The sequence below is a fragment of the Manis javanica genome, chromosome 4 (assembly GCF_040802235.1).
Source record: "Manis javanica isolate MJ-LG chromosome 4, MJ_LKY, whole genome shotgun sequence".
NCBI lineage: Eukaryota > Metazoa > Chordata > Mammalia > Pholidota > Manidae > Manis > Manis javanica.
The window spans coordinates 135,955,697-137,109,129 of record NC_133159.1 but is presented as its reverse complement, the minus strand read 5'-3'; the positions used below and the strand labels follow the sequence as shown (position 1 = coordinate 137,109,129).

The 1,153,433-nt window shown below is 40.6% G+C and overlaps 15 protein-coding genes, 7 long non-coding RNA genes, 2 other non-coding genes and 2 pseudogenes across 65 annotated transcripts in view; 13 read left to right on the top strand and 13 right to left on the bottom strand.

The window, feature by feature from the left end:
* The first annotated feature begins 16,585 nt into the window (after positions 1–16,585).
* On the top strand, positions 16,586–199,765 carry TAOK1 (TAO kinase 1). Of its 4 annotated transcripts, none has more exons than XM_073235079.1 (22): positions 16,586–17,247; positions 100,810–100,871; positions 101,740–101,840; positions 102,276–102,497; positions 107,911–107,982; positions 110,612–110,713; positions 111,977–112,022; positions 112,569–112,665; positions 114,188–114,301; positions 116,747–116,838; positions 138,828–138,921; positions 141,255–141,336; positions 143,758–143,925; positions 145,974–146,177; positions 156,430–156,564; positions 161,012–161,248; positions 168,755–168,883; positions 176,853–177,056; positions 179,110–179,349; positions 183,236–183,448; positions 184,327–184,509; positions 190,540–199,765. In XM_073235079.1, the coding sequence occupies exons 4-22, from the start codon at positions 102,366–102,368 to the stop codon at positions 190,999–191,001; spliced, it is 3,006 nt and encodes a 1,001-aa protein (XP_073091180.1). In that variant the 5' UTR covers positions 16,586–17,247; positions 100,810–100,871; positions 101,740–101,840; positions 102,276–102,365; the 3' UTR covers positions 191,002–199,765. The 4 variants fall into 4 exon arrangements, with proteins under 4 accessions (XP_073091180.1, XP_073091179.1, XP_073091177.1 ...); XM_073235078.1 differs by lacking the exon at positions 101,740–101,840 and adding an exon at positions 17,738–17,820; XM_073235076.1 differs by lacking the exon at positions 101,740–101,840.
* A 46,511-nt stretch (positions 199,766–246,276) lies between these two features.
* LOC140848615 (uncharacterized) lies at positions 246,277–319,708 on the top strand. The gene is made up of 5 exons (XM_073232880.1): positions 246,277–246,687; positions 246,727–247,065; positions 298,389–298,529; positions 309,378–309,465; positions 314,791–319,708. Exons 1-5 carry the CDS (start codon positions 246,277–246,279, stop codon positions 314,886–314,888), a joined length of 1,077 nt encoding a protein of 358 aa, XP_073088981.1. The 3' UTR covers positions 314,889–319,708.
* Positions 268,769–286,092, bottom strand: LOC140849068 (uncharacterized). The gene is made up of 3 exons (XR_012130561.1): positions 276,917–286,092; positions 271,983–272,151; positions 268,769–271,446 (listed from the first exon to the last, which is right to left on the bottom strand). It is a non-coding gene; the product is annotated as an uncharacterized lncRNA (long non-coding RNA).
* Positions 319,709–323,824: 4,116 nt separating the features above from the next.
* Positions 323,825–331,598, bottom strand: LOC108387259 (ral guanine nucleotide dissociation stimulator-like). 2 transcript variants are annotated; one of them, XM_073235075.1, is made up of 13 exons: positions 331,404–331,598; positions 330,942–331,035; positions 329,842–330,700; positions 329,345–329,499; positions 328,686–329,206; positions 327,760–327,954; positions 327,346–327,449; positions 326,789–326,858; positions 326,458–326,523; positions 326,050–326,115; positions 325,109–325,230; positions 324,900–325,000; positions 323,825–324,539 (listed from the first exon to the last, which is right to left on the bottom strand). In XM_073235075.1, the coding sequence occupies exons 4-12, from the start codon at positions 329,490–329,492 to the stop codon at positions 324,919–324,921; spliced, it is 1,374 nt and encodes a 457-aa protein (XP_073091176.1). In that variant the 5' UTR covers positions 329,493–329,499; positions 329,842–330,700; positions 330,942–331,035; positions 331,404–331,598; the 3' UTR covers positions 323,825–324,539; positions 324,900–324,918. The 2 variants fall into 2 exon arrangements, with proteins under 2 accessions (XP_073091176.1, XP_036878620.2); XM_037022725.2 differs by lacking the exons at positions 329,842–330,700; positions 330,942–331,035; positions 331,404–331,598 and having other exon boundaries at positions 329,345–329,788.
* A 1,444-nt stretch (positions 331,599–333,042) lies between these two features.
* On the bottom strand, positions 333,043–342,967 carry LOC118973249 (uncharacterized). Of its 3 annotated transcripts, none has more exons than XR_005062493.2 (3): positions 342,793–342,965; positions 342,407–342,588; positions 333,043–334,969 (listed from the first exon to the last, which is right to left on the bottom strand). It is a non-coding gene; the product is annotated as an uncharacterized lncRNA (long non-coding RNA). The 3 variants fall into 3 exon arrangements; XR_005062492.2 differs by having other exon boundaries at positions 333,206–333,473; positions 342,793–342,964; XR_005062494.2 differs by lacking the exon at positions 333,043–334,969 and adding an exon at positions 336,723–336,870 and having other exon boundaries at positions 342,793–342,967.
* A 243-nt stretch (positions 342,968–343,210) lies between these two features.
* On the top strand, positions 343,211–349,414 carry LOC108384515 (large ribosomal subunit protein uL4m-like). The gene is given in 8 exon segments (XM_073235073.1): positions 343,211–343,491; positions 343,577–343,866; positions 345,461–345,512; positions 346,628–346,745; positions 347,620–347,723; positions 347,816–347,925; positions 348,002–348,078; positions 348,857–349,414. Coding segments are annotated over 7 exon segments (786 nt in total). The 5' UTR covers positions 343,211–343,491; positions 343,577–343,687; the 3' UTR covers positions 349,003–349,414.
* On the bottom strand, positions 343,824–352,993 carry LOC140849067 (uncharacterized). Of its 2 annotated transcripts, none has more exons than XR_012130560.1 (3): positions 352,806–352,993; positions 344,592–344,689; positions 343,824–343,963 (listed from the first exon to the last, which is right to left on the bottom strand). It is a non-coding gene; the product is annotated as an uncharacterized lncRNA (long non-coding RNA). The 2 variants fall into 2 exon arrangements; XR_012130559.1 differs by having other exon boundaries at positions 352,810–352,993.
* An 8,626-nt stretch (positions 352,994–361,619) lies between these two features.
* Positions 361,620–363,926, bottom strand: LOC140848614 (uncharacterized). Its single transcript, XM_073232879.1, has 2 exons — positions 362,585–363,926; positions 361,620–361,835 (listed from the first exon to the last, which is right to left on the bottom strand). The coding sequence occupies exons 1-2, from the start codon at positions 363,924–363,926 to the stop codon at positions 361,831–361,833; spliced, it is 1,347 nt and encodes a 448-aa protein (XP_073088980.1). The 3' UTR covers positions 361,620–361,830.
* A 93,730-nt stretch (positions 363,927–457,656) lies between these two features.
* Positions 457,657–517,574, bottom strand: LOC140849066 (uncharacterized). 4 transcript variants are annotated; one of them, XR_012130558.1, is made up of 3 exons: positions 462,149–517,574; positions 461,295–461,625; positions 457,657–459,976 (listed from the first exon to the last, which is right to left on the bottom strand). It is a non-coding gene; the product is annotated as an uncharacterized lncRNA (long non-coding RNA). The 4 variants fall into 4 exon arrangements; XR_012130556.1 differs by having other exon boundaries at positions 457,657–461,625; positions 462,149–465,248; positions 468,567–517,574; XR_012130557.1 differs by having other exon boundaries at positions 457,657–459,979; positions 462,149–517,573.
* A 7,783-nt stretch (positions 517,575–525,357) lies between these two features.
* On the top strand, positions 525,358–538,162 carry LOC118973253 (uncharacterized). Its single transcript, XR_005062505.2, has 3 exons — positions 525,358–525,657; positions 528,772–528,903; positions 536,055–538,162. It is a non-coding gene; the product is annotated as an uncharacterized lncRNA (long non-coding RNA).
* A 14,032-nt stretch (positions 538,163–552,194) lies between these two features.
* Positions 552,195–554,056, top strand: LOC108407884 (phosphopentomutase-like; annotated as a pseudogene).
* Positions 554,057–556,838: 2,782 nt separating this feature from the next.
* On the top strand, positions 556,839–558,814 carry LOC108407882 (potassium voltage-gated channel subfamily KQT member 1-like). Its single transcript, XM_037022781.2, is given in 5 exon segments — positions 556,839–557,361; positions 557,364–557,699; positions 557,702–558,134; positions 558,274–558,382; positions 558,443–558,814. Coding segments are annotated over 5 exon segments (1,692 nt in total). The 5' UTR covers positions 556,839–556,919.
* A 33,341-nt stretch (positions 558,815–592,155) lies between these two features.
* Positions 592,156–632,964, top strand: LOC140848613 (serine/threonine-protein kinase TAO1-like). Its single transcript, XM_073232878.1, is given in 14 exon segments — positions 592,156–592,265; positions 594,706–594,800; positions 598,091–598,184; positions 599,774–599,855; positions 602,382–602,498; positions 604,346–604,549; positions 608,288–608,512; positions 616,606–616,734; positions 619,043–619,246; positions 622,146–622,385; positions 626,228–626,439; positions 627,335–627,518; positions 630,583–630,843; positions 630,846–632,964. Coding segments are annotated over 14 exon segments (2,274 nt in total). The 5' UTR covers positions 592,156–592,224; the 3' UTR covers positions 631,032–632,964.
* A 139-nt stretch (positions 632,965–633,103) lies between these two features.
* ABHD15 (abhydrolase domain containing 15) lies at positions 633,104–637,829 on the bottom strand. The gene is made up of 2 exons (XM_017675450.3): positions 636,896–637,829; positions 633,104–634,875 (listed from the first exon to the last, which is right to left on the bottom strand). The coding sequence occupies exons 1-2, from the start codon at positions 637,774–637,776 to the stop codon at positions 634,350–634,352; spliced, it is 1,407 nt and encodes a 468-aa protein (XP_017530939.1). The 5' UTR covers positions 637,777–637,829; the 3' UTR covers positions 633,104–634,349.
* A 1,882-nt stretch (positions 637,830–639,711) lies between these two features.
* Positions 639,712–643,584, top strand: TP53I13 (tumor protein p53 inducible protein 13). 9 transcript variants are annotated; one of them, XM_037022798.2, is made up of 9 exons: positions 639,712–639,900; positions 640,092–640,160; positions 640,381–640,422; positions 641,257–641,381; positions 641,499–641,559; positions 642,041–642,169; positions 642,307–642,504; positions 642,596–643,151; positions 643,236–643,584. In XM_037022798.2, the coding sequence occupies exons 1-9, from the start codon at positions 639,829–639,831 to the stop codon at positions 643,346–643,348; spliced, it is 1,365 nt and encodes a 454-aa protein (XP_036878693.2). In that variant the 5' UTR covers positions 639,712–639,828; the 3' UTR covers positions 643,349–643,584. The 9 variants fall into 9 exon arrangements, with proteins under 9 accessions (XP_036878693.2, XP_036878694.2, XP_073091172.1 ...); XM_037022799.2 differs by lacking the exon at positions 640,092–640,160 and having other exon boundaries at positions 639,713–639,900; XM_017675451.3 differs by lacking the exons at positions 641,257–641,381; positions 641,499–641,559 and having other exon boundaries at positions 639,722–639,900.
* Positions 643,585–643,969: 385 nt separating this feature from the next.
* Positions 643,970–659,136, bottom strand: GIT1 (GIT ArfGAP 1). 4 transcript variants are annotated; one of them, XM_037022806.2, is made up of 21 exons: positions 658,823–659,136; positions 653,209–653,342; positions 652,622–652,734; positions 652,396–652,501; positions 651,642–651,859; positions 651,461–651,555; positions 651,085–651,127; positions 649,307–649,333; positions 649,069–649,117; positions 648,566–648,638; positions 647,878–647,975; positions 647,492–647,603; positions 647,227–647,360; positions 646,944–647,096; positions 646,609–646,845; positions 646,466–646,519; positions 646,198–646,284; positions 646,004–646,077; positions 645,724–645,906; positions 645,531–645,594; positions 643,970–645,384 (listed from the first exon to the last, which is right to left on the bottom strand). In XM_037022806.2, the coding sequence occupies exons 1-21, from the start codon at positions 658,872–658,874 to the stop codon at positions 645,172–645,174; spliced, it is 2,319 nt and encodes a 772-aa protein (XP_036878701.1). In that variant the 5' UTR covers positions 658,875–659,136; the 3' UTR covers positions 643,970–645,171. The 4 variants fall into 4 exon arrangements, with proteins under 4 accessions (XP_036878701.1, XP_073091169.1, XP_036878703.1 ...); XM_073235068.1 differs by lacking the exon at positions 658,823–659,136 and adding an exon at positions 656,701–656,779; XM_037022808.2 differs by lacking the exon at positions 646,466–646,519 and having other exon boundaries at positions 658,823–659,015.
* An 84-nt stretch (positions 659,137–659,220) lies between these two features.
* Positions 659,221–660,697, top strand: LOC108406635 (uncharacterized). Its single transcript, XR_001855494.3, has 3 exons — positions 659,221–659,467; positions 659,590–659,823; positions 660,411–660,697. It is a non-coding gene; the product is annotated as an uncharacterized lncRNA (long non-coding RNA).
* A 432-nt stretch (positions 660,698–661,129) lies between these two features.
* LOC108406639 (uncharacterized) lies at positions 661,130–663,632 on the bottom strand. Its single transcript, XR_001855497.3, has 3 exons — positions 663,252–663,632; positions 661,933–662,082; positions 661,130–661,413 (listed from the first exon to the last, which is right to left on the bottom strand). It is a non-coding gene; the product is annotated as an uncharacterized lncRNA (long non-coding RNA).
* On the top strand, positions 663,038–684,345 carry ANKRD13B (ankyrin repeat domain 13B). Of its 9 annotated transcripts, none has more exons than XR_001855495.3 (15): positions 663,038–663,305; positions 677,448–677,583; positions 677,704–677,828; positions 677,916–677,961; positions 678,584–678,727; positions 678,816–679,005; positions 679,083–679,149; positions 680,172–680,253; positions 681,036–681,100; positions 681,330–681,460; positions 681,633–681,735; positions 681,858–682,010; positions 682,118–682,281; positions 682,357–682,433; positions 682,924–683,078. XR_001855495.3 is itself a non-coding variant. In XM_017675441.3 (15 exons), the coding sequence occupies exons 1-15, from the start codon at positions 663,192–663,194 to the stop codon at positions 683,150–683,152; spliced, it is 1,881 nt and encodes a 626-aa protein (XP_017530930.3). In that variant the 5' UTR covers positions 663,038–663,191; the 3' UTR covers positions 683,153–684,345. The 9 variants fall into 9 exon arrangements, 7 of the variants coding, with proteins under 7 accessions (XP_017530930.3, XP_017530929.3, XP_036878731.2 ...); XR_001855496.3 differs by having other exon boundaries at positions 682,884–683,021; XM_017675441.3 differs by having other exon boundaries at positions 681,578–681,735; positions 682,924–684,345.
* A 194-nt stretch (positions 684,346–684,539) lies between these two features.
* CORO6 (coronin 6) lies at positions 684,540–692,332 on the bottom strand. Of its 5 annotated transcripts, none has more exons than XM_037022840.2 (12): positions 692,026–692,316; positions 690,688–690,946; positions 689,158–689,280; positions 688,578–688,707; positions 688,303–688,484; positions 687,586–687,705; positions 687,030–687,149; positions 686,485–686,589; positions 686,248–686,393; positions 685,816–685,873; positions 685,483–685,713; positions 684,540–685,393 (listed from the first exon to the last, which is right to left on the bottom strand). In XM_037022840.2, exons 2-12 carry the CDS (start codon positions 690,883–690,885, stop codon positions 685,271–685,273), a joined length of 1,536 nt encoding a protein of 511 aa, XP_036878735.1. In that variant the 5' UTR covers positions 690,886–690,946; positions 692,026–692,316; the 3' UTR covers positions 684,540–685,270. The 5 variants fall into 5 exon arrangements, with proteins under 5 accessions (XP_036878735.1, XP_036878734.1, XP_073091170.1 ...); XM_037022839.2 differs by having other exon boundaries at positions 692,091–692,314; XM_073235069.1 differs by lacking the exon at positions 689,158–689,280 and having other exon boundaries at positions 692,091–692,332.
* Positions 692,333–695,328: 2,996 nt separating this feature from the next.
* On the bottom strand, positions 695,329–1,001,377 carry SSH2 (slingshot protein phosphatase 2). Of its 6 annotated transcripts, none has more exons than XM_073235066.1 (16): positions 1,001,135–1,001,377; positions 915,303–915,383; positions 850,004–850,047; positions 766,326–766,429; positions 763,668–763,732; positions 755,070–755,191; positions 739,918–739,986; positions 739,061–739,126; positions 735,620–735,826; positions 732,129–732,222; positions 731,861–731,989; positions 723,291–723,337; positions 718,968–719,114; positions 715,547–715,747; positions 704,448–705,282; positions 695,329–702,304 (listed from the first exon to the last, which is right to left on the bottom strand). In XM_073235066.1, exons 1-16 carry the CDS (start codon positions 1,001,195–1,001,197, stop codon positions 700,229–700,231), a joined length of 4,350 nt encoding a protein of 1,449 aa, XP_073091167.1. In that variant the 5' UTR covers positions 1,001,198–1,001,377; the 3' UTR covers positions 695,329–700,228. The 6 variants fall into 6 exon arrangements, with proteins under 6 accessions (XP_073091167.1, XP_073091168.1, XP_036878629.2 ...); XM_073235067.1 differs by having other exon boundaries at positions 735,620–735,814; XM_037022734.2 differs by lacking the exon at positions 915,303–915,383.
* LOC118973259 (small nucleolar RNA U2-30) lies at positions 760,132–760,205 on the bottom strand. Its single transcript, XR_005062517.1, has one exon. It is a non-coding gene; the product is annotated as a small nucleolar RNA U2-30 (small nucleolar RNA).
* Positions 760,348–760,427, bottom strand: LOC118973260 (small nucleolar RNA U2-19). Its single transcript, XR_005062518.1, has one exon. It is a non-coding gene; the product is annotated as a small nucleolar RNA U2-19 (small nucleolar RNA).
* Positions 994,469–1,124,959, top strand: EFCAB5 (EF-hand calcium binding domain 5). Of its 2 annotated transcripts, none has more exons than XM_037022736.2 (24): positions 994,469–1,001,165; positions 1,013,673–1,013,753; positions 1,014,133–1,014,195; positions 1,015,199–1,015,283; positions 1,027,090–1,027,666; positions 1,042,609–1,042,765; positions 1,045,058–1,045,106; positions 1,046,783–1,046,853; positions 1,056,686–1,056,841; positions 1,076,202–1,076,301; positions 1,087,868–1,088,803; positions 1,090,138–1,090,215; positions 1,090,315–1,090,407; positions 1,091,907–1,092,121; positions 1,093,297–1,093,453; positions 1,096,941–1,097,230; positions 1,098,613–1,098,782; positions 1,099,269–1,099,497; positions 1,101,054–1,101,206; positions 1,108,887–1,108,990; positions 1,110,964–1,111,217; positions 1,112,179–1,112,462; positions 1,112,877–1,112,973; positions 1,124,131–1,124,959. In XM_037022736.2, the coding sequence occupies exons 1-24, from the start codon at positions 1,000,893–1,000,895 to the stop codon at positions 1,124,322–1,124,324; spliced, it is 4,866 nt and encodes a 1,621-aa protein (XP_036878631.2). In that variant the 5' UTR covers positions 994,469–1,000,892; the 3' UTR covers positions 1,124,325–1,124,959. The 2 variants fall into 2 exon arrangements, with proteins under 2 accessions (XP_036878631.2, XP_073091166.1); XM_073235065.1 differs by having other exon boundaries at positions 1,001,064–1,001,165; positions 1,013,670–1,013,753.
* Positions 1,124,960–1,132,436: 7,477 nt separating this feature from the next.
* NSRP1 (nuclear speckle splicing regulatory protein 1) overlaps positions 1,132,437–1,153,433 on the top strand; it is a 65,144-nt gene continuing 44,147 nt past the window's right edge. Inside the window, exons 1-3 of one of the 3 annotated variants that reach the window (XM_037022771.2) lie at positions 1,132,533–1,132,567; positions 1,133,003–1,133,032; positions 1,133,767–1,133,860. In XM_037022771.2, coding sequence (XP_036878666.2) covers positions 1,132,548–1,132,567; positions 1,133,003–1,133,032; positions 1,133,767–1,133,860 — 144 coding nt within the window. In that variant the 5' untranslated portion in view covers positions 1,132,533–1,132,547. Of the gene's footprint in view, positions 1,132,568–1,133,002; positions 1,133,033–1,133,092; positions 1,133,235–1,133,766; positions 1,133,861–1,153,433 lie in introns of those variants that run through there. The other 2 variants (XM_017674108.3, XM_073235064.1) reach the window with 2 other exon arrangements.
* The window catches only part of LOC140849064 (oxysterol-binding protein-related protein 3 pseudogene), a 41,580-nt pseudogene continuing 26,631 nt past the window's right edge, over positions 1,138,485–1,153,433 (top strand).

Sequence of the window (1,153,433 nt, the reverse complement as noted above, 5' to 3'; positions counted from 1 at the left end):
CATGTACAGGCAGTTCTATACAAACACTCTCGCCCCCATGGCAACGGCCACTCACCTTGCAGCAGCACTGGAATGCCACTCTACTCCAGCCAGCAGTACTATTTCCATCGCAAATTCCTGGGTGAATAGAGGGCTTGAATGGGGGAGGAGTCTGTTGGTCAGAAATCTTAAAGCCCCTGGCTGTCAAAGAACTTCTGGAATAAATTGTCTGTGGGTGATGTGCATGTGCTAAATCAGTATTTATGCAGCTTCGGTATTTAATTCACAAAATCACCCTTTTAGCAGGTAGAGGAGCTATCTTAGCTGAGACTTAAAGGGTCACTTTGCCACTAAGTGCTGAGTCAATGAGTGAAGGAGACTGTGGCCCAAGTTCATAAGCACATTGGCGAGGATGCCAGAGGAACATTGCCAGAACGTTTTTAAATCAATCCAGATTTTTGAGAAGCAATTCCATTATTTATTTCCAAGCTTCACAGACTAGTAAGACTCTCTTATGATAGACATTATCAGAGCTTCATCTTAGAATCAGAGGGCCCCTGAGGCAAAGGGTCGAGGATAAAGGTGTGAGAGAAAGAGACCCTCTCTTTTCAAGGAAAGCAGATGTCCTTGCTTTCTACCACTCTATTTTCAAGCCTCTGAGAAGTTGTTTTTGAGTCTGTTGCTGGTAGTGGTGATGACAATGCTGAATTCGTGGAAAGGAGGAGCATCTGCTTTTTCCTCCTCCACAATGCTTCCTTAGATTTGAGCTGGAGAGTATAAGGGGGAGTTTTAGAACTCGAATGTAAATGAAGTGGATGCTCAATGAGACGCCAAGTTCAAACAACTGACTTTTCTGAGAGGGAGTTGGTCCAGGAGAAGATGCAATGCGCACTTCATTAGGTCCCCACCTGAGGGCAGCAGTGCTGGTCTTTGCTGCCTCCCTGTGGTTGCCAGCAGAGAGATCTGTCTTACAAAGACACGGAAGAGAGTGTGGAGATCAGGTGGGAGGTTGGGAATCGGGCTACTGAGAGTTCTCCGAAGAGGGCTTTCTATAGTCAGATATACAGCTGTGCCTTTGGAGCTGGGGGACTCCTGGAATGAATGAATGGGTCTCTGCTGAAGACTAAGCAGCAGAACTTGATGAGAGACACAGCAGCTGTGACATTCAGGGGAAATAAAAAGCTGGCTGCTCCTGAACAAAACTGTGGAGTTGGAATGGACTGATTTTCCCTTTACCACTAGAGGGCACAATATGAAAAGAAGATCTGGGTTTTCTCACCCTCTCAAAGTGGCTAATGGCTCTGGAGGAATTCTAAGTTTCAGAAGGGATAAATCTTGATCTTACTAACATGGATATTTGCTCAAGCCATTTTCCTGCTTACAGAATTTCAGTGGTTCCCTCAAGTCTCCAGAATGAAGTCTGAGCTGATGAGAATGGCATACAAAGCTCTTCCTGAATTGTCCCTTGGTCTTCCTTCCTAACTTTACTGGTTTACCCCCTACTCCCCAACTGAACATACACAACCCTAGGGGAAGTAATGAGGTGGGAAGGGCAGGGGCATTGAAGTAAATTATCCCAGTCTCCTCCTTTTCCCACTCTCACATTCAACTCCACTAATTCCTGTCCATTCTATCTTTTAGATAAATTCTGAGGGCAGGAACCTCATCTAACGTCTATCTTTATATATATCCTCACTGCCAGGTACTCTTAGTAGGAGCCCATTAAATATTTATTGATCAAAGTCATAAATGAATGAATACATCCATGTCATTGTTAGCATCCTAATCCACCTTACCACAATCTCTCACCTGGTCTGTAAATAGGAGCCCAAGGGGTCTCTCTCTGTCCCCCTTTGCTCCCTGTAATCTGTTTTATGTTCTGCAACAAGAGTGATCATTCTGAAATGCAAATCTGCTGAAAATCCTTCAGTGGCTTCCCATTGCTCTTAAAATAATATCTTAATGTGTCCCACAAAGTAAGTAAAACTTAGCAGTTTTGGCACTTGCTAGTTAGGTGATCATAAGATTGTTACTAAATCTCACTGAGTCTTGGTTTCCTCATTTAAAAATGTGAACAATAATTATTCTTACTTGATAGGGTTGTTGAGAGGATTAAATAGGCTAATACACGTAAAATGCTTAGTGGAGGGTTGGGTTCTGTGCCCAATAAATGGGAACTACAATTATCAGGACCTGAGTGATGTTGTCCCTACCTGCCTCTTCCTGTTCCCTCATGTCCTGGCAGCCCCAGTAAGGTACTTTCAGATCCTGGAATGTGCTGCACTCTTTTTTATTCCTATTCCTCTTTCTGGTCCTAATGTACAGTTTACTTCCTCTAAGATTTTCTTGACATCCCATGTCTGGTTCAGGTAGCCCTGCAGTGGGTTCCCATAGCCTGCTGTATGACCTTAATGGCATTTGTTACTACTCCTGGTATTGTGACTGGTACTTAGCAATGCCTCAGTTAATGTGTTGAATCAACTCTAGGCCTACTGCATTTCTATTTTCCATGCTCTTTGTATATGTCGTTTCTTCTTTATGTTGTACACAGAATATCTTGACTGCTACATCCGTATTTCCTTTCCAAGGGAATCCCTCCTGCAACCTCTGTTGAGGAGGCAGCCCTCGATAGCCAAAGTTCATATACAGTTCACAGAGGTACATTTGCCTTAGCTGATTGGACCAGAATTGGCATCTGATGCAATCCAGAACCTAATCAATCTTACAACATACCTGGCACCAAAAAAAAAAAGAGTAGATCCATCAGACTCTCACTCTTTAAAACTTGAGTGAGAAAAGGGGGAGAATGAAGCTATTAATGGCATGAACAAGAGCTAAAATGATGTATAAGGAAAACCCATGAGACAAACTCAGAGTCATGAGGGGTCAGGGCAAGCTATTATCTATCAGGAAATAGAAGCTATGAGGTAGAGGACATCAATAAAAAGCAAAGAATAAGGAACCAGCCTGTAGTGGTAAAAGAGGCCCTGTCAGGAGGAGAATGGCTAAGTCATGCTAATGACTGAGCATCAGGATGAATATAGCTGAAATGCTGTCTCCTGCTCTTCTGGGCTGTTAGTTTACCTGGATTTCTATGATCTATATCTTTTAAATAAAATTGTTGAACTTCATGAGATGAGTTGTCCTTTGCAACCCACAGTGCCTAATGGATAAACCATTTCTCTCTTTTAGGAAAACCCAAGCATCCTTCAGGGCTGAATTTCTGGTGCTCTTCTCTGTTCTCTTTCTCTATTAGAGAAGCACCTGCCATATTACCTATAATCATTGGTTTGTCTATCTGTACCATGTGGATATCAGACTGTGCACTTCAAGGACAGTGTATCTTGTCTGTTTCTCAGAAACGTATTCTCTCTAGAAGCATATTTGATATATAAAACCAGATGCTGATCTAAGTACTTTACATATTTAATTTTTTTGATCCTCATGAAAGCCCTCTAAGTGGATAATATTATTTTCCTCATTTGACAGATGGGGAAAGTGAAGCACAGACAAAATCTTGCCAAAAGTGCAAAGTAAAGAGCTCCTGGATTCAAACCAGGAAGTTTGTTTTGGTACCAGAGTCCATGAGTTTAACGCGTATGCAATATGGCCTTGAACTAAAGGGGATTGCAGACAGGGAATAGTTGTTAGTATGACTGTTTGAAAATTCTTATACAGGGTACAAAGTACCTTCACACGTATTATATGAAGACATCAGGCGTCTCCTCACTCTCTGTGGTAAAGCAGCCAGCAGTTCTAGCCCTGAAATACCAAATACCCAGACTCCTCCTGCAGGCACAGAAAATGAAGTAGAAGGGCACATACAGACATATTTTGTAAACTTCATGGACCCTCAGAGGTGTTAATACCTAATAGGTTGATCGGATTTCTAGGCTAGTGTGTAAAGAAAGAATTGTATTAGAATATGAAAGCCTTTCCTCAAGAGCAAAAGAGCCACTTTCTCAGCTATTCCAAGAGAAAAGAGTCTTTCCAAAAATGGACGACTAAGGGAAGGGTATGAATGGATAGAGTGGTGGGGAGGGTGCATAAAGCGGTGTTTCCACTTTGTACTATTGTGTTTTTTTTTGGTATCATTAATCTACAATTACATGAGGAACATTATGTTTACTAGACTCCCCCCATCCCCAAGTTCCCCCCACATAACCCATTACAGTCACTGTCCATCAACGTAGTAAGATGTTGTAGAAACACTACTTGTCTTCTCTGTGTTGTACAGCCCTCCCTGTGCCCACCCCCAACATTATACATGCTAATCATAATGCCCCCTTTCTTCCCCCCACCATCTTATCCCTTCCTTCCCACCCATCTTCCCCAGTCCCTTTCCCTTTGGTAACTGTTAGTCCATTCTTGGGTTCTGTGAGTCTGCTGCTGTTTTGCTCCTTCAGTTTTTTCTTTGTTCTTATACTCCACATATGAGTGAAATCATTTGGTACTTGTCTTTCTCTGCCTGACTTATTTCACTGAGCATAATACCCTCTAGCTCCATCCATGTTGTTGCAAATGGTAGGATTTGTTTTCTTCTTATGGCTGAAAAATATGCCATTGTGTATATGTACTACATCTTCTTTATCCTTTCATCGACTGATGGACACTTAGGTTGCTTCCATTTCTTGGCTATTGTAAATAGTGCTGCAATAAACATAGGGGTACATCTCTCTTTTTCAAACTGGGCTGCTACATTCTTAGGATAAATTCCTAGAAGGGGAATTTCTGGGTCAAATGGTATTTCTATTTGTGTTTTTTGAGGAACCTCCATACTGCTTTCCACAATGGTTGAATGTACTATTGTTTTTAAAGGAATCTGAGTTTAGGGAGCTCTTGCAGATGCCTTCATTGGCAACTTCAACCGTTTCTTTGGGTTGCCATGACAACAGGGAGCCAAACTTGGGGATTGTTATTGGTGAGTGATAAGGAGCCAGTTGAAAGGAAAGCTTTTTGAGGAAACCTGGGACAGTTGGGTTGGGGTGTGGAGCAGGTGTTTATGTAGTGGTACAGGACAAATCCAGATGCCTCCTGGCACCCTATGTGAGTAGCTTACTCCTATTTGCCTTCATCTCAGAGATCTGAGTGAATGGTGCAGGGGCAAGGGCTGATGGTAGCAACTGTTTGGCACAAGAATATTCTCAAGTATAAAGGTGCTGTGTAAGGACGGGAAGAGTATTTGGGCTCCTCAGAACGTGAGGGAACAGCAGGAGATGCCTGTACCTAAGTAAAATTCACCCAGGAAGTGATTGAGATTCCTGGTGACACAGCCATATGGCTTTTGCTTACTCCCATTCTGTGGGCAGTATATTTATTTTGCAGAGCAGCTGAGGTGTATAAAGGATTGTGTTTTCCTCGCTGTCACATTTAATCCTTCCCCCATCCTCAGGCAGACTCTCAGATGAAGGCTCAAGGTGCCCCTACCTATCCTCCTGGCCTGAATTCCTGCCCAAGATCAAGGATATTGGCATTTTCCTATATCTCTGATGTTCCCCCTAGAGTAGGAGGCTCCAGGGGACCACAGCTGACTCTGCCAGGCACAGAGGGTTGAGTCATCCTGCAGGCGTCAGGGCTGTTAGCAACAGCTCTGCTGATCTGTATGCAGCTCCAACTCCCTCTCCAGTTCAGTTTTGGAGCTGTCTTGTTTCAGAAGTGAAGAACGGAACACAGATGGCTGGTAACAGGGGCCTCCTTTCCCACTGAGCCCAACCTGCTAATCCTTTTATAGGAGAAGAGAAAATAAATGGTGAATGGAGCAAAAAAGGAGAGCCCATTTCTGCACTGTTCTTTGAGTTTTGTTAGAAGGTTCCGACAACAACCTCCAGCTACCCATTATGTGTTCCAGGGCTAGTCCCTTCCTGGTCTTCTTTCTCCTCCTCCACTTCTTTTCTGTTCCCTCTTTCCATTTTTCCATCCCAGTTCCTTATTTTCTGTAGTAGTGTTTAATCTGATGGGGTATTTTGCTGAATGCCTTCTATTTAACCAGGCAGTTCTAATCCATGCATGTAAAAGAAAATAAAATGCACTAGAAGTTCAGAGTGGCTGATCTCTTAGGAGTCTCTTTACCTCTTTATCTCTTGGAAGGATTTTTAGTTTCTTCTCTTCTACTGAGGTAGTTTAATGCATTACAAGGAACATAGGCTTTGGAGTCAGAAATGGACCAAACCCATCCTAAAAAATGAACAAATACATAAAAATTTTTAAAAATCTGCTCTGCCATTTACTAGCTGTGTGATCTGGGGCAATCTACCAAACCTCTCTGAGCTCCAGGTATGGCGTCTGAAGATATATGTATCAACTTTGCTAGTTGGTTTATAGATTAAATTAGAGGTACAACATAGTATCTGGAACATAATAAATGTGCCCAGTAAATGTTAACTCTCTCTCTTTTCTTCCCATTTCCTGCTGCTGTAGTACCATGTCCCTGATTTTAAAGATTCTGAAAAAGAGCTCCCATTGAGAAAGTTAGCTTCCATGCTTAGGTGCTGCTGATGCAGTTGAAGAAAGAAAGGCAAGTGGGAGGTGTAAGCGTTTTGCAAGACTAGAGAACCAAGATGTTGTAAAAATTAGTATGTGAATTTGCTAGTGTTGCTTTTCCCCAATTTAGGGATTCCTGATGGAGATGTTGGTTTTCTTATGTTGCTGCAGCAGCATGGTTGATACTGATTTATTATTCACAGAAGATAATATGCTGGGCTGCTGATTGACCTTAGGTAAGTTATTCTCCCTCCCTAGGTTTCATCAGAACAAAGGACTGCTCCTCTTCACTGCAGGAAAGGAGGAGGATTGGTTGAAATTTGTGTAAATTCCAGGAGAAAAGTTAAATATGATTTGATATCACCCTTGGCATTGAGAATACTGGAAATGTTTGAACAATCAGGTCAAATGGCACTGTTCAATTTATGTGATTACCAAAGACTCAGCTGACACAGGGCTGTGGTTTGACATGGTTCCTTTGTTGCATATAATAAACATGTGTAATGTCAATTATACTAATGTGCTTTGCTCTAGTTGTAACAAGACGGAGGCTGATGACGAGGCCAGGACCCTGTACCTCATTCTCTGTGACCAGGCACTCTCTGACAACACGTTTTTCCTGTCCTCTTTGTAACTGGTAATTAGGTTCTCAGCTGAGCTGTCAAGAATCTTGATAGGTTTCATAGGCAGTCACCATCTGACAATTTACAACTGTGGGCTTTTCACAGCTGGCATGTTCCTTCCCAGGGAACCAAAATTTCTCAATCTTAAGCAAATCCTATCATTCAAAGAGTCTGACCTGACAGGAAAACCAGCTTTCTCAGTGAGTTATCCAATTTCAAAACAGAGTATTAGGTCCAGTGGTGGTGAAGGGGAAAACCTCTGTATTCATCAATGTCCTCAGCAATAAGGGCTGACCCTATGGTTTGGCAATAGTGTGAGAGTCATCAAAGCCATAAGAGGTATGGGAATATGGAGATTTCACATAGCCTTTCAAAAAGAAAAAAAAAAGATAGTAAAGTTGCTTTTTTTGTTTGTTTTTAAAAAGTTCACTCCTTGCACAGCCAATAATTTGAAAGCAGATTTCCAACAGGTGTTCGTATATGTACATCCATAGCAACATTATTCACAATAGACAAATGGTGATAACAATCCTAATGTCCACTGACAAATGGATAATCAAAAGTGGTATACATATACAATGGAATATTATTCAACCTTAAAAAAGGAATGAAATTCAGACACAAGTTATAACACAGATGAAATCTGAAGACATTACATACAGGAAATAAGCCAGTCGCAAGAAGTCAAACATTGTATGATTCCTCTTATATGAGGTAACTAGAGTGTCAAATTCATAGAGACTGAAAACAGAAAAGAGATGACCAGGTACTGGCACAGGGGCAGGAAGGGAGTGGGGTGGCATTGTTTAACAGGTGCAGAGTTTCAGTTTGGGAAGATGAAAAAATGTCTAGAGATGGACAGTGGTGATGGTTGTACAACAAATATGAATGTACTTCATGCCACCAATCTGTGCACTTAATATGATTAAAACAGCAAATTTGTTATGTATATGTTACCACAACTCCATTTGGATTAGGGTACCTAGGTAGTTGATTAAAGAAATCACCACCTGTATGAGTCAGAGGCTCCTCAGATGGGCTCTCATGCCTGCCTTGTCATAGCAGTGGCCAAACTGTACCATCAAATTGTGCTGCTGCACTGCTTGTGTGTTTTTGCTGCCTAGCACCCATTGCCTCTCTTTCTGATAGTTGTATCTCCATTGCTGGGAACTAGCCTATCGGAGTCTACGTGGTTCTTGTGAAGTTGACTCTCCTCTGCACTCCTGAAATGGAAGGTATTTATCAGGCCTCAGCCAGTGTATGGCATTCCCCAGGTCTGCTTCAGGTGAGACGGGCACATAATTCAGTTAGAGCCAGTGAGAGGCAATAAGATTTTCGCTGTCAATTCGGGGAAAGAAATTCTCTTATTTTTTCTTGAATTTGATGATCACAATAATGATAACAATAATAATGAAATAGTTAACACTCACTGAGAGCTTATTCTATGCCAAAGAAAGTTCTGAACACTGAGTTGATTTTCTTCACTCCTCGCAATACTATATTGAGTAGGTATGACTATTATTCCCTTTTTACAAATGGTGGAACCGACGCATAGAGTGTTTTGATTAACTTGTTAAAGGTGTCATAGCCAGTATGTGGTGAGGCCAGGTGTCAACAAGCTTTCACCCTAAACCACTGCACTTACTGCCTTGAGAAAATATAAGACCGGAAGTGCTGATGCCTCTTGCTGTGAAGCCTCAGACCAAAGGTAACATGATGGAAGTCCTAGAGATGAAACCAGAGCATTTAAGCCCTGGAACTAGTTCTGCCCAAACCCAGCCCTAACTCTGCACTTCTTAGCTTGTGTGAGCTAAAATATTCCCATTTTTCTTAAAGATTTTTGGTCTGGTGTCTGCCACTTGAATCTGAGAGTCCTGAATGACTTAAAACTGTTTATTTGTTGGTCTTTCCCATTAGGCTGTGATCTCAAGAATAGGAAGATGGTATTTTATCCATCTCTAAATCCACAGAGTCTAGCATAATCCATATAACTGACAGTCAATAACTGTTTTCTATTCCTTATCACATAAACATAAATGTATTAACTCCTGATTACATAAACATTTATTGTGGGTCATCTGTGTGTCAGAAATTGGGTTAGGTGAGGGAGATGGAAATACGAATGAGTGAACAAGAGCTGTTTTCCTGGAGTGCATGGAAGAATAGCAACTATACAAAGGTTAGTATGACAGAGAACCCTAGGAAAAGATACATACATACACTAGAGTTTCCAGGAAGTTGCTGTCAACTTGACACTATGTTCCTGGCTGATGGGCATTTTCTGGTTCCTGCACATGCCAGATAGTTTCAGGATTGTCTAAGGTTCCAAGAATGTCTGGAAGGAACCTGCCTCCCAAATCAATGTACATGGTATATTTATACCTGGCCCATAGAGTCATATGAACTCTATGTTTTTGGCTGTGCTTCTCTGTGTTGCTTGAGCTTGAGTCTCAAAAGTATATTCTGCAAAATGAGTATGTCCTACCTATATCTCAGAGTTATGGTGAAGATCAAAATGGGTCATAGAAATGAAAGATCTATTTTATCCAGGTGACAGTTGCTTTCTTTTACCTGATCACAGCAAGTACTAATATTCTACTCTAGCTAGCATCTCCATAAAAGCATATCACTTGTCAGTTCTATTCTACTCATAGTGAACATCTGTTGTTTTTGTCTGTCCAGAATATCTCCCTCTTCTTCTGGCAAAAAAGTGCTCTACATTCCTTAGCAGAATTTTTTCTCCATTAATCTATGTAGTTCTTGTGGAGCTGTTACTCTGAGCCACTTGCCACAGGGTAGACACAAAACCCCAGCTAGGGCAATCAAAATATTTACCCCCTGGTGAAGCTACTAGCCTGCAGAAGGGCATATTACACAGGGCCCAAGCTGGGTCACTCAGCTTTCCCTCTGGATTTTACATATTGTTATGTGAGAATGAGAAGGTTTCCTTTGCCTTTAGGGTCACTAAACTGGGATAATATAAATCTGGACTTCTGTGACCATTCCTCCCATTCCACTCTGCTCTGCACCCCAGACCATCACCTCTCTGCTGCATGAAATATACTATGAAGATGGAAACTCATCTGGGCATGAATGTGAAGCTTGCTTAAATTTCTCATGGAAATAGTTCCATAAATCCTACATTCTGATTTGGTCATCCTCACAAAATCCAAAATGCATTCAATTTCTCCATTTACAATATTTTACATTTCTGTGTTGAGAATGTTCATGAAGAGGAAAGATAAAGGATGAATCTCATGATCACGATTTATATGAGGCCATTTGATAACTAGACTAGACCTCTGTCCCCTGCTCAGGGGTTTGGGGCAGCAAGTAGAAGAGAGCAGGTTATGTAGGAAAGGTCACATAGCAGGCAAACTTAAGTGGTTGTATAAACCTGAACCTTGGAACAGGGGCTCCTGTCACTAGTGATCATAATACAACATATTAGTAAAAGAAGATTTGATTATAAAGCAATATTAGAAATCTCCTTGATTCATTGCCTATTTGTAGACAGTATTAAAGGCAGCATTCAGTGTTGGCAGCATCTGAATCCCCCAACTGTACTCTCCCCAGTACAAACACAGACAACCTTATAACATAACCCAATGTATAGAGAAAAATAGCTAAGCAGTTGGGGGGCTGGGTATGGTGTGTGGAGAGACAGAAAAAGGGGAGACAGAAAGAGAAAACACCTAACAAAACTCTTGGAATTCCTGGGGCATTGGCTTACAGGATTGAATACATTTTTTTTCCCCTTAAGCTAATTTGCAATGTCACTTTCAGCCAAAAGACTTCTTAATGGTATAGTATTACTACCTAATAAAGAGAAGGCTAAAGAGGAAGCCCAAAGACAATCCCAGGACAATAAAATATCAACATATTTTTTGTTTTGATTGCCAGTTGTTTGTTTCATATCCTATGTGGCACAACTCTGTTAGGAATCTGTGTCTTTTCTTTCTTAATCCTGGCAGATGTCAGCCAAAAGGAAGACATGACAAGATCACCAATCAGTCCTGAAAATACATTCCAAAAACCTCTCAGTACACAAACATGCTGCCCAACCCTTCCCACGTTCACAGATTATCCAGACAATTATGATGCACTGATCATGGGTTATCTGCCAGAGGGTAGCAGGAGAGCAGTGGAATGAATACCTACTTCCCTACCCGTACACAGTAAGAGCAAATACGTTAAGACATTTTCTATGGGCAGGGCTCTTTACATGTTATTTAATTCTCACACAGCCCTCTAAGGAGGGTAATGTTAACCCAATTTTACAGGTAAGTCTGGTTATGAAATTGACACAAAGTGGCATAGTCAATGATACTAATAAGTGATGGAGGTGGGACTCCATAGCCAACGTTTTTAACTACTGCTGTACTAATTTCACATCCATTGCTTGATATCTTCAGGGCTGGATTTCTTTTAGATTCTAGCGCAGCTGATTTCACTTATTCATGGCTTGCTGCAGATGCTTATCTGATAGAAACCTGAGAGTGACAGGTTTCTAGGTCAGGATTTTCTTGAACTCAGTTGTTTGTATTCCACCACCCTTAGGGTAGCTTGGGCCAGCATTTATCTATTCCTGTGGTTAAAATGAAAGAACCTGCTGCCTCCACATATGGGGTATTTGTAAAGGGTTGTCATTTTATAAGTGTTTACAGAATGAACCCAATTATATGAGAATACAGAGCTCAAGAAACAACTCTATACATGATGAGCTTTGTTTTCCAGCCTATGATACCATGCTTATATTAGGCAGCCTTTTGTAGATATGTCTGAGTGACGTATGACAACCAGACTCAAACCCACCTTGGTTGGTTCTGGGACCTAAAGATAAAACCTATGGATGCACTGAATGGGCTTCCAGTAATGTATTTATTTATTTATTTGATGATTATTGGTTCCATGAAGTGCTTTGTCCCTGTTTCTAAACTGAAAATTCTAAGACACATCCCTCTCACCAATGACCGTCTCACACACTTGACTTTACTGTTTTTTGCCTCCTACTATGAGGAAACAGATTCCTTAAGTAATCATAATGTTATGGAAACACTTATACACTAGCATGGAGAATATAGGCAATGATTCTGTAACATCTTACTATGTTGATAGATTGTAAGCACACTAGAGGGAGTGAGGAATTAATAATATGGGTATCTGTTGAACCATTATGTTGTATATTTGAAACCAACATGATTGTATATCAACGATACTTTAATAATAAAAAAAAATACCTCCAAGATTCCAAAAGAAACAGCCAATTCATTCTTTCTCACACATGCAAAGCCTTTCAGATTCTGTGAGAAAATAATGGCTTCTTTTAAAAATCAATTTTGAATTTTGAAAATAAAGATGGAAATGTGATGCCAGAAAAAAAATGTCTACACTACTTAATGCTGGATGGACATATCGCCACCAAGGAAGCTCCCCACCAGATTTTAGTAGGATTCTGGTAGAATGTAAAAGGGGAGTTTTCTCTTCCTGTTTCTCAATATGCACATATGTGCACATACACACATGTGCTTTCGAATTCAAGTTATCTATACATATTATTTGCATCATTCCTGTAACTATAAATTTTTTAACTAAAAGGACTCTAGAGATCATTTTAGCCTTTTGTAGTTAGATAGGAAACTGAGGCCCAGATAAGTAAAAATTAAAGCCTGGTTCAGTACATCATTATTTGCTCATAGGTTGTTTTGCATTGTTACTGAAATGTTTTGTGCGTACAGAGCTTATATCTCGAATAGGATTTAGAGTTCCTAGCATTAAGAAAAGGGGGGATTTAAAATTCAGATTGAACCTGTACTCTACTCTTAACTCTCCACTTACCAGCTGAGAGATGTTGCACAGTTAACGTTTTGGAGCTTTCATCCTCTGTAATGGGAATTGTCATCATCTTCTTTCAGGGTTGTTGGGAAGATCAAGGGGATAATGAATGTAAAGCATTTGCTTCATATGGTTCTAGGAACAGAGTAACTCTGTAAAACTTAGTTTCTTTTGTCCCTTCTGTATTTTACTTAAGTCTAATACAGTAGAAATCCAACAAGTAGTTGTTAAATCAAGTTGAATATGACTTGGTCTTACACTGAGTGACAAAACATGGTTTCACTGGGTAGACACTGTATCAGTCAGTGCACCTATTTACACATTAGTTTTTCACATACAGATACATGTATGGTAACAAATACACTAATATTACACAGTCAGGCATCTCTTACATACAATAGAAATAAGTACATGGCAGCAAGCTGTCCTCAGTTGGTGGTGCCAGGAGTACAATATGATGGAAAGAGTGTGTGTTTTTGATTTGTTACAATGAGGTTCAAATTCTAGCTCACTATTTATTAGTGTGATCTTGGGCAAGTGACGTAAGCACTTTCAACCCTGGTTTCCTTACCTATAAAATGGAGGTCATAATAATGGTATCTACCTCCCAAGTTTGTTGTGGGGATTAAATAGACAATGGAAGGAGTTTTTTCTTGGTTTTGTCACTGCTTAGATAACTTTTCTATGAAGATCAAAGACAGTTGGTACCCATTCTTCTTCCCAGAGTTTTCTGACTACTATTTATAAGCTCAAGGGATATATAACTGAGATAGAAGATGATATCTCAGAAGGTGACACTTGAGTTAAATCTTGAAGAAAATTAGCCAACTAGAGAAGGCATTTCAGGCAGAAGAATGTAGTGCTACATCCTGAAGACAGCATATTGTCAGTTAGCAGAAGAATAAATAGTTCAGGATGGTGGGAATGTCCTAGATAAGGCTAGAAAGGTCTGTAAAGGTTTTGTCTGGATTTTACTTGGAGGGCTTTGGGGAGCCAAAGAAGAGTTTTAAGCAAAGAAATGACACATTCAGCTTTTAGAAATTGCATTTAAGGAAGATTAAAACCATTCACCTCAGTATAAACAATGGAGCAAGCTGGGAGGCAGGGAAAGTAGTTTGAAGGCAATTACAGTACCCCAGGTGGGAAACTGAGGTATGAACCACCATAGCAGAGGCAGTGGGGATGAAGAATGGGACAAATTAGAGAAATGTTTGGGAGTTAAATCCCCAGACAGTGCAATGTCTGCACCTATTCTAAGCATTGACATACTATTTTCCTGCCATTGAGGAGTGCAATTTTCTTATTTTGGATAAAATTTAAAAAATAACTGATATGTCTTGCAGTATCTTTACTAATGATACTTTACTGCTGAACAAATTTCACATTTAATAAACCCATGTGTATGTATGTATGTATGCTGAGTGTGTGAGATTTTAAGAAGTTGAGGAGGGAGATCTATTAGCATCAGATCATAGGCAAAGACCTGGAAGAAGAATAAAAAAGACAGCCGGGGTCTCTTAAAATGCCCTATGTGCTGGGAAAACATAGTGGGGGTGGGTGCTACAATTTATAGTAGAAGTGGAATTAAGTGTGAGAACAAGGTAGTGGCAGATACAAAATATTATAAAATACCACCTACACAACATCAAACCTTTAGATTTAACTAAGTTTAAAAGAAATATGGGCATTGAAGGAAATGTGAAATGACATTGTGATGATGCAACTGGCTGAGTCCAGAATGTGGAAATTCTACAGAATATATAATCTGATTTATCCAGCCAATAAACTGCACACAAAAAAGAAAAAACAAAGGGGAAATGTTATACATGAAAAGATACTTAAGAGACGTATTTATCAATCAAATACAAAGCACACAACTTGTTCAGATCCTTATTCAGATAAATGGACTATAGAAAGACATTTTTGAAAGCTGTCGGGAAAAACTGAATATGAATTGGATATTAAATGATATTAAGGACTTATTGTAAAGGTGTAATGATGATATTGTGGATATTTTAAAAGTTTTTGTTAGAGATACATATTGAAATATGTACAGGTGAATGTTAAGATAGCTTACTAAAAATTTATGTAAAAATACATCAGGGGGTTGAGAAAGGTTTTGGGAGAATTGATGAAGTAAAATGATAAAGTACTGATAATAGCTGCAACTGGGTGATGGACACATGGAGGTTTATTAGTCTATCTATCCTATTTTGTATGTATTTGAAATTTTCCATAAAAAATTAATAACAAATACAATGAGAAAGCCTGAATTTCTTTCCATTCCAAAATGTTACTAAGGGAACATGGTGTTACATTTTCAGAAGAAGGGATCAGGATTGGACGGGCATCATTTGAGAGGTGGATGCTGGAAAAGGGGCTGCAGGGACAGGAAGATAAAAAACGGTTTTTGAGTGGTGTTGAAAAAGCCAAGGAGGAACACAGTTTCAAGATGGGAAGAGTATTGATTATGTCAAATATTGCAGGTGTCAAGAAGGAAAGGATTAAAATGACTCCTAGACATAGCCACTAGGAAGTCACTCTTGACCTTGGCATGATCAGTTTCAGTGGAGGTAGGTTGACAGACACCTTTTCAAAGAAGTTGTCTATAAAGGGGAACATTGTAATCTTTCTTTCACAAGGAGAAACCAGGGCATATTTTTATGCTGAGGGGAAGTTGCTATTTGAGAGTGGTTGACAGTATAGGTGAAAAGAGGCACAACTGACACACAGAATAAGGACCTTTACTATAGGAGGGAATATTTAAAACAAATTATAAGTATGTACCACTGAAGCAGATGGCTTGTTTTTCTGATCACAGTCTGTGTATTTTCTTAGTTTACCTAACTTCCAATAACTGTTCTGGAATACATTTTTACTCAGAAATCTCACACAACATGTTTATTGCAGTTGTTTTATTGGTTGAAGAACCAAGATTTTTTATTACTGCACATAAAGCACACCGTTTTGGTTTTTGTTCTTTGTAATCTGCTGAAGGGGTTTTCCTCTAAATAGAACTTTTCACCACACACAAAAAATCAAGAAGCTCTACCGCTTCCTGCATTAGGACCCTTAGGACTCTTTAGTTTATTGCTCGTTTCAAAAACTTCTTGTTACTCAACCTAAGAAAACCCTCAAAAACTTTTCAAGAATTTCTCTCTCCTACCATCACTAATAAATAGACCGGTTTAGATATGTATATCCAACTCTCATTACCGTCCCAAAATTGGTATAAACTTTTAGAACCTTAAAACTCCATTACATACTGATTACGCTGACCAGTTTATATCCGAATTCCAAGAAGTGGTTGAACTAGGTGTGTCAGCAAACTTCTCGTTCGCAGGGTTAATCGCGGGGGCGCAGGGGGTGGCGCGGATGTTTTAGGAGTGGGAAAAGGGAAGGGGAAGGAGTGCAGATTTCTCTTTCTCGGATTTCAAGGTGAAATGACTGCACCTGATGCCCGCGTGGCAGAAGAGCTTCGCCAGCTGCGTGAGGCCGAGCTGGACAGAGGATGGGACTCTCCGGGAGACTCCGCCCAGTGCAAGTACTAGCGCGCTCCCGTGAGGGCGCGCACGCGTACGCAGTCGTGCTCGCGCAGGGTCGGGCCTGTCAGGCGGGAAATCTCGCGATATCGGAGACTGGGATGACTGTCGGGAGGAGGGGAGTGGTGTCGGGCGGGGGGGGGAATCTGGGCAGCGGCTGGGTTCTGTGCTTCAGGGCTCGGAGAGAGAGAGAGAGAGGGAGGGTGGCAAAGAGAGTGAGTCGCTGCCGCCGCCTGTCTAAGGAGAGAGGAGGGGTCCCGCTTGCCTGCGCCCTTCGCGGGCCGAGGGCGCGAGGCATCAGCGAACCTCTGAGGCCTCCCGGCCCCTGGGGACCCCGCCCCGCCGCCGGAGGACTGGCCCCGCGGCCTCTCTTCCCTTTGTGAGCGCCCCCTTCCCAGGGGTGGTGGCGGCGGCGGAGGGTTGTCCGTGGGCCCGCCCGCCGAGGGGCCGCGGCGGGGGACCGATAGGGCCTCGGCTGTGTTAGGACGCGAGGCGGCCGAGGCCCGGGCCGGTTCCCCCGAGGCGGCGGCGGCGGCGGCGGCGGCTCCCAGCACTTACACGCGCCATCTTAGCTGAGCCCAAGTGCTGAGGGCGCCTCCTCGACCCCGGTCGTCCCTTCGCCGCCCCCCCCCCTTTTGCCCCTTGTCGCAGAGCTTGGGCTGGGCGGCTTGCTGGGGCTTGGGGGGGGGCGGTGTTGTGTCGCCTGGCCCCCTCCTCCTTGCTCTCCAGCGTAGCGGCTATCCAAGCGCTCCCCGGTAGCGCTCCTACCCGGACCTGTCGGCGAAAGGGTAAGGGCACCTCTGCTTTCGGAAAGGGAGACATGGAGGGGGCGGAGAAATTCGGCCCGCTCTGGCCTTTGCGCGGAAGGAGGAATGTGGGGGTGGGGTGGGGAGGGAGACAAGGAGGGTTTGTGATTCTGTGGGTGGGGTGAAGAAGCTGTTGAGTTGGGTGTCCTCCCATTTTGAGGGGCAAGAGCAATTATGTTCCTCTTTCCTGAGGGTCACCGGAAGGGGTGGTGGAAGGGGATGTCTGGAGGAAGGTGTGGCCCTCCTAGGAAGACTGAGTTGATGTGCACCCCGATTTAAAGGAGCGAGGTCCTTTTTCTTCTGGTCCCTCTCCTCCTCCCTCTGCTCCTTTGTAGTGTCTGTGCGTTGTCGGAAAGGGAAACTGCTCTGGGTAGCCTGCTGGGTGCATCCCTCCCCAGCTCAAGGAAACTACATCCCTCTTCGTAAGGATGATGGAAGCATTTCTCTCCCCCTACCCTTCCTCATCCTTTAGTCTGCTGCAATGCTGCAGAAGTCCAAGGCAGTTTCTTCATACACAGACCCGTGGATGCACTGAAGGGAGGGGGAGCAGGAGAGGCAAGTAATGGCGCTTTCCTTAGAAAGGTTACCCTTTTTCCTTGGTTTTAAGTCGATATCAGTACCGGTTTAATATTCTTCCCCTGAGATTTGTCCCTGGGAAGAATATCTGTTCCTGTTATTATTGTTGGGAGATACGGCCTCTCGAGAGGGACCCTGCCAATATCAGAACAGTTTTGATGTCTCGCTCTCTCTTTTGATGTCTTTAAGCACTGTGTTGACTTGTTTTTGTGAGCATATTGGGCGTTCGTTAGGATTCAAATAAAATTATTTTGTATTCCCTCATTTCCCTCTTCGTTTCCCTTCCTATGAATTTTGTAGCTCTTGAAGAAGTATTAAAGATAAATTCATACAGACAGGCGGTCTGATGGGTAGGTATTCCTTCTCCCAGAGCTGTGAATTTTTAGGCTTAATAGTTTGTATAACATTGAAATTGGAATTTTTTGAAAATGATCAGGTTACAGACCTTTCTGTAGGAAATAATTTGTCTCTTAAGGAAATGAAGAAAGAAAACATTAATTTGCCCAATCATGTTGTGATAGGATCTATATTCCGTAGTCATTTTACCAGTTCTTTTGCTTCATTTATGTTTGTTTGGAACAGATCATCTTATCTGGGTTACAGTAGTACTTGTTGGTTTTGTCCCTAGTAAAGTAGAATTAAATGATTTTAACATTTTGGAAGCATGTTTCTAAGTGCTTCTTTTGTGACCAGAGTAATCTTGAGGTCTATCAGCTATGTTTTTCAGTATTTAGAAGTGATTTAAAAATGTTCCATATATGAATATGCAATAGAATAATTTTTTTCACAAAGTGATGAAGATGACTAAAATATGTACAGATCTGAGTTGTCTTCAAACATATTTTACTAACAACTTGTATTTAGTGTTTAAGCTTTACTTAGTGAGTGAATTGTTTTTTAATATTTCCAAATGCCATCTACATTTCATGTCTTCTTTAGAGCTTTTTTGGTGTGTCTGATGCATTTTGAAACTTATTTTTTTAAGACAGGGATTTAAAGATAGTAGTAGTAGTGTTAGGCACTTATATACTTCTGTCATCTTATTTCATGATTTTGTTCTAGGGAGACAGATTCATGGTATGTTAAATCGGTTTTATTTTTCCTCAGAAATGGAACTCTGTTCCCATTGGATTATTATCTGAATTGATTTAAACTTAAACAGCACTTCTCATTGGAATCTTCATATCATAGCACGAAGCTGAATGTTGTGTGCAGTTTTCTCCTTAGTGGCAAATTATGCCATAAAGTGTAATTCTCTATGTTAAGTTTTTGTTGTTGTTGAGAATTAGTTAATATACTAGCATGTATAAACCAAACATACTGCTCAGTAAAAAGTGACTGTTATTGTTTTGGAAAGATCCAAGAGAGGATTTGTCAATAAAGGCTACAAAACTTAAGGATGTACACAAGATATAGGTAAACTTGCTGTATTTCAGCATGCTAGAACTAAGAACTCTTGAGGACAACTGAAAAGAAACCCTGCTTTCAATGGCTGGTAGGAATTCTGCTAAAAATGGTAAAAGTATATTCATGATCAATTAGATAAACTGATTATTAAGAAAAAACTTGCCTAAGGGTTATTTCAGCTGACCTCTGATGCCGCTTACAGAAAGGAATATTGAGAGCTGTTTGTCTGGGTTGGTTTGGTACTTATGTTTCTAAATAGTTCATCTACAAAATGGCAGTGTACATCACTTCCTGTTCTTTCACAACTGACTCTTTCTCTGGATTCTTTTTTAATGACTTAATTTTTGGCATTCTGGTATCTGATTTGTTAATTTGGTTATTTTCATGTTTTATAGATGGACAAATTTCTAAGAATTAACTGGGTTTAAAGGCATTGAATTGTCAATAAGTTTAGCTTGACAGTAACTAAACTTCCTTCCAAAACAAATTTAAACTGAGAGGTTTTAAGGAGGTTTAAACAGCAGTGTACAGCACCAAAAGTATGAGTGAACTGAACAGAAAATAATTATTGTATTTTTATAGTGTAGATTTTGTGAGAACTGTGGATATGGTAGTTAATTGAATATGGTTAATATAAAACAAGCTTTCTGTATTTCAAGGCATATATATATGATAATTGGTCCCATGTTATAATGCCATCCCACTAATTAGTTACAGAATACCAGAAAGACTGGATGCTTGTAACTAACCATACAGAACATAACTTATTTTGAGAATTTGCTGGTACTTAGTAGATATGAGTATTTAGTAAACCCAGACGTTATCTAAGGGCCAACTGTTGGCATTGAAATTGGAGTTGAGATTAATCTGTTATACAAATTACTTGGAAATAAATTCTGTTTTTCATTTGACTGATTTATGTATTAAAATCAGTCATTTTTTCTTTATATTTCTTTTGTTTATCAGTAGTTTCCAGTACAATAATTGCATTCATACTAGTTTAACCTTTTAGAAATTGGGAGCTTTTTTTGGATATGTTTTAGTTAAGGGCTACTGCTCAGTTAAGGATCATATGTGAATGAATTTTCTAAAAAGTGTTATTTTTATAGTTATGTCTTGCATAAAATTGCAATTTTTTCCCCATTAAATAGAGTGCCAATGACTGTTCATCTACCTTTAGGTTTCTGTACATGTTCAGGGCTGGATTTTTTTTTTTGTATTCTTCAAGTTTTCAAATTCTAAAAATGTAAGTGAAAAATATACCAACCTGTGTTATTTCATCCCATTATGTTTTCACTGTTAAAGTGTTTTAACTTTTAGTGATAAAAATTGGTGTGTTTAATTTCATTAAAGATGTTTCATGCCTTCTATAAAGTCCACATGAATTAAAAAGGAGTAGAAACAGTTATTTTCAATTGGGATGTATCTGTCAACATTTGGTAACAGTTCTCTCTGAGTCTCTTCCATTTGTGCTAGAAGCAGACTTTTCTGAAATACAGTCTAAGGCTGCATGCATCTTACCTAGTGACAAAATCAGGTGTCTATAAAAGGTGAAAAGATTTTTCAAAATATAAGTACCTGGCGTGTAAATAAAAGTGTTTCTAAGTACTTTGCATAAAGCATATAGCCTGTTAAAAATGTCAGTGTCAGTGATATTTTATTTAAAAATAACTATATTTAATTGGCCTCTAACTTATCTTTAAAGCTGGTAAGGGGCTAATTTTTCCTTCTGATAAAATTATTCAATTGTAATAGTGTTATGTAGGTTTAGAAGTAGATGAATTACTTTAGAAAGACATGCAAAGTTTAGTTTCTGAAAAAGGATTAACAAATAATGGAATGGAAAAAATAATCTGACTTGGAGCCACCAGTAATAATAAAAATGGCACTTACTATATCTTAATTCCACCATTTATTAGCTGTATAACTTCCTTATGTTGCTTTTTGAGCCTCACTTTCCCTATCTATAAAATGAAGATAGTACCTACTTTATAAGGTTTTAGGTGTTACTGGGATAACACTTGTTAGGTCCTTAACAGATGGCCTGATATATAGTAAGTACGCGCTAAGTTGTTGGCACTCATACCCCAGGTATTTATTAAATGTTTAGAGATGAATACAGGGAGTCTAATATTTAAGAATGAATTGCATTCCATAAATTTGACCTGAAGTTGTATTTATACATTGGAAGCTTGACATGTATTTTTGGAAGAAATGTTTAGAATTTCTAATCAAGAGTAGGTTGCAAATATATATATATATATTTTTTATATAAATATATATGTTTATATACAGCCCTCCCCGTCCTACCCCCACATTATACATGCTAATTGTAATACCCCCTTTCTTCTTCCCCGCCCTTATCCTTCCCCTCCCTTTCCCTTTGGTAACTGTTAGTCCATTCTTGGGTTCTGTGATTCTGCTGCTGTTTTGTTCCTTCAGTTTTTCTTTGTTCTTATACTCCACATGAGTGAAATCATTTGATACTTGTTGTTCTCCATCTGGGTTATTTCACTGAGCATAATACCCTCCAGCTCCATCCATGTTGTTGCAAATGGTAGGATTTGTTTCCTTCTTATGGCTGAATAATATTCCATTGTGTATATGTACCATATCTTCTTTATCCATTCATCTAATGATGGACAGTTAGATTGCTTCCATTTCTTGGCTGTTGTAAATAGTGCTGTGATAAACATAGGGGTGCATCTGTCTTTTTGAAACTGGGCTGCTGCATTCTTAGGGTAAATTCCTCGAAGTGAAATTCCTAGGTCAAATGGTATGTCTATTTTGAGCTTTTTGAGGAACCTCCGTACTGCTTTCCACAATGGTTGAACTAATTTACATTCCCACCAGCAGTGTAGGAGGGTTCCCTTTTCTCCACAACATCACCAAGATTTGTTGTTGTTTGTCTTTTGGATGGTAGCCATCCTTTCTGGTGTGAGGTGATAGCTCATTGTGGTTTTAATTTGCATTTCTCTGACAACTAGCGATGTGGAGCATCTTTTCATGTGTCTGTTAGCCATCTGAATTTCTTCTTTGGAGAACTGTCTGTTCAGCTCCTCTGCCCATTTTTTAATTGGATTATTTGTTTTTTGTTTGTTGAGGTGCATGAGCTCTTTATATATTTTGGATGTCAAGCCTTTATCAGATCTGTCATTTACCAATATATTCTCCCATATTGTAGGGTACCTTTTTGTTCTATTGATGGTGTCCTTTGCTGTACAGAAGCTTTTCAGCTTGATGTAGTCCCACTTGTTCATTTTTGCTATTGTCTTCTTTGCCCGGGGAGATATGTTCATGAAGAAGTTGCTCATGTTTATGCCCAGGAGATTTTTGCCTATGTTTTTTTCTAAGAGTTTTATGGTTTCATGACTTACATTCAGGTCTTTAATCCATTTTGAATTTACTCTTGTGTAGGGGGTTAGACAGTAATCCAGTTTCCTTCTCTTACATGTAGCTGTCTGGTTTTACCAACACTAGCTGTTGAAGAGGCTGTCATTTCCGCATTGTATAGCCATGGCTCCTTTATCGTATATTAATTGACCACATATGTTTGGGTGAATAACTGGACTCTCTATTCTGTGCCACTGGTCTACAGGTCTGTTCTTGTGCCAGTACCAAATTATCTTGATTACTGTGGCATTACAGTAGAGCTTGAAGTTGGGGCATGAGATCCCCCCCACTTTATTCTTCCTTCTCAGGATTGCTTTGGCTATTTGGGGTCTTCGGTGTTTCCATATGAATTTTTGAACTATTTGTTCCAGTTTGTTGAAGAATGTCGTTGGTAATTTGATAGGGATTGCATCAAATCTGTATATTGCTTTGGGCAGGATGGCCATTTTGATGATATTAATTCTTCCTAGCCAAGAGCATGGGATGAGTTTCCATTTGTTAGTGTCCTCTTAATTTCTCTTAAGAGTGTCTTACAGTTTTCAGGGTATAGGTCTTTCACTTCTTTGGTTAGGTTTATTCCTAGGTATTTTATTCTTTTTGATGCAATTGTGAATGGAATTGTCTTCCTGATTTCCCTTTCTGCTAGTTCATTGATAGTGTATAGGAAAGCCACAGATTTCTGTGTGTTTATTTTCTATCCTGCAACTTTGCCCTATTCCGATATTAGTTCTAGTAGTTTTGTAGTGGAGTCTTTAGGGTTTTTTATGTACAATATCATGTTATCTGGAAATAGTGACAGTTTAACTTCTTCTTTACCAATCTGGATTCCGTGTATTTCTTTGTTTTGTCTAATTGCCGTGGCTAAGACCTCCAGTACTATGTTGAATAACAGTGGGGAGAGTGGGCATCCCTGTCTTTTTCATGATCTTAGAGGAAAAGCTTTCAGCTTCTTGCTGTTCAGTATGATGTTGGCTGTGGGATTGTCATATATGACCTTTATTATGTTGAGGTACTTGCCCTCTATGCCCATTTTGCTGAGAGTTTTTATCATGAATGGATGTTGTATTTTGTTGAATGCTTTTTCAGTATCTACGGAGATGATCATGTGGTATTTGTCCTTCTTTTTATTTATGTGGTGGACAATGTTGATGGATTTTCGAGTGTTGTACCATCCTAGCATCAGTGGGATGAATCCCACTTGGTCATGGTGTATGATCATTCTGATATATTTTTGAATTCGGTTTGCTAATATTTTTTTGAGTATTTTTGCATCTGCGTTCATCAGGGATATTGGTCTGTAATTTTCTTTTTTGGTGGGGTCTTTGCCTGATTTTGGTATTAGGGTGATGTTGACTTCATAGAATGAGTTTGGGAGTATTCCCTCCTCTTCTATTTTTTGGAAAACATCAAGGAGAATGGGTGTTATGTCTTCTCTGTATGTCTGATAAAATTCCAAGGTAAATCCATCTGACCCTGGCGGGTTTGTTCTTGGGTAGATTTTTGACTGCTGCTTCAATTTCTTTGCTCATAATTGGTTTGTTTAAATTTTGTGTTTCTTCCTTGGTTAGTCTTGGAAGGTTGTATTTTTCTAGGAAGTTGTCCATTTCTTCTAGGTTTTCCAGCTTGTTAGCATTATAGGTTTTCATAGTAGTCTCTAATAATTCTTTATATTTCCGTGGAGTCTGTCGTGATTTTTACTTTCTTGTTTTTGATTCTGTTGATGTGTGTTGATTCTTTTTCTCTTAATAAGTTTGGCTAGAGGCTTATCTATTTTGTTTATTTTCTCAAAGAACCAGCTCTTGGTTTCATTGATTTTTTCTGTTGTTTTATTCTTTTCAATTTTGTTTATTTCTTCTCTGATCTTTATTATCTCCCTCCTTGTGCTGACTTTAGGCCTCATTTGTTCTTCTTTTCCCAATTTCGATAATTGTGACATTAGACTATTCATTTGGGATTCTTCTTCCTTAAGTATGCCTTGATTGCTATATACTTTCCTCTTAACACTGCTTTTGCTGTGTCCCACAGAAGTTGGGGCTTTGTGTTTTTGTTGTCATTTGTTTCCATATATTCCTTGATGTCTGTTTTAATTTGTTCATTGATCCATGGACTGTTTAGGAACATGTTGTTAAGTCTCCATGTGTTTGTGAGTCTTTGTTTTCTTTGTACAATTTTTTTCTAGTTCTATACCTTTGTGGTCTGAAAAGTTGGTTGGTAGAATTTCAGTCTTTTTGAATTTACTGAGGCTCTTTTTTTGGCCTAGTATGTGGTCTATTCTGGAGGATGTTCCATGTGCAGTTGAGAAGAATGTGTATCCTGTTGCTTTTGGATGTAGAGTTCTATAGATGTCTATTAGGTCCATCTGTTCTAGTTTGTTGTTCAATGCCTCCGTGTCCTTACTTATTTTGTGTCTGGTGGATCTGTCCTTTGGAGTAAGTGGAGTGTTGACGTCTCCTAAAATGAATGCATTGCAGTCTATTTCCCCCTTTAGTTCTGTTAGTATTTGTTTCACATATGCTGGTGCTCCTGTGTTGGGTGCATATATATTTATAATGGTTATATCCTCTTGTTGGACTGCCCCCTTTATCATTATGTAATGTCCTTCTTTATCTCTTGTTACTTTCTTTGTTTTGAAGTCTATTTTGTCTGATACCAGTACTGCAGCACCTGTGTTTTTCTCCCTATTGTTTGCGTGAAATATCTTTTTCCATCCCTTGACTTTTAGTCTGTGCATGTCTTTGGGGTTGAGGTGAGTTTCTTGTAAGCAGCATATAGATGGGTCTTGCTTTTTTATCCATTTTATTACTCCGTGTTTTGATTGGTTCATTCAGTCTATTTGCATTTAGGGTGATTATTGAAAGATATTTACTTATTGCCATTGCAGGCTTTAGATTCGTGGTTACCAAAGGTTCAAGGTTATTTTATTTAGTGTCTTACTGTCTAACTTAACTCGCTTATTGAGCTGTTATAAACACTGTCTGGTGATTCTTCATCTCTCTCCCTTCTTATTCCTCCTCCTCCATTCTTTATATGTTTGTTGTTTCATTCTGTGCTCTTTTGTGATTCCTTTAACTGCTTTTGTGGGTAGTTGATTTTATTTTTTGCCTTTAGTTAGTATTTGGTCTGCTTTCTTTGCTGTGATTTTATTTTCTCTGCTGACATCTATTTAGTCTTAGGAGTGCTCCCTTCTAGAGCAGTCCCTCTAAAATACCCTGTAGAGGTGGTTTGTGGGAGGCAAATTCCCTCAACTTTTGCTTGTCTGGGAATTGTTTAATTCCTCCTTCATATTCAAATGATAATCATGCTGGATACAGTATTCTTGGTGCAAGGCCCTTCTGTTTCATTCCATTAAATATATCATGCCATTCTCTTCTGGCCTGTAAGGTTTCTGTTGAGAAGTCTGATGATAGCCTGATGGGTTTTCCTTTGTAGGTGACCTTTTTCCTCTCTCTAGCTGCCTTTAAAACTCTGTCCTTTTCCTTGATCTTTAACATTTTAATTATTATGTGTCTTGGTGGTGTCCTCCTTGGGTCCCTTCTGTTGGGAGTTCTGTGTACTTCTGTGATCTTATCGATTATTTCCTCCCCCACTTTGGTGAAGTTTTCAGCCATTATTTCTTCAAAGACACTTTCTATCCCTTTTTCTCTCTCTTCTTGTGGTACCCCTATAATGCGGATATTGTTCCTTTTGGATTGGTCACACAGTTCTCTTAATATTGTTTCATTCCTTGAGATGCTTTTATCTCTCTCTGCATCAGCTTCTATGCATTCCTGTTCTCTGGTTTCTATTCCATCATTGGCCTCTTGCATCTTACCCATTCTGCTTATAAATCCTTCCAGAGATTGTTTCATTTCTGTAATCTCCCTCCGGATGTCATACCTTAGCTCTCGTATATTTCTCTGAATCTCCATCAGCGTGGTTATGACGTTTATTTTGAATTCTTTTTCAGGAAGATTGGTTAGGTCAATCGCCTTCTCAGCGGTTGACTCTGTGATTTTGGTCTGTATCAAATCTTTCTGCTTTTTCATGGCAATAGAGGTAGTTGTGCGGGACTGGTGCTATGTGTCATCTGGGAGAATGTCCCTTCTTGCTGTTTTGTGGCCTTCCTCTCCTGGGAGAACAGTGACCTCCAGCGGCTTGTGCTGGGCAGCTGCACACAGATGAGGCCTCTGATTCTTGCCTGACTGTTGTGGAGTTAAGCTCCGTGGTTCCTGTGGAGTTAAACTCCGCAGTTGCTGTGGGCATGGTTGGCCTTGGTCTGCTGCTCCAATATGGAGGAGCTGTGTCGGAGCGGAGACAGGTGGGAGGCTGTTTATCGCAGTGAGGGGCCTCCGAGCCTTGCTGCCGCCCAGGGGTTTAGGGCGCCCAGTGTTCCCTGGGATTCTCAGCTGCTGGGCTAAGTGTCCCGGGATGCTTCCGTCCAGCTGTGGGATCCCTGTCCCTTTAAGACTTTCAAAAAGCACTCGCTTTTCTTTGTCCCAGGGGTGCCAGCTGTGGGGACCTGCTCACAGGTCTTACTGTCCTGTTCCTCTAGTATCCTGCACACCACGCACTGTGTGTCTGTGCTCTGGTGTGGATGGCTAGGGCTGGCTATTTAGCAGTCCTGGGCTCCCTCTCCCTCCCCACTCTGACTCCTCTCCTCCCTCCAGGAGCTGAGATGAGGGACGCTTGGGTCCTGCCGGGCCGCAGCTTATATCTTACCCCCTTCACGAGGCACTGGGTTCTCGCAGGTGTGGATGTAGTCTGGCTGTTGTCCTTTGGCTTCTGTTCTGTCTTTTAGAAATAGTTGTATTTGTTGTATTTTCAAAAATATATATGGTTTTGGGAGGAGATTTCCACTGCTGTACTCAAGCCGCCATCTTGGCTCCTGCCCTCCGCTTTTTCACTTACAAATATTTTGTACCTATAATGGACTGCTATGTAATTCTACAAGAGATTTTCTTTGTTCCTTTGCTGGATGTAAAGCATGGAGTAAAGAACAAAATATCCTTTCCATTTGGTACTTCATTTGTTTGAGTCATTTTGTACACTCTGCTACCTCTTGGAGTTCTTTTCTGCATCCCTGGCTTTGAAGGCATCCTAAGTTCTCATGTTCTCCTAAGCTTTTTTAAAAAATACCCTTTCTAGGTGTGTCCTCACTTTGAAAGTGCTTTGTCTTCCACAATTTCTTCTCATTTTTCCACCTCCTGAATAGTTTTCTCAAACGAGTATTCATAAGAAAGAAAGGATATTCCAGTGGTTGTCAGTTCATGAGTTTGAAATTTTAGGTTGTGATGTATTAGTGTCTTCGGAATTCAATTTAGTAGGTCACAGTAACAGTTTTTTTAAGGGTACCTAGTTAAGTTTTTTTGAGATTTCTTTTTCAGCTCATTCTTTTTACTTCTAATCCATGTCTTTGAAGTATGAATATGCTTTTTTTGCCTGTGTTTTCTTTTTCTTTCAACAACTTGATTTTCAGTCTGTTGTGATTCTAGTCTGTAGGGTAGTTGTGTTGTATATGTTTACATTTCCTAGGTCTCAAAGCTTGTAGGGTACTGAAGACTGCCTGAAAGATCCTGGGTCAGGTACCAGCAGTTTTGGGTATGATGGTATCTTTTATGGTTTATGCATTGGAAACCGTGTTAAAACGTTATCTAGTGTGTGTGAGTGCAGTTTCTCATGAATTGTAAAATTTATTTTTTTTTTATTTTATTTTTATTTTATTTATTTATTTTTTTTTTTTGAGAGGGCATCTCTCATATTTATTGATCAAATGGTTGTTAACAACAATAAAATTCAGTATAGGGGGGTCAATGCTCAATGTACAATCATTAATCCATCTCAAGCCTAATTCTCGTCAGTCTCCAATCTTCTGAAGCATAACGAACAAGTTCTTACATGGTGAACGAATTCTTACAGAGTGAATAAATTCTTACATGGTGAACAGTACAAGGGCAGTCATCACAGAAACTTTCGGTTTTGATCATGCAATATGACCTATAAACCATCAGGTCAAATATGAATATTCATTTGATTTTTGTACTTGATTTATATGTTGATCCCACATTTCTCCTATTATTATTATTATTTTTATTTTTAATAAAATGCTGAAGTGGTAGGTAGATGCAAGATAAAGGTAGAAAACATAGTTTAGTGCTGTAAGAAGGCAAATGTAGATGATCAGATGATCAGGTGTGTGCCTATGGACTAAGTATTAATCCAGGCTAGACAAGGGCAGCAAGACATCCACGGATGCAGAAGATTTCTCTCAAAGCAGGGGGGGTGAGGTTCTGAGCCTCACCTCTGTTGATCCCCAAATTCTCACCTGATGGCCCCCCTGCGACTGTGCCTGTCTTAGGTTGTTCCTCCCTTGAGGAATCTTACCCGTCCCTGGCTAACCAGTCATCTTCCGGGGCCATACAGGGAAATGTAAAGTTGGTAAGTGAGAGAGAAGCCATATTGTTTGCAAAGGTTAGCTTTTTACTTCTTTGCAGATTTATGCCCTGTGGCTTCTATGCCCAGCACTTGTCTCGAGGTATCTTTACCACCTGGAGGAATTATGATACTCGGTAAATTCGATATGAGGCACGAATTCTATTTAAAGTTTGTAATTAGGAAGGAAGAAGAAAAGCTATAGATGTAGCATATGAAGGAAACATGGGAGGATTGATTATTTCTTTGACATATCTTCTTGTGTAGTACCTTAAGTATGTATAGGTTTTAAACTACTAACTAATTTGCACACACATATTGACATAATAGGAATACGGTGACATAAACAAAGCAAATCTATAATCACCAGCCATCTCCAGTGAAGCCAAGAAAACCATTTAGGCACCCTAGGCATTTGTGAAAATTTATCTATGATATGATGGATATTTTCCAACTGTACTTGAACCATCAGACAAATTAAAGCAGCCCATTTCTGGGATCTGTTCACATCCCATATGTTCTTTTAACCATAGATAGTCTATAGTCATGAGATTTTGGGGTGCTACAACTTGCACCCCTCCCAACTCCTGGTTGAGTTCCAACAGTACAGATCCAGTCAAATTCGTTGTCTCACTGTATGCACATGCCAGCCTAGACATCTCCCTCCTCCTTCTCATGGCAAGTCCAGGAGATGGTGGGCTGGATGCAGCCACAACCGCAGCATCGTCCGGATCCCTGTGGAGGCTTTTTGATGATCATCCCCCGGCACGAGTCCTCCAGAGAGTGCTGATGCCGGAAGCTCCTCCTCATATCGTATCTTAGTTCATTTTCTGGGTATCCAAGCTAGGCCTTGATCTTCTGCGTAGAAACAAACAGACCCTTTGCCCACACTTTGACATGCCCTCTATACCACTGTGCAGAACTCATTGGAGGTCAGCACACAGTAACTGCTTTTTTTTTTTTTTTTTAATTAAGAGAAAGGAATATTATCAGAAAAGAGTACCTCCATAGCTGATCATCTGACACCCTTTAAGTGATCAACATTAAGGATATTTAAAGCATGCGTTGATCTTTGATTTACCAATAGTTTTATCCTGTTAAGGAGTAATCCCCCTTTTCTTTCTTTCTTTCTTTTTTTTTTTTTTTTAAATTTTTAATCTACACTTACCTGAAGAATACTATGTTTACTATGCTCTCCCCTATATCAGGTCCCCCCTAACAACCACATTACGGTTACTGTCCATCAGCTTAGCAAAATGTTGTAGAGTCACTACTTGTCCTCTCTGTGTTGTGCAGCCCACCCTACCCTTTCTCCCTCCCCCCCATGCATGCTAATCTTAATACCTCCCTTCTTCTTCCCCCCCCTTATCCCTCCCTGCCCACCCATCCTCCCCAGTTCCTTTCCCTTTGGTACCTGTTAGTCCATTTTTGGGTTCTGTAATTCTGCTGCTGTTTTGTTCCTTCAGTTTTTCCTTTGTTCCTATACTCCTCAGATGAGTGAAATCATTTGGTATTTCTCTTTCTCCGCTTGGCTTATTTCACTGAGCATAATACTCTCCAGCTCCATCCATGTTGCTGCAAATGGTTGGATTTTTCCACTTCTTATGGCTGAGTAGTATTCCATTGTGTATATGTACCACATCTTCTTTATCCATTCATCTACAGATGGACATTTAGGTTGCTTCCAATTCTTGGCTATTGTAAATAGTGCTGCGATAAACATAGGAGTGCATCTGTCTTTCTCAAACTTGATTGCTGCGTTCTTAGGGTAAATTCCTAGGAGTGGAATTCCTGGGTCAAATGGTAGGTCTGTTTTGAGCATTTTGATGCACCTCCATACTGCTTTCCACAATGGTTGAACTAATTTACATTCCCACCAGCAGTGTAGGAGGGTTCCCCTTTCTCCACAGCCTCGCCAACATTTGTTGTTGTTTGTCTTTTGGATGGCAGCTATCCTTACTGGTGTGAGGTGATACCTCATTGTAGTTTTAATTTGCATTTCTCTGATAATTAGCGATGTGGAGCATCTTTTCATGTGTCTCTTGGCCATCTGTATTTCTTTTTTGGAGAACTGTCTGTTCAGTTCCTCTGCCCATTTTTTAATTGGGTTATTTGTTTTTTGTTTGTTGAGGCGTGTGAGCTCTTTATAAATTCTGGACGTCAAGCCTTTATCAGATCTGTCATTTTCAAATATATTCTCCCATACTGTAGGGTTCCTTTTTGTTCTATTGATGGTGTCTTTCGCTGTACAGAAGCTTTTCAGCTTAATGTAGTCCCACTTGCTCATTTTTGCTGTTGTTTTCCTTGCCCGGGGAGATATGTTCAAGAAGAGATCACTCATGTTTATGTCTAAGAGGTTTTTGCCTATGTTTTTTTCCAAGAGTTTAATGGTTTCGTGACTTACATTCAGGTCTTTGATCCATTTTGAGTTTACCTTTGTATATGGGGTTAGACAATGGTCCAGTTTCATTCTCCTACATGTAGCTGTCCAGTTTTGCCAGCACCATCTGTTGAAGAGACTGTCATTTTGCCATTGTATGTCCATGGCTCCTTTATCAAATATTAATTGACCATATATGTTTGGGTTAATTTCTGGGGTCTCTAATCTGTTCCACTGGTCTGTGGCTCTGTTCTTGTGCCAGTACCAAATTGTCTTGATTACTATGGCTTTGTAGTAGAGCTTGAAGTTGGGGAGTGAGATCCCCCCTACTTTATTCTTCTTTTTCAGGATTGCTTTGGCTATTCGGGGTCTTTGGTGTTTCCATATGAATTTTTGAATTATTTGTTCCAATTCATTGAAGAATGTTGCTGGTAATTTGAGAGGGATTGCATCAAATTTGTATATTGCTTTCGGCAGGATGGCCATTTTGACGATATTAATTCTTCCTAGCCATGAGCATGGGATGAGTTTCCATTTATTAGTGTCCCCTTTAATTTCTCTTAAGAGTGACTTGTAGTTTTCAGAGTATAAGTCTTTCACTTCCTTGGTTAGGTTTATTCCTAGGTATTTTATTCTTTTTGATGCAATGGTGAATGGAATTGTTTTCCTGATTTCTCTTTCTATTGATTCGTTGTTAGTGTATAGGAAAGCTACAGATTTCTGTGTGTTGATTTTGTATCCTGCAACTTTGCTGTATTCCGATATCAGTTCTAGTAGTTTTGGAGTGGAGTCTTTAGGGTTTTTTATGTACAGTATCATATCATCTGCAAATAGTGACAGTTTAACTTCTTCTTTACCAATCTGGATTCCTTGTATTTCTTTGTTTTGTCTGATTGCCGTGGCTAGGACCTCCAGTACTATGTTAAATAACAGTGGGGAGAGTGGGCATCCCTGTCTGGTTCCCGATCTCAGTGGAAATGCTTTCAGCTTCTCGCTGTTCAGTATAATGCTGGCTGTGGGTTTATCATATATGGCCTTTATTATGTTGAGGTACTTGCCCTCTATTCCCATTTTGCTGAGAGTTTTTATCATGAATGGATGTTGAATTTTGTCAAATGCTTTTTCAGCATCTATGGAGATGATCATGTGGTTTTTGTCTTTCTCTTTGTTGATGTGGTGGATGATGTTGATGGATTTTCGAATGTTGTACCATCCTTGCATCCCTGGGATGAACCCTACTTGGTCATGGTGTATGATCCTTTTGATATACTGTTGAATTCTGTTTGCTAATATTTTATTGAGTATTTTTGCATCTACGTTCATCAGGGATATTGGTCTGTAATTTTCTTTTTTGGTGGGGTCTTTGCCTGGTTTTGGTATTAGGGTGATGTTGGCTTCATAGAATGAGTTTGGGAGTATTCCCTCTTCTTCTATTTTGTGGAACACTTTAAGGAGAATGGGTATTATGTCTTCTCTGTGTGTCTGATAAAATTCCGAGGTAAATCCGTCCGGCCCCGGGGTTTTGTTCTTGGGTAGTTTTTTGATTACTGTTTCAATTTCTTTGCTTGTAATTGGTTTGTTTAACTTTTGTGTTTCTTCCTTGGTCAGTCTTGGGAGGTTGTACTTTTCTAGGAAGTTGTCCATTTCTTCTAGGTTTTCCAGCTTGTTGGCATATAGGTTTTCATAGTAGTCTTTAATAATTCTTTGTATTTCTGTGGAGTCTGTCGTGATTTTTCCATTCTCATTTCTGATTATGTTGATTTGTGTTGACTCTCTTTTTCTCTTAATAAGTTGGGCTAGAGGCTTATCTATTTTGTTTATTTTCTCAAAGAACCAGCTCTTGGTTTCGTTGATTTTTGCTATTGTTTTATTCTTCTCAATTTTGTTTATTTCTTCTCTGATCTTTATTATGTCCCTCCTTCTGCTGACTTTAGGCCTCATTTGTTCTTCTTTTTCCAGTTTTAATAATTGTGATGTTAGACTATTCATTTGGGATTGTTCTTCCTTCTTCAAGTGTGCCTGGATTGCTATATACTTTCCTCTTAAGACTGCTTTCGCTGCATCCCACAGAAGTTGGGGCTTAGTGTTGTTGTTGTCATTTGTTTCTATATATTCCTTGATCTCTATTTTGATTTGTTCATTGATCCATTGATTATTTAGTAGCATGTTGTTAAGCCTCCATGTGTTTGTGAGCCTTTTTGTTTTCTTTGTAGAATTTATTTCTACTTTCATACCTTTGTGGTCTGAAAAATTGGTTGGTAGAATTTCAATATTGTGGAATTTACTGAGGCTCTTTTTGTGAGCTAGTATGTGGTCTATTCTAGAGAATGTTCCATGTGCACTTGAGAAGAATGTATATCCTGTTGCTTTTGGATGTAAAGTTCTATAGATGTCTATTAGGTCCATCTGTTCTAGTGTGTTGTTCAGTGCCTGTGTGTCTTTACTTATTTTCTGCCCGGTGGATCTATCCTTTGGGGTGAGTGGTGTGTTGAAGTCTCCTACAATGAATGCATTGCAATCTATTTCCCTCTTTAGTTCTGTTAGTATTTGCTTCACATATGCTGGTGCTCCTGTATTGGGTGCATATATATTTAGAATGGTTATATCCTCTTGTTGGACTGAGCCCTTTATCATTATGTAGTGGCCTTCTTTATCTCTTGTTACTTTCTTTGTTTTGAAGTCTATTTTGTCTGATATTAGTACTGCAACCCCTGCTTTCTTCTCACTGTTGTTTGCCTGAAATATGTTTTTCCATCCCTTGACTTTTAGTCTATGCTTATCTTTGGGTTTAAGGTGAGTTTCTTGTAAGCAGCATATAGATGGGTCTTGCTTTTTTATCCATTCTATTACTCTATGTCTTTTGATTGGTGCATTAAGTCCATTTACATTTAGGGTGACTATTGAAAGATATGTACTTATTGCCATTGCAGGCTTTAGATTCGTGGTTACCAAAGGTTCAAGGTTAGCTTCTTTAGTATCTTACTGCCTAACTTAGCTCGCTTATTGAGCTGTTATATACACTGTCTGGAGAGTCTTTTCTTCTCTCCCTTCTTATTCCTCCTCCTCCCTTCTTCATATGTTGTGTGTTTTGTTCTGTGCTCTTTTTAGGGGTGCTCCCATCTAGAGCAGTCCCTGTAGGATGCCCTGTAGAGGTGGTTTGTGGGAAGCAAATTCCCTCAGCTTTTGCTTGTCTGGGAATTGTTTGATCCCACCATCATATTTAAATGATAGTCGTGCTGGATACAGTATCCTTGGTTCAAGGCCCTTCTGTTTCATTGCATTAAGTATATCATGCCATTCTCTTCTGGCCTGTAGGGTTTCTGTTGAGAAGTCTGATGTTAGCCTGATTGGTTTTCCTTTATAGGTGACCTTTTTCTCTCTAGCTGCCTTTAAAACTCTTTCCTTGTCCTTGATCCTTGCCATTTTAATTATTATGTGTCTTGGTGTTGTCCTCCTTGGATCCTTTCTGTTGGGGGTTCTGTATAATTCCATGGTCTGTTCGATTATTTCCTCCCCCAGTTTGGGGAAGTTTTCAGCAATTATTTCTTCAAAGACCCTTTCTATCCCTTTTCCTCTTTCTTCCTCTTCTGGTATCCCTATAATACGAATGTTTTTCCTTTTGTATTGGTCACATATTTCTCTTAGTGTTGTTTCATTCCTGGAGATCCTTTTATCTCTCTCTATGTCAGCTTCTATACGTTCCTGTTCTCTGGCTTCTATTCCTTCAATGGCCTCTTGCATCTTATCCATTCTGCTTATAAATCCTTCCAGGGATTGTTTCACTTCTGTGATCTCTTTCCTGACATCTGTGATCTCCTTCCGGACTTCATCCCACTGCTCTTGCATTTTTCTCTGCATCTCATCCCACTGCTCTTGCATTTTTCTCTGCATCTCATCCCATTGCTCTTGCATTTTTTTCTGCATCTCTGTCAGCATGTTCATGATTTTTATTTTGAATTCTTTTTCAGGAGGACTAGTTAGGTCTGTCTCCTTCTCAGGTGTTGTCTCTGTGATCTTTGTCTGCCTGTAGTTTTGCCTTTTCATGGTGATAGAGATAGTCTGCAGAGCTGGTACAAGTGACCGCTGGAAGAGCTTCCCTTCTTGTTGGTTTGTAGCCTTTTCCTGGGAGAATAGCGACCTCTAGTGGCTTGTGCTGGGCAGCTGTGCGCAGACAGGGCTTCTGCTTCCTGCCCAGTTGCTTTGGGGTTTATCTCCACTGTTGCTGTGGGCTTGGCCTGGCTGGGGCTGTTCCTCCAAAATGGTGGAGCCCCGTTAGAGGGGGAGCAGCCAGGAGACTATTTATCTCCGTAAGGGGCCTCTGTGCTCCCTGCTGCCCAGGGGGTTAGAGTGCCCAGAGATCCCCAGATTCCCTGCTTCTGGTCTAAGTGACCTGTCCTGCCCCTTTAAGATTTCCAAAAAGCACTCTCCAAACCAAAACAACAACAGCAACAATGAGAGAGGGAACAGAAAGGAAAAAAAAAAGAAAAAACACGCGATTTTTTTTTTTTTTCCTCAGGTGCCGGTCCCAGGCACCCGCGCACTGGTCCTGCTGCCCTGTCTCCCTAGCACCAGGGTCCCTGTCCTTTCAAGGCTTCCAAAAAGCACCCACCCACCGGTCCCGCAGGGAAGGAACGCTCAATATTCTTTGTCCTCAGGCACTGGTCCCACGCACCCGCTCACCAGTCCTGCCGCCCTGCCTCCCTAGCACCGGGGTCCCTGTCCCTTCAAGGCTTCCAAAAAGCACTTGGCAAAAAGAGAGAAAAAAAAGGGGAAAAACGCGCGATTTCTTCCGTCCTCAGGTGCTGGTCTCAGGCACCCACCCACCGGTCCCACAGGGAAAAATGCGGGATATTCTTTGTCCTCAGGTGCCGGTCCCAGGCACCCGCTCACCAGTCCCGCCGCCCTGCCTCCCTAGCACCGGGGTCCCTGTCCCTTTTAGGCTTCCAAAAAGCACTCGCAGAAAAGAGAAAAAAAAAAAGGGGAAAAACGCGCGATTTCCTCTGTCCTCAAGTGCCGGTCTCAGGCACCCGCCCACCGGTCCCGCAGGGAAAAACGGGGGATATTCTTTGTCCTCAGGCGCCGGTCCCAGCCACCCGCTCACCAGTCCCGCCACCGTGCCTCCCTAGCACTGGGGTCCCCGTCCCTTCAAGGCTTCCAAAAAGCGCTTGCCAAAAAGAGAAAAAAAAAAAAGGGGAAAAACGCGCGACCTCCTCCGTCCTCAGGCACCGGTCTCAGGCACCCGCCCCCAGGTCTCGCAGGGAGAAACGCGGGATATTCTTTGTCCTCCGGCGCTGTTCCCAGGCACCTCCTCACCGGTCCCGCCACCCTGCCTCCCCAGCAACGGGGGCCCGTCCCTCTAAGGCTTCCAAAAAGCGCTCGCCAAAAAAAAAAACTGCTCCGGTTTCTCTCCACCCGCCGGGAGCCGGGGGGAGGGGCGCTCGGGTCCCGCCGGGCTGGGGCTTGTATCTTACCCCCTTCACAAGGCGCTGGGTTCTTGCAGGTGTGGATGTGGTCTGGATGTTGTCCTGTGTCCTGTGGTCTCTATTTTAGGAAGATTTTTCTTTGTTATATTTTCATAGCTCTATGTGTTTTTGGGAGGAGATTTCCACTGCTCTACTCACGCCGCCATCTTGGCTCCCCGTAAAATTTATTTTTATTTTTATTTTTTTTTTTTTATTTTTTTTTATTTTTTTTTTTTTTTTTTTTTGAGAGGGCATCTCTCATATTTATTGATCAAATGGTTGTTAACAACAATAAAATTCAGTATAGGGGGGTCAATGCTCAATGTACAATCATTAATCCATCTCAAGCCTAATTCTCGTCAGTCTCCAATCTTCTGAAGCATAACGAACAAGTTCTTACATGGTGAACGAATTCTTACAGAGTGAATAAATTCTTACATGGTGAACAGTACAAGGGCAGTCATCACAGAAACTTTCGGTTTTGATCATGCAATATGACCTATAAACCATCAGGTCAAATATGAATATTCATTTGATTTTTGTACTTGATTTATATGTTGATCCCACATTTCTCCTATTATTATTATTATTTTTATTTTTAATAAAATGCTGAAGTGGTAGGTAGATGCAAGATAAAGGTAGAAAACATAGTTTAGTGCTGTAAGAAGGCAAATGTAGATGATCAGATGATCAGGTGTGTGCCTATGGACTAAGTATTAATCCAGGCTAGACAAGGGCAGCAAAACATCCACGGATGCAGAAGATTTCTCTCAAAGCAGGGGGGGTGAGGTTCTGAGCCTCACCTCTGTTGATCCCCAAATTCTCACCTGATGGCCCCCCTGCGACTGTGCCTGTCTTAGGTTGTTCCTCCCTTGAGGAATCTTACCCGTCTCTGGCTAACCAGTCATCTTCCGGGGCCATACAGGGAAATGTAAAGTTGGTAAGTGAGAGAGAAGCCATATTGTTTGCAAAGGTTAGCTTTTTACTTCTTTGCAGATTTATGCCCTGTGGCTTCTATGCCCAGCACTTGTCTCGAGGTATCTTTACCACCTGGAGGAATTATGATACTCGGTAAATTCGATATGAGGCACGAATTCTATTTAAAGTTTGTAATTAGGAAGGAAGAAGAAAAGCTATAGATGTAGCATATGAAGGAAACTTGGGAGGATTGATTATTTCTTTGACATATCTTCTTGTATAGTACCTTAAGTATGTATAGGTTTTAAACTACTAACTAATTTGCACACACATATTGACATAATAGGAATACGGTGACATAAACAAAGCAAATCTATAATTACCAGCCATCTCCAGTGAAGCCAAGAAAACCATTTAGGCACCCTAGGCATTTGTGAAAATTTATCTATGATATGATGGATATTTTCCAACTGTACTTGAACCATCAGACAAATTAAAGCAGCCCATTTCTGGGATCTGTTCACATCCCATATGTTCTTTTAACCATAGATAGTCTATAGTCATGAGATTTTGGGGTGCTACAACTTGCACCCCTCCCAACTCCTGGTTGAGTTCCAACAGTACAGATCCAGTCAAATTCGTTGTCTCACTGTATGCACATGCCAGCCTAGACATCTCCCTCCTCCTTCTCATGGCAAGTCCAGGAGATGGTGGGCTGGATGCAGCCACAACCGCAGCATCGTCCGGATCCCTGTGGAGGCTTTTTGATGATCATCCCCCGGCACGAGTCCTCCAGAGAGTGCTGATGCCGGAAGCTCCTCCTCATATCGTATCTTAGTTCATTTTCTGGGTATCCAAGCTAGGCCTTGATCTTCTGCGTAGAAACAAACAGACCCTTTGCCCACACTTTGACATGCCCTCTATACCACTGTGCAGAACTCATTGGAGGTCAGCACACAGTAACTGCTTTTTTTTTTTTTTTTTAATTAAGAGAAAGGAATATTATTAGAAAAGAGTACCTCCATAGCTGATCATCTGACACCCTTTAAGTGATCAACATTAAGGATATTTAAAGCATGCGTTGATCTTTGATTTACCAATAGTTTTATCCTGTTAAGGAGTAATCCCCCTTTTCTTTCTTTCTTTCTTTTTTTTTTTTTTTTTAAATTTTTAATCTACACTTACCTGAAGAATACTATGTTTACTATGCTCTCCCCTATATCAGGTCCCCCCTAACAACCACATTACGGTTACTGTCCATCAGCTTAGCAAAATGTTGTAGAGTCACTACTTGTCCTCTCTGTGTTGTGCAGCCCACCCTCCCCTTTCTCCCTCCCCCCCATGCATGCTAATCTTAATACCCCCCTTCTTCTTCCCCCCCCTTATCCCTCCCTGCCCACCCATCCTCCCCAGTTCCTTTCCCTTTGGTACCTGTTAGTCCATTTTTGGGTTCTGTAATTCTGCTGCTGTTTTGTTCCTTCAGTTTTTCCTTTGTTCCTATACTCCTCAGATGAGTGAAATCATTTGGTATTTCTCTTTCTCCGCTTGGCTTATTTCACTGAGCATAATACTCTCCAGCTCCATCCATGTTGCTGCAAATGGTTGGATTTTTCCACTTCTTATGACTGAGTAGTATTCCATTGTGTATATGTACCACATCTTCTTTATCCATTCATCTACAGATGGACATTTAGGTTGCTTCCAATTCTTGGCTATTGTAAATAGTGCTGCGATAAACATAGGAGTGCATCTGTCTTTCTCAAACTTGATTGCTGCGTTCTTAGGGTAAATTCCTAGGAGTGGAATTCCTGGGTCAAATGGTAGGTCTGTTTTGAGCATTTTGATGCACCTCCATACTGCTTTCCACAATGGTTGAACTAATTTACATTCCCACCAGCAGTGTAGGAGGGTTCCCCTTTCTCCACAGCCTCGCCAACATTTGTTGTTGTTTGTCTTTTGGATGGCAGCTATCCTTACTGGTGTGAGGTGATACCTCATTGTAGTTTTAATTTGCATTTCTCTGATAATTAGCGATGTGGAGCATCTTTTCATGTGTCTCTTGGCCATCTGTATTTCTTTTTTGGAGAACTGTCTGTTCAGTTCCTCTGCCCATTTTTTAATTGGGTTATTTGTTTTTTGTTTGTTGAGGCGTGTGAGCTCTTTATATATTCTGGACGTCAAGCCTTTATCAGATCTGTCATTTTCAAATATATTCTCCCATACTGTAGGGTTCCTTTTTGTTCTATTGATGGTGTCTTTCGCTGTACAGAAGCTTTTCAGCTTAATGTAGTCCCACTTGCTCATTTTTGCTGTTGTTTTCCTTGCCCGGGGAGATATGTTCAAGAAGAGATCACTCATGTTTATGTCTAAGAGGTTTTTGCCTATGTTTTTTTCCAAGAGTTTAATGGTTTCGTGACTTACATTCAGGTCTTTGATCCATTTTGAGTTTACCTTTGTATATGGGGTTAGACAATGGTCCAGTTTCATTCTCCTACATGTAGCTGTCCAGTTTTGCCAGCACCATCTGTTGAAGAGACTGTCATTTTGCCATTGTATGTCCATGGCTCCTTTATCAAATATTAATTGACCATATATGTTTGGGTTAATTTCTGGGGTCTCTAATCTGTTCCACTGGTCTGTGGCTCTGTTCTTGTGCCAGTACCAAATTGTCTTGATTACTATGGCTTTGTAGTAGAGCTTGAAGTTGGGGAGTGAGATCCCCCCTACTTTATTCTTCTTTTTCAGGATTGCTTTGGCTATTCGGGGTCTTTGGTGTTTCCATATGAATTTTTGAATTATTTGTTCCAATTCATTGAAGAATGTTGCTGGTAATTTGAGAGGGATTGCATCAAATTTGTATATTGCTTTTGGCAGGATGGCCATTTTGACGATATTAATTCTTCCTAGCCATGAGCATGGGATGAGTTTCCATTTATTAGTGTCCCCTTTAATTTCTCTTAAGAGTGACTTGTAGTTTTCAGAGTATAAGTCTTTCACTTCCTTGGTTAGGTTTATTCCTAGGTATTTTATTCTTTTTGATGCAATGGTGAATGGAATTGTTTTCCTGATTTCTCTTTCTATTGATTCGTTGTTAGTGTATAGGAAAGCTACAGATTTCTGTGTGTTGATTTTGTATCCTGCAACTTTGCTGTATTCCGATATCAGTTCTAGTAGTTTTGGAGTGGAGTCTTTAGGGTTTTTTATGTACAGTATCATATCATCTGCAAATAGTGACAGTTTAACTTCTTCTTTACCAATCTGGATTCCTTGTATTTCTTTGTTTTGTCTGATTGCCGTGGCTAGGACCTCCAGTACTATGTTAAATAACAGTGGGGAGAGTGGGCATCCCTGTCTGGTTCCCGATCTCAGTGGAAATGCTTTCAGCTTCTCGCTGTTCAGTATAATGCTGGCTGTGGGTTTATCATATATGGCCTTTATTATGTTGAGGTACTTGCCCTCTATTCCCATTTTGCTGAGAGTTTTTATCATGAATGGATGTTGAATTTTGTCAAATGCTTTTTCAGCATCTATGGAGATGATCATGTGGTTTTTGTCTTTCTTTTTGTTGATGTGGTGGATGATGTTGATGGATTTTCGAATGTTGTACCATCCTTGCATCCCTGGGATGAACCCCACTTGGTCATGGTGTATGATCCTTTTGATATACTGTTGAATTCTGTTTGCTAATATTTTATTGAGTATTTTTGCATCTACGTTCATCAGGGATATTGGTCTGTAATTTTCTTTTTTGGTGGGGTCTTTGCCTGGTTTTGGTATTAGGGTGATGTTGGCTTCATAGAATGAGTTTGGGAGTATTCCCTCTTCTTCTATTTTGTGGAACACTTTAAGGAGAATGGGTATTATGTCTTCTCTGTGTGTCTGATAAAATTCCGAGGTAAATCCGTCCGGCCCCGGGGTTTTGTTCTTGGGTAGTTTTTTGATTACTGTTTCAATTTCTTTGCTTGTAATTGGTTTGTTTAACTTTTGTGTTTCTTCCTTGGTCAGTCTTGGGAGGTTGTATTTTTCTAGGAAGTTGTCCATTTCTTCTAGGTTTTCCAGCTTGTTGGCATATAGGTTTTCATAGTAGTCTTTAATAATTCTTTGTATTTCTGTGGAGTCTGTCGTGATTTTTCCATTCTCATTTCTGATTATGTTGATTTGTGTTGACTCTCTTTTTCTCTTAATAAGTTGGGCTAGAGGCTTATCTATTTTGTTTATTTTCTCAAAGAACCAGCTCTTGGTTTCGTTGATTTTTGCTATTGTTTTATTCTTCTCAATTTTGTTTATTTCTTCTCTGATCTTTATTATGTCCCTCCTTCTGCTGACTTTAGGCCTCATTTGTTCTTCTTTTTCCAGTTTTAATAATTGTGATGTTAGACTATTCATTTGGGATTGTTCTTCCTTCTTCAAGTGTGCCTGGATTGCTATATACTTTCCTCTTAAGACTGCTTTCGCTGCATCCCACAGAAGTTGGGGCTTAGTGTTGTTGTTGTCATTTGTTTCTATATATTCCTTGATCTCTATTTTGATTTGTTCATTGATCCATTGATTATTTAGTAGCATGTTGTTAAGCCTCCATGTGTTTGTGAGCCTTTTTGTTTTCTTTGTAGAATTTATTTCTACTTTCATACCTTTGTGGTCTGAAAAATTGGTTGGTAGAATTTCAATATTGTGGAATTTACTGAGGCTCTTTTTGTGAGCTAGTATGTGGTCTATTCTAGAGAATGTTCCATGTGCACTTGAGAAGAATGTATATCCTGTTGCTTTTGGATGTAAAGTTCTATAGATGTCTATTAGGTCCATCTGTTCTAGTGTGTTGTTCAGTGCCTGTGTGTCTTTACTTATTTTCTGCCCGGTGGATCTATCCTTTGGGGTGAGTGGTGTGTTGAAGTCTCCTACAATGAATGCATTGCAGTCTATTTCCCTCTTTAGTTCTGTTAGTATTTGCTTCACATATGCTGGTGCTCCTGTATTGGGTGCATATATATTTAGAATGGTTATATCCTCTTGTTGGACTAAGCCCTTTATCATTATGTAGTGGCCTTCTTTATCTCTTGTTACTTTCTTTGTTTTGAAGTCTATTTTGTCTGATATTAGTACTGCAACCCCTGCTTTCTTCTCACTGTTGTTTGCCTGAAATATGTTTTTCCATCCCTTGACTTTTAGTCTATGCTTATCTTTGGGTTTAAGGTGAGTTTCTTGTAAGCAGCATATAGATGGGTCTTGCTTTTTTATCCATTCTATTACTCTATGTCTTTTGATTGGTGCATTAAGTCCATTTACATTTAGGGTGACTATTGAAAGATATGTACTTATTGCCATTGCAGGCTTTAGATTCGTGGTTACCAAAGGTTCAAGGTTAGCTTCTTTAGTATCTTACTGCCTAACTTAGCTCGCTTATTGAGCTGTTATATACACTGTCTGGAGAGTCTTTTCTTCTCTCCCTTCTTATTCCTCCTCCTCCCTTCTTCATATGTTGTGTGTTTTGTTCTGTGCTCTTTTTAGGGGTGCTCCCATCTAGAGCAGTCCCTGTAGGATGCCCTGTAGAGGTGGTTTGTGGGAAGCAAATTCCCTCAGCTTTTGCTTGTCTGGGAATTGTTTGATCCCACCATCATATTTAAATGATAGTCGTGCTGGATACAGTATCCTTGGTTCAAGGCCCTTCTGTTTCATTGCATTAAGTATATCATGCCATTCTCTTCTGGCCTGTAGGGTTTCTGTTGAGAAGTCTGATGTTAGCCTGATTGGTTTTCCTTTATAGGTGACCTTTTTCTCTCTAGCTGCCTTTAAAACTCTTTCCTTGTCCTTGATCCTTGCCATTTTAATTATTATGTGTCTTGGTGTTGTCCTCCTTGGATCCTTTCTGTTGGGGGTTCTGTATAATTCCATGGTCTGTTCGATTATTTCCTCCCCCAGTTTGGGGAAGTTTTCAGCAATTATTTCTTCAAAGACCCTTTCTATCCCTTTTCCTCTTTCTTCCTCTTCTGGTATCCCTATAATACGAATGTTTTTCCTTTTGTATTGGTCACATATTTCTCTTAGTGTTGTTTCATTCCTGGAGATCCTTTTATCTCTCTCTATGTCAGCTTCTATACGTTCCTGTTCTCTGGCTTCTATTCCTTCAATGGCCTCTTGCATCTTATCCATTCTGCTTATAAATCCTTCCAGGGATTGTTTCACTTCTGTGATCTCTTTCCTGACATCTGTGATCTCCTTCCGGACTTCATCCCACTGCTCTTGCATTTTTCTCTGCATCTCATCCCACTGCTCTTGCATTTTTCTCTGCATCTCATCCCATTGCTCTTGCATTTTTTTCTGCATCTCTGTCAGCATGTTCATGATTTTTATTTTGAATTCTTTTTCAGGAGGACTAGTTAGGTCTGTCTCCTTCTCAGGTGTTGTCTCTGTGATCTTTGTCTGCCTGTAGTTTTGCCTTTTCATGGTGATAGAGATAGTCTGCAGAGCTGGTACAAGTGACCGCTCGAAGAGCTTCCCTTCTTGTTGGTTTGTAGCCTTTTCCTGGGAGAATAGCGACCTCTAGTGGCTTGTGCTGGGCAGCTGTGCGCAGACAGGGCTTCTGCTTCCTGCCCAGTTGCTTTGGGGTTTATCTCCTCTGTTGCTGTGGGCTTGGCCTGGCTGGGGCTGTTCCTCCAAAATGGTGGAGCCCCGTTAGAGGGGGAGCAGCCAGGAGACTATTTATCTCCGTAAGGGGCCTCTGTGCTCCCTGCTGCCCAGGGGGTTAGAGTGCCCAGAGATCCCCAGATTCCCTGCTTCTGGTCTAAGTGACCTGTCCTGCCCCTTTAAGATTTCCAAAAAGCACTCTCCAAACCAAAACAACAACAGCAACAATGAGAGAGGGAACAGAAAGGAAAAAAAAAAGAAAAAACACGCGATTTTTTTTTTTTTTTTCCTCAGGTGCCGGTCCCAGGCACCCGCGCACTGGTCCTGCTGCCCTGTCTCCCTAGCACCAGGGTCCCTGTCCTTTCAAGGCTTCCAAAAAGCACCCACCCACCGGTCCCGCAGGGAAGGAACGCTCAATATTCTTTGTCGTCAGGCACTGGTCCCACGCACCCGCTCACCAGTCCTGCCGCCCTGCCTCCCTAGCACCGGGGTCCCTGTCCCTTCAAGGCTTCCAAAAAGCACTTGGCAAAAAGAGAGAAAAAAAAGGGGAAAAACGCGCGATTTCTTCCGTCCTCAAGTGCCGGTCTCAGGCACCCACCCACCGGTCCCACAGGGAAAAATGCGGGATATTCTTTGTCCTCAGGTGCCGGTCCCAGGCACCCGCTCACCAGTCCCGCCGCCCTGCCTCCCTAGCACCGGGGTCCCTGTCCCTTTTAGGCTTCCAAAAAGCACTCGCAGAAAAGAGAAAAAAAAAAAAGGGGAAAAACGCGCGATTTCCTCTGTCCTCAAGTGCCGGTCTCAGGCACCCGCCCACCGGTCCCGCAGGGAAAAACGGGGGATATTCTTTGTCCTCAGGCGCCGGTCCCAGCCACCCGCTCACCAGTCCCGCCACCGTGCCTCCCTAGCACTGGGGTCCCCGTCCCTTCAAGGCTTCCAAAAAGCGCTTGCCATAAAGAGAAAAAAAAAAAAAAGGGGAAAAACGCGCGACCTCCTCCGTCCTCAGGCACCGGTCTCAGGCACCCGCCCCCAGGTCTCGCAGGGAGAAACGCGGGATATTCTTTGTCCTCCGGCGCTGTTCCCAGGCACCTCCTCACCGGTCCCACCACCCTGCCTCCCCAGCAACGGGGGCCCGTCCCTCTAAGGCTTCCAAAAAGCGCTCGCCAAAAAAAAAAACTGCTCCGGTTTCTCTCCACCCGCCGGGAGCCGGGGGGAGGGGCGCTCGGGTCCCGCCGGGCTGGGGCTTGTATCTTACCCCCTTCACAAGGCGCTGGGTTCTTGCAGGTGTGGATGTGGTCTGGATGTTGTCCTGTGTCCTGTGGTCTCTATTTTAGGAAGATTTTTCTTTGTTATATTTTCATAGCTCTATGTGTTTTTGGGAGGAGATTTCCACTGCTCTACTCACGCCGCCATCTTGGCTCCCCGTAAAATTTATTTTTAAAAAAGAAAACTTTATTTGGAGCTTGAGAAATACTTTTTTTCTGAGAAATTTACCTTATTTGAAGCATACATAAATTTAGTTTTAAAAAATTAATCACAACATATTTTAATAAGACTTATAATGTGACTAATCAAATAAGAATATTAAGTATATTTTTAATATTTCAGTGTGCTTCAGTGATTTACATCTAACCACATCCTTTTTCTGCTTGATGTTTTTAGTCCACTTGTGGTGGTATTGTGTCTCTGGTTTGTACTTCAGACTAATCTCTTCCAATTTATCCCCTTTGATACTGAAAGAGGTTTCAGAAAAAATTGATGAACAGTATTACTAAACAGAATCAAGGTTTTTTCTTTCTTACACTTGGGAATTTAGTGTCACTTAATATTGGAAAATAAAGTTTTGTCTTATTTTCAAAAGCACACGTATCTTTGACTGTAAAGACTAAAATTGCTTTCTAACATATAATTGTACTTGATAAAGAAACTTCACTCTTCAATGTTGTACAGAAACACTGTATGGTATATGTTATAGAATTTAATATACATCCTTTTAAATAATCTCTTTCTGTATAAGCGGTAGGTGATGGTCGTGTTTTATAGGGACTATCACGTTATACTTAGTTTTGTTTCTTAGAATTCAAGAGTTCTGAGTGCCAGAGGAGCAACATAATGTGCTCACTTCAGATTCTTTACTTTGATGTATAGTTAGTTGTTAGTGATAATTTTTTGCATTATCTAGAAAAGCACAGATAATTTGAAAATAGAGTAATGAAAATATCCTCTTATCTTTAAAGCTACTGAAAAGATATTTTTGTGTATCATGTATGAATTTCAATTCTATGTAATAATGCCATAAAACTTTAATCAAGAGTAAAAGGTCTTTTAAGAAGGAAAAAGATGTGAACATTTTCTATTTAGGAAAGAAATGTCCTTGAGTAGAGAATCTTGATTACCAGCAACAGAAAGTACTGAAACTAGATATTCCTTTGTTTATGACACATTTTGATTGGCTTATTATATAGTACATATATGTACTCATTTACAGTAAGTTGGTTAGAGAAAGCCACAATTCAAGAACAGCATGGTTTTAGAGGAAAAAAATACTGATATGTGAATTTTGTTTTTGTGATATGTATTAGATAATCTGATACATTAGAAAAATATGTTTTAAAAGAGAGTGTGCTGTAGTAAAAGATGTGATACCAAAACTCTAAGTAATGGATTGTTACCAAATGAACTTTTTTCATTCTCTGGTTGAGTACATATAAAGTTGATCCTGTTTATTATTTAATAATCAAATAAATGATTAAGAGTGGCATTTCTTTATAATTTTTTCTTCTGTTTTTGCATTTAGTAGTTTTAATTTTGGAATTGAATTGGATTTTGTGCCTGTAAGGAGGGCCAAATGTGACTTCTGAATTTTTTTTTTTAATCAACAGGAACAAACTTACTTTGGAAGTTGTGTTTTGAGAACTTTTTAAGGAAGAATCAAATAAAGAATGTCTATTTTTACTTATCAGATTTGGAATGTGGCTATTTTAATATAATGTCAACTTTTAAAAAATTTACCTTAAGTTGGTGAATTAGCCTCCTATAATATTTTACTGTCTAACTACACTAGACAACTAAATTTAACAAGACATCTGGTTAATTTAAGAGCCTTATAAATACAGATTTTTGCTCAGCATTCCAGGTGATGGCATGAAATATATTAGGGTAAGAATGATAAAATACATACAGTAAGCAAACACCTAAAATGTTGTTTATAATGATCTTTGAGGTGGTAAATCCAGTCATCACAATTAAATGGTTCTATTGTTGAGATGTGAAATGTTTATTAAGTAATACAAAAACTTTAATTGCTTTGACAGTATGTTAAGGTACACCACCATTCTCTTTTTTAACATGAGTTGTATTGGATTAAATTTTGGTGAAATGCTATCTCAAATTTTATATTATTGTCTTACTTTATTTTACCTTACTTTATCTTACTCAGCATCATGACATGAGATTAAAAATTTTTTGTAAGTGTTCTTTATAAAGTCCTTTTGAAGAATAGTCATTAAGCTATTTACTTATGCTTAATATAGAGACCAATTTCAATTTAACAATTTTGAGATACAATTTTTAGATTATAATTTTTGATTTGTTGGTATGTACTATGAAAATACCAAATCAAAATAGTACTTGATGGAGTTTGAATTTAAAGACTACCAGTTTAGCCAGGAATTGATGTAACTTTAGTACCACAATAAGACTCAGTAATAATATCTGTATTATGTATCTTTTGAGTGCTACATTGTAGTTACTGTGCTTATCAAAATAGCTTCAGTATTGACACATCTGTTACACATTTTTGAGTGCTGTTTGCTAAGGTGCTGTACCAGGATACAGAAATGAGTAAGCTTGATCCCTCCCATTTTTCAATTTAGTAGGGATACAGACAAATACATACAATAATGCAGTGCAAGGTTTATCAACCATCATAGTTTCATAGCATTATAGGTAGGATACTTCATTGTTATGTGTGTATGTGCTGTGTATTATAGTGTGATTAGCAGCATCTGGCCTTTACCTCTGCAATGCCAGTGGCACTCCCTTGCCTCAGTTACGACAATCAAAAATGTCTCCAGATGTTGTCAAATGTCCCTTGGGGACCAAAACTACCTCTGACTGAGACCCACTGGTTAGTGAATGCTAAGGATACTATAAGTGGAATGTACAAAGACTTGTTAGAGCATAGGTAAAGTAGAGTTAAGGGATGTTAGGTAGAATGACTGCTGAGGGAGTGAGATTTTAACATGAATTTTGAGAGTGTGAGCAGTATGTGAGAGGGTATATTCTTTTTCTACATAAATATATCAATAACAATAACAATACTAATACACAGCAGTAATAGTAGTAGAACTTCATTTGGGTTCCTGGACCCGATTCCAATGTGTATAAGTATGTGAGACGGGGTCTTCCCACACACACCACCAAGCAATTCTCAAACACCAGAGTGTTGTAGAACTCAACTCAGTTCTGATGCTATCTGCTGGGAGACAGCACCAGATTCCTCAGGTTAAGGGCTCCATCCTACAAGACTGCCCTCCAGCCTCAACTCCAGATGCTGGTCGCTAGCCCCAGGCAGTTACCTGTGCTTCTAACCTACTGCCTACAGATTGGAGGTTCCAATGACCTTCCCCTTAGATTCGATTAATTTGCTAGAGTGGCTCACAGAACTCAGGAAAACACTAGGTTTAGCAGTTTAATAAAGGATACCGTAAAGGATACAAGTTAACACCCAGAGGAAGAGAGACATAGGGCAAGGTCCCAAATAAAGGAGCTTATGTCCCTATGGAGCTTGGGGCCTGGCTCAGTGGCATGTGGAAGCTTTCTGGTTCCTCAAGTATAGAAGCTCTCCCTGACTGAGGAGCAGGATCCAATAGAGCTGAGAATGATGAGCTCTTCTCAGGGTTTTTTGTGGGGTTTTTGTGAGGGCTTCATTGGCCATTGGGTGATCCAGTCTCCAGCCCCTGCCCTGGGGTGGGGTCCAAAAGTCTCATTAATAAGACAAAACACCCATTTCACCTTTAAGACTGCGGTGTTTTCAGCAACTGTGGATGAAGAACAAATATTCCTGGGAAATACATATTTGGTCATATAGATCATCAAATACGGTTTTCTTATGACTCATTATATCGCAGTAAGTGATCACTAATAGTTTGTGTCTATAGGTTATTTATGTGATTTGGGGTCGATAGTTGATAAAATAAAGCTGGAAAAGTATTTTGGGGCCATATCTTTTTTCTTACTTTTTAACTAATTTGACATAATTAGTGCAGCAAAGTACATAAAGTTTCAGTGTAATCTTGTTGAATTTTTGCGGATGTATGTAACCACCATGCAGAACAACATATGAAACATTTCCAGCACCTCTTAGAGTTTTTTCTTGCCGGTCTCTTTTTGTTATGCACTTAATTGATGTGAAAATCACATAAAAGCAGGAGCATGATATGATCAAAATTGTGTTTTAAAAAGATTACTGTGGAGGTATTGTGGAGAATAGATAGGCAGAAGTTGTATGTAGGAGATTGGTTAGGAGGTTATTAAAGATTTAAATTAGGAGTAGTGCTGACAAGAACGTATTTGAGAGATATTAAGAAAGAAAAATTGATGGAATTGGGGTCTTACTAGAGGTAGGAGAAAGGAATGTTGGGTATGACTGTTTTGAGAGGGGACAAGGAAAAGATAATGATTTGGGCTTTGATTGTATAAGGAGAGACCAGGTTATGTTGTGGTAATAAAGAATTCCAAGATTTAAGTGGCTTTTCAGAGGACAAACATTTTTTGCTTGACATATTATTTGTATAGTGTGTGTGGAGGACTCTTTTTCTCACTATGCAACAGACTGATGGTCAACTCCATCACAAAACAGTGTTCCGTGATCTCCATGACTGTGGGAAGGAGACTACTGCTAGTAACTCACTGGCTTTTATTTAAACTGTCTACCTAGAAGAGGGTCATTTCAGCTTACTGTTCCTTGACCAAAGCAAGTGCAAGTCGTATGCTCTTAAGAGATTTCACTGACAGGGTAAGAAAGTACAGTCCTGTGTGTCCTAAAGATGAGAACTGAAATATTTCAGTCATGGTAAGTATTTGTCATATGTTAAGTTATAGCTTATTTAGTCTTTCAAAAATTGGTTTATGTTGAAATTTATAGTAAGAAATTTAGTACTGATAAAAGCCACCACTTATTGACCATTTACTGTGTGTCAGATATTTTAAGATACATTTTTATTTTTTAAAACACCCCTGCAAGGTAGATGGCAGTCCCATTTTATAGTGGGGAAACTGATACTCATGAGGTTAAATAACTTGTGTGAGACAGATAGCCAGTAAGTGATGGAGCCACGAGTGTGTCTGTAAAGCCTGAGCTAGTTGTACTAGGTTGAGTAGAATCTACTTGGCAGTTGGGTGGAGGGAGGGAAAAAAGCCTTCTGATTGACTAACCAATCAAATATTTTCATTTAGACTTAAATGAATTAGCAGTGGTGTTCTTCCTGTAAATAACATTTTTCTCCAAGATTTTTCTAAAATTTTGCTAGTTTAGCCTATTTCACTACATTTTAAAGGTTCATAGATTAAAAGCTTCTGTTTCTTATCCACAATTCTGTTTTCTTTTTTACTATCTTCTATCTGATTTCTGCCTGTATGATTCCTACTGAACCTTTTCTTTAAGACTACCTGTTTGTTTATTTTTTACAGTATAATTTTTTTTACTGAAGTATCATTGATATACAATCTTATGGAGGTTTCACATGAGCAACATTGTGGTTACAGCATTCACCCATATTATCAAGATTCCCCCACCCCCAACTGCAGTCACTGTCAGTCAGTGTTAAGGCTGCCTATTTAGTGTTTGAGTGTGAAAATCTTCTACCAGGTCTTTGTACTCTACATGAAATGCTATTGTATGGGATTTCTCTATTACTCTTAGTGAGAGTTCCTTTCAGGTGTGTGACTTGCTAGTCATGGAAGTGCTGGTAATTAAAATAAGGGAGTCTGGCTGTTACGAATGGAAAAGTCAAGTAGAAGGTTAAGTCAGGAGTAAAGATTTTGTAAGAAAACCTTAGGAAAGATTAAAGGAGACTAATCTCTAAAACTGTCTTCTTAACCTCTGTTATAAGGACAGGACTTACCTTTGAGAGGTTGACAGTACTTTGATGTGAAAAGTTAATGGTCAGAGCTAAGGCTGTGCACAATGGGGAAGGCCTAAGAGAAGTGAAGTCAAAGCATTTCCGTCATCCCAGCTATCCTTGCATCTTGATACCATGGTTAGTCTTTGGAAAAGCAGTAGCTTTTGCCTTAAAATCAGAAAGGCCTTAAGTAATGAGAAAAAGTTCATTTATTTAGAATAAGTTATAACTATACGTGATATAAAATTCAAAAGATTCAAAAATAAATTATTCCGTGAAAAGTAAATACCCTTCTGTGCCTGTCCTCGACTCATCCTGTACCCTTTTCTACAAGGCAACCACAAGTTCTTTTATATCTTTTCAAAGACAGTTGGCATTAAACATTTGAATGATGGATTAGGCATGGGAGGAAAAAACCCTTTTAGTATGCATGTCTGCAGAAGAGCAGTACATATTTACAAGCACTTCATCAAAACTGAGGAGAGACATGACAAATTTATAGTTAGCAAATTAACTGTGTGGTGCACATAGCTAATTTAGGACATAAATGTTATTGTTATTCTGTTAGTAATTTAGTGTATGGAAAAAATGTAGACATTTTTTTCTAAGAGCATAAATCTGCTTGTGACCTCCATCCTTCTGATCCTGTGTTCTTTTTAAATATCTTTAAGTGCCTAAAACATCAGTTGTTTACTCTGGGAGCAGGACTTTGAGTTTAGAAAGACTCTCCCCTCGTTTTCAGAATAAACAAGTCCTGGGGGAAAAACAGGTGTTCGTGAAAGACAGGTTTAGAATTCACAAGAATAAATACATGTGTGGTCCTTTATGTCCTTTACTTCCTTGTAATGCTTGACATTATTTATTATCCCCTTCCTTCTTAAAAATTTTATTTTGCATGTTCTTTCTGACTGCTCCTGACTATAGATACTTTTCTTTGTTTCCCCCTCTGGTCCCTTCTCTCTCTCCTCTTTTCACTGCTTCTCCCAATACCATCCTTTATACCTAACTGCCTACCTGAGATGTCTTGTACTTCTTGGGTATCTGTAGACATGTCAGGTTCAAGACATCTAAAATGAGCTCATCTATTTCATCTTCTCTTGCCAAAAGTTCTCTTCATTTTCTTACCTGTTTCAGTGTTAATAATGTGTTTTTTTAAGTCACCTTTCCCAATGTATAATTTACTTGCAGTAAAATGCACACATTTTTAGTGTACAGATCAGTGGCTATGACCATTATAATAGTGAAGATACAAAACATTTTTATTTCCTCCCCAAATTGCACAGTCCCATTTGCAATCAGTCTCATCCCATTTTTACTCCTAGGCAACCAGTGATGTGTTTTCTAGTGCAGTTGACCCTTGAACAGCACAGATTTGACATGCACAGCTCCACTTAGGCACAGATATTTTTCAATAAATATATTGGGAATATTTTTTGAGATATGCAAGAATCTGGAAAAACATTTTCTCTAGCTTTATTGTAAGGATACAGTGTATAATACATCTAGTATACAAAATATGTGTTAATTGGTTATTTATGTTACTGTTAAGGCTTCCAGTCAGCAAGCAGTAAGCTATTATTATTTTAGTTTTTGGAGGGTCAGAGTTACACATGGATTATTTATTTATTTATTTATTTATTTTGGCATCATTAATCTACAATTACATGAAGAACATTATGTTTACTAGGTTCCCCACTTCACCAAGTCCCCCCCGCAACCCCCATTACAGTCACTGTCCATCAGCGTAGTAAGATGCTGTAGAATCACTACTTGTCTTCTCTATGTTGCACAGCCCTCCCCACGCCCCCCCACATTATACATGCTAATCATAATGCCCCCTTTCTTTTTCCTCTGCCTTATCCCTCCCTTCTCACCCATCCTCCTCAGTCCCTTTCCCTTTGGTAACTGTTAGTCCATTCTTGGGTTCTGTGATTCTGCTACTGTTTTGTTCCTTCAGTTTTTTCTTTGTTCTTGTATTCCACATATGAGTGAAATCATTTGGTACTTGTCTTTCTCTGCCTGGCTTATTTCACTGAGCATAATACCCTCTAGCTCCATCCTACATATGGATTTTTGACTGCACAGGGAGTTGGCCCCCTTAACCCATTTGTTGCTCAAGGATCAAATGTACTGTGAATTAGATTTATCTTTTCTAGAATTTCAAAGAAATGGACTCATACACTATATTTTTTTGTGTTTGGGTTCTTTCTCTGATATTTATCCATGTTGTTGCCTGCATTAGTAGATCATTTCTGTATTCCTCAGTAATATTCCAGTGTTTGGCTATACCTTAATTTATCCATTCACTTGTTGATTGGTAGTTGAATAATTTCCATTTTTTTGCTATTATGAGTAAAGCTGCTTTGAAAATTCTTGTTCAAGCTTTTCATGGACATTTATTTTTATTTTTATTTTTTTATTGATATATAGTCTTATTTTAGTTTCGAGTATACAGACAGTGGTTCAACAGTCTATTTTTACTTTTGTTAATAACCTTTCTAAAGTCTTTCAAACTAGAAACTTAGGGATTATTTTGATTCTTTTAACTGCTTTCCTTACCTATATTCATCCAGTAGGTTATAAAGTCATGGGCTTTCTTCCTTTGAAATATGTTTCATCCTTTGTTCTCTTTTCCAGGGATGTTTAACATTCTTGTGTGAAACTAACTTTTTATTTCATGAAACCTTATTTTAGGAGTAGGGAGTGTCAGGTTGATTATGTGATGGTGTCCTTGCTGAGTGAAGTTTAGTCAGATGGGAATCCTGAGTGAGAGGATAGTGCTGACATTGAAGGTAATGATGGGAAAAGGGATGTTGCTGTTGAATGCACTCCATCCTTCTAAGCATTGTTTTAGTTCTGTTTTTGTTGGTAGGTTGAGATTGCCACTTTTAGTCTGTTTTGTTTTTTGTTGTGTGTTTATGGGTATGTAAGTAGTGTAGAGGGATGTGTTAGCAAGTTTATTGTCATAGATGTTCTCACTGCTATGTGATCTTGAGAAAATTTTTTAACCTCTCTGGGCCTCAGTTTCATCTGTAAAATGGTGGGGATAATAATAATAACTGTCACATAGGATTTGTTAAAAGGATTAGATGCATTATTATATGCACAATTCTTAGAATGGCTAGCATATTGTGTTTTTTAAGTGTTAGATAGTATTGTTACCTGAATTCTCAGTTACTTAAAAAGCTATATTTTCCTTTACCATTTTAGTTCCTCTTACATATTGCTTTAAGATTTATTTAAGAACACACCTGTTCTTCAGCTACTTGTTCAAATCTACAAAGGTCCTGTATCATCTGGCAACTATTTGTGTGTCTTTTTTTTTCACTTGGTTAAATATACAAGCAAGCAAGGTGCACAGATGATGTTTTACAAATGCATCCACCACTAAGATTAAGTCATGAAAGTTTGTATGATTACAGAAGTTTCTCCCTTGTCTTTTCCCCCTCAGTAGGTGTCCTTCCCACATCTGTTTTAACTTCTTTACCATAGATTACTTTTTATATTTGTTGAATTTTGATGAATAAAGATGACATCTCATTGTAATTTTAATTTGTATTCTGCTCATGAAAAGTGAGGTTAATATATTTTCATATATGTAAGGGCAATGAAATTTTCTTTATCTGTGAACTTTATTCATATCATTTTTCCATTTTTAAACTGAGTTTTTCATTTTTTACATTGATTTGTAGTAGCTTTTTATAAAGAAAAAACAGACATTTATCTGCCATATACATTTGCAAAGATCTTTTTGCAATTTATCATTTGTTTTTTATCTTGTTTATATGTGCTTTTTCCAAAGCAGATGCATGTTATTATTTTTTATTTTAGTATCATTAATATACAATTACATGAGCAACACTGTGGTTACTAGATTCCCACCATTATCAAGTCTCCACCACATACCCCATTTCAGTCACTGTCCATCGGCGTAGTAAGATGCTATAGAGTCACTGCTTATCTTCTCTGTGCTATACTGCCTTCCCTGTGTCCCCCCTACATTATGTGTGCTAATCATAATGCCCCTTCTTCCCCACCCACCCTCCCCAGTCCCTTTCCCTTTGGTAACTGTTAGTCCATTGTTGGGTTCTGTGAGTCTGCTGCTGTTTTGTTCCTTTAGTTTTTTCTTTGTTCTTATACTCCACAGTTAAGTGAAATTATTTGGTACTTGTCTTTCTCTACCTGGCTTATTTTACTGAGCATTATACCCTCTAGCTCCATCCATGTTGTTGCAAATGGTAGGGTTTGTTTTCTTCTTATGGCTGAATAATATTCCACTGTGTATATGTACCACATCTTCTTTATCCATTCATCTACTGATGGATACTTGGGTTGCTTCCATTTCTTGGTTATTGTAAATAGTGCTGCGATAAACATAGGTGTGCATATGTCTTTTTCAAACTGGGCTGCTGCATTCTTAGGGTAAATTCCTAGGAGTGGAATTCCTGGGTCAAATGGTGTTTCTATTTTTAGTTATTTTGAGGAACCTCCATACTGCTTTCCACAGTGGTTGAACTAATTTACAGTCCCACCAAGAGTGTAGGAGGGATCCCTTTTCTCCCCATCCTCGCCAACATTTGTTGTTGTTTGTCTTTTGGATGATGACCATCCTAACTGGTGTGAAGTGATATCTCATTGTGGTTTTCATTTTCGTTTATCTGATGATTAGCGATGTGGAGCATCTTTTCATGTGCCTGTTGGCCATCTAAATTTCTTCTCTGGAGAAGTGTCTGTTCAGATCCTCTGCCTATTTTTTAATTGAATTATTTGCTTTTTGTTTGTTGAGGCATGTGAGTACTTTATATATTTTGGGTGTCAACCCTTATTGGATTTGTCATTTATGAATATATTCTCCCATACTGTAGGAAGCCTTTTTGTTTTACTGATGGTGTCCTTTGCTGTGCAGAAGCTTTTCAGTTTGATATAGTCCCACTTGTACACTTTTGCTTTTGTTTCCCTTGCCCGGGGAGATAAGTTCATGAAGAAGTTGCTCATGTTTATATTCAAGTGAGTTTTGCTTATGTTTTCTTTTAAGAGTTTTATGGTTTCATGACTTACATTAAGGTCTTTCATCCATTTTGAGTTTAGTTTTGTGTATTGGGTTAAACAGTAGTCCAATTTAATTCTCTTACATGTAGCTGTCCAGTTTTGCCAACACTGTCCAGTTTTGCCAACACCAGCTGTTATTTCCCCATTGTATATCTATGGCTCCTTTATTGTATGTTAATTGACCGTATATGCTTGGGTTAATATCTGGACTCTATTCTGTCCCACTGGTCTGTGGGTCTGTTCTTGTGCCTGTACCAAATTGTCTTAACTACTGTGGCTTTGTAGTAGAGTCCGAAGTTGGGAAGCGAGATCCCCCCTGCTTTATTCTTCCTTTTCAGCATTGCTTTTGCTATTTAGGGTCTTCTGTGATTTCATATGAATTTTAGAACTATTTGTTCCAGTTTGTTGAAGAATGCTGTTGGTATTTTGATAGGGATTGCATTGAATCTGTAGATTGCTTTAGGCAGGCTGGCCATTTTGGCAATATTTATTCTTCCTAGCCAAGAGCATGGGATGAGTTTCCATTTGTTAGTGTCCTCTTTAATTTCTCTTAAGAGTATCTTGTAGTTTTCAGGATATAGGTCTTTCACTTCCTTGGCTAGGTTTATCCCTAGGTGTTTTATTGTTTTTGATGCAATTGTGAATGGAATTGTTTTCCTGATTTCTCTTTCTGCTAGTTCATCATTAGTGTATATGAATGCAACAGATTTCTGTGTATTAATTTTGTATCCTACAACTCTACTGAATTCCTATATTAGTTCTAGTAGTTTTGCAGTGGATTCTTTAGGATTTTTTATGTACAATATCATATCATCTGCAAACAGAGACAGTTTAACTTCTTCTTTACCAATCTGGATGCCTTTTATTTCTTTGTGTTGTCTGATTGCCATGGCAAGGACTTCCAGAACTATGTTGAATAAAAGTGGAGAGAGTGGGCATCCTTGTCATGTTCCCGATCTTAAAGGAACGGCTTTCAGCTTCTCGCTGTTAAGTATGATGTTGCCTGTGGGTTTGTCATAAATGGCCTTTATTATGTTGAGGTACTTGCCCTCTATACCCATTTTGTTGAGTGAATGGATGATGAATTTTATCAAATGCTTTTTCAGCATCTATGGAGATAATGTTGTGATTTTTGTTCTTCTTTTTGTTGATGTGGTACATGATGCTGATGGATTTTTTAATATTGTACCGTCCTTGTATTCCTGGAAAAAGTCCTATTTGATCATGATGGATGATCTTTTTGATGTATTTTTGAATTTGATTTGATAATATTTTGTTAGGATTTCTGCATCTATTTTCATCAGGTATACTGGTCTATAATTTTTTTTGTGTGTGTTGTGTCTTTGCCTGCTTTTGGTATTAACATGATGCTGACCTAAAAGAGTAAATTTGGAAGTGTTCCCTCCTCTTCTACTTTTTAGAAAACTTTAAGGAGGATGTGTATTAGGTCTTCACTAAATGTTTGATAAAATTCCACAGTGAAACTGTGTGGTCCAGGTGTTTTGTTCTTAGATAGTTTTTGATTACCAATTCAATTTCATTGTTTGTAGTTGGTCTAGTCAGATTTTCTGTTTCCTCCTGTGTCAGCCTTGGCAGATTGTTTTTCTAGAAAGTTGTGCATTTATTCTAGGTTATCCAATCTGTTAGCATATAATTTTTCATAGTATTCTTTAATATTTTTTTGTATTTCTGTGGTGTCCATAGTGATTTTTCTCTTCTCATTTCTGATTATGTTTATGTATGTAGATTCTCCTTTTTTTCTAGAAAAGTCTGGCTAGGGGTTTATCTATTTTCTTTATATTTTCAAAGAACCAGCTAGTGCTTCCATTGATTCTTTCTGTTTTTTCTTCTCAATTTTATTTATTTATGGTCTAATTTTTATTATGTCCATCCTTCTACTGACTTTGGGGCTCATTTGTTCTTCTTTTTCTAGTTTGATTCATTGTGAGTTAGGACTGTTCATATGGGACTGTTCTTCTTTCCTGAAGTAAGGCTGTATTGCAATATACTTCCCTCTTAGTACGGCCTTTGCTACATCCCACAAATTTTGCAGTGTTGAGTTATTGTTTTCATTGGTCTCCACATATTGCTTGATCTCTGTTTTTATTTGGTCATTGATCCATTGATTATTTATGAACATGTTAAGCCTCCATGTGTTTGTTGCTTTTTTTGTTTTCTGTGCAGAATTTATTTCTAGTTTCATACCTTTGTGGTCTGAGAGGCTGGTTGGTACAATTTCAGTCCTTCTGAATTTACTGAGGCTATTTCTATGGCCTAGTGTATGATCTATTCTGGAAAATGTTCCATGTGCACTGGAGAAGACTGTGTATTCTGTTGCTCTTGGGTGGAGTGTTCTGTAGCTGTCTTTTAGGTCCATCTGTTCTAATGTGTTGTTCAATGCCTCTGTGTCCTTACTGATTTTCTGTCTGGTGGATCTGTCCTTTGGAGTGAGTGGTGTGTTGAAGTCTTCTAAAATGAATGCATTGCATTCTGTTTCCCTCTTTAATTCTGTTAGTATTTGTTTCATATATATAGGTGCTCCAGTGTTGGGTGCATAGATATTTACAATGGTTATATCTTCTTTTTGGACTGACCCCTTTATCATTATGTAATGTCCTTCTTTGTCTCTTATGACTTTGTTTTGAAGTCTTTTTGTCTGATACATGTAGTGCTTTTTTCTCCCTATTTGATGCATGAAATATCTTTTTCCATCCCTTCACTTTTAGTATGTGTATGTCTTTGGGTTTGCGGTGAGTCTCTTGTGGGCAGCATATAGATGGGTCTCTTGTTTTTATCCACTCAGTGAATATGTCTTTTGATTGGTACCTTCAAATCATTTACATTTAGGGTGATTATCAATAGATATGTACTTATTGCCACTGTAAGGTTTTGATTCATGGTCACCAAAGGTTCAAGGGTAGCATCTTTACTATCTAACAGTCTAACTTAACTCACTTTGTACAGTATTACAAACACAATCAAAAGGTTTTTTTTCCTTTTGATATATTAGGTATCATATTCTGTACTCTTTGTCGTCTATCCCTTGACTGACTTTGGGGATGGGTGATTTAATTTTGCATATGCTTAGTAATTAATCAGCCTACTTCCTGTATTGTGGTTTTATTTTCTCTGGTGACAGCTATTTAGCCTTAGGAACACGTCCATCTATAGTAATCTCTTCAAATATCTTTTTCCATCCCTGTAGAGATGGTTTGTGGGAAGTAAATTCTCTTGAATTTTGCTTATCTGGGAATTGTTTAATCCCTCCTGGAAATTTAGATGATAATCTTGCCAGGTAGAGTATTCTTGGTTCGTGGCCCTTCTGTTTCATTGCATTAAATATATCATGTCACTCTCTTCTTGTCTGTAATGTTTCTGTTGAGAAGTCTGATGATAGCCTGGTAGGCTTTCCTTTGTATGTGATATTTTTCTCTCTCTGGCTCCTTTAATACTCTGTCCTTACCCTTGAGCATTTTAATTATTATATGTCTTGGTGTTCTCTTCCTTTGGTCCCTTGTGTTGGGAGATCTTTGCACCTCCGTAGCCTGAGAGACTATTTCCTTCCCAAAATTGGGGGAGTTTTCAGCAATTACCTCCTCAAAGACACTTTCTATCCCTTTTTCTCTGTCTTCTTCTCCTGGTACCCCTATTGCTCACACAGTTCTCTTAATATTCTTTTATTCCTCCAGATCCGTTTTTCTCTCTGTGCCTCAGCTTTGTATTCCTGTTCTCTAATTTCTATTTCATTTGCCATCTAATCTCCTTTTAAATCCCTCCATTGCATGTTTCATTTTGGATACTGTATTTTTCAGTTTCTGTCTGTTTCTTGAATTCCTCTCTGAGGTCTTGAATAATTTTTTGAAGCTCCATGAGCATATTTATGAATTTTATTTTGAAATCTCTTTCAGGAAGATTGATGAGTTAAGTTTCACTTGGCCCTCTTCCTAGTGTTCGTGGGATTTTGGTTTGGACCAGGTTCTTTTGACATATTTGTAATAATAACTTGGTGTAGGCAGCATCCTCTAATACCCAGAAGCTGTGCTGTCTGGAGCTACTCACTGCTGGGTCGCAGGTGAGCAGCGCTGGTGTCTTCCAGGAGGAAATAGCTCTTTCCTGCTTCCCAGCTCAGTGTCTGTGTCCACTGCCAGGGCCAGTGGGCTGATTGTTCAGGGAGGAGCCTCTATGCTACGTCCTTATAGCTGCCATAGGTGAGGCCACCCTTTGGCTGGCCTGACACAATGGCAGGGGCAGCAGGTTTGTAAGCCGGTGCTAGCCAGGAGGAAGGAGTGCAAGCTGCATATCACAGTGGGGGCCTCGGAGCTGCAGTGCCAGCCAGGAGGATGGAGCACCTGAAGCTCCTGTAAGATCTCAACCTGCTGGGCTGAGTACGCCAGGACAATTTTGTTCACCTGTCATTTCTCCTGAGCAGCAAGCTCTGTGAAGTCCTTGGCCCTTCAGCAGCCCTCTCACTGTTGGGAAGTCTCTCAGACTGCCCGCCTTTCTTTTGTCCCAGAGCTGTTTTTGGGTACCTGTTCTCCAGAAGTGGCTGGAATTTCAGTCTCTCCAAGTATTCCAGCTGTCTTACCTTTCCAAACCCACTATTCTTCAGAGCACCATGTAACATAAGTTCATGCTCCCAGAGCAGATCTCCAGGGCTGGGTGTTCAGCAGTCCTTGGCCACGACCCCCTTCCTGCTCCATTTCTCTTCATCCTGGAGGTGAGCTGGTATGAGGGAAAGGCTTGGGTCCCGCTGGATCATGGCTTTGCTACTGTACCCTTTTTTCTGTGAGGTCTGCACTTTTCCCCAGATGAAGGCAATCTGTTGCAGCCTTTCTTCCTGTTGCTCTTTCAGGATTAGTTGTATTTGCTATATTTTCATATTATGTGTGGTTTTGGGAGGAGGTTTCTATCTCATCTCTCTCGCTGCCATCTTTAAGCCAATCATAACCAACACTTATTAAACCTTCACTGTGCTAGAGCTCTGCTTTTTACATATAGTTGTCCTAATTCACTGTCAGGTTCTCAGCTACAATTGCTAGTTGCTTTTCAACACATAAGAGAAGTTAAATCTAAAAATTCAATTGGATTCTATTCAGTAATTGTACTAGATGTCCTATGCTAGGCATTATAAGGAAGGAATAGAAAATAACTATAGTCCTACTAAAGTTAAGATAATTAAGATTATAAAAAAAGGAAAATATCTCATTAAGCACTAAACTAGTATACTGATCATAAACCAAAAAGAACTTAGACAAGAACAAGGCCAGTATAAGCTGGAGCAGGTGGGAGACAATTTCATGGAGGAAGACTTGAAGGGCCAGGGAGAACAGGACAGATGAGATCAGAAAGACATTAAAGGGAAATTATGGACATAGGCAGAGCAGTATGATAAGTGTTGTGTTCTGGGCAGTAATGGGAAATAAGGATGCATATACATGGAGGGACCAATCACAGATAACCTTAAAAATTAAACAAAAGAATTATTGGCACCATCAACAAAATGAAAAGGCAACCAGTGGAATGGGAGAAAATACTTGTAAATTATATATCTAATAAGGGGCTAATATTAAAAACAGATAAATAATTCAGAACTCACAAGCAAAAAACAATCTGATTTAAAAATGAGAAGAGAATCTAAGTAGACAGTTTTCCAAAGAAGATATACATATGGCCAACAGGTATGTCAAAAGGTGCTCAACATCACTAATCATCAAGAAATTTAAAATCAGAACCACAATGAGGTATCATCTCACACCTATTAGAATGGCTCTTACCGAAAAGAGAAGAAATAACAAGTGTTGGCAAGGATGTTGAAGAAAAGGAAACCCATGTAAACTGCTTGTAAGAATATAAATTGGTACAGCCATTATGAAAAATAGTATGGAGGTTCCTCAAAAAATTCAACATAAAACTACCATATGATCCAGCAATTCAACTTCTGGGTATTTAGCCAAAGAAAAACACTAACTTGAAAAGGCATATATATCCCCATGTTTACTGCAGCATTATTTACAGTAGCCAAGGTATGGAAGTAACCTAAGTGCCCATTGATGGATGAATGGATTAAGAAAGTGTGGCATGTATGTGCATGTACTTTTTAGCCATAAAAAAAGGAAATCTTGCCATTTGTGACAACATGGATAGACCTTAATGGCATTATGCTAAGTAAAATAAAATAGAGAAAAAGAAATACTGTGTGATCTCACTTATATGTGGATCTAAAAAAAAATTTTGAGCTCACAGATATAGAGAATAGATTGGTGGTTGCTAGAGGCAGGAGGTGGGGAATGGGTGAAATGGGTGAAGGGGATCAAAAGGTACAAACTCCCAGTTATAAAATAAATGTCATGGGTATGTGATGTACACCATGGTGACTATAGTTAATAATACTGTATTGCCTTTTTTAAAGTTGCTAAGAGAGATCTTCAAAGTTCTCATCACACACGCACAAAAATTTGTAACTATGTATAATGACAGATGTTAGCTAGACCTACTGTGGTGATCACTTTGCTATGCATACAAATATCAAATCATTATGCTATATACCTGAAACTAATGTAGCGTTATATGTCAATTATGCTGTAATTCTTATACCTCAATAAAAAATAAAAATACAGACTTACTTGCAAAAGTAATATATGGGGAAGAGAGAGGAAAAGATGGTGGTGTGAGTAGGGTGGTGGAATTCTCCTCCCAAAACCATACACGTTTTGAAAATACAGCAAATAGAACTACTCCTAAAAGAGTGACTGGAAGATACAGTACACCAGCCAGGCTACATCTGTGAGAACCCAACATCTCATGAAAAGGGTAAGATACAAAGCTGCGACCTGGTGGGACCTGAGCACTCCTCCCTCCCCAGCTCACTGGCGTGAGGAAAAGAATCAGAGTGGGGAGGGAGTGGAAGCACAGAACTGCTAACTAACCAGCCCTATTAATGTGCCCAGGAGCACAGACACACATTGCATGGTGCTATGGATATTAGAGGAGCAGAAAAGCAAAATCCTAGACTAAGACTGCAAACAGGTTCCCATAGCTGGCTGCCCTGGGACAAAAGAAATGCAGGTGCTTTAAAAGTCTTAAAGGGATAAGAGTTTAACAGATGGACAAAATCGTCCTGGCACACTCAGCCCAGCAGGCTGGGAATTTTAAGGAACTTCAGGTACCCTATCCCCTGGTTGGCAGTGCAGCTCTGAGGCCCCTCACGGATCTAAGCAACCTGCCATTCCTTCCTCCCCGCCAGCATTTGCAAGCAAACCGGCTGTCCCCGCCATTGCTGCAGACCAGTTGGAGAGTAGCCCTGCTTATAGCAACCACACATGCAGCAACCACACAGCTTAACACGGAGGCTTCTCCCTGTGCACATCTAACTGGCCCAGACCCAGAGGGCGCTCCCTGCATGCGGTCGACCAGAACAGAGTGGAGAGGACTTCGAAAATTCATCAGCATCATCCACCACGTCAACAAAAAGAAAAACAAAAATCACACGATCATCTCCATAGATGCTGAAAAAGCATTTAACAAAATTCATCATCCATTCAGTCAACAAAATCTGTATAGAGGGCAAGTACCTCAACATAATAAAGGCCATACATGACAAACCCACAGGCAATATCATACTTAACACGAAAAGCTGAAAGCTTTTCCTCTAAGATTGGGAGCTAGACTAGGATGCCCACTCTACCCACTTCTATTCAACATAGTACTGGAAGTCTTAGCCATGGTAATCAGACAGCACAAAGAAATAAAAGGCATCCAGATTGGTAAGGAACAAGTTAAACTGTCAGTTTGCATATGACATGATATTGTACATAAAAAACCCTAGAATCCACCCCAGAACTACTGGAACTAATAACTGAATTCAGCAAAGTTGCAGAACACAAAATGAGTACACAGAAATCTGTTGCATTCCTATATACTAATGATGAACTAGCAGAAAGATAAATCAGGAAAACAATTCCATTCACAATTGCATGAAAAAGAATAAAATACTTAGGAATAAACCTAACGAAGAAGGTGAAAGACCTGTATCCTGAAAACTACAAGACACTCATGAGAGAAATTAAAGAAGACACCAATAAATGGAAATACATCCCGTGCTCATGGATTGGAAGAATTAATGTCAAAATGGCCATCCTGCCTAAAGCAATCTACAGATTGAATGTAATTCCTGTCATAAAACCAATGGCATTCTTCAACAAACTAGAAGAAATAGTTCTAAATTTCCTTTGAAAACACAAAAGACCCCGAATAGCCAAAGCAATCCTGAGAAGAAAGAATAAATTTGGGGGATTATGTTCCCTGACTTCAAGCTCTACTACAAAGCCACAGTAATCAAGACAATTTGGTACTGGCACAAGAACAGACCCATAGGTCAGTGAAACAGAATATTGAGCCCATATAAACACAAGCATAGATGGTCAGTTAATGAACAATGAAGAAGCCGTGGATATGTAATGAGGGAAATGACAGCCTTTTCAACAGCTGGTGTTGGCAAAACTGGACAGCTACATGCAAGAGAATGAAACTGCTTTATTGTCTAAGTTCATGCACAAAAGTAAACTTGAAATGGATCGAATAGCTGAATGTAAGTCATGAAACCATTAAACTCTTAGAAGAAACGTAAGAAAAAAATCTCGAATATAAACATGAGCAACTTTTTTCTCAACGCATCTCCTTGGGCAAGGGAAACAAAAGCAAAAAAGAGCAAGTGACTAAATTAAACTAAAAAGTTTCTGTATAGCAAAGGACACCATGAGTAGAACAAAAGGCACCCTACAGTATGGGCAAATATATTTGTAAATGACATATCTGTCAAGGGGTTAACATCCAAAACATATAAAGCACTCACACACAACACCCAAAAAGCAAATAAATAACCTGATTAAAAAGTGGGTGGAGGATATGAACAGACAGTTCTCCAAAGAAGTAGTTCAGATGGCCAACAGGCACAAGGAAAGTTGGTCTACATCAGTACCAAATGATTTCACTCATTTGTGTAGTATAAAGACAAAGCAAAACTGAAGGAACAAAACAGCAGCAGACTCACAGACTCCATGAAGGGTATAGGGATTAATAGTTACCAAAAGAAAGAGGTGGGAGAGGGTTGGTGAGGAGAGAAGGAGAATGGGATTAAGGGGCATTATAGTTAGCAATCGCAATATAGGTAGACCATGAGAAAGGCAGTACAACACGGAGAAGACAAGTAATGACTAATGACTCTATAGCATCTTAGTACATTAATAGTGACAGCAATGGGGGGTGGTGAGGACTTGATAATATGGGTGTTTTTTGAAACCAAGATGTTGTTCGTGTGAAACCTTCGTAAGATTGTATATCAATGATACCTTAAAAAAAAACCTTCAAAAACCCCCAAAAAACATACCTCCATGAATCTCTACAGATCGTGAAGCTGTCCTAGCATTTTAGATTTCAGTACAATCTGAAATTTAGAACTGGAAAGGATCATAGAGATAATCAAATCAGGCATTTGTTCCCCCTTAATACTGCACCCATGGGAATGGATTGTGTACATGATCACAGGTCTGTCAATGTCCTGTGGTTGTAGGCAATTTGCCATGTATGTGCACGTGTGAATTTTTCTAGGGTAAGCGTCTGCAACTTAACTGGATTTTCAAAAGGATCTGTGGCTGAAAAAATGGTAAAAATCCTGTGATCTAGCCAAATCATGACATTTTACAGAGGAGACAACTGAGACTCAGAGAATACATAAGAGGTGATTTACTCATATATTCGTTGTTACAGTGATGATCCTGAGTCATCAGGAATGTATTAATTAGGCTCAGTGTGCTTTACTTTATAAAAAGGGAAACAAGATTGAATGGGAATATCTAATATAGTCAGGAAATACTTTTATCCCATATGGTCAAAAGAAACATTTAAAAAATTGAGGTGAAATTCATATTACTTTAAGTTAGTAATTTTAAAGTAAGCAATTCAATAGTATTTAGTACATTCACAGTTTTGTGCAACTACCATCTCTAAGTTCCAAAGCATTTTACTTACACCAGAAGCAAACCCTTTACCCATTAAGCAGTTGCTGTCTCTTTTGCCTGTCCCCCTGCCCCTGATAACCACCAGTCTGTTTTGTCTTTGTACATTTGCCTATTCTGGGCATTTCATATGTATATACAACCTAAAGGATCATATAATATACAACCTTTTGTGTCTGGCTTTTTTCACTTAGCATAATGTTTTGGAGATTTATCCACATGGTAATATGTATTAGTACTTCATTATTTTTATAGCTGAATAATATTGTGCATGTTTATCTGTTGGTTGATATTTGGGCTGTTCTTACCTTTTTGCTTTTGTGGATAGTATTGCTGTGAACATGCCTGTAGATGTACTTCTTTACAAGATGTAGATGTATAATTTCTTGTGGGTATATACCTAGGAGTGAAATTGCTTGGTCTTATGGTAATTCTGCGTTTAACTTTGAGGAACTGCCACCTATTTTCCACAGTGGCTGAACCATTCTACATCTCCATCAGCAGTGCACAAGTGTTCCAGTTTGTCCATATGCATTTCAGCAGTAATTTTCTATTAAAATTTTTTTTAATTATTATAAGCCATCCTAATGGGTGTGAAGTGTTATGTCTTTGTGGTTTTGCTTTGCATTTCCCTAGTGTCTAATGGTGTTGAGCATCTTTTCATTTGTGTATTGGACATTCATGTATCTTCTTTGGAAAAATATAAAATGAAAATTTGATTCTCTGGAAGGTGTGCTTAAGTTACCAAGGAAAATCTTTGAAGATATAAAATGTTTGGTGTTACTATATAGTTAAGTACCAAACTGTTTGGTACAAATTCAAAGTACTATGGGTAATTAAAAAAAGGAGATACAGTGAGACTAGTTTAAATTTTGAGGTTAAGACCACTTCTAATATTATACAATTATACAATGATACAATTACACATTTTAATATAGATACAGAAATTTGGGGACTTTTCTTGAAATATTTGAATATTGTCTTTCAATTTTGTGTATAAAACACAATTTTTAAAGTTTCTATGTATACTGAATTACTTGATTTTTAAATGACTAATATAAAAACATACTACATTATTTTTTTGATCTCTTGAAAAAATTTGTTATTGAGATATGTAAAATAAAATGCACAAGTCTTAGTGTACAGCTTGATAAATTTTGACATCTGTATACAGTCATGTAACCATCACCCAGATCAAGATATCAAACATTCTCACTAATTTTTTTTCTCTTCACCTAGTTCATCCATACCCCCACTCCTGTCCCCTAGGGCAACCACCAATCTGTTCTATGTTTATGATTCTATTCCTTTTTCTATGAGTCTCTTTATAGTTCTGTATTATGAGTCTTATTTCTGTTTTGTTTCTTTTTAGATTCCACATATAAGTCATATCAACATTAAATAGACAATAAAAATAACCAAGTGAAAATAGCAGTAGGAAAGCAAGATGAGTCTTTTAGTAAAATAGTCTGAAAGAATCCATGATAGTCACTATTGTTTAAAGCTTCATTGAAGTATAATTGATATACAAATGATTGCACATGTTTAGTGTATACAATTTAACTTAACATGAGAACTATCCTCTTAACATTTTCATTATAGTCATTATTGAAAGAAGTGGACTGAAAATCTTTCTGTTCTAACTTGCTATTTTTCAAAGAAGAGAAATAATCACTATAACAATCACAGTGCGTATTAGATTTAATGGGAAAAAAGCCAGTTATTCCATGAGAAGTCTTAGAGAAAATAAGTAAATCATCAGAAAAGGGTGGTTATATATTGGAAATTAATACAATAAATCAAATAGAACACAATTGAGTGGCTTCCTCCATTAATGCAAGCTGAAGGTATAGGTGTACCTTGGAGAAGAATGTTTTATTCTGCATTTGTTGAATGGAGTGCTGTATGTGAATTAGGATAAGTAGTTTGAGTGGTTTTTTTTCTTTTTTTCTTGCTATCATTAATCTACAATTACATGAGGATCATTATGTTTACTAGACTCCCCCATCAACAAGTCCCCCACACATACCTCATTACATTCACTGTCCATCAGTGTAAGATGCTATAGAATCACTACTTGTCTTCTCTGTGTTGTACATCCCTCTCTGTGCCCACTCCCTGCATTATGTGTGCTAATTGTAATGCCCCTTTCCCCCGCTTGTCACTCCCTTCCCACCCATACTCCCCAGTCCCTTTCCCTTTGGTAACTGTTAGTCCATTCTTGGGTTCTGTAAGTCTGTAAACTGCTGTTCCTTCAGTTTTTCCTTTGTTCTTATACTCCACAGATGAGTGAAATCATTTGGTACTTGTCTTTTTCCGCCTGGCTTATTTCACTGAGCCTAATACCCTCTAGCTCCATCCATGTTGTTGCAAATGGTAGGATTTGTTTTCTTCTTACGGCTGAATAATATGCCATTGTGTATATGTATTACATCTTCTTTATCCATTCATCTACTGATGGACACTTAGGTTGCTTCCATTTCTTGGCTATTGTAAATAGTGCTGTGATAAACAGAGGGGTGCATCTGACTTTTTCGAACTGGGCTGCTGTATTCTTAGGGTAAATTCCTAGAAGTGGAATTCCTGGGTTAAATGGTATTTCTATTTTGAGTTTTTTTGAGGAACCTCCATACTGCTTTCCACAATGGTTGAACTAGCTTACAGTCCCACCAGCAGTGTAGGAGGGTTCCCCTTTCTCCAAAACCTCCCAACATTTGTTATTGTTTGTCTTTTGGATGTTGGCCATCCTTCCTGGTGTGAAGTGATATGTCATTGTGGTTTTAATTTGCATTTCTCTGGTGTCAAGCGATGTGGAGCATCTTTTCATGTGTCTGTTGGCCATCTGAATTTCTTCTTTGGAGAAGTGTCTGTTCAGCTCTGCTGCCCATTTGTTAATTGGATTATTTGCTTTTTGTTTGTTGAGGTGCATGAGCTGTTTATATATTTTGGATGTCAACCCTTTATCGGATCTGTCATTATTCTCCCATATTGCCTTTTTGTTGAATTGATGGTGTCCTTTGCTGTACAGAAGGTTTTCAGCTTGATATAGTTCCACTTGTTCATTTTTGCTTTTGTTTCCCTTGCCTGGGGAGATATGTTCATGAAGAAGTTATTCATGTTTATATCCAAGAGATTTTTGCCTCTGATTTTTTCTAAGAGTTTTATGGTTTCATGAGCTACATTCAGGTCTTTGATCCATTTCAAATTTACTTTTGTGTATGGCATTAGATAATGATCCAGTTTCATTCTCTTACATGTAGCTGTCCAGTTTTGCCAACACCAGCGGTTGAAGAGACTGCCATTTCCCCATTATATGTCCATGGCTCCTTTATTGTATATTAATTGACTATATATGTTTGGGTTAATATCTGGACTCTATTCTGTTCCACTGGTCTGTGGCTCTGTTCTTGTGCCAGTACTAACTTGTCTTGATTACTGTGGCTTTGTAGTAGAGCTTGAAGTTGGGAAGTGAGATCCCCCCTGCTTTATTCTTCCTTCTCAGGATTGCTTTGGTTATTCAGGGTCTCTAGTGGCATATGAATTTTAGAACTATTTGTTCCAGTTCGTTGAAGTATGCTGTTAGTATTTTGATAGGGATTGCATTGAATCTGTAGATTGCTTTAGGCAGAATGGCCATTTTGACAGTATTAATTCTTCCTGGCCAAGAGCATGGGATAAGTTTCCATTTGTTAGTGTCCTCTTTAATTTCTCTTAAGAGTGTCTTGTAGTTTTCAGGGTACCGGTCTTTCACTTCCTTGGTTAGGTCTATTCCTAGGTATTTTATTGTTTTTGATGCAATTGTGAATGGAATTGTTTTCCTGATTTCTCTTTCTGCTAGTTCATTGTTAGTGTATAGGTAAGCAACAGATTTCTGTGTATTAATCTTGTATCCTGCAACTTTTCTGAAATCACATATTAGATCTAGTAGTTTTGGACTGGATTCTTTAGGGTTTTTTATGTATAATATCATGTCATCTGCAAATATTAACAGTTTGACTTCTTCTTTACCAATCTGGATGCCTTTTATTTCTTTGTGTTGTCTAATTGCTGTGGCCAGGACCTCCAGTACTATGTTGAATAACAGTAGGGAGTGTGGACATCCCTGTCTTGCTCCTGATCTTAGAGGGAAAACTTTCAGCTTCTCGCTGTTAAGTATAATGTTGGTTGTGGGTTTGTCATATATGGCCTTTATTATGTTGGGGTACTTGCCCTGTATACCCATGTTGTTGAGAGTTTTTATCATGAATGGATGTTGAGTTTTGTCAAATGCTTTTCCAGCATCTTTGGAAATGATCATGTGGTTTTTGTCCTTCTTTTTGTTGATGTGGTGGATGATGTTGATGGATTTTCAAATTTACCAGCCTTACATCCCTGAGATGAATCCCACTTGGTCATGGTGTATAATCCTCTTGATGTATTCTTGAATTCGGTTTGCTAGTATTTTGTTGGGTATTTTTGCATCTATGTTCATCAGGGATATTGGCCTGTAATTTTCTTATTTGGTTGGGTCTTTGCCTGTTTTTGGTATTAGAGTGATGCTGGCTTCATAGAATGAGTGTGGGAGTATTCCCTCCTCTTCTATTTTTTGGAAAACTTTAAGGAGAATGGGTATTATGTCTTCTCTGTATGTCTGATAAAATTCAGTGGTGACTCCATGTGTCCCCGTATTTTGTTCTTAGGTAGTTTCTTGATTACCTATTCAATTTAGTTGCTGGTAATTTGTCTGTTTAAATTTTCTGTATCTTCCTTGGTCATTCTTGGAAGGTTGTATTTTTCTTGGAAGTTGTCCATTTCTTCTAGGTTTTCCAGCTTGTTAGCATATAGGTTTTCATAGTATTTCTAATAATTCTTTGTATGTCTGTGGGGTCCATCGTGATTTTCCCTTTCTCGTTTTTGATTCTGTTGATGTGTGTAGATTCTCTTTTTCTCTTTATAAGTCTGGTTAGGGGATTATCTATTTTGTTTATTTTCTCAAAGAACCAGCTCTTGGTTTCATTGATTTTTTTTCTATTGTTTTATTCTTTTTAATTTCATTTATTTCTTCTCTGATCTTTATTATGTCCCTCTTTCTGCTCACTTTGGGCCTCATTTGTACTTCTTTTTCCAATTTCAATAATTGTGACTTTTCACTATTCCTTTGTGATTGTTCTGCCTTCTTTAAATAGGTCTGGATTGCTATATACTTTCCTCTTAGAACTGCCTTCAGTGCATCCCACAGAAGTTGGGGCTTTGTGCTGTTCTTGTCATTTGTCTCCATATATTGCTTGATCTCTATTTTAATTTGGTCATTGATCCATTGATTACTTAGGAGCATGTTATTAAGCCTTCATGTGTTTGTGAGCCTTTTTGTTTTCTTTGTACAATTTATTTCTATTTTTATACCTTTGTGATCTGAGAAGTTGGTTGGTAGAATTTCAATCTTTTTGAATTTACTGAGGCTCTTTTTGTGGCCTAGTATGTGGTCTATTCTGGAAAATGTTCCATGTGCACTTGAGAAGAATGTGTATCCTGCTGCTTTTGGGTGTAGAGTTCTGTAGATGTCTGTTAAGTCCATCTGTTTTAGTGTGTTGTTCAGTGCTTCTGTGTCCTTACTTATTTTGTGTCTTGTGGATCTGTCCTTTGGAGTGAGTGGTGTGTTAAAGTCTCCCAAAATGAATGCATTGCATTCTATTTCCTCCTTTAATTATGTTAGTTTTTGTTTCACATATGTTGGTACTCCTGTATTGGGTGCATATATATTTATAGTAGTTATGTCTTGTTGGACTGCCCCCTTTATCAGTATGTAATGTCCTTCTTTATCTCTTGTTACTTTCTTTGTTTTGAAGTCTATTTTGTCTGATATAAGTACTGCAATAACTGCTTTTTTCTCTCTATTGTTTGCTTATTATATCTTTTTCCATCCCTTGACTTTTAGTCTGTGTATGTCTTTAGGTTTGAGGTACGTCTCTTGTAAGCAGCATAAAGATGGGTCTTGCTTTTTTATCCATTCTCTTACTCTGTCTTTTGATTGGTACATTCAGTCCATTTACATTTAGGGTGATTATGGAAAGTTATGTATGTATTGCTATTGCAGGCTTTAGATTCGTGGTTACGAAAGGTTCAAGGGTAGCTTCTTTACTATCTAACCGTCTAATTTAACTAGCTTATTAAGCTATTATCAACACAGTCTGATGATTCTTTATTTCTCTTCCTTCTTATTCCTCCTCCTCCATTCTTTATATTCTGTACACTTTTGTGTTTCCTTTGCTTTTGTGAATAGTTGGTTTTATTTTTTGCTTTAGTTAGTATTTGGTTGGTCTGTTTTCTTTGTTGTGATTTTATTTTCTCTGGTGACATCTATTTAGCCTTAGGAGTGCTTCCATCTAGAACAGTCCCTTTAAAATATCCTGTAGAGGTGGTTTGTGGGAGGAGTTTGAGTGTTGTTTTAAGTTTCTGTATACCTATTGAGTGTCTGTACTTACTCTGTTAACTATAGAGAGAAATGTGGAAATATCAACTATAATTACTTATTTATCTATTTTTCTTTTCACTTTTGTTAGGTTTGCTTCATGTATTTTGAATCTTCATTATTAGGAGCATACATTTTTAGGATTGTTGTGTGTACTTCATGAACTGCCCTTTTCTTATTATGTAATATTCCTGTTTATTTTTGCTAATATTCCTTGTTCTGAAAGGTCCTTTGGTATTATACCAGTACAGCATTCTTTAAACAATTGTAAAATAAATAAAATATATCATAATATAAGATATACCATTTTTAAGTATATAATTCATGGCAGTAGGTACATTCACAGTGTTGTATGACCATTGCCACTATTCATCTCCAGAACTTTTTATCATCCCAAATAGAAATGAGGTACCCATTAAACAATTACCATTCCCTCTTCCCCCCAGTCTCTGGTAACCACCGTCCTCCTTTTTATCTCTATGAATGTGCCTATTCTAGGTACCGCATATAAGTGAAATAATACAGTATTTGTCCTTTTGTGTCTGGCTTATTTCACTTGGAATAACGTTTTCATGACTCACTTATGTTGTTGGCATGTCTCAGAATTTCATTCCTTTTTAAAAGGATAATACTCCATATTGCATATGTGCATGTACAAACACACACACACATGTGTTTATCCATTTGGCTGATGTGAATAATGCTGCTACAAACATTGGTGTACAGGTATATCTTTGAGTCCCTGCTTTCAATTCTTCCATGTACCTAGTGCTACTGTAGTATTCTTAAACTTAGTATCTGCATAGTATTATCTTTTTCTATCTTTTTACTTTTAACCTAGTTTTTTCTTTATATTTAATGTGAGTTTCTTGTTGACAACTTTTTTAGTTGATTATAAAAACGGTCTTGGTTTTTTATTCATTCTATCTCTGCCTTTTACTTGGTATATTCTTAGAACATTTATGTTTAATGAAAATTACATTTTGGTTGTTCCTTTTGTCCTTTTTCCCTGCCTTTGTTTGGATCAAATACATTCATCCAATTTTATCCCCACTTCTGGCTTAAGAAGTCCTAATTTTGTTAAGTGGTTATTCTAGGGTCATAGTAGCCTGTGGGATTAATGGGATTAATACATAAACCATGTAGAATAGAAGTCAAATGTACAAATACATATGACTTGATTATTTTTCCTACAACTCGATGCATGATCAAAAACAGAATGATTAGAGCCAAAACAGTTCCTGCAACTTGTGATCGCAGTCATGTTTCTGGTATCCTTGAGGAGCGTCAGGCCCTAGGGCTAGACTCAAGGTCAGATAATGATTGTGTGCTGATCATGTGTTGAACCCCCTACTCAGAATTCTTTAGATGTTTGAGTTCATTTGCTCAATAAATATGAGGAGTGCCTTTTTGGCATTACTCTTGTGCTGCAATACCTTGAGTCCCCTGGCTGGCCTTTTAGATCTTCAGCCTTCCCTCGTGTTCCCTCCAAATCTGCACATCAGAGGCCCGGGGAGCCGACAAGTGGCGTCCAAACAGGGACCTGAATCTCAGAGTGGGAAAGCTCCTGAAGATCGTTGATCTGGTAACACTCCTGGGAAAGCATATGTAGGGACCGGATTGAGACATCAGGAACACTATAATGGGCTAAAATGAAACTAAAGCAGATAAAGCGGAGGATTACTTAAAATTACTCCGTTTCCTTCTAAAAACATCAGGAGTGAAAATTTCTAAAAAAGATTTTGCTCAACTTCACAGATATATTAAAAAACACTGTTACTGGTTGCCCCCACAAGGAACCCTCAGACAAGGTGATTGGAGTAATGTATTAAGAGGTTTCAAAAAGGCTCACAGACAGGAAAACATCATCCCTGTACCTGTTTGGGTGGATCAATGGCTCCTCAATAAAGAAAAACTGGCAACTTTAAACACATTAGTTCAGGAACAGCTTCAGTTGAATAGATTAGAATTCTCCACGAGTCCATGGAATTCCCCTGTATTTGTTATAAAAAAGAAGTCCAGAAAATGGAGACTCTTACATGACTTAAGACAAATTAATGCAGTCCTCAAATTTATGGGACCTTTACAACAAGGCCTCCCTTCTCTGGCTTTGATTCCAAAAGACTGGGACTTGGCTATCATTGATCTTAAAAATGGTTTTTTTACAATTCCTTTAGCTTTGGCAGGGAAAAGTTTGCTTTTACTGTACCCTCCTCAAATTTGCAAGCTCCTTTAGAAAGATTCCAATGGAAAGTACTTCCTTGAGGAATGTTAAATAATCCTATAGTTTGTCAAAATTATGTGCACAGGGCTTTCTTGTCCCCTCCTGGTATAAGCCAGGAGCTCTGTCTGTCCTTTCACTTTATCTCTAAATAAAAGCCTCCCCTTAGCTTTCCTACCTTGACTGTTTGCTAAGTTCATTCTTCGACTCCGCAAACAAGAACCCAAGCATCATTTTTGGGGGCTCATGCGGGATAACTTCAGAGGTGAGTATCGGCATCTAAGCCTGCCTTTTTTTCACTCTCCTTATAGAAGGAAGCCATCTATGGCACACAACATTGGGCGCTCATCAGCCACTTAAATGGGACTAGCCCGGCTGCCGTTCTCAAAGTCTCAAGTGACAGGTTCCCCTGCGTCTCCCTCAGTGGATCCCCCATCTCCCTTGGGAGCCAGAAAAGTCACCTGAGTGGAGGCCAGGATTCCCTTTCAGAGGCATCTCCTTGGATGCGAGGGACTGAGGAAAGCCATGGGCAACTGCGAGATTCTAGGCTGAGGCTACACTTCAGCAGCTTCTCAAAGGTCCGCGTGTCTGGAATCAGACCCTGACAGCCCGACTGGGTATCCATGAGGAGTGACTCTCTGTCTCTGACTTCCAGCCTGCTTCTTCAGGCTGCCTGGTCTCTGAGTGAGGTAGGAGATGTTCCTAACTCTCTTCTAACTTCCTCAGTTTCACAGAATCTGATGCCCACCACTGCAAGGTAGGAGATCCACACTTTGCTCTTATTCCTGACTAAATGCTGTATTCTTTATCTCAGAAAATGTGTCTGGGCACCCGTTAGCCACTTAAAAGACGATTAGTGTCAGCTACCAGTCTTTAGTCTCTGATTAGAAAGTCTTGGCCCCTGAGAGAAGTATATAATATTATAAGGTTATGCAGCTACATTTATTTTAATGCAAGGAAAGAAAATAGTCAAAAGTTCCATGAACTACTACATATGGAACTAGTTTTCTAAAGTATTTTGGTGGAAATCTATGCTGTTTATTGGGTTCATCATTATCGTAATAAATTGGGACATTTTTAAACTAGACTCCCTGAAATGGAAGAAATTTATCTTCTGCAATACAGCCCTAGCAAACAGACAACAACCCAGCCCACCTTAGGGGCAGGGCAAGTGGTACAAGTCCGCACCCTAAGCCCTTTCTTCACATTATCAAGGTATATGTTGCGTGGGATGCATCCTTCCTGCTATCATAGATTATCCCAGAAAGTCATAACAGATTTCTTCGAGCTCTGCCGTCTGATTGTGACGACAACTTGAAACTTTTAGATCTCACCTCTGTTGCAGTTGCAGCTGCATTCATCCTGCTCGTTCCTGGACTTGTCAGTGGAATGCAAAAGGAAATACCAAAGCTGGCCTGTGTGTATAGCAAGACAACAAATTTGACTGCTTTTGTATTATCTGAACTCAGTCAAGAGCTAGGAGAAGTGCGAGTTGCAGTACTTCAGAATCGTGCTACTATAGACTGTCTGCTGTTAAAAGAACATATGGGATGTGAACAATTTCCAGGAATGTGTTGTTTTAATTTGTCTGACTTCTCTCAAACCATTTAAAATCAACTAGACAGTATTCATAATACTATTAATAAGTTTTCACAGATGCCTGGGTTACGTAACTGGTTTCATTGGATATGGCCCTTAATTGTAGGTCTGCTTTTGTTATGTATCTGTATTCCTGTTCTGTTAATGTGTGTACGTAATTTAGTTAATAGTCTGTTAAAACCTATGCAGGCTTATGCTACTCTACAAGAAGTTATGTCATAGAAATAATCAATCTTCTCACATTTTTCTTCTGTTTGCTACTTCTATAACTTTTCTTCTCCCTTCCTGAATACAACCCTTTTTCTAGAGTTTGTGTCTCATACATAGAATTGTAGTGTATCAAAGCCTTTCCAGCTAATGAGGATACTCAGGACAAGTACTGGACATAGTAACCATGAAGCATAAATTTTCAAAAAAGCAGAAAGCTAACCTCTTCAAAGAATACTACTTCTTTCTCACTTACCAACTTTACATGTCCCTGTACAGCCCCGTAAGATGGCTGGTTAGCCAGAGACGGGTAAGATTCCTCAAGGGAGGAACAACCTAAGACAGGCACAGTTGCAGAGGGGCCATCAGGTGAGAAATTGGGGGTCAACAGAGGTGAGGCTTAGAACCTCACCCCCCCCAGTTTTGAGAGAAAGCTTCTGTACTCATGGCTGTTTTGCTGTCCTTGCCCAACTCAGATCAAAACCCAGTCTATAGGCGTAGCCCTGATTACCTGCAATTACCTTCTAATTCCACTACATCTACTTTCTATCTTTATTTTATATCATGTAAATTCAAGAAGTAGACTTTTTATTTTATACTGCAGAATATGGAGAAGTAAACTATGTTAAAAGCCTGTTAGAAACTATCTACTACTTAAAAGAAAAAGGGGAAATGTGGAATCAATGGAAGCAATACACAAATCAAGTAGAATGGAAGTCAAATGTACAAATACATATATGACTTGATTATTTTTCCTACATCTCTTGATGTGTAATCAAAAACAGAATGATTAGAGCCAAAACAGTTCCTACGACTTGTGACCACCTGCACATGGTTCCAGTATCCTTGAGGAGCGTCAGGCCCTAGGGCTAGACTCAACGTCAGTTAATAATTGTGTGTTGATCATGTGTTGAACCCCCTACTCAGAATTCTTTAGATGTTTGAGTGCATTTGCTCAATAAATATGAAGAGTGTCTTTTTGGCATTACTCTTGTGCTGCAATGCCTTGAGTCCCCAGGCTAGCCTTTCAGATCTTCAGCCTTCTGTCATGTTCCCTCCAAATGTGCAGGTCAGAGTCAGGGGGGAGCGAACAGTAGCCCTCTTTACCTTACCAGTATTTCACCTTCAAATAATATCTTACCACTTCGGATATAATGCAAGACCCTTACAATGGCATTCTTCTATTTTCCCCTCTAATCTGCTGTGCTCTTGTTGTCCTACATTGTCTTGTATGTATGTTAAAAACTACACATTACATTGTTGTTATTTTTGCTTTAAAACATTATATTTTAAAATAATTAAGTTATTTTTTAAAGTCTTTTACATTTATACCATATATTTACCTTTTCTATTGCTCTTCATTCTTTGCTCTTCATACCAAGTTCAATTTGGTACTAGTTTTTGTGTGTTTGAAGAGCTTTTAACATTTCTTGAAGTGCAGATCTGCTGTTAATGAGTTCTGAGAGATTTTGTCAGAGAAAGTCTTTATTTCACGTTAATTAAGGGAAACTTTTTTGTTTGACATACTTGCAGATTCATGAGATGTAATGCAGAGAGATCTGTTACCCAGTGGTAACATCTTGCGTAACTATAGTACAGTATCACCAGTAGGAAATTGACTTTGATACAGTCCACTTGACCCTCATATTTCATCAGTTGTACCTACATTCCTTTGTGATTGTATGTATATTTAGTTGTTTGTAGTTTTGTCACATGTAGATGAGTATGACAACTACCACAGTCAAGATACAGAATAGTATCACAAGGTTCACTTGTGCTACCCTTTATTGTCACAGCCATCTCTTTCCCTTATCTACCCCAACCCCTGGAAACTACTCATCTGTTATTTATAATTTTGATGTTTATGGAATGTATGGAATTATATGGTGTGTAAGTTTTTGAAACTTCACATGATTCACTTGCGATTCATCAAAGTTGTATGTACCAATAGTTTGTTGCTTCTTATTGCTGGGTACCACGTTTTGTTTAATCATTCACCTGTTGAAGGGTATTTGGTATTTCCCAGTTTGCAATTACAAATAAAGTACAGATACACAAATGGTATATAGGTTTTTGTGTGAACATAATTTTGCTTGTGTGGGAGAAATATTAAAGAGTGCAATTGCTAGGTCATATGGTAAGTTTAGTTTTGTAAGAAACTGCCATACTTTTCTGGGGTGTTTATAACTGTTTACGTTCCTACCAACAGTAGATGAGTAATCCAGTTTCCTCACATCTTCACCAACATTTTTTTTTAATTGTGGAAAGTATATATTATATAAAACTTAACATTTTAGCTATTTTTAAGTGTACGGTTTTGTGGCATTAAGTACATTTACATTGTTTAACCCTCCCCACCATTTCCAGAACTTTTTATCTTCCCCCACCATAATTCAGTTCCAACTAAAAACTAACTTTTCATTCCCCATCTCCAGCTCCTGGCAACTACCATTCTACTTTCTCTCTGAATGAATTTCTCTACTCTAGGAACCTCCTGTGAAACAAATCATACAATTTTTGGCCTTTGATGACTAGCATATTTGATAGCATTTGGTTTTGTAATTGTTTTTTTTATTTTAGCCATTCTGGTAAGTGTGTAGTATCTCCTTCATTTCTAAAGTATATTTTACTACATATAATATTTTGATTGACATACATACAAGAAAAATGTAAATTTGCAGGTGAATTGTGGTAAGTTAAAGAGGCATACAATGACCCTACAATTACTACTGAAAAAATTATGGTTTGTTAAGCCAAAAGAGGGGGTAAGATTGGATGACTGTATTTGATCCAGACAGAAGCAGGGAAAAAGGACATAGGAACAACTAAAAAAAATTTTTTTTTAGGTACTTTAAAGGTCTCATGTCATTATGTTTTTTGATTTTCATAGTTTCAGCTGAGAAATCTGCAATTATTCTTACCTTTGTTCCTCTGTAAGAAATGTATTTTTTTCTGGCTACTCTTAATTAAGACTTTCTTTTTTTGCTGTTGATTTTTTAGCAAGTTGATTATGAGCTTTTGTCTTATTTGAAGTCATACTGGTGGGTTTTTTTTTTTTGAGATTCTTAAATCTGTTGGGCTTGTATTTTCCATCAAAATTAATGAATTTTTGGTCATTATGCTCATAATTCTTTTAGTCCACCTTCTCATGTGGTATGCAAAATGCACATATGTTAAATCATTTAATATTGTCCCATAGTTACTGTGATTCTGCACGTTTAAAAAATTCTTTTTTCTATCTGTGCTGTTATTTAGTTCTTATTTTCAATATCTCAATATTAATGGATCTTTAAAAATTTCTGTATCTTTTCTCTTGCAGTATCATAAATGCTATCAGTCCCATTTAGTCCATTTATTATTTTATTTATTTATTATTTTATTATTTTATTTATTATTTTATTATTTTATTTATTTATTTATTTATTTATTTATTTATTTATTTATTTATTTATTTATTTAGTATTCCTAAATATATAGTCTTTTATTTGAAACGATGTTGCACAAGGGATTAATTGACTTGGTAAACCTAAAGCTCTCAGGTTACCTGAGCTGGGGCCACTTAGTCCATTTATTTTTGAGTTGCATTTTTCATCTTTTGAAGTTCCATTAAAATTTTTTTTCTCTCCTTGTTATGTATGTTCTTATTTAAATTGAAGATACTAGAAGAAGTAACTTAATGCCCTTTTCTGTGAATTTATCTTTCATTGTAAGGTCTGTTTTTGTTGACCAATTCTGCTGGTTATGGCTAACATTTCCTCTTTTTTGGTATGTGTTAATTTTTGATGCAGTGTAATATGTTGTCAGTTTTACTCTTCTTGTGTTGCATTTTTTTCATCTGTCTTTAAAGAGTGTCACACTTCATTTCACGACAGTTACATCTTGTGGGTCAGCTTGATCCTTCTAGAGCTTTTTAAAGCTTTGTTAAGGTGAATTTAGAGTAGCCTTTATGCTAGGGCTAATTGAGCACTGTGATTAAGATATGGCCCTTTTGGAGTTTCTACTGAATGCTCCAGGTCTTCAGCAAAGACTCCACTGTGATTGAGTTGGAACTCAGATAGCTTTCAGCCTTGTATGACCTCTGGGGATTCTGCTTCCTAATAGTAGTTCCTTGACCAGCTTGGGGAGTTTCACCATATGTATGTGCAGCTTATTATTTAGGTAGATACTTGAAGATATCTTTGGAACAGTTATAGAATTCTTTCCCTAGAAAGCCTACTTTCTCTGTTTCATTTGGCTTGATCTTCCTGAACTCTGACCTCTGCCCTCTCAGCTCAGAGAGACTGCTGTATTTACTTAGAATCCCTTTCCCTGTATTGCGTTCTAGAAAGGGTTTCCAGGCAGAAAGCCAGGAACCATAGAACTTACCTTGTTTGTTTCACCGCTTTCAGAGATTGTAGTCAAGTACTGCCTCTTGTTCAGTGTCTAAAAAGGAATTTTACATTTTTCCAGTTTTTAAGGTATTTTATTACAGGAAGGTGAATCTTGTCCTAGTTATTCAAACATTACTCCGAAGCAGGCGTCAATCCCAAATTAGTGTACACCAAGTTCCAGAAACATTTTGATTGGTTTAAAATTTGTCATAGTATTATGGCCAATATTGTGGTATCATTATTGAGTCAATTGTGACCGCACATACTTAACACATTTCTACACCCTCTTTGGCCTTTTGGAAGAGTTAGTGAGGCCAGTGGAAGAAGGTACCCCATATAGAAAAAAGTATATGTAGAATATGCAATAAAGCAGATAAAAAGTGGCATGAGGATTTTTTCCTTCAATATTTTACTGGGTTAGTAGAATCTGTAAGAATTTACATCCAAGGGAAGAAACAGTTGAAGTCGATTTGGGTGGATAAAATTTACCGACAGAGATGGTGTTTGACGGACAGCATTCCAAGTGGAGAGAGTAGCACTAATAAATAAATGTAATGCCTTTGGTGAGAAAGAAGTTCAGAAATGTAGGTTAGACCTGAATGAGGAGAACCCTGAAAAGTCAACTTGGAGAAGATTGTAATAATGGCAACTTGTGGGCCATTTAAAGTTTTTGAGTGGGAGAACTGAGTCATGCTTTAGAGGTGCCTTAGAGATCTTATATGAATCAAGGGTGCTGTGTCTCTTAAGGTCTTTGTTTGCAACCAGAAAACTGACACTGTCATAAGGAGAAAGGACGTTTATTGTAAAGTTATTAAACTTCTCATAGACTCAAAAGGAAGGCTGGAGAGCCAATCCGGGGCAGTTCCTGGGATCTTGATATCAAGAAGGAATTGACAGTCTAGTCAGGACACCACTACAATGAATGCGTGCCACCCATTTTTTCCCCAAACGTGTGTGATTTTACTCAAGATTTAGAGTCCCTGAAACCAGAGTACAGTAGGCTTAGCTTGGTTCATATCCATTCATCTGTGAGGGGTGAACTAGGCATCTTGATAGATAGTCCTTCCTAGGCAGAGGAGAGGTAACTTCCCCAAAGGAAATCAACATTATTAAAAAGTGGGGATAGTTTTTGGGAGGCCATCAAACATCTGTAGCTGTACATCATAGTGGATTAAGAGAGAAAGACTAGAGATTGGAATGCTTGTTTGAAAGGCTGTTTTTTTTGCTAGAACAGACAAGAAAGTTATGGAGACCTGGACAAAAAAGTAGTGGCAATGTGATTGGCAGTGGGGTTTTGATGTGAAAAACCCTGTGGAAGATAGAATCTGTAAATTAGTAACAGATGCTTCTTACTCTTTCAAATACACAGGTGATTCTAAAGTGCCTAGGAACGGAAGGAAGTTGATAATGGAAATATGGCTCCGTTAAATTTACTAGCTGTATGGTAGGAAATAACTTCTCTGAATCTCAAGTATTGGGTTGATAATTATTTTAGGATAATTGTGAGAAATAATAAAATAAGCAAAGCACCTGGAATATAACATCAGCTCACTGAGTGTTAATTTCTAATGTTATTAAGCCAAAAAACAAGATTTCTTTTGATTGGTTCTGGTTGGGAGTTGCTGTAGAGGTACTGTATTTTGTTAACTGTGTAAGCTTGGTTTAGAACTTAATGCCTTTATGTTTGGGGATTTTTATGGAAACAGAAGGGAGAAGCATTCTGGATTAAAAAGTAGTTTTGATTTAGAATTTTTAAAATAAGGCTTTCATTTTTATTTTATAATTTTAGACTTACAGAAAAATTACAAAGATACCACAGAGAGTTCTCACATACCTTCCTTTCACCCAGCTTCTTCTAATGTTAACATTTTAAAATAACTATGGTATATTTGTCAAAACTAAGAATATAATAATATTAATACAATATTATTAACTAAATCACTAACTTCATTCAGATTTATCCAGATTTTCCACTGATGTCCTTTTTCCTGTTCCTGTACCCAATTCAGGATACTACCTTGTATTTAGTAAATTTAGATTTTTAGTCCTAGTTCTGTTATTGCTACCTTAGGCATGCAACTCAGTCCTTCAGGTTCTTATCCATAATGTAAATAATGACTTAAATTTTATCTAAGGTACCTTTGTAGTTCAGATGTTCTGAGTCTGTTTATATCTGTCACACAGTGTGCCCTATTTTTATTTTGAAAGCGATTCTAAGATCTCATCAGCACACCAGGTCTTGATGAGAGTAAAAAACTTCAGTTTTCATCTTGTAAATTTACTTTAGTATTAAAGGAAAAGTACATATTGAAATTTGGGAAAACTCAGAAGGGCTTTTCCTTGCATTTGAGCAAAAATGACAAAAAAGAAGACTTTGTCCTTTAACTCATTCTCTACCCAAGTATTAGTTAACAATTTCTTTATTCGGTTGTGTGATGATTGAAAAAGTTATAAAATGTGAATCCTTAAACTGGAGTATCTGCCTTTTCTTTTGGGAATAGTAGGAAGATCACAAAGCTTAGAAATGTCCCTTAAAAGTGGACCGTCCTGTAGTGCAATTTATAATGTAGATAATTGTTGGGAACAGATAAGTCTTTAAAAAAATAATCCAAAGTAGTTCATATTTTGCTGCTTAATATTTTCTTTTCAGGTTTGGGCATGGTATGGTAAGGCTGAATTGTCTATATTTTAATTTGTTGGCCCTTTTCACTTCAAGCTAGGTCTGTGTTATAGAGAATATCACATTGGAAATAATCTGAAGACAGTTTATTTTATTCCTAAATTCTTCTATTCAGAAATTACTCAACACAACCTACCAGTAGTGTTGGCTTATAAATAATCAACTGATTCAATAGTAGGTTCAGTTAAATAACTTAATTACTTTTAAGGCCCTTGAAGTGTAGTATTTGACTGACCATTCTATTCATTTTCTTATTTAAATTTATACTTAAATAATTATGTTAGCTTTCATTAATTATTCTAATCTAGCTACTCTTAACCTTTGATTTTCAAAAATAAAAAGAAAACTGCTTATAAAGAAATTTACAGATTCCTGTACCATGCCAGAAATTCATACTTAGTTTAGATGAGGGGCCCAGGAGTATGTATTTTTAAAACACACTAGACAGTTCTCATATAGTTGACTGTTGGACACACTTAAACAGAATACGAATGTGCACCAAAATTTTATATATACTATCAAAATCCTGCTTATTAAAATTGGATTTTTCTTTGTTCATCTGTGTAATTGCTGTATTCACTCTGACATTCTTGAATGCCTACTATCTATAAGAAACATTGTGATTAAGTATATCAGATACAAAGGTAAGTAAGATGGCCTCTTTCTTTAAGGAACTTACCTTGTATGGTGAGATAGATCTGTAGACAAATAATTCAGTACTTAAGATGATGTAAGCACTTACTAAGTGTAAGCAAACCTTATGGAAGCATCACATACACATACAACCAATTAATTATGCCTAGGAGAAGAGTTGGGGAAAGTTTCCCAGTGGAAATGATAACCAGAAATTGAAGAAAGGAGAGAGGAGTTTGGCATCAAGTGTATACTGGTTATGAGCACTAAACTCTTTACACATATTTTATGTAACTCTTACAAAATTCCCATGATACAGGTGTTAACTATTTTCCTTATTTTAGCGATGGGAAAGCTGAGGTCAGAAATACTAAGTTATTTGTTCTGAAAGTTTACTGGCAACGGTTAGTATTTTGGCAGGTCCAGTTTTGGGACTTAGACAATATGATTCCAGAACCTTTGTTTTTAGTTACTGTGTGCTCAGGGCTCTGTGATAAAAGGAGCATGGCGATAAACTGAGAGGCCTGTGTCATCAGAGCACTGAAGTTGGAAGGAGATGAGGCTTTAGGTAGGTAGGGTCAGACCATGTAATTCCTTGAAATTCATGTTAAGGATTTTTGTTTCAACCAAAGTACGGTGTAAAGGCATTGAACACTTAGGTAGAGGGAATGGCATTATCAGATTTGCATTTTTGAAAGGTCATTCTGGTTAGAGTAGACCAAATGAATTGGAGAGGGGCCAAGAGTGGATGCAATGGTACCATTTACGAGATTGTTACAGTAAGTAGCCTGAGTGAGATAAAGTAGTTGCCTGATTGGAATTAAGGAAGTGATTGTGGAGATCCAGGAAAGTGGGCAAATTTGAGAAAGATTTAGGACAAATCTATAAGACACGCTGATGGATTGGGTTATTAGTGAAAGAAAGGAGGATGTCAAGAAATAACTCTTAGGTTTCAGAGTTGTTGAATTGACTACGTTAGGTTGGTTCACTTTATTTCATGTAGGACACACAGAAAGAAGATTGAGTATATTATGTTGAGTTAGAAGTGCCTTTGAGATACTCAAGTGGAGATGTCAAATACAGTTTTATAGTGTCTTTGAACTTTCTCTGTTATCAGTAAATGGGCTGCCCATTCTTTTGTCTCTAATAACATAGCTGATTATACTTTTCCAGGGTTTTATCACAGTTGTTGTCTCTTGAGTTACTGGTAAATGAAAAGAATGTAAATAGAGTTTGACTGTCAGTTATTAGAGCTAATAAAATAATGTGGAAAGATTTTTGATCTAAAAGGCAACTCAGGTAAGTGTTAGGACAGTTCTCCTTTGGAGAATGGCAGAACCAAGAGTATACCCTGCGAAATGACTAGTGAGAAGAGGGCTAATCCAAATCTAATGGTTTAAAAACAATCCATTTTGGATATTGAAGTTAAATGTCTCCTTCCTTTTGTTAATAAATAAATCATTATTGTTTTACCTAAACTACAGCTATCCAGGTTACTATAGATTATGATAGGAATAGTTATACCAGAAGGAAGGTGTTTTTATTTCCCCATCGTATTTATTTGATACTGCACTGATAAGTCACCATAGTATTACTTTATACATTTGGGCATATTGAGTATTTTAACTATTCTCTTTAAGTTTTCTTGAAAAAAGATATGACTAATGTTTCTTAAATAAGTTAAAAATTATTCTGAGGTTATATGATTTTGATTATTGAGCTTAGATCCAGTAGTTTCCCTTTATAAGAAAATATGTTGTCACTCTGTATTGTGATACTGAGATAATAAGACTAAGCTTTTGATGCAAATTTTATAACTTACAGGTACTAAAGTTGGTGTATATGTTCCTAATGTTTTTAAGTTCTCTGGAAAAAAACAATCCATTTGGATGTATACATGATTCATGTATAGATGTAGAACATTGGTAAGATAAAAACCACCCCTGATTTTACCACCTCGAGATATCACTAGGTTTTGGCATATTTCCTTTACTATTGTTTCTCTGAATTTTTAATGTATAGGCGGTATACAGTATAGTAATTAAGAGTGGGGATTCTAGAATTAAACCCCCTGGGTTCAGATTTCTGTTCCATCACTTATTAGCTATGTGATATTTAGCATATTTCTGAATTTCTCTGATTCTTGAGTTTCACATCTGTGATATGGGAATAATAAAAGTAAATGTTACTGTGTGCTGTGTCGGGTACTTTGCTCCATATGTTATGTATAAAATCTTGATCCTCATAAATGCCTATTTAAGAGCTACTAAGTAGTGCCTTTAAGAGGATAAATTAAGCGATGTAATATATTTAGTATAGTGCTTAGGACATAATAAATGTTACATACTTTTAAGAATTGCATATGCATGCAATATATTTAATCTGTTATTAAAGCTTTTATTGGGGCCACATTCCCATGTCATAAATATTCTTTGAAAATGAAATTTAAATGACTATAGAAGTTCATCAAGTGGATTCATTTACTGCAGTGATAGACCTTTAGCTCATTTTGAATTGTTTTGCCCTTATAAATAATGCTGGTCTTGAATGTATTTGTTATGATTATTTCTTTAATTCATAGGGATAGAATTGAATCAAAGGACAGGAATATTTTTATTTTATTTTATTTTTATTTTATTTTGGTATCATTAATCTACAATTACATGAAGAACATTGTTTACTAGGCTCCCCCCTTCACCAAGTCCCCCCCACAAACCCCATTACAGTAACTAGTAAGATGCTGTAGAATCACTACTTGTCTTCTCTGTGTTGCAAAGTCCTCCCCTTGAACCCCCCTCCCCACAGTGTACATGCTAATCGTAATGCCCCCTTTCTTTTTCCCTGCCCTTATCCCTCCCTTCCCACCCATCCTCCCCAGTCCCTTTCCCTTCGGTAACTGTTAGTCCATTCTTGGATTCTGTGATTCTGCTGCTGTTTTGTTTCTTCAGTTTTTTCTTTGTTCTTATACTCCACATATGAGTGAAATCATTTGGTACTTGTTTTTCTCCACCTGGCTTATTTCACTGAGCTTAATATCCTCTAGCTCCATCCATATTGTTGCAAATGGTAGGATTTGTTTTCTTCTTATGGCTGAATAATATTCCATTGTATATATGCACATCTTCTTTATCCATTCATCTATTGATGGACACTTAGGCTGCTTCCATTTCTTGGCTATTGTACATAGTGCTGCGATAAACATAGGGGTGCATCTGTCTTTTTCAAACTGGGCTTCTGTATTCTTAGGGTAAATTTCTAGAAGTGGAATTCCTGGGTTAAATGGTATTTCTATTTTGAGCTTTTTGAGGAACCTCCATATTGTTTTCCAAAATGGTTGAACTAATTTATATTCCCACCAGCAGTGTAGCAGTGTAGGAGGGTTCCCCTTTCTCCACAACCTTGCCAACATTTGTTGTTGTTTGTCTTTTGGATGGTGGCAATCCTTACTGGTGTGAGGTGGTATGTCATTGTGGGTTTAATTTGCATTTCTCTGATGACGAGTGATGTGGAGCATCTTTTCATGTGTCTGTTGGTCATATGAATTTCTTCTTTGGAGAACTGTCTGTTCAGCTCCTTAGGGCAGGAATATTTTTATACTGATACCTAGTCCTCAATTGCTTTCCATAAATGAGAATCAGTATACATTCTGATTTCTCATAAATTCTTATGTATATATGAGAATGTATCTTTGCAAGCCCTGAGTGTTGCCATTAAAAAAACCCACAAAAACCTTTGAGATTTCAGTTTCCTAAAAGCCCATTTGTTTCATATGTGTTTTTATTGGTGTGGTTTTATTGACATAGAGTGAACTTACATGATGTAGTCCTTCTTTTACTGATTTTTTTCTTATTTATTTATTTGATTTTTTTATTGATGGCCTTTATTTATATTAATATAAACTAGCCTGAAAATATTTCTAGCAATTTGAAGTTTGTGAATTTTCAACACTTTTAGGAATACTTGTTTTAAAATTTATATAGCTGTATTCTTTTTTTATTGGGGTTTCTTTCTTTTTTTTTTTTTTTTACTTATTTTTATTAAGGTATGCTTGATATACACTCTTATGAAGGTTTCACATGAAAAATAATGTGGTTACTGCATTTACCCATATTATCAAGTCCCACCCATATATTGGGGTTTCTTACATATTTTTATCTTTAATCTGTTCCCATTATGAAAGAAAAATTTTCAAATAATGTTTTTCTAGTTTTTATTTCTTGAAATATGTTTTTCCATCCCTTGACTTTTAGTCTGTGCCTGTCTTTGGTCTTGAGGTGAGTTTCTTGTAAGCAGCATATAGATGGGTCTTGCTTTTTTATCCATTCTATTACTCTGTGTCTTTTGATTGGTGCATTAAGTCCATTTACATTTAGGGTGACTATTGAGAGATATGTACTTATTGCCATTGCAGGCTTTAGATTCGTGGTTACCAAAGGTTCAAGGTTAGCTTCTTTAGTATCTTACTGCCTAACTTAGCTCGCTTATTGAGCTATTATCAACACAGTCTGATGATTATTTCTCTCCCTTCTTATTCCTCCTCCTCCATTCTTCATATGTTGGGTGTTTTGTTCTGTGCTCCTTTTAGGAGTGCTCCCATCTAGAGCAGTCCCTCTAAGATACCCTGTAGAGGTTGTTTTATTGGAGGCAAATTCCCTCAACTTTTGCTTGTCTGGGAATTGTTTAATCTCCTTCATATTTAAATGATAATCGTGCTGCATACAGTATCCTTGGTTCAAGGCCCTTCTGTTTCATTGCATTAAATATATCATGCCATTCTCTTCTGGCCTGTAGGGTTTCTGTCGAGAAGTCTGATGTTAGCCTGATGGGTTTTCCTTTATAGGTGACCTTTTTCTCTCTAGCTGCCTTTAAAACTCTTTCCTTGTCCTTGATCCTTGCCATTTTAATTATTATGTGTCTTGGTGTTGTCCTCCTTGTATCCTTTCTGTTGGGGGTTCTGTGTATTTCCGTGGTCTGTTCGATTATTTCCTCCCCCAGTTTGGGGAAGTTTTCAGCAATTATTTCTTCAGAGACTTTCTATCCCTTTTCCTCTTTCTTCTTCTTCTGGTACCCCTATAATACAAATATTATTCCTTTTGGATTGGTCACATAATTCTCTTAGTGTTGTTTTGTTCCTGGAGATCCTTTTATCTCTCTCTGTGTCAGCTTCTATACGTTCCTGTTCTCTGGTTTCTGTTCCTTCAGTGGCCTCTTGCATCTTATCCATTCTGCTTATAAATCCTTCCAGGGTTTGTTTCACTTCTGTGATCTCCCTCTGGACTTCATCCCATTGCTCTTGCATTTTTCTCTGCATCTCTGTCAACATGTTCATGATTTTTATTTTGTATTCTTTTTCAGGAAGACTGGTTAGGTCTGTCTCCTCAGGTGTTGTCTCTGTGATCTTTGTCTGCCTGTAGTTTTGCCTTTTCATGGTGATAGAGATAGTTTGCAGAGCTGGTACGAGTGACAGCTGGGAGAGCTTTCCTTCTTGTTGGTTTGTGGCCTTCCTCTCCTGGGAGATTAGCGACCTCTAGTGGCTTATGCTTGGCAGCTGTGCGCAGACAGGGCTTCAGCTACCTGCCCGTTTGCTATGGAGTTTATCTTGGCTGTTGCTGTGGGCGTGGCCTGGCTGGGGCTGCTCCTCCAAAATGGTGGAGCCCCGTTGGAGGGGGAGCAGCCGGGAGGCTATTTATCTCTGTAAGGGGCCTCTGTGCTTCCTGTTGCCCATGGGGTTAGAGTGCCCAGAGATCCCCACATTCCCTGCCTCTGGGCTGAGTGTCCTGTCCTGCCCCTTTAAGACTTCCAAAAAGCACTCTCCAAGCCAAAACAACAACAGCAACAACGAAAGAGAAAAAAAAAAAGGGGTGGGGGGAAATGCGCCATTTTCTTTGTCCTCAGGCACCGGTCTCAGGCACCCGCTCACCGGTCTTGCTGCCCTGTTTCCCTAGTATTGGGGTCCCTGTCCCTTTAAGGCTTTCAAAAAGCACTCGCCAAAAAAAAAAAAAAAAAGGGAAAAACGTGCGATTTTCTTTGTCCTCAGGCGCCGGTCTCAGGCACCCGCTCACCAGTCTTACTGCCCTGTTTCCCTAGTATTGGGGTCCCTGTCCCTTTAAGGCTTCCAAAAAGCACTCACCAAAGAAAAAAAACCACTCCCATTTCTTTGTTCTCCGGCATCAGCCTCAGGCACCCGCTCACTGGTCCTGCCGCCCTGTTTCCCTAGTATCCAGGACCCCACGCATGCACTGTGTCTGCGCTCTGTTCCAGAATCCTGTGGCTGGGTGTTCAGCAGTCCTGGGCTCTCTCGCCCTCCCTGCTGACTCCTCTTCACCCACCAGGGGCCAGGGGGAGGGGTGCTCGGGTCCCGCCAGGCCGGGGCTTGTATCTTACCCCCTTTGCGAAGCGCTGGGTTCTCGCAGGTGTGGATGTGGTCTGGATGTTGTCCTGTGTCCTCTGGTCTCTATTTTAGGAAGAGTTGTCTTTGTTATATTTTCATAGATATATGTGGTTTTGGGAGGAGATTTCCGCTGCTCTACTCACGCTGCCATCCTGGCTCTGCCCCCTCTAGTTTTTATTTCTGAGTAAACTTGTCAGTCTATCTCCAATTAATTTTGGCATATGATATATAAGGAATAGGAATCTAATTTAGCTTTTTTAAAGCAGAAAATCTCGAAGTGGGAAATAAGTTTTGCATTCTACTTTGTTTCTAATGAAATGAAGGGAAGATGCTAATAAGGACTGTGGAACTGCATGTAGACCTCAAAGAATGCTGGTGAATTAAAGTCTTATGTAAATATGGGGGAGGGGTACTGAGAAGACAGTGACAGCATTCATATCTGTAATCCCAAATTTAAACATTGTTTGAATATTATTTATTGAATATTCTATCAAAAATAGCAGCTTTACATGAATTCAAAGTAAAATTGGTTGGTGGATTTTTCTTGTTTTGTTGTTGTTTTCCTATCCTTAGGGCTATGCAAGTATCAAAACAAATTTTAAAATTTTCCTACCTTTCTGCTTTGAAGTTGGAAAGTACTCACCAATACAACTATCAAGTTCTAAATCATAACTGAATGTAATACTTTGTCATTCTTTCTACCTCTTGAGCAAGTTTTAGTTATTTACATCAGTTAGGCTTTTAAGTTGTTTCCAGTTTTTCCTCTTCCTCAACTTTTTTTTTTCCTTAAAAATTTTTAATGGCCAGGAAAGGATACAGAATAACTGCCATGTCATACAAATGAACTTTTTTTGTTAATGCTTGTTATCCCTGAAAGAACACTCTATTGGTTGTTGCAAACTGCATTGGAATTGTCATCATTCATTGTCTAAGCATGGGACTGAATATGGGCCTTGGACCAGTCTTTATGTGGATGAGAAAAAAAGGTAGTTGGTATGTTTGGCAGGCTTCATATCTTCTTTCTCAGGATTGGGCTGTGGTCTTGGTCTTGAGTGAGAGAGATTCTGTTTCACTTTGGTGACCTTTGACAACTTTCCCAGGTCAGGTCTCAAGCAGCCCAATTTGTCCAGCACACACTTGTCAAACTTTGTCTGCTGTTTGTGACAGTGTTGAAATAACTGCAGGCTGGAATAATCAGTGCAAGTCCCAATATTCTGTAAAAAACTCCTCATAGTTTATCTGCCTATGTCTGTGGCACACTTGCTGACCAGCTTGCTGTTTTTAAATACTCTCACAGATCTTTCTCTTCCTAGCCGCACATCATGAACTCCTTGTTGGGCTAATCACACTGTGCTATAGAGATGGGCAGCAGCTTTAAGCGCAGAGTTCACTTCACCTCCTGCCCTTTCAGATCCTCAGTGGGCAGTTCCACTACCCTGGGCTAATGGTGGTAGCCTGGGCCCTGAGGAGGCACCCACAGCCTCATTGCAATCATCACCCTCTTCCAACTTCTACTGAAAAATGTAAAATTGATTGGAAAGTTGCAAGACCAAGAGAGTGCATACCCATTGTACTCCTTACGAAGATTCATCAGTTGTTAACATATATGTAACATACAATAACTATTGTTGTATTGCATATACACACACTTTTCCCCCCTGAACTAATTGAGTTAATTGTAGACATGACTATATACTTCAGCATGTATTGCCTGAGAGCAAGGACATTCTTCTACTAAAGCACAATAAAATTGTGACAGGAAATTTAACAATGTGTGATACTCTTAATGAAATATACAGTCTGTAGTCAGATTATTCCAATTTGTCACAACAATGTATTTAAAAGCTGAATTTCTTCTCCCCTAGGTCAGTTACCACACATTGCATTTATTTGCTATGTCTCTTAAGTCTCTAATCTCTAAAACATTTCCCAAGTCTTTTTTGTTTTTCATGACATTTTGAAGACTTCTTATGACTTGTTTTGAAGCTAATTTCTGTTCTAACAGAAAATATTTCCTTGAGAGATTTTAAAATTTAGCATGGAATTGTAGATAAATAGTTTTGACAGTCTTTTCTGCTCCCCAAATCTTTGAGTCAATACTTTTTCAGAATACTGTTTTTCAATGCATGCATGGAAATTTTGCAAACTTTAAACAAAAATATTTTCTCCTTTCTGAAGTTTTAATACTTGTTGATATATTGAAGTTTAAAAAGTCCTGCCTTTTCCTACATGCATACAAGTTTCTGACACTTTCAAGAATCACTGCAATTCTATTGTTTTTTAATTTACATTTAAAAAATTCACACAAACTACATCCAAAGAAAGCAAAATAAACTTAGAAAATACTGATAAGCAAAATGACAATAAGTCATCTATAAATCCTACCACCTACACATAACAATTGTCAACATTTTGGTATTTATAGCCTTCCAAATTTGAGGGAACGAGAAATTTTTAAAATTTTTCGTATCATTAATGTACAATTACATGGGCAACATTTTGGTTACTAGACTTCCTTATTATCAAGTACCCCCCCCCCACACACACCCCATTACATCACTGTCCATCAGTGTAGTAAGATGATACAGAGTCTTCCCCGTGTGGTAATTGTAATGCCCCTTTTTCAACTTTAGTTCTCCCTTCCCACCCATCTTCCCCAGTCCCTTTACCTTTGGTAACTGTTAGTCCATTCTTGGGTTCTGTGAATCTGCTGCTGTTTTGTTTGTTCAGTTTTTCCTTTGTTCTTATACTCCACAGATGAGTGAAATCATTTGATACCTGTCTTTCTCCACCTGGCTTATTTCACTGAGCATAATACCCTCTAGCTCCATCCATGTTGTTGCAAATGGTAGGATTTGTTTTCTTCTTATGGCCAAATAATATTCCATTGTGTATATGTACCACATCTTCTGTATCCATTCATCTATTGATGGACACTAGGCTGCTTCCATTTCTTGGCTATTGCAAATAGTTCTGCAATAAATATAGGTGTGCATATGTCTTTTTCAAACTGGGCTGCTGCATTCTTAGGGTAAATTCCTAGGAGTGGAATTCCTGGGTCAAATGCTGTTTCTATTTTTACTATTATGAGGAACCTCCATACTGCTTTCCACAATGGTTGAACTAGCTTACATTCCCACCAGCAGTGTAGGAGGGTACCCCTTTCTCCACGTCCTCACCAACATTTGTTGTTGTTTGTCTTTTGGATGTTGGCCATCCTAACTGGTGTGAGGTGATATCTCATTGTGGTTTTAATTTGCATTTCTCTGATGATTAGCAATTTGCAGCATCTTTTCATGTGCCTGTTGGCCATCTGAATTTCTCTGCCCATTTTTTAATTGGATTATTTGCTTTTTGTTTGTTGAGGTTCATGAACTCTTTATATAATTTGGATGTCAACCCCTTATCGGATATGTCATTTATGAATATATTCTTCCATAGTGTAGGATGTCTTTTTGTTCTACTGATGGTGTCATTTGCTGTACAGAAGCTTTTCAGTTTGATATAGTCCCACTTGTTCTTCCCTCAGGATTGTTTTGGCTATTTGAGTTCTTTTGTGGTTCCATATGAATTTTAGAACTATTTGCTCTAATTCGTTGAAGAATGCTGTTGGTATGTTTGCTTTTGTTTCCCTTGCCTGGGCAGATATGTTCATGAAGAAGTTGCTCATGTTTATGCCCAGGAGATTTTTGCCTATGTTTTTTTCCTAAGAGTTGTATAGTTTCATGACTTACATTCAGGTCTTTGATCCATTTCAAGTTTACTTTTGTGTCTGGGGTTAGACAATAATCCAGTTTCATTCTCTTACATGTAGCTGTCCAGTTTTGCCAGCACCACCTGTTGAAGAGGCTGTCATTTCCCCATTGTATGCCCATGGCACCTTTATCATATATTAATTGACCATATATGCTTGGGTTTATATCTGGGCTCTTTAGCCTGTTCCACTGGTCTATAGGTTTGTTCTTGTGCCAGTACCATGTTGTCTTGATTACTGTTGCTTGTAGTAGAGATTGAAGTCAGAGAGCATAATTCCCCCCACTTTATTCTTCCCTCTCAGGATTGCTTTGGCTATTCGAGGTCTTTTGTGGTTCCATATGAATTTTAGAACTATTTGCTCTAATTCGTTGAAGAATGCTGTTGGTATTTTGATAGGGATTGCATTGAATCCGTAGATTGCTATAGGCAGGATGGCCATTTTGACAATATTAATTCTTCCTATCCATGAGCACAGGATGTGTTTCCATTTATTGGTATCTTCTTTAATTTCTCTCATGAGTGTTTTGTAGTTTTCAGAGTATAGGTCTTTCACTTCCTTGGTTAGATTTATTCCTAGGTATTTTGTTCTTTTTGATGCAATTGTGAATGGAATTATTTTCCTGATTTCTCTTTCTGCTAGTTCATCATTAGTGTATAGGAATGCCACAGATTTCTGTGTATTAATTTTGTATCCTGCAACTTTGCGGTATTCAAATGCTACATCTAGTAATTTTGGAGTGGATTCTTTAGGGTTTTTTATGTATAATATCATGTCATCTGCAAACAAGGACACTTTGACTTCTTCCCTGCCAATCTGGATGCCTTTTATTTCTTTGTGTTGTCTGATTGCCGTAGCTAGGACTTCCAGAACTATGTTGAATAAAAGTGGGGACAGAGGGCATCCTTGTCTTGTTCCCACCCTTAAAGGAAGAGCTTTCAGCTTCTCACTGTTAAGTATAGTGTTGGCTGTGGGTTTGTCATATATGGCCTTTATTATGATGAGGTACTTGGCCACCCATTTTGTTGAGAGTCTTTATCATGAATGGATGTTGAATTTTGTTGAATACATTTTCAGCATCTATGGAGATGATCATGTGGTTTTTGTCCTTTTTGTTGATGTGGTGGATGATGTTGATGGATTTTTGAATGTTGTACCATCCTTGCATCCCTGAGATGAATCCCACTTGGTCATGGTGTGTGATCCTCTTCATGTATTTTTGAATTCGGTTTGCTAATATTTTGTTGAGTATTTCTGTATCTGTGTTCATCAGCGATATATGGACAGGTCTTGTTTTTTAATCCACTCAGTGACTCTGTTTTTTGTTTGGTGCATTCAGACCATTTACATTTAGGGTGATTATCGATAGGTATGTACTTATTGCCATTGCAGGCTTTAGATTCGGAATTTTCTTTTTTTGTGGTGTCTTTGCCCAATTTTGTGGTTAGCGTGATGCTTGCCTTGTGGAATGAGTTTGGAAGTATTCCTTCCTCTTCTACTTTTTGGAAAACTTTATGGAGGATGGGTATTAGGTCTTCACTAAATGTTTGATAAAATTCAGTGGTGAAGCCATCTGGTCCAGGGGTTTTGTTCTTAGGTAGGTTTTTGATTACCAGTTCAATTTCCTTGCTGGTAATTTGTCTATTCAGATTTTCTGTTTCTTCCTTGGTCAGCCTTGGAAGGTTGTACTTTTCTGGAAAGTTGTCCATTTTTTCTAGGTTATCCAGTTTGTTACCATATAATTTTTCATAGTAATCTCTAATAAGTTTTTATATTTCTGTGGTATCAGTAGTGATTTTCCTTTCTCATTTCTGATTCTGTTTATGTGTGTAGAGTCTCTTTTTTTCTTGATAAGTTTGGCTAGGGGTTTATCTATTTTGTTTATTTTCTCAAAGAACCAGCTCCTGCTTTCATTGATTCTCTCTATTGTTTTATTCTTCTCAATTTTATTTATTTCTGCTCTAATGTTTATTATGTCCCTCCTTTACTGACTTTGGGCCTCATTTCTTCTTCCTTTTCTAGTTTTGTTAATTGTGAGTTTAGACTGTTCCTTTGGGATTGTTCTTTCCTGAAGTAAGGCTGTATTGCAATATACTTTCCTCTTAGCATGGCCTTCGCTGGGTCACACAGATTTTGTGGTGTTGAATTATTGTTGTCATTTGTCTCCATATATTGCTTGATCTCTGTTTTTATTTGGTCATTGATCCATTTATCACTTAGGAGCATGTTATTAAGCCTCCATGTGTTTGTAGGCTTTTTCATTTTCTTTGAGCAATTTATTTTTAGTTTCATACCTTTGTGGTCTAAGAAACTGGTTGGTAGAATTTCAATCTTTTTGAATTTACCAAGGCTCTTTTTGTGGCCTAGTATATGATCTATTCTTGCAAATGTTCCATGTGCACTTGAGAAGAATGTGTATTCTGCTGCTTTTGGGTGTAGAATTCTGTAGATGTCTGTTAGGTCCATCTGCTCTAATGTTTTGTTCAGTGCCTCTGTCTCCTTACTTATTTTTTGTCTGGTTGATCTGTCCTTCAGAGTTAGTGGAGTGTTGAAGTGTTCTAGAATGAATGCATTGCATTCTATTTCCCCTTTTAATTCTGTTAGTATTTGTTTCACATATGTAGATTCTCCTTTGTTGGGCGCATAAATATTTATAATGGTTACATCTTCTTGTTGGATTGACTCTTTTATCACTATGTAATGTCCTTCTTTGTCTCTTGTGACTTTCTTTGTTTTGAAGTCTATTATGTCTGATACAAGTACTGCAACTCCTCTTTTTTCTCCCTGTTAGTTGCACGAAATACCGTTTTCCATCCCTGCACTTTGAGTCTGTGTATGTCTTTGGGTTTAAAGTGAGTCTCTTGTAGACAGCATATGGACAGGTCTTGTTTTTTAATCCACTCAGTGACCCTGTTTTTTGTTTGGTGCATTCAGACCATTTACATTTAGGGTGATTATCGATAGGTATGTACTTATTGCCATTGCAGGCTTTAGATTCGTGGTCACCAAACATTCAAAGTTAACATCCTTACTATCTAAGTGTCCAACTTAACTCACTCAATATGCTATTACAAAAATAATCTGAAGGGTCTTATTTTTTTCTTCTCCTTTTTCTTCGTTCTTCATTCTTTATAATTTAGGTGTCATATTCTGTACTCTTTGTCTATCCCTAAGTGACTTTGGGGATAGTTGATTTAATTTTGCATTTGCTTCATAATTAGCTCTTCTACTTTCTTTACTGTGGTTTTATTACCTCTGGTGACAGCTATTAAACCTTAGGAACACTTCCGTCTATAGCAGTCCCTCCAAAATACACTGTTGAGATGGTTTGTGGGAGGTAAATTGTCTCAGCTTTTTCTTATCTGGAAATTATTTAATCTCTCCTTCAAATTTAAATGATAATCTTGCTGGGTAATATATTCTTGGTTCCAGGGCCTTCTGGCTTCATTGCATTAAATACATCATGCCCACTCCCTTCTGTCCTGTAAGGTTTCTGCTGAGAAGTCTTATGATAGCCTGATGGTCTTTCCTTTGTATGTCATCTTTTTGCTGTCTCTGGCTGCTTTTAATAGTCTGTCCTTATCCTTGATCTTTGCCATTTTAGTAACTATGTGTCTTAGTGTTGTCTTCCTTGGGTCCCTTGTGTTGGGAGATCTGTGGACCTCCATGGCCTGAGAGACTATCTCCTTCCCCATATTGGGGAAGTTTTGAGCAATTACTTCCTCAAAGACCCTTTCTCTTCCTTTTTCTCTCTCTTCTTCTTCTGGTACCCCATAATGTGAATATTGTTCAGTTTGGATTGGTCACGCAGTTCTCTCAATATTCTTTCATTCTTAGAGATCCTTTTTTCTCTCTGTGCCTCAGCTTCTTTGTATTCATCTTCTGTAGTTTCTCTTTCATTTATTGTTTCCTCCACCTTATCTAATCTCCTTTTAATATCCTCAATTGTTCTCTTCAGTGTTTGGATCTCTGACCAGAAGTCATTCCTGAGTTCTTGAATATCTTTCTGTACCTGCATGGGCATATTAATAATTTTAATTTTGAACTCCCTTTCAAGAAGATTCATGAGGTTGATGTCATTTAAATCTTTCTCAGAAGTTGTATTAATAATTTTACTTTGAACCAGGTTCCTTTGGCGTTTAATATTTGTGTATGTCACCCTCTAGTGTTCAGAAGCTCTACTGTCTGGAGCTGCTCAGTTCCTGAAGCAATGTCGGGGGTCTCAGGGGAGTGGTATTGGTGCCTGGGGGGAGGAAAGAGCTGTTTCTTGCTTCCTGGCTGCTATGCCTGTCTCCACTGCCTGAACCAGTTGGCTGAGCACACAGGTATAAACTTCTGTGGTTTGTGTTTGTAGTTGCTGTAGACAGATATTCCCTCTGGCTGACCTAACGCCAGTGTAGGGTTTGCTGCTTTTTGAGCCAGGTGGGGCTTGCCAGGAGAAAGGCACAGTAGGCTGTGTATCATGGAGGGTGTCCTTGGAGCTATGTAGCCAGCCAGGGAGCTGGAGCACCTGAAGGTCATGAAAGCTCCCAACCTGCTGGGCAGAGTACACCTGGACAATTTTATCTACCTATCCTTTCTCCTGATGAGTAAACTCTGTGCAATCTTTGCCCCTTTGGCAGCCCTCTTGCTAAGGGCGTCCTTGTTAAGAAGTCTCTCAGACTGCCCACCTTTCTCTTGTCCCAGAGCAGCCGGATATGGATCCCTGCTTTCCACAGGTGACTGGAATCTCAGTCTCTCCAGGAATTCTGCCTGTCTTACCTTTCCAACGCCCTAATTATGAGAGTACCATGCAAGCATCATGAAATATAGGTTTGTGCTCCCAGAGCAGATCTCCGGAGTTAGATATTCAGCAGTCCCAGGCCTCCACTCCCTCCCCACTCTGTTTCTCTTCCTCCTGCCAGTGTGCTGGGGTGGGGAAAGGCTTGGGTCCTGCTGAGCCACAGCTTTGATATGTTACCCTGTTCTGTGAGGTTTATTCTTTTCTCTAGGTGTATGCAGTTTGGCTCAGTCCTCTCTCCTGTTGCTCTTTCAGGATTAGTTGTATTAATTATATTTTCGTATTATATGCGATTTTAGGAAAAAGCCTCTGTCTCACCTTTCACACTGCAATCTTTTTCTAGGATATAATCTTAAAATGTTTTTCAAGTTGGTTCTCCATTTTCTTGAAGTTTATTTCTCCCCTAATCATATGCTGAATCTCCAGATATACATACATGGGTTTGTTTCTGAAATCTTTCATATTGATTTACTTGCTCTATTTTATTCTAGTGATGACATTTTTGTATTCTCATTTGGTATTTGGTAGAGCATATATTCCAGTTCCCCCCTTATTTTTTGTTTCTTTGATTTTCTAGAGGGTGCTGTCATTATGAATTTACTCTCTTTCTCTGTCGTCAACATTAATATTTTGTGCATCATAATCTCATGTATACCCTTCAGTAAATATTTGTGGAAGCAAAAGCATTTTTAAAGGGGCTGTAGGGAGAAGAATTAAGTATTCTTTTATTTCAACATATATTTGTATATTAACTGTAAGAGTTAGTGTGTAGGATGTAGAAAGGTAATGTAAAGATGAATGAGTCACATTGTGCCTACTTTTCTAGGGAAGAGAGATGATTGTGGTATAGTAAATGCTGAAGAATGTTTTGAAGCATGAAGGGAGAGTGAGCAGGTCTCCTAGTAGAGTTAAAACTTCACAAACATTACCTTTGATCTAAACTTTGGAAGATTTTGAATGGTAATTTGTTACTCAGATAGAAAAGAAGATGCAAATCGTTGAAGTTGTTACAAAATTTTATAAAATAATGCTTGTAATAAAGGTACTGTAATTTGATAAATCAGTTATTAAATAAGGTCTTAAGTGATATAGAAGACTTTTTGTTTTTTACAGGTATATTAATTGAACAGTAACACTTTATATGGAATGTAGTTCAAGCTCCCCATTTTAGAGTGGTAAGTGACTTTCCTATGGTCACATATTCTTGGAAGAATTGTTACTGAAGCACTGTTCCAGGGAAATTCCAGAGTTGAGAGATTGGTAAAAGTGTACTCCATCTGGCAGCCTTGAAAATATGTTAGAAAAGGAATACAAACTAATAATTTGAGTTTTTACTGTAATGTAGTATTAATTTAGGGAGGTGCAAAAGATAAGTAAATGTGTTATGTAGTTAGAAGTTTAATAACAAGCATCACAATTGATTCAGTTGAGTTCACTAACAATGAGACAGGCTTAAAAAATTGTCTGTAGTTTAAAAATGTTTTGAAATTAAAAACATTTAAAAGTTAAAAAAATATGCTTTGGGCATGGAAAGAACTGGCTAGAGCTTTATTTTCCCTTATGAGTTTAATGAAATCAATTTTGGAGTATTTTATTTCAATTGGTAAATTTAAGGAAGTCATGATAACTAACATTTAATATAATGCTTACTCCACCTGTGTACTAGTCTGTACTTAACATTTATTAATTCATTTAACCCTCACAGCTACTCTAGGAGGTGGTTTATTTCTTTCATTTCGTAGATTTGGAAAATTAGGCTACCCAAGTTCATAGTTGGTTAATAATTGTTGCCAGGATTCCTATCTAGGCAGTGTTATTCTAGAACCAGGTTCTGAAGCCTCTCATTTATGGCAGTCATTTAAATAATTTGATAATCTGATATAAAGGAACCAATATCAGGACCACCAGGGAATTCTGTAGTGTATCTACTTATGTAATGAAGCAGATTTGATAAGGCCATTTTTTAATGTGAATCAGGTTATTTAGGAAGCAGTTATCTATCTATGTTAAATTCATTATTTTCTCCCATTGCATTTTTCTTAGGAATGTCTGTGTTAGTGTTGTTAAAACACTGCCATGTGATGTCTGAAAGGAAAAGAAATCTTCCTAAATTAAATCTATTGTCTATATTCTTACATTTGAAGGTGATTAACAGATGGGAATCTTCCTGTTGTTAAAAACTTATGGGTACATTTTGAGTTGTTTCATATGTTTTTAATGGTCTTCCTACTATATTATCTCTTTTGCTGATGAGCTTATTGCATCAGTTAGATAAATCTTTTAAGTAATGATACAGAAAGTCTTCCAGGACATAAAGATTTATCTAATTTTTAGAAGTGTATGTATAGTATGTACTTACATACTTTGTATAGTGGGAATCTTTTTTTTTAAAGCAGTGTAGGTGACTGTGATGGTGAGCCGGGTTTAAGACTCCTCCACTAGTAGGCAACACTTCTTTTCAGTGAAATTCCAGGTCTAAGATACTTTTATGTATGTTGTCAGAAAATAATGTTATGCTAATTATTCTTAGCAACTTTTGCTTTTCCTGACGTTTTTCTTTTCTTATTTCTCTACAATAGTTTATGCCAACGTGGCTTCATTCATACAGATGAACCAAGGATTGGGCTAGCACTATACAATTAGAATCAGACAGCTGATTGCCCAGCAGGATGCCATCAACTAACCGAGCGGGCAGCCTGAAGGACCCTGAAATTGCAGAACTCTTCTTCAAAGAAGATCCAGAGAAGCTTTTCACAGATCTCAGAGAAATTGGCCATGGAAGCTTTGGAGCAGTATACTTTGTAAGTGTTAAAGGCTTAATGTCAGTGGCCAGCATTTATTTAATATCCAGTCCTGGCAGAGTAAAAACCAGTAATACAAAAAGACATAGGCAGTAGTCTATTTTATAGTCACTTGCATTAGGTGTATATGAAAAGAGATCATTTTATTTATTGAGCTTCTTATATTATTGAAAATATGGGAAAGATACTCTATTTTCCATGTTGTTTACACTACTTCAGCAGTTTTATGACTTACCTTGCTATTGAATCAAATATTGTAAAACACTGACTTGTGTAAAGTCCACATCTCATTATTATTCATTCATTACTTCCTGTTAAGATTGCTTTTTTTTTTCTCAGCAACAAGTTTTGTGTAGATGTTTAATATTTTGGTAGTATTACAGATTTAGTTTTTTAATTTTAATGGGTACCTTAAGAATAAAACAGTGATTGAAATATTTTTTCCTTAGAAAAAATGTGTTCCAAATTCTTAACAATTTGAACTTTTTGTTTATTTCCCATTTGTAAATTAGAGGTAAAAATGAGGTAGTAGAAACTCCCTCTGTAATTTTCCTACCCAAGGACAGTTGCTGTTAACATTTAGATAAACATCTTGCAGGATCTTTTTGTGTACCCATGCTTTATGTGTGTGTGTGATGTAGGTTATGTTTGTTTGATTTCTGTATTGGACACAGAATAAGGGAAGAGGCACTCATAAAACAGGTATTTCATAAACAACCTTTTTTCTCTGTTACAGTTTTGTCTGAATGTACACTTCTCGCATTATTCTCCTTAATACTAATGTGGAGTAATATAGAATAATAAAGGAAAAAAATATACAGACTCTTAGAAATGGGCCCAATAAGAGAACCCTGTTGAAAAAATCCCTGTCATGTAGCCCTTCAATGTGTGTCAGTAGTGTTTTTTAATTGACTTATTTTATTAAGTATAATTTATATACAGTAAATACAGATATATTAAATGTATAGTTTGATGAAATTAGACAAGTTATATGCCATACAACAATTCAAGATACAGAATGGTGATAGTGTGGGTACTAGAAAGAAGTAGATAGAGGACAGAATGATAACTTGTTTTACCTGTTTTGATAATAAATATTTTATATATTTAAAAGTTAAAATTAAGTCATTATGTATGGGGGGAGTCATGAAAAGGTAAGCAGGAACAATGAATCCAACTGTATTTGGGCTATAACCACATTGGAGTAAAAACCAAAACTAATATGAGACTTTCATACACAGTATTTTAACTTTATACCCTCTGTCTCTTTGGGAAGAGGAAACTGCAAACAAATCTTGAATTCTTCTCAGTAAATTTGTTTCATATTGGTATGGGTGTGACAGTTCTGAAACTGTGTGTTTAAAGATTAAGCAGTGAATAATTTTGATGTCATTTGTCATCAGATCCTAACTGAAAGAATAATAGAAATAGGAAATTGGCAAAAGTAAGTAAGAACCATGTGGGACTAGATAGGTATTGAATAGGAATTTTTGGCATTAATATGAACTAATTATATGACATATATATTTCCTAGCTCTCTCTTCTGTAAGATTCTAGTTGCATTGATATCCCAGTAGCAACAAGCACACTTAGCACTCAGATCTTGAATTCCTCACTACATGGATCAAGAGCTATTGGAGTAATGGTTCATTCTATTGGGGGACAGGGATCATTAAAGATAAGCTTTAGAATATCTTGTGCCAGAAGGTTAAAAAGTGCTTTTAAAAAAAAGGGGGGGCCCTTTCAAGAGGATGCTAGAACCAGCTTGAAGGTGCTCCCACTGGCCAGATCTGGAACAATTTGAGCATCAATGTAAACATCTGTTGATTATAACTCATTGAATAAAATAAGAATTCCTAATTTCCATGATAGGTGAAGGATGGATAGATACTTGGAAAGGGAGGGCTTTTCTTTGTAATAGAATGCTGACTGATACATGTGAAGGGAATGGTAGAGTTGGGAAAAACCAGCATTTTGAAGATTGCAGCAATCATTGCAAAGATTGTTTTGGGTAGAATCTTCAGTGGTTGCCAAACCTAGGGGGAAAGTTTGATGAGCAGGATATTTATATAGTTTAAAAGTATCTCTCCACAGATTGCTTGTTAGATACAAAGTAGGAAACAGGGGTTATAACTATATACATTGGAAAGAAACAGTCAAATACCTTGAGTGGGTGATGAAAATTAGTAACCAGTGATGAACAGACATTGTATGCTTCCAGATATGATACCCTGAAAAGGGCACAATATAATTCATGTAGTATTTCAGCCAGAGATATGTAACCAGAATCTTGAAGAAGCTTCAAACACAAATTTAGTAAGGTAAGTGCTGCTGTGTAGTCTCAACAACTGCCAGTGTCATAAAAGACAAGGAAGGGTTGAGCAAATTGTTCCAGATTAGAGGAGGTGAATAAGACATGATGAGTAAGCACAATTTATAATCTTGAAGGGAGAGAGAAACATGACTGTGGACATTAAATATTTTTCTGTGAGGTTTTTATTTGTGTGTGTGTGAGATAGGCAAAAGTAATCTCATCTTAATCTGATATAATTTTAATATAATCGTCATTACTAATGAGTTTGGTTTTAATAAATCACTGTCACGTTAACTTACTGTTTTAAAAGTTATACTAGATTTGCAGATTTTGCAATAATAGTAAAGAGTTTTACCCTATAATCTTCACCCAAATTCTTTAAAGTTTACAAGTTTCATAACCACAGTACCTTTATCAAAACTAAGAAATCAACATTGATACACTGATACTATTAACTAAACTACATACTTTCCTCAGATTTTCCCAGTCTTTGTGCTTTTTCTGTTCTGAAATCTACTCCAGGATACTACTCTGTATTTAGTATACCCACTTTTGAACTTTATCTTGGGCTAGTTGAAAATGTAGCTCTTTAGCAAAACAATGAAATTGGACCCTTACCTCTTACCATATATGAACATTAAAATGTGTCAAAGATCTAAATATAACAGTTAAAACTATAAAACTCTTAGGGTAAAACTGCATGACCTTGGTTTTGTTAAAGGATTCTTTGAAATGACAATAAAAGCATGACCAAAAGACAAACATAGATAATTGGATTTGATCAAAATGTAAAACTTCTATGCTTCAAAACAGTGCAAAGACAACCAACAGAATAGGAGAAATTATTTGAAATCATATGTCTGCTAAGGGACTTGTGTCTAGAATATATAAAGAACTCTTACAACTCAATAATAAAAAGGCAACCCAATTTTTAAATGTGCAAAGGATCTAAATTGACATTTCTCCAAAGATGTACAAATGTCCAAAAAGCACATGAAAAGATGCTCAACATTCGCTTGTCACAAGTCTTGAAAAATTATACTAATTGAAAGAAGCCAGTCATAAAAGACCATATATTATATGGTTCCAAAGTGTACAGAATGGGCAAATCTCCAGAGACGCAGAAAGTAGATAAGTTGTTCCTTAGGGCTGAAGGGGTGAGGAAAAGGGATAGGAGAGTGATAGCTAAAGGGTATAGGGTTTCTTTTTTCTTTTTTTTTAATTGGGAAAAAATTTGAGGTAAGATACACATAATATAAAATTTACCATTTTAACCATTTTTAAATGAAATAATTTGGAGTTTCTTTTTGAGGTAATGAATGTTCTAAAGTTGTAGTTATTTGTAAATTGCATGTATCTGTCATATCAATCCGTATTGCCATGTATCTGTCAGTGTACTAAAAGCTATTGAATTACACACATTCAAATGGGTGAAATGTGTGGTATGTAAATTATATCTCATTAAAACTGTTAGAAAAGAATGTAGCTGGTTAGACCTATTGACTAAAATCAAGGGGCTCACAAATAGATGAGTAAAGAACATTTTGGAAAAATTAATTCATATTCAAGATCTTATGTGGATAGATCCACTTCATGCATTATGGTAAGTGGTGTACATTTTCATTAACCAGTCTGCCAGTAATTGAAATTGGAATGTCATTAGTTGTTCCCTGGACCCACTTTAAAGAATATATATATATATATTTATGTATTATATATATATATGTATATATTTAAGCAAGTCTATTTAGGTATCATTTACATATGTGCTTGTCTAACTTTTTAACAGCTTTTTTGAGATTTAAATTCCACACTCTAAGTTCACCAATTTTAGGTGTGCATTTCATAGATTTTTAGTAAGTTAGAATTTTGTTGCTATCACCATCATCTATTTTAAAACATTTTATCTTTGGGAATTCATTAAAGACTGAATTGAAGATGAGTTCTTCCACGGATGACTAGAGATGATTAACCCTTTTTACTGAACTCACTTGAAATATTTTGCAACTGTTCTCTTATGCCTTCTTCATATATCATCTTTTTTTTTTAAACACACAATGAGAATTTGGGTTTAGTTTCTAAAGAGTTAACTTTCATGTTTCTGTTATGATTTTATTTTTTATCAAAATTTCTACAACAGTGGTAAATAATAATTGTGATAACATTTTAGCTGTCTTGTCTTAATTCTAGTTAATGGTTGTTTACAATAGACATGATTTATCATGTTGAGAAATTACCTTTCCCATGTGGGTTTTCTAAAGAGTTTGGTCTTCCTTGCATTGAATACATTTAGAGTGGGGCCCTTTCTGCATTTTTAGCATTTATTGAGTATTTATATATATTTAAGTATATATTTTTCCCCTTTGATTTGTAAAATATGGCAAATTATGAAATGTTTTCCTGTATCAAAATTTTGCATTTCTGTGATAATGTTTTATCCAAATGAAATATTCTTTTAATGCCCTGTAATATTTGGTTTTAAAATTTTATTTAGTGTTCCTTTGTCTATATTTACATGTCAAATTGGTCCTTAACTTTTAATTTTGTGCTGCTTGTGAGGGTTTAGTTGCTGGCTTAGACTGCCTCCATAAAATTAGTGGGATAGCTTTCCTTTTTTCTCCCCTTTTATCCTGGGAAGTTCCCCTGGTGAAACTTTCCCACTCACAACTATTTTAAAGATGATTAGTATTCTTTTCAATCTGCCACCAGCGTTTTACTCAAATTTTCTTCTCTAGATCAATTTTAGTAATTCTTTCCTAGAGAATTGTCCATTTCATTGAAATTTTGAAGTTTACAGGCCTACCATAGACTTGTATGTACTAGTCATTTTTTTGATTGTTCATAGTTCTATTTTCAAATTTCTATATTTTTCCTCTCAACTAGCTCATTCAAAGATAAACATGCATTATTTTTGTTTCTAAAGTACCAGATCCTTGATAATTTGATACGTTTTTTGCTATTTACTTATTTTTTAATGTTCTTTAAAAGCAGTTTTGATATCTTTTTTGACATGGTAGTTTATAAATTCTTTTATTCTCAGAGAAATGGTTGCCTAGATTTAATCTGTTAATTTTTACAATGGTCTTTTGTCTTTTTTAGGCACGAGATGTGCGCACCAATGAAGTGGTGGCTATCAAGAAAATGTCTTATAGTGGAAAGCAGTCTACTGAGGTAGGTGAAATATATATGTTTGCATTGGCTTGTTAGAGCCATAGCATTTTTAATTGGGGATAGGTGGGAATTTAAAAAAAATATATTGAAAAGTATACAAATATTAAGTGTATATCTCAGTGAATTTTCTTCCACAGTCTCAGTGTGCCCATTTAACTTGTACTTAGAGCCATGAACAGTATTCTTGACATCCCAGAAGCCTCCCATCTGTGTCCCTTACTTTTTATATTTTTAAATATGTCCTGCTAACATGAGTTTAATTTTTTAAATTGTTGTTTAGCAGATTATTCTATAATGGGATTATCATGTCTAAGAAAGTAAACTAGAATAAGGTACATTTGACACTAAGTTTACTGGATATAAATTTTTAATGGTTGAGAAATTGTTTAATGGCTGTTTGAAATAATCATCAAGCAGCATATATCTAGTCTGAAAAATAAGGCAGTGGGTAATAATCTGAGAAATAAAATTATTGATACTGTATTGCATGTACTTTTGTTCTTTAGTATTCTGATTAGTTCTTAATTGCATAAGTTTATAAAATGTCTACTTTCTAAGTCTGTTATTTGTATCTTTAATTCTTTAAAAAATTTAATTATTTTTAATTGTAAAGTACACAAAACAAATTTACCATCTTAACCGCTTTAAGTGTAAGTTCAGTGGTCTTAAGGACATTTACATTGTTGTGCAACCATCACCACCATTCATCTCCAGAACTTTTTCATTTTGTAAAAGTGGAATTCTACACTCATCAAACAATAATTCCTCATTTCCTCCTCCCGCCAAGCCTCAGAAATCACCTTTCTACTTTCTGTCTCTCTGAATTTGACTCCTTTAAGTATCTCAGGTAATTGAAATTATGCACTATTTGTCCTTTTGTGACTGGTTTGTTTCACTTAATATAGTGTACTCAAAGTTCATCCATGTTGTAGTGTGTGTCAGAATTACCTTTCTTTTTAAAGCTGAATAATATTCCTGTGTCTGTGTGTTTGTGTCTGTGTGTGTGTGTGTCTGTGTAAAAACACCACATTTTGTCCATCCATCATCTGTAAATGGACACTTAGTTGCTTCTACCCTTTATTTATTGTGAATAATGCTGTTACGAACATAGGTATACAAATATTTCTTTGAATCCCTGCTATTAATACTTTAGGGTATATGCACAGAGGTAGAATGGCTGCATTAGTCTTTAATTTTTAAAGATTTTGGTTTTCTGCATTTCTGGAATCTCTATTTTATGACAAATCTTGTTTTTTGTGATAACCATATTTATGAGTATGATAACACCATTGTGATTGATCACTGTTCCATCATGTTGATACCTAAAAAAATCTCTTAATAATTTCTAAAATCACTAAAAAAAACCCCTCCATTTTTGACAATTTCACTCTAATTTTATTTGCCATTCTATAGTATAACTTTAAAACTAGCTTTCATAGCAGACTTGTGTTGGAGTCTGTTTAATTAGTCATGCCTAGAACAAAAAATTTCACGGGCATCATCTTCTCTCATCTAATATTTTATCCTTCATGGAAGTTTTCATTACATTGAAGAATACAGGTTTTAGCTTTCTTTTGTTTTGAGAGTTTGCCTCCCAGAGCATTCACATTTGAAATGTAAAGCCCATAAAATACTTTACGAACTTAGCATTTTATAGCTTACACATTTTACACTGTGAACATCTTTTGCTCTATATCGTTGAGGGCTTATGAAATAACATAGGGGATATAGGATCTTAAATTCTAGTGCAAAACATTTCTCAAAGTTCTGTATTCTAGTTCCACCACCTTTAAAAATATGATACAAGTGAGTGGTAAAGCTTGGAAAAACTGAAACAAGAACAAAAAAACAGATTCCAAGTTACCATCCCACATCTACTAAGCCTCTGGAGTCTCTGGGTATGGGCCCAAGTACCTGTATTTTCAGAGTTCCCTGATTGTTGCTTACAAGTAACTATACTAGGATATGGCTTAAGTTTCTGAAGTTGTCATAGAGTAGCTTTTATTGCTGAAGGTTTATCTGTTATTTACTAATAGGCATCAGTGGGAAGACTTGATAAAATCCTGTAGGAAAATGTTTTCATGCTGATTGGTTTTTCTGTGAACTTCCCTCTGTGATAACCTAAGTGTTCACTAGCATTTTAGAATGTGTGCGTTTAGGAATTTAGGTCATTACTTGATTTGAGTTTAAACAACAGAAAAAACTTAACATTTGGTAGACAATATAAGCCAAAAACAGAACAGCTGAACTTTAAGGTATGCAAATTATACAACAATAAAGCTGCAAAAAAGAAGGGAGAGGTTGAACCTTTGAAGAAAAATCACTAAATATAGTATATAGTTTTCAATAGGTTTGGTGTGTGGTTGTAAAATTTTAATAAGACATAATAAATTTTATGAAACTAAAAATATGTCCTACCTTGAATGAATTTTATGTAATTGAGTTGTAAACTATATTAATGTAATCTCTTTAAAATGTATTACTTTGACATTTACATATTACAAATAAAGCAGAGTTGTATGTTCTTGTTAACTTTTTAATCTAACAATTACTTTTTTCTTATATAGCTTTCTATGGAAAGGCAACGGTTCCTAATTCTTTCCTTTATTCTTTTTTTTTCTCCCCACAGAAATGGCAGGATATTATTAAGGAAGTCAGGTTTCTACAAAGAATAAAACATCCCAACAGTATAGAATACAAAGGCTGCTATTTACGTGAGCACACAGCATGGGTAGGTATCTGCTCTCCCCTTGCTGTAATTTTAGTAGGTTTAGTTTATAATTAGTTCTAAAATGTCTCAAAATAGTTGTGTAAAGCCATGTACAAACACCTTGAAATGTTAGTTCATACTGAGAAAGGAGGAGCAGCTTTTCCTGGAACTCTTAGGCAGTAAGAGATAATAGAACTTTTGCCAGTTTACTTCAGAGAGTCACCTGATCATTACGTGCATGGGAAAATGTTCTGATGTATGTTAGCGGTATCATTCTTCAAATGCTTTATCAAACATTTGCTGAGAACAGTCCTATCACTCAAGCATGAAAATCAGCATATATTTTTAACATAAATGTATTGCAAGCTATTTAACCATAAGGATCTTGGGTGGAATATTGGTGGTGAATCCTGGTGAAATCTGAACTGATTGATTCTTTGGTGAATAGTAGTACTAAAGGTAGACAATTGAGACATTTTATTGCAGAAAATGGAAATTAATTTTGCTCCATTGTTAGCACTAAGATGAGGTAGTGATCTTACAACAGTATAGGCATAGTAATTATGTCTTTTAAGAGAAAGGCTAAATTTTTAAACAGGAATACCTTTTATTTTTAATAAGCTATAACTGATTATCATTTTAATATACAGAACTTAGATTTAGATTTGTAATGTTTGGTTTAATATGGTGGTGATATTACTCCTAAATGTGAGGCTGTGGTTAAGGAAAAAACAGTGGCTGACAGGGTAGGCTGCCTCTCTGTCTTCAGGTTTCTCCATCTGTAGAGCAAGGATGATAATAGGGTCTACTTCCAAAGGTGGTTATGAGGATTAAATTAGTTAATATATATAAAATACCTGGCACATAAGAGGTGCTCTGTGTTTGCTTTATAGGAAAGATTTAAACTGTAACCTAAACTTTGTATATATAGTACCAGAGGAAAATTTTTTGCTTCCTAACAATACCAGTATTGCTACTATAGGTTAATATTAATAGAATATGTATATTCCTTTATAGCTTTAGTTAGTAATTATATGAAACACACATCTGCAAGCAGTTCTGTGTCGGCATTATAAAAGATTAGTGTAGCATTGGCTTAACTTCATGTATGCATTTAAGAAGTTCCTAAATGTATATGTATATTTAAAGGTAATTGATAACTAGAGTTTGTTTCACTTCAAACTATCTTCTTGATCTCCTTGGTGAATTTATTTTATCTCAGAAAGAATCTTTTTTATTTTAATAGTGTATTTTAATGTTTTTTATAATATTTTTCCCTTGTAGCTTGTAATGGAATATTGTTTAGGATCTGCTTCAGATTTGCTGGAAGGTAAGTTTCCTTTATTCAATAAGAAAAGTATTAGTATGATAAAATGAGAATTCATTCAGTAAGAGATTTTTAAAATAATGTTAAAACTTTCCAGGAAGTGTAAAAACTTTGCCTTTTCTAGAGTCTCAGCATGGGTGTGCACTGTCTTCATTAAATACTATGTTTTAACATAATAGATGAGTTTTCCTTCTTTCTGATTTAACAGGCATTTTTCTGCATTCTTTATCATTAAACTTGATTTATTCCTTCTGTTCAGAATGAAGATATGTAGAAATATAAAAAGGGAAAGCTTCTCTTTCAATGTTTTTATAATCACGAAATAATTGTTAAATGTTAGAGGAAAATTGGCTGTGAACTATAACAACTAGGCACAACTGCACGCTTGTTATAAAGTTCAGTTGCCTTATGTATCTTGGAAAGCAAAAAGTTCCTTCTTGCTAAATGTTAGTTTTTAAAAATTTCCCCATATATTAGATATGTGTATATATATTTTTAAATGGAAATGTTCTATAGAATAATTATTTTCAAATAAATTCTCATTTTAAGTTCACAAAAAGCCATTACAAGAAATGGAAATAGCAGCAATTACACATGGTGCTCTCCAGGGATTAGCCTACTTACATTCTCATACCATGATCCATAGGTAAGTACTTTAAAAATTATCATGTATCAATAAGCAAATGGCTTGTTGAATTTATCAGACCTTGAATTTATTAATTCTGAAAGCTTTGTTGGTTTTAGCTAAATAAAAGTATTCTGGAGTTTTACAAACTCATATTTTTTTAGGTTATCCATTTCTTTAAAAGAATATACTAATTTATTTAATCTCTTTGTTGAGGATAATTTTTATCTTTTTCTACACATGCTGCTGGGCTTTCTGAAGTATGTGCACTTTATAGATTTGTGATAGAAATTTAATTATAGAATAATTTGGGAGATGGAAGAGACAGTAGGGATGATGTATTCTTACTTTTTTCATTTTACAGATGAAGAAACTGATGCCCCAATTTGTGACTAACTTCCCAAAGCTTACAAGCAAGATAGATTAGACTAGAACTAACCTAGATCTTTTGTCCTCCTGGTGACTCATAATGCAGATTTGATTCCATGACAGAGACAAGTAAAAGCTACTTAAGACTCTATGCTTTTGAGATAATCCTTGATAATCCTTGATAGTGTATAGTACCTTAAAGATTAAACCATCATAAACTACATTTTTAGCATTGGTATTGGTTTTTCCCTGTTTTTAGAAGGAAGCTAGCATTTTTTAAATTATCTATGTGAACCAGACAATACATAGTAAACTTATGTAGTAGCGTCATTGCAAATTAATGGGTTATCAATTTTTTAGATGAAAATACTAAGGTCCAAGAGAAATCCACATGCATAGTAAATAAGAGAATGGAAGAGTTGGAAGTAAAACCTAAGGTCTTCTCAACTTCAAAGAACCTATCCATTTGTTAACAAAATCAAATGGAAGAAAATAGATTGCCTTACTATTATATCCATTATAATACTATGTAGTATGAATTGACAAGTGCTTAGAAATTTATTTCTTTTTGAATGTATGGTACCCATTGGGCATACAATCCCATTATAATTTTCTTAGTTCACTTGTACATTGTTGATTTAGAAAAGAGCTTAAAAGTAAATTTGGGATCATTGATATTACCTTATCCATGTGTTTCAGTTTTCATTTCATATTTAGGTAGGAGAACTATGCTAAAGTTAGGAATGATATGAGTAATTAAAAAAAATAAATTTGGGGCATGAGGTTCTTTTTTCTCCATTTTAATATTAAGGATATACTCGGAAATCTTACAGTTATGTAAGAATGTACCGCTAAATTTTTAAACCATTATTAGTACCAATAAACAAAAACTCAAATATAGACTATGTGCTATTAATTACCTAATTTTTTCTTCTTTTTCTACTGCTATTTTATCTTCTCTTTTAGAAAATTGTTACTATATACATACAGGAATTCTGTGGCTCTCATTTCTTATTTTGGATCTTAATTCTCATCCCACCTGAGAGATTAACCAAGGCCTTAATTATTCTGATTTCTTCTTCCCTATTTTATAAATTTTTATATGCTTTTTATCATTTTCAGTTATAATCTTATGAAGGAAAGAGAATTAATTTTCTGTGTTCATTAAACCCAGAGATATCAAAGCAGGAAATATCCTTCTGACAGAACCAGGCCAGGTGAAACTTGCTGACTTTGGATCTGCTTCCATGGCCTCTCCTGCCAATTCTTTTGTGGGAACGCCGTATTGGTAAGCATAGTCCTGTCTGGTATTGATCCTCATAATTGAAACAGGCAGTGTGGTTGTACTTTTTTCAGATGCTTTATCTTTATCTTGGAAATACAGTGCTGCTTTAGACATTACTCTAAATAAGCACTATGGTTAGTTTCAAATACAGATTTGGAGTGCTGCCCTTGTATCTCCTGTTGTTTCATTTGTTCCCCCAATGTTTCTTTCCTGTTATCATCTACATCACGTATTGGGTGTAGGAGTGAAAAAAACTTAAATATATAAGAAGGGAGAAGATAGATATCCTAAGTTGAAATTTTCTTTAGATTTATACTTACTGTGTGTCAATATCTTCTGAATAAGAGTACCTGAAGACTGGTAGCTGATTAGGAATTTTTTGTTTTAATTTTTTATTACAGAGAATTTCAAGTATACCAGGAAATAGACAAAAATATAAGGAAGGCTCACACAGCGGTCAGCTCAGCCTAACAGCACTACCCCGGGGCCCGGCTGCCCTGTGTACTTGTTCCTCTTGCCCTCCCTCCACCTCCAGTTATTTGAAGCGAGTTCTAGACATCATCTAATTTTATTCATAAATAATTCCATATTAATGTTAGCAAGTTTGAGGGGAATAATTTTCCACATCTTCACCTTCCATAGGTGTTTTCTTGCTGTATATGTTGAGAGGTGTCTTAGGTCTACTGCATCTTCTTTTCCACTTACCTTTCAAATCTCCCAACTCCCACTTTGTTAAAGAAAGGCTTCCCCCATCCTGAAAGTAGAATGATGCATTGTTCTGAGAATTAAAACCCTCAAACCATCACCAAAGGGACAATTTGAGAATACATAATGTCTAGAATAAATAGCATCAGAAATATTGAAGAGTTAGGACACAAAGTTTTGGCAAGGGCCTTCTGCCTTCACAGTCATCTCTCTTCACGTCCTTTTACTCCTTGCTCTTTCTTTTCCCCAGTTATCTTCCCTCCCATCTTCTTTTGTAGTGGATCATAAATTACCTCATTTATAACTGGGACAATTGTCATGAGGACACATTAACATGTTATTTACGTTGAAAAAGAAGTTTGGCATTTCCTGATAGAAAATAATTCTGATTTGAATGGTTGATATGACCGTGCAGACTGGGTTTGCTAATTAGGTTATTATACAGGAGTGTTTTTAATGAATTGAATGAGCTATGTCCTCAGCTCCAAGTTGTAAATATCTGTAAAGCACATATACAAAATAATGTACATACATATGTGTGCATTATATCCTTTGCAATTACCAAGTTTATAAAATTTTGATATCAACTCAAAAATGTACAAGTGGATACATTTTTAAAATAAATTCATTGAAAGTAAGAAAATAAAAAATTTTAAGGCTACTGCTCTGTATGACCAAAAATTTGTTATGTAGAACCCTAGTTAGATAGAATTCTCTGCCCCTCTATAAAAAAGGGGTTCTTTGGACAAATAATGCTTCTTAATGGTTCCCCTCTTTACAAATCAGTGATCAATATTAGATACTAGAAAGGAGCTAGAAAGTTGTACATTAGAAATAAAACTACTTTTTAAACTTTGTTGAAGTTAGTGACTCCCCAAGCTTACTTCAACATCTTAACACATTAGAACCCCTCTATTATTGGCAATTGAAAGTTACATATGTGTTAATTTGTATATAGTTTATTAGGGAAACAGCACTGTGTACGTATTTACATGTTTTTACACACAGGAACACACATACTCCTGGTGATAATCTTATTAAGCAGTCAGAAACTCTTCTAAATGTCTGTACTTAACAAGTACAAAGGAAGTATAAGGTGAAGCATACCAGTGAGAACATTAGAGTCTAGCTGAAGATGTGAATTAGTGTTTCATTTTATAACCGAGACGCCTCTAAAGTTAATAATTCTATGATTTATTTAGTTATGAGTGGCAGTCATAGTCAATTTGATCACAGAACACTACTACTATTTGAAAAAAGACTGACAAACTGCTTATTCATTTTTGCTTATTGTGGCAGATATTTTCTCAGCTAAATGTAGTGAGCTTGTTTACTTCAAGGAAACAGTGCCAGTGATAAAATGCCCTCTTTCAAGCAAAATCTAGACTTTTGTAATAAGATACTGAAACCAAAATGTTTGAGAACCACTGCCATAAAGGATATACAATATTAGAATCTGCAAACTTGAATTGATGCAGAATACAACCCTGCTCTGGGGAATCTTTCCTCCAGGATGCTGTTACATGATCATGACAAATGGTGAGAATAAGTCCCACCATTGTATATGCAATGGTAAATATTTACCTCACAACCTGTAATGCCTTTATTTCCAATTGTAAGAATTCTTTTGTCCACATATATCATCTGGAATTCACACAGGTATTCTCCATGTAGATGGTCATTACGGTTTTAAAGAATAGTGTACTTTTCTTTTTTAACTTTAAATGACATTTTATGTTTTAGGATGGCCCCAGAAGTAATTTTAGCCATGGATGAAGGGCAGTATGATGGCAAAGTAGATGTATGGTCTCTTGGAATAACATGTATTGAACTAGGTAAGTATTGCTCTTTATTACTGTGTATAGTAAGTTTTGATCAATGTTTTACCTCAATTTCTGTACCAAATTACAGATTTTTATTTTTATACCAGTGTTTAAGGGGAGCAATAAATCTATTAAAGTTGTCACTTCTGTTATTCGGCAATTTTTATATATATGTTAGTTTATGTAAATTACATTTGCTTAGCTCTAAATATACTATTAGGTCTAAAATAGTTTCTACTGTAGTATTAATTTTTTGAGGTATCTGTGTCTAACATTTAATGAGTATTTGTTAAACACTAGAATATGTCTATGGTTATAGATTTACCATGTATGAAGGGTCTCTAAAGCATTCATGAATTAGTTATCACTACTTCGGTTACTTAATACTTTGTATTAGGGATCAAGATTAGATTATCAGGCTACATACCTTATTGTACAGTTTGATTTTATGCACACATTTTATTCTGTTGCCTTAAGTGGAACTATGCTTAAGGCAGTGGACCATCAAAACTGCTAATACTCCCATTGTAAGTGAGCCAGGGTGGGTAATTGAACTGTCAGTATAATTGAAGCTGATGGCCATCTTCTTGCTCTTGAGTCCCTGCACCAGTTCATACCTTCCCTTTTTTTTTCTTTAAGCTTTATTTAATAGTAGGAAATACTGGGAATATTGAACAATTCTAGGAGTGACCAAAGATCGAAAATAACATGTTTAAAGTAAAAACTATGTGTCATTTGGATAAATCATTAACCTGGGTTTGTCAGTAGTAAAAAAAGCAGATAGGGAAATTGAGGCAAAATAAAAGTAAAAGCTTGCTTATCACTACACAATAAATACTATAATTTCCACTATAACCAGGATGTTTCTTTCTTGCAACCTAATATTTTTCTAAAATAATATAACCTTTAGATTTTTTCACTTTTGTTAGGATTCCTACATTAATCATTCCCTTCAAGCTCTATATCATCATATGTATTTTAAAGCTTGACATCAGCAAAGAGAGATTTGGAGATTACCATGTCATCCTCTTCTGATATTTTGGTCTCAATTTGAGGTTTTTCGATGTGTTTCTTCCATTTGAAAATATCTTTAGGTATCTTAAACTCTTGTTCTTTTACTCCTGATTCTTTTTCCTACCAGTACATCCTAATTAATTTCTTAAGAAACTTGGGTGTAAATGTGCAGAAGCTGGTTAATATGCTCTGGCTATAGGGTATTTTTATGGGGTATGTGGTTGATGCATGTATGTGCCCCTTTTGGATAGTGAAATTGCATTAATGATCCTTTTAGATATCATTGATATATTTTGATATTCATTTGATTAGAAAGTATTCCTTGGCTAATTATACTGCTGAGAAAGAAGTGTATAAACTCCAGAGTTTCTATAGGATGGATTCTTATTTTTCAATGTTTTCTAGTTTCTTATTATAGTTCATAAAATAGACTTCCTTCACAATGAGAGTTTTTACACTTAGAATACAGCAACTTCAAATGTGACCGCCTTTAGATAAGTTTTAAGGAGTGAGACATTTCGAAGAAATTCTTAGAGTTTTAGGCATGCATGTGGCATCTTCAACTTTTAGAAACTCTTACATGATCACTTTAAAAAATTTCACTTACAGATGTTTTAAATTCTGAAATGTCATGAACCAGAACCTGACACTGGTCCCAGGGGAAAGATCTAGAGGAGCATGGGCCAATGAAACGTTCTGTAGTGATGGAGATATTCTGTATTTGCATGTATGTTGAGCACTTGAAATGTGGCTAGTGCAACCGAGGAACTGAATTTTAAATTTTATTTCATTTAAATAAGTTTGCATTTATAGGGCATGGGGGGAACTCCATAATATGGATGTAGTAACCATATTGTTTTTCATGTGAAACTTTCATAAGAGTGTATATTAATAATACCTTAATTCAAAAAATTGTTTAAAAAATTATTTGCATTTAAATAGTAACATGTAGCTGCCCTTTTAGACAAAATAGGTATAGAGGCCTGGTTTTTTTTAAGTAAAAAATTTTTATTTTAAATTGAAGTGACAAATGATTTTATCTTAGATTTAGTTTTACAACATAGTGATTCAAGCAATGCATCAGTCTTTTTAATAGTAAACAACAAATGAGAAACAACCCAAATGTGCTACAATATAGATGCATATAAGTACATGTGGTATACACATGTACAACATACATGTACAATGCAGTTGTATTTCTTTTTCCTTTTTTTTCATTATGTACTTTCTTTTTTTTTTTGGTATCATTAACCTACAGTTACATGAGGAACATTATGTTTACTAGGCTTACCCCTTCACCAAGTGCCCCAACATACCCCATTTCAGTAATTGTCCATCAGTGTAGTAACATGTTGTAGAATCACTACTTGTCTTCTCTGTGTTGTAGAGCACTCCCAGTGCTCCCCACACACATTATACATGCTAATCATAATGCCCCTTTCTTTCCCCACCCCCCTTATCCCTCCGTTCCCACCCATCCTCCTCAGTCCCTTTCCCTTTGGTAACCATTAGTGCACTCTTGGGTTCTGTGAGTCTTCTGCTGTTTTGCTCCTTCAGTTTTTTCTTTGTTGTTATACTCCACAGATGAGTGAAATCATTTGATACTTGTCTTTCTCCACCTGGCTTATTTTACTGAGCATAATACCCTCTTGCTCCATCCATGTTGTTGCAAATGGTAGGATTTGTTTTCTTCTTGTGGCTGAATAATATTCCATTGTGTATATATACCACATCTTCCTATCCATTCATCTATTGATGGACACTTAGATTGCTTTCATTTCTTGGCTATTGTGAATAGTGCTGTAATAAACATACGAGTGCATATGTCATTTTCAAACTGGGCTGCTGCATTCTTAGGGTAAATTCCTAGAAGTGGAATCCTGGGTCAAATGGTATTTCTATTTTGAGTTTTTTGAGGAACCTCCATACTGCTTTCCACAATGGTTGAACTAATTTATATTCCCACCAGCAGTGTAGGAGGGTTTCCCTTTCGCCACAACATCACCAACATTTGTTGTTGTTTGTCTTTTGGATGGTGGCCATCCTTACTGGTGTGAGGTGATATCTCATTGTGGTTTTAATTTGCATTTCTCTGATGACTAGCGATGTGGAGCATCTTTTCTTGTGTCTGTTGGCCATCTGAATTTCTTCTTTGGAGAACTGTCTGTTCAGCTCCTCTCACAATTTGTTGATTTGATTATTTGCTTTTGTTTGTTGAGGTGTATGAGCTGTTTATATACTTTGGATGTCAACCCTTTATCGGATGTGTCATTTATGAATATATTCTCCTATGCTGTAGGATACCTTTTTGTTCTATTGGTGGTGTCCTTTGGTGTACAGAAGCTTTTCAGTTTGATATAATCCCACATGTTCATTTTTGCTTTTGTTTCCCTTGCACGGGGAGATATCTTCATGAAGAAGTTGCTCATGTTTATGTCCGAGAGATTTTTGAATATGTTCTTTTCTAAGAGTTTCATGGTTTCATGACTTACATTCAAGTCTTTGATCCATTTTGAATTTACTTTTGTGTATGGGGTTAGACAATGATACAGTTTCATTCTCTAACATGTCAGTTTTGCCAACACAAACTGTTGAAGAGGCTGTCATTTCCCCATTGTATGTCCATGACTCCTTTATCATATATTAATTGACCATATATGTTTGGGTTAATATCTGGATTCTCTATTCTGTTCCACTGATCTATGACTCTGTTCTTCTGCCAGTATCAAATTGTGTTGATTACTGTGGCTTTGTAGTAGAGAGCTTAAAGTTGGGAATCAAGATCCCCCCTGCTTCATTCTTCCTTCTCAGGATTGCTTTAGCTATTCTGGGTCTTTTGTGGTTCCATATGAATTTGAAAATTATTTGTTCCAGTTCGTTGAAGTATGCTTTTAGTATTTTTATAGGGATTGCATTGAATTTGTAGATTGCTTTAGGCAGGATGGCCATTTTGACAATATTAATTCTTCCTAGTCAAGAGCCTGGGATGAGTTTCCATTTGTTTTAGTGTCCTCTTAGTTCTGTTAAGAGTGTCTGGTAGTTTTCAGGGTATAGGTCTTTCATCCACTTGGTTAGGTTTATTCCTAGTTATTTCATTCTTTTTGATGAAATTGCGAATGGAATTGTTTTCCTGATTTCTCTTTCTGCTAATTCATTATTAGTGCATAGGAAAACAACAGATTTCTGTGTATTAATTTTGTATCCTGCAACTTTGCTGAATTCAGGTTTTAGTTCTAGTAGTTTGGACTGGAGTCTTTAGGGTTTTTTATCATGTCATCTGCAAATAGTGACAGTTTGACTTCTTCTTTACTGGTCTGGATATCTTCTATTTCTTTGTTTTGTCTGATTGCTGTGGCTAGGACCTCCAGTACTATGTTGAATAACAGTGGGGAGAGTGGGCATCCCTGTCTTGTTCCTGATCTTAGAGGAAAAGCTTTCAGCTTCTTGCTGTTAAGTATGATGTTGGCTGTGGGTTTGTTGTATATGGCCTTCATTATGTTAAGGTACTTGCCCTCTATGCCCATTTTGTTGAGAGTTTTTATCATGAATGGATGTTGAATTTGGTCGAATGCTTATTCAGCATCTATGGAGATGATCATGTGGTTTTTGTCCTTTTTGTTGATGTAGTGTATGATGCTGATGGATTTTCTAATGTTGTACCATCCTTGCATCCCTGAGGTGAATCCCACTTGGTCAGGGTGTATGATCCTCTTGATGTATTTTTTAGTTTGGTTTGCTAATATTTTACTGAGTATTTTTGCATCTATGTTCATCAGGGATATTGATCTGTAAATACCTTTTTTAGTTGGGTCTTTGCCTGGTTTTGGTATTAGAGTGATGCTGGCTTCATAGAATGAGTTTGGGAGTATTCCCTCCTCTTCTATTTTTTGGAAAACTTTAAGGAGAATGGGTATTATGTCTTCTCTATATGTCTGGTAAAATTCAGTGGTGAATCCACCCCTGACCAGGAGTTTTGTTCTTTGGTAGTTTTTTGATTACTGATTCAATTTCTTTGCTGGTAATTGGTCTGTCTAGGTTTTCTGTTTCTTCCTTGTCAGTCTTGGAAGGTTGTACTTTTCTAGGAAGTTGTCCATTTCGTCTAGGTTTTCCAGCTTGTTAGCATGTAGATTTTCATAGCATTCTCTAATAATTTTTTTATTTCTTTGGGGTCTGTCGTGATTTTTCTGTTCTCATTTCTGATTCTCTTTATGTGCGTAGATTCTCTTTTTCTCTTAATAAGGCTTGCTAGAGGCTTATCTATATTATATATTTCCTCAGAGAACCAGCTCTTAGTTTCATTGATTTTTTTCTATTGTTTTAATCTTCTCAATTTTATTTATTTCTTCTCTGAACTTTATTACGTCCCTCCTTCTGCTGACTTTGGGCCTCATTTGTTCTTCTTTTTGCAGTTTCAATAACTGTGACTTTTCACTATTCATTTGGGTTTGTTCTGCCATCTTTCAGTAGACCTGGATTGCTATATCCTTTCCTCTTAGAACTGCCTTCGGTGCATCCCACAGAAGTTGGGGCTTTGTGCTGTTGTCATTTGTCTCCATATATTGCTTGATCTCTGTTTTAATTTGGTCATTGATCCATTGATTATTTAGGAGCATGTTGTTAAGCCTCCATGTGTTTGTGAGCCTTTTTGTTTTCCTTGTACAATTTGTTTCTAGTTTTATACCTTTGTGATCTGAGAAGTTGGTTGGTAGAATTTCAATCTTTTTGAATTTACTGATGCTCTTTTTGTGGCCTAGTATGTGGTCTATACTGGAAAATGTTCCATGTGCACTTGAGAAGATTGTGTATCCTGCTGCTTTTGGGTATAGAGTTCTGTGATGTCTGTTAAGTCCATCTGTTTTAGTGTGTTGTTCAGTGCCTCTGTGTCCTTACTTATTTTCTGTCTGGTGGATCTGTGTTTTGGAGTGAGTGGTGTGTTGAAGTCTCGTAGAACGAATGCATTGCATTCTATTTCCTCCTTTAATTCTGTTAGTATTTGTTTCACATATTTTGGTGCTCCTGTATTGGGTGCATATATATTTATAATGGTCATATCCTCTTGTTGGACTGATCCCTTTATCATTATGTAATGTCCTTTATCTCTTGTTATTTTCTTTGTTTTAAAGTCCATTTTCTCCTATACAAGTACAGCAACATGTGCTTTTTTCTCGCTATTGTTTCCATGAAATATCTTTTTCCATCCCTTGACTTTTAGTCTGTGTATGTCTTTGGGTTTGAGGTGAGTCCCTTGTAAGCAGCATATAGATGGGCCTTGCTTTTTTATTCATTCTATTACTCTGTGTCTTTTGTTTGGTGGATTCATTCCATTTACATTTAGGTTGATTTTTGGAAATATGTACTTATTGCCATTGCAGGCTTTAGATTCATGGTTATGAAAGGTTCAAGGGTAGCTTCTTTACTATCTAATCGTCTAACTTAACTAGCTTATTAAGCTATTATAAACACAGTCTGATGATTCTTTATTTCTCTCCCTTCTTATTACTCCTCCATTCTTTATATGTTAGGTGTTTTATTCTGTACTATTTTTTGTTTCCTTTGACTGCTTTTGTGGGTAGTTGATTTTATTTTTTGCCTTTATTTAGTATTGGTTGGTCTGCCTTCTTTGCTGTGATTTTATTTTTTCTGTTGACATGTCTTTAGCGTTAGGAGTACTTCCATCTAGAGCAGTCCCTTTAAAATATCCTGTAGTGGTGGTTTGTGGGAGGCAAATTCCCTCAACTTTTGCTTGTCTGGGATGCGTTTAATCCCTCCTTCATATTAAATGATAATCATGCTGGATACAGTATTCTTGGTTCAAGGCCTTTCTGTTTCGTTGCATTAAGTATATCATGCCATTCTTTTCTGGCCTGTAAGGTTTCTATTGAGAAGTCTGATTATAGCCTGATTGGTTTTCCTTTGTAGGTGACCTTTTTTCTCTCTTTGGCTGCCTTTAGTGCTCTGTCCTTGTTCTTGATGTTTGTCATTTTAATTATTATGTGTCTTGGTGTTGTTCTCCTTGGGTCTCTTGTGTTGGGAGATCTGTGGGCTTCCATTGTCTGAGAGACTATTTACTCCCCCAATTGGGGGAAGTTTTCAGCCATTATTTCTTCAAAGACACTTTCTATCCCTTTGTCACTCTCTTCTTCTTCGGGTACCCCTATAATGCGAATATTGTTCCATTTGGCTTGATCACACAGTTCTCTTAATATTGTTTCATTCCTGCAGATCCTTTTATCTCTCTCTGCCTCAGCTTCTCTGTGTTCCTGTTCTCTGATTTGTATTCCATTAATGGCCTTCTGCACCCTATCCAGTCCTTCCAGAGATTGTTTTACTTCTGTATTCTCCCTTCTAACTTGATCCTTTAGCTCTTGCATGTTTCTCTGCAGCTCCATCAGCATGGTTATGACCTTTATTTTGAATTCTTTTTCAGGAAGATTGGTTTATTCTATCACCCCAGGCCCTCTCTCAGGGAGTTGTCTGGGTAATTCTTGACTGGACCAAATTCTTCTGCCTTTTCATGGCAATAGAGGTATCTTTAGGCAGGTTAGAGTGTGTGTTAGCTGGGAGAACAAAGTCCTTTCCTGCTTGCTAGTGCCTTGCTGTTCTCAGCTACCTGTGTGAGTTACCCACACACCTGTCACAGCCTCCGGATTAATCCCCTAAGCTGCCGAGGGTGGGGTTATCATCAGGGTAGCCCAGAGCCCTATGGGGAGTGGCAGGCGCACCGGGTGTGCATTCCTGCAAGAACGGCGTCCCTTCGTGCCTAACTCCGGTTTCCTCTTTCTTTGCCAGGCAGCTGCATGCTGGCGGCTGCCTCTGGGTCTGGCCCAGTTGGCTGCGCTGCTGGAGGAGATTCTGGGCAGTTGTTCTGAGTGCAGCCACTCTCCAGCTGCTCTGCCGCCGCAGGCATATGTGGCCACTCTCCTTTTGCTCCACCGCTGTGTTGGGGCCACACTGGTCGGCGAATGACTGGAAGCTGCGTATCACCATGAAGGGCTTCAGGGGTGTGTTCCCACCAGGGGACTGGGATGACTGAAGTTCCTCAGGAATCCCAGCCTGCTGGGCTGATTGTGCCGGGATGCTTCCATCCAGCTGTGAGGCCCCTGTCCCTTTAGGACTTTCAAAAAGCACTCACTTTTCTTTTGTCCAGGGGAGCTGGCTGTGGGGACCTGCTTACAGATTTTAATCTTGTGTTTCTCTAATATCCAGCACACCATTCAATGAGTGTCTGTGTTCCTGGTGCTGATTACTAGAGCTGGTTATTTAGCAGTTCTGGGCTTCCACTCCCTCCCTGCTACTACTCTTTTGCTCCCACCAGGGAGCTGGGGTGGGGGAGAGCGCCCGGGTCCTGCTGGGCCGTGGCTTGTATCTTACCCCCTTTGGAAGTGCTGAGTTCTCGCAAATGTAGATGCAGCATTGTTGTTGTACTTTATCCACTGGTCACTCTTTTAGGAATAGTTTTATTGTTGTATTTTCCAAAATATATATGGTTTTGGGAGGAGATTTCTGCTCCCCTATTTTTGCCGCCATCTTGGCTCCTCCTTCTCAAGGCCTGATTTTGCTATGCAAATTTGCTTAGCTGTCTTGGGAAATATATGTTACATGTTTTTCTACTTTAAAATAATTAAGGATAATGAATTAAAGCCAACTTTTCTTACAGGGTAGGTAAGAGAGCAAAAGTGAAATCAATTTTAGTGTCTTTGGTTTTGGTAAATACAGTTCTAAATAAATATGACTTAAGTATTAATGAATTATTTACTCATGTTTATTTATGAATTTAGAGGTTGAAATAACTTGAATTTTCTCTTAGAAGACTTTGTATGTTTGTTCACAATTTCATGAAAAAGACCCCAATTTTGTTGCTTTTCAGGCAGTGTGTATGATAGCACAGTTGTTTTTATAAAAACAAAATGTTCCATTTTTTCTGATTATAAAAGTACATGTTGAGAGTATAAAATTTGAGAAATGTCAATGGTATAAATGTAACTGCAGTTCCTTGTGAAAGGATACACAAAATAAATGGATGTAAATTATGATATCATAAATGTAAAACATGATGGGAAATAAAAATGTAGAACTTTTCAATGCTTTCCCAATTTTCAGTTTAAAATAGATAATTATAAATATTAGTTTTATGTAAGCCTCATGAAAACCACAAAGTTAAAAGCTATGGTAGATACACAAAAAGTAAAAAGGGATCTATGCATACCACTACCAAAAAAATCAATTCAGAAAGAAAGAAAGAGGAAAAAGAAAGGAACAAAGGAATTACAAAACAATCAGAAAGCAATAAAATGGCAATAAGTACATACTTATCTAAAGTTACTTTAATTATAAAAGGACTAAATTCTCTAGTCAAAAGACAGTGTGGCTGAATGGATTAAAAATAATAAGACTCATGTGTATGATGCCTGCAAGAGCCTCACTTCAGATGTAAGGATACATACAGAGTGAGAGTGAAAGGATAGAAAAAGATATTCCATGCAAATGGAAACCAAAAGAAAGCCTGGGTAGCTGTACCTACAAAAGAAAAAATTGACTTTAAAACAAACTAATAAGAGACAAGGACATTATCTAATGATAGAGAGATCAGTCCAACAAGAGAATATAATGTGTAAATGTTTATGCACCCAACGTGGTAGCAACTAAGTATATAAAGCAATATTAATAAACTTGAAGGGAAAAATAGACAGCAATACAATAAAAGTAGGGGACTTCAACATCCCATTTTCATCAATGCATGGATTATTCAGACAAAACAATTAGTATGGAAACACTGGCCTTTAACAGCACACTGGACTAGATGAACTTAACAGACATATACAGAACATGCCATCCCAAAACAACAAAATGCACATTCTTCTGAAGCACCCATGGAACATTCTTCAGGATAGATCATATGTTAGGACACAAAACAGGTCTCAATAAATTTAAGAAGATGGAAAGTATATCAGACATTTTCCTGAGACAATGTTATGAAACTTGTGATCAATTGCAAGAAGAAAAATGGGAAATTCACAACTATGTGAGAGTAAAGAACATGCTATTCTAACAACTAATGCATCAAAGGAGAAATAAAAAAATATAAGGAGACAAATAATGTAAATACAACATACCAAAACATATGGGATGCACCAAGAGCAGTTCTAAGAGGGAAGTTCATAGCAATAAATGCGTACATTAAGACACTAGGAAGTTTCTCAAATAAACGACCTTAGTTGAAACCTTAAGAAATGAGAAAAACAAGAATAAACCAGTCCCAGAGTTAGAGGAAGAAAGGAAATAACAAAGATGAGATCAGAAATAAATGAAATAAAAACTAAAAAGTTAACAGAAAAGATCAGTGAAACTTAGAGCTTGTTTTTTGAAAAGATAAAAAGAATAGACAAACCTTTAGTTAGAAATAACCATGATAAAAAGGCCTGAAAATCAGAAATGAAAGAAGAGGCATTACACCTGATATTTCAGAAATATAAAGGATCACAAGAGACTACTATGAACAATTAGTATGCCAACATATTGGACATCATAGAAGAAATGGATACATTGTTGGAAACATACAACCAATCAAGACGGAATCATGATAACATAGAAAATCTAAACAGTCTGAGTGCTAGCAAAGAGATTGAATTAGTAATCAAAACATCCCAGAAACCAAATCCAGGACCAGAAGTAAAATGGGAAATTCACTGGCAATCCCACTGCTAGTTAGGCTTCACTATTCCAGTCTAACACACATGTAAAGAAGTAATAGCAGTCCTTCTCAAACTCTTCTGAAAAACTTAAGAGGAGGGAGTACTTCCAAACTCATTTTATGAAGCCAACATTACCTTCATAATCAGAACCAGACAGGGACACTACAAGAGAAGAAAGTTACAGGCCAAATTCCCTGAGGAATATAGGTGCAAAAATCTTCAGTGAAGCACTAGCAAACGTAATTCAACAATACATTGGAAGTATAATACACCATGATTAACTGTGACATATCCCAGGGTGCAAATATGGATCAATATCTGCAGATCAGTGTGATCCTCCACATTAACAAAATGAAGGCTGAAAATCATGATTATCTCAATAGACACAGAGAAGCATTTGACTAAATTCAGCATCCATTTGTGATAAAAACTGTTAGCATAGGTATAAAGGGAAGATAGCTCAACATAATAAAATCCATATATGGCAATCTGGCAATCCCACTGCTAATATCCTACCTAGTAGCTAAAAAAAAGTTTTTCTTCTGATATTGGGAACATGACAAGGATATCCCCTCACCACTTTTATTCAACATAGTGTTGGAAATACCATCCAAAGCAATTAGACAAGAAAAAGAAACAAAAGGCATCCAAACCAGGAAGGAAGAAGTAAAACTATCACTGTCTACAGATCACATGATATTATTACATATAGAAAATCCTAAAGACTCCACCAGAAAATGGTTAGAACTAGTAACTGAATTCATGAAAGTTGCAGGGTACAAAATTAATATGCAGAAATCTGTTGCATTCCTATATACTAATAACAAACAGCAGAAAGAGAAATCAGGAAAACAATTCCATTTAAAATTGCATCAAAAAGAATAAAATACCTAGGAATAAACCTAGCAAACATGGTAAAAGACCTATACCTTCCTCACGAGGGAATTAACCAATAAATGGAAATAATCCCATGTTCATGGGTAGGAAGAATTAATATTCTCAAAATGGCCATCCTGCCCAAAGCAATTTACAGAGTCAGGGAATCCGTATCAACATACTAACAATATTTTTCAATGAGCCAGAACAAATAGTTCTAAATTCATATGGAACCACAAAAGACCTCATACACCAAAGCAATTCTGAGAAAGAACAAAGCTGGGGTGATTATGTTCCCTGACTTCAAGCTTTATTATCAATCTACAGTAATCAAAACAGTATGGTACTGGCACAAAAACAGATCCGTAGATGAATGAAACAAAATAGCCCAGATATAAACCCATGCATATATCATCAATTAATATAATAATATAAAGGAGCCATGAATATACAGTGGGGAAAGAATAGCCTCTTCAACAGCTGGTTTGGGAAAACTGGACAGCTCCACATAATATAATGAAACTGGAAGCAATCCACATTTAGATATACACATATTTGAGAAAGATGTATAGAATATAACAAGGAATAGGATCTCTAACTTTTTAAACATTAAATTTTATTTAAATCACACTAGTAGTAGTAGCTTAGAAGAATTTGAAATGGGGGATATTATGTTCCCTGATTTCAGGCTATACTACAAAATAACTCTAATCAAAACAGTATGGTACTGGCACAGGAACAGACCCATAGATCAGTGAAACAAAATAGCCCAGATATAAACCCATGCATATATGGTCACTTAATATGTAATAAAGGAGCCATGAGTATACAATGGTGAAAGGACAGACTCTTCAACAACTGGTGTTGACAAAACTGGACAGCTACATGCAAGAAAAAGAAGCTAGATTACTGTCTATAACTCTACACACAAAAGTAAACTTGAAATACATCAAAGATGTAGAAGTAAGACATGAAACCATAAAACTCTTAGAAGAAAACGTAGGTAAAAATCTCTCAAACATAAGTGTGATCATTTTTTTCCTGTACACAATTGCTCAGGATGAGAAAAAATAATTAAAAATGAACAAGTGGGACTATATACCAAACAAAATGCTTCTGTACAGCCAAGGACCACCGTCAGCAGAACAAAAATGTAACCTATATTATGGGAGAGTATATTTGTAAATGATTTGTCCTATAAATGTTTAACATCCAAAATATATAAAAGACTCATACTACTAAACACCAAAAAAAAAAAAAAAACCAATGAAAAAATGGACAGAAGATCAGAAGAGACATTTTTCCAAAGTAGAAATACAGATGGCCAGCAGGCACATGAAAAGATGCTGCACATAGCTAATCATCAAAGAAATGCAAATTAAAACCGCAATGAGATATCAACTCACACCAGTAAGGATGGCCACCATCTAAAAGACAACAACAAATGTTGGCGAGGATGTGGATGGAGAAAGGGGAATCCTCCTACACTGCTGGTGGGAATGTAAACTAGTCGACCACTATGGAAAGCAATATGGAGGCTCCTCAAAAAAGCTCAAAATAGAAATACCATTTGACCCAGGAATTCCACTTGTAGGAATTTACCCTAAGAATGCAGCAGCCCAGTTTCAAAAAGACATATGCATCCCTATGTTTATCGCAGCACAATTTACAATAGCCAAGAAATGGAAGCAACCAAGAAATGGAAGTCCATCAGTAGATGAATGGATAAAGAAGATGTGGTACATATACACAATGGAATATTATTCAGCCATAAGAAGAAAACAAATCCTACCATTTGCAACAACATGGATGGAGCTAAAGGGTATTATGCTCAGTGAAATAAGCCAGGTGGTAAAGACAAGTATCAAATGATTTCACTCATCCGTGGAGCATAAGAACAAAGAAAAAAACTGAAGGAACAAAACATGAACAGAATCACAGAACACAAGAGTGGACTAACAGTTACCAAAGGGAAAGGGACTGGAGAGGATGGGTGGGAATGGAGAGACAAGGGGAGAAAAGGGGCATTACAATTAACACACATAATGTAGGGGGAGGTCTGTACAACACAGAGAAGACAAGTAGTGATTCTATAGCATCTTAGTACACTGATGGACAGTGACTGTAATGGGGTATGTGGTGGGGACTTGATGATGGGGGGAGTGTAGTAACCATAATGTTGCTCATGTCATTGTACATTAATGATACCAAAAGAAAAAAAAGAATTTCTTTTGTAATTCTTAAACTAGTCATTCTTAAAGCTGGATCAAACTAGTCATTCTTAAAGCTGTTGTGGGACAGTATAAAGTAGGTGTCCATGTCACCTACTTAGCTATGGTAGCCCAATGTGGCATGTCATTGTCCTGTGAGTAGAGGAGGAAGTTCCCACAGACAATGCCTTGTATGTGGAAACAGAACCTACGCAGGTAGGGGGACAGTTAAGTTTGGAGATTCACAGTCCTGGTGGGGTAACCGAAGCATTCATACCTGGAAGTAGCCCAGCATGGGGTGTCAGAGGCCAAGGAGCAGGTCCATATTTGGGGGTGGGTAACCTGACACATGGCAGTGCCTGATTGAAATAAGTGGGCTTCCCTCCTGAGGACTGACGAGGAGGGCCTCACTGCAGAAACTGGTCCAGTTTGGATGGGGTGTCAGAAACTGAGTGGATGAAGTAGACAGACTTGGAATGGAGTTTGAAAACTTGATGGGGAAAAGGGGAAAGGGTGGTGGCCAAGATGACAGATCATCAGGGGTGATGCATCAAATATATTAAGAATAATGAGAGGTTTCTTACTGTCAGAGAAGGGTGTTACAATTAATGGAAAGAGAAGGCTAGAATAAATAGAGTATAGTATTGGATTTGACATACTGCAGTGGACTCAGTTTTCAATAAACATCTGAAGATCCTTAATGTGCAATAAAGGCAGGGGGAGGAGCCAAGATAGTGGCATGAGTAGGACAGCGGAAACCTCCTCCCAAAACCATATATATTTTTGAAAACAAAACAAATACAACTATCCCTAAAAGAGAGACCAGAAGGTTCAGGACAACAGCCAGTCTACATCTACACCTGCAAGAACCCAGCACCTCACGATGGGGGTAAGATACAAGCCGCAGCCTGGCGGGACCTGAGTGCCACTCACCCCAGCTCCCGGCGGGAGTAGGAGTCGGTGCTGGGAGGGAGAGGGAGCCCAGGACTGCTAAATACCCAGCCCTAGCCATCTGCACCGGAGCGCAGACACACAGTGCGTGGGGTGCTGGATACTAGGGAAACGGGAAAGTAAAACTTGTGAGCCGATCCCCACAGTCAGCGCCCCTGGGACAAAGAAAAGCAAGTGCTTTTTGAAAGTCTTAAAGGGACAAGGACCCCACAGCTGGATGGAAGCATCCCGGGACACTCAGCCCAGGAGCTGGGAATCCCAGGGAACTCTGGGTGCCCTAACCCCCTGGGCAACAGCACAGCTCTGAGCCCCCTCACGGTGATAAACAGCCTCCCGCCCGTTCCCCCTCCAATGCGGCCCCGCCATAGTGGAGGAGCGGCCTGAGAGCGGCCATGCCCACAGCAACAGTAGAGCTTACTCCACAGCGCCAGGCAAGAATCAGAGACCCCATCTGCGTGCAGCTGCCCAGCACAAGCCACAAGGGGTTGCCATTCTCCCAGGAGAGGAAGGCCACAAACTAGCAAGAAGGGGCGTTCTCCTAGCCAACACACACACCAGCTCCCCACAGCTACCTCTATCACCATGAAAAAGCAGAATAATTTAATCCAGACCAAAATCACAGAGACAATCCCTGAGAAGGAGCTTGGAAAGATAGACCTAACCAATCTCCCTGAAAAAGAATTCAAAATAAAGGTCATAACCATGCTGATGGAGCTGCAGAAAAATATGCAAGAGCTAATGGACAAAGTAGGGAGGGAGACTACAGAAATAAAAGCCTCTGGAAGGATTTAAAAGAATGGATGAGATGCAAGAGGCCATTGAGGGAATACAAACCAGAGAATAGGAACTCATAGAAGCTGATGCAGAGAGAGGTAAGAGGATTTCCAGGAATGAAACAATATTAAGAGAATTCTGTGACCAATCCAAAAGGTACAATATCCACATTGTAGGGGTACAAGAAAAGAAGAGAGAAAGGGATAGAAAGTGTATTTGAAGAAATAATTGCTGAAAACTTCCCCAAACTGGGGGAAGAAATAGTCGCTCAGACCACAGAAGTACACAGAACTCCCAACAGAAGGGAACCAGGGAGGACAACACCAAGACACATCGTAATTAAAATGGCAAAGATCAAGGACAAGGACAGAGTATTAAAGGCAGCTAGAGAGAGGAAAAAGGTCACCTAGAAAGGAAAACCAATCAGGCTATCATCACACTTTTCAACAGAAACATTACAGGCCAGAAGGGAATGGCATGATATATTTAATAAAATGAAACAAAAGGGCCTTGAACCAAGAATACTGTATCCAGCATGATTAACATTTAAATATGAAGGAGGGATTAAACAATTCCCAGACAAGCAAAAGTTGAGGGAATTTGCCTCCCACAAACCACCTCTACAGGGTATTTTAGAGGGACTGCTCTCGATGGGAGCACTCCTAAGGCTAAACAGATGTCACCAGAGAAAATAAAATCACAGCAAAGAAAGGAGACCAACCAAATACTAAATAAAGGCAAAAAATAAAATCACGTACCCATAAAAGCAGTCAAAGGAAACACAGAAGAGCACAGAATGAAACACCCATCATATAAAGAATGGAGAGGAGGAATAAGGGAGATAAATAAAGAATCACCAGATAGTGTTTGTAACAGCTCAATAAGCTGTTACATTAGACAGTAAGATACTAAAGAAGCTAACCTTGAACCTTTGGTAACCACGAATCTAAAGCCTGCAATGGCAGTAAGTACGTATCTTTCAATAATCACCCTAAATGTAAATGGACTGAATGCACCAATCAAAAGACAGAGTAATAGAATGGGTAAAAAAGCAAGATGTATCTATATGCTGCTTTTAAGAAACTCTCCTCAAACCCAAAGACATAGACAGACTAAAAGTCAAGGGATGGAAAAAGATATTTCATGCAAACAACAGGGAGAAAAAAGCAGGTGTTGCAGTACTAGTATCAGACAAAATAGACTTCAAAACAAAGAAAGTAACAAGAGATAAAGGACATTACATAATGATAAAGGGCTCAGTCCAACAAGAGGATATGACCATTGTAAATATCTATGCACCCAACATAGGAGCACCAACATAGGTGAAACAAATACTAACAGAACTAAGGGAGGAAATAGACTGCAACACACTCATTTTAGGATACTTCAACACACCACTCACTCCAAAGGATAGATCCACCAGATAGAAAATAAGTAAGGACACAGAGGCACTAGTCAAAACACTAGAACAGGTGAACCTAATAGACATCTATAGAACTCTACATCAAAAAGCAGCAGGATACACATTCTTCTCAAGTGCACATGGAACATTCTCCAGAATAGACCACATACTAGGCCACAAAAAGAGCCTCAGTAAATTCAAAAAGATTTAAATTCTACCAACCAACCTTTCAGACCACACAGATATAAACCTAGAAGTAAATTGTACAAAGAAAACAAAAAGACTCACAAACACATGGAGGCTTAGCAACATGCTCCTAAATAATCAATGGACCAACAACCAAATTAAAATTGAAATCAAGGAATATATGGAAACAAATGACAACAACAGCACAAAGCCCCAAGTTCTGTGGGACGCAGCAAAAGCAGTGTTTAGAGGAAAGTATATAGCAATCCAGTCATATTTAAAGAAGGAAGAACAATCCCAAATGAATAGTCTAACGTCACAATTATCAAAATTGGATAAAGAAGAACAAATGAGGCCTAAAGTTAGCAGAAGGAGGGACATAATAAAGATCAGAGAAGAAATAAATAAAATTGAGAAGCATAAAACAATAGAAAAAAATCAATGAAACCAAGAGCTGGTTCTTTGAGAAAGTAAACAAAATAGATAAGCCTCTAGCCAGACTTACTAAGAGAAAGAGTCAACACACATCAACAGAATCAGAAACGAGAAAGGAAAAATCACGACAGACCCCACAGAAATACAAAGGATTATTAGAAAATACTATGAAAACCTATATGCTGACAAGCTGGGAAACCTAGAAGAAATGGACAACTTCCTAGAAATATACAACCTTCCAGACTGACCAAGGAACAAACAGAAAATCTAAAGAAACCAATTACCAGCAAAGAAATTGAATCAGTAATCAAAAAGCTACCCAAGAACAAAACCCTGGGCCAGATGGATTTACCTCAGAATTTTATCAGACATACTGAGGAGATATAATACCCATTCTCCTTAAAGTTTTCCAAAAAATAGAAGAGGAAGCAATACTCCCAAACTCATTCTATGAAACTAATATCACCCTAATACCAAAACCAGGCAAAGACCCAGCCAAAAAAGAAAATTACAGACTAATATTCCTGATGAATGTAGATGCAAAAATACTAAACAAAATATTTGCAAACCGAATTCAAAAATACAGCAAAAGGATCATACACCATAACCAAGTGGGATTCATCGCAGGGATGCAAGGATGGTACAACACTCGAAAACTCATCAACATCATCCACCACATAAATAAAAAGAAGGACAAATACCACATGATCATCTCCGTAGATACTGAAAAAGCATTCAACAAAATACAGCATCCATTCATGATAAAAACTCTCAGCAAAATGGGCATAGAGGACAAGTACCTCAACATAATAAAGGCCATATATGACAAACCCACAGCCAACATCATACTGAACAGCGAGAAGCTGAAAGCTTTTCCTATAAGATCATGAAAAAGACGGATGCCCACTCTCCCCACTGTTATTCAACATAGTACTGGAGGTCTTAGCCACGGCAATTAGATAAAACAAAGAAATACACGGAATCCAGAATGGTAAAGAAGAAGTTAAACTGTCACTATTTGCAGATGACATGGTATTGTACATAAAAAACCCTAAAGATTCCACTCCAAAACTACTAGAACTAATACAGGAAGTCAGCAAAGTTGCAGGATACAAAATTAACACACAGAAATCTGTGGCTTTCCTATACACTAACAATGAACCAGTAGGAAGAGAAATCAGGAAAACAATTCCATTCGCAATTGCATCAAAAAGAATAAAATACCTAGGAATAAACCTAACCAAGGAAGTGAAAGACCTATACCCTGAAAACTACAAGACACCCTTAAGAGAAATTAAACAGGACACTAACAAATGGAAACTCACCCCATGCTCTTGGCTAGGAAGAATTAATATTGTCAAAATGGCCATCCTGCCTTAAACAATATACAGATTTGATGGAATCTCTATCAAATTACCAACAGCATACTTCAATGAACTGGAACAAATAGTTCAAAAATTCATATGGAACCACCAAAGACCCTGAAAAGCCAAAGCAATACTGAGAAGGAAGAATAAAGTGGGGAAGATTTCACTCCCCAACTTCTAACTCTACTACAAAGCCACAGTAATCAAGACAATTTGGTACTGGCACAAGAACAGAGCCACAGACCAGTGGAACAGAATAGAGACTCCAGACATTAACCCAAACATACATGGCCAATTAATATACGATAAAGGCGACCTGGACATCCAATGGGGAAATGACAGTCTCTTCAGCAGATGGTGCTGGCAAAACGGCAAAACTGGACAGCTACATGTAAGAGAATGAAACTAGATCACTGTCTAACCCCTCAAAAGTAAATTTGAAATAGATCAAAGACCTGAATGTAACTCATGAAACCATAAAACTCTTAGAAAAAAACATAGACAAAAATCTCTTGGACATATATATGAGCGACTTCCTCATGAACATATCTTCCCGTGCAAGGGAAACAAAAGCAGAAATGAACAAGTCGGACTATATCAAGCTGAAAAGCTTCTGTACAGCAATGGACAACATCAAGAACAAAATGGTACCCTATAGTATGGAAGAATATATTCATAAATAACAGATCCAATAAAGGGTTGACATCCAAAATATATAAACAGCTCATGCACTTCAACAAACAAAAAACAAATAATCCAATTAAAAAATGGGCAGAGGAGCTGAACAGACAGTTCTCCAAAGAAGAAATTCAGATGGTCAACAGACACATGAAAAGATGTTCCACATCACTAGTCATCAGAGAAATGCAAATTAAAACCACAATGAGATATCAGCTTAGACCAGTAAGGATCGCCACTGTCTGAAAGACAAGCAACAACAAATGTTGGTGAGGTTGTGGAGAAAGGGGAACCCTCCTACACTGCTCGTGGGAATGTAAATTAGTTCAACCATTGTGAAAAGCAGTATGGATGTTTCTCAAAAAGCTCAAAATAGAAATACCATTTGACCCAGGAATTCTACTTCTAGGAATTTATCCTAAGAATACAGCAGCCCAGTTTGAAAAAGACAGATGCACCCCTATGTTTATCGCAGCACTATTTACAATAGCCAAGAAATGGAAGCACCCTAAGTGTCCATCAGTAGATGAATGGATAAAGAAGATGTGGTACATATACACAATGGAGTATTATTCAGCCATAAGAAGAAAAAAGATCCTACCATTTGCAATAACATGAATGGAGCTAGAGGGTATTAGGCTCAGTGAAATAAGCCAGGCGGAGAAAGGCAAGTACCAAATGATTTCACTCATATGTGGAGTATAAGAAGAAAGGAAACCTGAAGGAACAAAACAGCAGCAGAATCACAGGACTAACAGTTTCGGAAGGGAAAGGGACTGGGGAGGATGTGTGGGAAGGTAGGGTTAAGGGTGGGGAAAAAGAAAGGGGGCTTTACAATTGGCATGTATAATTGGGGGGGCATGGGGACAGCTGTACAACACAGAAAACAAGTAGTGATTCTACAGCATCTTCGCTGATGGACAGTGACTGTAATCGGGTTTGTGGTGGGACTTGGTGAAGGGTGGAGCCTTGTAAACATAATGTTTTTCATGTAATTGTATATCAGTGATAACAAAATAAAAATAAAATAAAGGCAGTAAAAAATATCTAATGTGCAAGTATGAATACAAATATATGAGGGACGTGTGTGTTCCCTTCCTCTATCCACTGACAGGATCTAAGAGAAGTGACATAGGCTGTAGCAGTGAGCACATTGACTGCCACAGCTCCTTGGAGAAATGGTTGAGCCATGTCTGCTGTAGGGAAAGTATAATATGATCCTGAAACATCTTAGTGTGCCAGAAAGTAAGGAACTGAGCAGGGAATGACGGAGTCATGCCAGAAAGAAAGAAGTCAGGTTAAAAAGATTAACTGCTGAAAAATGAAACAATTTCAACATCAAAATGAATGATAGTAGCAGGTTATAAATTATTAAATGAAGAATCTAAATTCATACAATAAGAGAGTAAAATGAAATCTTTATGCAAAACAGAATATCTGTATAGACTCAAGTACCTTTTCACAAATTCTTAATAATTACAAAGGAAAAAACTGAAACTTTACCATGAAACCTTGTGGAATGGCCTTAAGTTATCAAAGTGAACATTACCAATAACAAGATGATCAGAAATCATGTACCACATTATAGAATACACTGAGAAAAGCGTGACATTTGCTTCTGTGATATTCCTCCCACAGATCTAAATTTAATAACAGCACAAAGGCAAACTGAAGGACATTCAAGAGTCAAAATTGTGTATTTCTGAATTGTCAAGGTCATGACTTCAACTGTCACCTTAAGACTAGAAAAAGAAGGGCAAATTCATTCCACAGTAAACAGAATAAAGAGAGCCAAAAATGTCATAGTAGAAATCAATTAAATAGAAAATGAGAATAATAGAGAAAATCAATGAGATCGCAAATTAGTTCTTTGAGAAAATTAATGAAATTAATAAACCTTTAGCTAGATTGAGCAGAAAGAAGACACAAACAACCAATATCAGGAATGACGGGACATGACTGCAGATTTTACACATATTGAAAGGAGTATAAGGGAAATTTTATGAACAATTTTATGGAAGCGTAAAACGTAGAAAAAATGGACAATTTCCTTGAAGGATGCAGATGATCAAAGCTCATTTTTCCTACAAAGGACATTGTTGGGACATTTGATTGAAACTGCAATGGAGTTTGAGGATTAGGTAATAGTCATGTATTCATATTAATGGTCTGATTTAATGAATGTATTAGGTTCTTTTAGAATGTTCTTGTTTTTTGGAAAAATACACTATTTAGAGATGATGTGCATCAGGGCTGTAATTTACTCTATTGACTTACTTGAATAAGTTCTCTGAACTCTACTGGAAACTTTTTTGCTAAGTTGGGGTTTATTAAAAAAGAAAAAAAAGCCAACAGTACTTCCACGCTCCTATATAATAGGCACATATTTTAACAGGAAGTTTTCTTTCTTTTATAGCGGAAAGGAAGCCTCCTTTATTTAATATGAATGCAATGAGTGCCTTATATCACATAGCCCAAAATGAATCCCCTACACTACAGTCTAATGAATGGTGAGTATGGCTGAGAGATATATTGTTCAACATGGTAAAATTTAAATACTTTTTTATGATGTTATCAAAATGATTTCATTTCAATTAGGTGAAGTGTATATAACCTGAAGAAATATTAAAATAGCATTATTTTATCCTTATATCATGTTTATCCTTTATTATCTCTACTTTTCATAGCATATATGTAACTCAGTTTAGAAATAAAAGATACATGATGCTACATGGGAGCAAAAAGTATGGCTTTTGTATAATAATTAATATATTTTTTGCACCTTAGCGACGCATACAACCCTGATTATGTAATAAATAGCATGATTTAACCATTCATATTTTATAACTGCAATATATAGATTTCCACAACCTATAGAGATATTTAATTGGGAAATGGTTTATAATTGATACGGTATGAAACATAGGTAAAAATGATTTGATAATTTATCAGAGTTACCAGGTAATTCATAATTTTTGGATCATTCTAATTGTTATTTATTATTCAGAATTTGCTTTGATGTTGCATCTCCTATTTCTTTGATAATGTGGTTACTCATGTAAAGTTTATTGAGAACAGATGGCCAATTTTAAGAAACAAGGATTTTTATCAGTAATAGAAAATTTTTATTGGAAATTCTTCAGGTGTATCTAGCATTTGAAAAGTTCTGGGGGACTACCTAGCATACTTTAAAATTCACAAGTAATATGCATAAAGTAGCAATAATTTATTTTTTAGCATTATATAATTAAGACAAGTTCATAGGTCTTTGCTGCTTCTGTAGAGATATTTTGAAGAAATCTTGGCACGGAGTTTATTATGGTACATATGAATAATAAATACACTAAACACAGGCTGTTTTTACAGTGGTTGATACTTTGGGGATTCAGAAAGAATTCTTGTATAAAAGAATTAAATCTTAGTTGTTTTTTTTTTTCTTTTTGTTTTTGAGAGGGCATCTCTCATATTTATTGATCAAATGGTTGTTAACAACAATATAATTCTGTATAGGGGGGTCAATGCTCAATGCACAATCATTAATCCATCTCAAGCCTAGTTCTCATCAGTCTCCAATCTTCTGAAGCATAACGAACAAGTTCTTACATAGTGAACGAATTCTTACATAGTGAATAAGTTCTGACATGGTGAACATACAAGGGCATTCATCACAGAAACTTTCAGTTCTGATCACGCATTATGAACTATAAACAATCAGGTCAAATATGAATATTCGTTTGATTTTTATATTTAATTTATATGTGGATCCCACATTTCTCCCTTTATTATTATTTTTATTTTTAATAAACTGGTGAAGTGGTAGGTAGATGCAAGATAAAGGTAGAAAACATAGTTTAGTGTTGTAAGAGAGCAATTGTAGATGATCAGGTGTGTGCCTGTAGACTGTGTGCTAATCCGAGCTAGACAAGGGCAATAAAACATCCATGGATGCAGAAGATTTCTCTCAACACAGGGGGAGGGGGGTGAGGTTCTAAGCTTCACCACTGTTGTTCCCCAATTTCTCACCTGATGGCCCCCCTGCGACTGTGCCTGTCTTAGGTTGTTCCTCCCTTGAGGAATCTTACCCGTCTCTGGCTAACCAGTCATCTTCCGGGGCCATACAGGGAAATGTAAAGTTGGTAAGTGAGAGAGAAGCCATATTGTTTGAAAGACTTAAATCTTATTTTAATATTGATGACAAACATTCCTGTTTAAAATAATTAAAATTTTTATTTTAATATTGGTGACAGGCATTGTCGGAATATTTTTTACTTACTGCCTTACTAACTCTCATCAGTAACGCTATATAATAGTGTATTCCAGAATTCAGATTTTTTAAAAAACATCTTACTGTTTTCTGGAACTTTTATCCATTTGCTCGAGGATGCTAAATACTTAGGTATAAAAATGTTCCTTCCAATATGAATACTGTGATGTTCTGAAACATGCTATATGGAAGATGATCGAGGGGTCAAGCAAGAAAGAGAGGTGGCTAGAGAAAAGGAAAAAAAAACTAAGAAGATCATTATCTTAGATTTGAATGCAAAAAGGAAAATGATTAACTTCTCTAATTTACCTCAATGTAGAATGAGTTGTGATACTTAAGTATGTGGGAGCAGGATTTTAAGATAATGTGTGCAAATTTATCTTTGGAAAATGGTAAAGATTCATTAGTTGCTTTGCATAGCTTTTTATAGACTTACATGATGAAATATATAGTGTATTGTGTCTACTTTTTTTTAATCATTTCTATTCTCCCTGCCACCTGTAGGCCCATGCCTTGATTTGTGAATGTGTTTTGAAAGGAAGTAGCAATATGTTCACTTGATACTTTCCTTTACAATAGGTCTGATTATTTTCGCAACTTTGTAGATTCTTGCCTCCAGAAAATCCCTCAAGATCGCCCTACATCAGAGGAACTTTTAAAGGTCAGTTATATTCTGTTTTGAAAACCTAAGAAATTATTTAAAGAATGTGTTTTATTCTTCTTTGATTCCGAATCAGTATTAAGTACGCTGTGCTTGTTTTTGCTGAAATACTAATTTCTTAATACGGTTCTTTCTTGGAAACTTTCTTAGTTGCTAAGTTTTTTCATTTGTTTTTCAAAATTAGCTGCTTTTACCATGTCTGAATAGAATATATTATATAGTTAAATATCCAATTTAGTAGTACTAAATGGCTTAATTTTTATATGTGCAAGCATATATTCATGAGTTACAACAATATATTTTAATTCATGTGGAACCATGGCATTTCAGAATTGGGAAAACATAGTTTAACTTTGGATTTAAGTTTTGTATCTACCACACTTTATATATCTATTCTATATAAAATAATATGGAAGTAAGAGAAATGATGTGTAATACATTTACGTAAATACTGTGGGAGAAAAGAGATTTCAAAAGAACTGCTAAAAATGGATATCACATTTTTGTTTCCTTTTGAGAAATATGTTTTTCTAACTTAGCAATGAAAATATTTTAAAAGTAATGTGAATTCTATTCATTTTTCAATAGGTTTGGTTACCTAATTTAAATAAATTATTAGTGTATGCTTTCTGTTCTCAAAAATGTTTTATTTCATTTATAGGTTGACATCTTATTAATAGCAATAATAGTATTGTTCAGTTTAATATAGTTCTTAAAACATCTAGATAAGGCATTAGTGAGTAGCAGTTGACTCTATCTCTTTGTGACCCTAAGGAATTTTGTGGATTTTTCACTAGAAAATTAGACTTTCTGCATGAGTATTTTAGAATTTCAAAGAGGTTCAGTTTATTTTCACCAACACACAGTTCAAGATGCAAGGATATTGAAAGGATCATGTATATATTCAGTAGTATTATTTGCGACTACAGTATGTAGAAGAGCAATATAGTTTCAGTAACACTTAACAAAATTTTAGGCCATAAGCACACTTACAGTCTCAAATGAAAGCCTAAAAAATTATTCACAATAGCAACAAAAGGTTTAGTATAGCTATGAATTATGTTAGTGAAAAATAAGCAGGATCCATTTATAGAAAACAAATAACTTAGAAAACTATTAAATATATTATTTTCAAATAAAAAAGACCAAATATCATAAATAATGGTACATACCAAGCTAAGGCTCAGGAAAAGGAAGAATGTGACTGGCTTCTTACATTTGCCTCATGAAGGCAAAAGACGCTCTTTTGGTAATAACCCAACCCTCCAGGAATGGATACTTGGCCTTGGGTAATTAGATCCTGCATGTATATTCATGTACCTGGTCCATTTTGTGTATTGACCTTATTGGAAGTGATAGGAAATATCTGTCAAGTGCATCCTTCCCTTTGGCCTAATCACATTTCTGTTGCAGTCTGTCATAAGGAAAAAAAATAAAATGGAAAAAAGTGATTTAATATATGAAGCTATTTATCTCAGAATGAAAAATTGAAAATAATTATCCAGAATTAGAATAATGGTTATGTAATTTTGGCATGAACATTTGATGAAATAGTCTGTAGGCATTATGTTTATGAGTTGAAATAGCATAATACTTACAGCAATGAAAAGAGAATAATGTATAGTTACAACTCTTCAGAGAAGAAATAAATTTGAGCTAATAAAGGAGGTAAAAGTGTTAAAAGAATTCAAAATCATCTCATGAACTCCAGTGCACAAGGCATCTTTCTGCAATCTGTGTGCTAACTACAAAACAAAATCTATACACAGAAAATTTCTGAGAAATAAATATCCATAAAAATACCAAAAGTAACAGTGATAATCTATAGTAGAATTGTTCTTTCTACTTTTCTGTATTTGATAATGTTAAGCTTTATTAAGTATTAATGGTAAATATCACTAATACATAATGTCTTTTAATCAACTGCTAGTGTTTTATGAAGTGTCATTTAAGCAAGGTAAAGTAACACGTAATACCCAAGTGGTATGTTACGTAATTCACCATCACTAAATACATTCCTGTTGAAATCTAATGTAATTCAGAACTGAACGTGTCTCCTCTATGAAATCAGTTCTAAGAATTTGTGAGCGTTTACTTAGGGCTCTAGTTGGACTTAATTCTTAATGTTTACTTAGACTATGATTATTTCAACTCTGCATTTTCAGTTGGCCAACAAAGGTGTCATGTTCAATGTTTTCAAAAAGTACGGGGGATGTTATGTAGGCATAGAGTATATACATGTAAATTAAATTTTATAAATATAAGAAGTAAAAAGCACAGCAGAATTAGATAGCTATTGATTACATGCATTATCTATCATTATTTAGGATAGTAACTCTAGGGTTTAAGAAGGGATTCATTCGTTCTGAATGAAAAAATATATAGGTTTCAACCTGACTTTTGCCTTCTACTCTTAACCAGCACATGTTTGTTCTTCGGGAGCGCCCTGAAACAGTGTTAATAGATCTCATTCAAAGGACAAAGGATGCAGTAAGAGAGCTGGACAATCTGCAGTACCGAAAGATGAAGAAGCTCCTTTTCCAGGAGGCACATAATGGACCAGCAGTAGAAGCACAGGAAGAAGAAGAGGTAATAACTGAGAAATGGCTCAGATATTGGGGTCTCTTTATTGGTTTCTTTCCTTATGCAGCTTTTCTTGCCAAGAATCTTTTATATCAGTGGTTTCCAGATTGTGTATTAACAGTGATTCTCTAAGGTCCCAGGTGGGGAAAAAGGTTTTGCATTCTTTAAACCAATCTCTTGGTAGTGCATATTAGCATAGTAAAGCTCTGTGAAGTCTTTTATTAAAGAAACCTGTTCAATTTTTATTTAATCTAGTCCCTCTCAAAATTCTGGGCCACTGAACACTTTTTTGCCTGATTGTCTGATGGCATGGACACAACTTTGCAAGTATTTGAAATTACAGGCTTTGGAAGTTGACGGTGCTCACACAGAAGTCATTAGAATTACCAACCATTCTCCTTATCTTGGTTATTGTATAAACCTTTCCCCCAGTGCCTTTTATATAATATTTGATAAATGTTTATTAAATTGGAAATTTCTTGCTTCTTTAAAAATAAATAAATAAATAAAATAAACATGTGAGTTAGCAAAATCTATCCTGGGGGGGAAAAAAATTACCAAGCATTCTTATTCTGTTACTAAGAACACTTGATTCTTCATGCAGAGAACAGTGTACCCCAGAGAAGGCACATAGTGGATCTGTGGCATCTTACTACACTGATGGACAGTGACTGCATTGGGGTATGGGTGGGGACTTGATAATATGGGTAAATGTAGTAACCACATTGATTTTCATGTGAAACCTTCATAAGAGTGCATATCAATCATACCTTAATAAAAATAAGTAAAAAAAAAAAAAAAACTCTATTCTTTTCAGTTGTGTATAGGGATTCAGTCCTCCACGTGGTTCTAAAATACTCATTTTACAGGTGAGTTAAGTAAGGCTCAGAGTGGTTAACTAACTTACTGTAGAAGCATGTGGGTTCGGATTCGTATATTACTCTTGAGACCATGTTCTTTCCATTTTGCCATGTTTCCAAATTTGCAGTAGAAATGTTACAGAAGTTCCTCACAAGGAAAATGTAAAGCTTATTATTTGTAGAGCTATCTTTTTTAGTCTAAGTATTTTCTGTTTTCTTCTTTGTTCATGCCGGAATGCCAAAGCTTTGATTCTTTTTTATTGCTTTCTAGTGAGAAAGATCCCTGCATTCTGAAAGCAGGAGTAGTGGTTACTTTTCTTTTTAATAGCACTACATAATTAATGAACTATAAAATAAAAGACTTTCTTACATACAGTTTTGGTGTTTTTGATTTTGTTTTTATCTTTTTTTTAGTTCTAACCGTAGTCACTAGAAAATTGGGCTATTTTAGGTATGTGAAGTACTTTATTAAAGCGAAATTAATAAAATTCTAATGTCATTAAACATTAGAATGACAGCAACTTTGTTAGGCTGTGGATGTAAGAAAAGATCCTCTATATACCATGGATCTGTATTTATTATTCCACATATCTTAAAGAATTTTGGTTTGGTAAGACTATAATATTGGTGCCCAGATACCAAAGGTTGTTGGTTTCTTCAGAAGAACGGTCTACTAATTATGATTAAATATATATACAATTTTTAATTTTACACACACAAAAAATAGAATTAATATGAAATTACTTAGTGGAAGAAGGTTAGGCGAAAGACTATATCCTAAGAAGAAAAAAATATAAAAGGCTTCAATAAAAAATAACTAAATGGGATGTTTATAGGATTAAAAATAAAAAATTCACCATTGGAATCATTGAGAAATGAGCAGCGTCTCTGTGTATACCGTATGAGATGTGTAGTAGAAATGGATTTCGAAGTAATCTCAAAAATTTTAGAGAAAAGACTACACTTTGGAAATAACTCAGAATTGATTAACTTTTTCACATGGTTGGGCTTTTTGGTATTTACTTGTTGGTCATTTTTTTAATCTGTCAACTAACAATTGATAAACTTCCTGGTCTTGGTAAATACAAGGAATTTCTCAAAATAGACTGCTTGTGTGCCAAGCAGTGTGCTAGGTGCTAATAAGCAAGAATTCAGGAGATAAAGATATTTGAATCTAATGCTCTTTTTCCTCAGGAACAAGATCACGGTGTTGGACGGACAGGAACAGTGAATAGTGTTGGAAGTAATCAGTCTATTCCCAGTATGTCCATCAGTGCCAGTAGTCAAAGCAGTAGTGTTAACAGTCTTCCAGATGCCTCAGATGACAAGAGTGAGCTAGACATGATGGAGGGAGACCACACAGTCATGTCTAATAGTTCTGTCATCCATTTAAAACCTGTGAGTATTTCAATTTCAGTGAAAAAAATTTCAACTTTGGTAACTAATTTTCTTACTCTGGTTAGTTTAAGAGGTTGGGTTTTTTTTCCCTTTGATGTTTCAGAAGTTTGGAACATAATTTTAGGCAACTTATTTTAAAATGGCAAAAGGCTTTTTAATTCTCAGTTTAATATCTGCATTTAGGAAACATGTTTTGAGAATGCAAAAAGAATATTTTTTAAATCTTAGGATAAATAAATAAATAAATAAATACCTGATAATGTATTATTTGAAGTTACTTAGATGAAAATGAAGGTATTTAAAAATAGTATACAACATGATATTAATGATAATGGTTGCCTTTGGGAAGTGTAAAAAGGGTTAAGGCGGGTGAATATCAAAAGTCATTTTTGCATTTTCCATAATGTTTACATTTTTTAAATAAAACTGAGTGTAATTGTAGAAAATTACAACTTCTCGGTATAGGAAATATGGATGTTTGCTACACTTTCACATGTAAGATTTTAAATTTTCTTGAAAACATTTGAAGGTCAGGTAACTTCTTTTCACAATTGATAGCAATGCTTCCTTTTTAACTTCACTGCTTTCAATATTACCAAAAAGTTACTAGGCACAATAGGTAAAAATGGAACCAAACAAAGTGTTCATCAACACATGAATGGCTAAACAAACCGTAGTATATTCATATAATGGAATATTATTCAACTGTGAAAAGGAATGGCATTCTAATATATTCTACAATGTGAGTGAATGTTGAAAACATGCTAAGTGATATAAGCCAGATACAAAAGGACAAATATTATTAGAATTCCACATATATGAAATATCTAAAATTGGCAAATTCATAGAAAGTAGATTAGAGGTTGCTAAGGGGAAGTGGAAGATGAAATAAATACTTTCTGTTAATATATACAGTTTCTGTTTGATGGAAACATTTTCAAAATAGTGATATAATGTTTCTGTAACACCGAAAATGTTACTACACCACTTAGTCATAAATTAAAAATGGTTAAAATGTCAAATTTTATATATGTTTTACCACACATACAGAGTTACTAGGAATGATTTTTAAGTAGTTGTATTATTCAGCTCAATATAATGTTTAATCTTTATACTCTTAGGCAGTAGAATTAGCCATAAAAAAGATTATTCCCACAATTATTTAGTTGCCAACATAATTGGCTTTCTCTTCAGTTAATTATCCAAGTTACATAATAGCAGAGATATCAGTTCTTTCTTTGTCTCTTTCTCTCTTTCTATCATTGATACACAATATTTTTCTTTTACGTATAATTTTTTTTGGTATCTTTAATATAAAATGACAGGGGCAACATTGTAGTTACTAGTTTCCCCCCAGTATCAAGTCCCCACCACATACCCATTCCAGTCACTGTCCATCAGAGTACTAAGATGCTATAGTGTTACTACTTGTCTTCCCTGTGGTACACTGCCTTCCCTGTGACCCCCCTATGTTATGTGTGCTAATCATAATGCCCCTTATTTCCATTATCCCTCCCTTCCCACCCACCCTCTCCAGTCCCTTTCCCTTTGGTAACTGTTAGTTCATTCTTGGGTTCTGTCAGTCTGCAGGTGTTTTGTTCCTTCAGTTTTTGCTTTGTTCTTATGCTCCACAAATGAATGAAATCATTTGATACTTCTCTTTCTCCTCCTGGCTTATTTCACTGAGCATAATACCCTTTAGCTCCATCCATGTTGCAAATGGTAGGATTTGTTTTCTTCTTACGGCTGAATAATATTCCATTGTGTATATGTACCACATCTTCTTTATCCATTCATCTACTGATGGACACTTAGGTTGCTTCCATTTCTTGGCTATTGTAAATAGTGCTGCAGTAAACATCGGTGTGCATATATCTTTTTGAAACTGGGACCCTACATTCTTAGGGTAAATTCCTAGAAGTGGGATTCCTGGGTCAAATGGTATTTCTATTTTGAGTTTTTTTGAGGAGCCTCCATACTGCTTTCCATAGTGGTCGACTAGTTTACATTCCCACCAGCAGTGTAGGAGGATTCCCCTTTCTCCATCCACATCCTCACCAACATTTGTTGTTGTTTGTCTTTTGGATGTTGGCTATCCTAACTGGTGTGAGGTGATATCTCATTGTGGTTTTAATTTGCATTTCCCTGACAATTAGCAATGTAGAGCATCTTTTTCATGTGCCTCTTGGTCATCTGAATTTCTTCTTTGGAGAAGTGCTGTTTGTATCCTCTGCCCATTTTTTAACAGGATTATTTGCTTTTTGGGTGTTGAGGCATTTGAGTTCTTTATATATTTTGGATGTTAACCCCTTGTTGCATATGTCATTTACAAATGTATTCTCCCATACTGCAGGATGCCTTTTTGTTCTGCTGATGGTGTCCTTTGCTGTACAGAAGCTTTTTAGCATGATGTAGTCTCATTTATTCATTTTTTATTTTGTTTCCCTTGCCCTGGGAGATGGTGTTCAGGAAAAATGTTTATATTCAAGAGATTTTTCCCCATGTTTTCTTCTAAGAGTTTTATGGTTTCAGACTTATATTCAGGTCTTTGTTCCATTTTGAATTTACTTTTGTGTACGGGGTTAAACAATACAGTTTCATTCTCTTGCATGTAGCTCTCCAGTTTTGCCAACACCAATTGTTGAAGAGGCTGTCATTTCCCCATTGCATATCCATGGCTCCTTTATCATATATTCATTGAGCAGGTATGCTTGGGTTTATACCTGGGCTCTCTAGTCTGTTCCATCGGTTTATGGGTCTGTTCTTGTACCAGTACCAAACTGTCTTGATTACTGTGGCTTTGTAGTAGAGCTTGAAGTTGGGGAGAGTAATCCCCCCCACTTTATTTTTCCTTCTCAGGATTGCTTTAACTATTCGGGGTCTTTTGTGGCTCCATATGAACCTCAGAACTATTTGCTCTAGGTATTTTGATATGGATTGCATTGAATCTGTGGACTGCTTTGGGCAGGATGGCCATTTTGACAATATTAATTAATCCTTTCCATGAGCATGGGGTGTGTTTGCATTCATTGGTCTCTTCTTTAGTTTCTCTCATGAGTGTTGTAATTTTCAGAGTATACATCTTCACTTCCTTGGTTAGGGTCATTTCTAGGTATTTTGTTCTTTATGATGCAATTGTGAATGGAATTGTTTTCCTGATTTCTCTATCTGCTAGTTCATCCTGCAATTTGCTGAATTCAGATATTAGTTCTAGTAGTTTTGGAGTGCATTCTTTACAGTTTTTTATCTACAATATCATGTCATTTGCAAACAGTGAAAGTGTAACTTCTTCCTTGCCAGTCTTGAGTGCTTTTATTTCTTTGTGTCATCTGATTGCCTTGGTGAGGACCTCCAGAACTATTTTAAATATAAATTGGGACAGTCGGCATCCTTGTCTTGTTCCCAATCTTAAAGGAAAAGCTTTCAGCTTCTTCTTGCTGTTACATATGATGTTGGCTGTGGGTTTGTCATAAATGGCATTTATTATGTTGATGTACTTGCCCTCTATATACCCATTTTGTTGAGAGTTTTTATCATGAATGTATGTTAAATTTTGTCTAATGCCTTTTTAGCATCTATGGAGCTGAACATGTGGTTTTTGTCCTTCTTTTTATTGATGTGGTGGATGATGTTGTTGCATTTTCGAATGTTGTACCATCCTTGCATCCCTGGAATAAATCCTACTTGATCATAATGGATGATCTTTTTTATGTATTTTTGAATTCAGTTTGCTAATATTTTGTTGAACATTTTTGCATGTATGTTCATCAGGGATATTGGTCTGTAATTTTCTTGTTTCATGGTGTCTTTGCCAGGTTTTGATATTAGAGTGATGCTGATCTTGTAGAATGAGTTTTGGAGTATTCCCTCCTCTTCTACTTTTTGGAAAACTTTAAGGAGGGTGGGTATTAAATCTTCACTAAATGATAAAATTCAGCAGTGAAGCTATCAGATCCATGTATTTTGTTCTTAGGTAGTTTTTTGATTACCAATTCAATTCATTGCTTTTAAGTGGTTCAGATTCTTTGTTTCTTATTGGGTCAGCCCTGGAAGGTTGTATTTTTCTAGAAAGTTGTGCATTTCTTCTAGGTTATCAACTTTGTTAGGATATAAGTTTTCATAGTATTCTCTTATAATTCTTTGTATTTCTGTGGTGTTGGTAGTTATTTTTCCTTTCTCATTTCTGATTCCATTTATGTGTAAAGATTCTTTTTTTTCCTGGTAAGTCTGGCTAGGGCCTTACCTATTTTGTTATTTTCTCAGCTAATCAGCTCCGACTTTCATTGATTCTTTCTATTGTTTTATTCTTCTCAATTTTATTTATTTATGCTCTAATCTTTATTATGTCCCCCCTTCTACTCACTCCTTCTATGGCCCCCTTCTACTGGGCCTCCTTTCTTCTTCTTTTCTAGTTTTGTTAATTGTGAGTTTAGACTGTTCATATGGGATTTTTCTTCTTTCCTGAGATATGCCTGTATTGCAATATACTTCCCTCTTCACATGGCCGTCTCTGTGTCCCACAGATTTTATGGTGTTGAATTATTGTTGTCATTTGTCTCTATATATTGCTTGATCTCTGTTTTTATTTGGTCATTGATCCATTGATTATTTAGGAGCATATTGTTAAGCCTCCAAGTGTTTGTGGGATTTTTCATTTTCTTTGAATAATTTATTTCTAGTTTCATACATTTGTGGTCTGAGAAGGTGGTTGGTACAATTTCAATGCTTTTTTATTTACTGATGCTCTCTTTTGTGGCCTAGTAAATAATCTATTCTTGATAATGTTCATGGGCACTTGAGAAGAGTGTGTATTCTGTTTATTTTGTATGGAGTGTTTGTAGATGTCCATTAGGTCCATCTGTTCTAATATGTTGTTCAGTGCCTCTGTTTCCTTACTTACTTTCTGTCTGGTTGATCTGTCCTTTGGAGTGAAAGTTGTGTTGAAGCCTAAAGTGATTGCATTGTATTCTTTTTCCCACTTTAATTCTGTTAGTATTTAATTCACATATCTAAGTGCTCCTGTATTTGATGCATAGATATTTATAACAGTTATATCCTCTTGTTGACTGACCCCTTTATCATTTTCTAATGTCCTTCTTTGTCATTTTCTCTGTTTTGAAGTCTGTTTTCTCTGGTACAAGTACTACAACTCCTGCTTTTTTCTCCCTATTAGTTGCATGAAATATCTTTTTCGATCCCTTCACTTTTAGTCTGTGTATGTCTTTGGGTTTAAAATGAGTGTCTTGTAGGCAGCATATAGATGGGTCTTGTTTTTTTATCCATTCAGTGACTCTATGTCTTTTGATTGGTGCATTCAGTTCATTTACATTTAGGGTGATTATTGATAGGTGTGTACTTATTGCCATTGCAGGCTTTAGATTCGTGGTTACCAAAGCTTCAAGGTTTACTTCCTTACTATCTAAGTGTCTAATTTAACTCACCTAATATGCTATTACAAACACAATCTCAATGTTCTTTTTTTCTCCTCCTTTTTCTTCCTCCTCCATTCTTTATGTATTAAGTATCATATTCTGTACTCTTTGTCTATCCCTTGATTGACTTTGGGAATAGTTTATTTAATTTTGCATTTGCTTAGTAATTAGCTGTTCTACTTTCTTTATTGTGGTTTTATTACCTCTGGTGACAGTTGTTTAGCCTTTTGAGTACTTCCATCTATAGGAGTCCCTCCAAAATGCACTGTGGAGGTGGTTTGTTGCAGGTAAATTCTCTCAGCTTTTGTGTATCTGAAATTGTTGAATCTGTTTTTCAAATGTAAATGGTAATCTTGCTGGGTACGGTATTTTTGGTTCAAGGTCTTTCTGCTTCATTACATTAAATATATCATGCCACTCCATTCTGGCCTGTAATGTTTCTGTTGAGAAGTCTGATGATAGCCTGATGGGTTTCCTTTTGTATGTGATCTTTTTTCTCTCTGGCTACTTTAGTACTCTGTCCTTATCCTTGATCTTTCCCATTTTAATTATTATATGTCTTAGTGTTGTCTTCCTTGGGTCCTCTGTGTTGGGAGATCTGTGCTCCTCCATGACCTGAGAAACTATCTCCTTTTCCAGGTTGGGGAAATTTTCAGCAATTACTTCCTCAAAGACTCTCTTTCCCTTTTCCTCTCTCTTCTTCTGGTACCCCTGTAATGCAAATGTTGTTGCATTTGGATTGGTCACACTGTTCTCTCAATATTCTTCATTCTTAGACATCCTTTTATCTCTCTGTGCCGCAGCTTCTTAGTGTTCCTCGTCTCTAATTTCTATTCCATGTACTGTCTCTTCTACCAAGTCTAATCTGCTTTTAATCCCTCCATTTTATGTTTCATTTCAGATATGGTACTTCTTAATGATTGAATCTCCATCCTAAATTCGCCCCTGAGTTCTTGAATATTTTTTCTGTTCCTCCATGAGCATGTTTATGATTTTAATTTTGAATTCTCTTTCAGGAAGATTGGTGAGTTCAGTTTCATTTGGCCCTTTTACTGGTGTTTCTGAGAATTTTGTTTAAACCAGGTTCTGTTGACATTTCATTTATATATGCCATCTTCTAGTGTCCAGTAACTCTAGTGTCTGGAGCTGCTCAGCCCCCGGAGCGATTTCATGGGTTGCAGCGGAGTGGCACTGGTGCCTGGAGGGAGGAAAGAGCTGATTCTTGCTTCCCGTCTTTAGTGCCTGTGTCCACTTTCAGAACCAGTGGGTGGAGCACACAGCTGTAAGCCTATGCACTGTGCGTCTGTAGCTGTAGTAGGCAGGGCCTCCCTCGGGCTGGCTTGACACCAGGGCTGGGACTGCAGGTTTGCGAGCCAGTGCCAGCAGGCCAGGAGGAAGGTGCAGCAGGCCTGGTGGTGGGCCTCGGAGCTGAGTAGGCAGCCAGGGAGTTGGAGGGCCTGAAGCCCCTGAAAGTTCTCAACCTCCTGGGCAGAGCATGCCCAGTCAACCATGTCTAACTATCCCTTTTCCCATGTAGCAAGCTCCATGCAAACACTGCCGCTTCAGCAGGCGTCTCGCTGCTAGGAAGCCTCTCATTCCACTGCCTTTCCTTTGTCCCAAAACAGTTGGATGTGGATCCCCGTCCTCCACAAATGGCTGGAATCTCAGTCTCTCCAAGTATTCCGCCTGTCTTAGCTTTCCAACCCCACTAATCTCCAGACCACCATGAAATGTAGGTTTCTACTCCCAGAGCAGATCTCCAGGGCTGGATGTTCAGCAGTCCTAGGCTTCTGCTGCCTCCCCACTCCGTTACTCTTCCTCCTGCCAGTGAGCTGGGTTGGGGAAAGGTCTTGGGTACACCAGATCAAGGCTTTGGTATGTTACCCTGTTTCGTGAGTTCTGCTCTGTTCTCCAGGTGTATGCAGTCTGGTGCAGCCTTCTTTCCTGTTGCTCTTTTAGGGTTAGTTGTAGTAACTATGTTTTCGTATTATATGTGGTTTTGGGAGGAGTTCTCTCTCTTACATCTCATGCCACTATCTTGAATCCTAATGATACACAATCATATGAAAGTTTCACGAGCAACTTTGTGATTTCAGAATTCACCCATATTATCAAGTACCCCCCATCCTATTGCAGTCATTGTCCAGCATAGTAGGATGCTATAGAGTCACTACTTGTCTTCTCCATGCTATACTGTGTTCCCCATGGCCTACCTATATTGTGATTACAAATTATAATGCCTCTTAATCCCCTTCTCCCTCCCAATTTCTCCCCTTAGGTAATGGCTAGTCCCATCTTTGAGTCTGAGTCTGCTGCTGTTTTGTCCCTTCAGTTTTGCTTTGTTGTTATACTCCACAAATGAGTGAAATCATTTAGTACTTGACTTTCTCCACCTTGCTTATTTCACTGAACATAATATTCTTTAGCTCCATCCATGATGACGCTGCAAATTGTAGGATTTGTTTCTTTCTTATGGCTGAATAGTGTTGCATTGTGTTTATGTACCACCTCTTTCTTATTCATTCATCTACTGATGGACACTTAGGCTGCTTCCATTTCTTAGCTGTTGTAAGTGTGCTGCGAAAAACATTGGTGCATATGTTTTTTTGAATCAGGAATCTTGTTTTCTTTGGGTAAATTCCCATGAGTGGAATTCCTGAGTCAAAAAGTATTTCTGTTTTTCGTTTTTTAAGGAAACTCCATATTCCTTTCCACAGTGGTTGAACTAATTTACATTCCCATAAACAGTATAGGAGGGTTCCTCTTTCTCCGCGTCCTCACCAGTACTTGTTGTTTCTTGTCTGTTGGATGTTGGCCAGCCTAACTGGTGTGAGGTGATACCTCACTGTGGTTTTAATTTGCATTTCCCTGATGATTAGTGTTGTGGAGCATCTTTTCATGTACCTGTTGGCCATTTGAATTTCTTCTTTTGAGAAGTATCTGTTCATATCCTCCACCCATTTTTTAATTGGGTTATTTATTTTTTGGGTGTTGAGGCATGTGATTCCTGTATACATTTTGGATATTAACAACCTGTCGGGTAAGTAATGTATGAATATATTCTCCCATACTATAGGATGCCTTTTTGTTCTGCTGATGGTGTCCTTTGCTGTAGCAATGCTTTTTAGTTTGATATAATCCCACTTGTTCATTTTTTATTTTGTTTCCCTTGCCCAAGGAGGTGTGTTCAGGAAAATGTTGCTCATGTTTATATTCAAGAGATTTTTGCCTATGTTTTCCTCCAGTTTTATGGTTTCATGACCTACTTTCATTTCTTTGATCCATTTTGAGTTTACTTTTGTGTGTGGAGTTAGACAATAATGCAGTTTCATTCTTTTCCATGTTGCTATCCTATTTTGCCAAAACCAGTTGTTGAAGAGGTTGTCATTTCGCCATTGTATATCTGTGGGTCCTTTATCATATATTAATTGGCTATATATGTGTGGGTTTATATCTGGGCTCCCTATTTTGTTCCATTGATCTATGAGTCAGGTCCATTCTTGTGCCAGTACCAAATTGTTTTGATTACTGTGGGTTTGTAGTAAAGCTTGAAGTTATGGAGTGTAATCTCCCCAGTTTTGTTCTCAGGATTGCTTTGGCTATTTGGGGTCTTTTGTGATTCCATATGAATTTTAGAACTATTTGTTCTAGTTCATTGAAGAATGCTGTTTGCATTTTGATAGGCATTGCATTGAATCTGTAGATTGCTTTAGGCAGGATGGCCAATTTTATATTAGTTCTTCCTTCCTATCCATGAGCATGGGATGTATTTCCATTCATTGGTGTCTTCTTTAATTTCTCTCTTGAAGAAAGTGTAGGTTTTTTACCTCCTTCAGTAGGTTTATTCCTAGGTATTTTATTCTTTTTGATGCAGTTGTAAATGGAATTTTTCTTTCTGCTAGTTCATCATTAGTGACAGGAATGCAATAGATTTCTGTGTATTAATTTTGTATCCTGCAACTTTACTGAATTCAGTTATTCTAGTAGTTTTTGGGTGGATTCTTTAGGCTTTTATTATGTACAGTATCATGTCATCTGCAAACAGTGACAGTTTGACTTCTTCCTTACCAATCTGGATGCCTTTTGTTTCTTTGTATCATCCAATTGCCATGGCTAGGACCTCCAGTAGTATGTTGAGTAAAAGTTGGGAGGGTTGGCATCCTTGTCTTGTTCCCAATCTTAGAGGAAAAGCTTTCAGCTTTTCGCTGTTCAGTATGATGTTGGCTGTGGGTTTGTCATATATGGCCTTTATTATGTTGAGATACATGTCTTCTATTATACCCAGTTTGTTGAGTTTTTTTAAATCATGAATGGATGTTGAATTTTGTCAAGTATTTTTCAGCATGGAAAGATACCCATTCAACTCTTTTAATTACTTGGACAAATTACAAAATTATGGTATTATAAATTATAAAGTATTGCAAAGATATTTTTAAGCTACATTATTGCTTCTAAAACCCAAGATACTTAGAGTAATTAATTTTATTATTGCTGTTTAAAATAACTGTCTGCATATTTCATCATCTTTTTAAATTACAGTAAAGCTTTTCAATTTTGTGTGTAATAAATAGGATATAAATCTAGCCATATACATTACTTATCTTGAATCTGTGTGCTATGTTCAAACACTGAGGACAAAAAGGTCTCTGTATACTAATTATATTGATAATAAAATGCCAACATTGCCAATTTTTGTTGTTCCTTTTTAAAATTGTGTGTTAGATTTATTGACCAAGTTGTCTTTAAACTTTTATTTTCTTAAAATTTCAAATGAACTATGTTTGTTTGCCTCATATAGTATTATCTCTATCTTCAACTAGGAGGAAGAAAATTACAGAGAAGAGGGAGATCCTAGAACAAGAGCATCGGATCCACAGTCTCCACCCCAAGTATCTCGTCATAAGTCACACTACCGTAATCGAGAACACTTTGCTACTATACGGACGGCATCACTGGTATGTACCTCCCCTGAATCAGAAATATATTTTTTTATGTTGGACTTAGACATTTCTAATCAAGTATAACTATATCTTATTTTTTTGTATTTCATATTTACTTTGCTAAATAGTGAACATTTAAGTGCTTATGAGAAATCCTACAAAATACTCTGAGAGACAGTAAACTAATTATGTCTTCAAAACAAATAACTCGTGTGGTAGAATATATTAAATGCCTAAGAGGGCTACAAGGTACTAAATATGAATTCAGATTACTTTTCATTTGGGCCATAAAGAAAGTATTTATAAAACAAATGGTTTTAGCCTTTAATAAGCAGTTGTTTTTGCGCACAAGAGAGTGAAAAAATACAAAAGAATTGACAATAAGGAAATTCTGAATCTAACCAAAATGAGGGTGAATATCTGGGATATGGCAGGTAATCCAATTTGATATATTTAAAATACAGTTCTAATTTCCCAAATAACAATAAAAAGGATGTCCATTATAAGGATGTTGTTATAGTGGGGTACTTTACAATCCTGATCAATCAGATAAGTAGGAGCAAAATATGATAAAGGATACTAGGAATAGAAGGAAATAATGTTATGATACCATATAAAAAGAAGGCTATTAGAAAATATGGCAGAGAAAAAATACAGGCATTATCTGATTTACCAAACTTATAAGCAGATTTTATAAATCCCCTTCTATGGCCCATGACTCTGTATGGCTTGGGGTCAAGAATGCCATTCCCCACTTAAGTCAGGTCATTCCTACTATTCTGCTACATGTTAAATAACTCTGAGTAGAGCAAGTGGCAAAAATTGCCTAATTATTTCATGACTATTTTAAGAAATACCTAGAAAGGGACCAGCTCATGGAAAAACACCAGTGTGACTTGGCATGTATTAAACAAGCAAGTCTTTGGTCCTAAATTTCAGCTCCATCAGATTAATTAAGGACACTCTTAAATTAGGAATTTAGAAAATTTAAGATCCATATTCTTAAGCCCAGTAATCACATTTATTTCAAATAAAACATTCAGAGAATATATAGATTAATGTACAAAGATAAGCATAGGTATATTATTTGATATAAATACTATATGCCATAACTCAGTCTAACTCAGTGATTATAAATGCAGTCACACAGACTGTATTGTTTTGTGCTGGACTTACTTTGCTCAGCTTAATGTTTTTGTTATTCATCCATGTGTTCTGCTTATCAAATTCATTCTTTTTTATTACTGTGAATAGTTTTCCATTATCTGTGAATAACCACAATTTTTTTATCCATTCTTCTATTGAACATTTTGTTTGATTCTTATTTTGAACTGTTATACATAAGGTTGCTATAAACATTGTACATGTGTTATGTGAATGTGATGTTTCAATTTCTGTGACAAATACATAGGGTAAAATTGCTGAGTCATAGGGCATATGTATGTTGGACTTCATAAGAAACTGTCAAACAGCTTTTCAAAATGGTTGTACTGTTTCACATCCCCATTAACAATGTATAAGAGTTGCAGTTGGTTGACATCTTCTCCAGCATTTGGTTTGTCAGTCTTTTTTATTTTAGCCGTTCTGGTGGGAATGAAATGGAACCTCACGATGGTTGTTTTTGCAATTCCCTATGACTGAACATGGCACCAGAATCACCTTTTCCTGTGTTTATTGTCCATTCATGTATCTCTTTAGTGAAGTGTCTTTTTAAGTCTTTTGTCTGTTTTCTTATTCAGGTGTTCATCTTTTTAATACTAATTAGTAGGAGTTTTTATATAGTGTAGATATAAGTATTATATCTCAGAAATGTCTTGAAAATATTTTTTCTCCAATTGTGATAAATTAAAACTTTATAGTTTTAAAATCCAATTTAAACAACCCATTAAATATGAGTAAAGGCCGTAAAAAAAAGCTTAAAGCTTTTCCTCTAAAATCAGGAATAAGACAAAGATGCCTACTCACAACACTTTTATTCAACAGAGTATTGGATGTCCTAGCTACATTAATCAGGCAAGAAAAAGAAATAAAAGGCAAGGAAGAAGTGAAACTGTCATTGTTTAGAGGTGACCTGATTCTATATACAGAAAGCCCTAAAGACTCCACCAAAAAACTATTAGAATTAATATATCAACTATACCTCAATTTTAAAAGATGTGTTGAAGACTTGAGTAGACATTTATCCAAAGAACATATACAAATGGCCAACAAGCACATGAAAAAATGCTCAATATAAAATAAAGTCTTTAGGGAAACACAAATCAAAACCACAGTGAGGTACCACCTTACAGCCACTAGGATGGCTAGCACCTTTTTTTTTGTTGTTAAGTTATCATTGATATACAATCTTATGAAGGTTTCACATGAGCAACATTGGTTACCACATTCACCCATATTATTGAGTCCCCCCCTAACACCCCATTGCAGTCACTGTCCATCAGCATAGTAAGATGCTATAGAGTCACTGCTTGTCTTCTCTGTGCTATTACTGCCTTCCCCATCTCCTCCCTTTACACTATGTGTGCCAATTGTAATACCCCTTAATCCTCTTCTCCCTCCCTCCCCACCCACCCTTCCTACCCCCTACCCTTCCTAACCGCTAGTCCCTTCTTGGACTCTGTGAGTCTGCTGCTGTTTCGTTAGGATGGCTAGCTATTAAAAGAGAAAAACAAAAACAAAGATGGAAAATGACAATTAGGGAGCATGTGGAGAAACTGGAACTCCTGCTGTATATTGCTGGTAGCAACGTAAAATGTCAGCTGCTGTGGAAAACAGTTGATGATTTATCAAAAAGTTAAACATAGCATTTCCCCATGACCCAGCAATTCTACTCTTGATATACACCCAAAACAATTGAAAGCAGGTACTTAAACAAATGCATATACACAAATGTTCATAACAGCAGTATTCACAATAGCCAAAAGGTGGAAACAACACAAAGGTCCAGCAACAAATAAATGGATAAACAAATTAGGGTATGTGCATATAGTGGAATATTAATCACCTATAAAAGGTAATGTATTCACTCATATGTGGAGTATAAGAACAAAGAAAAACTGAAGGAACAAAACAGCAGCAGAATCACAGAACCCAAGAATGGACTGACAGTTACCAAAGGGGAAGGGACTGGGGAGGATGGGTGGGAAGGGAGGGATAAGGGAGGGGGAAAGGGGGCATTATGATTAGCATATATCATGTGGGGGAGGCATGAGGAGGGTTGTGTAACAGAGAAAACAAGTAGTGATTCTACAGCATCTTACTACACTGATGGACAGTGACTGTGAAGGGGTATGTTGGGGGGACTTGGTGAAGGGGGAAGCCTAGTAAACATAATGTTCTTCATGTAATTGTAGATTAATGATACCAAAAAAAGGGGGGGTTATGTAGTACTGATACATGCTATACAATATGGATGAACCTTGGAAACATGCTAGGTGAAAGAAGCCAGATACAATAGGTCACATAGCATATGAAACATCTAAAATAGATAAATCCATAGACAGAAAATAGATTGGTCATGACCAGAAGGGGAGATTGGGGAGCAATTCCTTAAAACATACAGGGTTTTCTGTTTTCTTCTGAGGTATTAAATGTGTTTTGTAACTAGATACGGCAGTCATTGCAGAACATCATGAATATACTAAATGCTACTGAATTCCTCTCGTTAAATGATTAATCATACATTGTGTGAATTTTGTCTCTATTTTAAGAATCCAGTTTGTACATTTTTTCTTTATAGTAGGGGCAGTGGTTGCAGAACATCATGAATATACAAAATGCTACTCAATTGTTCACTTTACATGGTTAATCTTACATTATGAATTTTGCCTCTGTTTGAGAATGCAGTTCGTACATTTTTTTCATTATAGTCTGTTTTTTTGTGTCCTACCCAAGAAATATTCGCTGACCTCAAGGTCATGACAATATTCTGTGTTTTCTTCTGATGTATGATTCTGGATTTTAGGTTTAGATCAGGTGACTCTTTACAAATTAATTTCTGTATATAGCATGATTAAGCATTTATTTATCTTGAATACAGAGAACAAGTTGTTACAGCATGAGTTGTTAAAAATACCTTCCTTTCCTCTTTGAATTAACTTGACTTTTTCGTAGCAAAAGAGTCAATTGACTGAATATATGTGGGTGCGTATCTAGATTTTACTGTGTTCCTTTGCTCTATTCAGTTTGTCCTTATACCAATACCACACTGTTGTGATTACTGAAGTTTACATCTTCCAACTTTTTATCCCCTCTCAAAATGTTGGCTATTCTAGGTCCTTTACGTTCCCATTTAAATTTTAGAACCAGCTTGTCTGCTTCTTCAGATGAAATTTTATTAGAAGTTGTCGACTGGGATCTCCTACACTATTTACCTACTTAGTTAATAGTAGACAGGTCTAAGATGGTTTTGAAAAAAAAAAAGGTTTTGCTTTATTTCATTCTTTCCTCTCCATTGTTGTAGGTTACAAGGCAAATGCAAGAACATGAGCAGGACTCTGAGCTTAGAGAACAAATGTCTGGTTATAAGAGAATGAGGCGGCAACATCAAAAACAGCTGATGACTCTGGAAAATAAGCTAAAGGCTGAGATGGATGAGCATCGTCTCAGATTAGACAAAGATCTTGAAACTCAGCGTAACAACTTTGCGGCAGAAATGGAGAAACTTATCAAGAAACATCAGGCTGCTATGGAAAAAGAGGTAACTGATTATTATTACTAATGTATTTATTCTAACTTGTGACTATTTCAAAATTAACCAAGATGGCATTTTGATGTTAGGGTGTCTGTTCCCTAGAACCAAGCAAATCAATTGGGGAAAGGGAGAAATATTTATATAATAAATAAAATATCAAGTGCTGAGTCTGGGAACCAGTAGGTATGGGATTATGTCCTGATAAATTGATGGTTTTATAGTGTAACAGTGGTTAAGTCAGGTAGATCAGATTGAAGATGGTGACGTGAGAGGTGAAAGAGATACCAATACCACATATAATGCAAAAATATAGTCAATACAACTAACTCTAAAAGATCAACAGGAAAGAAGCGTGCAACAGACTGCTTACACCTGGAGAAAAGAACAGACATCAAAAAGGGTAACATACCAAAGCTGGGATCCAACGGGTCCCAAGCCCTTCCCCCATCCCAGCTCACTGGCAGGAGGAAGAGAAACAGAGCAGGGAGGGGGTGCAGGCTTACAGCTGCTGAACACCCAGCCCTGGAGATCTGCTCTGAGAGCAGGAACCTACATTGCATGATGCTGTGCAGATTAGTTGGGTTGGAAAGCTTAGACAAGAGGAATACTTTGAGAGACTGAGATTCCAGCTGCTGGTGGAAAACAGGGATCCACGTCCGGCTGCTCTGGGACAAAAGAAAGGCAGGCAGTCTGAGAGACTTCCTAACAGTGAGAGGGCTACTAAAGTGGCAAGGATTGCACAGGGCTTGCTGCTCAGGAAAAAGGACAGGTAGACAAAATTGTTCAGGTGCACTCTGCCCAGCAGGTTGGGAACTTTTCAGGAACTTCAGATGCTCCATCCCCCTGGCTGGCTACACAGCTCTGAGGCCTTCCACCATGATATGCAGCCTGCTGCACCTTCCAACCGGCTGGCAATGGTTTGCAAACCAGCTGCCCCTGCCCTGGAGTCAGTCCAGCCAGTGGGAAGCCCTGCTACAGTAGCTACAAATGCAAAGCATAGAGGGTTACACCTGTGTGTTTGGTCCACTGGTCTGGCTGTGGAGAGAGGCACAGTAGCCAGGGAGCAGGAAACAGCTCTTCCCAACCCCCAGTCACCACTCCCATGCGACCCCGACATTGCTCCACGGGCTAAGCAGCTCCAGAGAGTAGACCTTATGGGTACTAGAGGGTGCCACACACAAATATGAAACATCAAAGAAACTCGGTTCAAACCCAAATCCCAAAAACACCAGAAAAAGGATTAAGTGGAAATGAACTCATCAACCTTTCTGAAAGAGATTTCCAAAAAAAAAGTCATAAACATGCTCATGGAGGAACAGAAAAAATTCATGAACTCACGAGCAAATTCAGGACAGAGATCCATTCGTTATGGAATACAATATGGGGATTTAAAAGCAGATTAAATACGGTGGAGAAGATGATAAATGAAAAAGGAATTAGAGAAGAGGAATACAAAGAAGCTGAGGCACAGAGAAAAAAGTGATCGCTAGGAATGAAACAATACTGAGAGAACTGTGTGACCAATCCAAACGGAACAATATTTGTGTTATAGGGGTACCAGAAGAAGAAGAGAGAGAAAAAGGGAAAGTGTCTTTGAGGAGGTAATTGCTGAAAATTTCCCCAGTCTAAAGGAGATAGTCTCTCAGGCCATGGAGGTGCACAGATCTCCCAACAAAAGGGACCCAAGGAAGACAACACCAAAACATATAATAATTAAATTGGCAAAGATCAAGGATAAGGACAGACTATTAAAAGCAGCCAGAGAAAGTAAAAAGGTCATATACAAAGGAAAACCCATCAGGCTATCATCAGACTTCACAGCTGAAACCTTACAGGCCAGAAGGGAGTGGCATGATATATTTAATACAATGAAGCAAAAGGGCCTTGAACAAAGAATACTCTACCTGGCAAGATTATCATTTAAATTTGGACGACGTTTCAAACAGTTTCGAGATAAGCAAAAGCTGGGAGAATTTACCTCCCACAAACCATCTACAGTGTATTTTGGAGAGACTGCTCTGGATGGAAGTATTCCTAAGGCTAAACAGCTGTCACCAGAGGAAATAAAACCACAGTAAAGAAAATAGAACAATTAATTATGAAGCAGATACAAAATCAAATCAACTACCCCCAACGTCAAGCAAGGGATAGACAAAGAGTACAGAATATGATATCTAATATATAAAGAATGGAGGAGGAAGAAAAAGGAGAAAAGAGAAAAAAAAGAACCTTTATGTTGTGTTTATAATAGCATACTAAGTGAGTTAAATTAGACTGTTAGATAAGTAAGGGAATTACCCTTGAACCCTTGGTAACCACGAATCTAAAGCCTGCAGTGGCAATAAGTACATGCCTATCAATAGTCACCCTAAATGCAAATGGTCTGAATGCACCAATCAAAAGACATGGAGTCACTGAATGGATAAAAAAACAAGACCCATCTATATGATGCCTACAGGAGACTCACTTCAAACCCAGAAATAAATACACATACACAGACTGAAAGTAAAGGGATGGGAAATGATATTTCATACATCTAATGGGAAGAAAAAGCAGGAGTTGCAGTACTTGTATCAGAGAAAATAGACTTCAAAAGAAAGAAAGTCACAAGAGACAAAGAAGGACATTATAAGCAGGTCAGTCCAACAAGAGGTTATAACCATTATAAATATTTATGCACCCAACACAGGAGCACCAATGTATGTGAAACAAACAGTAACAGAATTAAAGGAGTTAATAGAATGCAATGCATTCATTTTAGGAGACTTCAACAAACACACCACTCACTCCAAAGGACAGATCAACCAGACAGAAAATAAGTAAGGAGACAGAGGCACTGAACAACACATTAGAACAGATGGACCTAACATATATCTACAGAACTCTCCACCCAAAAGCCGCAGGGTACACATTCTTCTCAAATGCACATGAACATTTTCAAGAATAGATCATATACTAGGCCACAAAAAAGAGCCTCAGTAAATTCAAAAATATTGAAATTGTACCAACCAGCTTCTCAGACCACAAAGCTATGAAACTAGAAATAAATTACTCAAAGAAAGTGAAAAAGCCCACAAACACATGGAGGCTTAACAACATGCCCCTAAATAATCAATGGATCAATGACAAATAAGAAGAGATCAACCAATACATGGAGACAAATGACAACAGTAATTCAACACTGCAAAATCTGTGGGTCACAGCGAAGGCCATGCAGAGGGAAGTATACTGCAATATGAGCCTACCTCAGGAAAGAAGAACAATCCCAAATGAACAGTCTAAACTCACAATTAACGAAACTAGAAAGAGAAAAACAAATGAGGCCCAAAGTCAGTAGAAGGAGGGACATAATAAAGATGAGAGCAGGAGTAAATAAAATCAAGAAGAATAAAACAATATAATCAATGAAGGTGGAGCTGGTATGTTTAGAAAATAAACAAAATAGATAAGCCCATAGCCAGACTTATTAAGAAAAAAATAGTCTACACACAAACAGAATCAGAAATGAAAATGAAAGAATCACTATGGACACCATAGAAATACAAAGAATTATCAGAGAATACTATGGAAAATTTTATGCTAACAAACTGGATAACCCAGAAGAAATGAACAACTTTATAGAAAAATAAAACTTTCCAAGGCTGACCCAGAATGAAACAGAAAATCTGAACAGACCAATTACCTGCAGCAAAGTTGAATTGGTAATCAAAAAACTACGTAAGAATAAAACCCCTGGACCAGATGGCTTCACTGCTGAATTTTATCAAACATTTAGTGAAGATCTAATACCCATCCTCCTTAAATTTTTCCAAAATGTAGGAGAGTAGGAATACTTCCACCCTCATTCTATGAGGCTAGCATCACTCTAATACAAAAACTAGGCAAATACACTACAAAAAAAGAAAATTACAGACCAATATCCCTGATGAACACAGATGCAAAAATACTCAACAAAATATTAGCAAACCAAATAAAAAAATACATTTAAAAAATGGTCCATCATAATCAAGTAAAGTTTATTCCAGGGCTGTAGGGGTGGTACGACATTTGGAAATGCATCAACATCATCCACCACATCAACAAAAAGAAGGACAAAAACCATAAGATCATCTCCATAGATGCTGAAAAAGCAATTCGACAAAATTCAACCTCCATTCATGGTAAAAACTCTCAACAAAATGAGTACAGAAGGCAAGTACCTCAACATAATAAAGGCTATATATGACAAACCCACAGCCAACATCACACTTAACAGCAAGAAGCTGAAAGCTTTTCCTTTAAAACCAGGAACAAGACAAGGATGCTCACTCTTTCCACTTTTATTTAACATAGATCTGGAGGTCCTAGCCATGGCAGTCATACAACACAAAGAAATAAAAAGCATCCAGATGGGTAAAGAAGAAGTTAAACTGCCACTGTTTGTAGATGACATGATATTATACATAAAAAATCCTAAAGAATTCACTCAGAACTACTAGATCTAATATCTGAATTCAGCGAAGTTGCAGGATAGAGAAGTAATACACAGAAATCTGCTGCATTCCTATATGCTAATGATGAACTAGCAGAAAGAGAAATCAGGAAAACAATTTCATTCACAATTACATGAAAAAGAATAAAATACCCAGGGTTAAACCTAACGAAGGAAGTGAAAGACTTATATCCTGAAAACTATAAGACAGCCAAGAGAAAGAAGATACCAATAAATGGAAATAACATTTCATGTTCATGGATAGGAAGAATTAATATTGTCCAAATGGCCATCCTGCCTAAAGCAATCTACAGATTCAATGCAATCCCTATCAAAATGCCAACAGTATTCTTCAACAAACTGGAACAAAGAGTTCTAAAATTCATATGGAACCACAAAAGACCCCAGAATAGCCAAAGTAATCATGAGGAAGAATAAAGTGGGGGGGATTATGCTCCCCGACTTCAAGCTCTACTACAAAGCCACAGTAATCAAGACAATTTGGTTCTGGCACAAGAACAGACCCATAGACAAATGTAACAGACTAGAGAGCCCAGATATAATCCCAAACATATGGTCAATTAATATACGATAAAGGAGCCATGGACATAGAATGGGGAAACACCATTGTCTTCAACAACTGGTGTTGGCAAAACTGGACAGGCACATGCAAGAGAATGTAACTGATCATTGTCTAACCCTACACACAAAAGTAAACTCAAAATGGATCAAAGACCTGAATGTAAGTCATGAAACCATAAAACTCTTAGAAGACAACATATGCAAAAATCTCTTGAATATAAACATGAGTAACTTTTTCCTGAACACATCTCCTTGGGCAAGGGAAACAAAAGCAAAAATGAACACATGGGACTACATCAAGCTTCTGTACAGCAAAGGACACCATCAGCAGAAGAAAAAGGCATCCTGCAGTATGGGAGAATATATTTGTAAGTGACATAACTGATGAGGGCTTAACATCCAAAATATATAAAGAGCTCACATGCCTCAACAACCAAAAAGGAAATAACCTGATTAAAAATGGGCATAGGATCTGAGCAGACACTTCTCCGAAGAAGAAATTCAGATGGCCAACAGGCACATGAAAAGATGCTCCACTTCACTAATTATCAGGGAAATGCAGATTAAAACCACAATGAGATATCACATCACACCAGATAGGATGGCCAACATCGAAAAGAGTAGGAACAACAAATGCTGGGGATGATGCATAGAAAGCAGAACTCTCCTACACTGCTGGTGAGAATGTAAATTAGTTTAATCATTGTGGATAGCAATATGGAGGTTCCTCAAAAACCTGAAAGTAGAAATACCATCTGATCCATGAATTCCACTCCTAGGAACTTACCTGAAGAAAACAGGTTCTCAGATTCAAAAAGTCATATGCACCCCTCCGTTTATTCCAGCACTATTTACAATAGCCAAGAAATGGAAGCAACCTAAGTGTCCATCAGTAGGTGAATGGATAAAGAAGATGTGGTACATATACACAATGGAATACTATTCAGCCATAAGGAAGAAACAAATCCTGCCATTTGCAACAACATGAATGGAGCTTGAGGGTATTATGCTCTGTGAAATAAGTCAGGGAGAGAAAGACAAATACCAAATGGTTTCCCTCATTTGTGGAGTATAACAACGAAGCAAAACTGAAGGAACAAAATACCAGCAGACTCACAAACTCCAAGAAGAGACTAGTACTTACTAAAGGAGAGGGCTCTGGGAGGGTGGTTGTGGAGGAAGGGAGAAGAGGATTGAGGGCTGTTATGATTAGTACACATGGTGTGGGGGATCACGGGGAAGACAGTGTAGCACAGAAAAGACATGTAGTGACCATGGCATCTTACTACACTGATGGACAGTAACTGCAATGGGCTATGGGGTGGGTACTTGATGATATGGATGAATGTAGTAACCACATTGTTTTTTATGTGAAACCATCATAAGAGTGTATATCAATGACGCCTTAATAAAAAAAAAAAGGTTGTTAAGTATTCTTCCATTCTAGGCCTTCCGTACTTTGGTTATCTGAGTTTAATAAATCAGTAGGTGATTTAGGTTTTAAAAAAATCATACATCATTCTGTGTGTACTTTTTGGAAACCTTAAATTTATAGTAGCATTTTTACATCAGAATAATTGAAGAGTACTGTAATATACAGAGAATGTTAAATTAAGAGGGATTTTTCTTGTTTGTGTTTTTCTGTATTTCCTAAATGTTCTGCAATGAATATGTACAGTTCACCCTTGAATAACATGGGTTTGAACTGCACAGGCCCATTTATACACATATTGTTTTTCAGTAAAGTCTTGGAAAATGTTTTGGGATACAGTTTGAAAATAATTTTCTTTTTCTAGCTTTCTTTATTGTAAGAATACAGTATATAATTTATACAACATACAGAATATGTGTGAATATCTGTTCCTGTTGCTAGTAAGGCTTCCAGTCAGCAGCATGCTATTAGTAGTTAAGTTTTTGGAGAGTGAAAAGTTATATGGGAATTATAGGGGTGTCAGCACCCCTAATCCCCACATTGTTTAAGGGTCAACTATTGCATATATCATTAGAAATAAAATAATATTATGCATGTATTTAATATTTTCATATTATTTAAGATAAAAATTTAAAGTCAAGGTTTAATTTGAAGATGAATGTGTCACACTGTTTAATATACAAGTCAAGCTAGATAAAAGGTCATAACTTAATTATATTTGTTTTGTTTTATTATGGGTTTTGGGCAGTGTGTTCCAGTTAAATGGGGGAAAAAAGGTGAAAACACTGACCATGTAAGAAATCAGCATTTTAAAGATGAGTTCCATTTTACTGGTTCTCTGAAATTCAAATAATAAGGATACTGAGTAATACTTATTATTAATTTATTGGATATTCTTGTTTTGGTAATGATTATACTGATTTTATATTCTTAGGTGGGAGGAAGTATCCTTGCTAATGTGTATTAAACTGCGGCTTTGAAGCTTATCTGCTTAGCTAATTTGATCCATTTAAAAAATTTCCTATAGGCCAAACTGATGTCCAATGAGGAGAAAAAATTTCAGCAACATATTCAGGCCCAACAGAAGAAAGAACTAAATAGCTTTTTGGAGTCCCAGAAGAGAGAATATAAACTTCGAAAGGAACAGCTTAAGGAGGTATTTACTTTATAAAAATTTTCAAGCCACTTACCTGCTTACTGATTATATCCAATATTGATCTACTCATAGAACCATTCAGATAAATTTTTCTTTTGCATGTGGCCACTAACTATATATCAGTATAAATGAGGACAGTGATTATAATGTATTAACTTTTCAATGGCTGAGATCCTCAGTTGAGTGGGATCTAAAAATAGTAATCTCTTGAAAATGTAAATTATTTTATAAAGCTATCATTTATAATAGCTTTCCTAAGCACTTATTAAGTAACTGAGTCACTAGAAATAAAAATATTTTAGCTGTGAAAAAGAGCCATACATTTCTTCCTTTAGAAGTAAATCATATCTTCTTAGTTTGGGCTCAGATTACAATAATTTGTTCTTATTCTGATTGTAACACAGTATAAGGGTGAGAGGTATTTCTGCTCATCACATTTTCTTTAATAGGAAAGCATGCTAATTATGTCTTTATGGCTACATGATTTCATGTGTTTGCCCTTTATGTGCTGCTTTCTTGAACTTTTTTTTAAAATTTATTATTTTATTTTATTTTTGTATCATTAATCTACAATTACATGAAAAACATTATATTTACTATATATAAATATATAGTGCCCCCTTCACCAAGTCCCCCCCACATACCCCTTTGCAGTCACTGTCCATCAGCGGAGCAAGACACTGTAAAATCACCACCTGTCCTCGCTGTGCTGCACAGCCCTCCCTGTGCTCCCCCCACACTATACATGCTAATCGTAATGCCCCCTTTCTTTTTTCCTGCCCTCTCCCACCCATCCTCCCCAGTCCCTTTCCCTTTGGTAACTGTTAGTCCATTCTTGGGTTCTGTGATTCTGCTGCTGTTTTGTTCCTTCAGGTTTCCTTTGTTCTTATACTCCACATATGAGTGAAATCATTTGGTACTTGTCTTTCTCACCTGGCTTATCTCACTGAGCATAATACCCTCTAGCTCCATCCATGTTGTTGCGAATTGTAGGATTTGTTTTTTTTCTTATGGCTGAGTAATATTCCATTGTGTATATGTACCACATCTTCTTTATCCATTCATCTACTGATGGACACTTAGGTTGCTTCCATGTCTTGGCTATTGTAAATAGTGCAGTGATAAACATAGGGGTGTATCTGTCTTTTTCAAACTGGAGTGCTGCATTCTTAGGGTAAATTCCTAGAAGTGGAATTCCTGGGTCAAATGGTATTTCTATTTTGAGCATTCTGAGGAACCTCCATACTGCTTTCCACAATGGTTGAACTAGTTTACATTCCCACTAGCAGTGTAGGAGGGTTCCCCTTTCTCCACAACCTCGCCAACATTTGTTGTTGCTTGTCTTTTCAATGATGGCTATCCTTATTGGTGTGAGGTGATATCTCATTGTGGTTTTAATTTGCATTTCTCTGATGACAATGTGAAGCATCTTTTCATGTGTCTGTTGGACATCTGAATTTCTTCTTTAGAGAACTGTCTATTTAGCTCCTCTGCCCATTTTTTAATTGGATTATTTGCTTTTTGTTTGTTGAGGTGTGTGAGCTCTTTATATATTTTGGATGTCAACCCTTTATTGGATCTGTCATTTATGAATATATTCTCCCATACTATAGGATGCCTTTTTGTTCTATTGGTGGTGTCCTTTGCTATACAGAAGCTTTTCAGTTTGATATTTTTGCTTTTGTTTCCCTTGCCGGGGAGATATGTTCATGAAGAAGTCACTCATGTTTATGTCCATGAGATTTTTGCCTGTGTTTTTCTCTAAGAGTTTTATGGTTTCATGACTTACATTCAGGTCTTTGATCCATTTTGAATTTACTTTTGTGTATGGGGTTAGACAATGATCCAGTTTCATTCTCTTACATGTAGCTGTCCAGTTTTGCCAGCACCATCTGTTGAAGAGACTGTCATTTCCCCATTGTATGTCCTTGGCTCCTTTATGGTATATTAATTGGCCATATATGTTTAGGTTAATGTTTGGAGTCTATTCTGTTCCACTGGTCTGTGGCTCTGTTCTTGTGCCAGTACCAAATTGTCTTGATTACTGTGGCTTTGTAGTAGAGCTTGAAGTTGGGGAGCGAGATTCCCCCCATTTTATTCTTCCTTCTCAGGATTGCTTTGGCTATTCAGGGTCTTTGGTGGTTACATAGGAATTTTTGAACTATTTGTTCCAGTTCATTGAAGAATGCTGTTGGTAATTTGATAGGGATTGCATCGAATCTGTATATTGATTTGGCAGGATGGCCATTTTGACAATATTAATTCTTCCTAGCGAGGAGCATGGGATGAGTTTCCATTTGTTAGTGTCCTGTTTAATTTCTCTTAAGGGTGTCTTGTAGTTTTCAGGATATAGGTCTTTCACTTCCTTGGTTAGGTTTATTCCTAGGTATTTTATTGTTTTTGATGCTATTGTGAATGGAATTGTTTTCCTGATTACTCTTTCTATTAGTTCATTGTTAGTGTATAGGAAAACCACAGATTTCTGTGTTAATTTTGTATCCTGCAACTTTACTGAATTCCGATATTAGTTCTAGTAGTTTTGGACTGAATTCTTTAGTATTTTTTATGTACAATACCATGTCATCTGCAAATAGTGACAGTTTGACTTCTTTATCAATCTGGATGCCTTGTATTTCTTTATTTTGTCTAATTGCTGTGGCAAGGACCTCCAGTACTACGTTGAATAACAGTGGGAAGAGTGGGCATCCCTGTCTTGTTCCCGATCTCAGAGGAAAAACTTTCAGTCTCTCGCTGTTCACTATGATGTTAGCTGTGGGTTTATCATATATGGCCTTTATTATGTTGAGGTACTTGCCCTCTATGCCCATTTTGTGGAGAGTTTTTATCGTGAATGGATGTTGAATTTTGTCTAATGCTTTTTCAGCATCTATGGAGATGATCATGTGGTTTTTGTCCTTCTTTTTGTTGATGTGGTGGATGATGTTGATGGATTTTCGAATGTTGTACCATCCTTGCATCCCTGGGATGAATCCCACTTGGTCACGGTGTATGATCCTTTTGATGTATTTTTCAATTTGGTGTGCTTATATTTTGTTGAGTATTTTTGCACCTACGTTCATCAGGGATATTGGTCTGTAGTTTTCTTTTTTGGTGGGGTCTTTGCCTGTTTTTGATATTAGGGTGATGTTGGCTTCATAGAATGAGTTTGAGAGTATTCCTACCTGTTCTATTTTTTGGAAAACTTTAAGGAGAATGGGTATTATGTCTTCTCTGTATGTCTGATAAAATTCCAAGGTAAATCCATCTGGCTCGGGGGTTTTGTTCTTGGGTAGTTTTTTGATTACTGATTCAATTTCGTTATTGGTAATTGCTCTGTTTAGATTTTCTGTTTCTTCCTTGGTCAGTCTTAGAAGGTTGTACTTTTCTAGGAAGTTGTCCATTTCTCCTAGGTTTTGCAGCTTGTTAGCATATAGGTTTTCATAGTATTCTTTAATAATTCTTTGTATTTCTGTGGGGTCCATCGTGATTTTTCCTTTATTGTTTCTGATTCTGTTGATGTGTGTTGACTCTCTTTTCCTCTTAATAAGTCTGGCTAGAGGCTTATTTATTTTGTTTATTTTCTAGAAGAACCAGCTCTTGGTTTCATGGATTTTTTTCTATTGTTTTATTCTTCTCAATTTTATTTATTTATTTCTCTGATCTTTATTATGTCCCTCTGTCTGCTGACCTTAGGCCTCATTTGTTATTCTTTTTCCATTTTAAATAATTGTGACATTAGACTATTCATTTGGGATTGTTCTTCCTTCTTTAAATATGCCTGGATTGCTATGTACTTTCCTCTTAAGACTGCTTTTGCTGCAGAAGCCCCACAGAAGTTGGGGCTTTGTGTTGTTGTCATTTATTTCTATATATTGCTGGATCTCCATTTTAATTTGGTCGTTGATGCATTGATTATTTAGGAGCATGTTGTTAAGCCTCCATGTGTTTATGAGCCTTTTTGCTTTCTTTGTACAATCTATTTCTAGTTTTATACCTTTGTGGTCTGAAAAGCTGGTTGGTAGGATTTCAATCTTTTGGAATTTACTGAGGCTCTTTTTATGGCTTAGTATGTGGTCTATTCTCGAGAATGTTCCATGTTCACTTGAGAAGAATGTGTATCCTGTTGCTTTTGGATGTAGAGTTCTATAGATGTCTGTTAGGTCCATCTGTTCTAGTGTGTTGTTCAGTGCCTCTGTGTCCTTACTTATTTTCTGTCTGGTGGATCTGTCCTTTGGAGTGACTGGTGTGTTAAAGTCTCCCAAAATGAATGCATTGCATTCTATTTCCTCCTTTAATTCTGTTAATATTTGTTTCACATATATTGGTGCTCCTGTATTGGGCGCATATATGTTTATAATGGTTATATCCTCTTGTTGGACTGAGCCCTTTACCATTATGTAATGTCCTTCTTTATTTCTTGTTACTTTCTTTATTTTGAAGTCTGTTTTGTCTGATACGAGTAATGCAACACCTGCTTTTCTCTCCCTGTTGTTTGCATGAAATATCTTTTTCCATCCCTTGACTTAATCTGTGCATGTCTTTGGGGTTGAGGTGAGTCTCTTTTAAGCAGCATATAGATGGGTCTTGCTTTTTTATCCATTTTATTACTCTGTGTCTTTTGATTGGTACATTCAGTCTATTTACATTTAGGGTGATTATTGAAAGATATATACTTATTGCCATTGCAGGCTTTAGATTCGTGGTTACCAAAGGTTCAAGGTTAGCTGCTTTACTACCTTACTGTCTAATTGAACTCACTTATTGAACTATTATCAACACAGTCTGATGATTATTTCTCTCCCTTCTTATTCCTCCTCCTCCATTCTTCATATGTTGGGTGTTTTGTTCTGTGATCTTTTTAGGAGTGCTCCCATCTAGAGCAGTCCCTCTAAGATACCCTGTAGAGGTTGTTTTATTGGAGGCAAATTCCCTCAACTTTTGCTTGTCTGGGAATTGTTTAATCTCCTTCATATTTAAATGATAATCGTGCTGGATACAGTATTCTTGGTTCAAGGCCCTTCTGTTTCATTGCATTAAATATATCATGCCATTCTCTTCTGGCCTGTAAGGTTTCTGTTGAGAAGTCTGATGATAGCCTGATGGGTTTTCCTTTGTAGGTGACCTTTTTTCTCTCTCTCGTTGCCTTTAATACTCTGTCCTTGTCCTTGATCTTTACCGTTTTAATTATTATGTGTCTTGGTGTTGTCCTCTTTGGGTCCCTTCTCTCGGGAATTCTGTGTGCTTCCATAGTCTGAGCAACTATTTTCTCCCTCAGTTTGGGGAAGTTATCAGCAATTATTTCTTCAAAGACACTTTCTATCCCTTTGTCTCTCTCTTCTTCTTCTGGTACCCCTATAATGCAGATATTATTCCTTTTGGATTGGTCACACAGTTCTCTTAATATTGTTTCATTCCTGGATATCCTTTTATCTCTCTCTGCGTCAGCTTCTATGCGTTCCTGTTCTTGGGTTTCTATTCCATCAATGGCCTCTTGCATCTTATCCATTCTGCTTATAAATCCTTCCAGAGATTGTTTCACTTCTGTAATCTTCCTCTGGATGTCATCCCTTAGCTTTTGTTTATTTCTCTGCAGCTCTGTCAGCATGTTTATGATTTCTATTTTGAATTCTTTTTCAGGGAGACTGGTTATGTCTGTTTCTGCAGATCCTCTCTCAGGTGTTGTCTGAACTATCTTGGACTGGACTAAATTTTTTTGCCTTATCATGGTGATAGCAGTGGCTGTAGGCAGGTTGCGGGTGTGCCAGCTGGGAAAAGAAAGTTCTTTCCTGCTTGCTGGATGCCTTGCCCTTCTCCGCTGCCTGTGTCGATTACCCACACTCCTGGAGTAGCCACTGGGTTAATCCCCTATGCCGCTGTGGCTGGGGTCTCTGTCAGAGCAGCGTGGAGCCCTGCCGGGAGTGGGAGACACGCCAGGTGCACTCCTCTGCAATAGCAATGCCCCTGCCCGGCAGCTGTGTACCAGCAGCGGCCTTTGGGTCTCGCCTGGGCAGCTGTGCGTCGAGCTGGGATTCTTTTCGGCTGCTGGGAGTGCAGCTGCTCCCTCTGGCACCACTGCAGGTGCACACGGGCCTCTCCCACGCAGATGTCTCCTGGGCTCCTCTGGCGCCACTTTCACCAGTGTACATGGCCCACACCTGGGCTCTTCGGTCGCTGCCGTGGGAGGCTCGTACGAGCCGCTCCCAGTCCCCTCTGGCACTGCTGGCGCATGCGATCTGCTCCCAGTCCCCTCCAGCGCTGCCGCCCCCAGCACGCGCTGCCACTCTCCCACTACTGGGCCGGTGTGTCAGGGTCTGCACCAGTTGGAAGAACGACTGGCAGGCTGCTTAGTGCCATGAGAGGCTTCAGAGCTGCACTGCCTCCCCAGGGTTTAGGGCACCTATGGTTCCTCGGGATTCCCAGCTGCTGGCTAAGTGTGCTGGGATCACTTCGTCCAGCTGTGGGGGTCCCTGTGTCTTTAAGACTTGCAGAAAACACTCACTTTTCTTTTGTCTCAGGGGCGCCAGTTGTGGGGACCTGCCCACTGGTTTTGCTTTTCCATTTCTCTAATATCCAGCACCCCGTGCACCTTGTGTCTGTGCTCTGGGTGCGGATTTCTAGAGCTGGTTGTTTAGAAGTCCTGGGCTTTCACTCCCTCCCTGTTCTGACTCCTTTCTTCCCACTGGGTTCTGGGGTGGGGGGGCGTTCAGGTCCCACCTGGCTGCAGCTTGTATCTTACCCCCTTCGAGTGATGTTGAGTTCTCGCAGATATAGATGTATCCTGGCTGTTGTACTGCATCCACTGGTGTCTCTTTTAGGAGTAGTTGTATTTATTGTATTTTCAAAAATATGTATGTTTTGTGGAGGAGATTTCCACTGAACTACTCACACCATCATCCTGTGATCCCTCCTTGAACTTTTTATCGCAGATGTAGTCCAACTTTGAGGAAAGCCATATTTGTTCTGAGGCAATTTCTGAAAGGGGATTATAATTCAGGATAGTGGTCAGGACAGAAAATGATATGTGTCAACTATTGCATATGTATTATATTGCAGAGAATGTAAATCAACCATCTTTCATAGGTATAAGATGATTTTTCCGAGACTATTGACCTTATGGTTCTTCACCTGTTATTCAGAAAGAAACCAATTCTTTATTACTTCCATTGATAAAATACTCAAACATAAATATAAAAAGCACATGAACTTGTAGTTCTCAACTTTAGGATGTCAGTGAAAAGGCAGAGATAATACAGGCGTATAAACAAAGATTCCCTTGGCCATGTTTTTCAAAATCTTTTGCCAAGGAAATTCCCCACCTACCAAATCTTACCCAGTTTACACCCCCTCTTACAAACTGATGGACTGAAATTTTTAGCCTATGTAATAAATTATTAGCACACAGATAAATTAATCTTGATAAAATAACCATAATCTCTTTGGTACAGTGCTTTTGTGTATGCAGGAATTTGACTTATAATTCGATATATAAGTCTTATTAAGGACATATTGGTGGCACAAAGCCTTGCTATATATACCCTGCTGAGTGAGGTTCATTGATGAGATTTTTCCAACTCTAAAGAGTATAACCTGCTATGTATTCCCATTACTGTAATCTAAATGCTAAACTCAATACTAGAACATCACATTTGGAAGGATTTAAAGAAAGATGTTTTACTTTATTAACCAATCATTGTGTGCTTTCAAAGCTATGAGTCATCATAATTATAGCTGTGCAAAGCTAAAAAGTATGCATGTTTTCTAGTGTATGTTTTCTCTTTTCTTGTTCTACTTCATGGATAACTCAAGAAACAGAAAATTACTACCTACCTCCTTAAGGTCTTTGCCCTGCCTGCCCATGAGACAAGACACAAATTAAAGTAATTTTACTGAAGATTACCAGCTACCAAATAATATATTCATGTAGTTGATTTTTATGTATTTTGAACTCAGTTGTTTTTTATCTTGCCAGGAGCTGAATGAAAACCAGAGCACCCCCAAAAAAGAAAAACAGGAATGGCTTTCAAAGCAGAAAGAGAATATACAGCATTTCCAAGCAGAGGAAGAGGCTAATCTTCTTCAACGTCAGAGACAGTACCTAGAGCTGGAATGCCGTCGCTTCAAAAGAAGGATGTTACTTGGGCGCCATAACTTGGAGCAGGACCTTGTCAGGGAGGTATGTTTAAATGGTGTGAAATCAGAATCTTCCTGAAAATATGTCAAATCACATCCCACCCTCAAGGCTTTAGAGTGCTGCTTCCCTTTGCCTAAGTCCTTCTTCCCTGGAAACCCAACCCACACGGTTCACTTTCTCCATCACTTCATGTCTCCTCACTTCTGATCACCAAATCCTTCTCCTTCTTTAAATATTCTTGCACTCTTCTCTCTCTCTCTCTCTCTCTCTCTCTCTCTCTCTCTCTCACACACACACACACACACACACACACACGCGCGCGCGCGCACGCGCGTGCATGCGTGAGTGCATGGACACACTTTTTATGGGGATCTCTCTCTCCCCAACTAGAAAGGAAATTATATGAAGTCCCAGGTTTTGTTCAGGGCTTTTATATCCAGTGGCTAGATATATCCTCGCCTTATATGTAGTGACTGGCCCATAATAGGTATTCAATAAATATATATTATGTAAATATTTAATAAATATTAAATCCATGAGTGAAAGAAGTATTAGTTTTTAAACTATGAAAAAACTAATTAGATAGTTTGTGTCTTTTCATCTGAAATGGGTACCATGAAGGTATATATTACCATTTAATATATTTTTGTAATCACGAAATTATTTATTGGGCATATATAAAAACTTGTATGCCAATGAAAACAATGGTTCTCATTTTCAGGTATACCTATGAGCATAGATGAATTTGTTTCCAAGAGTGGCTTAAAATAAGCTTCAAATATAATATAATTACTCAAATTTACTAATAATTAAATAAATCCAAAGTAAAGCAATTGCACCACTTAGATAAGAACAGTCTAAAAAATAGGTTAAGTCCTAGTAGTGGCCTGGGAAAGTGGGCAATGTTGGTAAGAATGTAAATTGATACTGCCATTTTGGAGCATAATTCAGTTTGTACAGTTTAATTTGCATGTATCTTCTACCCATCAAGTTCACTTCTAGAATTCTATCCTAAAGAAATAATAACATAGTTGTATGTTGTATCATGTTGATGTTTATTGAAAATTTGTCATGAAGCAAAAAATGGAAAAACTGTTTATTGAAAAATTGTCATAAAGCAAAAAATGGAAAAACTATGGCATCACAAAGCAGAAGCTTACTATAAAACTTTAAAAAAAAGATCTATATGTCCTGGTCTGATCTGGATATTTGTCCATTATATTTTTAGGTAAAGAAAGCATATTATATGCCTAAAATATATATTGTTATTCAATTTTGAAAGTGTATGTTTTTGTGTAATAGTTGTATCACAATAAGCATGGGGAAGGTTGGGAAACATGCACCAAATTGTTGGCCTCTGGAGAAGGGGCAGCAGAGGCAAAGGGGACAAGTTTGACTTACTTCTACAGAGAAAGAGTGTGTAAGTGTATGTGTGTGTGTTGTACATTTGATCTTTTTAAACTGAAAAAAATTGTAATAACATTTCTTGATCATGAGGTATATATTCTGAGAGCTTTCCACTTATGAACTCATTTCACCCTCACGTTAATTTTATGAAACAGCTATGTTATGGTTTCCATTTGAGAAGTAATGAAATGGAAGCACAGAGAGTTTAAGTAATTAACCCAAGGACTCACTGCTTGTCAGTAGCAGAGCCAGGATTTAGAAAGCAGGCAGCCTAGCCCTAGAGTCTTGTGTTCTTAACCACTGCACTATACTGGGTATACTGCATGTAACCGAATTGAATGTATACTCTGAAGAAATTCAAAGGATGACTTAGAAATCCTGTTCAAACACAAAATTAGGAAACTTAAATGACGGAGAGTAGAAAGGACATTAAGTCTCTTGGGACAGATTTGATATATCTTAAGCTTATTGCTAAAAATAGTATAAATGGTAAATGAACAGATAAATAAATTATGCTACTATTTGCCCATTTTCTACAGTTAAAATAATAAAACACTAATGTTTACTGTGCAGTCATTACTAAATCAGAGGATTACATCTATATCCTGGTTATTCTGTTTCTTAGGATTTTTTTTCCCCTGGCATTGTACATCAGTAAATTATGCCTTTGTCTTTTGTTATGAATTAGGAGTTAAATAAGAGGCAGACTCAAAAGGACTTGGAGCATGCAATGCTACTGCGACAGCATGAATCCATGCAAGAACTGGAGTTCCGCCACCTCAACACAATTCAGAAGATGCGCTGTGAGCTGATCAGATTGCAGCATCAAACCGAACTCACTAACCAGCTGGAGTATAATAAACGAAGAGAACGAGAACTAAGGCGAAAGCATGTCATGGAGGTTCGACAACAGCCTAAGAGTCTGAAGGTACCTTTAGCCTAAGCTTCTTGACAAAGGAGAACAGATAAAAGGCATCATGTAAACACTAAAAGTCTAAGCCAGATGTCTGCCATAAAGAAATTGAATAAGCTTTTTTTCTTTTCATTTTAAGCATGTTTGGTTAGTTTTGATGTAGAGGGTCTGTAGCTACAGACTTCTGCTTATGTATTCCTCAGCAGAGTACCAAAAAATGGCCAGAACTTCTTAACTGTGAAAAGTGCCATAAATAAGATACAAAATCCTTATTTTAAGTGTACCCAAATGTCCAATGTTGATACTACAACTATATATCAACATACTAACCTGTTGGCTTCTCTCTGTTGTTACAAGTTTTATAGTTTCGGGATCTTATTTCCTCTGAATGTGATTTGTATCCAAAAAAGGCAGTAAGTTGTTGATTAGTACAGAACAGTGAATGAAAAATGCCTTTTTACCCCCTCTCCCTTCATTGTCTATACTCATCCTAAGAGGAATAGTGGAATTACCACGTTACTCCCATTCTTTCTGTGCTTGGTAGCATAGGTAAGACCAGGGCATGTGTAAAGTTGGAGTATATTTTTTAAATTAGTACATCAGAGTGAAGCAAGTTATTATTATATGCCCTCTTGTAGACAAATAAGGAAAGACAAGTGTTGGTGATGTATAATAATATCTAAGGACTTTAAATTTTATATTTGCTATGCATAGAGGAATTTATTCATAGGATACAAAATTCAAAAGATACCAAAGCGTATTTATTATAAAGTTAAAGGTTTTCCTCTCCTTGTCCTTTAAGCCACCTGGTCCAGCCCCCTCTACCAAAATCAAACAGAGTTAACAATTCCACGGAATTTTCAAATAACTTGTAATAAATATGTGAAGTATAATGACATGAATCTTAATGAACAAAAAATCAAAATGACCCACTATATATGTTGTCATCCATAGTAGTACCTCAATTAATCTGTACATGTCTGCACATTTTAAACTTCTATTTACATCTAATAAGGCCCAGGTCCCACAATATCTTCTTTACCCCCCTTTTCCAACTCTGACAATTTAACTATAAAACTATCAGGTAACAACACTTACCTGAATAACTTTCCTGAAGTGAAGTGACATTCACTCATAGAAGTAATCTGTGTCAAAACCAGAAGCTAAGCCACACCTGGTGGTATCTTTGATTCCTGTTCAACTCCATTCATACAGGTTGTCCTGAACAAAATACAGAAGCAAAGCTAAGATTCACCCTTTCCTCGTGAATCTAAGAAAAATGTTACTTTGCTGTATCTTCAAAACAGCTAATGAACATCGTTTACAGAGTGGCTCATATGTTGACTACCCACATAACATCATTAGTTAATGCTTATAAAAATCAGATTTCATAATGATTTTCCAGATTTATTTTGTCTTTGTAGTGGCTACACAGTAGAGTTTCCCACCAAAAGGTATTTAAAGCATGTCTATAAAATTAATTACAATTTTGAAGTGACCAGCACCCAGAAGTAAACCAAACTGAAAGCTTGTTGGTTTTCTTTGGTCAAACCATAAATCTGATAGGACTTCATTTCTCTGGGGCTTGGAATAGGTTAGTTGTTTGCTGTTTAATCCCTTTCTTTTTTTTCCTCTGTTGCAGCCTTCTCAGTTTGAAAGGTTGAAAACACTAGTCTGAGTTTCACAGATGCTATTAAAAAATCAAGGGGAAAAATAATGTTTCACAATCATAGTCAGACTTCAGATAGAAAGGTTCCTTCTCATGATACATAAGCTCAAGATATTCCATAAAAGAAATTGTTCTTTTTACTTTTGTGGGAAAGAAAATCACCATGTTCCTCTTAGTTATATATATCTATCTACTTGCACAATTTGAACAAAACAGACTCTTTTTTTTAAATTAAGGTATCATTGATAAACAATTTTATGAAGGTTTCACATGAGCAACATTGTGGTTTCAACATTGACTCATATTATCAAGTCCGCCCCACCCTATGGTAGTCACTGTCCATCAGCGTAGTAAGACCCTATAGAGTCATTACTTGTCTTCTCCGTGCTGTACTGCCTTCCCCATGACCCCCCCTATATTATGAGCGCTAATTATTGTGCCGCTTAATCCCCTTCTCCCTCCCTCCCCACCCACGCTCCCCAAACACTTCCCTTTGTAACCCTATCCCTTTGTGGAGAAAACAGACTCTTTTAACACCAGGTCATTTCATTTACGCAAGTAACAGTTGCAACTTTTTTAGGTAAATTTTTATTTACTAAGTAATAGTTCAGCTTCCATAGTTGCAACTATTCCAGCTTTCTCCAAGACTTTAAGGGGGATAGGAGGACTTCAGTGTGCACACTTAGATAAGCTGACAGTATTTGTAGACATTGGGCACTATTTCTGTGGAATGACTTGGGTAAACACCTATTGTCTATCTTCATCTGCTATCAGGTGATGTTTTGTCAGTATTAAGTGATTAAGAAACAACTGGAACATGTTTATCCTGCTTTCACTTGAGTGAAACATTGAGGGATATAGTTTATTCTTGGTATAAGTATTAATCTTGTTGAAAAAAATTTTCAGGGCATTCCTTTTTGTCATTAGCTAGTGATACGGAGTGACTATAGTTTTCTTGGCAAAATATTTGAATATTTAAAAGTTTTTTAAAGAATGGAGTCTGTTACACAAAGTCAGAAGAGAATTCTAAATTTCATTGTTCCATTCCTAACTTGGAGGAATTTTATTAACCAAGGGCAGTATTCAAGAGCAGTGCTAAGCCAACTAAACCAAGAGTTTGTCTTTCTAGCTAGACATTTCTTGATCCTTCGCAGAATAAAGGTACATGACTATGAGTTAGTACCTCAATTGGTGCAAAATGCAGAAAAGGATATATATTTGATTTTGTAGTATTGGAGCAAAGAGTGTGAACTAGTTCATTGACAAGAGTGTTTGGTCATACATGCATTTGCACACCAAATCAACCATTCAATATCTGGCAGTATATATATTAAGGTAAATAATTTCAACTATAGGTTCTGCCTTTGTGTCGTAAATGAGTGTTGTTACTTGTAGGCTTGATGGGTATACCTTAGAAAATATCATCTTACTAAGTTTTATTAAAACTTGAGTTCATAGAATAATTAACCTATGATTTAAAGCCAGAGTTATTATGTTTCTGAACTCAAATTATTTTATCTCAAAACTGTTTATGTAGTTCATGACTGTTATCATTACCGCAAGAAGGGTTGTCGTCCCTTCCGTTGCCTCATAACTTTTCTTTGACCTTTGAAAGATTAGTTAACTGACTTTCAGGTTTTTGCTCATGGTGCTAAAGAGTAAACCCTTATGAAGTAGTTTCTACCTAGTTCAATATCTTAAGGAAAAGACAATTGTAATAACAATATCAGTCAGTTACTAGTACCCTACTTTTATGGGGTCCATCACAGACTATATTTACAGTTGAGATTGTCATTAAAAGAAATTGGAGCAAAATGTCTTAGATAAGGAACAGAGTAAATATGCTTATTTTCTGCTTCAGGGATCTGATAAAATATTGTCTGGCCAATAAAATTATTTTATGTCTACTACACTTAGTGCATGAAAAGAAATGTAATTTTCTGCCATCAGTATACACAGAAATCAAAGGTAATTTTAATACTTACTCAGGTCACTAAATTAAAAACTAAATAAGTATTGCCTGAAGTCCTATGATAAATGAAGTTCTTGGTATTCTTATGTTTTAGAGTTTGTTATAAAATTGCATGGAATCCAATGGTTTGACCCAAGTATAGGAAGTACCTGCAACCTTATGATCTGAGTTTTTGTTTCTTCTTTTCTATTCTAGCCTTTTCATGTATAAGCTATACCAAATGCCATGTGTTAAAAATTATCTATCTTTTTTCTTTCCAGTCTAAAGAACTCCAAATAAAAAAGCAGTTCCAGGACACCTGCAAAATCCAAACCAGACAGTACAAAGCATTAAGAAATCACTTACTGGAGACTACACCAAAGAGTGAGCACAAGGCTGTTCTGAAACGGCTTAAGGAGGAGCAGACCCGGAAGTTAGCCATCTTAGCTGAGCAGTATGACCACAGCATTAATGAAATGCTCTCCACACAAGCTGTAAGTTTATTTTATTTAGGCAAAACAAACTGAGTGCCCTTTTCCTTCCACCACCTGAATAAATCCCTACAATTAAAATATTGAGTTGGAAATGAAACTCTGCTTCACCTTGGGAAATAGTGCTGGTGGTCCATATTCTTTATGCATGATGTGTATATAATTCTCTTTGATACATTTGGACATGAGGTTCTACATAGGCTCTCTGCGGGTGCCTTGCAGGGGTTTAGTACACACACCAACAGCGTATCAAGATTGGAGAAGCAGCTTTGTTAAGCAGAGTTTAGAAAGTAGTACTTGATTGGGAATCCAGGTAGTTCCATTTGAGTGCAGATACAAAATATTTGCTATGTAAGTTTACAGACTTTTTCTTAATTGGCCAGATAGTAAATATTTTAGGCTTTGTGGGCCAGGAGGAAAAATTGAGGTTATTATGTGGGTATTTACATTGCCATTTAAAATGTGACCATTTCAGAATATAAAAAAACATTCCTAATTAGTGGGCTATTGAAAAACAAAAACAAAAAATCAGGTAGCTGTTCAGATTTGGCCCATAAGCTGTAGTATGCTTGTCCCTATTCGATAGTTATTTCCATTGGATAGAAGAGATTCAGAGTCTTATATCAATCAGATTCTATATTTTTCTTTAAAAAAAGAATGATTATTTAGGCATCATCCAAATAGCTTATGATAGCTTTATCCTTATAATGCCATCATTGGTGCTATGTTTTCCTTTTTCAGAGATGTTTACTGCAGGATGTAAGAGAGAACAGCTGTGCTCTATGGAAGAGTAGTCTGTCTTAACTTACACCTCCTCCTTCCCAGACGTCATGAAAAGATAGCTCACAGGAGGATGTATCTGTTTTCTTTCTCTCTTTCAGCTGCGTTTGGATGAAGCACAGGAGGCAGAGTGCCAGGTTTTGAAAATGCAGCTGCAGCAGGAACTGGAGCTGTTGAATGCATATCAGAGCAAAATCAAGATGCAGGCTGAGGCACAACATGATCGAGAGCTTCGGGAGCTTGAACAGAGGGTCTCCCTCCGCAGGGCACTCTTAGAACAAAAGGTATAAGTAATAGAAAAAAGTAATTATGCTAGTATTTGCTTTCATCAATATCATTTTGTAAATATATTTTCATGATGATAGAGGTGGCATTAGATTGTTTTCACAATACCATATTTGCTTAATTCAGTTTTCGTAGTGTTTTCTTTTTCTTTAAAATTAATAAGTTTGATATATTAAGGGAATATACTTAAGTAGTAATTGCTAGAGGAATGATGTGGAGTTATGTGAAGACAGTTGAATTGTGGAAGGATAGCTCTGGCTCTGTCTTGCTCAGTTTTTTTGTGTACGTAGTTGTATCTAAAGAAATTGGAGAAAAAGTTGGATAGTGAAGGAAAAAACTTTAGTAATTGCTTGGGAGAGATAAGGAAAAAGGATCAGGAATATACTTTATTCATTCATCCTTGGTCTGGAACTGTACAGATTGGTAGATTACTAGAAAACAGAATGTAAAACCAGTTTTACACAGAGGAAGAGTTAGGCTGAAAATATTATTTCTAGATATATCTTTATTTATTTTACTTATTCTTTGTCACATATATTAGAACTAGAATCCCTAAATTCACTTGTATCCTTTAAGGTACTGAGGCTTATGTGTGTGTGTATGTTGAAGAAAGAACGATAGATAGAAGATTTTGAGAAAGAAAGAGAGGAAAGGCATTAGTTTTGAGTAGTAGTAGAATGTCAGCTGCCTCTAGGATTGAATGCTATGTTCCAGAATTCCTGAGCCATAAGTTCCTAGCAGCTGGTATGGCCTTAGGTCCATTGGTCCATTGTAAGTTAACGCGTGCCTAATGGTTTTGTCTATTAAAAATTGTCATTGCATCTGGACCATTAATTGGCCCATAGATTTTCCTCTATTTTCTATAGTTCTTGTGATAGAAGTAGAATACTTCATTTATATTAAAAAAATATATTCTTTATAAATCCACCTAAATAAGGTGTTGCTGTTTCACTGGCTCAGCTGTCTTTATTACTGGCTTCTTTGACAGTTACTTGCCTCTAAAAATTATCTCAATTATGTTTCTCATTCAAGATGGGCAGATTGAAACACACATAAATTTTTAGAAAAATGTAATTGTTCCATGTAAAGAATTCATAAATCTGCCTGATTTCAACTTGAATATTTAAAATGTAATATAAAGTTCCATCTCTTATGCTTCAAATTTATCACTAAAAAAAAAAAACCTATGATATTTCACTAACAGTGTTATGAGAGAAATATTGGTACTGTTTTATTTGTATTTTTAGCTCCACCTAGTGGCTCAGAGTTAAAGAGTGCTAATAAGTATCTTAGGTGTAGTCTTATTTCAATATATGAACTAAGGCCTTTGTGTTCTACAAAACCCGGTAAAGTGTTGGCATAGGGTTGATACCATTGCCAAGAGTGCAGATGTTAATCAAATAATTTAGAGAATTTAGAGAAAAGAAATCCAGAATACAGGGCAAACAGTAAACAAAGAATTTTGAGAATTCAGAGAAAAGAAATCCTGAATACAGGGAAAGCAATATGCATAAATATGTTAATTATGGCATCATTTATAATGATTTAAAATACCATCTAAAATAATTAAGTACTCATGACCAAGCCACTTAATAAAATCTTACTCAATCCATTTAAATGATGCCTATAAAGATAGTATTAGATAGTATTAATGTGAAAAAATGCTTATGAGGTGCTGAATAAAATAAAGACAAATCACACTTAAGGTGAATTGAACTAATGCTTATAATGGCTATATTAATATGGTAGATTGGTTGTGTGGTTTATATTATTTAGATAATGGACATGCACAAGATTATTTAGTATTAAAAATAATAAAAGAAACAGTGGAATGTATCTACAGTGCTTTGAGTTGCTACTTGATTTTTAGGGCTCATGTTTACATTTCAAGTGAAGTGTGTGACTATAAAGCAGTTTGGGGTCAGTCAGTTGGCTACTGCCAAGGCCGTGATACATGGTATGAGTTGTTAACATCGTAACATCTATATTTTCTGTACTTTGTGCTTACTGGTTGTACAGATAAGAAACAGTCATCTGAAAAGAGAGGTGGAACCAGAGAGAATGTTAGTTGTTTCTAGATGAATAATAATTCTGTTTAAAGATTGCTTTCAGCCTCCAAATGAACCAAGAATTATCCTCCAGGTCACCAACAGAGTAAGCCTCAGTTGAGGCTCACATGAGGTCTTACTGCAACTTTCCTTGTGCTTCATTTACATTAAATTTCAGCAAAATGACAACATCACTATAAACGTTAAATTCTATGTGAATTTCATACATGCATAAGAAGTGGCAGTATTTCCAAAGTATAAATGGGCTTTTCTTTGTTGTATCATTTCCTTTAATTTTCCCTGAATATTTCACTTAGTATCAACATCATGGTTGGTAGTTTTTAAATAAGAATTGACAATTGGAATATCTTATAGGACCTTTCAGACTGGTAATATTCACACAAAAAATATCACATTTGATTTCAGAGAAGATAGATTAGGAGAGAAGTCTCAGAAGTCTTATACCCAGTGAAACCACCCTTCTTATTTACAGTAATAAGTTAAGATATTTTCAAAGAAATGGGGGTTAATGTAGCCTATCACAAATCTTAGTTTTTATTTTTATTGAAAAATATTCTGAGTTTCTTAAATGACAAAACTAATTCAGCAAACAAAATTGAAGCTGTGCTTACTGGATAAAAGTGGATAAGCATTAATGTGTTTAACATTTTTACCATGAGTTTCCTTCAAATAATATACAAGGCACTCAAGTTAAATACTCAGTACAAGGCTTTTATTAGGTCCTTTGAATTAAATGCTCTTAATAAATGGATTTTTGAAATTTTAAAATAGACTTAAAAGAAAATTTGAAGTTATTTGAATCCTTGCAGATATCTACATTAATTCTATATGAATTGGATATTTTATATGTAGATATTAAAGTGGAAAAATTATTTTACAAACATTTTTTTGAACTTGGCAATTATATAGAAACAAATAGAAATTAAAATGTCTTTAATCCCACCACTCAGAAGTCACCACAGTTAATTTGATATCTTTCCCTTAGAAGAAACCTTGTATCTAATCTTGTTCTCTTTCAACCTTCATTAGGAAGTGCCCTCTGTAAACCTTTGTAACACTTTAGTACTCAGAGTTTAATAATTTTCAAACTCACCCTACCAAAGTCCATTCTGGTCTATTTGTAATTCCCCACACACATACTATCATTTTGCATGCCTTTGCCCATGTTCCCTCTGCTGAAAATATCTTTCTCTTACCTTGTCTTCTGGTAAACTTGTGCTTTTCCTTCAGAATCCAGTCTCTGTCACCTTCTCTGAGAAGACTTCTTTGCCCTACTCTTCTTCCCCTATAGAGTGAATTACTCCATCCCTTTGTATTTCTGTTTCACCTTATAAATCTGTTATTACATCTGATCATATTATGTGGCAGTTTTTTATTTGCATGTGTTTCCATGCTAAATTGTGTTTTTTTAAAAGGCCACTTTAAAAAATGATACATTAGAGGGGACTTGATAATATGGATGAAGGTTGTAACCACAGTGTTGCTCATGTGACACCTTCATAAGATTGTATATCAATGATAACTTAGTAAAAAAAAGATACATAAAAACTAAACATTTGTTGAACTAGATTTCTGTAGAGAACAATGACTTGATTGGCTTAAGTCCTCAAATATCTTGAAACCTAATTGAATACTTCTTTACACATTCTCTTTATTTCCTATTTTTTAAAAACTTTGTATCATGGAAATTTTCAAATGCACACAAAAAGTATTAGTGAAATTATTAAAAATTAGTACAATGAAGTCCCCAAATACTCATTACCCAACTTCAACAGTTACCAGTATCTTGCTAATATTTCATCTGGTTCCCCACTCCACATGCAGCTTTTTAGGGGAGCAGAAGATGGGGCAGAGTATCTGGAGTATTTTAAAGCGAATCCCAGCATAGAATCATTTAACTCCAAACACAGATAAGGAAATAAGGACTCTTATACTTTAACATAGTCATAATTCCATTGTGCTAACTAACAAAATTATAATAAATATTTAAGATTACCCACTACTCAGTCCATACATGAATTTCCCTTTGTATCTAAAAAATGTCTTCTTTGTTTATTGAGACTGGGCTCAAACATGGTGTAGACATTGCATTTGATTGTCTTTTGGTCTCCCCTGCCCTTTCTTGTATTATTGTGGACTGGGTCATTTGCTTTGTAGGAATTCTCAAATTTGGATTTGGCTGATTCCAACCTCATGGTGTCATTTAATGCATTCCTCTTTACTTTGTATTTCCTGTAAACCGGTTGTTAGATCTAGGGGCATGATTATGTTTATTTAAAAATTTTTTTCCTTTTAAAAATTTTTGTGAGGATTTTTCATAAGGGTTACTGTGTTATACTTCCTTTTGCATCACATCAAAAGATATATAATGTCTAGTTGTCCCACTTTGAAGTGATATTTGGTGAGTGGGTTCAGGTATTCTCATTCATTAACAAGTTCTCCATCAACTTCTTCCCATTGTCATTGACTTTATTATGTACTTTTTCACATTAAAAAAAAATTAAAGCTATATATATTTGTAAACCTTTGAGTTGTCCAGAACTGATTATGATGGGTATCCACCCACTAATCTCTAAGTACATAGTTTTCTAACTTTCTAATGGAAACTTTACAGTTTTTGTTTGTTTTCACTTAATGCTCTGATCTATCTGGAATATGGTATCAGATGAGGTTTCATTTTTATTTTCTTCCAGATGATTGGCCACTTGTGCCTGTGTTGTTTTTCCCATTAAATTAATCATTACTCTTGTACATTAAAAACTTACAAACTTCATTCTGTTTATGTTTTACTAATTGCTGATTCCTACACCAATACCATATTTATTATATTAGAGTGACATTATGGCATGTCTAATAAGGCTAGATTCTCCTTACACATTTTCTTTTTCATTCCCTTTACCTAATAGATTTATTAGCCATTGATGATAATTGCCTTGATGTATTATTTCAATACATCAAGGCAATTTTTTTTCTTTCCTTTTAAGAACTTAATTTTACACATTTTAGGATTATAAGTTACATATGATTCTTACAGTACAGCTCTTTGATTTTTAAATGTACATCCTTTAAAATAGCCAGAGTGGACATTAGTGTTTTTTTTGGTATCATTAATGTACAATTACATGAGGAACATTATGTTTACTAGACTCCCCCCATCACCGTGTCCCCCCAACATACCCCTTTACAGTCACTTTCCATCAGCATAGTAATCACTATAGAATCACTACTTGTCTTCTCTGTGTTGTACAGCCCTCCCTGTGCCCCACACACATTATGTCTCCTAATAGTAATGTGACTTTTTTTTCCCACCTTATCCTTCCCTTCCCACTCATCCTCCCCAGTCCCTTTCCCTTTGGTGACTGTTAGTCCATTCTTGGGTTCTATAAGTCTGCTGCTGTTTTGTTCCTTCAGTTTTTTTCTTTGTTCTTATACTTCACAGATGAGTGAAATCATTTGATAACTTGTCTTTTCTGCCTGACTCATTTCACTGATAATACCCTCTAGCTCCATCCATGTTGCTGCAAATGGTAGGATTTGTTTTCTTCTTATGGCTGAATAATATTCCATTGTGTGTATATACCACATCTTCTTTATCCATTCATCTACTGATGGACACTTAGGTTGCTACCGTATCTTGGCTATTGTAAATAGTGCTGCGATAAAGAAAGGGGTGCATATGTCTGTTTGAAACTGGGCTGCTGCATTCTTAGGGTAAATTCCTAGGAGTGGAATTCCTGGGTCAAATGGTATTGCTATTTTGAGTTTTTTTGAGGAACCTCCATACTGCTTTCCACAATGGTTGAACTAATTTACATTCCCACCAGCAGTGTAGGAGGGTTCCCCAGAGAGTGGACATTTTTATGATTCACTTTAAGCCAGAATAATTATTGCTTCTGTAGTTTATAGATTTTTTAAAAATATATGAGCATTCTTTTTGCTTCTTCCCCCAACCCACAACAGATTGAAGAAGAGATGTTGACATTGCAGAATGAACGCACTGAACGAATACGAAGCCTGCTGGAGCGTCAAGCCAGAGAAATTGAAGCTTTCGACTCTGAAAGCATGAGACTAGGTTTTAGTAACATGGTCCTTTCTAACCTTGCCCCTGAGGCATTCAGCCACAGCTATCCGGGAGCTTCTGGTTGGCCTCACAATCCTACTGGGGGTCCAGGACCTCACTGGGGGCATCCCATAGGTGGCCCACCACAAGCCTGGGGCCATCCAATGCAAGGTGGCCCCCAGCCATGGGGTCACCCTTCCGGGCCAATGCAAGGGGTACCCCGAGGTAGCAGTATGGGAGTCCGCAATAGCCCTCAGGCTCTAAGGCGGACAGCTTCCGGGGGACGGACGGAACAAGGCATGAGCAGAAGCACGAGTGTCACTTCACAAATATCCAATGGGTCACACATGTCTTACACATAATAATTGAGAATGGCAATTCCGCTGGAGCTGTCCGCCAAAAGAAACTGCCTACAGACATCATCCCAGCAGCCTCCTCACTTGGGTACTACCGTGTGGAAGCTGAGTGCATATGGTATATTTTATTCATTTTTGTAAAGCGTTCTGTTTTGTGTTTACTAATTGGGATATAATAGTATTTGGCTGCTGGGTTTTGTGTTTTGTCTTGTTTTTAACTTTTGGAGAAATTTTCTGAAATGGGGAATTGGTGTGTATGTGTGTTTATCAAATACACACAGACACACACACATATAATGCATGTGGTAAAAAGAAACTGGCTAGATATGGGGTATTTTCTGAAAACTGCAAAAACAGAATCCAGCAAAGTGGCTTGAGTCATCACTTTTGGGCAACTCTATCCTAAGAAATTTGTGAAAAGATCTAAAGCCTTTCTCCATATACCCCACCCAGGTTCTTATGAGCCACTCACAGCAGGCAGCATATGCTTAAGCAAGTTATTATGGAAACACCTGTATCCCCTCACCAATGTATTTTGTTTATTAAATTGGTCTGACTTTTGTTTATTAAATTGGCCTCATTTGGAGTAAAAAAGGAAGTGGAAATCCATGAACACTAAAGAGTTGCACTGACTTTTTCAGAGAGTAGAAGACAACCTAATTCTTTTTCTGAATGCTGCAAGTTTGTCAGTGGTTTTTTTTTTTTTTTTTTGGTCCATTCAATTGTGCCTTCTTTGTGGCATGGTGAGATGGAGGTGCTTCAGGGGATCACAAGTTTTATGGGAATTGCTTCACCAAACCTGTGAGCCTCCAAAGGGGAAGACAAAAAGGGTGAGAGGGGCCCCTGAAAGCTCATGTGATGGGTATGTGCAACAGCAGAGTGAGGAGTTGAAGCCTATATATCCTGACGTTTTGTTGCTTATACTGTGGTATCTCAGCTAAGCTCTGTTAACTTCTAAGACCCCAGACAGTACTTTTACTTTGTTTATACAAAAACAAAGACATATAGCCAATACAAATCAAATGCCAGAGGTATTTGAATGATGCCGTATTTACGGAACACATTGGAATTCTCATTACACTTCTTAGACATAATTCAATTACCCCCTTTTGGCTTATGGGATTTCCTGTTTACAGGTAGAATAGTGAATTATTTAAGTGCTTAGTTGCCATAGTGAACCAGGAGTCACTGAGCCAGTGACTTTGCCAGCTGCTGACTAACCCTCAGCACCACTGTAGGTTTTGCTGCATGTGCAGGTCCTCTTCTTTTTTTTTTAATTGCTGTTTTTGTTGCTGCAATACTTTACAAATTTCTAGTTCCTTGAGACTTAGTGACTGTTTGGCATCATGTTATCATCACACCACAGAAAACACCACTTCCAGAAGTCTGAAGCCTCTGTGCTAAAGTACTACTGAAAAGGAACTAGCAAGTTTGGCAAATTAAAAAAAAACAAACAAAAAAAAACTAAAGTGAGCTACAGTGGTCAGGAAATCTCTTGACTAAAGCTAACTTTTTTTATTCCAGATAGGGGTGTGTTTTGTTTTGTTTGTTTTGTTTTGTTTTGCAATGAAGGATCACCCCAATGCTGACAGTCAGGTGTGACTTGGTGTCCCACCATCAGTGTGGAGACTGAGCTGCAGGCAGGTGGGGAGCCATGAATATGACTTGAAGGGAAAAAATGTCCTTTCCAGTGAGCTCTCAAAGTTCCTTTAGGTTACTGTCCTGCCCTCTCCCCAGCTGTCTTGAAGAACCAGAGGCCCTGCTGCTGACTGATTCCTGCTTTTCACAGAGGGTTCCAAGGTAGAATTCTCCAAGGCCCTCTCAGTGATACTCTCCACCTAGACCAGACTAATCACCATTGAAATCTTGGTTTTCTCAACCAATTTAAGTCTTCTCCCAGTATGTCAGTCCAGTCTGCCTGAATCCACCCCTTTAGGAGTTTTTATCATTCCTTTAAATGTAACTGGAAGAAAAATTCGTATTTTAATGTAAATATTTTTAAAGCCAAGATCACAGTAGAGTTCACACACAATTTTAGGCAGTGTTTCAGGTAGCACTCTGGTCCGTCATCCTCTTGGCCATGGTTGAGATCACCAGTTTTTAGGTGAACATAACATGTACTTGTATCTACTGAAAGGGACTTTTAATTTTTTCAGTATCTCTTCTGCATTCAAATATTGTACAGTATGTCAGACAAATTGAGATATCTACATGTTTAGAGGAAAATAATAGGACCAAGCTCTAGAATTAATACAATGTCCAAAAATATAATGGAATTTGATAGCTTTTAAAAAATTCTTACTAGATTTGGCTCTTTTACACTACTGAAGCAGATCAGTTTTGCATATAAAACTTTAAAATAAAAGAAATGACCAGTAATACATATTAAAGTCTATAAAGGAATTAAATTAGTCAAATTGAGTTACTGAGTTGATGCAAAGAATATGTACTTGTAAAATCGTGATTGAATACTGACTCCAAATGTCTGTCCAGTAGGGCTTTGTATCAGATTGAGTTGTGTGGCAACCAGTTTTACATCACTGTACCTGGATTATTCCATTAAGTTAATTTGAATTAAAATACATATAGTTTGCAAAAAGATTCAAATTAATTCAGATTTATCATTCAGATTGGTTTGTGTGTGTTTGTAAGATTAACTTCTGAGGAATCTCAATCGTGGTAGGAATCATCAAAGAGTAAAAGCAGGAAAATTTGAAGGATTTTGAAAGATCCTAAAGAAAGAAACAGGCACTTTCTCAATCAGTGCTCAAATGTCAACCTTTGATTAAATTAATACTACCTCCTCCCTGGTGTTGGTGTTCACTTAGTATATATGTGTTTAAGAAAATAAAAAATATGGGAAATTTGTCCAGCATATCAGAAATCTGTAAATGCTATATCTGGTATCCAGAACTTGGCAGTAAAATGTTTCTTGTGTTTACTCTCTCTCCCTTTTTTTAAGTTAGCATTTTGAAAATGTAAAACCTCATGCCTTGAGATATTCCTTAATTGGGTTCCCTTCTTTTGATACATATTTTTTCTCCCTTTATTAAAATCAACTGTATTCCCAAATTACAGTATCTACAGGCATTTTCATTGTTACATAAGGTTAGCTGGAAAATGTATTTATATTATTTGTATTCAGAGCTGCCATTCTTTTTAGTAATTTCTGTACCTAGAGATGAATAGCCCTGCATTTGAAGCCACATCCACAGGTATAATATGCTTGGTACTCTAGGCCAAGGATTTATCAGTAAATTGAACTTTTTAGCATAATCATTATGATGTTCAGCTTCCTGGACATCAGGTATACACCACTCAGTACACTAAGAAACTGTCCTTGACACTCCTTCCCACTCCCACCTTTTTCCTCACCCCCTTTTCAAAACTCAAAAACTCTATTATGAGTGTCTTTTTCAGACCATAAGGCAGACTTTAGTAACTTTCTGCTTTAAGTACTAAATGTCTGGCATTTTAAATTTTTATGGAGTACATTGTGTTGGACACTGGAATAATACTCTTTATTTTCACCTGTGAAAAATGACTTCATTGTACTTGAAACACCTCTTTTGCATTTCTCCATTTGTGCCATTCACTAGTGGAAATAAATTGTATTATACCATGATCTACTGGCTTTTTAAAAAACTGTTAAATATGCACATTTTTGGTATAGCTATTATCATTTGTATGTATATATTGTATATACATATGAGTGCCTATATGTGTGTATAGATAGGTGGATGTACCTCATACTGTACATTTCCATCAGGGCACTTAAGGTTCTGTTACTTTGTTATTTCAGTCCTCAGTTAAGGCAAGAATGCATGTGTTTGTTAAGAGTGAGTACTCTGGGTTGATATTTATGAAAAGATGGTCATTAGATGCTATCTTTTCTTTTTTAATACCCTCTTAACACTTGTGTGGGTGGAAAGAAAGTTTAGTAAAATGTGGATCCATAAGTTGCAATGCAGTAAAATAGTACTGGGGATGGAGCCAGTTAGTGTTTCCGTGGGTCTGTGTTGTGATACAGTAAAACATAAGTGATGCAGAGAGAAATGAACCGTGGAAATTGAAAAACACTGGTGGTGATTCCTCTGCAAAGATGATAACCAATCACATAATCTTCATGTATGCTATCTATACATTTTTCTTAGTGTTGCCATTGATCCTTGTACTTTCTGTACTCCATTAATACTAATAATTAAAAATTCTGCTAAGGACCAAAACAGCCAAGAAAGGAATTACTGCTAAGGCACCTAAGGTTCTCCTAAACTTAAGTCAACAGGCAGTGGCCACTGGGAGAGAGGGATATGATATTGGCCTGGGGTTTTCTCTCTCTAGCTGCCTCTTCTTGCTAATAGTTCTTCATGCACCTCCCACCCCTTCTGAGCCACTACTGTACAAGCACAGATTTGGCCCAACAGCAGCCCTTTCCTAGGAATTTTATATGGTCCTGCATATTTTTGTCCCATTCTCGCAATGTGAAGTGTCTAGTGTGTATACAAGTTTGGAAATAATATGTTTAAGTATATAAGTATGAATATTAGTGATGTAAGGAGGTTCTTGTTCTTTAGATAAACTTCTTCCTCTAAGGAAAAAAGTCACATCTTGGGCTGCCATCTTTGAGATGCTTACCAAAATACAGATCATTATTAAAGAAAAACAAATTCACTATTTTGTTTTTTTTCTCATCTAACATGGTAGTGCTCCCACCAGTCTGTAGCATTGCCTTTGAAAAGGCACTCCAAGTTGGTAATAACTGGAAGTTTCCCATGCTCAGATTCCTTAAAAGGATGAAGAGTGTGCTATACATTTAGCAGACTTGCCTCTAGTGTACAAGGACTACTGATTGAAGTCTGTTTTGCTGTGTGTCTGGTTATGTTGTCTGCACTTTTATGAAATCACTGCAATAGGTCTGCATTGGAAATGACTTTGTGAGGAAGTAATTTTATTGAACACCGGCTAGAAAAAGAAATCGAAGCTGGCAACTCTTCCTTTATTGTGCATTTATAATTTTTACTGAATCCTAGGAGCCCTCTTTAAAGTCACATTGACTAATTTTTCCCCCATTTATATTCAGATTTACAAAATCTCACTCATACAAGGGAAGAGAAACCATTTGGCCTAATGGTTGTCTTCAGATCACAAGAAATAGAAAATATGCACCTTATCTGCCTGTTGTGGTTTTCTAAAACTTGCACTTCCCTCCCACTCACCCCAAAATAGATGGTCCTTAAAGAAAATACAGGCAGAGAATTCAAACTGGGGAGCCATTTACTATGTCACCATCACTGTTACCTGTTTCCCAACAATCCTGAGGTTTCAGAGATTTTTGTGTGTGTGTATGTGTCTGATTGTTTTGGGTTTGGTTTATTTTTAAATATACAAGAGATTCTTCTTACATAGAGAAAAAGATTAATCCTCTCTGAAGGATGCCCACTGGATATACTAGTCTGGTCATCTGTAGGTAGTTTGCCAAGAAAAGTAGAGAGAAGGTGAGACTTCTGAATGAATGAAAAGGGTATCCTGATGCCCAAGGATTCCCCCCAAAGTACGGGTAATTCAACCTGCACAGTTTCCTTTACACTCATAGTTTTTAGCAATTGTGAGTGGAAAGTCATGTAATTATCTGTAAATATGTAGCTAATAAATTGACCTAGTTTCTGTATTTTTTTGTTTTTGTACTAAAATTTATAAGTCTGTGCCAGCTAGAGAGGAGTTGCTGTCATTGCCAGTTCTCATCGTAGCATTGAACCCTGAAACCATCCTAGGTGACATTTTTAGAATTAATGCTTAAATGTTAAACAGGGGGCAATGAAGCTTAATCATTGGTCAGGTTTTTAATATTTTGAAGTGCAGTCATTTTATTTAATATACCGATTACATGTCCTGAATCATGAATGAGGTAGGAAGCCTCCCTCCCCCAGTGGCCATGTTTACAGAAGTGTGTTTTATCTATAAAGTACAAGAGTTTTGGTGTTTGTATAAATGATGCAGGTGATAACATTATGGCTTGAAACTGTTCATTAGGCTCTCTAGCTGAATTTGTAAATGAAATTAATTATGCTTGTTGCTGGCACATTGATCCCATTTCTGGAGCATTTTTTTTTTCCTATTTTCAGAATTACATATGTTCCTTTGTCATTATCCCCATTTACTCCTTCTCTGATAGGTCCTATAGCCTAAGGTATTAAAGGCTGGTGAACATAGATGAGGGAAATGCATTTTTAAACATCCATAAACCCTCATTTGTATGCTTTCAGTACCCATGTTTCTCTGGCAACTCTGAAGTCAGTGGAATTTAGAAATGAGATACCAGTGTTATTGAAAAGTGTGTGCTCTTTGCTTTTGCATGGCGGGCTTAGCATCAAAGGTATATTAGGGCCACTTGAAAGCATAAAGACCAGTGGTATGGGAAAAGATTTCTCTCAGTGGCATATTTTGCTTTTCCTGAGCCCTCAAATACATTGCCTCAGCATGAACATTATTGTTACTATAAATCTCTCATGGTCATGGAGTCAATTATGTGATTAAAAAGGATATAACTGCTTAACATTTGCAGATTCTGGCTGGTCCATGTGACTGGCACATACAGACAAACCTGGGGTGGGCAGGTATTGGAACCCTTCTAACCCTTTTTTCTCTTAGCAAGTTTAAGATGTTGACTGCCCTCGTGTTTGCCAGATAGCTCTTTTTTGGTCCCCATTCCAGATGTGTTTCCTTGCATTTCATAATTCAAAGAAACCATCACCCATTCTCCCTAACAGCATTTTGTATGTTACACCTTTTATTGCACATTAAATGGGAGTTGTGCCTACTTAGAGTGCCCCTCCAATCAATTACATACACATGTCCAAAAATAATCCAAGCCAGAGACACAATGTGGAAAAAAAAAACCCCACTTAAGCCAGTAATTTATCTGAGAAGGTATTTTACACGTCTTGACACTTGACATATGAGCCTTATAGGAGGAGTGCAGGTGGTCTCATAGAGCAAGATCAAGGTGGAGAGGGACGTATGGGGTTTCCATTAGGAGGTCATTTTGTTCTTACTGTACCTTTCCTTGCTACAGTCCTTCTCTACTATGTTAGAATAGGTTTTCTCCAAATTTATTTAGTTTTTTTTATATTTTAGGAAAATTTTTACAAAAGTGATGGTCTGATGTAAATAGCATTTTAAAGTATAGTGCACATAACTTCTCCAGACTATTCCAACCTGATAATTTGTAAATGCTTTAGAGTTTTTTTAACTAACATTTTTGTTGCTAAATCCTATTTACGTAAGTCTGCTAAAGTTTTTAACCCACTTAAAACTTAAGACTTTTAGTAATGGATGGGTTACTCTGAGCAGTTTAGCTTTCAGAACCCCCTTGTTTTAGTATATGAAGAAGATAACTGTGCATTAATGAGGTTGGAGAGACTATGAGAAATATGTATAGTGTATATTTTAAAAAACAGCTTTGCTTGTATTGTGAAGATTTAAAAACAAACGAGATTTTTAATGTAACTATTAACACAGTTTTAACATAAGTTATTCCACTGGGTTTAAGAGCATCTTGAATGTATAATCCTTTTTGTAACCCAGGTTGGTTTCTGCTTTTACCAGTCATCTAAACATATTATTTATATCTTTAGTTTTATATACTCATTTCCTTTTGTTTTCCTCAACCAGCATGATTTTTTTGCACATGTATTGTAGAAATTAAAAAAAAAAAACTAATACATCATTTCCTCTGGATTTTCTTCACTCCTGTCTTCCTTTCTTTAAGCCCTTACCTTATAGGCCATATTGCTCCATTTGCATTATTTGTGCAAATGCCAGGGTTGGTTTTTATTTTTATTTTTGCTATTTACCTAAAAAAAGAAAAATGCTTCAGTCAATTGCTTTTTTATTTAAAAAAAAAGAAAAAAAGCTGTAACCTTATCATTTCTGAGTAGACCATTGAGAAATGAATGCACACCTGTAGTAGCACACACCAGCTTTGGTAGCTAAAGGGAATATTTTAACTAAGTTTCTTTTCTAAAAGTGGTATATATTACTCACAGTCTCTTTCAGTTATTCCCACAAGTCAGGGGTCCAGATAAAAATGAGGGTTATCAGCTAACTGATATGTAATCATTGAGGTTCATCGATGAATTTGTACATTTCTAGTTCCCTTTGGTGAAGGGGAAATGCTGATTTTGCAATACCTAGGTTTTGGCTTGGTTTCTTGCCTCCTTTTTTGGCAGCCTTCATCTCATCTTCCAAAGCCCTTGAGCCTGTAGGGTTTTCATGGTTGACGAAGGATGTACGTTCTTTTAAAACTAGAACTGATTTTTTAGTGAGAGAATATCATGTTGAAAGTGACATTATGCCACTTTACCAATGGCTAATTTTAAATATACACAGTCCTCAGTTTTCAGACCAAACAGTTGCCCACAGTGGAGGCTTATCAAGGGTTGCAATGAGGAAGAAGCCTCTCCCTCACTGTCAGCACCAGCTGGTAAAGGTGACTGTACAGATGTGCATTTTCCTTTTGGTAGAAATGGTCCGCAGCACTAATTGGTAAGGTTTATTGTACAGTATATTGTCAGTATTCTTCTGGTTCAACATACCTTATAGTTCATATATAACCTGTATTAATTGTATAGATTGTGCATTTAAGCTGTTACCAAGTTGTCAGAACATAAGAGCAAAAAGGTCATATGTAATATTTTGTTTGTAAGTATCCTTTGTATCATAGCAAAGGAAATGTTTAAAAAATCAACTGTAATAAAGTAATTTTAGTACACAGAGTGTCTGCTCAGTTTTTTAAAATTTATTACCATAAAGATAAAGTATATTTTAGCTCAGAGGCTGTTGGATAATTACTGAGTCTCAGAGTGCTGGATTTCAGGATTAAAAAGTGAGAAGATACAGGTAAGGGTGCTCCTGATAACAGACATAAGCTCTCAGGTCTAATTGCTGCAATTCTGTTTGCCCAAGAGAGTGAAGTGGCCTATTGTGTGTGGATGTGAGATAATTCTACTGTAGGCTCTAATAGCTTAATGAAATAGTTTTATATACACCTATGTTGTGGTCTGTATACCTCAAGCTCCTCCTCTCAATAAGAACACACAGAGGTATGTAGTTCGTGGACCTTGTACAAAGCTTCCAAGGTGATGTCATCTGGGCTTATCTTCGCAGATTGGATACTCAGCATATTTTAGCCCTATTATGGGCCAGAATATTGAACCCAATCCTGTTGTTTAAAATACTGTTTAAGTGACTTTGTCAGAAGGCTTTTTCAGAGGAGGGGGTTTCATAGGCTGGAATTTATGTTTTTTTTTAAATTAGAAAATAGTTTGAAGTGTCATTTAAAAAATGATTGAGATCACCTACTTTATTGGATAGAAGACTGTCAGAAAAATAGCAGTTTCACCTTTTTAACACAACTTTTAATCCCTAGAATGTTGATACTAAGCTATTTTGAGATTAACATTTATATAGTGTTTTATTTGCCTGGGTCAAGCAACTGTGTGGCAGAGCCAGGGTTAGCTCCCAGGTCTCCTGTCTCCAGCACTTCACTGCCCCATCTTGAATTTGGAGGAACTCAAAGAGGGTTTAAAAAACAGGATTTCTTCCTGCTTTATTCCTATAACTGGGCTCATCAAACTACAGCGGAAGGAGAGTATTAATAAAATGTGCTTCTAGCCTGTATCCCATGTCAACAAGCCAAAAACAATGTTGTCATTGTCTGAGTACATCAGAGATGCTGAGTTAAGCTCAGGTTTTAAAGCCTATCCTCCCTGACTGGAAATTTGAACATAAAGTTCACCACAGTGGTTGACCAGCTCCATGGCCTGGTGGTTACAAGCTGGTGCTAGCACCTACACCTCATTAACGGAGCTATGGGACCAGGGTTTTCCCGGGTGTGTTGTGGGCAATTAGTGACTAATTGCTACTAATTTTACAGATGCTTGTTCTTAATGGACAGAGGGGGGACAAGGTAGCAAAGGGGGTTTAAGGCTGTGCATAAACAAGGTTAGGAGTGCCATCTATACTGTGTGTGGGTCCCCCAGAGTTGTAGACTCCAGGCAGCTCTGAAGAGTTTAATTCACCTTTTTTTAACACCCTTTACATTATAGAGTCTAAAATGAGCATTTATTTCCTGTCATCTCAGCCAGTGATTGACTAGGAAAAGTGTGGCATAAAGAGCACTGATCTGGGTCATCTTCAGTCCCATCAATACTAGTTGTGAGATCTTAACCACAGCTTCTCTGACCATGATTCAAAAGAAATAGGAAAACAGGTGGTTTCTGGCTGGAAAAAATGAACCAGTGTGAGACTCATCAGCCATATTATGGTTCTCAGAGTGTGTGTGTCTGTGTGTGGGGAGTGTACAGTGGGCAGCCCAGGGCCCAGCCTGAGAACCTCAGATCCCCATCTTCCAGGCCCTTCCCAACTTTGCAGTGGAATTAATAACTGGGACTTCTGCCTTTGTAAGAAGTGGAGAATAGATTCGGATCAGAAAGTAGATGCCATTTCATCATAGAGGTCTTTAATAGACTCGGAGAACAGGATCTAGCTGCTTTGACTGTTTCATTATATTCTAACAGATCAAATTAAGGTCTATTCACAGTCCCAGTCTTTTCATAGGGCACCCAGATAGGTACAACTTCTCAATTTTATCTCTGCAAACTAGTGAGACATACACATGTAACAACTTTTCCAAGGTCATGAGTCAGATGAAGTAGAAACTAGAAGCCACATCTCCAAACTACCTCAGTGCTCTGTCCCCCACACAGGTTACTAATTGCCCTCTGGAAAATATCTCTACGTAGGTACCATTGATAATCAGGGAATTTTGAGCTTGCTGGCAAATTATTAGCCCGGAGCATGAGGCCAGGTTGTTGATTAAACAGAGCCTCTACTGGTTAATGTTGGGCACAGAGGCTAGATCTACAGAGGCAGCATCTAGAGGACGGAGGGCGGACAGGGGGGCTCTGCCAGCTCCACAGGCGGGCGAGCATGGCTCAGCACACAGAGAGCTTCACGGGACAGACAGCACATTTCTTTCTGGACATTCAAAAAATAATGACATGCCATCATTGCAAGGAAATTAATTTATATATTATTCAGAGGCAAACGAGTTGGAAAGAGATTTTTGTTCAGCCACCCTAGTGATAAACACTAGGGCAAGGTACTCTGATTACACAGGATGGCTGACAGGCTAGAGATGTTTATTTTTGATGCATTGGTGTCTTTTATTGTTTGTTTTCATGAAATTCCACTTTTCCTTCAAACTTTTAGCTCTTCCTGGACACTTTAGAGAATGATTATTGGCTATTTTAAAAACATCCTCTGGTCACTCTAGCAGTTATTTTAATTAAAATCTTTATGTCATCTCCCAACTCCCAGGATCTGGATCAGGTCTGTGATCTGATCTTCAAGCCCATAAACCAACCAGACAATTTTAAACCCACTGAGCTCAATAGCATTATTTCAGTTCACCGGCTCTCAGATGAGAAGAGACCTTACATCTAATCTAGGCCACCTTATTTCCCCATACATGTCCTTCCATGATGTGTGCCAAGTGGCAGTCCAGGTTGCATATCCCACCAATGATGTGGCACTTAAACTGCCTCCTGAGGCATTCATTCCATCTCCGGGCACCCAGATAGGTGCGCAACTTCTCAATCTTATCTCTGCAAACTAGTGAAGGCAATTTCTGATGCTGTCCTTTGTGGCTTGGCTGTAGAATCACTGGTACTCATTGGCATTGTTACCAAGTTCTACCAAAGTGGCCAAGTATATCTGCTTCTTTAAACAGGGAGAGGATTCATGCTGAAGTTCATTTCTAGGGAGAAAGATCTTGGCATTATTACTAAGAGTGATTGACAAAGGATCTTGTGGTCTGGGTGGAAGATGAGTACAGAGGAGCTTCTGACTTGGGTGGTTTTGAGGTTATATATATATAATCCAAGATGACACTTTGTGTGTCAGTCCCTCTTTTCTAACAGTACTCAAGTCTTAGAAAGGATATCCACTCAAAAGAGAGATGACAAATCTCAAAGCAAGAATCTGGTGATTTGTTTTTCTTACTGCCATCTTTGGCCAAGCCACCCTGGAAACCTATGTATAAGTACATAAAATACTAAATCTTTGAGAGAGTTAAGTTATCACTTAGCAGCCTTAGGTATCAGAGATTAGAACTTAGCAGAACTCAAAGAAGCCTGCAGAGGCAGCTGTGTGCTTCCTGCATTCTGATCCATTGGTGTAGACAGAGGACTCAGTCTCTACTTCAGAAGTAATGCCTTCTTTAATTACATCACTGCAGTGTTCCCCCTCACTGCCTGGAGGTGTTTATGAGTAATGAGGAGACCAAGAGTTGGCAAATGAGGCCTGCGAGGATTGCTAAAGACTCACTACCTGGAAAACTCCAAGTCAGTGGTACTTTGGGTTTGTTTGTTTCTTGCTTCCTCAAACTTGTAGCTTACTCTGTTCAAGGAGGGACTCACATTATCTCAGAAAAGTGTAGCTGGGGTTTCTCTAACTGGTGTCATGTGATTTGCTATTAACCAAAGCAGAGCCAATTCAGGTGATTCCTTCACTGCTAGACTAAAGGACATGGTCACCCAAACCTGCTTGAATAGGAACTCTACTTTCTTAGCCAAAGTGGACTGAAAAAGTAGTGATGCCATCAAGTAGCGATGAGGAGATGAGAAAGAAGCAGCTTCCTGAGATAGCCTGTGAGCCCGAAGGCCATGGAGGAGAAATAGTTGAGGGCTTAGGTGTTAGTGCTGTGGGTCCAAGGGAATTAGTGGAACCTGGATGAGGGCTGTTCTGCTGTTCTGAGACCTTCAAGACTATACCGGAAAAGGTATATGTATGTGTACCCACCCCCTGCAAGCTTGCTTTTCTATGAAAAAGGAAAGGAAACCAACCATAATTTCTCCAAAAACTATTATCTTAAAAAATCAGAGTCCCATGGTATCTGGCCTAGAGACATGATCCAGATTTAGTCCTTAGGGGCCCTTTCAGCAGGGTGGGGAGGGGAGAGGTGAGGGGTGTTAAAACACCACGGGGCTGCTTCCACTTTGCTGTCAGTTCTGAATAATCCTACAGTCCTGCATATGGAACTGGAGACCCTAATTAATGAAATCCCCACTGCACCAGGTGCTGGGGGAAGGGGGGTGGGGTGTCAGACATTCTTCCTCCTCAAGCATCATGCAGAGGCTGCTACCCAGCAGTAGAATGGCTTCTTTGGATTTCATTTTTTTTGTTATTTCTCCTGATCAGAAATGGTGAAAGAATGTTAGGTGAGGAATGTGGGGGAGGAGGAGCTAGGTAATTTTTCCAGGACAGAATAACATGCCTAAGACAAATGAGTGTTATTTGCATTTCAATTTAGATTCTTGGATAGTTCATTTTCTTTTCATTTGCTCTATAAGAACAAGGCTAGGCTAAGATTATCCAGACCTCAAATCGTAACCCCAGGAATTCCCCATACCAAGCTTCAGGATATGGCTTTTGGTAAACAAATCGCCTCTTTAAACTGCTTCGTTGTTTGCAAGGCCAGGATGGAGCTTCCTGTCAAAGCAGGTGCCCTCTTTCTCAATGACAAACTTAAACTTCATGGCAAAGCTCTTAGCTACACATGGCTCCAGATGTCCTATTGTAGTGTTTAACGGCCTGACCCAAACCGGGGATATTGGTCTATAATTTTCTTTTTTTGTGGTGTCTTTACCTGGTTTTGGTATTAGAGTGATGCTGGCCTTAGAGAATGAGTTTGGGAGTGTTCCCTCCTCTTCTACTTTTTGGAAAACTTTAAGGAGGTTGGGTATTAGGTATTCACTAAAAGTTTGATAAAATTCAGCAGTGAAGAGGAGATTCTCAAGATGGCAGTGTGGGTAGAGTGGTGGAAATCTCCTCCCCAAACCATATATATTTTGAAAATACAGCAAATACAGCTATTCCTAAGAGAGAGCTCAGAAGATACAGTACAACAGCCAGGCTACATCGACATCTGTGAGAACTCAGCATCTTGTTAAAAGGGTAAGATACAAAGCCATCCTCTGGCAGGACCCAAGCACGCCCCCCACCCCAGCTCACCCGTGGGAGGAAAAGAGTCAGAGTGGGCAGGGAGTGGAAGCACAGGACTGCTAAATGACCAACCCTAGTAATCTGTGCTGGAAGCACAGGCACATTGCATGGTGTAATGGATATTAGAGAAACAGAAAAGTAAAATCCGAGACTAAGACTGCAAATAGGTCCCCACAGCTGGCTGCCCTGGGACAAAAGAAAAGCGGGTGCTTTGAAAGTCTTAAAGGTGGGCCAGGCGGAGAGGGACAGGTATCAAATGATTTCACTCATTTGGGGAGCATAAGAACAAAGAAAAAAACTAAAGGAACAAAACAGCAGCAAACTCACAGAACCCAAGAATGGACTAACAGTTACCAAAGGGAAAGGGACTGGAGAGGGTGGGTGGGAAGGGAGTGGTAAGGGGACAAAGGGGCTTCATGATTAGCACACATAATGGGGGGGTCATGGGGAAGGCAATATAGCACAGAGAAGACAAGCAGTGATTCTATAGCATCTTAATATGCTGGTGGAGAGTGACTGTAATGAGGGGGGACTTGATAATGGGGGGAATCTAGTAACTACAATGTTGTTCATGTGATTATATATTAATGATACCAAAAAATTAATTAGTTAATTTTTTTTAAAGTCTTAAAGGGACAAAGGTTTAGCAGGTGGACAAAATTGTCCTGGCACACTCAGCCCAGCAGGCTGGGAACTTTAAGAAACTTAAGGTGCCCTAATCCCCTGGGTGGCAATGCAGCTCTGAAGCCCCTCATAGTGATAAGCAGCCTGCCATTCATTACTCCCTGCCAGCACTGCAAGCAAACTGGCTGACACGCCATTGCTGTGGGGTACCTGGGGAGCAGCCCTGCCCACAGCAACCACACAGTCTTCTCCCAGCAAGCAGCTAACCAGACCAGACCCAGAGGCTGTCCCCTGTGTGCAGCTTCCTAGCACAGACAGCAGAGAGACAGTGCAGAGCCTGGAAAGCACAAAGGGGCTTATTTTCACAGCAAACACGTGCTGCTCAACTGCAACCCCCACCAGTGCCCTAGGCCATCCCAAAGGCCCCCTGCCCAGTGCAGCTCAGAGGATTAATCCAGAAGCTTCCCCCTGCACCCAATTGACTGACACAGGCAGAGGAAGCCAGTGCAAAGTCCAGAAGGCATGTAGGGGCTCTGCTCTTGCAGCAAACACATGCTGATTGCCTGCAACTCCTGCCAGTGCCCTAGCCAATCCTGAGGACCACCCTGCCCATGACAGCTCAGGGGATTAAACCAGAGGATGCTACCTGTGTGCAGGTAATCAGCACAGGCAGCAGAGATGGGCAAGGTGATAAGCAAGCAGGAAGGGACTTTGTGCTCTTAGCTGACATACACATGCCACTTGCCAGCAATCAATTCCATCACCAAGAAAAGGCAGAAGTATCTGATTCAGTCCAAAATCACTCAAACACCAGATAGAGGGCGAGGTGAGACTGAACTAACCAATCTTGCTGAAAAAAGAATTCAAAACAAAAGTCACAACCATGCTGATGGAGCTGCAGAGAAATATGCAAGAGCTAAGGGATTAATTCCAGAGGGTGATAAGAGGAATGAAACAAACAATGGAAGGAATTAAGAGCAGACTGAATGAAGTGGAAGAAACTGTTAATGGAATAGAAATCAGAGAACAAGAATACAGAGAAGCTCAGGCAGAGAGAGATAAAAGGATCTCTAGGTATGAAAGGATATTAAGAGAACTGTATGACCAATCCAAATGGAACAATATTCTCATAGGGGTACCAGAAGAAGAGAGAGAAAAAGGGATAGAAAGTATCTTTGAAGTAATAATTGCTGAAAACTTCCCCAAGCTGCGGAAGGAAATGATCTGTCAGACCATGGAGAGACCCAAGGAGGGGACCCAAGGAGGACAACACCAAGACATATAATAATTAAAATGGCAAAGATTAAAGACAAGGACAGGGTATTAAAAGCAGCCAGAGAGAGAAAAATCACCTACAAAGGAAACCCCATCAGGCTATCATCAAACTTCTTAAAAGAAACCTCAAAGGCCAGAAGAGAATGGCATGATATATTTAATGAAACAGATGGGCCTTGAACCAAGAACACTCTATCCAAACTAAGAAATTGGTTATCATGTATGATCTGCCAGTTCAAAGATAGCTTCTATTAGTAACATATTTCCAATCTCTAATTTCTTTTTTTTTGGTATCATTAAGCTACAATTACATGAGGAACATTATCTTTACTAGACTACCCCCAACCAAGTCCCTCCATACCCCATTACATTCATTGTTCATCAGCATAGTAAGATGCTGTACAATCCCTACTTGTCTTCTCTGTGTTGTACAGTCCTCTCCGTGACCCCGCTACATTATGAATGCTCATAGTAATGCTCCCCCGAGCTTTTTCCCTCATCCCTCCCTTCCCACCCATCCTCCCCAGTCCCTTTCCCTTTGGTAACTGTTAGTCCATTCTTGGGTTCTGTGAGTCTGCTGCTGTTTGGTTCCTTCAGTGTTTTCTTTGTTCTTATACTCCACAGATGAGTGAAATCATTTGATACTTGTCTTTTTCCACCTGGCTTATTTCAATGAGCATAACACCCTCTAGCTCCATCCATATTGTAGCGAATGGTAGGATATGTTTTCTTCTTATGGTTCAATAATATCCCATTGTGTCTATGTACCACATCTTCTTCATCCATTCATCTACTGATGGACACTTAGGTTGCTTCCATTTCTTGGCTATTGTAAATAGTGCTGTGATAAACATAGAGGTGCATATGGCTTTTTCAAACTGGGCTCCTGCATTCTTAGGGTAAATTCCTAGGATTGGAATGCCTGGGTCAAATATTATTTCTATTTTGAGTTGTTTGAGGAATCTCAATACTGCTTTCCACAATGGTTGGACTAATTTACATACTCACAAGCAGTGTACGAGGGTTCCCCTTTCTCCACATCCTCGCCAACATTTGTTGTTTCTCTTTTGGATGGTGGCCATCCTTCTGGTGTGACGTGATAATCTCATTGTGGTTTTAATTTGCATTTCTGTCATGACTAGGGATGTGGAGCATCTTTTCATGTGTCTGTTGGCCATCTGAATTTCTTCTTTGGAGAACTGTCTGTTCAGATCCTGTGTCCATTTTTTCAATGGATTATTTGCTTTTTGTTTGTTGAGATGCATGAGCTCTTTATATATTTTAGATGTCAACCCTTAATCAGATCTGTCATTTACAAATGTATTTTCCCATACTGTAGGATGCCTTTTTGTTCTATTGATGGTGTCCTTTGCTGTACAGAAGCTTTTCACCTTGATATAGTCCCACTTGTTCATTTTTGCTTTTGTTTCCCTTCCCAAGGAGTTATTGTCATAAAGAAGTTGCTCATGTTTGCAACCAAGAGATTTTTGCCTATGTTCTTTTCTAAGAGTTTCATGACTTACATTCAGGTATTTGATCCATTTCGAATTTACATTTGTGTATGGGGTTAGACAATGGTCCAGTTTCATTGTCTTACATGTAGCTGTCCAGTTTTGCCAGCACCATCTGTTGAAGAGACTGTCATTTCCCCATTGTATGTCCATGGCTCCTTTATCAAATATTAATTGGCCATATATGTTTGGGTTAATGTCTGGAGTCTCTAATCTGTTCCACTGGTTTGTGGCTCTGTTCTTGTGCCAGTACCAAATCATCTTGATTACTATGGCTTTGTAGTAGAGCTTGAAGTTGGGGAGTGAGATCCCCCCCACTTTATTCTTCCTTCTCAGGATTGCTATGGCTATTTGGGTGTTTTGTGGTTCCATATGAATTTCAGAACCATTTGTTCCAGTTCATTGAAGAATGATATTGGTATTTTGATAGGGATTGCATCAAATCTGTAGATTGCTTTAGGCAGGGAGGCCATTTTGACAATAATTCTTCCTACTGAAGAGCATGGGATGAGTTTCCATTTGTTAGTGTCCTCTTTAATTTCTCTTAAAAGTGTCTTGTAGTTTTCAGGGTATACTCTTTCACTTCCTTGGTTAGGTTTATTCCTAGGTATTTTATTCTTTTTGATGCAATTGTGAATGGAATTGTTTTCCTGATTTCTCTTTCTGCTAGTTCATCATTAGTGTATAGGAATGCAACAGATTTCTGTGTATTAATTTTGTATCCTTCAACTTTGCTGAATTCAGATATTAGTTCTAGTAGTTTTGGAGTGGATTCCTTAGGGTTTTTTTATGTACAATGTCATGTCAACTGCAAATAGTGACAGTTTGACTTCTTTGTTACCAATATGGATGCCTTTTATTTCCCTGTGTTGTCTGACTGCTGTAGCTAGGACCTCCAGTACTATGTTAAATAACAGTGGGGAGAGTGGGTATCCCTGTCTTGTTCCCAATCTTAGATGAAAAGCTTTCAGCTTCTCGCTGTTAAGTATGATGTTGGCTGTGGGTTTGTAATATATGACCTTTTTTATGTTGAGGTACTTTCCCTCTATACCCATTTTGTTGAGAGTTTTTATCATGAATGGATGTTGAATTTTGTCAAATGCTTTTTCAGCATCTATGGAGATTATCATGTGGTTTTTGTCATTTTTGTTGATGTGGTTGATGATGTTGATGCATTTTCGAATGTTGTACCATTGTTGCATTCCTGAGATGAATCTCACTTGACTATAGTGTATGATCCTCTCTATGTATTTTTAAATTCAATTTGTTAATATTTTGTTGAGTATTTTTGCACCTATGTTCATCAGGGATATTGGTCTGTAATTTTCTTTTTTGGTGGGGTCTTTGCCTGGTTTTGGTAGTAGAGTGATGCTGGCTTCATAGAATGGGTTTGGAAGTATTCCCTCCTCTTCCATTTTTTGGAAAACTTTAGGGAGAATGGGTATTATATCTTCTCTATATGTCTGATAAAATTCTGTGGTGAATTCATCTGGCCCAGGAGTTTTGTCACAATGGACACCACAGAAATACAAAGAATTATTAGAGAATACTATGAAAATCTGTATGCTAACAAACTGGATAACCTAGAAGAAATGGACAACTTTCTAGAAAAATACAGCCTTCCAAGGCTTACCAAGAAAGAAACAGAAAATCTGAACAGACCAAATACCAGCAACGAAATTGAACTGGTAATCAAAAACTTCCCTAAAAACAAAACTCCTGGACCAGATGGCTTCACCGCTGAATTTTATCGAACATTTAGTGAAGACCTAAAGCCCATTCTCCTTAAAGTTTTCCAAAGAATAGAAGAGGAGGGAATACTTCCAAACTCATTGTTTGAAGCCAGGATCACTCTACTACCAAAACCAGGCAAAGACACCACAAAAAAGAAAATTACAGACCAATATCCCTGATAAACATAGATGCAAAAATACTCAACAAAATACTAGCAAAAATACATCAAGAGGGTCATACACCATGGTCAAGTGGGATTCATCTCAGGGATGCAACAATGGTACAACATTCAAAAATGCATCAACATCATCACCCACATCAACAAAAATGACAAAAACCATATGATCATCTCCATAGATGCTGAAAAAGCATTTGACAAAATTCAACATCCATTCATGACAAAAACTCTCAACAAAATGGGTATAGAGGGAAAGTACCTCAACATAAAAAAGGTCATATATTACAAACCCACAGCCAATATCATACTTAACAGCGAGAAGCTGAAAGCTTCTCATCTAAGATTGGGAACAAGACAGGGATACCCACTCTCCCCACTGTTATTTAACATAGTACTGGAGGTCCTAGCTACAGCAGTCAGACAACACAGGGAAATAAAAGGCATCCATATTGGTAACAAAGAAGTCAAACTGTCACTATTTGCAGTTGACAAGACATTGTACATAAAAAACCCTAAGGAATCCACTCCAAAACTACTAGAACTAATATCTGAATTCAGCAAAGTTGAAGGATACAAAATTAATACACAGAAATCTGTTGCATTCCTATACACTAATGATGAACTAGCAGAAAGAGAAATCAGGAAAACAATTCCATTCACAATTGCATCAAAAAGAATAAAATACCTAGGAATAAACCTAACCAAGGAAGTGAAAGAGTATACCCTGAAAACTACAAGACACTTTTAAGAGAAATTAAAGAGGACACTAACAAATGGAAACTCATCCCATGCTCTTCAGTAGGAAGAATTATTGTCAAAATGGCCTCCCTGCCTAAAGCAATCTACAGATTTGATGCAATCCCTATCAAAATACCAATATCATTCTTCAATGAACTGGAACAAATGGTTCTGAAATTAATATGGAACCACAAAACACCCGAATAACCATAGCAATCCTGAGAAGGAAGAATAAAGTGGGGGGGGATCTCACTCCCCAACTTCAAGCTCTACTACAAAGCCATAGTAATCAAGATGATTTGGTACTGGCACAAGAACTGGCCCACAGAGCAGTAGAACAAATGGAGAGTCCTGATATTAACCCAAACATATATGGTCAATTAATATATGATAAAGGAGCCATGGATATACAATGTGGAAATGACAGCCTCTTCAGTAGCTGGTGTTGGCAAAACTGGACAGCTACATGTAAGAGAATGAAACTGGATCACTGTCTAACTCCATACACAAATGTACACTCGAAATGGATCAAAGACCTGAATGTAAGTCATGAAACCATGAAACTCTTAGAAAAAAGCACAGGCAAAAATCTCTTGGACATAAACATGAGCAACTTATTCATAACATATCTCCCTGGGCAAGGGAAATAAAAGCAAAAATGAACAAGTGGGACTATATCAAGCTGAAAAGCTTCTGTACAGCAAAGGATATGAGCAATAGAACAAAAAGGCATCCTACAGTATGGGAGAATATATGCATAAATGGCAGATCCAATAAAGGGTTGACATCCAAAATATATAAAAAGCTCACACACCTCAACAAACTAAAAGCAAATAATCCAATTAGAAAAGGGCAGAGGAGCTGAACAGACAGTTCTCTAAAGAAGAAATTCAGATGGCCAACAGGCACATGAAAATATGCTCCACATCGCTAATCATCAGAGAAATGCAAATTAAAACCTTAATGAGATACCACTTCACATCAGTTAGGATGCCCATCTAAAGACAAACAACAGCAAATGTCAGTGAGAATGGGGAGAAAGGGGAACACTCCTACACTGCTGGTGGGAATGTAAATTAGTTCAACCATTGTGGATAGCAGTATAGAGATCCCTCATAAGATGCAAAATAGAAATACCATTTGACCCAGGAGTTCCACTACTTGGAATTTACCCTAAGAATGCAGGAGCCCAGTTTGAAAAATACATAAGCACCCCTATGTTTATCGCAGCACTATTTACAATAGCCAAGAAATGGAAGCAACCTAAGTGTCCATCAGTAGATGAATGGATGAAGAAGATGTGGTACGTATACACAATGCGATGAGAAGAAGACAAATCATACCATTTGCAACAACATGGATGCAGCTAGAGGGTGTTATGCTCATTGAAATATGCCAGGCGGAAAAAGACAAGTATCAAATGATTTCACTCATCTGTGGAGTATAAGAAGAAAGGAAAACTGAAGGAACAAAACAGCAGCAGACTCACAGAACTCAAAGGAAGAGGGACTGGGTAGGATGGGTGGGAAGGGAGGGATATGGGGGAAAAAGGGGCATTACAATTAGCACACATAATGCAGCGGGGTGGGCATGGGGAAGACAGTACAACACAGAGAAGACAAGTAGTGATTCTACAGCATCTTACTATACTGATGGACAGTGACTGTAACGAGGTATGTCGGGGGAACTTGGTGATGGGGGAGTGTAGTAAACTTAATGTTGCTCATGTAATTGTACATTAATGATACCAAAAAAAATATCAATCAGATGCATAAATAGAATGAGTGCCAGCTGTGGAAAACAAAACACACCTGGCTTCCATTTCCTCATGTGTGAACTCTAGATTAAAATGCCTCTTTTCGAAGATGACTGTGAGGAGTAAATGGAATGACATAACCTATGAAAACTACAGAGCACAGGGCCTGGTCTAGGGTGGTGTGCTGAGCACAGCAACCGTGCTAAGTTCATCACATGGCTGTGCCATCTGGAAAGCGTGGCCACCACCAGGTAAGAGGGACCAATGCTGGGTGCAGGTAAGACCATTTCAGAGTCCCAGGCCACTTTCTCTATCTCTGAAGAGTGTTGTGACCTCAGATGGGTCATGTCCCTTAGACCTTGGTTTCCATATCCCTGGAAAGAAGTGGTTGCATTTAGGGGATTGCTAGGTGCTCTGCTGGCTCTAGAGATCTAGGGAGAGTCCTTGTCCTGGGATGGACACACACACACAGAACACACACACTTGCACTCACATGTATACACACCCAGTCATACATATTCATACACATATACACACATGCTCACACATACACACTGCAGAGAGGGAGTGTTTGCATGTTTGCATGGGACACTTGAGTCACCTCCAGAGGCCACTCCAGAGTCACCTCTCCAGGCTCTGCTGGCCTTGAAAACACCCTAGAGAACAATACTGCGTCTGGAAAACATTCCAGGCATTTCATGTGTGAAAGCTGTTTTCTTCTTAGGCCCCTCCTCTCTTTTGTCACTTTGTAAATGTCTGTGGCTGTTGCGCCAAGTCTTGGGATCAGGCCACCTCTTTATCTTGAGGGCCAGGTCGTGGGGCACAGGGAGCCTTGAAAGATCAGCCTGACACATCCTTTCCTTATTCCCTTGTCCCAGCACCCCAAGAATCTAACTGACCCAGATGAAGAAGGAAGCTTCCCCCTCAACACTTGATAGGACTCCTAAAGTGGGGCTCCACGCTCCCGAGGCAGCCAAAGTTGGGATAAAACCGCAGGGCAGATGAGGCCTGGAGAGGCAGCGGCGTTAACCACAGAGGCCCAGAGGGAAGGCAGAGAGGGACACAGGGCGTTTGCAGCCCTGCTCCAGGCTCTGGGCCTTAGGTCCGCAGGTGGGTCTTCTCTTGGTGCCCAGATATCTCAGGGGAACAAGAAATAGAATTTTGTTTCCTATTAACTGTGCCTCATTTTTTACTTCCAGTCAGTTTCCATTGGTCTGGTGGGGAAAAATATATAATTCCTTCCCGGAGTTCTGTCATGGTTCAGAGGTCTTTATGCAGTGCTGCATGGCAGGAGGGAGGCATTTTGGTCTCTGTAAAACAGCCCCCAAGTCACTTCTGAGACTGTCCCACGCTGTCCACAGGGCCCCTTAAGGTCTGACATTTTCCTGTCGATTCATCACGGTCACTCTCTGGCCTAGATGCACCTCCAAACCATTTGTCTGGGCTCCAGCCTCCCTTGCAAACTGCTCTGCCCTCTGTCATTCTCCTTCAGGCCAAGGTTCCCTCCTGCTGGCCCAGAGGGGGTCTCCTCTCCCTGCTGCTCTGGCCAAGGTGCCTGGAACACTCGCATAAATCCCTTCCCCTCTTATCTCCTCTCAAAACTTAGTTCTCCTAGGGGCTTAGGCCTCTGAAAGGGTTTGAGGTTATTACTGCTCCCCTTCCTCTTCCTCTCTGCTCGGCTACAACCCTCAGAACTGTTTGAACATGGGGAAGGAAAAGGAAACATGCAGGGAGAAAAAGGAACATTGACGGGTTTCTCAAAATGATATCCGGCCATATACATTATCCCATCTAATCTCTTCTCAGTCTTCTGATGTTATCCTCATTTTATAGATGAGAATATTGAGGCATAATAACACCACATAACTGATCAGTGTCTCACTCACGTATGTACCCAAGCCACTTGTAAAGTGGGTGTGCACTATGTCAGTGAACTAGATCCCCAACTTCTTGTTGTCGGTGTGCAGAAGAACGTTTTAATCAATCTTCCCTGGAAAACCTCAAAGTGTGTCACTGCTCTAGGCTTAGGACTGATGGCTGGGAATGTAGCCTCCTTCTCCCCATCACCCCTGGGAGGCACCTGGGGCACTTCTGGGATGTGGAGGCTCCAGGAGCACATTTGCATGGCCTCCGGGCCGGCTCTATAGCCAACCCCCCACGCCTGGATGGTGACACTTCTTGTTGCCTGGCCAGCTGATTTCCTTGGAAGACACTGGCTTCATGGCACACACAGTTGAAACTTCCCGCTTGGTTCTTCCGTTGAGACTGTGGGGCTCCACTCCTGGATGCCCTGTCAGGGCCAGATCCCTGGCTTCCAAAACAGTTTGGAAGTCAGTCCACCCCCTGCTGCCCAGTCTCTCCACTGTACCCAATGCAATCAGCCAGAGCTGCATGGGGCCAATTGCTTTAAATAAATGTTAATCTTGCTCAGAGCTAGATTGACAGGGCCTTTGGAAAGGGCCAGAGGGAACAGGACTACAACTTCTCTGAGACAAATTGTCTTTTTCTTTCCAGCAGGAAACCTCTTTCCCATTCTCTTCATTGAGATGGCTGTCATCTCATTTCCTCTGATTAATAAAATTGATGTTTCAAGAGACACTTATAGCCCTTGGGCTTCCACAGCTGGTCATTCCATCCATTCACTCACTACATAAACATTAGGGGAGCATCTACTGAATAACCAGGTTCTGTGCTGAACACCAGAGATGCAAAGGTGGGGAAGGTGCATCACCTCCACAAGCCGCAGGTCCCAGGTCCAAGTCCCAGGTCCCAGTTCATGCCTCTGTGCTTTTCTTGCCCTGGAAAATTGTAGTGGACATTTGTGGCTCTTGGCCACTCAGCATTCATTTCCCCTAACAGCTCCCTGGTTTCCTTTCCCATGACCTGCCCCAACATGTACAGCCTTGCTGAGACAATAAATCGGTAAAACTTGCCCTCTCCTCATGGAAGCCAAAGGGCTGTCTGGAGGATCTCTCAGCCACAGTTGTTCCTCTCTCTGGAGGACCAAAGCCTGGACACACAGCCTAAGTCCTTCCAGTTAGACCCTTTCTCAGGCCTTTGAAATAAGGTGGGGAGAGGCTGTGATGTCAGCTGGCTTCTTCACCCCAGCAGCATAACCTGGCTGCCTAGGAACTTCTCTTAGGCTTCCTGTGCTTCTTCCAAACCTACTTCTCCAGGTTTCCTGTGGATTTGGGCATCTCTCAAGTTCTCTGTTCTTTGGTCTTCTTTTCTTTTCTCTTATCGCCAGAACTGATTTCTGTTTTTGCAATGAAAGAACGTGACCCACACACCTGTTTCCAGTTGTTACTTCAGCTGCATCCAACATGCTTGAAACATACGTTGCTGAACACCTGTTCTGGGCCAGGCGTTGTGGACACATCAACCTGGAGGAAGCTGGACGAGCCAAAGATGAGTGCTTACTGTGTGAGAAATGTCATGGGAGACAGGGAACAAAGGAGGAAGAGGGCAGGAAGGGGCTGGGGAAGTGTCATGGAGCAGGTCATGCGGACTGAGATCCCTGCTCTTGCCCTGCCCCCAGCTTCACCCTCCCAGCCTTCTCACCCAGCAGCTGGAGGGATCCTTTGCAAATCAGATCAGGTCATTGCTGGGCTCCAAGCCCTCCAATGGCTCTCAGTCTCACAGAGTGAAAGCCAAAGTCTTACAATGGTCTGCAGGCTCTGTCTGGCCTCGTTCTCCAGCACAGGACTCTGTCTCCCATTCCCTGTGGAACTGGGTAGGGCCAAGGGCCAACTGCTCACCAAAGGGATGGGACCACAGGTGGTGGGTGAATATTCCCACCTCACTTGCCTAAGAGGGAACGCTGGACTTGAATTTCTTCACTTCCCTTTCTCACCTCTGACTAAAATGGCCATAGCCAGAGCAACCTGGAAATCACAAGATGAGGGTGGCTCCTGAATGACCATGTGGAGCAGAGCTGCCATCTGTTTACAAAATGCAAAGCAGTACCCATAAGGGTCTAGAAGGTTCCACTCTGCTACCTCTTAAATCCCTGTATACACTTTTGAGATTTGGACTTTTCTTTATTATATACTTAGTACCAGCGTGCTTTCTTCTCTGTTGAGTTGGAGTTTTACTTTGCTGTAAGCTAGCAAACCAGACAATCAAGTTTCTTACATAGTGACTAGAGCAAAAATAAGCAGTTTCGGAGGGAGGCCTAAGGTTTCCTGTGACAAAAGTGTGTATAATTTACTGTGTAGATTCTGGGGTGTCTATAGTTTCTCAGGGACCTTTTTACCTCTTCTTATTTTCTCTTATGTTCTAGACATTGGAGATTGTGGAAAAGTAACCTCAGAATGAGTGAGGTGTGACTGCCCTCTATCTTGAGAAAAAGATGTGTTCTTCCTTCTTACTAATAGGGAAATTGTGGTCCACAGATAATACCCAACTCTGTTTTCCTATAGAAATGGACACATTTTCCTTTAATTCATATAAATAAGTAAAGGCCTAAAGTGCCAAGAATAATTAAGACACTACTAAAGAAGAGTAAGGAGGGAGGGGGCTGTCCTGCCATTCATAAAGATTTATTATTAGCAAAGATAGCTCAGTGAACTAAATAGAAGATCCGGAGATGGACCACATATTAATGGGCTGTGCTATTACTACAAATCAGTGGGAAAAGAAGAGACCAGTTGGTCCAGATAGCAGAACAACTGGCTAACATAGACAAAATATAAAATTAGATCCCTTCCTCACACCGTACTCAAAGATAGATTCCATATACATTTAAAAAAATAAATATAAAAGGTCAAACTTTGAAACTTAAAAAAAAATCTACAAGAGTCTATGTTCATGAACTTGAAGTGGTGAACTTTCTTAAATAAAACACAAAGTGTCCACATCATAAATGAGACTATTGACAAGTTTGACTACCTTAAAATTTTAGACTCCTTTATGATAAAAGTTACCATAAATATGAAAAGCAAGATATCTATAATTTGTTGCAACTTGTTTGTATCCAGAAAGTGTAAAGAGTTCGTATACATCAATAAAAGGAGAACAGTTTAAGAGAAACATGAAATTCATAGAAGTTGAAATCCGAATGGCCATAACCAAATGAAAAATATTCATCCTCACTAGTAATCATGGAAATTTAAATAAAAATAATGAGACTCTCTTTCATGCCCAACAGATCGGCCAAAATTAAAAAGTCTGATAATACCATGTTGGTGAAGATATGGGGAAAGAAGAACTCATAAATTTCTGATGGTAATATAAATTGCTACAAGTCTACAATCCTTTGTCTGCAATCCCCAAATCCAAAAAGTTCTGAAAACTGTTTTTCCCCTCCTAAATTTGATTTAAACTCAGTTCATGACAAAACCTGATCTAGAATTGAAAGCAGATGTTTGTATACCCATGCTTTGAAAAAGAAGGAAATTTTGTAATGTACTATATAATATGGATGAACCAGAAGGACATTATGCTAAGTGAAAAAAGACAGTCACAAAAAGACAAATACTGCATAATTCCACTTACATGAGGCACTCAGAGTTGCTAAAATAATAAAGGCAGAAATTATAATGGTGTTTGCCAGGGCCTAGGAGCAGAGCAGAATGGTGAGTTGGTGTTTCATGGGTACAGAGTTCTAGTTTTACAAGATGCTACGATTTTTGTGAGTGGATGGTGGTGATGATTGCACAGCAGTGTGAATGTACTTCTAACCACTCAACTGGACACTTAAAAATGGTTAAAATGGTAAGTTTTGTTATGTGTATTTCACCATAATTTAAAAAAAGAAAGAAGAAACAAAAAGCTGATCTGAATTAATTTGCAGTTATTTATAATCTTAATGTATCCAACTTAATGTGTTGTTTATATATTTTGCTGAAGAAATATTACTTTTTAATTATGTTGTGCTACTCTAAACCCCACTGGGGATTTTAGGTAATATGCAATATATCCACCATATTAGATTTGGACATTTTTATTTTTTAAATAGTCATGTGGTAAAACTGACTATATGACAATTTTTCTTTTCCTTTTTGTACTGTCTTAAGAATTTTAAGTCATGTGTGGATTTATATAACTACCATCATGATCAGGATACAGAACAACTTCAAACATTCCCTAGTTCGCTCCCTTTATAACCATCGCCTCCCCTCCTCATCTCTACCCCTGGAAACCATTGATCTGTTTCCATCCACTAGAGTTTTGTTTGTTCAAGAAGAAATGGAATCATTCAGCATATTGTATTTTTAAGATCAAAACTATTCTGAAATTTAAAACAATATGGCCCTAAGTGTTGCAGAAAAACACTGGAGAGAAATTTGGCAATATCTAGTATTAACTGAAGAAATGCATGTAATATCATCCAGTGACTGTATGGTTAGAAAAACCCCCACATTTGCACAAAGGACACGTACAACAATCTTCATTGTGGTGCTGTGTGTAATAACAGGGAAACAGCAGCCTATCCATAAGAGAATGGATAAATAAACTAAGGCTTATTCATACAGTGGAAAACTACATATATAAAGCTTTTAAAAAGAATGAATAAGATTTACATGTATCAACATGGGTGAATTTCAAAAACATAATCATGAGTGAAAAAGCAACTTTCAAAGGGATTTTCACAGTATAATACTATCTATAAGCACATATTGTTAATATATGTATTATTTGTACATATATTACAATTAGATAGTGTTTATGTAATATGCATGTTATTAATATAATATTGTACATATTGATACATAGCTATGTTGTAAAAGCATATATGAGTGGACATCTATTAACTTGAGAGTTAATTAACTTATAACAAGCTAATTGACTCTATTAACTTGAGAATAGTGGTTATCTAAACGGGAGGAATGGAAGGGACTTGGATTTATCACCGTTTTTTCTTTTTAAAGAAGAAATATGAAGCAAATATGGCAAAATGTTAACATTTGTTGTATCTGTGTGGGCAAGTTACATGGGTGCTGTTACCGTGTTTTTGTAACTTTTTATTGAAAATACTTTACCATCAACTTTACAAATTGATTAAAGAAAAAAGAAAGATGAAAATTTAAAACCAGGCAAAACCTTGGCATCTTGCCCTTTCCCCACTTTACAGACAATAGAGATATAGAGAAATTCTTCCTGGGAAATAGAGGCCCAAGAAGAGCAAGTCCTTTGTCCAAGGTCATGGAGTAAGTGCAAAACTGGAAAAGAATGCAGGTCTGTGGATTGGTTCAGTTTTGCCATAACGTATGCCTAAGGGTATGTGGGGTGTTCCTGGCCTAAGGCTCATGCTCAAATCTTGTGTCCAGATTTGAAGAACTCTGCTGAGCTGTTCACCCCACTGCACCAGGTCAGTGTTGTGTGTTTTTTGTTGTTGAATCACAGGAGTTCTTTACATATTCCAGATATTCCAGATAATAACACCTTATCCCATATAGAATTTGCAAATAGTTTCTTGTATTCTGTGAGTTGCCTTTTTACTCTGTCAACTGTGCCCTTTGATGCCCACCATGGAGATTTTAAAGGGTTGGGTTCCGAATCAGAGTCTGGGTGCCAGTAGAGTGAGTGAAAGCTGTTTCAGTCAAAGGAAATAGCCTGTGCAAACACACAGGAAAGAAACAACAAAATGTAAGAAGTTGAGTCTTACTAGAACAGGTGTGGAAGGGGTAGGGCGTGAGGAGAGGGGGCGCTGGAGGACCCGCGTAACAATCGCCCAGCCAAGTGCCTCGGCCTTTATTGTAAGGTGTTGCTACTCAAGGAGTGGTCCCAGGACGCCTGCCTCAGCATCACCTAGTAGGAGAGTGTTAAAAATGTACATTCATGTTCCGAACGACCATCTCTAAATTATCTCCGGGGTGGGGCCGGGGTTTTAACGAGGCCCTGGGATTATTCTGATGGGCAGTCAAGTTTGAACGCCATGTTAAGGGCAATGCAGCGCCACCGAGGGGTCCCCCGAGCTGTTGGAAAGCTGACCGGACTGTCCTGCAGGCCGGAGGCCCGGCATCCTCCTCGCGCCCCGCAGGGCCCGGTCAGGGGCCAGGGCGGCGGGGTCGGGCCGCGCTGCTGCGTCCAGGCCCACATTCCTCTCGCTTCCCGCCATTGTCCCGGGTTCCTGTGGCCGCGTCTTCGCACTGGCCCCGCCCGCCGGCCGGCCCCGGGGGGCGGTGACTCATTTCCTTTCTCCCCAGTGACAATCCTGCGGCAGCTCGGCCAAGCGGCCGCCTCCCCGGGCGGGCTCAAGGCGCGGCGCTTCTCGGCCCGCAGGCCGCCCGACTCACCTCCCGGGGGCCGGTTGGGGCCGGCGAAGCCGAGAGCCCTCCCACCCGCTCTGCCCTACCAATTGCTCGGTTGGCTCGGAGCCAGACCCGCGACTGTCACGGATGGGGAAACTGAGGCCGGTGTGGGGTGAGAGGTCTCCTGACCAAGGCAGTGCAGCCCAGCCTGGGGAGTGCGGGGACTGGAGTTCAGCCCTCTTGGTCCCCAGGCCCGTGGTTTCCCTACAGATGCGCAGGTGTTAAATTTATCTTCCTCGCCGCCCCCTCCCCCTGCCAGGTGTTTCCAGTACAAAGTTTGCAAACAGTAATATTCCATGAATCATTTGTGGGCTCTGAAACGTGGTCACCCCAGAGCCAGCAGGAGCTGAGGGCAGCTGAGCGCCACCAGGCGAGCAGGTGGAGCCTGCAGTTATTGGCCTGTGCTCCCTTCCCCAGCTCTTCCCGGGCACCTAGCTGACTGGTTTTGTCCCGGGCACCCCCCGCCACGACCCGGACTCCCTGGCTCCTCTACCACAGTGCTGGCTCCTCTGGACCCGGTCCTCTCCCCTCTGCTTTCCCTCCAGGTTTCAGGGAGTCAAAGACTGGATTGATCACTGCAATCAGGGCAATGCAGATATTTCACAGGACAGACAGGCATCCGAGGGTGTTCTAGAGACACAGAAGGACGAATGTGAAGTGCACACAGCGAGCTCGTCCAAACCACACCTGTCCTACCTCAGACCTCTTCACCTCCATCATGCTGCCCGGATAATGAGCACAAAATGCTGGCCCAGGGCCTGACATGGTGAAAGGACACAATGCATGGTGGTGGTTATTATTACTCGTTGTTATCTACTGCTCAGTGCCTCAGTTTCCTCACCTGTAAATTGGGTGTAGTAATAGTTTATCTCAGAGAGTTTTTATGAGGATTAAATGAGCTCATGCGTGGAAGGTGCTTCTAGCAGCGCCTGGGGCCTGATAAGCATCGGATAGCCTTCCGGAACTTGAGCTCCATGAAGGCAGGGGTCCTGTCTGTCTTTGTGCTCTGCTTTCTCTCTAGCACCTAGAACACTGCCTGATACAAAGAAGGAGCCTAACGAGTATTTGTTGAATCAATGAGTATTAGCTATTGTTATTGCCGAAGCAGCCCTGGTAGACTGGAGGGAAGATTCCTGAGGGTCTATTTGCACAAGCAATAGAGGGGTTTCTGGGGAGAAGTCATCCAAAGGAAAGAGTTGAAGAGCATTAGAGAGGCTTCAGGAGAGGGTGAGGGGAAGAGGGTGAGAGGAAGAGGGAGAGGGTCCTTGACGCGCACTCCTGAGACCCAGGAGCACTGCATACGGGCATGGACAACTCCGTGAATGTCCCAGAAGGAGCAGCAGAACTGCTGATCAGTAGTGCTTTTCTGACTGTCTGGTGGCCTCACACCTCCTATAGGCACTGAGGATTTGTTTTTCAAAGCCCCACACTTGTAATGTGGGAGGTGGAGATCTGCGAAGCGCTCTCCAAAGGCAGAGTGCCTGTGAGACGCCCGCAGGACATTCCCAGGAAGGTGTGAGGAACTGGGGACACAGAGCAAGAGAAAGCCGGTCACTGTTATATGTGTCCCTTTTCTCTCAGTGGACGGAGAGAATGTGGAGGATGTGGAGGATGTGGACTCACCCAGCATGGAAGGGCAGCTCTGTTAGGGCTGCCTTAGTGGGGAGTGGGCTTGCTGTCCCTGGAAGTGCTCATGCAAGGGAAGGACCACCACCACTCTGGGGAGATATCATAGCGGGGGTCCACAACAGGATGTGTGCTTCGACTCAAGGTTACTGATTGGAAGCAGAAAAAGCAAAGCAGGGGTCACCTCTGAGATCACCCATTCCTGGTCCTACTGTCATGATGTCCTGAAAGCAGAGGCTCATGGGTAATGGAGTTTGCTCCCAAGCATTCTGGGGAATTGTTCCTGGCTTGTTTTCACTTCCTCCTGAGGGGCAGGACAGCTTTGACCCAACCCTGCCTTCCCACCTGGTGGTCTGGCTGCTCCCTGATGAGACAGTGAGTTGTGGAAGGAGCCTCAAAGTCTCTGGAGTCAACCAGATCTCGGTTCAAATCCCACCTCCGCCACTTCCTACACAAATCCTGTAACTTCTCTGAACCTCCATTTCTTCAGCTATAAAATGAGAATGAGAATATCCACTTCTCAAGAGTTTTTGCAAGATGATGTGTATACAATGCGTGGTGCATAGTAGGAGCTTAAAGAACATCCATTCTCTCTGACTTGCTTCAGCTCAGGGGCCAGGCCGTGCCCTTTTGAGGAGAGATGAGAACATTTCTGAAAAGAATGTTGAATGTGGAATGGGTCAGGTGGGATCTTGGGCAACTCCCTTGAAGTCTCCAGCCCCAGTTTTTACACTTTTAATATGAAGAAAGTGGGAAGAGGATTCTCTAACACCTGCTTGAGAGTCCTGTAGACTTCCCTGATATGGAAGAACTTTGAAAATCATGAATGCTATAGGTCACATCTTAGCTTACCTCTCCAAATGAGTCTTTCCACTCCTTGCGGCCTCAGCCCTGCCTAGATTACTAGCATACTAGCAGTGGTGGGAGGACATGGGCTTTGGCACCTTTCAAAACCCAGACCCCCAATTCCCTCATCTGCTTGCTTTGCAACCCTGGGCAAGTCTCCAAGTCACAGTTTGCCAACCCCAAAATGAGGATAGTGACAACTGCTTTGCGGGGTGCTGAGTCAAATGGGATTGCATATGCAAGGTGCTTGCCCTTACATAGTAGGTGCTTAATAAATGGTAATTCATGCTTTTAAAGTGCTTAAAATGGTGCCTGGCACAGAGTAAGTGCTATACAAATGTTTACTAAATAACTAGAAATGTAGATAGATTAAATCAGACAGATATAAATTGACAGATGCATAAACAGATGTAGAGATAGCAGCTTGATCAAGCTCTTCCCTTCCTACACCTCCGTGTCTACTGAAAACTTCTCTGCCAACTTCTTCCCCTCCCAGTTCTGGCTCCAAGTTCCTCTGGCCATGCCAATGAATTCAAGTTTTGGGGACTCTAAAAGATGCTTCTTATTCACAAAGAAGTTGAAGATAGAGAGAGGTGACCTCTAAGTTCTGTTCCACCCCAAAACACCCATCTAACTGGCATAACTGGGGACCCCTCCTTTGTGATAGCATCTTTGAAGACATTTACTCACATAAACTCCTATTTGTGTTCTTCCAATGACCCCCAGAAGGTGTGGTAGGGATAAAGAAGAGCCACTGCTTTTCACAAAAGGGAACTGGAGAGACATGGCCATTGCTGGGGTTTCCCCACCTTGAACCATGAGGTCACATCCTAATAATCACCATTAGTTAATGGGTGGCCCCTACATGCCATTTTACAGCTGAGGAAACTGAGGTCGGAAGAGTGGAGTGACTCAAGGTCACACAGCCAGTAACTGCCAAGTGGGGATTTCAGACCTAGGTCTGAGGACCCTGAAGCCATTGTCACTCGATTCTGGTGTCCTGACACTCTCTGCTGGGGAAGAAAGGCCTGGCGCTCTTCCTGGGCCAGGTTCAGACCTGGGGCATGAGCCACTCAGGCCCCTTCATTCACCTTCCCCAATCCTGAATTCTGCCTGGGCTCTGCCTCTGCACCCTCCGACGCAAAAGAGTCTGTATCAGAGAAGCAGAACTGCTTCCAGCTCTGTAAAGGTATTTGCTACGGCCTTTGATATTATGATTAATTGTGTAAACAGTCTCTGTAAAACTGTTCATGTCCAATGCTGGAGCTTTGTGTCTGCAGGGTAAGGCATTTAGGAAGGGACAATGAATGGAAAGTGGGGGAGAGCCAGGACAAGCTGAACCCATGCGGATGGACTAGACCCATGCAGGTTCTTCTTGCCTCTGATCTTGATGGTGGAGGTACCCTGCAGCAGCTGACACTCTGTTGAGATGCTAAATTCACCCCTAGCCCAGAAACATGAGCGGCTGCAGGAGAAGCTGGGAAAGCCAAGTGGTGGCAGGCTGGGCAGCTAACCCAGTGTCAGCCAGCAGATAAGCCATAACTTGTGTAAACTACAAAAGTGCCTGCTCTGCCTCTCTGGGCATTGCATGGTGTTTTTGCACTAGTTGTCTATTGCTGTAACAAATCATCCCAAAACCTCGCATGCTAAAACAACGTAAGTTCACTAACTCACACAGTTTCTGTGGGTCGGGAATTTGGCAGTGCCTTAGCTGGGTGGTTCTGGTTCAGGGTCTCTCATGAGGGGACAGTCAAGCTGTCAGGCACGCCTTTAGTGAACTGAAAGCCTGAGAGGGGCTCGAGGACCCACATCCCATATGGGTCACGCTCGTGGTCTCGGCAGGAGGCCTCAGTTCCTTGCCACACGGACCTCTCCACACGACATGTGTCCTCACGACATGTCAGCTTACTCCTCCCAGAGTGAGTGATCCGAGAAGAAGCGAAACAGGAGCCATGATTTCTTTTATGACGTAGTTTGGTCATCATGAACCATCAATCCTGTATCATTTGTTACAGAGTTCATCACTGTTCTGTATGGGAGAAGACTGTGTAAGAGTGTGAATACCACAAAGTGGGGATCACTGGGGCCATCTTGGAGGCTGGCTGCCACAAGGGACTCCAGGGCCCTACTGGGATCAAGAGGCCCCACAGAGCCTTCCCAGGTGCCCTGCCTTCCCAGCTAGCTGGAGAGCTCTGTAAAGTCATGGACAGGCTCCCACGTCCTGACTTCTCCCCAGCACCACGGTGCCTCAGCATCTCCACTTGAAAGTCAAAGAGGCATCTCAAACAAACCTGCCCAGCACTGAATTTCTCCCAAAACTTTCCCTCTCATACTTTTTCCCATCTCAGAAGGGACAACTCCATCCTTCCAGTTACTCCATCTAAAACTGTGATATGATTGCTCTTCTCTTTGTCTCATTTGCCACATCCAATCCATCAGCAAATCCTGTTAGATCTACATTCAAAGTATATCTGGGACCCTCCTACTTCTTTCTCACCGGCTCTGTTGCCGCACCCTGGTCCTAGCCCCATCCTCTCCACCTGGGTCGCTGTGATTGCCTCCTGATGTGCACCCCACCCCTGCTCCTGCCCCATAGAGTCTCTCCACACAGCAGCCAGTGTGATCCCATTAGAAGCAAATAAGGTCATGACACTTCTCTTCTCAGACCCTGAGACCCAGGCTCCCACTGACTCAGAGTAAAAGCCAGTCTTCATGAGGGCCTGCAAGGTCCCGCACCATTCTGGCCCCCAGTTCTTCACCTGCATGCCCTTGTTTTGACCACATCTCTTCCCTCCACTCCTCATCCTCCTGCCCCAGCGCAGGGGACTCCTCCACGTGCCAGGCCCCCTCCACTTAGTGCCTCTGCTTTTCCTTCCATCTGGAACCACTTCCCTCAGAAACAGCCAGGGCTCCCTCCTCCACTTCCTCAGGTTTCATCTCAAACGTCAGCCTCTCAGTGGGGCCTCTCCCACCGCCCCATTTAACCCAGCAACCCTCACACCTCCCACACACCCTACCGTCTTCCTGATTTATTTTCTTCCACTGTGCTTCATGTTTCCCCATCTATTACTTGCTTCTTTGTTCACGGTTTTCCCCTCTGGAATGTAAGCTCAGAGAGGGCTGGGACTGCGGTTTGTTTTGTCCACTGTTGTGTCCCCAGAGCCTACAGTAGTGGCTGGTGTGTGCTCATGAAGTGCTGGTCAAGTAAATGGCTGATCCTCAAGAACATTTCTGAAAGAATAAATGGAAGGAGATACTAGACAATGTAAAACTTCCAAGCCTGTGACATTTCGAGTCGCCTCCCCTCTCTGAGCCCAGGACCAGACACAGGCTTATTATCCTCAAGGATCTTGTGTCTTTGGCCAGGCTTGGGGCTGTTTGGAGCACTAGCTGCAGTGGCCCTGCCACTTGCCATAGTGAGACCTTGGGGAGGTCACTTCTCTGCCCCTTGGTGTTCCCTCTGTAAAATGGGGATAATCATAATAAACATCCTAAGACAATGTCCTGAGGATAACATGAGATGAGGGACCAGCCCAATACCTGGCACACAGTAGGTCTTTCCAGAGAGGAAGGTGCTCCATCCTGCGTACTCCAAAAGTCTTCCTGCCCTGGTTACAGGACAACTGTGCATCCAAGTCTCTTGGCCTCTGGAATTTTCCAGAACCTGGAGCAAGATCTATTATGATTGCCAGTATTTTTTCACAGTGAAAACCAGTCCCTCTGAATTCTGCCCTTGGGCATTCAGGGAAGGCAGGAAAGGCTCACAGGGTAGACCTGTCCACTGACAGACTCTGTTAGGAGAGAAGGATGCCTCACCTGTGTGACTGTGGCTCTCAGTGACGACCTAATCACACACACACTGAATCACAGAAATCACTCTCTATCTGCAGACACTGTGGACGTAAGTTTGTTCAGAGGCTGCAAACTGGCGCCAAGCACTGGATGGGCCTCGGGGATGAGGCTGTTCTGTTTGGTCTGCACCACATTCTGAAAACAACAGAATCTCAATGCCCGTACAGTTTGGGAGAGTCAAGGCCCACAGACCTCACCACTCCCTCCTGCCTCACACCCAGTCAGATTCGCATGTTTGCATTGTTGCTTGGACCCCTGAGCAAGCCATCTGCACATGTCACAGTGAGGCTGCAAGACTCCTTGGAAATCACCTCAGCCTCTTGTTCCAGAGTCATTTTGGATCCCTATCTAGCCAGCAGTTAAGAGCACAATAGTCTGTATCATGTAAAACCATGAGTTATCACCAGACCCATTCTCTTCATTTCCTGACCTGTCCCCCTCTTTCTCATACTCAGCTCCTAATTGTGTCCACTTCTTTGTAAGAGGAGGGAGCTGGGCTGGCCATCCCCTCGGCCAGGAGTATCCTCACTCTGAAGCCTGCCTCATCAGCACCTGCTTGAGGCCCCTGCTCCTGCATCATCACCTTTGGAAAGCCTCCCCTGACTATCCCCTTGACCTGCCCTGGTCCACATCCAGTCTGACCTGGCCACGGTGTTGCCCAGACAGATACCTATCAGGTCCCCTTCCCGTCTAGATTTCACTGATTTGTTTATGGATCTGCTTCCCCCACCAGACTGTGAGCTCCTTGAGAGCGGGGCTATAAATTACTTAGCTCTGTGTACCGATGATATGGGCCCTCAATAAATGGGTCCTGAAAGTGTGATAAAAGAAGGCATGAACAACATGGATGGAGCTAGAGGGTATTATGCTCAATGAAATAAGCCAGGCAGACAAAGACAAATACCATATGATTTCACTCATTTGTGGAGTATAACAATGAAGCCAAACTGAAGGAACAAAACAGCAACAGACTCACAGACTCCAAGAAGGGACTAACAGTCACCAAAGGAGGAGTGGTGGGGAGGGTGGGTGGGGAGGGAGGGAGAAGGGGATTAAGGAGCATTATGATTAGTACACATAATGAGGGGGGGCACGGGGAAGGCAGCTTAGCATGGAGAAGACAAGTAGTGTCTCTATAGCATCTTACTGTGCTGATGGACAGTGACTGCAATGGGGTGTGTTGGGGGGACTTGATAATAGGGGTGAATATTGTAACCACAGTGTTGCTCACATGAAACCTTCATAAAATTGTATATCAATGATACCTTAACAATAATAAAAAAAAGAATGCATGAATAGATGAAGAAAGGAGGGAGAGCAGGTAGGAAGGGATTCTCTGATTAATTTGCTCTTTGCCTTCCACACATTTGCCTGGCAGGGTTTCGCTGCTCTAAGCACCCACCCTCATCTGCTGGGAGGGTGTCAACCACACTCAGGAGGAACCCTGGACATGGGCCATCTGTAAATGACTCTCATCTCCCCACTACCCCCGACCACAGCATCACACCCAGTTTCTGCTTGTTCTGGTTTTTGTTGTTAATTTTTAATGTACATGCCAAAAAATACAAGTGATCGACATACATTTGGGTGAATTTTCAAAGTGAACACACCCATGCAAGCAGCACCCAGATTGAGCATGAGAATGTCAACAGCCCTTCCTGCAATCTCTTCCAGTCACCACTTCCCTAAGGGGCAACCATTATTCTGGCTCTTATCACCACTAATTTTGCTGCCTTGTACTTTATGTAAATGTGAAAATATAATGTATACTTTTTTGAGTCTGACTTCTTTTACTTAATACTTACTATACTTTGGAGATTTATTCATGTTGTTTATTCATCCTTATTGCTATATAATATTCCATGGTGTAAATAGGCCATAGTTTATTTGTTTAGCTGCTGATGGGCAAATATTTGGGGTATTTTCAGTTTGGGGCTATTCAAACAAGTGCTTTCATGAGCTTTCTTGTACATGTCTTGGGGACCATGTGCACACCTTCAGTGTGTGGAAGAGCTGGGTCATAGTCAGGGCCTATGCTCTGTTTTACTAGAGGCTTGCCATTTTCCAAAGCGGTTGGGATAATTTTCACTCCCACCAGCAGAGTATGAGAGTTCCAGTTGCTCTACATTCTCAGTGAGGCTTGGTATTATCTATCTTTCTGCATCCCGATATTCTGGTGGGTGGATTATTTCATTTTGACCACCTCATTGGCAGTCTGCTCTAGCTTTCTCACTTTGGGTGGGCTCTAGAGAATCAGCTTCTCTGGTCCTTGACTCTCTCCCTGCAGTTTTTATCTATAGCTCATGCCTATGCCTGCAGATCTGTAACAGGCCTCTCAACTGTGTTCAAGGACTCCCTTCTATGGGGAGCACTCTGTGGTCAAATGATGGCACTCCAAAGAGCTTGGAACACTGGTGATGAGGATGGGAAGGGGGAGGAAAAGCATATGGAAGCTTTTCTTCAAAGCCTGCACAGGCCCTGCCCACACCACAGCTTACTCACTTGGCCACCTGTAGGCCCTTTATAGGTGTTATCATAGTCAAAACCTGCACAGGCCCTGCCCACACCACAGCTTACTCACTTGGCTACCCGTAGACCCTTTATAGGTGTTATCATAGTCAAAACATTAAGTTGGCATAAAAATAATTAAATAAAAGACCTAAAATGGTAAAAACCCATAGAAGAAAACAGGGTAAATCGTCATGACCTTGAATTTGGCAATGGTTAGATGTGACATCAAGAGCATAAGAAACCAAAGGAAAAAATAGATAAACTGGACTTCATCAAAATGAAAATTTTGTGCCTCAAAGGATACTATCAAGAGAGTGAAGACTACCCACAGAATGGAAGAAAATACTTGTACTTATTTGATAAGGGGCTTGTATTTAGAATATATAAAGAACTCTCAGAACTCAATAACGAAAAAGACAAACAATCCAGTTAAAAAAATGGGAGATGAATCTGTATAGACATTTCTCCAAGGAAACTATACAAATGACAAAAAGCAAATAAAAAGATGCTCAGCACTATTAGTCATCAGGGAAATGTAAATCAAAACCACAGTGAGATACCACTTCCCACCCACTAGGATGGCTATAATGGAAAAGATAGATACTATCAAGTGTTGATGAAGATGTGGAGAAATCAGAACCGTCATATACTTTTAGTAGGAATGTAAAATGGTGCAGTCACTTTGAGCAACAACGTGGCAGATCCTCAAAAAGTTAGTTTCCATTTGATCCAGTGATTCCACTCCTAGGTATACATCCAAGAGAAATGAAAACAAATGTCCATCCAGAACCTTGTGTCAGCATTGTGCATAAAAGCCAAAAGGTGGAAACAACTCAGGTGTCCATCAACTGATGAATGGAAAAGCAAAGTGTGATATAATATAATGGAATATTATTTATCCTTATGAAATACTGAAACATACCACCACATGGATGAATCTTGAAAACATTGGCAAATCTATAGAGACAGAAATAGAATAGTAGTTGCCTAGGGCTGTGGGAGATGGGGGGATTGAGGGTGACAGCTAATGGGTACTAAACTGTTGTAATGGGGGATGATGAAAATGTTTCACAGTTGTGACAGTTGCGTAACTCTGTGAATATACTAAAAACCATTGAATTACACACTTTAAAGGTGTTGAATTCTATGGTGTATAAATTAAATCTCAATAAAGCTGTCACAAAAAAATAAGTGATTGAAATCTTCACCATTGTCCACTGAAAAGATGCTAAAAGGAAATGTAGTGGGTTAAATGGTGGGCCCCCCAAAAAGATATGTCCACACCCAACCCCTGGGACCTGTGAATGTGAGACCTGATTTGGAAAGGGGTCTTTGCAGAGTAGTTAAGCGTCTGAAGATGAGATCGACCTGGATTATTCACCTGGGACCTAAATGCAATGACAAGTGTCCTTGCAAGAGACACATAGAGGAGAGAGACATAAACAGAAGAGCCATATGAAGTTCTGTGACAATGGAAGCTGAGATCGGAGCCACACAGCCACAAGCCAAGGAGCATCTGGAACCACCACAGCTGGAAGATGCCAGGAAGGATTCTCCCCTAGAGGCTTTGGAGGGAGCGAGGCACTGCCAACACCCTGACTCCAAGCTTCTGGCCTCCAGCACTGTGAGAGAATAAATTTCTCTTGTTTCAAGCTGTCACGATTGTGGTAATTTGTGATGGAAGTCCTTGGACATAAATACGGGAATTATTCTGATAATGCAGCAAAATGTTTAAAAGCTTGTTTCCTTAAGTGTCTCTGACCTTCTGTTTTTCTGCATGTGTCTCTATGCTCTCTTTGTTCTTGCATGTCAGGCCTCCTTTCTCCCCACCTCCCAACTTGAGCACATTCCACGGAAATCCAGCTGGGGCTACGGCAGTCTTCTGCCTACCCCCAAAGCCCAGGGACTGAGTCCGAGCTTTCTTAGCGGTGGGAGGAGGAGGAGGAGGCCCATGCTTGCTTTCCCCGTCCATGCCTTTCTCAGGGAACAGCCACATGGTTCTCCCAGCCGCCCTTTGACTTCCACTTCCCTCTTTCCCAACTTCTTCTCCATCAGTGTTTTGCCTTCCAAACAACCCTGAAATCATCCTGTGGTAGGAGGCCAAGGAAGCCAAGGACATAAAGTTTCTGTTGAGGCTTCAGGAATGTAGAGGAATCACAGGGTGCTTGGGTGCTTGAGAGTGAAACAATGTAACAATGTATTCCCCCCCACCGGGACTCAGTGGTGTGGAAAAGCTGCTTCACCATAGTCACGGAAGCCCATTAGTTTGTAATACGGTATCCAGGTAACCTTTACAGAGATAGATTAAAATATAACTAGCATCGTGAATACACCTATAATGACCTAATGGCTGCCACTGCAATGGTTCCTGGGTGCTGACTTCCCCCTAACCTTGTAGTGGGTGTATGAAAGGCATGGCCCTGCTGTGCTCGGGGCTCAGCCTTTGGATAGGAATCCACTGAGCCCCTGCCGGCACTAATACTGCTGCTCACCACATGTCCCCGTGTCCGGCTCCTTGTTTGTAGTTCCCACGGTTCCTGTAACAATCCCACTTCTTTCCATCCCTTTGCCTCTTCTTGGCCCCAGGCTACCAGCAGCCCCCCTGGACCACTGCCATACTTCTGGCACACCACCTCCTCAACCCTTCTGTCTCAGTCCTTCAGGCTGCTGTAACTAAACACCAGAGACTGGTGGCTTGTAAACAAGAAATTCACCTCTCACGGTTTTGGAGGCTGGGAAGTCCGATATCAAGGTGCTGGCAGATTCAGCGTCTGGTGAGGGCCTGCTTCCTGTCCCACGGACAGCCACACTCTTAGTGTGTCCTCACTTGTGGAAGGGACCAGGGAGCTCTCTGGGGTCTTCTTTGTGAGGGACTAATCTTATTCATGAAAACTCTGCCCTCATGACCTGATCACCTCCCAAAGGTCCCATTTCCAAATATCATCACATTAGGATTTCACCAGATGAGTTTGGGGGGACACAGACATTTGGTCTACAGCACCATCCCTCACACTGCAGCGAAGGAGAGTGCTCCCAAATGCCCGCCTGAGTATGCGATGCCCTGGCTCCCACCCCTTCAGTGTCTTCCCTCTGCTTCAGGCCCACGTGCAGTCCTCAGGATGACTTGTGAGGGCCTCGGCCTCCATCCTTCCAGCCCCATCAGTGCCATATCCCCAGGCCCACTCCTCTCCACCCATGCTGACCCGGGTTCCTCAAATAGCTGCTTGCTTTTGCAGAGGGTGTTTCCTCTTCCACCCCAGTTACCACACTATCTCCTCCTCAGCCTTCAGCCTCACCACAAACACTCCCTTGGAGAGCCCTAATTCTCTGTGTCAGGGTTCGCTGCTCCTTCTCTGTGTCCCCACAGAACTTATATTCATCTCTATGGTAACCTTATCACACTCTATTTATAACTGCTGGGACTTCATGAAAGCAGTTTCTATGTGTCATTCTGAACTTCTACTGCCCAACCCTGGAACATTCTAGGCAGCCAGATAGTGCTCACTTATTTAATCAGCTGTGGGGGTGGGGACAAGGAGTGGATGGTTGATTCACTATCCAATTTGAGGAGAAGGGCAATATGGAACAAGATGAGATTGACTTTGCTGGAATAATAATAATAAACATTCATTAAGAATCATTTAAACACATTTAAATGTTCCACAAACATTTGACTATCTGCTGCGGATCAGCTACTGAGCACACGCATATGAACAAGACAGTGCTTGTCCTCAAAAGGCTCATAATCTAAGGATCTAACTCTGCTGAGCCCTACCATAACCTGCTGAATTGTGTATTATTAATCTGGGTTGATTAGGGCATTTTTGTTCCAAGTAACACAGGATCCAACTCAAATAGGCCTGAGTGAAAAAGAGAACAGACTGGGTTGTGGGATGGAAAAGTCAAGGGGACAGATCTGGCTTCAGGCGTGGCTGGGTTCTGGCTCAGACATTTTCCCTGGGCCACACTGCCTGGATTCTTCGTTCTTCCTCTGCAAGGCGGCCGCCCCAGCATCCCTGGGGCCTCCTTTCATGGTCTCCATACTGCCGCAGGTCTGCACCCCAAGGGCTCAAGTGCAAGAGCACAAACCTCTTTCCCAGAAGCTCCTGCAAAAGCCCAGCCATGCACCCTGATAACCAGCTTGGTCACTGGTCTGTCCCCGAGTCTCTTGCTCTACCAGAGAAGGGCAATGTCCCAGTGGTGGAGGTGCCTACCAGATATACCCCCAGATGAGGATTGGGTCTCCCCAGACCTCTCAGACTGGGAGCAGGGGAGGGGTGGGCCTTCTAAGTGACAATGGAGGGGTACTGCTATAAGAAGAGGGAATGGAAGCCGGAGGGGTGGACAATAAACATTTACCAGCCTCTCTGCTTTATAGAGGTAGGGACACGGGCACACAGAGAGATTAAGTGTGCCGAAGCCACAGTGCCCATAACCTGGTGGAGCTAAGACTTGAATCCCTGTCTGCCTGGCCTCAGGTGCTCTTGCCACAAGGCTACCCCATCCAAGGGATAGCCTTAGACACAGGAAGGAGCCTGGAGTCCCTACTCAGAGACGTTCCTTTTAAATCTTAAGGCATCGGGCTGTCCTTCCCACCCACTGGGCTGTGGTCAGTGGCTCTGCAAAAGGAAAACCCTGCACTCTTTGCCCTGGGAGGCTTCTTCTATTTCTTTTCTTCTAAGAAAAACTCCTCTCCCTCCCACTTCCAGCCCCTGCCAAGAGTCCTTCAGCTCTAGACTGAATTGCTGCTTTAAGGATGGGGTCAGTCTGGCTGCGCTGGGATCCAGAGTGTCTTACAGAGCAATGCTGTGACCTGCCTGGTTCACTGCAAGTGGTTAGGACAGGCCTGGAATCTGCCAGCCTCTCTCCTGGGCTCCCTCCTCTGGCTGTGCCGTGAGCCCTCCTGCTGGCTAAGGACAGCCAGCGGCAGCCAGGAAAAGCACAGACAGTCTGGTGATAGAGCACAAACCAGGCTCCCTTTGGGGCTCTGTCCCTGTGTCTGGGACAGTCGGGCCTTCTCCTCGGGCCTGGCCCAGCCCTCCATCACACTCTGCATGAACAGTCTACACCCCATGTGCAGCAGTTTCTGTTCAGCTTCCTCCTGCTGAATTAGTTTCTACTACAGTTGGTATCGGGGTTGCTGTGGGTCCAACTTCCCAAAAGGTATGTCTTAAGTCCTGACCCTGGTACCCTCACTGAATGTGACTTCATTTAGAAATAGGATTTTGCTGATGTAATTAAGTTAGGATGAGGTTATACTGGATTCGGTTGGTCTCTACATTCAGTGGCTGGTATCCTTGTAAGAAGAAATTTGGGTGCCAAGACATCACAGAGGGAAGACCATGTGAACACACAGATATAGAGCAAAGGCCATGTGAAGAGGGAGGCTGAGACTGGAGAGGACTGCCAGCGACCACCTCAAGCTGGGAAGAGGAAGGAGGGATTGTTCCCCAGGGCTTTCAAAGAGAGCAGGGTCCGTTGACACCTTGAGGTCCAACTTCCAGCCTCTGGAACTATGAGAATCAATTTCTGTTGTTTTAAGTTGCCAAGTTTGTGGTAATTTGTAAACAACAACCCTCAGAAACATACAGGGGCAGAGAGAGTTAACAAAGGGGTGCTGAGCATATGGAACCACAGAAAGACCTGACAATCCTGGGTTCAGACAAATGTTTGTTCACTCAGATGTGTGAACTTGGGCAGGTAATCTTACCTCTCTGAGCCCAGATTTCTTCATAGTGATTGTCAGTAAATTTTAGGCGTTGGCTGGGGCACTTGCCTGGGAGGAAAGAAGATGGGGAGGGGGTGGAGTGCGGGAGGTGATAAACACAGTCTTCAAACACTTGAAGGTTGTCGTGAGGACAAGGCACTCAGTCTTTTCTGTGTGACAAGAACCTCAGGGAAGAAGTGAAACTGAGGAAGGACAGGCTTCAATCAGGGAAGAACTTCCTATCAAGGAGACTGCCCAGCAGGAGCAGAGGCTGCAGGGAGAGGTAATGAGCTCCCTGTAACTAGAGGAAATGACAATCATTGAGAAAGTTGCCCACCACCCGGAGTGACTCCCCTCTGTGACACAGCCAGGATTTAACCCTTAGCTGCCTGACTTCAAAGCCCATTTTTTTTAATCCTCCCCATCCCAATCCCATTTTCTTAACTATTAGCCTTGTCTTTCTCATCTGTTAAATGTGTGGACACAGTGAAAATTCAATGTTTGAGATCCTTCCTAGTTCTCAAGTTGTTTTTTTTTTCTTGTGAAACTCTTCATGTTTGAGCCTCCTCTAGTTTATTCCACAGGTCATGGGAAGGGTGGTTATTTGGAATCTAGAACAAAGTTCCCTAAAGAAACAAGTCAATATTGGGTTTCTCAGGCCTCTCTTCAAAATTCATAACCCATCAGAGGCCTGAACCAAAGCTCCAACCCCCCGAGCTCTAAGCCCTTAGAGGGGACTCCATGGGGGTCCATGATAACCCCCATCATGCCCTGGGCTCTCTCCTTCCGGTGTCTTCTGTCATACAGTGACCAACGGTCCCAGTTTGCAAAAAACGGAGTTCACTGGGACACAGGACTCTGAATGCCAAAACCAAGAGTCCTGGGCGCGCTGAGACAAGGCTCCCCAGCCGGGTCTCAGGCAGACTGGGAAATCCTGGAGTGGGTCTGCAGGTGGAGGCCAAAGGGGCTGTTTCTCCCACTGACTTTATGAGCTATATGGGGGCCCAAGTAGTCCTGTTTTGGGGTCTGGTGAGAAGTCCAGCACACACTTGAGGGAAAGGGGCTTCCTGTCCTTCAGCTGAACATGGCTTGGCTCCAGCCTGGTGAGGCCTGCAGAGCCAGCAGCTCCACGAGGCCTTGGGAGGCTCTGCTCACAGCACCAGCCGCCACCAGGTGTCTGCAGGCAGACACAGGGGCTCATCCTTGACTTCTCGTTAACTCCCACTTGTAGGCAGGCTGGGATCCTGTGGAGTTTTTTGCCAGGGTATCTCTGGAATGTTTCTGATCTTGGCCCCAACTGCTGCCAGGCAAGGAAAGGAGGGCTGAAACAGAGGGCTGTGGGAAGGGACCTTCTACACTGTGGGAGCCAGGCAGGCAGGGTCAAGCCTGGGTCTCTGAGGTCATCTGGATGCGTAGAGTGCCCGTCCACTGTGACTGGCCAACATCAGCCCACTCCTGCGGGGCTGAGGGTGAAGCTGCCCCGCCTCTCCTCCTCCCCTTCCTCCACCAGCCTTATTCAGAGGCCCAGCAGCCACTGGAGTCTCTCTTAATCTCATGACAGCTCAGCACCCTATGTGCCACATGACTATGTGATCTGCACTTACAGGTGAGGAAGCCTCCAGCCCACCTTCTTTTGATTTATTTATTAGTGTGTTTTTTTAATTGAAGTATAATTGATTGATTTATTTGAATTTATGTAGAATTTCATTTTAATTTATCTGTTGTTCTGCATATTTTTAGTGGTTTCTCTAGGGGGTTACAATCCATATCTGCTATGAACTGAGTATTTGTGTGTCCCCTCCACCTCCTCCCCCCAGCATCCTGCCGATTCCTGTGTTGAAATCTTTACCCCCAAGGTGATGGTATGAGCAGGTGGGGACTTCGGGAGATGATCAGGTCACAAGGACAGAGCCTTTATAAAAGAGGCTCCGAGACCCCTAGCCCCTTTCACCGCATGAGGTTCCATCTAGAAGGCACCAGCATGACCCAGAAAGCAGGCCCTCACCAGACACTGAGTCTGCCAACACCTTGATCTTGGACTTCCCAGCCTCCAAAATTGAGAAATACATTTGTGCTGTTTATAAGCCACCCAATCTCTGGTATTTTATTACAGCTGCCCTAAAGGACTAAGACAATATCCTTACTTTTTCAGTCTGCTTCGAGTTACTATTGCACCATTTCACATTTCCAACTATTTACCCTTACCATCATTCACCACCTTCCTGTCCTTTATGCTGTAAGTGTTGTATCACATCTACATACTTTATATACTCTACAAGGTAACATGATAATTTTCTCTTTAAATCATATCTTTTTAAAGAAATTAAGAGGAAAAACTGTCTTTTTATGGTTACCCAGGGATTTGCTATTTCTAATGCTCTTTACTCCTCCCTGGTTTCATTTCCCTGCAGCCTGAGCACTTCCAATGCTTCCCAGGGTTTCACAGCTCATAGGTGGGGGAGTTATGATTCTCCTTTCCAGTTTCCTCTCCACTGCACCTTGTTTCCACTGTGATCCAGCCCTTCCCAGTCGTATCCTGCTGAGGAAATCAGACCACTGCATGCCCACAGTCCTTCTTCCTGAGGAACCTGCAAGCCAGCAAAAAAGGAATGCATATAGGTCATTCCCTAGTGACATTTTTTCCAAAATAACCTAAAATTCCTATGGTACAAATTGCGTTCCAGGCCCAAAGTGAGGATTTTTTTTTTTTTTTGGTATACAATAAAATCCAATACAAAACCATTTCTGTGAAGTAAAAACATTTGGATATTCCTTTGGACTTCATTGACTCAACCAAATCTCTTGAGATGGTACTGAAGAGCTGCCAAGCTTTTTTGCACAATGCCTTACGCCTTAGTCCATTTGGGTTACTTCAACAAAAACACCATACATTGGATAGCTTAAGCAGCAAACATTTATTTCTCATAATTCTGGAGACTGAGAAAGATTAAGGTGTCAGCGGATTCCATGACTGGGAAGAACCCACTTCCTGGTTTGTAGATGGCTGTCTTCTTGTATTCTCACAGGGTGTAGAACAGAGAGAAGCAAGCCCTCTCCTGACTCCAAAGAGCCCTAGTCCCATTCATGAGTGCTCTGCTCTCGTGGACTCATCTTACCCTAGTTACCCACTGAAGATCCCACATCATAATACCATCACATTGAGGGCTACGATTCCAACATATGAATTTTAATGGGGACATAGACCTTCAGTCCATAGCACTGCACCTCTGCCCACGTGGTGCCCCTTTAGCAGAGTCCTTTTATTCAGCTCCTCTTTGTTCATGTCTTCCTAGCTCCCAGTGCAGGCTGAGAGCTCTGATTTGTCCTTGCACAGCCCTTTGTCCAAACCTCAATTTCTAGCAGCTCCTGGGCTATACTTACTGTCTTCATGTCCCTATTCCCTTTCAGATTGTGAGTCATTGAGGCCAGAACCTGTTATCTTTGATTTCTGTATCCAAGTGCCTATCACAGTGCCTGGCCAACTTGCCCTCAATCCATATTTGAAAAGATAGGTCAAAGAAGGTGCCAGAAGATGAGAAAGAATAGCTGAGTCAGTCCAGGAGAACTTCCTAGAGAAGGAGCTCAATTAATGACCTGTATGTGTTTCTAAGATGCCAGACTTCTTTCTAGCAATGTGGTGCCTCAGTTTCCTCATCTGAAAAAAGTGGATAATAGTGGTACCTGCTTTGTAGAGATAGGGTGAGGATTGAATGAATTAGCACATGGAAAGTCCTTAGAACAGTGCCTGCTATGTTTCAAACCCAATGAATTTTATAATTTTCATAATCTTTGTCATTATCATGATTAGAATGAGAGTATCTTGTTTTTATCACAGTCACAGGCTGTCGGCTCCAGCCTGAGTGGCTGACCACGGAGGGCCCACACCCCGGGCACCTTGCCATCGATTTCACCTGGAGAGGCACCTGGGCCCAGAAGAAGCAGTAGGGAAGGTGAGAAGGCATCAAGTGCCTCATGCCAGGAGATGCTGAGTGACGCTCAGACCAGTGGGGGGACTAAGATGGTCTCACCTGAAGGGGGAAATGTGGGGATCTACAGCCAGGACATCCTGAAGCCCACTGACTGTGCAAAAGGCCTCAGGGCTGGCCAGCCACCCAGCCATGGACCAGCCTTCTTCAGCCTTTCTCCCATACTGGGACCCTACGTGGCTTTTAGTATTTCAGTACCTCAGATAACACTGGAACCAACATCTCTGAATATAAAGCTTCCGTCCCTCCATGTTGGAATTACTTGCTTAAAATAGGTTAACAAAGAGTGGATTTACTGCATCAAAGGTTACAAGATTTTAAATGACTGAATTGTTCCCCAGAAGTTAGTGATGATAGTGTATCCTGAATGCAGTAGATATGTTACCTTCTTTTGTCTATCTTGAATCCTCTCCTTAGGAAATCAACTGTTTTTCTGTCCATCTGATCCTGGTAGGCTGTTATTACAGCTGCCCACCCAGGTTCCCTGTGTCAGAAGCGGGCACACCACCCAAACTGGCTGACCAGAGGCCCTCCAGCCCTCGGCTGCAGTCATTGTTCTAGAGCAGATATACGTCATAAACAGGGCTAATGAGAATCTTTTTTGGGGTATACAAAAATTCTGGGGGCAGGGAACAACTTTAGATTTATAGAAAGTTACAAGTACCATACAAAGAACCTTTTATTCCCCTGAACCATTTGAGAATAAGTTGATGATACATTGCTCTATCATGTACACTTCATGTACTCTCCATGTACACTTCAGTGCATATTTCCTACATGTAAGGACATTCTTCTACATCAACTATCAAAACCAGGAAATTAATGCTGATTCCTCACTACCATTGACTCCACAGATCCCATTCAAGTTTCACCAAGCATGCCAATAATGCCCTTTAGAGGAAAAGAATCAGTTCAGAGCCACACTTCACTTGTATTTACTTTTCATGACACTTTAGTCCCTTCAATCTGGAACAGTTCCTTCATCTTTCCTCAACTACTGTGACCTTGACCCCTATGTAGATTACCAGCCAGTTGTTTTATAAACTGTTCCTCAATCTGGGTGTGTCTGATGTGCCCTTATGATTAGATTCAGATTATGCATCCTTGGCAGGAATATTACACGCAGGCAGTGGTATTCTTTTTATGGCATCCTCTCAGGTGGTGCAATTTTGACTTGTCCCATTTTGGTGATGTTCACTTTGTCACTTAATCAAGGTGTTGTTGGCCACATCTCTCCACTGTGAAGTTACTCTTTTCCTCTTTGTAATTAATAAGCATTTTGTGACAATGTAAATATCCCATTTCTCATTATTTGTTTACATCGCTATGGATTCATTGCTTTCTGTTTTATCTAAGGGTTATAACATCTTACTCTCATTATTTATTTTGATGCTCAGATGATCTCAGGTTAGGCCAGTGGGAGCTTCCAGTCAGCTGCTGGTTCTTTTTGCCCTGTCCCCCTCAGTCTTTAAGTGCCTCCTTGCTTTCTGGTTTAATAAGATGTTTTAGGTTCATCTTGTACTTTCCCAGCCTTGGTCTTGGAATCAGCCATTTCTCCATGGAGTTCTAAGTCCATTTTATAGAGTACATTTAAGAAACCAAGCTCTATGCTCTAGATGTGCTCCTTGTGACTGGGGACACACTCTCTTTATATTAAAAACCATGAGTTTACATCTGTTTGGAAGTTATATCATGGACCCTGAAACAGATCGGTATCTGGAGTTACAACTTCTCAGACCAAGTAAACCCGGAGCTGCTGGGAGCCATCTCACCACCGCTGAGTAAGATCCGGTTGGGGAATGAAGTCAAGCAGAGGCCAGTGGATCTGAGAGATAGAGAGACATAGGGTCCCAAGACACTATTAGATCTAGCCGTGCCCAGATCCCTTGAATTTCTTGGTAATATGAGCCAACATGTTTCTTTTTGTTTAAAGCTAGTATGAATCAGTTCCCTTATAATGCAGGAGTCCCAATCAATATACTAAGTAGGTTGTGGGTGACTAATCTATAACTTTATGGTATGGGATCTAGGCTCCAGCCTTCAAGGTTTGTTCCCCTCCAGTGTTGGGGAATAAGGGGGACTATCGCTGCCTGCTCCCCCATCCATCAATGCTTGAGCCTTGACTACATTGTTATATGGCTCCTGACAGTCCCTTGCTGCTCCACATAGCCCTCTCTCCTGTTGCTGCTAGCCTCCCTGGAAATGATACTGTACCGTCTCACAAGCCACGAGACTGAGGCAGTGTGGGGAGGGCCATCGGCAGCTCTGTGGGTCTGTCCCAAGGATGGACACTGGTTGCTCTTTAATGTCCCACAGCAAAGACTAGGCAGTAATGGTGCTAGTGTCTCATTCTTTAAGTGCCTCCTTGCTTTCTGGTTTAATGGAAACTTGTTGACAGCAGGAGGGAACCGCAAGGTTGGAGAAAAACACTTGAACCTGGAAGCTAATGATGACTGCTCCTGGGCAGGCCTCGCCAAAGTCCCACCCTCAGCCCTGCTGCTAGCTTCTTTCACTCTCCTGGGTATCTGCCCTTTCTTCTCTTCCCCAGATACAGAGGTAGAGCCTCTAACCTCTCTGCTTTGGATCCACATTCTCTGCCTATAGATTTGCCCTTTTCTAGGATGACTGGCTGAGGGACTGGATGGCTGCTTCCAGAAACAAAACTACTCTTCCCAGGACAAGCTAGGAAAATCCAGGTGTCTGCAGCCATATGTGACTAAAGCCTGAGGTTTCCCTCACCCTCTGGAATGACACCACAAGTCTCAGCATAATAGTCCAGGGGTGCTCAGCACTCCCAACAGTCCTGAAGGCTTCTGTCACCAACAGGAAATGAAGATACGCCTTAGCGTCTTGCCTGAAAATATGGGCCTGACCCCTGTACAGAAGGCACTCCACTGTGCACACACACGTGCACATGCACACACTCACACACATATGTAAATACTCTTTTCCTAAGAACAAACAATTTTCAAAGGAGTGCAATCCATATCTATATGTCAAGTGGGGTAGGATGGAGGTCTGTTCCTAAAGAAAATGCCATGCAGCAAAATTCCCATCTGTGCACCTGTGGCTGCCCTGGTCCTCTGCAGAATACGATCTGGTCTAACCCCTGGTCAGCCAAGGCTCATAGAAGTGTTTCTCCCAAAGCAAGAGGAGCCTGTGCCCCAAAGGCTAATTTTAAGACTTTTCCTCCCCCCAGAGAGAGAACAAGGAGGCTTTAGAGTTAGTAATTTTTTTCCCCTAAGAAAAAGTTTCAAAAGTCTCAGTTAAATGCCTTAGACAAGGTTCAAGGGTAAAACAGCTGGTCTTCCCAGGGCGCCTGCCCCTCCTGTCCCCTCATATGTCTCTGCAGGTAGGAAGCTGTGCCCAGCCCAGCCCTGCTTGGGGGGAAAGGAGAGGAGGGGGAGAGTGCACCCTCCTCTCCAGGGTGAACTCCAGGGCCTCGGGTCTCAGCGCCTCTGTTCGCTGTTTCCCGAATCTACAGGCTCTGCTGAAGGGCGGTACTGATTCTCAGATGCCAAAGGAGGCTCAGGACGAAGTAACCGAGGGTCACGCAGTTAGCGACAGGCTGAGCTAGGATTCCAACCCAGGGCTGGCTGACCCCAGAGCCTAGAGCTCTTTGGTTGAACCAGCAGCCTTTCCTGCAGCTGATGTCGGAGTCCGCAAGGCTCCTCACCCAGGCAGCCCACAGCGCCCTCGGTCCTCCCCTGAAGGAAGCCTCCTTTGGTCAGCCTGACTTCTCCCTTGCTGTCCCCCTTGCCTGTTTCTCTCCCCAGAGCAGAACCACTCCTTGCCTGGCAGCTGCAGGCCCTTCTGACCATACCTACCTCTTGGCTCTGTCTCCCCCCAAGCAAGAGCTCCGGCCTCATGTCCAGGGGTTTCAGATGAAGCCTCCATCCCAGGCCTTCCGCTGCTCTCGCCTTGTTTCTCGGCACTGGCTCCTCTCCACCTCCACCAAGAGTCCCCCTGGCCCTGCTCTGCGCTGCTGTGGCCCCAGGCTTGCTGTAGCTTTCTCCTCCACCTCAGCCGTTACACATCCTTGGGCCTCTAATTCTGTCTAATTCACTGATTTAAATTCTTCTAAAAATTTCTAATTTACATAAATCATATAATTCAACTGTTTTTTCCATTTGCTCTGTTCTAGGTTCCCAGAGCCCCCACCATGGGCATGTCCTACAGAGGTGATGGTTTCTGTCTATCCAGGGCAATGGCAAGTTCTCAGGCCTGCAAGTTGGCCCTGAACTCTGCCGTGGCCTCTTACCAACTCTGTGGCTCTCAGGGAGTTGCTGACCCTCTTTATATCAGTTTCTGGACCTTTGTGAAGATTAAGATAGATGTTTCTTTCATTCCATAAACATTTGCTTTTTTGATGAATGTGAGCATCAGGCATTGCAGCCCTCCCTTCAGTTTTGTAGTTGACAGTCAGGCAGATCAGGCACCTAGTGTGAGCGCCTGACACTCACGAGGTGCTCAGTAAGTGTGTGGTCCCTCCTCCCTCTCCAGATGGGAAGGGATCTCTATATTTATTGCACTGGAATATTTGCCATTTCCCTGCAGTTTCCCAGGAATAAGCAGTCTCTCATGGGCTTTGCAAATGAGTACATCCCTCCACAGATGGCAGACCTCAGATCAGAGAAGTACACTGTGGGTACAAAGTCACATGGCAGGCTGGTGGGTGGGTGCCCACGATGGCGCCACATGGAGTTGGAAGACTGTTTCCCCTCTCCTCCCTGTCCTCTTCTGTCCTGCTTGGATAGTTCCAGGCCTTGCTTGCTCCTGATCCACCCTCTTGCCCTCTCCACCCTGGTGTGCCCACTTTTCTCCAGCTTACACCTGCTCAAGTCAAAAAGAGAATTAGTTAACATGTACCTGGGAACTCCAAGGGCAGTTCAGCCATGACTGGCTCCAGAGCTCAAACGAGGTCTTCAGGGAGCACTGCCTGCACAGAGTAAGTATTTATCAAATAAATAAAAATATGATGAATCCTTATTCGGGACCATCACTCTGCATGTTATCTTTGTGCATCCTCACAACACATAACCTCTATCCTGCAAGTGAGGATCAGCAACATCAGCATCACCTGAGAACTTGTTAGAGATGAAATTCTCCAGCCCCATCCTCAGCCTACTGAGCAGAAATGCTGAGGTCCATTCCATCACTCTGTGTATCAGCAAGCCCTCCAGAAGATTCTGATACACACTCAAGTCTGAGAATCACTGTTACAGTTTGTCTTTCAGAGCATTAATTACCCTGCTGCATGGGGGTGGGGTGGGGTTAAGGCAAGTCAGGGTTGGGGGCTTCATCCACACAGTGTGGGGCATCCTCTTATAAACTCAGGACTTGATCTGTGATTCATAGTGGGAAGGGTCAGGAGTGGGGGAGGAAGCCCCCAGGGTTTCAGAAAATCTCCAAATGAGAGCTTAGTTTGCAAAAACACATTTTAAAGTTATCATAGGTTTGCTTTTTAGACCAGATATTTAGTATATTGTGAAATTTCAAACGACATTAAAGGAAGGTGTAATATAAACTGCCACCCAGTACTGCCACACGGTATGTGGCATTCAGGCAGGATAATAATGCTTGGACCATACCTCCTGTTCAATTCTCATTTTCCAAACAACAACAAAAGTGTATTTTGAGAGAGACAGAGACTGCTAAAATGCCTAGGCCTGAGCTGGCCAGAAAGATAGGAGAAACTCAACCAAGACCTGCCTAAAAACTCGTGAAATGGGTTGCACAACTTCAGGGAGCACCCCCCCCCCCCCCGTGTGCCAGCCACTGTATTTGGCTCTGTGAAGAGAATAAAAGGCAAATTAGCCAGCCACTTCTGCAGCCAAGGAGCTTAAGAGAAAAGTCAGAGGAGAGGTGTTTCTTCTGGTTGACAGACATTGGAGGTGTGGATGTGTGGGACCTGTGATCAGAGTCTTGGCTTTTCAGTTTAGCTGGGTAACGGAGCACATGTGAACACATAGGAGGTGAGAGGGGAAGGAAGGGAATGGGTTGGGGTTTGAATGCTGAGTTAGGAGGCACCCATGCCCTCTTCAGGGTCTGGGGCCACACTCAGTAGCTCTGAGGCTGGATACTGCTAACATTTTTCCAGAGACTACATGTGCCAGTAATCAGTCTAGGTGCTGTATGTACATTAACTCATTCTTCGTATGAACCCTATGAGATAGGTACCATTATCACCCCATTTTTACTGATGAGGAACCTCAAGACACTCAGAGGTGAGCTAACTTTGCCCAAAGTCACACAGTTAGGCAGTGGTAGAGTATGAATTAAACCCAGGCTGTCTGCTCCTGGCGCTCCCGAGAGCATGATAAATCAGTGTGCTGCCCGAGCATCCGGGCTGGCCTGCTGGACTGGGATAGTGGAGGATGGGGCACTTATTAGGTGGGCATATAGGATTCAGAAGTAAGCCCTGAGGTCTTTCTCCAAGCCTGAGCGTTCCCTTTGACGTAGGCAATCTAGAGTCCAGTGCTTCGCGAAACAGCTCAGGACAAGTACTTTAGGCCCCTTCCCACTAGATGGCGGCCCCTAAACCCACACAGAAATTCTAGAACCTCCACCGTCCCCATCTTTCAGGGTTGGGCTGCGGCTGAATTGAATAGTTGCAAGATGCACCCCTCCTCCGGTCAGGGGTCCACCGACCGCCCGTTGCCCCACCCCAGCCGGGGATCAGTGAGCCCCAGGCTGGAGGAGGAAAGCTGGGAGGAGGGGCCAGGAGAAGAGGCTCCCCAGACTCTGGGCGCACAGGGTAGGAGCTGGCGCGGAGCAGCCACTCCGGGGGCGCGGAGGCGGGGCGCTCCCGCCCAGCCAGCTACCCGGAGGAAGGCCGGGACCACTAGGCGCATGCGGAGCCGCGAGGGCGCGGGAGGAGCGGCAGGTGCTCGGCGAGGACTACAAGTCCCAGCATGCCCAGCTGCCGCGGCCCGGCTCCCGCCGCCGCTTAAAGGCTCCGGGAGCCGCAGCCGTCGGGTCGCCGCGGCTTTCACTTTGCCGCCGCGGCTGGGCGGGAGAGAGCTGCGGGCTCGGCGGCCGACTCTCCTCGCGTCCCTGCTTCCGTAGCGCCGAAGGGCGCTTCCTCGCCCGGCCCTGCCGGCTCGCGGATTCCCTTCTGAGGCGCCCGCGGGCTCCCCGCCTCAGCCACCCCGCGGTCCCGATGCCGAGGCATGGATAGAGCGGCGCTGCGCGCGGCGGCGATGGGGGAGAAGAAGGAGGGCCGCGGCGGGGGGGAGGGGCGCGGCAGCCGCGGATGGGGGCGCCGGGTCCGCGGCCAGCCGGGCGCTGCAGCAGTGCGAGCAGCTCCAGAAGCTCATTGACATCTCCATCGGCAGCCTGCGCGGGCTGCGCACCAAGTGTGCCGTGTCCAGCGACCTCACCCAGCAGGAGATCCGGACCCTGGAGGTAAGGGGGCCGCGGCGCCAGGGGGTCGAAACCCGCGCTGGGCGCTAGGACACAGAGGTCGGCGGCCCGGGAAGCAGCCCCCAGCCTCTTCCACGCTACCTCAGTCGCTGTTTCCCAGATGCATCCTTGAGCCGGGGTCGCTCCCTTTGAGGCTTCCTCCCCTCTCTTCTGGCTGCTGCGGCAGCTTGAGGACCCAGGACCAGCCCCTCACCTTGGGCGGGATTTGCGGGGAGGGGCGGAGTGGGAACGAGATGGAGCATCGAGGAGCCCGTGGGCTGGGTGGGCTCGCCCGGACGTCACCTGCCTCCCCACCTCCGCCCCCACCCCATCTCCAGTTTGCGGGGCCGCAGGACTCATTCTGCCACCGAGTCACGCGCTGGACTTTTCCCTGTGTGACTGAGCCGAGCAGCCGTGGGCCGGGGTGCCGTGGCGGGGGTGGGGGCAGGTTCCCCTGAAGGGTGAGCACGGGCCCACCGCCCGCTGCCTTGCCCTCAGTCCGCAGGCTCCGTCTTGTTCCTTCCTTTCCTCTCCTCCAGGTTGTCTGCCGCTTTTCAAAAAGCATTTGCTGAAACTGCGTTTTTGCTGTTCAGGCATTTGGTGCTTTCCATTGGCACAGCCACAGCAGTTCACTGCTGAAAATGTAATTTCCCACCGATTCCCCCCATTCCTCCCCAAACATTGGATTTGGTTTAGGAAGGATTGTGCTGGGGAACCAAAGCCTTTGGTGGGAAGATGACACCATTTAAGGGGTTCTGGTGGAGACAGCCACTAGTGTGAAGCAAGATATGCCACAGGCCCTCTTCTCTCAAATTACAGCAGGGAAGTGCAGTATTAAAAGGACCTGGAGCTACCAGCAAAACGGTTGTTGTATTCTCAGAAGGGGGCGTCTCCCACTCCCCAAACACAATGGAGGGAAACTAGTGCCTTCCCAACTTGCTTTTGTCCAGAGACTGGGGAAGGCTGTGAAATTCCAGGGGCCAGGGGATAGCTGCTCAGTCTTGAGGATGGGGGCGTCTTTCCACCTTGCATTCTCACATCTGGCCTTCTGCAGATCTGGGGATGTTTTGTTTCATTAGAACCTTAATTTCTCATTCCCCTGCCCCCCAAATTGCAAATTGCCTCTGCCAGCTGTCATAGGGCCAGCCAGTGATTTGTAGTAATTATGAGACCCAATCCTCCCTCTTCCCTGCACACCACAAGCCTGAATCTCTGATCCAAAATGTTTTGGGGGTGACTTCTCTCCTTCAGTTTTCTTTCCTTAAAAGCTGCAAACTCAGGGACATTGGAAGCATCCAATCAGTGCTGGCTATTATTATTTTTGTTACAGTTGCTATAGCAGTTCTGACCAGGCTTTGCTTAAAAAGCAAACCAACTAACAAAACCCCCCACAGCTGTCCCTTCTGCATGCATGCTGCTGTTTTCTAAGTGGTGAGAGACACTGGTTTCCTGAACACAGCCGAGAGTGTTTGCCCAGCAAAGTTCAGTTTTTAAACCGATACAATAGGGGGCCTGTGTGGCTTAGTTCCAGGAGGAGGGGTTGTTGTCCAGCATGTGTCTGGTTGGGCTGCTGTGTTATCGGGATGAGAGAACATTCTCTGTGCTCGGATTGTCCCCATGTCACTCTGAAGTGCTCCTGGTTTGCACAATGGATATAGAAGAACCGTTTGTTGTTCATTTGCTGGAAATGGCTTTACCCTCTAGGTGTCCTGACTTCCAAAGTCACTTATTCTGACCAAGGTATGATATCATGACACCACAAAGTATCTAGCTGTTTAGGTCTCTGACTTGGGTTTATTCAGTGGCCTCCCTTCTGAGTGTTTATCGGATGTTTGTCTCTGGCAGCTGTAAACCCAACTGAAGGTCCAAAGGGGATTTGCAGTGTAAACAGGAGCCAGTACCCTGCTCCCTGCCTCTGAAGTGTGATGTGGATTTGGGTCCACCCCACTCCCTGAAAAGGCAGGGTCTGGGTTGTGTTTGGGGATAAGAATTTAGACCTCTGGAGCTAGTTCCCTGGGGCTGCCACTAGCTAGTGTAGATGAATCACTTCATTCTGTAGGCCTCAGCCTCCTAACCTGAATAGGAAGATTGGAGTAATCATTACAGGCCTCTGGCAGCTGCAAATTCTGTGGTTCGTTGAAGGGGCCTCAGTTGGGTTGAATCAAATTTTTGTTATACATGTCTCTTTTTAAGAATGGTGTTAAAATCCAGATTGACCAAACTGATAACTTATGGGGGAAGTGTATTTATTACTCAAAGAATCCTGATGACAGTGTGGCAAACGGAAAGCCCACAACTTTGAATTTGAGTCTGCAGTCTGTCTGTGTGACTTAGGGCAAGTCTCATGACTTTTGATTCTCAAGCTTCCCAATCTGTAAAATGGGGATGAGACTGTATAGCCCTGCAATGTTGTTGTGGAGTCTGTAAGTCCATGTCTTACTACTATACTAAAAGATTTGCTTATAAACTTTTCCTTAGTGAGGGTCCAGTGGCATTCATGCCACAGGCCACCTTTAGGGGATGGTACCTTCATATAGCTGGCTTTTATCTCCTAGAGGTGGGTGACTCAGGCCAGCAGACAATCCCAGCAGCATGTGGTGAGGTCAGACAGGGCAGTGATGATGTCCGTTCTGACTTTCCGTCCTATTCTGCAGGCTCCTCTCACATACCAAGCTTACCGTGCTTACAACATTGGATTCCTGGCTTTTGAAGAAGGGGACGACCAGAGGACAGGCTTATGTAACCTTACCAGGCTTCTCCCAGAATCTTGGGAACCCCAGCCCACTCTGGCCCTCCTTGAATCAGCAGTTAGTGGGAGAGTCAGCACATGAGATACCCCTGGAAGTCCCTGACCTGGGCCCAGCTGCTGGTGCCCGGGATGGCAGGTTGTGGTGGTGTGCGTGTCTGTCTGCCCTGTGGTGACTATTCTCTGTACAGTGGTCCAGTTTGGGTCCAAAAGATTGGGAGGAGCCAAGAAGGTTTAATGTTTGCCTCCTAGCTGCCAGCCTGTGCTGGACCCTTCTCAGTCTCCTAAGATTTTTCTAGAAATTAACCAGCCTTCATCACACACATTTTTTTTCTCTGCATGGGAAGGGATGGAAACAAAATCTGAACCCAGAGTCTAACTAAATCTGTAACCAGAAATTGTGAGTCTGTTTCATCCTAGCAAAACCTGGTGCCCTGTCTCCATCAGACCCTCCTACGGGTCTGAACTCCACTGAGGCAAGACAGAATGTTCTCATTCCCCAGATGTGCTCACACAGGGACCCCTGGTTGGCCTCACAGCTGGGCCTGGAGCTCCATGGCAGTTCATTTCTTTATTTCTTCATCGTCTGTAGGCTGAGTCTGTGCTGGGTGCTGGGTAGACAGTGGTGCCTCATGAAGGTTCATGTTTAGTGGATATTGTAACTTTCCTGCCAGCCTACAAGTACTTTCCAGAATAGGCCCTGCCACACCAAGTCTTCCTACCCTCTGCTCTTAGAGAGAGAAATCCCTTCTAAGCAAACTGACTTGAGCAAGGGGTCCCCAGAGGACCTAGTGCACAGGCCCTGACGGGACGGTACACTCCAGAGCTGTGGCCGGCACAGTCTCTGTACTCTGGCCACTTTCCTAAGGAGTTGCCCTGGAGCCAGGAGGCAACTGGGGGAGGGCCTGCTGCTATGGAAGATCAGGGGGGCTTGCCCTTCACCGGCTTAGCTGCGGCAGGTCAGAGCTCTGCTATGTGGAGGATGTGAGGTCTCCTTGGGGTCCCCTCTCCTGGCCCCCTATCTGGATAGTGGAAGTGCTGGGAAGGGAGGGGGTGCCATATGTCCTTGCAGACCGGGTGCTTGGGCTTGCATGGGTATGTCTTCACTCAGTAAGTCTTCAGTTATAACTGGCTTGCCTGCTGAGCTTCTCGCTGCAGCCGCACTGGCAGGGACTCAGAGGTAGGTAGGATGTGCTCCTGGTCTTTGCGGACACTTTCTGTCTAATGGGGAGCCAGGTGGATGAACAGGAATGACTCCAGGAACACGGCCTGCTGAGTGCTTAGGAATTGGGAATATGACTGAAGGGTTGGCCACTCTAACCTCTTAGTTTTATGGGAAATATTCCCAGCATCTTGGTGGTGACTTGTCCCGAGTCATACGTCTCTGGCAGAACTGAGAGTGAAACTTGGTTTCCCTTTCCCCACCCAGCCATGGCCTCAGAGCGTGGTATTTCTCTCTTCTGCTGCCCCACCATAGTTTTAACGTCCTGCCGGAGGGTTTCACCTCCCAGCCACCCTAAAGGGCTGCAGAGATGGGTCACTGTCCCCTTTAGTGTCTGCTTTCACCTAGACAACTTTTTCCCTGATGAAACTCACCACCAGTGCTCTCTGGAGGCAGCCTGGAAGGGGACCTGCAGATTCCTGAGGCTGGGGCAGGCTGGGCAGTGTTGCAGAGAGGCCTTAACACACCTGCAGCCCGGGTTAGTGTAAATGCCAGGGGGCTGCTGGACTGCTGCCTGGGGGCAAGGATGGGAATGGCCTCCATCCCCTGTGGGTTGGCTTAAAATCCAGGAAAGCTGCATTGCCCCCACAAGTATTCTGGACCGCCTGTTGGCTGTGGTCTGGAGAGGGACTGCAAAGGCCCTGGTCCTCGGTGGCAGCTTCTGCAGTGGGAGGGAAGTAGCAAAGCCTGTGGCCAGGTCTATGTAAGCTGGGCTTTCTAGAAAAGATGTCCTTTCAGAATTGGTTGACTGGAGTCTTTTTTTACACTCAGTTCAAAGGGAAAGCTGTGTAGGTGCCTTGGAGGTTGTGGGGATGACGTTCGAGCACAGTGAGGGCAGACATGGATAAATAACATTCTTGGCCACCTGTTCGGTGCAGAATACTCTGCTAGGCCCTGGGCATATGTTGACCCATTTAATGCTCACAAGGACCTCCTGAGGTTTTATGCCCACTTTGCAGGTAAGGATATTGTGGCTCAGAGGGACTAAGAGGCTGAGTTAGTAGATGCTTAAACCTGTCTTGACTGGGTTCAGAGCCTAAGTTCTGAACTTTGCAACTGCCTCTAGCAACTGTGGTGGGGGGTTTCCAGTCAGGGTCATGGCTTGCTGAGCCCCAGGTAGTGGCCAGTAAACAAAAAGGGCTGGTCCAGGGGTATGTGGGGGCTCAGTTCCAGATGACTGGGCCTACTGGTGGCCACCCCAGGCTGTGCAGCCTCTGAGATCAGGCCTGGGGCTGCTTCCCTCAAATGCAGCCCAGCACATCCTCAAAGACAGGTCTCTGCCAGCAAACTGTGATGCAGCCAGCTCTGTGTTGGTGCCATTCTGAGAAACGAGAAGCTGCCTAGAGATCAACTTACTCATAATTTTTTTAATGGATACTTGCCTTATTCTTTCTGAATAACTCTTCTGATAATGAATATATTCATTAACTTTCTACTTTTATAAAAGTATTTTTAAAATAGTCATAATGACCTATGATCACTATAAAAAGGAGACAGATGAACAAAATTGAAAAATCACCCATGATGCCACCTCTCGGAGTTAATCCTCATTAACATTTTGCTGTATATTCCTGTAGTGTTTTTATCCTCTGCATATGCATGCAAATATACATATATTTCTTTGTGGAGCATACCATGTACATTGCCTTAAAAGTCTTCTGTCTATGTCTGTACATGTAGGTATGCATCATCATTGTTAGTGGCTGTGCTGTGTGGTCACACCGTCAGTTCACCTGGCCAGTCCTACCATGTTGGCCATTCAGCTGTTTCAAGTCCTGCTGTCATAAACCATACTGCAATGAGTCTCTTCCTAGAAGTGGAATTTGCTGGGTAGGAACACGTGTAATATCAATCCTATTCTTTAAAATCTTCAGGACATAATACATTGCCCCATCCCCAGCAATAATGCCAGGATTCATAAAATGGCAGCCTTTGGGCATTTACCCCTTTGCCATTGCATCTGTATCCACCTTGAAGGCAAATAGTACAACCTGGAGGCAGGTCATGTTCCCTGTGTTCTCGCTTAGGTGTCATGAATTATGGGTTCTAGTTTTACGGTTGCTTGTGGCAGACGTTCTAAGTTCTATGTTAAGGATTATGGGTTCTAGTTTTGTGGTTGCCTGGTGCAAAGTGGGGGTCTCCTGGGCCAACCACTAGAAGAGGGACCTTCCTTTGCTCTAAGACACAGGAGGCAGCACATAGCCATACAGTTTAGGTCTTCACTTCACCTGCGGCGAAGCTCATGAAAGGCTCCTCACTGAACAGTAGACTTGTTTTCTTCACCAACTGAAAATAATAATCAGAGAGCTATTTAGGTGCCTTGGCTCTGGGGCTGATTTGGTAGAGTCCTAGATTCGTAGGGTAAGAGGGCTTCAGAAGATTTTTGGGGTTTCATCTGGCCCACCCCTCTCATCTTGCAGGTGAGGAAGGTGAAGGTCCAAATGGGGAAGTGACTTGCCAGGAACCCTCATTAGAGAATGACTTAAAGGATGGAGAAGGGACAGGAGCACTCAGCTGGGCATCACACTGGGGGCTCCTACCCTAGAGTGAGACATTACACCACCTTGGCTGACGGCAAGCAGCAGCCTGCCGATCACCTTCCTGTGATGGTGGGGGCCTTGGCCTCAAGGAGTTCCCTGCAGAGGAAGCAAATGCATTTGAATTCTCAGCCCCATCTCAATGTCTTGGGGACCCTGGGGACTGGAGAGATTCCTGGGGAGCAGTCTGGGGTGTTGTGTTTGAGGGGCCTGTTTTGAAAGCCAGCATACTCAATGCACTGGCCCAGCCTCAATGGACTATCTGAGTCTTTGAACCTGACTGTGTACTTCTAAGGGTTTCTCATCCTTCCCCTGAAAGATCCCCTGGGACTTGGGTGTGTAAATCTTTGTTCCTATAGGACCTAGTGTCTATCTTAAATTTGTGCAGATTGTGCATTCTATATCTCCATACATTGTTGTTGGTTTTAAAGTGAAGATAATGTTATAAATGGTTTATGATCACTTCTAGAAGATACCACCTTTTAATGCAGTGTCTTTGTGTTCACCTTGGCCTTTCTCTCCTATTCCAGACCCTGGGTGGAGATGCAAGGATATATTCTGGGGACAGATGTTGGGATCAAAAAATGCTTTGTCATTTATTCCCAGGCATGGGTGTTTTTTATCTGCATTGAAGAAAAGTCTCAATTCAACTGCCACCACATATAAAACCTATATGTTTATTTACATCTGTATTTCTCTGTTATCCTGGTCTTGGTGGGTGGCAGTATGTTTTAAGTGAGTGGATTGCTTTTCAAAATAATGGAGCTGAAGGCGTCCTGTTTGTTTGCCATTTGTCCCCCTCCCTCTTTCATTTTTCCACCCTCAGAATAATTGCAAGAATTAATTAAGACTTGTGTTTAAAATTTTAAAAAAAAAGGGAAAGAAAGCATAATGCAGTGTATAGAATAGACCAGCTATGCTGAGGAAACTTTTCACACAGAGCATCAACTATACACTTGAATCTGCAGCCTACTGATCATAAAGGTTTTGCTTTCCTCAAATCTAATGAGATAAGCTGCTTTTAGAATGGTAGGCATTCTTTGGCATGGCACCCGGAGGTTTTCAGTCCCAATTTAGCCAATTATTTTGGGTTTGGTTTTGATATGGATAAGCAGCAACAGCTTCGCTCATGGTGCAGTTTTGCTAGCTGGAAATAAAATTACAAGTCATATTTAACAAGTGACCTTAACATTCTCAGTCATTGGGTACTCTCTTGAGGATCCCCTCACCCCTGCCTGGGACTCCTGAAAGGGCTTAACACAGCCTTTCCCATATTATATTCTGCCAGGAGCTCATGTTGGAAGAGGGCTTCAGATCATTGGGAATGTGTCCCATCAGCCATCTCCCTCTTGGACATTCCTGATGATGAAGATTTTTTTTTTTCAAAAGAATCATAGCATTTATTATCAAGAACAAAGCCTGATGTGGCACATTTCACCTATTACAAACCTCAAACATTTGGAAACAATTTTAGTTGTTTGACACTTTAAAAACATGACTGAGTTGTGTTTAAAGTACATGATGATGAAGATTAATGATTTAAAGGCTCTGAGAAGTCCTGCAACAAGGGTTCCCAAACTTGTTTGTCCAGGGGATCTTTATTCCACTGAACACAGCTGAAGAAATACTGCCTTAAGCCATGAACAGGGAAAGAGACAAATTGTAGGCTTAGTTTCAGCTACTGCTGTTTTATGTTTTATGTTTTTATGATACTGAGGTCACACATGAAGTTACAGTTAAGATCAAGTGGGTTGAGGGGAAGCTAGTGATACCATAGACTAAGCAAGCCATGCGAGGTTACCTTTTGCTAAGGGAGGTGCTTCACAAAGGGAGATAGTGTGTGTTCTGGGCACCACACTAGCATTTAAAGACAGATTTCACTTAATCCTTCCAGCAAGACCAGGTGAACATGCCTGGAGAGGTTTGTGTGCCTGGAGTCCTTGCGTCTTGCCTCCCCTTGGCCTTGGCCCTGGGTGCTAGTTAGACTGGTGCCAAGGGCACACTCACTCAGGGTCTAGTAGGAACCTCATGACCCCGCTGGTGAGCAGGAACAGTCCCAGAGAAATGCAGATGGCTGTGGGTGTGTTTGAGCGTCAGGCTGCTGAGGGCAGGGGAAGGGCTGGGCTGCAGACAAGGAATGCTTTTTAAAACAAAAAAGGAAACGCTGGCTCAGAATGGAAAGGAAAGGAAGCAGCTTCCTGTTTCTGGTTCTGGCTTTTTGAAAAGAGGAGCTGAGCTCTCTCTAGCCCCTTGGCCAATGAGGCCTGGGCTGGCTGGGGCCACTCTAGGTACAATGGACCGGGTGCTCCCACACCAGTGCCTGAGGTCTCAGAAACACAGTGCTAGTTTCACCCCTTCTCACTTTCTCTAGGTAACTGACCGAATGTTGAGTGGTTTCCAGAATGAATACCTGTGTATGTTACAAAATGGATGTTTCATAATATCTGACATTTACTTTTACTTAGAGCTTACTCCATGCCTACCTGCCTTGTTAAGAGTTTTATGTGGCATTTTACTCCTCACAGCAACTTTGTCAGGAAGGTCCTGTTGTTATTCCCTTTTTACAGGTGAAGAAACTGAGGCACAGAGAGGTTAAGTGACATGTCCAGAGACACACAGCTGAGGAGAGACCAAGCTGTGACTGAAACCCAAACAGTCTTAATTACCTGCCTGTACTGCCTGACTTGCATTTGCAAATGCCTCTCCCTTCCAGCTGGAAAATCTGTTAGCAAAGGATAATTACTTAAGGCTTTGATGGCCTTTGTCTGGGGTCAGGCCCTGGTGATTTTTACATGAAATGTCTGCATCTGAGTTCACATTTTTAAAAAGTCTGTCGTGGAAATGTTCAAACATATACAAAAATAGAGAAAATGGTATGATGAACCCCCATGTAGTGATCCCCCAGTTACAGCAATAACGAGCTCTGCCCAGTCCTCGGTAGCCTATGGCATTTACACACCAAGTAACCTGGTCTTGACAATGGTGGCACCAGGTGGTCAGCCTTAAGGAAACAGAGTGACCTCGGAGGTCTTCTAGTCCAGCCCTCTGCCTCCAGGCAGAGAGGTGTACCTACCCCAGCAGGCTGGGAGGAATCTCTATACCTTTTCCTTGAAATGGCCTCTGCAGTTTTCCCCTGAAGCTTGTCTGGCGCATGGCAGCCTTTAGAGAGCGGGTAGGCCACCCCACTATCTAAGCCAATCTCCTGCTGCATCTGAAACCTGCTCTCCATTGTTGGAGTCAAGAATGGCGCATCCCCTTCCTTATTCCCACAGCCCTGCCTGAGACTGACGTGAGTGGCTTTAACAGCAGGCGGGCCACCAGACCCTGCAGAGGCGCCTCATGACGGTCCCTGCTTCCAGTCCACTCTTCTCCCTGGCTCTAGGGTCTCTTCCTCTACCTTTTCTCTTGCTCTGTCCACGCATCAGTACATGTGTGTATTTTAAACGACATTTGTTGAGTGCCCTGGGCCCTGGGAGAAGAGCCGAGAATAGGCAGGTGTCCAGCAAACCCTTATCTCGGTGTCCCGATTGGGAAATGGGGTCCAGCACCCACTGAGGGGCTGCCTTGCTTCTCATGGTTCCTCCCTCACGGCTCTGCGCAGTCCTTCCCACGGCCTGGTCTTGCTGAGCCCTCTCATTTCTTCTCACCGTGGTCTCTTATCCCCAACAGACGCTGTTTGCTTTCTTGTTTTTGGTTTGCTTTGCTTTTTGCTGTGTTCTTGCTAGTGTTTCTCAGGTGCTGTATCACTGTTGACTAGCTGCTTCACATCCCTGAGTTCTGGTCTCCTGAACATAATCGTGGTGTCATTACAGGGAAGGACAGTCTCAAGCACTAAGTAGGACATTGAGGGTGCAGTGAGGACTCCGGGTGTGCAGGGGCCCTGCCAGGAGAAGGCTGTGTTAACATCTGGGCTCTATTCTTTGCCAGCTCTGGGACTGGAGGCAAGTTCTGAACCTGTTTTCTTGTTAGTGAAAAAGGGGTAAGAATAGGTTTGTTTTTATTTTTATTAAAGAATAGGTTTATTTTAGATTCTGGTGAGGAGCTGCTGAGATACAGGTGTGTTGGACAGTGCCTGGTACTTGGAAGGTATTCAGTGTTTTTTAAACCCCTCCCAGCATTATTCTCAAATGCTTTCCTGTGTTTCCCTATTGTCTTCCCTTTTGGTAATTTTAATTGCTGCATGATATTCCATGCCATGGATGTGTTGTAATTTGCCAAAGCATTTCTCCTGTTATTGGACATTTCGGTTGTTTCCAGATTTCTGCTGTTATAAACAGTGTGAATGGAATCATCTTTGTATAGGGATCTCTTTATTTTTGTTCCTATTCTGAGTTCATTTCCTTGGGATAATTCCCAGGAATGGAACTCCTGGGTCAAAGAGCGGGGATATTTTTTGTGATGGGAGTTGATAAGCTGTTCTCCATTTTATGCTTTTTGAATGATAGCCATTTAAAAAATGTACACCCAGGTGAATAGCTCATATTTCTTTGCAATCTTCTTTGGTCTCTGTGCCTTTCTTCTTCTCCCCCGACCTTTTTTTGGGGTGGATGCGGGGGGACTTACTAAATTATTCTCCATCTTTCTTTTTTTGAGCAAGTATATTGACAGATAAAATTGTAAGCTATTTAATGTGTTCAAATCATTCCCCATCTTGAATTTGCTATTTATTTCTCTCCTCTGTCCATTTATTCAATGACTATTTACTGAGCATCTCCTGTGTGTCAGGTACTAGGAAAAGGGCAGTGAAAAAGACAGAGTGGTTCCTTTAATGGAAAGAAAAAGATAAAAAGCAAGCCAACATACAGAGAAAAGTAGCCTGAGAAAAAGAAAACTAGAAATGGGTCAGAATGATGGGGGTGGGGAGAAGGTTGCTACTTTAGATTGGGTGGCCAGGAAAGGCTTCCTTCTGAGAGAAGGGAATGTTTCATCTGAGTCTTGACCGGTGAGAAGGCAGCAGCCTTGTGGAAACCTGGGTGAAGAGCATTCCAGGTAGAGTGACCAGCATCTATAAGAGCCCTGAGGCAGCCATGAGCTTGGTGTCTAAGGACTGGTAAGGAGGTCGGCATGTCTGGAGGTTGGTGGGGAGTGGTGGTGAGGACTGTGGTTGGCCTTGAGGTCAGGGAGTTAGGCAGGGGCTTGTTTCCCTAAATTTCTAAATTTCCCTAAATCCTTGGGTTTAATGCACTAATTCAACAAATAGCTGTTGCTCCCCTACTTATGTGCCAGGCACGATTCTGGGATCAGTCAGCTTGTGTGGGGAAGTCTGTAGATGAGTAAATCAGTAGAAGGTACTGGTAAGGTGTGAATGAAGGCCCGTCTGCTGCCCCGCTGATCATCTCTACATCCTGACGTGTGCAGGGACTCGGGAAGTGTTTCTTGATTTGAACCAAGCTGTGTTCTGTGCTGTTGGCCTTCACCGTGTTATCTGAACCTCAGTTCCCTGCTCTAAGGCCTGGCAGTCTCAGCCTACTGGGCAGGGGGACCCTGGCCTCTGCCAGGGAAGGGGCCCTGAGAGCTGAGGTTGCCAGCTCGGATGTACGGCTGCTGGTACCAGTACCAGGTATGAGTGTCAAGGCACCACTTACGGGAAGCAAGCTGAGAATTGACATGGGAAACCCCCTTCTTATCGAGCTGCTCTGCCCCGCCTCAGCCTTCCTTGACTAGGGACTCTCATTTGTGAGTCTTTTTGGAAACACAGACTCGGGGACACTGTGCTTTTCAATATTTTCTCCCCTCAGGGTGAGCACAGAGAGGGGTTGTGAGGCCTGAGTAGTCGACTTTGGGAGAACCTAGAATGCATTCACATAGTGAGCTGTGACCCTGCGGCAGTGCCAGGAAACGGGCTGGTGGAAGGTGTTGGCTGCCATTTGTTTGAAGGGGACTAGATGACTCATAAGCTATAGGGTGCTCTGATACCATGAATTGGGGGCCAGCTTTGGCTAGAGTTAACCAGCCCCCTGGGTTTTCGGTATGTGAGCTCATTGCCAAATGGGAAGAAAAGGCCAGATCCTAAGAATCTAATAACTTGAGCTCCCCACATCCTCCTCCCTCAGTTACAGCTAACCTGAAATAGACTCACCCCGTTTTAACAAATCAGGCTTTTTACAGGTGTTCTCTCAGTGAACTCCTCAGCAGTGATAACTTTATTATCCCCTTTGTGGGTGAGGAAATAAGGAGCAAAGGCACATAGTAGTTGGGGGAGCTGGAGTTCAAGTCAAGAATTATCTGAATTCACATCTGTGATGATTTCATTGTACTCTTCAGAAATCTGCTTGACCCTGGGTCTTGTCCAGAGCAGAGGTCTTGTCAGAAAGGGCTTTGGGAATGTTCGGTATTTTGGAAGAAATAATGCCGGGTGGAAAAGGGTTTGAAAAGCTCCCCTTTCCCACCCCATTTGAATGGGGTTACTTCAAAGTTGTAAACAGGGCGAGATGACCAGAGTATTGGAGTCGGATTAGCAGGTGACCATTTGCAGAAGAAAGGAAGCAGAGCAAGGGGTGGGGCGGCTCCTGTTTGAGAAGGAAGATGGGGAGAAAGCATCCTTGTGTTTGGGGTGGAGGAGGGGCTTCAGTGCAAAGGCTCTCATCTGGGTCCTTCTCAAAGAACTTGGCTTCTGTTTTGAAGAGCTCTGGTTAGGAAGGAAAGTAGTCGGCAGCTCTTGGGCCTGGTGGGGACAACTTGCTGGCACAGTTGTATTTTAAATGTTGGTGGCGTATCTTAGGAGAAAGAAGGTGACCAGGCCGTGGGGAATGTCCCCTCGGGGGCCCTGATTCACCCTGGCCAAGGGACAGACAGAGCAAGGAAGAATCCATCAGCAAATGGAAAACTTTTTCTGTGTGGTTGGCCTGGTGGTTTATGAGGAGAGGTGAGCCTTAGAGGCAAAGCGCTGGGCCAGTCTTTTTTGAAAGTTTTAAGAAGTAGTTAAAAAAGAAAGAAAGAAAAAAGAAACCAAAAGCCAAAGACGTTGTTTACTCACTGATACCTGTGTGCAGACAGCCATGTGCGCTATGATTTGCCATGTGACTAATGGAAACTGGTCCATTTGCACCAGTTCATTTTGCACCCTCCCTCACCTCAGCCCCTAAGCCAGAGGGGGCTTCTGACTATTCTTACAAAAAGACTTAGGTGGCCTCAAATGACCAGACCTTGTCTCAGGCATCTAACAGCTTAAACTAAACTTCCTTTCTGGTCATATTTGGTTTAAGCAGTTTCCCGGTCTGGCAGGATTTGTTTTCTTAGCACCCTGCATATCAAAGCCCCAGGCTCACCTGTCAAACAACAAACTGGCCCCTGTCACTCAGGGCTGCCAAACTAGGCTGGACCTGTGTTCTGCAAGGCAGACTTGCTATTCCCCTGGGGAAGTGGGGCAGGAGCAGACTCCTGGTGTCCGCCACCTAGGCATGCCGCTCCTGCCTCTTCTTCCCCGTTTTGATCACTGGGTGGGTTCTTGGCCTTGTCCTGGAAAGTTCTGCCATATTTGCAGAGACTGCTCCTGTATTTGGATGAAAGGCCAGGATGTGAGCAGCACCCTGTAGTAGAAACAAGCATAGATTCTGGCACTCGATAACTTGGGTTCAGACCGTACTCCTTTCCTGGTTAGCTGTGTGTCTTTGGACAAGTTGCTTAACCTGTCTGAGCAACAGTAAAATCCATCATCTGTAAAACAGGGATTATGTTAGGATTGCTGTTCCCAGTAAGTGGGATGAACCCTGCTAGGCAATTCAATGCCTGGCACGGAGTAAGAATCTTTTTATATTATATCACTATTTGTTTTTTAAACAAGTATTTAATTAATGGGTTGGGCACCCACTGTGGGCTGGGCAATATTTTAAACTTGGGGAAATAACAGTGAACAAAATGGACAAAAATGTCGGCTTTTTGGTTCTGGTGTTGGGAGATGTTCAGACAATAAATAAGTGAATAAGTAAAATATGTTATCTGTTGAGTGATGAATTGCTATGGAAAAACTATGAAAGCAAGGAAAGCACCCAGGTGAGGAGTGGATAATTTTAAATGAGGGGTCAGGACAGCTTTGCAGAGAAGGGGCCTATGTAGAAGAGTAAAGGCCTGGAAGGGTGGAGAGGGAGGCCACGAGCATGTACCTGGGAAGCTGAGGCCCAAGGAAGGGAGCCTGGGCTGGTGGAAACCCTTAGGAGGCTGGAGGGGTGGGGGGACTGGGTGAAATACTTGAGAAGCCCAGCTCTCAGGTGCCACCTGCACGCACGTGACCCTGAGCCTGGAGAGAGTGATGAGAACAGGTCATGAGAGGGTACCAGGGCCGTGGGCTCTTCAGTGGGCCCTGCCTCCGTCCTGTAGAATCCTACAGGGATTTTGAAACTCAGCCCTCATTTCTTATTAAAAAATGGAGTTTGGAGCTGGTATCCTCACTGACCTGCTACCAAAAGCCTTATTGCTGACTTACTGAAAGTACACTTGGGAGCAAGTCCTGTTTCTGACTGTGTGGGTGGGTGGCAGCATGCTTGCTGGGGCAAACTGCGGCCACTTTGCTTCATGCCACAGGCGTTCATTGAGTACCCATGAGAGTGGATCATGCCTGCATGCTCCTGGTCCTCCTCTCCTCATCTATAATGTGGGGTCTATAGATACCCTTTGACTCAGTCCTTCCTTCTAATGGAGCTTATCCTAAGACAATCATTCAGTAGAAAAGAAAGACAAAATGTATGAAGATTTATTTGCATTTGTTTGCAAAATTTATTTGCAGTATCTGTAATATAGATAAAAAAAAAACACATGTCCAGCAGTGAGGGGATGGTTAAACATTCTGTGGTATAGCACACAATGGGCTGTTATGTACGCAGCTGTTCACTAGGAAGACTGGGTATAAATATGACTGTATTATGATATTACATTAAGTGAAAATATACAGAATGCAAAATTCTGTGTATGCAGCATTTATAGTTTACATAAATATGTAAAACCATGTCTGCAGATGGAAAAAAGTAGAAGAGAAATTAGTTGTGTGTGTGGGGAACTGTTTTGGGGAAAATTTATCTTTACTATGGTCTCTTTTCCGTTCATTAAAGTAGTGAATATGTGAGTGCCTGCCATTCTTTTTTTTTTTTTGAGAGGGCATCATCTCATATTTATTGATCAAATGGTTGTTAACAACAATAAAATTCTGTATAGGGGACTCAATGCACAATCATTAATCAACCCCAAGCCTAATTCTCAACAGTCTCCAATCTTCTGAAGCATAACGAACAAGTTCTTACATGGTGAACAAGTTCTTACATACTGAATAAGTTCTTACATGGTGAACAGTGCAAGGGCAGTCATATCACAGAAACTTTCAGTTTTGATCACGCATCATGAACTATAAACAATCAAGACAGATATGATTATTCGTTTGATTTTTATACTTGATTTATATGTGAATCCCACATTTCTCCCTTATTATTATTTTTTTAAATAAAATGCTGAAGTGGTAGGTAGATGCAAGATAAAGGTAGAAAACATAATTTAGTGCTGTAAGAGGGCAAATGTAGATGGTCAGGTCTGTGCCTATAGACTAAGTATTAATCCAAGCTAGACAAGGGCAACAAAATATCCATGGATGCAGAAGATTTCTCTCAAAACGGGGGTGAGGGGGGGTGAGGTTATAAGCCTCACCTCTGTTGATCCCCAATTTCTCACCTGATGGCCCCCCTGCGACTGTGCCTGTCTTAGGTTGTTCCTTCCTTGAGGAATCTTACCCGTTTCTGGCTAACCAGTCATCTTCTGGGGCCATACAGGGAAATGTAAAGTTGGTAAGTGAGAGAGAAGCCATATTGTTTGAAAAGGTTAACTTTTTACTTCTTTGCAGATTTATGCCCTGTGGCTTCTATGCCCAGCACTTGCCTTGAGGTATCTTTACCAATTGGAAGAATTATGATACTTGGTAATTTTCGATATGAGGCACGAATTCTACTAAAGCGTTGTAATTAGGAAGGAAGAAGAAAAGCTATAGAAGTAGCAGATGGAAGAAAACATGGGAAGACTGATTATTTCTTTGACATATCTTCTTCTAGAGTAACATAAGCATGTATAGGTTTTAAACTACTAATTAAATTGTGTACACACATTAACATAATAGAAATACAGCTACATAACAAAAGCAGACCTACAATTACCAGCCATATCCAGTGAAACCAAGAAAACCAGTTAGGTATCCTAAGCATTTGTGAAAACTTATCAATGATATGATGGATATTGTCTACCTGAATATGAATAGTTTGAGAAAAATCAGACAAATTAAAACAACACATTCCTGGGAACTGTTCACATCCCATATGTTCTTTTAACAGTAGATCATCTATAGTCGCATGATTTTGGAGCACTGCAACTTGCACTTCTCCTAATTCTTGGTTGAGTTCTGACAGTGTAGATCCAGTCAAATTTGTTGTTTTACTGTATGCACAGGCCAGCTTAGATATCACCTTCTTCATTCCAATGGCAAGTCCAGGAACTGGTGGGATGAATGCAGCTACAACTGCAACAGCACCAGGATCTTTGTTGAAGTTTTTTGATGATCATCTTCTGGAATGACTCTTCCAGAGAATGTTGATGTTGGAAGTTCTTCTTCATATTGTATCTTAATTCATTTTCTGGGTAGCCAAATTAGGCTTAGATCCTCTGTTAGTCCATTCTTGTGTTCTGTGATTCTGCTGCTGTTTTGTTCCTTCAGTTTTTCCTTTGTTCTTATACTCCACAGATGAGTGAAATCATTTGGTATTTCTCTTTCTCTGCTTGGCTTATTTCACTGAGCATAATACCCTCTAGCTCCATCCATGTTGTTGCAAATGGTAGGATTTGTTTTCTTCTTATGGCTGAATAATATGCCATTGTGTATATGTATTACATCTTCTTTATCCATTCATCTACTGATGGACACTTAGGTTGCTTCCAATTCTTGGCTACTGTAAACAGTGCTGTGATAAACATAGGGGTGCATCTGTCTTTTTCAAACTGGAGTGCTGCATTCTTAGGGTAAATTCCTAGGTGTGGAATTCCTGGGTCAAATGGTAAGTCTATTTTGAGCATTTTGAGGAACCTTCATACTGCTTTCCACATGGTTGAACTAATTTACATTCCCACCAGCAGTGTAGGAGGGTTCCCCTTTCTCCACAATCTCACCAACATTTGTTGTTGTTTGTTTTTTGGATGGTAGCCATCCTTACTGGTGTGAGGTGATATCTCATTTTAGTTTTAATTTGCATTACTCTGATAATTAGCGATGTGGAGCATCTTTTCATGTGTCTGTTGGCCATCTGAATTTCCTTTTTGGAGAACTGTTCAGTTCCTCTGCCCATTTTTTAATTGGATTATTTGCTTTTTGTTTGTTTAGGTGTGTGAGCTCTTTATATATTTTGGATGTCAAGCCTTTATTGGATCTGTCATTTACAAATATATTCTCCCATAGTGTAGGGTACCTTTTTGTTCTATTGATGGTGGCTTTTGCTGTAGAGAAGCTTTTCAGCTTAATGTAGTCCCACTTGTTCATTTTTGCTTTTGTTTTCCTTGCCTGGGGAGATATGTTTAAGAAGAGATCACTCATGTTTCTGTCTAAGAGATTTTTGCCTGTGTTTTTTTCTAAGAGTTTTATGATTTCATGACTTACATTCAGGTCTTTGATCCATTTCGAGTTTACTTTTGTGTATGGGGTTAGACAATGGTCCAGTTTCATTCTCCTACATGTAGCTGTCCAGTTTTGCCAGCACCATCTGTTGAACAGACTGTCATTTCGCCATTGTATGTCCATGGCTCCTTTATCAAATATTAATTGGCCATATATGTTTGGGTTAATGTCTGGAGTCTCTAATCTATTCCACTGGTCTGTGGCTCTGTTCTTGTGCCAGTACCAAATTGTCTTGATTACTGTGGCTTTGTAGTAGAGCTTGAAGTTAGGGAGTGAGATCCCCCCTACTTTATTCTTCTTTCTCAGGATTGCTTTGGCTATTCAGGGTCTTTGGTGTTTCCATATGAATTTTTGAACTATTTGTTCCAGTTCATTGAAGAATGTTGCTGGTAATTTGATAGGGATCGCATCAAATCTGTATATTGCTTTGGGCAGGATGGCCATTTTGACGATATTAATTCTTCCTAGCCATGTGCATGGGATGAGTTTTCATTTGTTAGTGTCCCCTTTAATTTCTCTTAAGAGTGACTTGTAGTTTTCAGGGTATAGGTCTTTCACTTCTTTGGTTAGGTTTATTCCTAGGTATTTTATTCTTTTTGATGCAATGGTGAATGGAATTGTTTTCCTGATTTCTATTTCTATTGGTTCATTGTTAGTGTATAGGAAAGCTACAGATTTCTTTATGTTAATTTTGTATCCTGCAACTTTGCTGTATTCCGATATCAGTTCTAGTAGTTTTGGAGTGGAGTCTTTAGGGTTTTTTATGTACAATATCATACCATCTGCAAATAGTGACAGTTTAACTTCTTCTTTACCAATCTGGATTCCTTGTATTTCTTTGTTTTGTCTAATTGCTGTGGCTAGGACCTCCAGTACTATGTTAAATAACAGTGGGGAGAGTGGGCATCCCTGTCTAGTTCCCGATCTCAGAGGAAAAGCTTTCAGCTTCTCACTGTTCAGTATGATGTTGGCTGTGGGTTTATCATATATGGCCTTTATTATGTTGAGGTACTTGCTCTCTATTCCCATTTTGCTGAGAGCTGTTATTGTGAATGGATGTTGAATTTTGCGAATGCTTTTTCAGCATCTATGGAGATGATCATGTGGTTTTTGTCTTTCTTTTTGTTGATGTGGTGAATGATGTTGATGGATTTTCGAATGTTATACCATCCTTGCATCCCTGGGATGAATCCCACTTGGTCATGGTGTATGATCCTTTTGATATACTGTTGAATTCGGTTTGCTAATATTTTATTGAGTATTTTTGCATCTACATTCATCAGGGATATAGGTCTGTAATTTTCTTTTTTGGTGGGGTCTTTGCCTGGTTTTGGTATTAGGGTGATGTTGGCTTCATAGAATGAGTTTGGGAGTATTCCCTCCTCTTCTATTTTTTGGAAAACTTGAATGAGAATGGGTATTATGTCTTCTCTGCCAGTCTTCTCTGCCTGTCTGATAAAATTCCAAGGTAAATCTGTCCGGCCCGGGGGTTTTGTTCTTGGGTAGTTTTTTTATTAGTGTTTCAATTTCTTTGCTCATAATTGGTTTGTTTAACTTTTGTGTTTCTTCCTTGGTCAGTCTTGGAAGGTTGTATTTTTCTAGGAAGTTGTCCATTTCTTCTAGGTTTTCCAGCTTCTTGGCATATAGGTTTTCATAGTAGTCTTTAATAATTCTTTGTATTTCTGTGGAGTCTGTTGTGATTTTTCCGTTCTCATTTCTGATTCTGTTGATTTGTGTTGATTCTCTTTTTCTCTTAATAAGTTTGGCTAGAGGCTTATCTATTTTGTTTATTTTCTCAAAGAACCAGCTCTTGGTTTCATTGATTTTTGCTATTGTTTTATTCTTCCCAATTTTGTTTATTTCTTCTCTGATCTTTATTATGTCCCTCCTTCTGCTGACTTTAGGCCTCATTTGTTCTTCTCTTTCCAGTTTCAATAATTGTGATATTAGACTATTCATTTGGGATTGTTCTTCCTTCTTCAAGTGTGCCTGGATCGCTATATACTTTCCTCTTAAGACTGCTTTTGCTGCGTCCCACAGAAGTTGGGGCTTTGTGTTGTTGTTGTCATTTGTTTCCATATATTCCTTGATCTCTATTTTAATTTGTTCATTAGGAGCATGTTGTTAAGCCTCCATGTGTTTGTGAGCCTTTTCGTTTTCTTTGTAGAATTTATTTCTAGTTTTATTTCTAGTTTTATACCGTTGTGGTCTGAAAAATTGGTTGGTAGAATTTCAATATTTTGGAATTTACTGAGGCTCTTTTTCTGAGCTAGTATGTGGTCTATTCTGGAGAATGTTCCATGTGTACTTGAGAAGATTGTATATCCTGTTGCTTTTGGATGTAGAGTTCTATAGATGTCTATTAGGTCCATCTGTTCTAGTGTGTTGTTCAGTGCCTCTGTGTCCTTACTTATTTTCTGCCCGGTGGATCTATCCTTTGGGGTTAGTGGCATGTTGAAGTCTCCTAAAATGAATGCATTGCAGTCTATTTCCCCCTTTAGTTCTGTTAGTATTTGCTTCACATATGCTGGTGCTCCTGTGTTGGTTGCATATATTTTTAGAATGGTTGTATCCTCTTGTTGGACTGAGCCCTTTATCATTATGTAGTGTGCTTCTTTATCTCTTGTTACTTTCTTTGTTTTGAAGTCTGTTTTGTCTGATATTAGTACTGCAACCCCTGCTTTCTTCTCGCTGTTGTTTGCCTGAAATATGTTTTTCCATCCCTTGACTTTTCGTCTGTGCATGTCTTTGGGTTTGAGATGAGTTTCTTGTAAGCAGCATATAGATGGGTCTTGCTTTTTTATCCAGTCTGTTACTCTGTGTCTTTTGATTGGTGCATTAAGTCCATTTACATTTAGGGTGACTATTGAGAGATATGTACTTATTGCCATTGCAGGCTTTAACTTTGTGGTTACCGAAGGTTCAAGGTTAGCCGCTTTAGTATATTTCTGCCTAACTTAGCTCGCTTATTGAGCTGTTATATACACTGTCTGGAGATTCTTTTCTTTTCTCCCTTCTTATTCCTCCTCCTCCTTTCTTCATATGTTGGGTGTTTTGTTCTGTGCTCTTTTTAGGAGTGCTCCCATCTAGAGCAGTCCCTGTAAGATGCCCTGTAGAGGTGGTTTGTGGAAAGCAAATTCCCTCAGCTTTTGCTTGTCTGCGAATTGTTTAATCCCACCATCATATTTAAATGATAGTCGTGCTGGGTACAGTATCCTTGGTTCAAGGCCCTTCTGTTTCATTGTATTAAATATATCATGCCATTCTCTTCTGGCCTGTAGGATTTCTGTTGAGAAGTCTGATGATAGCCTGATGGGTTTTCCTTTATAGGTGACCTTTTTCTCTCCAGCTGCCTTTAAAACTCCTTGTCCTGGATCCTTGTCATTTTAATTATTATGTGTCTTGGTGTTGTCCTCCTTGGATCCTTTCTGTTGGGGGTTCTGTGTATTTCTGTGGTCTGTTCGATTATTTCCTCCCCCAGTTTGGGGAAGTTTTCAGCAATTATTTCTTCAAAGACACTTTCTATCCCTTTTCCTCTCTCTTCTTCTTCTGGTACCCCTATAATACAGATATTGTTCCTTTTGGATTGGTCACACAGTTCTCTTAGTATTGTTTTGTTCCTGGAGATACTTTTATCTCTCTCTATGTCAGCTTCTATACGTTCCTGTTCTCTGGTTTCTATTCCTTCAATGGCCTCTTGCATCTTATCCATTCTGCTTACAAATCCTTCCAGGGTTTGTTTCACTTCTGTAATCTCCTTCCTGGCATCTGTGATCTCCCTCCGGACTTCATCCCATTGCTCTTGCATTTTTCTCTGCATCTCCATCAGCATGTTCATGATTTTTATTTTGAATTCTTTTTCAGGAATATTGGTTAGGTCTGTCTCCTTCTCAGGTGTTGACTCTGTGATCTTTGTCTGCCTGTAGTTTTGCCTTTTCATGGTGATAGAGATAGTTTGCAGAGCTGGTATGAGTGATGGCTGGAAGAGCTTTCCTTCTTGTTGGTTTTTGGCCTTCCTCTCCCCCTTCGTGAGGTGCTGGGTTCTCGCAGGTGTGGATGTGGTCTGGATGTTGTCCTGTGTCCTCTGGTCTCTATTTTAGGAAGAGTTGTCTTTGTTATATTTTCATTGATATATGTGGTTTTGGGAGGAGATTTCTGGTGCTCTATTCATGGCGCCATCTTGGCTCCACCCTCCATTTTTATTTTTAACTATTTTTTATGTGATTTAGTTTTTTGAACTTTGTATAAGGTATGTATTATATTTATATATGGTTTTCTATTTGGCTTCTTTTGCTCAACATTATGTTTGTGAACTTCATGCATTTTTTTGCATGTAGCTGTTATTTGCCCATTTTTATTGCCCATAATCATTCAGTAGAATGATTAGCAGTTTTTATATCCATTGTCCTATTGAAGGACGTTTGGTTTGTTTACAGTTTGGGGATGATACCAAAAGATGCTGCTATGATCACTGTTGGAACGTCTCTTGGTGAGCCTGTATGTGCACGTCTGTATGCTTTGTGTTGGTGGAATCCTGTCATCTTATTCCATTGTTATATCAGCCTTGTTAGCAGGTGGGTATAGTTTGCTCAGCTCAGGATGTGTGGGAATCTTGGCTCACTGTCCTGCCTCTGTACCCCTTGGGTCATCTCTTAGCTCCTACTGGTGCCACATCGCTTTGTCAGGTGTGAGAATTAGACACTAAAGCTTGTGTGCTGCACATAGGTAACTCCAGGCAGGATATGTAAGTGGTGTGTTGGGGGCACAGTGTGTACCTCACAGTCCTCCAGATGGATCCAAATGCCTAGCCCTTTAAAGCTTTGGTGTCTCCCTGCAGCGTTTCCTCCCAAGTGGCTTTGGTGCCCCTCCAGCATATTGAGTGGAGAATGGTCAGGAAGACTGAGGCCACAGCTGAGTCTCCTGGCCCCTGCTTGCAGTGCAGCTAAGCTCTTAATGTGTTTTCATAATTAAAGCAGAAAGGTCCCATTGTGGCACTAACGCCTTTGCCATAAAGCGCTTTTTGTTTTCTAACAAAATTCCAAGTTGCAAAAGCAAGTCAGCTTAGTAAGGACACAATACCAATTAATGGCCATTTGCCACTTGCAGCAGCTAAGCAAGCTCCTAGTAAGTAACGGTTGGCCAGCCTGTGTTTTACTGCAGCACTCCAAGGACACAAAAGGACTTTGCAGGCTACTTGGAGGAACACAGTAAAATATTAGGAGTCATTGTTATCATCCTGGAATTATAATTTGATATTAATGTATCAGGGTTCACTTAGCTCCCTGTTTAGAAAATCCAAATAACACTGGGTTAAATAAGTAAGAGGTTATTTTTCTAATGAAGCAAGTTCAGAGGCAGGCTGTTCTGGGGCTCCATGTTGACTCCTTATATCTTTTTGCTCTGTCAGACTTAGCATATGACATTTCCCCTCGTGCTCTCAAAACAGATGCTGCATCTCTTCCTTCGCATCTTCATTCCAGGTAGGACTAAGGGGAGTAGGAAGCTGGCTTTTGCCAACTCACTCATCCATTTTATTGAGGATAACTAATGTCCTCAAAGTACCAAGAGGTAGGCTTCTCCTTATACCTCATTGGCTAGAACTGGGTCACATGACAACTACCAGTTACAAGGGAGCCTGAGAGCCAAGCACATTATCACTCTGAACAAAATCGGGGACCCCCAAAGTTCAGGAAGAAGGGGAAAAGAGAGATGGGTAGGCAGCTAACATCAGGTGCCACAATTTGCTAGATAGCATAGGGAATGAAATGTTGCAAGTAAAGTGAGTTTCCTTGGTGACAGAATTATTCCTGTGAAGACTAAAATGTATTTTAATCATTTTAAATGGTACAAGAAGATACATGCATTTTCTCTGAAATAGTCTAATGGCGTGTCTTTCACTGAGGCCGGGAATCTCAATAGCTCTCTTGAGGTAGTATGAAGGGCGGCTTTGCCTCTCACATCACAGTCTCAAAACAGGACACTTTTTGGATCTTGGATCTGCTTTGCAGTTTCCTCCATTTGTTCCATTATTGTTATTCTGTCTTGTGGTCTCTCTGCACTTACGTCTGGGAACTGTGTTTCTTCTCACCTTCACGTTCTCTGGTTTTGATCTTCTATGACTGGAAGATGCTGGGATGCTCGAGCGGCCCTGGGTGAGAACAGGAGGGGCTCTGGTTAGGGAGCGTCTTCACATGCAGCTGCGGCGTCTGTTTCATCAGCTCAGAGGTGTGGGATCGCTTCTGGCCTATGAGATAAGAGAATTAATTATTATACTAAAAAAAAAAAGAGGGAAGTTTCCAGTTTCCAGTCATACCCTCCAGACAAGGTTGCAGTTGGTTTTATGTGGCTGACTTAAAGCTAATTTTCCATTACCATTCAAAATAACTCCCCCCTTGTCTCTCCTGTCTCTGGGAGTGTAAAGCCCCATTTTATAAGCATAACATCTATAAAATCTAGTTTTATCTAATTAACAGACCTGTCATATTCAGGCAGTAACCAAAGGTAAAAATCAAGACTAGGTAGCTGACTTTGGGCAAATTACCTCATCTCTCTGTGCCTCTCTCCTCATCTGTAAAAGGAGGATAATAATAATTGCCTTGGAGTCATTGTAAGAAGTAAATGAGAATAGGTTAAAAAATGGAATAGTGCCTAGCATGTAGTAAGGGCTCAATAAAAACTATTATTAATATTGTCATCATGATAGATGGGGTGTATTCAGTGTGGGATGGGGCCTCCCGGGAAAGTATGTGGAAGCCAGCTTCCTATATGAGCCGTATTTACCTGATGATAGAGATAAATCTGTTGTTTGGACAACCCTGGGGAACCGAGCCCAGACGTCTTAGTTCCCTTCCTGTGACAGTGCAGAATGCAGTTTCTTTTCTTCTTTCCTTTGTTCCAAGAATGATTTTTATAACTGGTTATAAAACTAGTAGATGTTCCTTGTGGAAAACTTGGGAAACATAAAAGCATAAGAGAAATATTTTAAACCCCTCTTAAAAAACAGGTACACATATGTGTGAGTGCAGTACACACCTTTATATATGTAGAGAGAGAGCTTTGAAGAGGCGGGCCATCCTCTGCCTTGTGCTCTGTAACCTTGTATTTTCATGGCACAGTAACTCATTTGTTAAGCATAGCTGTGTGGTGGTCTGTTGGGTGGATTTTTACCTGGAGCTAGAAGAGACCCCTGAGGATTTTTGTACATTGACCGGTTTTCCCGGGTGATTTAGGGAAAACACCCTGGGCCCACTTCCATATTGTAAAACCTGCTTCTGTCCGGCTGAGGGATAGAGTGAAGTGCAGTCTGGCCTCTGTGCTCTGTTATCATAGATTTGTAAGCTGAGAGTGGGAGTGGAGGATTTGGGGGCCTGCGATGGTTTCAGATACAGGCAAGTGTGTAATCAAGGAAGAGGAACCATTGTAACCTAAAGCAGTCAAGGAGTTCAAGCTGTTTACCCTTGAGGCCCTTGTGCGGGCCCCCACATCAGGCTACATGTTCTTGATATGGAAATAAGGCAGGGCTGGCCTCTCAAGGAACTTCCAGTCTTAGTCACAATCTGTGGGCAAAGGCTTGGAAAATCAGTTGGTGGGTAAGTTGTTAGGGCTGCTCTCCTCAAAGGGAGCCCTGGGGATGGGGAGGTCAGTCTTCCCTAGGGGGTGAGAAGGAAGGGGGGGCATTTGGAGCCACAAAGACTTGTGGGGGCAAGGGCATTCCAGGCCAGGGAGCCTTGGGAGCAGGGCCCTGGAAGTATACGCCACAGCTCGCATGGGTGAGGTCAGCAGCAATCGCTATATCTTTTCAGTTTTCAAACTTTTTAATGCTACTCAGAAAAGCTGCACTTGTGAAATGTAGTGTGAACTGTATTATTCTTAAAGTGAAAAGAAAAGGCCAAAGTTACTCATTTTGAAAACACCTGAAGGTGTTCATTCCGTACTTTGGGAAGTACAGTGTTCCCTCAGAACATCACAGAAGTAGTTTCCAATAATTCCAGTGGCTGCAGTCCACCCACCCACCCACCTGTCCACCCGTCCATCTATCAACTGAGCGCCTTCTCTCTACTAGGCACTGTGCCGGGGACCCAGAGCCTGCCCTTGCTGCGCCTCCCAGTGTGGCAGGGAGGTGGATGGCTTCTTAACAATTGGTGTTCTGTGCTGCCAAGTTCTGTGGGAAAGTGGAAGTGGGCGCAAGAATTCCGTCAGCTGGAGAGGGAGGGGAAAGCTTAGGCCTGCCACGCTCAAAGGGGAGAAAAGATGTGTCAGGACTCCCCCCAGTAACAGGGCGTGGTCTTAGTAGTGCTGGGAAAGGCCCACAGCCTTTGAGGGAGCTGCTGTGCCCTGGGGCCTGCCCTGGCTGGATGCTGATAGGATACATGTGTCATTACCCCTGTGTAGCATTTCAGAACAAAGAAATTGTGGCTCAGTTGTTGGGTGATCTGTCCTAGCCACGTTGCCTAGTAATGGTAGGGCTGGCATGTACCCCAGGCTTGCTTGATCCTGAAGCTGCGGATCTTGCAAAACTCACTCCCGGGCCTTGCCAGCTGCTGCTGTCATCAGGTGGGGGCGCACTGCCTGACCAGAGGCCTCCCCAAAGGATGGCTTGTGGTGGTCAGCACTCAGAACCCCTGGCTGCAGTCCCCCTGCAGAGGTACAGTCCCCCTGCAGAGGTGCAGTCCTGATGACTTGGAAATGAGGTTTCCGTTTAATCAATTAGTAAATTATCTGGATGGCCCCCACCCCTTAACAATCTCCAGCGGCTCCACACCCCTCAGACATGGGAATCTAGGAGCCACTGCCCTTCTTTACGCCTTGGTTTCCCACTCTGGTTTCCCACTCCCCAGATGCAAGTCCAGGCCTGCCCTCTGGCTCAAGCGGGGGGCAGTGTTGGGTTGAATCAACCACAAGAGGACAGGAAATGCCTTCAAGGTGGTTAAGTTTGGCAACATTCTTCCCCACGCCCATTTTACAGCTGAGGAAACTGAGGCTTGCTCAGCCCCAAGCACTTGGTGCTTCTGTGGTATCAGCATGAAATTTTCTCTGACTTTCTGGCCAAGGCAGGCTTGGTGCCAAGAACAAGTAACTGGGACGGTGACAGTTAGTCTGCCATGCTGAATGCCACGGGACTCCAGCTGTGCCTGGAGTGAGCGCTCCCTTCTCTGCAAGGCCTCGCCTCGGACACCTGAGTGGGGCCAGAACCGAGGTCACTGCTCTGTGGGGCCTGCAGTGTGAATGTCTTGGGCTGCCAGGTCGTGGGGCGATTTTTGACATAGTTAAAACCAAAGCAAACCAAACAAAAAAGCAGGCGTACTCCTGAGCTTTAGGACTGTTTAAACCCTAGACTGGGTGGGAGGGGGGCAGAGGTGAGTGATCCAGAGCCAGGATCAGAGGAAAGTCTGTGGTACAGGCTTTGAATGTGGGCTCCACCGCCTGGGGAGAAGCTCTTCCTCCAGGGCAGCCTCGCTTTCCCCATCTGGAAATGGGGAGAGTAACACTGAATCCTGCAGGGCTGCTGCAAGAGAGTGGGTTTGAGGCAGAGTGAGGGCCCACGCCCAGCAGCAGTGGCGCTTTGCGGGTGGGGAAGGGAAGGAGCCTGAGGGCGATGCCCTTTGCCGAGCTTTTTATATCTAATTATTTCATTTCGCTCCTAACACCTCCTCTGAGGTAGGTGGCACTGTTCCCATTTTACAAACATAGAGACAAGGTTCTGAGAAGGGATGCAGCTTGCCCACATTCACATAGCAAGTGGAGCTCGACTCAAATTCTTCCTTCCTCACCATGACAAAATTTCCATTTCTCCCGAAGACAGCCTTCCATAAATTGCAGCCAAGGGGTTTAGGTCACACCCTGGGGGTGCATTCCTACATCCGAGGGGTGTGGGTATCGTGTTGCAGGCCAGGCAGTAGCAGAATGCAGTAGGTTAATGTCATCCTTAGATGATGGTCCCTGTGCCTGGAGAGGAGGGAGGATGACATTTTCCCCCTCCCTGGACACTAACTTTGGAACAGCATGATCAGAAACTAAGTGAGTTAATGTTTGGCAGGGCTTTGGACGGTGCCTGGCCATATGCTAAGGGCTGTGCCCACTAAGTGTGTTAGATAAAGGGAGCCCAAATAAATAAATAAGTCAAATGCTAATAACATCCCGTTGGCCCTGAAGTCCCCTTGTCCCAGCTGGCTGTTCTGTGTGGCGCATGTACAATGAAGCTTTGTTTGTCTGCCCCTCTGTCTGAAAGAGGCCTCTCCGTGGCTGACTCATGGGAGGAGGCCAGGCCATGCCTGCCCAAGTTTCTCAGGCCCCTCACTGCCTCCAGCCCCTGCTGTTTTCCACCAGGGGCTCCCCTGAGGAGGAGGTGACCCCCGTTCAGTGGACAGGAGGAGATGCTACCTTCACCTCTTCTGCTAAAGGGCAAGAGGAGAGAGCAAGAACTGCCCTAAGAGGGGGCATCTAGCTGGCTGAGAGCAGGGAGAGAGGGTGGGCATGGAGATGGTGTGGTTCTCCATGTGCCTGTCCTCCCAAGTGGGCTAGAGAATTTGGCCTTGAATCATTATATCCCTGTGAGAGGAGAAGAGAAGAGAAGAGGTGCTCGGGCTGACTTCCATCTGCTCCTGACTTGGGCAAGTTCTGAGTCAGTGTGTGAAATGGGATTTCCAGCCCTCAAGCACTGGGGGCTGCCACCACCCTGAACACTTGATGTCGGTGGTTCTTAAGCCTGCCTGCACCTCGCATCACTTGGGATGCCTTTAAAACATATTGATGTTGGGTGCACAGCCCCAGCCCTATTGACTTGGTATTTCTGGGGTGGGTCCTGGGCACCTCTGTTCCTGTACTCCCTCCCAGTGACTCCAACCCAGAGTGTGGGTGAGGACTGCCAGTTAGAATACCAGAGCCCAGGGGACTGTTCCGAGTCACATGTCCCACTGTTGGGTGTACCCACAGAAGGACAGTGAGTTGGCCGAGGCTGCTCTGGAAGAGGCAGATCGGGTTAGGACCTGGTCCCTGTGGTGCAACCCAAGGTTTCCCCAGACGCGGACTACTGCGTTGTCAGTCCTCGTGTTCATGGTTGTGGGAAAGGGAGGCTGTTGGTTGGGATTAGGATGTTGATGATGTGTGGTGGGGAGACCGAGTTTAGCGTCACCTCGCCCAGGAGGGCTTGCCAGAAGCTCCAGCTAGTGTTTAATCTTTCCATTCTCCGTGCTCCCTTTATCTTGCACTTTATTTACCATCGAGTCTTTTCACGTATATCATGATTATTTATTTTCTAGGCTGTGAGCTTCCTGGGACAGGTTCTGGGTTATAGCCAGCCATGTAAACCGGTGCCTGGACAGAGCAGGCATTCAGTGAATGTGGAGCGGGAGGGTGAATACCTGTGTCCAGGAGGGTTTTGTTGCTCTTCTGAGCCCCTGGGTTAAGTGGGCCAAGGCAACTACCTTTCTGCATTTGTGGCAAGTCCGGATGAGAAACACACAGCCAGGCAGAGTCAGGAAAAACAAGACTGGAAAGGGACTGTGTACTTGATTCTGGGAAGCCTGGCTTACCGAAAATAAGCAACCGCAGCTCCTCCCGTGCAGCCCCGGTTCCACCTCCCCCCAGCCCTATCGCCCGGCTCCCTTTCGCATTAGGCAGATCCAGTGCACATGTCACAGCCGGACTCTGGTTTGTGTTTGGAAATAAACAACTTGGCTCCTTTCTCTGCTGGGACTTTATCGGGAGATACTCACAAGCCACCAGCTGAGATGAGGTGTTCCTTTGCAGCAGCTGGAGAACTCAGGAGCAAAGAGGGAGGGCTTGAGGTGGCTCAGGTACTTCTACATGGTTCTCTTCTGTCTTCACGTTGGTATCTGGGGAGGGCTGGGGGGAGTGGGCTTGATATGAAACAATTTGGAGGGGGGGTTAGATGCAAAGGACTTTTTTTTTCCTTCAAATGCTACAGGAGGGAAAGGCCTGTCTCAGTCTTGCAGGGGCATGTCATACAGGGAGAATAACGCATGCCATCACTGTGAGTGTTGGCCGCCCAGCTAGACTGCTTTTTATAGGGTGGCCCATCCTCAGTACAGCTGGGAGAAGGCTCTCGGGCTGAGGGTATTCCTGTATTTCTGCTGTAGCAAATTCAGAGTATTAAGGAGGAGGGAGGGAGACATGAATAAGGGACCGGGAATGGGAATGTTTCCTGCCGCCTTCATGCCAGGTAGGAACTGGTGGTTCAGAAATGAATATGGCATGGCAGGGGGAGAGGCCCCTCTTTCACAGGACTTGGGGGCAGTGTAGGTTGATACAGCCACTCTCAAGAGGAAGTTGACTCTGTGTGGTAAAGTTGAGGATACACATGCCCAATAGCCAGAAATTTCACTTCTAGTGTCTGTCCTAGAAAAGCTACTCTGCAGGTGCTCAAAAGAGAAATAGACAGAGATATGCATTATAACATTTTTTATTATGAAAAGCTGGGAGCAACCTAAATGCCTCTCAGAGGGAAAGATATCAGTAAGTGGTGGTATATTGACATAATGTAGAGCTATTCAGAGGTTAAATGTACCATACATGAATCAGCCCCACTACATTTAAGAAAAAGAATAGTAGAACCATTGCAGAATATATGTAGTAATGATAACCATTTGTGTAAATTAAAACTACCAAAGCAATGTAGCAAAAGTATAAAATCCTAGACAGGAATGGTACCCCCCAGCTTCACCATAGGGGCTGCCTGTGGGGAGGGAGGGGAAGTAGAAGGCTCTGGTAGGAGTTTAAAGGGAACTTTAAACTTATTTATCATGTTTCATCTTACAAATGTCTGAAGCAAGTGTGATAATTTTAGTATTTGTTAAATCTGGTGGCAAATGTTATATTGCTCTCTCTTTTTTTTTGGATGTGTGAAGTATTTTATTTTTAAAAATGAGGTACGCGTTCCTGTCATTTAGTTGCTTATAATCTAATTGGGAAAACTGGAAAATGAAAAGGGGCCCCCAGATATGAATGTTGATATTATTGATCAAGATAAGAAGCACAAGAGGAGACTGCTGTGGGTGGAGTATTAGTTAAAATTAAGTTCAGCTTCATTCACATCAGCAAAGGAAAACAAGTGACTCAAACAAATTACTTTTTCTTACATAAAAGAGGTCTGGAGGTGGGTAGCTCGGGGTTTGCATAGTGGATCCACAAAGTCATAAAGAAGGCAAATGCCTTCTAGCTTACTGCTTTGTGATTCTTTGTCTTCATGTTCCAACATAGCTACTACAGCTCCAGCTATCACATCAACTCCAGGCAGTAGGATGGATGGAGGCCTGGAGGGGAAGGATGTATTCTTTAAATATTCTTTTTGAAATTACCACATGACTCTTGCATTTACATGCCGTTGGCCAGATGTTAGTCATACAACTACAGCTAGCTACAAGGGAGGATGGGAATGGCCCAGCTAAGCATCAGCATTCTTTAGGAAGAATGGAGAATGGGAGGTGGGAGGCAGTAGATGATGAGAGGCAAGAGAACATGAGGGTGGCTCAGACCTGTGGAGTTGGAGGTGCCTCTGGGCCCTGCTGGCAGACTGTCTGTTTGGGAACTGGGTCTGGAACTTGTGAGTTTCTGGTCTGGGAGGCATCAGTATATATGTGGTGCCACCTGGGAGGAAGGCTGCTGAGCTGTCAGAGAGGTAGGACAGCTAGGAAGCCAGGGGCAGGTATGTCTGGGAGGAGGAGAGGCTCCCTGTGCCAGATGCCCTAGTGAGGTCAGCAGGGTGAGCACGCAAGTATGAAGACTGCGGCTGCTGGGGCCACCTGTGTGGGCAGTTTAAGTGAATCGGAGAGACTGAGGCAGATGGGGGAAGAAGTAAAGAAGTGAACAGCTGAGACAATGTCCCAAGCCTTTGGGCCTGAACAGGAGGAGACAGAAGGTGGGAAAAGGACTCATTCCCAGCAGTAAGCTTTTCCAGGTGCAGCTGCTTACTCTCAAGGCTTTTAGGGTGCCTTCCTCATCTGAAAGAGGTTGGGCTGGTTGGGGCCAAGGACACCTCAGGTGAGCTGGAAAGCTTTAGGTTCAGAATTTTGCCTGAATTCTCTCCCTAAGTGTCAGACTGGAACAGTATTAGGCTGGGTCCAGGCAGGCTGAGAGCAAAGCTCTCCAATCCAGAGCTGTGGCTGAAGAGGGTGGGGACTTACCCCTATGGCAATCAGGTCTGCTTAGGAACGGAGCCTGACTTCTTGTCTATTTCCTCATTTTAGACACAAATCAGACCATAAAAGAAGCAAGAGAACAGCATTAATGTCTTGGGCTATGACCAAATGCTTCCTGTTTGTAATCACCATCTTTAGAAGAGAAATTTTCATATTTTATTGATTTTTAGGCAGATATCTTTGTAGCTGAATATTTCTGAAATTGGGATGCATTGTACACTACCTTTATTATTTATTTTCCCCAAATTCTTTTCATTTTTAAGTTTTGGGTTTTTTTAAAAATTAAGGTATCATTGATATACAATCTTATGAAGGTTTCACATAAGCAACATTGTGATTTCAACATTCACCCATATTATCAAGTCCCCCCCACCCACCCCAATGCAGTCACTGTCCATCAGCATAGTAAGATGCTATAGAGTCATTACTTATCTTCTCCATGCTGTGCTGCCTTCCCTATGACCTACCTACATTGTGTGTGCAATTATAATGCTCCTTAATCTCCTTCTTCCTCCCTTCCCTTTGGTAACTGCTAGTCCCTTCTTGGAGTCTGTGAGTCTGCTGCTGTTCTGTTCCTTCAGTTTTGCTTTGTTGTTATACTCTACAAATGAGTGAAATTATTTAGTATTTGTCTTTCTCTGCCTGCTTATTTCAATGAACATAATAGCCTCTGGCTCCATCCATGTTGTTGCAAATGGTAGGATTTGCTTTCTTCTTATGGCTGAATAATATTCCATTGTGTATATGTACCACATCTTCTTTATCCATTCATCTACTGATGGACACTTAGGTTTCTTCCGTATCTTGGCTATAGTAAATACTGCTGCAGTAAACATAGGGGTGCATATGTCTTTTTGAATCAGGGATCTTGTTTTCTTTAGGTAAATTCCTAAGAGTGGAATGGTATTTCTATTTTTAGTTTTTTGAGGAACCTCCATATTGCTTTCCACAATTGCTGAACTAATTTACATTCCCACCAGCAGTGTAGGAGGGTTCCCCTTTCTCTACATCCTCCCCAGCATTTGTCTTCTGGATGTTGGCCATCCTAACTGGTGTGAGGTGATATCCCATTGTGGTTTTAATTTGCACCACATGCTTTTCTTACATGGATGGTGTATCTTATAAATGAGTGTTCCTACCTCGCCTGTGTGTGTGCAGAATGGATTTTGTTTTCTTGGTCAGTAGAAAGGGCTCTAACTTTGTTTACTTCTGAGAGAGAGTTAATGGGGGGGCCAGTGTATCAAGTAGGTGCTGCGTAGTAGTTAAGGCAGTTAGTCTTTGAAGGAAACTGAAGCTCGAGAGTGGGTCGGTAATTTGTTAAGGTCACATAGCTAGAAAATAATGGATCCAGGATTTGAGCCCAGCTCTGACTTTAAAGTTCATCTCTCCTCCACAGACAGATCTATATTTCTCTGCTTCTGACCTATGCTGTTTTCTAAGTCTGCAGTGCCCCCTTATCCTCCCGTTGAAATCCCACCTATAATTCTTTCATTTTGAATAATAATATTTTGTGATTCTAAGAAGACCACATGTTCTTTGTAGAAAATACAAAAAAGTAAAAACATCAAAATAAGGTTCTATATTTCTAGTGTTTAAATTTTGTTATATGTAGTTTGCTATAAAATAGAAATTGACCTCAATAAAGCTGAAGAAGAAAAAGTTTTTGAAGGATAAACTAGGATGATATTGTATATGTAGTTTTCTTGAGTTGTTAACTTACTCTATCAAGGGCATTGCTCATGTCATTAAATAGTCTTTGCAAGTGGGGATTTTTTTTTGGTTGCTGCATAACTTTCTGCTATAGAAACACACCAGAATGTAGTCACCCACTTCCCCATGATTGTCTATTTTAAGTTACACTTCTGTGAATAGCCTTATGCTCAATGCTTGATTGTTTCTGTAGGATAAATTCCTAGAAGTGGAATGACTGTCTCAAAGCATGTCCCCTCTTGTCTCTGCTACTGTGCTGTTTGGACTGCCCTCCAGGAAGGCTGCACCTCTCAGTGCTCTCACAGCAGCGCACACTAGGGCCTCTCCCAGCACCGCCAAAACACCATTTGTTTTCATTTTGCATTTCCTTGAGTATTATGGTGGAGAGGTTTGTTTTGATTGCTTGTGTCTGTAACTTTCCTCTGAGATAAGTGTGTGTATTTCCCTGGCCTATTTTCTTAACCCTTTCATGGGCTCCGACTTGTGCTTCAGGACCCAGGTCAAAGCCCACTTTTTCCACAGTCCCTTTCCTGCTACTTGTCATTTCTCTGAGGCTGGAAGTTATTTTTATTTTCACCCCTGACTTCTCACAGCAGCTTGTATAGGAGAACAACTTGTAAAATATTCCTTTGCATTGTAACTTGGCATCTTTGGCCCCTGCTAGAATCTAGTCTTTAAGGTGAGAAATGGCCTAGCACAGTGCTGGTAATTAGTTAGGTACTTGATATTCTTGGATGGATGGATGGTGGATGGATAGATGGACAGACCCACACTGTTCTTAAATTTTTTTTTAATTTGGCAAAATGAATCTCATGCCAGCTTACCAAGTTGTGTTCTTCCTTTCCTCCTCTTTTCCCTCTGAATCAGAGAGGGTTGCTTCATCTGAGACCCAGCAGGGCAGGTGGAGTAACCGGCCATGCCACCCTTTGTGGGGAAGGCTGGGCATGGTGGCCCTAAGCAAACCACTTCAAATACGGCATGGATCGTTGGCTACCTACCCAGACTTTTCTCCTCTTGCTGGAAAAGAATCACCACCACCCTCCATTTTCCTCCTTTGACAACTTAAAATATATTATTATCACTAATCGCCTTATAAAATCAGTACATGGTAATTATAGAACATTTGGAAAACAGAAAAGTAGGAGGAAGAAAATGATTATCTAGAGCTTTCCCACTCAAACTCAGTTCACTTGCGGCTGACATTTCTGTTCCCCTTGCATTCTCTAGGCAAAAGTGTTTTGAGTTTTTCCCCCACATAGTTGTAGCTGTTTATCACATGGTTCTTTTGTCTGCCTTTGTCACTCAGTAGAACACAAGAAACTTCCCATGTTTTTGTAAATTAGCTCCATGGTTTTGTAATACTTCACGTGGTTTGACCGTAGCCACTCAGCCTTGCTGCTGTTGTTGGGCTGTGCGCTGTTCCCATTGTCACTCTTGTGAACCAGGATGGTCACAGTCACGCTCAGTGTCCCCTTGACGTTTCTTCAGCTGCACACCCAGGTCGACTGACCCATACGAGCCCTCCCCTCCCTCCTCCCGCTGCGGCCTGTGCCTCGTTTGCCTCTTGGTTTAGGTTTCTCAGTATCCGTGTGTAGCAGCATATTGAGAAATGGCTTCCTTTTTCAGGACGAAAACTCAAGTGCTTGAGCCTCGAGGAAGCCACACCGGAGTGCAGAATCATGCCTGTGGGTGAAGGCCTGGGCACTGCACAGCCAGCCCCTCCTCTCCTCTCTTAGGCCCAGAGCTGCAGAGCCTGCAGGGGAGGCGTGCAGAGCTTCTGGAGGGGCCACAGGTCAGGGATCTGGTGAAGCTCTTCTCCCCAACAGTACGCTCTCGTCACACTTCCCAGGTCCCCATAGGAGTTTATGGTGAGCACCTGGGTCCCCTTGCAGGCTGGGCCCGGACTCAGATCCTGCATGGCGATCCGTTCCCTGCCTCCCCTGAATGAGCCCTATGGGGGCTGCAGGGACGGGAGCAGTCCTGGAGTTGTCTGCAGTCCCACTCCTCTAAAGAGCTGCTCAGGGCATGCTGCGGAGCTCGTATACCCAACTGTCCCCCTGGGGGGCTGCAGTTATGAAGGCAACATTGCCCAACAGTCCAGGGCTTGGACTTGGAGGAACACTACTTGGGTTTACAGCCTGCTCTTGACAGTTACTTAATAATCTCTGTGTCTTACTTTCACCCCCACGCAGATATGATAATAATACCTTCTCCAATGAAATGAGTTAGCACTTATAAACTTCTTTAAGTAGTCTATGATTTGCTAAATTAAAATAAGGAACCAGAGGCCCTGCTAAGCTTCTTGCTCTTGCAGCAGGTTGAACCAGGCCTTCTGCCATCCAACATGGGGGGAAGGGCACTGGGCAGGAGCCAGGAGACTGGGGTTCTGTCCTGGCGCTGCATTTTGACTTTCTGTGTTTCTTTGACTAAGTCACTGTCCTGCCCTGGGCTTCAGTTTCCTCATCTGTTATTTATTGTATATGTGAGATGACCTTAAAGGCCCTCCTCATTTTAGAACATTCGAGGATTTTCTGGTGTAAAGGTACTTCAGATATTGCAAGAAGTGTCCAGTCCTGCCAGTAGCCCTTCCTGGTCAGCCTGGTCCTCAGTCCAGGTGACTGCAAAGACTGGCAGGCAGGAGACCTAAAGACTGTTAGGATTTGCCCAGGTTTTTCCCTGCATTGGTGAGCTCTCCTGTACCTGGAGGGTGAAGTAAAGTATCTGCGTCACCTGGGAACAGGCTCTGGGAGAACCAGCCACCTCAGTAGTGTGACACGTGTGTCATCCTGTGCAGTCAAGCAGGCCTGAGGTGTGGCCGCCAGTGCCTCTGCTCTGTCTGGCCACAGGGTACCCCAGCCTGCAGAGTCACCACTTGCCTGAGGTCTGTGTGTGAAGGAAATCAGGTCTTATGCAAGAGCCTGTGTGTGTGTCTCTACCTTGAGTTACATCAGAAGGCTAAATATGCAGAGCCCTTATGATTGGGGCCCAGCAGTAGGCTCTTGCTCTAGATCTTCCTGCAGACAGATGGGAAGGGGTAGTGTGGATGGCAGGCCCAGGAGGAGATGACTGTGGGTGGAGGCAGGGGTCAAGGCTGCTGGGTTTTCTCCCGGCCTCTACTGGTCCTCCAGGCCTTCTAGAAGGTTCTGGCCTCCTCTGGGCCAGATGGCAGAACCTCCCCTGAGTTCTTGTGCTGTCAGTGATGCATCTGCACCACTGGTGGAGCACAGTGGGAAGCGTGCAGAGCAGGGTCGCCTACTATAAGGTCAAACCCAGTGCCCCAGGCTGGGAGGGGCAGCGCGGATCATGAGGTCTCACTGTGTTGAAGTCGGCTCCAGCACGTACCAGACGCTGGGCTGGCTTCCTTAGCCTCTGGGTCCTCCTTTACAAAGGAGGATCTTCATTCCAGGATGCCCAGCATGAACTGGCTCGCAGTAGGTGATCCAAACATCACAGTCAGTCAGGAATGTGATGTAGCCTATGGTTAGAGTGTGGACTCAGCAGTTAGACTGCCTGGGTTTAAATCCTTGCTCTGCCACTTACTAGCTGTGTGACTTGAGACAGCTCTTTGGCCTCAGTTTACCTCTTTATAAAATGGGGGTGGTGTAGGGCAGGTTTGTTATGGGGATTAAAGCTTAAAGTGATGCCTGGTACATACTAAATGCCTTGTCAGGGTTACTATCTAATTATTCTGTTATCTAATTTCTTCATGAAGGGGTGGTTAGTTGACTTCTTGGGAGGTTGGCAGCCCACTGGCTACATTTATTTCGAAATGGGGCTTCTCTCTGTTCCACTGGAGCTTGTCCAGGGTGCCAGGTGTGCATGGTGTGTGCATTCTTGCCTGTTTGTATCCTTGAGCTGTGTCAAAGCCCAGCCCCTGTCACAGTACAGCCCATGTGCCCAGCCTGGTGGCTGCTGTGCCTGCCCCGCCTATGCTGTCCTCTGCTTGCTACCTCAGCTTGCCTGCATCTTAATAGCTGTCCTAGCGCGCCTGGCTCTTCTGCTCTGCCCACAGGCAGGGGTTCACATAGCACAGGTGGGCTTGTGTGTTGCCCTCGTGACCTCCCAGGAATGAAAGCAGGGGTCAGGAAGGCTGCCCTCGGCCATGAGTGTGCTCCAGCCTTCCCTGACCTCGTCTGCATTTGCCCCCTTTCAAGGAACACACGAGAGTAGCTTGGGATTTGCCGTGTAAATGGACTCACTCAGTAACATGGTTAAGAATCTTAAAGCAAAAAGCACATGAGAATTTAACTGCTTTCAAAGATAGCAAGATACTGGAATTCTCATGATAAAGATGGCTGTCGATGAGGATTAATCATCCGTCAGGCCTACTGCTAAGTGCTTTATATCTCCCTCCCATTAAGGACATATTATTATTTCCCCAATTTACAGGTAGGGAAACTGAGAGAGATTAACCTAACCCAAGTTGAGGGGACTGGGCAGCAGTACAGTTGGGATTTGAACCCAGGTCTTTTGGACTCTAGGCCCAAGCCCCTGACCTCCGCTGACCATACATCTGGCTGAAATTCCTGGGGCAGCTCAACACATACTCTGTTCTCTGAGCCCTTTCTCGCTCTCCACTGATGATAGTGTTGGTGATGTAAGCCCAATTACAGCTGTGTCAACTGGGGTGCATGGGGCTCAGGGGGAAAAATCCTGTAGCCTTTGGCCATTGTTTATTAGGATGGTCCCACTCCTTCTGTCTCCCAGAGCTGATGTCACCTCAACCCTACTGCAATTCCATCTTAAACCCCCTATTTCCTTACCTTCCTCTGCCCAGATAAAATAATCCCTTAAGAAGAGAGCTTTGACTTTATAATGAAGAAGGTCATAGGTAATTGAATGGCCTGCAAGATCCCTTATGAAAGGATGTGTGGATGTCTTCATCAAGCTGTCCCGCACCCTCCCTTGCCTAAGAGTGTCCCCAACTAAGTGTGACCCCAATGGGACTCAATGCTTTAGGAATGGTTGGTTTTAAGCTACTAACTTAAAATCATGCTGTCTGCTCCAGGGTTGGGGTACGAGGAGAACACCTCATGCTCAGAGCTCTTTGTTTCTATAGCTGCTCATTCTTGTTCTATAGGGAGCCTGCAGATGCACCGGCAGCTTAATAATCGACACCTGCATTCGGGCACTTGCCTTATGAGGTCTTCCGCACCCTGCTGCCCCAGTCTCCCCATCAGCTGTCAAAGCCTGGCCTATTTCCACAATTAAGGCTGCAGAGAAGGGAGATAGGAGACATGCATTGTATCATTTTGCCTTCAGAGTGATTTTTTGAGGCTGATCTTTCCCCCCTCATTTACAACAGAGGAAATAAAGGCTCAGAGACATTGCCCACAGGCTCTGTCAATTGCCCACATTCCCATAGCTGGGAGAAAGTAGGGGTCAGTTTGAACTTGAGTCTGACTCTAATCCCTGTGAACTTTCTGATTAAGATAGGGGGAGCCCTCTCTCCCCAGGAAGCCTGGGCCCACTCTCCTTTATGGGGTAGCATGCAGCCTGCACACGTGAGAACAGAACGAGTAGCCCGTGGCTGGCTGGAGAAGTCACCTCTGGGGTCTGGCCACTCTGGCAAATGCTGCCTCTCTCCAGCCCCTGTCTGACCTACCTTTGGAGGCTGCCAGAAAAAGTGGGAGCTGGGACTTCTGTTATTGGTAAATGCAGGTTTCCCCTCTGTCTGGGAGGATGGGGAAGGGGCTCAGGAGCGGGGAGACACCTGGGCTGGGAGCTGTTTGTGGGCTGAAATACCCTTGCCAAGTTGGACCTTCAGCCAAAGGCTTCTGCCAGGTACAGGCCCCCTCCCGCGTGAAGTGCCAGGTCACAGTAAGTGAAACAGTTGGAGCTCTCGGCTCTGTGGCTCATCTGTAGGAGAAACGCAGCCGTTCAGCTTCCTGCATTCCAGGGTGCTGGTATGCCAGAAATTCCCTGGACAAGCCAGCAGGGAAGTCTGGTCTTCATAGTATAAATGCCAATAAAACATCTCTAGAATCTGCTCCTTCCTTTCCACCCACATTGCCACTAACTAAATCACCTTTTGTTCTCATCATTTGCTAAATTGTGGTGGCTTCTTAATTGATTTTCCTGTCTCTGGTTTCTCCACACCCACTTCAGTCTGTCCTCCACATGGTTTCCAGAGTGATGATTGTCAAAAATGCAAACCTGATTACGTTTCTTCCTTTGCTTCCCTCCCTGCGCCTGCAAGAGTGAGTGCAAACGCTTTAGTGTGGCCTCCCGGAACCTGCATGAGCTGGCCATGCCCGCTGGCTGACTTTGCTCTCCCACCCTTTCCCCATCCCCACTAGCTGCCAGCTACTTGCTATATCCTTTAAAAAAAAAAGTTCATTTGTGACTCTGGTCTTTGCTTGTGCCTGACTTCCAGGAGTGCCCTCCCTGCCCCTTACTCTCTATGTGACATACCTTGTGTCCCACCCCAACCTGTTGAGCTCATTTTAGGGGTCACCTCCTCTTTGATGCCTTCCTGGGGTCTCAGCCACCCCACCACCTGGTTAGACCTAGTCTCCTTGGGATCCCACAGCAAGTACATAGACCGCTTTTGTGGCACTGAAGTGGCATGCTTCATGTGGCATCAGCTGTTGTGGCTGGATGGCCCAGAAGGGCCTATGATAGTACCAATCACAGGATTAATGTGGGTATTAGCTGAGACAGTACCCAAAACAATGCATAACACAATGCCTGACACATAGGGATATCCAGTTAAAAAAAAATCACTGTACAGTTGTGGTTAAAAGTCCTGGAATACAAAAATTGTTTCAAAGTGAATCGACCAACCTATACAAAAAAGAGAAAACTATAAAATTTCTGGAACATAGGAGAACATCTTTGGAAATGCGGGCTTGGCAAACATTTCTTAGGAAAGAAAAAGGACAAACCAAAAAATAAAAATTGATAAAGTGGATTTCATAAAAAAGTGGCTCTTTGAAATTTGGATAGACTTTTAGAGGAATGCTTTTGGATGGCATGTGGTCCCAAGAAGAATGAAGGGATACCTTCTTTTTCCTTTTGCACACTGTCTGGAAGCCAACAGAAAGCTCTAGCCTTAGAAATGATAGCCTTAGAAAGAGGTTTGCAGTAGCATCGGGCTTAATAAATGTCAGCAGAAAGGACTGCTTTTGGTTGCAAGTAACAGAAAATGTGACTTCAACAAATAGTCCATTGTGTTTCTCCCACAATGAGCATTTTAGAGTTAGGTGGCTCACATGTTGGTTCAGCAGCCAAACAGTGCTGGTGTCTCTGGTTCGCTGGACCACTCCGGGCAGTTCTAATCTTCAGAGTGGGAAGAGGAGTGGTGGGCAGCCTCAGAGACTGTCCCACCAGTAAGGAAAGCAAACACCTTCCCAGCAGTTCAGTGGATGCATCCTTGTGTCTCATTGGCCAGGAAGTGGGGACTGGACCATCAAGGGAACCATGCTGGGACCCTATCCCAGGTCAATTACGAGGGAATCTCTGAAGCTGGGGCTTGTGTTACTGTGCTGTGAAATTGGGGTAGGGAACCTCTGACCCCAGACCAGTGCTGGCCAAAACAAAATTGGCCTGTGAGCAAGGAAGAAGTCAGGAATGGATATTAGGTAGGTAATGCAGCACCAAACGCAGTGCCCATGATCATCCAGGGAAGCTCGTCATCGCGTTAGTTGACCCTGGTACCTGGGGCACTCATCTGCCCTTGACCGTGCCCCTGCACAGCCCTTTCCCTTTTTCAGTGATGGCCTGAGCTGCTGGGCAAACCATCATGTTCCTGAAAAGGAAGACTTTTTCTCTCCTGAGCATTTGGCACAATCTCCTACTAATAGCAGATGCTTTCAGATCAGAGTTCACAGTGCCTTACCTTCCCCCATCCCTCCCTTCTAGTGGTTTCCAGGGGACCAGGTCTTCAGGGTAAGTAAGGGGTAGGGGCCCATGGACAGGAGTCCTCCTTGGCTGTTGGGTGCACCCTCTGCCTTTTTTCCTAGGCTTCCACATGGTAATTCACAGGCAGGTCCCTTCTAATGCATAGTCTCAGGACTTCTCTGGGATTGCCTCTTATGGACAAGGGACTGGGGGCTAAGCTCTGCTCCCTGGGCCTGGCAGACTTCAGACAGGCACACAGAGTTAAGTGTTTGACTGGGACGTCTGGTTTGTGGGTGACACTACACCTGTGGCTCCTGACATCTGCTGTACTCTCAATGTTCCAGCAGAAACCCTGGGCACTGGGGCTGCGTCTGGGATGCTGAGGGCAGGCATACCTACTGCTTTTCTTTGCCTCCCACAGTTCCCTGGTAGGGTCCATCTGGGGACACATCTGTCGCACGCACTGTGTGAGCTCCTCAAGCTTACAGACTGGGTTGCTTATGGCCACATCCCTGTGCCTAGTCCACTTTATCCTCACAGCCCCCAAGAACTGCTGGTTCTAAAATACACACGGAGTGTTGGGGGCTCGTAATGAAATTGAGGCATGAAGCACCACTAGAAGGGCAGCGAGGAGACAATTCATTCACCAACTTTTCAAGGTAAAGATTGCTTCCAGAAGAGCATCTTTGTTTGATGCACCCTGGGCTTCTCAGGTGGGAGCTGTCTTAGAATATTTAGGTCAGGGAAATGCCTTCCTCTTGAAAATCTTTCCTGTTGAGTCTCATGGCCTCAGTGGAGCCTGAGATAGGGTAACAGATGTTGCTGAGAAAACTCGGGTTCTTGGCCATCCATTCTGGCCCAGCTGAAGCTCTGTCTTTCCCAGGAAGCTTTGTAAGTGCTTCTAAGCCACATGACTCTCTCCTTTCCCAGCACAATTAGAATGTGAGATGTTATCTGATGGGGGTGCTAATTGCACAGAGGAAGTTAACTAACCTCTCAGTGCTTCTGGGCAGGATCTCCTGTGGACACTGCTGCACTGGCCCCATCTGCGAGGCCAAAGACTGAGCCCATGCTGTCTCAGCCTGGGTTTGAACATCCCTTCTGCTGCCTGTTGTCTTAGCCCTGAGCCCACAGCCCAGGGGAGCCACGAAAGGGCGGGAAGCCCTGAGTTCCCAGCCTTGGCCCTCACCCCTGGCCTCCTTGGGAACCGCTCCACTTGTGGTCGGGCAGACTTTGAAGTTCCCCGACTCCGAGTTTGACGTCAGGGCAGGGTTGCTGGTGGGAGGCTTGGTGGGGAGATGGTCTCCACACAAGTGCGCACATCTGGCAGCTTCCCCGGGAGAGCACGTGCTCTGGGCAGAGTCGGCAAAGGGTGGCTGGTTGAGAAATGCCTGGCTCAAGAATAGAGGTCACTTTCTACTCTCCTCTCCCCACCTCCCCTGGCGCTGTTGCTTGTCTACCCCTTGCCCTCTAAGGGCAGCCCTGCTGGGTACCCTTAGCTCCATGAGGCGGAGAGTGCTGGGGCCCGGGACCAAGGCTGGCATCTTGAAGCCAAGTGCTGTGGTCGGCCCGCGCCTGTGTGGGGGGCTGTCAGCTGCGTCACAACCTCCAGGGCCCTCTTTACATTCTCAGAAATCATTTTGTAACACACTGGCCATGGCAGCCAGACCAGACTGCTTCACTGGCTGCACTGACAGGAGGTTCCCAGAAGCAAACTCCAGCTTTAGGGAGGAGGCAGGAGAAGTGGCAGGGACAGCCCTGACCCCTGGGCAGAGCTGTGGCACTAGGGCCGACGCAGCAGCCTCAGGGACACCTGGGGAAGGCTGGAGTAAGTCTCAAGGACTTTGGTGACTTCCTGAAGTTTGGGGCGAGGTGGATAGGGACCTGTCACTACAGTGCTGCCTAGCTGGGAGGTGGGAGTTAGGGCCTCCTAGGTGTGGGAGAGCTGAAGGCAGGACCCCAAACTGTCTGCTGGCTGGAGGACTGAGTGAGCCGAGGGGAGGAGAATGGGTGTGTGGAGTGGCCATCCAGGCACCTCACTTTACTCTGCGAAGCACTCTGGGGTCTCTTGGGAAGTGGCAGACCCAGGTACCAGGCAGAGTGGTGACTAGTTTCAATGCACCCAGAGCTGGTTTGGAGCCAGGGGTTGGATGTAGCCCAGATGACAGGGTACAGCAAATCAGGACCAGCGACAGTGGCCCATTGTGTGACTGGACACATTTGGAGAGTGTGGGGCAGCCTGTGGCTTTTATTCAAAGCATTCGCTGCCTGGAAGAGTCTGGGCACTGCTGGATTTTCAGCCTCAAGCTGCAAGAGAGGTAAACCCTGCTCGCTGCCACCGTGCTTGTGTCGGTCAGGATAGCTTAGATAGGCTTTGGGGGGGAGGTAGATAGCGGGAGTCATTATTTGGGGGTGGTATGGTACATAAAAACAGAGTGCTGGGTTAAGGTCTGAGTCCTTTCAAGATCTGAGAAAGTTACAAGGTTCTTGGTGTCTCAGTTTCCTCACCTGTAAAGTGGGAATAATAAATACACTTTAAGTGTCATGACTTAGCCCATGGGATTTGACTATTTGTGAGTGACCCTGAGCAATGAGCTGTACTTGTCATTGTGCTCGGGCCTGACTCAGAATTGCACATGGCTGTAGGGTGGGTGGGTGTCCCTTAGCCAGTGAGTGAGCCAAGCAGGCTGCCCAGCACCGGTATCTCAACACAGCTCTGTTTTTCTCCACTTGCTGTTGAGTGCACAGTACTTCCCATCAAGTGTCTGGAAGGAATTGTGACATTTTCAGTTGTACACAACTGTGTTTTGTGGGAAGAATGATATGCTTAGGGACCTGGCTAGCTTTGGGGTTGTGTGAAGGTTGGGACATCACTCTTGTGCTGTCAGGGATCTACTGCAATTCCTTTCTCCTGGAGTTTCATTGAGAATCCAGGGAGAGAAGATGATAAGGTACTATGTCATGGAAATCATTATTACTGCTAGGGTTGATAACTGAGTATTGACATGTTATCCATAATTGAGAGTCTACTGCTGTACATGGGAATCTGGTGTCCATCTCTACCTGTACCTGAGATTAACTGTCTTTATATTTCAACATCTGTGACATCTGCCCCATAGATGGAACTGCATCCCCTGCTTGAGATGTGAGCACCTGGGATAGGGACAGGGGCAGCATTCTGCTCAGGGTCCTGCAGTCCCAACGTCCGGTCAGACTTAGGGTGACAAGTGTCTTGGCATCCAGCCACTTCTGCAGCCTGTATCTGGGGGCCTCCCACAGAAGGGGATTTTCCCGACAGACACTGCAGTTTTAGGGTGCAGCTGACCTTGTTGGCAAAGTCAGTTTTCCAGAAAGATGTATTTACAAAAGTGCAAAAGCCTGGGTAAGGAGTAATCCAAGTGGCACCAGCCAAAAGCCTTTATGTTCTTCCTCGTCAAGGTTGGACTTACAGGCTGAGCAGGACAGCCTGGCTATGAAGCCCTGGCTCCTGCTGGCGGTGGTGCAGTGGGTAACAAGTGGTTGGCGCGGACCCCGACCCGTTGGAGCAGGTGCTGGGTGGGATGTTTGCCCAGCCATCACCACTGCACCGCCTGGCCTGTCCAGCACAATGGCTGGAGGCAGCTCTGTGGAACTGCAGGTTTCTGCTAGGGCAGCTGTTTCAGCCTGCATATCTGCCCCTCCCCCTTTTTTCCTCCCCCTCTCTCCCTCTCCTCTTCCCCCTCCCCCTTTCCCTCTCCCTCTCCCTCTCCCAGAGGCAGGGCAGCTCCAGCTGCACTACCACTGTGGCTGCCTCCAAGGCATGTCTATATCCTCCAAGGTTTCTATAGCCTCCAAGAAGCCAGCGTCCCAGATCAGCCTGGCCTGCGGGTTGCCTGTGACAATGTGATTCACTCATCAGTGAACCTGGGATCCACGGGTGCCAGCCACCAGGAGGCAGGTTTGGGCCCAGTGGAAAGGGCCTTCCTGGGAGGCTGCGGTCCCGGCGCTTAGCAGCTTTCGGCAGAGCAGAGGTGCAGGCCTCTTGGGGTCCTGTGCCCTTTGCAGTTCTGGGAGCTGCTTCCTGTCCCTGTGTTTCTCTCTTTCAACGGCATGTACTTCAGGAGCTCTGACGGGTGTCTGTTCTTCAGGGATGTCTGACGGGCCTCCATAGAAGTGATGCCCAGAGCAGCCTGGGAGGCCTATGTCAGTCCCACTGGAGCAGCTAAGGTGGCAGGTTACACGAGGTTAATCGGGGTGCCAGGTTAGGGGTGCAGGCGCACTCCAGCCGTGTCCTTAGGTGCTGACCGTGGGGGCGTGAGCACTCTGAGGAAATGGAGGACTCAGGTTCCCCAGAGTCCACCTATGAGCTGGGCCTAGGCCCTCTTGCTTTAAAATAGACGTCCCTGACTGTGAGTTCCACCAGCACTTTCCTGAAGGCCTACACCAGCTTTGGGGGTCCACGGTAGCCCAGCTCAGAAATGGACCTGATCTTACCCACATCTTCCCTGTTGCCCAAGGAGATTGTCACAGAACCTGAAGAGAGCTGGGCAAGGACAGCCCCCACTACAGCCACCACTGGACATGTTTCCCCTTGTTGCAAGCATTTTGCTGAAAAGTTTACATCCGTATATCCTCATGTAAATCTTCACAACAGCCCTTTGAGGTAGATCAACCCCATTTTACAGGTGAAGAAACTAAGGCCAAAGGTTAAATCTGCATTCACCCACAGAGGGAGTGTGTTGATGAGGGGCTTTGAGGCCAGGTCCGCTGTCTTGAGGGGCAGACTGCCCCACAGAGCCGTGCTGCCTCCTGGATATGGTTGCAGTAACCAACAGTAACATGGCAGGACCTGTATATTGTCCCCTCTTTCAAGCAGTTTTGCATATAGTGGCCCCAACTTCCATAAAATGATATCCTTTTTATGGTGAGCTTAAAGCTGAACTAAGGGGAATTTCACCAAGATCCTTGATCTTAAATATCAAAGCTGGGACCAAAGCCTAGATCTTCCAGCTGAGGACGCTTAGGGAGCACCTGCTGTGTACCGTGTGTCTGTGATAACCACCTCTCTGGGGGCTGACTGGGTTTTCTATAAAGCAGGCAGAGCATGAGGGTTGGGGTCGGGCACATATTCATGGAGCAGAAGAATACTGGGGTAGGTGCTGAGACTTAGTTTCACCCTGGGGTCCTCCCCTGTGGCCAAAATACTAATGATTCTTTCCTTCCTGCTGTTGGGCCAGGTGAAAAACTGAACCCCCAGGTGTTTTTCTATTCTGGAAAATTTTTATCTTGTGGTTTTGTGGTTTAGAAAAAATGATACTACTCATGAAAGGCCCCCTTGTCGTCCCCTGGGGCTGGGCTGGCAGGTCCCGCTGTGGTTTGTCTGGGAAAGTAGCTCTTAGGTGCATCTGTGACTGTGACTGACTCTCAGGAAAGTGAGAAGTTGGCTTGGATGGGGGCTGCTGCGCACCGGCCACCTCCATCCTGCGTGAATGTGAACAGTTCTGCTCCTTCAGCAGAACCTGAATCTGCAGGTATCATTTCTTCTTTAAGAGCTCCAGGAGATAGGACACCAGACCTGCTGGCAACTGGGTCACAGTGTGCTTGCTGCTGGTCTGCCTCTTTGCCTGTCCCAGCTCAGCTGCTACACTATGGCCTGTTACTGGGGCAAGTGAGCAATCACTTCAAGTTCTGCACAGTCCTACCCACAGGCCAGCTTTGTGCTGCCTAGCGGGGGTCTCTGACAGCCTTTAAAAAAAGAACCTATTCACTCCTTTTCTGGGGACCTTTCCCTAGTTTTTGAGATCCTAGGGCTCTTGAGCTATCACTTGCCTAAGTGGCATTTGTTTCCCACTGTCATTTTGGTAAATATGTGCCATCGGGGCTAAAATATATCTTGTTCATTTGTTCACTCATTCAATTAAGGTTTTACAGTAGCAGACTATGTACCAGGCACTCCTGGTTCCGAGGCATCTAGCGGTGGCCAGACACAGACCTGGCTTCACAGAGTTTGCAGCCTAAAGCTGGAAGCAGACAAGGAAAAACCAGAACCACGATGGGTGTTCTGCAGGAGGGGAGGGGCAGGGGGCTGAGGAGCAGGCTTGGGGGAAGCTTCCTGAAGCTTTCTAAACTGAGTTGCGAAGGCTGAGGGGTCGCTGGGAAGAGCCTTTTTGGCAGAGGGCTGAGGGCGTGGAGGCTGGAAAGGGCTGGACATGTTGGAGGGATGAGCTAGAGAAAGTCCTCCGGAGAAGGGACATTGTTATTCATCTCCCAGAGGTCTGGCATCGTGCCGGAGATGGGCGGTTCACTGATGCTGCTGTTTGCCAGCTGCCCCGACCGCTTTAGTTCATGTGGAAATGAATGGTCTTGACTTTGCAGTTCCTTGATTTATTGTCCTGTCTTTGGTCTGCTCTTTAAAGCTGCAGTCTGAAAGCAGTTTGGAGTGGAGGGAAGGCCTGGTTGTGTGAAACGTTTTAATGTTGGGATAAAGCCCATGTGTTTCCTTGAGCATGTGCTAATGTGCCAAGTGCAGTCATAGGCGTGTGGGCACAGACATGAGTGAGGTGGACAGTCTGATAAATAATGCCTGATATATAGTGACGGAAGAACTAACCTAGCCTTTTGGGGGGGTTCCATACCATGTAGTTCAGTCCTCTCAACAGACCACGAGCCAGATAGCATCATTCCTGTTACAGACGGGAGAACCAAGACTCAGAAAAAATTAGCAAACTTCCCCAAAGTCACATAACTGTTAAGTGGCAGAACCTAGATTTGAACCCAGATTCTGTTCAAGGAGGCCCACTGTGATAGGGGTTACCATAAAGGTGTAGATAGCACACTCTGGAGGGCAGATGGGGAATTCTAATTAGGCCTGGGAAGTCTTGCCAGGTCAAGGACACTGTGGCTGGAGGAGGGAGGGATTTCCGGTCAGAGCAGACAATTTGAGTAGAGGCCCAAGAGGTCAGAAAGTACTGGAAGCATTTGAGAAATAGCTCCTAGGTGAGTGTGCACGTGCTGGAGGGCAGAGTGGGCCACGGGTGAAATGGGGTGGAGATGGGTCTGGGAAAGAAGGTTGGGGCCCTGAGTTTGGAATTGCCCTCTGGTCACACTGAGAGGGACAGATCAGCTGGCATAGGACATGAGTGCCTCTGCTTAGCTCTGTAGGGTAAAAGTGGCACTCGTGTTTTCACATTTGTTAGCTTCATGCTCCGAAGGTGTCCCCAGGAACGAGTTAGGTTCCGTAGTGGGACAGCAAATATGCTTCTTGTGTAGCAACATGGAGTTGCCAGCCTCAGCAGAGTGTTCCATTAGCAATGTCTGCTCAGAGGGGTAAAGCCTCAGCAGAGAATGTTTGATTAGCAATGTCTGCCCTGGGTATTCAAGGGGCAATCGGTGCAAGGATGCCATGGGTTTGCCTCTGCCTAGGTTTCACTAAACCTCAAAAACATACAATTGAGGGGAATTACTTTTATTCCAACTGAACATTCCCTCTCTAACAATTGTCCCTACTTGCCACAAAGCCCTCTGAAGATAGCAGGAATTAACAGAGCTCAGGGCCACAGGAAAGGGCCAGTGCCCCTGCATCTAGCAGATTTTGAGCCTGGGACAAAGTTTCTGGGGAAAATTTCAGAAGGGCTCACAGGGAAGCAATGGTTTTGTTGTGATCATGGGTCTCATTTCACACCTCACATCCCTCTAGCTACAAGGGTTCTTTACCTGGGGTCTGTATTCTGGGGGTCCTTGAATTTGGAAAATAATTGTACCTTTATTTTCATTAACCTTAACTGAAATCTAGTATGTTTTCCAATTTGGATGTAGTCAACAAGGCACAGTCATCTTAGCAGATATGTGTGACTCGGTCACTAGTAGAAATCACAGCTGTTTTCATATCGTGTTACAGTTCTGGTGATCTCTGAAAAAGCAGTTTATACTTATCACAACTTCAGAGTTATAGTTATGAGACCCACAGTTAGTTATTAAAGTTTACTTAAAGAAGCTTTTAGTATTTGATCACAGTTTTAGTAATATTTTGATAATTATATTTAAATATAATTGATTTAAATTAATTGTAATCCTAAGCATTTTGTTATATGCATTTTAAAAGCATTATTTTTAGAGAGGGATCATGGACCTCCCCAACTGTAGGAGGGGTTCCATGGTCCAAAAATGGTCAAGAGCTCCTGTTTGGAAATTGGCAGCCTATCTAGATAGTTGAACATATAAATTATGAATTATTATTATTTTTTAGTATTGTGACTGTGCTAACAAAAAGAGTCTTCATCTTTTAGAGAAATATACTGAGATATTTACAGCTGAAAGGTAAAGGAATGAATTACCAACCATAAAAACTCAAGCCAAGTAGCAGAGAAATGACTCCAAATGGCAGGGTTCCTGTGCGAGACTTGGGAGGTGGTGCTCGCCTTCTGGGCAAGCTCACCAGCAAGAGGCCACAGGAGTCTCACCAATGTTCTGGCGGCTCTCACAGGGTCCCTGGGGCATTGGGTGGCAACAAGGCCAGGCAGCTCCCTGGTCCTCTTCAGGGTCTATGCTCATTTCCATTTGTTTGGGTCAGCTCCCCCTTCTCTTTATGGAGCCCCAGGCTGTGCCCTCCCTTCACACCTTGCCCCCCATATTCCTCGGTATCGTGCAGGACACCTGGCCGGAGCCCAGTGTTTGTCAAAGAGAACACTGAGCTGACCTAAGCCAAGCTGTCCTTACTTAAAGTTACTTTATTTGAAATCGTAGGCTTTTGAAAGTCTTTTGAAAGCTGTGGACACCCTTCCCCTGGAAAATGCACAGACTCACATGTTTGAAATGTGCATGCATTTCAGGGTGTGGGTCCTGAAGGCCTATTGGTGGACCCAAGTCCTGGCCCCTTGCCAGTCATGCATGGGTGGTACTCTGGGTGCCCACTGTGTGCCTGGCACACACTGAGTGCATTTCTCCTCAGCATTACCAAGGGGGAGGTTCTATTATTCTCCCCATTCTTTGAAGGAGGAAACTGAGGCTTTTCTGGGGCAGGGGAGGTTAAGTAATTTGTCCAAGGACATAGGGAAGGTGTGTCCAAGGTCACAGGGCCCAGGAAGTCTGATTCTAGACTGGAAACATCCTAAGTGGAAGATTACTCATCTTCCCCAAACCCCTAGTCTCCCATGTCATCATTTACTGACACCCCCCAACCTGATCCCAGCAGAAAACCCTTCTTACGTTGTAACCCCATTGTCTATTGTTGCCCATTAGCCTCTGAGGATCATGACCCGAGGGTGAGGTAGTGGGTGTGTGTGGTTCTCCAGGTGTCCTGCTGGCTTTCCCAGCCCCTTCTCCTCTCCTCCTCCTTCCCATTTCCTGCCTCACTGCTGTTTGAAGCAAAGGGGAATCTGGCAGGCTTCTGTCCTTATCAGATTCCTCACGTTTGCCAGAGCTCCCTCCCCTGTATCCAGTGTGCTTGAGACTACCATGTGCACGTGGCCCAAATGAACAGTCTTTTCTGGGCTCCCCACAGGCAAAACTGGTCCGGTGTATTTGCAAGCAGCAGCAGTGCAAGCTGTGCGTGGCTCCTGGAGAGAGAACTGCAGAGCTGAACAGCTACCCTAGCTTCACCGACTGGCTGTACACCTTCAACATGAGGCCGGAGGTGGTGCAGGTACACGGGCTGTGAGGGCCCAGGTTGGGCAATCAAGGAAAGGGACCACCAGCTCCACTATGGATGACTGAGGGGTGATGCGGGGCAATGGCCACAGGAGGGACCAGGGCCAAGGTGGCTTTAGTGTGTCCTGGTCCCACTGCCTTATGAGCCAGGCAGCCTGGACACAATAGTTGTTCATTGGCTCATCCTGAAGACAACAGCCAACATTTCTGGAAACACTGGCTGTGCAGCTGACACTGTGATAAATACTTGAGTTCTCACCAAACCCTGGAAGGAGTTACTCTTATTATTGACTCTTTATGCTTGAGGAAATAGAAGCACAGAGTGGTTAAATAACTTGTTTAAAGTCATGCAGCTAGTGATAGCTTTGGGATTTGGGAACAAGGGTCTGAGTTTAGTTTTCTCTTGTAACTGCTATGATATTATATACTTTTCCCTCCTTTTTTCCCTCTTTCCACCCACCCAGCCTACCTACCAACTAACTAGCATCACAGAGCATGCACCCTGTACAGGTGTTGGGCTACAGGACTGCCCTCATGGGGCATAAATCAGTGTGGGGCAGGTGTGGTTCACCTCGTCACATCTCTTAAATCCCTTCTATTTTAATATTAAAAAGAGGGACTCTTACTATTGTTTTGGAAGTAACATGAATTCACTATATATTTATCTATCTATATCTATCTACCTAGATAGATAGATAGATAGATAGATAGATAGATAGATAGATAGATAGATAGACAGACAGACAGATTTTTGGAAAGAAGAGGAGGAAAAAAAATCACATACATATTCCCACCACTCAGAGAAAATCTGTGATCATTAAGATTTTGATATTTCCTTTGAGTCTTTGTTTTTACCTAATACTTAAGTCTTCTTTAAAATTTCTAATAGGTTAGACCTATGCCATCTAGTAAGGTAGTTACTAGTCGATATGGCTGACTGTTAGGTACTTGGAATGTGGGAAGTACATATTCAGATATGCTGTAGTTTCAAAGATATAAATTCAAAGATATGCTGAATTCTGAAGACTTGGTACAAAAAATAACAAAGTAAAATAATAATAACTTTTATGTTTAGTGTATGTTGAGATAACACTACTTTGGATATATTCAATGAAATAAAATGTTATTTAAATTAATTTGATATACACTTACTTTTAAAAATGTGGCTACACCAAAATTAAAATGTAAGTATATGGCTTGCATTTTATTTATTATGGGCAACACTGGTTTATACAACCCTGAGTAAACAGTTTTACATTTTTTCATTTGCTGTGCTGACCATCATGTTTTCCCTATATTTGCACTCTTAGTAAAACCATTTTTTTTCTTTTTTAAGTGGCTGCACAGTGTTTGATTGAGTATATGTGGTGTAGTTTCCCAGGCAGAGATTAATTCCAGTTGGCTATTATACATAGCATCATGGTTAATATTATTTATGAAGCTACTTGAATATTTAGGAATTTTTCTTAGGAGAGACTGCTGGACAGGAAGTCCATGGACATAAAAGGTTCCTGTCATGAGGGGCGGGGCTGGGGGTGGTGGGAGGGGGGACCCCCTGGAGAGCTCTCAGCGCCTTACATGCTCTGGCCCTGGCAACCCTTATGTTCCTGGTGTGCATTGCCATCTCAGAAGCTGGCGGGAAGGAGGTGGCCAAAGTGAAGGCTGAGAGAGACTGCTAGTCCATGTGTGACATGGAGGTTCTTTGAGCATTATTAACACCTGTGGGCATGCACGTATGTAATATGTACAGTGAGCTACATCTCCCCACCGACCGCCTGCCAGGGTGTTCTGCCACGCAGGAGGCAGGTTTGAACATGTAGTGGTCAATCCATGGTGACAGATTTAAAATCATGGACTTGGAGACTATGAAGATTTGGGTGGCCCCTCCAGCAACCTCAGGCCAACCCCAGCCTTTCCTTCTCTCCTCCCTAAGACCTGAGAGATCGAAGGCAGCTTCTTCTCAGGCTTGTCGCTTACAGTTGAGGACACCAGGGCCCCACAAGGGCGGTGACCTGCCCAGCATCTCGTCGCTGTCATCCCGACTTAATAGATGAGGACCGTTGGGTTCAGAGGGGCCAAGGGACTTGATGAGAGTCCAGCGCTTCATGGGGACAGACTTGAGGTTCAGACCCAGGTCTGCTGGGACCCCAGATTGTGCCTCCTGACTTTCTTCCTCAGGCCTCAGACATTGTTGGCAGAGGGCTTTGCTCCTTGAGGGATTTCCCTTGGATCTCTGGAGGTCTGAAGCGGGCAGGAGGCCCAGCTCCACCCATGTGTGTCGTTGCGAGGGGAGCCAGGTCTGCGCAGGGCAAGAGCCTGTCCTGTGGAAGCTGGCTGCCAGGGGCTTTCTGGACCCTAGAGCACCCTGTGGTGGCAGCTGGCACGGGGTCTGCCAGCTGGGCGGAGAGGTGTAGGTGGAATACTGAGTCAGCTGGTGTTTGATCACAGAGGCATGAGTGATGCACCACATCTGGGTGGTAAATGAGGGGCAAACTCATTTTGTGCAGGGCTCAGGCAGGTGGGAGAGCCCAAAAGCCAGATGTGGTTTGAGAACCAGGGTGCTACCTGGCGGCCGTGGAGGGGTGGGGCGGACCTGGGGCCGAGTGTGGACAGAGCACTCTGTGGGAAGGGAGGGGTCAGGGCGAGACAGCAGGAAGGTCTCCAGCCGCCCAGTGAACTTCCAGTCACTTGGAGGTCATGAGGTGGCTCATACACCAGTTTTAGGCAGAGTTCTTGTCCTTCCCTCCCATACTCACAGACATGTTTTTCTTCCAATCTCAGAAAGTGGTGGCATTATCCACCCAGTTGCTCAGGCCACAAACCCAGGAGGCACCCCTGAGTCCTCCGCTGCCCTCACTCTTGTGCAATCCCTTCACGAGCCCTGTGGGCTCTGCCCCAAGACACAGTGCAGACCTGGCCACCTGTGTCCATGCCCATCTCCAGCACCATGGTCCAGGCCACCAGCCTCTCTTGCCCCAGCCCCTTGCAGTAGCCCCTGAACTCCCTACTTTGTCATTTCCCCCCTCATGACATTTTCCATGCAGCAGCTGGAGTGCCCACTGGGAAACATAAATCGGATCATGTCTTTTTCCAGTGCTTCCTGTTTCTTTCCGCATAAACATGAGATGCCTCACACGTTTTGGCCTCTGCCTGCTCCCTCTGCCCTCATGTCACTCACCTTCCCCTTTGCTCTCTCTGGTCTGATCTTTGCACTTGCTTTTCCCCTCCCTGGAATGTGTTTCCTTGGCTCATGGAACGTCATTGTAGTGTCAGGTCCATCAACACCTCCTCCAAGCAGTCTTCCCTAATGTTCGGATCTAAAGAATAGCTCCTACCCTTTGTTCTCTATCGGTGCACCTTGGCTGATTCTTGCAAAGATGCTGACCACTTTCTGGAGTTTATCTAGCTTATTTGTTGTGTATGATCTGCCTACTCTCCCGCTAGAATACAGGCTTTGTGAGACAGAGACCTACCTTCTCTGGGTTGTTTGCCACAAAACCCCTGCTTGTGACCATTGCTTGTTTGAGAGGGAGGAAGGTGAATCCCATCATGACATGGGTCCCCAGGAATAAAGTGTTTTGTCCTGAATGGGTAGTGACACAGGTTACTCCTCAGCCTGGCTTGTCAAGTCCTGCAGAGCTGAGACCATAGTCCCCAAGTCTGTGTTCCCAGCCGTGCCCAGCTGCCCCCGAGTCAGCCTCTAGAAAGAGCACTGGGGGAGTTGATGCCCCCAGGGCAGAGGGCCTTCTCCAGAGAGGCTCTGCGGGCCAGCGCCACAAGGAGTCCCTGGGCCGCCTTGGCACCCCCTTTCTGACCATGGCAGCACCCTGTCATTCTGAGGGGTTGTGCTTCCAGGAGCCCAGCCAGTCCCCGTCTGGTCACTGGGCTGCACCAGGACTGTGGTGGGCTCCATGGCCCCCTCAGAGCCCCGTGCTCACTTTGCCTCCAAGCTAACATGTTCAGCACATGGCTGGTGTGGGGCGCTCAGTGCTCTGCATGCCCTGTTGCGTCCAGTTGTCCCGACACCCCTGCGGAGCAGGTACCCAGGCCTCTCCAAAGCTGCCGTCAGAAATAGAATCCTTTGGCTTCTGAATGTCCTCTCAACCATTGTTTATTTTCTTACCCCCCATTTCCCCCACGGTAAACATGGGACATTACCATGGTACATATGTCAAAACTAAGAAAACAAGGTTGGTATGTTACTATCAGCAAAACTCCACACTGTTTGGATTTCACCAGTTTTTCCACTAAAGTCCTCTTTCTGTCGTTCTAGGATCCAATCCAGGGTGACACATGGCTTTTTATTTACATACAAATTTGTTTCCTTTTTCTTTTTTTAAATAGTTGCCAAAATGGGATTATACTATATGTATCATTTTGCAGGTTTTTAGTCTTGATCTCATCTCTGTGTTAATCCATACAAATCTTCATTCTTTAACACACTAGTATTTCTCCAGGCTGTCTCAGGAAGGACTGTGTTTGAGGGGGTGCCCACCTGTGCACAGGGGGGCACACATAGAAGGGATCTTGATGGTGCTAGTGGCTCAGCGCCTGAACAAGCCTGAGAACTCATGCCCAGAAGAGGCCATGTGCCTGGCAGCATGGCGCCTGGCCTCTGGGATCCCTTGGCAAGTATTTGCCCAGTAGAATGAGGAATGAATGAAAGTCACAGTGAGGAGGAGGCTAGAGATGCCAGGCTGTAAAGCAGGGTCTCTATCTGTGCTTATTTGATTGGCTGGTTGGTTTGGGGGGAAGGGATCCAAATCCATGAAGTCCGGCAATTTCCTTTTGTTAAGTAGTCAGTGCTGAGGGCCCCAGCACTGGTACAGTCTGTACCTGAAGAAGATTTGCCCCTGCGCTGCTCTGGAGGCTTCTGGGGATGGTCTTTGTGTGCTCGGACTTGTCCCTTTGGCCTCTTTGAGTTCTCTACTCATCTTGATCCTTCATGGATTTGTGAATGGGGTCCTGATTTTTCCCTGTGTAGCCATTTTTGTGTGCCTACTCTCCTTTCTTTTCAGTATTTCTGTCCTGGGGTCCATCCCTTTAGGGCTATCCAAATATCATTTCAGCTTTTAGCCTTAGATTGTGGTCACCAGTTTGTGGTTATAAAGATTCTAGAAATTAATGCCTTTCTGTTGCATGAAGAAAGGAGACAGACGTGATGTGTCCACAGAGCAGGAGGCACATTTTGTGGTGTCTAGTGAGAATGGAGAGACTGCACTCTTCCTTCCCGTCCTGCGGCAGTCAGATCTCTGCCCCCTGCAGCCCCAGAGCCTGCTGTGGGTGCACCCGGCATGTGTGACCTCGGATTTACCCTCCACGGATGCTGTGGACACACAGCTTGTGCGATGCCTTCAGATGTGTTCAACCACTCGTCAGACCTTCATCTAAAGTGACACTGTCCAGTAGGACTTTCTGTGACAATAGAAACATTCTACACTGCCCTTCCAGTGTGGCAGCCACCCGCCACATGTGGAGCACTCAAAATACACATAGTGCAACTGAGAAACTGAAATTTAAATTTTATTTTATTGTAATGAATTTTAATTTAAACAGACACATGCTATTGCTGTATCAGGCAGGGCAGGTCTGGCACCTGCTCTGGGGGGACCCTGCCCTGAGAGCAAGGGATGCTGAAGACACTCGCCCCGGCCCCAGGGGCTCACAGGTGGTGGTCAGGTGTACAGGTTGAGAGCTGGCTCCGGGTGCCCTGACAGAAGCCCACCTGGGGTCTGGGAGCAAGCAGACACTCACCCTGGGAGGACAGGGGAGGACCAACACCAGGGAGGACTTCCCTGAGAGCCAGGAGCTAGCAGGCAGGAAGGGGAAGAGCACACAAGATGGAGGGAACAGTGCCTGCAAAGACCCTGACGTCTGAGAGAGCTGGTGGTGTTGGTCCTCACAGGGAGTGTTTGAGAAGGGCCTGTCTGGGAGGAAACTGGGTTGGCCCATGGAAATCTCCAGGTGTGGGGCATGGGGGTTGGAGTTTTATCTGGGAGAGCATTGAAGTGTGTGTGTATGAGAGAGAACATTAGAATTGTTTTAAGGAAAATAAAACTCCTACCACTGAGAAGACTCTTCTTCATGGGGATGGGGGAGAGGTGAGACTGTGCTCCTGGCTGGTGTGGGTATGAGGCCAGGCCTGGAGCCCTCAGGGATTAGGGAGTGAGCAGGGGAGTGGGTTTGGAGGCAGGGCCCCTTCTGCCTCCCTGGACACAGAGAGCCACAGGCTGTGACTATTTCCACCACCGCCCTGCCCCCGCCTTCCCCAGGTTAAACCCTGAGAATTGCAGCTTCATGTTACGGCTGCAGCTGCGGGGAAATGATTTCAGAGCCTGCTGGCAGGGAGCCATTATTTTCTTCAGCAGTTTCCCTGTTGGAAGTTGTTAGAGGAAGTGGCGGGCGCTGGCTGGGATCAGTCCTGGCGGAGAGGTGGGTGCTGCAGAGCCGGCACTGCAGGGCCCAGCCCCGCGCCTCCGGCTCCCTGGATAAGCTCTTGCTGGAGGCAGTTTTTGAACTGAAGATGCAGGCAGGTCTGGTAAGGGATTTTTGCTGTGGCCCTGGCCGGGCGCGTTTCTTGGTCCCCTGCCCTCTGTCCTTGTATCCCCATGTTTAGGATCAGGCTGCCTTTGGGGGACAAGCACCAGTTGCTCTGCCACCATCTTGGTCTCCCAATGGCTGGGAGTGACTGGAGCGCTGTGTGGGCCCTGGGATGTAGGCTGTGTGAAGCGGGAGGATGTGTAAGTTTGAACCAGAAAAGTGAGCTGGTACTTGGCTCCTGAGTTCAGCTTCAATCAGCATGAATCCTGCTGCCCTTGCTCGCAGCCCCTCCTCCCATTCCTCCTCCCTTTGGGAGCCAGAGGCCCTGCTGTTCTGACAGCCTCCATCTTTAGCAGCTGGGGGCCGCCTCAAAATGCAGCACACACCCTCACCCGGCTGCATGGAGACATGTGCACTGGCGTGTCAGCCCCAGTGGCCCGGGGCTGCCTTCGTGCCGAGGCCTGAGATCTCAAGCCCTGGGTCTCGGTACCAGCCCAGTGTGACAGGCCACGGAGCTCTTCCCACTTAGGGCAGGGAGATGGAGGTCTGGGTGGTGGTCTGGCATGCCTGCGTCACCCAGCCAGGCAGGAGAGCTGAAGGTGGGATGGAGTTCACTCAGGCATTGTCATTCATGCCTGTTTGATGTCAAGAAAGGGGGAGACACTATGATCCTCTTTTTTTTTTTTAATTTTGTTATCATTAATCTACTATTACATAAGCAACATTATGTTTACTAGACTCCCCCCATCATCAAGTTCCCCCCACATACCCCATTACAGTCACTGTCCATCAGCATAGTAAGATGCTGTAGAATCACTACTTGTCTTCTCTGTACTGTACAGCCCTCCCCATGCCCCCCCTACTTTATGTCTGCTAGTAGTAATGCCCCCTTTTTCCCCCTTATCCCTCCCTTCCCACCCATCCTCCTATGATCCTTATTTTATAGCTGAGCAAACCGAGGTTCAGAGTTGAGTGACATGTTAGCATCACACATTGAGCAGATAGGTGGGCCAGGATTTAAACTTAGGTCCTGTGACTCCAAAGCCAGGCTTCCTTCCCCAGCTCAGTCAGGTCATCTGATGTCTTACCCAGAATAGCCCAGCCTAGGGCGACTGTATATAGTTGTGTAATTGAATTGATCTTTCTCCCTTTCCCACCCACCGTCCTCCTTCCCTCTCTCCCCTCCTTTCTTCTTTCCTTCATCCCACTCATTCTACATCCACTGATCACTTACCCAGATTAATGATCACAGGGGTTAATTGATGAACAAAATAGAGTCTGCCCTGTTGTGTGCCAGGTCCTGTTCTAGGTCTGTCCTTACGGAACTTGCATACATCACTCTCGCCAACTGACAAAGTGATTGATTTCTCTGGTGCTAAGCCAAAGTGCCCTCCTTTAAGCTTTCGAGTGTGGGGGTGCCTCTGGTTTCTAGAACCTGAAAAATCATGAGCATGACTGTTCTGCTTAGCCCTGCCCTGGCTGGCACTTTTGAATGGCAAGCCCATCTCCTTGATCCTCTGAATGTCTCAGTGGCCAGGTCTAGTGAAAACCAAGTACCCTGCAAGAGTCATGTGCGCGGGACCTGGCTGTTTTGTTCACTGCTCTGTCCCCAGTGCCTGGCATGTAGTAGTTGCTCATATTGAACAACAATTCAAAGAAGATTATCCAAAGAATTTTGGACCCTTGGCTGAGGTCCTAAAGAGCACTCTCGTCTGGGGTAGCTAAGGTTGAACTGCAGGGGGTGTGGGGGCTGCCAGTGGCCAGCTGAGGCCTGGGGTTCCTGAGCTGCATCTGGTTTCAGTTGGTGACTGACTGGACTTGAGCAAGGCTGTGTGCTTGCAGCTACTTTGCAAGATGGCTTTGACTTGGTGTGTGCCTGGGCCCCTCTGGGGCCGCCTGGCTCCTGGGCTGTCAGCGTATATTAGGTCTCTCCTCCTCTGGGGACTGCCTCTTAAAGGCAGGAGTGCTCCAAAACAGATCAAGGACACATCTAGCACCACCAATGTTACCGGGAAATTCTTACATCTATACCGTAGTTTTATCTGAGGTTACTGGGGGATGGGGAGCAAAATAGGTGAAGGGGATAAAGAGGTACAAACTGCTAATTATGAAATAAGTCACAGGGATGAAAAGTACAGCATAGGCAATATAGTCAGTCATATTGGAGTAAGTTTGTATGGTGACAGTTGGTAACTGCACTTACTGTGGTAAGCATTTCATAATGTATATGATTGCTGACTCACTGTCATACCCCTGAAACCAATATATTATATATCAGCTATACTTCAAAAAACTACCAGTTTTAATTATTATAAAGCAAAAGTTCCCTCTAATTAACCCTTCTTTTAAAAACAATGAACATATAAATTTCAGTGGCCCTTGTTCCCCCTATATGTTTTTTGGGCAGGTAGCAAGATTGGAAATAGATGGCCAAGAACCTGTTGTTTGGTGGCAAAATCTTAATTTTGCCGCTTGGTAATAGTGTGACCTTAAACAAGTCCCTTGTCTCTTTGAGCCTGTTTACTCATCTGTCAGTTCTCTAGCCTTGAAAACTGAGGTGTCATTTCTGATTCCTCCGGCTTCCTCAATTTCCACATTCAATTGACTAGCAAATACTGCTGGCTTTATTTCCAAATATTCTTCTCACTCATCTATGCTTCTTTTTCACCACTGCTGCCTCCCGAGGCCTAGCTACTGCATGGACTTGTGCAGTCACACCTGTATTGCTCTCTGTATGCAATCTTGTCCTCCTCTTAATTTCATTCTCCACAAGCCGAGTGATTTTCCCTAAAATGCAAATCTGATCATCTCACTCTTCTGAGTGTAGTTCTTCAGTGGTGTCTTGTTGCACTCAGCATAAAATCCAGCCCCCTCACCTTGATCTTCAAGGCCCTGAAGTACTCTGTGGGCTGGCTCCTTTCACATTGTCTCCTTCCCCTCCTCACTCTTCCCGTCATGTTAGAACACGTCAGATTGTTTCCTGTCACAGCCCAGGGCCTTTGTATGTTCTGTTTCCCCTGCCTGGAAGTTTCTTCATCGCTAGTGCCTTCTTATCCTCTGACAAGAGCTTAGAAGTCTGCTCTTCAGAGAGGCCACGCTGTCTAAAATTAGATGTCTCCCACCCGTCACTTTATCTCAGCTCGCTGTTTCCTTTTACTCACTTATTCACAAGTGACTTCAATTACAGCATGTTCCTATCATAATGTAAGCTCCCTAAGGAAAAAAAACTATTTATTTTGTTTTCTGTCCTAGTCCCAGCGCTGAGTAAAATGCCTGGCACACTCTTGGTATTCAGTAGCTGTCTGTTGATTGGATAGATGGATGGATAAGTAGGTGGAGGAATCACATGGTACCAGGGCACATAGTAAGTACTTACTAAATTCAAGCTATTATATTCTCCTACTACTAGTTAGAACTTTTCCATAGCAAATTGCAATACTAACTGGCTTAAACAAAGCAGAGGCTTTTATCAGCTTAGGTAATACAAGTCTGGGGGCAGGGACTCAGTTGATGCTATCAGGCCACACCTCTTGGACAGGCCTGTTCCATGTGACAGGCATGAAGGCACACGCAGCTAAATAAGCCTCTTTTCTTTCTAGCATAGTAGTAGTGCTTCGCTATGGAGAGTTTCTTCACCTAGAACTGTAGCTGAAAAAGTCCCAGGGTTGGTTTGGCTTTTGTCATGTGCTCATCCCAGAACCAATCACAGGACCAGGACCCAAACTGGGTCATGGGCTCAGCCCTTTATCCTCATGGTGGCGGGTCTGAAGGGTCAGAGATACCTGCCCTGGGGAAACGGGTTCCTGGAGGAAGAATAGCCCTGCTGGGAGAAGAGGAGGCGTGCACAAACACCCTCCCTCCCCAGACAGCAATAACAGTCACTACTGTAGCTGCTGAGGTGCCCATCCCCACCCTCATCCAGGGCTCACTGGGGGACGAGTACCTGTCTTTCTCAGGGGCGACCATTGCGCCCCATTTTCCTTCAGAGAACACTACTCTTTGGTCTGTGTCAGAGGCAGAGGCCTCAGGCTCAGAGATGCTGCCTAAGGCCTAGACCCTGGGGTGGGGGGGTTCTGCAGAGATCTTGTTTCTAGAATATAATAGGTGAACCTAGCCCTCAGTTTTTGTTTTTAATAACATTTCTCATTTACTCTACTATAAAAGTTACTTATTTTAGAAGACACAGAAAAGCAAGTAAAATAAATCATCTCTAATCCTACACGGAGATAATAGCTACTCCCTGGCCTTTTAGGTTTGCTTTTTTTCTTAATATCTAGTAATTTATACATATGTTTATTTCCAGAATGGAAAAAATGAGGAAATTAAAGAAAACAATTATACCTCTGGTTATTGGTGGCTTACCCATAATCTTACTACTCCGAGGAAATGCTGTAAGTATTTTAATGTATTTCCTTCCAGTCAGCCTTCTTTGTTTGCTGGTTCTTTGTCTTCTTTTATGTAGTTTGTGATTTCTGTTATAATTCTTTAATGAGTGTCCCAGTGTGCTTGGGACTGAGCTGTGAGCTTCCCTTGGAGTGTCATTCAGTCCTCCGAGTAACCTTAGGAGGTGTCTCAGTCCATTTGCACTTCTGTAACAGAAGTACTGCAAACTGGGTGGCTTATAAACAACAGGTATTTGTTTCTCACAACTCTGGAGGCTGAGAAGTCCAAGGTCAAGGTGCAACAGATTCAGTGTCTGGTGAGAACCTGCTTCCCAGTTCATAGACAGCACTCTTTCTGCTCTGTCCTCACATGGTAGAAAGGGGCCAGGCAACTGTCCGGGTCTCTTATAAGGACACTAATCCCATTCATTGGAGCTCCATCCTCATGACCTAATCACCTCCCAAAGTCCCCACCTGCTAATACTATCACACTGGGGATTCGGTTCCAACATATGAATTTTGGAGAGATACGAATATTTATCCTAAAACAGGAGGCAATGCTTTTATTTCCAGTATACAATAGAGATAGACTAAGTGACAGTGCCACTTAGCAGTGGTCACCTAAATGGTAAGCGATAAAGTGAGGATTGATATCCAGAAAGTCTGGCTTCAAAGCAGGGGTCACAAACCACACACACACAGACACACACACACAGTTTAAATTCTCACCTGTTGAACGAGGTTGTACATTCCCTCTGTGATGCCTCAGCATCTTACCTTTTTAAAAATTTTATTTCAAAGTAACATTTTCTAAATCGAATTACAGATGTTCATAGTAGGAAAATCTGAAAATAGAGAAAAGCTCAAAATAAAATTGTCCCACAATTCCACCAACCACTGATAGCCAGCTCCTTAATATTTTTCACCATCTTTTACATTTACTTATGGGAAAGTTCACTGTTTTGGGTGTACAGTTTTATGAATTATGATGGCTGAGCTTCACTTTTAATGGCTGTCTTATGTGCCATCCAGTGCATTCACTGTAGTTCATATGACTCTTCTGTGGGTGTCCAAACCACCCAGCCCCAAATGTGTGAGAACTGCAGGGGGTTGGGGGCAGCTGGAGTTCATGTAGGGATGGGGGTTCCCCAGATGATTCACTGGGAGGAGGGAGATGATCTTACTGACTCATTCAGACTTTTCGGAGGTGGGCAGGGAGACCCTCTCTGTCTGTGGCCGGATATCCTGGGTGCTGGGTCCCAGGGCCACTGCAGGGGGCCCACCACAGCCTGCGTGTCTCAAGCCCAGCACCTGTTTCAGGAGGTATGTGCTGACTCCCCAGCTCCCAGGCACAAACTATTTTTGGCTGTAGTGACTGTTCACTGTAGTCATGAAAACAGAAACTCCTCCCCCTGCCTCGTCCTTCCCTGGGACACCACACCAGGGGCCAGGGCTGCTGGGGACCCTGGGTTTGGGCACCTCACCATGCACTGCCTCTGGAGCTGGGTCATGGCCAAGGCCTCAAGGAGCACAGAGGTCCCTCCACCCATGGTGCTGCGGAAGGCACAAGGCCTGGACCAGCCCTGGCCAGAGGGTTGTGAAGTAGGCACTGGGGCCTGGCTGGGATCAGGTGGCCTTCCCATGAGTCTTGGGATGCGTACATTTAGCTGGGCTCTCAGTTCTTGCTTGGCCAACTGTCTACAGATCGCGTCTAGAGAAATCTGCATGTTGGGGTAGAATGGGATTTCCATTTCATTATTTCATTCCCGGTCTTTCTTGTGTTATAGTGGCTGGGTAACTGTCAGAATCTTCCTACAATAGATCTTCCCCATCCTTCTAGTGAATGGTTTTTTGCCTGTTTATATGTTTTTGGCTTGAACAGGACACACACTTGTTTTGCAGTGAGCCTCTGCAGTGAGCTTAAGAAACTGGAGCCAAACAGGCAGATGCAGCCCTGTGTCTCAGGGCTCCTGGTCAACCAGGCCAGGAAGTCCTAACCGAGCAGAGGCTACGAGTGCTCGCTTTGGAGTTACGCGGACCAGGGTCCAATCCAGGCTTCCTCGCTCACTTGCTGCATCTTGAATGAGTAACTTAATCCCTCTGAGCTTCACTGTCCTTAGCTACCAAGCAGCTGTGCCCAAGCTGCTTCACGAGTGGCAGTCGTACCACTAGCTGTGATGTGTACATTGCGGCTCGTCATGGAAAAAGGAAGCACATGAAGAGGCGGAGTGAGAGTCAGTGTGCCCTGGCCCCGGGTGTGTCTAGTCCGTGCTCATAACCTGGGTGTTTGGGTGTAGCTGGTGATGTGGGATGCGCTGCTGCTTTTCAAAAAGAAGAAAAGCGTGCATTGTTGCCAGAGTGGGTGCGGGTAGGGGTAGGCGAAAACATGGAATTGAGGGTTTCTGCCCACCCACCATCTTTTAAGCCATCAAGACATTAGGGACTTGCCAGGCTGGTGATGAGGCCATGAGCCCAGAGTCCTGTTGCCTCTGGATCCTGAAGAGCTCAGGGCCCACCAGGCAGGCACACGGCTTGCATCGCTCAGGCCTTGCGCCTTTGGAGGTGAGTCTCGGGGCAAAGCTCAGGGAGTCTTCCCCTTGGCCCACCTCTTTGAGCAGATCTTAAAATTGGCAGGAATGAAGGCTTTGCATCTAGGTAAGGAAGGCCCACTGTGGAAGATGGCGAGCTCCCTCAGGGGTGTGCTATATCCTGTGCTCCTGGGCACTAGTGTCACATAACCTGGGCCCTGTCCTGGTACTGTTCTCCTGGGTGACTTTCCAGTCCCCTTCCCTCTGGGCCTCAGGTTCCCCCTTCAGAAAAAGAGCGTTGGGCTAGATTGTGTCTAAGATCCCTTCAAACTATGCCCCTTGGCCTTAGCAGAGGAAGGATTTAGCCTCTCATCTCTTCTCAACCTCATGAATATCTGTTGGCCCTTCATGCCCTCGGACCCTGGTAACACTGCCGATGGCCCCCTGGGCCTGAGTCCTGGCTGCCCACTCAGGCTCGCCACTGGGCTCCCGTACTTGGAGGCCCCCTGCTGCTGTGGGGCAGGAGTTACTTACAGGGTGTCTGGAAAACTACAGAGAAGGGCTGCCTGCCTCCAGGACCTCCCAAGAGATCTCAGTCTCCTGGTCTGGACACCCTGGGGCAGCTCTGAAACAATGCGGCCCTGTCTGCAGGCAGGTTCTTGGGTCCCCAGCTCTGGGAGTGCTGCCTGTGGCCCGGTTCATCCCCACCCAGATAGACAACCCCGAAGGTCAGACCGCACTCCGAACCCTGGGATGTGCCCCTCTGGCGAGGGGTCTGTGATTTGGGTCTGGGCCCTGAGGCCGGGGCTCTAAGCGAGGTCACTATGCCTCAGGCCCGTGTGCCTGTGCAGGTGTGCTCTGGCTGGGTGGGCCGGACTTTCTGAAGTCGGAGCTCTCGCCCTGCAGACGTGGAGGAGGCAGAAGTAGAAGACGGAATACACGTGTCTAGGAATCCTCTTTAATGGTGTGTTTGAACAGGGGAGAATTGAAGGGGAAGAAGTTGGAGACCAGCAAGAATAAGACAGCCGCAGATGTGGCCACACCTGAGAGCCCATTTATTTCTGTCTGTGCCTCTACTCTTGGAAGAGCTGGGGTTCCCCGTGGGGAGGCCCAATTCAAACCAGACCCTGATCCCTGCACCTCTGCATAGGATTAGCAGGCATGCCAGTTTGCTGGGGACAATCCCAGTTTAGGGGGGTGGGGGAGGTGGCAGGTACTCACAGCTCCCCCTCCCTCTCAGAGGTGTCCCTGTGGGGATGGCGCATCACACAGCTGCCCTCCCTCTGGAGCCCTCCTCTTCACCCGGTTGCTGGCCTGACCTCCGTCCATATTGCCACCCTGTTCACCATCTCCTCACTTGCTGTCTCAGCCAGGGACCCCAGGAAAAGCCTACAGGTCTGGGGAATCTGCTGCCCTGGCATAAGGACTCTGGCCCCTCCACACTGCCCTGCTTGTGCAGGGAGGGGCTTTCCCATTGGCCCCTTCCCCAGAAGCCAAGCAGCTCCCAAGGGTTAGTGTAGCTCTTTGGCTACTGGCAGACCCACGCCCTGTCCCCCTGAACCCCACTCTTAACTTTTGAATGTTCTGTTGTTTGTCTGTGTCAGGGTATCCCATTTTGACTTGAGTTCTACTGTGAAGCCTGGTAGACAATAGTGGGATTTTTCCCCACAGTCAGCAAGCATCCTGGGTGCAGAGAACCCCTTGTAGAAGCCTACCTGCCCCCCTCCCCATTTGGGGAGCAGCTTGTACTAGGGGGAAGCACATAGCCCCTAAGCTGTGTGTGTGTGTGTGTGTTTCTCTAATGCTGTACATGTCTGGAAATTTTCAAACAGCAGCCAAGAAGAGAAGCTTAGGAGATGGGCATTGATGACACAGAGAAAGGTGACAAAATGCAGCTGTGCAGGAGACATCGAGGTGGCAGATGTGGGCCTGCCTTGGAACATATTCTCTGTGTCCTCTTCTGATTGTGTTGGGGGGTACACGGGGAGAAGACATGTCAGCACAGGGGAAGCAGGAAGGAAGATGCACTGAGGCCCGGGGCTATAAGGAGATGGAGCCCGACATAGTTGCTGGGTGTTTGTTGAGTGGCTAAATGACCCACTAGACCAGGGGTTGGCAAACTATGGCCCATGAAGGCCAAATCCACCCCACCACTGGTTTTTGTACAGCCTTGCAAACTAAGAATGGTTTTTATATTTTTAATGCATTTTAATCTCCTGTACTAGGTATCTCAGGGTTTACAGGAGGAAGAATGGAGCCAGGGATGTAGCCCCCTGGGGGGCTGGTGGTGGCCATGGTGAAAGCAGATGCCATGAGACCTGGAGATCTGGTCCCAGGCAGAGGTGGACAGCACTTGCCTCCTCCAGAGGGGGGAGGGGAACCGAGGGGGATGGAAAAGGTATGTGGAGAGAAGACTGCCAGGGGCCCTGCTGCAGCTGCCTTTACCCCACAGCTGGAGCCCGCCCCACTGAGGGCGGGTGAGGGCAGGGTGTGCAGCCAGGGAAGCCAGAGGTGGCCTGGGATGCCAGGTAAACTCTGCTCTGGGATAAAGAGCTCATTTAACATAGCAGAGAAGGGAGCACCAGCTGAGGCAGAGCCAGCTGGCTGGGAATAGGAGGGGATGGCCATGCCTCCGTCTCACCAGTCGGGCTGTGTGGACTTGACCAAATGTCCCGCTGTCTCTGAGCCTTACCACCCATCTCAGGATATTGTGAGGACTGTCTACACTGACCTCCATAGTTCATCTAGCAGAGTGCTGGGCACCCAGGAGATGCATAATACATGCTCATCACTTGCCCTTTTGCAGCCCCCTCCTCCTTTGACCTGCGTCCATCCACTTCCACACCCACCTCACCCCTGCACCATCTCTCTGAGGCTTGCAAGCCCAGATATACCAATGCATAGAACAGACAGCTGCTCCCTGAAGATTCCAGCTGGCTCCCCACTCCATGGAAAAGAAATAAAGATAGAAGAGAGACCTAGAGAGCGGTCCAGTAGATACAATCTATGCTTGATAAGAATATCTGAAACAGGCAAAACAAATGTAGCTGAAATGATAAAGAACTAATTGAAGAAAATTGTCCAGAGTTGAAGAGCAAACTAGATCTGCAAGTAGAAAAAGCTCAAAGATACTTTTTTTAAGTTCAATGAAAAGAAAGCAACACCTAGACATTCCTGGTGACATTTTTTAATTGGAAGAATGAAAAAAAATCCTGCAAGTATCCAGAGAAAGCAAGTTTATCTATAAAGGGGCTGACTTCAGATTTCTCTCCTGCAACTTTAAATGCCAGAAGACAGTGTAATAAGATCTTCAGTTTTAAGGGAAAATAATTTTGAACCAATATTTATATATCTTGCCAAGTTCTGTCTGTATGAAGGCAACTGGAAGACATTCACAGATATACCCATCCTTGAAAGCTTTACTAAATATTTACTGTAGCCAAGAAAGAATGTGAATTAAAGTAACTAAATAGTAGGGAAGTGAGTATATGAAAAAATTAGTGGTAAGCATTAAAACTAGTTAAACAGTATTGAGATTAAATTGTTATAGGTAGTTATAAAACTAAATGCAAAAATAGATTTTTAAGATGGGTCTACAATTTCATTTGTTTTAAACTGAAAAGACATGCTAAATGTTCAATATATAGAATAATGAATACTGGGGTTTTTTGGCATGTAATGTAGATATGCATGTTCTTAGCTAAACATAAATAAAAGGGCTTTGTCACTGGACAGGACACATTCCAAATGTTAATCTGACAAAATGGGAAACCAGCTGGTACAGTTTTATTACTCCTCTTTTTAATTGTAAAGGAGAAAAAGGTTGCCAGTTTGAAATGTAATACTAGCACCGTAAAAAGAAAATTTCCAAATTTTGTTGGGGAAACAGTGGATTAAAACCCTGTTTTATGTATACATCTTGCCTAAGGAAAATCAATAGTTACTGCTAGTATAATAGTTCATTATAAGTAAATTTGATATTGAGGTTACAGATGAAAACAGAATAAATATTCCAATTGTATTGTAGCTGAAGTGGTGAAAAACCAATAAAAACAGCAAGGAGGTATTAAAACTAGCATAGGATAAATTGACAGACGTTGAGATTAGTTACCACATGTATAAACAGGTTAAATATTACTATTAAAAATAATTCAGATTGGATCAAAAATCGCTCTGTAACCATGGATACTCTCATTTGTATTACACATATATAAGAGTTTAAAGATAATGGAAACATAAGTCATAGAAACAGAAGTAGGCAGAAACATTTTTATTAGAACTCAGGCTACAACAAATTATAAAACACACAGTACAGGATGTTTAAGAGGTTTTATGTGTTGAATAACATGGCATTCAGAATGTAAAATGCTCGATAACCTTGATGTGAGTGTGGTTTTACTGATGTATGCATGTTTAAAAAATTGGAATTTAAAATTAGTCTGTTTTATATACTTAAAATGAATAGAGTAGTTCTTCAATGAAAAAGAATACATATTGCAAATACTGTGCTAGATTCTGAATTAAATACTTGGTCTTTAGTAAATCAAGTAAGTGAAAAGTTGAAATAAAGATAGATAAGTAGTTAATGAAAAAAGAAAGCAAGCAGCATATGTTTTATGTATTGTTTCCACTTGTATTCTATTGCCCTAGACCTTGGTCACATGGCCTTATGTAGCTGCAAGGGAAGCTGGGTAGTGACCTGTCTTGCCAAAACTCAAGGAAGTTCTATTACCAAAAGTAGGAAAGGGAGAGAGACTCCTGGGACAGATGACAATGTCTGCCACAGAGGGCAGCGGATAACAAAGAGCATGTTGCAATTTACTCACATTTGTTTTTACTAAGAGTAAAATAATACTAGGTAATATTTATAGATGACAAGCCAGGCACTGTGCTAAGTACTTTACTTGTATGAACTCATTTAATCCTCAACTCTGTGAGGGAGTTGCTATCATTAATCTCATTTATAAATGGAAAAATAAAGACACAGGACGACAAAACAATGTGGCCAGTGACACACAACCAGTAAGTGGTCCAGCTGGAGTTTTAAAACTATTTTTTATTGGAATATAGTTAATATGGAATATTATACTGGTTTCAGATGTACAGCATAGTGCTTCGACAATTACAAACATGACTAAATGCTCACCATGGTAAGTATAGTTAACCCTTATTACCATACAGTTATATTGTAATATTAGTGGTTATATTACATGCTTACTTCCATTTCTGTGATTAATTTTTTGCATAATTTGAAGTTTGTATCTCTTTATCCCCTTCACCTATTTCACCCCCACCCCTATGGTAAACAAACAGACAAAAGTCTTAAGGAAATCCATTTCCAAAAGGTGACTTCACATTATTTAGGGGAATGCTAAGGACATTCCTAGGACTGTGAACAAGAAAGCTGGCAAGACAACTGATTTCCAATTTAGCACAAAGAAGGCAAACTGTTACTGAATATAGAACAAAAACCTCTCTGTTTCATCTCTAAAGGCAAACACTTTGAGAGAACATAATCCATTTGCCCTGGGATAGTTATAGCAATTTCAACCTATGGGTTTAATCTTTCTGCCAGATATGGGCTCTGTTGCTAACCCCTTTGACTAAAAATCTTCAGGATCCAGAGAAGATTCCTTTCTGGTCCCTAACATACAGATGCTGAGAGCTAATATTTGTCCCCTGGGAGCTTTGGCAGGGAATAATCTGGGAATGGCTCTTTTTGCCACCAAACTAATCTAGGAAATAAGATCATCAAAGGCTAACAGCAGCTGTTAGGTACTTAGCAAATGTAGCCAATCAGCCTCCCACACATGAGGAAGTCTTCTAAATAAACCACTACTGCTAAGTCCCATGGTGACTACAGTACTAACCTTTCTCTCCTGACCAGGTCATTAGAAGATCCTGGGTAATAGCCTTGGCCGAATAGCAGGGGCAGTGATACATCCCAGCCTGTGGTATGTTCACAAGCTGAGTGGCAGGACCAAAAGTTGAAGGAGCTTCTGGTCTGAGAAATATCACAGTAAAAATGAAGCAAAACTCATATTTTCAAAATTGGCACAGCTAATACGCTATTAGAGGTCAGCATTAAGCCACGATAGTGGTTACTGTCAGGAGTGTAGTGGTCAGAAGGGGCTTCTGTACTGGTAATGTTCTGTTTCTTGATCTGAGTACTGCTTATGCATACTAAATACACACTGTGCTGGATGTAATTCACACTCTCAATTCTCGCTGAGCCTTATTCCTGTGATTTGTACACTGTTCTGTATGTTGTACTTTCACCAAAATTTTATGTTCTGCAGAAGTCAATACTAGCCTTCCTCATCTGCCCCCTCAGACCATAAAAAAAAGTGTGGTACTCCAGTGTGGTACTGACACATTATTAGATAGACTGACCAATGAAACAGAACAGAGGTCTATAAACAGACCCCAATACACGTGTAGCAGTTTACACAATGTCAAGGTGGCTTTTCAAGTTAATGAAAAATACATGGATTATTTAATAGATGGTGTTGGGATAACTGGGTAGCCAGTGGAACAAAAATGAGTTCAGCTCTACTTTGTATCTTACACCAGAACACATTCCAGATGGGTGAAGATTTAAATTTTTAACACAAAATGACAATTAGTAAAAGAAACCCTGAAAGGACACTTCTCATAATTAAAGTGGAGAAAGGTCTTTTTAAGCACAATATAAAAATAATCCCAAAAAAACATAAAAGGAAAGACCAATCGATGAAACCACACACACACACACACACTGGTATAAAGCTACTTTTTCATAAGGTACAAACTGCCACTTTTAACATGAGTGAGTTGAGGATGTAATCTACAGCATGGTGACTATAGTTGACAATATTGTACATTTGGAAGTTGCTTAGAGAGTGGATCTTAAAAGTTGTCACCACAAGGAAAAAGTTTGTAACTATTTGTGGTGATGGATGTTAACTAAATTTATTGTGGTGATAATTTTGCAATATATGCATACATCAAATCTTTATGTGGTATACCTAAAATTAATGCAATGTTGTATGTCAATTAGATCTCAATTTTTTAATAAAGCTCCTTCAGGTCAGTAAAAATACCAATGTCACGGAAATCTAGACATAAATGTATACTAATAGTTCACTGAAAAGGAATAAAAGCAACTCAAACACATGAAAAGATCCTCAACCTTACTCATCATGGGTGAAATAAAAGTAATGCTACAAAGATATTATTCCTATAGTATCAACAGACATAAAAATGTCTTAAAATACACTGCGCTGTCAAGATCATGGGGAAGCAGGCACTCTTCAAATTGCTAGAGAGAAACTCTTAAACTTGGTGAAACCATACAGATAAGTGTACCTGACAGGCACTATCAGCATTTAGAGATGTACATACCATTTGCTCCAGTAACTTTACCTATACAGATATATCTTACAAGTATATTAGAACATCAGTAAAATTATACATACACGGTTATAAATTTCAATCTTATTTGAAATAAAAAATTTTAAAAAACCCCAAACATTTATTAATAGAAAATTGGTCAATAAAATTCAGCCATAAAAAGAATGAGAAAAAAAAATTTTTTTCTGGAGATATGGAACAAGTTTAAGTGAAAAAAGCAAGATATGTATTGTATATAGTATCATTATTTATACTTTTAAGGTTAAAAAGTAATATAGATTTTTATTTATAGAATCAGGAATAAATAAAATTTTAAAGTAGGATTCTAAATCTAACTCTTAAAATGTCTGTAAAAATGGGCTAACTCAGCAGGTGAAGGATATTTAAATCTTGTATATGCAAAGCAGTCTCCTGGGAGGTAACCTGTCAGCGTTTAGACTATTCTGCCAGGTACGAGTGTGTGTACACCTGGGCCCTTGGGCTGTGCCAGGAAGGTTAGGCTAATAACGTGATGTATGGTGAACACCTGCTTCTACTCATTTGGGGACCTCAGTTTGACCTCAGGGAGGGACTGGAGACTGAAGTAACCTTCTGATATCCTTCACTTAAGACCTCAACCTCCAGTCCCTCCAGCCTATGTCCTCAACATGCGAATTCTTTAACCCTGTCAGGATCTACTCCTTGACCATCTGCAACCCCTGTCTTCGTGTCCTCCCCCTGTGGTAGACTTTGAGGCTCAGCACTAAACTGACACCCTGAACACCTCCACCGTATGCCCCTTTCATCATTCCCACCCGGCCAAACCCCAGCTCGGCCTCTTCCAGACCTGCCTTCTAGGACACGCTTCGGCCTTATTTAATAAAAATCACACACATGACGATGCTTGTGCCACCATAAACTCACGGACACAAGACACTGAGAAGCTTGTCCCCTCGCTCAGACCCCGCTCAGCCCGAGCGCACCGACCGCCGACCACGCGCTGGGCCCTCGTGAGCCCCACAGCGCGCCTCCCGCCCCTGAGCTGCCCGCACGGGCTCCCCGACCAGCCGCCCCTCCAGCCTGCCCACGGCGCCTTCAGAGTTCTCCGCGTTCCCCACACCTTGGCTGCCCCGCAGACGCGCCGGGGCCCCCACTTCACGGAGGAGCCCGAAGCCACCAGCCGGGAGCTTCAACTCAACAGCTCTGGGCGGGGACGTGCGCCCCGCGCCTCCCTCCCCTGCCTCGGGCCGCGCCGGGCCGGGGCCTCCGGCCGCGTTTCTGTCTTCGGAGCGCATCCTGCCGGCGGCTCACTGCCCGGGCCCCCGGCCCGCCCCCAGGGCCGCTCCCACAGGCCGCGCCGCCGGCGCCGAGCTCCTCCTCGCGCGTCCGAACGCGAGCGCGCGCCGGCCTCCCTCAGCGCCGCCAGAGGGCGTGTGCCCACGGCCACGACAGCGCACGCGCAAGGCCGCCGCAGACGGGGCGAGAGCCGCCCGACCCCCAGGGGCGCGGGCCCGCCGGCCTCGAACGCGTTGTGCGGCAGCTCTGCGGACAAAGAAGCAACGTAGCAGCCGTGCTGCCTGCTGTACACTGAGACCCCGGTGGGACCTGCCGGCGGCGCTGCGCGAGCGGCGGCCTGAGTCCGCGAGGCCGCACGTACCTCTGAATTGTTGTGAGGCCCGCGGTGGGAGGCGCCGCAAGCGGCCCCGAGCTGAGCGGTCTGTGGCCGCCGCGGCCTCGGCCGACAGCCCCTCCGGCCTGGAGAGGAGGCCCCGGGCGGCCCGCAGGCCGAGGCGGGGCGCCGGGTGTGCGCGGCCCCCCGGGCCTCGCTTCCAGAGGGGCGCCGGGCGCACGGCGCCGCGGGCAGGGCCTGCGGAGGCACAGGGCGGAGATCGGGCACCGGCGCCCCTCCCAGGGGCCCGCACTCCCCTCGCTGAGTGCACTTTCTCTTTGTAAATAAAACTTTTACTCTTCTTCACTATGTGTCTCTGCCCTTCAGTTCTTTGCTGCGGCGGGGACAGGAACCGAGGAGAATACACACGCCCTCCTGACGGGAGCCCCAGGCCAGGGGCGGGATGGGGGACGGAGACGGCTGGGAGGGCAGGGAGAGAGGGGTGCGAGCATGGGGACAGAGAGCTTGGGGAGGGCAGAAGGGAAGCCTGGAGGAGGAGCTAGGAGAGAATGGCAGCTGGGGAGGGAAGCCACGGAGCCTCTGTGCTAGTGAGGCAGGGACCGTGGGTGCAGACCCAGCAGGGTGAGGGTCTCCGGAATAAAACCCCTCCTGAAACTCCATATTAAACAATTAAGCAAAGTCAGTCACATTAATTCTCTAAAGTAATATAAGCATTCTTGTGTCAGATTAATTAAAACTAAAAAGCCAAGAGTAACTTGGCCTGAAATGTTTGAATATCCCCCACATAAGAAAAGACCGCAGCATAGCCCATGTCTTCATTGTGTCAATTACAAGAGGCTATTGTAAAGTGTACTGTAGCCTGCTAAAAGGCCCGGCTTATTTTCTTTAACTTTAACCAGATGCTGCTTTTCTTCCTCTAGCCCTAATCAAACGATTTGCATCCTAGGCAAGTAATAATGGCAAGCAAACACAGTCACAAACAACATACTAAAAACAGGAAAGATTCCATCTTAAAAGATAAGATTGCATTTTAAAACCCAAGAAGTCAAAAAATAGGTTTCTTAACACAGCAGACAATAAGTCAGCACACCTTGGGAACAGGACAGGAAGTCCTGACTGATACGCTCCCAAACCAAGAAGCTGTTATTCTGGAAAAGAATCAGACCAGTAAATTTCTAGTGTTAACTGGACAAAATAATCTGGAAGACTGGTAAGAAATTAAGTGTCTCTTCAAAGATAAGCATTTGGAAACTATTAGGAGGTCTGCATCCCTTGCCCTTCCTCTCTCACCTGCCTATAAATCCCCTAGACAGTGCACCACCCCGGGGCTATCTTGTCCCCTCTGGACAGGTACAAGCCAGGACCTCTGTCCTCTGCTTTTTCTCTAAATAAAAGCCTCACACATGCTCTCCTACCTTGAGTGTTTGCAAAGTTCATTCTCTGAGCCTGAGAACAAGAACACCAGCATCAGCTTCTCTGAGGAGCCCAAAGACAGGGAGCCCCCAGAGCCCATGCCTGGGCACAGAGTAGTGCACCTGGGGCCAGAGGGCCCTGCCACCTCCCCAGCACATGCCAGGTGAGGCAGGTGCACTGCAGCCACAGTCAGGGTGGCCACGCAGCCCTGTGAGCCTGGTGTCCCAGCACCTGAGGTCCAGGCTGTGGTGCGCTTGGGGCACCTGCACACACCAGGACAGGATGGACCACTGGCCCAGTGACCACCCAGCAGGTTGAGGCTGGTGGGCCGTGCAGGATGACAGGTCTGACCTGGGCCACCGCCCTGCCAGAGGCCTGCCTGCCCTCCTTCTGCCCAAACCTCCCTTTCTATGTGGCCGGGGAGCCTGAGGTTATCCCTGGGACCACCGTGCAGGCAGATGGCTCTGAGTGTGCTGTGGGCAGGGCAAGGGGAAGGAGGGTGGCTTGGGTGTCCCAATTTTACATCCTGTCACCTGGTCACCTGAGGCTGTCAGGAGGGCCCACGTCCACTTCTCCAGTCCCAGTCTGGGGCCCCACCTGAAGCATAAGCCCTGGAGACTTATCTCCAGCCTAGAGCCCCCCAAGGAGGTGTTTGTGCTGATCCTGGACCTCCCCTCCAGGCCAGGCCTCCCCTCCTGGGAGGGTGAACACATCCTGAGAGCCCTGGCGGAGCGTTATGGGGAGAATCAGAGCCAAGTGCCTCCACTCAGGTCACAGACGTCAGGCCGTTCAGCCAGGACCCAGGAGTGGGACACCAGCGGCCTCACACCAGCCTGGCCTGGGGCTGGACGGCTGAGATGCACCATGGAGGAGGACTGGGGACCTGGGAGCTTTGGTGGGTGCTCTGAGTTGTGAAGCGTAGAGAAATTGGGCTCAAAGGCCCCCAGTGGAAGGTGTGCACCTCTTGGAGGTGCTTTGAGAGACCAAGTTCAACATTTTTTGAAAAGGAATTGCTTGGAATGGTTGGGGCGCTGTATGCATTAAATGGGACAATGCTAGACTGGTCCCCTGCAGCCCTGGGATCTACTTGGGTTATGACATCTGCAGTGGCATTCAAGGTGTGAAGAGTCACCCCAGGGTGTCTATTCAGTAGATTTGGGTGTCTGATCATCACCTATAGGTGTCAGGAAGAAAGACCCAGTTTCTGTTTGAACAGCCCTCCCCAGTGTTGCCAAAGTGTGCCAGTCTGGGACTTAGAGTGCCCCGCTCTTCCTGAGCACCTTATGGGGGGAGGACAGAGGATGAAGGACAACCTGGCACAGGTCAGGGCCCCCCTGCGTCAGAGTTGGAGGGCTGGGGGTGGGGTGGGCTGGGGTACACGATGTCTGCAGGAGGGGCAGAGCTTTGAGAAGAAAGAGCAGTGTGGTGGCAATCGTTCATCATTTATTACATTCTGCACAGGGATGACCCCAACCCCCAGGAACCATAAACCTCTGACACACACCCAGACCACACTGTGCCTGGGGAGGCTATTTCTCAGGGATGAGGGGAGGGAGTTGCACAGGGGCTCCGCTGGGAGCATGTCCTGGGACCCTGCAACAGCCAGCCACCCCTGCAGCCTCGGATGCCTCCACTGGGTACCCAGGGGGCGCTGGTTCCATGCAGCACTGTGCCGTCTCTGTGTCCATCCTGGGAAAGGCTGGCCATCGTGAGGACAGGCCCCAGCTCTTCCTGGACTGTTGTGGCTATGACTCGGTGGCTGATGGCACCCAAGCAGCAGATAGCGTCACGGCGGGAGGCCACCTACTCGAAGGGGAAAACCCTCCACACGGTGGGGTGGCTCACCTTTGTCCAGCGGGCCACGAACAGAGGGTAGGACACAGCATGAAGGTGGCCAGGTTGGCAGTGGCTATGTACAGGCCCTTGAGGATGCAGTGGCAGCATGGGAAGATGCCAAAGTCTGTGGACGGAGGAGGTGCCAGAGCACCTGCCCAGCAGAGGTTCAGGATGAGCAGCGGGAGGAAGAGGAGCAGCAAGCAGTCTGGGGTCCTGGGGCGCCAGATGCCTCCTGCCCTAAGGGGAAGAAGCTCTCTCCACGTGCAGCCAGGACACCAGCAGGGCCGAGGGCCCGATGACAGCAGCTACAGGCCACGCGGGTGAGAAGAGGCAGGTTATCCCGGGTTCCCACATTACCCTGGTTCCACCCCGTCCCCACTGCCCTCTGGGCTCTGGGCCCTGTGTGGAGAGTCCTGTCAATCACCAGCACCCGGGGGGTCCCTGTCACAGGAAGGCTCCTGAGCATCACCTACTTACAGAGGAGGAGGCTGTGTCCCAGAGGGGGAGGGGAACTACCCTTCAGTCTGACAGGCCTGGTCGGCCATGGAGCTGGGATGCCAGCCCCACCAGTCTTTAGGACGCCCCCACACCCAACATGGCCTGAAGCTTCCCTGAGGCTGAGGAGCAGCCCACCCCCTGCTGATCCCCCCAGCACAGAAACTCACCTGGCCCTGGCCAGTAAGTTTAAATCTTGTGGGACCTGAAGGACCGTCCCTTTCTGCTGGCCCTCTGGCATGGGGGCTCCAGCTGGCAGGACAGGCTGTAGCTACAGGACAGAGGGACACCTGTGAGCCCCTGGAGCCACATGTCAGGGGGCCCTTCTCCCAGAGCCTGCTGGCAGCTGCAGCTCACGCCTGACTCCGGCCGGCCTCACCTCTCCTCCTCATCCAGGGGCTCCACGGCCTGGGCAAAGGACAGGAAGCACTCATCGGGCTCCAGGTCATACACCTTGGCCAGCTTCCTCTGCATGGTGATCTCACTTTGGATGACAGCGAACTGGGGCAGAGCAAGAACAGGGTACAGAGAAGGAGGTGTGTGAGGAGTGGGGCGCTATGATGGTCCCGGATCTTTGCTCATGGGAACCCGCCTTCCCTCCAATGCCATCCAGCACTGCCTGTTCTGACAGTTGGGTCTCCAGCTCCTCCTCCGGGAAGGCAGCCTTGATGCCACACCCCATCCCCCACCTGACAAAGCCTTGAGTGTCCTGAGATCTGGGTGTCTTAACTTTCTCAAGACACATTAGGCCCAGGGGATGGGCTGGACAGGGTCCTGCCCAGGGGGTCTTGACGGCAGGAAGGAAACCAAAGTGCATCAGAAACAGCCCCCTGAGCCCAAAACAAGGCCAGAACGTCCCCACCCTTTCTCAAGTTGGAGGCCCACCTGGGCCTCCAAGGCTGTCCTGCCCAGAAACAGCACCCGGAACTGGCCCAGGCTCTGGGCTACCGAGAAGTGGGGACTGCACCCGGGGAGCTGAGTCTGGGGAGCTGAGGCCTCCGGCAGGAAGGCACTGCCAGCCCCCTGATGTGCTTCCTGCCCTGAAGGAGCAATGTCCCTCCCCCTGGGCAGGGCCTGAGGGGGAGGCCAGTCCTGCCCAGATGCTGCCCCCAGGAGCCCTCAGCCCCACCTGCCCTGGGGCCAGGACCAGGGCTTAAGCCGGTCCTTCTGGCAGTCCTCTCCAAGAAGCCCAGCTCCTGGGGTGGAGGGGGGAATCAGGAGGGGGGGAAACCTGGTGCTGAGAGGTCTGGGCTCACTGGGGGCTCTCTCCTCTCTAAAGCTCACCATCCTGCCCCCCTGTGCCCCTCGGGGCTCACTCACGTCCTCATATTCCAGGTGTTTGTCTATGGAATCGTCCAGGATCAGTCCAAGGTAGGGGATCAAGTCCTGTGCCACCGGGGTGGGGAGGTGATGAGTCCCCGCCTGCCTCAGGGGCACCCACAGAGCCTCCCCTCAACCCTACACCCACAGCCCCCAGCTCCCTTGGACCACCCTGTGCTGCCTCCCCCCATCCCTTCGCCCTGCTCTCCCCTCCCGGTCCCTCCCAGGGCTGGCTTTTGGCCAATCCCAGGACCTGTGGCCCCTGCACCTGTCCTCCAACTTCCCCCTGTACCCAGTTGCTCTCACCCTCCTCCTGGTCACCCCAGTGCTGGCAGCTCAGGGCTGGTGGCACCAGGAGCAGGTACAGGGTCGCACCCACCGCCCCGAACCTGGCCACGCCTCTCTCACCTTTGTCATCCTCTCCTCGGGTCCCATGCGGCCCCGCTGCCTTGCCCTCAATATGGACTCCATCTCCTGCAAGGTCCAGGACACTCAGGTGCTCGTGCACTCCTCCCACGTGGCCTCCCACAACCAGACCGTGGTTGATGGATGCCAAGCCCCCAGTCAAGTGGAGCCAGGGAGGGAGACAGATGAGGCCCTCGGGGGCCTGGGGGACCCTACTTCCATCAGCTCCCGCCTCTCACCCCACACACATTGAGTCTTCCCCAAAGCTGTGCCATAGCACGGCAGAGGACTTGCCCGGAGGACCCCTCCCTTCCATACCTCCGCCCCCATTTACCTTGAACAGCCGCTTCCTGTGAACCCAGTTGTCCTGCGTTTTCAGGTCTTCATATACCATCAGGCAGACGCTAAGGGGAGGGGAGAGGAGGAGGGAGACATGTGGCCAGCAAGTGGAGAGTCTCGGGGCAAACCCCATTTCCTGAAGATCCTAGAAGGTTCACTAGCCTGTAGAGGGCTTTCCACCATGGCCCTGAGCCCTGGGGAATCTGTGGCCTGTGGAGGGGGCTCCATGTTTCCACCCAGGGCCTCCATTCCCAGTTCTCCCGGGGGCGAATCTGCTTTGGGCCAGGTCTCTGTCCTTGGGGCAGAGACCTCCCGTTGCAGAACACAAGCTCAAGATCTCCAATGGACTTCAACCCACACCTGACATTGGAGGAAACTGATTCCTGCAGGGGTACACCTGGTCTAACCCACAGGGGGTCCCAAGAGCCCGCCATCCCTGTCCTTATGCTCCGCCGCTTCCCAGGAAGTCCCAGCCAACTGAGGGGACACTGCCAGATGTAGGTGTGTCCCTGTCCACTCAGGTGCCCTGGTTCCAGGGACAGGAGTACCCACCAGGAAACATGTCCCCAGGTGCTTTCCAAACGATGAATAGCAGGGCTCTGCAGGGCAGAGACAATGGCATGGAGGGCAGTGTAGTTCCTGAGGTTCAGACTCCCCTGGGAGGGAAGACAGAGCTAAGAGCGTGGCCTCCTTCTCTGCTCTGTCCCCCCATGAACTCCTGTCCTTAAGGAGACAGACACCCAGGGAGCCCAGCACACCTGGTACCTGCTGAGCAGCCCTCCTGGATGGAGGACTGTAGCTCAACCCAAGAAAGGGGCCAGGGATGGCTGTCCCACCCCTGGGACCTGTGAGTGCAGGTCCACACACCCCTGGCAGGAGGGGCCCAGGGACTGTGCAGGGCTGACCACAGGCACCCATCCTGAGAGCTGGCCAAGGAGGGGACCCCGGGGACTTCCCATGACATACCATGGCCACCCAGATCCAGAACCTAACCACTTCAGCCCTGTCCCAGGCCATCATGCTCGGGGTCCCGAGGCAGGTGGTGGTGACCAACTTAACCAAGGCATCAAATTCCCTGAGGGACCTATACGTGTCTCCCATCTGTGGCTGGTTCTGTAAGTAATTGTTACATTCCACAAAGTCCATCCTGTCGTACAGCCTCTGGGGATCACAAGGGAGGGTCATCCAGCTGTGCCTCTGGTGCCCCTGTTCCCAGGCAGGGTCACTGGTCAGAGCTGGAGCCCAGGCAGCTGAGGACGTGCTGTGAGCCTTGTGGCCGTCCAGGCTTCAGACCCTGTCCACTGAGGCACCCAGTGGTGGGGAACAGAGGGGCTTTGCTCACAGGCACCCTCACTCACCTCCTCCCTGCAGCAAAAGACAGCTCATGCCTGCCCAAACTGTGGCATCTGCCTCCCATTCTGCCACCCTGTGGACCCCACTCCCCACTCAGGTGCAGTTTCCCCCAAAACAACTCCACCCAGAGCCTTTGTTGGCATCTGTGTCTCCAACACAGTCAGTCCATGGCAGGGGCCTCTGAAGTGTGGAGGCTGTGGAGGCCTGCCAGGCCAATGGCCCGAGGGCCTAAGGCCCTAGCAGTACCTCCCTGAGCACCCTCCCCTGCCCTGCCCCTCCCAGCACAGCCAGGCCCTGCCCACTTTCCCTCCGCTCCTCCTCATTGGTCCGCAAGTATCCCTAAGGGCCAGCCCTACTGTCCCTGTGTGGTTAGGGAGGGCTTGGGGGTGAGGAGAGTCTCTCAGGGCACATGGTGAGTCCGTGGGGAAGCGGGGACATGGGCCCAGATCACAGGAGTCCACGTCAGGGGACGGCAGGTCTGGGGCAGCCGGTGACAAAGGGCAGGCGCACCCCTGACCCTGAGAGCCCGCTCCGCTCACCGCACAGGTCAGGGTCAGCTGCTCAGCCACGAGGCCATGGGGAAATGCCAGAATAATCCACTCCTCCTTCCTCCACACATCCTGGGTGATCGCGACACAGGGGCTGGTGGGCTCCGGGTCCACCTCTGGCTCTGCCAGGCCTGGTGCCATTCCTGCAGGTGTCACAGGACCCAGGCCCGAGGGCTCATGGGGCTCCAGCTTGGGGCCTGGCACCAGGGCTGAGACTACTCCTGGGATGTCCCAGGGGCTCATGGAGTCTGTACATGGCTCTGGCTCTGCAAGGCCTGGTACCATTAGGGCAGTTGCTCCGGGCCCCATGCCTGAGGGCTCATGGGGCTCCAGCTCCAGGCCTTGCCTCAGAGCTGAGGCCTCTGCTGGGATGTCCTCCAGCTCTGCAGGGGCTGAAGCAGGTGACACCAGCCGTAGCTCCAGCACAGGGGTCTGAAAGAGCTCCTGGACTCGCTGTAGCCACAAAGCCAGCCCTCCCTTTGTCTCTGGGGCCAGCTGCATCTGCCGTGGGTCTGGAGCAGGACACAGAGAAAGGGTCACTGTGGGGCTGATTCCCCATATCTTACCAATGACAGAAGAGCCCTCACCCTTGAAGGGAACCCCAGTCCAGGAAGCCCACCCTAGATGGTCCCCTGGCTGTAGCCCCTCACCTTCCAGCTCTGCCACCGTGGGCCCCAGGTGCTCCTCCTGGACCAAGTGGTGGAGGACTTGGCCCTCCAGGGTGGATGAAGGCTGGCTGCCATGGAGGTCACTAGGCACATGCTTGGGCTCCCAGGCAAGGCGCCTAGCCCGTCCCATCCTGGGGCTGGAGGAAGGCGGTGGGGGTGGGGGTGGCAGAGTGAGAAGCCTGGTCTTTCCAGCCACACTGGCCTCCTGGTCCACTCTTGTGTGGGTCTGGCCGCTGTGCACTCCCCTGCCTGTCCAGGCACCTGCCCCTCCCACTCCTGACCCTGCGTGTCTGTTGTGGGACCCCATCCTTTCCCATTCTCCCAAATAGGAAGTCCCCAGTCATTAGCCCGCCCATGGGAATCTGAAGATGAGTGACCTACTGGGTTCTGCTGTGCTCTCCCTGCCCCAAGCCCCAAACTCCTCCTCCCCCCATTCTGTGAGATGGGCAGTGCTCCCTCTGGACCCAGTGAATGCTCACATTTTCAGTTCCTTCTCTGGCCCCTTGTAATGCCCCCTGTAACTTGAGGAGGCCGTGAGGGCATTGCCTGTGAAGCTCCCCGGCCATGACCTGCGGATGATGCCTGAAGTGACTACCCGACTCCACCTGGGACAGGGTCCCAGTATTGTGTCTGCTTCCTTCACTCAGTTATGCTAAGTGTCCCCAAAGGGTCTGCATGAAGTGGGCACTGCATACCTATTGTTGCTGAAGGAAGTCCTGCCAAAACCTTCCCAGGTATCCCTCTGCTGCCCCCAGAGGTCCCTCATGTGGCCATGGTGAGGTTAGGGACCAGGCCCAGCCACAGGGAATCGTGAGCCTCTGTTCCAAAGGCTGCTTTCCATGTGCTTTTCCAAATGAGCCAGGCTCCAGGCCACTGATGGGTGAGTCCAAAGGCTTTCATCGGGTACAGAGACGTAAGCCCCGAAGTGGCCCAGCTTGGCTGGCAGTCCTTTCTGCACTGCCCGGCACCAGAGGAGCCCCTCTAAGGCTCCTCCCATGTTCCCCATGGGCACCCTAACAGGCTGATTGCCAGCCACCCTGCCTGTCAGAGGAGCACACTGCAGCTCAGACACATGTGGGGACACGCAAGACACACAGCAGGCTGTGGACAGAGGCCTGAGTGTGCCGAGGAGGGGGTGGGTGCTCACCGGGGGAGCCGCTGGCCCATGGTTGGCTGGTCAGCATCCTCAGGAGGGAGTGTGGACTCGGGAGTGTTCCAGCTGGTGTTTGGAGCTGGTTCCACTTGTGCTGTGCACTTTCTCTGCTTCCCCCTCATGCCTGTCCGGGGAGCCCTGTGCCTGGGGACCTCAGTCCCATGGACAGATGGCTCAGGTGTAGGCTGAGGGGACAGCAGTGATAGAGTCAGTGGGAAACCCAGGAACCACCAGGATGAGGGAGGTTCATAGCTCACCTGAGAGTCCCCAGCCCCCTGGGATGCAAGCAAGGAGAGGCACGGGGTGCCCCTGGGAACGAGGTTCCAGGCCCTCTGGAGTGGTCCTGTCAGCCACTCTCATGGGGAAGCCCTGGGAAGGCCCTGGCAGGTTGCCAGGTTTGGAAAGGGGTCCTGGGGTGTAGACAACCTGCCCCAGGTCCAAGGAGATGGAGTAGGTGAATCCATCCATCAGCTCCTCCACGCTCCCCAGGGTGAAGCTCTGCAAAGCCGGCACCTGGTAGCTGGGGAGGAGGCACCCATGGTTGCATGGACCTCCCCGCAGGGGGCAATGTGGGCCCCAAACTGTGCCCCCGAGATCAGGCCCACAGGGCCATCTGTGTAGACATCCAGTCCCTCAGGGAAGGAGAGGACACCCCTGGGCTCAGGACTAACATGTGGGTGGAAGTACCTGGTCCCAACACTCACCTCCAAATTCTGAATGATGAGACCAGAGCTGTGACACTGACTGCCCCTTGCTCCCCAGCCTTCAGTCCCACCCATGCCCCACACCCACCACACACACACAAGGGGCCTGGGGAAAGGTCAGCCAGTATGGGTCACACTCGTGGCCTGGCCCTAGAGTGGCCCGCTCTGGGCAGCCCTGTGTTACCTCGGGGCTCCTCGGGAGACACGGACAGAGGCGTTGGAGGAGGTCACTGAGCCAACACCCACAGCAAGCAGGAAGATGCTCCCTCTCAGCTTCCCTGACTCCCACGACTTCAGCAGGCTCCGCACAACAAGACCTCATGTTGCTCTGTCGAGCACCTCTGGTCAAGTGAGCAGGACTGGGTTCTGTGACCAGGAGCTGGATTCCGTCCGTCTGGGTCACAATTGAGGTTCTACTTGGCATGTCATCAGTGACATCACTTCTTCAAGGGCCCCTCCCTGCATTCAGACACAGCCACATGCCCCTCTGGGATGCTGACTGCCCACCCTCCTGGCCCTTGCCATGCATGACTACACAGATCTCCACCAGAGCCCTCCGCTCACTCTTGGAAATGTCACTGGGGTCCCAGCTCTGAGGAGACAAGAGCTGAACTCAGGCTGCCTTTTCTCACCAGTTCCCTGTCCTGCTGAGGCCACAGCACCTCCCAGGACCTGCCCAACATCCCGACCTGCACAGGGAGGGTCATGCCAGACATTCCTCCCTAGGCACATCCCCAGGGATATATGGATGACACCTCCAGCTCCTGGGGGCTGGTGTCACATGTGTCTGACACACAGACTCAGAGATGGAAGAATGCCAACCAGGCTTGGCATGGAGTGTGGAACACCACGCAGGTCAGGCCAGGGTCCGGGCCTTGTGATCTTGGGCAAGTCCATCTAATGCTAGGCTGTTTTCAGGTGTGCACCTTGAAGGGGCAGCAATGAGAGGAGATCCAGGTGCTGCCTTCCACCTTCCAAAGGTCCAGGCTGCTCTCAAACTAGGTGCTTTTCAAACCAATCAGTAAATGGATCAGAGTAGCACACTGGAAATGAAGCCTATGCTGCCTCTGAAATCCTAGGTGGTCCACCAGGCTGCTGTGCTCTTTTGTGTGTGTGTGTGTGTGTGTGTGTGTTGGGGTGGGGGGGTGCAGATACAGCATCTTATTCTTCACCTTAGAAGGGATAGCTTCGCATGCCCACAAGATAGACTTCTAGTAATTTCTCTAAGATGAAAGGTCCCTGAATTTTTGTTGGATTTATTTCCCACCTTCTGACACGTGACTGCACTATCAAAATGCCTAGATGAGCTGTACTTCTTGATCACTGGGTCCAATCAGCCTAGTACCATCAATGGGATGGGCCAGTGTGACGGCTTCTGGAAGGAAAAGGAGATGAAGCTTCTGTCTAAATGACAACCTAAGTCTGGAGGTCTGATATACCTCTGAGATAGTTTTCTCTCCTTGCCGACTGAAAGCTAACTGCCCTGATGGTCTTTACTCACAGGAAGAGAACAAAGAGCATTTTCCTGACCAATAGTTACACACTGGGTGCTTGGGGATCAAGTGATGAAGCCCCATGTGCAGCAGGAACTGCAATTTGAGACACTCTGATTACATTGACAATCATGCACTGTCATCTCCAAGATTCGTCCATTTTCTAAGTAGGCTAAATGAGTGACTTCAATAAGGGTATGTGGAAATCACCACCCCTCCTTCTTTCAAATCCTTGGTGTCACCAGGCATTACTGCTTTCAATGTATACTTTGAGGGAGTTCTAGAGGCTTGTACTTGACCTGCCACACAGCATGAATTCCTTGCCGGCACAGTTCCCTGTGCCTAGCAAGGAGGAAGCTGAGAGCTCTGCGTCCCTGACAACTCAGCCCTGTGGGCTCTGACACTGAAGGAGTGGCACTGCGGACACTTGGTCAGCATGGGGGTTGCTGCTCCTGATACCAAGACCCGGTCCTCGTCCCTGAGGTCAAACCACAAAACACAATGACAAGATTTTGAGGAAAGGAAAGAATCGTTTATTGACTTGCTAGCAAATGAGGGAGTGGTAGCCTCCTGCCTTGAAGAACCATCATCCTCCTGACACACAAGCGGTCAGGGCTTTTCGAAGGGAAATGGTAGGAGAGAGGCTGGGGTGCCGACACATGAAGTAGCAGCTTGCAAGGGTCCAGGCAGACATTCCTGCACCGATTCACTGGCTTTTGGTTTTTCTTTTCTGCTCCTCCTCAATCCCCTGGGACAGGATGCTTGGGGTTGAACAAAATCAACTTTCAGCTTTAACTCTGACCCTCAGACTAAGAAAATCTGGAGAACAAGAAGAAATTGCCACCCCATCCACCTCTGCCCATTAGTGGACAAAGTTTCTGGGGCTGCTTGAGTTCACTTTCCAGTGAATGTTAGTGTTCTGTTTTGAACAAAGATTTCGCTCCTCTTTTCCTCTACTACAAATTCATTTATTACTGTTACATTCCCTCCTCCACGGTCTTAACAGGTGTCGCAAAACAGATCATGAAATGCCTTGAGGGAGGGTTTCTGACTTTATTTCCCGAAGATAGCCACAACTTGAAAAACACAGCTCTAAGCGTTTCTTGGAATATCAGTGCTGGCTGACAAGACAGGAACTGCCATCTGCGGTTCAGATTTCCAGTGGACTTGGCTTATGTGTTCAAATTCTGCAAATGTTGCTGTTAGAATCAGCAAGGGACTGTCTCCTTGCAACTGCCTGGAGCTGACAGCCTTGCATTTAATACTCAGATGCAGAATTTTCTCAAGAGCCCCTCCCCCACTTCTAGCACATGAACAAGTTGGGGAAATGAGAAGAGGGGACCCACAGAGGCCTTTATGTCCAGAACTACTGCCCAACTCCCTCCACAGAGGCCTCAGGAGCTGAGGGGGCAGTGCTTGCAAGCCCAGGGCCTCCACTTTGCCTTCCAGGCTGCTCCCCCTGCTGATGCTATGCTTGTTACCACTTTTGGAAACCTACAAGAAGAACACAAGAGCAACTTGGGCCTCACTGAGGTTTCGGTTCAGTGAACAGGTGAGGCTACAGCTCCTAGGAGTCAGCCTCATTCTCGACCCCTTCTTCGCCCCACCCCTCACTGCCGGTAAGGCCTGCGCCTGCACCTCATTGCAAGCCACGGTGGGGCTGCGGGTGAATGGTGGGCTCCCTGGGTCGGGTTGGAGCGTAGGGGCCGCATCTCCTGCTGGCTCCCAGCCCGCGCGGGTGCTGCCCATCCTCCCGACTTGTGCCATGATCTCCCTCCAGCCTCCTTCCTCCCTTCAGTGGGTTAGTCTGGTAGGGCGGCCATAATGAAGGACCACAAACCGCACGGTGAGGGCACCCTAATCAACAGAAATGGAAGGTCTCCCAGTCCTGGAGGCTAGAAGCTCAGAATAAGGTGTCAGCAGGATTAGTTCTGAGGGCCAAGGGGGCATCTGTGCCAGTTGCTTTGACTTGTAGAATCCTGGGGTTTTTTATGCGGGTCTGCACGTCATTTTACCAGTCATGTTGCATTAGAGGTCAACCCTAAACCAGTGTGACTTCATCTTAATCACATCTGCAAGGGCCTTATTTCCCAATAAGGTCCTGGTGGTTAAACTCCAATATATCTTTTCAGGGTGACATAATTCAATCCATAACAATCAGCAAGCTTAGGCTGGGGAGGAGAGCATGGAGAGCAGATCTGTTCCTTGTCTCTGCAGCTGTTGCCAAGTCGTGATCCTAGCCAGGGGAGCTTCTCACCTGGGCAGTGATTGGAAATGGTAAAATGCTATTCGTATAGATACATACATGTTACTAGGGGCTAGGCACTGTTTTAGGTAACAATTAATACATACAGAGCGTTTAGAATAGGACTAGATAAGTGTTCTCTATTAACACATTTAAACTGCAAAACAACCCTAGAAGTAGGTACAATTATTATCTCTGGTGCACAGACAGGGCAGGTTATTTACCTCAGGTCCCACAGCTAATAAGTGGTAGAACTGGAATTAGAACCCAGGCAGCCTGGCTCCGGAGCCTGACTCATAACCACCACATTCCAATGATGTGAGAGGTGCTGCGGTGGGCAATCATGTCAAAGGCTGGTGGAGTTACAGAGTCTGAAGAGGGCCCATTGGATTTATCAACAGGAAGTCATGGGTGGTGGAAAGAAACTAGCTTCAGTGACATGCGTGACTGTTGAGCACCTGCAAAGTGGTCAGTGTGTATAGCAATGTGCCATAACTAAAATACAAGGAATAATACCTTAATAAGTAAATAAACTACATGGGATTTCAAAGACTTTGTACAAAAAAAATGTAAAATGTTCCATCAATTATTGTATATTAATGCTGAATTGACATTTTGAATATATTGGGTAAATGAAATACATTATGAAAATTAAGTGCAATTGTATAGTCACTCTTTTAAACCATAGCTACTAGAATAGTTTAAATTACATATGCAGCTTGCAATATATTTCTGTTTCTAGTACTGGCCTAGAAGGTCACATTGGAGGAAAAGGGAGTAGTGGATAAAACTAGAGAGAGGTCCAGGTGACATCAAAGAACAAAGAGGGAGCAAGGGAGAAAGCACGCTGGTGGAGGGTAGTTGTAATGAGAATCGGACCCTAAGGCCGTAGAATTTCAGGAGGGGGGCAGTTCTTGGCAATGACAAAGTCCACGTGTGGCCTAGGAATCAGTCCTGGAAGTAGGAGGCAGAGATATTGCAATGAGAGGTGAGGGGGCACCTGAGAGATCATTAGGTGGCATTAACAGGGTCAGAGGAGACACTAATCTAGTTCAGGGCCTCTCAACCTCAGCCTTGTTGACAGTTAAACCGACTGGGGAATGCTTTGTGATGGGGGCGGGGCTTGGTGCAGGGCTTGTCCTGGGCTTTGTAGGTTGTTTAGCATCTCCAGCCTCTGAGCACTAGATGCCGGCAGTACACCCCTGCCCCCAATTGTAACTAAAACTGTCTCCAGACATAAATGTCCTGTGGGGGCGTGGGCTGGGGGCGTGGGCTGGGGGAGGGTTCTGGCAGTGGGGGAAGGTGGGAGCGGTACAAAATTGCCCCTGGTTGAGAACCACCGGTCTAGCTGGATGCTCTGAGCTTCAAAATAAGGTAGAAAAAGAATAGTCTTTAGGTGAGGGTAACAGGGTAGGAATTGCAGACATCACCTCTCAGCGTGGCCTATGTGGTGTGCAGTGAGCAGGTAGGAACTGAGCCAGGTTTCTCTCCTGGGAGCCATGTAGAGACAATAAGTATTTCAAAATATTAAACTAATATGATGCCCAGTGACCTTTGAATCTTGAGGTTAATTTTCCTAAATTGCCAATGAGATAATAGTTTCCGTTATTTCAATAGTTTTAATTCTAGGACTTGATAGAGAAAAAGGATTGTCTTGATTTTCTAAGTTATTCCTTATGTATCAAGTGAGTTAGGTCTTAACGTAGTTTCACTAGAAGCTGTGTATACAGAAATGAAGAACTTTATTTGGGCAGGTTCACCCAGGCGCAAAACCGCTCTGCTTCGGAAACATTGATGAAAAGGCCAAGTGAGTCAGGCCTGAGAGTCTGTTCCACTCAGCGTCAGCTGGGGCCGTCCGAAGCCTTGGCGCCGGATCCCCCGGGGGGCTTTCTCCTGTGTATCTGGCACTTGTGCTGGGAAGACACAGCAGTTGGAGCTGGAACTGGTGGGGCTCTGCAGGCAGCCCTCTCAATGTGAGTGACTGCTTTGAAACCCCATCCTACTCCCCACTTCCCTACAGTGGTTGGAGCTACTCTATTTTTATACTTCTGGTGGGTAACATTGTTTTTAAAGGTATGTAGTTTTGAGATATGTATTAATAAAATTCACCCATTTTCAAGTGCACTCTTCAAACTTCAATGAGTTTTGGCAAATGTATAGCTATTTAACAATGATTAAAATATAGAATATTTCCATTACTCCAAAAAATTCCCTCATGTCCTTTTCAGTCAGGTGACCACCAATGTGCTTTGTCACTATAGTTTTATCTTTTCTAGAATTTCACATAAATGGAATCATACAGTATATCATTTGTTGCGTCTGGTTTCTTTCATTTAGTATGGTTTTGAAATTCTGTATCATGTTTATCAATAGTTGGTTCCTTTTTCTTAATTTCCATGTCCTTTTGCTCAATCTCCGTATCCATAGTTTGCTTGCATATGAATATCACATACAATGTTTTCCCATTCACCAGCTGATGGAGCTTTGGGTTTCCAGTTTTTGACTAACATGACTAAGACCATAATGAGTGTCTTTGTATACAATCTGTGGGGCAGGATTTCTCTTCTCCTGGATACTTAGGAATGGCATTGCTGGGTCTTACCTTGGCATTTTGTATTTTTTAACACGTAAACCCCTAGGTACTTACTAGACAATGAGAGTGAGCCCAAATTTCTGTTTCCTGCTCCCACACACAAGCTCACCAGCAAGAGAATTAGCTGTAACTCTCCACATAAGCCTTGGTGCCTCTCCTGCTGAAATCGTTGGAGTGTTTTCATTTAGCAAAATTCACATTGTAACGTACAATTACACAGATTTCCGTTTTTTTTATTTTGAATTGGCAGACCTGACAATTCTTTTAGTCTTAAATTCACTTTCTATTTCACTGGAATAAAACCTTTTGGAACTCTTTTAGATAAATTTGTAAGTGTTAATCTGAATCCTTGCAAGCTTGAAAACATTATTTTTCCCTCAAACTTGAATATCTTGGGGCATAGAAATCTAGCTTTACAATCTATTTTCTCACAGAATTGTGAAGATCTCTGGTGTGGCAGCTGGTCTGGCTCCTGGATGTCTCCTGCTTGTACCCACTGGGGTGGCACAGCCCTGCTGCTCCATGCCTGAGTGCCCTACCACCCCCTGCAGTGTTAAATATTCCTTTACAAAAGTTACCTTATCATAAAAACCTTAAGAAAGCCCTCCCTCTTCTAAGGAAAAATCTATTTACATTTCCTTCTAATATACTTCAGTTTTACTATTTATTCTACCTGGAATTTGTTTTTCCAAATGGTGTAGATGGAAATTTGTTCTCCGAATGGGTGGCTGACTCACAGCCATTCTTTACTATTTTGAAATGTAAAGTTTATCATTTACTAAGCTCCCATATAGTCTTAATGTTACATTGATCTGTGTCAATGAAAAGCTTATTACTTAGTAAATTAGAAACACAAGTTACAGAACCATACTGAAGTATGGCACCATTTTATCCAATGAAGCAAAAAGAAATCTACAAAGTACAGATATGTGTGTTTGTGTGTGTGTATTTTTGTTAAATATACAGAAAGGAATTTGGAAGGTTACCATACTAATAAATTACATTTAAGAAGGGTAATGGGATTTTTCTCAAGATGGTGGCATGAGTAGGGTGGCAGAAATCTCCTCCCAAAACCATATATATTTTGGAAAATACAGCAAATACAACCATCCCTAAAAGAGAGACCAGAAGATACAGTACATGAGCCAGACTACATCTACATCTGTGAGAACTCAGCATCTCACGAAAAGGGTAAGATACAAAGCTGTGACCTGGTGGGACCTGAGCACACCCCCAACCCCAGCTCACTGGCAGGAGGAAAAGAGTCAGAGCGGGGAGGGAGTGGAAGCACAGGAATGCCAAATAACCAGCCCTAGTGATCTGCACCAGGAGCACAGACACACATTGCATGGTGTACTGGATATTAGAAATGGAAAAGTAACATCTGAGACTGCGACTGTGAACAGGTTCCCACAGCCCACTGCCCTGGGACAAAAGAAAAGTGGGCACTTTAAAAGTCTTAAAGGGACAAGGGTTTAACAGGTGGATAAAATCGTCCTGGAACACTCAGCCCAGCAGGCTGGGAATTTTAAGGAACTTCAGGCACCCTAACCCCATGGTGGCAATGCAGCACTGCTCTGAAGCCCCTCATGGTGATAAGCAGCCTGCCATTCATTCCTTCCCCTGACCCCCACCGGCACTGCAAGCAAACCAGCTGACCCACCATTGCTGCGGACCAGCCGGGGAGCAGCCCCACCCACAGCAACCATACAGAGTCTTCTCCCAGCGTGCAGCTAACTGGCCCAGCCCAGAGGCTGTCCCCAGTGTTCAGCTGCCCGGCACAGGCAGAGGAAGCTGGCGCTAAGTCCGGAAGGCACGAAGAGGTGCTGTTCTCACAGGAGAACACACGCCACGCACCTGTGACCCACACAGTGCCCTAGGCTATCCTGAGGGCCACCCCACCCATGGCAGCTCAGGGGATCAACCCAGAGACTGCTCCCTGTGTGCGGGTAACTGGCACAGGCAGTGGGGAGGGCAAGGAGATCAGCAAGCAGGAAGGGACTCTGTTCTCCCAGCTGACACACATGCCACTTGCTGGCAAAACTTCTATCGACATGAAAAGGCAGAAGAACCTGGTCCAGTCCAAAATCACTCAAACAATGCCAGAAAGAGAGCCTGGTGAGATAGATATAACCAATCTTCCTGGGAAAGAATTCAAAATAAAAGTCATAACCCAAAGGGAACCCTCCTACACAGCTGGTGGGAATGGAAATTAGTTCAACCATTGTGGAAAGCAGTACGGAGGCTCCTCAGAATGCTCAAAATAGAAATACCATTTGACCCAGGAATTCTACTCCTAGGAATTTACCCTAAGAATGCAGTTTGAAAAAGACAGATGCACTCCTATGTTTATTGCAGCACTACTTACAACAGCCAAGAAATGGAAGCAACCTAAGTATCCACCAGTAGATGAATGGATAAAGAAGATGTGGTGCATATACACAATGGAATATTATTCAGCTATAAGAAGAAAACAAATTCTACCATTTCCAACAACATGGATGGAGCTAGAGGGTATTATGCTCAGTGAAATAAGCCAGGTGGAGAAAGACAAGTACCAAATGATTTTATTCATCTAAGAACAAAGAAAAAACTGAAGGAACAAAACAGCAGCAGACTCACAGAACCCAAGGATGGACTAACAGTTACCAAAGGGAAAGGGACTGGGGAGGATGGGTGGGAAGGGAGGGGTAAGGGGGGAAAAGGGGCATTACGAGATTAGCACACATAATGTAGTGGGGGGACACAGGAAAGGCAGTACAACACAGAAAGGACAAGCAGTGATTCAATAGCATCTTAGCACGCTGATGGACAGTGACTATAATGGGGTGTGTGGGGCGGACTCGATGATGGGGGAAGTCTAGTAACCATAATGTTGCTCATGTACTTGTACATTAATGATACCAAAATTAAAAAAAAAAAGATGCTTGGACGTGAGCAGAGCTAGCCTCAGAGGGGAGGGAGGAGCACTCTAGGAAGGACTGGTGCAGCAGGACCCAGGCGGGGGGTGGGGGGTGGGGAAGGCATGATTCCGAGACCTTAGCTCATGTCCCTCTCTGCTGGCATACCCATGGGATGCGGTTCAGACCACAACATGCCTCCACCTGGGGATGGCCACACCTAGCACTCCTGTAGGACGCAGTGGTCAGGTCCTGGGCCAGGCTGCCACACCAACCAGAGGCTCTCCGACCCCCTAGAACCCAAGCGTGCGCCATCACCCGCCCGCTCATCCTACAGACATTCACAGAGCCTTGGTTGCTGGAAGGAGGATGCAGAGCTGAAGAGAAGGCCCTGAGCCCCCTTGCGCAGCGGGAGAACAGTGTATGCGGGGGTGGCACCTGCGGCTGGGTTTTGAAGGGTGAGGGTGTGGGAAGGGGGGCAGTGACCCCAGGGAAAGGGAGAGTAGGAGGTACTCCAGGCAGAGAAGAGCCCACGAGCAGGGCAGAGGGCCAGGGGTCTGAGGCTGGAAGGCTCGATGGGTCTCCATGACACTCGGGGGGCAGCAGTGACTCAGGGTCAGGAGGCCCCATATTACCCCTGCAGTCTGTCCCAGTCAGACGCACAAAAGTACCCAATCAGATACAGAGGCAGCAAAAAGAACAGGGAGGGGGTTGGGGGTGGGGAAGCCAGAGGCTGAAGGCCTGAGGGGCTGCTGGGAAGGGGCGGGGAGGCCTGGTGGGGTGCAGCCTTGTGGCTGGAGACGCCTCCGGGGTAAGAATGCATGGTGGCCTAGAAAATCATAAATGAGGTGGGAAAGGCTTGGAGCTGCCTGAGACCAGCTGCCTGCAAGACACAGGGGGTCCAGGAGGGGGAGCTGTGGGAGAGGGAGACACAGAGAGACAGCTCCGGGAGCGGCCTCCTGACTCCTGTGGGCGCCATGGCCCCCAGACCCCCAACCACACTGCTGCCAGGTAAAGGCGTGCTGCAGTCAGCTCCAGGCGCTCAGAGTCTCCAGAGGGCCAGGGCCTGCCACCAGGAGTGTGGCCCCAGGGGCAAGGTTCCGCAGGACGCCATCTGTGGGGACTAGGGGGACAGGCCCAGCTCCGGCCACACACGTGTCAGTGGAGCTGCTAAATACGGACGTCAGGGTATACTTTCTACAAAAGCCACTCTTCCCCACGGGGTAGGGAAGTCAGGCAAGAGAAACTGCTGAGGCCACCAGCTGGGAAAAGAGAGGGAGCACAGGTAGCAAAGACCATGTGACTGGAGACTGGTTGGGCGAGGGACATGCTAAGATGCAGCCCAACCCCAAGGTTCCACATGCAAGACCCACCCAGGCGAGGCCTCCCTGCTCCAGAGGAGCCCACTAGAGAGCACAGGGTGGACACAGTGGGCACTGTGTAAATCTGCCTGTAAAATCCTAAACTGGTTCTGGGAGGAGACACACAACTGGTTGTGGTGCTGGCTTCTGGGAGGGCTACTGGGAGGGTCAGGGAACAGAGGCTGGAGGAGACAGACTTTTCACTCTAGCTATCCTTTTGTAGTTTTTGAAAGTTTCTTTACCAGGTGTCTGAATTACCTATGCAAACAGAAGATGAACCAACTCTACAAAATAAAGGATTAAAAGACCTTTTTAAATTGCAAAGCGAACGGAGTTTTAAACACACATCGTCAGTCACTCTTGCAGGGATGGAATACACAATGAAATGTAAATGTTCATTAATACCTCACAAAAATATCCACATATTATACATCACATACAAAAAAAAAAAGGCACCCCCATCTTTACCACAGCATTCTGAGTCCTCTGCCTTGGCTCTGGCCTTGCTTTGATGACAAAACTCATTCAGTAATAATAATAATAATAATAATAATAATAATAACAACAACAACAATGCTACTTGGTAAGTTTTCACCTTGTGCTATACCATGCTTTGCCTCCATCGTTGCATCGAAGCCTTCTGACTTCCTCATTTTCCAGGTGAGGAAAATAGTTAACTCCGAGACCATGTTTGCTGGGCCCCCAAGCTGGGTCGAGGTGGGTAGGCCTGGCCCGGCAGGGAAGGCTGCTATGGATTCGTGGCGTCCCCTGGAGGTCCTGCGGGAAGTGTGGCAAAGAACCTAATGAGCCTTTGGATTTCTTTTGAGGATAGGCAACAAGGGAGGCAATCCAGGATCTGTGGACTCCCACTTTGCTCCCCACTATTCTCGGAGAGCCCTGGCAGGGGACAGGACCCTGGCTTAGGAGGTGGCGGTGGGGGTGACACAGACCTAACCCGAAAGGTCAGAGGGGGACACAGACCTGCCCGGAGGATCTACGAGGAGAGGCACTGTCCGACAAGCGCATTCCTGAGGCTTTCTCTGGGAGCTAAGGCCCTATATTTAAGCAAACAAGCAAAGAGGCAAAAACACGCTGATGGGCACAGAAAAACCAACGCCAAAATGTCTCGGAGGCCAGGAGGGGGCGGAGCCTAGAGGGCGAGACCGGCAGCCACAGAGTGACAGTTACTGGTCACATTCCCTTAGGTGCCCGCCCCAGAACCTCCCAGCCATGGGTGGGCCACTCCTCCAGACTTAGCACGCTCATTGGCTGAACGAGGGCAGGAGAGCTCTCATTGGCTAAATTCCCTCACCAGCTCTTTGGGGCGGTCCTCAGAAGGACAAAACGTACGGAGGGGGCGGGGCTTTTTGCTGTGGGTGTGCGTTGTGGAGTGGTCATGTCCGGCCCTTTAGGCCAAGCGTGAGAACTGTGGTCTGGCCGGGTAGTGCTGGGGCGGAGGTGGGGGCACACTGGGCCCGGCCCCAACACCCTCGTTCTTGCATGCCCCGCTTTCCAACATCGAATCCAAGTGGGGCGGGCGGTGTCGCGAGCATGATGTCATCGCGAGGCGTCCCGCGCGTCTGGAGGGAGCTCTGACCTCTCGGCGTGGAAAGCTGCGCGGAGATGCTGCAGCTAGTTCGGGCAGGGGCGCGGGGCTGACTGCGGCAGCCCGGCTGCCGGGTGAGGCCGGGGTCTGGGCGCGGGGTCGGAGGACAAAGGCCGGAGGGACCGGGGGTTGTCTCTTACTCCCGCCCACCGTTTACAGAGCCTGAACGCACTGGCGGAAGAGGCGGTGCAGCCGGCGGAGAAGCCAGAGCCGGTGATGGGCGCGCGTGAGGTTGCCAGGGTCGCCCAGTAGGGCAGGCGACGGGGAATTATGACCCTTGACCTCCCAATCGCTTTAGTTCCCCAGGCGCCTGTGCTGCGCAGGTGCGAGCTCCCGGTATCCCCGCACCGGCATCCGGTACAATCCTGGATAGAGTCCCTGCGGGGCTACGAGCAAGAGCGAGTGGGTCTAGCCGAGCTGCACCCCGAAGTTTTCTCTACAGCGCCCAGGTGAGAGGAAGCTGAAAAGAGGAACTGGGTGGCCGAGGAACGGAGGGGTGGGTGGTAGGAATCAGGATGAACTGGGCTCCAGCCTCAGTTTCTCCACCTGTCAAAAGAGGATGATGGTCTTTGCGGAGTTCTGTGAGGTTGAGAGCTGAGAGGTAACATCCTGTAGGTGTTAAGCACGCAGAACTGTGGAGCCAGAGTAGCTGGATTCAAATTCTGCCTTCCTCCGTTTGCCCCACGGTGTCTCCATTCTTGTCAAAACTCAAGAGATTAAATGAGTTAATTCTGGCACATAAGAAGTTCTATAGAAATGTTGATTATCGTTACTGTTAATGGTTTTTGCAAAAATGACCACCAACGATGAAGTCCTTCTATATGCCTGGCACAGCCTATTTGCCTTTGAGTTAACTAGATCCTCATAGCAACCCTAGGAAGGGGTTCTGCTATCCTTACTTTGTGTATAAGGAAACTGAGCACAGACAGCTTAAGAAATTTGCCCGAGGTTACACAGCTTGCAAGCTTTAGAGCCAGGATCTCAAACTTCTGTGGGCTAACTCCCAGGACCGGGTTATCACTTGCCAACTGTGTATAACACTTTGATACTTAGTTTATCATTATTACTATTATTTGTACGGTTTTCCCCCTGCCTTTGCAGAGTCCCAGTCTAGTAGAGGGTGCCAAAAAAAGTTCCAAACACAGTGTATTTTGTTTATTCTGTAAATACTTACAAGGCACCTGTCATGTGCCAGGTTCCATTCGAGGTGTTGGGCATACAGCATTGAGGTCACTGATGTTGCTTACAGTCTAGAGCAGGAGTCAGCAAACTCTATAAAGGGCCAGAAAGAAAGTATTTTAGGCTTTGCAGGCTATAACATCTCCATGGCAATTACTCGCGTCTGCCCGTGTAGTGCAAAAGCAGCCACATACAATTTGTAAGTGAATGAGCATGGCTGTGTTCCAGTAAAATATGTTTACAAAAACAGGCAGCTGGCCAGATTTGGCCTGCTAGACAGCTTGCCAACGCCTGGCAGCCGTGTCCAGTGTAGCCACATAATGTGAGCCACATGTGTTCATTTACATTTTTCTAAGCCACGTTTTTGTTTTTTAAGTAGAAAGAAACAAGTGAGATTGATTTCAGTAATATATTTTGTTTAATCTGATGTATCTGAAATGCTGTTGACTTTAACATGTGGCCAGTGTCTGCTGTAGGGGACAGCACAGGGATAGGGAGGTAAAACCAGGAGGAAGTTTGCAACCAGCGAGTTGTAATGCTAGGGAAGAAGTAAGGTACTGTGAGAAGGAGGAAGGGGCCTCTCTCTGAGATATTTGGCCTGAGACCTGCAGGCTGAGAAGGAACAAGCGAGGGGAACAGTGTTTCAGGCAGAGGGAACAGTGAGCACAAATGTATGGAGGCTGGAGCCCGTTTCACAGAATGGAAATGGAGTGGGGCTGGAGGTGGTATGAGATGGGGTCAGAGAGGGGCAGGGGCAGGGCACACAGGGCCCTGGAATTGGACGGAAGGAGCACGAGTTTTGATCTTTTGGAGTGTGGAGAGCTTAAGTGGATGTGGGCCTCATGTTGCCTTCTTCCTCCACAGGCTGAATATCCTGCACCAGGTTGCCGTCTGGCAGAAGAACTTCAAGAGAATTGTGAGTGCCCCAGGGGGGTTAGGTGGGAGTACAGAGGCCGAGCAAGCCCCTCAGTGTGTCTTCTCCAGATGGCTGGGCGTATTCTCCTGAACTATTGGCTAACGAGTCACTTGCCAGGCATTTCCTGAACAACCATCCTGCACTGGGCATTGTGCTAGCAGACAAGATTCCTGCCCTTACCAAGTTCACCATCTAGTTGGGGAAGTGAACGTGAATCAAGTAGTCACTCGTGGAGATGTATAATCAGGGAAGTTGTCCCAGAGAAAGGGGCATTTAACCACAGGTGTGCAATAGGCACTAATTAGGTAAAGGGGGCAGAGGGCCTGGGGTGGAGGTAGTGAGAACAGCACATGCAGAGGACTGGGGCAGGGACCAGGAGGAGCCCAGTGTGGCCATAGAGGTCAGCAGTGGTGAGGAGTTTGGATTTTAGGCCAAGAGCATGGAAGAGGTCATTACCGATCAGGGCTTCTCTGCCTTCCCTCTGCCCCCCTCAGAAGTCCATCCAGTTATTTGTATGGTTTGCCCCCTGCCTTTGCGGAGTCCCAGTCTAGTAGAGGGTGCCAAAAAAAGTTACAAACACAATGTATTTTGTTTATTCTGTAAATACTTACAAGGCACCTATCATGTGCCAGGTTCCATTCGAGGTGTTGGGCATACAGCACTGAGGTCACTATCCCTGCTCACATCCTCCCTGGCTCCCCATCACCCGAGGAATGAAGTAGGAGTGAAATAAACCTGCCATCAGAAGCCCCCAGCCCCGCACCTCTTCCTGATTCTAGCTACGACTCTCCCCTCAACTCCCCTTCCTCTCAGATGCAGCCACACTAAAATCATTTGAAAAATAGCCCTCACTGCGTGCCAGGTACACAGCCCCTGCCTTTAAGGCCAGCTTTTGGAGGGGAGGAAGAAATACTTGATTTATTTCTCCTTCCCTCCCTCCCTCCCAGAATGCTCTGGCTTGTTCAGCAGAGCCCCCGTCTTTGTGCCCCACATCGGGCCCCGTAGTGGCAGGCCCAGTCTGCCCAGCTCACTGCTGTATTCCTGGGCCTGGTGCCTTTGGGCCACAGTGCCATCGGCCTCATGCACCTGACCCTCTCCTCACTTTGTGTCCACAGAGCTATGCCAAGACCAAGACTAGGGCCGAGGTGCAGGGTGGTGGCCGGAAGCCCTAGCTGCAGAAAGGTAGTGGGCGTGCGAGACATGGCAGCATCCGCTCCCCGATCTGGTGAGGAGGTAAGTGAGACAGTGCAGGTAGGGGGCTCCGCATTAATGGAGGTCTTGGTGTCTGTTCACACACACCCAGTGAGAAGTCTTGTGAGCCCCATTCCCTCCACCTTGGCAGGGGTGGTAGGACTCAGACCCACGCACCTCCCCGCCCATGTGGGTCAGATCTGGGAGCCTCCACTCCCCCACCCCTGCTCTAGTCTTGGCCTCTCCTGTCAGACTGTGGCCACAGCCCCTGTGGCCCTCCCTCCCATCTCACCTCTCCTGGGCCCCACTTCCCACAGCGCCCGGAGGGATCTTCCTAAACTTCTCTGTTCCTGTCGTCTTTGCATGAAGTCTGAGCTCTTTACTTGGCATTCCAGGGTGCAGATCCTCTCCCCTTTGTCCCCTCCACACCCTCTCTGACCAGACAGAGCTCGCCCAGTCATCTGCCATTTGCCTGACCAACTCCCATCGCCTCTCTGATGTGTTTGGGCCATGCCTCCTCCTCGACCTCCCTTGGGTCCCCCTGCCCCTGCACCCCCTTGTGCTGTCCCACACCGCCGTGATTACCTCAGCAGTCAAGCCTCTGAATACGAATGGTTTGAGGGCCAGGATCCTGTCCATTTTGTTCCCTGCTCTACTCCCAGGGCCCCACAGGGAGTGGACACATGGGTAGATGGCCCTCACACAGGGTTTCAGTGGCTGAGGAAACAGGCCCAGTGAGTGAAGTCACCTGTCCCAGGTGATGTCTGATCCAGCCTTCCCTCTCCATCCATACCAAGGCCCTGCCCTCTTTGCTGGAATTCAGTGTGTCTGCTGGCAGCTTGTGCACACAATCACTGGAGCAAATTTCTGACCTCCCAGCCCAGCCCCTCACCTGTGCACACCTCTGTCCCCTCAGGAGGCGTTGCCCATGGCCTCCGGGGCCCCACGAGCTACTACATGCTGCCCATGAAAGTGCGGGTGCAGGGGCTCAAGGTGGTGCTGACTGTCAAGCTGGCCCAGGTACAGCCCCCATCATGCCTGGCGCTGCCGGGGTCCTTGGGGAGGAGGCTGGGCAGCAATCAGGGGCTCACACCATCCTCCCCGCCCCCCAGGACAACCTGCACATCGTGGACTCCCTGGAGCTGCCGACCGCAGACCCCCAGTACCTGACAGAACTGGCCCACTACCGCCACTGGGGGGACTCCGTGCTCCTCGTGGACCTGTGAGGGTGCAGGGTAGAGCTGGGTGGGGGCCGAGCTCCGTCCACTGCAGGACTCACCTCCTGGTCTCCTTTTCAGAGCACATGAGGACATGCCTCAGAATGTTGTGGCCGCCACCTCCAAACTCAAGACCTTCACCCTGGTCCCAGCTGTGGGTGAGCAGAGGGCCCCCAGGTCCCCAGAGAGCACACAGGCCTGTTCACATCCTTCGCCATGCCAGCTCCTGCTCAGGGTGCTCTCCCCTCCTCACTGCATGTCTCCAGACACACGGGGGTCACACAGGCATGAGATCGCCGGCCTTGCAGTGGCTCAGGCCCCAGACACCCTCCGCTCTGTTAGCTCACCCTTCTTTAGGTCCAGTCTTTAACACATCCAGAACCGGCCACTTCTCACCACCTGGCCCTACCTAGTCTCCTACCAGGGCCAGTACAGTGGCCGTTGTCCTGGGTGCTGCGCCTGCTCTCACTCAGGGTCTTCCCCACCACCGCCACCACTAGCGGCAGGTCCCATCCTTGCCCCCCAGTCTGTCCTCCCCTCAGCAGCCACCAGGGGGCGCCTGTGAGCGCCTGCATCTGGGCCCTGTCTGCCCACAGGCCCTGCAGGACCTGCCCCTGGCTCACTGACCACAGACACACAGCCGCCTCAGCACATTGTGCTCATTCACCTGCTCTGCTGATGCTCTGTGGGTGGGAGGTGGCAGTGACTGTGGGAGGCTCTGGGTGGCGAGTTGGGAGCTGTTGTCTCTGTCATCCAGGGTCTTGCTTGCAGGGAGTGGCTGAGCTGGCATTTGAACCCAGTCTGCAGGGCTCATGACCCACCCCCGACCACAGTCTCTGTGTAAGGGGGGGGTGCTTCCCAAGGAGGGAAAGGGCCTCCAGACACAGGATCGCCTTACCCTCCCTGACTGTACCCGCCCGAATGCCCGCCTGCCAGGCCTGAATGTGCAGAGCATGCTGAAGCACTAGACGCTGGTCCTGACCCTGCAGACCGTGGCCTTCCTGGAGGAGAAGCTAATCTGGCAAGACTCACGTTACACCCCCCTCTACCCCTTCCGCCTGCCCTACTGCGACCTCCCCTGAGCTCTCACCCTCGCACCCCAGGGCCCATCAGCCGCCCACCTTCCTGCACTGTTCATGCCAGTTGCCTGCTGCAAGCCAGGCCAAGCCCCTGGCAGGCTTGGGCCTCGGTGCTGTTTTTAGAAGAGGCCCAGACTCACCTTTTGTGGGCAAGTCAGACCCCAGGCATGTGCAGTGGAATGCCTGTGTACGCCACTGTCTCTGGGGCCTCACTCCTGGGCCTCCCCGCTCCCGGGCATTCACCCCTGGGTGGGATTTGTGGTCCTGTTGGTTGTGGTCCTTTGGTCCAGGAGTGCAGGCGTGATTCCACAAGTAGGTATGAGGTGCAAAACTGCGCTCGTCACGGTAATCGCCCCTAAGTACAGTCAGGATCCACGTGGCAAATAAGTGAGCAAATAAATGTATTCTTAAAAACACCCAACCGCTATCCTGATTCTTGTGTCAGCCAATGTCATTTTCCCCCCACGTTAATGTTTGTTAACAGTTGTCACACAGACTATGCAACAGTGTGGTCAGTTTCCTTGGTCAGCCAGAACCGTTGCCCCACTGACCCCCCATTAGCAGGGCTGCCCTTCACTGGAAACATGTGGAATGCCTCTCTGGGGAGTGCCTTCAGAGCTTGCAACATATTCTTTAGAAATCCTTGAACAGAAACTTCAATTCTTAAGGCACCAGATTTGACTAAAAAAACCCCAGCCACTTGGAGCCAGTAAGGAGGGGTGAACTGGCAGGCGGGAAAATGCTGCTTGGGCTGAAGCCAAGCCATCCTGTACCTCTCCCTGCACCTCTCACCAGCCCCTTGGGGACACCAAGACCTAGAGGACCACCCCCCTGGTATCCTGACAGCACCCAGACTAGTCTACACAGTTGTAACTAGGAGGAACAGGGCTCAGCGGTACACATCAGAGCTATCAGGAAACGGTGGGGCCGGCCCCTGCTCTTGCAGATTTTCCAAAGAAATGCACCCAGAAAAGTCTGATGTCCAGAGTATGCTTTCAAATAATTGGGGCTGGGTGGGGGTAGCATGTGTGCCGTCTGCTCAAGCTGCCTTAACTGCCACAGGCTGGGTGGTTTAGCTCCAGAAACACTTGGTTCTAGAAGCCAGAAATCGAAGACCAAAGTGGCAGGGCTGGCCCTCCTGAGGCTGAGGAAGGTCTGTCCCAGGCCTCTCCCTGGACTCCCAGTGGTTTGCCGGCAGCCCTCAGCTTTCCTGGGCTTAGACGCAGATCACCCTCATCTCTGCCTCCACCTTCATGGGGTATCTGTGTGTCCAAATTCCCTCTTTTTATAAAGACGCCAGTCATGTTGGGTCAGGGCCACCTTAATGACCTCACCCTAACTTGACCTCAGTTTCCAAATTGGGTCACATTTGCAGGTACCAGGGGTTAGGTTTTTAGGGTGTGTGTGTGTGTGTGTGTGTGTGTGTGTGTGTGTGTGTGTGTGTGTGTGTGTGTGTGTGTGTGTGTGTGTGTGTGTGTGTGTGTGTGTGTGTGTGTGTGTGTGTGTGTGTGTGTGTGTGTGTGTGTGTGTGTGTGTGTGTGTGTGTGTGTGTGTGTGTGTGTGTGTGTGTGTGTGTGTTGGGGGAGGAGAAGAAACGTGTGTGTTGGGGGGAGGAGGAGGATAAACAGGTGTGTGTGTGTTGGGGGGAGAAGGAGGAGAAACAGGTGTGTGGGGGGGGGAGGAGGAGGAGAAACAGGTGAACCCAACACAGGGTGTAAGGGGGAGAGAGAAGATCAGCGCTTAGAACTGGAAGCCAGCACCTGTGCTTTAATCAGATCCACCCTCTGCTGTTGTCCTGGTTAAATTCTCTCAAATAAAAAGCCTTTTTCAAAAAAGAGATGAGTGAAGACATTTCTTCAGCAGAGCCATTGCTACCTGTAAGTCCCCATCCAGCCTCTTGGGACATGGGAGCCCAGAAAGGGAGGGGACTTCACAGCCTTTCAGAAGTGTCCCTGAAGGCAGGCCACCCAGGACTCAAGCTGGCTCTGGTTTAAGAGAGCTAGAATGAGCCGAGAGGGCTCAGATCTGACTCCCAGGACACCCAGAGGGTGAGAGGCAGGCAGCTGGGATGGTGCATCCAGGGTGTGTGCTTCTTGATAGTTGGCTTGGAGGCCCACCGGGTAGGGGGGCTCCCCTCAGCCGCAGCCCAGATCAAAGGCGCCCCCACCCCAACAAAGGGGTCTCTAGGAAAGAGCTTCCAAGCCCCAGAACACACACCAGATTCACAGGGGTGCCACTTTAACACACACTGCTAGGTCATCAAAGAGGGTAAAGCCACCAGCCAAGGAGGACCTGCCCTGGGCCCTCCTACCTGCACCTGTGCAGAACGAACCCAACGGGCTGATGAGAGGGGGCGGGTGGGGGCAGCCAGGATGAAGGTCAGCAGCAGAGCCACCAGGCCCCTTCCCACGGAAGCCTCCAGCCTGGGGAGGCTCCCATTCAACAGCAGTTCAGGTTCAGAGAGATCCCTGGTATCTCATTTTGCAAGGGGAGAGAGATTGTCAGTATTTCTTGACTCTGAGGCTAATGGTCTTATAGATGTAGAACCAAACTCTGCCTTGGCCTCATCTGAGATTGTGTCCAAGGCCTCTCAGTATTTATTTAGTGCCTAGAAAACAGGCCAAAGTGACCCACTTTCCACAGAAAAGTTCAGGATTTAAAAGTACGTAACACATGAAGTATGCTGAGCGTTCTTAATGATGAGAGCCAAAGGCACTATCACCATGGCACTATTCTACTAGATGCACATTTTCAGATTCTCTGCACCCTGGGAGTTACCATGCTGATAATACAGATTAATATCAAGTGTGGTGGAGAAAAATCCCACCCGCCCAAGCGATTCCACTCAGATGGAATCCCACACATTCAAAGAGCATTTATTAAGCTACCCCTGTAAACAGTAGCTTGAGGATTATCTGTCCTATTACACGTTGAGAATGAGTTACATCTTTCTGTATATGTTCCAAGGGGTAGAGAAACCATGTGGCCTTCCTATGTCTGATAACCTTGTCCCCATGGAACAGATGACTGCTGTCACTTGAAAGTATATTTAGCTTCTCCTTTCAGCACTCCTCTCTTTAAACCTGTTTTTCCGTTTCCCTACACCGTTTATTCCATCCCTGGAGTACTTAATTTTCCTTCTTTTGCTCTTCCAACACAGCTTCACCTTAAAGTCCAGACCATCTAGAATTTTTTTAAGGCATTCAAGATCATATGAGATAATGAAGTACTCCTTTCAGGCATTAATCCCATCCATTTACTGTTAACGCTACTGCTTCTCAGTCCCCTCCCTACCTCCCTCTCTCTTCAGCCCTCCCTTTCTATATTCATGTTGCCTCCACCTTCAGCTCTCCCCAAGTCACTGCCCCACATTTTCCTCAGGCTCTCTAATCCCCACGGCAGTCTCCATCCCCGCGGCAGGTTTTTCCAAAGAATCTCCACCTCCCCCAACTCTCCATCATCCCTACCCTCGGTGACGCCCTCTCATTTTGCTGCGGTCCCTCACTCTCCCCAACCTCGGATTCCACCCCTACCCCCATCACGGCCCTACACAGTTTAGGGAACGCAGCTCACACTCTCCCTCGATCCCCCAAACTTGTCTCTTCCCCTTAAGACAACCTCCAGTACCCACCTCCCCCATTCCCGGACCGCGCTAGGTCTCCCTGCACCTTCAGAGACTCTTGCCTTCTCCCTTCAGAGTTTTAGACACTCTCACCGCTCGGCGCGCTCCTTGCCCGCGTCCACCCGCTGGGCACCCCGTGCCCTCCCCGGGGCCCACAGCGCCCCTCCGGGAGCGGCCCTCCAACCTGCCTCCGCGCCTCCCGCAGCCCCTGCAGCCTCTGGCCCAGCTCCCGCCTGTAACTCTGCGCCGCCTCCACGTTCTCGCGAGCCTCCTGCAGCAACACCTCGGGCTCCAGCTCCATCGCCCTCTCCGGCCACTCGGCCGGCGGCTGCGGGCGCGGTTCCCGACTGTCCCGGGCACCGCCGAGCGGCCACGCGCAGGCGGAAACACCGCCCCGCCCCTCTGCAGCCTTGATTGACAGTCGCGCCCCGGCGCCACGCGCAACCTTCGTCCGGGTCTCAGCGCCGCCCGCCTCACAGGCCCACCTGGCCTCCGCTGGGCTCCCACGCAGCTCCTGGGCAGCGATGCTCACTCAGGGAAGGATTAATAACTACACCTACATCTTATGTCATTCAATACCAGTCCTTCTTGGATCTCCATTTCACAGAGCAGGGAACGGAGGGACAGAGAGGGGAATCAACTCCCAGACAGTCGGCATTCGAACCCAGATGATTCTTAAACCGTCATTGTCCTACCTCCGTAGCAAAGGAGCAACTGTTTTAGGAGGTTGTTGTGAAGCACCAGCTCAGCGGGATCCCACAAGGGCCCCGCCTCGCAGAAGCTCCTAGTCTACTGAGGCAGCCAAGACAGGCCTAAGCAATGAACAGCTGTATGTACAGCAATCCTGGCAGAGACGAGTGTTAGCAAACTTTTTCTCTGAAGGTCAGGTAGTAAGAATTTGGAGCTTGGAGGGCCATAGGGTTTCTGTTACACTATAGTAAGTAAATGGACGTGACCCTGTGCAAGTAAAATTTTACGGCACAGATTTGAATTTCACATAATTTTCACATGTCGCGAAATATTCTTTGTATCTTTTTTCATCTCTGAAAAGGTAAAAACCATTCTTCATTCGGGGGCCATACAAAAATATGCTGCCTTTCTCATTCTGGGGGGAGGTAACACATCAGTCTGGCTTTGTCAGGATCCCAGGTATTTAAAGCATAGGAAGTTTAATACAGGGAATTGGTTACACAGGTGACAGAAGAGTTGACAGACCACACAGGGTCCAACAGTAAAAAGCTGCAGGCAACTCAGAGGTTCCAGCAGTGAAAAGCTGCCACCCTCCTTAGGGTTTTAGGGTCATGGGGAAATGATGGTGCTACCAGAGCCCCAATGTGGAGAACCTCAGGTACGATACTCCAGTGGGAACCATACTGAGAACTGCCCTGCAGGAACAGAATCCATGGAGAGATGGTGCTAGAGCTGGAGGTGCTTCCAGAAGTTCAGTGAAAGAGGGACAGAAATACCCAGCTTCTCTCTGCTCCAGTCTTCTGCCAGTGAATCCCATTGACAGAGATCACTTGGAAGCCAAAGAGCAAAGGATCCTGGGGGATGTAGTTCCCTGCAGTGATCAGCACAATAGATGACATTGGAGTGGACATCTGAGGACAGACAAGCAAAAGGTCCACCAAGGTAGCAGTGAGGGAACAGAAAGGGCATTTAAAAGAGGGACCAATTGACATGATCCATGTGCAAAGAGAGATATGAAGCAAAGGTGTTTGACAAAGGAAGAACTCCGTCTGAGCTGATGCTCAGCCTGCCGGGTTTGACCGACAGCCTAGGATTAGCAGTGTCTTTCCAGGGAGATGGAGAGAAAGCACACCTCCGGGGAAGGAAACAGCCCAAAGAAAACTGTCATAGGAAAACACCTGCACCTGCAGGTAAACTGTACCCAGGGCATGGCTATTTGAAGAAAGGTTTGTTAACAGGTACTGGTTACCTCTGTAGGATGTTGAGGAAGGGAGGGCTGCCAGAGCTGTGAAAAAGACCAGTTTCAGGACTGCAGTTGGGGGTGGTACGGTCTGGATCCTGTTATGTTCACTGTAGCTTGGAATGGAAAGGGCTTGCAAAATCTTCACAAGACCTCCCCAGGTCCCAGAACATCCAGAGGGAAGGGCGTGCTGTGCAGATCCTGCCCCTTCCTCCCTCCAGGAATTGGATATCTGCAACTTACGTACAGAAGCTCTCCTGGACAGCCTGAGGGCTTCAGGTCCATCCAGTGGGAGTCAGGCTATAGACAACAACTTCCCTGTTTGCCTTCAAAGCCAGAGAGGCAATGTTGATTCTGTGCTAGAGATGAAATATGTATTTGCTTGCTGCTGACAGCACAGGAGGGGGAGAAACACCTGCTGCTTTCTTTCCTGTTACCTTTGGTTGCTATTTGTTACTCCAGGTCTGGCACCTGCCTTTTGCTGCCCACCAGGGTGACTGTATCCTTGGGCAACCTTCTATTCTGGCTCCTCACTGGGTTCATCCAATGGGAGGCACCAGCTGGAGTCTGGGAGTGGAGGAGAGAGACCTGCAGGCATTTATTCCCCACTCCTTCTCAAGTGGTTCCCTACCTGAGGGTAAGGCAGTAGCTGCCCACAGGTGCTCATCTCTGGCTGCTTCACCATGCCTTACTGGTCCTCCCAGCTCCACCCAAGCCTCTGTAGCCAATGCTTCCAGTCAACTTTCTCAGCAAACCTTTGAAGTGGGCCATTCATTCCCTGCCAGGACCATAATGGATCCAGCATCCCGAGGATGCCTGCAGTGACAAAACCTCTACCAGCTGGAGATGATAGAAACCCTATATGTTGTCAGCAGTGAGGACCTTGGATATCGTTAGGTCTAACTTCATCATTTTGCAGGTGAGGGAACCAAAGCCCACATAGCAGCTGAGCTGTGGCTAGATGAGAACAGACTCTCAAACCCTAGTATTTTCTACAATGTTACACCAATTTTTTACCTTAAGTCAAAATATCTTTTTTCCATATCCAGTTACCTCTTGCAAAACAAACAAAAAAAACCTGTTTCATGATAGCAGCACTGGCTTACATGACACAGAGATTCAATAAGCTGTATTAAGCATAACATGCACTGCAGATAACAGTAATTTACATTACATATATCACCTTGTTTATGCTGACACAGAATAAAACATTCCCTTTCTATATTCCACATCTGTGGAGTCAACCCTTCTTGCCAGTGAAATTTAAAAGAGCATCTAGTATTATAAATTGTAACCATCTGCTGGGAACACAAAATGGTGAGATCTTGACCAGACCCGGCACGTGCCAGCCATCAGCAGCCTGGTTCTTGCAGTGAAGTCTAGAGATTTCTTTCCCATCTTTATCAAAATGAACATCTGTGATGAACTTGGTCTGCCTGGTTCCTCAGGGCTCCCTAAACTATCCTCTCACCCCAGGAATGATCTCCAGGAAGGTATAAGGTGATCGTGTGTCTTTGGCCACCAATGATTAGATCAAGAGATAGGAGGTACCTGCCTCAAGTCAATCAACCAGATTCTCTTTCCCCGGGATTTGGACATAGGAGAGAAAGACTGCAAAGGCTATAAAACCATGGGGCCAGAAAACTCCAGAGCCGTGGGTGGCTCTTTTACGTCAGGTATTCTGGAGAATGGATAAATCAGACCCACAAGACCAGAGTGGTAACCTGGTCACTGTTAGAAAGGACTTGATCTCCTTTCTGCCTGGGGATCATGGTCCACATCCTGTAGCAAAATACTTTCTACTTTCATTTTGCTTGAAGCATAAATTAGTTCCTGCTATATAAAAAAAATGCCCCTTTTTCACACACCACAAAGAATTTCTAATCAACTATGACAAGAAAGCTTCCTTGGGAGACAAACTCACTTTAGGGCTGAAATCAGAGTCAGAATCTGTCATGTGGGTTGGAGCACCACTGATGTGCCGGGATCCTTAGGCCTGACCTTCATGAGTTGGCTCAGAAAAATCCCATGTCACCCAGATAAAGGGAGAGTTTCCTTCAAAAAAATTTCAGATTTTGCCATAAGGATGGAGATGCAGATTGCTTAAGGAGCCACTTATCCAGGGCCTACTACATGCCACCTACTTCCGGCAAGGTGCATGATTCAATTCCCAGAAAATTTAGGAGGTTGGTGTCTTTGCTTCCTACCACCCCTTGCAGATGAGAAAATGAGAGTGAGAGGTTAAGAAGTCTGAAGCAAGATAAAATACAAGTGTGTGCTAGAGGCTCGACTTGGAGGCAGAACGCTCTACACACAGGGTGCTGATCCATTGACAGGCCTCCTCCCTTGAGGAACTGCCCCGATCATTCCCTTAGTTTCAGCCTCACCCACTTCTCTGGGCTGACATCAGACCTACCAGAATTTCTGCTAGATGCAGAGAGTCCTTAGCACTCGGCCAGCCCAGTGGTTCTCCAGTCTTACTGTGGTCAGAGCCTCCTGAAGGGCTTATCAAAGCCCAGATTGTTGGATTCTACTTTCAAGGCATCTGATTCACTAGGCCTGGGGTGGGGCCTGATATTAGCATTTTCTAATAAGTTCTGTGTGATGTTGATGCTGCTGGGGACAACAGTTTTAGAAACTGGTCCAACTCTTTCATTTGACAGGTGAAGACGCTGGGGCTCAAGAGGGGAAAGCCACCTTCCCAAGGCCACACAGCAAGTAATGGAATCTTATAGCTCCTGTACCATCTTTAATTCTTCATCCTGCTCATGTACCTTTCAGGGTGACCATAAAGGTAAAGCTAAGTATAGCAGGTGATTTTTTTTCAGTTGCTCTAGGAAAGAAGGATTCAGGATGCAGTTTAGAGGTAAAGGCTAGAAGTTTGGTTTCCTAACTCTTGGGACTATGTTCACTTTCTTGGTGTCATGATGAGAATCCTGAGTTGTGTCAGGGACTCTTGTATCTCTGAATAGTAGGACAGGCATCTCCTTCCATAAGACCATTCTTCACCTAAATTAGGAAGTTCTGCCAGTTACCAGCCATGAGTGATGAGGCCAATTTATTCATCTCCATGACCTTCTCCATCTTTCTGTGAGAAAGGAGGACTCACAACTCCCTCAGACTGGTAGTGAGCACAAATGATGCTACACAGAGTAGCCACTAGAGCCCTTGAGAGGTCCTCCAGGCTGTTAGTCCCCCCTTACCTTTCCTTTAATAACAGAATAAAAATAGCTGCAAACTCCTGTAAGAACCATAGATGAGAGTAATAATAGATGTAAGACCTTAGAGACCATGTAGTTTAAAGTAGAATTTGGTAAACAGAGAGACCAAATTGTGAATAGCGCAAGTTGGGTAGAACAGAGAACTTCAAGGATCAGGTTGCACAATCTCCTCTACAGTTTTCTTTTTTCTTTCTAGTGTACCGTGTATTTACACATGCCATGGCCCTGCCTATAAAAGCTGAAAATTAGATCAAATGAATCCTAGGTGTCATTAGACAATATTTTTAAAAAACCTTGTAAACTGAAAAATTAAAGAAGATAACTTACATTTCTGAGCACCCTTTACGTGTCAAGCACTATATTCCCTTCACTTGTTTTATCCTAACAACAACCCTGTGGGAAGGATATTACTTCTCTGGTTTGCAACTTTGGGAGGAAAATGAGGCCCAGGGGATAGAGTTCCGGGCCTAAGGGCATAAATGATAAGTGGTAGCAGCAGGATGTGAACCAGATCTGTCTGGTTCCATTGTTCTTAATCTTGTATGTTGACCACTCTATCTCTCCTTCTCAGATGAGTATAAAATCTTACTTGCCGTGATATAAAAGCATTGTCTTTGTGTGTATGCATTGATTGCCCCAGATATACCAAGGATCACTTGACTATCTGGCACCTAAACAAGGGTTCCATTTGCATGTAAACTTCACATTCAGTGAATCTTAGGATCATTGGGTATCAAAGCCATGTCTCCTTTAAGACCCTGAGAATGGGGTATTTCATTACAAATGAGATGGAGATTTCCAGGAGCCATGGCTTTCATCCACAGCCATTACCTGTATCCTAGTTGTTGCTGTTAGGGTCCAGGCTTCTGAGGCTTCCCCAGAGAACAAACTACACAGGCATAGAGATGTAAATTCAAGCAAAGTCTTTATTCAGCTAGCTAGCTGAGGTCCAAGTCAGCCCGATGCAGCGGGTCTCAACAAGGACCCCGAGCACTCAGAGCCAAGGGTTTATATAGCAATTTCAAAGCACTTAACTCATAGCAATTTTCTGTAACTATACATTATTCTTGCAAGACATATATCCTGGGGTTAAGCAAGGGCAGGGTAAGACTACTCCTCAATGGTTAGGGAGGTTCTGCACGATAAGCTTGGTATGTAAGATTTACTGACCAAGGTTAGCTGACCAAGGGTCACAGCTGCCCACCACCCGGTGCTCATGATTAACTTGTTTTTCAAGGCCTTACCCAGGCCCAGGGTTTGTTTGTTTTTTTTTTGTTTTTTTTTTCCCTCTGAGTCACACTCTCAGAAAATGGTTTCTAGGTTTCTAAGATGGCTATGCTTATGCTAATTTACTAATCTTACTAATGCTTAGATTCTACATTTCCCCACTTTCCTTTGACCATTCCAATCATGGAATGTTTGTTTCTTCCTGCTGTGTGAGTGAATGATACTGCGGTCTCAGCATTAGCACCTGAACAGCACTCACTCTTTCCCTAACAAAGGCTATTAGCCGGTTTAAGATACAGGGACCTAAAGTGAGAAGCAGTATAAAAATAAGCAAGGGCCCTGCCAGGGTGGATATCAGGGTTGTAAACCATGGGGATTTAGTAAACTAGGATTCAAATAGCCCTTGGCTGGCCTCTCGCTCTCTCTTCCTTTGATCTGGTCTCTCTCTAAGTTTAGACATTGAATCTCTTACTATTCCGGAATGGTCTGCTGTTAAGGTTTAGCTAAGTTTTATTAGTTCTTTTTCCTGACTCTTAATGCTCTCTGCACTCCTTTACATTTCCCCCCTTTTCTTGATTAGACTGTGGAATCTTTCACAGCGGCATCTGGGTCCTGATACCTTTGACGAAGGACTAAGAGTTGGACAGTGTCAATTCTTTCCTGCACAAACTTAACAAGCCTGTTAATTATGCACGGGCCAATCGTAAACAGCAACAGCAGAATGACGAGCGGCCCCGCAACGGCCGAGAGAAGGGTAGCAAACCAAGGCTTGTATTTGAACCAAGACTCAAACCAGCCTTCGCTACTTTCATATTCTTTACGCCTCTTCTCTAAATCTTTTTTCAGTTTGGCCAAGGAATCTCTGACTGCACCTGTTTTGTCTACATAGAAACAGCACTCTTCTCTTAAGGCTGCGCATAACCCACCTTCCTTTAAGAACAAGAGGTCCAGGCCTCTTTGGTTCTGTAGGACCACCTCGGACAAGGAGGTGAGGGATTGCTCTAGGTCTGATATTGTCTGTCGGAGTTGTTCTAGGTCTCTATCGATTGCCAGCCTCAGGGCTATGAGCCCCTTTTCTCGAGTTACAAGGGCTGCAACCCCCGTGCTTGCCTCTGCCATCCCTAGGGTGAAGAGGGTTCCAATGGTCAGGGCGGTAACAACCTCCCTCTTGCTCCGGTGGGGGCTCAGCCTTTCTTCCCAATAAGAAAGGAGAGATTCATGAGAATGATACATTAGGCGAGGTAGAAGGGCCACCAGCACACAAAACTCACTGTTAGCATTGAACACAGAGGTGGATAGGGCTGGAGTGAGGCCTGTCTTTGAGCAGAGCCACCAGCCTGAGGAGGGTATAATCCACTTTCCCTGCTCCCACGTAGTGTTATTACAGGAGGAGCATAACTGGCTCTGGGTCGTTGGGACTGTGCCTACACACGTACCAACGACTGAGACTTGAGCGATTGTAAGTCCCCACGGTCTCCCGTCCCAGTAAGTGGGATGGGAGTTGTTGATAGTGTAGGAGCCATTTATCCTGATTGCCTCATAGAAGGGGGGTGAACCTGGGTAGCATAGCCAACAGGGATCGGTGAGGGAGGAAGTGGTGTGGTTAAGAGTCTCTACAACTGCCTGCACCATTTCCCACATGGGATTATCTAACCCGGAGGGGGTGTGCTGGGCCCATAACCCAGAGGTCGATGGACTCGGTCCTCTCGTGGGCTCTGGAGCAAGCGTTCTGGTCAGCATTTTTTCATCCTTTTTACTCAGGCCCTTGTCTTGGATTGAAGGTTTCTGAGGATTTATGACCGGGTTGGGACCTAAGGCTTTCTTGACTATTGGCTCAACTTTTAATTTGACTCGGATAAGGGTTCCAAAGGGAGGGGTCTGATAAAGATATAGGCCCCAGGTTAACCCTGTCTGCCATTGGGTGTTTTTTTTTCCTTGTTCTGTGAACTGGAGCTTGAGCAGATTACAGTCTGGGCTGTACCTAGTTCGGGTGCACGGTTTAACAAATGAGAGAGTGATGAGCTGGGGAGTTACTTGCCACTTCCACTCCCCGTCATTGGTGGTAACACAACTCCAGCGTGCACAGTATCGGGCCTCAGCCCCTCCACACTGCTGCTTCGCTGGCCCTGTTCGAAACCCTGGGCACGCATAAAACCCATTTCGACTCACAGAGACTCTGCGCTGCTTTTCTCGCCAGTCTCCTCCTCCCATTCCAACAGGACAGAACTGAGGGGCGCAGGGAAGAGGGAGGCCTGAATGCTGACTCTTGCCTTTTCCGCCTCTCTTTTCTAAGTCCGCTACTCTATCTAGGTTAAAGTACAGGTTAGGGAACCACGTGCCTAAGGGAGTCGTGTGGGAAGTGCGGTTGTATATTTCATGAGTTTCCCAGTTCTCTATTTCCCAGGTGAGCTGATAGGGGACATGGGGGTTAGGGTTCTGGTGGGTTGGAGGTAGCAGGAGCATCAGAATCACCAATAGCATGGTTCTTTTTATACAAGCGAAGCTTGAGGGGGTTATTAGTCTGAGTTACCCATCAATCCGGGCCCGGCGGGGGTCCCCGTTCTGTGTCGTCTCACGTAAACAGGGTCTCTCACCTGGAACTGATGAGGTACCGAAAGGTCCTCTGGCCGATAGGCTTCCTGGATGGACAACTTCTAGGAGCCGGTCCCATTGCCTCGATGAGATGTGGCTCCTTTCATCTTCGGCTTAGGTGTAGTTTTAAGGGATTGGCAGGATGCTGCTGCACCTTCCACTTTTCCTTACAGGCCCCTGGGTCTTTATGAGGCAGGACCTTCCGAACGTGGGTGTGGTGTACCCAGGGAGCGATACCATCAACCTTGAGAGCAGTGGGGGTGGTAAACAATACAACATAAGGTCCTTTCCACCTGGGCTCGAGAGTCTTCACTTGATGTCTTTTGACCCATACTATATCCCCTGGGACTATGCCATGTTCTGGGCTCGGAATTTTCCTGCCCTCATAATATGCTCTGATCAGGGGCCAGATTTCTTGCTGCACTTTAGCAAGAACTTGCAACACATTCAGATAGTCAGGGGCCGGGTCCTCTGCATCGGGAAGCTGCACTCGTTGAGTTATAGGTGGAGGGGCCCCATACATTATCTCAAATGGAGTTAAACCATGTACATAGGGGGAGTTCCGAGCGCGGAAGATGGCTAAGGGAAGGAGAGTCACCCAGTCCCCACCAGTCTCCAATACCAATTTAGAAAGGGTCTCTTTCAAGGTCCGATTCATTCTCTCTACATGCCCAGAGCTTTGTGGGTTATAAGCACAATGTAACTTCCAATCTACTCCCAAAGCTAGGGCTAGTCCTTGCAGGACTTTGCTAACGAAAGCCGGGCCGTTATCGGAACCTATTGCTTCAGGGACCCCATATCTGGGGATGATTTCTTCAATTAATCTTTTTGCTACTACCTGGCTAGTCTCATGCTTGGTTGGAAAGGCCTCCACCCACCCAGAGAAAGTATCTACCATAACTAGCAAATACCTGTATCCATACTTCCCTGGTTTTATTTCGGTGAAGTCTATTTCCCAATTCCTCCCTGGAGCCCTCCCCCTTTCCCGGGTACCTGCTGGGTGCAGCCCTCTTGGGGCTGGTCTTAGCATTGCACAGCTACTGCATTCTTTCATGATCTGGCGAGTCACCTCATTCTGGTGGGGAAACACCAACTGCGCAGACTGGAAAAGGCTGAGCAGTTTTTTTCCATCTAGATGGGTGGACTTATGCAGATTAGCAAGCAGGTACTGTCCTAATGCTTCTGGCAAGATCAATCTACCCTCCTGGTCCCTACCCCAATGTCCCTCTCCAAACACTTCCCCCGGGACTTGTTTCCTAATCCACTCAAGATCTTGAGGGGAATACTCAGGTTTGGGCGGCAGTGCGGGCAGTTCAGGTATGGGTATTTCGAGGGCCGCAAGCACAAGAGAGTCCGAGAGGGCTGCCCTTTTAGCTTCTGCATCTGCATGGCTGTTGCCGATGGCCTCGGGTGTCTTCTTTGATTGGTGGCCCGGTACATGTATAACTGCTACCGCTTTAGGTTTTTCAACAGCAGCTAATAGTCTTTGGACTTCTTGCAGATTCCTCAGTCCCTTCCCTTCCGCGGAACGGAATCCTCTTTCTCGGTAGATGGCACCATAGACATGGACAGTGCCAAAGGCGTATCTGCTATCTGTGTAAATGTTGGCCCGCTTTCCTTCTGCTCTTTCCAGGGCCTCAGCGAGAGCAATAAGTTCCGCCTTCTGTGCTGAGGTGCCAGGGGGCAGAGCTGTGCTCCAGACAACTTCCCCATCGTGGGTTACTACTGCTGCCCCTGCTCTCCTGACCCCCTCCTGCACAAAGCTGCTCCCATCCGTATACCAATTTAGCTCACAGTTCAGTAACGGTGTGTCTTTCAGGTCTGCTCGCACCTGGATAATTTCGGAAAGGATATCTCTACAGTCATGGATGGGGGTCGTCAGATCTGGGTCCGGCAGAAGGGTGGCAGGATTTAGGGTTACCGGGTCAGAGAAGGCGATTCGGGGAGAATCTAGTAGGAGCCCTTGATAGTGGGTGAGTCTTGTGTTCGTCATCCATTTTCCTGGAGGATGCTTGAGGATCCCCTCCACGGTATGTGGGGCTGTTATTCTCAGATTTTGGCCAAAAGTCAGCTTGTCTGCCTCTTTTACCAGTAGAGCGATGGCTGCTAGGATACGCAGACAAGGTGGCCACCCGGAGGCCACTGGGTCTAGCCGCTTGGACAAATAAGCCACAGGTCTCTTCCACGGGCCCAGCTGCTGAGCCAGAACTCCTTTAGCCACTCCCTTCTTTTCATCTACAAACAGGATAAAGGGTTTTTCTGGGTCTGGCAGAGATAGGGCGGGGGCCCGGAGGAGAGCTTCTTTTAGTCTGTCAAACGCCTCTTGTTCCTGCATCCAATGCCAGCCCGGCCCTTCTTTGGTTGCTTCATATAGTGGTCGGGCTATTTCTGTGTACCCTGGAATCCAGAGCCTGCAAAACCCGGCTGAGCCAAGAAATTCTCTCACTCCCCGGGGTGAGGAAGGGATGGGGATAGCCAGGGCAGTTTGCTTCATGGCCTGTGTTAGCCACCTGGCCCCATTAGATATTGTATACCCCAAGTAGACTACTGACCTCTGACAGATGTGGGCTTTCTTGGCGCTGGCTCGATATCCCAGTTCACCTAGTTCAGCCAGCAAGTTCCCCGTGGCTTCTTCGCACTCTTCACGGGTTTCTGTGGCCAGCAACAGGTCATCTACATACTGCAACAAGGTCACGTGGGGGTGGCTCCTGCGAAAGGGCTCCAAGTCCTGGCTTAGGGCTTCATTGAATAAGGTGGGAGAGTTCTTGAAGCCCTGAGGCAGTCTAGTCCAGGTAAGCTGCCCTTTTCTTCCTCCCCCTGGCTCTTGCCACTCAAAGGCAAACAAAGGCTGACTAACTTCAGAGAGTGGAATACTAAAGAAGGCATCTTTCAGGTCCAGAGTAGTATACCACACATGCGTGGGTGGCAGGTGGCTGAGTAAGGTGTAAGGGTTAGGCACTGTAGGATGGATGTCTTCTACCCTCTCATTGACTTTCCGCAAGTCTTGCACTGGCCTATAATCTTTACTGCCAGGCTTCCTCACTGGAAGCAGAGGCGTATTCCATGCAGATTGGCAGGTCTTAAGGATTCCTGTCTCTAACAGTCTATGGATATGGGGTGCTATCCCTTTCCTAGCCTCTTCTGGCATTGGATATTGCCGGACCCGGATGGGTAGAGCTGTGGCTTTGAGTTGAACAACAACCGGGGATAGGTGTTTAGCGAGACCAATTCCTCCGGTCTCGGCCCATGCGGAAGGGAACTTCTGTACCCAAGAGTCTATCTCTCCCTGGCCCCCCTTTTCTTGATCCGTCTGAAACAGACAATGTTCATCGGCCAGGGAAAGAGTTAACACATGCGCCGGTTGTAGGGGCTGCCCTTCTTTGTCCATGATTTTTATCCCTTCGGGTTCAAAATGAATGCGAGTCCCGACCTTGGTTAATAAGTCTCTGCCCAGCAATGGTGCAGGGCTTTCGGGTATGACCAGGAATGAGTGAGAGACCTGATGCCTTCCTAGGTCCACTTTTCTGTTAGTAGTCCAGGCACATTTCCTGGACCCTGTCGCTCCCTGGACTATACTTGTGCGTCCTGGGTTTAGGGGGCCGTGGGCCTGGTTGAGAACTGAATACTGTGCCCCAGTATCTACCATAAACCCAATGGGAGTCCCCTCCACGCACAGGGTTACCCAGGACTCGGGGAGGGGTGCCAAGCCCCGTCCCCGTCAATCCTCCTCTCCTAGGTGCAGGGTCTTTAACAGGGTTCCCTCTCCCTTGTTCCCTCCTTTGGGGGCACTCCTTCTTCCAATGTCCATATTTCTTACACAGGGCGCACTGATCTTGTCCTAGTCGGGATTGACGGGGTCCTGTTCCTTGAGGTGGCCTAGGGCCCTCCTTCACCCCGGCCAGGAATATCCTGGCCATCTCTTCCCTCTGCTTCTTGTTCTCCCTTTTCTGAAATTCTCTGTCTTCCTTCCTATTTTTCTCCTGCATTACCCATTTCTCTTTCCTCAGCCTTTCTTCTCTATCTTCCGGAGTTTCTCTAGCATTGAATACCTTCTCTGCCTGCTGCAGCAGCTCTCTAATAGAGATCTCCCCTAGGTCCTCCCGCTTGTGGAGTTTTCTCCGGATATTGGGGGCTGCCTGGTTGATGAATGAGAGGACTACAGCTGACCTATGTTCCTCTGCTTCCAGGTTTATGGGGGTATACTGCCGGTAAGCATCAAACAGCCTTTCCAGATACACGGCTGGGCTTTCCATTTCCCCCTGAACAATAGTTTTTACCTTAGCCAAGTTAGTGGGCCGTCTGGCGGCCGCCCGGAGACCGGTCATCAGAGTCTGGCGGTAGACCCGGAGACGCTCCCTACCTTCTGCAGTTCCGAAGTCCCAATCTGGGCGCGTAAGTGGGAACGCCTCGTCGATGATGGGCTGGAGGGTAGTGGGTCTTCCATTTTCTCCGAGGACATTTTTCCTGGCTTCATTGAGGATACGCTCTCATTCTTCTGTTGTGAAGAGAGTGCGGAGTAATTGCTGGCAGTCGTCCCATGTGGGACGATGGGTAAACATAATGGACTCCACTAAACCTATAAGACACTTGGGGTCCTCTGAGAAGGGAGGATTCTGAGTCCTCCAATTATAAAGGTCACTAGATGAAAAGGGCCAATATTGATATTGCTGAGCAATGCCGGTACCGATGGCACGCACAGGCAGAACTGGCACTGCTCCTTCTGAGGTGGAGGAGGGAGCCTCCCCTTCTTGTTCCCTGGCCCCTCGAGACCTTAGCTGCATTCTTCCAGTTCTACCTGGCGCCCAGCGTGGGGCCAGGGCGGGGGAGTGTGAGGAAGCTCTTTCCGGCCTCCCGCCTCCCTCTGCTGAAGAATCTGGGGAAGCTGCAGCCGCCTGGTTCCTGCTGGGTTCCCTAGCCGCATTTTCTATCCCCCCGGCAGCTTCACCCCTCTCCTCTGCATACGGGGGTGGCTGCTGAATCGGCGGGAGGGGGTAAAGAGGAGAACTGTCGGGGAGGACAGGCGGCGCACTTGGGCGCACAGGATTTCTGGCCCTGCGATCAGAGGGCTTTGATTTTTCCTGGGCAACTAGGACGGAGGTCTTTTGTGGGTCAGTATGAGGTTTCTCCACCAAAAAGGGCTCCAACCAGGAAGGGGGATTCTCGGCCAATTTTTCCCAGACAAGAATATAGGGAAGTTGGTCAGGGTGGCCCTCAGGACCTGGCCGGGAGATAATGGCTTTGATCTTGCCAATAAGGTCCAAAGAAAGAGACCCCTGGGCCGGCCAGCCTACTCTGAAGGAAGGCCACTCGACTGAGCAAAAGGTGTCGAGCTTACCCTTCTTGATGCCAAGGCTCATACTTAAGGCCTGTTCCTTGACCTTGGGGAAATGGGAGAGGATCAGACTCTTAGGAGTAGCCTGAGTCTGACCCATGGTGAGAAAGAAGAAGGAAAAAGAATATGAGGGAGACAAAGGCGAAGGATGAAGATGCCACTTCAAACAAAATGACTGTTGTATGTGCTTATAAATGAGTGCCTGTCGTTGCACAGTTTTTCTTCCGCGGGGGGATGCGAATTTATCTGGGATTCGCGGCTGTGACCCCCTTATCCTGTCACGGGAGTCTTCTAGCGGCGGGCGCCCTAATGGCTCTTAATTGCCCAACCCGTGCCCGCAGGGAAAGATGTAGTGGCAGAAAGGAGGAACGGAGAGAGCAGGAGAACCTTAGAACAAGGAAACTTAAAATGAGAAGTGCAAAAAGAAATATAAACCAAAACCAAAACACAGTAAAACAATCAATGATAACACCAAACATACACACCACATCTGATCGCACTCGTTTGGACCGGTCCTTCTCTCACTCTGGTGCGCACCACACTCACCACTTTCAGGGTCCTCAAAAACTCTCGTAATTCTCCCGAAGGGCGTCCACTCGGACTGCCGCAGGGTGACGAGCTCGATCTTTTCCTCCTCGGGTGCCAGTTTTCTGCCGATCAGATTTGCTTTCCTAAGGCCGAGTCATTCAGACCCTAGGGCCAGGATTGGTTACCTGGACTTTTACCCAGGGTCACTAACCTGGGGGCCGGGACTACCAGCCCGGACTTCCTCACTCGGGACCACTAACCCGAGACCATACACGGGATGGCGACTCCCGCTTTATAATGGATTTATGCAGACACGAGGAGGCGACCCTCGAATTACACTGCCCCGTCTGGACAATTAGACCTTGCCTCCAGCTGTCCTTCGTTCTCAGGGAAGCCGCTCGAATCCCGGACGAGCCCCCAAATGTTAGGGTCCAGGCTTCCGAGGCTTCCCCAGAGAACAAACTACACAGGCATAGAGATGTAAATTCAAGCAAAGTCTTTATTCAGCTAGCTAGCTGAGGTCCAAGTCAGCCCGATGCAGCGGGTCTCAACAAGGACCCTGAGCACTCAGAGCCAAGGGTTTATATAGCAATTTCAAAGCACTTAACTCATAGCAATTTTCTATAACTATACATTATTCTTGCAAGACATATATCCTGGGGTTAAGCAAGGGCAGGGTAAGACTACTCCTCAATGGTTAGGGAGGTTCTGCACGATAAGCTTGGTATGTAAGATTTACTGACCAAGGTTAGCTGACCAAGGGTCACAGCTGCCCACCACCCGGTGCTCATGATTAACTTGTTTTTCAAGGCCTTACCCAGGCCCAGGGTTTGTTTTTTTTTTTGTTTTTTTTTTTTTTTCCTCTGAGTCACACTCTCAGAAAATGGTTTCTAGGTTTCTAAGATGGCTATGCTTATGCTAATTTACTAATCTTACTAATGCTTAGATTCTACATTGCACTCCATTTGGCTGTGTACACAGAGGGGATCTCAGATCGGCAGATCAACAGTGGCTTGTCTGCACTGAGCACTGAGCAGAAAAGTCAATTACAGAGAAACAGCCAACACTTGGGAGTATCTCCTTCCCGCAGGTTATCAGACCTTGACATAACTAGAGGGAATTGTAGTCACGTTGAAGAGCTGATACACTAAAAAGAAACAGGCTTGTTAAATTCATTGCATGTTGGCCCTGAGGGTTAGAAATAAGGCCATAAGACTGAAATTGTTGGGAGTCAGACTTGGCTTCACACACAAAGGAACTGTTTATTCATCAGAAGTGTGCAAAGATGGAAAGAGTGGCTTTGTAATGTAAAGGGGTCCCTGTCATTGAAAGTGTATAAACACAGTCTGCAGGAATGTTTTCAGGAGATGTTGATGACAACATTCAAGCAATAGATAAATGGTTGTAATAACAGAAATTCTTTCCTTAAAGTGGGACAAGGTTCTGATAGCATTATAGCCAAGAGAGCTGGGAATACCCAAATAATAGCCTCTTCCCAGTGACCCCTTGTGTATTTCTTGAGGAAAATGGACTTACAAGGAGCAATGGCAAGTGAAAAACAAAATGACTTATTGGGTCAGTGTGTTTTATCCCAAAGGAAAAAATATGGTGTCTCTATGGTAGCAAAATCCTCACCTATATACCTATTTGAATTTCCATCTTTCTTTAAGCTCCAACAAATCTTAAAATCACAAGTTCTCTGACTTGCTGTGCTCATCTTGGAAATAAAATGATGGCATACTTGTCATATAGTCAGATATACATGCAAGGAAAAAAGGAGAGAGGAGATCACAATAGCTGGACTTTATGTGGGCTGTAGCTCAGCCTGCAATCCAGCTGAATAGTGGAGGCATGTAGGGAAGACCCATGTGCATTTATGTAATGTTTTTATGTTCAGTGATACTGGATATTAGCATTTGTGGTATGATGTGTGCTCTGGATTTTGACCCATCTGATTGATAACTCCTCTGTCCTTCTGGAGGACTGGCAGGGTCAAGGGAGAGGAAATTTCTTCTTCTACCTAAACTTTCTCCATGTGCCACTTAATGAATATATTAGACTATGGAAAGGCCAATCAGTAGAAGCTGCAGTGAGTTATATTTCTGAATCAATTTTAGGAAGGAGTTTCTAATGGAGCCACTCCAAAATGAATAGGCAATTAAAGCACAATCTTCTTAGAGCACAGACACTTTCTTTCTTATCTCTATTTCCTCCAGAATATCTAGCACAGGGATTGTTATGGAGAAACAAAAAAAATATGTTATTGGGGAATTGTTCATTGAATTTGAGCTGAGTACAACATTGCAAAGGCCAGAAGGCTCAGGGGAGCTTGGCACATGAAATTGGTCAATAGAATAAAACAGAATAAAATAAACCAGTTAAGAAATGGGCAAGAGGCTTGAACAGACATCTCTCCAAAGAAGACATACAAAAGGCCAACAGGTATATGAAAAGATGTTCAACATCCAAATGATCAAGGAAATGCAATCAAAACCACAATGAGTTATCATCTTGCATCTGTTAGGGTAGTTACTATAAAAAAACAATAAAAGAAAATAGGTGTTGGTGAGCGTGTGGGGAAATTGCAACACAGGTTCTAAATCATCCATATTGAAAAGTCAGTGGCTCAAACTTTGGAGTTTATTTGTGCATTTCAAACAAGGTCAGGAATATTGTGAGCCCTGAGAAGAGTTAAACCATAAAATTGATACTTTTTAAGGCATAGATACAGTTTTTATTGGTGGGGGATGTTGAAGTTATTTGGAGTGGTAGAAAGAGTTTGGATTGGGAGTCAGAGAGACCTTGGTTGTGGTAATGATTAGATGAGATAATGCAAGGTGATAGATTGTAATGGAAACTTGCACAGGTTGGTGTGTTACAGAGGCATGGGTGTGAAGACTAGCCACAGGAGAAGTAGATTCCAGAGTCACAACTTGGGAATTCCCAAGTGATAACTTCCTTCTCTTTAATGGATGAGCAGCCATAGAGGTAGCTTTTAAAAATTATATCTAGACTGCTTTGGGCAGTGTGAACATTTAACACTAATAAGTCTTCTGATCCATAAACATGGGATGTCTTTCCATTTACTTGTATATCTTTTAATTTCTTTCTTCAATGTTCAGTAGTTTTCAGTGTTCAAATCTTTCACCTCCTTAGTTATATTTAATCCTAAGTAATTTATTATTTTTGATGCTTTTATAAAATGGGACTGTTTTCTTTATTTCCTTTTCAGATGGTTTGTTGTTAATACACAGAAATGCAGCTGATTTATTATGTTGATTTTGCATCCTGCTACTTCACTGAATTTGTTTTTAGTTCTATCAGTGGTGTGTGTGTATGTGTGTGTGTGTGTGTGTGTGTGTGTGTGTGTGTGTGTGTGTGTGTGTGTGTATGTGTGTGCGTATGTAGTCTTTAGGGTTTTCTATACATATGATCATGTCATCTGCAAACAGAGACATTTTTACTTCTTTTTTGATTTGGGTGCCCTTTATTTTTTTTTCTTGTCTAATTGCTCTGGCTAGGACTTCTAGTACTATGTTGAATATAAGTGAGGAGAGTGGGCATCCATTTGCTCCTCATCTTAGAAGAAAACCTTTTAATTTTTCACTATTAATCATGATCTTAGCTGTGGCCTTGTTACTTATGGTCTTTAATATGGTGAGGTACATTCCTTCTTTGCCTACTTAGTTGAGGGTTTTGTCATTAAAGAGTGCTGAAGTCTGTCAAATGCTTTTTTTGTATCTATTTAAGTGACCACGTAGTATTTATCCTTCATTCTGTTAATGTGATGGATTTATTGATTCGTGTATATTAAACCATCCTTTCATTCCATGGGAAAATCCCATTTGATCATGGTGTATGATCCTTTTAATGTGCTGTTGAATTTGGCGAGCCTAGTATTTTTTTTGAGGGCTCTTGCACCTGTGTTGATCAGGGATATTGGCATGTAATTTTCTACTCTGGTAGTATCTTTGCCTGGCTGTGGTATCAGGGTACTGCTGGCCTCATAAAATGAGTCCCAGTGACTTTTTTTAAGGAATTAGAAAATAATCCTAAAATTCAAAAAAAGGCTCAGAATAGGAAAAGTGATCTTGAGAAAGAAGAACAAAGATGGCGGCATCAAACTTCCTGATTTCAAAATAATATATTTCAAAGCTACAGTAACTAAAACAATATGGTACTGGTATAAGAACAGACATATAGACCAATGTAACAGAATGCAGAGCCCAGAAATAAATCCCACGTATAAGGTCACCTGATCTTTGAGAAAGATTCCAAGAATACACAATGGGGAATGGATAGTATCTTCAACCAATGGTGTTGTGAAAACTGGAAATCAGTGTGCCTAAAAAAAAAGAGAAATTGGACCCCTATTTTACAATATACATAAAAATCAACTCAAAGTGATTACAGACCTAAGTGTAAGACCTGAAACTGTAAAACTCCTGGAAGAAAACATAAGAGAAAACCTTGACATTTGGTCTTGGCAATGATTTCTTGGCTATGACACCAAAAGCACAGGCAACAAAAGCAAAAATAGACAAGTAGATCTACATCAAACTGAAAAGCTTCTGCACAGAAAAAGAAACAATCAACAGAATGAAAAGACGACATATAGAATGGGAGGAAATATTTGTAAACAATATACCTGGTAAAGAATTAGTGTCCAAAATTTATAAGAAACTCCTGAAACTGGATAGCAATAGAATAAAATAACCCAGTTAAGAAATGGGCAATAGGTTTGAACAGACATCTCTCCAAAGAAGACATACAAAAGGCCAACAGGTATATGAAAAGATGTTCAACATCCTAATGATCAAGGAAATGCAATCAAAACCACAATGAGTTATCATCTTGCATCTGTTAGGGTAGTTACTATAAAAAACAATAAAAGAAAATAGGTGTTGGTGAGCATGTGGAGAAATTGCAACACTTGTACATTGTTGATGGGGATGTGATGGGGACGTCAAATAGTGCAGCAGCAAGAGAAAACAGTATGGCAGTGCCTCAGAAAACAAAAGTAGCACTACCATATGATCCAGTAATCCCAATTCTGGGTATATATCCAAAAGAATTGAAATTAGGACCTCAAAGAGGTATCTGCACTCTAGGATTCCTTGAAGCATTATTCAAAGTAGTCAAGATAAGGAAACAATCCAAGTGTACATTGACAGAAGAATGGATAAAGAAAATGAAATATATATATATATATTATCCGTAATAGGATATTATTCAACCTATAAAAAGAATGAAATCCTGCCATTTGTGACTACATGAATGAACCTAGAGGACATTATGCCAGTGAAGTGATCCAGTCACAGAAGGATAAATACTACATGATTCCACTATATGAAGTACCCCAAATAGTCAAACTCATGGACATAGAGAATACACTAGTTGTTAGCAGAGGCTAGGAGCTGGAGGAAATGGGGAGTTATCATTCAATGATGTAAAATTTCAGTTATGCTAGATGAATAAGTTCTAAAGATGTGCTGCACAACATAGAGCTTACAGTTAACAAGATGAAATAGTGTACTTTAAAATCTGTTAAAAGGGTGGAAGTCAATTTAAGTTTTCTTGCCACAAAACAAAAATAAAGGGACACAAGGGAACTTTCAGAGGTGTTGGATACCTCTATTACCTTGATTGTGGTGACGGCATCACAGGCACTTGCATATGTCTAACTCATCAAACTATATGCATTAAGTATGTGCAGTTCCATGTACATCAATTACACCTTGACAAAACTGTTCTGTATGTTTCCTTTTTTTCCCCCACACTTCTCTGTATTTTCCATTCTTTCCACACTGAGCATGACTCCCAAATTTATATCACCAGTCCAAACTTCTTTGAACTTCAGACTCACATATCCAACTGCATCCTTGACATGTGCACTTGGACGTTTAACGAGTAATGTTACTCTTCCCCTCAAAACTTTCCAAAGGCTTCTCTTCTCATGCAAAGATTCACATTCTTATGCAATTGCTCACAAGGCCCTACAGGGCTTTGAAAGGTCCCTTTCTTCCACTTCCATGCCTAGCACCACTATCTTTTGACCTCATGACATACTCCTATTCCCTCATCCACTACAGTCACACCTGTAGTGCTGGCTGCTGTTCCCCAAAAATGCTAAGTACGATCACGTCTCTTGATCTTTGCACTTGCTGCTCCACTGCCTATTGCTGTTCCCTCAGAATCCCCAGGTCTCTATCACTTCCTTCTGGTTAGTGCAGAGTTACTATGGCCCATGATTTACCTTCAACACTCCATTTCTTGCTACTATCCTTTATTTTTCCCTAAATGTATATTATGATCTCATACACCATACATTTATACTCACTGTCCATCTCTCCCATCTAAAATGAAAACTTCAAGAGAGCAGGAACTTTGTTTTGTTACAAGCTATATTCCCCAGTGCCTTGACTTGTGCCCAGCATGTGAATCAAGAAATGCTTACTGAGTGAATAAACTATTTTATAACCAAAGAGAGTAAATAAAAACAAAAAAGTGGTAGAGAAGAAAGTATTCCTTTGAAAAAGCAGCTTAGCAGTTGTGGAGACAGAATCTTGCATACAGGCATGTCACAAATTTCAGGACTATATTAATGAATGCTGCGATTTGAGTGGCATCTCTGGTCTCTTAGGCTTCTCACTGTGAATTCAATGGGAACTCCCTCTGTAGTTGGCACAGATTTACTTGTTTCTCAATTAAAAGTAAAATTTAAAAAACTGTCCCTGTTTTGCTGATAACAGCAATAAAAAATCAACTAAGAAAAAGCTGAAGTACAAAATTAACATATTTTATATTTTGGTACAACTTCATGGTTATCAAAGATTGTTTACGTTCTTTGATCTTAGCAATCATATCTGGGGCCTTGTTCTTCCTCATTTTATAGAAGGGGAAACAAAGGCTCATAACACTGAAGTGACTTCCCCAAAGTCACAGCAGAATAGAAGTGGCCATGCCAAGACCCCCTGATGCCAGGGCTGGTGATTGTTTTCTGACTCTCCAAGTTATCTCATTCTATATCAGGTACCATGTGAAATGAAATCACATGAATGAAAATCTTTTGCAAATAACAAAGCATCTGACATATGTTTTTATTATTTTATTACTACTACTACACCATTCACATAACTTATCTTGAAAACTGACCTCATCTGGAAGTGATGTGTTTGGACAAAAGCATCTCCTAGGGTCTTTTTCAGCCTCAGTGGTCAATGGCTTATTTCCCTTTAAGACCCTCTGGCATTACTAAATGGAGGTCTCGGCAAGTCCTTCCAGAAAGGATCAAAGAAAACAATGTCAGGGAGGAGAGACAAAGCTGAGAGAGTCCAGCACCTCAAAAAAAATAATTATTCCAGAGCAGAAGAAGCCAGCCAAACAAAAACCCCACACTTGAGGGTTTCAAATCAAAGTGTCTTTTCAACCATGGCTTTACTGGAAACCACTAATGAATCAGGGCACCCAGTAAGGAATAAATGACAGCCTTAAAGGGGCAAGGGATTGTAGAGGCTGATCTACGAGAGTTAAACAGGACATGGAAGATTGGCTTTATGGTGCTGGAAGGCAGTAGTATCAGGTGTGTTCGTTATTCATTGATTCATTTCAGCAAATGCTTATTGAATGCCTACTGTGTGCTAGGCATTGCTCTCAGAGGTAATTCACTTTCTAGTCATGATAAGAATTAAGGAAGCAAACAGAAATCAGTGAAGAGTGTGTGAGATCTCAGTGACTTCAGCATTCAGCTTCTCTCTTAAATATCAGACTTGGAAGGAGCTCCATAAGCAGCTCAACACCTGGGTAAACTAAAAAAGTACATCTGTCAGTGGGGATATTCCCTGTATTAGTTTGCTAGTGCTGCTGTTACAAAGTACCACAATGTGGGTGCTTAAACAACAGAAATTTACTGCCTCACAGTTTGGAGGCTAGAAGTCCAAGATCAAGGTCAATTTGTTCTGAAGCTGAAAGAAGGACCTGTTCCAGGCCTCTGTCCTTGGCTTATGCACGGACATCTTCTTTTTGGGTCACTTCACATTGTCTTCCCTCCCAGTATCTCTCTGTGTCCAAATTCTCCCTTTTTCTGAGGACACTAATAGTATTAGATTAGGGTCCACCCTGACGACTTCATTTTAACTTGATTATTTTGATAAAGACCCTATTACCAAGGTAAAGTCACTTTCTGAGGGGTTAGGTCTTCAACATACAAATTTGATGGGGGCATAATAGACCCTTAACACACCCACCGATTCTTGGGCACAGCCACTGATTGGGGGTGGACAATGTGGTAGTTTAGTTCAATTCAACTAAAATTCAGGGAAAATCTAGCAAACCGTCAGGCACTAGGTATATTCAGAGATGAGTGGGACATGGCCCCTGCCCTGAGCAGAAATTGTGTTCATGTTGTAATCTTGTTCAGTGAGTTTTCCACTAGAGGCCAGAATCCCTGCTAGGCACTAGGTATATAAATATGAATAAGAAGCTTTACCCTAATTCTCCAGACATATAGAGAAACAATTGTTACATAATGAGAAAATGCATCGAACCCAAGGTTGAGACACCAGAGAAACACCAATTTGGAGGTGACCCCTGGAGGTAACTAAATCGTGAAGGAGGAATGTGAGTTATCCAAATGGGACTGAGATGTCCATTCCCCTCTACATTAGCCAGGGTTCCCCAGAGAAACAGAACCAGTAGAATGTGCATGTATATATGTGGATGGATCTACCTATATCCATCTATTTACTTACCTATCTAACTAGAGATTTGTTAGAGCAGGAAGTTGAACATAAGCAGGAGAAAGGAGCCAGCCCCATCACCAAGGAAGACCCTGCCCTGACCAACCCCTAAGCCCTTCTTAGTTCCCAATTTGACAGTCAAGGACACCTAGCTTGACCACAGGGGCTTTTGTAATAACAGGGCATGAGCAAAGTCCAAAGACCTTCTCCAAAAGTAACCCTACATCACCTAAATTTAATCAGCATTGTGGTTTTGGACTCCAGTGGGCTTTGCTCATGTACTTATGGGTAAAATGCCTGCACTCTGATAAAAAGGTTATATAACCTAGAGCTGTCAACCTGTCAATCAAAGGATGTGAGATGCAGGGCAGGTCTTTCTACCATCTTAAGAAAAAATAAAAGCTAACCTAACCCTAACAGCAGGGCTGCTTCTGGTTTCCAGACAGTCTGCTCTCCTGTCTTGAGAGTATACTTTTTGCTTTAACCCAATACATTCCTCACTGCTTTTTCTTGCTATCTGGCCTCTTGAATGAATTCTTTCCTTTGAGAAGACAAGAACTGGGGAAACACAATGCATTCAACTGGTAACAGATTGATTTATTTTAAGGAATAGGCTCACACAATTGTGGAGGCTGGAAAGTCCAAAATCTGCAGAGTGGGCTAGCAGGCTGGAAACCCAGAAAGAGTTGATGTTGCAGCTTGAGTCCAAATGCAGATTATAAGGGACATCCTGCACATCCCACGTGGCATCTGGTGGCCCTCTAGAATTGCTTGCCAATGATCTGGGTGTTACTGGGAGACATCATCAAGTAGAAGCTGGTCACCTGGTATGTATAGGCTTTTAGCACATGCAGTGAGATAGTTGACAGACAAGGTCCCAGAACCCAGGGAGAGGCTCCCCGTCCTGTGGTCACCAGGTGCTCCATGTGTGAGATCTGAGAGCAAAGGGTTCTACTGCTCCAGGTGATGAGACTAGCCTAGACAGACATCCCTTGGGCTATACCACAGGGTTGGTTTTCCCATCTTGGACAGCTCCTGGATAGTCCCATGCTGCTGCTCACAGTGGACCTGTCCCCCCACTGGCCTAGCACTTTCTTTATCCCTACCAATATTAGGACCAGTCCCAGAAAACAAATCCCACATCCAATTTGTCCAATTTCTTTGTAGCAGACAACACTCTAGGGCATTAAAGTAGTGCATTTCTGTATCTGCTTCACTAGAATATAAGGACCCCAAAGGCACACCTTTAATTGTTTTGTTTTGTTCACTGTAATTTCCATGGTATCTGGAAGAATGTGTGACGTGGAAGGCACTCAATAAATAATTATTGAAGGAAAAGAAGAAGTAAGAAAAGAAGGAAGATAAGAAGGCAGGGCTGGAAAGTCCTTTGTCTCCTTCTGCCTGACTCTTTCCTTCCCAGTATTTTCCTTAGGGCACTGTTGGGAAGGAAAACTTTCTTCTACCCTTCGATGTTCTTCTAGTTGATCTATGCATTAAAATGGCATGAGACAGATTAATAGGAGAAAATTAAATTAAGTACATATGGTGAATCCACACAGACAGGAAATTCCAAAGACCAGCAAAATGATGTATTTGTGTCATTCTGAGCTAAGAAGGGGACAGGAAGATGAAAAAGAGTAAATGCTGAGTAAACAATTATTTGTTGGGTCATCTGAAAACGATGGGACACAAAGGAATTTTAACAGACTTTGCTAAATCCCTCCCTGTCTATCATCATGGACCTTAGTAATAGTAATCACAATAGTTTTCAGTATCATCTTTGCAAAGAAACTTAGGCACAGAGAGATGATTAAACTTGCAGAGTTTGCAGGATTAATATGTGGGGGAAAGCTTGGACTTCAATTTAGCAGACTGGATGCAATGTCTGTTATTTTAACCACTGCATTATTCACACACACACACACACACACACACACACACACACACACACACACACACACACACACACACTGTAAAATCACTTGTTTTCTCCTCCCTTGCAGGTAAAGTAGGTAGCTTTGTAGAAACACGCTTCTGTGCTGAGTTACCCCAACTCCAAAAAGATTGACACAAGGACTTGCTGCAGCTCTTAATATCCACAAAGTGATTTCTCACTGGGTCACTGGGTCACTGGGTCACACCTCCCTCTGTGTTCTCTCTGGGCAATCTGTCTTACCTAGTCAACCACTATTGGAAACAGCAGCCAATACACATAATTATGTTATAAATTGTACTGACATTGTGGAAGGAGGTTAGGACTCCCAGTTCTTTTATTCTTGTACAGTTGAGTCACATATGCTGGTCTTATCTCCCAATAAAATTAATTTTTGTTAAAGTATCATCATTCCTACCCTGGAGCCTATATTTGGCAAGCTGCAAATGTACATAATAGAAACATTTTTTTTTATTTTATCATATTATTCATTGTGCCTAAAACCAGGCTAAACCCATAAGACGTATGCTAAATAAAGTAATAAATAATTGTACTGTGACTCATTAGGGTATTTCTATCAACTCAGCTCATCAAGCTGTTGGAAGCTAAGTGTGTTTATGTTGAATCGTTGAATCATCTAACCCAGTTCATGCACTATGCTGCCACTGGAATTAGGTAACATTTCCTATTTCCTTCAAAAACCAAACTATACATTCCTCAACACAACATTCAAATACTCTCCCAATCTGGCCCATCATACTTTTCTAGCCATATATATATTTTATTAGTTTTGGGATAGAGCTGGGACATGGAACAAGGGTCATGCCATTGTAAAATCTACTTAGCTGGAGAAAAAGGCCCAATTTATTCTTTAACTTAATCTATGTGCTGTTCTTCTTCTTCCAGTCACCTTAATTCAGTAACTTTGTAACCAGGAGGAGAGACAGATCTCTGGCGTGCAAACAAATCAACCTGCATAAAAAACAGGGAGATCCCATTCAACACAGTCACCGGAATAGTCCTTTTTAAGACAAAATGGCAAAGGAATTAACCACATGTATATATCATGCCCTTTACTTATGCCTACCCAAAAGGCCTTATAAAACCCCAAACCCTAAACCCCTAAGCACACCTTCTCTCTGAGGTCATCTGCACTCCCGTCCGAGTCTGTACTTGTCCCTTGAAAGAAACTTTCTTTCTTGTGGCAGACAGGAACTTACTGACTTCCACCTCTGGTGGTGTCTTTGTCTCTCCACTATTTCATTCAGCTTTCTAGTTTTACTCACCATCTTTTTCTCTCTCTCCATTCTATTTCCACCAAGTAGGGAAGCAGCTGTGGGAACCTCCGAGGAGGGAGGGGCTTGCACATTCCTGTCGCCTGAGAGACCACAACGAACTGAAACTACAGCACGTGGATCACATTCTTTAGCCTGAAAGTTTTCATAACACAAACGCACCTCATCCAGTGCTCCAAGGTTCCCCCAGATTCTACGATGGTAGGGATGTAGGCCCCTCGCTCTGCAGATCAAGAAGACACTGGATGCCAGGTGACCCTGGCTTTAGGAGCTGGCAGGGGACTTGCCCTACACCGAGCAGCAGGTCATTGAACTTTCCTTTTCTCCCTTGCTTTCTGCCACCTGTATGGCTGGGCATACAAAAGGGTCACTTTTCCTGGCACCATGCACCTCCGACATTCCTCCTACTCTCATTTTAAAGAATTCCCTTCTTACACTTTCTTCAATGCATTCAACCTGTTCAGGAATTCTTTCCTGAGCAAGGTAAAGAGACCCTCCTTTCCCGTCAGGGCCGAGTTTTCACCTAGCTGGCATGAGAGAGCTGCTGGGCAACAGTTGTACATATTGTCTTAATGCATCATGTATCTTCACAACTCTGTACTTTTGCTTATGTAACTGCTTCTTCTTAGAGTGGCCACCTCCCATTTTTCTCAATCCAGTTAACTCCTATTTATCCTTCAAAACCCAGTTCAATGATTTCATCCCTACAATAGTTATTGCATTGCCAATCCTAGAGTTGATTATTTCACCCTGTACTCCCATAACTCTTTGTATTGTCAGTGAAACATTCATTAAAATCACCTTGAAATAAAACCAGAGTTTTATTTGAGCGAAACTGAGAACTTATAAGCTGGGGAAGATGTAACTCCTACAGGGTGGTTGGAGATATTTTCCAAAGGGTCCAAGTCATACAGACGTTTTCTATTGAGGAGACAGGCAAGAGCGACAGAGCTTTAAAGGGGTCATTTCATTTACATAAGATATACCGAGCAAAGAGCTGGGGGCTGATATACATCCTGGTGCCCAGAGAAATTAAGAGGAAGAGCAAACTGTCTCGTTTATCTTTTAGGAGGACTGCAGAGGTCAGCTGTTCAGCTTTTAACTTAGTAGATCGTATTACAGAATTAGAAAGTTAACTCGGTAGCCATCTTGAGACTCCCAGAACTAATAAAACCTTCAATATTTAGGCCCTAGACATTTTTGGGTGGTTCCTAGTGAGGTGGCCAACTTTTTTTTTTTTTTAGTTCACAGTACATAAGGTAATGACACCACATAATGTAATGCACTGTAATTTTTAAAAAGAAACATTCATCCCTGTCTCCTAAGGCAGTACCTGGCATGAGCTATGTATTCATGAAATCTTTTTAAATAATTGCACTGTTCTCATTTCCTTTCAAAAACATCAAGCTGGTAAAAAATGGCACATAGGAAATCCTAATAGTGATGAGAACATTCTGATGCTTTGGGTGAGTAGCCGTTCCATACCATGAGCTACCAACTGCCAAGCCAGCACAAAACACCCGACATACTGAGCAGACATTGAATCCAAGCAACCAGGACAAGGATTGCTCATAACGCCCTAAAAGCTCTACTGAGTTGGATTATAAGACTCAAAAATGTGCTTTACTGGCAACCTAAAAAAAAAAAGAAAAATGGACAGCATCATTTTAAATAATTGTTTTTCTTGATAATATAAATACTTCTCGCCATGTGCACAAAACTTGAAAAAATATAATAATGTATGAAGAAAATAACAACAAAACATACAACCCTACATTCCCCAAAATAGCCAATGTGATGTATTTTATTCTAGTCTTTTTTCTAGTAGTTTTAGAAATTAGTGAAAAAAGTCCATGAAAGTGCATGTTATTCTATTCTTTTCACTTAATATATTTTCATCTATTTTCCATGCTGTTAAGTATTATTTGAAAACATGATTTTTTTTTTGAGAGGGCATCTCTCATATTTATTGATCAAATGGTTGTTAACAACAATAAAATTCAGTATAGGGGGGTCAACGCTCAATGTACAATCATTAATCCATCTCAAGCCTAATTCTCGTCAGTCTCCAATCTTCTGAAGCATAAAGAACAAGTTCTTACATGGTGAACGAATTCTTACATAGTGAATAAATTCTTACATGGTGAACAGTACAAGGGCAGTCATCACAGAAACTTTTGGTTTTGATCATGCAATATGACCTATAAACCATCAGGTCAAATATGAATATTCGTTTGATTTTTGTACTTGATTTATATGTTGATCCCACATTTCTCCTATTATTATTATTATTTTTATTTTTAATAAAATGCTGAAGTGGTAGGTAGATGCAAGATAAAGGTAGAAAACATAGTTTAGTGCTGTAAGAAGGCAAATGTAGATGATCAGATGATCAGGTGTGTGCCTATGGACTAAGTATTAATCCAGGCTAGACAAGGGCAGCAAGACATCCACGGATGCAGAAGATTTCTCTCAAAGCAGGGGGGGTGAGGTTCTGAGCCTCACCTCTGTTGATCCCCAAATTCTCACCTGATGGCCCCCCTGCGACTGTGCCTGTCTTAGGTTGTTCCTCCCTTGAGGAATCTTACCCGTCTCTGGCTAACCAGTCATCTTCCGGGGCCATACAGGGAAATGTAAAGTTGGTGAGTGAGAGAGAAGCCATATTGTTTGCAAAGGTTAGCTTTTTACTTCTTTGCAGATTTATGCCCTGTGGCTTCTATGCCCAGCACTTGTCTCGAGGTATCTTTACCACCTGGAGGAATTATGATACTCGGTAAATTCGATATGAGGCACGAATTCTATTTAAGGGTTGTAATTAGGAAGGAAGAAGAAAAGCTATAGATGTAGCATATGAAGGAAACTTGGGAGGATTGATTATTTCTTTGACATATCTTCTTGTATAGTACCTTAAGTATGTATAGGTTTTAAACTACTAATTAATTTGCACACACATATTAACATAATAGGAATACGGTGACATAAACAAAGCAAATCTATAATTACCAGCCATCTCCAGTGAAGCCAAGAAAACCATTTAGGCACCCTAGGCATTTGTGAAAATTTATCTATGATATGATGGATATTGTCCAACTGTACTTGAACCATCAGACAAATTAAAGCAGCCCATTTCTGGGATCTGTTCACATCCCATATGTTCTTTTAACCATAGATAGTCTATAGTCATGAGATTTTGGGGTGCTACAACTTGCACCCCTCCCAACTCCTGGTTGAGTTCCAACAGTACAGATCCGGTCAAATTCGTTGTCTCACTGTATGCACATGCCAGCCTAGACATCTCCCTCCTCCTTCTTATCGCAAGTCCAGGAGACGGTGGGCTGGATGCAGCCACAACCGCAGCATCGTCCGGATCCCTGTGGAGGCTTTTTGATGATCATCCTCCGGCACAAGTCCTCCAGAGAGTGCTGATGCCGGAAGCTCCTCCTCATATCGTATCTTAGTTCATTTTCTGGGTATCCAAGCTAGGCCTTGATCTTCTGCATAGAAACAAACAGACCCTTTGCCCACACTTTGACATGCCCTCTATACCACTGTGCAGAACTCATTGGAGGTCAGCACACAGTAACTGCTTTTTTTTTTTTTTTTTAATTAAGAGAAAGGAATATTATCAGAAAAGAGTACCTCCATAGCTGATCATCTGACACCCTTTAAGTGATCAACATTAAGGATATTTAAAGCATGCGTTGATCTTTGATTTACCAATAGTTTTATCCTATCAAGGAGTAATCCCCCTTTTCATTCTTTCTTTCTTTCTTTCTTTTTTTTTTTTTAATTTTTAATCTACACTTACATGAAGAATACTATGTTTACTATGCTCTCCCCTATATCAGGTCCCCCCTAACAACCACATTACGGTTACTGTCCATCAGCTTAGCAAAATGTGGTAGAGTCACTACTTGTCCTCTCTGTGTTGTGCAGCCCACCCTCCCCTTTCTCCCTCCCCCCCATGCATGCTAATCTTAATACCCCCCTTCTTCTTCGCCCCCCCTTATCCCTCCCTGCCCACCCATCCTCCCCAGTTCCTTTCCCTTTGGTACCTGTTAGTCCATTTTTGGGTTCTGTAATTCTGCTGCTGTTTTGTTCCTTCAGTTTTTCCTTTGTTGCTATACTCCTCAGATGAGTGAAATCATTTGGTATTTCTCTTTCTCTGCTTGGCTTATTTCACTGAGCATAATACTCTCCAGCTCCATCCATGTTGCTGCAAATGGTTGGATTTTTCCACTTCTTATGGCTGAGTAGTATTCCATTGTGTATATGTACCACATCTTCTTTATCCATTCATCTACAGATGGACATTTAGGTTGCTTCCAATTCTTGGCTATTGTAAATAGTGCTGCGATAAACATAGGAGTGCATCTGTCTTTCTCAAACTTGATTGCTGCGTTCTTAGGGTAAATTCCTAGGAGTGGAATTCCTGGGTCAAATGGTAGGTCTGTTTTGAGCATTTTGATGCACCTCCATACTGCTTTCCACAATGGCTGAACTAATTTACATTCCCACCAGCAGTGTAGGAGGGTTCCCCTTTCTCCACAGCCTCGCCAACATTTGTTGTTGTTTGTCTTTTGGATGGCAGCTATCCTTACTGGTGTGAGGTGATACCTCATTGTAGTTTTTTTTTTTTTTTTTTTTTTGAGAGGGCATCTCTCATATTTATTGATCAAATGGTTGTTAACAACAATAAAATTCAGTATAGGGGGGTCAATGCTCAATGTACAATCATTAATCCATCTCAAGCCTAATTCTCGTCAGTCTCCAATCTTCTGAAGAATAACGAACAAGTTCTTACATGGTGAACGAATTCTTACAGAGTGAATAAATTCTTACATGGTGAACAGTACAAGGGCATTCATCACAGAAACTTTCGGTTTTGATCATGCAATATGACCTATAAACCATCAGGTCAAATATGAATATTCATTTGATTTTTGTACTTGATTTATATGTTGATCCCACATTTCTCCTATTATTATTATTATTTTTATTTTTAATAAAATGCTGAGGTGGTAGGTAGATGCAAGATAAAGGTAGAAAACATAGTTTAGTGCTGTAAGAAGGCAAATGTAGATGATCAGATGATCAGGTGTGTGCCTATGGACTAAGTATTAATCCAGGCTAGACAAGGGCAGCAAGACATCCACGGATGTAGAAGATTTCTCTCAAAGCAGGGGGGGTGAGGTTCTGAGCCTCACCTCTGTTGATCCCCAAATTCTCACCTGATGGCCCCCCTGCGACTGTGCCTGTCTTAGGTTGTTCCTCCCTTGAGGAATCTTACCCGTCTCTGGCTAACCAGTCATCTTCCGGGGCCATACAGGGAAATGTAAAGTTGGTAAGTGAGAGAGAAGCCATATTGTTTGCAAAGGTTAGCTTTTTACTTCTTTGCAGATTTATGCCCTGTGGCTTCTATGCCCAGCACTTGTCTCGAGGTATCTTTACCACCTGGAGGAATTATGATACTCGGTAAATTCGATATGAGGCACGAATTCTATTTAAGGTTTGTAATTAGGAAGGAAGAAGAAAAGCTATAGATGTAGCATATGAAGGAAACTTGGGAGGATTGATTATTTCTTTGACATATCTTCTTGTATAGTACCTTAAGTATGTATAGGTTTTAAACTACTAACTAATTTGCACACACATATTAACATAATAGGAATACGGTGACATAAACAAAGCAAATCTATAATTACCAGCCATCTCCAGTGAAGCCAAGAAAACCATTTAGGCACCCTAGGCATTTGTGAAAATTTATCTATGATATGATGGATATTTTCCAACTGTACTTGAACCATCAGACAAATTAAAGCAGCCCATTTCTGGGATCTGTTCACATCCCATATGTTCTTTTAACCATAGATAGTCTATAGTCATGAGATTTTGGGGTGCTACAACTTGCACCCCTCCCAACTCCTGGTTGAGTTCCAACAGTACAGATCCGGTCAAATTCGTTGTCTCACTGTATGCACATGCCAGCCTAGACATCTCCCTCCTCCTTCTTATGGCAAGTCCAGGAGACGGTGGGCTGGATGCAGCCACAACCGCAGCATCGTCCGGATCCCTGTGGAGGCTTTTTGATGATCATCCCCCGGCACGAGTCCTCCAAAGAGTGCTGATGCCGGAAGCTCCTCCTCGTATCGTATCTTAGTTCATTTTCTGGGTATCCAAGCTAGGCCTTGATCTTCTGCGTAGAAACAAACAGACCCTTTGCCCACACTTTGACATGCCCTCTATACCACTGTGCAGAACTCATTGGAGGTCAGCACACAGTAACTGCTTTTTTTTTTTTTTTAATTAAGAGAAAGGAATATTATCAGAAAAGAGTACCTCCATAGCTGATCATCTGACACCCTTTAAGTGATCAACATTAAGGATATTTAAAGCATGCGTTGATCTTTGATTTACCAATAGTTTTATCCTGTTAAGGAGTAATCCCCCTTTTCTTTCTTTCTTTCTTTTTTTTTTTAAATTTTTAATCTACACTTACCTGAAGAATACTATGTTTACTATGCTCTCCCCTATATCAGGTCCCCCCTAACAACCACATTACGGTTACTGTCCATCAGCTTAGCAAAATGTGGTAGAGTCACTACTTGTCCTCTCTGTGTTGTGCAGCCCACCCTCCCCTTTCTCCCTCCCCCCCATGCATGCTAATCTTAATACCCCCCTTCTTCTTCCCCCCCCTTATCCCTCCCTGCCCACCCATCCTCCCCAGTTCCTTTCCCTTTGGTACCTGTTAGTCCATTTTTGGGTTCTGTAATTCTGCTGCTGTTTTGTTCCTTCAGTTTTTCCTTTGTTCCTATACTCCTCAGATGAGTGAAATCATTTGGTATTTCTCTTTCTCTGCTTGGCTTATTTCACTGAGCATAATACTCTCCAGCTCCATCCATGTTGCTGCAAATGGTTGGATTTTTCCACTTCTTATGGCTGAGTAGTATTCCATTGTGTATATGTACCACATCTTCTTTATCCATTCATCTACAGATGGACATTTAGGTTGCTTCCAATTCTTGGCTATTGTAAATAGTGCTGCGATAAACATAGGAGTGCATCTGTCTTTCTCAAACTTGATTGCTGCGTTCTTAGGGTAAATTCCTAGGAGTGGAATTCCTGGGTCAAATGGTAGGTCTGTTTTGAGCATTTTGATGCACCTCCATACTGCTTTCCACAATGGTTGAACTAATTTACATTCCCACCAGCAGTGTAGGAGGGTTCCCCTTTCTCCACAGCCTCGCCAACATTTGTTGTTGTTTGTCTTTTGGATGGCAGCTATCCTTACTGGTGTGAGGTGATACCTCATTGTAGTTTTAATTTGCATTTCTCTGATAATTAGCGATGTGGAGCATCTTTTCATGTGTCTCTTGGCCATCTGTATTTCTTTTTTGGAGAACTGTCTGTTCAGTTCCTCTGCCCATTTTTTAATTGGGTTATTTGTTTTTTGTTTGTTGAGGCGTGTGAGCTCTTTATATATTCTGGACGTCAAGCCTTTATCAGATCTGTCATTTTCAAATATATTCTCCCATACTGTAGGGTTCCTTTTTGTTCTATTGATGGTGTCTTTCGCTGTACAGAAGCTTTTCAGCTTAATGTAGTCCCACTTGCTCATTTTTGCTGTTGTTTTCCTTTCCCGGGGAGATATGTTCAAGAAGAGATCACTCATGTTTATGTCTAAGAGGTTTTTACCTATGTTTTTTTCCAAGAGTTTAATGGTTTCGTGACTTACATTCAGGTCTTTGATCCATTTTGAGTTTACCTTTGTATATGGGGTTAGACAATGGTCCAGTTTCATTCTCCTACATGTAGCTGTCCAGTTTTGCCAGCACCATCTGTTGAAGAGACTGTCATTTTGCCATTGTATGTCCATGGCTCCTTTATCAAATATCAATTGACCATATATGTTTGGGTTAATTTCTGGGGTCTCTAATCTGTTCCACTGGTCTGTGGCTCTGTTCTTGTGCCAGTACCAAATTGTCTTGATTACTATGGCTTTGTAGTAGAGCTTGAAGTTGGGGAGTGAGATCCCCCCTACTTTATTCTTCTTTTTCAGGATTGCTTTGGCTATTCGGGGTCTTTGGTGTTTCCATATGAATTTTTGAATTATTTGTGCCAATTCATTGAAGAATGTTGCTGGTAATTTGAGAGGGATTGCATCAAATTTGTATATTGCTTTTGGCAGGATGGCCATTTTGACGATATTAATTCTTCCTAGCCATGAGCATGGGATGAGTTTCCATTTATTAGTGTCCCCTTTAATTTCTCTTAAGAGTGACTTGTAGTTTTCAGAGTATAAGTCTTTCACTTCCTTGGTTAGGTTTATTCCTAGGTATTTTATTCTTTTTGATGCAATGGTGAATGGAATTGTTTTCCTGATTTCTCTTTCTATTGATTCGTTGTTAGTGTATAGGAAAGCTACAGATTTCTGTGTGTTGATTTTGTATCCTGCAACTTTGCTGTATTCCGATATCAGTTCTAGTAGTTTTGGAGTGGAGTCTTTAGGGTTTTTTATGTACAGTATCATATCATCTGCAAATAGTGACAGTTTAACTTCTTCTTTACCAATCTGGATTCCTTGTATTTCTTTGTTTTGTCTGATTGCCGTGGCTAGGACCTCCAGTACTATGTTAAATAACAGTGGGGAGAGTGGGCATCCCTGTCTGGTTCCCGATCTCAGTGGAAATGCTTTCAGCTTCTCGCTGTTCAGTATAATGCTGGCTGTGGGTTTATCATATATGGCCTTTATTATGTTGAGGTACTTGCCCTCTATTCCCATTTTGCTGAGAGTTTTTATCATGAATGGATGTTGAATTTTGTCAAATGCTTTTTCAGCATCTATGGAGATGATCATGTGGTTTTTGTCTTTCTTTTTGTTGATGTGCTGGATGATGTTGATGGATTTTCGAATGTTGTACCATCCTTGCATCCCTGGGATGAACCCCACTTGGTCATGGTGTATGATCCTTTTGATATACTGTTGAATTCTGTTTGCTAATATTTTATTGAGTATTTTTGCATCTACATTCATCAGGGATATTGGTCTGTAATTTTCTTTTTTGGTGGGGTCTTTTCCTGGTTTTGGTATTAGGGTGATGTTGGCTTCATAGAATGAGTTTGGGAGTATTCCCTCTTCTTCTATTTTGTGGAACACTTTAAGGAGAATGGGTATTATGTCTTCTCTGTGTGTCTGATAAAATTCCGAGGTAAATCCGTCCGGCCCCGGGGTTTTGTTCTTGGGTAGTTTTTTGATTACTGTTTCAATTTCTTTGCTTGTAATTGGTTTGTTTAACTTTTGTGTTTCTTCCTTGGTCAGTCTTGGGAGGTTGTATTTTTCTAGGAAGTTGTCCATTTCTTCTAGGTTTTCCAGCTTGTTGGCATATAGGTTTTCATAGTAGTCTTTAATAATTCTTTGTATTTCTGTGGAGTCTGTCGTGATTTTTCCATTCTCATTTCTGATTATGTTGATTTGTGTTGACTCTCTTTTTCTCTTAATAAGTTGGGCTAGAGGCTTATCTATTTTGTTTATTTTCTCAAAGAACCAGGTCTTGGTTTCGTTGATTTTTGCTGTTGTTTTATTCTTCTCAATTTTGTTTATTTCTTCTCTGATCTTTATTATGTCCCTCCTTCTGCTGACTTTAGGCCTCATTTGTTTTTCTTTTTCCAGTTTTAATAATTGTGATGTTAGACTATTCATTTGGGATTGTTCTTCCTTCTTCAAGTGTGCCTGGATTGCTATATACTTTCCTCTTAAGACTGCTTTCGCTGCATCCCACAGAAGTTGGGGCTTAGTGTTGTTGTTGTCATTTGTTTCTATATATTCCTTGATCTCTATTTTGATTTGTTCATTGATCCATTGATTATTTAGTAGCATGTTGTTAAGCCTCCATGTGTTTGTGAGCCTTTTTGTTTTCTTTGTAGAATTTATTTCTACTTTCATACCTTTGTGGTCTGAAAAATTGGTTGGTAGAATTTCAATATTTTGGAATTTACTGAGGCTCTTTTTGTGAGCTAGTATGTGGTCTCTTCTGGAGAATGTTCCATGTGCACTTGAGAAGAATGTATATCCTGTTGCTTTTGGATGTAGAGTTCTATAGATGTCTATTAGGTCCATCTGTTCTAGTGTGTTGTTCAGTGCCTGTGTGTCTTTACTTATTTTCTGCCCGGTGGATCTATCCTTTGGGGTGAGTGGTGTGTTGAAGTCTCCTACAATGAATGCATTGCAGTCTATTTCCCTCTTTAGTTCTGTTAGTATTTGCTTCACATATGCTGGTGCTCCTGTGTTGGGTGCATATATATTTAGAATGGTTATATCCTCTTGTTGGACTGAGCCCTTTATCATTATGTAGTGGCCTTCTTTATCTCTTATTACTTTCCTTGTTTTGAAGTCTATTTTGTCTGATATTAGTACTGCAACCCCTGCTTTCTTCTCACTGTTGTTTGCCTGAAATATGTTTTTCCATCCCTTGACTTTTAGTCTATGCTTATCTTTGGGTTTAAGGTGAGTTTCTTGTAAGCAGCATATAGATGGGTCTTGCTTTTTTATCCATTCCATTACTCTATGTCTTTTGATTGGTGCATTAAGTCCATTTACATTTAGGGTGACTATTGAGAGATATGTACTTATTGCCATTTCAGGCTTTAGATTCGTGGTTACCAAAGGTTCAAGGTTAGCTTCTTTAGTATCTTACTGCCTAACTTAGCTCGCTTATTGAGCTGTTATATACACTGTCTGGAGATTCTTTTCTTCTCTCCCTTCTTATTCCTCCTCCTCCATTCTTCATATGTTGTGTGTTTTGTTCTGTGCTCTTTTTAGGGGTGCTCCCATCTAGAGCAGTCCCTGTAGGATGCCCTGTAGGGGTGGTTTGTGGGAAGCAAATTCCTTCAGCTTTTGCTTGTCTGGGAATTGTTTGATCCCACCATCATATTTAAATGATAGTCGTGCTAGATATAGTATCCTTGGTTCAAGGCCCTTCTGTTTCATTGCATTAAGTATATCATGCCATTCTCTTCTGGCCTGTAGGGTTTCTGTTGAGAAGTCTGATGTTAGCCTGATTGGTTTTCCTTTATAGGTGACCTTTTTCTCTCTAGCTGCCTTTAAAACTCTTTCCTTGTCCTTGATCCTTGCCATTTTAATTACTGTGTGTCTTGGTGTTGTCCTCCTTGGATCCTTTGTGTTGGGGGTTCTGTGTAATTCCATGGTCTGTTCGATTATTTCCTCCCCCAGTTTGGGGAAGTTTTCAGCAATTATTTCTTCAAAGACACTTTCTATCCCTTTTCCTCTTTCTTCCTCTTCTGGTATCCCTATAATACGAATGTTATTCCTTTTGTATTGGTCATATATTTCTCTTAGTGTTGTTTCATTCCTGGAGATCCTTTTATCTCTCTCTATGTCAGCTTCTATACGTTCCTGTTCTCTGGCTTCTATTCCTTCAATGGCCTCTTGCATCTTATCCATTCTGCTTATAAATCCTTCCAGGGATTGTTTCACTTCTGTGATCTCTTTCCTGACATCTGTGATCTCCTTCCGGACTTCATCCCACTGCTCTTGCATTTTTCTCTGCATCTCATCCCACTGCTCTTGCATTTTTCTCTGCATCTCTGTCAGCATGTTCATGATTTTCATTTTGAATTCTTTTTCAGGAGGACTAGTTAGGTCCGTCTCCTTCTCAGGTGTTGTCTCTGTGATCTTTGTCTGCCTGTAGTTTTGCTTTTTCATGGTGATAGAGATAGTTTGCAGAGCTGGTACAAGTGACCACTGGAGGAGCTTCCCTTCTTGTTGGTTTGTAGCCTTTTCCTGGGAGAATAGCGACCTCTAGTTGCTTGTGCTGGGCAGCTGTGCGCAGACAGGGCTTCTGCTTCCTGCCCAGTTGCTTTGGGGTTTATCTCCACTGTTGCTGTGGGCTTGGCCTGGCTGGGGCTGTTCCTCCAAAATGGTGGAGCCCCGTTGGAGGGGGAGCGGCCAGGAGGCTATTTATCTCCGTAAGGGGCCTCAGTGCTCCCTGCTGCCCAGGGGGTTAGAGTGCCCAGAGATCCCCAGATTCCCTGCCTCTGGTCTAAGTGACCTGTCCTGCCCCTTTAAGATTTCCAAAAAGCACTCTCCAAACCAAAACAACAACAGCAACAATGAGAGAGGGAACAGAAAGAAAGAGAAAAAAAAAAAGGAAAAAAAAGGAAAAAACAAGCGATTTTTTTTTTTTTTTTTGTCCTCAGGTGCCGGTCCCAGGCACCCGCTCACTGGTCCTGCTGCCCTGTCTCCCTAGCACCAGGGTCCCTGTCCTTTCAAGGCTTCCAAAAAGCACCCACCCACCGGTCCCGCAGGGAAGGAACGCTCGATATTCTTTGTCCTCAGGCACTGGTCCCAGGCACCCGCTCACCAGTCCCGCCGCCCTGCCTCCCTAGCACCGGGGTCCCTGTCCCTTCAAGGCTTCCAAAAAGCACTTGCCAAAAAGAGAGAAAAAAAGGGGGAAAACGCGCGATTTCTTCCGTCCTCAGGTGCTGGTCTCAGGCACCCACACACCGGTCCCACAGGGAAAAATGCGGGATATTCTTTGTCCTCAGGTGCCGGTCCCAGGCACCCGCTCACCAGTCCCGCCGCCCTGCCTCCCTAGCACCGGGGTCCCTGTACCTTTTAGGCTTCCAAAAAGCACTTGCAGAAAAGAGAAAAAAAAAGGGGGAAAAACGCGCGATTTCCTCTGTCCTCAAGTGCCAGTCTCAGGCACCAGCCCACCAGTCCCCCTTCACAAGGCGCTGGGTTCTTGCAGGTGTGGATGTGGTCTGGATGTTGTCCTGTGTCCTGTGGCCTCTATTTTAGGAAGATTTTTCTTTGTTATATTTTCATAGCTCTATGTGTTTTTGGGAGGAGATTTCCACTGCTCTACTCACGCCGCCATCCTGGCTCCGCCCCCTCTGAAAACATGATTTTTATGGCAGAATACCATTCACTGACATTTATTGAGCTGTTCTCCTTGTTGCACATTAAGATCATTCCTTTGTTATTTTGCTTCTCTAAGCAATGCTGTGATGTGCACCCTGGAACATGAAGTTTTCTTCAGTACTAGCTTGCATGAGTAGCCTGATAATGTTTTAAGGTTATTACTCTCATGTTCAGAGACCCTGTGGGTATAAACGTATAGACCGTGCTTACTGTCCAGACCTGCTTGGAAGAGTGTGGACCTGGGAACAACGATGAGACTGGTCACCAGCCATTTCCTGACGTGGGTGAAAAACCCCACAGGGGATGGGGTTGTATGAGTGGATATGTGTGGGGAGGGTGATCCTGAAAGGATGAGCTCTGGTCCTAGAATATCACATAGTGTCCTCAAGGGGAAAATGCCACGTGGTCACACAAACATTTTAACCTCCTTCTGGGCGAGTGGAGCCCCAGTGACTGTGCCCACTCAGGAGAATGGAGAATGCAGGGGCTAAACCTTTTCCCTGCTGGGCAAGGAACAGGGGAATCCCTCCAAGGCAGTTTAGCTTAAGAATCCATAGCCACGAGGAGTGCCAACTCAAGCCCAAAGAAAGATGGAGTTCACATCGCAAAGGGCAGCCCCAAGGAAGGCCAGTGCAATACGCAGGGTACCTCTGGCTTTGAATTCTCCTACACATCCAGGTTCTCATCCTGGCTTTGCCTCTTGCTAGCTCTTTGATCTTGGGTGGGCAGATAAAGGACTCAAAGGCTCAGTCTCCTTGTTTTAAGACATTAATACCTGCCTTGAGTTATAGCTGTAAAGCCCATATGTAAGACACAGTGCATAGTCTGCAATAGCAAGGAGAGGAGGGAGGAAAGGGAGAAAGAGGAAGCCGTGATGTAGCAACAGGGGACTTGCACCCAAGGGGATGCCAAAGCTGAGGTGGCCCTTTAGAGTGTCTTGGATGTGGCAAAGGAGCCAGGCCCTGCTCTGGAGCGATGACTAGTCATCAAAGGCAGCCTGGCCCCCTCAGCCAACGTACCCACCCTCTGGGGGAATGAATGTGCCTGCCCAAGGGTGGAGAGGGGATCTAGATGGTAAACCACTGCATCCATTGCAAGGAGAAAATGTGTCAATCACTGAATGCTTCCACTGTGTTCCAGACACCTATTCACAATGAAATCAAATACTTGCAGTATTTACTCTGTCCCAGGCACAGTTCCAACTTATAAATATTAACTCATTTATTCCTTGAAATAGTCTGGTAGGAAGTTTTATTGATAAGGACACTCAGAATGATTAAAAGATTGACCCACCCAGGGGAACACATCAGAGGCAGGATTTGAACCCACGAGGTCCAACTTTGGAATCTGTGCCCTTAGCTTCATGGATAATAAAATATAACTGTCTCTTCTAGCCGAAATCACTGTCTCATCAGATATGAGACAAATTCTTGTTAAAGGCAGGGATTAGTTTTCTATTGCTGCCCTAACAAATTAGCAGGTTTAGCAGTTGAAAACAACACCCACTTATCATCTCACAGTTCTGCAGGTCAAAGCGCTGGCGCCACATGGCTCCACTGGGTGTTCTGCTTAGTCTCACGAGGATGAAATCACAGTGTCATCAAGGCTGGCTCCTTTCTGGAGGCTCTGGGGATCCATCTGCCTCCCAGCTCACCCAGGTTGCTGGCCAAACTCAGTTCCTTCTGTGGAAGACTGAGGTCCTGTTTCCCAGCTGGCTGCCATCTGGGCCAAGCCTTGGACCTAGAGGCTGTCCCCAGGCTTTCCCATTGTCCTTCCTCCAGCAACTGCAGGTTGAGCCCCTCCTACTTCAAATTTCCCCAACTTCTTCTGCCACCAGTGTCCTGCTCTAGCTCCTTCTCTGCTTTTAAGGGCTCATGTGATTAGGTAGGGTCCACCCAATATCTGGGATAATCTCCCTTTTATAAGGACCATAAACTTAATTACATTACAACTGCCAAGTCCCTTTTGTCATGTAACATCCTTATTTGGAGGCTCCAAGGATTAGCACCTGGATCTCTTTGGGGAGCCATTCTGCCTTCCACAGGAAGTTTAGGGGAACAGAACCTGCAGCCCATCATCACACTATTGACCATGACCTTTACCTCTCTATCAGGCAGACCTGCTGCTTATCCATGCAACTGGACCCAGTGAAGATGAGGGTGGGGCTCCATAATTCAACCACTGCTGTGATTTTAGATCTTTCCCCTTTAATATTTGCTCCCTGCTTCATTCTTGAATTTGCCTAGATTTTGGTCTTCTTGCCTTTATCTTCCCCTTCTAATTCCATCCTCGTGTCTGGTTTGCACTATGTCACCTGCCAGAACGAGGCTCCTTTCTGTGCTTGGCCAGGCCAGCAAGCCTCTCCACCTGCCAGATGCCTCCTTGTCCTTCTCCAAGACCTCCACTGCCCAGCCTCTGCCTCCTTGCATTTCCCCCTGTCCCTAATCCCCCTGGAGGGAGGGACAGTGTCTTGCTCATATCTGTAGTCACAGCTTCTAGAAGAGTGGCTGGCATCAGGTAAGCAATCAATATAAGCTTGTTAAATTTTGAACGGAAGGCAAGTGGGTGAATGAATTAAATGAATAAAAGAACTCAATTAATTATGGGACAAGAAGCATTGTCTTTTCCTAAGTGTGATGATTCATGAGTTAGGCCAGCAGGGTGAAGCCCAAATGTATTTTCCTTTATAGTTTATTTATTAAACAAATATTTACCGAGTGCCTACTATAAATTGGATTCTATAATAGGTTCAGTTGGTGATGAATGCGACGTGCTCCTTGACCTGAGAGTTTACTTTCCATCAGGGAGTGTGGCTGTGTTCGCGTTTGTTTCTGCTTCTCTCCCTCGGTTGTCTTCTTACCCATTTCTTCCTCACCGGTGACTGCCATTCTGCCTCTCCCCCCTAAATCACTCCCAACCCCCTGACCTGTGCCAGACGTTCTTTAAAGAAATTCCTCATCCTAGGTTAAGCTTGCAAACTTAAGTACACGGAAGCCTTCAGGAGCTGGTAAATGTCTTTAGCAGCAATAAAGAGAATAAAAAAGAATTTCAAAGAATTTTGTTATCTGTGTTGTTTATTCATAGTCACTCTTGAAGTGATTTTGCATTTGATTTCCATTCCTACTGGCGCAAAGAGACTCGTTTCGGTGCTGGTCCCGTGATGAGGGCCCACAGAGGAGGGAAGCACCACGGCCACGGCAGCACGGGCAGGGCTGCCGGCTCTGTGACCAGGCTGGCTGGGGTCTTCTTCTTCTCTTTGCATCTTATTGAGGTGAAATTCACATGACATAAGATTACCCATTTTAAAGTGAACGGTTCAGTGATATTTAGTATATTCACAATATAGTGCAACCACCAACTCTCTCTTATAGAGCCCAAACATTTTCATCCTCTACAAGGAAACCCCATACCGTCAAACACGTCCTCCCCCCTCTCCTTCCCTATGGCCCCCAGGGAGTCCCCAGTCTGCTCAGCCTCTGTTTCTATGGATCTCACTTCTCTGAATATTTCACATAAATGGAATCATGTAATCTGGGACAGTGTTTCTGAGGTTCATACACACACACACACTGTAGCATGTATCAGTACTTCACTGTTTTTATGGTTAAATAATATTTGTATATTATACCATAATTTGTGTATGCATTCACACACTGAGGGGTGTTTGGCTTGTCCCCACCTTTTGGGCACTGTGAATTATGCCGCTATGACCAGGCATGTACATGTACTTGTTTGAGTATCTGTTATCTATTCTCTTGGGTACATTACTGGACCATAAGACAACTCTGCGTTTAGTTTTTTGAGGAACTGCCGAACAGCTCTCCACAGTGGCTGTACCATTTCATGTTCACGCCAACAAGGTGCCGGATATATGTGTGTATGTGGCAGGGGGTGGGGGTTCCAGTTTCTGCACAACCCTGCCAACACTAATTCTCTTTATGTTTTAATATTAGCACTATCCTTGTGGGTGTGAAGAGTATCTCCCCCCCTTCCCCACTGTTCTCCTACACCTTCCTTCTCACCTTCCCTCCAGCTGGAAAGGTTTAACTCCTCAGAGTAGTTGCCTCTTTCCTGCCCAGGTGGGCCTTGTCATCTCTGGGAGGCCCTGCAGCCCCCACACACTGCAGTCGAAGCCCTTTTATTTTCCAGGGGTATCTTGTGGGTTCGTGTGAGGCATGAGCAGATCCGTGGTCCAGCCTCTGCCCACAGCGTACACCCTGGGTGATCTGGAAGCTGCGGCTCACCTGGCAGAGCCTCAGTTCCTCATGTATTTAATACATTATGATTAACCAACCGTGACAGGGTGGATGTGGGACTCAAGTAGGCCTGTGAGTTGTAAGTGTTTGGCTGTGTTGCTGTTATTCATCAGAAGGACTGCGTCTATTTTGACTGTGCTTCCCCTGCACCGTATCTGGCCAACAATAGAGGATCCGTGATGAATGCATGGATGCCCATATTCACCATTATGATTTCCCCGGGGGAATGATACGGAGATGGAGAAGCTGTCCCAGTGTTTCATGCAACAGAGAGGCGTAGCAGAGTGAGGAACGTGCAAGCTGGAAAGGGCATAAATCAGGTCTTGCAAGAGGATGCCTCCTTCCTGTACCGTAAAATCCTGGGTGCCCTTGCAAAACAAGGTCCAGGCTCGAAAGGGGACACACTTTCCATCAGCTACATCTTGCTGGCATGATCCTGGCCATGGTGCGGGGAGCAGAGCTATGGTCCGCTCCGTTAAGGAGGTGTACATGGTCCCGTCCCCATCTGGGGAAGGGGTCCCCAACCCCAGCAACCTGTGCCTGATCCAAACTCCCACCGTTGATGATAGGTTAGCTTCAGGCTTACGACTCTGTTTCTCCATTACCTGTTTTTTTTTCCCCCTATGCTTTGGAACATAGCCATGTTTTTCTTATTATTATATAAAGTATGTTATTTATAATTTCTATGCAGTTGGATCAGAGAGAAGTTTCACGACAGCCTCCCCTCTCCATGCTGTCTTGATCTTCACACCTCTTACCCAGTTCCATTAATCAGGCCTGTCTGGTTCACACCACACTTCCTCCACTTACAAATGAATAAATAACTATCAGAAAGTAAGTTATATAAGGCTTAGCATGTTTGGTATTCCTACCAACCCCACGTGGCATCTTCATTTTACAGTGGAGGCACTGATTTGATGTGTTCAGGATGCCCCCACGAAATCACATCTTGTTCTACTCGGACTTTCACTTCCGCTAAATGTGGTGTCTATGCACTGCATTAGTGTGAGGAAGAGAAAACGCACACAACCATGCACACACGTTCACTACATGGCAACACCAAATGTAGGTTCATTCATACACAGGTATACGTGCGAGTATATATACATGTTACAGATACATTTTTTGGTCCATGCTGTTAATCAAATGTTGAAATGACCTTTGCTTAGAGCTTGTCAACACTATCATTCAGTTACTTAAATAGCAACAGAATTGTTCACTTGGATTGATAGAAGAAATCAAGGCCTTTTCAGTGCACCCAGCCTATTAGCAGGCTACAGAAGTGGGTGTCCTTTGTCCCTTTCCACCCCTTTCTCCAGAAGCCCGGGGATATGAAGAGACAGGAGCCCTGGATCCGACAGTAATGAACTATAATTGAGTTCTCAGTTTATTTTAACTGCTCGGGTGTGATTGCCTGTGAAAATGGTTTGATTTTATGCTCTTTGTGAAGCTGCGTCAAGCACCATTTGAAATAACAAGGGCCTTCCTTTCTCTTGCTTCTGCTCAGGGTGAGGAGGAGTGGAGTGGGGAGGAGAAGGGAGGGCAGGCCTCCGGGAGACCTCGTGGGGAAGAACACTGTGTGGTCACGTGCAGAAGTGAATGGGCAGACCCAGGAAGCAGGACTATAAACGTGCCCTCAGGCAACCTGCAGCCGTGGCAGATAGCAGGGAGAATACTACCTGGTACCTTCTCAACTTCCCCTCCCATCAGCAGCTGTTCCGTGAGGCCTGGCCAGGCAGGCACTTGATGAGATGTGCTCCATTTCCACGTACAATCAAGGAGAAGGTGAGGTCAGAGGCCAGACATATAACCAGGGCCCAGAGAACCCCTGGGGAAGTTCACACTGCCTTGTGCTGGCTATTCCTCACAGAGCCGGAGCTGTGCTGTCCAGTGTTCAGACACTATCCACCTGTAGCTACTGAGCACTTGGAACGTAGCTGAACCGGTAAGTGCTGTAAATGTAAAATACACACTTAATGTGATAAAAGAATGTAAAATACCTCATTAATGATGCTTTATGCTGATTCCCTGTTGAAATGAAAATATTTTGTATATTGGGTGAAATAATATATGTTATTAAAATGGATGTTTCCTGTTTGTGTTTTAATAATGGGGCTGTGGGAAAATGAGAAATGTATGGGTAATATAATATTTCTATAGGAAAGTGCTGGTCCAAAGACTTTTCCAAATCCAGCATCCCCTCCTTAGGCTGCAGTACAGATGGAACAGCTGGAGATTAGCATGGTGTCACCGACTGGCACCAACCCGCCCGAGGAAGCATCTTGGAATGTGAAGGTAGTGAGCCCTACATTATCATAGACATTACACTGAAATGAACCTAATGTTTCAGAAAAGTGACTCATTCGGCACTGTCATATTTGTGTTGTTTTAATTAAGAGCGATTTCCTTATGTGACACAGGGATCAGCAAGGCCTCCCCCTAGCTGTTGAGACTTAATTTTACCTTCATGACTTCCAGCCCCATGGTCCTCAGAAGTGCCCGATTCCTAATAACAGGGCAGGTGGTCCAGGGAGGGGCTTTGTTCTCTGGGTCCCTGTGCCTGCTGGGCCCTGGTATCCTCATCTCTTTAACACCAACCAGCATGTGGAATGTCCCCATTGGGGTTTCCTCCACAAGGCACACCCACGCCACGCACTCACAACTTTAGCCTGTTGTGGAGGTCGGGGCAGAGGGGCTTCCTGGGGAAAAGTCGCATGAAGCTGTGCAGAGCCTTCTACCATTGGCTGGTGTGCTGATCAGGATTTGGTAGGCCATCTTGGGACCCCTAAGGTCTTGGGGCCCGTGAGAGCAAAGGCTTCTCTCACTAGCGCTGCAGGGCTCTGGGATAGGTTGCAGGTAGACTGTGGGTCTGCTTTCATTCTAGTTCAGACTAAAGGAGTGGCCCCTAAGTGGGACGTGCCATTATCCTTGCAGAGGGAAGAGACAGAGGGCCGGACAACATAAAGGCTTCCTGCTTGAATGTGCCATGTTGATCTCTTCTGCTCACATTCTGCTGGCCGAGGCTTCTCTGGGGTGCAGAAAGGAACTTCTCTAGATGGAGGTACTGCAAGTCACACAGCAGGTCACATAGACTAGAGAGTCACATTTGTTCACAGTCCATCAGCCACCACTAGTCACATATAGGGGAGCACGTGGCCTTTGGTGAAAGCTGTCTCTGCCATAGTCTTCAGCTTATTCTCTCTCTGGTGGCGTCCCACAGCAGAACCCTGTGACCAGGGCCGACTCAGGTGTTCATTCCAAGACCTGAGTAGAGGTTTCCAAAATATTGCATGGTGGTCTGGCTTACATTTCTGGCTAAAAAAATCACACTATTAAGCTTTAAGAGTTGCTTAGAAAGGAGGCTGAATTCCCAGGACTTCTACCATATGCTCTCCATCCTCAGGTTATCTGCTGTACCTCATAAATGTGTCCTGACAGCAACTGGGACTGTTGCCTTAGAGATTACCCAATTTCATCTCCCACGCATGAAGAACCTACAATGGGTGGTTGACTGGGGTCAGCCTGTCTATGTACCGAGAGTGGGTGGCCACAGGGACAATAGCAGGCGTGAACATGCCTGGAGGGTATACCTGCTCTGCCACTTAGATATTGAGTAATCCAAGAGAAGTCCCTTCTCCTTGCCGTGCCTCAGTTTCCTTGTCTGTAATATGGTGACATCAGGCTTTGCCAGGTCAGCCTCCTCAGGGTGTTGGGAGGTGTGTGTAAGGATCGTAGATGCTGTACAAGCCATACAAACCTAAGGTGGTAGCACAGGATTGACTGGAGAGAGAAGGGTTATGTTTCTAAGCTGTGATGGGAGCTCTCAAGTGCCCAGAATATGCCAGAAATGCATTAGAAACTGTGATGAGATACCAATTTGCAAGGTACCTACCTTGCACTGGAGGAGCCTGAAAACTAACGGGGAAATGGTAATTCATTACCACCGAATGGCCATTAGGCATAACCAGGCTACAGAGGGAAAGCTGTCTTGGGAGCATCAGATATGGGCTGTTGAGTTAGAAGGCTCACAGTCTTCTAACAAGGTCTAGAATTTTTAGATGAGGAAATGAGGAAGAGAAGGAGGTGGAGGGAGAGACAGAGGCTGGAACTGTGCAAGCTCGCAGCTCATGACTAGCAGCATATAAACTTAAACCTTGTGACTCTCCAAAATATGTTGGGCATAAACAGGCATATTGTAGGTGCTTTAATTAGTCAGGATATTTTACACTAGTTGCTGTAACAATAAACCCCAAAATAAATCTCAGTGGCTCCACACAACAGAAGTCTATTTCTCACTCCTCCACAGTCCCGAAAATGTCAAGCAGATCAAGTGGGTAGCTCTTCAGGAATTCACTTGGGAATCAAGCCTCCTTGCACTGCATGGCTCTGCTATCTCAGAATTCTTCCCTAGCACCACGTGGACACGGGAGAGGACCATGCATCTTCCCACTTCCTTTCTTTTCCTTTGTCCCTCCTTTCTCCCTCCCTCCTTCCTTTCTCCCCTACTTCTGTCCTCCCTCCCACCCTCCTATCTAGCAAACAGGTCCTGAATACCCCAGCAGAAATAATGCCTTATGAGTACACGATAAGAGGGAAGGACGATAACCTCAGTGAGGGATGAACGTGGACCTAGCCCAGCACAAGAGTCTCCTTGGGGTGCTGGTATCAGAATGGGGCGGGGAGAAGCCAGCATGTTCCCACCCTACCTCCACAGATGGCCGATACAAAGGGGAGTGGAGGGATCCCTAGGCTTCGGTTGACTTTATAGATGAGGTCACACAATGTTAGAACAGAAATGAATGTTTTATGTGAGAAGATGTTGTGATTCAGAGAAATCTGATGAGGCCAGAACCAGGCCTCCCGGCATAGTGCGGAGCTCCACGCCAGCCCCCACCTGCCAGTATCCCTTCTGGGTCCGCACTGCCCCAGGCCCAGTTGGAGAGAGTTATGGTCACAGCACATTCCTCATATCTGCCGCCTTCAATGTCCCCTTTCCAGTGGTCGCACTGAGTTCCCCACATGGCCATCTCACTTTGGCAACCCCAAATGTAGCTCAATTTATTATACACTTGTATGTATGGCTTCATGAGCCCTAAATTGCTGCAGTCCAGGCTAAAAATGTTTAGTATTGTAATTCTGAGCATAGTCAGAGCTGCAGGAAATCATGTGGGCAGGAAGGGAGAAAACACTTAAGACAACAAACGCAGAGGCACCATCCCCAGGAAGGCGTTTGCCACCTTTTGCCATCTGCACTGTCCTCTTTTTCTTCCCACCCTTTATATATCACCCCCTTTCTTGCTTTGCTTTGCCTTGTTTTCCTCAATGCTGGAGGATCAAAGCTCATATTGACTGAGTAGCTACCATGCACTAGGTACATGCTATGATCGCCACAGCCCTGTGAGGTGGGTACTATTGCCTCCACTTGCAAAATGAGGAAACTAAGGCTCGGAGCTGAGGGCATTGGCCTGAGGTCGCTTGGTCAGCAAGCAGCAAAACTGGACCCAAAGTCCAGGCAGGTCTGACTCCAGTGCCGGTGCTAATACTATTGCTCAACTGCTACCCTAGCTCCCATTTTGCTAAACCCAATCTCTGGCTGTTAATTTTAATTCCCTCACCCCCACTTAGTCCAAGAAGCCCTGGGCTTCATGCTTCACAGAAAGCAGAAGTACAGGACCAGGAGGGAGGCAGGTTTGTCTTACCTTCTGTAACAGATATACTGTTTTGACTTCTTTTTTTGATTAGTTGGTTTTCCACCTTCCTACTAAGGACCTTGGCTACTGTGCAGAACAATCTGTGAAAAATATAAGCAGGAGCAAGGGGCTCCTGCACCCTGGATGCCCACCTCCAACCTCACTGGCTTGCTCACCCTTCGTCCTGTGCATTGCACTCTTGCAGGTGTGACCCTGGAAAGCCCAGTGCTACCTCACTTCATCTCTGAGACCCAATTTAAATGCACCCTGCTGTTGGAAGTGCTCCCTGATCCTGCTTACCCAGACATGATCTCCCCCTGTACCTATCCTCTGTTGTCCAGTTGGCCCTTTCCAACCTTGTTTTACAGTGATAAGGCATGCTGCTCGTCTCTCCCACAAGGTTTTGAGGGAGAAGTAGGCTTTGTGGTAATTACATGGACTGGGGAGGCAGAGAGCCTTGGGTTCATATGTTGGTTCTGCCACTTTCTAGCTCTGTGACCTCAGGCAAGTTATGTAAATTCCCCACCTCTCAGCTTCTCCATGTCCCACATGGGTACTAACATCCACATCACAGATGTTGTGGGCACTGAAATAAGGTATGGAAAAACTTTAGGGCAGTGTTTGGCACACTACAGGCTAGTAAACACCAAGTACGATGACCTTTGTTATTAAATAAGCATGGATTTGAATTCTGCCACCACCTCTTACCAATTACTGGATTTTAGAGATCTCCTGGAGCCTCAGTTTCTTTATCTGGAGAATAGAGATAATAATGCTTCTTTGATAGGGTTTGGGATTAAAAGATATCATTTGTAAAATGTACAGCACAGTAAAATAGGACCCATAGTAGGTATTCATGAAATGTTTATGAATGAATGAATTAATAAATGGGCATAATGGTGCAAAGGTGAGGGATATACCACAGATGGAATCAGAGTTAATTTTGGCTTATTGAAAGGCTACATGACCACTTACTGAAGATCTAACATAAACGTTAAAGGATAATAATAAGAACCATTTAGAATCTCCTATTTAACAGTGGCATCTGATAACTTTATGAGACAATAATTATTACCTTAACAAAATTCTGATTCAGAATTCAAGCTCCTAACTGCTATGTGAGATGCCCCTCATCAGATGGGGGAATCCAGGTTTTTTTTTTTTTTTTTGAGAGTCAAGACACCGTTAGCCCAAGTGATAGGAAGGCAGCTCCACATAGCTGAAGCCAAAGGGGGATGATGGTTCACATAGCTGGGAAGAGTACAGGCTCTCTCTGAGAACTGAGATAACTCATGGAACCCTGGGTTCTCCAAGAGCCGAACTCTACCCACCTAATTTCCATCTGTTAATATTTGAATATTATCAAGTGCCATTTGTTTTCATGATTTTTCTCCTTCTATTCCTCATGAAACACTGCTGCTCCATTCTCAGATTTCCCTGAATACTTGGTTCACATGAAAGTACTTGCCATGTTTGGCCTTATATTACAGTGGCCCTTATCGTTGTATACAGATACAGACCAATTCAGCATCTTGTACATATCGGGTGCTCCAAAATATTTTTGAATAGATTGATGGATGCATCAGGAGACAGACTGATAGGTACATGGATAAATGGGCACAAGTAAGGTAAAAATATAGATGAATGGATAGGTGGGTGAATAAATGGGTGGATGGAAAAATTTATGGACAGATGGAAATCGTGGTTGGATGAATGGACTGAAGGATAGATGGATACAAATAAATGAATGGAGGATGAAAATTGTATGGATGATAGACTGATGGATGGGTGGTTTACTGAACTGGTGGACATATAGGTGAATGAGTTAATGGGCAATGAAAGAGATAGATGTATGACTCAATCTATGCATTTGAGGGGCACCGTTCCCTTCCAGGTATGTATAGAACTTTAGTTCTACCCTGTATAAATAAAATAGGCAGCTAGGACAATTTTCCTTAGTTTTATTTTTCCATGGTAATTCTCTTAGAAGACATCAGGAGAAAGTTGGTGCCTACTTTAGATGGAGTCTGAAGAAATGCAAGTAAAAGGTTTGTATATATTATACATCATAATGTGTCTGAGTATCTCACTGAACTGGAAAAGAAAAAACCGACTTTATATAAATAGGTGACAGTCCATTAATCTTGACTGTCTTCCTCTTGGATTTTGATGCCACCCACACTGACTAGGGAGGGAAGAAAGAGGTTGGAGAGGAATGGAGCAGGAAGATGAACTAGTCAATCACTTATCACTCATGGGTTAAAACACACTCAGAGGAGCAAATCCCCTCTTGCTCTCCTGCCACCAGGCTCAGCTGCTTTCTCTGCTTTGGAATGAACAGCAACAAAGTTGTATTCTGGTACTAAGTGTCATGAAGAAAAGCCATCTAAGTTCTTAGAATTAAATGTAGCGCTGATGTTAGAATTTTGTTTGATGTCCAACAAGACTGGAACAGAGTGGAACCTAACTTCCCTGGTATTAGATGGAATATGGTTCAGAAGCTACACAATGGAATTATTAAGGGTCCTTGGAGACAGGCAGGTTTGGGTTTTGTTCAAATCCTTTCTCTTAAGGAGTGAGAGTTTCCTATTTCTAGCACTGTGGTAAACCAGATGTCTCTTACCAATACCTTCCCAACCTTCCTGCTGAAAACCACTGTCAATGTTGGATAGAACATTTTTATATCTTTTTGAATGCTCCTTTGAACTGGCAAGAAGTTAAGTGATGTTCATGGTAAGGACCTAGGTATACAAGGATAGCACTGAAGCCACCTTGGGCCTGGAGGGTATTTTCTGATCTTAGTGAAATTTACATTTAAGTTGTTGCAGCCTTATGGGGCTTAGAGGTCAAAAACAAATCCCAGAGTTCACTCAAGACACGGGATGCCTAACAGCACCTCCCCAATAAAGCCAGGTTCTACAGAGCTTTAGTACACTTTAGTGCACAGAACAATTAGAAATATGCATCCTAGAGGAAGGCAAAATAAACTTGTGATAAAAGGTTGCCCAAGAAACCTTAGCAATGAACGGAGAGGAAACACCTCCCATGAGAATTTATGAACACAAATCAGTCAGCATACAGGTTGCAGTCAGGATTCACTCTATCTGTTGAATGTCTGGCTAAGAATTTAGTTTAAAATGGTCCTATCTCAGAGACCCAGTCCCCTGGCAGTTGACAGAAACCTAGACAACACTTCTCTGCAATAACCCATCTCAACTTATCTCCAGAAGTAAAGTTTCAAGAAAAATGTACAAATATCAGTAAAATAAAACACTTATTTTGTACAGCTTTTTATAAGCTAGATCAACCCTATAGTTGTCATCTTTCAAAATGACAAGCTCTTGTTTGAGTCTTGGATAATAGAGCTTTCTTTAAAAGAAGAAAATGAAATGGAGGATAAAATAAGTGTAAAGAGGAGGAGAAAGATGAAAATGTACGGAAGAAACATAATTCACATGACTGTATTGCTGGACAGACAGACTGGGACCAATTTTAATTCATAAAAAAAAATGCTGAAAGAGTATCTTGGCACTCAAATACTTGACTAGATTCTTTTTATTTACTTGGAATAATTTCTTGAAAGTACAATTACTAAATTGAAGCAAATGAACCTTTTTAAGTCTTCTCATTCCCAATAGGGTAATTTATCCAATTTATTTTAGAATAATAAAATATAATCTTTAAACTATTTTTATACAATTTATTTTTTACCTCACTTATGAACCTCAGGGAGGTAAAAAAATAAGGGACTCACACTATTTTTATGAAAAAGTAGGGATGAATGAAGGGTAAAAAGACATTGCATTTAATGTGCATAATTCACCAAATATCTCTTAAGCTCATGCTTTTTGTAAAGGAAATCCTATGTGCTGGGGATACAACCATGCCCCCCGAGAAACTAAGTAAATAAAAGGAGATGGATAATAAATTGCACATCCATACTTGGAATTGTGCCATCACATAACAGATGTTCAATAAACATTTGCTGAATTAAATAAACAGGTAGTTAGAGTGTAATGGTGCCAAAATAAGGATGTAGGAGGCATTTTTCAGTTGAGCCTAAGCAGCCACAGGATGTGGATTTGATAGAGAATTTAATCAACTTTAATAATAAGGCAGTGCCCTGAAACAAGATGTCAAAGATGAAATTCTAACTTCTACTGGGAGCCTTCTTGCAGAGAGGTGAAGAGTGAATGCCAGCAGGCTGGAGAGGTGGCGGAAAGCAGATGCTCATGGCACCTTGAGTTTGAGTCCCAAAGAAAAATCCTCAAGATGCAAGCCCAAGTTCTGAGTTACTAAACACGGCTTGTTTCAGGAACTTGGAATTTGGTGCTTCCCATGCCTGGCCCACTCTTCTCCAAGGTAGTCTTACGGCTCACTCCCCTCCTTCATGTGGATCAAATGTCACTTTCTCAGAGAGAATTTTCATGACCTTCTTTGTACTCCATACCACCCTTTTCCTGCCTTAATGATCTCTATTTCACTACCAGCTGACTACTAGTCTGATTTGTTAGATGTCAACTCCCTACACTAAAGGGTCAAAGAGAAGCATCTTTGTCTTTTGTTCATACTGTAACCACAGCAGAACGGCAGAAGCTCTGCGTAGTGTCTGTGGTTAATGATACATTAAATGTTTAGTGTTCTGACCACACACACCCACAAAAGGGACTCAAGGTCTCTTTGGAAGTAATGAATATGTTTAACACCTTGACTGTGGTGATGGTTGCATGAGTGTATATACATGTCCATATCATCAAATTATATACCTTAACTATGCACAGTTTTTACATATTGATTATACCTCCATCAAGCTGGTAAAAAAGAAGCTCAATTAAGATTTCTTGAGTGAACAAGCAAATAAAAGCTATTTTGCTTGGAAAATCATCTTCATTACCTACTTAAGTTCTTGTAATAACTGTCATTCACTGAGTGCTTATGATTTTCAGGTACCATGTTGACTTTTCTTTGTACATTATCTCACTTAACTACCCAAGAAACTTATGCAATGGGTCCTACTTATGTTATAGATGCAGAGATTTTATAAGATGGAGAGGTTATAAAATGGCATAGTGACTTTCATTTATTGTTTTTTTGTGGGTTTTTTTGCTTTTGCTTTATTTGACAATGGCTTTGTGTGTCATCTTACTTATATCATGTAACAACTAACATAGCAATAGCAGAACAAGGTCATGGAGAGAATGTGGGATTTGGAATCAGGTGACCTGGATTCTAGCCTGAGCTCCACTTCTGTGAACTAGGTGACTTAGGTGGGGCCCTGCTTTCCCCATCCATAAAAGGGAAGTGCCTCCCTGTTTCCCCTACTTCCCAGTGTTCCTGTGAGCATAATGCAAATAAATAAATGTGAAGGTTCTTAGCAAACTATAATTTGTTATACAAATCTGGCTATATTTTTACAGTCAAATCCTCACAGAACTAAGTCTGAAAGACCTGATGTTTCTAAGCTTCCAAGTTTATCTTCCTTTGCATATTTCATTTGCCTGACTTTGGTGGATGGGATCATTAATATTAATGTTCAGGCTTCATGAATTATGTACCTGAACCAAGAAATTTTTCTTCTACCTTTCTCATCTTATACTTCATCTCACAGGCCCAGGTGCGCTTTAGCCGGTAACAAAGACCCCACAGAAAATGAAGACAAGATGTGTCCTTGAGACAGGAGAACATGAGGCCATCCCCAAACCAGGCACCATCGGCTGCCAGCAGAAAGTCGAGGCTCATGCATATGCCAGCATGTGCTTAAATTTCCAAGTTTTGACCTCAGTCTTCATAAAAGCCCCGTTGATCCATTTGCCACCTATTGACTCAGAATCCGAGGCTGCAAACACCTGCAATGGAAGCCTGCTAACACAGGCAGGGAATGTGTGACTTTCAAGGGAGAGAGGGAAGAGCATAGATATTTGGTAAATAATGTTACCACAACATTTCCACATCAACAAGGTGCCAAGAGAGGTAGAGGCAAGGGGCCTATGGTAGGCAGAATGATGCCCTCCACCCCAAACACGTCCACATCCTAATACCCTGCAAACGCATTGCCATACGGGGCAAAGAACTAAAGTTGCAGGTAGAATTAAGGTTGCTGATCGGCTGATTTTGAGATTATCCTGGATTATCCAGGGGAACCTAATGTCATCACATGACTTTTTAAATGGAGAAGAGGTACGTAGAAGAAAGAGCATGTCAGAGTGGTGCAGTGTGAGAAAGACTCAGCTCCCCATGTTGGCTTTTGATGGAAGGGTGCCAAGAGCCAAGGAAGGTGGGCAGCCTTTAGAAGCTGGAGAAAGAGGAAATAAAATTTCCTCTAGAGCCTACAGAAACGAATTCAGCTCTGCTAACACCTTGATTTTTTTAGGCCAGTGTGATTTGTTTCAGGCTTCTGACCTCCAGAACTATAATATAATAAATTTGTGCTGTTTTAAACCACTAAGTTGGTGGTTATTTGTTACAGGATCACTAGGAAAATAATATGGTGCCAACACTCTGAATATCACCCAGAAGTTTCTGATCAGAGATTCTGGCTCATTGCCCTGGAAACTAGATTTGAATAATGCTCAGATGCTGAATCAGTCTGGGAGTTACAAGACCAAAGATATTATCAATACAATAAAACCAGTGAGCTAAAGGATTTACTTCTTCTTCTCTCCACTTACTCATCTCTGAGAGGGCTGGACATTGGTCTCAAGGGTTCTTCTAGATCTGTAACCAAAGGCTTGAGGAATGTTTTGTTTCTGTGGGTGGTGACTACTGTCCTGATAGGAACGCACCCAGTCACGTAGCTGCAGAAGGCTGACATACAAATGCCAACTCTTTTTAGAGACAATTCACAAACACATGAGACATTGCATAATGTTGCTGTACTAGGTATTTATGGATGCACAAAAATTTGCCCCAACACTTGCAGCTTAGGACAAGAAACGCACCCAGTCACGTGGCTGCAGAAGGCTGACATACAAATGCCAAGACTCTTTTTGGAGACAATTCACAAACACATGAGACACTGCATAATGTTGCTGTACTAGGTATTTATGGATGCACAAAAATTTGCCCCAACACTTGCAGCTTAGGACAAGAAACATTTGTTATCTCACATTTGCTGTGGGTGAGGTCTGTGGACACAGCCAGGTGCCTCTGCCTTGGGGGTCAGAGAGCCACAGTCCAGGTGTTAGCCAGGACCACACTCAAGAGTTCACTGGAGGAGGATCTGCTTCCAAGCTCACTCATGTGCTCCTGTGGCTGCTGGTGGATTCCGCTGGAGGCATTTGTTCCATGCCACATGCTCTTTCCATGGAACAGCTCACAACAGGGCAGCCGGCTTCCCTCAGAGCGAGCAAGCCACATCTTTATGGGATCTAGAATCTGAAGTGACACACGATCTTTCTCCTGTATTCTGTTCATTAGAAGAGAATCAACAGGTCTGGCTCACACCCAATTGTGGTGGGGGGATGACACAATGACATGAATCCCAAAAGGCGTGGCTCACTGGGGCCATCTTAGACACCACACCCGTCAGATACCCTCTATTATATGTGGAATAATGAATTGGTGAATATCCCCAACTAATACAAAGGATAATGAATTTGATTCTTGCATGAGGGAAAAAAATCATATTTTACTATGGCTGGTTTGACCAAAAGTTGGGAGATTGATCTAATAAGACCAAGTCACGTCTTCAGACCTCTTTTGGGCCTGCCACCTTCAGCGTGCTCTGAGCCTGCTGAGGATGAAGGATGGGAACATTTCTGCTGCACCCTCAGCACAAGCTGTCATCATTTCATACTTAGATGATTGCAATAGGCCCTTCATGGCCTCCTGCCTTTTAATCTTGCTGCTCTTCAATGCATTTTCTACAAAGTAGCAAGAATATCTTTAAAAAAGATAATGCTACTCCTCTGCTTAAGATCTTTCCATGGTTCTCATTTGTTTAGGATAAAGCCTGAAATTCTTCCCAGCCTACAAGACCAGCCTGACCTGGCAGCTGCCTCTCCCTCCAGTCTTGCTTCATGCCTCTCTTCCCCCTTGCTCCCTGCTTTCTAACCACCATACCCTTTTTTTAGCCCACGAGCCTATCAAGTTGTTTCTTGCTCCAGAGCCTTCACACATGCCGTTGCTTCTGTGTGGTACATGCTTCTTTGAACTCTACCCAACTAATTTCTATTTGGTTTAAATGTCTTATCTTCAAGTGATGGAATTTGTCATTATACACATGGTTTTCTTATTTAAGGCCCATCTCCTTCGTTTGACTCTAAGTTTCAGAGGAGAAAACCATACCTTATATGTTCACCACTATATATCAGCATCTTTAAAAATTGCCTGGCACATAGGAGCTGGATAAATAGTTACTGAGTGAATGAAGGGAGCCCAGGAATATTCAAAGCCTAGCTTGGACCAGTAGATGTCCTTCCTATGGATGTGAACAACTGTTATTGGAATAAAACGGTTCCTGTGTATGTGAAAAATAGAGGAACTATCTCAGGCAGTTGATTTTTTCCTTTTAGATAGCACTTTATAAAGTCCGAAAAGTGATTTTACATTTATGATCTTATTTGATCCCTTAGCCCTTCTCCAACATTGGTTGGAATACAGGACTTTAATCCTATTTGAAAGATGAAGCAACAGACTTAGGTCAATTTTACACATGTGAAAACATTGCCTGCATGAAAATATTTTGAGGTAGCTCTTTTCAAGGTCTATGATTTTCTTGGAAATGATGTTTGTCAAAGTATTAGAGGATATGGCATTTTTATTAATTTATGCACGACATATTTGTGAAAACACTGTTTGGCTGTTAAAAATAAATTTTTTTCCTGAAATATTTCTCCATTCTTCTTCCTCCCCCCTGACTTTGCTTCCTCTTTCTTTGCTGAATAATTCAGTGCTTAGTCTATTAGGTGGGACAGAAGAGGGTGGGCATCTTCACTCACAGGGAGGGAGCCATAGTGCCTCAAAAGGTTGGGGGGATGCAAACCCAGGGAGTGTGGGGGGCCACAGGTGAGAGCTGTCCTGAGCAGAGTGCCTTGGGCCTGCGTGCAAAGGGGCAGCCTGATGTGAAGTGTCAGGGTGTAAGGGCCTAGAGCATCTGGGGGGGTTGTCCAGGCCAGGGGTGAGTCTTCCCAAGTGTGTAAGGAGGGCATCCACAAAGAGGGGCAGCCTTCAGGGCCCAACTAGGGTGAGCGGTGTCTATTCAGGTGGGAGGAGCACTTGCCCAGCCTGTGAAGACAGAACCTGAGCAGGACAAAGAGCATGTCCCCAGGAAGGGCAGGCAGTCTGTAGGTGGTGACATGCGGGGTGGGATGGGGGGATTGGCTTAGAGTGGAGAGTCTGAGCATGGCTAAGGTGAGGAGGGATGCCTAACAGGAGGTATCAAACCCCAAGCATGACCCTCCACAGTATACCTATGTGGAGGGCAGCCCAGGGCAAGGGTATCCAAGACCCAGCAGGGTTAAGAGGATCTCCACATTGTGTGGTGGTCCCCATGGGATGTTGGAATTCAAATAAGAGTGAGGGGCAACCTGCTCTGGACAGTTAGTGAAAGCAGAGATGGGAGATTAGTTGCTTATTGGAGATTGACCATATAAGTAAATAAACCAGAAGAGTGGAAACCATCTGGAGAAGGGAGATACAAATATGGACAGGAAGAAAATTAGAATGAAAACTGCAGTGTTGCATTAAAATTGGAGCCAATTCCTGTTTTTTAATACAGATAGGCAGAAATAAGTGTAAACATGTGCATATATGTACATACATTCCATGGTTCTATCCACTGAGAAGATCTGGGAACAGCAGCACACCACCCCCTAACGATGCACACCCCTAGAACTCATATCTTGGTTTCTAAATACCATTCTCCCTAAAAGAAACCAGAACTCCTTGGAAAATAGATCACGCGGGAGGTAGGAGAAATATAAGATGAGACTGGAACATCTTGTGAGAGAGAAATAGTAGGAACATGATAAAAGGTCACAAAACCCAGCTTGAATGGAACCCCACTGGCCAAATTGGGGACAACATGAGTAACCAACTAAGTAATGACAGCAATAAATTATAACTCACTGAGCAAAACAGGAAAACACAAATCCATACTGAGAAACATAACTTAAAAGTTTGGTGACCATGGCATATTTACACAGTATTGAAGTACTTTGCCATAAAATACTTACTACAAAAGGAAGGGGAATGTGTTTACAGTGGGGAAGCCTGACAAACACCACTTTAACCAAGGGATCAAAGTAAACAAATGGGATCATCCACCACTCGCTGGGATGCAATGAGAAGAACACGGCATTGCTTCTGTGATATTTCTGCCAAGGATATGTAACTGAATCTGATCATAAGGAAACAATATAAAACCAAATCAAGAGACAGTCTACAAAATAAATGACATTTATACTTTAAAAGTGCCAAGGTCAAAAAGTCAAAGAAGGATTGAGAAATGACTGAAGGAGACAAAAATTACACAAAATTAGATGCAATGTGTGATGAATAACTGGGTCCTCTAGCTACAAGGGACATTTGGGGAACAACTGGGGAAACTTGAATGGGTCTGTGGATGGAGATGATGTATTAATGCCGATTTCCTGATTTGATGTGTTGTGGTATGTAGGAGAATATCACTGTATGTAGGAAATAAAAACTAAAGCATTCTGGGGTAAGTGGACATCAGATTGCCACCTTACTCCCAAACAGTTTAGGAAAAATAGTTTCTGTACTGTTTTTGTAAATGTTTTGTAAGCTTAAGGTCATTTCAAAAATTTCAAAAAGGCAACTGGAGACATAATGCTTCACTGGTTCACAAAAATGCCACAAGTCTTTGCTTTGACAGAGATTAGTCTAATAACACCGCTGGGGTATTCCCCATCTTCTAACCAGAAATCCTAATTTGCAGTCATGAATGTCTTTGACCCATTTTAATGAAAGGGTGGGAAAGGGAAGAAATTAGCATTCCTTACATGATTTGAATAGATCACATTTTCTAATCTATGGAATTCCTGGGGAGAAAGCCTCCAGAGAGGGCCTTGGTAACAATAGTAACAGCTAACAATTCCTGAGTCTTCAAGTTTTAGGTGTCATTTCCATATGTTTTACATTTATTAACTCAGGTTAAAAGTTTCTACAACTCTGTGGGACAGGATTTATTAATGCCACATTTTATGGACAAGGCTACATAGCAGGTAAGTAGCAGACTTAGGATTCATACCCAAGTAGTTTGACTCTTGGGCCCACAGTTATTGTGTTGGTAGTAACAGCTACTTTGGTGATAACAGTTAACATATATTAAGCATTTAATATGACTAAGGCACAGCTCTGATAACTTACCTTGTTTAATGTTCACATAAACCCTATAAACCAGGGGTTCTAGATGAGGAAAATTTTACCAATGACACCCAGTTAGTAAGTGGGGAGCAGAAATTCAAACTGGGGTTTGTTTGACCCCAAAACTGGGGTCCTTAACAACAATACTACATTGCCTATCTGGTAGAAAAGCCAGGAATCCTAAAACTTTACTGTGCCCTTCACTGTTCCTCATGAGGCCTGATTCTTTCTGTAATATTACTACAAAAAAAAAATAGTTGTGAGGTTTGATCTTTGTCAAAATCTAAGCAGCTGCCATGTTTTGAGGATCTGGTCCTGTGAGTGGTCGGTCAGTTAGTCAATATGTTTTTAAGTAACCTTTCTTATCAGAAAACTGACTTTGAAGGTCTCCTTCTCAGCAGTGATCACACACCGCTTGTATAATCCATCTTTTTCAAAGGCCAAGCTGATCAAAACCTAACAGGCAGCCTAGTTGTTCCCTGAGTCTTCATCTAATGGACTCAGAAGCAGCTGTACTTTATACTTTATACACAGCCTGGGCTGTGCTGTCATTTCTGAGATACAATGACTGGGAAGGCAGGACTTGATCAACAACTGGATGCAAACATCACAGGTCACTCTCCCTGTCATCTCATGGTTTCACCAGAGGTTGAAGCTTAAAAACAAAGCTAAAAGAGCCTAAGAAAGCAAAGCCTAAATGGACATGAAAGCCTAGAATGGATAATAGGTGATGGGTGCCCCCATATCCTAAAATGAGATGCCAGATATCTGATAGGGCACATGGAAAGGACACGATAAAACTGGTTCTGTCAGCAAGATCACTTACCTCCAGCCTGTAAGAATGTTGGGTTGGTGATACTTGGAGACTAGAGCCCTTTGGAGAGGGCTGGTGGGGGGCTGTAAGGGCCTCTCTTTCCCCACAGTGGTGGAGGGAAGGGGCTGTACCTCTTGGTTAATGGGACTATACGGAGAATCTGGCCTGTGTCCCTCAAGATTGAGTATTAGAGTTGACAAGAGAGTCTGTGGGTGGACTATGAGTGAGTTGTACTGAGTGGAAGCCATTCTTTTGCTATTGGTGGGGCAGAGGTGGGCATTATCTTGGACCAGATATCAGTCACAACTAAGGGAGCTTGCCTGGAGCATCTCGGGATTCTAACCATGAGGATGCCTGGAGGCACCTGTCGGAGGATGGACTACCAGAAGACCAAGGGCTGATGGGAAACACAAGACTGTCCCTGAGAGATTGCATTGATTTCAGCAAAGGAATCGCCCTCGTGGAAGATCCCAAGGAAAATTCCCAAAAGTGGTCCAAGAAAGGAAAGTCAGTTTTCTGTTAACAGTCAGTTAACTGTCCACCAAGCCTAGACTCCCAATACCAGCTTCCTATGGTGTCAGCCACATAAAACTATTCCCTTTCCTCCTAAACCCCTGACCCTACAGGTGACAGAAGCAGTCAGCTGCCAGTGGAGTAGAGGCAATCAAGAGAAAGACAAGAAGTCAATCACACCCTTGTCCCCACTGGGGGGTCAGTTTCCAAGCAGAGGAAGGGGATGTGTTAAAATTTGAGTTATGTTTGGCTTTTCATTGGGTAGTTTGAACCATGTGACATTGTGTCATTTACATAAATCAAAATGATCAAATACTGGTAATTTCTCATGGTTCAACCTAAAACACTAGTTGGATTAGATAAATTGCCAAAAGAATTACTCTCGAGAATGAAAAGAACTTGAAGAGCTATGGAACCTGTATGAGATTCCCTCCAGGGATAGGGTGAGAACAAACCCACAAGGTAGGCTTGGAGACCAGTGAGAAAAAGAATTAAGCTGTATTGCTGTTGCCCCCATCAAGTCCTGCTCATCTCATATAATGGGAACAGGTGTGATATACTTTTGGGTTGGAAAGAAAATAACTCTTAGGTTCTTGAGTTAATGTGCTTGGCAAAGGGTAATTCTTTAATAAATTGATTTATTAAGTAAATGTTTATTGAGATATTAGCACTGTTAAGGTTCTAAGAATACATAATGATGTGAGCAAGAGGTGGGATCCTTGCCCTTAAGGAGCGTATGCTCTTTGGGAGGTTTAGAGGGCTGGTTACTGCTGCGAAGCAAAAAAATAAACACGCATCTTTCCAAAGCTGTCCAATAAGTGTAACAAAGCAAACAGCATGTGACCAAGATTATCTGCAGATCAGGGAAGGTCTGTCTAGCAGATGACCTGTGAAGTGAGGTTTGAAGGAAAAGGGAGTCAGCCACTCAAAGAGCAAAATGATTATCCCAAGCAGACGGAAGAGCAAGTGCAAAGGCACCAGAAGAGAAGGACAGAAAGCAGGCCAACATCAAGGTGATAATCACGCTCTTCCCTGGGCTGACGTGATGGCTGAACCATGTCCCCTTCATGTCAATTTCTCCTGTGCCCAGCATGGCACAGAACTGGTGCACAATTCAAATTTCCTGTATGAATCTTACTTGTTCTGTTTGAGGGGACCCTGCCTGGGCTTCAAGTATAAACCAACTTCTAAGCAAATTTGCAGTTGGACATGAGTTTGTCTAGAAAGAAGGTACAAGCCCAGCTCCTTACTCAAAGCCCTGGTTCTTCTGGCTGTAAGTGGGTGATGACCTTTGAGCAGAAAGGAAAGTGGCACACAGAGGGTGTGGAGAAAGATGAAGGGACATTTTCAGTAGGAAACACATGCCATTTGGCCTTTCACTCTCGTATGGCCCTTCTGATTTCATCACTCAGAACTGCTACTGAAAGTAGATGCTGTCCACTCTTTATCATAAGGGAACTGAGGTTCAAAGAAGGCAGCTCCTTGCACAGCATTCTACAGCTAAAAATTGGCAAAGCCAGAATTTGAAACCAAAGCCAGAGGACTTCAAATCTGGTGCCCCTTTTACTAAATGTATTCCTCTAAGGTACATGGAAAAGTGAGCTCTAGATAAAATAGACTGGCATATGTTGTCCACCCACTAGACACCTGCTGTTTTGTATCATTTAACTCCCTTTCAAAACTCACAGAGTTGGCATTATGATACTTTGTCAGTTACATTTCCCTGGGAAGCAGTAGCTAAGATGGAATTAGAAGCGCAAGACATTCGCTGGGGTAAGTGTCTATGGAGGTAAAAAGGGAGAGAGCAGAGAAGATGAGAATTTCAGATCCAGAGGCTGGTCTAACACCAGTGAAGAGAGGGAAGAGAGAGGCAGAACTGGAAGAGCATCAGGCTGAGATGCAGCTATGATGGCCTGGGAGAGGGGTGCCAGCTATGGTGCCCCCATGCACAGGGACAGTGACCTCAACATAAATTCTGCCGTGAGTCCTGAAGGTGTGACAGTGGGGGACTGCCAACTCTACCCCATAGCAGGTTCTTCCTGAAGGGAGAGCTGGGTCGGACAGTCCCAGTGCCCAGCGCTGTACAGAAACCTCTTTTACACATGGGGTAGTTGAGGTCTGGGAAAACTGAGGACCCGAAGTCACTCAGTCACTGAGAGCTTTGATACCCTAACCCAGGGCCAGCCAAAGCCAAGATGTTCTCCACAACAGAAAGACACACAGAAAGCAATGTGAATTGAATGAAAGAAAGGGGGCCTCTGAGGTTCGCTGCCTCTCTCAAAGTTTTCACCCCCTGATCTTTACCTTCATGGCCCAGCCGGCCTTCTCTTCCTGTTCTTTCTGTCACACAAAGCCCCAGCCATACAAAATCCCAGACATGAGCATCCCAAGCTGTGTCCTGTCTCCATGGCTTCACACATGCTGTCCCCCCATCTGAAAAATACCCTCTGCTTTTGTCCTCAACTGGCATTTGTGGCTGTTTATTTTCATTATCCATTGATGTGTCCGCCTTCTGCACTTGACCGACATCCTGAAGTTCCATAGCCAATGCCTGACTCAACTGTTTTTTCATTCCCTGTCCAGGGTCAGCCTCACAGGAAGGGCTCAGAGAGTATTTTTAGAATGAATGAATGAATACATGAATGAGTGGCTATTCCCTCTCCCAAGAATCACTCCTGGGCCTTTGGCTTCCCTTCTTATCCACCTTCTGTGCAACCAGGTGAAGATGAAGACACCCTACAAGCAGCCCCACTAGGTTATGGCACTAGGCATTTCTACTGCTTACTAATACTCGATTCATCATTACTTTTGGGACACAGGGGGATGATTAGCCTTTTTGTCCCCTATATGTTAGGACCGGCTGGTAGGGCTTACTTTAAATAGTGCGATATAAGCAGGGTGGTGTCACTCTGGGGTGGAAGCAGTCCATTGCCAGGGCCCTCCTTCCCGGCCAGGGAGCACCACAGAAGCACATGGCACCATGATGGTGCCACAGGTCAATGCAGCCTGAGCTCAGGGCCACCATACAGAGGACAGCTGCTCTAGGGAGGCACCCACACTGACAACAGACATTACAGGAGTGGGAAGTCCTGTAAAGTCATGCAACAAAATTTGGGATTTGTTTGTGACTGCTCTTATCTGCCACACCTGACTACCACGGGCAAGGCCTCATAAAATGTAAGAGCTGCAGAACCAGCAGTCTGCACATTCTCCAGTGTGTCAGATGTGAGTGTACTCAACTCCAGATACCCAGAACCCTCCAGAGACCTGAGATGCTCTGGGCTTGGATTAAGGTTTAGGAATCTGTTCTCATCAAGTTTCTGGTGGTGAGTCAGATGTGTGGAAATGTTTGGGAATAACTACATCACAGAATATTAAATATAAAGTTCTTTTTCATATAAAAGGTTTTGCTATTTGGTAGACAGAATTTGCTCAAGGATATGTCATCAATTTGGGCAGAGTTCTGGGCTAATATCACGGTGTCCTACCTCTTCCCACACTGCCATACTGCTTTGAGCCCATGCTGCATCGTACATCACCTGTGCGACCTTGGACAAATCACTTCACCTCTCTTGCCTGCTCCTGTGCACAGGAAATGGATAATAAAACTTTCTCTGTTGAATTGTTAGACGAATTAGGATGGGCCTGAATTAAATGCATGAAATACGTCCGATAAATGGTGCTTATTATCGTGATCTAGAGAATCACATGAACTCGCCCAGGATCACACAGAGAGTTTATGGCAGAGGAAGGAAGAGACTCCAGGATTACCTCTGCCTCCCCAACTACCCCTCTGTGTAACTGAGCCAGGGGGAGGACCTTCAGGTAGGAAAAGGACCTGGGCAGGGTTAGGGTGAACAGCAGGCCAGCTCTGCTCTGTGGGGCACAGGGACACGCTGGCTGCCTGCCTGGCACGTCAGTTCCCAGGTACCTGGTACTAAGTGAGAACCTGCAGCCAGGCAGCAGGAGCGCAATCTCTCAGCAATTAAAAAGCGAACGGCTTTTAAATGGAGCTGCTTCTTAAACTGGCAGAAGCCAAGTTGCCTCCAGGTTGTAGTAGAAGATGGAGAGATAAGGTGGAGTTTTTAAGCCCAATCCAAGAGCATTCATTTTAAACTACCCTGACTCTTCCTTTCTTCCAGTGCACAGACAATGTGTCCCCTGAAGGGTGGATTAGCAGTGCTGTGGGTGGGGAACACAGACCACAGGCCACCAGGATTTGGATCAGTTTAGCTATTGTCCTCCCAGACCCAGCCAGCTCTTCTGGAGCCTCTGGCTGGATTCAGAAGTCAGTCCGCTTCTTGACGAACACATAGGGAGCTGTCAGTCAAGGGCTGGGCTGGGATCTGTGGGAAGACCAAGAAGGGGCTGGATGTTGCCAACAAAGCTCTGGCTGGGACACACGTTCTGGTCCCAGCTCTACGACTAGCTAGCTGTGCCACCTTAGAAAGGCCACTTCCCCTCTCTGTGCCTCTTCAGCTATCAAACTGTAGAGACTTCATACTTAGCGCTTCTCAGGCTCTGTTCTAAAGGCCTTCCACTTGTGAACTTCTTTAGTCCTGGCAACAAGCCTATTTCATCATCCCCATTTTCCATATGAGTAACCTGAAGCCAGGAAATTGACCCAACTTGCTGAAAGTCATGCCCTGGGAAGCACAGAAGTTCCCGCTGTCTCAGTGCTTGCGGTCTGGCTTTGGGAATGTGCTCTTCAGCGCTGCACAGGTCTGGCTCTCTAGACTGCCCCAACCTGACCAGGTTATGGCTCCAAAGAGAACAACTGGACCTCCCGCCCTCAAAGTTTCCTTCCTTAGAGAAATAAAACCATCACCAGAAAAAGCCACATTGGGCCTCATGGTCTGGAACAGACTGAGGGGTTTAGGGAGGAGAGAGGGTGGGTCCTAGTGGCCTGGGAAGGCTTCACAGCAAAGCTAAGATTAGATATGGTCCCTGCAGGGTAGGTAGGACTTGGGGGGATGTGGAAGGGAAGAGGAGGCAGACATTTCTAGCACTAGAAATGCATCAGCAAAGGCCTGGAGGTTAGACCATGGGTGACGTCTAAGCCAGAGGTCATGGCTGAGGACCCCATCCTTTCTGTCACCACATCTCTTCTGGGACTGTGCCTGCAACTTATCTCCAAGGCTGAGATCCAGGAGTCTCTTTCCTCAACCCTTTCATGACCACCTTCACCCAAAGAGGTCTGGCTGCTGTCATGGATACCACACCCTGCCTCCCCACTGGGCGGTGAGCTCCTTGAGGACAGAGACGGAGCTCCGTATCTCTTTCCCACCTCTGTTTCCCAGTTTGCAGAGCCTGGCATGGTGTGGTACCCACTAGATGATGAACTCACACTGGGGATAATCACATTCCCTCCAGGCACAAATGAGGCCGCACTGAGCCCTGACTGGCTGTCAGGAGGCTCGGCTTTGATCTCAGTTTACTGTGGGAGTTGAATGATGCTGGGCAGAGCAGCCCCGTAAAGTCTGCATTCTGTGAAACCCACATTGGATGGGCCAAGCCTTAGGGTGGGCCAGTCATCTGTTCTCTTTCTATATGGATTTAAGATCCGAAGGAGAGACGAGTGGCCCACATTCTGTGAACTTCATGGGTCAGGTCAGGAGGAGGCTGACGGCCATGGCAATGCTGATGGTGGCCGCGGCCCAGGTGTGTCCTCCAGGTGCTGCCCTTTCAAGGATATTTTTTATTCATTTTTCCTGAATTTCTCTCCACCACCTCCAGGTTCTCAGACAATGCCTTTCAAATGGCAGGTTAAAAAGTTGAGGACAGGGAAGATGCCTTTTACAGTGCCTGGCACTTCAGAAAATGTAGATTTCCAGGAAAAAGGTTTTTTTTTCTTCAAATTCCTCATGTAGCTTATTCCAGCGTCATACAACCCTTGAAAGTCGGTGGTTCTTTGTCATTAATCAGTGGCCTTCCAGCTGCTTCAGAGACACAGAAGGAAAAAGGAAAATGGCTCCCAAATCTAGAAGCTCAGAAATGCCCCCAGCACTTTTTATCTGAAAATGGGAAATAGGTGGAACTCAAGAGCAACGGGTTGGAGGCTTTGAGGTCATTCAGACAAGGAGGAAGGGGCCCAAGCGGCTCTGACGTCAGAGCTCGGTGAGCGAATCGGCGGACACTTAGCAAAACTGGAAAAGACGAGCAAGAGAGTAATTCCTCAGAAGTAACTGGAAGAAAGGTGAGCCTCTCTGGTTGAGGAAACAAGGGACTGAGCTTGCAGGGACACTGAAGCCTTCAGAGTATGATTGGTCTGATCTTAGTGTCTCTAGGACCCGAGAACTAGAGCCTTGGCTCTTTGAAAGAACACACGCACGTGCACACACACATGCACACACATACACTCACATGCACACACATGCATGCATGCGCACACACAGACACACATGCACACACACACATACATGCACATGTACAGTCATAGCCACAGCACACTATTCCTGCAAACAAATGGAGCCACCTGGACTTCAGGCTGTCACGTTTTATGGCCACATCTTACAGGTATCCAAGAAGACCTGCTTCTCATCTGCCTGTATTTTACTGGGCAGCTGTGGTCCTGAGACCCAGCTGTCGAGACAGGCCTCCTCACTAGGAAGACACAATACAGCTTCAGGTGCCTGGAACCTGGGGGAGTCAGTGCTGGACAAGATCCACTCCGGTGAGTCAACGTAGATCACACTGATATCCACTCCAACCTAAATGCATCCTCCCCTCCACCCACCTCCCTCCACATCACAACCAACCATGTGCCCTTCAAATGCCTCGCCACACACTCACGCGCACACAACACACAATCACACATAAAGTCCGCCACCTCCACCCAAGCTCATGTCACCTCTTCACTAATTCTCAGATAAGGAGCTCCCTAATTTTATCCCCACTACCACATCGCCATCACTGACCATCACCATCTTCCCCACGCCTGAATGCACAGACACCCCACGCTCATGTCAGTCCCCATGCCCATGTGTTCTTTCATACACCATGGGCTCTTCTAAAAACGTGATGTTCCATCAGAAAATATGATAGGCATGGGCTCTGCTCTCATGGAGCTTACATCCCAGGGGACAGATAAACAAATAATGTAAATAAAATATATTTAGACAGCCCCAAGCACAGAGAGGAAATTTAAACAAGGTCATGTCATAGAGACAGAATCAGGGTGTCAGAGCAGGATCCATGAACTCACACCCCTGCCACTCCCATGCATCACACTCAGACCCCTCTATTGCAAATAGTCCCACAAATACAGCCTACACACTAGCTCATGGATACATTTCCTCTGCTACCCCTTGTCACCACCTTCTCACTCCCTATACCCCTCACTCCTGCAGACAAATACCCACACACATGGCCCTTCACTACCATGAGCTACCACACAGCAGCCTCACACACACTTACCGGCTCATGTACAGACATACAAGTCACAGGCTCACACACACCTCTCCCTCCTTCACCACACACCACACACTCTTACACAGGGATACACCCATGTGTAACTCCCCACAACCAGAACTTAACTTCAGTGATGTGAAACGTGACTCCATCAGTACCACACATCACACCACTCCGGTACCCACAGATCAAACATTCTGCCTCCACACAGACACATGTTTCATTTATACACACAACAGGTCTTGGGTATAGCCTCACTCTGCCTCATAGGGGAGTGCACGTGGTCTTGTTTCCAACAACTTACTTTAAGAAATGCCACAGTTTCTATTATTCTTCCCACCAGCCCCAAGGATCATTCCATCTGTTGTTCTGTTAGAATGGGCAGAGCCTACTCTGATCTCAGACTAGGCAATATCTGTAAACAACACACCCAATTAGTTAGACACAAAAGAGCTTCAGGTCCTTGGAGCCCAGGGGTGTCAGCACCTGACAAGATAGGGAGCCGTGATCGGAGAAAAGAAGCAACAACTTCATTTGGTTGAGACCCAGCCAGGCACTTGTTTGCCGTTTCTCCTGAAGCCAAAGCGACATGGACCCTGCCTCTTCTTTCCTTCAGCCTCTGCTTCTGCAGCATAGCTGACACTGGCTGCATTTTGTTGGAAACAAAGGTTGCTCCGAACAGAGATTCTATGAGAGCCAACAGCATGGGAACGTGGCTGCCACAATGAATGAAATATTCACTGGCACCTCTGCTCACCAAGCTGGAGGGGTGCAAGGCTGAGGGGGGCTGATGGCACCTATCGGCTTTCTATTGTTTAGTGGTTTCAAACAGCATCCATTTAGCATCTCACAGATCTGCAGGTCAGAGGCCTTGGCATGGTTCTGTGATTAGGGTCTTGAAGGCTGAAATCAGTGTACTGGCCAAGCGGAGCTCACATCTGGAGGCTCTGTGGAAGAATCTTTTCCCCAGCTTATCAGGGCTTGGAATCCAGTTCCTTGCAGTTATGGGACAGAGGCTGCCATTTCTTTGTTGGCTGTCAGCCAGGAGCTGCTCCTGGAAGCCCCACACTCCATGCCACCTGGGCTCCTCCATCTGTCCCTCTCATGTCTCTCTCTCTCACACGTGGTATCTCTGATGTCCATCTCTAACCTCTAGACCCAGATATGAAAGGCTCAGGTGATGAGGTCTGGCCCACCAGGGTACTCTCTCTATCCCAAGGTCATCTGATTTGGGACCTTAACTACGTCTGCAGAATCTCTCCCTGGCAGTACCTAGTGCCTGAATAGCTGGGAAACGGTGTGTGTGCCCATGGACTAGGAATCTTGGGGCTGCCACGGAGGTCTGCCTGCTACACTAGGCAGCTGGTATCTGGCCTGTACAAACAGCTCCCTTCTCTGGGGTTTCCCTTGGCCCTTACTTAGCCAAGCATCTCCATTTTTCCTTTGATGTTAGCTCTTGGCTTTATTCCATTCTTAGCCAATCACTGTACTAAGCCCCAAAAGTGCATTTGCCTTTACACATCCAGCCTTCAGACAGTGGCCAACAATCAGGCACCCCTCTCAGTCATCATTTTGTGTCAGTGCACAAAATCAGGGCCTTTCATTTTCCCCCATAAAACACTCTTAACAGTCTTCCTTCTCCCACCCCTGGCCCACATGCTCTAAGAACCGTGAAATGTCATCCCTGAAATGGCTTTTAAAAGTCACAAAGTCCAAGTCTCTCATCCTGCTGTTAGGGGAGCTCAGGTTCTCTGAGAGACAGCCATCAAGGAGGCGCTGGAACATGGAACCCTTAGCTACTTCTGATCCATGTGCCCCGGTGGGGAGAAATCAACCTTCCCGCCCAGCAGGCCAGAACAATTCTGGTGCCAGTGACAGGAAGGGAGAAGGAAACCAATACTTGCCACTCCATGTGCCAGATACCAGTCTGGGCATTTAACATACCACCTCGTAACTTCTCAAAATAACCCTTTGAGGCAGTGCTTCTCAATGGGGACAGCTGCGACCCCTGAGGACAGCTGGCAGTATCTGGAGAGATTTCTGGTAGTCACAACTAGGGGAGCAGGGTGGGGTGTGTAGGTAGGTGCTACTGGCACCTAGTAGGTAGAGGCCCGGGGTGCTTTGAACATCCTACAGTGTACATGATACCCCCCATGACAAAGAAGTATCTGGCTCCAAATGCCAACAGAGTCAAGGTGGAGAAACCCTGCTTTGAATGAAAGGTGACTAGCCCATTTGTATGTCCCCACAATTCTGAGATGGCACCGGACTGTCAGGCCAGCTGATTAGAACAGTAACCATCTCTGTTGTGCTGGCTGTCACCCACCCTTTCGCCAGGCTGAAGAGACTCAGAACTGCCCTCCACATTATCTCCTGTGCACTCATGAAGCTTTCTCTGCACGTCAAGGCACCTGCCAAGCTCTCCTTCTACTTCAGATCTCCCGGGAATGTCTCCTGGCCAGGACAGCAAATTCCTTGTGTTGCTTGTTGCAGATGCCTCATCCCTGCCTCTGATGCTCACTGCCAAGCTCCCTTCTGCTGGGTGATGCCCCACGACCCTTCCAGTTCCAAAATGGTGCTGCTTCTCAGGATCTCACTCAGGGCTGCACTGGGAGGGGCTCCCTACAGGAAAGCATCCCTCTCCTCTCCCCAGGCTGGCCCCTCACGTGGTCCCCAGCAGGGTTGCCTGAGCACCACTGTCTCCAGGAGATTGTTAGATGACAACGGCAGAAACAATGTCTTCAGTTTCTGCCTGCCTCGTTTCTTTTACTAGGATCTGGATGCCAGGTTGGGCATCTGTATCAAAAGAAGAAATCTGTGAGCTAAACAGCTTACTTCTCCAAACTCTCTCTTTCCTTCTGCTTGGGCCCTAATTGTCTTCCCTCCACCAAACCCCTCAAGCAAGTTACCTGTGAAAATTGCATCCTGGATATCTATCCTGTAGTCCTTGACAATGGTCCACACTAGACACACTCAAGACAAATCTGGGACATCTGCTATGTACCAAAGAAGATACTGAGACTCAGAAAGATTAAGAAACGTGCCTAAAAGTATACGACAGTTAAATATTGGAGCCAAGAGTCTTTTGGGCTCCAAAACCTGTCTTGAGGTGCCTACATTTTTCTGCAGAGATGGAATCAACTGGCGGCCTTCTCCCTAAATGTGAGAGAATAGCATACCTGTATCTCCCTGATCAGCCCCCGACTCAGCCCCCTCGGGCCGTATTGTGTCAAACACCTAAGACAATTCTCGCTTCTTCTTCTCTATGTCTTTTAATTAACATTTCTTCCTATTACTTATCCTAAAGTGCGACTCACCTGAAAAGGTCATTTGGCTTCAGTGTGATCAGTGACAGGGCAAGCCCATTTCTGCACGTGTATTAGCCCGGGATGTTCCAGCCGGCTTTTCTCAAGTTCATTCATGTCGTTTGTTCTCAGAATTTGGGGTCATTTTCCTCCCTCAGAAGAGCTGTGTTTCTCATGTAGCTGGAGCCCACGCAGCTCCTCCTTCTCCGGAGGTTCAAACCGCCGCTGCATTGTCTCCCCAGCCTCCTAGTTGAGGCAAGCCTGGGTACTCCTTCCTCCCAAGGTTCTCTGGGCTTCGCTCTCAGTTCAGAGAGACCGTCCTGGCCCAGTTCCCATGGGAACAGAGGTTCGCCCTGCTGAGGCCTCACGTGGCCAGAGCATCAAGGTTCCTCTGTGAGAACACAGTGGGCTCGGTCCCAGCACGCTGGCCTCCTCCGTCTTGTTCTACCCCTGTGCCTGCTGAGCCTGGCTGTGCCCTGGAAGCACCTAAAGGAAATCAGATTCAGTGGGTCTGGAGTGGGACCCGGGAACTGACATTCCTAGTGATTTTAATTATCCAGGTGAGCCTGATGTTCAGTTATGTTTGGGAACAACTATTCTAACCAGTTAGCAAGCCTGCCAAGATATCTCTGGACCCAAGAGGTTCCTGATTTCATTTTGCAACCAAGGCCTCTGAATAATGAAGACTGGGGCCGAGCAGAACGGGGACACTGGCAAATCCAATGTCTTGCTCTTTTCATTTATCCAATCACAGGTGATTATTAAGGACCTGTCACAAGCCAGACACTCCTCTCAAGTTGACATGGTTCTCATTAAGGAAGCTCCTACAAGAGCTCGCTGCACCTGCGCCCGCTCACTCCGGGCGGTACAGCCCTGCCACCCTGGCTGTCGTGCTCAGGCTAGGTCTGCCCACCAAGGTACCAAAAGGCAAAAGCACAGAGGGGGTTTGAATTTTCAATGCTGTGTGTGTGTGTGGTGAGGAGAGGGTACAGTCAGTCAGGACACAGGAGCAGCCCGTGTGTAGATGAAAATTAGAGCCTCAAATATAGTGTTCAAGTGGAGGCTCAGGCATAGTTACACTGTGGAAAAGGTAGACCCTGAGCCATGCACAGACCAGTGATGTTGCTGCATCGCACCCAAAAGATGACAATTCCTCTGATTCTGGTCAACTACGGTATCAGGGAGAAACAATCGTAACTCTTCTGACAATTACAAAGGGTCTGTTGGGAATCACTGGATTCACACTTTAGGAAGAGAACAAAATGCAGTTTATCCTATAATCTTGTATATTATAAACCACAAAGGTCAGGTGTTGGTGTGTCTAAAGTACTCTTAAGAGTTCTTAAATTTTTTATTAGTTCCACATATTTTTAGTAGATGGTGAGTTAAGTAGCATGTCCCACAAATGATTGTATAAAATATAGAAAATGCAGGAGGCACAAAGAGGAATATTAAAATGAGCTTTGATGCTATCTAGCTATAATCTTGTCAAAATTTGGTATATTTTCATCTGTCTCTCCATCTCTTTCTCTCTTTGTCCAGAAAGAAAAATAGATTGAAAGAGTTACATATAAATATACCTGTATCTGTATATGTATGTATGTGTATGTGTGAAGATTTTATGGATTCTGTTTTCTCACTTAACATTCTATTGTGAGTTGTTTCTCCAATCATTAAACATTTTTGAAATCACCTGCATAAATATTTTATTTTTGAGTGCCAGTTTTGTGCCAGGCTTGCTTTTCAGATCTTCAGGTGACAAACACAGATGGCTCTTGTTCTTCTGGAACTTACAATCCAGTAGCAAATAATCACACAATCACATGGATAAATGTAAAGCGGCAACTCTCATAAAAGCTATGAAGAGTTGTCAAAATGCATGGCGCCAGGAGAGCACATCTCAAGAGGGTAAGATCGATGGGTATATTTGGAGGAATGGTGGGTGGGGCTGGAAGGTGGGGGTTCATGGACAGTGTAGTGGGCTGAACTGAGTCCCCCCCCACCAAAAGATGTGTCCAAGTCCTAACCCCAGTACCTGTGAATATGACTTTATGGGGAAATAAGGTCTTTGCAGATATAATTAAGTCAAGGACCTTGAGGTGAGATCATCCTGGATTTAGGGTGAGCCCTACATCTAATGACTGGTGATCTTATAAAAGAAAGGAGATGGAATTTGGTAGGAGGAGAGCATATGGGAGAACATTTCAGGGAGCAGAAAGAACATGTGTATAAAAAGAAGAGGTATGGCATAGTCATGCCACGATGAGGCCAGTTTGCCTGGAGCAGAGACCAGTAGTCAGTCATATCACTAAAAAAAAGTTAGTTGCAAAGTGTCTCTCTGGGAGACTTCACTAGGCTTTACACTCTGTCTGATCCCACGGAACATTTGAGGCCAGTGCAGGATGCAAAGAGAAGGAGAATGGGAGTGAACTGAGATGCAGAAGAGGAAGACAGGGCAATGGTTGCACCCTCCTCTTCTCCCATGCAAGCTCTCTCTTCTCCATTTCTTTCTTTCTCTATTCTGTGTCATTTAAGAAAAGAGCCAGAAGATTAAACAGCTGCAGAGGTGGAGTCAGGAAAGCCCTTTTACCCAGCAGTAGCCCTTTAACTCCCAGTAAATCACAAAGCTCCAGTTGGTCCGCTGGAAGTCTTTCACCAGGGTCTGCCCAGGGCATGTTTGTGCTCATGTGTCTGCCACTTTCCAAGATTTATTCAGAGCCTCGTCCCTTGAAAGTCTCCCCCTTGTGATCCTGGGACAGCTTGTCCAGTGGGTGCTTCAGACAGGGAGAGGAGGGTGGGGGAATGGAAGCACTGATCAGGCCCCAGGATGTGCAACTGAAGGGTCTCCCGAAGGGCAACTCTTAGAGCCAAAGGGCTGGAGGAGACTCCCAGGTCCTGTGCTCCCAACCCTTTCTTTACAGATGCGGGAGCTGAGGCTTAGTGGAAAGAGATTTTCCTATGGCCTTTCCATGGATGGAAGGAGCGATTTGCTCAAGGTCACCTAGCAAGACAGCGTGAGAGCAAAGGCTAATCTTGACCAGATTCATTTGAGTTCTACTAGAGAGTATGTATACGTGAAGCTGTTATGTTTACCTATGTTGTACGATTATAAATTATATGACTTCCTGTTAATATGAGAATATCTGGAGGTCAGAGGATTCCTTTCAATCCCCATATTTTAATACCTGGCATGGAATGGGGACTAAGTGAGCAACAAATGAGTGGATGGATGGATGGATGGATGGATGGATGGATGGATGCGTGGACTCGGGCAGAAGCTTTGCCCTTCTTAGCTCTTTCTCGAAATTGACTTCCCTTTGGGATTACTCTAGTGTTTCCAGAGGTGCTCAGTGGTACTTAGGGCTGAACTAAAGAAACTTGTAAAATTGAATGAATTTCTTTTGACAGCTTTTTCCCTGGTGAGCTGGTGTCTCTCATAGAACTTATATCCCTCCTACCTGTAGAGACATTAAGAAACTTCTCACAAGGCTGCATCCCCTGGGCCTCTTCTCCTCATCTGTTGCCTATGTTCTGCATCTTTGAACACCTGCTTTTCATCAAAACTTACCAGTCCTGTCTCCCACTCCCTCATCTCTTCATAATTCCACCTCCACAAAAAGAGACTTGATAATCATCAATACCTTTCTCCTCTCCAATGTCTAGATGCAAAATCTTAGGATCACCTTCGACTCTTAAATTCAACAGCCATTTGTCCTTAAATCCACCAGCTCCTCCCTCCATGGCATCTCTATTCATTTGCTGCCTCCTGTCTCTGATATCCTGAGCCCAGTTCAGACCCTCCCCCCATTTCTTCTCGCCCACTACAACCACAGTCCACTGCCACTGCTCCCCCCGCACTGGTTTGTGTGGTCCAGCACTGAGGTGGTTGTTTTCTGGCCCTACAACTCATGCTGCCACAACTCACACACACACACCCTCTCACACACTCACATTCATGCTCACACATGCTCTCACACATGTTCACACACACACACACTCACACAGGTTCTCATGCACAAATTTCTTCCCCTACCCTATTTTACCATTTGGGAAACAGAGGCCATGCTAACTGTTTCTCATGATTTGAGCACCATGGAAATAAGAACACAGTAACAGTACTGACATAGATCAGGGACCTGATGTGAGTGAGGCTCTGCATCATGCTATTGGCAGTATTAGCCCATCGATTTCTCATGACAGTCCTAGATGACAGGTATCATTCACCTTCATTTCATAAATGAGGACCCAGAGCCTTACAGCAGTTAGATAAGTTGCCCAAGTTCAAGTAATACATTCTGAATCGAAATCCAAGCAGCCTCTCCTGAGAGCCATTGCACTCAACCACTGAAGAGTGCCCACTCATATTTCATATAAAGCGCCTAGCAAACTGCCTGGCCACATTAGGTGCTCATTTAATGCTTTCACTTCTATCCCCCACAGGAACACTGATAGCACTGAGGTGGACACTTAATATGTTGGATTAATGCAATTGAAGCTGGAACTCCCTATTTTATCTAAGTTGGTGCAGCTTGTATCAGACCAATGCTCTTGCTAAGAAAAACTATAGAGGCTGAATCAACAATGACAACAACTAGAGAAACAACTGTTTTGAGGGCACTGGAGAGACCGAGGCGGACTGGCAGAAGAGAAGGAGCTTGTGATTTGTTTGCCACAGTGTGTGTGCGCATGTGTGTGTGTGTGTGTGTGTGTGTGTGTGTGTGCCCAAGCACACTGGGGTGGGAGCAGCAATAGCCTAAGCTTTGAGCAGTCTGTACAGACTGGGGAGACAGACATTGGTGTTCACAACTGCTAAATCAGCCAGGACTTGAGAGGCCAATATTCTCTGACCATTCTTATATCAAGGAGTTTGTTGAATTTGGACCCAAGGGCTTCAGCACTGCCCACTTTGCTCCAGTTCGGGGCTGACTTGTCACTGATAAAAGCAACTTGGGGGAGAGGCTTTCCTCCCATCCCCTCCCACCTGCCATCACTGAGTCCTGCGGCTTCTGCCCCTTCAGCATCTGTCTAACCCTCCCTTCTCTTCTACCCCAAAGCCAAGGTCATGCTGCTGGACTTGCTCAGTCCTCATCAGCCCCTCTCCTGGATTATTAAGCCAGCTCCCTGCCCCCGGCCCTCCCTGCTCTCATCTGTTCTTGGCACAGATGCTAAGCCCATCTTCCTAAAGCACATACCCGATCAACCAACTGCTTGACTGAAAATGCCACAGCTCCCTGCTGCTGTCAGAAAAGAAAAAAAATCCCAGTCTTCTTAGCATGATCCAGAAGTCTATTTATGCCCTGGCCCCTGCAAACCTCTCTGGCTTCCTTCTCGTTTCCTCCCCTCACCTTCTGATCTGTCACTGCAACTTACTGCAGTGCTCCAAACCCAGCCCCACATTTTCATAGATTAACCTCAATTCTAACCTCAATTCAAGAAAGGGTCTCACCCTTTGCCTTATGCCTTCACCTGGCTAGTGGCTATTAGCGTCAGATGTGGCACACAGAGTTCCGGTAGGAGACCTTCCCTAGGTGGCCCCTCCCTCCCACCCTTGGGGCCGGAGCTCATGACAGTTCCTGTTCTGTCACAGCACTTCATGTATCCCTGTCCCACAGTGTTTACTGTGCCAGAGAGAACTGGCCAGCTGCTCACTTCTTACCACCCTTCATCGTGAATTCACCAAGGGTGGAGCCCACATGGTTTGTCTTTGCATCTGAAATGCACAGGGCAGCTCTTGCCCACCACAGCCGATGTTTCAAATGAATAAAAAGAAAAGGGGAATGGAAAGAAATGTATATGATGCCAACTTCATTCAAACTAAGCTAGACTGGGATTAGGCCAGAAGCAACTCAACAGATAAGACCTTTCCCAGGTCTCACGGCTCAGGAGAGATGGCTTACCATGGAATAAGGTTTCACTCAGGACCATTTGATTGTAAGCGACAGAGGCCCACCTCAAAATAGTTCAGGCAAGTACAGGGCATTACTGACTCACACACCTGGTCCACAGCAAGGTCAGGGGAGGCTGGCAGCAAGGACTCTAAGCTCACCCACAGGGTCACCATCTTGTGAGTCAGCTTCTGTCTTCTGCCTTCATTCTCCTAGATCAGCCTCCCCACTTGACAAGGGAGTTAGGCAGAGATGTCAGTCTGACACCGTTGCAGTCCTTTTTCTAGTTTGGAAAGAAGCTTCTCTTGCTCAGCTTCAGTTCTCCAGTTGGGAAGTTCCATGCAGCACTCGGATTCCCTGTTTGGTTCACATGCCGTGCCCACCCTGGGCTCATTACTGTTATTTGGGAGTAAGGTATTCTGATTGTGTCTCAGTATGGCCATTTGCTCTTCTCTGGCCCAGGAAGAAGGTGGGGTCACTAAGAGGATGGTAGCTCTCCCTTTGGACCATGTGGCTCAAGAAAGAATAGTAGGAGGAGCAGGTCCCCTGACCGCCATAGCCATGGTTGCTGGGGGCATCCCTGGAGCTAGAAAGGCAGGCCACTTTGTGGTGGTGAAAGACGGTTCTAGAGAAGGACTGGGAGGTATATCAATTTAGCTATTGCTACAGAAAAACATACCCAAAACTTAGTCAGCTCACAATTCTAAAGGTTGACAACAAGTCTTGGCTCAGCTGTATGGTTATCCTGGTTGGGGCACATTCCTGAATCGACAGTCAGCTGCTAGTCAATGAGTGGCTTGCTTTTGCAGGTTGACTGGCTCAGCTAGGGTGCCAGAGGTGGTAGGACTAGGCACCCCTCCGCATCCAGCTGGAAAGCCCGGGGTTGCTGACATAGTGGCTTGGCATGGCTGCAGGAGGATGGACAGACATGCACACGGTCTCCCCAGTCCTTCGCTTGGAATAGCACAAGGTCACTTTTGCTATATTCTATTCATCAGAGAAAGTCACAGGACAGCCCAGAATCAAGGGGAGGGGAAACAGAGTCTTCTTTTCAGGAGGAGGAATTGGAAAGTACAGGGAGAAGTGAGGAGTTGCAGCCATTTTTGCCAACAATCTGTCGTAGGAAGAGAGAAGTGGGAGAGCAAGAGAAAGCAGAAGTGAGTGAGGGCTCGGCAGCAGGGAGCATACAGGGAGCAGAGCGATGAGCAGGGTCCTGGGACGCTGGGGAGCCCAGCCTGCAGGGATCAGAGGGCCACAGAGTCAGGCTCAGGGTGGTCATCGTCGAGGGAACTTGATGGGAGAGGCGGGAGGACAGATGCGCCGTGGTCGCAGCTTCGGGGGACCAGCTCCAGCACTGCATCTGTGACTTTCCAGCAAGTCTGCATTTTAATTGGCTATCTCCAGTAAGACAGCGAGACTCTGCCTTGGCCAGGAATTGCCAGGGCCAAGAACAAGCAGTGAGGACCACAAGGCATTTCTAAGGCAGATCTAAGTTTGGTTCTCCCCAGTTGTTGATGCCTTTTGCTTTATAAAAATTAAAAAGCTAAAAGGGAGGCAGTCCCTGTGTTCCACTAAATTGGCAGTTAGGGGACACCAGAGGCGAGTGAGCAATTGTGTGTTATGATGATAGCATCTAGTTAAGCTGGCAAAATATCTCCTCCGACTCCATCAGAGGAACTGGTGTGTGGGAACTCACAGTATCTGAGAAAGCCAAGCCTTTGTTCCTACCGGGCAAGTTAGAAGCTGCAGCAGAGAGAAGCTCCTCACTCAGCAGTTTCTGCCTGGGGCGGATGTTCTAGGAACTGCCAAAGGAGGTGGGTGGGCAGGGGGAAGACTGAGGATAGAGCCCTGGAAAGAGCTCATGGTTTGGCAACAGAAAAGCTGCATTTGTGAAAAAGCCCTTTCAAGCTGGGTGATCTTGTGCAGGTCCATCTCTGAACCACTGTCTCCACATCTGCCTGCTAAAATAATAATAACACCTGCCTCAATGGAAAATGTTAATGAGTCAATGATATAAGCTGTCATAATGCAAAGGGTCTAAACACCACGCACAGTTCTTGCTATTCTGAGGAAGCTGAGTTCTGCTAGTCAGAGGCAAGGTGCAGAATGAATGATAACATTTCTTCCCTGAGCTGGAAAAATCCCCCTTCCCCTTCCAGAGTTCCAGATACATGGAACCTCTCTAACCCAGAATTTAAAGGAAAAAAGCTCAACTATAAATGTTACCCTGGATCAGTAATTTCAGAGCCATTCCCCCCCACACACACATAATTATTCAACATGTGTGGCAACATGGATTGGGCTTGGGTTGAACTGGGACCACTGGACCCATGATCAGTAGAGACCACTACCCAGGCTCAGGTCTTCAGAGCTCCCTCCCCATCACTGAGTCCCCGGAAAAGATGCCTTGGCTGGAGGGATCATGTATTAAGGGTGGGCATACACATCTGCATGAAAACTGCTATGATAAATATAAAAATAAATATCATCCACATTTGAAATATGCATCTTTTAAAAATATGACATCAGGAAATACAAACAATACAGCTGTACCAAAGACCTGCTTACTGTTTCTTTGTCAGCAAAGTCAGGGTGTTTGCATGACTAAAACATGTCAGTAAGCATGGCATTGCACACATTGCACCAAATACCTTGGCACAGAGGTGGGTGAGAGAAAAGCTGCAAGGAGGCCAAAGAGCCTATGAGGTGGGGCGGAGGAAATGGTACCTTCCAGGGAGGACTGGGTATTTTCCTTTGTTTCTTTTTTTCCTTCTCATCATTTCCTGAGGGCCTTACCAAATGTGGGCACATAATATGTTCTCAATAAATATTTTCAGAAGGAATGAATTAAAAGTAAATGAAGAGCAGACTGCAAATCAAGTGGCATCCCAACCATGGCAGAATATAAATTAAAACAATACTCTTTGAAAAGCTAGGGTTTTTTTTCTCCTAGGCCTAATGTACAAACCCTCTAGATGCAAAGAGACAACCTTTCCTCCAAGAAGGAAGGCTTTCTCCTCTCTTCCTGGGGATGTGTAGCTCTCACACTCATCTGGGATTGTATCACACGCCATGTGTCTGAAATTCCACGTGCCGCTTGCCCACCAGCATCCTGAGCCCGTGTCTGTGACTGCGGGAGCAGCAGCCTCCTGGGTCTGAGTTCAGAAGCAGCACAAGGGCTGGTTGGGCTGCTCAGCCTGCTGAGCGCGTTCGGTGCGGGGCGGCATCTGCGTGAGTGAGCAACATGCGTAAGCTGTTCAGGAGGTCTATCTATTTCTGTCATTTTCTTTTGCACTTAAACTGAGACACATGAAAAAGGAGGTGAGCCACATTTATTTAACAAGTATTTATCAAGGATCAGTTCTAGGCTCTGAGGATATAGAATAACATTACCAAAACAGAGAAAAGAAAATCATATACTGATGCAGAGGCCCAAGGGAGAATGAAAAATAAGAAATAAATATATAAAAAGTTATGTAATGAGTGCTCTGGAGAAAAATCAAGCCAGATCAGGGAGTGGGGACATGCTCTGTGAAGAGGGTGTCCAGGGAAAGGTTGCTATGCTGAGGACTCCAGCTTGCGGGGAACAGAGAACACACACACCCGAGATGGCCATCTCCTTTCAAAAGGAGAAAGGGGAAAGGACTGAGCTAATCGTGCACAGTTTCTCCTTCCCACATCACCAAAGGGAAAAATGCAACTTCCACAGAAACAAAAATGAGAGGTGAGGGGTCACACTAACCTCTGTTCCTCCATGGGGAAGGGAACAGCAGAGCAGAAAGGACATGTTCTGTCCTCACAAATAATCGAGAGGTCCTACAGAAAACGCACAGCAGTGTTTGACCCATGGCAGACACTCAGAAATAGTAACAGCAAAATTAATAGCAATGATCATCATGACCATTCCTGAGTGGGTGGCACGTGCTGGACATGAAGCTAGGCATTCCCTGTGTGCATTCCCACTTCCTCCTCTCATCAGCTCCAGGAGGCAGGCAAGATTATTAGGTTGAGCCAAATTAAATTGCCAATATTTTACTATTCAATGTACTATGGAAGATAGCAGATTGGAAGATAGCAGATTGGAAGATCATTTTTGGTTCTTGTTACCACTGTGGTTGCTATTAACTTATGCTGTCAATGTTTGAACTCATGGAAACCCATTGAAAACAGAATGCAGTGTAGGACAGGCACAGTGGTTTTCCTTTAACCGGGCTGAATTTGCAATAAGCTATAAGGTAATTATGACACCAGTAATAATTACCAACTGTGGCAAGTCCTCTGACATAGGATGAACTAGAGCAGAGGTAGGTGGAAAGGGGCTCATGAGAGGTTTGTGGTTTGCGGTTGGTGAAGGATGTGCACCATGAAGAGGCAGTCATGAGAAACTGTGGGAGTGGGCAGAGCATTCCCGGTCGAGGCAATACCTTGTACCAGATTCCTGAGCTCAGAAGGGCCTTGGTGAGTTGTAGGAATTAGAAGCCAGAGGGACTGGAGTGGAAGGAGGGAGAAGAGGAGAGTGGCAGGATGTAAGATGTAAGCGGGGTCCAGATTGCACAGGACCTTGGTAAGGAAGTGGGCTTTATTTCATGTGATTAAATACTAATCCTCTCAGGCTTAAAAATTACCTGCTCCAATACAGGGAGGGAGTGAGGGGGAACTGGGAGAGTCTGTGAACTGGCTTAGGGACTTAATGACCCCATTGTGCCACGAGTCGGCACAGCAACAGCAGGACGTGCATCTGGAGAGCTAAGGCAGAGTGGCACTGTATTCACAGAGCGGAGGAGGTGAGCAGCCTGATCCCTCGGGGTTACTCAGTACAGCTTCGGCCCCATCTGCAGACCTGAGCACTGCACTTTCCAGACAGTATCAACACATGAAGCACATCTAGAAGATGGAAAACAAACTCCTGCAGGGTCTGCAAATCACATCATATGCACAGCCACTGAGGAAAACGTGGCTTCCTAGATGGAAGAAAAGGAGGTTTGGGATGACCCAGGAACCATGTACTTTAAAGTCATTATCTTACTGAATCGGTCCAATGACCCCAGGAAAGCATGCAGCTTTGTCCCTACTTTTACTTTCCACATGAGGAAACTGGAACACAGGAAGATCCCTTACCTAAGATTCCTAGTTAGTGATGAGGGGGGACTTGAACTCAGGACCAAAGTTGGTGTTCTTTCTATTACCTCCCACTGCCTTCGAGAGGAAGATTCATTTAGTCTTCACGAGCCCAAAGAAGAGAGAAAGGGAGAAGTTACACAGAGGCAGAACTGGTCTCCAGAGGAGGAGGAACTTCCTAGGATCATGTGTGCTGCGTAACAGTGGAGTCATACAGCAGCATCACGGGAGGCATTTGACCCCAGGCTGGGGAACTTTATCTAGGAAGCTGTGGTGGGAACCCACACGTGTGGGGAGAATGAACTTGAGTCTGAAGGCCCAGCATTCACGAGAGTCTCTGGTTATGTCTCTGGGACAGTTTCCATCTAAGCAGAACTAGCATGCTCAAAATCCTAAGGGAGGCATATAGACCAACAGAATAGAATTGAGAATCCAGAAATAAACCTATACATCTATGGTCTACTGGTTTTTGACAAGGGAGCCAAAGAAAGAGGATGTATGATAAGCTCCTTCCCTTCTCCTTGGCCAGCTAGTCGGGATGAGCCTCCTGATGCAGTATCCCTTATTGTTCTGCTTGAGGCCATCTAAGGCTAAGTAGAACAAGTCCCTGACCTCTGATTTGATTCCTGGCTCTGTTCCCATCTTGGATAAAGAGTCCTAGCTCAGGAAGCTGGCTCAGGGATACTGCATAAACCTGTCTTCAGACAAGACTCAACTCCATTTCATGGATCCACGTAGCCCAGACGAAAGGCTGAACTCACTCTAGACCTAAGTTCCTCAAAAAGAAGGAGGCCAAGAGAGTGGAATCTTCCTTTTTTCTTGAAGAAGGAATTACCTAAAACTAGAAGGTAAATCCCTATGCTTAGATTGATAAAAGCGTGACCACACTTCATGCAGAAACACTATCGTTCTTGTTAAATGAGCAAGAACAACTGACACCCTCCACACAAGGACACATAGACACAAAGCCACAGCGTGTGACAGTCATCTCATATACATGGCTACACACCTTCCTACACACCTGAAAGCCCCCGTCTCCTGCACAGTCACATATATTTGATGCATGTGCACTTTCAAATCCCTTCCCACAGAAATACATAAAAGTGCATGCACACCCACGGTACAGTTGTAGTCATAAGTGTGCACACACACCTGAAAACTATCCTTAGCCTACCTGATTTTTCTTCAGATTCCAAGTCAGAACTTGTCCCTCTTCCCTAGCATCTTATACTTGGGAGCAGATGGGAAAAATGCCTGTGTCTGTCTGAGGAAACATACTCCCTGTGTTCACACAGCCCCATCTATAAATAAATGTAACACTGGACCCCGGGGGCTGGGGATTAGTTAGGAGCAGGGGTTGGTAATCTCTAGATAAACAAGTACTCACACCTCCCAAATTGGAAAGTGGGTGATCTCAGCCAACTGGAAAAGCATGAAAAGGTCTCCCCCTTTGTCTTGAACAAAATGAACTCTCTTCAAATACCCCTTAGCAGAAAAGCAGGAGATAAGAAGCAAATAAAAGCCTACTGATCTCTCTTTTCTTTCATAAGAACAATGTCTTTTTTGTTAGTTTTAGTGTTTTCATTCCACAGAAAGTGCCGATGGAATTGTAAACCAGTCTAAAACTTCATGGAAGTGGAGAGAAATCAAGCTGTAGGCAGAGAGATTCCAGCCTTATAGCAAAGTCTCCTCTTCCCCCATCTCAGTTTCCCCATCAGTGGAAGAAACGGACTCATATGAGAAGTCTCTTGGCTGTATTCCATGTCTAATGTCCTATGCAAGCTAGTTTCATTTCAGAACGAATGTCAGGCTGACCTGGATTCAAATTCAAGCTATGCTGCTGGCTGAGACTTCAAATAAACCAGTCAGTTTCATTAAACTTCAGATACCTCTTCTGCAAAACAGGGAACTAATGCCCACCTTCAGCATTATTGGAGAATTCAATGAAATGGTGATCGTGAAAATGCTGTGTCAAACATAATGAATGTAGGAGCATTGGTTATTCATTGACTTGGGGAAATCATCTCAGTAACTCATTTCCCACATTTGTAAAACTTGAAAATTGTAGAGAATAAACGTATGCAAAGGGCAGTATGTGGCGCAGAAGATAAAAAGGGCCAAATTGTGTGAATTCCTTCTATTACAGTAAGATTAGGGTATTATTATAGAGCTAATATCACACACACAGGATTTTTATGGCCTCATCATTTTTTGTAGGGCTCTCATCCTACATCTGCATGTATGTTATAAGCTCTCTAAGGGCCTTGGGCAGCACATGCTACACACTGTCTTGAACATTAGTGCAATATGCCGAACCCAGGGATCATGAGGTCAGAGATGTAGTCTTGGATTGGCACCTACATGCTACATAGTTCCCAGGAATCATCATTAGGGCTGCCAGGTTCTCATTTTTCTCATTTATACAGTAAGGGTGCTATTGATCTATTACTGCTCGACATCATATGGCTTTTATAAGAATCAAAAAGGTGACCAATGTGAAAGAACTCCAAAAAGTATTTGGTTATTAATCAGGTCCTTGTCAGCATCAGCAGATAGTGCCTAAGTAGCTTCTCAGCCAAAGGGCTTGGCTAGTCTTTGAAATCTCTCAGCTGTGACCTCTTGGTCAGTGAACCATCCAGACCCAGTTTGGCAAGTTTTCCCATACAGGGCCAGATAACAAATATTTTATGTTCACTCACCTCAGTCTCTCTCCATGAAAAGGGGGATGATGCCGCAATTACTCAGCTCTGCTGTGGTGGCCCAAAGGGAGCTGTAGACAATATATCTAATGAATGGAAGTGGCTATGTTTCAATGTAACATTATTTACAAAAACAGAATGTAGAAGTTTTGGTCCAGATGAGATGACATCGGCCTGATTTTCCTGACTCCTCCCATTAAATACAAGTGTAAACAACTAGACAATGAGAGGCAAAGGAGAACCCTGGCATGCAATGAGAAAAACACAGCAGGTTTGGGACCCCAGGACTGGAGGAAGAGGACAGTGGCTGGGCATCTTGTACCTCCTCTAACCCAGAGCTAATGTTTTTTGCTCTGTGACCTAATAACAGAAGGCATGTCACGTAGATTCATTCCTCTGCAGTATCAAACAGGAGACCCTCTGACAACATCAGGCAAGACCTGTTTCACCAGGGATGAAATACTCTCCCTTCTCACTGGGCCAGAGACTCCTGTGTTCTGCTGAGTGAGAGCAGGGTGGACAGGCAGAACTGGCAGGGGAGACTTAGCTACAGCAGGAGCCTGGTCCAGAAAGCCTCTTGGTACCCATGAGCTTGCAGCTCTGCTCCCTGCCCAGAGACACCAGAGCAATGGAGGGGCATCCGTAGGAGGTGTCTCCTCAGCTCTCCCCACAAAGAGAGCCCAGCATCACCCTTCCCCATCCTGTGTAAATCCCTCTTGGCCCCTCAGGCAGCCCAGCAGGGACTCAGTGGGAACCCTGACAGCACCAGATAAACCAAGCGGTCCAAAAATAACACTGCAAAGCCTCTGAGAATCAAACTGCCTTCAGAGCCATAATCCAAAAGAAGGCCAAGACCTCCATGCAGAACCGAAATGAGGTGACTGTCTGCTAAAATCAAAGATGAAAGAAAACCCATTGTCTCCCAACATAATAGATATAAGGGATATTAATTTTTAAAAATCAGCCATCTTACCAAGAACCAAGAAAGTCACAACTTGAAGAGAAGACAATTAACTGATGCCAACACTGATTTGAATCTAAAAGTGGCCTCAGCTGACATGGATTTTTAAAGGAGTGGTTAAAAAATATTTCAATAATCAGTTACAAATTATCCTGAAACAAAATTTTTAAAATTTCAGCACAGAAAGAGAAGTTATTAAAAAAAGAACCACATGGAGATTATATAACTGAAAAATTCAATAATAGAAATTTAAAAAAATCTTCACAGAATGAGCTCAGTAATAGAGGATAGAATCAATGAACTAAAGGACAGAACAATAGAATTCACCCAATCTGAACAACATATACACTCAAACACACTGCAAATAAATTAAGATGCAATCCTAAAACATGTCAAATAACCCTCAAGAAGACAAGAAAAGAGAAACAGAGGAAATGAATAAAAAACAAATAATTAAAATGACAGACTTAAGCACCAAGATATCACTGACTACCATAAGTGTAAATGATCTAAATATACCAGTTAAAACACAAATCGGCAATGTGGATAAAAAAATAACACCCAGCTATATATTGTTTACAAGAAACACTTCAAATTCAATAACATAGGTAGGCTGAAAATAAAAGAACAGAAAACATGCACCATACAAATATCAATAAAAGAAATCAAGAGTAGACATATTAGGATCTGTTAAAGTAGGTTTCATAGAAAAGAAAATTACTAGAGAGCAAGAGAGATATTATATCATAATGATAAAAGTATAAGTTTACTGGAAAGACATAATGGTCCTAACTATGTATATACCAAGCATCAGAGCCCCAAAATACATGAAGCAAAAATTGATAGAGAGCTGAAAAGAGAAACAGTCAAATCCAGTTGAAACTGGAGACTCCAGCATCCCTTTCTCAGCAACTAAAAGAACTACTAGATTGGAAATCAGTAAGTATATAGAAGATTTGAACAATGTAATCAAACTGCAGGATCTAACTAACATATACAGAACACTTCACTCAACCATAGCAGGATACATATTTTTTTCAAGTAGCCATGGAACATTCATTAAGATGTCATGACTAAATCATAAAACAAATCTTAACAAGTTTAGAAGAATTTAAGCCATACAAAGTGTATTCTCTGGCCATGATGCAACCTGCCTAGAAATCAATAGCATAAGTCAATGGAAAATTGTCTAAATGTGGAAATTAAACAACATACATCTAAATAATTTTTGGGTAAGTGAGGAAGTCTCAAAATCAATCTTAAAAATATACACAATTGCATTCAAATGAAAATGTAGCATATCTGTATATGTGGGATGCAGCTAAAGTGTTCTGAGTGGGAAATTAATAGCACTAAATGCTTACATTAGAAATTACATTAGAAATTAGAAATCAAATCAATAACCTAAATTCCTAACTCAAAAAACTACAAAAAACAAGAGTAAAATAAGCCCAAAGCAAGCAAAAGGAGAGAAATAATAAAGATGAAAGTAGAATTCAATAAAATTCAAAAATAAGAAAATAATAGAAATCAATGACATAAAAAAGTTGTTTATTTGAAAAAGAAATCAACAGAATTCATAAACCTCTAGAAAAAGTGACAAAAACAGAAAGACAGAAGACACAAATTAGCAATATCAGGAATAAAATGGAACATTACTGCAGGTCCTGAAGCTATTAAAAGGATAATAAAAGAATATTACAAATAACTTTATGCTCATGAATTTGACAACTTAGAATAAAGGGGCCAATTCCTCAGAAACCACAAGCTACTACACACATAAAAGATGAAATTGACAATCTGAGTAGTCTTAAAACCATTAAAGAAATTGAATTTGTAATTAAAAGCTTCCAAAAAACAAATACATAGGACCAGATGGTTCATCAGAAATCCTACCAAACTTTTAAATGAGCTAATACCAATTTTATGTAATGTCTTCCCCAAAAGTAGAAGAAAAAGGAACACTTCCAAACTCATTTTATGAGGCCAATATTACCCTGATACCAAACCACACAAAAACAATTCAGGAAAAGTACAACCACTCTCTCTCATGAATGTGAACACAAACATCTTCAATATTATATCAGTAAACTGAATGCAACAATGTATAAAAAGAATTTTATTCACCATAAAGAAGGGATATTTATTCCAGCAGGGCTGGTCTGAAAATTAATCCAATGGAACCTACCGTATCAACAAACAAAAGAAGAAAAATCACGTGATCATATCAATTTTTGCAGAAAAAAACATTTGAAAAAATACAACAGCCTTTTGTGATAAAAAACCCTCATCAAATTAAGGATTCAGGCAAATAACTTCAACTCAATAAAGAGTACCTACAAAAGTTCTACAGCTAATATCATATTTAATGGTGAAAGACTGAATGTTCTCCATCAAAGATCAGCAACAAGGTAAGAAAGCTCTCGTATCATCTTCCTGCAAGTCCACCCCAAACCCCATTATACAGGGTTTATATAATAGGTAGCTACTGACTGTCTGGCAGAGGGCTTAGAATGTGAAATATAGAGCATAAATTTTTTAACTTGTTGAATGAAATATAGAACATAGAACATTAAATTAAAAATTTTTTAAAGGCGTCAAGGTACCTGTTAGAACCCTAATCTTGCTACTCACCCTTGAGTCTTTGTTTAAATATTGCCTTCAGGAAGCCTTTTCTGAGGTACACGGCTGAGGTATGATGACCTCAGCTATTCACCCAATAGCACCATGCTTTTTCTACAATAGTACTTACCACATTTTCTTTTCAACGATTTAACTGTCTGTTTTTCCTGCAGGCTATAAACTCCATGAGATAGAGGTCCAGATCTTTGTAGCTCATTGCTTTAGATCTAGTGCCTAGAACGGAGTAGATGCTCAATAAACAGTGGTTTCATGAATGAATGGATGATCTTTGTCTAGTGATCTCTCTTAGTACATGAATAATCTCTCTTCTTTGCTTCTTGTAGAACTACAGTTTCACTGCCCCAACATCATTTCTTAGCAATGGGATATACTATCTTCAAGCCAAACTGATGAGACATCTGTACTCCCCTGACTTGGGTATGTCTTTGCTGCCCAAGTGGTGCAGAGGTGACAATACATGACCAATCTGCTTTGTCAGGTCTCGGATGTGACACCACTCTGCCTGCTGAGCCTACAATAGTCAACAATTCCAATGGGCTTTAGGACCTGTTTACACTAATTACAGAACATCCTTTTGTATAGTGAACAGTAAGATTTGAACTGAATGTGAGGGATCCCAGGAGGGCAGGCAGCTTTGAAAAATGTGATGTTATCATCTGTGCTATGTAAATTGAGTTTGGGTTGAAATATGAGTTCTGTTTGCCTAACTCAAAAGCGCCTGGCAATAACATTAGTGTTACTGTAAAATATGGTGACACGCTGGAGCTCACACATCATGCCGAGGCCTCTGATAAGATGATTCAGCACAAGCAGTTCTCTTTTATTCTTTTATTCAGTGTTTGAGGGAGTTGCCAATCTAATAAGTTCTTTTTCTTGGGATGAGGGCACCAGATGAGTACAAAACAGCATTTTTGATTTAAAAGAAAAGCACGCATGTTGCAGGAGGAAATCACTTTGCATTTTTCAGCTTCTTCTATAGAAGAAGGAGGTGGTGCTGGAAAAACACACACTCATTTATTGTCCCAGCAGCAGAGCAGCAGGGATTCCACCCTGTCAGTTTTTCTAAGGAAGGAAAATGGAGCCACAGGAGAGTTTCTGAGAACTAATAGCAAGATGGAACAGGGACTGGAATGTAAAAATGGGTCTGTTTGGGAACAGTAAGGTTCTACGAGACATCATCTGAAAAGACAGGAGTGTCCAGTCTGATGGCTAAGACATACGCTGGGTTTGTATAGTATGGGATGAACTTCATCGTGATACACAGAAAGCCTACATGAATGTCTTCTAAATTTTTTTAATTACTGCATAAATTTAAAAAAATTGTTAAACATGCATCACCAATATATTTGTTCTTGTCTCTCCCTCAGTTTCCACATGGAAAATATAAGCTCCATGAGGACAAAGCCTTTGTCTTATTCAACACTGCATCTGAAGCCTAGAGCAGTGCCTGGGGCATCGTGAGTGTTCAATATTTGCTGAATGAAATAAACACATGAATAAATGCATGTACATTTATGTATGAATTATATTCACATAGTGAAATAAACGAATATATATTCATGTAGTGAAATTTTTGGCAAATTTTAATGCACACCAGAGAAGTGAAAAATGTAAAGAAAAGAGACATAAATAAAATATGCATATAGTGCTTCTAGTGATATTTTTTACACATCTCCCCCCAGATCTATCTACTCCACTTTGGATTGGATATAAAATTGTTGTTAAACTTCAGGGTGAATATGAATCACCCAGGAAACTTTTCAAAAAGGAACATTTTTATCCAACCCTCCCCTTTGTCATCTCCCCCAAACTTTGCCTTAGATTCTTATTTAATAGGTCTGGTTAGGAAAGACTTGGAAATTGCACTTTTACAAGTCCTGGGAAATTATGTTGTAGATACGCTTGGAACTCCACTTTGTGAAGCCTGTTGTGAAGAAAGTGTTGACTACATGGGGCTTAAGTCACTCCACGTCCAAGCCTCTGGTGTAAGCCAGCTCTACCCTCCACAATGAAGAAGTTCTTTGGAGCTGGCTTTACAAATAGGAACACACACAGACAGACAGACACACACACACACACACACACACACACACACACACACACACACACACACACACACACACACACACACACACACATGTACTCCGCACAGTGCTTGGTACCTTAAGGGTCATATACAATTTATAACCAACATGGGGTGGAATCTAAGATGACCTACAGAAATGGCCAGGTTGCTCACGAGAGACATCTCAGAACCATGGACAGCTCCTGGGACCCTACCAGCTGCCCAACTTGTAGGAGACTCCTATACGTCATTCTTAGTTGTCTGCTGCCCCCTACCGGGAGAGTGCAGAGCAGTACACATGCCTGTAAGAAGCTGGAGCTGGGCCTCTGCTCCCTAAGCTCCCGCCAGTAACTGCAGTGGCCTCTCAATCCCCATACACACCTGTTTGTTCTCTCGTGCTTCCTCTTCCAAATGCTCATGGCACTGACCAGGAGTTCACATCAACATCAAATAATTCATGACCACATATGACATTATAAAATAAACCAGGAAGTGTGGGGATGAGAGAACAGCACCCCATGTGGGGGAAACTGATTGATCAAGGATATGGTGGCAAAACAATTCTACAAGCATATATTAAATTTCTACTGTCTGCCAGGCACTATAAAGGAAGCAACCAGATTAAGAATCTTTATTCCCTCTTCTTTTAAACTTTATATTTTAAAAAAATAATTTTAGACTTAACAGAAAAGGTACAAAATAGCACAGGGTGCTTACATTTTTAATGTTAAAAACTTACATAACCACACTTCAATTATCAAAATTGGGAAGTTAATACCATAGACTATTCAAGTCTGACCACCTTTTCTCTAATGCCCTTCTCCTGTTCCAGAGTCTAACCTAAAATCCCACACTGCACATATAAATTACTAGTCATATTTCCTTAGTATCATCAAATCTGTGACAGTTCCTCATTCTTTCCTTGTTTTTCATGACTGATATTTTTGATGGGTACTGATCTGTTATTTTATAGAATGCCTCTCAATATGGGTTTGTCTGATGCCTTCTCATGATTAATTTGAGGTCAAGGACATTGCTTATGTTATCTCAGGGGCCAGAGCTAGAAGATATATGCATATATACATATATATCTTATTTACTTCTCTATGCATCTATCTGCATGCACTTCAGAGCCATAAGTTCTTACTGATACCTCCAATTCCAATCCAATGCCACTAAGTTCATTCTAGCTTTTCTTCTTTCCTTATTTGGAATTTCTTTCTCTGACAAACTACCTGGCTCTCATTACCTATAATTTATTCACTTGTTTGTGCAACAAATATTCACATGCAATAACAGAACTGTAGTGCATACCCTCTGAGAAGACAGTATTTGTGCACAGTTCCTTTGGTTTTAACCTTATAGCATCCTGTAAAAAAGAAACAAACCTCCTTTCCATATGTAGAATCTTTGATCTCAGTTCATGGTGTGCATTTGTACGTTTGTGAGCATATATATTTTATTCAGTACCTTCCATGATTTAAATACTTCTACTAGCCACATGTCTCAAATGTAAACTGAAATAAGGCCAGTAGAGACAGCTGCTAATATACCAGATGATTACAGTAGGTGAGGGAACAATGTAAGTCTTCCAGAAGGTGTTCTGGCTCAGATATTAGCTCCTCCCTGCTCTAACTACCTTGATGTGTATCCAGACCTGCTCCACAAAGCTTAGGATTAATCACTGGTCAGAGTTCTACACAAGCAGCAGCCAAACCTTCCCTGACCACCATTTTCCAAAGTCTGTGCTTCCACAGACACCTACGCTTGCTTCTGCCATAGCATTTATTGTCCTCCATTATAAACTACCTTCTTATTATTCTTCCCCCATACCTCCCCTACCCCTGACTCCAAGTCTTTGAGAATATTGGTTTTGCCTTACTTACATCTCTGCCTTCATTACCTTCTCTTGGTGCCCAGAGCGGAACTGGCTCTCTATCAATGTTTCTTGAATGACTGAATGAAGATGAGTCTGGTTGTAGTAACTTTGTTTAAACTGTGTCCTTAGGCTGCTGTAGAAGATCACCTAAAAATGTCAACTCAGAGCCCTACCCAGAAGTCCTAAGTTTCAGTAGATGGGGGGGCACTTCCCAAGAATGTGCATTTTTGCAAGATGCCTGGGAAGTCTTATTCACTTGTAGTTTGACAACACATGCATGCTGGCTAATGCAATATTGACAAGAAGAGTATGGTGGAATGGAGTTATCAGGGCAGGCTTCTGAAAGAGGACTTATTGTCTGATGTTTTAAAGATGCATCTGACCGTGCTGAAGAAAGGCCAACATGTCTGGATAATGAGTGCTGACAGAAGCTATTTCATTTCCCCTTCAGTGGTTCAGGAGAGTGAAGAAGCCTTTAGAAATTTTTCTCAGAAACCCCAATCCTTCCCTACAGAATGGCTACATTTTAAAAGAAAATGCAGAAGACATGCTCTGAGACCAGCTCTGCCACTAAGTCTCCGAATGACTTTGAGAAATATAATAATAATAATTACTACTATAGTAATATTATCATTACCTACCAAACTTATGGAATATTTGAAATATTCCATATACCGTGCTAAGCATTCCCCTGTATATTGTGCATTATCTCAGTATATGGACATTAGACCTAATTACTATTATAATTTGTATATTTCATGAGGATGTATAGATTCAGAAAAGTTCAGCAACCTTCCCAAATTTTCACACTGACCACTTTGCTCATCTGTAAAAAGTGAATAACATCACCTTCCATACAGAGCTGTGATGAGTTTACATTATAAGAGTGGCCGGGAAATTTTCTGGATGAAATGAGAAAAACTGTTGACAGTGCCAACTCTGAGAAAAAAGACTGGGAGTTGTGATGAGAGGGAGATTAACATTCCTTGAGAATTATTCAGTACTTTGTGAAATCTGTGTGAGCTTTCATTATGATAAATACATGAAGTAAAAAATTAATAAAAATAGGAGATAATAAGACAAAGTAGAAATCAGAAAAAAGCAGAAAGCTGCTACCAGCTCTAGGCTGGAGGGACAAACAGAAGGGGCAGCATTACAGGGCATGAGGGTCAGAGATATCAACAGAAGCTGGAACCCAAACATGCCTGTCTGGGGAAGCTGGAGTCATTAAGGAGGTACAGCCACATGCAGAGACAAGGCAGAGAGTGAAGGAAGAAACACTCCAGTGTGACAGATCACTTAATAACCAAAGATACGCCCTGCCCCTACCACCATGTGAAAAAGTAAGCTTTTCCACTCTACCGACATTGGGGTTGCCCACATAACTTGATCTGGCCAAGAGATATTGGCAGACATGACATTAGCAGAGGCTTAAAATGTGCATGCCTAGTCAGACTTGCTCACTGGCACTTTTGTTACTGCCAAAGAACATGCCCTGGGTAGCCAACCAGTCCTTGCAGAATAAGAGACACGTGGAGTAGAGGTGCCCCAAATAATGTGTAGAGTTGAAGCATGAAGCACATGCCCTTCAACCACTACAACTCAAAGCAGAGCTACCCTAACCGATCCATTGGCACGGGACCCGAAGCAAATGCTTACTTGAATGTGCCACTGAATTTTGCTATTACATAGCAATAGCTGATGGAGGCACCCAGCTTCTGCCTTCCTCCTGCCCTCCAGGTTCGCATCCATGCCTCCCATTGGCTACACCCAGCCACAAGCCAGTTGATGCAGGATCTTGGGAAATACAACCTCCTTGTGAGGGATTTTGAGCAAGGGATGAGCAAAGGATGGATTAGGGGGTGGGGAGTAGGGGAGCAGGAACAGACACAGATCTGTTGCAGTGCCTGACATAAAATAGGTTGCTCAGTAAATGAAAATCATTGCTATGTGGGGGTGGGGAGAACTCCCTGGGAAGAGTAAGGCCCACCCTTGGGCTCATGCTCACCTTCCAGGACATGTGGCCCAGGCTTCTAGCTGAAGAAGTACTCCTGAGAAGCAGACATACTCAGAAACGAGGTGTAATAATGTGATGACAGTGATATGGATGTGATAAAATAGTGGACATTTATTGAGCATTTAATATGCTATAGGCACATGTTTTCAAGTTCTTTACATGTAGTAATTTAATCCTCAGAACAATTCTATGGGACTGGTACTAACATACAGATGGTCCCCAACAAACGATGGTTTAACTTCTGATTTTTCAACTTGACAATAGTGCAAAAGTGATACACATTCAGTGGAAACCGCACCTCGAATTTTGAATTTGGATCATTTCCTGGAGTAGTGAAATTCAGTAGGACATTCTCCCACTGTGCTGGGCAGGGCAGTGAGCTGCAGCTTCCAGCCAGCCCTGCCAGCACGAGGGTCAACAACTGATTCGCTGACAACCATTCTGTACCCAGACAACCATTTTGTTTCCCACTTTCAGTACAGTATCCAATAACTTACATGAGATATTCAGCATGTAATTATAAAATATAGGCTTTGTGTTAGGTGTTTTGCCATACTGTAGGCTAATGTGAGTGTTCTAAGCATACCAAAGGTAGGCTAGGTTAGCTGTGTTAAATGCATTTTAAACTTCTGGTATTTTCAAATTATGATGGGTTTATGGGGATGTAACCGCACTGTAAGAGAAGGAAGTTCTCTCTATATATTTTGCCAGTAAGAAAAATTAAAGCATAGAAAGGGGACCCAAGATCACATTGCTAGTAAACTTTAGGGACATATTTGATCCCAGATAGTCTAGCTACTGACTCCATAGCTTTGACCACTACAGTATGGTGAGAAAAACCGTGTGTTTTACATAGCTGTAATTAGGAAATATGAGTATGGGTGTTTGTGAGAGTGCGTACGTGTGTGTGTGTGTGTGTGTGAGAGAGAGAGAGAGAGAGAGAGAGAGAGAGAGAGAGAGAGAGAGAGAGAGAGAGAGAGAGAGAGAGATGGGGGAAGGAACTGGCTCCTGAAGCTTAATATTAAGCAGTGTGAATTTACAAGCTTTGTTCACCTTGACGAAGATGAATGGGGAAGACATGGTTACACAGAGCACTGCATCTTGGAGCTGGCTTGATGAAGTTGAAGCTGTAAATCCTCCTTCTGGAAATGAACCCTCCTTCTTGGGAGATTGCAGCTCAGAGCAGGAGAGAGCGACTGTCACCTGGCCTGTGGACATGACTGACGGGCCTTCTCTGGGAGCCCGGGCAGCTCAGGGACACAGCAATGTCTGTGTGACTAGAGGGGCCCAGGTGGAAGAGGAACCACCCAGGTATGGCTCTCAGAAGCTCCCTGGGTAATGGGCCTTGGAATTAGGGAAACCTTGGTCTGTCTGGCTTCTTCCTCTTATCAGCTACATGACCATGAGGAGGTCATTTAATGCCTTTCAGCCTACCCACTGACATGGGCTATTCCCCACATGAAAACTGGATGATAATTTTTCCCTCAGAAGGTTGTCAAGGATACTCAGTAAAATAATGTTTAATAAAATACTAGCTTGATGCCTGGCATCTGGTAGCATCCAATGCTTGTTGGAGACAATGCCTTTCTCTTCTTAACTGATGGTAACAAAGTCTACAAATAGTAGCAAATGACTAACCTACATTGGGCCCCAAGTGTCATGGCAGCACTCTGCAAGAAACAAAAGGAAAGGCCTCCTCCGGGGTTGGGACACTGTAGCCACGGGGCTCTGTGCATGGGCTTTGGCATAAGTTACCTGGGTTCTGAGTCAACCAACCATTGACTTGCATAGGGCTTTGCAGCAAGTTAGTTAATGTCCTAAAGGCTTAGTTTCCTCATCTGTGAAATAGGTGATAATAAATGTCTCTACCGTTGGGGGGTTTTGAGAGCTCCCTGAGCTAATGCACTTCACACACTTGACCGAGTCCCTGGTACACAGTAAACTCCTGATGCATGTCACTTGTAATTATGGTGCATGTAGATAAGATGCACTGATCAAGGGTATGGGGTCTAGAGCCGAAGTTAATTAACTCAAAACCTGTTACTACGGTATTGTAAGCAACCTTGGGCAATAGCTCAGTTTTCCTGTGTCCCAACTTGCCCACCTGAGATATGGTGATAACAATCGATCTTCTTCATGGAGGTTGCTGTGAAGATTAATTGAGTGAGTACATGCAAAACACTCAAGATAATATCTGACCTCAATAAGGATTCAGTAATTATTACATTGTCTTTATTTCTAAAAGTATCTACTTTTTTTGTGCAAAGGGCATTTTATCAGGTCATCAGATCACTGCATATATCAAAACTCATTCCACTGGGGACATAACACAGAGATGAGCAAATTGATGCCAGTGAATTTCCTAGGTAAAAGTGGTCAAAAACAGGCAAGGGTTATTGATTGGGCAGGAAATGAAGTTAGCCCGTGGTTTAAGCTCTGTTAATTGGAGAAATCACACAATTGTGTCTATAATACAGAAGAGGTCCTTAAAATGTTTATAGGTATATATTTTACATATGTGTGTTTATAATGGAATATATAAATAAAAAAATGTGGCAAGAAGATAAAGGATTCCCTCTGCATACTATCTGGGAAAGTTAACCTGGGCTATAGTTATGGGAAGTGGTCTATAACAGATATTCAGTAATGTTGCACTGAATGAATGAGTATGGGGGGTATACTCAAAATTATTAATTGATCGTACACACGATCAGAAGAGCATGGAGACTACTGGTCTGCAGGCTGTTTTCCAATCCGGGCTCAGGAATCCACACTCCTCCCATCCCAACCCCTCCTCGTCCTTTCTCTTGGTCCTCCATCCATCCCCCATCTTCTGCAATTGCTTCTCATCCCCCAAACGCGAGCTGCCTTGCTCTCCTCTTCCTTCTGCTTGAGATGTTCCTCCTTTTCTCTTGATTAATCTTGAGCTCATCCTTTCAAACCCTGTTAATATGCTGCATCCCACGTGAAATCTGTCCTAACTCTCCAACTGCCTCTTTTCTCCTTGCTTCCATATCATCTCGTACGAATGCCTATTACAGCTCTAATCACAATGTGTTGTGATAATCCATTTTTGAGTCCGGTTTCCCCTTTCCCTGCCAGGCACAGAGTGGATGCTTAATTTTTATTTGTGAATAGATGGATGGATGGATGAATGACTGAATGGGTAAATATTTTTAATTCTTGGATAGACTCTTCCCCTCCCCTTTCTTGCCCTTCCTGCAGAGACGTCCCTCTCCTCTGACTGTCCCTGGAGGACTGAGTCATTCTCGTTCCCTTCTTAATCACCTGTCCTTGCACACCTTGTCTCCTCTTAACCTAATTTCTTACACCTCTCTTGCTACCCCAGCCCTTCCCCCACTGCCCTCCATCCCTAATCTTCTGACCTTCGTGTTGTTCCCCAAATGCCTTTTTTGCATCCGAGTCTCTGACTGGTCCTTATGATCTCAAAAGTCTTCTAAACCATCTTCTTGGCTCCTTCCTACTCAATATTCAAAATTCTAGTCTGGCATTACCACTGCCTCCAGCAAGTCTTCTTATATTAGCAACCCAGACTCTTTAAAAGAGCTATTCAGGATTCAAGCCGAGCCATACTAGGACTCCCAAACCAGGAGGGACCACTCTCATCCTCCCCATCCTTGCTGAACATCCACATCCGCTTGACGCACTTGCAATGTGCCTGGAAATCTGCCCGCTGTTCTTGCTCAGCTTCCAGCCTGCCTGCTGCGACACAGGGAGTGCTGTGTCAAACTTGCAATTAACTAACTACTGTACTTAAGCTAATCTCAGCCTAATTAATGGCTGCTCGAGCCTTCGGTGCTGATAAAGCAGGACTGTTCCTGCTCAGCGAGCTTTGCTTTCTCTAGACTCAACCGTGTCAGAACAAGAATGTGGCACCCATCCAGCCTCCTTCAGAGCCAGGGATTTCTTAGCTCAACCACAGGGGGACTGAGCCTGGAGATGAATTTGCATTTTCCAGCTTTCTAGGATGCTTGGGAGGTGCTGAGCAGCAGTCACAGTGAACTATTTGCCAGACACATTTGCTTACACTTAGTCAAACAAACACTTTGCTGGCAAAAACTTTTTCAAACTTTCTATTCATTTCCTTTAAGGATTCAGTTGATACAATCACACAATTTTTTAAAGTATGCAAAATTAAAATTTCCCCATTAATAAAATATTACATGCTGATCACAGATTTAGCAAATATAGAAACATGAAAAGAAATCCTTGCTTCTAAAGGTGACCTCTTAAGTAATTTTGATAGATTTCCCTTTTTTTCTATTTTCATTCTCAATGTTTGCATAGTTTTGATCATTCCAAGGATGCAATTTTAAATCTCGATTTTTTATTAATATTTCCTAAGACCCTCCTTTGCCTGCTGCAGATGTCTATATGCATCTTGAATATAATAAAATAGTAAGAGCTCAGATGGAACATTTACTATAGTCTGTGTCCATATTCCTATGTCATATGTATTTTTCAAACTTGAATTTGTACACCAATCCTGTGAGGTAGACACTACTATACCCATTTACCCATTCATACACTGAGGCTCAGAGAAATGAAATAACTACCCACGTTCACAGGGCTTGTGAACAGCACAGGTGCAGTTTAAATTCAGATCTTCTTAGATCCTAAAGCCTGCTGCTCTCTTAACCACTAGGCCTACTGCAGCCTAAAAGCACTTTGACCAGTTCTCTCTACACAAGAGGATTTTTCACATATTCAGGCACATGTGAGAGAAAAATTAATAGATTTTAATAGATAAATATCTACTTAGAGTTCAAGCATCTTGGGGATTCATTTTTACTTCTCAGTAGGTGGTTTTCAGTCCATTTCTTTATGAGATTGATAAGGCAGAAGCAAAATAAAATGGGAGAGTAGGGATGACTGTCATCAATTTAAAACCTCATCTTCACATTCACATTATCCTTTCTCTGATTTTATGATGATGATAATATAATCCTTAATGGCTATCAATAGAACAAGGGCTTGGGAAACACAGAGTTAATTTGAGTCTTTACGGCCACTGGCTGTTACCCAAGTCTTGCCCAAGTTCCATACACTCTTAGTCTCCTCATCCACAAAATAGGAATAATCATGCCCATCCTACAGAGATAATTGCTTTAAGTCTTAAATGAGTTTAAATGGGTCAATAGATGTAAAGCGTTTCAGACTGTCATAATTAGCAGAGTGTTATAAATGGTAGGTATTTCTTTATGTAAGACTGCACATTTGGGGTCTTAGCTTTTCTACCATTCACTCAGTTAAAACTCTGTTTTTACTAAGTACCTATTCTGAGCCTGTCTTTGAGCTAAGTTAGAGAGTTGTGAAGATGAGAAGTTTTGACTCGACTTTGTAGTTCTCTCTCTTCTGAGAGGTCCAGACACTGCGAGAGAAAATAAGCCCCAGGCCATGGCAAGCGCTCCCATCCCAAGTAACTTCATGGACCGTGAGAAGGTGTTCCTCCAGCCCAAAGTTCCTGCATGCAGCCATGGTGCTGGGTGAAGCATTTGGGGCTTGAGAACTCCCCAAACATTTATTTCCTTATTTGCATTAATTACAACTATAGCCAGCAGTCTACCGAAGAAGAGTCTGAAACTGTTGGCCCCGTGTAACTCCCTTTACTCGTAGCTCAAGTTCTCCTAAGCCCTTCTCTGTGCATAAATCCTTGCTGAATACCTCCCTGGACCCGCTTCCAAAACAGAACTGGGCAGAACATTGGCTGCTTGTATTTGGTACTGATTTCTTTCATTAATGTGTGGGTGGGCTCCTTATTTCAATATCGTTATCATAGGGTGGTTCCAACACCAGGAGACAGCTGCATTATACCTACCTTCTGATTCCTCCAGACTAATGCTGCGCACACGTGTGGCTGATTTCACTTTGTGATCAAAAGGGCATAAACATACAGCAGTTCCCCTTCCTTATTTTCTCATGTTCTGTCTGTCTATATACTGTTTTTCTACATTCATGTATTCATGAATTCATGTATCTTATTCTACTTCCATTAGCCAATATGGATCAGTTTTCCTCATTGATATAAAGCATTTCCATGGTGATCAATAACTGCCTATTCAGCAGAGTTCACCATGTAATAGGGCAGACAGGCATAAAATCAAATACAGAAAACATCAGTAGGTAAAACAGTCTTATATATGACCAGTATGCCCTCAGTAGAATGGTGACATGGAGACTGGTAGTTAATTCTGCTTGGAGCAATTAGGAAAGGCTTTTCAGGGAGGTACAATTTGAATTGTTCTTTATGATACAGTATGAGACTTCCCATCACCCCCCACAAACAAAGGAAAACAAAACAAAATAAAACAGGACTGCGAGAAGGTTAGCCCAAGGCCAAAACATGTGCAAAGACGTGGAGAGCTGAACCATCATGATGAACCAAGTGACTACTAGGCTCTTCGGTATGGTTAGAACAGGAGGGTGGGGCTGATGGATGGAAGACAGGAGGGAAACACAGGTTGGAAGCCAGATCATAAAAGGCTGTGGGACTCTAAAGCCTCAAACTGTAGGTGATCAGGGCCCTTAAATAATAAACTAGCAAAACAGAAATCTGTAATTAAGACAGCAATCACTTAGTGAACCCAAAATAATATGCCAGGCTCTGTGCCATGCGCTCAACCTACATTTCATGTAATTTCACTGTTGGAGATTAAAGGGAATTGTTGGGGGATATCATATGGGATTACAGTTAGGGACCCAGGAATGCCTGGAGCATCCCAAGGAAATCTCCCCACCCTACTGAGACCTTCTAACATATATGATGCACACTCCAAATTCTCTGCTCTCCTCCACATTTTAGAAGGATTGCTGGTGACTGGGTGTGGACAAGCTTGGAGGAGGTAGAAAGGGAAGCAGAATACTTTTGCATGAGTCAGGGTAAGAAGCACCTGGATGAGAGAAGTGGCCATGGAAGGAAGGGAAGGAAACAGACTGGTCAGATATTTAGGAGACGTCATGCAAGACATTTATGAATCCAAAGTGAAAGGTGGTCAAGAGGGAAAAGAAGCCTGGGCTGCTGACTGAGCTCCCAGGGCAACCGGGACAGTTCTGGGAACTCTGAAGCTCTCTTTCAGAGAACCTCCAGAAGCCCGGCTTATCTCATCTTGCCACTTTTTGAAAGCTTCCTCCAAATGTCAGGACCCACACTGTGCCCTCAGCCCTCCCCAGTAACTCCCACAAACCCCGAGGCGATATAACTGCTCTCTCAAGCTTCTCATCACCTTTGATTTGCCAACCAAGTCCTTGTCCTCCACTAATCATTCTTCTAGATGCAGCTCAAGCTCTGCCATTTGTAGCCTAGCCAGCTGCAGCCCAACCCAGAGCCGATGCCTCCTGAACTCTTGTGGCACCATTTGTAGAATGATGGTGGATTGATTTTTACTTTACTTTTGAATCTCTGGTGCCTGGTACAGTATGTGATGCATAGAAGGCGAGTGAATGAACTTTGTATTTAAGTTTTCCTGCACTTAAGTTTCTTCGCATGTGAACAGATGATGGGAAGTTCTATCTTGGTGCCTAGTTTTGATGATATGATGTGATTTTTTAAAAAAAGGTTAAAGTGTCTTGCAGGTCGCATTGTGCAATGCGCACAGAAAGGAGTATTACTGGCCTCATCACCATGCACATGCACATGGTTAATTTTATGTGTCAGCTCAGTTGGGTCATGGGGTGTCCAGACACTTAAGTCAAACATTACTCTGGGTGTGTCTGTGAGGGTGTTTCTGGATGAGGTTCACATTTGAATCAGCAGGCTGAATAAAGCAGATGGGCCTCCCCGGTGCAGGTGGGCTCCATTGCATCAACTGAAGGCCTGAAGAGAACAGAGAGCTGACCCTCCCCTGGATATGAGGGAAGTCCTGCCTGAGTGCCTGTGAGCTGGGACTTTGGTTCTTTTCTTGCCTTCAAACTTGACCTGATAAACCAGCCCTTCTTGGGTCTGGAACCTGCAGCTTTCAGATCGGAACTTTGACCTCAGAATGGAACTATGCTGCTGGCTCTCCTGGGTCCCCCTTGCCAAATGCAGATCTTGGGACTTCCCAGTCTCCATAATCATATGACCCAAATCCTTATAATCTCTCTCATATATGTATACACACACATACACACATACATACACATACATACATACATACATCCCTATTTCTTTGGAGAACCCTGGACCAATGCGTGGCTATTCCTAAAGCAGACATTCAGCAATTCTTCCCCACTAGGAAGCTCTTACTGAGAACCAAATCATGGTAAACAAAATAAACACTATTCTGGGGAACTTGGCCTAATACAGGGAACAGGGATTGCCATGGACTGGGCATGGCAGGGCTGGGTAGGGTGAACACCAAGACCAGAGGCACAACCCGAATTTCTACCAAGGGAAAAAACTCAGAACTGTCCTCAAACCCAAGCCAGCAGCAACCACTGGAACAGCAACCACGGAAATGAGATATTGGCAACTGTACGAAGACAAACCACAGGGCCACAGCTGAGGGCTCTAGCTTGTCATTCTGTGGCGCATTTTATCAGGATGCACTCAGATTCTTACATCATAGCATGAGAAGTGGACACTAAAAAAGCTGGCAAGTAGCACAGTGATGGGCATCTGTCAGATACCAGGGAAATCAGGAAAAGGTTCCAAGATGTAGGGCAAGTTTTGGCAAGTGGCTCAACATGAAAGCAGTAAGAACAGTCAGGGTGTCTGGAGCCAATTTTATTTTTTTAATCTTTACATACATGCATGTACATACTCTTTTATTATTATTTTTTTTGAGGGCATCTCTCATATTTATTGATCAAATGGTTGTTAACAACAATAAAGTTCTGTTTAGGGGACTCAATGCACAGTCATTAATCAACCCCAAGCCTATATTGGAGCCAATTTTTAAATGCTAGCTCCTACCTGGTATAGCAGCAGGAGGGACATAATGTCTTATAGAAGTCAGAGAAACCAAGGACTCTGAAGGAAAGTCTGATATTTTTCTTCATTTAAAAAAATATTTGAGCCTATACACCCACTTTCCAAACAGTTTTTCTCTAGAAACCTGTGCAAGAATAGCCCTGGACTTGATATGGAAGTGGGTGCTCCCGACACAGCTTCAGATGTATTTGTCAGTCCACAGCCTGCCCCGAAACAAAATACCTGTGAAGCCGTGAAACCACCCATCCCTTGGCCTATGAGGGCCTGGGGAGTCATGTCCACAGACGGCAGAGGTGCAGGGGAAACAGGAGCAGACTGCCTGACCTGAGGGGAGGCTCTGAGCAATGGGCCCTTGCACACGCAGGAAGGACCACATATACACAGTATCAGCCTTGCTGTGAAAGAGTGTGCAGAGCTGACAGAACAGCTGCCTGACCTTGAACCAATCATACAAGGCACAGATATGACTAAGGTCAGGCTAGGGGACCAATGTTGGGTCTGGGCCAAACCACCTGGTGGAGCCAGGTGAGAATTACTCAGTTTCAAGGTCACCTGTCAAGAAAGGTTATACATAATACATCAGGCAAAGTGCACAGTTCAGTGCTCTGCGTTGACCTTCATGAATATATCTTCTTGCTGAGGTACCTGTGCTTCAGCAGAAGGAGGTACTATCTTCTAAAAGAAGAATTTTTTGCAGCATCATGTATACCACTGTCAGCTATGAAATACTTGCAGATTTATATAACCTCTCTGATTTCTTTTAAGTAGAAATTAAAGTACTTTGGGAATTGGTGATAAAAATCCCAATTTAATCAAGATTAAGGAAAAAGGAATGTGTTGATTCATTAATTTATATCATTAAAAAGGCCAGAAAAATACAAAAGTCAGGCAAGGCCAGATCCTAGGTTTCAGTCAAAATAGGTAAGATTCTGTTGTTCTCTTCAGTTCTCAGGTAGCGTTTTTCCATGTGAAGAAAAGACCCCACATCCATAGTTTATTTCCAATGAGAAATAAGTCTTTCCAAAAATTCCTGCAGAAGCTTCTGGGAAAACAGACTTGTCCGGTGTAGACTGTATTTCTATATCCCTAAACAAATCACGTTAGCAAGGAGAGCAAGATATTCTTATGAAAAGAGAGACAGAAGAAGAGGAGGGCAGTGCGAAATGGGTGCCATGCAGAGAAAAGGGACAGATGCTTTCTTTTCTTTGTTTTCAGGACCAGATGAAACAACAACTTGAAAACTGGGTTGCAAAGTGAAAATTCTTATAAAAATTCAGAGACATCTAGCACTTCACTTAGTGTAGTAAATGTTAATGTTTTATTTGCCATTGTCCACAAATAGCTAAGAGATGAATGTGGGATCTCTTCTTGAATTTTCTCTCCACGTTGAATAATAGAAAGATATAGCTTCTGGAATAATGAGGTCTGAGTTCAAACAGGAGCTTCCCTCTGTTAGCAGATACACCATCTAGGGCATGATATACTAGTTCACAGGACTACAAGGAGGATTAAAAAAACATAGTATGTGGAAGTACTTTGTACCCAGAGAGCTGTATGCAAACATAAGAGGAAATAATAAGAGTTATGAAGGCAGGCTGCTGGAGAAATGGGCAAAGAGCAAACAACTAGGATCTGAGAGTTCCCCCCAAAACCTGAGAGGCAGCTTCAAGGCCTGAGGTGGAAAGATCGGTGGGTCAGTGAGACAGAACTCTCCAGAGTGGTCAGTCACAGAGGCAGGGGCAACCAGGGCAGTCATGGGTGCCAGGGTCTGCAGTAGAGAATCTTGAAGCAGAGAAAAGACCAGGCTTGAGAATTCTCACCCTTGCCAGCTTCTCTCCATCCTCCTCTGTCACTCTGGCCCTACAGCCTCCACTTGGCTTCCTTTGGGGAAAGTTCAGGAATGAAAGGACTCCAACAAAATAAGGGCTTTCTGGAAAGCAGAGCATATTGCTAGCACCTCATTACCCAAGAGCCAAGGAATTCTGGATAGTCCTGCTCCATCCAGACCTACCTTTAGGGCAGCTGGGAAGGCCAAAGGAGGAGATTCACGGGGGCAGAGGGGGAGCTGAATGATCAGGCTACATCAGACTTGGATTAATCTTACCTGCTGGATAGAAAGAAAGAGAAGCCCAATTTCTGGTCACACGTCACTTAATTCACTGATTCAATTGAAATATTGCATTCTTACAACATTCCATTGTATTGCTCAGTGGTGTTCGGTTAAAATATATTGGGTCCCTACTCTGTGCCAGGTCCCATGCAAGGATCTGGGGCATGAGGAGGAGTAACTCATGGCCTCAGCCATCCAAGGAGCCAAGGGGCTGGGCCCAGTGCCGCAGGATGAGTCCTGTGACAGCCCTGAAGCACAGGTGGGTCTGAGGGCCGGAAGGCTGGCACCGGAGCCTGTTGGACGGCACGTTCCAAATGCCTCCTGAAGGAGGTGGTCGCTATGCAGAGTTGTGTTATCCAAAGGATGTGGGAAGGCCATCCTGTGGTAAAGAAATATGACCAGCAGAGCACCATGTGTAGAGAGAGAAAATATTTGTTTTGCTAGAGGGTAAAGTGAGGTGGAAAAAGGTTCAGGGGGTTCTAACCCAGCTAAAACATAGCTTAGCAGTTAAGAGCATGGAGCCAGATTGCTTAGGTGTGAATCCTGGCTTCTCCACTGACTAGTTGTGGGACCTAAAATGTGGGTGTGTTTTATGCTCAGTTTCCTCTTCTGTAAAATGGGGGATGATATAATTGCCTATCTTAAAGTGCTGTTGAATTAAAGGAACATACTATGTATCATTATATATCTTTATTTTAGCAATTAGATTATAGCCTTAAAGGTACTACCCTATATCCAAGGGATTTCTCAAGCTCTGGAGAATTTTGTCTAGTGTTAATCAAGGAGATCCAAATGTGTAGATTCAAATCCTAGTTCTGGGCCTCAGCATCCATTTCATCTTCAGCAAACAGCAATACTCTATTAGCCTCAATCTTCTCATTTATAATACAAGGGTGATAACATTCACCTCTGAGGGTCCTTGTGAGGGCTTAACACAATAATGCTTGGAAATGGTCCATCACACAAAAGAGATGCAATAATTCCCTTTTCCTTCCATGAGGAATCAGCCAACACTGATTCTTCCCTATGTCCTGAATAAGGATGTGAATCCAAAGAAAGAGCCAGAGAGTAATTGTCAAATAAGTTCCTGAGATAAAACCTGAAATAGGAACTGACGTTGAATTTGTCATGAAAGCCCAGTGAATAGATTTATCATGATTTATCCAGACACTGATTTGCTTGGGCTGATCTGAAAATGGTGAAAACTGTCTTCTTCCACGTTGACCGTACACTCAAGTCACGGGCACAACCAATACAGGTCCCTTTTGTGTAGATACATGGTGCTGAAGTTGCACCAACTGTGGTCACTCACCTCGAGCACAGCCTTGGGACCCCTGTACCAGCTGCAAGAAGTCCCAAGGTGTGTCTCTCTCTGCCTGAAGAGGTGTCAGTTTGAAGATGACCTTGAATGAGTCTAGCTTCTCTGCTGAGATACTCAAACATCCCCCCAGTTGTAGACTCACCTGAAGCGAAAATCCATTTACAATTTACCCAGTTGGGTAGCCAATTTCTCACATGTAAAATACAGAGTTTAGACTATCAGAGATTCTTAATGAAAATATACATGGGATGGAAGGAGGACTTGGGAGATGTCAGTATTTTCAGGGAGGGCAAGCCTCCTGGGGATTCTGATAGCTGCTTTCCTACAGGAAGGAAAGAAGAGGAACATGGTGTGACTCTCCCTGCCCCTTTCCAGTCACGGAGAAGCACATGTAGTGAGAGCTGTTTTTCTTTTTTTTCTTTAAGAGAAAGGAATATTATCAGAAAAATGTGCTTCCATAGCTGATCATCTGACACCCTTTAAATGATCAAAATTAAGGATATTTAAAGCATGCTTTAATCATTGATTTACAGTTAGTTTTATCCTGTCAGGGAGTAATCCCCCTTTTCTTTCCTTTTTTTTTGTTATCATTAATCTACAATTACATGAAGAATATTATGTTTACTAGGCTCTCCCCTATACCAGGTCCCCCCTATAAACCCCTTTAGCCACTGTCCATCAGCATAGCAAAATGTTGTAGAATCACTACTTGTCTTCTCTGTGTTGTACAGCCCTCCCCTTTCTCCCACCCCATTATGCATGCTAATCATAATACCCCCTTTCTTCTCCCCCCCCCTTATCCCTCCCTACCCACCCACCCTCCCCAGTCCCTTTCCCTTTGATACCTGTTAGTCCATTCTTGGGTTCTGTGATTCTGCTGCTGTTTTGTTCCTTCAGTTTTTCCTTTGTTCTTATACTCCACAGATGAGTGAAATCATTTGGTATTTCTCTTTCTCCACTTGGCTTATTTCACTGAGCATAATACCCTCTAGCTCCATCCATGTTGTTGCAAATGGTAGGATTTGTTTTCTTCTTATGGCTGAGTAATATTCCATTGTGTATATGTACCACATCTTCTTTATCCATTCATCTACTGATGGACACTTAGGTTGCTTCCAATTCTTGGCTATTGTAAATAGTGCTGCGATAAACATAGGGGTGCATCTGTCTTTTTCAAACTTGAGTGCTGCGTTCTTAGGGTAAATTCCTAGGAGTGGAATTCCTGGGTCAAATGGTAAGTCTATTTTGAACATTTTGAGGAACCTCCATACTGCTTTCCACAATGGCTGAACTAATTTACATTCCCACCAGCAGTGTAGGAGGGTTCCCCTTTCTCCACAGCCTTGCCAACATTTGTTGTTGTTTGTCTTTTGGATGGCAGCCATCCTTACTGGTGTGAGGTGATACCTCATTGTGGCTTTAATTTGCATTTCTCTGATAATTAGCGATGTGGAACATCTTTTCATGTGTCTGTTGGCCATCTGTATTTCTTTTTTGGAGAACTGTCTGTTCAGTTCCTCTGCCCATTTTTTAATTGGATTATTTGTTTTTTGTTTGTTGAGGTGTGTGAGCTCTTTATATCTTTTGGACGTCAAGCCTTTATCAGATCTGTCATTTACAAATATATTCTCCCATACTGTAGGGTACCTTTTTGTTCTATTGATGGTGTCTTTTGCTGCACAGAAGCTTTTCAGCTTAATATAGTCCCACTTGTCATTTTTGCTGTTGTTTTCCTTGCCCAGGGAGATATGTTCAAGAAGAGGTCACTCATGTTTATGTCTAGGAGGTTTTTGCCTATGTTTTTCTCTAAGAGTTTTATGGTTTCATGACTTACATTCAGGTCTTTGATCCATTTTGAATTTACTTTTGTGTATGGGGTTAGACAATGGTCCAGTTTCATTCTCCTACATGTAGCTGTCCAGTTTTGCCAGGACCATCTGTTGAAGAGACTGTCATTTCGCCATTGTATGTCAATGGCTCCTTTGTCAAATATTAATTGACCATATATGTTGGGTAAATTTCTGGAGTCTCTAATATGTTCCACTGGTCTGTGGCTCTGTTCTTGTGCCAGTACCAAATTGTCTTGATTACTATGGCTTTGTAGTAGAGCTTGAAGTTGGGGAGTGAGATCCCCCTACTTTATTCTTCTTTCTCAGGATTGTTTTGGCTATTCAGGGTCTTCGGTGTTTCCATATGAATTTTTGAATTATTTGTTCCAGTTCGTTGAAGAATGTTGCTGGTAATTTGATAGGGATTGCATCAAATCTGTATATTGTTTTAGGCAGGATGGCCATTTTGACAATATTAATTCTTCCTAGCGAAGGGCATGGGATGAGTTTTCATTTGTTAGTGTCCCCTTTAATTTCTCTTAAGAGTGACTTGTAGTTTTCAGGGTATAGATCTTTCACTTCCTTTGTTAGGTTTATTCCTAGGTATTTTATTCTTTTTGATGCAATTGTGAATGGAATTGTTTTCCTGATTTCTCTTTCTATTGGTTCATTGTTAGTATATAGGAAAGCCACAGATTTCTGTGTGTTAATTTTGTATCCTGCAACTTTGCTGTATTCCGATATCAGTTCTAGTAGTTTTGGAGTGGAGTCTTTGCGGTTTTTTATGTACAATATCATGTCATCTGCAAATAGTGACAGTTTAACTTCTTTTTTACCAATCTGGATTCCTTGTATTTTGTTTTGTCTGATTGCCGTGTCTAGGACCTCCAGTACTATGTTAAATAACAGTGGGGAGAGTGGGCATCCTTGTCTTGTTCCCCATCTCAGAGGAAAAGCTTTCAGTTTCTCGCTGTTCAGTATAATGTTGGCTGTGGGTTTATCATATATGGCCTTTATTATGTTGAGGTACTTGCCCTCTATTCCCATTTTGCTGAGAGTTTTTATCATGAATGGATGTTGAATTTTGTCAAATGCTTTTTCAGCATCTATGGAGATGATCCTGTGGTTTTTGTCTTTCTTTTTGTTGATGTGGTGGATGATGTTGATGGATTTTCGAATGTTGTACCATCCTTGCATCCCTGGGATGAATCCCACTTGGTCATGGTGTGTGATCCTTTTGATATATTTTTGAATTCGGTTTGCTAATATTTTGTTGAGTATTTTTGCATCTACATTCATCAGGGATATTGGTCTGTAATTTTCTTTTTTGGTGTGGTCTTTGCCTGCTTTTGGTATTAGGGTGATGTTGGCTTCATAGAATGAGTTTGGGAGTATTCCCTCCTCTTCTATTTTTGGAAAACTTGGAGGAGAATGGGTATTATGTCTTCTCTGCATGTCTGATAAAATTCCGAGGTAAATCCGTCCGGCCCGGTGGTTTTGTCCTTGGATAGTTTTTTGATTACTGTTTCAATTTCTTTGCTCGTAATTGGTTTGTTTAACTTTTGTGTTTCTTCCTTGGTCAGTCTTGGAAGGTTGTATTTTTCTAGGAAGTTGTCCATTTCTTCTAGGTTTTCCAGCTTGTTGGCATATAGGTTTTCATAGTAGTCTTTAATAATTCTTTGTATTTCTGTGGAGTCTGTCGTGATTTTTCCGTTCTCATTTCTGATTCTGTTGATTTGTGTTGATTCTCTTTTTCTCTTAATAAGTTTGGCTAGAGGCTTATCTATTTTGTTTATTTTCTCAAAGAACCAGCTCTTGGTTTCATTGATTTTTGCTATTGTTTTATTCTTCTCAATTTTATTTCTTCTCTGATCTTTATTATGTCCCTAGAGAGAGCTTTTTTTTTTTTATAGCAATATGAATAGCACAGGGGAGGAGGAAATGTTGAGAACTATTGGATTACAGTATTTCCGAGAGCTTTGGCAAGCTCCCGGAAAGTGAGGCAATTGAAAGGATGCGAGTTCAGATGCTGGAGAGCTGATACTCAAATATTCATTATATCCTTTATAGTAAGAGTGAAAGGTTGGTCAAGTTGGCATGGCCTCAATTTCTCCATCTGTAAAATGGGAATGATGATAACTATCTCAAAGAAGAGAGAGATAACTATCTCACAATTTACAGAGTTGTGTCTATAAATCACAAACTGTATTAACAAAAAGTAAGTGCTCACAAATGTTAGATTCCTTTTCCTTAACATACCGAATTTGTGATTCAGTGAGTGAGGTTACAGACATGCATATTTTCCCTCCATATTAGGAAGGACTTTCTAGTATTCAGGGTCCCAGCAATGGACTAGACTTCTTCACAGGAAGCTGAGACCCCCAAACCCTGTTGTCTCTTGCCATTGCTGGAAATATTCAGACATGACTCATACTCTGCTTTTATGGCTGTTTTAAAAGATGATGAGATATGAAATTGGATTAAATGCCATTTAAACTCAAAGACTCTAAGATTCTTTGAAAGTCTCCTAATTTTCAAAATTTCCTAACAGATAAACAAGTTGCCTCTGAAACTTTCACAGGAGTTCCTAGTGAGACACCCCTGTGACCCAGACAAAGAAGATCCTCAAATATGAGCATGATCAAGGAAAGGTTCTACTGACATTATTTAACCTCAAGGGCATCCATCCCCTGGAGGCACCATTGAATTAATTTCTTTAGTGTGTAAAAATGGAGATTACACAGTGTCATGACTGTCAACTGAAAAAAACTAACAGAAAAAAGTATTCAGTGAAACGGTTGCTCATTTACATGACCTCAAAACAACCAGTTTGACCTCTTGTTCTCTGTGAATTGACTAAAACACACGTCAGTATTCATTAGAGTGAGGGAAAATAATCCAAGGAGTCTTTGAGGTCGATGTTGCCTCTTTTACTCTGAAGGACAGAAGGCTTCATAATGAAGTCCCAGCCTTCAGCCCCATCCCCGCCCCCTCACACCTGTATGTCCTTTGGCTAGTTATGCCCTAGAATTTCAATTTCCTCATCTCTAAAAGAAAGACAGACTTTTAAACACTTTGTAGAGCTGTTGTTGCATTCCTTGCAAGATGGTACAGCCACTTGGAAGGAGAGTTTGCAAGTTTCTTACAAAACTAAACATTCTTATCAGATAATCCAGCAATCGTACAAAACTAAACATTCTTATCAGATAATCCAGCAATCCTAGGGCCTGGTATTAACCCAAAGTTGTAGAAAACTTATGTCCACATAAAAATCTGCACAGGGATGTTTATAGCAGGATGTTTATTCATAATTGCCAAAACTTGGAAGCAACCAAGGTGGTGGGTGAATGGAAAAATAAATGGTGGTAAATCCATCTAATGGAGTATTACTGGTGCTAAAGAGAAATGAGCTATCAAACCTTGAAGACATAGAAGCACATTAGTAAGTAAAAGAGGCCACACTAAAGATGCTACGTACTATATGATTCCAACTATATGACATTCTAGAAGAGGTAAAACTATAGAGACAGTAAAAAGATCAGTGATTGCGAGGCATTGGTTGTAGGGGGAGAGGGAATGAATTGATGAAGCACAGAGGATTTTTAAGGCCCTGAAATTACTCTGTATGATTACAATGACGGATCCACATCGTTATGCATTTGTCCAAGCCCATAGAATGTACAACACCAAGAGTGAAGTCCAAGGACTCTGGGTGATTTGATGTGTCAATGTAGGTTCAACAATCATAACAAATGTCCCTCTGGTGGGAGATTATGATAATGTAGGATCTGAAGAATCAAAAGTTAGCATAAGTACAGCCATCTTAAGGCCTAAATACCACCCCCTAACCCAGAAGAAGCAAAATCATTAGAATCTTGAAAAACAAGTTAGTTAGCCTGTGTCAATTGTAGTGACCTTTCTGTGTCAATTGTAGTGACCTTTAGTTAGCTAACCGTAAATCAGTTAATCATATACGCCTAGCTTATCTTACTAGAACCACCCTAGACATTCCGTAGGTGATCTCATCTAATCAGATCCCAGGATGTGGCGCCAGCAAAAGATTTATGAGCCTATAGAAAAAACTCTGTATTGTAATTATGGAAAATTTTACCCCTTTTGAAAATACTATAAAACCTTCTGCCTTAGTGTGCTCGGGGTCCTCGTTGAGACCTGCTGCGACAGGCTGACTTGGACCCCAACTAGTTGGCTTCCGAATAAATTCCTCTTGCTTGTTGCATCAGAAACGTCTTTGGTGAGTGATTTGGGGCGGCGCCTTCCTCAGGGGAATCCAACAATAACAGGGGAGGCTGTGCAAGTGTAGGGGCAGTAGCATGGGAAATCTTTGCACCTTCCTCTCATTTTGCTGTGAACCTGAAACTGCTCTAAAAAGTAAGTGTCTCTTGAGTCCCTACAGTTCTGCCAAGGAAGGGAGCTCAAAGAAGTGGAGCAGACATCTGGGACTTCTCACTCTGCGATGTCCAAAGCAGCTCCACATTGGTTTGGGATTCCTTTTCAAGAAAGGACCCCAAGATTTCAAAAGCTGAAAACCTTTAAACTCTTTTATTTATCTATTCCAGGTATTCACAAAGTTTATTCTATTTTACTAAATGACAGGCACTGATTTAGACCCTGAGGATATACCAGTGATCAAGGCAGACAAAGTCCTGGCCTTCATGGGGTGACGTTCTAATGGATAATGCTCACAGCACTTTGGAGGAAATAGAAGGGACAGTGCTCATTATGTTATTAGAGGATTAGCTCCAAGAAACCAGTAAGTGCAGTTGCCATTGGGACAACATGCGAAATCTGAGGAGAAGCCAAATCTCTTTTGTCAGGTTTCTCAGGAACGGGTGCCCATCTGGCCAAAAACGCTTTTGCTTTGGGGAAAGAGAGTTGTCACATGGCCAGGTGGGCTCCAGTGGGCCACTCCAGGCGTCCCTGCCCAGGCTGGGGCAAGAGTCCCCCTGCCCAGTTACTTGCCAAACATCCTCTGTAATATGCAAAATTCACTCTTGATTCTCTCAGCGTTTAATCTGCAAACAAAGCCTGTCCAAGAATTGCCTTGAGGCAGTTTTTCCTATGGGGCATTTCCATTCCATGCCCAAGACTATTTTTTCTCCTTTTTGCCATACCCGTATTCTTTTTGTCATTATTTACTCACTATCTAGGTTTAAATCTACTCACATTTTAGTCAAATAAATTTACTTGGACAGGAATCTCTAGTAAATACAAAACCAGAACCACTTTCCACAAACCACAAGGCAGGCATAGGGAATAAATACTACACAGAGAGAATAATGTTATTAAACTCTCAAGTGCTGCCTGCTAAAGATTCTGAGCCCGAGGCAAGCTTGCTGTTTGTTAAAATGTGTGAAGGCAAGGGTTCAAATGCTGCTAAAGCTATGCGGATACTAACCCAGGGCCTTCTGCTTACCTTAGTCAGAAATACAGAAATTGAAAAAGGATGATCTGTCTCCGGATGTTGCTCGATGGCATCTAATTCCATGGCTACATCCACCTAAACTCATCTCCAGTCCCACCAGTGCTGGGTACCCCAACCCCTCCTGGACAACCATTTCTAGGGAGCTTGCCTTTTGTAGACCTTAACATGAGGCTCTGTGAATATTAGTTCCTTAGATCCAGGAGACAAGCCCTGTTTAGGCTCCCACACATCATCCAGCCGGGAGCCAGGGATGAAGTCTCCGTGTCTCAGCTCCAACCCACGCTTCTGCGCTCTGCTCCTGATGTTGAGGCCTGGGCTCTGCAAACCACACAGCTCCCTTAGCAGAAGGGTTCTTCTTGGGTCAGGCATTTGGGGGATCCTGCTTGGAAGGAGGAGGGAGAAGGGACCACTCCCCCCTGCTCACCTGCAGTTTTTGTCGGTTGTGCCCAGCAAAGGCCTCTTCCCTGCAGGGCCTTAGTTCTGCTCTCCAGCCTTTTTATGCATATCCGGGATCAGCCTCATCACCCACCTCAGGGATGCCCTGGGCAGCCAGTCTGTGCCCTCCCCTTGGGCCATATGCATATCTGCACCCCACCTTTCTGGGGATCTTCAACTTCTGATGGGCCTTCATCGACTGGGCAGCACTCTCTCCTCTGAGGGCTGAGTCCCTGCTGCTCACAGGCCCTCCTCCAATTTCTTAGGTTCTAATGACCCAACCTGTCCCGCTGTCCCTGCAGCCTCAGCGTCAGCAGCTGCTTCCTACAGTTACTATCTCTGTAACTAAATGACAGTTACTCGGTGCTCCTTTTGGGCTTTGTCAGTTCTCCAACATCTGTGTAACCAATTCCTTTGACCAAATTCTCCTGGTTGAAATACCTAGTCATTTCTGTTTCCTGACTGGAACCTGACAGACAGGCTTTTGTTTATGTCCTTTTCACCGTAGGAGCGCAGTAAGGACACAGACCATTATTAGGCACTTAACTGATGCCTTCTGAGCATTTCCTTCTCTGCCCATTCATTACCAGTACTGATCACCCCTTCCTAACTCCACCCCCCTGAAGGCAGAGAGCTGTCAACCTGATTGACAAGCACCCCAGACATTGCCTCTGCATCCTTCTCTAGTGGTCAGGGTACCAGGAGCCATGCCCTCTTCTGCATCTCCACGTCCACCAGTGTTGAATCAGTATCTAGCCATCGTTCTTCCTCCCCCACAGACAACTGCAAACATGTGGCTCCTACAATTTTGATTCATAGGAAAACAGGAGCCTCACTTGGACCTCCAGGGCTAAGCCTGAGAGCTTAATACAATGTTTATCGTGAATCCACACACTGGGGTTTACCAGGGGCTCTATCTGCTGATGATCGAGTGGAGCTGTGACATATCCTCCTATTGGTTTTTACATGTTTTGCTTCCTTAGGAACTTGGTGAAAACTGGAATTGTGCTATTTTCTATTACTGCATGACAAACCACCCCAAAACCTAGTAGCTTGAAACAACCACTTATTTGCTCACTGCTCTGTGGGCTGGGCAATTTGGACAGGGCTCAGCTGGGATGGCTCATTTCTATGCCACATGGTGTCAGCTGGGCTCATTCATATGTTTGTGTTCAGTTGGCTGCGGTGATGGGGGTCTCCAGCTAGTTAGTCTGAACATCTTCATATGGTGGCCCAATCCCAGAAGCACCAAGAGAAAGAGAGCAAGCCCTAATATGAAAGCCATTTTCATGCCTTGGCTACCATTCCATTGGCCCAAGCAAACCAAGTCACATGGCCCAGCCCAGAGTCAGTGTGTGAAAGGACATAGGTGGTAAGGCCTTGTGCGATTTGGGCCATGCTTCTCTCTCTGGTTTTACCACTAACTAGCCTCCCTAACCCCAACCAAATCTCCTCCCTCCTGCCTCTTACCTGCCACACTCCAATCCTATCTTAAAATCTAGACTTGTGGAACTCACTGCTTTCCCTGGCTTCTCCATGTTTATTTATACCTCCAGGTCTTTTCCCCAGCCTCAGGGTCCCATTTTTCACTACCACCCACCTCTCCTCTGTTTCCTGTGACTTACTGCTGGTCATCTTTCAGCATTAAATGAAACTTCCTGCTGGAATCTTTCTGCCAATCCCACGAGACCATGCAAACTGTTCCTAAAATGTGTTTCAATGGAACTAACTCCTGTCCCATATGCAATGTGGAACTTGTTGGTCTGCTTATCTGTATGTCCCCCAGAAATCATGCACATTGGATAAGGAGAGGGCTCCTTTTCTGTGAACAAAGCCCACCAAATTTATTCTCCCTAAACTTCCTGAGTAAAGAGTTCCCTAGAATAAAAGAAACTAGTCTGTTTCTCCCTTGCATTAAGATGGTGTGAGAGATGGGCATGCCCAAAAAATTAAGACGTGGCACTTTTCCATCCTCTCTGAGCTCATGTTTGGTTAGTGAATGCACCCTGCAACTTGTTTCCTGAATTTCAGCTGTTCTCTTCAGAAAGCAGTTGACCTGTCATAAACAATTACTCTAATATGCTCCCTGAAGGCGTAACTAGCATGGAGAAAAGAACATTTAGCTGCTAAGATATTAATATTTTTTCCCACCTTCCAATGATCTTATATTTATAGACATAAATGGGAAAAATTGGTCCACGTGGCACAGTAATAGGAAGATAACTCAGACATGAAGACTAGAATTTAACAGCTCAAGAGTCATACTCAACAGAATCCTCAGTATTTCCACTTACAGGACACATGCTGTGGGGCAAATCCAGGAGTACTTTAGTGGATAACCGTTGTCTGACCTTCAAGAGTTGGGAGAACATGGTGCTTTTGATCATCAGGAACCCCTCACACACTGTCCCACCACCCCAAACACAGAGTGGCAATAATAGAAAAATTGATAATAATTAGGTAATCTAAAATAAGATTAAAGATAAGTAATCTAAAAATCTATCCCCTCCACACCAAGTGGCCATTAAATTTGGGTGCCATACCTTGCTTACAATGTACACACGTGACCTTGTGCATAAAAGATACTTAATGTATACATGATGAATAAACCGCTGATATTGGCCAGCAGTAACACGGAGTCCATATTCAAGCCTGTGTCTAGTGTGTAAAATTACAGACATGAGGCATATCTTGTGGAAGGTGCTTACCAAATATTTGTTGAATGAATGAAAGCAGCTTAGGCCCTAGGGAAGGCCGTAACTTCCAATAAAGTCAGATAGCCCAGGGGTCAGCCTCTTCCTCTTGACATTTTCTCCAAAGTCAGTCAATTATCCTTGAAACCTGACCCAACACTGTGCTTCTGATGATCCCCAAATATATTAACAAAGGAAAAAAATAAGAAGGTCACCCAGGGAAATAAATCTTATGATGGTATGCTTTGAGACAGGGATTTGATTCAATCTGGCACATCCAAGATAGAAACTTAATATGCAACAATGGAAAACCAGTGGAAATGCCTCTGGGCAGTGACATGAGTCCTGCCTATTGCTTCTCACCCCAACCCCCCAACATGGGAAGATACAAGGTCATTAGAACATCAAGGCTGGATCTGAATAGAGACCAACTAGGCTTTGCCTCTTCTACTGCATTAAACCACAAATTCAACTCAAGATGGATAGGGTAGGCAGCACATGGCACAAAGCAAAGAAGTTCTGTGCTGCAGGTTGATAAACCTGGGTTCAAATTTAGGCTCTCCAGATTACAAATTCTAGGAACTGCATAAAATTATTTCCCATTTTCAGGCCTTTGTGTCCACATCTGTAGATAGCTATAATAATGCCTAAGATTATGATAAACAGTGAAAGAGAAACTGGTTTCTAAGGAGCAGAGCCTCAGGGGGCAAGCTGCAATTATCGTTACTATGAAGACAGAGCTCTCAACTGTAGGAAGTCAAGATCTGATCAGAGAGACAGACCCATTTTTAAGCTGTAATTCCTGGAAATATATATTTCTAATCCATCTGTCCCTTGAGTGATTTTCAACTGTTATTTGTTCATTGGACAAATATTTCTTGAGTATCTACCATTAGTCAGATAATGTGCTAGGCCTTGAGGGGTGTGGGAGGCAGAAGGGAGACCATCACCCTCCTCGCGGACCTTCTAACTGGCCGGGCACCGACCTGCAGACTCACACAGACTGGATGTTGAGAGCTTTCTGAAACAAATCCCATTTGACCACCCCCTATTTCTTTCTCGAGTCTTAGGATCACCCTGGTTATCTTAACTGACTCATCTTTGAAGGCATAGAGTTGGCAACACGTGGGCAAACTCTTTGGCTTTTCTTGTGCTGCAGAGGTTATATGAACCAAAGGGAAGATGAAAACACACCTGACCGTGGGGGTACAGAGAGGCTGGAGTCTGGAAGGACAAAAAGCCTCAATGATATGCGGCATTCTTAGTCTGAAAGTTTTCAGAGGCATTAAAAATCCAGTTTAGATAAAGGAGCTCCCATCTTTAACCTGGACTGGATCATTAGACTGAGGTTTTAGGAAGAAGACCTTTGTAGAGGAAGGCATGGGTCAATGTGGCCCCCTTCTCTAAAGTCAAGATGAAAAGGAAAGAGAATTGGTGACCTCTTAGCTCAGAAATATAGGCAAAGAGATGAAATCATCATCTCAGCAATTAAGTCACAAACAACTCCGGGAAATAGAAACGTGGGAGAGGTGAAATTCTGGGTTCTTTTTTCCATTGGCTTTTTCATACAGATCAGCAGTGGAAAAACTTTAAAAACAAACAGAAAAGAAGAGATCACTTCCTTGGGAGAATCTGAGAAAAAAGTATGAGTACATGGTGTTTGACTTTGCAGTCAGAGAAGATTCCAGGCAGAAGCCCGGCAGTGCTGCTGGGAGGAGGGGCGGACTCATGCGCTGGGGGCTGGCCTGGACCAGCAGACACCCTGGGCGGAGCCTCGGGACGACCCCAAGAGCTCTCACGACAAACCAGCAAAAGCCATCGAGGGCTGCACCCTCGCTGCACAGAGGACGCTGAAACTCAGCAGTCTGGGCTGCCGTCCCCTGCCAACACTGTCTCCTGGACCCAACTTCCAGGCTCCTACGAGCCCCCTTCCTGAATAACTTCGAACATGGTACCCATCCTCTCTTAAAACAGGCCTGCAGAGCCCACTTTTAGCCAGAATCCTAAGTCAGTGTGGCAAGAATCCTCTAACTGTGATTATCTGATCACCTGCCACATCCTATCAAGTTCTTCATCCCCGGCCTTTGACAATCCTTGGCTGCTTCCAGCAAGAATCCTGTAAAGTTGGTTTAGCAAGAATCTCCCTATGTTTGATGTCCATCCACAGATCCCCCTACTCTGCTCATTGGCTATAAATCCCCAGTGTCTTCCTTGTACTTGGAATTGAGCCAGATCCCTCTGCCCTATTGTGAGAGTCTTGGCATCTATCACAACAGTTCAGAATAAAAGCTTCCTTAATGTTTTAAAAGTGTGAGAATAAAATTTTTCTTTGACACAAACTCCAGCGACTCTGCAGGATAAGAACCAGAGCCTGGGACTCTTCCACCCAAACACTCAGGTTTACAGGTTGGTTACACCATTCTGCCCATTGTCTGACACAGGTCCTGTCTTGTGGCTCACAGATGAGCCTTCTGGCAGGCATCCCTACCTGAATGTTTCCCCATTGCAATCCACCTTCCACAGTGCAGTCCCTGTGGTGTTCCTAGAGCATCCATGACAGGGTACACTGAGGTTCCAAGGACAGGCTCTGGAAGAGCATTCTGGAAGGCTGAGCTAATTCAGCTCACATACTGGAGAGCCACATGCAACCAGATGCAGCTCTCAGATGTGCTTGTTTGGTCCACAGAGATTAAGTTAACTGGCAACATTAACAGGGAGAATCAACTTGGAGAGGTAGCTAAAAGTCTACATTTCTTCCATGGGGAAAAAAATGGAATATCTGGCAATTGTGGGCCAGCATTTCCAAAAGGTAACAGCCCAGTGTAGCATAGTAGCTCTCCTAGATGATGCATGTGCTCCCCAGTTTGTCCCAGTCCCTGCCATTCCCTATCGCTTCACACCCACCCCACTCTACTGGGTTATTGTAACTGACTAAATGGTGAAGGCATGTGAGTTGGCAACAGCTGGGAAAATTGACCCTTTCTGCACTGTGTGGGGTATGCAAGTTAGAGGGAAGAGTTGAAATTCACCTAGCAATGGAAGAGAGGTCTCTTCATCTAAGCCATTCCACCCCACACTTGTGGTCTCAGCCAAAATATCATCTCCTCCAGGAAGTCTCCCCTGCCCCTCAGATCTTGTCAGACTAATGGACTGGTTAAGAGTGTGGGCTGGAATCACAAGGCCTGGGGCGATCCCCAGGGCCACCACTTACTAGCCGTGGGCTTTGACCCAGTAATTTCACCCGTCTGTGTTTCAATGTCTCCTTTCAGTATTAAATTAGGAGACTAATGTTGTAAGCATGAACTCAGTTTGAGCATAAAAATCACAGCACAGTCCCTGCCATATCATAAGAATTCTACAACTGTCAGTTATTGTCATTATTGTTATGATTTTCCTTTATTACACTCTGAACGCTTGGAGCTATTTGTTCAATATCAGCATTTGCCACTAGCCTTCAGGAACCAGGAGGTTCAGTGAGTGTGTCTGTCTTGTTTACTGCTAAATTATGACTGCTGAGCATAGCACATCAAAGACAGAACAGATTTTGAATGAGCGAAATCCATCAATGAATTGAAAATCTTCAACAGAAGTGACACCAGACCCCTCCCAGAATATCTGTCATGTTTTCTTTTAAATCCTCAGGGCCAAGCACAATTTCAGGATTCTAATAGACAGGAAATAAATATATTTTGGATGAACAAATGACACCTTTTTAGGGGAGATGGAAGAATAGCAGAGATAGGAAATGAGATCGCCAAATATGTGCAAAAATGCCAGGAAATGTTTGCAATGAAAAACATTTAACATCCAATGAAAATCATCTATGATAAAGGATCTTGCCATGTAGCTACCTATGGAAACATAGAAAGGAAATACAGTGTGGCTACCAACTGATACGTTCCAGACAGGTTAGGCCAGGTCGTGATGTGGGGGAGAGAGCAAAAATAAAGACTACACTGCTTAAATCAATGAAGTTTTCTTTCTGCTCCTGCTATCTGTGCAGTGCTGGTCTGTGGGGAGTCTCTGCTCCCTGAAATCCTCCAGGCACCAGCTAATAGAGGCTCTCTCATTTTACAATACTGCCATCTCCATATATGGCTGCAGGATTTGCAGCAGCAGTGAGAGGAGCATGGGGAATCACACACCCTGCAGTTCAGGCAAAAAAATAGAGCCCTGGGTTATTTTGGCTCTGATTTTGAGTCAGTGCCACTGGATCCCAATCTTTTGTGCAATTCCTAGCAGACAAAGTCTTTGGAAGTAGAGTGGGAGTGAAAATACATTATTTTAACAGCTGGTACCAGAATTTTTCTTGTGCAGGAAATTGGCTTTTTTTTTTTAAAGGGAAATACCTTAGTAGGATGCTTGGGGTAAAAGTGGGGACTCTGAAAGAATGAATGTTGGCAGGAGCTCTGGAAACAAAGAAAAAAAATCAGCCATTCTCCATGAGATAAAAGAGAAGAATATAAAGGAGAGTACATCTTTCTTATTCCTATGAAGGGCAAGGTGGTTAGGAGAGTGAAGCAATGTGCTTGAGATATAAACTGTGTCCCAACTTCCTTCTCTTACATACACATCTTCAGTAAAGTCAACCAGTGCAAAGATGACTTACTCTGAGCCTATTGCGTGTGAGCGTGTGGGTGGAAGACTGAGTTCCTATTGGGGCTGAGCATGTATGTGACAGAGACACCATGCAGGAGAGGCTGAGATACCCTGTAACGTAAGGAAACCAAAGACCGTGCCAAAGGCAGCAATGGGAAATGTTAAGCCCTTGGGAATTGTTAGAAATCCTGAACAATATTTTGAACTTCTGGACACCAGGACAGAGGCCAAAGCCCACCCCAGGTTAATCACAGAGGTGGGATGACTTTGGCTGGAACACTTCTAAGTTAAACACTCATAAAGACATTCCAAGGATTAAAGATGGTGGCGTGAGAGGAGAGACAGAAGCTTCCTCCTAAAACGGGATACAATTAGAAAATTTAATTGGCGCAACTAATCCTAAGAGAGCAACAGGAAAGACTACGGCATCAGACTGCACACACCTGGAGAAAAGAGCAGACGTCAGCGAACGGGGTAACATACCAGAGCTGTGGCTCCGCGGGACCTGAGCCCCTCCCCCACCCCAGCTGACAAGCGGGAGGAAGACAAATGGAGCAGGGAGGGAGTGGAAGGCTTGGGACTGCTAAATACATAGCTCCAGAGATCTGCTCTGGGAGCACAAACCTACATTTCATGGTGCTTTCATGAGACTCACATGACTACTGGGTTGGAAAGTTAATACAGGCAGAGTTCCTGGGGAGACTGGGATTCCGGCTGCTTGTGGAAAGCAGGGATCCATATCTGGCTGCTCCGGGACAAAAACTTATACCTGTGTGACCGGCCCACTGGCTCAGGCAGTGGAGACAGGAACAGCAGCCAGGAGGCAGGGAACAGCTCTTTCCTACCCCCAGGCACCAGTACCGCTCCCTTGCTAACTGCGACATCACTTCAGGGCCTCAGCAGCTCCAGAATAGAGCTTCTGGACACTAGAGGGTGCCATATACAAACATGAAACACCAAAGGAACCTTCTCCAGAGTAAAATCATTAATACAACTCCTGAGAAAGATTTAAATGATATGGACCTCGTGACTCTTCCTGAAAGGGAGTTCAAAATAAAAATCATCGACATTCTAATGTAGGTAAGGAAAGACATCCAAGAACTCAGGAATGAATTCAGGTCAGAGATCCAATCGTTGAAGAACACGATGGAGGGTATTAAAAGCAGGTTGGATACAATATTATCGTATTAAAAGCAGGAGGAGATGATAAATGAAACAGAAGCTAGAGAAGAGGAATACAAAGAAGCTGAGGCACAGAGAGAAAAAAGGATCTCTAAAAATGAAAGAATATTGAGAGAACTATGTGACCAATCCAAGCGGAACGATATTCGCATTATAGGGATACCAGAAGAAGAAGAGAGAGAGAAAGGGATAGAAAGTGTCTTTGAGGAGGTAGTTGCTGAAAACGTCCCCAGTCTGGGGAAGGAGATAGTCTCTCAGGTCATGGAGATCAAAAGAACAGCCAACACAAGGGACCCAAGGAAGACAACACCAAGACACATAGTAATTAAAATGGGAAAGATCAAGGATAAGGACAGACTGTTAAAGGAAGCCAGAGGCAGAAATAAGATCACATACAAAGGAAAGCCCATCAGGCTAACATCAGACTTCTAGGCAGAAACCTTACAGGCCAAAAGGGACAGGCATGATGTATTTAATGCCATGAAGCAGAAGGGCCTGGAACCAAGATTATGTTATCTGGTGAGATTATCATTTAAATTTGAAGGAGGGATTAAATAATTATCAAATAAGCAAAAGCTGAGAGAGTTTACCTCCCACAAGCCATCTCTGCAGTCTATTTTTGAGGGACTGCTATAGATGGAAGTGTTGCTAGGGTTGGATAGCTATCACCAGAGGTAGTAAAACCATGGTAGGGAGGGTGGAGCAGCTGATTCTGAGGCAAATGCAAAATTAAATTGACTATCCCCAAAGTCAATCAAGGGATAGACAAAAAGTACAGAATTTGATACCTAATATATAAAGATTGAAGGAGGAAGAAAAAGGAGAAATAGAAAAGAACCTTTAGGTTGTGTTTGTCACAGCATACTAAGTAGTTAAGTTAGACTCTTAGATAGGAAGGAAAGTAACCTGGAACCTTTGGTAACCACAAATCTAAAGCCTGAAATGGCAATAAGTACATACCTATCGATAATCACCCTAAATGTAAAAGGACTGAATGCACCAATCAAAAGACATAAAGTCACTGAATGGATAAAAAAATAAGACCTATCTATATGCTGCTTACAAGAGACTCACCTCAAAACCAAAGATATGCACAGACTAAAAGTCAAGGGATTGAAAAAGATATTTCATGCAAGCAATAGGGAGAAAAAAGCAGATGTTGTAGTACTAGTATCAGACAAAATAGACTTCAAACAAAGAAAGTAACAAGAGAGAAAGACATTACATAATGATAAAGGGCTCAGTCCAACAAGAGGATATAACCATTATAAATATATATGCACCCAACACAGGAGCACCAGCATATGTGAAACAAATACTAACAGAACTAAAGGAGGAAATAAAATGCAATGCATTCATTTTAGGAGACTTCAACACACCATTCACTCCAAAGGACAGATCCACCAGACAGAAAATAAGTAAGGACACAGAGGCACTGAACAACACACTAGAACTGATGGAACTAATAGACATCTATAGAACTCTACATCGAAAAGCACCAGGATACACATTCTTCTCAAGTTCACATGGAACATTCTCCAGAAAAGACCACATACTAGGCCACAAAAAGAGCCTCAGTAAATTCAAAAGACTGAAATTCTACCAACCAACATTTCAGACCACAAAGGTATAAACCTAGAAATAAATTGTACAAAGCAAAAAGGCTCACAAACACATGGAGGCTTAACAACATGCTCCTAAATACTCAATGGATCAATGACCAAATTAAAATGGAGATCCAGCAATATATGGAAATAAATGACAATAACAACACAAAGCCCCAACTTCTGTGGGACCCAGCAAAAGCATTCTTAAGAGGAAAGTATATAGCAATCCAGGCATATTTAAAGAAGGAAGAACAAACCCAAATGAATAGTCTAACGTCGCAATTATCAAAATTGGAAAATGAAGAACAAATGAGGCCTAAAGTCAGCAGAAGGAGGGACATAATAAAGATCAGAGAAGAAATAAACAAAATTAAGAAGAATAAAACAATAGCAAAAATCAAAGAAACCAAAAGCTGGTTCTCTGAGAAAATAAACAAAATAGATAAGCCTCTAGCCAGACTTATCAAGAGAAAAAGAGAAGCAACACACATCAACAGAATCAGAAACGAGAAAGGAAGCATCGCGATGGACCCCACAGAAATACAAAGAATTATTAGAGACTACTTTGAAAACCTATATGCTAAGAAGCTGGAAAACCTAGAAGAAATGGAAAACTTCCTAGAAAAATACAACCTTAAAAGACTGACCAAGGAAGAAACACAAAATCTAAACAAACCAATAACAAGCAAAGAATTTGTAGTGATAATCAAAAAACTACCCAAAACAAACCCCCAGGGCCACATGGATTGACCCCGGAATTTTATCAGACACACACAGAAGACATAATACCCATTCTCCTTAAAGTTCTCCAAAAAAAAGAAGAGGAGGGAACACTCCCAAACTCATTCTATGAAGCCAACATCACCCTAATACCAAAACCAGGCAAAGATCCCACCAAAAAAGAAAATTACTGACCAATATCCCTGATGAAAGCAGATGCAAAAATACTCAACAAAATATTAGCAAACCGAATTCAAAAATATATCAAAAGGATCATACACCAAGACCAAGTGGGATTCATCCCAGGGATGCAAGGATGGTACAACATCTGAAAATCCATCAACATCATCCACCACATAAACAAACAGAAAGACAAAAACCACATGATCATCTCCATAGATGCTGAAAAAGCGTTCGGCAAAATTTAACATCCATTCATGATAAAAACTCTCAGCAAAATGAGTATAGAGGGCTGGTACCTCAACATAATAAAAGCCATATATGATAAACCCAGCCAACATCATACTAAACAGTGAGAAGCTGAAAGCTTTTACTCTGAGATCAGGAACACGACAGGGATACCCACTCTCCCCACTGTTATTCAACATAGTACTGGAGGTCCTAGCCACAGCAATTAGACAAAACAAAGGAATACAAGGAATCCAGATTGGTAAAGAAGAAGTTAAACTGTCACTATTTGCAGATGACATGATATTGTACATAAAAAACCGCAAAGACTCCACTCCAAAATGACTAGAACTGATATCAGAATACAGCAAAGTTGCAGGACACAAAATTAACACACAGAAATCTGTGGCTTTCCTATATACTAACAATGAACCAATAGAAAGAGAAATCAGGAAAACAATTCCATTCACAATTGCATCAAAAAGAATAAAATATCTAGGAATAAACCTAACCAAAGAAGTGAAAGACCTATACCCTGAAAACTACAAGTCACTCTTAAGAGAAATTAAAGGGGACACTAACAAATGAAAAGTTATCCCATGCCCTTCGCTAGAAGAATTAATATTGTCAAAATGGCCATCCTGCCTAAAGCAATATACAGATTTGATGCAATCCCTATCAAATTACCAGCAACATTCTTCAACGAACTGGAACAAATAATTCAAAAATTCATGTGGAAACACCAAAGACCCCGAATAGCCAAAACAATCCTGAGAAAGAAGAATAAAGGGGGGGGGGGATCTTACTCCCCAACTTCAAGCTCTAGTACAAAGCCACAGTAATCAAGACAATTTGGTACTGGCACAAGAACAGAGCCACAGATCAATGAAACACAATAGAGACTCCAAACATTAACCCAAACATATATGGTCAACTAATATTCGATAAAGGGGCGATGGACATACAATGGGGAAATCACAGTCTCTTCAACAGATGGTGCTGGCAAAACTGGACAGCCACATGTTAGAAAATGAAACTGGATCACTGTCTAACCCCATATACAAAAGTAAATTAGAAATGGATCAAAGACTTGAATGTAAGTCATGAAACCATAAAACTCTTGGGAAAAAAAAATAGGCAAAAATCTATTAGACATAAACATGAGTGACCTCTTCTTGAACATATCTTCCTGGGCAAGTGAAACAAATGCAAAAATGAACAAATGGGACTATATCAAGCTGAAAAGCTTCTTGTACAGCAAAGGACACCATCAATAGAACAAAAAGGTATCCTACAGTATGGGAGAATATATTCGTAAATGACAGATCCGATAAAGGGCTGACATCCAAAATATATAAAGAGCTCACACACGTCAACAAACAAAAAGCAAATAACCCAATTAAAAAATGGGCAGAGGAGCTGAATAGACAGTTCTCTAAAGAAGAAATTCAGATGGCCAACAGACACAGGAAAAGATGCTCCACATCGCTTGTCATCAGAGAAATGCAAATTAAAACCACAATGAGATATCATCTCACACCAGTAAGGATGGCTACCATCCAAAAGACAAACAACAACAAATGTTGGAGAGGTTGTGGAGAAAGGGGAACCTTCCTACACTGCTGGTGGGAATGTAAATTAGTTCAACCATTGTGGAAAGCAGTATGGAGGTTCTTCAAAATGCTCAAAATAGAATACCATTTGACCCAGGAATTCCACTTTTAGGAATTTACCCCAAGAATGCAGCACTCCAGTTTGAAAAAGACAGATGCACCCCTATGTTTATCACTGCACTATTTACAATAGCCAAGATATGGAAGCAACCTAAATGTCCATCAGTAGATGAATGGATAAGGAAGATGTGGTACATATACACAATGGAATAGTATTCAGCCATAAGAAAAAAAGAAATCCTACCATTTGCAACAATATGGATGGAGCTAGAAGGTATTATGTTCAGTGAAATTAGCCAGGAGGAGAAAGACAAGTACCAAATGATTTCACTCATATGTGGAGTATAAGAACAAAAGAAAACAGAAGGAACAAAACAGCAGTAGAAGCACAGAACCCAGGAATGAACTAACAGTTACCAAAGGGAAAGGGACTGGGGAGGACAGGTGGGAAGGGAGGGATAAAGGTGGGAAAAAAAGAAAGTATGCGTTACGATTAGCATGTATAGTGTGTGGGGGTGGGGGCGGACGGGGAGGGCTGTGCAACAACACACAGAAGACAAGTAGTGATTTTACAGCATCTTACTATGTTGATGGACAGTGACTGTGAACGGGGATGTGGGGGGGAATTGGTGAAGTGGGGAGCCTAGTAAACATAATGTCCTTCATGTAATTGCAGATTAATGATACCAAAATAAATTTTTAAAAAAATATTAACACATACCAAAAAAGAGGAAATGTTAGCCATAACCAGCAGAATTGGTCAAGAAAAACAGACCCCACAATGAATGATAAATTCACAGAAAAGGGCATTAAGTTACTTATTCTAGTATCTTCAATTATTTAAATAAGAACATACATAACAAGGAGAGAAAAAAATTTTAATGGAACTTCAAAAGATGAAAAATGCAACTCAAAAATAAATGGACTAAATGGGACTAATAGCATATATGATACTACAGAGGAAAAGATACAGAAATTTTTAAAGATCCATTAATATTGAGATATTGAAAATAACTAAATAACAGCACAGATAGAGAAAAGAATTTTTTAAATGTGCAGAATCACAGTAACTGTGGGAGAATATTAAATGATTTAACATATGTGCATTTTGCATACCACATGAGAAGGGAGACTAAAAGAATTATGAGAATAATTCTCATAATTATTCATTAATTTTGATGGAAACTACAAGCTCAACAGATTTAAGAAACTCAAAAAAAAAAACCCACCAGTAAGACTTCAAATAAGACAAAAGCACATCATAATCAACTTGCTAAAAAAATCAATGGCAAAAAAAGTCTTAATTAAGAGTAGCCAGAAAAAAAGACATTTCTTACAGAGGAACAAAGGAAGAGTAATTGCAGATTTCTCAGCTGAAACTATGAAAATCAAAATACACAATGACATGAGACCTTTAAAGTACCTAAAAAAATTTTTTTTTGGTTGTTCCTTATGTCCTTTTTCCCTGCTTCTGTCTGGATCGAATATAGTCATCCAATCTTATCCCCTCTTTTGGCTTAACAAACCATAATTTTTTCAGTAGTAATTGTAGGGTCATTGTAGGCCTCTTTAACTTACCACAATTCACCTGCAAATTTACATTTTTCTTGTATGTATGTCAATCAAAATATTATATGTAGTAAAATATACTTTAGAAATGAAGGAGATACTACACACTTACCAGAATGGCTAAAATAAAAAAACAATTACAAAACCAAATGCTATCAAATATGCTAGTCATCAAAGGCCAAAAATTGTATGATTTGTTTCACAGGAGGTTCCTAGAGTAGAGAAATTCATTCAGAGAGAAAGTAGAATGGTAGTTGCCAGGAGCTGGAGATGGGGAATGAGAAGTTAGTTTTTAGTTGGAACTGAATTACGGTGGGGGAAGATTAAAAGTTCTAGAAATGGTGGGGAGGGTTGCACAATGTAAATGTACTTAATGCCACAAAACTGTAGACTGTAAAATAGCTAAAATGTTAAATTTTATATTATATATACTTTCAAATATTAAAAAAAAATGTTGGTGAAGATGTGAGGAAACTGGATTACTCATCTACTGTTGGTAGGAACGTAAATAGTTATAAACACTCTAGAAAAGTATGGCAGTTTCTTACAAAACTAAACTTACCATATGACCTAGCAATTGCACTCTTTAATATTTCTCCCACACAAGCAAAATTATGTTCACACAAAAACCTATATACCATTTGTGTATCTGTACTTTATTTGTAATTGCAAACTGGGAAATACCAAATACCTTCAACAGGTGAATGATTAAACAAAACGTGGTACCCAGCAATAAGAAGCAACAAACTATTGGTACATACAACTTTGATGAATCACAAGTGAATCATGTGAAGTTTCAAAAACTTACAAACCATATAATTCCATATATTCTATAAACATCAAAATTATAAAGAACAGATGAGTAGTTTCCAGGGGTTGGGGTAGACAAGGGAAAGAGATGGCTGTGACAATAAAGGGTAGCACAAGTGAACCTTGTGATACTATTCTGTATCTTGACTGTGGTAATTGTCATACTCATCTACATGTGACAAAACTACAAACAACTAAATATACATACAATCACAAAGGAATGTAGGTACAACTGATGAAATATGAGGGTCAAGTGGACTGTATCGAAGTCAATTTCCTACTGGTGATACTGTACTATAGTTATGCAAGATGTTACCACTGGGTAACAGATCTCTCTGCATTACATCTCATGAATCTGCAATTATGTCAAACAAAAAAGTTTCACTTAATTAACGTGAAATAAAGACTTTCTCCGACAAAATCTCTCAGAACTCATTAACAGCAGATCTGCACTTCAAGAAATGTTAAAAGCTCTTCAAACACACAAAAAGTAGTACCAAATTGAACTTGGTATGAATGAAGAGCAATAGAAAAGATAAATATATGGTATAAATGTAAAAGACTTTAAAAATAACTTAATTATTTTAAAATACAATGTTTTAAAGCAAAAATAACAACAATGTAATGTGTAGTTTTTAACATACATACAAGACAATGTATGACAACAAGAGCACAGCAGATTAGAGGGGAAAATAGAAGAATGCCTTTGTAAGGGTCTTGCATTATATCCGAAGTGGTAAGATATTATTTGAAGGTGAAATACTGGTAAGGTAAAGAGGGCTACTGTTGGCTCCCCCCTGACTCTGACCTGCACATTTGGAGGGAACACGACAGAAGGCTGAAGATCTGAAAGGCTAGCCTGGGGACTCAAGGCGTTGCAACACAAGAATAGTGCCAAAAAGGCACTCCTCATATTTATTGAGCAAATGCACTCAAACATCTAAAGAATTCTGAGTAGGGGGTTCAACACAAGATCAACACACAATCATTAACTGACGTTGAGTCTAGCCCTAGGGCCTGACGCTCCTCAAGGATACTGGAACCATGTGCAGGCGGTCACAAGTTGTAGGAACTGTTTTGGCTCTAATCATTCCGTTTTTGATTATGCATCAAGAGTTGTAGGAAAAATAATCAAGTCATATATGTATTTGTACATTTGACTTCTATTCTACTTGATTTGTGTATTAATTCCATTAATTCCATATTTCCCCTTTTTCTTTTAAGTAGTAGTTTCTAACAGGCTTTTAATATAGTTTACTTCTCCATAGTCTGCAGTATAAAATAAAAAGTATACTTCTTGAATTTACATGATATAAAATAAAGATAGAAAGTAGATGTAGTGGAATTAGAAGGTAATTGCAGGTAATCAGGGCTACGCCTATAGACTGGGTTTTGATCTGAGTTGGGCAAGGACAGCAAAACAGCCATGGGTACAGAAGCTTTCTCTCAAAACTGGGGGGGGTGAGGTTCTAAGCCTCACCTCTGTTGACCCCCAATTTCTCACCTGATGGCCCCTCTGCGACTGTGCCTGTCTTAGGTTGTTCCTCCCTTGAGGAATCTTACCCGTCTCTGGCTAACCAGCCATCTTACGGGGCTGTACAGGGAGATGTAAAGTTGGTAAGTGAGAGAGAAGTAGTATTCTTTGAAGAGGTTAGTTTTCTGCCTTTTTGAAAATTTATGCTTCATGGTTACTATGTCCAGTACTTGTCCTGAGGTATCCTCATTAGCTGGAAAGGCTTTGATACACTACAATTCTATGTATGAGACACAAACTCTAGAAAAAGGGTTGTATTCAGGAAGGGAGAAGAAAAGTTATAGAAGTAGCAAACAGAAGAAAAATGTGAGAAGATTGATTATTTCTATGACATAACTTCTTGTAGAGTAGCATAAGCCTGTATAGGTTTTAACAGACTATTCATTAAATTACATACACACATTAACAGAACAGGAATACAGATACAATAACAAAAGCAGACCTACAATTAAGGGCCATATCCAATGAAACCAGTTACGTGACCCAGGCATTTGTGAAAACTTATTAATAGTATTATGAATACTGTCCAGTTGATTTTAAATGGTTTGAGAGAAGTCAGGCAAATTAAAACAACACATTCCTGGAAATTGTTCACATCCCATATGTTCTTTTAACAGCAGACAGTCTATAGTAGCACGATTCTGAAGTACTACAACTCGTACTTCTCCTAGCTCTTGACTGAGTTCAGATAATATAGAAGCAGTCAAATTTGTTGTCTTGCTATACACACAGGCCAGCTTAGGTATTTGCTTTTGCATTCCACTGACAAGTCCAGGAACGAGCAGGATGAATGCAGCTGCAACTGCAACAGAGGTGGGATCTAAAAGTTTCAAGTTGTCGTTAAAATCAGACAGCAGAGCTCGAAGAAATCTGTTATGACTTTCTGGGATAATCTATGATAGCAGGAAGGATGCATCCCACGCAACATATACCTTGATAATGTGAAGAAAGGGCTTAGGGTGAGGACTTGTACCACTTGCCCTGCCCCTAAGGTGGGCTGGGTTGTTGTCTGTTTGCTAGGGCTGTATTGCAGAAGATAAATTTCTTCCATTTCAGGGAGTCTAGTTTAAAAACCTCCCAATTTTTTAGGATAATGATGAACCCAATAAATAGGATAGATTTCCACCAAAATAATTTAGAAAACTAGTTCCATATGTAGTAGTTCATGGGACTTCTGACTATTTTCATTCCTTGCATTAAAATAAATGTAGCTGCATAACCTTATAATATTATATACTTCTCTCAGGGGCCAAGACTTTCTAATCAGAGACTTAAGACTGGTAGCCGATGCTAATCGTCTTTTAAGTGACTAACAGGTGCCCAGACACATTTTCTGAGATAAAGAATACAGCATTTAGTCAGGAATAAGAGCAAAGTGTGGATCTCCTACCTTGCAGTGGTGGGCATCAGATTCTGTGAAACTGAGGAAGTTAGAAGAGAGTTAGGAACGTCCCCTACCTCACTCAGAGAACATGCAGCCTGAAGAAGCAGGCTGGAAGTCAGAGACAGAGAGTCACTCCTCATGGATACCCAGTCGGGCTGTCAGGGTCTGATTCCAGACACGCGGACCTTTGAGAAGTTGCTGAAGTGTAGCCTCAGCCTAGACTCTCACAGTTGCCCATGGCTTTCCTCAGTCCCTTGCATTCAAGGAGATGCCTCTGAAAGGGAATCCTGGCCTCCACTCAGGTGACTTTTCTGGCTCCCAAGGGAGATGGGGGATCCACTGAGGGAGACGCAGGGGAACCTGTCATTTGAGACTTTGAGAACAGCAGCCGGGCTAGTCCCATTTAAGTGGCTGATGAGCGCCCGATGTTGTGTGCCATAGATGGCTTCCTTCTATAAGGAGAGTGAAAAAAAGGCAGGCTTAGATGCCGATACTCACCTCCGAAGTTATCCCGCATGAGCCCCCAAAAATGATGCTTGGGTTCTTGTTTGCGGAGTTGAAGAATGAACTTAGCAAACAGTCAAGGTAGGAAAGCTAAGGGGAGGCTTTTATTTAGAGATAAAGTGAAAGGACAGACAGAGCTCCTGGCTTACACCAGGAGGGGACAAGAGAGCCCTGTGCACATAATTTTGATAAATTGTAGGATTATTTAACATTCCTCAAGGAAGTACTTTCCATTGGAATCTTTCTGAAGGAGCTTGCAAATTTGAGGAGGGTACAGTAAAAGCAAACTTTTCCCTGCCAAAGCTAAAGGAATTGTAAAAAAGCCATCTTTAAGATCAATGATAGCCATGTCCCAGTCTTTTGGAATCATAGCCAGAGAAGGGAGGCCTTGTTGTAAAGGTCCCGTAAGTTTGAGGACTGCATTAATTTGTCTTAAGTCATGTAAGAGTCTCCATTTTCTGGACTTCTTTTTTATAACAAATACAGGGGAATTCCATGGACTCGTGGAGAATTCTAATCTATTCAACTGAAGCTGTTCCTGAACTAATGTGTTTAAAGTTGCCAGTTTTTTTTTATTGAGGAGCCATTGATCCACCCAAACAGGTACAGGGATAATGTTTCCCTGTCTGTGAGCCTTTTTGAAACCTCTTAATACATTACTCCAATCACCTTGTCTGAGGGTTCCCTGTGGGGGCAACCAGTAACAATGTTTTTTAATATATCTGTGAAGTTGAGGAAAATCTTTTTTAGAAATTTTCACTTCTCATGTTTTCAGAAGGGAACAGTAATTTTAAGTAATCCTCCGTTTTATCTGCTTTAGTTTCATTTTAGCCCATTATAGTGTTCCTGATGTCTCAATCCGGTCCCTATATATGCTTTCCCAGGAGTCTTACCAGATCAACGATCTTCAGGAGCTTTCCCGCTCTGAGCTTCAGGTCCCTGTTTGGGCGCCACTTGTCGGCTCCCCGGGCCTCTGATGTGCAGATTTGGAGGGAACAGGACAGAATGCTGAAGATCTAAAAGGCCAGCCAGGGGACTCAAAGTATTGCAGCACAAGAGTAATGCCAAAAAAGCACTCCTCATATTTATTGAGCAAATGAACTCAAACATCTAAAGAATTCTGAGTAGGGGGTTCAACACATGATCAACACACAATCATTATCTGACCTTGAGTCTAGCCCTAGGGCATGACGCTCCTCAAGGATACCAGAAACATGACTGCGATCACGAGTTGTAGGAACTGTTTTGGCTCTAATCATTCTGTTTTTGATCACGCATCGAGTTGTAGGAAAAATAATCAAGTCATATGTATTTGTACATTTGACTTCTATTCTACATGGTTTGTGTATTAATCCCATTAATCCCACAGGCTATTATGACCCTAGAATAACCACTTAACAAAATTAGGACTTCTAAAGCCAGAAGTGGGGATAAAATTGGATGAATGTATTTGATCCAAACAAAGGCAGGGAAAAAGGACAAAAGGAACAACCAAAACGTTGTGATTTTCATTAAATGTAAATGTTCTAAGAATATACCAAGTAAAAGGCAGAGATAGAATGAATAAAAAACCAAGATCCTTTTTATAATTAACTAAAAAAGTTGTCAACAAGAAACTCACATTAAATATAAAGAAAAAACTAGGTTAAAAGTAAAAAGATAGAAAAAGATAATACTATGCAGATACTAAGTTTAAGAATACTACAGTAGCACTAGGTACATGAAAGAATTGAAAGCAGGGACTCAAAGATATACTTGTACACAAATGTTTGTAGGAGCATTATTCACATCAGTCAAATTGGTGGAAACACCACAAATGTCTATCAAACAGATGAATGGATAAACATGTGTGTGTGTGTGTGTGTTTGTATGTGCACATATGCAATATGGAGATATGGAGTATTATCCTTTTAAAAAGGAATGAAATTCTGAGACATGCCAACAACATAAGTGAGTCATGAAAACATTATTCTAAGTGAAATAAGCCAGACACAAAAGGACAAATACTGTATGATTTCACTTATATGCGGTACGTAGAATAGGCACATTCATAGAGATAAAAAGGAGAACGGTGGTTACCAGGGATTGGGGAGAAGAGGGAACGATTGTTTAATGGGTACCTCATTTCTATTTGGGACAATAAAAAGTTCTGGAGATGAATAGTGGCAATGGTCATACAACACTGTGAATGTACCTACTGCCATGAATTATATACTTAAAAATGGTACATCTTATATTATGATATATTTTATTTATTTTACAATTGTTTAAAGAATGCTGTACTGGCTATAATACCAAAGGACCTTTAAGAACAAGGAATATTAACAAAAATAAACAGGAATATTACATAATAAGAAAAGGGTAGTTCATGAAGTACACACAACAATCCTAAAAATGTATGCTCCTAATATGAAGATTCAAAATACATGAAGCAAACCTAACAAAAGTGAAAAGAAAAATAGATGAGTAATTATAGTTGATATTTCTCTCTATAGTTAACAGAGTAAGTACACTCAATAGGTATACAGAAACTTAAAACAACACTCAAACTCCTTCCACAAACCACCTCTACAGGATATTTTAAAGGGACTATTCTAGATGGAAACACTCCGAAGGCTAAATAGATGTCACCAGAGAAAATAAAATCACACCAAAGAAAGCAGACCAACCAAATACTAACTAAGGCAAAAAATAAAATCAACTATTTACAAAAGCAGTCAAAGGAAACACAAAAGAGTACAGAATATAAAGAATGGAGGAGGAGGAATAAGAAGGGAGAGAAATAAAGAACCATCAGACTGTGTTGATAATAGCTTAACAAGCTAGTTAAGTTAGACGGTTAGATAGTAAAGAAGCTACCCTTGAACCTTTCGTAACCATGAATCTAAAGCCTACAATAGCAATAAGTACATAACTTTCAATAATCACCCTAAATGTAAATGGACTGAATGCACCAATCAAAAGACACAGAGTAAGAGAATGGACAAAAAAGCAAGACCCATCTTTATGCTGCTTACAAGAGATGCACCTCAAACCCAAAGACATACACAGACTAAAAGTCAAGGGAGGGAAAAAGATATTTCAAGCAAATAATAGGGAGAAAAAAGCAGGTATTGCAGTATTTATATCAGACAAAATAGACTTCAAAACAAAGAAAGTTACAAGAGATAAAGAAGGACATTACATACTGATAAAGGGGGCAGTACAACAAGAGGACATAACCATTATAAATATATATGTACCCAATACAGGAGTACCAGCATATGTGGAACAAAAACTAACAGAATTAAAGGAGGAAATAAAATGCAATGCATTCATTCTAGAAGACTTCAACAACCACTCACTCCAAAGGACAGATCCACAAGACAGAAAATAAGTAAGGACACAGAAGCACTGAACAACACACTAAAACAGATGAACTTAACAGACATTTACAGAACTCTACACCCAAAAGCAGCAGGATACACATTCTTCTCAAGTGCACATGGAACATTTTCCAGAATAGACCACATACTAGGCACAAAAAGAGCCTCAGTAAATTAAAAAAGATTGAAATTCTACCAACCAACTTCTCAGATCACAAAGGTATAAAACTAGAAATAAATTGTACAAAGAAAACAAAAAGGCTCACAAACACATGGAGGCTTAACAACATGCTCCTAAATAATCAATGGATCAATGACCAAATTAAAACAGAGATCAAGCAATATATGGAGACAAATGACAACAACAGCACAAAGCCCCAACTTCTCTGGGATGCACTGAAGGCAGTTCTAAGAGGAAAGTATATAGCAATCCAGGCCTATTTAAAGAAGGCAGAACAATCACAAATGATTAGTGAAAAGTCACAATTACTGAAATTGGAAAAAGAAGTACAAATGAGGCGCAATGTCAGCAGGAGGAGGGAGATAAAAAGATCAGAGAAGAAATAAATAAAACAGAGAAGAATAAAACAATCGAAAAAAAATCAATGAAACCAAGAGCTTGTTCTTTGAGAAAATAAACAAAATAGATAATCCCCTAACCAGACTTATAAAGAGAAAAAAAGAATCTACACACATCAACAGAAGCAAAAACGAGAAAGGGAAAATCACGACGGACCCCACAGAAATACAAAGAATTATTAAAGAATACTATGAAAACCTATATGCTAACAAGCTGGAAAACCTAGAAGAAATGGACAACTTCTTAGAAAAATACAATCGTCCAAGAATGACCAAGGAAGAAACAGAAAATTTAAACAGACCAATTACCAGCAATGAAATTGAATCAGTAATCAAAAAACTACCCAAGAACAAAATACTTGGACAGATGGAGTTACCACTGAATTTTATCAGACATATAGAGAAGACATAATACCTATTCTCCTTAAAGTTTTCCAAAAAATAGAAGAGGAGGGAATACTCCCAAACTCATTCTATGAGGCCAGCATCACTCTAATACCAAAACCAGGCAAAGACCCAACCAAAAAAGAAAAATTACAGACCAATATCCCCGATGAACATAGATGCAAAAATACTCAACAAAATATCAGCAAACCGAATTGAAGAATACATCAAGAGGATCATACACCATGACAAACTGGGATTCATCTCAGGGATGTAAGGATGGTACAACATTTGAATATCCATCAACATCATCTACCACATCAACAAAAAGGACAAAAACCACATGATCATTTCCAAAGATGCTGAAAAAGCATTTGACAAAACTCAATATCCATTCATGATAAAAACTCTCAACAAAATGGGTATACAGGGCAAGTACCCCAACATAATAAAGGCCAAATATGACAAACCCACAGCCAACATTATACTTAACAGCAAGAAGCTGAAAGCTTTCCCTCTAAGATTGGGAACAAGACAGGGATGCCTACACTACCTACTGTTACTCACCATAGTACTGGAGGTCCTGGCCACAGCAAGTAGACAAAACAAAGAAATACAAGGCATTCAGAGTGGTAAAGAAGAAGACAAACTGTCACTATTTGCACATGACATGATATTGTACATAAAAAACCGTAAAGACTCCACTTTGAAACTAGTAGAGCTAATACTGGAATTTAGCAAAGTTGCAGGATACAAAAATTAACACACAAAAATATGTGGCTTTCCTATACACTAACAATAAACTAATAGAAAGAGAAATCAGGAAGACAATTCCATTCACACTAGCATCAAAAAGAATAAAATACCTAGGAATAAACCTAACCAAAGAAGTGAAAGACCTATACCCAGAAAACTATAAGACACTCTAAAGAGAAATTAAAGAGGTCACTAACAAATGGAAACTCATCCCATGATCCTGTCTAGGGAGAATTAATATCATCAAAATGGCCATCCTGTCCAAAGCAATATACAGATTCGATACAATCCCTATCAAACTACCAACAGCATTCTTCAATGAACTGGAACAAATAGTTCAAAAATTCATATGGAAACACCAAAGACCCCGAATAGCTAAAGCAATCCTGAGAAGGAAGAAAAAGTGGGGGTGATCTCACTCCCCAACTTCAAGCTCTACTACAAAGCCACAGTAATCAAGACAATTTGGTACTGGCACAAGAACAGAGCCACAGACCAATGGAACACAATAGAGACTCCAAACATTAACCCAAACATATATGGTCAACTAATATTCAATAAAGGGGCCATGGACATACAATGGGGAAATGACAGTCTCTTCAACAGATGGTGCTGGCAAAGCTGGACAGCCACATGTAAGAGAATGAAACTGGATCACTGTCTAACCCCATATACAAAAGTAAATTAGAAATGGATCAAAGACTTGAAAGTAAGTCATGAAACCATAAAACTCTTGGGAAAAAAAATAGGCAAAAATCTATCAGACATAAACATGAGTGACCTCTTCTTCAACATATCTCCCTGGGCAAGTGAAACAAAAGCAAAAATGAACAAATGGGACCATATCAAGCTGAAAAGCTTCTGTACAGCAAAGGATACCATCAATAGAGCAAAAAGGTATCCTACAGTATGGGAGAATATATTCATAAATGACAGATCCGATAAAGGGTTGACATCCAAAATAAATAAAGAGCTCACACACCTCAACAAACAAAAAGCAAATAATCCAATTAAAAAATGGATACAGTTCTCTAAAGAAGAAATTCAGATGGCCAACAGACACAGGAAAAGATGCTCCACATTGCTTGTCATCAGAGAAATGCAAATTAAAACCACAATGAGATATCATCTCACACCAGTAAGGATGGCTACCATCCAAAAAACAAACAACAACAAATGTTGGAGAGGTTGTGGAGAAAGGGGAACCCTCCTACACTGCTGGTGGGAATGTAAATTAGTTCAACCATTGTGGAAAGCAGTATGGAGGTTCCTCAAAATGCTCAAAATAGAAATACCACTTGACCCAGGAATTCCACTTCTAGGAATTTACCCCAAGAATGCAGCACTCCAGTTTGAAAGACAGATGCACCCCTATGTTTATTGCTGCACTATTTACAACAGCCAAGATATGGAAGCAACCTAAATGTCCATCAGTAGATGAATGGATAAAAAAGATGTGGTACATATACACAATGAAATATTACTCAGCTCTAAGAAAAAAACATCCTATCATTTGCAACAACATGGAAGGAGCTAGAGGGTATTATGCTCAGTGAAATAAGCCAGGCAGAGAAAGACAAGTACCAAATGATTTCACTCATATGTGGAGTATAAGAACAAAAGAAAACTGAAGGAACAAAACAGCAGTAGAAGCACAGAACCCAGGAATGGACTAACAGTTACCAAAGGGAAAGGGACTGGGGAGGATGGGTGGGAGGGCGGGAAAAAAGAAAGGGGGCATTATGATTTACATATATAGTGTGGGGGGGACACGGGGAGGGCTGTGCAACACAGAGAAGACAAGTAGTGATTTTACAGCATCATACTATGTTGATGGACAGTGACTTTGAACGGGTATGTGGGGGGGACTTTGTGAAGGGGGGAGCCTAGTAAACATAATGTCCTTCATGTAATTGTAGATTAATGAAACCAAAATAAAACTAATAAAAAAATACACCAAAAAACACAGAATTTAAAATTCGAATAAAAATCCTATGCTGACTGTGTTTAAAAAAAAAAAAACCAATGAAATACTTAGGGATAAACCTAAGCAAGGAAGTGAAAGACCTGTACCCTGAAAACTACAAGACACTCTTAAGAGAAATTAAAGAGGACACTAACAAATGGAAACTCATCCCATGCTCTTGGCCAGGAAGAATTAATATTGTCAAAATGGCCATCCTGCCTAAAACAATCTACAGATTCAATACAATCCTTATCAAAATACCAACAGCATTCTTCAATGAACTGGAACAAATAGTTCTAAAATTTATATGGTATCACAGAAGATCCTGAATAGCCAAAGCAATCCTGAAAAGGAAGAATAAAGCAGGGGGGATCTCGCTTCCCAACTTCGGACTCTACTACAAAGCCACAGTAGTTAAGACAATTTGGTACTGGCACAAGAACAGACCCACAGACCAGTGGAACAGAATAGAGAGTCCAGATATTAACCCAAGCATATATGGTCAATTAACATACAGTAAAGGAGCCATAGATATACATTGGGGAAATAACAGCCTCTTCAACAGCTAGTGTTGGCAAAACTGGACAGCTACATGTAAGAGAATTAAATTGGATTACTGTTTAACCCCATACACAAAAGTAAACTCAAAATGGATGAAAGACCTTAACGTAAGTCATGAAACCATAAAACTCTTAGAAGAAAACATAAGCAAAACTCGCTTGAATATAAACATGAGCAGCTTCTTCATGAACTTATCTCCCCAAGCAAGGGAAACAAAAGCAAAAACGTACAAGTGGGGCTATATCAAACTGAAAACCTTCTGTACAGCAAAGGACACCATCAGTAGAACAAAAAGGCATCCTACAGTATGGGAGAATATATTCATAAATGACAAGTCTAATAAGGGTTGACACCCAAAATATATAAAGTGCTCACATGCCTCAATAAACAAAAAGTAATTCAATTAAAAAATAGGCAGAGGATCTGAACAGACACTTCTCCAGAGAAGAAATTTAGATGGCCAACAGGCACATGAAAAGATGCTCCACATAGCTAATCATCAGATAAACGAAAATGAAAACCACAATGAGATATCACTTCACACCAGTTAGGATGGTCATTATCCAAAAGACAAACAACAACAAATGTTGGCAAGGATGTGGAGAAAAGGGATCCCTCCTACATTGTTGGTGGGACTGTAAATTAGTTCAACCACTGTGGAAAGCAGTATGGAGGTTCCCCAAAAAAACTCAAAATAGAAACCCCATTTCACCCAGGAATTCCACTCCTAGGAATTTACCCTAAGAATGCAGCAGCTCAGTTTGAAAAAGATAATATGCACACCTATGTTTATCGCAGCACTATTTACAATAACCAAGAAATGGAAGCAACCCAAGTGTCCATCAGTAGATGAATGGATAAAGAAGATGTGGTATATATACACAATGGCATATTATTCAGCCATAAGAAGAAAACAAATCCTACCATTTGCAACAACATGGATGGAGCTAGAGGGTATTATGCTCAGTAAAATAAGCCAGGTGGAGAAAGACAAGTACCAAATAATTTCACTTAACTGTGGAGTATAAGAACAAAGAAAAACCTAAAGGAACAAAACAGCAGCAGACTCACAGAACCCAACAATGGACTAACAGTTACCAAAGGGAAAGGGACTGGGGAGGGTGGGTGGGAAAGTAGAAGGGGAAGAAGGGGCATTACGATTAGCACACATAATGTAGGGGGGACACAGGGAAGGCAGTATAGCACAGAGAAGATAAGTAGTGACTCTATAGCATCTTACTACGCCGATGGACAGTGACTGAAATGGGGTATGTGGTGGGGACTTGATAATGGTGGGAATCTAGTAACCACAGTGTTGCTCATGTAATTGTATATTAATGATACTAATATAAAAAATAATAACAACATGCATCTGCTTTGGAAAAAGCACATATAAACAAGATCAAAAACAAATGATAAATTGCAAAAAGATCTTTGTAAATGTATATGGCAGATAAATGTTTTTCTCTATAAAAAGCCACTACAAATCAATGTAAAAAATGAAAAACTCAGTTTAAAAATGGAAAAATGATATGAATAAAGTTCACAGATAAAGAAAATTTCATTGCCCTTACATATCTGAAAATATATTAACCTCACTTTTCATGAGCAGAATACAGATTAAAATTACAATGAGATGTCATCTTTATTCATCAAAATTCAACAAATATAAATAAAAAGTAATCTATGGTAAAGAAGTTAAAACAGATGTGGGAAGGACACCTACTGAGGGGGAAAAGACAAGGGAGAAACTTCTGTAATCATACAAACTTTCATGACTTAATCTTAGTGGTGGATGCATTTGTAAAACATCATCTGTGCACCTTGCTTGCTTGTATATTTAACCAAGTGGAAAAAAAAAACACACAAATAGTTGCCAGATGATACAGGACCTTTGTAGATTTGAACAAGTAGCTGAAGAACAGGTGTGTTCTTAAATAAATCTTAAAGCAATATGTAAGAGGAACTAAAATGGTAAAGGAAAAGATAGCTTTTTAAGTAACTGAGAATTCAGGTAACAATACTATCTAACACTTAAAAAGCACAATATGCTAGCCATTCTAAGAATTGTACATATAATAATGCATCTAATCCTTTTAACAAATCCTATGTGACAGTTATTATTATTATCCCCACCATTTTACAGATGAAACTGAGGCCCAGAGAGGTTAAATAATTTTCTCAAGATCACATAGCAGTGAGAACATCTATGACAATAAACTTGCTAACACATCACTCTACACTACTTACATACCCATAAATATACAACAAAAAACAAAACAGACTAAAAGTGGCAATCTCAACCTACCAACAAAAACAGAACTAAAACAATGCTTAGATGGAGTGCATTCAACAGCAACATCCCTTTTCTCATCATTAACTTCAATGTGAGCACTATCCTCTCACTCAGGATTCCCATCTGACTAAACTTCACTCAGCAAGGACACCACAGCATAATCAACCTTACATTCCCTACTCCTAAAATAAGGTTTCATGAAATAAAAAGTTAGTTTCACACAAGAATGTTAAAGATACCTGGAAAAGAGAACAAAGGATGAAACATATTTCAAAGGAAGAAAGTCCACGACTTTATAACCTACTGGATGAATATAGGTGAGGAAAGCAGTTAAAAGAATCAAAATAATCCCTAAGTTTCTAGTTTGCAAGACTTTAGAAAGGTTATTAACAAAAGTAAAAATAGACTGTTGAACCACTGTATTGTATACTCAAAACTAAAATAAGACTATATATCAATAAAAAAATAAAAATAAATGTCCATAAAAAGGTTGAACAAGGATTTTCAAAGCAGCTTTACTCATAATAGCAAAAAACGGAAATTATTCAACTACCAATCAACAAGCGAATGGGTAAGTTAAGGTATAGCCAAACACTGGAATATTACTGAGGAATACAGAAATGATCTACTAATGCAGGCAACAACATGGATAAATACCAGAGAAAGAACCCAAACACAAAAAAATATAGTGTATGAGTCCATTTCTTTGAAAATCTAGAAAAGACAAATCTAATTCACAGTACATTTGATCCTTGAGCAACAAATGGGTTAAGGGAGCCCAACTCCCTGTGCAGTCAAAAATCCATATGTAGGATGGAGCTAGAGGGTATTATGCTCAGTGAAACAAGCCAGGCAGAGAAATACAAGTACCAGATGATTTCACTCAGATGTAGAATATAAGAACTAAGAAAAAAACTGAAGGAACAAAACAGCAGCAGAATCACAGAACCCAAGAATGGACTAACAGGTACCAAAGGGAAAGGGACTGGGGAGGATGGGTGGGAAGGGAGGGATAAGGTGGGGGAAAAAAAGGGGGGGGCATTATGATTAGCATGTATAATGTGGGGAGGGCGTGGGGAGGGCTGTGCAACACAGAGAAGACAGGTAGTGATTCTACAGCATCTTACTACGCTGATGGACAGTGACTGTAATGGGAGTTGTGGGGACTTGGTGAAGGGGGAACCTAGTAAACATAATGTTCTTCATGTAATTGTAGATTAATGATACCAAAATAAATAAATAAATAAATAATCCATGTGTAACTCTGACCCTCCAAAAACTAAAATAATAATAGCGTACTGCTGACTGGAAGCCTTAACAATAACATAAATAACCTATTAACACATATTTTGTATACTAGATGTATTATACACTGTATCCTTACAATAAAGCTAGAGAAAATGTTTTTCCAGATTGTTGCATATCTCAAAAAAACCTTCCCAATATATTTACTGAAAAATACCTGTGCCTAAGTGGACCTGTGCAAGTCAAATCTGTGCTGTTCAAGGGTCAACTGCACTAGAAAACACATCAGTGGTTTCCTAGGAGTAAAAATGGGATGAGACTGATTGCAAACGGGACTGTGCAATTTGGGGAGGAAATAAAAATGTTTTGTATCTTCACTATAATGGTCATAGCCACTGATCTGTACACTAAAAATGTGTGCATTTTACTGCAAATAAATTATACATTGGGAAAGGTGACTTAAAAAAAACATTATTAACACTGAAACAGGTAAGAAAATGAAGAGAACTTTTGGCAGGAGAAGGTGAAAAAGATGAGCTCATTTTAGATGTCTTGAACCTGACGTGTCTACAGATACCCAAGAAGTACAAGACATCTCAGGTACATGTAAAATAAAATTTTTAAGAAGGAAGGGGATAATAAATAATGTCAAGCATTACAAGGAACTAAAGGACATAAAGGACCACACATGTATTTATTCTTGTGAATTCTAAACCTGTCTTTCACGAACACCTGTTTTTCCCCCAGGACTTGTTTATTCTGAAAACAAGGAGAGAATCTCTCTAAACTCAAAGTCCTGCTACCTGAATAAACAACTGATGTTTTAGGCACTTAAAGATATTAAAAAAGAACACAGGGTCAGGAGGATGGAGATCACAAGCAGATTTATGCTCTTAGAAAAAAATGTCTACATTTTTTCCACACACTAAATTACTAACAGAATACCAATAACATTTATATATCTAAAATTAGCTATGTGCACCACGCAGTTAATTTGCTAACTATAAATTTGTCATGTCTCTCCTCAGTTTTGATGAAGTGCTTGTAAATATGTACTTCTAATACTACATGTATACTAAAAGGGTTTTTTCCTCCCATACCTAATCCATCATTCAAATGTTTAATGCCAACTGTCTTTGAAAAGATATACAAGAACTTGTGGTTGCCTTGTAGAAAAGGGTACAGGATGAGTCGAGGACAGGCACAGAAGGGTATTTACTTTTCACGGAATAATTTATTTTTGAATCTTTTGAATTTTATATCACGTATAGTTATAACTTATTCTAAATAAATGAACTTTTTCTCATTACTTAAGGCCTTTCTGATTTTAAGGCAAAAGCTACTGCTTTTCCAAAGACTAACCATGGTATCAAGATGCAAGGATAGCTGGGATGACGGAAATGCTTTGACTTCACTTCTCTTAGGCCTTCCCCATTGTGCACAGCCTTAGCTCTGACCATTAACTTTTCACATCAAAGTACTGTCAACCTCTCAAAGGTAAGTCCTGTCCTTATAACAGAGGTTAAGAAGACAGTTTTAGAGATTAGTCTCCTTTAATCTTTCCTAAGGTTTTCTTACAAAATCTTTACTCCTGACTTAACCTTCTACTTGACTTTTCCATTCGTAACAGCCAGACTCCCTTATTTTAATTACCAGCACTTCCATGACTAGCAAGTCACACACCTGAAAGGAACTCTCACTAAGAGTAATAGAGAAATCCCATACAATAGCATTTCATGTAGAGTACAAAGACCTGGTAGAAGATTTTCACACTCAAACACTAAATAGGCAGCCTTAACACTGACTGACAGTGACTGCAGTTGGGGGTGGGGGAATCTTGATAATATGGGTGAATGCTGTAACCACAATGTTGCTCATGTGAAACCTCCATAAGATTGTATATCAATGATACTTCAGTAAAAAAAATTATACTGTAAAAAATAAACAAACAGGTAGTCTTAGAGAAAAGGTTCAGTAGGAATCATACAGGCAGAAATCAGATAGAAGATAGTAAAAAAGAAAACAGAATTGTGGATAAGAAACAGAAGCTTTTAATCTATGAACCTTTAAAATGTAGTGAAATAGGCTAAACTAGCAAAATTTTAGAAAAATCTTGGAGAAAAATGTTATTTACAGGAAGAACACCACTGCTAATTCATTTAAGTCTAAATGAAAATATTTGATTGGTTAGTCAATCAGAAGGCTTTTTTCCCTCCCTCCACCCAACTGCCAAGTAGATTCTACTCAACCTAGTACAACTAGCTCAGGCTTTACAGACACACTCGTGGCTCCATCACTTACTGGCTATCTGTCTCACACAAGTTATTTAACCTCATGAGTATCAGTTTCCCCACTATAAAATGGGACTGCCATCTACCTTGCAGGGGTGTTTTAAAAAATAAAAATGTATCTTAAAATATCTGACACACAGTAAATGGTCAATAAATGGTGGCTTTTATTAGTACTAAATTTCTTACTATAAATTTCAACATAAACCACTTTTTGAAAGACTAAATAAGCTATAACTTAACATATGACAAATACCATGACTGAAATATTTCAGTTCTCATCTTTAGGACACACAGGACTGTACTTTCTTACCCTGTCTGTGAAATCTCTTAAGAGCATACGACTTGCACTTGCTTTGGTCAAGGAACAGTAAGCTGAAATGACCCTCTTCTAGGTAGACAGTTTAAACAAAAGCCAGTGAGTTACTAGCAGTAGTCTCCTTCCCACAGTCATGGAGATCACGGAACCCTGTGTTGTGATGGAGCTGACCATCAGTCTGTTGCATAGTGAGAAAAAGAGTCCTCCACACACACTATACAAATAATATGTCAAGCAAAAAATGTTTGTCCTGTGAAAAGCCACTTAAATCTTGGAATTCTTTATTACCACAACATAACCTGGTCTCTCCTTATACAATCAAAGCCCAAATCATTATCTTTTCCTTGTCCCCTTGCAAAATAGTCATACCCAACATTCCTTTCTCCTACCTCTAGTATAAGACCCCAATTCCATCAATTTTTCTTTCTTAATATCTCTCAAATACATTCTTGTCAGCACTACTCCCTATTTAAATCTTTAATAACCTCCTAACCAATCTCCTACATACAACTTCTGCCTATCTATTCTCCACAATGCCTGTACAGTAATCTTTTTAAAACACAATTCTGATCATATCATGCTCCTGCTTTTACATGATTTTCACATCAATTAGGAGCATAACAAAAAGAGACCGGCAAGAAAAAACTCTAAGAGGTGCTGGAAATGTTTCATATGTTGTTCTGCATGGTGGTTACATACATCCACAAAAATTCAACAAGATTACACTTAAACTTTATGCACTTTGCTGCGTTAATTATACCAAATTAGTTAAAAAGTAAGAAAAAAGATATGGTCCCAAAATACCTTTCCAGCTTTATCAACTATCCACCCTAAATCACATAAATAACCTATAGACACAAACTATTAGTGATCATTTACTGCGATATAATGAGTCATAAGAAAACCATATTTGATCATCTATATGACCAAATATGTATTTCCCAGGTATCTGTTCTTCATCCACAGTTCCTGAAAACACCGCAGTCTTAAAGGTGAAATGGGTGTTTTGTCTTATTAATGAGACTTTTGGACCCCACCCCAGGGCAGGGGCTGGAGGCTGGATCACCCAATGGCCAATGAAGCCCTCACAAAAACCCCCCCAAAAAACCCTGAGAAGAGCTTATCATTCTCAGCTCTGTTGGATCGTGCTCCTCAGTCAGGGAGAGCTTCTTTGCTTGAGGAACCAGAAAGCTTCCACGTGCCACTGAGCCAGGCCCCAAGCTCCATAGGGACATAAGCTCCTTTATTTGGGACCTTGCTCTATGTGTCTCTTCCTCTGGCTGTTAACTTGTATCCTTTACAGTATCCTTTATTAAACTGCTAAACCTAGTGTTTTCCTGAGTTCTGTGAGCCACTCTAGCAAATTAATCGAATCTAAGGGGAAGGTCATTGGAACCTCCAATCTGTAGGCAGTAGGTTAGAAGCACAGGTAACTGCCTGGGGCTAGCGACCGGCATCTGGAGTTGAGGCTAGAGGGCAGTCTTGTAGGATGGAGCCTTTAACCTGAGGAATCTGGTGCTGTCTCCCAGCAGATAGCATCAGAACTGAGTTGAGTTCTACAACACTCTGATGGTGTTTGAGAATTGCTTGGTGGTGTGTGTGGGAAGACCCCGTCTCACATACTTATACACATTGGAATCGGGTCCAGGAACCCAAATGAAGTTCTACTACTATTACTGCTGTGTATTAGTATTGTTATTGTTATTGATATATTTATGTAGAAAAAGAATATACCCTCTCACATACTGCTCACACTCTCAAAATTCATGTAAAATCTCACTCCCTCAGCAGTCATTCTACCTAACATCCCTTAACTCTACTTTACCTATGCTCTAACAAGTACTTTGTACATTCCTTAGCATTCACTAACCAGTGGGTCTCAGTCAGAGGTAGTTTTGGTCCCCAAGGGACATTTGACAACATCTGGAGACATTTTTGATTGTCATAACTGAGGCAAGGGAGTGCCACTGGCATTGCAGAGGTAAAGGCCAGATGCTGCTAATCACACTATAATATACAGCACATACACACATAACAATGAAGTATCCTACCTATAATGCTATGAAACCATGATGGTTGATAAATCTTGCACTACATTATTGTATGTATTTGTCTGTATCCCTACTAAATTGAAAAATGGGAGGGATCAAGTCTTACTCATTTCTGTATCCTGGCACAGCACCTTAGCAAACAGCACTCAAAAATGTGTAATAGATGTGTCAATACTGAAGCTATTTTGATAAGCACAGTAACAGTAACTACAATGTATTATACATATACCTTGTATTATGTATTATACCTGTATTATGTATTATTACTGAGTCTTATTTTGGTACTGAAGTTACATCAATTCCTGGCTAAACTGGTAGTCTTTAAATTCAAATTCCATCAAATACTATTTTGATTTGGTGTTTTCATAGTACATATCAACAAATCAAAAATTACAATCTATGACAGTATCTCAAAATTGCTAAATTGAAATTGGTTTCTATATTAAGCATAAGTAAATAGCTTAATGACTATTCTTCAAAAGGACTTTACAATGAACACTGTCAAAAAATTTTTAATTTCATGTCATGATGCTGAGTAAGATAAAGTAAGATAATAATATAAAATTTGAGATAGCATTTCACCAAAATTTAATCCAATACAATTCATGTTAAAAAACAGAATGGTGGTGTACCTTAACATACTGTCAAAGCAATTAAAGTTTTTCATTATTTAATAAACATTTCACATCTCAACAATAAAACCATTTAAATGTTATGACTGGATTTACCACCTCAAAGATAATTATAAACCACATTTCAGGTGTTTGCTTACTGTATCTATTTTATCATTCTTACCCTAATATATTTCATGCCATCACCTGGAATGTTGAGCAAAAATCTGTATGTATAAGGCTCTTAAATTAACCAGATGTCTTGTTAAATTTAGTTGTCTAGGGTAGTTAGACAGTAAAATATTATAGGAGGCTAATTCACCAACTTAAGGTAAATTTTTTAAAAGTTGACACATTCTATTAAAATAGCTACATTCCAAATCTGATAAATAAAAATAGACATTCTTTATTTGATTCTACTTAAAAAGTTCTCAAAACACAACTTCCAAAGTAGGTTTGTTCCTGTTGATTAAAAAAAAAAATTCAGAAGTCACATTTGGCCCTCCTTACAGGCACAAAATCCAATTCAATTCTAAAATTAAAACTACTAAATGCAAAAACAGAAGAAAAATTATAAAGAAATGCCACTCTTCATCATTTATTTGATTAATAATAAACAGCATCAACTTTATATGTATTCAACCAGAGAATGAAAAAAGTTCATTTGGTAACAATCAAATTACTTAGAGTTTTGGTATCACATCTTTTACTACAGCAAACTCTCTTATAAAACATATTTTTCTAATGTAACAGATTATCTAATACATATCACAAAAACAAAACTCACATATCAGTATTTTTTTCCTCTAAAACCATGCTATTCTTGAATTGTGGCTTTCTCTAACCAACTTACTGTAAATGAGTACATATATGCACTATAAGCCAATCAAAATGTCACATAAACAAAGAAATATCTAGTTTCAGTACTTTCTGTTGCTGGTAATCAAGATTCTCTACTCTAGGACATTTCTTCCCTAAATAGAAAATGTTCACATCTTTTTCCTTCTTAAAAGACCTTTTACTCTTCATTAAAGTTTTATGGCATTATTTTATAGAATTGAAGTTCATACATGATACACAAAAATATCTTTTCAGTAGCTTTAAAGATAAAAGGATATTTTCATTACTCTATTTTCAAATTATCTGTGCTTTTCTAGATAATGGAAAAATTATCACTAACAACTATACATCAAAGGAAAGAATCTGAAAGTGAGCACATTATATTGCTCCTCTGGCACTCAGAACTTTTGAATTCTAAGAAACAAAACTAACTATAACGTGATAGTCCGTATAAAACACGACCATCACCTACCGCTTATACAGAATGAGATTATTTAAAAGGATATATATTAAATTCTATAACATATACCATAAAGTGTTTCTGTACAACAATGAAGAGTGAAGTTTCTTTATCAAGTACAATTATATATTAGAAAGCAAATTTAGTCTTTACGGTCAAAGATATGTGTGCTTTTGGCAAGGAGACAAAACTTTATTTTCCAATTTTGAGTGACACTAAATTCCCAAGTGTAAGAAAGAAAAAACCTTTCTTTCTTTTGTTCATCAATTTTTTCTGAAACCTCTTTCAGTATCAAAGGGGATAAATTGGAAGAAATCAGTCTGAAGTACAAACCAGAGACACAATACTACCACAAGTGGACTAAAAACATCAAGCAGAAAAAGGATGTGGTTAGATGTAAATCACTGAAGCACACTGAAATATTAAAAATATACTTAATATTCTTATTTGATTAGTCACATTATAAGTCTTATTAAAATATATGTTGTGATTCATTTTTTTAAACTAAATTTATATATGCTTCAAATAAGGTAAATTTCTCAGAAAAAAAAGTATTTCTCAAGCTCCAAATAAAGTTTTCATTTTTAAAAAATAAATTCTACAATTCATGAGAAACTGCACTCACACACACTAGATAATGTTTTAACATGGTTTCCAATGTAAAAACCATAAAAGATACCATCATACCCAAAACTGCTCGTACCTGACCCAGGATCTTTTAGGCAGTCTTCAGTACCCTACAAGCTTTGAGACCTAGGAAACGTAAACATACACAACACAACTACCCTAGAGACTAGAATCATGACAGATTGAAAATCGAGTTATTGAAAGAAAAAGAAAAAAGACAAAAAAAGAAGCATATTCATACTTCAGAGACATGAGATTAGAAGTAAAAAGAATGAGCTGAAAAAGAAATCTCAAAAAAACTTAACTAGGTACCCTTAAAAAAACTGTTACTGTGACCTACTAAATTGAATTCAGAAGACACTAATACATCACAACCTAAAATTTCAAACTCATGAACTGACAACCACTGGAATGTCCATGCTTTCTTATGAATACTCGTTGGAGAAAACTATTCAGGAGGTGGAAAAATGAGAAGACATTGTGGAAGACAAAGCACTTTCAAAGTGAGGACACACCTAGAAAGGATACTTTTTAAAAAAAGCTTAGGAGAACAAGAATACCTAGGATGCCTTCAAAGTCAGGGAGAAAAGAACTCCAAGAGGTAGCAGAGTGTACAAAATGACTAAAACAAATGAAGTACCAAATGGAAAGGATATTTTGTTCTTTACTCCATGCTTTACATCCAGCAAAGGAACAAAGAAAATCTCTTGTAGAATCACGTAGCAGTCCATTATAGGTAGAAAATATTTGTAAGTGAAAAAGCGGAGGGCAGGAGCCAAGATGGCGGCTTGAGTACAGCAGTGGAAATCTCCTCCCAAAACCATATATATTTTTGAAAATACAACAAATACAACTATTTCTAAAAGACAGAACAGAAGCCAAAGGACAACAGCCAGACTACATCCACACCTGCGAGAACCCAGTGCCTCGCGAAGGGGGTAAGATACAAGCTGCGGCCTGGCAGGACCCAAGCGTCCCTCATCTCGGCTCCTGGAGGGAGGAGAGGAGTCAGAGTGGGGAGGGAGAGGGAGCCCAGGACTGCTAAATAGCCAGCCCTAGCCATACGCACCAGAGCACAGACACACAGTGCGTGGGGTGCAGGATACTAGGGGAACAGGACAGTAAGACTTGTGAGCGGGTCCCCGCAGCTGGCACCCCTGGGACAAAGAAAAGCAAGTGCTTTTTGAAAGTCTTAAAGGGACAGGGACCCCACAGCTGGACGGAAGCATCCAGGGACACTTAGCCCAGCAGCTGAGAATCCCAGGGAACACTGGGCGCCCTAACCCCCTGGGAGGCAGTGCGGCTCGGAGGCCCCTCACTGCAATAAACAGCCTCCCACCTGTCTCCCATCCGACACAGCTCCACTATATTGGAGCAGCAGACTGAGGCCAACCATGCCCACAGCAACCGCGGAGCTTAACTCCACAGGAACCACGGAGCTTAACTCCACAGCAGTCAGAAAAGAATCAGAGGCCCCGTCTGTGTGTAGCTGCCCAGCACAAGCTGCTAGAGGTCGCTGTTCTCCCAGGAGAGGAAGGCCACAAAACAGCAAGAAGGGACATTCTCCCAGACAATACACAGCACCAGCCCTGCACAACTATCTCTATTGCCATGAAAAGGCAAAAGAATTTGATACAGACCAAAATCACAGAGTCAACCCCTGAGAAGGAGATAGGCCTAACCAATCTTCCTGAAAAAGAATTCAAAATAAAGGTCATAACCATGCTGACAGAGATGCAGAGAAATATACAAGAGCTAAGGGATGACGTCCGGAGGGAGATTACAGAAATGAAACAATCTCTGGAAGGATTTATAATCAGAATGGATAAGATGCAAGAGGCCACTGATGAAATAGAAACCAGAAAACAGGAACGCATAGAAGCTGATGCAGAGAGAGATAAAAGGATCTCAAGGAATGAAATGATATTAAGAGAACTGTGAGACCAATCCAAAAGGAACAATATCTGCATTATAGGGGTACCACAAGAAGAGAGAGAAAATGGGATATAACGTGTCTTTGAAGAAATAATGGCTGAAAACTTCCCCAAACTAGGGGAGGAAATAATCGATCAGACCACGGAAGTACACAGAACTCCCAACAGAAGGAGGACAACACCAAGACACATAATAATTAAAATGGTAAAGATCAAGGACAAGGACAGAGTTTTAAAGGCAGCTAGACAGAGGAAAAAGGTCACCTACAAAGGAAAACCCATCAGGCTATAATCAGACTTCTCAACACAAACCTTACAGGCCAGAAGAGAATGGCATGATATATTTAATGCAATGAAACAGAAAGGCCTTGAACCAAGAATACTATATCCAGCAAGATTATCATTTAAATATGAAGGAGGGATTAAACAATTCCCAGACAAGCAAAAGTTGAGGGAATTTCCCTCCCCCAAACCACCTCTACAGGGTATTTCAGAGGGACTGCTCTAGATGGGAGCACTCTGAAGACTAAATAGATGTCAGCAGAGAAAATAAAATCACAGCAAAGAAAGCAGACCAACCAAATACTAAAGGCAAAAATAAAATCAACTACCCACAAAAGCAGTTAAAGGAATCACAAAAGAGCACAGAATAAAACAACCAACATTTAAAGAATGGAGGGGGAGGAATAAGAAGGGAGAGAAATAAAGAATCACCAGACAAGTGTTTATAACAGCTCAATAAGCAAGTTAAGTTAGACAGTAAGATACTAAAGAAGATAAGCTTCAACCTTTGGTAACCACGAATCTAAAGCCTGCAATGGCAATAAGTACATATCTTTCAATAATCACCCTAAATGTAAATAGACTGAATACACCAATTAAAACACAGAGTAATAGAGTGGATAAAAAAGCAAGACCAACCTATATGCTGCTTACAAGAAACTCACCTCAAACCCAAAGATATGCACAGACTAAAAGTCAAGGAATGGAAAAAGATACTTCATGCAAACAACAGGGAGAAAAAAGCAGGTGTTCCAGTACTGGTATCAGATAAAATAGACTTCAAAACAAAGAAAGTAACAAGAGATAAAAAAGGACATTACATAATGATAAAGGGGGCAGTCCAACAAGAGGATATAATCATTATAAATATATATGCACCCAACACAGGAGCACCAGCATATGTGAAACAAATACTAATAGAACTAAAGGACAAAATAGAATCTGATGCATTCATTTTAGGAGACTTCAACACTCCACTCACTCCAAAGGACAGATCCACCAGACAGAAAATAAGTAAGGACACAGAGGCACTGAACAACACACTAAAACAGATGGACTTAACAGACATCTATAGAACTCTACACCCAAAAGCAACAGGATACACATTCTTCTCAAGCGCACATGGAACATCCTCCAGAATAGACCACATACTAGGCCACAAAAAGAGCCTCAGTAAATTCAAAAAGATTGAAATCCTACCACCCAACTTTTCAGACCACAAAAGTATAAAACTAGAAATACATTGTACAAAGAAAACAAAAAGACTCACAAACACATGCAGACTTAACAACATGCTCCTAAATAATCAATGGATCAATGAACAAATTAAAATAGAGATCAAGGAATATATGGAAACAAATGACAACAACAACACAAAGCCCCAACTTCAGTGGGACATAGTGAAAGGAGTCTTAAGAGGAAAGTACATATAGCAATCCAGGCATATTCAAGGAAGGAAGAACGATCCCAAATGAATAGTCTAATGTCATAATCTTCGAAATTGGAAAAAGAAGAACAAATGAGGCCTAAAGGCAGCAGAAGGAGGGACATAATAAACACTAGAGAAGAAATAAACAAAATTGAGAAGAATAAACCAACAGAAAAAAGATCAATGAAACCAAGAGCTGGATCTTTAAGAAAATAAACAAAATAGATAAGCCTCTAGCCAAACTTATTAACAGAAAAAGAGAATCAACACATATCAACAGAATCAAAAACGAGAAAGGAAAAAATCACAACAGACTCCACAGAAATACAAAGAATTATTAGAGACTACTATGAAAACCTATATGCTAAAAAGCTGGAAAACATAGAAGAAATGGACAACTTCCTAGAAAAATACAACCTTCCAAGACTGACCAAGGAAGAAACACAAAATTTTAAAAAACCAATTATGAGCAAAGAAATTGAAGCAGTAATCAAAAATCTACCCAAGAACAAAACCCCGGGGCCAGATGGATTTACCTTGGAATTTTATCAGACACACACAGAAGACATAATACCCATTCTCCTTAACGTTTTCCAAAAAAAAGAAGAGGAGGGAACACTCCCAAACTCATTCTATGAAGCCAACATCACCCTAATACCAAAATCACACAAAGACCCCACCAAAAAAGAAAATTACTGACCAATATCCCTGATGAAAGTAGATGCAAAAATACTCAACAAAATATTAGCAAACCGAATTCAAAAATATATCAAAAGGATCATACACCAAGATGAAGTGGGATTCATCCCAGGGATGCAAGGATGGGAGAACATCCGAAAATCCATCAACATCATCCACCACATAAACAACAGGAAGGACAAAAACCACATGATCATCTCCATAGATGCTGAAAAAGCATTCAACAAAATTCAACATCCATTCATGATAAAAACTCACAGCAAAATGGGTATAGAGGGCAGGTACCTCAAAATAATAAAAGCCATATATGACAAGCCCACAGCCAACATCATACTAAACAGCGAGAAGCTGAAAGCTTTTCCTCTGAGATCGGGAACAAGACAGGGATGCCCACTCTCCCCACTATTATTCAATATAGTACTGGAGGTCCTAGCCACGGCAATTAGACAAAACAAAGAAATGCAAGGAAACTAGACTGGTAAAGAAGAAGTTAAACTGTCACTATTTGCAGATGACATGATATTGTACATAAAAAACCCTAAAGACTCCACTCCAAAACTACTAGAACTGATATCGGAATACAGCAAAGTTGCAGGATACAAAATTAACACACAGAAATCTGTGGCTTTCCTATACAGAAACAGTGAACCAATAGAAAGAGAAATCAGGAAAACAATTCCATTCACAGTTGCATCAGAAAGAATAAAATACATAGGAATAAACCTAAAAAAGGAAGTGAAAGACCTACACCCTGAAAACTACAAGACACCCTTAAGAGAATTAAAGAGGACACTAACAAATGGAAACTCATCCCATACTCTTTCGCTAGGAAGAATTAATATCGTCAAAATGGCTATCCTGCCTAAAGCAATATACAGATTTGATGTAATCCCTATCAAATTACCAACAGCATTCTTCAACGAACTGGAACAAATAGTTCAAAAATTCATCTGGAAACACCAAAGACGCCAAATAGCCAAAGCAATCCTGAGAAGGAAGAATAAAGTAGGGCAGATCTCACTTCCCAACTTTAAGCTCTACTAAAAAGCCACACTAATCAAGACAATTTGGTACTGGCACAAGAACAGAGCCACAGACCAATGAAACACAATAGAGACTCCAAATATTAACCCAAACATATATGGTCAACTAATATTCGATAAAGGGGCCATGGACATACAGTGGGGAAATGACAGTCTCTTCAACAGATGGTGCTGGCAAAACTGGACAGCCACATGTTAGAGAATGAAACTGGATCACTGTCTAACCCCATATACAAAAGTAAATTCGAACCGGATCAAAGACTTGAATGTAAGTCATGAAACCATAAAACTCTTGGGAAAAAAATAGGCAAAAATCTATTAGACATAAACGTGAGTGACCTCTTCTTGAACATATCTCCCTGGGCAAGGAAAACAAAAGCAAAAATGAACAAGTGGGACTATATCAAGCTGAAAAAATTCTGTACAGCAAAGGACACCATCAATAGAACAAAAAGGTCCCTACAGTATGGGAGAATATATTCATAAATGACAGATCCGATAAAGGCTTGACATTCAAAATATATAAAGAGCTCATGTACCCCAACAAACAAAAAACAAATAATCCAATTAAAAAATGGGCAGAGGAGATGAGCATACAGTTCTACAAAGAAGAAATTCAGATGGCGAACAGACACATGAAAAGATGCTCCACATCGCTTGTCATCAGAGAAACGCAAATTAAAACCACAATGAGATATCACCTCACACCACTAAGGATGGCTACCATCCAAAAGACAAACAACAACAAATGTTGGAGAGGTTGTGGAGAAAGGGGAACCCTCCTACACTGTTGGTGGGAATGTAAATTAGTTCAACCATTGTGGAAAGCAGTATGGAGATTCCTCAAAAAACTCAAAATAGACATACCATTTGACCCAGGAATTCCACTTCTAGGAATTTACCTTAAGAATGCAGCAGCCCAGTTTGAAAAAGACATATGCACCCCTTTGTTTATCACAGTACTATTTACAATAACCAAGAAATGGAAGCAACCTAAGTGTCCATCAGTAGATGAATGGATAAAGAGGATGTGGTACATATACACAATGGAATATTATTCAGGCATAAGAAGGAAACAAATCCTACCATTTGCAACAACATGGATGGAGCTAGAGGGTATTATGCTCAGTGAAATAAGCCAGGCAGAGAAAGACAAGTATCGAATGATTTCACTCATATGTGGAGTATAAGAACAAAGAAAAACTGAAGGAACAAAACAGCAGCAGAATCACAGAACCCAGGAATGGACTAACAATTACCAAAGGGAAAGGGACTGGGGAGAATGGGAGGGAAGCGAGGGATAAGGGTGGGGAAGAAGAAAGGGGTATTATGATTAGCATGTATAATGAGGGGGGAGGACAGGGAGGCCTGTGCAACACAGAGAAGACAAGTAGTGATTCTACAACATCTTGCTACGCTGATGGACAGTGAGTGTAATGGAGTTTGTGGGGGGGACTTGGTGAAGGGGGGACCCTAGTAAACATAATGTTCTTCATGTAATTGTAGATTATAACAAAAAAAATATAAGATAGCAAATAAATGTATGAAAGATGAAAAAAAAAAGTACTGAGGCCAAAGGCACAGTAAACCAGTGCAATTACATAGAGATTCTAAAAATAAACCTGCATATTATTTGGAAAAAACAAAACAAAACAAAACAAAACAAAACAAAACAAAACAAATATATATATTCATAAATGTATATATATATATATATATTTGTAAGCTACTCTTGATTAGAAATTCTAAACATTTCTTCCAAAAATACATGTCAAGCTCCAAATGTATAAATACAACTTCAGGTCAAATATATGGAAAGTAATTCATTCTTAAATATTAAGACTCCCTGTAATCATCTCTAAACATTTAATAAGTAGCTAGGGTATGAGTGCCAACAACTTAGTGCGTACTTACTATATATCAGGCGATCTGTTAAGGACCTACCAAGTGTTATCCCAGTTACACCTAAAACCTTATGAAGTAGGTACTATCTTCATTTTATAGATAGGGAAAGTGAGGCTCAAAAAGCAACATAAGGAAGTTATACAGCTAATAAATGGTGGAATTAAGATATAGTAAGTGCCATTTTTATTATTACTGGTGGCTCCAAGTCAGAATATTATTTTCCATTCCATTATTTGTTAATGCTTTTTCAGAAACTAAACTTTGCATGTCTTTCTACATAAAGTAATTCATCTACTTCTAAACCTACGTAACACTATTACAATTGAATAATTTTATCAGAAGGAAAAATTAGCCCCTTACCAGCTTTAAAGATAAGTTAGAGGCCAATTAAATATAGTTATTTTTAAATAACATATCACTGACACTGACATTTTTAACAGGCTATATGCTTTAAGCAAAGTACTTAGAAACACTTTTATTTACATGCCGGGTACTTATATTTTGAAAAATCTTTTCACCTTTTATAGGCACCTGATTTTGTCACTAGGTAAGATGCATGCAGCCTTAGACTGTATTTCAGAACAAAAAGTCTGCTTCTAGCACAAATGGAAGAGACTCAGAGAGAACTGTTACCAAATGTTGACAGATACATCCCAATTGAAAATAACTGTTTCTACTCCTTTTTAATTCATGTGGACTTTATAGAAGGCATGAAACATCTTTAATGAAATTAAACACACCAATTTTTATCACTAAAAGTTAAAACACTTTAACTCAACAGTGAAAATATAATGGGATGAAATAACACAGGTTGGTATATTTTTCACTTACATTTTTAGAATTTGAAAACTTGAAGAATATTTTTAAAAAATCCAGCCCTGAACATGTACAGAAACCTAAAGGTAGATGAACAGTCACTGGCACTCTATTTAATGGGAAAAAAATTGCAATTTTATGCAAGACATAACTATAAAAATAACACTTTTTAGAAAATTCATTCACATATGATCCTTAACTGAGCAGTAGCCCTTAACTAAAACATATCCAAAAAAAGCTCCCAATTTCTAAAAGGTTAAACTAGTATGAATGCAATTATTGTACTGGAAACTACTGACAAACAAAAGAAATACAAAGAAAAAAATGACTGATTTTAATACATAAATCAGTCAAATGAAAAACACAGAATTTATTTCCAAGTAATTTGTATAACAGATTAATCTCAACTCCAATTTCAATGCCAACAGTTGGCCCTTAGATAACGTCTGGGTTTACTAAGTATTCATATCTACTAAGTACCAGCAAATTCTCAAAATAAGTTATGTTCTTTATGGTTAGTTACAAGCATCCAGTCTTTCTGGTATTCTGTAACTAATTAGTGGGATGGCATTATAACATGGGACCAAGTATCATATATATATGCCCTGAAATACAGAAAGCTTGTTTTATATTAACCACATTCAATTAACTACCATATCCACAGTTCTCACAAAATTTACACTATAAAAATACAATAAAAATACAATAATTATTTTCTGTTCAGTTCACTCATACTTTCGGTGCTGTACACTGCTGTTTAAACCTCCTTAAAACCTCTCAGAGTTTAAATTTGTTTTGGAAGGAAGTTTAGTTACTGTCAAGCTAATCTTATTGACAATTCAATGCCTTTAAACCCAGTTAATTCTTAGAAATTTGTCCATCTATAAAACATGAAAATAACCAAATTAACAAATCAGATACCAGAATGCCAAAAATTAAGTCATTAAAAAAGAATCCAGAGAAAGAGTCAGTTGTGAAAGAACAGGAAGTGATGTACACTGCCATTTTGTAGATGAACTATTTAGAAACATAAGTACCAAACCAACCCAGACAAACAGCTCTCAATATTCCTTTCTGTAAGCGGCATCAGAGGTCAGCTGAAATAACCCTTAGGCAAGTTTTTTCTTAATAATCAGTTTATCTAATTGATCATGAATATACTTTTACCATTTTAGCAGAATTCCTACCAGCCATTGAAAGCAGGGTTTCTTTTCAGTTGTCCTCAAGAGTTCTTAGTTCTAGCATGCTGAAATACAGCAAGTTTACCTATATCCTGTGTACATCCTTAAGTTTTGTAGCCTTTATTGACAAATCCTCTCTTGGATCTTTCCAAAACAGTAAGTCACTTTTTACTGAGCAGTATGTTTGGTTTATACATGCTAGTATATGAACTAATTCTCAACAACAACAAAAAACTTAACATAGAGAATTACACTTTATGGCATAATTTGCCACTAAGGAGAAAACTGCACACAACATTCAGCTTCGTGCTATGATATGAAGATTCCAATGAGAAGTGCTGTTTAAGTTTAAATGAATTCAGACAATAATCCAATGGGAACAGAGTTCCATTTCTGAGGAAAAATAAAACCGATTTAACATACCATGAATGTGTCTCCCTAGAACAAAATCATGAAATAAGATGACAAAAGTATATAAGTGCCTAACACTACTACTACTATCTTTAAATCCCTGTCTTAAATAAGTTTCAAAATGCATCAGACACACCAAAAAATCTCTAAAGAGGACATAAAATGTAGATGGCATTTGGAAATATTAAAAAACAATTCACTCACTAAGTAAAGCTTAAACACTAAATACAAGTTGTTAGTAAAATATGTTTGAAGACAACTCAGATCTCTGCATATTTTAGTCATCTTCATCGCTTTGTGAAAAAAATTGTTCTTGAAGGGTCCCCACCAGTAAGATGGCAAACTTCCGGCTTCTCTTCAGGGTCCTCAGTTCCCGCCAGTGCCACCTGAAGCCCAATCACCTCTCGCCCCCCTCCCAATCCCAGCACCTAGCCAACAGCCACCAGCCCCGTAGAAGTGACACCTCAATCAATTCATGCCCCTTCCTCTATAACCCAGCACCTTTCCCTAATAAAGCGGAACTCTCCGGTGAATTGCTGCTATGTGTCGCTCCTTTCCTTTCATTGGTGCCAAAACCGGGGAGACGGAACACCCCAACTGGGCCCCGTCTTCCCCCCGACACCAGCAGCAGCTTGCCCTCGTCCTCTTTTTCCGGCCCTAGCTCCTCACACTCACCACTCCTCTCTGGCCTTTAGGTAAGTTTTCCCCGCCAGAGTGGGCCACTCTTCCCGAGCTATCGCAGTGCCATTGACCGTGATCGTCTGGCAAGGCCCTGACGCTCGGGGATGAGGAGGGAACTCTCCCTGCCTCAGGCCTTCACGGCTGCGGCGGACCCTCAGGCCCCTCCTCCAAAAGCCATAAATCCCCGCCTCAAGCCTTTATGGCTGCGGACGCTCAGGCCCCTCCTCCGACAGTCATAAACACATTCACCGACCCTTCCATCAGTGCTGAAAGTTTTTAAGCAACATTTCCCCGGGGTGGACCACTCTTCCCTGAGCTATCGCAGTGCCATTGACCGTGATCATCCGGCAAGGCCTTGATGCTCTGGGATGAGGAGGGAACGCTCCCCGCCTCAGGCCTTCAAAGCTGCGGCGGACCCTCAGGCCCCTCCTCCAAAAGCCATAAATCCCCGCCTCAGGCCTTCACGGCTGCGGCGGACCCTCAGGCCCCTCCACCGACAGTCATAAATCCCCGCCTCAGGCCTTCACAGATGCGGCCGACTCTCAGGCACCCCCCTCCAACAGCCATAAACGAGGTGACTCCTTTGTGGATGAGAACGCTCCCTTTTTCCCCCCTCCTCCTTCTGCTCCGTCTGCCGAAAACGCCTAGCGCTAGGTACCTCGGGACTCCGGCACTCTGCCTTCTTAGGGAAGTCTGGGTGACGACCCACACTTCCCAAGAAATTCCGACTCATATACGAGTTTCCGCAGACCACCAAGGATTATCGGGGACGCCCTTTGTCTCCTTGTGGTCTGCTTCCAGTCCGAGGATCTCTGTTCGTCTTCCCCTGTTTGTCTCCTTCTCTGTCCTTTAGCCATGGGAGCCTCCTCATCCCTCCCTGAAAGTTCACCTCTTGAATGCCTGCTTAAGCATCTAGCTACCCTCTCCCTGATGCCTGATATAAAACCAAAACTCTGTAAATATTGCTCCCAAGATTGGCAGACATACCCCCTAGACAATAACAACCAATAGCCTGCAGGGAGAACTCTTGCTCCTAACATCACTGGCGATCTTTTTAACTACTGCCAGCGCCTGAAAAATGGAAGGAGATTCCCTATATCGAAGCTTTCCACCACCTCCTCTCCCCGCCCCCTCCCAAGTTCTCCTAGCCTGCAAGCCACCGCCCCCGCAGAAGCCTCCCCTTCACTCCCTTCCCCTTATTCTCCTACAACAGCCCTTCTCCCTTCCTCCCCAACCATCTCCTCCCCCATCTCACCTCCTCCACCTTCATTCCCTGCAGATTAAGCCTGAGCCTTTCAGCCCCCCTTTAACTAAGTCCCAGGGGCCTCCTCTGTCTTTGCCCTCATCACCTGTTTCTCCCCTGTTAGGGACTGCCTTTGTCTTCTCACATGTTTGTAGGGAGAATGGGAAAGCACCTTCCCCCATGTCTGAATGCAGCATGGGAAAGCACAAGCTAGAGAACAACCGGTGCAGTCCTTAGAAGTTATCTGTCCACAAAAACATATCTTGCCAAGACTCCTCACTCTGAAAATAAGGAGACCTTGAAGATGTGTAGAAACACCGCCCCTGCTTCTAGCTATGCCCTTCCCCCACTTGCCGATGTGGCAGGAATAGAAAACAACGCATTCCATAAGCAATTAACTGGAGCCCTGCTGTAGCTCAGTAGAGCATGGGACTCTTAACCTCAGAGTCATGAGTTCAAGCGCAACTAAAGCAGCAGAGGCAAGCAGCTGGGCTGCTAGCTGGCGACACGTGGGCCCGATTCTATCTTTCTTTATTTTCTTTGCCCCCCTTCCGCACTTCAGGACCTGCTCGACTAGGCATAGCTAGACCATGTCACTCCCCCACAGACTGAGCCAGAACCCTTCAGTCCCCCTCAGACTCGGTCTAGAGGGCCTCCCAAAATTATCGCCCCGCTCTGGGAAGTAGCAGGATCCGAAGGCATCGTGCGCGTTCACGTCCCTTTCTCCTTAAGAGATTTAGCCCAACTAGAGAAACACCTAGGTTCCTTTTCCATTGATCCCACGACATACATCAGGGAGTTTCAATGGACCCTCCAGTCTTACAGCCTCACGCATCATGACATTTTCATGCTCCTGGCCAATACTCTCCTCCCTGAAGAGCGTAGACGAGCTTGAGACTTCGCCCAAACGCATGCCACCGAAACCCACAGGACTGACCCCACCTGTCCCCCTGGCCCCACTGCTGTCCCCGAACAAGACCCACACTGAGATTATAACACCGCCGTGAGTCTCCACTCTCGAGATATTTTTGCCTCCTGCTTAATAGCAAGTCTAAAAAAGGCAGCTCGTAAAGTAGTCAATTTTCAAAAGCTCCAAGACATAATTCAAAAGAGAGACGAAACCCCCTCTGAGTTCTTAGATAGACTCACTCAAGCCCTATTACAGTATACCAGCCTGGACCCAGAAACACCTAAAGGAAGACATGTCCTTATGACATACTTCCTAGCTCAAAGCTACCCCGACATTAAAGCTAAACTCAAAAAGTTAGAACAGAGCCCCACTACCCCACAGACTGAGATCCTAACAGTGGCCTTTAAAGTCTTCCATAACCGGGAGGAGGAGAAAGAACGCTGTAAACAAAAGGCTAATCAAGCCAATTTCCAGATGTTGGCCCAGCTGATAAAACCACAACCTGGGCACCCCTCTACAAACAAGCCCCCCCAGGAGCTTGTTTCAAGTGCAGAAAAGAGGGACATTGGTCAAGGGCGTGCCCCTCCCCCAGATCTCCTACCACCCCATGCCCCAGATGCCACAAAAAGGGCCACTGGGGGTCTGATTGCCCAACCACCCGAAGGGGAGGCTGGACGAACAACCCCCATCCTAAGCCCGCCGTAGTGGGGCTGGCAGAAGAAGATTGATGGGGCCCGGGGGCTTCTCGCCCGACCATTTCCATCACCAAACAAGAGCCCAGGGTTACTTTAACAGTAGGCGGTCGCCCCATCTCCTTCCTCCTAGATACAGGAGCCACCTTCTCAGTCTTGCGAGAATACCTGGGCCCTACCACGCCAGCCATTACTCCTATAGTTGGGGTAGCAGGTAAACAGATTTTCCCATTCAAACCCCCCCCCTTTTATGCACAATCCTAGACAATCCCATACCTTTCTCCCACTCCTTCCTGGTTATGCCCCAGTGTCCCATCCCTTTACTAGGACGGGACATCCTTTCTCTCCTCCACATTTCCATAACTATATCCACTCCCACAGCCCCCAGTACTCCCTTTCTGTTGGCCCTCATAGCCGACGACCCTCCTCTACCCAATGAAAGCTCCTGTTCTGCCCTCATACACCCTGTAAATCCCCAAGTTTAGGACATTACAAGCCCCTCCGTGGCCCTATGTCCCCCTGCCTCTATCAAATTACGTGACCCCTCTCAGTATATCTGTCAGGCCCAATACCCCCTAACCACTTCAGCCCTCATAGGCCTCCAACCCATCATTCAAGATCTCTTAAACAAAAATTACCTCAGACCCACTCACTCCCCATTTAATACCCCCATATTAGCTGTTAAAAAAACCAACAGATCTTTCCGCCTTGTCCAAGACCTTCGCCTCATCAACATAGCCGTTGTCCCTATCCATCCCTTAGTTCCAAATCCATACAGCCTTTTATCGCAGATCCCTGCCTCGGCTTCCCACTTCTCAGTCCTAGATCTCAAGGACCCATTTTTCTATCCCTCTAAGCCCCTGCTCCCAAGATTTTTTCATCTTCACCTGGACGGACCCATACACAAGACATTCTGAACAACTCACTTGGACAGTTTTGCCACAAAGCTTCCGAGATAGTCCCCATATTTTTAGACAGGTCCTAGTTCAGGACCTCAAACAGTTTCATCATGATCACTCCAAGTCCACCTTATTATAATACATGGACAATCTTCTACTCTGCAGTCTCTCGTGAGAACAGTCTCAACTTGACACTGCCTCCCTACTTAACCTTCTAGCTTCCAGAAGTTACCGAGTATCCCCCGTCAAAGCTCAAATCTCTTCCCCTCCTGTCACTTACCTCAGATTCCTTCTATCTCAACAAAGAAAGTCCATTACCTTAGACAGAAAATAGCTCCTCTCTGACCTACCCATTCCCAAAACCAAGACAGAAATCCTTTCCTTTCTAAGCCTAGCTAGATATTTTAGAGCATAGATCCCTAACTTCTCCCTGCTCCTTGTTGGCAAGACCCCTATACGACCTCAGCAAGAGCCCCCCTAAAAAACCATTATCCTCCTCACCCCGACACTCCTTCATTAAGCTCCGTCAAGCCCTTGTAGAAGCCCCAGCTCTCCATCTTACTGATTTGTCGAAGCCCTTCTCATTATACATTCATGAGAGGTCCAGTCAAGCTCTAGGAGTCCTAGGCCAATATTATGGCCCATCCTTTGCCCCAGTAGCTTATCTCTCCAAGCAATTAGACCCCACAGTTCAGGGATGGGCCCCCTGCCTACGAGCATTAGCCGCTAGACAGCTCTTGCAGAAAGAAGCTCATAAACTGACATTCAGGGCGCCCCTTACCATTCTGTCCCCACATCACCTAAAAGATCTCTTAACCTACTAAAGTTTACAGACTCTCCCTCCCTCCAGACTCCTGACCTTACTGTCCTCTTTCCTCCAAAATCCCGTTCACCCCCTTTGCCATCCATACCCGAATCATGAATTTTCCCTCCTTTACTGCTCTCTTGCTTTTTTCCTCATTCTTATTGTCTTCCCCGCCACCCCAGCCTCCTTTGTATGGCGATTCAAAGTCAGAGAGACTTACACACAGCATCAAACAAAAGTTACTGCCCTCATTGCCACACCAGACTGCCCTCTGAAAAGCTGCTCTGAGCTTTTATACCTCCACTTTCCTCCCTCCACCGAAGTGTTCACTAGCAGCTACCCTTATTCTCCCTACCTCTGCTTCCTCTATGACCAAAAACAAGCCTATTGCAGGCGATAGCTAGACACCTACAGGAGATGTCCCTACTGGTCTTGTGCAATTCACTACATGAGTAACTTCCAGTACCCACAGTATTACTCCTCCAACCGTTTCATGAAATATCCCAACGGCTCATTCTCCTTATCAATCCCAGATCCCTGGAACTCTTGATGAGCTGCCAGAGTCACAGCCTCAGTTTACTATGGGGGGGGGGTCCTTAACCCCCCACAGTACCCTTCATATCTCTCAAAAGTATGTTCCCTCTCATTCCCAGATCTCTCAAGTTGCATCAGATAGCAGACATTCCGAAAAAGTCATTATCCAAACTCTTGACGGCGCCTCTTCATCTTCTTATCCCCGCCCCTCTTCCCATTTCTCCTACTCTTCATTACAGCTCATTCAGGACACCACCATCTTTCTCAACCACACCCTTAACACAGCCAATTGTTTCTTGTGTGCATCACTACAGCGCCCACTGCTGGCCGCCGTGCCCCTTAATATTTCCAACTACTCCTTCCATGCAGAAAGACAACCCCTCTGCCCCCTGGCAGACATACTCCTATGAGAACCAGAATATGCAGATAATCTCACCATCCACCACTGTGTAAGCCCAACTCCACCCCCCTCCAGCGCACTTCACTGCCTCTCTATCTACACCCCTACCTCCGGCTCTAAGACTTTTACGCAACCGGGACACTTCTTTTAGTGTAATGGCAGTCTTTTCAACTCACTGCCTCTCAACTCCGATACACCCTGCATTCTCATCACCCTAATCCCACAGTTAACACTTTACAGCATGGCAGAATTCCTTGAGCTCCAACCTCCCTTGCCCTCGCACACAAAAAGAGCTGCTTTCCTTCCCATCATGGTCAGTAGCTCTTTGATCACCTCAGCCATTGGGGCAGGGTTTTCGGGAGAAGCCTTGGGTCACTCTCTATAGGCAGTTAGAGATCTCAACGCCAAACTTGAGGGAGCCCTGACATCCACTGCCGATTCTCTAGCCTCTCTCCAAAGACAGGTCACTTCGCTAGCTAAAGTCACCCTTCAAAACCGGCGGGCCCTAGATCTGCTTACAGCCGAGAAGGGCGGCACCTGCATCTTCCTCTGAGAAGAGTGCTGCTATCCCGGCATTGTAGAAACTAACATTACCAAACTCCCCAACCTTGCCTCCAGCCTCCACTCTGCTTCCAATTCCAACCCATTCTCTTTAATACTAACAAACCCCCTCCTCACCTAGCTCTGGCCCATTGCAGGCACCATAATAATCATTCTTCTCGCCTGTCTCTTCTTACCCTGTATAATAAAGTTCATCAAATCCCAAGTCGGAAAAATCTCTAATCAAGCTTTCAACCAGCTTTTACTCAGGAACTACCAGCTTCTGGCCACAGAAGATCCCTCACCCTCACGTGACCTCCTCACCACACGCTGAGATGGACCCCTCTCTCCGCTGGAAACTCTTCCTGGAAACGATGGCCTCAGACGCCTAGCTCCTGACACCCATATCCTCTTAGCACCATTGGAATCAACAGGTCCTCAACCTATGGTTACAGGGAACCTTCATTGATTTCCAAACCTGAAGAAGTCCACATCTACTCGTCCTTACTGCGGGGAGTCCTATCAACCCTTTCCTCCCAATCCTCAAGCCCTCACTCCCTTCTCCGCCCCTGTTCAGCAGGAAGCAGCCAGAGAGAAAGCAACATCCACAAACCCATAGAGGAGAAAGGGGGGAATGAAGGGTCCCCACCAGTAAGATGGCAAACTTCCGGCTTCTCTTCGGGGTCCTCAGTTCCCGCCGGTGCCACCTGAAGCCCAATCACCTCTCGCCCCCCTCCCAATCCCAGCACCTAGCCAACAGCCACCAGCCCCGTAGAAGTGACACCTCAATCAATTCATGCCCCTTCCTATATAACCCAGCACCTTTCCCTAATAAAGCGGAACTCTCCGGTGAATTGCTGCTATGTGTTGCTCCTTTCCTTTCAGTTCTATTGCATATTCATATATGGAACATTTTTAAATCACTTCTAAATACTGAAAAACATAGCTGATAGACCTCAAGATTACTCTGGTCACAAAAAAAGCACTTAGAAACATGCTTCCAAAATGTTAAAATCATTTAATTCTACTTTACCAGGGACAAAACCAACAAGTACTACTGTAACCCAGATAAAATGATCTGTTTTAAACAAATACTAAATGAAGCAAAAGAACTGGAAAAATGACTACGGAATATAGATCCTATCACAACATAATTGGGCAAATTAATGGTTTCTTTCTTCATTTCCTTAAGAGACAAGTTATTTGCTACAGAAAGGTCTGTAACCTCATCATTTTCAAAAAAATTCCAATTTCAATGTTATACAAAATATTAACCCTAAAAATTCACAGCTCTGGGAGAAGGAATACCTACCCATCAGACCGCCTGTCTGTATGAATTTATCTTTAATACTTCTTCAAGAGCTACAAAATTCATAGGAAGGGAAACGAAGAGGGAAATGAGGGAATACAAAATAATTTTATTTGAATCCTAACGAACGCCCAATATGCTCACAAAAACAAGTCAACACAGTGCTTAAAGACATCAAAAGAGAGAGCGAGACATCAAAACTGTTCTGATATTGGCAGGGTCCCTTTCGAGAGGCCGTATCTCCTAACAATAATAACAGGAACAGATATTCTTCCCAGGGACAAATCTCAGGGAAAGAATATTAAACCCGTACTGATATCGACTTAAAACCAAGGAAAAAGGGTAACCTTTCTAAGGAAAGCGCCATTACTTCCCTCTCCTGCTCCCTCTCCCTTCAGTGCATCCACGGGTCTGTGTATGAAGAAACTGCCTTGGACTTCTGCAGCATTGCAGCAGACTAAAGGATGAGGAAGGGTAGGGGGAGAGAAATGCTTCCATCATCCTTACGAAGAGGGATGTAGTTTCCTTGAGCTGGGGAGGGATGCACCCAGCAGGCTACCCAGAGCAGTTTCCCTTTCCGACAACGCACAGACACTACAAAGGAGCCAGAGGGAGGAGCAGAGGGACCAGAAGAAAAAGGACCTCGCTCCTTTAAATCGGGGTGCACATCAACTCAGTCTTCCTAGGAGGGCCACATCTTCCTCCAGACATCCCCTTCCACCACCCCTTCCGGTGACCCTCAGGAAAGAGGAACATAATTGCTCTTGCCCCTCAAAATGGGAGGACACCCAACTCAACAGCTTCTTCACCCCACCCACAGAATCACAGACCCTCCTTGTCTACCTCCCACCCCCACATCCCTCCCGCGCAGAGGCCAGAGCGGGCCGAATTTCCCTGCCCCCTCCGTGTCTCCCTTTCCGAAAGCAGAGGTGCCCTTACCCTTCCCCCAACAGGTCCGGGTAGGAGCGCTACCCGGGAGCGCTTGGATAGCCGCTACGCTTGGAGAGTAAGGAGGAGGGGGCCAGGCGACACACCACCGCCCCGCCCCCAAGCCCCAGCAAGCCGTCCAGCCCAAGCTCTGCGACAAGGGGCAAAAGGGGGGGGTGGGCGACGAGGGGACGACCGGGGTCGAGGAGGCGCCCTCAGCGCTTGGGCTCAGCTAAGATGGCACGTGTAAGTGCCGGGAGCCGCCGCCGCCGCCGCCGCCGACGACGACGACGCAACCCCTTGGCGGACGGGTCCACGAACAGCCCTCCGCCACCACCACCACCCCTGGGAAGGGGGCGCTCACAAAGGGAAGAGAGGCCGCGGCGGGGCGGGGTTCCCAGGGGCCGGGAGGCCTCAGAGGTTCGCTGATGCCTCGTGCCCTCGGCCCGCGAAGGGCGCAGGCAAGCGGGACCCCTCCTCTCTCCTTAGACAGGCGGCGGCAGCGACTCACTCTCTTTGCCACCTTCCCTCTCTCTCTCTCTCCGAGACCTGAAGCACAGAGGCCAGCCGCTGCCCAGATTCCCCCCGCGCCGACACCACTCCCCTCCTCCCGACAGTCAAACCAGTCTCCGATATCGCGAGATTTCCCGCCTGATATATCCGACCCTGCGCGAGCGAATGCGTACGCGTGCGCGCCCTCACGGGAGCGCGCTAGTACTTGCACTGGGCGGAGAGTCCAATCCTCTGTCCAGCTCGGCCTCACGCAGCTGGCGAAGCTCTTCTGCCACGCGGGCATCAGGTGCAGTCATTTCACCTTGAAATCCGAGAAAGAAGAGAAATCTGCACTCCTTCCCCTTCCCTTTTCCCACTCCTAAAACATCCGCGCCACCCCCTGCGCCCCCGCGATTAACCCTGCGAACGAGAAGTTTGCTGACACACCTAGTTCAACCACTTCTTGGAATTCGGAGATAAACTGGTCAGTGTAATCAGTATGTAATGGAGTTTTAAGGTGCTAAAAGTTTATACCAATTTTGGGGACAGTAATGAGAGTTGGATATACAGATCTAAACCGGTCTATTAGTGATGGTAGAAGAGATAAATTCTTGAAAAGTTTTTCAGGATTTTTTTAGGTTGAGTAACAAGAAGTTTTTGAAACGAGCAATAAACTAAAGAGTCCTAAGGGTCCTAATGCAGGAAGCGGTAGAGCTTCTTGATTTTTTGTGTGTGGTGAAAAGTTCTATTTAGAGGAAAACCCCTTCAGCAGATTACAAAGAACAAAAACCATACGGTGCGCTTTATGTGCAGTAATAAAAAGTTTTGCTTCTTCAACCAATAAAACAACTGCAATAAATCTGTTGTGTGAGATTTCTGAGTAAAAATGTATTCCAGAACAGTTATTGGAAGTTAGGTAAACTAAGAAAATACACAGACTGTGATGAGGAAAACAAGCCATCTGCTTCAGTGGTACATACTTATAATTTGTTCTAAATATTCCCTCCTATAGTAAATGTCCTTATTCGGTGTGTCAGTTGTGCCTCTTTTCACCTATACTGTCAACCACTCTCAAATAGCAACTTCCCCTCAGCATAAAAACATGCCCTGGTTTCTCCTTGTGAAAGAAAGATTACAATGTTCCCCTTTATAGACAACTTTGGAAAGGTGTCTGTCAACCTACCTCCACTGAAACTGATCATGCCAAGGTCAAGAGTGACTTCCTAGTGGCTATGTCTAGGAGTCATTTTAATCCTTTCCTTCTTGACACCTGCAATATTTGACCTAATCAATACTCTTTCCATCTTGAAACTGTTCCTCCTTGGCTTTTTCAACACCGCTCAAAAACCGTTTTTTATCTTCCTGTCCCTGTGGCCCCTTTTCCAGTATCCACCTCTTAAATGATGCCTGTCCAATCCTGATCCCTTCTTCTGAAAATGTAACACCATGTTCCCTTAGTAACATTTTGGAATGGAAAGAAATTCAGGTTTTCACATTGTATTTGTTATTAATTTTTTATGGAAATTTTCAAATACTCTCAAAATAGACTAATAAACCTCCATGAGTCCATCACCCAGTTTCAGCTATTATCAGTACTTTATCATTTTACTTCACCAATTCTCCCATAACCTTTCTCAACCCCCTGATGTATTTTTACATAAATTTTTAGTAAGCTATCTTAACATTCACCTATAGGTATTTCAGTATGTATCTCTAACAAATACTTTTAACATATCCACAATATAATTATTACACCTTTACAATAAGTCCTTAATATCCTTTAATACCCAATTCATATTCAGTTTTTCTCAACAGATTTCAAAAATGTCTTTCTATAGTCCATTTATCTGAATAAGGATCTGAACAAGTTGTGTGCTTTGTATTTGATTGATAAATATGTCTCTTAAGTATCTTTTCATGTATAACATTTCCGCTTCATTTTTTCTTTTTTGTGTGCAGTTTATTGGTTGGAGAAATCAGATTATATATTCTGTAGAATTTCCACATTCTGGACTCAGCCAGTTGCATCATCACAATGTCATTTCACATTTCCTTCAATGCCCGTATTTCTTTTAAACTTAGTTAAATCTAAAGGTTTGATGTTGTGTAGGTGGTATTTTATAATATTTTGTATCTGCCACTACCTTGTTCTCACTTAATTCCACTTCTACTATAAATTGTAGCACCCACCCCCACTATGTTTTCCCAGCACATAGGGCATTTTAAGAGACCCTGGCTGTCATTTTTATTCTTCTTCCAGGTCTTTGCCCATGATCTGATGCTAATAGATCTCCCTCCTCAACTTCTTAAAATCTCACACACTCAGCATACGCACATACATACACATGGGTTTATTAAATGTGAAATTTGTTCAGCAGTAAAGTATCATTAGTAAAGATACTGAAGACATATCAGTTATTTTTTAAATTTTATCCAAAATAAGAAAATTGCACTCCTCAATAGCAGGAAAATAGTATGTCAATGCTTAGAATAGGTGCAGACATTGCATGGGATTTAACTCCCAAACATTTCTCTGATTTGTCCCATTCTTCATCCCCACTGCCTCTGCTATGGTGGTTCATACCTCAGTTTCCCACCTGGGGTACTGTAATTGCCTTCAAACTACTTTCCCTGCCTCCCAGCTTGCTCCATTCTTTATACTGAGGTGAATGGTTTTAATCTTCCTGAAATGCAATTTCTAAAAGCTGAATCTGTCATTTCTTTACTTAAAACTCTTCTATGGCTCTCCAAAGCCCTCCAAGTAAAATCCAGACAAAAACCTTTACTACCTTTCTAGCCTTATCTAGGACGTTCCCACCATCCTGAACTATTTAGTCTTCTGCTAACTGACAATATGCTGTCTTCAGGATGTAGCACTACATTCTTCTGCCTGAAATGCCTTCTCTAGTTGACTAATGTTCTTCAAGATTTAACTCAAGTGTCACCTTCTAAGATATCTTCTTGTATCTCAGATTTCCCTTGAGCCTATAAATTGTAGTCACAAAACTCTGGGAAGAAGAATGGGTACCAACTGTCTTTGATCTTGATAGAAAAGTTATCTAAGCAGTGACAAAACCAAGAAAAAACTCCTTCCATAATTGTCTATTTAATCCTCACAACAAACTTGGGAGGTAGATACTATTATTATGACCTCCATTTTATAGGTAAGGAAACCAGGGTTGAGAGTGCTTACGTTACTTGCCCAAGATCACACTAATAAAAAATGAGCTAGAATTTGAACCTCATTGTAATGAATCAAAAACACACACTTTCCATCATATTGTACTCCCGGCACCACCAACTGAGGACAGCTTGGTGCCATGTACATATTTCTATTGTATGTAAGAGATGCCTGACTGTGTGTAATATTAGTGTATTTGTTACCATACATGTATCTGTATGTGAAAAACTAATGTGTAAATAGGTGCACTGACTGATACAGTGTTTACTCAGTGAAACCATATTTTGTCACTCAGTGTAAGACCAAGTCATATTCAACTTGATTTAACAACTACTTGTTGGATTTCTACTGTATTAGACTTAAGTAAAATACAGAAGGGACAAAAGAAACTAACATTTACAGTTACTCTGTTCCTAGAACCGTATGAAGCAAGTGCTTTACATTCATTATCCCCTTGATCTTTCCAACAAACCTGAAAGAAGATGATGACAATTCCCATTACAGAGGAGGAAAGCTCTAAAACGTTAACTGCGCAACATCTCTCAGCTGGTAAGTGGAGAGTTAAGAGTAGAGTACAGGTTCAATCTGAATTTTAAGTACCCCCCCCCTTTTTAATGCTAGGAACTCTAAATCCTATTCGAGAGATAAACTCTGCATGCACAAAACATTTCAGTAGCAATGCAAAACAACCTATGAGCAAATAATGATGTACTGAACCAGGCTTTAATTTTTACTTATCTGGGCCTCAGTTTCCTATCTAACTACAATAGGCTAAAATGATCTCCAGAGTCCTTTTAGTTAAAAAATTTATAGTTACAGGAATGATGCAAATAATATGTATAGATAATTTGAATTCGAAAGCACATGTGTGTATGTGCACATATGTGCATATTGAGAAACAGGAAGAGAAAACTCCCCTTTTACATTCTACCAGAATCCTACTAAAATCTGGTGGGGAGCTTCCTTGGTGGCGATATGTCCATCCAGCATTAAGTAGTGTAGACATTTTTTTTCTGGCATCACATTTCCATCTTTATTTTCAAAATTCAAAATTGATTTTTAAAAGAAGCCATTATTTTCTCACAGAATCTGAAAGGCTTTGCATGTATGTGTGAGAAAGAATGAATTGGCTGTTTCTTTTGGAATCTTGGAGGTATTTTTTTTTATTATTAAAGTATCGTTGATATACAATCATGTTGGTTTCAAATATACAACATAATGGTTCAACAGATACCCATATTATTAATTCCTCACTCCCTCTAGTGTGCTTACAATCTGTCAATATAGTAAGATGTTACAGAATCATTGCCTATATTCTCCATGCTAGTGTATAAGTGTTTCCATAAAATTATGATTACTTAAGGAATCTGTTTCCTCATAGTAGGAGGCAAAAACCAATAAAACCAAGTGTGTGAGATGGTCGTTGGTGAGAGGGATGTGTCTTAGAATTTTCAGTTTAGAAACGGGTGAAGCACTTCAAGGAACCAATAGTCATGAAATAAATAAATAAATACATTACTGGAAGCCCATTCAGTGCATCCATAGGTTTTATCTTTAGGTCCCAGAACCAACCAAGGTGGGTTTGAGTCTGGTTGTCATACGTCACTCAGACATATCTACAAAAGGCTGCCTAATATAAGCATGGTATCATAGGCTGGAAAACAAAGCTCATCATGTATAGAGTTGTTTCTTGAGCTCTGTATTCTCATATAATTGGGTTCATTCTGTAAACACTTATAAAATGACAACCCTTTACAAATACCCCATATGTGGAGGCAGCAGGTTCTTTCATTTTAACCACAGGAATAGATAAATGCTGGCCCAAGCTACCCTAAGGGTGGTGGAATACAAACAACTGAGTTCAAGAAAATCCTGACCTAGAAACCTGTCACTCTCAGGTTTCTATCAGATAAGCATCTGCAGCAAGCCATGAATAAGTGAAATCAGCTGCGCTAGAATCTAAAAGAAATCCAGCCCTGAAGATATCAAGCAATGGATGTGAAATTAGTACAGCAGTAGTTAAAAACGTTGGCTATGGAGTCCCACCTCCATCACTTATTAGTGTCATTGACAGACTTACCTGTAAAATTGGGTTAACATTACCCTCCTTAGAGGGCTGTGTGAGAATTAAATAACATGTAAAGAGCCCTGCCCATAGAAAATGCCTTAACGTATTTGCTCTTACTGTGTATGGGTAAGGAAGTAGGTATTCATTCCACTTTTCTGCTGCTACCCTCTGGCAGATAACCCATGATCAGTGCATCATAATTGTCTAGATCATCTGTGAACGTGGGGAAGGGTTGGGCAGCATGTTTGTGTACTGAGAGGTTTTTGGAATGTGTTTTCAGGACTGATTGGTGATCTTGTCATGCCTTCCTTTTGGCTGACATCTGCCAGGATTAAGAAAGAAAAGACACAGATTCCTAACAGAGTTGTGCCACATAGAATATGAAACAAACAACTGGCAATCAAAACAAAAAATATGTTGATATTTTATTGTCCTGGGATTGTCTTTGGGCTTCCTCTTTAGCCTTCTCTTTATTAGGTAGTAATACTATACCAGTAAGAAGACTTTTGGCTGAAAATGACATTGCAAATTAGCTTAAGGGGAAAAAAATGTATTCGATCCTGTAAGCCAATGCCCCATGAATTCAAAGAGTTTTGTTAGGTGTTTTCTCTTTCTGTCTCCCCTTTTTGTGTCTCTCCACACACCATACCCAGCCCCCACCTGCTTGGCTATTTTTCTCTATACATTGGGTTATGTTATAAGGTTGTCTGTGTTTGTACTGGGGAGAGTACAGTTGGGGGATTCAGATGCTGCCACCTAGTTTAATATACCCCAAAAATGAATGCTGCCATTAATACTACAAATAGGCTACAAATAGGCTACAAATGTCTACAAATAGGCAATGAATCAAGGAGATTTCTAATACTGGCTTATAATCAAATCTTCTTTTACTGATATGTTATATTATGATAACTAGTGACAGGAGCCCCTGTTCCAAGGTTCAGGTTTATACAACCACTTAAGATTGCCTGCTATGTGACCTTTCCTACATAACTTGCTCTCTTCTACTTGCTGCCCCAAACCCCTGAGCAGGGGACAGAGGTCTAGTCTAGTTATCAAATGGCCTCATATAAATCGTGATCATGAGATTCATCCTTTATCTTTCCTCTTCATGAACATTCTCAACACAGAAATGTAAAATATTGTAAATGGAGAAATTGAGGGCATTTTGGATTTTGTGAGCATGAGCAGATCAGAATTTGGGATTTATGGAACTATTTCCATGAGAAATTTAAGCAAGCTTCACATTCATGCCCAGATGAGTTTCCATCTTCATAGTATATTTCATGCAGCAGAGAGGAGATGGTCTGGGGTGCAGAGCAGAGTGAAATGGGAGGAATGGTCACAGAAGTCCAGATTTATATTATCCCAGTTTAGTGACCCTGAAGGCAAAGGAAACCTTCTCATTCTCACATAACAATATGTAAAATCCAGAGGAACAGCTGAGTGACACAGCTTGGGCCCTGTGTAATATGCCCTTCTGCAGGCTAGTAGCTTCACCAGGGGGTAAATATTTTGATTGCCCTAGCTGGGATTTTGTGTCTACCCTGTGGCAAGAGGCTCAGAGTAACAGCTCCACAAGAACTACATAGATTAATGGAGAAAAAATTCTGCTAAGGAATGTAGAGCACTTTTTGCCAGAAGAAGAAGGAGATATTCTGGACAGACAAAAACAACAGATGTTCACTATGAGTAGAATAGAACTGACAAGTGATATGCTTTTATGGAGATGCTAGCTAGAGTAGAATATGTTAGTACTTGCTGTGATCAGATAAAAGAAAGCAACTGTCACCTGGATAAAATAGACCTTTCATTTCTATGACCCATTTTGATCTTCACCATAACTCTGAGATATAGGTAGGACATACTCATTTTGCAGAATATACTTTTGAGACTCAAGCTCAAGCAACACAGAGAAGCACAGCCAAAAACATAGAGTTCATATGACTCTATGGGTCAGGTATAAATATACCATGTACATTGATTTGGGAGGCAGGTTCCTTCCAGACATTCTTGGAACCTTAGACAATCCTGAAACTATCTGGCATGTGCAGGAACCAGAAAATGCCCATCAGCCAGGGACATAGTGTCAAGTTGACAGCAACTTCCTTAGAACTCCAGCATATGTGTGTATCTTTTCCTCGGGTTCTCTATCACACTACCTTTGTAGTTGCTATTCTTCCATGCACTCCAGGAAAACAGCTCTTGTTCACTCATTCGTATTTCCTTCTCCCTCACCTAACCCAATTTCTGACACACAGATGACCCATAATAAATGTTTATGTAATCAGGAGTTAAAACATACATGTTTATGTAATAAGGAATAGAAAACAGTTATTGACTGTCAGTTATATGGATTATGCTAGACTCTGTGGATTTAGAGATGGATAAAATACCATCTTCCTATTCTTGAGATCACAGCCTAATGGGAAGACCAACAAATAAACAGTTTTAAGTCATTCAGGACTCTCAGATTCAAGTGGCAGACACCAGACCCAAAGTCTTTAAGAAAAATGGGAATATTTGGCTCACACAAGCTAAGAAGTGCAGAGTTAGAGCTGGATTTGGGAAGAACTAGTTCCAGGGCTTAAATGCTCTGGTTTCATCTCTAGGACTTCCATCATGTTACCTTTGGTCTGAGGCTTCACAGCAAGAGGCATCAGCACTTCCGGTCTTATATCTTCTCAAGGCAGTAAGTGCAGTGGTTTAGGGTGAAAGCTTGTTGACACCTGGCCTCACCACATACTGGCTATGACACCTTTAACAAGTTAATCAAAACACTCTATGCCTCAGTTCCACCATTTGTAAAAATCGAATAATAGTCATACCTACTCAATATAGTATTGCGAGGAGTGAAGAAAGTCAACTCAGTGTTCAGAACTTTCTTTGGCGTAGAATAAGCTCTCAGTGAGTGTTAACTATTTCATTATTATTGTTATCATTATTGTGATCTTCAAATTCAGGAAAAAATAAGAGAATTTCTCTCCCCAAATTGACAGCGAAAATCTTATTGCCTCTCACTGGCTCTAACTGGATCATGTGCCCGTCCCGCCTGAAGCAGACCTGGGGGAATGCCATACACTGGCTGAGGCCTGATAAATACCTTCCATTTCAGGAGTGCAGAGGAGAGTCAACCTCACAAGAACCACGTAGACTCCGATAGGCTAGTTCCCAGCAATGGAGATACAACTATCAGAAAGAGAGGCAATGGGTGCTAGGCAGCAAAAACACACAAGCAGTGCAGCAGCACAATTTGATGGTACAGTTTGGCCACTGCTATGACAAGGCAGGCATGAGAGCCCATCTGAGGAGCCTCTGACTCATACAGGTGGTGATTTCTTTAATCAACTACCTAGGTACCCTAATCCAAATGGAGTTGTGGTAACATATACATAACAAATTTGCTGTTTTAATCATATTAAGTGCACAGATTGGTGGCATGAAGTACATTCATATTTGTTGTACAACCATCACCACTGTCCATCTCTAGACATTTTTTCATCTTTCCAAACTGAAATTCTGCACCTATTAAACAATGCCACCCCATTCCCTCCCTGCCCCTGTGCCAGTACCTGGTCATCTCTTTTCTGTTTTCAGTCTCTATGAATTTGACGTCTAGTTACCTCATACAATGTTTGCCTTCTTGTGACTGGTTTATTTCCCATACATAATGTCTTCAGATTTCATCTGTGTTATAGCTTGTGTCTGAATTTCTTTCCTTTTTGAAGGTTGAGTAATATTCTATTTTATATGTATACCACTTTTGTTTATCCATTTGTCAGTGGACATTTGTTTTCACCATTTGTCTATTGTGAATAATGTTGTTATGGATGTACATATACAAACACCTGCTGGAAATCTGCTTTCAAATTATTGGCTGTGCAAGGGGTGAACTTTTTAAGAACAAACAAAAAAAGCAACTTTATTATCTTTCTTTTTTCTTTTTGAAAGGCTATGTGAAATCTCCATATTCCCATACCTCTTATGGTTTTCCCCATCACCCCTACTGGACCCAATACTCTGTTTTGGAATTGGATAACCCACTGAGAAAGCTGGTTTTCCTCTCAGGTCAGACTCTTTGAATGATAGGATTTGCTTAGGATTGAGAAATTTTGGTTCCCTGGGAAGGAACATGCCAGCTGTGAAAAGCCCACAGTTGTAAATTGTCAGATGGTGACTGCCTATGAAACCTATCAAGATTCCTGACAGCTCAGCTGAGAACTTAATTACCAGTTACAAAGAGGACAGGAAAAACGTGTTGTCAGAGAGTGCCTGGTCACAGAGAATGAGGTACAGGGTCCTGGCCTCGTCATCAGCCTCCGTCTTGTTACAACTAGAGCAAAGCACATTAGTATAATTGACATTACACATGTTTATTATATGCAACAAAGGAACCATGTCAAACCACAGCCCAGAGTCAGCTCAGTCTTTGGTAATCACATAAATTGAACAGTGCCATTTGACCTGATTGTTCAAACATTTCCAGTATGCTCAATGCCAAGGGTGATATCAAATCATATTTAACTTTTCTCCTGGAATTTACACAAATTTCAACCAATCCTCCTCCTTTCCTGCAGTGAAGAGGAGCAGTCCTTTGTTCTGATGAAACCTAGGGAGGGAGAATAACTTACCTAAGGTCAATCAGCAGCCCAGCATATTATCTTCTGTGAATAATAAATCAGTATCAACCATGCTGCTGCAGCAACATAAGAAAACCAACATCTCCATCAGGAATCCCTAAATTGAGGAAAAGCAACACTAGCAAATTCACATGCTAATTTTTACAACGTCTTGGTTCTCTAGTCTTGCAAAACGCTTACACTTCCCACTTGCCTTTCTTTCTTCAACTGCATCAGCAGCACCTAAGCATGGAAGGTAACTTTCTCAATGGGAGCTCTTTTTTCAGATTCTTTAAAATCAGGGACCTGGTACTACAGCAGCAGGAAATGGGAAGAAAAGAGAGTTAACATTTACTGGGCACATTTATTATGTTCCAGATACTATGTTGTACCTCTAATTTAATCTATAAACCAACTGGCAAAGTTGATACTGTTATATATATCTTCAGATGCCATACCTGGAGCTCAGAGAGGTTTGGTAGATTGCCCCAGATCACACAGCTAGTAAATGGCAGAGCAGATTTTTAAAAATTTTTATGTATTTGTTCATTTTTTAGGATGGGTTTGGCCCATTTCTTTCTGGCTCCAAAGCCTAAGTTCCTTGTAATGCATTAAACTACCTCAGTAGAAGAGAAGAAACTAAAAGTCCTCCCAAGAGATAAAGAGGTAAAGAGACTCCTAAGAGATAAACCACTATGAACTTCTAGTGCATTTTATTTCTTTTTACATGCATGGATTAGAACTGTCTGGTTAAATAGAAAGCATTCAGCAAAATACCCCATCAGATTCAACACTACTACAGAGAATAGGGAACTGGGATGGAAAAATGGAAAGAAGGAGCAGAAAAGAAGTGGAGGAGGAGAAAGAAGACCGGGAAGGGACTAGCCCTGGGACACATAATGGGTAGCTGGAGGTTGTTGTCGGAGCCTTCTAACAAAACTCAAAGAACAGTGCAGAAATGGACTCTCCTTTTTTGCTCCATTCACCATTTATTTTCTCTTCTCCTATAACAGGATTAACAGGTTGGGCTCAGTGGGAAAGGAGGCCCCTGTTACCAGCCATCTGTGCTCCGTTCTTCACTTTTGAAACAAGACAGCTCCAAAACTGAACTGGAGAGGGAGTTGGAGCTGCATACAGATCAGCAGAGCTGTTGCTAACAGCCCTGACGCCTGCAGTATGACTCAACCCTCTGTGCCTGACAGAGTCAGCTGTGGTCCCCTGGAGCCTCCTACTCTGGGGGAAGCATCAGAGATGTAGGAAAATGCCAAAATCCTTGATCTTGGGCAGGAATTCAGGCCAGGAGGATAGGTAGGGGCACCTTGAGCCTTCATCTGAGAGTCTGCCTGAGGATGGGGGAAGGATTAATTGTGACAGCGAGGAAAACACAATCCTTTATACACATCAGCTGCTCTGCAAAATAAATATACTGCCCACAGGATGGGAGTAAGCAAAAGCCATATGGCTGTGTCACCAGGAATCTCACTCACTTCCTGGGTAAATTTTACTTAGGTACAGGCATCACCTGCTGTTCCCTCACTTTCTGAGGAGCCCAAATATTCTTCCCATCCTTACACAGCACCATTATACTTGAGAATATTCTTGTGCCAAACAGTTGCTACCTTCAGCCCTCACCCCAGCACCATTCACTCAGATCTCTGAGATGAAGGCAATTAGGAGTAAGCTACTCACATAGGGTGCCAGGAGGCATCTGGATTTGTCCTATACCACTACATAAACACCTGCTCCACACCCCACCCCAACTGTCCCAGGCTTCCTCAAAAAGCTTTCCTTTCAGCTGACTCCTTATCACTCACCAATAACAGTCCCCAAGTTTGGCTCCCTGTTGTCATGGCAACCCGAAGAAATAGTTGAAGTTACCAATAAAGGCATCTGCAAGAGCTCCCTAAACTCAGATTCCTTTAAAAACAATAGTACATTCAACCATTGTGGAAAGCACTATGGAGGTTCCTCAAAAAACTCAAAATAGAAATACCATTTGAACCAGGAATTCCACTCCTAGGAATTTACCCTAAGAATGCAGCAGCCCAGTTTGAAAAAGACATATGCACCCCTATGTTTATCACAGTACTATTCACAATAGCCAAGAAATGGAAGCAGCCTAAGTATCCATCAGTAGATGAATGGATAAAGAAGATGTGGTACATATACACAATGGCATATTATTCAGCCATAAGAAGAAAACAAATCCTACTATTTGCAACAACATGGATCAGCTAGAGGGTATTATGCTCATTGAAATAAGCCAGGTGGATAAAGACAAGTACCAAATGATTTCACTCATATGTGGAGTATAAGAACAAAGAAAAAACTGAAGGAGCAAAACAGCAGCAGAATCACAGAACCCAAGAATGGACTAACAGTTACCAAAGGGAAAGGAACTAGGGAGGATGGGTGGGAAGGAAGGGATAAGATGGTGGGGGGAAGAAAGGGGGCATTATGATTAGCATGTATAATGTAAGGGGGTGCACAGGGAGGGCTGTACAACACAGAGAAGACAAGTAGTGATTCTACAACATCTTACTATGTTGATGGACAGTGACTGTAATGGGATATGTGGGGGGAACTTGGGGATGGGGAGAGTCTAGTAAACATAATGTTCCTCATGTAATTGTAGATTAATGATACCAAAAAAAACACAATAGTACAAAGTGGAAACTCTGCTTTATCCACCCTCCCCACCACTCTATCCATTCATACCCGTAGGCGTCCATTTTTGGAAAGACTCTTTTCTCTTGGAATAGCTGAGAAAGTGGCTCTTTTGCCCTTGAGGAAAGGCTTTCATATTCTAATACAATTCTTTCTTTAGACACTAGCCTAGAAATCCGATCAACCTATCAGGTATTAACACCTCTGAGGGTCCATGAAGTTTACAAAATATGTGCCCTTCTACTTCATTTTCTGTGCCTGCAGGAGGAGTCTGGGTATTTGGTATTTCAGGGCTAGAACTGCAGGCTGCTTTACCACAGAGGGTGAGGAGACACCTGATGTCTTCATATAATACGTGTGAAGGTACTTTGTACCCTGTATAAGAGTTTTCAAACAGTCATATTAACAACTATTCCCTGTCTGCAATCCCCTTTAGTTCAAGGCCATATTGCATACGCATTAAACTCATGGACTCTGGTACCAAAACAAACTTCCTGGTTTGAATCCAGGAACTCTTTACTTTGCAATTTTGGCAAGATTTTGTCTGTGCTTCACTTTCCCCATCTGTCAAATGAGGAAAATAATATTATCCACTTAGAGGGCTTTCATGAGGATCAAAAAAATTAAATATGTAAAGTACTTAGATCAGCATCTGGTTTTATATATCAAATATGCTTCTAGAGAGAATACGTTTCTGAGAAACAGACAAGATACCCTGTCCTTGAAGTGCACAGTCTGATATCCACATGGTACAGATAGACAAACCAATGATTATAGGTAATATGGCAGGTGCTTCTCTAATAGAGAAAGAGAACAGAGAAGAGCACCAGAAATTCAGCCCTGAAGGATGCTTGGGTTTTCCTAAAAGAGAGAAATGGTTTATCCATTAGGCACTGTGGGTTGCAAAGGACAACTCATCTCATGAAGTTCAACAATTTTATTTAAAAGATATAGATCATAGAAATCCAGGTAAACTAACAGCCCAGAAGAGCAGGAGACAGCATTTCAGCTATATTCATCCTGATGCTCAGTCATTAGCATGACTTAGCCATTCTCCTCCTGACAGGGCCTCTTTTACCACTACAGGCTGGTTCCTTATTCTTTGCTTTTTATTGATGTCCTCTACCTCATAGCTTCTATTTCCTGATAGATAATAGCTTGCCTTGACCCCTCATGACTCTGAGTTGTCTCATGGGTTTTCCTTATACATCATTTTAGCTCTTGTTCATGCCATTAATAGCTTCATTCTCCCCCTTTACTCACTCAAGTTTTAGAGAGTGAGAATCTGATGGATCTACTCTTTTTTTGGTGCCAGGTATGTTGTAAGATTGATCAGGTTCTGGATTGCATCAGATGCCAATTCTGGTCCAATCAGCTAAGGCAAATGTACCTCTGTGAACTGTATATGAACTTTGGCTATCGAGGGCTGCCTCCTCAACAGAGGTTGCAGGAGGGATTCCCTTGGAAAGGAAATACGGATGTAGCAGTCAAGATATTCTGTGTACAACATAAAGAAGAAACGACATATACAAAGAGCATGGAAAATAGAAATGCAGTAGGCCTAGAGTTGATTCAACACATTAACTGAGGCATTGCTAAGTACCAGTCACAATACCAGGAGTGGTAACAAATGCCATGATTAAGGTCATACAGCAGGCTATGGGAACCCACTGCAGGGCTACCTGAACCAGACATGGGATGTCAAGAAAATCTTAGAGGAAGTAAACTCTACATTGGGACCAGAAAGAGGAGTAGGAATAAAAAAGAGTGCAGCACGTTCCAGGATCTGAAAGTAGCTTATTGGGGCTGCCAGGACATGAGGGAACAGGAAGAGGCAGGTAGGGACAACATCACTCAGGTCCTGATAATTGTAGTTCCCATTTATTGGGCACAGAACCCAACCCTCCACTAAGCATTTTACATGTATTAGCCTATTTAATCCTCTCAACAACCCTATCAGGTAAGAATAATTATTGTTCAGATTTTTAAATGAGGAAACCAAGACTCAGTGAGATTTAGTAACAACCTTATGATCACTTAACTAGCAAGTGCCAAAACTGCTAAGTTTTACTTACTTTGTGGGGCACATTAAGATTTTATTTTAAGAGCAATGGGAAGTCATTGAAGGATTTTAAGCAAAATTGCATTTCAGAATGATCACTCTTGTTGCAGAATATAAAACAGATTACAGGGAGCAAAGGGGGACAGAGAGAGACCCCTTGGGCTCCTATTTACAGACCAGGTGAGAGATGGTGGTAAGGTGGACTAGGATGGTAACAATGACGTGGATGTATTCATTCATTTATTACTTTGATCAATAAATACTTAATGGGCTCCTACTAAGAGTGCTTGGCAGTGAGGATATATATAAAGGTAGACAAGGTAGATGAGGTTCTTCCCCTCAGAATTTATCTAAAAGATAGAATGGACAGGAATTAGTGGAGTTGAATGTGAGAGTGGGAAAAGGAGGAGACTGGGATAATTTACTTCAATGCCCCTGCCCTTCCCACCTCATTACTTCCCCTAGGGTTGTGTATGTTCAGTTGGGGAATAGGCGATAAACCAGTAAAGTTAGGAAGGAAGACCAAGGGACAATTCGGGAAGAGTTTTGTATGCCATTCTCATCAGCTCAGACTTCATTCTGGAGACTTGAGGGAACCACTGAAACTGTGTAAGCAGGAAAATGTCTTGAGCAAATATCCATGTTAGTAAGATCAAGATTTATCCCTTCTGAAACGTAGAATTCCTCCAGAGCCATTAGCCACTTTGAGAGGGTGAGAAAACCCAGATCTTCTTTTCATATTGTGCCCTCTAGTGGTAAAGGGAAAATCAGTCCATTCCAACTCCACAGTTTTGTTCAGGAGCAGCCAGCTTTTGATTTCCCCTGAATGTCACAGCTGCTGTGTCTCTCATCAAGTTCTGCTGCTTAGTCTTCAGCAGAGACCATTCATTCATTCCAGGAGTCCCCCAGCTCCAAAGGCACAGCTGTATATCTGACTATAGAAAGCCCTCTTCGGAGAACTCTCAGTAGCCTGATTCCCAACCTCCCACCTGATCTCCACACTCTCTTCCGTGTCTTTGCAAGACAGATCTCTCTGCTGGCAACCACAGGGAGGCACCAAAGACCAGCACTGCTGCCCTCAGGTGGGGACCTAATGAAGTGCGCATTGCATTTCTCCTGGACCAACTCCCTCTCAGAAAAGTCAGTTCTTTAAACTTGGCGTCTCATTGAGCATCCACTTCATTTACATTCGAGTTCTAAAACTCCCCCTTATACTCTCCAGCTCAAATCTAAGGAAGCAATGTGGAGGAGGAAAAAGCAGTTGCTCCTCCTTTCCACGAATTCAGCATTGTCATCACCATTACCAGCAACAGACTCAAAAACAACTTCTCAGAGGCTTGAAAATAGAGTAGTAGAAAGCAAGGACATCTGCTTTCCTTGAAAAGAGAGGGTCTCTTTCTCTCACACCTTTATCCTCGACCCTTTGCCTCAGGGGCCCTCTGATTCTAAGATGGAGCTCTGATAATGTCTATCATAAGAGAGTCTTACTAGTCTGTGAAGCTTGGAAATAAATAATGGAATTGCTTCTCAAAAATCTGGATTGATTTTAAAATGTTCTGGCAATGTTCCTCTGGCATCCTCGCCAATGTGCTTATGAACTTGGGCCACAGTCTCCTTCACTCATTGACTCAGCACTTAGTGGCAAAGTGACCCTTTAAGTCTCCTCAGCTAAGATAGCTCCTCTACCCGTTAAAAGGGTGATTTTGTGAATTAAATACCGAAGCTGCATAAATACTGATTTAGCACATGCACATCACCCACAGACAATTTATTCCAGAAGTTCTTTGACAGCCAGGTGCTTTAAGATTTCTGACCAACAGACTCCACCCCCATTCAAGCCCTCTATTCACCCAGGAATTTGCGATGGAAATAGTACTGCTGGCTAGAGTAGAGTGGCATTCCAGTGCTGCTGCAAGGTGAGTTGCCGTTGCCATGGGGGCGAGAGTGTTTGTATAGAACTGCCTGTACACGGTGGTAGGCTTTAGGGCTGCTTAGATTTAGAGGATTCTAGAATTGAGCCAGCCCCCTCATTTTACAGGTGAGGTTACTGAGGCCCAAAGACTTACTTAGATGACTTATTCAAGGTCCTAGGGCAAGTTAGAGACAGAGTTACGCTGTTTGTAATACCATTCCCCTTTTCATGAAAACACTCTTGCTGGTTGAGTGGGTGCTCCTCCAGCCATTTCCACTAATGCCATTGTGCTATTCCAGCGCTACCAGTTCCAGAGAAGTGCCAGGAAATGTGGGATTGTCAATAAAGGTATGTCAATACCTTTGCATTTGTATGCATGTGCTTACCTGCAGGCAATTGTGCTAAGTAGGTATTTTTATAGCTCTCTGATTACTGGGATCATCACACCTCAGATTCCTCATGAGTGAAATTCAGATAAGAAATAGTACCTACCTCAAAAGATTAATTGAGATAATGTATTTGAAGTACTTAAGCACAGTAGCTGGCATATAATAAGTTTGGGATAGGATAGTATTTCTATTACGTCTTTCTGCAGTGGAATGTGTCAGGGATTGCCTTAAAGGCTTCATCTTTTTCATTTAATTTTCACAAAACCCTTTGAAGTAGATTCTTTCATTTTTCTGTGAAGCACTGACAAGAAAACTAGGGCTACAGAGGTTGAGTAACTTGCACAAGGTCACAGGGCTAGGAAGTAGATAAGAATCAAAACCAGGTCTCTCTGATGTAAATGCCCTCAGTCTAAATAACTAAGTTAGGCTGCCTCTCTGGTAGAAAAGTGGAGGAATCACTGGTCTATTCTGGTGTTTTGGGATTTGTTTGCTAGAACTCCAACTCTGAGTCTATTAGATACATATTCCATGTGGAATGGGCTGGCTTATCCATATGTATACATTCTAATTAAATCCACTGAAACTGTAAGCAAAAAATTTGTTTTCACTTCCCTTCAATTACAGGTCTTTATAGAGACCCTACTTAGCCATTTTGTACAAGAGACAATTTCCCAGGGACTGATGCCATTTTATTGAACATGCTATTGTTCCAAAACTCCTAGTTGGTACTGGTGAGACCAATGTAAAAAACAGCAATCTAACTGAAATCATATCACAAAATGCTTGGCATCCTACTTATCTGGTAGGCAATCTGTTCTTTGAAATCTCTTCAGACATAAGAGACAGAAATTAAACATCTTTTTAAAATAGATATGCTCCCATTTTTATTTAAAAATACCAATGTTAGGATCTTCCAGAGTCTCAAACCCAAATGTCTCTTGTGGTCAGACGATTCAGTTTCTATCAGAAATTAGTTGTTCCCTGTTCCTTCCTTCTCTCTTGTTTTTCCCCTCAGTAATTTCATCCACCCCTATGCCTTCAACTACCTCTGCTAGATAGATAACTACCACATCAATCTTATTTATTCGATAAACTTTAATTAACTTCCTGCCATGTGCTACAATCTGGATGTCACTGAACCGATCAGACATCTGTCCTAAGCTCCAGTCCAGATGTTTGGGGAACATCTTTGACAGGGTGATGTGCGGTATCTGACACCCTGTAAAAGTAGCTCTGGGTGAAAGTACTTGGGCCTTTCAGTACTCCAGTCTTGGCATTACCTCTCTGACCCTCTTTATGCTTACAGTAGCAGTACACAGTCTCTGGAATTCTCTACACTGACTCTGCAAATCTCCTTATCTCAGTCCAACTTTGAGCATGCTAGAAATAACTAGTGTTAGCCCTCCAAAGTCAACAAAACCTCAACCTACATCATCACCTTCTTCACCAAATCACTCTGGGCTCTTCATTTCCTTCAGTATTTCTTTTGATAGAAGCATGATTCCTCTAAAAGTTTCCCTAGGCCTCCTGATTGCCCTGACACAATCCACTACCCCTTTAGTAACTAAAATAATGTTAAAACAGAAATCCAGTCATGTTGTTCCCTGCTTAAAATCAGTCCACAGCTTCCCATTGCTCTAAGAATAAAAATCAAATTCCTTACCAGGGCCTAGAGAAAACCTGAATGATCTGCCTCTACCCACATACCTGCTGTTCTCTTATGCTGCTCTCTCCTGCTGTGCTCCGGCTGCACTGGCCTCCTTTTAATTCCTAGAACATGCAAAATTCCCCCTTGTCCTAAGGCTTTAGTAAAAACAGCTCTTTCCTCTGCTCTTGTCTCATTCTTTGAGTTTTGGTCTGAGGCTATTCCCCTTCTCCAACTTGGCTTTCATCCCTAACCATTATCTTTTCTCATGGTACCTTTTGTTTCTTTATAGCATTTACCCCAAAGACAATGTTATATATTTTTAAAATATACCTATTTGTTATCTTCCTCCCCTACTAGATTGGAGGCTTCATGAGGGCTGAGACCATGTCTAGTTAGTTCATCAATGTATATCCTGCACTTAGCAGTGCCAGGCACATGGTCAGTGCTCACAAATGGTAGCTGATATCAGTATTTCCCTTTTCTCATTCTGTAAAATGGGTTTTTCAAAGCTTTACTACTCTTTTTGAACTACCTTCTCTAATCTTACCTCCTTAGAAGCTGACCAGAAGTTACCATCCTATTCTCATTTTCTGTAATTTCCTCAAATGCCCTACATTTTAGTGACATTGGACCACTCAACATTCCATCACACCTCCAGCCCATTGTTCACACTATTTCTCTGCCAGAAATAACCTCTCTCTACCTACTTCCCATCCCTCATTATCATCTTGTCCTTAAAGCCCAGCACAAATGGCACATTCCCTTGTCAGTTTTTCCTACTACCCCATAATTAACTTCTCCCTTATAAGCATTCTCAAAGACTTTCACAGTATCTTCACATGAAAGTATCCACATTTTGGGTGTGTTATTTGTGTGTGTCTTTACCCTGAAGGGAATTCTTTAGGGGTAAAGGATTTGTTTTCCTCTTTAAATCCCCACCACTAAACACAGCTCTTGATGCTTGCTATACAGTCAATATGTAATAATCAAATTAATAAATCCACAACCGAACATTTCTAAGAGAAATTCAAAACTTGTTCCAGAAACTTGTAATATGAGATGTGATAGGAGTCTGAGAAAAGCCAAGTGCTGTGTTAACCATGCCTCAGATACACCTTTTGTTCAAAACCCACAGAAATCCTCAAAGAAGTTTCTCTTTGGATTTTCTTACTATGCAGAAAAACAGAGAAATCCAGGGAGGAAGGGAAACTTGGGTGAAATCAGAGCTCCCTGGGCTGACTGCTAGGTCTTTGGGAAAGTCGGGTACTCATTACTTAAGAAAAGTGTGTAACTTTTTCTCCTTTATTCTATAGTGAAGAACTGGGCTCTACCCCCAGATATTCTGATTTAGTTGGTTTAGCATATAGGCAATGATATTTTTGAACAGCTCCCAAGATGATTAATGTGCAGCAAGGGTGGAAAACCAATTCCTAGACTGTTGTTGTGCATTGAATGCTTGTGTCCCCTCAAACCTCACACACCCTAACCCCCAGTGTGGTGGTATTTGGAAGTGAAGCGTTTGGGAGGCAGTTAGGTTTAGAGAAAGTCAGGAGGGTGGGGTCCCCCTGGTGGGATTAGCATCCTAATAAGAGGAAGAGACCAGGGTTTTCTCCGAATCCCTGTGTGATGATACAGCAAGAAGATGGCAGCCTACAAGCCAGGAAGAGAGCTCTCCCCAAGAACCCAACCATGCTGTCATGCTGGTCCTGGGCTTCCCAGCCTGCAGGACTGTGAGACATCAGAGTCTGTTGTTTAAGCCACTCAGTCTAAATATTTTGTTATAACAGCCCCAGCTGACTAAGACAATTGACATCCATATGGTCTTTCATATGGATGTACTGGTGCACAGATTCAACAAATAATCATGATCATACAAAGCATTTTGGAACATTGCCTGGCACATAGAAAATGCTCAATAGATGTTGGCTGTTAGCAGTAGTATTAGCATTATCATCACCATCATCAGGCAGATAGATAACCAGGGATTGTTACATACTTTTTTACTTCCTCTATTTTTCAATAAAGAACTAAACTTAGATTATTTTTCTGATAAAGAGATAAAGATCTAGGAGAGTTAAGTGGCTTGACCAAGGGTTCAGAGTCAGGGATTGAAATTATGACTGAAATCCGAATGTCTTTCACTGCAGCAGGCTAATAGCAGGCGAAACAGCTCCCTGTTTACAGTTACTCAGAATAACAATTCCCAAGACTAATATTACGATGCATGTTTACCTTGCTTGTTGGCCATCATCCTCTTTTATTTTCCAGATTAACCCCTCCAAGAAAGGCTGAAATAGAAGTCAGTATGGGCTAAAACCAAACATAGATAGGCAGAACTTTTGACCTAAAATCCTAGTGTTTTACCTGGGAACAACTACCTCTATGTACAATACAGAGCCTCCAACTCTTGGGTTATCTTCCAGGCTTGAAGAGATCAGATTGCTAACAACAGCATTTGTCTAGAGGTTAATTTCTTATTGAGCATATAACTTATCTAGTACCTGTCTAGACCTTCTACCCTTGGTGATTTCTGAAATTGTTCATTTCCTAAAAACTCAAGAGTCTAATGCCCAGAAATGGGTCCAGAAGAGAGAAGAGGTGAGGAGAAGTGCTATTGCTGACATTACCCTAATATCCCCAGGAACTCAGGTCAGTCCACTGAATTTTTTGTGCCCTGGTTATTTTACTGAGTCCAAAATTGGATCAGGTTTTTAATAGTCTGATTTCCTTGAGGTGAGAGAAAAACTCAAAGATAGGCCAGATGCCTACTAGGAAGCCCTACATTTCACCCTGCTAATCTCTCTTAAAGAACTAAATCAAAATCATCTCTTTTGTGGCATCATGATAACATTTCCCTCTGTTCCAATTTGGATTGGAACTACCTTTATTATTGCACTTGTCAATGTATTAGAATTATTTGATTAGCTATCATTTTCCTTTACCTTGCAATGAACAAACACAAGGATCATATCTTCTTTTACTCTACTCTGCCTCTAACAATAGCAATTGCCCATTGGAGATGGAAACATTGGAGATGCTCAATAAATGATAGTTAAATTGGTGCATGAGTGGATAGTAGGCCTTTGGGTCTTATTTAAGCCTGAACTGATGATGCAATTGCAGGGGATATACTTTTGAATTATAGGGTCCATATCCATGGATGATACTAGATGATTGACTAGATGATAAACTATTCATCTTTTATCTTCCACAGCATCCGTTTTTAAGAAATATATGTTGAGGATCTGTTCTGCTCAGAAATGGAATAGAATTCACATGTCTTAACTGGGGTTAAATCCATCCATAAATTTAATAGACATTTTTTTTATTCCTGCTATATGCAGAACATGGTGGGAGATAGAATGTATAAAGGGTTGAGCCAAGATTAGTCTTATAGAGAATATGAATCTGGAACTGCATTTTTAAAAATTGTTTAAGTTTTGGATCATAAAATAGCAGGGCATTTTAGGTTATAGAAAGAGTATAATCAGAAGCAGAGACAGATAAAATGATACAGCCACTTTGGAAAACAGTTTGAGAGTTTCTTAAAATATTCAACATAAACTTACTATATGAGCAAGAATAAGTATGGTATTGGGAGGCTTTGGTTGGGTGGCATTAACTTTGTAGTCAAGGGTTCTAATCAAAGAAGATACATGAATTACTAACAAGTGCAGGAAAAGATACTCAACATTATTAGTCATTAAGGAAGTGCCAGTTAAAATCACAATGAGATATCACTTCATATCTACTAGGATGGTTATAATCTAAAAGACTGAAAATGCCAAGTGTTGATGAGGATGTGGAGAAATTGGGAACTTCATACATTGTTGGTGGGAAAATAAAATTATACAACCACTTTGGAAAACAGTTTGAGAGTTACTTAAAATATTCAACATAAACTTACTATATGAGTCAGACATTTCACTCCTAAGTATCACCAACCAAAATGACAATATATGTCCACTCAGAAATTTGTACATGAATGTTCATTAACATTATTCATAATAGCGCCCAGATACAAACAACTCAAATGTTTATCAGTTGGTGAGTGGATAAAGAAAATATGGTATATCCATACAACAGATGCTGCTCAGCAATAAGAAGGAACAAGCTACTGACATATTGTGCAACTTCATGGATGAACTTCAAAAGCATCATGTTAAATGAAAAAAGCCAGACACAAAGGAGTCCCTTTGTGTCTGTTTGTATGTGTTCCACAAAAGGCAACTCTATAGAGATAGAGAGCTGCTTAGTAGTTGTCTGAGGCTAGGAGTGAGGACAGGAATTGACTCAAATGAGCACTAGGGAACTTTCTGGGGTGAGAGAAATATTCTAAAACAAGTTTGTGGCAATGGCCACACAACTCTGTAAATTTACTAAAAATCATTGACTCGCACACTACAACAAGTTAATTGTGTGCTATGTAAATTATACCTCAATAAGGCTGTGAGACTGAGAAGGTTTAAATAAAATCATGGTTCTACTACTATCCAGCTATGAGACTTGGACAAGTTATCTCAGCTTCATAAACTCTATTTTCCCACATGCAAAATATTTTCCCAACTGATAAAAATAGTACAGTGGCTACGCAGTGTAGACTAAGTACGGTCATGCAGTAAAACACAGAGCACATGATAATTGCTCAGTTAATGTTAGTTCTTGTTATTATTAGTATTGTCAGAATACAGTGAAGAGATCTGCCTGACACGATGAACTGACAGCCCATATCAACAGCATGAGAAGTAGGGGACAGTAAGTGAGGTGGGATCAGTTGTGAGAGACTGTCTTACTTGTATTTACTTTCAAAAGTTGCATGGAGACTTGGAGGGAAGAGAAGATCTCAAATCCCAAACTGGAAAGGAGGTAACTATGGTACTATTTTTTTGGGGGGGTATCATTAATCTACAATTACATGAGGAATATTATGTTTACTACACTTCTCCATCACCAAGTCCCCCTCACAAACCCCACTACAGTCACTGTCCATCAGCGTAGTAAGATGCTGTAGAATCACTACTTGTCTTCTCTGTGTTGCACAGCCCTCCCCGTGTCCCCCACACATTATACCTACTAATCATAATGCTCCTTTTCTCCCCCCCACACCTTATCCCTCCCTTCCCACCCATCCTCCCCAGTCCCTTTCCTGTTAGTCCATTCTTGGGTTCTGTGATTCTGCTGCTGTTTTGTTCCTTCAGTTTTTTCTTTGTTCTTATATTCCACAGATGAGTGAAACCATTTGGTAATTGTATTTCTCTGCCTGGCTTATTTCACTGAGCAAAATACCCTCTAGCTCCATCCATTTTGTTGCAAATGGTAGGATTTGTTTTCTTCTTATGGCTGAATAATATTCCACTCTGTATATGTACCACATCTTCTTTATCCATTCATCTACTGATGGACACTAGGGTTGCTTCCATTTCTTGGCTATTGTACATAGTGCTGTGATAAACATAGGGGTGCATCTGTCTTTCAAACTGGGTGCTGCATTCTTAGGGTAAATTCCTAGGAGTGGAATAACTGGGTCAAATTGTGTTTCTATTTTGAGTTTTTTTGAGGAACCTCCATACTGCTTCCACAATGGTTGAACCAGTTTACATTCCCACCAGCAGTGTAGGAAGGTTCCCCTTTCTCCACAACCTCCCAACATTTGTTGTTGTTTGTCTTTTGAGTGGTGGCCATCCTTACTGGTGTGAGGTGGTATCTCATTGTGGTTTTAATTTGCATTTCTCTGATGACTAGCGATGTGGAGCATCTTTTCATGTGTCTATTGGCCATCTAAATTTCTTCTTTGGAGAACTGTCTGTTCAGCTCCTCTGCCCATTTTTTTATTGGATTATTTGCTTTTTGTTTGTTGAGGTGCATGAGCTCTTTATATATTTTGGATGTCAACCCTTTATTGGATCTATCATTTATGAGTATATTCTCCCACACTGTAGGATGCCTTCTTGTTCTGTTGATGGTGTCTTTTGCTGTACAGAAGCTTTTCAGCTTGATATACTCCCACTTGCTCATTTTTGCTTTTGTTTCCCTTGCCCGGGGAGATATGTTCATGAAGAAGTCACTCATGTTTATGTCCAAGAGATTTTTGCCTATGTTTTTTTCTAAGAGTTTTATGGTTTCATGACTTACATTCAGGTCTTTGATCCATTTCGAATTTACATTTGTGTATGGGGTTAGACAGTGATCCAGTTTCATTCACTTACATGTAGCTGTACAGTTTTGCCAACACCAGCTGCTGAAGAGGCTGCCATTTCCCCATTGCATGTCCATGGCTACTTTATTGCATATGAATTGACCATATATGTTTGGGTTAATATCTGGACTCTCCATTTGTTCTACTGCTCTGTGGGCCTGTTCTTGTGCCAGTACCAAATTGTCTTGATTACTGTGGCTTTGTAGTAGAGCCTGAAGTTGGGGAGTGAGATCCCCCCCACTTTATTCTTCCTTCTCAGGATTGCTATGGCTATTCGGGTGTTTTGTGGTTCCATATGAATTTCAGAACCATTTGTTCCAGTTCATTGAAGAATGCTATTGGTATTTTGATAGAGATTGCATTCAATCTGTAGATTGCGTTAGGCAGGGTGGCCATTTTGACAATAATCATTCTTCTTAGCCAAGAGCATGGGATGAATTTCTATTTGTTAGTGTCTCTTCAATTTCTCTTAAGAGTGTCTTGTAGTTTTCAGGGTACAGGTCTTTCACTTCCTTGGTTAGGTTTATTCCTAGGTATTTTATTCTTTTTGATGCAATTGTGTATGGAATTGTTTTCCTGATTTCTCTTTGCTAGTTTATCATTAGTATATAGGAAAGCAACAGATTTATGTGTGTTAATTTTATATCCTGCAACTTTGCTGAATTCAAATATTTGTTCTAGTAGTTTTGGAGTGGAGTCTTTAGGGTTTTTTATGTACAGTATCATGTCATCTGCAAATAGTGAGAGTTTGACTTCTTCGTTACCAATCTGGATGCGTTTTATTTCCCTGTGTTGTGCAACTGCTGTGGCTAGGACCTCCAGTACTATGTTGAATAACAGTGGGGAGAGTGGGCATCCCTATCTTGTTCCCAATCTTAGGTGAAAAGCTTTCAGCTTCTTGCTGTTAAGTATGATGTTGACTCTGGGTTTGTCACATATGGCTTTTATTATGTTGAGGTACCTGCTCTCTCTACCAATTTTGTTGAGAGTTTTTATCATGAATGGATGTTGAATTTTGTCAAATGCTGTTTCAGCATCTATGGAGATGATCATGTGGTTTTTGTCTTTCTTTTTCTTTATGTGGTGGATGATGTTGATGGATTTTCCAATGTTGTACTATTCTTGCATCCCTGAGATGAATCCCACTTCATCATGGTGTATGATCCTCTTGATGTATTTTTGAATTTGGTTTGCTAATATTTTGTTGAGTATGTTTGCATCTATGTTCATCAGGGATACTGGTCCGTAATTTTCTTTTTTGGTGGGATCTTTGCCTGGTTTTGGTATTAGAGTCATGCTGGCTTCATAGAATGAGTTTGGAAGAATTCCCTCCTCTTCTGTTTTTTGGAAAACTTTAAGGAGAATGGGTATTATGTCTTCTCTAAATGTCTGATAAAATTCTGTGATGTATTCATCTTGCCCAGGAGTTTTGTCAAGACGGACACTACAGAAATACAAAGAATTATTAAAGAATACTATGAAAATCCGTATGCTAACAAACTGGATAACCTAGAAGAAATGGAGAACTTTCTAGAAAAATACAACCTTCCAAGGCTGACCAAGGAAGAAACAGAAAATCTGAACAGACCAATTACCAGCAATGAAATTGAACTGGTAATCAAAAACTTCCCTAAAAACAAAACCCCTGGACCAGATGGCTTCCCGCTGAATTTTATTGAACATTTAGTGAAGACCTAATACCCATTCTCCTTAAAGTTTTCCAAAAAATAGAAGAGGAGGGAATACTTCCAAACTCATTGTATGAAGCCAGGATCACTCTACTACCAAAACCAGGCAGACACCACAAAAAAGAAAATTACAGACCAATATCCCTGATGAACATAGATGCAAAAATACTCAACAAAATACTAGCAAACTGAATTCAAAAATACATCAAGAGAGCCGCTGCCCTCTGCCCTGCCTCCACCTCTCCCCGCCCTGCGGAAGGGCAATCTCGCCGCCTCCCGCACTGGTGGCAGCAGCCCGGGCATGGACGCCCGGCGGGAGCAGGAGACAGTGCGGTGGCTGCAGTGGGACAAGCTTGATTCGTTCTTGAGCCTTTCACTCCTGGCTTGTTCCTGAGGGCATGCTGTTTGTTTTCCCAGAAGATTCCTTTCTGCCCTCTTCTGCTGAACTTGTTTCTCATGTTGTTACTCATGTTTCTGGTCTGGACTTACATGGAACATATGCAGAGAGGCCTTCCCTGACTCCCAATGAATCCTTTAACTTTGGAGTCTGTGAAACAACTAATTGCAGAAGGTAATAAAGAAGAACTACAGAAATGTTTTGGAGCCTGAATGGAGTTTGGGACAGCAGGTCTTCGAGCTGCTGTGGGAGTGGGATTTTCACATATGAACGACTTGACCATCATCCAGACTACACAGGGATTTTGCCAATACCTGGAAAAGGAATTTGGTGACGTGAAGCAAAGAGGTGTTGTGATAAGCTTTGATGCTCGAGCTCATCCACCAAGTGGAGGCAGCAGCAAAGGATTTGCCCTTCTTGCTGCAACCACATTTATCACTCAGGGGATTCCTGTGTACCTCTTTTCTGGCATAACCCCCCACCCACCCCCTTTGTGCCCTACACAGTCTCACATTTGAAACTTTGTGCTGGAATCATGATCACTGCCTCTCACAATCCAAAGCAGGATAATGGTTATAAGGTCTACTGGGCTAATGGAGCTTAGATCATCTCTCCTCATGATAAAGGGATTTCTCAAGCTATTGAGGAAAATCTAGAGCCATGGCCCCAATCGTGGGATGATTCTTTAATTAATGGCAGTCCACTTCTTCATGACCCAAGTGCTTCCATCAGTAAGAGCTACTTTGAAGACCTTAAAAAGTACTGTTTTCACAGGAGTGTGAACAGGGAGACCAAGGTGAAGTTTGTGCACACCTCTGTCCATGGTGTGGGTCACAAGTTTGTGCAGTCGGCTTTCCAGGCTTTTGACTTCGTGCCTCCTGAGGCTGTGCCCGAACAGAAAGATCCTGACTCCGAGTTCCCAAACGTGAAATACCCAAATCCCGAAGAGGTAAAGACTTTATCTTTTGCTTTGGCTGACAAAATCAACGCCAAAATCATTTTGGCAAATGATCCAGATGCTGATAGACTTGCTGTGGCAGAAAAGCAAGACAGTGGTGAATGGAGAGTGTTTTCGGGCAATGAGCTGGGGGACCTCTTGGGCTATTGACTTTACTTCTTGGAAAGGAAAGAACCAAGATCACAGTGCCCTCAAAGACACATACATGTTGTCCAGCACCATCTCCTCCAAAATCTTGCAGGCCATTGCCTTAAAGGAGGGCTTTCACTTTGAGGAAACATTAACTGGTTTTAAGTGGATGGGAAACTGAGCCAAACAGCTTATAGACCGGGGGGAAAATGTCTTATTTGCATTTGAAGAAGCTATCGGATACATGTGCTGCCCTTTTGTTCTGGACAAGGAGGGAGTCAGTGCTGCTGTCATAAGCGCGGAGTTGGCCAGCTTTCTAGGAACCAAGAATTTGTCTTTGTCTCAGCAGCTAAAGACCATTTATGTTGAGTATGGCTACCATATTACTAAAGCTTCATATTTTATCTGTCATGATCAAGGCACCATTAAGAAATTATCTGAACACCTTCGAAACTATGATGGGAAGAATAATTATCCAAAAACGTGTGGCAAATTTGCAGTTTCTGGCATTAGAGACCTTACGACCGGCTATGATGATAGCCAACCTGATAAAAAAGCCGTTCTCCCTACTAGTAAAAGCAGCCAAATGATCACATTTACCTTTGCTAATGGGGGCATGGCCATCATGCGAACCAGTGGAACAGAACCCAAAATCAAGTACTATTCGGAACTGTGTGTTCCCCTGTAAATAGAAGAGAGTCAAGCATCAGGAAAAATAATTTTTAAAGGTTAAGTCAACATTGTCCAATAGAAATGAAATGTGAGCCACATACGTAATTTGAAATTTCCTACTAGAAGCATTTTAAAATGGTATAAAGGAACAGTGATCCTGAGCAGCTGAAGAAAGAACTAAATGAACTAGTCAGTGCTATAGAAGAACATTTTTTCCAGCCACAAAAGTATAACCTGCAGCCAAAGGCAGAGTAAAATATTCCAGTTCTGGGCATAATTACATTTACCTGCAATTAAGTTGAACTTGATTTGTTAAGCAATATTTTTGAGGACCAAATGGTTTAAACTAGAGATACAGTATTTTTTTTAAGAGACATGCATTCCTCGTTGTCCTATTGTTTGATCTTTAAGGTAGATAAAGAAAAGATGGCCAAATGTAACAACTTCTATTAAAAAATTGAGCCTGGGCATTATCTGAATTTAAAAAATGAAGATTTTAAAAATAACTAACTCTCAAAAATATATTGTAATTAATATGCTTTTATTAGAAGTAACAAATATTCATCTTCCTTATAATTCTTTTCATGGAAGTAGCCTGAAAACCTATACAATTACTAAATGCTGGACTGTCTTGTATAGGATAGCCACTTTAGAAGTATACTTATATTTACATTTCTATCAGTTGCTTATAAATAAAATGAACATATCAATGCTGTGTTCATGTTTAAAAATAATTCACACAAACATGTAAAGTGGAGCAAAAATACTTTAAGAAGATAAGGTTTTCTGACCAAAAAATTTTTAGTTCTAATAATACACCATTATATATTGTATATGTGCTAGGAAAAAACAGTTAAACCATCTTTGTTTAATGTGTTAACATTCGTTTTATCTCTTGTAATCTTGAATCAAACCACTGGTTATTGGATACTTGCACAGCATTTTATTGTACAGTTTGCTTAAGCATAGTTTAATATACTTCTTGGTCCTGAGGCAGGAAGGAGAATAAGCAATAACTATTTACCTGACTTGGATTTTTTTTATTGCCTTGTTTATTTGTGATTGAAATCTAAAATAAGACTTTATTAAAACAGATTTCCTTTTGAAAAAAAAATACATCAAGAGGATCATACACCATGGTCAAGTGGGATTCATCTCAGGGATGCAATGATGGTACAACATTCAAAAATGTATCAACATCATCAACTACATCAACAAAAAGGACAAAAACCACATGATCATCTCCATAGATGCTGAAAAAGCATTTGACAAAATTCAACATGCATTCATGATAAAAACTCTCAACAAAATTGGTAGAGAGAGCAGGTACCTCAACATAATCAAGGCCGTATCTGACAAACTCACATCCAACCTTATACTTAATGGCGAGAAGCTGAAAGCTTTTCAATCAGGAACAAGACAAGGATTCCCACTCTCCCCACTTTTATTCAACATGGTAGTGGAGGTCCTAGCCACAGCAATCAGACAACACCGGGAAATAGAAGGCATCCAGATTGGTAAAGAAGAAGTCAAACTGTCACTATTTGCATATGATATGACATTGTACATAAAAAACCCTAAGGAATCCAGTCCGAAACTACTAGAATTAATATCTGAATTCAGCAAAGTTGAAGGATACAAAATTAGTAACAGAAATCTGTTGCATTCCTATACACTAACAATGAACTAGCAGAAAGAGAAATCAGGAAAACAATTCCATTCACAATTGCATCAAAAAAGAATAAAATACCTAGGAATAAACCTAACCAAGGAAGTGAAAGAGTATACCCCTAAAACTACAAGACTCTCTTAAGAGAAATTAAAGAGACACTAACAAATGGAAATTCATCCCATGCTCTTGGCTAGGAAGAATTATTATTGTCAAAATGGCCACCCTGCCTAACGCAATCTACAGATTGAATGCAATCTCTATCAAAATACCAATAGCATTCTTCAATGAACGGGAACAAATGGTTCTGAAATTCATATGGAACCACAAAACACCCGAATAGCCATAGCAATCCTGAGAAGGAAGAATAAAGTGGGGGGGATCTCACTCCCCAACTTCAGGCTCTACTACAAAGCCACAGTAATCAAGACAATTTGGTACTGGCACAAGAACAGGCCCACAGAGCAGTAGAACAAATGGAGAGTCCAGATATTAACCCAAACATATATGGTCAATTGATATATGATAAAGGAGCCATGGATATACAATGTGGAAATGACAGCCTCTTCAATAGCTGGTGTTGGCAAAACTGGACAGCTACATGTAAGTGAATGAAACTTGATCACTGTCTAACCCCATACACAAATGTAAACTTGAAATGGATCAAAGACCTGAATGTAAGTCATGAAACCATAAAACTCTTAGAAAAAAATATAGGCAAAAATCTCTTGGACATAAACATGAGCAACTTCTTCATGAACATATCTCCCTGGGCAAGGGAAATAAAAGCAAAAATGAATAAGTTGGGACTATATCAAGCTGAAAAGCTTCTGTACAGCAAAGGACACCATCAACAGAACAAAAAGGCATCCTACAGTATGGAAGAATATATGCATAAATGACAGATCCAATAAAGGGTTGACATCCACAATATATATAAAGCTCACACACCTCAACAAACAAAAGGCAAATAATCCAATTAGAAAAGCGCAGAGGAGCTGAACAGACAGTTCTCCAAAGAAGAAATTCAGATGGCCAACAGGCACATGAAAATATGCTCCACATCGCTAATCATCAGAGAAGTGCAAATTAAAACCTCAATGAGATACCACCTCACATCAGTTAGGATGGCCACCTAAAGACAAACAACAACAAATGTTGGCGAGGATGGGGAGAAAGGGGAACCCTCCTACACTGCTGGTGGGAATGTAAATTAGTTCAACCATTGTAGAAAGCAGTATGCAGGTTCCTCAAAACACTAAAAATAGAAATGCCATTTGACCCGGAAATTCCTCTCCTAGGAATTTACCTTAAGAATGCAGGAGGAGGTGGGTGCAGCCTGGCAGGTGGATGCTAAAGGGGCGTGCCCAACAGGTGGGCACAGATGGGGCGGGACCCAGCAGCTTCCTCATTGTCCTGGTCTGCCTCATTTTCAGCGTGCTGTCCACCATCGAGCAGTATGTCGCTCTGGCCACAGGGACCCTCTTCTGGATGGAGATCATCCTGGTGGTGTTCTTTGGGATGGAGTGCGTGGTCTGCCTCTGGTCAGCAGGCTGCCGCAGCAAGTACATGGACATCTGGGGGTGTCTGCACTTTGCCCGGAAGCCCATTTCCATCATTGACCTCACTGTGGTGGTGGCCTCCATGGTTGTCCTCTGCGTGGTCTCCAAAGGGCAGGTGTTTGCCACCTCGGCCATCAGGGGCATCCGCTTTCTCCAGATTGTGAAGATGCTGCACGTGGACCGCCAGGGAGGCACGTGGAGGCTGCTCGGCTCTGTGGTCTTCATCCACCGCCAGGAGCTGATCACCACCTTATACATCGGCTTCCTGGGCCTCATCTTCTCCTCCTACTTCGTGTACCTGGCTGAGAAGGACGCCGTGAACGAGTCAGGCCTGGTTGAGTTCGGCAGCTACGCGGCTGTCCTGTGGTGCGGGTGGTCACGGTCACCACCATCGGCTACGGGGACAAGGTGCCCCAGACGTGGGTCGGGAAGACCATCGCCTCCTGCTTCTCCGTCTTCGCCATCTCCTTCTTCGCGCTCCCTGCGGGGATCCTCGGCTCCAGCTTTTCCCTGAAGGTCCAGCAGAAGCAACGGCAAAAACACTTCAATAGGCGGATCCCAGCAGCAGCCTCACTCATCCAGACAGCACGGAGGTGCTCTGCAGCTGACAACCCTGAGTCCTCCACCTGGAAGATCTATGTTCGCAAGCCCTCACGGAGCCACCCTCTGCTATCTCCCAGCCCCAAGCCCAAGAAATCTGCCATGGTAAAGAAAAAAAGTTCAAACTGGACAAGGACAATGGGGTGGGTCCCGGAGAGAAGATGCTCACAGTACCCCACATCACGTGCGAACCCGTCGCAGAGGAGCGGAGGCCAGACCATTTCTCTGTGGACGGTTGTGACAGTTAGGTGAAGAAGAGCTCCATGCTGCTGGAAGTGAGCCCCACCCACTTCATGAGAACCAACGGCTTTGCTGAGGACTTGGACCTGGAAGGGGAGACGCTGCTGGCTCCCATCACACACGTGGCACAGCTGTGGGAGCACTATCGGGCCGCCATCAAGGTCATTCGGCGCATGCAGTACTTTGTGGCCAAGAAGAGGTTCCAGCAAGCATGGAAGTCCTACGAGGTGCGGGACGTCATCGGGCAGTACTCTCAGGGCCACCTCAACCTCATGGCGTGCATCAAAGAGCTGCAGAGAAGCAAGTGTGGAAGCCCTACGACGAGGCTCCAGAGGGACTGGGTGTCTTGTATTGCTGGGCACCACAGCCCCTTTGCCCACTGACAGGCCAAGTGTGTGGGTGGCACCCAGGCTGAGTGTGAGCTCACATCCGTCTCCCCCCAGGCTGGACCAGTCCATCGGGAAGCCCTCCCTCTTCATCTCCACTTCAGAGAAGAGCAAGGACCGAGGTAACAACAGCATTGGTGCCCGCCTGAACCAGGTGGAAGACAAGGTGCTGATGGAAATGTGCTGGACCTGAGCAGAGGCCACCGTGGGCTGGTGTCCTGCTCAGCCTGACCGGCTGCTTTCTCACAATCGACTGGTGCCCTCCTCGGGGACAGACCCTGGGAAAGCGCCTGGCCAGACCCAGAGGGCACAGTGCTATGTCTCAGCCCCACGTTACCACTGCAGCCATCAGGGCCATAAACAACCCCCACGCAATCTGCTGATCGTGGGGAAGCCAGGACAGGAAATGGAGCCACCGCTGGGCCTCAGTACCAGGCATATCTACGGTGGCACTGCCAGCCCCCCGCCAGCCCCAGCCAGAGCCGCTGGGCTTTCTCCCACCCACAGGGTGGGCCTGGGGCAGGAGCGGAGCCTGGCCCTGGTGGTCAGAGTCGGAGCTCCAGCCCCCACATGCTTCCTCATCTCAGTCAGGCCCTAAGCTGTGACAGGGGTCCCATCCCAGGCCAGCTCACTCAGCTGCAAGAAGAGGGGCTCAGAGAGGTGTGGGCAAGGGCCTCTTGGGGTGCACAGCCACATGCCCCTACTCTTAGGAACAGATCATTCTGAGGGTCAGGAGTCTGGGCTGTCCACTTTTTGGGGTCATCATTGGGAAAGCCAGCTCAGCTTGTCCAGGGGTGCCCCATTTCCCTACAAGGAGCCCCCTATGCTCATGTCCAGGCCAGCGGCCACAAGTTTACACTTCCTGCTCACCGGAGTCCTACAGCCTGGTGGTCACTCTTGCTTGGCAGTGGGACACCCTGCTCCAACGTGGTCCCCACCACCTGTCCCCAGAGAACTCGCACGCCTGTCCAGGCCTGGCCTGGCTGTTCAGATCCACCTTGGTCCCGGGGTGTGGAGAGCAGAGAGAGCATTCCCACCGTGCTGCCAGTGCCCCCAGGGCTTCACCTGCAGATATGCAGGAGCCCACTCCCCACACCTCAAACCCGCTCCCACCGGCCTACCTTTCCTAGTGAAGGAGAAGATATAAGCCACTCCATGTGCTTCTTCTTACAAGTGGCCAGAACTACTGCACGTTCCTTCACATTGTCTTCTTTTTTCTGGAAAGGACTCTTATTTGCCCAAATAAATCCTTTTTGACAGTTGGAGAAACCAAGGCCCAGAGAGGTTGGACGGATGCCTAAGATCACACAGCCAGGTAGGTGATGAACTGGTCCCTGTGGGGCCACAGATGGTGGGGAGATGAGCTGGGGAGAGGCAGAGGAAGCCAGACAGGGTCCCATAAACACACGTGGTCTACTCAAAAAGAAGCCAGGCCTGAACACTGAGGGCCAAGGTGGGGGTTGGGGGGCAAACAGTAAGGTCTGTGGGGGTGGGAGTCAGGGGGACTGCACAGATTCAGACAGTTGGTAGCTGCCTCACCAGGCCTGGGACAGGAGGCCTGGAACACTGGCCTGGCCAGCCCCCAGCCCCGAGACCTCAGTCCCTGGGCCTGAGCCTCCTGCCCAGCCCAGGCTGGGCTGCTAGGGAGGCGGGCATCCCCTCGTTCTCTTGGGACTCAGTGGGGAAGAGGGCTGCTCCAGCCTTCCTCCCTCAGTGTGTATTCTTAGCTCGGGGTTGGTGGGGGTGGGCCGGACCTGCAGCTGTGTTTACGTTGAGCCCTGTTTATTCTGCAAGCTCAGCTCACACTGCTCTTGCTGATAGGAGCTCAGTAGGCCCGGAGAATTTCTTTCTTCTCTGTTTTTGCCAGAAATGTTCATGGCTTAGAACTGCACTCAGGAAAGTCCTGGGTTTCCAGGCCCCCATTCTGAAGGTGTGGGTGGGATGGACCCCCACCACCCAACCCTCCTTCCACTACCTCCTGGCTGAGCATGCCTTTCTCCTGGACAGGAGTGTCCTCAGCCCAGGACCCCACCACCATACCTCCCCAGGCCCCTCTGCCTCCCCTTTGGACTGGGCAGCAGACCCTATTACCCAGGACTTGGTATCCACCCACACACTGCTCCTCCTGGTCTGTCCCTTGTCCCAGAGGGACCCCCTGTCTCCACAGGCCTCCAAGCAGGCCCCTGAGTCATTGTCACCCCACCCATGCCCCCACTCGCCCATCAGGGCTGCTCATCCCTTTACCCAGCCCCACTCCCTCTTGCTGAGTTCAAGCCTTTATCATCTTAGATTATTTTTCTAGCCACCTATGTGGTCTCCAGCCTGTCTGTCCCCCACCCTTAGCTAATCCTTCACATTGTGTATTAGTTCCTGAGCACTGCTGACATCAGCTTGCTAATATTTTCTGTAAATTTTGGTGCCTATATCTGGGTATGAGATCCATACATAACGTAATTTCCCCTCTTCCATGGTCCTCATCAGGTATGGGTATCAAATTTATGTAAGCCTCATAGAAGGAGTTAAGAAGTGTGCCTTCTCTTTCTAGAATATCTTGTTTAGGATTAGAATTTTCTCCCCTTTTGAATGTTTGATGAAACTTCAAGGTACAGCCATTTATACCTGGTGTGTTTTTTGTGGGAAGATTTTTCATTCTAATTCAATGATGTCAGTGATTATGAGACTGTGCATGTTTTCCATCTTTTTTGTGTCAGTTTTGTTAAGTTGTGTATTATAGGAATTTGTACATTTCACCTTAGGTTTCAAATTCATTAGCATTTATTGTCACTTCCATGTCTGTATTATTGGTAGTGAGGTCCCTTTTTTATTGCCAGTTTTGTTGGTTTGTGCCTTCCCTTTTTCCATTGCCCGCTGTTTGCCAACCTCATTAATATTTTCAACAAACTTGCATTTTATTGATCCCGTCTGGTGGAGGTTTGGTTTCGTCCCAGGCATGTCTCTTCACTTGGCCTTAATATATTGTTCTTTTCTCTAACTTCTCAGGTTGCATGATTATTAATTTTCAGATTTTCTGGGTTTCTAAGGTGTGAATTCAAGGCTATACATTTTCCCTCTAAATACCACTCAAACTGCACCCCCCATGCATTGATATATAGCATTTAACTTTAATGCTTATTCACTTAAACATTTTTCTAATCTCCATTATGATCTCTTATTTATTCCAGGACATGACTTTTGTCACTGTTGTAATTGGGAGAGCCTTTTTTTCCTAATGTTATTGTTCTGATATAAGAGAGAGTGATGTATATTATATTAATCCTTTGAAACATTTTGAAATATGCTTTATGGCACACTATGTGGTCAGTTCCTGTAAGGGCACCCTCTGTCTTTGAATACTATGTGTATTCTGTATTTGTTGGGGGCAGTGTTACATTTATGGTCATTAGAATAACCTTGCATTTGTTTTGTTGAAATCTATATGCTCACTGGAATATTTTTAACTACTTGATCAATCATTACAGAGACATGTGTTAAAAGTACAACTAGAGTGGACAATTCATCTACTTTTTCTTATATTTTTGCCAGTTTTTACTGTTTATGTATTTTTAGATCTTACAGTTAGGTACATTTAATGTTTAAATTTTTATACATTCTCTGCTGGAGTCAATGTTTTACAATTATATAGCACCCTCTTTATCTCAAGCAGTGTATCAAAACTAAGTTTTAGAACATTTTCAACCCCCTCAAATGCCCTCAGTTTCATTTGCAATTATTGCCAGCTCCCACCCCCCAGCTACAATCTGATCTGCTTTCTGTCTCTATATTCTTAAATTTCCATAAGCCTAGAAGTGTACCTTTTCTGGATGTTTCCTGTGAATGAAAGCACACAACATGTGGTGTTTTGTGTTTAGCTTTTTCACATGGCATAATGTTCTTGGGGCTCATCTGTGTTGCACCAGGTATTTGTTCCCTTTTTCATGCTGAATAGTATTCTCTTGTGTGGATGAACCACATTTTATTTATCCATTTGCCAGTTGATGGACATCTGGATTGTTTCCAACTTTTGGCTATTATGGGTAAGGCCGCCGTGAATTTTTATCTACCAGTCTTTGTATGGACATATGTTTTCATTTCTCTTAGGTTCCTAAGAGTGGAATTGATAGTTCATATGGCAACTTTCTAAAAAGCTTCTAAGCTGTTGCCCAAAGGGTCTGTAGCATTTTGATTTCCCACCAGTAATGTGCAAAGCATCCACGTTCTCCATATCCTTGCAAATCCATGGAATGGTTGGCCCCTTTTCTATTAGCTATTCTAGTGAGTGTGTCATGGTATCTCATTGTAAGTTTGATTTGCATTTTCCTAATCACTAATGATGTTGAGCAACTTTTCATGTGCTTATTAGCCATTCATGGTCTTCTTTAGTGCCTATTTTCTAATTAAGTAGTTTGTTCTGTTATTGAATTGTAGGAGTTGTTTATATGTTCTGGATACAAGTCCTTTATCAGATATATGACTTGCAAAGATTTCTTTCCATTCTGTGGCTGCCTTTTCATTTTCTTATTTAAAAGAGAAAAAAAAAGAAAAAAAGAAAAAAACAAGAACGCAGGGGCCCAGTTTGAAAAGACCTATGTCCCCCTATGTTTATTGCAGCACTCTTTACAATAACCAAGAAATGGAAGCAACCTAAGTGTCCATCAGTAGATGAATGGATAAAAAAAGAGGTGGTACATATACACAATGGAATATTATTCAGTCAAAAGAAGAAGACAAATCCTACCATTTGCAGCAACATGGAAGGGGCTAGGGGGTATTATGCTCAGTGAAACAGGCCACGCGGAGAAAGACAAGTATCTAATGATTTCACTCATCTGTGGAATAGAAGAAAAAGAAAAAACTGAAGGAACAAAACAGCAGCAGAATCATAGAACCCAAGAATGGACTAACAGTTACCGAAGAGAAAGGGACTAGGGAGGATGGGTGGGAAGGGACGGATAACAGGGAAAAGGGGGCATTACGATTAGCACACAGAACATGGCGGGGAGCATGGGGAAGGCAGTACAACACAGAGAAGAGAAGTAGTGATTCTATAGCATCTTACTGTGCTGATGGACAGTGACTGTCGTGGGGTATGTGGGAGGGACTTGATAATGTGGGGAGCCTAGTAACCATAATGTTGCTCATTTAATTGTACATTAATGATACCTAAATTTAAAAAAATTTTAAAAGCACTCCTCTGTAGTCTTCCTGTTAGTCCCTCTCTTGCCTCTAATCTCTGCCAACCTCTGGTCTTTTTACTGCCCTTATACTTCTGCTTGTTCCAGAATGTCATTCAAGTTGGAATCATGTAATAAGAAGTCTTTTCAGATTGGCTTCTTCCACTTAGCAATATGCATTTAAGGCTCTCCTATATCTTTTCATGGTTCATTTCATTTTAACATTGAATTTAATTCTAGCGTCTGAATATACCACAGATATTTATCCCTTCACCTACTGAAGAATACCTTGTTTGCTGACAAGTGTGGGCAATTACAGTTGCCATTAACATCCTTGTGCAGGTTGTTATGTAGATGTAACTTTTCAGCTCCTTTGGGTAAACACCAAAGAGCACAATTGCTAGATTATATGGCAAGAGTATGTTTAGTTTCAAAATAAAATGCCAAACTACTTTACAAGTGGCTGTACAATTTTGCATTCACACCAACATTTGGTGAGAATAAGAATTTGTGTAGCAGTGTGTTCTCATCAGCATTTGGTGTTAGTATTCTGCATTCTGGCCTATGTAATAGGTGCCTAGGAACCTTACCATACTCACTTAGTATTTCCAGAAGTTTTTTTGTGTGTGTATAAATTCTTTTAGATTTTGTACATAGACCATCAAATCATCTGCAAAACAGTTTTATTTTCCCTGTTCTAATCTGTATGCCTTTTATTTCCTTTTCTTGCCTTATGCCTTAAAATTTCCAGTGCAATGTTGGAAAGGAGTGTTGGAGTGGGACATCCTTGTCTTGTTCCTGATCTTAGCTGGAAATAGTCTAGCTTCTCACCATTAAGTATGATGTTAGGGTAATGAGTGGATTGGGAAGTATTTCTTCTGCGTTTCTCTTCTGAAAGGGACTACAGAGAATTGATATGATTTCTTCCTTAAATGGCAGCATTCACCAGTCAGCACATCTGTGTCTCCTGCCTTGTGTTTTGAAAAATTATTAGTTATCAATTAATTCCTTTAATAGATGTAGGTTTATTCAGATTGCCTATTTCTCTGAGTTTCCACAGACTACGTCTTTCAGGTAATTGGTCCATTTTATTAAGGTTCTCAATTTTGTGGGCATAGAGTTGCTTATAGTATTCCTTTATTATTCTTCTAATGTCTGTGGGATGATCATTTATGTAGTTCCACAAGTGAGGACAGCCTGTACTTTATTTATCCTGTATTTCATTTCCTATGTATACACATGGGTTCCTCATCTGGTTCAATGATATATTGATATACTCTTACTTATTAGATTCTTAAAACTATTGACATTTTGGAGTCTATTTTGATACATGGTATGGATATTTCTGTCCTCATTCCAACTATTATTCTACTTTTGTGATGATAAATCATACTGATCATAATGAGTTACATTTTTTAATATGTTGCAAGCATCAATTTGATAGTATTTATTAAACTCAAGGTTTTAAAAGAAATGTGTTTATAGTTGCTTTTTTTGGTATATTTTCCATATTTTATTTTTGTATAAAGGATCCTCTAGCTTTTTAAAATAAATTGTAAAGCAACTCATGTCTTTCCAAAGCTTAGATCTTTGATTACATTTTCTAATATCATAGTTATTTATATTTTCTAATAGAAATTGATTCTGTTGCTGCATATGATTCATTTAATAATTATTGATTTTGTCTAGATTTTCAAATGTGTTTGGTCTAGATTTTTCAAATGTATAAACTTAACATAATATTATTTTGTAATTTAAAAAAAAATTAAGCAATGAAGCCATCTGGTCCAGGGGTTTTGTTCTTAGGTAGGTTTCTGATTACCAGTTCAATTTCATTGTTGGTAATTGGTCTGTTCAGATTTTCTGTTTCTTCCTTGGTCAGCCTTGGAAGGTTGTATTTTTCTAGAAAGTTGTCCATTTATTCCAGATTATCCAATTTGTTGGCACATAATTTTTCATAGTATTCTCTCATAATTCTTTGTATTTCTGTGGTGTTCATAGTGATTCTTCCTTTCTCATTTCTGATTCTGTTTATTTGTGTAGACTCTCTTTTTTTCTTGATAAGTCGGGCTAGGGGTTTATCTGTTTCATTTATTTTCTTGAAGAATGAGCTCCTGCTTTCATTGATTCTTTCTATTGTTTTATTCTTCTCGATTTTATTTATTTCTGCTCTAATCTTTATTATGTCCCTCCTTCTACTGACTTTGGGCCTCATTTGTTCTTCTTTTCCTAGTTTTGCTAATTGGGGGTTTAGACTGTTCATATGGGATTGTTCTTCTTCCCTGAGGTAGGCCTGTATTGCAATATACTTTCCACTTAGCACGGCCTTCATCGCATCCCACAGATTTTGCGGTGTTGAATTATTGTTGTCATTTGTCTCCATGTAATACCTGATCTCTGTTTTAATTTGGTCATTGATCCATTGATTATTTGGGAGTATGTTGTTAAGCGTCCATATGTTTGTGGGCTTTTTCATTTTCTTTGTGTAATTTATTTCTAGTTTCATACTTCTGTGGTCTGAGAAGCTGGTTGGTACAATTTCAGTCCTTCTGAATTTGCTGAAGCTCTTTTTGTGGCCCTGTATATGATCTATTATTGAAAATGTTCCATGTGCACCTGAGAAGAATGTGTATTCTCTGGCTTTTGGGTGTAGAGTTCTGTAGATGTCTGTTAGGCCCATCTGTTCTAATGTGTTGTTCAATCCCTCTGTCTCCTTACTTATTTTCTGTTTGTTGATCTGTTCTTTAGAGGGAGTGGAGTGTTGAAGTCCCCTAGAATGAATGCATTGCATTCTATTTCCCCATTTAAATCTGTTAGTATTCATTTCACACATGTAGGTACTCCTGTGTTGGGTGCATAGATATTTATAATGGTTATATCCTCTTGTTGAATTGACCCCTTTATCATTATGTAATGTTGTCCTTCGTCTCTTGTGACTTTCTTTGTTTTGAAGTCTATTTTGTCTGATGCAAGTACTGCAACTCCTGCTTTTTTCTCCCTATTAGATGCATGAAATATCTTTTTCCATCCCTTCACTTTCAGTCTGTGTTATGTCTTTGGGTTTGAAGTGAGTCTCTTGTAGGCAGCATATAGATGGATCTTGCTTTTTTATTCATTTATTGACTCTGTGTCTTTTGATTGGTGCATTCAGACCATTTACATTTAGGGTGATTATCGATAGGTATATACTTATTGCCACTGCAGGCTTTAGATTCGTGGTTACCAAAGGTTCAAGGGTAATGTCCTTACTATCTAAGAGTCTTAACACACTTAGTATGCTATTTCAAACACTGTCTAAAGGTTCTTTTTTTTTCTCCAACCTTTTCTTCCTCCTCCATTCTTTATATACTAGGTATCATATCCTGTATTCTTTGCGTATCCCCAGACTGACGTTGGGGTAGTTGATTTAGTTTTGCATTTGCTTAGTAATCAATTGTACTACTTTCTTTACTGTGGTTTTATTACCTAAATATTTAGCCTTAGGAAGACTTCCGTCTAAAGCAGTCCCTCCACAATACACTGTAGAGATGGTTTGTGGGAGCTAAATTTTCTCAGCTTTTGCTTTTCTGGAAACTGTTTAAACCCTCCTTCAAATTTAAATTATAACCTTGCCAGGTAGAGTATTCTTGGGTCAAGGCCCTTCTGCTTCATTGCATTAAATGTATCCTGCCACTCCCTTCTGGCCTGTAAGGTTTCTGCTGAGAAGTTCTGATGATAGCCTGATGGGTTTTCCTTTGCATGTGATCTTTTTAGTCTCTTTGGCTGCTTTTGATAGTCTGTCCTTATCCTTGATCTTTGCCATTTTAATTATCATATGTCTTGGTGTTGTCTTCCTTGGGTCCCTTGTGTTGTGAGAACTGTGCACCTCTATTGCCTGAGAGACTCTCTTTCCCCAGATTGGGGATGTTTTCAGCAATCACCTCCTCAAAGACACTTTCCCTTTTTTCCCTCTCTTCTTCCTCTGGTATCCTTATAATATGAACATTATTCTGTTTGGATTGGTCACACAGTTCTCTCAATATTTTTTCATTCCTAGAGATTCTTCTTTCCTGTTGCTCTTTCAGGACTAGTTGTATTATATGTTCATATTATATGTGGTTTTGGGAGGAAGCCTCTGTCTCACCTCTCCTGATGCCATCTTTAAACCAATCCTGTCAGTAGTGTAGCTTCTTTACACTGATGTCATACTCACTGAGGGCCGGGGTCAAGTCTTCCATGGTTAAGTCTACTTGCAGCCTTTGCTTTTGCATTGGGAGGTGCCAGGGCTGTGCCTTTCATTTTGTGTTGCTGCAGGGCATCATGGGCAATATCTGAGATGAATTGATGGGCAGCTAGGGAGATGAGCTGAATTACATGTGCGTTCACGGCCTCAAAGCCAGCATGGTGCAGCAGTATCCAGTCAATACATCTGGGAATATAGATATGGAATCCTCCAGCTGCAGTCAGGAAGTACAATAGAGGTGTGCTGGATACCGTCGGCCTCACCACTCCATTGGCAGTGTTGAGAGTGGGTAAACCCCATTAGACACAGCCCCCTCTGAGGACTCTGCACCACCCAATGACAGCTTCCCTGCTCTGCCTGGCCAGCTCTCCAGCCTGCGCTGCCGTGTGTCCCATGCCCCCTGCTCACCTCCAGCCACAGACACCCCTGCTGTCACTGTGGGGCTAGCCTTTTTCTTTTTTGCAGCAGTGCGCTGAGGGCCGTGCTGTAGGGGCGGAGGCAGTGGAAGCCAGTGCTTCTTTGCGGTCTGAGCCTGAGCAGCTACAGTTTGTCATCTGGGTGCAGGAGGCAGCTTTCTATTTCTTCTTGAGTGAGTTTTGGTAGTTTATAACTAGCACTACCAAGTAATTTGCCCATTTCAGCTATTTTGTCAAATTTATGAGTTTAGAGGTGTCCATTGTATTTCCATATCCTTTTAATGTCTTTAGGCATACAGCAATATCCCCTCTTTTGGGAAATTTGCTCTTGTTTTCTTTGGTTAGCTTGGCAGCATTCCTTCAGTTGTACTGACTTTTGTTTCTCTGAAAAAAACTAGCTTTGATTTTACTGATTTTGTTGTTTAGTTTCATTGATTTCTATTCTGTCTTTAGTATGTCCTTCTATATTTAGTTTTGGTGTTATTTGCTTTTCTCTTTCTAGATTTTAAGATGGGAGCTTAGATTATTCATTGGGGTTTTTTTCTACTATGATTTACTGCCTTAATTTCTGAGTAAGAATCCTATAAATTTTATCTTATATTTTTATTTTCACGCAATTCATATTATTTTCTCTTTTCCCTTGAAATATCTTTATTGACCCATGGGTTACTTAGAAGTGTATGTAATTTCCAAACTTGAGGTTGTTTTGCTTTTAACTGTTTTGTTGCTGATTTTAAGTTTATTACCCTCTTATCAGAAAACGTTTTGTATGAATTGAAATTTTTCACTTGTTAAGATTAGTTTTATGGCTCAAACTATGATGTCACAGTGAATGTCATAATGTGCACTTGAAAAGAATGTCCATTGTGTTGTGGCCAGGTTACATACCTGGATGTCATTAGGTCCTGTTGGTTGGTGGTTTGGTCTATGGTGGTGGTGTTCGAGTTACAGACTTTTCTCTTTTCAGTTGTATCAATTTTTCCTTCCTGTAATTTGAAGCTCTTTTGTCAGGTGAGTGTACATTTAGAATGTGATGAATGGAATCATAACATTATGTAATGTCCCTCTTTACTCCTTGTAATTTTCATAGCTCTGAAGCTCTGAATATTTTGTCTGGTATTAATATAGCCTTTAGCTTCCTTTTGTTTAATATTTCACATTTCCCTTAATGGAGGTCAGATTCTCTTAGCTTTCCATCATCTCTCTCTCTCTCTCTCTCTCTCTCTCTCTCTCTCTCTCTCTCTCTCTATTTTTTTTTTTTCTTGCATTCATTCCACAAGACTTTTGCTTAGATGAAGGATTCTCTTCTGGGCTGGCAGTTATTTTCTTTCCTCACTTTAAAGATATTATTCAACATTCTGTGGCCTTCACTGTATTTCATGAGAAATGTGTAATCATTCAAATTTTAGTTTATATTTGGTTTTCAGCATTATGACATGTCTAGGCCTTATCAGGCCTAACTGTTTGTTACTGATTTTGAGTTGAGGCCTTCTCAGACCTAAACTCTTTGAATTTGCTCAGTTTGGGGTTTGCTGAGTGTCTTGAATCTCTAAATTTGTGTTTTTGTCAAATCTGTGATCTTTTCAGCTTTTTCGTACAAATTGTTTTCTCTAAAATAATTAAATTTTCCTTTCGTTTATATAACACCTATAATGTGAAATTTAGACAAATTGATACTGTGCCACAAGTTTCTAAGGATGCATTCATTTTTTCCAATGTTTTTTCCTCTCTCTTCTTCAGTGTAGATAATTTCTATTGCTTTGTTATCTTCAAGTTTACAGACTCTTCTATCATCTCTGTTCAGTGGTTGAGCCCAGGCACTTTCTTTAAATTATATTTTTCAGTTCTACATTTGTCCATGTGGATGTGTTTTTATAGTTTGTATTTTTCTGCTACGAACTTAAGTCTTTCCAGTTTTTTCAAGAGTGTTAACCATTAGCGCATTTACTATGCTTATAACAGCTGCTTTAAAGTCTTTATATGATAATTCCAGCGTGAGGCATCTCAAAATAGGCATCTGCCCTTTCTTTTCCCTGATAATTTGTCACATTTTCCAGTTGTGTGTATGTGTGTGTTGTTTGTTTCACCATGTGGACTAAAGTTTGAATTTTATTCTGGCCATTTTGTATATGATATTGTCATTTCTGAGTCATGTTTGCATCTTCTCAAGAAGGTTGATTTGTTTTATTTATTTACTTATGCTTACTTTTTAGTAAGGTATGATTGATATACACTCTTATGATGGCTTCCCATGAAAAAACAATGTAGTTACTACATTTACCCGTATTATCAAGTCCCCACCCATACCCCAATGCAGTCGCTGTCCATCAGTGCAGCAAGATGCCACAGATCCACTATGTGCCTTCTCTGTGGTACACTGTTCTCCTGGTGATCCTCACACCATGTGTACTAAGCAAAGTACCCCTCAATGCCCTTCTCCCTCTCTCCCACCCACCCTCCCACACCAGTCCCCTTTGGCAGGGTTCTTTCAGTTGTACTGACTTTTGTTTCTCTGAAAAAAACTAGCTTTGATTTTACTGATTTTGTTGTTTAGTTTCATTGATTTCTATTCTGTCTTTAGTATGTCCTTCTATATTTAGTTTTGGTGTTATTTGCTTTTCTCTTTCTAGATTTTAAGATGGGAGCTTAGATTATTCATTGGGGTTTTTTTCTACTATGATTTAGTGCCTTAATTTCTGAGTAAGAATCCTATAAATTTTATCTTATATTTTTATTTTCACGCAATTCATATTATTTTCTCTTTTCCCTTGAAATATCTTTATTGACCCATGGGTTACTTAGAAGTGTATGTAATTTCCAAACTTGAGGTTGTTTTGCTTTTAACTGTTTTGTTGCTGATTTTAAGTTTATTACCCTCTTATCAGAAAACGTTTTGTATGAATTGAAATTTTTCACTTGTTAAGATTAGTTTTATGGCTCAAACTATGATGTCACAGTGAATGTCATAATGTGCACTTGAAAAGAATGTCCATTGTGTTGTGGCCAGGTTACATACCTGGATGTCATTAGGTCCTGTTGGTTGGTGGTTTGGTCTATGGTGGTGGTGTTCGAGTTACAGACTTTTCTCTTTTCAGTTGTATCAATTTTTCCTTCCTGTAATTTGAAGCTCTTTTGTCAGGTGAGTGTACATTTAGAATGTGATGAATGGAATCATAACATTATGTAATGTCCCTCTTTACTCCTTGTAATTTTCATAGCTCTGAAGCTCTGAATATTTTGTCTGGTATTAATATAGCCTTTAGCTTCCTTTTGTTTAATATTTCACATTTCCCTTAATGGAGGTCAGATTCTCTTAGCTTTCCATCATCTCTCTCTCTCTCTCTCTCTCTCTCTCTCTCTCTCTCTCTCTCTCTCTCTCTCTCTCTCTATTTTTTTTTTTCTTGCATTCATTCCACAAGACTTTTGCTTAGATGAAGGATTCTCTTCTGGGCTGGCAGTTATTTTCTTTCCTCACTTTAAAGATATTATTCAACATTCTGTGGCCTTCACTGTATTTCATGAGAAATGTGTAATCATTCAAATTTTAGTTTATATTTGGTTTTCAGCATTATGACATGTCTAGGCCTTATCAGGCCTAACTGTTTGTTACTGATTTTGAGTTGAGGCCTTCTCAGACCTAAACTCTTTGAATTTGCTCAGTTTGGGGTTTGCTGAGTGTCTTGAATCTCTAAATTTGTGTTTTTGTCAAATCTGTGATCTTTTCAGCTTTTTCGTACAAATTGTTTTCTCTAAAATAATTAAATTTTCCTTTCGTTTATATAACACCTATAATGTGAAATTTAGACAAATTGATACTGTGCCACAAGTTTCTAAGGATGCATTCATTTTTTCCAATGTTTTTTCCTCTCTCTTCTTCAGTGTAGATAATTTCTATTGCTTTGTTATCTTCAAGTTTACAGACTCTTCTATCATCTCTGTTCAGTGGTTGAGCCCAGGCACTTTCTTTAAATTATATTTTTCAGTTCTACATTTGTCCATGTGGATGTGTTTTTATAGTTTGTATTTTTCTGCTACGAACTTAAGTCTTTCCAGTTTTTTCAAGAGTGTTAACCATTAGCGCATTTACTATGCTTATAACAGCTGCTTTAAAGTCTTTATATGATAATTCCAGCGTGAGGCATCTCAAAATAGGCATCTGCCCTTTCTTTTCCCTGATAATTTGTCACATTTTCCAGTTGTGTGTATGTGTGTGTTGTTTGTTTCACCATGTGGACTAAAGTTTGAATTTTATTCTGGCCATTTTGTATATGATATTGTCATTTCTGAGTCATGTTTGCATCTTCTCAAGAAGGTTGATTTGTTTTATTTATTTACTTATGCTTACTTTTTAGTAAGGTATGATTGATATACACTCTTATGATGGCTTCCCATGAAAAAACAATGTAGTTACTACATTTACCCGTATTATCAAGTCCCCACCCATACCCCAATGCAGTCGCTGTCCATCAGTGCAGCAAGATGCCACAGATCCACTATGTGCCTTCTCTGTGGTACACTGTTCTCCTGGTGATCCTCACACCATGTGTACTAAGCAAAGTACCCCTCAATGCCCTTCTCCCTCTCTCCCACCCACCCTCCCACACCAGTCCCCTTTGGCAGGGTTCTTTCAGTTGTACTGACTTTTGTTTCTCTGAAAAAAACTAGCTTTGATTTTACTGATTTTGTTGTTTAGTTTCATTGATTTCTATTCTGTCTTTAGTATGTCCTTCTATATTTAGTTTTGGTGTTATTTGCTTTTCTCTTTCTAGATTTTAAGATGGGAGCTTAGATTATTCATTGGGGTTTTTTTCTACTATGATTTAGTGCCTTAATTTCTGAGTAAGAATCCTATAAATTTTATCTTATATTTTTATTTTCACGCAATTCATATTATTTTCTCTTTTCCCTTGAAATATCTTTATTGACCCATGGGTTACTTAGAAGTGTATGTAATTTCCAAACTTGAGGTTGTTTTGCTTTTAACTGTTTTGTTGCTGATTTTAAGTTTATTACCCTCTTATCAGAAAACGTTTTGTATGAATTGAAATTTTTCACTTGTTAAGATTAGTTTTATGGCTCAAACTATGATGTCACAGTGAATGTCATAATGTGCACTTGAAAAGAATGTCCATTGTGTTGTGGCCAGGTTACATACCTGGATGTCATTAGGTCCTGTTGGTTGGTGGTTTGGTCTATGGTGGTGGTGTTCGAGTTACAGACTTTTCTCTTTTCAGTTGTATCAATTTTTCCTTCCTGTAATTTGAAGCTCTTTTGTCAGGTGAGTGTACATTTAGAATGTGATGAATGGAATCATAACATTATGTAATGTCCCTCTTTACTCCTTGTAATTTTCATAGCTCTGAAGCTCTGAATATTTTGTCTGGTATTAATATAGCCTTTAGCTTCCTTTTGTTTAATATTTCACATTTCCCTTAATGGAGGTCAGATTCTCTTAGCTTTCCATCATCTCTCTCTCTCTCTCTCTCTCTCTCTCTCTCTCTCTCTCTCTCTATTTTTTTTTTTTCTTGCATTCATTCCACAAGACTTTTGCTTAGATGAAGGATTCTCTTCTGGGCTGGCAGTTATTTTCTTTCCTCACTTTAAAGATATTATTCAACATTCTGTGGCCTTCACTGTATTTCATGAGAAATGTGTAATCATTCAAATTTTAGTTTATATTTGGTTTTCAGCATTATGACATGTCTAGGCCTTATCAGGCCTAACTGTTTGTTACTGATTTTGAGTTGAGGCCTTCTCAGACCTAAACTCTTTGAATTTGCTCAGTTTGGGGTTTGCTGAGTGTCTTGAATCTCTAAATTTGTGTTTTTGTCAAATCTGTGATCTTTTCAGCTTTTTCGTACAAATTGTTTTCTCTAAAATAATTAAATTTTCCTTTCGTTTATATAACACCTATAATGTGAAATTTAGACAAATTGATACTGTGCCACAAGTTTCTAAGGATGCATTCATTTTTTCCAATGTTTTTTCCTCTCTCTTCTTCAGTGTAGATAATTTCTATTGCTTTGTTATCTTCAAGTTTACAGACTCTTCTATCATCTCTGTTCAGTGGTTGAGCCCAGGCACTTTCTTTAAATTATATTTTTCAGTTCTACATTTGTCCATGTGGATGTGTTTTTATAGTTTGTATTTTTCTGCTACGAACTTAAGTCTTTCCAGTTTTTTCAAGAGTGTTAACCATTAGCGCATTTACTATGCTTATAACAGCTGCTTTAAAGTCTTTATATGATAATTCCAGCGTGAGGCATCTCAAAATAGGCATCTGCCCTTTCTTTTCCCTGATAATTTGTCACATTTTCCAGTTGTGTGTATGTGTGTGTTGTTTGTTTCACCATGTGGACTAAAGTTTGAATTTTATTCTGGCCATTTTGTATATGATATTGTCATTTCTGAGTCATGTTTGCATCTTCTCAAGAAGGTTGATTTGTTTTATTTATTTACTTATGCTTACTTTTTAGTAAGGTATGATTGATATACACTCTTATGATGGCTTCCCATGAAAAAACAATGTAGTTACTACATTTACCCGTATTATCAAGTCCCCACCCATACCCCAATGCAGTCGCTGTCCATCAGTGCAGCAAGATGCCACAGATCCACTATGTGCCTTCTCTGTGGTACACTGTTCTCCTGGTGATCCTCACACCATGTGTACTAAGCAAAGTACCCCTCAATGCCCTTCTCCCTCCCTCCCCACCCACCCTCCCACACCAGTCCCCTTTGGCAGGGTTCTTTCAGTTGTACTGACTTTTGTTTCTCTGAAAAAAACTAGCTTTGATTTTACTGATTTTGTTGTTTAGTTTCATTGATTTCTATTCTGTCTTTAGTATGTCCTTCTATATTTAGTTTTGGTGTTATTTGCTTTTCTCTTTCTAGATTTTAAGATGGGAGCTTAGATTATTCATTGGGGTTTTTTTCTACTATGATTTAGTGCCTTAATTTCTGAGTAAGAATCCTATAAATTTTATCTTATATTTTTATTTTCACGCAATTCATATTATTTTCTCTTTTCCCTTGAAATATCTTTATTGACCCATGGGTTACTTAGAAGTGTATGTAATTTCCAAACTTGAGGTTGTTTTGCTTTTAACTGTTTTGTTGCTGATTTTAAGTTTATTACCCTCTTATCAGAAAACGTTTTGTATGAATTGAAATTTTTCACTTGTTAAGATTAGTTTTATGGCTCAAACTATGATGTCACAGTGAATGTCATAATGTGCACTTGAAAAGAATGTCCATTGTGTTGTGGCCAGGTTACATACCTGGATGTCATTAGGTCCTGTTGGTTGGTGGTTTGGTCTATGGTGGTGGTGTTCGAGTTACAGACTTTTCTCTTTTCAGTTGTATCAATTTTTCCTTCCTGTAATTTGAAGCTCTTTTGTCAGGTGAGTGTACATTTAGAATGTGATGAATGGAATCATAACATTATGTAATGTCCCTCTTTACTCCTTGTAATTTTCATAGCTCTGAAGCTCTGAATATTTTGTCTGGTATTAATATAGCCTTTAGCTTCCTTTTGTTTAATATTTCACATTTCCCTTAATGGAGGTCAGATTCTCTTAGCTTTCCATCATCTCTCTCTCTCTCTCTCTCTCTCTCTCTCTCTCTCTCTCTCTCTCTATTTTTTTTTTTTCTTGCATTCATTCCACAAGACTTTTGCTTAGATGAAGGATTCTCTTCTGGGCTGGCAGTTATTTTCTTTCCTCACTTTAAAGATATTATTCAACATTCTGTGGCCTTCACTGTATTTCATGAGAAATGTGTAATCATTCAAATTTTAGTTTATATTTGGTTTTCAGCATTATGACATGTCTAGGCCTTATCAGGCCTAACTGTTTGTTACTGATTTTGAGTTGAGGCCTTCTCAGACCTAAACTCTTTGAATTTGCTCAGTTTGGGGTTTGCTGAGTGTCTTGAATCTCTAAATTTGTGTTTTTGTCAAATCTGTGATCTTTTCAGCTTTTTCGTACAAATTGTTTTCTCTAAAATAATTAAATTTTCCTTTCGTTTATATAACACCTATAATGTGAAATTTAGACAAATTGATACTGTGCCACAAGTTTCTAAGGATGCATTCATTTTTTCCAATGTTTTTTCCTCTCTCTTCTTCAGTGTAGATAATTTCTATTGCTTTGTTATCTTCAAGTTTACAGACTCTTCTATCATCTCTGTTCAGTGGTTGAGCCCAGGCACTTTCTTTAAATTATATTTTTCAGTTCTACATTTGTCCATGTGGATGTGTTTTTATAGTTTGTATTTTTCTGCTACGAACTTAAGTCTTTCCAGTTTTTTCAAGAGTGTTAACCATTAGCGCATTTACTATGCTTATAACAGCTGCTTTAAAGTCTTTATATGATAATTCCAGCGTGAGGCATCTCAAAATAGGCATCTGCCCTTTCTTTTCCCTGATAATTTGTCACATTTTCCAGTTGTGTGTATGTGTGTGTTGTTTGTTTCACCATGTGGACTAAAGTTTGAATTTTATTCTGGCCATTTTGTATATGATATTGTCATTTCTGAGTCATGTTTGCATCTTCTCAAGAAGGTTGATTTGTTTTATTTATTTACTTATGCTTACTTTTTAGTAAGGTATGATTGATATACACTCTTATGATGGCTTCCCATGAAAAAACAATGTAGTTACTACATTTACCCGTATTATCAAGTCCCCACCCATACCCCAATGCAGTCGCTGTCCATCAGTGCAGCAAGATGCCACAGATCCACTATGTGCCTTCTCTGTGGTACACTGTTCTCCTGGTGATCCTCACACCATGTGTACTAAGCAAAGTACCCCTCAATCCCCTTCTCCCTCCCTCCCCACCCAGTCGCCCACACCCCTCCGCTTTGGTAACCACTGGTTCCTTCTAGGAGTCTGTGCATCTGCTGCTATTTTGTTCCTTCAGTTTTGCTTCATTGTTATTCTCCACAAATGAGGGAAATCATTTGGCATTTGTCTTTCTCCACCTGGCTTATTTCACTGAGCATAATGTCCTCCAACTTCATCCATGCTATTGTAAATGACACGATTTGTTTCTTATGGCCGAATAGTATTCCATTGTATATATGTACCACATCTTCTTTATCCATTCATCTACTGATGGACACTTAGGTTGTTTCCATATCTTGGGTATTGTAAAAAAGTGCTGCGATAAACATAAGAGTGCATATGTCTTTTTGAATTTGAGAACTTTTATTCTTTGGGTAAATTCCAAGTAGTGGGATTCCCGGGTCAAATGGTATTTCTATTTTCAGTTTTTTGAGGAACCTCCATATTGCTTTCCATAATGGTTGAACTAGCTTACATTCCCACCAGCAGTGTAGGAGGGCTCCCCTTTCTCCGCATCCTCACCAGCATTTGTTGTTCTTAGTCTTTTCGATGCTGGCCATCCTTACTGGGGTGAGGTCATGATTTGTTTGTTTTAGATGACACGTTCTGTCTCACTTTCTGTATGTGGTGCTTCTAATACTAGTTCTGTTTTCAAAACTTTCCCTGAGCTCTTTGCATTTGCCCTGTGCTAGGTCTCTCAGTGATAGCCTAGGACTTAGGCAGTAGTACATGTCATCCATTATTAGTTCTCTTTCTCATAGTCTTTGCTATACTTTCTGAGTATATTTTCGACAAACACAAGTTGTTATTTGTATTACTTCATACCCAGAATGGGGTTGTCTTTTCCACTTGTTTTCTTCTCCATGATTTCCTCCATACTCTTCAGTTTCCAGTGGCCTTTTCCCAGTTACTTTGATCAGAAAGGCACAGACGCGTTTAGACTTCTGCATTGTACAGTTACCCCGTAACTGGGGCTGTCCTTGCTTAAAGTGCAGAAAGAAGAGAGAAAATGAGAAAAAGCATAATGACAGTTCCCCTCATCCTTTGTGAATGACAGAGACCCTGTTTCCTAGCTTTCCTGGCCAGAGAGAGAGGTTTTTCTCACAGGGCTTTTCTGTTCCTTTGGCCCCTGCATGTCTGTGGCTGAGAGAAAAAAGAAAAGGGGGAAAACAGCATATTTCCCCACAATCTGGACATCACAGTGTCCCCTTTGGGACAGAAGAGCAGGATTCCTTTTAAGGGTTTTCTTGTCATCAGCACTATCAAAATAGTTACTCAGGCAACTCTTTGGTCAAAGCCAGGAGATAGAGGAAAGCGGAATCAGAAAACTCATGACCACACCCATTATATTTCAGGTTTTGACTTCTCTGTCCAATTATTTATATTACCTGCTTATGGAATATTGATATCTTTTGGCCATTTATATATTGTTGGATTAGGTACTTTGTGAATGATCTGAATAATGTGTCTATATTTAAGGAATATTAACCCTTAATGTGGATGTTTCTGTTCTTGTGTTTGACACAAATTTTTTGATATAGAAATTTTTTTAATGAGTTAGTCTTTTGTGGATTAAAAAAATTTGCTAAAAGCTGTTTGGATCGTCTCCCTAATCAGTGTTTGTGTTGTAGTTTTAAAACATTCTATTTTATTTTTCTCAAATTTGAGCAAAATTTCTTAAAATTTTTAAAGAGGCTCTATGAAGAAGAATTAAGTAATCATTTAGTCCAACAAATATCTGTATATTATCTGTAAGAGGGAGTGTGTAGGATGTACAGAGGCAATGTAAAGATGAATGAGTCACATCGTGCCTACTTGTCTAGAGCAGAGGGGTACTCGTGGTGTAGTAAATGCTGAAGGATGTTTTGGAGCATGAAGGGACAGTGACCAGCTCGTCCTACTGGAGTGAAAACTTCACAAACATTACCTTAATCTAAATTTTGAAAGATTTTGAGTGGGAATTTGTTAGGCAGATAGAAAAGAAGATGCAAATCGTGCAGGTACTTACAAATTTTTATGTAAAATAATGCTTGTAATAAAGGTACTATAATTTGATAATTCAAAGTTCTTAAATAAGGTCTTACGTAATATAGAAGGCTTTTTGTTTTTCACAGGTATATTAATTGAATAGTAAGAGTTTATATAGAATTTATTTCAGTCTCCTCATTTTAGAAGTGATAAGTTAAGTGACTTTCCTGTAGTCACATATTCTTGGAAGAATTGTAATTGAAGCTCTGTTCCAGGGAACTAACTTACAGAGCAGAGAGATTGGTAAAAGTGTAGAATATGGGGCAGCTTTGAAAATATGTTAGAAAAGGAATACAAACTAATGATTTGAGGTTTTACTGCAATGTAGTATTAATTTAGGGAGGAGCAAAAGATATGTAAATGTGTTTTATGTAGTTTGAAGTTTAATAACAAACATTATAATTGGTTCAGTTGACTTCACTAAAAATGAGGCAGGCTTAAATATTTTTCTTTAGTTTAAAAAATTTCTGAAATTAAAAAAAATTTAAAACATTTAAAAATTTAAAAAATATGCTTTGGGCATGGAAAGAACTGGCTAGAGCTTTATTTTCCCTTATGAGTTTAATGAAATCAGTTTTGGAGTTTTTCATTTTAATTGGTAAATTTAAGGAGGTCATGATAACTAACATTTAATGTACTGCTTATTGTTCCTGAGTACTAGTCTATACTTAACATTTATCAACTCATTTAACCCGCACAGCTACTCTAGGAGGTAGGTTATTTCTTTCATTTTATAGATTTGGAAAATGAGGCTACCCAAATTCATAGTTGGTAAATAATTGTTGCCAGGATTCCTATCTAAGCAGTGTCATTCTAGAACCAGGTTCTGAAGCTTCTCATTTATGGCAGTCATTTTTAAAATTTGGTAATCTGATATAAAGGAACTGCTATCAGAACCACCAGGAATTCTGAAGTGTATCTACTTATGTAAGGAAGCAGATTTGATGAGGCCATATTTTAATGTGAATCAGGTTATGAAGGAAACAGTTATCTATCTATGTTAAATTCATTACTTTCTCGCATTTCATTTTTCTTAGGAATGTCTGTGTTAAAGTTGATTAAACACTGCCATGTGGTATCTGAAAGGAAAATAAATCTTAGTGATTTAATTTAACAAATTAAACCTATTGTCTTATTTTCTTGCATTTGAAGGTCATTAATAGGTGGGAATCTTCCTGTTGTCAGAAACATATTATGGGTACATTTTGAGTTGTTGGGCATGTTTTTAATGGTCTTCCTACTATATTTACCTCTTTTGCTGATAAGCTTATTGCATCAGAGTTAGATAAATCTTTAAGTACTGATACAGAAAGCCTTCCAGGACGTAAAGATTTATCTAAGTTTTAGAAGTGTATGTATAGTATGTACTTACATACTATGTATAGTGGGAATCTTTTTTTTTTAAAGCAGCGTACGTGACTGTGATGATGAGCTGGGTTTAAGACTCCTGCACTAGTAGGCAACACTTCTTTTCAGTGAAATTCCAGGTCTAAGATAATTTTATATATGTAGTCAGAAAATGATGTTATACTAATTATTCTTAGCAACTTTTGCTTTTCCTTTTTTCTTCTCTTATTTCTCTACAATAGTTTATGCCAAAGTGGCTTCATTCATACGGAAGAACGAAGGATTGGGCTAGCGCTATACCATTAGAATCAGACAGCTGATTGCCCAGCAGGATGCCGTCGACTATCCCAACTGAGGGCCTGAAGGACCCTGAAACTGCAGAACTCTTCTTCAAAGAAGATCCAGAGAAGCTCTTCACAGATCTCAGAGAAGTTGGCCATGGAACCTTTGGAGCAGTGTACTCTGTAAGTGTTAAAGGCTTAATGTCAGTGACCAGCGTTTACTTAATATCCAGTCCTGAAAGAGTAAAAATCAGTAATACAAAGAGATATAGGCAATAATCTATTTTATAGTCACTTGCATTAGGTGTATATGAAAAGATCATTTTATTTATTGAGCTTCTTAGATTACTGAAAAAATGGGAAAGATATTCTGCTTTAATTTCCATGTTGTTTACACCACTTTAGCAGTTTTATGACTTACATTGCTATTGAATCAAATATTGCAAAACACTGACTTACGTAAAGTCCCGTGCACACATTTCATTATTATTCATTCATTATTTCTTCCTATTAAGATTGCTTTTGTTTCCTCAGCAACAAGTTTTGTATAGATGTTTAATATTTTGGTAGTATTACAGATTTAGCTTTTTTAGTTTTAATGGGTACCTTAAGAATAAAATAACAATTTGAAATATTATTTCCTTAGAGAAAATGTGTTGCAAATTTGTAACAGTTTGAACTTTTTATTTATTTCCCATTTGTAAATTAGAGGTAAAAATAAGGTAGTAGAAATTCCCTCTGTAATTTTCCTACCCAAGGACAGCTGCTGTTAAAATTTAGATAAACATCCTTCAGAATATTTTTGTGTACACATGCTTTATGTGTGTGTGTGATGTAGGTTATGTTTGTTTGATTTCTGGTTGGACACAGAATAAGGGAAGAGGCACTCAGAAACGGGTATTTCATAAACAACCTTTTCTCTGTGTTACAGTTTTGTCTGAATGTACACTTCTGTTGTTCTCCTTAATACAGAATAATATAGAATAATAAAGGAAAAAAAATATACAGACTCTTAGAAATGGGCCCAATAAGAGAACCCTGTTGAAAAGATCCCTGTCATGTAGCCCTTCAATGAGTGTCAGTAGTATTTTTTAATTGACTTACTTTTTTAAGTATAATTTGTATACAGTAAATACAGATATATTAAATATATAGGTCAATGAAATTAGACAAGTTATATGCCATACAACAGCTATTCAAGATACAGAATGGTGATAGTGTGGGGACTAGAAAGAAGTAGATAGAGGACAGAATGATAACTTATTTTACCTCTTTTGATAATAAATATTCTATATAGTTAAAAGTTAAAATGAAGTCATTATGTATGGGGGATTCATGAAAAGGCAAGCAGGAACAATGAATCCAACTGTATTTGGGCTATAACCACATTGGAGTAAAAACCAAAACTAATACAAATAACTTTCAGACACAGTATTTTAACTTTATACCCTTTGTCTCCTTGGGAAGAGGAAACTGCAAGAAAATCTTGAACTCTTCTCAGTAAATTTGTTTCATATTGGTATGGGAGTGACAGTTCTGAAACTGTGTGTTTCAAGATTGAGCAGTGAGTAATTTTGATTTCATTTGGAGTAAGATCCTAACTGAAAGAATGATAGAAATAGGAAATTGGCAAAAGTAAGGAAGAACCATGTGGGACTAGATAGGTATTGGATAGGAATTTGTGGCATTAATATGAACTAATTATATGACATATATATTTCCTAGCTCTCTCTTCTGTAAGATTCTAGTTGCATTGATATCCCAGTAGCAACAAGCACACTTAGCACTCAGATCTTGAATTCCTCACTATATGGATCAAGAGCTCTTGGAGTAATGGTTCATTCTATTGTGGGGACAGGGATCATTAAAGATAAGCTCTAGAATATCTTGTACCAGAAGGTTAAAAACTGCTTTAAAAAAAGGGCCCTTTCAACAGGATGCTAGAACCAGCTTGAAGGTGCTTCCACTGGCCAGATCTGGAACAATTTGAGCATCAACATAAACATCTATTGATTATAACCCATTGAATAAAATAGGAATTCCTAATTTCCATGATAGATGAAGGATGGATAGATAGTTGGAAAGGGAGGGCTTTTCTTTGTAATAGAATGCTGACTGATACATGTGAAGGGAATGGTAGAGTTGGGAAAAACCAGCATTTTGAAGATTGCAGCAATCATTGCAAAGATTGTTTTGGGTAGAATCTTCAGTGGTTACTAAACCTAGGGGGAAAGTTTGATGAGCAAGATATTTATATAGTTTAAAAGTATCTCTCCACGGATTGCTTGTTAGATACAAAGTAGGGAACAGGGGTTGTAACTATATACATTGGAAAGAAACAGTCAAATACCTTGAGTGGGTGATGAAAATTAGTAACCAGTGATGAACAGACATTGTATGTGTCCAGATATGATATCCTGAAAAGGACACAATATAACTCATGTAGTATTTCAGCCAGAGATGTGTAACCACAATATAATCTTGAAGAAGCTTCAGGCAAACACAAATTTAGTAAGGTAAGTACTGCTATGTAGTCTCAACAACTGCCAGTGTTATAAAAGACATTGGGAAGGGTTGAGCAAATTGTTCCAGATTAGAGAAGATGAATAAAACATGATGAGTAAGCACACCTTGTAATCCTGAAGGGAGAGAGAAACATGACTATGGACATTACATATTTTTTCTGTGGGTTTTTTTTTTTGTGTGTGTGTGATAGGCAAAAGTAATCTCATCTTAATCTGATTTAATTTTAATGTAATCATCATTACTAATGAGTTTGGATTTTAATAAATGACAATGACTTTAACTTAGTGTTTAAAAGTAATACTAGATTTGCAGATTTTGCAATAATAGTAAAGAGTTTTACCCTATAATCTTCACCCAAATCCTTTAATGTTTACAAGTTTCATAACCACAGCACCTTTATCAAAACTAAGAAATCAACATTGATACGCTGATACTATTAACTAAACTACATACTTTATTCAGATTTTCCCAGTCTTTGTGCTCTTTTCTGCTCTGGAATCTACTCCAGGATACTACCCTGCATTTAGTATACCCACTTTTGAGCTTTATCTTGTGCTAGTTAGAAAGGTAGCTCTTTAGCAAAACAATGAAATTGGACCCTTACCTCTTACCATATATGAACATTAAAATGTATCAAAGACCTAAATATAACAGTTAAAACTATAAAACTCTTAGGGTAAAACTGCATGACCTTGGTTTTGTCACAGGATTCTTAGAAATGACAATAAAAGCATGAACAAAAGAAAAACATAGGTATTGGATTTTATCAAAATGTAAAACTTCTATGCTTCAAAACCGTGCAAAGACAACCAGCAGAATAGGAGAAATTATTTGAAATCATATGTCTGCTAAGGGACTTGTGTCTAGAATATATAAAGAACTCTTACAACTCAATAATAAAAAGGCAACCCAATTTTTATATGTGCAAAGGATCTGAACTGACATTTCTCCAAAGATGTACAAATGGCCAAAAAGCACATGAAAAGATGCTCAACATTCACTTGTCACAAGTCTTGAAAAATTATACTAACTGAAAGAAGCCAGTCACAAAAGACTGTATATTATATGGTTCCAAAGTGTACAGAATGGGCAAATCTCCAGAGACACAGAAAGTAGATTGGTTTTTCCTTAGGGCTGAAGGGGTGAGGAAAAGGGATAGGAGAGTGATAGCTAAAGGGTGTGGAGTTTTGTTTCTTTTTTTTTAATTGGGAAAAAATTTGAGGTAAGATACACATAATATAAAATTTACCATTTTAATCATTTTTAAATGAAACAATTTGGAGTTTCTTTTTGAGGTAATGAATGTTCTAAAATTGTAGTTATCAGTAAATTGCATGTATCTGTCATATCAGTCAGTATTGCCATGTATCTGTCAATGTACTAAAAGCTATTGAATTACACACATACAAATGGGTGAAATGTGTGGTATGTAAATTGTATCTCATTAAAACTGTTAGAAAAGAATATAGCTGGTTAGACCTATTGACTAAAATCAAGGGGCTCACAAATAGATGAGTAGAGAACATTTTGGAAAAATAAATTCATATTCAAGATCTTATGCAGATAGATCCACTTCACCCATTATGGTAAGTGGTGCACGTTTTCATTAACCAGTCTGCCAGTAATTGAAATTGGAATGTCATTTGTTGTTCCCAGAAACCACTTAAAAGAATATATATATATATTTTAAGGAACTCTATTTAGGTGTAATTGACATATGTGCTTGTCTAATTTTTTAACAGCTTTTTTGAGATTTAAATTCCGTACTCTAAGTTCACCAATTTTAAGTGTGCATTGCATAGGTTTTTAGTAAGTTAGAATTTTGTAGCTATCACCATAATCTAATTTTAAATTTAAAACATTTTATCTTTGGGAATTTGGGAATTAAAGACTGAATTGAAGATGAATTCTTCCACAGATGACTAGAGATGATTAACCCTTTTTACTGAACTCATTTGAAATATTTTGCAGCTATCCTTTTGTGCCTTCTTCATATATCATCTTTTTTTTTTAAACACGTAATGAGAATTTGGCTCTTAGTTTCTAAAGAGTTAACTTTCATGTTTCTGTTATGCTTTTATTTTTTTATCAAAATTTTCAGAACAGTGGTAAATAGTAATTGTGGTAGCATTTTAGCTGTCTTGTCTTAATTCTAGTTAATAGTTTATCATGTTGAGGAATTACCTTTCCCGTGTGGGTTTTCTAAGAGTTTGGTCTTCCCTGCATTGAATACATTTGGAGTTGGGCCTTTTCTGCATTTTCAGCATTTATTCAGCATTTATATATATAAGTATATATTTTTTCCTTTGATTTGTAAAAAAATATGGCAAATTCTGAAATGTTTTCCTGTATCAAAATTTTGCATTTCTGTGGTAATGTATTTTATCCAAATGAAATATTGTTTTAATGCTCTGTAATATTTGATTTTAAAATTTTATTTTGAGTTCCTTTGTGTAAATTTATAAGTCAAATTGGTCCCTAAGTTTCTATTTTGTGCTGCTGGTGAGGTTTAGTTGCTGGCTTAGACCGCCTCCATAAAATCAATGGGAGAGCTTTCCTTTTTCCTCCCCTTTTATCCTGGGAAGTTCCCTGGTGAAACTTTCCCACTCACAACTATTTTAAAGATGATTAGTATTCTTTTCAGTCTGCCACCACTGTACCAGCTCCTTGATAATTTGATGTTTTTTTGCTATTTAGTTATTTTTTTTAATGTTCTTTAGAAGCAGTTTTGATATCTTTTTTGACATGGTAGTTTATAAATGCTTTTATTCTCAGAGAAATGATTTCCTAGATTTAATCTGATAATTTTTACAATGCTCTTCTGTCTTTTTTAGGCACGAGATGTGCGCACCAATGAAGTGGTGGCTATCAAGAAATTATCTTATACTGGAATGCGGTCTACAAAGGTAGGTGAAATATATATGTTCGTATTGGCATGTTAAAGAAAGCCATACCGTTCTGAATTGGGGATAGGTGGGAATTTTTTCAAAAAATGTTGAAAAATATACAAATATTAAGTGTATATCTCAGTGAATTTTCTTCCACAGACTCAATGTGCCCATTTAAATTGTACCTAGAGCCGTAAACAACATTCCTGACATTCCAGAAACCTCCCTACTGTGTCCCTTACTTTTAATTGTTTTAGATATGTGCTGCTGACACGAGTTTAATTTTTTAAATTGTTGTTTAGCAGTTTATTCTATAATAGAGGGATTATCATGTCTAAGAAAGTAAACTAGAATAAGGTACATTTGACAGTAAGTATACTGGATATAAATTTTTTAATGGTAGAGAAATTATATAATCGCTGTTTCAAATAATCATCAGGCAGCATATATCTAGTCTGAAAAATAAGGCAGTGGGTAATAATCTGAAAAATAAAATTATTGATACTGTATTGCATGTACTTTTGTTCTTCAGTATTCTGATTAGTTCTTAATTGCATAAGTTCATAAAATGTCTACTTCCTAAGTGTTATCTGTTTCTTTAATTCTTCAAAAATTTAATTATTTTTAATTGTGGTAAAGTACACAAAACAAATTTACCATCTTAATCACTATAAATGTAAGTTCAGTGGCATTAAGGACATTCACATTGCTGTGCAACCAACACCACCATCCATTTGCAGAACTCTTTCATTTTGCAAAAGTGATATTCTACCCCCATCAAACAATAACTCCTCATTGCCTCCTCCCTGCAGCCCCTGGAAATCACCTTTCTACTTTCTGTCTCTCTGAATTTGACTCCTTTAGGTATCTCATGTAATTGAAATTATGCACTATTTGTCCTTTTGTGACTGGCTTGTTTCACTTAATATAGTGTACTCAAAGTTCATCCATGTTGTTGTGTGTGTTTGTGACTCTGTGTGTGTGTGTGTGTGTGTCTGTGTAAAAACACCACATTTTGCCCATCCATCATCTGTAAATGGACACTTAACTTCTTCTACCCCTTGGTTATTGTGAATAATGCTGCTATGAGCATAGGTACACAAATATTTTTTTGAGTCCCTGCTTTTAATACTTCAGGGTATATGCCCAGAGGTAGAATTGCTGGATCAGCCTTTAATTTTTAAAGGCTTTGGTTTTGTATATTTCTGGAATCCCTATTTTATGGTAAATCTTGTTTTTTGTGATAATCACACTTATGGGTATAACACTGGTGTGATTGATCACTGTTCCATTATGTTGATACCTAAAAAAACTCTTAATAATTTCTAAAACCCCTAAGAAAACTCCATTTTTTACAAGTTTACTGTAATTTTATTTGCCATTCCATAGTATAACTTTAAAACTAGCTTTCCTAGCCAACTTGTGTTGGAGTCTGTTTAATTAGTCGTGCCTAGAACAAAAAGTTTCACCTAGGGCAGCATCTTCTCTCAACTAATATCGTATCCTTCCTGGAAGTGTTTTTTACATTGAAGAATACATGTTTTAGCTTTGTTTTGTTTTGTTCTGAGAGTTTGCCTCCCAGAGCATTCAAATTTGAAATGCAAAGCCCATAAAACACTCTCTAAACTTAGCATCTTCCAGCTTACACATTTTACACTGTGAATATCTTCTGCTCTATTTTGTTGAGGGCTTATGAAATAACATAGGATATAGGATCTTAAATTCTAGTACAAAACATTTCTTAAAGTTCTGTATTCTAGTTCCCCTACCTTTAGAAATATGATACAAGTGAGCAGTAAAGCTTGGAAAAACTGAAACAAGAACAAAAAGATTCCAAGTTCCCATCCCACATCTACTAAGCTTCTAGAGTCTCTGGGTATGGGCCCAAGTACCTGTATTTTCATAGTTCCCTGATTGCTTCTTAGAAGTAACTATAGTTAGGATATGGCCTAAGTTTCAGAAGCTGTCATAGAGTAGCTTTAATTGCTGAAGGTTCATCTGTCATTTACTAGTAGGCATCAATGGGAAGGCTCTTCGTAAAATCCTGTAGGAAAATGTGTTCATGCTGCCTGGTTTTTCTGTGAACTTCCCTCTGTTATAACCTAAGTGTTCACTAGCATTTTAGAATATATGCAAGGAATGTAGGTAATTACTTGATTTGAGTTTAAACAGCAGAAAAAACTTAACATTTGGTAGACAATATAAGCCAAAAACACAATAGCTAAACTTTAAGGTATGTAAATTATGCAACAATAAAGCTGCACAAAAGAAGGGACAGGTTGAACTTCTGAAGAAAAACCACTAAATATAGTATATAGTTTTCAACAGGCTTGGTGTGTGGTTGTAAAATTTTAATAAGACTCATTGATAATAAATTTTATGAAAATAAAAATATGTCCTACCTGGAATGAATTTTATGTAATTGAGTTGTAAACTATATGGACATAAATTCTTTAAAATGTATTAGTTTGACATTTAAATATTATAAATGAAACAAAGTTGTATGTTCTTATTAACATTTTAATCTAATAATTACTTTTTTACTTGTATAGCTCTCTGAGGTAAAACAACTGTTCCTAATTATTTCCTTTATTCTTTTTTTCTCCCCACAGAAATGGCAGGACATTATTAAGGAAGTCAAGTTTCTACAAATATTAAAACATCCCAACATTATAGAACACAAAGGCTGCTATTTAAGTGAGCACACAGCATGGGTAGGTATCTGCTCTCCCCTTGCTGTAATTTTAGTAGGTTTAGTTTATAATTAATTCAAAAATGTCCCAAAATAGTTGTGTAAAGCCATGCACAAACACCTTGAAATGTTACTTCATACAGAGAACGGAGGAGCAGCTTTTCCTGGAACTCTTGGGCAGTAAGAGATAATAGAACTTTTGCCAGTTTACTTCAGAGATTCACCTGATCATTACGTGCATGGGAAAATGTTCTGATGTATGTTAGCGGTATCATTCTTCAAATGTTTTATCAAACATTTGCTGATAACAATCGTATCACTCAAGGATGAAAATCAGCATATGTTTTTGACATAAATGTATTGTAAACTATTAAACCACAAGGATCTTGTGTGGAATATTGGTGGTGAATCCTGAAGAAATCTGAACTGATTGTGATTCTTTGGCTGAATGATACTAAAGGTAGAAAATTGAGACATTTTATTGCAGAAAATGGAAATTAATTTTGCCCCATTGTTAAAACTAAGATAAGGTAGTAATTCTACAACAGTATAGGCATAGTAATTATGTCTTTTAAGAGGAAGGCTAAATTTTCTTTCAACAGGAATGACCTTTTATTTTTAATAAGCTATAGCTGATTATCATTTTAATATACTGAATTTAGATTTAGATTTGTAATGTTTGGTTTAATTTAGTGGTGATGGTTCTCCTAAATTTGAGGCTGTGGTTAAAGAAAAAACAGTGGCCGACAAGGTAGACTGCCTCTCTGTCTTTCAGGTTCTCCAACTGTAGAGCAAGGATGATAATAGCGTCTACCTCCAAAAGGTGGTTATGAGGATTAAATTAGTTAATATATATAAAATACCTTGCACATAAGACGTGCTCTGTGTTGGCTTTATAGGAAAGATTTAAACTGTAACCTAAACTTTGTATATATAGTACCAGAGGATAATTTTCTGCTCCCTAACAATACCAGTATTGCCACTATAGGTTAATATTAATAGAATATGTATATTCCTTTATAGCTTTAGTTGGTAATTATATGAAACACACATCTACAAGCAGTTCTATGTTGGCATTATAAAAGATTAGTGTAGCATTGGCTTAACTTCATGTATGCATTTAACAAGTGCACAAAATGTGTAATTAAAGGTAATTGATAACTAGAGTTTGTTTCACTTCAAAGTATCTTCTCAATCTCCTTGGTGAATTTGTTTTATCTCATATAGAATCTTTTAGTTTTAATAGTGTATTTTAATGTTTTTATCATTTTTTTCCCATGTAGCTTGTAATGGAATATTGTATAGGATCTGTTTCAGATTTTCTGAAAGGTAAGTTTCCTTTATTTATTAATAAAAGAAAAGTATTAGTATAATAAAATGAGAATTCGTTCAGTAAGAGATTTTTTAATAATGTTAAAACTCTTCAGGAAGAGTGAAAACCTTTGTCTTCTTTAGAGTCAGCGTGGTATGCACTGTCCTCATTAAATATTATATTTTAGCATACAGATGAGTTTTCACTCATTATGATTTAACAGGCATTTTTCTGCATTCTTTATCATTAAACTTGATTTGTTCCTTCTGTTCAGAAAGAAGATATGTAGGAATATAAAAAGGGAAAGCTTCTCTTTCATTGTGTTTATAATCACGAAATAATTCTTAAATGTTGTTTGCTAACTTTGAGGAAAATTGCCTGTGAACTATAACAAATAGGCACAACTGCACCCTTGTTATAAAGTTAAATTGCCTTGTTTTATTATCTTGGAAAGCAAAAAGTTCCTTCTTGCTAAATGTTAGTTTTTAAAAATTTCCCCATATATTAGATATGTGTATATATATTTTTAAATAGAAATGTTCTATAGAATAATCATTTTTAAATGAATTCTTATTTTAAGGTCACAAAAAGCCATTACAAGAAATGGAAATAGCAGCAATTACACATGGTGCTCTCCAGGGATTAGCCTACTTACATTCTCATGCCATGATCCATAGGTAAGTACTTTAAAAATTATCATATATCAATAAGCAAATGGCTTATTGAATTTATCAGACCTAGAATTTGTTAATCCTGAAAGCTTTATTTGTTTTAGTTAATAAAAGTATTCTGGAGTTTTACAAACATATTTTTTTTAGGTTATCCATGTCTTAAAAAGAATATACTAATTTATTTGATCTCTTTGTTGAGGATAAGTTTTATCTTTTTCTACACATGCTGCCAGGCTGTCTGAAGTATGTGCACTTTATAAATTTGTAATAAAAATTTATTTATAGAATAATTTAATCTGTGAAGTGGAAAAGATGATTGGGATGATGTATTGTTACTTTTTTCATTTTACAGATGAAGAAACAGATGCCCCAATTTGTGACTAACTTCCCAAAGCTTACAAGCAAGATAGATTAGACTAGAACTAACCTAGATCTTTTGTCCTCCTGGTGACTCATAATGCAGATTTGATTCCATGACAGAGACAAGTAAAAGCGACTTAAAACTCTATGCTTTTGAGATAATCCTTGATAATCCTTGCTGGTGAATAGTAATTTAAAGATTAAACCATCATAAACTACATTTTTAGCATTGGTATTAGTTTTCCCTGGTTTTAGAAAGAAGCTAGCATTTTTTAAATTATCTCTGTGAACCAGACAATACATAGTAAACTTATATAGTAGAGTCATTGCAAATTAATGGGTTATCAGTATTTTAGATGAGAATACTAAGGTCCAAGAGAAATCCACATGCATAGTAAATAAGAGAATGGAAGAGTTGGAAGTAAAACCTAAGGTCTTCTCAACTTCAAAGAACCTATCCATTTGTTAACAAAATCAAATGGAAGAAAATAGACTGACTTACTATTATATCCATTATAATACTATGTAGTATGAATTGACAAGTGCTTAGAAATTTATTTCTTTTTGAATGTATGGTATCCATTGGGCATACAATCCCATTATAATTTTCTTAGTTCACTTGTACATTGTTGATTTAGAAAAGAGCTTAAAAGTAAATTTGGGATCATTGATATTACCTTATCCATGTGTTTCAGTTTTCATTTCATATTTAGGTAGGAGAACTATGCTAAAGTTTGGAATGATACGAGTAATTAAAAAAAAACAAATTTAGGGCATGAGGTTCTTTTTTTCCATTTTAATGTTAAGGGTATACTCAGAAATCTTACAGTTATGTAAGAATGTTCAGCTGAATTTTTAAAACCATTATTTGTACCAGTGAACAGGAACTCAAATATAGAGTATGTGCTATTAATTACCTAATTTTTTCTTCTGTTTCTACTGCTATTTTATCTTCTCTTTTAGAATATTGTTATTATATACTTACAGGAATTCTGTGTATCTTACTTCTTAATTTGGATCTTAATTCTCTTTATCTCAACTGAGAGATTATCCAAGGCCTTAATTATTCTTATTTCTCCTTCTGTGTTTTATAAAATTTTATATGATTTTTATTATTTTCAGTATAATCTTATGAAGGAAAGACAAATAATTTTCTGTGTTCTTTAAACCCAGAGATATCAAAGCAGCAAATATCCTTCTGACAGAACAAGGCCAGGTGAAACTTGCTGACTTTGGATTGGCTTCCATGGTCTCTGCTGCCAGTTCTTTTGTGGGAACGCCGTATTGGTAAGAATAGTCCTGTCTGGTATTGATCCTCATAATTGAAATAGGCAGTGTGTGGTTCTACTTTTTTCAGATGCTTTATCTTTTTTCTTGGAAATACAGTGCTGCTTTAGACATTACTCTATGCACTATAGTTAGTTTCAGATACAGATTTGGAGTGCTGCCCTTGTATCTCCTATTGTTGCATTTGTCCCCCCAGTATTTCTTTCCTGTTATCATCTTCATCATGTATTGGTTGTAGGAGTGAAAACATTTAAATATTTAAGAACGGAGAAGATAGAAGTGCTAAGTGGAAATTTTCTTTAGATTTATACTTACTGTGTGTCAGTATCTCTGAATAAGAGTATCTGAAGACTGGTAGCTAATTACAAATTTAAAAAAATTTTTTTATTCTGGAGAATTTCAAGTATACAGGGAAATAGACAAAAACATAAGGAAGGCTCACACGGCGGTCAGCTGAGCCTAACAGCACTACCCCGGGGCCCGGCTGCCCTGTGTACTTGCTCCTCTTGCCCTCCCTCCACCTCCAGTTATTTGAAGCGAGTTCTAGACATCATCTAATTTTATTCATAAATAATTCCATATTAATGTCAGCAAGTCTGAAGGAAATAATTTTCCACGTCTTCACCTTCCATAGGTGTTTTCTGTCTGTATATGTTGAGAGGTGTCTTAGGTCTACTGCATCTTCTTTTCCACTTACCTTTCAAATCTCCCAGCTCCCAGTTTCTTTCAGAAAGGCTTCTCACCCGTCCTGAATAGTAGATTGATGCATTGTTCTGAGGATTAAAAGCCTCAAACCATCACCAGAGGGACAACTTGAGAATATGTAACATCTAGAATATATAGCATCAGAAATATTGAAGCGTTAGGACACACAGTTTGGCAAGGGCCTTCTGCCTTCACAGTCATCTCTTTTCACGTCCTTTTACTCCTTGCTCTTTCTTTTCCCCAATTATCTTCCCTCCCATCTTCTGTTCTAGTGGATCATAAATTACCTCATTTATAACTGGGACAATTGCCATGAAGACACATTAACATGTTATTTACATTGAAAAATGAAGTTTGGCATTTCCTGATAGAAAATAATTCTGATTTGAATGGTTGGTATGACCATGCAGACTGGGTTTGCTAATTAGGTTATTATACAGCAGTGCTTTTAATCAATTGAATGAGCTAGGTCCTCAGCTCCAAGTTGTAAATATCTGTAAAGCACATATACAAAATAATGTACATACGTATGTGTGCATTATATCCTTTGCAACTAAGTTTATAAAATTTTGATACCAACTAAAAAATGTACAAGCAGATACATTTTTTAAATAAATTCATTGGAAGTAAGAAAATAAAAAGTTTGAAGGCTACTGTTCTATATGACCAAAACTTTCTTATGTTGAACCCTAGTTTAGATAGAATCCCCTTCCCCTGTATAAAAAAAGGGTTCTTTGGAGAAATAATTCTTCTTAATGGTCCCCCTTTACAATGTTTTATACTAGAAAGGAGCTAGAAAGTTGTGCATTAAAAACAAAACTACTTTTTTAACTTTGTTGAACTTACTGACTCCCCAAGCTTACTTCAACATCTTAACACATTAGAAGCCCTCTATTATTGGCAATTGGAAGTTACATGTGTATTAATTTGTATATAGTATATTAGGAACACAGCACTGTGTACGTATTTACATGTTTTTACACAGAGGAACACACATACGCCTGGTGACAATCTTACTAAGCAGTCAGAAACTGTTCTAAATGTCTGTCTGTGCTTAACAACAAGTACAAAGGAAGTATAAGGTGAAGCCTACCAGTGAGAACATTAGAGTCTAGCTGAAGATGTGAATTAGCATTTCATTTTATAACCAAGATGCCTACAAAGTTAATAATTGTATGATTTACTTAGTTATGAGTGGCTGTCCTAGCCACTTTTATCACAGAACACTACTCCTATTTGCAAAAAAGACTGACAAACTGCTTATTCGTTGTTGCTTATTGTGGCAGATATTTTCTCAGCTAAATGTAGTGAGCTTGTTTACTTCAAGGAAACAAGTGCCAGTGATAAAATGCCCTCTTTCAAGCAAAACTTAGACTTTTGTAATAAGATCCTAAAATGAAAATGTTTGAGAATCACTGGCATAAAGGATATACAATATTAGAATCTGCAAACTTGAATTGATGCAGAATACAACCCTGCTCTAGGGAATCTTTCCTCCAGGACGCTGTTACATGATCATGACAAATGGTGAGAATAAGTCTAACACTGTATATGCAATGGTAAATATTTACCTCACAACCTGTAATGCATTTATTTCCCTTTACAAGAATTCTTATGTCCAGTTATATCATCTGGAATTCACACAGGTATTCTCCATGTAGACGGTCATTACATTTTTAAAGAATAGTATACTTCTCTTTTCTTTTTTAACTTTAAGTGACATTTTATGTTTTAGGATGGCCCCAGAAGTAATTTTAGCCAAGGATGAAGAACAACAATATGGTACCGAAGTAGATATTTGGTCTCTTGGAATAACATGTATTGAACTAGGTAAGCATTGCTCTTTATTACTGTGTAGTAAGTTTTGATCAATGTTTTACCTCAATTTCTGTACAAAATTACAGATTTTTATTTTTATGTCAGTGTTTAAGGGGAGCAATAAATCTATTAAAGTTGTCACTTTGGTTATTTGGCAATTTATATATATATATATATTAGGTTAGGTGTATTAGATTTGCTGTATTAAATTAGGTCTAAAATAGTTTATAATGTGGCATTAATTTTGAGGTATCTGTGTCTAACATTTAATGAGTATTTGTTAAACACCTAGAATATGTCTATGGTATAGATTTACCATGTATGAAGGGTCTCTAAAGCATTCAACACACTGAAAAGATAATACACCATGATTAACTGTGATGTATCCCAGGGATGCCAATATGGATCACTGTCTGCAGATCAGTGTGATCCTCCACATAGGCAAAATGAAGGCTGAAAATCATGATTATCTCATTAGACACAGAAAAGCATTTGACTAAATTCAGCATCCATTTGTGATAAAAACTCTTAGCATAAGTATAAAGGGAAGATAGCTCAACATAACTAAGTCCATAAATGGCAATCCCACTGCTAATATCCTACCTAGTAGCCAAAAGGTAAAAGTTTTTCCTCTAAGATTGGGAACAAGGCAAGGATATCCCCTCACCACTTTTATTCAACAGAGTATTAGAAATAACACCCAAAGCAATTAGATAAGAAAAAGAAACAAAAGGTATCCAGATCAGGAAGGAAGAAGTAAAACTATCACTGTCTACAGATGACATGACATTATTACATATAGAAAACCCTAAAAACTCCACCAAAAAATGGTTAGAACTAATAACTGAATTCAGCAAAGTTGCAGGATACAAAATTAATACACAGAAATCTATTGCATTCCTATATACTAACAACAAACTAGCAGAAACAGAAAACAGGAAAACAATTCTATTTAAAACCGCACATCAAAAAGAATAAAATAGCTAGGAATAAACCTAACCAAGGAGGTGAAAGACCTATACTTTCTTCATGAGAGAAACTAACCAATAAATGGAAATAATCCCATGTTCATGGATAGGAAGAATTAATATAATCAAAATGGCCATCCTGCCCAAAGCAATTTATAGAGTCAGTGCAATTCCTATCAAAATACCAATGGTATTTTTCAATGAGCTAGAACAAATAGTTCTAAAATTCATGTGGAACCACAAAAGACCCCATATAGCCAAAGCAATTCTGAGAAAGAACAAAGCAATTCTGAGAAAGAAGAAAGCTACTATGGGAGAGGGGTTGGGGTGAGTAGTTGAGGGTGAGGAGAATAAAAGGGCACAAAAATTTTCAGTCATAAGTTGGTCACAGGGATAGTAGTATAGCATGGAAAATAAAAGCACTGCTTCTGTAACATTTTCATATGTTGACAGTAACTGCAGTGGGGGGATGAGGATTTAATATGGGTGACTGTAGAACCACCGTGTTGTATACTTGAAATCAATGTAAGATTGAATATCAAGGATACTTTAATTAAAAAAATAATTGAAATGTAAAACATCCTTTGAATCCACTGAAGTCTCCCACAGTTTAGATTTAGTTAATCTCTATGGTTTTTAGCTAAGTGCAGTGTTCTTTGACTAAATTGAGATGGTCAGGTTTATGGTAAATGACAGAATGAAAAATCATCCTCTGGTCTGATATATTGATGGTACACCATTTAGAATTTTTGAATACTTTAATAAATCACAGTAGAAACACAAGTTATTTTATTCATTAAGAATTTCTTCAGTAATCCCTTCCCCTTCCTGGATCAAAGTAGTCATTCTTAAAGCGGTTGGGAGGACAGTATAAAGCAGGTGTCCATGTCACCTACTGAGTCATGGCAGCCCGGAGTGGCGTGTCAGAGTGCTGTGAGTAGAGGAGGGACTTCCCACAGACAGAGTGCCTTGGAAGTGGAAGCAGAACCTATGCAGGAAGGTCGGCAGTCAAGTTTGGAGATCAGAGTCCTGGTGGGGTAACAGAAGCATTCATATCTGGAAGTAGCCCAGCATGGGGTGTCAGAGGCCAAGGAGCAGGTCCATATTTTGGGGTGGGTAAACCTGACACATGGCAGTGCCTGATTGAAAGGAAGGGGGCTTCCCTCCTGAGGACTGATGAGGAGGCCCTCACTGCAGAAAGTGATCCAGTTTGGATGGGGTGTCAGAAACTGAGTGGATGAAGTAGACAGACTTGGAATGGTGTTTGAAAACTTGATGGGGAAAAGCAGAAAGGGTGGTGGCCAAGATGGGAGACTGGCTATGTACAGGGGGGATGCATCAAATATATTAAGGATAATCAGAGTAAGGTTTCTTATTATCAGAGACAATACAAAGGATTTTTTACAAAGGAAATAAGTGAAACTTTACCATGAAAACTTGTGGAATGGCCTTAAGTGATCAAAGTGAACACCATCAATAACAAGACGACATGAAACCATGGACTACATCATAGAATACACTGAGAAAAGCGTGATATTTGCTTCTGTGATATTCCTGCCAGAGATGTGTAAACCAAATTTAGTAACGACACAAAGCCAAACTGAGGGACATTTGAGAGTCAAAATTATACTTGTGAATTGTCAAGGTCATGACTTCAACTGTCACTTTAAGACTAGAAAAAGAAGGGCAAATTCAATCCACAGTAAGCAGAAATAAAGAGACCCACAAAAGATCAAAGCAGAGAAAATGAAAGCAATAGAGAACATCAATGAGATCACAAATTAGTTCTTTGGGAAAAGTAATGAAATTAATAAACCTCTAGCTAGATTGAGCAGAACGAGGACACAAACGACCAATATCAGGAATGACAGGGGACATGACTCCAGATTTTATACATATTGAAAGGATTATAGGGAAATTTTATGAACAATTTTATGTAAGTTTAAAACTTAGAAAAAATGGACAATTTCCTTGAAGGATGCAGATGGTCGAAGCTCATTTTTGCTACAAAGGACATTATTGGAACATTTGATTGAAACTACAATGGAGTTTGAGGATTAGATAATAGTCATGTATTCATATCAATGGTCTGATTTAATGAATGTACTAGGTTCTCTTAGAATGTTCTTGCTTATTGGAAAAATACACTATTTAGAGATGATGTGCATCAGGGCTGCCATTTCCTCTCTATTGGACTCCCTTGAATAAGTTCTCTGAACTCTACTTTCAACTTTTTTGCTAAGTTTGGGTTTATTTAAAAAAAAAACTAACAGTACTTCCATTCTCCTGTATAACAGGCACATATTTTAACAGGAAATTTTCTTTCTTTTATAGCGGAAATGAAGCCTCCTTCACGGAGTAATAGTTCAGTAAGTGTCTTCAGTAACATAATCAGAAGTGAATCCCCTACACTACAGTCTACTGAATGGTGAGTATGGCTGAGAGATGTATTGTTCACATGGTAAAATTTAAATATTTTTCATAATGTTATCAAAATGATTTCATTTCAATGAGGTGAAGTGTATATAACCTGAAGAAATATTAAAATAGCTTTATTTTAGCCATACATCATGTTTATCCTTTATTATCTCTATTTTTCATAGTATATAAGTAACTCAGTTTAGAAATAAAAGATACATGATGCTACATGGGAGCAAAAAGTATGGCTTTTATATAAAAATTAATATATTTTTGTACCTTAGCAACACATACAAACCTAATTATATAATAAATAGCATGATTTAAAGGTTCATATTTTATAACTGCAATATATAGATTGCCACAACCTGTAGAGATATTTAATTGGGGAATGGTTTATAATTGATATGGTATAAAACACAGGTAAAAATGATTAGATAATTTATCAGAGTTACCAGATAATTCATAATTTTTGCATCATTCTAATTGTCATTATTTATTATTCAGAATGTGCTTTGATGTTGCATCTCCTAGTGCTTCTTTGATAATACTGTTATTCATGTAAAGAAGTTTATTGAAAACAGATGGATGATTTTAGGAAACGAGGATTTTTATCAGTGATAGAAAATTTTAATGGGAAATTCTTCAGGTGTATCTAGCATTTGAAAAGTTCTAGGGGACTACCTACCGTACTTAACAAATACTTTAAAATTCACAAGTAAGATGCATAAATTAGCAAAAATTTATTTTTTAGCATTACAGAATTAAGGCAAGTTCACAGGTCTTTGCTCCTTCTGTAGAGATGTTTTGAAGAAATCTTCGCAAAGAGTTTATTATGGTACTTCTAAATAATAGATACACTAAACACAGGCTGTCTACACTGGTTGATACTTTGGGGATTCAAAAAAGAATTCTTGTATAAAAGAAGTAAATCTTATTTGAATAATGATGACAAACATTCTTGCATAAAAGAATTAAAAATCTTATTTGACTATTGATGACAAATATTGATGGAATATTTTTTACCTACTGCCTTACTGAACTCTCATCATTAACACTATATAATAGTATGTTACAGAATTCTAATTTTAAAAACTCTTACTGTTTTCTGGAACTTTTATCCATTTGCTCAAGGATGCTAAGTACTTAGGTATAAAAAATGTTCCTTCCAAAACAAATAGCATGATGTTCTGAAACATGCTATATGGAAGATGATCCAAGGGTCAAGCAAGAAAGAGACATGGCTAGAGAAAAGAAAAAGAAAACTAAGAAGAATATTATCTTAGATTTGAATGTGAAAAGGAAAATGATTGACTTCCCTAATTCACCTCAATGTAGAATGAGTTGTGATACTTAAGTATGTGAGAGCAGAATTTTAAAATAATGTGTGCAAATTTATCTTTGGGAAATGGTAAAGATTCATTAGTTACTTTGCATAACTTTTTATAGACTTACATGATGAAATATATAGTGTATTTTGTCTGCTTTCTTTTTTATCATTTCTATTCTCCCTCCCACCCATAGGCACATGCCTTGATTTGTGGATATGTTTTTAAAGGAAATAGCAATATGTTCACTTAATACTTTCCTTTACAATAGGTCTTATGATTTTCGACACTTTGTAGATTCTTGCCTCCAGAAAATCCCTCAAGATCGCCCTACATCACAGAAACTTTTAAAGGTCAGTTATACTCTGTTTTGTACACCCAAGAAATTGTTTTAAAGAATGTGTTTTATTCTTCTTTGATTCTGAATCAGTATTAAGTACGGTACCGTTTTTTGCTAAAATACTAATTTCATAATACTGTTCTTTCTTGGAAACTTTGGTAGTTGCTAAGGTTTTTCATTTGTTTTTCAAAATTAACTGCTCTTACTATGTCTGAATAGAATATATAGTTAAATATTCAATTTAGTAGTATTAAATGGCTTAATTTTTATATGTGCAAGCATATATTCATGAGTTACAACTATAAATTTTAATTCATGTGGAACCATGGCATTTCAGAATTGGCAAAACATAGTTTAACTTTGGATTTAATTTTTGTATGTACCACACTTGATATATCCATCTGTCATATATAAAATAATATGAAAGTAAGAGAATGATGTGTAATACATTTACATAAATACTGTGGGAGAAAAGAGATTTCAAAATGCTAAAAATGGATATCACATTTTTGTTTCCTTTTGAGAAATATGTTTTTCTAACTTAGCAATGAAAATATTTTAAAAGTAATGTGAATTCTATTCATTTTTCAGTAGGTTTGGTTACCTAATTTAAATAAATTATTAGTATATGCTTTTGTTCTCAAAAATAGGTATTCACAATAGCAACATAAGGTTTAGTATAGCTATGAGTTATGTTAGTGAAAAATAAGCAGGATGCATTTGTAGAAAACTTAAATAACTTAGAATTACAAGATATATTTATTTCATTTTGAGGTTGATATTTTATTAATAGCAATAATAGTATTATTCGATTTAATATAGTTTTTAAAACATCTAGATAAGGCATTAGTGAGTAGCAGTTGACTATCTCTTTGTGACCCTAAGGAATTTTGTGGATTTTTCACTAGAAAATAAGAATTTCTGCATGAATGTTTTAGAATTTTAAAGAGGTTCGGTTTATTTTCACCAACACACAGTTCAAGATGCAAGGATATTGAAAGGATGGTGTACATATTCATTAGGGTTATTTGCAACTACAGTATGTAGAAGAACAGTATAAAGCTTCAGTAACACTTACGGAATTCTAGGCCATAAGCACACGTACAGTCTCAAACGAAAGCCAAAAAAATAAGTATTCACAGTAGCAACAAAAGGTTTAGTAGAGCTGTGAATTATGTTAGTGAAAAATAAGCAGGATCCATTTGTAGAAAACTTAAATAACTTAGAATTATAAGATATATTATTCTCGGATAAAAAGAGACCAAATATCATAAATAGTGGTACATACCAAGCTAAGGCTCAGGAAAAGGAAGAATGTGACTGGCTTCTTACATTTGCCTCATGAAGGCAAAAGAAGCCCTTTTGGTAATAACCCAACCCTCCAGGAGCGGATACTTGGCCTTGGGTGATCAGATCCCAAACCTGCATATATATTCATTTACCTGGTCCATTTTGTATATTGACCTTATTGGAAGTGATAGGAAGTATCTATCAAGTGCATCCTTCCCTTTGGCCTGATCACATTTTTGTTGCAGTCTGTCATAAGGAAAAAAACTAAAATGGAAAAAAGTGACTTACTCTATGAAGCTATTTATCTCAGAATGCAAAATTGAAAATAATTATCCAGAATTAGAATAATGGTTATGTAATTTTGGCATGAACATTTGATGAAGTAGTCTGTAGGCATTATGTTTATGAGTTCAAATAGCATAATACTTGCAGCAATGAAAAGAGAATAATATATAGTTACAACTCTTCAGAGAAGAAATAAATTTGAGCTAGTAAAGGAGGTAAAAGTCTTAAAAGATTTCAAGATCATCTCATGAACTCCAGTGCACAAGGCATATTTCTGCAATCTGTGCTAACTACAAAACAAAATCTATACACAGAAAATTTCTGAGAAGAAATAAATATCCAAAAAATACCAAAAGTAACAATGATAATCTTATGGTAGAATTGTTCTTTCTACTTTTCTGTATTTGATAATGTTAAGCTTTATTAAGTATTAATGGTAAAAATCACTAATACATAATATCTTTTAATCAACTGCTGGTGTTTTATGAAGTGTTATTTAAGCAACATAAAGGAACCCGTATGTGGTATGTTACGTAATTCACCATCACTAAATACATTCCTGTTGAAATCTAATGTAATTCAGAACTGAACGTGTCTCCTCTATGAAATCAGTTCTAAGAATTTGTGAGCGTTTACTTAGGGCTCTAGTTGGACTTAATTCTTAATGTTTACTTAGACTATGATTATTTCAACTCTGCATTTTCAGTTGGCCAACAAAGGTGTCATGTTCAAAGTTTTCATAAAAAGTACGGGGGATGTTATGTAGGCATAGAGTATATACATGTAAATTAAATTTTATAAATATAAGAAGTAAAAAGCATAACAGAACTAGGTAGCTATAGATTACATGCATTATCTATCATTATTTAGGATAGTAACTCTAGGGTCTAAGAAGGGATTCATTTGTTCTGAATGAAAAAATATGTAGGTCTCAACCTGACTTTTGCCTTCTACTCTTAACCAGCACAAGTTTGTTCTTCGGGAGCGCCCTGAAACAGTGTTAATAGATCTAATTCAGAGGACAAAGGTGCTTTCCCAGGAGGCACATAATGGACCAGCAGTAGAATCACAGGAAGAAGAGGTAACAACTTAGAAATGGCTCAAGTATTGGGGTCTCTTTATTGACTTCTTTCCTTATGCAACTTTTCTTGCCAAGAATCTTTTATATCAGTGGTTTCCAGATTGTGCCTTAACAGTGATTCTCTAAGGTTCCACCCAGATGGGGAAAAAGGTTTTGCATTCTTTAAACCATCCTCTTGGTAGTGCACATTAGCATAGTAAAGCTCTGTGAACTCTATTAAAGAAACCTGTTCAACTTTTATTTAATCTAGTCCCTCTCAAAATTCTGGGCTATGGGGCACTTTTTTGCTGATTGTCTGATGGCATGGGACATGCTTTTGGAAGTATTTGAAATTACAGGCTTTGGAAGTTGACGGTGCTCACACAGAAGTCATTAGAATTACCAACCATTCTCCTTATCTTGATTATTGTATAAACCTTTCCCCCAGTGCCTTTTATATAATGTTTGATAAGTGTTTATTAAATTGGAAATTTCTTGCTTCTTTAAAAATAAATAAGTAAATAAAATAAACATGTGACTTAACTAAACTTATCCTGAGGGAAAAAAATTACCAAGCATTCTTATTCTGTTACTAAGAACACTTGATTCTTTTCAGTTGTGTACAAGGATTCATTCCTCTACATGGTTCTAAAATACTCATTTTATAGGTGAGTAAACTAAGGCTCAGAGTGGTTAACTAACTTATTACTGTAGAAGCACATGTGTTCGGATTCATATATGACTCTTGAGACCAAGTTCTTTCCATTTTGCCATGTTTCCAAATTTGCTGGAGAAATGTTATAGAACTTTCTCAGAAGGAAAATATAAAGCTTATTATTTGTGGAGCTATCTTTTTTAGTCTAACTATTTTCTGTTTTCTTCTTTGCTCATGTCACAATGCCAAAGCTTTGATTCTTTTTTATTGCTTTCTACTAAGAAAGATCCCTGCATTCTGAAAACAGGAGTAGTAGTTACTTTTCTTTTTAAAAGCACTACATGATTAATGAACTATAAAATAAAAGACTTTATTACATACAGTTTTGGTGTTTTTGATATTGCCTTTTAGTTCTAACAGTAGTCACTAGAAAATTGGGGCTATTTTAGGTATATGAAATACTTCAGTAAAGTGAACTTGATAAAATTCTAATGTCATTAAACATTAGAATAACAGCAACTCTTTTAGGCTGTGGATGTAAGAAAAGACCCTCTATATACCTTGGGTCTGTATTTATTATTCTGCTTATCTTAAATAATTTTGGCATGGTAAGACTATAATATTGGGGCCCAGATACCAAAGCTTGCTGGATTTGTTCAGAATAGTCTTCTAATTATGATTAAATATACAATTTTCAATTTTACACAGAAATAGATAGAAATTAATATTAAATTACTTAGTGGAAAAAGTTTAGACTAAAGAATATATTCTGTGAAGAAAAGAAATATAAAAGGCTCCAATAAAAAATAAGTAAAAGTGATGTTTATAGGATTTTAAAAAAGGTTGGGGTTTGCTTTCACCATTGCAATCATTGAGAAATGAGCAGCGTCCCTGTGTATACCTCATGAGATATGTAGTAGAAATGGATTTCAAACTAATGTCAAAAATTTTAGAGAAAAGACTACACTTTGGAAATAACTCGGAATTGATTAACTTTTTCACATGGTTGGGCTTTTTGGTATTTACTTTTTGGTCACTTTTTTTATCTGTCAACTAACAATTGATAAACTTCCTGGTCTTGGCAAATACAAGGAATTTCTCAAAATAAACCACCAACTTTCTAAAGACTGTGTGTGCCAAGCAGTGTGCTAGGTGCTAATAAGCAAGAATTTAGGAGATAAATATATTTGAATCTAATGCTCTTTTCCCTCAGGAACTAGGTTACTGTGTTGGATGGAAAGGGACAGTGAACAGTGTTGAGAGTCATCAGTCTGTTCCCAGCATGTCCAGCGGGGCCAGTAGGCAAAGCACTAGTGTCAGCAGCTTTCCAGACGCCTCCGGTGATGAGAGAGAGCTGGACATGATGGAGGGACACCGCACAGTCACGCCTAGTAGTTCTGCCATCCATTTAAAGCCCGTGAGTATTTGGACTTCAGTGAAAAAAATTTCAAATTTGGTAACTAATTTTCTTAGTCTGGTTAGTCTAAGAGTTTGGTTTTTTTTTTTTTTCCTTTGATGTTTCAGAAGTTTGGAACATAATTTTAGGCAACTTATTTTAAAGTGGCAAAAGGCTTTTAAATTCCCAGTTTAATGTCTGCATTTAGGGAACATGTTTTGGAATGCAAAAAGAATATTTTTTAAATCTTCAAAGAAAGAGAGAAAGAAATGCCATATAATGTATTATCTGAAGTTACATAGATGAAAATGAAGGTATTTAAAAATAGTAAGTATACAGCATGATTAATGATAATGGTTGCCTTTGGGAAGTGGAGAAAGGGTTAAGGTGGGTAATAATTAAAAGTGATTTTTGCATTTTCCATAATGCTTACATTTTTTAATGTAACTAACTGTAGAAAATTACACCTTCTTGGTTTAGGAAATACAGATGTTTGCTACACTTTCACGTGTAAGATTTTAAATTTTCTTGAAAACATTTGAAGGTCAGGTAACTCCTTTTTGCAATTGATGGAAATGCTTCCTTTTTAACTTCGCTGGTTTCAATATTACCAAAAAGTTACTGGGCACAATAGCTAAAAGATGGAACCAACCCAAGTGTTCATTAACACATGAATGGATAAATAAACCATAATATATACATATAATGGAATATTATTCAGCTGTGAAAAGAAATGATGTTCTAATGTATGCTACAGTGTGAACCTTGAAAACATGCTAAGTGATATGAGCCAGACACAAAAGGGCAAATACTATTAGAATTCCACTTATATGAAATATCTAAAATAGTCAAATTCATAGAAAGTAGATTAGAGGTTGCTAAGAGGCAAGTGGAAAATGAAATAAATATTTTTATTATTTTTATTTTAGCATCATTAATGTACAATTACATGAGCAACATTATGGTTACTAGACTCCCCCTATTATCAAATCCCCACCACATACCCCATTACAGTCACTGTCCATCAGCATACTAAGATACTATAAACATTGTCCATGTCCATGTCTTTATGTGAACATGATGTATTAATTTCTATGACAAATACATAGGGTAAAATTGCTGAGTCATAGGGCATATGTATGTTGGACTTCATAAGAAACTGTCAAACAGCTTTCCAAAATGGTTGTACTGTTTCACATTCCCATTAACAATGTATAAGAGTTGCAGTTGGTTCACATATTCTCTAGCATTTGGTTTGTCAGTCTTTTTTATTTTAGCCGTTCTGGTGGGAGTGAAATGGAATCTCATGATAGTTGTTTTTGCAATTCCCTATGACTGACGATGGCACCAGAATCACCTTTTCATGTGTTTATTGTCCATTCGTGTATCTCTTTGGTGAAGTGTTTTCTTAAGTCTTTTGTCTGTTTTCTTATTCAGGTGTTCATCTTTTAATACTGATTAGTAGGAGTTTTTTATATACTCTGGGTACAAGTATTATATCTCAGACATGTCTTGCAAATATTTTTTCTCCATCTGTAATAAATTAAAACTTTTTAGTTTTAAAATCCAATTTAAACAACCCATTAAAAATGAGTAAAGGACATAAAAAAGCTTCCTCTAAAATCAGGAATAAGACTACGATGCCTACTCACAACAGTTTTATTCAACAGAGTGTGGGAAGTCCTAGCTACATTAATCAGGCAAGAAAAAGAAATAAAAGGCATCCACACTGGTACGGAAGAAGTGAAACAAAACTGTCACTGTTTGGAGATGACCCAATACTACATAGAGAAAGCCCTAAAGACTCTAGCAAAAGACTATTAGAATTAATATATCAACTGTACCTCAATTCTTAAAAATGTGTTAAAGACCTGAATAGACATTTATCCAAAGAATATATACAAATGGCCAAGAAGCACATGAAAAGATGCTCAATATAATTAGTCATTAGGGAAACACAAATCAAAACCACAATGAGGTACCACCTTACAGCCACTAGGATGGCTATTTTGTTTTTTTGTTAAGGTATCATTGATACACAATCTTATGAAGGTTTCACATGAGCAACATTGGTTACTACATTCATCCATATTATCGAGTCCCCTGCTAACGCCCCATTGAAGTCACTGTCCATCAGCATAGTAAGATGCTAAAGAGTCACTGCTCGTCTTCTCCGTGCTATTACTGCCTTCCCGTCTCCCCCTTCTACACTATGTGTGTTAATCATAATGCCCCTTAATCCTCTTCTCCCTCCCTCCCTCCCACCCCGCCTTCCCACCCCCTTCCTTTGGTGACTGCTAGTCCCTTCTTGGACTCTGTGAGTCTGCTGCTGTTTTGTTAGATGACTAGCTATTAGAAGAGAAAAGCAAAAACAAAGATGGAAAATAACAATTAGGGAGCACATGGAGAAATTGGAACTCCAGCTCTGTATTGCTGGTAGGAATGTAAAACGTGAGCTGCTGTGGAAAACACTTGACAATTTCTCAAAAAGTTAAACATAACATTTCCCCATGACCCAGAAATTCTACTCCTAGATATATACCCAAAACAATTGAAAGCAGGTACTTAAGCAAATGCATATACACAAATGTTCATAACAGCAGTATTCACAATAGCCAAAAGGTGGAAATAACCCAGAGGTCCAGCAACAAATAAATGGATAAACAAATTAGGGTATGTGCATACTGTGGAATATTAATCAGCTATAAAAAGGAATGTAGTACTGATACATGCTATACAATATGAATGAACCTTAGAAACATGCTAGGTGAAAGAAGCCAGATACAACAGGTCACATAGTATATGAAACATCTAAAATAGATAAATCCATAGACAGAAAATAGGTTGGTGGTGACGAGAAGGGGAGAATGGGGAGCAAGTGCTTAAAACATACAGGGTTTTCTGTTTTCTCCTGAGGTGTTAAATATGCTTTGTAACTAAATACGGGCAGTCATTGCAGAACATCATGAATATACTAAATGCTACTGAATTCCTCACGTTAAATGATTAATCATACACTGTGTGAATTTTGCCTCTGTTTAAGAATCCAGTTTGTACATTTTTTCTTTATAGTAGGGGCGGTGGTTGCAGAACATCATGTATGTCCAAATTGCTACTCAGTTGTTCACTTTACATGATTAATCTTACTTTATGTATTTTGTCTTTGTTTGAGAATGCAGTTGGTACATTTTTTTCATTATAATCAGTGTTTTTTTGTGTCCTTTCCAAGAAATATTTGCTGACCCCAATATTCAGTGTTTTCTTCTGCTGTATGATTCTGGATTTTAGGTTTAGGTCAAGTGATTCTTTTCAAATCAATTACTGTACATTGAATGATTAAGCATTGATTTACTTTGAATACAGAGAACCAGCTGTTAAAGCAGGGTTTGCTAAAAACACTTTCCTTTCCTCTTTGAATTAACTTGACTGAATATATGTGGGTCGGTTTCCAGATTTTACTATGTACCTTTGCTCTAATCTGTCTGTCCTTATACCAATACCAGTGTTTTGATTACTGAAGTTTAGATCTTCCAACTTTTTATTCCCCCTCAAAATTTTGGCTATTCTAGGTCCTTTACATTCCCATTTAAATTTTAGAACCAGCTAGTTTGTCTGCTTCTTCAGATGAAATTTTATTAGAAGCTGTTGACTGGATTCTCCTACATGAATTACCTGCTTAGTTGATAGTGGACTGGTCTAAGATGGTTTTGAAAGAAAAAGGTTTTGCTTTATTTCACTCTTTCCTCTCCATTACTGTAGGTTACAAGGCAAATACAAGAACAGGAGCCTAGAGAACAAATGTTTTGTTACATCGAAATGAGGTGGCAACATTGAAAAAAGCTGGTGACTCTGGAAAACAAGCTAAAGGCTGAGATGGATGAGCATCGTTTCAGATTAGAAAAAGATTTTGAAACTCAGTGTAACAACTTTGCAGCAGAAATGGAGAAACTTATCAAGAAACATCAGGCTGCTACAGAAAAAGAGGTAGCTGATCAGTATTACTAATGTATTTATTCTAACTTGTGACTATTTCAAAATTAACCAAGATGGCATTTTGCTATTAGGGTACCTGTTCCACAGAACCAAGCAAATCAGTTGGAGAAAGGGAGAAATATTTATATAATAGGTAAAATTTCCAGTGCTGAGTCTGGGAACCAGTAGATATGGGATTGATGACTTGATAGATTTATCGTGTAACAGTTTTATCATGTAACAGTGGTTAAGTCAGGTAGATCAGATTAAAGATGATGACGTGACAGGTGAGAAGAGGCCTCCTCCCAAAACCACATATAATACAAAAATATAGTTAATACAACTAACCTTAAAAGATCAACAGGAAAAAAGGCTGCCCCAGACTGCTTACACCTGGAAAAAAAACAAACGTCTAAAAGGGTAACATATGAAAGCCATGATCCAGAGGGACCCACACTCTTCCCCCATCCCAGCTCACTGGAAGAAGGAAGAGAAATGGAGTGGGGATGGGTGGAGGCCTGGGACTGCTGAACACCCAGCCCTGGAGATCTGTTGTGCTGTGGGAGCACAAACCCACATTGCATGGTGCTCTGGAGATTAGTGGGGTTGGAAAGCTAAGACCGGAGGAACACTTGGAGAGATTGAGTTTCCAGCTACTTGTGGAAAATGGGGATCCACATCCGGCTGCTCTGGGACAAAAGAAAGGCAGGCAGTCTGAGAGACTTCCTAACAGTGAGAGGAATACTAAAGGGGCAAGGATTACACAGGGTTAGCTGCTCAGGAAAAAGGACAGGTAGACAAAATTGTCCAGGTACACTCTGCCCAGCAGGTTGGGAACTTTTCAGAAACTTCAGGCGCTATATCCCCCAGGCTGGCTACTCAGCTCCAAGGCATTCCATCATGATATGCAGCCTGCTACACCTTCCAGACAGCTGGCACTGGCTTGCAAATCAGCTGCCCCTGCCCTGGTGTCAGTCCAGCCAGAGGGAAGCCCTGCCTACAGCAGCTATAAATGCAAAGCATACAGGGTTACACCTGTGTGTTCAGCCCACTGGTCTGGCCAGGAAGTAGGAAACAGCTCTTCCCAACCCCCAGTGAACAGCACCGCTCCCCTGCGACCCCCAACTTCCTTCCATGGGCTAAGCAGCTCCAGAGAGTAGACCTTCTGGGTAATAGAGGGTGCCACATACAGATATGAAACATTAAGGGGATCAAACACTTTAGAACAGATGGACCTAACAGATATCTACAGAATGCTCCACCAAAAAGCTGCAAGATACACATTCTTCTCAGGTTCAATCCCAGATCCCAAAAACACCAGAAAAAGAATCAAGTGAAAATGAATTCATCAACCTTCCTGATGGACATTTTAAAAAGAAGTCATAAACATGCTCATGGAGGTACAGAAAAATATTCAAGAACTCAGAAACGAATTCAAGACACAAATCCATTCATTATGGAATACAATGGGGGATTTAAAAGCAGATTAGATACGATAGAGGAGACAATAAATGAAAAAGAAAGTAGAGAAGAGGAATACAAAGAAGCTGAGGCACAGAAAAAAGGATCTCTAGGAATGAAAGAATATTGAGAGAACTGTGTGACCAATCCAAACAGAGCAATATTTGTACTATAGGGGTACCAGAAGAAGACAGAGAAAAAGGGAAAGTGCCTTTGACGAGGTAATTGCTGAAAACTTCCCCAGTCTGGGGAAGGAGATAGTCTCTCAGGCCATGGAGGTGCACAAATCTCCCAACACAGGGGACCCAAGGAAGACAACACCAAAACATATAATAATTAAAATGGCAAAGATCAAGGATAAGGACAGAGTATTAAAAGAAGGCACAAAGAGTAAAAAGATCACATACAAAGGAAAACAAATCAGGCTATCATCAGACTTTGCAGCTGAAACCTTACAGGCCAGAAGGGAGTGGCATGATATATTTAATGCAATAAAGCAGAAGCAAGAATACGCTACCTCGGAAGATTATCATTTAAAGTTAAAGGAGGGATTAAACAATTTCCAGAAAAGCAAAAGCTGAGAGAATTTACCTCCCACAAACTGTCTCTACAGTGTATTTTGGAGGGACTGCTATAGATGGAAGTGTTCCTAAGGCTAAATAGATGTCACCAGCGGTCATGAAAGTACAGTAAAGAAAGGAGAGAAATTAATTACTAAGCAAATTCACAATTAAATCAACTACCCCAAAGTAGGTTAAGGGTAGACAAAGAGTACAGAATATGATACCTAATATATAAAGAATGGAGGGGGAAGAAAAAAGAGGAGAAAAAAAAAATCTTTGGATTGTATTTGTAAAAGCATAGTAAGTGAGTTTAGTTAGACTCTTAGATAGTAAGGAAGTTACCCTTGAACCTTTGGTAACCACAAATCTAAAGCCTGCAAAGGCAATAAGTACATAACTATCGATAATCACTATAAATGTAAATGGTCTGAATGCACCAATCAAAAGACATAGAGTCACTGAATGGATAACAGAAGAAGAACCATCTATATGCTGCCTACAAGAGACTCACTTCAAACCCAAAGACATACACAGACTGAAAGTAAAGAGATGGGAAATGATATTTCATGGATCTAATAGGGAGAAAAAAGCAGGAGTTGCAGTACTTGTGTCAGACAAAATAGACTTCAAAACACAGAAAGTCACAAGAGACAAAGAATGACATTACATAATGATAAAGGGGTTAGTCCAACAAGAGGATATATATAACCATTATAAATATCTATGCACCCAACACAGGAGTACCTACATGTGTGAAACAAATACTAACAGAATTAAAAGGGGAAATAGAATGCAATGCATTCATTTTAGGAAACTTCAACACACCACTCACTCCAAAGGACAAATCAACCAAACAGAAAATAAGTAACATGACAGAGGCACTGAACAACACTTTAGAACAGATGGACCTAACAGATATCTACAGAATGCTCCACCAAAAAGCTGCAGGTTACACATTCTTCTCAGGTGCACATGGAACATTTTCCAGAATAGATCATATACTCGGCCACAAAAAAGAGCCTCAGTAAATTAAAAAATATTGAAATTGTACCAACCAGCTTCTCAGACCACAAAGGTATGAACCTAGAAATAAATTATTCAAAGAGAGTGAAAAAGCCCACAAATGCATGGAGACTTAACAACATGCTCCTAAATAATCAATGGATCAATGACCAAATAAAAACAGGTCAAGCAATATATGGAGGCAAATGACAACACTAATTCAACACCACAAAATATGTGGGATGCAGCAAAGGCTGAGCTAAGAGAGAAGCTTATTGCAATATGGGCCTACCTCAGGAAAGAAGAAAAATCCCATACGAACAGTCTAAACTCACAATTAACAAACCTAGACAAAGAAGAACAAATGAGGCCCAAGTCAGTAGAAGGAGGGACATTATAAAGATTAGAGCTCACTTAAATAAATTGAGAAGACTAAAACAATAGAATCAATGAAAGCAGGAACTGGTTTTTTGAGAAAATAAGCAAAACAGATAAACCCCTACCCAGACTTATCAAGATAAAATAGAGAGTAAACATAAAGAGAATCAGAAATGAAAAGGAAAAAGTACTATGGACACCACAGAAATACAAAGAATTAGGAGAGAATACTATGAAAAATTGTATGCTAACAAACTGGATAACCTAGAAGAAATGGACAACATTCAAGAAAAGTACAACCTTCCATGGCTGACCCAGAAAGGAACAGAAAATCTGAACAGACCAATTACCTGCAGCAAAACTGAATTGGTAATCAAAAAACTACCTAAGAATAAAACTCGTGCACCAGATGGCTTCACTGATGAATTTTATCAAACATTTAGTGAAGACCTAATACCCATCCTCCTTAAAGTTTTTCAAAGAGTAGAAGAGGAGGGAATACTTCCACCCTCATTCTATGAAGCCAGCTTCACTCTAACACTGAAACTAGGCAAATAGCCCACAAAAAAAGAAAATTAGAGACCAATACCCCTGTGAACCTAGGTGCAAAAATACTCAACAAAATCAAATTTAAAAATATATCAAACAGATCATCTATCATGATCAAATATGATTTATTCCATGGATGCAAGGATGGTACAATATTTGAACATCCATGAGCATCATCCACCACATTGACAAAAACCACGTGATCATCTCCATAGAAGCTGAAAAAGCATTCAACAACATTCAACATCCATTCTTGGTAAAAAAAAAAGTCTCAAAAAAATGAGTATAGAGGGCAAGTAACTCAACATAATAAAGGCCATATCTGACAAACCCACAGCCAACATCATACTTAACAGTGGGAAGCTGAAAGCTTTTCCTCTAAGATCAGAAACAAGACAAGGATGCCCACTCTCCCCACTTTTATTCAACATAGTACTGGAGGTCCTAGCCATGGCAATCAGACAACACAAAGAAATAAAAGTTATCCAGATTGGAAAAGAAGTTAAACTGTCACTGTTTGAGATGACATGATGTTATACATAAAAAACCCTAAAGAAACCACCCCTACACTACTAGAACTAATAACTGAATTCAGCAAAGTGGGAGGATACAAAACTAATACAGAGAAATCAGTTGAATTCCTATACACTAATGATTAACTAGCAGAAAGAGAAATCAGGAAAACAATTTCATTCACAATTGCATCAATAAGAATAAAATACCTAGGGATGAAATGAATGAAGGAAGTGAAAGACCTATACCCTGAAAACTACAAGACAGTCGAGAGAAAGAAGATACCAATAAATGGAAATAACATCCCTTGCTCATGGAAAGGAAGAATTAATACTGTCAAAATGGCCATCCTGCCTAAAGCCATCTACCAATTCAATGCAATCCCTATCAAAATGCCAACAGCATTCTTCAATTCTAAAATTCATATGGTACCACATAAGACTCCAAATAGCCAAAGCAATCATGAGAAGGAAGAATAAAGCAGGTGGGGGATTATGCTCCCTGACTTCAAGCTCTACTGCAAAGACAATTTGGTACTGGCACAAGAACAGACCCATAGACCAGTGGAACACACTAGGGATCCCAGATAAAAACCCAAGCACATGTGGTCAATAAATATATGATAAAGGAGCCATGGACATACAGTGGGGAAACAACAGTGTCTTCAACAACTGGTGTTGGCAAAACTGGACAGCTACATGCAAGAGAATGAAACTGGATTATTGTCTAACCCATACACAAAGTAAACTCAAAATGGATCAAAGACCTGAATGTAAGTCATGAAACCATAAAACTCTTAGTAGACAACATATGCAAAAATCTCTTGAACATAAACATGAGCAACTTTTTCCTGAACACATCTCCTTGGGCAAGGGAAACAAAAGTAAAAATGAACAAATGGGACTACATCATGCTTCTTGATGTAGCAAAGGACACCATCAGCAGAACAAAAAGGCATCCTACAGTATGGGAGAACATATTTGTAAATGACATATCTGACAAGTGATTAACATCCAAAATATGTAAAGAGCTTACATGCCTCAACACTCAAAAAGCAAATAACCTGATTTAAAAATGGGCACAGGATATGAACAGACACTTCTCCAAAGAAGAAATTCAGATGGCCAACAGGCACTTGAAAAGATGCTGCACATCACTAATTTTAAAAGCACAATGAGGTATCAGCTCACACCAGTTAGTATGGCCAACATAGAAAAAACTATGAGCAATTATGGTGGCTAGGATGTGGAGAAAGGGGATTCCTCCTACACTGCTGGTGGGAATGTAAACTAGTTCAACCATTGTGGATAGCAATATGGAGGTTCCTCCAAAAACTGAAAATAGAAATTCCATTTAGCCCGGGAATTCCACCTCTAGGAATTTACCCAGAGAAAACAAGCTGTCAGATTCAAAAAGACATATACACCCCTATGTTTATTGTGGCGCTATTTACAATAGCCATGATATGGAAGCAACCTAAGTGTCCACTAGTAGATGGATGGATAAAGAAGTACATATACACAACAGAATATTATTCAGCCATACAAAGAAAACAAATCCTATCATTTGCAACAACGTGGATGGAGCTAGAGGGTATTATGCTCAGTGAAATAAGTCAGGGAGAGAAAGACAAATACCAAATGATTTCTCTCATTTGTGGAGTATAACAACAAAGCAAAACTGAAGGAACAAAACAGCAGCAGACTCACAGACTCCGAGAAGCGACTAGCAGTTACCAAAGGAGAGGGGTGTGAGAGGGCAGTTGGGCAGGGAGGTAGAAGGGGATTGAGGCTATTATGATTAGCACACATGGTGTGGGGGGGACCATGGGGAAGACAGTGTAGCACAGAAAAGACATGTAGTGACTGTGGCATCTTACAACACTGATGGACAGTGACTGCAATGGGGTATTGAGGGGGGACTCGATATGGGTGAATGTAGTAACCGCATTGGTTTTCATGTGAAACCTTTGTAAGAGTGTTTATCAATGATAACTTACTAAAAAAAGTCATTAAGTATTCTGTTCTAGGCCTTGGACACTTTGGTTATCTGTGGAGTTTGATAAATCAGTTAGTATTTAATTTTGGTTTCAGAAATCATTCATCATTCTCTGTGTACTTTTTGGAAACCTTAAATTTATAGTAGCATTTTTATATCAGAAGAATTGAAGAGTACTCAAATATACAGAGAATGTTAAAGTAAGAGGGATTAAGAGGGTTTCATATTCAGATTTAGCCCATTTGTTTACTGCAAATAAGTATCATTCTACTATATGCTAAAGGTGCATTTTTTTAGGAGTTATGTGAGAACTTGTCTTCTAATTTCCTTGGTTTTCCATTTGTTTCAATTTATTTTGATCATCACAGTTGTCAAGTAAAATGTAAACTTCTCAATAAACTTACACTATATCTTCAAAGATGTCTGGCTAGTCCACCCTGAGGCATTTACAGCTACCCTGTTCACCCTTCCCTGCAAAAAAAGGAATCACGCTCTCACAGTAATAGAGAATTTAGCAAAATAATTTCTGGTGCAAATGAATATTTGATTTTGAAATAATTTGGTGAGAGAATGTAAAAATATTTAGAATCGTGTTTGGTGTTGTACTTTCTTGAATAATTTGTAAAGTGGTAGATACTAACATGTTTAGGAAAGCAATTCATAAAACATGATGTGCAATATGATTTTAGATTTATTTTATATATTAATATCTATATATGCCTAGAAAAAATTAGGAAGGATATGCACCAAAATGTTAATATTGGTTATCTCTGGCTGGTAAAATCATATAAGATTTTTCTTCTTTGTGTTTTTCTGTATTTCCTAAATGTTCTGCAATGAATACGTACAGTTCACCCTTGAATAACATAGGTTTGAACTGCACAGGCTCATTTATACACATACTGCTTTTCAGTAAAGATCTTGGAAAATGTTTTGAGAGACGGTTTGAAAGATCATTTTCTTTTTTCTAGCGATCTTTATTATAAGAATACAGTATATAATTTATACAACATACAGAATATGTGTGAATATCTGTTTCTGTTGTTAGTAAGGCTTCTAGTCAGCAGCATGCTATTAGTAGTTAAGTTTTTGGGGAGTGAAAAGTTATATGAGGATTTTTTACTATGTTGGGAGTCAACACCCCTAATCCCCACATTGTTTATGGGTCAACTATTGCATATATCATCAGAAATAAGATAATATTTTACAGGGATTTAATATTTAACATTTTCATATTACTTAAAATACAAATTAAAAGTCAGGGATTAATTTGAAGATGATTGTATTACATTATTTAATATACAAGTCAAGCTAGATAAAAGATCATAACTTAATTACATTTGTTTTATTTTATTGGGGGTGTTGGGCAGCATACTCCAGTATGGGGGAAAAGAGGTGAAAACACTGGCCCTGTAAAAGATCAGCATTTTAAAGATGAGTTCCATTTTATTGGTTCTCTGAAATTCAAATAATAAGGATGCTGAGTAATACTTAATAATTTATTGGATATTCTTGTTCTGGTAATGATTATACTGATTTTATATTCTTAGGTGGGAGGAAGTATCCTTGCTAATGTGTATAAACTGCTGCTTTGAAGCTTATCTGCTTAGCTAATTTGATCCATTAAAAAATTTCCTATAGGCTAAAGGGATGTCCAATGAGGAGGAAAAATTTAAGCAACATCTTCAGGCCCAGCAGAAGAAAGAACTGAACAGCTTTCTAAAGTCCCAGAAGAGAGAATATAAACTTCAAAAGGAACAGCTTAAGAAGGTATTTACTTTATAAAACTTTTCAAGCCACTCACCTGCTTACTGATTATATTCAATAATGATCTACTCATAGAACCATTAGCATAAATTTTTCTTTTGTTTGTGGCCACTAACTATATATCAGTTTAAGTGAGGACATTGATTATAACCTATTTTCAATGGCTGATATCCTCAGTTGAATGGGATCTAAAAAGAGTGATCTCTTGAACATTTAAATTATTTTATGAAGCTATTATTTATAATAGCTTTCCTAAGCACTTACTGAGTAACTGAGTCACTAGAAATAAAAATACTTTAGCTGTGAAAAAGAGCCATACATTTCTTCCTTTAAAAGTAAATCATACCTTCTTACTTTGGGCTCAGATTACAATAATTTGTTCTTATTCTGATTGTAACACAGAATAAGGATAAGAGGCATTTCTGCTCATCCCATTTTCTTTAACAGGAAAGCATGCTAATTATGTCTTTATGGTTACATGATTTCATGTGTGTTTACCCTTTATGTGCTGCTTTCTTGAACTTCTTTTTATCGCAGATGTACTCTAACTTTGAGGAAAGCCATGGTTGTTCCAAGGCAATTTCTGAAAGGGGATTATTATTCAGGATAGTGGTCAGGACATGAAAATGATATGTGTCAGCTAATGCGTATTTATTATATTGCAGAGAATACAAATCAGCCATCTTTCCTACGTCTAAGATGATTTTTCAGAGAATATTGTTCTTCACCTGTTATTCTAGAAAGAACCAATTCTTTATTAGTCTTGTTGATAAGATACTCAAACACATAAATATAAAAAATCACATAAACTTGCAGTTCTCAACTTAAAGATGCCAATGAGAAGACAGAGATAATACAGACATACACACAAAGAATCACTTGGCTCTGTTTTTCAAAATCTCTTGCCAAGGAAATTCCCCACCCACCAAGACTTCTCCAGTTACACACCCTCTTACAAACTGATGGGCTGAAATTTTAGCCCATGTAATAAATTATTAGCACACAGATAAATTAATCTTGATAATAAAGCCATAATATCTTTGGTACAGTGCTTTTGTGTGTGTAGGAATTTGATCTATAATTAGATATTTAAGTCTTATTAAGGACATATTGGTGGCACAAAGCCTTGCTATATATACCCTGCCAAGGTATAAATAATTGATAAGATTTTTCTGACTCGAAAGAGTATAACCTGCTATGTATTACCATTACTGTAATCTAAAAGCTAAACTCAATACTAGAATATGGAATTTGAAAAGATGATAAATAGGATTCCCAACTGTAAATAAATACCCAACAAAATGCAGTTCTATAGTTGTTTCTTAGTGAAATGAGGTTTTAGTTTTATAAATGAATGTGTTGGTTTAGATAATCCTTCAAGCATATAATTCATAGTCCAACTAACAAGCTCATTTTCTTTTAGAAGGTAGTTTTGTGTATTTGTGTGTGTGTGTTTGTGTGTGTTCATTTTGAATGATTATTATCGGTATAGAGGAAGGGACATACTAGAGTCTTGGTGGGTGGGGAGTTTCCTTCGCAAAAGATTTTGAAAAACAGCCAAGTGAGCTTTGTGTATATGCCTGTATTATCCCTGTCTTATCACTGACATCTGTAAGTTGAGAACTACAAGCTTATGTGCTTTTTATTTTTATGTGTTTGAATATCTTATTAATGAAAGTAATGAAAAATTGGTTTCTTTCTTGAATAATAGATGAAGAACCATAAGGTTAATAGTCTCTGAAAAGTCATCTTAGACCTAGGAAAAATGGCTGATTTATATTCTCTACATGGTTGATGCATTTTAGGTTGAAATATACTAGTGTTAATTAGCATCCTCGGGTTTGTATCATTGAACGTATTGTCAATATTATCATCTTGTCCAGTATAAATGAATTTTTTTTAGGTAGTTCGTGAGATGATATTTAAAAAGCTGTAGAAAAACATTGGTCTTGCCTTGTACAGTGGTTATAGTGCAGAATATTAAATCCATTCTAAAAGGTCTCTATTTTCCTATAGTTTTCTTGATTTTCCATTTAATTTCCAAAGTCTTTTATACTGAACCCATCCTTAACTTTGCCAAAAACTTAGCATTTCTATTGTTGAAAATCAAGAAGTGAGACATAACTATATTTTAACCTTGATTTTAATTCGTGTGTGATTTTTACTAGAAAGCACTGCCTTCTTCCCCTTTTGTGCCCTTGAGAGAGGGCACAAATTAAGTACTTTCACTGAAGATTACCAGCTACCAAATACTATATTCATGTAGTTAATTTTTTTGTATTTTGAACTCAGTTGTTTTTTATCTTGCCAGGCGCTGAATGAAAGGCAGAGCAGCCCAAGGAAAGAAGAAGAGGAATGGCTGTCAAAGCAGATAGAGAACGTCCAGCATTCCCAGGCAGAGGAGAAGACCGATCTTCTTCACCATCAGAGACAGCACCTTGGGCTGCAATGCCGTCGCTTCCAAAGAAACATATTACTTGGGTGCTGTAACTTGGAGCAGGACCTTGTCATGGAGGTATGTTTAAATGGTGTGAAATCAGAACTTCCTGAAAATATGTCAGGCACATCCCACCCTCAAGGCCTTAGAGTGCTTCTGCCTCCCTTTGCCTAAGTCCTTCTTCCCTGGAAACCCAACCCACACGGTTCACCTTCTCCCTCACTTCATATCTCCCCAATTCTGATCACCAAATCCTTCTCCCTCCTTTAAATATTCTTGCACTCCTCTCTCTCTCTCTCTCTCTCTCTCTCTCTCTCTCACACACACACACACACACACACACACGTGCACACTTTTTATGGGGATCTCTCCCCAAGTAGAATGGAAATTATATGAAGTCCCAGGTTCTGTTCAGGGCTTTTCTATCCACTGGATAGAAAATATAACCTATTTTCAATGGCTGATATCCTCAGTTGAATGGGATCTAAAAAGAGTGATCTCTTGAACATTTAAATTATTTTATGAAGCTATTATTTATAATAGCTTTCCTAAGCACTTACTGAGTAACTGAGTCACTAGAAATAAAAATACTTTAGCTGTGAAAAAGAGCCATACATTTCTTCCTTTAAAAGTAAATCATACCTTCTTACTTTGGGCTCAGATTACAATAATTTGTTCTTATTCTGATTGTAACACAGAATAAGGATAAGAGGCATTTCTGCTCATCCCATTTTCTTTAACAGGAAAGCATGCTAATTATGTCTTTATGGTTACATGATTTCATGTGTGTTTGCCCTTTATGTGCTACTTTCTTGAACTTCTTTTTATCGCAGATGTACTCTAACTTTGAGGAAAGCCATGGTTGTTCCAAGGCAATTTCTGGAACACACACACGTGCACACTTTTTATGGGGATCTCTCCTCAAGTAGAATGGAAATTATATGAAGTCCCAGGTTCTGTTCAGGGCTTTTATATCCAGTGGATAGATATATCCAGGTCTCACACCTGGTGGCTGGCCCATAATAGGTATTTAATAACTATGTATTAAGTAAATATTTAATAAATATTAAATCCATGAGTGAAAGAAGTATTAATTTTTAAATGTGAGAAAATTAATTGGATAATTCATGCCTTTTCATCTGAAATGGGTGCCATGAAGGTATATACTACCAGTTAACATATTTTTATAATCATGAAATTATTCATTGGGCATATGTAGAAACGTATGCCAATGAAAACAACGATTCTCATTATCAGGTATACCTATGAGCAAAGATCAATTTATTTCCAAGAGTGGCTTAAAATAAACTTCAAATATAAGTTAATTATTCAAATTCACTAATAATTAAAGAAATTCAAATTAAAACAATTGAATCAATTCAATAAGATCAGTCTAAAAAATTGGTAAGTCCTAGTAGTGGCATCTGAAAGTGGGCCATGTCGGGAAGAATAGAAATTGATACTGCCATTTTGGAGCATAATTCAGCAGCTTTTACAATTTAATTTGCATGTATCTTCTATCCATCAAATCCACTTCTCAAATTGTATCCTAAAGAAATAATAACATAATTATATGGTATGTCATGTGTAGATGTTTATTGAAAATTTGTCATAAAGCAAGAAATGGAATAACTACAGCATCACAAAGCAGAAGCTTACTATAAAACTTTAAAAAAAAGATCTCTATGTCCTGATCTGATCTGGATATTTATCCATTATATTTTTCAGTAAAGAAAGCATATTATATGCCTATATTTTTTAATTCAATTTTAAAACTGTATGTTTTTGTGCAATAGTTGTGTCACGATAGCATGGGGAAGGTTGGGAAACATATGCACCAAATGTTGGCCCCTGGAGAAGGGGCAGCAGAGGCAAAAGGGCCAAGTCTGACTTCCTTCTACAGAGGAAAAGAGAGAGCGTGTGTGAGTGTATGTGTGTGTGTCGTATATTTGATCTTTTTAAACTGAAAAAATTGTTGTAACATTTATTGATCATGAGGTAGGTATTCTGAGAGCTTTCCACTTATGAATTCATTTCAGCCTCATGTTAATTTTATGAAACAGCTATGTTATGGTCTCCACTTGAGAAGTGATGAAATTGAAGCACAGAGAGTTTAAGTAATTAACCCAAGGACTCACTGCTAGTTGGTAGCAGAGCCAGGATTTAGAAAGCAGGCAGTCTAGCCCTAGAGTCTTGTGTTCTTTTTTGTTGTTTGTTTTTTAATTTTTTATCAAGGTATGATTGATATACACTCTTATGAAGGTTTCACGTGAAAAAACAACGTGGTTACTACATTTACCCAAATTATCAAGTCCCCACCCATGCCCCAATGCAGTCACTGTCCATCAGTGCAGCAAGTTGCCAGAGATCCACTATGTCCCTTCTCTGTGATACACTGTTCTCCCTGTGATCCCCCACACCATGTGTACTAAACATAATACCCCTCAGTCCCCTTCTCCCTCCCTCCCCACCCACCCTCCCACACCCCTCCCCTTTGGTAACCACCAGTTCATTCTTGGAGTCTCTGAGTCTGCTGCCATTTTGTTCCTTCAGTTTTGCTTCATTGTTATTAGAGTCTTGTGTTCTTAACCACTACACTATACTGGGTATACTGCATGTAATAGAATTGAATGTATACACTGAAGAAATTCAAAGGATGACTTAGAAGTCCTCTTCAAATACAAAATTAGGAAACAAATGAAAGAGAGTAGAAAGGACATTAAGTCTCTTGGGACAGATTTGATATGTCTTAAGCTTATTGCTAAAAATTGTATAAATAGCTAATGAACAGGTAAGGAAATTATGCTACCAATTGCCCATTTTCTACAGTTACAGTAATAAAACTTTAATATTTACTGTGCAGCCATTATTAAATCAGAGGATTACATCCATATCCTGGTTGTTCTGTTTCTTAGGATTTTTTTCTCCTGGCATTGTACATCAGTAAATTATGCCTTTGTCTTTTGTTATGAATTAGGAGTTAAATAAGAGGCAGACTCAAATGGACGTGGAGCATGCAACGCTCCTGCGTCATCATGAATCCATGCAAGAACTGGAGTTCCGCCAGCTCAACACAAGGCAGAAGATGCGCTGTGAGCTCATCAGGTTGCAGCATCAAGCCGAGCTCACTAACCAGCTGGAGCATAACAAACGGAGAGAACGAGAACTAAGGCGAAAGCATGCCATGGAGGTTCGACAACAGCCTAAGAGTCTGAAGGTACCTTTAGCCTAAGCTTCTTGACAAAGGAGAACAGATAAAAGGCATCATGTAAACACTAAAAGTCTAAGCCAGATGTCTGCCATGAAGAAATTGAATAAGCTTTTTTTCTTTTCATTTTAAGCATGTTTGGTTAGTTTTGATGTAGAGGGTCTGTAGCTACAGACTTCTGCTTATGTATTTCTCAGCAGAGTACCAAAAAATGGCCAGAACTTTTTCACTGCAGAAAGTGCCATAAATGAGATTCAAAATTCTTATTTTAAGTGTACGCAAATGTCCAATGTTGATACTACAACTATATATCAACATACTAACCTGTTGTCTTCTCTCTGTTGTTCCAAGTTCTATAGTTTTGGGATCTTATTTCCTCTAAATGTGATTTGTATCCAAAAGAGGCAGTAAGTTCCTGATTAGTACAGAAACCAGTGAATGAAAAATGCCTTTTTTCCCCCTCTCCCTTCATTGTCTATACTCATCCTAAGAGGAATACTGGAATTATCACATTGTTATTCCCATTCTTTCTGTGCTTGGTAGCATAGGTAAGACCAGGGCATGTGTAGTTGGAGTGTATTTTTTTAATTAGCACATCAGAGAGAAGCAAGTTATTATTATATGCCCTCTTGTAGACAAATAAGGAGAGACAAGTGTTGGTAGATGAATTTATTCATAGGAGACAAAATTCAAAAGATGACAAAGTGTATTTATTATAAAGTTAAAGGATTCCCTCTCCTTGTCCTTTAAGCCACCTGGTCCAGTCCCCTCTACCAAAATCAAACAGAGTTAACAATTCCAAGGAATTTTCAAATTTTATAACTTGTAATAAATATGTGAAGTATAATCACATGCATCTTAATAAACATAAAACTGAAACAACCCACTATATATGTTGTCATCCATAGTAGTACCTCAACTAATCTGTATGTCTGCACATTTTAAACTTTTATTTACATCCAATAAGGCCCAGGTCCCACAGTATCTCCTTTACCCACTTTTTCAAACTCTTTGACAATTTAATTGTCAACTATCATGTAACAACACTTACCTGAATAACTGTCCTGAAGTGAAGTGAACTTCACTCACAGAAGTAATCTCTGTCAAAACCAGAAGCTAAATCAGAGGTATCTCTGGTTCCTATTCAGCTCCATTCATACAGGCTGTCCTGAACAAAATACAGAAGCAAAGCTAAGATTCACCCTTTCCTTGTGAATCTAAGTAAAATTTTACTTTGCTGTATCTTCAAAACAGCTAATGAACATCGTTTACAGAGTAGCTCATATGTTGACTACCCACATAACCATCATTAGTTAATGCTTATGGAAATCAGAATTCTTAATGATTTTCCAGATTTATTTTGTCTTTGTAGTAGCTACACAGTAGAGTTTCCCACCAAAAGGTATTTAAAGCATGTCTATAAAATTAATTACAATTTTAAAGTGAGCAGCACCCAGAAGTAAACCATACTGAAAGTTTGTTGGTTTTCTTTGGTCAGACCACAAATCTGATATGACTTCATTTCTCTGTGGCTTGAAATAGGTTAGTTGTTTGCTGTTTAACCCTTCCTTTTTTTTCCCCTGTTGTTGCAGCCTTCTAAGTTTGAAAGCTTGTATACTAGTCTTATTCTCACAGATACTATTAAAAAATCAAGGGAAAAAATAATGTTTCACAAACATAGTCAGACCTTGGATAGAAAGCTTCCCTCTCATGATACATAAGCTCAAGATTTTGATAAAAGAAATTGTTCTGTTACTTTAGTGGGAAAGAAAATCACCATGTTCCTCTTAGTTGTATATATCTATCTACTTGCACAATTTGAACAAAACACTCTTTTTTTAAATTAAGGTGTCATTGATAAACAATCTTATGAAGGTTTCACACGAGCACATTGTGGTTTCAAAATTCACTCACACTATCAATCCCTCCCACCCCATTGCAGTCACTGCCCATCAGCAGAATAAGACACTACAGAGTCATTACTTGTCTTCTCAGTGCTGTACTGCCTTCCCCATGACCCACCTATATTGTGAGTGCTAATTATAGTGCCCTTTAATCCCCTTCTCCCTCCCTCCCCACCCATGATCCCCAATCCCTTCCCTTTGGTAACCCTAGGCCCTTTGTGGAGAAAACAGACTCTATTTTAACACCAGGTCATTTCATTTATGTAAGTAACAGTTGCAATTTTTTTAGGTAAATTTTTATTTACTAAGTAATAGCTCAACTGCAATAGTGGCAACTATTCCAGCTTTCTCCAAGACTTTAAGGGAGGACTTCAGTGTGCACACTTAGATAAGCTGACAGTATTTGTAGACATTGGGCACCATTTCTGTGGAATGACTTGGGTAAACACCTATTGTCTATCTGCCATTTCTTCATCTGCCATCAGGTGATGTTTTGTCAGTATTAAGGGACTAAGAAACAACTGGAACATATTTATTCTGCTTTCACTTGAATGAAACATTGAGGGATATAGTTTATTCTTGGTATAAGTATTAATCTTGTTGAAAAAAATTTCAGGGCATTCCTTTTTGTCATTAGCTAGTGATATGGAGTGACTATAGTTTTCTTGGCAAAATATTTGAATATTTAAGTTTTTTAAAGAATGGAGTCTATTACACAAAGTCTGAAGAGAATTCTAAATTTCATTGTTCCACTCCTAACTTGGGGGAATTTTACTAACCAAGGGCAGTATTCAAGAGCAGTGCTAAGACAACTAAACCAAGAGTTTGTCTTTCTAGCTAGACATTTCTTGACCCTTCACAGAATAAAGGTATATGACTATAACTTAGTACCTCAATTGGTGTAAAATGCAGAAAAGGATATATATTTGATTTTGTAGTACTGGAGCAAAGAGTGTGAACTAGTTCCTTGACAAGAGTGTTTGGTCATACATGCATTTGCACACTTACTCAACCATTCAATATCTGGCAGTATATATATTGAGGGAAATAATTTTGACTATAGGTTCTGCCTTTGTGTAGTAAATGAGTGTTATTACTTGTAGGCTTGATGGGTATACCTTATAAAATATATCTCATCTTACTAAGTTTTGTTAAAACTTGAGTTCATAGAATAATTAACCTGTGATTTAAAGCCAAAGTTATTCTGTTTCTGAACTCAAATTATTTTATCTCAAAACTGTTTATGTAGTTCATGTCTGTTATCATTACCGCAAGAAGGGTTGTTGTCCCTTCCCTTGCCTCATAACTTTTCTTTGACGTTTGAAAGATTAGTTAACTTACAGGTTTTTGCTCATGGTGCTAAAGAGTAAACCCTTATGAAGTAGTTTCTACCTAGTTTAGTATCTTAAGGAAAAGACAATTGTAATAACCGTATCAGTCAGTTACTAGTACCCTACTTTTATGAGGTCCATCACAGACTATATTTACAGTTGAGATTGTCATTAAAAGAAATTGGAGCAAAATGTCTTAGACAAGGAACAGAGTAAATATACTTATTTTCTGCTTCAGGGATCTGATAAAATATTGACTGTCCAGTAAAATTATTTTACATCTACTAAGTGCATGAAAAGAAATATAATTTTCTGCCATCAATATATACACAGTAATCAAAGGTAATTTTAATATTTACTCAGGTCACTAAATTAAAAACAAAATAAGTATTGCCTGAAGTCCTATGATAAATGAAGTTCTTGGTATTCTTATGTTTTAGACTTTGTTATAAAATTGCATGGAATCCAATGGTTTGATCCAAGTATAGAGGTACCTGCGACCTTATGATCTGAGTTTTTGTTTCCTCTTCTTTTCGATTCTAGCCTTTTCATGTAAGCATAAGCTATACCAAATGCCATATGTTAAAAATTATATGTCTGTTTCTTTTCATTGCAGTCTAAAAAGCTCCAAATCAAAAAGCAGTTCCAGGACACCTGCAAAATCCAAACCAGACAGTACAAAGCTTTAAGAAATCACTTACGGGAATTTACACCAAAGAGTGAGCGCAAAGCTGCTCTGAAACGGCTCGAGAAGGAGCAGACCCGGAAGTTAGCCATCTTAGCTGAGCAGTGTGACCACAGCATTCGTGAAATGCTCTCCACACAAGCCATAAGTTTATTTTACTTAGGCAAAACAAATATAGGGCCCCTTTCCTTCCACCACATTAATAAAATCCCAACAATTAAAATATTAAGGTGGAAATGAAAACTGCTACACCTTGGGAAATAGTGCTGCTGGTCCATATCCTTCTTGTTCTCAGCATTGCTTGGAAATATGCATGATGTATATATAATTCTCTTTGATACACTTGGACATGAGGTTCTACATAGGCTCTCTGCGGGTGCCTTGCAGGGGTTTAGTACACACACCAACAGCGTATCAAGATTGGAGAAGCAGCTTTGTTAAGCAGTGTTCGAAAAGTAGTACTTGATTGGGAATCCAGGTGGTTCCATTTGAGTGCAGACACAAAATATTTGCTATGTAAGTTTACAGACGTTTTCTTAATGGGCCAGATAGTAAATATTTTAGGCTTTGTGGGCCAGGAGGAAATATTGAGGTTATTATGTGGGTATTTACATTGCCATTTAAAATGTGCCATTTCAGAATGTAAAAACCATTCCTAATTAGTGGGCTGTTGAAAAACAAAAATAAAAAATCAGGTAGCTGTTCAGATTTGGCCCATAAGCTGTAGCATGCTTGTCCCTGTTCTATAGTTATTTCCACTGGAGAGAAAAGATTCAGAGTCTTATATCAATCAGATTCGATATTTTTCTTTAAAAAAATGATTATTTAGGCATCATCCAAAAAGCTTATGATAGCTTTATCCTTATAATGCCATCATTGGTGCTATGTTTTCCTTTTTCAGAGATGTTTACTGCAAGATGTAAGAGAGAACAGCTGTGCTCTATGGAAGAGTAGTCTGTCTTAACTTACACCTCCTCCTTTCCAGAGGTCATGAGAAGATAGCTCACAGGAGGATATATCTGTTTTCTTTCTCTTTCAGCTGCGTTTGGATGAAGCACAGAAGGCGGAGTGCCAGGTTTTGAAACTGCAGCTGCAGCAGGAACTGGAGCTGTTGAATTCATATCACAGCAAAATCAAGATGCAGGCTGAGGCACAAGATGATCGAGAGCTTCGGGAGCTTCAACAGAGGGTCTCCTACCGCAGGGCACTCATAGAACAACAGGTATAAGTAATAGAAAAAATAAAAAAGTAATTGTGGTGGGGGCAGAGCCAAGATGGCAGCATGAGTAGAGCAGTGGAAATCTCCTCCCAAAACCATATGTATATATATATATATACATGTAATGTATCTACAATTACATGAAGAACATTATGTTTACTAGGATCCCCCCTTCACCAAGTCCCCCCCACTTACCCCTTCACAGTCACTGTCCATCAGCGTAGTAAGATGCTGTAAAATCACTACTTGTCTTCTTTGTGTTGTAGAGCCCGCCCTGTATGCCCCCCATATTATACATGCTAATTGGAATGCTCCCTTTCTTTTCCCCGCCCTTACCCCTCCATTCCCACCCATCCTCCCCAGTCCCTTTCCCTTCGGTAACTGTTAGTCCATTTGTGGGTTCTGTGATTCTGCTGCTGTTTTGTTCCTTCAGTTTTTCTTTGTTCTTATACTCCACATATGAGTGAAATCATTTGGTACTTGTCTTTCTCGGCCTGGCTTATTTCACTGAGCATAATACCCTCTAGCTCCATCCATGTTGTTGCAAATGGTAGGATTTGTTTTCTTCTTATGGCTGAGTAATATTCCATTGTGTATATGTACCACATCTTCTTTATACATTCATCTACTGATGGACTCTTAGGTTGCTTCCATTTCTTGGCTATTGTAAATAGTGTTGCGATAAACATAGGCGTGCATCTGTCTTTTTCAAACTGGAGTGCTGCATTCTTAGGGTAAATTCCTAGGAGTGGAATTCCTGGGTCAAATGGTATTTCTATTTTAAGCATTTCGAGGAACCTCCATACTGCTTTCCACAATGGTTGAACTAATTTACATTCCCACTAGCAGTGTAGGAGGGTTCCCCTTTCTCCACAACCTCGCCAACATTTGTTGCTGTTTGTCTTTTGGATGGTGGCCATCCTTACTGGTGTGAGGTGATATCTCATTATGGTTTTAATTTGCATTTCTCTGATGACTAGCGATGTGGAGCATCTTTTCATGTTCCTGTTGGCCATCTGAATTTCTTCTTTGGAGAACTGTCTGCTCAGATCCTGTGCCTATTTTTTAATTGTATTATTTGCCTTTTGTTTGTTGAGGTATGTGAACTCTTTATATATTTTGGATGTCAATCCTTCACTCTTCTTCCCCTATAGAGTGAATTACTCCATCCCTTTGTATTTCTGCTTCACCTTATAGATCTGTTATTACATCTGATCATATCATGTGGTAGTTTTTTATTTGCATGTATTTCCATGCTAAATTGTGTTTTCTTTAAAGGGCACTTTAAAAAATGACATATAAGAGGCGACTTGGTAATATGGGTGAACGTTGTAACCACAATGTTGCTCATGTGAAACCTTCATAAGATAAGTAAAAAAAATACATAAAAAATTAAACATATCTGTTGAGCTAGATTTCTGTAGAGAACAATGACTATTGGTTTAAGTCCTCAAATATCTTGAAACCTAATTGAACATTTATTTACAAATACTCTTTATTTCCTATTTTTATAAAACTTTGTATCATGGAAATTTTCAAACATACACAAAAATATTAGTGAAATTATTAAGAATTAGTACAATGAAGTCCCCAAATACTCATTACCCAACTTCAACAGTTACCAGTATCTTGCTAATATTTCATCTGTTTCCCCACTCCACATGCAGCTTTTTAGAGGAGCAGAAGATGGGGCAGAGTATCTGAAATATTTTAAAGTGAATCCCAGCATAGAATCATTTCACTCCAAACACAGATAAGGAAATAAGGACTCTTTTACTTTAACATAGTCATAATTCCATTGTGTTAACTAACAAAATTATAACAAATGTTTAAGATTACCTAATACTCAGTCCATACTTAAATTTCCCTTTGTATCTAAAAAATGTCTTCTTGGTTTATTTAGACTGGGGCCCAAACACAGCCTAGACATTGCATTTGATTGTCTTTTAAGCCGTTTGGTTTCTTCTGCCCTTTCTTGTATTATTGTCGACTGGGTCATTTGCTTTGTAGGAATTCTCACCTTTGGATTTGGCTGATTGATTCTAACCTCATGGTGTCATTTAATGCATTCCTCTTTACATTATATTTCCTGTAAACTGGTAATTAGATCTAGGACATGATTATATTAAAAAATTTTTTCCTTTTAAAAATTTTTGTGAGGAATTTTCATAAGGGTTACTGTGTTACACTTCCTTTTGCATCACATCAAAAGCTATATAATGTCTAGTCGTCCCACTTTGAAGTGATACTTGATGAGTGGGTTCAGGTATTCTCATTCATTAACAAGTTCTCCATCAACTTCTTCCCATTGTCATTGACTTTATTATGTATTTTTTCACATTAAAAAAAATTTATAGTCAGCTATATGTATTTGTAAGCCTGTGAGTTGTCCAGAACTTATTGTGGTGGCTACCCAACCACTAATTTCTAAGTACATAGAGTGTCCTAACTTTCTAATAGAAACTTTATAGTTTTTGTTTGTTCAGTGCATTCACTTACACTCTTAATCACTTAATGCTCTGATCTGTGTGGAATATGGTATCAGATGAGGTTCCATTTTTATTTTCTTCCAGGTGGTTGGCCACTTGTGCCTGTGTTGTTTTTCCCATTAAATTAAATAGTGCTTTTGTCCTGCATTAAAAACCTACAAACTTCATTCTGTTTCTGTTTTACTAATTGCTGGTTCCTACACCAATACCATATTTATTTTATTAGAGTGACATAACGGTATGTCTAATAAGGCTAGATTCTCCTTACACATTTTCTTTTTCATTCTTTTTACCTAATGGATTTAGTAGCCATTGATGATAATTGCCTTGATTTAGTATTTTAATAGAGGTTATTACCTTTGCTTTTAAGAACTTGATTTTATACATTTTAGCAATATGTTATATATGATCCCTACAGTACATCTTTTTGATTTTTAAATGTACATCCTTTAAAATAGCCTGAGTAGACATTTTATGATTCACTTTAAACCACAATAATTATTGCTTCTGTAGCTTATAGATTTTTTTTTTAAGTAAATGAGCTTTCTTTTTGCTTCCCCCCCCCCAAACCACAACAGATAGAAGAAGAGGTACTGACGTTTCAGGATGAATCTACGGAACGAATACAGAGCCTGCTGGAGCGTCGAGCAATACAAATGAAAGCTTTCAAGTCCGAAAGCAAAAGACTAGGTTTTAGTAACCTTGCCCCTGACGCATTCAGCCACAGCTCCTCCAGAGCTTCTGATTGGCCCCACAATCCAACTGGGTGTCCAGGACCTCACTCAGGGCCTCCCATAGGTGGCCCACCACAAGCCTGCGACCATCCAGTGCAAGGTGGGCCCCCAGTCATGGAGGTCACCATTCCACGCCAATGCATTGGGTACCCCGAGGTAGCAGTATGGGAGTTGGTAATGGCCCTCAGGCTCTGAGGTGGACAGCTGCTGGGGGATGGACCGAACAGGGCATGAGCAGAAGCACAAGCGTCACTTCACAAATATTCAGTGGGTCACACGTGTCTTACACGTAACTTAATAACTGAGAATGGCAGTTCCGCTGAGCTGGCTGCCACTACAGACATCATCCCAGCAGCCTCCTCACTTGGGTACTATCGTGTGGAAACTGAGTGCATATGGTATATTTTATTCATTTTTGTAAAGCGTTTTGTTTTGTGTTTACTAATTGGGATGTCATAGTATTTAGCTGTTGGGTTTTGTGTTTTTTGTTTTTAACTTGGGGAAATTTTATGAAAAGGGGAATTGGTGTGTATGTGTATTTATCAAATATGCAAGCGCGCGCGCACACACACACACACACACACACACACACACACACACACACAAAATGCATGTAGGAAAAAGAAACTGGTTAGATAGGGTATTTTCTGAAAACTGCAAAAACCGAATTCAGCAGTGGCTTGAGTCATCATCACCTTTGGGCAACTCTATCCTAAGAAGTTTGTGAAAAGATCTAAAGCCTTTCTCCATATACCCCACCCAGGTTCTTATGAGCCACTCACAGCAGGCAGCATATGCTTAAGCAAGTTATTATGGAAACACCTGTATCCCCTCACCAATGTACTTTGTTTATTAAATAAATGTATTTTGTCTGACTTTTATTTATTAAACTGGCCTCGTTTGAAGTAGAAAAAAATGTAGAAATCCGTGAACACTAAAGGGTTGCATTGACTTTTTCAGAGAGAAGACAACGTAATTCTTTTTCTCAATGCTGCAAGTTTGTCAGTGATTTTTTTTTCTTTTTGGTCCATTCAATTGTGCCTTCTTTGAGGCATGGTGCGATGGAGGTGCTTCAGGGTGTCACAAGTTTTGTGGGAATTGCTTCACAGCACTGATCTGGGTCCTCATCTTCAGACCCATCAATACTAGTTGAGACCTTAACCACAGCTTCTCTGACCATGATTCAAAAGAAATAGGAAAACAGGTGGTTTCTGGCTGGAACAAATGAACCAGTGTGAGACTCATCAGCCATCTTATGGTTCTCAGAGTGTGTGTGTCTGTGTGTGGGGAGTGTACAGTGGGCAGCCCAGGGCCCAGCCTGAGAACCTCAGATGCCCATCTTCCAGGCCCTTCCCAACTTTGCAATGGAATTAATAACTGGGACTTCTGCCTTTGTAAGAAGTGGAGAATAGATTCGGATCAGAAAGTAGATGCCATTTCATCATAGAGGTCTTTAATAGACTCGGAGAACAGGATCTAGCTGCTTTGACTGTTTCATTATATTCTAACAGACCAAATTAAGGTCTATTCACAGTCCCAGTCTTTTCATAGGGCACCCAGATAGGTACAACTTCTCAATTTTATCTCTGCAAACTAGTAAGTCATACACATGAAATAACTTTCCCAAGGTCATGAGTCAGATGAAGTAGAAACTAGAAGCCACATCTCCAAACTACCTCAGTGCTCTGTCCCCCACACAGGTTACTAATTGCCCTCTGGAAAATATCTCTACGTAGGTACCATTGATAATCAGGGAATTTTGAGCTTGCTGGCAAATTATTAGCCCGGAGCAGGAGGCCAGGTTGTTGATTAAACAGAGCCTCTACTGGTTAATGTTGGGCACAGAGGCTAGATCTACAGAGGCAGCACCTAGAGGACGGAGGGCGGACAGGGGGGCTCTGCCAGCTCCACAGGCGGGCGAGCATAGCTCAGCACACAGAGAGCTTCACGGGACAGACAGAACATTTCTTTCTGGACATTCAAAAAATAATGACATGCCATCATTGCAGGGAATCTAATTTATATATTATTCAGAGGCAAATGAGTTGGAGAGTGATTTTTCTTCAGCCACCCTAGTGATAAACACTAGGGCAAGGTACTCTCTGATTACACAGGATGGCTGACAGGCTAGAGATGTTTATTTTTGATGCGTTGGTGTCTTTTATTGTTTGTTTTCATGAAATTCCACTTTTCAAACTTTTAGCTCTTCCTGGACACTTTAGAGCATGATTACTGGCTATTTTAAAACATCCTCTGGTCACTTTAGCAGAGTTATTTTAATTAAAACCATTATGTCATCTCCCAACTCCCAGGATCTGGATCAGGTCTGTGATCTGATCTTCAAGCCCATAAATCAACCAGACAATTTAATGGCCTGATCCAAACCAGGATGTGTGGATCGGTCTGTACAACACTTTATTTTACTGTGATCTTTAGGATTATTCCTCATAAAACCAGTTACTGAGTGGCCAGATCCAGGAAGAAGGTTTCTCTGTATCTACATGGATGGCCTTTCAAAAGATTGAGCAGAAAAAGCATGGTAATGTGAAACATTCATAAATTAGCAAGTCAGTGCCAGCCAACCTCTTGGAACTTTTGTTTTCTCTGGAGAGGGAGAGGCTAATGGTAGTGTCTGAAAAGAGGACAAATAACCAGAAAATAACCAGAAAATACCTAACAGATGAGATCTATATATTTCCACTTCAAGAAAGCCCACATCTCAGAAGAAAAAATAGCTCTGGCCAGGGTTCTCTGGAGTAATCCCCTGAAATGGTACTGGAGGGAGGGGGTAGGGTGCCTGAGAGCCTGGCTCCCCGAGACCCTGTCTAGCAGACCCTGTGTGCAAGGACTTCCCATTCCTAAACTCATCCTTAGGATCTCCGGTGAGGCTTGGGGTCCTAGGCTGAATCCCCAGATCAATACCATTCCTGGTTGAGACTTTCAGAACCTGTCTGGAAGACTGGGTCTTGGTATTCCAGACACCGAAATTCATACTCTCTTCCTTGTAACCACCACCAACCCTGTCTCAGGCCTCTGCCACCTTTCTGACACACGCCAGATGGATGCAGCCATGCAGCTCTGTGAGCACACTTCCACTGAGGTGGCATGAAATCAGCAGAGTGCCACAACAGCGGACTGAAATGAGGGAAGTTGGACCAAGATGCAAACATCCTGTCCTTGCTCAAGGAGGGACTCCTTGAGGTCTGGGTCACAGAGCCTGTTATTTTATAGGGGACAGAACTGCCCCACAACACACAAAAACTCATCTCTGTAGTCACTGTTAGTGAGAGCATTTTCCTCTGAGTACCATGCTGCATTTCCTTGGTTTATGTGGTCGGTGACCAGAGACAGTGGCTGGAATGCCCAGCTGCTGACCAGGATGAGCTGCAATGTGTGGAGCAGGGTCAGGGCAGGAGTTCTACTCAGGATGGTGAGCACCCATTTTCTGGAAGTCTTGTCTCTTTCCACACACCAGTTTCAGACAGAAGGGGCTGAATGAGTGGCACAGAGCTGGACTTGCTTGGCCCACGAAGTCCTGACCGGCTTTTCAGGATGGAGCAGTGCCCAGCTCTGTCCTTCCCTGCAGCACTGAATGGTTCTCAGGCAGTCTCTCACCTTGTATATGATCGCTTCCAACTAAAGATCTCCTCCAAATTGGAAGAGGGAGAGGCCTCCCGCTTCTGGAGGAGTCCCCAGCGCCGCCGCCCCCCTAGGAATGAGGCTCGGTGCCTACTCAGCGCTTTCATCCTCTCTTCCATTCGGAAGAACTCAGTCAAGGCCCGGAAGTACTCCAAGATGACCTCGTGGCTCCAAGCTGGCAAGGGCTCCTGGCGCAGGAAGCCACAGTGGCCTCCATGGTGGCTGAGCAGGAGGAAGAAGTAGGGGTTGCTGTGAAAGAGTTCGGTGGGCAGGAAGCTGTCTGGGGGCCCGCACACTGGGTCATCAGCACTGCAGATACACAGCACGGGCACCGCTGCCTCGTCCACGTCCCGGAGGGGGTCATTGTGGTCCCAGTAGGTGTCCCAGCTGATGGGGAAACTCTTGGTGTGGCAGAAGAGGATCTCCTCAAACTCTTGCAGGGAGCGGCTCCTGAACAGCTTGTGGGTGTCCACTGTGTCCTCCAGGGCCGTGGTGTACCTGGCAGTTAGAAGTTGAATGGGGAAGGTAGGAAAGAGAGGAACAGGTTAGAAACCAATGGACAGCAGAAGTTACAGAGTGGCAGCTCACAGTCCAGGTTCTAGCCACAGAAGCTTTCTTTGGTCATGTAGTGTTTTTAAAACTTCCATTTCATTTCATCATTTAAAATCAGGAAATTTCACACAATTATGCAGCTTATTGAGCTTCCCAAGGGAAATGAGAAGATCTGGCAACATGGGTTGGCATTCCATAGGGAACCAATCAGCACATTCCTCCCTCCTTCTTATGTCACTGTTCTTAGCAGGCCTGTCATTCAAGGCCATACCTGCCAGGACCCGGGGAAGCATTTGGCTTTACAGCTGCTGAGCTACAGTGACAGGAGGTTGTAAGCTCCCGACCTTAATTTCTGACCTTCTGTAGGGAATTTGGTATGAAGGGTCAGCAACTGAGCACCTTCTCGAAGAACAAACTCACTATTCAAACCAGTCGGTGACATCCCCACTTCATTAACATTTTTAGATTGCATTTGCTTCTCTGTTTAAAAGTTGATATGCTGTCCAAATGATGGTGAATGAGTATGACTTGATCAGTGGGGCAGGTATTCCTAGAGAGGGCAGGGTGGCAGAGAAAGTGACTGGGAGTATAGTTAATCTACAGAGTAAGTTCCCAAATGAGAGCCTGAGAGCAAATGCTCTCGGGAGGAGGGATATCTTCGCTATTTCCACCTCCTGGCATCCTGACAAGGATGAATTAGCCAGTTAATTTGGATGTGTGTCTCCTGCAAACACTCAAAGAGGCTTGAACTGAGTTTTCAATCCCAAACTTCCATGGGCAGGGCAACTCCTAAAGGTCCAGGTGTCCTCTCCACTTTCCTCACCTTATCCTCCAGCAGGTGCCTGGGGTCAGCGCTGGTGGTGGTTTTTGGGGGATGGAAACTGGCAATTAAGCCATTTGGGAGCACCTTGCCCCAGGACCGTTCTGTGGCTCTGGGCTGTCATGGCAGCAGTTTGGGCTCTTGTTGAGCTTAGGTTTGACCTTCACAGAAGAGGAGGTAAAACGGAGCAGGGAAAGAAAGAGAAATCACTATTGCCACCATTTACTCTGCACCTACCCAGTGCCAGCTACCCACCTCCCACATTTGTCATTTCATGCTTATAATCACCTTAGGAGGTAGTTGTTATTAACTCCACTTAACTGAAGAAGGAAGTGAGGCTCAAAAGGGTTTTAGCTAACTTGCTGCAAATTCAGGACTTGAACTCAAGTAGGTCTGGCCCCACATCCCAGGTCTTTCTGCCACACCACACTGTTGCCAGTAACGTCAATGACCTCTTTCGGCCGTCTCGTAGGAAAGCAACAGTGTAAGCTCCGGCTTGGGTATTTGTTGTGGAAAGGTTGTGACTCAGGACTTTTCAGTGGAAGTGTTTCACTCATCACTCTGGTGGTAGATTGTTCTCTTTTTGGACTTAAAAAAAATGTTATGTTTAAATGTTCTTTACAATTTTGCATTTAATATTGAGTATATACCTAGGAATATGCAAGAGATTCATCAGGTCTAAATAATTTTAATAAATCAGATACCACTGAATTTTTTATTCTTGTCTCCTCCTGACTCAGAGACTATAAGGGAACATTCTGGATCAATTGTAATTGTTTCCAGAGCCCTCTTTGCTGATTTGACAAGCGATGGACTAAGTGGTAAATGTCAGGCGCTGCCTCTGCTGTGTGTAGGGCAGGTGCTCAGGTTGCTAGGACACGGTGGGGCTGCAGTGAGGCCAGGGGGGCCCCTGGGCAGAAGTCCCTGCTCCAGCTCAATGATGCTGATTGAGCCTGTCTATGGCTCTTAACTCTGCTTCCCTGGTTCTGTCCAGACTAAAGGGTTTGAGCAGCTTCTGAAATTGTGTGAGAAGGATTTTGCCCAGATCACCCTAAACCCATTTGATTCAATACCAGGCAGAGCTGTTTCTCCGTCAGCCCAAGACCTGTATGTCCCCTTCAGCTGTCTGCGGACTCTGTTACCCACCTGCTGAGGGTTATCTTCTGGTGGAGTAGAAAGCCCCACTCGTAGGGCCAGGGCAGGCCTGCCTCAAACCACTCGCGGCAGCGCAGTACCGGCGAGATGCAGGCTGCGCCCGTCACGTAGCTAGAGGAGCCGCACTCGCCCAGGTAGGACAGCAGCAACGCCGAGCCTGAGCCCTCGCTCACCGCGAACAGAGGGGCCGCCGGGTGTCGGAAGCGGATGTAAGTGACCGCCTCCTTGAGGTCGGACGGGTCCCCGAAAGGCTGCAGCCGGGGGCTGACCAGCGGGCAGCCGTGGTGGCCGCGGCGGTGGAAGATGACCGGGTAGTAGCCGCGCTCCAGGGCGAGCAGGCAGAGGCCAAGCACGTTGCGGGTGAGGCGCCCCCACGCATTGGGGATCACCAGCAGCACCGCCGGAAAGCCCCCGGCGTTGGCAACCCGGCGGCCCCGGGCGCAAGGTCCCACAACCCAGTCCAGGGCCACCAGCCCGTCGTCCGCCAACTGCAGGTACTCCCGCGCCAGCTCAGGCCCCGGTCCCACCGGCAGCACGAAGTGACAGAGGGTCTGCAGGTGGGGCCCGGAGAGCCAAGAGCGCGGGCCCGGCTCCAGCGCTGCCGAGCGTCGCAAGGCGCGCAGCAGGCACTGAGCAAGCGCCGACGGCTTACAGAGGAGCCTGCACCCCCCGGGCAGCGGCTCACACCCGTCACTGAACTGGTCCGCGGGGCCTCTGCCGTCCGCCTCTTCCTCAGTGTCCCAGCCCCGGGTTCCCGGCAGGGCCCTAGCTCCGACGGCGCGCCTCCCGAAGCTCCGCAGCCTCTCTGCGAGCAGGCCCAGCAGGGCGAGCGCGGCCAGGAGCAAGGCGAGGGCGGCGCCCCACGGCGGCATGGCGAGGCAGGAGAGCCCCTGGCTGGTGTCGGATGGCTGGAGGCAGGCGGCGGGGCCGTCCCCTCGGCAAGCTCCCTGCTCTGCCCGCAGCTCCGCCCGGCTGCGGGCGGATAGGCCCTTCCGCGCGGGGGGGCACGCTCCGGATTGGCCGCGGCCACGCAGAGGCAGCCAGTTCGGGCCCGGCTCCCCTCATCCGCCCCCCACTCCCGCCCCCGGCCCTTTGTACAGCGATTGCGACAAGCAGGAGCAGAAGGCGAAATGAGCACAGGCCACGGAGAAGGAGCGGGGACGCGCCAGCGAGCCGGGAGGGAGTGGGAAGGGCAGACGAGCCGAGGAGTGGAGTGTTGACGGCAGAAGAGCAGGAAGACTTGGAAACCGAGGCTTGGGGTACGGGGATGAGCATCAAGAGTCCCCTGCTCCCGCCCTCTCGCCCTGTGCGGTGTGCTGCAGCCGGGGAGGCCTTGCGTTGCTGCGCCCTCAGGAGCAGCTGTTGAAAAGTAGCAAAAGGGAGAAGTGAATAAACCGCATATCCGTGTGCGGGTTCCCTGGCTCCCGCCGGGCGACTGCAGCTGCAGCCGGAGCCACCAACTGCGCCTCCCTCCTCGGGCTCGGCCGTGATCTCTGACCTACAGGTTTATCTCGGCCCCGCGGCCACCCGCATCTGCGCAATAACCGGCCCCGGCGGTGGGTCCGACTTCGGGCCAGCGAGCGCCAAGGCAGGCAGGCGTCCTGCCCGGACAGCGGGTTTGCAGCGGGAGGCTGGAGCGCCGGGGGCTGCTGCTTGCCTTGCTGCATCAGTGCGCAGTCCCGATCCCACCCGGAGCGTGGGGCTCCCCCAGCAGCCTGGCTTGAGATAGAGGAAATTCTCAATCGTGATCACCAGGAAGGACTTCCCCAGAAAAAACAGCTCCAACCCTCTGGGAATAAGTTGTGAAACAGACGCACTCAAGGGCTTCGCCGAGGGGTGGGGGTGGGGTGGTGCCTGTGACCCTGCGATGGGTCTCTCCATCAGCTCAATAACCGGCAATTACTGGGGAACAGGGGAAGGGTAAGAAACTCCCTAGTAAGTCCCAGGTATGTGGGAGACGTTCGTGGGCTATTTCGAAGTTTTGGGCTGCGCATCTCAACCTCACCCTTCACCCACGTTCCCGTTTTTCCTCAAAATCCTGAGCCGGGCCAAGAAGAAGGTCATCGGGAAGAAGGCAGCAGAGCCTTCGCTCCGCTGCTGGGGAGATCCGGTCAGCGCTCCCTTGCTGGGGGCGAGGCCTGTGACCCTTCCATTTCGCGGTGACCACTGTCTCCCTGGACACATCCTGGCCACCTCTGAGCGAACGACAAGAGCTGAGGCGGACGTGGGGAACAAAGCAGCCCCCAGCCCTGTTCCTACTTCCCGGGACTTCTGGGCCGGGGAAAGGCGGAGGCCTGAGACCATCGTGGCTCCTCCGGCTCTGCAAGGGTAGGAGTATGATGGGCTGAAGGTGAAGCTTTAGATGGGGGACCCTCTTACTTCCGCAGCTCAGACTTAATGATTCTGACTCTCTTGTAGTTGCCGATCACACTGACCAGTCTGGAGCGGATTTGATGGAGGAACATACGGGTCTCCCCTCCTGGGCCACCGGATCCACAGGGATCCCATTTCCCGCCCTCACCCCCACTCCATGATCCCACCCAGACGCTGCAGCTGCGCTCTGCAGCCCGCAGAGACCCGCTGCGACAAACACATTGGCAAACAGGGGGCGTCGCCGCCTGCGCCTTGCACCGCGGTGCCACGGACTCGGCTCGCACACCAAACTTTTCCGGCTTCGGGCTGAGGACGCGTGCGCGCACTGTCGGCGGCTGTGGGAAGACATTGGGGCGGGGCAAGAGTGGCTGGGAGCTGCAGGGGGCGGGGCGAGGAGCGCGCGAGCCTGGGGAGCTGGGGTGCGCGGTCCGGGGTAGGGGGCGGAACGGCGCGCGCGAGCCCGGGGTCTACGTGGGCACGCGGCGGCGCGGGGGCGCGGGGGCAGGGCGGGGCGCGTTCCCTTGTTTAAGGGGCGGCGGGCCGCGCCCGGGATGGCACCTCCTACGCTTTCTTCCCGGCTGCTTCTCCTGGCAGCTCTTGCGGGGCTCCTGGGTCCCAGTGAGGTAAGGCAACCCGCTCCTGAGGAAGCTTCGGCCTGGGATCTCAAAGCGCTGTGCCGAAAGTTCGTCCTGGAAGGAGTGGCGGGCGGAGAGGGGACTCCGAGCCCGGACCCGGAGGGCTGGGCCTGAGAAGGGAGGGGGCAGGGCCCTCGCCGAGGCCAGCGCCCCAGCTCTTCTGGGCTTTGGACCCACAGGTGGTGGCTGAGCCGACGGAGGAGGCGGCAGCCCGTTGTCCCGAGGGCCTGTGGCCTCTGCCCCCACAGGTAGGAGCCTGGAGGCAGGTGGAGAGGGGCTGTGAAAGGGTAGCCCGGTGCCGCTCTGGCCTTGCTGCCTCCTCCACAGTCGTCGTCTGAGGACCTCTGCCGGTTCCTCAGTTGTCAGTGTCTCCAGCCCAACCTGGCAGCCTCGGGCTTGCTGTCCCCTGCTCATTCCCCACACACAGCCCCCCAGTTCCTCCAAGCTCTCTTCTTTCCCCCTGTATAGGTGTCACCAAGAGTGACCTACACACGGATGAGCCCCCAGCAGGTAAGCCAAGCAGGAAGCTGTCCTTACTTTCTGCACCTGCAACAGCCAGTTCTTTGCAGGCTTTCTCTGCCTTGTCCGCTGACCAGCTCCATTCTTTACCACTCCTCTCAGAAGAGGCAATGTCTTAGTCCCAGGACAGGGAGCCTCACGCCTCTGTCCCTGCAGCGCTGTGTCAAGAATGCTGTTGAGTAGCTCGCTGTGCGGGCAGGAGGCTGCAAGGGGAATGCCGAGGGTAGTAGGAAAAAAACACCCCATGCCATGACTCTGCTGTGTGACTGTGGGAGCCTCCTAGCTTCTCTGGGCCCCAGTTTTCTGTAAGAGATGACATGAGTAATGTCCCTACCCACGAAGAGTAAACGAGTAGTACACGCCAGCACCTTGAACAGTAGAAAGCCTTGTCGTGTAAGGAGTGTGCCTCAGGTTACCAGGCTCCAAAGTGCATGATTCCTTCTCTGTTTTCATTGCCAGTGGTCCGAGAGCTTCCCTGTCCCTTTGGTTTTCTTTTTGAAATCTTTTTTTTTGATCCATGTAATAGCTCTAGGCCAAGAGACCTTAGTGCCACCTATGTGATTCCTTTCCTCAAACAGCCCTTTCATTAAATCAGTCCACTGTTCGGAAACCTTCATTGGCGCCTTATTTCCCACCTTATCATGGTCATACACCCCTGCCAGCTTTTCGGGCCCTCGTTAAATAAACCTTGTCTGACCTCTCCATATCTTTGATTCCTCTCCAGTCGTGTTGGTCTGTTCACCACACATGTCAGTGCAGCTCATTCCTACTGCTGTATCTTTGCTCCTGTTTAATCTCCTCCATTACTAATGTCGTCTCGTACAGCTGGCCTATCCTGACCTGAAGCTGAAGCACCCATCCCCATCCATCTTCAAAGCCCAGTGCAGGAGTCAGCTCTCTCTTGAAACTTGCTTGATCACATCAGCCCTTATCACCTTCTCCAAATTCATGTAATACTTATAACTTATCTCTTGTAATTTTAACAGCTAATCACTTTGAGTTTTATTAGTTGCTTGTTCATTTGCATTTGTTCCGTTTCCCTGAGTTTTCTTTACATTCCTTGCAAGAGGAGCCCAGGAGTTCTCTTTGGCATCTTCAACAGCAATTTGGCACAGTGCTGAGCATCAGGTCAGCTCTGTCAAAGAGTACTGAGTAAATGATGAAGTGTTTCCATCCTGGGGTGTGTGCCTGCTGACCGTGTGCCCTGTATTTGGATGCTTTGGGGAGACTGAACCTATAGATAGGATCGATAAACAGAACACCTGTCTCCATTTGAAGGATGCTTACAGTCTAGACTGGGGACCTGTAGGACTATCATTGCAGATGCGGAGAAAAACAGCGAGCGTGTGGTCTGAATCTGACAGGGTTATCCAGGCACTTGGTCATGGAAGTTGTGAGCTTTGAGGGGTGGCACTTTGACAGGAGGCCTGAAAGGAATGCTCAGAGGCAAGAGGGAGTGCAGGCCAGCATCTAGGCCTCTTTGTCCTTTCCTGAGCCCTAAAGGGTGGCATCCTGGGTGTCCCTTTAAACTGTCTCCTGGGATGGAAGAATTTGAGATTCTTAGGGAGAGACCCAGACCTGGCCTGATGTCTCCATCCTTTTCCGGCAGGCTGAGGCTATCAGCTTCCTCTACCACCCCTGTGCTCACCCCTGGCTGAAGCTCCAGCTTGCCCTCCTGGCCCACGTTTGTATGGCCAAGCCCTCACTGGCCCCTGACTCCAGCCTTACTCAGGATCGAGTAAGTGGTTAATGACAGGTGATTGTCTGGCATTGGCAGAGGCTGCAGCCCCATGGGCAGGGAAAGGAATATCCAGGGACTTCCTCTAGCTTGCTCCCCACCTTCATCCTAGCTCTACCAGTTACCTCCTTTCATAGCCCCTGGTGTTGGCAGCATGGGGGGTGCTCCTGGAGATGGCATGGGTGGAGCCAGCCTGGGCTGCCCGCTGGCTGAAGAGGCGGAGGCGGAGGAAGCTGAGGAAGAAGGCATGGTTCCGTTCCAGCAGCCTTTCCAGGTCCTCTCCCTTGGTGCCAGCGCCGGGCAGAGGGAGGCTGTGCCGGAGAGGGTGTGTGCAGGTGAGGGGTGCTCTAGCCCAGCCCTGGTTGTTGGTGGGGTTATTGGGATACCTAGGCAGGGAAAGGGTGACTGCTGTCTCTTCTTCCCTAGGCCCCAGCTTTGGCCTTCACTCTGCACAGCTGGCGGCCTCCAGGCACAGATGCGGCATCTAGAGGGCCCTGGCAGCGCTCTCCTGGTGGTGCCAAGAAGCGTGAGCTGCGGGCTGCCCTCAGTCTGCAGTCCACCCCCTCAGCCCTGAGGGGCCCTGCTGCTTCCCACTGGAGCTCAGAGGCCAAGCAGCCCATGATGGGAGCCCCCAGTGAGAGGGGTAATGCCCCATCTGTGCCCAATGTCTCCCTGCTGCCTTGGGAGCTTGGGAGCAATGCCAGCTCCAGGATAGAGGCTCAGGTGCCCAAAGAGCAAAGCAGCCGAGGGGGCTGTGCCTGTCCAAGTCAGGCTTCCCCAGCCCCGCGGGCAGCGGCACCTCCGCGGGCAGCCCGGGGCCCCACCCCGCGCACGGAGGAGGCCGCCTGGGCGGCCATGGCCCTGACCTTCCTGTTGGTGCTGCTCACCCTGGCAACGCTCTGCACGCGACTGCACCGAAACTTCCGACGCGGGGAGAGCATCTACTGGGAACCCACCGCGGACGGCCAGGACACGGTGGCTGGTGAGAAGTTCCCCGCCTCGCCCTCCCACCCAGCGCGGGCCGGCATGACTTCCCTACCCTGACTGTCCCCCGCCCCGCCCATAGCTGTGCTGAAGCGGAGGCTGCTGATGCCCCCGCGCCGGGTCAAGCGCTCCCGCCGGAGACCCCTCCTCCCACCCACGCCCGACAGCGGCCCGGAGGTGGATAGCTCCGACTGACAGCTTCAGCCCTGCCTCTGTGGCAGGCGTGGTTCCTCCTCCCGCCGGGAGGCTGCCACCTGTGCCACGTGGACCGCGCTCGGGGCCGCCCCCTGGCGGCCAGATGGAGCAGTCCTGCCTCAGCATTGCCTAGGGGCTTGTGCTGAACGTGGGGTTTGCAGAAGCGGTGGCCCAGGGGTAAAAAGGGCTGTTTTAGCCTTCCTTGCCTTTGTTTCTAATTAAATTATTTTACTAGAGTGTGGAGCTGAGAGCTTCTGCGACACAGACACACTCCCACCCAGGACACTGTACTTGGCCATTTAGGTCGTATCTGATAGAGGGTTTCTAACATCAGCCTGGTGCCTGCCAGCCTGCCTCCCTCTTGCCAACTAGGCCTTTCTAGACACAGCGTTTGGGGAGCGTGACACAAACCCTCCGACCATCATGGGGGAAGAGATGGTGATGTAGTTATTGAAATGCTGTTTTTTCTAAGCTTCTTTCCTGAAAGATACGGGCTTCCCTTCCATGGAGTCCATGTGTGGAGCAGTTGCAATCTCTGTTTGCTTTGTGCTTTTGCCAGGTCTGTTATGTCTGCCACCTTCCCAGGCCCCCTCTGAGTTTTCTTAAGCATTAGAAATAGTACATGGTCACTTATTTATTTTTGATACAAATGTACATGACACACGTCTTGACAGTCAGGCCACCTACCACCACGCAGGCAGAGCCTGGCCCCTGGGACAGAGGTGGACGGGGAGAAGAGCTGGGAGGTGCTACCGCCTGCCTCTCCAGTCTTCTCAGGCTGCAGCCCAGGTTCCAGGTACCCAGATACCACAGGTGCAGGTGCTGGCCTCAGGTTTTGGGGAGGGGGCTCTCAGCTGAGTCGGGGACCCTGGGGAGCCAGCCCCAGGCTCAGGTGCTCAGTTCTCTGCCCCAGCCAGCATATCCCTCTCCACAAGGGGGGTGGGGGGCGGGATGGAGAGATGGAGGGAAGTGGTTTTCCTTTTAAGTTCATAGAGAAGGAGTACAAGTTGGGGGAGTGATGAGGGGTGGCAGCAGGCAGGACCCCAGCTAGTTACTCCGGTGGTCCCTGGCCCCAGGATTGGGGTGCGGGAGGGTGTGCTGAACCCCAACGCTGGTCCTGCTGCTGTGGTCCCTCACCCCTCACAAAATTCCAGATGGGCCAGGCCTCCGGAACGGCACTGCCGCCCCGCACACTCACACTCAGGCACGCAGGGACACTCAGTTACCACAATGTTAAAATTAAGGGGTGGAAGAGAGAGAAAAAAAGAATTTCCAGTGTTTGCTGCTGGGGACCCCGGGAACACAGGTTGGGACCTGTGCCCTAGGTGGGGGCCATTTGGCATTAAAGGAGAGCAGCAGGAGGGCTGGTAGCTTCAGGGCGGGGACATCCATAGAGATCATGTACAAAGGAGGGGATGCCCCCACTTAGCCCCCATTAGGACTGAACTGGCTCATGGTGGGGTGCACATAGGGGAACCACCCCATGTGGAGTGTCCCCACCTGACCCTTTGCTGAGGGTGCCCTGGAGGGCAAGGGCCTGGGAATAATGCCTTACAGGCCCCTGCACGCTAGAAGGGGAGGGGATGCTATGTACAGGGGGAGGTGCATGGAATGTCGGGGACAAAAGCTCCTGCCACCCCACCTCCCCATCACTGGGGGCTTGAAGGGGGCGGGCACCAGGGTGCCTGGCTGCCAGGGGAGAGTGGCAGCACTAAGGGCACTTGGGCCAGCGGCTCTGTTGGGGTGAAGATTAGTGTCTGGAGTGGCCCAGCTCCCACAGCCAGTGAGGTCCCAGGGTGCAGGCTAGGGCACAGGGAGAGCAGTCACTGTTTCTTCTCTCGGGTGGTGATGGTGACCAGCTGCTTGGCAGCCTTGGCAATGTCATAGGCGCACTGGATCACCTGCTGAGTCAGCAGCTGGAAGTCCACAGGAACACCAGGCTCTGGGGGCACCGTCTTCCGGCACTCACTCTGCAGCCGGTAGGCACTGGCGTTGAGCAGCCGTAGGGAGCTGCGCACGGGCTCCAGGGCTGGCCTCTGGAGGGGGAAGGGAGGAGGGACTTGGCCTTCAAACCATGAGCCATGATCAAGCCCAGTCTGTCTCCACTAAGGTTGTGGGCAGATTCTCTACACCTGCCCCACCCTGAGGCCTTCCCAATCCTGCTCCTCTCTGGCTCCTGTACCTTTGGGAAGAGAGATGCCATCTCGGTCACAGCCAAGTGGATCTTCTCAGAGCAGGGCACAAAGCTGTGGCGAAGGGTTAGAGGTACATTAGTGGAACTCTCAAGGAACACTCACAGGGACAGTAGGACACCGTCTTCTCTCTTGCCCTCTGCAACCCACAGGCCAACACGAGCCTGCACCCCACCCCCATACCTGTCATGCTTGAATTCCTGGGCAGCCCGCAACAATTCCTGAATGTTCTTGGTGACCTGCTCTGTCTTCAGGATGACATCCTCTGTGCTGGGAAGCCCAGCGTCAAGGTCTCCATCCAGGCTTTCCAACTCTGGGTGGAAGTCCTCTTCCTTGCCCAGCTCTAGAAACCTCTTCCCTTCCAGTCTGAGGCAGGAATTAGACATTCTGGTCACGAGGCTACACAACTGGGGCCCTCACAAACTCCAGGGCCTGCTCACCCTCACCCCCCTGGGTGCCTCACCCAAGCAGTGGGTCCCCACTTTGTGTGTTCTCATAGTCACTGTCGGCACCGCTGCCATGGCGGGAAAGCTTGCTCTGGAGGGTGCAGGGAAGGGGTGGCGGGTGAGGCTCACATCCCTGGACCTGCACCCCCAGCAGTGCCCACGCCCACATCTCATTCAGCTGCCCCTGGAGTTCCAGGGCTGGAAACATTACCGGGTGGCGGCTTCCTTCCTGGGAGCAGGACAGCAGTGGGGAGGAGGGAGTGAAGGGCACAGCTGAGGCGGACACCCCTTTCCGGATCTGAAACCCAGGAGAGCTGGGGTCAATCTCTGCTCCTCCCCCGCTCCACTTCCAGCAGACGGGGTGGCATGCCTTGTGAGTGTAGTCATCCCCGTGCAGGGCATCAAGCACAAAGCTTGGCCCTCACCAGGGCACAGACCCTATTTGCATAAATGGACCCACTGCCCCCAGCCCTGCTTACCCGGTAAAGGCCAGCAGGGACATGTACTGAATAGATGGCATCATCCTCCAGCTCCTGGGGGTCAGCACAGTGCGTGTCACAGAGGGCCCTGTGGTGGTCCCAACCCCGAGTCCCTGTCTCCTTGAGACTCATAGGGAACTCACAGTGCTGTGGAAAGGCTGTAGCCGGGTGGTGAGCTCGTCCCCAGGAGGGCCCCCAAAGGGCTTCAGGGCAGAGCCTGGCTCATACATGGAGAAGGCTTGGCGATCCCTGCGGTGGGCACTCCCTCCAGGCCCCATGGATGCATGTTCTGCCCGGTCACCAGGGAGGGGAGGTGTGGGCACAGGCACTGGCCCTGGTGGCTGCCGGATTTGCAGGTTTTCTGCCTGTAACTTGTGGATCTGAGAGTGTGGAGTGGTGTCAAACTCCAGAGGGTCCAGGCAGCACCCCCCACTGGGGCTCTGGGAGCCCCCACTCCCACCAAGGCTGCAGCCCTCACCTCTCTCTGCAGCCTCCGAAGCTCGTCACTCAAGCTGCTGTTGACCTTCAGGAGCTGCTGTACCTTGGCCTCGGAGGTGGCCAGGGCCTTCTTCAGCTCCAGGTACTCCTGCAGTGTCACAGCCCCATCGGACAGGTCTGAGGAGTCCATGCTCTGCAGAGGGAGACACAAGCCAGTCAGCCATTGCAGCAGGGGACGAATGCCTGTGGTCATCCCATTTGCCCCCAACGCCCCAGGCAGAGCTGGGCCTTGATGGAGGCCTGGGGAGGGGCAGCACTCAGACCCGGGCGCGATTGTTGCGAGTGGCACCAGTGCTGCGCAGGGGCTCCTGGTCAGTGTCTTCGTCCGAGGCCACACTGTCATAGTCGTGCTGGTCGTCAAGGTCACTCTGGCTCCGTGCAGACAGCTCAAGAGTGTCTGAGGACATAGGACTGTCACTCAGGGTTCAGCCACGTGACTTGTTTATCATGCATCCCCAAAAGGGAGCCATAAAAGAGAATATCCTAGAGCAGTACCCGCCGCCTGCGCCCTGCACATGCCCTTCCCACCTGTGGGGCTGCTCAGGCTCTTGCCCTGCTGCCTCCGCTTGGCCTCGCTGAGAATGTCGATGATCAGGGTGGCAAACTCTCGGGCATTGAAGCGGGCCAGCTTCTGTCGCCCCTGTGAGGCAGAAAGGGCCAGGGCTACATGAGAGGCCCCTTTATGTTTGATATGCAGGGGTGGGAATGAAGCTGCAAGGCAGCCCCCTGCTATCTGATTTAACCACGGCTTCACTCCCAGTGCCAGCCGGGGCAGGCAAGGGAGGCCTCACCCAGGGGTGAAGAACAGCGGGCCTCAGCCAGGCCCAGACAACAGTCATTAAGGAAGGGCAGGGCTCACAGAGCTGGAGACCCTGGGAAGGAGATCATCCAGGCCCCCCATCCAGTCCCCTCACCTGATTCCGCGTGGCTGAGTATTCGGGGTTAACGGGCAGGAAGGGCACAGCACTGCGCTCCGTCACCAGGGTGCTGTGGTTTTGAGTAGCCAGCCACACTGTGGGGGAGGGGCAGGGAGCAGCTCGTCCACGGAGGCCAGGCCCACGGTGGGTGGAGGTGGGGAGGTGCTGAGCACAGCCTTCCTAGCCCCTCTCCATGACCACCGAGCCAGCAAGGCCTGGTGTTCAAAACAGGGGTGCTCTTCAGACCAGCACACATGAAGCAAGCACAGCTGGGTCAGGGTGACACTGGGCGAGGCCAGCTGGGGACTGACAAACAGGACGAGGCGACTCCCTCCCATCGGGCCAGGCTCAGATTTTGGGCTGGAATCTGGCTGTGGCCAGGAAGGAGTGATGTAGGGGGGTGGAGTGGGACTGGGGAGAGAGCCAAAGTGGGAGACAGCCAGAGCAGAGATGAGCCCCAGTCCCAGGGAGGGGGAGGAGCAGGCTGGCTACCTCCTGCTCAGCACACTGGCTGGCCAGGGAGGCTGCCCAGACTCACAGCTGGCAGAGCTTATATGCAGCCCTGCTAAGCACACCAGCCCCCAGTACCCTTCCTAGTCCCAGTAGAAGGACACCAGGTCCTGCCCTTCGCCACGGTAGGCACTCATCTCATCCACCCCAGGCCTCCAATGCCTACTCGGCTCACCAGCATCATTTTCTCTTCGATCCACCTCGTCATACACGTCCATGGCAAGTTCCTCAAAAAGCCGGTTGCTGAGCTGGAAGCAAAGAGGGGGAGCCAGGCTTTGTCAGATCATCTGGCCCCCAGTGCCGCAAAGCCAGCTCACCAGGATGTCATAAGATGTAGGGAACAGTTTCCCTTGCACTGCCAGCCCCACAGTCTCAGAACTGGGAATGGGTAGGAGTATGTCTGCCAAGCTCCAAGATGGGGGAAGGCAGAAAGAAGATCAGACCAGTTCGTGCCCTAGGCCATAGGTGCAGCTAGGGCCCTGGGAGTCTTCGATGGGCAGAGCCAGGGTCGAAGACACGGGTGGGTAGGTGGGGAGCAGAGACTGAGAGGCCAAAATGAGAGGCAGGTCAAAGCTTGGAGAAGACACCAGTTCAGGGGAAGGGGGAACAACTGCAGGGGCGGGGAGCCAAGAGATGGGGGCAGTTCCGAGTTTTAGGGGCCTGTCTGAGCAGACTTACCGCTTGCAGCTTCTTCTTGGCGGCTTTGGCCAACTCGGACAGGTCCAGGCTGTCAATGAAGTGGGGGATGGGAATGGGAAGGAGGGGAGAGCACAGACATGAGAGGTGGCCGAGCCCCTGCCAGTGACTCCCCAACATGCAGGGATCCCAAGGAGACAAAACCCCGGTGCCGTGCACCAAGTGCCTCCCAGCACCCCCCACTACCTCCAGAGCCTGCTCCCCTGGCAGGCACATATACCTCTGAGACATGCACTTTTGCCGAGATCTAAATCCAGAGGAAGGCAGCAGAAAGAAGAACAGGACAGAGGCAGCAATTACCCAGCAGCAGGGCCACAGTCACCTGCCTACATCAAGCTCAGACCCAGAGTACAAACATCAGCTCCTGGGAGTCACCTGAAACCTCCCGCCCACTCAAGGCCTAGCCACGCTGCCCCCAGACTCTACCACCACTTTCTCTTGTCCCAGCTTTTACAACAGTTTCCTAATCCACTTTTCTACTTCTAGTCCCTTCTCTCGAATCCTTTTTTCCATCCAGCAGCCAGGGGGATCTGTTGACACAACTGGCAGCACTAGCCCTGGCCTTAAACACATCTCAGCAGTAACAGGTATGTACAACACACTTCACTATATTTCCACAGTAACAGGTATGTACAACACACTTCACTATATTTCCACAGAACGCCCACTCAAAATTTTGCTGATGCTTTGCATGTAGTATCTTATTTAATCCTCTTAACAGCCCAGAAAGATAGGTACTGTCACCCTCATTTCCAGGAAAGGTGACTAAGACTCAGAGAGGTTAAGTAGCCTGCTTGAAGTCACACAGCTGGTAAGGGGCAGAACTGATCCCACATGTTCATGCTTGGAACCCCTCTGCCCTCAGGATGGTTGTAGCTAGTTGGAGCTCCCAAAACTGCCTACTCTCTGACCTTTCTCTATTCCAGTCTTGTCCTGGGATTCCCTGCCTCTCACATCATGCTCCAGTGACAGGGACAGTCTGCAGTTCCTGGCATAGCACTTCCAATGGCTATGCCTTTGCCTCTTCTGCTGTGCTCCCCACTGCAACTGTTGGACTAGGCTGCCTCTCTCCCCAGCCTGTGAGCTCCGTAAGGGCAGAGGGCATGTCTAAGTTACCTCTGCATCCCATTGCCAAGAACAGCAGCTGGCCCTGGGAAGGTGCTTGATTAGCATTTCATTGAGTACCTGCCCATTTAACCCACACACACCACATGTGCAGGCACACCCCTAGGAAGAATCAAACCAGAGAAGTAGGGAGAAGTCTTGAGGTCTCATGAAAGAGGACTAGGTTCAGGGATCCAAGGTGCCCAGGCCTGCCCATCCCCAACTGCCCACCTACACTGGCCTCTGGAAAGGGAGGGCGCCTCCTCCCTCCAGATCCAGTCCAGCAGGCCCGGCTTTGCATGAAGACGTGGCCATCAGAGGCGGCCACCAGGTGGTGCTAGCAGCCACCTTGTGAGCTGGGTGAGTGTCTCCCACAGCCTGGGTACCTGGGGCCTCTCTCAACTCTGAGGCAGAAACACCTTGATTGTGCCACGCCTTGTCCCCCAGCCTCTACCCAATTTCTGAACACACCAAAGAAGTATGGCCAGTAGTCCTAAAGTCAGTCAAATCCCTGCAGCTGACCACCTTTTCACTGAAGAGCAGAGTCTTGTCTAAAGATTTTACAGTGGGGTCAGTGTCTCTGGGAATAGAAGCAGTGATCCACAGCTTGAGTGTGTGTGTGAGGGGTGTTCCTTGTACTCAGGCCCTATGTACTGGACAGCCATGGACTCAGGATGTGCTGGTCATGTGCTGAGTTGACATTCCTTACCTGCGTTGGAGCCCAACATCAGGGAGTGACAATGGGATTGTGAAATGCTTGTGCCTCCAGCCGCTGGTGGGTGTGGAGGGGTGAGGGTAGGGGCCTAGTGTGTGGGATGGGCAAGAGGCTCTGTGGGGCTGGCACCCACATGGCATTCCATAGCTTCTGGGAAGGGGCATCAGGTGGGTGCTCACCTGTCAGCCATCTGTGGGATGATGTAATGCCCATTCTTGTGATCTGAACAAAAATAAAAATGCCAAGTCACTGGGGCTGGGTGACCTCAGCAACAGGGAGCCCACCTCACTGCCATGAGCAGGGCTTCGCACCCAGAAGTGCCAGGGGAGAGGGAGGATGGACAGCCACCCCCAGGAGCCCAGGGAGCTGGCTGGAAGTTGTGCCCACCCCCACTCCCACCCCAGTGAGCTGCAGCCCAGAGCCTGCAGCATTTTCACAGGAGCCAGTTGCCTAGCAACATGGTTCCCCAGCTGGCTTTGTCACCATGGCACCTGCTGGGGTGTGTCTGGGTCCCACCTGCCTAGCTCAGCCAGGCCCGCCCTGCACTCTGCTCACCCGGCTTGCGTCCACAGAGATAGAAGGCCAACCGGTCAGTGAGCTCATACTGGCATTCGACTAGCCTTTCCGCCAGTTCATGGTGCCCCGCCTGCCTGTGGGGAGGGGGCATGGCTCAGCCCTGCAGCAGCAGCCCGCCCCCCCCAACCTGCCCAAGCCTCACCCTTCAGCTGACCCTCACCTGGCATAGTCAATGGGTGTACGGCCATTAACATCAGGGGAGCCAGGGTCAGCCCCATACACTACAAGAAGCTCGGCCTGCAGTGTCTGTCCTGCCTTGGCAGCCACGTGCAGAGGTGTGGTACCCTTCTCTGGGTGGAAAAAGTTGGCCTGGGCACCCAGCGACAGCAGGCGCAGACATGTCTCCAAGTTGCCCGTCCGCACACTCGAGTGCAGTTGCTGCAAGGGGCAGAGTGTGCATCAAATATGTGTGTGCACAAGGCCCCTCCCTCCTCAAACTGCACCTAGTCCCGGCAGCTTCTGGGACTCTTACTAGCTCCAATGAGCCCAGCTGAAGTTGGGTGTCAGGGAGGAGAGAGGGCTTCCCACTAGGAGTTAATGTCAATTAAAAATAACTGCTGTTAGTCACATCTATGACATGCTGTATGCTCTGCTCGGAACAGATATTATCTATGAAGTGGATGCTATTTCTTTCCCATTTTACAGATGAGGAAACAGAGGCTCTGACAGGCCCAAGTGTTCCTAGCTTGTGGGAGGCACCTAGGGAGTTTCAGCCTTATGTGCACACGTGGGAGCCAGGGGCCTTGACTACGTGCAGTCTGACCATGCAATCTTGTCCCCCACTGTGCCCACTGTCCTTGCCTGACCTGGCTGACTTTGGGGCCTAGGGCTCAGTGGTGACGAAGGGGAGGCCTTCAGGGCTTTGAGGGTAAGAAGAAGAGAGGCCCACCCATCTGTTGTGGAGACCCTCAAACCTTGCTGAGGTCTTTGGCGGTGACCCCGTCATCATCCCGGCAGGGCAGCTTGTGCACGAATGCCAGCATCTGGTACTTGGCCCTGATGAACTCTGACTTGATGGGGCTGCATGGGTGGGTCACAGAGAAGGAAATGGGGAGCAGAGTAGGGGAATGGGCTGGTTACTTCACAGGCCCATGTCCCAGACAGCATGGCCCTGGCCACCATTCCTCCAGCCAAACTCACTGGACTTTGTCTTGGGGGTTAGCTTTGCGCCGGCCACTCTGCACTTGCGCGGGGTCCAGCAGGGAATGCTCCCAGATGGAGTTGGCCCCGTTGCTGGCGAGCGTGTGCACCATCTGCGGGGACGAGATGCCACGTGAGGGTGCCCCCTGCGCACTGGGGAAAACACCTCTGAGTGCAGGCCACAGCCGGCGTGGCTGGAAACAATACCAAGGGGCCTACTACGTGCTTGGCACCACTGTACTGCCACCCAGTCAGGCCACCCAAGGAGGTGGGTGCTGTTAAGCACTTCAGGTCTAATGGTGAGCATGCCAAGGCTCAGAGAGGTTAGGTGACTTACTCAACACTACATGGCCAAGCTAGTAAGTGGCAGGGACAGGGCGAGAACCTAAGTCTGTATGAGTTCCATCCTGGGAGCTGCCTGTCTGTGTAGGCAAGTAGATAGGTGGAAAGGGTCAGAGTTAGACTCTGCTCCAGGTGAGCAACGCCCCCTGGAAGCTGCAGACCCCAGAGTGGCATGGGTATGGGGGAAATGTGCCTGTCTGGGCACACTCTGCGGGGAAGGTAGAACCCCTTGCCCTGCCCTGTACCTGCAGCAGCGTGGGAGGCCAGGCGCTATGGCGAAGGTGTTTGACGATGGAGATGTGGCGTCCCAGGCTCCGATGCACACTGCAGCACTCGTCACACACCAGCACGCCCCTGCTGATGGAGGCCCAGCCAGGGTCTGGGCGGGGGGCAAGTCAGCCACAGCCTGACAGCGGGGGCCTCCTGAGCACCTTCTGGGCCCACACTCTGCTTAGAACCACACATGTGCTCTCACGTGGTCCCCTGAAGGAGCTGGGACCAGGGGTTCCCACAGATTACTGATGAGGCAGCTGAGGTCCGGCAGTGGGGGGGATTTCCCAAAAGGCTCACAGCTGGTGACTGACAGAGCTGTGCCCCTTCCTACCCAGCTTTGCCCCTCTGGGACACTGTGGTCCCTGGGACCTACTCAGTGGGCACAGCTCCCTATCCTGCAGACTTTCCCCAGGGACAACACGGCTGCCCCAGCCCTTCTCCAGGGAGGCAAGAAGCCCCTAGTGGATGCAACCCCAAATGCGACATGCCAGACATCCCTAGACACAGTCTGTGTCCTGCTTAGGGCCACATATCTCCTGTATGCAGGTGTCTACTGGAACCACTGGCCTACCTGCCTGACCCATTGTAGTGCTCTGTAGGCTCCTGCCTCTGCCCTCATCCTGGAAGGCAAGAGGCCCTTTCATGCCTGAGGCTCCTGCCACACCGAGCTGGAGACCCTCTTAGGGCAAATGGAGAGAGCACAGGAACTAACCCCGACTAAGCACCCACTGTGTGCCAGCTGGGAGCCATGTGTGTGAAAACTATCTCTCACAACTGTCAGGCCATGTAGGAATGCTACTACTGCTTTACTGATGAGGAAACAGCGGCTCAGAGGTTAGAGTACTTGCTGAAGGTCACACAGCTACCAAGTGGGGTTGCTGTGATGTGGACCTAGGCACTGGGACCATCCCGTAACCACACCCTGTCCTTCTGCCCCTGCCCCAAAGGGGGCAGCCCCAAGTGAGCAAGGGCCCTGGGAGCCACTCGCCACTCCTTGGGGAGAAGCAAACTTTGGAAACAAGAAGGGGGGCCAGCATAGAGTGGAAGCTCCTGGGGTCTTTCTCAAGGGCAGGGAAGATGCCACCCGAACTGGGGCCCCTTGGGAGAGGGGGAGGAGACAGCTGCATACAGCTCAGGCTATGGAAAGGTCACGGGGGAGAAAGCAGCCATTGTGTGCCACTGGGGAGCGGGGGGCAGGGAGCCTCTCTCCCAGGACACTGTGCTCTGCCCAGTCCCCCGCCCTGCCTCCTGTCTCAGGAAGCCCTGCCCTGGAGTGGGGGGTGGCTCTCTGCCTTGCCCTATGGTATCAGGGAATCCAGCAGTGGACCCCCTAGGGGAGGGCTCAGGGTAATGAAACCCTCTCCAACCAGAAGGTGAATCTCAGACCCTTTCCCACAAGGACTTCCATCAAAGTTCCCTATAGAGGAGACTCTGTAGTCAGGGTGCAGCCTGGGCTCTGCCGACAGTGAGTGTCTCCTCCACGACATGGAAACAGGAAGTGAAAGAGGGGTCTCAGCTCTTTGAGTCTGGTCTTCTTAGGCATTCTCCAGCAAAAAGGGCAACAGAGGGCCGCACCAGATGCCCACTGCACACCTTCCAGGGGGCTGACTGCAGGGGCCCAGGAAAAAAGCACCCCACCATCTGTGCCAAGAGGGGGAGCCCTAGGGCACATGTCAGTGTTGGCTCTACACAGTGAGGGACCCCAGAAATGGAAAGCTCCCTCCCTCTATTCACAGCCACCACTGGGTCAGGGGTCTGCCCACCACACCTCCGGCAGCCCAGGCAGGAAGCTGGAAATGACGCAGCCTAAATTCCTCTTGTTGAAATGGTGGGGTTTCCTGTAAGTGGGGAGACGCCCAGGCCAGGATCATAAATGGGCTGCTCTGAGGCCTCCACCACAAGCCCACAGTCCTACCAGAGAAGCCAAGCCTGAGAAGACTGACCAGATATCTAGGGCCAAACCAGACATGGTGAGCACCTGAGTATGGTAGTGACCGAGAGGCCAGGATCCAGGAAATGTGGCCCAAGGCTTTGGCTGGCACTCTCCCACCTGGGAGGGTCCTTCCCTCTCCTCCACAGGGGCACTGACCTGGTCTGGGGTATACTGGTGCCAGCTCAGTTCTGGGTGGCAGAGACTCTACCACCTACTCCCTATACCCAAGGGGTCCTTGGCCTTACCAAAGGCCCTAAACCCTACCTAAACCAGTTCCTAAGCAAAAGCACCAGGAAGGGATTCTGAACATTGTAGCTTAAGGTTACGGGACCCTTATGCCCAATAGGATCCCTGGATCAAACTTGGAGCGGAAGGGACAGAGAACATAAGGCTTAGGGGATGTGGTGGCCTCCTCAGTATTCTGCCAACCCTCTATGTCAGTCAGGGTGGAGTTCTGGTATGTGTGAGCAAGTGGCAGGAGAGGTCCTGGGATAATGTTAACCAGTGCCAACCTCATGGAGGCCTCTACTGAGGTGAATTCATGTCACCACCCACAGCCACTCTAGAGCTGGGACAGGTCTGCTATATTAAAGGCCAACTTCTCCTGAGCTGGGACCAGATCTTCATTAGACAGGAGGGAGAAGCCCACTGTTGTGAAAGCTGGCAAGAGTGATCCATGGGGAGAGAGATTAGAACAGTGGTTACCTCTGGCGGGGGCAATGGGGGGGGGTGATGAATGGGAGGGACAAGAAGCCCCACAGAGTGATAGAAATGCTTTACTGTTGATCAGAGTGGTGGTTACACACACACACATATATACACGCAAAAAGTCATCAGGCTGAACAGAGAGGTGCAGGCACTTTGCTGTACGTAAGTTATGCCTTAACAAAGGAGGAAGAAAGTCCATCCTTCGCCCCCACCCCATAGTCCACATTATGAAGAGACAAATGAGCCTGCAGGTTCCCAAATGTCCCCAGCTGGTGGCCAGCCTTGCTAATCCAAGTGCCTATGGGATGGGCATCTTGAGGTGTTCACCCGTGTCCAGGGTGGCTGAAGCGGAAAGGTTGGGATGGAGGCTGCTGGGGTAAGGAGCAGGCCCATGAGAGCTGGGCTAGGACTGGGGCAGGGTGAGTGGAAGGGAAGGAAGGAGAGAACACACACTCTTCAGGGTTCCCTGACCCCTCTTGGATGCCCAAAGCAGGCAAGGACACAGATGGTGCCTGGCGAGCTGGCACCAGCTCCACCGCAGCCATGGCATGTCTAGCTGTCTCACAACATACTCACACTTGTCCCTTGTGTGCCCAGGCCTGGGAGCAGAGGGAGGATGGGGCCCTCTGGAGTCAGGCTGCATCCTATCTTTCACCTCCAAGGGCCCCCAAATTAACAAAAGGGCCAGGACCCCACTCCTAGGTCTGGGGCTGCAGGGTTCCTTTCACAGTGAGAGAAGCCTATGATTCTGGGTAGAGGCATATACCAAGTGGGGGGCTCTGGGTCTGGGCTCCAGTCCACTGATTACCCTCATGCCCCTTACCTGGGCTGCTACAGTTCCCAGACTGAGAATGCCACTCCATGCATCCCAGGGTGAGGGTATGGGGTAGCCCCAAGCAGCCAGCTGGGGTCCTGAAAAGCAATGCAGACACTTGGGAGTGACTGCTATGTGCCAGACAGTTTGCTAGGTGCTGGGTTGGGGTGATGAGTAAGACTTTGTCAGCACCCTGCCCACCTCACCATCCTCACCTTTCTTGCCACCTGCCTCTACCTGACCCGTATTCTGGATTAGGGGAAAAGGAGGTACCTGGGGCACAAATGTCTCTGTGGGATGAGGACTGGGTATACAAGCTGGGCATTCCAACACATCAGATACACAGCACTCTTCCCCAAGGCCATTGGGCATCCAGAGGCCACAGCCAAACAGTGGAATGCAATGGAGAAAGAGCAACTTTCTTGCTGATGCTGGCCTATGTCCCTCCAGCCCAGAATCAGGCCCCGACTTGGAGATGGGACAGTCCTCAAAAAACATTTCCACTCCAACTTCTCTGCTTCCCAGCTGAGGAAACTGAAGCCCAGAGTGAGGAAGTCTTGCTGTGAGTCAGAGACAAGGCTGGAAACAAAGGCAACAGGGGCTCCCCTGACAGGGTATCTATTTGTTAAGAACCCCTCCCAGCCTACCCACCCCCGCCCATGCCCGCCCAGCAAAGGTGCAGAGCAGTCGAGGACAGACATATAGAAGGCAAGCTCTCCTCTTAGTCCTCCCATCCCCACCCCCACCTGCAGTCAGGGAAAAGGGGCCACAGTTTCTAGCTAGTAGGGGTTAAGAACACATACCCCCAAGAAACCCCAGCTTCTTTAAGGCTCTTTAGACCATGACATACTCTGGGAGGAGGCATCAGAGTCTTAACCACCCAGAGTACCATGCCTCTGCCAGGCACCCACAGTTCCCCAATTCTCAAACTTGGAGCCGTCAGAACCACCAGCATCTGTGGGTCTAACCTGTTGGGGTACTGGGTCTGTCCAAAGGATAGCTGGAAGTTAGGGGCCCACAAAACAGCACCCTGCACTGTCACACTTAATTGTGCCCACAGTCCCCCTGAGCCTGCTCAGAGGTCTCCCAAGGAGTTAGCTCCTTTTCTAAAGAGAGGATGGACAAGGGCCAGCTGCCAAGCACCATCACTGGCAGTGTCCTCCCACAACGTAAGGGAGCAGACTCCCAGGACACCACTTCCTCAGCAGGTCAGGGGGCTTCACATCAGTGTGGACCTGACTCTGCTGGGAAGGAGAAGGGAAACACTAAAGTAAATAGAGTGAGGAGGCAGGCCAGGAAGCCAACCAGATCTGGGGTATCTAGGCACCCCTTAGTGCTGTTCCCTACCCACTTCTGGCCAGACTGGGCTACGGGACCTGAAGGGGTCTGTGTTCAGCCTGGGGCAATGCCAAGCCCATCTTCCCAAGCAGGCCTTAGTGAAGCATAGGAAAAGCAGAGTCTACTTGCTCCTAGTCACCAGGTGGCCTGGGGATACCCCAGGGGAAGAAGTCAAGGCTCATACTGGCTCTGACCACCAGGCCCTACAAGGAGCCCCAGTCTTGGGAACCAGGGCCAGGGAGTCCTAAGACTAGCTACTCCCTCATCTGCTCCCGAAGAAACAGTATCCAGGTCCCGTGGCCCCTCTACCCAGCTCTCTGCCCCTTGCCCTCCACTACCCCCGCGAGCGTGCCGACCATGCAAGCAGCAGGTGCAAGACGCGGGGGTGGCACTAGAATGACACAAAACCACACTCGCCCCCACCTCCTAAGCCCTGTCGGCCTCGCCACAGCCCTCCTGCCATCCGAGGCTGGCGCTTCCGTTTGGGTACAGAGATGGGAGTGGGGGGGAGAGCAGCTAGCTGTCCGCCTCCCTCAGACTGAGGGGTGGGAGGCGGCGCCGGGAATGTCCTTCCCCACTTGTCCACGGACGCGAGGGAAGACGGACCCCCGAGCCGGCCCTCCCACCAAGGACGCCGCTCCGTAGCAGCCGGGGCGGGGGCCAAGGCCGGAGGCCGCAGCCCCCGGCCCAGCCCCGCCCCGCCCCCCGGCCCCGCACGGCGCTCCCGCCAGGCCCCGGCGCCCGCCCGGCGGCGGCCTCGGCGCGCGGCCCGCCTCCGGCCCGGCCCGCTTACCCGGGGCGCTGCAGTCCGCACACACCTCCGCTCGCGGCCCCTTCCGGGACATCCTCAGCGGCGACGCGGCCACAGCCCTCAGGGCCAGCGTGGGGGGCGCGGGCGGCGGGCCCGGGCGGCGGTGGCCCCTGCTGCCCGGCCCGGCTCCGGCAAGGCCCCGGCTAGGCTCCGCGTGCCCGGCCAACCGTCCGCCCTGGGGGCTGGCCCGGAACCCGCCGTGCCCGCCTGCCCGCTCGCCCTCGGGCGCCCTCCGCCCCGCGCCGCCCCGCGCCGCCCTGCCGCCGCTCGCCGCTCGCTCTCTCCGCCCCCTGCGCGGCTCCGGGCCGCTCCTGCAGGAAGCGGCGCAGGCCCTGCCCACCGAGGGAGGGGCAGCCTGCGTCCCCGCCCCGCCGCCGGGCCCCGCCGGCCGCGCCTCCCGGAGAAAGGAAGCCGGGAGCGCGGGCGGGAGAGGGAGGGGGTGCTTAAAGGGGCCGCGGCCGCTGCCAGGCCAGAGGGGGCAGTGTCGCCTGCGGCCCCCGCCATCCCTCTGGCGCTCTCCTGGCAGGATAAGTCACCCTCACAGTACCATCCTCTTCACTCTAGAACTGGAGAGTGGCCCACGGAGCGTGGGTCCAGGGACAGTGACCCCTGGGATCAAGGAAGAAAGTAAGGAGCTGGAGGCCCTGGTCCCCGCTTGTCAAGGGTCTGCGGTTTGGGGTACCCGCCTATCTCTCTTTGGGGTGAGGAGTGCTCCCTGGCCCCCCATGTGTCCATATTTGTGTGTCCAGGTGGAGTCACACCCTTTCTGACTGCACACCGTCAACAATATGGACGCCCAGGTGCCAGAGAGGTCGTGCAGCGTATCCCTCTGCCTCCGGGCTAAAAATACATCTATGCCTCTTTCATGCTTCTATCTGAGCAGTTTTTAAAGACCTCCCAAGGAGTGACCACTGTGCGCGTGTGCAGTAATATCCATTTGGCATATGCCTTGTATACATCCACGGTGTTTCTGAGCACCAGAGGTGTGTGTCCAGGGTGTGTAAGTATAACACACAGGGACATTTTTCTGTGATGGCCTTTCTTCTTGGACTTGACACCAAGACTCTGCGGAGTAGGGGGAGCTGATCGGGATCCGAGGCGCAGTTCCCACGTGGGTGTACCCCTGCACTGAGCATGCTCCCCCATACACGTGTGTCCCGCGTGCACCCAGCCCCCATCCCTGCAGCAGCAAAAGTCCAGAGCACCCTGCTTCGGAGGAGAGGGCAGGGGTGCCCAAGAATAGACCCGGGGGCCAGGCCAGCAGTGACACGATTAAGGGAGGGTTCCTAAGTGATGGGGAGTCCTGCTCATTAACAAGAAGGAAGAGGCTAGTCCTTGGGCAGGGGTGCGGTAGTTGGTCTGTTTTATCCCAGCGGTGCCAGAGCAGCAGTGACTTGTGGGTGGGCAGACTACTTCCCTGGGGGAGACAAGTAATGATCATGAGTCACATCACCCGAAATACATGCAAAGCTGCCTCCATCGCCTTTCGCTGCAGCCCAGATTGACAAGTTTGTTTGCAATCGCGATCCACGGGGTATATTTATAATCTCACCTTAAAAAAATGTTGCAGGCCTCCCCTCCCCCCACAGCCAGTGCTAAGCTGGTGGGTCTTCTGCAAGCAAAGATACGGGGCGGGGGACACGAGACGACACGGCGGGGGAGGGACACGAGTCGGGACACACCACCTGCCGCCCTGTGCTGCATCCACACCAAGGAGTCTTTGGGCTTGGTAGCCCCAACCCTGGCTATGTGAGGGGCTGGGAGCACAGCCCAAGAGTGGTGGCCGCCCGATCGACCCCCAGCTATGGAATTTCATTTATTAAATATCGAGGAGGCTGTTGGCAGCCCCAACGCTTGGCTGTCTTTTGTTTCTTTGCTGTGTGGGCGCGTCTCAAGCACGTGGCAGCTGGAGCGCACAGGCCGGAGGAAAAGCGACCTGGGTTTTCAGTGCAGGGCCTCCAGACAAAAGTGAGCCCGGCTGCCCAGGGGATAGGCCCCCCCAATCCAGGCTGAGCTCCACCCCCACCCCCTTCCTTGAGCTCCAAGATTTTTCAGGGAAAGAGGGATGATTCATCCCTTCTCCCCTCCCAGCCCCGGCAGCCCCATCTGCTGGTTGGCCCAGGGACTACCTGGGAGTGGCCCAGGGACGCAACCACGCTCCAAACTTTGTTCCGGAAGCCCCCAGCCCCGCCACAGCCCGGCTTCTGGTCCTGGGGCTAGGGATAAAAGGGTTTCCCTTTGGAGATGTCGCCACCTCAGGAAGCAGGACAATTAAAGAGAAATCAGACACAAGGTTCTACAATTTAATGAGGAAATGTGTTGGCATTCTCCCGGCCTCCCCTAGCAGTCCCTCCCCTGCTCCAGCCACCTCCCCAACTCTCGCCGCAGCCGCGACACTCTGCTGACCCCTCGTGGTAGAGGTGGGCAGCGGTCCCAGGCTCCCGGAGGCTCCCGCTGGCTCTTCCCAGGCTGCAGAAAGGGGCGAAGCGTCCACTCCTACCTCCTCCTTTTCCCGCCGGAGCCTGGCACCGCGGGGTGTGGAGGAGGAAGGAGAGAAGCCTGCACAAAGAAACCTGGGAGAAGCGAGGAGAGTTTGTAAGCTTTTGCTAGCACCTCCCACACAAACACTTCTTGGATTATTCTAACTGGGCTGCTATGGAATCCCTTATTCCTGTCTTGTTCTACGGTGGACTCCAGAAGGCACTGTGCTTGGTCCTACCACCTGTCTCAGTCGCTTGGTTGGGGGAGGGATGCTCCGTTTCCAGGGCAGTTACTATCGTTAGCTCACCTCACCAGGGAGTATTTAGAGTTTCGTTTTAGAGGTGACTGGTGTGAGAAAACAGAAAATGTAAGCAATTTAAATAAAGTCAGTCATTTGTTTAGAAGGAATTTGAACTCAGGTCCCTGTAACATCCCAGTTCCTCTCGGAGGACTTTATCTAGGTGGCCCCAGAGGCCAAGGCCAATCCCACTTTTGCCACAGACTCTGCAGTGATTTTTTTTTAAAGTTTGAATAAAAGAGGGAATTTATTAGAAGGGTAGGAAGGTTCTTGCACGGATTCCAACAACTGTAATAGGTTAATAGAAGCATACCTTTCTGAAGGACAGGTCATGTTGTCATCACAAACTTCTATTTCTGGATTTGTCCTGGACGTTAATCCTCCATGTATAGTGCATAAGGGAACTCCTTGTCTTGGGGTTATTCAGGAAGGAGACAGTCTCTGGAATCAGTCACTTCCTCTCCTGAGGGGACCACAAGCGGTGGAGGTGGGAGCTGCCACCTGCTGCTTTCTCTGCCCAGTCCCACTCTGATCCTTGCAAAGGACAGCATATGGGGGTAGAGGGCTGTGCTCCCAGCCTTAATGGACATTCTCTTTCTAATGTCAAGTGTGGAAGATGGAGTTTAATTTTATAAAAGGGCAGGGAAGACTCCTACGTATCATTTCAAGTGCCAGATCTCTGCTGCCTCCAATGACCTTTGGAATCATTGTCCTGCACCCTTCTCGGGTGCCCTCTCATCAGTCACTCTTTTCTTGAAATGTGATCCCTCTTCACATTACACGGGGACTCAAACTCAATCTTGAAAGATATATCTAACCGCACCTCCTAATGCTTGAGAAAGGCCTGTAGCCCCTTCCCTCCCCAGCAAAAGGCAAAATGCCAGAGGGTGGGGATGCATCCCAGGCCCTGGTGTTAGGACACTGCTGCCGTTCGTTCCCGTCAGGCCTGACTCCCCATCCTCTCTTGGTATCAGGGGGACAGTGCGGAACCCTCTCCGGCCACCTGCCATCCCCAGTTCCACTAGGCGGACTACAAGCCCCATGATGCCGCGGGGCCGAGCTTTAACTAGCTCTGCCCGGGGCGCCCGGGTCCCCTCCTCTTTCTCCCGCATCCCCGCGGCTCTTGTCCGCCGCTCGGGCTGAAGGCTGGGCTATGTCGCCGTGGGGTGCCGGGGGCTGCGGGCTCGCGTCCCTGCGGCGGCTGCAGTGTCCCCAGGGCCCGCGCCCCTCGCGCCCTCGCGCCGGCGCCGAGCGACGCCTTTGTGTGCGGGGGTGTGGGAGGCGAGGCGCGAGTCCGCGCCGCGCCGCCGAGTGCCCGCTCCCTCCCCGCACGGGTGGGGGCCTCTCCGCGCAGCCTGCCGCCGCCGCCGCCGCCGCCGCCTGGCGAGGACGCCCGCGGCCCGCGCAGCCCGCACCGCGCCGCCCCCGCCCGCCGGCAACGCTTGCACATGCCCGAGCCGCAGCTCTGCGAGCAGGCAGCGCCGGCCCCCCGCCCCGCGGCCCCGGGCCCCGGCTCCGGCGCCGTCTTTCCTCCCGGGCCGGGCCCCGCGGCCCCGGCATGAGGAGCGGGCGATGATCCCCGCAAACGCCTCTGCCAGGAAGGGGCCCGAGGGCAAGTACCCCCTGCACTACCTCGTGTGGCATAACCGCCACCGCGAGCTGGAGAAGGAGGTCCGCGCGGGCCAGGTAAGAACGCCGTCGGGGAGCCACGGGGACCCCGGGCACGCCCGCCTGGCGTGGGGAGGGGGCGCGGCGCGGGCTATCCCGCCTTCCCGGCGAGTTTGCAGCGCTTCTTTGTTCGCGGCCGCCGCTTTTGTGCTTCTTGACCGGAATCATGGCAGCGGCCCCCGCCCGTTTCCGCTGGTCTGGACCGACGGCCCACACGTGTTGCGGACCACCTCCCAGATTGGGTAGGGGACACTGTGCCTCTCCTCCGCCGGAGCTGCGGGGAGGGGCTGCCGGCTCGGTCTGTGCTCACTGTGGGAGAGTCCGCCCGCTCAGCCGAGCAGCGACACCTCCCGTGAGGGTGCGGAGGTGGGTAAGGCCTGAGTGTGTGAAGGGGGGTGGGGGTCATTGGTCAAGGATCAGAGAATAGGTTGTGACCTCCCTGGCATCCCAGCCCCACCCAGTGCCCTCCACCCTCACGGTGAGCTCCTGGTCTGTTTGCCCAGACTGACAGAGCCCCTGGATCCCTCAGACCTCGGCCCCCGCTCGGGTTGGGGAAGAGAAAGAGACCCCCTTCGGGAAGCCCTGAAGGGCCTTGTCCAGGCGCTGAAAGGTGCTCTCCTGCCCTCTGGTGCTAGGGCCTGACTTCTAGGTGCTGAGGAAGCTAAGGGCCACTGGCCACAGGGAGGATTTGAGGTTCTGCCCACAGAGCAGCCTCCCTGGTTCCTGCTAGTCAGTGAGAATTGATGGATCAGCCAGCTTTGGCTGGGCAGTGGCCTCCAAGAAGGTGGGGTAAAGGGATGGAGCCTCCTGGCCATTCTAACAGACCGGGGCAGCCAGGGGTCATAGGTAGTTCTCAACTCTGCCTTTGGCCCCCAGGCCACAGGTAGGCACTTGTGGCATGGACGACCCACCCTCCAGTCTGGGGAAGCAGGAGCCAGAGCTGGGCCAGCCTGCCCTGGTCTGCCTCAGGGGAAGGCCTGCAGACTTGGCCAGGTTCTGAGGCCCAGGGGAGAGGTCCGCTCAGGAGTTGCCCCCTTTAGGAATATACCTTTTGAGGGCCACTTTCTGAGCCACAGGAAATTCAGTTTGAGGAGCTGTCTGCTTCCCAAGGGACGAATGAGGTGGAGAGCGGGACATCAGCGGACAGTGAGGGGGGTGGGGTTTGCAGTGTGTCTCTGAAGTCCACCGTTGGGCCCTCAGACCAGCGTGGCATCCAACTTGGAAAAGCAGCCCCAGGAAATGTTGGGGTGGCCTGAGTCTCCATGCCTCTGGACTGACCGGAGTGTTCCACTTCTGTTCTACGTCTGCTTACACACGGGTGCTCCAAGTTGCTCCTCAGACCAAGTCTCTATCTATCATAAAGGAGTGGTTTGCAGCCGTGAATGTCTGGTAAATGAAGCAAGGGCAGAGGAGTAGGTCCTGGGGGACAAAGATGAACAAATGAGGCATAGCCCTGCTCTCAGGAAGACCCCGTTGTGGTGTGAACAGGGAAGTACTGTGTGGTGTGCGTGGTGGTGAGACACAGTCAGTCCGGTTTCTTCTGGTTTTTCTCTGGTTTCCTCCCCAGAGGGCAAAAGAAGACAAGCCAGGTTACATTACAGATGACAGAGCTTACAGCTGGAGGGATTTAAGTCTGATCTGAGAGGAACTTCCCAATGGGTTGGCTTGTTAGGCAGAAGGCTAGTAGTGGCTGATCTCCAGAATGCCTCAGTGACACTCCCCTGCCCAAGGGTTGGGTGGTCCTTTTCTTGCCAAGATTGGAGAGAGCCAAAATGTGTAGAATCAAAGGCTCTTTCACACAGGCCTCTCTGACTGATGGTCCTGGGGTCAGCAGCCCTCCTGCTGGGGTGAGCCTGGGATGGGGAGCCCTGGAGCACACTGTGGGCAGGAGTGGTGTGGGGCCACTGAGCCTTCCTCTTCTGCTTCCCTGAGGCTGCCACAGAAACCAGACTCGCCCCTACCCCCACCTTCCCATGCCCCCACTGTGGTGAGTTAGTGTCTCCTTGAAATGGACAATGCTTGCCCTGATCCAGGGTAGGAGGCATATAGAACACTGGTTGAAATTAACCTTTTTCAACCACAAAGGAGTCAGGAGTCGCTCTGAGGGTGCCAAGGAAAGCAGTGCCAATCAGTCTGGGTAGAGAGGCTTCTGGGTGGGAGAGGACTCTGGGGGAGAGACCTCTGTCTATATCCCGACTCCAGGGCTGACCCGGAGCTAAGCTTGTCCAGATATGCACTGCTCACTCCTCAGGGTATTGGGTGCCCAGGGAGAGCTGAGGATGCCCAACCCAGCTATTTCCTACAGGGGATGGTTCTCAGGCAGCCACCTAACACCACAGTGAAGCCCCATAGACCCCAGGCATCCAGGCGGGGTTCCTTGACCTCTGGTCCTCCTGGTATCAACTGTCACAGAAAACATCCAGTCTGTCAAGCAAATGGCAGCTGGGTTTCCCTGGTCTTCACTTGGCATAGCTGCCTCTTCACTCCAAGAAAGCCATGCAGAGGCCCTCCCATGGGCAGGCATGGCAGTGCTGGCTGGCTGAGTAGGGGGTGGCATGGCAGACTTCAGAGAAGGTTCGTGGGTTTTGCTCAGCCCCTTTTCATCCCCGCAGCCTTGATCTTTTGAGGTTTGCAAGCAGGGAGTGGTGAGGAGATGGGAGATGCCCAGCAGGTGTGTTTTAGTGAAGTGAAGGGTCTGTGGCCACCCTTAGCTGGCACCTGACAGTATGATGGTTGGTGGGTGCCCTGCTTTCTCCCATGCTCATGCCCTGCCAGGTTGGGAGGGGCAGGGGCTTGAGGCCAGTGGACATGCCAGTTCCCCCTTGGCTGGTGAGGCCCTGAGGTTGGCACAGCCAGCTGGCCATGGCCTTGGTTCTGGAGTCATGAGTCCCTGGCTCCCTGGGGGTTCGGAGGTGGAGGTTACACTATATAGCTCCCTGTGGGAGGGGAATAGGATTCTTCCCCAGCAACAGGTACTCCAGAGGTTTCAGAGACTGGTTTCAAAAAAACATTTTTTTCTTGAGGCTGTGTCTGCCATGGTCCTCCTTCCTGCTTTCCCTACTTCACCCTTCTGACCTAGAAGCAGGAAAGATGGGGTGGCACCCTTGGATGCTCAGAGGCTGCCCCACCAAGGTACCCATTGTGTGCAGGAGCATCTGTGACCCCTCTCCCCCTAAAGTGGGCAGTCCCGGGTGTGGGCCATCACCACAACTGGTGAGGTGGGAAGCTCAGTAGAGGGAGCTGCAAACCCCAGAAACCAAAAATCAATGTCTGGGATGAGGGGGAGGGGCTGCATGGGGCAGGATGGAGGGAATCAGCAGGTGCCACCGCTACCCGCCCAGCTCAGCGTGAGGAAACATCCTGCCTCCGTGCCCTCTGGTGCACTCAGGCTACCTGGTGGGAGAGCTGAGAAGCAGTGGCCACATCAGCCTCTGGCTGTTCTCGCTGGGGCTGAGGGAGGGAGGAGGGCCAGGAAAAGAGACAAACGCTGAGCAGGCCAGGCCCCACACTCAGGGCCCCTCACCTTTCTTCTCCAGCATCTGTACTCAGGCTGTACATTTGGTGTGTCCCTGTAAAATTTCACCTAAGAAAAGGATTCCACTAATGCTCAACATGTTAGAAAAATACCCTGCTAGCGCTGTTCAAGGGGTATGCATGTGCAGACACGCTGGCAGCAACCCGTGTGGGACGCAGGAGTAGATACATGCCTGTAGAGCCAGAGGGCAGCTGGGGTACGCTCAGGGGTGCACATGTACTGTGAGTTTAGAGGCAGACTGTGAATCCTTATGATGCCTCTGCACATGTGAGTGGGAGCAGGGAGGCTCTCTGCCCAGGGAGCCCCAGCTCCTGGGTTTGAAGACCCCTGTGTTTGACTCCTGCTGAGGCCTGCTGAGATGCAGTTTCCCTTCTCTTGGTGAGGAGGGCTGGGTGTCGGGTTTCTTGGGAAACCTTTTCATTCCTGCAATTAAACAGCTGTAGGCCTTTGCTGAGTAAATTAATGAATTCTCCTGCCTGGGCCTGGAGCAAGGCGCCACTTATACTTTAGGCCCTGCTTTGGGCTGGTTGCGGGAATTTCTCTGTCTTGGCTGGGCGGATGCAGGGCCCATGTTGGCCCTGGAAAATGGCAGTGCTTTGGGGAAAGCTGTCGGGAGAGCTCTGGAGGAGTGGGCGTGGGGAGGGCCCCCCCCTGCCCAGCGAGCAGGGCCAGCCTCTCTCCAGAGCCTGGGGCTGGGGCACCCGAGGGGGAGGTGGCAGGCAGCACCTGGAGCCTGGGACTGGGTGGGGTGCCCTGCCAACTCCCTGGGGCCTTGTTAGCAGCAGCAGCGGGTGGAACAGGGGGAGGCCTGGAGGGCTGGGCTGCAGTGCCATGGGAAGGCCACCTCCTTACCCCTTCAGCCAGCTCACGGTCTGTGTATCTTCCGCATTCCCACCCCAGGGCTCAGGACCCCGCTCAGGCTGGACCCCAAAGGGCGCAGTCCAACCGGGAAGGGGCAAAGATTAAACAGTGCTCTCTCTCCTCTGTGGGGAGCTGGTGTAGACAAGCAGCAAGGGGTTGCTCACATCTCCAAGCCACAGCTCAGAGGCTCCAGGGCCCAGGCACGCTCTTTGGGGGCGGGGGGGGGGGGGCTCCTTATATGTTTTAAAATGATGAAATGGCCAACCCAGGGTTCTAACTAATTTAAATTATTTACAAATTATTACAAAAATTAAAAAAATTTTGTGACTAATTTAAATTATTTAAAATGTTTTATTTTTGACAAAGGAGTTCATACTCACGTTTTAAAATATTTCACTGTTGCTAGAAAACTGATGAGAAGCAGCAGTCCTCACTCCCTCTTTACCTCTCTGCTTCCCCAGAGGCAACCACTTTGAATTCTGTAGGCTGTTCTGTTGTTTACCTCTGTAGTTATAAACAGTATACTCCTACAACCATTTATTGGTTTATCAATTTTGTACTTTATTGCCTTCTCCTCCTCAAGTCCCTTAAATGTAGTCATCTGTGCATTTGTTTAACATGTTTATTAAGCACCAGCTCTGTGCCAGGCTCCATCTAGGGACTGGGGATATAGCATTGAATAAAACAAGAGTCCCTCCCTTTGTGGAGCTTCCAGTCTAGGTGAGGGAAACAATGAAAAACAAACACGCAATTTAATGTTGGAAGAGAACGAAAGCAGGATAAGAGGCAATAGCTGGATAGGTAGCAGTTGTCATTTAAGATGGGTTGTAAGGGCAGCCATTCTAAGGAGGTGACATTTGAGCAGTGACAAGAATTGAGTGAGGGAGAAAGCTTTGTGGCCATCAGGGGAATCTAGGAAAGGATGGTTCTAGGGAAGGCCAGCGTTTAGGAGAGGAGTTTGGAGGAGAGGTGGGAGAGCACGTGAGTTCAGACAGATGCCTGGGGCTGTTGGAGTCTATTCTGAACCAGATGGGAAGATTTTAAGCTAAGGGGCTGTCAGGACCTGAGGAACTTTTCACACGACAATTGTGGATGCAAGGGCCATGTGGAGGGTGGACTTAAGGGCCAAGAGGAGACTGGAGAGACCAGTGCGGAGGCAACAGGGCTGCCAGGTGAGAGATGGGACGGCTCTAGCCAGGATGGGAACCAGATGGTGATGAGAACTGAGAAGACTGGGTCTATTTTGAAGGTAGAGCCTAGAAGGGCAGCTTTTGCTGATGGATTAGATATGGAAGGTGAGAGAAAAGGAAGAGATAAAGACAGTCACAGAGTTTTTTTTTACCTGGAAAGTGAGTGCGCTGCAGTCCTGTTTACTAACATGGGGAACTGGGAAGGTGTAGCTGTCCAGGAATGGCTGAAATGAAGAAAACCAGGGGAAGAGAAGTCACGGGAAGTCAGGATGTCCCATTTTGTTTCATGAATTCAGTTTTTCTGAGGATGTAAGTTAGTTTTCCCCCAAAAAAGTTTTTTGTTTACTGCATCGACAGTCTTTCCTCTGGGTTTTAAGCATCTGTTTGCATGTTTTGGTGGCTTTCGTGTTGATGGTTTTCTTCAAATGTCCAGGCACCCCTGGGTGTGGAGCTTATTGATGCCTGGGTACTACTGTAAGATGATTGGGTGGAGGCTGGCCTGCTTATTGTAGGATCCCCAAATGTCTGTACCCCAAGGCCTTTCGTGCTGCTAGTTTCTCCAGTCCAAGATAGGACTGGTCCAATCTCCTGCCAGGAGTAGGATGGAACAGTGGTGTGTGCAGTCTGGCTGCCTGGTGGGTCAGGACCTAAGGCAGTGAAGGTGTTGTGCCCAAAGTCGTGAATCCCAGAAGACCACCAAGGAGCCAACACCGATGCAAAAGCAAAGAGCCTTTATTCGAGCTAGCTCGAGCTCAATCTCTCATCTACACCAACGCAGTGGCAAGATGCCAGAGAAAGAGAGTGAGTTTCAATACCACAAAGGTTTTATGGGGTTCTAGGGCAGTTGGTGGGGTGATGGTCGTGGCTCTGGTGGATTGGCTGGATCTAGGGGTAGTTGGTGGGGTGATAGGTCATGGCTCTGGTCAATTGGCAGGGTCTAAGGATGGTGGGTGAGCTCTTTGCTGACTGGAGAGGAGAGAGACCAAGTTCCGATTGGGTGAAATAGGATCCAGGTCCTGATTGGCTAAGGTAGGATCCGGGTCCCAATTGGCTGAAATAGAATCTGGGAGCTTGCCCTTTCATTCCCCTCTTTCTCTGGATCCTAAGGGACCCAATGATGGGTCTAATAAGGTTTTGCAGTTGTAAGGAGATAAAGGCTGATACTATTGTCTTAGCACCATTAGCTGGACTGTATTAATTCTATCTTTAATAAAAGTTATCAGTTAATTGAGGATACATGGTCTAAAGGTAACAAGATTACTAGGGGCTTGTATTGAGCATGGAGGACTATCAGTTGGACGGCCCCCACGTGGTCTCTGAGAACCTGGACCAGCCTGTTGATGATACAGGGCCCAAGGGTTAGTAAAAGGAGTAGGATGGCAAGGGGTCCTTGAATATTAAAGATAATTTCCTGCCTTGATTTCTCTCTGGGACACTGGCGCCTTGGTTCAGGCACACATCAAAAGACTGCGTGCCCAGCCTCTAAGGTGGGCTGAGATATTGTCTATTTGCTAAAGAAACCTGCCTTTTACTATGCCATCTACAGCTGGGTCTGCATGCCTTGCTTTCTCCAGAGGCTCTCACCTTATTCTGTCTAAGCCTATGGTCCCTGTCTCATTCTCCCCTCTACAGATGGAGACCCTGGCTGCTGCTAGGGAAAAGGGGTGATGACCGCTCTGGCTGCTTCATGCTGAGAGGGGGCACAGTAAAGGGTGCAGCTAGGTCTCCGTCATTGGTCAGTTGAGAGGGCCTCAGAAGGTTGGCACTTCTATTCTGGGTTTCATTTCTATTACTATTTGCAGTTTTGCAGCTTCTAGGCAAGATAAAACAAATTGTGTTATTAGGTTAAGTAGCAACATCTGGAGTTGGATTTTCTATTCTGGAAGGACAAACTTGACGAGATTAAGAATGCATGGTGAATATGAGAACTAGAAATATGAAGACTCTAATTGAGAATCATAGTCAGGTATTACAGGGAAACTAGAATTCTGGATATTAGGATTTAGTATAGATAAGACAGCATTATTGAAACACTTTTCTCTAAAATCACCCTTATTTTTATTAGAATTAGCCAGATTAAGAAAACAATTAAGAGTTGGCTTGATTATTTGCATAAGTGCAGCAAGAAGAGCAATTGATTACATAGGCTCTTTAAAACGTGCCTTGCTGGAACTTTTTGTAAGGAATTTCAGATTGAACTTTTAAAGGCCTCTTGAGGCCAGACAGCCAAGCCAGACTTGCCATCAGGTTTTGCCTGCAGTACCTGTAGATTTGGGTGAATTCCTCTCTTCTTGGGCTTCCTGTGCCTGCCAGGAAGTGACCTTCCTTACTCACCTGGTCAGGCTGCTGGGAACTCTGTAAGCAAGATACCAGGCCAGTTCTTCCAAGGGGCTTTGTTGGCTTTATAAAGTCAACCTCAGTTCCTTAAAGCTGTCTTGTTCATATCTGAGTATATGCACGTGTCTCTCAGGTATGATATTCCAGTCAAAGCGTTGGTAGTATAACCTGTGTTTTTAATTGGTCCTCTTACAAGGAAAGCAGGTTCTTATTGAACTTATGCAAATAAACATACTGCCATGAAACATAAAAATACTGAAAGCTTTTAAATTCTTTAGGGGTCAGGTAGAGAGAAAGATAAATGTTTCAATTCTGCTTATAAAGGTATTGTCATTCATGAAACTATTGTCAGCTTAAGAGAAAAAGCTTAAAACACTTTATCAGCAACATCTGAAACAAAAAGTCACAAAACCATCTTCCGTAGTTCACTTAATCCTATGTAACCAATACCTGTTCTAGTTCTTTACTAGTGTAGGAGTAATAAAACAGTGACTATAAATGGCAAAAGACTTACAAATGACAATGGCTAAAGATCTGATGAGAGCTTACTGCAAGACAGTAGACATAAGAAAATTTGGATATTTCTGTAACAAAAAAACAGTAACAAAGTTTAGCATCATTCCCTTTGACAGTGCTTTCCAGGTAATTAAGCAGGTAAGTATATATCAGATAAATAAGCCAAATTAGTCAAATACTTTCTCCAATGAGGAAGAAAAAATTCCTCTGACATGTTCCAGGGGCCCTCTGGAAAATATCAGAGTTAACTAGAGGTAAAAGTACCTTTTTGAATTTGATTTTGGGAAGTTGTCAGAAGGAAGTTTATTTGGCACTTGCTTAAATAGTATTATAGGTTGCTATGAAGCAATACTTATCTATTTAACCAGAATGACAAAATACCTCAAAGGCAAATAAAGAAGTTTACACAGTTGTTAGCAAACTTTAGCTTTTAGTCTTTTTAATATTGAGGTCATTTTCTTAAATACTCAGACTTTAAGCATGAGAAACTTCTTTGATAAAACAATTAGAAAGCCTTTTGCAATCTTTCAACATTAAGAGCAGACTAACAGTTTAAGAAAACTTTGTCTTTTTAACTGAAAACAAAATTCTAATTTTGCTGTGTACTTGATACTGAGATTCATTTGCTCTAATTTTATATAGCATGACCATATTAAATTCTTCCAAAGCTTTCTACAACCTTCTTCTTATATTTAGATTTCTCTTTCTAAATAAACAGCTGTACTTTACAATAAAGTTACTTTCTTTTATCAAAAGACATGTTCTTTAGCATACGGAAATGTTTTCCTTATTACTTTAAGTAGTTTTAATTAGAACTTAAAACCACTAGGTATCTTAATTTCTAGTGAACACTGAGAAGCAGGCTATTGTAAACTGTTATACTAGCATTCTTTAGATTGACAAATTTATGAACATTTTATAATTTCTGTAACTGTGAGCTTTACAGCACAATCTCTCACTAAACATAAAGTATATCAGCTTGGCAAAACTTTAAGATTTTAGGTCACTACAAAGATTCTCAGGCTGCAGGTAGGTATACACACTGTAACATGCAATTAAAGAGGTGTTCACTTGTCACACTCACTTAGTTCACTCATTCATAACAACTATGCTAGATTACTTAAAAGACCTTTACTGAATATTAGACAAAGCCAAGCCTTTAAGCATTTTATTCTTAAAAGATTTAGCAGATAACATCTGACTTAAATGACCTTAGGTAAACTTAGGCAGCTGATAACTACAAGGACATGCCCGCCTCAGGCAAACCCAAATTAGCATTAATGCTTAACATTTTTTATCAGATTTTCTGGAAGTTTTAGAATGCCCAATTTTCACAAGCACTTGTCTTTAAATCAATTTCATTAATACCATCCGAAGGTAGAAAGATATTTTCATTTACACACTTAGACACACAAACATACAGACTGAGACACAATGATAAGGTTCCCTCCGGCAGCCAGCCAACGTTAAAGAACGGCCACTCGAGGTGCAGAAAACACGAAATTTTCTCTTCCTGATGTCCATGCTCAAATTGTGAGCTCTCTCGCTAACGTCTGAGAAAAATGGTCTGTCATGAGAGACAAGGGGGTAGTCTGCGTCTGTCCCATTTCTTCTGTCAACAAGACTAAGACAAACATGACAAACAACAAAGAGGCGCCTACAGAGAAGAATCTGCCGTGGCCACGGAGGCAAAACTGAAAGTAAGTTGAGGGCCTGTTGGACTGCAGCGGCAGCCGACTTTCCTCAAAGATGAGGACCTCGTCCTCCAGATGGGGGCAAGGGACGTCTCCCAAGACCCCTGGTCGGCGACCTGCCAGCGCGTCCGCCTAAGTCAATGCCGACCCTGATACAGATTGGAGCTCCTACAGGCTTATACAGGCTTGCTTGCAAACAAAAACAGTGAGACCCAGATAAAGACAGAGTGAGACACAGGTAGACAAGGACAGACAGATAACTGTGTGCACTCACCAGCTAGCACAGGGCCCTCCAGGTCAGGAGTCCTGGGGGTCTCTGGGATCCCGGACGAGCCCCCAAATGTTGTGCCTAAAGTTGCAAATCCCAGAAGACCACCAAGGAGCCAACACCTATGCAAAAGCAAAGAGCCTTTATTCGAGCTAGCTCGAGCTCAATCTCTCATCTACACCAACGCAGTGGCAAGATGCCAGAGAAAGAGCGAGTTTCAATACCACAAAGGTTTTATGGGGTTCTAGGGCAGTTGGTGGGGTGATGGTCGTGGCTCTGGCGGATTGGCTGGACCTAGGGGTAGTTGGTGGGGTGATAGGTCGTGGCTCTGGTCAATTAGCAGGGTCTAAGGGTGGTGGGTGAGCTCTTTGCTGACTGGAGAGGAGAGAGACCAAGCTCCGATTGGGTGAAATAGGATCCAGGTTCTGATTGGCTAAGGTAGGATCTGGGTCCCAGTTGGCTGAAATAGAATCTGGGAGCTTGCCCTTTCAAAGGGACTGGGCTTCCACTGCTCACCAGATTTCAGCCCCATGACCTCATCCTCAGCCCAATGTTTCTGAGTCCAGTGGATCTCAGGATCAGTTGCTGTGGAGAAGAACCCCCTGGCACCCTGCAGAGGGGAAATGGGGGTATCTCCCAGCTTTACAAGTTTGGGGAAGGAGCCAGGGGTTCTGAATTTTAACCAGCCCCCCTGTATTCACCCCTGAGCCCCTCACTCCCACATCTGCTGTTTCCACTGTCTGCATGGTTTGCACCTTTCAAGGGTGCTAGGGGGGAGATCTGGCTTGCTACTTGCTGGGGTCCCTCTGTGAATGCTCAGGTTCTAGTATCTCTGCCCCCCAAGTCAGTTGTGATGCCCCAACCACTTCTCATGTTCTAAAAATGTGTTGACATTTCTCATCTCCTCTTTATTTCTGTGAGTTTTAAATATTTTTGTTGACATTCTTATAAATTCACCATTTGGGGCACTCTTCACTTCTTTTTGTAGATTTAAATTTCTATCTGGTATCATTTTCTTTCCACCTGAATAGTGTTAACATTTCTTGCATGTCTTCTACTAATCAATTCTCCTAGCTTTTGTTTGTCCACAGGTCTTTATTTCCCCTTTATTTTTGAAAGATATTTTCCATGGCCTGTAGAATTCTAGGTTCACAGTTTTTTCCCTAGCACTTTAAAGATTTCATTCCACTGTCTTCTAGCTTGCATGGGGTCTGATAAGAAGTATGTTGTATTTCCTATATTTACTCTACCACACATACTGTATCGTTTCCCAAAATGCTTTTAAGAATTTTTTTTATCACTACTTTTCAGTATTTGATTATGATGGACCTCGGTGTAATTTTCTTGGTGCTTGTCTTATATGGGATTCATTGAGTTTCTTGGTCCCGTGGATTTATCTTTTCATTAATTTCTGCAACAAATTACCACAGACTGGGTGGGTTAAAACAATAAAAATGTATACTCATGTTTTTGGAGGTTGGAAGTCCAAACTCAAGTGTCAGCAGGACCCCGCTCCCTCCAAAGGCTCTAGGGGAGAATCCTTCCTTGCCTCTTCCAGCTTTTGGTGGCACTAAGCATTCCTTGGCTTGTGGATGCATAACTCCAGTCTTTGCCTCCACCTTCCATGGAACTTCTCCTCTCTCTATGTATCTCTCCCCTCTGTGTCTTATAGAGACATGTCATTGGATTCGGGCCTGCCTGGGTAATCCAGGCCGATCTCATCTTGAGATCCTTAATTTAATTATACCTGCAAAGACCCTTCTTCCAAATAAGGTCACATTCACAGATTCTGCTCGTTAGGATGTAGACATATATTTTCTTGTATTCAACCCACTACTAGTTTTTTTTTTAAACAAATTTGGAAAATATTTGTTTTATCTCCCCTACCTCCTTACCCTATCCTCGGATCCATATGTTAGAATGCCTTATAGCATCTCACGGATTGCTAAGGCTCCTTGAATGTTTTCCAGTACTTTTTTCTTCTCTATGTTTCAGTTTGTATAGTTTTATTGCTGTGTCTTAAAGTTCACCGATTTTTTATTCTGTAGTGTTACTTCCATCCAGTGATTTTTTCATTTCTGATATTGTACTTGTTTTCTCCTATTTGTTTTCCCCAGAATGTCGTGCTCATGTTTAGCTTTGTACTCTTGAGCATGTTGAGCCATTCATCATCTTTATTATTTCTTATTATGTTTCTATTAAGGGATTTTTCTCCTGATTATGGGTCACATTTTCCCACTTCTTTTCAGGTCTAGTAATTTTTAACCAGATGTTGGACATTGAAAATGTTGTGATGTTAAGCATCTGGATTTTGTTGTCCTCCTTGAAAGTATTACGCTTTGTTCTGGCAGACTAAATTAAGTTACTTGTAAATCAGTTTGATCCTTTTGAGTTTCTTTTTAGTCATTATTAGATTGGGTCAAGGCAAGCCTTTTCTCTAGGGATAGTTGAACCCTACTACTAAGGCATAATCCTTCTCAGGTCTCTTTTGAATAATGAACAAGAATTGGGGTAAACAACAAAGACTCTCCAGTCTGGCAGGCTAGAGCTTGAATGTCCCCCTGCCCTGGATGACCGCTGAGAATTTATCAGCTTATTGCTCCTTTTCTGCCTGGTGTTGTTGAGTTTCACTTTATACATGTGAAGTTTAGTATTCAGCAAAGATTCAAAGGGACCCCATGCAGTTTTCTAGAGCTCTTTTATCTACATAGCTCCCTCCTTCCTGAACTCTGCCCTGCAACTTCTGGCTTCCTCAGCCTCCCTGAACTCCTGTCTGTCTCCTCACCTCTTCACCGAGACTATCATGCTCTGATGGAGATTCCCCTCCCTGAATTGCAGTCTGGAATGTTCCTTCAGCTAGAAATCCAGGCTATCATAAGGCCCATCATGTTTTGTTTCTCTTACTTCAGGGATCACAGTCCTAGCCTACCTGTTGCCTAATGTTTAAAAACAATTTCAAATATTTTGAACCAGTGGTTTTTCTCTATTTACGGTGGAAGGATAGTTTCAATGATCTCTTCATAGTTGGAGTAGACATCTTTTACAGGCATTTCAATCAAGTTTTAAGAAGGAGGGGGGGAATTACGTGCACATGGTCAGTACACTGTATTTAACTAGAAATTCTAGACTCCTGGAATATGTTTAAATATTTGTATTTAACAACCATGCTTTTATCACCCACCAAAAATCTCAAGCAATATAATCATGCTATTCACAAAACATTAATAGGATTTTTTAAAATGTTAATACATAATGTCCCACAGGCACAAGATGTAGGTTTGAAGTTGTATCATGAACATATTCTTTCATTCCTATCAATGTTTTACTATAACTGTTCACTAAACCTCACTCAGTGATCATGTCAGTGATGTAAATTGGTAGCCCTCCCTAAAGGCGTGGTCTTGGACTCCAGGATACGTCCTGTCTCAGGTGCTGTCTTTGGTAAGCAACCTCTCTAGACCACCTGTAAGCTCCAGGTTTACTCTTTGAAGGCAGCCTGGGGGGCCTTGAAGGAGTGAACCCAGTTGGGGACTTAGGTGGACAGGAAAGAGGAAGGCCCTCCCTTTCTCGGAGTTACTTCCTGTCGTGTCCCACAGGCCCCTCCCCTCTCACCGGACCCCAGCTTGTGTCTGTCTCTTCCATTACCTTGTGAGGTGGGCAAGGCAGAGCAGCCAGGAGGTTGCTGCCTGCTTAGAGGTTGTTGGGCTCAGATGGGCTGCCTCAGAAGTGACAGGGCTATGTCTTCACCTCCTTCTCCAGGTGGACATTGAGCAGCTGGATCCCCGTGGCCGTACTCCCCTACACCTGGCCACCACGCTGGGGCACCTTGATTGTGCTCGTGTGCTCCTAGCACACGGTGCAGACGTGGGCAGGGAGAATCGCAGCGGCTGGACAGGTGGGCACCCCTTCTCATCCTGGCCCCACAGCCAGGGTCTCCCAGCTTTATGTCCTCACCTCTGGTTGACTGAAGGGAGCCCTAGGCAGGGTTCTTCCTTGTGACCTCTCCGTTCCCCAGTGCTTCAGGAGGCTGTGAGTACCCGGGACCTAGAGTTGGTGCAGCTGGTGTTGCGGTACCGGGACTACCAGCGGGTGGTGAAGCGGTTGGCAGGCATCCCCATGCTCCTGGAGAAGCTGCGCAAGGTGAGGGCCAACCTCCCAGCCTCTGTGCTGTAGCCTTTGAGCACTATTGCTAGTGCAGGCTTAGCCATTCTCTTTCTCATCCTCTAGGCCCAGGACTTCTACGTGGAGATGAAGTGGGAGTTCACAAGCTGGGGTAAGAGGTGCTGATGGGGCCTCTCTGGGCACTCTCACACCTCAGGGCCTTTGCACTTGCTGCTCCCTGCTAGGAGCATTCTCATAGCTCTTCTGTGGCATATTCTCGTCTTATAGTTCTCAAATCAATGCTGCCTCCTCAGACCTTTCCACATTGCCTCAGACACTGTCTCAGTTCCATTATTATGATTTCCTTCATTTTGTAATGATTTGTTCATTTGTTACCTGTCACCCCTTGCTGGAAGGTAAGGTCCAAAAGGGCAGGGGCACTGTTTGTTCAATGTTGTATCCCCAGAGACTGGAATAGTGCCTGGCACACAGTAGGTGTTTAATAAATACTTGTTAGAAGATTGGATGGAAGGTTGAGTGAATGAATGAACAAATGGTAGAAATTCAAGACTTGGCAGTGGCTGAAACATGCCTGTCCCCAGCCTTGGGTTGATTATATCTGAGTGACTGTGGTCTACATTGGTGTGGGGGAAGTTGGGGGAATGGGCTACTCTCCCACCAGTTTCCTTACCCTTTCTTGGCCCACCACTAACCCTGACCCCCATGCCCTGAGGTGGCTCAGCTTGGGTGGGCCAGGCAAATTGAAGCCACCTCTGACTTTCCCTTCTACTTAGTGCCCCTGATATCCAAGATCTGCCCTAGTGACACCTACAAAGTGTGGAAGAGTGGTCAGAACTTGCGGGTAGACACCACGCTCCTGGGCTTTGACCACATGACGTGGCAGCGAGGGAACCGCAGCTTCATCTTCAGGGGCCAAGGTCGGGCAGGTGGGAGGTGGGGCAGGGTGGGGAGGCTGGGGACAGCCTGTCACTCCTAATCCCCCTTGTGCTGTTCCGTGGCTGGCAGACACAAGCGCCATGGTCATGGAGATTGACCACGACCGCCGGGTGGTGTACACAGAGACTTTGGCGCTGGCTGGGCAGGACCGTGAGCTGCTGCTGGCCGCTGCTCAGCCCACCGAGGAGCAGGTGCTGAGCCGGCTCACCGCACCCGTTGTCACAACGCAGCTTGACACCAGGAACATCTCCTTTGAGAGGTGAGTAGGCATAGCCTGGGTAGCCTGGAGCCAGATGAGTGGGGTACCCCCTCACCTGCAACACTCTCCTTCCCCAGGAATAAGACTGGCATCCTGGGCTGGCGCAGTGAGAAGACTGAGATGGTGAATGGGTATGAAGCCAAGGTGAGGCCACAGCTCCCAGGTGCCAGACCCTGCCAAACTCTTGCCTATGGTGAGCTGGGCAGTGGTTCCCTGAGGTTTGGAGGTGCAAAGGCAAGGCAACATGGAGGGAAGGGAACTAGCCTCAGAGGCAGCTGATGCGGATGGCCAGAGTGTGTTGAACACTTCCTATATTAATGTTCAAGGCACTGTTCTGACATTTTATATGTGTGTATGAATATGTACATGTGTGCACACACATGCTCATTTAATTCTCATGCAACCCTTTTGGGTGGGTGCTATTATTATTCTCATTTTACAGATGTTTATTGAGCCCTTTCCACAGTATCCCACTTAATATTCACAACTTGATGGAGTAGGATGTGGGCCATTTTTTGATGATGAAATAGAGGCTTGGAGTGGTTACATGACCTGCACAGGGTCACACAGCTGTGACTAAGCTGAGGTTCAGACTCTAGCTGCCTGACTCTAAAGCCATGCTTTACCCCTGAGAAGCCTGTGTTGGTCACCCTGGGACTCCCACATCACCCACGTGGGGCTACACAGTGCTGTGGATGAATGAATGGCCTAACAAATGCTGCAAGGTTCTGTATTATTTCCTTCTGGAAGCTTTCCCTGCTTCTGTGGGCTGGGTTAAGACCTCTGCTTTTTGTTCCCACAGCCCTGTCCTCTCCCCACCAGTGCACATATTGTAGTATAACTGCCCATTTTCTCATCTCTTCAACTAGATTGGGAGCCTAAAGAGGGCAGGAGTCATGTCTGGCTATGTTTGCTCACCACTGTATCCCTGCTGCTGCCTCAGTGCCTGGCACATAAAAACTCCTCAAAAAATGTTTGTTGAATGAATAAGAGAATGAATGAATGACTTCATATATTTACTTGTCCAAAGGCCTGGAGATTGGAGCAAACAGTTCCTCCTGCAAACAGTTCCAGAGCCTTCCTTGCAGGAAGTGTCCATAATGCCTTTGGAAGCATAGGGCAGGGATACCAGAGCTGTCTTTGACCCTTTCTTTATCTGTCCCCAGGTGTATGGGGCATCCAATGTAGAGCTCATCACCCGGACACGGACAGAGCATCTTTCAGAACAGCACAAGGGCAAGGTTAAAGGTAAGGAAGCAGAGGTGGGTGTGAGGAGGTGTGAGGAATCATCTCCCACTTGAGCACCTCCATCAGTATTTTCTCTCTGACATCCTAGCAAAAGCCAGGATACTTTTTTTTTTTTTCACACAAGGGCTTCAATTCAAGGGCCTAGTCCTAATGATGAGAAGTGGCTGCCGAGGGCTGCTAAGATTCTAAGCGAACATTTGGGCTCAATGGGAAGGAATGTTACAATTGATTACTAATGTCTACACTGAATTTGGGAGTCGTGAGAAACGTCATGTGTGGTATTTATTGGCCATTCAAGTCTAGTGGGACATACCCTAGGCAGAAAGTCAGGGGGCCTGTCACTGATTCTGTGCCTGTTGATACCACATCTGACTCTCTGGGCATCAGTTAGTCTGTGCAAAGTGGAAATACATAGTTTCTACCTCAAAGAAGTACAGAATGAAGTCACTAGTATGGATGTGCCTGAAGGAAAACACACACAAACATGTATATCCCAAAACTGCTCATCAAAGGTAGGTATTTTTTTTGTCCAAAGTCACCAATCTGGAGAGTGACACTGTTGGAAGTGTCCTGAGCCCCAGGCCTACTTTTATGCCAACTGTGCTTATAGTAGACCTGGCCCCTGTCCCTTGGAGTCCTCGGTCACACTTCGATGACAGTGCCTTGGGCATGTGTTGTGGGGGAGCCATCCCCCCTCCCACCGGGAGCAGTCTCCTCCCTAGGTCTTGGGTGCCCCTGCCTCAGAGGGCTGCAGTGTCCTTGAGACACCACATTTCTTGTAGGTTGTAAGACACCGCTGCAGTCCTTCCTGGGAATTGCTGAGCAGCATGGGGGCCCCCAAAACGGGGTGAGTGTGCACCAGGGGTGCCCCTGTGTGGAAGGCTGTGGGTGTGGCTCAGGAGGAGGCCTGGGAGGCATCCTGCTGAGCATGGCCTGTGTGGCCCAGATGCCCACAGTGCTGAGGCCATGTCAGCTCCACAGCAGCAGGGGGACAGCTCTGGGGCTCATAATACCAAACAGTCGGCCTGGCAGCAGGGACTGAGGAAGCCTCCTGGGCCCCTCCCCATGTGGTACAGACCCTGGTCACTCAGACTCTGAGCCAAGCCAACCCCACTGCCATCACCGCAGAAGAGTACTTCAACCCCAACTTTGAGCTTGGCAGCCGTGACATGGGCCGCCCCATGGAACTGACCACCAAGACACAGAAGTGAGGCCCCCTGCTGGTGCTGGAGGTGGGGTGGGCAGGGAAGGCCATGGGCTCAAGAAGGTGCTGGGAGGACACGGCTTCTGCCATGCCCCTCACCCCTTGGGATCCGGGGCACAGGTTCAAGGCCAAGCTGTGGCTATGTGAGGAGCATCCCCTGTCCCTGTGTGAGCAGGTGGCCCCCATCATTGACCTCATGGCTGTCAGCAATGCGCTCTTCGCCAAACTCCGGGATTTCATTACCCTGCGCCTGCCACCTGGGTTTCCTGTCAAGATTGGTGAGACCCCAGCCCCATTTCTCCGTAGCTGCTGTGGAGGGGTGGGGCTTAGATGAGGTAAATGGGCAGGGTTAAGGTGTGAGGCCATGGGTGGTGGCCCCTGATGGTTTCCTTATCCTCAGAAATCCCAATATTCCACATCCTCAACGCCCGCATCACCTTTGGGAACCTCAATGGCTGCGATGAGCCGGTGCCGTCCGTGCGAGGCAGCCCCAGCAGCGAGACCCCTTCCCCAGGCAGTGACTCCTCCAGTGTCAGCAGCTCCAGTTCCACGAGTGAGACACTGCCCCTCAGAACGCACCCTCACCTGCCCCTGTTCCTGGGGGGAGCAGGCCCAGAGGGGTGGGCAGCCCCCATGCTGACCCCAGCCTGGTGCCCTCAGCCTCATACCGCGGCTGTGAGATCTCCCCGGCGTTGTTTGAGGCCCCACGCGGCTACAGTGTGCTGGGTGGCCAGCGGGAGGCAGCCCCCCGAGATGACGATGACGACCTGCTGCAGTTCGCCATCCAGCAGAGCCTGCTTGAAGCGGGCAGTGAATATGACCAGGTGCGTCCCCGCAGCCACGCTGGGCCACCAGACTGGCATCCCCATAGCTGACTGGCTCACTTCCCCTCCCTTCAGGTCACTATCTGGGAGGCGCTAACCAACAGCAAGCCAGGAACTCACCCCATGTCCCACGAGAGTCGCCGACAGGACAGGTCAGTGCCCTCCAGTCCAGACAGGGTTTGGAGACACCTGTCACTGCTCTCTAATATATAAGCACAGAGCACACCATTACCGTGTCACAGTGGGTGCCAACTGAGCAGCCCCTTAGCCCAGAGAAACCATGGTACCCTCGCCAGGGCTCCTGCCAATATCGAGATGGCTTATAGCACCATCCTTTCCTGACCCTGAGGTGGGCGAGCAGGGTTCAGCCCTCATGGCCTCGAGCCCCTCACCAGTATAGGCGTCGGGACTGGGGTTCTATGAAATGCCCACATGCTTTGGGCCGTGGTAGACTGGGAGGATGGGCTTGGTAGGGGCTGGGATCTCCGCAGCTGTGTGGGAACCAGGGAGGTGAGGCAGGACTTGTGGCCTCCACTGGAGGGTGACGAAGCCTGCTCTGCCCTGGGGTCTCCATGCTCTCTCCCGGCCCGGCTTGTGGGCAGGTGCGCCCCGGAGCCCTCGACGTATCTTACCCGCCCCCAGGAGCACCCCGCCTACGCCTCAGCGCCAGCCGGCGCCCACGGCGTCGGTCCCCAGCCCCCTGCCCAGCCCAGGCCCAGGCCCAGGCGGCCACGTGTTCCGGAGCTACACCGAGCAGCTGCGGCTGGCCATGGAGCTGTCGGCGCAGGAGCAGGAGGAGCGGCGGCGACGCGCGCGCCTCGAGGAGGAGGAGCTGGAGCGCATCCTGCAGCTCTCACTGACGGAGCAGTAGCGACCACTGCCCGGCCCCTCGGCCACGCCACCCGTGACCCGCCCTGGAGCGAGAGTCGCCCCAGCCCGCGCGCCCGTCGAGCTGCGGCCGGAGACTGGAGCCGCCACCTCTGAGGCTTGGCTGCGGCGCACCAGGCACCAGATGCCGAGGGGTTCAGCACAACCAGGGGTTACCTTCCCAGGCCAGGGCCCTGGAGGCAGGTGGCACGGCCTGGTCCCCGTGCTTTGCTGTATCCTGAACCCCCACCCGTCTCCCCTGGGCTCAGATCTGTCCAAGGCCAGAGCCGGCGGTCCTGACGGGGAGACGGGTCCTTAGAGGAGAGGTGTCCCCATCCCTTTCTCCTCCAGGCTGGTCCTCCTCCCTGCTCCTGACCCACTCCAGGACACTGTCCGTGAAGCCTTTGCATCTCCGCTCTTCACCCCTGGGGGCAGCTGAGCTCCACACGTGCTGTGTTGCTGCTTAGTCCCAGACACAAGCCAGCACGACCAGGCCAGGGCCCAGCCCCTCCCATACCCCGGCATTTCAGCGTCAAGTGCACTTAGCGGGGTGCCTGGCTCCCTCAGCCCCACACCCCTCCCAGGTCTCAGGGTGGTCCCAGCTTCTTGGGTTGCCAGAGGTGGGAGTGTCCCCATTCCCAAGGCACGTTTTTGTGATAAGGGAAGGTGCCCGAAATGGCCCCCGGGCCTGAGCAAGGCCTGGTTCCTTCATGTTGTCTTGGCAAATGGCGGGCATATTGGGCTGGAGCAAGCACTAGACCCTGTCTCTTGGCCCCGCTTATGGGCAGGTGCATCCTGGGGCTGTCGACATATCTTACCTGCCCGGGGCCCTGGCACCACCACCCACCCTTTCCCACCAGCTGCTGCTAGTCCTCTGTGGTTGTGTGTCCCACTTGCCCCCACTCAGGGGCTGACTTAAAAACCCTTCATCCAATGGTGCTAATCCCTGGCTCGACCCTGCTCCACCCCACTCACCCACCCAGAGAAGCACAGACCCCACCAGGGCCAGGGGCCTACCGCATACCCTTGTTCGGGGGCTCTGGGACTGGCCTTCCTGGATCAGCCCGTGAGGCTCAGAAGGGACACGAAAGAGATGGAGGAAAAGAACAAAGAGAAACTGTTCCTCTCACCCCCTTCCCTGATGCCAGGGGCACCAGACTGATTCTGAGGCACAAATAAAAGAGGATTCAAACCCGAGGTTTTTCCTACCTGGCTTTGCTGGGGAAGAAGGACAATCTGCGGGTTGGGGTTTCCTTCGGAACCGCAGGTGGTAGGGCTCTGAGGTCAGAGGGTGCCCAGTGTGTCCTGAGCCCAGGGATGAATTTGTCTGGGGGCAGCATTAGCACCGCCTGGGGTCTTACCTCCACCCATGTAGGAGACACAGACTGAGCTCTCAGTAAAATATTTCATTCAGTACGTCCCATTTCCCTCCTAGAGTCGAGGCCACAGCAGAGGACCAGGGACAGTGTGTCGGGGGTGGGGAGGGGAGTGTGAATGGGCTTCCTCATGCCAATTTTTGTTAGGGCTCCAGTGGGGGCGCCGCCCTCTCCCTCGCGGTGGAAAGGAGGAAGAGAGCCCTCTGCCATAGACTGCACGGTGTAGCGCTCAGCTAGTGGGTCCGGCAGACCCATGGGGTTGTTAGGTCTGTAGAACTGGGGTGACGTCCGTACGTTTTAGTACTTGGGGTGGTGCAATCAAGTGAGTTGATTAGAGGAGGAAGCGTAATTTCCCCCAGACTGTCGGGGAGACCCATCGAATGGCCACCCCTTTGCGGTCAAGCCTTAGCTCCCCAGTATCCCCAAGAATCGTGGTAATACGTACTTCCGCTGCCCTGGGTGGGGTACAGAGGGGTCACGCCTCTCTGCAGCACCATTGCTAAGGCCCCGTCACCCTGGGCCTCCCAAGGCTGGTTTCTGTCGAGTCCTGGACGAGGCGCTGGCGGGGTCCTGCATACACGAGTCTACACGACTCTCGGTCTGTCTCAGACTCCCGCGAGAGGCGCAATTCCTTTCCAGTCCCGTCCGCGACCCCAGCCCAGAGAGACAGGGTCCGGGGCTCCGGACCAGGAGCTGGGCCGGGCCGGCTGAGTCCTCCGGGCTCGGGGCTTCCCCGGCCCGCGGCGCTAGTCCGTGCCGTCCACCAGCTCGCACAGCATGTTCTCCAGGGCCGTGATGCGCTGCTCCTGGGCCTGCACCTGCTCGCGAAGGGCCTTGATCTCCTCCAGCAGCGTCTCCAGAGTGTGCTGCTGCGGGGCGCGGAGCGAGAGGCCGTGTCGGGCAGGGGGCGGCAGGGGGTGTGTAGACTGGGCCTGGGAGGGGCCGAGCCGAATCTTACCGACAAGGGGGCGTCGCTGGCCGACTGACTGCGGCGGGGGCCGGAGGGCGGGCGCACGTCCAGGATGTTGCGCTTGGTGACACGGAGCTCGCGGAGCTTGGGGGGCACGTAACCGTCCCTCAGCGAGATGAGCACAGGATCTGCGTCCTGGCCGGAGAGCCACTCCTCCGCTTCTAGGGCGGGCTCGGGGCCCGGCGTATCTGGGTATAGGTCGTCCTGGAACAGGTCTGACTGCGGGAGATCGGGGAATAGGAGGATTAGTGTTAGGGTGCCAGGCCTGTTCATCTCCCTTCCGCCTCCGAGCCCTGCCCAACACCTCTCCTGGCCCCTCACCTTTCGGGGTACAGTCATGATGACGGGTTCACACTTTCTTTCGTGCAACTTGTAGAACCTATAAGTGAGTGGGGTTCAGCACCCCCACAGGCCCTCACCCTCTTAACTTTTGCCTGGGACCAAGGGGTTAGAGACTAACATTTGCTGAGCACCTACCATGCATTGCACTTTAAACACATTATACTTCCAACTGGCAAAAAAACCCCAACCCTGATGGGGACTTTATCATCACTTTACAGATGAGGAAACCAAAGTTTAGAGAATGTCAAGCTAGTTAGTTCTGGGGCTGGCACTGGAAATAAGATGACATCCCCATCCCCCTCCGCAAAACACACTCTTTCTCAAAGATTACAGCCTTGGGGAAGCCCTTATGTCTTCCCCGTAAGAAGTGGGGACAGAGGCAGGCAAGTGGAAAGGGCAAAAGTTGCTGACCGAGCGATCTCGCATTTGCTGACATCAAGCCCCCGCTTGGGCATGAAACCTATGCCCCTCTGCGGCTCCTTGCTGCTGAACGTGTTCAGGTAGTGCACGAAAGGTGGTTCATCAGTAATCTCAAAGTACCGAATGCTGCTGTCGCCCTGCAAAACCAAAGGGCTCAGAGATGAGTCCAGGAGGAACCCTCCACATCTCTGTCCAACCAACCCCGTCTTCCCCTCACAGCCTGAGCACCTTGCCGCATAGGTAGACGATGCTGGAGTCGGGATCATAGAAGGGCAGTAGGACCCCGTTGCTTGTGTCCATCTCCTGCAGTGCCACTGGCTCCTCGAAGTTGTTCTGCCCGAGCACAGAAGGCGTGACTAGTCCTGTCCCCCCCTCCGTGCCACTTCTGGATCCATTGTATCCACTTTACGCTTCCTGCCCGCTCCAAATCCCATGCGTTCCCAAGGCAGCTCCGGTGAACAGAGCTGCAGACTTCGCCCCTGGATTCATCACTCCCAGTCCCCGCTCTCATATACCCCCTGCGCCGCCTCATGCAGTCACTGCAAACCACCCCCAGGGACTCGGCATCACCAGGTGGGGGCGCCAGCGGGGCTCCTTCAGGCGACGCAGCAAAACTGGGCAGAGGGGTGGGTGTGGGGATGGCAGGCGCTGCAAAGGGGGCAGCAACCTCCAGCCCTGTCCAGGTGGGCATGCCCTGCGGGTGGGGGGCGCCTGGCCCCTCTCCCGTGATGCCAGTCCCCAGGGCACACACCCCAAGCTTCCAGCTGCGTTACCGGGTCCCACAGGCCAAGCTCTCGCTGGCTCATGCGGGTGAAGCCCGTAGTGAAGATATGACCCTGGCGCGTGAAGACCGCCCGCATGGGCCTCATTCCCTCGTGGGCCGCAAACCTCTCCTAGGGGGAGGGGGAGACAGGGAGAGGTGTCACCCGGCTGCCCGCCCTGGGAAGCCTGGAGGGCCGAGCAACCAGCTTGTTGACCTGGGTGTGGGGGCTAGAGGCGGGGCGTGGGGGGGGGAGGTGGAGACAAAAGGGGCCTGAGTACTCAGCTTCCTGGGGGGCCCCGGCTGGCCCCAGGCCTGGGGAGCATCTGGGCCCGGATAGAGCGGGAGGCGCGCGTTTCTCAGCAGATCCCGAGCCCTTAAGCGCCCTCAGAGGCTGATCCCTAGTGCAGGGGATGTCTGCTGGCTCCCCGGGGTCGCAGCGAGGCTTTTCCCAGACGGGAGCTTCCCGCTTCGCTTCAGCCCTCTTGGGCACGGGCCACGGCCTGGGAGGGCGCTCCTGGCTGAACCAGGAGAAGGAGCGAGCGCACGCCCGGGGCGACCTGGCCTACCGGGTCCCAGAGCGCGAGTTGCCGCTCACTCATCCTGCTGAAGCCGGTGCTCAGTAGCTTCCCGTCTGCGGTGAAGACGGCCCGCAGCGGGCGGGCGCCCTCGTGAGGCCGGGTTCGCTCCTGCTCGCGGGGTTAGTGGGTTAGAGTGCCCACCCGCTCGCCCCCGCCCCGGCCGCGCTCGACGCGCGCACTCGGCGCAGACGTGCTCGGTCCCGCGCACCCCGCGTTCGACTGAGGATGGTGCGGCAGGCGCCGCGGCCCTTCCAGAGAACCCAGCTGGGACAAATAGTGCACGAGGGTTGTCCCTGATCCTTGCTGGGTGGGTCTACTAGGGAGGAAGAGGCCTGCGCACGAGCTAGCGTCACGCCCCAGACCCTCGGAGATGGCGGTGGGTGCCAGCGGGGAAGTGAGGGGTCCGGGAGCTTGGGTTTCATGCAGATTCTGGTAGGAGGATAAAGTTTGCAGCTTCTCCTCTCCTCAGTCCAAATCGAGGAGCCCCTCCTCGGAGCTGCTGAAATGCAGGGGAAGGAGAGGGAACAGGAGCCGGGCAGAGAATTGCGGACTGTGGTGGCAGACACTGGCAGTGGAGGACTGGTTTCTGGGATTGGGATGGGGAAGGTGAGAGCCTGAACCAAGGGCTCAGAAGATTGGGGGTACAGGGGTCCGACAGCTGGTGCCCAGGGTAGGGGCTGGGGAGTGGCCAGGCCAGGCACTCACCGTCATCACCTGGCCCTTGCGGGGGTCGATGATGCGCAGAGTCTTGTCCTTGCAGGTGGTGGCTAGTAGGCTACCATTGCTGTTCCAGCACACGCTGTGGATGACGTCCGGGTGCATGTCCTCTAGACTCAGGAGCACCTCCCCAGTGCCCACGTTCCAGATGATGATCACATTGTCACCACCTGTCCAGAGTGGCCAGGCACTGTCACCTGGGCCCTGCCTTCGCCACCTCCCCCTCACATCTACGGTAGGGACCCCTCCCTAGACCCCCAGACCTGCACTGAGCAGGACATTCCGGGCAGTGGGGTGCCAGGAGAGGATGCCCACACGCTTGGAGTGGCCCTCAAGTGTGATGATGGGTTCCGTAATGTTGCGCATGGGGGTATAGTCTGGAATCTGCCACACCTGGGTAGGAGGAAAAGGCACAGAATGGGTGGCATCAGGAACTGGCTTTGTCTTTCTGTTCCTCCCCTACTCCCCCCCACAACCCTACTGCCTCTCTTGAATGGTTAGTGTCAAACGCAGGGCAAGATGTGATAGCACCTACCTGGGGCAGAAGCAGCTAGAAGCCAGGAGGGGGCACTGCCAGCTCTCCAGAGACCTCCCTAATCAACCCAGCAGGGCGCTCAAAGCACTGCCCCCTGCTCTTCAGGCCCCAAGTTGGCCAGGGCTATAATTAGTCCTAAGCAGTGCATCCTGGGAAGGGGTGGGCATGTAGCTAAGAATAGCCTGGGAGCTGGGCAGGGCAGGGCCCTGGGGCAGCACCTCTTTAGCACCTTCCTTACTTAGCACAGGTGAGGCAGCCCTCCCTGCTTTGCCAGCCCAACTGCCCAGCAGCATCCACCTGGCTCCTACCATGACGGTGGTGTCATCTGAAGCACTGGCGATGACGTTGTCATTGTGTGGGCACCAGTCGATGTCCAGCACAGGGGCAGTGTGCCCAGTAACCAGTGGGTAGTTCTTATCCACACGCCCTGTCTGGAGGGTCAGGAAGGGAGATGTAGGCCCACCCTCCCTAGTGTTTTCTTGGGGTGGGCAGTGGTCTTGTTTACATCTCAATTCTCTATCACCTATTCTCTTTGCAGATGCCTCTCTGCACCTCCAACCCCACCCAGACTACTTCCTGTACTTCTGTCCCTGCAGACAAGAGTCGAAGTCCCTTAATATCGGGGAATCAGACACAGAGACGTAATGACTTAACCAGGGACAAACAGCAAGATACTGGTAGAGCCAAGACTGAACTCAGTCCAGTGCTCTTCCAAAACCACCCCCTGGGGGGAGGCCTTTCTTGGGCCTGTTCCCCCAGTTTGAATGTCTATGGGAAGCCCTGGTGGAAGAGATCAGGATGAGGTAATGTGTGCTGCAGTGCCCAACGACTCTTTCCTAGCCACTGCTTGGCAGAATTCTCCCCCGTCACTGGCTTTGCCTCGGAATCATAAGCGGCAGGCACTTCTGATGCCTGTTGTCCTCCAACCTGAGCTGGGTTGCATCTGTTTTTGGTGTTTGCGGGCTGTTTGTGGGGGCTCTGAGGCCTCTGCAGGGGCTGGCATCAGCCCAGACTAGGTTGTAGCAGAGAGGGGTGGCTGAGTGGCACTGGAATGGCAGTTGTACTGTGGGAGGAGGCGGCTCCTGATGAAATTCGAGCCAGGGGATAGTGTCCTTGGATGTTGTCTGCATTGTCCCAGAGTGAGTCACTGGCTATTGTCAGGCCTTTTCCTGACCCTGCCACCTGTGGGGCCTCCCCTAACAAGGTGTAGGGGCCAGAATCCAGGTCAAGGTCATGTCTTGGGGTGTCCATCCTGGGGGTGGAGATGGCTGAGGGGCTTTAAGCTACTCAGCAAAGGTGACAGTCATTGCTTAGCCCCTATCCCTGGGGTAGGGAGGGTTCCGGACTTATATGTCGTGTCCCCTTATCCTTCACCCCACTGTAAGAACCTGAGTGGGGAGGTGGCCAGAGACTCTGGCATATACCTGACCCTGTCCTCAGCATGCTGTTCTGGGATATTGATATAATCACATGGTCACCCTGGGCTGGGGAGAAAGATTCCCACACCCAAAACAAGGGGGTGCAGCATTAGGAGAGAGAGGAACTGGCCAAGCACTGGCTCCACTACTTCCCAACTCTCTCTCTCCCCCTGGCCTGGTGCCCACTGCATACAGTCTGCTGTGCGGAGACTGGGCCGGGCACTGTGATGTTGCTGCTCCGGGAGGGGCAAGGGGGCCTCTCAGTCGGCTCCTGAAGGTCTGGGGAACAAGGATCAAGTGCAGACTGCCCTCCTGACTGAGGAACTAGTTGAGAACACAGACTGCTGTCAAGAGTCCCTGGAGGCCACAGCCAGTGTCCTTCCGCCTGCTCTCTCCCCCTTCCTTCCCCTCATGCCTCACCTTGGCCAGAGGAAGGACGATGAAGGCACCTCCACCTCCAGCCTCCACAATGATGGCCAGGAATTTGGGGTTGACGGCACAGAAGGAGCTGTCCCACGTGACCTTCGACACACGGATGTCCTCGTAGGCCTGGTCAGCCTTTGCTGCCTGCCCAAACACATGGCGGAACTTGCTCTGCCGAACCACACGCCTGCTCATGGCTGGGGGCAGAGATGGAGGATCTTGGCCCAGAAATGCCTTTGGTCCTTAGTCCTGTGAGCTGTGGAAGGGCAGAAGAGTGGGGGATGAGGGCCTGGGTGGCAAGTGAGAGGTTTATCTGGCCAGGAGTCAGGTATAAATTGATATAGAGTCTGGTCCTAGAAGCAGGGAGCTTTCTTCAAGATGATTAAAGTACAGGTGGGAATGTTCTTTGCCACCTGTAAAGTGCAGCTTAATGCGAGGGTCTTGGATTTGGGGACTGACTTCTCTGTAGGGACACAGGAGTGTGGTGGAGGAACAGTGGAGTGACTCTGCCTGAAAGCTTCCTGGAAGTTGAGGTGGTTTGGGGAGGAGCCTTGGTCAGGCTGCCCTCCCATGCCAGCCTTGGGTGAGCATCTCTTCAGGAAGTGGTTTATATTCCAGAGGCACCTGGTCCAGAATCTGAGGCCTCGGCTTAGGGCCAGCTGTAGGGCTAGGGCTGACTGCGGCCCCCCAAGATGCCAAACCCCACATCTCTGGTATAGTTTGGGCAGATGGGGATTTTGCCTTAAAAAACAATTTGCCAGGGAGACGTTCCTCCTGTCAGCTTAACCTGAGTCCTTCCTGACATTGCATCCATCAGTTTCCGCCTCTGCCGCTGGGGACACACGTGTAAGGTGGACCCTTCCTCCTCCACGCTTCTCCTAGCTTCTCCAGGAGGCCCTAACCCTGGGCTTCTGGCTTTTGTCTACCATCCTTCCGTCCTGCTCTCCTGTGTTCTCTCTCCTACTGAACTCTTCTGGGGCTGGGGTCCTCGACCCCGGGCCAGGGCCAGGTTTGCGGGAGTGGGAAGGCTGAGATGACTTTTCTCCAGCCGGGGCCTGAGCTACGCTCTTCCCCGGAAAACACACCGAGCTCCGAAGCCGCAGACAGTGGCTCCTGACCCTCCCGAGCCCCGGGCATCCCTGTGCCCTTCACGCCTCTTGGGCTGCCCAGGCCTAAGTTTTGGCCTCCCCGCACCCTCCTCCGACCTCTTGCCCCGGGCTCTGCGTTCCTGCTGGACGAGGTGTCTGCGCCCTGCGGGCGCGCGGGCCACTGTCCGGCCAAATATAGACACCCAGTCCGCCCCGCCCGAGACCCGCGGGGGGAGGGGGCGCAGACCTGTGTCCCCTCCAGAGACCCCGCCCGCTCCGCGGACTGCTGTGGCGGCGGCGGGAGGAGGGTACCTGGTCCTGAGCCGGCCGAGGGGCGCTCACGCTGCGACTCCTCTGCGGAGGGGGCTGGGGGTACGCTGGGGACCGAGGGAGGAGTCAGAGCGCCGGAACTGACTCTCCGGGCGTCCGCAGCGTCTGGGGCCCGGGCGTGGGGCTGCGCGCTCCGGCCGCTGCTTGCGGCTCTCCGGGCCCGGCGCCGCTGCGGTCCCAGCTGCCGCTGCCATCAACCTGCGGAGGCGGAGCTGGGGGCGGGGCCAGGTCTGGCCCGTCCTCCCCAGCGGCGGGAAAGACAAGCGCCGCGAACTTCGTGGGGCCCCCCGCCGGTCTCGAGAAAGCGTCTTGTGAATGTGCACAGTTCTTCCGCGCCCTCCGCGCCTGCCGGCTGGGCTGGGTAGACCCGGATTCCCAGAGTCGGAGCTGGGCGCTGAGACAGGTAGTCCGACCAGGGGGCGCCCTCCCTTTGGAGCCGGCAGCCGCGCAGGGTCAGGTGCCATGGCGTCGCATTCCTGCGGCAATCACACTCCTAATTTAGCCAGTCCCAGAGGGCCTGCGCTGCCAGACTGTAAGTCCAGAGAGGTCCCGGAAGATGCTCTGGGGAGTCGTCTCAACCCTTGGACGATGGCCTAGGCTGGCCCAGGGCAGCTGCGAGGGTACCCGACACGGGGCTGTGAGTGTTACCGTTGTTATTAATAGCGATAGGACCTCTTGAAAAGCCTAAAACGCTGACAGTATACTACGTACTTCACTCCGTTAGAAATAATTCCATGGAGCAGGGCAGAAAGCAGTCTAAAGACTGGGGGGGTGGGGGTCTGTGAGGGAGGAAGGGAACCCACCTTGACCCCCTGGCAACACCAGGTTCAAAGGGAACCAGCTGGCACAGGTCTCTTTTAGCCAGTCAAATCTTAGAAGCCCAGCTTGACTCCTAAAGTCTCTTGGGCCTTTTTAAAATTGGTGCCCGACTGTGTTCCAGGGAAGGTTCCGCCTCCTCCCACCCCACTCAGGACTCTGATATTGATCAAGGTTAAGGAGGAGATCAAAAGAAACGATCAAAATACAGCAGCGAAGAACAACGTGTCCTTGTAGTGCTGCCTAGCCTTACCCCATTGCCTGAATTTCTCCCTTTGGGTCATAAGGCCCTGTAGGGCATCATGGGGCCAGTTATTATTTCACACTTTCCAAAGCACATCTGGGAAACTATGGAACACAGCCTCCAGAGGGCAGAGATTGGCACTGGGAGAAGAGGGGAAAGGAAGGTGGTGGGAACCTTGAAGCCCACATATTCAGTGGCTTCTAGGGGAACAGAATCAGCAACTGTTACAGGTGCTCCAGAAGTAATTCATGGCATGAGGGGCCATAAGGGTAGATGAGGCGTCTTCCTTTTAAAGATTCCAGGCATACAATTAGCAGGAAAAGCACTGAGTGATGCAGTTGGGGCTTTATACATATTACTTCCAACTGTTATCATCCCTGTGCTACAGATGATGGGTACTGTTTTCATCCCTATCTTACAAAGAGTTCACAGAGCTTAACTGCCACTCAACTGTAGTTGATGGAGCTGAGATTCTTACCCAGTGATCTGGCATCTGGGTCCATGCTTTTCAGTACCATGCATTTCTGTCTCTCCTTGAAGCATAGTGCCACTTTATCTCACAAGTGCTGAATACTGATAGTTATGCTTAGTGACACAGAGGAAAGGATGCCTGGACTAATTAGAAAACTGGAGTTCCAGCCCTGGCTCAATCACCCTATTTTGGCAGCTCTCTGGGCTGTAAAATGAAAAGGGCTGAGTCAGGTTTTTTCCAAGCGCACCACTTGTTGGCGGATAAGGGAATTGGCATGGTACCTCCTACACTGTAATGACATCTTTCCTTCCTCCTTTCCTTTCCTCCCCTTTAAAGAGAGCTAGGCACTCCATTCTAGAGGGAAGGGAAGCAGGAACCCTTCAAACCAATGTCCTCAGTTCTAACATCTGGGAAGAGGGGTGCAGGAGCCGGGAGTCACAGGCACTGCTTGGACCCGGAGGTGGCGCAGCTGTGCCCTCTAGCCGTTATTTTGTCTGCCTAAGCCTGCCAGGAACTGTGTGTGGTGGGGGCCAAGGCTTCAAGAACCAGTCAGGGGAAGCGGCTGCTTGGGCTTGGTTCTTTCCCTTGCTGCAACCCATTTGAACTGTGAGCTGTGCTCTGAACAGTAATCTGTAGAAGACAGGCATGGATTTCATCTTTCATGAAGCCATTTTCTGAAACAGGTGGCATACCAACTTAGACTATGATTTGGTTCATTTGCTTTGGATAGACAGCCAAGACTGAGCTTATTACCTAGATGTTCAGGGCCACTGGGCACCCTTAGAATATTTCATGAAAATGACCTTGCCTGCAACTTATGTGCGCTGACACTCTGGTAGACACCAGGGCTGTGTGCCTCCTACTTGGATGATTCATAATGAAGCAAGCTAGCTTTAGTTTCAGGCAGTGTTTTCTCTGGAAACTTTGGTAAATTGTTTTGTTAGCAATTTGTAAACTGATCTTCCCTGGATAGTAGTGCTGCCTTGTATGTAATGAATGGCACCACTAAATACCTCATGATGGGTCTGCGGAAGGGTGGGAGAAGTGGGGAACCGATCTCCCATCCTCCTCCAGCCTGTTTCAGAGAACTGCCCTTTGGCCCCATCTCCCTTCCTTCACCCTTGACATCAAATGCTTCTCTTCTAATGGTAGGAGGTGGTTAAAACCTTCACTTCTTTGGAAAGTCAGTCCCCATTTTTAGAAACCAGTGAGCTGAGGTGCCTTGTGCTGGAAGCTTATAGCCTGTGAACTCTATCCCACTAATGTTCAGACAGGTCACTCACCCAAGAAATCCAGTCCCTGCTGGAGCAGATCATGCAATGACAATCGTTACATAGCAGTTATTCCGTATCACAGATGGCAGAGGAATTTTGGTTCCTTTGCTTATTCATTCTCCTAACATTTAGATGATGGCTTTGGCAACAGACTCTTTGACCAGGCAAGTTCCCAGCTTGGTCAGTTGACTGGAACCACACTGTCTGAAATAATCTTTAGTGATTCTATTTCCCACCTAGTCTTTTATTTTTTGGGAGGTGGAAAGTTATTTTTTCCAGAGCTCAACTAACTCTTAAGGGTGTGCCTGATGGAGATCGATCGAGAACTGCCCCACAGTTATCAGTGTTCTCTTCCAATCCGTCCACCTTCTCCAGCCACCCCCCCCCTTTGTTGTGGCTGATAAAGTACACGTGTTTCATCTTCAAAATAAAATTTATTCAATCTGTAACAAGAACATTGAATCTGCACATTTGCACACACGTTCACATTTAAAAACAGCAGAGCACATCAGTAATAAAAAAAAAAATCTATGATACAAGTGGAACATCCCAACCATCATGAAGATTAAGGAAGGAGATGAGACCACTCTATATTCTGCTTCAAATGCCTCAAAAAGGTCCCAGAGATTCCAGGGAGCACCTGCTTTATTTAATAAAATGTGAGCATAAAAGTTTGGGGTGGCCTGGGGCAAAGGTAACAGTCAATGGGAGAGTCTTTTGGACTTGTTTTCCACATTTAGGACAAGCCCTACAAAATAAAGTAGAAAGAAAAAAAGAAAAGGCACCTTAAGTTATGCCAAGCAAACCAAAATCCAATAAAACACAAAAACCAAACAATTCCCTGTGGACTTGCTGATTGGGAAACACTTCTGGGCCAGTCACCCAAGTTTTCAGACTGGGTCAACTGGCTCGAGTGAAGCCCTGGGTCTTAGCCCTGCGTGTGTATACAGGATGCTGCCACCAGCATTACTGTGTGGGCACAGATGGCGGCACTAGTAATACACCCCCCTTGGGGCATTTTCAAGCCAGCAAGGGACGATTCCAGTTTAGAAATCCTGTCCTAGATCTCTGGGGACCTGAGAAAATGAGGCTGGTGCTCTTAGCAGGAGCCAGGCCCAGTCACCCTCTGCTCCCAGGCTGGAAAAGTACAGGAATACCTTTCAGTGGCTCTCCAAGGCTTCAAGAGCCCCCCAGCCCTGGGAGAAGGGTTAGGAGTGTGCAGCTTCCTGCTTTGGTTGAAGGTTTTTTCCTAATATGGGCATTGGATGAGTTGAGGCAGCAAATACATTTATGCCTGACATATGCCTTGATCTTTTGGTTTGGAAGGGAAAACAAAGTCCAAGATGCTTTCAAGTTGGATTGGTGCTGAAAGAGCTAAAATTTCATCTCATCTACCATCAAAAAGCAAAACAAAATAAAAAACACTAGCCATTCACCATTACAATCATCACTGTAAGACACACCAGCACTGAGGAAATGACCGCTATTTCCACACAGAGTGTTGGATGGGAGTGCAGGACACAGACGGAAGTCAGTTCCAAGTCTCCCTGTTTCCTCATGAGGGCTGCCCACTGGGGCCTTGTGGTGTGAGGACTCAGAGGACGACAGTCAGGGCTGGGCGCCTGGGGTAGGCGGGGCGGCAGTCAACACGATGCACATTTTAATACTTACAATGTAAACAAGTATCCACAAATAGTTGTCAAAAAGCCAAATAATGGCTTTATTAAAAAATTTTTAAATGCCCTTAAAAGTGACCCTTTTTGCATAATGCTTTCTTAAAAACAAAATAAAAAACAACTCCCACAAGAATATTTTTACCAAACATGCCTATATCACTTCAAAACTGAAATCGTCAGGTGGAACAGGTGAATATTTCTGTTGCTACTCTGCCGCAGAAATGTCAGGTCTATCCAACGGCACCTGTCAGGGGTCCTTTAGCAGGGGCGGACCCCAGAGCCTGGGTGTCATCATCAGACGGTCCTTGGAGCTCTTGGTAGTTCCCAAAATGAGAAAGAGTTGAGATAAAGGAACAGAACCAGGAAAATGCTAGATAAATAACCTGAAGAGGTCGAGATGCTAGAAATGATCCCAAACATTCAGAATCTGAAAGGCAACCAAAATGAGATGACTGCTACTGTACTCCAGTGTTACTTATCTACCATAGTACACACCGCTCCTAAGTGTTCCTAAAATCAGGAAAGGGTTGGGGCTTCTCTCCTTACTGACCAGGTAACCATCCAGATCACAGCTCAAAACCTGTGCACTTCCAGGGCTTTTTTCCCCATGCACGCGTATGTTTATACTTACACACAAACACACACACACACACACACACACCCCACCCCCACGCACCCCCTCCAGAATAGCTGAGTCAGGCTGGTGGTTTCTAAAATAGAGAGGTACTGACCAAGAGGTCAAGACTTTTCTTACTCAACTCTGCCCAGATATTTATCAGGCCAGCTGTTCTGGTTTTGGGTCACCCATGAACAGAAAAGGGAAATAGGTTACCAGAGATTATCAAAAAGTCTGAAGAGAAGAAAGTCTGAGAAGTCCTTGATAGCTCGTCATGCACTTCCCCTGGACACTGTTCAACCTAAGTAAATAACAAGACGCTCAGCTGTGTGAGTTTGAGATGGCTGGCAAAACCCCATGGCATGGTTGAGTTACAGACCCTGTGTTTATTCAGGCTCGCAAATTAGATTAAAAAATGCAGTTAAGAAAAAAAAGGCAGCAGAGCAAGACCATTTCCTGTACGCTTTAAAAAAACTCATTTTTTTGTTTTAGTTCACAGCATTAAAGGATTTCCTCCCCATCTTTGTTGTTATTCAATGCAGTGAATGAGCATTAAACACAGTGGCCAGTGGGGAGAGAGAACAGTGCAATGCTGTCCATCTTGCTTGTACTTCTGCTTCTTGTGAGAAATGTCACCATCTCAGGGTTAATGTGAGTGGACACCACTCTCTTAACCTCCATGCAAATCCTCCTCTCTCCACCCCTACAATTCCCTGTCCTTTCCCCATCACACTGGTGGTGGAATTGTCTCAATAAGACAGAGGCAGATTGAATGGATGAGCCCTGGAGATCATAACCCCGTCTTGCAAGCTTTCTCACACTGGTACATACCATTTAACAAAACACTTTACAACACATTAAATATCCAGGAATCACAAAGCTGTGTGCATGACACATTTGAACATTTAAGGAAACTATTTAGGGACAGCACAAGTACATGTAATTACTACACTCTAAAGACACTTATAGCAGGAGGCTTCTGTCCCATCTGCCACTTGGCAGTGACAACAGACCCAACCTCGGCTTCCACATGGCAACTGGATTCACAGCTCCTCTTGAGCACCTAAGAGTGGCCTCAGTCCACCTTTGCTCTCTCCTTTGGGTCACGCTACTACCTGCCCCTACGAAACTCTGGCCTCTGGTATCACCTGGACAGTCTGTGCATCTGTTTTTTCCTCTCAGAGCTGTGATGAACCAAAAACCTACATCTCAAGTCTGTACTCAGTCTCCCAGCAATGTGGACATCAACCAAAGCAAACAGGAAGCAAATTTGCAAACCTCTTCAGTTTTGATGAGCTGCAGAGGGTGTTTCATTCCAGACTAAATGTTTTTCGTAAGAAGCTGAAATAGGCTTGTTTGTGGCAGATGCTCTGTTAAGATCTCCACAATAGCAGCAAAGCAACTGCTCCCTGAATGGAGACAGGAAGGGCGCCTGTCCTTGGCCAAGCCCCCCCTGCAGCCTTTTAGCCTAATCCATTAGGAGGTTCCACCCCGAGGAAGCAGCAACCCTCAAACATTCTCCCTGGCTGTGGTTTAGCTACTGGCAAACAACCCATTCTGGGATTTCGGTCTCGAAGAGAAACGAGCTGTCAGTCAAACTGTGAGCTAATGGGAGCCTTTAGGGGCTCCTCTGAGGAGGAAGTTACTAACATAATTTGGCAGGAGCTGGTGATTAGAAGTCTGTATTAAACAAAACCACTGTCAATATCTCCGTAGATTCCTATCAACGCCCATCAATTTTATTTCTGTGGTATTTGTTTTCCAGTTGCAGCTTTACTCCTTAAAAAGAATAAATCAAAAAGGCCCTACAACATCAATAACAAAACACTGTAACAAAGTGATGACATTATGTACATAAATACTGTGTGTAGAGAAATGACAAATCTTCCAGGAAAAGAAGGAAACAAAACTTAGGTCAAGTGTTAACGGTGATAATATAAAAAAAACCTTTGCTTTCAATGGAGGTTATACGTATGTATGTAACAATTCAAATATCATCTATAAAATTAAAAAATAAAGGCAGCACTGGGAGAACTGCATGAGGGAGGAGAATAAATTGGAAAAAAATATGGCCACTGAACTCAGAAGGCCCACCGAGTAATTCAAGTAAAGGACGTATTAATCCCTACATATGTATCCATTTTACAAGAACACACTGACTTTCAATTGCTGTTTTTCAAACTTACCCCTATTGTGTTTTAGTTGGGAGGATGCTGCACACATGCTTCCTGTCAGGGAGGGCCAGGATGACCACCTGTGTGGAGCCCCCAACCGGGAAACTATGGGGCAGCGGCCTTTCCACCCCCGACTTCACCAACTCCTTCTCATACACATTCCTCTACAGAGGACCTCTCAGATTTCATTTGGGGTTCGCTTTGAATTCAAATATTATTTGTTTGGGGAGAAGACTCTTTGCGTGGTAAGTTCACAAAGCCAGCCGTTATCATACCTTTCTATAATGGTGACATCTGGAATACCCAGACCCATTTTCTGGAAGATCTCCTTTGAAAGCAAAGCAGAATTGGTCCACGTAAGGAACTCCAGTGGGCTGGGCTGGGCCGGGGCTCCAGGCTGAGAGCACTCTGACACAGCGGCCCTGCAGCTCATCTGCTGTTCATCTGCGGCCCATCGTCACACAGGCCTGGGGGAGTATTTCCAATTTCTGGCTTCACCCCACCCTCCCCACCTGCTTCTTTCCTCAAGCATGCCTTTTCTGAGGGCAAAATGAGGAGCAGGTGGCATTTGACTGAAAAACAGCAATTTGCCTTTGATAAAGGTGTTCTTTGAAAATGAGTATTTTTTGAGGTTTGAATTTTCTAAAAAAAAAAGGTACAATGGTCTTGCTGTCCAAATCAATCTCTCTCACATACATAGAGGAAAAACCCCAAACCCTGCATGCGCCAGGAACAGTAAAATGACCAAAATATTATAAAATTAACCAATAAAGTGCATGTTCCTTACATATTACACCTGTCCCTTTTACAAACATTTCTTTTAGAAAGTCACATGTGTAGGCTCAGAATCACATGGTATTATAGAAGGGGTTGGCTGTCCGCTTTTTATCATTTGCTTTTTTCAGTCTCCTGAGGGGGTGAGTTCTGCCCTGCTGCTGACGGGGTGCCACAGTGAGCCCTGGGGCTGGGCCTGCACCCTGCAGTCCCTGGGTCTGCAGCAAAGGAAGGCCTCCTTCAGAACTAGTCAATTCAGGTCCTGCCCTGGGGAGCAGACACTGCTGGCTGTGACCAAATTCCCTGGCATACTGTACAAGGGGCCTCTCCACTGGCTTGCTCTGCGCAATGCACTCTGTCGTTCTGAGTTGCTCTATAAAATACTTGGTGGGTTCCAGGTTCTGGGGGACACGTGGGCTTTCTGGGGGCTCCTGGGCCTCCACGGCATGCATGCCTGAGTCTGTTCTGATGAAGGGCTGAAGCAGTTTGAGATGAGGGGACTCAGAGGAGACAGGCTCCCTCTCAGATAAACCGTCTTTACAAAGGTCCAAGTAGCCCAACTTGGCGAGGGAAGCTGAACGCCTCATTTGAGATGGTTTTATGAGCCCTACCTGGTGAGTCACTTGGGACTCAGTTTCTTCAGTGTGCTCCTTCACCACACCGGGGCTATGGCTGAGACCCTGGGCACTGTCACTACCGGAGCGATGTGGGAGTTGACAGGCTACAGGGGATGGGTCCAGTTTTTCTTGTAATTCCTTAATATTGTCACCAAGTTTGCTAATTAAACTTAGGTCTTCACTAAGTAACTGGGAGCCCTCATACTGCACTTCACTGCCCCTGGGGCAGGGACCCTCCTGACTTCCTTCCCAGCTCTCCTGCTCTGTGGAGGGCTTGCTGTCTGTGGTGCTGCTTTGTGCTGTGAAGCCTTCCAGGTGAACCACTGTCTGGGGACACAGGTAATCTGAGTGGACCGACGGTACGTGGGTTGAGTGGCTGACAAAAGCTGTTGTGGTCTCCAGGGCTGCTGACAGGCTGTTGCCCCAGTCCTCGGGGCTGCTCAGGGTGGAGGCTGGGTTCATGGGCCTGTCGTGCTCAGAAGAATGAGGCGGAGGTAGCACTTCTGGGCTCAGAGAAACTTGGTCAGGGTGCAGGGTCCTGTTCAGATTTTCATCCAGGGCACAGAGGACAGTGTTGGAATTCTCCACTTTGACTTCCCTCAGTCCCTGCTCCCTACCCTTTCCACTGGGGGCTCTTTCACTCCCTGGCCCAGTGTTACTGGGCAACACAACTGTGTGGGAAGACTCAATGATGTCTACTTCCTTGGGAAGGGGAAGAGGGGCTGCCTGTGTCTCAGATCCCTGGCATGAAACCACAGTCCTCTGCCCCTTCAGGACTCCGTCCTGCTTCGTTCTAGTATCTGACCCTGGGCACTCAAGAGGACCTGGTGAGGCATGCAATTCCTGGAGCTCCAGTGCTGTAACAATGGTGTTTTGCTCCGAATGGAGTAGTGAGCCAGCCACGGACCCACTGCATTTCCCTTTGCCCCTGTTCATCTCTAGTTCCTTGGGGACAAATGAATGTTCCAGGGTGGCTTCGTCACTCTTCCCTTTTGGTGCTGGGTCTGCCACAGAAGAATCATGCTTGGAGTTCTTGCGCGTGGACGAGGTACAAGCAGAAGCAGTGCCATGATGCTCTTGCTCCTGCCGCAAGCGCTCCTCAAACTCCAAGGTGGCTCGCCTCACAGAACCCGGGCACCACTTGGCACCTGGGTGCATCCCTGGGCCCCAGAGCTCCTGTTCCCCCTCAGCTGGTTCCTCTTCTTCCAACTCTGCAGTGGATGAGTGTGTGGTCAGGCAGCCTTCTGGGTCCCCCCTCCCCGAGTCTTTGCCTAGTTCAGGCTGGGCTGTGCAGGAACCCTCATTCTGATTTCCAGGTCTGCTCTCTGGGGCCTGGGCCCTCTCAGGGGGCAGCTCATGGACAGTGTGCTTCTTTGGTGTATGGCATGGGTGGGAGAGGATGTCTCCTTTCAATTGAACCTGTCCGACTCCTTGACTGATGGATTCAATCTCAGTGACAATTTCTTTGACTGAAATTGCATTTTCTGAGTGGGACTGCATGAAGATGTCTGGGCTGACCAGTTCTGAGATTGCCTAAGAAGAGAAAACAGTGAGATGGTTATGGCAAATTGTAGTCTAATTGAAAATGCCAGATTTGTTGCTTACTAATCCTCTGATCCAGGAGCACCTTCTGGCTGTAAGAACACAAATCATGGAGTGCCCGGGACATCATCCCTGCCTAGGACTTTATTCTGGCTGTTTTGTTGTAAAAGGAAAAAACAAACAAACCAGATTCATCAAGGACAGAGATTATAGGTTGTATCAGTATTAAACTTTGTTTACTCAAACAGGATTCCAATACAATATCTTGCTCCAAAAATGAATAGCAAACAGCTTTGGAGGCTCTTATTATCCTTATCTTCATAACACCATGAGTCTTCAGAATTTAGACCATACTGGGGTAAATGAAACCTCTCCTCTCTGCCCTATCAACTTCCAGTTTGATCCTAACCTAGTTCCACAGGTGGAATTCCATTCAAGGGCTCAGTGGCCTTAAACATGGCCAGTGTTGGGCAGAGCGAGATGGATGAGGCCATCTTATGTCTTAACTGGGGACTCACTGCTCTCTTCTCTCCCCTGTCTTGACAGCCTTCACCTCCTAGGGGCGGCATCCCGGGGCATGAGGGCGCGTTGTATTTGACTGCAGGGTTCCTAAGTTTCACTGGCTCCTTTTGGGAAAGGTTTATTTGGCTTATGCAGCCATGTGCCTGAGCAAACTTAGAAACTGTGGCTCTCTGACATTTTACTGTTCTACCAGTTACGAATTCCCATATGGATTTAGAATAAGGCCAAAGAGAACTGGCCAATGCAAAATCAAGTCCTTTTGTAAAAAATGCAGAATTTTAAAATCTGTAAATGGCCCTTAGACAACTCCTAAATTGGCATCATTACCATCAATCTACTTTGTTAACACTTTTATAAGCCTTCAAAGTGCAATATTTCTCTGGGAATTGTTCTGGCCTTTCTCCTTCAAAAGAGAGGCAGGGCTAGTACAACTAGCAAGGTCAATTATGGCTTTGGGAAAAATCTGCCAGGTATTGGGCAGGCAGGTGAATTTTCCAAGGCTGGGAGAGAGGCCACACCAGGCCCAGTGGGTGCATGGGTTGCAGAAAGAGGGCTCATGTGACCAGGGACTTTGCAGGAAAGCTATTTCTGTCAGAGCTGCTATACCCATTGGTCCAAAGGAGAGCTTGAGCATTCTGATTTCCTAGTATAAACAAAACAGAGGCATAGCCTTTGGGGAAAGGAGAAGACAAGACGCATAGGCAGCGATTGCCCTGGGGTAGTTAAGAAGGGAGAGAACCAATGAGTAATGAACAAGGTGGGAAATAAAAGCAGAGAGGCATCAGGAGCTGTAGAGAATCTACTCAGCAGCTCTGAAATCACTAAGTGAAGTTTGGTATGTTAGAGTGAATCTGTCGCCACTTACATTCCAACTCCTGCATTATGCTGATTTAAGATACTATTGTTTTTAAGATGCATCCCAATATCCAAAGGGTCAAACTGAGAGTAAGTGTGAGTCTTAGAATTAATGATATATAGTAATTCTTTTTAGGGCCTGCTATGGCCAACAAGCTCACCTGCCACTGAGAAGTGTCTTGGGATTCTGTCTCTCTCAAATCACTCCCCAAACCACCTCTCAACTCCTGAATACCACAGGGTCTGAGGTGAGGAACAATTTAGAAACACCATAACAAAAACTAAGCATGGGAATCAGTTGCTAGTACAACAACTACACCATGTCAAGCCTTTGAATTTTCTGAGACAGAATTTCCCAAATAAATCCATCTTCTCAGAGAGACCCAGGTTTCATTCAGGCAGCATACGAGTCCCTGGCACTTCATTATTGGTGAAATTTGACCTGTACTGCAGAGGTACAGGGAGGAGGCCTCTCCTTGTTCAGGCAGGACATTTGTTTTGGCTAATCCCTTCTTTCACTCCCTCTCCGAAGTGCTTCTAATGACACCAAAAGCCTGGAAAGAGAAAGTCCTCAAAGGCAACTCATTTGAAATATGTTTAAACCCTAAGTTTTCAAGGAAAGTCTCAGCCAGACTTTCTCCTATGCTACCTTCCTAAATCTTTAGCAACCTCAAAAATAAAGTCAACATAGCAGAATCTCAAAAATTTATCTTCCACGAGAACTTCATTAGGTGGAGAACTATAAAGACAGTTTTACCTTTGACTGTTCCTCATCTGTTGAAGATTCTTCAGATGCATGGGGAGTGTCACTCAAAGAGCTGCTTCTCTGGTCGTCGGCTGTCACTTCGGAGGGGGCTACTTCCACCCCGGCCAGTCGGCAGCTCTCACTCCTGCCTCCACCCAGTTCCTCCAACCTTGAGTGGGAAAAAGTTCTGGACCGGGTTTCTTGGGAAAGCTCTACAAACTTCTCTAGGGCACTGAAAAAATCAATGCGGTCTGTACTGAAATCTGGGACTTCAGTCTGGCAACTGGGTTGGGGGCTCGGTGACTCAGGATCAGGAGACATGGGGAGGTCTTTCAGGCGAGATGTCAGTTCTTCCATAGGCAGTAGGTGAACGTTCATATCTGCTTTCAGTGCGTCCGTCTCCAGGTCTTCCACTGCTAAGTCTGGGAACCTGTTGGCCATTGCTGGAGCCTGTCCAGAGTGGATTAAGGCTTTGGATGCCTGGCAGTTGTCGAGAGGGAATTTCGGTTCACCGAGACAACACCCTGATGAGCATCCATTAATGTCATTTAGGTTTAATTCATCTTCAATCTGCCCAGCATGAAATTCCCTAGAAGTAAATTCCAAGCAGATCATTCTTTCTTTGGTACACAGGCCTTTCTGATTTTCATCCTGCGGGACAACATGTTCCACAAAGACAGGAGGTATGGGAGAGTGACTCTCCATGGTCTTCACCTCGGCAATCTGGTCTGCTGAGGTGGTGATCTCCTTCTTGTTGAGTTCAAGCCCTGGTTTGCAGATTGGCTCATGGTGGTCTGAGAGGTCACTATCTGAATGAGATCTCCAGAGCTTGTTATGCCGCTGTTTGCTGTGGAGCACATACACAGGAAACACCTTACTCCGGTTTGTGAAAACACTCAACACCCTCCCCAGAAATTGCTTCCAGATAATCTTAAATTTTAACCTACAAAATGCTTTAATGCCCAGTGGAAGAAGGGAGGCATTAAACACTTAAAAAGATGATCAATTTAACTAATAGCAACAAAAACAAAACAGCAACAAAAACAAATGAATACGAGTTCTGATATTTTGCCTATTAGACTGACAAGCGCCAAAATGGTTGCCAGCAACCAGTGTGGATGATGGTGTGGCCAAACGAGGCTTCTCAGGTATAGCCGCACAATTTTTAAGAGTGAAATCTGGCAGTAGGCTCTCAAAATTTAACCTTTTAACCAGCAATTCTTCCTTTAAGATTTTTTCTTGGAGAAATATTACTATAAGTACACAAAGATATACATACAAGGATGTTTACTATAATACTTTGGTACTAAAAAAAAGAATTCTTAAAAATTATAATCTACACACCCATATGCTATGAGGCTGTTAAAAACAGGTATTTTAGTGAAATGATGTCCAAGGTATACTACTGAGCAAAAAAGTGTATTGAACACATTTGGAGTGATCAGTTACCATGTTAGAATTAAGTACAGGAAAATATCTGGAGGACTATCACCAAAATGAAAACAGTGTTTTTTTCAAGGAAAGCAAAAGTACTTTGGGAGAGGGCTTTACTTTTGATATGTCGTACTTCCATAATTTTTGAATTTTAAAAATAACAAGTGTGTCCATTCACAATTGCATCAAAAAGAATAAAATACCTAGGAATAAACCTAACGAAGGAAGTGAAAGACCTATACCCTGAAAACTACAAGACACTCATGAGAGAAATTAAAGAAGATACCAATAAATGGAAATACATCCCGTGCTCATGGATAGGAAGAATTAATATTGTCAAAATGGCCATCCTGCCTAAAGCTATCTGTAGAAGCAATGCAATCCCTATCAAAATACCAACTGCATTCTTCAATGAACTAGAGCAAGTAGCTCTAAAATTCATATGGAACCACAAAAGACCCCGAATAGCCAAAGCAATCCTGAGAAGGAACAATAAAGCAGGGGGGATTATGCTCTCTGACTTCAAGCTCTACTGCAAAGCCACAGTAATCAAGACAATTTAGTACTGGCACAAGAACAGACTCATAGACCAATGGAACAGACTAAAGAGCCCAGATGTAAAACCTAGCATATATGCTCAATTGATATACAATAAGGGAGCCATGGACATAAAATGGGGAAATGACAGCCTCTTCAACAACTGGTATTGGCAAAACTGGACAGCTACATGCAAGAGAATGAAACTGGATTATCGTCTAAACCTATATACAAAAGTAAACTCAAAGTGGATCAAAGACCTGAATGTAAGTTATGAAACCATAAAACTCTTGGAAGAAAACATAGGCAAAAATCTCCTGAATATAAACATGAGCAACTTTTTCCTGAACGCATCTCCTCAGGCAAGGGAAACAAAAGCAAAGATGAATAAATGGGACTACATCAAGCTAAAAACTTCTGTGCAGCAAAGGACACCATCAGCAGAACAAAAAGGCATCCTACAATATGGGAGAATATATTTATAAATGACATATCCAACAAGGCATTAATACCCAAAGTTATATATAAAGAACTCACATCCCTCAATACCCAAAAAGCAAATAACCCGATTAAAAAATGGGCAGAGGAGCTGAACAGACACTTCTCCAAAGAAGAAATTCAGATGGCCAACAGGCACATGAAAAGATACTCCACATCGCTAGTTATCAGGGAAATGCAAACTAAAACCACAATGAGATATCACCTCACACCAGGTAGGATGGCCAACATTGAAAAGAGTAGGAACAACAAATGCTGGCGAGGATGTGGAGAAAGGGGAACCCTCCTACACTGCTGGTGGGAATGAAGCTAGTTCAACCACTGTGGAAAGCAGTATGGAGGTTCCTCAAAAAACTCAAAATAGAAATAACATTTGACCCAGGAATTCCACTCCTAGGAATTTACCCAAAGAAAACAAGTTGTCAGATTAAAAAAGACATATGCACTCCTATGTTTATTGCAGCACTATTTATAATAGCCAAGATATTGAAGCAGCCTAAGTGTCCATCAGTAGATGAATGGATAAAGAGGATGTGGTACATATATACAATGGAATATTATTCAGCCACAAGAAAGAAACAAATCCTACCATTTGCAACAACATGGATGGAGCTAGAGGGTATTGTGCTCAGTGAAATAAGTCAAGCAGAGAAAGACAAACACCAAATGATTTCCCTCATTTGTGGAGTATAACAACGAAGCAAAACTGAAGGAACAAAACAGCCGCAGACTCACAGACTCCAAGAGGGACTAGTGGTTACCAAAGAGGAGGGGAGGGAGGGAAGGTGGGGAGGGAGAGACAGGGGGATTGAGGGGTATTACGATATAGTGTGTGGGGGATCATGGGGAAGACAGTGTAGCACAGAGAAGGCAAATAGTGAATCTGTGGCATCTTACTACACTGATGGACAGTGACTGCAATGGGGGATGGGGGTCTCTATAATATGGGTGAATGTAGTAACCATATTGTTTTTTCATGTGAAACCTTCGTAAGAGTGTATATCAAAGATACCTTAATAAGAAAATAAAATAAAATAAAATAACAAGTATGTTTAACATTAATAACTAAGATAAAAAAATCCCTAAAACCAGCGTTCAAGTAATACAAAGAGAAATACTCCATTGGAGTCCATTACAAGTCCTCATAATTGAGATGAAGAGCTGATGTAGGACTAATCACTGATGTGGAAGTGTGAGGAGGGTGACAATCTTTCTTGACTTGGAAAGAAAAGATAAGGCTAGTAAATTTAGAGAAAAATGTTGGTAACAGAATGGAAGAGGATAAGCATAAAGTACAGGCCTTTTTCATAAGGATCTCTGGATAAAAACCATCAAGCTAAGGTGACACCTGGAAAAGTAGGTGGCCCATCCCCCTACCCCACCCCCCTGTACCCATATTCATCCTTTGGATTATATTATGGAGAGAAGATCTGTTGTGGGGATGACATTTCATTTCAAATCACACACTTTTACCAAGGAAGCACAATTCCCAAAGCTTCAGTTAAAAAGAGAAAGGTGGCCCTGTCTGTGACTGGTCAGGATCACTTGCCCAGGGAGTAGGTCACTTATGTGGCATTTGTGGGTGTGGTTTCCATGACTTACAAGCTGATGAAGTTACCTAACACAGGGTGGAATGGGAAACAGCCTGAAACAACTTACCCTGGGCTGAGGGCCACGCCTGCCTGTGAATCTCTGCCCAGTCATACGCCTGCACTAATGTGAACCCGTTTGTTCTCAACTCTGCACCTGCTCTCAGCAACCCCTGACTGCTGCTTGGGTGGAGCTCTCTCTGACTCAGCCCTGCACAGCAGAAGTGTGCTTTTCCGGGTAGGGAGCAGGTTAATCTGTTTATGAAGACAAGCTATAAACAATAAGCTGGGTGGAGGATGGGGTTTTCACCCTTTCCAAGCTGCACCATTTTCACCCACCCCTAGGAGGAGACAACATATCACAATATCACACATGCCAAACAAGTGAGTGGCTGTACAGAGGGGCAAGCTGACTGGTTGGAAGGTGGGGCCTAAACCATACATTGTGACCAACAGATGCCAACAAGCTTCCTTTTAAAGTGTCTTCTTTTCCATCTAGATATCCTTGTTTCCTGACCTAAATATGACTGTGTTCTCCAATTTCTATCCTTCGCCTATCTTCAAACCTGCACCAACTTCTCTCAGCCATCAAGGCAGGACAAGTCCTGTGATGTAAATGACAGGAAGACATCTCAGGGAGTAGCTGTTCTCACCTTTCTAATAATCTTCTAATAATACAAAAGAACAGCTTATTTTATCAGTCAACAGGCAAATGGGATGTTTTCATGATCCCAAGAACCCTCCAAAGTATGATTTTATAAACTGCTTGCAAATCACTAATCAATCAGGAGGGACTGAGAGACTGAAGTCATGCTAACAGGCAGGAACAGTGCCGTGTCTCAGAGGAAGTGGCTGACATCACAGCTCCTTTGCCCAGCAGGGATTTCCTTCTCTTCCTGGGGGAGATAATCATCAGAAAATACTGGGTCCCTCTTGGAGTCTGAAATATAAGATCTAAGCACCTGGACAGGAATTAAACTGACACCTACTTGTAAAGAAAAATCCCATTCCAAAGATAGGTCTGACTTTGCCACCTTTTTCATTTTTGCAACTGACATGCAGGGAGGGTGGTAGGTGGTTCTCTGATATAGTCCAGATATTCATTCCCATGGCCTCTGAAGCACTGCTACCCCAGGGGCCTCTTCTCACCCCGACCTCAGGGGTTAGTGGCCTTTATCCTGAATTTTGTGCTTTTTATTCCTTTTCTTTTCTTTATCGTATCATATTTTGTTAACAATATACTGCTTATTACATGCTTTGAACTTTATATAAATGAATTCATACTGTATATATTCTTCTACAACTGCTTTTTGTGCTTAACACTGTTTTTTAATATTCACTGATGTGTGTAGCTGTAATTTCATAGAGTACAAGGAATATGCCACAATTTATTTACCCATACTGTTGATGAACAGTTTTGGCTTTTATAAACAACACTGCCATGGACATTCTTGTGTCTGATACATAAAGATTTCTCAAAGGTGTTATATATAGTAGAAAAATTGGGTCTTGGAGCACATGGGCATCATCAGTTTTACTCAGTTATACAAAATTGCTTTCCAGTGAAGCTTTTCCCAAGCCAGTTTATTGTAATGCTCCATCACTGGTAGAGATAGATGTACAACATTAGATCATATTTACTGTTATAAACATATTGTTACATATAAATATTATTAATATATAAATCATTATAAAATAAATTTATTATTATAAACTGCTTAAATTCAGCTGACTTCCCCCACCTAATCCAGGTAGGCAGCAAGTAAACAAGTTGCCAAAAAGAACTTCAAGTTGGTTTGTTGCCCGATGATGTAACCAAGTCCCAGGTTCTTTTCTCTCTTGAGTGGCTTCTGACCTGGATATGGATTCATGTAAACACACTGACACACATGAGATGATTGGGCCATTCTGGGTAAGAATTTGGCCTTTTACATTGTAAATAAAAAGAAGGAAATCTAAATGATCAGAGGCTTATGATAGCCCATTCGCTTGCTTCCACTTGCTTTCTTATTGTTATATGTTTGGTAAAGCACCAGCTCTGTTTGAGAAAGTTATAGATAGGAAAATATCACTAAAAACAGAGTATTAATTATAGTAAAAATCAGACTGTTTATGGTTACTTCTGAGGGTGTTAGGCAGCCTGCAGAAAGGAGGCGGAGGAGGAGAAAAAGTGTCAGCATTTTCTGTGTGCTGCACGTTGTTCTACATGCTTTAAGATTATTTGACTGAAAAGCTACTAAGAAAATCCTTTAAACCTCAACTGTGATTGGCTGTCACCTGACCAGGAATCCACCCCCTCTCATCCTTGGTCTCCTCTGGCTGACTGACACTGTGCACCAGCTAACCAGACCTCAATGTCTCCATCAGCAAAGCCAGGGTAAAAGATGACTCTGCCTCCTCTGGCCCTGGTGTCAGGGGCATTCAAAGAATCAAAACTGACACTTAAGGGGGTATGTGGCAAACTCCCCGGCCACCCACCAGTTTTTTCCCCTTGCTCCTTATACACTGGAAACTAATATCACAGACACATGGTCCAGCTTGCAAATGCCTGAAATCTGAACTTGTCTAATGGAACATAAATCTGCCAGATACCTCCATGATCAGAGTGCAGAATAACAAACAAGGCTGCTGGCAGTTTACTAGAGGGTTTCAAAACACACACACACTTACCCCTCCTCCTGCCTCACTCCCATCCCCCAGCTACAAAAACAGAAAAAATAAAATTAGATATGAACAGGCTTTATGATACCCTCCCTTTTAGGTCTAAAGTAGAATATTAACTATTAGCCCCTCCCATGCTCTTGAAGACATATACAGTATGTCTCATGTATTTCAGAGGGGCTGTCACACTGTTTCGCTCATACCCTCACATTCTGATTAATCATTGATTAATTCATAAGTCACTACAGGGGCCTGGTATCACTTTGGTAAACTTCCACCCAGAGGTCAAAATACCAAATTAATACCCTCAGACAGAGGGATGCCACCTCAAGTTGAGCACCCAGTGCCACTCTGGACAACCACAGCACTAAAGAATGCTATAGGCTCAGGGCTCTATTTCTTTGGGAAAACCACTACATGCTTCCTGGGAGAAGATATGAAATATAAGATCTAAGCACCTGGACAGGAAATGAAATTTCTTTGCAAACAGAATGGGTGGAATTTTCCTAAGGACTTTCCTCCCGTTACTTAATCTGCAAGGCTTACTATGGCTTCAGACAATCACAGGAGTCCGGGGTTTCTTCTTTTCTCTTCTAAGCAGACAGATCCTGCAGCAACATTCTAGGGGTAGGCAAGAGTCTGCTAGGCCCAGTTTACTTGGCAGTTAGCTTGGTAGATAGCCTACAAGTGTTGTTTCTGGATAACACATCACAGAATGCAGACCCTAATTGCTGTATACTCAGCAGGTACTCCCACTCTTTGCCTTACTGGCAGATTCCTGATTTGATTTGGGTGTTCACTGTTGCATGGGTTCAGGGAATGTGGTAACTTTCTAGCACCAAAGGGTAAATGTGAATTTGTTTTAGCCAGTCAGGAAATTTTATTTTCCTAGCCAGTGATTAGCTTTAGGTATATTACCCAGTCCTGGCCAATGAGTCCTAGGGGTGAAGCCTATTGTGCTTCATCCCCTCTAAAATACAAAGACTTCCCCCCAGTAGAAATGTCCATTCATTCAGCCAGACGCTGTGGAATTTACGTGTAGATGCCCAGAAATGTGGCAGATATCTGGCAGTCATGAGGAGACACGTTCAAGGAGCAAGGAATTATCTAAGGAAGGTAGAGCAGAAAGGTGGAGAACCTAAGGCTCTGACTATATCCCAAAGCCATTACCGAGTCTACTTCGGTGCTTCCTGCTAAAAGAGATGTTAAAACGGTCCAACTTTTTAAACTACCTGTAGCTGGGTGTTGGGCCAGATACTTTCTGTGTGCCCCTGCAGATCCCTTCTTCAGATCTTCTACCTGCTCTCTGCCCCAGAGACTTACCTATGTAGCACATCAATGGGCCTTCTTCTCCTCTGCCTTCTATAGGGTTTGGCTAATGGGTAGCCCCAACAGCAGAGTGGACAGAGAGGGAGCCAGGACATTTATTTTCCTAGCGGCCTCCTACAGGGTTATTTCAGGCTGATGTGTCTCTTGACCGAAAGTTACTTCTCCTCTATGAAGGTACCTTCTCCAGGAGTCTCCCTCGGGGTTCTAGTAACTCTCCCTCCTTCTTTGGGCCTAGGAGCTATTACCAAACATCTCTGCTGATACAAGTCCCTTGATTCCATTACAATTTCACACCTTTGTAAATAGTCCCTTCTAATTCGAGCATGCTGTTTCTTGTTGAGATCCTGGTTGATGGAGGTATTTATTCCATTACTTGCAGCTGGAAGTAGCCTAAGTGATACCCCCAGCACTTGGTTCTAGTTCAAAAAATCCAGGAAACATCATGATACAGGGAATCCAGGACCACTTCCCATTCCAGTGTCTAACGAGTCAGGGTGTCTGTGGGTGGTGGGAGGCCATGGTTGGAGGAAGGAGGAGGCAGTAAATGGCAGATACATAGGTCAAGGAGGAGGAGATAAATGGCCCATGCCTATGTGTGTTTTCTGGGCAGCTGTGAGGAAGGAGATGATGAGAATCACATCTGAATAACCCTTAACGCTAAACAATACACATTTATACACTCTTAATTTACAATAACCCTATGAGGTAGGTCTATTGATTTTCATTTGAGAGATGGGGTCAGGTGTGGATTAGAACTGTGAGGTAACTTCTGAAAGCTGCAGCAAGGGGATAAACTGGGAATGGAAGCTAGATAGGCTAACTCAAAATCTGTGGTCTTCTCATTCTCCAGGGCGTGCCCTTCCCTCTGTGTGTCTAACCCAGGAAGGCTGGACGGAACCGAAAGGGAAAGGGAAGAGGCTACCATCTGTGGGCTTAGGCTGCTCTTCTTGTCCTCATCTCAGATTTTTCTGTAATTCCTCTAACATCTAAGAAAAACCACATATGCTAAAAACCTAACCCAACAGCTTGCAGTAGCCTGGGATTCCAGAATAAATACTGAAATTGGCAGGACACTTAGTATCCTTCCTCTCAATGGGCCACGTGAGGACACTGCCTAACATCTGTCATGTGTGTGTCTGGGAATATATAATATTTATGTTTTATCCAACCATCAGATGCCTCTTTCTTGTGCCAAAAAGAACTGCTATGTTCTACCTTCTGATCTAATCTAAAAATGTCATCAAAATGTGGCCCCAAAGACCTATAAATTCTTTTTAAGTGGGGGAGACTTGAGTATCCTCCCAGCCTCCTAAGAGAATGGCTCAGATAAAACCATGCCAAGCACTGAGTAAATGGGAGGGGTTTTTAGTGGAAACCACAATGCTCTGCTGTGGCTGCATTTTCACAATACTTCGGGGGTGGGAGGGTGGTCCCACTGCCTGGATAGGCTGGAAGGCTATTTAACATTTTGTTCAGGGGAAACACAGCCCAGATTCAAGAGTCAAGATCAAGTCATGAGACTCACTGGAATCAAACTTTGGCACCGGCCCCAACTGCTGCTAGGCAGCTATGCCTTTACCCTAACAAAACACCTATAACATGCCTACGTGGAAAAAACAAAGCAAAATCTAGTACTCCACAGAACTTCAGCGTATGGCATTTCAGTTTAACAAAGGAATCCTTTTCCTGGGAGCAAGTGAAGGTGGGCTTTCATTACCCGAAGGGTAGTAAAATTATTCATTTAATAAATAACCAATTACCAAATTATTGTTTAAACAGCTGGTTCTTACAGGAAGATGCTCAAGACCTGGTACTAAGTAGACAGAGAAAGACCAATATTGTGTGGTATCACTTAATATGGAATCTACAAAAATCAAACTCAGAGAAACAGAAAGTACAGTGGTGGTTACCAGGGGGTGGGAGTTGAGGGAAATGGGGACATATTGATCAAAGGGTACAAACTTCCAGTTAGAAGATTAGCAAGTTCTGGGGATCTAATGTACAGCCTGGTGATTATAGCTAATAATGCTAATATCATATAATTGAATGTTGCTAAAAGAGATCCTAAATATTCTTACCACAAAAAAGAAATGGTAATTATATGAAGGGATGGTGATGTTAGCTAATGCTATGGTATTAATCAGTTTGCAATATACAGATGTGTCAAAATGACACATTGGACATGTTTACAATGTAAAATCTCAATTTAAAACTGGTTGGGGGAGGAACAGTGATTGTCAAATGCAGTGTAAATGCTCAATAAACGTTGCTATAGTTTTTAAAAAAAGAGATCTATACTGGGTGAAGAGGTAGGCTGAAGATAGTTTTTATGAAAAAATTTTTATCAATATATGTGATAAAGAGAAGACCTGGAGAAATAGTGAAGATAATGTCAAGTCCTGTCTGTGAGTCCTGAGCTTATAAATGATTTTTCCCTTGTCGTTTCTGCATTTTTGTGAATCATATATATAAAATCAGATTAAAAGGTTTTAGAAAAGAAAACGAGAGCTATTCCTGGGAGGCATTTCATACCTAAAATGGGTTATATATATCGCAATTCTGATCTGTCACATGACTAAAATTATTGGAGAAAGCTCAGTGAAACCAAGCATTGGGAAGAAAAGTAACGCCCAAAGCAGCAGGAGGTACTTCTTTTTTTTTTTTTTTTTTAAGAGAACGGGCCAAAAAATTTCTAAGAATTTCAGCTACACCTAGCATTTCTGCAGGGGCAATTGGTATCCATTTTGATAAAGTGGCTGTATCTGGCCTTAGAAGATGTTGAGAAGTATTTACTAAAATCTGTACCTAGTTGAGAACTGAAATAAGGGAATAGTATTTACACCCTTTAGTTTAAATGTCTTTAGTTAGATTAAATGCCTAATCTTTCATGCTAATTTACATGCTTGTACTTATTTTTTAAAAACTGGATTGATAGCAATTTTAATTTTCAAAATGTATCACACATCCAAATTAGGCTGAAAGCTAGCTTCAGGGAAGGACATTTCACCTTGCCCTATGGAGCATAAAGGAGGGAAAATCTGAGAAAGTCACTTAAGAACTCACCTTGCCAGCAAGATCCCTTGGTACTCTTCCAGTTGTCTCATGAAGCTAGGGTTGGGCTTCGTCACTGTTCGTCTTTCCTTCACGTAGTCATAGGCTCGGTCCAGATTCCAGCCATACTCCTTCATTGCATAAGCAATCACAGTGGAGGCTGAGCGGCTTACTCCCATTTTGCAGTGGACCAGGCATTTAGATCCGTGTTTCCTAGTTAAGGGGATTGAGGTAAGGAGGAAAACACAATAGTGAGTACACTTTAAAAATGAGATTTTAAATGTTCCCAAGTCTCCTGTCCTATCCTTTTAATTTCTTGCTATACAATACATTCTGCTTTAGTGTCTTGTATACATCTATAGCCAAATGTGTGGGAAGGGTAGGCAATTCATTCTAGTGTACTCATGCAATATTCAATGTTAATATTAATTAATTCATCAAACATTAACTATGTTATCTTTAATTAACTCATAAAACATTTACTATGTGTAAGGCAAAGTGCAAGGTACTGGGATGCAAAGAGAAGTAACAGTTTTCTCTAAAAGGGTAGGATTCAGTGGGAGAGGCAATTAAAATTGAAAATGATAATTGTGATGACAGTTGATCATAGAGGGTGGAGGGAGAATTTTAAATTTAGAGACTGGACTCCATTTTGTGTGCAGTTGGAGGTCAGTTCCCCTCACAGCCCCAGGGGCATGTTTCATGGTTGGCACACTCTTGAGTTACAGGTGTGGCAGTGACTCATCGAGTTTATCCAACTGTTCTGAGTTGCTTCTAGTTCAAGTTCTAGTAAGGGCTCTCTCTCTGGAGGAAAGCATAAACCAAATGAAACTAACCCTCCTCTTCACTCAGATGTTGCCCTAGATACTACTTTTCACAATATCAACACCTGTGTTCTGTCTAGGAACTCGCTATACACAACTCATGGAGTGAGACAAGGCCATGCGATGGACTATGTGAAGTACCACATGGGTTCTCAGTGAGGTGAGTGGAACCTGTTGTTATTTTTAATGGATTGGAAGAAAGAGAAAATAAAGTTATCATAAAGTGACACTAAAAAGCAAAACCCCTCAGTCTTAACATGCTAGAACTTATTACCTTGGATTTGAACCTTAGTCAGTTATGCTAATTTTGCTGGTAATACAGTATGTGGTACAGAGTAAGCTTTCAAGTATTTGGTGAGTGCATGAATAAACTTATGGATCTGCTGATTAGACCTGTCAGCTGTTAAGTAGGAACAACATTTTAAAATCTGGTAAAAAGAATTGTTACTCATCACCAGTATATGTTGGCTAGAATCCTTCCCAAGTGGCTATTCCAATAAATAAAAAAAAAGCCCATGTCAGCCTACCAGAGGAAATCTATTCATTTATTTACTAGGTTACAGTAGACAAGCTTTGTTCCAGAAGCTTGTAATCCTCCTGCTGGAGATAAAGACACGAAAGAGTTAAGTACCAATGCAAGAAGGCACGAGGTAAAGTGCCAAAATGAGTGAGTGAGATAAGCTACAGGAATGTAGAGAATGGTCTGGAATAATTGAAATAGTCTCAAAAGGAAGGTAAGATTAAACTCCTACCTGTTAATTAGATGCAGAATTTTGGCATCCTAAGGTTGGTGCAGGTGTGTGCTTCTGTGTGCTTAAATGATCCCAAGTGACTAGGAAATACTTGTTTTGTTCATGGCACCAAAGGGGTTTCATTTAGACTACAGTTGGGAAGCCAATGCAGTGACTCAGACAGAAGTTCAGACATGTGCTCTACATTTTCCCATCAAGCTCTGACAATTTCAGAGTCTATGCCTGCAGGCATGGAAGGTGCTCAAACTTGGACAGTCTTAGGAAAAATACAATTATGAAATCCACTCTCATGTAAAGATGTCTTCATTTTGTACTGGGCTTTTTCAGTGAATGGCATCTACTTTGTGTAAGGAAGGGTTTGAAGTCAGTTCTCCCCAACCCAATTCCACCTTTCAGGTTCAGTGTCTGCACCACCCCCCTCTGCAACTCAAGTGATGGATTGTCCAGATTAGGCCTGATAATCACATTAGGAATCCTAAACCCACCCATCCTGTAAGTAGAGCCTGGAATTCAGGTCCCTGATGAGGGTGAAACACATGAGATGCTCAGGTGCCATTTAGGGAGGCACTTGCTCCCAAATGCCGACCTATACTCGCAGGTAAGTGTCTGCTTAAATGTGACCTGAGCGTATCACGAATCTTACCCTAATCCCAGCCCTGCTGAGATCAGTCTTTTCACTGGGACTGGGGACTCACCTTGAACTCTGCCTCTTTGGCTATGACCCTGACAACTTGCATAGTCTTTTCTAGTTCATTTTCCTTAAGTAACTAGACAATTCCTATATATTTGAGGTACTCTAAAATGAGACACAATCTTACGTTCAAGTCCTACCTTCACCACTTGCTGCTTAACCTCCCTGAACCTCATCGCTGCCATTTGTCCTCATGTGAACATAAGGATGATAATGTATGCCTCTCTGGGTTTTAGAGAATATTGAGAGATTACACATTAAAGTACCTGGCAGAAGTAAGCATGCCAAGAATGGTATTATTATTGGGAATAATTTAATAATAGGTTTTAAGAATGTAAAATGCTCTAGAGAATTTTACTGGGAGAATGGGCTCAAAGCCAGACTATGGGGATTCAGGGTCACTAAGAAATAGGAAGAATTTCTTGACAATAAGGTCCTTAGGAGAGAGAGGTAAGGAATCACTCTTCATGGAGGACTTGAAGCACAGTAGTGCTTCTCACTGCTGGGGATGACCTGAAGGTCCCACCTAAAGGAGGGGTGTGGTCAACATGCTCACTTATGGTTCCTTTTACTGAAGGAATAAATAGACTGGCAAGGAAATCCCCAGGGACTTAACATACTAATTAATACTAAATGTTAAATCACTACTATTCAACGGTTTCACTAAAAGGACCAATTAATTTAAGAAAGACATCAACATAAGGGCCAGAAAAATTTTCCCTATTTAGAGTATCATAAAAGTGAGGATGGGAAAAAGATTTCCAACGCTATGTTTCTCTCCTTGTTTTCAGAGAGGACCCAGTATTCCACCTACCTGGAATACTTCTATTTTGTAACTTACAAATGTCCCCATTGACAATTTAAGCATTTCATTTAGAATTTTTCCTTCTCTCGTTTGTTTCTTTTGCACAGCTTAAGTTTGTTTTCTCTAATTTTGTGCTCAGTGGAAATAGCTAACATGAGGTCGTCTTCCTAAAGGAAAAGTATTAAGTCACCAGTCAACTTTTCCCTAGGATTGAGAAACCCCCTTAATCTTCCCTACAATTAAGTTTTCTTTTTTCCTTTACTTCCTTTTTCCTGAGTACCATCAGTAAGTTGTCTACAGCTTTCAGGCTGCAGCCATGTGTAGTCAGGGGTCAGAGAATATATGCAGGACCATTACTCACTTTGCTTTAGAGATGAATTTGTAAGTGTCATTCCAGTAAGCCAGAAGATCTGTTGCTTCTTCATCATATACCCGGATGTTATGATACTCAAAGACTCCTGGGAAGAAGTTATCTATCTCTCGAGTGACATTCAAGATATACCGCACCCTGCAAGGAAACCATGGGAGAATATGGACTCTACTACTCAGTCTAAATCCAATTCCCAGCACTGTTTTTCTTACTTAAAACCTGTTCACTCCCTAGGCTGAAATTAAAGACTAAAATATTGAAGAATGCTAAAAAGCTACAAGGCTATATTTATTTAGTACAGAAACTGGGTAACGGTCCTGGGCATACCTGGGCACCACAGAGTTAGAGAGAAAAGCTGTCTACCAAGTTCAACATCTAAATTCCATTTTCAGTTTATGTATAGTTACACAATCTCATCTTTGATAGTCTTTTTAAAATATGCCTCATATTTTATTCTAGAGAATCAACCTGAGGCCCATGATCAGAGTTTCTCTTCAGTCACTAAAATTACCAGCAATGTAATTTATTCTTAGGAATTCATTTGCATTGAATCAAACTATTAACATGTACTTCAAGAAAAAAATAAATAAACCCAGAAAAGTGAAAAATTTCCTCCCATCTTTCTAAATGCCAGATTTTGCTCTATTACTCCCTCTAAACTACGAGAAAGACAAATGAGGCCAGGGCTGGGAGGGTCAGAGGAAAGTTGGACTTAAAACTCTCTTAACTCTCTAGGCTGCATTCCTGGCTGCTATGGCAGCAGATGTCTGAGAGTTCTCCCATACAGAGAGGCTTGCAGAGAAGGGTTTCCATAACAAAATTTCTTCTGCTCTCTCACTGAGCTATCTCAATAAATACTTGGATTTAATTTGCCAGAGGGTTATCTTTCCTTAATGCTGTGTGTCCTTAGAAATTGCTGGAGTTAAATCCAACAACTCAACACAGACTTATTCACTGCTGCAGAAGCTGCTTCTCAGAACCATATGTGGGGTTCTACAGACCCAACCTCTGATGTCAGAGAAATGACTACAGAAAGGGAGAGGTGTAGTTAACCAATTCTGTGGCTAAGGTCAAGAGACCAAAAATTTTCTGGGACATGATTGAATCTGTTTTAACTTAGCATCAGAGTCCATTATTAGAAAGGATTTTTCTTTTTAATTTAAAAAGCAAGCACATGCAATTGTGGAAAACAGTCTAGCAATTCCCCCAAAAGGTTAAACATAGAGTTACTCTATGATCCAGCAATTCCTCTCCTAGGTGTAAACCCAAGAGAAATGAAGACATAAGTCTACCCAAAAATTTGTACGTGTATGGTCATAGCAGTATTCGTAACAGCCAAAAAGTAGAAACAACCCAAATGTCCATTAACTGACAAATGGATAAAATGTGGCATAATTCATACAATGGAATATTATTTGGCAATAAAAAGTAATGAAGTACTAATACTTCAGTGCTTCAATACTGATAAATCTTAAAAATATGAAGTAAAAGAAACCATTCTTAAAAGGCCATGTATTTTATGATTCTTTTTAAATGAAATGTCCAGAATAGGCAAATCTAGAGAGACAAAGAAGTTGATTAGTGGGCTTGAGGGAAGGAGGGAAATGGAGATGACTGCTGCTGAAGCATACAGGCTTTCTTTTTGGGTTGCAAGAATATTCTAAATTTATTGTTGCACAACTCTGAATACACTAAAAACCACTAAAGGTACATTAAGTGGATAAATTGTATAGAGTGTGAGTTATACCTCAATAAAACTCTCAGGAAAAAAGGCAAGCACACTTCTCTTATTTTATTTAAAATAAAAATGAACAACCTCCCCCCTCCAATCAGGAATGGATTATGGCAGGACAGAATTTCCCAGTCCTCTTTATTACAGAACTCTTATCAGGCACCATCAATTGGAACTGGCATTCCCTGCAGTTTATTTGCCATCTCTATGTGGATAGCACTTTATTTGGGGTTCTAAAGTCAACAGATTTGGTAAAAATAACCTTACTGTCAAAACTGCACTTGAAAATCCCTTAAATTATCCACAAGCGGCAGTACAGATCCCTGAACTGTAATTCTTAACCCACTAAAGTTTAAAAACCAGTGAATCTGAAAAACAAAATCTAAGTAGGTGTTTGAGCATCTAACCATACTGTTTTTTAAGACAAATAGATAGATGTGCATTTTATAATTTAGCCTCTTAAGGGACAAATGAGATGACTAGATATCACCTCCAGCTGGGGTTATAAGTCAAAAGTCCAAGTGTATGTATGCATGGTGTGATTCCAATGCATTTGGCAAGCACGGCTATATCAAATCTCAGATTTCATATTAAACACTGTATCCAGGTGTTAGTTTCCCCAAGTTACAGTCTGTCAGTTTTTCTATCATTCCTTCACATTTACTGAGCACTCTCTTGGCGTAATGCTAATCTAGTTATATATATATATTAATTACACAAAACTAGGATACAGTCTGTTTTCAAGAACTCGACTCAACCCTTATCAACTTAAGTTTTCCAAGTTCTGTTTATTTTTATATCTTAAATTAAGTAACCAGATCTTCCCCATCCCCCCACCCCTCGAACTCTCTGTATAATCATTTGGCTTAAGTCCTGCTCCAAGTTCCTTTTAGCAATTATGACATACTTTTCTTCTGGGGGAAAAGCATGGTGTAGGCATCCACTCATGTTAAAGATAACCAGAGGCTGACTTGTAGCTGAGAATACAGGCAGCCAGCAATCAAACAGGCAGCTATCACTACCTCTGAGTCTTAGTAGGCCTTATCTCTTTTCAGAATCAAGAGTTTAACATGGCCAAGTTCAGGCATGGTTTTCTTTTCTCTTATTGGGATGATTTGACCTCCTAATGCCAAGTTCAATGAAAAATTTAGGCATTAGCTAAGAAGTGAAAAAGGAAGAATGATAGCTTTTTGCTTGCTTCATGTTCACTGTGGTCTCAACTGCTGTAATCAACTCAATAACCATACTGCTTAGGGGTACATTTCTTAATACCTGGTAGGTCTTCTTGTGCAGTTTCAGAATCTTGTTTATTTTGCACTTACAACCTAGTCTCCAAGTAATTTACTATAAAAGGATAAGGACTGAGTCTTATTTTTCTTTGGATCTTTAGCATCTAGCACCGTGCTTGGCCCAAAGAAGATGCTTAATAAATGCTGAGTGAATGGCTTTGTACCCAAAATATGCAGTTCTGTGTACTCTTACCTAAAAATAGGAACCAATGGCAAAACTATGGAGACAGTAAGAAGATCAGGGGTTGGAGGTGGGACATTTAAGTATGCAGAACACAAGAGATTTTTAGGGCAGTGAAAATACTCTGCATGAGAAAGACAAATACCAAATGATTTCCCTCATTTGTGGAGTACAACAACAAAGCCAAACTAAAGGAACAAAATAGCAGTAGACTCACAGCCTCCAAGAAGGGACTAGTGGTTACCACAGGGTAGGAGTGGGGGAGGGCAGGTAGGAAGGGAGGGAGAAGGGGATTGTGGGGTATCATGATTGGTGCACATGGTGTGTGTAGGGTCACGGGGAAGACAGTGTAGCTCAGAGAAGACAAATAGGGATTCTGTGGCATCTTACTATACTGATGGATAGTGACTGCAATGGGGTATGGCGGGGGATTGATAATAAGGGTGAATGTAATAAGCACATTGTTTTTCTGGTGAAACCTTCATAAGAGTGTGTATCAATGACACCTTAATAAAAAAAATATGCAAAAAAGAAAAAACTCTACATGATATCAAAATGATGGATACATGTCCTTGATATTTGCCCAAAGCCACAGAATGTATTACAACACCAAGAGTGAATCTGTGTGATTATGATGTGTCAATGCAGGTTCATCAACTGTTAACAAATGCACCAGTCTGGTGGGGATGTTGCTAATGGGGGAGACTGCATGTGTACAGGCAGGGGCACATGGGAAATCTCTGTACCTTTCCCTCAATTTTGCTACGAACCTTAAATTGCTCTATTAAAAAACAAAGATTAAAAAAAAAAGGGAACCAATAGCTATATTCGGTTTTAAGCAGCATGGAATGCTTGCACATTTGTTTCTGAAAGTCTTTCCATTGAAACAGTTGATCTTTCTTGGGAGGTTGACCTTTCTTGGGAAGTCGGGGATAAAACAGTAGGAAAACAGCAGTTTTAATTTTTATTAGATTATACCTGATTAGAATTAACTGGAGGCAACTCTTAAGCTTAAAGTTGCTACCTGACACCTCTTCAATAGAAAAGTGTAACAATAAAACAGTGATTTCTGTCACATGGGGAAGTTATTAGCAATTGCTCTGTGTGCTTACCCTCGGTTCTGTAAATCCTCTAAGTTAGAGGCATTCCATTCTGAGCCCTGTGGAACCAAAAGGACAAGGTTAGGGAGTATTAGCAAATAAACCAGATACTATACTTGAAAAGGAGTCCTGTGAAGAAAGAAACACAGTTTTTAAAAAAGAAGGCCCATGCCACATATTTTATATGTTATTACATTTAGTTTTCACAAATGATAGAGTAATTTTAGTTAGGAAAATCCTCATAGAATTCAAGTAATTTTTGCTCAAGATCACATTGCCAGGAAGGTATCTTTGACCATCCTCCAACATAAGTTAAATGTCATTTGTTATCTTGTTTATAGTACTCTGGATTTTTCAATAGCACATATCACAATTTTTACTTGTATATTTATTTGTTTATTGACTCTCTCTTCTAATATAATAAAAGCTTCTTGAGGGCAGTCAACCAGGTCTCTTGTTCCCTATGGAAACCCCTGCATAGTACCTGGCACCAGGCAGGTAGGTATTCAATAAATATTTGTTGAATGAACAAAGTGGATTATGAATTAAACCTAAATTTCCTTCTAAAGACTATATTATTTCTAGTGTATTACGTTGCATCAAAGGAGTAGGGGGACTTCGTGTGTGTGTGTGTGTGTGTGTGTGTGTGTGTGTGTGTGTGTAGTGGGAGAGAGTGAAATAGCTTCCATCAAATAAATGAGGGAAACATGATATGCAAAATTTACAGTGGCAGGGGTTCTACAGATTATCTAGAAGCAATTGTTAATATTTTGCTACATATGCTTTCTCTCTCTCCTTTCCTTTCTTTCAATATATCATACTTTCCCCCCCCCCCGAACCATTTGGAAGTAATTTGACATCATGACACTTCAATATTTGATCATGTATCACTGAAGAACAAGAATATTCTCCTGTATTTTTCCATTTTTACAACCAAGATAACAATAATAATCTAATATATCACCCATATTTGAATATCAAATATTGCCCTCAAAATATCCTTTATATTTGTTCAATCCAGGATCAAATTTGCATTTAATTGCCATGTTTCTATCTCCTTTAATCTGGAACAATCCACCCCAACTTTGTCTTTCATGATACTGACATTTTTGTAGACTACAGCTCTGTAATAGGAGAGAAGTCTCAATTTGTATCCCTATAGATTTGTCTACTTCCTGATGATCAGATTCAGGTCAAACATTGTTGGCAAGAATATCACAAGCGTAATGTGTATTTCCTAGTGCATCAAATCATGAGGTAATGTCAGTTTGTCCCTTTGTCATGCTGACTTTGAATTCCTGGTAGGTACCTTTGTGTCTGCCGCATCCCTATATTGTAAAGGTTCCTTTATAATTAATTAGTGATCTATGATAGTCATTTTTGAAGCCATGTGAATATCCTGTTTCACAATCATCTTTTACCCTATGGTTTCAGCATCAATTGCAGATCATACCCAAATCAATTATTTTTCTGGAGGTTACAAAATGGTGATTTTTCTAATTCCATCATTCTTACTGCATGTTTGCTGACATTCTTCTGTAAAAGATAGCTTCACTTAGTCATGAGTGTCACTATGGACTCTTGAATTCTTTCTGTATTTCAAATGTTATAATCCATTACTTTTTTTTTTTGACATGGAAATAGTCCTGAATTTGGCTAATGGGAATCTCTTCAAGCAGGCTCCTGTTCATATGACCCCATTAACCCTTGAGCACTTCCTTGCTTTCTGGTACAAAAAGTCATTCCAGATTCACTTTATGAATGGAATTAGCCCTGGTTTCTTTCAGTGAAGAAAGACATTTTGTAATCAAGATTTGGGCATTAATTAGGTATGCTCATAACTGGCTGTCACTGTTTAAACTTTTCAAGACAGATCTATAAAATATTCCTAAAAAACAGTACTGGAACATTTAATTTAAATTCAACATGACATAGTTCTTCCTTTTTTTCAAGCCCCTTCACCATCATTTATATCTATTCCAGTGATAACCTCCCCAAAACTCTTCTGCTCTATTTAAAAAAATAGCTCCAATATTACACCAATAGCAAACTTATTAAGTTCAAATTTTCTTTGCAGTTGTCTTTTCCCCTTATACAGGCATACCTCATTTTATTGTGCTTCCTAGATATGTACTGCACTTTTAAAAATTGAAGATTTGTGGTAACCCTGCATTGAGCAAGTCTATTAGTACCATTTTTGCAATAGCACTTGCTCATTTTGTGTCTCTGTCACATTTTGGTAATTCTTTCAATATTTCAAACTTTTCCATTATTATCATATTTGTTATGGTGATCTGTCATCGGTAGTCTTTGGTGTTGTAATTGCTTTGGGGCACCACAAACTGCTCCCATATAAGACAGTGAATTCAATCGATAAATGTTGTGTGTGTTCTGATTGCCCCACTGACCATCCATTTCCTCATCTTCCTCCCTCTCCTCAGGCCTTCCTATTTTCTGAGACACAACATACTGAAATTAATAACCCTACAGTGGCTTCTAAGTGTTCAAGTGAAAAAAAGTCAACTGATGTGGCAAGCTTTGTTGTTGTCTTATTTTCAGAAACTGCCACAGCCTCCCCAGCCCTTAGCAGTTACCACCCTACTCTGATCAGTCAGCGGACTTCACCCTGAAGCAAGACTCCCCATCGGCAAAAAGATTACAATTTGCTGAAAAGCTCAGATGATGTTTAGCATTTTTAGCATGAACTATTTTACAATTAGGTAGGTACATTTTTTTAGACATGATGCTATTATTATACACTTTAAAAATCCATTTGACTCGCTTTATTGGGACAGTCCCTTTATTGTGGTAGTCTGGAACCAAACCCACAGCATTTCTAAGATATGCCTGTATAGTCCAAAAAGGAAATTAAGCTTTAAAGTTATCAGTTTGGTATACATTTGGGTTCATTTGCCTCTGTTTATAATCAATTTTAGGTTCTGCTTTTCCTATTCTTTTTTTTGAATATGCAAAAACTTGAGGTTTAAAGTCAAAAGTTTAATACGAAGTAAACTTGAAGTCCCATTCCCATCTCTATCTCTTCATCCCCATGGTAGTCATTTTCATTAGTTTCTGGTTTATTCTACCTATATTCTATTTTTGAAAAGAAAAAAAAAAGCAAGTATGTACTTATTACCACTTTTTACTTCCACAAAATAGCATCCTACATATATGTCTCTTGTTCTTTGCTTGCTCCACTTTACAATATACCCTCAAAACCACTCCATATCACAGTTTATAGATATCTTCCTTATTCTTTCTTACATCTGCACAGCACTTCCCTGGATAGTGTAAAACAGTTTAACTAGTCTCCTATGAGTGATATTTCATATTTGTGTAAGTGAGATTGCTGGGCCAAGGGTAAACACACACTCCACATACACCAAAACAGTTCTGCATCCCTACCAGCTATGTATGAGAGTGCCGCTTTCTCCATGGCCTTGCCAACGAATTGAGTTTCTGCCAATATGACAGCCATAAAAAGGTTATCTCAGTGTAATTTCAATGTTTCAGGTCCATTTTCCATCTTTGAGCTACCTGTTCATGTCTTTTGAAAAGGCAAACATTTAAAAATAAGAATTTATGCTTATCAATACTATAATAAAATTTTTTTTACACATTCCAGATTTACTCATTAAATAGAATTTAGCATTCAAGACTCAGGTTCAAGTCCCAACTCCTCCTACTGTGGGGCACTGGGCAAACTTGACTGACTTCTCTGTCTTCACTTCCCTTCTCTGGAGTATAGAACACTCCTCCTGCCCTAGTCCTCTATGTACCTTCCCCTTGACTTTCAGATACAAAGTTTCTCCGGATTCCTTCTGCTGTATGAGTATATAAAGAGAAGTCTGTGATGCAGAAGACAGTCCTCACTTAACTATGCAGGTACCCTGACCTTAGACTTCCAGCCCCAGAACTGTGAGAATGAAGTTTCTATTGTTTATAATCACCCTCCCTACAAAAAATCCCTATATTTTCTCCCATATTAAAATGGAAAACCCTCTTTCCATCCTGAATCCTCCTCTAGATATTACCCTTTTTCCCTTCCCTTCATAGCCATAGTTCACAGAAATATAACCTAATACTTTCTCTAACTCATTTCCCATGTGTTTCAAACCATAATACTGTGGCTTCTGCCCTCATCACTCTTGCTAATGTTACTAATGACCTCTCCTAATTGTCTGACCCAGGGGTCACCTTTGAATCCTTATTTTATTGGAGTTCTATTAGTATCTGATACGGTTCATCACTCCCTCCTTATGGAATTAAATCAGAAAGTATAAACATCTAGCCTCATGCCTGGCACAATAAAGAGGATCAACAAATGTTTGCTGAATGAATAATTAAACAAGATAAATAAATAAAGCACTTTGAAAGCTGTCAAGTGTATGAAAGTACCATCATTATATTATAAGTGGTCTATGGTTTTGCTGTTGAATGGGGAGATCCTAAGGATGCTATGCTGAAGTTCCATTTAGGAAAAAGGTCAGTAAATGATGGACAACTGACCTTTTCTATAAACCAGGGTTCAACTGACTTGCTTTAAAAAAATATGGGATGTTTTGAAGGCTCTGTGCTCAACCTTAGAAAACTAGGTCCCACTCCACAGAAAGAGGCAAGAACTATAAAGGACTTCAAGGAGACAGAAGCTGAACAATAAGGGTTGAGTGGCAAAATTGGAGCCAGAGAAATGTGACCATCTCACTTAATTTAGAAATCTAAATCTTCTGTGGGACTCTGTCCAGCTAGACGGAAATAACCCTGATGTGATGGGGAAAGTCCACAGTTTTCATCTTGTCCAGAGAAAATTCAATCTGACAATCTAAAATGACACACATTCAGAAAACAAAATAAATTAAAAGCACTGGCTACTGACTCAGTGAAGCCCATATAAAGTGAGTTGAACTGTGCTTAGAGCTGTTTCAGGTTTAACCTGGAAGAAAGAACTGGAGTCAGTGTGGTGTAATTATTTCCCTGCCCTCAATACAAATGCAATGAATATTAGCCCCCTGCAGCCCTCTGCAGACTGCCTTTTTTCCCCCCAATGCTTCTTAGGCTTATAGTGACATAATTTCATGGGGCTTTTCACTGTGTTCTATGTAACTGTGCAGAGTATATTCTAATCTCACTGAAGCGTAAAATGAAATCTTGGGACTATAATAGATACTACATTTTTAAGTAAGTTCATTTCCATCTTTCACTCTGGTTCCGCCACACTGTATGCTGACCCAAAGACCCAAGCGACCGATCTCTTTTCAGATGTTATCCTTAAGAAAGAGCCTTGTTGGAGTCCAAATGTTCCAAGCAAAATAGAAGAGGGGAGCACATTTGTGGCAAATAAGAAGGACTGGGTTTTCTGCTAAAATTAATACAACTTGAGATGATCTCCAAAGACTGGTATCCCTGTCTGATCTTTTTCATCATACCCTACCCTACAGCTTCAAAGCTGTGAGTCACATTACTGTGGCAACCAGGCACAAAATCTTATTAACTGTACCTTTTAAGAAAAGTTTGTGCTATACATCTCCAGCTGAGGGACAAAAATCATGAATATGATTAAAATAGCCGATTGGATTAGTTTCACCTACTCACATATCCTTCATTTCTCTGTACCTACAGTGAAAGTAACCACCAATTTGAGGCTTAATTTTTTTTTGAAAAGAAAACACTATTCTAAAAGGATGTGTAGTGCAAATCTTGAAAAGGTAACAATCAGCAGTAAAAAGTCTGTTTTGTTATTCATGAGCAAAACTATTGGTTATAGGTCCAATATTCTGTGTTTCCTTGTTTAGGTAAGAAAGCTCTCTGTCTTTCTGCAAAGGGTCTCTGTTCACATCTAGCTCTTTCTCAGCCAAATCAGACAGCCTCCATGAGAGCTGTTGATACTGGTATTTGGTTGGGAAAAGGCTTCCAGCTCAGTGAAGTAGTACACTCTTAAGGGTGTGGAAGAACATCTTTTTTTTTTGTTGAAATTCTGGCTTTCAACCAATCAGTCCTCTCTTCTTGCTGCAGATTTTCTTTAAATTATGCTGTATGCTTTTCTTTTCCATATCAGCTGGACACCTTTCCAAATTAACAGTTCTGTAAAGAGCTGAGCATTCTTCCAAAGGGAGGGGAGAAATCCTGCTGCCTCCCTTCACATAATCTGCTTATGCTCCAGGTATGGCAGCTATATACAAGATGAAATGACTGCAGAAAATTAACACCACCACTTGCAGCTTGGAAAAGACCTCTATTTCTGTGTCAATTGCTGGGAAAGCCAGCAGAAAACACACTCATTGGAGAAGAGATAGGAGTTTGGATAACAGGATATGATGGTACAAACAAAGGGAGGAAGCCATCAAGGAAGTACAATAAGATGTTTAGACAACCTCTTCATGCACTTATTTTCTTGGATAAGAGTTAAGTTTCAGGGTTTTCCAGTTTTCAGATTTTTTCCTAAATAAGAAAATATACTCATAATGGAGAACAACATGTCCATTCTCTAGAAAACAGAATTATATCTGAAGCTGAAAAGATTTTCCTTTTTTCAAAAATATGTACATAGACACATATTTTAAAAAGTAAAAAAACGACTGAAAGGAAATATTACACAATAAAAGACAGCAGTTTTTATCTCTCTTGGTGATGACTAGAAGTTATTTATTATCTTCTAAATTATCTAAGCTTTCTAAAGTGAATATGAATTATTTTTGTAATAAGGAAAAAAACCCAAGACAGAAGATCATGCCAACAATCGTGAAAATAGAAGATAAATCTACTGGTACAAATATTCAAATGCATTTTTAGTTGATTAGGGACTGTAATTTTGGGAGAAATGGATTGTTCTTTCTGCTTGGAGTATTATTAAAAAATTTGTTTTATGTCCTAAAAAATACCATTTGAGGAGGGAGTAAAGAGAAGGTGGTTCTTGAGGGGGTGGCATCAGAGACACAGTGAAGTATGCCTGACATCAAACAGGCTGACCAGTCGATATTGACTGTATTTTATATTTGTTATGTGTACATCCTTTTAAGTAGTGAAATTCAAGCTTAATGGTAAAGTGACTTCCAAGTTTACAGCCTTGGTCACTTTCTAACATGAGCTGTTTTGGGCTACAGGCACTTGACCTTCATAAAAATTAGTTGCATTACATGGAGACAGTTGGGAGCAGGGTCCATATGAATGAGTGACTCAAAAGTTTTCTATAGAAAACACAAAAATTCTTTCCAACAACACAGGAATGGGACATACTTGAACCTTTGTGAAAATAAAACACAACAAAGCCAGGTGCTTTACAAATGGAAAGATCAAAGACAATTGTGTAGTCTGATCTACACCCAGAAATGGTAACACCCATTGGTCAAGTTAAAGTAATGGAAAAGAAGTTTCCTTCCCAACTCACACCTTTTCATGAGTAGTATCATAGCTATACACCACTATGAATCACATCTCAAGCACAGACACTCCAGAGAGTCAACAAGCTAATTCAGGGCACAAGCCTTCAACAGCACAAAGTCAGCTTGCTTGGTGAAATAAGCTTTTGACTATTTAGGCTGAGATGATCTAGTTTAGTCAGTTCCTATACATTTATTCCGGAAGTGAAATACAAACCAATCAATTTAGATCCTTATTAGCATTTTTGGTCAAAATGTGTGGGAAGTAGAAACAAAAGCAAAGTTTTGACATTCTCCACTGATTTACCTTTGTTAACTTTTTCCCACTACCATGTACAGAGGAAAACTAGAACTCTTTAACATTTGGGAGGAAAGTGAGTCTTAGGATTTTAGAAGCTTTCCTAATCCACCTGTCAGAGAGTCGCCTTGGGCTAATTACAGGTTACCAAATGTTCAGTAACCATGAAAAACAATTTTAAGTCACTCAAGTTTTGGTAATCACAAAAGTATTTGGGGGACTCAAAATGTAGCAACAAGGTCCCAAATGCTTAAAAGTCCAATAGCCTCTCAGTTCTAAGTAGTTCCCACCTTGCTATGCTCAGATATATCAAATCTTAGACATACTTGGCAGATTTGAAAAAGTGACCTCAAAGGATCACCTTTGTTAGGATACACTGCATAAATCTACTGTGGACTTGTCTGTTTTTGACTTTGACTATTAGGAAGAACAGGTGAGGCATTTAACAGCTGTGTGGAAAACAGGCCTGTTTTATAGCATTTGCTGATTTCCTTGCTATAAATTTTCCCACCATAGTCTATTTTAATCCACCAGCTTGATGTCACTGAGTGAGGGACGAATTGGGAAGATGAGCAGAAGCACATGATTATATAACATTTCCACCATATAATAGATGTAAATAACCTTAAGAGCACAGATAATAGTAAAATGTAGTAAAATAATTAGAAGTGATGAGCTTTGAGCATTTACCTTTGTTTTAAATTTCATTTAAATGTAATGTCTAAATTTAATTTCATTTAAATAAATATTCACAAATACTTCACTTAAATTACTTTTCATTAACTGACCTGATTAAGTTTTAATAATATGAAAATTTCATTTAAATATAATACAATTTTAACAGTTGCTCCCCATGAGTTGGTATGGACTAGCTTTAGCACACCACTTAAAGCAGCTCTATGACTTACCAAGAACACATGCTCAAATATCTGTGTAGGGCTATCCATCTGACCAAGGATCACTATCATTTCATTGTCTATAAATTCCTTGAATTCTCGCAAATTGCACACCATTTGCATTTCCAACTCAGTCCGTATCTGAAACAAAGATGACATGTCATACTAATCTCTGTAAAATCCCTCCGCATTTTCACTTACTCACCATTTCTACTGTTGCCTCACACTTATTGTTATCCCACTTTAAGTCTTGGAACAATGAGGACTCAAAGTCTCTTACCTCTTTGGATGTGATATTCTCCAAATCCTTCTGCATCATAATCTCCCTTAATTTGGTTTTAATTAGTCTTTCTGTTCGCTCACGTTCAGTTGGTCTGAGGAGAGAGAAATTGTGATTTTTCTTAGGCAGGAATTTAACTAAGTTAATCGACATGCCATTTGATTGTTTCTCATTTGGCAGACCTTCCCTCTATTAATCTCAAATTTATGTTCTGGGGGCAAAAAAATTATATTAAAAAAGTTTCTTTTCAGAATGCATAGAATGTAAACATGTAAAAATTATTACTTGAAGAGGCTGTACATGTTTAAATGTCCTTAAATATATTCACATATATAGATCTATGAAGGAGTGAAGACAAATAGGCTAAGCTGAGTGTAATACTTTAATGGAGGCCCATGTCCATACCTTCCCATGAAGCACCCCTGAGCTAGCATTACCAAGCCAGGTAGACCAGTAGTGTGACTCACTATGGAACTCTGTCTTCTGTACCTTAAAATACTACCTAATGCTGATCATTCATTGCTTTGGTTCTAGAAAACAGGAAAGAGGAAAGAGTGATTTCTACCTTCTTCAATGAGGCAAATTCTCTTCCAAAATGGGTTTCAAGGATTAACTACCCAAAGTACTTCTACCCAGAATGCTTTTCCTTTCACAAAAGCTCTCACAACATCTGTGAAATTGTTATTCCTATTTTACAGATCAAAGAGATAAACAACTGAAAGGTTAAATGACATGCCAACAACAATCACGTACACTAGCAGGAGAACGAGAGCTCTGAGCCCTGCCTAACACTTCCTGCAGGGTTATGTTACTTCCCTTAGTCTCCTGACTCTTTTGAAAATAAAATTACCCTTGGAACTTTAATATGAAATCAAACTAGGAAGCTGAATCTCCAATTATTAGAAAGGTATTGGTTCAATGTAAGTGGATGCTTCTCTCTAAAAGCATTATTTCATGCTATGCATAAGTTGAGTGAGGCTGACAGAGAGCCCTTTCTGTCTCATCTTTCCCTCCTACCTACTCAAGAAAGGTATCTGTTCTGTACCTCCTTATTTGGAGATGGAAATGGACTAAGCTTTCAGGCATCCTGCCTGCCCTTGCTGCCTACAGCCTTATCACAGGTTGCAAAAATAGCTTCAGTAATCTCCAAAGATGGATGCTCTGACCCCACAACCTTGGGGCTCCCCACCACTTGGGCTCTTAGTTTCTCATGAGCCCTGTAGAATACAGCTAGTGTCTGTGCCATTTCTCTGTCAATCAGCCAGGGCATCCCTGCCTTCACTAGGATTACAATTCTTAACCATGCTCCCCACCATTTTTCCTAGACATGGCTAATGGTAGAAAGTTACACATTCTAGTCTTCTGTTAAAAAGAAATATTGATAAAAACAAATTTTTTTGTGTGTGCATGGGTTATCTTCGCTAGTTTAGCAATCCTTCTCCCAATCCCTCACACATGTTTGAGGTAAAGTGGTCTGGGAGCAGACACACCTGGGTTTTAATCCCAATCCTGCTACTTACGAGTGGTGCGATCTTGAACAAATTCCTTCCCTCCTCTGAACCTCTTGTTTCCTTTTCTGTAAAATGAGGACAGTAATAATACTGCCTCATGATGTTCTTATGAGGATTAAATATCACATATGAAGTACCTGGCATAACATCTGACACACACTGGAGGCATCTACATGTCTGTTCTTTTCTCCATTTTCCTTGGATTTCAAAATATAACTTTATTGACAGTAGAGCACTTAAGTCCCTTTTGGCACTCATTCTCCCTCTATCCTCAGCATTCTTTTTTAGGCTTTCCTAGTCAACTTAGGGAGGAGGGAATGGAAAAAGCATTACAACACAGCACTTTCTTGATTTCAACAGAGAAAAATTTGGAAGATACATAAAAACACAAAGAAAACAAAAATCACTAAAAATCCCTCTATCACAGATAATCATTATTAATGCTCTGACCTATAGCTTTCAGTCTCTTTCTATGAACAGACAGATGTTTGTTTATTAAGTGTATTTTATAATTGGGGTTATACTGTGCATACTAAGAACTGACATTTAATGAGCTTCTACCATGTGCCAGGGACTACATTTTACATTATTTTTATTTTTGCTTGTTTGTATACAGAGATTATGTACAATTTCACTTTTGTATGTGTGTGTGCTATAATTTCCATATTCTCTAAAAAAATGAAAATTCAGAAGAAGGGTTTTCTCTCTCTCTCATATAAGTCTAGATCAAAATGTCCATTTTTGAGCCAGATGAGACAATCACTCCTGTGATACCCATCAACCAGCTGTGAAGCATGAAATCAAGTAATATTTCTCAAGGTTCTGAAAGTCAGACTAATCCTTATCTTTTTAATTTCTGTGAGATCCTGAAAGAATCTAGTGCTGATGCAAAGGAGGTCCTAGTACTAATAACACCCAATGCAAAAAAGCTTTTACTGCTTTTTGACTTTTCACATAGTTCTTGGAAATTTCATCTTTTCTAGTAAAAAGCATTTGTGACAGTATTATCTAATTAAGCCTTTTTACAAAAAATTGTGAACTGTTTTGGTATTACTTTAGGAATCTGAAGGTGATGGTTTTTAATGCCTTTGCATTATCTGTGAATGAGGCATTTGGTAAGCAAATTAATGACAGAGAAGGAAATAAACATCAGCTCCACCTTAGGCCTTTATCCAACTCACAGTACACTGTGGAGATTTAATACAATCTTACTAGACAAACTTAAAAACTACTCTCCTTTACCAGCTATAGAATACCCTGGAAGTGCAGAAAGATCAATTCAGAGCAAAATAAACATCCTGATTAATTTCCAAAGCAGGAACTAAGTGTGAAAAAATTTCCAAAATAGTCACATAAGTTTCAACACATAGGCCTAAAAAGGAAATAAATATCAGCTCCACCTTAGGCCTTTATCCAACTCACAGTACACTGTGGAGATTTAATACAATCTTACTAGACAAACTTAAGGCAAAGGTGGGGCTGAGTAAGACACTTGAATTATAAAATATTTTTTTAAAATTTGAATAGAAATCAGTCTAAAATTAGTGTAACAAGCTAGGTATTCTTTTAAATTGACCAGAAACATTCTGTTTTCTTAAGTATTAGAAATATCTCTCTAAGAGCTTCTCTATGTCATTAATTTGCTTACCAAATGCTTCTTTCACAGATGATGCAAAGGCAGACATCAGCTTATCTCCTTTAAACTCAAATTTCAAATCGGTGGAATCTGAATTAATGGGATTTCATGGTATTGACTATAACTATGGAGACTCCACTGTGCCCAGGAGTAAAACTCCTCAGGCCTTTGCAGACAACAGAAAGAATAGGGTTCTTTGTGTGGCAGACATGTAGTGCAGACAGTGGCTAATACCACTGGGTAAGATTGATTCCCCAAGAGGAGGGATCAAGGAGAAACATGTTGCTTATGACCCCCAAGACACAACAGAGAAGACTCTGACGATCATCAGCAAACTGACTCACATGTCCGTGAAGAGAGCTGGAGAGTCGGGTCGGTGGGACTGCACATCCTGCATAGCATTCCATTCATTGACTGAAGACTGATCTGAGTTGATATGGCTCTCGTAATAACTCACCCAGGTGAGAAACAGGCTGCCTGGGTAGTAATTATGCATTCTGGCCACTTCACAAGCCTTGTGCAAACTCTGTAGTGCAGACCTGAAAGATATACTGGGAGGTAGGCACTGAAGAACTGCTGGGGTGCCAGAAGGCTGATAATCCGTGTGTACCACGAACTCCTCCAATTTTTAAATCCTGTAGAACTTGGCCTCTGGATAATCTACTCCCTGGAATTCAAGAATCTCTGATTCTGATTATACTATATTATCTATTCATAGCAATTGACTAGGCATTTCTTGCTGAAAGATATGAGGCATTAATAAGGTATGAGGTAGAGGGAAGCAGGAGAACTGACAACCCACCAGGGGAAAAATTGGTCTGGGTACCTAAGGAGCTCGTGATCCTATAGTTGGAACCATGCTGTGCCTATGCTATAATCACTGGAGAACTAAAGATCTCAACCATTTACTATAAAAAGATTTGTTTCCCTTGGCACAGAATCATGTTACAGTATACATTCCTTATGATTCTTGGAGGCTCCACAAAGATCACATAGATAGATGTCCCTAAGTCTTGAGGACATGACCTTTAATGTCCAGGAAGTACTGATCTAATGACCTTTACCATTCTTGTTGCCTTAGTCTCCCAGTCTCTTTAAACCATTATTCATATATGTGAGCTACTTTCCGAGAACAGTTCTGGTTATACTGAGATTAACTAAATCTCTGACTCTGAATTCAGGAACCCAAAAGAGGTAAACAAAACTGAAAGGCACCTTTTTGGTTATATGTTTGGGAAAAGCTAAAGCCAGAAATGCTAGGAAATTAAGTTACACAAGATTATTGATGTATCTCAAGTGCCTAAAAGAATGACAAGTTCATAGTTGAAGCTCGGTTAGTATTTGCTGAATGAAATATCTTTCTAGTTATAAACTAATGTCTCTCTCCTAAGGGAAAATGAGAGAATCCTGTGGCCAATCCATTTATAACTTTTTCTTAAAAATGCCTTTTTATTTTTCTCTTTCATAACAAAAGTGATCCATGCTCACTTTACAAATTTGGGTAAAAGGCAGAAATATCCTGGAATCCAACTACTTAGAAATAACCACTGTTAAGGTTTTAGTATAAAGCTTTCCAGTCTTTTTTGTCTAGGCATAGATCTATAGTGAGGATATGACCACATTCTGCCTACCATTTTAACTTGCTCTTTTGCGTTACACCTTGTCGTCAACATCTTTCCATGTCAACAAATATTCTTCAGCTGGATAATTTTTAATGGTTGCATAATATTTAGTAACATGGATGTACCATAATTTAAATAATTCCTATTTTTCAGCCATTTAAATTGTTTCCCTCTTTTGCTATCATTAGAATACTGACAAACATTCTTACAGTTAAAATTTTTGTATACACTCATGATTATTACCTTAGGATAAATTCTTAGAAGTAGAATTACTAGGTCAAAGAGCATACAAAATGATAAGGCATATTGGCAAATCATTCTCCAGAAAGGTTGTTCCAGTATATTCTCCCATCAATAGTTTATGACACCATCTATTCCTTGAGTCCTTATCAACACCATATAATGTAAATTAAAAAATAAAATCATTACCAATTTGATAAACCAGTCCATTTTTATCAGGGAAGCAAGATTTTTCCTTAAAAACAAAGTCGTGGAATCTTCTAACATGTTTTCTATTACTAAAGGTAAGCCAAATTCTCAATGAATTTCAGTTTCATTACACAGGTAAGGGCCAGCTTAGTGCAATGTATAGCATATGCAATGCATGTGTCTTTATATGGGACACATGTGCTTCAAAAGCATATGCCACAAGTGTGCAGTGCCCTAAAATGCACTCAAGGCTTAGCCACCTCAGATACTTCAGCTGTACAGAGGAGTGGCAGGCTGCAGTAATTACCTTCCTGGGAAGAAACACCTAGTCTAAATACTTTGATCTATACACTGTCTTTTTTTTTTCTCCCTATGACTTTTGGCTCACTATTCCCCATGTAGTACACCAAAACAAAGTTTAGTCTGCAAATAGCCAACAGAGCTAGGACTTGTCAGTCTGCTTTGGAACTCAAAGCATGAACTAAGGTTATCACTTGAATTTTCACCATCTTAAGAATTAAGACTGCTTTGTACTCCTCAAAATATAATTGAAAACACTGTCACTTATGGGACTTACGCTCTTTAGTTTTACTTGGTACTGGGGAATACATTGGTCAGTTGCCTTTAACTGAGCCCTAGTCAAAGAAGGTTGTAAGTTTTCCATTAAAAGCTTATCTTTGAAATATGTCCTAAATCTAAAAGTCTGGTTTAAACACATGACCTGAAACTCTACCCTACCTCAATTACTGTACAAAATGATAAGACTGCTAATTGTTCTGCTGACTCTGTTTTAGGACCCCACCTACCTTAAGCCTACTGATCCCGTTATTCAGGGGTAAATTATCTCCCCGGAGTCTTTTTCAGGCTCCTTTGTTTCTTGTTTGGCTTGCTTTCTGTCCATTCTGCTCCTCATAGGAACTTCCAGTACAGTACAGGCAACTGAATGAGGGACTGAAATCCCTGACTTGAGGATTGACTATGAATCTTACGGTCATATCATTCCCTAGTTATATTAGATCATTTTTCTAGATAATTTAGAATGAGAGTGTATTTGGTCCAAACGTAAGAGATACTCTCAGGTCAGTTATGTTCTCTCTCTAAAACCTCAGTTTTCTCATCCATAATAAGGAGCTAATAATACTATTTTGGGGATTTGGATTAGATGCAATCCATGTAAAGCATTAAGCACAATGCCTGACAATATAGTAGGTAACCCAAAAGTGTCAGTACATCAGCTGATGGTTAACAACTACATAATATATGCATTATGTAGTCTTGCAAATAGCACCAGCAATTTAAATGGCAATTTTCTATCTATAAGGTAACTTCATTAATGCTGTTCCTGATTACCTCAAGAAATCAAAAACTAATACACATAGTAATGGGATGTTCTAGACTTGGCTCTAGACTATTACTTAGTCAATGTGTCCCTATAAAATTCAGTTCCAACTAGCTATCTGTTCCATTAAGTATCTTCCAGAGTCTAAGAATACCTCTGAATTTCACTTGTTCACCAATGCTCAAGGCCTTATACTGTGATAATTTGAAAACTGAACTTCTAGGTCATCTTTAATTCTGATGACCATACAACCAGATCACACAAAATTCTATACACACAAACAGATCATACAGCATTTCCACAGAGAATCATGTCATTTCAAATATTCCTTCTCACAAAATATTGGTCCCGTAACATAGCAAAAAACTTTCATAGAGATATTAAAAGTCTCTTACCACATTGCCTGCACAGATACAGGTTTGAATATGTGAACTCTGTTATCTGTTGATACGCTGAACCCACTAAGGAAAAAAAAGAATGAGACAGAAATCCACAAATGAGAATAAGTATTTCAGGTGTGAGTTTTCAAGGTCATTTCCCAGGCTAGCAACTGCTGGCTCAGGAGAAGGATTGATCATCAGGCACGTCATGAAGAAGTTAACTGGGGCGTAGGACTTAACTGAAAAGCCACAAAGTGTCTGATTTTACCTAGGAAGCAAAGTGAATGGACTTCCACATTGGAGTTAGGGAATTACATATAGTTTCCCAGTTGCAGCAACAGAGAAACTGTTCTGCTGTATATTTCTATTTGCAAGTCACGTGGGTTCTTAGCAAACCTGACCCTGGGTTTATAAACTGGAGCAAACATCTTGGTCTCTTGGGGACACTTCTAAAAACACCAGGAGGTGGGGGTGGAGGGTCACTGGAAGGAACTGGCACAGGAAAGGGGTTATACTGTAGGCTGACAGCTGGCAGAGTCAGCAAGAGGTTATTTGAACCAGAACACATCATCCTCTGGGAGAGCATTGCAACAGTCCCACATGCTCAGATTAAAGAGTGAGCCAATAAGCCAGTTCTCCTTTGTTTGGATTCTTACTGCTGTGGTCAGCCTAGAAGAACAGAAGTGAGAGGCCCTGGCAAGTTGTGTTTTTACTCCACTTTACAAAACTGAAGTTTAAAAGGACTCATTGAGCTGCTGACATGACAGTTCAGTTGGGCACAGTGAGCCTCTCATTCAGCTGAATGAATGAGCAATAAGATGGAAGCCCACCCCTTGGCTTTTGGTAGGAGAATAAGAAGGGAAAGCTCTTACCCATCACCATCCAAATGAATTAGGGTGTCACTCCAGAGAGGCAGGACTAAGCCCATGGTACAAGTGCTACTGTAAGACAAGAAATAGTTTGTATGTTACTTTCTGTTACTTTAGGAAGCAGGGGTTTTTTGTTTTGTTTTGTTTTGTTTTTCACTCTTTTAACACAAAGGCTAAAGCCCCTAAACTCTAAATTTGGCCTAAGTGTCTGAGTGGAGAAACTTCTACTATATTACTATTAATCCAATGTATGTGCTCAGGAGCCATTGTAAACAGGTGGTCAATCAAGGTCCTTATATATTTAACAAAGAAAACTTAGTGACTGAGCTCCCTGGATTGCTGTCTTGCAAACAGCAACTGTCTAAAAAATCCAGGTGATTGCTGCCGACTTGTGATTGGCAGGTCTCTGTCCAAGGTCAGAGTACACACTCAACTCCCAGAATTATTTCTAATGCTAAGAACAATTACTGGTTGAAGAACCTCTGAATATGTGATTTGCTAATTCTAATTCTGAGTTTACACAGATTTACTAAACAATGGAACACAATAGATCTAAAAGGGAAAAGGAATTGAAATACATAAAAAAGTAATTCTCGGGGGGCGGAGCCAGGATGGCGGCGTGAGTAGAGCAGTGGAAATCTCCTCCCAAAAACACATAGAGCTATGAAAATATAACAAAGAAAAATCTTCCTAAAATAGAGACCACAGGACACAGGACACAGGACAACATCCAGACCACATCCACACCTGCAAGAACCCAGCGCCTTGCAAAGGGGGTAAGATACAAGCCCCGGCCCGGCGGGACCCGAGCGCCCCTCACCCCGGCTCCCGGCGGGTGGAAAGAAACCGGAGCGGTTTTTTTTTTTGGCGAGCGCTTTTTGGAAGCCTTAAAGGGACAGGCCCCTGTTGCTAGGGAGGTAGGGTGGCGGGACCGGTGAGCAGGTGCCTGGGAACGGCGCCTGAGGACAAAGAATATCCCGCGTTTCTCCCTGCGGGACCGGTGGGAAGGTGCCTGAGACCAGTGCCTGAGGACGGAGGAAATCGCGCGTTTTACCCCCCTTTTTTTTTTTTCTCTTTTTGGCGAGCGCTTTTTGGAAGCCTTAAAGGGACAGGGACCCCAGTGCTAGGGAGGCAGGGTGGCGGGACTGGTGAGCGGGTGCCTGGGACCGGCGCCTGAGGACAAAGAATATCCCACGTTTTTCCCTGCGGGACCGGTGGGCGGGTGCCTGAGACCGGCACTTGAGGACAGAGGAAATCGCGCGTTTTTCCCCTTTTTTTTCCCTCTTTTCTGCGAGTGCTTTTTGGAAGCCTAAAAGGGACAGGGACCCCGGTGCTAGGGAGGCAGGGCGGCGGGACTGGTGAGCGGGTGCCTGGGACCGGCACCTGAGGACAAAGAATATCCCGCGTTTTTCCCTGTGGGACCGGTGGGTGGGTGCCTGAGACCGGCACCTGAGGACAGAAGAAATCGCGCGTTTTTCCCCTTTTTTTTTCTCTTTTTGGCGAGTGCTTTTTGGAAGCCTTAAAGGGACAGGGACCCCGGTGCTAGGGAGGCAGGGCGGCGGGACTGGTGAGCGGGTGCCTGGGACCAGTGCCTGAGGACAAAGAATATCGAGCGTTCCTTCCCTGCGGGACCGGTGGGTGGGTGCTTTTTGGAAGCCTTGAAAGGACAGGTACCCTGGTGCTAGGGAGACAGGGCAGCAGGACCAGTGAGCGGGTGCCTGGGACCGGCACCTGAGGACAAAAAAAAAAAAAAAAAAAAAAATCGCTCGTTTTTTCCTTTTTTTTTTTTTTTTCTTTCTTTCTGTTCCCTCTCTCATTGTTGCTGTTGTTGTTTTGGTTTGGAGAGTGCTTTTTGGAAGTCTTAAAGGGGCAGGACAGGTCACTTAGACCAGAGGCAGGGAATCTGGGGATCTCTGGGCACTCTAACCCCCTGGGCAGCAGGGAGCACAGAGGCCCCTTACAGAGATAGATAGCCTCCTGGCTGCTCCCCCTCCAACGGGGCTCCACCATTTTGGAGGAACAGCCCCAGCCAGGCCAAGCCCACAGCAACAGCGGAGATAAACCCCAAAGCAACTAGGCAGGAAGCAGAAGCCCTGTCTGCGCACAGCTGCCCAGCACAAGCAACTAGAGGTCGCTAGTCTCCCAGGAAAAGGCTACAAACCAACAAGAAGGGAAGCTCTTCCAGCGGTCACTTGTACCAGCTCTGCAAACTATCTCTATCACCATGAAAAGACAAAACTACAGGCAGACAAAGATCACAGAGACAACACCTGAGAAGGAGACAGACCTAACTAGTCTTCCTGAAAAAGAATTCAAAATAAAAATCATGAACATGCTGACAGAGATGCAGAGAAAAATGCAAGAGCAATGGGATGAGATGCAGAGAAAAATGCAAGAGCAGTGGGATGAGATGCAGAGAAAAATGCAAGAGCAGTGGGATGAAGTCCGGAAGGAGATCACAGATGTCAGGAAGGAGATCACTGAAGTGAAACAATCCCTGGAAGGATTTATAAGCAGAATGGATAAGATGCAAGAGGCCATTGAAGGAATAGAAGCCAGAGAACAGGAACCTATAGAAGCTGACATAGAGAGAGATAAAAGGATCTCCAGGAATGAAACAACACTAAGAGAAATATGTGACCAATACAAAAGGAATAACATTCGTATTATAGGGATACCAGAAGAGGAAGAAAGAGGAAAAGGGATAGAAAGTGTCTTTGAAGAAATAATTGCTGAAAACTTCCCCAAACTGGGGGAGGAAATAATCGAACAGACCATGGAATTACACAGAACCCCCAACAGAAAGGATCCAAGGAGGACCACACCAAGACACATAGTAATTAAAATGGCAAGGATCAAGGACAAGGAAAGAGTTTTAAAGGCAGCTAGAGAGAAAAAGGTCACCTATAAAGGAAAACCAATCAGGCTAACATCAGACTTCTCAACAGAAACCCTACAGGCCAGAAGAGAATGGCATGATATACTTAATGCAATGAAACAGAAGGGCCTTGAACCAAGGATACTGTATCCAGCACGATTAACATTTAAATATGATGGTGGGATTAAACAATTCCCAGACAAGCAAAAGCTGAGGGAATTTGCGTCCCACAAACCACCTCTACAGGGCATCCTACAGGGACTGCTCTAGATGGGAGTACCCCTAAAAAGAGCACAGAACAAAACACACAACATATGAAGAATGGAGGAGGAGGAATAAGAAGGGAGAGAAGAAAAGAATCTCCAGACAGTGTATATAACAGCTCAATAAGCGAGCTAAGTTAGGCAGTAAGATACTAAAGAAGCTAACCTTGAACCTTTGGTAACCACAAATCTAAAGCCTGCAATGGCAATAAGTACATATCTCTCAATAGTCACCCTAAATGTAAATGGAATTAATGCACCAATCAAAAGACATAGAGTAATAGAATGGATAAAAAAGCAAGACCCATCTATATGCTGCTTACAAGAAACTCACCTTAAACCCAAAGATAAGCACAGACTAAAAGTCAAGGGATGGAAAAACATATTTCAGGCAAACAACAGTGAGAAGAAAGCAGGGGTTGCAGTACTAATATCAGACAAAATAGACTTCAAAACAAAGAAAGTAACAAGAGATAAAGAAGGCCACTACATAATGATAAAGGGCTCAGTCCAACAAGAGGATATAACCATTCTACATATATATGCACCCAATACAGGAGCACCAGCATATGTGAAGCAAATAATAACAGAACTAAAGAGGGAAATAGACTGCAATGCATTCATTGTAGGAGACTTCAACAAACCACTCACCCCAAAGGATAGATCCACCGGGCAGAAAATAAGTAAAGACACACAGGCACTGAACAACACACTAGAACAGATGGACCTAATAGACATCTATAGAACTCTACATCCAAAAGCAACAGGATATACATTCTTCTCAAGTGCACATGGAACATTCTCCAGAATAGACCACATACTAGCTCACAAAAAGAGCCTCAGTAAATTCCAAAATATTGAAATTCTACCAACCAATTTTTCAGACCACAAAGGTATGAAAGTAGAAATAAATTCTACAAAGAAAACAAAAAGGCTCACAAACACATGGAGGCTTAACAACATGCTACTAAATAATCAATGGATCAATGAACAAATCAAAATAGAGATCAAGGAATATATAGAAACAAATGACAACAACAACACTAAGCCCCAACTTCTGTGGGATGCAGCGAAAGCAGTCTTAAGAGGAAAGTATATAGCAATCCAGGCACACTTGAAGAAGGAAGAACAATCCCAAATGAATAGTCTAACATCACAATTATTAAAACTGGAAAAAGAAGAACAAAGGAGGCCTAAAGTCAGCAGAAGGAGGGACATAATAAAGATCAGAGAAGAAATAAACAAAATTGAGAAGAATAAAACAATAGCAAAAATCAACAAAACCAAGAGCTGGTTCTTTGAGAAAATAAACAAAATAGATAAGCCTCTAGCCCAACTTATTAAGAGAAAAAGAGAGTCAACACAAATCAACATAATCAGAAATGAGAATGGAAAAATCACGACAGACTCCACAGAAATACAAAGAATTATTAAAGACTACTATGAAAACCTATATGCCAACAAGCTGGAAAACCTAGAAGAAATGGACAACTTCCTAGAAAAATACAACCTCCCAAGACTGACCAAGGAAGAAACACAAAAGTTAAACAAACCAATTACAAGCAAAGAAATTGAAACAGTAATCAAAAAACTACCCAAGAACAAAACCCCGGGGCCGGACGGATTTACCTCGGAATTTTATCAGACACACACAGAAGACATAATACCCATTCTCCTTAAAGTGTTCCACAAAATAGAAGAAGAGGGAATACTCCCAAACTCATTCTATGAGGCCAACATCACCCTAATACCAAAACCAGGCAAAGACCCCACCAAAAAAGAAAATTACAGACCAATATCCCTGATGAATGTAGATGCAAAAATACTCAATAAAATATTAGCAAACAGAATTCAACAGTATATCAAAAGGATCATACACCATGACCAAGTGGGGTTCATCCCAGGGATGCAAGGATGGTACAACATTCGAAAATCCATCAACATCATCCACCACATCAACAAAAAGAAAGACAAAAACCACATGATCATCTCCATAGATGCTGAAAAAGCATTTGACAAAATTCAACATCCATTCATGATAAAAACTCTCAGCAAAATGGGAATAGAGGGCAAGTACCTCAACATAATAAAGGCCATATATGATAAACCCACAGCCAGCATTATACTGAACAGCGGGAAGCTGAAAGCATTTCCACTGAGATCGGGAACCAGACAGGGATGCCCACTCTCCCCACTGTTATTTAACATAGTACTGGAGGTCCTAGCCACGGCAATCAGACAAAACAAAGAAATACAAGGAATCCAGATTGGTAAAGAAGAAGTTAAACTGTCACTATTTGCAGATGATATGATATTGTACATAAAAAACCCTAAAGACTCCACTCCAAAACTACTAGAACTGATATCAGAATACAGCAAAGTTGAAGGATACAAAATTAACACACAGAAATCTGTAGCTTTCCTATACACTAACAACAAATCAATAGAAAGAGAAATCAGGAAAACAATTCCATTCACCATTACATCAAAAAGAATAAAATACCTAGGAATAAACCTAACCAAAGAAGTGAAAGACTTATACTCTGAAAACTACAAGTCACTCTTAAGAGAAATTAAAGGGGACACTAACAGATGGAAACTCATCCCATGCTCGTGGCTAGGAAGAATTAATATCATCAAAATGGCCATCCTGCCCAAAGCAATATACAGATTTGATGCAATCCCTCTCAAATTACCAGCAACATTCTTCAAGGAATTGGAACAAATAATTCAAAAATTCATATGGAAACACCAAAGACCCCGAATAGCCAAAGCAATCCTGAAAAAGAAGAATAAAGTAGGGGGGATCTCACTCCCCAACTTCAAGCTCTACTACAAAGCCATAGTAATCAAGACAATTTGGTACTGGCACAAGAACAGAGCCACAGACCAGTGGAACAGATTAGAGACCCCAGAAATTAACCCAAACATATATGGTCAATTAATATTTGATAAAGGAGCCATGGACATACAATGGCAAAATGACAGTCTCTTCAACAGATGGTGCTGGCAAAACTGGACAGCTACATGTAGGAGAATGAAACTGGACCATTGTCTCACCCCATATACAAAGGTAAACTCAAAATGGATCAAAGACCTGAATGTAAGTCATGAAACCATTAAACTCTTGGAAAAAAACATAGGCAAAAACCTCTTAGACATAAACATGAGTGATCTCTTCTTGAACATATCTCCCCGGGCAAGGAAAACAACAGCAAAAATGAGCAAGTGGGACTATATCAAGCTGAAAAGCTTCTGTACAGCGAAAGACACCATCAATAGAACAAAAAGGAACCCTACAGTATGGGAGAATATATTTGAAAATGACAGATCCGATAAAGGCTTGACGTCCAGAATATATAAAGAGCTCACACGCCTCAACAAACAAAAAACAAATAACCCAATTAAAAAATGGGCAGAGGAACTGAACAGACAGTTCTCCAAAAAAGAAATACAGATGGCCAAGAGACACATGAAAAGATGCTCCACATCGCTAATTATCAGAGAAATGCAAATTAAAACTACAATGAGGTATCACCTCACAGCAGTAAGGATAGCTGCCATCCAAAAGACAAACAACAACAAATGTTGGCGAGGCTGTGGAGAAAGGGGAACCCTCCTACACTGCTGGTGGGAATGTAAATTAGTTCAACCATTGTGGAAAGCAGTATGGAGGTGCATCAAAATGCTCAAAACAGACCTACCATTTGACCCAGGAATTCCACTCCTAGGAATTTACCCTAAGAACACAGCAATCAAGTTTGAGAAAGACAGATGCACTCCTATGTTTATCGCAGCACTATTTACAATAGCCAAGAATTGGAAGCAACCTAAATGTCCATCTGTAGATGAATGGATAAAGAAGATGTGGTACATATACACAATGGAATACTACTCAGCCATAAGAAGTGGAAAAATCCAACCATTTGCAGCAACATGGATGGAGCTGGAGAGTATTATGCTCAGCGAAATAAGCCAAGCAGAGAAAGAGAAATACCAAATGATTTCACTCATCTGAGGAGTATAGGAACAAAGGAAAAACTGAAGGAACAAAACAGCAGTGGAATTACAGAACCCAAAAATGGACTAACAGGTACCAAAGGGAAAGGAACTGGGGAGGATGGGTGGGCAGGGAGGGGTAAGGGGGGGGAAGAAGAAGGGGGGTATTAAGATTAGCATGCATGGGGGGGAGGGAGAAAGGGGAGGGTGGGCTGCACAACACAGAGAGGACAAGTAGTGACTCTACAACATTTTGCTAAGCTGATGGACAGTAACCGTAATGTGGTTGTTAGGGGGGACCTGATATAGGGGAGAGCATAGTAAACTTAGTATTCTTCATGTAAGTGCAGATTAAAAATTAAAAAAAAAAAAAAAAAAAGAAAGAAAGAAAGAAAGAAAGAAAAGGGGGATTACTCCTTAACAGGATAAAACTATTGGTAAATCAAAGATCAACGCATGCTTTAAATATCCTTAATGTTGATCACTTAAAGGGTGTCAGATGATCAGCTATGGAGGTACTCTTTTCTGATAATATTCCTTTCTCTTAATTAAAAAAAAAAAAAAAAAAAAAAAAAGCAGTTACTGTGTGCTGACCTCCAATGAGTTCTGCACAGTGGTATAGAGGGCATGTCAAAGTGTGGGCAAAGGGTCTGTTTGTTTCTACACAGAAGATCAAGGCCTAGCTTGGATACCCAGAAAATGAACTAAGATACGATATGAGGAGGAGCTTCCGGCATCAGCACTCTCTGGAGGACTCGTGCCGGGGGATGATCATCAAAAAGCCTCCACAGGGATCCGGACGATGCTGCGGTTGTGGCTGCATCCAGCCCACCGTCTCCTGGACTTGCCATAAGAAGGAGGAGGGAGATGTCTAGGCTGGCATGTGCATACAGTGAGACAACGAATTTGACTGGATCTGTACTGTTGGAACTCAACCAGGTGTTGGGAGGGGTGCAAGTTGTAGCACCCCAAAATCTCATGACTATAGACTATCTATGGTTAAAAGAACATATGGGATGTGAACAGATCCCAGAAATGGGCTGCTTTAATTTGTCTGATGGTTCAAGTACAGTTGGACAATATCCATCATATCATAGATAAATTTTCACAAATGCCTAGGGTGCCTAAATGGTTTTCTTGGCTTCACTGGAGATGGCTGGTAATTATAGATTTGCTTTGTTTATGTCACCGTATTCCTATTATGTTAATATGTGTGTGCAAATTAGTTAGTAGTTTAAAACCTATACATACTTAAGGTACTATACAAGAAGATATGTCAAAGAAATAATCAATCCTCCCAAGTTTCCTTCATATGCTACATCTATAGCTTTTCTTCTTCCTTCCTAATTACAAACCTTAAATAGAATTCGTGCCTCATATCGAATTTACCGAGTATCATAATTCCTCCAGGTGGTAAAGATACCTCGAGACAAGTGCTGGGCATAGAAGCCACAGGGCATAAATCTGCAAAGAAGTAAAAAGCTAACCTTTGCAAACAATATGGCTTCTCTCTCACTTACCAACTTTACATTTCCCTGTATGGCCCCGGAAGATGACTGGTTAGCCAGAGACGGGTAAGATTCCTCAAGGGAGGAACAACCTAAGACAGGCACAGTCGCAGGGGGGCCATCAGGTGAGAATTTGGGGATCAACAGAGGTGAGGCTCAGAACCTCACCCCCCCCTGCTTTGAGAGAAATCTTCTGCATCCGTGGATGTCTTGCTGCCCTTGTCTAGCCTGGATTAATACTTAGTCCATAGGCACACACCTGATCATCTGATCATCTATATTTGCCTTCTTACAGCACTAAACTATGTTTTCTACCTTTATCTTGCATCTACCTACCACTTCAGCATTTTATTAAAAAGAAAAATAATAATAATAATAGGAGAAATGTGGGATCAACATATAAATCAAGTACAAAAATCAAATGAATATTCATATTTGACCTGATGGTTTATAGGTCATATTGCATGATCAAAACCGAAAGTTTCTGTGATGAATGCCCTTGTACTGTTCACCATGTAAGAATTTATTCACTCTGTAAGAATTCGTTCACCATGTAAGAACTTGTTTGTTATGCTTCAGAAGATTGGAGACTGAAGAGAATTAGGCTTGAGATGGATTAATGATTGTACATTGAGCATTGACCCCCCTATACTGAATTTTATTGTTGTTAACAACCATTTGATCAATAAATATGAGAGATGCCCTCTAAAAAAAAAAAAAAAAAAAAAAAGCAGTTACTGTGTGCTGACCTCCAATGAGTTCTGCACAGTGGTATAGAGGGCATGTCAAAGTGTGGGCAAAGGGTCTGTTTGTTTCTACGCAGAAGATCAAGGCCTAGCTTGGATACCCAGAAAATGAACTAAGATACGATATGAGGAGGAGCTTCTGGCATCAGCACTCTCTGGAGGACCTGTGCCGGGGGATGATCATCAAAAAGCCTCCACAGGGATCCGGACGATGCTGCGGTTGTGGCTGCATCCAGCCCACCGTCTCCTGGACTTGCCATAAGAATGAGGAGGGAGATTTCTAGGCTGGCATGTGCATACAGTGAGACAACGAATTTGACCGGATCTGTACTGTTGGAACTCAACCAGGAGTTGGGAGGGGTGCAAGGTGTAGCACTCCAAAATCTCATGACTATAGACTATCTATGGTTAAAAGAACATATGGGATGTGAACAGATCCCAGAAATGGGCTGCTTTAATTTGTCTGATGGTTCAAGTACAGTTGGACAATATCCATCATATCATAGATAAATTTTCAAAAATGCCTAGGGTGCCTAAATGGTTTTCTTGTCTTCACTGGAGATGGATGGTAATTATAGATTTGCTTTGTTTATGTCACCGTATTCCTATTATGTTAATATGTGTGTACAAATTAGTTAGTAGTTTAAAACCTATACATACTTAAGGTACTCTACAAGAAGATATGTCAAAGAAATAATCAATCCTCCCAAGTTTCCTTCATATGCTACATCTATAGCTTTTCTTCTTCCTTCCTAATTACAAACCTTAAATAGAATTCGTGCCTCATATCGAATTTACCGAGTATCATAATTCCTCCAGGTGGTAAAGATACCTCGAGACAAGTGCTGGGCATAGAAGCCACAGGGCATAAATCTGCAAAGAAGTAAAAAGCTAACCTTTGCAAACAATATGGCTTCTCTCTCACTTACCAACTTTACATTTCCCTGTATGGCCCCGGAAGATGACTGGTTAGCCAGAGACGGGTAAGATTCCTCAAGGGAGGAACAACCTAAGACAGGCACAGTCGCAGGGGGGCCATCAGGTGAGAATTTGGGGATCAACAGAGGTGAGGCTCAGAACCTCACCCCCCCTGCTTTGAGAGAAATCTTCTGCATCCGTGGATGTCTTGCTGCCCTTGTCTAGCCTGGATTAATACTTAGTCCATAGGCACACACCTGATCATCTGATCATCTACATTTGCCTTCTTACAGCACTAAACTATGTTTTCTACCTTTATCTTGCATCTACCTACCACTTCAGCATTTTATTAAAAATAAAAATAATAATAATAATAGGAGAAATGTGGGATCAACATATAAATCAAGTACAAAAATCAAACGAATATTCATATTTGACCTGATTGTTTATAGGTCATATTGCATGATCAAAACCGAAAGTTTCTGTGATGACTGCCCTTGTACTGTTCACCATGTAAGAATTTATTCACTATGTAAGAATTCGTTCACCATGTAAGAACTTGTTCGTTATGCTTCAGAAGATTGGAGACTGACGAGAATTAGGCTTGAGATGGATTAATGATTGTACATTGAGCGTTGACCCCCCTATAGTGAATTTTATTGTTGTTAACAACCATTTGATCAATAAATATGAGAGATGCCCTCTCAAAAAAAAAAAGATCAAAAAAAAAAAGATAAAAAAAAAAAAGTAATTCTCAATGGCTTCAAGTGGGATGCCAGTGGGATCAAGACAGAGAGACAAAATAGATCCAACATTACTAACTAAAACAGTGCGTGGTGACTATGCACTGAAATAGCACTGCTGAAATCCAGAGTAAATAGGAATGTCAACAACCAACAAAAGGGTAGCCCTGAGTATGGTATATTAAAATTCTATTTAACTCACATGCTAGCCCAGGGAAGAAACTAGCTTTAAGTTAATGGAATAGGTTGGGACTCCCAGTGGTATCTCTATTACACTTCTTCTCTGGACAACTGTAATGTAACCACAGACCTCAGCCACTTTTGCTCCTTAAGGTTGCCATAAACCATTTCTTCCTACACCCAGTCTCCCAAAGGCTCCTACACCCTCTCCCTGCCAGTGTATCTAGAAAATCAGCATGGTATAGCAGAAACAACCCTAGGTACATGGGTGGAACAGTGGTATAATTAAGAGCATAGGCTCGAGTCAGACAGGCTCTGGGGCCTGACTGCTTTGTGCTCCAGTTACCTCATCTGTGTAACTGGACAGAAATACCTTCTTTATTGGGCTGTTTTGAAGATTAAATTGGATAATACACCAAAAAATGTATATGACAGTACCTAAAACATAGTAATAACTACCACTTATTGAGCAAAAAATTGGGATTTGATCTCCTTCAGTATTTCAATTTCTTCTGACAAGTTATTTAATCTCTCTCAGCCTTAATCTCCTCATCTTAAAATGCAGGTAACAAAACCTACCCTCATAGGGTAATCATAAAAATTTACAATATTTAAACAATGTATATGAATGTATTGTCATGTAATATGCTAAATATGAATCTGCAGTGGGTGCTCTAACACAGCTGAAAGTGATTTTGGGGGCTGAGGGAGAGAACATTATGAAAATGCATTAAAAACAACAAAGAATACCAAGCTTTCACTGTAAGAGCCACTGCAGGGCTACAAAGGCCATTCCCTAGTTGAGCTGTCTAATGCTCTGCACTGCATTACTTGCCTGTGTTACTCAATACTACACTACTGATTTCAGGGCTTAGGAAAGTCAAATCAAGTCTGGAACAGCTTACCCACATTGGAACCCTGGGCCTGAACTTCAGACACACAGCTATCATGCCTGGGTCTGGGAGAGAGGAAGATAGTGCTACCACTAGTTTTCTTGAGCAGATGAGGTGAGCACAAGGAAAACTTGTTTTGAAAATGGCTTCCCAAGGTAGAGCGGGGTTACTTTTAGAGAACAGCTGACCTTTGAAAAACATGGGTTTGAACTGCGCAGATTCAAAGTATCAGACATGTGTTAGTAAACTGCTTATGTTATTGGTAAGGTTTCCAGTCAACAGCAGGCTATGAGTAGTTAAGTTTTTGGGGGGTCAAAAGTCACACACGGATTTTTCAACTGTGTGAGGGTTGGTGTCCCCAACCCCCATGTTTTCAAGGGTCAACTGTAGTTTTTGTTTTTTTTTATAGTGAGGGCTTATGCCAGGTTCCTAGCAACAAGTATAATTAGGGTATAAACATGAAGGGTTGATAGGCTAGTGACAAATTCAGAAATTAAGTGACTAAAAAAGAAAGATATAGAAGATCGAGAAGAGTGTATGATCTATAAGTTTGTGAATAGACACCAGTTAAAGTCTGAACAAGTGACAATGATATGCAGGAACCAAACATCACATTTTCCATTTGATTCAGGTCAGAATGGTTTACATTCAGAAGTAGCTTTTGCACACAAGATACAGAAAGCTGAATTAGGCACAGCTAGAATTTCTATCCAGTTTACCTTGAGTTTTATGAGACCATTAAAGTATAGGTACTCATTAGATACTCATCCTATTCAACAAATATTTATTGAGTACCTATTTGTACCAGACATTTCAAGGTGTTGGGGTTATAAAGAAAATTATAGAACACCACCATCTATTATTTTATAAGTTGGATATATCCAATGCAATCTGGAAACCAAAGTTACATTGTATATTAAAAGATTTAATACTTAAAATATAACACCATACTCAAATAACATGTAAATAGACTAAATGAATTGGCTGTAACATATCTTGAGAACTACTTGGGAAGAGTATGTCTTGAACAGTCTGTGTTCCATCTTGGTTTAATACTGTTTTGAAACATTAACTTTTTATATTCTAAGCTACAAAATGACACAAATGTCCTCAACAGCAATTGAGATGGAAGTGATAGTATATTTTCTGAGCACCAGTATTCAGAAGTGGGCAGCATTTCTCTTACTGTCCAAAGAGCTTATTCAAACAGAAGATGTATGGGAATTTATAGTTTCAAATTTACCAAACAAAATGAACACTAGCTTCCAAAGGTTCTTTATATTCCATAAAATAAATTTTCTTGTTAGTTGGATGTGATTGAAGCCGGTCTATTGCTGAAGACAGATGTGGTTCAGTGAGGATACATTAATGGGCATCCATGTTAATAAGCATTCTTCATAATTTCTGGGGACGTTTAGGACAAAGTGAAACAAGTAAGATTAGACATCTGATTTCTCACACTCTGGGTCCAGAGAATCTGGAGTTGCTGCCTTTTCCCTCTAGGCGAACACTCAAGTGAAGTTTCCATGGAGTACAAGTTCATTCTTAACTGGTCTCTAAGGGAGGAGTCAGGGAGAACCAAAGGAAATAAGATCTAGAGTAGCACTGTCCAACTAAACTTCCCATAATGATGGAAATGTCTTACACATATACTGTCCAGTATGGTAACCACTAGGCACATACAACTAGAGCACTTGAAATGTGGCTAGTTGTGATGGAGGACATGAAAATTTTAAGTTTTATTTATTTAAAATGAATTATTTAAATAGTTACAGTGTGCTTAGTGGGTACAGTACTGGATAGTACAGACCTAGAGAGACAAAGACCCAAATTAGAGATCTTAGAGTACTAATAAATATAGGCAAGATAGGTGCTGTCACAGAATAAATGTTTACTGAAAAATTTTGTTGCTCAGCTAACACTAGACGTTAAAATCATGTAGGAGAAAAAGCTTCCTAAATGAGGTTTACCAGCCTGCGTAATTTCAGAGCATACTATTAAAGGCTGTAAGGGGCATACAAGGTAACAACTCTGGCCTTGTGATTCTTGTGAACCCACAAACCACCTTCAGGTGAACTGCCATGTACAAGTTTAGGTAAACATTAGTTTCAGAAACTTTCTAGTGACAATGTGATTTTTTCCCCCTCTAACATCAGGATAATTAAATTCACTCCTAGTTGCCTCTTCAATTTGTGGCTGAATTCTCCCAGGCCTGGGTCACACCCCAAGCTGCTCCACAGTTCCATTCTAGTCCTGGACCAGGAAGTCAATGCTTTGAGACATCTGGCAGGATTTCCTGCCGCTTATTATCTAGAGTACAAAGATCTGCTTAGCCACATTCCACAATCTTCCCAAGGTTTTTCAAGAAAAAGTGGGAAAATAAAAAAGGAAAGTAGCAAACCTTAGAGGCACAAAAAAGGCAGGTTCTGTGTGGTATGTGGTATCTTTAATTACAGGATATAAAGTGCTGTTAGAGCCAAAGATGCATGATTACAAAAGGTTCTGTTGTGAGTTTCAAAAATCTTTTTCCCCCTTTTTTAAACTCAGAAGAGGGAAAAAGGAAGCATAACACTTGGTAAAGCAAAGTATAAGGCCATGACATATATAAGAGATTGGAATTCAGGTGGTCTCTCATTGGACCCAAAACCTGTTGGTGCCCTATCACACAGCGTACATGCCTGAGAATCACCAAAGTGAATCATGACTGCTTAAAAAAAGGAAGACTGCAAAAAAAAGGCAGCTTTTATGCCCTGGAGATACAGGTTTAAACCATTTGCTTTATTTCATTACCACCTAAAGATGAGAGGAAGGTAAGGAATAGTGGTAAATTAGAAACACACAGACACATTCACTAATGATTCTCATCACTTGAGATTGTGTGGCTAAATTCTTTTGTGCTTTTCAGTTTTAAGCAATGAACTTTAAGGGCAGAACTGCACAAGATGTTTTTGCAATAACCGAAAAGGAAACTGGAATAGGTTATCTAAAAAGGTTGTTTTCTTACCCTCCCCCTTTGTGGTACTATACCTGTCATTAGAGGAGAAATCCATTCCTAGGACGATGCTTTCTTCAGTGTCTTGTCTACCATTAGTTGAAACCACTACCATATAGCGTGTTCGATTCTGGTAAGTACTTTCTAGTCGCACAGCCTGGAGGTTCACAGACAACAAATAAATTAAGAAATTCAGAAGGTCAGTTTGAGATCATTCAACTCTTTTTACATCAGCAACTTAAAGCATGCTTAGGGAGAAAGCAGAGCCAGTAGTTAGGCAATCTAAATTCAAATCCCAGCTCATGTATTAACTATAAAACCTTCAGTAAATTACTAAATTAATTGGAGGGAGATTTAAGAAATACCTACTCCATTGGGTTGCGAGAAACATATAAAATAATGCATGTAAAGCACAGTGCCTGGCATACAGTAAATGCTCAGTAAATGTTTGCTATCAGCATAGTTTATAATAACAACAGTTACCAGGGCATGTTCTAAAGACTGAAGAGGGGAATGTGAACATCAGACTCACAGATACAAGTCCCACAAAAAATTAAAATATGAAGCACACTATTACTATTTAAAGAGTATGCACTACTGAATTCTTACAGATTATATAAGATTTTTTCTTTGATAATTAAATTTCAATGATGATTAAAGAAACTGCTTTTTCAGAAGCTTGTTATTGTTTTTGCCCGAAAGTTTTTACATATGTGTTTATTTATGATCTTTTAAAAGGACCTTCATAAAATTTGAACATGGAGAGTTTCTTCAATGATATTAAGGATTTACTGTTCGTGTGATAATGGCATTGTGGTTATGCCTTACTCTTAAGTATCTGGAGTGAAATGACATGGTGCCCAAGTTTTACTTTAAAATATTCTGACAATGGGAAGCATTAAGATTTCCTTCTTTAGTTGAATGGACAAACTACAGTACATAGTTTATGAATATTATCAGCACTAAAAAGAAATGAGCTATCAAGACAAGTACCAAATGATTTCACTCATTTGTGGAGTATAACAACAAAGCAAAACTGAAGGAACAAAACAGCAACAGACTCTCAGACTTCAAGAAGCACTAGCGGTTACCAGAGGGAAGCGAAGGGGTAGGGGAGGGTGGGTGGGGAGGGAGGGAGAGGGGATTAAGGGCCATTATAATTAGCACTTACAATATAGCTAGGTCACGGGAACTGTTCAAAACAGAGTAAGACAAGTAATGACTCCATAGCATCTTACTATGCTGATAGACAGTGACTACAATGGGGTTGGGGGGAAACTTGATAATATGGGTGAATGTTGAAACCACAATGTTGCTCATGTGAAACCTTCATAAGATTATATATCAATGATACATTAATTAACCACCCCCTCCCAAAAAAAATAAAAAGAAATGAGCTATCCATCAAGCCATGAAAAGACATGGGGGAATCTTAAATGAATATTATTAGTTGAAAGACAATAATCTGAAGAGGCTACATACCGTATGATTTCAAACATATGATAGTCAGGAAAAGGCAAACTATGGAGTCAGTAAAAAGATCAGTAGATGACTGAACCCTGAAGGGACAGGGGAGCACAGAGGACTTTTAGAGCAGTGAAGCTACTCTGTATGACACTAAAGTGGTGGATACATGTCATTAGAGAGTTGTCAAAACCCAAAATGTACAACACCAAGATGTAAACTATGTAAACCTAATGTAAACTATGGTTTCTGAGTAATAATGATGTGTCAATGTGGGACCATTAATTGTAACAAAGGTACAGTTCTGGTGGGGATGGTGATAATGGGGGTGCTGCGCATTGAGTGGGGACAGAGACTCTATGGGGAATCTATGTACCTTTTGCTCAATTTTGCTGTGGACCCAAAATTGTTCTAAAAAATAAACTCTATTAAAAAATTTTGTTAAAGGGTAGATCTTAAAGTGTTTTTATAATGATGATAAATAGAGAGGGTTGGAAAGAACTTTTGGAGCTGATGGATATGTTTATGGCATAGATTGTGGTAATAATTTCAAGGGTATTCACCTCCAAACTCAATGTAATTGTATATATTAAAATATGTACAACTTTTGTATGTCAATTATACCTTAAGAAAGTGACTTAAAAAAATGTTTCAATAAAGAAAGGAAAAAGAAGGGAACAAATGAAAGAAATCTGGTAAAATGTTGATGGTTATTAAAGCTGGGTAATGGGTTCATGTTGATATATTTTATGTTTGGATATTTTCTTAATCAGAAGCTCAAAAAGATACTTTATAAACCTTAAAAATAAAGTAAAATGCTTCAACATTCATTCAAATATTCACTATATATCTATTGTGTGTACAATCAGAGGGCAAATGCTGAGTATTCATTTATGACTGGAAAACCGAGATATGGTCCCTGGTGTCACAGAGTGTACAGCTGGTTACTTTAATCTGTTAATAAAAAGCCAAGAAAATATATACTGGAGACAATATCCTCTGGATAAATTACCTCCCGTTCCTTATCTCAGAAGAGAACCAGCTCCAATCTTACCAACTGGTTCAAGACATTTGTCAGAAATTTGGCAGAAATTTCTCTTCTGAATTCTTTCAGTACTGCTCTTCTTGGAGTCTCCTTTCCCTTAATTCTGTCACTACTTTAAAAGTGCCAGGCAGAGGAGAAGAGACATAGGTACACAGCTTAAATGATTCATTTAGCAAGGCAGAGGTGAGATAGCTATGGTTATCTTTTTGTCTCTATTCTGACACTCCTGGGAAAAGCTAGGGAGCACGAACAGTGGAAGCCACACTGAAGCTTGTCTTTAGTAAGAGCTGATACATCAAGAACATAATGACTACCATTCTGATTCCAAGTACACAAGGTAGGGAGCTTTATTGTGTTGTGGACTTCATGTTTTAATGAAGTAACAGACTATTTCAAATCAAATTCACGTATAAGAAGCTGAGAGGAGTGGATATTTAAAGTGGGCTGGGACCATGTGAGCATTACACACAGAACTATGAATAGCAGTAAATGCACATGAGGAGGACTGGGAGGCAGCACTTACTCTCATTCTAGAAATACTCTGCAAAATAGTAAACTAACCAGAAACCTGGTGCAGGTAAACTACAATTTCTTATAAACAATCTCAGATATTATTACATATCTAAACTTAGGCCTGCCTTGGCAAGCTCTCAGCTAACTGTTTAGTTTCCTGAATATGTCAGAGGCTCTTTTATCCTCTATAAAGGCTCTGAGAATTTCTGGCAAGGCTCAAATACGAATGGCATGCAAACAACTGATCTGTGCTTCTGATAATTTATCCACAGCTTCTTCACCAACCAGTGCCAACTGATTGGCTAAGCTGAAGATGATAAAAGGAAAAAAACCTTCCAAAAATATTACCTATCATACATGTTACCAGGCCAAATTGGCAGGTAGGTAGCAAGAGGTTCCTTGTGGTATTTGTTTCTTTTGCATTATTTCTTCAGTGCAAAACATGAGTTGTCTTTTTTTAAAAAGTGAGGTGTGTGTTTGTTTCTTTATTTATTTACTTATACTATCAGGAGCATTTCAAACATTTAACCCTCCCTTGCTTAATTTAATCATAACAGAAGATCCCAAACCTAATGGGAAAGGCCCCATGCCTCTTGCCCTGATTTAGACTTGAGTAACAGGTACATCACAGATTCATTCCATTTTAAGCCTATCAGATGGCAGAAAAGTGCTTAAAGATCTTGGAATTTGATCATGAGCCTCTAATGGTATCTACCTGGAGTAATTATTAAATTGTTACTAAAAGGAACTAGAACTTTAGTCAGGGGGTCAGGAGCCATGACATTAACTCAACGCCTATATTCTAATTAGAAGGGTGAGATAGACGTTTTTGCAGTAAAAATTCTGCAGTGCCAGGGGATGGCCCTGAGGCCTCAAAATTAAGCCTCAAGAGTCTAGGTTAAGGAATTAAACAAAAAATTTAAAAAGCCACAGAATAAAGAAAAACCTAACACCCCCCCTGGTTTGACTTTATTGCATATTCCTCTGTTGGGAAGAAGATTAAAAAAATCTAATAATCTAATTTAATTCATCAAGCCAATCAGAGAAATGTAATTTAAAATGCAGTTTGTACATAACACCCTAACGTTAGAGGTGGCAGCAATTCCAATGTTTCCCCAGTCTCCAGAATTTACATGGAGTAGACAGATGGACTGGAATAAGACAATGATTATGATGCAACTGAGTAAGTTCTCTTTTAAAAGGATACTACTGAATTTATTCTAATTGTCCAAACAAAACAATATTTGGATTTTAAAACTTGGTAGCAACAGCACTGAGAAAATTATTCTCAGAAATCCATTTATTATCTAAATTTGGAATCCTTTTACAAGTTTCAGGTGAACTAGATCTCGCAATCCTAGGACTGAGGTCTGAGAAGTCATCTGTAGCTGCTTTATTTTTGAGAGAAAAGAACCCAGCTTATTTTCAGAGCTCATTTCTCAAAGAATGATGTTAAAACTTCTCTCAGTTACTAATTTAAATGATTAATCTGATTACAAGCAGTTCATAAACACTATCTGATACAGTAACTTCTTTCCTCATCATCCAACATTAGGAAATACTCCTCCTTAAACTCATAGCGCACCTTTGCCTTTAATTTCTTTTCACTGAGCAACTTACATCATGCCCCTGCATGCAGTGTTTATCCTTAGGGAAGCCACATTATAAAGTCCCAATGCCTGGACAGGCAGGTCACCCAATCTATCAGAGAGAAAGGCTTCAAAAGTATGTAACTATTAAATTCTAGCCAAAAGAACAAAGCAAAGTCAATTATCTAAAATTAAAATAGACTTCAGATCTGACACTAATAAATTAAAGGACATTGTGTTCAAAAGAAATAGAGCTTGAGGGAGTCTCTAGACTTTTTTTTTAAATCTGTCTCTGAACTTTTTAAATAAAAAAACTATGAATTATTTTCTGTGCAGCTATTAAAAATAAATTTATTTACTAACATGGAAAGACATCCATGATGAAGTGTGAAAAAAGCAGGCTATAAACAGCAATTATTTTTATCTCATTTTTGTAAAAAAAGAAAAAAAGGGTCCTCTGACACATTTTTTTTCTCCTTTCAATTTTGAGCTCAGATCCAGTGTAGAATCCCTTCACAGTTATAAAGGTAAGTAGTAAAATTTTTTTTTCATCATTGCTCAGAGCTGATTAGCCTTTCATGTATACACATTCCCCCGATCTCATTAGCAAGTCCTCTGTTATCCACTGTCATCTTTATAAATACATACACATATCCCTCAGACATATGCTCTTACTGTTTTAAATTATTTTATGCTTTTGCTTCTCAGACCTACAGAGATCATGCATCAGGTAGATGGGAAGGTATTCTGACAGTCAGATCTGACTATTTTCATCAATGAGCCACTTCACTAAGAGCGGATCTCAGAGAATCTGACACATACTCTTATACACAACACACACACACCAACTGGAAAGATACCCAAATTGCTAAGAATAGTTTTCTCAGAGTATAGGTTACAAAGTGATTTTTACTTTTTTTCCTTATATTTGTATTATATGATTTTAAAAAATTACATTTATATTTAGAAAAAAGAACACCATTTTCTTTTGGAAAAATGTCAATCTACTATAAAAAATTTAAAAAAAAAGTCCTTATTTTCTTAAACTCTCCTGCAAAGTACTAAAAACACCTCCTTGTACCTCACCTTATCAGCTCTAGTTAAAAACATTAATTGAAGTTACTTCAAATGTCAAGAAAATTCTCAATTTCCCAGCCTATTTTTTATTAATTGGGTCTTTGATAATGTGCAAGAATACTATAAAATGACTGTCTTCACTTTACCAGCTACTGGTTTCCCAAATACCAAAGTTAATGCTTGGAACTGTATTTGGAATGCAGAATTTTCCTGGAGGAAAAACTGGTTTGGTCCTATTTTCAATGTTAAAGCAAAATGTGGGCTTTGGTATACTCTGTGCGTTGTTGGGTTATTAAAAACTAAAGGCAGGACTTTGAGTCGACTATCAAACTCTTAACCTTATGCACAAGCCCCAGGATGGGAGTTTTAGCATTCCAAATTTAACTCAAAACAAAAGGCTTTGCTTTGAGCCCACAAATGCTCCTTTCAGTTAGAAAAGTGCTAATTTGTCCAAAGTCACACAATGTGTTCACTCATTTTCTTGAATATGACTCACTCAATAATCTGAAACATAATGACTATGTGTTTGCAACAATTCAAAATAACTGTAAAATGGCTTGTCATCTGAACTCTGAATTAATTCAGAGGCATCAGTTACATTTTCTGAATTTATATTTTATAAATGTAAAGCAGCTGAGGCTGCATATTTAAGCAGGGAAAGAAAAAAATTTAATTGCCAACTCTGCCTTTCTTACTATTTCCTTAATGCTCTCCCAAGTCTCTTGTGGTTAAAATTATTTTAACATTTAGAAGTACAATTCAAACCACAGAAGGTAATCAATGAGAAAAAGATGGAGTGAGTAATGACAGACTTCAGCTTTAGCTCTACCAAATCACACAGGGTTTGGAAACTAACAATGAATATCTATTGGACATCAAATGTGTGCAAGTGACCATTATATGGATTTTAGAGGTGTTCTCAAATTGTGACTCCTGGACCAGAAGCACCAGCATCCCTTGGAAACTTACTAAAATTGCAAATGATCACTGCCTCCTCCACAAATCAAAGTATGTTGGGTGGACTCCAGCAAATGGCAGTTTAACAAAACCCTGCAGGTGATTCTGATACATACTAAGGTTGAGTATCACAGCCATAGAATATTAATGCTGTAAGAACTATACCCCATTTCATTCACTTACAATGAAATGCTTAGGATAGAATATATCAAAAAATATAGAAAAGATTTACTTAAGTATATAATGTTTCTTTCAGATTAGGATATAAAATAATTATGTAAGGATCTCCAATTTCATATCCTTTAAATTTCAAAGTTTTACAACAAAAATTCATGGCTTTGTCAAGAATGCAAGAGAGACAACATTCAAGAGAAAAAAATGACAGAATTTAAACACAGAATGATTAACTGAAGAATCAGTAATTATCATAGAGCTCAGAAGCCAGATCACCAACTTTCCAGTCATTCTTGTATTCTACTTATTCTCCCTCTTCCCAGACAGAGAGCAGAGATAACTATTTGAAACTAATGTGCCTATGGAAACCCAATTTCCAAGTTACGTCTTAACTTAGAAGGGATCATCACCACATGCTTAGATTAGTGCAATAAATACCTAAGGGTCACCCTGATTTAAGATGGAAGCCTCTTCTCCCCTCTTCTATTAGCATCTGCGGAATCATTCTTAAATACTGTAGCTGTCCCATGTACTTTCTTGGCTCAAAACCCTGTAGTGCTTCACTACTATTTACTGAAGAGGTTGAGTTACTACCTCCAGATGTTAATCTAGTTAGGGAATGCAAATGAATGAAGAATGTCAGTATTAATGGGCAGGAACGCTTTTCACTTACCACAAAGAAACATACGCATTCCCATTTTTGTTTTCCTACTTTTATTAGATGTCTACTGTAAGAAATTCACAGTGAAGGCCTGGTGACAAACAGTGGCACTTGGGGCTAATGTCCAGGAAACAATAGTATATGTGGGAATTATGGTAAATTAAGAGCCTAGGCCACACCAATGCCAGCCACCACCCCACCCCCTGCCCCAATCTAATCAAGTTGTGTTTTGCCATGTAAGAATGAGGTCCCAGTGCTACCAGAATTTTCAATTTTTGAAGATGAGCCCAAAGTAGGGATTTTTATATGAAATCACCCAACCTAAAATTCTGGCTCAGATGAAAAAAAAAAAAAAAGAAAAAGAAAAAGAAAAAACCCCACTGTGGTCCAAACAAAACATATAAAAATAGCTTGTGGGCTGCCAATTTGAGACCCTTAGTTTGCAGCATTAAGTCCCTGCTCTCCCGCCTTGTTGTCTGGTATCTTACTATAATAATAACAATCCCCACGTTTGGGCAGCATTTTATACCCTTCAGTAAATCTTCATGCCTGTTTGATCCTCTTAACTGTGAGAAGTAGAAAGGATATGAGGAAGCAGGCCCAGACAGGCTAAATAATTTGCCCAACATCACTATTAGTAAAAACCTAGGCCTTAGTTTTCTGACTCTGAAACCAGCACGCGTCATTGGCCATTTCCCTCCCCGTCCCTTCTCCTGTGTGTGTGCTTTTGCTTTGGTCATGTCCTCATGTAGAAACACTATATTTTCTCTTTCTGCCGACTTCTAAGCCTTTCTAAACCTTATCATGTTTCAAGACCCAGCTCATGCTCCACTGCCTACATAAAACCTTCCTCAACTGGGTCAAGCCCTCAAGTTTTCTTCCTTTTGTCTGAACTTCAGTTGTTATTATTATGGTCAATAACTTAGAAACTGGCGCTTACCAACAGTCTTGAACCTAAATTATTTCACATCCCTTCACATCAGCTCATATTCCAATTACTTTCTAAGCTCTCTGGTGATGGGAACATGTAATTCATCTTTTCTATTCCACATAGTTCCCAGCACTGTGTTGGGATACAAAAATGACTGTTTAATGTTTGCTATCTTAAGACAGTCTTTTGAGGAAGAGAGTTATAATGATAACACTAACTTACCAGCCTGATGTTGTCTTCTGGACGGAGTAATATGAACATTGCTTGGAGATGCTGTTGGAGATCACCTGGTGAAATTCAGGAAACCAAGGAAGATTATTCTTCACTGTAATGTCAATGGAGAGTACTGCTTCTAGCTTAATGAATTGTATAAAAGAAGGTTCTGGCTCAGTGAAGTACTCTATTAGACACAGAAATTAAGTGAGTGTCTTAATGACTGTTGACTTCTTTTTTAAGGGAAAGAATGGTAGACTACATCTCTACACATTCACTTTTAGTCTGTACTACATTATAAATTGCTTTGTGTTGGTCTTGCCTGAAATGCACTTAAAACCAGTCTCAGTTTTGTACTATGGTGGATGCTGATGGGAGTGATGGGGAGATCTGCTGGGCAGAGGCAGCACTGCTGAGCTTTCAGGTCCATTGGAGGGAATCTTGAAAATGGGGTGTGTGGTATATAGTGTTAGAATTATCCTTAACTTTAAAAAAGTTAAGAATTTTGCCATTCCTACCTCTGTAAATCTTTAGTTGCACTTAACCCAAAAAGGTAAGATTCCCCACAGTATAATGTCTACAGCTTAATATAATTCTGACACAGTGCCCGATATTAAAATGACAGTACTTACTAAAGATAGCAGATCCCAAGGGATATATACTTCACTGCACGTATTATTAGGTGTTTTAAAATGGCTAGCCATTATTTGAATACTCACTGTCCTAAACTCACATTGTATAAAACTAAGTTGAACTTTTTTTGTCTTAAACTATTATAGATTTAATCATATTCTCAATTCTATACTAGGAAATATGAGGCTTTGGCTAGTAGGAGATAATTAGTTAAGGTAGTCATACTTATGATGACTGGGGAACAAAAAATACCACTTCATTTCTGTTAATCTGGCCCTTTTATAAGAGTCTAAAGTGATTGCTATAGCCACCTAATCAGGGATGCCAGCATAACCTATTCTAACATTGATCTTGGAATCCACTACATAATCGTCCTCCAGGTAATTTCACAGCTGTTAACAGATGAAATACTGATATGTATAAGAAGTGGTGAGAGGCAGAAAGAACAAAAAGCAGGTTGTCAAATGTGTTTGTCTAAAGGGTCAGCAAGTCTGAAAGCTTTTTCTTCTTTTTCCCCCTTATCCTTCTCTTAAAGAACAGTTTTCTTGCCTTTTTCCTCATTTCATTTCTGGCTTCTGACCAATTCCATGATTACAGAATCTTTTTTTTTTTAATTTTATTTTGGTATCATTAATCTACAGTTACATGAAGGACATTATGTTTACTAGGCTCCCCCCTTCACCAACTCCCCCCCACATCCCCGTTCACAGTCACTGTCCATCAACATAGTAAGATGCTGTAAAATCACTACTTGTCTTCTCTGATTACAGAATCTTTTGACTTTCAAAATTGAAAGGAGAATCCCCATGGTTGGCCAGGTCCCTTCTACTACATTCCAAACCTAGAAACAATCTAAGTCTCATGTAAGAACCAGTGGGGCTGACGGGTATAAAACCAAGGGAAATGAAAATGTATGTCCACACAAAAACTTGTATACAAATGCTCATAGCAGAATTATTCATAATAGCCGAAAGCTGGAACAACTCAGATGTCTATCAAGTGATGAATGGATAAGTAAAATGTGGTATATCCATATGTTAGAATATTAGTCATAAAAACCAATGAAATGCTGGTACATACTATAACATGGATGACCCTTGGAAACATTATGCTAAGTGAAAAGATCCTGTCTCAAAAAGTTGTTTATATGATTCTATTTATATGGAACACCCAGAATAGGCAAATCTATAGAGACAGAGAGTAGATTAGGGCTGTGAGGCAGGGTGGGAGATATAGTGACTGGGAATTGGGTTTCTTTTTGGGGAGTTGAAATCCTATAACATTAGATTGTAGTAATGGTTGCACAATTCTGTGAATATACTAAAATATCACTGAATGTATACATTAAGAGGGTAAATTGGGTAAATTATATGATACATGAATTATATCTCACTAAAGCTGTTACGAAGAAGAAAAAAAAGAACCAGTGTGAGGAGTTACAAGGTACAACTGAGTTAAGCAGCTTAGGCTTTAAAAAAAAAATTATATTTCCTTCTGTTCTATCAAGACAAATTACCCGAGGGAAAGATTTTCAGGATACAGAACTTCTGGCAGAGAACCATTTCTGGACAAAAAATAGCCATAAGTTTCTACTCCAAGCATTATTGGCCAAAGATACAGCTCACTTCTTTGAAGATCTAGCAAAAGTAAGGGAGCCGTACCCCTACTGTGAAGCCCCATATGTGAGCCAGGTATGTCGAAGCTCAAGTCTGTGAGCAGTGAAAAGTACTTTCATGAGCAAACAGAGTATTTCCTTCTACTGGGAAACCTTAAATGAGAAGTCACATTAGACTTCATTAGAGTATTTTTGTTATCTTCTTATTTTTACAACAAAAATTTATTGAACATCTATTACAGGTATAAAGCATTTTGCTAAGTTCCAGAAAAACGGTCAATGAGAGTAAAACACAAGTGATTACAGCACAGTACAATGCTTTTTTTCACTATTACAGAACTGTTGGAGAAATAGGGATGAGGTAGTCAGTCTTTTAGGCAAAGAAAACAAGAAAAGAGTGGTGGTATATAGAGCTTTACCTGCATGCTTGTTGCGTCTGTGACTGATTCTTGGTGTGGATGAGCCATTTCCCCGTGGTAGAAAAAGGGCAGCACCTTTGACAGTTAGAAAGCTCTCGCTGATGCTACAAGGACAAAGTCAAAAGAAAATAAATTATTTAAAGAAGGAAATCAAAGGGTAAGGTGAAGACCCACTTTGGGATTATTCTCTTTCCCCTTTCAAAACCTAACTTCATGGGATGAAGTAAAAATAAAGTCAAGAGACTTTGGTTACTCACACAATCCTATCTACTTTAGACAATTTTTCTGAAACAAAAATTTAATATTTGATATACATTTTGTGATAGCAGTTAAGAGTGAAGGCTCTGGAAACAAACAAAAAACAAACAAAAAATAAGGGTAAAGGCTCTGGAACCAGACTGTCTGAGTTTGAATCCTGGCTCTGCTATTTCTTACCCAGGTGAATTTTGGGGGGCCTTAATTTCCTTATTTGTAAAACCGCAATAATCAAATGAGGTTGTTGTGCAATCAGTAAGAATACAGCTTCTTAGAGTGGTACCCTTAATAAATGTCAGTTATTGTTAGACCTATTAGTATAACAATATTAGTCTATTTTTAGACCTGATTAGACCTATGGCTATCAATAATGATGTTTCAAAAGTGTTCTAATCAGATGTGAAATATGTTACAATACTTAGGTACTAATAATTTGGATTTTGCAGATCCAAAGTTTGCAAAAACAAAAAAATTTGTAACACACAACACCACCTTTAAGCGTTACTCAAAATTTTACTTTTACCCTGGATTACTGTCTAACTCCATACACAATATTAAGTGTGAAATCGATTAAAGACCTAAATATAAGACATGAAACCATAAATTTCTTAGAATAAAACATAGGCAAAAATCTGTTGAACATGAGCATGAGCAATTTTTTTCTGGACACATCTCCCCAGGCAAAGGAAACAAAAGCAAAAATACGCAAGTGGGACTACATCAAACCAAAAAGCTTCTGTACAGCAAAGGACACCATCAACAAAACAAAAAGGTAACCTACAGTATGGGAGAATGTATTTGTAAATGATTTATCTGATAAGAAGTTAACATTCAAAATATATAAAGAACTCATATGCCTCAACACCAAAAAAACAAATAACCTGATTACAAAATGGGCAGGGGACCTAAACATTTTGCTGAAGAAAACATTCAGATGGCCAACAAGCACAAGAAAAGGTGCTCCACATTACTAATAATCAGGGAAATACAAATCAAAACTACAGTGAGATATCACCTCACACCAGTCAGAATGGCCACTATCCAAAAGACAAGAAATGGCAAGTGTTGGAGAGGACATGGAGAAATGGGAGCCCTCCTATACTGTTGGTGGGAAGGTAAATGGTGTAGCCAGTACAGAAAGCAGTGTGGCGTTCCTTCAAAAAGCTAAAAATAGAAATACTATGCAGCCCAGAAAACGCCACTCCTAGGAATTTACTGGAAGAAAACAGAATCTCTGATTTGAAAAGACATGCACCCCTATGTTTATTGCCATATTATGTACAATAGCCAAGATATGGAAACAACCAAAGTGTTTATCAATAGATGAATGGATAAAGGAGATGTATACAATGGAACATTATTTGTACATTATAGTAATTGTACATATATACAATGGAATATTATTCAGCCATGTAAAGGAAAGAAATGCTGCCATTTGGGACAATATGGATGGATGTAGAAGGACTTATATTAAGTGAAATATGCCAGGCAGAGAAAGACAAACACCATAAGATTTCACTTATATGTATAATATAAAAACAAAGCATGGAGAAAGACAAGTACCAAATGATTTCACTCATATGTGGAGTATAAGAACAAAGGAAAACTGAAGGAACAAAACAGCAGCAGAATCACAGAACCCAAGAATGGACTAATAGTTACCACAGGGAAAAGGGACTGGGGAGGATGGGTGGGAAGGGAGGGACAACGGCGCAGAAAAAGAAAGGAGGCATTACGATTAGCATGTATAGTGTGAAGGGGGGCATGGGGAGGGCTGTGCAACACAGAGAAGACAAGTAGTGATTTTATAGCATCTTACTATGCTGATGGGCAGTGACTGTGAAGGGGTATGTCGGGGGGACTTGGTGAAGGGGGGAGCCTAGTAAACATAATGCTCTTCATGTAATTGTAGATTAATGATACCAAAATAAAATAAATAAATATAAATAAATAAATAAACTAAAAAAAAAAAGCAAAACAGAATGAACAAAACAGACTAAACTCACAGACACTGAGAAGTGACTGGTGGCTACCATGGGGAAGGGGTTGGGGTGCATGAGGAGGATAAAGAGGCATAAAAATCTCAATCATGATATAAATTGATCACAGGGATGGAAGTGCAGCATGGAGTATATAGTCGTGGTTCTGTAATATCGTTCTGTGTTGACAGTAAATGTACTAGTTGGGGTGAGGATTTAATAACTATATTTCAATAAAAAAACTTTTTAGAAGAAAATGAAAAAAATTTTTATTTTCACCAACTTGCATTCCCACATGCATTTCTGAAAAGGAGTAGTACACAGGAAGTGTGTTTAACCCATGGAGTTCCCTCCATGTTAACATCATTGCTCATGTAAGTGATAACAGAGGTAAAGAAATACTGCTCAAGACAGAGGCTATTCAAAATAGAATTACTAGTGGATATCCACAGAAAACAAAAAACATACCTAAATCATTTCGTATCAACAGACTAAGACTTTCAGTGTTACCCACAGAATCTGAAAAGGATAGAACTTTCAAATCACTAAAAGCAAAGTTTAAAAACACATAATGGAGTATTCCGAGTTTGCTTTTAAGTATGCAATTCAGGGTTAGCTAATGTATTGTAAATTATACTGCCTACTCAACATTTCCACTTGGAAATCTAATTGGCATCTCAAATTTACACTGCCAAAACTAATCCAGCAAACCTGGTCCTTAGCTTCATCCACCCAAGTTGTGTGGGCCAAATATATAACAGTCATCTTTGGCTTCTCTTTTCCTCTCAAACAATATATATCTAATTCTTCAGCAAGACCTATTAGCTTTGTTTTCAAATACATCTTGAATCTGTCTACTTATCTCCACTCTAGCAAAGGTCCATGACACCATCATTTTTCATTTAGACCACTGTTAAAAATGCTTTCTAAAGGTTTTTATAGAAAATTACAAACACATAGAAAAGTAGAGGGAATAATATAATGAACCCCCATATCCTCATACATTTCATAATAAAGGCTGAAAATAAAATAAATAAGAGCTCAAGTGTTTAGCTTGGACTTCAAGTCCCTGTAATATCTGATAGTAAGTCACTTCTCTGATCTTGTACCATCTTCCCTTTTGTTTACTATGATCTAGTTGCACTGGCTTTCTTTCTGTTTCTTCTATATTTCAGGCTCCTTCTCAGGGGCTCTGTGCTTTTTGTTTCCTACTTGGGACACTTTTCTACTGGCCTGTCACTATTTAAGTCATAGCTCCAGTATCATCACCTCTTCTTCCATTCCAAACATACTCCATCCTGTTGTTCTGTTTCCTTCAGGCTATTTATCATATACTAAAATTATATTTATTCACTTGTATACTTGATTGCAGTTGTTTCCCTACAACAATACATAAGCTCCATGAAGAGCAAGTATTTTATTTTATTTAACACTGTATCCTCAACACTACTGCCAAGCACTATTAGTTGCTCAATAGATATTTGATGGATGGGTAAATTCATTCCAGGGTTCCACCCTGTTATTGCTCTCCCATCACTGTAGCAGGAATTATAATTTATGATAAGTAAATAGAAATTTTGTAATGTTACATGTAAAAAATAATTGTCATAGAACCCAATATATGTGTCAGATTAATGCACTGCAAAATACAACTGTCTGATGATAAGTTAATTGGTAAATGAAATTAAATCATGTCTGTAATGTCAGTCATTTACTCAATTTTGTCCTTTAATCAAGTGGCATGAAGTTAGTAAATCTTTGAGGTAACTTGCCAAATAGACTGGAACATGTCTTCTAAAAACAAACCTAAGACTCCACAGATACCACTTAAAAAATTTGCGTGCTGGCTGGGAGGGGCTGCCTTTGCCTTGTTTTGTTTTCATCTTTAAATAAAGCATTGAGCTCTTGTGGTCTGTTGCAAAAGTCTTGTCTCTTGTTACATTCGTGGTATGCACGTGTCACCCTGCTGTGGGTCACTCTATTGCACCCACATTACGGGAACAACCTAAAACAAAATGTCTCAGTGGCATACACCACAGACAGGAAATGAAATTCACACTTCTGCCAACACAGCAACTGTCTGCTTTACTAAATTAAAGGCTAAATATTCTACGTATCACCAGGCAAAGTTACAGCTGTGGGCACTTCAGTCTCCAGTAAACAGAGTGGTCTCTACATTTACAAAAGAAGTGTATTTGTTGAGGGCTTAAAACAACCAAGCATACTTTAGTCATTCCTTTTGTGAGACAGAGGTAGGTAGGTTTCTCTTTGACAAACACTAAGAACTAACTTCCTGGTTTTGGGGGTTCCGTAATATTGTTCTTAGATACACTTGTTGTTCATGCTTTAAACCATGTCTAAATGTGTTCTTTAAAATGTATGCAGTGCTTTTCACGAGGGGATGGTTAAGGCAGAGGACAAAGGCCCTTGGTAAACTCAATGCCACCTGGAAAATTTCTGATTACAAGAGAAAGACCAGGAGTCAAACTCACATATGGTATAAGGGAAAAGATGCCTTTCTACTTGAGTCTTTTACACTAATCTCAATAAACTCTTCTGATAGAATAAAATACACAACAGATCCAGCCAGGCCGGGAGAATGCCCTCCTGGGTATGTACAGGCTTCCAGGGAGTCATAGCAGACATACTCTGAATGGTGACCCCAGACTGTGACTCTCCAGTTATCACAAAAGTGGCATAAACTGATGGTCACAAGAGGACAATGAAAGTGTGCCTGATTATAAAAACCCTTATCATCATTTAAAAAAAGTCAAGCTCTATAAATGTTATCAAAGATGGGATGGTAGCACAGTGGCATTGAAATGCAAAAATAAAATTCACAACCAAGAGTTCTGTAGATCAAATTCAACCTGAAGATTAAATGCTTCATTTGCATATGAAGAAAATTTTATGTAAATTTAATCATATATACTTCACTGTAAGGTAAAAGCTTAGTTTATTTTGATGGGATTCATTTATATACGTATTAGTCTTCTGAAACATCTGCCTGAAGTTCGATTGACATAGAGTTGTTCTCTAATTAAAAATTTAGAAAGGTGGGTGAAAATTACCATGTTTTCTAAACTGACCAGTTCTCTAGAGTATGGTCCAGAAACAGGACTTCTCCAGTAAATTTTATGGACTCATCTATATGTGATTACAGATGCCTAAGTTAAACATAAACCCAAAAGGACTTAAGAACCCCAACATTAAGAAAAACACAAGATAAAGAGAATACCATTCTTTCTTGATCTAAAGTTGGAAAGTAATTAGCTGCTTGATAAGAAAATGCCATGTAACAGGATCATCTAACAGAATGACACAGAAGTTCTCCAATCTTTATCTGAATACAACTAAAGAACATCTATTTCTCTTTTGCCAAAAGATCACTTGCTCAACAAAGGGAAAGCCATTCCTAGTTAGATATATGAAAAGAACTAACAATAGCTTACTTGACTAGATGCCTACTGTGTGCTAGGCACTGAGCTAAACACTTTACATTATTTCATTTAATCTTCACAACGATCCTATTGAATAGGCACCAATTTTTTTAACCTCCAGTTTACATGTAGGAGATTGAGGGACCCAGCAATCATGTTACTTGCCCAAGATCTACAGCTAGTAAGCCTCAGAGCAAGGATTCAAACCAATGTCTGACTTGACAATTCATACTCTGAATCACTCTCTACTATGCTGTTCTAGTTTTGATATGGTTTATGGAAGCTGAAATAGAATGCCTTCCCTACGGAGCTTTTCAACAGGACAGAATTTAAATGTAGAGTACAGGAGTGAGAGAAAAGGACTGAGATAAATCCAGATCTCAGCTCCTCTTATTCGGAAGATTACACTGAGGGGAATGAAGGACAAACATCTGGCTGAGGGATGAATCCAAATGGGCTGAACAGGAAAGAAAAGAACTATAACTTCTGTTGGGAATAAGTGTAACATTTCAGTCTCAGAAATGGAGGAAAGAGTACTCTGCTTTAAATAAATTTGGGGAAGCACTTTGTGCCAGTCCCTCTTGGTCAAAATAACTTCCTAAAGCCTGAGATTTGTAACTGGCAGGTTCTTCTCAGGCAAAGTGTAGAGGAAAAGGTCAACTAAGGGAAGAAAAATACTTAACTGTTCTGAGGTTGAAATAATCTGTGAGGAATGTGGCCAGGGTGATCACCCATGACCAGCAGGAAGGCCAAGGAAGCAAAACAAAGCAACAACACACCTGGCCAAACTGCTGCATGTCAGCTGGACAGACATCCTTGTGTTTTACATGAATCACACAAGAAGAAATGGATCACTTACTATGGGTAATCAAGTTTCAGAAAGTGGATGTAATATTTTTATTTCAACATGAAAATGAAGAAAGTAGATTTTCATGTTTATAGTGTTTCTAATGAGAAGCTTTTGAGTTTCATATTTCTGCCTGAAGCCAAAATTTTGTAGGTAAATTCTTGTGTAATACTGACTGCATGCAATGTAATTGTACAAGGTAAGATGGTTCGCATTTATATAAGATTCAAGTACACGTAACCTAATCTGTTATATTTTTGTCTTTAAGAATATTCATGTAGGGGAAACATTCATACACATTTCACCCTCCTAATATTCTTCCTTTCCTGATAAGCCTTCTCTGCTTATTTGGTTGTTTAATTTTAAGATTCAAGGTACAACGGCAGCTTCTGTCAATATCCTAAGTGGAAAAGAGTTCATGTCTCTACTTACTGTGACCACGTCACACAGAAAGGGAGCTTAATAACAAAAAGCTTCAAATACCAGATCAGAAGCCAGAGGACTAGAAAGCTATCAATACTCGTGCCTACTGAAAAAATGTGGCTAAACCCAAAAAACAGGAAGGACAAAGTAACTGTGCCTCGATGTATGAAAATATGGCTGCAAAGTCAAAAGCACACTTCCAGGTACTGAGAAAAGTTTGATTCTGTAACCCTAAAGGAATCTAAGATTACAATGGGAGAAAATCCAATATGTAGTATTCTCCCTAAAAACATTCTCCACCCCCACCCCCACCCCCATTCTCACCATACATGGTCATGTGTTCAAGTGACAAATATTAGAATGGCAACCGATACCTGAGACCCTCTCCTCCAGGGCATAAACTCTCAGACACATGCTTATGGATGCTGGCAGCAGGATTATTTCTCTCCTTATCAGCTGGCAATCAGAGGCTGGGGTATATTATTAGACCAATTATTGGGAAAGTAGAGAAGAGTTTAGGACTCTAGGTCTTACTCATTAACTACAACCATTGGACCATTTGAGATTCACTTAATCTTCCACTTAACACTCTGTTGCACAATGCCCAGCCCAGCTACCCTCAAATGCAGCTGTTTGTTTTTCCCCTTTCCTACTTTTCTACAATCTAAGAAGAAGGGGGAAAAAAAGGTCTGTTTGTTCAAGGCTGAGGGACAAATTCCATCAGGACTAACTTCCCGATTAGTTTTTCCCTATAGACCATAAATAGGAAGAGAAAAAAACCTTAGAAAATTCCTTTTGTTTTGTTCATTTTGAATGTTCATCTGATAAAATCTTGTAACTATTCCATTTTTGCCTCAAACATGTATATCTTAGAAATACTCAGAAAGAAATACAACATAATATAAGATCAACAATTTTACCATTAGCCATACAATTTAACTTTCCAATTTCTATAGATTGGAGCACATCTGAGTTGACATTTCCTGTTTTTGGCTGTTCAGCAATAGACCTCTCCTTCCTAATCTCACCCTTGTCTCCTTTTGGGGATTCCCCCCAAATGTGTATGGTCTTGATGGCCTCCAACTCTAGAACTCCAAGGGACTTTGCAGGAAATTGGCATGTGGTTTAGACCTGGGCAGTTGGAAACTCTCCCCTGAATCTTATGCAAGTGACACAAGGGAGTAGGGATAGCAAGGGATGGTCACATTCATGGTGGGGAGAGTGGCAAGGTACAGACCCTGCTTTCTTGACCTTCCTTGAATGCCTTTGGCTCCTGTTCTCTAAGTGTGGTCTTTTAGTGTCCCATCCAAACAAATAATTTGCTTAAGATAGTTAAAATTCATATTTGAGCTTGCAAATGAGAATCTGATACATCAACTGAAGTTCAGAGAATTTCATTACTTTCCCCAAATCATACAGCTAGTCAGCAGTGGTGCCTAGAAAAAGCCTCATGTCATCTGATATCCAGGGTGGCACTTTATCATTTATCCTGAGTTAGATGTTACTAAAACAGGACATATCACTGACTTAATAATTGGAAGCAACCAGCAGTTATAAACACATCTGGTCAGTTCATCTAAAGAGAACAAAGGCAGGATTTCACTGCAAAGCCTTGTATGAATTTTTTCTATTTTTCACAGCATCCTGAAGATGAAGTTTAGGTCTGAGTTGGGAAAAGACTTAAGACATATTCCCATGAGGCAAATACTTTCATCTGTTTCTTAAAGTTGTTGCTTCTTCTTTTAACAAGTTTATTGGATATTAAACATTGCCTTAAAAAATACCAAAAACTAGACAGATGCCAAAAATAAAAAGGAAGATCATGGGCCTAGGCAGGAGGGCAAGAAAGTTACAGTGGAAAAGAGGTGGTGTCTGCTCAGTTCTTGGTTCCTCTTCAGTCTCCTCTGAGAGCAAGTCTGTCTTTCTATAGACTATCTGGTCACACATCCCCTTAACCTCCTTTGAGGTTTTAAAAGTGTTTAATTTTTGGTTTGGATTTCAAAAGTGCTACCAAATCATGAAAGGTCAAGCCTGGAGAGCCTTCAGAGAGGGACTAGGCCAGGGCTCCAACTGGTAATAAGGTACACAATCTAGGAGACCAGCACTGATGTAAAATTATTTCAATTTCTGAATACATTTGAGAAGAGCACACACTTTCCTTTCCCATTCCTCTAGGCAGCTACCACTCCTGGACTTACGCTGAGTAGTTTGGCCCCAAAACATTTTTTAGTTTGAGCTTACATTCAGAGACTAGACCTCATGACACTATTGCTTGCAGCCTTCTAGTCTCTGTTCATTTGCAGCAGCCCTTGCAAGCCTCGGTCTTGGCCTCGTCTCCAGCAGCCATCCCCAAATACCGTAACCTCTGCCCCTCAGAAAAACAAAAACAAACAAAAGCCCCCCAAAAACTATGTGCCTATGAAGGTAGTGGGTCTCAGACAACTTCCCAACAAAACAAACCCCAGTCCTCATGGTTACTGACAGTGGTCAGGAATCTTGTTTTCAAAAAGGTCCTTCTCAGAGGAGAGGAGAAACTGCCTCTGCTCAAAGGAGCTCAGTTCCTTCACAGGTTGAATTAACAAACTTTCTCAGTTCTGTGGCCCTAAACTCTAGACTTTAATACTTTTCTTTCAAAAAGGTAAAGGTTAAAGGCTAGACCAAAAAGAAAATTACCTGAACAGTTCTTTCTCAGTATTATAAAATACTGGATGTATTGGTTACCAAGAGACAGGACCAACTTTACATGGCACCAAATTTAAAATAGGTGGTGACAATAAGCAAAACAAAGCAAAAGGAGATTAACTCAGAAAAACTGTTTAGAATTTGAAAAATAATTTATTTTGCATGATTCAACACATGCCTTTCCAGGTATTTAAATACACCTGCAGAGGGAATTTAAGTTGGGCTTTTAAATCATTTGGCCAAAATGTCCAAATCCTGCTTTTAGACTGTTTCTCTTTCACCTTTAAGCAAAGCCTCTTATGAGGCTCACGCTATCTTCTGTTTTTTGATGCTGTCACCTTATGACATACATCCTTGTCACTATCTTTTATTTACCCCTTATCTTGCTCAATCTTCTCTTTTACTCTGACTCTTATTACAATCTTAAAGAGATTCCACTGTTCATACACAAGAGCATCCAACAGCTTTGCCCCCCAATTTCTAATGCTCCTGATATTCAAAGACCTTCACCTAGTCTCCATTTAGATTTCTAATTCTCAGAGACCCTTTGGAAGGCATCAGAGCTCGATGGACTGGATTTCAGAAACCAAACTCCTACTTTCTGACTACAACCCCCTCTCTGGTGACTCTCCTGTGTTCATTCTTTCATCAACCAGAGGAAGACTCCTACTCTGATTCCTCAATTTTTCTAAGCCATCAATCTCTTTCTGGCTTTTTTTTCTTCCTTCCACAGCCAACTTAGTCTCATGCTATATTTCCTAAAGGAAATCTGTCCTCTTTGTCCCTGAGTGCCCTTCATAATATATACTGCAGCTTAAAATTATAGGAATATGAGGAGTTATTATTATCTGCCTGAGCAGTGAGCTCTTTTGAGTGGGAACAGCTGCCTTGTCTACTGTTATCTAATGTCTAGCACAGTGCCTGACACTAAGTGAATGTTCAATAAATATATGCTGAATAAATGAAAGAAAGGCATCCCGTTGCTGAAGGAGATGATGAAATCATGCCTCCGGATGCCACAGCACATTTATGGTCTCAATGGCAAAGCTGTCAGAGACAATGGCAGCAATACTGAGCTGACTCAGCAGGGCACTTAATGCCTTCAGGCAGTGCCCCCCACTCCCTTCCCTTCCTATTCCAAACCCTCCCCATTCTCCTCAAGTCCCAGCACAACTCCTGCCTCCTTCAAATCTCCACATTAGCCTGGTCTTCTGTAACATCAAGTAAATGGAGGTTAGTTGGTGTGATTTCTCCCAATAACTCTCACTTGCAGACTGATCTCCTTTCTCCAATCTGTGAAGTCGATACAATCAGCTGTCAAAAGTCAACCTTTTTTGGCCTGTGTCCTTGACCCCACTTCATCTAGTTTTATCAGTCCTCTCCCTCTCTAGTGACTACTTCTCAGCCTAGAAACATGCTCAAGTTCATTCTCTCACATCCTTGAAACAAAATCCTTCCTTGATCCTGTGTTCCCTTTTAAGTTCTCTTTTATTACTAAAATTCTTTGAAAGGAAGTCTGCTGTCTACTGAGCACCATCAAGTAAACTCAGAGTATGTGGTAATGATCATTTATTGAGCACCTAAACCCTGTGTCAGGAATGATGCTTCGTGCTTTGCAATCACTACCTCACAGGGATTCTGAAGAACAGAAGTCATCCTTCCCATTTCACAGATGAGGAAACGAAGGTTTTGAGATAATTTGTGTGAACTTACAAATTACACACCAGTATGACAAAGCAGGGATAAAAATTTAGGCCGATTTCCAAGTTTTTTGTTTCTGTTTTTTACACTCCACTCCAGGCTTCTTCAGCAGCCTGAGTTCTTTGCCTGTTCAGTATAGTGTGGTCCCATTTTGGCCTAGCCATTGGGGTACCTAATAGGTTCTTAGAATTCTCAAATATCAGAAAACCAAACCTTTTTTTTTTAAATTGAGTCAGCTCAGTGCTACTTTACTACAACCTTACAAGTAATTCTCATAATTAAATGGCCAGAAAAATTTAATCCAGTCTGTAAAACACTGGTCTATCAATTTTTCCTTATCAAACCATGTCTTCTACAGTTGTCCTCTACCTCACCAGGCTAAGAAAATTAAATAATTTGTTAACAGGCACTCTTTAAAGTCCCTCAAAGATACTAATTCTCAAATATCAAACCAAGGGTAATAGAGAAAGGCATGGCAAAGTATATGTTGAATCTGCTTTAAATCTACCGTGTGGTTTGCTTTGCTATCACTGCACTGTCTGACTTGTTAAAGTCCTTGGGAAAATCCTTATTTTCATTACTGTTTTAATGCACATTACAGATCCTCTTGGCCCTGTGCTAATGTGTAATGAAATCCAGGAGGGACACTGTTGCCAGTGCTTAAGTTCTGACACTTACAAAAGCAGTTAACTTTTGTAAAATGGTAATAATAATGAGGATGATGAAGGAGAAAGAGCAGGAGGAGGAAGAGGATGAGAAGGAAAAGAAAAACAAGTGACAAAAGGCAAAGTTCAAAGGACAATTGAAGGAGCTGTCAAAGAAAAGAGATACCAGTGGCAGTCTCCGGTCTTAATTAACTCACAGTTTTTAACCAACCTGATGTTCATTGCGTCCTGCTTCCCCCTTACAGAATCATTCCACAAGTACATATGAAAAAATGACTTCACTGGTTCCTTGGAAGTTTAATTTATTGAACTTTCTTGATGCCTGATCTAATATTTAATAGTTATTTTTCAAGTTCACTAAATGCACATTTTAGATGAATTTATGAAGAGCCAATGACCCACAACACTTTCTTTCCTATTTTCCAGATCATATTTATAATAAGTCAGAGGGCTAGGGACAAAAAGATCATATAGCACAATTCTGTAATACTCTAGAGTGTAATGTGAAGCAATGAGAATTCCAAACATTTTAGCTAGGATTTGGAAAAAGAGGAAAATATTCAAATCAAAGTGATCCAAGAGTATATTTAAATTTCATATGTGTTTTAAATGTGTTGGAGGAAAAAAGTTAAAATATCACATATTTGCTCTAGTGTAGGAACAGACACTGCAGTACAATCCCATACCTGCTCTCTAGATTGTTTTTACTGGTTCAGCTAGGTCCTATAAACTACCTCAAATGGCAACTCAGGATGCAGGAAAACATAGGGAGCAAAAAGAAATGATTTTAACTGCCAAAGGCAAAATTTTTGTGCAATGATTGGAGGGAACGCTGCAATCCTAGGGAGGGTATTTCATCTTTTCTCATGGCAACAGACAGCTAGCGAGGCTGTATGCAAGTCTTGCAGACATCCTTAGTCATCAGGGGTCCCTGCACACCCCAGGGGCCCACCCTTTAAACATTAAACACAGGGGACCACAGCTTCTCAAAGTAAGGTGGTTGAAGATATTCAACCTTTAACCATTCTACCAAAACAAGAAGACGTGGTCCATTTTTGCCCTTCCATTTTGTCAAACAAGAAAGGAAGAATAATGAAAAACATGGATGTGGCCTTATTCACCATTAGGGGGAGGACAAAAGGTGAGACTATACACAGCTCTTGGTAAGGCAATGACCAGCTACAAGGGAAGCACTGCTACCAACAAGATGAGCTGCATATTGGGAGAATCAAGGCTTCAACACACAAAGGGCAAAATGAGTATAGTTATGTATTTTTTTTTCTTACGCTGTATGAATTGGTAAGCTTATTTTACATTTAAACCTATAAATAAGCTTATTTATATTTACTACGAATACTGATAAATGGACTAATTTGTGTTTTCTATTTACCTTGCTTTTATTTTTCTTGTTTATTTTCTTTCATCTATTCAGGTAAAGAATATACTATTTGTTTTTACATGCTTATCTTAAATTTAGTACATATGTTTAATGCAGAAAATCAATATTTCTGCCTGTATTTAGTGTGGGCAAAGTAATGTGTCTTGAAAGTCATGTAATTTAAAACAAAAAATCTGACATACATAATGTTTTATTTTTAAAAAATAAAGGTTGCATGTCAGCTAGAATACTTGGGTCTAGGAAAGGAAAATAAAAATTAGGACTGACAAAATGCTGAGAAGCTGCAATGCCCTTTCAGTAACTCAAGACCAAAAACCAAAAGATGATGTCAGAATCAGGAAAAAATAGGGAAGCAGCTATATGACACAGTATCTGAACTTCTGCTTAAGAAAAAGGACAGAACCAGGCAAAAAGATAAGCATGTGAAGAATGGGAATGTAACATGGCAGGAGTGGAAATGGTTATTAGTAAGGAAGTAGCATTGTGGGTGATTGATTTTTCTTTTTGCAAATTTCCCTTTAATGTTATATTATGTTTTCAGTTTTTAAAAAGGACCAGAGAAAAAGGGCGGGGAGGGGGGCAGTACAGGAAAACACATCGTGGGAACAGAGTCAAGCACACAGATGTTTTGCGTAAGCTGCATTTTCAGAGACATCTGCCTTTGTGCAAGACTTGAAAAAGTAAAGCTGTTGTCAACAAGTTCTCTGAAGTGAGGGGTGGGGCCTGAGAGAAAGTGAGCTGTGAAGAAACCAACAGCTAGAACCCTTAAGGCTGATAAACACATCGTTTCTTAGATTAAGTTCCTCATTTATGAGCCACTTCTCTGTCCCAAATGCTTTGCCATAAACAAAGTCATTGACTCAAACACGGAGGACACAAGTTGCCCATGTGTCTCCACTCAAAGTGATTGAGGTTCTTTGTCTGCAGTCCCACTCACCTACTTGTAGAGACAGCCCTATCTGTGGTAGAAGAGACAGGGCACAATCAACTGTATAAAAATCCGAGCGGGAAGTAAGCTGTTCTTCTCCCGTCTGGTTCCAATTCTAAATAAAAATGTTTACCAGATACAGAAAAACTCATGTAAAAGCAAAGATAATAGATTTGTTCATCTGTTCTAATGCCTTGCTTCCAGTGTATGCTGAACTTTATTTATGTTAAGTGAGATGAATATTCCTAGGTATATAGTTTGCTTTTTCGTGTAAGGCAATGAAGGTAGAATGCATTCACACTGTTTTATATAGTGCCCAGTCTAACACTGTTCAGAGTATTAATAAATGTGATCTGAAAATGACAACGGGGATGATGCTGAAGACTCAATAACACTTCAGGGGGTAAAATTAAGTATGAAAGTCACTGTAAGACCTCTTCTCTGGTGTTCATGTGGCAGGTATGTATGCCCATATATCTGTAACACAGACCACAGAGAGAAGCTGCCTTACATGTGCTTGTCCGCAGCCTTCAATCATACCTGATACCACTGGGGAACTTTGTACTGGCTAAAGAACTTTTAACTTACTTGCAAAGCTTTTACATGTTCTATCTGGTATTCTGACTTGAACTTCTACTTTCTAAGAAGTTGGGTGTGTTGTATGGGTTATTGTCCTACATCTGCAAGTTGACTACAAAAGAGTTATAAACCTCTTTTCATGCATAATACCATCTTCTCCATCTTATACAAGCTCTCCTTATTGCTAACATGACAATGAAGCTGATAATCTGTAGGTTTATTTGTTAGGATAAAGCTACCCAAACTGACAAGATAAACTTATTAATGTATGGTGAAAGAGTGGAGGGCTGTGGTAAAAACGGGAAGTAAGAAAGGCACAGATCTGAAGGGTCTTATATGATTTGCCAAAGAATTTGGCATTCCCTGAAAGATACCTCCAACTATGGAGAATGGATTGGAAGGAGTTGAGACTTAGCAATAAGAAGATATATTTTACTTCAGTATTCCAGAGAAGAGAGAAGGGTAGTCTGATCTAGGCTAATGGGAATGAAGAGAAGATGGATGAATATCTTGGGGATATTTGTCTAGTTCATGTTTTGGTGAACTAGACAATTTTTTATTTTTATTTTTGGAAAAATATCATAAGAAATTTCCATAAAGAAATTCAAATTGTTAAAAAAAAGAGAGAGAAAAGCTTTGATATGTGCAAATTCCTTGCATTCAAAGAACATCTTTTTCTTTGTACCTCCTGACTCTTCAGACAGATCCTTTCCTTCAACAATTCCAATGCTTTAAGACTCTCAACCATGAGGGTCAAAAAAGAAGTCTGTTTACATGGTCAGTAACTTTCATACCACTTGCTTTTGTCCAAACTTTTCTCAAAATAATCCCCCCCCTCCCCCACATCTCTACATTCTTTTAAATTATACTTTGTTAACACTTAGATTTGGAGATCAAATTTGCCTTAACCTATCTGCTAGTTGACAGCCAGTCATCTTGGACAAGCCAGGGAACCCCACAGGCAATTGTTCCTCATGTCACTTCGTTATCACACATGTCTATATCATTTCCTGTCAGGCACCAAACTTCCAGCATCAAGGAAAAACAGCTGAGGAGAATGCTTTTACACAAAGGACTTCCTTCTTCCTTATCCCCTATTCAACGGATATGACAATATACTGATGATATTGTGAGGGCTCAAGTTAAATACAGATTATGCAGCTAAATTTTAAAACCACCATTTAAAACCAATCAAGAAGCAAACTTAGCTGTCTGAATATAGTATGAGCCAGATGAATCAGAAACCTGAAGCCAACTTTGGTCCAAAAAAGGCAAATGAGTTTTACAAATTCATCTGTATTACATTAGAATAGGACATGAGTATCTCAATCACAATATAAGTCACAGGAATGGAAGTACAGTATGGGGAACATAGCCAATGGTTCTGTAACATCTTTCTATGCTGACAAATAATAACTGCACTAGTTGGGGTGAGGATTTAATAATGTTGGTAACTTTAATCACTGTGTTGTATACTTGAAACCAATATAATATTGTGTATCAATTGTACTTCAATTAAAAAAAAAGAATAGGAAATTAGTCAAGAACTGCTAAGCAGGTAATGTTAAATAAATCTCTTTGGTTTTCAGCTAAATTAACTTACCAATATTAAAGACTATCTTTGAGTTCTCATAATTAATTTCCCTACCTCTAAGATCTGTTATTGCATAAAACACAGCTGCTGGGAATTTAAAAGATTTTTCATTAAAGATGAATCACATGCTACCCAGAGGAAGGACTAGAGTAAGTCTGGGGAATAAGATTTGATTCAATATATATCTAAATCACAAGTAAAGCTGTTATGTTATATAATAGGCAACTAACTTTGCTTCTTACTTCTCATCTACAAATGGGATCTTAACACACTAAACAAGACGTTAGAGTGAAATATGAAGAAAAATATGTAAGATGGTTGTTGTAAATCTTTCCACAAACAGACTTTCTGTTCTCAAATTATATTTTCATTGACTTAGGGGAGGCAATAAACAGTAGGTACACACTTGGCCAGGACTCAGATGACAGGGTTTTCTAATTCCACTTTACTTATAACTGGGTACCTCTGAGTCAGTTTTAGCACTTTAGACAGATTTTCTATTTACAAAATAGAAGGTAAATATCTCATCTGCTGCAGGGAAACAAGTAAAGTTAGAGAGGAAACAGCATGGAACTGACAGTGACTAGGAGTTCTTGCTCTGTCACTAATCAATTGCGTAATATGGAGTGAGACTACTGGGATCTCAGTTTCCTCATATGACATTATAAACTCTTTAACTTTATGATTTTGTTTCATTTCCATGTCACTAGGAAGCTTAAAAGCACTCCATTAGTTCAAGATGAGATCACCATATTTCTATAGTATTAAAAATTTTAAAATACCAACTAGGTTTTTCATAGCAGAAGAGGTTGTATCACAATGAGCTGGGCTATTCTGTGACTGTTAAACTCTATAGTTATCTGTTCAGTAACCAAATGGTTAATTTGTTCACTGGAATCCCACTGGAAAAATTTTCTGTAAATGGAATTCCATCCCTCCCCCACCCCAATGTTGGTCAGTTAAGAAAGAAAGGGATGGGAATGCTGCTTGGATAATTTTACACTCACAGAAGAAAGTAAAGATGGCTGCCTGAGTGGAAGGGTATGTAGTAGAATCACCTGTACTGGCCATACAGTAATATTTAGCCCTCTAGAAAGTCATTTCACCTCTCTTTTGAGTTTCTTCATCTCCAAAACAGGATTAGTTTTACCTACTCTGCCTCACATGCTTAGGGATAAAATACTCTTTCTTCTTAGTAGACAGAAATTTGTGGAAGCTTTCTAAAAAATAGCAAGTATTAGGATTACATAAATTCAAGTTATTATTCTAAAATACATACTTAAGCTTTACCTTCTGTATTCTATACTGTTTATATTTATAGAAATTTTAACTTTAGGTCAATGAAATAGAAAACGAAGTCACCCTCTATGTATGTTTTCATATGGAATGAACTCCTGACTTCTTTCTGAAGTGACTCAATTTAGCTTTTAAAACAATTTTTTGGTTTAGTGCAGAAAACTTTAGTACAGAAGCTGAGTAACTGGAAAGAGCACCTCAGTCTATAAGCAGAACTAAACAGTGTTCTTATTTCTTTAAATATAATTGTAACACTAGTAATGAAGACCAGCTAAGGTCATTCTACTGTCTCTCTCCATATTAGCCAAGTCCACACCTTGCTATATTTAGACAAAGTATGCCTACCCCATTAAAGATAGGAGACTCAGTCCTAGATTTAGGATCACAGCACTGGGGTTATTACCTCAGCTGAGAGAGAGTCACTAACAAAAAAACTGTTCTGATACATTTTTTAGCAACCAATAGAACAACCAATGCCCAATTTTATTTCAATCTGAATAGATGTATAATCCTAGTATGCATAAAGCAATCTCTACTACACATAATCCCACATAGTCATGACTAAAGCTAAGCAGTGAGCGAGTATCTTTTACGTTAACTCACTTGCCAGGACTGCCTGCCATGCCCAGTCAGAGCCAAATAGCTGCTCAGGTCAATAGGGTAAAATGTTCAGCAGTTTAGTGTCTTGGGAACTGGAACAAACAAGTTTTCAACCTAGGAATCAGCACTATATTAAAAACACCAGGGTCTGAGGGGGTAGAGTCCTCTAGCAGTGTCTAGTGACAGCCTCCTGGACCCAGCAAAGGAAGAACCAAATGGAGACAAAGCTGACTTATGTATTTAAAACATACACACACACACACATATAAAAAACAACTTATGGAACATTTTATAATAAGACTGTGTTGAATTGAGTCAGGGATATGGTAGTTCAGGTAATGGGGGAACCTGCTTAGGTGAACATATTTTCTAAGTGCCCCTAAATCTGGAATCAAAAGAGTAAGTCTGAGGAAGGTTTCTTAAAGAAAAATACAGCTGCCCTCAACAGAAAGCTAAGAAAATCCCAGTAACAATCAGATGTTTCAAGTACCTCCCTGTCAGGGGAAAAAATTAAATACATCTAAAGAATGCAGTAAACATACTTCTGAAACATAAGTATAACAAATAGAAATCTGTTTATCATCATTCAAAGGAAATTGCATATTGCAATTATGAACATTTTCTTTGCAAGAAAGATAAGCAGATGTTGGATGTTTCCCAAAGTTTTTCTAGCATCACTGAAGAGGTTCATGGAATCCGCTTTACTTTTTTCAGATTAACTGTTAATGCTAAAAAGGCAACATTTTGAATGTTGTTTTTCTCTCTTCACAGTATATTTTAACATTTCTAGACTAACATAATTAAACAATAGTTACCAGAGAGAAAACAACTAAACATATGGTTGATACACTACACTTGTATATTCCCAATATTTCTAAACTAAAAGCTACACAGTTTAATATTTTAAAAAGAGTAAATTTTGAAAAAAAAACCATTTCCTTTTTCCTTTGCATTAAATCCTATCTAATGAAAAACACCTAAATCTAAATATTCTCAACTGACACTGAAAAACTGAAAAAATACTCTTGGAGGAAAAAATTTTAAGGTAAGTTTTTAAAATAGGGTGTTCAGTTTTTTAAGAGAGAGAAATTGGCCTGAGTTTTCCCAAGGCTTTACATGCAAAACCCAGAGTTTTTGCCAGAGCAAACAGGCATTGGATTGAAGACTCAATAAATAAATAGTGTGAGATGGCAAGAAAGCAAAAATGGCGCTCAAAACTTGATTGTTCACACTTCTGAAAATTCATAACTATACATGGTAGGCTGCAGAAACCAGTCTTAATAGCAATGAATGGTTTAGTAGGTTGGAGAATTCTTGACCGTCAATGCATACCTGAATTAAATAGCACATTCATTCTACTAAATGTCTAAGCCTGGGGCAGTGGTCCCCAAACCTCCCAACATGCTTCTTACAATTAATTTAATAAGTATCTGGATCAAATGCAATCAGAAATTCTCTAAGTCCTCTCACAATCTTTTCTTCAGAAAAAATACTTGAAGTCATTTTTTACTTCCTGGATATAGTTTAAATTACCAGAAATACTTAACCCCCAAATTGCTTCTTTTTACATTCACCACACAGGTTGTAACGATTTGCTGTGAAACACAAATATTCAAGCTTTACAGTAACATTCCAAGTTTTCCTTAAGCAAATACCATTCTTGGAATACCTACTCTTAAGATTATTACAAAAGAGAGAGAATTCAAAAGGCTGTATAATCCTTCCCAATAGAGAGAAAATGTTAGCTCAGAATCTTCCAGCATGGGGAAATCATGAGTGATTGTTTAAAACTGGATAAATGAATCTCATTGGTAAGTTCAAAAGGCTTATAAAGAGTTTACTTAATTTCTAAGTCAAATGTCTAAAGAAGTCTATTCCAGGTTCTTTATTTTTGGTGGGTAGGGGATGATTGGGGAAAAGTCATTAGATTCCTTTGGTAATCTGATGGAAATGATGGCCTTTTCCTCTAGAAAAATAGATGTACTAATCATACACAGACCCACTTTTGCGTATTATTTCACTGTACTTACGAACTTCCTAGTCTAAAACTCTGATTAAAGGAGAGTAATTGCCCTAAAGAAATTATGGGTAGCTGGGAATGAACAGCCTCCTCACTACAACCCCCTCATCTTTCAGCAGATAACTCAGCTTTAATAAGAGCCAAACACTGAAGATGGATGCTTGGATTTAACTTCGAAACCAGAGAAACAAACATGAATAGATAAAGTTTAGAACTTTCTAAAGGTCTTCTGTTAATGCTTCTATTAATACTTTGGACTCGGCCATTCTAAAGCACACAACAGGCAAATCCTATGAAAAGGATTTGCTGCCTCCATCTCTTCCCATTTTTGAAATCCCTCTACAATAAACATGTTTATCTTACAAAGATTCTCAAGTATTTGATGAAAGTTCACTTACTCAAGCCCTATAGTAGTTGATATTCAATAAAGGGTTTTGGACAAAATTTTGAAATTCATTGAAATTAAATTGGCCAGCAAATTATATTTTATATTTCTTCAACTTGTTGCATACTCTAGAAATTTCAATAGCTACTCAGAGCATGCCACACCATTGTGGTTCATGTACCCACACCATTACAATACTTATTTTCTGAGTGTGAGAAATCTAAATCACCAATACATTAAACACCGCTTTATGTGGTACATGAGTCAGCATGAAGGAAATGACTAGGTTTTGAGCTTTATTGATTTTTTGATTTTATAATCCATGCTACCTGGGAAAGGAGATTAAATGCAAAGTATAACTGTTACTATAAAGGTTAATGTTTGTAACAGTTAACAATCCCCACCTAATGGTATTATGTCCATGTCTTGTATTGTTTAGGTTATCTGTTATACCTAAAAATTGATTTATACATTTACACCAAATGTCTACACTTTCAGTTTGTGGCTCAAACAACAATTTGTCAGTTTTTTTTTATCATTTTCTCTAAAGTAACTCGCCCCCATTCCCAACTTATTTTCCATCTTTTTGTCCTGCTTTATTTTTTCTTTATAGCCATATCATCAGCTAATTATTTATAATAATATTTTACACTGTGGAATGCACGCAAGTTCTGAGAGCTGAGCCTTGGTCTTTTTGGATCACTGGTGCATTCCCAGTGCCTAGAAAACTGTAGGTGATCAATAAATAAATGAATAGATATTTACTAAGTAGAGATGTGAAATTATTTAGAGTCCAACAGCATAGTACAAAAGCATGGAATATAAAAGTAAAAGGTCTTGGATTTCAGTCACTGCTCTTGCACTTATTAATTGAACAAGTCTTTTAATCTTGTTGAACCTTAATCTCTTTCCTTCAAAGGTTGCTAAAATATTACTACAAAGTATTAGTGCAAGTGTTACAGGAAATAACAGAAGTAAAAACTTGTTGCAAGTATTAATGATTATATCCCAGCAGTTATTCTTGGAAAATTGACAGAAAATTCTGTAAAACAGATCAATCCTGCGAGAGCAAGTTATTCTGTCACCTTATCGTTGGTCTTGCAGAGCTGCAGAGGCAGAAGTAAGTAATGAGAAAGCACAGTGTTAGAAGAGATGGGCTTGAACTTCACTTAACAGCTGGCTAACTTGAGAAAATTTCTTAACCTCTCTGAGACTTAACTTTATAAAATGAGGCAGAGAAATGCCTCCTCAAAAGCATAACTGTTTGAATCAAATGTTGTATTAATTGTGAAAGCATTGTTTAAACTATAACACAGAATATGTATATATAATTTTTACTTTAATCAATTAATTACCTTTCCTTAAGGAAAATCCTAATCTTGTTTGTTCCATCAGCCAAATGGAAGGAAATATTATTCCACAATAATGGAATAATATACTATGTGGACTACAGGCAGAAGTATACATACTCCCAATTTTTGATGCAAGTTCTCTAACTTGGGTGAGAGGATGGAACATGACAGGAAATGATGGAATAGGAAGATAGAGAATGGAAAGTGAAAACAGGTTCTGAATGACGCGTGTGAATCAACAGCACAACTCTGATCCTTTAATTTCACATCCCACAGTCAGGGCTGGTTTCATGGGTGTGTGATCTGTGCAGTTGCACACTTGGTGCCCGGATGGGCCCAGAACTTGGTTTCATACTGTGTTTTTGCTGTCTTGAAAGTTTTAATTCTTTTGAATAAGAGGCCCCACATTTCAATTTTTACACTGGGCCCTGCAAATTATTCAGCTGGTCCTGCTCATAATCTTTCCTCCAGACTACAGGACAAGGACAATAACTAAAAGGGAGACTTTTATCAGTCTGGTTATCACGTATTTGTAGTACCTGAATTCTAAAGTTAGCATACTACTTAGTAAAAGCCAATTTAATTAAAAAGCATTAGCCCAAATTAGAAATACAAATGTTATTTGCCTTTTCTATTTTTGTGCTCCATCATATCCTAAATAACACGCCAAAAGGTGATGTTTGTAAATGAAATATCTGAATCTACTTGACTTCCATTCTGAAACCTAACAAAAGACCCTAGTGATTGTGGATTATCTTTTGTTTTTGATTTGATATCTACTATCTCACAGTAAGCATGGTGACATTGTCCCAGAAATCATCTCTGGAGTGAAATCCCTAACAACCAATTCAATTAAATCACACCCTTTAAATAACCTCTTCTTTCTTTTCTGTTCCTGCTGACTGTAGAGACAGCTGGTGGTTCTTCTCTGACTAGAGCTGAAAGACTGAAATCATTGAAATGAACACTTTTCAGGCTACAATCCAGTTTTTGATGTCAGCAGGCCAAAAAGATGCCTTTTCCCCTTAAAGCCACACTGACCCTACACTAGTCCATTTTGACCTTTGGACTCCTTATCAGTCACCTTTGGTCTCTGACAGCAGTTGGACAGGCCAACCCACACAGATCTGCTCTTCAGTGAACAAAGCCTTGCTATGTAAAAGAGATGAGCTGTGGGCAGAGATACAATCTGAAGAAAAGGTGCTGAACTCATCTTCTGTATTCCAGCAACATGTCCAGGACCACTGCCATTACAAAACGTGAAACTTCACCTGAGAACACTTTCTCTATTGGTGACACACACCTTCATTAAGGAAGCAACTCAGTTTCAAATAGAGACAGGCAATCAGTACTAGTGAATCTAACAAGCAATTGGGGCCTGCACTCTACACTCCTTTCTCTTTCCCATCTTTCCTTTTTTTAAGTCTGCCAGAGGCCTGTCTGGATACTGTTTAGATCTGCTGATAACATTCATCAAAGTTAAGATGAATCAAAGTTAAGATTCTCTAGGAGCTTTAAGAAATATAAAAACTCTTCTCCTTTCTCCTATATTCAACAGAGCCTCAAAGATGAAAACTTTTGGCTCAAGGATGTAAACATCTTGCTCCCTAAAAATTTAGTCTCAATTTTTAGAAATATACCTACTGCTTCCTATAAATAGGATCAGGAAATTCTAACTCCATAAGTATAGTTACAAGCATTAACAAACTAATGGATTTGATCATTTTTTTCAATTTTAGTATCCTTAGTAAGATGGTACTCTGGGAAATCTCAGTGATGTAACACTTCCTAAAAATGAATGAAAACAATGAAATGTTCAATGTTTCAATTAATTTGCTGCAGGACCCTAGGTAAGTCTATTTGGGTATCTTTTCTGAGTCGAAGTCAAAAATGGTGATGATTTTAGAATAAAATGAAAATGTGGGAGCAAACCTAAATTCATAAACACTACATATTCAATAACATCTTGGGGTAATTGATTTTTCATCTTATTGATGTACTATTATTTCATCTTCCATTAGTTCTTCTCAAATAGCTTACAAATTAAAGCACTTTTCCCTCAGTGCTTGGGTATGAAATAGGTTCCTGATAGGAAAGACAAATGAGGATCAACTTTTGTGGGTCTCCAAGTAGTACAGATGAATTGAAGGAAAAATTTTTATTTACCCTGATTTTACTTTTTATCATTTCAGGAGCAGTGTGAAAATGAATTACTAAAATTGTTGATGAGTGTAGACTGGTACAACATTTTTGGTAAGCAAAATAGCAATCTGTATCAAAATCCCCTAGAAACATGTATATTCTTTGGTCTCACAATCCCAGAATGAGGCTTTAGAATATTTCCATTAGGGACCTGTGTAAAGATTCAGGAACAAGGAAATTTGTTCAGTGAGGTTTTGTTATAAATGCATGAAACTGGACACAATCAAAATGTGGTACAATAGGACATAATTTGAATTAGTTTTATGGAAAGAAATGTATTTGAGAACAATGGTAGGATGTTTCTAATACACTAGGTGAAAAAAAATCAGATTACAAAGCAGAAGATAGAGGACAATCCTGTTTTGAAAAGTATATATATTACATACATAGAAAAGGCCTAGATGATGCTAACAGTAAATATCTTTGGGAGATAAGAATGAGAGGAACCCATTTGGTGGTGAGGAGGACCTCAATGGTTTTTATAATAAACATTCATTATCTGTAAATATTTAAAGATAATAACTTTTTGTTTTGTTCATTTTTAATTACCAATAAGACCAGTTCCTTAAAAAAAAAAATCCCTCACATACACACACACACACACACACACACACAAAATCCCTCACCCATGACACATTCACTTGTAAGCTGAGTGGATGGTAAAGAATGAGATATTAACAACTTTATTGTACATAAAGTAGACAAGTTTTAAAGCAAAACGGATTCTCCATTTGGAAATTCTCCCCAACTTGATTTGTAAGACTGCCATAAAGAAGAACATTGGTATTTAATATTTATTTGTTGATTTTGATTTTAATTTAGGAAGAGACTAGATGTTATATTTCTTAAAAGCATAATAAACTTTCTTATGACACTATGATTTTCTGACAAACAGGTCATATGGCCTTTCTGAGAATTTCTCCAAGCATCTAAAATGGCAACAAAACAGAACACCAATAGCACGGGCATAGTGGGCTACTGATAACAGACTGACCACAGGAGAGCCACAAAAGTGAACAAGCCCCAACCCACTGAGAGCTAAATAGGACTCAAGTGGGTACTCAAGTACTTCCAAGGAGATCAGTAATAAAAAAAGTCTGATTAAACCAACAACAGCAGTTTTTAATCTGTAAGTTAGAGGGATAACTAGCAGTCTACAATCTTCAGTTTTTCTTTAATTTTGAAAAAAATTACAACTGCATTTGAATTCATTTAGTTAGTGTCACTAAATGGAAGTAAATATGTAGTTTCTCTTACACAGTCTCAGTTTGCCATTTCTCTCAGTACTGGAGAGCGTAATAAGGCACCATCTGCTAAAGTTTTTGTAGTTGCAGCAACTTCTTTGGGTTAATATTATAAAACCATCTTGGACTTAGTGGAACATGGCATATAGTTTTTTGGTCTTTGTTAATTGATGTATAATTAATTGTAGGCTTACTACGTGTGTAAAAGGTCCCCATGTCCACTAGGATGGTTTCCATGTGCATTTAACTTGGAAACTAAGGAGCCGTACGTTGCTTACAACATACAATGGTAAGTTCAGCCATTAAGAGACAACCAGGATATTAAACTGGTAGTCAAGCCAATAAGAACAAAGACAAATAGCAATCAGAACACTCATCCCCTCACAGCTCACTCCACTTTAAATATTAGAAGCCCTCTGTGCCATGGGAACTACCTTGCCAACCACATGATGCTGGGGTAATAGTATCTAGAGCTAAGCACCTGGAGGAAGCAGAAAAAGAGGTTTTATTTGGATTACTTGAATGTGCCTTTTTTCTTTCTTCCTTTATTTTCTTCTTCTTCTTTTAACCCTAAAGCCACTAGTAGATAGCTTAATGATTTCTGTTTTTATGCTGCCTGTGGGGATTGCACATTGTACTCTCAGCTGTTGGTACCGATTCAGTAATAGCCTTGTAAAATTGGCAGCCTTCCTAAATAAGCTATGTAAAAGTCCACAAATGCTGGTTACTGTGCTGTGTACTCAGCGGGTACTAGATAAAAACTCGGTAAAAATTCTGCCCTTGTGACAGATCCAAGATATGCTCATAGCAATGTACTAAAGAACACCATAGGTCTATACAAAAGCCTTTCTGGAGTCTTCTTACCACAAATAATGGTTAATAGCAGTCATTCAATGAAAATCAACGATTTGTAATATGGCCATAACATCTACCACATCAGTCTCCCTTTTCTCTCACCGTTCAAGTACCCTTTATCTCTGTTTATTCAAATCAAGACATTTAAGAGGGCCAGCAATAAAGATCAGAGTCCCAGCTCAACTTATAATACCCTTCTGTCTTCTGAATACCTAAAGCACCAATTACACCATTCACCTGGTACTTAGCATGTGCTAAACTGTGTTCTTATTTATCCTTTCACTGACTTGTCTTGTATCCTCAACAAACTGAGCATCCTGACTTCAGGAACCATGTCTTGTGTTTCTTTGTATCTCCCACCCTTTTCCCAGAATAGGTGCAGTTATGACAATGATGCAAATGATAGAATTTTTACCATCAGGCTGGTATACTACTCTGTATTCTAACACTCCTATCCTTTAGCTCATGTCAAAAGAGCAGAAATATTAGAAGTTGTATACTGAGTTGCTTTCTATTAGCAATACTTCACAAATATTACATTTAATCGTCACAGATAACAGAAACTCAATTTTATTGATGAAGAAACTAAGACTTAGATGGTTGGTTATATAATATGTTCAAGGTTACATAGCTACAGCTGGTGAAACTCTGATTGGAACTCAGGTCTGTTTCATTCCAAACTCCAGACTATTACAATTAGCCACAAGAACAAATGGCAAGTAAGATTCTGAATATTTGGCCCAAGAGACCTTTTAAGATCTTTAAAGAGAATATTTAAAGAATAGGACACTTTAAGAACTGAGTGTGAGCTTTTATTGGGGGAGGGATGAGCATCACAGAGGTGGAGTTGACAGAATGATCTATACCAAATCTGGTCAAAGAAATGTCAAATAAGTTCAGTTTCACATATTGTTGAACCTGTTTCATTCAATTCCTAGGAAGTGACATTGACATTCCCTATGGATACCCAAACTTCTCAAATTAAACAGGCCCACAAAAAATAAACATAATATAGTAATAGGAAATTAAAATATCCATGAAAACTGGGTATATTAACTTTAGGAGAAACATAGTAATTTAAAGGAACCTGGGACAGAGGAGAGTCACACAGAAATGGCATCTCTCTTAAGATACATGATACTTATTTAAATAAAATCAGTGAAGAAAAATCAGAAACACTTTTATTGAGTTTATACCTCATGGAGACTAACTGGTTTTTGTTACACAAAATTCAGAGAACAGCAGAAATGAGATGCACAGATAAGACACTGAGTCCATAAAGCTGATCAGCCTTTTGCTGAGGTGTTGAGGACTGCTTAAAAATTTCCCTGGGTTGCAAACAGCCATCTGTGGCATAAACTTTTAAGAATACAGAAGATGAGCAATATAAAAGCCCACAATTAAAATTTCCAGGGCTTGAAATGTCCTGTTATGGATAATGAGTATCCATGTGAATCTTAATCAATACATGTTATATACAGATGATAAAAGTAATGTTCATATCTCAAATTTTTATTGTTATTATTTCATTTGATTTCCACAGTCTCCTGAAATGAGGCAGATAGTATCCCCAAACATAAGCAACAATTTGAACCATTTAGCTGATCACCAAAAAAAATCAAATGATTCTATGTCTTCTACATCTGAAAAACTAAGCTATAAGAACTTAAAGAAAAACAAACTTGTGAATAAGCTACAAATTGAGATTTTTCTTTGTTTGAGAGTAATTCAAGTCTCTGGATTCTGCTGCTTTAACAGACATAACCAATGCCAAATCGCTCAGGTTACTAAAAGAAGGGTCACACCCCTCTAAAAACAGATTAATGCAGAAACAAGAGTTGCTCAGTTCTCACAACCTGCAAAAAAGGAACAAAGCCCAAATTTGCCCTTTGGTGTGCAACACTAGCAATCTATTTATAAATCACTTGCTACATCCTTCCCAAATCACAGGAACACCTAAAAACATCTCAATGTTCTTAGCACATTTCTTCAAGTTAAACCCAATTATGTTAGTGACAGCAACATCCTACATCATTCAACAATGAAAAGCTAACTCTAACCTCTCTTGAGGTAGTTAGGATACTGATATTTTGGCTTTTATTTTAGAACTTCATAAATACTTTGTGATAGCATCTACAGCACTGTTCTTCAGCCCCAAGGCAATTTAGCATATGGTAATTAAGAGGCCTCACATTTACTGGAGAAACCCAAGAAAAGATGTGAGCAAGATGATCTGTACAAGTTTGAGCCCTTCTCTTACTCCAAGGTCCAGCAGCTCGTGGAAACAGAGAATGACAACATCCTCAACTATTTGCTTTAGGCAGTGGTTTCTCAGTATAAGTCTAAAGAAATTGTCCAATTTCAGGAGTGATTACAGGTGTGCATACAAGTAAAAGAACAGTAATTTAGAAAAAAAATCCACTCTAGATTTATCAAAAAGAAATTTTGACTTGAGCACATCACAACCTCACTATTGTTCATCTCCATTGTGTAGATTTACTCTTCAGTTAACTTGGTTAAGCATGGTGCCAATAAAGCCAAAGGTAAGGGCTCTTTTTTTTTCTCCTCAGTTCCAAGCCACTTACTGCTCTGACTTCAAACAAGTACAAGTGTGGATAAAGCCACATGAAATTATCACCACTAATGAAAACACAAATGCACCTTTATATTCGGACAAAAGTTCATCCACCTTCCCTTCATATTTGAAGGCCATAATAACACCTAGAAAATTCACTAGATATACACTTACTTTATCATGCTTTAAAAAAGGTTCCATTTTTTAAGGCTGTTTTTTTTTTCTATCCAAGGATCAGAACCACAAAACAATCAGTATTAATTTAAAATCACAGAGACATCTCATGCCTCTTTCAAATATTAGTATTAGTCTTTTTACCAACCAAAGAGAGAAAAAAAGCCCTTAAATCATTAATATATGCCTGGTTTAAAAAACTGAATTATCAATTATTCTAATTATGTCTCCCATTTCTGGAGAGGACAAGAACTATATTTAATAAGTTTCATTACAATTATGCAATGAGAACAAGGAAATAAAAAAATCTGAAAGGCAAAAAAAATTCATAAAACCGTTAACACTTGGACTAGGACTTCTTGGTTCTAGGCTTTTAAAATTCAGAGAATTACTGCCAAAGAAGGGTTTCAAAGTTAGAAAAAGAGGAAGGCTACATCTAAATCATTCTACAAATCAAATACAAGCTGGACAAAGATAGCACCAAAGATTGAAAGAATACTAGAAAACCAAATCTGCAATCTATTAACAAATAATGCAAGCAGCATGTGAGGATGATTCAACTTTACAACTCAATATAAGTCACTGCATTATCAATAAAGGGAGGAAAATATTATCATTTCAACAGATGTCCAAAAAGCATTCAATAACTGTATCTAATTTTAAAATCTTTGCAAATTAGGAATATTAGGAAATGCCCTCAACCTGATAACAGTCTATGCCACAACCTTGAGCATACAATATACCTAAGAAACAAAAAACATAAGAAACATTCCTCTTACAATGGAAAATAAGACCACTAGCATTACTATTTAACATTACAGTAGAATCCTAGCTAAAGCAATGAGTTACAACATTCAGAGCCAAAACTCATTTATAGATGCTGTAATCATCCACCCAGAAAAGCCACCAAAATCAACTAAAAAAATCTATTAGATTTCAGGACCAAGTAAGAGTTCAGCAAGGTGTCCTTATATAAAAGCAAATATAAGACGCAATAGTTCTACTGCACAACTACAATGGCTACTTAGAAAATGTCATGGGAAAGAAGAACTTATCACAAGACCAATGAAAACTTTATGGAACACCCAGGAATAAATTTAATATATACCTAATATATATATATATAATAAAAAATGTGTAACTATGACATGAGGAAAAATATAAGATTTAAATGAAGGATATTTAAAAAATAGTGAATAAGTAGACACACATACCACATTCTTCATTGGGAATGCTCATTCGGTAAAGAGCATTTTTGTAAAAAAAAAAAAAAAGGGGGGGGGGAGATTCTCTCCAAAACTAACTTAGTATAATTTCAAAATCCCAAAAAGATTTTGAAAAATGGAAACTGACAGGCTGTTTCTAAGATTTATCTGGAAAATAAAATTAACAAGAATAGTTAATACATTTAAAATAACAATGATAACAATGAGGTGGACCTTGCCATGCAAGATATCAAAATATACACAACATCTAAAACAGTGTAGTATTAGTATATGCACAGAAAAATATATCAACAGGACTTAGTAATATAGAGGCAGATCCCAAACATTTCTTAGAATTTAATATATAATACGTATAGCACTTAAATCAGTAAAGTGAGAACAGACTAAATAAATGGTATTGGAATATTTGACTATCCATTTGGAAAAAGGGTAAAGCCCTACTTCATACTATAAATAAATTCCAGATGTTTTCAAAAGTCAAATATTTTAAAGGCATAAACATATTAGGAAAAATATAAAAGAATACTCTCATAATCCTGGGAGTGCACGGAAACATTTTAAGCAAGATACAAAACTCTGAAATCATAACACAGTATTAACAGATCTTACTACATAAAAATCAAACACCTTTACAACAAGAGGCAAAGTTAAAAGACACGCAATAAATTATAGTATTTTTTGCCACATATTCAGAATACAGAGTATGTTAAAAAAAATACGAACAGAAAAATGGTTGTAAGTACAAACATGCAAATCACAGAAGAAAAAAGAAAAAGACCAATGAAAAATATAAAAGGATGCCAAACCTCTAGTAGTAAGGGAACTGCAAATAGGGAAGTATTTAAGAGTAGGGGCCCTGGAGTCAGACTGCCTATGTTTATATCCTGGCTGCATATTCTTAGACAAATTATTCAACATCTCTGGGCCCCTCATCTGTCATTGAGGATAATATCTAACTCATAAGATTGTTAAGAAAAGAGAATGAGATAAATGCACAGTGTTCAAAACAATGCCTGGCCTGCAGTAAGAGCTCAACAAAAACATTAACTGCTATTTAATGTCATTATTAATATTACCAGGGTTGGTGAAGATACAGGCAAAGTTATACTCTGTTAGTTGATAAGTGCAAATTGGCAAAGACATTTTAGAAGGCAATTTGGCAGTATGCATCAAATTTCTGATATATACATACATACCATTAGACCCAGAAATTCTACTGCTAGTAATTTACCTGAAGAAATGTTCCTACATGTATGTATCAGTCAAGTACAGTATTGAAGTGCTCTGGATTCTGAGACAGGAAATGCTGGCTCTAGTTTCAGTTCCACCAATAACAAACCATGTAACCCCTGTTCAAAAAAATCACTTCATTTTGATTTTTTTTAGTTTATTACTTTATAAAAGGTGGATAACAATTTGCTTAATCTGCCTCAGAGGACTTACTTTAAGAATGTGACTCCCAAAATGTGGTTCCTGGACCAACATCATTGCATCATCTAGGAACTTGTTAGAAATTCAAATTCTGCAGCTCCAACTCAGACCTATAGAATCAGAAACTCTGGGGATGTGGGCAGCAATTTCCATTTTAATAAGCTGTCTAGGTGATTCTGAGACAAGTTTAAATTCAAAGATGAAAACATATAAAATCTCTTGGATAGCTACAGAGGGGAACTGAAAGAGTACTAGTACTACTATTACTAATTAACACAAAAAGTAAGACTGTTCCCATTTCAATTTCAAGAAAAGGTATATTTTGGATAATCATCTTGATATACTCTTCTGTTGCTGAACTTGAACTATAGAAGGCCCCCCAGGAAGTCAAACTCCTTTATGAAATCAAGTAAATAAATACAAGTATTTTAGTACCTTACGGTTCAAGGTAACCTCATTAACAAATCAAGCAATGCTTTAAGTACCTAAATTCACTGACTTTTGATTAGTGGTTTTTGTAATGGAAAACTGGCAGCCTTTGTCAGAATTGTACCTAATAATTCCTGATCTTTCCCTGAACTTTTTAGGAAACAAAAATAGCCACCTGCAACTTAACAAGCTATTTATTTGCTGTGTAACAATAACACTAGAGAAGCCTTGGCTATTGTTTAGTGACCACTTCACAGGGACCAAATGCTGGCTCTCTAAAAATAACATAGGTTCCCATATTTATCAGAAGTTCAGATTTTTGTTTTATTAAGAAGTATGTACAGACTCTTAAAGGGTATGGAACTTGTCATGATTATTTGAGCAGTCTGATCCAAGACCCTTGAAGTCTGATCAGATGATGCTCTGGGGTGCTCACATATTTTTTTCTAGTAGGATTAAGACTTATGATAGTAACTATTTTTTGTTTCAGAAGTGAATTCAATCACTTCTTAATGTTCTTTACTGACATGTCAAAAATAACACCATATTTGGTGAGCTTTATGTAATGGCATGGGGAGACCTTAATCCAATAATGATACAATTCCCAATACAATAGAGTAATACACCAGCTATTCTCTAATTTCACCTATATACGACACAGTTAAAAGTCCAGAAATTAGAAAGAGTCAGTAAAATTTCTAGAATAGGAGAGCTATAGAATCTCACACTGGCCTTTATACTCTGACACAATTTTTATAGCATTTGTTACTTGGTTTCTAAACTCCCAGCAAATCTGAGGCAGCAAATAAGAAAAGGAAAAAAAGCTCTTATGAGTGGGTCCTCAGCAGTTGACAAGAGAACCATTCATCTAAGAGTACTCATGTATCAAAAGTACCCACTTCCCCAAACACACACTTACAATTTCTGGAGTCAGTCTTCACTCAGGACCCCAAATCTTAATCTTTGAGTTGTTGCCACTAGTCATTGCTATTTATGTATGTGGCACATAGGGAAATGTTTACATCAGTTGAGTTTTGAGGGTTTATGGTATCAGGTCTTAGAAATAATACTTATCTTTAGGAAAGAGATTCTTAACCTCTTATGGTATCACATTACTTTGAGAATATGATTTTAAAAATATATTTATCTGCCCAACATTTTCATATGGTCTCAAGATCTCAACTGACTTTCTGAAGCCAATCCATAGAACTCTAGGTGACCATGGACCCCAAATTAAGAACTTCTGCATAAGAAGACAAAATGCATATGTTTAAGTTAACATTTATTCAGAATGATCTTTACAGATTTTTAAATGATGACGAACTGGGTGACACTATAAATGCTCAATAAAAACGATGGCTAAAGCAAACCTAATAAAGACACTTTAGAAGAAATTAGTATTAGGATAATGGCAAGTCTCTAAAGGAAAACAAACTGGCAAAAGAGAGACAAAAATGAAAGAGAAATATTCTACAAATTCTTTAAAATATTGTCTACCTTTGCAGCAAAACAGTATGGCAGGAAAGTTTTTTATTACTAAGTTGAAGATGTCAGCAGTTAAAGATAATGCCTAAGACTGTAAGTCTCAAAAGTGACCTTGCAACTAAGATCGAATATCATTTTTATAGTGGGTAAGATCACAGGCCTGGAAACAGATCTGGATTCTAAGGACAGTTTTGTTATTTACTAGCTATACAGCCTTGAACAATCACTTAACTTCTGTAAGTCTCAGCTTCATTATCTGTAAACAGAACCAACTAGTTCATAGGGTGGCTGTGATGATTAGAGATAATTAGAGATAATAGAGTAATGATTAGAGATAATACACTTAACTCTTAGCACAGTGACAAGATGACAATAAATGGCAGCCATTAGTTACTGTTTGATTTCAATGAACTGATTTTTTATGCAGGGATTTACAGTTTGCAGTGTTACTGTACCTACGATCTCTTATGATCCTCTGGAGTAGGAACAACTATATCCTCATTTTACAGTGGAAGAAACTGAAGTCAAATGACTTATCCAAAGACACCAATTAGTAGAAAAGAAACCTGGACTTAAGACACTAGGAAGCAAGATTCAAAACTCCTTTTTTCCTCCAAAGCTAGAACTTTTAAATTTTGCTTAATCTTTTTAAAAATTGTAGTCAAATACATACAACATAATATTTGTAATTTCAACCATTTTAAGTGTACAGTTCAGTGGTTCAGTGGCATTACTTTCACCTTGTTGTGCAATAACTGTCACCAACATCCATCCCCAGAACATGAATCTGTACCTATTAAACACAAATTTCCCATTCCCCCTCCACCAACCCCTGGTAACCAGACTACTCTAGGTACCTCAATAAGTGGAATCATACAATATTTGTCGTTTGTCACTGGTTTATTTCACTTAGAATAATATCTTCAAAATTCATCCATGTTGTAGCATTTGTCAGTTTCCTTCCTTTTTAAGGCTGAATAATATTCAGCTGTATTACATACCACATTTTACTTACCCATCCATCCATTGGTGACATGTGGGTTGCTTCCACTGCCTTTAAAAATTTTTTTAAGTATTGTTACACTACTGTTTTGAGATTAATTATCTACTTTTAGATTATTCACTCCTCTCCTTTCACCCCATTTGTCTTTTTTTTAAGGGAAAATGCAAGTAAGCAGTTGATTTAATTCTGTACAGTTTACAGTAGAGAGCAGTAAAACCACTTTTTGTTGGGGTGAGGGGCAGGGCTATTTTTTTTGGAGCTCCGAATCAACAAAGGAAAAAAGATGAAACTCAAATGAGTTTAATTTGATTTGGCAGGATGGAAAACCATTAATTAAAATAATAAATTAGATGTTAAGATTATAAATCACTTTACATGCTATTTTTGGGACCTTTAATAAGGGATAATGGAAAGTTTCTGTTATTGGACGTTAAATTAAAAAGTTCTTCAGGGTTGACTGAGAGGGAGACGGAAGAGTTGTTTAAGGGCCAGAGTCTGGAAAAACTTCGGTAGGTGGCAGCTACTCCAGAGTGAGTGCTAATGCACTATGAAGACCAAATTACTGCTCTCTAAAGTAATCTCAAACCATTCCACTGGTTTAAGGATGCAACTTGAATGGAGTTCCTTTACTTTGCACTTTATAACTGTGAGGTGAGATTAACCACAAGGGTCAGCACAATTCTCAGAAATAACTAAACCACAACGGAGGAAGGACAACTCGAGAGATTTCAAAAACAGTGACAATTTAAAGATGCAATTGAATCTTGCACTTCAGTGAATGAAGGTGTGCATGCAGACTTGGGTTGTGAGCACGTACTACTTACTACACAGGAAGACAAAAAGAAAAACAAACTACTGAGATCCAGATTTCTGAAATAATTCCGGACTACAACCAGCGGGAGCGAAGAATGGACTGCTTTTCTTTGTGTGAACGGCTTCCAACAGAAATCTATGGTCACACGCAAACTTACTTGAAACAAAACAACACAACACACTAGGGAGCCTGATCACCAGCAGGACCCGCAAGGGAGTCCTAGCGTTTCCGGCCGGCGATTCATAAGCTACAGACCGCCGTTCACCCCCAGAAATCTCCCGAGTTCCAGACGGCGCGGCTGTCACTCGGTCACCACAGACAACTTCGCTGGGACGATCCCACTTTCAGATTTCCTCAAAGTTGACCAGAAATTCTCGAAAAGATTTTTTTTTCTGTCCGCCTACACCTCCGGGGACACTTTCTGCCTCCCAGGAACTACACCACACTGTACCCCACGAATCCCCCGGATGCCCAAGAACTCCAAGCACACAGAGTGCTATTTCGCCCTCGCAGGATGCTGGGGAAAGCGGCCGCTGAAAAGCAAACTTTCCTAGTGTTGGCGGAGGGCGGGAGGGCGCGCGCCGCACTCACAGCTGGTTGATGGCGTTCTGCGAGATGACCGCGTTGGCGGAGAAGTAGGGGATCATGTCGGGGCTACCGAGGCTGCAGGTGCAGGCGGGGGGCGCCTTCTTCTGGCCGGCCAACGTGCTCAGGGTCATGGGGCCGGCTCAAGGCGCTCAGCTCCGCATCCTGGCCCCCGCCCGGCTCGGGCACGAGGCGTTCGCGTTGGGCTCCGCCGGGACGGACAAACAGGCAGCACAGGCTCCCCGCGGCCGAACTGGGCCCGCCGGGTCGCGCGCAGGGAGCCGCCGCAGCCCTAGGGCTCGGCTGTGGAGTCCCGGCAGCTGGGAGCAGCCAGCAGCCCGCCCCAACCCGCGTCCGGGGCGGGGCGCCGCGGCGGGGCGGGGCGGCCCGGTGGGGAGGGTCAGCCCGGATGGCGCCCCGCCCCCGAACTCGCGGTACCCACGGGATCCCGCTGCGCGCCTCCGGACGTGGGGGACACCGGTCGGCCCCAAGACGCCGAGGCTTGATGAAGGGGAGAAGCAAGCGGGTAGGGGGCAAGAAAGGCTCGCGTTTTTTGGGTAATGTTGCAACAGAAAGGTCCTGCCTTTTAACAGGCTCTATACATTGAACTTCAATCAAATCCTATTTTTCAAATGATCTTAAAACTTTAAAAGGCCGAACATTCACAAATTCAGAGATTAGCTGTTTTTCTCTTTTTAAGTTAGATGGGAAAGAAAACCTATCTACCCTAAAGATAACATGTGCTAACCCTTGTAAATACGTTTATAAAGGGCTTTCCTAACCTTCAAACCAAGGACTCACAATATTAGCTGCACATATGAATAACTTGTGTAAATTTAAAAAATTCCAATACCCGGCTGCACCCTAGAATTGGAATCTCTTTAAGTTGGGATCAGTCATCGAGTTTTTTTCAAAGCTCTCCTGGTGATTCTAATGTGCAGTCATGGTTGGGAATTATTGTGCCAAATGATCTAGCAGGGAAGACAGGCTACAGATTATATCCTCACACATGTGGTCTAGCCAGGTGACCTAAGTGGTATCATTTAGATAGGAACTCCGATTTTATAACTCGTGATCTAGGTAGGGCTTTTCTCACCAAATCCTATTCCCTGATGCCTTCATGACTTTAAGCTCTTATTGAGCAGTGCCTTTCATCTGTCCAGGGACTAGCTAAGTGAGAATCTCTTTTCTCTTTCTCCTGCATTCCATGTAGTGACTTAAAAAAGGCACTGACCCTCTACAAGCACCCAATAAAAGTGAACTCCCTTATCTCTTGCCCTACTCTCATCGGAACAAATATTTTCAGGCAGTTATTTTTTGTTCTTCTGAATACTGGACTAAAATGTATATCATTAAAGCTGCCTTACGAATTCCAGAGTCAGAAATTAATAATTAAAAAAAATGACTTCACTATCCAATTATATAAGAGACTAAAATTAGGAAGAAATCTCTTTAAGACTCAACATATGCTAGAATCAAGAAGAAATAACTATTTGTTTTGTATAAACTTTCAGGTCTCTATTCCTATTGGGAAGTTTGGCAATTTCCAAACTAATAGTAAGGAAATGATCAATCTAAACTATAAATTCTGAGTCTAAAACCAGAATCACTCTTTTGCTAGATGATCCTTCCATAATTCTTAAAGTTGTTGCCAAGACACTGGGGGACTAAGAATATTGCAAACTCATGCGGAAATAGATATCTATTTTTCCTACAGATCTGGTAATGGGAAAGAACCAGTTGGCAAATGAGTAACACTTAATGAAAAATCTGGATCTTGGAGTCCAGTGCATCATCATCTTTCTTTCCATCTCTAGGAAGGAAAATGTCTTTGAAAGATTTATTCAGGCTGTGTCAGCAGGCACCCAAATGGCAGTATAAGAAAAAATCTGCTGATACACCCCAAAATAAACTGCTTTAAATATCCAGCAAACTTGCCAGTTTGAAACTTCTTCTGTAATTTATTACAGCCTCCTGTAGTGATAAAAAAAAAAAAAAGAAAAAGCAGCAGGCTGTTTGGAACAGCACTATTAAGGTGAGTCAAATTCCTTTCATGACACAGCAGAGATGGGATTTTATTGAAGTCAACATCAGATAATACCATTTAGGAAAGATGATGGCATGGTAATCATCTGTGTCTGTCTGAAAAAGAAGTCAGCAGGAAATGTATCTTACTCAATTCACACTTAATAACTCTGGCATTTAAAAATCTAGAGATAAAGATTTCATAAATATGTATACTTGTCTTTTATAAATAGGTTCCTATAGTGACACCTCAGAAGTGCATAGTCCTTTGTTTCCCCTCAAAAGACCCCTGTCAGTGCCTGTTCAGTGAAGTAGACTATTTTAACATCCTCATCCCGGCCTTCTCAAGAGCGTTTACAAAGTTAAATTCTCACTTTAAACTTTAATAAAGGAAATTGAGAAAGTGCTAGAACATGCCTCTTGGTTTTTTAAGAAAAAAATTAAATCATTTTTGCAAACTGAAGTACCCTTAAGGAAGTAGTTCTTTCTGCTAAGTCTGTTTTAAAAAGTTGAACGAATTCCCTTTCTTTTCACAGTCTTCAGAGTGTCAAAATGTCAATCAATTTAGTTTCAGCTCAATTTAATCCTTTACTCTCCACTGTCAGGAAACAAGGCTCTAGGGAGCAAGCTCTCTGTACCCACGCATCTAGGAATTCAAAAATGATTCCAAATTAGATAGAGCAGCATGAAATAAACTAAACTAGTTTTCTACTCCACATATAGTCAGAAGGGGCTTAAAAAATCTGCACAAAGGCCCTGAAGAAAAAATTGCTGTATTTCTTTACATACTTTAGTTAGATTTGAAATGAACTTTGTCATGTCATTTGCTGACCATTTCAAGGCTCAGAAATATTAATATTCCAAAATGTTAATTTGGCTCTTGATAGCATAAGTTATAACCAAATTAATTTTTTATAGAATTATGTTAAAAGCATTACAAAAAATTTTAAAGTAGTAGGTGTCCCTGCATCCATAGTTAATTCCATTACTATGTCTTCATGAGTCCCTCCATAAGGTATAAACTCTATAAAACTGTTTAAAATCAGAAACTTACATGCCAATCTAACTGTATTCCAGAACAGACACAAAGGTGCACTTAAATATGAGTGAAAGATGTGGACATGCTTTTGCTGCTGTAACAAAATTTCAACATAGGTGGATCACTTGAACTGAAGGTAGCTAATGAGCTTAAAAATGATAGTGTTAGTTTATAGTGCCAAAAGCAGTGGGCTAGAAACTAGAGGACCTAAATTCTAGTTTAAACAAGGCCATTTAATAATCTAAGATTTTAGCTAAGTCACTTAACTTCATCTGTAAAATGAGATAGTAAAACCCTAAGGAAATATCCCAAAATCCGTTTTTTTGTGAGAGTTGGGAACTTTAGGAAAGGAATTTCATGAGAACTTGACATTCTGAAAAATGCATTTAATGTTTATCCACTTAAGATAAACAGTTAATCTAGTTCAAAGCAGTACAGCCCAACAGTTAAAAATCCTAGCCTTGTAATTAATAGGGTGGGTTTGAAGCCTAGTGCCACCATTAGCTGTACACTGGATAGTTACTTAATCTGTGGCTACGTACTAGTGCCTACTTTATGAAGTTATTGTGAGGATTAATTAAGTTAATGCATATAAAGTACTTAAAAGAGTGCCTGGCATAAAAATCTACTCTTTGTACTTAATGGCTGTGTAAGCTTAAGAGATCTGAGAAAAAGTTTGAGGAGATTACCCTTTAAGAATCAAATCAGAGCTGGATTCTCGAATGAAGAATCATATCAGAGTACGTGACTGTAATTAAATTTTTAATAAAAAATGTTTAAATTAACTCCTCCATGGGACTCAAGTCTGTCTGGCAACCTTAAGGTAAAATTGACGGTGCATTTTAGTTTCTTCACTGAGAAAATGAAGATGTTGACTAGAAATAATCTCCATGCACTTTTCCACAATCTGAACAACAGCAAAAGAGGGCACCTTTAAAATGGCAATGAATTTGTTATCAGAAGTTCTAGATTCTAGTTACTTTGTCCATGAGCCAACCTTAATCTGTCCCAGCCCTAGTTTCTTTAATCTTAAAGCAGGGATGGTAATGTTTATCTCACAGTTTAAGATACATAGACAAAAATGTTTACGAACAACACAGCACCAAATTTTCATTATAATTATTATCCATAAATTGGCCAATTTATGTCTAATAACAGAAAACTAGTTGTATTTATCTGTATTTGAAGTGAGAAGTTGATGAATGAATGAAAATTAAAATACATACAAACTTCCCCTATGTACCACCATTTCATCCAGGAATTCTACTATTATTGTTTTCCAGGCAATTAATTACATTAACTTAATATTGCAATTTGTAGTAATGTGAGATCTGCAGTGTTCAATGAATTTTCTTATTTTTTAAGCTTTAAAATAATAGTATTAATTTATATAACTTGATTTTAAAAATACATAGTCATAGACAAAAATGACCAATCATAAGACCTATTTGTATTTTTATGTTTCCTCTAAGGGCATGATCAAGAGAAATAAATAATAAATTAATCCCTTAGTGTCAAAGGCAGAAAACCAACACTTTAAAGAGCTACAAAACAAAAAGCTTGTTACCTGGAGTAGCACAACATTCTGTCTCCTGTTAATCTATAAAATGTCAGGATAAAACTCTCAAGACAATATCCCTAATTTTGAGACTTGTTGCTCAGACAGCACCAAGAGGTATCTCACTTCACTTAGTAAAAGGCACCCTTCATACAATACAATAAACCAAACTCTGTAAACAAAGGCCCTTAAAAGCAATCATGTTTTGCAATCACCATGTGTAATAGTTTTATTTAAAAGAATATCTGACAATAGTTTTAAATACTGGATTTAACAATGTCACTGAGCCTTCGAGTCCTTTAAATGTAACTTTCCACCATAAGAGCAATAGGGAATACTGAAAAGATCTGCATTATCAACATGAGAGGCATCTTCTAAGGCATTCATCCTGCATGGTCTTAACCACCATATACTTCAGTAGGAAGAGATGCTGAAATGCTGCCTTCTTCAGGTTACAAAAGCCCCACACTCTATTGTTTAGTAAAAATAATAGGCATTTATAGATCACTTTTCACATCCAACACACCTTGCAAAATATTTAACCATTTAATCCCCATTCTATTTCTTTAAACATTTTTTTAAATTAGTTTTTTTAAAGAAATAAAAGCAACATATACTGAATGATTAAAACATTTTTTTCAATATTCAGAAGGGTAAAAAAGAAGTAACTCTTTTCATCCCAATTATTCTATTCCCAGGGATGATTGTTAGTATTTCCAGGAAATTTTCTTGCATATATAAACATTAATATATTATAGCTGCTCTTTAAGAAACACACATGCACAAAACAGAATTATATTATACAAATTATATATATTATACTGCTTCTTGCTTTTGCTCCCACCTGTCACTATATTTGGGACATTTTTCTATGTTTATATAGATTTACCACATTCTTTTAAAGGAGTGTGTAGTATTCTATTTTACAATTAAATATAATTTATTTAAACAGTTATCTACTGATGGACATTTAAATTTTTTCTAATCTTTACTATTATGTACAATATCACTATGAACATGCTTTCACAATCTTTGTGCATACATGTGAATATATTTGTTGGATACATACCTAGAGGTGGAATTGGCAGTTAGTTAAAATATTTTAATATCTTAGGAATTGGTATATATTATCAAATTGCTGTTCTTTTAAAAGGTTTATTTTTTTATTTTCCCATGGAATCTTAGTATCTCCCTCTAGAAACCTGGGACCTATTAAATTAAATGTAGGGCCCCAGATCCTCTTCTACAGCCCATCTTTGAAAAACTAAAATATTTCTAATATATATAAGACAAGTAAAACATGCTTATGGAAAGAAACTAGAAAAATACACTAAATTATAAAGAAAAATATAATGAAGAACTGTATTATGGATATTAATTTCAAAGAATTACTTAGACTATAACAAAATACATGTAATACTTAAACTTCTTTGAATATAATTTTTAATTTTTAATTCAGAAGGTATTTTAGGATCTTGCTTGATGATAATGCTATAGAACATATTATAGATGAATGCGCTAAATGTAGCCTTCGGTGTCCTGGCATGGACTGTGACAGAGATAGAAAAATGAGAAGAAAATTTGGGTAACAAAAAATTGAGGCTAGAGGAGCTAAGAAGACCTTGAAAATAAAAAGAGTAACTGACATTTGTTGAGCTGACATTCACTGTGTATAAATCCTCTATTAAAGAGTTTATATGCCATATCTCTCAGAATTCTCTCAAACAACCCTATGATTCTATTATTATCTTTATGAGGCTCAGAGAGGATAAATAATTTGTTTAAGGTTATACAGTAGTATTTCAAATCCACCTGGTTATTCTGGCTCTAGAACCTGTTTTCTTAACCAGTATTCTACACTATCTCCATAATGATGGAGGTTCACTATAGAACAGTTTAAGTCTGAAAAGGTCTATTGCCAACAGGAAGAACTCCTGGAGACTGTTAACTACCTACTTACTGCACCTGATGTTTTCTCCGCTACTTGATCCTCGCTATGCCCAGCAGGTCCTGACAAAAATAGGGACTAACCCAGTACTAACTATGGCAGTAAGATGATCCCTTGGCTGTTGGATACCATCCTCTTGCTACTAGAGGCCTTAGGAACTCTGCATTTCAAACTAATTTTCATCACAAGACATTTTTCAAAGCACTTATATCTATAGGGTTTTTTGTTTGTTTGTTTCCCTAGCTTTTTTACACAGCATCCTACATGAAGGAGGCATTTAATGTGTTTGTGGATAATGATGGGATCATCTTATTTGATGTTTGAAATAAACATACTAGCTGGGCAGTTATTATCATTTCTTGTTTCAGTTAAAGGAACAGCTGAACCAGACTAATATCTACGTCTTAAGAAGCCTAGACTCTAGGCTTAGATTCATCACACATATTGTCTAATTCATCCTACATATTGTTGACAGACTAACTGGATTCAGATGGACCAGTCCTGAATACCTGTAGGCCAGGCATTTTGTTAGATACTGATCATCAAAATGAATGAGTTAAATGCGTTTGTAATAATTCCCTACTCAAAACCACAAAATAGTTCCTTATTCCATTTCAGTTCAAGTCCAAAGTCTTCCTTCTAGACTTCAGATCCTTCATAATTTAATTCCTATTATAATCCAGTCATTGTGGAATACTACCAATACTACCCTCAGCTTCATTCCTTCTGCAACACAATAAGTGTAACTATTTTTAACCAGTTCTTCCACAACAAATCTTTGTCGTAATTAGGTTGTTTCTATCCTGTCCTCCTGTGTCTGAGTCTCATTCTTCTCTCTGTTCAAGTTGTTCCCTGAGACAACTTTTATTCAGCCTTTCAGTTTATCTATGTAGGACATATTTTTTAAGGCCTAGTTCAATTCTCAGCTCTTTCAATAATTAGAAACTCTATAATGTTTTAACATCTATCCTTACTTGGCTCTCATTACAATCCTGTGTATAGATAAGCAGAGCTAGCTGGGATCAGCTTCATTTTACAGATAAGGAAACTGAGGCTCAGAAATTAAGGGACCTGCCCAAATTAACATAGCAAGTATCAGAGCTAGGATTGGAATTTAAGTCTTCTGATAAGCCCAGTGATCAATTCTTGGTTTATAGAATGCTATGACACCTTCCTAACTCCTTTAGAATTTATAACCTATAATGTTATTCAAGGTCTTGTTCTCTATTTTATACCACATAATTTACCTCTTTGCTGGAGAAAATTAGATAGTGTAACTCTCTTTATGGACTTTATAATGCTTAGCACAGTGCTAGGCAAGTCATGAGCATTAAATATATTCTAGTTGGTTGGTTAATCCTTTATATCACAGACCCCATTATATTTTTCTTAGGGCTCTAGATAAATATTTCCTGAATGAATCAATTAATTAAGGATGGAGGTTCTCTCTCCCTGGGAGCTCACTCCCTCATCCCTGGTATAGGAAGAGAACCCCAAGACTCCTTTCCACTCCCTTATCTTTCTCCTGCTACCTCTTGCTCTTCGGATAGATATGTGCTCCCCTTCATACAGAGAATCCAGTAGAGGGCCTGGAACACAATCCAACAGGTAAAGGCTTTATTTTTATTTTCAAGCCTGCCCTAGACTTTCAGGAGCCAAAAGTTCAAATCACAGCAGGATTGATTCAGCCCTTACACAAGCAATTTAGTACTATGCAGATTGTTAAGACAGGTCAAGTTTCCAGGCCCTGGCTAAGCAGCATCATTATCTCTTCAAGCTTTCATGTATCAGCTTCCCTGGCCATATTTCTCTTTCCATGTCTTTCTTCTCTAAAGTCAGGTGAGCATGCAAAGATCACTTACTTACACAATTACACACTTTCCAACAGCAATGGAATTTGAGTACAATATGGGAATTCTTTTTCTCTCTCTGGGTTAAGCAAAACCAAGAAGTGTGCAAAAAGTTATACTACTACTCAATTCTTAGCAGAAAGGGGATATTTTGTATCATTCTTCAGTTGTACATCAACTGAGAAAAGATACAGTGTTGCCAGATTCTGTTCACTACACTTTAGCTGGAAGACCAACTGGACAAGGAATCTTAATCTGAAGTGAAAAATAACTCTGCCAGGGGAAAAGAAAACTAGCAAATCTTTCTTTTAATTTTTAATTGTGAAATATTTCAAACATAAAGCAAAGAACAGAGAGGATAATGAACAGATAATTGACAGTACTAACATGTTCTATCATTTTACTTTTCCAATTTTAAGAAATAAAACATTACAGTTGAAGCCCCCTGTGAACTTCTCTATGAGCCCTTCCCCCTGTTCTCTGCATTTGTAACTACCCTCCTGAATTTGTTCATTCTTTCCTTTCATGTTTTTATGCATATGGCATATTTTTCTTTAATGTAAAATTCATTCAGGAAATTATAGCTTGCAAAACATTTAACTTTTTCTTATATTATGAGTAAATAAAAATTTACACATATAAATGAGTAAATAAAAATTTTTTCCTGTCCAAAAACTTCTTTTTCAGAGATAGATGAGTAGATACATGATGAAGTCAATATAGCAAAATGTTAATTTGTGAATCCAGAAGGGGTGTGTATTTGGGTGCTTACCCTACAGTTCTTTCAACCAGCCTGTGTGTTTATTTTTTTTTAATAATAAAATGTTGGAAAAACAAAACAAAAGCATCTAGTTCATATTTTTTCTAAAAATCTCAGTGAGGAACGATGTCAACTGATTTCAAATACTAGGACCTAGTATACTTACAGAAAACAATAAGGAGACTTGATAGTCTAATAACTGTTTAAGCTCTTGTTTTACAGTATCTAACAAAAAGAGAAAAGACCAGTTCTTCTCAAATTTATCTCTACAAAGTCCCTCCTTGGAAAGCAGTTATTTCAGCTTTGATTTTTCTGTCCTTTTCTGGAGAGTTCATGAAATGATTTGCTTATAATCCTCTTCTCACCACAATTTAAGCTCAGAGCTGGAAAACTATAGTTGATAAGCATCCCTAATGAAATGAATATATTAAATAATTCAAAGAGAAATACTTTTAAAAGTTTTTAAAGGATTTTTATATTCTCCCTTATGAACCTCCTAAATTAACTTCTCTTTTCTCAGGAAAATGCTCTGCTACAAGCTGACCATGAGAAGAACTAGAACAAAAGATATTCATTATTGATAAAATACCACTGTCATATAACATTAATGCAATAGTACTTTGCCTGTTATTTCAGGTGCATGCTAATTTTTTTTTAAGGATAAGGAAACCGGGTCTCAAAGAATGAATTTATCCGAGGTCATGCAACCTATACAAACACAGGCCTTCTAACTCCAATACCAGTGCTCTTTCCACATAACTGAGAATAATGGACTATAAATATTTTTGTTTTAGTGGCATTTAAAAATGACTACATTACTAGAAATTATATTATTTATTATTTGTTTGTAAAGTACTTTGCCTTAAGTAGTATGATTTAATAGTAATTACTCCTTGAGGCTAAAGATTTCATAATTTTATATGTAAAGTAATAGATTCAGAGAAAACCAAGTTTGACAGCGGACTGTTTCAATTACAGCATAGTGCCTTTCAAAAGGAAAGTCTTCAAGGCCATCCTGCCCAAAGCAATTTACAGATTCAATGCAATCCCTAGGGGAAAAAATGGCATTTTTCAATGAACTAGGGCAAATAATCCTAAAACTTATATGGAATTACAAAAGACCCTGAATAGCCAAAGCAATCTTGAGAAAGAACAAGGCTAGGGCTATCATGCTCCTTGACTTCAAGCTATACTACAAAGCTACAATAATCAAAACAGGATGATACTGGCACAAGAACAGACACATAAATCAATGGAACATAATAGAGGGCCCAGAAATAACTTACACATATATAGTCAATTAATATATTGAAAAGGAGGCAAGATTACACAACGGGGAAAAGATAGTCTCTTCAGTAACAGGTGTTAGGAAAACTGGACAACTACATGCAAGAGAATGAAACTGGATTACTGTCTAACACCCTACACAAAAATAAACTTGAAATGGGTTAACGACCTAAATGTAAGACCTGAAATCATAAAACTCTTAGAAGAAAACACAGGCCAAAATCTCTTAAACACAGGCATGAGCAATTTTTTCCTGGATATATCTCCTTGGGCAAGGGGAACAAAATAAAAAATGAACAAGTGTGACAACAGTGAGCTGAAAAGCTTCTGTACAGCAAAGGACACCATCAACAGAACAAAAAGGCATCCTACAGTATGGGAGAAAATATTCATAAATGATACATCCAATGAGGGGTTAATATCCAAAATATACAAATAACTCATATGCCTCAACACCAAGAAAATGAATAACCTGATTATAAAATGGACAGAGGATCTTAATAGATATTTTGCCAAAGAAGACATACAGATGGCCACAGGCACATGAAAAGATGCTCCACGTGGCTGATTATCAGGGAAATGCAAATTAAAGCCACAGTGAGATATCACCTCACACCAGTTAGAATGGCTGGTATACAAAAGACAAGAAATAACAAGTGTTGGAGAGGATGTGGAGAAAAGGGAACCTTCCTACACTGTTGTGGGAATGTAAATTGGTGTAGCCACTGTGGAAGGCAGTGCACAGGTTCCTCAGAAAACTAAAAATAGAAATATCATATGACCCAGTAATTCCACTTCTAGGAGTTTACCTGAAGAAAACAAAAATCTCTGACTCAAAAAGATATCTACTCCTCTGTTTATTGCTGCATTAATTACAATAGCCAAGATAAGGAAGCAACCCATATGTCCATCCATAGATGAATGGATAAAGGAGAAATTGTACATATGTACAATGGAATATTATTTGGCCATAAAAAAGAAAGAAATCCTGCCATTTGCAACAACATGGATGGACTTACAAGGGTATTATGCTGAGTGAAATAAGCCAGGTGGAGAAATAAAAATACCATATGATTTCACTTATATGTGGAATCTAAAACCAAACCAAAACAAAATGAATAAAACAATAGACTCAGACACCATGAAGGGTGGATACCACAGGGGAGGGGTTAAGGGGGGGGGTTAAATAGGTGAAGGGGATAAAAAGGCACAAAATCTCAATCATAATATAAATTAGTAATGGGGATGAAAGGACAGCATAGAGAATATAGTCAATAGTTGTGTAATATCTTTCTATGTTGACATATAGTAACTACAGTAGCTGGGGTATGCATTTAATAATGTATATAACTGCCAAACAACTATGTTGTATATACTTGAAACCAATACAATATTGTATATCAACTATACATATATGTATATCAAAAAAAATCAAAAAGAACAAAGGACAATCGTGGAACTCTGGACACTACAAATAGTAATTATAAAAAGAAGTTCTTCAAGGAAAAGGATTGCATTGGATTAAAAATAGTTCCATTTTGGGAAATGAGAGGTATTACTGTCTCAGTACAATTCTTAAATATTTTTAGAGAAAAATCACTTATTAAAATTAGATAAAATTAATCATTTACATTAAAATTAAAAATTATGTCCAAGGTGATTTTTAAAAATTGAATAGGAAGACATAATAAATGACTGTTAAAAATAAAGTCCTAAGTGAAATTAATTGATTGCTGAAAGCCACTTATAATTATAGTCCTTTTACTGTCATAGAAAATGAATTTTGGCTTTGAGTGAGAGCCTGGTGACAGATTTAGCTAAACACTGAATGAATTACAATTAAAGAAAGTTGTTTTCTTCTTATATTATTACCAGGATTAATTTATTCTAGATATTACTGGAACAGAGGTGGATGATTAAACAATCAATTAAATTGTAACAGCTCCCCACCCTCTATTCTTAAACTCCTCATAGTTGAAAATAACCCAAAGTGGCACCTAAACATACATTTAAAATTTAATTCGTTTAAGAAGAAAGCCTATCACTAAACAAAGAACAAAACACAAATGTCTGCCTTTGTGGGTTATAAATTTAGTCTTCTTTGTAAAGATGCAAACCCTGCTTAAAGACATCTTAATTCTCCACAGCCACCCTATCTACAAAGGGCTGTGCTGATCCTGGACTATGCTGGGTGATACTGCTCAAGTGATGGATGTGTTCTATCAAACATTAGGTTCACATCTCTGAAGGAGTTCAAATTCTGCTCTGTATCCAAAAAACCACTAGGGGTAGCAATGTTTTCCCCCAAAGTCCTTCAGACTGAAAAGCTACTGTACAGCAAAGAACACCATCAACAGAACAAAAAGGCAGCCTACAGTATGGGAGAATATATTCATAAATAATATATCCAATGAGGAGTTAATATCCAAAATATATAATGATCTCATATGCCTCAACACCAAGAAAACAAATAACCTGATGACAAAATTTTCCCCCAAAGTCCTTTTTTTTTTTAATCTTAGAGGAAAGAGAATTTTAGACAAACTAAAGCATTAACTACAGAAGAACTGTTGGCTTACACTTCACATGGGCATAATTGTAAGTGTCAGAATGATAAGCTTGAAGAATCTAGAGAAAAACCATGTAATAATATTAAAAAAACACTAGAGAGCAATATTAAATTTCTTATACTGAATCTTCAAAACAAGGTTTTCAAAGTCCTTTCCAAATATTAATCCATGCTTGGAAATATCTTATACTTACTGTTCATATTTAACAGATAGGCAAACAGAAGCCTACCGAAATAGTGAATGCCAGCTCTGCCAGGTACTGTGTTAATGCTAGGTATTCAAAGCAGTATGAGAATATATAATTATATATGAAACAACTCAGAGTCAAACAGGGGAGACAGATGAGATATATGCAAAAATGGCTCTTAGCCCACCAAACTATGTTTTCCATAAATGATGTGCTCTCTACTGGTCTACATATGCAGATGTTGTACTTGAAAAGCCTATTCCTCCCTTCTTCTCTTCATCCAGAGCTGTCTGGTTAATGCTTTATTCAAGACCCCTTCTATAAAGACTGTAATGGGTTATAGGGGCTCTCAGAAATAGTAAAGAACATTTATCAAACATTTACTATGTGTTAAGCATTATGCCAAACTATGTAAATGAATTGTATCTCATTTTATCATCAGTGCAATCTATATGAGAATTGCTAACCAGCTTCCACTTTTTTTTTAATTAAGGTATCACTGACACACAATCTTATGAAGGTTTCACATGAGCAACATTGTGGTTTCACATTCACCCATATTATCAAGCCCCCTCTGCCCCATTGCAATCACTGTCCATCAGCGTAGTAAGATGCTATAGAGTCATTACTTTTCTTTTCCGTGCTATACTGCCTTCCCCGTGACCTACCTATATTGTGAGTCCAGCTACCGCTTTTAAAGGATTTGCTGGATTAACTGATACTCTCCATTCTCTCAATGTCATAGTAACAGAGATGTTCCTGCTTAACATGTTATTTCTCTCTAGTATACCCATTCACTTCTGCTTTTACCAGTTAAGTTGTATACTTGTCAAGTGTTTGTTTTAAAAACTGTTGATGTCCATTGTACTTATCATAATTGTATAATTTAATTGAGTATTATGTAAGCCAATTACATGAGTACAAAAAGTTATTTCTATGAAAATGAGCTTGAATATTTTTGAAAAACCTAAATAAAGGATATTTACTTTAAAAATTGCTGTTGAATTGGCTAAGAGAATTGTAAAAGACTGTAAAATTTCTAGAAGGATTCTATACTCAACTCTCTTCACAGTTGTCTATAAGTTCTCACTCAAGAAATCAAAACAGGAAACTGAAGACAATGCATGCATGATGGGTGTGGATTATACAAGAAAAACTAGGAATCAAAAGATCAGAAGAGCAGGACAACCCCATGTTTCATCTAATTCTAAAATACAGGTTCTTAACCAATACTCAAAAAGTTTAAGGGTAAATGAATGAAAAGAGAAATTTATCCATTGGGAGGTGATATGAGATAGGCTTTAAAGGCTGAATGGAATGTTATCAGACAGAAAAGGAATGGGAAAGGTCATTACAGAAGAAAGCAGGAAAGACTTTAGAGTCAAGAGTATACTGAGTTTGAATTTGAGGTCTGTGCTGTATGATTTGGGCACGTCACTAATCTCTTTGCATCTCAGCTTTCTCATCTGTAAAATGGGCAATAATGATAACTTCCTGGGTCTGTTATAAGGATTAAATGAGATAACGAATATAAAGCATTAATTTGGTGCTTGAAGGTATATATAAGTTAACTTTGAGAGGATAAAAGGCATATTTAGGGAAGGACAGATAGTTCTTTAAGACCTGAATAAAGGGTGTAAGGTTCAATGGCAGGAGGTAAGACTGGAAAGTTGGACTCAGGTCAGTTGTTAAAGTCTTAAAAATGTCATACCAAAGTCTAGACCATTCTACAAGCAGTGGAGAATAAAGGGGACTTTAAATTGGGTCACATGAATAAATCGGAGTCATGTCTTGAGGGTATGTAGAGGATGGATAGGCATAAGGGTTAGTTAGATGCAGAAAGATGATGTTAGAAGGCATTAATTCAAGTGAGAAGAAGGCCTAGACTAAGGCTGTGGCAGAGATTACAAAGAGAAAGGGAAAAGTTTGAGATAAAAACATATATGTATATTTTATGTAACCCCTTCTGCCCTTAATGATTCTATAAATACAGAATTAAGTTTTTTATAAAGCTATTAACATAAATGCGGCCACTAAAATAAATTCTATATTATATTATGCAAGCTTTTAAAATTTGATTAAAGTAGGTTTTGTCAAATGGTAGAGAATATACAGATGTACAGCCTGTAATATTACCACAGAATAAAAGGAGCAGTCTGTCCAAATGTATATTCCTACTTGGATGTCTGTTCAAAAACTTATTTTTGCTAAAATGGGTTTTATCTGTACTAATTCCTTGTTTCATTCTACAGCCTCTTTCTTATTCTTTCCTCAGTAAGAGGTTGAGGAGGTAGAAGTGACAGGCTTAGAAATTGATTGAACATGGGGAGTGGGGAAGAGACAGGATTTAATATAAAGTTTCTAAGTTAAACTACTAAATGGATGATGGAGTCATTAATAATAATAATAAACTTTGGCAGAGAAATAAATTTGGCAAATACAATAAAGACAATTAAAGGACTTATAAGAGATTATAGGCAGTTAGAAGTAAAGGTTTAAAGTTCAAAAAGAGATCTGAGGTGGATATACAGATTTGAAACTTCTTGGCGCATAGGCATGCAGCATGGGGTGGATGAGGTCACCAAGGGACAACATATAGAGCAGAGAATACAAAGCCACGAGCACCCTTTAAATTGTATGCAAAACTAAGTTTTATGCACATATTTTTTTCTGATGAAAACATCTAGTGTTTTAACTAGCTTTTCAAACAACTCCATGATCTCCAAAGTTTGAAACTTCCCTTTATAAATATGTAGTAAAAGAGAAGCAAGGATGGTTTCCTGGGAAAAATTAACTTTTAAGAGACATAAGGGAAAGAATTGCTGCTGAAACCAATTGGGAGGCTAAAGGCAGAGAAGAACCAGCAAAGAATGATGATAAGAAAGCCAAAGGAGGTGAGAATTGCAGAGGGGGAATGGTCAATAGTGTCATTAAAATGAGGACCAAAAATACTCTTCTCTCCACCTCTCCTTAACCCTTAGTGACTGTGGGTAAAAGTGCAATATTTCCAAAACCTCTCGCCTGGCCTTAGTGCATCTCCATATCAACAGGTGTTTCCAAGGGGTGGAGAGAAGTATTCCATCTCCGTATCAATAGGTAATTACAAGGGGGAGCCAAGGACATATCTGGACCAGAGAGGTTGGGTGAGGTCCCTTTTTTGCAGTTGGGTTGAGAGATATGGGTGAGCAGAAGTGGAAGACTGCTTGTAAACAACAAATGCATTTCTCCCACTTTATTTCTCCCTTTGACTGATATTGGTTTCAAAGGTATTTTGCCCTAGGCTGGGAAAATATTTCCCCTGCCGAGTTACAACTGGCAGTAGTTAGCAGAACCTCTGAACCCGAAATCTGTCTTCATGAGCATGACCCTTGGGCAGGCTGCCCTTAGAGATGGTGGGAAGATGCCTGAAAACACCCCACCACCCCCGTGGATGGTGGGGAGGCCCCAGTGGCTGCAGTGGTAGAGGGTGCAGCTTCACCTGGGAGATCCCATCTCTGAGGCTTCCAATTGGGGAGCTCCTATGGGGAACTGGTCTAGGGTAAAGTACCTCCTAGAGGGGTAGGGCCTTCCCCAGAACTGGAGAAGGGTGGAGACACTAAAAGCTGTGGAGTTAGCCCTCCAAGAGATAGAAGACTGCTTAGAGGCCCTAAGAGGCCATGTAGCAGCTGGGATTGTGAGATGTCTGTTTCTCAAGATAGTGGAAAAGAGCAGAGGTCTGGTATACCTTGACAGAGAAGCAACTGGCTGCTGCACACCACACCTTGCTGGTGTTCAGAGGTACAATGGTTTGTTGAAATTGGCCCGAAGTCAGACACCAATAGCCTACATGGCTGGTCAGTTCACTTATGGACAGTGCTATGGAGTTTGAATGAGAACCCCGAAAAGAAGCCTGTTGACATGCTAACACACATTGCTGCCTCTCCTATACAACTGTATGTGCATAACAAAGAGGAGTTATTGAAGCCAGTATATGACCAGCAGAGCAACATACTGCTGCCAGCCCCAACTGCATTAATCCCTGAAGACTCTGTTGAATGGATGTGGCCCTGGACATTTTGACACATGGACCAGTGATGGCTGGCCCTTCTGGCCCCTTGGGAAAAAGGCCTGGAAGCTGGCCTTCTGTGTGTTCCTGGAGTAACAGCAGAATGGCCCCCAAAGATCACAGTAGTGTACCCAAATCATTCAGGAGGTAAGAGCATCTTACAGGGAAGTTTTATCTTTATGGCCAGTGCATGTACAGCCCTGTATATTGACCCATCTGTAACTCCCACAGGGAGGCGGGTGAAAGTCTGGTATACTAGATCAGGACGAAATCCCATTCCTGCCACTGTCCTATCACAGGACCACTCTCTTGCATGCATCCTACCTAATGGACAAGATTTGCCTATGCTGGTGCCATTAAAACATGTATCTTAAGGTTATTTTCTTCTACAGTCTCTGTGGTCTGGACCCACTCCCTGGCTGCAGCTGCCAAGTGATGATTGCTCGGAACTCCCTACCTGTCAGCTACTGACCACCTGTGGAATAGGTCAGCTATGGACTAAATCTGCATAGGACTTTGAACTTAGTTGAATCCTCTGGCTGGAGGATTATCATGATTTTATTGCTGTTGTTATTGTATGTTATTAGTCTGCTTACAGTGCTCCAGTTTTCTCACACAGGGGCCATTGCGCAAGATGGAGAGCAAGTAGATTGTGAGGCGAGATTTCTGGAAGGGTGGGCTTTGGGTAAAATTGCATTATTTCCAGAATCTCTTGCCTGGCCTTAGTCCATCTCTGTATCAATATGTGCTTCTAAGGGGTGGAGAGAGGTAGTCCATCTCCATATCAATAGGCAATTACAAGGGGAACAAGAGCATATCTGGACTGGAGAAGTTGGGTGGGGTTGCAAGAGACACAGATGAGCAAAAGTGGATGACTACTTGTAAGCAATAAAGTTTCTCCCACTTTATTTCTCCCTTTGACTGATTTTGGTTTCAAAGGTATTTTTCCCCAGGCTGGGAAAATGTTTTCCCCCCAGAGTTATAGAAAACATTAATCTATTCTCCATTTCTATGATTTTTATCACTTCAAGAATGTTATATAAATGGAATCATACAATGTGTAAACATTTGGAATTGGATGTTTTACTAAGCATAATTCTCTGAAGATTCATCCAAGTTGTTGGGCCTATGAATGGTTGGTTTCTTTTTAGTGCTGAGTAGTATTATATGGTATGGACATACTGCAGTTTAACTATTCACTCATTGGAGAACATCCAGATTGTTTCCAATTTGGGCTAAAATAAATGTCTCGTGTGAAACAGTTTCATTTCTCTGAAATAAATACCTAGAATGCAATTGCTGAGTTGGATGGCAGATGCATGTTTCAAGAAACTGCCAAATTGTTCCCCAGAGAGGCTTTACCATTTTACATTTCTGCCAGCAATGTATGAAGGATCCAGTTTCTTTACATCCTCACCAGCATTTGATATTCTCACTATTTAAAAATTTTAGCTGATAGATGTATATGCCTTATTGTGCTTTTGATTTGCATTTCCCTAATAGCTAACATTGTTGAGCATTAACTTCTTATTCTTGACAATATGTTGACATATGAAGGGATCTGTAAGGCTCATTTTCAGTCTTTAAAAAATTTTTTTCCCTAAGAGCAGATGTGAAATCAGTGATAAGTGTGTGTAAATAGTGGTTAACACTCTCCCTTGGCAATCTCAACCAATTTCTTAGTTTACAGTATTATTGTCATGCTGCTAAGTAATCCTGACCTTCTCAATTTCAGGCCAATCCCCAAATTCCCACAGGACATCACTATCTACATGCTACATGGCATGTCAAATTCAATATACCCCCAAATAAACTGTATGTAAAAAACAAAGAAACAAAACCCTGGGCAGGGGGAGATTCAGTCAGTAAGTTTCATATGATGGAAATTGGCATTCTACAAATTGAGCTTTGGCATAGTTACCTTTATCACAGTTAAGGAACTTGCAATTTCATTTGTTACTTCTGGCCAACAGGTTATTTTTAAAAAACCAACAACCATTTCCTCTTTCAACCATAGATAAAATCTCCAACTTAAAAATAGTAACACACATGAACTTTGTACTGGCATATTTTTACATGTAATTGCTTGCAATCTTCCCAGATATGCCTTTTCTATATCCTATATGGCCTGTATTTTCCTATTCCAGAGATCAATTATAAATATTTTATGTGACTTCAGATATAGCAGTAATGTAAGTGAAAGAGAGGTGTGTATGTAATATATATGTTATAGGTCATCAACATAAAGGCTTCCACTGAGGATTTATAACATACCACGTACCTTGCTCAATACTTTAAGTTCATTGTCCTACTTATTCCTTATAAACTCAGAAGGTTCATGGTACCATATTTCTCACTAATTCTAACACACATAATTTAGGATAAATGTCTACAATCAATGTGATAAAAAACATTGAGTCATATTTAATTGCAATATTTACTTGTTCTTAATGGCACATAAAATAATTGAGGTTGTTAATATAACTTATGGCAATTTAGACTCAGTAAAATACAGGTATTTTACAGATGAAGAAACTGAAATTCACGAAGAAGTAAGTCGCCCAAGGAAACTCATATGGTGAACTAGAATTAAAACTGATAAAAACCTGCCTCTCGACATGTTGAAAAAGCCTATTCACATACCAATTGGGAGAATTCACATACCAACTAACCGATGACAATCACCATTTAACTCAGTTGAATATTGAAAGTGATTTCATTGATTGCATGTTCCAGCTCTTGAGAAGGACAGTTAAGCAAAACAGAACAAATAAAAAAAATACTGGCCTGCCAGGTACATTTTTAACTTATTTGGAAAGGGATTTTACCTTAATATCAACTACTTTTATTCTGGATGAAGAACTAGGCTATAGTGATTTTGAAGATTTCTGAAATATGTACCATAAAGATTTATTTGTTTATTATGGACATAAAATTATGATCCTAGTTTTAGAATAATTCAGTTTATAAGGATAAAAAGGAATAATTGCAAAAATAAAAATAAGTTATTACTTGTTACATGCCCATTACTGTGACAGGCTCTTAACCTTTACATATCAAATCCTATGAAGAACTATGAAACATTCTTGTACTATTACAGAGTTGGGGAAATGGGCTCAAAGAGGTTAAATATCTTTTCCCAAAGCCTGAAAATGGATGAAAAGTATGATTCTTTATTCATTCCTTATACAGGAAGTTACTGAGTATGTTCTAGGTGTCAGAATTCAAGGATATAATCACGAACAAGATATTTTCCCTCACTCAGTTGTAAGTGGCAAGAACAGACAATATGTGATGTGTTGATGTGTAACAATAGTGTTGGAAGTGCTGTGAAAAGGAAGCAGAGCTCTGTTACAGTATGACGTAAGAATATTTTCTCTGAAGAACAAGGATTATTGCAAGCACAGGTGGCTTATCACCAATGTTAGGTAACTGTAACATGCTATGAAACATGTAACATGTTATGAAACTGTTTTAAACAGTTTCTCATTTTCCTGACCATTTGTTTGGTGTTTCAGTAGGACAGCTGTTTTAGGGCTTGGCTATAATTAATAACAGCTCCTTTCTTCTCTCTTCAAATGGCTGCTTGGCTTGGGGAAATTCCCAGTGAATAAGTAATACCAGAGTAGTCTGCCAGTTATGTTTATTATATTCTTCCTGCCTCAGGACAGTGGAATAGTAGTGAGTCAGAGAAGCAATTAGATGAGACTTTGCTTAATATTCATTGAATGAATGAAAAAACACGATCGGTACCTTCAAACAGGTTTTTCCAAATGGCATCCAGTGGTTTTGACTTGAAGTTATCATCTAGGTTGAATCAGATTTGCCTTACTGACCCAGAGGTGGGAAGTTTCCATTTCTAATTAGATTTGGACTAAATAAGAACTTTATTGGTATCCAAAGTCTGCCAATTTCTCTTTTTTCCTTAGTAAATAATCTTAATAGTATTTGATATAAAGGGTGTCAGTCATGGCACAAAGTTAGAGAAATTATGCTGTGAGTTTCTGAAGTCAACTGGAAATGAATTTAGACAAATACTAGTGAAAGTACCATCACTTTACATTTTGTTGTAATATTTGGTGCTTAATATATGTTAAAGCTTCCCTATAAACTATTTTGCTTTTTCGACAACCCTGTAGGATAGATGGGCAGATGTTATCCTCATTTTACAGATGAGGAAACAGAGGCTTAGCATAGTAAGAAGTGAGACAGAACTAAAATCAGGTCTTCTTACTCTTAGTTCACTGCTCTTTCCCTCATTTACAATGCTAGAGTCCACACTTTCCTTGAATGATCCCTTTGTGTATGTATAGAAAGAAAACGGCGTAGTCTTGGGATTTTATCTAACTAGACAGGCAGGCTAAAACAGAGCTGAATAACGGCGTAGTCTTGGGATTTTATCTAACTAGACAGGCAGGCTAAAACAGAGCTGAATTTTTATCCATTGAAATTATATTGCAATGAAGATAGAAAAAACAATAATGTAGTCTAATTCCCTGCTGCTACACAGTTATGACAGAAAATATTTGTATACTTCCAATTTATATACATTTCCTATTTAAGCATGATATGAAGAACAGATGTAGCTCTGGGGTAAATTTTCACTTTTACCTAGGAAGTCTTTTGTTTTATAAAAATTTTATTCTCTAAGCACTTGATGAAAATATGGCAAGCATTTTGAACTATCTTTTCAGAAGACTAATAATCTGCAAATAATACTAATATTCAATATATTAGTTCTAGTAATGCTCTTTAATTTCGCTTTGCAAAAAATCTCTATCACATAGCTTAGTCATCTTTTGAGATACTTAAACATGAATGTTGAAGTGGTTTGCAATTTGATGATGAAGGCAACTTTAGAGTTCATTTGGGTTATAGTAGGACATCTTTTTGTAGTATTTATTCCCTTTAAAATATGCTTAAAACATAAACACACAGGTGATATATATATATGTAATTTTTCTTATACTGAAATTTATACTTGTGTGTGTATAACCTGTGTGTACACACATGTATTATATTTGTTTCAGTGTAAGAAAAGCATGTATATCTCAAATTCCTACAGTTTAAACTGTTTAAAGCCACATGCATAAGAAAATCAGAAGAGATTGCAACTTGACATTGCACTGAATTCTGCAGTTCTGAATTAAGTGTTCAGAATAAACCTTTTCTAATAGCCTCTTATTGTTTTATCTAAAACATATAACTTGTAGTGAACAGGAAAAAAAGTATATTAACTTTATTAATTTTTTAAAGTTCCCTGAATATTTCCTTGAGGAAGGTAAAATTCTAATTTGGGGGACTGCAGTGGGAGAACAGAGAAATGAGGAAGAAGGAAGGACAAATCTTTGGTTCTTATTTGTAAGCTTCTTTTTAAAAAAATTAAGTTAATTACACCTTTTATTCAATTGGGGAAATCATTTTGGGAGAAGGTAATAGCACTATAAAAAGTTAATCATCCAGTCATGAATTACTTTTAAAGTTGCCAGATGCCTGTTGCTATTCAAACTTCTCTAATTTCAATTCATACATTTATCATTCATTTACTCAGTAATTTAGCAATTAGGTAATGTATGTCTATTAGTTACCAGGGCTTGGCCTGGACCCTGGGAATGCAAAAACAAGAAATGCATGGGATATGACAGCCTTGAGGGAAGACAAACAACCATGTGAAAAATGATGAAGTCCTTCCTTAGAGATCTGTGACTGTGACTTACTATGAACTTTCATTGCTAGTTTCATTCACCAAATTAATATAGAACAGACCTGCAAAATTCAACACAGCTTTAGAGCAGGATTAACAGCAAATTCACTGAAACTTGTTCATGAGTGAGTGCAACTATCCTTTGAATATGTCTTTTTTTTTTTTTGCTATGTAGTTATCTTTTACTTGTACATTCTGATTTTTTGTTGATGTAAAGAAGAGAAAGTCAATATAATGGCTCTCCTGTTCCAGATATATGCTTTCAAGCTCATTCCCTGAGTTTCCTTGGCTGCATTGCTTTGTCTGAAGGGTAGAGCCTTATCTTGAGAAAATACCACTTGATGGTCTTGCTAAATTGGTAAAGCCAATGTCAGCATAAGTCATCAGTACTGTACCTCTAACCCTGAGTTCTTCACAACATGGCTTTGGTTTTAATTTTAAACATAATCTGGAAAAAGCTCTTCAAATGCCTCAAAAAGTCTACAGCGAGAGGAAGACAGTAAGCCCAGGACTTTGGATCATGAGCAGCTTCTAGGATCAGGCTCCAGTTAATCCACACATCTGCCTCTACAGACTCCTGCTGGCAAAATTTCTGCTCAGTTCCCCTGAGCACTGCTGTCCTCTGACCCTGAGGGTTGAAGGGTACCTCAACACTGAGGTAGGTTCTATTGGTGTATCATCTAAAGTGATAACACCTATGGAGACACTGTTCCTCCAATACTTTTGATTTGACTAGGATCTGTAAGCTGAATTGGTCTCAAGACCTTCCTGTTAAGACATGAGAAAAGTACTTTGTCACTTCTAGGATGCATTCCTCCTTGCACAGTCTTTAGCTCAAAGTCTCTTCGATCTCAAACTGTTTCAATAGAGGGCTGTGGTCATAAAGAGACAAGCAAAGGATTTCCAGGTAATAGCCACCACTGTGATAGACACTCCAGTTGTGTTTAGACTCAGACTTTACAGACCTACCATACAAAGGCCTAGTTGATAATAAAGCATAGTTCTAATTTGGCTTATTTCCATTTCTAACCAATCATTATTTTGTCCACCAGCCTTATGATGTGGACTTCAAAATCTCTTGAGGCCTGGGTTGTGGCCTTTGGCCTGGATCTTTTGGACCTTGACAGGATGGGCAGACACTGACACAGTAAGTTGCAGACCACATGGATGAAGAAGTTTATCTGGATTGTTGTGTGGGTGCCATGGAGGTACTGCTCTACACAGAGCACTGGAGATGATGGTAGTGGTTGTGGCTTCAACGTTCTCTTGTAGTTCTCTGAGAATGACTTTTTAAAGGATTAGCTTTAAAAAGAATATTTGTATAGCACTTTACAATTACTGAAAGATTTTTTTTATTCAACAGAGCACAGAAACCTCATACTGGATTGTGACTAAAATTAAAAATTCATTGCCATTATCAGTTACTTAGTCATTAGATCTTATAACTTACAGCATCCATCCAGTTCTTTTAGGGAGATGACCTCTTATTTTTTTTTTTTTTTTTGTATTTTGACTCCTTGGCTTTTGTAAACACATACACTTGTTAATTATTGAGAATTATTTACTTTGTTGGATGTATATCATGCATTTTTAACCACTAGATCTTCCCGTTTAAGGACTCAAACTTTACCTATAAAATGTCAATTATTCCTCATAAGGTTTTTATTCAAGGACAACATAATAAGACAATGTATAGTACACTGAATATTGAAGAAGCATGATTCCCTTGCACCTGTGTTCATTTTACAAAGGGTAAGAATGGAAAGAGAATCTTGTAATCAACCACCAATCCTTGTCTTTAGAAAATTGAATTTTATTATTTACAGTTCTTTCTGCAATTAGCTACTAGTTGATCTGGAGGGATTCTATGCTAGAGGTCACTAATGCTACACCTTTCCCTGCCTTTCAGTTTGTTCAGATTGCCAGGGTGAGGGGTGTCTTCTCAAGTACTCCTCAAACATTCTTGACTGCCAGCTCTTTCCTTTCCCCCCTAAAGGATCTCTTTCCTCTTCTGCTATGATTGCACTGCTACCTTTTCCCATTCCCCCTGCCCCCAGCAGAAAAAAATAAATAATGCATTGAATATGAGATTATTTGTTCTAACACCTTTTAGTTTTCAATGAGAACTGAATTATGGGATGTATAAGTATTTTATATGGTGGTAAAAGGGTAAAGGCCACAGTCCCACAGCTACCTACATCTTACTTGCCTGTAGTGAAAGAATTCTGCCTCAGATCTTTTCACTGTGGAATATGGAATTTCTGCTAAACACTGGCCCTGGTAATCAGAGGAAAAGTCCAGATGAAGAGGAAATAACCATATTTACTAATTTCCAGGATGCAGGCCATAAGAACCTACAGTCACAAGTCATGTAGCTAAGAGGATTTTGTTACTGAATAATTGGCAGTAATAAATACTTTTTGTCTTTTTAAGTATCCAGTTCAGTGGTATTAAATATATGTAACCAATATTACCATCTATCCCCATAACTCTTTTCATCTTGTAAAACTGAAACTCTATACCCATTAAACAATAACTCTCCTTCTTCCCCTCTCTCCATCCCCTGGCAATCACCATTATACTTTCTGCCTTCATGATTTTGACTACCTCATATAAAAGGAACCATATAGTATTTGTCTTTTTGTGACTGGCTTATTTCACTTAGCATGTTTTCCAGGTTCATCCATATTGCAGCATATTGCACCATTTTCTTCCTGTTTCAGATTGAATAATGTTCCATGTAGGTACACACATTTGTTTATTAACTCATCCACAGATAGACAACTTGGGTTACTCCTATATTTTACCTATTGTGAATAATGCTGTTACGCACATTGGTGTAAAAATATCTCTTCAAGACCATGATTTCAATTCTTTTACTATCCTGAAGTGGTACTACTGGATCATGATTCTACTTTTAATTTTTTGAGGACCTGCCATACTATTTTCCACAGTGGTGGTACCATTTTACACTCCAACCAACAGTGCGTAAAGGTTCCAATTTTTCCACATCCTCACCAACACTTGTTTCTGTTTCTTTGTTGGATAGTAGCCATCCTAATGGGTGTGATGTGATATTTTATTGTAGTTTTTATTTGCATTTCCCTAATGAGTAGTGATGCTGAGCATTTTTTCATGTGTTTATTGGTCACTGATGTGCCTTTTTTGGAGAAAGTCTATTTAAGTCCTTTGCCCATTTTTGAATTGGATTGCCTGTTTTTGTTGTTGTTGAGTTTTAGGAATTCTCTACATATGCTGGATATTAGGCCCTTATCAGATATATAATTTGCAAATATTTTCTCCCATTCTGTGAGTTGCCTTTATACTCTGTTATAATGTCTTTTAATGCACAAAAATTTTCAATTTTCATGAAATCTATTTTTTTCTTTTGTGATCTGTGCCTTTGGTGTCATATCCAAGAAATCATTGCCAAATCAAATGTCACACAGCTTTTGTCCTGTTTTCTTCTAAGAGTTTTATTATTTTAGGGCTTATATTTTGATCTGTGATCCATTTTGAGTTAATTTTTTTAATGGTGTTATGTAAGGGTTCAACTTCATTCTTTTGAATGTGTATATCCATTTTTTGTAGCACCATTTGTTGAAAGAACTATCCTTCCCCATTGAATGATTTTGGCATCCTTGTCAAAAATCATTTGACATATAGGAGGGTTATTTTTTGGATTCCTCTTTTGTTCCATTGGTCTATATGTCTGCCTTTATGCTGACACCATACTGTTTTCAATATTGTAGTTTTGAAGTCAGGAAGTTTGAGTATTCCAGTTTTCTTTTTTCAAAAATGTTTTGGCTATTTGGGGTGCCTTGATATTCCATATGAATTTTAGGATGGGTTTTTCTATTTCTGCAAAAAATCACTGAGATTTTGATTATTCATTTCTTTCAGCAATGATTTTTAGTTTTCATTGTACAAAGTCTTCCACCTCCTTTGTTAATTACTAAATCTTTTATCTTTGTTGATGCTATTATAAATGGAATTATTTTTGTAATATCATTTTTAGATCGTTCATTATTTGTGAGTAGAATGCAATTGTTTTTTGTGTGTTCATTTGTATCCTCCTACTTAGCTGAATTCATTTATTACTTCTAATAGTTTATTTGTTCATGTGTGTGTAATCTTTAGGGCTTTCTAAAAATAAAATCATATCTGCAAGAAGAGGTAACTCTCCTTCTTCCTTTTCAATTTGGATGCCTCTATTTCTTTTTCTTACCTTATTGCTCTGGCTAGCACTTCCAATTCTATGTTGAATAGAAGTGGCGGAAATAGGCATCCTTGCCTTGTTCCTGACCTTACAGGAAAAGCTTTCAGTCTTTCACCATTCAATACATCAAAGGGTTTATTTCTGAAATGTTCTTCCTGCATCAATTGAGATTATCAATTGATGTGTGGTTTTCCCCCTCTCATTCTGTTGACGTGGCATATTACAACAATTGATTTTCATATGTGAATCCTCTTTGCACTCCACGAATAAATTGTACTTGGTTCCAGTGTATAATCCTTTTAATTTGCTGCTGAATTTTCTTTGCTAGTAATTTGTTGAGAATTTCTGCATCAATGTTCATAAGAGATATTGTTCTGTAGTTTTCTTTTAGTGTCTTTGTGTTTTTAGTGTATTTCTTGTAGTGTCTTCATGTGGTTTTGGTATAATGGTAACACTGCTCTCATACAATGAATTAGGAAGTGTTCTGACCTCTTTAATTCTTTTTTTTTTAAATTAAGGTATTATGGATATACACTCTTACAAAGGTTTCACATGAAAAAACAATGTGGTTACTACATTTATCCATATTATCAAGTCCCCACCCATACCCCATTGCAGTCACTGTCCATCAGTGTAGGAAGATGCCACAGATTCACTATTTGCCTTCTCTGTGCTACATTGTTTTCACCATGATCCTCCACACCATGTGTACTGAACATAATAGCCCTCGATCCCTGTCTCCCTCTCTCCCCACCTGCCCTCCCACATCACTCCCCTTTGGTAACCACTAGTTACTTCTGGAGTCTCTGAGTCTGCTGCTATTTTGTTCCTTCAGTTTTGCTTCATTGTTACACTCCACAAATGAGGGGAACCATTTGGTACATGTCTTTCTCCCCCTGGCTTACTTCAGTGATCATAATGTCCTCCAGCACCATCCATGTTGTTGCAAATGGTAGGATTTGTTTCTTTCTTATGGCTGAATAGTACTCTATTGTGTATATGTACCACCTCTTCTTTATCCATTCATCTACTGATGGACACTAAGGTTGCTTCCATATATTGGCTATTGTAAATAGTGCTGCAATAAACATAGGGGTGCATATGTCTTTTTGAATTTGAGAAGTGGTATTCTTTGAGTAAATTCCAAGGAGTGGGATTCCTGGGTCAAATGGTATTTCTACTTTTAGTTTTTTGAGGAACCTCCATTTTGCTTTCCACAATGGTTGAACTAGCTTACATTCCCACCAGCAGTGTAGGAGAGTTCCCCTTTCTCTGCATCCTCGTCAGCATTTGCTGTTCTTAATCTTTTCGATGCTGGCAATCCTTACTGGTGTGAGGTGATATCTCATGGTGGTTTTAATTTGCATTTCCCTGATGATTAGTGATGTGGAGCATCTTTTCATGTGTCTGTTGGCCATCTGAATTTCTTCTTTGGAGAACTGTCTCTTCATATCCTCTGCCCATTTTTTAATTGGGTTCTTTGCTTTTTGGGTGTTGAGGCACGTGAGTTCTTTATATATTTTGTATGTTAACCCCTTGTCGGATATGTCATTTACAAATATATTCTCCCATACTGTAGGATAACTTTCTGTTCTGTTGATGGTGTCCTTTGCCATACAGACAGTTTTTAGTTTGATGTAGTCCCATGAGTTCATTTTTCCTTTATGTTTCCCTTGCTCGAGGAGATGTGTTCAGGAAGAAGTTGTTCATGCTTATATTCAGGAGATTTTTCCCTATGTTGTCCTCAAACAGTTTTATGGTTTCATGACTTACATTCAGGTCTTTGATCCATTTTGAGTTTACCTTTGGGTGTGGGGTTAAAAAATAATCCACTTTCATTCTCTTGTCCAGTTTTGCCAACACCAGCTGCTGAAGAGGCTGTCATTTCCCCCATTGTATGTCCGTGGCTCCTTTATCACATATTAATTGACTATGTATGGTTGGGTTTATATCAGAGCTCTCTAGTCTGTTCCATTGGTCTATAGATCTGTCCTTGTGCCAGTACCAAATTATCTTGATTACTGTGGCTTTGTAGTAGAGCTTGAAGTTGGGGAGCATAATCCCTCTGCTTTATTCTTCCTTCTCAGGATTGCTTTGTCTATTCGGGGTCTTTTGTGGTTCCATATGAATTTTACAATGATTTTCTATAGTTCATTGAAGAATGTTGTTGGTATTCTGATAGAAATTGCATTGAATCTGTAGATTGCTTTAAGCAGGATGGCCATTTTTGACAATATTAACTCTTCCTATCCATGAGCACGGGATGTGTTTCCATTTATTGGTTTCTTCTTTAGTTTCTCTCTTGAGTGTTTTGTACTTTTCAGAGTATAAATCATTCACTTCCTTGGTGAGGTTTATTCCCAGGTATTTTATTCTTTTTGATGCAACTGTGAATGGAATTGTTTTCCTGATTTCTCTTTCTGCTAGTTCATCGTTAGTATATAGGAATGCAACAGACTTCTGCATATTAATTTTTTATACTGCAACTTGGCTGAATTCCAATATTAGATCTAGTAGTTTTGGAGTGGATTCTTTAGGGTTTTTTATGTATAATATCATGTCATCTGCAAACAGGGACAGTTTGACTTCTTCCTTGCCAATCTGGATGTTTGTATTTCTTTATGTTGTCTGACTGCCAGGGCCAAGACCTCCAGAACTATGTTGAATAAAAGTGGGGAGAGTGGGCATCCTTGGCTTGTTCCCAATCTTTAAGGAAAAGCTTTCAGCTTCTTGCTGTTAAGTATGATATTGGCTGTGGGTTTGTCATATATGGCCTTTATTATGTTGAGGTACTTGCCTTCTATACTCATTTTGTTGAGAGTTTTTATCATGAATGGATGTTGAATTTTGTCAAATGCTTTTTCAGCATCTATGGAGATGATTTTTGTCCTTCTTTTTGTTGATGTAGTGGATGATGTTGCTGGATTTTCAAATGTTGAACCATCCTTGCATCCCTGGGATGAATCCCACTTGATCATGGTGTATGATCCTCTTGATGTATTTTTTAGTTTGGTTTGCTAATATTTTGTTGAGTATTTTTGCATCTATATTCATCAGGGATATTGGTCTGTAATTTTCTTGTTTTGTGATGTCTTTGCTTGGTTTTAGTATTAGAGTTATGTTGGCCTCATAAAATGAATTTGGGAGTATTCCCTCCTCTTCTGCTTTTTGGAAAACTTTAAGGAGGATGGATATTAGGTCTTCACTAAATATTTGATACAATTGAGCAGGGAAACCATCTGGTCCAGGTGTTTTGTTCTTTGGTAGTTTTTTGATTACCAATTCAATTTTGTTGCTGGTAATTGGTCTATTCAGATTTTCTGTTTCTTCCTGGGTCAGCCTTGGAAGGCTGTACTTTTCTAGAAAGTTGTTCTTTTCTTCTAAGTTATCCAGTTTGTTACCATATAATTTTTCATAGTATTCTCTCATAATTCTTTGTATTTCTGTGGTGTCCATGGGGATTTTTCCTTTCGCATTTCTGATTCTGTTCATGTGTGTAGACTCTCTTTTTTTCTTGATTAGTCTGGCTAGGGGTTTATCTATTTTCTTTATTTTCTTGAAGAACCAGCTCCTGCTTTCATTGGATCTTTCTATTGTTTTATTCTTCTCAATTTTATTTATTTCTGCTTTAATCTTTATTATGTCCCTCCTTCTACTGACTTTGGGCCTCATTTGTTCTTCCTTCTCTAGTTTCATTAATTGTGAGTTTAGACTGTTCATTTGGGATTGTTCTTCTTTCCTAGGTATGCCTGTATTGCCATATATTTCCCTCTTAGCACGGCCTTCGCTGCATTCCACAGATTTTGTGTTGTTGAATTATTGTTGTCATTTGTCTCCATATATTGCTTGATCTCTGTTTTTATTTGGTCATTGATCCATTGATTATTTAGGCGCATGTTATTAAGCCTCCATGTGTTTGTGGGCTTTTTCATTTTCTTTGTGTAATTTATTTCTAGTTTCATACCTTTGTGATCTGAGAAGCTGGTTGGTACAATTTCAATCATTTTGAATTTACTGAGGTTCTTTTTGTGGAGTAGTATATGCTCTATTCTTGAAAATGTTCCATGTGCACTTGAGAAGAATGTGTATCCTGTTGCTTTTGGATGAAGTGTTAGGTCCATCTGTTCTAATATGTTGTTCAGTGCCTCTGTCTCTTTACTTATTTTCTGTCTGGTTGATCTGCCCTTTGGACTGAGTGGTGTGTTGAAGTCTCCTAAATGAATGCATTGCATTCTATTTCCCCCTTTAATTCTATTAGTATTTGTTTCACATATGTAGGTGATCCTGTGTTGGGTGCATAGATATTTATAATAGTTATATCCTCTTGTTGGTCTGACCCTTTTACCATGATGTAATGTCCTTCTTTGTCTCTTGTTACTTTCTTTGTTTTGAAGTCTATTTTTTCTGATACAAGTACTGCAACTCCTGCTTTTTTTCCCCTATTATTTGCATGAAATATATTTTTCCATCCCTTCACTTTTAGTCTGTGTATATCTTTGGGTTTGAAGTGAGTCTCTTGTAGGCAGCATATAGATGGGTCTTGTTTTTTTATCCATTCAGTGACTCTATGTCTTTTGATTGGTGCATTCAGACCATTTACATTTAGGGTGATTATCGATAGGTGTGTACTTATTCCCATTGCAGTCTTTAGATTCGTGGTTACCAAAGGTTGAAGGGTAATTCCCTTCCTACCTAACAGTCTAATTTAACTCACTTCATATGCTATTATAAATACAACCTAAAGGTTCTTTTTTTTCCCCTCCTTTCTCTTCCTCCTCAATTCTTTGTATGTTATGAATCATATTCTGTACTCTTTATTTATTCCTTGAGTGACATCTATTTAGCCTTAGGAATACTTCCGTCTATAGTAGTCCCTCCAAAATGCACTGTAGAGGTGGTTTGTGCGAGGTAAATCCTCTCAGCGTTTGCTTATCTGAAAATTGTTTAATCCCTCCTTCATATCTAAATGATAATGTTGCTGGGTAGTGTACTCTTGGTTCAATGCCCTTCTGCTTCATTGCATCAAATATATCATGCCACTCCCTTCTGGCCTGTAAGGTTTCTGTTGAGAAATCTTATGATAGCCTGATGGGTTTTCCTTTGTTTGTGATCTTTTTTCTCTCTCTAGCTGCTTTTATAAGTTTGTCTTTATCTTTGATCTTTGCCATTTTAATTATTATATGTCTTGATGTTGTCTTCCTTGGGTCCCTTGTGTTAGGAGATCTGTGCACTTCCATGGTTTGAGAGACTATCTCCTTCTGTAGACTGAGGAAGATTTCAGCAATTACCTCCTCAATGACACTTTCTATCCCTTTTTCTCTCTTTTCTTCTTCTGGTACCCCTATAATATGAATATTGTTCCGTTTGGATTGGTCACACAGTTCTCTCAATATTCTTTCATTCTTAGAGATCCTTTTATCTCTCTGTGCCTCAGCTTCTTTGCATTCCTCTTGTCTAATTTCTATTCCATTTACCATCTCTTCTACTATATCTAATCTGCTTTTAAATCCCTCCATTGTATGTTTCCTTTCAGATATGGAATTTCTCAATGATTGAATCTCCTTCTTAAATTTGTTCCTGTGTTCTTGAATATTTTTCTGTACCTCCATAAGCATGTTTATGATTTTTATTTTGAACTCTCTTCCAGGAAGATTGGTGAGTTCAGTTTCATTTGCCCCTTTTTCTGGGGTTTGTGAGATTATGGTGTGAACCATGTTCTTTTGATCTTTCATATTTCTGTGTGGTGCTCACTAGTGCTCAGAAGCTCCAGTCTCTGGAGGTGCTTAGCCCCTAGAGTGAGGTTCGGTGTCATAGGGGAGTGGAGCTGGTGCCTGGGGGGAGGAAAGATCTGTTTCTGATTCCTGTATGCAGTGCCTGTCTCCAGTATCAGAGCCAGTGGGCCGAGCACACAGGTGTAAGGCTCTGTGCTTTGTGTGTCTAACTGTTGTAGGCAGGGCCTCACTCTGGCTGGCCTGACGCCAGCACAGTGACTGCAGATTTGCTAGCCAGTGCCATCAGGCCAGGAGGAATGTTTGGCAGGCTGTGTGTCACAGTGGGGGACCTCAGAGCAGAGCGGGCAGCCAGGGGGATGGAACACCTGAAGCTCTTCAAAGTTTTCAACCTGCTGAGCAGAGTGTGTCCTGACAACTTTGTCCAGCTCTCCCTTCTGAGCAGCAAGTTCCATGTAAACCCCACCCTTTCAGCATCCCTCTCCCTGCTAGGCAGCCTCTCAGACTGCCTGCCTTTCCTCCGTCACAGAGTGGCCGGATGTGGATCCTGTCCTCTACAAATGGCCAGAATCTCAGTCTCTGAAGCACTATGCCTTTCCCAGCTCCCCAACCTCCACAGCACCACACAATGTAGGTTTCTGCTCCCAAAGCAGGTCTCCAGGGCTAGGTGTTCAGCAGCCCCAGGCTTCCACCCCCTCCCCGCTCCATTTCTCTTTCTCCTGCCAGTGAGCTGGGGTGGGGGAACGGCCTGGGTCCTGCCTGATCAAGGCTTTAGTACGTTACCCTGTTTCATGAGGTCTGTATGCAGTCTGGTTCAGCCTTCTTTCCTGTTGCTGTTTTAGGGTTAGTTGTATTAATAATTATATTTTCATACTATTTGTGGTTTTGGGAGGAGTTCTCTGTCTCACCTATCACACTGCCATCTTGAATCCTTCCATTTACTGTGTTCTTTGTTTTCTATTTCCTTACTTATCTTTTGTGGGTTGTTCTATCAATTATTCATTATGTTGTATTCATTATTGTGAGTGTGGTATTAAAGTCTCCAAGTATTATTATACAGCTGTCTTTTTCTCCTTTCAACTCTGTCAGTTTTTGCTTCATACATTTTGATGGCCATTAAGTGCACATGCTTATAATTGTTATATATTCTTGCTGTATTTAATCTGTTGTTAGTATACAATGTCCTTTTTTTCTTGTAACCCTTTTTATTTGAAGTCTATTTTATCTGATATTAGTATACTCACCCCTACTCTCTTTTGGTTACTATTTGCATGGGATATCTTTTTCCATCCTTTTACTTTCAAGATGTTGTGCCTTTGGATCTCAAGCAAGTCTCTTATATTTGGGTGATGTGTTTCATCCCTTATGCTAACCTTTGTCTTAAGTGGAAAGTTTAATTCATTTACATTTAAAATAATTACTGATAAGAAGGGACTCACTTCTGTCATTGTGATATTTGTTTTACATATACTTTATAGCTTTTTGTCCCTCATTCCTGTATTACTGTCTTCTTTTGTACTTAGTTGATTTTTTACTGAAATGTTTGAATTCCTTTTTCAATTCCTTTAATGTATATTCTATAGCCAATTACTTTGTGGTTACCATAAAGATATTTAACAACCTAAAGTTATAACACCCTAATTTCAATCTATACCAGCTTAGCTTCAATAACATACATACTCTGCTCATTAATAGCTCCATCTCCACCCCTTTGAGTTGCTGTCACAACATTCCATGTTCATACATTGTGTATCACAAAATACAAACTAATAATTCTTTTGAAGTGCATTAGTTTCTTAAGTTATATAGAAAAGAGTATTTGGAGTTACAAACCAAAGTTACAGTAATATTTGCTTTTACACTAACAATTTCTTTTCTCTAAATGTATTAGTCCTTTAAAGTATGTAGAAAACAAAAAAGTGCAGTTATAACCCACCCATTGTTACAATAACACTAGCTTTTATAATTGCCCATGTATTCATCTTTATTACGATCTTCATTTTTCCATATGCTTCAAGTTACTGTCTGATGTCCTTTCATTTCACTTTGCAAGAATCCTTTGAGTATTTCTTGCAGGGCAAGTCTAGAGGTCACAAACCCCCTCAGCTTTGATTTATATGGAATGTCTTAATTTCTCCCTCATTTTTAAAGGGCAGTTTTTCCAGATATAGGGTTCTTGGTTGACAAGTTTTCCTTCCAACAGTTTGAATACAGGCACACTTTGGAGATACAGGTTCAGCTCCAGACCACCTCAATAAAGTGAGTATCAAAGTGAGTCAGATGAATTTGTTGGTTTTTCAACATACATAAAAGTTATGTTTGTACTATACTGCAGTCTATTAAGTGTGAAAGAGCATAAGAGCATTATGTCTAAAAATGTAAAAATCTTAATTAAGAAATAATTTATTGCTAAAAATGTTATCATCTGAGCTTTCACCAGTTGTAATCTTTTTGCTGGTAGAGAATTCTGCCTGAGTGTTGATGGCTGTCGACTGATCAGAGTGGTGGTTGCTGATAGACGGGGGTGGTTGTAGCAGTTTCTTAAAGTAAGGTAACAATGAACTTTGTTGCATCAATTGCCTCTTCCTTTCACAAATGCTTCTCTGTAGCATGTGATGTTGTTTGACAGCATTCTACCCACAGAACTTTTCTCAAAACTGGAGTCAGTCCTCTCAAGCCCTGCCACTGCTGTATCAACCAAGTTTATGTAATATTCTAAATCCTTTGTTGTCATTTCAACAATCTTCACAGCATCTTCAGCAGTAGTAGATTCCACCTCAGGAAACCACTGTCTTTGCTCATGCATAAGAAGCAACTCCTTATCCAATTCAAGCTTTACCATGATATTGCAACTCAGTCACATCTTCTGGAGCCATTTCTAATTCTAGTTCTCTTGCTCTTTCCACCACATCTGCAGTTACTTCCTCCAATGAAGCCTTGAATCCCTCAAAATTACCCATGAAGTTTGGAGTCAACTTCTTCCAAACTCCTGTTAATGTTGATAATTTGACCTTCCCATGAATCACAATGGAATCTTAATGGCATCTTGAGTGGTGAATCCTCTCCAGAAGGTTTTCCGTTTACTTTGCCAGATCCACCAGAGAATCACTAGCTGTGGCAGCTATAGTCTTATGCAATGTATTTCTTAAATAAGACTTCTTAAAAGTTGAAATTACTCCTTGATCCATGGGCTGCCGAATGGATGTAGTGTTAGCAGGCATGAAAACAACATTAATCTTGTTGCTCATCTCCATCTCTTGGGCAACAAGGTACATTGTTAATGAGCACTAGTAGGTACTGACAGTGGGCTTAAAATATTTAGCAAACCATGTTGTAAACAGAGGTGCTATAATCCAGGCTTTGCTCTTCCATTTAAACAGCACAGGCAGAGTAGATTCAGCATAATTCTTAAGAGACCTAGGATTTTAGGAATGGTAGATGATCATTGGCTTCAACTTAAAGTCACCTGCTGCAATTGGCCCCCAACAAGAGAGACTGTCCTTTGAAGCTCTGAAGTCAGGCATTGACTTTTCTCTAGCTATCAAAGACCTAGATGGGATCTTCCAATAGAAGGCTATTTGTCTACATTGAAAATCTGTTGTTTAGTGTAGTCACTTTTGTTAATTATCTTAGCTAGATCTCTGGTAGCTTGCTGCAGTTTCTATATCAGCATTTGTTGCTCCACCTTGCACTTTTATGTTACAGAGACGGCATTTTCCCTAAACCTTATGAAACTACTGCTAGTTTCCAATTTTTCTTCTGCAGCTTCCTCACCTCTCTCCACCTTCATAGAATTGAAGAGAGTTAGGGCCTTTTTCTGGATTGGTCTTTGGCTTAAGGAAATGTGGCTCATTTGATCATCTTCCAAAACACTAAACCTTTGTATCAGCAATAAGGCTATTTTGCTTTTTTATCATTTGCGTGTTCACTGGGGTAGTACTTTTTAATTCCTTTGAGAACTTTTTTGTTCCATTCTCAACTTGGATAACTAGTGCAAGAAGCCTAGCTTTTGGCCTATCTCAGCTTTTGACATCCCTTCCTCACTAAGCTTAATCAATCCTAGCTTTTGATTTAAAATGAGAGATGTACAACTCTTTCTTTCACTTGAACACTTAAAGGCCATTGTAGGATTAGTTGGCCTAATTTCAATATTGTTGTGTCTCAGGGAATAGTGAGGCCTTGGGAGAAGGAGGGAGATGGGGGAAATAGCTGGTCAATGTAGCAGTCAGAACATAAACATATTTGCTGATTAAGTTAACTGTCTTAATCAGTGCCACAGAACAATTAAAATAAGTAACTTCAAAAGTCACTGATCACAGATCACTATAACAAACAAAATAATGAAAAAGTTTGAAATATTTGGGAGTATTACCAAAATGTGACACAGAGACATGAAATGAGCAAATGCTATTGGAAAAATGGCACTGATAGACTTGCTCAATGAAGGGTTGTCACAAACCTTCAATTCGCAAAAAATAATGCAGTACATATCTGCAAAGTGCAAAAAAGGGATGTGCAATAAAATGAGGTATACTTCTGTGTTGGTCACTCTCTGGCCTCCAAAGTTTCTGAAGAGAAAGCTGCTAATTATCTCATTGAGGATGCTTTGTATATGATGATTTGCTTCTCTCTTGCTGCTTTCAAGATTCTTTCTTTGTCTTTGTCTTTTGAAAGTTTGATTATAATGTGTCTTAGTGTGGGTCTCTATGAGTTCATCTTACCTGGAGTTTATTTAGATTCTTGGATATTTATATTCATTTTTTTCATCAAATTTGGAATGTTTTTAGCCATTGTTTCTTCAAATATTCTCTCTACCCCTTTCTTCCTGCTCCTCTGGGACTCCCATGATATGTATGTTGGTTTTTTTGATGGTGTCCCATAGGTAGACTCAGTTTGTTTTTCTTCAGTCTTTTTTCTTTCTGTTCCTCAGACTTGATAACTTGCATTGTCCTATCTTCAAGTTTGATAGATACTCCTGCTTGCTGAAATCTGCTTTTGAATACATCTAGTGAATTTTTCATTTCAATTATTGTACTTTTCAGCTCTAAGAGTTCTTTTCTGTTTCTTCTTAAATTTTCTTGATTGGTAATTCCATTTTACTCTCATTTTCTTGACTGTATCTCCTTCTAGTTCATTGAACATCTTTAGGATAGCTGTTTTAAAGTCTTTGTATAGCATATCCGCCATTAGGTCTTTTTCAGGGACAGTTTCTGTTGATTTATTTTTCTCCTTTTAATGGGTCAGATTTCCATGTTTCTTTGTATGTCTCATGATTTTTTGTTGAACATTGAACATTTGAATCTAAAAATATAGTAACTTTGAGAATTGGATTTCCCACTTTCCCCAGGGTTTACTTTTGTTGTTGTTGTTATTATTTTTTTTAATTATTGTAGTCTATCTCTGTGCCATGAATCAGCCTGCGGTGTAAATTTAAAGTCTTATTTGAGCCTTCCCTGGGCATGCATGGTCACTTTCTAATTTTTCCCTTTTACGCAGTTGATTTTTGAATGTCCTAGTCTTTAATGTCTGGCTCCCAAAAAGAGAACAGCAAAAAATGAAGGGAGAGGAAGAAAAGGGTGCCAGCCCTGTAAATTCCTGGAAGTCACTTCAGCTGGAGGGAGAGGGACTTGCAACAATGTGGGGAGGTGTAATGTAATAACAATGGCTACCTGCCTCTTTGTCTGCACCTCTGTGATCAGAAGCAGCAATCAGGTATCAGGGCACAGATTCCCAATATCTGGAGGACAGCATCCTTTTTGCCCACCCTGTCTTCCACAGGCTGTGTGCAAGCTGCTGTAGGAACATATGCACAACTGCTTGAGGTATACATATGTTTGAGGGTGGGGAATGGGTAGCTAAGAACTGAAAGTGACCACAATTTATCTCTGAGTCTTCCCCTGGAAGTTCCAAATCTTCAACAGATACCAAAGTTCCCATATATAGTTGCATCAGATAGATTCTGCTAGTGTAATTGTTGTCTAGATGAGGAGACAGATTTCTGGTGCCTCCTATGCCACCATCTTCCCAGAATCCTCTGCCAGCAGTGATAGGTATTTGATACTTTAGTCTTTGGGTTTGTATAATATAAGAAAACAACTTTTCCAAAACTTAGTTTGGCAAAGTCAAGTTTAGCAAAGTCAAGAACTGAGGGGAAATTTACTTTATTTTATTATTTTTATTTTGGTATCATTAATCTACAATTACAGAGAGAACATTATGTTTACTAGGTTCCCCCCTTCACCAAGTCCCCCCCACATACTGTCCATCTGCGTAGTAAGATGCTGAAATTTACTTTATTTTTGTTTTTCTTTTTGTTTCTGTTTATACAATGAAGCCTAACAAATGGGAAACAATAGAATTATTTACCCAGATTTAAAAGACATACCTAATTTCATTACGGCTATGATAATTAAATTTGTTTTTCAAATCAGATTTAAGAACAATGCCTTTCATAGCTACCAGAAGCAGAACATGCCAGATTAATATAAAATAGAGTCTGTGATACATTCTTCAGAAACAGCACTTCGGTGAAATGAAAATTCTTACTCCTGTCAAGAGGCTTGGAAAAGAGCTTTTAAATATGTGCAGTTACCAATTTAAAGCAGATAATCTTAGTAGTGGCAGAACTCAAGAACTTGAGAGGACAGCTTGCTACACCCTTTGTTGACCACACCCAAATGTTTATAAACAGTTGATAGTTCTCTGAATCAGAAGAGTAACACATGGTGGGAGATGGAGATTCAGACTTCAGAAGGGCCAATAGCAAAAGATGTATAGCTTCACTGTGATCACTTAGAGCCAGTTTCTAATACATGGGTGGAAAGCTCTACTTTTGTTAATCAATCAATTAATCAATATACACAATATCACACACATAAATACATTCTGTTATAAGCTCAATAAACAGTTGGCTTCTCTATGAAATGTTAATGTCACCCTGTTTCTTAAAACAGAAAGCAAGGTGATGGGGCATCTTACTATCAAATGGCTCAGGAAAAAAAATTCCATGTACTGTATTTACAACTTTTCTGTAAGTATGACATTTTTTCAAAATTAAAAAGTAAAAAGATAATTTAAAATATATGGGTTAAATTATCACTCATATTTACAATGGGCTTTTTCACCTTGTCTGTCATTTTTTATTTAAATACAATACTCTTATTCTCTAGGTTAATATTTTCTTTAACTAGAACATATGCTGAGGTAGAAGTATAGTTAACCCTTTTAACAGTGTGAAGGTTAGGGATGCTGACCCCCTGCACAGTCAAAAATCTACAGGGAACTTTTAACTCTCCCAAAACTTAATAGCCTACTGTTGACTGGAAGCCTTACTGATAACAAACTGTTGATCAACACATATTTTGCATATGTATTACATACTATATATTTACAATAAAGTAAACTTAAAAAAAGGAAATGCTTCTTCAAGTTGTTGCAAATCTCCAAAAAATATTCCAATATATTTATTGAAAAAAAAACTATGTATAAGTGGACCCATGAAATTGAAATCTGTATTGTTTAAGGGTCAACTGTCTATCTGTCCTATTTTCATCACCAAAAGATAGACAATGTAGTGACATTTATTGTCATTATGATATCTAAATCCATACAAAATTATTTCACCAAATAGGCTGAAATTAAATAAACTCATATCTTAAAAGGAAAAAATAAACAGAGCAAATACAAGAAAATCTTGAGGAGGTACTAGAAACAGAGATCTGGAGGAAAGATTTGCCACAAATTGAATGAATTAGTAACAGTGCCATTGTGAAAATGTGTTTTCTTTCAACTTTCTTCATAGTCTCTTCACCTGACTATTGATTGCCCTGTTGTTTCACATGTTCAAAGGTGAATTCATATGTTTTCTTTTTCAACTATATCATTTCTAGTAAAGGTATCAACATTCTTTATTCTCATTTGTTCATTCAACAAGCATTTACTCAGTGTCAACTACATGCCAATTACTGTGGATATTGAGATAAAAGACACAGTCCCTGTCCTCATGCTGCTGTCAGATGGGGAGGTGATTGCCCAACTCTAGCCGTTTGCCTGCAACAGCTTCCCAGATAGTTTTCCTAACTCCTCTCATTCTGTCTTCATGTCATTCTTCTAGACAAAAATATGTCAAATCAAAACTCCTCTGCTTTTAAGAGATAGACAATTATCTTACTATTCTGAAATATATCAGCACCTACTTCCAGACTTCTGAAGATATCCTTCTACTCTCCCCATGCTCCTCTTATATTTGGAATGCTCTTATGTTCTCCTACCTAAATCCCATTCATTCAAGACCCAGCTCTTCCAAAAGATATTGAGACTCCTCTGGTCCACAGGGCTCTCACTCTACTCCATATGCTGCAAACTTTGTCTTCATTGCTAGGTTTGAAGTACTTGGCATAAATAACATGTTTTCAAAGGTGAAGAACTTTTTAGGTTGTTGTGAGTAATTTTATATTGATGAAAGACAAAGAGGAATAAATTAGGCTTAAAAACAAGAGAGGCTTGGGGCTGAACCTGAAAAATAACTTCACATTGAGTAACTTAGAAAATAATATTGTATGCATTATTTGAGTTGAGAGGGAAAAACATAAAAATTGTCCTCAATGGCTAAAACATTCATTTAGCTTTTAATGAAATGGACAGTTTCTCCCAGATCTTTGCAACTATATTATTGTACAATACTATATATTGCTGACCCCAAAGAATTTCCTAAAGGTCATTCCTTTTCTCTTTACTTTAATTCTTAGCCTCAAGTTGGAATACAAGGGAATGGAAGAATTCTACTCTAAAAAAATATTTACATTCTAAGTTTAGATCTAAAGTACCTTGTTTTCTACCACAACTGTTCACCGTAAGAAAGATGTCTTGGGATTTCAAAGATTTATTTCAGTGACATATTTTTTGTTCATTTTTATTTATTATCTTATACTTTTATTAGGTTGACTTATATGAGATAGCCATTAGGTCAAAATAGTTGAATATTGGCATGCTGTATGGTTTAGTTTTATAGTGATCTTCCTGGGTGTTCCCCAGTCAACAAAGTAGGTCATTATATAAAAAGAAAAGCTATGAATTCATAAATATACAAAAGGAAAACACGCATTGAATTTCATCCACTTATCTTCTTACCAAAATGGTAGTAATATACCACTTGATTAGTTCTATAATCATGTTATCTTTTTATGCTTATCTTCTGAGAAATACAAAGTATTGCAAGAAATTAAATGTCATAAGAAGGGGTGAGTGTGGCATGAATACATTGTTTTTTAACTATAATAAAATACACATAACAAAATTTGCCACCTTGACCATTTTTAAGTGTACAGTGGCATAAAGTACATTCACTCTGTTATACAACTATCACCACCATGTGTCTCTAGAACTTCTTTCTCTTCTAAAACTGAAGCTTTGCTCCCATTAAATAATAATTCCCTATTCCCCTCTTCCTCTAGCCCCTGGCAACCATCATTCTATTTTTCATCTCTGAGAATTTGACTACTGTAGGTACTTCATAGAAGTGGAATCATACAATATGTGTCCTTTAGTGACTGGCTCATTTCACTTAGCATAATGTCCTCAAAGTTCATCCATATTGTAACATATGTCAGAATTTCCTTCCTTTTTAATGCTGAATGATATTCTACTGCATGTGTGTGTGTGTGTGTGTGTGTGTGTGTGTGTGTGTGTGTGTGCCTACCACATTTTGTTTATTCATCTGTCAGTAGATACTTGAGTTACTTTTACTTTTTGGCTACTAGGAATAATGTTGCTATAAACATAGGTGTAGAAATTTCTCAAGACCCTGCTTTTAATGCTTTTGGGTATATATCCATAAGTGGAATTGCTGGTACATATGATGATTCTGTTCTTAATTTTGGGGGGACCTGCCATACTGTCCCATTTTCCATTTCCACCAGCAGAGCACAAGGATTTCAATTTCTTCACATCCTCACCAACACTTGTTATTTTCTGATTTTTGGGAAGCGACTATCCTAATGAGTGTGAGGTGGTATCTCTCTGTAGTTTTGATTTGCATTTCCCTAATGAATAGTGATGTTGAGCGTCTTTTCAAGTGCTTATTGGCTGTTTGTATATCTTCTTTGGAGAAATGTCTATTTAAGTTTTTTGCCCATTTATTAATTGAGTTGTGTAATGCTTACTTTTATCTTTCAACTTGACTGGGCCACAGGTTACCCAGATATTTGGTCAAACATTATTTTGGGTATGTCTCTTGAAGGTGTTTCTGGTTGAGATTAACATTTGAATCAGATTACCATCCCCAATGTGGGGGGCTTCACCGTTCCTTTGAAGGCCTGAATAGAACAAAAGGTTGAGTAAGGAAGAATCTGTGCTCTCTGCCTGTCTTTGAGCTAGGACATCATTCTTCTGATCAGACTCAAACTTGGACTGGAAGTTGTGCCATCAGCTCTCCTGAGTCTCTAACTTGCAGATCTTGGGATTTCTCAGCTTTCATAATAGTGCTGAGAAAGTGCTTATAATAAATCTATCTATGTATTTCCTATTAATTCTGTCTCTGGAAAACCCTGACTAATATTGATATGGTACTGAGAAGTGAGGTGCTGCTATAAAGAATACCTAAAAATGTGGAAGTGGCTTTGGAACTGAGTAATGGGTAGAAGCTGGAAGAGTTTAAAGGTGCATGCTAGAGAAAGCTGAGATTGTCATGAAGAGAGTGTTAAAGGCCTTTCTGGTGAGAGCTCAGAAAGAAAAGAGATGAGTTGGAGAGAAAGCCTTCCATCTTCTTAGAGAATACATAATAATCACAAACAGAATGTTGGTATAAATATGGGGTGGTAAAGGCCATCTGATGAGGTCTCAGATGAAAATGGGGAATGTGTTATTGGTCAGTGAAGAAAAGGCAATCCTTGTTAAGAAGTAGCAAAGAACTTGGCTACTTGGAAAGTAGAACTTGTGAGCTATTAAATTGGATATTTGGCTCACGAGATTTCTAAGCAAAATATTGAAGAAGCCTAGTTCCTCCTGACTGCTTAAAATAAAATATAGAGATGAGAGAAATGAATTGAAAAAGCAGTTGTTAAGCAAAAAGGAAATAGAAGTTAAAGATTTGGAAAATTCTCAGCTTGCCCTTATAGCAAAAAATGAGAAAGCATGTTTGGAAGAAAACACCAAGGGTATGGTGATCCACCATTTGGTAAGGAGATTAATGTGTGTATATACCACTGACCTAATCAGTCATCTCAACAGAAGCCAGGAATAAAGATGGGATTTTATCAGCAAAACACTGCCAGCTGGGACTAAAGGAAACAAAGAAAATGAGACAGAATGAAGGAATGCTGTGAATATGCATTATCCTCAAGAGAAGAAAGGCCCCAAAGGTAATTCAGGGATCATCAGGGCTGCTCCTCCCACCACAGGCCCAGGATGCAAGGCCCAGTGAGGTAATACTGCTTCTGTCTTGGTTTTGAAGGGTGGGACCACTGCCCAACACATTCTGCCATGTGTGTGGGCCCTTGCGGAATGACACACAGTGTCACTCCAAGGGAGCCGAGGCACTCAGGGCTGCCCCACTGAGTCATGGGATGAAAGCATCACTCCAGTTGGTCCTGAAGGCAGGATGACTGTCTCTCCTGGGTCCAGAGGGCAGAGTATCAAACAAAAGAGGACTATTCTTGAGCCTTAAGAGCTAATGGAATTTGCCTGGCTAAGTTTTAGACTTACTTGGGGCCTGTCTCCTCTTCTTTCTTTCCTATTTCTCCCTTTAGGAATGGGAATGTCTATTCTATGTCTGTCCTACTATTGTATTTTGAAGCTCATAACTTACCTGGTTTCACAGGTTCACAGCTGGAGAGGAATTTTGCCTCAAGTCTCATCCATATCTGATTTGGATGACATGTAGATGAGACTTTGGACTTCAAACTTTAGAGTTGATGCCAGAAAGAGTTAAGTCTTTTGGGGCTGCTGGGGTGGAATTAATATATTTTGTATGTGAAAAGGGCATGAATCTGGGGGATGGTAGGGGTGGAACACTGTGGATTGACTGTTTGTGTGCTGCCCCCAATACATATACTGAAGCCTTAACCCTCAACATGATGGTATTTGGAGATTTGGAGATTGGGGCCTTTGGGAGGTAATTAGAGTAAGATGATGACATGAAGACAGGGCCCCCATGGCAGGATTAGTGTCCATATAAGAAGAGGAAGAGGCCAGAGCACCCTCTCTCATGGCCACATGAGGACACAGCAAGAGGGCAGCTGTGAGCAAGCCAGGAAGAGGGCTTTCATCAGGAACCAAATCTCCTAGCACATTGATATAGGACTTCCCAGGTTCCAGAACTGTGAGAAATAAATGCCTGTTGTTTAAGCCAATCAGTCTATGATATTTCCTGATATAATCTTATGTTGACTGGGACAGGTTAGTTGTTTTTTTTTGTTGTTATTGTTCAGCTTTAAGAGTTCTTTATATATTCTGGATATTAACCCTTTACCAGCTATATAATTTGCAAATAATTTTCTCCTGTTCTGCGGGTTGCCTTTTCACTCTGGTGATTGTGTCCTTTGATGTGCAGAGTTTTAAATTCTGATAAAATCTGATTTATTTATGCTTTTTCTGTTGTTGCCTGTGGACATTGGTTTTCAAAGGCACCATAATTTGGGTAATAATATCAAATGATTACTTTTATGACTTTCTTAATAAATGGCATTTAGTTAAAACAGGAGCTTATTAACGCAAATCTTTTTTCTTACTTGTAACTAGCATTAGTTGTAATGATATGCTGTTTACTATTCAATTCCTTACTACAAACCACAATTGAACCCACAAACTGTAAAGAGCTCAGGCAGGCTCAGTGAAAAGACGCTAACTCAAAACTGATTTATTCCGTGGTAGTGTTAGAGAATCTGTAGTGCCAGAACAATCTGCAGCAGCCAAACACACAAAAATGAACCTCTTATACACCATAGAGCTACAAGGGGCATTCAGTTAGCACTTCGAAGAGATTTCTTTGCTTTGAGTCAGACTAAAGAAATTAGATTTAGAAATAGCCTAGGAAACACACTGAATGTAAGAAATTACAACAGACAAGTAAATGTTGATATTTTAAAATAGGTACTACTAGGTTTTTCTTAATTTCTTATGTCTATAAATGATTCTTTCTTGTGAAAAAAACCCTTTGCTAGTCATATTAATGATTTATTACCAAAACTTTAAAAACGGGTCTTTATGGTTCTTAATGGCTCAACAATTCAGCACTGTGAATAAGATACGAGACTTGCATTGCCTCATCATTAACGTAAAATTTTTTGAACAATTATCCTAGTAGATGCCAAATCAAGATGTAAAGCTTGAAATTAACCCAGAGATCTATAGATTTGGCCTACTAGAAAATCTTAGAATTTTCTGAGCCTTCAGCTAAAATTTCTTCCACATCTCTCTCTCTTAGCTGTATGCAAAAGAATAACACCACATTGTCAGTTCTCAAGGAGACAGTGAGAAATTAAGCTTTAAGGCAAAATTTTTGTGATAACCAAGATAGGAAAAATTATTGCCAGTAACCTAAGTTATTGATGATAAGGAACTATTTTCATATTAAGCTGTACTTTACAACAGTGACATATACATCAACAATCACCTAATAGTTCATTATTAAGGAGGCATTCGCCTTTAGCCAGCTTCTACATGTGAACTTGCTTATATATCCTTTTCCTGTATCATCCCGAATGGCTCATGTGATTGAGTTAAGAGGATACAAGTTTGGTAACATTTAAATGACCATTTAGAACTTAGCAGGACTGTGTCTTAATGGGAGGAAGTTGATTTTAAAAAAACCACTTAAAGGAGATAACGGAAATGTTATTATATACTTTCTAGATGTCTTTCATAATTTTTTCTTTTAATGGCAGCAGGCAGCAGGTAGCAGGCAGGCATTGGTACCCTTGTAATAACATGCCCACTATTCCATGAGAGAGAGAGAAAAGTTTCATTTTATTTAAAAGAATTGAGTAAGTTACACAGTATATCCTTTGTATTTAGGAAGTGAAATATTAGCCAGTCTGCAAAAATTACAAAATCTATCAAAATGAATGACAAACAAGTAAAAAACTATAGGCTGAAATGTTCTCCAGTTGATATTTTCCTAAAACTAATGAAAATTTGCTTTTTATTACCCAAGATAGTTCTGGACTTGGGTCAAAACTGGGCCAATATTGGTCTTTCTGCATTTTTAAAAAAGCAATCTAGCATTTTAATTAATCAATCAATCAATCAATCAAGTTACAATTGGCATACAACTTCATAGTTGTTTCAGGTGTACACCAAAATGTAATCTGCCACCTTAAGTCTTTCTGAGTCTGTTATATAACTTATGGCAATTCAGACTCAATAAAATACAGGTATTTTACAGATGAAGAAACTGAAATTCACGAAGAAGAAAGAAGTCAGTCGCCCAAGGAAACTTATATGGTGAAACCAGAATTAAAACTGATAAAAACCTGATTCTTAAAGCAATCTCATTTTGAGAGACCAATTATACATCTTGGAAAATCAGGATAACCTAATCTGAGAAGACTGAGAAACTACAGAAACGCTGTACAATATAATGAACCAACATACCTCCTGGGCTGTGACCGGCATTCCTCCTCCCCACTGTCGGCCTCCTGTATAGACAGGAAAATGAGAAAAAATAATTTAAAAACTGAGACTTCATATCATAATGTCAACAATGCAACTTTACTAATCTTTAATGTAGGAATATCTCATTCATGCTGTGCATCTGAACTAAATAAGTCCATAAAAAGTGACTTCAACTAACCCAGGAGGTGGACATATATTAACAGAATTTATTCCTGAAGGAAATTTCAATAATCGTAACAAATTTCATTGATAACAAAGTGCTAATCCTTAAAAGAATACCTCCGAAAACCAACTTAAGATGTTATGCTAGTGTTATGCTACTTCAAATTCAAAACGGGTGGGCATTTTCAATACCAAACAATCTCATCAAGATAACCTATTAATGATTTTCATCCCAAAGAACAACCTAAACAATGAGCACTGCTTCACAAAGTACTCATGATCAAATCATCATCCCCATCAACATAATGGCTTCCAATGAGGATTTATAACGTACCAGGTACCTTGCTTAATGCTTTAAGTTCATTGTCCTACTTATTCCTTATAAACTCAGAAGGTTCATGGTACCATATTTCTCACTAATTCTAACACACATAATTTAGGATGAATGTCTACAATCAATGTGATAAAAAACATTGAGTCATATTTAACTGCAATATTTACTTGTTCTTAATGGCACAGAAAATAATTGATGTTGTTATATAACTTATGGTAATTCAGACTCAATAAAATACAGGTATTTTACAGATGAGGAAACTGAAATTCACGAAGAAGTAGTCACCCAAGGAAACTCATATGGTGAAACTAGAATTAAAACTGATAAAAACCTGCCTCTCAACATTTTGAAAAAGTATATTGTTTATCCTCCCCTGGCCTATGTTAGGAATTATTATTTGTTAAGCTATTACACAGATCTTAATGGAGATAATATTGCCAGGAAGGGAAAGTGAGAAAAGATAAGAGAATTAATAATACTGAGGTACCAACTTTTTCTTTAAATTTGCTCCCTGACATCTTATTTTTGTGATCTCTCTGGTCACTTTTGCCCTATTTGGCAAACACAAAAAAAGGAGAAAAATAATCCCAAAGAGTATGTGTACTGTCTGTCAATGAGCCACCTACATTTCCAAGTTTATTGAACCATCCTTTATTCACCTCTATATAACTGTCTTCATTCCTGGGCACCCAAAGCCAGATCTGTAACTTTTATTCCCATTTTGTTTTCATTATTGATTTCAGGCATGTCTATTATTTTCCATGAAGGGAAGAACACACCAAAGATTCTATCCCCAGAGGGAAGACAGGTAAAGTGTCATAGTGAATTATGCTCTTTGTCAGTGGGGGAGGTTTTACGTTCCGAAGTATGTTTTCAGAGACTAAAAAGAAAGGTGTTAAAAGAAAAAGAACTGGTTGTTTCTAAAGTCAATAGAACCTGGAAAGTTTGCAAGGATAAAAATGAAAAGACTTAAATAAGCAAATGTAAATGTTGGAATTTGGCCCAAGGAATTATTATAAGTAGAAATGATTTCCTGGAATCTCATTCAACAAATAATGCTTAATTATTGTTATTATTGGTTAATAGATCTCAACTTATGAGGTATTCTCATATTTTTTAATTGTATAATAATTACAATAATAAAGATATATTTAAAACTTGTGAGTTATGAAGTATAATAAAATGAGTACCTGTGAACACCATTCCACTTAAGAACTAGAAAGTACCAATACCTCTGCAACCACCTGTGTGCTTATTTCCTATGTCCCATTCCTATCCTTCTTCCAAGATGTGACTACTATCTTGAATTTTAAGTTTATAATCTTGCATTTACTCTACTATAAAAAGTTTGAAATATACAGAAAACTTGAAAGATCTGCAGTGAGACTGTATATCCACCACCTGGATTCTACCATTAATATTTTCTATACTTGCTGTATCATATCTACTTATCTCTGCCTACCCATCAATCCATCTTATTTTTTGATGCATTTCAAAGTAGATTACAAACATCAGTACATTTGCCCTTCAATGCATATAATTACTTATAATTCAGTATTATAATTCTTTTTTTCTTTTAAAGTAAAATTTATATAATATGAAATGAACAAATCTTAAGTGCACTATACCATTCAATCAGTTTTAACAAATTTATGTATCTGTATAACCCAAGCTTCTATCAAGAACTGGTACGTTTCTGTCACATAAGAAATTTTTCTTGCATTCCTTCTCAGTCAATGCCTGGTACCACCCATCCCTGGAGGCAACCACTGTTCTGATTTTTCCTCCACCACATTTTTTTTCATCAAAAATTAGTATGAAGCCTATTTATATGATTATATAATTCATATAAATGGGATCATATAGTATGTACTCTTTTAGGGGAGGGTTCTTTCACTCAGCATTATGTTTTTGAGATTTATCCATGTTGTTGCATGTAATGGGAGCTCGTTCCTTTTTATTCTGCAGGACTCCATTGTATGAGTATACCATTTTGTTTATTCATCTCCTATTGGTATAATATGCCTGGGATGTTTGAGTTTTTGTCTATTATAATAAAGATGTTATATGAGCAATTTTTATGATTCTTTTTTTTTTTTTTTTTGGTGGAGATATGTTTTTGTTTCTTTTAGCTCATGGGATAGGTGTATGTGTAGTTTTATAGGAAATTGCCAGGCTTTTTTCCAAAGTACTTATACCACTTTACACTCTTATCAACAATGTATCACAGTTGCACTTGAAATCGAATTAGCAATTTCTTTTTTTAATTGTTATTGTTTTGGGGGTTCTTTAGTCACAAAAATGTTCTACCATATTTTCTTATAAAAGCTTTATGGTTTTATTCATAAGATCTATAACCCATCCCAAGTAAATTTTTGTATATAGAATGAGAAGGAGATAAACACTCAGGAATCCTGCACACCTGGCCCTGGAGATCTGCTCCAGGAATACGAGTCCACATTGCTTTGGGCTTTGGTGATTAATGAGGCTAGACACCAGGGAGAGTTGGAACACTCTGGGGGGATGAGATTCCTGTCATTTGTAGAGGACAGGCATGCTCTGTCAGTCCCACTGAGACCCAACACAGAGGCAACAGTTTGGAAGATTTACCAGCAGCAGGAAGTGTGCCAGAGGGGTGGTGGTTGGAATGAGTTCTCTATGGAGGACAAAGGGCAGGCAGACAGCACTTTCTCAGCCTTCCCTCAGCCCAACTGGTCAAGGGCTTACAGGAGCAGCTCAAAAATGCTCCATACTCCTCACTGGCAGCTCAACCCTGCAAAGGCCTTCCCTGCATACCCACCTCACCTGGCCAGCTGAGCTCAGCAGCAGTCTTACTTTGCTGACTGGCAGGCCGAGAGTGGATGACACTTTCCTGGCCCTTCCTCAGCTCAACTGGTCAGGGACTTATAGGAGCCAGCTCTGAAATTCTCCATCTCTCTTGCTGGTGGCTCAGCCCATGGTGGCATTTTCCTGAATACCTACCCTTCCCGGCATACTCAGCCCAGGAGTGGTCCAATTTTGTTGACTAGCAGGCGGAGGGCAGACTATACTTTCCCAGCTCTCCTGGCCCTCCCTCATCTCAACTGGACAGATGCTTGTGGGAGCCAGCTCTAAACTCCCCACCTGCTCCACTGGCTCAACCCCAGTGCACCACAGAATACCTGCCCCACCTGGCATACTTGCCCAGCAGCAGTCTGCCATTGCTGACCAGCAGGCAGAAGATAGGCCCTGGCAATGATGAATCCCAGTAGAAGTGCCTCATGTCAAACAAACTGCACACAGAGGCTAGCCGTGGGGATGAGCCATTGCTGACCAACAAGCCCTGCCCACAGCCCACCAACAGCAACTGTAGCTCAGCTGCAAAAGCGAACCAGCCACTGGTAAGCAAACAGTCTTGTTTATAAGATAAAACACCAGAAAAAGGGTTAAATGAAAATGAAATTAGTAATAATCCTCTTGAATAAGAATTCAAAGTAACAGTCAAAAAGAGGCTCATTGAACTTGGGAAAAGAATTCATGATCTCAGCAAGAACTTCAATAAAGAGATAGAAAATATGAAAAAGAGCCAATAAGAGCTAAAAAATACAATAACTGAAATGAAAAATACAATAGAGGGAATGAGTAATAGACTTCTGGAAGCAGAGGAAAGAATCAATATGATGGAAGAAAGAGAACGGCTGAGAAACCAAGCTAAGGGACAGAAAGAAAATAGAATTTCTAAAAATGAGAAGATGCTAAGAGAGCTGTGAAGAAACTCCAAATGAAACAATATTCATATAATAGAGGTCCCAAAATGAGAAGAGGGAGACAAAGGAGTAGAAAGTCTATTTGAAGAAATAATAGATGCAAACTTCCCCAATCTGGGGAAGGAAATAGACATACAGGCCTGGAAATGCAGAGAGCCCTAACAAGTAATCTCCAGGAAGATAACATCAAGACAAATAGTAATTAAAATGGCAGAAATTAAAGATAAAGAGAAAATCTTAAAAGCAGCAAGAGAGAGGCAGGCAGTTACCTATAAAGGAAACTCTATAAGGCTATTAGCAGATTTCTCAGCAGAAACCTTACAGGCCAGAAGAAAGTGCCATGAAATATTCAAAGAATTGAAAGGGAAGAACCTACAGCCAAGAATTCTCTACCAAGCAAGGTTATCACTCAGAACTGAAGGAGAGATTAAAAGTTTCCTAGATAAATGAAGGTTAAAAGAATTCACCACCAATAAACCGGCCTTATAGGATATGTTAAAGAAACTTCTTTAGATGGAAATTTTCTTAAATCTGTTTTTCTTCAGTGAAAATAAACATACAGTAAAGGTAGTACACCAATTACTTACAAAGTAAGTATGAAGTTAAACAAAAGTAGTAAAATCAACTATACACAAAATCAGTCAAGGGATACACAAAACATGTAGATTATGACATCTTATATATAAAGTGTGGAGGATGAACAAGAATAAAAAAGTAGTACTTTAAAATGTGTTCAGGAGGCGGAGCCAGGATGGCAGTGTGAGTAGAGCAGTGGAAATCTCCTCCCAAAACCACATAGATCTATGAAAATATAACAAAGAAAACTCTTCCTAAAATAGAGACCAGAGGACACAGGACAACATCCAGACCACATCCACACCTGCAAGAACCCAGCACCTCGCGAAGGGGGTAAGATACAAGCCCTGGCCTAATGGGACCTGAGCGCCCCTCCCCCTGGCTCCCAACGGGTGGAAAAAAAGGGAGTGGTTTTTTTTTTTTTTTTTTTTTTGGCAAGTGCTTTTAGGAAGCCTTAAAGGGACAGGCACCCCAAGACCACTGAAACAGGGCAGCAAGACCGGTGAGCGGGTGTCTGAGACCGGTGCCTGAGGACAAAGAAAATCGTGCATTTTTCCCTTTTTTTTTTCTTTTTGGCAAGTGCTTTTTGGAAGCCTTAAAGGGACAGGGATCCCAATACCAGGGAAACAGGGCAGCAAGACTGGTGAGCAGGTGCCTGAGACCGGCGCCTGGGGACAAAGAAAATCGTGCATTTTTCCCAATACTAGGGAGGCAGGGCAGCGGGACCGGTAGGCGGGTGCCTGGAGCCGGCGCCTGAGGACAAAGAATATTGTGCGTTTCTCCCTTTTTTTTTTCTTTTTTTGGGCGAGTGCTTTTTGGAAGCCTTAAAGTGACAGGGACCCCAATGCCAGGGAGGCGGGGCGGCAGGACCGGTGAGCGGGTGCCAGGGACTGGTGCCTGAGGACAAAGAAAATCGCGTGTTTTTCCCTTTCTTTGGCGAGTGCTTTTTGGAAGCCTTGGAGGGACAGAGACCCCAATATCAGGGAGGCAGGGCAGCAAGACCGGTGGGAAGGTGCCTGGCGGACAAAGAAAAATCACGCGTTTCTCCCTTATTTTTTCATTTTGGCTAGTGCTTTTTGGAGGCCTTAGGGGGACAGGGACCCCAGTGCTAGGGAGGCAGGGCGGCAGGGCCGGTGGGCGGGTGCCTGGGATGGGCGCCTGAGGACAAACAATATCGTGCGTTTTCCCTTTTTTTTTTCCCCTTTCGTTGTTGCTGTTGTTGTTTTGGTTTGGAGAGTGCTTTTTGGAAGTCTTAAAGGGGCAGGACAGGACACTTAGACCAGAGGCACAGAATCTGGGGATCTCTGGGCACTCTACACCCTGGGCAGCAGGGAGCACAGAGGCCCCTTACAGAGATAAATAGCCTCCCGGCCGCTCCCCCTCCAACGGGGCTCCACCATTTTGGAGGACCAGCCCCAGCCAGGCCACGCCGACAGCAACAGCTGAGATAAACTCCATAGCAAACGGGCAGGTAGCAGAAGCCCTGTCTGCACACAGCTGACAAGCATAAGCCACTAGAGGTCGCTATTCTCCCAGGAGAGGAAGGCCACAAACCAACAAGAAGGGAAGCTCTTCCAGCGGTCACTTGTACCAGCTCTGCAAACTATCTCTACCACCATGAAAAGGCAAAACTACAGGCAGACAAAGATCACAGAGACAACACCTGAGGAGACAGACATAACCATTCCTCCTGAAAAAGAATTCAAAATAAAAATCATGAACATGCTGACAGAGATGCAGAGAAAATGCAAGAGCAATGGGATGAGATGCAGAGAAAAATGCAAGAGCAGTGGGATGAAGTCCGGAGGGAGATCACAGATGTCAGGAAGGAGATCATAGAAGTGAAACAATCCCTGGAAGGATTTATAAGCAGAATGGGTAAGATGCAAGAGGCCATTGAAGGAATAGAAACCAGAGAACAGGAACGTATAGAAGCTGACATAGAGAGAGATAAAAGGATCTCCAGGAATGAAACAACACTAAGAGAACTATGTGACCAAGCCAAAAGGAATAATATTTGTATTATAGGGGTACCAGAAGAAGGAGAAAGAGGAAAAGGGATAGAAAGTCTCTTTGAAGAAATAATTGCTGAAAACTTCCCCAAACTGGGGGAGGAAATAATCAAACAGACCACGGAAATACACAGAACCCCGAACAGAAAGGATCCAAGGAAGACAACACCAAGACGCATAATAATTAAAATGGCAAAGATCAAGGACAAGGAAACTTTTAAAGGCAGTTAGAGAGAAAAAGGTCACCTATAAAGGAAAACCCATCAGTCTATCATCAGACTTCTCAACAGAAACCCTACAGGCCAGAAGAGAATGGCATGATATATTTAATGCAATGAAACAGAAGGGCCTTGAACCAAGGATACTGTATCCAGCACGATTATCATTTAAATATGATGGAGGGATTAAACAATTCCCAGACAAGCAAAAGTTGAAGGAATTTGCCTCCCACAAACCACCTCTACACGGCATCTTACAGAGACTGCTCTAGATGGGAGCACTCCTAAAAAGAGCACAGAACAAAACACACAACATATGAAGAATGGAGGAGGAGGAATAAGAAGGGAGAGAGGAAAAGAATCTCCAGACAGTGTATATAACAGCTCAATAAGCGAGCTAAGTTAGGCAGTAAGATACTAAAGAAGCTAACCTTGAACCTTTGCTAACCACGAATCTAAAGCCCGCAATGTCAATACGTACATATCTCTCAATAGTCACCCTAAATGTAAATGGACTTAATGCACCCATCAAACGACACAGAGTAATATAATGGATAAAAAAGCAAGACCCATCTATACGCTGCTTACAAGAAACTCACCTCAAACCCAAAGACAAGCAGAGACTAAAAGTAAAGGGATGGAAAACCATATTTCAGGCAAACAACAGTGAGAAGAAAGCAGAGGTAGCAGTACTAATATAAGACAAAATAGACTTCAAAACAAAGAAAGTAACAAGAGATAAAGAAGGACACTACATAATGATAAAGGGCTCAGTCCAACAAGAAGATATAACCATTCTAAATATATAGGCACCCAACACAGGAGCACCAGCATTTGTGAAACAAATACTAACAGAACTAAAGAGGGAAATAGACTGCGATGCATTCATTTTAGGACACTTCAACACACCACTCACCCCAAAGGATAGATCCACCAGGCAGAAAATAAGTAAGGACACACAGGCATTGAACAACACACTAGAACAGATGGACCTAACAGACATCTATAGAACTCTACATCCAAAAGCAACAGGATATACATTCTTCTCAAGTGCACATGGAACATTCTCCAGAATAGACCACATACTAGCTCACAAAAAGAGCCTCAGTAAATTCCAAAATATTGAAATTCTACCAACCAATTTTTCAGACCACAAAGGTATAAAAGTAGAAATAAATTCTACAAAGAAAACAAAAAGGCTCACAAACACATGGAGGCTTAACAACATGCTTCTAAATAATCAATGGATCAATGAACAAATCAAAATAGAGATCAAGGAATATATAGAAACAAATGACAACAACAACACTAAGCCCCAACTTCTGTGGGACGCAGTGAAAGCAGTCTTAAGAGGAACGTATATAGCAATCCAGGCACACCTGAAGAAGGAATAACAATCCCAAATGAATAGTCTAACATCATAAATATCGAAACTGGAAAAAGAAGAACAAATGAGGCCTAAAGTCAGCAGAAGGAGGGACATAATAGAGATCAGAGAAGAAATAAACAAAATTGAGAAGAATAAAGCAATAGCAAAAATCAATGAAACCAAGAGCTGGTTCTTTGAGAAAATAAACAAAATAGATAAGCCTCTAGCCAAACTTATTAAGAGAAAAAGAGAATCAACACAAATCAACATAATCAGAAATGAGAATGGAAAAATCACTACAGACTCCACAGAAATACAAAGAATTATTAAAGACTACTATGAAAACCTATATGCCAACAAACTGGAAAACATAGAAGAAATGGACAACTTCCTAGAAAAATACAACCTCCCAAGACTGACCAAGGAAGAAACACAAAAGTTAAACAAACCAATTACGAGCAAAGAAATTCAAATAGTAATCAAAAAACTACCCAAGAACAAAACCCCGGGGCCGGACGGATTTACCTCGGAATTTTATCAGACACACAGAGAAGACATAATACCCATTCTCCTTAAAGTGTTCCACAAAATAGAAGAAGAGGGAATACTCCCAAACTCATTCTATGAGGCCAACATCACCCTAATACCAAAACCAGGCAAAGACCCCACCAAAAAAGAAAATTACAGACCAATATCCCTGATGAATGTAGATGCAAAAATACTCAATAAAATATTAGCAAACAGAATTCAACAGTATATCAAAAGGATCATACACCATGACCAAGTGGGATTCATCCCAGGGATGCAAGGATGGTACAACATTCGAAAATCCATCAACATCATCCACCACATCAACAAAAAGAAAGACAAAAACCACATGATAATCTCCATAGATGCTGAAAAAGCATTTGACAAAATTCAACATCCATTCATGATAAAAACTCTCAGCAAAATGGGAATAGAGGGCAAGTACCTCAACATAATAAAGGCCATATATGATAAACCCACAGCCAGCATTATACTTAACAGCGGGAAGCTGAAAGCATTTCCTCTGAGATCGGGAACCAGACAGGGATGCCCACTCTCCCCACTGTTATTTAACATAGTACTGGAGGTCCTAGCCATGGCAATCAGACAAAACAAAGAAATACAAGGAATCCAGATTGGTAAAGAAGAAGTTAAACTGTCACTATTTGCAGATGATATGATACTGTACATAAAAAACCCTAAAGACTCCACTCCTAAACTACTAGAACTGATATCGGAATACAGCAAAGTTGCCGGATACAAAATTAACACACAGAAATCTGTAGCTTTCCTATACACTAACAATGAACCAATAGAAAGAGAAATCAGGAAAACAATTCCATTCACCATTGCATCAAAAAGAATAAAATACCTAGGAATAAACCTAACCAAAGAAGTGAAAGACTTATACTCTGAAAACTACAAGTCACTCTTAAGAGAAATTAAAGGGGACACTAATAAATGGAAACTCATCCCATGCTCATGGCTAGGAAGAATTAATATCGTCAAAATGGCCATCCTGCCCAAAGCAATATACAGATTTGATGCAATCCCTCTCAAATTACCAGCAACATTCTTCAATGAATTGGAACAAATAATTCAAAAATTCATATGGAAACACCAAAGACCCTGAATAGCCAAAGCAATCCTGAAAAAGAAGAATAAAGTAAGGGGGGATCTCACTCCCCAACTTCAAGCTCTACTACAAAGCCATAGTAATCAAGACAATCTGGTACTGGCACAAGAACAGAGCCACAGACCAGTGGAACAGATTAGAGACTCCAGAAATTAACCCAAACATATATGGTCAATTAATATTTGATAAAGGAGCCATGGACATACAATGGCAAAATGACAGTCTCTTCAACAGATGGTGCTGGCAAAACTGGACAGCTACATGTAGGAGAATGAAACTGGACCATTGTCTCACCCCATATACAAAGGTAAACTCAAAATGGATCAAAGACCTGAATGTAAGTCATGAAACCATTAAAGTCTTGGAAAAAAACATAGGCAAAAACCTCTTAGACATAAACATTAGTGACCTCTTCTTGAGCATATCTCCCCGGGCAAGGAAAACAACAGCAAAAATGAGCAAGTGGGACTACATTAAGCTGAAAAGCTTCTGTACAGCGAAGGACACCATCAATAGAACAAAAAGGAACCCTACAGTATGGGAGAATATTTTCATAAATGACAGATCTGATAAAGGCTTGACATCCAAAATATATAAAGAGCTCACACACCTCAACAAACAAAAAACAAATAACCCAATTAAAAAATGGGCAGAGGAACTGAACAGACAGTTCTCTAAAAAAGAAATACAGATGGCCAACAGACACATGAAAAGATGCTCCACATCGCTAATTATCAGAGAAATGCAAATTAAAACTACAATGAGGTATCACCTCACACCAATAAGGATAGCTGCCATCCAAAAGACAAACAACAACAAATGTTGGCGAGGCTGTGGAGAAAGGGGAACCCTCCTACACTGCTGGTGGGAATGTAAATTAGTTCAACCATTGTGGAAAGCAGTATGGAGGTTCATCAAAATGCTCAAAACAGACCTACCATTTGACCCAGGAATTCCACTCCTAGGAATTTATCCTAAGAATGCAGCAATCAAGTTTGAGAAAGAGAGATGCACCCCTCTGTTTATCGCAGCACTATTTACAATAGCCAAGAATTGGAAGCAACCTAAATGTCCATCGGTAGATGAATGGATAAAGAAGATGTGCTACATATACACAATGGAATACTACTCAGCCATAAGAAGCGGAAAAATCCTACCATTTGCAGCAACATGTATGGAGCTGGAGAGTATTATGCTCTGTGAAATAAGCCAAGCAGTGAAAGAGAAATACCAAATGATTTCACTCATCTGAGGAGTACAAGAACAAAGGAAAAACTGAAGGAACAAAACAGCAGCGGAATTACAGAACCCAAAAATGGACTAACAGGTACCAAAGGGAAAGGAACTGGGGAAGATGGGTGGGCAGGGAGGTATAAGAGGGGGAAGAAGAAGGGGGGTATTAAGATTAGCATGCATGGGGGGGAGGGAGAAAGGGGAGGGAGGGCTATACAACACAGAGAGGACAAGTAGTGATTCTACAACATTTTGCTATGCTGATGGACAGTAACCGTAATGTGGTTTTTAGGGGGGACCTGATATAGGGGAGAGCATAGCAAACATAGTATTCTTCATGTAAGTGTAGATTAAAGTTTAAAAAAAAAAAAAGAAAGAAAGAAAGAAAAGGGGGATTACTCCTTGATAGGATAAAACTATTGGTAAATCAAAGATTAACACATGCTTTAAATATCCTTAATGTTGATCAGTTAAAGGTTGTCAGATGATCAGCTATGCAGGTACTCTTTTCTGATAATATGCCTTTCTCTTAATAAAAAAAAAAAAAAAGAAAAGCAGTTCCTGTGTGCTGACCTCCAATGAGTTCTACACAGTGGTATAGAGGGCATGTCAAAGTGTGGGCAAAGGGTCTGTTTGTTTCTATGCAGAAGATCAAGGCCTAGCTTGGATACCCAGAAAATGAACTAAGATACGATATGAGGAGGAGCTTCCGGCATCAGCACTCTCTGGAGGATCGTGCTGGGGGATTATCATCAAAAAGCCTCCACAGGGATCCAGGCGATGCTGCAGTTGTGGCTGCGTCCACCCCACAGTTTCCTGGACTTGCCATAGGAATGAGGAGGGAGATGTCTAGGCTGGCATGTGCATACAGTGAGAAAACGAATTTGACCGGATCTGTACTGTTGGAACTCAACCAGGAGTTGGGAGGGGTGCCAGTTGTAGCACTCCAAAATCTTACGACTATAGACTATCTACGGTTAAAAGAACATATGGGATGTGAACAGATCCCAGAAATGGGTTGCTTTAATTTGCCTGATTTCTCTCAGACTGTTCAAGTACAGTTGGACAATATCCATCATATCATAGACAAATTTTCACAAATGCCTAGGGTGCCTCAATGGTTTTCTTGGTTCACTGGAGATGGATGGTAATTATAGATTTGCTTTGTTTATGTCACCGTATTCCTATTATGTTAATATGTGAGCGCAAGTTAGTTAGTAGTTTAAAACCTATACATGCTTAAGGTACTCTACAAGAAGATATGGCAAAGAAATAATCAATCTTCCCATGTTTTCTTCCATATGCTACCTCTATAGCTTTTCTTCTTCCTTCCTAATTACAACCCTTAAATAGGATTCGTGCCTCATATCGAATTTATTGAGTATCATAATTCCTCCAGGTGGTAAAGATACCTAGAGGCAAGTGCTGGGCATAGAAGCCACAGGGCATAAATCTGCAAAGAAGTAAAAAGCTAACCTTTTCAAACAATATGGCTTCTCTCTCACTTACCAACTTTACATTTCCCTGTATGGCCCCGGAAGATGACTGGTTAGGCAGAGACGGGTAAGATTCCTCAAGGGAGGAACAACCTAAGACAGGCACAGTCGCAGGGGGGTCATCAGGTGAGAAATTGGGGAACAATAGTGGTGAAGCTTAGAACCTCACTCCCCCCTGTTTTGAGAGAAAGCTTCTGCATCCGTGGATGTTTTATTTCCCTTGTCTAGCTCGGATTAGCACATAGTCTACAGGCACACACCTGATCATCTACAATTGCTCTCTTACAACACTAAACTATGTTTTCTAACTTTATCTCGCATCTACCTACCACTTCAGCATTTTATTAAAAATAAAAATAATAATAATAATAAAGGGAGAAATGTGGGATCCACATATAAATCAAGTATAAAAATCAAACGAATATTCATATTTGACCTGATTGTTTATAGTTCATAATGTGTGATCAAAACTGAAAGTTTCTGTGATGACTGCCCTTGTACTGTTCACCATGTAAGAACTTATTCACTATGTAAGAATTCGTCCACCATGTAAGAACTTATTCGTTATGCTTCAGAAGATTGGAGACTGACGAGAATTAGGCTTGAGATGGATTAATGATTGTGTATTGAGCATTGACCCCCCATACAGAATTTTATTGTTGTTAACAACCATTTGATCAATAAATATGAGAGATGTCCTCTCAAAAAAAAAATGTGTTCAAACTCAAGTGACCATCAACTCAATATAGGCTGTTATGTATTTAGGAAACTATCTATGAACCTTATGGTAACTACAACCTACAGCCTATGACAGATACACACATGCAAGGAATTCAAGCATAACACTAAGGAAAACCACAAAATAACAAGAGAAGAGTATAAGAGAGGAAGAAAGGAACAAAAATGACTAGAAAACAGTTAATAAAATGGCAACAAGTACACACCTATCAATAATTATCTTAAATGTAAATGTACTGAATACACCAATCAAAAGACACAGAGTGGCAGAATGAATAAAGAAACAAGACCATCTATATGCTGACTACAACAGACTCATTTCAGACCTAATGACATACACAGACTGAAAATGAAGAGATGGAAAAAAGATATTTCATGCAAACAAAAGGGAGAAAAAGGAATAGTAGTACTACATCTGACAAAATATGGACTTCAAAGCAAAGAGAGAAACAAGAGACAAAGAAGGACATTGTACAACAATAAATGGATCAGTGCAACAAGATATAACAATTGTAAATATCTATGAACCTAAGTATATAAAACAAATACTAACAGACCTAAAGGGAGAAATGGACAGCAACACAATCATATTAGAAGATTTTAACACCCCATTTACATCAATCGATAGATTATCCAGCAGAAAATAAATAAGGAGACAGAGGCATTGAATGACACATCAAAGCAGATGCACTTAACAGAGATACCTACAGAACACTCCACCCAAAAGCAGCAGGATACACATTTTCCTCAAGTGTACATGGAATGTTCTCTAGAATAGATCACTTATTAGGCCATAAGAAGAGCCTCAATAAATTTAAAACACTGAAATTCTATCATGCATCTTTTCAGACCACAATGATATGATACTAGAAATCATCATGAAGAAAAGCAAAAACACCACAACCACTGGCTAAACAATATGCTTCTAAATAATCAATGGATTAATGAACAAATCAAAAAGGAAATCAAATAATACATGGAGACAAATGAAAACAGAAACATAATGGTTCAAAATATGTGGGATGAAGCAAAAGTGGTTCTAGGAGGGAAGTACATGGACGTACAGGCCTACTTCAAGAAACAAGAACAATCCCAAATAAACAATCTGAACTCACAACTAAAGGAACTAGAAATCAAGAACAAAGTCCAAAGTTAGTAGGAGGAGGGACATAATAAAGATCAGAGCATAAATTTTAAAAAAAAGAATAACAGAAAAAAAATCTATGAAATCAAGAGCTGGTCTTTGAGAAAATAAACAAAATAGACAAACCTACCAGAATTATCAAGAAAAAGAGAGGGCATAAATAAACAAAATCAGAAGTGAAAAAGGAGACTTTACAGCTAACACCACAGAAATTCAAAGGATTATGAGGCCTCTATGAAAAATTATATGCTAATAACTTGGACAACCTAGAAGAAATGGACAAATTCCTAGAAATGTGCAATCATTCAAATCTGATGCAGGAAGAAACAGAAAATCAGAATAGACCAATTACCAGTAACAAAACTGAATTGGTAATCAAAAAATTCTCAACAAACAAAATGCCAGAACCAGATGGCTTCACAACTGAATTCTACCAAACATTTAAAGAAGAGCTAATATCCACCCTTCTTAAAGTATTCAAAAAAACACACAGAAGAGGAGGAAATACTTCCAAACTCATTCTGTGAGGCCAGCAGCACTCTAATACCAAAAACAGAGAAAGAAAATACAAAAGAACAGACCAATATCTGATAAACACAGATGTAAAAATCCTCAACAAAATATTAGCAAACAGAATTAAAAAATACATCAAAAGGATCATCCATCACAACAAAGTGGGATTTATTACCGGAACACAGGGATGGTAAAATATTAGTAAATCAATCAATATCATACACATACTATATTAACGAAAGAAGGATAAAAACCACATGATCATCTCAATAGATGCTGAAAAAGCATTTGACAAAATTCAACATCCATTCATGATAAAAACTCTCAAGAGAATGGGTACAAACTTCAACATAATAAAGGCCACATATGACAAACCCACAGCTAACATCATACACAAGGGCAAAAAGCTGAAAGCTTTTCCTCTAAGATCAGGAACAAGAGAAGGATGTCTACTCTCACCAATTTTATTCAACATAGTACTGGAAGTCCTAGTCTCAGCAACCAGACAAGACAGAGAAATAAAGGGCATCCAAATTGATAAGGAAGAAGTAAAACTGTGACTATTTGCAGATAACATGATACTATATATAGAAACCTCCAAAGACTCCACCAAAAAACTATTATACCTAATAACTGGATTTAGCAAAGTCACAGGATACAAAATCAATATATAGAAATCTGTTGTGTTCTTATATACTAGTAATAAACTAGCAGAAGATAAATCAGGAAAACAATTCCACTTATAATTGCTTCAAAAAGAATAAAATACCTAAGAATAAACCTAACTAAGGAGGTGAAAGACCTGTACTCTGAAAACTGTAAGACATTGGTGAAAGAAACTGAAGAAGACACAAATAAATGGAAATCTATCCCATACTCAAAGATAGAAAGTATTAATATTCTCAAAATGGCCATCCTGCCCAAAGCAATTTATATATTCAAAGCAATCCCTATGAAAATATCAATGGCATTTTTCAATGAACTAAAGCAAATAATCCTAAAATGTATATGGAACCACAAAAGACCGCTGAATAGCCAAAGCAATCTTGAGAAAGACAAACAAAGCTGGAGGTATCATGCTCCCTGACCTCAAGCTATACTACAAAGCTACAATAATCAAAACAGCATGGTACTGGCATAAGAACAGACAAATAGATCAATGGAACAGGATAGAGACTGAGAAATAAACCCACACATATATGGCCAATTAATAAATGACAAAAGAGACAAGATTATACAGTGGGGAAAAGACAGTCTCTTCAATAAATGGTGTGGGGAAAACTGGACAGCTACATGTAAGAGAATGAAACTTGATTACTGTCTAACACTATACACAAAAGTAAACCTGAAATGGGTTAATGACCTAAATATAAGACATGAAACCCTAAATCTCTTAGAAGAAAACACAGGCAAAAACCTCTTGAATATAAGCACGAGTAATTTTTTCCTGAACGTCTTCCCAGGCAAAGGAAATAAAAGCAAAAATACACAAGAGGGACTACATAAAGTGAAAAGCTTCTGTTCAGCAAAGAACACCATCAACAGAACAAAGAGGAAACTAACAGTATAGGAGAATACATTTGTAAACAATTTATCTGAAAAGGAGTTAACATCCAAAATATTTTAAAAACTCATATGTCTTAACACCAAAATAAACAATATTTACAAACCCCAAATAACCTGATTATAAAATGAGCAGAAGACCTGCATACACATTTTGCCAAAGAAAACATTCAGATGGCCAATAAGCACGTGAAAAGGTGCTCCATCATCACTAATCATCAGGGAAATTCAAATCAAAACCACAGTGAGATATCACCTCACACCAGTTAGAATGGCCACTATCCAAAAGACAAGAAATAACAAATGTTGGAGAGGATGTGGAGAAAAGGGAACCTTCCTACACTATTGTGGGAATGTAAATTGGTGCTGCCACTATGGAAAGCACTGTGGAGGTTCCTCAAAAAAAGTAAAAATAGAAATACCACACAACCCAGTAACCCCACTCCTAGGAATTTACTGGAAAAAAAGAGAATCTCTGATTTGCAAAGATATGCACCCCTATGGTTATTCCGCATTAATTCCAATAGCTAAAATATCTAAGTGACCCCGTATCTGCTATTTGACTCACCCACTTGTGATAATTTCAGGGTTGCTATATTCTTTTCTATTACTAGAAATCCAATTCCTTGAAGCCATCTGGTTTCAAAAAGCAAAAGTCCCACCTCAAACCCTAAGACATACACAGACTAAAAGTCAAGGGATGGAAAAAGTATTTCATGCAAACAATAGGGAGAAAAAAGCAGGTGTTGCAGTACTTGTATCAGACAAAATAGACTTCAAAACAAAGAAAGTAACAAGAGATAAAGAAGGATATTACATAATGATAAAGGGGTCAGTCCAACAAGAGGGTATAACCATTATAAACATATATGAACCCAATACAGGAGCACCAACATATGTGAAACAAATACTAACAGAATTAAAGGAGGAAATAGAATGCAATTCATTCATTTTAGGAGACTTCAACACACCATTCACTCCAGAGGACAGATCCACCAGACAAAAAATAAGTAAGGACACAGAGGCTCTGAACAACACACTAGAACAGATGGACCTAATAGACATCTACAGAACTCTACACCCAAAAGCAATAGGATCCACATTCTTCTCAAGTACACATGAAACATTCTCCAGAATAGACCACATACTAGGCCACAAAAAGAGCCCCAGTAAATTAAAAAAGACCGAAATTCTACCAACCAACTTTTCAGACCACAAAGGTATAAAACTAGAAATAAATTGTACAAAGAAAACAAAAAGGCTCACAAACACATGGAGGCTTAACAACATGCTCCTAAATAATCAATGGATCAATGACCAAATTAAAATAGAGATCAAGCAATATATGGAGGCAAATGACAACAACAGCACAAAGCCCCAACTTCTGTGGACGCAGCAAAGGCAGTTCTAAGAGGAAAATATATAGCAGTCCAGGCCTATTTAAAGAAGGAAGAACAATCCCAAATGAATAGTCTAAAGTCACAATTATTGAAACTGGAAAAAGAAGAAAAATAAGGCCCAAAGTCAGCAGAAGGGACATAATAAAGATCAGAAAATAAATAAATAAAATTGAGAAGAATAAAACAATAGAAAAAAAATCAATGAAACCAAGAGCCGGTTCTTTGAGAAAATAAACAAAATAGATAATCCCCTAGTCAGACTAATAAAGAAAAAAAGAGTCTACACACATAAACAGAATCAGAAATGAGAAAGGAAAAAACACAACGGACCCCACAAAAATACAAAGAATTATTAGAGAATACTATGAAAATCTATATGTTAACAAGCTGGAAAACCTAGAAGAAATGGACAACTTCCTATAAACATACAACCTTCCAAGACTGACCAAGGAAGAAACAGAAAATCTGAAGACCAATTACCAGCAACAAAATTGAATCGGTAATCAAAAGACTACGCAAGAAAACCCCCAGGCCAGATGGATTTACTGCAGAATTATATCAGACATACAGAGAAGACATAATACCCATTCTCCTTAAAGTTTTCCAAAAAATAGAAGAGGAGGGAATACTTCCAAACTCATTCTATGAAGCCAGCATCACTCTAATACCAAAATCAGGCAAAGATCCCACCAAAAAAGAAAATTACAGACCAATATCCCTGATGAACATAGATGCAAAAATACTCAACAAAATATTAGCAAACCGAATTCAAAAATACATCAAGAGGATCATACACCATGACCAAGTGGGATTCATCTCAGGGATGCAAGGATGGTACAACATTAAAAAATCCACCATCATCCACCACGTCAACAAAAGGAAGGACAAAAACCACACGAACATCTCCATAGATGCTGAAAAAGCATTTGACAAAATTCAACATCCATTCATGATAAAAACTCTCAACAAAATGGGTATAGAGGGCAAGTACCTCAACATAGTAAAGGCCATATATGACAAACCCACAGCCAACATCATATTTAACAGTGAGAAGCTGAAAGCATTTCCTCTGAGATCGGGAACCAGACAGGGATGCCCTCTTTCACCATTTTTATTCAACATAGTACTGGAGGTCCTAGCCACAGGCAATCAGACAACACAAAGGAATAAAAGGCATCCAGATTGGAAAGGAACAAGTTAAACTGTTTGCAGATGACAAGATATTGTACATAAAAAACCCTAACGAATCCACTCCAAACTACTAGAACTAATATCTGAATTCAGCAAAGTTGCAGGATACAAAATTAATACACAGAAATCTGTTGCTTTCCTATACACTAACAATGAACTAGTAGAAAGAGAAATCAGAAAAACAATTCCATTCAGAATTGCACCAAAAAGAATAAAATACCTGGGAATAAACCTAACCAAGGAAGTGAAAGACCTATACCCTGAAAACTACAAGACACTTTAACAGAAATTAAAGAGGACACTAACAAATGAAAACTCATCCCATGCTCTTGGCTAAGAAGAATTAATATTGTCAAAATGGCCATGCTGCCTAAAGTAATCTAAAGATTCAATGTAATACCTATCAAAATAGCAACAGCATTCTTCAACGAACTGGAACAAATAGTTCTAAAATTCATATGGAACCACAAAAGACCCCAAATAGCGAAACCAATCCTGAGAAGGAAGAATAAAGTGGGGGGGGGGGATTATGCTCCCAGACTTCAAGCTCTACTGTGAAGCCACAGTAATCAGACAATTTGGTACTGGCACAAGAACAGACCCACAGACCAGTGGAACAGAATAGAGTCCAGATATTAACCCAAACATATATGGTCAATTAATATATGATAAAGGAGCCATGGACATACATTGGAGAAATGACAGCCTCTTCAACAGCTGGTGTTGGCAAAACTAGACAGCTAGATGTAAGACAATGAGACTGGATCATTGTCTAACCCCATACACAAAAGTAAATTCGAAATGATCAAAGACCTGAATGTAAGTCATGAAACCATAAAACTCTTAGAAAAAAACATAGGCAAAAATCTCTTGGACATAAACATGAGCGACTTCTTCATGAACATATCTCCCTGGGCAAGGGAAAGAAAAGCAAAAATGAACAAGTGGGACTATATCAAGCTGAAAAGCTTCTGTACAGCAAAGGACACCATCAATAGAACAAAAAGGTACCAAACAAAAAGCAAACAATCCAATTAAAAAATAGGCAGAGGAGATGAACAGATACTTCTCAAAAGGAGAAATTAAGATGGCCAACAGACACATGAAAAGATGCTCCACATCACTAGTCATCAGAGAAATGCAAATTCAAACCACAATGAGACATCACCTCACACCAGCAAGGATCACCACGATCCAAAAGTCAAAGAACAACAAATGTTGGCGAGGATGTGGAGAAAGGGGAACTCTCCTACACTACTGGTGGGAATGTAAATTAGTTCAACCATTGTGGAAAGCAGTATGGAAGTTCCTCAAAAAGCTCAAAATAGAAATACCATTTGATCCAGGAATTCCACTTATAGGAATTTACCCTAAGAATGCAGCAGCCCACTTTGAGAAAGACAGATGCACCCCTATGTTTATCACAGCACTATTTACAATAGCCAAGAAACAGAAGCAACCTAAGTGTCCATCAGTAGATGAATGGATAAAGAAGATGTGGTGCATATACACAATGGAATACTATTCAGCCATAAGAAGAAAACAAATCCTACCATTTGCAATAATATAGATGGAGCTAGAGGGTATTATGCTCAGTGAAATAAGCCAGGTGGAGAAAGACAAGTACCAAATGATTTCACTCATCTGTGGAGTATAAGAACAAAGAAAAAACTGAAGGAATAAAACAGCAGCAGAATCACAGAACCCAAGAATGGACTAACAGTTACCAAAGGGAAAGGGACTGGGGAGGATGGGTGGGAAGGGAGGGATAAAGGGGGGGAAGAAAGGGGGCATTATGATTAGCATATATAATGTGGGGGGAGCGCACGGGGAGGGATGTGCAACACAGAAGACAAGTAGTGATTCTACAGCATCTTACTATACCGACGGACAGTGACTGTAATGGGGTTTTTCGGGGGGACTTGGTGATGGGGAGGGTCTAGCAAACATAATGTTCCTCAAGTAATTGTAGATTAATGATACAAACAAAACAAACAAAAAAAACTAATTATGAAACACACACAAAAAAAATTAAGCTATGAAAAAAAAATGCAACAAGTCCTACTGTGTTCTGAACCTGTTGCATCTGACAAGCAGGCAGTATAGAAATTTCACAAGTCACTGGTTAACCCTGGCTCCCTTCACAACTTTTTAAATAACAAAATCTCTAGGCCTCATTTCTATAGATTTTTGTTCCTTAGGTCTGACATGGGGCCACTGGTGAGCTGGAGTTGTTTAGTAAAGTCTCATGAAAGCCAGTTGTTGGGTTTTAAGGAATCTTGTGAGACGCACATTGGAAGCTTGAATTGGCCATTGTGGAAGTATTTACCATAGAAATCAGAAAATGCTACAAATGTACAAAGAATCTGTACAATTAAAAAGCTGTACAGATAGCTGATAAGTAGTTAAGATAAAAAACGTTTGTGTTAAAGGTTTGGAAAAACATCAAAATCCCAGGGCACACAAAGCTATACTCCCTCAAGGTAATTGTGCTAGGCACCAGAAGATCAGTGATGATAGGAACTCAGCTCTCTGAGAATATTTATTATCTCCCTTCTTAGACTGTGAACTCTGTAAGAGCAGAACTATGTTTTCAGAGTGGCAATCATACAGCAGATGATCATTAGATATTGGACAAATTAATGAATATTGTCCAAGATACCATAACCAGTAAGTGGCAAAATTAGGAATAAACCTTAGACTAATTTCATTATCATCTCCATTAAATTATTGGTCATATCCTTGGTTTGCCAATCTAAGATGATGCTTTAATATGGGATAGAGAGTAAGCAGTATCATAAGCAGTATTATTATCATAAGATAATAATAAGACTATGCCTCTGTGCCACTCTCTGGTTTTCTATAATTTAAAGTCTTTTCATCACTATTATCTCATTTGAACCACCCTGGGATGAATGCCACATGGATATGATCAGAGACTGACTTTTTAGCTGAAGAACTGCCTCATGAAAGTAAGATAATTTCCTCAAAGTAACCTTAGAGTAAGTGGCAGAGTCAGGATTCTGTCTGGTAAAGTTAAATGTACCTTCTGTCAGAAGCAGCAGCTTCTCTTGCATTAAAGGAATAGTCCAGGTACACTGATAGGGGCTGACCTTGTCTTAGAGTTATATCCTATTCCAGATTCTGCTCCCTTCTACTCAAATGAAATTCCACATACCACTCTCTGATGACCCTACACTTGATCCATATTCTTCATAGCAGCCTGAGCCTTCAATATGGACATATGGCCATATGTTCAGTTAGAACACAGTGGTACAACTGTACTAACAGTTTAAACATTGAAATACTTTTGTATCAAATGGCAAGTAGTGGCTGCCTAGAGCCCCTCTGAATGTTTTGTGATCCAGCAACAAATAGGTTAATGCCTGACATAGCAGAGTTGTAAGACTTTCTCTTGCCTATTCTAATTGGTTGACAGCTGTGCCATAATAGTTGCTAAATATTTTAAATATCATCTCTACCTACAGCAACATCTTTTCTATCCTCTAAATTTTGGCTTAAAACTCTTGACTCGGTCTTAGCTTCACCCTGGAAATGGTGCCTATATGCCCCTTTTGCCTGTATCATCTGTTTTCTTTTTTATGTGTCCTGCTAGCTATACTTCAGTTTCTTAGTCAGGCTTCTGGTTTTAAAACCTTCACTACACATGACTATCCTGCCTCCACAAGGAATTTGAACTATAAAAGGCACTAAAAACATATGAAGGACACTAAAAAAAGTCTGCTTATTAAATTTTTCTTAATTAAACATGTGAATTGCTTATGGATATACCAAGAATTAGGCTATCATCAACCAAAGTTGCAGCTTGAAACATTATTTAGAAACAAGCCCAAAGAACATCAGCAGAAGGGTAATGAAGCAACAACACTAATTACTTACCAAATATTACTAAACAGATTTTTCTATTTTCCAAAGTCATTTTCAAACTAAGGAGTTGATAAATACAGTTAATGGCTCTGACCAAAAAGAAATGAGAAATTTAAGACAGATATACCACTAAGATAGGTTTGATTAGGGGGAATTACATTCTATTTTGTTAATATTCATATTTAAATCTAGACAGTTAGCTTCTCAGGCATCAACAGGGAAAAAGAGTCAGGATACCGGAGATCTTTAAATGGCAAATAAATAATCAACATATTCTTTGAGCACTGCTAGGGTCCAAATATGTGTGAGATAGTATCATACTCAAGAAGTTTATCTGCCTGAAGAGATAAGGCTGTTATATTTGAAAAGCTGATACAACAAGTATAGTGTAAATATATGACACAGGAGGTACATTTCACAGTAGTTCAAAAGGAGCTGTCACTGTGGGTTCAGTGTTCACAGGAAAAAGTGAGCTATGAGTAAAATATGAAGGAAGAATAAGATCTGCAGAGGCACCGAGACTGACAGGGCATTTGAAACAGGAGAAAAAGGAAAGAATAGCAAGAATATGTTTGACACATCGTGGTAGTAGTGAATTCAGCAGTGACCAGCTGACTTGAAACCCAGGGCTTGTGAGGATGTAAACTGCAAAGATTAAGTTACAAAGAGCAGGGGTCTAGACTTGATCTTATGGGGAAGAAGCTAAGGAAGGTATTTATCAGCATCCTAAGAAATGGAATAAAATTATAAATATATTGCTTTGGTGGTAATAAAAATTTTTTAGGGAAACAGACGCCAAAATTTTGAATGCCAATCAGGAAAAATGAGGTATTTTTCCTAAAGCAAGATACTGTTTAATTTAACTGCAGACTTCCTCTAGAGGGCAGACAAGTCAAAGCTTACACTGGCTGAACTGGAAGAGTATCCACAGAAAATGCTAAGAAAAAACACCATATGGTTGTTGTTTAAAGACAATTTTCAGAGCCTTCAACCTTGGACAGAGTCTTTGGCTACGAGATAAATCTCTGACAGAATAACATTCTGTGATATAAATGCTTCTTAACTGCAAAATGGACTAGTGGAAAAGTTATACTTTGGGAATCCAGCTTAGCTGACAGGCATGTGTGCCTACACATGGCAAGCTTACTTGGAATGCCAAGAACAGCATTCATGGCTCACTGGCTACCGTACCTCAGTCTTCCCCACCCATCTCAGGCACATCCTAACAACCACCCAAACCCGACAATGTGTATACTATCCAGACCACAATTTCAATCTAGGTTTTTCTTTGGTCAACTGGGGAAGCAGTTGGTCTTAAAAACTTGTATCACTTTAAAGTCAGAGTAAGGTAAGGATACAAGAAAGGGGTTCTTAGATATGCATTTGCCTAGGCAAACTGGGGAGCTGTCATGTGGGAGTCCTCAGGTCTCACTAACTGGGATCCAGCATGAATGTTAACATCTAAGTAAAAGCATTGAGAATTCCATCAAACTTTTTGGAAGCTAAGGCTAGATTTTGCAAAGTACCATAAATACTTCTTTGTTTTCATCTCTTGTAAAATGTCTGTTATTAAAAGTGCAAGGGCAATAGTGGGTTGACTTTCTGCCATTAGCTTAAAGTAGTTTTCCTCCACTCCTGATGAATGCTAGCATCACAAGCATTTTCTTTCACCTTGGAAATGACATTTAATTTCAGATATTAGGTACTTCAACTACAGGTAAATTTTGGTATACAGAAATTCTTGTATTATCTCTAACAAGCCAAGCCATCTTGTCTCCTAGACTTTACTATACTGTTCCCTCTGCCTAGAATATACTTCATTCCCCTCTTTGCTTGCCTACTTCCACTCACCCTTCAGATTGTAGCTTAGATGTCCCTTTCTCCAGAGGCATTCCTTGATGCCTCTAAGACTGAGTTCCAAGTTCTTTCTAAGAGCAACCACACAGTTCTCTAGTATAGCAATTTTCACATTGGCTGTTTACTTGTTAGTCTCCACATTACAAGCTGGAAGGCAGGAAGTGTATCTTAATCACTGCTGCATCCTCAGCATCCAGCAATGCTAAATAATTATCTGTTGAATGAATGATTAATATAAAAGAGAGGCCAAGACAGATCCTTCAACCACTGATGTTCCATTTTCTATAATGTTGTAGATTCAGTCTTCAAACACTATTAACTATTGTAATTTAAATACAAAATATGGCAATAATTCCTAGCATAAGAATATTCACAGCCATACCTATCCCACATTTTCACATGGGCAATCATTTTAGAGACTTGCACAACAGAATTCTGATAGAAACAAAGACGAATGGGCCATTGTTGTCAATAATAGTCATAAATGTGACCTAATATTATCCTCTTCTTTCAGAATGAGCTCTATTTATTTTATTTTAGACCATATCTAGCAATCTTTTTTTATAGCTTTCTTTTTTTACTTGAATATTTAAATTAAGTTTCCTAAAAACCTAGCTTATTAATTAATTCATCTATAATTAATTGTGGCATGTGGTTTAAAATACAGCAATATAACTTTGTTTTTTCCCCAAATAGTTATTTCAGCTCTATCTAGTTATTGCTCTATTTCTCACCACTGACTTGAAACCCTACCTTAATCATACATTAATATTTTCATACACTTGGTCTAATTCTGGGCTTTCTAGTCTGCTGCATTAATCTGCTTCTTTCTTGTACTGGCACCACACTATTAATTGTTATGGACTTGCAATCAACATCTGAGTGTGAAAGCCTCATCTTTTTAATTTTTAAAAGTGAGTGTTCAACTTCACCCACTTGTTCTTCCAAATTAACTTTGGAATAGTTTTGTTAGGTTTTCCTTTAGAATTCTGAATAAATTGCATTACATTTTGGAAATTAACTTTGAAAAATTAACTTTTTCAATACTGATTTTTCCCATTCAGGCACATAGGTTGTCTCACCATTTATGTAAGTTTTCTCTTTTGCCCTGAAAAGAATATTGCAATTTTTAAAAACTTCAGTCATATGATTTGTTACATGTATGGTTACATATTTAATTGTTATTGTATATGAGATTTTTTACATTACATTGTGAGCTACTTACTGCTAACAATATAGAAAAACTATTCATTTCTATATATTTTATATGCTTATAAATTCATTTTTATATATTTATAAATTCTATGTGTTTATTAACTAGTTTACTAAAGTTTTCTAAGTTTCTAAAATAAATTTTCTAAGTTTTTTATTTGATAAGCATCTCTCTCTTCAAAGTGTAAAAATGTTAAGAAGTTCTTCATTTAAAAAAGGTAAAAAAGTGTTTCCACTCATAAACAGGATACAAATACTTATACATGAATGTAAAGTAAACAATTTAAGGCAAGTGTCACAACCTAATTCTCTAAGGGTATGCATGATCTCAAACATAAAGTACCCGAAGAGTTTTATTTTCCATTGAGACCTTTTTAAACATTGACATGTGTTAGTGATTTTTTTTAATAAAAAAAGGAAATTACATATATGTAACATAAAAACTTCGTCAGGGAGGGAGTGGTAATCTTCTCTCTAACCCTTACAGCAAATAAAAGAATAGAAAGACCCACTAAACTGTGAGGTTTTTGAAGGCCAGGACTGTGTCTTGTCTTTACATCTGAATACGTGACACATAGTATATGTCTTTTTGTTGTTGTTGTTAAATATCTTTATTGAGATATAAGTCACATACCATACAATTCACCTACTTACTTTTTAGTATCTTCACATGGTTGAGTATGTGTTCTTGAGTAGGTGGTCATGCATTTTAAAGCTACACCATATATTCAAAAATAAAGGTGTATATACAGGGAGGAAAACAGTAAAATGAGATTTTAAAATATTAAAGTCTAATGACTTTAAACTGAGAAAAATATTTTCACTATATGCAAATGGATTAATACTCTCAAAAACAAAGAAATCCAATCAATCAATAAGAAAAAGGCAAACACCTCAACAGAAAAAATGGGCCAAGACTAGGAGCAGACAATTCACAAAAGAGATAAAAATGGGCTGAAAAGGAAGTAAAAATATGGTTATCTTGAAATTTTAAAAAAATTGAAATAAAGATATACCATATTTTCCTTATTAAGTTATTTAAGATAAAACAAATAATGTACAATACTGACAAGGGATCAGGAAAATGAGAAATCTTTCTGGCAATCTGTATCAAGAGCTTCAGAATTGATAATGTTTTTGACCTTATAATTTCATGTCTAGAAAGGTATTCTAGTAAAAAAAAAAACAGAGCTACCCCCAAAGATGTATGTACAATTACGAACCATTCATAATAGCAAACTAGTTGTAAGCCACACTACAAGGATACAAAAACAGGGAAAACTGACTAAATTAAACTGCTACATAATTGAATTTTATTAAGCCATGATTTTATATTATCTATTTAAAATGAGAACATGATCAGAAGATAATGATTACTGAAAAAAAAGGTTTCTTATGGGATGTGGATTATAAGTGATTAGTTTCTTCTTTATGATCATCTATATTATCTACGTTTTCTATAATGATCATGTATTATAATCAGAAAAAACTTTTAAATGTGGAGTAGGGACATGGGAGAAATGTACAGATTCCTGTTCTTTCTTTTTTCTTAATTAGATAACTTATTAGACATTAGAACATTACACATATCATCTAACCAATGTTTAAAAGAGACATAATTAATAAGCTGGAAGATCATCAACAAATGAAAGCCTCTGCTGGCAGGTGGGCTACCTGAATAAATAGCATGCTCCCTTTCTTCCCTCTTGGAAACAACAGCCTCTAAACTCCTGCTATAACCATGAGAACTCAGCTCAAGTTCACAACTTTTTCTGCCCAATCCAATGCCCTTTTTCTCTAAAGCTGTGCTTTTTAAACTGGGATACAAGTACCCCAACATCATGCCTAAGTGTGGCAGGAATTAGTGAAGCCAAAGGTTTAATATAAATCATATTCCCAGAGTATCAACTTTACCTGATGGGAAGTAATATTGTTATAGTAACAGAGATACACTGTTACTCTGTGATTTACTTCCATTAATAAAATGAAGCAAGAAGTGTTTTAACTGTGGAAAACTATTACTAATTATACATAAACATGGAATTTATATATTAATATATAAACATGAAATCTAAAATAAACCATGAGAATTCAAATAAATTTCAGCCTTGTACTAGGCTCCTTTAAACACTTACACCCAGACTGCCAGGGGTTCCCTAATCACTCTTCTCTGGTGTTAAGAGAAACTTCTGGTATAAAGATTTGAGGAGCACTGCAGATGACCTCTGTATGTAACTTTAAAATTCAGCCTGTACCTAATATCGAACAATTAACATATAAGTTAAATTCTGGGTGGCATGTTAGGTTAGTAAATATGAAAAGAAGATCAGATGATTATGACTTCTTGGTCTAATTCTTTGACCTACCTCTAAGACTAAAGGCTTGCCACTTAACTTCGACTCCCAAAAATAAAAGAGCTGAAAAAGTTAATTTGGCACATAAGAAAACAAACCCAAAGCTTCCAACCTCACTTGAAGTGAAACATAGGTACTGAAATGAAGGAAAAAATATGAAGTTATAAATCAGAATGTGATCTAATTCCTAATATAAGTCAGGCCTACCTAGTGATCCTTGCTAACAAACTGAACATCATGAGACCAATTATTAATAGTTTTCCACAGTTAAAACACTTCTTGCTTTATTTTACTAATAGAAGTAAATTACAGAGGAAAAATTAATTGGCAACTTAATGCAGGAAGACTTTAATTACACTCATATTCCCTATTAACCTTGACAACCCACCAACTTTAATATAATAAGACAGCTCCTTCCCACCAATATAAGTCTAACTAGAACTTCAGAATACAAAATACTGTTTAAGAGGAAGGTAAAAATCTTGTAAGAGAGAAGCACTCAGTCACCAGAATTTTATTTATTAGTCATCTCCAACTTGTTAAAAATCAGCATCCTGTATTGTTAATTATTAGACTATCTAACCCACCTCAAAAGTTTCTTGGCTATTCACTCTTCTAAGTATCTATTGTTTTCATTAACTATATCCACAATGTCTCCCTGTCTTCCCCTCTAGCCTCACTTTTATTTCTCTAAGTCTCCCATCTATCTTTCCCTTCCATTCCGCACATACCTCAAGAAGTTCTCTCCTTGGTCATGTCTGAATTTTATGTCTTGAGATAAACTTAGAAAATATTTATGCTTTAAACTCTGGGAAAATATTGTTGATGCATCTCTCCTCATTACCTCCTCACTACTTTAGTCTAGGACAGAAGAAACTGTTAAAACTAATTTTTCAATGCAATCCTTTTCTGCTGCCACCCATAGGGAATTCAGAATATACTTCATCAGAGATGCTTGAGGTTATTAGAATTCTGACAATCAATACAACTAAAGGAAGCCTATGATGATACAGCCAGATTACTTTGCTAAATATCCTATATTATCTATTAGAAATATATTATTTGGTCTAGATTTTTCCCCAAAAAACTGAATATAACTGGAAAGGAAAAGGGAGAAAAAAAGGTAAACAATAAAAGACAAGATGGGTAATAGGAAGCCCCTCTTCTATTTACAGATTCTAATACAAATAAGCTTAACTTTGAAAACATCTACCTTCATTGTCATTAGTTAAATATCTCTTCTTGAGAAACTAGTACAGACCCATCAGGGAGTTAGTTATATGCTTAAATTTAAAGAACCAATAAGAGGCACCAGAAATTCCATAAAAATGCAATCCCTGGAAGCAAAGGCAAATATAAAAATGCATTCTCCAAACAATATCCTTGTCAGTTAACACCTCTGAGCAACTACAAGGAAATATTCCTTACTTGCCTAATATCCTAATAACGATAACTTTCCTGAGAAACAATGCCTTGAATATCCCATGGAAAGAATACCCAAGGCAACTAAGTGTTGGTGAAATGAAACATTACACACCACTACTTCATATAACTTAAACAGAGTCAACTGAAACTATGGAATAAAATAGCAGCTATAAAGTATGCTGTAGATTTTAAAAATGCTTTCAAACTATCAATGTAAACTGAGATCACTATTTATGCTGTTTTTCTTTCATGCTATATGTTTTGCAAGAGGTCACAATAAGGAAAACTAGGCTTTGAAGAAAATCAATAGTGGCTTACAGTTGTATTTATGTGTATGATATAAACTTACGTGCAGAGTCATGATTAATCTCAAGTGCTTCCACAGAGACTGCATCATGGAACTTAATTTTTATAAAGTGATAATTTCTTATTTTTATATCTTTGAGAAGTCTCAGAACTGAATACTCAGTATGAAAAACCCAATGGAAAGTAAGCAGTCATGAATAGATAGTTACCTGGGACAATTATGAAAGCTATGTAATATATTCAGATCTGATCCTTAGCCTTAGAGCAACTACACTGCATAATCAACACTGGATTCATAAATTCCTTTTTTTCTTGACCTACTTGTTTAAAAAAATTTCACATGAGTAAAACAAGAAATATTAAAAACAGCTCTCTAGTGAAATAAAACAAATCCACTTTTAAACCTCTTTATTTTACATGAACTATTCCCATGACATCTTTCTTGGGGGTAGGGGGGGAATGAGCAAAGTAATTCAAAAGGCACAGTTTTTGTCCTTATACTGATTAAAATAAAGACCAATGACAATAGTTATGTGAATAATGTAGAGAGGCAAAATAAATGTAAACTAAGGGGTATAGCAAACATCAAAAATATCCAACTTTTGTTCCATACTTCACTTCAAACAGCTTGAGAAAAGCAAAATTTGTTTCTGACTCTTAAAACCCTTAGATTCTTCAAAATGCATTCACCTCAGAAAGATGGGACATGATCCTTCAGACCTACATGCTCAATTCAAGAAATCTCTTAAGTCACTCTAATCTCCAAGCACTGTGCTAGGTGTTAGGGATAAACAGATCCAGTTACTATTTCAGTATGATAAAGGCGGCAATCAAATAATCACATAAGGAAAAGTAAAACTGCAACTACAAATAGTTGGGAAATAAAATAGTATGACTGGTGTTCATCACACATATATACTGATAGCATGTCCTAGGTGAGAGCTATTTATGCCTCTGCAGTAAAAACTCAAACTCCCTTCCAGAAGTTTTCCTCAAGACTTCCTTTCACTCTCCATCATGGTTTACTGACTGAAACAAATTCACATAAAACATTTCCACTGAATTTCTGATATGAGAGATGCTTTAGAGACTACCTCAACCAGAGGCCATTAATGTAGACTTTGGATTCTGAATTATAAAGAAGCCTATTAGAACACTAGTTAGAAAAATAAAAAAAGATTTCAATGCATATGAAATTCAGACTAGATTGATCTCTGCCCCTGAGGCCTCTTACTTTTGAGAGATCCTTGGACAGTGCAGCAGTTTCTGCCTTTGCTACTTGGAGAAATCATCAACCATGAGAACTCCAGACACTTCCATTTTTCTCTTCTCCTATAGCATCTACAAGCATCTGAAAGAGTCCATTAAGAATCCAAATCATTTCAAGTTATTTTCTCACCATGTCCCAGGGAAATATCTCAGTTAAAAAAATATTTTGCAGCAGAGCCAAGATGGCAGTGTGAGTAGGACAGTGGGAATCTCCTCCCAAAAACATATATATTTTTGAAAATAGAATGAATACAACTAATCCTAAAAGAGAGACCAGAAGACACAGGACAACAGCCAGACTACATCCACACCTGCGAGAACCCAGCGCCTGGTGAAAGGGGTAAGATACAAGCTGCAGCCCGGCGGGACCCGAGCGCCCCTCACACCAGCTCCCGGTGGGAGGAGAGGAGTTGGAGCGGGGAGGGAGAAGGAGCCCAGGACTGCTAAACAACCAGACCTAGCCATCTGCACCAGAGCGCAGACACAGTGCATGCGTGGGGTGCTGGAAACTAGGGACAGTAGGGCCTGTGAGCGGGTCCTGAAGCCAGCACCCCTGTGACAAAGAAAAGCGAGTGCTTTTTGAAAGTCTTAAAGGGACAGGGACCCCACAGCTGGACGGAAGCATCCCAGGTAACAGTCCAGCAGCTGGAAATTCCAGGGAACTCCGGGCGCACTAACCCCCTGGGCAACAGCTCTGAGACCCCTCACAGAGGAAAACAGCCAAACAGCCCCCCATCCATTAACCCTCTGGGGCCCCGCCATAGCATAGCAGCAGCCTGAGGCTGGCCACACCCTCAGCAAGGGAGCTTCCTCCATACCAGCTGGGCAAGATACAAAGAACCAGTCTACACGCAATTGCCCAACACAAGCCACTAGGGGACGCAGTTGTCCCAGTAAAGAAAGGCTAGGAGCCAAGCGGAAAGAGGCTTGACTCTCCCAGCTAATAGACACGTTAATAGCACTCTACTGCACCTATCAACATGAAAAGGTAAAAAAATTTGATCCAGACAAGACTAACCCAGACAGCTTTGACATCTTCTAAATCTTCCCCTGAGAAGGAAGCTGGGGAGATAGGTTTAACCAGTCTTCCTGAAAAAGAATTCAAAACAAAAGTCATAACCATGCTGATGGACTTGCAGAGAAATATGCAAGAACTAAGGAGGGAGAATACAGAAATTAAACAAGCTCTGGAAGGACTTCAAAACAGAATGGACAAGATGCAAGAGACCATTAATGGACTAGAAAATAGAGAATAGGAGAGCAGAGAAGCTGATACAGAGAGAGATAAAAGGATCTCCAGGAATGAAAGAATTCTAAGAGAGCTGAGTGACCAATCAAAACGGAACAATATCCACATTATAGGGTTACCAGAAGACGAAGAGAGAGAGAAAGGGAAAGTGTCTTTGAAGAAATAATTGCCGAAAACTTCCAAAAACTAGGGGAGGAAATGACCGCTCAGACCACAGAGGTACACAGAACTCCCATGACAAGGGATCCAAGGAGGGCAACACCAAGACACATAATAATTAAAATGACAAAGATTAAAGACAAGGACAAAGTATTAAAGGCAGCCAGAGAGAAAAAAAAGGTCACCTACAAAGGAAAACCCATCAGGCTATCATCAAGAAACCCTACAGGCCAGAAGAGAATGGCATGACATACTTAATGCAATGAAACAGAAGGGCCTCGAACAAAGAATACTATATCCAGCACGATTATCACTTAAATATGATGGAGGGATTAAACAATTCCCAGACAAGCAAAAATTGAGGGAATTTGCCTCCCACAAACCATCTCTACACGGCATCTTACAGGGACTGCTCTAGATGGGAGCACTCCTAAAAAGAGCACAGAACAAAACACCCAAAATATGAAGAACGGAGGAGAAGGAATAAGAAGGGAGAGAAATAAAGAACCATCAGACCGTGTTTATAATAGCTTAATAAGCAAGTTAAGTTAGTAAGATAGTAAAGAAGCTAACCTTGAAACTTTGCTAACCACAAATTTAAAGCCTGCAATGGCAATAACTACATACCTTTCAATAATCACCCTAAATGTAAATGGACTGAATGCACCAATCAAAAGACACAGAGGAATAGAATGGATAAAAAAGCAAGACCCATCCATATGCTGCTTACGAGAGACTCACCTCAAACCCAAAGACATGCACAGACTTAAGTCAAGGGATGGAAACAGATATTTCATGCAAACAACAGAGAGAAAAAAGGTGTTGCAATACTAGTATCAGACAAAACAGACTTCAAAATAAAGAAAGTAACAAAAGATAAAGAAGGACATTACATAATGATAAAGGGCTCAGTGTAACAAGAGGATATAATCATTATAAATATATATGCACCCAATACAGGAGCAGCAACATAAGTGAAACAAATACTAACAGAATTAAAGGAGGAAATAGAATGCAATGCATTCATTCTGGGAGACTTCAACACACCACTTACTCCAAAGGACAGATCCACCAGACAGAAAATAAGTAAGGACACAGAGGCACTGAACAACACACTAGAACAGATGGACCTAATAGACATCTACAGAATTCTACATCCAAAAGCAACAGGATCCACATTCTTCTCAAGTGCACATGGAACATTCTCCAGAATAGAGCACATACTAGGCCACAAAAAGAGCCTCAGTAAATTCCAAAAGATTGAAATCCTTCCAACCAACTTTTCAGACCACAAAGGCATAAAACTGGAAATAAATTGTACAAAGAAAGCAAAAAGGCTCACAAACACATGGAGGCTTAACAACACGTTCCTAAATAATCAATGGATCAATGACCAAATCAAAATGGAGATCCAGCAATATATGGAAACAAATGACAACAACACAAAGCCCCAACTACTGTAGGACGCAGCAAAAGCAGTCTTAAGATGAAAGTATATAGCAATCCAGGCATATTTAAAGAAGGAAGAACAATCCCAAATGAATGGCCTAATGTCACAATTATCGAAATTAGAAAAAGAAAAACAAATGAGGCCTAAGCTCAGCAGAAGGAGGGACATAATAAAGATCAGAGAAGAAATAAATAAAATTGAGAAGAATAAAACAATAGCAAAAATCAATGAAACCAAGAGCTGGTTTTTCGAGAAAATAAACAAAATAGATAAGCCTCTATACAGACTTATTAGGAGGAACAGAGAGTCACCACAAATCGACAGAATCAGAAACGAGAAAGGAAAAATCATGACGGACCCCACAGAAATACAAAGAATTGTTAGAGAGTACTATGAAAACCTATATGCTAACAGGCTGGGAAACCTAGGAGAAATGGACAACTTCCTAGAAAAATACAACCTTCCAAGACTGACCCAGAAAGAAACAGAAAATCTAAACAGACCAATTACCAGTAACAAAATTGAAGCAGTAATCAAAAATCTACCAAAGAACAAAACCCCCGGGCCAGATGGATTTACCTCAGAATTTTATCAGACATACAGAGAAGCCACAATACTCATTCTTCTTAAAGATTTCCAAAAACTAAAAGAGGAGGGAATACTCCCAAACTCATTCTATGAAGCCAACATCAACCTAATACCAAAACCAGGCAGAGACCCCACCAAAAAAGAAAACTACAGACCAAAATCCTTGATGAACATAGATGCAAAAATACTCAACAAAACATTAGCAAACCGAATTAAAAAATACATCAGAAGGATCATACACCATGACCAAGTGGGATTCATCCCAGGGATGCAAGGATGGTACAACATTCAAAAATCCATCAACATCATCCACCACATCAACAAAAAGAAAGACAAAAACCACATGATCATCTCCATAGATGCTGGAAAAGCATTCAACAAAATTCAACATCCATTCATGATAAAAACTCTCAACAAAATGGGTATAGAGGGCAAGTACCTCAACATAATAAAGGCCATATATGATAAACCCACAGCCAACATCATACTGAACAGCAAGAAGCTGAAAGCTTTTCCTCTGCAATTGGGAACAAGACAGGGATGCCCACTATCCCCACTGTTATTCAACATAGTACTGGAGGTCCTACCCATGGCAATTAGACAAAACAAAGAAATACAAGGAATCCAGATAGGTAAAGAAGAAGTTAAACTGTCACTATTTGCAGATGACGTGATATTGTACATAAAAAACCCTAAAGACTCCACTCCGAAACTACTAGAGTTAATATCGGAATTCAACAAAGTTGCAGGATACAAAATTAACACACAGAAATCTGTTGCTTTCCTATACACTAACAATAAACTAATAGAAAGAGAAATCAGTAAGACAATTCCATTCACAATAGCATCAAAAAGAATAAAATACCTAGGAATAAACCTAACCAAGGAAGTGAAAGACCTATACCCTGAAAACTATAAGACACTCTTAAGAGAAATTAAAGAGGTCACTAACAAATGGAAACTCATCCCATGCTTCTGGCTAGGAAGAATTAATATCATCAAAATGGCCATCCTACCAAAAGCAATATACAGATTCGATGCAATCCTTATCAAACTACCAACAGCATTCTTCAATGAACTGGAACAAATAGTTCAAAAATTCATATGGAAACACCAAAGACCCTGAATAGCTAAAGCAATCCTGAGAAGGAATAATAAAGTGGGTGGGATCTCACTCCCCAATTTCAAGCTCTACTACAAAGCCACAGTAATCAAGACAATTTGGTACTGGCACAAGAACAGAGCCACAGACCAATGGAACACAATAGAGACTCCAAACATTAACCCAAACATATATGGTCAACTAATATTTGATAAAGGGGCCATGGACATACAAATGGGGAAATGACAGTCTCTTCAACAGATGGTGCTGGCAAAACTGGAAAGCTACGTGTAAGAGAATGAAACTGGATCACTGTCTAACCCCATACACAAAAGTAAATTCGAAATGGATCAAAGACTTGAATGTAAGTCATGAAACCATAAAACTCTTAGAAAAAACATAGGCAAAAATCTCTTAGACATAAACATGAGTGACCTCTTCTTGAGCATATCTCCCTGGGCAAGGGAAACAAAAGCAAAAATGAACAAATGGGACTATATCAAGCTGGAAAGTTCTGTACAGGAAAGGACACCATCAATAGAACAAAAAGGTATCCTACAGTATGGGAGAATATATTCGTAAATGACAGATCTGATAAAGGGTTGACATCCAAAATATATAAAGAGCTCACACACCTCAACAAATAAAAAGCAAATAACCCAATTAAAAAATGGGCAGAGGAGCTGAATAGACACTTCTCTAAGAAGAAATTAAGATGGCCAACAGACACATGAAAAGATGCTCCACATCGCTTGTCATCAGAGAAATGCAAATTAAAACCACAATGAGATATCATATCACACCAGTAAGGATGGCTACCATCCAAAAGACAAACAACAACAAATGTTGGTGAGGTTGTGGAGAAAGGGGAACCCTCCTACACTGCTGGTGGAAATGTAAATTAGTTCAACCATTGTGGAAAGCAATATGGAGGTTCCTCAAAATGCCCAAAATAGAAATACCATTTGACCCAGGAACTCCACTTCCTGGGAATTTACCCCAAGAATGCAGCACTCCAGTTTGAAAAAGACAGGTGCACCCCTACATTTATCACTGCACTATTTATAGTAGCCAAGATATGGAAGCAACCTAAATGTCCATCAGTAGATGAATGGATAAAGAAGATTTGGTACATATACACAATGGAATATTACTCAGCCATAAGAAAAAAACAAGTCCTACCATTCGCAACAACATGGATGGAGCTAGAGGGTATTATGCTCAGTGAAATAAGCCATGCAGAGAAAGACAAGTACCAAATGATTTCACTCATCTGTGGAGTATAAGAACAAAAGAAAACTGAAGGAACAAAACAGCAGCAGAAGCACAGAACCGAAGAATGGACTAATAGTTACCAAAGGGAAAGGGCCCGGGGAGGACGGGTGGGAAGGGAGGGATAAGGGTGGGAAAAAAAGAAAGGGGGCATTACGATTAGCATGTATAGTGGGGGGGGGGCACGGGGAGGGCTGTGCAATACAGAGAAGACAAGTAGTGATTTTATAGCATCTTACTATGTTGATGGACAGTGACTGTGAACGGGGATGTGGGGGGGACTTGGTGAAGGGGGGAGCCTAGTAAACATAATGTCCTTCATGTAATTGTAGATTAATGATACCAAAATAAAATTTAAAAAAATATTTTGCTCTGACCCTCTTTCATCAAGAATATGGTTCCAGATTTTTAGAAAGAAAAATCATGCAAAATCATGAAGTTTCTGATCCTGAATTGGGTATGTCTTGCCTGAGGGTTTTAGCCCTGAGCAAGTTCACTGTGGTTTTGGTGAGACTGAGAAATGACAAAGATACATGCTTGAAGTAAAAAGGCTTATACCTGGCTCTATTTTCACTGCAGTAGGTCAAGCACTAGAATCACATCTGTATCCAGCAGTCTGCAGGTCTGTAATCCACCTCCATCTCTGCCTCTGCTCTGAGCACTGGGCAGAGCTCTTAATAACCAATAGTTTCATATTTTTAAAAGGATTACAGGAATATTAACTTTGTGACATTTTCATAAAAAAGTGAAATAGTGGTGCATTTTGGGCACTTACAATTACAAAATTAAGGTAAAATTTCCAGAACAGTATAAGCAGACAGCTTCCTCACCCCACTCAGAATCTGACACCTTGCACTGGGCCAATGTCTCTCTCTGTGGATGGCTTCCTCACATCCCTCAGGCTCTAAGCACCCACATCAAGTTGCCCAATCTTTTTTTTCCCACAGAGACTCCCTCCTCACCATATTCAGGTTACAACAGTAAGCTTCAGGACACCTCCCCCCATGTCATACCCTCCTCACCAGCTTTGAGCCCCACTGTCTCACCCACACTGGGCCTCATTGCCCACTCAAAGAGATCTATCAGGCTTAGTCCCATCCAGTGGCTTTGTATTGAATTGTATTGTTTGAAAACGGGAGAAAGATGTTTTATTTTTTAGTGCTTTAATTATAAATACAAATAAAGACACCCACATTTCTCTAACAAATGCTTACTGAGCTTCAATTATGTCCAGGCAGGCACTATAGGAGGTCCAATGGAACTATGTAGCCCTCCAAGAATTTATTTTCTGTCTGAGAAACCCACAATGTCTCTACTTACTGCTTAGTCTGTTTTTCAGTCTCAAGTTAAAAAAATCCACCAAAGAAATGGCTTAAACAATACGGAAAAATAACATCTTTATTAAAATTCAGTAGCTGAACTTTCTCAAATGCAATTTTCTGTTCTGCCATCCTAATTGTGTTAGCATTGCTCTCAGACTAATATGGTCTCAAGATGACTGCCATATTCAAGGTCTATCACACATACATACGACAAGTCAGCTAAAGCAAACAGATCTTTCACTGTGTCTCTTAAATACAAGGTAAATTGCCTCAGAAGCCTCTTGCAACCCTACTTCCCAGGCTCCTTCCCAGCCTCCTCTCTTATCTTACTGTTTTGAACTAGATCATATGCTCATGCTTAAGCAAGGGAATCATATCCTCTGAATGGCTGTTACATAAACAACAAATAACCTATATGTTCAATGACAAATAACCTTTATTTTCTTACTTGAGCCTGTTTCTATTATTCTCAACCAAAACTCTTGATGAATACATTATGTATCACATTTTCCCACATGCACAATCAAGAAGAGATAAGAGGAAAAACCTTATTTCCAAATACTCCTTAAAATTTCAGTTAAAAAGTTTTCCACATCTGCCTTCAAAGTTTAGAACTGGGGGTGTGCTTTATGTGGCATGAACAAATGTCATTGCCTCAGAGAGGATGTTCATGTCCACAGAGCTCACTGCTGACTATATTATACTACTCACTTTGCAGACTACAGGCACCTTCCTTAATGTTATCTGCCAAGGGCTCTGTTAATTTCAAGTCTTCCACACTGATACTACATGGTTGTAAATTAGACTTTTGTTCAGCCTGTCCTTTAACCATTTCCTCTTACCTGTCTGGTTTCTCCATTTTCAGATAACAAGGCCTAGTTAGGGAGATGCCATCACTGTCCTGGCCACATAAGAGAAGTTGTCACAGGCAAGGCTAGAATGCTTACATAGTCTGAGTTTTAAACACCTATCATTATGGATTTTGTCCTGCCACAGAATATAAAACAACACAACTCTAATTATGTCAGAGGTTACAGCCCTAAAAGCATGTTTAGTTCTTGCATGGTAAACAAAGAAACACTGCTGTTTACTTCTTGCCTATAGCTTAATACTAATCTTGAATAACTACATATACTAAATATTTTAATAATACCCTGTGGACATCGTGTTTTTAATGTTACATTAAAACATTTTCTCAGGAGCCAAGATGGCGGCGTGAGTAGAGCAGTGGAAATCTCCTCCCAAAAACACACAGAGCTATGAAAATATAACAAAGAAAAATCTTTCTAAAATAGAGACCACAGGACACAGGACAACATCCAGACCACATCCACACCTGCAAGAACCCAGCGACTTGCGAAGGGGGTAAGATACAAGCCCCGGCCCGGCGGGACCTGAGCGCCCCTCCCCCGGCTCCCGGCGGGTGGAAAGAAACCGGAGCGGTTTTTTTTTTTTTGGCGAGTGCTTTTTGGAAGCCTTAAAGGGACAGGGACCCCGTTGCTAGGGAGGCAGGGTGGCGGGACCGGTGAGCGGGTGCCTGGGACCAGCGCCTGAGGACAAAGAATATCCCGCGTTTTTCCCTGCGGGACGGGTGGGAGGGTGCCTGAGACCGGCACCTGAGGACGGAGGAAATCGTGCGTTTTCCCTTTTTTTTCTCTTTTTGGTGAGTGCTTTTTGGAAGCCTTAAAGGGACAGGGACCCCGGTGCTAGGGAGGCAGGGCGGTGGGACTGCTGAGCGGGTGCCTGGGACCAGCGCCTGAGGACAAAGATTATTGCGCATTTTTCCCTGCGGGACCAGTGGGTGGGTGCTTCTTGGAAGCCTTGAAGGGAAAGGGACCCTGGTGCTAGGGAGGCAGGGCAGCAGGACCAGTGAGTGGGTGCCTAGGACCAGTGCCTGAGGACAAAAAAAAAAAATCGCATGTTTTTTCCTTTTTTTTTTTTTTTTTTCTGTTCCCTCTCTCATTGTTGCTGTTGTTGTTTTGGTTTGGAGAGTGCTTTTTGGAAGTCTTAAACAGGCACGACAGGTCACTTAGACCAGAGGCAGGGAATCTGGGGATCTCTGGGCACTCTAACCCCCTGGGCAGCAGGGAGCACAGAGGCCCCTTACGGAGATAAATAGCCTCCCAGCCGCTCCCCCTCCAACAGGGCTCCACCATTTTGGAGGAGTAGCCCCAGCCAGGCCATGCCCACAGCAACAGCGGAGATAAACCCCATAGCAAATGGGCAGGTAGCAGAACCCCTGTCTGTGCACAGCTGACAAGCATAAGCCACTAGAGGTCGCTATTCTCCCAGGAGAGGAAGGCCACAAACCAACAAGAAGGGAAGCTCTTCCAGCGGTCACTTGTACCAGCTCTGCAAACTATCTCTACCACCATGAAAAGACAAAGCTACAGGCAGACAAAGATCACAGAGACAACACCTGAGAAGGAGACAGACCTAACCAGTCCTCCTGAAAAAGAATTCAAAATAAAAATCATGAACATGCTGACAGAGATGCAGAGAAAAATGCAAGAGCAGTGGGCTGAAGTCCGGAGGGAGATCACAGATGTCAGGAAGGAGATCACAGAAGTGAAACAATCCCTGGAAGGATTTATAAGCAGAATGGATGAGATGCAAGAGGCCATTGAAGGAATAGAAGCCAGAGAACAGGAACGTATAGAAGCTGACATAGAGAGAGATAAAAGGATCTCCAGGAATGAAACAACACTAAGAGAACTATGTGACCAAGCCGAAAGGAATAATATTTGTATTATACGGATGCCAGAAGAAGAAGAAAGAGGAAAAGGGATAGAAAGTCTCTTTGAAGAAATAATTGCTGAAAACTTCCCCAAACTGGGGGAGGAAATAATCGAACAGACCATGGAATTACACAGAACCCCCAACAGAAAGGATCCAAGGAGGACCACACCAAGACACATAGTAATTAAAATGGCAAAGATCAAGGACAAGGAAAGAATTTTAAAGGCAGCTAGAGAGAAAAAGGTCACCTATAAAGGAAAACCCATTAGGCTAACATCAGACTTCTCGACAGAAACCCTACAGGCCAGAAGAGAATGACATGATATACTTAATGCAATGAAACAGAAGGGCCTTGAACCAAGGATACTGTATCCAGCACGATTAACATTTAAATATGATGGCGGGATTAAACAATTCCCAGACAAGCAAAAGCTGAGGGAATTTGCTTCCCACAAACCACCTCTACAGGGCATCCTACAGGGACTGCTCTAGATGGGAGCACCCCTAAAAAGAGCACAGAACAAAACACACAACATATGAAGAATGGAGGAGGAGGAATAAGAAGGGAGAGAAGAAAAGAATCTCCAGACAGTGTATATAACACTTCAATAAGCAAGCTAAGTTAGGCAGTAAGATACTAAAGAAGCTAACCTTGAACCTTTGCTAACCACGAATCTAAAGCCCGCAATGTCAATAAGTACATATCTCTCAATAGTCACCCTAAATGTAAATGGACTTAATGCACCAATCAAAAGACACAGAGTAATAGAATGGATAAAAAAGCAAGACCCATCTATATGCTGCTTACAAGAAACACACCTTAAACCCAAAGATAAGCAGAGACTAAAAGTCAAGGGATGGAAAACCATATTTCAGGCAAACAACAGTGAGAAGAAAGCAGGGGTAGCAGTACTAATATAAGACAAAATAGACTTCAAAACAAAGAAAGTAACAAGAGATAAAGAAGGACACTACATAATGATAAAGGGCTCAGTCCAACAAGAAGATATAACCATTCTAAATATATAGGCACCCAACACAGGAGCACCAGCATTTGTGAAACAAATACTAACAGAACTAAAGAGGGAAATAGACTGCGATGCATTCATTTTAGGACACTTCAACACACCACTCACCCCAAAGGATAGATCCACCAGGCAGAAAATAAGTAAGGACACACAGGCATTGAACAACACACTAGAACAGATGGACCTAACAGACATCTATAGAACTCTACATCCAAAAGCAACAGGATATACATTCTTCTCAAGTGCACATGGAACATTCTCCAGAATAGACCACATACTAGCTCACAAAAAGAGCCTCAGTAAATTCCAAAATATTGAAATTCTACCAACCAATTTTTCAGACCACAAAGGTATAAAAGTAGAAATAAATTCTACAAAGAAAACAAAAAGGCTCACAAACACATGGAGGCTTAACAACATGCTTCTAAATAATCAATGGATCAATGAACAAATCAAAATAGAGATCAAGGAATATATAGAAACAAATGACAACAACAACACTAAGCCCCAACTTCTGTGGGACGCAGTGAAAGCAGTCTTAAGAGGAACGTATATAGCAATCCAGGCACACCTGAAGAAGGAATAACAATCCCAAATGAATAGTCTAACATCATAAATATCGAAACTGGAAAAAGAAGAACAAATGAGGCCTAAAGTCAGCAGAAGGAGGGACATAATAGAGATCAGAGAAGAAATAAACAAAATTGAGAAGAATAAAGCAATAGCAAAAATCAATGAAACCAAGAGCTGGTTCTTTGAGAAAATAAACAAAATAGATAAGCCTCTAGCCAAACTTATTAAGAGAAAAAGAGAATCAACACAAATCAACATAATCAGAAATGAGAATGGAAAAATCACTACAGACTCCACAGAAATACAAAGAATTATTAAAGACTACTATGAAAACCTATATGCCAACAAACTGGAAAACATAGAAGAAATGGACAACTTCCTAGAAAAATACAACCTCCCAAGACTGACCAAGGAAGAAACACAAAAGTTAAACAAACCAATTACGAGCAAAGAAATTCAAATAGTAATCAAAAAACTACCCAAGAACAAAACCCCGGGGCCGGACGGATTTACCTCGGAATTTTATCAGACACACACAGAAGACATAATACCCATTCTCCTTAAAGTGTTCCACAAAATAGAAGAAGAGGGAATACTCCCAAACTCATTCTATGAGGCCAACATCACCCTAATACCAAAACCAGGCAAAGACCACACCAAAAATGAAAATTACAGACCAATATCCCTGATGAATGTAGATGCAAAAATACTCAATAAAATATTAGCAAACAGAATTCAACAGTATATCAAAAGGATCATACACCATGACCAAGTGGGGTTCATCCCAGGGATGCAAGGATGGTACAACATTCGAAAATCCATCAACATCATCCACCACATCAACAAAAAGAAAGACAAAAACCACATGATCATCTCCATAGATGCTGAAAAAGCATTTGACAAAATTCAACATCCATTCATGATAAAAACTCTCAGCAAAATGGGAATAGAGGGCAAGTACCTCAACATAATAAAGGCCATATATGATAAACCCACAGCCAGCATTATACTTAACAGCGGGAAGCTGAAAGCATTTCCTCTGAGATCGGGAACCAGACAGGGATGCCCACTCTCCCCACTGTTATTTAACATAGTACTGGAGGTCCTAGCCACGGCAATCAGACAAAACAAAGAAATACAAGGAATCCAGATTGGTAAAGAAGAAGTTAAACTGTCACTATTTGCAGATGATATGATACTGTACATAAAAAACCCTAAAGACTCCACTCCAAAACTACTAGAACTGATATCGGAATACAGCAAAGTTGCAGGATACAAAATTAACACACAGAAATCTGTAGCTTTCCTAAACACTAACAATGAACCAATAGAAAGAGAAATCAGGAAAACAATTCCATTCACCATTGCATCAAAAAGAATAAAATACCTAGGAATAAACCTAACCAAAGAAGTGAAAGACTTATACTCTGAAAACTACAAGTCACTCTTAAGAGAAATTAAAGGGGACACTAATAAATGGAAACTCATCACATGCTCATGGCTAGGAAGAATTAATATCGTCAAAATGGCCATCCTGCCCAAAGCAATATACAGATTTGATGCAATCCCTCTCAAATTACCAGCAACATTCTTCAATGAATTGGAACAAATAATTCAAAAATTCATATGGAAACACCAAAGACCCCGAATAGCCAAAGCAATCCTGAAAAAGAAGAATAAAGTAGGGGGGGATCTCACTCCCCAACTTCAAGCTCTACTACAAAGCCATAGTAATCAAGACAATCTGGTACTGGCACAAGAACAGTCACAGACCAGTGGAACAGATTAGAGACTCCAGAAATTAACCCAAACATATATGGTCAATTAATATTTGATAAAGGAGCCATGGACATACAATGGCAAAATGACAGTCTCTTCAACAGATGGTGCTGGCAAAACTGGACAGCTACATGTAGGAGAATGAAACTGGACCATTGTCTCACCCCATATACAAAGGTAAACTCAAAATGGATCAAAGACCTGAATGTAAGTCATGAAAAACCATTAAAGTCTTGGAAAAAAACATAGGCAAAAACCTCTTAGACATAAACATGAATGACCTCTTCTTGAGCATATGTCTCCGGGCAAGGAAAACAACAGCAAAAATGAGCAAGTGGGATTACATTAAGCTGAAAAGCTTCTGTACAGCGAAGGACACCATCAATAGAACAAAAAGGAACCCTACAGTATGGGAGAATATTTTCATAAATGACAGATCCGATAAAGGCTTGACATCCAAAATATATAAAGAGCTCACACGCCTCAACAAACAAAAAACAAATAACCCAATTAAAAAATGGGCAGAGGAACTGAACAGACAGTTCTCTAAAAAAGAAATACAGATGGCCAACAGACACATGAAAAGATGCTCCACATCGCTAATTATCAGAGAAATGCAAATTAAAACTACAATGAGGTATCACCTCACACCAGTAAGGATAGCTGCCATCCAAAAGACAAACAACAACAAATGTTGGCGAGGCTGTGGAGAAAGGGGAACCCTCCTACACTGCTGGTGGGAATGTAAATTAGTTCAACCATTGTGGAAAGCAGTATGGAGGTTCATCAAAATGCTCAAAACCGACCTACCATTTGACCCAGGAATTCCACTCCTAGGAATTTACCCTAAGAATGGAGCAATCAAGTTTGAGAAAGACAGATGCACCCCTATGTTTATCGCAGCACTATTTACAATAGCCAAGAATTGGAAGCAACCTAAATGTCCATCGGTAGATGAATGGATAAAGAAGATGTGGTACATATACACAATGGAATAACACTCAGCCATAAGAAGTGGAAAAATCCAACCATTTGCAGCAACATGGATGGAGCTGGAGAGTGTTATGCTCAGTGAAATAAGCCATGCGGAGAAAGAGAAATACCAAATGATTTCACTCATCTGAGGAGTATAGGAACAAAGGAAAAACTGAAGGAACAAAACAGCAGTGGAATTACAGAACCCAAAAATGGACTAACAGGTACCAAAGGGAAAGGAACTGGGGAGGATGGGTGGGCAGGGAGGGATAAGGGGGGAAGAAGAAGGGGGGTATTAAGATTAGCATGCATGGGGGGGAGGGAGAAAGGGGAGGGTGGGCTGCACAACACAGAGAGGACAAGTAGTGACTCTACAACATTTTGCTAAGCTGATGGACAGTAACCATAATGTGGTTGTTATGGGGGACCTGATATAGGGGAGAGCATAGTAAACATAGTATTCTTTATGTAAGTGTAGATTAAAAATTAAAAAAAAAAAAGAAAGAAAGAAAGAAAGAAAAGGGGGATTACTCCTTGATAGGATAAAACTATTGGTAAATCAAAGATCAACGCATGCTTTAAATATCCTTAATGTTGATCACTTAAAGGGTGTCAGATGATCAGCTATGGAGGTACTCTTTTCTGATAATATTCCTTTCTCTTAATTAAAAAAAAAAAAAAAAGCAGTTTCTGTGTGCTGACCTCCAATGAGTTCTGCACAGTGGTATAGAGGGCATGTCAAAGTGTGGGCAAAGGGTCTGTTTGTTTCTATGCAGAAGATCAAGGCCTAGCTTGGATACCCAGAAAATGAACTAAGATACGATATGAGGAGGAGCTTCCGGCATCAGCACTCTCTGGAGGACTTGTGCCGGGGGATGATCATCAAAAAGCCTCCACAGGGATCCAGACGATGCTGAGGTTGTGGCTGCATCCAGCCCACCGTCTCCTGTACTTGCCATAGGAATTAGGAGGGAGATGTCTAGGCTGGCATGTGCATACAGTGAGACAACGAATTTGACCGGATCTGTACTGTTGGAACTCAACCAGGAGTTGGGAGGGGTGCAAGGTGTAGCACTCCAAAATCTCATGACTATAGACTATCTATGGTTAAAAGAACATATGGGATGCGAACAGATCCCAGAAATGGGCTGCTTTAATTTGTCTGATTTCTCTCAGACTGTTCAAGTACAGATGGACAATATCCATCATATCATAGACAAATTTTCACAAATGCCTAGGTTGCCTAAATGGTTTTCTTGGCTTCACTGGAGATGGATGGTAATTATAGATTTGCTTTGTTTATGTCACCGTATTCCTATTATGTTAATATGCGTGTGCAAATTAGTTAGTAGTTTAAAACCTATACATACTTAAGGTACTCTACAAGAAGATATGTCAAAGAAATAATCAATCCTCCCATGTTTCCTTCCATATGCTACATCTATAGCTTTTCTTCTTTCTTCCTAATTACAACCCTTAAATAGAATTCGTGCCTCATACTGAATTTACCGAGCATCATAATTCCTCCAGGTGGTAAAGATACCTCGAGACAAGTGCTGGGCATAGAAGCCACAGGGCATAAATCTGCAAAGATGTAAAAAGCTAACCTTTTCAAACAATATGGCTTCTTTCTCACTTACCAACTTTACATCGCCCTGTATGGCCCCGGAAGATGACTGGCTAGCCAGAGACGGGTAAGATTCCTCAAGGGAGGAACAACCTAAGACAGGCACAGTCGCAGGGGGGCCATCAGGTGAGAATTTGGGGATCAACAGAGTTGAGGCTCAGAACCTCACCCCCCCTGCTTTGAGAGAAATCTTCTGCATCCGTGGATGTTTTGCTGCCCTTGTCTAGCCTGGATTAATACTTAGTCCATAGGCACACACCTGATCATCTGATCATCTACATTTGCCCTCTTACAGCACTAAACTATGTTTTCTACCTTTATCTTGCATCTACCTACCACTTCAGCATTTTATTAAAAATAAAAACAATAATAATAATAAAGGGAGAAATGTGGGATCAACAAATAAATCAAGTACAAAAATCAAACGAATATTCATATTTGACCTGATTGTTTATAGGTCAGAATGCGTGATCAAAACCGAAAATTTCTGTGATGAATGCCCTTGTACTGTTCACCATGTAAGAATTTATTCACTATGTAAGAATTCGTTCACCATGTAAGAACTTGTTCGTTATGCTTCAGAAGATTGGAGACTGATGAGAATTAGACTTGAGATGGATTAATGATTGTACATTGAGCATTGACCCCCCTATGCTGAATTTTATTGTTGTTAACAACCATTTGATCAATAAATATGAGAGATGCCTTCTCAAAAAAAAAAACATTTTCTCACATGAAATAATTAGAAAATTTTAATATAGAAAAATATATTCCACACAAGTATGTCACATGGGCTGCAATAACATACAGCATCAAAATCTTAGTGGCTTAAAATAGTAACAGTTTCTCATCTGTGCTACATGTCCCTCTAAGATTGGTGAAGAACCTGCTCCCTGTTATCCTCTCTCATCTGGGACATGATTGATTACTGTGGGAGGGAGAATGGAAAATAGTGAATCATGCATCAGCTCCTAAGATTTAAAGGCTTTCCACCTAGAAGTGACAAAAGTCACATATTTCATTTCCCAAAATAGGCACACAACCATGCCCAACTCCCAAGGAAGTATAATCCTACAAGTATTTGGAATAAGGAGAACCAGAAATATTGTCAACCACAAATGACTACCATAATAATAGATAAGGATATTGTATTATACAAAAGGCTTTCAATTACAAGCTACAGAAAAACAAAAAGGTAGTAGTTAGGTAGAAGTTTATGTTAACTGGTTAATCCACGGGGGATTCAGAAATGCAATGATGCTTTTATGTCTCTATTTTTCCTCTCTGTCTGCTTTCTTATTCTCAGGCAGGCTGTCTCCATTGGTAGTAAGATGACCACCAACCACACCAAGCACATATCAGAGAATCTAGAAAAAATAACTTAATCTTTTTAACCCCCAGTATCCGTATATACCTCTCAACATGACTCTGATTGGCCCTTATTGAGTCATGTGCTACCCTTGACCTATCGTGTTATCAGGGGAAAAGAATATCAGCCTGGCTTGGATCTATGGACACACGACCATCCTGGTGGTAGTAAAGTAGGGTCAAGTGATTGTCAACCCCACCAGAATCACATAGAATAGAGCAGATAAGCTCCCAAAAGGAAAGCAGGCCAAAAAAGTATTAGCTATTCACCCAAAGAACTCTGTTATTTCATTTCCTCTACCATTTCCCTCAACTCTGATGACATGTGTGAGATTAAGTTCCATAAACAAACTCATGCGATCTTGGCTTTCATACTGCGAACTGTTGCTGATTTTAGCCAGATCAGCTGTAAAAACACACCAAGGAACATATGCAGATAAATCTTGGGACAAAACTTCTTTAAGTTATTTTGTATAAGGCTCCTCTAAGTACAAGCCCAAGCAATTAACAAGGAAACTTCCTCTTGCAGAACCAATGCAGTGGATGACTTTTGAGACATCCCAGTGAATGATAACATGACAACATGTTACTATTTGTAAGTAAGATGGTCTAAGAGGGGAATTGACTTCCCAAGGCCACAGACAACATGTAGTTGTGCTTGGATTTGAACCCAGCACTTCCCTTGGCAAAGACAGAAGGTGAAATAGTAACAGGTATCATACTATAAACTTTACAGGACAGTGCTTTTGGTTTGTTCACAGAAAGCTTTGTATCTTAAGTAACTAGTACCCTGTGTGGCACATACTAAGTGGTTCATGAAGAAGTACAAGGATTAAGTTCGTTTTCTTATTTTAAGTAATAGCCAACAATAATAAAATAAACTTGATTTGCCCACATGGTTGTTCTTCTAAGATTTTGGTAAACAAATTTCTACAGGAATAAAATGCTCAATCCCTAGGAAGTTCCAGGTAACACACATTGTGATTTGGTACATTCCTCAGTATAGCCTGAAGCTAGGCAGGACAAACATAAAATGATGTTAGGAAAACAAAAACAGAATCAATGAGTATTTGAAAAAATAGCTACATCATCTGTATGTGAACATTTTTCTAAATCAACATAAACCCACACCACTTTAAGTAGTAATAATGTCTAACACATTACTTAATCATTTTAAACAAAGTAGTTACATATGGTAGAACCTCTGTTTATTTTTCTGCAATAGCTGGGTAAAGCCCTATTTTTGGCCAATTCTTTTCTCACCAACATCCTCTCTGATGCCAGAACAATTAAGATGGGTTGTTCAGGTCTTTCTTGAGAGAACTGAGTGACAGAAAAAGGCAGGCAGCTATGCAGGTGGAGCCGTCATGTTGGACAAGAGAAAGAACAAGACAAAAAACTCACTTTTATTTTCAAAATGGAATTATTCACCATCTGTGAACCATCTCATCACAGGAAGTCTCTGACAAATTCAGTAAGTAAACTTAACTGTAGTGAATGCTCATGGACTGCATAAGAAAATTAAAATTTTTCCCTTTGTAGTACTTGGCAGCTACAAAATTCTATCCTGTTATGTTCTTAAGCTAGAAGACAAATTTAAACACCAAACAAAGACTTTCTGGGCAAGGCCTAAATCCACTCACTGCAAACTTTTAGATAACCACTTACCCAAAACTCCCCAGGACTCTTACACAAAGATGGCATGTTTTAGCTCCTCTCCCTAGTTCCACAAAATGGGTCAAATGCAGAAATATGTAATTTTAGAGAAGAGGCTACAGATAACAAAAGTCAGGCAGTGAGAATTTCTAAAGCTTGTTATGTGGCAAACTTTAAAATGGAAAACACATTTTTTGTGTACTGATTTGTTAGAGAATATTAACTTGTAAGATCCCTGTTTCCAGGTCTAGAATTACATCTTGCTGAATGAAGAAATCAACAGCATTTAAATCTTTTGTGAAGTTGGAACAATCTATTTTGGAAAAGCAGTTCTGGGGAGACATTATTAACATTTCAAATACTGCCAACAATTAACCTTCATCAACCTGAAGCTTTGCTCAGCAATATAATTACACACATAAGTTACCTAGTATTGTGGGAAACAAAGAGATACAGATGTTTCCAAGCAACTAACTGCATTCTGTTGAGTTTTCTGCAAGCATCAGAACCAGCTCATTGATATTTGTGAAAAGCTAGCTTCAAAGCAAACCATAACCAAGGTTAAAGCAAGCAATCACTCCACAGCTTCCATTTCCACCTCCAAATGACATTCATAAAATTAAACCATATGTACAATGTTTCTCTACCAGTTGATTAGGCTAAATTCCTACATTCCAGTGATGGTGGCTAGACAAGTCCATATGTGACCTACAGATGGAAAGCTACTCCACAGGCCACCAAAAATGGGTGATTCTCCAAGAAGCGGATGAAACCTTCATGAGATTGTTAGATTATAACAGTAACCGACATTTATTATAGGCTTATAATGTACCAGGCCTTTATCTAAGTGTTTTACAGACACTATCTCATTTAATCTTCACAATAATCCTAGACTAGCCAGGTATACTATTATCTCCATTCTTTAGAAGAGGAAATTGAGATTTAGAGAAAGAAAGTAATTTATTCAGGGTCACATACTCTTCACCACCACACTATACTGCCTTTCTGTCACCTTTCCTCTTATTAACAGCTCCATCCCCCAACAAATGAGTTAACCAAATTGACTCACAGAAAAATAAAGCCCCAACTCTCTACGGCTTTCAGACATCCTCCACTGTAAAGCCAGGTACATCTTTTAAAAATGTTAACTAGTTCACTCCGCACCTAAAAACTATTTAATAGCTTCTGATTGTCTGAGAAATAAAGACTACGGTCCTTAATTTATCTTACAGGATTTGGCACCATCTGGCTTTGCTGACCTCATCAGCATCACTTTGTGTTATTTCTATGTTCCATTAGCCTTATTTCAGTCCTTAAATATGCCATAAGTTTCCTGACCTGCAAGTATTTCCTTCTCCACTCTCTCTGCATAACTCTCTGGTTGACTTTGACTCATCTTTCAGAGCACAAGTCAAAACTCAAGTTCTCCAAGGAAGCCTTCCTTTGATCTTTAACCCTTAAGCAGGTCAGGTCCCAGTTTGCTATATACTCATAGTATGGTGTATTTTCCTCTTTTCAGAATCTATCACAATCATAATTTTCAAATTCACTGCATAATTGTCTAATACCACCTTTCTCTACTAGAACCTAAGTTTCAAAGGGAGGACCCATGTTTATCATATGTAGCACTATATCCCTAGCAACCAGCACAGTGTCCAACACATAGGAGATACTCTGTACATATTTGTTGAAAGAATAACTGAGTGAAAGGTAACCATGTACTCAAGGAATGGAAACTAAGGGCATGTCCTTAAGGCATAGGGGTCAGGCAAGGAAGTGAGACTATAGCCAGTAAAGGAAGTACAAAGGTCAGTTCTATTCTATTTTTGGTATTGTGCCTAGTGCTGCTGCTCCAGATTGAGCTAGTTTAGATAGTTCAAGATAGAGACATAAAATCAGACTAGTGGAAACCACAAATAGAGAAGGAAATGAAGAAAATAAAGCAGTAGTGCTTTAAAATATGACTTAATGAGAGATGGAGCAGATCATAAGAACTGGACTTAATTTCACATGGTAGAATTTAAATTATTATGACACAGCAACATCACATTTGATTAATGTTCCAGTAGATTTTAATCGGTATTTACTTGTTACATGTAGCTCATAACAGGAAGGGCTATAAATTCTGAGTGCCAGATTTGCTTAATATAGTCCTGGCTGCTCTGTAGCTCACTTTTAAGGACTCTAAAAATGGCTCCAGTGTCTGCTGGTGTTAAAGAAGCTCATTAGAAAGACCTAAACTAAAACATGAAACCATAAAATTCTTAGAAGAAAACACAGGAAAGAACCTCATGAACATCAGCATGAGAAATTTCTTTGTCTCCCTGGGCAAGGAAAACAAAGCAAAAATAAACAATGGAACTGCATCAAACTAAAAAGCTTCTGAACAGCAAAGGAAATCATCAAAAAAATAAAAAGGCAACCTACAGTATAGAAGAATTTATTCATAAATGATATATCTGATAAGGGGTTAACATCTGAAATATATAAAATATATAAAGAATTCATACAACTCAACACCAAAAAACCCAAATAATCCAATTTAAAAATGGGCAGAGGACCTAAATAGACATTTGTCAAACAAAGACATGCAGATGGCCAACAGGCACATGAAAAAATAATCAACATCATTAATCATCCGGGAAATGCAAATCAAAACCATAATGAGGTATTACCTCACACCAGTCAGAATGGCCACTGTCCAAAAGACAAGAAATAACAGGTTTTGGTGAGGATGTGGAGAAAAGGGAACCTTCCTACACTGTTGGTGGGAATGTAAACTGGTCAAGCTACTGTGGAAAATATGGAGGTTCCTATCCTCAAAAAACTAAAAACAGAAATACCATACAACTTAGCAATTCCACTTCTGGGAATTTACCCAAAGAAAACACAATCACTAATTTGAAAAGATATATGCATACCTATGTTCATTACAGCATTATTTACAATAAAAAACAAATGCCCATTGATAAATGGATAAATAAGATGTGATGGATATATGGAATATTACTCAGCCATAGAAAAGGTGGAAATCTTGCCATTTGTGACAACACAGATGGACCTAGAAGGTACCATGCTAAGTGAAATAAGACAGGTGGAGAAAGGCAAATACCATATGATTTCACTTACATGTGGAATCTAAAAAACAAAACAAACAAAAAAGAAATAGACCCACAAATATAGACAACAGACTGTTGGTGACCATAGGAAGGGAGCTAGGGGGATGGGTAAAATAGGTGAAGGGGATATAAAACTACAAACTTCAAATTGTAAAATAAATTAGAAATAGGAATGGAAGTATAACATAGAGAATATAACCAGTAATACTGTAGTATCTTGGTATGATAATGGGATAACTGCACTTATTATATAAATCTAGTAATGTATAAAATTATTGACACTATGTTATATATCTTAAACCAATATAGTATTGCATATTAACTTTATTCCAATAAAAAGAATGGTAAAAAAAAGAAGCTCCTTAGAAGTAAAAAAGATATTATATACCAAAAGTTTATAAAGAAACCCTCCAGAAGATCACTGAACACTTCTTTGTACATAATCTGCATATCAATCATCCCAAGGCTCTTCACAGTGGCCTGGAGAGATTCAGGCCTAGATGGTGGAGAAAAGTAGAGAGAGGTGTGTGATAGAGTCTTTTGACTCATATATTAGGGCAAATACAGTATTTCCTATCTTCTCAGCTTTAAGGCTACAAGTAAGAGATCTTAATCTAGAGCTAACATCCTGCTTGGTTTAGCTGGGTCCTGGATTACTTTATTTTTAAAAACCCAAAGTGAATTTAAAAGACCACTTGTCTTTAAAATCTGAGTAAGACAACTTTGATACTCCAAAAGCCCTTCATATCTCACCATCTGAATGAAACTCCCTATATTTAAGGCTGAATCTTCCATGTGTTTCTATTACACTTTTTGTTATTTATTTATATATAGTTTTTATGTAGCTGTAACAAGAACACATATGCAAATTTTGTTCATTTTTTTCCTTGATATATCAAGCAATGAATGGACTACTCTCTTGTGCTACAGTTGTCGCTAGTACACACATCTACTCCATTATTGCATTTACCACACTGTATTTTTTTAAAATCTCATCTATCTATCTGTCTGTCTATCTATCTATCTATCTATCTATCTATCTATCTATCTATCTATCTATCTATCATCTCTTTCTCTCTCTCTCTCTCTCTCTCTCTCTCTAGTCTTTTAAGGAAAATAGCTTTTTCTCCTTTCTTTTAAAATAATATTTGTGGAATGAATGAATGAGTAGTGACTATGAAATTTTGTTCTATCTCATCTTTTAAATTATTTTAGTATTTTTAAAAAGTAGGTAACACATGCACATGGTACACAGTTAAAAAAATGACAATACGATCATTAAATAGTGAGTCTCCTTTTCACTTCTGCTCCCCATCCAGCAAGATCTTCTCCCTAGAGACAACTGCTGTTCTAAATTTTTATGTATATTACTGGATACAATCTAGGCGTATTTAAGAATCTAAATATATTATTATTATCTTTTTAAACACAAGTGATATATACACTGCTTTGCACCTTGGTATTTTCTTTTAACAATGGGAAATAATTCCATATTAGTTCATATGGAAACACCTCAATGGACATCTAGGATATTTCTAATTTTTTCCTATTACAAATGATGTTGCAATGAATATCCTTGAATATATGAAATTTCATGCATATAAGAATTTCTACTAATGAAATTTCTGGAGCAAATACTACATGTATTCATAATTTTTATAGATACATCCAAATTGTCCTGCATGAAGGTTATTCTAATTACATGCCACCAACAATAAACAGCAATGCTGCTTTCCCTATGTCCCTACCAACACAATGCAGTATCAATTTTTTTTTAAATTTTGATCTTTGCCAATCTAAGAGGTAAAAAATGGTGTTAATTATAAAGACTATTAACTATATTTTCATATGTTGAAGAGCCATTTGTATATCTTTTTCTGTGAAAGTCTATTAATTACTTTTGCACATTGTTCTATTATGTTTAAAAATATTGCAGAACACACTATGCATTATAGAAATTAACTCTTGTTACATGTATTGAGAACCTTTCCTCCAACATGAGGTTTGTCTTTTGACTTTGTTTATAGGATCTTTTAATGTAGGAATTTTGGCTTTTTGTATTTGAATTTATCATTGTTTTCTTTGTATGTATCTTTATATGTAGAAAAAAGATCTACATATTTTTCATTTTAATGGCTTCATTGAGTCAATATTGCCATAGTTTACTTAACCATTTCCTCTCTCTTATTACTAAACATATTTATTAAAGTTTTAGTAAAAATACTTTTCTTTTTAAGTAATTCTTTTTCAGAGGAAATTTTCAAAATTAGATTTCTGGGTCAAAGAGTTTGAATATTATTATAACTTTAACTAAACTGTCAAAGATTGCCAGGGTCTAACCAATTTATAATCTTCACTAACACGATCATCAAATAAGATGAATTCATGAATATCATGCACAAATCCGTTCCTAACAGAAATTTACATTAGGTACTCTTCAAATCTACACAGGTTCATAATCCAGAGTCAAAAAGCTTGCATCACACTTCTGCAGAATCTTACCAGCCTAAGAATTGCTGTTATTTCCTGGGAGGAAAAAGAGTAAGTGGACAAATTTTTCCAGAACAAAGGGGAATCAGAAGATTTTGCTGGAAAATCCTAAGAGAGCAATTTGGCAAATCAAGCATTGCCACAGGCAGAGGACTGCAGAATTTAAATTCAAGGCTCTATTTCACTGTTCACCTCTGTCCTTCCCCTTCCCAAGAGCAGAGTTTCCCTTCCTCCCACATTCTTTCCAAGCACTCTGAGGTTCTATCACCTCTAACACTTTTTAGTGAGCTTCTTCCATGAGAAGTCTCTGCCTGGATCCTGATCAGGCCCTTCCAGTTCTTTAAGTTCAAGAAAGGGCAGGAAATACAGTGCTGATCCAAAGTGAACTATCTAGCCCCAGCCAATGCACACCAAGAAGGCATTTCCTCATAAATATACTTAGTGCAGAGATTTTCAGCTTCTTTGGAGCTGTGTCTATCATTTGCTGAAGTTCATATACTGCTTGTAACTCTTTTTGCTTCCCCTTCTCTTTGCTGCCTCCTTGGTCTCTCTTCAAAGAAGCAACTCAGGGGCAGATTTCTTTTGAAAGAACTATCTCACTTTTATTATTTCTTACTTATAAATTTTATGATGCCCAATGTGGAAATTAGGTACAAAATATGGTATGAATGCTGGTCAGACCTGACAGGAGAGTCACATGCCTGGGGCAGATTCCAAGCATGTGTCTGAGAGGCAGTATAACACAGTGAGCATAGCTTGGGGAATCAGACTTAAACCTCACCACTTACTAGATGTGTGACAATAAGTAAATACCTTAACTATAATGAACAAAAATACCACCATGTTAGAGGACCTTTTTGACCATTACTTATCTAAACGGCTATTCTGCCGTGTTATTCTTTATTATTATTTCACAATTTGTATTTTTTATAGCACTATCACATTTTCAATTGAATACTTATTTTTTTGTTATGTGTCTTTCTCAGTGGACTGTAAGCTCTGTAAGTGCAGGGATTGATTTATTCATCACTGAATACTTATTACCTAGCCTGGTGCCTGCCATAAAGTAGATTCAAATAATTATGGAATAAATGAGATCAATTTTTGAGTATCTAAGATGCGATTAAGTAATACTATTCACATCATAAATGTAATATGAGATAATACACGTAAAAACATTTAGTTTAGAGCCAAGCATATGGTCAGTGCTCAACAAATGTTAGCCATTATTTCATTATTTCAGTTATAGTTCTCAGTGAGTCATACCCTCTGTAACTCAACTTTACTAATTGTAAAGTGAAAGGAAGAATTACTATCCCTTACCTACTGCCAAAATACACTAGGAGATTACAAAAAATAAAACAAAAGGCATTAGGAGGGACTCAGAAGACAGGATCCCCTGAGATTAAGAATTTGTTAAATTTACCTCTCCCATGACATTTCTCAAAATCAGGACCATCCACTGCTCTCTCCAGGATTAGCAGTTTTTGCCTAATAGCTCCAAAATCAATTCACAAGGACTCCACCCCAAGACTTAGAAAAAAGACATCTGGGAGAACCAACTAGGGCTAAGAAGAACTATGCTGGAGTACAATAGTGGCAACACTCAAGAAATTCACAGAAAGAATGGACAATTAATCTAGCCATAAAATATCCCAGTGATATATCAAATCTCCAGTGATAACTATCTTACTCACTTCCTGAAACATGAAACTAGATTGTTATTAGGCTACCTCTTCCTTCCCTACACTTCTAACAAACAGTGTGTCTTTACAATATTCCAAATTCAGTCTTCAGATGCCCCATAATCTATAATCTTATAGTACCTCCCTAGAGAATTTCTAAGAACTACAAGTCTAGCTGCATGAAAAACCACCTATGGACCTTTGTAAAGAATAAAGATGTTGAACACCATCCAAGACCCACTAAGTGAAACTTCTTAAAGTGAGATTAGAGTTTGAAAAGCTGCACAGATTATTCTGGTGCAAAACCAGAGTCAAGAACCACTATTCAATTTGTCCCTGACCTCCTAGCACCAGAATAACAATATTCAAGAGCAAAGGCAATCCAGCATAAGGTTAAGTGCTCACATAGGGAGTGTCAGGCAGACCTGATTGTCACTACCAGCATGGTCACATACCTTTGGCAAACCTGTATCCTCAGCTTTAAAGGAGAAACACTCAAAGTACTTAACCTCAAAGACTTGGATTTAATACTAAATTGTATGAAAATGATTTAGCAATCTAGCAAACAGTAAGTGCTGAATAGATTACCTTGCTTACCTTCCAAAGGGTAAATTATTTCCAAGCTATAATCTTGTGAGGAAAATGGATGTTTCAGGATCCTCACCTGATCCTACACTATTGATGATGTAATTGGCCTACTGCTAGGCTAACACTTCCACACCCCTAGGCAATAAGCTATTATTGACTGAATCACTATATATAAAGAGCTCCACCCAATGCTCTGGGCAGAGGCAGAGACGGAGGTGGATTATGGACCTTCAGATTGCTGGATGCAGACATGATTCTAGTGCTTGACCTACCCCCATAAGAATAAAGCCAGGTATAAACCCTTTGTGGATAAAGTGAAGGTTCCTGTGACCAGGATTCTCACCTGGCCCTGGTCGGCTAGCTCACACATTGGGCAATATGTTGTTATTTACTCTATATAAAGAGCTCTGCCCAGTGCTCTAGGTGACACAGTGGCACGGCTGCAAGGCTGCAGGAGAGCAAAGACAAGACTGGAGTGGTGGCAGCACCAAGGACAGACACTGAGATGGATGCGTGGGTAGAGAAGCCCAGAGGCAGAGACTGGCTTGTTGCATGCAGACTCGCTCTGAGTGGACAGGGTTAAGGGATTCTAGTGATTGACCTGCCACTGTGGAAATAAAGTTGGGTATAACCCTTTCACCCTAAGAATGTTCTACTGTCATTTCTTTGCTCACATTGAATCCATAGTGAACTTGCCCGGGGCTGAAACCTACTGGCAAGACACCTACCCCAAGAATGTTCCATTGTCATTTACCAGATGCACTGAACCCATAGTGAACTTGTTCGGGGCTGAAACTCTCAAGTAAGTCAATATATAATTTGAAAATCACTGTGCTAGGCACTCTGGTGAATATAAAATGTATTAAAAAATATTTTAGAAATTGCCACATGCTGTCATCCCAAGGCAAATCAAGGATGGTAAAGAAAAGGAAAGATGGTCAGAATGTCTACTTTTTCCTCCTCCTTCCTGCCAGGGCTGGATTATAAATTTAAATTTTGCCCACAGACAACAGTGGCATTATCCTGACTCTGTTGAAGAGATACTGACACCAGGGAATCCTGCATCTGCCTGTTCTCTATTCAGCACAGATAATGAGTCAGGCCCTCTAAGTATTTATATAAATTATCTCATTTAATTCTAATAACAACTCTATGAGGCAGGTACTATAATTATTTCCATTTTACAGATGGGAGAAGTGAGACTTAGAGAAGTGGAGTCACATAGCCAGGAAGCAGTGGAGCTGGGACTCTGATCTGGGCTATCTTAACCTTGAGCCTGAACTCTTTAACTATTACATAATGCTGAATCCTGACTCTGGAGGTCAAAAGGGGTCCTCTAAAGAGCACAGCCTGACATGAGTGATTAATGACTGGAAGGAAGCAAGGTGGGTGTTGGTGGAAGGGAGAACTGGGGGAAGGGAGTGGCAATATACCATTTCTTGGTCTAGGTACAGACTACACAATTTCTTGATGTGTGTTTGTGAAAATTCATCAAGATACATGTAAGAGTGCAAGATAAGTACACTTTTCTGTATATATATTTTATTGCAATAAAAGCATAATAAACAAAGTTTAAAGGGGTTTTTAATTCATCTTTATGCTAGCTCCTACCAGTTTTGACACAGGAAGAGTAAATCTTAATCTCATGGGAAACTATCCTTGATTGATACAGGTTTACTGAAGTTTTGGATCTCTGGGGAAAATTGAAGTTCCTGTGTCCAGGATCTTCACCTGATCCTAAGCTGCTTGATGATATAATTGGTCTACTACTAGGCTACTGCTTCCACAACCTAGGCCATAAGCTATTATTGACTGAGTCACTATATAAAGAGCTCTGCCCACTATTGTGGGCGAGGCAGAGACAGAGGTGGATTACAGACCTGCAGACTGTTGGATGCAGACTTGACTCTAGTGCTCGACCTACCACTGGGAGAATAAAGCCAGGTATAAACCCTTCTACCCCAAGAACGTTTCAGTGTCATTTCTCAGTCTCACTGAATCCATAGTGAACTTGCCTGGGGATGAAACCCTCATGCAAGATAAGATCATCTCAACATTTTGTTACTCTTAACAGAAGCCTAGCCAAGGAATTCACTGAATAGAATTAATGGAATTGTACCTGAGTTATCAAATGCATACAGTCAACTCTTTGAGTCAATTTCACATTTGCTCTACAAATGCTTCAGATTGGACCTCTGATTTGGAGGTGCAAAAATTAGCACAGCTAGAGTCAAAACAGTGATTTTTAACCATTGATTCACATTAGAATAATCTGGGGACCACTTAAAAAAATACTAATACCTGGGTCCTATTCACAGAGATCCTGATTTAGCTGGATTGGGGTGAGGCCCTGTTATTAAATTATTTCAAAAGGTCACCAGGTTACTCTAATGTGCAGCCACCATGAGAACCACTGAATTAAATGAAAGGGGTAATTTTTAACAAAGTCTTTGTACCCAACATTACTAATCTAATTTCTCCTCAAATAAGTCACTCAAGAGGATAAGATTTTAAAAAGGAAAAGTTGAAAATCTTTTCTCATAATAACAATTCTAGGATAAAATAGTCCAGCTCTGCTTTCTTACATCTTATTCTGGAACAAAGAAAAATAAGTTTAACATCAAAGGAGGCTTTCTACCAGTACAATTATTTGGATTAGACCCCCTCCAAACCAAAAAAAAAAAAGGGAATACTATTCATGGTGCAACTTTGTTTTTGCCACCAGCAACGCTTTTATGCAGTTTTCTGAACAGGTGTCCTAATCAGCAATCTCTTTACTATGCAGCAGAGGTGATTCAGAAACAATTCAAATATTCCTGAACTCTGGTGGGACAGCTATTTGCTTTTGGCTAAGTGGCCATTTAAACTCATAAAACCCACATCTCTTTAGCAACTAATTTTCCTTTTTTCTTCTTTTTAGATTTGGGTGTGTTGGTTAGAGAAATGGTGTCTCTGCATATGAGCCCGAAAAAAGAAATAAAAAATACACACAGTTCATAGAGCTGAGAGGAAGAGTGTAAATATAAACCATCAAAAATGACCAGATGCACATGCTGTTGGCCTATACACCATCACCACCTTCCAGCCAACTAGTTTGTCATTCTATCTGTAGGTTTATCCATGAGCATCTGTGTGTATTCACACTCTCTAGACCTACAAAAGTAGATTTAATTATGTTAGTTGTTTTCCCATCCTAAGTATAGTTTTACTTTCTGAGCTAACAAATCATTCATTGTTTTGATCATTCCATACACCATATTCCAAGGCTTAAAATATATGAGAAAAAAAGGGTGCTTCAGAAGAATCCTAAACATTAAAGTCCCTCCTATCTTCAATCCATAGGTTGGCTACTCAATAGCAGGCCTTGAATTAGGGTTTATCTTAATGCTAATAACTTTAAATTCTTCATCTTGAACTTAAGTATTAGGTTCAGTATTCTCTCTCCAAAGCCATTTTGCTACCCTACAAAATGGCTGCAGGTGGAAACCTCCACAGAAGCTGCCATCTAGAAGAATACTGTTGTATTCTAAGATACCTATCCTGCCCTAGAAAATACAAATCTACAATGTAAGATGTAAAGTATTTTAAACCAAGTAATTACTATATTTTAGATTTTCCTTCCTTCTCTTTTGCCTTCTTCACATTTGTTTCTAGAGGGTGGCTTTTTCTTTTCCTCTTTCTTTAATAACAAAAGACTAACATCCCTTCCTCTCTGTGGGCTATTCAAATATAAACGCCGTTTTGATTGGAGAGGGAAAATGCATTCCATACAAGGATATAATATCCAAGCAAAGTGATGAAATAGACCATAAAAATAGAATGACCACCTACATGTGCCTCTCTTCCTGTTTGGTAGGATGGGAGTGGTCAGAAGAGCAGGGAAAGGTGAGAAGTAAATTGTATTCTTGGAAAAAACTAATATAACAAGCATTTTCCTGACCTCCAGACTAGGGAAGAAATAATCCTACAATTTTAGTAAACTCAGTTGTTTGCAGCTGAACTACCAAAAAAACACAGTAATTGGAATCCCAGCTCATGCAGAGCTTTTTCTTTTCTCCTTTAAGGCAGGACAACAATAGGTATAGGCATGGGGCATGGAGAGGACCCTCAGGGGTCTCAGTGTTCACTGCAGTGACTAGTACCCCAACCTGCTCTAGTCACAGCCTACATTCTTTCTTTCCTGGACCTAAAGTGAAACTTCTGCAGCTACAGACAGTATCTTCTTCCTCTGTGACTTTTTCCCTGCTCTGGGGCAAGCAGTCCTCTTCCATTGTGGAGGCCTCCAATAACCCTGTGCACGGTACAGGGAGCAAGTAGCTGCTTTCCCTTTATCTGGTTTCCTTGAGGCTAAGTGGGATCTGAGAAGGGGCAGAGGCCTCTCTCTGTTCCTCCCTTCTCTCCAGGGAAAGCCCCAGGAGATCTAAGGCAGTTAGACCCTCCTTTAGGAAGAGCATCCCTTCTTGCCTCTAGCCAAATTTCTTTCCACTCATCCACAGATTTTTTCTGTTTTTCCCATGTACTGCACATAAATGATTTTCTCCTCTTCTTTTCATGGCTCTCCACGAATATCCATAAAACTAATTTGCTGAAACACAGATTATACATTCTCCTAAGGTAGATTTTTTTTTTTAATTCTAGCTTTATTGAGGCATGATTGACAAATAAAATAGTAAGATATTTAAAGTATACATCATGGTGATTTGATATACATATACATTGTGAAAAGTTACCCATCTGGTTAATTAACATATCCGTCACCTCATATTTTTCTTTTTGTGTGAGAACACTTAAGTTCTGCTCTTTTAGCAATTTAAATTATACAATATAGTATTATCAACTACAGTCACCATATTTGCCTTAGATCCTCAGACCTTATTCATCTTATAGCTGAAAGTTACTGTTAGGGTAGATTCTGCATTTTATGCCTAACCCCCACAGCCCTGGGCCTAGTGATGTGTTTATGACAGTCAATTAATGCTTGGTGAATGAATGAGTGTATGCCTAAGTGAATGAATGAATAGAGCTAACTAAAGTTCATATTGCTGTTATCCTGAGATTGAAGAAAAAGCTCTTTAGTGACAGACTTTATCTTCTAGTCTTCTTTACAACAGTTAACTTCTATTTCAAATAGTTATCAAGATACCATTCCACTGTGAAAAAAATTAAAAGCAGATAGTTCAAGTTGAAACCTTCAAATTGAGAAGGAGCTCTCCAATATCCTTTAACATGGGGGTGGGAATGGGAAGCTGAAAAAGGGAGAAAACTGGGAAATACTCCCTGAGCAAACAAAACAAAAGGCAGGTTCAATACCTTTAAAAAGCCAGCCAAGTACATGGAACCAGTTTTGCCTCATGAAGAGGAAAAGAATACAACAAACCTGACTTAAATGAATAAAAGCTCTAGCAATAAAACTAAGCAATCTAGAGTTATCTTCAAATACATATACCCAACTAATCAGTTCTAAGGGAGAAAACTATTAAAACTAGAGTAATCTTTTCTCCACTATGTCCAACTTCATGAAAATTTTCTTCATGTGGATTGCCATGCACTGGTCTCTTTTAGACCAAGTTAGCCAAAACAATAGGCCACTTTAAGTCCAGAGGACTGAATAAAATAATCTTGTAGGATACTATATAAGGAGACTGGTACAGATTCCATCAATGATGGTGCTGCCCGCTGATAATGAGCTCACTGATAACTGTCACCTGAGATCTGATGTCAGTGCTGCCGCTGCTTATCACACAACACTGGGCTAAGAATATAACCTTTCACCCTCAGTTTGTCATCTGCAAAATGTTGATAATAAATGAGTGTGCATGTGAATTCATCAGTTAATGTTTTTAAGCACTAGGGAAATGAGTCCCACTGCAACTATTAGTGAATCACTGTGACCTCAGGCCATTCCAGACTCTTCATCAATGCTGAATGAAGTGCAACCAGGTAAATCAATATAATAGTTGAATGAGGTCCTAAAATAGTGATCACCTTCATTGTGCCATGAAGGTGAAGTGAAAAAGACAGTTTAAGGGCAGGCAATACTGTGGTGATACACTTGAGAGGCACAGCTTACTTTGAAAGAATTTTCATTGGTGAAATACTAAGAGTGCCCACTATCCACAATGAACATCCTGAAACAGATAGAACCCAGATTTTATCATCAAGGTTTGTAGAACCTAGTTTAGCCATGGCTAGAAAGGCAGTTATTCTGTTGGAAGAGACATTTAAATTTTATGAAAGTCAATTTAAGTCATTCTCTAGCTTCAGCCTGATTCCACGGGTAATTTGTAATAATTCATAAACTATGCTGGTGTTCAGATGAGATAAATAAAACTTACACATCTCATGAAATGTAGTTGGATGGTTCTACATTTGAGATGAGCTAACTGACTCTCCAGTCCACTAATTATAACATGATTTGGCTTAACATTACCAACAGCCAGGACATGTTAAGTCTCTTTATGTGGAGACTGAAGGTCCAGTGGCAGCACCAATACCAGTGCTATGGGGAAAAGGTTACTATAGACAATAAAAAAATGTAAAAAATCCACAGAACATTCATATTGCTTATTGAGGGAGACTCATTCAAGGTTCCAGGATGCGAAACTTTCTACATTAACAGATATGTTTTGAGTGGAGATTGATACATACAAACATACCATGCTATTTATATATATACTCATTGCAAGTCACTTTCTTGCCTTCCGAGAACTACGTATTTGGCTGTTGAGGCCAAATAGATGAAATAATAGGCACTATCTCAGTTGCATTTAAGAGCCAAAGTTGCCCAAAAAGCTTTCACTTGAATCACCAAACGCTGTATAAATACATATACCTACGTACATTGGAATCGCTAAAGATTTCTGATTCTTCACATTCACAGCAGAGTAACACTGCTGATTCACTGTCTTCCAAATGAGAGCTCTGTAATACAAACAAGATAATTTCAGAGATCCAGATGAATTGGGCCATAAGCATGAGGGAAAAAGGCAGCAGAAATCACTGAATCAATGTTAGCTCACAGGTGAGAAGCTGCAATTCTGATTAGTGATGCTGTTTTGGAGAGAATAAAGCAAAGAAGGTGATTTGTTATGTGATTGGAAAATTGAGGAATATTTGAATAGCTCAAGCATTTTCTGTGGTTTCTAATTTGGGCAATGATGTATTTTTTCTGTAAAGATGCTGCTGCTAACCCTTCATAGTATATATTCTGGACTTTTCCCAGAATAGGGTAGGTTTGTGTTCATTTATCCTTACATCTAAAAGTACATATTTTATATTATTTGTTCAGAGTCAGGCTCTAGAATATAACAGAACATAATTATAGGATCTTAATAACTAGCCTGGCTTCATTAGCCCTCTGCTAACAAGTGTTTATAAGAAGAGCCAAAATACATGCCCTACTCAAGTCCCCCGACAGATGCCAGAAAACAGTTTAAAACCTTTCTTCCAATCTCCAATCTCTTTTGCAAAATTATCTAGAAACAGATAAAGAAAATGAAACGAAGGTGTGAAACAATCAGCTGGTAGCACAAGAGTATTTTTCACTTATGATTAACAACAAACAAACAAGAGAAGAGAAAAAGCTCTGACTCTAACCAAGTTCCATTCAAATGTTCGCTGTTTGAGCAATAGCTGCTGGAAACTGAGTTACCCCTACAGAGAGATGTATATACACTTACATCATTCAAAGCTTCTCACTACCATATGATCCAGCAATCCAACTTCTGCATATAAATCCAAAAGAATTGAAAACAGGATCTTGAAGAGACATCTACACTCCCATATTCTTTATAGCATTATTCACAAACAACCCAAATGTTCACTGACAGACAAATGGATAAAGAAAATCTTGGTATATACATATAATGGAATATTAATCAGCCTTTAAAGATAAGGAAATTCTGCTATATGTGACAACATGAAGAGCCAGGAGGACATTATGCTAAGTGAAATAAGCCAGTCACAGAAACACAAATACTTCATGATTTCACTTATTTGATGTCTTCAAAATAATCAAATTCATAGTAGCAGAGAGCAGAATGGTGGTTTCCAGGAACTGAGGGAGAGGAAGAAGTGGGGAGTTGTTTAATGAGTATGCAAGATGAGTAAGTTCTAGAGACCTGTTATACAACATAGTGTATCTATTATGCATTTAAAAGTTTTGTTAAGAGGGTGGATCTCATGTTAAATATTCCTAACACACACACAAAAATCAAATAACAAAAAGAAAACCAAAGCCCCAAAGGGGCATAAGAAACTTTTGGAGGTCATAGGTATGTTTACTACTCTGATTCTAGTGATGGTTTCACAGGTATATGCACATGTCCAAAATTACCAAGTTGTATATATTAACTATGTGCAGTTTTTTGTGCATCAGTTATATCTCAATAAAGCTGTTAAACAAAAGACAAAAACGTCTCACTACAAGTGGCTGACATTTAATCATATTTGACTATTCCATGGCTACCCTAGTTGTAGCTGACTTCTTTGATTTGTCAAAGCTGAGGCTGAGTTTCAACCTGAAAAATACCTGCAGAGATTAAGAGTTTTGGAGTGTAAATAAACTTAAATGAAAGAAGGTAAACCTCAGAGTTACTATTTCTGGTAACTACCTTCTCCTTGTTTACTTTCTTCTTCCTTTTTTCCTGCCCTGATTCTTTGCCTACTTTGGTTTTCCTTCTTACAACCAAATCTAATCTTCCTCTTTTAGAAAATAAACAGAAACAACCAAATATAAAATCACTTTTTAAATCCTGCAACTGCAAAGTCTCTCTGTTCTTTACACCTGCATTTGGGGGTGGAGGGAGAAGGAATTAAAACATTTACTCGCCATTTGTCTTTTCTCTTTTTTAAATCAGACTACAAAATACTTGAAGACCTCTAAAAGTCATATTAGAAAAGCTAAAGGCTTAATAAATAACAAAATACTTGAAGGAATTAATAACATAGATATTAAAGCTTCTTTTAATTCTTCCAAATTTTCATATCACAACAGATGACATAGATACTAAATATATCAAAAGTGACTTGTCACTGCTACAGTATATATAACTGAAAAAAGAGAAAAGCACAATTAATACAAATTATCCCAGTTAAGATTTCAAAGTTTTCATTCTTAATAAATATTTCAGCATGTTTACACAAGCTCTTTCAAAATAATCTTTCAAGAAAGAGGTCCTATGACCTTCCATTCCTAAAGTTATTTTAAAACTTTACTGCATACTTATTAATTGAAATCCAATTTATTAAGACATAAGCTATCAATTACTGTGTGCTGGTAGCATTAAAAATAATTGGTTCATGACACTGTGCTGTGTATGTGAAACCATCATAAGACTGTATATCAATGATACCTTAATAAAAAAAAAAAGAAGATACAGCTTTACAAACATATGCCCTTTGGGCTATAAAGGGCAAGTGCTCTCCCTCCCTCCCTCCCTACTCCATCTCTCCACTACTTTCAACTACATTCAGCCACCATATATTAAGCACACAGGAGAGGATGTCCTAGAGACACACTGAGGCTTTGATGTATGGGTAACATGCTATGCTTTTAAGATGGCAGTGAAAAAACACATGCTGAGGCTCTTCCCCAGCAAATGGCAAAGTACCCAGGCTTCCTAGCAGGAAACCTAGGCTAATACCCTGATTTAAAACGCAGGAAGACCATCTATGATAAGAGAGCTCAAACAAGCAGATGGTTTTTTGAGTTGCTGGGCGACTGAGTTGATTATTTATTTGGAAAAAAATACAGCAAATATTTATATATGTAGAAACCCTCAGTTACTTTTTTAAGTAATTCATGGCAGTGAGTATACACCATAATCGGCCACTCGAATAAATAACTGAGTTTGACCTTTTCTTCAATTCCTTGTCTTTTCTGAGGCCTCCTGTTCACCTCATGCTCAGTCAGGGAATAGTCTGTGTGACAGTCAAAATAGCTGAACCATGAGAAAAGTGTAAAGACAAAAAATAATTGGTTCATGGAACAAGTATTTATTTGCAACCAACATATTTAGTTCTAAATTAAAATCTAAGAATTGTAAAGGAAGACAAAGGACATTTCAAGTTCTTTCCTCTGCCTTCTGAAGTACTTGGTAATTCCAATTCCTGAGTCATTCCTGGGTTCTGCAGAATGAGCTTTCTTACTTATGTCTATAAAGGACTTATTTCAAGAACTAATGTTAAGGAATTCTATTAATATCCCATTTAACATATTATTAAGTCAAATGAGAAAAACTGTAAGCTTATCTAAATAGATAATAAAAGGTATTTGATTAAAATTAACAGTCATTTTTGGTTTCAAACATTTTCAGTAAGCTAGGAATGAAAGCTGCTTCCGTAACTCACTTCCTAGGTAAGCTTTTACATATAATACTTCGTAGGTTGGTAGGCCTCAACCTGGTCTTGCCTGAATTTCATATTGTAGGAAGCCTTTCACTGTTTCTTCTAGCATGAGTGTGGTGATCACCCCAGTTTGTAGTGCAAATATCAGTTCTCTTTTCTCTTCTTTCTCTTCCTTTTTCCTTCCTTCTTTCCTTCTTTAAATGTCCCTTTGGCCATTTCAGTAGGAATTTTAAAGCTAAAGTCAAACTCATATTCCAGCATAGGGAGTACCAAGCCTGAATCTTAACTAAATTGAGTAAATATTCGCATTTAAAAACCATTCTTTCTTTCTTTTTGTATTACTTCCCCAAGACTTATTTATTTTATAAATGGAAGTTTGTACCTTTTGACTCCCTTCACCCATTTTGCTCCCCCAACCCGTCTGTCTCTGGCAATCAACCAATCTCTTCTCTAAGTTTATGAGCTTAATAAAAACCATTATTTCAATATGTAATACATGAACATAGTAAACAAGATTCAGAAAGTGTCAACGAGTATTTAAATTTTCCTCCCATGCCTGACCCACCCTCCTAGTTTTCTACAAACCCATTTCCAGAAGTAATCACTATGCCAGTTTCTTGGGTATCCTTTCAGAGATATTTGTGTATATACAAACATTAAATGTGTGTATATGTCTTTCTCTAAAGTGTACAATGAAAGTACATTATACCTATTTTTCTGTCATTCCTGTTTAACTTAATCTTTGTTTCACTATTTTAAAAAATTTTAATTATGATAAAATTTGCCATCTTAACCATTTTCAAGTATAGAGTTCATTAATGTTAAGTATATTCACATTGTTGGTTAGCAATCTCCAGAACTTGCTCATTCTGCAAAAACTAAAACTCTATACCCATTTAAAAAACTCCTCATTTCCCCTTCCCACAGCCCATGGCATCACTATTCTACTTTGTTTCTATGAGTTTGACTACTCTGGATACCACATAAGTGGAATCATACAGCATTGTCTTTTCGTGACTGGCTTATTTCACTTAGCATAATCTCCTCAAGGTTCATCCAAACTGTAGTATGCATCAGAATTTTCTTCCCTTTTAGGCAGAATAATATTCTATTAAATGTACAGGTCACATTTTGTGTATGTATTCATTGGTCAATGGACATTTATTTCACTGTTTTTCATCACTGCATAATATTCCATTGTATAGATGTTCCACAATTCAGTTAATCAATCTCTTATTAATAGATACCAGTTACTTGTATATTGTATTCATTTTCCAATTTGCTGTAACAAATTACCATAAACTTGATGTCTTATACAACACAGATTTATTATCTTACAGTTCTAGAGGGAAGGAGTCCTAAAATTAAAGTGGTAGCAGGCCCATGTTCCACTCTCTAAGGACGTGTTATATGCTGAATTGTGTTCCCCCAAAATTTATATGTTGGAATCCTAATCCCTAGTACCTCATAATGTGACTGTATCTGGAGAAATGGTCTTTAAAAAAGGTTAATTACATTAAAATGAGACTATTAGGGTAGGCCCTAATTGAATACAACTGGTATCCTTATAAGAGGAGGCAATCAGGACATGGATGCACACAGAGGAAATACAGGGACCTCACACACACCATGAGAAGACAGACATCTATGAGCCAGGGAGACAGGCTGCAGAAAAAAATCAACCCAGCCAATACCTTGCTCTCTTGACTTCTAGCCTCCAGAATTGTGAGAAAATAAAATTCTGTTGTTTAAGCCAAAGGTTAGGGTACTTGTTATGGCAGACCTAACAAACTACTACAGAGAGAACCTATCTCCTTGTCTTTTCCAGAATCTAAAGGCTGCCTGCATTCCTTGGTTTGAGGCCCCCTTTCTACATCTTTAAATTAAGGCAGCAAAGGTGGATTGAGTCTTTCTCATATTCTATCAATCCAACCTCCTTTCTGTCTTCCTCATCCACTTTTAAAGCCACTTGTGATTACATTGCCTCTACTCCAATAATCCACAATAATCTGCCTATTTTAAAGTCATCTGAGTAGTAGTAACCTTAGTTCCCCCTGCAACCATTAATTCCCTCTTTACCATGTAACATAATATATTCATAGTTTCACAGGGGATTGAGATGAGGTCTCTCTTGGGGGGCCATTATTCTGCCTATCACAGTATCTTCTTCTCTGAAAGTTTTCCTGAGGAAAACAATAGTTTTAGAACCCAATGTTCATACCAGTATAGTGGGAAGCATAAAATTAAGTGACCAAGCAACACTACAATTACATACTTTGTACATAAAGAGAATCTGAAAAACTTAATAGCAGCAGAATGTTTGATTTTTCTGGATGAATTGGATTTGATCCAACCAGCATTTCACACAGGCCTCTTTGTGGTCAATTGTATAGATCTGCAAGATAATTGGCTAGTATTAAGGATATAATCTATGGCCATTGAAGGACACCAATAATTAGACAGAATCAATTTTAAAGTTTAAATCAGGATGAATTGGTGATTCCTTCTTCTAGGCATCTGCAGCTCCTTGCATATATATTTTCCAACCCTTATCTCAGTCTACTGTAATTATTTCTATGTATATTGTTTTACTCTAGACTGTGAGCTTCTCAACTTGTATTTCTAGGGCCTGACACACAGTAAACATTCAATAAGTGTTCAGTGAATAAGTAAGTGACTTAGCATTAGTTGTTGCAATTCTTCCTTGTTACCAATAACAATAACACAAGTTGAAGGTGAGTTATAATCTTTGTGGATAAGAATCCAACAGTCTTCACTACCCTAAACACATTATGTTTGTCTTTTAATTAGTCTTAGTAGCAACAGTGCCTACTGAAGAGCCACTGGTTACACCAGACACTGGCTTTCTTGGGCTCCGAGTCAACATGGAGGCTTTAAGCCAAAAGAGCATCTTCATTTCCCAGAGCTACTTAGCAGGTTGGCTTGTCCGGGCGGGGCAGTGCAGATATTTATACCACAGTATCTCCTAACTCTGGGTTGCAATGAGCCCATTTTTTTTGCAAAGCTATTGCTGTTCTCCACTCTTTGCATGTAACACACAGATTTATGGAAAACATTACAGGCTTGTTTTCCCACTCACTACTCCCTTCAGAAGAAATATGATCTTTCCATCTAAATCTTATCAACCCTCAAAGCACCACTCAAATCCCAGAGTTTCAGGAAGCTGCAAAATGATGACTTGCCTAACTGATCTCCCTGTCCTCTGAGCCTTCATGGCCTTGGCTGGTTTAGGAAACTACAACCTGTTTTTATATGGCCAGCAAGCTGAGAATAGTTTTCACATTTTTAAAGGGTTGTTTTAAAAAAAAAAGGCAAAGAAGAATATGCAACAGAGACCATTTGTGGCCAGCAAAGCCAATAATCCACAATAATCTGCCTATTTTAAAGCCAGAAATGTATTTTTAACAAGTCCACCAGGCTTTTAACTGAAAAAGTTTGCCAACACCTGGCCTAGACCAGCCTATTGATAAACTGCCTATAACTGTCTCTAATCTTTGGATCATAGTCTAATCTCTGTGTAGTAGACTCTGTTGTCTACCAGCAGTCATCTTTCTCTTTCACCCACCCGTCCCACCACTGAAGCTGAAAATATACCTGCCTTTTTAGCCTCTCTGGAGACCAGTACAGAGGTCATGAATTCTAATCCTAGTCAATAGACGGTCAAGTTTGCTTGAGGGGAAGATTTTTCACCTTATAAAGCAAAATTGAGAAAAGAAACTGCTTTCTCTCTGTCTTTAAATACAACTGTGACAGCCATTTTGTGACCTTGAAAAGAAAGGCTGAAGGACAAAAGGCAACATGCTCAGGATGGCTGAACAGAGAAGATGGAAAGAATCCACAGCCTTGATAACTACAATAAACTACTACCATGGCTCTGGGCTTGCATTTAAAATATCACAATTTACCCCATGTTTAACATAGTAGTTTAGTACTTTAAATGGAAAGAATCTTAGCTCCCTAAGCAGATTTTTACAGACTTGGAGAACAGGGCCCCCATCTCCTATGTCTGTATTTCTATAGCATCCGCAGGGCTGCCAATTTTGGGATCCAATTATTTTTAGGAATAATAACTTTGGATAAAACTTACCACCCACAGAGTTTGAAAAGATTCCTGAGTGTACAAAAGCAACTGAGGCAGTGTAGATAAAGTTAAGGTTCCTGTGGCCAGGATTCTCACCTGGCCCTGGTCGTCTTGCTCACTACACATGTGTGGGCAATACATTGTTATTGACTCTATATAAAGAGCTCCATCCAGTGGTCGGAGCCAAGATGGTGGCATGAGTAAAGCAGCAGAAATCTCCTCCCAAAACCACAGATATTTATGAAAATATAACAAAGACAACTCTTCCTAGAATAGAGACCAGAGGACACAGGACAACATCCAGACCACATCCACACCTGCGAGAACCCAGCGCCTCGCGAAGGGGGTAAGATACAAGCCCCAGCCCAGCGGGACCTGAGCGCCCCTCCCCCCAGTTCCCAGTGGGAGGAGAGGAGTCGGAGCGGGGAGGGAGAGGGAGCCCAGGACTGCTAAACACCCAGCCCCAGTCATCCGCCCCAGAGCGCAGACACAGTACGTGCATGGAATCCTGGATACTAGGGAAACAGGGCAGCAAGACCGGTGAGTGGGTCCCTGAAGCTGGCGCCCAGGGACAAAGAACAGTGAGCGGAATTTTTTTTTTTTTTTGGCAAGTGCTTTTTGGAAGTCTTAAAGGGACAGGAACCCCAAAACCGGATGGAAGCATCCCGGGACACTTGGTCCAGAGGAAGGGAATCTGGGGATCTCTGGGCACTCTAACCCCCTGGGCAGCAGGGAGCATGGAGGCCCCTCACAGAGATAAATAGCCTCCGGCGTTCCCCCTCCAATGCGGCTCCTCCATTTTGGAGCAGCAGCCCCAGGCACGTCATGCTCACAGCAACAGCAGAGATAAACTCCATAGCAGCTGGGCAGGAATCAGAAGCCCTGTCTGTGCACAGCTGCCCAGCACAAGCCACTAGAGGTCGCTGTTCTCCCAAGAGAGGAAGGCCACAAACCAACAAGAAGGGAACTTCTTCAAGCCGTCACTCGTCCCAGCTCTGCAAACTATTTCTATCACCGTGAAAAGGCAAAACTACAGGCAAACCAAGATCACAGAGACAACACCAGAGAAGGAGACAGACCTAACTAGTCTTCCTGAAAAAGAATTCAAAATAAAAATCATAAACATGCTCACGGAGATGCAGAGAAATATGCAAGAGCTAAGGGATGAAGTCAAGAGGGAGATCACAGATGCCAGGAAGGAGATTACAGAAGTGAAACAAACTCTGGAAGGATTTATAAGCACAATGGATAAGATGCAAGAGGCCATTGATGGAATAGAAACCAGAGAACAGGAACGCATAGAAGCTGACATAGAGAGAGATAAAAGGCTCTCCAGGAATGAAACAATATTAAGAGAACTGTGTGACCAATCCAAAAGGAACAATATCCGTATTAAAGAGGTACGAGAAGAAGAAAAGAGAGAAAAAGGGATAGAAAGTATCTTTGAAGAAATAATTGCTGAAAACGTCCCCAAACTGGGGGAGGAAATAATCGAACAGACCACGGAAATACACAGAACTCCCAACAGAAAGGACTCAAGGAGGACAACACCAAGACACATAATAATTAAAATGGCAAAGATCAAGGACAAGGAAAGAGTTTTAAAGGCAGCTAGAGAGAAAAAGGTCACCTATAAAGGAAAACCCATCAGGCTATCATCAGACTTCTCAACAGAAACCCTACAGGCCAGAAGAGAATGGCATGATATATTTAATGCAATGAAACAGAAGGGCCTTGAACCAAAGATACTGTACCCAGCACGATTATCATTTAAATATGATGGAGGGATTAAACAATTCCCAGACAAGCAAAAGTTGAGGGAATTTGCCTCCCACAAACCACCTCTACACGGCATCTTACAGGGACTGCTCTAGATGGGAGCACTCCTAAAAAGAGCACAGAACAAAACACACAACATATAAAGAATGGAGAAGGAGGAATAAGAAGGGAGAGAAGAAAAGAATCTCCAGACAGTGTATATAACAGCTCAATAAGCGAGCTAAGTCAGGCAGTAAGATACTAAAGAGGCTAACCTTGAACCTTTGGTAACCACAAATTTAAAGTCTGCAATGGCAATAAGTACCTATCTTTCAATAATCACCCTAAATGTAAATGGACTTAATGCACCAATCAAAAGACACAGAGTAATAGAATGGATAAAAAAGCAAGACCCATCTATATGCTGCTTACAAGAAACTCACATCAAACCCAAAGACATACACAGACTAAAAGTCAAGGGATAGAAAAACATATTTCAGGCAAACAACAGAGAGAAGAAAGCAGGGGTTGCACTACTAATATCAGACAAAATAGACTTCAAAACAAACAAAGTAACAAGAGATAAAGAAGGACACTACATAATGATAAAGGGCTCAGTCCAACAAGAGGATATAACCATTCTAAATATATATGCACCCAACACAGGAGCACCAGCATATGTGAAACAAATACTAACAGAACTAAAGGGGAAAACAGACTGCAATGCATTCATTTTAGGAGACTTCAACAAGCCACTCACCCCAAAGGATAGATCCACCGGGCAGAAAATAAGTAAGGACACAGAGGCACTGAACAACACAGTAGAACAGATGGACCTAATAGATATCTACAGAACTCTACATCCAAGAGCAACAGGATACACATTCTTCTCAAGTGCACATGGAACATTCTCCAGAATAGACCACATACTAGCCCACAAAAAGAGCCCCAGTAAATTCCAAAGGATTGGAATTCTACCAACCAACATTTCAGACCACAAAGGTATAAAAGTAGAAATAAATTCTACAAAGAAAACAAAAAGGCTCACAAACACATGGAGGCTTAACAACATGCTCCTAAATAATCAATGGATCAATGAACAAATTAAAATAGAGATCAAGGAATATATGGAAACAAATGACAACAACAACACAAAGCCCCAACTTCTGTGGGACGCAGCAAAAGCAGTCTTAAGAGGAAAGTATATAGCAATCCAGGCACACTTGAAGAAGGAAGAACAATCTCTAATGAACAGTCTAACATCACAATTATCGAAACTGGAAAAAGAAGAACAAATGAGGCCCAAAGTCAGCAGAAGGAGGGACATAATAAAGATCAGAGAAGAAATAAACAAAATTGAGAAGAATAAAACAATAGCGAAAATCAACGAAACCAAGAGCTGGTTCTTTGAGAAAATAAACAAAATAGATAAGCCTCTAGCCCAACTTATTAAGACAAAAAGAGAATCAACACAAATCAACAGAATCAGAAATGAGAATGGAAAAATCATGACAGACTACACAGAAATACAAAGAATTATTAAAGACTACTATGAAAACCTATATGCCAACAAGCTGGAAAGCCTAGAAGAAATGGACAACTTCCTAGAAAAATACAACTTTCAAAGACTGACCAAGGAAGAAACACAAAAGTTAAACAAACCAATTATGAGCAAAGAAATTGAGACGGTAATCAAAAAATTACACAAGAACAAAACCCCCGGGCAGGACAGATTTACCTCAGAATTTTATCAGACACACAGAGAAGATATAATACCCATTCTCCTTAAAGTTTTCCAAAAACTAGAAGAGGAGGGAATACTACCAAACTCATTCTATAAAGCCAACATCACTCTAATACCAAAATCAGGCAAAGAACCCACCAAAAAAGAAAATTACAGACTAATATCCCTGATGAATGTAGATGCAAAAATACTCAATAAAATATTAGCAAACTGAATTCAAAAATATATCAAAATGATCATACACCATGACCAAGTGGGATTCATCCCAGGGATGTAAGGATGGTATAACATTCGAAAATCCATCAACATCATCCACCACATCAACAAAAAGAAAGACCAAAACCACATGATCATCTCCATAGATGCTGAAAAAGCATTCGACAAAATTCAACATCCATTCATGATAAAAAATCTCAACAAAATGGGTATAGAGGGCAAGTACCTCAACATAATAAAGGCCATATATGATAAACCCACAGCCAACATCATACTGAACAGCAAGAAGCTGAAAGCTTTTCCTCTGCAATCGGGAACAAGACAGGGATGCCCACTCTCCCCACTGTTATTCAACAGAGTACTGGAGGTCCTAGCCACGGCAATTAGACAGAACAAAGAAATACAAGGAATCCAGATTGGTAAAGAAGAAGTTAAACTGTCACTATTTGCAGATGACATGATATTGCACATAAAAAACTCTAAAGACTCCACTCCAAAACTACTAGAACTGATATCGGAATACAGCAAAGTTGCAGGATACAAAATTAACCACAGAAATCTGTGGCTTTCCTATATACTAACAATGAACCAATAGAAAGAGAAATCAGGAAAACAACTCCATTCACAATTGCATCAAAAAGAATAAAATACCTAGGAATAAACCTAACCAAAGAAGTGAAAGACCTATACCCTGAAAACTATGAGATACTCTTGAGAAATTAAAGGGGACACTAACAAATGGAAACTCATCCCATGCTCGTGGCTAGGAAGAATTAATATTGTCAAAATGGCCATCCTGCCCAAAGCAATATACAGACTTGATGCAATCCCTATCAAATTACCAGCAACATTCTTCAACGTACTGGAACAAATAGTTCAAAAATTCATATGGAAACACCAAAGACCCCGAATAGCCAGAGCAATCCTGAGAAGGAAGAATAAAGTAGGGGGGATCTCACTCCACAATTTCAAGCTCTACTACAAAGCCTTAGTAATCAAAACAATTTGGTACTGGCGCAAGAACAGAGCCACAGACCAGTGGAACAGATTAGAGACTCCAGACATTAACGCAAACATATATGGTCAATTAATATTTGATAAAGGAGCCATGGACATACAATGGCAAAATGACAGTCTCTTCAACAGATGGTGCTGGCAAAACTGGACAGCTACATGTAGGAGAATGAAGCTGGACCATTGTCTAACCCCATACACAAAAGTAAATTCAAAATGGATCAAAGACCTGAATGTAAGTCATGAAACCATAAAACTCTTAGAAAAAAACATAGGCAAAAACCTCTTAGACATAAACATGAGTGACCTCTTCTTGAACATATCTCCCCGGGCAAGGAAAACAACAGCAAAAATGAACAAGTGGGACTATATTGAGCTGAAAAGCTTCTGTACAGCAAAAGACACTATCAATAGAACAAAAAGGTACCCTACAGTATGGGAGAATATATTTGTAAATGACAGATCCAATAAAGGCTTGACGTCCAAAATATATAAAGAGCTCACCCACCTCAACAAACAAAAAACAAATAATCCAATTAAAAAATGGGCAGAGGAACTGAACAGACAGTTCTCCAAAAAAGAAATACAGATGGCCAACAGACACATGAAAACATGCTCCACATCGCTAATTATAAGAGAAATGCAAATTAAAACCACAATGAGGTATCACCTCACACCAGTAAGTATGGCTACCATCCAAAAGAGAAACAACAACAAATGTTGGCGAAGTTGTGGAGAAAGGGGAACCCTCCTACACTGCTGGTGGGAATGTAAATTAGTTCCACCATTGTGGAAAGCAGTATGGAGGTTCTTCAAAATGCTCAAATTAGACATACCATTTGACCCAGGAATTCCACTCCTAGGAATTTACCCTAAGAATGCAGCATTCGAGTTTGAAAAAGACAGATGCACCCCTATGCTTATCGTAGCACTATTTACAATAGCCAAGAAATGGAAGCAACCTAAGTGTCCATCAGTAGATGAATGGATAAAGAAGATGTGGTACATATACACAATGGAATATTAGTCAGCCATAAGAAGAAAACAAATCCTACCATTTGCAACAATATGGATGGAGCTAGAGGGTATTATGCTCAGTGAAATACGCCAAGTGGAGAAAGAGAAATACCAAATGATTTCACTCATCTGTGGAGTATAAGAACAAAGGAAAAACTGAAGGAACAAAACAGCAGCAGAATCACAGAACCCAAGAATGGACTAACAGGTATCAAAGGGAAAAGGACTGGGGAGGGTGGGTGGGTAGGGAGGGATAAGGGGTTGGGAGAAGAAAGGGGGTATTATGATTAGCATGCATAATGGGCGGGTGGGAGAAAGGGGAGGGCTGTACAACACAGAGAAGACAAGTAGTGATTCTACAACATTTTGCTATGCTGATGGACAGTGACTGTAAAGTGGTTTATAGGGGGGACCTGGTATAGGGGAGAGCCTAGTAAACATAATATTCTTCATTTTTGTAGATTGATGATAACAAAAGAAAGAAAAGGGAGATTACTCCCTGATAGGATAAAACTAACTGTAAATCAACGATTAATACATGCTTTAAATATCGTTAATTTTGATCACTTAAAGGGTGTCAGATGATCAGCTATGGAAATACATTTTTCTGATAATATTCCTTTCTGTTAAAAAAAAAAGCAGTTCCTGTGTGGTGATCTCCAATAAGTTCTTCACAATGGGCATATCTAAGTGTGCGCAAAGGGTTTGTTTGTATTTATACAGAGGATCAAAGCCTAATTTGGCTACCCAGAAAATGAACTAAGATACGATATGAAGAAGAACTTCCAACATCAACATTCTCTGGAAGAGTCATACCAGAAGATGATCATCAAAAAACTTCAACAAAGATCCTGGCGCTGTTGCAGTTGTAGCTGCATTCATCCCACTGGTTCCTGGACTTGCCATTGGAATGAAGAAGGTGATATCTAAGCTGGCCTGTGCATACAGTAAAACAACAAATTTGACTGGATCTATACTGTCAGAACTCAACCAAAAATTAGGAGAAGTGCAAGTTGCAGCACTCCAAAATCTTGCGATTATAGACTATCTACTGTTAAAAGAACATATGGGATGTGAACAGTTCCCAGGAATGTGTTGTTTTAATTTGTTTGATTTTTCTCAAACTATTCAAATTCAGTTAGACAATATCCATCATATCATTGATAAGTTTTCACAAATGCCTAGGGTGCCTAACTGGTTTTCTTGGTTTCACTGGATATGGCTGGTAATTGTAGGTCTGCTTTGGTTATGTAGCTGTATTCCTATTATGTTAATGTGTATATGCAATTTAATTAGTAGTTTAAAATCTATACATGCTTATGTTACTCTACAAGAAGATATGTCAAAGAAATAATCAATCTTCCCATGTTTTCTTCCGCCTGCTACTTCTATAGCTTTTCTTCTTCCTTCCTAATTACAACCCTTAAGTAGAATTCGTGCCTCATATCGAAATTACCGAGTATCATAATTCTTCCAAGTGGTAAAGATACCTCAAGACAAATGCTGGGCATAGAAGCCACAGGGCATAAATCTGCAAAGAAGTAAAAAGCTAACCTTTTCAAATAATATTGCTTCTCTCTCACTTATCAACTTTACATTTCCCTGTATGGCCCCGGAAGATGACTGGTTAGCCAGAGACGGGTAAGATTCCTCAAGGGAGGAACAACCTAAGACAGGCACAGTGGCAGGGGGGCCATCAGGTGAGAAATTGGGGATCAACAGAGGTGAGGCTTAGAACCTCACCCCCCCCCACTGTTTTGAGAGAAATCTTCTGCATCCGTGGATATTTTGTTGCCCTTGTCTAGCTTGGATTAATACCTAGTCTATAGGCACACACCTGATCATCTACATTTGCCCTCTAACAGCACTAAACTATGTTTTCTACCTTTATCTTGCATCTACCTACCACTTCAGCATTTTATTAAAAATAAAAATAATAATAATAATAAAGGGAGAAATGTGGGATTCACATATAAATCAAGTATAAAAATCAAACAAATAATCGTATTTGACCTGACTGCTTATAGTTCATGATGCGTGATCAAAACCGAAAGTTTCTGTGATACGATTGCCCTTGCACTGTTCACCATGTAAGAACTTATTCACTATGTAAGAACTTGTTCACCATGTAAGAACTTATTTGTTATGCTTCAGAAGATTGGAGACTGTTGAGAATTAGGCTTGGGGTTGATTAATGATTGTGCATTGAGTCCCCTATACAGGATTTTATTGTTGTTAACAACCATCTGATCAATAAATATGAAAGATGTCCTCTCAAAAAAAAAAATTGTTTGTTTTCTAACTTTGCTTTCAAAAGTTACATTACCTTACAGATGCATTTCATAATTGGAGAAATTGTATGTCAGACTATCACCACATGTAAATGGGCTTTTTTAAGTGTAGCAATGTTTCTAATACTGAATTGTATCACTGTAATATTGTATGCCATAAAAATTTTACAAAAATTCATTCGAGTACAGGCTAGGCATATAAGCTAATGTATAGACTACACTAGGTTACCATAAAGCTGCTTTATTATCAATGCATGAATCATTATATCTGTAAATAAATATGAATTTATTTTTCATAAAAAAATAAAATAAAAAAAGAGCTTCATCCAGTGCTCTGGGCGACATGGTGGCACAGCTGCAAGAGAGCAGAGACGAGACTGGAGTGGTGGCAGCGCCAAGGACAGACACTGAGACAGCAGCAGGGGTAGAGAGGCCCAGAAGCAGAGACCAGCTTGCTGCATACAGACTCGCTCCAAGTGGATGGAATTCTAGTGATTGACCTGCCACCATGGGAATAAAGTTAGGTACAAACCCTTTTACCCCAAGAACGTTCCATTGTCATTTCTTTGGTCTCATTGAATCCAGTGAACTTGCCTGGGGAAGAAACCCATTGGCACGACAGGGGGCCAACTTCTATGAAAATAACTGATGGACAGCTACCATAATCAGAGTATTTCACAATTGTTATCTAACTTAATGCTAAAGCAACCCAATGAAGTTATGTACTCCAAAATTATTCATCAAATGTAAGTGGCATAGCAAGGATTTTTAACTCAGGTGTCTTAAATCAACATTCTTACTCTTCTCCTATGTCCCCTTACTCCCCTTTTTAATTCTTTTATTGCAATTAACAATGATAAGATTTAGAGGATTTTCCCACCCATTTGAGATATAATTGACATATAACATTGTGTCTGTTTAAGGTATACAACATAATGATTTGATATATGAATATTTTGCAGATTTAGAGGTTTTGCTTTTAATTCTTTGCACATTCACTTATAGTATCCCAGATCCTATACAAATGCCACACTACTTGCAAATTCACACCCACACACAGAGATGATTTGAATATATATATTCTTAAGGCCCACCAAGTCCTGCCATCTTCTTTTCTTTTTTTCCCTTCTCTTTTTCTGACATAACCATCTGTCCTAAAAGGGCTTATTTCTGAAATAAGAGAAAAATCCCTAAGCAATGATTCTCAAAATGTGGTCCCCAGACCACCAGTAGCAGCAACACCTGGGAACTTGTTTGACATAAATGCAAATTCCTAGGTTCCACCCCAGATTTACCAAGTCAGAATATCTGGGGGCAGGACCCAGAAACGTATTTTTAACAAGTCCACCAGGTGATTCTGATATACATTAAAGTTTGAGAGTCATAAGACTAAAGTATTTGAATCTGTAAACAGCATTTAAAGTACTGATTTAGAACCAGAATAGTGGAACCATTTCACTCCTAAACCAGCTCTTGATAGAAAAACCAACAAAAGGAAAATTGTGCATCATCAGTAATATATAAAAGCAATCATTCATATGCACAGGTTATTCATTTTACAGAAAGGGGCACTACCTGTATTTAATGAACACCTACACAGTGTAACTAAGCTATGTACTGCTGGTGGGTTCTGAAAAATGATCACCCACAGAAGTAAGAACGAATTAATAAAGAAGTAGCCAACAAGTTCATAAACAAGAAAAAACTAAGCTGGTGGTGGATGCTCAACCCTCGTTGAAAGCCCACAAAAATAATGAGAATAAAATAGTAGCAGCAACTCAGAACCTCTAGATCTGGAATCTCAAGATGCAAAAGAAAACTTTAGATTTATGTCCCTAGTTGATAATTAAGTGGCTCAAATTTTCATACATATATATTTAAAATCTATATGTAATATGATACATAATCTATGGAGAAATTGGTTTGTTTCATTTTAGGCAAACCAAATACTCTATTTTTGGTTAGGCTTCTGCTATTAACAAGTAAGCTGCTTACTTCCCTCCTTTCTGTGTAGGAGTTAAAAAAAATCAGTTCTGTCAACTTTATGAGTGTAAAGAAACAACAAGGAGGAAAGAAAGTTTAACTCCACGTATGCTGGAAGCATACAATTCTTACTGACTCCTATTTATTTGGTAAATCATCCTTCATATCATCTTTACAGCCTTTAAAACTTTAGAGTTCTAATTCCTTATTTCCCTCCTCAGACCAATGTATGAGTTATCTCTGGTTTAAACATCACCATCAGTCATCCCCAATTCTTGCCATACAAACAGCTTTAAAATTTTTGTGTGTAGCTTGCTTTGGAACCTGTGTTATGAAAGTGAATTGGGTTTTAGAAATGTTAATGTGTATACCATGTAATATAACCACTGTATGCTTTTGTTGAGTGTGCAAAGAAGTGAAGCTTTGTTATTCCTTTGGGGAATGCAGGTTTGAAGAGCAAAGAGAAGGCTACTTTAGGAAACTAAGGAAACTCAGAAATCAAGAGGAATTTGAAAACAAGAAGACACTAAGAAAGGAGAAAAAAGCCTCCCTTGGACAATTGTCTGGGTATGTGTGCCAGGGAAAGAAAGACAAGTGCAGAAAGACTGCTGTTACTGAGATAGTATCCTGAGACATTACCAAGTCAGGTTTCAGGTGATTGTGAAAAGAAGTCTTCACTTAGATCCAAGGATTAAGCCTATTACTCAGTAAATAAAGGGCTTGATTTCTTCTTCAATAAGTAAGATAACTTAAAGATTTAGCTCCAATACTAGAGGAGGAATTAGGTTGATTAGTGAGGAAGGCTGGAGATACCTAAAATTAAGGGCCAGTAGGATGACCAAGGAGTAAAATGAGTGATGATTTTGAATTTGTAATTAATTTCCTATATAGCATTCTAACCACAAGATCTCCTCATACTGCAGAGAGGTCATTTTTTCATTCTAATTGATTAGCTGGAATATGTTAAGAGAAGCTACCCAAAAGGAGCTTTCAGTAGAGGTATAATCTTTCAATAAAATTCACTCCCTATTCTTTGGAGAAATAGTTACACCAACCATTAAAATTATCTAAGGGGAACATCTGAATACCTCTCTGGAGCTCTTCTTCTCTGATTCAAACTCTCAACATGTACTTAAAAATCACATTCAGTTTTGGATTCTTGAATTTATAAAGCTGTTCAAAGGTGAGAGAAGCCCAATTATAGAATCTGCCCTAGTCTGCTTTTATCTTCTCAGTCACCCACATTTCAGAGGCCAACACCATAGTGATATTGCCAAGCTCCCTGGGTGAAACTCTCATGCAGGTAGGAGATAAAAGGATCACATAAAATTCAGTTTCCACCAGAGACTTCTGAGAAGGGTCCCTCTCAAACACTGGCCATGGGCCTGTGGAGTCCTCCCCACTCCCCTCAATAGGGAAAAAAACATTCAGATTTTCAGCCCATCTCATCCACCATCATAGAAAATAAACTGCAGAAATGGGACTTTATGGACCGTTAATAGCAGCCTAGAGATAACTATAAACTGACCAGTGTCAGGAAATAGGCAAAGAGATGAGAGTGGAAGTGTCTCAAGAGACTCCAGACATAAAATGGCAGTGTCCTAGAACCAGAGAATAGAGGAGCAAGAGAGTCTAGATAGAAGAACCCATCAAAGAAAGGGGACATGTCTCATGTTTAGTTTCCACTTTAGGAAAATGATTTTTTAAATGAATTCTGAAATTGCTTCAAGGGCCAGAGATTTCAGCAGTATAGTCAGTACCAAGTGGTTTTTTTCTCCTAAACCACAACTGGAAGATATCATAAGAGCTATTATAGTGGGAAAATCTCAAAAGCTAATGTAGTCTAGGGGCTCCAGTGACAAAGGAGTGCCTCTTACAACCAAGAATGTTGGTTGCTCCAAATCCCAGCCTACCGTGCCTTAAATAACAACTTGCTGGTGGGTCAAAGCTCAAATCTGAGGTAGGCTTTCAGTACCAGACACAGGACTGTCACTTTGCAGTGCTCCTTGACTCAGGTTAGCTTCTAAAGTCTCCTGTCCTATCTCCAGAGTGTTTCCACAGGGACCACTGCAGCTTTCCAGAGCCTATGTGTCCTTATGGAGGCCAAAGAGAAACATCTTGGGTTCCTAAGCTTCAGGCCAAAGGAAAGAGCAAGGACAAGGATTTAACCCTAAATGACAAGAGTAAGGATAGTAGACTACGGACCCAAAGAAGAGAGCATCAAGGAGGAATGCAGGATCATGGAACTCACAAGGAGTCGTTCTGCCCAGGCCAGGGGGTCAGCAGACACCTTCGTGAACAAGACTCTCTGATTACTGTCACAGAAGGGAGTTCCTCTGAAAAGAAACTTGTAGAAAAGGATAAGTTGGTTTTGCAAGTGGCTTTTTCTTAAGAACAGAGGCAAAATGCAGGAAGGTCCCCTGCAGAAATCAAAGACTATGTCAGCCTCTGCACAAAACCCAGGCTCAATTGAAACCACAGCTCTTTTCATTAACAGCAGGGACAGATACTAAAGCTTAGGAGTTTATGATAGCTATTGTCCTGATCCTAGAGCTTATGCGCAGGTTTCTTGCATGGGATATTGGTTGCACAAAGAACTTCAGGCCCAGGCAGAGCACCCAAATGACAAATGCCATGTCCTACAGACCTCAGTTGGATTCAGAGAGCCAGTGTTGGAGCCCGGTCTGGATTGTGAGAAACCAGGATATTCTAGCAGAAAAATCCAAAGAAAATGTTCATTCCATGTAGAGAAAAATCTTAGTTCTCATATTAACATAGCCTCTGAAGAGGGATGGTCTGTTTCTCAAAACCAAGGAAATTCTTTCCAAAAACACTAGTTTCTTCTAACTGAGGATGGGTGGTGGGGTACCTGAGAAGCCTTTGATGTGGAGTTGTCCCAAGCCCATTTTGTTTTTCTCATTATTCCCACCGTCCAGATGAAGAACAAATATTGGTATGAGAAAACGTCTGTATTCTTGGTTGGTAGTTAAACCATGTACATCTTAGAAAATTGCTATTTAAAATAAAATTTACTATCATCCTTTGCCATAGCATAATAATTCAATTAGAAAGGGAACAAGCCCATGAGGAAATGCAATGGAGCCCTACACCCTCTAGAAACTTTAAATCTGAACCATATTTTCTATAAGTCTTCCAGTTCAATGTTAAGAGCTCATGTGGATTTGTCAAAGGAAGGTGGTTAGAAAGATTCAAAGTAAAAATCAGCTTACTAGAGTAGTTCCACTCCCACTGGAGTTAAAAAAACAAAACTCTCCACTACCAAAAATCCTATCTGTAGGTCCAATCTGAATAGGAATCAGACTAAACAGTGTCAGAGAACAAAACTTTCCCTAATTAAAAGTCTCTAATTTCAAATTTCTGAAGCAATGTCCTTTCTTCTCTAATCCTCAAATGCAAATTGAGATAAATGGCTAGATCTCTCTTGCATTTTGAAGCTCTGAATTGTCTGCTTAAAGGATAAGAATCAGTTTAATATTTTGACAAAAAGGTCACTTGTGATTAGGACTTATAAAAGTCTCTTCTCCGAGGGCAGTTCATAATTTATATCCAGCCAAGTAAAACCTCTCAGTATATCCAGTTTCCTCAATTCCAAACATTCAAATGAAGAAAGATACTTTTTAATCTTCTTACAGTTTTTCAGGTTTCTGTAGGTTTCTGTGTATGTTTTAGCATTAAAGTTTCACTGACAAATTTCCTTTGCTAATTACTTCCCACTTACTCCTTCATCTATAATGGGCCTGATAATTTTGAGACCAAGTAAAGGAGCATTGTCATTTCCAGTACTACAGAATCTTAGGAAAGAAGTTAGCACTTCCTTTGAAATTTTGAAAGTTTTGGTGTGTTTGAGGTAATGTGTAGTTATACATTCTATCACACTTAACCAATAGGCAGCTGGGAATCTCAGGAGGCAGACACTATATTCATGTTCTCTCTGCATGCCCATTGACAGTCTTTCCAACTCCACCTAAAATGCAGTAACAAACCAGCTTCTAGTCATTTTTTTTTCACACTTCAGGATGAGGCACATTAACGGTTGGTAAAATCAATTAAGTGGTTTTGCAGCAACATAGTATTTTTTTTATTATGGTGTGATTGATATACACTCTTATGAAGGTTTCACATGAAAAAACAATGTGGTTACTCCATTTACCCATATTATCATGTCTCCACCAATACCCTAATGCAGTCACTGTCCATCAGTGCAGCAAGAAGCCACAGATTCACTATGTGCCTTCTCTGTGCTACACTTTTCTCCCCGTGATCCCCCACACCATTTGTATTAAACATAATACCCCTCAATTGCTGTCTCCCTCCCTCTGCCCTCCAACACCCCCCCTTCGGTAACAACTAATTCATTCTTGGAGTCTCTGAGTCTGCTGCCATTTTGTTCCTTCAGTTTTGCTTCATTGTTATACTCCACAAATGAGGGAAATCATTTGGCATTTGTCTTTCTCCACCTGGCTTATTTCACTGAGTGTAATGTCCTCCAGCTCCATCCATGGTGTTGCAAAGGATAGGATTTGTTCCTTTCTTATGGCTGAATAGTATTCCATTGTATATATGTATTACCTCTTCTTTATCCATTCATCTACTGATGGACACTTAGGTTGCTTCTATAACTTGGCTATTGTAAAAAGTGCTGCTATAAACATAGGGATGCATATGTCTTTTTGAATCTGAGAAGTGGTATTCTTTGGGTAAATTCTAAGAGTGGGATTCCTGGGTCAATTGGTATTTCTATTTTTAGTTTTTTGAGGAACCTCCATATTGCTTTCCAGAATGGTTGAACTAACTTACATTCCCATCAGCAGTGTGGGAGGGTTCCCCTTTCTCTGCATCCTTGCTAGCATTTGTTGTTCTTAGTCTTTTCGATGCTGGCTATCCTTACTGGTGTGAGGTGATATCTCATTGTGGTTTTAATTTGCATTTCCCTGATGATTAGTGATGTGGAGCATCTTTTCATTTGTCTGTTGGCCATCTGAATTTCTTCTTTGGAGAACTGTCTCTTCTATCCTCTGCCCATTTTTTAATTGGGTTCTTGGCTTTTTGGGTATTGAGGCATGTGAGTTCTTTATATATTTTGGATGTTAACCCCTTGTCAGATATGTCATTTACAAATATATTCTCCCATACTGTACTATGCCTTTTTATTCTGTTGATGGTGTCCTTTGCTGTACAGACACTTTTTAGTTTGATGTAGTCCATGGTTCATTTTTCCTTTTGTTTCCCTTGCTCAAGGAGATGCATTCAAGAAGAATTGCTCATGCTTATATTCATGATATGTTTGCCTGTGTTGTCTTCTAAGAGTTTTATGGTTTCATGACATTCATTCAAGTCTTTAATCCATTTTGAGTTTACTTTTGTGTATGGGGTTAAACAATACTCCACTTTCATTCTCTTACATGTAGCCATCCAGTTTTGCCAACACAAGCTGTTGAAGAGGCTGTCATTTCCCCATTGTATGTCCATGGCTCCTTTATCATATATTAATTGACCATATATGGTTGGGTTTATATCAGGGCTCTCTAGTCTGTTCTATTGGTCTATGGGTCTGTTCTTGTGCCCATACCAAATTGTCTTGATTACTGTGGCTTTGTAGTAGAGCTTGACGTTGGGAAGCGTAATCCTCCCTACTTTATTCTTCCTTCTCAGGATTGCTTTGGCTATTTGGGGTCTTTTGTGGTTCCATATGAATTTTAGGATGATTTTCTCTAGTTTGTTGAAGAATGCTTTGGTATTTTGATAGTGATTGCATTGAATCTATAGATTGCTTTAGGCAGGATGGCCATTTTGACAATATTAATTCTTCCTATCCATGAGCACAGGATGTGTTTCCATTTATTGGTAGCTTCTTTAATTTCTCTCATAAGTGTCTTGTAGTTTTCAGAGTATTAGGTCTTTCACTTCCTTGGTTAGGTTTATTCCTAGGTATTTTATTCATTTTGATGCAGTTGTGAATGGAATTGTTTTCCTGATTTCTCTTTCTGCTAGTTCATCATTAGTGTATAGGAATGCAACAGATTCCTGTGTATTAATTTTGTATCCTGCAACTTTGCTGAATTCCAATATTAGATCTAGTAGTTTTGGAGTGGATTCTTTAGGGTTTTTTATGTACAATATCATGTCATCTGAAAACAGGGACAGTTTGACTTCTTCCTTGCCAATCTGGATGCCCTTTTTTTCTTTGTGTTGTATGATTGCCGTGGCTAGGACCTCCAGTACTATGTTGAATAGAAGTGGGGATAGTGGGCATCCTTGTCTTTTTCCCGATTTTAAAGGAAAAGCTTTCAGCTTCTTGCTGTTAAGTATAATATTGGCTGTGGGTATGTCATATATGGCCTTTATTATGTTGAGGTACTGGCCCTCTATACCCATTTTGTTGAGACTTTTTATCATGAATGGATGTTGAATTTTGTCAAATGCTTTTTCACCATCTATGGAGATGATCATATGGTTTTTGTCTTTCTTTTTGTTGATGTGGTGGATGATGTTGATGGATTTTCATATATTGTACCATCCTTGCATCCCTGTAATAAATCCTACTTGATCATGATGGATGATCTTTTTGATGTATTTTGATTTCGGTTTGCCAATATTTTGTTGAGCATTTTTGCATCTATGTTCATCAGGGATATTGGTCTGTAATTTTCTTTTTTTGTGGTGTCTTTGCCTGGCTTTGGTATTAGAGTGATGGTGGCCTCATAGAATGAGTTTTGAAGTATTCCCTCTTCTTTTACTCTTTGGAAAACTTTAAGGAGGATGGGTATTAGGTCTTCACTAAATGTTTGATAACATTCAGCAGTGAAGCCATCTTTTCCAGGCATTTTGTTCTTAGGTATTATTTTGTTCAAAAGGTAACAGTTCAATTTCATTGCTGTTAATTGGTCTGTTCAGATTTTCTGTTTCTTCCTTGGTCAGCCTTGGGAGGTTGTATTTTTCTAGAAAGTTGTCCATTTCTTCCAGGTTATCCAGTTTGTTCGCATATAATTTTTCATAGTATTCTCTAATAATTCTTTGTATTTTTGTGGTGTCCATAGTGATTTTTCCTTTCTCATTTCTGATTCTGTTTATGTGTGTAGACTCTCTTTTTTTCTTTATAAGTCTGGCTAGGGGTTTATCTATTTTATTTATTTTCTCAAAGAACCAGCTCTTGCTTCCATTGATTCTTTCTATTGTTTTATACTTCTCAATTTTATTTATTTCTGCTCTAATCTTTATTATGTCCCTCCTTCTACTGACTTTGGGCCTCATTTTTTCTTCTTTTTCTAGTTTCATTAATAGTGAGTTTAGACTGCTTATATGGGATTATTCTTCTTTCCTGAGGTAGGCCTGTATTGCAATATACTTTCCTCTTAGCACAGCCTTTGCTGCATCCCACAGATTTTGTGGTGTTGAATTATTGTTGTCATTTGTCTCCATATATTGCTTGATCTCTGTTTCTATTTGGTCACTGATCCATTAGCTATTTAGAAGTATGTTGTGAAGCCTCCATATGTTTGTCGGATTTTTCATTTTCTTTGTGTAATTTATTTCTAGTTTCATACCTTTATGGTCTGAGAAACTGGTTGGTACAATTTCAATCTTTTTTAATTTACCAAGGTTCTTTTTGTGGCCGAGTATATGACCTAAACTTGAAAATGTTCCATGTGCACTTGAGAAGAATGTGTATTCTGTTGCTTTTGGGTGTAGAGTTTTGTAGATGTCTGTTAGGTCCATCTGTTCTAAAGTGTTGTTCACTGCCTCTGTGTCCTTACTTATTTTCTGTCTGGTCGATCTGTCCTTTGGAGTGAGTGGAGTGTTGAAGTATCCTCAAATGAATGCACTGCATTTTATTTCACCCTTTAATTCTGTTAGTATTTGTTTCATATATGTTGATGCTCCTGTGTTGGGTGCATAGATATTTATAATGGTTATATCCTCTTGTTGGCCTGAACCCTTTATCATTATGTAATGTCCTTCTTTGTCTCTTGTGACTTTTTTTGTTTTGAAGTCTATTTTGTCTGATACAAGTACTGCAACCCCTACTTTTTTTCTCTATTAGTTGCATGAATTATGCTTTTCCATCTCTTCACTTTTAGTCTGTGAATGTCTTTGGGTTAAAAGTGAGTCTCTTGTAGGCAGCATATAGATGGGTCTTGTTTTTTTATCCATTCTATTACTCTGTGTCTTTTGATTGGTGCATTCATTCCATTTACATTTAGGGTGATTATCTATAGGTATGTATTTATTGCCATTGCAGACTTTAGATTCGTGGTTACCAAAGGTTCAAAGTTAATTTCCTTACTATCTAAGAGTCTAACTTAATTCACTTAATATGCTATTACAAACACAATCTAAAGGTTCTTTTCTGTTTCTTGCCCTTATTCTTCCTCCTCCATTCTTTATATATTAGGTATCATATTCTGTATTCTTTGTCTATCCCTTGATTGATTTTGGAGATAGTTAATTTAATTTTGCATTTTCTTAGTAATTAGCTGTTCTACTTTCTTTACTGTGGTTTTATTACCTCTGGTTACAGCTATTAAACCTTAGGAACACTTCCATCTATAGCAGTCCCTCCAAAATAGACTGTAGAGATGGTTTGTGGGAGGTAAATTCTCTCAGCTTTTGCTTATCTGGAAATTGTTTAATCCTTCCTTCAAATTTAAATGATAATCAGTCAGATAAAGTAATCTTGGTTCCAGGCCCTTCTGCTTCATTTCATTAAATACATCATGCCACTCCCTTCTGGCCTGTAAGGTTTCTGCTGAGAAGTCTGATGTTAGCCTGATGGGCTTTCCTTTGTATGTGATCTTATTTCTCTCTCTGGCTGCTTTTAATAGTCTGTCCTTATCCGTGATCTTTGCCATTTTAATTACTGTATGTCTTCATGTTGTCTTCCTTGGGTCCCTTGTGTTGGGAGATCTGTGGATCTCCATGGCCTGAGAGACTATCTCCTTCCCCAGATTGGGGAAGTTTTCAGCAATTACCTCCTCAAAGACCCTTTCTCTCCCTTTCTCTCTCTCTTCTTCTTTTGGTACCTGTATAATGCGAATATTGTTCTGTTTGGATTGGTCACACAGTTCTTTCAATATTCTTTTATTCTTAGAGATCCTTTTTTTTCTCTGTGCCTCAGCTTCTTTGTATTCCTCTTCTCTAGTTTCTATTTCATTTATCGTCTCCTCCACCGTATCCAATCTGCTTTTAATACCCTCCATTGTGGTCTTCAACGATTGGATCTCCAACTGGAATTCATTCCTGAGTTCTTGAATATCTTTCCGTACCTCCATTAGCATGTTAATGATTTTTATTTTGAACTCCCTTTCAGGAAGAGTCATGAGGTCCATGTCACTTTCTCAGGAGTTATATTAATTTTACTCTGAACCAGGTTTCTTTGGCGTTTCATATTTGTATATGGCACCCTCTAGTGTCCAGAAGCTCTACTCTCTGGAGCTGCTCAGCCCCTGAAGCAATGTTGGGAGTTGCAGGGGAGTGGTATTGGTGTCTGGGGGGAAGAAAGAGCTGTTTCCTGTTTCCCGGCCGCTATGCCTGTCTCCACTGCTTGAACAAGTGGGCTGAGCACACAGGTATAAGCCTCTATGCTTTGCATTTGTAGTTGCTGTAGACAGATATTCCCTCTGGCTGGCCTAACACCAGGGTAGGGTTTGCTGGTTTGTGAGGGGTTTGCCGAGAGAAAGGTGCAGTAGGCTGCCTATCATGGAGGTAGTCCTTGGAGTTGTGTAGCCAGCCAGGGAGCTGGATCACCTGGAAATCGTGAAAGCTCCCAACCTGCTGGGCAGACTGCACATGCACAATTTTGTCTACCTGTCTTTTCTCCAGATCAGTAAGCTCTGTGCAATTCTTGCCCCTTTAGCAGCCCTCTTGCTAAGGGCTTCCTTGTTAGGAAGTCTCTCAGACTGCCTGCCTTTCTTTGGTCCCAGAGCAGCCGGATATGGATCCCTGCTTTCCACAAGCAGCTGGAATCTCAGTCTCTCCAGGAATTTTGCCTGTCTTAGCTTTCCAATCCCCTAATCATGAGAGTATCATGAAAGCACCATGAAATGTAGGTTTGTGCTCCCAGAGCAGATCTCCAGAGTTAGGTATTCAGCAGTCCCAGGCCTCTACTCCCTCCCTGCTCTGTTTCTCTTCCTCCTCTGGTGAGCTGGGGTGGAGGAAGTGCTTGGGTCCTGCCAGGGCACAGCTTTGGTATGTTACCCTGTTCTGTGAGGTCTGCTCTTTTCTCCAGGTGTATGCAAGTTGGCACAGTCCTCTTACCTGTTGCTCTTTCAGGATTAATTGTATTAATTATATTTTTGTATTATATGCGGTTTTAGGAGGAAGCCTCTATCTCACCTCTCATGCTGCCATCTTTAATCTCTTATCTCTTTTCCTTAGCAGCTTTTTTTTTTACTGACTAGAATAGAAAATATCAGAGCACACTGTGTGAAGGAAGAGGAAGAATTGTTTTATGAAACTTCTCTTTTAGATATGTATGTGTCTTCAACAGCACCTACAAAGATTATAATGTAAAATGTATTTCTTACTACAGATACCAGTCACAAGATTTTGAAAGGTATTCCACTAGACTACAAGTTTCATGAGGAAAGCTCAAGTGTACCTAATTCACTCATTACTATATACCCAGCAACTACATACTGTGCTTGATTTTATAGTAGGCACTCAATAAATACTTGCTGGCTGATGATTCAATTTGCATTCTTATATTATTAATATCTTGGTACATAATTCAAAATTTGAATCCTTATATCTCTTATAAGGACACTAAAAAATATAATATTTGATTAGTAAGTTTAACAACTCCTCCCTTGCTTGCCCTGACTGATGTGCTAAACAAATGGTAGATCCCAGCAGGAAATAAGAGAAGGCAAGGTCTTGGGAAACAGACAAATGAAATAATCATCCCCAGAATATATTAGATCAACATGGGCTTATGATCTTACTATGTACATATTTTGACATAATATGTACAGACCTGTAGAGTAGGAAAAGCACAAAATTTGGAATCAAGACATAGTGACAACTAACAGCTAAATGACCTTGTGCAAATTGTTTTAACCTCTCTGAGCCTACTTTCCTCAATTGGGAAGACCAGTTGTGACAACTATAAATGATTACCAAAAAAATAGGTGTAACTTCTAGAACAAAATATTAGAAAATCTTTGTGGCACTGGGTTAGGCAAAGAATTCTTAATGGTACAAAAAGCATGTAGAATAAAATAAAAAATTGGTAAAATGAATTTCAACAAAATTAAAAACTTTTGCTCCTTAAGAAAACAAAAAGTAAGTACAGACTGGGAGAAATACTGGCAAAATATGTCTGACAAAGTACTTGTATAAGGAATATATAAAGAATTCTTACAATTAAATAAGAAGGTAAACATCTTAGTAAAAAACAGGCAAAAGATTTTCAAAGACCCTTCACCAAGATACAGAAGCAAATAAGCAATGAAAAGATGCTAGCCAGATATTCCATTTGCTAATGGGAAAATAAAAAGAAATAAAGTAGAGATAATGATATAATATTAAAGGATGAAAAGAATCCTTTTTCAATTTTTGCCCAGATTGAAAAACACTAATATAGTCAACTCCTTGAGGGCAAGGATATGTCTTCACAGAACAGGAACTCAAGAAATGTTTATACCTAGGTGTATTGTGAATGAGTTTAAATCATGATGTTATTTGAAGTGCCAATCATTAATTTTTTTTAAAACTGCACAACAGCATTTAGGGTGGCAGCAAATTGAATAAATGAACTTCCTTATAACTATGTAATTGCCTCGATCTATCTAAGGTAATAAGGAAATAAAGTGTTGAATATAGAGTTATTGGCCATCGTTGAAAAGTAATCATTACCGAAAGTAATCATTTAGCATTTTCATTGCCAATTCTACTTATATAAAGAAAAACATTTTAAAGTTAACTCATTAAATAACACAGATAAGAATATCTCATCAACTAATTATGACCTCTATTTCTTTTCAGGTTTGGTTTTTAAGATGGAACCCTTGAACCACATCTTAGCTTTTTGTCTATTAAAAATAAAACTATAACTTCCCTTTGGCCCAGCAGCTCTATTTCTAGAAATTTATTGTAATTATGTGAAATGACATTTTTTTCTAATATTATTCATTGTAGCATTTATTATAATAACAAAAGGCTGGGGACTGGTTAATTAATTATGGTACATCTATGCAATGGAATCCTACCTAGGAATAATAAAAACAAGGAAGCTTTTCATGTATTAATATGGAATATTTCTAAGTTAGACTAAATGACAAAAAGCAAAGTACGGAATATCATGTATAGTGTAGTACCATTAGTGTAAAAGAGGGAAAGGCATATACACATATATACACACATACATTTGCTTGTCTATACATAGAGTACTTCTAGAAAGAGATACAGAAAACTAATATTTGAAGAGAACTGGTTGGCCAGGGGACCGAAGTAGGAAGACTTTTCACTCTATACCCTTTTATAACTTTTTGAATTTTGAATCTTATGAATATCTACCTTAAAATATGAATGTCTAGCTTAAAAGCTTATCTAGCTTAAAAATACAATAAATAAAAATCAAATGATAACAATGAAAGAATTTACTTAGCCTTTTAGTAGTAAGCAAGCCCCAGGAAAAAGAAGATTTGATTAAACTCTGACTTGTGAGCAATAATACTGACAAGAGAAACAGAGGTACCTTCTAGGCCTGTGTGAGATCCTTTGGAGAATTGGAATAGTGATATTATAAACCCCAAATCTGTACGTTATTCAGACACCACTCAGCAAAATCCTGCTGGAATTACCATGCCTTCATTGTCCATTTGATAAGCAGTAATAATAGTTTTCTCTTAAAGTTTCTCATTATTACCTGTAAATTTTATCTCAGTACAAAATGAAGAAACAGACTTTTTTATGATGAATACAAATGAAGTCTGGGTATCCCCAAAAGTCAAAATAGACCCTTTGACGGGTGAACTCTAATTGTACAGTCTCCTACATATGAAACAGGTAGCCAACTAAAGCAGTATTAAGAGAATCTCACAACTTTGGAAAGTCTTAAGCATTTCTACAACTTCTCACATGATAAGGAAGGGAACCAAAATATGGAATTTGAGGAATGAAACTCTGGCTAACAGGGTTATGGGGCATCCAAGAAGTCACGGGATAGGTCTGACTTTCTCAGAGGGAGGTTGCTTTTATTTCTTTCAAATATTCCCAACATCTGCTATTAAAATTAGTTCTGCACAAATGTTTGCAGATGCAGAGCAGCTGGCAGTCCTGCCTGTATGCATTGGCAGATCATAAGCAAGTCACTGAAGTATGACTGCTAAATTTTTCAGTTGTGTTCCAGTGTTTACAGAGAATTGGCAAATTTATGTTGTGGAACACTGGATTCAGAATGTTGATATCCTAAACACTGGTTAGAGCTTGAGGTATTCACAGCAGAACTGAAAGTTTATATCTAGTCTATCAAGATATGAAGATTTAAAAAATATACTCTCTTACAGCCAATTTGTAAGCAAATCCTTTTCATGCCAGTGTGGAATAAAGATATATTATTCAATCTACATTAGTACTTTCTGATACACTTGATTTTTTAAAGAAATCAGAAAATGAACATGTCCTACTTCATTAGTTAATAAAAATTAAAAATAAGATATCATTTTCATTCTCAGACTGTCAAAGAAAAGAGACCATAAATGTTTTCAAAACTATTAAGGAAAAGAGAAAGAGGAACTCTGACACACCAAGGGCTTGGAGTATAAAATTTTTTCTGAAAAATAATAAGACACTGTATCAAAAATCTTTAAGATATTCATTATCTGGGACTCAGTAAGTTCCAGAATTTATTTTAAAGAAATAATTAGATATGTATATAAAGATTTATGTACAAAACATTCCCTACAGGATTATATATATTGTAACCAAAATGTCTAACAACGGCTAACTATCTGAATTATAGCACATCGAAATGAGTAACTTAGTAAACCATAGGGAGACTCTTATTTCAGTCAAATCCTTTAATAAACCTGATTCATATTTTTTTTTAAACAGAAACAGTGATGAAAAGCAGTAGTCCATCAGACATGCTTACTTTTTGGTTTTCAAAGTTATAGAAGGGTAAATGATTTCTTTTTAACTATGTACGTGTTGGTTTTAGAGTAATTCCAGCTCTGATTCTTTTTGTTTGTTTTGTCACTTCTTTTTTTGTTAAGTTATTATTGATACACACTCTTATGAAGGTTTCACATGAAAAAACAATGTGGTTACTACATTCACCCATATTATCGTGTCCCCCCCATACTCCATTGCAGTCACTGCCCATCAGTATAGTAAGATGCCACAGAGTCACTATTTGCCTTCTCTGTGCTACACTGTCTTCCCCATGGTACCCCCCCCAACACCATGTGTGCCAATCGTATTACCCCTCAATCCCCTTCTCCCTCCTTCCCCACCCGCCCTCCCTCACCGTTCCCCTTTGGTAACTCTAGTCCCTTCTTGGAGTCTGTGAGTCTGCTGCTGTTTTGTTTCTTCAGTTTTGCTGCGTTGTTATACTCCACAAATGAGGGAAATCATTTGGTACTTCTCTTTCTCTGCCTGGCTTATTTCAGTGAGAATAATATCCTCGCAGCTCTGGTTCTTGAAAACAGAGTTTACCGCTCTAAATTGGTTTTAGCATCTCACAATAGGAATTGGTGACTATTACTACCCACTGAACATAACTGTGCTGTACAACATAGGCATGCAGTCTTGGCTCCCATCCAAGAAATAATACAATAGCAACAAAATAAATTCAGTGTGTAATTCCTATGCTTACAGCCTACATTAAAAAAGAAAGGTCAAGTCTCCCACCAGCCCAAAAAAGTTGGGTTTATTTTCATAAAGTTAGGTGGGTACAAGAACAACTAAAGAAGGTAGTGGGGTCAGTGCTCTCTTCACATGGTGATGTTGGAGCACAGAAGGAGGGCTGACAATGGCAGATAAAAATTCTTGATAGGCTAAGGGTATTTTTTGGCAAGTATGGTGCAAATAATAAGACTCCAAAATGCTTCATGTTTGAAAGAATTTAAATAATTAATTTTGGTGAGTTTTAAAGTTACAGAATTAACAAAACAAGCAAGCAAGCCAACATCCAAGCAAAACAAAATATCCATACTTACTAAAATTACCTTAAAATAACCAAGAGAAATGGAATTGGCTTTTAATATAATTTTTTAAATAAGGAGGTTTTAAAATATAGAAGCCTCAAAAATCTCTAAAAAAACATGTGAAATAAACACTGAGACAAGGAAAAAAAAAAAAGGCCACATATCCAGAAGAAAAGTTGAACTTTATCATCCCCATCTACTACCTACCTACATAGGCAAGCATCAATCAAATTTTATTAGTAGTAGTATAGGACATATAACTTAAATAGAACAAATTTAAAATAATTGGAAACTCCAGTGCAAGGGAAGATTCTCCCCTACCTCTATCCTTTACATTTTGTTTTTAGAAGAGGTTATAACAAGAATACAAACTAATTTATAAACAAGCTTCTAGAAGAAGTTCTTTGGGGAGTTGATATTTGGCCCATTCTTACATTTTCTGCATCTATAATCTCTTACAAGAGAAGTGCTCAAAATAATAGTTGATTCCCAAAAAAGTTTATGAATATACTAAAGAAAGATATTTAATTAAAAGTTTTCAGATTAACACTTTTAACTAAGAAAAAAATTCATGGTTGAGTTTATTTTATTGCCTTCATGAGTTGTGAAAAGAGAAGACAGAGATACAGAATTCTCTGAGTGTCAGCTAACATCTAACCAGATCAGAATGTTGCAGAATCACAAAAGATAAAGGACTTGGGTCTTGAGCCCTCGTTTCTCTCTCTAACTCTCCCTCAAGTGATCTAATTAGTTACAGGGGTTTAAATATCAATGATTCATTGATGATTGCCAAATGTAAATCCCTACCTCAAAATCTCTCATCTAATCTCCAGATTAAATATTCAAATTACAGATTTCTCATTTCCACAGGGAGTTTCACAGTTATGTGTAAATTCCCACTCTAACTCTCACTCCCTCCCCCAAATCTGCCCTGGCCTAATATTCCTTATCTCTGAAAATGGTACAAGTACACACATCTGCTCTAATGTGAAAACTGGAGTCTTTGACTTATTTCTTTGCCTCAACTCTCTATCCAAGTTATCAGTAAGCTCTGGAGGTTCTATTTCAAGTCTATCCAATTTTTGTCTAACCTGAAATAGCATCCCTATTGACCTGCCTGCTTCCACCCTTATCTCCTATAATCTGTTTTCCATTCAGCAGCCAAAGCCATCTTTTGTAAGTAGAAATATGGTCATTTCCATGTTGAAAACCCCATATCTCTTGGGGAAAAAAATTCCAAACTTCTTACTATGGTCTATAAAACCTTACATGATCTGGCCCTTGCCTACTTCTCTAGTTGCCTCATTCTGCCCACTACATGTTGATCCAGCCACACTAGCCTTCCTTCAGGTCCTCAAACAGGCCAAACTCTTTCCACCTCAGGGCCTTTGAATGTGCTATTCTCTTTATGGAGACTACTCCTTTTCCTTGTTTTCTTAAGACTGGCCCCAACTCATTCTTCAAACCTAAGTATGAGTTCTTCAGGGAGGCCTTTCCTAACATCAAATCCAAGTACTGCTCTATATTGTTTCAGTCATAATATTATCATAATTTGTATACATGCTTAATTCTATGTTCTTTACTATACAAAGTAAGCTTCAAGACAGAAGGAACTGTTTGCTTTATTCATCAATATATACTCATTGCCTAGCATAGTATGTGACACATAGCAAATGCTCAATACATATTTTTAGAATAAATCAATAAATGAAATTTTAAAAAAGCAATTGGAGAAAATACAGAAGCAAAGAAAAGATCAAATAAATCTGGACTTCAAATACTACCAAACTATCTAATTCAGTATTCAAATTTCCTTCAGATTTCTACTATAGTAGATATTCTGTAATACATGGGTCATTAGTTATAGGTATCAGTAAAAGCATATGCAAAAGAATGAAGTAAAATCTAGCTGTATCCTACCAAATCTATTATTCTATGATTGTAACTAGTAAACTTAAATTAATGGTTCAGTATGATACTTATGATCTCAAATTATTCATTATCTGAGCTACACAAATAATGTGAACAGGCAGAAGAACATGCTCAAAGCAGCAGGTGAACAACTGAAAAAGTCCACTTCAAGACTGGTTGATTTTCTGATGTCAGTCATAGGAAATTTTTAAAAACATAGCATTTGGTGTTTTATTTTTCATAATTAAACAAATTACACAAATTTGTGTCTAAATTATATGAATTTCCCCCAAATCTCATGTTTGTACATTTTATTTTTTAAAATGTCTATGAGAGTAGTTTAAAATCCCATAGCAAAATATGATGACCATATTTTCCAAACATAAAAATCAGAATGTATGTTGATAAATTTTTTAAACTAAGAGCATTGAAAATCCATAATTAAGTATTATTTCCATATTACAAATAAGGGGACAGGGACTCAGTCAAGTAACTTTTCCAAAATGAGTATAAGGGGTAGAATCAGTATTTAATTTAAAACTAAATTTATTCAGAGGTTCAAGCTGTTTCCACTTTGCTTTCTGCTGTTCATTTTTCCATTCACTCCCATATTAACTATCTACTAGGTGCTACTGTGGTTAAATAGATATTACAAAGGAAATTATAACTTGTCCTTAAAGCTCATAAATACTTCTAGAATCAAACTAAATGTAGTGAGAGAAAGAGACTACTTGAAGCAAAGAAGGTCAGCTGTCTGTCCTTTTCTTTACTGGATCTGCTCAAACAGCATGTGACATCCATTTGAGGCTTCGGGCCCACAGAAAGTCATCAAAACAAGGTGCATCGTTTCCAAGTCCAGCCAAAGCTCATGAATATTAAGCTGGCAAAAGCAATGCCATAAAAATAATACTGGATATTCTAAATATGACAACCTAAAGATGTAAGAGAATAGAATGTTAAAAAGTTGAAAGATGTTTTCAAAACCAGTGTTACAAAATAATCTCTTAAAAATCAAATAAAAAAATAGAAAGCAAACCAAGTGCAAAGCCACACTTATTGTATTTACGCACATGTTGCTAAGATAAAAAGCCTTCTAGTCATTCACTCATTTATTTGTTCATTCATTCATTCATCTACCCATCCATTTGTCCATTATCCCTCTGACTAGCTGGCCATCAAATATTATTGAGTGCCTGATACATAGGGCACTCTGCTGAACAGTATATAAGGATGACTCAAATGTGGATTCCACTCATAAGTAGCCTTCAGTTCAATACTGGAAGGAAAAAATAATTACAAAGGAAAAAGAAGAGGTTACTTTCTGCTCAAGGATTAGGGTGGGCTTTGAGGAGGGGAGGTATTTAAACTTGACCTTGACACACAGAGAAAATAAGGACATATGGAAATGTGAAAGGAGTGCATTAGTGTATTCTGTATGGGTGGAGGCCGAGGGTTGAATACTGTAAAGAGGCTAGTGAACTGGAACCCAGGCTTCAGTCTGGAGTCCGTGATTCTGCTATTAATTCAGCCCACTTAACTCATAAATGTTGAGATACTTCCACTTATAAACTGTGAAATGGTGTTAATATTATCCTACTCCTTGACTGCGATTTTGTGAGGAGTAATTAATACCTACAAAGGAGTAATATTCTTAGAGGAAGCTTCTTTTCCTGAACTTTAAAAGGTAGAAAATAACTTTATACATTACATTTGTTTGCCTTGTTTCTCTTTAATAAGTCTAGCATGAGCCATAGTTACTTTCTCTAGCTGATCTAATGAATAAAACTAAAGGTAAGTCCTCCAAGTATCACAGAATTCTTTGACTACCTCGGATCTGTGTCCTAATTCTATTGAGCTAACAACAGAGGCAAGACAGCAACCACCTGGGAGTCAAAACAGTGAGAGAAAATACACTTAGGTGAAAAGAGAAAATATACTTAGGTGCATTAGTTTGCTGCCACCAGAGTGTTAGCTTCTTAACATTAAAGAAAGTAATTTTCAGAAACTGGAAGGGTCATTACAGATTATTTTAGTTTGACTTACACAGATGAGGGAACTGAGGCTGAGGGAGATCTAATGACCCACCCAAGGTTGCCCAGCTCGTTAATAGCAGTCCTAGCACTTTCATTTTTGGTCCAGCATTCTTTCCTTTAAACCAGAGGTCACATGCCACTGAGAAATTCAGTAAGACAAAGAAGAGTGCTCTGAATTGGTAATATGGAAGCCCTCAGTGACTTCGGTTAGAGTAGTTTCAGTGGAGAGGTGGGACAGAGAAACCTGACTATAGTAGGTTGAAGAGGAAACTGACAAACAGAAACAGTGAATATAAAATATTCCTTTCCAGAAGTGTTTCTGTGAATGGAAGGAGAAAAAGAGGATTGTATGCAGGATCAAGTGAAGATTTGTCTGCATTTTTATATACTTCAAATGATCATTATACAATCTAAAGCTTGAGAAATAGAGGCTACAGTATAAGTCTAACTTTCTTACTAAGGCATACAAGGCCCTCCAGAACTTGACCCTTCTCTACTTAGCTCTCTCTCTAATCTAGCATCTCCTTTGCCCACCAAGTACTTTATTATTTAGAACACTGAATTTTTTTGCACTTATCCCAATGTCTTTGGCTTCCATGCCTTTGCTATTCTTCCCCTTTCTTCACTTCATCAAATCTTACTCAACCTTTAGGGAATTATTAAAGAAGGTCCACTATTAAACTGTTGTTATTTTATCAAGCAGGCACTTAGCTCCCAACTCCTATTAACCACTGAGCTTTCCTGCTGTGGTATCACAGAAAGATAATTGGTCTTTATCCCTGGTTCCTGACACAGAACTTCTAAACCCTTTGTAAATTCCTAAGTGATAAGGGTGACAGGAGCATATTTTGTTCTAATAAGGTGACTCTTGGAGGGCCCCTCAACTGCTTCAGCATGGGGACCAGAGGCCAGAAAGACCAAGCTTTGATTAGAAACTTGGAAATTTCAGCCCTACACCCCAGCCTCCAGGAAAAGGAGATGGGCTGGAAATTGAGTCAACCACCAATAGTCAGTGATTTAATCAATCATGTCTAGGTAATGAAATCACCAAAAAAAAAACCCTCAATGATGGTGTTCAGACAGCTTCTGGGTTGATGATACATCAGGGGCTGGGAGGGTGACATACCTAGAGAGGGCATGGAAGCCCCATGCCCCTCCCACCATATCCTGCGCTATGTATGTGTCTCTTCTATTTGGCTGTTCCTGAGTTATATTCTTTATAATAAACCAGTAAGTAAAGTGCTTTCTGAGTTTAATGGGTCATTCTGGCAAATTATTGGACCCAAGAAGAGGGGTTGTTAGACATTAACTGTGGGTAACATGAGGACCCAATACTTGAAGCTGGTGTCTGAAGTAAGGGCAGTAAGACTGAGCCCTTACACCTTGGAATCTGATGCTACCTCTGGTAGTTAATGTCAGAATTGAAATGAATCATAGGACAGCAAGCTGGTGACCTCAGAGAATTGGAGAGCTGATTGGTGTGAGGAGGAAGAACACCTCTCACTTCCTTTAGAAACATGTTCATTCTCTGAAGGAGATGAAACATATGATTAAGAAAGTAAAAACATATGATTAAGAAAGTAAGTAAAATTATTATCATAGTTAAAGAAACTACTGCAACTCTACAGCACAGAGAAGACAAGTAGTGACTTTGTAGCATCATACTACGCTGATGAACAGTGACTGTAATGGAGTATGTGGTGGGGACTTGATAATGGGGGTACTCTAGTAACCACAACTTTGCTCACATGATTTTATATTAATGATGCCAAATAAAAAAAAAGAAACTACTGCAACCATAAACAATGAATAAAGGGGCTTTGGGAATTTACATTGACAACATTTTCAAAAACAATCCATACACTACCCCATTTGACCTGCAAAAATTGCTGATAGGAAACTGTAAATCATTAAGAGGAAATGTAACAATACCTTTCATAGCATTAAAGTGGATTTAAGTTATAATTCTACAGCTTCCTGAAGAAGAAAGCCAATCTTTATATATGGGTTACCACCACTTTCCAAATTTACATCACTAAATATTAGGCTTGATTAAGAGTAATTTTCATGGAAACCTAAACATCATGATTCAAGTGAATTTTTTTTTTTTGAGAGGGCATCTCTCATATTTATTGATCAAATGGTTGTTAACAACAATAAAATTCACTATAGGGGGGTCAACGCTCAATGTACAATCATTAATCCATCTCAGGCCTAATTCTCGTCAGTCTCCAATCTTCTGAAGCATAACGAACAAGTGCTTAAATGGTGAACGAATTCTTACATAGTGAATAAATTCTTACATGGTGAACAGTACAAGGGCATTCATCACAGAAACTTTCGGTTTTGATCATGCATTATGACCTATAAACAATCAGGTCAAATATGAATATTCGTTTGATTTTTGTACTTGATTTATATGTTGATCCCACATTTCTCCTATTATTATTATTATTTTTATTTTTAATAAAATGCTGAAGTGGTAGGTACATGCAAGATAAAGGTAGAAAACATAGTTTAGTGCAGTAAGAGGGCAAATGTAGATGATCAGATGATCAGGTGTGTGCCTATGGACTAAGTATTAACCCAGGCTAGACAAGGGCAGCAAGACATCCACGGATGCAGAAGATTTCTCTCAAAGCAGGGGGGGTGAGGTTCTGAGCCTCACCTCTGTTGATCCCCAAATTCTCACCTGATGGCCCCCCTGCGACTGTGCCTGTCTTAGGTTGTTCCTCCCTTGAGGAATCTTACCCGTCTCTGGCTAACCAGTCATCTTCCGGGCCATACAGGGAAATGTAAAGTTGGTAAGTGAGAGAGAAGCCATATTGTTTGCAAAGGTTAGCTTTTTACTTCTTTGCAGATTTATGCCCTGTGGCTTCTATGCCCAGCACTTCTCTCGAGGTATCTTTACCACCTGGAGGAATTATGATACTCGGTAAATTCGATATGAGGCACGAATTCTATTTAAGGGTTGTAATTAGGAAGGAAGAAGAAAAGCTATAGATGTAGCATATGAAGGAAACATGGGAGGATTGATTATTTCTTTGACATATCTTCTTGTAGAGTACCTTAAGTATGTATAGGTTTTAAACTACTAACTAATTTGCACACACATATTAACATAATAGGAATACGGTGACATAAACAAAGCAAATCTATAATTACCCTCCATCTCCAGTGAAGCCAAGAAAACCATTTAGGCACCATAGGCATTTGTGAAAATTGATCTATGATATGATGGATATTGTCCAACTGCACTTGAACCATAAGACAAATTAAAGCAGCTCATTTCTGGGATCCGTTCACATCCCATATGTTCTTTTAACCATAGATAGTCTATAGTCATGAGATTTTGGAGTGCTACAACTTGCACCCATCCCAACTCCTGGTTGAGTTCCAACAGTACAGATACGGTCAAATTCATTGTCTCACTGTATGCACATGCCAGCCTAGACATCTCCCTTCTCATTCCTATGGCAAGTACAGGAGACGGTGGGCTGGATGCAGCCACAACTGCAGCATCGTCCGGATCCCTGTGGAGGCTTTTTGATGATCATCCCCCGGCACAAGTCCTCCATAGAGTGCTGATGCCGGATACTCCTCCTCATATCGTATCTTAGTTCATTTTCTGGGTATCCAAGCTAGGCCTTGATCTTCTGCATAGAAACAAACAGACCCTTTGCCCACACTTTGACATGCCCTCTATACCACTGTGCAGAACTCATTGGAGGTCAGCACACAGGAACTGCTTTTTTTTTTTTTTTTTAATTAAGAGAAAGGAATATTATCAGAAAAGAGTACCTCCATAGCTGATCATCTGACACCCTTTAAGTGATAAACATTAAGGATATTTAAACCATGCGTTGATCTTTGATTTACCAATAGTTTTATCCTGTGAAGGAGTAATCCCCCTTTTCATTGTTTCTTTCATTTTTTTTTTTTTTAATTTTTAATCTGCACTTACATGAAGAATACTATGTTTACTATGCTCTCCCCTATATCAGGTCCCCCCTAACAACCACATTACGGTTATTGTCCATCAGCTTAGCAAAATGTTGTAGAGTCACTACTTGTCCTCTCTGTGTTGTGCAGCCCACCCTCCCCTTTCTCCCTCCCCCCCATGCATGCTAATCTTAATACCCCCCTTCTTCTTCCCCTCCCTATCCCTCCCTGCCCACCCATCTTCCCCAGTTCCTTTCCCTTTGGTACCTGTTAGTCCATTTTTGGGTTCTGTAATTCCGCTGCTGTTTTGTTCCTTCAGTTTTTCCTTTGTTCCTATACTCCTCAGATGAGTGAAATCATTTGGTATTTCTCTTTCTCCGCTTGGCTTATTTCACTGAGCATAATACTCTCCAGCTCCATCCATGTTGCTTCAAACGGTTGGATTTTTCCACTTCTTATGGCTGAGTAGTATTCCATTGTGTATATGTACCACATCTTCTTTATCCATTCATCTACCGATGGACATTTAGGTTGCTTCCAATTCTAGGCTATTGTAAATAGTGCTGCGATAAACATAGGGGTGCATCTGTCTTTCTCAAACTTGTTTGCTGCGTTCTTAGGGTAAATTTCTAGGAGTGGAATTCCTGGGTCAAATGGTATGTCTAATTTGAGCATTTTGATGAACCTCCATACTGCTTTCCACAACGGTTGAACTAATTTACATTCCCACCAGCAGTGTAGGAGGGTTCCCCTTTCTCCACAGCCTCGCCAACATTTGTTGTTGTTTGTCTTTTGGATGGCAGCTATCCTTACTGCTGTGAGGTGATACCTCATTGTAGTTTTAATTTGCATTTCTCTGATAATTAGCGATGTGGAGCATCTTTTCATGTGTCTCTTGGCCATCTGTATTTCTTTTTTGGAGAACTGTCTGTTCAGTTCTTCTGCCCATTTTTTAATTGAGTTATTTGGTTTTTGTTTGTTGAGGCGTGTGAGCTCTTTATATATTCTGGACGTCAAGCCTTTAACGGATCTGTCATTTTCAAATATATTCTCCCATACTGTAGGATTTCTTTTTGTTCTATTGATGGTGTCTTTCGCTGTACAGAAGCTTTTCAGCTTAATGTAGTCCCACTTGCTCATTTTTGCTGTTGTTTTCCTTGCCCGGGGAGATATATTCAAGAAGAGGTCACTCATGTTTATGTCTAAGAGGTTTTTCCCTATGTTTTTTTCCAAGAGTTTAATGGTTTCATGACTTACATTCAGATCTTTGATCCATTTTGAGTTTACCTTTGTATATACGGTTAGACAATGGTCCAGTTTCATTCTCCTACATGTAGCTGTCCAGTTTTGCCAGCACCATCTGTTGAAGAGACTGTCATTTTGCCATTGTATGTCCATGGCTCCTTTATCAAATATTAATTGACCATATATGTTTGGGTTAATTTCTGGGGTCTCTAATCTGTTCCACTGGTCTGTGGCTCTGTTCTTGTGCCAGTACCAAATTGTCTTGATTACTATGGCTTTGTAGTAGAGCTTGAAGTTGGGGAGTGAGATCCCCCCCTACTTTATTCTTCTTTTTCAGGATTGCTTTGGCTATTCGGGGTCTTTGGTGTTTCCATATGAAGTTTTGAATTAGTTGTTCCAATTCATTGAAGAATGTTGCTGGTAGTTTGAGAGGGATTGCATCAAATCTGTATATTGCTTTGGGCAGGATGGCCATTTTGATGATATTAATTCTTCCTAGCCATGAGCATGGGATGAGTTTCCATTTATTAGTGTCCCCTTTAATTTCTCTTAAGAGTAACTTGTAGTTTTCAGAGTATAAGTCTTTCACTTCTTTGGTTAGGTTTATTCCTAGGTATTTTATTCTTTTTGATGCAATGGTGAATGGAATTGTTTTCCTGATTTCTCTTTCTATTGATTCGTTGATAGTGTACAGGAAAGCTACAGATTTCTGTGTGTTAATTTTGTATCCTGCAACGTTGCTGTATTCCGATATCAGTTCTAGTAGTTTTGGAGTGGAGTCTTTAGGGTTTTTTATGTACAGTATCATATCATCTGCAAATAGTGACAGTTTAACTTCTTCTTTACCAATCTGGATTCCTTGTATTTCTTTGTTTTGTCTGATTGCCGTGGCTAGGACCTCCAGTACTATGTTAAATAACAGTGGGGAGAGTGGGCATCCCTGTCTGGTTCCCGATCTCAGAGAAAATGCTTTCAGCTTCTCGCTGTTCAGTATAATGCTGGCTCTGGGTTTATCATATATGGCCTTTATTATGTTGAGGTACTTGCCCTCTATTCCCATTTTGCTGAGAGTTTTTATCATGAATGGATGTTGAATTTTGTCAAATGCTTTTTCAGCATCTATGGAGATGATCATGTGGTTTTTGTCTTTCTTTTTGTTGATGTGGTGGATGATGTTGATGGATTTTCGAATGTTGTACCATCCTTGCATCCCTGGGATGAACCCCACTTGGTCATGGTGTATGATCCTTTTGATATACTGTTGAATTCTGTTTGCTAATATTTTATTGAGTATTTTTGCATCTACATTCATCAGGGATATTGGTCTGTAATTTTCTTTTTTGGTGGGGTCTTTGCCTGGTTTTGGTATTAGGGTGATGTTGGCCTCATAGAATGAGTTTGGGAGTATTCCCTCTTCTTCTATTTTGTGGAACACTTTAAGGAGAATGGGTATTATGTCTTCTCTGTGTGTCTGATAAAATTCCGAGGTAAATCTGTCCGGCCCCGGGGATTTGTTCTTCGGTAGTTTTTTGATTACTGTTTCAATTTCTTTGCTCGTAATTGGTTTGTTTAACTTTTGTGTTTCTTCCTTGGTCAGTCTTGGGAGGTTGTATTTTTCTAGGAAGTTGTCCATTTCTTCTAGGTTTTCCAGTTTGTTGGCATATAGGTTTTCATAGTAGTCTTTAATAATTCTTTGTATTTCTGTGGAGTCTGTCATGATTTTTCCATTCTCATTTCTGATTATGTTGATTTGTGTTGACTCTCTTTTTCTCTTAATAAGTTGGGCTAGAGGCTTATCTATTTTGTTTATTTTCTCAAAGAACCAGCTCTTGGTTTCGTTGATTTTTGCTATTGTTTTATTCTTCTCAATTTTGTTTATTTCTTCTCTGATCTTTATTATGTCCGTCCTTCTGCTGACTTTAGGCCTCATTTGTTCTTCTTTTTCCAGTTTTAATAATTGTGATGTTAGACTATTCATTTGGGATTGTTCTTCCTTCTTCAAGTGTGCCTGGATTGCTATATAATTTCCTCTTAAGACTGCTTTCGCTGCATCCCACAGAAGTTGGGGCTTAGTGTTGTTGTTGTCATTTGTTTCTATATATTCCTTGATATCTATTTTGATTTGTTCATTGATCCATTGATTATTTAGTAGCATGTTGTTAAGCCTCCATGTGTTTGTGAGCCTTTTTGTTTTCTTTGTAGAATTTATTTCTACTTTCATCCCTTGGTGGTCTGAAAAATTGTTTGGTAGAATTTCAATATTTTGAAATTTACTGAGGCTCTTTTTGTGAGCTAGTATGTGGTCTATTCTGGAGAATGTTCCATGTGCACTTGAGAAGAATGTATATCCTGTTGCTTTTGGATGTAGAGTTCTATAGATGTCTATTAGGTCCATCTGTTCTAGTGTGTTGTTCAGTGCCTGTGTGTCTTTACTTATTTTCTGCCCGGTGGATCTATCCTTTGGGGTGAGTGGTGTGTTGAAGTCTCCTACAATGAATGCATTGCAGTCTATTTCCCTCTTTAGTTCTGTTAGTATTTGCTTCACATATGCTGGTGCTCCTGTATTGGGTGCAAATATATTTAGAATGGTTATATCCTCTTGTTGGACTGAGCCCTTTATCATTATGTAGTGTCCTTCTTTATCTCTTGTTACTTTCTTTGTTTTGAAGTCTATTTTGTCTGATATTAGTACTGCAACCCGTGCTTTCTTCTCACTGTTGTTTCCCTGAAATATGTTTTTCCATCCCTTGACTTTTAGTCTATGCTTATCTTTGGGTTTAAGGTGAGTTTCTTGTAAGCAGCATATGATGGGTCTTGCTATTTTATCCATTCTATTACTCTATGTCTTTTGATTGGTGCATTAAGTCCATTTACATTTAGGGTGACTATTGAGAGATATGTACTTATTGCCATTGCAGGCTTTAGATTCGTGGTTACCAAAGGTTCAAGGTTAGCTTCTTTAGTATCTTACTGCCTAACTTAGCTCGCTAATTGAGCTGTTATATACACTGTCTGGAGATTCTTTTCTTCTCTCCCTTCTAATTCCTCCTCCTCCATTCTTCATATGTTGTGTGTTTGTTCTGTGCTCTTTTTAGGGGTACTCCCATCTAGAGCAGTCCCTGTAGGATGCTCTGTAGAGGTGGTTTGTGGGGAGCAAATTCCCTCAGCTTTTGCGTGTCTGGGAATTGTTTAATCCCGCCATCATATTTAAATGATAGTCATGCTGGATACAGTATCCTTGGTTCAAGGCCCTTCTGTTTCATTGCATTAAGTATATCATGCCATTCTCTTCTGGCCTGTAGGGTTTCTGTCGAGAAGTCTGATGTTAGCCTGATGGGTTTTCCTTTATAGGTGACCTTTTTCTCTCTAGCTGCCTTTAAAACTCTTTCCTTGTCCTTGATCCTTGCCATTTTAATTACTATGTGTCTTGGTGTTGTCCTCCTTGGATCCTTTCTGTTGGGAGTTCTGTGTAATTCCATGGTCTGTTCGATTATTTCCTCCCCCAGTTTGGGGAAGTTTTCAGCAATTATTTCTTCAAAGACACTTTCTATCCCTTTTCCTCTTTCTTCTTCTTCTGGTATTCCTATAATACGAATATTATTCCTTTTGGCTTGGTCACATATTTCTCTTAGTGTTGTTTCATTCCTGGAGATCCTTTTATCTCTATGTCAGCTTCTATAGGTTCCTGTTCTCTGGCTTCTATTCCTTCAATGGCCTCTTGCATCTTATCCATTCTGCTTATAAATCCTTCCAGGGATTGTTTCACTTCAGTGATCTCCTTCCTGACATCTGTGATCTCCTTCCGGACTTCATTCCACTGCTCTTGCATTTTTCTCTGCATCTCATCCCACTGCTCTTGCATTTTTCTCTGCATCTCTGTCAGCATGTTCATGATTTTTATTTTGCATTCTTTTTCAGGAGGACTAGTTAGGTCTGTCTCCCTATCAGGTGTTGTCTCTGTGATCTTTGTCTGCCTGTAGTTTTGCCTTTTCATGGTGATAGAGATCGTTTGCAGAGCTGGTACAAGTGACCGCTGGAAGAGCTTCCCTTCTTGTTGGTTTGTGGCCTTCTCCTGGGATAATAGCGACCTCTAGTGGCTTGTGCTGGGCAGCTGTGCGCAGACAGGGCTTCTGCTTCCTGCCCAGTTGCTATGGGGTTTATCTCCGCTGTTGCTGTGGGCTTGGCCTGGCTGGGGCTGTTCCTCCAAAATGGTGGAGCCCCGTTGGAGGGGGAGTGGCTGGGAGGCTATTTATCTCCATAAGGGGCCTCTGTGCTCCCTGCTGCCCAGGGGGTTAAAGTGCCCAGACATCCCCAGATTCCCTGCCTCTGGTCTAAGTGACCTGTCCTGCCCCTTTAAGACTTCCAAAAAGCACTCTCCAAACCAAAACAACAACAGCAACAATGAGAGAGGGAACAGAAAGAAAAAAAAGGAAAAAACACGCGATTTTTTTTTTGTCCTCAGGTGCCAGTCCCAGGCACCCGCTTACTGGTCCTGCTGCCCTGTCTCCCTAGCACCAGGGTCCCTGTCCTTTCAAGGCTTCCAAAAAGCACCCACCCACCGGTCCCGCAGGGAAAGAACGCTCGATATTCTTTGTCCTCAGGCGCTGGTCCCAGGCACCCGCTCACCAGTCCCGCCGCCCTGCCTCCCTAGCACCGGGGTCCCTGTCCCTTTAAGGCTTCCAAAAAGCACTCGCCAAACAGAGAGAAAAAAAGGGGGAAAAACACGCGATTTCCTCCGTGCTCAGGTGCCGGTCCCAGGCACCCGCTCACCAGTCCCGCCGCCCTGCCTCCCTAGCACCTGGGTCCCTGTCCCTTTTAGGCTTCCAAAAAGCACTCGCCAAACAGAGAGAAAAAAAGGGGGAAAAACGCGCGATTTCCTCCGTCCTCAGGTGCCGGTCCCAGGCACCCGCTCACCAGTCCCGCCGCCCTGCCTCCCTACCACCTGGGTCCCTGTCCCTTTTAGGCTTCCAAAAAGCACTCGCAAAAAAGAGGGGAAAAAAAGGGGAAAAACGCGCGATTTCCTCTGTCCTCAAGTGTTGGTCTCAGGCACCCGCCCACCGGTCCTGCAGGGAAAAACGCGGGATATTCTTTGTCCTCAGGCACTGGTCCCAGGCACCCACTCACCAGTCCCACCGCCCTGCCTCCCTAGCACCGGGGTCCCTGTCCCTTTAAGGCTTCCAAAAAGCGCTCGCCAAAAAGAGAAAAAAAAAAAAGGGGGAAAAACGCGCGATTTCCTCCGTCCTCAGGCGCCGGTCTCAGGCACCCGCCCGCCGGTCCCGCAGGGAGAGACGCGGGATATTCTTTGTCCTCAGGCGCCGGTCCCAGGCACCTGCTCACCGGTCCCGCCACCCTGCCTCCCTAGCAACGGGGGCCTGTCCCTTTAAGGCTTCCAAAAAGCACTCGCCAAAAAAAAACCGCTCTGGTTTCTTTCCACCCGCCGGGAGCCGGGGGCAGGGGCGCTCGGGTCCCACCGGGCCGGGGCTTGTATCTTACCCCCTTCGCAAGGCGCTGGGTTCTTGCAGGTGTGGATGTGGTCTGGATGTTGTCCTGTGTCCTGTGGTCTCTATTTTAGGAAGATTTTTCTTTGTTATATTTTCATAGCTCTATGTGTTTGTGGGAGGAGATTTCCACTGCTCTACTCACGCCGCCATCCTGGCTCCGCCCCCTCAAGTGAATTTTTTAAAGAGGTTTTAACATTTAAACCAAGAGGGTCTCTTTGTTTTCTCTTTAAAAAACTGCCTGTTATACAAATTTGTTCACTGTTAAAGAAAATGTTAAAAATATAAAAGGAGAGGAGCCAAGAGGGCGGCGTGAGTAGGGCAGTGGAAATCTCCTCTCAAAACCATATATATTTTTGAAAATACAACAAATACAACTTTTCCTAAAAGAGAGACCAGAAGATTCAGTACAACAGCCAGGCTACATCTACATCTGTGAGAACTCAGCATCTCATGAAGGGGATAAGATACAAAGCCATGACCTGGAGGGATGCGAGTGCTCCCCACACCCCAGGTCACCGGGGGGAGGAAAGGAGTCACAGTGGGGTGGGAGTGGAAGCACAGGAAAGCTAAATAACCAGCCCTAGTAATCTGCACCAGGAGTACAGCCACACATTGCATGGTTTGCTGTATATTAGAGAAATGGAAAAGTATAATCTGCAAGCGGGTCCCCACAGCTGGCTCCCTGGAATAAAAGAAAAGTGGATGCTTTTTGAAAGTCTTAAAGGGACAGGGGCTTAACAGCTGGACGGAATTCTCCTGGAACACTCAGCCCAACAGGCTGGGAATACTAAGGAACTTCAGGCCCTTAAACCCCTGGGTGGCAATGCAGCTTTGAAGCTCCTCACAGAGTTAAGCAGCCTGCCATTTGTTCCCCTGGACGGCGAGGCCCCGCCACAGCGACGGAGCAGCTGGAGAGCAGCTGCAACCACAGCAACTGCCCAGAGTCTCCTCCCAGCATGCAGGTCCCTGGGCCAGACACAGAGGCCGCCGCCGGTGCGCAGCTGTCTGGCGCAGACAGAGGAAGCCGGGGAAAGGACCGAAGGGGTGCCATTCTTGCAGAAGAGCACACACGGGAAGCCTGCCACTCCACACAAGGCTCTGGGATACCCCGAGGGCTGCCCTGCCCATGGCAGCTCAGGAGATTAACCCAGAGGCTTTTCCCAGTGTGCAGGAAACAGCTACAGGCAGTGGAGAAGGGCAAAGCGACCAGCAAGCAGGAAGGGATTTTGTTCTCCCAGCTGACATACACAACACCTGTCTACAGCTACCTCTATAGCCATTAAAGGGCAGAAGAATAGGGTCCAGTCAATAATCACCTAGACAACCCCCGAGAGAGGGCCTGGGGAGACAGATATAACTAATCTTCCTGAAAAAGAATTCAAAATAAAGGTCATAACCATGCTGATGGACCTGCTGATAATATGCATGAGCTAAGGGATGAAGTCAGGAGGGATATTACAGAAATGAAACAATCTCTGGAAGGACTTAAGAGCAGACTGGATGACTTAATGGAATACAAACCAGAGAACAGTAATACAGAGAAGCTGAGGGAGAGAGAGACAAAAGGATTTCCAGGAAAGAAAGAATATTAAGAGAACTGTGTGACCAATCCAAAAGGAACAATATTCACATTATAGGGGTACCAGAATAATAAGAGAGAGAAAAAGGGATAGAAATTCTCTTTGAAGAAATAATTGCTCAAAACTTCCCCAAACTGGGGGAGGAAATAGTCCATCAGACCATAGATCTCCCAACACAAGAGACCCAAGGAGGACAACACCAAGACATATAATAATTAAAATGTCAAAGATCAAAGACAATGACAGAGTATTAAAGGCAGCCAGTGAGAGAAAAAAGATCACTTACAAACAAAAATCAATCAGGCTATCATCAGATGTCTCAACAGAAAACCCTACAGGCCAGAAGAAAATGGCAAGATACATGTAATGCAATGAAACAGAAGGGCCTTGAACCAAGAATACTGTAACCACCATGATTCTCATTTAAATATGAAGGAGGAATAAACAATTCCCAGACAAGCAAAAGTTGAGGAAATTTGCCTCCCACAAACCACCTCTACAGGATATTTTAAATGGACTGCTCTAGATGCAAGCACTCCTAAGGCTAAATAGATGTCACCAGAGAAAATAAAATCACAACAAAGAAAGCAGACCAACCAAATACTAACTAAAGGCAAAAAATAAAATCAACTACTCACAAAAGCAGTCAAAGGAAACACAAAAGAGTACAGAATAAAACACATAACATATAAAGAATGGAGGAGGAGGAATAAGAAGGGAGAGAAATAAAGAATCATCAGACTGTGTTTATAATAGCTCAATAACCGAGTTAACTTAGACAGTTAGATAGTGAAGAAGCTATCCTTGAACCTTTGGTAACCACGAACCTAAAAGCTTGCAATGGCAAGAAGTACATACCTATTGATAATCACCCTAAATGTAAATGGACTGAATGCACCAATCAAAAAACACGGAGTACTAGAATGGATAAAAAAGCAAGACCCATCTATATGCTGCTTACAAAAGACTTACCTCAAACCCAAAGACATACACAGACTAAAAGTCAGGGGATGGAAAAAGATATTTCATGCAAACAATAGGGAGAAAAAAGCAGGTGTTGCAATACTTCATTCAGACAAAATAGACTTCAAAACAAAGAAAGTAACAAAGGATAAAGAAGAACATTACATAATGAAAAAGGTGTCAGTCCAACAAGAGGGTATAACATTATAAATATATATGCACCCAACACAGGAGCACCAGCATATGTGAAACAAATACTAACAGAACTAAAGGAGGAAATAGAATGCAATGCATTCATTCTAGGAGACTTCAACACACCACTCACTCCCTCCAAAGCACAGATCCACCAGGCAGAAAATAAGTAAGGACACAGGGGCACTGAACAACACAATAGAACAGATGGACCTAATAGACATCTACAGAACTCTACACCAAAAAGTAGCAGGATACACATTCTTCTCAAGTGCACATTGAACATTTTCCAGAATAGACCACATACTTGGCCACAAAAAGAGCCTCAGAAAATTCAAAAATATTGAAATTCTACCAACCAACTTCTCAGATAACAAAGGTATAAAACCAGAAATAAATTGTACAAAGAAAACAAAAAGGCTCACAAACACATGGAGCCTTAACAACATGCTCCTAAATAATCAATGGATCAATAACCAAATTAAAATAGAGATCAAGCAATATATGGAGACAAATGACAAAAAGAGCACAAAGCCCCAACTTCTGTGGGATGCAGCAAAGGCAGTTTTAAGAGGAAAATATATAGCAGTCCAGGCCTATTTAAAGCACACAGAACAATCCCAAATGAATAGTCTAAAGTCACAATTATTGAAACTGGAAAAAGAAGAACAAATGAGGCCCAAAGTCAGCAGAAGGAGGGACATAATAAAGATCAGAGAAGAAATAAATAAAATTGATAAGAATAAAACAATAGAAAAAAATTCAGTGAAACCAAGAGCTGGTTCTTCAATAAAATAAACAAAATAGATAATCCCCTAGCCAGACTTATATAGAGAAAAAGAATCTACACACATCAACAGGATCAGAAATGAGAAAGGAAAAATCACCATGGACCCCACAGAAATACAAAGAATTCTTAGAGAATACTATGAAAATCTATATGCTAACAAGCTGGAAAACCTAGAAGAAATAGACAACTTCCTAGAAATATACAACCTTCCAAGACTGACCCAGAAAGAAACAGAAAATCTAAACAGACCAATTATCAGCAACGAAATTGAATCAATAATCAAAAAACTACCTAAGAACAAACCCTCCGTGCCAGATGGATTCACCTCTGAATTTTATCAAACATATGGAGAAGATATAATACCCATTCTCCTTAAAGTTTTCCAAAAAATAGAAGACGAGGGAATACTTCCAAACTCATTCTATGAAGCCAGCACCACTCTAAAACCAAAACCAGGCAAAAACCCAACCAAAAAAGAAAATTATAGACCAATATCCCTGATGAACATAGATGCAAAAATACTCAACAAAATATTAGCAAACCAAATTCAAATATACATCAAGAGGATCATACACCATGACCAAGTGGGATTCGTCCCAGGGATGCAAGGATGGTACAACATTCGAAAATCCATCAACATCATCCACCACATCAATAAAAAGAATGACAGAAACCACACGATTATCTCCATAGATGCTGAAAAAGCATTCGACAAAATTCGACATCCATTCATGATAAAAACTCTCAACAAAATGGGTATAGAGGGCAAGTACCTCAACATAGTAAAGGCCATATATGACAAACCCACAGCCGACATCATACTTAACAGCAAGAAGCTGAAAGCTTTTCCTCTAAGATCAGGAACAAGACAGGGATGCCCATTCTCCCCACTGTTATTCAACATAGTTCTGCAGGTCCTAGCCCCAGCAATCAGACAAAACAAAGAAATACAAGGAATTCAGATTGGTAAAGAAGAAGTCAAACTTCAATATTTGCAGATTACATGATATTGTACATTAAAAACCCTAAAGAATCCACTCCAAAACTACTAGGTCTAATATCTGAATTCAGCAAAGTTGCAGGATACAAAATTAATTCACAGAGGTCTGTTGCTTTCCTATACACTAATGATGAATTAGCAGAAAGAGAAATCAGGAAAACAATTCCATTCACAATTACATCAAAAAGAATAAAATACCTAGGAATAAACCTACCCAAGGAAGTGAAAGACCTATACCCTGAAAACTACAAGACACTCTTAAGAGAAATTAAAGAGGACACTAACAAATGGAAACTCATCTCATGCTCTTGGCTAGGAAGAATTAATATTGTCAAAATGGCCATGCTGCCTAAAGCAATCTACAGATTCAATGCAATCCCTATCAAAATACCAACAGCATTCTTCAATGAACTGGCACAAATAGTTCTAAAATTCATATGCAACCACCTATGACCCCGAATAGCCAAGGCAATCCTGAGAAGGAAGAATAAACTGGGGGGCATTATGCTCCCTGACTTCAAGCTCTACTGCAAAGCCACAGTAATCAAGACAATTTGGTACTGGCGCAAGAACAGAGCCACAGACCAGTGGAACAGAATAGAGACTCCAGATATTAACCCAAACACACATGGTCAATTAATATACGATAAAGGAGCCATGGACAAACAATGGGAAATGACAGCCTCTTCAACAGCTGGTGTTGGCAAAACTGGACAGCTACATGTAAGAGAATGAAACTGGATCATTGTCTAACCCCATACACAAAAGTAAATTTGAAATGGATCAAAGACCTGAATGTAAGTCATGAAACCATAAAACACTTAGAAAAAAACATAGGCAAAAATCTCTTGGACATAAACATGAGCGACTTCTTCATGAGCATATCTCCCTGGGTAAGGGAAACAAAAGCAAAAATGAACAAGTGGGACTATATCAAGCTGAAAAGCTTCTGCACAGCAAAGGACATCATCAGTAGAACAAAAAAGACATCCAACAGTATGGGAGAATATATTCATAAATGACAGATCCGATAAAGGGTTGACATCCAAAATATGCATAGAGCTCTCGTACCTTAACAAACAAAAAGCAAATAATCCAATTAAAAAATGGGCACAGGATCTGAACAGACACTTCTCCAAAGAAGAAATTCAGATGGCCAACAGACACACAAAAACATGCTCCGCATCGCTACTCATCAGAGAAATGCGAATTAAAACCACAATGAGATATCACCTCACACAAGTAAAGATTGCCAAAGATTGCCACCATCCAAAAGTCAAACAACAACAAATGTTGGTGAGGTTGTGGAGAAAGGGGAACCTGCCTACACTGCTGGTAGGAATGTAAATTAGTTCAACCATTGTGGAAAGCAGTATGGAGGTTCCTCAAAAAACTCAAAATAGAAATACTATTTGACCCAGGAATTCCACTTCTAGAAATTTACCCCAAGAATGCAGCAGCCCACTTTGAAAAAGACATATGCACCCCTATGTTTATCTCAGCACTATTTACAATAGCCAAGAAATGGAAGCAACCTAAGTGTCCATCAGTAGATGAATGGATAAAGAAGATGTGGTACATATACACAATGGAATATTAGTCAGCCATAAGAAGAAAACAAATCCTACCATTTGAAACAACACAGATGGAGCTAGAGGGTGTTTTGCTCAGTGAAATAAGCCAGGCAGAAAAAGACAAGTATCAAATGATTCCAGTCATCTGTGGAGTAAAAGAACAAAGAAAAAACCTGAAGGACCAAAACAGCAGCAGACTCACAGAACCCAAGAATGGACTAACAGTTACCAAAGGGAAAGGGACTGGGGAGGATGGGTGGGAAGGGAGGAATTAGGGGAAAAAATAGGGGGGCATTACTATTAGCAGACATAATGTAGGGTGTGGGGCACAGGGAGGGTTGCACAACACAGAGAAGACAAGTAGTGATTCTATAGCATCTTACTACACTTATGGACAGTGACTGTAATGGGTTATATGGGGGGGACTTGGTGATGGGGGAAGTCTAGTAAACATAGTGTTCCTCATTTAATTGTAGATTAATGATAACAAAATAAAAGAAAAAATATATATATATAAAAGCATAAAGAGCACTTCAAGTATTAAAAATCATAATTCTACCATCCAGAGAGACCCACTGTTTGTTTATATTCATTTTATTATCATTAATCTACAATTACATGAAGAACATTATGGTTACTAGACTCCCCCCTTCACCAAGTCCCCCCCAACAAACCCCATTGCAGTCACTGTTCATCAGCGTAGTAAGATGCTGCAGACTCACTATTTGTCTTCTCTGTGTTGCACATCCTCCCTATGCTCCCCCCACATTATACATGCTAATCATAAGGCCCCTTTTCTTTTTCCCTGCCCTTATCCCTCCCTTCCCACCCCTCCTGTCCAGTCCCTTTCCCTTTGGTAACTGTTAGTCCATTCTTGGGTTCTGTGAGTCTGCTGCTGTTTTGGTCCTTCAGTTTTTCTTTGTTCTTATGCTCTACATATGAGTGAAATCATTTGGTACTTGTCTTTCTCCGCCTGGCTTATTTCACTGAGCAAAATGCCCTCTAGCTCCATCCATGTTGTTGCAAATGGTAGGATTTGTTTTCTTCTTGTGGCTGAATAATATTCCATTGTGTATATGTACCACATCTTCTTTATCCATTCATCTACTGATGGACACTTAGGTTGCTTCTGTTTCTTGGCTATTGTAAATAGTGCTGCAATAAACACAGGGGTGCATCTGTCTTTTTCAAATTGGGCTGCTGCATTCTTAGGGTAAATTCCTATAAGTGGAATTCCTGGGTCAAATGGTATGTCTAATTTGAGCATTTTGAGGAACCTCCATACTGCTTTCCACAATGGTGGAACTAATTTACATTCCCACCAGCAGTGTAGGAGGGTTTCCCTTTTTCCACAACCTCGCCAACATTTGTTGTTGTTTGTCTTTTGGATGGTGGCGATCCTTACTGGTGTGAGGTGATATCTCATTGTGGTTTTAATTCGCATTTCTCTGATGACAAGCGATGTGGAGCATCTTTTCATATGTCTGTTGGCCATGTGAATTTCTTCTTTCCCACTGTTTTTATGTATTACCTTTCAGATACACACATATAAAATGTATATAAGTAAAAATGAGTTCATACTATAAAAAGTGTTTAAAATATGCTTTTTAAAAATTAAAATTTACTATCACCATATTCTTTTTTTTTGTCAGTGTCATGATTTTTTTTATTAAGGTATCATTGATGTACAATCTTATGAAGATTTCACATGAGCCACATGTGGTTACTACATTCACCCATATTATCAAGTCCCCCCCACATACCCCATTACAGTATCTGTCCATCATCAGGATAGTTAAGATGCTATAGAGTCACTACTTGTCTTCTCTATCACCATATTCTTAAAATTTTGGTGTGCTTTAAATTAAATAAATGATACAAGAATATATTGTTAAAAAAATCCCAACTATACTAATAAACCTAAAGTTTCCTTTAGAAACTCCAGATCCTCACTAGGTGAGTGTATCTGCTAGCCAGAGTTTTAGATATGTACAGAACGGAAATATTATAGTTTACATAAATAGTATGATATTGTATTCACTGCTCTTTAATTTGCTTTCTTATTCAATATGTTATTTGGAAAAGCTTTCTCTGTTAATATACAGATTTATCCCGTTCTTCTTAAGCACAGCATAGTGTTCCAGAGTTTAAACATTCCCCCATATTCTATGTATCTCAACAACAACAACAAAAAATCAAATAAAAATACTTAAAAAAAATTCCCTTATTAATGGATATTTAAGTTTTGGGGGTTTGTTTTGTCTTATTTTGTTATTACAAACAATGCTACAACAATCATTCTTGTATCACATGCTTGTGTTACATGTTAAAACGTTTTCCTCAGGTAGACACCACTAAAGAGGACTGCTGACTCACAGGTACAGGTATTTTAAATTTTAATATATACTGCCAAGTTGCCCTCCCAAGTGGCTGTACCCATCTATATGTCCACAGTATATGACAATCCGTCTTTCCCTAAACTCTCATCATATCAGATATTATAGCATTAAATATATTCCTAACCCAAAAGGTGAGAATTTTATCTTATTTTTTAATTCCTCTAATAACTAATGAAGTTGAACATTATTTTCTTATGGGTCATTTTTGTTTCCTCTTCTATGAATTTTTTTCCCTATTAGGCATATTTTTTATTATTTATAGTTCTTTACATGAATACAAAGCATTTGCTGTATATATTGCAAATATTTCTCAATTATTGCTTTTTTCAATATAATTATGGTGTTGTATTTAAAATTTACATTTTAATATTCTGATATTTAAAATTTATATTTTGATAAGTCAAATTTATTCTTTTTCTTAGGGATCTTGTGTTTTGTGATTTAAACTTAAGATCTTTCCTTTCTTAGGATCATAAACATAATTTCCTATATTTTTCCTCTAATAACTTTATATATTTAAAAAATGTTTAGGCCTATAATCCATCTGGGATTTATCTTTGAGATGGGTCTAATGTGGGACTCTAACTTTACTTTTCCACCTTATGGAAAGCTAATTATCAATTCCAGTTGTAGTTCTTTCGATCCCCACTGATTTGAAACATCATTTCTATCATGTAGTAAATCCCATACATAGATCTGTATCTGTTCTATTAATCTATACTGCTTTGGTAATGATTTAATAATACATTTTGACATCTGCTAGGGTACATCTTCTCTTACTCTCTTATTTAAAAGTATCTTGCTATTCTTCAGCATTTTCTCTTCCACATGAATTTTAGAATCAGCTTATCAGGTTCTAAAAGAAAGCCTGTTGGGATTCTGAGTGGGATTGTATTAAAGGTATAAATTAATCTGGGTAGAAATGGCATCTTTGCAAAATTATCTTTTCTTTAAGGAACATGCATAGATCTCTATTCAGTTTTCTTTCAGATCCTTCAACAAGATTCATATAGGTCTACAGATTTCTTGTCAAAATGCTGCCAGGCACAGTAGGCACACTGTAAGTGGTAGCTACTATTATTATTAAGTGTCTATTGGTTACAGTATATTGAAAAATAAACAAATAACATATTCTAGAAACTACTATCAGTTTCCCAGGCCAAACCTAATCTGGATTCTAAATTATCCTACAATCCCCATCTCCCTTCCCATTCCAATCCCTATACCAAAAGTTTCATTTTTAAGTATTATTTTAAAACCAAGTTTTTAAAAATCTAAATTTAGTCAGTAACATATTAACTCATTGGAGAATATATTTAAGCCTTCAATAGTCTCTGGGCAGATCCTTAATAAAATGCTAAGAGCATCTAAAACTAAATTTCCAAACATAGGATGTAAATCACATTTCTTGTGCAAGGACGTGGTTTCTACTCCACAGACCCAGAGGTCAGTTTACAAAATTATCTCTCAGCCTATTCTGCCTGCCTGCCAATAATTACCATAAAATCCAAAGAATAAAATCCAATTATAGTATTCCTTCAACTTCTACTCCATGGTTCTGAAGACACTGTACCAGCATATACAGTACCTCTGAATGCTAAAACTGAACAGAACCTTAGAGATTCAACTCCTACTTCTCATATGAAAACACTAGGGCCAGACAGATGAAGAGACTGGCCAGGGCCACAGAGCTAAACGGTGGCACAGCAAGATGAGTGGCTCTATCAGGACAATGTTATTTCTTCCACATCATACAGTTTGTAGTACTTTGGGACCAACCTGTTTTACTTGAAAATATCCCGATGAATGACAGCTTGGCAACACCTTAATGTAATACCCAGGATCAGTAATCAATTAATGTTTTAAAAACAACTATTACCAGATAATACATTTAATAACATTTAAAAAAATCCTGGATTATGGCAGGAAATTTTTGTACATATGGGATATTATCATAATAGAATTATTTAATAGGTATTAATGGAGGATAAGCTTGAGCTTTAGTAGGAAAACAAAATGAAAAACAAATAAACAAAACACAGGCACTTCAGGTGAATTTTCTAGACCCATCAAACAGGACATATGGAATTCAGGATTGGAGTTTAAGACAAGAAGAATAAGGCAGGCCAATCTTTGGCATGAGCTGTTAATACAATGGACTCTGCAGCCAGACCCAATGGATTTGAATCCGGTTCCACCCCTTATCTGTGTCTCAATTTCCTCAACTCTAAAATGGGGATGATAATAGTACCTACGTTCAGAGGGTTGTTGTGAGGACTGAATCAGATCATACCTATTAAAAAGCTCAAAACAGTGCCTGGCAGAGAGTAAACACTCAGTAAATGTTGGTTATTCTTAGTTTTTTCTCTTGGAAGAGAAGAAACTTTCTGGTCATCATAGCATAGGGAATTGCCTATTTTTAAATGGTCTTCTGTGCTGGAGGTTAGGGGATGCTATTATTAAATATTAATATTAGGACTTTGGAGGTAATCAGACATTAAATATATTTCTTTCCCACATTAATACATTAAATGTATTCTCAAATCCAAGAAAACAGAGTTGGAGCTTTATATATGAGACTTAGTTTCATAGGAGAGACAATTTGTAAATTGGACAACTCTCTGGGTGGGGAGCCATACGAATACAAAACAAAAACCTTATATTTTTTACAAACCAAGTATTTGATGGTTTTTATTTCTACGGCATTAATAGTAATCTTAATCACATAAACACTACAAAAAGTCACTGTAAAGAAAGAAAACTGAAACAATTCATTTGTATTCTTTCATAGGTAACTAACCATCCTTCTAATTTAAAATAATGAAAGGCAGTTTACATAAGTATCAAATCTAGTTTTTTAAAAAGAACAAATGATGCTGAGACAACTGGATAGCCACATGCAAACAAATGAAGTTGGGCTCTTACTTCACACTGTATACAAAAATTAATTCAAAATAGTTTGAAGAGCTAAATGCAAGAGAAAAACTAAAACTCTTAGAAGAAAACACAGGGTAAATCTTCAGGATACAGGGTTTACAAAACTTTCTTAGATATGACACTAAAAGCATGAGCAACAAAAGAAAATAATAGGCATATTAAACATCACTAAAATTAAAATTTTTGTGCTTCAAAGGACACCCTAAAGAAAGTGAAAAGATACCCCACTGCATGGGGGAAAATATTTGCAAATTATGTATCTGATAAGGTACTTATTTCTAGAATATATAAAGAACTCTTATAACTCAATAATAAAAAGACAACTCAATTTAAAAATGGGCCAAGTATCTGAATACACATTTCTCCAAGGAAGATACACAAACAGCCAAAAAGCACATGAAAAGAAGTTCAACATCATTAGCCATCAAAGAAATGCAAATCAAAGTCACAATGAGATCCCACTTCACATTTCATTCTCAGACCGGGGTCCCTGGTACCAGTAGTTTTCATATGTTAGTGCCTACCAGAATCACCCAAGAGCCTGTTAAAAACACACAGTCCTGAACCTCATCAGCAGAAATTTGATGGGGCAGACATGAGGCCCATGAATCTGCTCTGCTAAATTCCCACATATTGTCTAGTGCAGATGGTTTAGTAACTACACTTAATACATACAGTTCCCTGAAATTTTGCTATCTGATGAAACTCATCAGATTTAATTTACATTTCTAAATAAATTCTAAAATACTGAATATGTACCCTAGTTACAGAAAAAATTTTTTAAAGGCCTCCAAACTTATGACTTGTGAAAAGCATTTCAAAGGTAACTGCAGAATCTGCAGACTTCTCATTTGAACAAAAGGGCTATCCAGCTCTAGATTACAGAACCATAAATAGTCATAAAAGCACAAAGAAGAACTGCATGGCTTACAGTGACTCACTTAAATTAAAAGGCCTCAGTATGGACGACATCACAAATACTGGTACTACTGATTGAAGAATATTTTTCTGGCACATTTTAATGGTTGTAATTCAGAACCTTACATCCCGTCCATCCCATTACTTCCCTAGTTTCTAGTTAAAAACCATCTTTAAATTGAAGAGATTTTGTATGAACAATATATATCTTGAAGATATCTACCACCAAGAAGCTTTTTAAAATGAGGAAAATGTCTTTTAGAATTTAAAGAAGTAGAGAAATAAAGTACTAGTAGACATAAATATATATGAATTTGAAACTTCAGGAAGTTCTTTAGTATTTCTATCTATTGGAAAATCTAGAAATTTCAGAGCAACTCCCTCCTACTACCTTACCTAAGGAAAAGGACAAATACAGAAAAGATACGCCCTATACCCATTAATTCCATCCCTTGGGGAGGCAGGCAGGAGCATGTTTTTCAGATCTTCAGTTTCATTTCCTGGTTTCATTAGTTGGAAGCATATATGAAGCAGCAAATTAGTAGAAGTAAAGAGGTATTAGAAGAAAACACAATGACAGTAGGAAGTGGCAGCCAACACTATGACAATAAGGAGGAAGATTTGGGAAAACTATAAAACGTGGACCCAAATACAAACACCAAAAGCACAATCCTACTTTGAAGAGAAGCTCCTAAGGGCATTACTGTATTAGAGCTCAATGTAATACTTCCCTCCGCTCCAAAGCTATTATCTTCATCTGTCCACTACAATATCTCATTTTCCCATTTCCTCCAGAATCTTGCTCAATGGATCATCTCTTCCCTACCATATCTTAACCCTTTCTTGCCTAAAGACTCCTTCCCATCAGCAGAAAAACATTCTCAAGTATCTTTCAAATAGCCCTTCTTTGTCTCCACACTCTCGTCAAGTTACTTTCCTCTCCTTTCCTTCAGAGATAAGGCTTTGGAAAGAATAGTTTCTATTTGCAACCTCCCTTACTTGATCACCTACTTATCTTCTAACTGCTGTAACACAATGGTCTTCTGGCCACCCACTCCATCGTAACTGCTCTCACATTCACTGACTTCCTGCTCTTACCTCTGTTGACCTCCCTGAGACATCTGATCCAACTGCGACTACTTCCTTCCTGAAACTCCCTCTTTGCTTAGAATCTGTGATGCCACACTTACTTGGATTATTTAGTCCCAAAATGTCAATGGAATGTATGCTGAAAAGGGGCAGAGGGTTTATGATCAAACTGGTTTGGGAAATATGGTATTAAACAACTTTCTTATTTTTTAAATTGAAGTATCATTGATACACAATCTTATACTGGTTTCAAATGTACAACACAGTGGTTCAACAGTTACCCATATTATTAAATCCTCACCACCTCTAGTGTGGTTACTATCTATTAACATAGAAAGATATTACAGAATCATTCACTAAATTCTCCAATTCTGTACTAACATCCCCATGACCAAATGTATTGTGATTGTGAATTATTGTGCCCCTTTGCTCCCCCAATCTCGTGACCCACCCACCTGGACCCTTCGCACTTGGTAATCACAAGTCACTTCTCAGTTATCTGAGTCTACTGCTATTTTGTTCATTCCGTTTTGCTTTGTTTTCACATTCCACAAATAAGTGAAATCATATGGTATTTGTCTTTCTCCACCTGGCTTATTTCACTGAGCATAATACCCTCTAGATCCATCCATGTTGTTTCAAATGGCAGGATTTCCTCTCTTTTTATGGCTGAATAATATTCCATTGTATATATGTACCATATCTTTATCCATTCATCTATTGACAGACACTTCGATTGCTTCCATATTTTGGTTATTAGAAATAATGTGGCAATAAATACAGGGGTGCATGTATCTTTTCAGATCAGGAATTTTATTTTCTTCAGGTAAATTCCTAGGAGTGGAATTCCTGGGTCATATGGTATTTCTATTTTTAGTGTTTTGGGGAACCTCCACATTGCTTTCAACAACAGCTGTACCAATTTACATTCCCACCAACAGTATAGAAGCGTTCACTTTACTCCACACCCTCGCCAACACTTGTTATTTCTTGTCTTTTGGATAGTGGCCATTCTGAATTGTGTGAGTTGATAGCTCATTGTGTTTTCTTGATTTGTGAAATGCATTAGCCATATGGAGCATCTTTTCATGTGTGTGGAGGAGGAAGAAGAATAAAAAACAAATACCTTTACATTTGTGTTTGAAATAGAGTGATCATCAACTTAATATAGACTCTTATATATTTAGGAAGCTACTTTTGAACCTTTAGGTAACCATAAACCTAAAGCCTATAATAGATACACAAAAAAATAAAAAAGAGAAATCCAATCCCAACACAAAACCATCAAATAACAAGAGAAGAGTATAAGAGAGGAAAAAAGGAACAGAGAGGAACTACCAAAATGACAAGGAAACAATAAAATGGCAATTAGTACATACCTATCAATAATTACCTTAAATGTAAGGGGGACTGAAGGCACCAATTAAAAGACATAGGATGGGACAATGGATAAATAAACAAGACTCATCTATGTGCTGCCTACAACAGAGTCATTTCAGACCTAAGTACATGCACAGACTGAAAGTGAAAGGATGGAAAAGTTATTTCATGAAAAAAGTAGTAGAAGTATTCTATCAGACAAAATAGACTTCAAAACAAAGAAAGTAACAAGAGACAAAGAAGGATATTACATAATGGTAAAGGAATCAGTCCAACAAGAGTATATAACCATTCATTGTTCCTAGTCTTTTTGATGTTGGTGTGAGGTGATATCTCATTGTGGTTTTAATTTGCATTTCCCTGATAATTAGCGATTTGGAGCATCTTTTCATGTGCCTGTTGGCCATCTGAATTTCTTCTTTGGAGAACTGTCTCTTCATATCCTCCACCCATTTTTTTAATAGGGTTATTTACTTTTTGGGTGTTGAGGCATGTGAGTTCTTTATATATTTTGGATGTTAACCCCTTGTAGGCTATGTCATTTACAAATACATTCTCCCATACTGTAGGATGCCTTTTTGTTGGGCTGATGGTGTCCTTTGCTGTACAGAAGCTTTTTAGCTGGCGAGGATAAGGACAAAGGGGAACCCTCCTGCACTGCAGGTGGGAATGTAAACTAGTTCCCATTGTGGAAAGCAATATGGAGGTTCCTCAAAAAACTAAAAATAGAAATAATAGAAATACCATTTGACCTGGGAATTCCACTCCTAGGAATTTACCCAAAGAAAACAACTTCTCAGACTCAAAAAGACATGTGCATCCCTATGTTTATCGCTGCACTGTTTACAATAGCCAAGATATGGAAGCAACCTAAGTATCCATCAGTAGATGTATGGATAAAGAAAATGTGGTACATATACACAATAGAATACTATTCAGCCATAAGAAAGAAACAAATCCTACCATTCGCAACAACATGGATGGAGCTAGAGGTGATTATGCTCAGTGAAATAAGACAGGCAGAGAAAGACAAATACCAAATGATTTCCCTCATTTGTGGAGTATAACAAGGAAGCAAAACTGAAGGAACAAAATAGCAGCAGACTCAGACTCCAATAAGGGACTAGTGGTTACCAAAGGGAGGGCGGGCGGGAAGGGAGGGAGAAGGGGAATGTGGCGTATCATTATTAGTGCACATGATGTGTGTGGGGTCACAGAGAAGACAGTGTAACTCAGAGAAGACAAATAGGGACTCTGTGGCATCTTACTACACTGACGGACAGTGACTGCAATGGGTTATGGGGTGTATTCAATAATAAGGATGAATGTAATAACCACATTGTTTTTCTTCTGAAACCTTCATAAGAGTGTTTATCAATGATACCTTAATAAAAAAAAAAGGATAAGAGAAAAAAAAGTATATAACCATTATAAATATCTAAACACCCAACATATGAGTACCTATGTAAAACAAATAACAGAATTAAAGGGAGAAATAGACTGCAACTCATTCATATTAGGAGACTTCAGCACACCACTTACATCAATAGATAAATCAACCAGACAGAAAATAAATAAGGAAACAGAGGCACTGAACAGCACATTAAATCAGATGGACTTAACAGATATCTACAGAACATTCTACCCAAAAACAGCAGGATACACATTTTCCCCAAGTGTACATAGAACATTCTCTAGAATAAATAACATATTAAGCCACAAGAAGAGCCTCAGTAAATTAAAAAACATTGAGATTGTACCAAGCAGCACACAGATCACAATTGTATGAAACTAGAAATAAATTACATGAAGAAAACAAACCCACAAACACATGGATGCTAAACAATAGGCTTCTAAATAATCACTTGGTTAATGAACAAATCAAAACAAAATTAAAGCAATACATGGAGACAAATGAAAACAAAAATACAACAGTCCAAAATTTGTGGAATGACATGAAAATGGTTTTAAGAGGGGAGTACATAGCAATACAGGCCTACCTTAAGAAACAAGAACAATCCCAATTAAACAGTTTTCAAAATTAAGGAAACTAGAAAAAGAACACAAATGAAGCCCAAAGTTAGTAGAAGGAGGGACACAATAAAGATCAGAGCAGAAATAAATAAAATAGAGAAGAATAAAACAACAGAAAAAGATAATGAAACCAAGAGCTTGTTCTTGGAGAAGATAAACAAAATAGACAAACCCCTAGCCAGGCTTATCAGGAAAAAAGAGAGTACACAATCAGAAACAAAAAAGGAATAGTCCCAATAGATAACACAAAATACAAAAAATTATTAGAGAATTCTGTGAAAAATTATATGCCCAAAAATTGAACAATCTAGAAAAAATAGACAAATTCCTAGAAAAATACAACCTTCCAAGACTGACCCAGGAAGAAACAGAAAATCTGAACAGACCAATTACGAGCAAAGAAATTGAACTGGTAATCAAAAAACTCCCCCAACAAACAAAAGTGTAAGACCAAATGGCTTCAAAGCTGAATCCTGCTAAACATTTAAAGAAAAGCTAAATCCCATCCTTCTAAAGTATTCCAAAAAGTAGAAGAGGAGGGAATATTTCGAAACTCATTCTGTGAGGCCAGCTTCACTCTAATACCAAAAATAGACAGACACTACAAAAGAAGAAAATTTTAGACCAATATCCTGATGAACATAAATGCAAAAATACTCAACAAAATGTTAGCAAACTGAATTGCAAAATACATCATAAAGATCATTCATCATGACCAAATGAGATTTATTCCAGGGATGCAAGGATGGTACAATATTTTTAAATCAATAAACATGATACACCACATGAACAAAAAGGAGGATAAAAACCACATGATCATCTCAATAGATGCTGAAAAAGCATTTGACAAAATTCAACATCCATTTATGATAAATACTTTCAACAAAATGGGTATAGAAGGTACATACCTCAACATAATAAAGGCCATATATGACAAACCCACAGCCAACATACTCAATGGCAAAAAGCTGAAAGCTTTTCCTCTAAGATCAGGAACAAGACAAGGATGTCCACTTTCATCACTTTTGTTAATATAGTTCTGGAGGTCCTAGCCACAGCAATCAGACAAGATAAGGATAAAAAAGGCATCCAAACTGGTAAGGAAGAGGTAAAACTGTCACTATTAGCAGATGACATGATATTATACATAGAAAACCCAAAAGACTCCACCAAAAAACTATTAGAACTAATAACCGGATTCAGAAAAGTTGTAGGATATAAAATCAATACACAGAAATCTGTTGTGTTCCTATATACTAATAATGAACTAGCAGAAAGAGAAATCAGAAAGCAATTCCATTTATAATTGCATTGAAAATAATAAAAATATCTAGGAATAAACCTAACCAATGAGGTAAAAGGCCTTTACTCTGAAAGCTATAAGACACTGATGAGAGAAATTAAAGAAGACACAAATAAATGGAAATCTATCCCATGCTCATGGATAGGAAGAATTAATATTGTCAAAATGGCCATCCTGCCCAAAGCAACTTACAGATTCAAAGCAATCCCTATGAAAATATCAAAGGCATTTTTCAATGAATTAGAGCAAATGATCCTAAAATTCAAGATACATGTGCCCCTATGTTTATAGCCACATTATTTCTAATAGCCAAGATATGGAAGCAATCAAAGTGTCTGTCAATAGATGAATGGATAAAGATGTGGTACATATACACAATGGAATATTATTCAGTCATAAAAAGAAAAGAAATCCTGCCATTTGAAACAACATGGATGGATCTAGAGGATATTATGCTCAGTGATATAAGCCAGGTGAAGAAAGACAAATACCATATGACAAATACCTTATTTGTGGAATGTGAAAACAAAGCAAAACAGAATGAACAAAACTGTAATAGTCTCATAGACACTGAGAAATATATCATGGGGGAGGAGTTGGGGTTGGTGGGGTGGGAAGAGTGAGAAAGATAAAGGGGCACAAAAATTCTCAATCATAATATAAGTTGGTCATGAGAATGTTAGTACAGCATTGGAGAATATAACCAATGATTGTGTAACATCTTAATGTTGACAGACAGCAACTGCATGAATAGGAGTGAGGATTTAATAATATGAGCAATTGCTGAACCACTGTGTTGTATACTTGAAACCAATGTAAGACTGTATATCAACTATAATTTTTTAAAAAGACACTTAAGATGTTTGGATTGGTTAATTATTATTCATCAGCTATGGATACAAATTATTTTTGGCTATTTCCAAATATGAAATTCACTTTCAAGGGAAGATTTGCTACCACTGGTTGCATTTAAAGATCTGAAGGCAACGCTAATTTATTAAGCACATGCTGTATCATTTTCAGAAGTATATTGTCCACTTTCCTTAGGGACTACACAACAGTCTTTTGAATATATAAGCTCTGTTATGTTTGTTAAAAGAACTAGAGTCATTGATTAATGACTGTGCATTGAGTCCCCTATACAGAATTTTATTGTTGTTAACAACCATTTGATAAATAAATATGAGAGATGCCCTCTCAAAAGAAAAAAAAAAAAAGAACTAGTCTCATTACCCTATATCCTGGAACTCCTTAACTACTGACTGCAATCTTCCAAACAAAGAAAAAACTCAGATCCAGAACCAGATCAGCTACTCTTCATCAATACTTGGCCTTAAAGGTTTTCTTACTTTTAAAAACTCTCTAATTCTTTCCAAGATAAGACTGCTAATCAGAGTCAAAGTTTATCAACTCTGCCGAAACTTTAAATCACGTTTCTCATTAAGAGTTTCTCCAAATCTCTCTTACCTTTAGAGGATTTATTATTAAAAACTATACTGTTTCTTACTGTAAAGATGGCTTGAGTTTAAATTAGAATACAACCTCTCTTATAGGAAATTATAAAAATCTCCAATTCTCTGTAACTAGAAGAATAAATGTCTATGTATCTTTCCAGGTATCCATATCTGTCCCCCTTTTATTAGTAAACAGTATTTTCAGATAACATGGCAATATCTGTACAGCTATAAAGTTACCAAAATCAAGTTTCCATTAGACCTAGTTCTATAACCACAGTAAGATTTAACAACAACAAAAAAAAAAAACCCCACCAGACTCAGTAGCTGAATTTAATTAACTTTAAAGGGGTAAATCATCCAATCATAGAAGAATAGGTCTCAAAGGACAGCAGGAGAAAAACAATCACAGATAAGAGAGGCTGCTAGATATTTAAAATCTTAAATGTACAAACTCATATGTTATAAATGTCACACCTTAAATTCCCATGGCCACATAGCAGTGATATTTAACCATTCTTTCTATTGAGCCTTTCTGGAATCAGTTATCTGTATGTACACATAGCTTCCTAAGAATTCCCAAATATGAGTTAAATTCTATGGGAAATTGCCATATCTGTTATTACCAGTGCTCATATTGAGCAACTAACATGGTACATCACTACATGTGTCACCTTAAAACAAGATTTTCCTCCTTTCTTTAAAAACAACCCTATACAAAGCAACAAGTGATAAGGTACAAGTGTAGACAACTTCACTTTTAGTAGAAAACACTTGACAGTACTTGAACAAAAGCATATTATTGTTTTTAGAATTTTACTGCCTATCACTGTTATTCTTTTTTTTTTTACAGTGCATTTTGTTTTTGTTTTTGTTTTTTTTTGTTGAGAGGGCATCTCTCATATTTATTGATCAAATGGTTGTTAACAACAATAAAATTCTGTATAGGGGAGTCAATGCTCAATGCACACTCGTTAATCCACCCCAAGCCTAATTCTCATCAGTCTCCAATCTTCTGAAGCATAACAAACAAGTTCTTACATGGTGAACAAATTCTTACAAATATCACTGTTATTCTTACTTTGAAGCTTTGGATCCTCAAGAAAAATGTTCCAATGTTGCACCATTATAATCTGCAAAATAAATACTTCCTCTAAAATATAGGGTGCTACTTGTCTTCTTATATGGCAATTTCTTAAGATATTTATGCCTTACCCTACATATGATTTATTGTGATCTGACCAAAGCAACTGAAGTACTAAAGCATCTTAAGCAACAAATGCATGTTATTCAGAGAGTAAGTGTACAAAGATCATCATGTAATTATATATTTAATAAGTACTTTTTGTCAGTGATATTGGATCTTATTATGTGTCAATACTGTAAAACAGATCACCTGTAACTATTTATGACTCCATGCAGCTATAGCTGAAAGCTGAGAATGACTCTCAGATGAATTTTATTATTGGGGCTTCCTAACATCTTGCCTTCCACTTAATATCCCTTTGTTCTGTGGAAAATCTTTACATCATAAATTTGAAAAGAGGTAGAAAGCAGTACAGAGGTTCCTCAAAAAGCTCAAAATAGAAATACCATTTGTCCCAGGAATTCCACTTCTAGGAATTTACCCTAAGAATGCAGCAGCCCAGTTCAAAAAAGACAGATGCACCCCTATGTTTATCACAGCACTAGAAATGCCAAGAAATGTAAGCAACCTAAGTGTCCATCAGTAGATGAATGGATAAAGAAGATGTGGTACATATACACAATGGAATATTAGTCAGCCATAAGAAGAAAACAAATCCTACCATTTGTAACAACATGGATGGAGCTAGAGGGTATTATGCTCAGTGAACTAAGCCAGGTGGAGAAAGACAAGTACCAAATGATTTCACTCATATGTGGAGTGTAAGAACAAAGAAAAAACTGAAGAAACAAAACAGCAGCAGAATCACAGAACCCAAGAATGGACTAACAGTTACCAAAGGGAAAGGGACTTGGGAGGATGGGTGGGAAGGGAGGGATAAGGGGGGTGTGGGTAGAAAGGGGCCATTAAGATTAGCATGTATAGTGTGGGAGGAGGCACCGGGAGGGCTGTGCAACACAAAGAACACAAGTAGTGATTTTACAGCATCTTACTACACTGATGGACAGTGACTATAATGGGGTTTGTGGGGGGGACTTAGTGAAGGGGGGAGCCTAGTAAACATAATGTTCCTCATGTAATTGTAGATTAATGATATCAATATTTAAAAAATTTGAAGAGATAAAAATATTTTTGCATTAAAAACTCAAAATATTCTCCTTTGTAAATGATATACTCCACAATTTAAACAACAGAAAAGAAAGAAACATTATTTTGGAATCATGTTAATTTTGGCTTATAAATTTGGAGGCAACTATGTAGTTTTGCCTTCAAATACAAATGATAATCCTCATCCTAATCCCTAAAACAGTGACATTACTCCCTTGGCCAAACTCTTCTATTATAAATTTTGGCTGGTGTGGCAGGGAAAAAAATCATCATTGGTCCATGCTACACATCAGGAGCCAAGCTGACCCTGGACCTCAATATATTCATCCTCAAAACATCTCCTGCTCTACTACAGTAATGATAACAGCTACAAGTTATTGAAGGTGCAAAAGGGCCAGGTTCTATGCTAAGCATCTCACAAATAACAACTCTGGAGGTGCATCAAATGTGCATTAGTTTATGCTAATTTGATTACAGCTGCTTGGAAGAGAATGAAAATGTAAGTTATATTGTAGTGCACATGATTTTAACTGTCATTACATTCAACAAGTGCATGTAACAAAGTGCACACGAGAAGGGAGAAACTTCTCCAGACAGTTTTAAGTTACAGAGTTGTATGCCCAAAACCATATTGTTCCTTATGAGTGACTTGAGATTTTTTTTCAAGGATAATTTCAACTATAATTCAAGTTTTGCCTTATATGCTAGCTGTAGAACCTTGCTAAGGTGGGACTTCATTGTATCTCATTTAATCCTCATAAAAAGCCTGTGAGGTACACCCATTAGCAGCTATTCTCATTTCCACACAATCCTCTCTCCCACCAACCTGCAACCATTAATCTACTTTCTATCTCTAGAGATTTGCTTATTCTGGACATTTCACAGAAATGGAAAAATATAGTACGTGGTCTTGTGTGACTGGCTTCTTTCCCTTAGCATGTTTTCAAGGTTCATCCATGTTGTCACATATACCCATACTTCTCCCCTTTTAGGACTGAATAATATTCTGTTATAACAATATACCAAATTTTATTTACCCATTCACCAGTTGGTGGACATTGGATTGCTTCCACTTTTTGACTCTAATGAATAATACTTTCATGAAATTTATAAACAAGTTTTTGTGTGGACATATGTTTTCGATTTTCTTGGGTATAAACCTGGAAGTGAAATAGCTGTAAAATAATTACTTAAATTATTAATTACTCAAATATTTAAAATACTTAAATTATTTTATACAAAACTGCAAGATTACTCTGGCATAATTTCAATCGTATCAGAAAACTTCAATAGGTTTTCAATACCTGAGTTGAACACCTTGACTTAGCTCATTTTACTGTTTTATCTCCTCACAATGAATTAATCCTGAAGAAATAAAATAGTTTAGGAAAAACTGTGTGATTTGGGGTCAGAGTAATAGGAGAAGTAGGGAGGTAAGAGATGTGCTGCATAGTACCATTCTCACTTTGAACTGAACATGACTTTCTAAAAAAGCAAGGATGGGAACTGGAACAAAAATCAGAGTTTTCTCTGATTTTTCTCTGTCTGACAATTTCCTCTCTTAAAACCAGTCCTCATCAGTGACTGCAATGGGGTATGGAAGCAACTCAGTAATATGGGTGAATGTAGTACCCACATTGTTTTTCGTATGAAACCTTCCTAAGAGTGTATATCAATGACACATTAATTTTAAAAAAAGTCTGTGAGGTAGATACAGCTATTAACCCCATTTACGAAGATTTAACACATTGAGAAATTATGCAACTTACTTGGCAGAGATAGGATTCCAATCTAGGACTTCCTGATTCTAAAGCCTCTGCACTTAACTACTATGCTATGCTACAAAATTATATGCCCATATTCCAGATGAAGAATGAGAGGCTCAGAAAGACTAAGAAAACTTGCCAAATATTCCCCCACTAGCCAATCTTTATACCAGTACTTAAACTCAAGCTTTCTAGTTTCAAGTTCAACACTCCTTCCACGTTATAAAAAGATGTCTCTTTTCCACTAGTTTAACCCTGGAAACCTAATAAAATAACTAAAAGATAGAAGCCAGGAATAAAAAGTAGAATACTAAAATGGGGTGGGGAGGCATTCTGTTTAAAGTGTCCACAAACTTGTGGCCCACAAGATAAATCTGGGACACACATACTTCTGTTTAACCTTCAATATACATTTCTTTAAATTACATTAGCTGTCATGATAGACAAAATTTGACAACAGTCATTTCAAACATTCTTCTCCCTTGTTGCCACTTAACGATTAAGATGCAAAGTCACATACTAGCTTTCCCAGGCTCTCTTTCACCTAGTGGTTATCATGTAACCTAAATCTAGTTCTGGCTAGAAACCTAAAGAGAAGTCAGCTAGGAATGGGGGGTCGGTTTCCAGGAAAATTTTTGCTTTTCTAATTTAAGATTAACTCACTGCTGGCTGTGCACCTTTTACTCTTTCTTGCATCAGACATGGATGTACTGCCTGGACCTACAACAGACAACTTTTATGGGAAAACAAGCATAAAAATGGGTATCTAATACACTACTGATGGCAGAACAGAAAGCTATAAAGAACTTGAATCTTTACGGCATTGTTCAGCCTCTGAGTTAGTCCTGGACTAATATTAAAAAGATGGTTGTGCCAATTTGGATTTCCTACTAGATAAACCAAAAGTATTCTTCTAGCTTAACCTGGTCTTTTCTTACTTACAACCAAAAATATTCCCAGCCAGTTCAGTTCCTAACATTTAAAAATCAGGAGATTTCACATAACAATCTACATTACTAGTACTTCTTGAATACTATTTTCAAGAAAAGACTTTCTATAAGACTTTTCTGGCAACACTGAGTCTACACTTCACCTGGTCACAACTGGCAGCCTGATGATAGAGCTCATCATCTCCAAGCTACGATAGGTCCTATATGGTCAGCTTTACTAATTTTGGTCATCTGCCTAATCCCACTGCCACATTTAAATGTGCGGCCTTCTGTATTACACCTCAATGTATGTCGAGCCCAGAACCCAGCTGGCCACTTGAATGCCTAGCATCCTAGAAAATCTCTAATCAATTACTAATGAAGATATAGTACAGGGTTTTTACTATAGCAATTCTCCTGAAACTGCCCAAGAGATGAATTATCATGAACTTTATCCCTGGAGCCAAACTCTGGAAACTATTTATCAGTAAAATGAGGAGTCAGAGTAGTCAATACTCCAGTTCTGAAATTCTGTGAAACCCACAGAACCTGTATTTATGAGTGAACCCCAAGATTTCAATAGTGATCAAAGGACCAAAAACCTTTTGGATTTCTAACACATAAGTAGCAAGGAAATATAAAAATCACTGCATCTAAAAGACCCCAAACAAGAAATTGGGGTTATGATTCAGTAGTCATAGCAACAAGATAAGCTTGCAATACCACTGTGCATTACTGGTAAAAGGTTTAGGGTTCTGATATTCAAAGCTATTAAGCCAAAATTTCACAAAAATCTCATATGTCACAAGTGAGGGATGTTGTTGAGGGACATTTCAAGAAGGCTGTCATTTGTCATTCAGGGTAGCTAAATAATGTGGACTTTCACTAAATGCAGTTTCAAGGAATGACACACATCTCCATGGCCAAAAAATGTTTCTTGTCATTTCTTTGGATAAATAATATAAATGAAAGCTGAATTAATTTAAATACCACTCATTTATGGCCTCTGAGCATTAAATTCAGACTTATATGCTCAGTGCAAAAGTTCACTACATCTTTATCTAAAAAGAATTTTAATAGCTTTAATGGTAGCTGTAGGAAACCACAAACTAGTTTTCAGTATCTTCAAATGCATTTCATTACATATTACTTCATTATTATCAAAAAGATGGTTGTGCCAATTTAAACCTGGTATGCAGTATGCACAACTTCACATAAAATAACACATCTGAGAGTGATACATATTTGACACAATTCAATAAAGACCCAAATATATCACCTATAATAAAATGGAAACCAAGCTATCATAATCTTTTAAAATTAAATACTGTATGTAAAACTGTGTAAAAAGCAAAGATTAAATCTACTTAACAGTGATTACTAGCAGTTACTGAACAATCACTATTGTATAGTGTTAGACACTGTGCTGTGTATTCATTTAATTATTTCATGAAAGCCAACAATAATCCTGTAAGAAAAGGAAACTGAAGAAAGAGGATTTGCCCAAAGTCTACAACTAGTTAAGTGCGAGATATGGCTCCAGAACCTAACGCAAATTTAACTACTATGCTGTAATGCAGCCTGCTTCCTTGAGAGCAAGTACTAAAGAGATGAAATTTCTATTAAATTAGCCAGAGAGGGAAACTGCCCTTTTCATCTGGATTTGGCAAGGAAGAAAAGTATACTGAGGGCCAGTGCACAAAATCGTTTTTCTTCAAAGGAATATAATCAAGAAAGAGCAGCATAAAAATGTTTATTTCACTATTTCAATATTGTTGTCATATTGCCTGCTCTTCTTTAAGAAATTCTGCTCTCAACTTCCAAAACAGTATTTCAGAAAGTCAGTAATAAATCACGTGAGGTAAGCAAAAAGCAAAATGAGGAAAGAGAACTTCCTAATTTTAGGGAGAGATTAAGAAATAACTATCTTACAAGGCATTTTCTCAACTATTGACCCACATATTTTCAAATAACATTTTTGTACATTCAAATATTTCCCAAAGGCAACTGTCCTTTTAAATAATTTTTTTATTTGTCTTTGAATTTAGGACTACATATGATCTAATTCTATAATGTTTCACTTTCAAGTCTACACATAACCATAGCAGAGAAGTTATTTCTAATTAGAGAATCATTATTATGGTTACTTCAGAAATATGAGACACAAATAAAATACAGAATAGAAAAGCATAAAATCAAATGGGAGATTTCAATATATTAGCAGAATGGAGAAAGAATAAAACACAGAACCTCAATCGTCCAATTTTCTAAATCACATGTTCAAGAAAGACAACTTGTATTAAAAAGAGGAGAGTGTACTAGCAGCTTAAATGATATAAAGATTTGTGGACAGTAAACATTTGCAAATGAAAGCAATCCAATAAAAAAAAAAAAGAAAGTTACAAGCCCAGGACCTGTTAAAACACACTCTTCCTCTAAGTGTCTTGAATGACCTGAAAGGGTAGCTGGAAACAAACCAAAGACTAATTTGGTGAGCAACATCTTTATTTCTAAATTTCAGCAGACTGGTATTCTGAATAAGCTCATGCAATGTAGAGGTCCAAATCATCCTTGAGACTTTCAAGGTTTTCATTTTGTGCCATAGCTACAGTCTTTTTTAAGAAGACTTCAAGAACAAAGACTTCCTATGGTTTTGTTTAGTAAAATTATCTTAATTTTTTTAATCTTGTGGATTAAAACCCTACAAAATGGTGCTTAAGTGGAAATCTAAGATTATTTTCTTTCTCCTAAAAGCCCTATATTTAATTTTCCAGATTCTACATTGTACAAGAATGTTTTGTAGTCAAATGGAGAAGGTTCTGGATTTTTCAGCTATACCTTGCCTAACCCAGACATCCTTTACAGTCAATACAGTTTCTTTGAAGTTTAATAGAAAACCACAGAATCAGGATAAAAATGCTCAGAGTTGATAAAGTTGCAGCTTGTATAAGACAGATCAAGAAAACAAGTCAAAATATTATACTCACAAAAACCTTAGTGTAATTTTTTTCAATATTCTCTTTAGGAAAAAACAGGTTGTCTCTATTTTCTGACAGTGTTCAATAATAAAAACTGTAATCAGAAAGCAACCGAACTCTGAACCAAAGACCTCTTGTTATATCATAAGTAAGTTCATTCAATTGCTTTGGAAATGTATCTTCTAAAAGCTGCATTCAATTTCAACTGCCAACTGCTTGGTATAGCTGGATTAGACAGATCATTCTTCTCACCTATTGTTTCCTTGTACAAAGATATATTTAAACCCATGAATACATTCAGTGTCCTCAAATTCTCCATATTTAAAAAATATGTCAGTTTCTATTCTATTTTGCCACGAGTTATAGCTTTGATCATTAAAAGTACCAACACATTCAGTGTATGATTTGATTATACAAACTAAGGTGGCCATTTTGCAAATAGCAAAATATCCAATAGATTAATATGCTGCTAAACATGGCCTACTAAACTGATAAGATCTCAAGGGAAGGAGATTTTTAGAGATTGTGGTTGCATTAATCATTCTGTATGGTACTCCAGGGTTATTATAAAACCATACACAACATACTTTGCCATGGAAATTGGCAACCAGAACTAAGATTTTCTAATTTAAAAAATAAAGCTATTAATGAGTAAAAAATTGAAAAAGAAGGAAAAAAGATACAGAGAAATTAACCCCTGAAAAAGGCTATTCATCTGACTTATATTGTCATAAAGCAAATTATCTTCTCCATCAAATTGTTACAATGGAAAATTGCTTAACAACCAAATAGAAAACTTAAGCACCATCATCATAAAAATGACTAATACTTTGTAAGTGCATGCTTATTTGGCACCAGGCATGGTGCTAAGGCATTCTTTCATTTAATGCTTATTTCTGTGAAAGAACTACTATTATTACCCCTGTTTTACAGATGGGCAAACCGAAGCATAGAAGAGTTTACGTGACTTATCTATATCTAGTAAATTATAAATCCAGAATTCAGATTTGAGCAGTTTCCATACCTTACGGTCTAATCACTATGTTAGATTGCTTCATGTTGCCCAAGGTATTTTTAAAGGCCTAAGAAGAGAGAAATGAAAATACCTTTAAGGCTTCCCCACCTCCATATGGTCTATATTAGAATCATTGGTAGATCTATTTTTATTCTAAACCACACTTACTTTCTCAAATTTCAAAGAATCAACAAGCTTCCTTAATCAATCAAGATAATATGTTATGAGATAGTAACATGTGGTTTAATTCTTGCCTGAGGCATGCTACTGTAATTGTGAAGAAGGGGCTCTTCCAAATTGTTACTATTTCTATAAAAGTGTTTGAAGCAACTATTGCTCCAATGAGCAACTGCATGAAGATGTCTTCCCTTAAACTTCAATAAGTATAATTTCATACGTTTTGCTGTCTGTCTTTAGCAGTAAAAAAGGGGTTGTTGTTTTTTGTTTTTTAAGTTGGGGGAAGGTACGCAGGTAGACTAGGAGCAACTAATACAAACACACTTTCCAAAGACAAGCTTCAGTATCTGACTACCATACCTTATACAATAGTATCTTAAAATAATCATCCTATACAAAAAATTGGCTTCTAATTGTGAATGGAACCAAAAGGGATTAATATTTAGAATAAATAACATATTAGCTGCAAAGATCTTTTGCTCCTCCATCTTTTCCAATTAGTTCTACATTGCCAATCCATTATCTCCTTCAGAAGAGATATATACACACTTCCCATCCACACACTTGGTTTATGCCTCTCGTACTGCATTCACCATACAAGCTTTTTTTATCCTTAGTTTATAGCTGCCATCTCCCTCTAGACCTATACATTCTAAGGCAAGGATAATGCTTTATTTCATCCCACAGTGCTTCAGAAAGTTCTCAACAAACTTCTGCTGAACTGAGTTTATCAAGTAGCAAGGCACAAGCTGCAAAATGACTAAATTGCAGTGATTATAACTAAAGTAGGGTAAACATGAAGCAAAATGGTTTTAAAAAATGGAAGAAATCAAACAGCACCTAGACCCAGAGACTGATTTTAATACCCAAAAAGTAATTTAGTCTAGTAGTTGGTCCCTGAGTGTGACAATTGAAGTTTAAATCCCAGCTCTGCCTTTCCTAGATGGGGTGGTCTAGACACCTCTGAAAATCAGTTTCTTCATCTGTAAAATGGGAACAATAATAGCATTCCTTCAAATACTTGTTGTGATGCCTGTTCAATGCTGAACCCAATGTTTACAGCACACCAAACACTTTAGACATGGTGGCTATTAGGACAGTTATACTTCAAGGTTTTCTTGCCCACAATCACAAATGTTAACAAATTCACATTAAAGAAAAGCCAAGAGAACATATATACAATATTAAAGGTAAAAGTAAGGGCCCAGAAACTACAATTCAGAACAAATTATCTTCATTTCTCCAGCTCCATTTCCTGCACTTCACACAGCATCAGCACTATACTGTTTGTGGTTCCCAGCATATGTATACCATTTTTAGTCCTGTGCTTTAAGTTCACATTTACAAATGCTTCCCTCCCTCCTGCTACTCACCCCAACCTTCTATATGCTAGCCAACTCCCACTCATTAAGGCTCAACTCAGAAGTCTTTGCTGGCCTTTTTTCTTTTCCTCAAGGCTTGTATCACTTGTGATTACTACACAGTTCTCTAATTACTTACTTAATACCAGTCTTTCATTTATACCCTATGCTTCCTGAGGCCAGGAACTAACTGGCTGCTGGATTCCCAATTTTGTCATGAAGGCGTAAACAAAGAGGTATCTTCAGAATCAAGTAAAGTACAGGATATAGAAAGTATCAGATTACTTTAAAAAAAATTAAATCAAACAGCTCCATAAAATCTAGGCTGGAACACAGTACACTACTTCTCCCCATTTGTTTCTAAGCATATTCTCTCCCACTCAGTAAGTGAAATATTTCCTGTCTTTCAGGAAATCTAGGGAACCATGGTAAATTTCACTACATTTCAGAGCCAAGATCACCTTACCAGACTTTCTCTTGACAAACAGGAAAATGAGGGGCACTGTAAACAGCAGCTGTGCTGCTCAGCTGGATAAGAAAATACAGGGCAGTTTGGAAAAGTGTCTGAAGACTCAATGCTGAGAACCAAAGGAAAAGAAATGGATGGGATTACCTGCACAAAATAGCACCGATTAAATATTTGCTGATTAACACATTTCCTTAGGTCTCACCCATGTACACTCAACTTCTGGTATATTCCAAATTGGACAAAGGGTCTTATCAATAATCACACTAGTTTTCTAAAATTGGAAACAGTCTCCGTACTACAGTTAGATTGTTTGAATGAATGAACAAATGGATGAAAAATATGGACATGTGAATGCCTACGATGGATCAGGCACTGTGAGGCCAACATGACAGCAGCCATTGAATGGAAAAACAGTAAAGCCCTAAGCTGCTGGAACCAGGAGTGATATATAATGGCGCTACATAGAAAGGCAGTGGAGGCTCTGCATGGTGCCTTTTTCAGACTGGCCGTAATCTAGAATCTGCTCCCTCTCACTTAAAGCCAGAGAGAAATAATGAGAGACCTGAAGATCTATTTTGAGTACCAAAGGCCTGCTCTTCCTCTAGATTTCCCAGGCACTTTAAGTCAAATTCTAAAATCTAAGACCATTTATTTTCTGTCCATGGAGTTTAATAAACACTAAGTAATAGGCGCTAACCTAACTAAACTCCTGAGGAGTTAGCAATGGAACTTCAGTGGAACACGCTCTAGCTTATATCCCAATTTAGCCTTTCCCAGAAGTGGAATTACACATCATTAGAAAAAGGAGTGATTGTTTCATAAAATGAACTGGGACAAGGTGTTAATTATTTGGAATAAAATAAAATTAACATTTATCTCATACCATGTGATAAAATTTATTTCAGATGATTAAATATAAAAAACTATGAAACAAGAAAATAAAGGTGATGAAACTATATTGATGGAAAATTGAACTAGGTGGAAAAACAATGGAAAAACATACACAAAGACTTTGGACTGATGGTATTAAAATTTTTTACTGTCTGTCATCAAAATGAATAAAACAAAACTAAATAAAATGGCATATGAAATACCATGGCAAAATGTGCAACATAACAAAAAAACGGTTAATATTCTTAATATATAAGGAATATTTACAAATCAGTATGGTAAAAATAACTATCCATGGAGAAAGCTTGGATAATCACATGAATGACTTAGAAAACTGAATATAAAACATACGATAGTAAATATTTGAAAAAAATGTTTACCCTCTCATGAAAAATGTAAATTAAAACAACAATAAAATACTAGTGGTTAAGAGAAAGGGTTTTGGGGTCAGACCTGTATTCCTGAGCAATTCATTTTACTTCTCTAAATGAGCTTCAATTTCTTTGTAAAATGTAATAATAATACCTACATCACAGAAGTGATGAAAAATTAACATAATGCATGTAAGGTTCTTAAAACAGTGCCTAGTACACATTAAGCATTCAAGAAATAGTAGCTCTTATTATGATAAAGAAAATGGATGATGTTGATACTCAGGGCTGAAGAGGGAACAATGAAGCAGACATTTTATAAACTGTCAACAAATTTTGATTCAACCTTTCTGGAGGACAATTTAGCAGTATATATCAAAAGTCTTAAAGGTGATCATCTTCTTTGGGTTTTGAAATAAAACAATGCTTAAAAACAATGTAATAACTCCAAATGGAAAAGATAACTAATTATGATTATCTCTATCAGTTCATCCATTCATTAACCCATGCATCCAGTATTTTTGACCCTGGTGATACAAAATTTGCAAACAGATCCAATCTGTGGCTTAAAGGTTAATTGGAGAGATAAGCAGTCAAACAATGAAGTACAATAAAGAGATAAGAGTCATGATGGCTAAGTTTTGGGTGCTATGGTGTGCATAGGAGGAGCACCTACCATAGTGTGGAAGTGAAGTCAGGGAAGCTTCCCAGAAGAAATAACATTTAAGCTGGGACCTGAAGGATGAGTAGGAATTAGTCAGGTAAGGAGATGAAGGAAAAGTGTTCCAGGTAAAGGGAAAATTGCATGTGCAAAAGCCTAGAGATCAAAGGGAGCATGGCATGCTAGCTTGACTGAGCAGTGTGCAAGGCAGGGCCTTGGGAGGAGCCAGGCTGAAGACATAATCAAGGTTGGCTCACCAAAAGTCTTGCTAGCAAACTCTAGGGTGTAGACTTTATTCTAAGGGCAATACAAACAATTAGAAAGCAAATAGTTTTAATAAATATAAAAAAGAGCTAATATTCATAATATATCAACAGGGTACACAGACTGAAGTGGAAATATAGGAATGTAGTTAAGTTCACACAGTTCTTAAGTTTACTAAAAATTACTGAATTGTACACTGATTAAAACAGGTTTACTTCAGGGCTTGTAGCCTATACCTCAATAATGCTGTCTTTTAAAAAAGTTAATAGAAATGCCTAACATCTGAAAAATATCGAACCTATCTAATAATAAAATATATTAAACCAACTAAGTATTATTCTTTAACCTCAAAAATTACTAATGATTAAAAATGAAATGAGAATATCCAGTGTTAATAAGGCTAGGAGAAATGAGCATTCTCACACTTTGTTGGCTGGAATAAATGTTAATTTGAACAACCTTTCTAGAAAGTATAAATATATAACAGAAGTCTCAAAATTATTTATACTGTATGATCCAGTAACTGTATTTCTTGAAGTCTTAATAAATTCTCCAAATGCAGTCAAATATTTATGTCCAATGATGTTCACTGCAATGCAATTTATAATAGCAAAAAAAAAGTTGGAATAAACATAGATGTTCACCAATAATGGACGAGTTAGAATGAGTTATAACTACTCAATACAGACATCCAAACCATATGGTAATACATCTATAAAATATATCAAACTTTAAAAAATACCAAGTATACAAAGTTATATATACAGCAGCATGATAGCTATGTAAAATACATACATGGTTATGTGGCACATACCTTTATTCTATTTTCCATGTTTTTCTGTATTTTCCAAATTTCTTATAATGGCCATGCATTGTTTCTACAGTTCAAGAAAGTTTCTAAAGCTGTCTTCAAAAAATTTTTAAAAGCATCACTTTTAAGTATTTATACTTCATATAAATCAATTTCATATTGACTAAGGTTTTATTACCTCTGCCTAGGGAGAGAGGTATGTCATTTTATATATATATAATCCAATATCTTATTTATCCAGCATCACAGAAAATAGGATATATATTTAAAAACGTTTCCCAATTAACTAAAATGTGATCTTAAAACTTTTAAACTTCAGTTTAAACTCAAAACTTCAGTGAAACTTGGATGGACATCTATCTAAAAATGTATTTCACTCAATCCTGACTTCTTAAAACAAGACAAAACAAGATTAAGACTTCTTATGATTATTAAAGGTCATCATTTTGATCATGTATTAGCAGCTCTGAGGGACCACTGGGTCTTAGAGGAGCATTTGTCCTTATATTAAATAGTCTGTAACTGCAACATTTTTTCCTCTGCCAGATTCTCTCCTTGCTTACAGATTTTCTTCCTCCTCCTTTGCTGTAAAGCCATCAGCTACAAGGAGCTTGCCTTTAGCAGCATCTGCCAATTTCCATTCCTATTTTGCTGTTGGTAATTGCCTACGAGTAAAGAAACTAAATATCCAAGTTTATAAGAACTCTGTGTAAAATAAGAGATAATAACAATAGGCTTCAAATAAAGGAATCACCTAAAAATGATTTGCACAGACTTGGATGATTCTGTTCCAGGTAGTCAAGGTTGCAGTATAAATGAACTCCAAAGAGAGTATGAGTTCTTGACAGTATCTCAAGTCTTGGTTCCTTTACTAAACTGGCAGTCAAGTTCTCAGGGTCAAAAATTCGTATGCTATTTCTCTTATCACACTATGGGAAGAGATGTGGACTAGGAGCCAAGGAACCTAGTTCTAGCACAAGTTCTTACACCAACCAGTTTTGTAACCTTCAGCAAGTCTTTTAATCTTGGTACTTGTCCTGCATAACTTATGAGGCTGCTCTAGAATTAAATTAGATCATGAACACAAAAACACTCTGAAAAGTATAAAGTACTACACAAAAGTAAACCATTTTTAATGGTATTTCACTATGTTTCTGTGACCTTGGAACCATTAAGAAAATTCATACCAGAAAGAATAGAGGGAACCAGATAATTCTTAAATTGCTTATTAATTAGGAAACATCTATTATCTTGGAAGAATAATATATTCTAAGAGTTGGCATATCTGATTACTCCTCCCCTATATCCAATCAGCCCGCAGGTCCTTTGTGTCTTCTGCACAATAGCTCACTCTGTCCCTTTCTTGCCATTACCACTTCAGGCCTTTCTTCTCTCACACCTGGGCTGTAACAGCCTCTAACTGGCTCCACTCAAGGCTTCTCTCACCCTCTCAAATCCCGCTAGCCCACAGCTTCTAGATCAATTTTCCTAAAACACTACTGTGATCATATCTGTTCAAAAACTGAGGACTCTCCACTACTGTCTCTATTAAGTTCAAATTCCTAAGCTCAGCAGCCCTAGCTGCCTCCTCACCTTTATCTCTTACTACTATTCCAAACAAATCCTTCCTCAAACTGGTCTATTTAAGTCCTTCAGATATGCCTTGCACTTCTCTTGCCTCTGAATACTCTCTCCACCCGGAATATTCTCCACTTCCCAGCTTCTATCTTGGACTATACAGATTCAACCCACCCTTTAAGGCCTAGTTTGAGGGCCACTTACTATGTATACTCCTCTTTGATTACCACAAAGGAAAAGATGGCAGATTCTAAAGTTAGATATATTTGGGTTTGAATAACAGCTTCAATAGATAAGTGACATGGGGCACATTTCTTAAAAGCTCTTTGCCTCGGTTTCTTCTTCTGTAAGATGGGGATAATCACAATTTCCCTTGGACATATTGTGAGGAGTAAATGAGTAAATGATCATATAAAGCACTTAGCTCAATGCCTGGCATAGAGGAAGGAAGACCCAAAGATGTTAGATGTTGTTATTCCTATTGCCATTAGTGAATTATCTTCATCTGAATTCAACAGTGCCTATGGCCATTACAGACAATCTGTTCATGCACATACAATATCATTCCCCTCACTCTCCTTTTCTATCCTCTCACCTCATTTTTTTTCTTCCTCTTGTCCCCTCCTAAGATTACATGATCCTCATGGACAGGCTCAATGTCTTATACATCTTATTATCTGTAACAGTCATGCAAGCCTACTAGATGATTAATAGGGTTGTTTAAATCCCTAATGAAAGACTACTGAAGGGCTGACAATTTTAAAAATATCCTACCTCCTATAGTGAAAAAGTGTAATAAAATACTTAAAGTTATTAATTAAAAAATTTTAATTTCCAGCCTCACAAAATTAAATCTCCCCTTTCATGGTTTTCTAGATTATTTTTGCTTTCTCTTTCTTTTAAAACAAATAGCTCAACCTATTCATACAGGAAGAGGTGCAACAGCAAATATATACAGGTCAGACAGCAGCCAAATACTGGAACACAAGGACCACGAGACAACTCAGCTGAACATAGCTTTGGATGAAGTGAAACATTTAGACAAATTAAAGGGAAAAGCAACTGGCTCATCAGTCATGCTAACACTGCTGACTGTTACACACATACTTATATACTTATAAACACACACACACACAGTTCCAGGATTCCTTTGTACCCAGGGCCACGTGTAAACAACTGAAATATCCAGGCCAGGCTACTATAGCAAGTAGATGTAGAAATACCACAGTTCGCTCAACAACCGAGCTTACCACATAATCAATTTAATTACCTATGTCAAAAGTGACTACTGACATACTTCATGATTCTAAAATAACCAAATTTTGGCTAATTAAGTCATATCAAGTAGATATGGCCTTACTGTATACTAATGACCTCAAGAAAACTAGCATGATAACTTGACATACATATGTTATTACTTTACAACATAAACTGCTTTTGACAATGCCCAGGCAACATGATGTTACTATAATACTGATTTCTAGTTTATTTGTATGACTACTAACCTTCAGTTTCTTTCAGTCAAAACCAGGCTTGGTAACCATTAATCTCAAAGGCTTGATTAGTAGAGTGAATTAAGATCGTTCGATGGTACGTTAATGATGTCCAAAAGTAGCATAATGTACTAAATTTATGAAGAAATTATATTAAATTTCTATTCCTATAATACTTGTCTTCTGAGGACCCTAAAATGTTTTACCAGCTTTAAGTGTGCAATTTTTCTCAAATCACAGAATCTTAAGAGTTGGAAAAAGCTTTACAAGTACCCCATTACAGGAATTCTTTATACCACCTCCTAGGCAAAAAGTCCTCCACCCTTTGCTTGAATACTTTCAGTAATGAACATTCCTATTTTGCAAGACAGTCCACTCCACTGTTCCTTTCAATCACTGGAAATTTGCCTCCCTGTATTTCTATCCAAAGATCCTAGTTCTGATTTTTGGAACAACACAAGGTAAGTTAACCTCTGAAACATAATCACTTCTAGAATTAGGATATAGCTGTCAATCTGGCAATACGTAATGGGAAACAAAGCCAAGGAAAAAAGAAAGAAGAAACCACCACTATACACAACAAAATTTTGAAATTCAGGAAACTCCTGAACTCACAAGCCATGTTTTCAAGATATCAAAGCTCACACCTCAGCGAACATATAAATATTGAGTAACCTGATTTTTCACAGTGGAAGGTGGTACAGTGCCTATTGAATACCTTTTTGCAACTTGAAACTACTAAATCCACTGACACGGTTTTTAAAATTACAATTCTATAGGGAATTCAAGATGATTTTTCCAATTACTCATATTTTCATTCCGTCTATTTCCCTCTAAAACATCCAGATTTTTTTTTAAGATCCCATTTCTCCCCACTGGTGCAATATTTTATTTTTAAAAATAAGCATTTTCGAAAATAAAGCCTAAAAGAACGAGTGTAAAGGAATGGGGGTGGGGCGAAGAGCGAGGCCATAGAAGGGCCCAGCAGGAAAAGGCTGGCTACTGAGTATTTTCCTTCTGAAAGCATGCTTCACTGGCATGGGCATCTGAAGTAATGAGCCATAGACACACAACCCAAGAACAAGAACGATCATGAGCAATGAGCATAAGGCATAAATGTCTGTAAGATGTAAATGAATTGACACTGGTCAACCAACAGCGCCAGATGCTTCAGGACCTCGTCGAGGAAAGGTAAGAGGTACAGGCAGAGACCACGGCCACTCTTTGAGGGAGAGAAGAAACTAGCGTTCATCAGTCCAACGAAGCCCGAACGGTACAGGGCACAGGAAAAACAGTAAGTGACTAGGGGGAAGGCACACACCCCGAAGAGCCTAAAGAAGAGTGTGCAGTGTGAGAATACGGAACGGGTCCATGGGCGCGGATAAGGGGATGTGGGAGTATGTAGGGGCAGCGCAGGAGTCCCATGGTCCTCTCCCTGCAGCTGAGCAACAAGAGGGTAAACGAAGGGGGAGGGCGAAAAGCAAGAATGACTCATTCCCGAAAGGAAGTGCTTAAGCCATAGGAAGGCATGCCACAAGGGGGTCCGGGGGGAGGAGAGCTGGATGCCCAGAGTGATGGTGGCAAAAACCAACGTCCTGTAGTTCCTGCAGCTCGTCCTTTAGATGGGGGGTGTGGGGGATTCGCTGCAGCCGAGTGCCAAGGCCTGGGAAGCGGCGCGGCGCGTGCGCAGTGGCGCTCGGCGGGACCCGCTGAGGCAAAGCGGAGCCGCAGTGACAGAAGCGAGCTGAGCGGCCGCCGGGAGGGACTCACCGAGGCGCAGGGGCTGGAGGTGGTGCTGGGGGTAGGCGACCGCTGGACCGTGACCAAAGCCATCTAGGCGCTCCTGGGTTGTTCCGGGCAGGGCATTCTTGTCCTGAGTGTGGGGGTCGGGAGGGTGACGGAGCCGGGATGGGGAAAGGGGTGTGGGGTGCGGGTGACGGGAACGGGGCGGGGAGGAGGAGGCCGCGGGAACGGCCACAGGCTCTGCACCCACCACCGGACTCTCGCAGACTGACGCGCCGAACGGGTGGCGGGCGGGCGGGCGGGCGGTTCGGCAGCTGCGGGGCACAATGAGCGCTCCCAGTGCGCAGGCGCCACCTGTCAGCAACCGCCTCTCCTCTCGGCGCGCGCCGCCGCCTGGCTGTAACCCTTCAGTTGCCGGAAGGCCGGGTGTGTGCGCGTCCGGCCGCCGCCCCCTCCCCAGCATCCCGCTTCGCGCTGGGACCGAGCTATTTGCCGGCACCTGCGGGGTAGTGGAGTCGGGTGGAGGGACTGTTCCCGGGGTTGGAAGGGGGCCGCTGGAGTCCCCACTCCTGAGAGACAACCGTTTTGTGAAGTGGGGTGCACAGTTTAACGATCTTAGTGAAAAGAAACTGAGGTGAAAATCCTGAGGCAAACGCGTTTGCTGGTGGGAAAGGGCTCCGTGGGGTTTCAAACGCTTTCTGTAGGCATGAGTGGGACTTAACTGGGCTAGAGACCCTCCTGGCGCGACTAGGAGACAGGTTTATCTCCCTTTTGACCCGGATATGGGGGGCTTTCTCTGAGCTTCCCAACCTGAGAGTCCATGTTTTATGATGAGACTTTTTGAAAGAAAGAAAAATCTTTAATTTTATACCCTGGGAAGATGCACGATATCCTCATGCTTCTTCCTCTGTCACCCTGGTCCCTGTGTAAGGATTCATGCATATTCCCAAAGTGAAGAGGGGCTGAGTGAGCTTTGGAGGCCGAGCACGCTGGCCTCACAAAGCTGTAAGGGTCTGGCATACTGTTAACCTCTTACTTGCTTCCTGATGAGAAGAAATTCTCTTAAACCGAATTGGCTAGTTGAGGTTTCTGCTCCTTCGTCTCTAGACTTCATTACTTCACAGACACATGTGAAGTGTCGATTAGATATTTTAAAGGAATAATTTTCGATAAGATGAACTGTCAGCAGACCATAATGTAATGAAAAATCAAGATTAAAAGGGGGAAAATCGCACTATGCAGATACCATTGATCATTTACACTGAGAGAGTTGGCAAAGCTATTCCTTAATTTGAGTGAATGTGCTGGTAAATACCACCATACATATCAAAGCTGTAGATAACACATATTAAGGAGTTTGCCGTTATTAAAGCCCACCTCCTTCTGTTTGTTACTCAAACCCTTCTTGGAGTTCATTACTTCTTTTAAACTGACAGGGCTGTCGTGAGCTCTTTCTGGCTGTTGTATGGTTAAGTGACACTAGAGCCCTCTGTGCTGAGCCTTTGTTCTCTCCTTGGGGCCCTGCGGTTGAAATAATTAGCAGGGAGGTTCCATCAAGAATCAGACACTGAGGGTCCCTGTACTGTACAGTCCTACACAGAATTGTATCTCAGAGAAGCCAGCTGGTAGCTTTTGCCCCCTGGTGGTGGTCAATAGTGCCTGTGAGACAAAATTAAAGATGTATGCTTCACTGATTAAACAATCTGTGTTTTTCCAAGAGCTACGTAGTAAACAGGAAAAGAGAAGACAAAGTTCAGAAGGAAGAACTTTGGACCAACGCTTAGGAGACCAAACAGGAAGCTGTATGCATAGCTTAGAAATATACACAGTTGAAAGCTGCATGAGTTCAAATAAATGAAACATCTGGTTTATAAACCAAAGTTAATCATTCTAGAAAAAAATGTTCAAATCAATAGCCCTTTGTAACGTAATTATATGTCGATTTTCTTACTGACTCAATGACAGCAACACTGATTTTCTACTTTTGTGTAGCAACATAACCTTAAGAAATTCTGTTGAAAGATGAGAAACTTACTTCCATTAATCTGACAGTTAAAAAGAACACTACCATAGGAATCAGAAGACCTGGCTTCTAGTTCCAGCCCTGAAACACCTTAAGTAAATGATGTAAACTTGTTGACCTTTAGTTTCTTCATTTCTACAATGGAGCTCTAACAAGATCTTTGTGGTAAAGTTCAGTATGAAGTCCTGTATGTAATTAAGATAACTTTATTCTTCCCTAAATTTTGTTCCAAGTTCAGTCAGCTTTTGCTAAGTAAAAATAGCATCAAACAAAAAGAAAAGAACTGGAAAGACATAATTCATACCTTAACAGTAGGAGAAGTAGATCAGTGGTCAAGATGTGTCTTGTCTGTAGATAGGGATAGAGCATCTTGTTCAGCATATCTGAGGTGATAAAATCCTGGTCAAAACTGGGGTTATAAGGGACCCAAATTCACATTGTTTGTTTATATCAGGAAGTTAATTAATTTATGGGAAAATATCTCTTCCAGGTATATAACCTTTAAAGGAAACTAAAATTTGGAAATTAGTATGTTTGTTAATTTATTCACCATTAAGTAAAAAAATATAGAATGTGTACTAGATACTGTTTTAAAAGCAAAATTTTTTTAAATGTCTACCTTTCAGAAGCTTATAGTCTGTTAGCAGGAAAAAACACCTCAAATAATAATAGTATGGTTTAGTGGTACTATCGTTTAGTCACCACATGGTTTAGTCACCATATGGTTTAGTCACCTTTGCTAGGCTAAAGGGAGATACATATATAGGAGAAATCTAGGTATGTACAAAAGTGCTTTAGAAACAGAGGAGAAGGTCTGGGCAAAAGAATGCTTTATGCTACTGACTTCCAGGCATTGGCTACAGATGCCAATATAGCTACCTTGTGAACTGAGTTGCATTACATGTGAACCTTCAAAATCTATGCTCTCTGCCCCATTTATACCTACTCTTGCTGGGCTCACCCCTGGTTTCTATTTGGTCTTCTGATGATCTGAGGGAAGAGATACCTGCCTGTAATAGAAATGATGCTAAAACCCTCTTACCATGACAGTTGAATTTGAGAAGAGAGGCCAAGAGCAGGACTCCAAGAGAGTCAAAATGACAAAAGTCCTCCTAGTTCTATTTATAGCACTTTTATTCTCAAAAATAAAGAATGGAGGTCTAGTTGTGCCATTGGAGTTCATTTAACCCTTAACTTTTCTCATCACTTTTTTTATTAAGGCATTACTGATATGCACTCTTATGAAGGTTTCACATGAAGAAACAATGTGGTTACTACATTTACCCATATTATAAAGTCCCCACCCATACCCCATTCCAGTCACTGTCCATCAGTTTAGTAAAATGCCAGATTCACTGTTTGCCTTCTCTGTGCTACACTGTTTTCCCCATAACCCCCCACACCATGTGTACTAAACATAATACCCTTCAATCCCCATCTCCCTCCCTCCCGACTCGCCCTCCCACACCCCTCCTCTTTGGTAACCACTAATCCCTTCTTGGACTTTGTGAGTCTGCTGCTGTTTTGTTCCTTCAATTTTGCTTCGTTGTTATACCCCACAAATGAGGGAAATCATTTGGTACTTGTCTTTCTCCGCCTGGGTTATTTCACTGAGCATAATATCCTCCAGCTCCATCCCTGTTTTTGCAAATGGTAGGATTTGTTTCTTTCTTATGGCTGAATAGTATTCCATTGTGTATATGTACCACATCTTCTTTATCCATTCATCTACTGATGGACTCTCATCACTTCTTCAGGGGTGAAATTATAAGAGAATTTTTGAAATTCCTGAGATCAGCTTGTTGTTAAGCTTTGAGAACTTGATGAAAACTATTAATCATTTCTCCAGAAAGATACTGAATAAGACAGTCTAACAATGATCACCTGGGTGGTCATTATTGATGAAAACTTGTTCATACAAGTAGGTGATAAATTTAAAATAATTTTCACAATTCAAAATTTACAAGTATAAATTATATTTGATTCTAATAGCACTTACATTTTTCCCACTGACAAACATAATGTGGCAATACCTTATGATAATATGACTGGATTTAGAATCCACTCAAACTTTTTCATACCAGATATATATTACAAAATAATGATGAAGTTCTAATTTATAGAGTATGACTATGTTATCAAAGCAATAATAGCAATACAATAATTCTGCAGCTCACTTGGATGTAACCAAAAGGGCACATCAGACATAAACAAAGGGAAGAATTCAGTATATATCAAGAGAGATTGGGAGCTGAGTCCACAGGAGTACCTGGCAGGTCTCCACACTTTCCCTGGCCATACTGTAGGCTGTGTGTCCTGCTTCTTGGGTATCTGGGACATGCATTCCTCCAGAAGCTCCACAGCTTAATGTTTGTGCTGAACCATAATACAATCTGCCACTGGCTTCTGAAAGTGATGGCCTGGTGGAAGAACATTCTATGGCTTTTCTCCTTTATTAAACTTATTTATTTGATAAAGCAGGTCCTTAATTGTGCTTGCCTCCTGTGGGACCATGGAACACACTAGTGTGGATGTGATTGTTTATGGCTACTCTCTGAGAATCTTTAGATCAAATTGCTTCTGGCCATGGGTGAATTACATAAAGGCACCTACCACCACAGTCCTTTTCAACCATTCCTAGGGCTGAATAAATAACTCTCTTTAGTATATCTGTAACTCATTCATCACACACCAAATGAAGTATGTCTACTTAAAAGACTATAGTTTATGTAGCAAAGCTTGTTAAAATGGGGAAAAAAGAACTATGGTTTCTGTCCTTAATAATATAATACCCTACATTTGAAATCACTAGTTACAAAATAATATAACAAGTATAAATTAATACAGTACAGATGGAATATATAGTAGCAAGAGTGATTGAAGCATGATTGTCATATTTTGTCTCCATCTGGTCATAATTTTTATTAAATTTTAATAATCTTTTACTAACTTTATTTAATAATCAGTGTCCAAATAGGTGATAGAAACCACACCAATTATCTGAACAGATAATTTAACAAGAATTGTTAACTAGCTATAAAGTTAGGTAGATGACTGAAAAGCTAAAAAGAAAAATCTAAGGTGTAACAGAAGAAATAACTATTATCACCTTTAGGACTGGAAAAAAAAAAACAAAATAAAACAAAGGAAGCAAAGGAAAAAACTTACAAACTTAGAGGAGTGACCCTACAGAGCTGAAGTTCAGATCTGTGAGGAGAAAGTGCTGTTTCAGCTGATGTTGGTGTCTCTGGGTTTAGAGGAGGGGGCTTTATGGGACCTAGTGGTCTGGGACACAGACCTCCATGGCAGGAATACTGGCTGGCTAGTGTTGGTGTCTTTGAGCCAAAGAAAACTTCAGAACTGTAGAAAATCTATAAACTGTACTCAGCTGTTGCTACATAAAGGAACTGCTACTAACAGGATGAAGAAGAATTTGCAGGGGTGAAGCACACAGGAACCACAAGGCTACAGGAAATTGTCATGAGGTAGACAGGAAGGAACAAGTCTCTTGTCCTTTGTCAGCCTTGGAATCTCTCTCTGGTGTCCCCCAGTTAGCAGAGCGTAACACCCAGCTGCAAGGCAAAGAAATGTGTTTTCAGAGTCCCACCTCCAGCATCAAAGAATACAAAAGGATAAGTTTGGAGTTGAAACAATAACTTAATAATTGACACTTGACTGATACGGAAATTGATTCCAAAAATGGGGTTTATCTTCCATCCTCTGGTTGTGTCTCACAGGGATGGTTTAAGACCTTGCTACTTCCTGCTCCAGAGATCTAACAGCATAATGTCATATGTGTACTAGACCAACTCAGGGCTGACTGGAAGGTCAAGATGCTCAGTATCTCTGTGGACTGTATTATAGTAGAGAGCAGGAATTCATGTAGCATCAAGACAGTGAAGTTATATTGTTGGCCCTGCCAAGAAAAAGCAAGTTGCTGCTGGTGTTCCTTGTCAATTTGTATGTCGAAGTAAGCATCTGTCAGGTCAATAGCATACCAGGTGGCAGGGGCTGTGTTGACTTGCTCCAGTAAAGATACTACATATGGAAGAACAGCTGTAATTGGAGGCATTGCCTGATTAAATTTATAACAATCTACAGTCATTCTCCAAGATTCATCTACCTTCTTCACAGGACAATCAGGCAGGTTAAATTGACATGAGATAGGTTTCATCACCCCTATCTTTCAAATCTTTATTGATGTCATTAATCTCTGTAATCCCCCATCCTGCCATCCCAGGAAAGCAATAATTTTTGTTTACTCTCCTATTATGTATGTTAGTGAGGGAGAGGGGCTCCCAAGGGCTTCAACTTGGCACTTCATACAATAATAGTCCTTATTCCAGGATTAGAGAGCCTATATTGAAATTCTGCCATTTACCAGGTATCTGATGAAATCACTATAGAGTGGTTCATGGACCTCCTCGGTTTACTGAGATTCAAACTTGAGTTTCAACTCCATCTCTCACCAGTCCACCACAAGCCCCCACTTAAACTGGCAGACTGCAGTGGCAGTTTGTGTTCCCATGAATTAACATCAATTTAGTGCCAATATTTAAAAATTCCTGAAAAACCTGGATATTTCTTATTCACTAGCATACAATCATTTTAGGAGATGGCCACAGTTCCCTGTGGAGAAGACTTGGAGAAGCCATCAGTATATACTCACGGAAGTGCTTCAGAATCCTTAACAGGATCCATCCTTTTCTTCAGTTTAGGGACTTATATCTGGAAACTGGGTGAAAGGAAAGAACTCTCCACTCTGGTGATTAAAGCCAAATTTTTGGCTCCCATATATGTATTTTTAATATTATGTGTAGATGATCAACATTTTAGTAGGCTGGCCATCTTTTTTATTCCTAGAACCACCATAATTATTTAGCCACAAAGATCACAGGGTCAAAGAAACATGATTACCACTCAATCTCTACTTTTTTTACGGTAAATGTGCCCACCTTGTCTTTTGTGGTTAAACACTGACATCTGGCTTCTGCTACTCTGGAAAGGGTCATCCCATTATGCCTAGCCTACAGAAGAAAGCCACCAAAGAGTATTTCAATCATGCAAATACTTTCACTCACTAACTGATTTTTCAGTGCCTCATTAAAAGGATGTACCCAGAGTCCTCTCTGAGGATATATAGGGGGTCAAAGGACAGTATGTGCAAATTAATATGTGACAAGTCAACTCCAACATTCTAATCTCCCTAAACCTTTGGATTCCTTCTTACATTATGCGAGGAAAGTTCTGGTATCTCATTTAAACATAGGCCACTGTGGAGTCCAAGTTTCAGTGAATTTACCAAGTAAATGGTTAGCATCACTTCCAATTGTAGATGCTCACACATCAAATCCTTAATTTCTGATAATTGTGCCCATTTCAATAAATTCTAACCATCCCACTATTATATTCTGTGCTCCTTGCATTAATTCCTTTATAATGTATTCTCACACTTATTCCCTCAGTGTCTGCCATTATATAAGGAAATAGTGAAAAACTTTTGCTGTAAAAGCTATTTCCTCCTGGTTAGACATTGTATTTGTGCAGCTGGAGCATTTTAACATGTGACTTTAGTTATGAATCAACTAGAATTAAGACGTGGTTGTGGTGAGTCTTGAGGAAAATGGACTTCCCCTTGCAAGGCAATTGTCCTAGATGAGCTTATTACAAAGTTTTGAGTTCATAAAAGTCTAGTCTCCACAATTTCTCTTGCCAATGGAAGAAAACCTGCTTCCATTGACAAGAGAGGCTCAGAGTAACTCAGGAGTTGGAGATAATCCCAATTTCAGGGTCCCTCTTGCTTCCCAATCAGTACCCCAATTTTCTCATGTAATTTGGCTGGGATGTGAATTCAATTAATATTGTAACTCTGCAACCATTATTCTCAATGAATTGACTCCTTTATCGTTATATAAAGACTTGCTTCATCTCTCATTTTGGATTAAAGTCTATTTTGTCTGATTTAAGTATAGCTACCTCTATTTGCTTTTGGTTTCTGTTTGCATGGAATATCTTTTTCCAACCCTTCGCTTTGAACCTATGTGTGTCCTTAAAGCTGATATGAGTCTCTTGTAGGAAACTTATAATTGGGTCTTGCTTTTTTTTTTTGGTATCATTAATATACAATTACATGAGGAACATTATGTTTACTAGGCTCCCCTCTTCACCAAGTCCCCCCCACAAACCCCATTACAGTCACTGTTCATCAGCTTAGTAAGATGCTGTAGAGTCACTACTTGTGTTCTCTGTGTTGCACAGCCCTCCCCTTGCCTCCCCCAACATTATACATGCTAATCGTAAATCCCCCTTTCTTTCCCCCCCTTATCCCTCCCTTCCCACCCATCCTCCCCAGTCCCTTTCCCTTTGGTAACTGTTAGTTCATTCTTGGGTTCTGTGATTCTACTGCTGTTTTGTTCCTCCAGTTTTTCTTTGTTCTTATACTCCACATATAAGTGAAATCATTTGGTACTTGTCTTTCTCCACCTGGCTTAGTTCACTGAGCATAATACCCTCTAGCTCCATCCATGTTGTTGCAAATGGTAGGATTTGTTTTCTTCTTATAGCTGAATAGTATTCCATTGTGTACATGTACCACATGTTCTTTATCCATTCATCTACTGATGGACACTTAGGTTGCTTCCATTTCTTGGCTACTGTAAGTAGTGCTGCAATAAACATAGGGGTGCATATGTCTTTTTCAAAGTGGGCTGCTGCATTCTTCAGGTAAATTCCTATAAGTGGAATTCCTGGGTCAAATGGTATTTCTATTTTGAGCTTTTTGAGGAACCTCCATATTACGTTCCACGATGGTTGAATTAATTTACATTCCCACCAGCAGTGTAGGAGGGTTTCCCTTTCTCCACAACCTTGCCAACATTTGTTGTTGTTTGACTTTTGGATGGTGGCAATCCTTACTGGTGTGAGGTGATACCTCATTGTGGTTTTAATTTGCATTTCTCTGATGACTAGCGATGTGGAGCATGTTTTCATGTGTCTGCTGGCCATCTGAATTTCTTCTTTGGAGAACTGTCTGTTCAGCTCCTCTGCCCATTTTTAATTGGATTATTTGCTTTTTATTTGTTGAGGTATGTGAGCTCTTTATGTATTTTGGATGTCAACCCTTTATCAGATCTGTCATTTATGAATATATTCTCCCATGCTGTAGGATACCTTTTTGTTCTATTGGTGGTGTCCTTTGCTGTACAAAAGCTTTTCAGGGGTCTTGCTTTTTTGTTTTGTTTTGTTTTTTAATCCATCCAACCACTCTATGCATTTTGACAGAAAAAGTAATCCATTTACATTTAGAGTACTTACTGATAGGTAAGGACTTACTAATTAATCTTATTAATTGTTTTCTGCCTGTTTATAGTTCCTTTTTTGATTTCTTCCTCTCTTGCTGCCTTTCTTTGTGAGCTGATGATTTTCTGTAGTGGTGTGTTTTGATTCCATTCTCTTTAACTTTTGTGCATCTACTTCAGGTCTTTGCTTTGTGGTTACCATGGCACTTACAAAAAACATCATTGGTTCTTCTTTCTCAACCCTACTTTAAGTGTTCATGAACAAGGGCTTTTTTCTAGCTATTCTTATTCTGTGAGCTCCACTAGCATCCTCCTTCAAATGCATTTTTGTATTAATACATAAGAAATCCAGGTAAATGAAATGTCTTATCTTCAATTAGTCTGAGAAATCAGAATAAAATCAGTATGAGTTCTCTCTTATACTGGAAAACCCCCTTTTTAAGGATAATTTCATATATGACTCAAAGTCTTGCCAACCAAGATGCCAAATGCTGCAATTCAACAATTCACAAATCTATTGGGAGTGTATGGGGAGGTTTCTTAAAGAGATTCACAAAGGCTCTGTCTCATAGCTGATAACCAAAGTGGAATGACTCTGTAACCTCATGGATGGAATTAAGGAATGCAGAATACTATGTACTTTGACTAATTAAAGTACAAGTTAATGCTGCTATCATTTTCCAATGACTTGATTTTGCATAACTTCCTGCCAATGTAGCAATATTTCAGTGGCATTCAGAGTCTTACTGAAAACTTTTATCAGCCTGTTGAACAGGTATCTCAAACATAACACCTCCAAATTCAAACTTGTATCATTCTTCAAACTTGTTTTTCTCTCCTTTCCTTATTTTACTTAATGTAATCATCATCCATTCAGGCTTCTACATACGAAAAAATATTCAGTGAGCCTTGACTATTCCTCTGTCACTTCTTAGATCCAATTATGCCTCCAAACCAGATCATTGTATCTGTTTTAGTGTGGATTCCCTCAGAATAGACCATGATCCAAGGAATTGAGTGCAAGTTCATTTGGGAGGTGGTTCCAGAAATAATGGAAAGAGAGTAGAGAAGTAATACAGGCAAATGATGAAAACGTCCATTATTGGGTGGTTATCAAATGCATTATTGGGCAGCTTTCTGTGGACAACTGTGGGCAACTGAAATCCAATCCCATTGGGGAACTCTGGGGGACAGTATAGAACATACTTCAGAAATTTTCCATCACTTGGATATATGCAGCCTCCTATCTACTGTTCACCTGTAAGATATTAACTCTCTTAGCATTTCTGGCCTACGCCTACCTTTGGACTGATAACAAGACGGCAGACAGAACTGCAGACACTTGCAGTCAGAGACCATCTGCATGTACTGAAAAGGTGAAGCTGAAGGATATGATTTGGGTACTGACAATGTCTGGCAGAGCCTCAGCTAGAGTGAGGGGCTCACCAAGGTTCACCTTAGGTGCAACATTTAAGGTGCAAAATTTACCTTTATTCTCTCTTCCCCCAGCCTTCACACTTCCTGTCCTGACAGAAATTCTTTACAGTATTTAAAACTTAACAATTTCAATTCATATTTCAATTAACTGAAATTCCCTTCAATTCAATTTACAAGTATTGAGTATTTAGTATGTGCTGAGCTGAACTACAATAATAATTATTTATAAATTGCTATGTAGATGCTAGTTACAATTTTTTAGGTGCTTGCTTTCCTCCAAAGTGATTTTGTCATTTTGTTTTTTAAAGCACCAACTTGATTACATCTGTCCTGTGCTTAAAAAGCACAGAATAAAGTCCAAACTCCTTGATTTAGCATGAATAATTCTTCACAAATTGAAGATTTCCTTTTTAGCTCATTTTCTGCTACTTCCTCTTATATATCTATGGTCTGCTACATGAATGCTTTGAACACCTTTTGAAATCTCATACATTAGTGTAGCATTGCTCCGTCTGCCTCAAATACTCTTCCCTCTCCTTTTCACAGAAATGTCTTACTAGTCCCTTAAAATCCAACTTGGAAACCTATTTTTCTGTGAAAACTTCCCTGACCCTTCCTAGGAAAATCAACACTCATTCCTCTGTATTCGTTAGCATTATATAAGTGCCTCTACTTTTGCACTTGCAGATTAAATTGTATGTTTATTCCTTTTCCCCTCACTAAACTGGGACCTCTTCAAAGGTACATCTTATCCACCTTTTTTAAGCCCAATGTCTGCCTGCATATAGAAAGTACTCAATAAAGGATCTTGAGCCAATTTACCAATAAAGGATCTGGAGCATCCAAACAAAACAGAATTTAAAAGAAATGGAAGGTAGCTTCTTAGCAATTTCAGGAGATGGACACGTAAGCAAAGAAAGCAGTCTGCGAGAATGCACAATTGGGACCTATCAAAGAAATGCATTTTGTACTATTTATTATTTATGAACTGCTTCAAAAAGACTTTGAGGCAGCTATTTTTAAGTGTTGGAATCTGTTGTCTCCAAAGCCAGTACTTTTGCTTTATTCAACTAGAACATGTGTTATGTTGATAAAAAGAAAAGTGAACACTCCAGCACATTATTAACTTACCATTTCAATTGAACAAGTCCCTAAATTGTAATCACTCTAGAAGCAGAGGCCATGTATTTAAAATTAACTTTTACATAACACCTTGCTAAATATACACAAACTCAAATGATTTTTGGTCTAGCAGTAATTTTGATAGTTTGTAACTAACTCTGTAGCCATTTGCGATGAGGTGGGGATTGGGTAATATTCATTTTAATTCCTTAATATGAATAAATAAACCAGATAAATCCCATTCTTCTCAGAACTCTCTCCTCAAAAAGAGAGCTTTTTAGCAAGGTTATTATTCTAATGTCTTGTCTGCCTTTACACATGAGTTAAGTAACATCAGAGTTACACTTCACCTCACCTTTATTGTTGTTTTTCAAAAATTAATGAGGATGATAATAATGTTTTAAAAATTCAATTCCCTTACTGTTGCTGGCTACTGTTTTTTAATGATAATGGTGATGATTACTATCGTGAATTTTCCTGTCTCCCTGAGCACTAGCCTAGACTAATCTAGCTTTGGCCAGTAATAACAGTAGGACAGTTTGAAAAATTTTAGCAGTTGAGAACTTGCCATTCAACATAATGGTGGATGCAGTGGGGGGTGGGGGAGATTTTGATCTTCAAGAGTACCTTTTGTCGTTAATATTTTCTTTCTCTTTTTTTGTTATTACTACCGTTCTGGTAGTAGTTTTCTCTAGTATCTGGTGATATCTTTTTAGTGGTCCGGATGAGTGAGTCAGCATCTCAAGAGGAACCCAAACCGACTCAGGTACCTGACCTATAGAGGTTTCTAATCATTTAACCATGAGAAGATTTGAGATTCAGTATTCTTGGGAAAACTGGGATGCAACATTGTATTCTATCATTTAATTATTTCTCTTTTTAGTTAAAGTATTCTGCATCAGGTTTTGATAAAAATGCTGAAAAAAGTGGTCAACTAACCGTTGGGTCACAGTGACCTGCTTTCAGTTGGTTGGCATTTCTTATATATAATAAGACTGTTACTGTTTGAATTTGTTCATATAACTACTCTGTGATTTTATTCGGTATGATATTTACTCATTATGTGAAATTTTTTTACATAAAAAGCTTGCTATTGTAAACTTTGAGAGGTTAGTTTTATCTTACTAACATTCTTTCTACTACAGGAAAATGGAAAAGAAAACAAGGAAAGGAATCAGGAAGAAATTGAAGTGGAAGAGCCTATTAAGGTAAAGATATCGAGAATAATCAGATATTAATGCTGGAGACTAAACTGGACAAATTAATTTTCTTATGGAGAGGGAAAAGAAAGGATGTGGGCATTCAAAAAGATAAAAAAACAAAACAACAAATGGAAAAGGGCAAACTCATCTTGATCACCAAACTCGTCTGACTCGTTTGAATCAGTTGCAGGAAGCTTCTATAGATGGGTAAATTATTTGTGAAGAGCTATTTTGAATTATAGATAAATTAAGCTTGCTTCCTAAAATCAGGACTATTACCCTTGTTCAATAACCACCAGTTTTTAGGGTAACTTTACTATCATTCTGAAAATGTAATTTCCATCTTAATCATTTAAATAACTTTGTTTTTAAATAGAATACTTCAGTGAGGAAAAACATTTTATAGAAAAGGGGAAGCAATTTAATATAGCTATATGGATTCACCATTAAGGCGACTAATGTGAGCTTAAAACTATTTTATTATATTTTTAAAAATACATCAGCATGAGTACAAAAAGCTATTTTGCCACCATTTATTCACAAAATTAGCCTTTAATTCCCTCCATTAAAGATGAAATGTTTTTCTTTCCACCATAAATAAGGAAGGTGATCCAATAGTTAAAGAAAACAGTAGCTCCCTCACTCTTCCCCCAGGGTAACCACCAGTCACTTATCAGCATCTCTTAGTCTACTGCTATTTTGTTCCTTTTTTTTTTAATTCCACATATAAGTGAAATCATATGAAATTTGTCTTTCTAAGAGATGGTACATATATACAATGGAATATTATTCAGCTATAAAAGAGAAAGGAATCCTGCCATTTGTGACAACATGGAAAGACCTAGAGGGTATTATGGTAAGTAAAATAAGCCCAGAGGAGAAAGACAAATACCATATGATTTCACTTATTTTGGCAATCTAAAGGCATAAGTATTTTTTAATTGGGAGCGTTGATGCAACTGTGAGGAAAAGCACCTCATTTTAATTGGTATTTATTTTCTCCTTTCAGAGCTTACAAGGTACACCAGACAGTTCTGCCTGGGACACCAGCAACAATGTGGCAAAAGAAGCAGTAGATGAAGTCAAATCCCAAGGTAGAGAACTAGCCTTTCCACTACACAGCAGAATTTAAAACTATTATTAAGTTTCCATTAGGGATGCATTCCTCAAGATTTTGCCTTTTAAAAATGTAATCCCTAAGGTATCTTAAATACAATTTAGGGAATAGTTTAAGATGTGTTTCCTTAGCCTTCTATTAATACTTTTGAGCCATCTTGTATTTAGGAAATTTAGCTAAGAGAGTTAATAATACATAGGCAACCCATTAATACAAAAATAAAATGAAGAGCCCTCATGATAGAGCCTGCTTATTGTATTGTTGTTCTAATTTTTAACCCCTGTACTTGACCACACATTTATTCTGTTTGACTTCAAGCCCCATCCTTAACCCAAATCCCACATAATTATGCAGGCTGAAAATTGATAGGATCTAAAAGGCAACAAATAGGTGGGCAAGATATCATCCCTTTCACTATGATTCTTCTAACTTCAGGTGCTTAGTGAAATCCTATGTGACAGAAATTCTTTACAGTATTTAAAATTTAACAATTTCGATTATTATTTCAATTAATAGAAATTCCCTTCAACTCAGTTTACAAGTATTGAGTATTTAGTATGTACTAGGGTGTGCTAGGCTAAGTTACAATAATAATTATTGAAGTGTTTGCTATACTATAAATTGCAGTGTAGATGCTAGTCATAACTTTTTGGTGCTTGCTTTTCTCCAAAGTGTTTTTCTGTCTTTTAAACCAATTAAAAACAATCATTTAGTATTTCTTCTTATTAATACACATTATAATACATAACACATTAAGAACCAAAATTCCCAACACTTATTCTGTCTTTATTATAAACTTATTACTGTTTTCACAGATTCACTAACTTTTAAATAGAAGTTTCTCACAAGTCCCTTTCTGTCTGTCCCCTCCCAACCAGTTTCTTCATTTTACTTTCTTCTTTCTCACGCTCTACCACCATTACCTCATGCACATACTTTACTATACCTTAATCACTTGGGTCAGGCTTATAAATGAACTCTTTCATTTCAAACATTCCAAACAGAATTGCGATCTAGATAATTTGTTATAAATTTAATTAGGTGTTCACTTTAATCGTTTTATGGCCAAATTTGCACCTGCAAAAACTTTACATATGTAATCCATCATGTAATTTCTTGCCTTTCTAGAAAAAATATCAGTCAAGAATTTGTGGTCTTTGCCATTCTTGTACTTTCAATTTCTGTTACAGCTTTTCAGTGTATGGTAGAGGGAAGTGTGTTTTGTTTAAATCTCTTCACTCCAGTGTATAATATACATGGAAAACTTTGCAGCTGCTTGTTGTGTTATCAAATTCAATGTTATATACTTATATATTCAGTAATCAGTCATCCCTATTAAACCTAATATTCTGCATCTTCCTTTCTGAGTATATGCGTGCGTATGTGTGTACAGGAAGTGGGAAGAGGACCTGTTATTGTAATTTCAACATGTCAAAGGAAGTGTCTTTATCCTTGATATACATATATATGATTATACTTGTCAAAATTAAAATGATGCAATCTTGCCAGGCAGCTCCCAGAATACACTCAAACACATAACTGCATAGAAAATATTATGGTTAAATGTACCATGTGAATTCCTCATTTCTTTACCCCAGCTATCGTACTTTTCAGGCTCTGAGCTTAACTTGAATTTTGAAAAATCTTTTTTGAATCATCAGTCTGCTCAGCTCTGTTCTTATTACAGAGCCCTAAGATTAACAAGGTTTTGTAGGAAAGTTCCTTTTCCTAAAAAAGTGTTTAAAAGTGATTTTTTCCCTCCTTCCTTCACAGTAGTCATTCTACATTTTGTACAAGTGTTAAGAAATCCTAGTAAGACCAAGCTAGCTGAGTTTCAGACAGGACCTTTGTTTAAAGAGAACATCACACATCTATTTGACTAGCTCTGCTGGATCAATTTTTGCCAGTTTAATAAGCAATCAGTTCGACTTATGTTATATGCCTCCTTGTGAAGAGTCTTATTATAGGAGTCAAAGCTTATTATAGTGTGGATTATAATTCATTCCTATTTATTTCTTTAAATAGGGTTGTACTGAGGCCAAGCCCAGCAGCAGGCCATGCACTAAGTGCAGAAAATGATAAAAGTCACTTAAAAAGCTAGAACTTTGAAAATATGATAAGGAATTCTTTGGTGTCTCTTCTTATTTAGCTGAAACCATTTATGTTTATAGTGCCTGAATAGGTCTTTGTACGTTAGAAGGCAGATTAATACAAGGGTGAAGGTATGTATGTTTGAAAGGCTCTTAATTCTATGAAGAGCTGAGTAAGACATTCCTGAAAAATAATTCCAGTGTTTAGCATAGTGCCTGATACAAAGTGACACATCAGTAAATCATTTATTGAGTGAACGTATAAATGAATCGATCTATCTATAAAAAGTTTAGGAATGTCAAAGCATATACCCACTAAAAAACCCAGTACCTGTTTGAAACTATACTCAATTTAACCTCTGAATTAATTTGCCCTTGGGGTAGTGCTATAATTTATGATCCTTGAATTCAGAGGTCACTCAATCAAAGGACAGCTGCAGATAGCCTTGTACAGAATCCTGATTTATTGAGCCTGCTATTGCCATGCATCCTTTTCTTTTCTTGTTTTTATGGCTCTAAGAGAGAAGTGTTTGTCTAGAGTTGTAACCAAACACACATCTACTTCCATTCTGCATTTTCAGTGGGGACAATGCAAGCCCTAGGATTATTGCTTAGCAACCTATAATAGCTGAGCACACTAGAGGAGCACTAGCAAGCTGCCATGAAGATAGAGAATGCCCTAGTTCATGTGCGAGTTTGCTAATGAACTATGGCAGATGGGTAGATATTAAATTGCTCTTCATCTGTGGCACTACCCTTAAAGCAGAGAGGGAAATAATCTGCCTTGGGTTATGCTGGAGAGGTTAAAAGCAAAAAGAGCACATTAGAACCTGAAGACTTAAAAATGATTGCTCTCTTTCACACCTATTTAAAATAAAAAATAAAAGTATTATATATTAATGAACATTGTGTCAAAAAAGAATGGACCCCCCCACCCCAAAAGTGGTTAATTAAAGTCAATTAAAACCTTTCTCAGATTTTTTAAACTGGGATTTTAATGGTAGATTTAAAAAAATCAGTGATTAAGGATTATGCAAATCTAAAGCTGCCAGTGACCATTTTTATCAGCATGTGAAGGCACCGTGCCTCAATATTAATTCAACAGAGCAAAGCAGAGACTGAAGTTGGATTTCAGCTATGCCTGAAAACAGTTATATTCCTGGGCTTTCCAGATATATGCTCTAGTACATTCCATTTTTAATTTAAGCTATGTGACATAGATGTCTGGTCACTCTCAGACTCCCATGTCAATGTCCTTTTTCTGCCTATTGCTTAAAAATGTTGCATAAAATTCTTTCCTAGGTTCTCTTTTCATTCTAGACACTCCCTCTGAGTGAGCTCATCCAATAATAATAACTATAAATTTTTAATATATATATGATATGTATATTATATATAATTTATATGTATATATAATTATATATGATTTTATATATGTATATGATATATAAAACCATATATATCATATACATATATAATTTTCTCATCATGACTATCCTGCAAAGTATAATTATTGTTTCCATTTTACAAAAGTAAATCAAATCCAGCAACATAGTAAGAGGAAATTCACTATGATTTAGTGGGACTTTTTCCAGGAATGCAAGGGTGGTTCAACATAAGAAAGTCAATTGATATAATTCATCACATTAATAGAATGTAAAAACTACATGATCATCTCAACTGATGTAGAAAAAATACTTGACAAAATCAAACATCCTTACAATAATAAAAAACTCTCAAAACAGGGAACAGAGGAGAAATTTTTCCACAGGAGAGTTATACAGAGGGCAGAATATCTACATAAATTATCTGGAATACTTCTGCACAGGGGATTTCTCTATTTTCTCCCATTTATTTATTTATTCAAGTATTTATATCAGTATGGTCTTCTGGATATTTATTTTATACTTGGGTTATAATCTCCATAGTACTTTATTTTGTTGCTCATGTTGTTCCATCTTTGGCCATTGGGAGCTCTTCTGGTTGGCTTCTGGGTCCCTTTGACATACACCAATCATTATAAAGTTTTTTAAAATACTTCCTTATTTTCTGGCACTATGAAATGCTCCAAGCTCATCTTATGTATTTCCTGCCCCAGTCTTAGAATCAGCCATTTCTCCAATGACTCCTGATTTTCCTTTTTTTTATTCATTTTGTTATCATTAATCTACAATTATATGAAGAACATTATATTTACTAGACTACCCCCCCTTCACCAAGTCCCCCCAACAAACCCCATTACAGTCACTGTCCATCAGCATAGTAAGATGCTGTAGAATCACTGCTTGTCTTCTGTGTTGCACATCCCTCCCTATGACCCCCCACACATTATACATGCTAATCGTAAGGCCCCCTTTCTTTTTCCCCGCCCTTGTCCCTCCCTTCCCACCCATCCTCCCCAGTTCCTTTCCCTTTGGCAAATGTTAGTCCATTCTTGAGTTCTGTGATTCTGCTGCTGTTTTGTTCCTCCAGTTTTTCTTTGTTCTTATACTCCACATATGAGTGAAATCATTTGGTACTTATTTTTCTCTGCCTGGCTTATTTCACTGAGCATAATACCCTCTAGCTCCATCCATGTTGGTGCAAATGGTAGGATTTGTTTTCTTCTTATGACTGAATAATATTCCATTATGTATATGTACCACATCTTTATCCATTCATCTACTGATGGACACTTAGGTTGCTTCCATTTCTTGGCTACTGTAAGTAGTGCTGCAATAAACATAGGGGTGCATATGTCTTTTTCAAAGTGGGCTGCTGCATTCTTCGGGTAAATTCCTATAAGTGGAATTCCTCGGTCAAATGGTATTTCTATTTTGAGTTTTTTGAGGAACCTCCATACTGCTTTCCACTATGGTTGAACTAATTTACATTCCCACCAGCAGTGTAGTAGGGTTCCCCTTTCTCCACAAGCTCATCAAGACTTGTTGTTCTCTGACTTTTGGATCGTGGTGATCCTTACTGGTGTGAGGTGATATCTCATTGTGGTATTAATTTGCATTTCTCTGATGACCAGTGATGTGGAGCATCTTTTCATGTGTCTGTTGGCCATCTGAATTTCTTCTTTGGAGAACAGTCTGTTATCTCTGCCCGTTTTTTAATTGGATTGTTTGCTTTTTGTTTGTTGAGGTGTGTAAGCTCTTTATATATTTTGGATGTCAACCCTTTATCAGATCTGTCATTTATGAATATATTCTCCCATACTGTAGGGTACCTTTTTGTTCTATTGGTGGTGTCCTTTGCTGTACAGAAGCTTTTCAGCTTGATATAGTCCCACTTGTTCATTTTTGCTTTTGTTTCCCTTGCCCGGGGAGATTACGTTCATGAAGAAGTCACTCATGTTTATGTCTAAGAGATTTTTGCCTATGTTTTTTTCCAAGAGTTTTATGGTTTCATGACTTACATTCAAGTCTTTGATCCATTTCAAATTCACTTTTGTGTATGGGGTTAGACAGTGATCCAGTTTCATTCTCTTACATGTAGCTGTCCAGTTTTGCCAGCACCATCTGTTGAAGAGACTGTCATTTCCCCATTGTATGTCCATGGCTCCTTTATCATATATTAATTGACAATATAATATATTTTTGGGTTAACGTCTGGAGTCTCTATTCTGTTCCAGTGGTCTGTGGCTCTGTTCTTGTGCCAGTACCAAATTGTCTTGATTACTGTGGCTTTGTAGTAGAGCTTGAGGTTGGGGAGCGAGATCCCCCCCTCACTTTATTCTTCCTTCTCAGGATTGCTTTGGCTATTCAGGGTCTTTGGTGGTTCCATATGAATTTTAGAACTATTTGTTGCAGTTCGTTGAAGAATGTTATTGGTAATTTGATAGGGATTGCATCAAATCTGTATATTGCTTTTGGCAGGATGGCCATTTTGACGATATTAATTCTTCCTAGCCATGAGCATGGGATGAGTTTCCATTTGATAGTGACCTCTTTAATTTCTCATAAGAGTGTCTTATAGTTTTCATTGTATAGGTCTTTCACTTCCTTGGTTAGGTTTATTCCTAGGTATTTTATTCTTTTTGATGCAATTGTGAATGGAATTGTTTTCCTGATTTCTCTTTCTATTAGTTCATTGTTAGTGTATAGGAAAGCCACAGATTTCTGTGTGTGTTAATTTTGTATCCTGCAACTTTGCTGTATTCCAATATCAGTTCTAGTAGTTTTGGAGTAGAGTCTTTAGGGTTTTTTATGTACCATATCATTTCATGTGCAAATAGTGGCAGTTTAACTTCTTCTTTACCAATCTGGATTCCTTGTATTTCTTTCTTTTGTCTAATTGCCGTGGCTAGGACCTCCAGTACTCTGTTGAATAACAGTGGGGAAAGTGGGCATCCCTGTCTGGTTCCCTATCCCAGAGGAAAAGCTTTCAGCTTCATGCTGTTCACTATGATGTTGGCTGTGGGTTTATCATATATGGCCTTTATTATGTTGAGGTACTTGCCCTCTATACCCATTTTGTTGAGAGTTTTTATCATGAATGGATGTTGAATTTTGTCAAATGCTTTTTCAGCATCTATGGAGATGATCATGTGCTTTTTGTCCTTCTTTTTTTTGATGCGGTGGATGATGTTGATGGATTTTCGAATGTTGTACCATCCTTGCATCCCTGGGATGAACCCCACTTGGTCATGGTGTATGATCCTTTTGATGTATTTTTGAATTCAGTTTGCTAATATTTTGTTGAGTATTTTTGCATCTGCATTCATTAAGGATATTGGTCTGTAGTTTTCTTTTTTGGTGGAGTCTTTGCCTGGTTTTGGTATTAGGGTGATGTTGGCTTCATAACATGAGTTAGGGAGTATTGCCTCCTCTTCTATTTTTTGGAAAACTTTAAGGAGAATGAGTATTGTATCTTCTCTGTATGTCTGATAAAATTCCGAGGTAAATCCATCTGGCCCGGGGTTTTTTTTCTTGCATAGCTTTTTGATCACCACTTCAATTTCTTTGCTGGTAATTGGTTTGTTTAGATTTTGTGTTTCTTTCTTGGTCAGTCTTGGAAGGTTGTATTTTTCTAGGAAGTTTTCCACTTCTTCCAGGTGTTCCAGCTTGTTAGTATATAGGTTTTCATAGTATTCTCTAATAATTCTTTATATTTCTGTGGGGTCCGTTGTGATGTTTCCTTTCTTGTTTCTGATTCTGTTGATTCTCTTTTTCTCTTAATAAGTCTGGCTAGAGGCTTATCTATTTTGTTTATTTTCTCAAAGAACCAGCTCTTGGTTTCATTGATTTTTTCTATTGTTCTGTTCTTCTCAATTTTATTTATTTCTTCTCTGATCTTTATTATGTCCCTCCTTCTGCTGACTTTAGGCCTCATTTGTTATTCTTTTTCCAATTTCGATAATTGTGACGTTAGACTATTCATTTGGGTTTGTTCTTCCTTCTTTAAATATGCCTGGCTTGCTGTATGATTTCCTCTTAACACTACTTATGCTGCATCCCACAGAATTTGGGGCTTTGTGTTGTTGTTGTCATTTGTTTCCATATATTGCTTAATCTCTATTTTAATTTGGTTGTTGATCCATTGATTATTTAGGAGCATGTTGTTAAGCCTCCATGTGTTTGTGGGCCTTTTTGCTTTCTTTGTGCAATTTATTTCTAGTTTTATACCTTTGTGGTCTGAAAAGTTGGTTGGTAGGATTTCAATCTTTTGGAATTTACTGAGGCTCTTTTTGTGGCCTAGTATGTGGTCTATTCTGGAGAATGTTCCATGAGCACTTGAGAAGCATGTGTATCCTGTTGCTTTTGCATGTAGAGTTCTGTAGATGTCTATTAGGTCCATCTGTTCTAGTGTGTTGTTCAGTGCCTCTGTGTCCTTACTTATTTTCTGTCTGGTGGATCTGTCCTTTGGAGTGAGTGGTATGTTGATGTCTTCTAAAATGAATGCATTGCATTCTATTTCCTCCTTCAGTTCTGTGTTTATTTGTTTCACATATGCTGGTGCTCCTTTGTTGGGTGCATATATATTTATAATGGTTATATCCTCTTGTTGGACTGACCCCTTTATAATTATGTAATGTCCTTCTTTATCTCTTGTTATTTTCTTTGTTTTGAAGTCTATTTTGTCTGATACTAGTGCTGCAACACCTCTTTTTTCTCCCTATTGTTTGCATGGAATATCTTTTTCCATCCCTTGACTTTTAGTCTGTGCACATCTTTGGGTTTGAGGTGAGTCTCTTGTAAGCAGCATATAGATGGGTCTTGTTTTTTCTCCATTTTATTACTCTGTGTATTTTGATTGGTGCATTCAGTCCATTTACATTTAAGGTGATTATTGATTGGTGCATTCAGTCCATTTACATTTAAGGTGATTATCAATAGGTATGTACTTACTGCTGTTGCAGGCTTTAGATTCGTGGTTACCAAAGGTTCAAGGTTAATTTCCTTACTATCTAAGAGTCTAACTTAACTCACTTAGTATGCTGTTACAAACAATCTAAAGGTTCTTTTCTGTTTCTCCTCCTTTTTTCTTCCTCCTAAATTCTCTATATATTAGGTGTCATATTCTGTACTTTTTGTCTATCCCTTCGTTGACTTTGGGGATAGTTAATTTAATTTTGCATTTGCTTGGCAATTAGCTGTTCTACTTTCTTTATTGTGGTTTTATTACCTCTGGTGACAGCTATTCAACCTTAGGAACACTTCCATCTACAGCAGTCCCTCCAAAATAGACTGTAGAGATGGTTTGTGGGAGGTAAATTCTCTCAGCTTTTGCTTATCTGGAAATTGTTTATTCCCTCCTTCAAATTTAAATGATAACCTGCCAGATAAAGTGATCTTGGTTCCAGGCCCTTCTGCTTCATTTCATTAAATACATCATGCCACTCCCTTCTAGTCTATTAGGTTTCTGCTGAGAAGTCTGATGTTAGCCTGATGGGCTTTCCTTTTTATGTGGTCTTATTTCTGTCTCTGACTGTTTTTAACAGTCTGTCCTTATCCTTGATCTTTTCCATTTTAATTACTATATGTCTTGGTGTTGTCTTCCTTGGGTCCCTTGTGTTGGGAGATCTGTGGATCTCCATGGCCTGAGAGACTATCTCCTTCCCCAGACTGGGGAAGTTTTCAGCAACTACCTCCTCAAAGACTCTTTCTCTCCCTTTCTCTCTCTCTTCTTTTGGTACCTGTATAATGCGAATATTGTTCCGTTTGGATTGGTCACACAGTTCTCTCAATATTCTTTCACTCTTAGAGATCCTTTTTTCTCTCTGTGCCTCAGCTTCTTTGTATTCCTCTTCTCTAGTTTCTATTTCATTTATCGTCTCCTCCACCATATCCAACCTGCTTTTAATACCCTCCATCATGCTCTTCAACGATTGGACCTCCAACCTGAATTCATTCCTGAGTTCTTGGATGTCTTTCCATACCTCCATTAGCATGTTGATGATTTTTATTTTGAACTCCCTTTCAGGAAGAGTCACGAGGTCCATATCATTTACATCTTTCTCGGGAGTTGTATTAATAATTTTACTCTGGACAAGGTTCCTTTAGCGTTTCATGTTTGTATATGGCGCCCTCTAGTGTCCAGAAGCTGTATTCTGGATCTGCTCAGCCCCTGAAGCAATGTCGGGGTTGCAGGGGAGCAGTACTGATGCCTGGGGGGAGGAAAGAGCTGTTCCCTGCCTCCTGGCTGCTGTGCCTGTCTCCACTGCCTGAACCAGTGGGCCGAGCACACAGATATAAACTTTTATCCCAGAGCAGCCAGATATGGATCCCTGCTTTCCACAAGTGGCCAGAATCCCAGTCTCCCCAGGAACTCCACCTGTCCCAGCTTTCCAACCCCTTAATCAGAAGAATATGATGAAAGTACCATGAAATGTAGGTTTGTGCTACCAGAGCAGATCTCCTGAACTAGATATTCAGCAGTCCCAAGCCTTCCACTCCCTCCCTGCTCCGCTTCTCTTCCTCCTGCCAGTGAGCTGGGGTGGGGGAGGGGCTCAGGTCCCGCAGAGCCACAGCTCTGGTACATTACCCGGTTAGGTGAGGTCTGCTCTTTTCTCCAGGTGTATGCAGTCTGGCGCCATCCTCTTTACTGTTGCTCTCTCTGGATTAGTTGCTCCAACTATATTTTCTAATTGTATCCAGTTTTAGGAGGAAGCCACTGTTTCTCCTCTCATGCCGCCATCTTTAATCCACTTCCTGATTTTCCTTTTAACTGGGAATATAGAAAAGACGATCTGAATACTAGGTGTCCAAACTCTCTTAATTATTTTTTTCCCCACCACATCCATAGCATTCTTTTTTTAAACTCTGATTGTTCTGCTCAACTTATTAATTACAATTCTTTTGGAGACTCCTTACACTCATTCTAGTAATATTATTTCCTTAGGTAGCATCAATTATTGCATTTGTTGAATTTGGTCATGGAGATAGTTTTCTTTAAGTGTTTAGTAATTCTTGTGTGTGTGCTTGCATTTGTATTTGGGAATCCCTATTTGCTTTTCTGTGAAACAGAGTTTCTGTTTTCTGTATCCCACTGCTAGTGAATGTGAAGGAAAGTAAGAAGTGCAAACAGTGAAGTCTGTCAGCAAGTCAGTTCCCCTGTATGTGGAGGCATTATCCTGCCTCTCTAGACCAAATCCCCTTATCTCAGTGCAAGGGTGAACACCTCTGGTGCCTGATTAGATCAAATGGGGATGAAAACACACAAAAGGTCAGTCATTCCCCTGCTACTCATATCTACGTCCTTTAAACTTAGGGTGCCTCAAGGCTGCTCTCAAATTTCCCAGTGATCTTCTTCTCTATCTTTCTAGTCCTATAATTCCTTCAATCAAATCCTATTACCTTACATTTTTGAAACACCCTCGAAATTTCTGACTGCTAAAGGCTGTCTTTGTGATTGCCAGCAATCTTATGTTTATATTAAAATACACACACATATGCACACACTACCTTTTCTGTCATTTCTAGAGACATTGGTAATGAGGGTATGTAGATGCCTGTTCTCAGTCCACTATCTTCATCCTGCATTTTTAAAAAATGAAAACATAAAGGAGGCTAGAAATATGAAATGGGAAGAAATTTATTTAAATGTACATGTGTGATAGACTCTCTTCACTGTCTACTGAGCAGACATTCTCCACCTTTTTGTCTGCCAAGTGAACCTCAGTTTTGTAGCAGATGAAAATCACTTGAATCACTTGATCAGAGAACTTGGCCTGAACCCTGACATGAAGGAATAAATTAAGATTGTTCAAAGCTAATCATAGAAATCCCTTTTCCCTTTATCAGCTATTGGTCTAGGGGTGGGCATGTAACCTAATTACATGTGATATATGTAAAAGAAAGTCATTGGAACAAGGAGTTTGGGATATTCTCTTCTTGAATAATGAAATAGAACCTCAAGAGGAAAAAGTCCCTTTGTCCTCAATCCTTTTTTCCTGTTAAGAAGTGATGCCTGGAGCTACAATAACTGTCTTATGATCCTGAGGTTTGAACACAAAATATGAATAAAGAACAATAGAAATAGACCAGGTATGTAATGAAAATGCTGAGCTGCTGAATGACTTCTGATTAGGTCAACAATAAATGTCCTGATGGTTAAAATTAGTATTGTCTGACTTTCTGTTACTTTCTGGTATATTTGAGCACACCACATAAATGGATATAAAAAATCTTTTCTAATAATACTCTGTAGTAGCAGATTAAAATCTACTTCAAATATATTTCTTACATTTCACTTTTTTCCCCTCAGAATTAAACCTGGAGGAGCAGCCAAAAATCCCTGTTTGTTTAATAAAGGACTCTAATGTTGGAATCTCAAAGAACATTGTGGTTAGAAAACCTGCAAAAGTGATTTTTGATTTAGATCAAACTGTACTGGATTCAAAGCTGGAACAACCATGGAAGAAAAATCTTTTTGAAAGAGTGGAGGCAAAAGCCCGGGCAATGCAGCAAAAAATAATAGATAAGGATAACCTGATGAAAGAATTAGAAAAAAAGGCTGAAAAACAACTCCCTAAGGATAATTTGGCCAAAGAGTGGTTTAATACTGAGCATATGACACTGAACACACGTGCATATTTGCTTGACAAACTTCTGCCCACCTTAGTTCCTGGAGTGGAAAAAATGTTAATGCAAGTGGAAAAGAAGAAGCTTTTGGCAGAAGTTGATATTCCAACCAAGTTTGATCCCATCAATTATTTGGGGGAATACTTAATGAGAAACAATCCTTATTATATCAAAGACTCAGAAATGTCTGGCTATCAGAGGGTGATGAGAGATGTCACAGAAGAGCTGAAGATACACATTCCCAACACTCTCTCTAACAGGTACAATTTGTTATATTTCCAGTTGGCATATTTTTTAGCTCCTTACATTGAAAAACAAGTAGAAAAATAACACAAGCATACAAACAAGGCTTAAAACAAGAAATTTTACAATTATTCAAAAAGCATTTTTTGAGCTTCACTGTTTACAAGGCACTGTGAAGACTAGTGAAGTATATTAAGTAAATCCCTGTATTCATGGATTTAGGTATCTCACTAGGACCCTATGTATATATTTATTTGTTTATTATATGCCTCCCTGCACTCAAAAGTATAAGAGTAGGGAGTTGGAAAAAATATAGCTTTTCAGATAGGCATTATACTCACCTGGTCAAAGCCAAAATGTAAAGATTTATACAGCGAAAAGTTTCTCTCCCATTCTTTTCCTTCATCTTCACAGTACTCCACTTCTGCCATAAATAACTATAATTCTTAATTTTCAATGGCTCCTTTCAGAGTTTCTTTATGTACACAAGCAAATGCAAACATGGATTCTTAATTTTTTTCCTTTTATACAAAAGCAGGTGAATGAGTTACAAATATTTTCCTCTGTTTTGACCTGCCATTTTATCTTTTGTGATGCAGAAGACTTTTTTATTTCTATGTGGTCGAATTTATTTACTTTTATTTTATGGTTTCTGGATTTTGAGTCAATGTTACATTTCAAGGTATTAAGGTAATCCCCCACGTTTTCTTCTGTAATTGTTATTATTTTAATTTTCATTTAAAATATTGATCGATTTGGAATTTATCCTAGTGTAAGATGCAAGATATGGATCCAACTTTATCCTTTCCAAATGGCTACATAGTAATCCCAATAACAATTGCTGAATAGTCTATCTTTGCCCCAGTTTTGAGATGAAACTTCATTACTAAGTTACTGTAGATATTGGAGTATATTTCTGAATTTTCCTATCCTATTCCATTGTTCTATCTCCTTATTCATATACAAGCAACACACTGTTTTAATTATTGAGACTTTTACATATATTTCAATGTATCTGACTATACTAGTCATTATTATTTGTTCTTTTTTTTTGACCACTTTTGTCTATTCTTGTATTTACTTTTTAATACAGACTTTAGGATTGATTTATCTACTTGGAAAAAAAGCAAGAGAGAGAACACCAAAACAAACTTTATGGGAATTTTTATTGCAATCTGATTAAGTTTATTCATTAACTTAGAACAAATCAATATCTTTAATAGTGACAAGTATTTCTGTCTGAGAATGTTCATCTTTCCAGTTGCTTATCTTATTTTGTATCCATTAGTGTTGTCTTAAAGTTTTTTTATATAGTTTTGCATCTCACTAGATTTATTAGTAGTTATTTTATCATTTTTTTGCAATTGTAAGTGGGTCTTTCTTCTTCCATTACATTTTCTGTCTAGAGATCATTTGAATACATCATTTGAAAGTAGTTAATTTCTGTGTATTTTTGTAGTGTGCTACCTTATTTTTTTCTTATTGTTTGTAGTACATTTTTAGTTGATTGCTTGGGTTTTCTAGAGAGGCAACTATATTTTCTGCAAATAATAGTTTTCCTTCTTCCTTTTCAGTTTTTATACTTCTAACATCTTTCTCTTACCTATTTACCTCCAATACAATGTTAAATAATAGTGGTAATACGGGCATTTTTGTCTTGTTTATGACTTTAGTAGAAATGATTCTTGTATTACTATTCATCATAAACAGTTTTTAAAATATGTATTAGTACCATAACTCTACTCTATTTGAATCTGAAAGAGATATATTTTATCACATTAGGAAAAATGTATCAATTCCTATCTTATAGAGTGATTTTTTTAAAAATCAAGAATGATTGTTAATTTTGTCAAATGCTTTTTCAACACTCATGAAGGTTATTGTTTGATTTTTTTTACCCTACAGCCATTAATGATGAGTTTTATCAATGGATTTCCTAATTTTGAGCTATCTTGGAATTCCTGAAATAAATCCCACTCAGTTGCTACGTATTTGGCTACATTGAAATATGCTTCCTACTAGTAAGACAGAATAAATATTTAATTCTTTCCTTTTAATTACAGATTTTCAGAACACTATTTATTTTATATCCCTATCTGTCTATCTACCTACATACCTACCTATTAATAGTCACCTCTAATGGAAACAAATGAAAGATTTTTCCCCTTTTAGGGGGGATTTCTTTTTTGAGCATCATTGAAGGCACATGAATTTTAATATATAGTCAGTGTATTTTAATCCATTATAGTCATTTTTTTCTTTTTGATGCTCAACCCGAGCCAATTTTGGCTCCTATGTTCTTCTGACTTCTTCCTTTTGTCTTTGAAATCTTTGTACATTTTTTTTAAGGATTCTTAGTTCCTTTTAATGGGACTCACTCATCAGGGAGCTAAGAATGCCCATATATATTGTATTGTCATTGCTTCTAAGTTCTTTCAAGACTAACAAATATAATTTTTAGAAATAATGAGTTAATATTGACAATTTCATATCAAATATAATGTGTCAGGGTTTTTACCTGATTCCTTGAGTTTCTGTTTGTATCTTTTTTTTTCTTATGCTGAAACTCTTGGTGCCTAACATTGACAGAATTACTTATTTTCTTTCTCCCAAAATTTATATAAAATAGCTTCAAAATAATACTAACAAGCCTAATTATAGAACCACTAAATGATGTTTTGGATTTATTTACACCTTTTTTGTCCTTAAAATATATCCTACTATGCAGGTCTATGTAAAAAATACAAGGAAAAAAAGCTAGAAGAAACCAGTGATTAAGTTCCTTTTATAATAAAGAAAAACCTTTTCAACCATGACTCAACATCAGGAAAATATTGATAAATTTGATTACATAAAAATTAAAAGCTTTTTGCCTGGGAAGCTGAGTCACAACTACTGGATTCTGCTGTTGTAGTACAAAAGTACAAAAGTAACCACATGTCATTTGCAAATGAACATGGCTGTCTTCCAATAAATCTTTATTTATTGATACTGAAATTTGAATTTCATAGAATTTCCACATGCCACTAAATATTATATTTATTTGGATTTTTAAAACCTACTTTAACATGTCACAACCCATCTTAGTTTCTGAGTTGTACAAAACCAGGCAGCAGGCCAGATCTGACTGCAGGCTTTAGTTTGCTGACCCCCTGGTCTAGATAATATCTGTTAGGTCTCTTCTAGATCTAAAAAACAAATAAGCCACTTTGGATCTTTGATTTTCTTACTGAATCTCCTTCCTGAATATCTCCTGGTGTGGATACTTATACTAAACATTATAAAGGAACCTAAAATTCTTTGTGACTTGTTTTAGTGTACTTCCTATAGGATAAGGAATTAATTAGAAGCTTTAGAATAGTAATTATTTTGGAAGTAGGTGCATACATCCCTCTGGAATAAAGTAAAGGGTATGTATAGAACTCTTGTTTTATTCTGTATGTGGACATGAAATTTTTATTTTCAGTCGAAATACCCTTTCTCAGTGTATGGTTGCCTGCCAGTGACATGAGAATTACTTTGGTGCCTGTTTAAAAATGCCGATTTCTAGCTTCTTACTCAGATCTTCAAATCACAACCTCTGGTAATGCATTGAAAACAAATTCCACAGGAGGTTATTATGCACACAAAATTTCAAGACCAATCATTTAGAGAAACCAAATTAAGGGAGTTTCAGTACTAGTGAAAAGTTCCAACAGCAACTGGGAACAGTGTATTAAATTTAATAAATAGCTTAAAGAACATTTCCAATCACCATCTGTTCTTGCAGAGCAATAAATTAGATTTGTATTTAAGTCTATTTCCATAAAAAATACTTAAAATGTGAAATGGGCATCAAGGCTGTAAATCAATACATTGACAGATCCTTCCTCCTGTTAGGGATATATAAATCTCAATCAGTACATAACACACTAGGCATTTTTTAATATCTATAATAAGAATAGTAATGGGAAAACTAGGACTCTGGTCTAGATTCCATTGCTAACCAATGACACAACACAATAGGATTAATTTATTTACTGATGTTTCTTGAATTGAGAGTTTGAATATTTAGGATCATTTGAAGCTTGATAAGAGCCCTTGTTTTTATTGGAGCAATACCATTGTAAGAATTCAGGAAAAGAGTTAAAGTAATCAAAGCTGCTGTTTTTGCCTACATTGTCAAGATTAGGGCTTCATCTCTCTTTGGCAAAAATCCAAGATCATGTCAACATATGAAACTGTCAGGCATATGTAGAATATTCAGAACTCCTAGGGATGGTTTACAACAATAAAATATCTATTGACTTAAAGCCTGGATACCCAGCAATCTTAGATAGGCTTAAACAGTCCTGCATTTAAATTCTCTGACCTATATCATTCTTTGTATTGTCCTCAATCCATTAGAGAGTTTTGGAGAAGTCCATTTATTTTAGAAATGAGAGTGTTCCTTACTTATATTAAAGAAAAAAGACAAAATTTTGGTTTAGTTTGTCAAAACTTTAACTTCTGGTTTTAATGTTAAAGAATTCATTTGCCTCAGCCTAATCCAAAAGTTTTTCATCTGCTTCCCCAGACAAAAAGAGATTCACCTCTTTTTAGTGTCTAAGAACAGTAGAGAAGACATTGCTTACTAATTTATATCAGTTTTTATTGTGGCAGCCACTTATCTGAAAAATAAAATATCACTGCAGTTTGTAAAATTTACACATGAAATATACTTTTATTGCTTTTCACCAGGCTCCTGGAAAACAGGAAAAGAACTGAAGTGGGCTTTAATTCTTTCATGTAATTTTGCAAAACTGATAAGGAAGTTAGGTTTCTGTCATTTGCTTTTCTTCATATTTTCTTTTCTTTTACTATCTTTCTTTTAGTATCTTTTCTCTCTGGATCTTGATTCCTCCAGAACTGAGGAATATGTGTTTTATAAGTCACTACTGCCTTATTGTGAATTGATGATGAAAAATATTTTACTCTTAAAATAGGATTACAAGTTTTCAATAGCTTTATTTTGGTGATAATTACACATATTTATACACGTTTTGAAATTTGCACAACTATGCTCTTAAAAGGGTCAATTTTACTGCATGGTATATTTTTACTGTTTATTCTTTTTTTTAAATTTATTTGCATTAAAGTATCATTGATATATAATCTTATGATGGTTTCACATAAACAACACAGTGGTTTCAACATTCACCCATATTATCAAGCCCTCACCCCCTCTATTGTGGTCACTATCAGCATAGTAAGATGTTACAGAGTCATTAATTGTCTTCTCCATGCTGTACTGCCTTCACCGTTATCTACCTATATTGTGACTACAAATTATAGTGCCCCTTAACCCCCTTCTCCTTCCCACGCACCATCCCTAACCCTTCCCTTTTGGTAACCAGTAGTCCCTTCTCAGTGTCTGTGAGCCTGCTGTTATTTTATTCCTTCAGTTTTGCTTTGTTTTTGTACTCCACAAATGAGTGAAGTCATTTGGTACTTGTCTTTCTCTGCCTGGCTTATTTCACAGAGCATAATACCCTCTAGCTCCATCCATGTTGTTGCAAATGGTAGGGGTTTTTCCTTTTATAGATGAATAATATTCCATTGTGTATATGTACCATCTCTTGTTTATCCATTTATCTATTGATGGACACTTAGGTTGCTTCCATATCTTGGCTATTATAAATAGTGCTGTGATAAATATAGGGGTGCGTATGTCTTTTTGAATCAGGAATCTTGTTTTCTTTGGGCAAATTCCTAGGAGTAGAATTCCTGGGTCAAATGGTATTTCTATTTTTTGTCTTTTGAGGAACCTCCATATTGCTTTCCACAATGGTTGAAACAATTTACATTCCCACCAAAAGTGTAGGAGAGTCCCCCTTTCTCCACATTCTCACCAGCATTTGTTGTTTCTTGGCTTTTGGATGTTGACCATCCTAACTGGTGTGAGGTGATATCTCACTGTGGTTTTAATTTGCATTTCCCTGATAATTAGTGATGTGGAGCATCTTTTCATGTGCCTGTTGGCCATCTGTATTTCTTCTTTAGAGAAATATCTCCTCAGATCCTCCACCCATAGTTTGGTAGGGTGTTTGTTTTTGGTGTGTTGAGGTGTGTGAGTTCTTTATATATTTTGGATGTTAACCCCTTATCAGATAAATCATTTACAAATACATTCTCCCATACTGTAGGATGACTTTTTGTTCTGCTGATGGTGTCCTTTGCTGTGCAGGTTTTTAATTTGATGTAGTCCACTTGTTCATTTTTTATTTTGTTTCCCTTGCCCAAGGGTAAGTGTTCAGGAAGTTGCTTGTGTTTATATTCAAGAGATTTTTGTCAATATTTTCTTCTAAGAGTTTTGTGGTTTCATGACTTAAATTCAGGTCTTTGATCCACTTTGAGTTTACCTTTATGTTTGGAGTTAGACAATAATCCAGTTTCATTCTCTTGCATGTAGCTGTCCAGTTTTGCCAACACCAGTTATTGAAGAGGCTGTCTTTTCCCTATTGTATATTCATGGCTCTTTTATCATATATTAATTGACCATATATGCATGGTTTTATACCTAAGCTATTCTGTTCCATTGATCTATGGGTCTGTTCTTGTGCCAGTACCAAGTTGTTTTGATTACTGTAGCTTTGTAATGGAGCTTGAAGTGAGGGAGTATAATCCCCCCTGCTTTGTTCTTTCTCAGGATTGCTTTGGCTATTTGGGATCTTCTGTGGTTCCATATGAATTTTAGAACTTTTCATTCTAATTCATTGAAGAATGCTGTTGATATTTTGATAGGAATTGCACTGAATCTGTAGATTGCTTTGGGTAGGATGGCCGTTTTGACAATATTGATTCTTCCTATGTGTGAGCATGGGATAGATTTCCATTTATTGGTGTCTCCTTTAATTTCTCTCATGACTGTCTTGTAGGTTTCAGGGTATAGTTCTTTCACCTCCTTGATTAGGTTTATTCCTAGGTATTCTATTCTTTTTGATGCACTTGTAAATGGAGTTGTTTTCCTGATTTCTCTTCCTGCTGTTTTTTGTCAGTATATAGGAATGCAACATAGTTCTGTATATTAATTTTGTATCCTGCAACTTTGTTGAATTCAGTTATTAGTTCTATTAGTTTTTTTGGTGGATTCTCTAGAGTTTTCTATGTATAACATCATGTCATCTGCAAATAGTGAGAGTTTAACCTCTTCCTTACAAGTTTGGATGCCTCTTATCTCTTTGTGTTGTCTGATTGCCATAGCTAGGACCTCCAGCACTATGTTGAATAAAAGTGGTGAAAGTGGGCATCCTTGTCTTGTTCCCAATCTTAGAGGAAAAGATTTCAGCTTTTCACTGTTAAGTATGATGCTGGCTGTGGGTTTGTCATATATGGCCTTTATTATGTTGAGGTACTTGCCCTCTATACCCATTTTGTTGAGAGTTTTTATCATGAATAGATATTGAATTTTGTCAAATGCTTTTTCAGCATCTATTGAGATGATCATGTGATTTTTGTTCTTCTTTTTGTTGGTGTGGTGTATGATGATATTGATTGATTTTTAAATATTGTACCATTATTGCATGGTATTTTTTAAAATAAAAAAATTAAACTGTAAAGGAAAGGAATTTAAAGAATGACTATTAATGTTAGAATTTCACATTATTACAGAGAAGGAGTGTCTATTATACTACAAAGTTCCTTATTTTTCTCCACCAATTCTGATTCTAAACTGAGAGTCCAAATAACCAAGAATTACATCTAGGAAATACAAAGCAAAAACTTGGATGTACAACTGTGCAGTAGTTACAGTGATGTTTCCCTGGTTCTGGCTTGGTAATGATCTCTGATTCCTGTATCTGTTACTTACTATCATAATCACTATGGGATCTGAGCTGCACCATGAGATATCTTTTGGGCATTTTTCCTGTGATTCTCATTATTAGCCTTATCAACTAATAATGGGACATTTAATCCATGAAGTGAAAGAAACATGAAGAAATATTCCATAAAATTACTTTCCCTATCACAGCTACATAAAGGAGAAAAGTAAGTCATAAATGCTCAAGCATAAGGATACACAAATCAAGCAAAACGTAAAAAGTAAAGAGACACAGGCCTTCATTTTACTTACAATAATTCTCTGCAAATGAACTCATGTATAGTGTTTGAGGAATTTATGTAGACCATGTGACAAAATCCATTGTTATATTTCTTTTGAAATGTGATATCTACAAAGGGTTTGAAGATTTACTTCAAAGTACTTACTTTTTGTATTTAAAAAAAAAACTCTTAAGTGTCTAACTCATCCTTACAAGATGCCAGCACTAGGACTTGGCAAGGTTGAGGGAATGTTTCATCCTTAATATGGGTCTTTCTCAGTTGCCAAGAGACAGTGACTTCCTAGACATATGTCTGTCTGCTTATACTCCACACCAGCTGCCACCTCTTTACTGAGCCAAACCTTTATGCTTACATGATGTTAGGAAATCCCATAGGTGCTTCTCCCACAGTGATATTATTATTAATGTCAATCTGTATCAAATATAATATTTTGTCAATCCAGTAAAACAGATTATGCCAAAAGTAAGTGACTAGATAAATGCTTTTTTATAGAAATGCTTCTTAGATGACTATTATGCCCAATGGTATGTAGTAGGATTTTATCTGAACAAGTTCTACTTTTGTTCAATCTGAAGTATAATAATAATGTATAATAATAATGTAGCATAATAATAATGTAATAATGTAATATAAAAAATAAGTATAATAGTAATGTACACATAATGATTGGCTTCATATCCATCTCTAATCCACACTCTATTTTATATGTCTATATCCTATTATTAAGTATCTAGAAATTTAAGTACTTATGGACCAAAAAATAGTCTCCTTGGATGTTATGTTAATGTCCTACACACACACACACACACACACACACAATGAGACTTGATGTTGAGTGAGTCTCTGGTCCTGCTTCAGTGGTATAGAACATTCCTAATGCTAAAAAGACTGAGAAAGAGTTCCTGAGTCAAGATCACTCCAACGAGGGCCAGATATCTGGCACAATGCTTGACAAGGTGTGGTGGTCCCGGAATATTAATACCTAAGACTATCCAAAATGTCCACAAATTCCTAGGATTTGCCAGATAATTCTATTGATTCATTTAAAACTATCCAGTAATTGATATTCTCATAAGAATATAGGATTTTTCTGTCAATAGAATCGAACAGACTGAGGACTTTACATGCTAGTGCCTTAGTTTATACGTTCTCTGTCCTAGCTCACTTCTACACCATCAAAGCAGATACTGCCTAGCCCTCCAGTAGAGAATATCCTTACTCTGGTACTTCTGCCTTGCTCTTACTCCTCCAGAAAGGTGCCTCAATTGGAACTCAACCACCTCATTTGGAAATAGGAAATCTTTACCATCAAGGCCAGCTTCAACGCTTGGAGACACTAATCTGAAGTACCCAACATGTAGTAACGATAAACTCAAACAACCAAGCCCTGAGTTAGTCCACCTGGGCCAGCTATGCTGCATTCTTTATGCACATCAATTTTATTATCTTTTATTTATCAACTAATAAAAACCATTAGTCAGATGTGTTCTCCTCTAGAATGCCAGAACATCTGTCTAGAACATATTTCTCCTCTTTTCTCTAGCTGGCTAATTTTTCATTGTCCTTTAATAATTTGTGTAAGTGTCACCTCCTTTGGGATACTTTCAGTCACATCTAGTTTGGGTTAGATACTCTTTCTTTATATTCCTGAAATCCCTGTGGACTCATGTCAGCTCTTAGCACAATGTAATATAATCGTTGATTTACCTCCCCATAATCTCTTTGAATTGAGGGACAATTTTCCATCATACCTATATTTTCAACACTGAGCATAGTGCTTGGCATGAATTGACACTCAGTAAATATTTGCTAGAGGAATGAATTAATGACTTAAATTTACTAAGGAATCTTCACACCGTCAATCATATTTATTGCATAACTATTGAATGTTCTATCCCTTACAGAGAAAAAAAATGAAATTTAGTTCTTGTCATGAGGAACTTATACCCTCAAGTTGAGGAAATATAACTAAAACAGCTGTATTTATCAAAACAGTTGTCCATATACACTCCCCACCTTCCTGCACATTTCTCAACTATTCTATCTGGACTTTGTTCCAGGCTCTTCTCAATAAATGTCACTTACCAAGATCAGAATGCTCTCCATGCTTCTAGGCTCAGTGGAAAGTTTGCAATACTCATTTTACTTGATCTTTTAGCAGTATTCAATGATGTTGACCATTTCCTCCTTGAAATACTCTTTCCCTTACCTTCCATAATATTCTTTACTAGTTTTTCTTCTACCTCTGTTTAGTCCTTCTCAGCATCCTTTACTGACTCATTCTTTGCTACATGATCTTCAAACGTTAAGGTTCCTTAAGGCATTGTTCTCCTATCAATCCATAATCCATCCTTGAGTGCTGTCATTCTAACACATGACTTCAGTTGCCATCTATACATTCATGACTCTTAGAGTTATATCTCTTGCTGAAACAGCTTTTTTGAGCTCCAGACCAGTATATATAGCTATTAAATATTTGCACTTAGATGTTTCACAAGCACCTCAGTTTCAACAAGTCATTGTCTTAGTGGTTATCCATAAAGATTCTCAAGTAAAAACCTCAGGGATCAACCTGTACATCTCTGCTTCTTCACTACTCACTTCAGTCAATCATTAAATTCTGTTGATTTTATCTCTTTATCTCAAACCTATTCATTCTGACCTTATCCACCGCTCCCACTGTAGTCTAAACCACTATTTCTTACCTGCAATATTCCAACCATCTCCTAATTGGTATATTTATATCCACTCTTGCCCTCTTCCAATCTATTCTTTATCTTTAACTGAAGTGATTTTTTTAAAAAGTTAATCTTATCATGTTTTTCTCTGATGTGATAACTTTCAGTGGTATCCCTTTACTCTTAGGTTAAAGACCAATATCCTTAAATAGGCTACAAAACCTTCCATGGATGACTTGGTCCCTGTCTTTCTAGCCCTGCCTCCTGCCTCTTTCCTTCTCATACTCTATACTCCAGGAACACAGGATTTCTTTCAGTTCTTCAAACATACTATGCTTCCTTCCATCTTGAGTTTTTTTCATATGCCCTGTGTCTGTATCACTGTTCTTCTACCTCTTTGCATTATCCTACCAATCCTTTAGAATTCAGCTCAAATAACACTTCATTGTAAAGTTGGGTGGAGACCTTTCATTATATGCTCTCTCACCACATCCTGTTTCTCCTTCATTACCCTCACAATTAATTTTTTTAAATTTTTTTAAGGTACAATTGATATACACTCTTATGAAGGTTTCACATGAAAAAAACAATGTGGTTACTACATTTACTGATATTATCAAGTCCCCATCCATCTCCCAATGCAGTCACTGTCTATCAGTGCAGCAAGATGCTGCAGATTCACTATATGCCTTCTCTGTGCTACACTGTTCTTCCCGTGACCCCCCACACCATGTGTACTAAACATAATACCCCTCAATCCCCTTCTCCCTCCCTCCCCACTCACCCTCCCACACCCCTCCTCTTTGGTAACCACTAGTTCATTCTTGGTACTCTCACAATTATAATGGTTGTTTCTCCTGCTGTAATGTAAGCAGAAACTGTTTGTCGTATTCACCACTGAATCCCCAGCACCTAACACTGTGTCATATGAGTAATAAATACTCAATAAATATTTGTTAATGAATCAACTAACCTATTTTAATCTGGCTTTTGCTTTCATGATTGATGTTTTCTTGTGTTTTTTTGGTTTTTTATTTCTGTATCTAAGATACAGAAGATTATTATGAGAAATGTCTTAATTTGGAGTAATTGAGTATTTAATTTGGAAATCTCTGGTATTAATCATCAGTATTTAATAGGGAGACCATGAGAAATGTTCTCCATCATTTTATAAAATTGTAAATAGTCCTAATCAAATATAATCGATTAAACAGTAACTTAGATTTTTCATAAGTCATTACAACTTATGTCAGGAGCCTCACTCATTTAATAATACGATGTGTGTTGAATAAACAAAAAAAAAATAAGAATTTAGTAGGTCATAAAAATTAAGTAGACATATGTCATATATGGATTTTCATAGGAATACTAATCATAGGAATAATCTGTACATGCTCCAGGAATGGCAAGAAATCCATTTGAGCTTTGGGAAACTAAGACAACTAGAGCTTAAACACAAACAAATAAACAAACAAAAAACTGAGGCAAGGGAATATACACCAGTAAAGAATTCACTGACTAGTTTGCAGAGGGGATAATTCAGGAGTTTTTAAGTGTTAGGAAGGGAGCTTTATAATGGTTAGACCTATAACAATTGAAAACTATCACACCATAGAGGACAGAGTAAGTCCATAGGTTTGTATATGATTGATTAAAAGAAGTCCCATTGTTCAGCAGTTGAGCAAGTCTTCAGTTAGGTCCAATAATGGTCTGGTGTATGGGGTTCACTCAAAGTTCATGGTTGCTTATCCACTTAAGCTGGTTTGAAACATTTTAATGAAATACAACATTCAGTTTTGATGTAATCTAGGCAACTGCTGCTCTAAGTAGATTTTCTTTGTACAGCTTGAATGGATGGATAGAATTTGGACTGTCACAAGTAGGATAGGGAAGCATTTTTACTTCTATTCTTTAATTAGTTAGATTTATATTGTGTTTAACTTTAAAAGAAATTGAAACAATTGTTAAGATGAGGAAACCATTTCATTAGTTAGCTTTTGCTGTATAACAAAATACCTCAAAACTTAGTGTCTTAAATTAATAATCCTTTATTTGCTCATGATTTTGTGGATTGGTAACTTTTTGCTGGACTCATGGCTCCTTGGCTCCACATAGTTTTAATTGTATTCACTCGTGCATTGATTGCAGTCAGATGGCAGTTGATGGCGTCAATCAGTTGTCTATTAGTTAGCTGATGCAAAAGCAATGGAGGTGTCTGGATCATCATCCACAGGCTCATCTAGACTCATTTCTGAGGTCCTGGTGGAAGGGGTCTTAAGTTCAATAAAAGAGGGCAAGCATTTTTCTTTCTTTCTCCCATTCCCCCCGATTTTATTGTGATATAATTGATAGAACTTTTCAACTTTCTGCTTGTGTCATGCTTGCTAATTGGCCAAAGCAAGTCACATGTCCACAGCTAGACAAAAAGGATGCAGAAATAGACTCTGCCTCTTAATGGAAGGAAGAACTCTGTTGATTGATGTAGATAGGCTCATGAGATAATACTGACTGCAGATGGAAAACTTTCATTCCTTGAATGAATTATACAATTATTTAAAATCTATTTGGATTGTGTTTGGATTTATATGTACTGTGGCCCTGAGGTACAAAACTGGATTTTGTTTCTAAACGTGGGCATTAATAAGGGAGAAAATGATGTCTCAGCTAAGACTTAAAGGATGTAGAGGATCTAGTCAAGCAAAGAGAGGGAAAAAAATATTTCAGGCAAATGAACATGTGACAGAAACCCAGTTTTGTTCATCAATTTTTGTGTTTTAGTGATCAATATGGAGGCACCCAGTACTTATTACCCAATATTGTTTACTTATCTGTTCTGCATTGGATCCTAAACTTTATAATGGCAGAATTTTTAGTAGGTGCCCAATAAATGTGTGTATAATGGGTGAATAAACAACTGATTTAGTAAGTGAATGAATAAATAATGAGGAAAAGCTAGAAGAAAGACACATAGAATAGAGAGTCGTGCAGGAATGCAGACAGAAATTGAGGTTTAATAATGTATAGAGAGAGGGAGGGAGGGAAGCAAGGAGAGAGGGAGAGAGGAGGAGGGAGAGAGGAACATAGAGAAAGAATAGAAGAGCAGAAAAGCCAGCAGAGGAAGAGACTGGGGCCTCTGAGGTAAGTGTTAGAGGTTAACTGCTTTGCAGTTTCATCAGAGGAACTTAGCACTTCCTTTCAAATACTAATTAATCTTCCAACAGTTCAGATACAGGCCCTTCTGCTATATTAAACCATTTGCCTATTTTTATTTTCAAACTTCAAAGTTTATATTTGAAAATTTATTTTCCTAGAGAATTTTGAAGGCCCTATATGGGCATAGAGTAATGTCTTAGATTTTAGTCGTTCCTTTTGGATTATTAGAGTTATATAATTGATCAGTTCTTACTGAAAATTCTTTTGCATTTCAAAATCTGTCAGATTGCTCAGTCTTTCTTCTTTGAAAGATGAAGACTGTCTCAAACACTATTAGAAAATTGTATTTGAAACCAGCAGTTATTTTTATTATTCTGAGTAATTTTGGTATTTCAATCAAAACCAGTTTGGGGGTTTTGAAGTCCTAATAAGGATGGTGAACACAGGAACAATTAAAATCACAATTCTTCGCCCCATTCTCAACCTGGGTGATGCAACTCTGAGTACAAGAGTAACTATTATTCTCAGAGGCTGTCAAGCTATTTAATCCTGAATAGATGAAAACTGGCAATATACAAATCAAAAGTTTTGTCCAAGGCATAAGAATTACCTGAGATGCTTGTTATAAATACAACTTCCAGACTCCCATCCTAGACCTGGAATCACAATTCTTCTAGACAATTTCTGTGTCGAGGGAAGAGGGAGGCCCACCACCTTAAGGCCTTAGTACATTCAACCTTGCTTTTAGGGTATTTGTGACACCTTCTAGGGCTATTCTTAGTTCTTCTTAAGTATAGTATTTAGTTGGGTAAATAAGGCCTACCTCTATAAAAAGTAAAATAATAGTAGAAGGCAGCCCATGATTAATGACAAATTCAGTAACTACTGGGGGGAGGAGGGATCACTGCAGAGTTGAATCAAGGAAGATTTCATGGAGAAAAGACATTACAAAGTTTAAATGAGGCTCTGAACTCTTGTATTCTGCCATTTGAACAGTCCCAGTTAAATCTAATGGTTTTAATTCAACGTCTTTCTACATCCTTCAGAGTATCCAAGATGAAGGAGAACATTAAACAGAAACAAGAACAAAGAGAATTAATAAATGAAGTCAAAGTCAAGGTGGCCAACATACGGAAACAGGCTCTGCAGGAGCAGTTCAATGAGTGGATTCTAGACCCCAAAGGAATGATTCCTATAATAGTGGTAAGAAAGAGGGAGGGTTATCTGTTAAGAGTAGGTGAGGTGGGTGATACGAGGGTGATTGCTAGAATCTGAGTGTAGGGCTAGAAGTTCCCCTCTAAATTCTCAGTCCTGCTGAGGTGAGTTGATTCTCGACCTGTCTGGTCCATGAGCATTGATTTCTTCATTTTCTCTTGAGCATTTAAAAAAAACTCTAAATAGATTTCTGAGATACTGACTGACTGTGGTTCCCAAACTCTTCATTACAGATAGACATCTTTTTCATTTGTTTGTTTATTTGTTTTTTTTTTTTGTGTGTGTGTGTGTGACCCATTACTTCCATGTCTCTTACTTAGCTCAAGAAAACAACTATACTCTAAGAGTTAAATATTTTCCCTTAGGTCTATATGGATGTGAGAATACTTATTTGTTAGATACAACTCCAATGATATTTTTAGTTCAAAGTAAATTATTAAAAATAGGTCAAGGAAGACAAGCCACAGATTGGGTGAAAAATATTTGCAAAAGACATGTCTGATAAAGGACTATTATCTAAAATATACAAAGAATTTAGATTCTTTGTTGTTCCTTTTGGATTATTTGAGTTATATAATTGATCAGTTCTTACTGAAAATTCTTTTGCATTTCAAAATCTGTCAGATTGCCTTAGTCTTTCTTCTTTGAAAAATGAAGACTGTCTCAAACACTATTAGAAAATTGTATTTGAAACCAGCAGTTATTTTTATTATTCTGAGTAATTTTGGTGTTTCAATCAAAACCAGTTTGGGGGTTTTGAAGTCCTAATAAGGATGATAAACACAGGAACAATTAAAATCACAATTCTTTGCCCCATTCTCAACCTGTGTGATGCAACTCTGGGTACATCAGAGTTGTACAAATTAAGTCAACAATAAGAAAATGAACAACCAATTAAAAAATTCAGCAAAAGACCTGAGGAGAAATTTCACCAAAGTTATAGTATGGGAAATAAGCATATGAAAAGATGTTCCACATATGTCATCAGGGAAATGAAAATTAAAACAATAATGAGATAATGAGTTAGCACTACACACCCAACATATGACCAAAAACCTAAGTACTGGCAAAGAGGTGGAGCAACAGGATCTCTCATTCATTGCTGGTGGGAGTGCAAAATGGTACAGCCATTTTGGAAGACAGTTTGGCAGTTTCATTTAAAACTAAACATAATCTTCCCATATGATCCAGCCACCATACTTCTTGGTATTTACCCAAAGGAGTTGAAAACTTATGTCCATATAAAAATCATCATGTGGATGTTAACAGCAGCTTTATTCATAATTGCCAAGACTTGGAAGCAACCAAGATGTCCTTCAGTAGGGGAACAGATAAATAAACTGGTACAATCAGATGATGAAATATTATTTAGTGCCAAAAAGAAATGAGCTATCAAGCCATGAGGAGACATGGAATGACCTTAAGTGGATATTCATAAGTGAAAGAAGCCAATCTGAAAAGGCTACATACTGTATGGTTCCAAATATGTGGCATTTTGGAAAAGGTAACATTGTGGAGACAGTACAAAGTTCAGTGGTTTCCATCAGTGGGAGGGGAAGGAGGAATGAATAGGTAGAGCATAGAGGATTTTTAAGGTGAAGAAACAACTGTATGATAACATAATGATGAATACATGTCATTGTACATTTGTCAAAAGCAGCAGAATGTACAACAAGAGTGACTTCTAATGTAAACTATGGACTTTGGTTTATGATGGTTCAATTTAGGTTCATCAATTGTCACAAATGTATTATTGTAGTGGGATATGTTGATAGTGAGGAAAGCTGTGTGTATGGTAGGGAGCAGGGAGTATTGGGGGACTTTGTGTACTTTCTGCTCAAATTTTCTGTGAACCTTAAACTGCTCTAAAAAATAAGGTCTATTTTTTTTAAGTACTCTGGAATTTCATTTTTTAGTAATTGAATGAAGAATTAGAGTATTTTTTAGATTGTCAAACTGGTTGCCAAAGGGACTTAGCTCCATCATGCTCAGTATCTGAAGGTTGCTAGAAGTGTCCCTGGAGTGGGCAAAACGGGGTGATTCTCAGCCTCGTACTTCTCACATCAAAAGGTTGGGAATCATTCAGAGCATATATACAAAATTACCTTGTATACCTTGAAGTATTCTATAAATGGAATGTTAATTATTACTATTTCTGTCTCTGTGTTAGAAGAATTACTCAGGACTTAAACTGAAGGTCTATAAATGGTTTTTAGCCTAAGATACTAAATATATGGTAATTGAGAAGTAATATAGGATCTCTTTTTCTTTGATTTGCAGATTCAGAATGTTCTTTATGAATTTTTTCAAAGTTCAAATTTCCAGCTTGGTAAGCCTGTCTATTATGTTAGTATTTCTTTTTTTTTCTTCTCCTTTTTAGAGGGTGAGGGATGCTGAATTAAGATGAAGAGTCAATATTGAGATAGATGTTATTGAAAGCTCTTACAGATGTACTTAAGCTCTTTTGCTCTTTCCAGATTAAGAATGCAGAAAAGACCAGAAACAATCAGTGATTTTCTATCCTTTCAGTCAGGTGCCCCATTTTATTATAAATATTCTGTAACACCCCTTTATTATCCTATCAAATTCCTAGAAAGCATTGTGTACATACACTTTAGAAAGAGTTTTAAAAGAAAGATACAGTGTTGTGACCATGCTATAAAGGAGAAATACAAGGGAAGTCATAAGAAAGTTATATGTGCTGTATTTCAATATATAAATGTTTGGTTGCAGCTTCACCAGATTTTGATCCTACTTATAATGAATGTGTAGATATAAGAAAAGCAAAATATATCAAATTGAGCATTTTCTTTGTATTTGACATTTTTAAATAAGGGCAAATGAATGGACTTGTATACATTATACATAGAATTTCCACGAATAGGAGAGCTACAAATGCAGACTGATACAGGTGTCAACATTGTCTGACACAATTTGTGATATTACCTCCCATTACATAATTTTCTGAGATGGTGAACAACTCTTAGTAAAGTTCCAGAATGAAGCAAATCCTCTCTCAAATTTTCATAGTGGTCACATTCTTGGAAAATTCAACAGCAAAAAATACTCTGTGTTTATATTTTAAATAGAGTTAGGTTGTAGACTCAAAATTATTTGAAGCAGATTTTTCACTTACTTGAATTTCTGGCAGGAAGGGGAAAGTCTTTATTATGCATGAATTGCAGAGTTGTCACTACCCTTACTCCCCACCACTGTGGCAATAAAAACTAATTTTAGCTGATGACTCTCATCATATTCTCATCACAAACCTTTCCCCTGAGCTCCAGACCCTATTTGAAAAGATCTACAAGATGAATGGCTAAATAAAAAAAAAGCAAGTTGCAGTTCAATGTGATCATATTTATGTATAGAGAAACAAAAGATACAAACACACACACACACACACACACACACACACACACACAGATGAACATGCATAGAAAGTTTGCTGGAAGGGTGATAAACTGTTGACAAGTGGTTACCTCCAGGGCAGAGGGGAGTGAGAGTGCTTGTAGAGGGAAAGGTAGGTTTTCATGTTTTGCCACTTAATATTTTTGTTTATTGAATCTTTTACTAAAAGAACTTATGCATATATTACTTATTAAATTTAGGAAATGTTAAAGACAAATGAAGTATTTAAAAAGGAAGTTCATAGAAGTGTTATGTTTTAGGGCTTGCTAGGATAAACACCAGCATAAACTAAACACAGATGTTGTAGTCTTTTATACTACCAATGTGCATATGTGTTTCTGCTTTATCTGGACTTGCTCTTTAAAAATGAAGGCATGTTATTTTCAGTATTTGCTTGGTTAAATAAAAGCCAGGAAAAATTTTTTTGTAGTAATTGGAATGTTACCCAACTATATGTTACTTAGTTTATTGCAAATTTTGGTGGACATTAAGAAATAATTTTATGTTCTTCTTTTAAAGCACTGTAATATAAATATAAAATGTGAATGTGTTACCACCATACTAACTAGCAAATAACCTTTATTCCATAATTAGAACCATGTTGCAAAAAACTGGATATTGCTGATTCAATGGAACCAAGATTGAACAAAATGGAATTTGCAGAAGTAAGAAGTTACATTATTCATAATTTGATTCAAATTATTTTGTCAGTTTCAATTATCTTTTGGTGTATTTTACATATAAATTAGCTTAGAATTAAATGAAAGCAAATAACTTTATTATCAATTCACCCGTTAAAATATTTTAACCCCTCTGAAATTAGCTTGCATTTTATAATCAAAGGCATCTTACAGTTTCTTTCAATCAGTGATGCTCATGATATGAAAGTATGAAAAACTTCCATTCACATTTTGAGTAAGATCAAGAAAAAACAGCTTCTTATATTCAGTGATATCTGGTTATACAAATAATAATGAGATCTAAAACTTACAAAGTATTTTATATGGGCCAGGCGCTGTCCTAAGTTATCCTTATATTAACTCAGGTAATCCTTTCAGCAATCTTTATTCCTACTTTTATACATGAAGGCTCTGAGAAACAGAAATGTTAAGTAACTTGTATAGGTCTCACAATTAGTGAAGTTGGAGACATTTGTATTCAGGCAGTTTGGTTCTGAAGTCTTTATAATATTGCATCTGAGAAAGTATGAGTCTATGATAATAGAATAAACAAAAGAAGCAATTTAATGGTACCAGAGTCCTAAATCTTCTATAGCCTACTTTTATGTTTTTACATGTCTTCCCTCTAATTCCGTTTATTTTTCTCTGGGTCACAGAGTCAAGGTAACTTATTCCTTCTCTCCTATATCCTTGCTCCACTGAAAGTGATGAGTTTGCACGGTGTACAACTTCAAGGTTCTGTATGAAGGATCTCTGGAATCTTTCCTGAAATGATTACCATATAGATAAGAATCTGGCAATCCCTAGTTTTTTGTTCTGTGGTTTCTTAGATCATGTATTTCAAACTAATGACCAAAGTCGTTTATATTTCCCCTGTTACCCAGAGCCCAAACTCTGAACCACCTCCTTATCTTCATTCCACTCCCCAAGCCAAAATTTTCTCTGCCTTAAATCAAAGAGGGCCAAGTTCCGGACAACTAGGTACAGCCCCTTGCCCCAGTGCCCGCTGGAATTTTTCAAGCTAGCCAATCCTAAGGTGTTTACCCTGCCTGCCTTGCCTTTCCTGAGTGAATCCCAATAAAGGCCTTCCCCTTACTCTTTCTTCTACCTCCTGAACAAAACCTGGTGCTTTGCCTGTGGCTTTGCATTTGTGTGGCATGTTCCCTTCTCTTGGAAACTCTAAGTAATAAAAATTCTTCCAATGGTATTAGCCTTTCCATGTGGTCACTCAGTCATCTCCATAAATTAAAATCCCATGGGTACAAATATGACAAATTACTCAAAGAAAAATATGCAGAAGAATAAACCATAGTATTAAAATGGTTGAGAAAAAGTCAGGCCTTATCACTTCAATGTAGTAAGAAACATAACTTACACATTTCTTTGCAAGACACTGATTCAAAGTGCAACTTGCCTTTTTCTCTTGCGCTAGTTTCCTTAAAAGTGGGCAATTTAGAAAATTTTCTTATTTTTTAAATATGAAAGTAATATATGAATTTTTTGATATATGGATTATATCTCAGTAAAAAAGTCACAGATTCATTCTAGAAAGTTTAAAATAGAATATTATAAAGAAGGAAAAAATTAATCCCTAATTCATTTTAATGATATTTAGTGGTTATGTAATATTCGGTATATGGTTGTATTATATTTATTTAATCATTTATTTTTTGTTGGTCATTTGCCTTCTTATTAGTCACTATAAATATGATAGGATTGATATTTGTATTATAAATCTTTGTTTACAGCTTGATATATTATGTCTCTATAGATACATGGGTATATAGCAATGTAAATGATAATCCATTACAAAATTTTAATTACTGAAAAATATTTAATTATACTTGATTCTGAGAGAAGAAAGAGAAATTGAAGTAAAATTAGGGGAATTAATGAAATTGAACTTACTTTCACAAAAGTTATTCTAAGATCATTCTAAGAAAAGATTGTACGACAAAGACCAGAAAAGGTTGCATTTAAAAAAAAAATCACATATTTCAATTATAGAAATAACATTTGACATCCTACTATAAAAGGTGAAGGTATTTAATATTTCCTCACCTTTTCCTATCTTTTTTCCTTGTTTTATTTCCCAATTTTAATCATTTTACAATTTTTATTTTATCCAATTTTACACCATTCACTTTTTCTATAATTACAGTTCCCATAAATGGATTTAATTTTTAAATTTAATATTTAAATGGATTTGAGGTCCACTTCCTGTCCTTTTACCATGGCTTTGCTATTCCTGAGTTACTTATTTTGGTTCATCTCTTAATTGGCTGAGTCTATTGTAAATTTGTTTTGTTTTTTGCTTTTTTCTGGGAAGGTCACATGGTGCTATATTTTCTAAGTTCTTTTATGTTGAAAATGCCTGCATATTGCCTCTAAAACTATACCTTGGATGGGTCACAATTGATTTTATGAGACTATGCCTTTTCTAAAACTATACCTTGGATGGATCACGTTTTCTTTTATAATTTATAATTGAGTCACATTTCCTTTTCAACTCAAAACAATATAGACAGTGCTTATTTGTTTACTGATACTGAATATTTTGAAATCTGATGTTTTTCTCCCTTTCTTCTTTCATTCATATTGATTTTAATTCAATAAACATATACATATGCATACATATATACATGCATACATATATATGTATATCCATATATGATATTGTATGCATCTGTGTGTGTATATATATAAATATATATGTATATACATACAATGAAAGGAGAAAATGCATAAGGGTGATATACCCAATAATTCTTGACAGGAACTCATTAGTGTTCTATATATTACCTTTGTAGATATCTGTTTATGCACGTATGTGTGCGTATGTATATGTATATAAATAAAATTTTGTTTTAATAGATGTTTGGGCTATTAATATTAGTTTTCCAGACATTGCCCAAATTATGATCCTGAAATACAAACAGTACATATTCAGGCACTTTCACCATAGAAAATAGCTGTTGCACCAACCCAATCCAAGAAAGTATTTCTTGAATAGAAATACATATTGAAAATATTTAATTATCTGATCAATAAACTATTGAACCATCCAATATGACCTATGACATAGAAGTAGTGTTTAAAACACTTTTAAAGAGTTTTGCTTTGAGGTTATTTTTTTTAGCACTTGTTTAGTGAAACTGGAAGAAAATGAAATCATAAATGTTGGGCTTAAAGTCAAGATATTACACACAGGTGCCGTCCAGTGGAGATACTATGCCATGCAATCGCCTCTGATCATTTGTGATGAGCAATGTAATTAGCATTCAGAGTGGAGCATTTTTGGAGAAAACAGAGTCATTGAGTAATATTTAGTATAGAGAAAAAGACAAGTAGAGAGATTGAGTGGTCACAGATGCCTCCATATGCATATCATTTTCCTAGTGTATCTGTTTTCCAGTGGATAAATGAACAGCTGATAATCTTTTTGTTGACTATAACCTCTCTTACTTGTCATGTGTTTTATTCTAATAAATGAAGACCCAAAGTAACTATTTTAGAATATTAACTTCTAGTCTCTTAGTATTAAGTACATATTGAATATTTACTCTCTGTGCTAGGAGAGATGTCAAAATTAAGAATTTCATTTCTTACCCTGAAGGACCAAGTAATGCATTGTTGAATGGGAGTGTGACTGTGACTATATACAGGCATTATGTATATATAGAGACATTATTTATATACATTATATATATACAGAGACATTATTTATGTCTCTGTGTATGTGTACATGCATGCATATATACACACACTGGATGGAAAGGGATTAATATTCAAGGAATGGAAGAATCAAAATATAAACGAATCAAGGACACATACCAATAAAAAGATAATTTCAAAGCAATGAGCATGTGCCAAGCATGATCAATTATTATATTCATTGCTGCCAAGGGATGCATAGTAAAAGAAAAATGAGACTTAAGTGGGGCAGGTTTCATGTAGGAAACTTACCTGGTTGTCATGATTTTTAAACTTCTTCCACCTGCCACAGCTTGTATCTCCTTGCTGTAAAAGGAATCTTAAGAACAATGTTGTTTTTTTTTTACCAACTATAAAATAAGTCACAGGGATGAAAAGTACAGCGTAGGCAATTTAGCCAATAATATTGTAGTGACTTAATATGGTGACAGATGGTAACTACACTTATAGTGGTGAACATTTCATGATGTATGTAATTGTCAAATCTCTATGTTGTACACCTGAAAATAATATAATATTGTATGTTAACTATTCTTCAGTAAGAAAAAAGAACAATGCTTTAAACACTTATGTACTGACAGGCAATTTAAAATGCAGAATGTACTGGTTTATTTGGGATTTTTGTTTTAGAAGTTGAATACTAAAACACATAAGACATGTTTTGGGAGAGTGTCAGGTTTGTTTTGAACTCAGAACACTGGTTCTGAAAAGACAACTCATTCCAGGAGACAAATGTACCATTTGTATCATTTTAACACTGATGCTGAGTTGTTCAAGTAGATATTGTGTTTCCTACACAAGTTTGAAAAGGAACAGAAGTCTTAACCCTTAGATTTAGGTGGAATCCTTTTAGCAAAACTGACTGCACTGTCTTGTGTTCAAGCCAGGAAAAAGGGTGCTGATAGGTGGATCCTTCCTGAAATTCTCTGATTTCTCTCTTACAGGGAATCTGCTCTTTCATTTTATCATTTATTGGTTAATTTGTTTATCAACAGAAGAAAACCATTTCAAGTATATTTGTTTTATCTAAACATTATTAATGTGGTTATAGAAAATGTAGTTAACTTTTTATATAGGGGGGTTCTTTTTAAATTTACTAGACTTTCTGAGCTCTTCAAATTCCCTTCATTTTGATAAAGAATTCTCCAAAAATTTAGACATGCTTATCTCTAAGACTTCTTGAGAAGTCTTCTTGAGAAGTTACCCCCAGGTAACTTCTTGAGAAGTCTTAGAGATAAGCATGTCTAAATTTTTCTTGGCATGTCTTAAGGCAAAGGTTACCTTGAATTTTTACAGTGCCTATAATTTTTCAATAGCAGTCCCACAAATGATTGCATGCCCTTCTCCAGAAAAAGTATCTATAAGTTGATTTTTTGGAACTTGGAACCCATTTTCCAAATAGAAACAATATTTTGTATAGGGGCTTGGGTCCTTGGTTTCCAATGTGCCTGAAATGTAGCTCTTAATAAGAATGACTATTTCTGTGGGGAAATGCTCTCTGAAGAAGATGGTACCACAATGCATTACTAGGGAAAGGAACTTTCTTATCTCTAAACCATTGGTGATGACTAAATACAAGACCTTCAGTGTGACAGGGATTCATGGTGTGAAGGGTAAGGAGAGCCTAAGGTAGAAGAGAGCCTTCAAAGACCCCTGAGTGAGGAGCTGAGGGAGGCGGACCTTTTATCAATGCAGACCCTCCTTTCCCACCTTTGGGATTGCAGGGACTGACACCCTTCTATTTCTAGTGATACTATTGTTTGGCTCTGGCCTGGGTTATATTCTTTCCCTGATGTGGTTTATAGTCCTGTAAACTCATATAAAGTATAGCTTTTCAAACAGGAATGAATCCTTTTAAAGGACTATGGTCTAGAGGAGTGTGGCCTGCTTCTCAGTTCTGCTTTCTCTAGTTCTGCTCATGAGAATCTTGACTCAAATTGTCATTTGTATTCACCATTCCCATTATTCATAACAAACATTTAGATGTTCTTTATCTTGTGATTATGTAAATACAACAAATGGATTGAGAACATGTGAATGAATACATATGATAGAATATGAACTCTATATATATTTGGTCTATGTGTGGTTGTCCCAATGGACTGGTAATGGAAAGAAGCCTTAGAAACAGTTAAAGGCTATAAAGTTTCTTTCATGGCAAAGGATGCAGATACTTACAGAGACAGTTTGTTATATCAAGCAGGTTATAACACAGCATGCTTCCAAACAGAGGCTCCCCAAAGTTCCCCACAGGAATTGAATTATTGGCATAGATAAAGGTATAGGGTTTCAAATCATCCTGGCTTGCCTAAAACTGAATGTTTTCTCCTATACATGGGACTTTTATTCTAGAAAGAAAACTTTCTTGGTCAATTTATCTAGCTCAAAAGGAAACAAGTAATGGCTACAGAGAGCTTCTTATATGAAATACTTATGCTCTGTACATACATAGGATGCTCTCAGTGAGGTAACTGCTATAATATCCATTTCACAATGAAGAAACTGAGAAGTTCAGTGACTCACCCACCCAAATGACCTCATTTTAATTACCTCTTTAAAGACTTTATCTCAAAATACAGTCATATTTTGAGGTACTGGGGTTAGGCCTTCAACATGTGGATTTGAAGGTACAAAACTCAGCCCACTACATTGCCTAAGCTACCTTTCACCAGGTAGGGGGTAAAATCATGTGTATCAGTCTTTCATTTTTATTATTATTGGATATTAGATGAAGCCTTTGTTTAATTCATTTGTTAAGCAGTTTTAAAAAATCTGAAGAGGTAAAGTATATTTCTGCTTTGTTGAGTGCATAATTGTTTTTTAAAGTTCTCTCTAAGAAGCTAGTTTTCTGCCTGAATGTTATATGAACAACCACTTCTTTAATGATAGGTAGCAAATATAATCTATATATTTCAGTATATTATAGTCCCTTTTTACAGATATTCCTGAAAACATTATTTATTACTAGGGCTTATAAATACAATTTAGAAGTGAACACCTAAGATAGATAATTTCCAAACATAATTTTATTTCTATTGCTCTTATATCACCTACTTCATTAACTCTCCAGTATGTCTGCAATTAAATAAATGTGAATCCCAATGGCCCAGAGCTGTAGAATCTAACAGTAGCTACCAACCTGTTAAATGTGGCATTTGCCACATTATCAACATTTTGGTTTTCAAGTCAGAAAGGAAAAGCCCAGAATTTATTACACTGGAACCCAACATACAGAGACAAGCTCAACTAAGCACATTTCAAATGTTTAACAGCTCAAGAGCTATTTAACCGAAGGACAATAGTAGTTAATTATATTATTAAATTAATCTAAGCAATCATTTCAATTTATGGATATTAATTGATTCATTCCTTGTGAGATGTGAAAGCACAAAGGCTACCCATATCTTTTCACTTTTTCTGTTTTTACAAGAGACACTGGCGAACTGCTATAATTGTTCTATTTCAAATTTGATTTCTTGTTGAGTTGGCAACTGGTAGTCATACAGTCCACAGAACACACTCACTCAGAAAACCCAAAGGCTATAAATCCAGAATGTTGAAGTGTCTCTTAGATAAACAGTTAAACTAATTTTGATTTAATAGCATTCCCACAACTAGAAAACTTGTACGGCTTTGTGGTCAATTCCCAAAAGCTTAATATAAAATAGGATGGTTCTTTTCATGAATCTGCAATATTTTTCAGCATTAGAGGATTGAGCCACATTATTTCCAGAGAATATAAATTATTCAACCTTATTAGTAATTTAGAAAAGTATCTATTATTGAAGCAAAAAATGATTAAGAGTTGAACAATAGTATCTTAGGATACTAGACTAATTAGGACCAGTTGCTCCAGATCATCTAGTTCAATGGTTCTCAAACTTTGATGAGTATAAGAATTACCTAAAGAGCTTTTTAAAACATAGATTCAAGGTCCCACCCCCAGAGTTCCTGACTTAGTAGGTCTGGAGTAGGAGTACCAAATATGCATTTCTAACAAGCTCTCAAGGGACCACATTTTTGAGAACCACTGACCTCATTGAGTTTCTTCTTCAGCTGAGATGACTTTTATTCTAGGAAAAAACCTTTCTTGGTCAATTTTTTATCTAGCTCAAAAGGAAATAAGCAATGGCTACAGAGAGCTTATTATATGAATACCTATGCTCTACATACATAGGATCCTCTCCATGACTCAGTGAGATAACTGCTATAATATCCATTTCACAAATGAAGAAACTGAGAAATTCAGTGACTCAATGAAGTTACTTAACCAAGCCAGTAAAATTAGGAACTTGCATTTGAATCCAGACAGGCTCCAAAATATGAGTTCTTAACCATTACACTATTCTGTTTCCCCAGGTAACAGATAAGAACTGTGCTCATTGATACATCAAGAATAATGATGTATAGCACAGAGAAGACAAGTAGTGACTCTATAGCATCTTACTATGCCGATGGACAGTGACTGTAATGGGGTATATGGTGGGGACTTAATGACATGGGAAATATAGTAACCACAAGAATAATGACAATTAGGTGGCTTAGGCAGCTAAGAAAACTAAATATTTAGAAAAGCTCTTCTGCTCTGCTTTATATTTTCCTCTTATTTCTAAGGCAGTTGAATAATGGTTTGTGATTCATTAGGATGGATTCAAACTAATGTATCTCTTACATAATACATTCTAAATTTTCCTAGATTATATTAATGAGGAAGTGAAATATTAACTATATCCTTCATTCAAAATTATGTGTCAGTGAAATATGCCAACAAAATGTTCCGTTTTAAACTGTTTTAATTACTATTCTTTAATTGTAAGAAATAGAAACCAATCTGAGGTAATGTAAATGAAAATGAAAAATGTAGAATCCAAGGGCAGGAATATGATCTGGCTTCAGGAAGAGATTAAAATGGGGACTTGGTAAACATCAAGACTCTTTTCTCTCTGCTTTTTGATTCATCTGTCTCTATGTACAGTCTTCTTTCACTGCATTCTCAGTTCACATGGAGGAATCTGGCCACCCAACAGTTCTTAAGTTAACATTCACAGGTCCTGCCCCTCTGACACTAACTGGCCATTCCCCCATCCTAATTACCAATTCTCAGTGGAGAGAATCTGAATGGCTTTTTTTTAGGGTAAGTATCCTTCCCTACCTAGTCCGATCATTTAGGACTATTGAAGTAGGGTCATTCAGTACAAATTTGGCTACCAGTATAAATTTGACTGTGGCTGTGCTTGGGGCAGAGGAGGAAATCATTGATTTGTGAGTTAGGCTAACACTTTAAGAGGAGTCCACTTAGAAACTCTTCCAGTGCTTGATCCACTTCTATCACAAGCTATCATAGTCAGGTGTAGATCAAGAAGGTAATGTTCCTGACCTGTTATATTAGCAAAACCCAGATGGCAATATATACTGATTATGAGGCTGAGGAGAAAGAGCCAATCTTACCTTAGTTGTGGGAGCAGAAAAGGGAAAAGGCCTAATGTCAAAACCTACTGCAAATACAGATGAATTTACGCTCTGAGCTAGAAATCCCATTTCCAGGAATCTGTTGAACAGGGGTCAAGAGAAATAGCCCAAGAATATAAATGTTTTCAGACTCCACACTTCCAAGAGAAAAAAAATCACAAAGGATGCCTTATTGCAATATGAGAAGACAAAAAAACATCCATAATCTCCATCTCTTGCACTCCAATAGTTAAATGTAGGCAGTCTTGGAAAACACATGGTCTTATACCCCATACATCAAAAAGAAAAACTGCATCCAATTTTAGAGCTCTTAATTTACAGGCAACATCTTATGACTGCTATTTCATACTGTGAGGCAAAAATTCTGCCCTACATAATGCTGATGTGATCTACAGGGTTGCTCCAAAAATATCTAGCCCCACTGCCATATGGTGCCGGGGACTCTACTGATCACTTTTTTTCTGAATCACAGCCTGTAGAACAGCACTAACATGAAAATCCTTTATCTAAGTGACAAGCAAATGATATGGGGAAAAAATTGCCACCAATTATTTCATGCACAACTGGATCCTTGGGAAAATCCAAATAAAGAGCACAGTTTAAAATCTATCATTTATCTTCTTTCTCTCTGCAGTACATCTCTTCACAAATTTCAGACTTCAGAAATGAAATGTTTGAGGAACTCCTTAAGTACCTTTGCCACTGTGCAGATGAATTCCGGGAGGTCATAAAAGCTGACATGCAGAGACAGATGTTTGCTGAACTCTTCCTATATTGTGATCTTGGGAAGGTAGGGTAAGACCCTTAAAGCAGTACTTCTCAAACTATTTGTTGCAAAGGGGAGCATTTATGATGTTGTTGATGGTGATGTTTTAATTTCCAATCTGTTGTGGACTCATTCTCAATAAAAATGGAAAATTGGGGGTGGGGGGAAAGGCATACAATAACAATAGCTACATAAGCCTAGAGAAGTATTCATAACAAAATATGTGGTTACCTGGAATGAGGCTCAGAATTCCCAATTTGAGTGGTCCTTAAAGACTTTTGAAGGCAGAAATTCTTCTCTAAGATTTATTCAATTGAAGTTTTTAGACTTAACTATATAGCATGAAAAATCAATACTAATTCTTAGGAGATTCTATCTTAAAAAATACATCAGGGGCCTTGCTTTGTTGAGTGATATTCTAAGTGTTAACCAGGATCTATCTGGAATCCATAGTGCCATCTACTAGGTTCATTTTTCAGCCAATAATGTCCCAAACAGAACTTCTACAGATACAAAATAAATAATATGTGAAATTACAGCTACCACATGGGATTAGCATCAGATTAGATACTGTAGAGGAAAAGATTAGTAAACATGAAGACATAGCAATAGAAACTATTCAAACTGAAGCAGAAAGGAAATATGTGGGTAGATATAAAAGACTTTCCCCCTCATTAAAAAATTCATTTAAGTAATAATTTACTCTTTGCAACTAATAATAATGTATTTTAAAGTTTATAACATGTAGCAGGGGGAAAGAGATGGCAGCATGAGACGGGAGGCAGAAATCTCCTCCCAAAACCACATATAACACAAAAATACAGCAAATACAACTAATCCTGAAAGAGGAACCTGAAAACTGCAGAACAAACTGCCTACACCTGGGGAAAACAGAAGACCTCACAGAAAAGGGAAAAGTAGCAAAGCCACTATATGGTGGGACCCAAGCCTTTCACTGACCCCAGCGCATAGGTGGGAGGAAGAGTAACAGAGCAGGGATGGAGTAGAAACCTAGGACTGCTAAACACCCACCCATGGAGATCTGCTCTGGGAACATGAACCCACATTACATGGTGCTCTGGAGATTAGAGGGGGTTGGAAAGTAAAGACAGGCAGAATACTCAGAGAGACTGAGATTCTAGCCACTTGTGGAAAACACGTACTGACAACCAACCACTCCAGGACAAAAGAAAGGTGGGTGCTTTGAAAGACATCCCAACAGTGAGAAGGGTGCTAAAGGGGCAAGGATTATACACAGCTCAGTGCTTAGGAGAAAAGACAGATGGACAAAATCATCCTGGCACACTCAACCCAACAGGTTGGGAATGTTCAGGAGCTTCAGACACTCCATCCCTCTGGCTGGCAATGCAGCACCAAGAGCCCCCACTGCAGTACACAGCCTACCGCTCCTTCCTCCCAACAGGCACAAGCCCACACACCTGCTGCCCCGTGCCATGATGCCAGGCCAGCCAAAGTGTGGCCCCACTTATGGCCGCTACAGGGGTGTAATGCGGAGTCTCCTCCCTATGCTTTCAGCCCACTGGACTTGGCAGTGGAGGCAGGCACTGCAGCAGGAGAAGCAAAGAGCTTTTTCCTCCCAGTAGGCACCAGCAGAGTGTGCCTGTGACCCCCAACATTGCTCCAAGTGCTGGGAAGCTCCTGAGAGTAGAGCTCCTGAGCACTAGGGGGTGCCAAACACATAGTGATTATCCCATAGTAATCATTAGAATTATGAAATGGCAAAAGAATTTTGTCCAAACAAAAATCCCACTAACACCAGGAAGAGGGCTAAGTGAAACTGAACTCACCAATCTTCTTGATACAGATTCCAAAATAAAAATCATAAACATGCTCATTGAGCTACAGAAAAATAGTCAAGATCTCAGGGAGGACTTCAAGAAAGAAAGAGAAACTTTGAAAAATACAGTATCTGAAATGAAACATACATTGGAGGGATTTAAAAGCAGATTAGATAAGGTAGATGAGAGAGTAAACAAAATAGAAATTAGAGAACAGGAAAACAAAGAGGCTGAGGCACAGAGAGAAAAAAAGATCTCTAGGAATCAAAGAATAAGAGAACTGTGTGAATAATCCAAATGGAACAATATTCCCAGTACAGGAGTACCAGAAGAAGAAGAAGAGAGAAAAAAGGATAGAAAATCTCTTTGAGGAGGTAATTGCTGAAAACTCCATTAATCTGGGGAAGCAAATAGTCTCTCAGTTCGTGGAAGTGCAGAGATCTCCCAACACAAGGGACCCTAGGAAAACAACACCAAAACATATAATAATTTAAATGGCAAAGATCAAGGACAAGGAGAGAGTATCAAAAGCAGCCATAGAGAGAAAAAAGATCATGTGCAAAGGAAAGCTCATCAGGCTACCATCAGACTTCTCAGCAGAAACTTTATAGGCCAGAAGGGAGTGGTATGATATATTTAATGCAATGAAACAGAAGGACCTCTAACCACAAATACCCTACCCAGCAAGATTATCATTTAAATTCGAAGCAGGGATTAAACAATTTCTAGATAGGCAAAATTTGAGGAAATTTACCTCCCACAAACCATCTCTACAGTGTATTTTGTAGGGACAGCTATAGATGGAAGTGCTCCTAAGGCTAAACAGTTGTCACCAGAGAAAATAAAACCACAGTAAAGGAAGCAGACCAATTAATTACTATGCAAATGCAAAATTAAATCAACTACCCACAAAGTAAGTCAAGGGATACACCAACAGTACCGAATATGACACCTAACATGTAAAGAGTAGAGGAGGAATAAAAAGAAGGGAAAACAATAGAATCTTTAAATGGTGTTTGAAATAGCATACTGAGTTAAATTGGACTGTTAGATAGTAAAGAAACTACCTTTGATCCTTTGGTAACCATGAATCTAAAGCCTGTGATGGCAATAAGTAAATATCTATCAATAATCACCCTAAATGTAAATGGACTGAATGCACCAATCAAAAGACATAAAGTCGCAATATGGGTAAAACAAGACTCATCTATATGCTGCCTACAAGAGGCTCACTTCAAACCCAAAGATATACACAGACTAAAAGTCAAGGGATGGAAAAAGATATTTCATGCAAATAATGCGGAGCAACATGTGGGAGTTGCAGTATTTGTATCAGACAAAATACATTTCAAAACAAAGAAAGTCACAAGAGACAAAGGACATTACATAGTGTTAAAGGGGTCAGTCCAACAAGAGGATATAACCATTATAAATATCTATGCACCCAATATAGGAGCACTTATATATGTGAAACAAATATAAACAGAACTAAAGGGTGAAATAGAATGCAGTGCATTCATTTCAGGAGGCTTCAACACAACTTTCACTCCAAAGGACAGATCAACCAGACAGAAAATAAGTAAGGAGACATAGGCCCTGAACAACTCATTAAAACAGATGGACCTAACAGATATCTACAGAATTCTCCATGCAAAAACCACAGGATACACATTCTTCTCAAGTGTATGTGGAATATTTTCCAGAATAGATCACATACTAGGCCACAAAAAGAGCCTCAGTAAATTCAGAAGGATTGAAATTGTGCCAACAAGCTTCTCAGACCACACAGGTATGAAACTAGAAATAAGCTAATCAAAGAAAACAAAAAAGCCCACAAACACATAGAGACTTAACAACATACTTCTAAATAATCAATAGATCAATGACCAAATAAAAACAGAGATCGAGCAATATATGAAGACAGATGAAAACAACTCAACAGCCCACAACTTGTGGGATGCAATGAAGGCCGTTCTTAGAGAAAAGTATATTACAATACAAACTTACCTCAAGAAAGAACAATCCCAAAATGAACAGTCTAAATTCACAATTAATGAAACTAGAAAAATAAGAACAAATGAGGCCCAAAGTCAGTAGAAGGAGGGACATAATAAAGATCAGAGAAGAAATAAAAAACATTGAGGATAAAACAATAGAAAGAATCAATGAAGCCAGGAGCTTGTTCTTTGAGAAAACAAACAAAATAGATAAATCCATAGTCAAACTTACCAAGAAAAAAAGGAGTCTACACACATAAAAGAGAATCAGAAATGAGAAACAAAAAAATCACTACAGACACCACAGAAATACAAAGAATGATTAGAGAATACTATGAAAAATTATATGCTAACACATTGGATAATGTAGAGAAAATGGACAACTTTCTAGAAAAATACAACTTTCCAAGACTGACTCAGAAAGAAACAGAAAATCTGAAAAGACCAATTACCAGCAATGAAATTGAATTGGGGATCAAAACACTACCTAAGAGCAAAACCCCTTGAACAGAGATGGCTTCACCACTGAATTTTATCAAAATTTAGAGAAGACCTAATACCCATCCTCCTTAAAGTTTTCCAAAAGTAAAAGAGGAGGGAATACTTCCAACCTCATTCTATGAGGCTAGCATCACTCTAAACCAGGCAGAGACACCACAAAAAAGAAAATTACAGACCAATATCACTGATGAACATAGATGCAAAAATACACAACAAAATATTAGTAACTGAATTCAAAATACATCAAAATGATCATCCATGATGATCAAGTGGGATTTATTCCAGAGGTGCAAGGATGGCATAATATTCAAAATCATTCAACATCATCCACCACAACAACAAAAAGGACAAAAATTACATGATCATCTCAGTAGATGCTGAAAAAGCATTTGACAAAATACAATATCCACTCATGATAAAAGCTTTCAACAAAATGGGTATAGAGGGCAAGTACCTCAACATAATAAAGGCCATATATGACAGACCCACAGCCAACATCATACTTAACAGTGAGAAGCTGAAAGCTTTTCCTCTAAGATTGGGAACAAGACAGGGATGTCCACTCTCACCATTTTTATTCAACATAGTACTGGAGGTCCTAGACACAGGAAATCAGACAACACAAAGGAATAAAAGGCATCCAGATTGGTAAGGTAGGAACAAGTTAAACTGTCACTGTTTGCAGATGACATGATATTGTACATAAAAAACCCTAAAGAATCCACTCCAAACTACTAGAACTAATATCTGAATTCAGCAAAGTTGCAGGATACAAAGTTAATACACACAAATCTGTTGCATTCCTGTATACTAATGATGAACTAGCAGAAAGAGAAGTCAGGAAAACAACTGCATTCACAATTGCATCAAAAAGAATAAAATACCTAGGAATAAACCTAACCAAGGAGGTGAAAGACCTATACCCTGAAAACTACAAGGCACTCATGAGAGAAATTAAGGAAGACACCAATAAACGGGAATGCTTCCCATGCTCATAGATAGGAAGAATTAATATTGTCAAAATGGCCATCCTGCCTAAAGCAATCTACAGATTCAATGTCATCCCCATCAAAACACCAACAGCATTCTACAATGAACCTAGAACAAATAGTTTTAAAATTCATATGGAACCACAAAAGACCCCAAATAGCCAAAGCAATCCTGAAAAGGAAGAATAAAGCTAGGGGATTACACTCCCCAACTTTAAGCTCTACTACGAAGCCATAGTAATCAAGACAATTTGGTACTGGCACAAGAACAGAGCCACAGACCAGTGGAACAGAATAGAGACTCCAGACATTGACCCAAACATATATGGCCAATTAATATATGATAAAGGAGCCATGGACATACAATGGGAAAATGACAGTCTCTTCAACAGATGGTGCTGGCAAAACTAGACAGCTACATGTAGGAGAATGAAACTGGATCACTGTCTAACCCCATACACAAAAGTAAACTCCAAATGGATCAAAGACCTGAATATAAGTCATGAAACCATAAAACTCTTAGAAAAAAACATAGGCAAAAATCTCATGGACATAAACATGAGTGACTTCTTCATGAACATATCTCCCTGGGCAAGGGAAACAAAGGCAAAAATGAACAAGTGGGACTACATCAAGCTGAAAAGCTTCTGTACAGCAAAGGACACCATCAATAGAACAAAAAGGTACCCTACAGTTTGGGAGAACATATTCATAAATGACAGATCTGATAAAGGATTGACATCCAAAATATATAAAGAGCTCACATGCCTCAACAAACAAAAAGCAAATAATCCAATTAAAAAATGGGCAGAGGAGCTGAATAAACAGTTCTCTAAAGAAGAAATCCAGATGGCCAACAGGCACATGAAGAGATGCTCCACATTGCTAATCATCAGAGAAATGCAAATTAACACCACAATGAGATATCACCTCACACCAGTAAGGATCGCCATCATCAAAAAGACAAACAACAACAAATGTTGGCGAGGTTGTGGAGAAAGGGGAAACCCTCCTACACTGCTGGTGGGAATGTAAATTAGTTCCACCATGTAGAAAGCAGTATGGAGGTTCCTCAAAAAACTCAAATTAGACATACCATTTGACCCAGGAATTCCACTTCTAGGAATTTACCCTAAGAATGCAGCAGCCCAATTTGAAAAAGACAGATGCACCCCTATGTTTATCGCAGCACTATTTACAATAGCCAAGAAATGGAAGCAACCTAAGTGTCCATCAGTAGATGAATGGATAAAGAAGATGTGGTACATATACACAATGGAATATTAGTCAGCCATAAGAAGAAAACAAATCCTACCATTCGCAACAACATGGATGGAGCTAGAGGGTATTATGCTCAGTGAAATAAGCCAAGTGGAGAAAGACAAATACCAAATGATTTCACTCATATGTGGAGTATAAGAACAAAGGAAAACTGAAGGAACAAAACAGCAGCAGAATCACAGAACCCAAGAATGGACTAACAGTTACCAAAGGGAAAGGGACTGGGGAGGATGGGAGGGAAGGAAGGGATAAGGGTGGGGAAAAAGAAAGAGGGCATTACAATTAGCATGTATAGTGCATGGAGGGTACGGGAAGGGCTGTGCAACACAGAGAAGACAAGTAGTGATTTTACAGCATCTTACTACGCAGATGGACAGTGACTGTGAAGGAGTATGCGGCGGGGGCTTGGTGAAGGGGGAAACCTAGTAAACATAATGTTCTTCATGTAATTGTAGATTAACGATACCAAAATTATAAATAAATAAATAAATTAATTAATTAATTAAAATAAAAATATTTTTAAAAATTCATATGGAACTACAAAAGACCCCAAATAGCCAAAGCAATCCTGAAAAGGAAGAATAAAGCTAGGGGATTATGCTCCCCAACTTCAAGCTCTACTACAAAGCTACAGTAGTCAAAACAATTTGGTACTGGCGCAAGAACAGACCCATAGATCAATGGAACAGAATAGAGAGCCCAGATATAAACCTATACCTATATGGCCAATTAACATATGATAATAGGGCTGTAGATATACAATGGGGAAATGATAGCCTCTTAGACAACTGGTGTTGGCAAAACTGGACAGCTACAAGGAAGAGAATGAAAATGCATTATTGTTTAACTCTATACACAAAAGTAAACTTGAAATGGATCAAAAACTCGAATGTAAGTCATGAAACCATAAAAAAGAAGAAAACATAGGCAAAAATCTCTTGAATCTCTTGAATGTAATCATGAGCAAATTTTTCCTGAACGCATCTCCTCAGGCAAGGGAAACAAAAGCAAAAATTAACAAATGGGACTACATCAAACTAAAACCTTCAGTACAGCAAATGACACCATCAGCAGAACAAAAAGGCATCCTATAGTATGGGAGAATATATTCATAAATAACATATCTGATAAGGGGTTAACATCCAAAATATATAAAGAACTCACATGCCTAAACACCCAAAAAGCAAATAACCCTATTTTTAAAAAGGGGCGGAGAATATGAACAGACACTTCTCCAAAGAAGAAATTCCAATGGCCAGCAGGCACATAGAAAGATGCTCTACATCGCTGCAAATTTAAACCACAGTGAGATATCACCTCACACCAGTAAGGATGGCCAACATCCAAAAGACAAGGAACAAATGCTGGCGAGGATGCAGAGAAAGGGGTTCCCTTCTGCACTGTTTGTGGGAATGTAAATTAGTTCAACCATTGTGGAAAGCAATATGGAGGTCCCTCAAAAAAAACTAAAAATAGAAATACCATTTGACCCAGGAACTCCACTCCTAGGAATTTACGCAAAGAAAACAAGTTCTCAGATTCAAAAAGGCATATGCACCCATATGTTTATCACAGCCAGGATATGGAAGCAGCCTAAGTGTCCATCAGTAGATGAATGGATAAAGAAGAGGTGGTACATACATGCAAGGGAATATTATTCAGCCATAAGAAGAAAACAAATCCTACCATTTGCAACAACATGGATGGAAGTAGAAGGTATTAATGCTCAGTGAAATATGCCAGGTGGAGAAAGACAAGTACCAAATGATTTCACTCATTTGTGGAGTATAACAACAAAGCAAAACTGAAGGAACAAAACAGCAGCAGACTCACAGACTCCAAGAAGAGACTAGCAGTTACCAAAGGGAAGGGGTTGGGGATGATGGGTGGTGAGGAAGGGGGAGGAGATTAAGGGGCATTATGATAAGCACACATAATGTAGGGGGGGTCACAGGGAAGGCAGTATAGCAAGGAGAAGACTCTATAGCATCTTAGTACTTTGATGGACGGTAACTGCAATGGGATGTGGGGGTGGATTTGATAATATGGGTCAATGTTGTAACAACAATGTTGCTCATGTGAAACCTTCATAAGATTGTATATCAATGATACCTTAATAAAAAAAGGAATATTTAATGTTTATCAAAGTAAAAAAATAAATAATGAAGTTTATAACATTAGAAGTGAAATGCATAACAACAATACCAAAAATGATGGGTGAAAAAAAATAAAAGTAATTTTCTTATACTAGGCGTCAAGAATATAATGTTTTTTGAAGGTAGACTGTGATAAATTAAAGATGCATAATGTTAAATCCTAGAGCAATTACTAAAAAAAGAGGTATAGCTATTAAGCCAACTTTGGGATAAGGAATATTAAATATAATCAAAAGCAGGCAGAAGAAAAAAGATAACAAAGAACAAATGGCCCAAATGAAAAATAAATAGCAAGATGATGTATTTAAAGCCAACCATAATGATAAGTACATTAAATTTATGTGGTCTAAATATTCCAGGCAAAAGACAGATAAAAATACAGAACCAATATAAAGACACAAATAGTTTAAAAGTAAGAGTAAAAGGATGGAAAAAGATATACCATGGAAACAACATAAGGAAGTGGGAATGCTATATTAGTATCAGACAAAGGAGACTTCAGAACAAGGAATATTACCAAACATTAGGAGGAATATATTATAATGATGAATGGCTCAATTTGACAAGAAGACATAATAATTCTAAATGAGCATGTACCTAATAGCAGAGCTTAAAAATACACAAAAAAATGACAGAACTGCAGTTAAAATTGGAGAATTAAACACTACTCTCAGCAAGTGATAGAACAGACAGAAAATCAGTGAGGATCTATAATACTTGAAAAACACTATCAACCAACTTGACCTGAAGTGTTACAGAGCATTCCACCCAACAACTGCAGAAAAATACACTTTTTAATTGCACTTGAAATATCCACAAGGAGATCATTTGCTATGCCATAGAACAGGCCTCAATTAATTTAAAAGAGTTGAAAACATATTGTAATATTCTTTGACTATAGCAGAATTAAATCAGACATCAATTACAGGAAGCTAGTTAGAAAATCCCCTAATATTTAGTAATTAAATAACATTTCAAATAACCAATGGGACAAAAAAAATCACAGGACAAGTTCGGAAATATTTTAAGTGGAGATAATTAAGACAAAATGTATTAAAATTGGAGGAATGAAGTTACAGTGGTACTGAGGAATTTTATAAAAGCTTTGAGTTATATTTATATAAGAAAATAAGAGAGGCCTAAAATCAGTGATCTAAGTTTCTATCTTATGAAGCTAGAAAAAGAAAAACAAAGCCAAATAAACAAAAGGTAAGTAGGAAGAAGGAAATGATAAAGATATGGGCAGAAATCAGTGAACCAGAAAACAAAATATGAAAAGGCCCAGATATAAACCCATGCATATGTGGTCAATTAACATATGAGAAAGGACCCATGAATATACAATAGGAAAAAAATGGTGTTGGGAAAACTGGGCAGGTACATACAAAAGAATGAAACTGGAATACTGTCTAACTCCGTGCACAAAAGTAAACTTGAAATGAATCAAAGACCTAAATGTAAGATGTGAAACCATAAAACTCTTAGAAGAAAACAGGCAAAAATCTCTTGAACATCACATGAGCAATTTTTTCCTGGACACATCTCCTTGGTCAAAAGAAACAAAATAGAAAATGAACAAGTGGGACTACATCAAACTAAAAAGCTTCTGTACAGCAAAGGATACCATCAGCCGAACAAAAAGGCAGCCTACAGTATGGGAGAATATATTCATTAATGATTTATCTGATAAGGGATTAACATCCAAAATATAAAGATATCATGTGCCTCAACACCAAAAGAACAAATAAACCAATTAAAAAATGCACAGAGGACCTGAACAGACAATTTTCCAAAGTAAATATACAGATGGCCAACAGGCACATGAAAAGATGCTCCACATTTCTTATCATCATGGAAATGCAAATCAAAACCACAATGAGATATTGCCTCACACCAATCAGACTGGCCACTATCCAAAAGACAAGAAATAACAGGTGTTGGCAAGGATGTGGAGAAAAGGGAACCCTCCTACATTGTTGGTGGTAATATCAACTTGTGTAACCACTGTAGAAAGCAGTATGGAGGGTCCTCAAAACCTAAAAATAGAAACACCTTACAACCCAGTAATTCCACTTCTAGGAATTTACTTGAAGAAAATTAAAATCCTGATTCAAAAAGATACATGCATCCCTATGTTTATTGCCACATTATTTACAATAACCAAGTTATGGAAGCAACCAAAGTGTCCATCAATAGATGAATGGATAAAGATGTGGTATGGAATATTATTCAGCCATTAAAAAAAGAAATCCTGCCATTTGCAACAACATGGATGGATGTACAGGGTATTAAAATAAGTGAAATAAGCCAGGCAGAGAAAGACAAATTCCATATGATTTCACTTATTTGTGGAATATCAAAACAAAACAAAATGAACAGAATAGCAGCAGATTCATAGACACTGAGCAGTGACTGGTGGTTACCATGGTGGAAGCATTAGGGTGAGTGGGTGGGGAGGGTGAGGGGGATAAAGAGCTCAAAAATTCTCAGTCATAATATAAGTTGGTCATTTGGACGGTAGTACATGGAGAATATAGCTATTGATTCTGTAACATCTTCCTATGTTCACAATAGTAATTGTGCTAGGAGGGGTGAGGATTTAATAATATGGGTACCTGTTGAATCACTGTGCTGTATACTTGAAACCAATATAAGACTGTGTATCAATAGTACTTCAATTTAAAAATATATATAACAATAAAAGACCAACATAAAAAAAGAAAGAAAACAAAATATAATTGATAAAGCTCTAGGTCAACTGATCAAAGATAAATGAGAAGACTAATTATGGGTATTAAGAAAGAAAGAGGGGATATCACTACAAAGTCTGCAGATGTTAAAAGAACAATGAGGGAACAATGAACAACTTTATGCCAACACATTTGCAGCTCAGATTAAATTTAAAAATTCCCTGAAAGACACAAATTATCAAGCCTGACTCAACAGCACATAGAAACCTGGATACCCTTACATCTAAAAGAAATTAATTAGTGACATTAAAAACCTTGCCACAAACAAAACTCCAGACCCAGATGGCTTTGCTGATGAAGTCTAACAAACATTTAAGGAAGAAATAATTCCAAACCTACACGAAGTCCTTCAGAAAATAGAAGGAACACTTACCAACTCATTTTATGTACCCAGTACTATTCTGATATCAAAACTATATAAAAAAACTCTATGGACTAATACCCCCCATGAACAAGATAAATATATCTTAATTTTAGCAAATCAGTTTAGCAATGTATAAAAAAGGTGATATATCAGGATTAGTGGAGCTTAATCCAGGGATGCAAAGTTGGTTTTTAATATTCTAAATTCGATCACTAAATTAAGAAACTACAAGCAAACTGTATGACCATCTGACAAAATTCAGCACTCATTCATTCACTTAAAAAAAGCTCTTGGTTGGACAGCTACATGTAAGGGAATGAAACTGGATCACTGTATAACCCCATACACAGAGTAAATTCAAAATTCAAAATGGATCAAAGACCTGAATGTAAGTCATGAAACCATAAAAGTCTTAGAAAAAAACATAGGCAAAAACCTCCTAGACATAAACATAAGTGACCTCTTCTTGAACATATCTCCCCGGGCAAGGAAAACAACAGCAAAAATGAACAAGTGGGACTACATCAAGCTGAAAAGCTTCTGTACAGCAAAAGACACCATCAATAGAACAAAAAGGTACCCTACAGTTTGGGAGAATATATTTGTAAATGACAGATCCAATAAAGGCTTGATGTCCAAAATATATAAAGAGCTCACCCACCTCAACAAACAAAAAGCAAATAATCCAATTAAAAATGGGCAGAGGAGCTGAATAAACAGTTCTCTAAAGAAGAAATCCAGATGGCCAACAGGCACATGAAGAGATGCTCCACATCGCTAATCATCAGAGAAATGCAAATTAACACCACAATGAGATATCACCTCACACCAGTAAGGATCGCCATCATCAAAAAGACAAACAACAACAAATGTTGGCGAGGTTGTGAAGAAAGGGGAACCCTTCTACACTGCTAGTGGGAATGTAAATTAGTTCCACCATTGTGGAAAGCAGTATGGAGGTTCCTCAAAAAACTCAAATTAGACATACCATTTGACCCAGGAATTCCACTTCTAGGAATTTACCCTAAGAATGCAGAAGCCCAGTTTGAAAAAGACAGATGCACCCCTATGTTTATCGCAGCACTATTTACAATAGCCAAGAAATGGAAGCAACCTAAGTGTCCATCAGTAGATGAATGGATAAAGAAGATGTGGTACATATACACAATGGAATATTAGTCAGCCATAAGAAGAAAACAAATCCTACCATTCGCAACAACATGGATGGAGCTAGAGGGTATTATGCTCAGTGAAATAAGCCAAGTGGAGAAAGACAAATACCAAATGATTTCACTCATATGTGGAATATAAGAACAAAGAAAAACTGAAGGAACAAAACAGCAGCACAATCACAGAACCCAAGAATGGACTAACAGTTACCAAAGGGAAAGGGACTGGGGAGGATGGGAGGGAAGAGAGGGATAAGGGCGGGGAAGAAGAAAGGGGGTATTATGATTAGCATGTATAATTTAGGGGGGAGGAATGGGGCAACACAGAGAAGACAAGTAGTGATTCTACAACATCTTACTACACTGATGGACAGTGACTGAAATGGGGTTTGTGGGGGGAACTTGGTGAAGGGGGGACCCTAGTAAACATAATGTTCTTCATGTAATTGTAGATTAATGATCACAAAAAAAAAGCTCTTGGCAAACTGGACAGAATTTCTTCAACCTAATAAAGAGCACCTATGAAAAACCTGCATTCATACTTAATGGTAAAAATTATGATTGTCTCCTTATATCAGTAGGATATCCTTATATCAGCAAGGATGTCCACACTCACCACTTTTAACATTGTACTGGGGTTACTAGGCAGTGAAATAAGGCATGAAAAGATAAAGAAAGCTCTCCTAATTCATAGATTACATGATCTTCTATGTAGAAAATCCTAAAGTATCTTTAAAAACAAGTTGAATTCACTTAAACATATACATTATTTTAGTAGGGCTTCAGGATATAAGGTCAATACACAGAGATAAATAATATTTATACTAGCAGTGAAAAATTGGAAAATGAAAAATTTTAATGCCATTTATATTAATATTACCCACATTAAATACACATTCATAAATTTAACAAAATATATGCAATATCTATAGACTGAAAACTACAAAACATTGCTGAGAGAAATAATAACCTAAATAAATGGAAAGGTCATTCTCATTTCCATCGAAGACCATATTCATGAATCAAAAAAGTCAATATTGTCAGTCAGTTCCCAAGTCAACCTATAAATTCAGTACAACTCCAATTCAAAGCTCAGTGAGTTTATTTATAGAACTTGACAAGACTAATTTAAAAATTATATGGAATTTCAAAGGATGCAGAATAGCCAAAATAGTTTTGGAAGAGAACAAAGTTAGAGGATTCCCACTACTTGATTTAAAGATTTAATATGTATATATAGAAATCAAAACAACATGTTATTGGTATAAGCATAGATAAATAGATCAATGGAACCAAGTAGACTTACACATAACCACATGTACATGGTCAATTAATTTTCAACAGAGTGGCCTAGGATAATCTTTTCAACATACAGTGCTGAAAAAACTGACTACGAAATGTGGGAGGAAAATTGCACCTCAAGACTTACCTCACACCATATATAAAAAGCTTGAAACAGACTTTAGACCAAAGTGTTTAAGATAAAATCACAAACTTCCAGAAGAAAACATGAACCTTAAAAGAAAATTTGATAAAATGGACTTGACCGAATTAAAAAATTCTAGTCTTTCAAAGACACTAGTAAGAGAATGAGACAACATCTATAAACTGGGAGAAAATATTTGTAATATGTTAAATGACAAAAGACTTGTATCAGATCATATAAAGAACTTGTATGATTTAATGAATTAATACAAAAATTCCATGGACATGTCAGAAAAGAAGATATATTCATGTCAAATACATGAAAATGTGTTTAATGTCATTTGTCATCAGAGATATGCAAATTAAACCATAGTGAAATAAAAATTACACCCACTAGTATAGCTAAAATTAAAAAGACTGACAATACTAAGGGTTGATAATGATACAGAGTAACTAGAATTTTCATACATTGCTGATAGAAATGCAATGACCACTTTGGAAAATAGTTTGGCGGCTTCTTAAGAAGTTAAACTGTATGGCCCAGCGACCAGCACTTCCTCTGCTAGATATTTACTTAGGAGTAATAAGCTGAAATGAGAGAAACTGGAACATATGTATACTTAGAGACTTATACATGAATGTTCTTAGCAGCATCATTCATAATAGCACTGAGCAAGAAACCCAAATTTCCAACTATTTGTGGATAAACGCATACAGTGGAACACTACTCAGTAATAAAAGGGAATGGAACTGCTGATACGCACAATAGCATTGATAAATATCAAAAACATTCCAAGTGAAAGAAGACAGACATAAATTAATATACACTGTGATTTCATTTATATGAAAATCTAGACAGGGAAGACTGATTTATAGCAATAGAAAGCAAACTGGTAGTTTTCTGGGACCATAAGAAGAAGGGATTGATCGCAAAGAAGACAAGGGAACTTTTTGGTTTTGTGAAAATGTTTTATATCTTCATTGTGCTGGTAGTTACATGGGTTTATACATTGTCAAACTCATTGAACTGTACACTTAAAATTGTACATTTTCTTGGATGTAAATGATACTTTTTGAACTTGATAAAAAACCAAGAATGTTCATAGTAGCATTATTTATAACAGTCAAATGCTAAAACAATGTAAATGTATATCAACAATAGACTGATTAAATAAATGTATATACATATATATACATACAGTGGAATATTAGGTAGCAATAAAAATGAGCTACAGTCAAATGAAACATTAATAACATTCATAGATATAATGTTGAACAAAAAAATTCACAAAATGGCATATACTATATAATTCCATTTATGTGAAATTCAAGAACCAACACATTAATCTACAATGATAAATAGTAGAATAATAACTACCTTGGTGGAAAATTACTGACTAAGAAAAACCATGAAGGAGCCTTCTGGCAATGATGAAAATGTTCTATATCCTTATCTGAGTGGGGCTTATACAGTGTATAGATAGGTAGACATTCATTGAGCTTAAACACCTAGGGCCTGCATACCTTATTGCATATTTATTATGTCTCAATGAAAACGTTAAAAAATATATATCACTATGGTTATTTGGGATGAAGAGCCTTTTGAAGGAAAGGCTTTAGGAGACCAAGTAGCTACTAAGTTTAACCATAATTAATATACATGTGCTGACTACAAGGGCTGTGGATAGATGAACTTCATCTCACTGCCTTGGAGAGGTTATGGAAAGTGAAAGAGAAGCTCAGAGCTTTAAACCCTCAGCTTAAGTTGCAGTAAAAAACCAGAGAAATTCCATGATGACTCTAAAAGAATCTGTATTTCTCATAGCTTTGGGGCAGATGTGTATGAAAAATCAGCCCCCAAATTTAATCTGACAGAATTAAAACATAAGTTGAATTCATAGAGTTGCCAAGCCTCTAATGAGAAAGTTAGCACATTGCTTGAAAAATAGAAAGCTCTGAAATTTGGAATGGTTACAGTTGGATAGAAGCTGAAACTTAAGCCACAAATTTCCTGTCTTCTTTGGCAGCAAAAGTAATCCCTTCTCTCTTGTTTGAGAATACTGGCTTTTCTTTCCTAAAGACCCTACAATAACTTCATTTGAGGCAATTAGCTTGCAAGGAGATGACTATTTTCCTCAAGGCCCACCTGTACACATTCATTGCCTTTAGACAAAGTTGGAGTCAGATTTTGGCATGCCCCAGGAGAACCAGTCAAATTTGTACTGAGTGGTACTCCAAGAAAATAGCAAGTTTTTGCTAATTCATAGCAGCAAAAACCTGGGGAACATGTGTGGGAATTGATTATAAACTTTTACACTAAGAAGATGGATGTAGCTTTGGATTGGCTCAAACTTGTCAATATTGTTATATAGAAGATTTCCTTAACAGTAATAATTTGAGCATCTGGAAATGGTTTTAACAGTTTACTTGATAGGTCAAATATGGCCTACATTCAATGAGACTGAGATGCCAGACCTTCCTGGACAACTTCTATAGTATAGAGGTATAGGAAGAAGTCGAAAAGCTTACAGGGTTGCTGAAGTTAATTTCTCATATGTAGCCTGTCCATATGCGTCTTTACCATATCCCCCATGAGGGACCAGATAACACTCCCTTGAGAAATACATTAATGAAGAGAGCACTATTTTCTCTTGAGCAATTTACAAGGACCAACAGAAGAAGTTTGATTTCCCCTGTCAGGAGTATACTTTCCTTGCTTTGCCTTAGTGCTAAGGCAGCTCTTGAATAAGCTAGTAATGCAGACACCTGGATTGTGCTGATATATCCCAAAACATTATACAAATCCATTTACCCTGATGATTTCCATCATGGTGATTGGACAGAAAAAGCATTAGATGTCTTGGTAAGACCCAAGTGTGTAGAATGGAAAAAAATTTAAGGGTTTCCTACCTTGGTGAAATTTTTAGCAGTCCAGTAGTCTGAAGCATGACAGGATAGGTCTTTTAAGGATGAAGCAAATTGCTGTACCCTGCACCACCTACCACGAAGAGAGGCACAATACTTCTTGGCCCTTTTTACATTTTAGGAAAACATTACTTGCATGCACTACTCTTATGCCTTAACTGAGCCATCAGCTGCCAGAATGGGTCCCAGAGTAAGAAAAGTCTTTCTAGGCTGCAGTGCAAAAACTCTTCTTACCTATAAGATGATTGCCTAGATGATCCTGCAGTATTTGGAGTGTATGGGACAAACTGGAATGCTGTGGCAAACGGCAATGGTAGAATCACAGTACAGATCCTTTGAATTTTAGAGCAAAACTGTCCTCTACTAAAGTTAACTGTTCTCTTTTGAGAAACAACTCTTGTGTGTGTTCACAGTGATAATTCATAAGCCCATACACTTGTTATTTGTGTACTTTTCTATAAGTATGTTGTATTTTTAAAAAGGTTTAATTTTTTTTAATATGGAAAAATAAAGGTCTAAATATAGCAAAAACAATTACAAAAATAAGGACAAGTTGGGGAGAATTTCCCTGATTCTTAAAAATAAATTTATATTAACAGTATATTGGACCTGGCATTAGACCTATGAGTATGTGGGAATTAAGTATATGACATAGGTAACAATATAAATTAGCTGAAAGGACAAAACAATAAACAATATTGGGAAAATTGGCTTTCCATTTTGGGAAAAAATATAAAATTAGACTTCAGCCTCATTAATGAGGAAAAATAAGTCCCATCTGATCAGAGACCAAATGTGGAAAACAAAATTTTTAAAGTTTTGGAGGCAAATTTAGAGTTTACCTTTTGAGTTCTGTATTGATAATACTTACTAAAGAATTCACCTAATAAACATAAACCATACAGAAAATGTTGATACATTTGCCTCAAAATTAAAAACATTGATACGGCTAAACTCATCAAAGGTTAAATTAAATAAGAGATAAACTTGGAAAGGATATTTGCCATGTAGGTAACAGAATGACCATTATCGAAAATTTATAAATCAATAAGAAATGGACAACTCTTCCCAACTGAAGAAAGGAAAATGACACGAAAAAGCTTCATAGACAAGGAAACCCAAATACATAATAAACATTTGAAAACATATGTAATCTCACTGATATTAGGGAAATGAAAATTAAAATCATTAGGTATATTTTTTTGTCCATCAGATTGGAAAAAAATTATAAACTCTAACAATATCAAGTATTGGCATGGATACAGAAATGATGTCCTCATTCAGTAATGGTGAGAATATAAATTGGTATGGATGTTTTGTGGAGCAATTTGGCAATAACTAGTAAATTTGAAAATGCACATATCTAAGTCCATTAATTACACTTCTGATTATTTTCCTCAGGGAAATGTTTGCACATGTATGCAAGAAGATGTATCTAAGGTCATCCACTGCAGCATTATTTTGCTATCAAAATGCTGGAAATAATCTAAATGCCCATAAGTGAAGGGATGTTTTTAAAAATTATATATTTTACATATCATAGAATATCATACTGCAGTTAAAAGGAGTAAAATATATTACTTCATGTACATGAATCAGATCTAAATATTGAGTAAATAAAAGTAATTTTAAGAGGGACACATGTACTGTGATATCAGTTACATATTTTTAAAAATACATACACAAAATGTTAGCAATCATCATTTCTGGGTGTAGGGAATACCAGTGTTAGTTTTAGCATTTTCTATATTTTTCAGTAATTAAAACTCTTCTCAGAATAAAAACAATGCAAAAAAAGAACAAGTAGGAAGCATTTAATTATTTCAAGTGTCATTTGACATGTCACATATTTGACGTGTCACAGAATGGTGAAATAGAGTATAAGCCTAAAGGTGTGATTTAGCTTTCCTGACCTTGATTCTGCAGCTTTTATTTACATGATGATGATAAAAGCTACAAGAATCCATATTCCATCCACATAAAAATCTGAAATCTCCTACAACAACTAATTGCAAACTTTCTGTTTAGGTAGGGTTTTTGGATCGGCAGAGGACACTGGCCTTACTGGAAACATTCTATGACCAGAGTTCAAAAATGCTTAGAATTTTACTCCGAAACCCAAGACAATGTAAGTGCCACTCAGAAGGAGTATGCCTAAACTGGAATAGTGCAGTTGGTATGATAATACAAGGTCATTCTGTCACCATGGAATCCCTTCATGTAACATCTTCTTCAGATCATGAAAGCTGTATATAGTTGTTCATTCCCCACAAAATACACTCTTCATCACAACTAGATATCTTTTTCACTATAGAGCAATACTAAAACTTGTCAAGTTAGAATTCAGCTAGACCTTAACATTTAATTCATTCCGATGAAGAGGTGTTTTAATGACAATATGAATGTTTTGGAAATGAAGTTGATAATGGTAATTCCAGTTTTAATGTCCAATTGGAAATTCTAGGATTTCTAAGAAAAATGTTTCCTTCTCTCAAGATTTGTTACTTGTACATCTTTACTATACTTTTACAGTAAAATATTTTGTTTATATTACTACCAAAATTAATAGGATTATGGGTTTTGTTTCTATTTTTTTTTGTATCTTTAACCTACAATTACACGAGGAACATTATGGTTACTACACTCCCCCCATCACCAAGTTCCCCCACATACCCCATTGCAGTCACTGTCCATCAGCGTAGTAAAATGCTGTAGAATCACTATTCATCTTCTCTGTGTTGTACAGCCCTCCCCGTGCCCCCTCCCACATTATACATGCTAATCATAATCCCCCCCACCCTTATTCCTCCTTTCCCATCCATCCTCCCCAGTCCCTTTCCCTTTGGTAACTGTTAGTCCATTCTTGGGTTTTGTGAATCTGCTGCCGTTTTGCTCCTTCAGTTTTTTCTTTGTTCTTATACTCCACATATGACTGAAATCTTTTGATACTTGTCTTTCTCTGTCTGGCTTATTTCACTGAGCATAATACCCTCTAGCTCCATCCATGTTGTTGCAAATGATAGGATTTGTTTTCTTCTTATGGTTGACTAATATTCCATTCTGTATATGTACCACATCTTCTTTATCCATTCATCTACTGATGGACACTTAGGTTGCTTCCATTTCTTGGCTATTGTAAATAGTGCTGTGATAAACATAGGAGTGCATCTGTCCTTTTCAAACTGGATGCCGCATTCTTAGGGTAAATTCCTAGAAATGGAATTCTTGGGTCAAATGGTATTTCTAGTTTGAGCTTTTCGAGGAACCTCCATACTGCTTTCTACAATGGTTGAACTAATTTACATTCCCACCAGCAGTGTAAGAGGGTTCCCCTTTCTCCACAACCTCGCCAACATTTGTTGTTCTTTGACTTTTGGATGGTGGAGATCCTTACTGGGGTGAGGTGGTATCTCATTGTGGTTTTAATTTGCATTTCTCTGATGACTAGCAATGTGGAGCATGATTTCATGTGTCTGTTGGCCATCTGAATTTCTTCTTTGGAGAACTGTCTGTTCAGCTCCTCTGCCCATTTTTTAATTGGATTATTTACTTTTTGTTTGTTGAGGTACATAAGCTCTTTATATATTTTGGATGTCAACCCTTTATCAGATCTGTCACTTATGAATATATTCTCCCATACTGTAGGATGCCTTTTTGTTCTATTGGTGGTGTCCTTTGCTGTACAGAAGCTTTTCAGCTTTGATATAGTCCCACTTGTTCATTTTTGCTTTTTTTTCCCTTGCCCAGGGAGATATGTTCAAGAAGAGGTCACTCATGTTTATGTCTAGGAGGTTTTTGCCTATGTTTTTCTCTAAGAGTTTTATGGTTTCATGACTTACATTCAGGTCTTTGATCCATTTCGAATTTACTTTTGTGTATGGGGTTAGACAATGATCCAGTTTCATTGTCTTACATGTAGCTGTCCAGTTTTGCCAACACTCAGTGTTGAAGAGGCTGTCATTTCCCATTGTATGTCCATGGCTCCTTTATCATATATTAATTGACCATATGTGTTTGGGTTAATATCTGGACTCTCTGTTCTGTTCCACTGGTCTGTGGCTCTGTACTTGTGCCAGTACCAAATTGTCTTGATTACTGTGGCTTCGCAGTAGAGCTTGAAGTCAGGGAGCATAATCCCCCTACTTTATTCTTCCTTCTTAGGATTGCTTTGGCTCTTCAGGGTCGTAGGTGGTTCCATATGAATTTTAAAACTATTTGTTCCAGTTGGTTGAAGAATGATGTTGGTATTTTGATAGGGATTGCACTGAGTCTGTAGATGGCTTTAGGCAGGATGGCCATTTTGACAATATTAATTCTTCCTAGCCAGGAGCATGGGATGAGTTTCCATTTGTTAGTGTCCTCTTTAATTTCTCTTAAGAGTGTCTTATAGTTTTCAGGGTATAGGTCTTTCACTTCCTTGCTTAGGTTTATTCCTAGTTATTTTATTCTTTTTTTTTTTTTTTTTTGAGAGGGCATCTCTCATGTTTATTGATCAAATGGTTGTTAACAACAATAAAATTCAGTATAGGGGGGTCAATGCTCAATGTACAATCATTAATCCATCTCAAGCCTAATTCTCTTCAGTCTCCAATCTTCTGAAGCATAACGAACAAGTTCTTACATGGTGAACGAGTTCTTACATAGTGAATAAATTCTTACATGGTGAACAGTACAAGGGCATTCATCACAGAAACTTTCGGTTTTGATCACGCATTATGACCTATAAACAATCAGGTCAAATATGAATATTCATTTGATTTTTGTACTTGATTTATATGTTAATCCCACATTTCTCCCTTTATTATTATTATTTTTTTTATTTTTAATTAAATGCTGAAGTGGTAGGTAGATGCAAGATAAAGGTAGAAAACATAGTTTAGTGCTGTAAGAGGGCAAATGTAGATGATCACATGATCAGGTGTGTGCCTATGGACTAAGTATTAATCCAGGCTAGACAAGGGCAGCAAAACATCCACGGATGCAGAAGATTTCTCTCAAAGCAGGGGGGGGTGAGGTTCTGAGCCTCACCTCTGTTGATCCCCAAATTCTCACCTGATGGCCCCCCTGCGACTGTGCCTGTCTTAGGTTGTTCCTCCCTTGAGGAATCTTACCCGTCTCTGGCTAACCAGTCATCTTCCGGGGCCATAAAGGGAAATGTAAAGTTGGTAAGTGAGAGAGAAGCCATATTGTTTACAAAGGTTAGCTTTTTACTTCTTTGCAGATTTATGCCCTGTGGCTTCTATGCCCAGCACTTGTCTCGAGGTATCTTTACCACCTGGAGGAATTATGATACTCGGTAAATTCGATATGAGGCACGAATTCTATTTAAGGGTTGTAATTAGGAAGGAAGAAGAAAAGCTATAGATGTAGCATATGAAGGAAACATGGGAGGATTGATTATTTCTTTGACATATCTTCTTGTATAGTACCTTAAGTATGTATAGGTTTTAAACTACTAACTAATTTGCACACACATATTAACATAATAGGAATACGGTGACATAAACAAAGCAAATCTATAAAATCTATAATTACCATCCATCTCCAGTGAAGCCAAGAAAACCATTTAGGCACCCTAGGCATTTGTAAAAATTTATCTATGATATGATGGATATTGTCCAACTGCACTTGAACCATAAGACAAATTAAAGCAGCCCATTTCTGGGATCTGTTCACATCCCATATGTTCTTTTAACCGTAGATAGTTTATAGTCATAAGATTTTGGAGTGCTACACCTTGCACCCCTCCCAACTCCTGGTTGAGTTCCAACAGTACAGATCCGGTCAAATTCGTTGTCTCACTGTATGCACATGCCAGCCTAGACATCTCCCTCCTCATTCCTATGGCAAGTCCAGGAGACAGTGGGCTGAATGCAGCCACAACTGCAGCATCGTCTGGATCCCTGTGGAGGCTTTTTGATGATCATCCCCCGGCACAAGTCCTCCAGAGAGTGCTGATGCCGGATACTCCTCCTCATATCGTATCTTAGTTCATTTTCTGGGTATCCTAGCTAGGCCTTGATCTTCTGCATAGAAACAAACAGACCCTTTGCCCACACTTTGACATGCCCTCTATACCACTGTGCAGAACTCATTGGAGGTCAGCACACAGGAACTGCTTTTTTTTTTAATTTTTTAATTTTGATTAAGAGAAAGGAATATTATCAGAAAAGAGTACCTCCATAGCTGATCATCTGACACCCTTTAAGTGATAAACATTAAGGATATTTAAAGCATGCGTTGATCTTTGATTTACCAATAGTTTTATCCTATCAAGGAGTAATCCCCCTTTTCTTTCTTTCTTTCTTTCTTTTTTTTTTTTTAATTTTTAATCTACACTTACATGAAGAATACTATGTTTACTATGCTCTCCCCTATATCAGGTCCCCCCTAACAACTACATTATGGTTACTGTCCATCAGCTTAGCAAAATGTTGTAGAGTCACTACTTGTCCTCTCTGTGTTGTGCAGCCCACCCTCCCCTTTCTCCCTCCCCCCCATGCATGCTAATCTTAATACCCCCCTTCTTCTTCCCCCCCCCCCTATCCCTCCCTGCCCACCCATCCTCCCCAGTTCCTTTCCCTTTGGTACCTGTTAGTCCATTTTTGGGTTCTGTAATTCCACTGCTGTTTTGTTCCTTCAGTTTTTCCTTTGTTCCTATACTCCTCAGATGAGTGAAATCATTTGGTATTTCTCTTTCTCTGCTTGGCTTATTTCACTGAGCATAACACTCTCCAGCTCCATCCATGTTGCTCAATCCAAATGTTTGGATTTTTCCACTTCTTATGGCTGAGTAGTATTCCATTGTGTTTATGTACCACATCTTCTTTATCCATTCATCTACCGATGGACATTTAGGTTGCCTCCAATTCTTGGCTATTGTAAATAGTGCTGTGATAAACATAAGGGTGCATCTGTCTTTCTCAAACTTGATTGCTGCGTTCTTAGGGTAAATTCCTAGGAGTGGAATTCCTGGGTCAAATGGTAGGTCTGTTTTGAGCATTTTGATGAACCTCCATACTGCTTTCCACAATGGTTGAACTAATTTACATTCCCACCAGCAGTGTAGGAGGGTTCCCCTTTCTCCACAGCCTCGCCAACATTTGCTGTTGTTTGTCTTTTGGATGGCAGCTATCCTTACTGGTGTGAGGTGATACCTCATTGTAGTTTTAATTTGCATTTCTCTGAAAATTAGCGATATGGAGCATCTTTTCATGTGTCTGTTAGCCATCTGTATTTCTTTTTTAGAGAACTGTCTGTTCAGTTCCTCTGCCCATTTTTTAATTGGGTTATTTGTTTTTTGTTTGTTGAGGCATGTGAGCTCTTTATATATTCTGGACGTCAAGCCTTTATCGGATCTGTCATTTTCAAATATATTCTCCCATACTGTAGGGTTCCTTTTTGTTCTATTGATGGTGTCTTTCACTGTACAGAAGCTTTTCAGCTTAATGTAGTCCCACTTGCTCATTTTTGCTGTTGTTTTCCTTGCCCAGGGAGATATGTTCAAGAAGAGGTCACTCATGTTTATGTCTAAGAGGTTTTTGCCTATGTTTTTTTCCAAGACTTTAATGGTTTCATGACTTACATTCAGGTCTTTGATCCATTTTGAGTTTACCTTTGTATATGGGGTTAGACAATGGTCCAGTTTCATTCTCCTACATGTAGCTATCCAGTTTTGCCAGCACCATTTGTTGAAGAGACTGTCATTTTGCCATTGTATGTCCATGGCTCCTTTATCAAATATTAATTGACCATATATGTTTGGGTTAATTTCTGGAGTCTCTAATCTGTTCCACTGGTCTGTGGCTCTGTTCTTGTGCCCGTACCAAATTGTCTTGATTACTATGGCTTTGTAGTAGAGCTTGAAGTTGGGGAGTGAGATCCCCCCTACTTTATTCTTCTTTTTCAGGATTGCTTTGGCTATTCGGGGTCTTTGGTGTTTCCATATGAATTTTTGAATTATTTGTTCCAATTCATTGAAGAATGTTGCTGGTAATTTGAGAGGGATTGCGTCAAATCTGTATATTGCTTTGGGCAGGATGGCCATTTTGACAATATTAATTCGTCCTAGCCATGAGCATGGGATGAGTTTCCATTTATTAGTGTCCCCTTTAATTTCTCTTAAGAGTGACTTGTAGTTTTCAGACTATAAGTCTTTCACTTCTTTGGTTAGGTTTATTCCTAGGTATTTTATTCTTTTTGATGCAATTGTGAATAGAACTGTTTTCCTGATTTCTCTTTCTGCTGGTTCGTTGTTAGTGTATAGGGAAGCAACAGATTTCTGTGTATTAATTTTGTATCATGCAACTTTGCTGTATTCCGATATTAGTTCTAGTAGTTTTGGAGTGGAGTCTTTGGGGTTTTTTGTGTACAATATCATGTCATCTGCAAATAGTGACAGTTTGACTTCTTTACCAATCTGGATGCCTTGTATTTCTTTCTTTTGTCTGATTGCCATGGCTTGGACCTCCAGTACTATGCTGAATAACAGTGGGCATCCCTGTCTTGTCCCCAATCTTAGAGGAAAAGCTTTTAGCTTCTCGCTGTTAAGTATGATGTTGGCTGTGGGTTTGTCATATATGGCCTTTGTTATGTTGAGGTACTTACCCTCTATACCCATTTTGTTGAGAGTTTTATCATGAATTGATGTTGAACTTTGTCAAATGCTTTTACAGTGTCTATGGAGATGATCATGTGGTTTTTGTCCTTCTTTTTGTTGATGTGGTGGATGATGTTGATGGATTTTCGAATGTTGTACCATCTTTGCATCCCTGAGATGAATCCCACTTGATCATGGTGTATGATCCTCTTGATGTATTTTTAAATTCAGTTTGCTAATATTTTGTTGAGCATTTTTGCACCTATGTTCATCATGGATATTGGTCTGTAATTTTCTTTTTTTGGTGGGGTCTTTGCCTGGTTTTGGTATTAGAGTGATGCTGGCTTCATAGAATGAGTTTGGAAGTATTCCCTCCTCTTCTGTTTTTTGGAAAATGTTAAGGAGAATGGGTATTATGCCTTCTCTGTATGTCTGATAAAATTCAACGGTGAATCCTTCTTGTCTGGGGGTTTTGTTCTTGAGTAGTGTTTTGATTACCGATTCAATTCCTTTTCTGGTTTTTGGTCTGTTAAGATTTTCTGTTTTTTCCTTGGTCAGTCTTGGAAGGTTGTATTTTTCTAGGAAGTTGTCCATTTCTCCTAGGTTTTCCAGCTTGTTAGCATATAGATTCTCATAGTATTCTCTAATGATTCTTTGTGTTTCTGTGGGGTCTGTCTTGATTTTTCCTTTCCTATTTCTGATTCTGTTGATGTGTATAGATTCTCTTTTTCTCTCAATAAGTCTAGCTAGGGGATTGTCTATTTTGTCTATTTTCTCAAAGAACCAGCTCTTGGTTTCATCGATTTTTTTCTATTGTTTTATTCTCTTCAATTTTATTTATTTCTTCTCTGATCTTTTTTATGTCCCTCTTTCTGCTGACTTTGGGCCTCATTTGTTCTTCTCTTTTCAATTTCAATAATTGTGACTTTAGACTGTTCATTTGGGATTGTTCTTCCTTCTTTAAATAGGCCTGGATTGCTATATACCTCCCTCTTAGAACTGCCTTCAGTGCATCCCACAAAAGCTGGGGCTTTGTGCTGTTGTTGTCATTTGTCTCCATATATTGCTTGATCTCTGTTTTAATTTGGTCATTGATCCATTGATTAAATAGGAGCATGTTGTTAAGCTTCCATGTGTTTGTGAGCCTTTTTGCTTTCTTTGTGCAATTTATTTCTAGTTTTATATCTTTGTGGTCTGAGAAGTTGGTTGGTAGAATTTCAATCTTTTTGAATTTACTGAGGCTATTTTTGTGGCCTAGTATGTGGTCTGTTCTGGAAAATGTTCCGTGTGCACTTGAGAAGAATGTGTATCCTGATGCTTTTGGGTGTAGAGTTCTGTAGATGTCTATTAGGTCCATCTGTTCTAGTGTGTTGTTCAGTGCCTCTGTGTCCTTATTTATTTTCTGTCTGGTGTATCTGTCCTTTCAGAGTGAGTGGTGTGTTGAAGTCCCCTAAAATAAATGCATTGCATTCTATTTCATCCTTTAATTCTGTTAGTATTTGTTTCACATGTGTTGGTGCTCCTGTATTGGATGCATATATATTTATAATGGTTATATCCTCTTTTTGGACTGAGCCCTTTATCATCATGTAATGTCCTTCTTTATCTCTTGTTACTTTCTTTGTTTTGAAGTCTATTTTGTCTGATACAAGTACTGCAATACCTGCTTTTTTCTCCCTATTATTTCCATGAAATATCTTTTTCCATCCTTTGACTTTTAGTCTGTGTATGTCTTTGAGTTTGAGGTGAGTCTCTTGTAAGCTGCATATAGATGGGTCTTGCTTTTTTATCCATTCTATTACTCTGTGTCTTTTGATTGGTGCATTCAGTCCATTTACATTTAGGGTGATTATCAATAGGTATGTACTTATTTCCATTGCAAGCTTTAGATTCATGGTTACCAAAGGTTCAAGGGTAGCTTCTATACTATCTCACCATCTAACTTAACTGTCTTATTAAGCTATTATAAACACCATCTTGTGATTCTTTATTTCTCTCCCTTCTTATTCCTCATCCTCCATTATTTATATGTTAGGTGTTTTATTCTGTACTCTTTTGTGTTTCCTTCGACTGCTTTTGTGGGTAGTTGATTTTGTTTTTTGCCTTTAGTTAGTATTTGGTTGGTCTGCTTTCTTTGTTGTGGTTTTATTTTCTCTGGTGACATTTATGTAGCCTTTGGAGTGCTTATATCTAGAGCAGTCCTTTTAAAATATCCTGTTGAGGTGGTTTGTTTGAGGCAAATTCCCTCAAGTTTTGCTTGTCTGGGAATTGTTTAATCCCTCCTTCATATTTAAATGATAATCATGCTGGATACAGTATTCTTTGTTCAATGCCTTTCTGTTTCATTGCATTAAATATAACATGCCATTCTCTTCTGGCCTGTAGGGTTTCTGTTGAGAAGTCTGATGATAGCCTGATGGGTTTTTGTTTGTAGGTGAACTTTTTTCTCTGTCTGGCTGCCTTTAATATTCTGTCCTTGTCTTTGATCTTTGCCTTTTTAATTTTTATATGTCTTGGTGTTGTCCTCCTTGGGTCCCTTGTGTTGGGATATCTGTGGTTTCCATGGTCTGAGAGACTATTTCCTCCCGCAATTTGGGGAAATTTTCTGCAATTCTTTCTTCAAAGACACTTTCTATTCCTTCTTCTCTCTCTTATTCTTCTTGTACTCCTGTAATGTGAATATTGTTCCTTTGGCCACACAGTTCTCTTAATATTCTTTCATTCCTGGAGATCCTATTATCTCTCTCTGCCTCAGCTTCTCTGTATTCCTGTTCTCTGGTTTCTATTCCATCAATGGTCTCTTGCACCTCATCCAGTCTTCTCTTAAGTCCTTCCAGAGATTGTTTTATTTCTGTATTCTCCCTCCTGCCTTGACCCCTTAGCTCTTGCATACTTCTCTGCATGTCCATCAGCATAGTTATGACCTTTATTTTGAATTCTTTTTCAGGAAGATTGGTTAAATCTATCTCCCTAGGCCCTCTCTCAGGGATGTCTGGGTAATTCTGAATGGGACCAAATTCTTCTGCCTTTTCATGGCGATATAGGTAGTGGTAGGCAGGTAGCAAGTGTGTCATCTGAGAGAACAAAGTCCCTTCCTGCTTGCTGGTCACCTTGCCCTTCTCTGCTGCCTATGTCAGTTACCCGCACACCTGGAGCACAATCTGGGTCAATCCCCTGATCTGCCATGGGCAGGGCCACCATCAGGGCAGCCCAGAGCCCTGTGGGGAGTGGCAGGCACACCTGGTGTGTTCTCCTGTGAAATCAGCACCCCTTTGTGCCTTGCTCCAGCTTCCTCTGCCTGCACCAGGCAGCTGTGCACCAGCGGCAGCCCCTGGGTCTGGCCCAGGCAGCTGCATGCTGGGAGGAGACTCTGGGCAGTTGCTGTGGGTGTGGCCACTCTCCAGCTGCTCTGCCACTGTGGGCAGGGTCGCTCTCCAGCTGCTCCGCTGCTGTGGACAGGGCAGGGCCAGCCAGGGGGAACAAATGGCAGGCTGCTTATGGCCATGAGGGGCCTCAGAGCTGCGTTGCCACCCAGAGTGCTGGGGCACCTGAAGTTCCTCAGGATTCCAGCCTGCTGGGCTGAGTGTGCCGGGACAATTCCTTCCAGCTGTGAGGCCCCTGTCCCCTTAAGACTTTCAAAAAGCACTCACTTTTCTTTTGTCCCAGTGGAGCTGGCTGCGGGGACCCACTCACAGATTTTACTTTTCCGTTTCCCTAATATCTAGCACACCATGCAATGTGTGTCTGTGCTCCCAGTGCAGATTACTAGGGCTGGTTATTTAGCAGTCCTGTGCTTCCACTCCCTCCCCACTCCGACTCCTTTCCTCCTACTGGTGAGCTGGGGTGGGGGGAGTGCTTGGGTCCCACTGGGCCACGGCTTGTATCTTATCCCCTTCGTGAGATGCTGAGTTCAGATGTAGATGTAGTCTGGCTGTTGTACTGTATCCTCTGGTGTCTCTTTTAGAAATAGTTGTATTTGTTGCATTTTCAAAAAATATATATGGTTTTGGGAGGAGATTTCCACTGCCCTACTCACGGTGCTATCTTGGCTCCTCCTCTGTTTCTATTTTTTGTAGAGAAAATCTTCATATGGATAGGTTTTCCAAAGAATGTGAATATTTTAGTTCTATTTAAGAAAGTATTACTTGGATACTTAAAAAAATCTATGGGTGATGTACATAGAGTAGTCCTGAAAATTGTGGGAATCACAATTTTATAGCTTAACTACTAAATATTTTGGGAAGAAAGGGGAGAAACTTCTGGCATGAGTCCCATTCTCTGTAGTCCTGGACACCAGGGTTGTTTTGTTGTAATTGTTGTTTTTTAATAGTGGGATTCTGGTGAATGTTATCCAGTTTTTCCCTAGAATTCTTTACCAGGTGTCTACATAAGTTGTGGAGGAAAAGAATTGAGGACTGAAGAAGAAAGAAAGGGAGGGAATAAGGAAGGGAGAGGAAATGAGTATCAGAAAACACAATTCAGTGAAAGATTATCGTGGATAGAGACTTGCTTTTATTCTGGTATTACAGGTGTTGAAAATGGAGAATATAGCCAATGATTCTCTTCCTATGTTGATGGACCGTAGCTGTACTAGTGGGGGTGAGGATTTAATAATATGGGTAACTGTTGAACCACTGTGTTGTATACTTGGAACTAATATAAAATTATATATCAATGATACTTCAACTTAAACATTTTTTTTAATTTTTGAAAAAGATATTTGAGGTGGAAAACATATGTTCCCTTCCTCATCCCTATACTATGCTTATTACAGGAGGACCAAAATTAGAGGATAAATTCTATTTGCTTTAGCTATCTTAGCAATTCTCCAAGTAGCAAAAGAAGAATTAGGTTTGTTTCCAAAACTACACCTTTTAGAAAGGGATGATTTCTAATTTATAACAGAGAGCAATTTTATGTTCCTTTGGATACCTTTGTCTCTTTATTGTGTTGCAGGGAAAGGTAACATATTTATTTAAGGCAACAGGCCTATATTATAATCACTGTGCTCACTGCTTTTTTGCATTAATTTATTAGCTCTAATTCTCCATTGTAAGATCAATTGTTTAGGTAAATGTTCTGTTTTCTGCATTAGGGCCGTTCATTGAATTTGAAGAGATTGACTTGCCTGAGTTCTGGGGCAATATGGATAATCAAAAACACATTTATGAAGACTTTGACAAAGTAGTCTTGGAGATGAATACATTACTTTCTCAAAAAAATGCTAGCAAAACCCAAAGCAAATTGTTAGAAAATCCAGAAAATCAACATAAACATGAGGAACACAGAAAATCAACACTACCACCAAGCCCACCGGAACAGCAGAGAACGACAACTGCAGCACAAGAACCAAACAGAATTTCAACAGAAGAACAAGATCAAGACAGAGAATCAACTGGAGAAAAAGTGCTATACAGAGAATCATTAACAAAACAAGGAATTCACAAAGGGTCGACCCCAAAACAAGTAGTGAGTAGTGAGTCAATAACAGAACAAGGACCACTACAAAAAGTAGCAACTTCAGAACAAGGAATCCACATAGAGTCAGCTGCAGAACAAGGACTTTATGGTGAATCAACAGCAGGACAACACAGAGGGTCAACAACAGAACAGAGATCACATAGAGCATCAATTGCAGAACAAGGATCACATAGAGAGTCAGTAACAGAACAAGAACCACAAAGTGGGTCAACTGCAGAACAGGGATCACACAGAGACTCAGTAATGGAAATAGAACAAGGATCACACAGAGAGTCAGTAATAGAAGAGCCTCACAAAGGGTCAGTGGCAGAACAAGAACCACCCCCTGTAGAGACAATTCCAGAAAAACAACAGGACACAGACTCATCTTTACAATCCAGAAAAGGTAGTATATCAAGAGAAAGTAAAAAGTCTAGGGAACTCACTTCCTTTGAGGACATCGAAATCCCTCAACAGGAAGAGAGGGCTGAGGAGCAAACATATGAACTACACATAAATTCAGAGCTGCAAGAGGAAGCTCCAGTATCAAGTAGAAAAGATAGTTTTTCAGGTAACATTGCAGTTCTACATCAGCTCCTTGTGTTGTGGGTGACTTTTAAAGCTTTTGCAGAAAACACATTTCAATTAGGATCTTCTTCTGCCATATCAAGTCATGCAAACCTTAGACATATTTTTCTACTCATTAAATATAACAAGTCTAGACCTTGAGAAGTCAATTACGTGCAAATAGAATGTGTCTATTGACAGTTTATCTAGAATTCCTTTTGCACTAGAAGGCCATTTGTAAGGAAGAGATCTGCTTTTCTGTATAGAAATTGTCATTGACAGTAGAAGCTAAGCTGAAAAGGCAGTAGAAGCCCTCTTGTTTTAAACGTGGTATCTGAAATTAGAAATTACTTTTTAAAATTTCTTTATTTCAGCCATAAAATGGATCTTGCTTTCTTCAGTTATGTCTAAGATATATGTTCTAGAAAGACACAAAGCACACTGCATTTCAACTATTTATTCCACAGAAGACTTTTCCTCTGAATTGTTTATACTAATTATGTCCTTTTTGTTGAAAAATTCTAACCTTTTAGAGAGCCAATCTCAATACCATTTAAGACTCAGCTTAAGCATACATTTTTTAAAGTTCTGCTCTTTAATTCTAAAGTCCCACAATCCCAAAGAAAACTCTTATTTAAAACTCCAAAGAGATGTGTAACCTGTGATTTAGATTCTACACTATCACTAACTAATTTGAAATCTTTCTTTTTTTCCCAGCATTGTGTTAATTTCTCCACCAATCAAGGCTACTAATTTCTGGCTTTCCTTACATAGTTGGGGTGCAGTTATGTGTAACAGTGATCCAAAATAACAGCGTTTAAAAAAAAAAGCAATATCTAAACAAGATAGGAGTTTCTTTCTCATATAAAAGTCAAAATTTATATGACAGCCCAACCCCATGAAATAAGCAGTGACTCAAACTCCTATCTTGTGTCTCCTCTAACCACAAGGTCCCAGATGGCTCACTCCCATGTTCACATTCTGACAAGAAGGTAAGGAGAAAGAAGGGATAGGCATCATCACTTCCCTTCACTGCTCATTGATTAGAATTTAGGCATATAGTGACACCTAGCTGTGAGGGAGGCTAGGAAATGTACCCCTCACTTTGTGTGGCTAAATTGGGGTTTAATAGCTTTTGTCACAGCTGCACTCAACAACTAAAGTTGTTAAGTGATATCATGGTGGTTGATTATGACACAACATATATGGGAATGTAAGTACATGAAAAAAGGTTTTTGGTGTTCTATATGCAAGGCATTTCTCTCATTCATTTATTTGTGGATATGAAATAGACTACAAAGTGTCCAATTCAAAGGCATTTTCTTTTGTACCTTTTAGAAACTGCAAAAAAGGAAGTTCAGAAAGACAAATCCTGTGAACCCAAGTCCCAAAAAATAGAAGGAAAGTCATGGTCAGGTGACTATTCATTTAATCCTCCTTACATTTATACTCTAGAACAAAAATACTGTGAAAATGAAATTAAATTGGCTGTGCTATGGAATGTGTATTTTATAGGTGAACTTTTGACTTGTAACTGGACAATGAAGTATAGCAAATGTGAAGATGAGGAAGAGGCCAACTTAATCTATGGTAACTCCAGGTTCACAGGTACATGTTAGCAACAAAACTAGGAAGGATATATGGCAGTCAACTGATGAATATAATTTACTGTGGTACCCCATGATAAAGACGGGACTTAGCTAGGACACACTGGTGGGTGATCCTTGCATTATTTTCCCCTGAACTGATGAATCTAAACAAACACAAAATGAATGTTTTTCGTGGTAGTGTACATGTAGGCATGCGCTATTGATGAATGCTCTTGTTCATATACAATTTTTTCTAACCATTACATGGCCCCACAACTGCTTCAAAGCTATGACCCAGGTATACAAAGGGAAGCAGATATTATATGTTAGAGCTCAATAGAAATCATTCCAGCTGTTCCTCTCCCTGGTAGTTCCACATCCCAACATGTGAGACGGGTGAGACTCTCTCTTGTTTTTGAAGACTTACAAAGAAAACACACTCAACACAGAGAGCAAACAGTAGCCTGTAGTTCTCAGATAAACTATGTCTTTAACAATGATTTCACCAACAAGTACTCACATTTTACTACAATGTTATTTTATCATTTCACTGTTCACTAACAAGTAGTAGGGTTAATCTGCAGATCAAGATTATTTTCTTCCTGTCTGCAATTTCTTTCTCATTTAAGCCCAGGTCAGATAACAAACTTTCTATTCTCAAAATATTTTGATCAAGCGCTTGTGGCCCACTAGTTCATGTTCTTCTCCTGGTCTTATTTCTTCATTTCAATTTTGCTTTACCATTTAAAAAAAGTTGCGTGGGTAATCATTTTTAAGTCACATCATATCTCATATGGAAGGCATGAGGTCATGAATGATTGAATCCATGAATAAATCAAACATAAGTCATTGGGCTAACATTTTATGAAATATGTTTCATTCTGTAACATTGAGCTTCAAGATGAATATATTAGCCAAGACTCTTTGGGGGAGAGGTTGTAGTAGTATTTACAGACTTATTAACTGGCACGTCCAGACTGCAGTTGGCTTCAGGCACAGTTGAATCTAAGGGCTCAACATAGCAATAGGACACTGTCTCCCTGCTTCTCAATCCTACTCTTTGCGTAACCTTCAATTCTGACAAAGTTTTCTCCATATTCTGACCAAGATGTCCATGAGAGTATCATTAAGCCTAGGTCATTCTAGTTCAGGAATCAGGGTACAAAAAGAGCAACTCTTCCCCAATAGTTTTCCCAGAAATTCTAGAGCTAATTCTCACTGGCCTATAGTGGATTATTTGCTGTCATACGTGAATCATTGGCCAGATCTATATCACATAGCCATCCTTGCAGCAAGGGTTGGGGAAGATCAGTACCACCTGATTCATCTAAACTGACATGGGGCAGAGATGTTTTCCTAAATAAGAAAAGGAGGGTGTGCTGTTTGCATGAAGGGAGCATGGATTCCTGACAGGGAAAAAAGTAGCAGATGTTCATTACATGAAGTATTCATATATTTACCTTAAGCTTTGAGAAAATTGTTCACTTTACTTTTTGGTATATGTTTCCTGCTTAATAGACCTTCACTCCATTATGAGAAATAATCAATCCTACAAGAGCATAAATGGTAGGAATGCCTTCAATGGAATTTCCTTCAATCTGCTCCAGTTTGTGCAACTCCTGGAGACATTTGTTGGTGAAGATGTCCCCTTGAGTATCAGTGAGATATTCACCTCGTTTTTTAAGAGGAGCTATGTTGAAACAAAAGAAGAGAAAATCAGCGCCTTAAAACAGGTGAGTAATACTATTTATCAATTAAGCAAGTGCGGTCCCTATCATAAATAAATTTATAAACCTCAGTTGCTCTTAGCATGGCTCTTCTTTAAAAATTTCCAACCAAACTTATCACTTTATTTCAAAGAACATGGCCATTAAATATTTTATTTTATTGTCAAATGTTCTAATACCACACTCCTGAGAACTCATTCCCCTAATTATAACATGATTGCTGGTGGCAGGAGTTGTTTTATTGTACACCTTTATATTTCTTCCCCGGAAGCTTGAAGAGCAGATTCTGAGGAACAGATATGTATGTGTATTGCAAAGATGTGTGTGTGTGTGCACGTGTGTGTGCGTGTACACTCTGCTATGTGAGTCTATTTGTAAGTGCACATACCTAAGGATATGATGATGGCTTGAATGTATATTTTTATTTTTATTCATGTGTGCCCAGGTAGTACATAATTCCTAAGAATTTATTACTTACCTGGGTGATAGATAAATGCACACACATGTTATGTCCTCTTATATGAAATATGTAAATTAGATTCACCAGGCATATTCAGCAATCTCATCAGTCCTATGAGTCTTCTCAACCTAATTCTAGAGTTGCTATCCCTTTTGCCCCCTCAATTGCAATCCTCGCATTTAAACAAATAGTATATATTCACTTTCTTTTAGCAATTAAATCTATATGGGTAGTAATTTATTATCTAATTGAGATAATCTAGTAAAATTCTAGAAGATAAATAAAATCAATGTACAATTTAGGTCAATGTTAAATAGAAAGAATTTTTTAGCACAGGCATTTTTCATTGTTTGAACACTGCCATTCATCCCCCTTCACTACAAAACAGGGCACTCCGTGTGTTTATCACATTCCTGAACAAACAGTGAGGGAATGGAAATGAATGAATCAAAGATTCTTAAGAAGTGTAGTTCCCTTCCTAAGTTAATGTGTTTTAGTCAATGCAGAGAATGTTTGTTTTTTGGACTAGAGGTGAAACAGAAATAGTATTTAGAAAATTAAAATTAAATGGTCATTTTCTCATTAATATTGTACTTAGTCCCAACTTCTTTTATAAATTTGTTTTTATAAAAAGTGCTTCACTTTTGGGAGAATAAACATAGGATGCCAGCTAGCACAATGAACATGTCTTCTGCGCTTTATTATCCTGTTTATATCCTAGCTTAGACAAAATGCTTCCCAAGTTAAACGGAGACTTCTCCTAGAAGCCCTCTTTCAGAAGTGGGACAGCGATGGCTCAGGCTTCCTGGATCTGAAGGAAGTTGATGAACTCTTGTACACATACAAGGAAGGAATGGAAAAAGAATCTATGAAGAAAGGTAAAAATATAAAAATTTTCTTATTTAAATTGTGGTAGCAACTTGGCTTTGAGTTTTCCAATACTATAGCACATATACAGTTACAACACTGGTATTCTAAAACCACAAGATAACTATTTCACACCTATTGATATGACTAATTTTTTTCAGATTTATTGAGATATAATTGACATTTAACGTGTAAGTTTAAGGGGCATAATGTGTTGATTTGATGCTATGTATTGCAGAATGATTATCACAGTAGCATTAGTTAACACCTCCTTTACCTCACATAATGACCTTTTTTTGTGTGTGGTGATAACATTGAAGATCTACTCTCTTGGCAACTTTCATAATACAGTATTGTTAGCTATAATCTTCATGCTGTACATTAGATCCCCAGAACTTATTCATCTTCTAGTGAAAGTTTGTACTCTATGTCCAACATCTCCCCACTTTCCCCAGCCCTAGTCCCTAGCAACCACTAGTCTACACTGTGTCTCTGTGAGTTTGGCTTTTTTAGACTCCACATATAAGTGGTATCACATAGTATTTGTCTGACTCTTTCTGACATTCCGGTTAACATAATGCCTTCAAGATCCATCTATGTTGTTGTTATAAATGGCAGGGTTTCCATCTTTCTTATGGCTGAATAATGTTCTATTGCACATGTATACCACATTTTCTCTATCCATTCATCCACTTATGGACAGTTAGGTTGTCTCCATATCTTAGCTATTGCAGATAATTTTGCAATGAACATATGGGTGCAGATATATCTTCAAGGTGGTTTCATTTCCTTTGGATATATACCCAGAAGTGGGATTGCTGGATCATATGGTATCTCTTATTTTTAATGTTTTGAGGAACCTCCATTCTTGTTTCACAATGGCTGCACCAATTTACATTTCCACCAACAATACACAAGGGCACCCTTTTCTCCACATCCTTGCCAATACTTATCTCTTGTCTTTTAATAATAGTCATTCTAACAGGTGTGAGGCAATATCTCATTGTGGTTTTGATTTGCATTTCTCTAATGATTAGTGATGTTGAGCATCTTTTCAGGTACCTTTTTGTCATTTTCATGTATTCTTTGGAAAAATATCTATTTAGTTCCTCTGCTTATTTTTTAATTGGATTTTTTTTCTGTTGAGTTATATGAATTCCTTATATATTTTGGATATTAACCTCTTATCAGATACATGATTTGCAAATATTTTCTCCTATTCTGTAGGTTGCCTTTTCAGTTTTTGGTTGTTTCTTTTGCTGTGCAAAAGCTTTTTAGTTTGCTGTAGTCCCACCTATTTTCTTTTGCTTTTGTTGCTTATGTAGTATTGCTATAATTTGAAAAATTTTTAATTAAAAAAATTTTAAACAGAAAATAACAAGTGTTAGTAAAGATATGGAGAAATTGTAACCCTTGTGTATTGCTGGTGGAAATGTAGAAAATGTTAGAGCACTCAAGAGTGAAATATGCTGCAGAGTGCATTGTCCAAGACCTTAACTCTACATAATTAAATTCCTTTTGTGTACCTGACTACCTCACTTTTGGGGTTAAAAGAATCCAAAGCATTCCACAGTTCTGCCTATTTTCTCTTCTTGTGTTTTTCTGCCTCTGCAAAGTCTGTTTCAGCTCTTTCAAGTCTGACTGGCTTGCAAATTTCTCTTAAATTTGCTACCTTAAATTCTTACTCTCTTTCATGACCTTTTCTTCTCCTATATTTTTTCTCTTTTGATCAATACATCCCAAACAAAAGCTTCTAAATTTCTTACTCCAGTATAATAAGTTCCCTCTTTCATTTCACTAGATCCCAGTATGAATTATTTTACTCTTCACTGGGTTTAAGTATTTATCTGGTGACTTGGGCATATCAGTGTTCCAATTCTTATTAAAGTATATAGTGCATGCAGGAAAGAATGATCTGAATTAGTTAAGTTCTCCAGCCCTTTCAAAAATAACTATTAGTTAATCTTCAAATGTACCTCAGTTTATCAGTTGTCATGTGTCCTTTATTAATTATGCCTTGTGCAAACTTTACATTATACTACAACATTTGTCTTAGACTACATCCAAAAAGAATTTACTTAATGAAGTTTCAAAAGACACAATACAATAAGGTGGTTTCCACTTGTAGAATGGGCAGATTTCATAACAGAGAAGCATGTTCTACAGAGAAAGGAGAGCTCTTTTCCATTACTGGATAATTCACTTAATGGTCATGTGACCATGGGCAAATTACTGTTGACCTCATTTATAAAATGAAGGAGTTAGACATGGTGAATTCCAGAATTTAAGACCTGAGGATGATGTTATAAGGAAGTTCCAGTATATGATTGAAGTACAACAATGTGGATAGGTAGAAAGCATAAAGTGTGATAGGTTAAGCCTGGCAAGTGAGAATAAAGGAAGGTAATGAAGAGACAGAATCTGCTGCCAGAAGAAAATGTCTGCAAGCAGGAAGAACAAACTATTCTCTCTAAGGGTAGGCTTATACAAAACGACTCTTTCTAGACGCATATTGGTAACCACCTGGCCTGAGACGAGTGCTGAGCAGATATTCACATAGAAGAACAAAGACAGGTTTAGCTTCTGAAAAAAAGGAAGAAAATTCTAGATTTAAACTTTAGCTAATAACTGATTGGCGAATCTTCAAACAGCTCTTTTTTGTCTGTTAATTTCTGTTTTGTTTTGCTCCACCTTTCTTATCTATTTCTGTGTCTAAGATTTAAATATTGGGGTTTAAATAAAATCACAGAATTAGAAACTTCCAGAAATTTCAGGATATTGGTAGGGATATGAAGGGGGGGATGGAAAAAGGCAGGGGCATAGAGGAAGATGTAAGCTACTGATAATGTTCCAGTTTGGTAGTAGAGTCACGATTGTACAATTAAAAAAATAAAAGATGTGATGCAGAAGTGTGCAAGGCATGGTCAGGGACCAAGAGTAGAATGGGGATACTGTAGCAAATAATTCTTATATGTTATTATGACAGATTCTTTTGAAAAATGGACTGGATCCAAACATGGTAGGACTTTGATCTAGGGAATTGCATAATTCACGTTGGGTTCTAATTTAATTTTATAAATATGTGTTCAGCCTTACTACTGATAATCCAATTACAAAGTGATTAATAGTGGTTTGGGATTATGGAAATATGAATGGAGAGGAGTGGCCACAAACTACATTGCAAAAACTAACAATAGGATTAAGTGCTGTTGGATACAGAAGGTAAAAGGTAAGGAGGAGTCAAAATTGACCCTGGGGTTTTACCAGTTGAATGGTAGAATTAAACAAAACAAAGACAATGACATAAGAGTCATCTTGAGCTCAGCATAGAAAAGTAACTGTTAGATGTTCCATTAGGTTAGAGATGCCTTTGATATACCTGATTTTCCATGGGAAACAGTTACCAGGGGATTCTGTTAGCTGTAAAAGGAAAATAAAAGTATCCGCCCCAGCAAAATTAGCTTTCGGTTAGTTCTTGGTTTTGTTTCTGTTTTTTAGCTAAACTGCATGGCCAATTTCCAAAGCCACACCCTGGTCATGAAGTGAGATTGTCTTCAAAGCAGTTTCATAAATACATAGAATTGGTTGTATCTGAACTCAGGGGCAATGAAGATAATGTTCTGGAAAGCATTGTGGAGTTTCTGATGAATGCTTTAGAAAGGAGCCATATTGAGAGTCTGAGGAATTGTGCCAGACGGAAGTGGCTGCACCAAATCCAACATGCTGCAGAGACAAGTGGGGTATCCCTGGAGCCAGTATACACTGAAACTTTTAGGGCCCTCACCCAGGTATGCTTCCTAAAATAATATATAAAAGGAAACATTTCCTCATAGTAGGTGATGTTCAATGGTTGCAAAAGAGGAGTACACCAAATTTTCTTGAAAAATCACTGGGTACTGCCATAAATATTTGACTCATTCCAATGCATTACAAGGACCCAAAGCCTTGGAAAGATGTAACTGGAATGACTGCAGGTGGGCACAGTAATAGCAGAGAGGAAAGGTATAAAAGACAGAATTATGTCGGGATTTCTCATTTCATTTGTGCTGAGAGTCAAATAAACCTAGATCAAACAATAGACTGATATTGAAAAATAACCAGTAAAGAGATGTGTGAGCCATTCAAGCTACATTTCCCTTGCACGATGTTTTGCAAGTCAGTTTAAAAAGGAATTATTTAAATCATAAAGTCATTGTAAGTAGGATCCAATATTATACAATATTCCATAGCACTGCCTAGAAACAAGCTGAGACTCTTTCAGAATCCTGTCACTTAAAACACATGACCCTGAAGGACCACTGCCCACAGCCTTGCTACCCGCTCAGAGACTCCCAGCTTGCTGCTCCTCCCAGGCAGAAAGAATGGCTGTCTTCAAATATTCCATTGATCCAATGTAGTTTGAAATGAAGAGACCATGAACAGGAGACCAATCAAGAAAAAGAGGTGCTACTCCAGCTTGCTTTGGAGCTCTGCTGTGCTCTAAGCGAAATCTTACTATAGTCTTGTTAGTTACTCTAGATTGTTTATGCAGAAAAGGAGGAATACAGTCAGAAGGAAAAAAAAATAGGCGACAAATGTCAAGGAAAGTGTCTCTTATGTCACAAATTTACAGATATGTTCAATAAATGTGTAAACACCTAAGACTGTTAGTATAATAAAGTCTGCAATCAGGGGCCCTAAGAAATCCTTGCCTGAAATGACATAAATCAAGTGTCATAGCCAAACTATGTTAAGAGCTCCTTGATAGCATTTTTTCCATATTCACATTATAGTAGGTGGTCAAGAAATATGAGTGAAATGAAGCCAATCTTATTGCCAGCTTTCTAAAATAAATATTCTTAATAGAAGCCCAGACAATATGACTACAGTTCAAAGGGATCCAAGTTTTAAACCTCTAAATTTAAGTAGACTGGAGAGCTTTTTTTTTTTTTTTTTTTGTAAATCAGTTTAGTTGGCATAAAAGTAAATCTATTCCACTCACTAAAACTCAGGTTTGGGAGATAGCTGTGGTGTCAGCCTTTTCCCCACTGCCCATGAATGATAATATCTGCATCATGTATTCAGAAATTATTGGGGTCAGATGCACAAACTGGCTAACAAAGGGACACATGGTTAAGCAAATAGCCCTTTGGCTATTGGCAGATACATGGTCAGAAACATTTTGCCGTAGGATGCTGAAGCCCATGGAAACAAGAAGATCAGTGCTCACATTTCCCTCTTAGAGGAAAACCTACTACTGCCTGAAAGAGGGAATGTTCTATTGAGGAATGTAGCTTGTACTTTAGATGATGCTCCATTTGTACTAAACAGAGTGCTCTACAGGGACATGAAGGGAATCAGGTAAGAATTTCTTGAAGAGTCTGGTTTCACCCTTCTAAAAAAATAATTACCTTTCTGAAGTAAACTAATATCAAAAGTCTAGTGGCATCCCAAGAAAGAAATGCTGCAGATCACCAGTGCTTCTAGAGTAGAAGGTGATGGCTTTCCTGTCTTGGATGATTTCATCTGATCATTTCTAGAGCTCACTCTTAGGCATTAATTTGCCATGTTGGGACTTTGTTTCAACAATATCAGCTTGATTATTTCTGCCTGCTCTATAAGTTATGTCTCCTGCATTCTGTTTATATATTTTCCTCTGTTATGATCTAAGCTTGTTTTTTAAATCTTTCTCTTATGTCAGACTCTCAAAACTGGTAATTTTCTGGGTCCACTTCTCTGACATATAATGCCAGTAATTATGAATAGAGCCTTGATCTAGTTTCTTGCGTAGTTTAGTCTAAAGCCCCCTCTTGTGCCTTTCTCCCACCCTGTATTCCTATTCCTCAGCTTCTCAGTAGTGGATGAAGGGAAGCCAGTGCACGTGCCCCAAGTTCAGCACCACGGAAACATCTTCTTCTGGAACGATTCCCTCAAGAAGAGTGATCAAAATGGGTCATTTCTGGCTCTGCCTCTTCAGGATGCATATATGAGGACCTTTGGGGTCATGGCTGTTGACACCCTAAAAGATCCTCAAAAAATAAACATCTTTTTACCTCATGAGATCAAGTTCTATCAGGTAAGCCAGAGAAGAATTCTTAAAGAGCATTGGTAGGATGACCTTTCCTTCTATACTTTTTAAAAAGTGAAACCTGAAACTAGGTGAGAGTAAAACTGTGCATATGGATAGTGTCATCATATTTGTTGCTCTTCTCTGTGTGTATGTATCAGTCTTTGAAGACGTTCCTATTACACATGGAAGGACTCTCAGCCTCAGTTGCCCACCTATGCCTCAGCCTCTCTGGGAAGATTGTTAATATGTGTCTCATTGCATTAATCATAGAAACAGCATTTTATGCTGTAGAACCAAAATCCACCAGTTAGACCAGTAATTAAAATCCGCAAAATTGGAATAAACCTTTAGAAGGGACATATTTCTGTTTTATTTTAATACCTAGAAATTCTTTGCTCTTTCCACAAATGGTGTTAAATATGATATGCTATTCCATAGCTCTTTCTTTTAGTGTTATAATTTTTGAGGATGAGGAATGAAAGAAAAAACCTAAATGTTTCTTAAGTATTCAAGTTTAAAATTAGATCACTGAAAGTACTTTTAAGACTATAAAATAACTAGACCATTTCTACAAGCATTTTAATTTAATTTTATAAATAGAAATTGCAAAGGACAATTGAAAGCCTTTCAGAAGCAATGGACTGGGATATAACAGCAATGAGGCACTTGTTATCCATTTGTTCCCCTATAAGCCTCTGGCTATTTATGTTTATTTACTATTATTTAAAATTTTTCTCTTCCCACTTAGTGGAGGTATAACTGAGGAAGTGGCAGAACCTTTTCTTCTGTGTACATCTTCTTAATAACAAGATTCATTTTCATCTGACATAAGAATATATGAAGATATTAAGCAAAATGGAGGAGAATAGAGTTATCAATAGGTGAACCATTATAGTCTTGTTAGAGAACATGTCAAAATGAATTATAAATTGACTCTCTGGCCCTTGGAGGTAAAGACTTCTAGGGTACCTTTAGATGCCTTGGGTCCTAATATAAAACACATCTCTTTTTGAAGAATTTGAGGTTCACGGAGTTTCTTGACAAGACCACAGATGGGTTCCGAGGATTTCCCAACCCTTCTCTGTGGAACAGGCTCTCTTTATGCCTATAAGAAGACTGTGTAACTTAGCATGCTGCAGGCCTGGGAACCCCATATCCTGTACTGCTGATCAGAGAGCAGTAGCCACATAAAGATGCCAACATTAACACTGCACCAGACCAGAACAGCTCCTCACATCTGCCCAAAGCTCGCATTAGTTCTTGGCTTTTAAACATTTTTTCTCATTTCAAAAAGTTTATCTTTTTCTTCCAACACTATTCTCTGATAGCACATATCACAAATATTATTGGATGATTATCAGGAAACATAATAAATGTTTTCCTTATACCTTTTATTTCTTGATGATCCTTTTTTCTTGGTAGAATTTGGAACACTGCCTTTTGAGAGCTGATGAACAATTTGTAGGAAGTAGATTATCATTAAAAGACAATCCAATTGATGCACCGCTAATTATTTTGCCATTTTAAAATGAAAAGACAATTAAAATGTTCTGTCTCCACAGGGTGTCGCCAATGTCTTTAGCACTGCTTATCACTACGTCCACAGTCGGGAGCACATCCTGCATGTTGTGATCACTGGTATCGGCTGGCTATATGACATCACACCTAGCATCGCCGCTGTCACTACATACTTTGTTGAGCCTGCTCCAGAGCAGGTAGGCAAGGCTGGGCTGTGTTAGACTTCCCCAGAGTAATGGGATCTCTAGATAATATTGTCTTGCTAATCTTTTAAAACCATATCTAGCCAGCTATTAGGCTAACTAGGGACATTTCCCGTGATGCCAGCTCATGATCCTTGGTTATGAATGGCAGAAATCCATCTCAAACTGCCTTAGATTAAAGGGGGAATTGACTGATGCAAGTGACCAAAATTAAGAAAAGGCAGGAGTCGAGCTTGCCTCTTGGGTGACCACAGCCAGGCATTCAATAATATCAGGGATCTCTCATGTTCTCTCTGCAGTTCTCATGTTTGCTTCCTTCTGCACTTTAGCTTTGTCCTTCCAGCTAAAGTTGTGCTCTCTCCACAAGGCAAAACAGATGCTTAATAACTAGAAGACAATCTTTCCTTCCTGTTCCAATTTGGAAAACCCAAGAAAGAAAGCTCTGATCTATCCTGAGATATGCCCCTGGCCAGTTAAGATATGTAACTGGCGGCCCCCACCAGAATCATAGGGGTGACGTGGAAAGAGATGAGGTGCCGCTGTTTTGGAAGGACACAATTATATCACACCAAAAAAAAAATTTTTTTTAAAGCCCTGTATATCTATAATATTAAAAAAGAGTTGTTTTTGCTGAATGTTTGCTTTGTGTCCTCATACTTAACTTTAAAGTTAGGGTTTTTCATATGATAAGAATGGCTGGGAAGGTGTCTTCTGTTTCGGGAAGGCTAAATGACTCTGTGTGGCACCTGTCAGATGGTGGCAGCACCGTGGCTGGCCCTCTGCAGGTGCCTTTCCCTTTCCCTCCGGGCTTCTTTTCCTTACTGTCTGCCAGGTCCCCACTTCCTTCCCTCAGTGGCTGGACCAAACTGATGAAGCCTTGGTCAAAGAGGGTAGAATCACAGAGCCCTCTTGTGGGGTGACCAGGCCGAAGAGGTGGAGAATGCTCAGTCGTGGGTGCTGCTCCTGGGGGTGGGATGGGAGCCTCAAGTGCCCTCGGAACTGGGGTAGACCACCGGTGGGTGTAGGTGGGTGGGGGGTACGGTGCGGGGAGTGAGGACCACTAAGTATCGGTGGCAGGCCACCGGGTCTGATAGGCCATGGTCAGAGAGGGTCTGGGGTCACCTGGTATGTGGGGTCTGAGGAGAATTCTACTTGGCCACTATCTCCCACCACACTTGAAAAGATCCTTGCCAGGCTCTTAAGGGAAATGATACCTAGGGCACTGTGAGGAAGGCTAAAATTGCCCACATCGGTCAGCAAGAAGCATGGCTTTAGGAGTGTGTAGTTTCAGAACACTGCAGCAAGACCACAAGATCACTATTCAACTGCCCAAGGTCATCTTACAGAGGTGAAGAAGACCATCTCCAAAGTGGAGGAGTGGGGGAGGAGGAGCACTTAGCAGCCAGGGACAGGGTTGGGGTCGCAGTCAGCCAGAGACCAGTACAGCTGGTCCAATGCTGTATTCAAGGAAATCCGACGTAGAAAACATTTAGATGAAGTTTTGTGTTAAAAATGGATGATGGTGTCTGTAGAAATACCTTTTCTCAAGCACTCAACTAAGCTAAGCCTCCCCTTGCCCTTTTGTAGCCTCTCTAAATCTATTCTTTTCTCTTCTCCAGCCTGTTTTATGCCTTAAAAAGTAGACAGTATCCAAAGAAATAATCAATCTTCCCATGTTTTCTTCTGTCTGCTACCTCTATAGCTTTTCTTCTTCCTTCCTAATTACAACCCTTAAATAGAATTCATGCCTCATATCGAATTTACTGAGTATCATAAATCCTCCAAGTGGTAAAGGTACCTCAAGACAAATGCTGGGAATAGAAGCCACAGGGCATAAATCTGCAAAGAAGTAAAAAGCTAACCTTTTCAAACAATATGGCTTCTCTCTCACTTACCAACTTTACATTTCCCTGTGTGGCCCCGGAAGATGACTGGTTAGCCAGAGACGGGTAAGATTCCTCAAGGGAGGAACAACCTAAGACAGGCACAGTCGCAGGGGGGCCATCAGGTGAGAAACTGGGGATCAACAGAGGTGAGGCTTAGAACCTCAGCCCCCCTGTTTTGAGAGAAAATCTTCTGCATCCGTGGATGTTTTATTGCCCTTGTCTAGCTGGGATTAACACATAGTCTACAGGCACACACCTGATCATCTACATTTGCTCTCTTACAACACTAAACTATGTTTTCTACCTTTATCTTGCATCTACCTACCACTTCAGCATTTTATTAAAAAAAAAAATAATAATAATAATAATAATAATAAAGGGAGAAATGTGGGATCCACATATAAATCAAGTATAAAAATCAAACGAATATTCATATTTGACCTGATTGTTTATAGTTCATAATGAGTGATCAAAACCGAAAGTTTTTGTGATGACTGCCCTTGTACTGTTCACCATGTAAGAACTTATTCACTATGTAAGAATTTGTTCACCATGTAAGAACTTGTTTGTTATGCTTCAGAAGATGGGAGACTGACGAGAATTAGGCTGGGGGTGGATTAATGATTGTGCATTGAGCATTGACTCCCCTATACAGAATTTTATTGTTGTTAACAACCATTTGATCAATAAATATGAGAGATGCCCTCTCAAAAAAAAAAAGTAGGCAGTATCAATGGGCTCCTTCATTCTTAGCTTCTCCTTGGGTTCCAATGAGTGGCACCAATAGGAGGTTGAAGGGTAAAAGAACAGTGAGGCTGGTGTATTTTGTTTCTGGCTTTCTCTCTTCCAGGTTGCTGTGGGTTGGCTGTACCTTTAGTACAGTCACTGCACCTTTAGTCAAGTGTCTCTCTCCCTATAGCTGTCTTCTTCAGGTTCTGTAATTGCTTCCTTTCCTTGCCTCTTCAGGTTAAGTGTGGTAACAGCTCTCCATTGTTCCTAGGCTCAGGTTCTAAACACTACCCATACCTCCATAAATAGTCCCTTTATTAAAACCTCTTCAAATTATCTGTTTCCTTCTGATACCCTGATACAGATTATGAAGTAGATTCTGAGACATTCCACCTCACCTGATTCCCATATTACTATAAAGTACAGAATTATGGAGTCAAAAGAATTCTTTTTCTATTGACAATAAACATAGATGAGTGAAAATAGGATATTCAAATTCTCTTAGGAGTGAAACAATATTTGTTATGAATAATAATAAGCATTATTGTTATTATTTATTTAGTTTATCACCCAGAAACACTTATGTCTACTTCTTTGTCTAACTATGTCTAACTATATTTTTTACTATATATGCCTTTTTAATCAAACTTGTTAAATAGGTAACTTGGTAGGCAGAATAACAGCCACCCCACCCCCAACCCTAAAGATGTCCATACCTAATTCCTGGAACCTGTGCGTATGTTACCTTAGTGGCAAAAGAGATTTTACAGATGTGATTAAAATGAAGGACCTTGAGATAGGAAGATTATCCTGGATTACCCAGGTCTGCCCAGTCTAATCACAGGAGTCCTTAAAAGCAAAGAACCTTTCTGGCTGTGTTCCCTGAGAAATTATAGGATGAGAGAAAAGTCAGAGAGATAGCAGTGTGAAAAAGATTTGACAACCCATTGCTAGTTCTGAGGTGTACAGGGCTATATACAAAGACTCAAGTCTCTAGGAGCTAAGGGCAACGCGTAGCTGACAGCCCACAAGGAAACCAAGACCTCAGTCTCTTATTTCCCTGAGGTTTTGAGAAGGACAAGTGGCTAACTTGTGCGTCTGGTTTGCTATCTTAAGCTATGTTAGTAGGCTGTTGAAAAAGCAAAAGCCAGAGATTAGCCAGCAATTTCTGCTTTCCACTTCCTATTTATTTTCTAAGGCAATACAGACTTTCTGCTTGAATGAGAGGGAAGGGGTGGTAGGAAAAGACTATCAGGAGGAGGAAAAATATGATACCACATATAACTCCAGGGGTGGGGGTGGGAGAGAGTCCTGGGGCAAAATGCCTTTGAAACCGAAATTATTCAAAGGGAGAAATAAAGTGGGAGAAACCCATTTATTTCTTACAAGCAGTCGCCCCCAGTCTATCTTGACGCAGCTACAGGAGAGCTCCTCCCAACCTCTCCCGATCAGATAAGCCCTCCCTCGCCCTTGTAATTACCTATTGATATGGAGATGAACTAAAGCCAGGCTAGTGATTCTGGAAATATTGCAGTTTTACCCACACCACAATTAATGTTTCACATTCCATCATACATGATAGAAAGCAATTTTTTTCTACCTCAGGAACTTCAAAAATGCTACTACTCCTCCTGGAACACTCCCAACTTCACCCCATTACCCTTTGGCGCTACATGAAGAGAACTACAAAAATTAACCAAGGGACATAGGATTTTTTTTACAAAGTAACAAGTTATATCATGAACTTTTCCCACATGAAGACTACTTTTAAAAAATACAATTTCTTCCAAAATATATATATAAATCTAATAGAATTTCAAGAAAATCTCAAAATGATATTTTGAATTGACCAAATGATTTTAATTTTCATCTGGAGGAAGAATAAATGTGTGAGAATAGCTAAGAAAGTGAGGGATGAGAGGGAATTTACAATTTTAGTCTGGTGAGGGATGGCTAAACCTACACCAAAGGTTGAAATGATTAAAGTGAAGTTGATACATTGATGACATACAAATGTAAAACTTTTCTTGCACCAAAGTTACAGCCAAAATAAATTGCTTTAGACAAACCAGGGGAAATTGCCACATATCTAAAAAAGGGCTAACATTAGTGTACATAAACTAGCGAGATTTTGAAAATTCCAAAAGAAAAATAAGCAAAGGACAAGTCTATTAGAAAAAACAAAAAACTTCATGCAAATGGTTGACAAACATATGGAAAAAATGTTCAGTTGTTCTCATAATGAAATAATTACAAAAGTAAGTAAAAGATAATTTTTTTTTTACCTACTAAGTTGAAAGATTTTTTAAACTACACTTTGAAATGTAAGTTAAACATCTAAGTGGATAAATTGGCAGTTGGATATATGAACTTGGTGTTTAGGCTGAAACCCAGTATAACGAACAAATGGTATTTAAGAACACAAGATTGGGTTACATAACATTGTGTCCATTGTAATGTGTTCAATGCCACTGAATTACACACTTAAGGATGGCTAAAGTGATAATATTATTCTATGTATAGTTTACCAAAATAACTAAAAACAAAACAAAAACCAGGACACTGGATGAAATGACCAGGGAATGAGTAAGGATAGGAAAAAAAAAAGTCTGAGGTCCCAACCCTGAACATTACAACTGTTTGGAATCATTGTCACTCAAAATCATATTGACCTTGGCCTATATAACATGGAAAACATTTTGTATTCTGATCCCTTACAAGCTCACACACACACACATACACACAAAACAGATGTTTCACAGAACAATACCCATGTTTACTACATGCAATGTGTTCTGATATTTTCCATTTTTATATTTGCATAAAAATAAAAAAATAAAAAAGATAAATACCAAAGATAGATAACATGTAATTTGAAGGTGAGAATGAATAGATACAGGTATTTTCCAAAAGCCCACTCTTAAGAAAGACCTGTTTTCGGTAATAGAGACCCTAAGAGGATTTTCACTTTGGCTAAAGTGAAACTGGTGTTCAGCATTAGTTTGGCAGCGAGCCTTACAGAGGCACTGTGCACCCCAAGCAGCGAGAGTGGCACCACCAAGCTCTTCCCCAGGAGCTACACTCAGCCTCTCAGCATCAAAGCACCAGAGCGTTGAGCTGGGTCTGGGAGCATCTGTGCTTTATCCCAATTTATTTTGTGGATCTGTTAGCAAGACGTGTCCTAAGGTATCAGAAAAGTCTAAGATTATTTTTGGCGTCTAAGAACACTAAAAAAAAATTCTTATATAAATTAATGTTAATTGCTTCAGTTCATGCCATTTGGCTTACAAAAGATTTCATAGGAATGCTCTACTTTTGGATAGTAGGGGAAACCTGTATTGGAAAGGCATAGGGGAGAAAATGACGAGCCAGTAGCCAAAGAAAAACAATGCGGGGTGGGGAGTTACATAACTGCAGCTCTTTCTCTAAAGGATTTTTTAGGAAATTTTAACTAAGAGTAGTTATCTTGGTATTGAACAATTGCTGAGGCACTTGCTGAACTTGTGGTTTCTTGGTCCAGGTAAAATTAAAAGAAAAATAGACTTTCAGGCATATTATTATAAAACCTTGTTTTTCTGTATATTATGCTTCTGGTCTAACAGCAGAAGTGGTCAAATTTACACAATCTGTGAGGTGGAAACAAGAGAGGAATTATTTAGTGTTGGCTAAAGTTTTAAACCTAGAAACACAGTCACAGTGAGATGCCAAAAAATCACATCCATCTAGTGTGTATAACACCAAATAACAAACCTTGGAAGAAATAAATTAGGAAAGAAACTAGATGCCCAATGCCAATGTGAGATAATCTTTTTATTTTTAATTAAAGTATCATTGATACACAATCTTACGAAGGTTTCACATGAACAACACTGTGGTTTCAATATTCACCCATATTATCAATGAAATAATTAATAATAAGTCATTATCCTACCCCCACTCATTACAGTCACTATCAGCATAGTAAAATGCTATAGAGTCATTACTTGTCTCCAGTGAGATAACCTTTATAATTTACTAAATATACTGAACATACTTTTCATCCATCTAAAGAGTTTGGTAGAACACTTGAGGGACATACGGTAGAGAGGCAAGAGGAAGTTTCACTTTGCAAAGCAGTTGTTCTTCTAAGCACCACTCGTCATGTAGCCCCTATGCGTCCTGTTATCGGTCTCCCTTTTAACCAGATACTTTTTTTACAGGAGGGCATAAAAACCCCTCTTTACTTCTTCCTATTGAATTTGTCCTTCCTACAGTTCAGTGCATTTTATAGGGTATGTTAATATCATTTTCTTATGAGTAAGCAGTCTCTATCAAAAAAAAAAAGATGTTGGTCAAGACTCATTAGTCCAAATTCGTCAAATCATATACATTAAATGTGCAGTTTTAAAAAGTATCAACTATACCTCAATAAGACATTAAAATATCTTCACAATCCATAGGTAATTTATGACCTACAGTTTAAAAACCTCTTAGAGATGAGGGAGGCAAAGAAGCAAGAAGTTTGAGAAGAGTGTTTAGTGAAATAGGAGGAAAACCAGCAGAGAATAGGGTCTCAAAAGTCAGGTGAGGAAAGTATATCAAGAAAGGAGTTGTTCACTGCATCAAATGCTGCTGAGAGGTCGAGGAAGATGAGGATTAGGGACTGGCCTACAGATTTGACAGTGAGAGAACCGACAAGAACAGGTTTGGTGAAGTGGTGAAGGAAAAGATCACTCTGGAGAGTATTTTTTTATTGTATTAATTTTTGGGGGGTTTCTCTGTACTCTCTAAATGTTCTACAGTGCACTTCTAACATGAGAAAAATAACATAAACCCACAATTTTATCACAAGGATAAAAAAAAAGTTTGTACACTAAAAGAATCTTGGATTTGAAAATTTTCTCCTATGGAACACCTCATTCCTTAATGGTACTGACGTAAGTAAAATATCACTGTACTGAAAGCTGGAGGTCATCTAAACTTTTCTAATTTTTTCCCTTTTTTCTGTCCCCAAAAGCTTTAATGAAAATATGAGATCTAATTATTCCTCTCTCTGATGAAATCCCTTCCCCTTTTCAAGGATTCAGACTATGTCTTACGCAGGATGATGGCCACAGGCCATCTGGGTCTGACCGAAATCTACAAGAATCCCAGTATCAACTTCAGGAAGACGTGTATCTTCAGGTATGAGATGCATCTTCCTGTCTGTCTAGATTGACTGCAGAACATACCCCCTGCTGTGATAGGAGATCTGAGAAACACCGCTTTTGCCTCTTATTAATATATACTGACTCATTCTGATTGGATTTTAAAGAAAAATTCCTGCCTGCCTGGGACATGTTAATGCTTTTCCTCCACAAGTCCTTTTAAAAACTGATTTCATTGGTATTTTATATTGAAATTGCGTGTTTAAAAGCATGATAGTGTTTTATTTTCTGTGATTTTCTTGTAAACATGGAATTCAACAAATACCCATCATGATTATGAAAAATACATCCACATCAGTTATCAGAGCTCATCATCTTAATGTTAGCTAGCCTGTGAACATGTATTCTTTTTTTGTTGTTGTTATCATTAATCTACAATTAACATGCAGAACATTATGTTTACTAGGCTCCCCCCATCACCAAGTCCCCCCCACAATGCCCATTACAGTCACTGTCCATCAGCATAGTAAGGTGCTATAGAATCATTACTTGTCTTCTCTGTGTTGTACAGCCCTCCCCGTGCCCCCCCCCACATTATACATGCTAATCGTAATGCCCCCTTTCTTTTTCCCTGCCCTTATCTCTCCCTACCCTCCTATCCCCTATCCTCCCAGGTCCCTTTCCCTTTGGTAACTGTTATGAACATGTATTCTTTACTAAAAGAAGAAAGACTGGGGCAAAGGTGGGAGGAGGCAGAGAATGTGGTCTTTGATAAGTACCCAGTTCTAGATCACTTTGAATGCCTCTCACCTCTGGAATGCAAGTAACGTTATTACACTGTGGATGGATGCCAAACAGATCTTCACTGAGGACATACCTGTTACAAAAGAAACCACTGCTTCTTCTAGAGGTCAATGTAGTTGAGTAGGCAGTAACCTATCTCACACTAGTAGGCTGACTTGACATTTAAGTACCTGTGTTAATTACATCTGAGTGTGTGGCCCCCACACCAGAATGTTTATTCTGTTTTAAGCTCTTCTCCATGTAACTATTCCTTGTGCTGGTGAAAAGTTTTACAGGAGTACTTGCCTCAAAAGAAAGACATTTCAATATGAATGCAGACGGAGAAGGAAAGAGATAAAAAGAGATGTGTCTTTATCTCACTAGAGAAAGAAGTGGCCACTACATTTCTGTGAAAATCTCAGGTCCCTCTCTGATACGGTTGATACCATGCCCAGATCCCCAATATATCTTTTGCCCACTGCCTCAAGCTCTGATGCTTAAGACTCACCCTTAACTTTCTCTGAAGAGTGCCCTTGAGCAATGGGAGCTCCTCTCCAGGGGTGCCCAAAAGTTTTGTAAACACCCTCTCCGCCAACACACATCCAGGGCAGATTAGAGCCAATGACTGATAAAAGACCTTGCCTCGAGGTGGGGCAGATTCTTTGGGCACAATCTGCTTTCCAGAGCTCCCCTTTGGATCAGGCTGAGGTTAGACTTCACACGAAATCACAATCACGTTCTTACTTGGTTCCTCCTCCTTCCCCATCCTGCTTTCCTCAGACCCTTACAGGTGTCTCCTGGGAGTCCTCGCTTAGAAAACCATTTGCATAAACATCCCTGTCTCAGGCTCTGCTTCTAGGGAAGCTGACCTAACACACTTGTTGTTCCCCCAGGCATTCAACCAATACTTACTGGACAGTATATAAACAGAAAAATGAATACCTTCAGATAAATATTAGTAAAGACAATAAAGCAGACTGTCGTGATAGGGAGTGATGCAAATGCTGCTGCTTTAGTGTGGGAACAGGGCAGGCTTCCGGATGGGGAGCAGAGGGAGAGAGCCCTGTGAAATCTGGGGGTGGAGTAGTCCTGGCAGATGAAATGACAACCACGGCTGGTGCGGTGGAGTGTAGCTGATACCACAGAGTGGTTCAATATGTTTGGGTGGAAGGTCATATAAAAAGGCTGATGTTTTATATTCTTACGCTTATTTGGTTTTGGTTTCAGAGATTTCCTCTTTAAGTGTACAGACAGTTCAGAAGTTGTTTTGGCCTCTGTCTATGGAGAAAACCACATAGTAATTCCACTTCGTGAGAGAACAGGAGAAGCTCTGGGAGTTCTCGATTTTAACATTGGCAGGAGTAGGATGTTGTTATATCGAGAATTTAAAGATCTACAGAAAATGATGAAAGTGATCCAAGCCGCTTGCTATGAAATACTGGGAGAATTATCTGGAGAAATAAAGAAAAACCTTGTCTTAGGTATTGTGAATATGGCAACAGTCTGGTTTCATGGGTTTAATAAGTTCTGGGGAGTCCCAGACAATGCAATGAAAGATGCATTTCTAAAGTGAATTGTTGCAACATACAGATCTTTCCACATGAAAGGAATTCTCTCATGCAGTCTGGGCTGAGTATGGTCTATAAGTTAATGCAAAGAGTAAGGAATCACTTTTTCTTTGCTAAAATCATGTGATTTTAGAACTGGAAGTACTCATAAAGGCAATGTAGAAGTAGCATTTGTTAACTGCCCTTCATGTATCAAGCACTTTAAAGATGTTATTTCAATTAGTCCTGACCAAGGTTAGCCTTCAGTCCTTGTCAGCCCACATCTACTAGGCTACTCTTAGCACAAAATCAGTCTGGGCACAAGGAAGGAAATAAGGCAGCATGGAAAGCTTTGGCTTTATGTAGAGAGAATGGAGTGAATAGAATTAGATATAGAATAGAATAGAATTAAAAGAGTAACATTATGTGTGATTAAGCTGAAAGATTTCTAGCTATTACATGGGATGGGACAAGAAGAAAAACACATCTTTTGAGCATCCACTATGTGTAAGGCCTGGGACTAAGCACTTTTACATCTATCATCTAATTTAATTCCCACTGCTCACTAGGGAAGCAGGGATCAGCCCTATTCTTAAAGAAAAGGAAAAGGAGGTTCAGAGAGACAACAAAACTAATAAGGGGGAAAGTAGGTATTCAAACTTAGGGTTTAACTCCAAAACCTAAGTTTTCACCTTTCCTCAAAGCCTCTTTCTTTGAGCTTCACCAGGTGTTATTCTATTTCTGCCTTTTGATTTCATGACTAGAGAAACTAAGATTGATAGGATATAATCTTCTTTTTCCTGAAAAAAAAGGTTTACTGTATTATGCTCAGAATCCTATGGAAAAGTAATGTATGTACTGAACAGCAATGTGGGATGTCATTCTGTTATTCCAGAGGTTGAAAAAGTTGGAGAAGTCCAGAGGGCAGGAATTCTCTTCTTCCGAATCATGCTACAAGAGCTGCAAGAAAGCCTCCAACTGCTTACTTCCACGGACTTTGTATCACTGTTGCTCTATGATTATAATCCTCCAGCCAAGTCAAAATCTCCTCCAGACAAGTCCCAGGAGTTGAAAGATAACACAAAGCTAGTACATGACATTCTAATGGGGGTTATCTTGTTCATTCATCCAGAGTTGGAATTATCCAGTGACTTAGGAAATTGGGATGTATGTAAACAGGTAAGTTTTTTTTTAAGTACTCTTTTTGTATTTTTGGTATCATTAATATACAATTACATGAACAACATTGTGGTTACTAGATTGACAAATAACCCACATAAGTTTAGGTATACAGATCATACTCACACAAATTGTAAGTGTAAAAATGCACACTTTTACACAATGAACACTCATCATGAGCACCTAGATCAGGGAACAGAACACCAGTGGCATCCCCAAAGCCCCCTTTGTGCCCTCTCCCTTAACCTGTCACCCACACACTCATGCCAAGGGGGGCCAGAATCCTGACTTCTAACACCATAGATTGGGTTTGCCTGTTTTAAAATGTACATAAATTGACTTCTGTCAGCTGGTGAACTGGGCACTCTACTTCCACTTGCTGGTGCTCCCATAACCTTTGTTCTTTGTTCACAGTATGTTGACAGACACTTAGTCAAGAATATTTGTACCTTTGATCCAACTGCTAAGCATGTGAAAGTTAACTTACAGCTCATTGTTCAATATATCAAAGGTAAATTTCCCCTTACTTATGGTCTAAATCTATACTAACAACAATAAAACATAGTTGCAATTCAGGTATTTTTATCACAGTAAATATAAGCAAGTGACTCATAAATTCTAATTTTAGGAAAAAATAGTTCTAGTTATAGTCTTCTGAAAGGAAGGACATTGTCTATCATCTACTGTATTCCTCAAGATGTCTATGGCACACATATGAGAATTCAGAAACACGCTATCTCCTACTTATTGCATTATTCCAAAATGTGCACTATTCATTAAAAAACAAAACTGAGTAGGGGCTGCAGTGAGGATAGGAAACAAGAATATGAAGCGAAAAGGGTCTTATTATCTTTGGTTTCAATGATGAACTTAAGAAAATAATAGATATGAGGCTTTATAGGCTAGTAACGTAGACATTTTGGAGAAGTAGAATCAGTAGGAATTGAGAGCAGTGAGGCTTCCAGGTTGGAGAAGATAACAACCTCTTTGGCCACAGAGAACTGACCACATGTAAGAGTAAATGTATTTATGCAAGCACACATTCCTCCATGGGTGCAAAATTATCCCAACACAGACCTCAGGCCATTTATGTAAATGGGCCAGTTAAGGAATATATTTAAAGTTTGCTTCTTTTTTGTGATTTATGGAAAGCTAATCATTAATTGGGAAAATGGCTCTGTAGAAATTACTAAACCTACCCCTCTCGTCCCTTTCCTCCTTCTCCTACTCTCTGTGGAGACTACTCTGGACCAAGTCAGTGGGTTTTGGGGCTCCTGTGATACAAGTATTATTAAGTTTAGAGGCTCAGAACCAGAGAGACTCCTAGGACAAGAGGAAGGGAAAGCAACCCAGAGGAAAACAACCACACTCTCCAGGGTGTCTGTGGCAGTGGAGCAGGTAACACGGTGGAAGCACAGAGCAGTGATCAAGGTGTCTGGGTACATGAGAGATCTCCTGGCCTAGGAAGGCAGGATACTCCCAGAAGTTTGGGAGTGCTAGAGAATGGTGAAGGCCCAAGACTCCAGTAAGTTAACATGAGCTGATGTGGACCATGAGTGGTGTGAGTGAAGATCAGAATTCCTGTCTGGAATGGCTTCTACTGTAGCCTCATGGCTCTGAGATGATTCATGGGACACCCTGCATCATAGGTCTTACAGTCAGAACTTTGAAGGCTTCATTCCAGGTAAACAATAACAGCAGCAACAAAAACGAATACTTATTTACTGTCTGCTTGTCTGTGCTTGTTCACTGTTCACTAAGGACTTATAAATCCAGAAGAAATATTGTCTCTGTCAGTGCTTTGCTGCTGCTCTTCCCTTGGAGTAGATTTAGTCCCTGCCATGAGCCCCATCACCACCGTCTACCATGTGTGACCAGTTTGTCTGTGTGGCATTCTCCCTGAAGCCCTACTCATCCCCTACTGCAGTGCCTGCCGAAGTGCCGGCCCCTTGGCCTAGAGCCAGGTCCTGCTGTCAGGTTCACTTGTGTCCTCTCAGATGGATGCTTCCTTTCTTGGGCAGTGTCCCCAGTGTCCAATCCCATCCCTCTGCAGATAGGAGCTGAGGATGAGGACCACGCCCTTCCACTTTCCACCTTGCAGGTGTGGCCAGGAGTTGGCTCTCAGGTCTCAATAAGCCCATCCCCAGACAAAGGCGACTTCTGTGGCATTGTATTGATGCTTCAAGGGAACCTCTTCAGGCTCCATCCCCAATTTGCCTATCAGAACCACCTCCTATTTTTTATCCAGCTCCTTTGTTTCAGAAAAGTTGCAAATTTTTGTTTCCTCTGCTTGCCCCCACTTTGAAATGTGCTGGCTGATTACTGAGCAGCCTTGATTGCCAATGCTGTCTGCCACTTTCTCTTTTCCAACAGTGTCCTCAGGTGGCAAGAATTCACACTACAGTTAACAGAACTGAATTCATCTAGAAGCCACTAACCCTCAGACTCCCCTACCACCACCACCAAGCCTTTAACATTATCTTTAGTCTCTGCAACAATCAAAAAAGTTTGTAGGGCACCTACATACCAACCCTCTCTCCTTCAGATGCAATTATATACTATTTTATGATTCCATATATAGAATAGGAAATTCTAAGCTCCCCATTTGGGGAAAGGAAGGGAAATCTGGGGGCACCTTTCTGTTTGTGCCAGAAAGAAAGGAGTCTTCTCACAGGGCAGTCTGTTGCTCAAGGTTTATCTTGACCTTCTTGCAGTGTTAACTAAGGCCCCTACCCAATGATGCCATCCCAGCATGAAATGCCACCAGTAATATCAGTTGGCTCTTCCCAGAAATGGAAGGGACTGTTAGCTTAGTTCTGAATGCACTAAGCATTTCAAACTAATCATTTTGCTAAGAAGATAGAATTAGGGCACATGATGTAATGACACTCTTAGACCTTCTACTGTCAACTCTCACCCCACCACAACCTAGTTCTAGAGAGGAGTAGGGTTTTTTAATGTTTAGAAAATGTACACTTCATTTTTATTTTTTCCTGGTTTTATTGAGACCTAATGACATATAACAAGGTATTAGTTTAGGCTATTCACCATAATGATTTGATGTATGTGTATCTGCAAAATGATCACAGTAGGTTTCATTTACATCCTTCCCCTCATATAGTTACAAAGTATTTTTCTTGTGAATGAGAACTTTTTACATCTACTCTCTTAGCAACTTCAAATGTACAATACAATGTTATTAACTATACTCACAAGACTGTTCATTACATCCCCAGGATTTATTTATCCTATAGCTCGAAGTTTGTATATTTCGACCACCTTCACTCAATTCCCCCACCCGCCAACCTCTACCTCTGGCACCCACTTCTTTGTTTCTGTTTTTATGAGTTCAATTTTTTTAATTCCACATGTGAATTCATACAGTGTTTGTCTTGCTCTGTCTGACTTATTGCACTTAGCATAATGCCCTCAAGGTCTATCCAAGTTGTTACGAATGGCAGGATTTCTTGCTTTTATACTTTGTTATTTATACATTTTTTCATATTTTGTTTATCAATTCATTCATCGATAAACACTTAAATTGTGTCCATGTCTTGGCTATTCTAAATAATGCTGCAATGAACATGTGGGTACAGATATCTCTTTGAGATAGCGATTCCATTTCCTTTGGATATGTACCCCAAAGTGGAATTGCTGGATCATATGGTAGTTCTATTTTTAATGTCTTGAGATGCTCCACACTATTTTCCATGGAGGCTGCACCAATTTAGATTCCCACCAACAATGCATAAAGGTTCTCTTTTCTCCACTTTCTTTACCAACCCTTGTTATTTATTATCTTTTTGATAATAGCATTCTAACAGATATGATGTGATATATCACTGTGGTTTTGATTTGCATTGCTAAAAAGGAGTATTTTATATTTGGTGGAATTGTAGGCAGCTGTGTCCCACCTTTAGCTTGAGGCATTCGTCTTCGAAGGAGCATGGGGGAAGCTTTTGTTTTGGCAGGCCTGCCGTTGCATGTGAATGTTGCTGAAATACTTCCCAGTTGGCACCCCAGTGACTGCAGGCCTCTCTCACGCAGATGTGCATGCAGTGGCACATCGATAGTCTGCTGCCCTCTGTCACTTGGCCTTAAGTACTCCCAGTAGGTGACCTCCCATGACCTAACCACCTGCTCGAGGATCTGTTCTCCCCACTCCACTTTGAACCTCTGTGCCAGCCTTGCCTGCAGCTTCAGTAGGGTGCCCCATACCTGTCCCATGTCCCCCTCTCAGAGGGTTTGGATAGATGTTGTCTACCAGGAAATGTTCTCTGATCTTGAGGCAGGAAGAGCTGTCTCCCACTGCAAGTGTGGCCGGAATCACTTTCCTATCTAGATTCTGTATTGCTGCCAAGTAGCCATGCTTCCTCCTCAGAGCTAAATCCAAGGGTCTGTAAGTTCTCAGGCACTGGTCTCTGCGGTTCACGGGTCCCCCACTTCTCCTGCAAGAGCCTCAGGCCCCTGCCAAAGCAGTCAGAACCTCAGTGCTATCACCACCTGTAAAGGAAGTCACCAGCTTCCTTAATAAAACACCACCATGATCCTCCACAGATGCCATCGGGGAAAGGCCTGCCAGGCTCACAGCCCTGACTAACTCTTGTCCCTCAGGATCCACCTTCCCTGGGAGATCTTTCCCTGAGTGCTCCTGTCACCACTGTGGGGGCTCTAGTGAGTGCTGCTCCGTCCCAGTCCATTTCAAAACCGGGGCAAGACTCTTTCCCTCACCCCCAACTGCACAGCTGAAGACCAGACCGGAAAACCTTCACACTATACCATCAGTTGTCCAGAAATAACAAACGTGAATACTCACTGAACTGAGTCTGCAGCTATGAGGACACGCCTAGTTCTTTTAAATGAATCGAAGTGAAGCAGACAGGATACCAAGAACACTGTTTTGTCCTTTTAACTTGGACCAACTGTCCTATTGCCACTGGCTTGATGACATTACCATTCTCTATCACATTTTTGGACCTAATATTCTTGGGTGGTGGTCTCTTCTGGGTTTTGTTGTCTCCCACTTGTAGGAAAAGAGCTGCTATCATGGGTAGACCTGGGTGTAACAGAGAGCCTAGAGCGTGTCATTTATGAGCTCCTCACAGATTTCAGGTCTAGGAAAGGAAACATCCATTCAGTTTTAGAATAGAATCCTTTTGTCCTGGCAAGAACCTTTTAAAGGGTCCTTCTGGTTGATATTAGACAAGTACTCACTCATTCACTGTTTGGGAGACTATTTGGGGGTTGAGCAAAGAGGTGAGGTCTGGCTAGTTGGCCCATTTCCTATGCATACAGAACCCTTCCATTTTTAGTTCAAGTTATCCAGAGGAAAAAAGAAAGAAAAGAAAATCAGCTATTCTCTTTCTGTTCCTTATCCCTTCTTTTGATTTTAAGTTTTGAAGTTCCCAATAGTAGTTATTGAATTAAGAGAAACAGCTAAGTATGGTTTTATTTATCTAGGTAACATCACTGCTGTTTTGATATCTGATAAAGGCTGTTAAAAATCAGTTCAATGAGAATATTTTTCTATTTAAGGCAAACCTATTTTTCAAGTTCCCTTGGCACTCATATTTTTTTTCATTATAGTGGTTGTTAAAACAATCTTTTATCTCACAAGGATTATAAAAAGTTTATTTTTTATTAAAGTACTTTAAAAAGTCAAATAGAACTAACAGCCTTTTAAAAAAAAGAGAGTCACTAACTCATTCCTCTTCTCTCCTTTTACTCTCCGCAGATCCCCTCACCAGAAGCAATTCTTTTTAATTCTTTCTACTGTTTCTTCTGGCATTTGCACACTTAGTATTTCTAGTATTATAGAATATTGCTATTTTGGGATTCATTGATTTCAAATCTTTCAACTGATTTCCTCTTATTATAGATGAAAGTTTACTTCTGTTAGACCACCATTCTCTTACTTTATCCTCTCCCACTGTATTTACATCACTGGGGGTTAAATCAAAATTCAATGTTTACATGATTTTGCCTATGCAAATACTACCCACAGTTGAACACCATAGCATATTTTAATTGCTCCTTTTTCACTTTGTTTTTCCTGAAGTAAATAATTGTCTTTTATTTTAAATAATTGCTTATTTTTGTTTGTACTTCTTTAATTCTTGCCCCTTCCATTTGTCTTTCCATATAATTTCCCAAAAGGTTAGTTCTAGTAGGTAATTTTTTTTAGTTCCAATTTCTTTTTTCTTGAAGCCATCCCTTCTAGAGACCTTAATTCTCTTTGTATCTGGGGTCTTGCCCCTAGATCCACTACTCAGCTGCCTTCTGAAATTCATTTTGCCGTAATCATAGGAATTTACTCTGGCATTCTCTTGGTTCATTCTTTCTTGGTACATTCCCTTGTTTTGAGGTAGTCTATTTCCAGTAGTTTTCTGAAAAAGAGAACATGAATGGTGAATTTCTTGAGAACTTTGATGTCTGAAAATGTTTTTATTCAACCCTTGTCCTTGATTTGTAGTTTGCCAAGGAATATAATTTTGAAGATACTGCTCTATTGTCTTTTTAAAAAAATCAAGATAAAAGTCACAAACCATGCACTTCACCATTTTATAAAGTGTATGATTCAATGGATTTTAGTATATTCACCAGGTTGTACATCCATCACCACTATCTAATTTTAGAATATCTTCATCATTCCAAAAAAGAAACCTAGTATGGATTATCAGTCACTCTCGCTTGCCCTTCCCTACCCAACCTTGGCAATCATTCATCTATTTTCTGACTCATAGACTTAACTTATTCTGGACATTTCATATAAATGGAATCATATAATAGATAGCCTTTTATATCTGGCTTCTTTCACTTAGCATAATGTTTCAAGGTTCATGTATGTTCTAGCCTGTATCAGAACTTCATTTCTCTTAATGACTGAGTAATATTCTATTATATGGACATACCACATTTAATTTATCCATTTATCCAGTTGAATGGACATATGGGATTTTTCTACTTTTTTGCTGTTGTATATAATGCTTCTCTGAACATTTGTTTACAGATCTTTGTTTGAGCATGTTTTCAGTTCTCTTGGGTATATAACTGGGAGTGGAATATGGAAACTCTATGTTTAACTTCTTGAGGAAATGGTTTCATTGTCCAAAAAACTTGAAACCTTTCTGATTACTGATTCTGTGCATGTGACCTTTTGGTTTTGGTTTTGGTTTCTCTCCAGAAGCTGGAGAGCCACCCCTTTATGTCCTAGGTTGTGAAATGTCTTAGTGATATGCCTTGGTATGGACTTGTTTTCATCCATTGATCTGAACACTCACTGGGACTTCTCAGTTGTGAAACTGAGATCCTTAAGTCCTTATGATTTCCTCCATGGCATCAAAGTTGCTACTTAACTGTATAGTTCATACACTGAACAAAGGTGCCCTGCTGAGAGGTGGGTAAGAGATGAAATCTAATCAGGATTCCATTCACTAAACTCTGTGCCTTAGCTCAAGGCTATGTCTGGTTGGAGGGGGCATCTTTTTCTTTATATATCTTTTTCTGTTTATGAAGCTCTGTGCTCACAGAGTGCATTCATCCATAGTAGATGTCCTTTTCTCATTTTTTACCAAAAGGTGACCTGGAGGTTGGTGGTGACCCTGTCCTTCCTCTCCTGTGTTCCCTACACAGACACTGGATCTTCTAGATTTGGTCTCCAAAATCCCTATCTTTTCTCTACATTTCTCATATTTTTGTCTTTATGCTTCACTTCCTGAGACATTCTCTCAACCTTCCCCTCTAATCCTATTAAATTTTTTCTACATGTTTTAATGTCTAAGAGTTTTTGTTGTCATCCTCTGAATATTTGCTTTGTGCAATATCTTGTCCATGTTTCATGACTGCAATGTCATCTCTCTGGCTTTAATGATAATTTTTTTTGAAGTTTTCTTTTCCTTGTGGTTTCTCCTCTTTCTTTCTGTTTTAGTGTTTTGATATCTGTATCTTATCTCTACATCACACCACTGGTCAACTTACCTTCCTGAACTCTAGGAATTTATCCCTTGGAGAGGTTAACATACAAAGTCTCTGGATAAGAGGACATTAGGCACAGCTGAGATGAAGAGTACCACAGTGAAAACAGGGAGCATATGAATGTGTATGCTCAATACTGGGACCCCTGTAAGTTTGCCCCACTAAACTCCACACAAAAAGGAGCAAACAAAAGGGGCAAACAACTGATATCTGTATCTTTGGGATACAAAAATATGTATACTAGGACTTTTATTTATAATGACTTTACCCCATCATTGTCCAATTTCTACTTTTTCTTTAAAAATGCTTCAAAATAAATAATTTAGAAATAAATATACATATGTGGGGGCTCATGTTCAACATGTTACTGATTGAGGTACATAATAAAAAATTTGGAGGCTACTACATTAAATGAGGAATTTTTGTAAAGATAAATTGCATTGATTTCAATTCTCACATAATTTGATTTATAACTATGTCATGAAAAAAGCCAATACAATGCAGTATTGTGCAGAAATTATGCTTACATTAGGAATGAAGTTAATATACCTGCAAGAACTCAAATGTACAGTGTAAGATGAACTTCCACCCAAGCTTTGATAACTCAAGAAAAACTGTGTTTTTACCTTCCCATTTAACACTGATTTTTTTCCCAATAATCTGGAAGCAGCAATCTACAGTATCTTTGGAGCCACATTAAATTACAATCATATATTAAATGCCCAACTGCCATGGCAAATATAAGTTCTCCTGCCTACATATAATAGATAGCTGATCTATTATATGATTGAATAACTGATTGAAATATAAACACACATATCCTTTAAAGTATATAAAGCTGCATGGACCTTCAGCTCATTGCATATGTCAGTATTGTTAAGGGTGACATAGGGTATGTGAAACAATAGAAATAAGAGAACTAAAACTAACATGAGTTAATGATAAGGAGAGAAGAATTCAAGAAATACTGTTGATCTCGGTTAGTTGAAAGTAGTAGTTACATTTTAACTTTTCAATTTGAAGCTTGAGTACTTCATTCTTTTTTGCTTTGCCCATCTTTCTAATTGCATGTAATTCCCAAAGGATTAAACTTAATGTAGTGTTAAAGCACAGATCCACAAATGGAGTTTTAATTATTAATATCCTATAATATCCCAATGTATTCAGCAAAATGAATTCCTTATGAATTAAGCCTGATTAAACTAGACCTACAAAAATACCATAAAATGTTTCTGAATTAAGTTTCATAAAGATTCAAAGTTTGACCCAGCAATTATTTTAGCTCAGATGTCTTCAAATAATTTACTATAACGTTAACCAAGGCAAAGCAAAAGATCATAATTTCTTATAGTTAGAAAAGAAACAAAAGTGGTATATGTATCTGCTTGAAAAAATTACTGAATCTGTGCAAATTGCCTCTGTCGTCTACCAAGCTACAAAATCCTGGCATCTATCCACCACAAGAGGGCAGTCGCGCCCAACCATTGTTAATGGGAACCCAACAGCGATAGAAGCTTCTTTAGAATAATACTTGCAGCCAGTTGTTAACGCGTCAATCTCTTATTGGAAAGGGCAGGCAAACAAGAACCGCCGCCCAAACGGGCTCAGAGCTTCTGTCCCCGGTAACAATAAGACAGGAAATAAGTAACAGGGGCTTGTGAAAGGGAGCGACTTCGCTCCCTATCCTCACGTCCTTGAGTCACCGTGGAGATGACTGTCTAGTTTAATAATGACTGCAGATAGGGGTTTGTTCATTTGTACGTTCAGATAAGAACACTGAGGCAGGTGTCAATGGACCAGAGCTCTTAATGGGGATTTGGAAAGGACAGAATAAAAGCTGTGGAGAGCAGTGGAGCTGTTCTATGTCAGAAAATTAGTTAGGGCTGGTTTTAGGAGTGTTCTCCGGTGAACTTTAGTTCATAACGCTGGAACGTGAAGATAATCGAATCAGCCTATAGCATTATCTTGTAAAGGTTCCAGGAAGCTAATTAATGTGAAAAGAAATCAATTATAACAAATGCACCTCAATATTTTAAGTATGTATGTTGATTGGTCTAGTATTGCCCATAGCATGAGATGAATTGGGTATCTTAATGTGCTGTTACGACGAGCATTAGTTTTTGTCTTTATAATTGTCACTAATGTTACTAGGCTATAATCTGAAAAGACTGTTCGTATTTTTAAAGCTTAATTAAATTATTCCGTAATTTAATGTTATTTCAATTCAACATATATTGAGTACTTAACAATTGAGAGAAGTCAGTGTCTTTCTGTGTTAAAAAAGAGAATTTTAGACAATGGTACCCACATGTTTTAAACTTAGTTTCAAATAAAAAATGAGATTGTGAATGTTTTCCACATTTTATGTGCCTTTCCTATCTCATATAATACCTTTTGTGGTAGTGATTTTGACCTTCAAAATCATAGAAAGGCTAGATCTAATTCAGGGAACCTTTTCCTTCATGTTGACAGAAGATAGGGAAGTAAAATATGTTGTTTTTGTTCTAATAGACAGCCATGAGTGACATATTGTCACTGTTGTTAATGATCTATTGGATGGAGGATGGTTTTAAAACCTCTTATTCAGTTATAAGTATCATTTAATGGCTTATTCAACTGAGATCAGTAAACATTTATTGGGTTAGACTCCACATTAAAAGTAACAAAAATGAATAAAACAGATCTGAGGGTGGAAGGCACCTAGAAAAAGGAAAATAATTAGTACTTTTTTGAGCAACTACTCTGTGACAGATTGTTGCATATCTTTTCTCATTAATCCTCTGAGGAAACAATTCTGAGATATTATCCCTGTTTTTTGGGAAGAAGAATCAGGCTCAGAGCAATTAAGTGACCTGCTCAAGGTCACAAAACTAGTTGGGGTAGAGCCAAGATTGGAATCCAGATCTTTTCAACTCTAAAGTATATTATCTTTCCATTGGGCCATTCTATCTGAATATTAGTCATTGACTCCTGGGAAAAAAGCAACTTTTGAAATGGCAGTTGAATAGTTTGCAGTTTAACAAATAAAGCATAACACTGGTGTGCAGTGATTATAAATTTAAAAATAATTTTTAATTAGCAAAAGCTCCAAACATAGAAGTTAGAGACTAACACCAGTATAGTCATTACAGAGCCATATTCTATATCCAGCCTTAATATTACACATGTTTGAGTCTGACTTTTCTAAAGAAATAAAACATTATAGGAAGAGTTAAGACTTTCTGACCCTGCCTGGTCCCTTTTTTTCTTTTCTTCCTACCTAGAAATACTACTACTACTAATTTTAGTGTTTATTATTTTCATGCATGGTTTCTTACTTTTATTACATGCTTATAAATCCATAAACAATAAACTATTATTTTACAAGCTTTTAAATTGTTTTTTGAGTGTATCCAAAAGAACATATTATTCTACAACTTACTTTTTATACTCAACAATATGTTGCTGAGATTTATCCTCAGTGATATATGCAGCTCTAGTTCTTTAATTGCTAAATGCTGTGTAGTACTCCATTTTATGAATACACCAAAATTTATCTGCCTGCTTTCATGAAATTACATATTTAAACCAGATTCTGCTATGGATTTCACTCAGAATACATCTAATGAATTTTGTCATAATACTGACACTTATATTTTAATAATAAAAGCACAAAAATATCCACACTAACCTTTTTTTTTTTCCCTTGGTGCAGATCATTCTCGAATTGAAGTATGGGAATTTGGTGATATTACCATTGAATATCTATATCACTGGACACACATCTGTTTAGCTCTTGTGGAGCTAAGCAACAAACTAAGTAGTGCTATAAAACCCCCATTGCCCTCCAAGACTGATTCCTCCGTATATGCAAAAATGCCAGGGGGAAGCTTGCTAGGGAAGTGCTGATTAACTGGTACTGTATTTATGGTATTTTTGTCATGTTCAGTTTTGTTAACTATCAGTTTTTTTCAATTGGAAAGGAGTGCCACATAGACATATTCTGCTCTTAGACATTTACCTCAGTACTTTCTAAAATCAAAAGTGCTGTTTGGAGAAATTTGATCTAAAAAATGTCCAGTTAAGGTAGCTATAACCAAATGTATGTTATAAAATATATTTAAAAGTTTCCTTTTAATTTTAGCTTTGTATCTGCCATGGAACTATTATGGTTGATTGGGTAGAGTTATTTCAATCCTTTTAAGGTACAAATTAAAGACAAAGCTTTTGGAAAAAAATGACAATTTTTATATCAAAAGAATAACAAGTAATAAAGATTTTAAGAAATGGACTTGGAATTGTTCTTCTAATTTTTGAAGGACTTATATAAGTACCCCTTCTTCCGCTTCTCAACCCCGCCCCCTCTTCCCCACTTACCTTAACAACTTTAAAGTTATTTCAATGAATAGAAATTCTTGTGGGAAAATGTTTGTCCATGACTCATGGATAAAGAAAACACCTTTTTTTAATTTAAAAAAAAAAAACACCTCTGGAGTTCAAGTCTGCAAAGAGAATTTATTTTGTTTAAAGCTTGTTATTACAGCAAACTTTACTGCTCTGTTGTGAGATTTCATCTTTGCAATAAGATATCTGATGACAGAGTCCATTTTTAATAAAATTTTGGGAAATTAAACTTCATTTTCTTTATTTGGTTGACAAAATGTGATGTGTTCCAAACATCTTATAGCTTGAGATCAGAGGTCCCTTTTTAACCTTTTCTGATAAGATGGCAGTGTTATTACCAGTCCTCATCTCTTGGATGATCATGTACCCAGTTTTAACCTATAAGGCCGTTTTCATATTTGGAAGAGGGCTTTTGGGGCATTTGCAGCAACATTTCTAGGAACAATGTTCTTGAAGATATTAAACTGATAGCCACATATTCTGATGACTTCAGAACAAGCTTAAAGAGTTCACTGTGAATACAAATGGCATTATAGGCAGCAAGGAGGGGAAAATCGTGGCGAAGTGCTACCTTTTAACCATTATCATGGAAACCAAGTTTAACTAGACAGCATCTAGCTAAATGATAACAAGTATACATTTGCATGGTGCTGTAACTCGTTAGAAGTATCTTCACGTACTAGCTCATTTGATCCTCCCAATAACCTGTAAAGTAGGCAGTCTCAATATTAATGTCCCCATTTTATAAATGAGGAAACAGACTCAAAAAGTGAGTGAGTTACCTAGGTGACAACAGCTAGTAAGGCCTGAGTGTCCTACAGCCCAGTTGTCCTAATTTCTGGTTTACTGCCTTTGACAATACCCCAGACATCTCACTAACACTTTCAAACTTTTATTAGGCTAAAAACTATGTCATCAGTCTTTTGAAAACTTTAGAATTAAGCAATCAGGAAGGTAGATTGCTTGAATTTATTTAACCATCATTTAAGTAAAATACCACCCACTTTAATACCAGGAGCTTCCTTTTTTAGTAAAGAGGGTGTTATTTATACTTGAAAGGCATTTAGATATAGATTTATATTTAAATCTATTTGACTCAGTAGTTATTGATTTACTTACATTTATATATACTTCAGAAGCTTCAGCTTGATTAACTGGATTTTTTATTAGCTCTTACTCTGTAGCTTATAGATAATAATTACATTGTATAGTGTAGACCAGACCACTCTCCTTTTTAATTTTTGCTTTCCATGGTCCAGGAGCAGCATGAGGTTTCAAGACAATTATATTGGAATATCAGAAAAGCTCCTATTGGCTCTTTTACCAGCTTCATTGAAGTATAACTCACATACTATACAATTCACCCACTTAATGTGTAAAATTCAATAGTTTTTACTGTATTCACAGAGCTGTGTGACCATGACATCAATTTTAGGACATGTTCATCACCTCCATAAGAAACCCCATACTCATTACTAGTCAGTCCCCATTTCCCCTCACCCCAGCCTTAGGCAACTACATAAATGGGATCACAATATGTTGTCTCTTGTGACTGACTTCCCATTCCCTCTTAATCTAAATATAATCAAGCAACTAATTGCCCTTAACTTTCATAGACATCCCCAATCCAATGACTCCGAAGACCCTTCGCAGGTAATTTAGGGAATTTTTATTGCTCTCATGTAAGGTTTTATGCAATGCTACTCCCACCTAACTCCACCCCACATCATCAACTCTGTGTTCTTATACCCACCTCTGTGATCTTATTATAAAGACCTCTTTTAATAAACAAGATCAGTTAATTAAATATTGCCTATTTCTTTGTCTTTAGGCACGGTAATTATCCTTGGTGGTGTTCCCTCTCCTAGTCATTAGCCCTATTTTACCTCTCTTCAAACTACTGCCTGAGCTTAGGCTCTCTTGTCCACAGACCTAAACTGGTAAGGTACTTTAAGTGGCCAGATTTTGTTCCAACTGACCCCAACTCTCTATCCACAGCTCTTTGAATTAGGGTTGTCCCCTTGCCAAAGGGAAACTGATTTGTGAAATGGTCTAATATAAAAGTGCCCAAACCGTGGAGAACCAAACTGGGAAATAGCAACAGAAGCAGATATTGTTTAGAGAGGCCAAAAGTGACAGGCCTTAAAAATAATGAAGCATAATGCCTTCCAGACACTACAAGTTAGCAGAAGCTGGAGGTAGAGAAAAGGTGTAGAGAATGAGTAGTTGGCTAAGGAAAAGAATGGGCAATAAAAGCAGAGATAGAAAGAGTAGGGCAGTAACATTATTGACATCAAAACCAAAAGATTAAATGGAAGATGTATGAGTTTGGGTGCTGAGGTCCCCACAGTTGCCTTGGATCCAATTCCAATGGACTGTTCTGTTTTTAAATCTTACTTCTAGAAGTCTAAGACAGTCTGAATTCTCTCTCACATAACAATCAGGAGTATGGTAGTGATACTTTTACCAGAATTTTCAATTAAGGTTCCAAAACTTGGGTTCGAAATGTTAGGAAGCTTCTTTGTGTCTCCAATTCACCACTACAGATACCACCATTGCTGCAAACTCTGACAAGTGATTGAAGAACTTGAATTTCTTGTAACACTGCATCTAGAACTCAGCCTTCTAGCTCTGGGCAAATCTCACAAGTGCTTCATTACAACATCCTGATACAATGGGAGTATATAGGATTTGATAAACCAATTCAAAGCTCACATGATAAAGGATGTTGAGCTGGGTAATTTTGTGTAACTAATTCCCCATTTAGTCTCTTTAAGCAAGAGGCAGACTGCCTTGGTAGGGGGCTTTATTTTTAGCCACTATTGACTCTTTTTATTTTAAACAAAGTAATATATGCTCATAGTTTAAAGAGTCAATCCTGTTATACAAGGTCTGTTCAGAGCAGAGAATTTCCCAACCCCATCTCACCCTATTTTTATTGCTACTTTCAGTTCATTTAGCTCAGGAGTTGCTAAACAACCTATAAGCTAAATCTTACCAGTTGCCTAATAAAGTTTTACTGGAAAAGCCATGCCCATATTGTCTGTGACTGCTTTTCACTACAAGGTCAGAGTTGAGTAACAATTATGACCCAGAAAGCCTAAACATTTATTATTTGACTCATTGAATAAAAGGTTTGACAATCCCTATTTTGGCTGTAGTTTTGACATGTACCTCCACATTGTGAAATAACATGTTGTGTGGCTACTATTTTTTTTGACAATATTTATAACCTCCCAGTATGCCATACAAAACACCTTCACCAGTGTGTGTGCCCCCACACACACAAATACACATTTCCCATCCCTCCATTCTTCCTGATGTAATCACAAGATAATTTAGAATAGAATAGATTGATATTCAGTGTTTGCATTATCATGATTATGCATGCATTTAGGTCTTAGTCATATAGTAAGTTACAATTATTTTCCCTTTATGAACATCTTTTCACTTTCCCTGGAGTTACTGCCAAAAGAAAACTTTTGGAATGGCTGGAATGACTATAATAATATCACATAAAGTAAATGACAAGGCAAAGAATATTACCGTGATAAAGGGGGTCATTTCATAATGAAAAAGAGGTCAATTAATTAAGAAGACATAACAATCTTAAATATTTATACACCTAAAAACAGAGTTTCAAAAGACATGGAGCAAAAACTGATAGAACTGCAAATTTATAGACGCAAGTAGATACTGGTTGCTTAAGGTTGAGGGTGGTTGGCAGAAAATAGGAGTGGCTAATGGGTACACGGTTTCTTTTCTAGGCATTGAAAGTATTCTAAAATTGTGGTGATAGTACCACAACTCTCTGAATATACTAAGAACCATTGAATTGTACACTTTAACTTGGTGAATTGCATGGTATATAAGTTATATCTCAATGAAACTGTTTAGAAAAGGATCATTATACTAGATAGAAATCTGGATCTATACAAAGATATAGGGACACCAGAAATGGCAAATATGAGGGTAAACATGATATTTTTCTTACTTTAAAAATACTTTTGAAAGATAATTGTTTGAAGCAAAAATAACAATTTATTGTGTGTTAACATAAGTAGAAGTAAAATATGTGAAAACAATAGCACAAAGTCTAAGACAGAAAAAGGAAGTAAAGCTTTGTAAGGTTTCTAAACTACACATAGAGTGGTATATTCTTACTTGAAGATAGGCTGTACTAAGATATATACTAGAAACCCCAAAGCAACAACTTAAAAAAAATGAACAAAGAAGTGTAATAAGACAACAAAGAAGGTGTATCATAAAAATTTCTCAATCCAAAAGAAGGGGATAAAAGACAGGGAGAGAGAACAAAGAACAGATGGAAAAACAAATAAATTTCAATCACACAATCACTTTGATGACAATGTTCTAAACACACAAAAGTAAGAAACTGAAAATACAGCATAGAGAATATAATCAATAATTCTATAACATCTATTTCAACAGATGGTAACTAAAAAGTTCAAATTGGTTTTTTTTGTTCTGATAAAAATTTTATATAGATCTTCATTATATTTCCAGCTCAGGAATAGAAATCACATTATGTTTTAAAGAAATTGTTAGACTGGACAAAAAAGCAAGAGCTGATTATATGCTATCAATAAGAGATCCACTTTGATCATAAAGACACAAATAGACTAAAATAGGTTAAAAGTAAAAGGATGGAAAAAGATACACTGTGCTAATAATAGAAGCTCATTATATTAATATCAGATAAAGTAAATAAAGAGAATGGCAATCAGACAACACGAAGAGATAAAACACATCCAAATTAATAAGGAAGAAGTTAAACTCTATTTGCAGATCACATGATACTACACATAGAAAATCCTAGACAATCCACCAAAAAACTACTAGAATAACTAAATTCATCAAAGTTGCAGGATACAAAATTAATACACAGAAATCTGTTGCATTCCTATATACTGACAACAAACTAGCAGAAAGAGAAATCAGGAAAACAATTCCATTTACAATTGCATCAAAAAGAATAAAATACCTAGGAATAAACCTAACCAAGGAGGTGAAAGACCTATACTCTGAAAACTACAAGACACTTATGAGAGAAATTAAAGAAGACACCAATAAATGGAAATCTATCCTGTGCTCACGGATAGGAAGAATTAGTATTGTCAAAATGGCCATCCTACCCAAAGCAATCTACAGATTCAATGCAATCCCTATCAAAATATCAACAACATTCTTCAATGAACTAGAACAAAAAGTTCCAAAATTCATATGGAATCAAAAAAGACCCTGAATAGCCAAAGCAATCCTGAGAAAAAAGAACAAAGCAGGGGGGATTATGCTCCTTCAAGTTCTACTACAAAGCTACAGTAATCAAGACAATTTGGTACTGGCACAAGAACAGACCCATAGTTCAGTGGAACAGAATAGAGAGCCCAGATATAAACCCACACATATATGGTCAATTAATATATGATAAAGGAACCATGAATATACAATGAGGAAAAGACAGCCTCTTCAACACCTGGTATTGGCAAAACTGGACAGCTTCATGTAGAAGAATGAAACTGGATTCTTGTCTAACTCCATACACAAAAGTAAACTTGAAATGAATCAAAACCTGAAGGTAAGTCATGAAACCATGAAACTCTAAGAAGAAAACATAGGCAAAACTCTTGCCTATAAGCATAAGCAATTTTTTTCCTGGACATATCTTCTTGGGCAAGGGAAACAAAATAAAAAATGAACAAGTGGGGCTACATCAAACTAAAAGCTCTGTACAGCAAAAGACACCATCAGTAGAACAAAAAGGCATCCTACAGTATGGGAGAATATATTTAGAAACAACTCATCTGATAAGGGGTTAACATCCAAAATATATAAAGGACTCATATGCCACAATACCCACCCCCCAAAAAAAACCTGGTTAGAAAGTCGGCAGAGAACCTGAACAGACACTTATCCAAAGATGAAATACAAATGGCCAACAGGCACATAAAAAGATGCTCCCTACTGCTGCTAACCACCAGGGAAATGCAAAGTAAAACCACAGTGAGATATCACCTCACACCAGTTAGAATGGCCACTGTCCAAAAGACAAGAAACAACAAATGCTGGTGAGGATGTGGAGAATGGGAACCCTCTTACACTATTGGTGGGAATGGAAACTGGTGCAACTGCTGTGGAAAACACTAAAAATAGAAACACCACTTGACCCAGTAATTCCACACCTAGGAATTCACCCAAAGAAAACAAAATCCCTGATTTGAAAAGACATGTGTGCAGCATATTTGCAATAGCCAAGATATGGCAGCAACCTAAGTGTCGATCAATACATGAATGAATAAAGAAGAGGTAGTACAGAGAGGCAACTCAATTAATAAGGGTGAATGTAATAACCACATTGTTTTTCTTGTGAAACCTTCATAAGCGTGTATATCAATGATACCTTAATTTAAAAAAAACAATAATTAAAGAAAGTCCCAGAAGATCTACCACTTAAAAAAAAAGGAAGAAGAGGTAGTACACATACACAATGGAGTATTATCCAGCCATAAAAAGAAAACAAATCCTGCCATTTGCAACAACATGGGGTGGATCTAGAGTGTACTATGCTAATGAAATAAGCCAGGCAGAGAAAGACAAATACCATATGATTTCATCTATTTGTGGAATGCAAAACAAAGCAAAACAGAAGGAACAAAACAGCATTAGACTCATAGACACTGAGAAGTGACTACTGGTTACCAAGGGGGAGGGGAGGAAGGGGGGATAAAGGGGCACAGTAATTCACAATCACAATACAAGTTGATCACAGGGAATGTTGAACTGCTGTGATGTACATTTGAAACCAACATAAGATTGTATATTAATGATACTTTAATAAAAAATCAAAAGTAAATAAAGAGAAATGAAAAAATAAAGAGGATCGTTTCTTAATGGTATAGGGATCAGTGCAATACTTAACAACAGAACTTCAAAATACATGAAACAAAAATTGTCATAACTGAAGGGAGAAACAGACGAGCCCAAAATTACAGAGATTTTAACATCCTTCTATCAGTAAATGAAAAGACCTCTTTGGCTGCTTATTTAAGACTAATTTGGAATGAGCCAGCTTGAGTAGGAATGTGACTATGTGACTAGGTTTTTAAAAAATGTGTATGATTTTGATTCCTAAATCCAGCGGTACCATGCTATTATTATTAATCATTTTGTTCCTATAATGAAATATTATTAGCATACAGATTTTCATCCTCTGCCAAGTTACCCTAACCCAGGTAACACTCACACTGAACACCTCAGAGGAAAAAATAATAGCCTAGGGTAGTGGTTTTCAAACTTGAGTGTTTATCATAATTAAATGGCGGGCTGGTTAAAATTCAGACTGCTGGGCCCCACCCCAAGAGTTTCTGATTCAATAGGTCTGGGATAAGGGCCCAAGAATTTGCATTCCTAAGAAATGCCGGGGGCGGGAGATGCTAATGCTGCTGGTCCTAGGACCACACTTTAGGAACTACTGGCCAAGAATTTCGTCATTCCTTTTTTCCCACTGATTTCGAAGCAGGCAGTCGGTTTCCAAACAAAGCCGAAGGCGGTAGGAATCGATTCCCTGCACTGCAGAATAATCTCAGAGACGGCCGCCGTTAGATGGGTTCCCGGTCGCCCAAAGCCGCGCGAGAGTTTACGTGACAACGCCGGCGTTTGCGTAGCGTCACGTCGCCGACGGCCACGTTCAGCGGAGACGAGAGCAAGATGGCGATTCCGGGCAGGCAGTGAGTGATTCGGGAGTTAGGGTCAGGCTGGGGAATGAGAAGCTACGGCGACAGTGTCTTTGAGTGAGGAGTAAAAGTGCGCTGGAAGGGGAGGGGCTGTGCCGTCAGGGATAGAGACAGGGGAAAGCGAGAAATCCTGAGGAACATATATTCCCCTCCCCCCCCAACATTTTCCAGGATGGAAGCCCGAAGTTTGAGGGAGAAACTTGTGAGGAAATAAAGGAAGTTAGGCTGAGGGGCAGAGAGCGAGACTTTTCTATTTTCCAAAAGCTCGGTCTGAGGCCCCTCAGTCTTGCTTCCTACCCCGCGCTTGAGTTTCTCCCCCGTTGGATGCTTTCAGGGGCAATGAGAAGAGAGACCATTCCTGGCTTCCTTAGAGGGCCTTTTCTCCTTGGCAGCGCAAGTCCTGATTCCCGCCCTCCCCTCTCGTTTTAGGAATGTTGTGCTGAGATGCCACAGAAAAGGGTAGGCATATAAGAAATTGGGGCATACGTTGCCGCAAAAGAAACAAATATTGTGTGTTCTTGGAAGTTTTACCTTTGATATATATAATCCTTAGTTTTGGTGCGGCTTCCCGTGATCGCTGCATCTTAAAGGCCAAAACGTGAGAAATTAAATGAGTTGGATCTGATGGGATGGTTCTTTCAGATGCTCCAAGACAAAGCAAGTGAGCTTAATAAAGTAATGGGCATTTGTCTCATGGCTACTTGGGTTTCTCAGTTAATGTAATGTAAAAAAAAATGTTCGTAGGTGACATTATCTGATAACTTGTTTGAAATTGTGTAAGTACCCAGTAGAACAAAAAAATGTAGCTATTTTCTTGACTCTAGACCAGAAGAATAATTTAGTGTCTTTTATTCTTAGTGGAAATTAACTGAGCTTTCCACTAACGTGTTCCTCTTAAAACATTACTGTAATTTCACCATCTAAAACATTTATGAACACTTCAGTTACTTCTCTTATTTGATTAAAATTATATTTGGGTTTGGCCCGTGTTCACAGTCACTCAGAGTATTAATTATAAAATCTGAACTCATATTAGAATTTTGAGATCATTGAAAGTCAGAAACCATGTTATGTGTTCATAAACTATATGACATGTTTTGACTTGGTAGCTTCATCTGGAAGAAGTAGTGTATGTCTTATTTTGTAACATTTAAATATAATGGTATAATTTCTATTTCAAAAAAAAAATGCAGGTATGGGCTTATTTTGCCAAAGAAAGCACAGCAGTTGCACCCTGTTTTGCAAAAACCATCAGTGTTTGGGGATGATTCTGATGATGATGAAGAGGTAAGGGAACCTATGTTTTTCTACTACATTGTTAGAAATACAATTTTTAAAAACTTGAACTTGTGAATTTGATGTTTTTGCTTGCCTTAGTTATTTGTCAATAAAGTATATCGAGTATAATTTACAAAATTATTAGAAGGAATATTTAAAAGTTTCACTAGTTTTATTTTGTCTTTATAAGGGATCTTTTTTCCATAAGCTGTGAAGCTCAGTTATTTTTAAGCAGTCATACAAGGTCATTTCTAAAAACTTACACTGATGTTAAAAAATTGTTTGTGTAAAGATCCTTGGAAATGAGCTGTTAAGACGTCATCAATTCCCTAGAAATTTTTTTTAGCAAAGTAGTTTCTTATGAGAATACTTTTGTGGTTATTCAGTTTCTGCTAAATATAATTGCTCAGTTGTAATGGTGCACGTAAAGTTACCATTGATAGTACACAGTAATAACACCTAATAGGAACATTTTATATTTTATCAACCAAAACATTGTTTTCCTGTGAAACCCACAGTTTTAGCAGAAACAACCCTAAATGTGTGCTTATCTAATACTTGAGTCATTTTCTATATTTCTAAAAGAAAAGGCCTTTCCATCATTTAATCTGATACCTCCTTTTCTCAGGCATAAAAATTGCTTCTCTTTTAGTTTTTGTTAATTATTATAATAAGCATAGGTAGGCAAATGAACATATTTGATACTTTGTTGCTTCTTGCTTTTCTGTTGAAGAAATTGACTCTAGATGGCTCATACTTATTAAAATTTTGAAGTATAATATACATATAATAAAATTCATTTATTTTAAGTGTACAGGTGATGACTTTGATACCTTGATCAAGATGTAGAACATTTCCTTCTCCCCTGAAAGGTCCTTCACACCCCTTTGCAGTCATTCTACCTCCCTGCATTCTGCCCCAGAAAACTCTCATTGTAGTTTGGAGTTGCATATCGCTGATGGCCAAAGATGTTGACTGTTTATCATCTTTGGAGAATGTCTCGATACCATTTTCCCATTTTAAAATCAGATTATTTGTTATTTTTCTGTGTGTTGTAAGATTTCTTTATATATTCTAGGTACAAATCTCTTCATAGATATAATTTGCAAATATTTTCTCTCATCTTTGGGTTGTCTTTTCACCTTGATAATGTTCTTTGAAGCACAAAAGTTAATTTTGAGTTAGTTCTATTTATTATTTTTCTTAGGTTACTACTGCTTTGGTGTCATACCTAAGAAGCCATTGCTTAATCCAGGGTCAACGATGTACAACTTTGTTGTAGTTTCCACTCTTAAATTTAGGTCTGTGATCCATTTTGAGTTAATTTTTATATATGGCATGAGGTAAGGGGGCTCCAACTTTATTCTTTGCAAGTGGATATCAAGTTGTCCCAACACCATTTGTTGCAGACTATTCCCCCATTGAATTAACAGAGCCTTTATGGTTTGTTTAATATACAAATAATTTTTTAATTCACTTACCATGGACACAGAAAAATATGCTATGCTTTTCCTGTAATTTTATCCCAGCATACTATGTAATACAAAGCAATGTACCTCAGTTTGAGGACGGGTTTACACAAGTGATCTAGAAAGTTTACTCATGTTATAGTTGCTGCTTTCCCACCGTGAAGTGAGGCTGGTGGTAGCTGACAGTGGGTATACTAGAGTCAGGAAAGACAGGCCTAGGCCTTTTGCTCTTCCTTCCTTTCTTCTCTTTCCCACCCGCCCTCTTTATTTTCATAAAAGAATTTAATGCAGGGAATTGGCTACATAGGTGATGGAACACTTGAGAAGCCAAAAAAGATGATGAAATAACCTAGAAATTAGCAGTAGTAAGAAGCAAGTAGTGATAAATGAAGGGATACAGGTAGGAAATGTGTCCTTGAGGCCAGGGGCTAGTGTTACCTGCTAGGAACTAGACTTTTCCAGAAGGAGTGGGGCCACTGAGGAGACTAAGTCTTAGGTAGAGAAAAAGGCAGGGAGAAATACTCTGTCTTCTTCCTTTCTCCACTCCACCAGTATATCATTATCTTGCATTGGTAGAGCCCAGCTAAAAGCCAGCTGACGAGGGAGTGCATATAAGTTCTTAATCAGTAGAATATAAAACTGTTCTTTACTATAATTTCCTTACCCATTTAAAAAAAATCAGTCTGGTGAATTCCAGCTTATCCTTGTACTGAAAAGTAAAATTTTTAGTTGAGTATATGATTTAAGTATTTTTGAGATTTGAATGTAAAATCTCATTTAAAAATTAACAATTTGAACATCAATAAAATTACTAAAATTACTGGTGCTTTGGGAAGTACGGGGCAAGGTATTTTATGGTTCCTGTCCTGAAGAGTCCATTTGATATACCTGGAGAGGAGCTCTATGAAGCAAATCCATCTATTGTTCTCAGCAATTCAGCAGAAGCATTTAAGAGGCCAGATTTAACATGAGACTTTTCCTTCCAGTGGTCCTGCAGAGGGGACCCTAGCAAATGAATTGTTTTAATATGTGCTTGTATCCAGAGTTAGTTTTGAAATAGGAAAGTGGTAGGTAGTTCAGTGCTTTTAGTTATTATTTAAACAGTTTCTCTTTTTTAAATTATCAGAATAAATTAGGAATATCATTTTGTTCAAACGTAGGGGAGATGAAAGTTTTTATCCCATAATAATAAAAGGTTTGTATTATATCAAGATGCTGCTAGATCGTTAAGTGTTTGAGTGGTTTTGCTATGATAGTAATGTGTTTATTCCAGTTTTTTCCAGTCCCATTGCTCCTACCTTCATTACTTGGATTATTTTAATTGTAACTAGCTTATCACCTGTCTCTCTCATCGAATTAAATACTGTTGGCTTATTGATCTTCCTAAACCACAGTTCTAATCACTGTTTCTTCCTTGCTCTTGAACCTAGTTGTATTTAAAATGGCTTCAAAATGCTTCTTAGCATTTCTCCTAATTGTGCTCCTCGCAAAACTTACTGTCCTGTTTGTTATTTTCACAACTCTACTTTTTTTTACACTGGAAGTCTCCCCATCCTTTATGTACAAATTATAGCCATCCTTCAAAACGCATTGCAAAAGCTGCTTCCTTCAAGATTTCCTCACTGGCAAAAAAATCTCTTCCCTTTTCCTGACACTCTTGACTGCTCTTAAAGCACTTAATTTTTTATACCTTTTAAGTTATTTGCATACAAGTCTTGTCACTGTACTAGAATATGAACTCCATGAGTTAAGATCCAGATATCTATGCTGGCTTCCAAGAAGAGTAAAATTATTTACTAGATGTTTTAGCCTGCTGTATTGTGAAGAGCCAGATAATAGATGTTTGACGCTTTGCATGCCAGCTACTGAACTTAGCTCTCATACTGAAAGCATCCATTAGATATTATGTAAATGAATGAGCATGGCTAACAAATATATTCTAATAAAACTTTATTTTTAAAGGTGAGGTGGCGGGATTTGGCTGTAACTTGCCATACAGTTAATTTCAAAAGCACTTATAATAACTAGTTTTTCACGAGTGTTATAAGGTGGTAACCAAAATAGATGTTGCATGACAGGTTAACACAGCACTTCCTTTTAGATATTTCTCAGTGATAAATGCTCATCTTGTAGTGCATAATCAATTTTCCTTTTAATTATGGCATTTGAAATGCTTATTTCTAGACAATATTCTTATGAGATAGTGTTTTTTTTTGTATCATTAATCTACAATTACATGAGGTACATTATGTTTACTAGACTCCCCCATCACCAAGTCCCCCTCACAAACCCCATTACAGTCACTGTCCATCAGTGTAGTAAGATGCTGTAAAATCACTACTTGTCTTCTCTGTGTTGTACAGCCCTCCCCGTGTCCCGCCCCTCACATTATACATGCTAATCATAATGCCCAATTTTTTCCTCCCCCCCTTATCCCTCTCTTCCCACTCATCCTCCCCAGTCCCTTTCCCTTTGGTAACTGTTAGTCCATTCTTGGGTTCTGTGTTTCTGCTGCTGTTTTGTTCCTTCAGTTTTTTCTTTGTTCTTACACTCCACATATGAGTGAAATCATTTGGTACTTGTCTTTCTCCGCCTGGCTTATTTCACTGAGCATAATACCCTCTAGCTCTGTCCATGTTGTTGCAAATGGTAGGATTTGTTTTCTTCTTATGGCTGAATAATATTCCATTGTGCATATGTATCATCTTCTTTATCCATTCATCTACTGAAGGCTACTTAGGTTGCTTCCATTTCTTGGCTATTGTAAATAGTACTGCGATAAACATAGGGGTGCATCTGTCTTTTTCAAACTGGGCTTCTGCATTCTTAGGGTAAATTCCTAGAAGTGGAATTCCTGGGTCAAATGGTATTTCTAGTTTGAGCTTTTTGAGGAACCTCCATATTGCTTTCCACAATGGTTGAATTAATTTACATTCCCACCAGCAGTGTAGGAGGGTTCCCCTTTCTCCACAACCTTGTCAACATTTGTTGTTGTTTGTCTTTTGGATGGTGATAATCCTTACTGGTGTGCGGTGATACCTCGTTGTGGTTTTAATTTGCATTTCTCTGATGATTAGCGATGTGGAGCATCTCTTCATGTGCCTGTTGGCCATCTGAATTTCTCCTTTGGAGAAGTATCTATTTAGCTCCTCTGACCATTTTTTTTATTGAGGTGCATGAACTCTTTATATATTTTGGATGTCAACCCTTCATCAGATCTGTCATTTATGAATATATTCTCCCATACTGTAGGATGCCTTTTTGTTCTATTGGTGGTGTCCTTTGCTGTACAGGTTTTCAGCTTGATATAGTCCCACTTGTTCATTTTTGCTTTTGTTCCCCTTGCCTGGGGAAATATGTTCATGAAGAAGTCACTCATGTTTATAACCAAGGAGATTTTTGCCTACGTTTTTTTCTAAGAGTTTTATAGTTTCATGACTTTCATTCAGGTCTTTGATCCATTTCGAATTTACTTTCGTGTATGGGGTTAGACAATGATCCAGTTTCATTCTCTTACATGTAGCTGTCCAGTTTTGCCAACACCCACTGTCGAAGAGGCTGGCATTTCCCCATTGCATGTCCATGGCTCCTTTATCGTATATTAATTGACCATATATGTTTGGAGTCTCTATTCTGTTCCACTGGTCTGTGGGTCTGTTCTTGTGCCAGTACCAAATTGTCTTGATTACTGTGGTTTTGTAGTAGAGCTTGAAGTTGGGAAGCGAGATCCCCCCAACTTTATTCTTCCTTCTCAGGATTGCTTTGACTATTCGGGGTCTTTTGTGGTTCCATATGAATTTTAGAACTATCTTTTCCAGTTCATTGGAAAATGCTGTTGGTATTTTGATAGAGATTGCATTGAATCTGTAGATTGCTTTAGGCAGGATGGCCATTTTGACAATATTAATTCTTCCTAGCCAAGAGCATGGGATGAGTTTCCATTTGTTAGTGTCCTCTTTAATTTCTCTGAAGAGTGTCTTGTAGTTTTCAGGGTATAGGTCTTTCACTTCCTTGGTTAGGTTTATTCCTAGGTATTTTATTCTTTTTGATGCAATTGTGAATGGAATTGTTTTCCTGATTTCTCTTTCTGCTGGTTCATTGTTAGTGTATAGGAAAGCAGCAGATTTCTGTGTATTAATTTTTTATCCTGCAACTTTGCTGAACTCAGATATTCTGGTAGTCTTGGAGGGGAGTCTATAGGGTTCCTTATGTACATTATCCTGTCATCAGCAAATAGTGACAGTTTGACTTATTCTTTACCAATCTGGATTCCTTTTATTTCTTTGTTTTGTCTGGTTGCTGTGGCTAGGACCTCTAATACTGTGTTGAATAACAGTGGGGAGAGTGGGCATCCCTGTCCTGTTCCCAATCTTAGAGGGAATGTTTTCAGCTTCTCGCTGTTAAGTGTGATGTTGGCTGTGGATTTGTCATACAATGCTTTTATTATGTTGAGGTACTTGCCCTCTATACCTATTTTGTTGACAGTTTTTATCATGAATGGATGTTGAATTTTGTCAAGTGCTTTTTCAGCATCTATGGAGATGATCATGTGGTTTTTGTCCTTTGTGTTGATGTGGAGAATGAAGTTGATGGATTTTTGAGTGTTGTACCATCCTTGCATCCCTGAGATGAATACCACTTGGTCATGGTGTATGATCTTGATGTATTTTTGAATTCGGTTCGCTAATATTTTGTTGAGTATTTTTGCATCTATGTTCATCAGGGATATTTGTCAGTAATTTTCTTTTTTTGTGGGGTCTTTGCCTGGTTTTGGTATTAGAGTGATGCTGGCTTCATAGAATGAATTTGGAAGTACTCCCTCCTCTTCTATTTTTGGAAAACTTTAAGGAGAATGGGTATTATGTCTTCTCTTTTGTCTGACAAAATTCTGTGGTAAATCCTTCGAGCCCAGGGGTTTTGCTCCTGGGTAGTTTTTTGATTACTGCTTCAATTTCATTGCTGGTAATTGGACTGTTTAGATTTTCTGTTTCTTCCTTGGTCAGTCTTGGAAGGTTGTATTTTTCTAGGAAGTTGTCCGTTTCGTCTAGGTTTTTCAGCTTGTTAGCATATAGATTCTCATAGTATTCTCTAATAATTCTTTGTATTTCTGTGGTGTCTGTCATGATTTTTCCCTTCTCGTTTCTGATTATGTTGATGTGTGTAAATTTTCTTTTTCTCTTTATAAGTCTGGCTTGGGGTTTATTTTGTGAATTTTCTCAAAGAACCTGCTCTTGGTTTCATTGATTTTTTTTCTATTGTTTTATTCTTCTCAATTTTATTTATTTCTTCTCTGATCTTTATTATGTCCCTCCTTCTGCTGACCTTAGGCCTCATTTGTTCTTCTTTTTCCAATTTCGATAATTGTGACATTAGACTATTCATTTGGGATTGTTCTTCCTTCTTTAAACAGGCTTGGATTGCTATATACTTTCCTCTTAGAACTGCTTTCACTGCGTCCCACAGAAGTTGGGGCTTTGTGCTGTTGTTTTCATTTGTCTCCATATATTGCTTGATCTCTATTTTAATTTGGTCATTGATCCGTTGATTATTTAGGTGCGTGTTGTAAAGGCTTCATGTGTTTGTGAGCCTTTTTACTTCCTTTGTACAATTTATTTCTAGTTTTATACCTTTGTGGTCTGAGAAGTTGGTTGGTAGAATTTCAATCTTTTTGAATTTACTGAGGCTCTTTTTGTGACCTAGTATGTGGTCTATTCTGGAAAATGTTCCATGTGCACTTGAGAAGAATGTGTATCCTGCTGCTTTTGGGTGTAGAGTTCTGTAGATGTCTATTAGGTCCATCTGTTCTAGTGTGTTGTTCAGTGCCTCTGTGTCCTCTTATTTTCTGCCTGGTGGATCTGTCCTTTGGAGTGAGTGGTGTGTTGAAGTCTCCTAAAATGAATGCATTGCATTCTATTTCCTTCTTTAATTCTGTTAGGATTTGTTTCCCGTATGTTGGTGCTTCTGTATTGGGTGCATATATATTTATAATGGTTATATCCTCTTGTTGGACTGACCCCTTTATAATTATGTAATGTCCTTCTTTATCTCTTGTTACTTTCTTTGTTTTGAAGTCTATTTTGTCTGTTGACTGCAACACCTGCTTTTTTCTCCCTATTGTTTGCATGAAATATCTTTTTCCATCCCTTGACTTCTGGTTTGTGTATGTCTTTGTGTTTGAGGTGAGTCTCTTGTAAGCAGCATGTAAATGGGTCTTGCTTTTTTATCCACTCTATTACTGTGTGTTTTTATTGGTGCATTCAGTCCATTTACATTTAGGGTGATTATTGAAAGATATGTACTTATTGCCATTGCAGGCTTTAGATTCATGGTTACCAAAGGTTCAAGGGTAGCTTCTTTACTATCTAACCGTCTAACTTAACTTGCTTATTAAGCTATAATGAACACAGTCTGATGATTCTTTTTTTCTCTCCCTTCTTATTCTTCCTCCTCCATTCTTTATATCTTATGTGTTTTATTCTGTGCTCTTTTGTGTGACTGCATTTGTGAGTAGTTGATTTTATTTTTTGCCTTTAGTTAGTGTTTGGTTGGTCTGCTTTCTTTGTTGTGATTTTGCTTTCTCTGGTGACATCCATTTAGCCTTAGGAGTGCTTGCATCTAGAGCAGTCCCTTTAAAGTATCCTGTAGATGTGGTTTGTGGGAGGCAAATTCTGTCAACTTTTGCTTGCCTGGGAATTGTTTAATCCTTCATATTTAAATGATAATCATGCTGGATACAGTATTCTGGGTTCAAGGCCCTTCTGTTTCATTGCAATAAATATATCATGCCATTCTCTTCTGGCCTGTAAGGTTTCTTTTGAGAAGTCTGATTATAGCCTGATGGGTTTTCGTTTGTAGGTGATCTTTTTTCTCTCTCTGGGTGCCTTTAATACTCGGTCCTTGTCCTTGATCTTTGCCATTTTAATTATTATATGTCTTAGTGTTGCCCTCCTTGGGTCCCTTGTTTTGGGAGTTCTGTGCACTTCCATAGTCTGAGAGACTATTTCCCCTCCCAGTTTGGGGAAGTTTTCAGCAATTATTTCTTCAAATACACTTTCTATCCCTTTTTCTCTCACTTCTTCTTCTGGTACCTGTATAATGCGAATATTGTTCCGTTTGTATTGGTCACACAGTTCTCTTAGTATTCTTTCATTCCTGGATATCCTTTTATCTCTCTCTGCCTCAGCTTCTCTGTGTTCCTGTTCTCTGATTTATATTCCATTAATGGCCTCTTGCACCTCATCCAGTCTGCTCTTAAGTCCTTCCAGAAATTGTTTTATTTCTCTATTCTCTCTCCTAACTTGGTCCTTTAGCTCTTGCATATTTCTCTGCAGGTCCTTCAGCATGGTTATGAGCTTTATTTTAAATTCTTTTTCAGGAAGATTTCTTAAATCTATCTCCCCAGGCTTCCTCTCAGGGGTTGTCTGGGTGATTGTGGACTGGATCAGATTCTTCTGCCTTTTCATGGCTGTAGAGGTAGTTGTGGGAAGTTGGGGCATGTGTTAGCTGGAAGAACAAAGTCCCTTTCTGCTTGCTGGTCACCTTGCCCTCCTTGGAGCAGTTTCCATTTTTATTTCCTGAGATGCCACAGGCGGTGCAGTTTTCGGGGCTGCCCAGAGCCTGTCAGGGAGGGGCATGTGCACCAGGTGTGCTCTTCTGCGGGAATGACGACCCTCGGCACCCTGTCCCGACTTCCTCTGTTTGTGCGCGCCATCAGGGCCTCTAAGTCTGACCCAGGCGACTGCAGAGGAGGCTCTGGGCGGTTGCTGTGGGCGCGGCTGCTCTCAGGCTGCTCCCCTGCTATCGTGGGGCTGCACTGGAGGGGGAATGGATGGGAGGCTGTTTATCGCTGTGAGGGGCTTCAGAGCTGCGCTGCCTCCCAGGGGGCTGAAGCGTCCCATTTCCCCAGGAATCCCAGCTGCTGGGCTGAGTGTGCCAGGACGCTTCCGTCCAGCTGTGAGGCCCCTGTCCCTTTAAGACTTTCAAAAAGCACTCGCTTTTCTTTCATCCCAGGGGTGCCTGCTGCAGGGACCCACTTGCAGATTTTACCGTTCCGTTTCCCTAATACCCAGCACACCATGCACTGTGTGTCTATGCTCCCGGTGTGAATGACTAGGTCTGGGTATTAGACTAGGTCCTGGGCTTCCACTCCCTCCCTGCTCCAATTCCTTTCCTCCTACCAGGGAGCTTGGGGGTGGGGGGTGCGCCCTGGTCCTTCCAGGCCGCAGCTTGTTCCTTACCCCCTTCGTGAGGCGCTGAGTTCTCACAGATGTAGATGTAGCCTGGCTGTTGTACTGAATCTTCTGGTCTCTCTTTTAGGAATAATTGTATTTGTTGTATTTTCAAAAATATATATGGTTTTGGGAGGAGATTTCCACTGCCCTACTCTTGCCTGCCATCTTGGCTTCACCAGTTGAGATACAGTTTTGCAGTGTAATTCATGGGCCGTAAGAGGTAAAATCCATAAAATCTGCAAACAGTTGCAGTTTTGTATCTTCATCCAAAAGCAAGTATTTTCAGGTTGGATAAAGATACAAAATTCCAGGAACTCCTGAAAAGAGAGTATTTAGTCAAACTAGATAGCTAAAATTAATTTAGTTTTTTATATATATATCAAATATGTCAAATAAATGGTGGATTATAGCAATAATTTTTACTTTGAGTCACTCAGAAGCCATGGTATAACCCCCTTTGAGGTTAAGCATTTTTATAAAATATAAGACATTTACAAAAAGTATAAGGAAAAACACTAGCAGATAAATGAGGAAAACACATTTATAGACAAATATAGAAGAAATTTAGTAAACAATAAAACTAAACTATAAGAAATTAAGTTAGGACAACAGTTAGCTACCATTTTTTACTGTATCAGCATATTCTTTTAAAAAATAATGATAAGATTTTGGTGAAATTTTATTAGTTTAAATTGATGCTCCTTTTTGGAAAGCAGTTTTGGAATTTGTATCAATTCCTTAAAAGTTAAATGTGTTTGGCCCTCTCCGTATGATCCCGCCCCCAGGGCGGGTACAGGCTTCTCCTTGTCTCACCTGCTGGTTGCTCCCACCCTCCTGCTAATGCGACAACGTGCGGAGAAGTTCTGGGCAAAGTACTGGGAATGGGCCCAAATGGTTGCTGTGCCAATGAGCTGTCCCTGGCTAGGGGACCTGAGCGCTAGGCGGCTAGTGGGCTGCATCGGTGCCGGTCCTGCCATCTGTCTGCCACTGGCTGCCTCTGTCTCTGTCTCTTGCGGCTGTTATGGAAACAGTCAGCTGTGCTTTGTGGGGGGACCGGAGAAACCTGGTTTGCCTCCTCCTGGGTCTGTGGGCAAACCCTGGAGTGGAGCAGCGGGGAACGAGGTGGCGTCCTCAGCGCCACGGTGCACAGGCATTTCCTCTGGGTCATCCAAAATGCTTTTAAAACATGTGAAATAGGAGCTGAGCCACCTGCCCGTGTGGGACTTCATACTCTCTGCTCTGCTGTCTTATCATGGTATTTTGACTGTATCAAGACCATGTGACTGTTCATGATGAGTGATGAGAAGAACCTTGGGGTGTCCCAAAAATTGGTCTCACCTTCAGGGAGCACAAGTAGCTGCTCCTCCAAGCAGGGAAGTCAACAGGACAGCTGGGAAGTAGTGAAAGGACTAAGAGGGGAGATGAATTACACCCAGGAACCACCAGTTCAGAAAGGATTTTTGCCTAAAAAGAGGAAATGCCCCTTGAAAGGCTTGCACAAGAGATTCTTCTATGTGGACAAAGGAATCCTGAAATATGCCAAAATCCAAACTGATATAGAGAGAGAGAAGCTGCATGGCTGCATTGATGTTGGGCTCTCCATGATGTCTGTGAAGAAGTCATCAAAATGCATCAACCTGGAAAATAAGGAGCAATATGAAGGTAAAGTCAGAAGAAGTCTTTGATGAGTGGGTATCCAAACTTCACCACCACAGAGTGTATCATCAGAATGAAATCGCCATGTTACCACATGAAGTTAATCACTTTTTCTCAGGAGCCACTGTCACGGACTCTGTGTCTGGGGTCTTGGACTCTGTATCAAGTAGGAATCATAGCAGTTAATCAAAGCAAAATTCATTTCAAACTGGAAGCAATTTACCATTTTCTTGTGGTGGTGAGACACGAGTTCCATTCTGGTTACAGTCTTCAGAGGACATGGAAAAATGCTCAAAAGGCCTGGAAAACTGTCATGCCTACCTGGTGGAAATGAGCCAGCTTCTACAAAGTATGGATGTCTTGTATAGGACATACTCTGCGCCAGCTATCAATGCCATCCAGGGTGGAGCTTTTGAAAGTCCCAAAAAGGAGTGGACTTTCCTGGGAGGTGGCAGTCCTGGGCTTTTGGCAAGGATGCTAAAGGAATGCTGCAGGTCCCTAAACCTTTCTCTGGCCCAGTAAGACCGCATGCCTCCAATCCTAATTTGTCAAGACTAGATTTTGGAGAAGAGAAAAATTATTCAGATGGCTCTGAAACCTCATCAGAGTTTCCTAAAATGCAAGAAGATCTTTGTCATATTGCCCATAAAGTTTACCTCACTTTAAGATTAGCTTTTGATACTATATCAATGGAGAGAGAGAACTGAAGCAGCTGATGGAGCAGGATATCCTCTCCTCCTCCTCTGTCCAGGTCATTGGTCTGAAGCACACCCTGTCATCCGAAAACTCCAGAGATGACACCCGACCTCTGGTGCATCAGCTTTCCAATGAAAATAGACTCCATCACTGACTCCCTTTCAGAGTTCTTTGATGCACAAAAAGTTCTGTTATCGCCAGGCTCTTCAGAAAATAAGATTTCTGAGGATGATTCATATGTTAGTGACATAAATGATAACCTTTCCTTAGACAATCTCAGTAATAATTTAGATAATGAGAGACAGATCTTGGGGCCTGTCATTGAAAGTGGTGGTGAAGCAAAGTCCAAAAGAACTTGTTTGCTGGCTCTGTGCCCCAACACCACTAACATCAACCTGTGGAACATTCTGAGAAATAACATAGGGAAGGACTTGTCTTAAGTGACCATACCAGTGGAGCTAAATGAACCACTGAACACACAGCAGAGACTCTGTGAAGAGCTGGAGTACAGTGAGCTTCTGGACAAGGCCGCATGAATTCCCAGTGCCCTGAAAAGGAAGGTGTACGTGGCAGCCTTTGCCATGTCAGCATACACATCCAGCTACTTCTGGGCTGGGAGCAAGCCCTTTAATCCTGTTCTTGGAGAAATATATGAGTGTATTCGTCAGGACAAGGGCTTCCATTTTTTTCAGAACAGGTCAGCCACTATCCGCCTATCTCTGCATGTCATGCCAAGTCTGGAAATTTTGTTTTCTGGCAAGATGTGAGATGAAAAAACAAATTCTGGGGCAAATCCATGGAAATTGTTCCTATTGGCACAACCCATGTGACTCTGCCAGTTTTTGGAGATCATTTTGAGTGGAACAAAGTGACCTCTTGTATCCATAACATCTTAAGTGGGCAGAAATCATAGTGGGATTGAGCACTATGGAGAGATTGTCATCAGGAACCTGAGTGATGATTGCTGCCACTGCAAAGTGCATTTTATAAAGGCGAAATACTGTAACACTAATGCCCATGAGATTGAAGGTACGGTATTCGACTAGAGTGGAAAAGCCATACATCGGATATTTGGGAAATGGCATGAAACCATCTACTGCAGTGGCTCTTCGTCTGCTTGTGTCTGGAGAGCCAGTCCCATGCCAAAAGGTTGAGCAATATTATGGCTTAACAGTTTGCACTAGAATTAAATGAAATGGATCTATTAAAGTCTTTATTGCCACCTACCAACACTCAATTTAGGCCAGAACAAAGGTTTCTAGAAGGGAACGTAGAAGAAGCTGAAATACAAAAGCAGAGAATTTAACAGCTACAGAGAGAAAGCCTTAGAAGAAAGGCTACCGAGTCTTAGAAGAAAATAATGTGGAACACCAGCCTTGGTTTTTCAGGAAATCTGACGATGACTCTTGGGTGAGCAATGGCACCTATTTGGAACTTAGAAAAGATCTTGGCTTTTCCAAACTGAACCATCCTGTCTTGTGGTAAGAGGCAAAAAGAACGAGATATCCTTGTATTTTTTTTATTATTAAGGTATGATTGATGTACACTCTTATGAAGGTTTCACATGAAAAAACAATGTGGATACTACATTTACCCGTAGTATCAAGTCCCCACCCATACCCCAATGCAGTCACTGTCCATCAGTGCAGCGAGTTGCCAAAGATCCACTATGTCCCTTCTCTGTGATACACTGTTCTCCCCATGATCCCCACACCCTGTGTACTAAACATAATACTCCTCAGTCCCCTTCTCCCTCCCTCCCTCCCCACCCATCCTCCTACACCCCCTCCCCTTTGGTACCACTAGTTCATTCTTGGAGTCTCTAAGTTGGCTGCCATTTTGTTCCTTCAGTTTTACTTCATTGTTATACTCCACAAATGAGGGAAATTATTTGGCATTTGTCTTTCTCCACCTGGCTTATTTCACTGAGCATAATGTCCTCCAGCTCCATCAATGTTGTTGCAAATGGTAGGATTTGTTTCTTTCTTATGGCCAAATAGTATTCCATTGTATATAGGTACCACATCTTTATCCATTCATGTACAGATGGACACTTAGGTTGCTTCCATATCTTGGCTATTGTAAAAAGTGCTGTGATAAACATGGATGTATATGTCTTTTTGAATCTGAGAAGTTATATTCTTTGGGTATATTCCAAGGAGTGGGATTCCAGGGTCAAATGGTATTTCTAGTTTTAGTTTTTTGGGGAACCTCCATTTGCTTTCCACAATGGTTGAATTAGTTTACATTCCCACCAGCAGTGTAGATGGGTTCCCTTTCTCCGCATCCTCACCAGTATTTGTTGTTCTTAGTCTTTTCAATGCTGGCCATCCATCCTTACTGGTGTGAAATGATATCTCATTGTGGTTTTAATTTGCATTTCCCTGATGATTAGTGATGTGGAGCATCTTTTCCTGTGTCAGTTGGCCATCTGAATTTCTTCTTTGGAGAACTGTCTTTTCATATCCTTTGCCCATTTGTTAATCGGGTTATTTGCTTTTTGGGTGTTGAGGTGTGTAAGTTCTTTATATATTTTGGATGTTAACCCCTTGTCAGATATGTCATTTACAAATATATTCTCCCATACTGTAGGATGCCTTTCTGTTCTGTTGATGGTGTCCTTTGCTGTACAGAAACTTTTTAGCTTGATGTAGTCCCATGAGTTCATTTTTGCTTTTGTCTCCCTTTCTCAAGGAGATGGGTTCAGGAAGAAGTTGCTTATGCTAATATTCAGGAGATGTTTGCCTATGTTGTCTTCTAAGAGTTTTATGGTTTCATGGCTTACATTCAAGTCTTTAATCCATTTCGAGTTTACTTTTGTGTATGGGGTTAAACAATAATCCAGTTTCATTCTCTTGCATGCAGCTGTCCAGTTTTGCCAACACCAGCTGTTGAAGAAGCTGTCATTTCCCCATTGTATGTCCATGGCTCCTTTATCATATATTAATTGACCATATATGGTTGGGTTTATATCAGGGCTCTCTAGTCCATTCTGTTGGTCTGTGGGTCTGTTCTTGTGCCAGTACCAAATTGTCTTGATTACTGTGGCTTTGTAGTAGAGCTTGAAGTTGGAGAGCGTAATTCCTCCTGCTTTTATTCTTCCTTCTCAGGATTGCTTTGGCTATTCGAGGTCTTTTGTGGTTTCATATGAATTTTAGGATGATTTTCTCTAGTTCGTTGAAGAATGCTGTTCGTATTTTGATACGAATTGCATTGAATCTATAGATTGCTTTAGGCAGGATGGCCATTTTGACAATATTAATTCTTCCTATCCATGAGCACGGGATGTGTTTCCATTTTTTTGGTATCTTTAATTTCTCTCATGAGTGTCTTGTAGTTTTCAGAGTATAGGTCTTTCACTTCCTTGGTTAGGTTTATTCCTAGGTATTTTATTCTTTCTGATGCAATTGTGAATGGAATTGTTTTCCTGATTTCTCTTTCTGGTTCATTGTTAGTGTATATGAATGCCACAGATTTCTGTGTATTAATTTTGTATCCAGCAACTTTGCTGAATTCCGATATTAGATCTAGTAGTTTTGGAGTGGATTATTTAGGGTTTTTTATGTACAATATCATGTCATCTGCAAACAGGTACAGTTTAACTTCTTCCTTGCCAATCTGGATGCCTTTCTTTCTTTGTTGTCTAATTGCTGTGGCTAGGACTTCCAGAACTATGTTGAATAGAAATGGGGAGAGTGGGCATCCTTGTCTTGTTCCCGATCTTAAAGGAAAAGCTTTCAGCTTCTTACTGTTAAGTATAATGTTGGCTGTGGGTTTGTCATATATGGTCTTTATTATGTTGAGGTACTTGCCCTCTATACCCATTTTGTTGACAGTTTTTATCATGAATGGATGTTGAATTTTGTCAAATGCTTTTTCAGCATCTATGGAGATGATTATGTGGTTTTTGTCCTTTTTGTTGATGTGGTGTATGATGTTGATGGATTTTCGAATGTTGTAGCACCCTTGCCTCCCTGGCATAAATCCTACTTGATCATGATTGATGATCTTTTTGATGTATTTTTGAATTTGGTTTGCTAATGTTTTTTGTTGAGTATTTTTGCATCTATGTTCATCAGGGATATTGGTCTGTAATTTTCTTTTTTGTGTGGGGTCTTTGCCTGGTTTTGGTATTAGAGTGATGCTAGCCTCATAAAATGAGTTTGAAAGTATTCCCTCCTCTTCTATTTTTTTGGAAAACTTTAAGGAGAATGGGTATTAGGTCTTCACTAAATGTTTGATAAAATTCAGCAGTGAAGCCATCTGGTCCAGGGGTTTTGTTCTTAGGTAGGTTTTTGATGACCAGTTCAATTTTGTTGCTGTTAATTTGTCTGTTCAGATTTTCTGTTTCTTCCTTGGTCAGCCTTGGAAGGTTGTATTTTTCTAGAAAGTTGTCCATTTCTTCTAGGTTATCCAGTTCGTTAGCATATAATTTTTCACATCCTTGTATTGTACTCCTATGTTTGCTTTCTGAAGCGACAAATCTGTGTCTGTATATTTAAAAGGTACTATCTAGGTTGATCACTTGTGCTTAGCTTATAATTGTAAGTATTTAAGTATATATTTTCTTCAGTAGATTTCTTTACTATTTTAAATGTTATCACAATCATTTATATGAATGTAGAACACCTTGATATTTCTTTTTATATATAAACTGCTTAATAAAAATGAAAGATTGAAAAAAAAAGTTAAATGTGTATAACTCAGAGCATTGATCAGAAGACAGAAACTGACAGTATTTTCCTTTCTGAGATTCTCTCTTGAGGAAATTTGTATTAAAGATGTATAGGTATTCAATAATCTGTATTTTCAGGGTTATGATAGCAAAAACTTAGAACCAATCCAATGTACAACAGTGAAAGTATGGCTAAGTATGCAATTTATATGCAAATGTTACACATAAAAATGTAAGGAAAGAAAAAGTGAAGAAAGCATTTCAGAAAATTAATGGTAGTTGTCTTTGTGCAGTGGATTTATGAGTGGTTATTTTGTATTTTATGCATTTCTGTTTTTGCATTATGTATTTTCCAAGTTTCTCACAATAGTTTTATAATTGAAAAAATATTTGTTACAAAAAATGAATTTTAAAGATTTCTTGTGGGATACTTGCAAATCGTTAAAACAAAAGGAAATAACACATTTCATCTGATAGAGGACAGTGATAACGAGAGAGTATTGGGAGTGTTTAAAAGCATGAAATGATGAAATAAGCAGAATATAAATTGCATATGATGGTTATACAACACTATATGTGCATACATGAGTAGAAAATAAAAGAAAATGGGCTTTTTGGGTGACTGTGTGGTTTTTTTCCTTTTTCTCAAAATTGTGTTTATTCTTGTTATAACTTGAAGAGTAGGAAATGAGTGCTTTAAAATAAAGATAACTGTAATTGTATATTCTCAAAGTTAGAAACAACCAGTTACAGGATTACAAGATACACTTTCACTGCCTTTACTATTTCTCAGTCTTCGTTCACTTGAATTCCAGTCTTCTAAAACATTTTCTTGAAAAAGTAGTCTTTATAGGCCCATCTTTCCTAATGAAAAACTAATCTTATTTTAATTGGAAGCCTGTTTGGCTTGCTAATAGCAAAAAAATAAATAAAAATTTTAATCTCCCTGAACATTGTAGTATATATGAATCAATAAAATATTTCAGTTGTGGTTTTTCATCAGTTATAATCATATTTGTCTGGATACTGTCTGGTTTAGTTCAAATAAAATGAACAGTTTTATATAGACATGACAAAGTATATTATTTGTGAAAAGTGTCAGGAATTCATTATCGCATTATTTGTGAAAATTCAGGTTATTGTAATGGCTAAAAATTTTTTACACTTTTCTCATATTCTACTAAACTGAATTTCTAGTAAACTCAATACATTGACTATATTTAATAGCACTATAAGCAGTGAGGGATTGAAGTTACTTTGCTAATAATTCATACCTCACTCTGCTGTCCAGGAGTGTGAAAACAGAGACATAAAAAAGTACAAGAGGGGAAAAAAGTACAGTACTGAATGATAGAATTTTATTGGGAGTGGGAGAGATAGCAAGAAAATTCGATTTTTATATCTTTTATCCCAGGAGGATAAAAGCATTAGAGAAGTAGCTGAGAGAACCCACATTATGAAGATGAGATAAAGTACAAATTTTTCTCTTCTAGGAAGGAAATGGTGGTATTAATAAAGAGTCCTTGTAAGTACATACAGCTGCTTTGTGACTCTCTATGCATTTTTAGTCAAATTTACCTCTTCCCAAGGTATGTTGTTTTTGCTGGGCTTTTTTTTGTCATTGTTTTTATTTTTTTAGAACTTTTCTGAACTAATTCTCAAAGATTATATTCTTTGTTAGGTGTGGCCACTGAAATTTTTGCTCGGTTAGCATATTGGCCAACTAATAATTTGATGGGGATTTCCTTAAACACTTGCAACTAGTAAATCTCCAGTCTGCCAAAAGGCTGTGTGTGCATGTTGGAGCACATTGTGAATACAATGCCAGGCATTTTACGACTTTGACTTAGCCTTCACTTCTTGCTTGTGCAGAGCCTCAGTATCAGTTATGAGAGCTTAGGACCTGCTCATGTCTTTCCTGATCATGCTCAGTTTGTATGCATGTGAACTTAATGATCCCTGGGAATACGTTGGAGCTTCAAAGCTCTCAGTGGACATCCTATTCCACAGCTTTTCTTTTTAAACTTTTTGGTTGCCTATTGTTTGCCCCAACTATTAAAACTGTTATCCACTGCCTCAGGAGCCCTGATGTTGAACTTGAACAGTTGTCTTTGTGACAGACACCTCCAGGGAAAACCCTATTTTACACTCTCACTGTTGTTGAGCCAAATAAAGACAGCTTTGTTAGTGGTGTCTTCTGGGGAACCATCAGACATGTCCAATAATAATGCTCTGGTATGGAGGTTTTGAAGGAGTTCAACCCCATTTTGCCCTCTCCAGTGGCTGCCAGGTTAATGGTTTCTGCCATGATTGTGGGTAGGGTAGTTGTTTTTAGGCTCCTATTGAGGGGATGATGGAAATAGGGCAGTTAAAATGCCACAAAATTTGTACTGAAATTCAGGTGTAAGTGTTCCTTGGACTCCTGTAAGCTCTTGGTCAACTTCCAGAGTTCTAAAAAGCTGATTCTAACATTTTTGCCAGTGTTTTAATGCTTTTATGGAAAAGAAGAAAATTTTTGTTTGCCCATACTCTGCCATCTTCAGTTGATTTCCCAGGTTATCTTTAAAAATCTTCCCAAAGCATTTTGCACACTTCCAACAAACATTGGTTTTAAAATCTATATTGGCTTCCTTTGCTCTTAGGATAAAGACCAAAATTCTTATTTTTAACCTACAAAGTCATGTATTATCTTGATCTTTTTTGCCTTGCTCTTCTCCACTATGGTGCCCCATCTGATGCTTTAAAATTGCTTTAAGATGTCTCAGTGAATTTTAGTGTCCTCTTCAGTTTTACAATGAAAAAACAAGAATAATTTGATTAGAAAATTGCATTAAATTTATAGATTAGAATTGATA

Coding starts and splice junctions, on each gene's coding strand:
- TAOK1 (XM_073235077.1), top strand. CDS start 102,366: ATGCCATCAACTAACCGAGCGGGCAGCCTGAAGGACCCTGAAATTGCA. Junction 116,839..138,827: donor AATAACATGTATTGAACTAG/GTAAGTATTGCT, acceptor TTTCTTTTATAG/CGGAAAGGAAGCCTCCTTTA. Junction 146,178..156,429: donor CTGTCATCCATTTAAAACCT/GTGAGTATTTCA, acceptor ATCTTCAACTAG/GAGGAAGAAAATTACAGAGA.
- LOC140848615 (XM_073232880.1), top strand. CDS start 246,277: ATGCACCCCTCCTCCGGTCAGGGGTCCACCGACCGCCCGTTGCCCCAC. Junction 298,530..309,377: donor TGAGGCCGGAGGTGGTGCAG/GTACACGGGCTG, acceptor GTTTATTTCCAG/AATGGAAAAAATGAGGAAAT. Junction 309,466..314,790: donor TACTACTCCGAGGAAATGCT/GTAAGTATTTTA, acceptor GCCCTTTTGCAG/CCCCCTCCTCCTTTGACCTG.
- LOC108387259 (XM_037022725.2), bottom strand. CDS start 329,669: ATGGGGTCCCACAACAGACACGCAGGGTCAGGAGTGGGAGGGGCAGGT. Junction 329,207..329,344: donor CACGGTGGCAGAGCTGGAAG/GTGAGGGGCTAC, acceptor GTCCTGCTCCAG/ACCCACGGCAGATGCAGCTG. Junction 327,450..327,759: donor TCTGGATCTGGGTGGCCATG/GTATGTCATGGG, acceptor CTTCCCTCCCAG/GGGAGTCTGAACCTCAGGAA.
- LOC140848614 (XM_073232879.1), bottom strand. CDS start 363,926: ATGCAGGAACAAGAGGCGTTTGACAGACTAAAAGAAGCTCTCCTCCGG.
- ABHD15 (XM_017675450.3), bottom strand. CDS start 637,776: ATGCCGCCGTGGGGCGCCGCCCTCGCCTTGCTCCTGGCCGCGCTCGCC. Junction 634,876..636,895: donor CAGAAGATAACCCTCAGCAG/GTGGGTAACAGA, acceptor TCTAACTGCCAG/GTACACCACGGCCCTGGAGG.
- TP53I13 (XM_037022798.2), top strand. CDS start 639,829: ATGGCACCTCCTACGCTTTCTTCCCGGCTGCTTCTCCTGGCAGCTCTT. Junction 641,560..642,040: donor GGCACAGTGCTGAGCATCAG/GTCAGCTCTGTC, acceptor CTTTTCCGGCAG/GCTGAGGCTATCAGCTTCCT. Junction 642,505..642,595: donor GCCGGAGAGGGTGTGTGCAG/GTGAGGGGTGCT, acceptor CTTCTTCCCTAG/GCCCCAGCTTTGGCCTTCAC.
- GIT1 (XM_037022806.2), bottom strand. CDS start 658,874: ATGTCCCGGAAGGGGCCGCGAGCGGAGGTGTGTGCGGACTGCAGCGCC. Junction 652,735..653,208: donor GGCCTCCCACGCTGCTGCAG/GTACAGGGCAGG, acceptor TCGTCCCCGCAG/ATGGTGCACACGCTCGCCAG. Junction 647,604..647,877: donor ACTCAGCCACGCGGAATCAG/GTGAGGGGACTG, acceptor TCTGCCTCACAG/GGGCGACAGAAGCTGGCCCG.
- ANKRD13B (XM_017675440.3), top strand. CDS start 663,192: ATGATCCCCGCAAACGCCTCTGCCAGGAAGGGGCCCGAGGGCAAGTAC. Junction 679,006..679,082: donor AGGAACATCTCCTTTGAGAG/GTGAGTAGGCAT, acceptor CTCCTTCCCCAG/GAATAAGACTGGCATCCTGG. Junction 682,011..682,117: donor CAGCAGCTCCAGTTCCACGA/GTGAGACACTGC, acceptor TGGTGCCCTCAG/CCTCATACCGCGGCTGTGAG.
- CORO6 (XM_037022840.2), bottom strand. CDS start 690,885: ATGAGCAGGCGTGTGGTTCGGCAGAGCAAGTTCCGCCATGTGTTTGGG. Junction 688,708..689,157: donor CAGATGACACCACCGTCATG/GTAGGAGCCAGG, acceptor CCTCCTACCCAG/GTGTGGCAGATTCCAGACTA. Junction 685,714..685,815: donor TCATGACTGTACCCCGAAAG/GTGAGGGGCCAG, acceptor GATCTCCCGCAG/TCAGACCTGTTCCAGGACGA.
- EFCAB5 (XM_037022736.2), top strand. CDS start 1,000,893: ATGCCACAAGGGGGTCCGGGGGGAGGAGAGCTGGATGCCCAGAGTGAT. Junction 1,088,804..1,090,137: donor TAGAAAAGATAGTTTTTCAG/GTAACATTGCAG, acceptor TGTACCTTTTAG/AAACTGCAAAAAAGGAAGTT. Junction 1,099,498..1,101,053: donor ATGAGATCAAGTTCTATCAG/GTAAGCCAGAGA, acceptor CTGTCTCCACAG/GGTGTCGCCAATGTCTTTAG.
- SSH2 (XM_073235066.1), bottom strand. CDS start 1,001,197: ATGGCTTTGGTCACGGTCCAGCGGTCGCCTACCCCCAGCACCACCTCC. Junction 755,192..763,667: donor CAGAAGACAACATCAGGCTG/GTAAGTTAGTGT, acceptor GTGAACCTCCAG/GCTGTGCGACTAGAAAGTAC. Junction 731,990..732,128: donor AGAATATCACATCCAAAGAG/GTAAGAGACTTT, acceptor TCTTTGTTTCAG/ATACGGACTGAGTTGGAAAT.